Source organism: Aphelocoma coerulescens (assembly GCF_041296385.1).
Source record: "Aphelocoma coerulescens isolate FSJ_1873_10779 chromosome W unlocalized genomic scaffold, UR_Acoe_1.0 ChrW_unloc_scaf_1, whole genome shotgun sequence".
In the NCBI taxonomy this organism is placed as follows: domain Eukaryota; kingdom Metazoa; phylum Chordata; class Aves; order Passeriformes; family Corvidae; genus Aphelocoma; species Aphelocoma coerulescens.
This window is the reverse complement of record NW_027184080.1, coordinates 2,658,600-3,589,198: the sequence shown is the minus strand read 5'-3', so window position 1 is coordinate 3,589,198 and position 930,599 is coordinate 2,658,600. Positions and strand designations below refer to the sequence as shown.

Genomic DNA, 930,599 nt, shown 5'->3' with positions numbered 1-930,599 from the left:
GAAAATGATACTTGAATAGTTGTCATACGTAGAAGAAATAAAAGATGTTTACAACAGATAAAAACAGTAGTATACTTCCCTTGCTTGTAAAACCCTAATATTCTATAATTTCAAGGCATTGATATACCGCATTTTATATTCTGTTGTTGTAACATTTATTCAACCAATGCTTTTAGCTACCATCCTTTTTCACAAACCCAGACCAGCTTGCCTTCAATTCCAGTACTAGAAAGCCTGTCTTTAACACATAGCCTTTAGTAGCTCCCAGAGTGATAGCACACAATTTGATGGACATATTAAGTTCTAGGTTTTGTGGATTTATAAAATATTTCAAAATTCCTACAGCTGCCCTACATTTTCCCACCTCCATATTAAATTAAATATCCGGGAATGTTGAAAAATCTCCCAGGAAAGTCATAGTAGTCTATTAGGTAGTTAGAGGGGTGCATCACTCTCCATCTTTTAGTTTCATATGCAATGCCCTCTCTAGCACCTGTTGTCATCTGTTTTGAACATCACATACTCTTTCTTACAACTGTGCAAATATGTTGTAAATATGAATTAAGTAGAGTCCACCATAAGGCATAAGACTAAGAGGAAATTAAAAAATGAAAATGTAATCGTCAATAGAATAATATAGTTTTTAGAACATGAAAATGTTTTTCATTACTTACAAAATGTGTGATTTTTGTTTAGATCTATATCAGTTTTCTATGAATAATGTATAAAAAATTTAAGAAAATTTTGAATATTTTTATAGGTATGTTTATTCCAGTAAATGAATATGTGAATTTTATTCTAAACTCTGTAATCCTATTTATTAATCAGTAATGATATTTCAGTAAAAGCATCTTCTTTATTTACCTGATGTGGATTTTAAAATTCATATGTATGTAGGCATATTTATCTATTTATCTACCTTGTGGCCCCAGATTAATGTGTTAATATTAAATTTGGTTATAAGAATTTCTATACATTGAATTATAAATATTATAAATATGATAAATATAAAAATGAAAATAACCAAAGTGGAAAAGATTTTTCTTCATTAAATAATTTTTCAACATAACAGAATTTCCTCCCCAAAAAGATGAAAATTGGTATGTGGTTCAGGTTGTGGTGCAATGGATGTTCAACTGCTCTATGCCTGAAACATTGCTGCAAACAGCATCTGACATCAAGTCTAAAGAAAGTATATGAATGGGTCAATGAATTTGCGCCATATCCATCATCTGATTAAAATCCCTACCCAAATTTAGGGCTCTTGGAGGTTAGGAGTTTTTTCCTTATATTTTCTTTTTCTCAGGGAATTTTTCTCCCATTTGTTGCCCAAGAGATGGGAACGACTGGAGGTTAGGATTTTTCTTTTTTTTTTTTTTTTTTTATTTCTCTCAGGGAATTTTGTCCCATTTGTTGCTAAGAGACGATAACGACCAGTACTTAGGAGACAAAAGAAGTGGCCAAGTTGGGGGGAGTGCAGTTGGCTGCACTCTCGTAGCTGAGGGGCATTCTCTTGGGAAGGGAAGAGATACCACGAGATTTTGGCTGGGGGGTGAGAGGCTGGGCTCAGCTCCTCTCTCTCGGGATTGGAGGGTAACGGTCGAGTTGCTGCTACTGCGGGAAGAATTCGCTCCCACCGTGGAGTCCAGCCCGACACTGCTTCTTCTTAACCGTAGGTGAGCCTCTGCTCGCAAAAGTAGCTGGTGAACTGGGACCTTATTAACAACCGATCTGACTGGAAAGGACCCTCACCATCTGCTCGGGTGCCTCAGGGAAAAGACCCGGGACCTCGACCCCCTCCCCCTTCCTGGAGGGGTACGGCTGCTACGGAGAAGCCCGGCCGCTGCTGCCCAACCCTGCTGTTTTCTGTCGTTGCCTCGGGCTTTTTTTCACTACACTCTAACCCAACACCCTGTGTACGCCCGACCCCTGCAGCTCTTGCTAAGTCTGCGGAGTTTTCTGTTACATTTTGTTTGCTGCCCTGGGTTGTGCCCACTTCTGCCGTTCCAGGCACTGCTCCGAGGTTCCTGCTACAGCTCATTTCACTATCCGGAGGGGCACCAGGACTGACTGCCCCTGTGGGTTTGTAAAGGAAGCCCCTTTTCTATCTCTCCCGCCAGTGCACCCGCCATTACTCACGTGCAGACAGGCAGCTGAGCTCGTGCCACAGCACCCCTGCAGCCGTGGGGGAATCATCACACCTGCCCTGACCAGCCGGGAGCCAACAGCGCCCCTGCTGGCTGTGACCATAACTACACCATAGGGGAAAGTGCTTGACAGCTGAGAGAAGGCTGTTATTGAGTTTCTGTCTTTGTTGTTGCTGCTGTTGTGGTTGTTTATTTGCCTTGTTATACATACATACATACATACATACATATAGATATAAGTAGTAAAGAACTGTTATTCCTTTTCCCATATCTTTGCCTGAAAGCCCTGTAATTTTGGAGTTATAATAATTTGGAGGGAAGGGGGTCACATTTTCCATTCCAAGGGAGGTTCCTGCCTTCCTTGGCAGACACCTGTCTTTCAAACCAAGACAGAGAGACAAAAGATGTGTCCAAGGGGGGGGGGGGGGGGGGGGAAGGGGTGCAGTTTGTTACCATCTCTGAGCTGGGGAGTTTTCTCTTGGGAAATGCAGAGATACTGCGAGACTGGACTGGAGGTCAGGGGCTGGGCTCAACTGTTGCTTGTTCTCTTGCTCTTGGGATCAGAGTGGACACAGCTGTTTTGGTGCTGGACTCCTGCTGCCCAGAAGATTCGCTGCCAGTGCAGGGTTTTTGTCTTTAACTACTTCTCCTTACCATGGGTGAGCTTCTGCTCACAAGAGCAGCTGTTGAACTAGGACCTTTCCAACACCCAACCTCACTGGGAAGCGGACCATGACCCCCTATTCTCCAGAGGGAGCATCTCCTGGCTGCTTGCAGTAGCTGCCTGCAGCAGCCCTTCAGCCGCTGCCCAGCCCCACTGCTTTCTGCCACTGCTTCGGGTTTTTTCCTACACTTTAACTCGACATCCCGTATCTGCCTGGATTGCCGTGGCTCCTGCCATGGCTTCGGAGTTTTTCTACACTTTGTTTGCCACCCCGGGTGTACTCACCTCTGCTGTTCCAGCCTGCTGCTCTGAGGTTCCTGCTACAGTCCATTTCGCCACCCAGAGTGGCAGACAACCACTGAGACCAACTGCTCCCCGTGAGTTTGCAAAGAAAGACCCTTTTCTCTCTCTCTCACTGGCCCAGTCGCCATTGCCAGTGGAGAGGTGGCTGAGTTCGTGCCACAGCACCCCCTGCAGCCATGGGGGAATCATGGCACCTGCCCTGCCCAGCTGGGAGCCAACAGCGCCCCTGCTGGCTGTGACCATAACTACACAAAAGGGGAAAAGGCTTGATGGCTGAGAGAAGGCTGTTATTGGGTTTCTGGGTTTTTTTTGTTTGTTGTTGCTGCCATTGTTTGTTTGTCTTGTTATGCATACACATACTAGTAAAGAACTGTTATTCCTTTTCCCATATCTTTGCCTGAAAGCCCTGTAATTTTGGAGTTATAATAATTTGGAGGGAAGGGGGTCATATTTTCCATTCCAAGGGAGGTTCCCACCTTCCTTGGCAGACACCTGTCTTTTAAACCAAGACAAGGGCACAGTAGTCCTACAAAAAAAACCTACATACCTGAAACAACATTATAACCTTCCCTAGTAGACGAACTCTGACTCAGCTTTCTTGACCAACTCTTTTATATGTTCAGTGGAGAAGGCATGACCACTGCATGTACCTCAAAAGTGAAACTGCAATTTAATTTTGCATTTTAGTGAGAAAAGACACCCCATAAATTGTATCTGTATGTACCATTCCCATTGACATCATTGTATTCAAAATCATAGAGGAAGCTGTAAGCACCTCTTTGCAAAAGAATCACTTCCGTAGCTATGCTAACCCATGACACCACTTAATAAATATCTTTGGATTTTTAATAGATGAGCCATTTAGTACTGATTCAGGCAACACCTGATAGCCATTATACTGTTTTACTCATTTGCTTTGCAACTTAGTAGAACCTAGAAGAACCCCCATAATGGACAATTATGTGATAATAAACCTATGAGGAAAATTTTTCAGCCCTCATCTCCATAATGGTTTGCTTTTGTTTTGAAATGTGAAACATTCTTTATAAATATTTTATTCTAATAAGAACTGTCAGTAAATCACAGATACAATTATTACCCATGCAGATTATTATTCATAGATATTATGCATACTGTTACCTAATCCTGTACAGATATGGTACACCCCACCCTGGTAGGGGGGTTGGAACTAGATGATCTTTAAAGTCCCTTCCAACCCAAACCATTCTATGATTCTATATCTCCTGATAAACCTTCCCTGGACCATTAATAATTTCATTATCCTCTATCCAAGTAGTCATGTCTTATAGCAAACCCACTGCCAGTGAGATGTTTTAATGTTTCTCACTGTCACAGGAGATTAAAAGTGAGACTGTCAGGGGAGCAAAGTATGATATTAAATGTGCTGCATCTTCAGTATTCTTGCCCATGGGCCAAAAAAGATTGGGGAACCATCACTCTATCATCTTTGTATCTTTCTTTGTACCAATCAAGCTCAGTCTTTCATTTCTTCCAAATACCTCAAAGATATTTATTATTTGAGATATGTTTTCTGTGATGTTTTGAAAAATTGCAACTAGCATCTGAACTTGGTACTCACATGACAGTAAACCAGGAGAGCATATATAAAAACATTGATGATTATTATTTTTAGTCAGCATCCCATCTTAAGCAATGGAATATCTTACAAGTTCTTTTTGATTGACATTGTACATTAGGAAGATGTTTTCACAGTGCTATGCACAATTATATCTGAGTCTTGAGTACTTATAGTTAATTTAGAGGCTATCAGTATGTATGAGTAGAGCAAATTACCCTTCCAGTATGCCCTCTTAATCAGTTTTATTTAAAAGAACAAATTGTATCTGCTGGTTGTCTACTGATGGATATTATTGATGTGCCTCCCTCGGGGTTACACCTGTGCCCCTGGATGACCCTCCCTGAGGGAGGAGAACTGAAGCCAGCCTCCACAGAGGGACGGCCCTGAGGAGGCAACACGTCCCTGTGGTGCAGCTGGGGTGCCACCTGCCTGCTGGAAGGCATGCCACTGCCTTGGGCAACATGGCTTCCCTGCCCACCTTCCTTCCCCTGGCTGGGGGAGGAGGGAGGAAGAACAGTGACCAAGGTGCACATGGCAACCCTGCCTTTTTACTGTTCCTGTTCCTTCTTTGAAATGGGAATAGTAACTTCAACCACTAACTTCAACCACCCTGACATCTACTGGAAAAGTAGCACGGCAAGCTGTAAGCAATCCAGGAGGCCCCTGGAATGCATGGAGGATAACTTTTTGAGCCAGATAATAGACAGCCCTACCAGAGGGGATGAGATACTGCATCTCATGGTCACCAACATAAACGACCTAATGAGGGACATCAAGATTGGAGGCAGCCTGGGCTGCAGTGATCATCCACTGGTAGAGTTTGCAGTCCTGAGGGACATGGGTCAGGTAAGAAGTAAAGTTAGGCCCTGAGGTAAAGAAATTCAGCCAAATTAAATTTAATAAAAAAATAGATTTTATTGTGTGGCCGAAAGATCGGTCACACAGAAAGCCACGATCGAGAAAAGCAGCTCCAAGCCCGGGGTCGGAGCTGGGTGAACACGCACAGATCTGATCTCTATCGCACCAGAACTCCCAAGTTCATGAATGCTGCTTCGGCTGGTCCCTTCTTATACAGTTTTTGGGCAGAGTCTGAATTAATTCTATTCTTCTCATAATTTTAGCATATTCATGAAGTTTTCTTGTCCCGGAGTTGGGCTGCACAAAGCCTTTCCTGGGTCTGATGAATTGTCGATCCTGGGTGATGAGTGGGCAATTTCTGGTGATGGAAAGGGCCATCTCTGATGATGAATAGGCCATCTCTGGTTCCTGGAACAGTTATTTTTAGTTAGGAATGTCCGATTCCTTATCAGATGAGATGTAGATATCAGAATGTGGTGATCAAGTTGTCATCATGCAAATGTCCCGGTGATAAGATCTAACCCCACCGAGGTGGAATCCTCACTTATTGTGAGAGAACTTCTTTTAGTGTTGTGAAATTTTTCTCTCAGCCAGGCTGGTGGAGGGATTTTGAAACTCTGTCTCTACATGGTCTGATTACATTCCAGTTTTATACATAATAGCACAAATTACATACTTTATTTATAACAGGCCCCAAACTTTAGGAAGGCAAACTTCCAGCTCTTCAAGGAGCTAGCAGAACAGAGCTGGCATATTTTTAAGGATGTCTTCCATAGACCACAAGAGTTAGCAATCGCAAGGAGCCAGAAATTGGGAAAGGAAGGCAAGAGAAGGCAATGAATCAGGACCTGCTGGTCAAACTAAAAGGCAGGAGGCAAATGCATAGACAGTTGAAGCTAGGACAAGTGACCCAATGTTATAAATGGTATTGTGATGTTGGCTTTTCGCATGTTACATAATTGTTATGAATGTATTGTGATATTGGGTTTTTTTTATGTTCCTTAATGTTAGAAAAACTTTACCTAGGTTCTGTAATGTAATACATGATATAGAATGTCTATTGTTTCTGTAGTCAATTTAGAAAAGATAGGCAGAGAAGGTCTTCACATTCCTGGAAAATCTTATCAGAAGAAAAACCCGAAACCAGATGGAATGGAGCCAAGGAGGAAGATAAGGCTGATGGGATGATACTCAGTAACTCCAAAGAATTAATGAATTATGCATGATGGTGATGAATATGAAATAAGCGATGTACTTTTAAATACGATCTTTTGGATGTAGAGGTGTGCCTTTGGATCGCTGCCAAAGCACCCAGCCAGCCGTAATACCCTTTTTGCTGTTGTCTTCTAATCGTCCCTTTTATTAAATTTTTCTTAAAATTTTACGAAGAGTGAACCTGGTTTTTCACAATTTGGTGGCCTGTACAGGGAAAAGGCCTCACCTCTGAGATCTCCAGGGGAACCCAGAGCAGGGGGGGTGCCCCCGCCCCCTTTTGGCGGCCTTGCCATGTATTTCCCGGCGTGGTCAGGGGGGTTTGCAGTTCAAACACCCGGAGCACAAGAGAGGAGACAAAGCAAAAAGAAAGGAAAGAAAAGGCTCCCTAAGATACCGCGGTAACTATACATGTAAAATCTTGTGCACGAAGACTCCGAGAAAGGTGAGTATTTTTTTCTTTCCTCTTTTTGGGGGGATACGGGGGATGAAAGTGTGTGCATGAGACGCGGGCTGGTTACCCCAGACCTGCGAAGCGAGTGTGGAGTCTCTGAGGCTGCAGTTCTGCTCTCCCGTGAGGGAAGCAGCCAGTAAAGAGGCGAAGCGAAAGATAAAAGGAGTGAGAGAACCCCCGGTTTAACTGGGACGAGGTTTCACGGGAGGGACTGGACTCCTTGAAGGAGGGGAGTCAAGAGTTTCCTAGTATTGGATCCGAGAAATTTAGGGTTTAAGACTGCCGGATTGAGGGTTCAAAAATTTGAGACATCCGGGCTTAATTCTGCTAAATTGAGGGTTAGTTCCAAGAAATTTAGGTTTTAAGACTGCCGGATTGAGGGTTCAAAAATTCGAGACATCCGGGCTTAATTCTGCTAAATTGAGGGATAGTTCCAAAATATTTGGGTTTTGAGACTGCTGGATTGAGAATTAAAAAATTCAAGAAAGCCAGGATTAATTCTGCCAAATTGAGGACAAATCCGAGACATTTGGGTTTTGAGGCTGCTGGATTGAGGGTTAAAAAATTCAAGAAATACAGGCTTAGTTCTGCCAAATTGAGGATTACTCCAAGAAACCTGGAATTTTGGGCCCAGGGGTGAATATTGGCCAACAATTTGAAATTAAAAGGTACCTAAGTCTCGTGTGGTTGTGACTGATAGTGCATGAGAAAGAGAAATTGGAACAATAAAAAGAAGTGAGTGAGAATGAATGAAAACGTATGTGATAGAAATGTTAAACCTTGAAATATAACTTTATTTTCTCGAGGGAGGCATATTTTATTAAGAGAAGGGAACTTTTGTATTCTAGGAGAAGAAAGGGGAAAGAGGTGATGAAGTTTGAATAGTTGTGTGTTTCGTTGGTTTTTATTAAAAAAGGTGGGAAACGAAGGCCTGGAAAGGATTGATAAGGTTCTGAGAAAATGGAACGTAAAACTAGTAAGCAAGAGTCAGGGAATAAAAAAGGGAATAGAGGTGTGCCAACGGAAATACCCCCGGAAAGCCCTCTGGGAGTTATGTTAGCTAACTGGAATACTAACCCAAGTACAAAGGAAAAGAGCAAAGTCAAAATGATACAGTTTTGTATGTTTGATTGGGCCGAGAAGGAAATAAGATCCGACCATGTATTCTGGCCCAGACATGGCTCTTGAAGTCTGGATGTGTCAGGCTTTACAAGTATTTATAAATTCAAAAGAACTCTTTAACACAGAAGAAAGCAAGTATGCTTCATGCTGGGTGGGAAACATAGAGTCTAAGGGGATAAGAATTTTTAAGTTGTCGGAGACCCAAGGAAAGGAGAAAAGGGAGAAAAAGAAAGAGAAGGGCTGGGACCCCCTGGAAGCATTGCCCCCTCCATTCCTGCCTGCCCCCCCCTCCCCAAGCCCAGGCTCCTGTTGCGCCACTCGCAGCTGCACCGCCAGTCTTGGAGCCCGAGGTCCCCCCTGTCCTGGCTCTCATGGCACCACCGGCGGCTCCACCGCTTGTCCCAGAGGCGGCGGCTCCGCCGGTGGTCCCGGTGTTCCTGCCGCCCCCTTCAGCACCCGCGGATCCAGCGACAGGCCAGTCCCCCCCCCGACGGCGTCCCGCCCGTCCCTAGCCCGGGTATCCGCTCCGCAGCAGCCCAGGCAGCCGCTTTTGGGCCCCCCCTTGCCCTGGCCCCGGCCCCGGTTCCGATGTCCGCGGCCGTTCCGCCTGCCCCTGCTGCGTTGTCGGCCACAGCTCCATTGAACCTGTCTTTAGCCCCGCGGGCTGCGCTGGGCCCGCCGGCAGCTCAGAGTCCTGCTGCCGTAGCTGCTGTGGACCGTGTGCAGAGGGTCCTCGCCAGACTCTGGTATCCGCCGGAAGAGCTTGTCCCCTTGCCGGTTCTGGCGGCACTTCCCGCCTATGCCTCCCAACTCCTGAAGGAATCAGCCTCCGAGAGGATTCCCACCTCCTACCCCCCCTCCCTTGCCTGCACCGTTCCCCTGGCAACGACCGCTGCTGCTGTTCCTCTTAAAGGAGAATCAAAACACCAACGTTCGAGCAGATCTCGAGGAACAAGCCCTTTCAGAAAGAAATAATATATGTAGACGGTTCTTCCAGATGTGTACAAAGAAAAAGAATGTCAGGGTATGCTTTAGTTGATGGGGGAACTATGCAAACCATTGAAAAAGGAAAATTGGCCTCATACTAGTCAGCTCAGACTTGTGAATTGTATGCCCTTAAAAAGGTCACTGGAATATTTAGCACACAAGAAGGGAACTATATATAATGATTCAAGGTACACTTTTAGAGTGGTGCACGCCTTTGGGAGGATCTGGGAAGAAAGAGGATTACTTGGTTCAGGGGGAAAGTGGTTGATGCATGGGCGACTTGCTTTGAAAATTTTGGAGACTTGCCTGAAGAGATAGCAATAGAAGGACACCAGAGGGGAATGACCTCAGAAACGGGAGGAGATAATTTGACAGATCAGGAGGGTGGGGATGCTGCAGAAAATGTGATAAAATGGGTTAGGTTAATTTTGACCTCGAAGAACAAAAAATTGGAGACTCCAAAATTCAGTGAAACAGAGGAGAAGGAATTAAGTAGGATGGGGGTTAAGGCCAGATGAATGTGGAAAATTGAGGCTTCCGGACGGAAGGCAGTTGCTTAATAAGTCACTCACCAGATGAAAGTTTGGTAAGAAAGTTTCACAGATATGTAGGCTTGGCAGAAAGATCTCTGAATGTAGAAACTGAGGATGAGATAGAAATGAAAGCAAGTTTGGATATAAAGTAAAAGATGTTTTGCTGAAATATTGATCACTAAATAACTGAGAAGGCAAAGGTTGGAGATGAATTGGAAGGAGATTTTTATGATTAGGACAAAGGTATGTGACTACAAACAAAGACATGGGGTTTTTTTACCAAGCAAATAAGTCTCAAGAAGAGCATAAGTAAATAGAAAAGATGTTTTTACCAGGGAGAGAGCTATCGCAGGCAGACAGGAGATGTTGATGTGGCGGGGAGAGGAGAGGTCTGGGAATTTTTCATTGTAAGCTTGAATTGTAGCTTGCTTACTCTTGAGATTGGATGATAATTACTGTGGTATGGTAGTGGTAGTAGCTGTGATAGGCTGTGGGCAGATGTGGAGGTGTTGTGTGTGGTGCTTGTTGGTTGTTATGTGTTGGGATACTCAGCAAAGAAGGGTGTATAATGCTTTGTAACTTGAACAGAAAGTGGCTTCAGTTATGCCCAAAAGCTGTGGCTGACAGCTGAGGGGCTGGCTCTGGATATCCACTCCCTGAAATGCTGTAACTTCGCCTATGCAATAAACAGCTTTCAAGAGAGCCACCTGAAGTCCAGACATCCTTCATGAACCCTTTTCCTATAGTTTGGGTTACCCTTTCTGACCACCCAACATGAAACTGCTACCTATGAAGTAGGGGAAATGAGTGTTAAAGAATATGTCAACACAATTGCAAGGACCCTTGAAGATTTGCAGTTAAAAGGGATAATCCCTCAAACCACACCTTTAGACTTTAAAATCCATAACACCCATCCAGGGGAGTGGATACTAGTAAAAACGTGGAAAGAGCAATCTTTAGCTCCACAAGGGGAAGGTCCTTTTCAGGTGCTACTGACGACTGAGGCAGCGATCCGGACCAAGGAGCGAGGATGGATCCACACCAGCAGAATCAAAGGACCCGTGGAAGAACCTAAGGATTGGAGTATAACATCTACGCCTGGTGATACCAAGTTAACTCTTAAGAGGGAACTGGGGATTAATGCACTAGGAAAACCCAAATGATTCAAGAGATACACCAAGAATCACACCTGATTGGGAAATAAGGCCAAACTTATATCAGTGGTTTCAAGTGTTTCCTGGACAAGTCCTGAGACACCTCCGATACCCTCCTTGGGGAGGAATACTTCCACTCCAAACAGGAGGATCAGGACTATTTCAGGCTGAGGGTTCTCATATTCTGGCCTTAGCCTGTGATTTATTCAAAAAGGAGGAGGAATTGCTACCTCCAACAGTGCCATACCATATACCCTGTCTAATTCATCCTAGTACCGAACATGCTAGCTGGATGAAATGTAAATGTCTAGACTGTAAAAATTATTGGTATTGTAGTTCACTAAAACGACACTCTCATTGCATGAAGTGTTGAAAGCCAAATCTATTCCCCATCCAGGTAGAGCAAAGAACAGCTGAAATAGTAACCCTGCTTTGTGGATGGGTATTACCGCAGGCCTGGTTCCTACGGTATATCACCGTGTCCCGCAGCCATAGGGAGGAGGAGGAGGAGAAGATCCAGCAGGCAGGAGTTGTGCAGCAAGATTCATTTATTTAATTATTTTACAAACTCTTTTATAGACTTTTTTCTTCTTAGTCTAATTGGACAAAGGACCAGCCACCCCTTGGGGGTGATTGGCTAAAATCCTAAAACATCCATTGTCAAAATATTTTTCTACTATACCATAAACAAGACTTTTCAAGGTTGCAGGTGTCTGGGTTGTTTACATTCCCTGCTACCTCTTCTGTGAGAAAGAAAAGTCTCTCATGGACTTAGAAAATAGCAAGAAAATCCTTGCTAGCAACATTTTTGTATCTACAATTCCCCCTTTTTGTTTTATAAGATAACAGCTCTACTATTAATGCCAAATAGAAATCTACATCAGTTATTAATTCTAAATATGTCCTTAAGGCTTTAACTCTCTGACTCCATAACAAGAAATTTAAAGTTCAGTCTCTGCTTGTAGAAGGACCATCCCAGTCTCTGCTTGTAGAAGGACCATCTGCCTGATGGTTGACATCCTGGTCATCATCAGAAGAATCATTAGGCTAATGATCTACATTCTGGTCGCCATTTGGATGATTGGCGTTCTGGTCATCATTTGGAGGTCGCCTGTTCTGCCTCTGGTGCCGTAGGTCAGGGCGAACGCATTTTGAAGGTAGCCACCGTATCCCGGCATCTGTGGAAACGCAAGCATACCCACGACCCCAACCGATGAGCTCATGAGGGCCTTCCCACTGGTTAGTGAGTAAATTCTGTACCCAGACTTTTGCCCAGGGCAGTTGTCTGTCGCCTGCAGACTGCAATGAGAGAAAATGATTCAGAATAACAGGATTATTTGAATTTTGTGGTACTGTAAGGTGATTAATTGTATACAAAGCTTTTGCTAGTCAGCTCTGTGGGGTTTCTCCATGCATTCCCATTTTCTGCTTGCCCAAAACACGCTTCAAGGTACCATGAGCGCGTTCGACAATGGCTTGGCCAGTAGGAGAATGTGGGATACCAAAGGTGTGGTCTACACCCCATAGGTGTAAGAACTGCCGCGTCTTCTCCGAGGCGTAGGCAGGACCATTATCGGTTTTCACAGAAGCTGGCACGCCCAGGACTGAGAAAGCCAATTTCCAATGGGCAATGACATCACAGCCCTTCTCTCCAGTGTGAGCAGTAGCCCACATAGCCGAGGAGAAAGTGTCAATAGACACGTGCACATATTTCAGCCGACCAAATTCTGGGATGTGAGTTACATCCGTTTGCCAAATCTGCAAGGCTTTTAGCCCTCTGGGGTTTACCCCTGCTGGCAAAGGCGCAGCGAGTCCATGACAGTCAGCACAAGTGCTTCGGTTGGTGTTAAATGAAACTGCTTCTGCAGGGTATGTGCACTTTGATGGAAGAAACCGTGTGATGCCTTGGCTTGTGCAATTTTGTCAGGCCGAGGCCCTACCCATGCAGGGTTGGCCAGCAAGTCAGCCCTGGCATTGCCTTCTGTTAGAAACCCTGGTAAACTGGTGTGGCTTCGAATGTGCAGAATGTAATACGGATGCACTCGAGCTTGAATTGCAGACCACAAGGTTTGCAACAGCGAAAACAGAGCCGCATTGTTCACCTCCTTCAGAAGGGAACAATCTAAGCGTTGGGTGATATCTGCTACATAAGCAGAGTCAGTAACCAAATTCAAAGGTTCCTGTGAGAATCGCTGAAAAGCCATGGTAACAGCCCTTAATTCAACTAACTGAGCAGAGTCTGACTCGGATTGGTGTGTTAATCAACCACCTCAAAGGCAGTGTCGGATACTGTGCGCTCTTACACACAGTGACCCCTACTAAAAATTTGTCCCAATCCGTACACCCCAAGCTGCCAAATCATCCCGTCCCCAAAGGTTACAGGAAGTGGTAGCAACATAAGGCCTAATCATAGCTGGGTGCCCCTCTGAGTCCTTCACCACCGCAGGCCGTTCGCTTAAATAACTCTGTGTGGTTCCTCCTAATCCTGCGATGGCCGATCCCACTGGGGCTAAAGGCCATGAGGGAGGCCATGCAGAGAAGGAGATAAGTTACATCAGCACCTGTATCAATCAAACCTCGAAGCTGAATCCGGGGTGGACGGGCATTCGGCAGGACCAGGGTACATGTCATCTGTGGCCTTTGGTCAGAGATGTCTGCAGTCCAGAAGGCCTGCTGAAGTCCCGTAGATCCACTGCCGTTATCTTCGTGAGTTTGTTCTACCCTGGGGACACAAGACTTAAAAGGCACTAATTTAGCAAGGGAGGTCTTTTCAGGAATAGTTACAGGGGGTTTTTGCGTGGAGACCATAGTGCAAATCTGACCTTTAAAGTCAGCATCAATAACTCCTGAGTGCACTAAGATTCCTTGATGGGCAACATCAGGTTTTCCCACCAGCATCGCACTGGATCCCTGGGCTAAGGGTCCATATGCATCCAAGGGGACCTTATAAATACCGCTAGCATCTAAGACGACTGCGGCTGCGGTGTGGACGTCAAACCTGTCTGATCCGTGGGTGCTGTCTCTAGGGTGGCTGGGTAGGCCTGTGCCTGTACCTGTGCCACTCTCTGGGGGAGTGACTGCATCGGAGAGCAATTCCCCCTCCTTGCACCCCGGCGGAAGTTTCCCGACAAAGGCCGACCATCGGCATGACTCCGGGATCTACGGTAGCCTGTACAATGGCCTGGCCTGCCACACCTCTTGCACTGGGGGATCAGTGTGTTCTCTTTCTGGCTCGGCTTACGCCGCTTCTGTTTCTTCACCTGTTTTGGTGGCTTCGGTTCACGACCAGAAGATGCGTGAACAGGCTGCAGGAAAGCAGCCAAAGCAGACCTTTTCTGGTTCCCAGCTCCCACCTTAGCACAGGCCTTGACCATGTCTGTTACCTCAGGGTCCTCTGGTAAGGCATCTATGATTTTTCTGCACTCCTCGTTTGCATTATCTCTCACTAACTGCCTTAACAACAACTGTCTTAAGCTGTCATCCTCAACCTGCTTCTTGAGAGAAGCAGCGACTTTCTCTACAAAAGAGAGGAATGACTCTGATTTCCCTTGAACCATTTCAGTATATCGCTTTCTGGGTGCAGACAACTCTATGGTTTTCAACAGGGCAGCCATGCCGACCTGCTGAGCTTGCTGCAGGATGCTAGAGGGCAAGGTACCCTGTAGACTGGGATCAGAGAAGGGACCAGTCCCCATCAAAGCATCCACTCCTGCTGTCCGTCTAGGATCAGCAGCAGGGAGCTGCAAATTTGCTAATGCAGTCTTGCCGGCCAGCTTTCTCCAGGTTTTCTCAAAAACTGTAAATTGTACAGGTTGAAATAGAATTTGACCTAAGTGTCTGATATCAAATGGAGAAAGCAAATCTGTATTTATCACCCTTATTATCTGCATAACCTCAGCAGAACCTAGTCCATATTGTGCCACCTTGGATTGGAGGTCCTGGGCAACTTTCCAGGCAATTACCTCATGCTTGTCATGCTCCCCTGAATCTGGGAGAGCCTTATACACTGGGAAAGCTTGGATCTCCCCTTTAGGGGAAGCACTACCATCCTGAACTTCTGGCACAGCCTGTGGATGGAGTGTAACAGCTTCCCGATTACCCCCAGAATCCTCAGATCCATTTGGCATTCCAAGTGTTTCCAATAACCTCCAGTCACCCTCCTCCAATGCTCGCATCTTAAGAGACTCTAAGAATCGATTATAATGCGTCGGACGCACTGTTACTGTGCAGTCCTGAAAGGTCCAGGGGTGAGACCGGCGCAGCCTTTTCCTTCGCCCCGCGGCTACAGCCGCCTGACGACCTGGGGCCAGCACCTCATCTGCCTCACTGCCTGACGAGGAATCATCAGGCAAAGGCAACTTTGTGGTACTGGGAGTGAACAGAAATGTACGTGGAGGGGCACTTGGGCTAAGTTCGCTAGAGGCAGAACAGACAGGACAGACTACAGCTGGCTGAGCGGCAGTTTTTATACCAGTGTCTATACGGGAGGCCGTCTCGGCCAGCCCCGACCGAACTGGTACTGGAGCTGCTGCCACCGTCTCTGGGGCTACAGCTGGTCTCGGCGCTGCCGCCTCTGGCACAGGAGCTGCGTTTGGCGTGGTCGCCGCTGCCGCTGCTGTTTTGCACTCCCCAGCCGCACTCGGCGCTGCCGCTGCTGGCCCGTTCTCGGCGGTCGCTCTGGGCGCTACCGCCCCTGCCCGCTGCTCCGCAGCCGCCGCCGCTTCTGGGTTTTCCCACGGCTGTGCCGCTTCCGGGTTCACCGCCGGCCGCGCCGTTTCTCGGCTGGGAGCCTCGTCTCCCGCAGATGTTGGGGGGGGCACGGGTGGTGGGGGCTGTGCTGGCGGTGCGGGCTGTGCTGGCGGGGGGGGGCGCGGGCGGCTCGGGCATCCTCCGCTCTAGCAGGCTGAGCAGTTCCTCCATCCTTCGGGATAGGTTCGGCAGCTCTGTCAGCAAAGGCAGATGCTGCATTAAGAGGTCGATGGCTCGATTCTGCGACAGCGCAGAACAGTCCAGCGCCAGGGAGGGCAGCGGACCACACCCAGGGAGTCTAGGTGCAGGCACACCCGGCCTTATGCCAGCTAAGAAGTTAGATCCAGGTCCATACGGAACCGAGCTAGGAGCCTCTCTGGGTGTCCAAGTGGCTAAGCCGCTGATCTGCAGCCCTGGATAAGCCGTGGCCGCCGCCCAGCCGAATGGCAAGGCAGGCTGTGCGCCCTGCCACTGCCCTGACCCCCCCGCCTCTGGCAGCGCGGGGTTCCTGGGGGCTGTGGAATCCTGCGATTGTGCAGGGTGAGCCGGCGCAGGCTCTGCCTGTGGAGCCGGGGGGGTTTCTCCGAATCCACCATCATTTGCCCCGGAAACCCAGTCAATGGGGCCCCCCTTGGACATTCCTCCATCACTCATCACTGAGATAGGCGATCCAGCTCTGCTGTCACAGTCAAGGTCTGTCAGCAGGATAAATAACGAACGCCAGGTTTTGTATAATTCTAACGCTGCTGGGTCCCCAGCCGGGAGCGCATGTCAGACATCACAGCCGAGTTCCTGCCATAAGGCAAAGTCCAGGGCAGTATCTCTGTCCATGGAAATCCCTTTTAAAGCAGCCCAGTCTAATAATTCCCAAACTGAGTTTTCAGGAATGGAGGTGCGCAATATGCTAAGCACATCTTTCCAGACTTGCACGACAGCGTCGTTCTGTGAGCCACTGTTTGCCATTTCTCAGTTCTGTCGGACCTCCCGGTCCCGGGGGGGAAGGGGAACAGCGTACCTCTAGAGGAATTTGGCTTGGCTCGCAGCAGCAGGACACGTCAGAGAGTGCAGATCACGTCGGGCAGCACCAAATATTACCGCAGGCCTGGTTCCTACGGTATATCACCGTGTCCCGCAGCCATAGGGAGGAGGAGGAGGAGAAGATCCAGCAGGCAGGAATTGTGCAGCAAGATTCATTTATTTAATTATTTTACAAACTCTTTTATAGACTTTTTTCTTCATAGTCTAATTGGACAAAGGACCAGCCACCCCTTGGGGGTGATTGGCTAAATCCTAAAACATCCATTGTCAAAATATTTTTCTACTATACCATAAACAAGACTTTTCAAGGTTGCAGGTGTCTGGGTTGTTTACATTCCCTGCTACCTCTTCTGTGAGAGAGAAAAGTCTCTCACGGATTTAGAAAATAGCAAGAAAATCCTTGCTAGCAGCATTTTTGTATCTACAGATGGGAATTACTAGTGCCTGTTGAATGGGAGATACATGAGGAACAGTGGGAAGTTACAATTCAGAAGTGTCAAAAGCAATTTGCCTGGAAATTAGCAAAAAGGAAGTGATGAGGAAATAGAGGGCAAGACCCAGTTGACCACTGTACCTGCCACCAAGAAGATCATATACCCCTGCTGTGGGTAGCAACCCCATAGGCACGGGAGGTGGAGGTATAAGCCATATCGGACCTCTGTTATTCCTTTATCTGTCACTCCTTTTTTGTGTCTTCCCTCTGGGTATACCGACACAGCCATGCCATAGGTGTTACCAAAAGCTGTATATGGAAAAACACTGAGGTTCCTTTTTCATTGCGCATACCCATGTCAACAGTCACTGTTATAACCCATCCAAATTAGAAAACTGTATGCAAAATGGGAAAAAGTACTGGATTGCAGAAAACCTAGGAACAAGCGGTAGCAAGTAGGGAAGCAAACGTCCAAAAGGAGAAAGATGGGTTTGTTTCACATATATTATTGGGAATAAAGTCTCAGGCTTAGTAAAAGAACAACTGGTAAATAAGGAGGTAAAGCCAGCACAACAATCTAACTCTGTATCGACCCCAATTCAAGACGTATGTGAAACTCAAACAACAAATAGAAAATGAACAGGAAATCTCAAAATTTGGAAAAAATCTGTTTGTGGACTTGGGGGAAAGGATAGGTAAGGAGCTTAATGTAACCACCTGTTGGGTCTGTGGAGGGTCTCTGATGACAGAGGAATGGCCATGGAAAGGCAGTAGCTTAAGCCCAATAGAACTCTTTAAGTGGAATCGGGCAAGGATAAGGGGAGAAAACAGACCAAAAGGGTGGGTACTAAATTCAACGGTGATAGGAGAGGAGTGTCTCTGCTGTACCGGGAACAATTTCCTCAGCAAAGTAGGAAATACTCCCTGTAAGAGATATAAGGTCAGTAATGGAACTTTTACATGGTGGGTCCCTGAGAAACCAGCTCTGTATTGGACTCAAGAAAAAAAAAAAGGAAAAGAATTGTAAGTATAATAAACAGGTCAAACTTTTTCAATGCAATGATACAAACAAATATCCTTATTTTGGGATCCCAGACATTTCAGAATTTTGGGAAAATATAAATCAGTAAAAATTTGATTACAGGAGTGCACCAGATGGCCTATTTTGGCTATGTGGAAAAAGGGCATATGGAAAGCTCCCTTCTTGGTGGAAAGGGAGTTGTACCCTGGGAATCATACACCCAGGATGCTTTCTTTTACCCGAGCCAAATGGAGATCAATTAGGAATACCAGTGTATGAGGATATAAAAAGAAATAAAAGAGAATTGATTGGAGGATCTCAAAAATGGAGAGACGAGGAATGGCCCGCTGAGCACATAATTGAAACGTATGGGCCAGCCACCTGGGGACAAGTTGGGAGTTGGGGGTATCGAACCCCAATTTACATGCTGAATCGGATTATAAGACTCCAAGCAGTTGTAGAAATAATAACGAACCAAACTGGTCAGGCATTGGAATTACTAGCTAGCCAACAAAGCCAAACAAGAGCTGCGGAGTATCAGAATAGGTTGGCTTTAGACTACCTATTGGCTGAAGAAGGAGGTGTTTGTGGAAAATTTAATACATCAGACTGATGTATTGTGATATTGGGTTTTTTTATGTTCCTTAAAGTTAGAAAAACTTTACCTAGGTTCTGTAATGTAATACATGATCTAGAACGTCTATTTTTTCTGTAGTCAATTTAGAAAAGATAGGCAGAGTAAGTCTTCACATTCCTGAAAAATCTTATCAGAAGAAAAACCCGAAACCAGGCAGAATGGAGCCAAGGAGGAAGATAAGGCTGATGGGATGATACTCAGTAACTCCAAAGAATTAATGAATTATGCATGATGGTGATAAATACGAAATAAGCAATGTACTTTTTAAGACTATCTGCACCTAACACCGTTTTTGCTGTTGTCTCTTAATTGTCCCTTTTATTAAACTTTCCTTAAAATTTTACAAAGAGTGAACCTCATTTTTCACAGTCTTTTAAGGATGAGCTGTTCTAGCCTGGAAGCAAATATCTTCAAACATCAGTCTGATGTATTAAATTTTCCACAAACACCTCCTTCTTCAGCCAATAGGTAGTCTAAAGCCAACCTATTCTGATACTCCGCAGCTCTTGTTTGGCTTTGTTGGCTAGCTAGTAATTCCAATGCCTGACCGGTTTGGTTCGTTATTATTTCTACAACTGCTTGGAGTCTTATAATCCGATTCAGCATGTAAATTGGGGTTCGATACCCCCAACTCCCAACTTGTCCCCAGGTGCCTGGCCCATACGTTTCAATTATGTGCTCAGCGGGCCATTCCTCGTCTCTCCATTTTTGAGATCCTCCAATCAATTCTCTTTTATTTCTTTTTATATCCTCATACACTGGTATTCCTAATTGATCTCCATCTGGCTCGGGTAAAAGAAAGCATCCTGGGTGTATGATTCCCAGGGTACAACTCCCTTTTAAAATAAACACAATTGCCCAATGAAAAATTTATAAAGAAATAACATTTATTATGCGACCGAAATATCGGTCTCAAAAGCCGCAATCGAGAAAAGCAGCACCGAGCCTGGGGTCGGAGCTGGGTGAACACGCATAGATCTGATCTCTAGCGCATCAGAACTCCCAAGTTCATGAGTGCTGCTTCGGCTGGTCCCTTCTTATACAGTTTTTGGGTAGAGTCCGAATTAATTCTATTCTTCTTGTATTCGTGAATTTTTCTTGTCCGGAAGTTGGGCTGCACAAAGCCTTTCCTGGGTCTGATGAATTGTCCATCCTAGATGATGAATGGGCCATCTCTGGTTCCTGGAACAGTTATTTTTAGTTCCCAGAATGTCCTTATCTGATTCCTTATCAGATGAGATGTAGATATAAGAAGGTGGGGATTGAGTTGTCATGGTGTGAATGTCCCGGTGATAAGATCCAACCCCACCTAGGTGAAATCTCACTTATTGATTACATCTGTGAGAGAACTTCTTTTAGTGTTGTGAAATTTTTCTCTCAGCCAGGCTGGTGGAGGGATTTTGAAACTCTGTCTCTGCATGGTCTACATTTCAGTTTTATATAAAATAGCACGAATTACATACTTTATTTATAACAATTCCCCCCATTTTTATATGGAAACATTAATTCGTGCTACCTTTTGTCACTATAATAAAAAATAGAAATACTGTCATCAAATATTTACTACAACTATAAAAGTATGAATATTCAAACAAAAGAATCCCTTTTATTCATAGCTATTTTGTTTTTCTTCTAACTCTAGTTTTTCTTCCTTTATCTGCCCCTCAAACATTACCAGGACCTTGGCAGCTTTACTATTTGCCTATTATATTTTCTGGGTTCATTCTGTTTTTGTTTCTTGAGAAACAGAAGATTTTGTCATATTTCAAACATGCCCTGTGGTCACTTTCTTCAAGCAGATCTAATATAACTGACTCATTGCCCAGGGTCAGTTTACCTTGATATTTTAAATTTTGCCCCACCCAGTAGGTTTTTCCATTTATAATACACATGCTTAATGTAGAGGTATCATAGCACAGATTGTTAACCTGAAAGTAGGCCACAAAAATGGGTTTCATTTTTCCTCCTATCCCAACAGTCTGATTACATTGGTTGCAAGTTGGAATAGGTTTTTGTGTGGCTTCTCTTTCATATCTATTAAGGTGGTGTCTACTCTTTAAAGGAGGTGCCCTTGATTGCCCATGCTTAGAGCTTGCAACTTGGGGGTAGCACAAAATTACCCCATTTGTTTTACATATTTGAAATTGAGTGCCATTTATATGACAGGTCCCGCCTTTCTTTCTGATTTCACAGACCTCTGGGACTTGATATGTAACCTGTTCCTTTAAGAGGCTTGGCAGACACAGCTTGCACCTCTCGGTGAGGTTTTCCCTCTCAGTGTAGGACCAGTTATCTGGCTGTAGGTTAGCTGTCTGGCATATGGCTAGGCTCAGAACCATCAGGAATCCCCACAGATGCATTCCTCTGCCTGTGCCGACTCTCACTGGGTTGCTACCAGCGGCAAGGTAGATGATCTTCTCGGCAGCAGGAATATTGTCTTGGGATCCTGTGGCCAGATCGAGCTGCATACTGCCTTTTGTACACGCCCCACTTAAGGAAGTTTAACTGTGTCAGTCCCGCAGGGTACTTTATTTAACCTGTGTTATAAATAAAGTATGTAATTCGTGCTATTATATATAAAACTGGAATGTAATCAGACCATGTAGAGGCAGAGTTTCAAAATCCCACCCCCCCCACCAGCTTGGCTGAGAGAAAAATTTCACAACACCAAAAGAAGTTCCTCACAATAAGTGAGGATTCCACCTAGGTGGGGTTAGATCTTATCACCGGGACATTTGCACCATGACGACTTGATCACCACACTCTGATATCTACATTGCATCTGATAAGGAATCGGACATTCTGGGAACTAAGAATAACTGTTCCAGGAACCAAAGATGGCCCATCCATCAGCAGAAATAGACCACTCATCACCCAGGATGGACAATTCATCAGACCCAGGAAAGGCTTTGTGCAGCCCAACTCCGGGACAAGAAAACTTCATGAATACAAGAAGAATAGAATTAATTCGGACTCTACCCAAAAACTGTATAAGAAGGGACCAGCGAAAGCAGCATTCGTGAACTTGGGAGGTCTGGTGCGCTAGAGATCAGATCTATGTGTGTTCACCCAGCTCCGACCCCGGGCTCGGTGCTGCTTTTCTCAATCGTGGCTTTTGAAACCGATATTTCGGTCGCATAATAAATGTCACTTCTTTATAAATTTTGATTGGGCAATTTTGTTTATCTCACTTTTGGTGACCCCGACGTGATGCGATTTGAGGTATCACGGACCCCTTTTTCGGTCAGGAGGCGCCCTGATAATTTTTCAAGCGGCCTGGCTGGACAGAGGATCCCGCGGACCAATCGTATCAATGAACCTAATTTAAAGTAGCACCTCGATCGAGAAAAGGAAATAAAACGAGCTCTCAGGGAACTCGGGGGGGACCCAGGGTGGGATCCCCGGAGCCGCGGCAGGGTAATTCACTCATAAAAGTCTACGTGCACGAAGAGTCCATGCAGGAAAATGGACCATAAGTATTGCATGGTTGAGTGAGGGCGACCGAGCGTGTGTGTGAGACGTGATATTATCACAAAGCGAGTGTGGGCCCCAAGATCGCAGTTCCTCTCTCCCACGAGGGAAGTTGTCGGTCACGGGGGAAGCGAAAGACACGGTATAAAAACCTAAATTCTTTTCCACGCGTCAAGCCCGAATAAATCGAGAAATTCGGGGGATCAGTCGCAAATGACTAGGGGGAAGGGTACGTCCTTTATCGAGGTCAAAGGACTGGTAAGGCCCCTTGTCTCGGACATATTTAGTCCAGGTAAAAGTCAGAATTTTGAGAGGTGTTACCGGAGGAAAACCCCCAGGGCAGTCCCCTGCGAGGGCTACTATACCGGATAGAAATTAAAATACAAATTCAACACGGTACTGAATTCAGGAACTTAGAGGACTCTGCGCAAAGTCCAGGAAAGAATTAATTTTTTTCTTTAAGATGGAACAGAAAAAAAGTAAAATCCCAAGAAAACCCCAAGAAAAATCAGGGGGTGGGAAGGAACAAGGGATACCTGAAATCCCGAGAGATAGTCCCTAAGCTGTATACTAGAACATTGGGGGGACTGTCCCGAAAGAAGAAATAAACCCAAGGAAAGGAGAAAAAGGCAAACAAGAAAGAGAGGGGTTGAGCCCCCTTGGAAGCATTGCCCCCCCCAAGCCCAGGCTCCTGTTGTGCGGCCGCTCCTGGAGCCCGAGGTCCCGCCTGTCCCGGCTCTCAAGGCACCGCCCGCGGCTCCACCGCTTGTCCCAGCGGCGGCGGCTCCGCCGGTAGCCCCGGTGTTCCCGCCGCCCTCTCCAGCCCCTGCGTGCCCGGTGGCAGACCAGCATCCCCTTACGGTCTCCCGCCCGTGCCCCTGCTCCGGCCCCGGTGGTAGCCCCAGTCTCGGCTCCGGCCCTGGTCCCGATGTCCCTGGCCGTTCCGCCCGCCCCCGCTGCGTTGTCTGACACAGCTCCATTGAACCGGGCTGCGGCCCCACGGGCTGCGCCGGGCCAGCCAGCAGCAGAGTTCTGTCGCCGTGGCTGCTGTGGACCCATGCAGAGGGTCCACCCCAGGCTCTGGTGTCCGTCAGAGGAGCTTGTCCCCTGGCCAATTCCAGCGGCACTTTCCGCTTATCCCCCCCCTCTCCTGGAAGAATCAGCCTCGGAGAAGATCCTCACCTCCTACCCCCCCCTCCCTCGCCTGCACCGTTCCCTTGGCAACGACCGCTTCTGCCGTTTCTCTTAAAGGAGAAGCAAACACCAAAGTTTGAGCAGATCTCAAATATTTAGCACACAAGAAGAAAAAGGGGTTGATTCATGGGAGAAGGATGAAAGATGAGAATATCTTTCAGGACGTCTAGTACTGTCAGAGGCTTCTCAATCTAAGGTCCAGGAAGCCCTTGATAAAACTAAAAGTCGGGCCCTTAAAGCAAGAACTAATTTTTTTGTAGACTCGGGAGCTGAACAAACCACCGTTCAGTCACTGCCGAGTGGATGTACAACAAGCAAAGATACCCCGACTGTGGTCGGAGAAAAAGGGGAATCCTTTAAAGTCCCGGTTATTAAAAACGTAGAGTTCAAATCTGAAACCAGGACATGCCTAGGGAATGTTTTGTTGATTGAAGAGGCAGACTACAATTTGTTAAGAAGAGATTGTGGCTTTGGAGGTAACCTTGATTGTTCAGGATTCACAGCTTGTAGTGAGCTTATACAAACTAACCATAGAAGATAAAGACAAGGTGAATCCGAAAGTCTAGTATACCAAAGGAGAGGCAGGCAGAATAGAAATGACACTCATTCATATCGAGATTAAAAGGCCAGAAGATCTGATTAAGGGTTAAACAATATCCTCTTCCTATAGAAGGTGAATCGTGCCACAACCGGGCCAGGAGACACTTCAGAGACAGAGTCAGAGAAGTGGGTATTTGCTTTATTCGGCGCGCCGGGTGTGGGTGTGTGGGGATCGCTCCTCCAAACACACACACCTGGTGCTCTCTACAACACAGTATTAAGGGTTAAATTATGAATATTCATCACATTCCTTGGGACAGGTGTGGTTAAACAAATTATTTCTTGGAAGTCATTAGCATATGGGCCACGCATGCGCTGTGTGTCCTGGTGGTCGCGCTGAGGAAGGCCTCTCCTCTTCCTCGGGGGTCTTTCTGATGAAGGCCAGTAGTCATCCTCGCAGTGAACCTTTCGCCTTTCTCCCTGGGCATGCGTAGTCCTTTGAGGGATGATTCAGCAATCTCTGAGATGATCCTTGTCCCGTCTATCTTGACAAGATTAGGGTGAATTCGGCTTCTCAGGCTTTGTAATTAACATCTTCTGTCTGAACTAACATTTGCTGTCTCCCAATAGTTAACTTGTGCTTACATGAGTTAGTTATTGACTGCCCCTTCTTCAAAGGGAGAAAGGGACTAAAGCAAGTAATAGATGGGGCGCTGTCCCCCACGGTCCCCTAATCCGTGCACTTTGCTGGGTGGCACCCCCCCTCAGATACCTGGTGTAGCGTGGTGGACTTGAGAGGTGCCTTTTGGACTTGTACTCTGGCAGAGGAAAGCTGGGACTGTTTCACTTTTCGGTGGGGGGGATCCAGGAGCCCGCTGGGGGCGGCGGCTCGGGTGAGCCTCCTTGCCTCAGGGGTTTGTCGACTCACCGAGCTTGTTTGGTCGAGGTCCTGAGCAATTGCTCAGCCAGTTTGTTCAGGAAGCCAGGCTGCCTCAGTGCGTGGATGGCTTGCTGGTAGCTGGACCAGCAAAAAGGGTTGTGAGAAAAGCAACTCAAAGGTTGTTAAATTTCTTAGGATACAAGGGGTTAAAAGTCTCCAAATCAAAACCCCAGTTCACTGAACCCGAGGTAGAATGCCTGGGACATTGACTAACGAAAAAAAAAAAGGGGGGGGGGAACTATTTTTACAGACTCCAAGTATGCATTTGGTGTGGTACACACTTTTGGGGAAATTTGGGAAGAAAGAGGGTTAATTAACACCAGAAGGAGAGGATTAATCCATGGGGAAATAATAAAACAGATCCTGGAAGCTGTCAGGGTGCCCGAGGCGATTTCAATAGTGCATACAGGAATGCAGTTCCCGACCCGAGGAGCTGATAAAGAAGCAAAAAAACCCGCAGCATTACTAAAGGTAAGTACCCTGGAGGTCGAGCAAGGAGAACGCAAAGAATACCCCCCACAACCCCCCCCCAAAAAAGAAGATTGAAAACTATCTAAAATAAGAGCAAAACAAGAAGAAGCTAAGTGGAGGTTACCAGATGGGAGGGAGCTACTGTCAAAGGAATACAGTAGTAAAATTTTAAAAAGACTACATCAGCAAACTCACTGGGGGGGGGGGGGGGGGGGGGGCACGAGCTCTAGCAGAACAATTAAAAAAAAAAATTTCTTAGATGTAAGAATTTATGAGTTAACCAAGCAGGAGGTACAAGGATGCATGACATGCCAAAAAGTAAACCGGGGTAAATCTCAATGAGCAGTGTTGGGAAGTTGCCCTGCAGCCCACCGGCCTTTTAAGAAAATTCAAATAAATTTTACAGAGTTGACTGAAGTGGGGAAGTATAAAAATCTGCTAGTTTAGTAGATAAATTAACACATTGGGTAGAGGCTTTCCCAACCCCTAGAAGTACAGCCCAAACCTTATAAAAAATATTATTAGAAGAAATTATACCCCAATATGGCATGATAGATTATATAGACTCAGATCAGGGGACATATTTTACCTCAAAAATTATTAAGCAATTGGCTGAAGCTCTGAGAATTCAATGGGAGTATAGCACTCCTTAGCACCCCCAGAGTTCGGGTCAAGTTGAAAAATAATGAATCAGACACTAAAAGCTCAATTATCTAAATTAATGCTGGAAACAAAAATGTCATGGGTAAAATGTCTCCCCTTAGCCTTGTTAAATATCCAAACTATGCCGCATTCAGAGACAGGGCTGTCACCTTTCGAAATGTTATACGGGATGCCAGTAGGACACCCCGGGATAGAGGATGGGCAAATACAACCATACCTATTAGAAATTAACAGGAATCTACAGAGATTGAGAAGGCATGGACTGACGCAGCAATTCGGACAGCAGAGAGAGGCTGGACGCACGCTTCTCGAGTGAAGAAAACAGAACTTCAAGAAGAGACACCTGAGTGGAGGATCACTTCTGCCCCAGGGGACTTAAAGATAAAACTGCGCTGGCCCAGCAAATGACTGGGAGGGACCACAGAAGTTGTATCGTAATTGCTTGTACGTGTTACCCGTTTGTATCTTTTGAGTGCGAATATTGTCACGAGGTTCGGGTTACTCATTGCCAAAGGGGCTATAGACTCAGAGACTTGTGTACAAAGTGTCTAGAAGAAGAACAAGACTTGACTAGCCATGTTTTACAGCTTGCTATAAATTTAGGTATAATCTAATTGGATTCTTTAAAGTGGCATCACCTATACAAAAACGAAGTAAGGAGAAAATTCGACTCTTTAGAACCAATTCTGACTGTCAAGTGTCACAGGTTTTAAATAAAGTACCCTGTACACAGTTAAACTCTCTAGGTGGGGCGTGTACAAAAGGCAGTATGCAGCTCGATCTGGCCACAGGATCCCAAGATAATATTCCTGCTGCCGAGAAGATCGTCTACCTCGCCGCTGGTAGCAACCCAGTGGCCGTAGGCACAGGCAGAGGAATGCATCTGTGGGGATTCCTGATGGTTCTGAGCCTAGCCATATGCCAGACAGCTAACCTACAGCCAGATAACTGGTCCTACACTGAGGGGGAAAACCTCACCGAGAGGTGTACGAGAGATGTAAGCTGTGTCTGCCAAGCCTCTTAAAGGAACAGGTTACATATCAAGTCCCAGAGGTCTGTGAAATCAGAAAGAAAGGCGGGACCTGTCATATAAATGGCACTCGATTTCAAATATGTAAAACAAATGGGGTAATTTTGTGCTACCCCCAAGTTGCAAGCTCTAAGCATGGGCAGTCAAGGGCACCTCCTATTAAAAGTAGACACCACCTTAATAAATCTAAAAGGGAAACCACACAAAAACCTATTCCAACTTGCAACCAATGTAATCAGACTGTTGGGATAGGAGGAAAAATGAAACCCATTTTTGTGGCCTACTTTCAGGTTAACAATCTGTGCTATGATACCTCTACATTAAGCATGTGTATTATAAATGGAAAAACCTACTGGGTGGGGCAAAATTTAAAATATCAAGGTAAACTGACCCTGAGCAATGAACCTGTTATACTAGACCACCTTGAAGAAAATGATGACAGGGCATGCTTGCAATATGCTAACATCTTTTGCTTTTCTAAGAACAAAGATGGCATGGACCCAGAAAGCACTATGAAACAGGTAGCATTAGAGCTCAAGAGACAGGAATCAGAAATAAGTAAAAAGAGACTAAAACAAGAGAGACTATTGGCATTAAGCAAACAATACGACCTACTAGAAAAGCAGTATAATGATTGGGAATGGCCAGCCCCTAACACTAACTTGTTCATAGACTTAATGCAAGAAGTCGCTACTGAGTTAGGTTTATCCGACTGTTGGATATGTGGGGGGGCTGAAATCAGCAGAAAAATGGCCTTGGAAGGGTGCAGGCTTAGCTCCAGAACAACTTCTAAAAAGAGATAAAAATCAGTTCTCAAAGACTACACAGAGGCCTGAAGGTTGGATTCTAAACCAACTAGTAATAGGAATAATTTGCATCAGCAGGGAAGGAAGTGGATATACTGAGGTTGTGGGATACACCCCATGTATATCCACCCTAGCAATATATATATAGTCAAATAATAAAAGTGAAATCTAGCAACCAGAACCCCCTGCAGGATATTGGAGTCAAGAAAGAAAAGCAAGTTGTGATTGGAATAGTAGAGTCACCCTTTTGCTGGTACAAGCAATCTGGAGCTAACCCTTACCAATCCTTAGAAGACTTAAAAGAATATTGGAGAGACCATCAGGGACCTCGCAGCTGTAACCAAAAAGGTGGCACATGTTCCAGTCCAAAAATGGAATTCCATCTTACAAGCATCATGGTGGGAACAATTGTTTGATGGTACATGGTGGAAGAAAGCAGCATTTTTTATACTTTGTTCAGTGGCCGGGGTGATATTCATACCCTGCATGATTCCATGTTTTATTAGATTAATACACTCAGTAGTACAAGATATGCAAATAGCTGCGATGCCCATGGACCCGGAACTAGCTGCTGGAGGATTAGGCAAAAACAATAAAATCTCTAAAATAATGGAATTAAAAGAAGAAGCAAATAGTAAAGCTGCCGAGGTTCTGATAAAGTTTGAAAAGCAGATAAAAGAGGAAAAGCTAGAGATACAAGAGAAACTAAATAGCTATGATTAAAAGGAATTCTTTTGTTTGAAAATTCATACCTTTATGCTTGTAGTAAGTATTTGATGATAGTTTCTATTTTTTTTTTTTGTAACAAAAGGTAGCACAAATTAATGTTTTCATATAAAAAGGGGGGGAATTGTTATAAATAAAGTATGTAATTCGTGCTATTATATATAAAACTGGAATGTAATCAGACCATGTAGAAACAAAGTGTCAAACCCCCCCCCCCCTCCCGCCAGCTTGGCTGAGAGAAAAATTTCACAACACCAAAAGAAGTTCCTCACAATAAGTGAGGATTCCACCTAGGTGGGGTTAGATCTTATCACCGGGACATTTGCACCATGACGACTTGATCACCACACTCTGATATCTACATTGCATCTGATAAGGAATCGGACATTCTGGGAACTAAGAATAACTGTTCCAGGAACCAAAGATGGCCCATCCATCAGCAGAAATAGACCACTCATCACCCAGGATGGACAATTCATCAGACCCAGGAAAGGCTTTGTGCAGCCCAACTCCGGGACAAGAAAACTTCATGAATACAAGAAGAATAGAATTAATTCGGACTCTACCCAAAAACTGTATAAGAAGGGACCAGCGAAAGCAGCATTCGTGAACTTGGGAGGTCTGGTGCGCTAGAGATCAGATCTATGTGTGTTCACCCAGCTCCGACCCCGGGCTCGGTGCTGCTTTTCTCAATCGTGGCTTTTGAAACCGATATTTCGGTCACATAATAAATGTCATTTCTTTATAAATTTTGATTGGGGAATTTTGTTTATCTCACCTGCAACACCCAACAGTCAGAATTGGTTCTAAAGAGTCGAATTTTCTCCTTACTTCGTTTTTGTATAGGTGATGCCACTTTAAAGAATCCAATTGGATTATACCTAAATTTATAGCAAGCTGTAAAACATGGCTAGTCAAGTCTTGTTCTTCTTCTAGACACTTTGTACACAAGTCTCTGAGTCTATAGCCCCTTTGGCAATGAGTAACCCGAACCTCGTGACAATATTCGCACTCAAAAGATACAAACGGGTAACACGTACAAGCAATTACGATACAACTTCTGTGGTCCCTCCCAGTCATTTGCTGGGCCAGCGCAGTTTTATCTTTAAGTCCCCTGGGGCAGAAGTGATCCTCCACTCAGGTGTCTCTTCTTGAAGTTCTGTTTTCTTCACTCGAGAAGCGTGCGTCCAGCCTCTCTCTGCTGTCCGAATTGCAGCTGGTGGTGGGGGTCAGTGGCTCTGACCCAGGAAGAGGTGACTGGTCCGGAGAGATGGTCCCGAAAGGGATCGCCTTCCCGAGGCCCAGTGTCTTCCCTCAGCTGCTGGCAGAGGAGCCCCTGCAGAGGCTATCAGCTCTTTAGTGATTGTCAGCTCGTGATTCCAGCTCAGCTCTGCAGGGCAGCCTCCAGGCCAAGCCAGACCAGAGAGAGACGAGAAGGCCCGTGTGGCTCTTTTCACACAGAGGTAGCTTTATTGTTGGTCCCCTCCGGCGAAGGGGAAAGCCAGGGACGAGCTCTCTCCCCCACACAGCCAGGGGGCTTCCTTTTATAGGGATACAGGGGATCAGTAGGGGACCAATGGGTTACAGAGGGTCTGGGACAGACCAATGGATTACAGAAAGATCTGCATAGTGTCTCTCAAAGGATTGTGGGTCCACTTTTCCTCGCCATGACCCAAGAAGTGGCTGCCTTTTCAGGGAGTCCTGCTGGGCGATTGCGAAATCTCTTGTCTCAGCAGAGATCCCTCCAGGGCAAGGGCTGGGCATATCCCACATATTCCTTTGACAGTAGCTCCCTCCCATCAAGTAACTTCCACTTACCTTCTAACTTTTCCCTTATTTTTAAATAGACTTCAATCTCCTTTTTGGAAGGTTGTAGGGGGTATTCTTTGGGTTCTCTTTTGCTCGACCTCCGGGATACTCACCTTTAATAATGCTGCGGTTTTCACCTCTTTATCAGCTCCTCGGGTCGGGAACTGCATTCCTGTATGCACTATTGAAATCGCCTCGGGCACCCTGACAGCTTCCAGGATCTGTTTTATTATTTCCCCATGGATTAATCCTCTCCCTCTGGTGTTAATTAACCCTCTTTCTTCCCAAATTTCCCCAAAAGTGTGTACCACGCCAAATGCATACTTAAGAGTCCGTAAAAAATAGTTCCTTTTTATTTTCTCCTGTTAGCCAATGTCCCAGGTATTTTACCTCGGGTTCAGTGAACTGGGGTTTTGATTTGAAGACTTTTAACCGCTTATCTCCTAGGAAATTCAACAACTTTTTAGTTGCTTTTCTCACATCCCCTTTTGCTGGTCCAGCCACTAGCAAGCCATCCACGCACTGAGGCAGCCCGGCTTCCTGAACAAAATTGGCTGAGCAATTGCTCAACAGCCCAACTAAACAAGCTCGGTGAGTCGACAAACCCCTGAGGCAAGGAGGCTCACCCGAGCCGCCGCCCCCAGCGGGTTCCCGGATCCCCCCACGGAAAAGTGAAACAATCCCAGCTCTCCTCTGCCAGAGTACAAGTCCAAAAGGCACCTCTCACATCCACCACACTACACCAGGTATCTGACGGGGGGTGCCACCCAGCAAAGTGCACGGATTAGGGGACCGTGGGGAACAGCACCCCATCTATTACATGCTTTAGTCCCTTTCTCCCTTCGATAGGAAGAGGATAATGTTTAACCCCTGATCAGATCTTCTGGCCTTTTAATCTCGATACTGTCTTGGGGTGACCTTATTATGTCTATCCCATATCGCTGCCTATGCCCAGAAATTAATTTCTGTGTCTTTCTATGCCTCTAAACTGAGCCTGAGAGAGGGGAGGAAAAAACTGAGCAAAGCTTTTTCAGGGCAGTTTGCAGCTTGTTCAAGGTCACACAGAGATAGCAGGTTTTTTTTCCAGCTGCAGCAGGGGAGCGAGGAAGCACCCGGCTTGCTGCTTTCCAGTCAGCTTTTAGCCAGTTGTTTCAGTTTCTTGTTCTCCGGAGAGAGAGAGAGACTGAGAGTTGGACTTTGCTTTTTCCTTCTCTGGAATTGCGGATTTTCTCACTTTTCTACTGGACTGCTTTCAACCTCAGAGCACATCGGGAGGACTTTCCACCAAGAACAGAGGGCCTGGCCCTGGCCCAAGCCCCAGCTCCGAGGAGACCAAAGGGAGGACTCTTAACACTTTCCCAGGTTTTTCCTCCACAGTGAAACATTTTATTATTTAGCCTTATTTTCCTTTTCCCGCGTGTTTGGTAAATAAATATTTTTATCTTCTTCACTTTCCTTCGAGGAAAATTTATTTTTTCCCGAACCTGGGAGGGAAGGGGTGGTTGTGCATTCTCTCAGAGGATATATTTCTAAATTTGGCCAAACTGGAACAGATACGAGTGGGTTTCATTTCTATTCTGCCTGCCTCTCTTTTGGTATACTAGACGTTTGGATTCACTGTCTTTATCTTCTATGGTATAGCGGGTTCAGTTCGTAACCGGGCAGAAACACCAATTTAGTGTAGTGGTTTGGCCCAAATTACTCATTACTGTTTATCTTCTGTGAGATAAGAATTAGGAGAAATGCAAAGCAGGCACCAAACTTGAAAGATTATAAAGAAGTTTATTACCAGACCTTAAAAAAAGGGAAAAAAAATTATACCATACCTTCAGAACTCTCCTCCTCCCCCCACCTTCCTCCCTTCTCCCAGTGACAATGTAAAAAGACAACCCTTGAGATGTTCAGTCTGTTTACCACTTCCATAATAACCTTGTTCAGTCCTTTTAGAAAGAGAAGTCTCTCTTGCTCGTGCTATGAAAACATTATCACAACGAGACAGACGCCCACTTCCAAATAACTTTTTCAGTCCATTTAGAAAGAGGACTCTTTCTGCTCGCATGCGAGTCCCTTCCCCCGACTTGCAGCTTTTCCCACAACTGCTTTCGAGGGTCCACTCTTGAAGTTTTTGGGGTACAATTTTAAGGTTAAGCCGTTCAGAAACAAAACCAGAGGCCCTTCTCCTTCCCTGGGAGCAAAGGGTCTTCCTCATCTTCATCGTTAGGACTATCTCTGGGAGCATCTCTAGGAACTGAGGTTTCTCCTTTCCCATTTGGAGCCGAAATCCTCATCTGGTTCATCTCTCCCTGTTCAAACTTCTCATGAAATTACATCTGCGTCCACATCTGCCTGCCTCAGCACACGTGCTTTTGCTTGCGAGTTGAACACTCCACCCCCCATATCTTAATGAAATTACAACGGGATACTCTGATATATCATAGCTTCACAACAGAATTTCAGCTTTAAGCATCTCCTCTTTCTCTTCCTTCAGGTTTTCAGCTCTTCACAGCAATAAAAGGGTTAATCTCACCTCAGCCTTGCAGCTGTGTGGCTTATCGATGTTGGTCACCTGACCTCTGCCAGACAGCGCTGCCGAGTTTGTTGAAATCTTGGCCGCAGTGGAGGTGGGGGGGGGGGGGGTTCCAAGCCGCTCCGGCTGCCCACAGCCCTGCTTGGGGGGGGGGGTCATCCTGGAGCCGTGGCCCGGCCCGGCCTGGCCTGGCCCGAGCAGGGGTCCGGCCCACTGGCCCCTGCTCCCACCCCGCAGCCACCTCTCCCAGCACCAGAAACGAGAGAGAGCCTGGAGGGGGAGTTTGTCTATTCTTAAGTGTGTATCACAGAGGCTTAAAGAATTGTCCATATTCAAACTGGCCAGCTGATAGGTTCTATCAGGTCATGGGGGGGGGGGAAACTGTAAGCACCCCTTGGCAAGGACATCACTTCTGAGACTCAGCTTGCTAACCTATGACATATGGTTAGTTTGTATAAGCTCACTACAAGCTGTGAATCCTGAACAATCAAGCTTACCTCCAAAGCCACCATCAAATCTCTTTCTAACAAATTGTAGTCCACCTCTTCAATCAACAAAACATTCCCTAGGTATGTCCTGGTTTCAGATTCGAGCTCTACATTTTTAATAACCAGGACCTTAAAGGATTCCCTGTTAGCTCCAACCACCGTTGGGGTACCTTTGCTTGTTGTACATCCGCTAGGCAGTCGCTGAACGGTGGTTAGTTCAGCTCCTGAGTCTACCAAAAAAATTAGTTCCTGCTTTAGGTGTCCGACTTTAAATTTTATCTAGGGCTTCCTGGACCCTAAATTGAGAAGCGCTTGACACCCCTAGACCTCCTGAAAGATTTTCTCATCTTTCATCCTTCTCCCATGCATCAACCCCTTTTTCTTTTTGTGTGCTAAATATTCCAGTGTGCATAGTCCCCCCATCAACTAAAGCATACCCTGACATTCTTTTTCTTTGTACACATCTGGAAGAACCGTCTACATATATTATTTCTTTCTGAAAGGGCTTGTTCCTCGAGATCTGCTCAAACTTTGGTGTTTAGCTTCTCCTTTAAGAGGAGCAGCAGAAGCGGTCGTCGCCAGGGGAACGGTGCAGGCGAGGGAGGGGGAATAGGAGGTGGGAATCCTCTCTGAGGCTGATTCCTCCAGGAGTGGGGGGGGATAAGTGGGAAGTGCCGCTGGAACCGGCAAGGGGACAAGCTCTTCCGGCGGATACTAGAGCCTGGAGTGGACCCTCTGCACACAGTCCACAGCAGCCACGGCAGCAGGAGTCTGTGCTGCTGGCTGGCCCAGCGCGGCCCACAGGGCCGCAGCCGGGTTCAATGGAGCTGTGTCAGACAACGCAGCGGGGGCAGGGGCCAGCGAAACGGCCGTGGACATCGGAACCGAGGCAGGAGCCGGGACTGGGGCCACCACCGGGGCCGGGGCACGGGTGGGGCCCAAAAGCGGCGGGCTGGGCTGCTGCGGAGCAGATACCCGGGCTAGGGACGGGCGGGACGCTGTAAGGGGATGCTGGTCTGCCGCCAGACCAGCAGGGGCTGGAGGGGGCGGCGGGAACATCGGGGCTACCAGCAGAGCTGCCGCCACTGGGACAAGTGGTGGAGCCGCGGGTGGTGCCATAAAAGCCAGGACAGGCGGGACGTCTGGCTCCAGGACCGGCGGTGCAGCGGCGAGTGGCTCAACAGGAGCCTGGGCTTGGGGGGTCAGGCAGGAATGGAGGGGGCAATGCTTCCAGGGGGTTTTCTCGAGATTTTACACCTTTTCTGTCCCATTTTCAAGAACAATGAAAAGAAGATAAAAAAATTACTTCGCTAGCGTATCTTACCTGGACTTTGCGGACAGTCCTCTAAGTTCCTGAATTTGGTACCGTTTCAAATCTGTATTTAATTTGTTACTGGCCTAGTAGCCCTCGCAGAGGACCGCTCTGGGGGTTTTCCTCTGGTAACTGCTCCCAAAGTTCTGACTTTTACCTGGACTAAATATGTCCAAGACTAGGGGGCTTACCAATCCTTGAACTCGATAAAGGACGTACCCTTCCCCCTAGCCATCCGCGATCAATCCCCCGAATATCTTTATTCGGGCTTGACGTGTGGAAAAGAATTAGGTTTTTATCCCTTGTCTTTTGCTTCCCCCGTGACTGACCTCTTCCCTCGCGGGAGAGAGGAACTGCGATCTTGGGGTCCGCACTCACTTTGTGATAATATCGCTTCTCACACACACGCTCGGTCACCCTTACTCAACCACGCGATACTTACGGTCCGTTTTCCTACGTGGATTCTTCGTGCATGTTGATTTTTATGAGTGAATTACCCTGCCGTGGCTCTGGGGATCCCACCCTGGGTCCCCCCCGAGTTCCCTGAGAGCTCGTTTTATTTCCTTTTCTCGATCGAGGCACCACTTTAAATTAGGTTCATTGATACGATTGGTCCACGGGATCCCCTGTCCGGCCAGGCCGCTTGAAAAATTAGCGGGGTGCCTCCTGACCGAAAAAGGGGTCCGCGATACCCCAAATCGCATCACGTCGGGGTCACCAAACTAAGACAAACAAAATTGCCCAATCAAAATTTATAAAGAAATAACATTTATTATGCAACCAAAATATCGGTCTCAAAAGCCGCGATCGAGAAAAGCAGCACCGAGCCCGGGGTCGGAGCTGGGTGAACACGCATAGATCTGATCTCTAGCGCATCAGAACTCCCAAGTTCATGAGTGCTGCTTCGGCTGGTCCCTTCTTATACAGTTTTTGGGCAGAGTCCAAATTAATTCTATTCTTCTCATAATTTTAGCATATTCATGAAGTTTTCTTGTCCCGAAGTTGGGCTGCACAAAGCCTTTCCTGGGTCTGATGAATTGTCCATCCTAGATGATGAAAGGACCATCTCTGAAGATGAATGGGCCATCTCTGGTTCCTGGAACAGTTATTTTTAGTTCCCGGAATGTCCTTATCTGATTCCTTATCAGATGAGATGTAGATATCAGAGTGTGGTAATCAAGTCATCATGGTGTGAATGTCCCGGTGATAAGATCCAACCCCACCTAGGTGGAATCTCACTTATTGATTACATCTGTGAGAGAATTTCTTTTAGTGTTGTGAAATTTTTCTCTCAGCCAGGCTGGTGGAGGGATTTTGAAAGTCTGTCTCTGCATGATCTACATTTCAGTTTTATACATAATAGCATGAATTGCATACTTTATTTATCACACTTTCCACCGAGGGGAGCTTTGCATATGCTCTTTTTCCACATATCCAAAATAGGCCATCTGGTGCCCTCCAGTAATCAAATTTTTACTGATTTATATTTTCCCAACATTCTGAAATGTCTGGGACCCCAAAATAAGGATTTTTGATTGTATCATTGCATTGAAAGAGTTTGACCTTTTTATTGTACTTACAATTCTTTTCCTTTTTTTTTTCCTGAGTCCAGTACAGAGCTGGTTTCTCAGGGACCCACCATGTAAAAGTTCCATTACTGACCTTATATCTCTTACAGGGAGTATTTCGTACTTTGTTGAGGAAATTGTTTCCGGTACACCAGGGACACTCCTCCCCTATCACTCTTGAACTCAGTACCCACCCTTCTGATCTGTTTTCTCCCCTTATCCTTGTCGAATTCCACTTAAGGAGTTCTATTGGGCTTAAGCCTTTCTATGGCCATTCCTCTGTCATCAGAGGCCCTCCACAGACCCAACAGGTGGTTACATTAAGCTCCTTACCTATCCTTTCCCCCAATTCCACAAACAGATTTTTTTCCAAATTTTGAGATTTCATTTTTTTAATTGTTGTTTGAGTTTCACATACATGTCTTGAATTGGGGTCGATACAGAGTTAGATTGTTGTGCTGGCTTTGCCTCCTTATTTACCAGTTGTTCTTTTACTAAGCCTGAGACTTTATTCCCAATAATATATGTGAAACAAACCCATCTTTCTCCTTTTGGACGTTTGCTTCCCTACTTGCTACCGCTTGTTCCTAGGTTTTCTGCAATCCAGTACTTTTTCCCATTTTGCATACAGTTTTCTAATTTGGATGGGTTATAACAGTGACTGTTGACATGGGTATGCGCAATGAAAAAGGAACCTCAGTGTTTTTCCATATACAGCTTTTGGTAACACCTATGGCATGGCTGTGTCGGTATACCCAGAGGGAAGACACAAAAAAGGAGTGACAGATAAAGGAATAACAGAGGTCCGATATGGCTTATACCTCCACCTCCCGTGCCTATGGGGTTGCTACCCACAGCAGGGGTATATGATCTTCTTGGTGGCAGGTACAGTGGTCAACTGGGTCTTGCCCTCTATTTCCTCGTCACTTCCTTTTTGCTAATTTCCAGGCAAATTGCTTTTGACACTTCTGAATTGTAACTTCCCACTGTTCCTCATGTATCTCCCATTCAACAGGCACTAGTAATTCCCATCCACAAAGCAGAGTTACTATTTCAGCTGTTCTTTGCTCTACCTGGATGGGGAATAGATTTGGCTTTCGACACTTCATGCAATGAGAGTGTCGTTTTAGTGAACTACAATACCAATAATTTTTACAGTCTAGACATTTACATTTCATCCAGCTAGCATGTTCGGTACTAGGATGAATTAGACAGGGTATATGGTATGGCACTGTTGGAGGTAGCAATTCCTCCTCCTTTTTGAATAAATCACAGGCTAAGGCCAGAATATGAGAACCCTCAGCCTGAAATAGTCCTGATCCTCCTGTTTGGAGTGGAAGTATTCCTCCCCAAGGAGGGTATCGGAGGTGTCTCAGGACTTGTCCAGGAAACACTTGAAACCACTGATATAAGTTTGGCCTTATTTCCCAATCAGGTGTGATTCTTGGTGTATCTCTTGAATCATTTGGGTTTTCCTAGTGCATTAATCCCCAGTTCCCTCTTAAGAGTTAACTTGGTATCACCAGGCGTAGATGTTATACTCCAATCCTTAGGTTCTTCCACGGGTCCTTTGATTCTGCTGGTGTGGATCCATCCTCGCTCCTTGGTCCGGATCGCTGCCTCAGTCGTCAGTAGCACCTGAAAAGGACCTTCCCCTTGTGGAGCTAAAGATTGCTCTTTCCACATTTTTACTAGTATCCACTCCCCTGGATGGGTGTTATGGATTTTAAAGTCTAAAGGTGTGGTTTGAGGGATTATCCCTTTTAACTGCAAATCTTCAAGGGTCCTTGCAATTGTGTTGACATATTCTTTAACACTCATTCATAGGCATCAGTTTCATGTTGGGTGTTCAAAAAAAGGGTAACCCAAACTATAGGAAAAGGGTTCATGAAGGATGTCTGGACTTCAGGTGGCTCTCTTAAAAGCTGTTTATTGCATAGGCGAAGTCACAGCATTTCAGGGGGTGGGTATCCAGAGCAAGCCCCACAGCTATCAGCCACAGCTTTTGGGCATCACTGAAGCGGCTTTCTGTTCAAGTTACAAAGCATTATACACCCTTCTTTGCTGAGTATCCCAAGACATAACAACCAACAAGCACCATACACAACACCTTTACATTTGCCTATAGCCTTTCTTAGCTACTACCGCCACCATACTATACATATACTATTGAAGTAAAGAAATTCAGCCAAATTAAATTGAATAAAGAAATAGATTTTATTCCGCGGCTGTTGGGAAATAGAATTATTGGGATCAATAAAAGAACTGTGCAAGCAATAGGCCTGGAAGCTAAAGGCTTGTGTGTGAGAAAACTTTCCATGGGAAAGTCCCTGTGTGAAAGATAACAAGCAGGGCTGGGAACAAAAGAGGGAGTCTTGAGATGGTCCAGCTGTACTATCCGGGAGTGAAAGAGGGAGATAGGCACTGAATCCTTTTAATCATAACAAAACTATGGAAGCTTGCCAATGTAAGTCCAATTATGTAGAAATAGAAACGTGTCTTGATAAGCTTTAAGCCACTTAGGAGTTAACAAGCTGGTATACTATATAAGTGCCTTTGGACTGCTAATAAACTGAGTTTGCTCTATCAACCATATTGGCTGGCTTGCTTCACTCTCTCCCCCCGCCGGGGGCCCGGGCTCCTCGTCTGGCCGAGCTTCTAACACGCGGCCAAAAGATTGGTCACACAGAAAGCCACGATCGGAAAATGGTCTGCACCGAGCCCGGGATCGGTGCTGGGTGAACACAGATCTGACCTCTATCGCATCAGACCTCCCAAGTTCACAAATGTTGCTTCGGCTGGTTCCTTCTCATACAGCTCTTGGGCAGAGTCCGAATTAATTCCATTCATCTTGCAATTTAGCACATTCATGATGTTTTCTTGTCCCGAAGTTGGACTGCACAGAGCATTTCCTGGGTCTGATGAATTGTCCATCTTCAGTGATGAATTTGTCTGTCTCCGATTCCTGGAACCCTCAATGGAGTTCCGGGAATATCCAATTCCTTATCGGCTGAGATGTAGCAAGTCATCATAGTGTTAATGTCCCGGTGATAAGATCCAACCCCATCTGGGGTGGAATCCTCACCTATTGATTACTTCTGTGCTGAAAGAACTTCCTTTTCAACTGCTCGTGTTGTGAAATTTTCCTCTCAGCCAGGCTGGTGGGAGGGTTTGAAACTCTGGCTCTGTATAGTTTCATTACAGTTCATTTTTATACATAACAACACGAATTACAGACTTCATTTATAACACTATATAACCCTAAAGTCACCACCTTCCAATCACAAGAGCAAGCAAGCTACAATTCAAGCTCACAATGGAACACTTTAAGACCTCTCTTCTTCCTGCCACATCAACATTCCTTGTCTGCCTTCGATAGCTCTCTTCCTGGCAAAAACATGTTTTCTATTTACCCACCTGGTGAAAAACATGTCCTTGTTTGCAGTCACATACCTCTGTCCTAACCACAAAAATCTCCTTCCAACTCATCTCTAACCTTTGTCCTCTCACCCATTCAGTGATCAATGTTTCAGCAAAACATCTTCCACTCTACATCAAAACCTGCTTTCATTTCTATCCCATCCTCAGTCTCCACACTCAGAGATCTCTCCGCCCAGCCCACACATCTGCGAAACTTTCTTACCAAACTTTCATCCTTTCCAACACCAACCATCATTTCGTAAGCTGACGCTCTCAGGTCTGACCTGGTTGTGTCCAAACCCTCAATAAAGCCAGAGGTTGGCATTTTACCCATGACATTTGAGTTTCAATTATTAATTCAGTTAAGGTTCTCTTTAAAGTTTGTTTCATCCTCTCTACCTGTCTTGAACTCTGTGGGTGCCATGGGGTATGTAGTTCCCACTTTATTCCCAAGACTTGAGTTAGTTGCTGTAAAACTTTTGATGTAAAGTGTGTCTATCTTATTAATCATTCCATACCTAGGAATAATTTGTTCTAAGACGGTTTTACATACTACATTGGCTGTGGTTCTGACAGTGGGAACAGCTTTCACCCAATGGGTAAGGTCTGTTATTACTAACAAGAATTTCTACCTCTGCACTTGGGGGAGTTCAGTAAAGTCCACTTGGATACTTTGAAATGGTCGGAGAGCTAACTCACGACCTCCTGGAGTTGTTTTTCTCATCACCTTTTTATTTAGCCAATTTATTTTAGATATTTGTTTAGCCAACCCATAAATTCCAATGCACCCATAATTCCTTAGAAAGTGATCACACAAAGCCTTAGTACCCCAATGAGTTTTTGATGTATGTTTTCTAATATTTTTCTGGTGAGTGATTTATTAAGTAACTGCCTTCCATCAGGAAGTTTTCATTTTCCACATTCGTCTTGGCTTTCCCCCCTTCTTACTTATTTATTTCTCCTCTGTTTCACTGAATTTTGGAGTCTCCAATTTTTCATTCTTTGAAGTCAAAATTAACACAACCCTTTTTATCTCATTCTCTGCAACATCCTCAGCCCCCCCCCCCCCCCCCCCCCCCCCCCAATCTGCCAAACTACCTCTTCTCATCTCTGAGGTCATCCCCCCTTGGTGTCCCCCCATATGTACCACAGCTATCTCTTCAGGCAATTCCAATGCCTCTAAAACCTCCAAAACAACTCCCCCGTGCGTCAACCCCTTTCTCTCTGAACCAAGCAATCCCCTTTCTTCCCAGATTTTCCCAAAGGTGTGCACCCCTCCAAAAGCGTACCTTGAATCAGTATATATATATATTTCCCTTCTTGTGTCCTAAATATTCCAGTGTGCATAGTCCCCCCATCAACTAAAGCATACCCTGACATTCTTTTTCTTTGTACACATCTGGAAGAACCGTCTACATATATTATTTCTCTTTCTGAAAGGGCTTGTTCCTCGAGATCTGCTCGAACTTTGGTGTTTTGCTTCTCTTTTAAGAGAAACGGCAGAAGCGGTCGTCGCCAGAGGAACGGTGCAGGCGAGGGAAGGCGGGGTAGGAGGTGGGAATCCTCTCTGAGGCTGATTCCTCCAGGAGTCGGGGGGCATAGGCGGGAAGTGCCGCCAGAACCGGCAAGGGGACAAGCTCTTCCGGCGGATACCAGAGTCTGGCGAGGACCCTCTGCACACGGTCCACAGCAGCCACGGCAGCAGGACTCTGAGCTGCCGGAGGACCCGGCGCGGCCCGCAGGGCCGCAGCCGGGTTCAATGGAGCTGTGTCAGACAACGCAGCGGGGGCAGGGGCAGGCGGAACGGCCGCGGAGATCGGAACCGGGGCAGGAGTGGGGGCTGGGGCCACCACCGGGGCCGGGGCAGGGGCCAGGGGGGGCCCGAAAGCGGAGGGCTGAGCTGCCGCGTAGCGGATACCCGGGCTAGGGACGGGCGGGACACCGAAAGGGGGAGGCTTGGCTGCCGCTGGACCCGCAGGGGCTAGAGGGGGCGGCGGGAACACGGGGGCCACCGGCGGAGCCGCCGCCGCTGGAACAAGTGGTGGAGCCGCGGGTGGTGCCATGAGAGCCAGGACAGGCGGGACCTCGGGCTCCAGGACCAGCGGTGCAGCTGCGAGTGGCGCAGCAGGAGCCTGGGCTTGGGGGGGGGGGGGGGGGGGGCAGGTAGGAATGAAGGGGGCAATGCTTCCAGGGGGTCCCAGCCTTTCTCTTTCTTGTTTCCCCTTTTCTCCTTTCCTTGGGTCTCCGACAACTTAAAAATTCTTATCCCCTTAGACTCTATGTTTCCCACCCAGCATGAAGCATACTTGCTTTCTTCTGTGTTAAAGGGTTCTTTTGAATTTATAAATACTTGTAAAGCCTGACACATCCAGACTTCAAGAGCCATGTCTGGGCCAGAATACATGGTCGGATCTTATTTCCTTCTCGGCCCAATCAAACATACAAAACTGTATCATTTTGACTTTGCTTTTTTCCTTTGTACTTGGGTTAGTATTCCAGTTAGCTAACATAACTCCCAGAGGGCTTTCCAGGGGTATCTCAGCTGGCACGCCTCTATTCCCTTTTTTATTTCCTGACTCTTGCTTACTAGTTTTACGTTCCATTTTCTCAGAATCTTATTTATCCTTCCCAGGCCTTTGTTTCCCACCTTTTTAATAAAAACCAGCAAAACACACAACTATTCAAACTTCATCACCTCTTTCCCCTTTCTTCTCCTAGAATACAAAAGTTCCCTTCTCTTAATAAAATATGCCTCCCTCGAGAAAATAAAGTTATATTTCAAGGTTTAACATTTCTATCACATACGTTTTCATTCATTCTCACTCACTTCTTTTTATTGTTCCAATTTCTCTTTCTCATGCACTATCAGTCACAACCACACGAGACTTAGGTACCTTTTAATTTCAAATTGTTGGCCAATATTCACCCCTGGGCCCAAAATTCCAGGTTTCTTGGAGTAATCCTCAATTTGGCAGAACTAAGCCTGTATTTCTTGAATTTTTTAACCCTCAATCCAGCAGCCTCAAAACCCAAATGTCTCGGATTTGTCCTCAATTTGGCAGAATTAATCCTGGCTTTCTTGAATTTTTTAATTCTCAATCCAGCAGTCTCAAAACCCAAATATCTTGGAACTATCCCTCAATTTAGCAGAGTTAAGCCCGGATTTCTTGAGTTCTGAACTCTCAGTCTGGCAGTCTTGAACCCTAAATTTCTCGGATCGAATACTAAGAAACTCTTGACTCCCCTCCTTCAAGGAGTCTAGTCCCTTCCGTGAAACCCCGTCCCAGTTAAACTGGGGGTTCTCTCGCTCCTTTTATCTTTCCCTTTGCCTCTTTACTGACTGCTTCCCTCGCGGGAGAGAAGAACTGCAGCCTCAGAGACTCCACACTCGCTTCGCAGGTCTGGGGTAACCAGCCCGCGTCTCATGCACACACTTTCATCCCCCGTATCCCCCCAAAAAGAGGAAAGAAAAAAATACTCACCTTTCTCGGAGTCTTCGTGCACAAGATTTTACGTGTTTAGTTACTGCGGTATCTTAGGGAGCCTTTCCTTTCTTTCTGCTTTGTCTCCTCTCTTGTGCTCCGGGTGTTTGAACTGCAAACCCCCCTGACCACGCCGGGAAATACATGGCAAGGCCGCCAAAATTGGGCAGGGGCGTCCCCCCCCTGCTCTGGGTTCCCCTGGAGATCTCAGAGGTGAGGCCTTTTCCCCGTACGGGCCACCAAATTGTGAAAAACCAGGTTCACTCTTCGTAAAATTTTAAGGAAAGTTTAATAAAAGGGACAATTAGGAGACAACAGCAAAAAAAGGGTGTTACGGTGCTTTGGCAGAGATCCAAAGGCACGCCTTTACATCCAAAAGACCGTCTTTATAAGTACATCACATATTTCATATTCATCACCATCATGCATAATTCATTAAATCTTTGGAGTTACTGAGTGTCATCCCATCAGCCTTATCTTCCTCCTTTGCTCCATTCCGTCTGGTTTCAGGTTCTTTTCTTCTGATAAGGTTTTCCAGGAATGTGAAGACCCTCCCCATCCTTCCCAAACTGACTTCACCAACTACAGACATTCTACAGCATTACATTACAGAACCTAGGCAAAGCCCCCCCCCAACAATAAGTAACATGCAAAAACCAACGTCACAATACATTCATAATAATTTTGTAATAATGTGAAAAGCCGATGCCACAGTACATTTATAACAAGACTAAACCCCATGAACTGTTATGACCCACGCTGGCAGTTGTGGGAAGACTGTGAGATTCGTGGGAGGGATTTTCACTGCAGCAGATTCAGGCGGGCTGTTGCTTGTGAAAGTTGAAACCACGCTAGAAAAGTTCGCAGAGAACTCTCTCTCATGGGAAGGATCCCATGGCACAGCAGAAGAAACTCTTTTCCTTAAACATAAAGAAAGATTCTTAAGAAATGAAATACTGACCAAAACCCTATTTGTTTCTTTGTGCGGTTAGTAGAAAGAGGGAGGACTGGGGAAGAAAGGTGTTCTGAGAGTTTGCTTTGGTTTCTCATTACTCTTTTTACTTTTAATTCTGTTAGCAATAAATCTTCTTCATACTGTTTTAAGTTTGAACCTGTTTTGCCTTGAAGTTTTCCTTTTCCTCAATAATCCTTATTTCACCTCATGAAAATGAAGTTTTAAGTTCCCCTCCTCTGCTCAGCTATAGCAGAGGCAAATAAGTGAATAGTCTTTTGTGATGCATGGCACTTAACCAGCATCAAACCACCACAGATGCTGTCCTGGTTTAAAGAGCAGGTGTCTGCCAAGGAAGGTGGGAATCAGAATCTCCCTTGGAATGGAAAGTGTGACCTCCTTCCCTCCAAATTATTATAACTCCAAAATTACAGGGCTTTCAGGCAAAGATATGGGAAAAGGAATATCAGTTCTTTAATAATATATATATGTATAACAAGACAAACAAACTGTAACAACGGCAGCAACAACAAACAAGGACAGAAACCCAATAACAGCCTTCTCTCACCTGTCAAGCACTTTCCCTTTTGTGTAGTTATGGTCACAGCCAGCAGGGGCACTGTTGGCATGGCAAGTGCAATGATTCTCCCACGGTTGCAGGGGGCGCTGTGGCATGAGCTCAGACATCTCTCTGCGTGTGGTTAATGGGTGGCTCAGCTGGTAGGAGAGAGAGAGAAGGGGCTTTCCTTTGCAAACTCATGGGGGAAGCCGGTCTCAGTGCCACTTGGGAAGCCAAACAGACTGCAGCAGGAAACCTTGGAGCAGCAGGCTGGAACAGCAGAGGCGGGCACACCCGGGGTGGCAAACAAAGTGTAGCAAAGACTCTGGAGCTGTGCCAGGAGCCATGGCGACCCAGGCGGACACGGGGTGTCAGGTTAAAGTATAGCAAAACCCCGAAGCAGCGGCAGAAAACAGCAGGGCTAGGCAGCAGCAGATGAGCTACTGCAAGCAGCAGGGAGACGCTCCCTCCAGGAAGGGATCAGGGGTCTGGGCCCCCTTCCCAGTGAGGTTGGGTGTTGGAAAGGTCCCAGTTCACAGTTCAACAGCTGCTCTTGTGAGCAGAAGCTCACCCACAGTAAGGAGAAAGCAGTGCAGGACAAACACTCTGCACTGGCAGCGAATCCTCTAGGCAGCAACAGTCCAGCATCAAAACCACGCCTGTCTCACTCTGATCCCAGGAGAGAGAGAGGAGTTGAGTCCAGTCCCTCACCTCCCCATCCCAATCTCTCGGTATCTCTGCACTTCCCAAGAGAAAGACCCCCAGCTCAGAGATGGTAGTAAACTGCACCCTTCCCCCTCCTCCTTGGCTCCATCTTTTGTCTCTCTTAAGTATCTGTTTTCCCCATCTCTTAAGCAACAAATGGGAAAAAATTCCCTGAGACAAAAGGAAAAAAAAGGAAAAATCCTAACCTCCAACAGATGCATCCCAGTGTCCTGAGGGTATTGGCTGATGTAGTTGCCAAGCCACTCTCCATGATATTTGAAAAGTCATGGCAGTCAAGGTGAAGTCCCAGGTGACTGGAAAAAGGGAAACATTGTACCCATCTTTAAAAAGAGTAGAAAGGAGGGCCCTGGGAACTACTGACCTGTCAGCCTCACCTCTGTGCCTGGGAAGATCCCAGAACAGATCCTCCTAGAAGCTATGCTAAAGGACATTGAGGACAGGGAAGTTACTTGAGACAACCATCACAGCTTCACCAAGGGCAAGTCCTGCCTGACCAACCCCGTGACCATCTACGATGGAGTGACTACATCAGTGGACAAGGGAAGGGCTATAGATGTCATTTATCTGGACCTGTGTAAAGCCTTTAACATGGTCTTTCACAACATCCTACTCTCTAAATTGGAGAGATGGATTTGATGAGTAGACTGTTTGGTGGATGAGGAATTGGTCAGACAGTCACATCCAGAGGGTAGTGGTCAATGGCTCAGAGTCTAGATAGACATCAGTGACAAGTGGTGTCCCTCCGGCCTATATGGGACCAGTGCTATTCAATGGCTTCATCAATGGCATAGAGAAAGGTATCAAGTGCACCCTCAGCAAGTTTGCAGATAACACCAAGCTGAGTGGTGCAGCTGACATGCCTGAAGGCCGGGATGCCATGTAGAGGGACCTGGACAAGCTCCAGGAGTAGGCCCATGGGAACCTCATGAGATTTAACAAGGCCAAGTGCAAGGTGCTGCATCTGGGTCGGGACAACCCCCAGTATCAATACAGGCTAGGGCAGGAATGGATTGAAAGCAGCTCTGATGAGAAGGACTTTGGGGTGCTGGTGGATGAGAGGCTGGACATGAGCTTGCAGCCCAGAAAGCCAATCATATCCTGTAGAGTCAAATAGGAAGTAACAGAAAGGAAACATTTTATGTAACTAGAGATTTTTTTTAAAGGTTGCAAGATTTTCCTTTTATTCAAGGAAATAACTGCGACTGTGCTATTTTTGATTCTGTTATAGTATTTGGTTCATTTTTCAATTAAAATCAGAATAAATTTCCATCAGTTCCTAAAACTAGTTCTCAAAAACTAAGCTAAGTGTTGGTCTGAAATTTTGTGCATTATACAAATCAGTAAATATTGGTGCATATACACAGGTGATAAATTTCATTTATTTAGCAAGATTGCTTTCAAAAAGCCTGATTTATTATTTTTTAAGACAAATGATTGGAGAACTCTCACAAGGTTGAAATTTCTAATAAATGATTACTCTCAAATCTACTTTTTGATATCATCTGCTTTACTGTCAAGTAAAAAAGATTAAGACTTAAATCTGATCCTTATGCTCATTCACATGAATGCATTTCACAGAAACTAAATTTTAAATGTCACTTGCTGGATTTATTTATAGCATAAATTCAGAGTTCAAGATTGCAATCAGTACTCATGATCAGAATGCTTTTGTCTGTTTATTAGCATGTTCTTTGTTAAATAAGACCTTTTTTTTCCAATTAAAAAAGTTAGCCTATCTTTGCACAAACACAGAGCTATATTTTAGAGTCTAGGCTGCAAAATAGTAATGTGCGAGATATCTCAGCCATTAATGGTTATCATATACATCTTCATAAATTTTCTGCTAGACTCTTCATAAGTGACCTTAAGGTGATGGTGCCTTAATCAACAATAATTGGCTAAAATTCTCTAGTATATCTTGTATATTGGTACTTATCTTTACATTTCTCTATTAAGTTCAAAATTATTTTAATGAAATCTCCTATTTCTTTGGCCTCATAGCACCAAATATCAGCTTCCTGCACTCTTTTCAAAATTATTGTTATGAATGTACTGTGATGTTGGCTTTTCGCATGTTATATAATTGTTATGAATGTATTGTGATATTGGTTTTTTCATGTTCCTTAATGTTAGAAAAACTTTACCTAGGTTCTGTAATGTAATGGTGTAGAATGTCTGTTTGTGTGGTCAGTTTGGGAAGGATGGGTGGGGGGGGGGGTCCTTCACATTCCTGGAGAATCTTATCAGAAGAAAAACCCAAAACCAGATGGAATGGAGCCAAGGAGGAAGATAAGGCTGATGAGATGATACTTAGCAACTCCAAAGAATTAATGAATTATGCACGATGGTGATGAATATGAAATAAGCGATGTACTTTTAAAGATGATCTTTTGGATGTAGAGTTGTGCCTTTGGATTTCTGCCAAAGCACCCGGCCGTAATACCCTTTTTGCTGTTGTCTCCTAATTGTCCCTTTTATTAAATTTTTCTTAAAATTTTACAGAGACTGAACCTCGTTTTTCACAATTATCATGTTGCTGGTTTAGTCATTTGTGCTAGTTAATGAAAAATAGACCAGAAAAAAAAGGTGTTTTGCAGCCATGTTGAGATTTCATTAGAGAGATCTCTCTCCAAGGTTCATAAAGAAGTAATTTGCTTGTAACCTCAGATCATTCACAAATTTACAGTTTTATTTCTGATTTTCTGCTGCAAAAGTACCTAGTTATACTTTTTCTTTATACCTGTATGATTTCTGGTTCAAGCATTGAACTGAAGGAGTAGATTTCTTTTTTTTCCCTGTAATTCTGTTTGTTGTCTAGTACATTGGGATTGCAGTCATAATTGGTGGTAGAAGCTCTAGTATAAATGTATATGAAGCCCTTTGTGCTAATACAGGTATTTCAACAAAATTCATTTTCACATTGGATACATTTCCTTCATATATCTGTATGAATCTGTACCACACAGACAGGGGTACAAATCGAGTTCAGAGAAAACTTCAGCCATGCTGCAAATATGCACAGAATAATACATCTAATACATATACTCTAACAGTTACTGTGTTCAGATGATACTGAATTCCTAACACTTTAACATATTAATATTTAAATTAAATGTATGTTGCTATTCATTACTTATTGGTACTTGAGTGGTAGATAGGATTTTTAAATAGAGATATTGTTGGGGTTTTAGGAGTTCTCCTAGGTTTTTTCTGTTAAAGGAATTTTCCCCATACTGTTGCTAGGGGGACAAATTGCTGAGTACTTAAGAAAAACAAAGACCTAACCACTGAGAGAGGGGTGCATCTGGCTACTCTTTTGTTTCACCTGGGTGTGCGGTCAATCGGTCTCTCTGGCGTTTGGACAGAGAGGGAGGCTGATTTCTTCAGCTGCTTTTTTTTCCTTCTGCCAGAGAAGCCCTGGGATCCCAAAGCCCGCTTTCCCTGCCCCTGTCGGAGCCGGGCCGTGGCCGCCCTGCCCCCGCCGTTGCTTTGAGCCTTCGCTGCATTGTAGCCATGCTCGCCCTGCCTGCCCAGGTCTCTGAGGGGTTCCCTGTTTGGATACATCTCGTCTGCCACCTGGGATTTGTGCTCATCCCTGCCTTTCCAGCCTGCCGTTCCAGCCTGCTGTTCCCGAGGGTCCGGCCGGACACCGGGATCAGCTGCCCAGCGGTCTGTGAAGCATTTGTTCCATCCCTTCCCGGGATCCCAGGCCACCGGTGCCATGTGCTCCCCGAGCTCACTCCGGAGCGCCCCCTGCAGCCGCGGGGGAACCATCGCACCTGCCCTGCTCACCGGGAGCCGCCAGCGCCCCTGCCGGCTGCAAGCAGAACTGCACCCAAGGGGAAAGGGCCCAACAGCCAAGCAGGCTGGGACTGGGTTTGTGATTGTTTGCTGTTACTGCCATAGTTATTGTTGTTTGTTTGACTTGCTATACACATATAGATATATAATGGTAAAGAACTGTTATTCCTATTTTCCCACATCTTTGCCTAAAAGCCCCTTGATTTCAAAATTATAATAACTCGGAGGGAAGGGGGTTGCACCTGCCATTCCAAGGGAGGCTTCTGCCTTCCTTAGCAGACACCTGTCTTTCAAACCAAGACAGATATTGACTGGAATTTGCTTTTAGTGGGTGCCCTGGTTTCAGCTGGGGTGGAGTTAATTTCTTCTCAGTAGCTGGTACAGTGCTGTGTTTTGGATTCACAATGAGAATAATGTTGATAACACACTGATCTTTTGAGTTTTGCTCAGTCCTGTTTATCCAAAGTCAATGACTTTTTTTTTTTTTTGCTTGTTTTGTGTCTCATGCTCTGAAGTGAGGAGGTACACAAAAGAAAAGAAACTAGGAGGGAATATAGCTGGGTGTCTTGGTTTAAGACAATTTTAAGGAGCAGACACTAAAATGAGTTACCTCCCCTTTAGTTTAACCAATCCCTTTCCACCAATAAGGCAAAATGAATACAGGTAGATATAAGTGAAAAAACAACAGTTTACTAAAAAACCAAAATAGCAAGAGGCAAAAGATAACAGTAATAGTTACTAGTTACAAAGTTGCCAAAATCTCATGGACTCCCTGGGAACAAAGAAACTCAAAACGGCAGAGTAAGCCCTCCCTCCAAGATTGGACCCTCTGCAGAGAACCGCGCATGCGGAGACAAAGGGGAAATGGCAGACAAACCCCGCTCTGCTCAACCTTCTCCCTGGAACAAAAAACTGGGAAGGTAGGAGCTTACAAAGCAGTTCTAGTGGCAGATGGGAATTGCTCTGGTGTGTGTGAGGTCAGTGCTGCTGCTTGCTGCAGCCTCCTGCCACCTGCTGGACTCCACTGGTATTGCTGCTGCTCTCTTAGGCCCCTGTTCTGATTGGGAAGAGGGCAGGGGGAAACGGACTCTTGAGCACTGACAAGTGGTGGCCCAACCTCAGACTGGTTCTGGCTCCATGCTACCAAAAGGTGTTGCAAATTTCACTCTGAAACAGTTTTTGATTGTGAAATGCAGCTTTTTGGGTTGTTACTGTTGCAAGTAGAGGGAAGAGGCAAGAGAGTGCTCTGCTTGAGCGACCAGACTTTAAAAAGACTGGCACCTGCTGGCCGGCAATCCCCTTTTTGGCTGTAGGGTCTTAAAGAGACAGTAACAGTTTTTGGGCACAAATAGATATGGAATGCAATAACATTTTGGGTTCCCCAGGACATTATCCACCCCTTATTTGATGCCATGAAGATTTTTTGCCTTTTCTTTTATTCCCCTGTTATACCTTTTTACAACGTCTGTATTCTTAGTGCTTTTTGCCTACATTCTTGGACTTGTTTGTCAAGCTAAGAGACTAAACATTTTAGAAGCTTCGTAGCTAGGGATCAGTGTGCCCCAGACCCCAAGGTCCTCTCCAGAACACATTCTGTAAACTAAGATAGAACCATCCAGGGGAAGGCTCCTTGGGGAGGGGGGCTCACTTGAGCCTCTAATTGGAGAATCTTTGATAGATATGCTAATTAGTAAAACCTATAATGTTATACCCAATCTTTTGGGGTGGATATTTGGCAGGGTGCATTTCAGTGCATATGACCTGGACGTGTGCACCTAAGGCTCCTTAAAATAAATACCAAGGTAAAATCTCTTTTCCCCTTCTAACCGTGCTTGATTCTTGATTTTAAGACCAGGAAAAGGCATCATATTCCATATGACCTATATCATGCTCAAGTTAATACCTTTCAACTGTACGCATATATACATATAACTATATACAAACACAATTATTATTTCAGTAGCCACTGACCATCCTCTAGGATATGTATTGAGTTCATTTGGTCCATGACTGGTAAAACGGGAGCAGTCCATTCTCATTGTCCATGGTAGTTACGACATGAAGTGGCAGTGCCATTCAGCAACCCATGGTAGATATGCAATTAAACATTACAGGCTGTTCTCATCCAAAATCAAATCCCCCTGAGGTACAGAACCTGTATCTCCATCCCTCTGCATTGCCCACCAAGTGTAACCAGGTCCTTGAGCAAAAACAATCCTATGGATGGGTCTGCCTTTGCCTGAGGCAGAATTAATCCAAAATGTCTTTCCTAACATACCTTCCAAATGCACAACGGGGACTTGATCTCCCTCTGCTGTACGCAATGGTTCAGAGTGAGCAGGGCCAGCTCGGTTAGTGGAACCTCTGCCATTGACTAACCAGGTAGCCTTTGCTAAATGCAGATCCCACTTCTTGAAGGTCCCACCACCCCCTGCCTTCTGTGTTGTTTTTAACAGTCCGTTGTACCATTCGACTTCCCCAGCAACTGGTGCTTGATAGGAAATATGATACACTCACTCAATACCATGTTCTCTAGACCAGGGGCTGAAAAGGCTATTTTTGAAATGAGTCCCATTGTCTGACTCAATTCTTTCAGGGGTGCCATGTTGCCACAGGACTTGTTTTTCAAGGCCCAGTATGGTGTTGTGGGCAGTGGCGTGCATTTTGCCAGTGGGTAGGGTCAGAGACACGCAGACACAGACAGACACAGACACAGACACAGACAGACAGACACAGACAGACACAGACACCAACTGCAGAGATCCACTTGCAGGCCATGGGGGAGGTGCCCACGCCAGAGCAGGTGGATGCCTGGAGGAGGCTGTGATCCTGTGGGAGACCTGGTGGAGAGAGGGGGCCTCTGCTTCCAAGCTGGAGCATCCTGTCCTTGCAGGACTGCACCCCGTGGAAGAGTGACGCACGTGGCAGCAGTTTTGGGAGGACTGCTGCTCGTGAGATTGGAACCATGCTGGAGAAGTTCACGGAGAACTGTCTCCCATGGGAGGGACCCCACGGTGTAGCAGGGGAAGGACTTCTCTCCCTGAGCAGTGGAAGAAAACCTCAGGTGACGAACTGACCAAACCCCCCACCCCCTGTCTCCCTGTGTTGTCAGTGGGAAGGAGGGAGGAGTTGGGGAAATAAAAGATGTTTTTAAGGGCTTATTTTACTTCTCATTATCCTTCTCTGACTTTGTTAGAAATAAATTCACTTTGTACCTCTAAGCTGAGCCTGTTTTGCCCTTGGAGTGTCCTTATCTCAACTTATGAACCCTTCATTTATTTTTTTCTTTCCTCTGCCCAGCTGTGGCAGGGGAGGGTGAGTGAGTGACTTTCGTGGGTGCCTGGCATTTGGCCAGCATCAAACCACAACACAGCCTAAGGAAATATTACACCCAGTGGCCTGTTGTATCTATATTAAGTTGGTTGGTCCGAATCTGGGATGCTGCAGGCGATGGTACGATTCTGGATGGTACTGAAGTGAGGCATTTGGGATCTCTGTCACATGATGCGAGTATTGACTAAGGGTAGACAAGGGGGCCCGAAGCTCTGAGTCTCTGGACACTGCTCTTAAGAAACATGAAAGAAAGATAAGGAAAGATACCTGTGCCAAAATCTCCAGCTGCAGCAAAGCTCTTGGAAGACTATGGAACAAGGGATTCAATGCTTGAGAGAACTGGCAGTGATAGAGAACCTTTTTTCAGATGACCAAACAATTAGGAGTCCAGACATGGTAAAATGTACTCCAGTGATGTGGGTAAAACTTGCACGACTTGGGCCACAAGAATACGTCCCTGCTTTAGCAATGATGAAGTGGAATGAGGGGAACGAGACAATGAATACTATGGTGAAGAGGCTCAGGGCATATGCAGACACCGTGCACGGCCCAACACAAGCAAGAATCTCAGCTGTGGAAACAAGTCTGTCAGAATGCCTACAGAAAATGGAAAAGAAGATTGAGGAGGCACCATAAACTCAGGAAGGAGATTAAAGAGGACCTTCTCCAAATTTTGTTGGTAAAGACCAGAGACCTTGTTATCAGAAGCAGATGTCACCCAGCTAGGGAGAGGGGGTACAACTCACAAACTGACCCATGGTTCTTTGTTGCTGTGACCCAGCCCACTGCGGGGCTGGGGCAGCGTGATGCCAATCAATCCCAGCCCATCCCCTGGATCGAGTTTCCCGAAGAGGCAGACTCAGAGGGTGGGTCGATGGGCGGCTCAGAAGCCTAAGCCTCACCCCCCCAGGTGGCGCCCGGGTACAAGCCGCCTCCCCCGGTTCGGGAAAATTCCCGGTTACTCGGTTGTTCACTGGTTCTTTGTTATAACTCCCGCCTCTCCGTTTCTCCCAGTGGTTCTTGTTAAATTGTATCCTCCCCCTGGCTTGTAACTCATTGGTTGTTTTCCCCTTTCACCGGTGTTTTCAAATTCCCTATAAAACTGAGGACAAGCTTCGGGGGAGGATCCCATCGCATTCCATGCCTTCAGAGCTTGTTCGGGTTTCGAAACTTCTAACAATAAACCTGTTAGGAGTCAGACCAGAACAGCCTCTCTCTTCCTTTGTCTCCAAGCTAACGTGGGCCTGTACTAACAAACAGCTCCTGCCGTGTTCCCTCTGCAAAGAAGCCAGCTAGATAGCTCAGCCAGCAGCACCTTTCTTGATGCTGAAGTCGCTTCAGCGATGCACAGAAGTAACACAGCTGGACTCTCTATGACCTGGGGCATGCCAGAGCTTGTGCCTCGAGCACAAGAACTGCATTAGTTCTTCCTGTGTGACCATTCGGAAAATATGAAAAGGTGGGATGGAAAAGCCACTTCTGCCCTGGCAGCATGGGTGCATGAATTGAAGGAGGGCAATACTCAGAGAGGGAGTTCCGCCAGAAGGGAGGTAGCTCCAGTTTCCCATAGCCAAGCTGCCAGGCATAATGGAAGGGAGGATGACATCTGATCCCCTTGAAGGAAGTTCTAGAATGTATGCTCAGGGAGGGGATGATAGCCAGGGCTAGAGGGGCCCTGCCTCTAGACAGGTAGGGGCACAGGAGAATTGTGTCTTTTCTGTGTGGATCCAATGGTCTGGCACATCAGAAACACAAAAATACAAGGCCTTGGCTGACACTGGTGTGCAGTGCATGTGTCATAGGTTAGCAGGCATAGTCCCGGAAGTGATGTCCTTGCCAAGGGGTGCTTACAGCTTCCTCTGTGACCTGACAGAACCTATCAGCTGGCCAGTTTGAATATGGACAATTCTTTAAGCCACTTAAAATTGTGACTGCCTCTGTGATACACACTTAAGAATAGAAACCCTGAGGCAGAGTCTCTCTCTCGTTTCTGGTGCTGGGACAGGTGGCTGTGGGCCCCGTGGGGGGGCCAGCGGGCCCAGTCCAGGCCCTGCTCGGGCCAGGCCGGGCCGGGCCATGGCCATCCTGGAGCCATGGGCCTGTTCCACCCACGGACCCCCCCCTCCCCCACAGCGCTGCTGTGGACAGCTGGAGCAGCTCAGCTCCCCCCCCCTCCACTGCCATAAGCAACATTCCAGATGCAAGGCCTAGGTGAGATTAACCCTTTTAGTGCTGTGAAGAGCTGAAAACCTGAAGGAAGAGAAAGAGGAGATGCTTAAAGCTGAAATTCTGTTGTAAAGCTATGATATATCAAAGTATCCTGTTGTAATTTCATGAAGATATGGGGGGTAGAGTGTTCAGTTCAACTTGTAAGCAAAAGCACCTGCACTGAGATAGGCAGATGCTGAAGCATCTGTAATTTCATGAGAAGTTTGGACAGGGAGAGATGGAAGCGATGAGGACTTTTGCTCCAAATGGGAAAGGAGAAAACCTCAGTTCCTAGAGATGCTCCCAAAGATTTCTTAGAGATTAAATGCTCCCAGAGATGGGTGAAGAGAACTTTTGTTTCTGAATGGATCAACCTTAAAATTGTACCCCAAAAACTTCAAGAGTGGACCCTCGAAAGCAGTTGTGGGAAAAGCTGCAAGTTGGGGGAAGGGACTCACATGCGGGCAGAGAGAGTCCTCTTCCTAAATGGACTGAACAAAGTTATTTGGAAGTGGGTGGCTGTCTCGTTGTGATAATGTGTTCATAGCATGAGCAAGAGAGACTCCTCTTTCTAAATGAACTGGACAAGGTTATTATGGAAGTGGTAAACAGACTGAACATCTCAAGGGTTGTCTTTTTACATTGTCACTGGGAGAAGGGAGGAAGGTGGGGGGAGGAGAAGAGTTCTGAAGGTGTGGTATGATTTTTTTTTCTTTCTTCTTTTAGGTCTGTTAATAAACTTCTTTATATTCTTTCAAGTTTGGTGCCTGCTTTGCATTTCTCCTAATTCTTATCTCACAGAAGATAAACAGTAATGAGTATTTTGGACCAAACCACTACAGTCCAATTGGGACATGGGATCAGAGCCCCTTTCTATTGCTGGGGTGACAGAGGGATTGCAGCAGTTGACCCTGCTGGAAGCTGAGGTGAGCCTGACTGGAAAAGAGTGGAAGAAACACCCTGTTGTGACTGGTCCAGAGGCCCCATGTATTCTGGGCATAGATTTCTTCCAGAGCAGGTATTTGAAAGACCCAAAGGGACTCAAGTGGGCTTTTGGAATATCTGCTGTGGAGGCAGAGGGGATTAAGCAATTGAACACCTTGCCTGGGCTGTCAGAAAATCCTTCTACAGTTGGACTTCTGAAGGTGGACAACCAACAAGTACCGATTGCCACCTTGACAATGCACTGCTGGCAGTATAGGACAACTCAAGATGCTGTGATCCCCATCCAAAAGACCATCTGTGAGCTGGAGAGCCAAGGGGTGGTCAGCAAGGCCCACTCACCCTTCAACAGCCCCATCTGGCCTGTGCGCAAGTCTGATGGGGAATGGAGATTGACAGTTGACTATCATGGCTTGAATGAAGTGACTCCACCATTGAGCGCTGCTGTGCCGGACATGTTGGAGCTCCAGTATGTGCTGGAGTCCAAGGCAGCAAAGTGGTATGCCACTACTGACATTGCTAAATCATATTTCTCCATTCCTCTGGCAGCAGAGTGCAGGCCTCAGTTTGCTTTCACCTGGAGGGGCGTGCAGTATACCGGCAACCAACTGCCCCAGGGGTGGAAGCACAGTCCCACTGTAGAGGGATTCCTCTTGGAACAGGGGCATATGATACCCCAGGACAGTCTGGGCAGTCTGGGCACCCCAGGGTTGCTGCAGAAGAACCCCTGAACTGGCCTCAGGCTGCAGGCAGGCCTGGAAGACACCTGGCTGCAGGCAGCCTTGAACAGCCTTGGGAAAAGCTACACACTGGTCGACTCCTCTGCTGCTTAGAGGCTGTCCCATGGGAATAGGGCATGAAGGTTTGTAAAGCAAGCACGATGCTCAAATCGTATTGGTGTTCGTATCATGACTTTGGCCGGCTCCCCTGTGCTCGGAACCCCCCCCCCCCCGCTAAATCCCACCATTTGCCATGGGCTTATCCAGGCTGCACTGGAAAAGGGTGAGGCTCTGGAACATGTGCAGTACATTGATGACATCATTGTGTGGGGAGACTCTGCAGCAGAAGTGTTTGAGAAAGGAGAGAGAATCATCCAGATTCTCCTGGAAGCTGGCTTCACCATCAAAAAGAGTAAAGTCAATGGACCGGCCCGAGAGATCCAGATCCTGGGAGTGAAGTGGAAAGATGGACGACGTCAGATTCCCACCGAGGTCATCAATAAGATCACTGCAATGTCTCCACCGACCAGCAAGAAGGAAACACAAGCTTTCCTAGGCGCCATAGGCTTTTGGAGAATGCACATTCCCTAGTACAGCCAGCCTGTGAGCCCTCTCTACCAGGTGACCCACAAGAAGAACAATTTCCATTGGGGCCCTGAACAGCAGCAAGCCTTCGCCCAGATCAAGCAGGAGACTGCTCATGTGGAAGCCCTTGGCCCAGTCAGGACAGGACCAGAGGTGAGGAACGTGCTCTATTCTGCAGCTGGGAGCCATGGTTTTCCTGGAGCCTTTGGCAGAAGGTGCCTGGTGAGACTCAAGGTCAACCACTGGGATTCTGGAGCCAAAGTACAGAGGATCCAAAGCCAACTACACTCTCACAGAGAAAGAAATCTTGTCAGCTTATGAAGGAGTCCAAGCTGCCTCAGAGGTAATCGGCACTGAAGCGCAGCTCCTCCTGACACCCCAACTGCTGGTGCTGGGGTGGATCTTTAAAGGATGGCTTCCCTCTACCCACCACACTATCAATGCCACACGGAGTAAATGGATCGCCCTCATCACACAGCGGGCCTATATTGGAAACCCAAATCACCCTCGGATCTTAGAAATAATCACAAATTGGACTGAAGGTGAAAACTTTGGTCTTATTGATGAAGAGGAGCAGGAACAGGTGACACGTGCTGAGGAAGCTCCACCATATAACCAACTGCCATCAGAAGAAACATGCTGTACTCTTTTCACTGACTGTTTCTGTCGCATCGTAGGGATGAACCGGAAGTAGAAAGCAGCTGTATGGTGTATGGTGTTACTGCCTGCCCCTGAGGTGCAGCCTGGCCCCAGGACTGACCAGACAAGTCCAGACTTGTTTCAATCATGTGCTCTGAATCCCCTTTGTTCTGAGCGCGGGTGTCTTGGTTTGAAAGACTGGTGTCTGCTAAGGAAAGGCAGGACCCTCCCTTGGAATGGCAGATGCAACCTCCCTTCCCTCCGAGTTATTATAATTTTGAAATCAAGGGGCTTTTAGCAAAGATGTGGGAAAATAGGAATAACAGTTCTTTACTATTATATATCTATATGTGTATAACCAGTCAAACAAATAACGATAACTATGGCAGTAACAGCAAACAATCACAAACCCAGTCCCAGCCTTCTCAGCTGTCGGGCCCTTTCCCCTTGGGTGCAGTTCTGCTTGCAGCCGGCAGGGGCGCTGGCAGTTCCCGGAGAGCAGGGCAGGTGTGATGGTTCCCCCGCGGCTTCAGGGGGCGCTCCGGAGAGAGCTCGGGGAGCACGCGGCACCGGTGGCCTGGGATCCCGGGAAGGGAATGGAACAAAGAAGCTTCACAAACCCCTGGGCAGCTGGCCCCGGTGTCCGGCCAGACCCTCGGGAACGGCAGGCTGGAACAACAGGCTGGAGCGGCAGGGACTAGCACAAATCCCGATGGCAGATGAGGTGTATTGAAATGGAGAACCCCCCAGAGGTCTAGGAAGCCAGGGCGAGCACGGCTACAATGTAGTGAAGGCTTGAAGAAACGGCGGGGCAGGACGGCCACGGCCCATCTCCGAGCGTGGCAGGGAAGGTGGGCTTGGGATCCTGGGGCTTCTCCAGCAGGGAGGAAAAAGCAGCTGACGAAAAACAGGTTCCGTCTCCCACATTCGGGACCAAACTTCCCACACACCCAGGTGAAACAAAAGAGTAGCCAGGCGCACCCCACACCCAGTGGGTAGCTCTTTATTTTCCTTAAATATCCAGCGATTTGTCCTCCTAGAAACAGTATGGGGGGAAAATTGTCTGATTGGCTGGTCACCCCGGGTCCGCCCCCAGTCCTCCCCTTTCCCCTTCTCTCAATAAAAGAGATGATCGAGGGAGGTCCTGCCCTCTCTTGGCTCAGCTACCATCCTGTGAACGTCTCTTGTTGTCTGTTTCTTTTGAAAGCTTCTAACTGCGGGAAATTGAGCAAGCAGGGAGCTATATTTCTCCCTCTTTGCTTCTGCGGATGGTAGTTGCTTTGCAGCTGATACAGGTATCGATTTTAGAGCTACTAAAGTGCTAGATTGCCCGTGCTACCTCTCTAGGCTGCTTGAGGCTTTCTAAGGCATTAAACCACTAGCCTAGCCAGTAAAAAGCTGAAAAGATACCTTCCACAGGTCTCCAGCTATCCAGTGGTGGCTTCTACCATCGTGAGCACATAGCGCTTGCCTTGGCGGGTTTGAGGCAGTGTGATGTAATCAATCTGCCAGGCCTCCCCATACTTGTATTTGGACCATCGCCCACCATACCACAGGTGCTTCACCCGCTTGGCCTGCTTGATCGCAGCGCACACCTCACAATCATGGATCACCTGGGAGATACTGTCCATGGTTAGATCCACCCCTCGATCTCGTGCCCACCTATAGGTGGCATCTCTGCCCTGATGGCCTGAGGCATCATGGGCCCATTGAGCTAGGAACAACTCTCCTTTATGTTGCCAATCCAAGTCTATCTGGGACACCTCTATTTTTGCAGCCTGATCTACCTGTTTGTTGTTACGATGTTCTTTGTTAGCCCGGCTCTTGGGGACATGAGCATCTACATGACGGAGCTTCACGGATAGCTTCTCTGCCTGAGTGGCAATGTCTTTCCACTCCTCAGCAGCCCAGATTGGTTTTCCTTTGCGCTGCCAGTTTGCCTTATTCCACCTTTCCAGCCAACCCCACAGAGCATTGGCTACCATCCATGAATCAGTGTAAAGGTAGAGCTTTGGCCACTTCTCTCTTTCAGCTATGTCCAGAGCTAATTGAACGGCTTTGAGTTCAGCAAATTGGCTCGATCCACCTTCTCCTTCCGTAGCCTGTGCAACTTGTCATGTGGGGCTACATACAGCAGCTTTCCATTTCTGGCTAGCGCCTACAATTTGGAGGGAACCATCAGTGAAGAGAGCGTATTGTCTTTCTGGTAGCTCGTTATATGGTGGGGCTTCTTCGGCACGCGTCACTTGCTCCTCTTCTTCTTCAGAAGATAACCCAAAAGTCTCACATTCTGGCCAGTTCGTAATTATTTCCAAGATCCCAGGGTGACTTGGGTTTCCAATTCGGGTGCGCTGCGTGATGAGGGCAATCCATTTGCTCCAAGTAGCATCAGTGGTGTGATGCTTGGAAGGAACCTTTCCTTTGAACATTCACGCCAGCACTGGTAGTCAGGGTGCCAGGAGGAGTTGTGCCTCTGTGCCGATTACTTCTGAGGCGGCTTGGACTCCTTCATAAGCTGCCAAGATCTCTTTCTCTGTGGGAGTGTAGTTGGCTTTGGACCCTCTGTAGCTTCAGCTCCAGAATCCCAGTGGTCGGCCCTGAGTCTCACCAGGCACCTTCTGCCAGAGGCTCCAGGACAGGCCATTGTTCCCGGCTGCAGAGTGTTACAGCGGGGATTACTGTAACACGCATATATCAAACCAGGAGTCCCGTGGAAAAAGAAATATCTATGGACAGATTCTTGATAGATGTTTCAGAGATGTTTATTTCTCCAGCCGCATGGCCGGGGCTCAGCTCAGGAACTCTGCAGTCACGGGACCCCGGGACCTTTTGCTCATCCCGGGGAACACAAACCAACCAATGGGGAACGAGGCTGACAGGGGCAGGGAAACCCCGTGTCTCTCCCCCCCAGGGCCCCTCCCCCAGGGCCCCATGGCAGGGTGAGGGACCCCAACAGCAGAGTACAACACATTCTTCATCTCTGGTCCTGTCCTGACTGGGCCAAGGGCTATGGCGTGAGCGACTTCCTGCTTGATCTGGGCGAAGGCTTGCTGCTGTTCAGGGCCCCAGTGGAAATCATTCTTCTTTCCAGTAACCAGGTAGATAGGGCTCACGATCTGGCTGTACTAGGGAATGTGCATTCTCCGAAAACCTATGGTGCCTAGGAAAGCTTGTGTTTCCTTCGTGTTGGTCGGTGGAAACATTGCAGTGATCTTATTGATGACCTCAGTGGGTATCTGATGCTGTCTGTCTTGCCGCTTTACTCCCAGGATCTGGATCTCTCGGGCAGATCCCTTGACTTTGCTCTTCTTGATGGCGAAACCAGATTCCAGGAGAATGTGGATGATTGTCTCTCCTTTCTCAAACTTTTCTGTTGCGGTGTTCCACCACAGAATAATGTCATCAATGTACTGCAGATGTTCTGGGGCCTCACCCTTTTCCAGTGCAGTCTGGATCAGTCCATGGCCGATGGTGGGACGGTGCTTCCACCCCTTGGGCAGTCGATTCCAGGTGTACTGCACACCCCTCAGTCGGTGTGAGGAATGAGACAACTCTTAGTAAAAATTAAAATAATTTATTAAAACGGAAAAATTGAAAAATTACAGGAATTAGAAAAATATAAAAATTTGGGATCCTAGTGGCTCAGGAGGTATGCCCCAGGAGGGCAGGGGTTAGAGATCTTCAGGCTTAGAAAGCACTGGACCTCTGGTGGAAGAACTTGCAGTGCTGGACTGACTTTTAGCTAATCCAAAAGTCAAAGGTAAAAATTATTAAAGGCTCCTTAAAAGGAGTAAGGCTTAAGTACCCAGCACTGGTGTCCACTACAGCTGATCTGCACTGGTCTCTGTGTGCATCGCTGTTTTATAGTGCCTTTGCTCCGCCCCAGTCCGCCCACAGCCTGCCCACAACCCGCCCACAGCACACCCCTTTGGTCTAAAGTGATTGGTGCTTTCTTTTTGACAGATCATCTCTGTCTACTAATAGTTCGTCGTTGTCAGGGGGGTAGTAACTGCTGAAGTAAGGGTGGTAACATGCCTTCATTAAGATTTAGGTTGCTATGGAACTTACTTGCAGAATAACGGCTATGGGGCTAAAAATAGCAATTGGCTGTTAGGACTGGGGTTTTGGAGTTAGTCCCGAGACTAAAGTGCAAAGTAAAACCCTCAAAAAAAAAAATTAAAATACATCTAATACCTCCCAAAACATTCACAAAAGCAGACAATGAACATAGGAGAAACAACTCTTACAGTGTACAAGTGGTTTAGTTTGAGAAAAGGGATTTTTAACTAGGAAACTTTTAACTGGGAATTTTAACTGGGACTAGTGCAAATACACTGTTTTGAACAAGTGAAATCACTAATAATGAAACTTGATAGTGAAAACCCTAATAATAAAGCTTGATTTTTGTACCTGGGTTGATGGGTTAACTTTATCATTCAATTAAAAGAACTGTTTAACTCAAAATTAACTAATTAAGGCACTTAACATGCAAAGACCAAGCTAATTAGGGATTTCATGTATGACAGTTGGGGTCTCCTCCCCCCTGCCATGTAGCCCTGGGAGAGGGGCCCTGAGCAGACAGACACATGGGGTTTCCCTGCCCCTGGTCAGCCTTGTTCGCCATTGGTTGGTTTGTGTTTCCCTGCACGGGAAGGACCCTCGGGTCCCGGACTATGAGAGTTCCTCGGCAGATCCCGACCACGTGGCTGGAGAAATAAACATCTCTGAAACATCTATCAAGAATCGGTCCTTATATATTTCTTTTCCACGGCCTCCTGGTTTAATACACGCGTGTTGCAGTATCCGCACTGTAACACCCCTCCAGGTGAAAGCAAACTGAGGCCTGCGCTCCGCTGCCAGAGGAATGGAGAAAAATGCATTGGCAATGTCAATAGTGGCATACCACTCCACTGCCTTGGACTCCAGCACATACTGGAGCTCCAACATGTCCGGCACAGCAGCACTCAGTGGTGGAGTCACTTCATTCAAGGCACGATAGTCCACGGTCAATCTCCATTCCCCATCAGACTTGTGCACAGGCCAGATGGGGCTGTTGAACGGTGAGCGGGTCTTGCTGACTACCCCTTGGCTCTCCAGCTCGCAGATCATCTTGTGGATGGGGATCACAGCATCTCGATTTGTCCGATACTGCTGGTGGTGCACTGTCGAGGTGGCAATTGGCACTTGTTGCTCTTCCCCTTTCAAGAGCCCAACTGCAGAAGGATTCTCAGATAGTCCAGGCAGCGTGTTCAATTGCCTAATGCCCTCTGCCTCCACAGCAGCAATCCCAAATGCCCAGCTGAGTCCTTTCACGTCTTTGTAATAGCCATTCCGGAGGAAGTTTATGCCCAGAATATACGGGGCCTCTGGGCCGGTCACAATCAGATGCTTTTGCCACTCCTTCCCTGTCAGGCTCACCTCAGCTTCCAAAAGGGTCAACTGCTGTGATCCCCCGGTCACCCCAGTGATGGATACAGGTTCTGCCCCCACATGTCCCGATGGCATTAAAGTACACTGTGCCCCAGTATCAACGAATGCATCATATTTTTTTGGTTCTGATGTGCCAGGCCATCGAATCCACACCATCCAGAAAACCCGGTTCTCCCGTGCATCTTCCTGGCTAGAGGCAGGGCCTCTCTAGCCCTGGTTATCATTCTTTCCCTGGGCGTACATGCTCGAGGTACCTTCAAGGGGATCTGACATATCATCTTCCTTTCCGTAATATATGGCAGCTCTGTCACGGGAGGCTGAGGCTACTTTCACTTTAGTGGAACCCCCTCGGTTAGTGCCTCCCTCCTTGTGTTCATGCACCCGCGCTGCCAGGACAGAGGTGGGTTTCCCATCCCACCTTCTCATGTCTTCCTCATGCTCACACAGGAAAAACCACAGCTCAGCTCGTGGGGTATACCCTCTCTCTCTAGCTGGGGGACGACGGGCTCTGACTTGGGGGCCTGTGACTCGCACTGGTGCCACACTGATCTTCCTCATCTCCTCCCTCATCTCCTCCCTGATCTCCTTCATCTCCTCTTTGAGGTCCTGGACCACAGCAGAGACATGAGCTTTCAGTAGACCATTGACCATACTGTCATAATTCCTGAGCTTGTTGGCAACAGAGCCCACTGTTTCTCGGGTATTGTCAGCATCAATCGTTGCAATGAAGGTGGTGTATTGCGATGGCCCTAGCTTTGCCAGGTTCCACATCATCTGTCCTGTGCACCTGACCTTATTGGGGTCATTATCATGCTGTCCATCCCTCCCAAAGAGTACCTCTAATACTGCCACCTCTCTTAGCTGCTGGATCCCTTCCTCGAGTGTCTTCCACTGCATTCTATGATGGTTCTCCTGCATTCTGTCTTTGTGAACGAACCTTTCTCTCACACTCGTTATGATCCACTCCCAGAGAGAAAGGGTTCCTGGCTCCCTCACAAATATCTGGTCCACACCTGGGTCCTCGGTCAACGATCCCAGATATCTTGCCTCACCACTATCCAGTTGCACACTTGTGCCCATGAGGTCCCAAACCCGAAGCAGCCAGGTTGTATAAGGCTCACGCCCCCTTCGCACAATGTCTTTTCACATACTACGGAGACTGTCGTACAACAGGGACTCAGTGATGATTTCTGGCTCTGGCTGTCCTGCCGGTTGTGAGGGCCCTGGTTCTCCATCATCATTAACTGGTCGTACTGATTTGGTCTTACACTTCCTCCTTTGCACAGGGGCGACTGCTGCTGGCTGTGGTTGTCCTTGTGGTTCAGCTGAAACCTGGACGGTTGTAACATCCGTGGGTTCCACTGCTGCACCATCGGACTCATCCTCTTTGGGGCAGGGAGAGGGTTTTTCACTAGCTGAGGAGTTGTATTCCCTTAGCACTTGGCATATCCCCTGGCGCACCTGGCCCATCTCCTGGCATATCCCCTGGCGCACCTGGCCCATCTCCTGGCATATCTCCTGGCGCATCTCCTGCATCCCCTTCACCAGTACCCCCACCCAGTTCGGGTAGTCCATTTCTGAGGTGGGCTGTTGGGCGGTATCAGGCTGTGGGGCAGGGTCAGGCTGTGGGGCAGGATCTCTAGTGTCTGGCACCGTGTCAGGCTCTGGGGCAGGATCAGGCTCTGGGGTAGGATCTCTAGTCTCTGGGGCTGGTGTCTGGGTAGTTATCCAAGCCAATCTCAGCTTATCCTTGAGTGCTAAATAGAGTAGGACTACCAGCACCAGTTGGTTAGTACTCAGAGGGAATCTAAACCCTTTGAAAATTTTTGGGGTGGTATAGATACAAAAATGCTGCTAGCAAGGATTTTCTTGCTGTTTTCTAAGTCTGTGAGAGACTCTTCTCTCATGCAGAAGAGGTAGCAGGGAATGTAAACAACCCAGACACCTGCAACCTTGAAAAGTCTTGTTTATGGTATAGTAGAAAAATATTTTGACAATGGATGTTTTAGGATTTTAGCCAATCACCCCCAAGGGGTGGCTGGTCCTTTGTCCAATTAGACTATGAAGAAAAAAGTCAATAAAAGAGTTTGTAAAATAATTAAATAAATCAATCTTGCTGCACAATTCCTGCCTGCTGGATCTTTTCTCCTCCTCCTCCCTATGGCTGCGGGACACGGTGATATACCCTAGGGCCCAGGCCTGTGGTAATAGGGTGGGCCCAAAAAACTGGTTGAGGGGTTGGGAGAAAACTTCCCCTGGTGTCATTTCCTCACAGAAGGTACCATTTTTAACATAACCCCAAAAACATGCGCTCACTGTGTGATAGCTGTTTATCCACGTGCCCACATTCCGGAGGAAGTTAAAAACCCATGAATTCCTCACCTTCTCGACCCATAGAGCAAGCTGGATAACAGCAATGGTAGCCTTTGTCAGAGGACCCATGTTTAGGTAAGGAGCTACAAAGGGGAAGAATATAGCCATGATCACGTGCCACCCAAACCAGGGTAAAATAGACCACATAGTGCTGCCTAGCAAGGTTCCTATACCTAGCACACAAAATTAAGTTATCCAGGAACTGTTATTCCTTTTTCACCTCTCTCTCTTAATGCCTTCAGGCCCCACGGTTGGGCGCCAAGATCTGTCTTGGTTTGAAAGACAGGTGTCTGCTAAGGAAGGCAGAAGCCTCCCTTGGAATGGCAGGTGCAACCCCCTTCCCTCCGAGTTATTATAATTTTGAAATCAAGGGCTTTTAGGCAAAGATGTGGGAAAATAGGAATAACAGTTCTTTACTATTATATATCTATATGTGTATAACCAGTCAAACAAATAACGATAACTATGGCAGTAACAGCAAACAATCACCAACCCAGTCCCAGCCTTCTCAGCTGTCGGGCCCTTTCCCCTTGGGTGCAGTTCTGCTTGCAGCCAGCAGGGGCGCTGGCGGTTCCCGGAGAGCAGGGCAGGTGTGATGGTTCCCCCGCGGCTTCAGGGGGTGCTCCGGAGAGAGCTCAGGGAGCACGCGGCACCGGTGGCCTGGGATCCCGGGAAGGGAATGGAACAAAGAAGCTTCACAAACCCCTGGGCAGCTGGCCCCGGTGTCCGGCCAGACCCTCGGGAATGGCAGGCTGGAACGGCAGGGAAGAACACAAATCCCGATGGCAGACATGATGTATCCAAACGGGGAACCCCCCAGAGGTCTGGGAAGGCAGGGTGAGCACAGCTACAAACTAGTGAAGGCTTGAAGAAACGGCGGGGCAGGACGGCCACGGCCCATCTCCAAGCGCGGCAGGGAAGGCGGGCTTGGGATCCTGGGGCTGCTCCAGCAGGGAGGAAAAAGCAGCTGACGAAAAAGAGCTTCCCTCCCTCACGTTCGGGACCAAACTTCCCACACACCCAGGTGAAACAAAAGAGTAGCCAGGCGCACCCCACACGCAGTGGGTAGCTCTTTGTTTTCCTTAAATATCCAGCGATTTGTCCTCCTAGCAACAGTATGGGGGGAAAATTTCTTTAACAGAAATAAAACTAGGAGAACTCTTAAAACCCCAACAGTGGGTAAAAACTTGAAAGTATCTCGGACTCCCCCGAAACAGAGTCCGATTGGCTGGTTACCCTGGGTCCACCACTAGCTCTCCCCTTTCCCTTCCTCCAAATAAAAGGTGACCAAAGCGGGCTCTGCCCCCTCTTGCTCTGCCCCCCCTTCTGTGAAGAGCTGCTCCTGTCTCTCTCTCAGGACAGGGGGAATAAACAAACAGGATTGAGGCACAGTGTTTGAGCTTTATTTCTACCTCTTTGCTTCTGCTTTTGACATTAGCTTTACAGCTATGACTTGCTGCATTTCGGAGCCACTGAGTCGCTGGATTGCCCGTGCCATCTCTCTAGGCAGCTCGGGGCTTTCTAAGGCACAGAACGGTGAGCTGAGCTACTGAGAAACCTGAGAACATCTCCACAGTATGGAGCCCCATACGACAGGTTGCATTAGCTACTAAAGGAGAAGGTGGATCTCGCCAATTTGCCAAACTCAAAGCTGTTCAACTGGCCCTGGACATTGCTGAAAGAGGGAAGTGGCCAAAGCTCTACCTCTACACTGGGTCGTGGATGGTAGCCAATGCTCTGTGGGGTTAGCTGGAAAGGTAGAAAATGGCCAACTAGCAGCACAGAGGGAAGACCAATCTGGGCTGCTGATGAATGGCAAGACATTGCCACTCGGATAGAGAAGCTACCTATGAAAGTCCATCCTGTGGATGCCCATGTCCCCAAGAGCCGGGCTAATGAGGAGCACCAAAACAATGAACAGGTAGATCAGGCTGCAAAAAATAGAGGTGTCCCAGATAGGCTTGGATTGGCAACACAAAGGGGAGTTGTTCCTAGCTCGATGGGCCCATGATGCATCAGGTCATCAAGGCAGAGGTGCCACCTATAGGTGGGCACGAGACCGAGGGGTGGATCTAACCATGGACAATATCTCCCAGGTTATCCATGATTGTGAGGTGTGCGCTGTGATCAAGCAGGCCAAGCGGGTAAAGCCCCTGTGGTATGGTGGGCGATGGTCCAAATACAAGTATGGGGTGGCCTGGCAGATTGATTACATCACACTGCCTCAAACCCGCCAAGGCAAGCGCTATGTGCTCACAATGGTAGAAGCCACCACTGACTACAGCCCGGAACACCATCCTGGGCCTTGAAAAGCAAGTCCTTTGGAGGCATGGTACCCCTGACAGAATTGAGTCCAACAACAGGACTAATTTCAAAGATAGCCTTATAAACACCAGGGCTAGAGAACATGGTATTGATTGGCTGTGCCATATTCCTTATCATGCACCAGCTGCAGGCAAAGTTGAGTGGTGCAACAGACTGCTTAAAACCACCTTGAAGGCACTGGGCAGGGGGACTTTCAAAAATTGGGATCTGCATTTAGCAAAGGCCACCTGGTTAGTTAATACCAAAGGCTCTACCAACCAAGCTGGCCCTGCCCTGTCTGAACCCCTGCATACAGCAGATGGAGACAAGGTTCTGGTAGTACATTTCAGAGGGTTGTTAGGGCAGAATGTTTGGATTAATTTTGCCTCGAGTAAAGACAAACCCATCCGTGGGGTTTTCTTTGCTCCGGGACCTTGTTGCACTTGTGGGTAATGGAGATGGATGGGGAAACCCATTGTGTACCTCAGTGTAGAGGAATTCCTTGTGGAACGGGGGCATAGGATACCCCAGGAGAGCTTGGGCATCCCAGGGCTGTTGCAGAAGTACCCCTGATGGGGCCTCAAGCTGAAGATAGGCTTGCAAGGCACCTGCTAGCCCGCAGCCTTGAACAGCCTTGGGAAAAGGTATACACTAGTCAGCTCCACCACTGCTTAGAGGCTTTCTCATGGGAATGGGGCATGAACTTTGCAAAGTATAACTTGGTGTAAGTAAACAATAAAACTGAAGCACAATGCTCAAATCGTATCAGTGTCTGTATCATGTGTCCGGCTGGTTCTCCTGCACCTGGGATCCCTTCCCCCCCCCACTAAACCTGGAGCCCGAAAGGCAGGGACTTGACTCCAAGCTAGTATTCTCTGTAAGAGAGGTGAGATCGTGAAAGACCGAGATCTCAATGCCCTCTTTACGTGGGCCCAGGAACATGGGTGTGTGAAATACACTTCACTTTTGTTTTCAACTGAAGTGTGGTGGGAAGTAGGGAACAAATTGTGGCTGTCCATGATTGAGGGAGGAAAGGAAGCAAAAGAAGCAAAAGCTCTCAGCTTAATCTGGAGAGCAGTAACTGGCACTCTCACAGAGATGAAAGCAGAGAGGACAGTGGCCACGGCCGCCACGGAGGCGTTAGGGAGTGGCGCCTCCGGGTGTGGTGGCTCCGGGAAGGGAACAGACGGGGCTCTTACGAAGCGGCGGCCGGGGACCAGGGCGGAGTCCAGGGTTGCGCTGTTCTTCGGGCTGACCGCGGGCAGACCGATTAAGGGCACAGCAGCACCCGTCCGCTTGCTGCAGGAGTTGCTGGACTTGGCGGGGAAGGAAGTTACCCCTCTGACGTCTGAGGGAGAAATGGCTGGGAAGGCGGAAGCAGAGCCTCCTGACTCAGGGGGCGGGGCACAGGCAGGCGAAGGAGAAACAGGCAGTCCTATCTCCCAGCCGAAAGCGGCGGCGGAAATGAGTGGTCCTAATGCCCGGCCAAAAGCAGCAGAGCGCAACCCCCCTCTGCCGGAAAGCGGAGCAACGTCCGGCAGCAAAGTGGCTTCTGCGGTTTCGTCGCCTGCAGAGCCGGATCCAGCCAGGGCTGCCGGGGGTCAGCCCCAAGAGGAGGAGAACCACCGAGAGATGATGCAAGAAGTAATCAAAAGGCTTGCTGACTTATCTACATGGCAGGACACGCTGGAGTCCAAAGCTTGGGATATTACACCATCAGCACTGTGGCGTCCTGTGGTCCCACCAGTCAAGTTAGCACCCAGAGTTCCTACTTTCCTGTGGGGAGAATCAGGCACAGTGCCTACAGCCCCTCCCTTCCCGCGAGGTGCAGCCATTGTTTCCATCAGCCCCGATGGGGACGACTGACCCATTGCGAAGGAGATGGAATGGAGTTATCGGTGATGCAATTATTGAAGGTGACTGGCACGCCTTAGATGCCCTCGCCTGCCCTGTACAGATACAAGGGGACACTGCAAAGTGGGAACCCCATGACTGGAAGATCTTGCAGCAAGCCAAGCAAACAGTCACCACGCATGGCTTGCGGTCTGAAGCTGCACGAAGCATTCTGCAGTTTATCTTTACAGCAGATGTCCTGTGTCCTAATGATTGCATCAGCATCGCACAGTTGTTATTAACCCCTTCACAGTTCCTGCTCTGGGAGCGAACATGGAAGCAGCTAGCACAAGAAGAAGCTAGCAAACACCAAGGTGACACACAAGACTCACTGTATGCACTCCAGGCTGACATGCTAACTGGGAGCGGGGCTTATGGAGCGACAGTGACACAGCTGACCATGCCCATAGTCATTCATCAGTTGTCACAGACTCTTGCTCACAAAGCCTTGTTGTCAGTACCTGAAAAGAAGAAGTCTCCCCCGTATGCAGCAGTCCGACAGGGGCTGTCAGAGCCATATGGTCAGTTCATCGACCGTTTGTCAGCAGCCTTAAAGGACGCAAGTGAGCTCTCTGAAGAGCTCCAAAAGCAAATGTTCCAAACACTTGCCTTTGAAAATGCTAATAGGCAAACTAAGACAATTCTTTCCACGCTGCCCCAGGGAGCAGGAGTAGACGAGATGCTCGTGTGTGCTACCCGTGCAGAACAGTCATCTCAAACAGCTGCTTTTACTGCAACACTGCAGAATGTCCTGCAAAAACAGGGACAAGTCATCGCCGCAACACTGACCAAAGGGGCGCAAAGAAAAAAGGGGGTGAAGGCTGCTGGCCCACCTCCTGGTCCCCGGACGGGCAAAGTAACCTGTTTCCCATGTGGTGAAGAGGGGCACCTGAGGCGCACTTGCCAGAAACCGGTGTGGTGCCACAACTGCAATTCCGGCAACCATGCCACCATGGCATGCCGTCGTGCGGGAAACGGCCAGTGCAGCACAGTGGGGTCTTGCACCAAGACACAAATGAGTGCCCCAAAGAGTCATGAGTCGAGTGCAACCCTGGTGGTTTCCTTCTCCAGAACCAGCCAGCCACCCAAGGGAGCCTCGGAGTGGACGTGGCAACCTCAATAGAAGCCATGCTGACAGACCGCCAGGTCACCCTGATCCCAACCATAGCCAAGGGCCCCCTGTCATCAGACGGCCCTCGTCTGGGTGGCCTACTCGTGGGGCAGTCATCAACCAGCTGGCAGGGAGTAGTGGTGCTCCCTGGAGTCATCGACGCCGACTACACCGGTGAAATTAAGATCATGGCCTACGCGCTGCAACCGCCCGTGACTATCCCGCAGGGCAGTCGCATTGCCCAAATCGTCCCCATTCCCCTAATGACCAACGGGGGGACCAGCAACAACAATGTCCGTGGAGACCACGGTTTTGGGTCCTCTGGGTTTGATGTGTTTTGGACATTAAACCTGGCCCAGAGACCTCAGTGGCAAGTGATCCTGCAAAAGGGGGGCAGAAGCCATCAAAATACAGCTGCTTTTCGACACAGGTGCTGACATTACCATAATCAACCAGGGGGTATGGCCACCTGGTTGGGGACTGGAAAAACCAGGGGCCACACTGGTCGGGGTGGGAGGAACACAAATCCCCCAAGTAAGTGGAACCCCACTTACCCTACAATTTGAGGACAATCAAACCATTGTGTGTCACCCCTATGTTATGAAGCTGCCTCAGACCCTGCAAGGCCTGATTGGACGTGACATCCTCGTGCAGCTAGGCCTTGTGCTCACCACAGACCAGCATTTATGCTGATGGCCGCTGCAGATCAGCCGCCCATACGGGCTCTCACCTGGTTAACAGATGACCCTGTTTGGGTCGAGCAGTGGCCGGTAACAGACGAAAGGCTGAAGACAGTAGAACAGCTTGTTGCAGAACAGCTAGCGGCAGGATACATCAAGCCGTCGGTCAGCCCATAGAACACCCCCATCTTCGTGATCCCAAAGAAGTCAGGAAAATGGCTCCTCCTTCACGACCTTTGCCAAGTGAATGTGGGCATGCAAGCTATGGGGGCACTGCAACCTGGCCTATCGGCTCCTACAATGATTCCAGAAGGATGGCAAATCACTATAATTGACCTAAAAGACTGCTTTTTTACAATCCCACTGCATCCAAAGGACACAGAACATTTTGCCTTTACAGTGCCGACAAAGAATTGCAGTGAGCCTGCTAAGCGCTACGAGTGGGTTGTCCTACCCCAGGGAATGAAAAATTCCCCCACGCTGTGTCAGCTATATGTTGACTGGGCACTACGTCCAATTCGACGGTGCTACTCAGAAGCACTCATCTACCATTACATGGATGACATCCTGATAGCTACTGCCACAGAGATCTTAGACCAAGAGATGCAATGGGTCAGAGTACACCTGCAGGAGATTGGATTAGAGATCGCCCCCCAGAAGATCCAGTGGACTGCACCATGGAAGTACCTGGGCTGGGTCATATCAGACTCACAAATTAGGCCCCAAAAGATGGAGCTAAACACAGAAATCTCCACCCTCCATGATGCTCAACAGCTGTTAGGAGATCTGCAATGGGTCGCGGGAATCACGAACGCCGACCTCGCCCCCTTCCTGCCATGGCTGCATGGGACAAACACTGCCGAGCCTCAAGAATGCTCCCCAGACCAAGCAGCGGCTCTTGCCAAGGTCGCAGATAAGCTGCAACACGCATGGGTATCATGCAGAGAAGAAGGAGTCCCACTTGCCATCCTTATCACCCTGATCAGTGCAGCAGGTTTACATGCCATCATCCATCAATGGCAAAAGAAAAAGGGGGAGGACATCCGGATTCTCGAATGGATCTTCCCACCGACTCAGCCACTCTTCAGACTGCAGTCCAGGGTGGAGATGGTGGCGTTTTTAATCCGAAAGAGTCGTGATCGAGTGGTGGAGTTGGACGGCAGAGAGGCAGAGGACATCAGTATACCGGTCTGGACAGGGGACTTGGAGTCCATCATGCGGAGGCACTGCAAGAAGCTCTGCTCGGATTCACTGGCGTGGTCCATAACAAGCGCCCACAGGGAAGGCTGGCGCAGTTGCTGGGGCGCTATGAGTGGCTGGACCGCCAACTAAATGTAGAACAGCCGGTACTAGGGTGCACAGTGTTCACGGATACGGGGAGGAAGACGAAGCGGGCCACCTGTGGGTGGAAAGAGAATGACCACTGGAAGAGTCATATCATAGAGGGAGAACCGGCCGACATCTTGCAAACACTCTAACTGCGCGCTGTGATATGGGCCTTACAACAGTGGTCGAAGGAACCAGTGAATGCAGTCAGCAATTCCCTATATGTCGTTGGAGTAGCCAAACAGATCCGTGATGTAGAAATCCGGCATACTAACTACGAACATCTGGGTAGACTGCTCATTACATTGCGGCATACCCTGCAACAGCGGACACACCCCTACTGTATCCTGCACATTCGAAGTCACCAGTGGAACATCGTGCTGGGATAGGGCAATGCCCGTGCAGACGAGGCGGTGACCTGTGCCCCCATAGTGCATCTCCCACCTGTGAACACTTTTGAGCAAGCCAGATGTAGCCATTATTTATTCCATCAAAACGCAAAATCTCTGCAGAGACAGTTTAAGATTCCGCTGATAGAAGCGAAAGGCATAGAGCGGGCTTGTCCCCGCTGTAGCCATCACGACCCTGGGTTGGGTGTGGGACTTAACCCCAAGGGTTTGAAAGCCCTTGAGCTCTGGCAAATGGACGTCACTCACGTCCCTGAGTTCGGCCGACAGCACTATGTCCATGTAACAATTGACACCTTTTCACACTTCCTGTGGGCTACCTCTCAGACAGGAGAGAAGGCATTGCATGTGGAGCGGCATCTGCTCTCTTGCTTTGCAGTAATGGGGATACCAAAAAAGATCGAAACGGACAATGGGCCAGCATGCACCAGGGGTCGGCTAGCCAGATTTATGCACCAGTGGGGGGTAGAACATATCATGGGGATCCCACACTCGCCCACCAGTCAGGCAGTGGTAGAGAGAGCCCATCGTACACTAAAAGAATATCTAGACCGACAGAAAGGGGGAGAGAGGGAGAGACGGAACCAAGTAAGTGGTTAAGCAAGGTGCTGTTTACATTGAACTTCCTCTCTCTGGCTGGGGATAGGGAGGAGCCTCCAGTGGCAATCCATCATCAGACAGTTCATAGGGGAATTGAGCAGACCCTTCCAGGAATAAGTGTTTTGTACTGTAACCCTCAAATGGATTTGTGGGAGGGTCCCAGCCCAGTGCTATTTAATGGCCGAGGATATATGTGTGTTTCCTCCCCTGAAGGACCATTGTGGGTGCCCAGCAGGTGGTGCCGTGCGACACATACAGGACCCCGAAGCGAGAAGGCGCAGTCAGCATCGGCTCCTGAGGAAAGTGACACCACTACTTTGACAGCTGGAATTCCGGGACCCTCATCCCGAGAAGCCTTGGGAGAGGCTGCAGACGCAGCTGAGTGAAGGGGCTGAGAACTTGCCAGATCCACCACTGTCCGTAGCAGGAGAAATAGCAAGACTCTGTGGCGAAGGTAACAGCTGCCTTGGGCAGTTGCTAGTGACTTGTGGTGGGTGTCGGGGAACCCTCTCCAAAGGCAGAACCAAGAAGGGGAATTGTGTAGATTCTCGTGCATAGCACCAGACACAGAGATAGAGTGGAGAATTGTTTTGACTGTCTTGAGACAGGGGCATTGGCGGACATCTTTGATCGGCTGTCCGCCCATTTAGATCTAGTAAAGGCAGTACAGAGTGTTGCAATGTTAGGGTGAGAGAGTAGCACACAGGTTCCTGTCCTGCGGCATGTGGTGGCCCCTGAGCGCGTGGAATGGGGTTCCAGCCAGCCCACATGGGGGACCGTGCTACTTAGGGAAACTCACCCTGTTCCATCCAGGCCTGCATCAACTCAAATATCACCCACCTCACTAAAACCAGGGTGCGGCATTCAATCCATGAGCTCCAATGTAAAAGAAATGAAGAGCCTGTCTTTTGGAGTATAATTTGGCTAGCATCTATGTTTGTACCTGGTGCTTCAGCAGCCAGGGCTCACGCTATTTTGCATAAACTTGCTTTCTGGGCAAGGGATGAGCTAAACATAACTTCGCAGATGCTTGATGAGCTAAGCGCAGATGTTGCTAGTGTTAGACATGCAGTATTACAAAATCGGGCTGCCTGCCATTGATTTTCTACTACTAGCTCACGGCCATGGCTGTGAAGAGTTCCAGGGTATGTGCTGTATGAATCTTTCTGACCACTCTGTCCCCATTCACAAGCACCTCTCTGACCTCCAGAGGGGCCTACACAACCTTTGGGAGACAGACGACCCTATTGGAGATTGGCTTAAGGGTCTGGGTATCACTGGATGGCTGCGTACCTTGGTAGTAGAAGGCTGCCGATTGCTATTTGCAGTTATATTAGGCTTAATAATACTTGGGTGCATTTTTTTTGCCTTAAAGCGGGGCTGTGAAAAATCATCGACCAGACCTGGGTTGCCCAAAAAGAAAACGGGAGATATGTAGAGGAATTCCTTGTGGAACGGGGGCATAGGATACCCCAGGAGAGCTTGGGCATCCCAGGGCTGTTGCAGAAGTACCCCTGACGGGGCCTCAAGCTGAAGATAGGCTTGCAAGGCACCTGCTAGCCCGCAGCCTTGAACAGCCTTGGGAAAAGGTATAGACTAGTCAGCTCCACCACTGCTTAGAGGCTTTCTCATGGGAATGGGGCACGAACTTTGCAAAGTATAACTTGGTGTAAGTAAACAATAAAACTGAAGCACAATGCTCAAATCGCATCGGTGTCCGTGTTGTGTCTCTGGCTGGCTCCCCTGCACCTGGGACCCACCCCCCCCCCCCCCCCCCCCCGCTAAACCTCAGGGGGATTTGATTTTGGATGAGAAACCCTTGTAATGTTAGAATGCCTATGTACCACTGGTTGCTGAATGTCACTGCCACTATTTGTATATAGTTATATGTATATATGTAGAGATGTGTGTGTTTAGAGTTGAAATGTATTAATTTGGGCATTAAGCCGACAATATGGAATAAGGGGTGGAATGTCTTGGGGTGATTTTATGATGATAGTCTATTCCTGATCGTCTGCTTTATGCCCAGAAATGGTTACTGTAACTTTAAGGTGAGTCTGGGGGAGGGGCAAGAGCCTTGGGGGTTCTTGCTCAGGCTTTGTTTAAAGCCTCACTCCCGGACGTGCTTGGTGCGGTGCAGAGGGGCGTTACTTTGTTGCTTAGCTAGCTTGGTTGCTTTGTTAGCTGTCTTGGTTTGAAAGACAGGTGTCTGCTAAGGAAGGCAGGAGCCTCCCTTGGAATGGAAAATGTAACCCCCTTCCCTCCGAATTATTATAATTTTGAAATTAAGCGGCTTTCAGGTAAAGATATGAGGAATAACAGTTCTTTACTAATATATATATAACAAGGCAAACAAACAACAATAACTATGGCAGTAACAACAAAAAGAACCAGGAACCCAGTGACAGCCTCCTCGGCTGTCAGGCCCTTTCCCCTTTGGTGCAGTTCCGGTCACAGCCGGCAGGGGTGCTGGGGGCTCTTGTGAGCAGGGCAAGTGCGATGATTCCCCCGCGGCTGCAGGGGGCGCTCCAGAGCAAGCTCAGGGAGCACACTATAATGCGGCTGAAAAGCTTGCCTTACAAACCCCCTGGGGCAGCTGATCCCGGTGCCCTAGCAGGACCCTCGGGAACAGCAGGCTGGAACACCAGGGAGAAGCACAAAATCCTGGGTGGTAGACAAGATGTATCAAACTCCAGAGCTGCAGCGGAAACCCTGGGACATCTCGGCAGGCAGGGGGTGCGGAGCTACAGTGTAGCAAAGGCTCAGAGAAGTGGCAAAGGAACGGCAGGGGCAAGAGAGCCGTGGCCTGGCTGCCAGCGGGGCAGGGAAAGGTGGGCTTGGGATCCCGGGGACCCCTGAGGCACCCAAGCAGATGGTGAAAAGGTCCCTCTTTTAGTGAGGTAGGGTGTTAAATAGGGTCCCAGTGCAACAGCCACTTCAGCGAGCAAGCTCCACTTATGGTAGAAGGAAGGCAGCAGAAGGCAGAAAGCTGTAGCGGTGACGAATTCTCTCCACGAATTCTCTCCACAACGACAGCAGCCTCTGTCCCCTCTTAACGCCGGGAGAACAAGAGAGCTAGGGGCTCCACCCAACCTCCTTTTCCCAGTCCAGATCTCGCAGCATCTCTGCCCCACATGAGAAAACCCCAGGTAAAAGAGGGTAGCCAGCTAGACCCCTCCCTGTGTGGCCAGGTCTTTTTGTCTCTCTTAAGTATCCAGTAATTATTGTCTCCTAGCAACATGTATAGGGAAAATTCTTTAAGAGAAGAAAAACAAAAGAACTCCTAAAACCCCAACATTAGCTTAAGCAAGAAGTTTCTTTTTCCCCTTTCCCTGGCCTTGAAGAGACTGCAGCAGAAATCCTTCATTGGCTTTTGTTTTTTCTTGATCTGTTCAGCTTGGTTTTGGTCCGAGATCAGACAGGAGACGGTCAGCCGGGACCTGTGGGAGCCAACAAGAGAAAGGACACCTAAATCCACCAGCTTCATCTGCTGTGAGGAAGAGACCAACACCAAAGGTTCAACAGGTTCCCATCTGTTTTGCCCTAGCTGCTGCGTGAATTTTTTTTCCTTCTCTGAGACAAGAAGCTGGTACCATTTTGTTCCCCCTTGCCACATGGCCAGTCTGTTTGTTTGTTCCCCTGGCATTTTGGTTTTGGTGGGGTTTTTTTGCTTGTTTTGTTCTGCTGTAGGTGTGTGTGTGTGTGGGGGGGGGGGGGGGGGGGGGTTGAGATTCTGACAGTTCAATATCTAGCATTTATTCTTTTGGTTTTTTCCCATGCCGTGCGGGCACTTTGTCAATAAATAGTTGGGGGTTTTTCACTTTCACCCACTGGTATTCATTTTGTCATTGGCAGAAAGGGATTGCTAAAGCCCTTTTCTTTAGAGGAAACACTAATTCCAGAGTGTTTTCTCCTAAATTCGTCTCTAAACCAAGACAGAGACTAAGGTCATAGAGGCCAGAACTTTTATGTTTACAGGGTACACAGAAACCAGAGAATTCTGGAGGAATACTGGAAGCCATAGAAAATGCAGTAACACCCTTGGTTTGGACCAGAAAAGCTCCAGGATGTTCCCAATGAGCTCAGCCTGTAAGCATTACCCTAAAACCTGGACCAAAACTGGTAAGTCAGAAACAATATCTGTGGATACAAATATTGCTGCTAGCAAGAATTTTTCTTGCTTCTTTCCAGTTCCGTGAGATACTTCTCTCTCTCACGGAAGATATTTGTAGAGTTCTATAAACAATGAACACCTGCGACCTTGCAAAGCCTTGTTTATAGTACAGTAGAAAAATATTTTGACAATGGATGTTTTAGGATTTTAGCCAATCACCCCAAGGGGTGGCTGATCCTTTGACCAATTAGACTATGGAGAAAAAAGTCTATAAAAGAGTTGTAAAATAATTAAATAAAGGAATCTTGCTGCACAATTCCTGCCTGTTGGATCTCTCTTCCTCCTCCCTGCCACTGTGGGGGCACTGTAATAAATATCCTTTAGAATTAGAACCTAGAAGGGGAATCAAGAGCCTAATAGAAAATTTCAGGGAATTTGGATTATTGATAGAATGTGAATCAGAATATAACACTCCTATTTTGCCAGTTAAAAAGCCTGGAACAGACAGGTACAGGTTCGTACAAGACCTACAAGTGATCAATCAAATAGTTCAGGATACCCACCCTGTTGTAGCCAATCACTATACCCTGTTAACATCCCTTACAGAATATTACCAATGGATTACAGTAATAGATTTGAAAGATGCCTTCTTTTGCATACCTCTCGATAAACAAAGTCAGAGAACTTTTGCCTTTGAATAGGAAAATCCCCAAACTGGTCAGAAGACTCAGCTTGCCTGGACTGTGTTACCACAAGGATTTAAAAACAGTCCAATGATTTTTAGGAATGAATTGGCAAAAGAATTAGAGACCTGGAAGAAAGAGAACCCTGAAGAGTTGGTCCTGCAGTCTGATGACATCTTACTAGCAACTGAAACTAATGAAAAGTGCATGTAATTGACTATCAGTCTTCTAAATTTCCCAGGCCAAAGAGTCTAAAAAGTATCTTGTGCACTAGCTTGAAAGCAAACCAGTGGGAGATCCCAAGTCAGAATTACAGTTTAATAGGAAAATTAAGATAAAGGCAATAATATAGAAACTGGCTTAAACTGATGGTCAGGATACAACCTGACACCCTGCCGGGCAGGGTGGTGGTAGCAGTCCGATTAAATGGTGGCTGCAATCCTGTTGAGGTGATAGATGTGGTTCTGTTGAAGTGGTGATCCTGTAGAAGGGTCTGGTCTTCCTCTGAAGGTCCAGTGGCAGTTATGTAGCTCTTGTCCTCTGTGAATTCAGTAGGCAAGGCTGGCTGTGGTGTTCCAAACCTCTGATTATATCCAGGTAGGAATGCTTGGTTGCTCCCCCTGGGCAGAGCATCTCACACCGGGCTGATGTAATTTTATGAGTCACGCAGTGAGACTTGATGGCCCATTAACAGAAGATATCCCTGGGAGGGAGTTATTAGAGATGTGTCATGGAAGAGATAGAGAACACTGCCCCACCTGGTTTTAACAGCTTATGAAGATGGTGAGGGAATACATACTTTTGGTTACATCTTACATTGTAACCTAAGACACCTTGGGAAAAAGCTCAAATCAGGAGGCAGAAAGTTACCTACCTAGGGTTTGAAATAATTCCAGGACAGTGGAAATTGGGAATGGACAGAAAAGAGGCCATCTGCCAGGTACCCAACCTGCTACTGCCCGAGATTTAAGAGCATTCTTGGGCATGGCTGAGTGGTGTAGATTGTGGGTCTCGAATTATGGATTTTTAGCTAAACCACTGTATGAGCTTTTAAAGGAGGCCCCGGGAGGACCTTTAATTTGGACTCCTGAGAGTGAACATGTGTTCCGTAACTTAAAGATGCCCTGATGTCTGCACCTGCCTTAGGACTTCCGGACCTAACAAAACTCTTTGAGCTTTTTGTGCATGAACGACAGCCCTTGGAATTCTGGCTCAGAAGGTAGGAGATTTCAAGAGGCCTGTGGGGTACTTTCCAAAACAACTTGACAATGTCAGCCAGAGACGGCCCAGATGCCTGCGAGCTGTAGTAGGAACTGTTGTCCTCATCCAAGAGGCCAGGAAATTGAGTTTGGGACAAAAGATAGTAGTGTACACTCCACACGCTGTAACCCCTCTATTAGGCTAAAAAGGGGGGCATTGGCTTTCCCCAAGCCATATGCTGAAATATCAGACTGTTCTAATGGAGCAAGATGTGGAGTTGAAAGTAAGCACAGCAGTAAATCCAGACCAATTCCTGAACACCTCAATGCAAGGGGAAGAGCAGCTAACCCACGATTGCTTACAGGCAATTGAGCAAGTTTATGCAAGCCGACCAGACCTACAAGATGTACCCACTGAAGATCCAAAGAAAGTTTTTTACAGACGGAAGTAGCTTTATGCAAGATGGAAGATGAAAAGCTGGCTACGCTGTAGTCACGTCAACCGAGGTAATAGAAGCTGCACTGCTGCCTGTGGACACCTCAGCACAAAGGGCAGAACTCATAGCGCTCTGAAGAGCTCTGGATTTGGCAGCAGGAAAAAGAGTAAACATATGAACTGACTCAAAATATGCTTTTAGCATTGTTCATGCCCATGGAACTATATGGAAAGAAAGAGATCTATTAACAGCACAGGGATCTTGGATTAAATATAAACAAGAAATACTGTCCCTCCTCGATGCTATCCAACTGCCCAAAGAAGTGGCCTTACTACACTGCAAAGCACACCAACGTGGGGATTCCCAAATTCATAAAGGAAATAGACTTGGAGATAAAGCTGCACGAGAGGTTGCGTAACAAGGCATCCTGGCATTAAAACTATTTCACTTCCAGAAATTAGCCATGGATATAGTCTAGCAGATTTAAAATTAGCTACTTATCTAAAAGCCCAGAATAAAGAGGGTGGATGGCTAGTAACTCCTATTAACCTGGTCATAGTCCCACCACAGCTAATGTTAGAAATTGTAAAGGAGAAACACCAGCAAACCCACTGGGGGATCAATGCTATGGTGACAAGTCTACGGACTCAGATAGTGTCCGTATGACAAAAATTGCCAAGTCTGTGACAGAAAAATACCCAATATGTTTTAAAAATAATCCTTTGAATTTAAAAAGACCTCCTCCAGGGATCATTAAAAAAGGAAACACTCCCTGAGATTACTGGCAAATTGATTTTTCTGAGTTACCATATCCACAAAGATAAAGGTATCTCCTAGTGTTAGTAGATACCTTTTCTGGGCAGCCAGAAGATTTCCCTTGCTGCACCAACAAGGCTAGGGAAGTCACTAAGGTTCTTCTCAAAGTGATCCTACCCAGGTTTGGGGTGCCTTTAGGGGTGTCATCTGATACGGGACCCCATTTTATATCTGAAGTATTATAGCAATGTAGTAAACAGTTGGGTGTAAGTTCGGATTTACATACTCCATGGAGACTGCAATCTAGCGGAAGGGTTGAGCAAACAAATCAAACTTTAAAGAGACAAATTAGCAAAATGTGACAGGAAACTTCCTTGAAATGGCCGCAGGTGTTACCATTAGCTTTATTATGAATTAGGGTGCAACCCCAAGCTAACCTGAAAGTGAGCCCATATGAGTAGATGTTTGGGAGACTGTATTCTGTTACAACTTTCCCTGGATCTGAGGAACAAATCGGGAAACAGGAAATGGAACAGTATTTAATTTCATTGAGAAAATCTTTGAATGAACTAAAAAGGTTTATCATTCTCTCAGAACCTCTTACCCTAGACACTTGTGGTGGTGCATCTCCCCCCTCCTTTTCTTCCAGGCCACACGGTGACCTGAGAAATGCTCGTTAGGCCTCGGCCATGACAAACACCACCTAAGCTCAGCTCTTCTTGAGCTTATCAGAAACACTCTCTTGCTCCCAGGAACCGCTGTTGTCTAAGGAGCTCCTGTTTTCTTTATGAACAGCCTTGGAAACTATTTTTCTTCTCTGAATGGCAGAACATTCCTGGTCTCACACTTTCAAAGAAAGTGTCAACCCAAACTGTAGCCAGGATGAAACATTGTTCTGACTAATTCTTGTGACCCTATAAACAGCGGTCCAAAATGAGACCCTTTGAGCTCTTCTGGACCGCAGCAGGCTGGGACCAGCAACCTGCTTCTGAGTGGGACACCTCTCAGAGCCAGCAAACTCTCAAGTTTGCTATACTTAGAGTCCTGGGCTGATATCCCCACTTGAGGCCTGCCCCTTGGGGAGATGCAAAGGCATCTGAAGTGAGTATTTCACTTACCCTTGAGGGGAATCATTCATTGGTAACCTGCACTGACTTTTTATGTCTGGGTGCATACACGTGCGCATATGCTATAGCAAATCTGGGAGAAATGCTGCTTTGTTAGATGTTTAAGTGCCTTAGATATCAAAGTAAGTCAGGCCTGTAAGTAAGGTGTCTTGGGGTGACTTTATGATATGTATCCCATATCGCTGCCCTACACCCAGAAATTAATTCTTGTGCCTTTCTATGCCTCTAAACTGAGCCTGAGAGGGGGAAGGAAAAACTGAGCAAAACTTTCTCAAAGCAGTTTGCAGCTTGTTCAAGGTCACACAGAGATAGCAACTTTTTTTCCAGCTGCGGCAGGGGAGCAAGAAAGCACCTGGCTTGCTGCTTTCCAGTCAGCTTTTGGCCAGTTGTTCAGTTTCTTTTTCTCCGGAGAGAGACTGAGAGTTGAACTTTTTTTCCTTCCCTGGAATTTTGGATTTTCTCCCTTTTCTACTGGACTGCTTCAACATCAGAGCACATTGGGAGGACTTTCCACCAAGAACAGAGGGCCTGGCCCTGGCCCAAGCCCCAGCTCTGAGGAGACCAAAGGGAGGACTCTAACACTTTTCCCAGGTTTTTTCTCCACAGCGACAGATTTTATTATTTAGCATTATTTTCCTTTTCCCGTGTGTTTGTTAAATAAATAGTTTTTATCTCTTTCACTTTCCTTCGAGGAAAAATTATTTTTCCCGAACCTGGTGGGGGAGGGGTGGTTGTGCCTTCTCTCAGAGGATATATTTCTAAATTTGGCCAAACCAGAACATAAGGTTGTCATAAGTTATAAACTAACTTAAATGCTGCTAAGCGTTGTTCTTTTGATAAGCTGCTAAGTTTAACTTTGAAGTTATAAGTTAGGTTAAATGCTGTTAAGTGTTATTCCTCTGTTAAACTGTTAAGTTATAAGTTAAGTCAGGTATAAGTCAAATGTTGTTCTTTTGTTAAATTGTTAGGTTTAAGGTATAAGTTAAGTTAAAGTACTGTTAAGTGTGAGTGCTGTTGAGCTTTTAGGCCAAATTCCTTTTATCCTTGCCCTCACTATCCTTTTGTCACACACACCTAAACACCCCCACACGTATACCCTAGGTAGTTCTCGGTTCATTTCTGTTTTGATTTCCTGGATTTTGTTTGGTTTTGTTATTGCTTGGTTTTCCTTGGTGTGCCTTAACTGTCCTGTAAGCAGTAGAGTGAATCTTGCCAACGAACTTTGTCATACTGTCATTTAATATTAAATCTGGTTTTTGCTGATACCCTTGCTGGTGATTTTTTAAGTGATCTCAAACACTCATTCATAACAACACTCCATTCATTTCAGCCTGGGGATCACGTATATATCAAGACCTTGAAATCTGAACCACTTCAGGAGCAGTGGAAAGGACCTTATCTAGTTCTGTTGACTACAAGAATGGTAGTAAAGGTAAAAGGACTTAATTCCTGGATTCACTGCACCCAAATTAAGAGTGAACAGTGGAAAACACCAGACCCCTACAGCTGAAAATCTCGAAGACATCTGTAAATGAGTAGTGAAATGTATAGACTAATGTTTATGGAAATATTTTTGTCTTTAGTGGGAGGGGTTGAAGAAAATTTAGTATTAGCTTTAATCCAAGGGTTTGGTAAAATGTGTAATCTGTCCAGCATTACAGCCTGCCTCCCTATTCCCAGTTCAGCAGGAGAACCTATTCCTTGAGGAATTATCCGTACAGCTCTGTCAATCGTAATTCAAGATGATAATTTGACTAATGGGATAGCAAAGGCAAATATCACCTACTATTTGGATGAGAAGGAAATAGTATTCTTGAGAATCCAATAGCTTGGAGGCCAGGAGATAATAGAACTATTTTTGGGGAAAAAGGAGGTAAGGAGTGTCCAACAGGGTCCCATAGTCTTGACCAACGTTTTTCTGGATTTCACCTTAGCAGCCTCAGAAGGCCAGGCAGCCAGGTTATTGGATTTATGTTACTAAAAATCACACCCAAAATGTTTCAGACTTGCCAGAGTGTCAAACTCTCTGAAGCAAGCCTCATACCTGGACAAAGCCCTCAGAAGGATGATGGAAATACTTGGGGAAGGTAAAGCGGTGTCTGGATTTGGGAATAACACATATGTATAATGTAAATAAGAGCCAATGGAGGTGTGGAGAAAAACAAAACAATGAAAGTCGGTCTAGCACCGTAAGGTGGATGGCCAAATTAGTTCTAAATTGCAGTAACCAACCTTTGAATTGTGTTAAATCTCTGTAAGTTCCTTCCCCAGGTTACACTGTCTGGGCTACTTCAGATGGATTTTGGACCACCTGACTCCTGCTTCAACCAACCACCTGGCAAGTAACCTTAGGGTTATTAACCTTATGCCCAACTTGGAGAAGAAGCCCGTCTTGGGGTGACATATGTAAATTGCGAGAAGCGTCATTAGTCTAAAAGACTGTCCATCAACTCAGGTTCAACTCACTACAAAGCCCCATAAAAGTCCAATATTGGAGTAAGGTAAAACGAGACACCGAGGATGAATGGACAGGGCCTTCAGCTTCAACGCAGTTTGAATAGCCTTTACAGAGCTTTCTCTTACCAAGACCCATGGCTCCAGAAAACAGAATTTTGTTAGAAAATCTAACGTGGCAAGTAAGGAAACTATCCAAAGCCACAGAAAGGGGATTTCAAATTATAAATAGTCAAATACAGGCAAATACTAAATTGACATTAAAAAATAGGCTGGTTAAAGAAAAAAGGGTTTGTGGATATTTAAAATTGGATAGAGAACATCATTGTGTACACAGCCCAAATGTAACAGAAGATCTCCAAAACCAACAAAATTTGGTAGGTTGCTGAGGATAGCCATGCTATCCAAAAGGCCTCTGAAACTTAATTGGTTCAATAAAATTCTTCAAGGAATAGGGGGATGATCCCTGAGAGGATGGCTGGCTGAAATACTGGAAACCATCATAATTATAGTTGTAATTATAGTAATTATCAGTCTTGCTATTGGCTGTGTTCACAAAATGATCAATCGTAACCTTGCGGGAATGTATGCGACTATAGATAGACATTGAGTTGAAACTTATCAAATGGCCTTAAGGAATTTGAGAAGTTTCAAAGGGGGGAATTGATACCAAAAAGGTTTGTTGCTGCCTGCTCCGAGCTTCCCTTCCCCCTCTCCAAGACAAGCCAGGACTTGCCTCTGCCATGTGCTCTGAACTCCTTTGTTCCAAGCACGGGCAAAACCAAATGTAACTCAAAATCTTTAGCAGTGTCTGATTGGCCAGTCACCCCAGGTCCGCCCCCAGTTCTCCCCTTTCCCCTTTTCCTAATAAAAGGACACGAGAGGGGGCCTGCCCTCTTTGGCTCTGCACCCCTTCTGTGAACAACGTCTGTGTGTCTCTGTCTCTTATTGAAAGCAGGACTATAGCTTAAGCCAAGAGCTATTTCCCCCTCTTTGCTTCTACTGGTGGTATTAGCTTTGCAGCTACCATTTGCCGCTTTCAGAGCTACTGAAATGCTAGATTGCCTGTGCTACCTCTCTAGGCTGCTCGAGGCTTTCTAAGGCATTGAACTACGAGCGCTAGCCGGTAAAAAGCTGTGAGTATTCCACAAAGGTTAATTCAATTTCTACTCTGACTGTGAACTTTTAGCAGAGAAGACAATGTGTCTGCAGACCTTTAGCAGAGAAGCAAGGCATGCAGAAATTGCTTTCCAAGCAAGTACATTAGAAGATAAAGAGAAGACATCTGGCTCAGGAATGCAGCTACAGCCAAAACAAGGACTGAGTTTGGGAACTTGGAGAACATGGGAAGGGGTTTTATGGCAATGGGCAAATTATAATATGCATGTAGTGAGTGTATATTAGCAACACACTTGTAGAAATCAGGAGGCATATTAGGAGATATCCCCCATGCCCTTCCAGGCGTTTTCTTTAACACAGAAAAATTGATGTTGATGCCATGAAGATTTTTTGCCTTTTCTTTTATACCCCTGTTATACCTTTTTTACAACTTCTGTATTCTCAGTGCTTTTTGCCTACATTCTTGGACTTGTTTGTCAAGCTGAGACACTAAACATTTTAAAAGCTTCGTAGTTAAGGATCAGTGTGCCCCAGACCCCAAGGTCCTCTCCAGAACACATTCTGTAAACTAAGATAGAACCATCCAGGGGAAGGTTCCTTGGGGAGGGGGGCTCACTCCAGCATCTCATTAGAGAATTTTTGATAGATATGCTAATTAGTAAAACCTATAATGTTATACCCGATCTTTTGGGGGGTGCATTGGGGTGTGCATTTCAGTGCATTTGACCTGGACCTGTGCACCTAAGGATCCTTAAAATAAATACCAAGGTAAAATCCCTTTTCCCCTTCTAACCATGTAACTCTTGATTCTAAGACCAGGAAAAGGCATCAGTTGCTGGCGACCATGAAGAGACCCTAAAGACCTTGAAACTCGCAGTCTTGGGTTGGAACACATCTTGCTTTGCTCCTCTCTTTGCCGGCAAATTACAGAGGGGCCGGAGTGACGATCCAGGACTGTGACCAGGACTTTAGGACCCAGCACGGAAAAGCAGAAGCACAGAAAGGGAGGTGATGTAAAAGAGGACCGATATTACCAATATTGTGCTAACACTAGGAAAAGAGATCTCCGAGAGGGTTGGAAAGGTTGGGGGCAGAGAAGCCCGCGAAAGGGGAAAGTTTAAACTTTTCCCTGCAAACTGTGGAAAGGAGGGGACGCCCTCTGTGGAGTCCACAAGAGCCCAGAGGCTGCACTCCTCGCAGCCGCAGGAGTAGCTCAGAGGGTGGGTTACTTGGTTGGTTAGTTGGTTGGGATGTCGGGAGGCTGTGGGATCAAATCCTGTTGAGACCAGGTTTTTGCGTGTGCCTTTACTGTTTGCTAAAACTAGTTGCTTTTTAGTATTTTAAAGTGCTGTTTTGAAGTGTTTGTGTAGTAAGCTAGATAAACTGCCCGGGATGTCGGAATTCCGAGGCCAGATTGCAGGCTGAATTCCGGAGTTAAAAGCTTCCCTCTGGCAGAGTTTTTTTGTCTGTGAGCAAACATGGGTGGTGTTTTTTCAGATTAAAATGAAAAAATCACTCCTAATAGCCCATTAGTGTTGAAAATAAAACACTGGAAATGGCTGCCAGAGCAAAAAACTACTTTGGACACCCGAGAATTGATCAGACTGTTCACACGGGTTTGGTTGACTTTAAAATTAAGTCAAGGAAATTGGCCTCGCTATGAGAGTTTGGAAAGTAACATCATTACTTGTTACAGTGGGGATACTGTAACGCCTATATCAAACCAGGAGTCCCGTGGAAAAGAAATATATATATGGACGGATTCTTGATAGATGTTTCAGAGAGATGTTTATTTCTCCAGCCGCATGGCCGGGCTCTGCCGAGGAACTGTTACAGTCAGGACCCGAGCTCCTTTGCCCGCGCAGGGGAACACAAACCAGCCAATGGGGAACGAGGCTGACCAGGGGCAGGGAAACCCCTTGTGTCTGTGCCCGCAGGGCCCCTCTTCCCAGGGCTGCATGGCGGGGGAGGGACCCCGACATTTCACCCGTTTTATTTTAATAAAAGGAGAATGAAGACAACTGGATAAACATAACAAGAACAGTTTCAAAACAAAACAAGCCACCCTCCTGAGTCTTTAAATGTCCAAACAGATTCTGTGGAACATCTTAGGGCTGACAGAAGGGAGACAGAACTCTCTGGACATGCCTGTGGGGAACTGAGGCAGGAGAGGGTTCAATCTCTTCCCTCCCCCTTTTCATCCCCCCATCGGCATCGGAGAGGAATTGTAGGGAAATGGAATTGTATAAGGAAGCCATGGGGTGAAAAATGGATTAGGAATAAACTGGGGATGGGGTAAACTTAGGAAAGGGTTCATATTGGGTATAGGGTAAAAGGGGAAATTAGGCTGTGGGTAGGGAAATTGCTGGAATGGATATTGTTTATAATTTTGTGCATAACGGCTGCCTTTGACGGGAATACCTCCAGGCTCAGTAACATTCGCTGCTTGTAAACCCTTCTTTCCTTGCACTATATCAAATTGAACAACTTCCCCATCTCCTACACTTTGCAGGTAATTTTTAGGGTTATTCCTTTTAATGGCAGTTCTATGGATGAATAAATCTTCCCCTGTATCATCTCGTGTTATAAATCCATAGTTGTTTTTTACATTGTACCATTTCACAGTTCCTGTGATTTTCGTTGCTAGAACGTCTCCTATCACATGCTTGAATGTTTGTCGTGGGTGCCGGTCCTGCATGGCCGCCGCCTCGCTGACTCCGACGTCTCGGTCAGGCCCCCACGTTGCGGCTGCTCTGCGCTCTCTGAGTGGCGCTGCTCCGGCGCGTGTCTGGGCTCTGCGCGGCCCCGCGCTGCCATCGCTGCTGGCTCCGTGGCATGTGAGTGGTTCCGCTCCGCAAACTCCACGCTGCTTTGAGAGCGGCCCCGTTTCGGCTCGGCGCTGCACTGCGTGGCTTCTCGTGTCGCTGTAGAAATCGCCGCTTCTCCCTGCATAGGGCTCTCTGAGCCGTATGCACAGAGCGGGCTTCCATGCTGACCTCCGGTTCCTGGCTGCTCGTGGCCCACGGCACCCATGGTGCCTGCGGCGTCGCTCCCTCACTCGCGGCCACGTGGCCAGGGACCCCGAGACAGGGATGGGGTCCGCGATAAGGCGTGCGCTCCCGAGGGGGCCGGGCGCATCCAGCACAGGCACCTCCGCCGGCACGGCTGCAGTCATACGCTCCTGGGGTGGCCGCCATGCGGTCTCGGCCACGGGAGAAGTATGATCTTCTGCTTTAGGGGTAATGGGACCATACAAATGCTCCTGAAGAGCGTCACTGATTATAAAGGATCCACGGAGAGCTTCTATCGCTAGTCCATCCCTTAGCTTATTGCCGATCTCTTTCCAGAAACACTCCTGATAATATCCAGGAGGTTTGATATCAAATAGTAAGTCTCGAGAAATATAGGGGAACCCTTTGAAAAGCCAGATAAAAAAGTGTTCAAGATCTCCCAGTTCCAATACTTTTTTGTTTTGTTGTTCAAGGATTCCGTTTACTTCTAGATACATTTTTTTTCTGTGGCTCAGAGAGCCCCATTTCCCACGATTCTTCCATAGTCCAGATATGGAATAGCAAAACAAAACCAAGAAGAGGAATCCAAAGTTTCCAGGGTTTACTCACACAAATCAGTCGCTTAGGGATCGGGGATCGTTCTGCCCTCAATTCACCACCATTATGTTACAGTGGGGATACTGTAACGCCTATATCAAACCAGGAGTCCCGTGGAAAAGAAATATATATATGGACGGATTCTTGATAAATTTTTCAGAGAGATGTTTATTTCTCCAGCTGCATGGCCGGGCTCTGCCGAGGAACTGTTACAGTCAGGACCTGAGCTCCTTTGCCCGCGCAGGGGAACACAAACCAGCCAATGGGGAACGAGGCTGACCAGGGGCAGGGAAACCCCGTGTGTCTGTGCCCGCAGGGCCCCTCTTCCCAGGGCTGCATGGCGGGGGAGGGACCCCGACAATTACTGACCTAATGGTAGAATTGAGATCATTACCTAGGTTTGATGAACTAAGATATGCAGAACTTTTTACTATGTATCTGAACAGGGAAGAAGCATATGTAGTAGACAGAAGAAATATGGAAATGACTTTGAAGAGGAGAAAGGGAAAGAAAAAGCAGCAGCAAGCTAGCTTGCATACTAATACGGACAGAGAAACTGATAGATCTAGATATGGTGGCCCCAGCTTTGCGCGATGTGGGGGGGCCTCCCTCCCCCGTTCAACCACCGAGGCGGCCCGCACAGGTGGGGGACAGAGGAATGGGGCAGCCTGCACAAGGGGGGGTGGGGGCGGGTGGTGGAGGGCCAGTGGCTTTGCCGCCCCCACCGCAGCCTCCGCCGCCTCCGCCGCTGTCCGAGCAGGGGCGGGGGAGAGAGTGAGCGGCCAGCTCCAAGCCAGAGGGGCGGCGCGGGGCCTCCCTCCAGCCAGCCTTGTCAGGGACGGAGGGCAGGCACGGAGGTGGGAGAGATGCGGGTATGCCACCACCCCGTGACTGCCCCAGAGGCGGAGAAGGGGTAGAATGGCCACCGCCCCCTGACTTTTCCAGAGGCGGAGAAGGGGCAGACATGCCACTGCCCCCTGACCGCCCCAGAGGCAGAGATGGGGAAGGGGGAGGGGAAGAGGCTGGCTGGCCACCTTTCCCCGAGTACCCCGAACACGGAAGTGAAGGCAGAAATGGGCACGGGCAATTCCGAGTACCTTTACCAGGGCATGGCATTTCAAGTTTCCGAGCCAGAGACAAGAGGAGTCGCTTGCTCTCTCCACCCTGCGGCGCGGCCAATGTTAAAGCTGAGGGCAGACGGGATGGCCCTGACCCAGGCGCCTCTTGCGGAGCTAGGGACGGGAGAACCTGCTTACAGCCCCTGCCTCCCTACCACTCCACTGCCGAAAAAAGTGAGACAGTTCCTGATCAACATTCAGCTGGAAGAATCTTTAAAAACAGTGAAGCAATTTCAATTAAAAGCGAATGGCATGATTCTGATACAGATGGTTCTCAGGGGAGGATGGTAGAAGAAGGGGCAAGATAGCCTGAGAAGCTATGAAAGCAGTCAGTCCCATCGCTAAACACACAAGGTCCAAAGCAGATAAAGGGGGAGAGGAAGAACTTGCATTAGAAGCACCTCTGAGACAGGCTGTGAGAAATCAAGGAGTCATTTATATAAAGAAACCGTTTTCCCTCGGAGAATTACAGCAGTGGAAAAACTTAATTGGGAAGTACAAGGACAATCCAGAGAGAGTAGCTATGCGTGTAGAATCGGCCATAAAATCCTAAAACCCAGATTGGGGTGATCTAAATGTTATGCTAGATGAATTATTTGATAAAACAGAGAGAGAAATGGTCAACAAAGCTGCTATATCTGCTATAGAAACTCAAATTGCAACTAGGAGTCTCCAAGGGTCAGTTAATGACATCTATCCCCTAGCAAACCCTGGCTGGGATCCCAGTGTCCCAGAAAAAATGGAAAAGCTGAAGCAATACCAGAAATGGGTGGTTGTTGAGTTAATAACATATTCTGTGTTAAATACTTTAAAAGGTAAACTGAGTCAAGACACTGTGGGTGTGATCAGAGCTACAGGGGTAAGTGAAACAAGGCCTTTTTTCCAACCTTTAAAATTTAAATTGGGAAAACACTGGGTCACTCACCAGTTCCTGTATATGCCAAATTTCCCAGTGTCATTATTGGGCAGAGATTTATTGGAAAAATTGGAAGCAAAAATTAAGTTTTCCAAGGAGGGGGGAATGAAAGTTATAATCCCAGAATCTAAAATTATCGAAGCAGCTGCTATACTTGTACAGGAATGCCATAGAAAAATTCCCAAAGAAGTTGAAGAGGCTGTCATTCAAATAGTGTGGGCCAATGATTCTCCTGGGAGATCCAAAAAAGCTGAACCTGTGAGTATCACACTCAAAGCAGGGGCTACGCCAGTAAGGCAAAGACAATATCCTCTGAAATTAGAAGCTCGCAAGGGATTAGTACCTGTGATTGAAAAGTTTCTCAAATTTGGGTTGTTAGTGGAGTGTGAATCCAGGTACAACACACCAATCTTGCCAGCAAAGAAAACTGATGGTAAAAGCTACAGGTTGGTACAGGATTTGAGAGAAATCAACAAGATAACAGAGGACATACACCCAGTGGTAGTGAATCCTTAGATACTTTTGACAACACTAACAAATGAATTAGGATGGTTCACTGTTTTAGATCTCAGGGATGCCTTTTTCTGCATTCCTGTGCATAAGAATAGCCAAGAACTCTTTGCTTTTGAGTGGGAGAATCCAGAAACAGGGAGGAAGACCCTGCTCACCTGGACAGTTTTACCACAAGGATTCAAAAACAGCCCGACCATATTCGGAAACCAGCTGGCAAAGGAGCATGAGGACTGAAGGAAACAAGGACCAGGAGGAGCGGTTCTCCAGTATGTTGATGACATCTTGATAGCAGCCACGACGAGAGATGACTGCATAAAGCTCACTGTAAGTCTGTTGAACTTTTTGGGCCAAAGTGGGTATCGAGTCTCGAAAAAGAAAGCACAGGTTGCCAGGGAAACAGTAGTATACCTGGGCCTGGAAATTTTCCATGGACATCGCCAACTCAGCAGAGAACAGAAGAAAGCCATCTGTCGACTTCCAGAGCCCCATACCGTAAGGGAGATGCAGTGCCTTTGTGTCCTCTATGAACAGTTCCCACTCAGCCCGGTCAGCTCGGGACACAGCAGGCTGCGGGGGCCAGCCTCTGATATTGGAGTGATCGGAGGTCTGGCTCGTGGGTCCTTCCAAGGGACCGCGGCGATAAAGGCAGACGGCGGAGGAAAGGGGGCAGGCTCAGAGTTGGGTTAAATCCAGAAAGTTTATTGGCCCTCCGAACGGGGGGGCCTCAACCACCAGGGGGTGCCCAATTCTGCGCACCTGCAGATCTCGTGCAAGGGATTTTATGGGGGGGGGGGGAGACAAGGGGGGGGGAATACAGATCAACCAACCAGGGAAGGGAAGGGTGTGGCAAACAGAACGAGGGACACATAAGGGAACCAACTGTAACAGGGGAAGGGAGGGACTCCTTTCCCAGGACCAATCACCTGGCCCCCTGGCTAGAACTTTCCAGAAGCCTAGGAGGGGTGCCAGAGTGACAGACAGCGTCCTGGGAGGAGACAAAACTGTCATATAGGGTGATTTTAATAAAACAGGGGGGGCGCCAACTGGGGTACACCAAACTTAAAGAACATAGAGGGGAGACCCGGACTGAACCAAAGCAAACACACTCCCACATCTCCTCCTTTTTTGTTTTTTTAAGATGACATAAATTCGGGTTGGGGACAGTACTCTGAGTCCGGGTACAGGTCCCCGAACCATGTCATCTCCTGGGCCATAGGCTCGAGTTCAAAGTCTTTGGGGAGCTCTGCTTGGTTGATGTCTGCAGGGGAGGATGAGCTCATAATCATGTTGGTTAGCAGTTTTTTCAGCAGTCCGAACATAATTATGACAACCAAGAGAATAAAAAACAAGATCAGTCCGGTTCGGAGAATGGATCTAGTCCACCTGGATAATCCCCATCCGCTGATGATGTTGCCGAGCCAGTCACCAGTCTCTCTTTGAATCTGCTTCACCATGGCCTGCATCTTATCGATGGTCTTGTGGACATTCTCAGCCCTCGATGATTGATTGAGGCAGCATAGTCCTTTGAACTCCTCACACCAGTGATCATGGAGGAGGAGTAGGAAGTCAATGGCCGCCCTATTTTGTAGGGTGGCTTGTCTGGTCAGTTCCTCGTCTTTTAAGAGGTCACTTAAGGCGCTTGAAGTAAGGTTTGCTGGCTTGGCGACCCAACATTCTAAGTGGCCTAATTCCCCTAAAGCTTTGGCTGCAGCCACCCATGGCAAGAGCACGGTGATTGCAACCCCTTTTGGTCTGGACCAATGGATTTCTTCTGAATCACAATTCTGGTCCAGTTCGGCCAATTCACGTTTTTTGATTGCCAATTCGGAGGTTTGGTATGTTTTCTTCTCCCAATTACTGACTACTGTTTGGTTGGGTGTCAGCAGCGTCAAACGGCCTATTGTGCATGGGCCTCCTAATAGGCGAGAGGGGATGCCTGCCCACGCCCTGTCGCCGCAAATGAGGAACAGTCCCCGGGGTAACCTTTTCGGACGTGACCGGTGAGGATTTTCAGTGGTCACTTTACTGACGGCCAGGCACCATTTGGCTGCTTTGTACTCCCGGTGATTTGGGGCAATGATCTTAAAAGCCTCCAGATCTGGGGACAGCCCGAACTGAAACTGGATGCAGTAGCGAGCCGGGTATGACCCCAGAAGGTCTAATTCCTGGGGCTCGCTACTGGCCCTTGGGAGCCAGGGCAGCCATTTTTCAAGGGGGTTGTCGGTGTCACACTTTCCCCTGCGGTGCCAGCTGAATGGGGGCCATCTCCGATAAGGTACCCGGGGACGGTGCAAGTCGACAGGCGGCTTGGCAACAGAGGCCTTACCCGTATTTGATGAAGCTTGCATGGGCTCGAGCTTTTCGGGAAGAGAAGTAAATTCTTCTTGCTCGAGAGGGATCCCCACTAGACACGTAGCCATGGGGTTTTGGGCCGCAGCGGTGGATAGGCATATGTGGTCCTGACCCATGGTACGTGCTAGAACTGACCATACGTTGGCTGCTGGTTGAGGAACTATCCACGAAGACACAAGCCATGGGAGCATCTGCAGGGTGATGACGATCTGCAGAACCTCCGCGACGGCTCGGATTGACGGCACAGGACCCATCTCCGATGTCTCCAAACTAAAACAAAACTTAGAAAAATGAGGTTGAAACTGGGGATAACAACTGGGATAAACTTGGGGCTCAGGGCTCAGAGAGGCACACGACTAACCTACCCCGGTCTTTGGGGGGTATTTGATCTCCCTTCCTGACGGTTTGGGAGATACACGGTTTCACCCACTTTGATGGGATCCACCTAGGGCCCTCGGGGGTGGATACACATGCGTACCCTTTCCCCCAGGTAACTAGTCCATAAGGCCCTTGTATCTCCCTAGTCTCCGGGTCCTTAACCAACACCGGAGACCTTTCTTTCATTTGCAACCGCTGAGACCGCCCAAAGTGCCGCACGATTGGTGGGTTCAGGTTCTCAAAGGCACAGTTGAGGAAATTTAGGGTGAACAATGCCTTTGAGAGCCTGACAGCAGGTGACTCTAGCTTTTTTGAGGAGCACTGGCGCTGGAGCATTCTTTTGATGTTTTGGTGGGCCCTCTCTACAATGGCTTGACCTGTCAGGGAATAGGGGATGCCAGTCTTGTGTTCTATTCCCCATTGCTGCAGGAAGGTCCTGAACTCCTTGGACGTATACGCTGGGCCATTGTCCGTTTTGATGACTTTGGGGATGCCCAGGGTAGCGAATGCCTGCACTAAGTGCTTTTGGACATCGCTAGCCTTTTCCCCTGTGTGGGCAGAGGCAAAAACTGCTCCCGAGAAGGTGTCAACCGACACATGTACGTACTTCATTCTGCCGAATGAAGCAACATGTGTCACGTCCATCTGCCACACTTCGCAGCTGTTAAGTCCATGGGGGTTTGCGCCAGTACCAATGGCAGGAAGAGCTAGCTGGTGGCATTCTGGACATGCAGCCACAATCGCCCTTGCCTGGTCGTGCTTTAGATCGAATTGACGAACCAGGGCAGAAGCGTTCTGATGGAACAGCTGATGGCTGATTTTGGCCTGCTCAAACACGTTTGGAGTCGGGGCCATCGCAGCTGGCGCAGCGAGGGCATCTGCCCTCCTGTTGCCTTCTCCGATGAACCCGGGCAGGTCCGTGTGTGACCTGACGTGCATCACGTAAAACGGTTGCTCTCGGTGGGAGACTAGATTTATTAACTTTGAGGGCAACTCATACAAGGCCATGTTGGAGACTTCACGCAAAATGGCGTGCTCGGCTCTGGAGACTACCCCTGCAACATATGCAGAGTCTGTTACCAAATTTAGGGGTTCGGGGAACCTTTCGAAAGCCCTGATGACTGCGTCCAAACCAGCAACCTGAGGCGATCCTTCCACCTCTTTGATGTCAGCCTCCCACTGCTGAGTTTGGGCGTTTTTCCAAGTCGCCCCGGAGGCGTCAGTAAAAACTGTCAAGGCCTTTAGAGGTTCCTTGCTCCGAACACTTACTGTATTTAACTCGAATTGGATTTCTGAATTGAATATTTTGTGGGCTGGCCTATGCAAAGAAATTTGGCCTGTGTAGCCCTCCAGAGCAAACTGCAATGCTTCACAATCTTGAAGCAGACTCTCCAACATCGCCTTAGTAATTTGGCCCATTTTTGTCCTAATTGGAGCATGGATGCAGTCAAAGTCACATCCTGATAACTCTCTGATCCAGATCCTAGCCTTCTGGATCAGTTCAGCCATCAGCTCTTGTGGCGGTGTCATCCTCTTGGACCGATGATGGCTGAGAAATACCCACTCTATGATTAAGAGGGGATCCCTCTGGTCCTGGTCCTTTTTGCTCTTCTTTTTGTTGTCTTCCCATTGGAAGACAACCCCGTGCAAGTGTGGCAGGTTACCCAGGATGATGAATTTGAATGGCAAGTCAGGCCTACACCTGCTTGCCTGCCTGGTGGACATTAGATGTTGCACCTTCTCCAGAGCTGTTTGCGCCTCTGGGGTGAGTGTCCGGGGAGAACTAAGCTCCTCTCCCCCTTTTAGTAAATCAAAAAGGGGGACTAGGTCTTCGTTGGACAGACCCAGCCATGGCCTCACCCAATTTAAAGACCCACACAGCTGGTGGACATCTGCCAGAGTCTTGATGTTAGTATTAATAGCCAATTTTTGCGGCACAATGGTCCGCTTTGTAATTTGTAGGCCCAGGTACTTCCAAGGTGGCATCCGTTGAATCTTTCCCTCTTGGAGCTCGAACCCTGCAGCAACCAATGCATTGATTGTCAGGTCGAGCACACTGGCAAGCATGTCATTGTCGAGGGCACACACGAGGACATCATCCATATTATGGAAGATGATGGCCTCTTTTGCTGCTGCGCGAACTGGGGCAAGCAAGGAAGAGACATACCATTGGCAGATGGTCGGGCTGTTCTTCATACCCTGTGGCAACACCTTCCAATGGTATCTTTTCCTTGGGGCTTCTCGATTGATAACAGGAATCGAGAAGGCAAAACGCGGGGCATCGTCAGGGTGCAGGGGAATTTGGAAAAAGCAGTCTTTAATATCAATTACTGCCAGATTCCAATTTTGAGGGAGCATCGTTGGGGATGGCATCCCTGGTTGGAGAGAGCCCATGTCCTCAATAACATTGTTAATTTGACGAAGGTCCTGGAGGAGCCGCCATTTGTCTTTGTTAGGCTTTTTGATAACAAAGACAGGGGAATTCCAGGGGCTGTTGGATTCCATGATATTCCCCTTTTCAAGTTGCTCCTCCACGAGCTTCTCGAGCGCCTTCAACTTCTCACCATAGAGCGACCACTGCTCCACCCAAATGGGGTGATCAGTTTTCCAATTTAGCTTTTTAGTAGGGCGCTTTTCAGTGGCCGCAACCCAAAAATTTTTCGGGGGGTCAGGTAGGTCAATTGTGACTCCCCACTGCTGCATGAGGTCTCTCCCCAAGAGGGGTTCCTTGTAGTCTAATACGAACGGACGTATGTTTGCCCATTGTCCGCTCGGTCCCTTGATTTGCACGATGCTCTTTGATTGTTTGGCCAATTGAACGCCCCCAACACCTTGCACGTGTCCAGCCACGTTCTGCAATTCCCAATGTGCCGGCCATTCCCGTGTGGGAATGATCGTCACATCTGCCCCTGTGTCTAGAAGCCCTCTGAGGTGCTGGACTTCCTCCCCTCTGTTGACCTTGCAGCCTACCCGAGGCTTCTCCGTCCCTATAACATGTGTGGCACACACCGTTGGGGGTGGCCTTTCTACAGGGATAGACTGGGTGACTGTCTGCCCTCTGGGCAGGAACAGAGGTGGGTGGACACAGCGCAGCAAGAGAACGGGTCCTTCGGGACTAGATGTCATTAGTCCCGGAGCGACTTCGATCTCTTGTGGTGTGCAGGTAACATTTCCGAATATGACATACCTGACAGGGCCTTGGTCTTCTGCCCACAGCTCACCACCAGTGCTTACCGGTGCGGTATGCCACTCGCTGGTCTTTAGGTGGAGCGGTGTCAACAGCTGCAACCTGAAAGAACCATCAGAAAAGAAAGTCAAATCTGGTTTTAAAGTTGTGTCCGATAGTTTGGTCTCTCTAAGTTTCCCCCCCCCCCTCGCATCCCGTCCCTTTTTTGTCTTCACGCGGGGCGGGCGTGCGCTCCCCATTCAGTTTTTTTGTTGCAGTTGGCCCTCCTGTCCCCCAGGTTCATGTTCCTTTTTAAATTGCTGGAACTGCCACTTGAGCGGGCAGTCCCTTGTCCAATGTCCAGGCTGGTCACATAGGAAGCAGGTGTTCCTGGCCTGCGGGGCTCGCTTTTGGCCGTTTGCAGTTGGAGGTGGTTTGGTGTTCAGGCCCGTGGTCCTCCTCTGGTCCGCTGCAGGGCGATGCGTTGCTGTTCCCACTGAGGCCATTCCTCTGGGCCGCTGTCTCTCTGAGCTGGTAGGTTGCAGGTATGGTGCCTTCGCAGCGCAAACTTCCAACATAGTCTGTATGGTCGGCGGGGGGTCCAGGGGGAGGCTCAGGATGGCTGTCTTGCATTGAGGATTGGCATTCACCATAGCCATCTCTGCAATGTCCTCTTTCCTGGCCGCCGGCTGCTTGACCTGCAACTCTACAGCTCGGGTTAGTCTCTCCACAAACTTTAGGAATGACTCAGTGGGTTGCTGCTGGACCTGCGAGTAGGATTCTACGGGCACATCAGGCCTCAGACCAAGGAATGCCTTGCTGGCCGCTTCCTTGACCTGTTGCAAGACCTCCAAAGGCAGGCCTTGGGCCTGCTTCGGCGCCAAAGCCCAATCTCCTTCGCCGCTTAGATGGTCCAATGTAAGTTCCTGATTGTCAGCATCAACGGCCGTATCAGAACCTTGCAAGAGCGCTGGAAGGAGTCTGCGGAGCTCCCTTTCCCACGCTGCCTTTCAGAGCAGAAACTCTGCTGAGGAAAGCAGGCATGAGAATAGCTGACGCAGATCGAAGGGTGTCATTACTGCTCCAGAGAGATTTGCCTTTAAAAGGCCACGAAAATATTCGCTTTCTCTCCCAAACTCCTTCTGCGCCTTGCAGAGTTCCTTTGTTGTTTGGTGGGAGAGGGGTTCCCAATTGACATGGGTTGTTCCTCCTCTCCGGGCCCTCTGATAAAAAACCAGAGCGGCTGAGGGAATGGAATCCAGTTCCAGGTTCCGGTCCTCGGGCCCCCCCCCTTCCGGCCAGACACCGTGGGAACCGGAAGGGCAGGCGTGGGAACTGGAAGCAGGAAGTGGGTGGCAGCCGGGCATGGAACTGCGATTTCTGGGGGCGGGGCACGGGGGCGTGCACTGGTGACAAGCGGGAGGGGCAAGAGGGGTGGACCCAACTTGGGAGTAGGAGGGGTCGAGGCGAAAGGGGTTGGGCCTCGGGAGAAAGGGATTTCGGGGCGAGGAGCAGGGGGGAGGGCAAGAGGGGGTTTCTGCCACGTGGCGCCCACCATCTTGTCCTCCTTGGGCAGGGAGGGCATTTTCTAAACTCTCTGGATAGCTAAACCGAACTCAGGGTCTAACAACCGGGGAAGCCGGGGAACGGGATAAGCCTCAGGCAGTCTGGCCGGGACTGTCCGAGTGGGGGCTTTGGGAATCCCAAGGAGAGCCAGGGAGACGGTAGCAGCCCTGCGCATCGCGGTTTGCTCTCTTCAGGATGCCCGTTTGAGGGGACACGGGTTTGGGGGACATGGGTTTGGGAGTAACAACTGGGGAATTCGGGGTTGTTTGTCCTTCCCTCTCCCTTTTTTTATTCAACGCCGATATAATTTGCAAGTACAGAAAGGAGAAATCTTTCTCTTTGGCAGAATTAGATCGCACCAGTTTTTCTCCCGCGGCGTTCCAAAAGGAAACGCTCAAAACCGAATCCTGAGAGCACTGAGGGAAGTGCAGAAACAGCCACTGAATAAACCGTTTTAAACATCCCTTTGAAAAACTTATTCCCCCACCCTCAAGGAGTCCCGCAACTTGGAGAAATACCCCCATCTGTGCTGTGGAGAGTTTGGCCCCCATAGCCGACAGCACAGCGTCTGGAGCTAAAAACTTCAAGCCTAGAACGCCGGTTTCCCAGAAACCAACCGGAGACAAGCTAACCGCACTTGTCCCGGGGCTGCGCAGCCTACGTTCGGCTCTTCGAGCCTTTACCGGCTTCAAGGTAAGTTTTCCCCCCCCCCCCCCGGGGAAAAATACTTATCTGACTGGCGTCCAGGTAAGCTCCAGGCGACCGGCTCCTCCACCGAGGACAACTCTGCTGGCGTGGGCGAAGCTACCGTCCTCACCCCCAGGAGCACAGCTCACTAAAACGGAGCGTGCTGCAACTGGGGTAGCTTGACGTCCCAAGGACGCGCTTGCCGAAGCAATCAGTCCCTTCCGTGGGGTCCGATGGAAGCAGGGGGCCCCATGCCTGGGCGCCAAGCTGCCTTTCCCAAGGACGCCCCTTCCGTGGGGTCCGATGGAACAGGGAGCCCCACGCTTGGGCGCCAAGCTGCCTTTGTGTCCTCTAGGAACAGTTCCCACTCAGCCCGGTCAGCTCGGGACACAGCAGGCTGTGAGGGCCAGCCTCTGATATTGGAGTGATCAGAGGTCTGGCTTGTGGGTCCTTCCAAGGGACCGCGGCGATAAAGGCAGACGGCGGAGGAAAGGGGGCAGGCTCAGAGTTGGGTTAAATCCAGAAAGTTTATTGGCCCTCCGAACGGGGGGGCCTCAACCACCAGGGGGTGCCCAATTCTGCGCACCTGCAGATCTCGTGCAAGGGATTTTATGGGGGGGGGGGGAGACAAGGGGGGGGAATACAGATCAACCAACCAGGGAAGGGAAGGGTGTGGCAAACAGAACGAGGGACACATAAGGGAACCAACTGTAACAGGGGAAGGGAGGGACTCCTTTCCCAGGACCAATCACCTGGCCCCCTGGCTAGAACTTTCCAGAAGCCTAGGAGGGGTGCCAGAGTGACAGACAGCGTCCTGGGAGGAGACAAAACTGTCATATAGGGTGATTTTAATAAAACAGGGGGGGGGGCCAACTGGGGTACACCAAACTTAAAGAACATAGAGGGGAGACCCGGACTGAACCAAAGCAAACACACTCCCACAATGCAGGCCTTCCTGGGAATGGTAGGTTGGTGTTGCCTATGGATATCAAACTACGGTATACTGGTGAGACCTTTATATGAGGTCCTTAAAGCAGCTGAAAAAGGGACAATCATGTGGACAGAGAATGCCAGGGCTGCATTTAAACAGCAGAAACATTCCCTGATGTCAGCCCCAGCTCTGGGGCTGCCAGACTTGAGTAAACCTTTTGAACTCTTTACACATGAGCGACTGAATGTTGCTCTGGGGGTACTGGAACAGCACCTTGGAGACCAGCGAAGAGCTGTGGCCTATTTCTCAAAACAACTAGACGATGTAGCCCAGAGTTGGCCAGGATGCTTGAAAGCTGTAGCAGCAACAGTCCTTCTGATACAGGAGGCCCAGAAATTCACCTTTGGGCAGCACATCGTCATGTATGTACCCCATGCAGTGATAAATGTGCTGGAGCAAAAGGGGGGACACTGGCTCTCCCCTAGCAGGATGCTCAAATACCAATCTGTTTTATCAGAGCAGGATGATGTTACTCTAAAGACAACTTCTGTGGTAAACCCTGCAATGTTTTTATCATCCACATTACTTGACAGTGTACCTGAGCATGATTGTTTGCAGACAATAGAGGAAACTTATTCCAGCAGACCAGACCTGAAAGATGTTCCTTTGAAGAATCCAGACTGGGAATTGTACACTGATGGGAGCAGCTTCATGAACAACGGTAGGAAGATGACCGGTTACGCCGTAACCACCTCAGATAAAATCATTGAGGCAAAAGCCTTGCCTCTGGATGTATCATCACAGAAAGTTGAACTCATTGCACTAACGAGAGCTCTAGAACTGAGTGAGGGGAGGAAGGTGAACATATGAACTAATTCCAAATATGCCTTCAGTGTTGTTCATGCCCATGGAGCTATTTAGAAGGAACGTGGCCTGTTGACTGCTCAAGGTAATGAGGTTAAGCATGCTAAACAGATTCTTGCACTTTTACAGAGCATTTGGAAGCCTACAGAAGTGGCTATCATGCATTTCCATGGTCATCAAAAAAGGAAAACAGCCCCTGAATTGGGAAATCATTTTGCTGACAAAACAGCCCAGGGGATTGCAGAAAAAGGCATTTTTGCAGTGGTACCACAGAAAGAGATAGATTTGTCATCATTTACCCCAAAATATGATCAGAGGGATCACAAATCAATTAAGTTCCTTAAGGCTGAAATCAAAGAAGGTGGGTGGGCTGTTACCCCAGTAGGACAAGTCATAGTTCCACCCCTGATCCTTTGGGAAATAGCCCAACAAGAGCATGAAAGTACCCATTGGGGAACAGAAAATCTTTTCAAACATTTGAGGAAAGTAGTAATAGGGAGAAGGATGACTGATATTGTACAATCTGTAACAAGCAAGTGTGAAACCTGCTGTAAAAACAACCCTGACACAAGCAAGAGAGTTGTGTTAGGAGTGACAAAGACAGGAGATCTCCCGGGAGATTATTGGCAAATAGATTTTGCTGAGATGCCACTCAAAGAGGGATGCAGGTATAGTACTGGTTGACACCTTCAGTGGATGGCCTGAGGCTTTCCCCTGTTGCACCAACACAGCAAAAGAAGTAGTGAAAGCTTTGCTCAATCATATAATACCAAGATTTGGGGTTCCTTTGGGAATGTCATCAAATAGGGGACCACATTTTGTTGCAATGGTGGTTGGGGAAGTTAGCAGGATTCTGGGACTTACCTGGGACCTGCACACACCATACAGTCCCCAGGCAAGTGGTAAAGTTGAACGCATGAACGAGACCCTCAAAACCCAGATTTGCAAGATTTGTCAAGAGACATCCATGACATGGCTTCAAGCCCTGCCTATAGCCTTGCTGAGAGTCCGCATACAGCCAAGGTGAAGGGACAACATAAGTCCCTGTCTTGGGGTGACTTTATGATGTGTATCCCATGTCATCTTCCACCCCTTATCCCATATCGTTGGCTCAATGCCCAAATTAATATATTCTAACTCTACACACACACATCAATAAATACATATATATATACACAGCTATGTACAAACAGTGACCCTCAGCAAGCAGTGGTATACAGGCATTCCACATTATAGATGGTTTTCACCCAACAATCAGATCTCCCTGTGGTACACAACGTGTTCTTCCATCTTTCTGCATTACCCACCATGTGCAACCAGGTCCCTGAGCAATGACAACCCCACGGATGGGTTTGTCTGTACTCAAGGCAGAATTCATTCACACAGTCTTTCCTAACAGACCTCTGACATGCACTACTGGGACCTTATCTCCATCTACTGTATGCAGGGATTCAGATTGGGCTGGACCAGCTCTATTGGTGGAACCTTGGGTGTTAACTAACCAGGTGGCCTTTGCTAGATGCTGTTCCCAATTCTTGAGAGTTCCCCCACCAAGTGCCTTTAGGGTGGTTTTCAACAATCCATTGCACCGTTCCACTTTGCCTGCAGCTGGTGCATGGTAAGGTGTGGGGTATGCCTAGCCCCTGCCCTGGAGGGATCTCTGCTGAGATAAGAGATTTCATAATCGCCCAGCAGGACTCCCTGGAAAGGCAACCACTTCTTTGGTCATGGCGAGAAAAGACAGACCCACAATCCTTTAGGAGACCCTATGCAGATCCTTTGTAACCCATTGGTCTTCACCCATCTCCTGTATCCCTATAAAAGCTAAGGCCTCTGCCCCCGTGTGAGATAGTTCTCGTCCCTGGCTTTCCCCTTCACCGGAGGGGACCAACAATAAAGCTACCTTCTGTGCGGAACCAGCCACACGATCCTCTCGTCTCTCTCTCTCTGGTCTGGTCTGGCCTGGAGGCTGCCCTGCAGAGCTGAGCTGGAATCACGAGCTGAGAATCACTAAAGAGCTGACAGCCTCTGCAAGGGCCCTCCTGCCAGCAGCTGAGGGAAGACACTGGGCCTTGGGAAGGTGATTCCTTTTGGGACCATTTCTCCGGACCGGTCACCTCTTCCTGGGTCAGAGCCACAGGCCCCATCACCAGCTGTAATAGTAAGGGATATGATACACCCACTCAATGCCGTGTTCTCTAGCCCAGGTGTTAATAAGGTTATTCTTAAAATGAGTCCCATTGTCAGATTCAATTCTCTCAGGGGTGCCATGCCTCCACAGGACTTGCTTCTCAAGGACCAGAATGGTGTTCTGGGCTGTAGCATGAGGCACAGGATAGGTCTCCAACCATCCTGTGGTGGCTTCTACCATTGTGAGCACATAGCGCTTGCCTTGGCGTGTTTGAGGCAGATTGATTACAGTCCCTATGAAATATTATGTGGCAGGCCATACCAGGTTCCACATATCCCAGGGGAAATTCATATGAGAGGTAAAAATGATTTGCAGAAATATTTAATGGCTCTGAGTTCCACTTTGCAGAAGCTCCAGAGATTCGTCGTGTTATCCAAACCAACAACATTAGACACAACTGCTCATCCATTCCAGCCTGGAGATTAGGCCTACATGAAGTGGTGAGACAGTGACCCCTTGCCAGCCAAGTGGAGGGGACCATTCCAAGTTTTGCTGACCACTTTTACTGCGGTCAAGGTTGCTGGCAAGGGACCGTGGATTCATTACTCCAGGGTGAAAAAAGCTTTTGCTCCCTGTTGGGGTTTTAGTTTAGTCCTATTTTTTTTTCTGTTAGAGGAATTTTCTCCCATATGCATGTTGCTAGGGCACAAATGACTGTACTTAAGAAAGACAAAAGGGGCCTGTCCAAGCTTTTTGTTCTCACCTGGCTGGCAGTTCAGTTCGTTCTCAGCGTCTGGAGGGAGAAGGTGCAGAGAAAGGAGCTGCTGGTTCCCGTTTTCGGCGTCTTTCCTTTCTGCTGGAAACAACACCGGGGATCCCAAAGCTGCTTTCCCTGCCCTGCTGGAGCCTGGGCTGCGGCCGCCCTGCCCCGCTGCTGTTTTGAGCCTTCGTTACGCTGTAGCCGTGCTCACCCTGCCTGCCTGGAGCCCCGGGGGGTTCCCCTTTTGGATACATCTCGTCTGCCACCCGGGATTTGTGTTTGTGCCTGCCGCTTCAGCCTACCAGTCCAGCCTGCTGTTTCCGGGAACCCGGGACCAGCTGCCCACCGGTTTGTGAAGCTCCTTTGTTCCATCCTTCCCCGGGATCCCAGGGCACCAGAGCAGCCGCGTGCTTCCCGAGCTCGCTCCGGAGCGCCCCCTGCAGCCGCGGGGGAACCATCGCACCTGCCCTGCTCACCGGGAGCCGCCAGCGATCCCTGTCGGCTGCGAGCGGAACTGCATCCGAGGGGAAATAGCCTGACAGCCGAGAAGGCTGGGACTGGGTTTGTGTTTGCTGTTACTGTCATAGTTGTTGTTGTTTTGTTTGACTAGTTATATATATATATATATATATATATATATATATATATAGTAAAGAACTGTTATTCCTATTTCCCACATCTTTGCCTAAAGACCCTTGATTTCAAAATTATAATAACTCAGAGGGAAAGGGGTTATATCTGCCACTTCAAGGGGGGCTTCTGCCTTCCTTAGCAGACACCTGTCTTTCAAACCGAGACAGATCTTGGCGCCCAACCGTGGGGCCTGAGGGCATTAAGAGAGAGAGGTGAAAAAGAAATAACAGTTCCTGAATAACTTAAGTTTGTGTGTTGGATATAGGAACCTTGGTAGGCAGCACTATGTGGTCTACTTTGCCCTGGTTCGGGTGGCATGTGGCCGTGGCTATATTCTTCCCCTTTGCAGCTCCCTACTTGAATATGGGTCCTCTCACTAAGGCTACCATTGCTGTTATCCAGCTTGTGCTGTGGGTCGAGAAGGTGAGGAATTCATGGGTTTTTAACTTCCTCCGGAATGTGGGCACGTGGATAAACGGCTATCACACACTGAGCGCATGTTTTTGGGGTAATGTTAACAATGGTACCTTCTGTGAGGAAATGACACCAGGGGAAGTTTTCCCCCAACCCCTCAACCAGTTCTTTGGACCCACCCCATCAATTTTTGAAGGGTTTAGATTCCCTCTGAATACTAACCACCTGCTGCTGGTAGGCCTACTCTATTTAGCATTCAAGGATAAGTTGAGATTGGCTTGGATAACTACCCAGACACCAGCCCCAGAGACTAGAGATCGTACCCCAGAGCCTGACCCTGCCCCAGAACCTGACATGGCCCCAGAGAGTAGAGTTCCTACCCCAGACCCTGATCCTGCCCCGGTACCTGACACAGCCCCAGACACTAGAGATCCTACCCCAGAGCCTGATTCAGCCCCAGAGCCTGACACAGCCCCAGACACTAGAGACCCTGCCCCACAGCCTGATACCGCCCAACAGCCCACCTCAGAAATGGACTACCCGAAATGGGTGGGGGTACTGGCGAAAGGGATGCAGGAGATGTGCCAGGAGATGGGCCAGGTGCGCCAGGAGATATGCCAATTGCTAAGGGAATACACCTCCTCAGCTAGTGAAAAAACCTCTCCCTGCCCCAAAGAGGGTGAGTCCGACGGTGCAGCAGTGGAACCCACGGATGTTACAACCGCCCAGGTTTCAGCTGAACCCCAAGGACAAGTACAGCCAGCAGCAGTCGCCCCTGTGCAAAGGAGGAAGTGTAAGACCAAATCAGTACGACCAGTTAATGATGATGGGGAACCAGGGCCCTCACAACCGGCAGGACAGCCAGAGCCAGAAATCATCACTGAGTCCCTGTCGTACGACAGTCTCCGTGGTATGCGAAACGACATTGTGCGAAGGGGGCGTGAGCCTTATACCACCTGGCTGCTTCGGGTTTGGGACCTCATGGGCACAAGTGTGCAACTGGATAGTGGTGAGGCAAGGTATCTGGGATCATTGACCCAGGACCCAGGTGTGAACCAGATATTTGTGAGGGAGCCAGGGCCCCTTTCTCTCTGGGACCGGCTCTTAATGAGTGTGAGAGAAAGGTTCATTCACAAAGAAAGAATGCAGGAGTACCATCATAGAATGCAGTGGAAGACACTCGAGGAAGGGATCCAGCAGCTAAGAGAGGTGGCAGTATTAGAGGTACTCTTTGGGAGGGATGGACAGCATGGTAATGACCCCGATAAGGTCAGGTGCACAGGACAGATGATGTGGAACCTGGCAAGGCTAGGGCCATTGCAATACACCACTTTCATTGCAACCATTGATGCTGACAATAACCGAGAAACGGTGGGCTCTGTTGCCAACAAGCTCAGGAATTATGACAGTATGGTCAATGGTCCACTGAAAACTCATGTCTCTGCTGTGATCCAGGACCTCAAAGAGTAGATAAAGGAGATAAGGGAGGAGATGAGGGAGGAGATGGAGGAGATGAGGAAGGTCAGTGTGGCACCAATGCGAGTCACAGGCCCCCAGGTCAGAGCCCGTCGTCCCCCTGCTAGAGAGAGAGGGTACACCCCACGAGCTGAGCTCTGGTTTTTCCTGTGTGAGCATGGGGAAGACATGAGAAGGTGGGATGGGAAACCCACTTCTGTCCTGGCAGCGCGGGTGCGTGAACTCAAGGAGGGAGGCACTAACCGAGGGGGTTCCGCTAAGGTGAAAGTAGCCTCAGCCTCCCGTGACCGAGCTGCCAGGTATTACAGACGGGAGGATGATATGTCAGATCCCCTCGAAGGTACCTCTAGTATGTATGCCCAGGGAAAGAATGATAACCAGGGCTAGAGGGGCCCTGCCTCTAGCCAGGAAGAGGCACGGGAGAACCGGGTTTTCTGGACCGTGTGGATCCGATGGCCTGGCACATCAGAGCCATAAAAATATGATGCATTGGTTGATACTGGGGCACAGTGTACTTTAATGCCATCGGGACATGTGGGGGCAGAACCTGTATCCATCGCGGGGGTGACCGGGGGATCACAGCAGTTGACCCTTTTGGAAGCTGAGGTGAGCCTGACTGGGAAGGAGTGGCAAAAGCATCCGATTGTGACCGGCCCAGAGGCCCCGTGTATTCTGGGCATAGACTTCCTCCAGAATGGCTATTACAAAGACCCAAAGGGACTCAGGTGGGCGTTTGGGATTGCTGCTGTGGAGGCAGAGGGCATTAGGCAGTTGAACACCCTGTCCGGACTGTCTGAGAATCCTTCTGCAGTTGGGCTCCTGAAAGTGGAAGAGCAACGAGTGCCAATTGCCACCTCGACAGTGCACCGCTGGCAGTATCGGACAAATCGAGATGCTGTGATTCCCATCCACAAGATGATTCGTGAGCTGGAGAGCCAAGGGGTGGTCAGCAAGACCCACTCACCCTTCAACAGCCCCATCTGGCCTGTGCGCAAGTCTGATGGGGAATGGAGATTGACTGTGGACTATCGTGCCTTGAATGAAGTGACTCCACCGCTGAGCGCTGCTGTGCCCGACATGTTGGAGCTACAGTGCGAGCTGGAGTCCGAAGCAGCGAAGTGGTATGCCACTATTGACATTGCCAATGCATTTTTCTCCATTCCTCTGGCAGCAGAGTGCAGGCCCCAGTTTGCTTTCACCTGGAGGGGTGTGCAGTACACCTGGAACCGACTACCCCAGGGGTGGAAGCACAGTCCCACCATCTGCCATGGACTGATCCAGGCTGCACTGGAAAAGGGTGAGGCCCCAGAACATCTGCAGTACATTGATGACATCATTGTGTGGGGGAACACCGCAACAGAAGTGTTTGAGAAGGGAGAGAGAATAATCCAAATTCTCCTGGAAGCTGGTTTCGCCATCAAGAAGAGCAAAGTCAAGGGACCTGCCCGAGAGATCCAGTTCCTGGGAGTGAAGTGGCAAGATGGACGGCGTCAGATTCCCACTGAGGTCATCAATAAGATCACTGCGATGTCTCCACCAACCAACAAGAAGGAAACACAAGCTTTCCTAGGCGCCATAGGTTTCTGGAGGATGCACATTCCTGAGTACAGCCAGATTGTGAGCCCTCTCTACCTGGTTACCCGCAAGAAGAACGATTTCCACTGGGGCCCAGAACAACAGCAAGCCTTTGCCCAGATCAAGCAGGAAATCGCTCACGCCGTAGCCCTTGGCCCAGTCAGGACAGGACCAGAGGTGAAGAACGTGCTCTACTCTGCAGCCGGGAACAATGGTCTGTCCTGGAGCCTCTGGCAGAAGGTGCCTGGTGAGACTCGGGGCCGACCGCTGGGATTCTGGAGCCGAAGCTACAGAGGGTCCGAAGCCAACTACACTCCCACAGCGAAAGAAATCTTGGCAGCCTATGAAGGAGTCCAAGCTGCCTCAGAAGTAATCAGCACAGAGGCACAACTCCTCCTGGCACCCCGACTACCGGTGCTGGGGTGGATGTTCAAAGGAAAGGTTCCCTCCACGCATCACGCCACTGATGCTACTTGGAGCAAATGGATCGCCCTCATCATGCAGCGCGCCCGAATTGGAAACCCAAGTCGCCCTGGGATCTTGGAAATAATTATGAACTGGCCAGAAGGTGAGACTTTTGGGTTATCTTCTGAAGAAGAAGAGGAGCGGGTGACGCGTGCCGAAGAAGCCCCACTGTATAACAAGCTACCAGAGAGTGAAAAACAATATGCCCTCTTCACTGATGGTTCCTGCCGAATTGTAGGCGCTAGCCGGAAATGGAAAGCCGCTGTATGGAGCCCCACACGACAAGTTGCACAGGCTACGGAAGGAGAAGGTGGATCGAGCCAATTTGCTGAACTCAAAGCCGTTCAATTAGCTCTGGACATAGCTGAAAGAGAGAAGTGGCCAAAGCTCTACCTTTACACTGATTCATGGATGGTAGCCAATGCTCTGTGGGGTTGGCTGGAAAGGTGGAATAAGGCAAACTGGCAGCGCAGAGGAAAACCAATCTGGGCTGCTGAGGAGTGGAAAGACATTGCCACTCGAGTAGAGAAACTATCTGTGAAGGCCCGTCATGTAGATGCTCACATTCCCAAGAGCCGGGCTAATGAAGAACATCGTAATAACAAGCAGGTAGATCAGGTTGCGAAAATAGAGGTGTCCCAGATAGACCTGGATTGGCAACATAAAGGAGAGTTGTTCCTAGCTCGATGGGCCCATGATGCCTCAGGCCATCAGGGCAGAGATGCCACCTATAAGTGGGCACGAGACCGAGGGGTGGATCTGACCATGGACAGTATCTCCCAGGTCATCCATGACTGTGAGACATGCGCTGCGATCAAGCAGGCCAAGCGGGTGAAGCCCCTGTGGTATGGTGGGCGGTGGTCCAAATACGAGTATGGGGAGGCCTGGCAGATTGATTACATCACACTGCCTCAAACCCGCCAAGGCAAGCGCCATGTGCTCACAATGGTAGAAGCCACCACAGGATGGCTGGAGACCTACCCTGTGCCTCACGCTACTGCCCGGAACACCATCCTGGGCCTTGAAAAGCAAGTCCTTTGGAGGCATGGTACCCCTGAGAGGATTGAATCTGACAATGGGACTCACTTCAAGAACAGCCTTATAAACACCTGGGCTAGAGAACATGGCATTGATTGGCTGTACCACATCCCTTACCATGCACCAGCAGCTGGGAAGGTTGAGCGGTGTAATGGACTGCTTAAAACCACCTTGAAGGCACTGGGTGGGGGGAGTTTCAAAAACTGGGAGGTGCATTTAGCAAAAGCCACCTGGTTAGTTAACACCCAAGGCTCCACCAGCCGAGCAGGCCCTGCCCAATCCGAGCCCCTACATATGACGGATGGGGATAAGGTTCCAGTGGTGCACATGAGAGGTATGCTTGGAAAAACTGTTTGGGTAAAGTCTGCCTTGAGCAAAGACAAACCCATCAGTGGGGTTGTTTTTGCTCAGGGACCAGGTTGTACCTGGTGGGTGATGCAAAGGGATGGAGAGACCCGATGCATACCTCAAGGGGACCTTGTTTTAGGGTGAACTACCCATGGCTCTGTACTTGTATCAGTATCAGCATGTACATATGTATATAATTCGGGTGATGCATGTATTTATATGGTTAAAAAGGTTAAGTTTCATGTAACATGTTAGTATGGGAAAAAATTCGGGGTGGATAATGTTGGGGTTTTAGTTTAGTCCTATTTTTTTTTCTGTTAGAGGAATTTTCTCCCATATGCATGTTGCTAGGGCACAAATGACTGTACTTAAGAAAGACAAAAGGGGCCTGTCCAAGCTTTTTGTTCTCACCTGGCTGGCAGTTCAGTTCGTTCTCAGCGTCTGGAGGGAGAAGGTGCAGAGAAAGGAGCTGCTGGTTCCCGTTTTCGGCGTCTTTCCTTTCTGCTGGAAACAACACCGGGGATCCCAAAGCTGCTTTCCCTGCCCTGCTGGAGCCTGGGCTGCGGCCGCCCTGCCCCGCTGCTGTTTTGAGCCTTCGTTACGCTGTAGCCGTGCTCACCCTGCCTGCCTGGAGCCCCGGGGGGTTCCCCTTTTGGATACATCTCGTCTGCCACCCAGGATTTGTGTTTGTGCCTGCCGCTTCAGCCTACCAGTTCAGCCTGCTGTTTCCGGGAACCCGGGACCAGCTGCCCACCGGTTTGTGAAGCTCCTTTGTTCCATCCTTCCCCGGGATCCCAGGGCACCAGAGCAGCCGCGTGCTTCCCGAGCTCGCTCCGGAGCGCCCCCTGCAGCCGCGGGGGAACCATCGCACCTGCCCTGCTCACCGGGAGCCGCCAGCGATCCCTGTCGGCTGCGAGCGGAACTGCATCCGAGGGGAAATAGCCTGACAGCCGAGAAGGCCGGGACTGGGTTTGTGTTTGCTGTTACTGTCATAGTTGTTGTTGTTTTGTTTGACTAGTTATATATATATATATATATATATATATATATATATATATATAGTAAAGAACTGTTATTCCTATTTCCCACATCTTTGCCTAAAGACCCTTGATTTCAAAATTATAATAACTCAGAGGGAAAGGGGTTATATCTGCCACTTCAAGGGGGGCTTCTGCCTTCCTTAGCAGACACCTGTCTTTCAAACCGAGACACTCCCGAAATCACCAAGAAGACAGAGACTGATACAAATCAGAAAGATGCAGTTTAAACTGTTTTTTACATGTTTGCTGTTTGCCCAACTGGTAACCATGGTTCCGGGTTCACCCCATGATTTGCATAAGACTGTGGTCCAAAATGTGTCCAAAATTCTTAATAAGAGCGATTGCTGGATCTGTACTCAGTTACCACCCCTAGATGGGAAGGGTCACTGGCCATTGATTGGCATTTTAATGGAAGAGAATTGCACTGAAATGTGAGAACCAATTAATAGCACCCTTCTGCCCCCATACCCCTGAGTGGCCTGGTAGAGTGTGCAAACTATAAGGTTCCTTGTGCAATCGTAAACGCCACAGGAAAAGCTGTTCTTCCTTCATATTGTCATCAGACCCATTTCAGAGAAATAATAGATCCAAGAATTGCAGCAAAGATGAAATTGACAGGGTAGAGACTGGCTCAGCCATTTGGGACAGGGTTATATTGTATATGTGGTGATAAGGCCTGCAAAGTTATGCCCGTGAACAAAGACCAGGCTTGTGCCATTGGGGATGTGGTCCCAAATATAACAATATTTGACCATCTTGAAAAACCAAATGAGAGGAGTAAAAGATCTCTTAATCCCCTCATTGCATGTCCCACACTTTTCCATAGCATAATCAGAGCCCTTGTACCCACTTACGGAGTAGTTGAACTGGAGAAAGCAATTGTAAACATCTTGGCTATCATTGAACATATTGAGCAGCATACTGCAGATGCAATTTCAGCCTTACAAGATGTCATGGTTTAGTATAGTTTGGGTTTTTTGTTAGAGGTTTCCATCAGCCACAGAAGTGATTCTCTTGCAAAGAGGTGCTTACAGCTTCCTCTATGACCTAACAGAACCTATCAACTGGCTAGTTTGAATATTGGCAACTTTTTAAGCCACTTAAAGAGCTTGACACGCCTCTGTGGTCCGCATTTGAAAATGAACAATCCCAGGGAAAGCCCTCTCTTGCTTCCGGCCTTTGGACAGGCACCTGGGGGGGGGGTCCCATGCAGCCCAGCGGGGCTGGGCCCTGCTTGGCCGGGTCCGGGCCAGTACACAGCCATCCTGGAGCCGTGCGGCCCTGTTCCATCTGAGCCCCCCCCACCCCCCCCCCCAGCCCCGCTCTGTGCAGGCAGCCCCTGGTGCGGCCAGGGCTCGTCTGAGATCGCTGCCCCTCTGTCCGGCAAAGATCATGTGACCAACAGCAACAAGCGAACTCCAGCTTCAAGGCCTGGGTGAGATTAACCCTTTTAGTGCTCTAAGTTTCCTCCAGAACAGATGAAGCCTGCAGACATCAATTCTCTCCCGAGTCAACGCCATAAAGACACCAAAGTCAATGAAGGAGGAAGAGCTGAAACCCCGAGGGAGGAGAAAGAGGAGATGCTTCAAGCTTAGAAGTTGAAATTCTGTTGTAGGCTATGGTGGTTATGGACTATGATATATCAGAGTACCTGTTGCAATTTCATGAAAGCATGGGGGGTTGGAACGTTCAAGCTGTAATTGTGAGCAGAAGTACTTGTGCTGAAATAAGCAAATGACAGTAGCAGTAATTTGATGAGACCACTTTGCTCCCTGGAAAGGAGGAGAGCCTCTATTCCTAGAGATGAAAGTGATGAGGACCCTTTGCTCCCAGGGAAGGGGGAGGGCCTCTATTCCTAGAAATGAAGATGCTCCCAGAGATGGGTGAAGAGAACATTTGTTTCTGAACAGCTCAACCTTAAAATAGTACCCCATTAGCTCAAGATTGGACCCTCAAAAACAGTTGTGGGGAAAGCTGTAAGACGAGGGAAGGGACTTTCACATGCAAGCAAAGAACCAACCTGGGTGGCTGTCTTGCTGTGATACTGAAGCCATGAGAGAACTTCTTGTGGAGATGTCTCCATAGCATGAGCAAGAGAGACTCCTCTCCCTAAGTAAGCTGAAAAAGATTATTATATGTAGAGGGATTCATTGTGAAATGGAGGCATATGATACCCCTAGAAAGATTGGACAACCCAGGGTTGCTGAGGAAAAACCCCTGAACTGGCCCCTGGCTGCAAGCAAGCCTGGAAAGCACCTGGCTGCAGGCAGCCCTGAAAGTCCTTGGCAAAGTTATATACTGGTCGTCTCCCCCGCGGATTAGAGGCTGTCTAGAGGGATTGGGCGTGAATCTTTGCAAAAGTAGATATAAGCCTGTATAGGTAAACAATAAAGGGAGAACAATGCTCAAATTGTATCAATGTACGTGTCGTTACTATGGCCAGCTCTTCAGACTCAGTCCTTAAAAATTATAGAGGTGGTAAACTGATTGAAAACCTCAAGGGTTGTCTTTTTACATTGTCAGTGGGAGAAGGGAGAAAGGTGGGGGGAGGAAAGTGTTCTGAAGGTTTTGTGTGATTTTTTCCCCTATCTTTTAGGTCTGTAATAAACTTCTTTATATTCTTTTAAGTTTTGTGCCTGCTTTGCTTTCTCCTAATTCTTATCTCACAGAAGCAAAATAAGTGAGAAGTAGATATTTTGAACAAACCACTACACAAGAAAAAGTTAACAGCCTGTCCCATGCAGTTATGCAAAACAAAATAGCTCTCAATTTCATACTTGCCACACAAGGAGGTGTATGTGCTATTGTCAATACCACCTGTTGTTCTTATGTGGACCAAAATAGAAGAATTAAGAAAGATTTAGATGAAATTTGAAAGAGAACTCAAATTCTACATGAAGTAGCTTCTAGAAATAACACCTTAAATTTTGATCATATTTTTGATACCCTCACCTCATGGTTACCAGACTGGGCCTGGGTAAAATAAATATTCATAATAGCTGTAATTGTAGTTATTATCTGTGTAATAACCTGTGGAGCAGCCAGTTGTGTAAACTGGTTCTGCGAGTAAAGAATAGAGACTAGACAAGGTAGAGTTTTGTTAGTCTCTAAAAGGGGCAAAATGATGCCATGAAGATTTTTTGCCTTTTCTTTTATACCCTTGTTATACCTTTTTTACAACTTCTGTATTCCCAGTGCTTTTTGCCTACATTCTTAGACTTGTTTGTCAAGCTGAGACACTAAACATTTTAAAAGCTACTTAGTTAGGGATCAGTGTGCCCCAGACCCCAAGGTCCTCTCCAGAACACATTCTGTAAACTAAGATAGCAACATCCAGGGGAAGGTTCCTTGGGGAGGGGGGCTCACTCCAGCATCTCATTAGAGAATTTTTGATATGCTAATTAGTAAAACCTAAAATGTTAAACCAGATCTTTTGGGGGTGTGCATTGGGGTGTGCATTTCAGTGCATTTGACCTGGACGTGTGAACCTAAGGATCCTTAAAATAAATACCAAGGTAAAATCCCTTTTCCCCTTCTAACCATGTATGACTCTTGATTTTAAGACCAGGAAAAGGCATCAGTGTTAAGGAGTTTTATTCAATCATTTTCAGTAATTTGGTGACAATGGCAAAACACCCTTTCAGGATAATCTGGATTATTATCTCCTCTTTCTCAAAAACTTCCTCTGCCATGTTCCCCCATACGATGATGTCATAGATGTACTGCAGATGTTCTGGAGCCTCACCCTTTTCCAGTGCAGTCTGGATTAGTCCATGGCAAATGGTGGGACTGTGCTTCTACCCCTGGGGTCGTTGGTTCCAGGTGTATTGCATGCCCCTCCAGGTGAACGTGAACTGAGGCCTGTACTCTGCTTCTAAAGGGATGGAGAAAAATGCATTAGCAATGTCAATAGTGGCATACCATTTTACTGCCTTGAACTTCAGTTCATACTGAAGTTCCAGCATATCTGGCATAGCAGCACTCAGGGATAGTGTGATTTGATTCAGGCCATGATAGTCCACTGTCAGTCCCACTCTCCATTAGACTTACGCACAGGCTATAAAGGGCTACTGAAGATTGAGCAAGTCTTGCTTACCACTCCCTGGCTCTCCAGCTCACAAATCATCTTATGGATGGGAATCACATTGTCTCGGTTTGTGCAGTATTGCCGATGATGCACTGTTGTGGTCGCGATCAGTACCTGTTATTCTTCCACGCTCAGGAGTCCTACTGCAGAAGGATCATCAGAGAGACCAGGTGAGGTTTTCAAATTACTAATGTCTTGTCTCCACAGCAGCTATCCCAAAAGCCCACCTGAGTCTTTTTGGGTCTTTGAAATAACCACTCCAGAGGAAATCTATGCCAAGGATACACAGGGTCTCTGGATCAGTCACAGTAGGGTGTTTCTGCCACTCCTTGCCAGTCAAGCTCACCTCAGCTACCAGCAGAGTAAACTGTTGAGACCCCTCTGTTACCCCAGTAATAGAAACAAGCTTTGCCCCCACATTTCCTGATGGTATTAGAGTACACTGTGTGCCAGTGTCAACCAAAGCTTTGTATTTCTGTGGCTCTGATGTGCCAGGCCATCAGATCCACACAGTCCAATAGACTTGTTTTTCTGTGGCCTCTACCTGGGTAGAGGCAGGGCCCCTCTAGTTCTGGCTATTGTTCCCTCCCTGGACATACAATCTGGAATTCATTTCAAGGGGATCTGACATGTCATCCTCCCCTCTGTTATGCTGAGGAGCTCAGTCATGAGAAACTGGAGCTACAGTTGTTCTTGCAGAACTCACTCTGTTAGTAGTTTCCTCTTTTAGCTTATGCACCCGTGTTTCTAGGACCGAAGTAGGTTTTCCATTCCATCTTCACATGTCCTCCCCATGCTCACACAGGAAGAACCACAGGTTGGCTCATGGGGTGTACTCCCTCTCCCTAGCTGGGGAACGTCGGCTTTTGATAGGAGTGGCTCTGGTCTGTCCTGACCAAACTTGGAAAAAGTCCTCTTTAAGCTCCTTGCTGAGTTTCTGATGGGTCTCTTCAATCCTTTCTTCCAATTTCTTCATATGCTCCGTCAAGTCTTTTTTGACTGCAAGACTTGGGCTCGTGTCAGAGCATGGATAGTGTTCTTGTATGTCCAGAGCCTTCTTGTCATAGCAACCACTGTATCATTTCCCTCATTCCACTGCAGTGACCACAGGAACTGGGAGTACACTTGTGTCCTGAGTCATGCGAGTTTGAGCTACATCAGTGTTGTACATTTTACTAGGTCTGGACTCTTAGTGGTTTGGTAGTTGTTACATTCTGGTCACTCAAACCTAGGGCTAAACCAAGGTTCTTTTGCTCTGGGTAGGCACAAAGGAGAAAATTCCAACCAAATATTCTCAAGAGGTAAAAACACACAAAAGTTTACTGGCAAACTATAGAAAATTAAGGAACATTCGCAAAAGAGTAAATACAACATAACATCACTTATCCCAGCATAGCCTTAGCCCATTGAACATAGAAAACCTTATAACCCATTCGATGTTACATTCTGTGAGAAGAAAGTTAGAAGAAGAAGAAGTAAGGGAGAAAAACAGAAAGACAGGAAAGATATAGAAAAACAGACATAGCTACCAACTCCTGGGTTCCAGTGATGTAAAGCTCCAAGATGAAGGTAGGGTTAAAGGACAACGTGCTTGCTCATGGTCAGGCTTCTTGTCTTGGTTTGAGAGACAGGTGTCTGTCAAGGAAGGTGGGAACCTGCCTTGGAATGGAAAATATGCCCCCTTTCCCTCCAAATGATAACTTTGAAATTAAGGGGCTTTCAGGCAAACATATGGGAAAAGGAATAACAGTTCTTTACTAGAAGATATATGTATAACAAGGCAAACCAACAACAATGGCAGCAACAACAAACAAAACCAGAAACCCAGTAACAGCGTTCTCTCAGCTGTCAAGCACTTTCCCCTTTGGTGTAGTTGCAGTCACAGCTGGCAGGAGCGCTGTTGGCTCCTGGCCAGGAAGGGCAGGTGCAGTGATTCTCCTGCAGCTGCAAGGGGCGCTGTGGCGCGAGCTCAGCCACCTCTCTCATGCGGTTAATGGCGGGTGAGCCAGCAGAAGGGAGAGAAAAAGCGCGTCCTTTAAGACCTCACAGGGGCAGCCAGTCTCAGTGCCCCTCTAGATGGTGAAATGGGCTGTAGCAGGAAACCTCAGAGCAGTGTCTGGAATGGCAGAGGCGGGCATACAGCAGGAGAAACAAGTAACGGAATGGACTCCATGGTTGTAGTGATAGCAGCAGCTTGACCACTCCCTCCGATCCCGAGAGCAAGAGAGCCAGCTGCTTAGCCCAGCCCCTGACCCCCCAGCCAAAATCTCGTAGTAGCTTTGCCATTCCAAAAGAATGACCCTCAGCTAGGAGAGTGCAGTTGCACCCTTGCTCTCCACCTTAGCCACTTTTTTGTGTCTTAAGTATCTGTTGTAATTGTCTTTTAATAACAAATGGGACAATATTCCCTGAAAGAAAGAAAAAAAAGGAAAAATCCTAACCTCCAATAATTCTTAAGGCCTTGGCCCATCCTGGGCCTTCTTCCCAGGTGGGACTTCGGTCTCTCAGCCACTCAGGGACTGGGTTAGGCAAAACTGGGGCTGCCTCCAGTGTGCCATGATTGACAGACACTGATGCAGCAATGGGGAACAAAGACACATGGACCTCCTTCTTGCTTGCTCTGAAGAAGATAATTTATTGCAACAAACCAATCCTTTTTATGTTCTAAACTTAACCAAAACTAGCAGGCGTTGGCTGCCTTCCACTGCAATGTTGCTTTTCATGCGTCCTTTTACCCAACCAGCACTCTGATCACGTGGTGTCCACGTGTCTTGCCAACCAATCACTGCCTCACACACAAGGCGACCACATGCCAGCCATGCAACCTGTTCTCTGGTCATATGACCTGTTTTTTACCTCACTGTTAGCTGAACCTTTCCCAGAGTACTTTTTGGTGAGCAAGAGTTAACAGAAGTTAACAGGATTTCTTATCTCCCACACTGTGGGGCTGAGGCATATGGGGGGCAGGGCACTACTAACGCAACCGGGGGCTTGTAACCACAAGCCCCGGCGTGCCCTCGGGCAGAGGGCACGCAGCATTAGCCTCCACAGCATCCTCGCTGGACGGCTCAGTGGAATCGGCATGGGATGGGTGCTTGCGCTGGCTCCTCCTCAGAGGAAACACGTCGGGCAGCCGATGATCAGGCTCGCGTTAGCCCGGAGGCAAAGAAGGCGGGAGGGGCTTCTGGTGTGAGTTCCAACAGGTTTATTTGCAGGAGGGTCCAGGGACCAGCAAAAGCCCCCAGGAGATGCAGGCTAGCCCCTTTATGGGGGGGGGTGGAGTAAGGCAGGGAAAGACAAAACAACCAATGGGGTACAAGCAGAGGGGAGGATACAATTTTTCAGAACAAATGGGGAAAATAGGGAGGCAGGAGTCATAACAGGGAACCAATTAATAACTAGAAAAGGGAGAACTTTCTGGAACAGGAGGAGGTAATTTAGGATTGGGAGCCACCCAGGGGGAGGTAACCTAGACCTCAGTGATCTCGTCTGGTCTGCCTTCTGATCCACTGTCCTGGGTGGGGAAATCCACCCAGTGGATAGCCCTGGTTTTACTGACATTTGATGGTTTCAGCCCGAGAGCAGGCTGATCCACCCCAACACACTACCTCACCAGGTCAAGGTCTGACCTATCCCCTACCACACATTCCAAGCTCCGAAGATGTCTTAAACAGATTACCTTTTCCAGTCTCTGACAGTTGTCATTTGAGTAAAGGATCTCTATCACGGCCAGTTCTCGCAAGCTTTGGATTCCTTGCTCCATGGTCTTCCAAGGGCCTTGCTGCAGCTGGAGGTCTACTTCAAAAAGGTATCTCTTCTTCACACTTGCTAAGAGTCACAGAATCACAGAATTGCTGAGTCACAGAATCACAGAATCACTTAGGTTGGAAAAGACCTTTGAGATCATCAAGTCCAATCTATGACCTAACACCACCTTGTCAAATAGACCATGTGCAACATCCAGTCTTTTCTTAAATATCTCCAGGGATGATGAATCCACCACTTTGCTTGGCAGCCCATGCCAATGCCCAATCACCCGTTCTGTGAAGAGCTTCTTCCTAATGTCCAGCTTAAACCTCCTCTGGCACAGCTTAAGACTGTGTCCTCCTGTCTTATTGCTAGTTGCCTGGGAGAAGAGACAGCCCCCCATGTGGCTACAACCTCCTTTCAGGTAGTTGTAGAGAGGGGTAAGGTCACAACTGAGCCTCCTCTTCTCCAGACTAAACAACGCCAGCTCCCTCAACCACTCATCATAGGACTTGTGTTCTAGACCCTTCACCAGCCTTGTTGCCCTTCTCTGGACATGCTCCAGCATCTCAACATCCTCCCTAAATTGAGGGGCCCAGAACTGGACACAGTCTTCAAGGTGCGGTCTAACCAGTGCCAAGTACAGGGGAAGAGTCACTTCCCTAGTCCTGTTGTCCACACTATTCCTGATCCAGGCCAGGGTGCCATTGGCCTTCATGTTCAGCCTGCTGTCAATCAGTACCCCCCAGGTCCCTTTCTGTCTGGCTGCTGTCCAGCCACTTGTCGGGGTCTCCTCCCCCTGCCATGTAGCCCTGGGAGAGGGGCCCTGAGGGGACAGAGACAGGGTTTCCTAGGCCCTGGTCAGCCTCATTTGCGATTGGTTGTTTTGTGTTTTCCGGCGCGGGGAAGGACCCTCGGGTCCGGTGATTGTAGGAGTTCCTCAGCAGAGCTCCTGCCATGAGGCTGGAGAAATAAACATCTCTCTGAAACATCTATCAAGAATCTGTCCTTATATATTTCTTTTCCATGGCCTCCTGGTTTGATACACGCGTGTTACAGAATCCCCACTGTAACAAATGGCGGAGAATTGCTGGCAAGACAACGATCCCTAAGGACAGGAAATTAGTGAGTAAAAACTACTCTAGATCTCTCTCTTCTCACCTTGGTTTGGATATTCTCTCTGGACTATGGAAGAATCGTGGGAAATGTGGCTCTCTGAGCCACAGAAAGAAATGTATCTAGAAGTTAAAGGAATCCTTGAACAACAAAACAAGAAAGTATTTGTTCCGGGAGATCTAGAACATTTTTTAACTGGCTTTTCAAAAATTTCTTCTATATTTCTCTAGACTTAATTTTTGATATTAATCCTCCTGAAAATCCTGAAGCTTATTAAGAGTGGTTTTGGCACAAGATCTTTTTGGAGATGAAGGATCAAACAAAACATGCATTAGTGAGTGAACCCCTGCGTGGATCCATTGTGGTCAGTGAAGCTATTCAGGAGCATTTATATGGTCCCACTACCCTTAAAGCAAAGGATGGCCATAATCCCTTGGCCGAGACCGCGCGGCCGCTATCCCAGGAGTGCGTGACTGCAGCCGTGCCCGCGGAGGTGCCTGCGCTGGATGCGCCCGGCCCCCTTAGGAGCACGCGCCTTACTGCGGACCCCATCCCTGTCTCTGGGTCCCCTGCCATGCCACAGAAGCCGTGGGTGCCGTGGGCCATGAGCAGCCAGGAACCAGGGGTTGGCGTGGAAGCCCACTCTGAGCATATGGCTCGGAGAGCCCTGTGGAGGGAGAAGCGGCGGTTTCCATAACGACACGAGAAGCTGCGCAGCACCCAGCCGAAACGGGGCTGCACTCAAAGCAGCGTGGAGTTGGCGGAGCGGAAGCGCTTGGAGGGCGTGGGGCTGGCGGCGATGGCAATGCGGGGCTGCGCAGAGCGCAGACACGCATCAGAGCAGTGCCACTCGGAGGCCACGGAGCAGCTGCAATGGGGGGGCCCGGCTGAGACATCGGAGTCAGCGAGGCGGCAGCCACATGGGACCAGCAGCCACGACAAACACGCAAGCACGTGATAGGAGAAGTTGTAGCAACGAATGTCACAGGAACTGTGAAATGGTACAATGTAAAAAACAACTATGGATTTATAACACGAGATGATACAGGGGAAGATTTATTCATCCATAGAACTGCCATTAAAAGGAATAACCCTAAAAATTACCTGCAAAGCGTAGGAGATGGAGAAGTTGTTCAATTTGATATAGTACAAGGAAAGAAGGGTTTACAAGCAGCGAATGTTACTGGGCCTGGAGGTATTCCGGTCAAAGGCAGCCGTTATGCACAAAATTATAAACAATATCCATCCCAGCAACTTCCCTACCCACAGCCTACTTTCCCCTTTTACCCTATACCCAATATGAACCCCTTCCTAAGTTTACCCCATCCCCAGTTTATTCCTAATCCATTTTTCATGCCATGGCTTCCCTATACAATTCCCTTTCCCTACAACTCCTCTCCGATGCCGACGGGGGGATGAAAAAGGGGGAGGGAAGAAATTAAACCCTCTCCTGCCTCAGTTTCCCCACAAAGCATGCTCAGAGAGTTCTGTCTCCCTTCTGTCATCCTTAAGATGTTCCACAGAATCTGTTTGGATATTCAAAGACTCAGGAAGGTGGCTTGTATTGTTTTGAAACTGTCCTTGTTGTTTTCAATGTTAAGTTTTACATCTCTTTTGTTAAAAATAAACAGGTGAAATGTTGGGGTCTCCTCCCCCCACCATGTAGCCCTGGGAGAGGGGCCCTGAGGGGACAGAGACAGGGTTTCCTAGCCCTACAGTTAGGAGTTGTTATAGCCAAAGTGCAGGACCCAGTATTTGGTCTTATTGAACATCTGTCGTGGTTTGACACTGGCCAAACGCCAGGCACCCATGAAAAACCATTCACTCATTCTCCACTGCTGTAGCTGAGCAGAGGATGGGAAAAAAAACAAAAGGCTCATGAGTTGGGATAAGGACCAGAAGAAAACATTTTAAGGGCAAACAGGCTCAAACTTAAAGGGATAAAGTAAATTTTATTAACAGTCAGAGGAGGATAATGAAGAATAAAATAAGCCTTTAAAACAACTTTTTCTCCCCAGCCCCTCCCTCCTTCCCACCGATAGCACAGGGAGACAGGGCATGAGGGTTTTGGTCAGTTCTTCACTCAAAAATCTTTCTTCAGTTCGCTTAGGGAGGGGAGTCTCTTTCCTCTGATATGCCATGAGGTCCTTCCCACGGGAGACAGTTCTCTGTGAACTTCTCCAGCGTGGTTCTAATTTCATGAGTAGCAGTCCAACCAGACCTGCTGTAATGTGAGTCCCTCCCACAGGCAAAACAGTCTTCCCAAAACTGCATGGCATGGGTCATTTCAGTCCATGGGGTGTAGTCTTTTAAGGATAAGCTGCTCTAGTTTGGAAGCAAGGGCCCTCTTTCTCTATCTCTGGAAGCAAAGGCCCTCTGTCTCTGTTCGGGTCTCCCACTGGATAACAGCTTTTTTAAGCATCCACCCGCTCCAGCGTGAGCACCTTTTCCCACGAGCTGCAAGTGGATCTTGTGTCCCTGTCTTGGGGTGACGTTATGATGTGCATCCCATATCGCTGCCTATGCCCAGAAATTAGTTTTTGTGCCTTTCTATGCCTCTAAACTGAGCCTGAGAGGGAGAAGAAAAAAATGAGCAAAACTTTCTCAAAACAGTTTGCAGCTTGTTCAAGGTCACATAAAGATAGGAGGGGTTTTTTTTCCCAGCCGCGGCAGGGGAGTGAGGAAGCACCCGGGCTTGCGGTGTTCCAGTCAGCTTTTGGCCAGTTGTTTTCAGTTTCTGGTTCTCCGGAGAGAGACTGAGAGTTGGACTTTGCTTTTCCTTCTCTAGAATTCCGGATTTTCTCCCTTTGCTACTGGACTGCTTTCAACCTCAGAGCACATCGAGAGGACTTTTCATCGGGCACAGAGGGCCTGGCCCTGGGCCAAGCCCCAGCTCCGAGGAGACCAAAGGGAGGACTCTAACGCTTTCCCAGGTTTTTCCTCCACAGCGAAAGATTTTACCATTTCACCTCATTTTCCTTTCCCGTGTGTTTGTTAAATAAATAGTTTTATCTTCTTCACTTTCCTTCGAGGAAAATTTTTTTTTCCTGAACCTGGTGGGGGAGGGGTGGTTGTGCCTTCTCTCAGAGTATATATTTCTAAATTTGGCCAAACCGGTACAGTCCCCCCATGGACTTCATGAATTACAGGGAGACAGTGTTGTATTATAGTCCTCACCACGGCTTGCAGAGAGATCTCGACTCCAGCGCTTGGAGCACCTCCTCCCCCTTTTTCTTTCCGCTGACCTTGGTTTTGCCATGTTTTCTTCTGCCACATGTCCTCACTTCCTCCTCCTTCTCTGACTAAGAAGGAAAAAACTGTTGCTTGTAAGTACCATTGCCAACAAATTCCACCAGTTCAAAGATTTCTGCATGATTTCACAGTGCCAAGAAGCCAATTTTGTCCAAATTCTGCATCGGGGAACCACTCGCCATACCTCCCCTGCCGGCCATGTGGTCCCCCCTGCCACCGCGCTGGCGGTGCTGGCCGCTGTGGTGCCAGTGCCATTCAATGCATCTCTTCATGCAGGGCAACAAAAAGGAGAAGCCGCTGCAGCCGCCCCTGCCCTTCTGCCCACAGCATGGCTGGCTTAAAGTGGCCAAGCAGGCAAAATTTGCCACTGGACATGCCAAGATGGCCCTGGCCACATGGCCACAGCAGCCGCTTGGTTGCTCGAGGTGCCAGGATGGCCCCGGTGCCTCGCCACCCCTCGGAAGAGACGGTTTCAAAGGCTTTGCTGAAGTCCAGGTAGACAACACCTATAGCCTTCCCCTCACCCACCAGAGGGGTCACCTCATCATAAAAATAGATCAGGTTGGTCAGACAGGACCTGCTCCTCCTAAATCCATGCTGGCTGGGTCTGATCCCCCAGCTGTCCTGTAGGTGCCATGTGATCACACTCAAGGCGATCTGTTCCATAACCTTACCAGGCACCAAGGTCAGGCTGACAGGCTTGAAGTTTTCCAGATCCTCCTTCCTACCCTTCTTATGGATGGGCATCACACTGACCATCTTCCAGTCATCTGGGACCTCCCCAGTGAGCCAGGACTGATGATAAATGATGGAGAGTGGCTTGGCGAGCTCTTCTGCCAGCTCTGTCATCACTCTCGAATGGATTCCATCTGGTCCCATAGACTTGTGAGCATCTAAGTAGGTCAGCAGGCTAGTAACTGCTTCCCGGATTACAGGTGGGCTATTCTGCTCCCTGTCCCTGTCTACTAGCTCAGGAGGTCAGCTGTCCTGAGGACAACCTGCCTTATTCTTGAAAACTGAGGCAAAGAAGGTGTTAAGTACCTCAGCCTTTTCCTCATAGTTACCAGAGGATAACTATATTCCCCCCCCAATAAAGAACAGAGGTTTTCCTTGCCCCTCCTTTTGCTAATAATGTATTTATAAAAACATTTTTTATTATTTTTTACAGACATGGCCAGGTTAAGTTCTGTTGGGGGTTAGGTTTTTTCTCTTTTTTATTTCTTTCTCTCAGGGAATTTTCTTTTCATTTGTTGCCCAGAGATGATGGATGGACGGTACTTAAGAGACAAAAGATGTAGCTGGGCATCTTGGAATTCCATTGAAATAGTTCTGGGGAGGAGGGGGGAAGCGGTGCTGCAGTCTCTTAGGTGGGGGGAAAGGGAGTCCTTGCCTGGCTCAGAGGGCAGACGGTTCTGGTTGTGGTGTTGGACTGCTGCTGCCCAGAGGATTCACTGCTACTGCTGAGGTTTTTTTCCTTCACTGCTTCACCTTACCGTGGGTGAGCCTCTGCTCACAAGAGCGGCCATTGAACTGGGACCTTTCAACACCCGAGCTCACTGGGAGGGAGCCTCACCATCTGCTTGGGTGCCTCAGGGGAAACCCGGGCCCTCCACCTTCTCTCTCTCGGGAGGAAGAACCGCCCGGTTACCGCCGCCTGTCACCAGGACATCACACGGGACATGTGAGAGCCAGGGGGAACCCGAAACAACCCCTCCCCTCAACCTTCTCTCTCTTCCCGGGTTCGCCCGGCCCCCGCTGTTTCTGCCGCTGCTCTGGGGTGACTTTATGATGCTGTATTCCCTATCACTGCTCTATGCCCAGAAATTAATTTTGTGCCTTTCTGTGCCTTTAAACTGAGCCTGAGAGGAGGGAGAGGATAAAAACCGAGCGAACTTTTCAAAACAGTTGTTCAAGGACACAGATACACACTCCTCTGTGTTCTTCTGCTGTGGCAGCAAGAGCAGAGGAGGAAGCACCCTTCTTGCTTTTCAGCCAGATTTTGGCTCCTTTTCCCTGGAGGGAGATGGAGAGTTGAACTTTGTTTACCTGGTACTTCAGTTTTTCCCTTCTTCTCTTCTACGCTGTTTCAACATCAGAAAGCATCAGGAGAATTTTCCACCGAGGCCCCGGAGGTGGGCCCACACCGACCCAGCTCAGAGGAGGAGGAGAGAGACCACACCTACGGAAGGACTCTGAAATCTTCACGGGTTTCTCTCCACAGCGAGAGGTTTTATTATTTAGCATTATTATCCTTTTCCTGTGTGTTTGTTAAATAAATAGTTTTTTTTATCTCTTTCACTTTCCTCTGAGGAAAATTTCTTTTTTCCCGAACCTGGTGGGGGAGGGCTGGTTGTAACCTGCCTTCCATCAGAGGATGTTTTCTTCCAAATTTGTCCAAACTGGCACAAATATTTAGTGGCACCCAATGTGGGGCTCGAAGGAAAGTTGATTTACCAAAATATGAATATCGATCTAATATCGATATCCAACTGAGACGGATAAAAACTCTCTAACAGTTTAGAGTTAGAAAGTGTATGTTTTATTTGGCACCAGGCACTGCATGGGATAGCTCCCTAAGGCGCAGGGCCCTGATACAAGTAAACACAAAGCATTTTATTTACAAAAATTATGAATATCCAAAATACAAATGCATATTCATAACATTAACACCTCCCATTCTCCGCTCCGTATGGAAATGAGCTTAAATGTCATTAAGCATGCGTAGTGTGTGCTCTGAATTGAGTCGGTGGTCTTGAATTGGGTCAGTGGTCCCAAAAAGATGAAGTACGCTTATCTTCCTCATTTTGACCTTTTTGCCTTTCTGAACTTTAACAATCCTAATGACTTTAGAGACCTCTAAGTTTCGTCTTGCGTGACTTTTGAACGGGTTCCCACAAAGGGAGGAAATTGGTAATTGTCCTTGTTCCCTAGACCAACTTATCAATGTTTCTGTTCCTTGTTCTAAGCACAGATAAGCAAACATACAAATGACAGATCATCAGTTATTTGGTAATCAGTTACTAACATCTTAAAACCCATTTCAGGTCCAGCTCTCTTAACTATTTTAATTAACTTTAGCTGGGCCCAAATTCCTTCCTATTCTAACTAATTTCAACACAGCTAGCCTATAACTAAAATCTTTATGTTTCTTCTAAATCTATGTTTCAAAGTGAAAAAACCTGTACTAATTACATTTTGGTTTGAATTTAATTACTTTGTGCTGGGGTAAAGTAGTCACCATATTGGTTGAGTTAATAATGTTGCTCTGTGTTGATGTACTAATGTCTTCCTGGTCCCCAGGCCTGTTTGCCTATCCACAGATTGCTCCGATCTTGTCCCTGATACGCAACTTTTACTGAGCAGGGGCGCGAATCCGGATTTCTATTTTGCTGTGCTTGGTGATAATGATTTATAAGAAGTTAACAGAGTGTGTATGATATGTGGTTTCTCCATCCTAATCCCAGTCCTAGCTTCAGTAGCCTGTTTTGGGAATTTATTAGTAATTGCACCCAGTTTGTTAGAAGAGGAGGAGATGAAGTTTCCTAGCCTTTCATCTCCTTCCCCTTTAAATTTGATAGGTTATCTTTTGAGAATGTTCAGTTTCCCCTCGATGTTAAAGAGATCACCTTCCTGGTATTTTATCTAGTAAGCTCCCTCTATGTGGTTTGCATCTTATCTAGAATAAAAGCTCAGATTTCCAGGGTGACTGATGATACACCTGACCCGGAGGTGGAAAATCCTGAGTGGTGTGGGGAATGGGAGGATATGGGCCAAACCCCGAAGAAATTCTCTGACCCAATAGCTTGGAATTTTCCCCCTGAACAAATTCAGAACCCAGCTGAGGTGGGGAAAGATCTGAAAGAGAAATACAATGTCAATTCTAATGAGAAAAAGCTCATTGCAATATGCTGGGCCTAGGCATATGCCTATTGCACACTGCTAGGTACTGTAGAGCAGCAGATAAAGGCAGAGGGGCAGGAAGATAAATCAGCAGACATCCCAGTCACTCAGGCTGCAGCCAAACCAGATGGAGAGCCTAAGCCACTGACAGTGGCTCCTGTCATGAGGAAAAAGCACACAACCAAAACTGATCACCCAGTAAAAGATGATGATGAAGCAGGAGAAAGAACCTCAAAGCCACCAACTGACTCGGGCACAGAAACCATTACTGAGTCCATGTCCATAAAGGACCGTTGTAGCTTAAGAAAGGACTACACCCGACGGTCTGATGAATCCATAATAAGTTGGATGGTCCGTATTTGGGATGCTGCAGGTGATGATATAATGCTGGATGGTGCTGAAGTGAGGCATTTGGGATCCCTGTCACGTGATCCAGTGATCGACCAAGCGATAATAGGAGGGCTGACTCTGTCAGTCTCTGGACATGGGTCTTGAATGGCGCGAGGGATAGATATCTGTGTGGAGATGATTTCTATATGCAGCAAACCCAGTGGAAGAGCATAGAACAAGGGATCCAATGCTTGAGAGAACTAGAGGTGGTAGAGATTGTCTACATGAATGACCCAGGATTGAGGAGTCCAGACAGGGCCAGAGTTGACCCAGTGATGTGGTGTCTTGGGGTGACTTTATGATGTGTATCCCATATCGCTGCCCCATGCCTAGAAATTAATTTTGTGCCTTTCTGTGCCTTTAGACTTAGCCTGAGAGGGGGGAGGAAAACCTGAGTAAAACTTCTTCAAAACAGTTTGCAGCTTGTTCAAGGTTACACAGAGATAGAGACTTTTTTCAACAGAGAGAGAGAGGGGAAAGCACCTGGCGTGCTTTCAGCCAGTTTTTTTCAGATCCTTTTTTCTTTCTCTGGAGAGAGATGGAGAGCTGAACTTCTGTCTTCCTGGGACTTTGTTTTTTCCCTGCCAAACTGTTTCAACATCAGACTCCATCAGGAGGAATTTCCACTGAGACCTTGGCCCTGGAGGTGGGCCCACCACCCCGTCCCAACTTCAAGGAGGGGGAGAGAGAGATCTACGGAAGGACTCGGAAATTTTCCCAGGTTTCTCTCAGCAGAGAGAGAAGTTTTATTATTTAGCATTATTATCTTTCTCCCGTGTGTTTGTTAAATAAATAGTTTTTATCTCTTTCACTTTCCTTCGAGGAAAAAGTTTCTTTTTTCCCAAACCTGGTGGGGGAGGGCTGGTTGAAACCTGCCTTCTCTCGGAGAATATATTCCTAAATTTGGCCAAACCAGTACATGTGGCAAAAATTCATATCACTTCGGCCACAAGAATATTTAGCGGGGGGGGGGGAGTCTCGGATGCAGGGGAACCAGCTGGAGACATGATATGGACACTGATATGATTTGAGCATCGTGCTTCAGTTTTATTGTTTACTTACACCAAGTTATACTTTGCAAAGTTCACTCCCCATTCCCATGAGAAAGCCTCTAAGCAGTGGTGGAGCTGACTAGTGTATACCTTTTCCCAAGGCTGTTCAAGGCTGCCGGCTAGCAGGTGCCTTGTAAGCCTATCTTCAGCTTGAGGCCCCATCAGGGGTACTTCTGCAACAGCCCTGGGATGCCCAAGCTCTCCTGGGGTATCCTATGCCCGCATTCCACAAGGAATTCCTCTACAAGAATATGCTTATGCTTTAGCAATAATGAAACCAGATGATGGTGGGAATGAGACCGTGTGGGATATGGCAGTGAAGCTCCGAGCATATGCAGATGCCGTGCATGGTCCAACACATGCAAGAATCGCAGCTGTGGAAACACGTATACAGAAGTTTGAAGATAAGGTGGAGAAGGATCACCAGGAACTCAAGAAGGAGATTAAAGAGTGCCTTCGCCGAATCTCAGCAGTACAGATCAGAGATTCTGCTACCGAACGCAGACGTCCCCCAGAAAGAGAGAGAAGGTACATCCCACGAAGTGAGCTGTGGTATTTCCTGTGTGATAGTGGGGAAAACATGAAGAGGTGGGGTGGGCAACCCACTTCTGCTCGGGCAGCACGAGTGCGTGAATTGAAGGAGTGCAAGACTCAGAAAGGAAGTTCAACCAAAAAGGAAGTAGCTCCAGTTGCCTGTAGCCAAACTGCTGGAAATGATGGAAAAGAAGATGACATGCCCGATCCCCTTGAAGAAAACCTCTAAGATGCATGCCCAGGGAAAGAAGGATAACCAGGCATAGAGGGGCCCTGCCTCTAGCCAGGTAGAGGGCAGGGAAAACAGTGTTTTTTGGACTGTGTGGATTCGTTGGCCTGGTACATCAGAACCACAAAAATATGATGCCTTGGTTGACACTGGTGTGCAGCGCACAATAATCCCATCGCAACATGTGGGGGTAGAATCTGTTTCTATTGCTGGTGTAACAGGTGGATCACAAGATTTGACCCTGGTGGAAGCTGAGGTGAGCCTGACTGGAAATGAGTGGAAGAAACATCTCATTGTGACTGGCCCAGAGGCCCCGTGCATTTTAGGCATAGACTTCCTCCGAAGCGGGTATTTCAGAGACCCAAAGGGACTCAAGTGGGCTTTTGGAATAGCTGCTGTGGAGACAGAGGGCATTTGGCAATTGAACACCTTGCCTGGACTACCAGAGAACCCATCTGCAGTGGGCCTTCTGAAGGAGGAAGGACAAAGAGTACCAATTGCCACTGAGCGTGCATCGCCGACAATACCAGGACAACTCGAGATGCTGTGATTCCCATCCACAAGATCTCTGCCTTGATAGCCTGAGGCATCATGGTCCCATTGAGCAAGGAATGACTCTCCCTTGTCTTTCCAATCTAAGTCTATCTGCAACACCTGTCTTTGCAGCCTGAACTACCTGTCCATTGTTTCAGTGTTCCTCATTAGCCCTACTCTTGGGGACATGGGCATCTACATGGCAGACTTTCACAACTAGCTTTCTTACTCGGGCAGCGATGTCTTTCCACTCTTCAGCAGCACAGAATGGTTTTCCTCTATGCTGCCAATTAGCCTTTTCCACTTTTCCAGCCATCCCCACAGAGCATTGTCTACCATCCATGAATCAGTGTAGAGCTAGAGCTTTGGCCACTTCTCTCTTTCAGCAATGTCCAGGGCCAGTTGAAAGGCTTTGAGTTCAGCAAGTTGGCTTGATCCACCTTCTCCTTCAGTAGCTTCTGCAACCTGTCGTGTGGGACTCCATATGGCTGCTTTCCACTTTCATTTCATATCTATAATGCTACAAAAACCGTCTGTGAAAAGAGTGTAGCATGTGTCTTCTGATGGCAGTTGGTTGTATGGTGGAGCTTCTTCAGCATGTCACTTGTTCTTGTTCTTCCTCGTCACTGAGGCCAAAGTTTTCACCTTCAGGCCAGTTTGTGATTATTTCCAAAATACCAGGACGATTCAGTTTTCCGATATGGGTGCGCTGTGTGATGAGAGCAATCCATTTGCACCATGTGGCATTGGTAGCGTGGTGGGTAGAGGGAACCTCTGCTTTGAACATCCACCCCTGCAGCGGTAGTCAGGGTTCCAGGAGGAGTTGTGCTTCAGTGCCGATTACCTCTGAGGCAGCTTGGATTCCTTCATAGGCTGCCAAGATTTCCTTCTCTGTTGGGGTGTAGTTGGCTTCAGACCCTCTGTAGCTTCGACTCCAGAATCCCAGTGGTCGGCCCCGAGTCTCACCAGGCACCTTCTGCCAGAGGCTCCAGGACAGACCATTGTTCCCGGCTGCAGAGTAGAGCACGTTCTTCACTTCGGGTCCTGTCCTGACTGGGCCAAGGGCTACTGCATGAGCAATCTCCTCCTTGATCTGAGTAAAGGCTTGTTGCTGTTCAGGGCCCCAGTGGAAATTGTTCTTTTTGCGAGTAACCAAGTAAAGAGGACTCACAATCTGGCTGTACTCAGGAATGTGCATCCTCCAAAAGCCTATGGGACCTAGGAAAGCTTGCGTTTCCTTCTTGTTGTTTGGTGGAGACATTGCTGTGATCTTATTGACGACCTCGGTGGGAATCTGACGCCGCCCATCCTGCCATTTCACTCCCAGGAACTGGATCTCTCAAGCAGGTCCCTTGACTTTGCTCTTTGTGAGAAATGAGACAACTCTTAGTTAAAAATTAAAACAATTTATTAAAATGGAAAAATTGAAAAATTGCAAAAATTAGCAAAATATAAAAATTTGGGATCCTAGTGGCTCAGGAGGTATGCCCCAGGAGTGCAGGGATTAGAGATCTTCAGGCTTAGACAGCACTGGACCTCTGGTGGAAGAACTTGCAGTGCTGGGCTGACTTTTAGCTAATCCAAAAGTCAAAGGTAAAAATTATTAAAGGCTCCTTAAAAGGAGTAAGGCTTACCCAGCACTGACCTCTACCTCAGCAAAGCTGGAGAGAGAAAAAAAAAAGGGGCATGCCTTTCTCGGACGCCTTGTTTTATAGTGCCTTTGCTCCACCCACAGCCCGCCCACAGCCCACCCCTTCGGTTTAAGGTGATTGGTGTTTTCCCTTTGACAGATTATCTCTGTTCACCAATGGCTCATCCTTGTCAGAGGGGTGGTATTAGTTGAGATAAGGGTCATTAAAATTCAGGTTGCCATGGAGCTTACAGGGTAATGGCTATGGGGGCTGGGCTGTTTGTTGGAACTGGGGTTTTGAAATCTGCCTTGGAACCAAAGTACAAGTAAAAACATAAAAAAAAAATACATCCAACACATCTTAAAACATTTGTAAAAGTATACAGTAAACACAGGAAAGATAACTCTTATGGTGTACAAGTGATTAATGGAACTTAATTTTTGGTACCTGGGCTGATGGGTTAATTTTAACATTCAATTTAAAAATATTTAACTCAAACTTAATTAATTAAAGCACTTAATATGCAAAGACCAAGCACAAATAGGGATTTCATGTATGACATTCTTGATGGCGAAACTGGCTTCGAGGAGAATCTGGATTATTTTCTCTCCTTTCTCAAACACTTCTGTTGCGGTGGTCCCCCACACAATGATGTCATCAATGTACTGCAGATGTTCTGGAGCCTCACCCTTTTCTAGTGCAGTCTGGATCAGTCCATGGCAGATGGTGGGACTGTGCTTCCACCCCTGGGGCAGTCGATTCCGAGTGTACTGCACACCCCTCCAGGTGAAGGCAAACTGAGGCCTGCACTCTGCTGCCAGAGGAATGGAGAAAAATTCTTTAGCAATGTCAGTAGTCGTGTACCATTTCACTGCTTTTGACTCCAGCTCGTACTGGAGCTCCAACATGTCTGGCACAGCAGCGCTCAATGTTGGAGTTACCTCATTCAAAGCACGTATAGTGGGTTGAACCTGAGTTTATGGACAGTCTTTTAGACTAATGATGCTTCTCACAATTTACATATTTAAACCGCTCAGAAAGGCAGGAATTCCCTTCTCTTTCAGCTCACCTGCTGGAAGGTGGGGGGGGCCTCTGAGCCTCTGGCTCCCGTCGGCCTGGGCCAGGGCCCCTCCCCCCCCCTCCTCTTTTCCCAACGCCACGGCATGGACCCTAGGTCGCTGGAGGGGAAACTGTCTCAGAGCCGCGGGCAGCTAAAACCAGCCATGGGCTTCCACACAGCTAACCCCATCCAGCGCGGCTTCTTGGGACCGGCGGGTCCTTCTCTCCACCGCTGAGCTGGCAGAGCCAACGGGAGCTGGCATAGCCTTCTGTCTGCAGCCAGCATACTTTGTGCCAAACTGAAGAAGACACCATGCAGCCAGCAGCACAAAGGGAGTGAGGCTTTCTCTACCGTAAAGCCTGAACAAGAACACTTTTCAACATGGTGGCTTCAGAGTCAGAGAGAAAGAGAAAGTGAGTCATGTGAGACGAAGTTGAAAATGGCAACAGGAGAAAAGAGGGCGGTGCCGCATTTCTCATGCGTAGCTTAAAAAACTGCTTGCATGCCATGGTAAGAAACTGTAATATCACAAACTGTTTGTCTCTTTAATCCATTTGAAGTACATGGGGGGATGGAGATATCACGTGTGGCCCATGAAGATTGTGAAGAGTGCCTATGCCAGGCTGTATAGAAGCAGTGAGAGGCTTTTAGAGACTTGTGGTGAAGAAAGCCTTTGTGTTCGGGCCAAAACAACTCATCTTTAAAAAGATTAATAACCCCATGTGATGGCTCATGTTTTGCAGTGTGAAGGAACTGTGAGATTTTTTCATGGGAGAGATGATTTTTACCACAGCAGATTGTTTCTTCCTGGGTGGGTCTGCTATTGGCAGCAGTTTGGGAACCATGTGAAGCAGAAGAAAACACTTTTTTTTCCTTAAGCATAAGAAAGAGACTTTTCAAGAACTGCAACACTGACTAAAATCCCATGTTCTGTTATTCTTTGTGCGAGTTGGGTAAAAGGAGAGAAGTGCTGGAGGGGTGGGGGGTTTGCTTTAATTTCTTGTTATTTCTTTTTACCTTTAATTCTATTAGTAATAAAACGCTTTCTTTGTACTGCAACTGTTTAAGTTTGTACCTGTTTTGCGTTCTCCTAATTCTTATCTCACAGAAGGAAAATAAGTAAGTAATGGATATTACCCCCGCGGGTCGGCTGTGGCGCGGCTTAGCTGAAGATCTCAGCCTCTTCTGCTCACCAGACGCCCAGCGCAGACCCCTCAGTGTGGGGCAGGCCGGCCTGGAGGCGGCCGGCCCTGGGGCCGTGCGGCCCTGTTCCACCTGCAGCCCTGCTTTGTGCAGGTCGGCCCCCCCGCCCTGCTCCATGCAGGCGGCCCTGAAGTGCAGGTCAGCCAGGCTGGCCCCCCTACCCCCCCAGTGTTGCCAAAAATTCATCAGAGGCCACCGCCCAGAGAGTCCACAGTCAATCTCCATTCTCCTTCAGATTTGCGCACAGTCCAGATGGGGCTAGTGAAGGGTGAGTGGGTTTTGCTGATCACCCCTTGGCTCTCCAGCTCATGGATCATCTTGTGGATGGGAATCACAGCATCTCGAGTTGTCCGGTACTGTCGGCGATGCACGCTCAGTGGCAATTGGTACTCTTTGTCCTTCCTCCTTCAGAAGGCCCACTGCAGATGGGTTCTCTGGTAGTCCAGGCAAGGTGTTCAATTGCCAAATGCCCTCTGTCTCCACAGCAGCTATTCCAAAAGCCCACTTGAGTCCCTTTGGGTCTCTGAAATACCCGCTTCGGAGGAAGTCTATGCCTAAAATGCACGGGGCCTCTGGGCCAGTCACAATGAGATGTTTCTTCCACTCATTTCCAGTCAGGCTCACCTCAGCTTCCACCAGGGTCAAATCTTGTGATCCACCTGTTACACCAGCAATAGAAACAGATTCTACCCCCACATGTTGCGATGGGATTATTGTGCGCTGCACACCAGTGTCAACCAAGGCATCATATTTTTGTGGTTCTGATGTACCAGGCCAACGAATCCACACAGTCCAAAAAACACTGTTTTCCCTGCCCTCTACCTGGCTAGAGGCAGGGCCCCTCTATGCCTGGTTATCCTTCTTTCCCTGGGCATGCATCTTAGAGGTTTTCTTCAAGGGGATCGGGCATGTCATCTTCTTTTCCATCATTTCCAGCAGTTTGGCTACAGGCAACTGGGGCTACTTCCTTTTTGGTTGAACTTCCTTTCTGAGTCTTGCACTCCTTCAATTCACGCACTCGTGCTGCCCGAGCAGAAGTGGGTTGCCCACCCCACCTCTTCATGTTTTCCCCACTATCACACAGGAAATACCACAGCTCACTTCGTGGGATGTACCTTCTCTCTCTTTCTGGGGGACGTCTGCGTTCGGTAGCAGAATCTCTGATCTGTACTGCTGAGATTCGGCGAAGGCACTCTTTAATCTCCTTCTTGAGTTCCTGGTGATCCTTCTCCACCTTATCTTCAAACTTCTGTATACGTGTTTCCACAGCTGCGATTCTTGCATGTGTTGGACCATGCACGGCATCTGCATATGCTCGGAGCTTCACTGCCATATCCCACACGGTCTCATTCCCACCATCATCTGGTTTCATTATTGCTAAAGCATAAGCATATTCTTGTGGCTGAAGTCGTATGAGTTTTCGCCACATCACTGGGTCAACTCTGACAGGGTCTGGACTCCTCAAACCTTGGTCATTCGTGTAGACAATGTCTATCACCACTAGTTCTCTCGAGTGTTGGATCCCTTGTTCTATGGTCTTCCACTGGGTTTGCTGCATATAGAAGTCGTCTGAACACAGATATCTTTGATTCATGCCTGTCAAAAGCCCTGTCTAGAGACTGACAGACTCAGCCCTCAAGAGCAGAAGAAGGGAAAAACGGAAGTCTGAGGAAAACAAAGTTCAACTCTCCATCTCCCTCCAGAGAAAAGGAGCCGAAAGCTGGCTGAAAAGCATGATGGGTGCTTCCTCCGCTCTTGCGACTGCAGAAAGCAGAGGAGTGTGCATGTGTGTCCTTGAACAACCACTTTCAGAAGTGTGCTCGGTTTTTTTTTCCCTCTCCCCCCCTCTCAGGCTCAGTTTAAAGGCACAAAAAGGCACAAAGTTAATTTCTGGGCATACAGCAACGATAGGGGATACAACATCATAAAGTCACCTGAAGACAGTGGCCTTTTGGAATAGCTGCTGTGGAGACAGAGGGCATTAAGCAATTGTATACCTTGCCTGGACTGTCAGAGAACCCAGCTGCAGATGGCCTTCTGAATGGGGAAGAACAAAGGGTAACAATTGCCACTTTGAGAGTGCATCGCCGACAGTACCGGACAACTCGAGATGCTGTGATTCCCATCCACAAGATGATCCGTGAGCTGGAGAGCCAAGGGGTGATCAGCAAGACGCACTCACCCTTTAACAGTCCCATTTGGCCTTTGTGCAAATATGAAGGAGAATGGAGATTGACTGTGGACTATCGTGCCTTGAATGAAGTGACTCCAGCATTGAGCGCTGCTGTGCCGAACATGTTGGAGCTCCAGTGCGAGCTGGAGTCCGAAGCAGCGAAGTGGTATGCCACTATTGACAACGCTAATGCATTTTTCTCCATTCCTCTGGAAGCAGAGTGCCGGCCTCAGTTTGCCTTCACCTGGAGGGGTGTGCAGCACACTCGGAATCGACTGTCCCAGGGGTGGAAGCACAGTCCCACCATCTGCCATGGACTGATCCAGACTGCACTAGAAAAGGGTGAGGCTCCAGAACATCTGCAGTACATTGATGAGATCATTGTGTGGGGGAACACCACAGCAGAAGTGTTTGAGAAAGGAGAGAAAATAATCCAGATTCTCCTGGAAGCCAGTTTCGCCATCAAGAAGAGCAAAGTCAAGGGACCTGCTTGAGAGATCCAGTTCCTGGGAGTGAAATGGCAAGATGGACGGCATCAGATTCCCACCGAGGTCGTCAACAAGATCACAGCAATGTCTCCACCAAACAACAAGAAGGAAACGCAAGCTTTCCTAGGTCCCATAGGCTTTTGGAGGTTGCACATTCCTGAGTACAGCCAGATTGTGAGTCCTCTTTACTTGGTTACTCGCAAAAAGAACAATTTCCACTGGGGCCCTGAACAGCAACAAGCCTTTACTCAGATCAAGGAGGAGATTGCTCATGCAGTAGCCCTTGGCCCAGTCAGGACAGGACCCGAAGTGAAGAACGTGCTCTACTCTGCAGCCGGGAACAATGGTCTGTCCTGGAGCCTCTGGCAGAAGGTGCCTGGTGAGACTCGGGGCCGACCACTGGGATTCTGGAGTCAAAGCTACAGAGGGTCTGAAGCCAACTACACCCCAACAGAGAAGGAAATCTTAGCAGCCTATGAAGGAATCCAAGCTGCCTCAGAGGTAATCGGCACTGAAGCACAACTCCTCCTGAAAAGCGGAAAGGACTCCACTACTAGAATAAGTAGTAAAGTAGGTATGCTTTATTCCAGCGCTGGGACGCACGGGGGATCGCTCCTCCAAAATCATGCGTGCCGACAGCTGCATTCACCTCGGTATTTATCGGGTTACAAGTTCCATATTCATTAAGTTTCCTAACAAACTCATACATATTCATCACCTAGCCCCGTCCAGCCTCGCTTCGTATTATAATGAACTCAAAAGTCATTTACATCCGCATAGCGCTTGCGCAGTGTTGTTTGGTGGTTGTGGTAGGGGTCTCCCGGGGGGTCTTGTGATGAAGTCAGGGGAGTCTTCCTCGTCTGAACTTTTCACCTTTCTCTCCTGCGCATGCTCTTTTATACCTTTGGCCTGGGTTTAAGCTTTGGGACTGGTTTGAGCTAGTTTGGGGATGAGGCAGGATGTCTGTCCGAGACTCCCGCTGGTCTTATCAGAGGTCTCTTATCTTTTTCTTCCTGCTCTGGTATGCTGACCAAGCTAGATGCATTGTTCCTGACAAACGAATTCTTCTGCTCCCCATCCCCCTGATTCAGTCCCCCCTTTTCTAAAGAGTTAGTAAATTCTTTTACTAATACTTAAATTCTTTTCCTAATGAATGTTTTTGGTAGGCATCTCTTAATGTTTTTCCGTGTGCGTTTGACAAAATAGTTAGAACTGATAGCCTTTTTAGTACTCTATAGTTCCAAATAAGTAACGCGATAGACAGCACGAGGCAGGTACTAACCAAGGTTAATAAGACAATGATGGGGTGACATAACGTATTTAGGATACCAGTTGCGGTAGGTGACCACCCGAAAAGTGAGTCCCACCAATTATGACTTGCGTCTTGTCTTACTCTTTGCAAGATTCTGCTGATTTCTTGTGTGTCATAATGGACAGTGACTAAGGTCTTTTCCCTGTTTCTTTGGATTTCTCTCAAAATCTCCATGAGGTCCTGATGTTTTACTAATTGCTTTACTAATGTTAGGTCCATCCCAATAGGTGTGGGTAGCAATTTATGGTAAACGGTATAGTTAGACCTTATTAATTGATGAGATACGACTGGTGCTAAATACGAAAAGTCACACCCAACAATCTTGGCAAAATTACAAATACAAAAATTAGAGTGATTCCTGGCAGTTACATTTATAACATTGTCATCTATCATCATCGAAGTGCAGGTAGTTCTTAAGCACACACAGCCTTGACCAACATATACAAGTACAGTTTTTGGTGAAGTGTCTGGGTGGATCTCAAAGTGACATATGCCTTGTTCTGTATCAAGACATATGTCTCTGGCATCAATTGTATTACTTTCACAGATAAATCCTTGTTGTTCCCGTGTAATACAAGATTCTAAATTCACTGTTTGCCATTTTTCTCTTACCATCCAAGCCCATACTCTATGTTCAGAGGGGTAGAAAACTGTCCCTTTATGGTTTAATCCCAATGCGACAATAGGATGAATTACATAAACTGTGGCATTTCGTATCGTAAGGACAAAGGCAGTAGCTATGTTAGTCATTGGGTTATAGGTGAAATTTACCAAGGTCCACCAGGATTGGAGCTTTTTTTCTAATTTAGTAGCATTGTTCCAAACAGCCTCTCGGATCTCAATAGGAAATACACCTTCGTTACCCTCTCTTATGATTAAGGAAGCTGTGGACTGCATCCATAATTGAGCTTGTATGCAGCTAAGGGCTAATGAGACATTGTCCTGAGCTGTGCCAAGTGTGTTTAATATCAGTTCGTGATCCAGGTTGCTAATTTTCGCAAGGTCTGGGAGTATTTTTGAGACTTGCCACTGGCTGTTTCCTAATGCTAATAGGGAAGATTGTAGGGGTTGTTTTAATTTGGTCAGGTCACTGGTTGCCGTGGCCAATTTATTCATCAGTATCTCTGAATCAATCCCATTTATAACTCCCAGTCCTGTTCCTAGCATGCCACTCAGGTCTCTCCGCATTCTGCCCTTGAGGGGGGTTTGCTTTTGCAGCCAGGCTGTCCACCCTTCAAGGGATGTTTGAATTAAAGGGGAGCAGGCTGGTTGGATTTCAGAAATGTTAATTTGCATTAGTAGTTCTACACGCTTAAGAGACCATTCTGGGTTAAACAGCAGTAATTGTTGGCCTGTGTTCCTTACTACATAAGGGCCAATCTCATAAACCTTTGGCTCAGATTTAAGTGGTGTGACCTGGGTTTGGATCTGATTGCCAGAGTAGGTCATAGTAGGCCTAGCCATGGCATTTATCTGGAATTTGAATGAGAGTCCATTACTGCCTTGGCCCCAAAGACAAACCACTTCAACAGTCTGTACTAATGTAAAATTATACCAACAATCTGCTTCACTTGAGTAACTACAGATTTCACGGTGTTTGTCTGTAGGAGTAGTTGAGACACTGATTTGGGTTTCTTTTCTGTGAGTAGTCCTGTTAATAATTCGGCATCCAATCTTGATTTTTTCTCCTACAGTCCCCTGGAGCTGCCAAGTTCTTTGTTTTTCCCATTCTTGCTTTGTATACACTTGGTTTCCGTGTATGACTACAGTCAACAGGTTTAAATTTTTTAAATCAGAATATTTCCCCATGAGTCCAGTAACCCGCATAAAGGCTTGAGACCATATGTCATCTCTCCAAGGAATAATTTCCTGGCTGAAGGTTACAATTATAACTGTGAGAAAAACAATTTTCTGGGTTATACTTGCGTGCCACCCTAACATTTTCATTTTGTTCGAGTAAACTTCAATTTCAGTTCATCATCCCCAGGGGTCACTTTCCAAGGGGTCTCTGGAGCCTTCTTTACTCGGGTATGGTGAATCCAGGCGCTCTGTTCTCTGATCTTAATCGCGGTGTAAGTGGTGAGGAGCACCTGGAATGGCCCTTCCCACTGTGGTTCCAGAGTCTTTTCTGTAAGAGACTTAACATATACATAATCTCCAGGCTGAATGCCATGTACAGGACCGTCCAGGCCTCGACTTCGAGTTCCAGCCACATGTTTTCCAATTTCTCTAAGCTGTTTATCTAAAGCAATCATGTAGGTGGTTAGCGTTTCTTCCCCTATTTGGGTAGATATTCCTTTCTGTACCCCATATGGTCTCCCATAAAGTATTTCAAAGGGACTTAGCTTCTCCTTAATTCTGGGCTTGGTCCGAATTCGTAACAATGCAAGTGGGAGAGATTGGGGCCAGGGTAGGTTAGCTTCTTGCCCTAATCTCACAATTTGCTGTTTAATCAAATGGTTCATTTTCTCTACTTGGCCACTCGACTGGGGATGGTATGGAGTGTGGAGTTCCCAGTCTATGCCTAAATGTCGGCTAGTTTGTTGTACCACCCTTGAAATAAAATGTGGTCCCCTATCTGAGGACATTGTGGCTGGAACTCCAAAGCGCGGTATTATTTCTTGTAGTAACACCTTGGTTACTTCTCGAGCCTTAGCGGTCCTAGTAGGAAAAGCTTCTGGCCATCCTGAAAAAGTATCTGTTAGCACCAGTAAATATCGATACCCCCCTTTTCTTGGAAGTTCTGTGAAATCAATTTGCCACTGCTGTCCCAGCCCATGGCCTCTCCCAATCTGGCCCAATTTTGGTTTAGGGGTATTTTTGGGATTAGTCTGGAGGCAAAGGTTGCACTGTCGAGTTACTTGCATAACAGTTTCGTATAAGTTTCTGGCGATAATTTTCTCAATTAAGTAGTTATATAAGGCATTTGTTCCCCAGTGTGTTTTCTGGTGTTCCTCTCTAACTACGGCCCATAGCAAATGAGAGGGAATAACTACTCTTTCTCCTGCAGTGATAGCCCATCCCTCTTGGTTAAATGTTCCCTTTTCATCTTTAATCAATTTCTTGTCTTTTTTATTATATGTTGGCTTACCCTCTAGGGAAAGTTGTCCATCTGGGATCAAGGCTCCAGTTGTTGTTACCTCACCTTTTGCTGCTTCTTTTGCCTCTCTGTCTGCCAGTTCATTCCCTTCTTCCAATTCTGAGTTCACCTTTTGATGTGCCCTTATGTGCATGATTGCTACCTTCTCAGGTAGCTGGACTGCTTCCAACAGCCGCATTATTTCTTGTGCATGTTTGATGTTCTTTCCATGCGAATTTAACAGTCCTCTTTCTTTCCAAATGGCCCCGTGTGCATGCACAACTCCAAACGCATACCTTGAGTCTGTATAGATGTTTATTTTCTTTCCTTTTGCTATCTCTAAGGCACAGGTTAGGGCGATTATTTCAGCCTTTTGCACAGAGGTGTTTGTTGGCAGGGGTCCGGATTCTGTCACCTCCCGGCAGGTGGTAACTGCATACCCAGCATGTCGTTTTCCACTGATGATGTAGCTGCTCCCATCAGTAAACCAGGTCTCTGCGTTGTCTAAAGGGGTATCCTTTAGATCCGGGCGGCTGGAGTAGGTGGCTTCGATGGTCTCCAGGCAATCATGGCGTACCGGTTCCCCTTGATTTCCACTGAGAAAGGAAGCTGGGTTGACAATGTTAGTTACCACTATTTCTACATCATCTTGTTCCACCATGATGGCTTGATATTTCAGGAACCTTTGTGGGGAGAGCCAGTGCCCACCTTTCACTTCCAGCACCGCAGACACCGTGTGGGATACCAGCACAGTCATTCTCTGACCCAAGGTGAACTTGCGTGCTTCCTGGATGTTTAGCACGACTGCTGCAACAGCTCTGAGGCACCCAGGCCATCCTTTGGCTGCTGCATCTAGCTGCTTAGAGAAATAAGCAACTGCCAGTCGGTATGGGCCCAGGTCCTGTGCTAGTATTCCCAGGGCGATCCCTTGCTTCTCATGGGAAAATAGAAAGAATGGCTTACTCACGTCTGGGAGTCCTAGAGCTGGAGCTGACATGAGGGCATTCTTTAGCTGGCTGAAGGCCCGCATGGCCTCCTTTGTCCACTGGAGATCTCTGCTTTCCTTTGTAATGAGTTCATATAATGGTTTTAGGAGCAGCCCGTAATTGTAAATCCACAGTCTGCACCACCCTGTCATCCCCAGAAAAGTCCGTAACTCTTTCACTGTCTGGGGTTTTGGGGTTTGTCATATCGCTTCTTTGCGATCTTGCCCCAAAGTTCGTTGCCCAGCACTGACTTCATAGCCCAGATAGATCACTTTCTGTTTCACCACCTGAGCCTTTTTCTTGGATACCCTGTACCCTTGGAGTCCCAGGAAGTTTAAAAGGCTTACCGTCCAGGCTGTGCAAGCTTCCTCTGTTCGGGTGGCTATTAGGAGATCATCCACGTACTGCAATAGTTTCCCTTCTCCTGGTGGGGCTTCCCAGGACTCTATGTCTTTTGTGAGCTGTTCTCCAAACAAGGTGGGACTGTTCTTAAATCCCTGAGGCAACACCGTCCATGTGAGCTGGGTTTTGCGCCCACTCTTAGGGCTCTCCCATTCGAATGCAAAAATTTTCTGGCTGGCTTCATGGAGAGGGAGGCAAAAGAAGGCATCCTTTAGATCTAAAGCAGTAAACCAAGTTAGCTCTGGTGTTAAGCATGTTAACAGAGTGTAAGGGTTTGCCACCACAGGATAGAGATCCTCAGTTATCTTGTTAACAGCCCGTAAATCCTGTACCACCCGGTAAGATCCATCAGGTTTACGGACAGGCAGGATAGGAGTATTAAAATCAGATTGGCACTCTTTTAACAATCCCAACTGTAAGAATTTTTCAATTATTGGGCCAATTCCTTCCCTGTCTTCCCTTTTAAGGGGATACTGTTTAATTCTAACTGGTTGTCTCCCTTCTTTGAGTTTGATCTGTATTGGGGTTGCATTTTTGGCTCTCCCAGGTACATCTGTGGCCCAGACTCCTGGGAACACTTGGCTTATTATCTCTTCCCTAATTTCCTCCGCAAGGCCTTTGGTTGTTAGTATTAGGCTCAGTATCTCTCATTACTGTTGGTCATTTACCTCCAGAATAACTTCCCCATTCCTAAAAATAATGGTTGCTTGTAATTGTTCTAATAAGTCTCTTCCCAAGAGTGCTTTTGGAGAATTGGGTAAATATAGAAACTTGTGAATACCCCATTGTTTCCCAATTTTATATTTCAATGGCTTACAAAAATAAGCTTTTTCAGATTGGCCAGTTGCTCCATGTACCACAATATAGTCATCCCCCACAGGCATTAAAGCTTTATTTAAAACTGAATATGCTGCCCCTGTATGGACCAAAAATTCTATTTCTTTTTCCTTGTCCCCTAGCTTCATTATAACCAGTGGATCTGCTAGGGTGGAATCCCCCGGTCCTCTTCAATCTTCTTTCACATGTGCAACCACCCTCCCCCTTCCTCGGTTTCCCCTATTCTGGTGGTCTTCTTGTCTTCTTTCTGGGCACTCATTTTTCCAATGGACGGACCTTCCACAAATCGCACATTGGTCTCTACCTAGCGGGGGTGGGCCCTGTCTGGGAGGTCCTCGTCTGGGGGGTCCTTGTCTAAGTTTTCCTCTATTCCCTTCTTCTACTACTGCTACTAATCTCCTCATCCCTTGCTTGTAACTTTCTTCTCGATTACTGAATACCCTCCAAGCTGCATCTAATAGAGTTTCCAGGTTCCTTCCTTCTGGCCCCTGAAGTTTCTGTAATTTACGTCTGATATCTCCTGTGGATTGCCCTAGAAACAAAGATACCAGCTGTTGTACCCCTACCTCGGTCCCAGGATCCAGCGATGTGTTACGGCGCATTGCATCCCTCAGACGATCCAGGAATTCGGATGGTGACTCGGAAGGACCCTGTCTTATTGCGTACAAAGCTGACCAGTTTAGGGTCTTGGGAATAGCCCTTTCCACCCCTTTTGCTATCTATTCTTGATAACTTTTTAATTTCTTTAATTCAGCTGTTCTATTCGGATTCCAGTGTGGTTCCTGGAGTGGGAAGTAATCTTTTACATCTAATTGTTGCGTTTTGTAATAATCCTCTGCCAAGTCTCGAGCTGTTTCCAAAACTAACTGTCTTTCTGTCTCTGTTAGTCCACCCAATAATAATTGTATATCAGCCCAATCTGGATTATGCTGTTTAATTATAAGTCGCAAGCGCTTAGCAGTACTTGCTGGATCATTTCGGTAATTTTTGGCAATATTATACCATGCATCTAGGTCAGCAGTAGAGAAAGGTACTCTAATCAACACTGTGTCCCCATCAGGTGCCACCGCCTCTCTCAGGGGTGCCATCAGTACCTGTTTCCTGGTTCGGGACGAGACAGGACTGCCCGGGGGAGAGGGGGTTGGCGCTGGTGTTCCTTCCGAGTCCGCATCCTCTTCCTGTCTCCTAAGGGGAGGCTTAAGCAAATCGGTTAATTCATCATCATCTTGTCCCTGAGCTGCTGTTTGATAGACTTTATCTGACCTTGTGCATCTGTGGCCTATGCTGCACGACGAACAGCAGCACTTAATTCTTCTTTGGCCCTTTTTATTTTCTTTTTCCAGAGCTAACACCATAGGATCACTGGGGGGTTTGATTCCACAGTCTCTCTGCCATTCAGGGTGTTTTCGGAGAGAGAAAAATGCATCAGCGTAGGAAACTTCTTCCCATTTACCTTCTCGCCTCAGAAACAGCATTAGCTGAAGCAAGGTATTATAATCTAAAGTTCCGTTAGATGGCCATTTAGCTTCATTTTCTAATTTATACAGTGGCCACCACTGGGTACAATATTTTATAAGGGTTCTTTTATTTTCTGTGCTTCCAGCTCCTACTATCTCCTTCCAATGGGCTAGAATACAGCTGAGCGGGCTTGCTCTGGGGATTTCCTTACTTTGTCTGGTTCCCATCCTATTTGAGCTTACTCAAATACTGTGCCACCCCCTTCGGGTTACCTGTATCCTATGCCTTTTGCCAAGGCTGCTTTGCTGCTTGAAATCTCCCCCTTCTTTTTTTTTTTTTTTTTTTTTTTTTTTTTTCCCGACTTCCACAAAATCTACACTGAGCTTACACCCACACACCAAGCAGGGAGTCCTTTCTATCACTCGAGCAGATAGGACACATGAATGGAGAGAGTTTCGTCCCCTAGCGTTATCTTGTTTCCACCCAAATCTTTCTTCACACTTTCTCACAATTCTTTCCCAATTTTCTTCCCGAACCTCCCAAACCTCAGGCAGCAAATGCGACTTCCCACACACAATCTTTAAAATCTCAGGCTCAAAATACAAACTTTACACTGCATTAATACCCATGCAACCTGCCACCCTCCTGTTGAATAAAAGGTTCTGATACATCCACAAGAGCAAGCTATCCCACATACTCTTTCAAGCTCTAAATTCTCTGCTGCTGGTTGTTCTCAATCAAAAGCCACTAATCTTCCTGCAGAGGCTCTCCCAGTCAAGATTCCAAATTCAACAAGCAAGCACCCTCCCAAACAAATGTCTTAATATCACACTCTCAAACAACACACGGCAGCTTAATATCACACTCTCAAACAACACACGGCAACACGCACGCTTCCTGTTTTACAAACGAATAGGCGACCTAATACACATCCACACCCATAAAAGCAGTCCGACAACAACCAATGTCTGCACAGACATATAAGCAACACAACATTCAAACCAGCTACTAGTAGCAAAATGTTCGTAACACTCGCTTATAATAGTTTCAGGGTCCCACTTATACTTTCCCAACACAGTAACAAGTTCCACCGGGACCCCCCCTGGAATCACCCAATCCGCTCTCAGGATTGCTAGCGGCCGCTCTATCGGTCGGCGATTCCCCCTTGCCGGCTCCGTAGCCGGTTGCTTGCAAGCCCCACCTTTACCCTCACAGGGACTATGCTGTGCGTGGGACGTCTCCTCACGGCTTACCAGCAGCCCTGGCCAGGCGTACGACTTACAGGCACCTTAAATGCAAAACATACCGTTTGTCCGCAGCTTTAGCAGGTCATTGTCTGTCCACTGCAGTGAGCGAGCCGAGGGGAGGAGATCCTCCAGGAAAGCCCTGGGGCGCGCCTAGGATGTCCGCTCCTCAGTCGATCCTGCAGCCGGGCAGAGTTTCTCCTGGCTGGCTCGCCAAATGAAAAGCGGAAAGGACTCCACTACTAGAATAAGTAGTAAAGTAGGTATGCTTTATTCCAGCGCTGGGACGCACGGGGGATCGCTCCTCCAAAATCATGCGTGCCGACAGCTGCATTCAGCTCGGTATTTATCGGGTTACAAGTTCCATATTCATTAAGTTTCCTAACAAACTCATACATATTCATCACCTAGCCCCGTCCAGCCTCGCTTCGTATTATAATGAACTCAAAAGTCATTTACATCCGCATAGCGCTTGCGCAGTGTTGTTTGGTGGTTGTGGTAGGGGTCTCCCGGGGGGTCTTGTGATGAAGTCAGGGGAGTCTTCCTCGTCTGAACTTTTCACCTTTCTCTCCTGCGCATGCTCTTTTATACCTTTGGCCTGGGTTTAAGCTTTGGGACTGGTTTGAGCTAGTTTGGGGATGAGGCAGGATGTCTGTCCGAGACTCCCGCTGGTCTTATCAGAGGTCTCTTATCTTTTTCTTCCTGCTCTGGTATGCTGACCAAGATAGATGCATTGTTCCTGACAAACGAATTCTTCTGCTCCCCATCCCCCTGATTCACTCCTGGAACCCCGACTACCGCTGCAGGGGTGGATGTTCAAAGCAGAGGTTCCCTCTACCCACCACGCCACCAATGCCACATGGAGCAAATGGATTGCTCTCCTCACACAGCGCACCTGTATCGGAAAACTGAATCGCCCTGGGATTTTGGAAATAATCACAAACTGGCCTGAAGGTGAAAACTTTGGTCTCAGTGACGATGAAGAACATGTGACACGTGCTGAAGAAGCTCTACCGTATAACCAATGGCCAGCCGAAGACACATACTATGCTTTTTTCACCGATGGTTTTTGTCGCATTATAGGGATGAAACGAATGTGGAATGCAGCCATATGGAGTCCCACATGATGGGTTGCAGAAGCTACTATAGGAGAAGGTGGATCAAGCCAACTCGCTGAACTCAAAGCCGTTCAACTGGTCCTGGACATTGCTGAAAGAGAGAAGTGGCCAAAGCTCTACCTCTACACTGATTCATGGATGGTAGCCAATGCTCTGTGGGGATGGCTAGAAAAGTGGGAAAAGGCTAATTAGCAGCATAGGGGAAAACCAATCTGGGCTGCTGAAGAGTGGAAAGATATTGCTGCCCAAGTAAGAAAGCTAGTTGTGAAAGTCCGCCATGTCCCCAAGAGTAGGGCTAATGAGGAACACTGAAACAATGGACAGGTAGTTCAGGCTGCAAAGATAGGGGTATCACAGATAGACTTAGATTGGAAAGACAAGGGAGAGTCGTTCCTAGCTCGATGGGCCCATGATGCCTCAGGCCATCAGGGCAGTGATGCCACCTATAGATGGCCACAAGACCGTGGGGTGGATCTAACCATGGACAGTATCTCCCAGGTGATCCATGACTGTGAGACATGCGCTGCGATCAAGCAGGCCAAGCGAGTGAAACTCCTCTGGTATGGTGGGCGGTGGTCCAAATACAAGTATGGGGTGGCCTGGCAGATTGATTACATCACACTGCCTCAAACACGCCAAGGCAAGCGCTATGCGCTCACGGTGGTAGAAGCCACCACTGGATGGCTGGCGACCCACCCTGTGCCTCATGCTACGGCCCGTAACACCATCCTGGGCCTTGAAAAGCAAGTCCTTTGGAGGCATGGTACCCCTAAAAGAATTGAATCTGACAATGGGACTCATTTCAAGAATAGCCTTATCAACACCTGGGCTAGGGAACATGGCATTGAGTGGGTGTACCATATCCCTTACCATGCACCAGCTGCAAGCAAAGTGGAACGGTGCAATGGATTGTTGAAAACTACCTTGAAGGCACTGGGTGGGGGGGTGTCACAATCCGTTAATACAAGCGAGGGTCATGATGGTTCGTTTATAGATCTCAGAGTGCAAAAGGACACAAGGGATTTCAGTCTTAATCAAAACAGTACACCTTTATTAAGTTTCCACAACACGGTAATGCGAGAGAGGAGAGAAAGAGAGAGAGAGATAAAGAAAACAAAGTAAAAGGGTAGAGAGGAAGAAAAGCGGGGGGAATAGCTACCAACGGATGAGACTAAGTCCTCGTGGTCTTCTGACAATAGATTCATCTTCTTTCTGTGGGGAGATCTCATCTCAGTTAATTTAGAAAGTCCCGTTATAGGTCTTTTCAAAAGTGAGGGGCAACTGGCCAAGAGGTGGGGAAATCTACAACCATTGTTATGAGGCCCATTGCTCTGGGAAATGGGTACAGGATAGGTGTACAGGACAGGTCATTCCTTTCCACTTCATCGCAGTCCTTCGCGACTTGGCAGCAAGAACGGCACAGTCCACTGTGACTGGCACTAGTTTCCTCAGGAATGCGTACCAGTTCTCAGCGGGCACACCTGCAGGCGACACTTGGCAGACATCCCACCTCAGCCAGGCTGGGACTCCTGTGTTCAGTCTCTGTCCTTGGCGATGATCGTGAGGCAGATGAGGGATCTTCGGACCATCTCTTACAGTGGGGGAACTTTCAGAAATTGGGAGCAGCATCTAGCAAAGACCACCTGGTTAGTTAACACCCAAGGTTCCACCAATAGAGCTGGTCCAGCACAATCTGAATCCCTGCATACAGTAGATGGAGATAAGGTCCCAGTAGTGCATGTCAGAGGTCTGTTTGGAAAGACTGTGTGGATAAATTCTGCCTCGAGTACAGACAAACCCATCTGTGGGGTTGTCTTTGCTCAGGGACCTGGTTGCACATGGGGGTAATGCAGAAAGATGGAACAACACGTTGTGTACTGCAGGGAGATCTGATTGTTGGGTGAAAACCATCTGTAATGTGGAATGCCTGTATACCACTGCTTGCTGAGTGTCACTGTCACTGTTTGTACATAGCTGTATATATGTATGTATTAATGTGTGTGTGTAGAGTTAGAATATATTAGTTTGGGCATTGAGCTGACAATATGGGATAAGGGGTGGAATGTCTCGGGGTGACTTTATGATTTCGTATCCCCTATTGCTGCTCTATGCCCAGAAATTAATTTTGTGCCTTTCTGTGCCTTTAAACTGAGCCTGAGAGGGAAGAGAGGAAAAAAAAGAGTGAACTTTTCAAAGCAGTTGTTCAAGGACACAGATACACATTCCTCTGTGTACTCCAGCTGCGGTAGCAATAGAGGAGGAAGCACCCTTCTTGCTTTTCAGCTAGATTTTGGCTCCTTTTCTCCGGAGAGAGATGAAGAGTTGAACTTTGTTTTCCCAGGACTTTGGTTTTTTCCCTTCTTCTCTTCTGGACTGTTTCAACGTCAGAACACATCGGGAGAATTTTCCACCGAGGCCCCAGAGGTGGGCCCACACTGACCCAGCTCAGAGGAGGAAGAGAGAGACCACACCTACAGAAGGACTCTGAAATCTTCCCAGGTTTCTCTCCACAGCAAGAGGTTTTATTATTTAGTGTTATTATCCTTTTCCTGTGTATTTGTTAAATAAATAATTTTTTAATCTCTCATTTTCCTCCGAGGAAAATTTCTTTTTTCCCGAACCTGGTGGGGGAGGGATGGTTGCAACCTGCCTTCCATCAGAGGATGTTTTTTTCCAAATTTGTCCAAACTGGCACATTGCTACACTTTGGTTCTCTGCCCCGGGTCTGCTCGCCTCTGCTATTCCAGCCTGCTGCTCCGAGGTTACTGCTACAGTCCAGCTCACCTTCCGGAGTGGCACTGAGACCAGCTGCTCCCTGCAGGTTTTGCAAGGGGAGCCATCTCCCTTCTACACCCTCACCTGAGCCGTCATTGCCAGTGGAGAGGCTGCTGAGCTCGGACCACAGCACCCCCTGAAGCCGCAGGGGAATCATCCCACCTGCCCTGCCTCACCAGCACCCCTGCTGGTTGTGGTCATAAATAGACCAAAAGGGAAAGTGCTTGATGTTGTGGTTTGAAGCTGGCTAGGTGCCAAGCCCCACAAAATCTGTTATTTTTCGTAAGGGGAAATAAAGATTATTGAGGACAACTGGAAAACTCTAAGGCAAAAGAGATTCAGACTTAAACAGTTGCTGTACAGTTTATTACTAACAGAATTAAAAGTAAAAAGAAATAAGAAATTAAAGCTAAAGCAAACTCCCCTCTCTTCCAGCACCCCCTCCTTCCCACTGAAAGGAATGAGGGACTTGTCTTTACAAACAAGCTGTGGGCCTGCTGGAAGATAAAACTTGTACTGAGAGATAAAAGAAACAATGGGAAGGATTCCACTGATTGATGAATGGAAAGAAAGAGATTTGTCTTTACAAATAAACTGTAGGTAGGCTGATAAATGAAATTGGATATTGAGAGATGAAAGAAACAATGGGAAGAACCATAAATTCCATAAGAATTAAAATAAAGGGGGGGTTATACATTAGAAGGAAGTCTTAGGTATTAGGTGATTCGGGAAGTCTGTACCTCTGTACCGGTTTGGCCAAATTTAGAAATATATCCTCTGAGAGAAGGCAGGTCACCACCCCTCCCCCACCAGGTTCGGGGACAATAAATTTTCCTCAAAGGAAAGTGAAGGAGATAAAACTATTTAACAAACACACGGGAAAAGGAAAATAATGCTAAATAATAAATCTCTCGCTGTGGAGAAAAAAACCTGGGAAAGTGTTAGAGTCCTCCCTTTGGTCTCCTCGGAGCTGGGGCTTGGCCCAGGGCCAGGCCCTCTGTGCCCGGTGGAAAGTCCTCCCGATGTGTTCTAATATTGAAGCAGTCCAGTGGAAAAGGGAGAAAATCTGAAATTCCAGGGAAGGGGAAAAAAAAATTCAACTCTCAGTCTCTCTCCGGAGAAAAAGAAGCTGAACAACTGGCCAAAAGCTGACTGGGAAACAGCAAGCCAGGTGCTTCCTCGCTTCCCTGCTGCAGCTGAAAAAAAAAAAAATCCCTATCTCTATGTGACCTTGAACAAGCTGCAAACTGCCTTGAGAAAGTTTTGCTCAGTTTTCCTTCCCCCTCTCAGGCTCAGTTTAAAGGCATAGAAAGGCACAAGAATTAATTTCTGGGCATAGGGCAGCGATATGGGTTACAAATCACAAAGTCACCCCAAGACAACATCTCAAGTACCTCAGCCAATGGGGAAAGAGAGAGGGAAATGCGGTCAGGAAATTAGGATAAAAAGGAGGCTGCGTCCTCCAAAAATTTGAGGGACCCCAGGGGAATGCCCCATGGCCTCTCCCTTTATTCGAATAAAGTAACAGGACTCCTCTGTCTCCTTTTTGTACATAAACCTCTGGTGTTTGTGGATTAATTTTCCTGACACCACCAAAACTGCACAAGGGAAAAACAAAACATGGGATTTGGTCAGTGTTGCATTTCTTAAGAGTCTCTTTCTTATGCTTAAGGAAAAGTATTACCACAGGCCTGGGCCCTAAGGTATATCACCATGTCCTGCAGCCGTAGGGAGGAGGACGAGAGAAGATCCAGCAGGCAGGAATTGTGCAGCAAGATTGATTTATTTAATTATTTTACAAACTCTTTTATTGACTTTTTTCTTCATAGTCTAATTGGACAACGGGTCAGCCACCCCTTGGGGGTGATTGGCTAAAATCCTAAAACATCCATTGTCAAAATATTTTTCTACTATACCATACACAAGACTTTCCAAGGTTGCAGGTGGCTTGGTTGTTTACATTCTCTGCTACCTCTTCTGTGAGAGAGAAAAGTCTCTCACGGATTTAGAAAATAGCAAGAAAATCCTTGCTAGCAGCCTTTTTGTATCTACAGAAAAGGGTTTCTTCTGTTGTGCCGTGGTTTCCTTCCCACAGGAGACAGTTCTTCACAAACTTCTCCAGCCTGGTTCCAAACTGTCACAGGCAGCAGCCCCGCCCAAAATCTGCTGCAGTGAAAAACTTCTCCCACGGTTTAGCAGTCTTTTCATTACTGCCAGCATGGGCCATAGTGGTCCACCATGGGGTTTTAATCTTTTAATCTTTTAAGGATGAGTTATTCTGGCCTGAAAACAAAGGCCTCTTCAAAATCTTTAAAAGCCTTTCACCACTTCTATATAGCCTGGCATAGGCATTCCCATATCTTCACAGGTGACGCATGAATTCTCCATCCCTCCGTGTACTTCAAATGGATTAAAGAGACAAACAGCTTGTGATATTACAGGTTTTTACCACGGCCTGCAGGAAGCATTTTTAAGGTACGTGCTAAAAGCGCCTTTACCTTCTTTTCCTGCTGCCATCTTGGCTCCATCCCATGTGACTTACTTCCCATTTCTCTCTTGAAGAAGGGGCAGTCAATAACTAACTCATGTAAGCACAAGTTAACTATTGGGAGACAGCAAATGTTAGTTCAGACAGCAGATGTTAATTACAAAACCTAAGAAGCCGAATTCACCCTAATCTTGTCAAGATAGAGGGGACAAGGATTATCTCAGAGACTGCTGAATCATTCCTCAAAGGACTACGCATGCCCAGGGAGAAAGGTGAAAAGTGCACTGTGAGGATGACTACTGACCTTCATCAGAAAGACCCCCGAGGAAGAAGAGGAGCCTTCCTCAGTGCGACCACCAGGACACACAGTGCTGCGTGGCCCATATGCTAATGATATTAATGACTTCCGAAAAATAATTTGTATAACCATACCTGTCCCAAGGAATGTGATGAATATTCATAATTTAACCCTTAATACTGTGTTGTAGGGAGCACCGGTGTGTGTTTTGGAGGAGCGATCCCCACACACCTGGCGCGCTGAATAAAGCAAATACCCACTTCTCTGACTCTGTCTCTGAAGTGTCTCCTGGCCCGGTTGTGGCGCGATTCACTCTGACCTTGACGTCACCATGTTAAGGAATTTATCTTGTTCAGGCTTTACATTGGAGAAAGCCTAGCTCCCTTGTATGCTGCTGGCTGCATGGTGTCTTCGGTTCGGTACAAGCTGTGCTGGCTGTAAAGAGGCTCTGCCGGCTCCCGCTGGGTCCGCGCGGGGCCACGCCAGCCATGTGAAGGGCAGGGGGGACTTGCCGGTCCCCAGAAGCTGTGATGGGTGGTTTTAGCAGTGCGGCAGTCCATGGCTGTTTTTAACTGTCTGGGGCTCCGGGATGGTTCCTCCGCAGTGACCTGGGGGCCCGTGCCACGGTGCTAGAGGAGGGGGAGGCCCGGGCCCAGTCCAACAGATGGAGCCCGGGGCCCCTTTTCCCCCCCTCCCCGCGTGAAAAGCAGCTTGTGCTGCTTCAAATATGCAAATAGCAAGAGGCGCTATTGGTTTAACAGCTTGTCCATCAACTGTTTCAACCTACTACCCTTGACGTGCGGGAAAATGGCTGTATTGGGTTTTCTGGGGTTTTTTTTTGTTATTGCTGTTATTGTTGTTTGTTTGTCCTTATATATTTTTTTTTATTTTATATATATGTATATTCTATTAAAGAACTGCTATTCCTTTTCCCACGTCTGTGCCTGAAAGCCCCGTAATTTGAAAGTTATAATAATTTGGAGGGAGGGGGTCCTATTTTCCGTTCCAGGAAGGTTCCTACCTTCCTTGGCAGACACCTGTCTCTTAAACCAGAACAAGTTCTAATTGAGCTTTTGCCACTCTAATTTTCTTTCTGCATGACCTAACAATATCCTTAAACACTTTCTGAGTTGCCTGCCCCTTTTTCCAAAGGTGATAAACCCTCTTTGTCTCCCTGTCTTCAGGTGACCTTATGATGTTTATCCCATATCGCTGCCTATTCCCAGAAATTAATTTTTGTGCCTTTCTATGCCTCTAAACTGACTCTGAGAGGGGGAAGGAAAAAAACTGAGCAAAACTTTTTCAAAGCAGTTTGCAGCTTGTTCAAGGTGACACAGAGATAGCGTTTTTTTCCCAGCTGCAGCAGGGAAGCGAGGAAGCACTCGGTTTGCTGCTCGGGGGACAGTTTTTTGGCCAGTGGTTCAGCTTTTTTCTCTCCAGAGAGAGACTGAGAGTTGAATTTTTCCTTCCCTGGAATTTCGGATTATTCCCCCTTTCTACTGGACTGCTTGATTGCTTTCAACCTCAGAGCACATCGGGAGGACTTTCCACCGGGCACTGAGGGCCTGGCTCTGGCCCAAGCCCCAGCTCCGAGGAGACCAAAGGGAGGACTCTAACACTTTCCCAGGTTTTTCCTCCACAGCAAAAGATTTTATTATTTAGCATTATTTTCCTTTCCCGTGTGTTTGTCTAATAAATAGTTTTATCTCCTTCACTTTCCTTTGAGGAAAATCGATTTTTCCCGAACCTGGTGGGGGAGGGGTGGTTGTGCCTTCTCTCAGAGGATATATTTCTAAATTTGGCCAAACTGGAACAGTCCCTGAGTTCCTGCAAAAGCTTCCTGTCCAGCTGGGCCGGTTGCTTTCCCCCCTGGCTCATCTTTCAGCACATAGGGACAGCCTGCTCCTGCGCCTTCAAGGCTTCTTTCTTGAAGTACATCCATCCTTCCTGGACCCCTTTGTTTTTAGGGGCTGTTTCCCAAGGTACTCTCTGAATCAGTCTCTTGAATAGGCCAAAGTCTGACCTCCTGAAGTCCAGTGTAGAAGTTTTGTTGATGCCCCTCCTTGTTTCACTGAATATTAAAAACTATTGTTTCATGGTCACTGTACCCCAGAGAGCCTCCAAACACCACATCTCCCACCAGCCCTTCTCTGTTGGTAAACAGCAGGTGTAGTGGAGCCCCACCCCCTGGTAGGCTTGCTCACCAGCTGCAACAAGAAGCTCTCCTCTATACATTCAAAGAACCTCCTAGACTGCTGTGTTGGTTTTCCACCACCTGGTTCTTGGTAGTGGGGGGGGTGGGGGCCATGGAGGTGGCTTCTGTGAGAAGCTGCTGGAAGCTTCCACCATGTCTGGCAGAGCCAATCCCTGATGGCTCTGAGGATGGACATGCTGCTGGCCAAGCCTGGGCCAATTAGAGAGGTTGGTAACACTTCTGTGATAACATATTTAAGAAATCAAAACAAAGTTTGTGGTGCAGTTTTAATTCTATCCAGAGAAGAGGAGGAGGTGAGAATATGTGAGGAGAACAACATGCAGACACCAAGATCAGTGAAGAAGAAGGGGGACGAGGTGGTCCAGGCACTAGAGCCAACATTCCTCTGCAGGCCGTTGTGAGGACCATGGTGAAGCAGGCTGTCCCCCTGCAGCCCATGGAGGTCCATGGAGGATGCAGAGATCCACCCTCAGCCCATGTGGGAGGCGCCCATGCCGGAGTGGGTGGAGGCCTGGAGGAGGCTGTGATCCTGTGGGACACCCGTGGAGACAGAGGCCCTGCTCCCAAGCTGGAGCAGCCTGTCCTTGAAGGACTGCACCCGGTGGAAGAGTGACCCATGCTACAGCAGTTTTGGGAGGACTGTTGCTTGTGAGATGGAGCCATGTTGGAGAAGTTCGCTGAGAACTGTCTTTCGTGGGAGAGATTCTACAGTGCAGCAGGGGAATGACTCCTCTCCCTGAGCAGTAAAAGAAACCATGGGCGATGAACTGACCAAAAAAACCCCCTACTCCCTGTCTCCCTGCACTATTGGTGAAGAAGGAGGGAAGGGTTGGGGAGAAAAAGGTGTTTTTAAGGGCTTATTTGACTTCTCATTATCCTGCTCTGATTTTGTTAGCAATAAATTTACTTTGTATCTCCTAAGTCAAACCTGTTTTTGCCCTTGATGGTAATTGATGAGTGTTTTCTCCCAGGCCTTATTTCAACCCATGAACCCATTGGTAAAATTTCCTCTCCTCTGTCCAGCTGCAGAGGGGAGTGAGCGCGAGTCTTTCATGGGTGCCTGGCATCCAGCCAGCATCAAACCACAACTGCCTCTTCTCTGCTGTGTTGAGTTCGTAGCAGACATCTGGCAGGTTAAAGTCTCCTACAAAAACAAGGGCCGGCGATCTTGAAACATCCTCCAGCTGCTTATAGAATAATTCATCCACCTTTTCATCCTGGTTGAGTGGTCTATAACAGACTCCCACCAGGATATCAACCTTGTTGGCCTTCCCCCTGATTCTTACCTATAGACACTCAACCTTATCATCAACCTCAAATTCTATGGTGTCAAAAGACTCACTCATGTACAGAGCCACCCCTCCACCTCTTCTATCTCACCTGTCTCTTCTGAAGAGCATATAGCCATCCATTGTAGCACTCCAGTCTTGTGAGTCATCCCACCATCTTTCTGTGGTGGTGACTACATCATAGCTTTCCTGCTGTACAATGTCTTCCAGCTCCTCTTGTTTGTTACCCATGCTGCATGCATTAGTATACATGCACTTCAGCTGGGCTGCTGATTTCACCCCTGACTCTGGCTTACCACCCTTAGGCTCCTCTCTGAAGAGCCTGGTTTCATCACCTTCCCCCTTCAAACCTAGTTTAAAGCCCTCTCAGTCAGCCCTGCTAACTCATGGGCTAGAATCCTTTTACCCTTGCTAGATAGATGAAGCCCATCTGACTTTAGCAGGCCTGGTGCCATAAAAATTGCCCTATGATTTAAAAACCCAAAATTGCGCTGATGGCACCAGTCCTTAAGCCACTTATTATAACACGGGTTTTCCTGTTCATCATTCATCCCTGCTACTGAAGGAACTGAGCAGAACACCACCTGTGCTCCAGTCCCATCAACCAATTGACCCAGAGCCTTGAAGTCCTTTTTAATTACCCTGGTACCCTTCTTTTCAACCTCATCACTGTCAACCTGGACAACCAGCAGTGGGTAGCAATCAGAGGGCTGAAGTAGTTCAGGGAGTCTTCTGGTGATATCTTGTACCGAGGCCCCAGGGAGGCAGCAGACTTCCCTGTGGGATGGGTCCAGTTGACATACAGGGCCTTCTGTTCCCCTCAGAAAGGAGTCACCTACTAAAACTACCCTTCTTTTCTCCTTAATACCTGAGGTTGTGATCCATCTGACAGACAGAGTGCAGCTGGGAGACACTCTAGACAGATTTTTTCTCAAGTGTCATCTGCCTGACCCTCTAGATCCATGGCCTTGTACCTATTCTTTAAGGGCACCTGGGAAGGCAGTGGGGGTCAGGAGGGGATTCTTTTACTTCCCCAAGCAGGAACTCATTTCTATTCCCCCCATCTACTAGGTCTCCTCCTTGTGCTTGATGGAAAGAGGGGCAGGGGTCCTCTGACTCTTGTTGAGCTTCTCTCGGGGTTGGAAGGGTGTAACTCTACTAGTCTCTTTTGCTCTCCTTAATACTCCTTAGCCTTTCCATTTCTTCCTTAAGCTCTGCCACTAGAAAGAGTAGATCATTTACCTGCTCACAACACATGCAGTTGTCTTTTGCGCTGTCTTCCAGTACTAACACCAGGCTCAGACACTCCCTGCAACCAGTGACCTGGACAGCTGTGTGCTTCTTGGGGGGGTTCTGTCTGGGTTAGCACACTCTTGCTAGCAGCAGCAGCAATGGCTTTTGACCGTGTGTAAACCATTGCTGGATCTAGTCAAGTTAAGGAAAAAACCAAAACAGGCAAAGCACCACACCCACCTAACACACCGCCCACCACCAGGAGCCTGGAGGGTAAGGCCTCGCCCTTCCTGCTCACCCTGCCTGTGCAAACTGCCATGCCACACCCTCACTGATGCATCCCCATCCTGTTTGCCGGCTCCTGTTCCCAGCACTCTGGGGAGTGTGATGGGTTGCTCACACTCCCCAGAGCCATTTAAATCACCTGCAAATAGCCCTGCAACCACCCCTTGTTATCTCGAATTGCTTGCAAAAGGGCAGATGTTTAATCAGCTCTTTTAAATTGCCTGTAAATGGCCCTGTTGTTGTCAGAATGATTTTTTTGCCTTTTTTCTTTTATATATTCTCTGTATTATTTACACATATATTTGTAGCTCTGCAGCTAATTATTGTAGTCTAGCTAGCTCCAGTACTTTTCCTTACCCTACCTCATATACAGAAAGACAACACACATTCCAGAGCTCCAAGCCTCAGGGGATACAAAACTCCTATCCTATCTTGGTTCTTCATGGCAACCAAGGTGGAGACCAGCTCTTCGAGAAATATTTTTATAAACAAAGTTTAGTTCCCATCTGAGGGGGGAGGATTTAGAAGGGGCTTGAAACAGGGAGGAATTACTTCACCATTTATGTCTCTAATTGATGATTTTTGTCAATTATGCTAATTTTCTAAACTTATAAAACCGTATTCACCCCATGGGGGGGGCAGGCATTTTTGGACATTTTCCATATCTGCCCCTGGAGGCCTCCAATAAAGACCAGCCTATACTAATATTATCTCAAAAGTGTGTTTTATTTCTAGGTTCTCTAAGGCATCACTGTGACCATCCTTTGCTCACCTGAATGGCTGACAAGAGCCACTGCCATAGGCTGAGAGGTTCTGGTGATATGCGGAAAAGACTCCACTACTCAGATAAGTAGTAAAGTAGGTATGTTTATTCCAGCACTGGGGTGCATGGGGGATCGCTCCTCCAAAGGCATGCACACCGACAATGGTAATCAGCTTGGTATATATCAAGTTACAAGTTACATATTCATTAGGTTTCTCAATACATCTATACATATTCATTACCTGGCCCCGCCTAGCCCTGCTTCATATTATAATGAGCCCAAAAGTAATTTCCATATGCGTTGTGCTTGCACCGTGCCTCCTGGTGGTCATGGACAGGGGTCTCCGGGATGAAGCAAAAGTCTTCCTCAGATGAAGTAAGAAGGCTTCTTCAGGTTGAACTTTTCACCTTGTCTCCTTGCACATGCTCTCTAAGTCCCTGGCCCAAGTCTAAACCTCAAGGCTGGTTTGAGCTGGTTTCAGGGTCCGAAAGCAGGATCTTTGGTCACAGTTACTTCCCTTTAACAATGGTCTTGTATCCTCCCTTTTTGCTTGGTAGGTGCAATAAGTATTGAGCAAGCTATATGCATTGTTTTAACAAGCAGCCCCTTAGTAAATCATTTAACCCCTACTCCCTTAACTCACTGGCTTCCTCACGATCCCCTGGTCAATACCCACATCACGCAACAGAGATCCAAAGTGCCTCACTTCAGTACCATGAAAAATTGTACCCTCACCTGCAATGTCCTCGACTTGGATCAACCAGATCAATACAGAGTTGTTGGCTCGCTGGGTGAGGTCTTTCCTCAGATCACGGATACTTACTAAGGATACAGATTGAGTGTTTTTTTTCTGGTTCTGATTCCTCTGCTGCCCCATCATCATCCACTGGACAAATGGGTTTGGTCTTGTATTTCCTCCTTTGGACAGGGTCGACTGCTATTGTGTAGCGTATGAATGCGAGTGACACAAGCTGAGAAGAAAGTGAATCTGCTTTATTGCAAAGTTAAGACAGTACTTATACATTTTAGTGTGAGAAACTGTGTTCAGCAGTTTGCTTGAAACCGGTTGCAGGCCTGTAATAAATCTGTCAGCTTGAGGGTTTGTTATTCTCTCAAGGTTTACAGGCTGGACAAACAGGACACCTTTCCTGTTTTCAGATCATGTGTAATCAACATTTTTCCCCATTTCTTAGCATTCTTGCTGCTTCAGCCTTCTGTAGTGGTGGCTTCCTGTGTAACCTCATATCTCCTCCCTTTTGTTTTTATGGGGGTCATAGATAAAGCTAAGGTAACCATGAATTGTTTTTGCATGCTTTTAACAGCTGTGACTATGTTGAAAAGGAAAAGACAGAAGATTAAAAAGGATGTCATTGCCAAACAACCCAGTCCGATGAAAACCCAAACTCATAAATTTATCCCAGAAAACCAATTTTTCAGATTTAGCCAAGAAAGATCATTTTCAGATGTCAGTACCTTTTGTTCCTCCAGAGTTTGTAAAGTTCTGAGTTGATCCTTTAATTGAGCGTGAAGTGATTGAATATCTTGTCACAAGGTTTTGTCAAAGGCCCCTTGGAGGTGGTTTTTAACTGTCTCCCATTTCTGTTCTGTATCATTCCATGGAAGAGGAGTGACACATAAAGAATTATGGATATATTCCCAATCACAGTGCAGGGATAGACGAGTTTTTTGGGCATCAACTCTCTCGCCTACCCATAAAAGAGCGCTTTCCAAGGTGTCTAATCTGGCCATTATTTCTTTATCAATGTTTTCTTGTGTTCGTAATTCTTTTGTGATATTAGTTAAAGCCTGTCCCACATTATGGGCAGTTTGAATGGAATGAGTTAAGGCAGCAACAGCCACAGAAGCTGTGGTTAATACTATCATGGCGGAAACAATAGCAAAAATTAGCCAACCCAGAAATTTGCAAACTCGTTTCTTACTCATTTGGATTTCCTCTTGGACTAGTCGAGCCAATTGTGAAAAACCATCTTGTCCTTCCCAAGTCTGAGTCAAATTTTCAGATCTTCTTTTAAATGGAAGAAGGACAGAAGAGTTACGCATATCTTCATAGGTTACACATGATTTGAAAACAAAAGACACAGCAGATAAAAAAATACAAACCATTTCTATAATCTATTGAAAAATCATTAGCTAAAGCAAAAACATGCAGGTGAGAAGTACAAGTCATTAGTAATTGTTCCTCCAGCAGAGTTAAATTAGCAATTGTAGCATTCTTATCTAATTTTACTTGGTATGTCCTATTGCCAAAAGCAGGTAACAATATTTTCCACGAATGTTTATACACATGGGACTGATTATTACCAAAATAATATTGAATTAATGATCCAGCCATCCTACCATCATGCCAAACAATACTACGGTTTGCCTTTTGGGATGGGAGAATGGTTGTATTGGTCCCACTTTCTCTAAGGATACCATGTGGTCCCCAATTAATTACCCTCCCATACTGTAAGAATTGTTGTTGTGGCCGTTGTCCTATACACAATGTCCATTCCAAACGCCGTATATCGGAGATGGGTGTAAAACGACATTTGGGGAAATGAGGTGGGGTGGCATCCACAGATTTCTTGGAGGTAGACAGAATGGCTGGCAATGTAATAGCAGTCAATTTTCTTGCAGTCTCCAAGTGTACATATAGTAAATGTAATTGCATAGAAAAGTCAGCACAAGATAAAGGTAAAGAGGTACTTGTTTGATTCCATGTTAAGCATATAGGTGGTAAATCAGTAGCAAAAGTAGTATTAATATTATATGTATCTACAGTATCCTGATCTAGGGGAGGAAGCCAAGTTCCTCCTACCCATTGTTCCATAGTTGCTGAGGGGAGGCTCTGGATCCCACTAGGTCAGCGGACAAAAAATTGGTGGCTGAATGATGTGGGCCCAGTAGATTCCTCCTTCTGCCACTCGATGGCAGTATAGCAGTAGAAAGACGACAAGATTCATTGTTGTCGTCCTTGGCTGGGTTTGATGTATCTTGCCAGGAGCCAATATGTTTTCGTGGGGAAAGAAATACATCCGTAACTGTCGGAAGCCGTGGTGGGATGGGGAGCTCGGATCCCCGGCGGGGGGAGAAAAACAGACACCAGCCAATATGGTTGAAAAATACACTCGGATTTATTAGCAGTCTAGAGGCACTTAAATAGTATACCAGCTTGTTAGCTTCTAAGTGGCTTACTTATCAGGACATATTTCTATTTCTACACAATCAGACTACATTGGCAGTCTTCCACAGTCTTGTTATGTTCAAAAGAATGTTGTCCTTGCCTCCCCATTGCACCTGCAAGTACAGCACTCCCTGAAATTTCTCAGGCTGAAACTGTTTTGCTTTTCACAGACGCTTTTCCCACGGAAAGTGTCTCATACACACAGGCCCAAAAAACCTCCAGCTCAATAGCTTGCACAGTTCTTTTATTGATCCCAATAATTCCATTCTCCAACAAATTCCCCGTTTTTCTTTTGTGCAAGCAATGCTGGAGGGATCGCAGATGTAGTGACTTTGTATATTATCTACTGCAAGCATCGGGAGGCAAGGTGAACAAACTGCCAGTTCTACAGTAATCAAATGCTACACAAAAAAAAACTAGTTATAATTTTAAAGCCTAGCAACTTTAATTATCCCTCTAAGTTGAGACCGTCTTCTTCTATAATTATGTAGTTAATTGATGTAACTTACTTATCTATTAGTGAAATGGGAAAAATAATTAGAAAGACTTAAACAGCATAAACCTTTAAACCTTTCACAGCCGTGGCTGTGGCCTAATAGCAGAAGATCAATAGCTACTTAACTTTATATTATTACATGTCTAACATTAATAATACACACTTAACTTATTAAGCACGTGCAAGGCTATATTAAACTTAATGGCTACGTAGCTTTGACATCACTTAAACTCTACACAACTTAACTTAGCAGAACTTAAAATTAACTTACTTAAACTTAACTTTGCTTAAACTTAACACGAATTAACCTTAACACTACCTAAACGTTATGCAACTTAACCTTATCACTTAAATTCTCCAGAACTTTAAACTTAACAGAACTTAAAATTAAAGAACTTAACAGAAATCAACCTTAATATCACGTAAACTTAACAGAACTTAAATGTACTCTTATTTCAAGACATTCAAAAAGAAACAATTTTTTCACTTTACTGCTGAGTTTGGTATTATACTCAAGCTCTCTTATTACAACAATCACAGGGTATCTGAACTTGGCCTCTATGGATCACTAAGCCACAGCTGAAGCAGTCCTTGACATAGGGTAAAACCCTTATTCAGAGTCTATGGGTAGAGGGCACAAAGGCCTTTTCAGGCTGTCCTCCTCAGGCGGATGCAGCTCTGGATCCAGGGTTGGCTCTGTTTAATGCAGGCTCTGCCATAGCACGAGTCCAGCGGCTGGGTACCCACAGAGGTCCTGCTGGGGTAAGCACGCACACGTACCCCTTGCCCGAATATCGAACCTCAGCGGGCCCCTGCCAAATCCCTGTAGCTGGGTGCCTATACATCACATAAAAAGGTTTGATTACTTTCCTTTTTGTTTCTACAATACCACTGTGGAGATAGGCAGGTGCGGCGTCATTATCCCCAAACAAACACAAGTAATTTAATACGTACAAGGCTTTTGTTAATTTTTCCTGCACATCTGAAATGTCTCTGAACTTGGCTAAATATAACTTCAGTGTCTGATTAGCACGCTCCACAATAGCTTGCCCTGTAGGTAAATGAGGGATTCCAGTGACGTGCCGCACACTCCATTGCTGGCAAAACTTTCGCAGCCGCTCGCTAATGTAGGCAGGACGGTTGTCTGTCTTGATCTGCTCCGGCACCCCCATCACGGCAAAACAGCTGGTCAGATGTCGTATCACATGAAGGGCCTTTTCACCTGTTTGTGCTGATGCCCATATAAACTTGCTGCAAGTGTCTATAGTGACATGCACGTACCTCAGTCTGCCAAACTCAGGAACATGGGTCACATCCATTTGCCATAGTTCATTTGGGCCCAAACGCTGGGGATTAACCCCGATACCGAGACCTGGGCCATGATGACTGCATGTAGGACATGCCCGTACTATTCCTTTAGCTTCTTCCATGGTAATGTCAAATTGTCTGTGAAGGCCTCTGGCATTCTGGTGGAATGTGTTATGGGCTTCACGTGCTTTTGCAAATTCACTTAATGGCACTGTCACAGAGACTAACTGATCTGCATAGGCATTCCCTTCGCCCAGGCCCTCTGTCCATAGATGACTCCTGACATGTATTACGGCATAGGCACACGATCTCTGCCCAATAGCTGAATGAAGCTGGCGCAATAGTTCAAACAGACGCTTGTTGTTTATGTCTTTGATCCTAGCATCCTCTATCCGTTCCACAATGCCAGCAACATACAGCGAGTCTGTTACTACATTGAGTTTAACAGACAACCATCGTTTAAAGGCCCAGACCACTGCAGCTAATTCAAGGGTCTGTAAAGAGTCTCCAGGTTCAGCCTCTAGTATCTGATGACACCATTGTCCTTGAACCTGCCAGGTCGCAGCTGCTCGTCGGGACTTCTTTCCAGCATCAGTGAACACGGTTACTGCTTCCTGCAGCGGAAGCTTACTCCTTTTGGGAATCTGAATCCATGTATGCTGTGTCATCCATTTCAGTATCGGAGCCTTGAGTGATTGTACTTCAATCTGCTGGGCATTGCTTAGCAGGCTAATCTGCAAAGTTTGAGAGTTCAGTAGATACCACTCGAGCTCAGCTCTTTTCATTGGCAAGTAGATCCTTCCTGGCTCTTGCCCAGTGACTTGTATTATACGGGTGCGGCCTTTCTGTATCAGTTCCACCACGTTATCAATTTTCTGTTGCAATGTTGTTTTAGGCTGTAAGCTGGTAAGCATCCATTCCAAGACCTTAATCTGCTCCCCCGGTTTCTTTTTGCACTGAGTCAGTGCACCAATAAGTTGAGTCTCTCCATGGAGGACGGTGAAGTCGACTGGGATATCAGCATCCATTCGATCAACTGCCCTGTCTGCAATAACAGTTCTAATTCGCTGAATAGTATCCACCTGTTCTGGTGTGGGCTGAACAGGCAGGGAAGGATCAGTCCCTTTCAGGAGGGGCCGCAGCACCTCCAGATCCTCGTTACTGATGCCGACAACGGGTCTAAGCCACTGCAGGTCACCCAAAAGTTTCTGTGCATCTTTCAAAGTTGTGAGATTAGTTTAATTGCCGCCTTCTGTGGCCTGATTTGTGACTCAGTAATACTCCACCCCAGATATTTCCAAACAGGCGTACGCTGAACCTTTTCGGGTGCAACGGTCAGGCCATACCGGTTCAGCTGTCGGGTGAGCAGGAGCTCCTGCTGGGGGGTAATAGGGTCTGGCTGAGTGATCAGTATATCGTCCATATAGTGATAAATGATGGCCTTCGGCCATTGCACTCGAACAGGCTTCAATGCAGCATCAACATACATCTGGTACAAGGTGGGACTGTTCTTCATCCCCTGTGGAAGTACTGTCCATTCATAGCGAGAAGCAGGTCCCTCCCTGTTTATTGCAGGGAGAGTAAAAGCAAAACGATGCATATCATCAGGATGCAATGGGATGGTAAAGAAACAGTCCTTTAAGTCCACTATTAACAAATGCCAATTCTCAGGCACAACTGCAGGATTGGGAAGGCCAGGCTGCAGGGCCCCCATAGCTTGCATCTGAGCATTAATAGCACGCAAGTCATGCAACAGCCGATACTTCCCAGATTTTTTCATGACCACAAAGATGGGTGTATTCCATGGACTCGTGGACGGTCGCAAATGTCCTTGACTTAACTGTTCCTGCACCAGTGCATGAGCTTGCTTCAGACTTTCCTCTTTGAGCGGCCACTGCTAGATCCACAGGGAAGCATTTGTAATCCAGTGCAAGGCCATCGGGAAAGTCAGTGCAGCGGCCGCTACCGAAAAGGCATATCAGTGGTCAGCACAAATCCCAGCTGGTCAAGCACGTCTCTCCCTATTAAAGCATTAACCTTCTCGGGCAGAGGCATCACTGTAACAATAACAGATGCATAGCGTCCGTCTAGTATGACTTGAAGTCGCTCCAGGCTGCGTTGCACCGAAACAGTGCCCCCAACACCTGCGATCCCCCCTATAGCCTGTTGAAGGGGCCAATGCGGAGGCCAGGATGAATTGGCCACGATTGTCAGGTCAGCACCAGAGTCCAATAGTGCAGACAGCGTTATAGAATCACCATCACGAGTGAACACCACGGTAGCAACCGGCCTCTGAGCTAGTGGGAGGGTGAGAAGAGCGAGGCTCCCCGTTGAACCGAAGTTCCCGGTACCCCGCTCCGGCGTTCCCTCGGCTATGTCTGCAGCCAGGTGAGGCAGAGGGATTAACTGAGCGACCTTGCTATGTGCTGGGATGTGCACAGGTGGAAAACGAGTCTGAGCCATGATGCAAATTTCCCCTTCATAGTCCTTATCAATTAGGCCGGGCAATACAAAAAGTCCTCTCAGGCTACTAGAAGAACGGCCTAACAGCAAAGCTCCATAACACTGTCCATTAATAGCCAGAGGTCCCTTAATCCCAGTCGGAATGCTCTGGGGCCGGCCGTCGATTAAGGTCACATCTACTGCTGTTGCCAGGTCCAGGCCGAGGCTTCCTCGGGTTGCTGGCTGAAGGCAGCCGGCAGGTTGCAGGGAGCTGCGGAGACTGGCATCGCTACCACAGGGGCCGCTGTTGGTGTCCGCACGCCGCGACCCTTCGCGCTCAATCTCCCGTTTCCCGACTTCTTCGGGCAGGCTTCCGTGGAGTGAGTGTTGAGGTTACACACACGGCACCATAGTCGCTGGACTCGACGCTGGCGTTTTACATGCCCTCTCCGGCCACAGCGGTAACACTTAACTTCATTGGAGGTAACATAGCACCCATCTCTTGGTGCTTCTACCCCTTTCAGGGGGGCAAGGGCTGCAAAGGCTTGCGTGTGAGCTTGCAGGAGATCTTTCCCTACCGCCTTAACAGCTTCTACTAACATTGCCTGTGGCCCCACTGGCACACGGCTCATCCTATCCAGCATCAGCTCTACCGGTGCATCAGCAGGCAGGGTAACTAGGATGGACCGGGTGTACGAATTGCAATTCTCCATAACACACGGCCTTAACAATGGTCCTTTCATAAATTCCTATACATCCGAATTATGTATGGCATTAGTAACCCTATCAACAAAACTCAAAAAGGATTCATCCCTGCCCTGTTTAATCGACAGATAGGAAGGCTGGAGGGGTGCTGTTTTTATAAAAGACATTGCCTGCCGGGCAAGTCTCATAGCCTCCAATAGTTTTTCTGGTCCCACTTGCACCTGCATTTCCACTCTGGCAAACTGCCCAATACCCATAAGCTGTTCTACCGTAACCCCATGTAAGGGGTCCTGAGCGTCACGGTGGGTGTTAGCAGAGGCATCACAAAGGCGTTGCCAGTGCGCCTGCCACAGCATAACCTGTGGGGGGGTCATAATCATCCTTACGATAGTTTTAATATCCTCCGGGCAAAGAATGCCACAACCCCATACATAATTCAGCATCTGCTTGGCAGGCTCACTGTGCAGCCCGGACTCATTGACTGTGCCCCGCAGATGAGTTAACAATTTCCAATTTACCGGACTATATTCTCCTACTACATTACCCCCAGCTGCTTGGTACATTACCGGAAAAGCAGCCGCATCCCCGATCGCCTCGGGGAGACAATAATCTCCATTTTCAAGGGCCGTTTCTATGATCTTTTTCCAATCAACCCGAGTACACGTTAACACAGGGGTGTTACATGCACCGTGATCATTAGTTTCAGCAGGCTCTGGGTGACATCTACTGGCCTCCGGGCTTAACTGTTTGTCGCCGGTGTTCGATAGCTCAGCCTGCGTCTGCACCAGAGGTGCAGGAGGTGCGGTAGGTACGGCACCCGATGTCGGATCTGTAGAGGGTTTCACAGGCACGGAACACCCCACCGGCGGCGTGGGAACATAATCGCTCCTGAGCGTCATTATACCAGGCGGGGGATCACTGCCGCCTAAGTGAGCTGTAGCAACTGCCGCTACCTGTTGCTCAACCCGATATTGTGTCAAACAACTAAGGGCCGCTTTCCATGGCTTCATTAACTTCTTGGCTTCCTTATTATCGTCGATAACCCAAAACCACAAGCAATCACCATACTCCTTCCACTGCTGCTCCTGAAACAGCGATCCCGCTTCCCTAAAATACCCTCTTGCCATTCCAAACTCCACTAAACGCACCAATTCCTTATTAAGGTTTATATCCTTAATTCCCTGCTTTTCTAAAAAGCGTAAAAACACATTAAAGGCTGCCTGAGTTTCCATGACCGCGTCAACCACAAACCCGCGACTCAGGGCGAAAACACAAACCGCATAAACTATACCCGCGGATAAAACCGCGAACCCGCCTCCAGCGCCAGCCGTATCCGCGATCAGCGCGAACCCGTGCCTCAGCGCAGAAAACAAAACCGCGGACAAACCGCAAACTAAAAACCTAAAAACCCGCGGACTACTCTGAGACCACCCGCGCCTCTGCACGCCCCAAGCATCAGGGTACTGCAGCGTCCAGGCAAGCCTTTAGCAGCCAAGCGGCGGACTACCGATGTTAAGGTGGCCCAGGCTAGAGGTCGGCCAACCCTCCACACCCGCCGGCGCTGCCCCGGCACCGCATTAGGCTCCCGCCAGGTCAAAGGGAATAAAATACCAGTCCCAGTCCAAATTCCGAGTTCCGTGTTCGAGTCCCGTACTCCGCGTTCCAAGTTCCGAGTTCGGTGTTCCAAGTTCGGTGTGCCAGGTTTGGTGTCCCTGTTCGGGCGCCAGATATCGGAAGCCGCGGCGGGACGGGGAGCTCGGATCCCCGGCGGGGGGAGAAAAACAGACACCAGCCAATATGGTTGAAAAATACACTCGGATTTATTAGCAGTCTAGAGGCACTTAAATAGTATACCAGCTTGTTAGCTTCTAAGTGGCTTACTTATCAGGACATATTTCTATTTCTACACAATCAGACTACATTGGCAGTCTTCCACAGTCTTGTTATGTTCAAAAGAATGTTGTCCTTGCCTCCCCATTGCACCTGCAAGTACAGCACTCCCTGAAATTTCTCAGGCTGAAACTGTTTTGCTTTTCACAGACGCTTTTCCCACGGAAAGTGTCTCATACACACAGGCCCAAAAAACCTCCAGCTCAATAGCTTGCACAGTTCTTTTATTGATCCCAATAATTCCATTCTCCAACACGGAACCTCTTCCCCAAGCTAACAGTGGAACTGGACCTTTCCACTGACCGCCATGTACATCTTTGTATGTAACTTCTGGGTAAACTCTTTCTGCATCAGCGGTCTGACCCAGGAGTCTTTGATGTGCTGTTAAGTCATCTCTAGTGGAGAGATTCAAAAACTTTAAAACATAGGTTGCTTTGTCAAGCTGGTCTTGAGGGAGCATACCTATTGGTTTCCCCCTTTTTTGTTTTAGTAGCATGTTTGTCAATGTATAATGGGCCCTTTCCACTACAGCTTGCCCTGTTGAAGAAAGGTCGATACCTGTAATGTGTTTGATACCCCAAGTGTGGAAAAATTCTTGTGTTTTATGAGATGTTGTATTGATTTTGCATGGCCTGGTTTTTTGTAGTGGGGGGGCCACAGAGCTGGCTTCTGTGAGAAGCTGCTGGAAGCTTCCACCATGTCCAGCAGAGCCAATCCCTGATGGCTCTGAAGATGGACAAGCTGCTGGCAAAGCCTAGGCCAACGAGAGAGGTTGGTAACTCCTCTGTGATATCATATTTAAGAAGAAAATCAAAACAAAGTGCACAAAGTTTTTCTTCTAGTCGGAGAAGAGGAGGAGGTGAGAACATGTGAGGGAAAATAACATGATGAAACCAAGGTCATTGAAGGAGGAGGGGGAGGAGGTGCTCCAGGCACCAGAGCCAAGATTCCTCTGCAGGCCGTGGTGATGACCATGGTGAAGCAGATTGTCCCCCTGCAGCCCATGGGGATCCACGGGGGATGCAGAGATCCACCTGCAGCCTGTGGGGGAGGCGCCCACGCCAGAGCGGCTGAATGCCTGGAGGAGGCTGTGATCCAGTGGAAGACCCAGTGGAGAGAGAGGGTCCCTGCTTCCAGGCTGGAGCAGCCTGTCCTTGGAGGACTGCACCCCGTGGAAGACCGACCCACATTGCAGCAGTTTTGGGAAGACTGTTTGCCCATGGGGGAAATTCACGTTGCAGCAGGTTTGGGAGGACTGCTGCTCGCAAGAGTGGACCCATGCTGGAGAAGTTCATGGAGAACTGTCTCCTGTGGGAGGGACCCCACAGCCTCACAGGAGAAGGACTCCTCTCCCAGAGCCACGGAAGGAAATCTTGGTGATGAACTGACCAAAATCCCCATGCCCTGTCTCCCTGCGCTGTCGGTGGGAAGGAGGGAGGGGCTTGGTGGGAAAGGGTGTTTTAAAGGCCTATTTTACTTCTCATTATCCTCCTCTGATTCTGTTAGTAATAAATTCCCTTTGCAACTTTAAGTTGAGCCTGTCTTGCCCTTGGAGTGTTTCTCCTGGTCCTTTTCTCAACTCATGAACCCTTTGTTAATTTTTTTTCCCCTCCCCTCTGTAGAGGAATTCCTTGTGGAACAGGGGCATATGATATCCCAGGACAGTCTGACCAACCCAGGGTTACTGTGGAAAAACCCCTGAACTGGCCTCAGGCTGCAGGCAGGCCTGGAAGACACCTGGCAGTAGGCAGCCTTGAAAATCCTTGGCAAAGTTACACACTGGTCAGCTCCCCTGCTGCTTAGAGGCTGTCTCGTGGGAATAGGGCATGAATCTTTGCAAAGTAGATATAAATTAGTGAAAGTAAACAATAAAGTGGAGCACGATGCTCAAATCGTATCAGTGTTCGTGTCGTGACTCTGGCCAGCTCCCCTGCAGGCGGAACCCTCCCCCTGCAAAACTCCTCTGCCCAGCTATGGCAGGGAAGGGTGAGCTAGCAACTCTCATGGGTGCCTGGTGTTGGGCCAGTGTCAAAGCACAACAGATGTATATCCAGGTCCGTTATCTGTTTTTTTCTGTTGGGGCATTCCCATCATGCTAAAAGCACGTAGCCAATGTCGGGTGGCATCTCTTGACTTCTCACCTTTGTGTGCTGTTGCTACTATGCCTTTGGGGTGACTTTATGATGTGTATCCCATATCACTGCCCTATGCTCAGAAATTAATTTTTGTGCCTTTAAACTGAGCCTGAGAGGGGGAAGGAAAACTGAGCAAAATTTTTCAAAGCAGTTTGCAGCTTGTTCAAGGTCACACAGAGATAGCGACTTTTTTTTTCTGCTGCAGCAGGAGAGTGAGACGGAAGGGAAGCACCGGGCTTGCTTTTTCTTTCCAGCCAGCTTTTGGCAGTTTCTTTTTCCTCAGCTCCTTTTCCTTCGGAGAGTTGAACTTTTGTTTTCCTGGGACTTCGTTTTTTTCCCCTTTTTCTTTCTGCTGGAGAGTTTCAACATCAGAATACATTGGGAGGACTTTTCCACTGAGGCCTTGGCCCTGGAGGTGGGCCCACTGTGGATACAAAAAGGCTGCTAGCAAGGATTTTCTTACTATTTTCTAAGTCCGTGAGAGACTTTTCTCTCTCACAGAAGAGGTAGCAGAGTTATGTAAACAACCAAACACCTGCAGCTTTGAAAAGTCTTGTTTATAGTACAGTAGAAAAATATTTTGACAATGGATGTTTTGTGGGGGTCTCCTCCCCCCGCCATGTAGCCCTGGGAAGAGGGGCCCTGAGGGCACAGACACACGGGGTTTCCCTGCCCCTGGTCAGCCTCGTTCCCCATTGGTTGGTTTGTGTTCCCCTGCGCGGGCAAAAAGGAGCTCGGGTCCTGACTGTAACAGTTCCTCGGCAGATCCCGGACATGCGGCTGGGGAAATAAACATCTCTGAAACATCTATCAAGAATCGGTCCATATATATTTCTTTTCCACGGGACTCCTGGTTTGATATAGGCGTGTTACAGCATATCCCACTGTAACAATGTTTTAGGATTTTAGCCAATCACCCCCAAGGGGTGACTGATCCTTTGTCCAATTAGACTATGATGAAAAAAGTCTATAAAAGAGTTTGTAAAATAATTAAATAAATCAATCTTGCTGCACAATTCCTGCCTGCTGGATCTTCTCTCTTCCTCCTCCCTATGGCTGCGGGACATGGTGATATACCCTAGGGCCTAGGCCTGCGGTAATAGCCCACCACCCCATCCCAGCTCCAAGGAGGGGGAGGGAGAGAGATCTATGAATGGAGTCTCAAATTTTCCCAGGTTTCTCTCAGCAGATCGAGAGGTTTTATTATTTAGCATCATTATACCTTTTCCTGTGTGTTTGTTAAATAAATAGTTTTTATCTCTTTCACTTTCCTTCGAGGAAAATTTATTTTTCCCAAATCTGGTAGGGGAGGGCTAGTTGTGACCTGCCTTCTCTCAGAGGATATATTTCTAGATTTGGCCAAACTGGCACAATCCTGAAAATGTATCAATGGAAACATGGACATATTTAAAAGTCCCAAAGCTCGATATGTGTGTTACATCTGTTTGCCAAATGTCATTAGGCTTCAACTCTTGTGGGTTTGTACCTAACATTTGCAGCAGAGAAAGAGTCTGTTGACATTGCGAGCAAGTATTCACTACATCCCGTGCTTGTGGCAAAGTTAGACTGAACTGTTTAGCTAGTGCTTGGGCATTTTGATGATAGAGATCATAAGAAAGTTTTGCCTGCCCTAATTTCTGTGGTATCCTGACTGTCATGGCGAGGGCATCCACCCTTGCATTAACTTTCACTATAGGTCTAGGCAGAGTGGTATGTGACCTAAGATGCCGAATGTAATATTCATGAGACCGGTGAAGTAAAAAGTTGTACAGAGTGGTTAATAACACAGAAAGATCTTTGTTAGAGACTTTCTTCAGGAATGAGTGCTCAATTCTCTCAACGACTCCTGTAACATAAAGAGAATCACAAACAATGTTAACAGGTTCCTGTGAAAAAAAGGCAAAACACTTCTACCATGGCCACTAGTTCAACTAGCTGGGTAGATCCAAGTTGAAAGGTTATCGAATATTCCCACTGTCCCTTATCATTTTTCCACAGGGTTACAGCTTTGTGTGTCTTTCCTGATCCATCAGTGAAAACAGTCTTTGCATCAGGGATAGGCATCGTTGACTATAATTGTCGGAGTTGAAAGGGAAGTTCTTTGAAGGACTGTACCAGGGCATGTCAAGGCATCGTGTGAAAAAATTGGCCATTGTAGTCCGCAAGGGCAATTTGAAATGACAGTGAGTCCCTGAACAGATTCTCTAATTCTGCTGCAGTAATAGGGAGATGTATCATTGCCAGTTCATATCCTGTCAGGCTCTGACATCGGAGTCGTCCAATCAACAGTAGTTGAATAAGCATGTCAAGTGGTTATAGTTTTTGAAAAGGTGTGTGTCTTGGGGTGACTTTATGATGTTGTATCCCATATTGCTGTTCTATGCCCAGAAATTAATTTTGTGCCTTTCTATGCCTTTAAACTGAGACTGAGAGGGGGAAGAGAAAAAACCCAACAAAACTCTTCAAAGCAGTTTGTTTTCAAGGACACAGAGATAGAGATAGTTTTCTGTGTTCAGCTGCGGCAGCAGAGCAAGAGTGGAGGGAAGCAGTCTGCTTGCTTTCCAGCCAGTTTTTGGCTACTTTTTCTCCAGAGAGAGAGTTGAACTTTAATTTCCTGGGACTTTGGGGTTTTTTTTCCCTTCATTTTCTTTGGACTTGACACTGACCGTGCTGTAATTACACCTCCCCTGATGAGGGAGAAATTTAAAGTCTTTGACAGGAGTGTGTGAGACCAATAGGGCTATCAGCCTTCTGTGCTTTCAGATAGTTGTTTATTAAGTCTTATCAGAGAAATAGATCCACTTAATGTGACTGTCTTGGGGTGACCTTATGATGTGTATCCCATATCGCTGCCTAGGCCCAGAAATTATTTCCTGTGCCTTTCTATGCCCCTAAACTGAGCCTGAGAGGGGGAAGGAAAAAATTGAGCAAAACTTTTTCAAAGCAGTTTGCAGCTTGTTCAAGGTGACACAGAGATAGCGTTTTTTTCCAGCTGCGGCAGGGGAGGGAGGAGGCACCCGGCTTGCTGTTTTTTTTGGAGTCAGCTTATGGCCAGTGGTTCAGCTTCTTTTTCTCCGGAGAGAGACTGAGTATTGAGGAATGGTTAGAGGATCAGGGGCATGGGTCATTGATAGAATTATGGGATCAATAAAAGAACCGTACAAGCAATAAACCTGCAAGCAAAGATTAGTGTGAGAAACTGTCTGCAGGAAAAAATCCCTGTGTGAGAAACAGGCCTGGGAACAAGAAGGGAGTTTGAGGATGTACAGCTGTGCAGATAAGACCCGGAGAAGGGGGGGGGGGGGGGGGGGGGGTAAACTCTGAATTCTTTTAATCATAACATAACTAGTAGAAGCTTGCCAATGTAGTCTCATTATGTAGAAGCAGAAATGTGCTTTGATAGGTTTTAAGCCACTTAAGAGTTAACAAGCTGGGATACTATATAAGTGCCTCTGGATTGCTAATAAAAGGAGCTTGCTTTTATCAACCATATTGGCTTGGACTGCAATTTCTCCCCCCGCCGGAGTCCATGGACCCTTTTTTCCAACATTTGGCACCCGAACTCGGACTGGCACTTTGTTCCTTTTGACTCGGCGGGAGGCCAACTGGAGCAGTGCCGGCGGGCGTACGGATCAGCAGCTGCGGGCCGGTGCCTGATCCCAGCCTGGACGGCCCGAACAGCGGGGTCCGCCATTTGGCTGACAAGGGCAAATCTGAAAGGCTGCACGAACCTGACATCAGGGACAGCACGGTAAGACGCGGAATTGCAGATAGATACAGAGTGCGCCTTTAGACGCGGAGTGTGGGTTGGACGCAGGTTGCGGTTAGATGTAGTGGGTGCGGTTGGACGCAGATTGCGGTGAGACGCAGGCTTGCGGTAGTGTAAGAGACGGTCCGAAGATCCCTCATCTGCCTCACAATCATCGCCGAGGACAGAGACTGAGCACAGGAGTCCTGGCCTGGCTGAGGTGGGATGTCTGCCAAGTGTTGCCTACGGGTGTGCCCACTGGGAACTGGTACGCATTCCTGCAGAAAATTAGTGCAGGTAACAATGGACTGCGCTGTCCTTGCTGCCCAGGCGGGAAGGACTGCGCAGAAGCGGAAAGGAACGACCTGTCCTGTACACCTGTCCTGCACACCTGTCTTGTGCGTCTGTCCTGTACCTGTTTCCCAAAACAACGGACCCCATAACAACAGCTGTAGATTTCCCCACCTCTTGGCCAGTTGCCCCTCGCTTCTGAAAAGGACTATAAAGGGACTTTCTGAAATAACCAAGTCCGAGATCTCCCCACGGAAGGAAGACGAATCTATTGTCAGAAGACCAGGAGGACTTCGTCTCATCCGTTGGTAGCTATTGCCCCCCTCTTTTTCTTCCTCTCTACTTTGTGTTTCTTTCTCTCTCTCTTTCTCTCTTCTATTGCATTACTGTGTTGTGGGCACTTAATAAAGGTCCACTGTTTTGATTAAAACTGAAATCTCTTGTGTCCTTCCTTTTACACTCTGAGATCTATAAACGAACCATCACGACCCCCGCTTGCATTAGCGGATCGTGACAGGAAAGACGCAGTTGTGGAACCCGAGGTGGCCCTTGGTTTATTTTTACGATTTTTAGAAAAGCGGGGAATTAAGGAGATAAACCTTATTAAGGATTTGGTGGGGTTGGTGGAGTTTGGAAAGGCAAAAGGGTATTTTAAAGAGTCAGGGTCGCTGTTTCAGGAATAGCAATGGAGAGAATATGGTGATTGCTTGTGGAATTTGGTTATAGACGAGAATAAAGAAGCTAGGAAGTTAATGAAGCCATGGAGAGCGGTTACTAATTGCCTAAAGCAGGTAGCAGCAGTTGCTACAGCTCATTTAGGTGGCAAAGACCCTCCACCAGGTATAATGACACTCAGGAGCGATTATGTTCCCACGCCACCAATAGGGTGTCCCATACCAGTGAAACCCCCTACAGATCTGACACCGGGTACCGTATCTACTGCATCCCCGGTGAGAAAGCAGGCTGAGTTATCGGACAGCGACAAAAAAGAGTTAGGCCAAGAAGCCGCTAGATGTCGTCATGAGCCTGCTGGAACTGAAATTGGCAAAGTATGTAACACCCCTACGTTACAATGTAATCGGGTTGATTGGAGAAATATCGTAAAAACAGCCCTTGAAAATGAAGATTACGAACTCCCCGAAGCGATGGGAGATCCGGTTGCCTTCCCGGTAATATATCAAGCAGGTGGGGACGAAATAGTAGGAGATTATAGTCCTGTAAACTGGAAGTTGTTAACTCATCTGCGGGGCACAGTCAATGAGTCCGGGCTGCACAGTGAGCCTGCCAAGCAGATGCTGAATTATGTATGGGGTTGTGGCATTCTTTGCCCGGAGGATATTAAAACTATCGTAAGGATGATTATGACCCCCCCACAGGTTATGCTGTGGCAGGCGCACTGGCAACGCCTTTGTGATGCCTCTGCTAACACCCACCGTGACGCTCAGGACCCCTTACATGGGGTTACGGTAGAACAGCTTATGGGTATTGGGCAGTTTGCCAGAGTGGAAATGCAGGTGCAAGTGGGACCAGAAAAACTATTGGAGGCTATGAGACTTGCCCGGCAGGCAATGTCTTTTATAAAAACAGCACCCCTCCAGCCTTCCTATCTGTCGATTAAACAGGGCAGGGATGAATCCTTTTTGAGTTTTGTTGATAGGGTTACTAATGCCATACATAATTCGGATGTATAGGAATTTATGAAAGGACCATTGTTAAGGCCGTGTGTCATGGAGAATTGCAATTCGTACACCCCGTCTGTATTAGTTACCTTGCCAGATGACACACCGGTAGAGCTGATGCTGGATAGGATGAGCCGAGTGCCAGTAGGGCCACAGGCAATGTTAGTGGAAGCTGTTAAGGAGATAGGGAAAGATCTTGTGCAAGCCTAGACTCAAGCCTTTGCAGCCCTTGCCCCCTTGAAACGGGCGGAAGCACCAAGAGACGGGTGCTATAATTAGCCTAATGAAGTTAAGTGCTACCGCTGTGGCCGCAAAGGACACGTGAAACGGCAGTGTCTGGTACAACGAGTATGGTGCTGTAACTGCAATCTCAATACTCACTCCACGGAAGTCTGCTGGAAGAAGTCGGGAAACGGGAGACTGAGTGCGAAGGGTCGCGGTGCGCCGATACCAATAGTGGCCCCAGCAGTAGCGATTCCAGTCTCCGCAGCTCCCTGCAACCTGCCGGCTGCCTTCGGCCAGCAACCCGAGGAAGCCTCGGCTTGGACCTGGCAACAGCATTAGATGCGACTCTGATCGACGGCCGGCCCCAGAGGATTCCGACAGTCATTAAAGAGCCCCTGGTTATCAATGGACAGTGCCATGGAGCTTTGCTGTTAGGCCGCTCTTCTAGTAGCCTGAGAGGACTTTTTATATTGCCCGGCCTAATTGATAAGGACTATGAAGGAGAAATTTGCATTATGGCTCAAACTCACTTTCCACCTGTGCACATCCCAGCACATAGCAAGATCGCTCAATTAATTCCTCTGCCTCACCTGACTGCAGCTATAGCCGAGGGAGCGCAGGAGCGGGGGACAGGAAATTCTGGTTCAACTGGGAGTCTCGCTCCTCATACCCTCCCGCTAGCTCGGCAGCCAGTTGCTACTGCAGTGTTCACTCGTGGCAGTGATTCTATAACATTGTCTGCTCTTTTGGACTCTGGGGCAGACCTGGCAATTGTGGCCAATTCATGCTGGCCTCCGCATTGGCCCCTTCAACAGGCAGCAGGGGGGGTCAAAGGTGTCGGGGGCACTGCTTCAGCACAACGCAGCCGGGAGCGAATTCAAATTATACTAGACAGACGCACTGCATTTGTTGTAGTCACAGTGATGCCTCTGCCTGAGAAAGTTAACGCTTTAGTAGGAAGAGACGCGCTCACCCAGCCGGGTTTTGTGTTAACCACTGACACGCCTTTTCAATAGTGACCACTGCATTGACTTTCCCGATAGCCTTGCAGTGGATTACAAATGCCTCAGTGTGGATCGAGCAGTGGCCGCTCAAAGAGGAAAGTCTGCAGCAAGCTCATGCGCTAGTGCATGAACAGTTAAATCAAGGACATTTGCAACCATCTATGAGTCCATGGAATCCACCCATCTTTGTAATTGTCCTGGGTTGAAGTGTATTCTATTACCATCATGAACTGTGGAAATTAGGTGAGGCAGTGTTTCTTTGCCTCCTCCCCCCAGAATATCTTGCTGTTAATGGCCCATCATTGTCCTGCTGCATGACTCAGAGATAACTCCCTCCGGGCCATCTTCTGTTAATGAGCCTAATCAACACTTGGCCTCATGACTCATTACCCTATTGTGAGATGCTCCACCCAGAGGGAGGAACCAATCATCCCATCGTGGATATAATCTGGGACTCTGAACACCAGAGACACTCTTTCCACTGGATTTCCAGAGGACAGGAGCTACACAGCCACCACTGGACTTTCTGAGGAAGAGCAGACCCCTTCTACTACAGGATCACCACTTCAGAGGACTGCAGCCTCCATTCTACCAGACTGCTACCACCACCCTGCCTAACAGGGACTCAGGTTGTATCTTGACTCTGTCAGTGTTTTCTTTTACTTTCTTTTCCTTTCCTTTAATTTCCATTAAATTGTTATTCTGACTTGGTGCCTCCCACTGGTTTGTTTTCAAGCTAGCACATATTTTGGCGCCCAATGTGAGGCAGGCTCTGAGAAAAAGTCAGAATTACAATTTTGTATAAACAGAAACCTATTCACCATGGTGCTCAGCTTGTCTACATGGGTACTGTATCTTGCTCTCTATATTTTCCCTCACATGGGGAACTACCTGCCTGCTGTGTTACTCCTGTTCAAACCAGGGAATGGTATGAGAATTGCTTTATTGTTTTATTATGTCTATAGCATAATAACCTGCGAGGCGATGAATACCATTCGGAATATATACTCAGTTTTTTTTGGCTCTCCTAGTCTGGGCTCCTATGTCTGGGATCTCTTCAACAATCGCACCCAGCCCCTGGTGGGAGGAGTAGAGAGTGGTTTCTTCCAGCCTTTCAGGCCAGGCACAGCAGTTTTTGAAAATATTGAGTTCCCTCTGGATGTTAAGGATGGTATAATCTTCTTGTCAGTTCTATTATCTTTTTTCTTTATGGCCTGAATTGTGTACAGCATGCTTAGAAACAAAACACTACTTAGTGTGGTGCAACGTCTGCTTGCGGAGGGGGTAAAAAGGAGCAAAGCAGCAAATACCATGTCTACACAGACTGCCTCACAGAAAGGAACCAAAAGCAAAGCAACCACATCCATCTCTACGCAGACTGTCACAGAGGAGAAAGGAACCAAACGCAAAGCAACAGTGTCCATCTCTACACAGACTGTCACAGAGGAGAAAGGAACCAAAAGCACTGTCAGCGTCCCCATGCAAACCATCACTGAACCAGAACAGCCCAAACCGATTGCAGTTGCCCCCGTGCAGAAGAAGGAATCAAAAAGCAAGTCAGTCCACATAGTGACTGACGAGGATGCAGCAGGACCTTCGCACCCAGCAGAAGAGGCAGAGCCAGAGATCATCACTCGGCCACTATCCCTGGGTGAGCTGCGTGACCTGCGGAGGGAATTCACATGCCAGACGAACGAGTCCATCCTGACCTGGCTGCTCCGCATTTGGGATGCTGCAGCCAATGACACCATTCTGGATGGAAGTGAGGCCAGGCAACTGGGATCTCTGTCCCGGGATGTGGTCATTGACCAGGGGATTGGGAGAACCCAGGAAACTCTCAGCCTCTGGCGGCGACTGCTTACAATTGTAAGGGACAGGTACCTTTGTAAAGAAGACCTCCAGGTGCACCAAGGGAAATGGAGCACAATGGAACAAGGTATCCGGTGCTTGAGGGAATTGGCTGTGCTGGAGATCATTTTCTCAGAAGATGAGAGATTTCCTAAGAGCCCAGATGGTACCCAGTGCACGTCACAGATGTGGTTGAGATTCACATGCCTTGGACCAGAGATGTACTCCCGTTACCTGGCAACGCTGCAATGGAGGGAAGGTGAGGACAGGGTGGGTGTCTTGGTGAACAAACTGAGGCCTTACGAGGACACCATCACAGCCCCGTTTCACACCCATGTCTCATCCGTGGAAACAAATCTTTTGGCTGAGCAAGTCCGGAGTTTGATTGAAGAAGGCCATCAGAAATTGAAAAAGGAACTTAAGGAAGAGATTTATCACATCTCGCCAGAACCAACAAGAGTCTCTGCCATTAGGAGCCGGCGTCCCCCAACCAGGGAGAGACTATACACCCCACGAGGTAATCTCTGGTTTTTCCTTCAGGAACATGGAGAAGACATGAGTAAGTGGCATGGAAAACACACCTCCTCCTTAGCAGCCAGGGTATGTGAACTAAAAAGAGGGACAACTACCACAAGAAGCGCACCTAGAGTCAACATTGCTCTGGTCTCTCGCACACAGAACTCCAGACGGTATAGGAATGATAATATGACTGATCCTCTTGAAGGGACCTCAGGAATGTATTCACCAGAAGGGAGCAACATGCAACATGACCAGGAATAGAAGGGCCCTGCCTCTAGCCAGGTAGAAGAAAGGGATAATCGGGTCTTTTGGACTGTGGGGGTCTGATGGCCTGGCACATCTGACCCACAAAAATACATGGCTTTGGTTGACACTGGCGCTCAATGTACTCTGATGCCATCAAGGTATGTGGGAGCTGTTGCAGTGGGGATACTGCAACACGCCTATATCAAACCAGGAGTCCCGTGGAAAACAAATATATACGGACGGATTCTTGCTAGATGTTTCAGAGATGTTTATTTCCCCAGCCGCATGGCCGGGCTCTGCCGAGAGACTCTGCCACAGTCACAGGACCCGAGCTGCGTTGCCCGCGCAGGGGAACACAAACCAACCAATGGGGAACGAGGCTGACCAGGGGCAGGGAAACCCCGTGCCTCCCCTCCAGGGCCCCTCTCCCAGGGCTACATGGCAGGGGGAGGAGACCCCAACATCTCACCCATTTTATTTTAATAAAAGGAGAATGAAGACAACTGGATAACCATAACAAGAACTGCTTCAAAACAAAACAAGCCACTCTCCTGAGTCTTTAAATGTCCAAACAGATTCTGTGGAACATCTTAGGGCTGACAGAAGGGAGACAGAACTCTCTGGACATGCCTGTGGGGAAACTGAGGCAGGAGAGGGTTCAATCTCTTCCCTCCCCCTTTTCATCCCCCCATCGGCATCGGAGAGGAATTGTAGGGGAAACAATTGGCAAAGGCAGGGTTTTGTGAGGGGAACCATGGATGAAAAAACGGATTGGGAATACACTGGGGGTAATAGGACATAGGGTAAAAGGGAAAGGTGGGATTAGGAAAGGGAGACTGTAGGGGGGGTTTACAATGGAGATATTGTCTAACATGACTACGATTTTTTGCATATATACTGCCTTTTACAGGAACACCATCAGGCCCAGTGACCTGCGATGCTTGTAACCCTTTTCTACCTTGTATGATTTTGAATTCCACCACCTCTCCATCTCCCAAGCTTGGGATGCATTTTTCAGGGTTATTCTTTTTAATAGCAGTTCTATGCACGAATATGTCTTGCTGGTTATCACATCTTGTTATAAAACCATAGTTTTGTTTAACATTATACCATTTCACTGTCCCTAAGATCTTAGCTACAATGGTATTTTCCTTTTTCCGAGTGGCTGCTGTTTTCTGTCTCGCTGTGTCTTTGCTCTCTCTTTCGGTCGCTCCCGTGTTGGAATTATCGGCGCGCTTTTCCCAGGGTCGCGTTTGGGGCCGCGCGGGCCGGGCCGGGCCGCGCCGCTCCGTTCTCCGTGCGTCGCCTCCTCTGGTCGCAGCTGCGTTGCCACTGCCAGGCGCTGCATCTCGGCCAGGCCCCCGAGCGATGACCCTCCCGTGCCCTGCTCCAGTGCGCGTTTTGGCTGGGCACGGCTCCACTCTGCCGCTGCCACCAGCCGCCGCCCGCGCGCCGCCCCTCTCGTTCGGGCGCTCACGGGGCTCGCTCCACCACGCGCTGCACGGGGCCGGGCGGGCACTGCTGGGCCGCGCCGCTCCTGCCACGCCTCGCTCCGCCACCGACACTGTGGCCCGCGTGGCTCCGCCCGCACACGGGAACCGCCTCGCTGCTGCTCGCAGAGTGCTCGATGCACGTGGCCGAGGCCGCACGGTCCCTGAGCCAGGCTTCCCTTCGCCAGGACACAGCTGACATTGCTCAACAGTCTCGGTTATTAAATAATATTCACGAAAATATTCTTCCATCGGCATATATTTTGACTCAAATATTAACTGGGTCCAAACGGTCTTCCAAAAGCTCTTGGTAAGAATTAAATCCCAAGAAACATAGAAAAAGTCCTTAAACAACCATGCCAGGAAGTGTTTCAGTTCTTTCTGAGCTTGAATCAAGCTAAAATTTACAAACCATTGTTCAAGAATCATTTTAAGTTTAAGATAAATGTCCATATGCGGCTCTGAAAGCCAAGAGTCTTCCCACGGTTCCTCCATTGTTTAGATATGGAATAGCAAAACAAAACCAAGAAGAAGAATCCAAAGTTTCCAGGGTTTACTCACACAAAGTCGCTTAGGGACCGGGGATCGTTCTGTTCACAATTTTCCACCATATTGTTGCAGTGGGGATACTGCAACACGCCTATATCAAACCAGGAGTCCCGTGGAAAACAAATATATACGGACGGATTCTTGCTAGATGTTTCAGAGATGTTTATTTCCCCAGCCGCATGGCCGGGCTCTGCCGAGAGACTCTGCCACAGTCACAGGACCCGAGCTGCTTTGCCCGCGCAGGGGAACACAAACCAACCAATGGGGAACGAGGCTGACCAGGGGCAGGGAAACCCCGTGCCTCCCCCCCAGGGCCCCTCTCCCAGGGCTACATGGCAGGGGGAGGAGACCCCAACAGGGAGCAGAACCCATTTCTATTTCTGGGCTGACCGGAGGATCCCAGCAGCTGACTGTACTGGAAGCTGAAGTGAGTTTAACGGGGAATGAGTGGCAGAAACACCCCATTGTGACTGGCCCGGAGGCCCCGTGCATTCTCGGCATAGACTATCTCGGATATTTCAAGGACCCAAAAGGACATCGTAGGGCTTTTGGGATAGCTGCTGTGGAGACAGAAGATATCAGACAACTGAGCACATTGCCCGGCCTCTCAGATGACCCCTCTGCCTTGGGACTGCTAAGAGTTGAGGAACAACAGGTATCAATTGCCACAGCAACAGTGCACCGTCGGCAATACGGCACCGACAGAGACTCTGTGGTTCCCATCCATGAGACGATTCGCAAATTGGAGAGCCAAGGGGTGGTCAGCAAGGCCCATTCACCTTTCAACAGCCCTATATGGCCAGTGTGCAAGTCCAGCGGAGAATGGAGACTGACGGTGGACTACCGTGGCCCGAATGAGGTCATGCCACCATTGAGCGCTGCTGTGCCGGACATGTTGGAACTTCAGTACGAGCTGGAGTCCAAAGCAGCGAAGTGGTATGCCACTATTGACATTGCCAATGCCTTCTTCTCCATTCCTTTGGCAGCAGAATGCAGGCCCCAGTTTGCTTTCACCTGGAAGGTTGTGCAATACACCTGGAACCGACTGCCCGAGGGGTGGAAGCACAGTCCCACCATCTGCCATGGACTGATCCAGGCTGCACTAGAAAAGGGTGAGGCTCCAGAACATCTGAAATACATCGATGACATCATTGTGTGGGGAAACACAGCAAAGGAAGTATTTGAGAAAGGAGAGAAAATAATCCGGATTCTCCTGGAAGCCGGCTTTGCCATCAAAAGGAGCAAAGTCAAGGGACCTGCTTGAGAGATCCAGTTCCTGGGAGTGAAATGGCAAGATGGACGACTTCAGATTCCCACCGAGGTCATCAATAAGATCACTGCAATGTCTCCACCGACCAGCAAGAAGGAAACACAAGCTTTCCTAGGTCCCATAGGTTTTTGGAGGATGCACATTCCTGAGTACAGCCAGATCATGAGCCCTCTCTACCTGGTTACCCGCAAGAAGAACGATTTCCACTGGGGCCCCGAACAGCAGCAAGCCTTTGCCCAAATCAAGCCGGAAATCGCTCATGCGGTAGCCCTTGGCCCAGTCAGGACAGGACCAGAGGTGAAGAACGTGCTCTACTCTGCAGCCGGGAGCCATGGTCGGTCCTGGAGCCTTTGGCAGAAGGTGCCTGGTGAGACTCGGGGCCGACCACTGGGATTCTGGAGTCGAAGCTACCGAGGGTCTGAAGCCAACTACACTCCCACAGAGAAGGAAATCTTGGCCGCCTATGAAGGAGTCCAAGCTGCCTCAGAGGTAATCGGCACAGAGGCACAACTCCTCCTGGCACCCCGACTACCAGTGCTGGGTTGGATGTTCAAGGGAAAGGTTCCTTCCACGCATCACGCCACCGACACCACATGGAGCAAATGGATTGCACTCATCACACAGCGTGCCCATATTGGAAACCCGAATCGCCCTGGGATTCTGGAAATTATAACAAACTGGCCTGAAGGTGGGACTTTTGGATTATCTTCTGAAGAAGAGGAAGAGCAAGTGACTCGTGCTGAGGAAGCCCCACCATATAATGAGCTACCGGAGACTGAAAGACGTTTTTCCCTCTTCACTGATGGTTCCTGCCGAATTGTAGGCACTAACCGGAAGTGGAAAGCTGCAGTATGGAGCCCCACACGACAAGTTGCACAAGCTACCGAGGGACAAGGTGGATCGAGTCAAGTTGCAGAGCTTAAAGCCGTCCAGCTGGCTTTGGATATTGCTGAACGAGAGAAGTGGCCGAGGGTCTATCTCTACACCAACTCGTGGATGGTAGCTAATGCTCTGTGGGGATGGCTGGTTCGCTGGAGAAAAGCCAACTGGCAGGGCAGAGGGAAACCCATCTGGGCCGCTGAGATTTGGCAGGACATCGCCGCCCGAGTAGAGAAGCTGATCGTGAAGCTTTGACAGGTGGGTGCGCACGTACCCAAGAGTCGGGCTAATGAATAACATCGCAACAACGAGCAGGTGCAGGGAGCTGCCAAGGTGAAAGTATCACAGGTGGATTTGGACTGGCAGCACAAGGGAGAGTTATTCCTAGCTCGTTGGGCCCATGATGCCTCTGGTCATCAGGGGAGAGATGCAACATACCAATGGGCCCGTGACCGAGGGGTGGACCTTTCCATGGACAGCATTTCACAGGTCATCCACAGTTGTGAGACCTGTGCTGCAATCAAACAGGCCAAGTGGGTGAAGCCTCTGTGGTACAGTGGACGATGGTCAAAGTACAGGTATGGGGAAGCCTGGCAAGTTGATTACATCACCCTTCCCCAAACCCGCCAAGGCAAGCGCTATGTGTTGACCATGGTTGAAGCAACCACTGGATGGCTGGAGACCTACCCTGTGCCTCATGCTACAGCCCGGAACACCATCTTGGGCCTGGAAAAGCACGTCCTGTGGAGACATGGCACCCCTGACAGGATCGAGTCAGACAACAGGACTCATTTTAAGAACAGCCTCATCAACACCTGGGCCAGAGTGTTGCCCACCGACCACAAACACAAACCAACAGAGAGTCAGTTTATGCGGTGCTTTATTCAGGGCCCGGGGACCTGGGGACTAGTGTCCCAAATCAGGCTTCCCAAAGGCCTATCGTTTCACTCAGCTCTTTATACAGTTTCAAACATTGGCACACATACAAGATTTAATCTTCAAAGTAAAACATACATCACAAGGATTAACAATTGATAATCATACCCTAAGCCATATATCTTCATGGTTGTCTAGTCTTAGATAATGCTCAACGAGCTCCTACCACTGAAATCCCCCTTACATGCAACATATATCAACCCAGAACAATTTACTTTTAGACAGGTTCACCGTGCCCAGCTAATTCACTAACAGGTTCACCATGCCCAGCTAATTCACTATTCCTAACCTCCCCACCCAGTACATTCCATTCCTGTTTCCCCAGAGAACTATTTCTACACCTGAGGCCTTACAGCCTAGCAGAGCCTTAGCCTTACTACTTCTAAAATCCAATATCCTATCCTTTTTGTAACAAGTCCCCCCTTTTGAGCATCCTTCGAGCTTCTTCTGGGTTCGCAAGGATGCTCAACAATTCATGTCGCTGTTTCGCGATAAGCAGGAGGTGGAACGGCTGGTTCTGCCAGGACTTCTCTTCGCATTATCGCCTTCATTATTCGCCGAGTATGTTGACCTTCTTTGACAATCATTCCTAAAAGACACTTATATACTATTAAGGCAACTAAAATGATTATAACAATCATGATTCCATATTGTACAATTGAGGATATCCATCCGGACATCCGAATTCCCAGGGAGCTGAACAGTTCTCCAACCCAATTGTGTTCTGCCTCTTTCTGAATATCATTCACCTTTCCTTCAATCCGTTCTAATTGACTTATATCCTTTTCTACTTCTTGTGTAACATTCGGGATGTGAATGCAGCAATGGTCGTCTCTACCATGCAGATATCCACATACGCCATGCTCCTTCAACAATATCATATCTAGAGCCATCCGATTTTGAATTGTCATTCTAGACGTAGCTTGTAACTGCAGATTTAAGTCCTTGAATCCCTTCTTAGTCACAGCCGCTAACCTTTCTGTTTGTCCCAACAATTTGTACAACATTTCCCTGTTTCGATATGACGATATTTGTGCAAAGAGAGATTCTAATACCCACCCAAATTTAATTCCTGAAGAAGGTTCATGCCAATCTTCCCCTTCTTCTAACCCTATGTCCCCAATTTCCTGACTTATATCTCGCTTATGTCTTATTTGTATTTCTGAGGCCGTCAATTTTGTCGATTTCCAGAAAGGACAAAGAGTTGGAACTCCTAAAGTAATTTGTGTAGTTGGACCATCTACCGGCATATGAGTGGTCCAATGTCCATGACCCATTACCCAAACTAAATTTCCTGGAGCTCGGATTGATGTAGTTTTACAGTTTAACTCTCCTTCTGTATTTTTGTCTTTTATCGTGTGGTTATATCCCCTACATTCACAGCCAAATCTCAAAAGTACCTTTACCGGCAGTAGACTCACAGACTCACTTGGGCTGTCACAAGTGAAGACCTCAGTGCAATTCCAATCGGTCATCCTAGGTGCATCTTTCCTCCAACTATCCTGTCCTTGATAGGTCTTTGAGTAAGTTTGATTTTTCCGTCCCTTCCAATGAATACACCATTGAACTGTTCCTATATAACTATAAGTTTCCAACAAACTAGGTCCCCAGATTGTCTGCCATTGTTCCATGGTAGTTGTGTTTGTAACATTCTGGCATGTTATTTCAAAATATTGTTCAGTTGCCGGGACTTCTCGTGTTTGCCTCTCATCGTATTCACACCATCCTACTCCCTGGAATCTTCCGATTCTGGTAAATACAGCATTCGGAAGCTTGTAACAATCTGCTCGGGTCCTCGGGGTTTTCCTCCTTATCACATTTGTCTGATTAACCAATTTAGTTCGGATCCTAGTCTCCTTGGTACAACTTAAGGTAACTGTTCGATTAGATGCAGGCATGTCTGGAGCTGGTATAATTCCCCATGGTATAGGATCTCCTGCCGCATGGGGCAAAGGCAGACATGCAGTGATTGCTGATACATTTTGTGTTTGCCCAAAATCCCTAATTAAACCCACAATCAGATTCTCTGGTTTGGTTTGGATTTCATCCTCTGGTACCTGCCGAGTCACCCTTGTTCTTTCAACATAAACACTAATCATCCCGGTTGCCCACCAATCATCTCGAGCAACCCAACACCAGTATTGTCCATTATCTTGCTGTTCCAGGACCTCTTTAATTACTAACACTATTTCTTGGGGTTTTCTTCTAATTTGATATTTCCCTTGAGCCACCAAGCTTTGTCCTCCAAACCACCATTCATACTCAGTGTAGCTTTCGGTTGGTATCCTACATCTTAAAACCAAATCCTGCCCTTCCTTTGCGTTATATATTTCCTGTTCAGGCTTGATTCCTCGCTCCTGTTGTAATACCACTTCTACCTTCCTGACCCCATAACTTCCACTATTACCACAAATGATAACACAAAGGTATTTACCCTCCGATCTACCAATCTCTGAGTTCGTTATATTCAACCATCCTCTGCTCTCATTTCCCAGCGTCCACCAACTTGTCCCTTGTACCTGTGGATTCCACATTCCCTGTGTCGTATTCCATTTCCACCATTTCATTCTAATCTGTTTCTGACACCCTGTCTTAAATCTATGAGTACATTTTATTCTGAGGGGAGGTCCGTCCCACATATCTACTTTCCCATTTGGGAGATTCACCTGGACCTTATTTTCCGATTCTGTTTGGGAGATATTTAAAATGTCAAGATTTACGAATCCATAATCATAACTCCCTTTTATCCAAACCACACAAGCGTATTTTCCTGTTCTGGCCTTTGTTATATTGGATATCTGCAGGGTAATCCTACCTTTTTGCTGCTTCTCATCCCAGACCGTTTCTATTCCTTTATCTGGAATTTGATCCTTGGTAATCCATTTCCATTGTGCCTTGACTCTGTCCCATCCAGCTCCCTGATCATCGACAAACAAACATGTAAGATTTACATTTGAATTCTCCGGTACCCACACCCTTGATTCAGGTATTGTGATTTTAACAAAGGTTTCAACAATTATTATTTTACTCAAGAGTAACAACGACAGCATTAATTTTTGGCTTTGAACACCATTCTGGTGGGAGATAGGGGTTCCACCGACCATCGGGAGGGGACCTTTTTGACCCGTGTGTAATGGATCCAGCTGTTGATCCCGTCGACCTTGACGGCGGTGTAAGTTGTCATTATCACTTGATGGGGGCCGTCCCATGTTTCCTTCAGAGGCTCCACCGACCAGTTCTTCACGTAAACTTGATCTCCTGGGTGAATATCGTGAGCAGGAGTGTCCAGAGGTAACGGTCGATTCCACTCCAGCGTGGATCTCAGTGCTGCAAGGGTCTTATTTAAAGACAAAACATAATTTACAATCATCTGATCCCCAATTACATGTGGGTCCCCTTGATAGGTTACAGCATGATATGGTTTGCCGTACAAAATTTCATACGGACTTACCCCTATCCTTTCTCGTGGCTTAATCCTAATCCTCAGAAGGGCTAGAGGCAATGCTTGGGGCCACGGTATTTTAGCTTCTTGACAAATCTTTTTAATTTGATTTTTCAGAGTTTGATTCATTCGTTCCACCTGACCACTAGATTGAGGTCTCCAGGGGGTGTGTAAGTGCCACTGAATTCCCAGAATAGTAGAAACTTCCTGCACGATCCCTGCAGTAAAATGTGGTCCTCTATCTGATGATATTCCTAAAGGAACCCCAAACCTTGGAATAATTTCCTTGAGAAGGGTTTTCACTACCTCCTTGGCCTGGTTCGTCCTGCAAGGGAAAGCTTCGGGCCATCCCGAAAAGGTGCACACATAAACTAGTAAGTACTTGTATGCCTGAGATTTTGGTAACTCGGAAAAATCTATTTGCCAATAATCCCCTGGTTGTGGCCCTACACGTATTTTCCCCATTTGGACCTGTCTTCTAACCAACGGGTTATTTTTAATGCAAATCGGGCAGGTGGCATTTATTCTTTTGGCCATTGTTATCATCGAATTAGAGAGTACTATTTTCTTTAGATATTCTACCAATGCTTCTGCACCACAGTGGAGTTTGTTATGTTCAGTTTCCATGACTACTTTCATCAATCCTACTGGCAGTATAACTTGTCCGACCGGTGTTACATACCATCCTACAACATTCCTTCTTGCTCCAGTGAATTGTGCCAACCGTTCATCCTCCGGAGAGTAGCACGGTTTCTCTTCTAAATAAGGTGCAGCGGGATTTTCTCTTGTCGGTATCAGAGCCATTTGAGTCCAGACCAATCTGGCTGCCCTTTTTGCAGCTTCATCTGCCATCCGATTCCCCTGAAATTCTTTCCCGGAGTCTGCTTGATGACCTCGGACATGCATGATCGCTACTGCTGTAGGTAAGTGTACAGCTTCCAACAACTGGATTATTACTTCCTTATGTTTGATCTGTGAGCCTTGAGAGGTCAAAAGTCCTCTTTCTTTCCACAAAGCCCCATGGATGTGAACCACACCAAAAGCATACTTTGAATCAGTCCAAATGTTCACTTTCCTGTCTCTACTAAGGACCAATGCCCTTACCAACGCCCATACTTCTGCTTTTTGCGCTGAAGTCTCCGGAGGCAGTGCTTTAGCTTCCACTATTTCTTGGAGTGTCACCACAGCATACCCTGCATACCTGGTTCCATGCTCCATAAAACTGGATCCGTCCGTGAACAGCTCCACATCGGGATCTGCCATCAGGACATCTTTCAGATCTTCACGGCTGGCATACACTTGTTCGATTACCTCCACGCAGTCATGCTCCAGTTCTCCTTCCTCTTGGGTGGACCTGAGGAATTCTGCTGGATTGAGATGGTTGGTTATTTTTAATTCAACATCATCTTGTTCCCGCAACTGAGCCTGGTACTGCATCATTCTGCTGGAGGAGAGCCAGTGCCCCCCTTTTTGTTCCAAGACGGCTATGACCATGTGAGGTACATATACCGTGATGTGTTTTCCCAGTGTCAGTTTCCGTGCCTCCTGAATTAGGATTACCGTAGCAGACACTGCTCGCAAGCACCCTGGCCACCCTCCGCTCACCATGTCCAGCTGTTTCGAGAAGTACCCCACGGGCCTCTTCCATGACCCCAATCGCTGTGTGAGTACTCCTAAAGCTAATCTCTGCCTTTCATGCACATACAATTGAAAGTCTTTTGTCAAGTCAGGCAGACCCAGGGCGGGGGCCTCTTTGAGTGCTTGCTTTAATTCCTGGAAGGCCTTGTGCTGTGTCTTACCCCACTTGAATTCGGGTTCCTTGATTGTTTCGTACAGTGGTTTGGCCATGAGTCCGAAATTCGGAATCCACAGGCGACACCAGCCGACCATTCCTAGAAAAGATCTTAATTCCTGATTATTTCGTGGTACAGGGATTGCACAGATGGCTTGTATGCGATTCACCCCTATTCTCCTGACTCCTTGTGATATTTCACATCCCAGATAAATTACCTTCTGTCGCACCAGCTGCGCTTTTTCCTTGGATACTCGGTATCCTGCCTGACCCAACATGTTTAATAGTTCAATTGTCAACTTTGAGCACAGTCCCCGCTCCTCTGTTCCCAGGAGTATGTCATCCACATATTGTAAAACAACATAAGAAAAAGGAGACTCTTTTACCTTGGTAGTTTTCCATTCCTCTAACTCCTTTGCTAGCTGGTTTCCAAAAATGGTGGGTGAACACTTAAATCCTTGTGGCAACCTGGTCCATGTTAACTGTCGCTTGCGGCGAGTGTCTGGGCTTTCCCATTCAAAGGCGAAAATGTATCGACTCTCGGGGGCCAGTGGGATGCAGAAGAAGGCGTCTTTTAGATCAATCACTGTGAACCACTGAAAATTCTCAGAAATCGATGTTAACAATGTATATGGATTGGCCACCACCGGGTGTATATCTTTAGCAATTGCATTTACTGCTCTCAGGTCCTGCACCAACCTGTATTTCCCATTTGGTTTCCTTACCGGAAAGATTGGAGTATTAAATTCCGATTCGCATTCTTGTAAAATCCCTAATGCTATAAATTGCGTGATCATTGGGGCAATTCCTTTCCTGGCTTCCAAACTAATAGGGTACTGTCGGACTCTTACCGGGTGTGCCCCTTCCTTTAATTCAATTTTTACAGGAACGGCTACTCTGGATCTGCCCGGGGTCCCTGTTTCCCATACCCACGGGACTACTGCCTGCTCTATTTCCTGGGGTATCTCCTCTCTCTTTGTCTCTTTAATCACAAAAAGTTTTGCCAGATTCCCCTCCGGGATTTCTAGTTTAGCACGCCCTTTCTCGAATATGATTTTTGCATCCAGTGCCGATAATAAGTCTCGCCCCAACAAGCATTCCGGGCTGCTTGGCATATATAAAAACTGGTGATCCAATTCTTTGTTTCCAAATTTGATTTCCAGTGGCCGCAAGAATGACCTCTCCACCACCTCCCCTGACACCCCTACTACTTTCACAACTGAATCACTTAACGGTCCTATTTGTTCATTGATTGCAGAGAAAGTGGCTCCTGTATCTACCCTAAATTCCCTGGGCCCCCCGTCAACTTCCAGGACCACTTTTAGATCTTTATCTAGTCAGCTCTGATTTTGATAGTTCCCCATCATAAAGGCTTGAGCGACACCTTGTGGTCCTGGCGCGAAAGGGTTTAACCCATCATTCGCATTCATTCCCTGATTCATGGGATTCCTTCCTGGAAAGTTACTCATCGGTGTCCCCATCCCCAAATTGAGGGGGCACTCATTCTTCCAATGACCTTCGGCGAAGCATCGGGCGCACTGATTGGGCCCCAATTTACCTCTACCCCTACCCATCATCTGGTTCCCTACATTCTGATTCACAAATCCTCCGAAACCACCTCTTCCCATGCCCCCGTTTCCTCTGCCTCGTCCCCTCCCCCGGCCTCTCACATTCATCTGACTTGCCTGTTGTAACACTGCCAACATGCTTGCTTGTTGCTTCTTCACTGCCTCTTTTTCTCTATTATTATACACTTTCCACGCTACTTCAAGCATTTTCTCCAAGTCCCGAGTGTCATTCCCTTCTAGCTTTTGTAGCTTCCTCCTAATATCCTCCTGTGACTGTCCCATAAATATCAAGGCCATTTGTAGTTTTCCTGCCTCCGATTCCACGTCTAAGTCTGTATACCTCCGTGCTATTTCTTTCAGCCTCTCCAAGAACGCAGATGGTGACTCTGCCTTATCCTGTCTTACCGCATACAACTTAGACCAATTTAAAGTCTTTGGGATTCCCCTCTGAATTCCTTCCACCAACAGCTCCTGATAAACCTGCAACCTATGATACTCTTCTGCCAAATTAGGGTTCCATTCTGGATCTTCCCTTGGTACTATTTCATTCACATTCCCTATTCCTTGTAGTGCTGGTGCTTGCAACTGAATCATGTCCCTTGCCCGATTAGACATAGCTTTAAATACCATCTCCTTTTCCGTAGAATCCATTATCGAATCTAGCAACACCTGTAGGTCATTCCAGTCCGGATTCTGTGTCTTTATTACCATTTTCACCACCCGAGCCACCTTTTCAGGATTTTCTCTATAAGCTCCCGCAGATTGCTTCCAAATTATTAAATCATTGGGGGAAAACGGAACTTTCACTCTGACCCGATCCCCTGTTGGTCCAACTGCTTCTCGCAATGGGGCCATTAGATGTGCTCGAGAAGCGCTTTTTCCCCTGTCCAGACGCCCTCTGCGAGTACGCTGGGAGAGCGGAGTTCGGGATTGTTCCCTCCCTCTCTCCCTGGGTTCGGGAGTTCGGGATCGTTCCCTCTCTCCTTCCTCGGAGTCAGATTCCTCTTCCGAAGAATCTGAGTCCGGGAGGGGGAGGTTGATTGGGTCGGATGGTGATACCAACAAAGACACATCCTCCTCAGGCTCAGAGAACCGTACTCTTCGCTCTTTACAACCCACGCTTTCTTCTGGTTCCGTTTCTAACACCATCATTCCACATTTCCTCTGCCAATCCTTTTTTCCTATTAGCTGATAGAACAAATCCAAATAGGGTATCTCATCCCACTTCTCATTTTCCCGTAGGTACCGCATCATGGGGGTTATAATTTCAGAATTAATAGTGCCATTCCACGGCCACTGCATCCCCCCAGTTTCATATTCAGGCCATACCTTATTACAATAATCAATCAATTCTCTTTTCCGCAGCTCCCGTCCCAATTTACCCTCCTTCCAATGACTTAGCAAACACCCGAGGGGAGATTCCTCCGGAATATCCTTATCTGAACTTGACAAAGCCCGAAACACCCGCAACGGCATCATTCCAGAGATATGCAACCACACAATAACACACACACACACAGTAACACACAGATTAATACCAATACTAATTACCACAATATCCAATTCCCTCCTTGCTTATCTCGTCGCCGCGAGAAGCAAGGGCTGGCTCTGCAAAGCTTTCGCTCTGTCTGACGGCCAGCGCCTAGGCTTTATAATCCAAACCAATGCCCCAACCCTGCGAGTAGAGACTCGTCTTACCGGGCAGGCTACCACCACCGGTTTAAAAGGAATAAAGCACCTTGTGGGCTTACCTCACGGTTGTCCGTCGGACGCGGGGTCGGGCACGGGCTGATGTCTCCCCAGAAATCACCTGGTGCCGGCACGGAGCAGATCACCCCGCGAACCGCCCCTACGACCCCCGGAGTCCTGCCGCGGTCGCCAGAAAACTGTTGCCCACCGACCACAAACACAAACCAACAGAGAGTCAGTTTATGCGGTGCTTTATTCAGGGCCCGGGGACCTGGGGACTAGTGTCCCAAATCAGGCTTCCCAAAGGCCTATCGTTTCACTCAGCTCTTTATACAGTTTCAAACATTGGCACACATACAAGATTTAATCTTCAAAGTAAAACATACATCACAAGGATTAACAATTGATAATCATACCCTAAGCCATATATCTTTATGGTTGTCTAGTCTTAGATAATGCTCAACGAGCTCCTACCACTGAAATCCCCCTTACATGCAACATATATCAACCCAGAACAATTTACTTTTAGACAGGTTCACCGTGCCCAGCTAATTCACTAACGGGTTCACCATGCCCAGCTAATTCACTATTCCTAACCTCCCCACCCAGTACATTCCATTCCTGTTTCCTCAGAGAACTATTTCTACACCTGAGGCCTTACAGCCTAGCAGAGCCTTAGCCTTACTACTTCTAAAATCCAATATCCTATCCTTTTTGTAACAAGAGAACACGGAATCAAATGGATATATCATATTCCTTATCATGCACCAGCTGCCGGAAAAGTTGAATGCTGCAATGGACTACTTAAAACCACTCTAAAGGCACTTGGTGAGGGGACCTTCAAAAATTGAGAAGTGAACTTAGCAAAGGCCACCTGGATGGTCAATACCCGAGGGTCCATCAATCGAGCTGGTCCTGCCGAGTCTGAACCCTTGCACACAGTGGATGGAGATGGAGTCCCTGTGGTACACCTGAGAGGTATTTTAGGAAAGACTGTTTGGATTAATCCCACCTCAGGCAAAGGCAGACCCATCCGTGGGATCGTCTTTGCTCAAGGACCTGGTTGCACTTGGTGGGTAATGCAGAAAGATCGGGAAACCCGTTGTGTACCACAAGGAGACCTAATCTTAGGTGAGAATGGTGTGTAGGGTTTCATTGTATATATATATATATATATATATATATGTGTGTGTGTGTGTGTGTGTGTGTTTAGAGTTTAAGAAGGTATTGATTTGGGATGATGTAGATGGTAATAGAATAATGGGTGGATAATGTCCTGGGTTGAAGTGTATTCTATTCCCATCCTCATGAGCTGTGGAAATCAGGTGAGGCAGTGTTTCCTTGCCTCCTCCCCCCAGAATATCTTGCTGTTAACGAGCCCATCATTGTCCTGCTACATGACTCAGAGATAACTCCCTCCGGACCATCTTCTGTTAATGAGCCTAATCAACACTTGGCCTCATGACTCATTACCCTATTGTGAGATGCTCCACCCAGAGGGAGGAACCAATCATCCCATCGTGGATATAATCTGGGACTCTGAACACCAGAGACACTCTTTCCACTGGATTTCCAGAGGACAGGAGCTACACAGCCACCACTGGACTTTCTGAGGAAGAGCAGACCCCTTCTACTACAGGATCACCACTTCAGAGGACTGCAGCCTCCATTCTACCAGACTGCTACCACCACCCTGCCTAATAGGGACTCAGGTTGTATCTCGACTCCGTCAGTGTTTTCTTTTACTTTCTTTTCCTTTTCTTTAATTTCCATTAAATTGTTATTCTGACTTGGTGCCTCCCACTGGTTTGTTTCCAAACTAGCACCGTAATCAAGAAGAAATCTGGGAAATATCGGCTGTTTCATGATTTGCGTGCTATTAATGCTCAGATGCAGGCTATGGGGACCCGGCAACCTGGTCGTCCCAATCCTGCAGTTGTACCTGAGAACTGGCATTTACTAATAGTGGACATAAAGGACTGTTTTTTACGATACCATTGCATCCTGATGACATGCATTGTTTTGTCTTTACTCTCCCTGCTAGAAACAGGGCAGGGCCTGCTTCTTGATATGAGTGGACTGTACTTCCACAGGGGATGAAAGACAGTCCCACCTTGTGCCAGATGTATGTTGATGCTGCACTGAAACCGGTTCGAGTGCAGTGGCTGAAAGCCATCATTTATCATTATATGGACGATATACTGATCGCTCAGCCAGATCCAATCACCCCCCAGCAAGAGCTCCTGCTCACCAAGCAGTTGAACCAGTATGGTTTGATTGTTGCGCCCGAAAAGGTTCAACGTACACCTGTTTGGAAGTATCTGGGGTGGAATATCACTGAGGCACAAATCAGGCTACAGAAGGTGGCAATTCAAACCAATCTCAAAACCCTGAAAGATGCACAAGAACTCCTGGGTGACCTGCAGTGGCTGCGACTAGTCGTTGGTCATAATGAGGATCTGGAGGTACTGCGGCCCCTCCTGAAAGGGACCAATCTTTCCTCGCCTGTTCGGCCCACATCAGAGCAGGTTGATACTCTTCAGTGTATCAGTACAGTTATTGCAGACAGAGCAGTTGATCGAGTGGATGCTGATATTCCAGTCGACTTTACTGTCCTCCACGGAGAGAGTCAACTTATTGGTGCACTAACTCAGTGCAAAAAGGAAAAGGGGGAGCAAGTTATGGTCCTGGAATGGATGTTCACAAGCCTACAGCCTAAAACAACATTGGAACAAAGAATCGATAATGTGGCAGAATTGATACAGAAAGGCCGCAGCCGTATAATACAAGTCACTGGGCAAGAGCCAGGAACAATCTACTTGCCAATGAAAAGAACTGAGCTCAAGTGGTATCTACAATATTCTCAAGCCTTGCAAATTAGCTTGCTAAGCAATGCCCAGCAAATTGAAATACAACCACTCAAGGCCCCAGTATTGAAATGGATGACACAGCATACATGGATTCAGATTCCCAAAAGGAGCAAGCACCCACTACAAGAAACAGTAACAGTGTTCACTGATGCTGGAAAGAAGTCCCAACAAGCAGCTACGATGTGGCAAGTTCAAGGACAATGATGCCATCAGATACTAGAGGCTGAACCTGGGGACTCCTTGCAGACTCTTGAATTAGCTGCAGTGGTCTGGGCCTTTAAGCGATGGTTGTCTGTTAAACTCAATGTAGTAACAGACTCGCTGTATGTTGCTGGCATCGTGGAACGAATAGAGGATGCTAGGATCAAAGACATAAATAACAGACGCCTTTTTGCACTCCTGCGCCAGCTCCAAGCAGCCATTGGTCAGAGATCGTGTGCCTATGCTATAATACATGTCAGGAGTCATCTATGGACAGAGGGCCTGGGCGAAGGGGATGCCTATGCAGATCAGTTAGTCTCTGTGACAGTGCCATTGAATGAATTTGCAAAGGCACGGGAAGCCCATAACACATTCCATCAGAATGCGAGAGGTCTTCATTAGACAATTTGACATCACCGTGGAAGAAGCCAAAGGAATAGTACGGGCATGTCCTACATGCAGTCATCATGGCCCAGGTCTCGGTGTTGGGGTTAATCCCCAAGGCTTTGGCCCGAATGAACTATGGCAAATGGATGTGACCCATGTTCCTGAGTTTGGCAGACTGAAATATGTGCATGTCACCATAGACAAATTTATATGGGCATCAGGGCAGACAGGTGAAAAGGCCCTTCATGTGATACGACACCTGACCAGCTGTTTCGCCGTGATGGGTGTACCGGGGCAGATTAAGACAGACAACAGTTCTGCCTACATTAGTGAGCGGCTGCGAAAGTTTTGCCAGCAGTGGAGTGTGTGGCACGTCACTGGAATCCCTCATGTACCCACAGGGCAAGCTATTGTAGAGCGTGCTAATCAGACGCTGAAGTTATATTTAGCCAAGTTCAGAGACATTTCAGATGTGCAGGAAAAACTAGCAAAAGCCTTGTATGTATTAAATTACTTGTGTTTGTTTGGGGATAGTGACGCTGCACCTGCCTATCTTCACAGCGGTGTTGTAGAGGCAAAAAGGAAAGTAACAAAGCCTTTTTATGTGATGTATCGGCACCCAGCTACAGGGATTTGGCAAGGATCTGCTGAGGTTCATTATTCAGGTAGGGGTTACATGTGTGTGCTTACCCCAGCAGGACCTCTGTGGGTACCCAGCGGCTGGACTCGTGCTGCGACAGAGCCTGCAGTGAACAGCACCGACCCTGGATCCAGAAGCGCATCCATGTGTGGAGGAAAGGCTGAAAAGGGCTGTTATGCCAGCTGTATATAAACTGCAAACCTTACTTGGGATAAGGGCTCATCTTATAACAACAGACTGTTTTAATTTTGGTTTTGTGAACTGTAGAGCTTGGGTTAAAATACTTTGTGGTTGTTGTAATAAGAGAATTTGGGTACATCATGCACAGAACCGCAGGTGGAAAGATGTTAGATTGTCTCAGTATAATGCTCATAGTCGCTAATGTTTGCTTAATACCTAGCTCCCAAGCATGGGTCCTAGTGCAGCCCAAAACAAATATTTGGGTTACTCTGGCTAACCTAACCAACCAAAGTACTATCTACCTATCTCTTTCTTCCCCTGGGAACCTGTTCTCTACTTGTTTAGTAGGGTTGCCAATAGATGCTTTGCCATGTCCGACCCGTGCCCCGACCTGTAATGTGACTAATCCATCTATCACAGTCAACAATTGGGATCGGTGGGTACCCTACTTACCTATTGCCCCTGCTGAACCGCAAGAGCTGGAGTTGCTAGGGTCTGTAAAAGCAGATGCCTGTGTTATGTTTAATTGGAAAAGTAAGACATGCAGGCAGGAAAGCTGCAAGATGCCTCCTAATGTAAACTCCAGTCTACCAGTATATCGTAATAGTTCCCTGTGGTGCAATTATACTGCTACAAAGCTGTCCGTATCTACTAACTCTCCTCTAACTTTGCCATATGGTTGCTTTTTAATCTGCGGTGATCGAGCATGGGCAGGGATTGCTTCTCGCTTAAGAGGTGGACCGTGTAGAATTGGCAGGCTATCCGTGTTAACACCAAAGACATCAATGATATTGCAAATGACCCGACATCATCGGGTAAGGCGTATGGCTCATCAGTTTACAGCTGAATGCAGAGATAATGTAAAATTTTGGTCCCCCGCAGCCATAATAAGTGCATCTTTTTTAGTCCCTGGAGTTGCATCTGCTGGAGCCCTTGGCATGTTAAACAAGCTAGGCTGCTGGCTTGCTAAGCAAACTAATGCCACTTCAAAAGCATTATCTGAGCTCTTAGTAGATGTAGATTCAGTGAGACATGCTACCTTGCAAAACCGAGCTGAGATTGACTTTCTGTTGTTAGCTCATGGACATGGTTGCGAAGATTTTGATGGAATGTGTTGTATGAATTTGTCCGATCACTCTCAATCGATTCACAAGCAGATAAGTGAGTTACATCAATTAACCACCCAATTGCAAAAAGAAAATGGTCTTGGCTTAGAAGGATGGTTAGAGTCACTTGGGTTAGGACCATGGCTAGTCTCACTCGTGCAGCATTTGATTACTGTAGGACTAGTAATATTATTAATAATAGTGTGCTTACCCTGCCTATGCCAATGCCTGCAGAAGATGATATACAAAGTCACTACAGCTGTGACCAATCAAGTATTGCTTGTACAAAAAGAAAAAGGGGGAATTATTGAGGAATGGTTAGAGGATCAGGGGCATGGGTCATTGATAGAATTATGGGATCAATAAAAGAACCATACAAGCAATAGGCCTGCAAGCAAAAGGTTAGTGTGAGAAACTGTCTGCAGGAAAAAATCCCTGTGTGAGAAACAGGCCTGGGAACAAGAAGGGAGTTTGAGGATGTACAGCTGTGCAGATAAGACCCGGAGAAGGGGGGGGGGGGGTAAACTCTGAATTCTTTTAATCATAACATAACTAGTAGAAGCTTGCCAATGTAGTCTCATTATGTAGAAGCAGAAATGCGCTTTGATAGGTTTTAAGCCACTTAAGAGTTAACAAGCTGGGATACTATATAAGTGCCTCTGGATTGCTAATAAACGGAGCTTGCTTTTATCAACCATATTGGCTTGGACTGCAATTTCTCCCCCCGCCGGAGTCCACGGACCCTTTTTTCCAACAATGGAGAGTTGAATTTTTTTTTCCCTTCCCTGGAATTTTGGATTTTTTTCCCTTTTCCACTGGACTGCTACAATATTAGAACACATCGGGAGGACTTTCCACTGAGCACAGAGGGCCTGGCCCTGGGCCAAGCCCCAGCTCCGAGGAGACCAAAGGGAGGACTCTAACAGTTTCCCAGGTTTTTCCTCCACAGTGAGAGATTTTATTATTTAGCATTATTTTCCTTTTCTCGTGTGTTTGTTAAATAAATAGTTTTATCTCCTTCACTTTCCTTCAAGGAATTTTTTTTTTTTTTTCCCCCGAACCTGGTGGGGGAGGGATAGTTGTGCCTTCCCTCAGAGGATATATTTCTAAATTTGGCCAAACCGGAACAGTGACCCAGACACAGCACAGAGCAGAGAATGCAGGAGAATGCCAAATTATCAAGATTTACACAGTCTTTTTAAAGGTAAATTAACCAATGGTCACTAAAAGTGTACATTATTTTTACTTTTCCACCAGTGTATAAGAAATCATCTAGTCACATAGACAGGCACTGCGGAATTCTTTATCCAATCATCCCAAACTACTTCTACTGGAGAATATGGAGTAGTAGTAGTAGAAGAAAAAGGTCTGGAGAACAACAACAACAATCTTTTGAAGTTTTTTGCTTTTATCTATTTACTATATTAACAAACCCAAATCTTCTAAATTTTTCACCCTGTGACAATCTTACATAATATTCTATCACCTAGTTCACACCAGTGTAGATTCTAATTCTTCCCAGAGGGTAGGCAATTTTCTCCAAGGACGAAGGTCAAAAACAGTGTTGTCCAGGGGGGTAGAACCCTTAAAAACAGGCAGAGAAATATTCTCTGCAATCTGGGTTCCTACATCTCCCCCTCCTGTTTGAAGCAAAACCAGTTCCTTGACAGCTTTGTCCATGGCTCATCTAGCACAGTGAAGTATACATGGCACAAATACTAAAAGAATAACAACAACAATTAAGACATAGAAACCTATCTTCAAAAATTTTCTCCATAAGGGTGTAAGGTCAAACAATTGAACACATCGTTCAACACAGATCCAGTTTCTTCTCCAAGTTTAGCTATTCCAGCCTCTGATGCCATGAAGATTTTTTGCCTTTTCTTTTATACCCCTGTTATACCTTTTTTACAACTTCTGTATTCTTAGTGCTTTTTGCCTACATTCTTGGACTTGTTTGTCAAGCTGAGAGACTAAACATTTCAGAAGCTTCGTAGCTAGGGATCAGTGTGCCCCAGACCCCAAGGTCCTCTCCAGAACACATTCTGTAAACTAAGATAGAACTTTCCCAGGGAAGGCTCCTTGGGGAGGGGGTCTCACTCGAGTGTCTCATTGGGGAATCTTTGATAGATATGCTAATTAGTAAAACCTATAATGTTATAACAGTTCTTTTGGGGGGTGCATTTTGCAGGGTGCATTTCGGTGCATATGACCTGGATGTGTGCACCTAAGGATCCTTAAAATAAATACCAAGGTAAACTCCCGTTTCCCCTTCTAACCGTGTATGACTCTTGATTTTAAGACCAAGAAAAGGCATCAGTCTAATTGCTGTATACTTTCATGAATGGATTTTGAATGATCCCACAAATTCACACAAGACATACTGTTGCTATGACCTAGCCCACTGCGGGGCTGGGGCAGTGTGATGCCAATCAATCCCAGCCCATCCCCTGGATCGAGTTTCCCGAAGAGGCAGACTCAGAGGCTTGGTCGAGGGGTGGTTTAGAAGCCTACGCCACACCACCCCTGGGCTGCGCCCGGGTACAAGCCGCCTTCCCCAGTTCGGGAAAATTCTCGGTTACTCGGTTGTTCATTGGTTCTTTGTTAAAACTCCCGCCTCCCGCTTTCCCCTGTTGGTTCTTGTTAAATTGTATCCTCCCCCTGGCTTGCAACTCATTGGTTGTTTTCCCCTTTCACCGCAGTTTTCAAACTCTACAAAACTGAGGACAAGCCTCGGGGGAGGATCCCATCACATTCCATCCCTTCCTGTGGATACAAAAATGCTGCTAGCAAGGATTTTCTTGCTATTTTCTAAGCCCATGAGAGACTTTTCTCTCTCACAGAAGAGGTAGCAGAGTTATGTAAACAACCAAACACCTGCAGCTTTGAAAAGTCTTGTTTATAGTACAGTAGAAAAATATTTTGACAATGGATGTTTTAGGATTTTAGCCAATCACCCCAAGGGGTGGCTGATTTTTTGTCCAATTAGACTATGAAGAAAAAAGTCTATAAAAGAGTTTGTAAAATAATTAAATAAATCAATCTTGCTGCACAATTCCTGCCTGCTGGATCTTCTCTCCTCCTCCCTATGGCTGCAGGACACGGTGATATACCCTAGGGTTGCAGTAATATTTGGTGACCCCAACGTGATCTGCATGCTGCAAAGTGTCCTGCTGCTGCGAGCCAAGCCAAATTTCTCTAGAGGTACGCTGTTCCCCCTTCCCCCCCTGGGACCAGGAGGTCCGATGAGACTGAGAAAATGGAAAACAGCGGCTCACAAACTGACGCTGTGGTTACGTTCTGGAAAGGTGTTTTCAGTATGATGTATACCTCCATTCCTGAAAACTCACTTCGGGAATTATTAACTTGGGCTGCCTTGCAAGGGATTCCTATGCACAAAGACACTGCCCTGGACTTTGCCTTATGGCAGGAACTTGGCTATGATGCCCGGCACAAGCTCCCATCTGGGGACCCAGCAGCGTTAGAATTATTCCGAACTTGACGTTAATTATTTATGCTGCTGACAGACATTGACTGCGGCAGCAGAGCTGGCTCACCTATTTCGGTGATGAGTGACGGAGGGATATCCAAACAGGACCCCGCTGACCGGGAAGTGAGGCAGATGAGGTTCTGGCGCCGGGGTGTAAATCTGCCATAGCCGGGCAGCGAAGGAAAAGGTTGCTCCGGTCTCGCCCCTGGACCTTTCAGGACTGCACAGTAACAGTGCGTCCCACTCACTACAATCGCTTCTTAGGGTCAGTTAAGATATGAGTGTTGGAGGAGGGTGACTGGAGGTTATTGGAAACACTTGGAATGCCAAATAGATTTGAGGATTCTGGGGGTAATCGGGAAGTTGTTACACTCCATCCACAGGCTGTGCCAGAAGTTCAGGATGTTATTGACTCCCCAAAAGGGGAGATCCAAGCTTTCCCAGTGTATAAGGCTCTCCCAAATTCAGGGGAGCATGACAAGCATGAGGTGATTGCTTGGAAGGTTGCACAGGATTTGCAATCCAATGTGGCACAACATGGGCTAGGTTCTGCTGAGGTTATGCAGATAATAAGGGTGATAAATACAGATTTGCTTTCTCCATTTGATATCAGACACTTAGATCAAATTCTATTTCAACCTGTACAATTTACAGTTTTTGAGAAAACCTGGAGAAAGCTGGCTGGCAAGGCTGCATTAGGGAATATGCAGCTCCCTGCTACCGATCCTAGACAGACAGCGGGAATGGATGCTTATTACAGCTGGTGGAGGGGTCAGTGGCTCTGACCCAGGAAGAGGTGACTGGTCCGGAGAGATGATCCCGAAAGGGATTGCCTTCCCGAGGCCCAGTGTCTTCCTCTCAGCTGCTGGCAGGAGGGCCCTTGCAGAGGCTGTCAGCTCTTTAGTGATTCTCAGCTCGTGATTCCAGCTCAGCTCTGCAAGGCACCTCCAGGCCAAACCAGACCAGAGAGAGACGAGAAGGCCCGTGTGGCTGGTTCCGCACAGAGGTAGCTTTATTGTTGGTCCCCTCCGGCGAAGGGGAAAGCCAGGGACGAGCTCTCTCCCCCCACAGAGCCAGGGGGCTTCCTTTTATAGGCATACAGGGGATCAGTAGGGGACCAATGGGTTACAGAGGGTCTGGGACAGACCAATGGGTTACAGAAAGATCTGCATAGTGTCTCTCAAAGGATTGTGGGTCCACCTTTCCTCACCATGACCCAAGAAGTGGCTGCCTTTTCAGGGAGTCCTGCTGGGCGGTTGTGAAATCTCTTGTCTCAGCAGAGATCCCTCCAGGGCAAGGGCTGGGCACATCCCACAGATGCTCTTATGGGGACTGGTCCCCTCTATGATCCCAGCCTACAGGGTACTTTGTCCTCTAGCGTCCTGCAGCAAGCTCAACAGGTCTGCATGGCTGCCCTGTTGAAAACCATAGAGTTGTCTGCGCCTAGAAAGCGATATTCTGAAATAGTTCAAGGGAAATCAGAGTCATTCCTCTCATTTGTAGAGAAAGTCGCTGCTTCTCTCGAGAAGCAGGTTGAGGATGAAGGGTTAAGACAGTTGTTGTTAAGGCAGTTAGTGAGAGAGAACGCAAATGAGGAGTGCAGAAAAATCATAGATGCTTTGCCAGGGGATCCTGAGGTAACAGACATGGTCGAAGCCTGCGCTAAGGTGGGATCCGGGAACCAGAAAAAGTCCGCCTTGGCTGCTTTCCTGCAGCCTGTTCACACATCTTCTGATAGTGAACCAAAGCAACCAAAACAGGTGAAAAAATGGAAGCGGCCTAAGCCGAGCCAAAAAGAAAACACACCGATCCCCCAGTGCAAGAGGTGTGGCAGACCAAGGCATTGCTCGGACTATTGTAGATCACTGACTGTTCCAGTTTGGCCAAATTTAGAAATATATCCTCTGAGTGAAGGCACAACCACCCCTTCCCCCCCAGGCTCGGGAAAAAATAAATTTTCCTCGAAGGAAAGTGAAGGAGATTAAACTATTTATTTAACAAACACAAGGGAAAAAGAAAAATAAGGCTAAATAATAAAATGTTTCACAGTGGAGGAAAAACCTGGGATAGTGTTAGAGTCCTCCCTTTGGTCTCCTCGGAGCTGGGGCTTGGCCCAGGGCCAGGCACTCTGTGCCCGATGGAAAGTCCTCCCGATGTGCTCTGAGGTTGAAAGCAGTCGAGTAGAAAAGGGACAAAATCCGCAATTCCAGAGAAGGAAAAGCAAAGTCCAACTCTCAGTCTCTCTCTCCGGAGAGCCAGAAACTGAAAACAACTGGCCAAAAGCTGACTGGAACACAGCAAGCCAGGTGCTTCCTCACTCCCCTGCCGCAGCTGGGAAAAAAAAACCCTGCTATCTCTGTGTGACCTTGAACAAGCTGCAAACTGCCCTAAAAAAGTTTTGCTCAGTTTTTTTCCTTCCCCCTCTCAGGCTCAGTTTAGAGGCATAGAAAGGCACAGGAATTAATTTCTGGGCATAGGCAGCAATATGGGATACACATCATAAGGTCAACCCAAGACATTCCACCCCTTATCCCATACTGGTGGCTCAATGCCCAAACTATGATATTTTAATTCTACACACACATTTGTATATATATACACAACTATATACAAACAGTGACAGTGACAATCAGCAAGCAGGGGTATACAAGCATTTCACACTACAGGTGGTTTTTACACAAGAATCAGATCTCCCTGTGGTACACAACGTGTTCTTCCATCTTTCTGCATTACCCACCATGTGCAACCAGGTCCCTGAGCAAAGACAACCCCACGGATGGGTTTGTCTGTACTCAAGACAGAATTCATCCACACAGTCTTTCCTAACAGACCTCTGACATGCACTACTGGGACCTTATCTCCATCTACTGTATGCAGGGATTCAGATTGGGCTGGACCAGCTCTATTGGTGGAACCTTGGGTGTTAACTAACCAGGTGGCCTTTGCTAGATGCTGTTCCCAATTTTTGAAAGTTCCCCCACCTAGTGCCTTCAAAGTGGTTTTCAACAATCCATTGCACTGTTCCACTTTGCCTGCAGCTGGTGCATGGTAAGGGATATGGTACACCCACTCAATGCCATGTTCTCTAGCCCAGGTATTAATAAGGCTATTCTTAAAATGAGTCCCATTGTCAGATTCAATTCTCTCAGGGGTACCATGCCTCCAAAGGACTTGCTTTTCAAGGCCCAGGATGGTGTTCCGGGCTGTAGCAGGAGGCACAGGGTAGGTCTCCAACCATCCAGTGGTGGCTTCTACCATTGTGAGCACATAGCGCTTGCCTTGGCAGGTTTGAGGCAGTGTGATGTAATCAATCTGCCAGGCCTCCCCATACTTGTATTTGGACCACCGCCCACCATACCACAGGGGCTTCACCCGCTTGGCCTGCTTGATCGCAGCGCATGTCTCACAATCATGGATCACCTGGGAGATACTGTCCATGGTTAGATCCACCCCTCGGTCTCGTGCCCACTTATAGGTGGCATCTCTGCCCTGATGGCCTGAGGCATCATGGGCCCATCGAGCTAGGAACAACTCTCCCTTGTGTTTCCAGTCCAAGTCTACCTGTGACACTTCTATCTTTGCAGCCTGATCTACCTGCTTGTTGTTTTGGTGTTCTTCATTAGCCCTACTCTTGGGGACATGGGCATCTACATGGTGGACTTTCGCAACCAGCTTTCTTACTCGGGCAGCAATGTCTTTCCACTCTTCAGCAGCCCAGATTGGTTTTCCCCTACGCTGCCAATTAGCTTTTTCCCACTTTTCTAGCCATCCCCACAGAGCATTGGCTACCATCCATGAATCACTGTAGAGCTAGAGCTTTGGCCACTTCTCTCTTTCAGCAATGTCCAGGGCTAGTTGAACAGCTTTGAGTTCAGTGAGTTGGCTTGATCCACCTTCTCCTTCAGTAGCTTCTGCAACCTGTCGTGTGGGACTCCATACGGCTGCTTTCCACTTTCGTTTCATCCCTACGATGCGACAAGAACCGTCGGTGAAAAGAGCGTAGCGTGTGTCTTCTGATGGCAGTTGGTTGTATGGTGGAGCTTCTTCAGCACGTGTCACTTGTTCTTCTTCATCAGCGAGACCAAAGTTTTCACCTTCTGGCCAGTTTATGATTATTTCCAAAATCCCAGGACGATTCAGTTTTCCGATATGGGCGCGCTGTGTGATGAGAGCAATCCATTTGCTCCATGTGGCATTGGTGGTGTGGTGGGTAGAGGGAACCTTTGCTTTGAACATCCATCCCAGCACCGGTAGTCGGGGTTCCAGGAGGAGTTGTGCCTCAGTGCCAATTACCTCTGAGGCGGCTTGGATTCCTTCATAGGCTGCCAAGATTTCCTTCTCTGTTCGAGTGTTGTTGGCTTCAGACCCTCTGTAGCTTCGGCTCCAGAATCCCAGTGGTCGACTTCGAGTCTCACCAGACACCTTCTGCCAAAGGCTCCTGGACAGGCCATTGTTCCCGGCTGCAGAGTAGAGCACGTTCTTCACCTCTGGTCCCTTCCTGACTGGGCCAAGGGCTACTGCATGAGCGATTTCCTGCTTGATCTGGGCAAAAGCTTGTTGCTGTTCGGGGCCCCAATGGAAATCGTTCTTCTTGCGGGTAACCAGATAAAGAGGACTCATAACCTGGCTGTACTCAGGAATATGCATCCTCCAAAAGCCTATGGCACCTAGGAAAGCTTGTGTTTCCTTCTTGTTGGTTGGTGGAGACATTGCAGTGATCTTATTGATGACCTCAGCGGGAATCTGACGCCGTCCATCTTGCCACTTCACTCCCAGGAACTGGATCTCTTGAGCAAGTCCCTTGACTTTGCTCTTCTTGATGGCTAAACCAGCTTCCAGGAGAATCCGGCTAACTTTCTCTCCTTTCTCAAACACTTCTGCTGTGGTGTTCCCCCACACAATGATGTCATCAATGTACTGCAGGTGTTCTGGAGCCTCACCCTTTTCTAGTGCAGTCTGGATTAGTCCATGGCAGATGGTGGGACTGTGCTTCCACCCCTGGGGCAGTCGGTTCCAGGTGTACTGCACACCCCTCCAGGTGAAGGCAAACTGAGGCCTGCACTCTGCTGCCAGAGGAGTGGAGAAAAATGCATTAGCAATGTCAATAGTGGCATACCACTTCGCTGCTTTGGACTCCAGCTCGCACTGAAGCTCCAACATGTCCAGCACAGCAGCGCTCAGCGGTGGAGTCACTTCATTCATGACACGATAGTCCTCAGTCAATCTCCATTCCCCATCAGACTTGCGCACAGGCCAGATGGGGCTTTTGAAGGGTGAGTGGGTCTTGCTGACCACCCCTTGGCTCTCCAACTCACGGATCATCTTGTGGATGGGAATCACAGCATCTCGAGTTGTCCGGTACTGTCGGCGATGCACTGTCGAGGTAGCAATTGGTACTCTTTGTTCTTCCACCTTCAGAAGGCCGACTGCAGACGGGTTCTCTGATAGCCCAGGCAAAGTGTTCAATTGCTTAATGCCCTCTGTCTCCACAGCAGCTATTCCAAAAGCCCACTTGAGTCCCTTTGGGTCTCTAAAATACCCGCTTCAGAGGAAGTCTATGCCTAAAATGCACGGGGCCTCTGGGCCGGTCACAATGAGATGTTTCTTCCACTCATTTCCAGTCAGGCTCACCTCAGCTTTCACCAAGGTCAAATTTTGTGATCCACCTGTTACACCAGAAGTAGAAACAGATTCTCCCCCCACATGCTGCGATGGAATTATTGTGAGCTGCACACCAGTGTCAACCAAGGCATCATGTTTTTGTGGTTCTGATGTACCAGGCCAACGAATCCACACAGTCCAAAAAACACGGTTTTCCCTGCCCTCTACCTGGCTAGAGGCAGGGCCCCTCTATGCCTGGTTATCCTTCTTTCCCTGGGCCTGTATCTTAGAGGTTCCTTCATGGGAATTGGACATGCCATCGTCTTTTCCATCATTTCTAGCAGTTTGGCCACAGGCAACTGGAGCTACTTCCTTTTTGGTAGATCCTCCTTTCTGAGTCTTGTGCTCCTTCAATTCACGCACTCGTGCTGCCAGAGCAAAAGCTGGTTGTCCACCCCACTTCCTCATGTTTTCCCCACTGTCACACAGGAAATTCCGCAGCTTACTTCGTGGGATGTACCTTCTCTCTGGGGAACGTCCGCGGAGAAGGCACTCTTTAATCTCCTGGAGACTCTTCTCCATCTTATCTTCCATTTTCTGCACCTGTGTTTCCACAGATGCGATTCTTGCATGTATTGGGCCATGCACAGAGTCTGCATATGCTCGGAGCTTCACTGCCATATCCCGCACAATCTCATTCACACCGCAGTCCGGTTTCGTTATTGCTAAAGCAGAAGCATATTCTGGTGGCCCAAGCTGTATGAGTTTTCGCCACACGTATGGAATAACTCTGGCCCGGTCTGGACTCCTCAATCCTGGGTCATTTGCAAAAACTCATACAGCTATAGCTGTATACCTGCTATCTCTGTGTTACCTTGAACAAGCTGCAAACTGCCCTGAAAAAGTTTTGCTCAGTTTTTTTCCTTCCCCCTCTCAGGCTCAGTTTAGGGGCATAGAAAGACAGAGAAATTAATTTCGGGGCATAGGCAGCGATATGGGATACACATCATAAGGTCACCCCAAGACACTGACTCATGCCGAAGGTCGGCTGCCTTTGTGTCCCCTAGGAACAGTTCCCTCTCAGCCCGGTCAGCTCGGGACACAGCAGGCTGCAGGGGCCAGCCTCTTATATCGGAGGGATCAGAGGTCTGGCTCGTGGGTCCTTCCAAGGGACCGCGGCGATAAAGGCAGACGGCGCAGGAAAGGGGGCAGGCTCTGAGTTGGGTTAAATCCAGAAAGTTTATTGGTCCTCCGAACGGGGGGAACCTCAACAACCAGGGGGTGCCCAACTCTGCGCACCTGCCGATCTCATGCAGGGGATTTTATGGGGGGGGGAGACATGGGGGGGGGAGTACAGAACAACCAACCAGGGAAGGGAAGGGTGCGGCAAACAGAACGAGGGACACATAAGGGAACCAACTGTAACAGGGGAAGGGAGGGACTTCTTTCCCAGGACCAGTCACCTGGCCCCCTGGCTAGAACTTTCCAGAAGCCTGGGAGGGGTGCCAGAGAGACAGACAGGGTCCTGGGAGGAGACAAAAATGACAGATAGGGTGATTTAAATAAAACAGGGGGGGCGCCAACTGGGGTACACCAAACTTAAGGAACATAGAGGGGAGACCTGGACTGAACTAAAGCAAACACACTCCCACATCTCCTCCTTTTTTGTTTTTTTTTAAGATGACATAAATTCGGGTTGGGGACAGTACTCTGAGTCCGGGTACAGGTCCCCGAACAATGTCATCTCCTGGGCCATAGGCTCGAGTTCAAAGTCTTTGGGGAGCTCTACTTGGTTGATGTCTGCAGGGGAGGATGAGCTCATAATCATGTTGGTTAGCTGTCTTTTCAGCAGTCCGAACATAATTATGACAACTAAGAGAATAAAAAACAAGATCAGTCCGGTTCGGAGAATGGATCTAGTCCACCTGGATAATCCCCATCTGCTGAAGATGACGGCACAGGACCCATCTCCAATGTCTCCAAACTAAAACAAAACTTAGAAAAATGAGGTTGAAACTGGGGATAACAACTGGGATAAACTTGGGGCTCAGGGCTCAGAGAGGCACACGACTAACCTACCCCGGTCTTTGGGGGTATTTGATTTCCCTTCCTGACGGTCTGGGAGATACACGGTTTCACCCACTTTCATGGGATCCACCTAGGGCCCTCGGGGGTGGATACACATGCGTACCCTTTCCCCCAGGTAACTAGTCCATAAGGCCCTTGTATCTCCCTAGTCTCCGGGTCCTTAACCAACACCGGAGACCTTTCTTTCATTTGCAACCGCTGAGACCGCCCAAAGTGCCGCACGATTGGTGGGTTCAGGTTCTCAAAGGCACAGTTGAGGAAATTTAGGGTGAACAATGCCTTTGAGAGCCTGACAGCAGGTGACTAGCTTTTTTGAGGAGCACTGGCGCTGGAGCATTCTTTTGATGTTTTGGTGGGCCCTCTCTACAATGGCCTGACCGGTCGGGGAATAGGGGATGCCAGTCTTGTGTTCTATTCCCCATTGCTGCAGGAAGGTCCTGAACTCCTTGGACGTATACGCTGGGCCATTGTCCGTTTTGATGACTTTGGGGATGCCCAGGGTAGCGAATGCCTGCACTAAGTGCTTTTGGACATCGCTAGCCTTTTCCCCTGTGTGGGCAGAGGCAAAAACTGCTCCCGAGAAGGTATCAACTGACACATGTACGTACTTCATTCTGCCGAATGAAGCAACATGTGTCACGTCCATCTGCCACACTTCGCAGCTGTTAAGTCCACGGGGGTTTGCGCCAGTACTAATGGCAGGAAGAGCTAGCTGGTGGCATTCTGGACATGCAGCCACAATCGCCCTGGCCTGGTCGTGCTTTAGATCGAATTGACAAACCAGGGCAGGAGCATTCTGATGGAACAGCTGATGGCTGATTTTGGCCTGCTCAAACACGTTTGGAGTCGGGGCCATCGCAGCTGGCGCAGCGAGGGCATCTGCCCTCCTGTTGCCTTCTGCGATGAACCCGGGCAGGTCCGTGTGTGACCTGACGTGCATCACGTAAAACGGTTGCTCTCGGTGGGAGACTAGATTTATTAACTTTGAGAGCAACTCATACAAGGCCATGTTGGAGACTTCACGCAAAATGGCGTGCTCGGCTCTGGAGACTACCCCTGCAACATATGCAGAGTCTGTTACCAAATTTAGAGGTTCGGGGAACCTTTCGAAAGCCCTGACGACTGCGTCCAAACCAGCAACCTGAGGCGATCCTTCCACCTCTTTGATGTCAGTCTCCCACCGCTGAGTTTGGGCGTTTTTCCAAGTCGCCCCGGAGGCGTCAGTAAAAACTGTCAAGGCCTTTAGAGGTTCCTTGCTCCGAACACTTATTGTATTTAACTCGAATTGGATTTCTGAATTGAATATTTTGTGGGCTGGCCTATGCAAAGAAATTTGGCCTGTGTAGCCCTCCAGAGCAAACTGCAATGCTTCACAATCTTGAAGCAGACTCTCCAACATCGCCTTAGTAATTTGGCCCGTTTTTGTCCTAATTGGAGCATGGATGCAGTCAAAGTCACATCCTGATAACTCTCTGATCCGGATCCTAGCCTTCCGGATCAGTTCAGCCATCAGCTCTTGTGGCTGTGTCATCCTCTTGGACGGATGATGGCTGAGAAATACCCACTCTATGATTAAGAGGGGATCCCTCCGGTCCTGGTCCTTTTTGCTCTTCTTTTTGTTGTCTTCCCATTGGAAGACAACCCCGTGCAAGTGTGGCAGGTTACCCAGGATGATGAATTTGAATGGCAAGTCAGGCCTATACCTGCTTGCCTGCCTGGTGGACATTAGATGTTGCACCTTCTCCAGAGCTGTTTGCGCCTCTGGGGTAAGTGTCCGGGGAGAACTAAGCCCCTCTCCCCCTTTTAGTAAATCAAAAAGGGGGACTAGGTCTTCATTGGACAGACCCAGCCATGGCCTCACCCAATTTAAAGACCCACACAGCTGGTGGACATCTGCCAGAGTCTTGATGTTGGTATTAATAGCCAATTTTTGCGGCACAATGGTCCGCTTTGTAATTTCTAGGCCCAGGTACTTCCAAGGCGACATCCGTTGAATCTTTCCCTCTTGGAGCTCGAACCCTGCAGCAACCAATGCATTGATTGTCAGGTCGAGCACATTGGCAAGCATGCCATTGTCGGGGGCACACACGAGGACATCATCCATATAATGGAAGATGATGGCCTCTTTTGCTGCTGCGCGAACTGGGGCAAGCAAGGAAGAGACATACCATTGGCAGATGGTCGGGCTGTTCTTCATACCCTGTGGCAACACCTTCCAATGGTATCTTTTCCTTGGGGCTTCTCGATTGATAACAGGAATCGAGAAGGCAAAACGCGGGGCATCGTCAGGGTGCAGGGGAATTTGGAAAAAGCAGTCTTTAATATCAATTACTGCCAGATTCCAATTTTGAGGGGGCATCGTTGGGGATGGCATCCCTGGTTGGAGAGAGCCCATGTCCTCAATAACATTGTTAATTTGACGAAGGTCCTGGAGGAGCCGCCATTTGTCTTTGTTAGGCTTTTTGATAACAAAGACAGGGGAATTCCAGGGGCTGTTGGATTCCATGATATTCCCCTTTTCAAGTTGCTCCTCCACGAGCTTCTCGAGCGCCTTCAACTTCTCACCATAGAGCGACCACTGCTCCACCCAAATGGGGTGATCAGTTTTCCAATTTAGCTTTTTAGTAGGGCGCTTTTCAGTGGCCGCAACCCAAAAATTTTTCGGGGGGTCAGGTAGGTCAATTGTGACTCCCCACTGCTGCATGAGGTCTCTCCCCAAGAGGGGTTCCTTGTAGTCTAATACGAACGGACATATGTTTGCCAATTGTCCGCTCAGTCCCTTGATTTGCACGATGCTCTTTGATTGTTTGGCCAATTGAACGCCTCCAACACCTTGCACGTGTCCAGCCACATTCTGCAATTCCCAATGTGCCGGCCATTCCCGTGTGGGAATGATCGTCACATCTGCCCCTGTGTCTAGAAGCCCTCTGAGGTGCTGGACTTCCTCCCCTCTGTTGACCTCGCAGCCTACCCGAGGCTTCTCCGTCCCTATAACATGTGTGGCACACACCGTTGGGGGTGGCCTTTCTACAGGGATAGACTGGGCGACTGTCTGCCCTCTGGGCAGGAACAGAGGTGGGTGGACACAGCGCAGCAAGAGAACGGGTCCTTCGGGACTAGATGTCATTAGTCCCGGAGCGACTTCGATCTCTTGTGGTGTGCAGGTAACATCTCCGACTATGACATACCTGTCAGGGCTTTGGTCTTCTGCCCACAGCTCACAACCAGTGCTTACCGGTGCGGTATGCCACTCTTTGGTTTTTAGGTGGAGCGGTGTCAACAGCGGCAACCTGAAAGAACCATCAGAAAAGGAAGTCAAATCCAGTTTTAAAGTCGTGTCCAATAGTTTTGCCTCTTTGAGTTCCCCCTCCCCCTCGCGTCCCGTCCCTTTTTTGTCTTCACGCGGGGCGGGCGTGCGCTCCCCATTCAGTTTTTTTGTTGCTTAAGGCCCTCCTTTCCCCCAGGTTCATGTTCCTTTTTAAATTGCTGGAACTGCCACTTGAGCGGGCAGTCCCTTGTCCAATGTCCAGGCTGGTCACATAGGAAGCAGGTGTTCCTGGCCTGCGGGGCTCGCTTTTGGCCGTTTGCAGTTGGAGGTGGTTTGGTGTTCAGGCCCGTGGTCCTCCTCTGGTCCGCTGCAGGGCGATGCGTTGCTGTTCCCACTGAGGCCATTCCTCCGGGCCGCTGTGTCTCCGAGCTGGTAGGTTGCAGGTGTGGTACCTTCGCAGCACAAACTTCCAACATAGTCTGTATGGTTGGCGGGGGGTCCAGGGGGAGGCTCAGGATGGCTGCCTTGCACTGAGGGTTGGCATTCACTATAGCCATCTCTGCGATGACCTCTTTCCTGGCCGCTGGCTGCTTGACCTGCAACTCTACAGCTCGGGTTAGTCTTTCCACAAACTTTAGGAATGACTCAGTGGGTTGCTGCCGGACCTGCGAGCAGGATTCTACGGGCGCATCAGGCCTCAGACCAAGGAATGCCTTACCGGCCGCTTCCTTGACCTGTTGCAGAACCTCCAAAGGCAAGCCTTGAGCCTGCTTCGGCGCCAAAGCCCAATCTGCTTCGCCGCTTAGATCGTCCAATGTAAGCCCCTGATTGCCGGCATCAACGGCCGTATCAGAACCTTGCAAGAGCGCTGGAAGGAGCCTGCGGAGCTCCCTTTCCCACTCTGCCTTCCAGAGCAGAAACTCTGCTGAGGAAAGCAGGCATGAGAAAAGCTGACGCAGATCAAAGGGCGTCATTACCGCTCCAGAGAGACTTGCCTTTAAAAGGCCGGGAAAATATTCGCTTTCTCTCCCAAACTCCTTCTGCGCCTTGCAGAGTTCCTTTGTTGTTTGGTGGGAGAGGGGTTCCCAATTAACATGGGTTGTTCCTCCTCTCCGGGACCTCTGATAAAAAACCGGAGCGGCTGAGGGAATGGAATCCAGTTCCGGGTTCCGTTCCTCGGGCCCCCCCCCTTCCGGCCAGACACCGTGGGAACCGGAAGGGCAGGCGTGGAAACCGGAAGCAGGAAGTGGGTGGCAGCTTGGCATGGAGCCGCGATTTCTGGGGGCGGAGCACGGGGGTGCCCACTGGTGACAGGTAGGAGGGGTAAGAGGGGTGGACCCAACTTGGGAGTAGGAGGGGTCGGGGCGAAAGGGGTTGGGAGGAAGGGATTTCGGGTGGAAAAGCGCGGGGAAAAGCAAGAGGGGGTCCCTTCCACGTGGTGCCCGCCATCTTGTCCTCCTCGGGCAGGGAGTGCATTTTCTAAACTCTCTGGATAGCTAAACCTAACTCGGGGTCTGATAACTGGGGAAGTCGGGGAATGGGATAAACCTCGGGCAGTCTGGCCGGGACTGTCCGAGCGGGGGCTCCGAGAACCCCGAGGAGAGCCAGGGAGACGGTGGCAGCCCTGCGCATCACGGGTTGCTCTCCTCAGGATGCCCGTTTGAGGGGACATGGGTTCGGGAGATGGGTTAGGGGTAACAACTGGGGAATTCGGGGTTGTTTGTCCTTCCCTCTCCCTTTTTTTATTCAACGCCGACCTAATCTGCAAGTACAGAAAGGAGAAATCTTTCTCTTTGGCAGAATTAGATCGCGCCAGCTTTTCTCCCGCGGCATTCCAAAAGGAAACGCTCAAAACCGAATCCTGAGCGCACTGAGGGAAGTGCAGAAACAGCCATCGAATAAACCGTTTTAAACATCCCTTTGAAAAACTTATCCCCCCACCCTGAAGGAGTCCCGCAACTTGGAGAAATGCCCCCTTCTGTGCTGTGGAGAGTTTAGCCCCCATAGCCGACAGCACAGCATCTGGAGCTAAAAACTTCAAGCCTGGAATGCCGGTTTTCCCAAAAACCAACCGGAGACAAGCGAACCGCGCTTGTTCCGGGGCTGCGCAGCCTACGTTCGGCTCTTCGAGAGCCGGGGACCATCCTGGTCCCTCTGAAAGCCTTTACCGGCTTTGAGGCAAGTTTCCCCCCCCCCCCCCCCCCCCCCCGGGGAAAAATACTTACCTGACTGGCGTCAGGGTTAGCTCCAGGCGGCCGGTTCCTCCGCCAAGAACGACTTCGCGGCGAAGCTACTGTCCTCACCCCCAGGAGCGGAGCTCACTAAAACGGAGCGTGCTGCAGCTGGGGTAGCTTGACGTCCCGAGGACGCACTTGCCGAAACAATCAGTCCCTTCCGTGGGGTCCGATGGAAGCGGGGCCCCACGCCCGGGCGCCAAGCTGCCTTTGCCGAGGACGCCCCTTCCGTGGGGTCCGATGGAAGGGGGAGCCCCACGCTTGGGCGCCAAGCTGCCTTTGTGTCCCCTAGGAACAGTTCCCTCTCAGCCCGGTCAGCTCGGGAAACAGCAGGCTGCGGGGGCCAGCCTCTGATATCGGAGGGATCAGAGGTCTGGCTCGTGGGTCCTTCCAAGGGACGGCGGCGATAAAGGCAGACGGCGCAGGAAAGGGGGCAGGCTCTGAGTTGGGTTAAATCCAGAAAGTTTATTGGTCCTCCGAACGGGGGGAACCTCAACAACCAGGGGGTGCCCAACTCTGCGCGCCTGCCGATCTCATGCAGAGGATTTTATGGGGGGGGAGACATGGGGGGCGGGGAGTACAGAACAACCAACCAGGGAAGGGAAGGGTGCGGCAAACAGAACGAGGGACACATAAGGGAACCAACTGTAACAGGGGAAGGGAGGGACTTCTTTCCCAGGACCAGTCACCTGGCCCCCTGGCTAGAACTTTCCAGAAGCCTGGGAGGGGTGCCAGAGAGACAGACAGGGTCCTGGGAGGAGACAAAAATGACAGATAGGGTGATTTAAATAAAACAGGGGGGGCGCCAACTGGGGTACACCAAACTTAAGGAACATAGAGGGGAGACCTGGACTGAACTAAAGCAAACACACTCCCACAGTCGGCCTTTGTCAGGAAACTTCCGCCAGGGTGCAAGGAGGGGGAATTGCTCTCCGATGCAGTCGCTCTCCCAGAGAGTGGCACAGGTACAGGCACAGGCCTACTCAGCCACCCTAGAAACGGCACCCAGGGATCAGACAATTTTGACGCCCACCCCACAGCCGCAGTCGTCTTAGACTCTAGCGGTATTTATAAGGTTCCCTTGGATGCATGTGGACCCCTAGTCCAGGGATCCAATGCGATGCTGGTGGGGAAACCTGACGTTGCCCATCAAGGAATCTTAGTGCACTCAGTAGTTATTGACGCTGACTTTAAAGGTCAGATTTGCACTATGGTCTCACCGGGTCGAGAGGAGCAAGTCCGAGGCCAATTTCTGAGCTCCGAGATCGAGTTCCGAGTTCGGGCGCCAGATGTTAGACGTGTAAAAAGACGAGAAGCCCAGGCCCCGGCGGGGGGAGAAGATTGCAGTCCAGCCAATATGGTTGATAAGAGCAAAACTCCATTTATTAGCAATCCAAAGGCACTTATATAGTATACCAGCTTGTTAACTCCTAAGTGGCTTAAAGCTTATCAAAACACATTTCTACTTCTACATAATTGGACTTACATTGGCAAGCTTCCATAGTCATGTTATGATTAAAAGAATTCAGTGTTCATCTCCATTCTCTCCCAGTTAGCACAGCTTATCAGTGTTACAAAAAGGATAGGATATTGGATTTTAGAAGTAGTAAGGCTAAGGCTCTGCTAGGCTGTAAGGCCTCAGGTGTAGAAATAGTTCTCTGGGGAAACAGGAATGGAATGTACTGGGTGGGGAGGTTAGGAATAGTGAATTAGCTGGGCATGGTGAACCTGTCTAAAAGTAAATTGTTCTGGGTTGATATATGTTGCATGCAAGGGGGATTTCAGTGGTAGGAGCTCGTTGAGCATTATCTAAGACTAGACAACCATGAAGATATATGGCTTAGGGTATGATTATCAATTGTTAATCCTTGTGATGTATGTTTTACTTTGAAGATTAAATCTTGTATGTGTGCCAATGTTTGAAACTGTATAAAGAGCTGAGTGAAACGATAGGCCTTTGGGAAGCCTGATTTGGGACACTAGTCCCCAGGTCCCCGGGCCCTGAATAAAGCACCGCATAAACTGACTCTCTGTTGGTTTGTGTTTGTGGTCGGTGGGCAACAGTTTTCTGGCGACCCAGGTGGGACTCCGGGGGTCGTAGGGGCGGTTCGCGGGGTGATCTGCTCCGTGCTGGCACCAGGTGATTTCTGGGGAGACATCAGCCCGTGCCCGACCCCGCGTCCGACGGACAACGGTGAGGTAAGCCCACAAGGTGCTTTATTCCTTTTAAACCGGTGGTGGTAGCCTGCCCGGTAAGACGAGTCTCTACTCGCAGGGTTGGGGCATTGGTTTGGATTATAAAGCCTAGGCGCTGGCCGTCAGACAGAGCGAAAGCTTTGCAGAGCCAGCCCTTGCTTCTCGCGGCGACGAGATAAGCAAGGAGGGAATTGGATATTGTGGTAATTAGTATTGGTATTAATCTGTGTGTTACTGTGTGTGTGTGTGTTATTGTGTGGTTGCATATCTCTGGAATGATGCCGTTGCGGGTGTTTCGGGCTTTGTCAAGTTCAGATAAGGATATTCCGGAGGAATCTCCCCTCGGGTGTTTGCTAAGTCATTGGAAGGAGGGTAAATTGGGACGGGAGCTGCGGAAAAGAGAATTGATTGATTATTGTAATAAGGTATGGCCTGAATATGAAACTGGGGGGATGCAGTGGCCGTGGAATGGCACTATTAATTCTGAAATTATAACCCCCATGATGCGGTACCTACGGGAAAATGAGAAGTGGGATGAGATACCCTATTTGGATTTGTTCTATCAGCTAATAGGAAAAAAGGATTGGCAGAGGAAATGTGGAATGATGGTGTTAGAAACGGAACCAGAAGAATGCGCGGGTTGTAAAGAGCGAAGGGTACGGTTCTCTGAGCCTGAGGAGGATGTGTCTTTGTTGGTATCACCATCCGACCCAATCAACCTCCCCCTCCCGGACTCAGATTCTTCGGAAGAGGAATCTGACTCCGAGGAAGGGGGGAGGGAACGATCCCGAACTCCCGAACCCAGGGAGAGAGGGAGGGAACAATCCCGAACTCCGCTCTCCCAGCGTACTCGCAGAGGGCGTCTGGACAGGGGAAAAAGCGCTTCTCGAGCACATCTAATGGCCCCATTGCGAGAAGCAGTTCGACCAACAGGGGATCGGGTCAGAGTGAAAGTTCCGTTTTCCCCCAATGATTTAATAATTTGGAAGCAATCTGCAGGAGCTTATAGAGAAAATCCTGAAAAGGTGGCTCGGGTGGTGAAAATGGTAATAAAGACACAGAATCCGGACTGGAATGACCTACAGGTGTTGCTAGACTCGATAATGGATTCCACGGAAAAGGAGATGGTATTTAAAGCTATGTCTAATCGGGCAAGGGATATGATTCAGTTGCAAGCACCAGCACTACAAGGAATAGGGAATGTGAATGAAATAGTACCAAGGGAAGATCCAGAATGGAACCCTAATTTGGCAGAAGAGTATCATAGGTTGCAGGTTTATCAGGAGCTGTTGGTGGAAGGAATTCAGAGGGGAATCCCAAAGACTTTAAATTGGTCTAAGTTGTATGCGGTAAGACAGGATAAGGCAGAGTCACCATCTGCGTTCTTGGAGAGGCTGAAAGAAATAGCACGGAGGTATACAGACTTAGACGTGGAATCGGAGGCAGGAAAACTACAAATGGCCTTGATATTTATGGGACAGTCACAGGAGGATATTAGGAGGAAGCTACAAAAGCTAGAAGGGAATGACACTCGGGACTTGGAGAAAATGCTTGAAGTAGCGTGGAAAGTGTATAATAATAGAGAAAAAGAGGCAGTGAAGAAGCAACAAGCAAGCATGTTGGCAGTGTTACAACAGGCAAGTCAGATGAATGTGAGAGGCCGGGGGAGGGGACGAGGCAGAGGAAACGGGGGCATGGGAAGAGGTGGTTTCGGAGGATTTGTGAATCAGAATGTAGGGAACCAGATGATGGGTAGGGGTAGAGGTAAATTGGGGCCCAATCAGTGCGCCCGATGCTTCGCCGAAGGTCATTGGAAGAATGAGTGCCCCCTCAATTTGGGGATGGGGACACCGATGAGTAACTTTCCAGGAAGGAATCCCATGAATCAGGGAATGAATGCGAATGATGGGTTAAACCCTTTCGCGCCAGGACCACAAGGTGTCGCTCAAGCCTTTATGATGGGGAACTATCAAAATCAGAGCTGACTAGATAAAGATCTAAAAGTGGTCCTGGAAGTTGACGGGGGGCCCAGGGAATTTAGGGTAGATACAGGAGCCACTTTCTCTGCAATCAATGAACAAATAGGACCGTTAAGTGATTCAGTTGTGAAAGTAGTAGGGGTGTCGGGGGAGGTGGTGGAGAGGTCATTCTTGCGGCCACTGGAAATCAAATTTGGAAACAAAGAATTGGATCACCAGTTTTTATATATGCCAAGCAGCCCGGAATGCTTGTTGGGGCGAGATTTATTATCGGCACTGGATGCAAAAATCATATTCGAGAAAGGGCGTGCTAAACTAGAAATCCCGGAGGGGAATCTGGCAAAACTTTTTGTGATTAAAGAGACAAAGACAGAGGAGATACCCCAGGAAATAGAGCAGGCAGTAGTCCCGTGGGTATGGGAAACAGGGACCCCGGGCAGATCCAGGGTAGCCGTTCCTGTAAAAATTGAATTAAAGGAAGGGGCACACCCGGTAAGAGTTCGACAGTACCCTATTAGTTTGGAAGCCAGGAAAGGAATTGCCCCAATGATCACGCAATTTATAGCATTAGGGATTTTACAAGAATGCGAATCGGAATTTAATACTCCAATCTTTCCGGTAAGGAAACCAAATGGGAAATACAGGTTGGTGCAGGACCTGAGAGCAGTAAATGCAATTGCCAAAGATATACACCCGGTGGTGGCCAATCCATATACATTGTTAACATCGATTTCTGAGAATTTTCAGTGGTTCACAGTGATTGATCTAAAAGACGCCTTCTTCTGCATCCCACTGGCCCCCGAGAGTCGATACATTTTCGCCTTTGAATGGGAAAGCCCAGACACTCGCCGCAAGCGACAGTTAACATGGACCAGGTTGCCACAAGGATTTAAGTGTTCACCCACCATTTTTGGAAACCAGCTAGCAAAGGAGTTAGAGGAATGGAAAACTACCAAGGTAAAAGAGTCTCCTTTTTCTTATGTTGTTTTACAATATGTGGATGACATACTCCTGGGAACAGAGGAGCGGGGACTGTGCTCAAAGTTAACAATTGAACTATTAAACATGTTGGGTCAGGCAGGATACCGAGTATCCAAGGAAAAAGCGCAGTTGGTGCGACAGAAGGTAATTTATCTGTGATGTGAAATATCACAAGGAGTCAGGAGAATAGGGGTGAATCGCATTCAAGCCATTTGTGCAATCCCTGTACCACGAAATAATCAGGAATTAAGATCTTTTCTAGGAATGGTCGGCTGGTGTCTCCTGTGGATTCCGAATTTCGGACTCATGGCCAAACCACTGTACGAAACAATCAAGGAACCCGAATTCAAGTGGGGTAAGACACAGCACAAGGCCTTCCAGGAATTAAAGCAAGCACTCAAAGAGGCCCCCGCCCTGGGTCTGCCTGACTTGACAAAAGACTTTCAATTGTATGTGCATGAAAGGCAGAGATTAGCTTTAGGAGTACTCACACAGCGATTGGGGTCATGGAAGAGGCCCGTGGGGTACTTCTCGAAACAGCTGGACATGGTGAGCGGAGGGTGGCCAGGGTGCTTGCGAGCAGTGTCTGCTACGGTAATCCTAATTCAGGAGGCACGGAAACTGACACTGGGAAAACACATCACGGTATATGTACCTCACATGGTCATAGCCGTCTTGGAACAAAAAGGGGGGCATTGGCTCTCCTCCAGCAGAATGATGCAGTACCAGGCTCAGTTGCGGGAACAAGATGATGTTGAATTAAAAATAACCAACCATCTCAATCCAGCAGAATTCCTCAGGTCCACCCAAGAGGAAGGAGAACTGGAGCATGACTGCGTGGAGGTGATCGAACAAGTGTATGCCAGCCGTGAAGATCTGAAAGATGTCCCGATGGCAGATCCCGATGTGGAGCTGTTCACGGACGGATCCAGTTTTATGGAGCATGGAACCAGGTATGCAGGGTATGCTGTGGTGACACTCCAAGAAATAGTGGAAGCTAAAGCACTGCCTCCGGAGACTTCAGCGCAAAAAGCAGAAGTATGGGCGTTGGTAAGGGCATTGGTCCTTAGTAGAGACAGGAAAGTGAACATTTGGACTGATTCAAAGTATGCTTTTGGTGTGGTTCACATCCATGGGGCTTTGTGGAAAGAAAGAGGACTTTTGACCTCTCAAGGCTCACAGATCAAACATAAGGAAGTAATAATCCAGTTGTTGGAAGCTGTACACTTACCTACAGCAGTAGCGATCATGCATGTCCGAGGTCATCAAGCAGACTCCGGGAAAGAATTTCAGGGGAATCGGATGGCAGATGAAGCTGCAAAAAGGGCAGCCAGATTGGTCTGGACTCAAATGGCTCTGATACCGACAAGAGAAAATCCCGCTGCACCTTATTTAGAAGAGAAACCGTGCTACTCTCCGGAGGATGAACGGTTGGCACAATTCACTGGAGCAAGAAGGAATGTTGTAGGATGGTATGTAACACCGGTCGGACAAGTTATACTGCCAGTAGGATTGATGAAAGTAGTCATGGAAACTGAACATAACAAACTCCACTGTGGTGCAGAAGCATTGGTAGAATATCTAAAGAAAATAGTACTCTCTAATTCGATGATAACAATGGCCAAAAGAATAAATGCCACCTGCCCGATTTGCATTAAAAATAACCCGTTGGTTAGAAGACAGGTCCAAATGGGGAAAATACGTGTAGGGCCACAACCAGGGGATTATTGGCAAATAGATTTTTCCGAGTTACCAAAATCTCAGGCATACAAGTACTTACTAGTTTATGTGTGCACCTTTTCGGGATGGCCCGAAGCTTTCCCTTGCAGGACGAACCAGGCCAAGGAGGTAGTGAAAACCCTTCTCAAGGAAATTATTCCAAGGTTTGGGGTTCCTTTAGGAATATCATCAGATAGAGGACCACATTTTACTGCAGGGATCGTGCAGGAAGTTTCTACTATTCTGGGAATTCAGTGGCACTTACACACCCCCTGGAGACCTCAATCTAGTGGTCAGGTGGAACGAATGAATCAAACTCTGAAAAATCAAATTAAAAAGATTTGTCAAGAAGCTAAAATACCGTGGCCCCAAGCATTGCCTCTAGCCCTTCTGAGGATTAGGATTAAGCCACGAGAAAGGATAGGGGTAAGTCCGTATGAAATTTTGTACGGCAAACCATATCATGCTGTAACCTATCAAGGGGACCCACATGTAATTGGGGATCAGATGATTGTAAATTATGTTTTGTCTTTAAATAAGACCCTTGCAGCACTGAGATCCACGCTGGAGTGGAATCGACCGTTACCTCTGGACACTCCTGCTCACGATATTCACCCAGGAGATCAAGTTTACGTGAAGAACTGGTCGGTGGAGCCTCTGAAGGAAACATGGGACGGCCCCCATCAAGTGATAATGACAACTTACACCGCCGTCAAGGTCGACGGGATCAACAGCTGGATCCATTACACACGGGTCAAAAAGGTCCCCTCCCGATGGTCGGTGGAACCCCTATCTCCCACCAGAATGGTGTTCAAAGCCAAAAATTAATGCTGTCGTTGTTACTCTTGAGTAAAATAATAATTGTTGAAACCTTTGTTAAAATCACAATACCTGAATCAAGGGTGTGGGTACCGGAGAATTCAAATGTAAATCTTACATGTTTGTTTGTCGATGATCAGGGAGCTGGATGGGACAGAGTCAGGGCACAATGGAAATGGATCACCAAGGATCAAATTCCAGATAAAGAAGTAGAAACGGTCTGGGATGAGAAGCAGCAAAAAGGTAGGATTACCCTGCAGATATCCAATATAACAAAGGCCAGAACAGGAAAATACGCTTGTGTGGTTTGGATAAAAGGGAGTTATGATTATGGATTCGTAAATCTTGACATTTTAAATATCTCCCAAACAGAATCGGAAAATAAGGTCCAGGTGAATCTCCCAAATGGGAAAGTAGATATGTGGGACGGACCTCCTCTCAGAATAAAATGTACTCATAGATTTAAGACAGGGTGTCAGAAACAGATTAGAATGAAATGGTGGAAATGGAACACGACACAGGAAATGTGGAATCCACAGGTACAAGGGACAAGTTGGTGGACGCTGGGAAATGAGAGCAGAGGATGGTTGAATATAACGAACTCAGAGATTGGTAGATCGGAGGGTAAATACCTTTGTGTTATCGTTTGTGGTGATAGTGGAGGTTATGGGGTCAGGAAGGTAGAAGTGGTATTACAACAGGAGCGAGGAATCAAGCCTGAACAGGAAATATATAACGCAAAGGAAGGGCAGGATTTGGTTTTAAGATGTAGGATACCAACCGAAAGCTACACTGAGTATGAATGGTGGTTTGGAGGACAAAGCTTGGTGGCTCAAGGGAAATATCAAATTAGAAGAAAACCCCAAGAAATAGTGTTAGTAATTAAAGAGGTCCTGGAACAGCAAGATAATGGACAATACTGGTGTTGGGTTGCTCGAGATGATTGGTGGGCAACCGGGATGATTAGTGTTTATGTTGAAAGAACAAGGGTGACTCGGCAGGTACCAGAGGATGAAATCCAAACCAAACCAGAGAATCTGATTGTGGGTTTAATTAGGGATTTTGGGCAAACACAAAATGTATCAGCAATCACTGCATGTCTGCCTTTGCCCCATGCGGCAGGAGATCCTATACCATGGGGAATTATACCAGCTCCAGACATGCCTGCATCTAATCGAACAGTTACCTTAAGTTGTACCAAGGAGATTAGGAGCCGAACTAAATTGGTTAATCGGACAAATGTGATAAGGAGGAAAACCCCGAGGACCCGAGCAGATTGTTACAAGCTTCCGAATGCTGTATTTACCAAAATCGGAAGATTCCATGGAGTAGGATGGTGTGAATACGATGAGAGGCAAACACGAGAAGTCCCGGCAACTGAACAATATTTTGAAATAATATGCCAGAATGTTACAAACACAACTACCATGGAACAATGGCAGACAATCTGGGGACCTAGTTTGCTGGAAACTTATAGTTATATAGGAACAGTTCAATGGTGTATTCATTGGAAGGGACGGAAAAATCAAACTTACTCAAAGACCTATCAAGGACAGGATAGTTGGAGGAAAGATGCACCTAGGATGACCGATTGGAATTGCACTGAGGTCTTCACTTGTGACAGCCCAAGTGAGTCTGTGAGTCTACTGCCGGTAAAGGTACTTTTGAGATTTGGCTGTGAATGTAGGGGATATAACCACACGATAAAAGACAAAAATACAGAAGGAGAGTTAAACTGTAAAACTACATCAATCCGAGCTCCAGGAAATTTAGTTTGGGTAATGGGTCATGGACATTGGACCACTCATATGCCGGTAGATGGTCCAACTACACAAATTACTTTAGGAGTTCCAACTCTTTGTCCTTTCTGGAAATCGACAAAATTGACGGCCTCAGAAATACAAATAAGACATAAGCGAGATATAAGTCAGGAAATTGGGGACATAGGGTTAGAAGAAGGGGAAGATTGGCATGAACCTTCTTCAGGAATTAAATTTGGGTGGGTATTAGAATCTCTCTTTGCACAAATATCATCATATCGAAACAGGGAAATGTTGTACAAATTGTTGGGACAAACGGAAAGGTTAGCGGCTGTGACTAAGAAGGGATTCAAGGACTTAAATCTGCAGTTACAAGCTACGTCTAGAATGACAATTCAAAATCGGATGGCTCTAGATATGATATTGTTGAAGGAGCCTGGTGTATGTGGATATCTGCATGGTAGAGACGACCATTGCTGCATTCACATCCCGAATGTTACACAAGAAGTAGAAAAGGATATAAGTCAATTAGAACGGATTGAAGGAAAGGTGAATGATATTCAGAAAGAGGCAGAACACAATTGGGTTGGAGAACTGTTCAGCTCCCTGGGAATTCGGATGTCCGGATGGATATCCTCAATTGTACAATATGGAATCATGATTGTTATAATCATTTTAGTTGCCTTAATAGTATATAAGTGTCTTTTAGGAATGATTGTCAAGGAAGGTCAACATACTCGGCGAATAATGAAGGCGATAATGCGAAGAGAAGTCCTGGCAGAACCAGCCGTTCCACCTCCTGCTTATCGCGAAACAGCGACATGAATTGTTGAGCATCCTTGCTGTCTAGGTTTGAAAGACAGGTGTCTGCTAAGGAAGGCAGAAGCCTCCCTTGGAGTGGCAGATGTAACCCCTTTCCCTCTGAGTTATTATAATTTTGAAATCAAGGGTCTTTAGGCAAAGATGTGGGAAAATAGGAATAACAGTTCTTTACTATATATATATATATATATATATATAACTAGTCAAACAAAACAACAACAACTATGGCAGTAACAGCAAACACAAACCCAGTCCCAGCCTTCTCGGCTGTCAGGCTATTTCCCCTCGGGTGCAGTTCCGCTTGCAGCCGACAGGGATCGCTGGCGGCTCCCGGTGAGCAGGGCAGGTGCGATGGTTCCCCCGCGGCTGCAGGGGGCGCTCCGGAGCGAGCTCGGGGAACACGCGGCTGCTCTGGCGCCCTGGGATCCCGGGGAAGGGTGGAACAAAGGAGCTTCACAAACCGGTGGGCAGCTGGTCCCGGAGTCTCGGAAACAGCAGGCTGGACTGGTAGGCTGGAGCGGCAGGCACAAACACAAATCCCGGGTGGCAGACGAGATGTATCCAAAAGGGGAACCCCCCGGGGCTCCAGGCAGGCAGGGCAAGCACGGCTACAGCGTAGCGAAGGCTCGAAGCAGCAGCGGGGTGGGCGGCCACAGCCCCAGCCTCCAGCAGGGCAGGGAAAGCAGCCCTGGGATCCCCGGTGTTGTTCCCAGCAGAAAGGAAAGACGCCGAAAACGGGAACCAGCAGCTCTTCTCTCCGCGGCTTCTCTCTCCAGACGCTGAGAGCGAACTGAACTGCCCGCCAGGTGAAAACAAAAGCCTGGACGGGCCCTTTTGTCTTTTCTTAAGTATGGCTATCTCCTCTCAAGTATGGCCATTTATCTCCTAGCAACATGCTATGGGAAAAAATTCCTTTAACAGAAAAAAAACTAGGACTAAACTAAAACCCCAACATTATCCACCCCGAATTTTTTTTCATACTAACATGTTACATGAAACTTAACTTTTTAACCATATAAATACAAGCATCACCTAAGTTATATACATATGTACATGCTGATACTGATACAAGTACAGAGCCATGGGTAGTTCACCCTAAAACAAGGTCCCCTTGAGGTATGCATCGGGTCTCTCCATCCCTTTGCATCACCCACCAGGTACAACCTGGTCCCTGAGCAAAAACAACCCCACGGATGGGTTTGTCTTTGCTCAAGGCAGACTTTACCCAAACAGTTTTTCCAAGCATACCTCTCATGTGCACCACTGGAACCTTATCCCCATCTGTTGTTTGTAGGGGTTCGGATTGGGCAGGGCCGGCTCGGCTGGTGGAGCCTCGGGTGTTAACTAACCAGGTGGCTTTTGCTAAATGCACCTCCCAGTTTTTGAAACTCCCCCCACCCAGTGCCTTCAAGGTGGTTTTAAGCAGTCCATTACACCGCTCAACCTTCCCAGCTGCTGGTGCATGGTAAGGGATATGGTACACCCACTCAATGCCATGTTCTCTAGCCCAGGTGTTTATAAGGCTGTTCTTGAAGTGAGTCCCATTGTCAGATTCAATCCTCTCAGGGGTACCATGCCTCCAAAGGACTTGCTTTTCAAGGCCCAGGATGGTGTTCCGGGCAGTAGCGTGAGGCACAGGGTAGGTCTCCAGCCATCCTGTGGTGGCTTCTACCATTGTGAGCACATGGCGCTTGCCTTGGCGGGTTTGAGGCAGTGTGATGTAATCAACCTGCCAGGCCTCCCCATACTTGTATTTGGACCACCGCCCACCATACCACAGGGGCTTCACCCGCTTGGCCTGCTTGATCGCAGCGCATGTCTCACAGTCATGGATGACCTGGGAGATACTGTCCATGGTCAGATCCACCCCTCGGTCTCGTGCCCACTTATAGGTGGCATCTCTGCCCTGATGGCCTGAGGCATCATGGGCCCATCGAGCTAGGAACAGCTCTCCTTTATGTTGCCAATCCAGGTCTATCTGGGACACCTCTATTTTCGCAGCCTGATCTACCTGCTTGTTATTACGATGTTCTTCATTAGCCCGGCTCTTGGGAATGTGAGCATCTACATGACGGACCTTCACAGATAGCTTCTCTACTCGAGCGGCAATGTCTTTCCACTCCTCAGCAGCCCAGATTGGTTTTCCTCTGCGCTGCCAGTTTGCCTTATTCCACCTTTCCAGCCAACCCCACAGAGCATTGGCTACCATCCATGAATCAGTGTAAAGGTAGAGCTTTGGCCACTTCTCTCTTTCAGCAATGTCCAGAGCTAATTGAACGGCTTTGAGTTCAGCAAATTGGCTCGATCCACCTTCTCCTTCCGTAGCCTGTGCAACTTGTCGTGTGGGGCTCCATACAGCGGCTTTCCATTTCCGGCTAGCGCCTACAATTCGGCAGGAACCATCAGTGAAGAGGGCATATTGTTTTTCACTCTCTGGTAGCTCGTTATACGGTGGGGCTTCTTCGGCACGCGTCACCTGCTCCTCTTCTTCTTCAGAAGATAACCCAAAAGTCTCACCTTCTGGCCAGTTCGTAATTATTTCCAAGATCCCAGGGCGACTTGGGTTTCCAATTCGGGCGCGCTGCGTGATGAGGGCGATCCATTTGCTCCAAGTAGCATCGGTGGCGTGATGCGTGGAGGGAACCTTTCCTTTGAACATCCACCCCAGCACCGGTAGTCGGGGTGCCAGGAGGAGTTGTGCCTCAGTTCCAATTACCTCTGAGGCAGCTTGGACTCCTTCATAAGCTGCCAAGATTTCTTTCTCTGTGGGAGTGTAGTTGGCTTCGGACCCTCTGTAGCTTCGGCTCCAGAATCCCAACGGTCGGCCCCGAGTCTCACCAGGCACCTTCTGCCAGAGGCTCCAGGACAGACCATTGTTCCCGGCTGCAGAGTAGAGCACGTTCTTCACCTCTGGTCCTGTCCTGACTGGGCCAAGGGCTACGGCGTGAGCGATTTCCTGCTTGATCTGGGCAAAGGCTTGCTGTTGTTCTGGGCCCCAGTGGAAATCGTTCTTCTTGCGGGTGACCAGGTAGAGAGGGCTCACAATCTGGCTGTACTCAGGAATGTGCATCCTCCAGAAACCTATGGCGCCTAGGAAAGCTTGTGTTTCCTTCTTGTTGGTTGGTGGAGACATCGCAGTGATCTTATTGATGACCTCAGTGGGAATCTGACGCCGTCCATCTTGCCACTTCACTCCCAGGAACTGGATCTCTCGGGCAGGCCCCTTGACTTTGCTCTTCTTGATGGCGAAACCAGCTTTTAGGAGAATTTGGATTATTCTCTCTCCTTTCTCAAACACTTCTGTTGCGGTGTTCCCCCACACAATGATGTCATCAATGTACTGCAGATGTTCTGGGGCCTCACCCTTTTCCAGTGCAGCCTGGATCAGTCCATGGCAGATGGTGGGACTGTGCTTCCACCCCTGGGGCAGTCGGTTCCAGGTGTACTGCACACCCCTCCAGGTGAAAGCAAATTGGGGCCTGCACTCTGCTGCCAGAGGAATGGAGAAAAATGCATTGGCAATGTCAATAGTGGCATACCACTTTGCTGCTTTGGACTCCAGCTCATACTGGAGCTCCAACATGTCCGGCACAGCAGCGCTCAGTGGTGGAGTCACTTCATTCAAGCCACGATAGTCCACAGTCAATCTCCATTCCCCATCAGACTTGCGCACAGGCCAAATGGGGCTGTTGAAGGGTGAGTGGGTCTTGCTGACCACCCCTTGGCTCTCCAGCTCACGAATCATCTTGTGGATGGGAATCACAGCATCTCGATTTGTCCGATACTGCCGGCGGTGCACTGTTGAGGTGGCAATTGGCACTCGTTGCTCTTCCACTTTCAGGAGCCCAACTGCAGAAGGATTCTCAGACAGTCCGGACAGGGTGTTCAACTGCCTAATGCCCTCTGCCTCCACAGCAGCAATCCCAAACGCCCACCTGAGTCCCTTTGGGTCTTTGTAATAACCATTCCGGAGGAAGTCTATGCCCAGAATACATGGGGCCTCTGGACCGGTCACAATTGGATGCTTTTGCCACTCCTTCCCAGTCAGGCTCACCTCAGCTTCCAAAAGGGTCAACTGCTGTGATCCCCCAGTCACCCCAGCAATGGATACAGGTTCTGCCCCCACATGTCCCGATGGCATTAAAGTACACTGTGCCCCAGTATCAACCAATGCATCATATTTTTGTGGCTCTGATGTGCCAGGCCATCGGATCCACACCGTCCAGAAAACCCGGTTCTCCCGTGCCTCTTCCTGGCTAGAGGCAGGGCCCCTCTAGCCCTGGTTATCATTCTTTCCCTGGGCATACATACTAGAGGTACCTTCGAGGGGATCTGACATATCATCCTCCTGTCTGTAATACCTGGCAGCTCGGTCACGGGAGGCTGAGGCTACTTTCACCTTAGCGGAACCCCCTCGATTAGTGCCTCCCTCCTTGAGTTCACGCACCCGCGCTGCCAGGACAGAAGTGGGTTTCCCATCCCATCTTCTCATGTCTTCCCCATGCTCACACAGGAAAAACCAGAGCTCAGCTCGTGGGGTGTACCCTCTCTCTCTAGCAGGGGGACGACGGGCTCTGACCTGGGGGCCTGTGACTCGCACTGGTGCCACACTGACCTTCCTCATCTCCTCCCTTATCTCCTTTATCTCCTCTTTGAGGTCCTGGACCACAGCAGAGACATGAGTTTTCAGTGGACCATTGACCATGCTATCATAATTCCTGAGCTTGTTGGCAACAGAGCCCACTGTTTCTCGGTTATTGTCAGCATCAATGGTTGCAATGAAGGTGGTGTATTGCGATGGCCCTAGCCTTGCCAGGTTCCACATCATCTGTCCTGTGCACCTGACCTTATCGGGGTCATTACCGTGCTGTCCATCCCTCCCAAAGAGTACCTCTAATACTGCCACTTCTCTTAGCTGTTGGATCCCTTCCTCAAGTGTCTTCCACTGCATTCTATGATGGTACTCCTGCATTCTCTCTTTGTGAATGAACCTTTCTCTCACACTCATTAAGAGCCGGTCCCAGAGAGAAAGGGGTCCTGGCTCCCTCACAAATATCTGGTTCACACCTGGGTCCTGGGTCAACGATCCCAGATACCTTGCCTCACCACTATCCAGTTGCACACTTGTGCCCATGAGGTCCCAAACCCGAAGCAGCCAGGTGGTATAAGGCTCACGCCCCCTTCGCACAATGTCGTCTCGCATACCACGGAGACTGTCGTACGAGAGGGACTCAATGATGATTTCTGGCTCTGGCTCCCCTGCTGGTTGTGAGGGCCCTGGTTCCCCATCATCATTAACTGGTCGTACTGATTTGGTCTTACACTTCCTCCTTTGCACAGGGGCGACTGCTGCTGGCTGTACTTGTCCTTGGGGTTCAGCTGAAACCTGGGCGGTTGTAACATCCGTGGGTTCCACTGCTGCACCGTCGGACTCACCCTCTTTGGGGCAGGGAGAGGTTTTTTCACTAGCTGAGGAGGTGTATTCCCTTAGCAATTGGCATATCTCCTGGCGCACCTGGCCCATCTCCTGGCACATCTCCTTGCGCACCTGGCCCATCTCCTGGCACATCTCCTGCATCCCTTTCGCCAGTACCCCCACCCATTTCGGGTAGTCCATTTCTGAGGTGGGCTGTTGGGCGGTATCAGGTTGTGGGGCAGGGTCTCTAGTGTCTGGGGCTGTGTCAGGCTCTGGGGCTGAATCAGGCTCTGGGGTAGGATCTCTAGTGTCTGGGGCCGTGTCAGGTTCCGGGGCAGGATCAGGCTCTGGGGTAGGAACTCTACTCTCTGGGGCCATGTCAGGTTCTGGGGCAGGGTCAGGCTCTGGGGCAGGATCTCTAGTCTCTGGGGCTGGTGTCTGGGTAGTTATCCAAGCCAATCTCAACTTATCCTTGAATGCTAAATAGAGTAGGCCTACCAGCAGCAGGTGGTTAGTGTTCAGAAGGAATCTAAACCCTTCAAAAATTGATGGGGTGGGTCCAAATAACTGGTTGAGGGGTTGGGGGAAAACTTCCCCTGGTGTCATTTCCTCACAGAAGGTACCATTGTTAACATAACCCCAAAAACATGCGCTCAGTGTGTGATAGCCATTTATCCACGTGCCCACATTCCGGAGGAAGTTAAAAACCCATGAATTCCTCACCTTCTCGACCCACAGCACAAGCTGGATAACAGCAATGGTAGCCTTAGTGAGAGGACCCATATTCAAGTAGGGAGCTGCAAAGGGGAAGAATATAGCCACGGCCACATGCCACCCGAACCAGGGCAAAGCAGACCACATAGTGCTGCCTACCAAGGTTCCTATATCCAACACACCGAATTAAGTTATCCAGGAACTGTTATTCCTTTTTCACCTCTCTCTCTTAATGCCCTCAGGCCCCACGTTGGGCGCCAAGATCTGTCTAGGTTTGAAAGACAGGTGTCTGCTAAGGAAGGCAGAAGCCTCCCTTGGAGTGGCAGATGTAACCCCTTTCCCTCTGAGTTATTATAATTTTGAAATCAAGGGTCTTTAGGCAAAGATGTGGGAAAATAGGAATAACAGTTCTTTACTATATATATATATATATATATATATATAACTAGTCAAACAAAACAACAACAACTATGGCAGTAACAGCAAACACAAACCCAGTCCCAGCCTTCTCGGCTGTCAGGCTATTTCCCCTCGGGTGCAGTTCCGCTTGCAGCCGACAGGGATCGCTGGCGGCTCCCGGTGAGCAGGGCAGGTGCGATGGTTCCCCCGCGGCTGCAGGGGGCGCTCCGGAGCGAGCTCGGGGAACACGCGGCTGCTCTGGCGCCCTGGGATCCCGGGGAAGGGTGGAACAAAGGAGCTTCACAAACCGGTGGGCAGCTGGTCCCGGAGTCTCGGAAACAGCAGGCTGGACTGGTAGGCTGGAGCGGCAGGCACAAACACAAATCCCGGGTGGCAGACGAGATGTATCCAAAAGGGGAACCCCCCGGGGCTCCAGGCAGGCAGGGCAAGCACGACTACAGCGTAGCGAAGGCTCGAAGCAGCAGCGGGGTGGGCGGCCACAGCCCCAGCCTCCAGCAGGGCAGGGAAAGCAGCCCTGGGATCCCCGGTGTTGTTCCCAGCAGAAAGGAAAGACGCCGAAAACGGGAACCAGCAGCTCTTCTCTCCGCGGCTTCTCTCTCCAGACGCTGAGAGCGAACTGAACTGCCCGCCAGGTGAAAACAAAAGCCTGGACGGGCCCTTTTGTCTTTTCTTAAGTATGGCTATCTCCTCTCAAGTATGGCCATTTATCTCCTAGCAACATGCTATGGGAAAAAATTCCTTTAACAGAAAAAAAACTAGGACTAAACTAAAACCCCAACACTTGCGAACCCAGAAGAAGCTCGAAGGATGCTCAAAAGGGGGGACTTGTTACAAAAAGGATAGGATATTGGATTTTAGAAGTAGTAAGGCTAAGGCTCTGCTAGGCTGTAAGGCCTCAGGTGTAGAAATAGTTCTCTGGGGAAACAGGAATGGAATGTACTGGGTGGGGAGGTTAGGAATAGTGAATTAGCTGGGCATGGTGAACCTGTTAGTGAATTAGCTGGGCACGGTGAACCTGTCTAAAAGTAAATTGTTCTGGGTTGATATATGTTGCATGCAAGGGGGATTTCAGTGGTAGGAGCTCGTTGAGCATTATCTAAGACTAGACAACCATGAAGATATATGGCTTAGGGTATGATTATCAATTGTTAATCCTTGTGATGTATGTTTTACTTTGAAGATTAAATCTTGTATGTGTGCCAATGTTTGAAACTGTATAAAGAGCTGAGTGAAACGATAGGCCTTTGGGAAGCCTGATTTGGGACACTAGTCCCCAGGTCCCCGGGCCCTGAATAAAGCACCGCATAAACTGACTCTCTGTTGGTTTGTGTTTGTGGTCGGTGGGCAACATCAGGACAGCTGCATCGTTTCAAAACTCCCTCTTTATTCCCAGCCCTGCTTATTTTCTTCACACAGGGACTTTCCCATGGAGAGTTTTTTCTCACACACAGGCCTTTTGCTTCTAGGCCTATTGCTTGTACAGTTCTTCTATTGATCCTATAATTCTATCAATGATCCATGCCCCTGATCCTTTAATAATTGCAACAGTTTCACTGGGAGAACTGCATTGCTTAAGGCAATCAGTGAGATGATAAGGCACAAGTGTAATACCTGATTGAGCTTCATGCTCAACAGCTTTATCTCACATGGGAATCTCTGATCTGCAACACAACTTGTACCACTCTTACATACAAAATTTATACCCTTAACTTTCCCACACTTTTGCATAAGATTCAGTCCACAGTTCTTGCACAGAAAGATAACTGATGTCTGTGTGTCTTGGTTTGAAAGACAGGTGTCTACTAAGGAAGGCAGGAGCCTCCCTTGGAATGGCAGATGCAACCCCCCTTCCCTCCAAATTATTATAATTTTGAAATCAGGGGGGTTTCAGGCAAAGATATGGGAAAGAGGAATAACAGTTCTTTACTTATATTTATATATATAAAAAAACAAGGCAGGAAAAAAAAAGAACAAAACTGATTTAAACTGACAGAGTCCGATATGACCTGACCCTGTTAGTCAGGGTAGCAGTAGCAGTCCGATAAGGTGGTGGCTGCAGTCCTCCTGAAGTGAATGGATGTGGTTCTGTTGAAGCGGTGATCCTGTGTAGAAAGATCTGGTCTTCCTCAGAAGGTCCAGTGGTAGGTATGTAGCTCTTGTCCTCTGGAAAATCCAGTGGGAAAAAGGCTGCTTGTGGTCTTCAAAAATCGCAGTTTATATCCAGGGTGGGATGCTTGGTTTCTCCCTCTGGGTGGAGCATCTCACAGTGGAATGATGAATCATGAGATAAGGCACTGATGGGCCATTAACAGGACATAGTCTTGAGGGAGGAGGCAGGGAGCACTGCCCCACCTGGTTTTAACAGCTCATGAAGATGGTGATAGAATACATGCTTTTGGGTACATCTTACACTGTAACCTAGGACACTGTGGCATCAACAGCAGTATTGACACTGATTCGCCTCTGCATGCTCGCCTCCTTGTTCCCAGAGTCGATTCCTGCTTGTTTCTGGACTTGATAAGGTTTCATGTTTTTTGCTGGAATCCACTTCGGTCCTGCACCTGCCATTTTTAGAAGCCTTGTTCTAGCTCTGATTATAATTTGAGCTGCCATTTCTAAAGTTGTGAAAATTGTTTTAGGGGATCTGTAGGGTAGAAAAATCCACTCTAATATTAACAGAGGATCTCACTGTGATGAGTCCCATTGAAATATGAGACCATACAGGTGCATACTTTCTCCTAACACTGCAAGGAAAAACAGTGTGCTCATTATAAAGCGATGTGCTTGTCTATGTTGAAGAGCATGAGTAATTTTTTCAAGAGCTTGTTGAGCTTCAGATGAGAGAGTTCTGGGTGAATTGATATTACAGTCTCCCCTCAAGAGGTTAAACAGTGGTACAAGTTCATCATTTGTGATTCCCAAAATTGGCCTGATCTAGTTGATCTCTCCTAAAAGCTGCTGTAGGTCTTGCAGATTTTTGAGTTCAGATTTGTATCTTCTGTGGTCTTATTGTTTGCTCTGTGAGTTTCCATCCCAAATATCTCCACGGTGAAGTTTCCTGAATTTTTGAAGTGGAAACTTCCAATCCAGCTTTCTGGATTTCTGTAATCACGCTGTCGCGAGTTTCTTGCCGTTCTTGATGTGTGGACTCTGCAATGAGTAGATCATCCATATAATGAATGATCATCGCCTGTGGGTGTTTCTTTCATGCTGGAGATAAGGCTCGCGCCATGAACCATTGACAAATGGTTGGAGAATTTTTGAGACCTTGTGGAAGGACAACCCAGTGATATCTTCGCAGAGGTTCTTGTCTGTTGATGCTTGGGATGGAAAATGCAAATCAAGGAGCATCCTCTGGATGAAGTGGGATGTTGAAGAAACAATCTTTGAGATCAATGATCACAAGTGGCCAATCTCTCGAAACCATTGAGAGAGATGGAAGTCCAAGTTGAAGTGGTCCGTTTCTCCTATGACCTCATTAATTTTCCTGAGGTCATGGAGCAGTCGCCATGAACCGGAGGTTTTCTTGCGAATCACAAATACTGGAGAATTCCAGGGACTATTAGTTGGTTTTATGTGGCCTTTCTGCAATTGCTCTTTAACCAAACTCTTGAGGGCACTCAGTTTCTTTTCTTCCAGGGGCCACTGGTCCACCCAGACAGGATCATCTGTCTTCCAGGTTACTTTCAAGGTGGTGAGTGCTGCAGTGACCCCTATTAAAAAACCACCTCTATTCTTGTTCCCCATTGTGATGTCTTTTCCCCATACTGTGATGGGCTTCAGCACAATGAAAGGACGAATGATTGCTGTCTTTCCTCCTCGTCCTGAAACAATGACTGCATGCTCACTTTGCAGGCATAGGGTATTTCCTCCATGTCTTGGGGTGACCTTATGATGTGTATCCCATATCGCTGCCTATGCCCAGAAATTAATTTCTGTTCCTTTCTATGCCTCTAAACTGAGCCTGAGAGGGGGAAGGAAAAAACTGAGCAAGACTTTTTCAAAGCTGTTTGAAGCTTGTTCAAGGTCACACACAGATAACAATTTGTTTCCCAGCTGTGGCAGGGGAGGGAGGAAGCACCCGGCTTGCTGCTCCCAGGACAGTTTTTTTTTGGCCAGTGGTTCAGCTGCTTTATTCTCCGGAGAGAGACTGAGAGTTGAATTTTTCCTTCCCTGGAATTCCAGATTTTCTCCCTTTTCTACTGGACTGCTTGATTGCTTTAACCTCAGAGCACATCAGGAAGACCTCCACCGGGAGCAGAGGGCCTGGCCCTGGCCCAAGCCCCAGCGCCGAGGAGACCAAAGGGAGGACTCTAACGCTTTCCCAGGTTTTTCCTCCACAGTGAAAGATTTTATTATTTAGCATTATTTTCCTTTCCCATGAGTTTGTTAAATAAATAGTTTTATCTCCTTCACTTTCCTTCGAGGAAAATCTATTTTTCCTGAACCTGGTGGGGGAGGGGTGGTTATGCCTTCTCTCAGAGGATATATTTCTAAATTTGGCCAAACCGGAACAAATTTAGTGGCGCCCAACTGCGTGGCTCAAAGGAAAGTGAAAAACCTGTGCTAATTACATTTTGGTTTGAATTTACTTATTCTATGTTGGGGTAAAATAGTCATCATGTTGGTTGAGTTCATAACGTTTCTCTGGCTTGATATATTCATGTATTTCTGGTCCACAGGCTTGTTTAAGGTACTAGTGCCTTTCTGGTCCCTCGGCTTATTTGCCTATCCACAACTTGGTCCGATCTTATCCTTGATAAGGAATTTCTGCAGAGCAGGGACACGAATTCGGATTTCTATCTTGCTGTGCTCGGTGATAATGATTTATGAGAAGTTGACAAAGGTACAGGCAGCTGTTTGAAGTGTGTATGATAAATGGCTTCTCCGTCCTAACCCCAGTCCTAGCTTTGGTAGCCTGTTTTGGGAATTTATTAGTAACTGCACCCAGATTCTTAGAGGAGGAGGAGTCGGGGTTTCCCTTCCCTTTAAATTTGATAGGTTATCTTTTGAGAGTATTCAGTTTCCCCTGGATGTTAAAGAGACCACCTTCCTGGTATTTAATCTGGTAAACTACCTCTACGTGGTTCGCAGCTTGTGTAGAATAAGAGCTCAGATTTCCAGGGGGACTGCTGAGACACCTGACCCAGAGGTGTGTAGTGGTTTGGGCTAAAATACTCATTACTGTTTATCTTCTGTGAGATAAGAATTAGGAGAAACGCAAAGCAGGCACCAAACTTGAAAGAATATAAAGAAGTTTATTAACAGACCTAAAAGAAGAAAAGAAAAGAAAAAAAATTATACCACCTTCAGAACTCTCCTCCTCCCCCCACCTTCCTCCCTTCTCCCACTGACAATGTAAAAAGACAACCCTTAAGATGTTCAGTCTGTTTACCACTTCCATAATAACCTTGTTCAGTCCATTTAGAAAGAGAAGTCTCTTTTTGCTCGTGCTATGAAAACAGTATCACACCAAGACAGCCACCCACTTCCAAATATTGTTCAGTCCATTTAGGAAGAGGAGTCTCTCTGCTTACGATGTGAGTCCCTTCCCCCGACTTGCAGTTTTTCCTACAACTGCTTTCGAGGGTCCACTCTTGAAGTTTTTTGGGGTACAATTTTAAGGTTGAGCTGTTCAGAAACAAAAAACAGAGGCCCTTCTCCTTCCCTGGGAGCAAAGGGTCTTCCTCATCTTCATCATTAGAACTATCTCTGGGAGCATCTCTAGGAACTGAGGTTTTTCTCCTTTCCCATTTGGAGCAACAGTCCTCATTTGGTTCCATCTCTCCCTGTCCAAGCTTCTCATGAAATTACAGCTGCGTCAGCATCTGCCTATCTCAGCGCAGGTGCTTCTGCTTATGAGTTGAACACTCCACCCCCCAGATCTTCATGAAATTACAACAGGATACTCTGATATATCATAGCTTCACAACAGAATTTCAGCTTTAAGCATCTCCTCTCTCTCTTCCCTCAGGTTGTTCAGCTCTTCACAGCAATAAAAGGGTTAATCTCACCTCGGCCTTGCAGCTGGAATGTGGCTTATCGCTGTTGGTCACCTGACCTCTGCTGGACAGAGGTGCCACTTTGCTGAAATCTTGGCCGCAGTGGGGGAGGGGGGGGGGGGGGGGGGGGGGAAGCCAAGCTGCTCCGGCTGCCAACTGCAAGGCAGTGGGGGGGGGTTCCATGGCTGGAACAGGCCCATGGCTCCAGGCTGGCTGTGGCTCGGCCCGGCCTGGCCCAAGCAGGGCCCGGCTGGGCCCACTGGCCCCCGCACAGGGCCTGCAGCCACCTGTGCCAGCGCCGGAAACGAGAGACAGCTTGGGGGGGGAGTTGTCTATTCTTAAGTGTGTATCACAGAGGCGGTCACAACTTTAAGTGGCTTAAAGAATTGTCCATATTCAAACTGGCCAGCTGCTAGGTTCTATCAGGTCCCAGAGGAAGCTGTAAGCACCCCTTAGCAGGGATATCCCTTCCGGGACTATGCTTGCTAACCTATGACAAGGTGGAACATCCCGAGTGGTGTGGGGAATGGGAGGATATAGGCCAAATCCTGAAGAAATTCTCTGACCCAATGGTTTGCAATTTTCCCCCTGAACAAGTTCAGAAACCAGCGGATGTGGCAAAATATCTGAAAGAGAAATACAATGACAATTCTAATGAGAACAAGCTCCTTGTAATATGTTGGGCTTTGGCATATGCCTATCGCACACTGCAGCAGGTAGAGGGGCAGGAAGATAAATCAGCAAAGCCTGCAGACACCCCAGTCACTCAGGCTGCAACCAAACCAGACAGCAAGCCCAAACCAGATGGAGAGTCTAAGCCACTGACAGTGGCTCCTGTCACGAGGAAAAAGCACATAACCAAAACTGATCGCCCAGTGACAGATGAGGATAATGCAGGGGAAGGAACCTCAAAAGATGCAGGGGAAGGAACCTCAAAACCACCAACGGACTCAGGCACAGAAACCATTACTGAGTCCATGTCCATAAAGGACCTTCACAGCCTAAGAAAGGATTACACCCGACGGTCCGATGAATCCATAATAAGTTGGATGGTCTGTATTTGGGATGCGGCAGGTGATGATGTGATGCTGGATGGTGCTAAAGCGAGGCATTTGGGATCCCTGTCACGTGATCCAGTGATCAACAAAGCGATGATAAGGGAGGCTGACTCTACCAGTGTCTGGAGACGAGTTTTGACAGGCGTGATTGAAAGATATATGTGTGGAGATGATCTCTACATGCAGCAAACCCCGTGGAAGACCATAGAACAAGGGATCCAACGCCTGAGAGAACTAGGGGTGGTAGAGGTTGTCTTCGCAAATGACCCAGGATTGAGGAGTCCAGACCGGGCCAGAGTTATTCCATATATGTGGCAAAAACTAATACAACTTGGGCCACCAGAATACGCTTCTGCTTTAGCAATAATGAAACCGGACTACGGTGCAAATGAGACTGTGCGGGATATGGCAGTGAAGCTCAGAGCATATGCAGACTCTGTGCATGGCCCAACACATGCAAGAATCACAGACGTGGAAACACCTATACAGAAAATGGAAGATGAACTGAAGAAGAATCACCAGGAGATTAAAGAGTGCCTTCTCCGCGGACGTTCCCAAGAGAGAAGGATCATCCCACGAAGTGAGCTGTGGGATTTCCTGTGAGACAGTGGGGAAGATGATGCCTTTTCTTCATCTTAAAATCAAGAGTCAGACACGGTTAGAAGGGGGAAAGGGATTTTGCCTTGGTATCTATTGTAAGGATCCTTAGGTGCACACGTCCAGGTTATATGCATCAAGATGCACCCCGCTGAGTATCTATATGTCCGCCAACATCGGGTATAACATTATAGATTTTACTAAGTAGCATATCTATCAAAGATTCCTCAATGAGGGGCTCAAGTGAGCCCCCCTCCCCAAGGAACCTTCCCCTGGATGGTTCTATCTTGGTTTACAGAATGTGTTCTGGAGAGGACCTTGGGGCCTGGGGCACACTGATCCATAGCTATGAAGCTTCTAAAATGTTTAGTCTCTTAGCTTGACAAACAAGTCCAAGAATGGAGGCAGAAAGCACTAGGAATACAGAAGTTGTAAAAGATATAAGAGGGGAATAAAAAAACAGGCAAAAAATCTTCATGGCATCAAAGATATGAGGTGGTGGGGTGGACAACCCCCGTCTGCTCTGGCAGCACGAGTGCGTGAATTGAAGGAGCTCAAGACTCAGAAAGGAAGATCTACCAGAAAGGAAGTAGCCCCAGTTGCCTGTAGCCAAACTGCCAGAAATGATGGAAAAGACGATGGCATGTCCAATTCCCATGAAGGAACCTCTAAGATACAGGCCCAGGGAAAGAAGGATAACCAGGCATAGAGGGGCCCTGCCTCTAGCCAGGTAGAGGGCAGGGAAAACCGTGTTTTTTGGACTGTGTGGATTCGTTGGCCTGGTACATCAGAACCACAAAAACATGATGCCTTGGTTGACACTGGTGCGCAGTGTACAATAGTTCCATCGCAGCATGTGGGGGGAGAATCTGTTTCTATTTCTGGTGTAACAGGTAGATCACAAAATTTGACCTTGGTGAAAGCTGAGGTGAGCCTGACTGGAAATGAGTGGAAGAAACATCTCATTGTGACTAGCCCAGAGGCCCCGTGCATTCTGGACATAGACTTCCTCCGGAACGGGTATTTCGGAGACCCAAAGGGACTCAAGTGGGCTTTTGGAATAGCTGCTGTGGAGACAGAGGGCATTAAGCAATTGAACACTTTGCCTGGGCTATCAGAGAACCCGTCTGCAGTCGGCCTTCTGAAGGTGGAAGAACAAAGAGTACCAATTGCTACCTCGACAGTGCATCGCCGACAGTACCGGACAACTTGAGATGCTGTGATTCCCATCCACAAGATGATCCGTGAGCTGGAGAGCCAAGGTGTGGTCAGCAAGACCCACTCACCCTTCAACAGCCCCATGTGGCCTGTGCGCAAGTCTGATGGGGAATGGAGATTGACTGTGGACTATCGTGCCTTGAATGAAGTGACTCCACCGCTGAGCGCTGCTGTGCTGGACATGTTGGAGCTACAGTACGAGCTGGAGTCTGAAGCAGCTAAGTGGGACGCCACTACTGACATTGCTAATGCATTTTTCTCCACTCCTCTGGCAGCAGAGTGCAGGCCTCAGTTTGCCTTCACCTGCAGGGGTGTGCAGCACACCTGGAACCGACTGCCCCAGGGGTGGAAGCACAGTCCCACCATCTGCCATGGACTGATCCAGACTGCACTAGAAAAGGGTGAGGCTCCAGAACATTTGCAGTACATTGATGACATCATTGTGTGGGGGAACACTGCAACAAAAGTGCAGGAACTCGCTCATGCTGTACCCCTTGGCCCAGACAGGACAGGACCAGAGGTGAAGAACGTGCTCTACTCTGCAGTCGGGAACAATGGTTTGTCCTGGAGCCTTTGGCAGAAGGTGGCTGGTGGGACTTGAGGTCGACCACTGGGATTTTGGAGCCGAAGCTACAAAGGGTCTGAAGCCAACTACACTCCAACAGAGAAGGAAATCTTGGCAGCCTATGAAGGAATCCAAGCCGCCTCAGAGGTAATCGGCACTGAAGCACAACTCCTCCTGGAACCCCGACTACCGGTGCTGGGATGGATGTTCAAAGCAGAGGTTCCCTCTACCCACCACGCCACCAATGCCACATGGAGCAAATGGATTGCTCTCATCACACAGCGTATCGGAAAACTGAATCGCCCTGGGATTTTGGAAATAATCACAAACTGGCCAGAAGGTGAAAACTTTGGTCTCGCTGATGAAGAAGAACAAGGGACATGGGCTGAAGAAGCTCCACCGTACAACCAACTGCCATCAGAAGACACACGCTACGCTCTTTTCACCGACGGTTCTTGTCGCATCATAGGGATGAAACGAAAGTGGAAAGCAGCCGTATGGAGTCCCACACGACAGGTTGCAGAAGCTACTGAAGGAGAAGGTGGATCAAGCCAACTCACTGAACTCAAAGCTGTTCAACTAGCCCTGGACATTGCTGAAAGAGAGAAGTGGCCAAAGCTCTAGCTCTACACTGATTCATGGATGGTAGACAATGCTCTGTGGGGATGGCTGGAAAAGTGGGAAAAAGCTAATTGGCAGCGTAGGGGAAAACCAGTCTTGGCTGCTGAAGAGTGGAAAGACATCGCTGCCTGAGTAAGAAAGCTGCTTGTGAAAGTCCACCATGTAGATGCCCATGTCCCCAAGAGTAGGGCTAATGAAGAACACCAAAACAACGAGCAGGTAGATCAGGCTGCAAAGATAGAAGTGTCACAGGTAGACTTGGACTGGAAACACAAGGGAGAGTTGTTCCTAGCTCGATGGGCCCATGATGCCTCAGGCCATCAGGGCAGAGATGCCACCTATAAGTGGGCACGAGATCGAGGGGTGGATCTAACCATGGACAATATCTCCCAGGTGATCCATGATTGTGAGACATGCACTGCGATCAAGCAGGCCCAGCGGGTGAAGCCCCGGTGGTATGGTGGGCGGTGGTCCAAATACAAGTATGGGGAGGCCTGGCAGATTGATTACATCACACTGCCTCAAACCTGCCAAGGCAAGCGCTATGTGCTCACAAATGGCAGAAGCCACCACAGTATGGCTGGAGACGTACCCTGTTCCTCACGCTACTGCCTGTAATACCATCCTGGGCCTTGAAAAGCAAGTCCTTTGGAGGCATGGCACCCCTGAGAGAATTGAATCTGACAATGGGACTCATTTTATTAATACCTGGGCTAGAGAACATGGCATTGAGTGGGTGTACCATATCCCTTACCATGCACCAGCTGCAGGCAAAGTGGAACAGTGCAATGGATTGTTGAAAACCACTTTGAAGGCACTAGGTGGGGGAACTTTCAGAAATTGGGAAGAGAATCTAGCAAAGGCCACCTGGTTAGTTAACACCCGAGGTTCCACCAATAGAGCTGGTCCAGCCCAATCTGAATCCCTGCATACAGTAGATGGAGATAAGGTCCCAGTAGTGCATGTCAGAGGTCTGTTAGGAAAGACTGTGTGGATGAATTCTGTCTTGAGTACAGACAAACCCATCCGTGGGGTTGTCTTTGCTCAGGGACCTGGTTGCACATGGTGGGTAATGCAGAAAGATGGAACAACATGTTGTGTACCAGAGGGAGATCTGATTGTTGCATGAGAACCACCTGTAGTGTGAAATGCTTGTATACCCTTGCTTGCTGATTGTCACTTTCACTGTTCGCATATAGCTGTGTATATATATATATTTGTATTAAGGTTTGTTTAGAATTAGAATATCTTAGTTTGGGCATTAAGCCAACAATATGGGATAAGGGGCGGAATGTCTTTGGGTGACCTTATGATGTGTATTCCATATTGCTGCCTATGCCCAGAAATTAATTCCTGTGTCTTTCTATGCCTCTAAACTGAGCCTGAGAGGGGGAAGGAAAACTGAGCAAAACTTTTTCAAAGCAGTTTGCAGCTTGTTCAAGGTCACACAGAGATAGCAATTGGTTTCCCAGCTGCAGCAGGGGAGGGAGGAAGCACCCGGCTTGCTGCACCCAGAACAGTTATTTTTGGCCAGTGGTTCAGCTGCTTTATTCTCCGGAGAGAGGCTGAGAGTTGAATTTTTCCTTCCCTGGAATTTCGGATTTTTCTCCCTTTTCTACTGGACTGCTTGATTGCTTTAACATCAGAGCACATTGGGAGGACTTTCCACCGGGCACAGAGGGCCTGGCCTTGGGCCAAGCCCCAGCTCCGAGGAGACCAAAGGGAGGACTCTAACGCTTTCCCAGTTTTTTCCTCCACAGCGAAAGGTTTTATCATTTAGCATTATTTTCTTTCCCGTGTGTTTGTTAAATAAATATTTTTATCTTCTTCACTTTCCTTCGAGGAAAATTTATTTTTTTCCTGAACCTCGTGGGGGAGGGGTGGTTGTGCCTTCTCTCAGGGGATATATTTCTAAATTTGGCCAAACTGGTACACCTGCCTTCTCTCAGAGGATATATTTCCAAATTTTCCCAAACCGGCACAGTGTGTGGATGAAAAATCCATTCTAATAGCCAGAGATGATTTTCCTGTATATCACATTGACCAATAAGAGCATAGGGTTGGAAAGATTGCAAAATCAAGAAGAGTCGCAAAGGCAAATCTGGGTTTTGACATGTGGCAAAGGACTTGTTGATTTTATCACTTAGAGTTTCTAAGGCCTTTTGGGCAGTTTTTGTCGACTACCATGGGGAAGAGAGGTCTGGGTCCCCTTTTAGCAATTGAAATAAGGGGGATAATTCTTCTGTGGTGATTCCCTGACCATTCCCAATAAAGGGTGAAACCAATTAATAGTGCATAACAACTTTTTCAAATTGTTCAATGTGTGTATGTCACTTTTTAGAGTCACTGGCTGTGGGGTTGTTGAGCTTTTCACAGGGTACCCTTCCTTGTCGGACCAGGGTAAGTGTTGGGGTCCCTCCCCTGCCATGTAGCCCTGAGGGGAGGCACGGGGTTTCCGTGCCCCTGCTCAGCCTCGTTCCCCATTGGTTGGTTTGTGTTTCCCTGCGCGGGCAAAGCAGCTCAGGTCCTGTGACAGCAGAGTCTCTCGGCAGAGCCCGGCCATGCGGCTGGGGAAATAAACATCTCTGAAACATCTAGCAAGAATCCGTCCGTATATATTTCTTTTCCACGGGACTCCTGGTTTGATATAGGCGTGTTGCAGTATCCCCACTGCAACAGGTAAGAGAGCAGAGAAGACTGCTGTTCTGCTAAGTTCTTTATTTCATAGTCTCATAGCTTTCTTGAAGGCAGAGTTTGAAGGGGGTTACATGATAAAGGCAAGCAGCAACAGCAACAGCAGGCAAAACCAGCTTCTTCTTCTATATGCTCTATATGCTCTATATGCTTTGTTCTCTATATGCTCTATACTCTATACTTTTTCTTACAGAAGTGTGGATTATATTTGCTAATTGACCAGTAAGATTAACACATGATTCTAGTTTTCCTTTTCTTAACCTATCCTGGTCTAACAGTCGTAAGTCTTACACAAGTGTTACATAGGTATTACACAGATTTGTATATACAGTTTCCATCAGTTCTTATTGTTTATGTGAACACTCTATCTAAAAAATGTGAACAGTATAATTCTATCTATATTTTGTCTAAAGTAAAGAATTCTGTGAATAGGTAACACTGCTGCAGCAAGAACTGTGTTTAAGGTCTCTGCTACAGCTTTTTAATGTTTAAGGCACTTAGCATATATTTCTACTAAAAGTTAAAAATCTATATTTCTATTTCACTTTGGTGTGGTTTAATGTATCTCAGCTTGTCCAAAGGTTTTAATTCAACCCCTGTACTTTGGCTTCCCTCTGGGCCTGAGTCCAGAGGAGCTTTCACTCTAACATAGGGTGACTGTTGTCTCTAATAATTTGAAACCCAGGTATTTCCAGGGAGGTTCTGTTTGGATTTTTTTCTGTGGCTATGCACAAGTTTCTGCTGGTAAGCGTTACTTTTAAAGCAGCAAGGCAATCACATAACAATAAAGAGCTGTCAGAAGCAATTAAAATATCGTCCATGTAGTGATACAGCAAAACAGATGGATACTTTTGCTGTACTGGTTGTTTCGCTGAGTGAACGACAAATTGACAGATAGTAGGACTGTTTTTCATACCCTGGGGAAAGACAACCCAGTTGTATCGTTTCATGATTGACAGATGGTAAAGAAAAGGCAAATTTAGGTGCATTCTCAGGATGTAAGGGAATTGTAAAAAAGCAGTCTTTTACATCAATTATTACTAATTCCCAATGTTCTGGAATCATTGTGGGGTTAGGTATTCCTGGTTGCAATGCCCCCATAGGTGACGTGACTGCATTGACCGCCCTGAGATCCTGTAAAAGCCTCCACTTTTCTGATTTCTTAGGAATAGCGAAAATAGGTGTATTCCATGGGCTGCTGGAAGGGACTATGTGACCCAAACATAATTGGTTTTGTACAAGGATTCAGGCTTGATGAAGCCACTGATCTTTCAAGGGCCACTGTTTTATCCAAATCAGGGTACAAGAGAGCCAGGTAAGTTTGAGAAGTGGCATTTCATTGATGCCATGAAGATTTTTGCCTTTTTCTTTATACCCCTGTTATACCTTTTTAGAACTTCTGTATTCCTAGTGCTTTCTGCCTACATTCTTAGACTTGTTTGTTAAGCTAAGAGACTAAACATTTTAGAAGCTTCGTAGCTAGAGATCAGCGTGCCCCAGACCCCAAGGTCCTCTCCAGAACACATTCTGTAAACCAAGATAAAACCATCCAGGGGAAGGTTCCTTGGGGAGGGGGGCTCACTTGAGCCTCTCATTGGGCAATCTTTGATAGATATGCTAATTAGTAAAACCTATAATGTTATACCCAATGTTGGAGAGAGGGTCAGACAAAGAGAGAGACATAGATAGACTCGGCAGGGTGCATCTCGATGCATATGACCTGGACGTGTACACCTAAGGATCCTTAAAATAAATACCAAGGTAAAATCCCTTTTCCCCTTCTAACCATGTGTGACTCTTGATTTTAAGACCAGGAAAAGGCATCATCATAAGTGGCCCTTATCAAAAATGTGTTGAAATGATCAAACCCCATTGTGTCATCAGGTCTCGCCCTCACAGAGGGTCCAGGATCAGGAGTACATATGGTCGCAAAGTGGCAGTCTTGCCTTCTGGTCTGATGATTTTCAGTTCTTTTGTAGATTGCCAGGGAATTAGCTGTCCTCTGACACCTGCTACAATCGCAGTTGAAGGTGCTAGAAGCCACTTGGGAGGCCACTCCTTTTGGGATATGATGGAAACATCTGCACCAGTGTCGACTAAACCTGTAAAAGATTCTATTTGACAAGTGAGTAATGGTTGTTGCATCCCTATGATTTTTGACCAAAATATTTGCAGGGTGCCTGTGCTCCCAAATCCTCCTTCATCTCATTGTTGCTGTAAGATAGGTGCTGAACAGGGAATTGCTGGCAGCGGTATTAATTGTGCCAATCGACTTCCGTGTGCCACTGTACAGGGAGGACTAGGTGTCCAAGCCATGATTTTAATTTCCCCTTTATAGTTGGCATCAATGCTTCCTGGTAATAGAAATAGTCCTGTGTGGGTGGTAGAGGAGTGTCCCAGGAGTAAAGCATGTGTTTGAAATGGCAGTGGCCCATATACAGCGGTGGGCAGCAGGTGAAGAGAGGTGTCATTCAGGGTTGTGGTAAAGCTGATGGCACATCCAGACCAGCACTTCCGGGGGTACCCCTTGCAAGGCTTGTGCTTGTATTGGTGTCTGATTGAGTGTGTTCCTGTTGGATTGGGGGGCACCAGACTGCACACCCGCTTTCAAGTTTCCCTGCTGTGGAAGAAGGTTGTCATCTTTGTCATCTTTAGACCGGCACTGATTGCTCCAAAGAAACCCTTTTTGCCAGTGAGGACAAGGTTTGTTGGGGTGACCCAGCCCACTGCAGGGCTGGGGCTGTGTGATGCCAATCAATCCCAGCCCTTCCCCTGGATCGAGTTCCCCGAAGAGTCAGACTCAAGGGGTGGCTCAGAAGCCTAAGCCGCACCCCCCCAGGCAGTGCCCAGGTACAAGCCACTGCCCCCGGTTCGGGAAAATTCTCGGTTACTCGGTTGTTCATTGGTTCTCTGTTATAACTCCCACCTCTCGGTTTACCCCAGTGGTTCTTGTTACATTGTATCCTCCCCCTGGCTTGTAACTCATTGGTTGTTTTCCCCTTTCACCGGTGTTTTCAAATTCCCTATAAAACTGAGGACAAGGCTCCGAGGACGGACCCCATCAATCCGATCCCATCATCATCCTGTTATAAATAAAGTATGTAATTCGTGCTATTATGGAATGTAATCAGACCATTGTCTTGGGGTGACGTTATGATATGTATCCCATATCGCTGCCTATGCCCAGAAATTAATTTTTTGTGCCTTTCTATGCCTCTAAACTGAGCCTGAGAGGGGGAAGGAAAAAAAACTGAGCAAAACTTTCTCAAAGCAGTTTGCAGCTTGTTCAAGGTCACACAGAGATAGGAGGGTTTTTTTTTTCCCCCAGCTGCGGCCGCAGAGCGAGGAAGCACCCGGCTTGCTGTGTTCCAGTCAGCTTTTGGCCAGTTCTTTTCAGTTTCTGGTTCTCTGGAGAGAGACTGAGAGTTGGACTTTGCTTTTCCTTCTCTAGAATTCCGGATTTTCTCCCTTTGCTACTGGACTGCTTTCAACCTCAGAGCACATCGGGAGGATTTTCCATCGGGCACAGACTGCCTGGCCCTGGGCCAAGCCCCAGCTCCGAGGAGACCAAAGGGAGGACTCTAATGCTTTCCCAGATTTTTCCTCCACAGCGAAAGATTTTACCATTTAACATTATTTTCCTTTCCCGTGTGTTTGTTAAATAAATAGTTTTATCTTCTTCACTTTCCTTCGAGGAAATTTTTTTTCCTGAACCTGGTGGGGGAGGGGTCGTTGTGCCTTCTCTCAGAGGATATATTTCTAAATTTGGCCAAACCGGTACAACCATGTAGAGACAGAGTTTCAAAATCCCTCCACCAGCTTGGCTAAGAGAAAATTTTCACAACACTAAAGGAAGTTCTCTCACAATAAGTGAGGATTCCACCTACGTGGGGTTGGATCTTATCACCGGGACATTTGCACCATGACGACTTGATCACCACACTCTGATATCTACATCACATCTGATAAGGAATCAGACATTCCGGGAACTAAAAATAACTGTTCCAGGAACCAGAGATGGCCCATCCATCATCAGAAATAGACCCCTCATCACCCAGGATGGACAATTCATCAGACCCAGGAAAGGCTTTGTGCAGCCCAACTCCGGGACAAGAAAACTTCATGAATACGAGAAGAATAGAATTAATTCGGACTCTACCCAAAAACTGTATAAGAAGGGACCAGCGAAAGCAGCATTCGTGAACTTGGGAGGTCTGGTGCGATAGAGATCAGATCTATGCGTGTTCACCCAGCTCCGACCCCGGGCTCGGTGCTGCTTTTCTCAATCGTGGCTTTTGAAACCGATATTTCGGTCGCATAATAAATCTCATTTCTTTATAAATTTTGATTGGGCAATTTTGTTTATCTCAATCCCATCGCATTAAACCTGCTAGAAGCCAGACCCAAACAGCCTCTCTCTTCCTTTGTCTCCGAGCTAACGTGAGCTGACATCATCGGCTCCTGCCATGTTTCCTCTGCCGAGAAGCCAGCTAGCTAGCTCAGCCAGCAGCTCTTTTCCTGATCACGAAGTCGCTTCAGCGACGCGTGGAGGTAACGCAGCTGGACTGTCTCTGACCTGGGGCATGCCAGAGCTTGTGCCTCGAGCACCAAACGCTGCGTTAGGTTGGTGCACCAAGCGTGGGGCTCACGCGAGTGGATCCCTGCGACGTCGTGGCTTAGAAGTGACTTTGGACTGCCGACGCATCTCGGAGCAGTCTGTTCTGTTTTAGGAGCAGTGCCCTGAGAGAAGGCTGCTAACTCCCACTGATTCTGCACTGAACTGACTTTGGAGAGCAGCTGTGCCTAGGAGAACCCCACCTGTGCCTTTTACTTTGTGACCGGACGAATTTGTGCTGATTTCTGAAACTTGTGTGAGTATCCCTGGTCCCTTATACATTGTTTCTTTTTTCGTTTTGCGAGTGGTGGGTGGAAGAAGTGCTGAGAGAGAGAGATGGGATCAAAATTTTCTCAGCCCCAAAGAGAGGTTTTTCTCCAAGTTGTGAAATCCCTTCAAGTTAGTGGCTTTAAATTTTCTAAGGGTCTACTAAAACAGTTTGTTCGCTGGCTTTTCTTTTATCTTCCTCAAGTATCTCCCACAAATTTAAAATCTCCTGCCTCTGGCAGGCTGTGGGGGATAAGATTGCTGATTTAAAGCAAAAGGGAGACTCCTCAGGAGAAATTTTTTTTCCCCTCATTCTAGTCCTTAGGGACTTGCATAAAATGGATCAGAAAGTAAAAGAAAAGCACAAATCCCCTGGCAGTTCTTCCCATATCCCTCCTTCCTCCCCTCCTGCTCCTCATCCCACTTCCCTTTCGTTGGAAAAACCAAATGGAGTGATATGCCAAGAGGCTCAGAGTTGCTGCCTTCTCTCTAACTCTTCTCAGTCTTTTCAGCCACCCTGTCGGAGTAGCCCTGGCCAGGCCACCTCGACCTCTTCCCAAACCCCGTATCCCTCGCCCTCTTCCCCAGTTGTAAGCCCAGAAAACTGTTCTAAATGCTGTTTGCCATTGTTCTCCCCCCACTCCACGTGTCTGAACAATGGCACCGACCACATGGCACAGCTCACCCCTCCCCCCTCTTCTTCTTACCACAGTCCCTTTTGCCCTCCTGCCCCCAACCCTTTCCTATCCCTGCCCCCGGATGTGACATCATTGGGCTCATCCCATGCATCGGGTACCGCCCCCTTGCGTCGGGAGTCTCCGCCCACCCCGTGACCATGCCTCCTGGTCCTCCAACCCCGCCCCCTATGGAGGACTTCCTGGTTCCCGCACCTCCTCTTCCTGTTCCCATGGGACAGAAACCGGAAGCGACGCCATCTTGAAATCGGGTCCGAGAGTCCCCTCAGCACCCTCCTAATCCCTTTGCTGCTCCTGTAACATATGATTGAACTGGCAATAATCCCACATGGAAACCCTTTGATTCTGCAGGGCTGAAAGAGCTTTGCAAAGCCCAGAAAGAATTTGGGAGGGAGAGTCAGTATTTTAAGAACCTTCTTAAGATAACTCTCTCTAGTACAGTTCTTGTGCCACATGACCTCAAAAGCATTTTCTCCTGCTTGCTTTCCCCATCCGAGTTTCAAGTGTGGGAAGAAGGTTGGAGAAAGCAACTGGGAGAGGTCCTCCCTATTTTGCTGCAGGATCCAAACAATGCGGGGGTTTCTATGGATCACCTTACCGGTGAGGGGTTATTAGCCAAGCCCCAGAGCCAGGCTCAAAATACATCAGAGCCAGTCCTGAATGCTGTAAAGCAAGCAGCTGAGCAAGCGTTCTTAATGATGCCTCCTAAATTAGCACCTCAATTGAATTATACTGAGATTCGGCAACTGCAAAGTGAGCCATTTATTGATTTTGTGGATAAACTGAGGCTCATGGTGGAAAGACAAGTGGAAGATCTGAAAACAAGGGAGCATATTATAATGCAAATTGCAAAAGCTAATGCCAATGATGCTTGTAAAAGAGTGATTTTGGGTCTTCCATTCGAACCTCCACCGACCTTAAGTCAAATGATTCGTGCTTGCACGACATTGGTGCCAATTCATCAGCCAAATTTCAAAATGGGGAAAAACTTACTAGGAACGGCAGCCGCTGCTGATGCAACAGCATCTCAGGACAAAAGAAATGCTAATTGGGTCTGCCACAGGTGTGGCAAACCAGGGCACTTGGCCCGAAACTGCAGAGCTCCAGCTCCAATTAATCAGAGTTCCCAAGCTGTCTCCCCAGGGCAAATGTCATTGCCTGCCGCCGATGGGATGCAGCCAAAAAACTGACATGACCACGTGGAGTGGCAGGGCCACGCGGGGGAACAAATCAAAAAACTGCCACCAGGAAAATGGTCACCACGACCTCTGCAACTCAAATGGACTCAGTGACACCCCAGAGAATCGTCGTGAGTTGCAAGAATCTGAGAGACTGTCTATTGTTTGTGTTAAAAAATGTTGTACATTCACCAGCTGATATTCGTGTTACACCAGAAATTGTTCAAGTGGGTCCACAAGGGTTCTTTACTGTCAATATCCAGTGTGTTAACCCTCCCTATTTTCTTGATGCTAACCAGGTTGTGGCCCAAGCTATTCTCATGCCCAGTAGTCCGCCACAGGACTACAACCCCTCTGTCTTCTGGGCTGAGGTAGTTGGGAACGACAAACCCATGCTTAACTGCAAACTGTCTTGCCAAGGCTCAGACATCAGCCTGGCAGGAATGATGCACACAGGAGCAGACGTGACAGTCATTTCTTCCCACATTTGGCCATCACACTGGGAGCTGCAGCTGGCAGAAGGTATCATGATGGGTGTGGGGGGATCTATATCTGCCCAGAGAAGCAGGGCAGTTGTCCAAATTGAGGGTCCAGAGGGACAGATAGAATTAGTCCGTCCTTTTGTAATTGACCTGGGTTTACATTGTGGGGCAGGGATCTCATGTCCCAGTGGGGGGCTTGAGTCGAAATTCCATCTCAACCCCAAAATTTTTAGTAAAGGCCACTGCAGAGCACCCCTTCCAGAAATTAAATTGGATCTCTGACAAGCACATCTGGACGGATCAGTGGCCTTTGAAAAATGACAAATTAAAGGCGCTCACTGCACTTGTGGAGGAGCAATTGAGAAAAGGAAATATTGAACCCTCTAATAGCGCTTGGAATTCCCCGGTATTTGTAATCAAAAAGCCGGGGAAAGACCAGTGGCGCCTCCTACAGGATTTATGGAAAATAAATGCAGTCATTGAGGACATGGGATCCCTGCAGCCCAGAATGCCTTCACCCTCCATGCTCCCCAGGGAGTGGAAGATAGCAGTCATTGATATTAAAGACTGTTTCTTCCAGATCCCTCTGCACCCAGACGATGCTCCCAGGTTTGCCTTCTCGGTCCCTTCCATCAAACGAAAGGCTCCCATGCAGCGCTACCAGTGGCGAGTTCTGCCGCAAGGCATGAAAAACTCACCCACCATCTGCCAGTGGTATGTAGCTCGCATTCTGTCCCCCATCAGAGTTATCAGCAAAGGCAATAGTGCTCCACTATATGGACGATGTTTTGGTGTGTGCTCCTAACCAATCCTATTTAGACTGGACATTGGGGAAGGTAATAGAGGCCTTAGAGGCAAATGGATTTGAAATCCAGGCTGAAAAGGTCCAGAAAACCTCTCCATTTAAATACCTTGGACTGAAAATCCATGAACAGACTGTGGTTCCCCAACAAGTGAAAATTAATGATAACCCTAAGACCTTGCAGGAACTCCACCAGCTCTGCAGGTCCATAAATTGGGTGAGGCCGCTCCTAGGGCTGACGACAGATCTCGCTCCTCTGTTCAACCTCCTGTGAGGGAAAGATGACCTCACATCACCTAGGCATCTAACAGAGGAGGCGAGACAGTCCATCTGTAAGGTACAGGAAGCGCTGTTGTCCCGGCAGGCACACTGCTGCGCCCCAGGTCTGCCTTTTCAATTTATTGTATTAGGGAAAATGCCATACGTTCATGGGCTGATATTTCAATGGGATGAGGTGCAGAGTGATCCCCTCTTAATCATCGAGTGGGTTTTCCTCTCGCACCAGCCATCCAAAAGTATCACAACGCCGCAGGAGCTCATGGCTCAGTTGGTGATGAAAGCTAGATCCCGCCTCCGCACCCTTGCAGGGTGTGACTTTACATGCGTCTACTTACCATTGACAACCGATTCACTTGATAACCTCCTTCAAAACAATGAGCACCTCCAATACGCCCTAGACAGCTACACAGGCCAAATTTCTATGCACCATCCACAACACAAACTGTTTGTTTCAGTCTTCAAACTAATTCCAAAACAAATTCAAAGCAGAAAACCAATAAATGCCTTGACAATCTTTTCAGATGCCTCCGGTCGTTCTCGCAAATCTGTCATCATGTGGAAGGATCTCCCCACTCAGAAGTGGGAGTCTGATGTGCAGGTAGTTGAAGGATCCCCACAAGTGGCAGAACTTGCAGCTGTGGTCAGAGCATTTGAGCGGTTCAGTGAACCATTTAATTTGATAACTGATTCAGCCTATGTAGCAGGTGTAATTTCCAGGGTAGAGAGAGCCTTACTAAAGGAGGTTGCAAACCCAAAAATTCATAACTTGCTTTCGAAATTGATTCAACTGATCTCCCACCAAAAGCACCCGTTCTATGTCATGCATGTGAGATCACACACTGACCTGCCAGGATTTATTGCCAAAGGGAACAGGAGAGCAGATGCCCTAGTGATGCCCATTGAGTTAGTGAATCTGCCTAACAGATTCCAGCAAGCCCAGCTAAGCCATGCAATGTTCCATCAGAATGCTCCAGCTCTCATCCAAATGTTCCACCTCACTAGAGACCAGGTGAAAACCATTGTGGCAACATGCCCCGACTGCCAAAAACATCAGCTTCCATCATTAGGTCAGGGGGTTAACCCCTGAGGCCTAGGCAGTTGTGAGGTATGGCAAACAGATGTCACCCACTTCCCCCAATTTGGCCGCCAGAAATATATTCATGTTTCTGTGGATACCTTTTCTGGTGCAACCTTTGCCTCAGCCCACCGTGGGGAGAGGGCCAAAGATGTCATCAACCACCTAGTACAGGCCTTCGCTGTGTTGGGGACACCAAATAAAATAAAAACTGACAGTGGCCCAGCGTACACCTCTGTAGAGTTAAACAGATTCATGAGTGAGTGGGGTGTGGATCACATCACTGGCATCCCTCACTCGCCCACAGGCCAAGCCATCACGGAGAGGAAACATCAAACACTAAATAGACTGCTAGAACAACAAAAAGGCAGCAATGAGATCGCTGCCCCCATCATAAGACTTTCCAAAGCATTGTTCCCTTTGAACTTTTTAAACTGTTCCTATGAGGAACCTGATCCTCCCATGAGACACTTCACAAACTCTGCCAAACATAAACTGACTGAGAGACCTGAGGTCCTAATAAAAGACCCTGATACTTTACAAATGCGTGGCCCGTACCCCCTAGTCACCCGGGGTAGAGGCTACGGGTGTGTTTCTACCCCAGAGGGTCCAAGATAGATCCCTGGGAAGTGGATCAAACCCTTTTTGAAACCACCTGCAGATGCCAGGCAAAGGAAAGAAGCTGCCACAGCCTGGAAAAAGAAGAAAAACCAAGCCACCTGGAAAAAGACGACTCCTCCAGGCCTGAAAAACAAACCTTCCCCCTCTCAGTCTCCTTAAAATGTGTCTCCCTTCCCAAAATGACCCCCCAGTTTTTTTCTGAAAGAGGGGGAGTCCAAGGGAGCCATTGTTATTTAAGTTAATTGTATTTGTATTAATTTTATTTGTGTTACACTGTTCCTAAAGTTAGCTCCCTTGACAGTGTGATGACATCCTACCTGGTGCTGTCCCACCTGCTGCTACAGCTCCTCCTCTGCATCGGGAGCTCCAGCAGCCGGATTCCTTCCATTATCAAGGACACCGTATGGGGTTTCTTTATGGAGTTGTTAATTTTATTAGCCTTGCCATTTTTAAGTGTTTGGTTTCAAACTCCCATAAGCTTTTCCCCTCATTTCAAAGTAATAAAGAAGGGGGACATGTTGGGGTGACCCAGCCCACTGCTGAGTGATGCCAATCAATCCCAGCCCCTCCCCTGGATCGAGTTCCCTGAAGAGTCAGACTCAGGGGGCAGCTCAGAAGCCTAAGCTGCACCCCCCCAGGCAGTGCCCAGGTACAAGCCGCCTCCCCCGGTTCGGGAAAATTCTCGGTTACTTGGTTGTTCATAGGTTCTCTGTTATAACTCCCGCCTCTTGGTTTACCCCAGTGGTTCTTGTTACATTGTATCCTCCCCCTGGCTTGTAACTCATTGGTTGTTTTCCCCTTTCACCAGTGTTTTAAAATTCCCTATAAAACTGAGGACAAGGCTCCGAGGACGGACCCCATCAATCCGATCCCATCATCATCCCATCGCATTAAACCTGATAGTGATGCCATGAAGATTTTTTGCCTTTCTTTTATACCCCTGTTATACCTTTTTATAACTTCTGTATTCCTAGTGCTTTTTGCCTACATTCTTGGACTTGTTTGTCAAGCTGAGAGACTAAACATTTTAGAAGCTTCGTAGCTAGAGATCAGTGTGCCCCAGACCCCAAAGTCCTCTCCAGAACACATTCTGTAAACCAAGATAGAACCATCCAGGGGAAGGCTCCTTGGGGAGGGGGGCTCACTTGAGCCTCTCATTGAGGAATCTTTGATAGATATGCTAATTAGTAAGAGCTATAATGTTATACCCGAGCTTTGGGGGGATAAACTCGGCAGGGTGCATCTCAATGCATATGACCTGGACGTGTGCACTTAAGGATCCTTAAAATAAATACCAAGGTAAAATCCCTTTTCCCCTTCTAACTGTGTATGACTCTTGATTTTAACACCAGGAAAAGGCATTAGTTGCTGGCGACCACGAAGGGACACTAAAGACCTTGAAACTCGCAGTCTTGGGTCGGAACACATCTTGCTTTGCCCCTCTCTTTGCCGGCAAATTACAGACGGGCCGGAGCAACAATCTAAGACTGTGACCAGGACTTTAAGACCCAGCATAGAAAGGCAGAAGCACAGAAAGAGGTGAGTGAAAAGGGGATTGATACTACCGAGACTGTGCTAGCACTAGGGAAGGAGATCTCTGAGGGGGTTGGAAAGGTTGGGGGCAGAGAAGCCCACAAAACGGGAAAGTTTAAACTTTTCCCCTGCAAACTGTGGAAAGGAAGGGACGCCCTCCGTGGAGTCCACAGGAGCCCAGAGGCTGTACCCGATGCAGCCGCAAGAGTGGCTCAGAGGTTGGTTGGTTGGTTGGTTGGTTGGTTGGTTGGTTAGTTGGCTAAGGCGTCAGAAAGTTGTGGGTTTGAATCCTTTTGAGACCAGATTTTCGCATGCGCGCATTTACAGCTTGCTAAAACTAGTTGCTTTTAGTATTTTAAAGTGCTGTTTTGAAGTGTTTGTGTAGTAACCTAGATAAACTGCCTGAGAAATCAGAATCCCGAGGCCAGATTGCAGGCTGAATTCCGGAGTTAAGAGCTTTCCTCTGGCAGAGTTTTCCTGTCTGTGAGCAAACATGAGTAGTGTGAATAAAAAAAATCCCTCCTAACAGCCCATTAGAGCTGATAATAAAACACTGGAAATGGCTGACAGGGCGAAAAACTACTTTGGACACCCGAGAATTGATCAGACTGTCCACACGGGTTTGGCCAACTTTAAAATTAAGTCAAGGAAATTGGCCTCGCTATGAGAGTTTGAAAAGTAACATCATTACTGACCTGATGGTAGAACTGAAATCATTACGTAAGTTTGATGAAATAAGATATGCAGAACTTTTCACTATGTATCTAAACAGAGAAAAAAAATGTTTAGTAAAGAAAAGTAATATAGAAATGACTTTGAAGAAAAAAAAAAGAAAGAAAAAGCTGCAGCAAGCTAGCTCGTATACTAATACAGACAAAAAAATCGGTATGACAAATACAGATATGGTAGCACAACCTTTGCGCAATGGGGGGAGTCTCCCCACTCCGTTCAACCACCGGGGCGGCCCGCAAGGGGGGGGGGGGGGATGGAGGAGCGGTGGCTCTGCCACCGCTGCCTCCACAGCCGGGGCAGCCTGCACAAGTGGTGGTGGGGGCAGCTCCGCCACTGCCACCGCCGCCTCCGCCGCTGTCCGAGCCGGGGCAGGGGAAGGGGCGAGCAGCCGGCTCCAAGCCAGCAGAGTAGCGCAGAGCCTCCCTGCCCCCAGCCTCGTTAAGGGCGGTGGGCGGGCGCGGAGGTGAAAGAGATCGGGGAATGCCACCACCCCCTGACCGCCCCAGAGACAGAGAAGGTGCAGACTGGCCGCCGCCCCCTGACCTTTCAAGAGGCAGAGACGGGGAAGGGGGAGGAGAAAGGGCAGGCTGGCCACCTTTCCCCGAGTACCCCGAACACGGAAGTGAAGGCAGAAATGGACACGGGCAATCGCGGTGGCATTCCCCAATACAGAGAACTGCAAGTTTCCGAGCCAGAGATAGGAGGAGCCGCTCGCTCTCCCCACCCTGTGGCGCGGCCAATGTTAAAGCTGAGGGCAGACAGGATGGCCCCAACCCAGGCGGCTCTTGCAGAGCTAGGGACAGGAGAACCTGCTTACAGCCCCTGCCTCACTACCCCTCCACTGCAGCAATAAGCGAGACAATTCTTCATAAACATTCGGCCGGAACAATCTTTAAAACCAATGAATTAATTACAATTAAAAGCGAATGGGATGATTCTGATACAGATGGTTCTCACGGGGAGGGTAGTAGAAGAAGGGGCAAGATAGCCCAAGAAGCTATGAAAGCAGTCAGTCCCATCGCTAAACACACAAGGTCCAAAGCAGGTAAAGGGGGGAAGGAAAAACTTGCATTAGAAGCACCTCTGAGACAGGCTGTGAGAAATCAAGGAGTCATTTATATAAAGAAACCGTTTTCCCTCGGAGAATTACAACAGTGGAAAAACTTAATTGGGAAGTACAAGGACAATCCAGAGAGAGTAGCTATGCATGTAGAAATGGCCATAAAATCCTAAAACCCAGATTGGGGTGATCTAAATGTTATGCTAGATGAATTATTGGATAAAACAGAGAGAGAAATGGTCAACAAAGCTGCTATATCTGCTATAGAAAGTCAAATTGCAACTGGGAGTCTTCAAGGGTCAGTTAATGACATCTATCCTCTGGCAAACCCAGGCTGGGATCCCAATGTCCCAGAACACATGGAAAAGCTGAAGCAATACCAGAAATGTGTGGTTGTAGAGTTAATAACATATTCTGTGTTAAATACTTTAAAAGGTAAACTGAGTCAAGACACTGTGGATGTGATTGGAGCTACAGGGGTAAGTGAAACAAGGCCTTTTCTCCAACCTTTAAAATTTAAATTGGGAAAACACTGGGTCACTCACCAGTTCCTGTATATGCCAAATTCCCCAATGCCATTATTAGGCCGAGATTTATTGGAAAAACTGGAAGCAGAAATTAAGTTTTCCAAGGAAGGGGGGAATGAAAGTTATAATCCCAGAATCTAAAATTATCGAAGCAGCTGCTATACTTGTACAGGAATGCCATGGCAAAATTCCCAAAGAAGTTGAAGAGGCTGTCATTCAAATAGTGTGGACCAATGATTCTCCTGGGAGATCCAAAAAAGCTGAACCTGTGAGTATCACACTCAAAGCAGGGGCTACACCAGTAAGGCAAAGACAATATCCTCAGAAATTAGAAGCTCGCAAGGGATTAGTACCTGTGATTGAAAAATTTCTCAAATATGGGTTGTTAGTGGAATATGAATCCAGGTACAACACACCAATCTTGCCAGCAAAGAAAGCTGATGGTAAAAGCTACAGGTTGGTACAGGATTTGAGGGAAATCAACAAGATAACAGAGGACATACACCCAGTGGTAGTGAATCCTTACACACTTTTGACAACACTAACAAATGAATTAGGGTGGTTCACTGTTTTAGATCTCAAGGATGCCTTTTTCTGCATTCCTGTGCATAAAAATAGCCAAGAACTCTTTGCTCTTCAGTGGGAGAATCCAGAAACAGGGAGGAAGACCCAGCTCACCTGGGCAGTTTTACCACAAAGATTCAAAAACAGCCCGACCACATTCGGAAACCAGCTGGCAAAGGAGCTTGAGGACTGGAGGAAACAAGAACCAGGAGGAGCAGTTCTCCAGTATGTTGATGACATCTTGATAGCAGCCTGTTACAGAGGGGATACTGTAACACCTATATCAAACCAGGAGTCCCGTGGAAAAGAAATATATATAGACGGATTCTTGCTAGATGTTTCAGAGATGTTTATTTCCCCAGCCGCATGGCCGGGGCTCTGCCGAGGAACTGTTACAGTCAGCACCCGAGCTCCTTTGCCCGCGCAGGAAACACAAACCAAGCAATGGGGAACGAGGCTGACCAGGGGCAGGGAAACCCCGTGCCTCCCTCAGGGGTCACAGGGCTACAGGGCGGGGGAGGGACCCCGACAGCAGCCAAAACACAAGATGACTGCATGAAGCTCACTGTAAGTCTGTTGAACTTTTTAGGCCAAAGTGGGTAACAGGTCTCAAAAGAGAAGGCACAGGTTGCCAGGGAAACAGTAGTATCCCTGGGCTTGGAAATTTTCCATGGACATCAACAACTCAGCAGAGAGCAGAAGGAAGCCATCTGTCGACTTCACGAGCCCCGTACTGTAAGGGAGATGCAGGCCTTCCTGGGAATGGTAGGTTGGTGTCGCCTGTGGATATCAAATTACGGTATACTGGTGAGACCTTTATATGAGGTCCTTAAAGCAGCTGAAAAGAGGACAATTATGTGGACAGAGAATGCCAGGGCTGCATTTAAACAGCTGAAACATTCCTTGATGTCAGCCCCAGCTTTGGGGCTGCCAGACTTGACTAAACCTTTTGAACTGTTTACACATGAGCGACTGAACGTTGCTCTGGGGGTATGGGCACAGCACCTTGGAGACCAGTGAAGAGCTGTGGCCTATTTCTCAAAACAACTAGACAATGTAGCCCAGGGTTGGCCAAGATGCTTGAAAGCTGTGGCAGCAACAGTCCTTCTGATACAGGAGGCCCGTAAATTCTCCCTTGGGCAGCACATTGTCGTGTATGTACCCCATGCAGTGATAAATGTGCTGGAGCAAAAGGGGGGACACTGGCTCTCCCCTAGCAGGATGCTCAAATACCAGTCTGTGTTGTTAGAACAGGATGATGTTATTCTAAAGACAATTTCTGTGATAAGCCCTGCGATGTTTTTATCATCCAAGTTACTTGACAGTGTGCCTGAGCATGATTGTTTGCAGACAATAGAGGAAACTTATTCCAGCAGACCAAACCTGAAAGATGTTCCTTTGAAAGATCCAGACTGGGAATTGTACACCGATGGGAGCAGCTTCATGAGAAACGGTAGGAAGATGACCGGTTATGCCATAACCACCTCAGATAAAATCATTGAGGCAAAAGCCTTGCCTCCAGATTTATCATCACAGAAAGCTGAACTCATTGCACTAACGAGAGCGCTAGAACTGAGCGAGGAGAAGAAGGTGAACATATGGACTGCTTCCTAATATGCCTTCAGTGTTGTTCATGCCCACGGAACTATTTAGAAGGAACGTGGCCTGTTGACTGCTCAAGGTAATGAGGTTAAGCATGATAAACAAATTCTTGCACTTTTACAGAGCATTTGGAAGCCTATGGAAGTGGCTATCATGCATTGCAAGGGTCATCAAAAAGGGAAAACAGCCCCTGAACTGGGAAATCATTTTGCTGATGAAACAGCCAGGGGGATTGCAGAAAAAGGCATTTTTGCAGTGGTACCACAGAAAGAGATAGATTTGTCATCATTTACCCCAAAATATGATCAGAGGGATCACAAATCAATTAAGTTCCTTAAGGCTGAAATCAAAGAAGGTGGGTGGGCTGTTACCCCAGTAGGACAAGTCGTAGTTCCACCCCTGATCCTTCGGGAAATAGCCCAACGAGAACATGAAAGTACCCATTGGGGAACAGAAAATCTTTTAAAACATTTGAGGAAAGTAGTAATAGGGAGAAGGATGACTGATATTTTAACAATCTGTAACAAGCAAGTGTGAAACCTGCTGTAAAAACAACCCTGACAGAAGCAAGAGAGTTGTGTTAGGAGTGACAAAGACAGGAGATCTCCCAGGAGATTATTGGCAAATAGATTTTGCTGAGATGCCACACAAAGAGGGATGCAGGTATAGTACTGGTTGACACCTTCAGTGGATGGCCTGAGGCTTTCCCCTGTTGCACCAACACAGCAAAAGAAGTAGTGAAAGCTTTGCTCAGTCATATAATACCAAGACTTAGGGTTCCTTGGGGAATGTCATCAGATAGGGGACCATATTTTGTTGCAATGGTGGTTGGGGAAGTTAGCAGGATTCTGGGACTTACCTGGGACCTGCACACACCATACAGGCCCCAGGCAAGTGGCAAAGTTGAACGCATGAACGGGACCCTCAAAACCCAGATTTGCAAGATTTGTCAAGAGACATCCATGACATGGCTTCAAGCCTTGCCTATAGCCTTGCTGAGAGTCCGCATACAGCCAAGGAGAAGGGACAACATCAGTCCCTATGAAATATTATATGGCAGGCCATACCAAGTTCCACATATCCCAGGGGAAATTCATATGAGAGGTAAAAATGATTTCCAAAAGTATTTAATGGCTCTGAGTTCCACTTTGCAGAAGCTCCAGAGATTCGTTGTGTTATCCAAACCAATAGGATTGGACACACCTGCTCATCCATTCCAGCCTGGAGACTGGGTCTACATCAAGTGGTGGGACAGCGACCCCTTGCAAGCCAAGTGTAAGGGACCATTCCAAGTTTTGCTGACCACTTTTACTGCGGTCAAGGTTGCAGGCAAGGGACCATGGATTCACTACTCCAGGGTGAAGAAAGCTTCTGCTCCCGAAACTACCAAGAAGACAGACTGATACAAATCAAAAAGATGCAGTCTAAACTGTTTTTTACATGTTTGCTGTTTGCCCAACTGGTAACCAAGGTTCAGGGTTCACCCCATGATTTGCATAAGACTGTGGTCCAAAATGTGTCCAAAATTCTTAATAAGAGCGATTGCTAGATGTGTACTCAGTTACCACCCCTAAATAGGAAGGGTCACTAGCCATTGATTGGCATTTTAATAGAAGAAAACCGCATTGAAACGTGAGAACCAATTAATAGCACCCTTCTGCCTCCCATTACCCTGAGTGGCCTGGTAGTGCGTGCAAACTATAATGTTCCTTGTGCAATTATGAATACCACAGGAAAAGCCATTCTTCCTTCATATTGTCATCAGACCCATTTCAGAGAAATAATAGACACAAGAATTGCGGCAAAGATGAAATTGACAGGGTAGTGACTGGCTCAGCCATTTGGGACGGGGTTATATTGTATATGTGGTGATAAGGCCTAGAAAGTTATGCCCGTGAACAAAGACCAGGCTTGTGCCATTGGGTATGTGGTCCCAAATATAACAATATTTGACCATCTTGAAAAACCAAATGAGAGGAGTAAAAGATCTCTTAATCCCCTCATTGCATGTCCCACACTTTTCCATAGCATAATCAGAGCCCTTATACCTGCTTATGGAGTGGTTGAACTGGAGAGAGCAATTGTAAACATCTCGGCTGTCATTGAACGTATTGAGCAGCATACTGCAGATGCAATTTCACCCTTACAGGAGGACGTTGAGAGTTTGTCCCGTGCAGTTATGCAAAACAGGATAGCTCTCAATTTCATACTTGCTGCACAGGGAGGTGTATGTGCTATTGTCAATACCACCTGTTGTTCTTATGTGGACCGAAAATGGAAGAATTAAGAAATATTTGGATGAAATTTGGTAGGGAACTCAAATTCTGCAGGAACTAGCTTCTAGAAATAACACCTTAAAATTTAATAATATTTTTGATGCCCTCACCTCATGGTCACCAAACTGGGCCTGGGTAAAAGAAATATTCATAATAGCTGTGACTGTAGTTGTTGGGGTTTTTTAGGAGTTCTAGGGTTTTTACTGTTAAAGGAATTTTCCCCCATATTGTTGCTATGACAAGAAATCGATGGGTACTTAAGAAAACAAAGAGCTACCCATTGGGGGTGGGGTGCACCTGGCTACTCTTTTGTTTCACCTGGGTGTGGGGTCAGTTGGGTCTCAGTGTCCAGAGAGAGAGGAAGCTGTTTTTCCTACGGCCGCTTTTCTTTCTGCTGGAGAAAACACTGGGATGCCAAGGCTGCCTTCCCTGCCCCGCTCGGAGCCGGGCCGTGGCCGCCCTGCCCCGCCGCTGCTTCGAGCCTTCACTACGTTGTAGCCATGCTCGCCCTGCCTGCCTAGACCTCCGGGGGGGTACCCCATTTGGATACGTCGCGTCTGCCACCCGGGATTTGTGCTCGTCCCTGCCGCTCCAGCCTGCCCTTCCAGCCTGCCGTTCCCGATGGTCCGGCCGGACACCGGGGCCAGCTGCCCAGGGGTTTGTGAAGCCTTTGTACCATCCCTTTCCCGGGATCCCAGGGCACCAGTGCCGTGTGCTCCCCGAGCTCGCTCCGGAGTGCCCCCTGCAGCCGCGGGGAAACCATCGCACCTGCCCTGCTCACTGGGGGCCGCCAGCACCCCTGCCGGCTGCGACCGGAACTGCACCCAAGGGGAAAAGGCCCAACAGCCGAGAAGGCTGGGGCTGGGTTTATGATTGTTTGCTGTTACTGCCATAGTGGTTGTTGTTAGTTTGACTGGTTATATATATAATAGTAAAGAACTGTTATTCCTATTTTCCCACATCTTTGCCTAAAAGCCCCTTGATTTCAAAATTATAATAACTCGGAGGGAAGGGGGTTGCATCTGCCATTCCAAGGGAGGCTTCTGCCTTCCTTAGCAGACACCTGTCTTTCAAACCAAGACAGATCTTGGCGCCCAACTTTGGGGCCTGAGGGCATTAAGAGAGAGCGGTGAAAAAGGAATAACAGTTCCTGGATAACTTAATTTTGTGTGCTGGATATAGGAACCTTGCTAGGCAGAACTATGTGGTCTATTTTACCCTGGTTCGCGTGGCACGTGGTCGTGGCTATATTCTTCCCCTTTGCAGCTCCTTACCTAAACATGGGTCCTCTGACTAAGGCTACAATTGCTGTTATCCAGTTTGTGCTATGGGTTGAGAAGGTGAGGAATTCATGGGTTTTTAACTTCCTCTGGAATGTGGGTACATGGATAAGTGGCTATCACACACTGAGTGCATGTTTTTGGGGTTATGTTAAAAATGGTACCTTCTGTGAGGAAATGACAACAGGGGAAGTTTTCTCCCAACCCCTCAACCAGTTCTTTGGGCCCACCCCACCAATTTTTGAAGGGTTTAGATTCCCTCTGAGTACTAACCAACTGGTGCTGGTAGGCCTACTCTATTTAGCACTCAGGGATAAGCTGAGATTGGCTTGGATAACTACCCAGACACCAGCCCCAGAGACTAGAGATCCTACCCCAGAGCCTGATCCTGCCCCAGAACCTGACATGGCCCCAGAACCTGACATGGCCTCAGAGAGTAGAGTTCCTACCCCAGAGCCTGATCCTGCCCCAGAACCTGACACAGCCCCAGACACTAAAGATCCTGCCCCACAGACTGACCCTGCCCCACAGCCTGATACTGCCCAACAGCCCACCTCAGAAATGGACTACCCGAACTGGATGGGGGTACTGGTGAAGGGGATGCAGGAGATGCGCCAGGAGATATGCCAGGAGATGGGTCAGGTGCGCCAGGGGATATGCCAAGTGCTAAGGGAATACACCTCCTCAGCTAGTGAAAAACCCTCTCCCTGCCCCAAAGAGGATGAGTCCGATGGTGCAGCAGTGGAACCCACGGATGTTACAACCGTCCAGGTTTCAGTTGAACCACAAGGACAACCACAGCCAGCAGCAGTCACCCCTGTGCAAAGGAGGAAGTGAAAGACCAAATCAGTACGACCAGTTAATGATGATGGGGAACCAGGGCCCTCACAACCAGCAGGAGAGCCAGAGCCAGAAATCATCACTGAGTCCCTGTTGTACGACAGTCTCCGTAGTATGTGAAAAGACATTGTGCCAAGGGGGCATGAGCCTTATACAACCTGGCTGCTTTGGGTTTGGGAGCTTATGGGCACAGGTGTGCAACTGGATAATGGTGAGGCAAGATATCTGGGATCGTTGACCGAGGACCCAGGTGTGGACCAGATATTTGTGAGGGAGCCAGGGCCCCTTTCTCTCTGGGATCGGCTCTTAACGAGTGTGAGAGAAAGGTTCGTTCACAAAGACAGAATGCAGGAGTACCATCATAGAATGCAGTGGAAGACACTCGAGGAAGGGATCCAGCAGCTAAGAGAGGTGGCAGTATTAGAGGTACTCTTTGGGAAGGATGGACAGCATGATAATGACCCCGATAAGGTCAGGTGCACAGGACAGATGATGTGGAACCTGGCAAAGCTAGGGCCATTGCAATACACCACCTTCATTGCAACGATTGATGCTGACAATACCCGAGAAACAGTGGGCTCTGTTGCCAACAAGCTCAGGAATTATGACAGTATGGTCAATGGTCTACTGAAAGCTCATGTCTCTGCTGTGGTCCAGGACCTCAAAGAGGAGATGAAGGAGATGAGGAAGGAAATGAGGGAGGAGATGAGGAAGGTCAGTGTGGCACCAGTGCAAGTCACAGGCCCCCAAGTCAGAGCCTGTTGTCCCCCTGCTAGAGAGAGAGGGTACACCCCACGAGCTGAGCTGTGGTTTTTCCTGTGTGAGCATGGGGAAGACATGAGAAGGTGGGATGGGAAACCCACCTCTGTCCTGGCAGCGAGGGTGTGTGAACACAAGGAGGGAGGCACTAACCGAGGGGGTTCCGCTAAGGTGAAAGTAGCCTCAGCCTCCTGTGACCGAGCTGCCAGGTATTACAGAAGAGAGAATGATATGTCAGATCCCCTTGAAGGTACCTCGAGAATGTATGGCCAGGGGAAAAATGATAACCAGGGCTAGAGGGGCCCTGCCTCTAGCCAGGAAGAGGCACAGGAGAACTGGGTTTTCTGGACGGTGTGGATTCGATGGCCTGGCACATCAGAGCTACAAAAATATGATGCATTGGTTGATACTGGGGCACAGTGTACTTTAATGCCATCAGGACATGTGGGGGGTAGAACCTGTATCCATCGCTGGGGTGACCGGGGGATCACAGCAGTTGACCCTTTTGGAAGCTGAGGTGAGCCTGACTGGGAAGGAGTGGCAAAAGCATCCAATTGTGACTGGCCCAGAGGCCCCGTGTATTCTGGGCATAGACTTCCTCTGGAACGGCTATTACAAAAACATGAAAGGACTCAGGTGGGCATTTGGGATTGCTGCTGTGGAGGCAGAGGGCATTAGGCAATTGAACACTTTGCCTAGACTATCAGAGAGTCCTTCTGCAGTTGGGCTTCTGAAAGTGGAAAAGCAACGAGTGCCAATTGCCACCTCGACAGTGCACCACAGGCAGTATCGGACAACTCGAGGTGCTGTGATCCCCATCCACATGATCCATGAGCTGGAGAGCCAAGGGGTGGTCAGAAAGACCCATTCACCCTTCAACAGCCCCATCTGGCCTGTGCGCAAGTCTGATGGGGAATGGAGATTGACTGTGGATTATCGTGCCTTGAATGAAGTGACTCCACCACTGAGCGCTGCTGTGCCGGACATGTTGGAGCCCCAGTACTAGCTGGAGTCCAAGGCAGTGGAGTGGTATGCCACTATTGACATTGCTAATGCATTTTTCTCCACTCCTCTGGCAGCAGAGTGCAGGCCCCAGTTTGCCTTCACCTGGAGGGGTGTGCAGTACACCTGGAATCGACTGCCCCAGGGGTGGAAGCACAGTCCCACCATCTGCCATGGACTGATCCAGGCTGCACTGGAAAAGGGTGAGGCCCCAGAACACCTGCAGTACATTGATGACATCATTGTGTGGGGGAACACTGCAACAGAAGTGTTTGAGAAAGGAGAGAGAATAATCCAAATTCTCCTGGAAGCTGGTTTCGCCATCAAGAAGAGCAAAGTCAAGGGACCTGCCCGAGAGATCCAGTTGCTGGGAGTAAAGTGGCAAGATGGACAACATCAGATTCCCACTGAGGTCATCAATAAGATCACTGCAATGTCTCCACCAACGAACAAGAAGGAAACACAAGCTTTCCTAGGCGCCATAGGTTTTTGGAGAATGCACATTCCTGAGTACAGCCAGATTGTGTGCCGTCTCTATCTGGTTACCCACAAGAAGAATGATTTCCACTGGGGCCCTGAATAGCAGCAAGCCTTCGCCCAGATCAAGCAGGAAATCTCTCACGCCGTAGCCCTTGGCCCAGTCAGGAAGGGACCAGAGGTGCAGAACGTGCTCTACTCTGCAGCCGGGAGCCATGGTCTGTCCTGGAGCCTCTGGCAGAAGGTGCCTGGTGAGACTCGGGGCTGACCACTAGGATTCTGGAGCCGAAGTTACAGAGGGTCTGAAGCCAACTACACTCCCACAGAGAAAGTAATCTTGGCAGCCTATGAAGGAGTCCAAGCTGCCTCAGAAGTAATCGGCACAGAGGCACACCTCCTCCTGGCACCCCGACTACCGGTGCTGGGGTGGATGTTCGAAGGAAAGGTTCCTTCCACGCATCACGCCACCGATGCTACTTGGAGCAAATGGATTGCTCTCATCACGCAGCATGCCCGAATTGGAAACCCAAGTCGCCCTGGGATCTTGGAAATAATTACGAACTGGCCAGAAGATGAGACTTTTGGGTTATCTTCTGAAGAAGAAGAGGAGCAAGTGACGCATGCTGAAGAAGCCCCACCATATAACGAACTACCAGAGAGTGAAAGATAATATGCCCTCCTCACTGATGGTTCCTGCTGAATTGTAGGCGCTAGCCGGAAATGGAAAGCTGCTGTATGGAGACCCACATGACAAGTTGCACAATCTACCGAAGGAGAAGGTGGATCGAGCCAATTTGCTGAACTATAAGCTGTTCAATTAGCTCTTGACATAGCTGAAAGGGAGAAGTGGCCAAAGCTCTACCGCTACACTGATTCATGGATGGTAGCCAATGCTCTGTGGGGCTGGCTGGAAAGGTGGAAGAAGGCAAACTAGCCACGCAGAGGAAAACCACTCTGGGCTGCTGAGGAGTGGAAAGGCATTGCCACTCAGGTAGAGAAGCTATCCGTGAAGGTCCGTCATGTAGATGCTCACATCCCCAAGAGCCGGGCTAATGAAGAACATCGTCTCAACAAACATGTAGATCAGGCTGCGAAAATAGAGGTGTCCCAGATAGACTTGGATTGGCAATATAAATGAGAATTGTTCCTAGCTCGATGGGCCCATGATGCCTCAGGTCATCAGGGCAGAGATGCCACCTATAGGTGGGCACGAGATCGAGGGGTGGATCTAACCATGGACAGTATCTCCCAGGTGATCCATGACTGGGAGACATGCGCTGCGATCAAGCAGGCCAGGTGGGTGAAGCCCCTGTGGTATGGTGAGCGATGGTCCAAATACAAGTATGGGAAGGCCTGGCAGATTGATTACATCATATTACCGCAGGCCTGGTTCCTAAGGTATATCACGGTGTCCCGCAGACATAGGGATGAGGAGGAGCAGAAGATCCAGCAGGCAGGAGTTGTGCAGCAAGATTGATTTATTTAATTATTTTACAAACTCTTTTATTGACTTTTTCTTCATAGTCTAATTGGACAAAGGACCAGCCACCCCTTGGGGGTGATTGGCTAAAATCCTAAAACATCCATTGTCAAAATATTTTCCTACTATACCATAAACAAGACTTTTCAAGGTTGCAGGTGGCTTGGTTGTTTACATTCCCTGCCACCTCTTCTGTGAGAAAGAAAAGTCTCTCACGGACTTAGAAAATAACAAGAAAATCCTCACTAGCAGCATTTTTGTATCTACAATTCCCCCTTTTTGTTTTATAAGATAACAACTCTACTATTAATCCTAAAAAGAAATCTACATCAGTTATTAATTCTAAATATGTCCTTAAGGCTTTAACTATCTGACTCCATAACAAGAAATTTAAAGTTCAGTCTCTGCTTGTGGAAGGACCAGTCCAGTCTCTGCTTGTAGAAGGACCATCTGCCTGAGGGTTGACATCCTGGTCATCATCAGAAGAATCATTAGGCTGATGCTCTACATTCTGGTCGCCATTTGGATGATTGGTGTTCTGGCCATAATTTGGAGGTTGCCTGTTCTGCCTCTGGTGCCGTAGGTCAGGGCGAACGCATTTTGAAGGTAGCCACCGTATCCCGGTATCTGTGGAAAAGCAAGCATACCCACGACCCCAAACGATAAGCTCATGAGGGCCTTCCCACTGGTTAGTGAGTAAATTCCGTACCCAGACTTTTGCCCGGGGCAGTTGTCTGTCGCCTGTAGACTGCAATGAGAGAAAATGATTCAGAATAACAGGATTATTTGAATTTTGTGGTACTGTAAGGTGATTAATTGTATACAAAGCTTTTGCTAGCTGGCTCTGTGGGGTTCCTCCATGCATTCCCATTTTCTGCTTGCCCAAAACATGCTTCAAGGTACCCTGAGCGCGTTCATCAATGGCTTGGCCAGTAGGAGAATGTGGGATACCAAAGGTATGGTCTACACCCCATAGGTGTAAAAACTGCCGTGTCTTCTCCGAGGCGTAGGCAGAACCATTATCGGTTTTCACAGAAGCTGGCACTCCCTGGACTGAGAAAGCCAACTTCCAATGGGCAATGACATCACGGCCCTTCTCTCCAGTGTGAGCAGTAGCCCACATAGCCGAGGAGAAAGTGTCAATAGACACGTGCACATATTTCAGCCGACCAAATTCTGGGATGTGAGTTACATCCGTTTGCCAAAGCTGCAAGGCTTTTAGCCCTCTGGGGTTTACCCCTGCTGGCAAAGGCGCAGCGAGTCCATGACAGTCAGCACAAGCGCTGACAATGTCGCGCGCCTCGGTTGTCGTTAAATGAAACTGCTTCTGCAGGGTATGTGCACTTTGATGGAAGAAACCGTGCGATGCCTTGGCTTGTGAAATTTTGTCAGGCTGAGGCCCTACCCATGCAGGGTTGGCCAGCATGTCAGCCCTGGCATTGCCTTCTGTTAGAAACCCTGGTAAATTGGTGTGGCTTCGAATGTGCAGAATGTAATACGGCTGCACTCGAGCCTGAATTGCAGACCACAAGGTTTGCAACAGTGAAAACAGAGCCGCATTGTTCACCTCCTTCAGAAGGGAACAATCTAAGCATTGGGTGATATCTGCTACATAAGCAGAATCAGTAACCAAATTCAAAGGTTCCTGTGAGAATCGCTGAAAAGCCATGGTAACAGCCCTTAATTCAACTAACAGAGCAGAGTCTGACTCGGATTGGTGTGTTAATCAACCACCTCAAAGGCAGTGTAGGATACTGTGCGCCCTTACGCACAGTGACCCTTACTAAAAATTTGTCCCAATCCGTACGCCCCAAGCTGCCAACACATCCCGTCCCCAAAGGTTACAGGAAGTGGTAGCAACATAAGGCCTAATTGTAGCTGTGTGCCCCTCTGGGTCCCTCACCATCACAGGCCGTTCGCTTAAATAGCTCTGTGTGGTTCCTCCTAATCCTGCGATGGCCGATCCCACCAGGGCTAAAGGCCATGAGGGAGGCCACGCAGAGAAGGAGATGATAGTTACATCAGCACCCGTATCAATCAAACCTCAAAGCTGAATCCAGGGTGGTTGGGCGCTTGGCAGGACCAGGGTACATGTCATCTGTGGCCTTTGGTCAGAGATGTCTGCAGTCCAGAAGGCCTGCGGAAGTCCCGTAGATCCACTGCAGTTATCTTCCTGAATTTGTTCTACCCTGGGGACACAAGACTTAAAAGGCACTAATTTAGCAAGGCAGGTCTTTTCAGGAATAGTTACAGGGGGTTTTTGCGTGGAGACCATAGCGCAAATCTGACCTTTAAAGTCAGCATCAATAACTCCTGAGTGCACTAAGATTCCTTGATGGGCAACATCAGGTTTTCCCACCAGCATCGCACTGGATCCCTGGGCTAAGGGTCCATATGCATCCAAGGGAACCTTATAAATACCGCTAGAGTCTAGGACGACTGCGGCTGCGGTGTGGATGTCAAACCCGTCTGATCCGTGGGTGCTGTCTGATCCCTGGGCGCTGTCTCTAGAGTGGCTGGGTAGGCCTGTGCCTGTACCTGTGCCACTCTCTGGGGGAGTGACTGCATCAGAGAGCAATTGCCCCTCCTTGCACCCCAGCGGAAGTTTCCCGACAAAGGCCGACCATCGGCATGAGTCCGGGATCTACAATAGTCCGAGCAATGGCCTGGCCTGCCACACCTCTTGCACTGGGGGATCGGTGTGTTCTCTTTTTGGCTCGGCTTAGGCCGCTTCCGTTTCTTCACCTGTTTTGGTGGCTTTGGTTCACGACCAGAAGATGCGTGAACAGGCTGCAGGAAAGCAGCCAAAGCAGACCTTTTCTGGTTCCCAGATCCCACCTTAGCACAGGCCTCGACCATGTCTGTTACCTCAGGGTCCCCTGGTAAGGCATCTATGATTTTTCTGCACTCCTCGTTTGCATTATCTCTCACTAACTGCCTTAACAACATCTGTCTTAACCGGTCATCCTCAACCTGCTTCTCGAGAGAAGCAGCGACTTTCTCTACAAAAGAGAGGAATGACTCTGATTTGCCTTGAACCATTTCAGTATATCGCTTTCTGGGCACAGACAACTCTATGGCTTTCAACAGGGCAGCCATGCCGACCTGTTGAGCTTGCTGCAGGACGCTAGAGGACAAGTTACCCTGTAGACTGGGATCAGAGAAGGGACCAGTCCCCATCAAAGCATCCACTCCTGCTGTCCATCTAGGATCAGCAGCAGGGAGCTGCAAATTTGCTAATGCAGTCTTGCCGGCCAGCTTTCTCCAGGTTTTCTCAAAAACTGTAAATTGTACAGGTTGAAATAGAATTTGACCTAAGTGTCTGATATCAAATGGAGAAAGCAAATCTGTATTTATCACCCTTATTATCTGCATAACCTCAGCAGAACCTAGCCCATGTTGTGCCACATTGGATTGGAGGTCCTGGGCAACTTTCCAAGCAATTACCTCATGCTTGTCATGCTCCCCTGAATCTGGGAGAGCCTTATACACTGGGAAAGCTTGGATCTCCACTTTAGGGGAAGCACTACCATCCTGAACTTCTGGCACAGACTGCGGATGGAGTGTAACAGCTCCCCGGTTACCCCCAGAATCCTCAGATCTATATGGCATTCCAATGATTTCTAATGACCTCCAGTCACCCTCCTCCAATGCTCGCATCTTAAGGGACTCTAAGAAGCTATTATAATGCGTCGGACGCACTGTTACTGTGCAGTCCTGAAAGGTCCAGGGGCGAGACCGGCGCAGCCTTTTTCTTCGCCGCGCGGCTACAGCCGCCTGACTACCTGGGCCCAGCACCTCATCTGCCTCACTGCCTGACGAGGAATCATCAGGCAAAGGCAACTTTGGGGTGCTGGAAGTGAACAGAAATGTACGTGGAGGGGCACTTGGGCTAAGTTCGCTAGAGGCAGAACAGACAGGACAGACTGCAGCTGGCTGCGCGGCAGTTTTTGCACCAGTTTCTATACGGGAGGCCGTCTCGGCCAGCCCCGACCGAACTGGTACTGGAACCGCTGCCTCCGTCTCTGGGGCTACAGCTTCTCTCGGCGCCTCTGCCTCTGGCACAGCAGCTGCGTTCGGTGCGGTTGCCGCTGCCGCTGCTGTTTCGCGCTCCCCAGCCGCGCTCGGCGCTGCCGCCGCTGGCCCGTTCTCGAGGGTTGCTCTGGGCGCTGCCGCCCCTGCCCGCTGCTCCGCAGCCGCCGTCTCTGGCCGCTGCTCCGCAGCCGCCGCCGCTTCCGGGTTCACCGCCGGCCGCGCCATTTCTCGTCTCGGAGCCGCGTCTCCCGCAGGTGGCGGGGGGGCGCGGGCGGCGCGGGCGGCGGGGCTGGCGCGGGCTCGGGCATTTGCCCTTCTAGCAGGGTGAGGAGTTCCTCCATCCTTCGGAATAGGTTTGGCAGCTCCATCAGCAAAGGCAAATGCTGCACTAAAAGGTCGATGGCTCAGTTCTGCGACTGCGCAGAACAGTCCAGCACCAGGGAGGGCAGCGGACCACACCCAGGGAGTCCCGGGGCAGGCACGCCCAGCGCTACGCCGGCTAGGAAGTTAGATCCAGGTCCATACGGAACCAAGCTAGGAGCCTCTCTGGGCATCCAAGTGGCTAAGCCGCTGATCTGCGGCCCTGGATAAGCCGTGGCCGCTGCCCAGCTGAACGGCAAGGCAGGCTGTGCGCCCTCCCGCTGCCCTGAACCCCCCGCCTCTGGCGGCGCAGGGTTCCTGGAGGCTGTGGAATCCTGCGATTGTGCAGGGTGAGCCGTCGCAGGCTCTGCCTGTGGAGCCGGGGGGGATTTTCTGAATCCACCATCATTTGTCCCACAAACCCAGTCAACGGGGCCCCCTTCGGACATTCCTCCGTCGCTCATCACCGAGATAGGCGATCCAGCCCTGCTATCACAGTCAAGGTCTGTCAGCAGGAAAAATAATGAACGCCAGGTTTTGTATAATTCTAACGCTCCTGAGTCCCCAGTCGGGAGCTCCTGTCGGACAGCGCATCCGAGTTCCTGCCATAAGGCAAAGTCCAGGGCACTATCTCTGTCCATGGAAATCCCTTTTAAAGTAGCCCAGTCTAATAATTCCCGAACTGAGTTTTCAGGAATGGAGGTGCGCAATATGCGAAACACACCTTTCCAGACCAGCATCGCACCTTCAGTTTGTGAGCCGCTGTTTGCCATTTCTCAGTTCTGTCGGACCTCCCGGTCCCGGGGGCCAAAGGGGAGCAGCGTACCTCTAGAGGAATTCGGCTTGGCTCGCAACAGCAGGACACGACAGAGAGTGCAGATCACGTTGGGCAGCACCAAATATTACCGCAGGCCTGGGCCCTAGGGTATATCACGGTGTCCCTCAGCCATAGGGAGGAGGAGGAGGAGAAGATCCAGTAGGCAGGAGTTGTGCAGCAAGATTGATTTATTTAATTATTTTACAAACTCTTTTATAGACTTTTTTCTTCATAGTCTAATTGGACAAAGGACCAGCCACCCCTTGGGGGTGATTGGCTAAAATCCTAAAACATCCATTGTCAAAATATTTTCCTACTATACCATAAAAAAGACTTTTCAAGGTTGCAGGTGGCTTGGATGTTTACATTCCCTGCCACCTCTTCTGTGAGAGAGAAAAGTCTCTCACGGACTTAGAAAATAGCAAGAAAATCCTCGCTAACAGCATTTTTGTACCGATAACATCACACTGCCTCAAACCCACCAAGGCAAGCGCTATGTGGTCACGGTGGTAGAAGCCACCACAGGATGGCTGGAGACCTACCCTGTGCCTCACGCTACTGCCCGGAACACCATTCTGGGCCTTGAAAAGCAAGTCCTTTGGAGGCATGGTACCCCGAGTGAATTGAGTCTGACAATGGGACTCATTTCAAGAACAGCCTTATTAACACCTGGGCTAGAGAACATGGCATTGAGTGGGTGTACCACATCCCTTACCATGCACCAGCAGCTGGGAAGGTTGAGCGGTGTAACGGACTGCTTAAAACCACCTTGAAGGCACTGGGCAGGGGGACTTTCAAAAACTGGGAGGTACATTTAGCAAGGGCCACCTGGTTAGTTAACACCCGAGGCTCCCCAGCCGAGCAGACCCTGCCCAATCCGAACCCCTACAAACAACAGACGGGGATAAGGTTCCAGTGGTGCACATGAGAGGTATGCTTGGAAAGACTGTTTGGGTTAAGTCTGCCTTGAGCAAAGACAAACCCATCCGTGTGGTTGTTTTTTCTCAGGGACCAGTTTGCACCTGGTGGGTGATGCAAAGGGATGGAGAGACCCGATGCATACCTCAAGGGGACCGTGTTTTAGGGTGAGCTACCCATGGCTCTGTACTTGTGTTAGTATCAGCATATATATATGTATATAGTTCAGGTGATGCATGTATTTATATGGTCAAAAGGGGTAAGTTTCATGTGACATATTAGTATGGGAAAAAATTCGGGGTGGGTAATGATGGGGTTTTTTAGGAGTTCTAGGTTTTTTACTGTTAAAGGGATTTTCCCCCATACTGTTACTAAGACGAGAAATCGATGGGTACTTAAGAAAACAAAGAGCTACCCATTGGGGGTGGGGTGCACCTGGCTACTCTTTTGTTTCACCTGGGTGTGGGGTCAGTTGGGTCTCAGTGTCCAGAGAGAGAGGAAGCTGTTTTTCCTACGGCCGCTTTTCTTTCTGCTGGAGAAAACACTGGGATGCCAAGGCTGCCTTCCCTGCCCCGCTCGGAGCCGGGCCGTGGCCGCCCTGCCCCGCCGCTGCTTCGAGCCTTCACTACGTTGTAGCCATGCTCGCCCTGCCTGCCTAGACCTCCGGGGGGGGTACCCCATTTGGATACGTCGCGTCTGCCACCCGGGATTTGTGCTCGTCCCTGCCGCTCCAGCCTGCCGTTCCAGCCTGCCGTTCCCGATGGTCCGGCCGGACACCGGGGCCAGCTGCCCAGGGGTTTGTGAAGCCTTTGTTCCATCCCTTTCCCGGGATCCCAGGGCACCAGTGCCGTGTGCTCCCCGAGCTCGCTCCGGAGTGCCCCCTGCAGCCGCGGGGAAACCATCGCACCTGCCCTGCTCACTGGGGGCCGCCAGCGCCCCTGCCGGCTGCGACCGGAACTGCACCCAAGGGGAAAGGGCCCAACAGCCGAGAAGGCTGGGGCTGGGTTTATGATTGTTTGCTGTTACTGCCATAGTTATTGTTGTTAGTTTGACTGGTTATATATATAATAGTAAAGAACTGTTATTCCTATTTTCCCACATCTTTGCCTAAAAGCCCCTTGATTTCAAAATTATAATAACTCGGAGGGAAAGGGGTTGCATCTGCCATTCCAAGGGAGGCTTCTGCCTTCCTTAGCAGACACCTGTCTTTCAAACCAAGACAGTAGTTATTATCTGTTTAATTGCCTGTAGAGCAGCCGGTTGTGTAAACCGGTTCTGCAACTAAAAAATAGAGTAAAGTGGAGACTAGACATGGTAGCGTTTTGTTAGTCTCTAAAAGGGGGGAAATGCCATGAAGATTTTTGCCTTTTCTTTTATACCCCTGTTATTCCTTTTTTACAACTTCTGTATTCTTAGTGCTTTTTCCTACATTCTTGGACTTGTTTGTCAAGCTGAGAGACTAAACATTTTAGAAGCTTCATAGTTAGGGATCAGTGTGCCCCAGACCCCAAGGTCCTTTTCAGAACACATTCTGTAAACTAAGATAGAACCATCCAGGGGAAGGTTCCTTGGGGAGGGGGGCTCACTTGAGCCTCTCATTGGAGAATTTTGACAGATATGCTAATTAGTAAAACCTATAATGTTATACCTGATCTTTTGGGGGTATACTCAGCAGGGTGCATCGAAATGCACATGACCTGGACGTGTGCACCTAAGGATCCTTAAAATCCCTTTTCCCCTTCTAACCGTGTATGACTCTTGATTTTAAGACCAGGAAAAGGCATCACTGGCACCTAGGAATGCTTGGGGAGAATCCCCAGTCTGAAGGAAATTGGAGCAAGACCCCGGTAAGATAAATGTATTGTTTACTTTACTTTAAAGGTGTTAACTGTTAACTTGCCTGTAAGGTGCAGCAAATGCTTTGCAGGATTCAGTTTAGAGGTACCTAAGGTGGGAAAAGGGAAGGGTTAGAGTCCCTTCAAAGGAGGTCCTAAATGGTAATTGCTTATAGTGGGAAGCAAAACCTTGAAAAGTGTATCACAGGTGTCAGCGCTGGGATGTATCTTGAAACACTGTTACGTGAGAAAAACCTATAAAGTATTGTAATCAATGGTGATCACTTTACAAGCTGGAAGATCAAGAGAAGTGGCCTAAGGATGGAACCTTACAGTATATTACCATATTGCAATTAATGTTTTTAGAAGGGAAAAAAGTGAGATGAAGTTCCTTATGTTGACTTGGTTTTCACCCTAAGAAATCATCCAGGGTGGCAAAAAGAATGCAGGAGGACCCCACGAGATACATTAATGTTAGCACCTGAAAAGGAAAAGAAAGGCAAAAGGTTGAAGAGATGTTGTTCGGCATGTAGCATAGGACAGAGATGCTTAAAGTGCAGGCGAGGAGGAGGATTTAGAGCTGATTGTTGCTCTGCAGCAAAGGGGGGGGGGATGAATGATGAATCACTGGGAAATATATTTAGAAATATGAGTAGGTTGTGGGCAAGTGGACTGGAACAGAGAGGACATTTTAGGGGATCGGAGGATTTTAGTCCGATTGCAGGACGCACTAGAAGGTGGCATGGAGATGTTGGGGGAGATATTGGGGAAGTTCTGATGGCTCCCCTCCAGCAGGTGGTCAGGAATCATTATTTCAGCTGGTGGGGGGGTCCGTGGCTCTGACCCAGGAAGAGGTGACTGGTCCGGAGAGATGGTCCCGGAAGGGATCGCCTTCCCGAGGCCCAGTGTCTTCCTCTCAGCTGCTGGCAAAGGAGGGCCCTTGCAGAGGCTATTAGCTCTTTAGTGATTATCAGCTCGTGATTCCAGCTCAGCTCTGCAGGGCATCCTCCAGGCCAAACCAGACCAGAGAGAGACGAGAGGCCCGTGTGGCTGGTTCCGCACAGAGGTAGCTTTATTGTTGGTTCCCTCCGGCGAAGGGGAAAATCCAGGGACGAGCTCTCTCCCCCTCCGGCGAAGGGGCTTTCTTTTATAGGGATACAGGGGATCAGCAGGGGACCAATGGGTTACAGAGGGTCTGGGACAGACCAATGGGTTACAGAGGGTCTGGGACGGACCAATGGGTTACAGAGGGTCTGGGACGGACCAATGGGTTACAGAAAGATCTGCATAGTGTCTCTCAAAGGATTGTGGGTCCACTTTTCTCGCCATGACCCAAGAAGCGGCTGCCCCTTTCAGGGAGTCCTGCTGGGCGATTGCAAAATCTCTTGTCTCAGCAGAGATCCCTCCAGGGCAAGGGCTGGGCATATCCCACAACTCCCCCTTCTGTATTTAAAAAGGCATTCCCAGCAGCCTTTTTGCAGCAACGTAGGAGGCAAGAGAACATAAGTAACACAATAATAATTACAATGAATACCCACAAAACTCCCTTAATCAAAGATGCAATCCATCCTGTTATTCCCCATCGTCCAAAAAGGTCTTTGACCCAGTCTAGGCTCTTATCTACTTTTAGGTCCTTTACTAGTTCTTGTAGTTTCTGGATGTTTGCCTGGATGGATGTTGAGTGTGAAGAAAGATTGAAGCAGCACATCCCTTCAAAGTCTTGGCAGCCATGCCCGTGGGCAAGCAGTAGGTAGTCTATCGCTGCTCGATTCTGTAGGGTTGCGTGTCTGGTAGTCTCCTCATCTCTTAAAAGATCGCTCAAGGCGGCAGATGTCGCATTAGCTTGTTTGCTTAGCCAACACCCTAGGTGATTGATATCCCCGAGGGCCTTGAGTGCAGCTAACCAAGGGGTGAATACGGAAGCTGCAACTTGTCCTGCCTTATTCCAGTTGTAAATGTGGCTGTCACAGCTTTCGTCAAACTCAGAAAAGGATCTCTTTTGACGTGTTGATGTGTCTGTTTGTCTCCAATTATGTAACAATGTAATATTTGGGGTGAGAGTAGAAAGCTTGCCAAGGCTACAGGGGCCTCCTTGGAGGCGTGAGGGGATTCCGGCCCATACTCTGTCACCACAGATAAGAAAGACTCCCCGGGGCAACACTTTTGGGTGGAGAGTGGACACAGAGAGTACGTGGCTGGTGTAATTGCACCAATCTTGACTATTATAGGCTTTGTTAGATGGCGATATGTCTTTTCTGTATGTATTTTTTGCTTGGTCAATCCCTGGCCAGCGTTGGCTTTGTAGTCTAAAGTAAAATTTGACACAATATGTTGCTTTGGAGGACCCCAGCAGGTTTAATTCTTGGGGTTCATCTCGAGCATTTGGCAGAATCTTTGTCCACTCATCCCAAGTATCTACCGGGTTGGGCCTCTTACCTGTGGTGCGGAGGAGTTCTGAGTTAGTGATGGGCCAATCATCTGCTACTAAGGGAATTCCTACCAGGCACGTAGAGAGTGGGTTGTCTACGCTTCCCATGGACAGGCACAGATTGTCTTGATTGAGTGTCTTTGCTAAGGTCACCCAAACATTATGGCTAGGCTGTGGGACAAGCCAGCTGAAGGCATGTGGTACAGCAAAGAACATCGAGGCAGCGGTGAGGACAGCATCAACGTAGATAAATTTCATCTTTGGGCGGGGATGGGGCTTCTGAGAGGGAATATAAGCAAGATTTGTTAGCTCTGTGGAGGGAGGGGAGGTTTTGGGGTTTAGGGAGGTTTGACAAAGGTTGAGGGAAGGGGGTATTTTGGGGTAACAAGGGGTGATAACATATAAACTAAGGATCAGTTTTTTCAGGCTGTGTCTGGCCTACGGCCTGACTTTTTGCTGTAGCTTCTTGTTCAGCTTTCTGTTTCGTCTGCTGCCGTGTGGTGGGACGATCTTTTTCCTGGTTGGTTGGCATCTGGCGACGTTTTCGTCTCCATGCCGAGCTGGTCTGGTTTTGGGGAGGTCCTGTATTTGTCTCAGGAGAGTTCTTTGTGTTTGTGGTAGCAGTGTTTGTAGGGCCTAAGTATGGTTTTATACTTTTTCCTGGGAACCACTTCGGGCCGGATGGTAGTTGGACACAGGCGTAGCCTCTCCCCCAGGTAATCAATTGGAAAGGCCCAGAGACCTGGTGTGATTCAGGGTCCTTTACCAGCACTGGAGGCTTCTCTGTGAGCTTAGCTTGGGTTGAGTTTGAGAAGTGGCGGAGTACTGGGGGGTCAGGCTCTGACGATGTACCATTTAGGAAGTTAATGACATAGAGAGCCTTACAGAGTCTTTCAACAGGAGACAAGATTTCTGTTTCTCTCCGTTGCTGGCTGAGGACTCTTTTTAGGGTTTGGTGGGTCCTTTCTACAATGGATTGTCCTGTGGGATTGCTGGGTATGCCTGTCTTGTGTTTTATTCCCCATTGGTTGAAGAAATCTTTTAGCTTATGAGAGGTGTAGGCAGGCCCATTATCTGTTTTGATTTCTTCAGGGACTCCCAGGGTGGCGAAGGCAAGGAGGAAATGCTTGATGACGTGGACGGCACTTTCTCCTGCATGGGCTGATGCAAACACTGCCCCAGAAAATGTGTCAACTGACACGTGCACATATTTGGATCTCCCAAAGGATGGGAAGTGTGTTACATCAGTTTGCCACAATTGGCAGCTGTTCAGACCACGGGGGTTGACTCCGGTACCCATAGATGGTATTTGGTAGTTCTGGCAGTTCGGGCACGTTGCAATGATCGCTTTTGCTTGATCTTTTGAAAGCTTGAACATTCTGACGAGGGCAGGAATATTTTGGTGAAAAAATGCATGTGACAACTTCGCCTGGGCAAAGATGTCAGGGACGTTTGCAGTCTCTGCTGGCATGGCCAGTGCATCTGCTCTCCTGTTCCCTTCGGCAATGGGACCAGGGAGGTCGGTATGTGACCTCACATGCATAATGTAGTAAGGCTGTTTTCTGTGTGAGATTAAATGGATTAATGTAGAGACCAATTGATATAATTTTTTGTTGGAGACCTCCTTTAGAAAAGCATGTTCAGCCCTCATAGCTATACCAGCGACATAAGCCGAATCAGTGACCAAATTAAAAGGTTCATCTTTAAACTTCTCAAAGGCTCTGACGACAGCTGCTAACTCAGCAATCTGTGGAGATCCCTCTACTATTTGGATATCAGATTCCCATTTTTGGGTATTGGGTTGTCTCCATGTCAGGACAGACCGATGTGACGAACCTGACCCATCGGTAAAGACGGTCAGAGCTTTAAGAGGTTTTCTACTTTGGATTAATTTTGGAATCAAATTAAAAGCTGCATCACGGTAGAAAAGTCTATGTTTTGGCATGTGAATGGAAATTTGGCCTGTGTAGCTATCTAGGGCTAACTGGAGGCTCTCATTGGTCTGGAGCAACAGCTTCAGATCTCCAGTGGTCAATGGCAAGTATATGCATGTGAACTCACACCCTGCAAGAGAGCGGAGACGAGTTCTGGCCTTTTTTATTAAATGTGCCATTACTTCTTGGAAGGTGGTTAATGTCTTTGTAGGTTGATGGCTTGTGAAGACCCATTCAAGTATCAGCAAAGGGTCTCTGAGTTTAGGGTCCCATTGGAAGATCAGTCCATGGAAACGGGGAGCTTTACCCAAAACTGCAAACTGAAGAGGCAGGCTGGGTTCAACGCGATGGGCTTGGCGTGAAGACAGGGCTTCCTGGACTTTGGCGATGGTACCTCGGGCTTCAGGTGTGAGGGCGCATGGAGAGTCCAAATCTTTGCTGCCATGGAGGAGGTTGAAGAGAGGAGCAAGGTCTTCTGTTGTGACTCCCAGTAGGGGGCGTATCCAATTTATGGATCCGCACAGGCTGTGTAAGTCCCTTATGGTTTTAGGGTCCTTTTTAATGGCGAGTTGCTGGGGTACGATGGTTCTCTCCCGGATCTGGAGGCCGAGGTAAGTCCATGGGCTGGAGTGCTGCACTTTGTCCTCACGAATCTCAAATCCTGCTTCTTCTATGGCCGCAATTGTCTTTTTAAGAGTTTTGTCCAAGTAAGTCTTTTGTGATGCACAGATTAGTATGTCATCCATGTAGTGGTAAATGATTGCCTCTGGGAACAGGCTCCTGATGGGGGACAGAATGTGGGCGACGTACCACTGGCAGATGGTCGGGCTGTTCTTCATGCCTTGTGGGAGGACGAGCCAATGGTATCTTCTGAGTGGGGCTTCATCGTTAAGAGAGGGGATGGAGAAGGCGAACCGTGGTGCATCCTTGGGATGGAGCGGGATGTTAAAGAAACAGTCTTTAATGTCTATGATGGCAAGCAGCCAGTCTCGGGGCAGCATCGCTGGTGATGGCAGGCCGGGTTGGAGGGGGCCCATGTCTTCAATGACCTCATTGATCTTTCGTAGGTCATGGAGTAGTCTCCATTTGTTTGTGCCGGGCTTTTTCAGCACAAAGACAGGGGAATTCCAAGGGCTGGTGGTCTCGGTGATATGACCTTTGGCAAGTTGCTCTTCTACCAGGGCTTCCAGCGCGCTGAGTTTTTCTTTTTCAAGGGGCCACTGCCTTGTCCATTTTGGGTTGTCAGTCTTCCAGGTGAGCGGGGGAGTAGATGGCAGCGCGCGTTTCTCAGTGGCCCCAGTCAGAAATCCTGGCTGGGAATGGTAAGAGTGGCACCCCATTGGGATAGAAGGTCTCTGCCCCATAGGGTGATGGGGGCTCTTACCACGAATGGTCGGGTGGTCGCTATCTTGCCCTCAGGTCCTTCAATGACAACATTTCGTTTGCTTCTCATGGACACTGCAACTCCACCAATCCCGGAGATCATACCTGCCACTGGCTCTAGTTCCCAATTCCCTGGCCACTCGGAGCGGGCGATGATGGTCACGTCTGCTCCGGTGTCCAGCATCCCTGGGCGGTAGACCCTCTCTCCTTTACAGAACAAGCTGCACTCGATGGTTGGTTTATTTGAGCCCACAATCTCTATCCACATTGATGTAGGATTGAGAGGGAGCTGTTCTGGGCGGTTCTGTGGAAGTAAAAAGGCTTGGGCAATTGGTGTTCCCTGTGGGAGAAAGAAAGGTATGTCTGTGCAGCAAAGCTGGACAAGAATTTCTTGTCCAGGTTGCACTGTTTGTATCTCAGGTAATACAAAGAGTTGTTCTGGACCATGGATGGTATCGCTTAGGATAAGAATGTCCCATGGGCCGTCATGCGGTCCATACTTTCCTGTGGGAATACGATAAAAACGCTTGTCAACAAAGTTAAATGGCAGTGATGTTACCAGTTGGCGTCTGGTCCCGATCGGTAGCGCTCCGTGTGTTGGATCCTTCTCATGTGTTCTGGGATCGCCTGGGATGATGGTGCCGGGTGAGGTCCAGTTGTCTGCTGTCGGTGGTCCGATGTGGAGTTCACAGCCGGGGCGGGGTAGTATGGCCTTTGATTTGTTGTCTGGGCGCGGGGCCTTGACACCGCGCTCCGATAGAAGTTTTTTGGACGCTGCTGGTGCTGTTGCTGTCTCTGGTGCCTTTGGTAGGCGGCACGACGGTCCTGGGTGGGTGACCTTTGTGGGCAGTCCTTTATAAAGTGTCCAAGTTCACCACAATAGAAACAGCGGGTGTTCTCCTTAGAGACTGCTGCAGCAAATGCACCAGAAACTCCCTCTGTGATGCCCTTTACAACTGCTTGGGTCATTGTGTTCTCTGTGGATGTGTGTCTAGTACAGCTCTCTATCATTTGTTCTATTGTAGGTTCTGTGTCCATGGGTAGGGCCCTCAAGATATTCTTACATTGTTCATTAGCATTTACCATGGCAAGTTTGCCCAAAAGTTCCTTTCGTCCATCTGGGTTTTCTATCTGTTTTTCTAAGCTAGCTTTTAAACGATCAACAAACTGTATGAAGCTTTCATTTGCTGACTGTTTGATGTTAGAGAAATATTGTGTAGGAACAGAATCATCAGGGGTAAGAAACAGTGATGTCTTAGCTGCAGTAGCTATGTCTTGTAATGCTACTTCAGGTAAGGTTGTAGCTTGATCTAGGGGTTTTTGGAGGTCACCTTCTCCAGCCAGTTGTTCTATTGTCCAATCTGTCTGATTTGCATCTTTAGCATAAGTGTCAGACAGTGTTTTTAAATGTCTTTTCCAATGTCTTTCCCATAACATATATTCAGCAGGGGAAAGGATGCAATTAATAAGGTTTTTAATATCATGTGGTACTAATGTATAGGCAGAGAAAGTGGCTTCCAAGAGGTTTCTAAAGAAATGTGACCCTCTCCCATGTTCTTTTGCTGCCTTGCAAAGCTCTTTGATTTCTTTGTATGGGATAGTTTCCCATATTTTTGTAGTTGGACCACCCCTCCTCCCTCTTCCTATAATGACTGGAAAGGCTGAAATTTTTTGAGCCAATTCCCAATCTCCCTCCCGGTTCGCTTCCCTGCGTGTCTGTGCCCATCGGTCCTCTGATTCAGAGTCAGAGCCACTGCTACTGTCATCTGAACAGGAGGAATAAGCTGTTGCAGGGCGGGGCTGGGATACAGGGGGCGTAGCGCGGCGTTTTTGAAATGCCGACTTTCCTTTACTTAGGTCGGGAATAGCGGGGGGTCGGGGGTGGTTTGAGGGGTGGGAGGGGGTTCCGTTATGGCAGCATGGGGGTGGAGAGGTTGTACAGCAGCAGGTCGTTTGGGGAGAGGTCGGGTTACAGGTAGTGCCGGTTTCGCAATTCCATGTGGAGTTGGGATGGGCGAAAGGAGGGTGGGGGGGGGGTGGTGAGCTCTAGCGCAGCAGCGGGGGGAATGGGGATTGCGCAAGATGCAGCTGGGGAGGGGGGGAGCGGATGTGCCGGCGCCTGCCAGGGTCTATGGGCGATAGCCTGGGGCGGTGCCGCGGATAGCTGGGTCCCGCCAGCGGCGAGAGGGGCAGATGCTGGCGGGGGGCGTGACGCCTGTTTCGGGCCCCACAGTGCATGCGCGGGGCTCTGCGGGACGGGCCCCGTGTTGTACCATGGCTGCTCCGTGGGTGCAGGGGGGAGCAGCGGCGGCGGGGCGGCTCGCTGGGACGGGGCCGCCGTGCTGGGGTGGGGGGAGAACAGGGCCGCGTGTGGCAGGGATACGGCAGGAGGCTGGGACGCGGTGGGGTGGGGGGGGTCGGAGGCACCGCGGGCCGGTGCGAGAGGGGGAAGGGTGGTGCCGTGCGGGGAGGGCTGCGAGATACCAGGGGCACAGGGAGGCGGGGCTGGGGGCGGCTCAGGGGCATCCATCCCGGGAAGGGGGGATGGGTCTGGGATGGATCCCGCGCGCGCTGCCTGGGGGGTGGCAGCGGAACCGAGGGGGCGAGCGGGGGGGGGCGGGCCCGGGAGGACCGCCGGGAACAGGGGATCGGGGAAGGGAAGTAGGGGGGCCGACGCCCCGGCCGGGCCAGGGTCGGGACGGCCGGCCGAGTCCGCGCTCTGGCTGGCCGTTTCCAGAGGCGGAGAGGGGGGGTGGGAGGGGGGAAGGGCAGAGAAGGGCTTTGGCTGAGGGGGGGGTTTCGCACGACACGTTTTAACCAGTAAATGAAATAAAGGAATGAATTTGGAAACAGAGAGGTTTCCCGAGACTTGAGAAGAATACAGTTTGTTTCCCACACTGTCCCAGAATGAATCAGAAAGAACAGAATCTGTAGTAGCATCAGGGAAATTTAGAGCTATCCAATTACTGAAAGATTTAAGCTTTTTCTTAGAAAGAATACCTTTAGAGAATTTAAAGTCAGATTTTAAGAGAAGATTCAGAAGAAAGGGGTATAGGTCTCTCTCAGAATGGGAAAGGCTGGGTTTAGCTTGCCTTTGTCCCATCTTAGTTCCTCCCTCAGCAGAAAAAGAGAAAAAAAAAAAAAAAAAAAAAAAAAACCAAACTAAAAGTAAAATGCGCGCAAAAGAAGGAGAGCCCGAAACTTAAACTTACAAATCCTGTTTTCTGGTGGGGCTGGCTCCTGGAAAGGTCTGCTGGGGGGGTGGTCTGGCAGTTCGATCCTCAGGGACTTCAGTCCTTGGTGGGAGGTGAGGGTCTCGAACTGTCCTCGTCCAAAAGTCCTGCTAAAACGTAGGCCTATCTTCAGAGGGTCAGCACACGAACGGCTGGTTCTGTCTTGGTGATCAAGACGCAGCTCAGGCCAGGTCCGGGATCCGGGGGTCCCGGGGTCCAGGGCTGTTCGGGCGCCAGTTATTTCAGCTGGTGGGGGGGTCCGTGGCTCTGACCCAGGAAGAGGTGACTGGTCCGGAGAGATGGTCCCGGAAGGGATCGCCTTCCCGAGGCCCAGTGTCTTCCTCTCAGCTGCTGGCAAAGGAGGGCCCTTGCAGAGGCTATTAGCTCTTTAGTGATTATCAGCTCGTGATTCCAGCTCAGCTCTGCAGGGCATCCTCCAGGCCAAACCAGACCAGAGAGAGACGAGAGGCCCGTGTGGCTGGTTCCGCACAGAGGTAGCTTTATTGTTGGTTCCCTCCGGCGAAGGGGAAAATCCAGGGACGAGCTCTCTCCCCCTCCGGCGAAGGGGCTTTCTTTTATAGGGATACAGGGGATCAGCAGGGGACCAATGGGTTACAGAGGGTCTGGGACAGACCAATGGGTTACAGAGGGTCTGGGACGGACCAATGGGTTACAGAGGGTCTGGGACGGACCAATGGGTTACAGAAAGATCTGCATAGTGTCTCTCAAAGGATTGTGGGTCCACTTTTCTCGCCATGACCCAAGAAGCGGCTGCCCCTTTCAGGGAGTCCTGCTGGGCGATTGCAAAATCTCTTGTCTCAGCAGAGATCCCTCCAGGGCAAGGGCTGGGCATATCCCACAAATCATGGTCCAGTATCAGTAAAAACCCCATTTTTAATAGTGGATTTAATGTCATGGAGAAAGGTGGCAGGAGTTTATAGGGAAGATCTGGATAGAGTTGCTAAAGTATTTGAAACCATACTTAGGACTCAGGACCCCCCTCACTTGGAAACAATTGGTTGAATATTATAATAACTGGTAGCTAAAGTATACTTTGGTAATTTGTATTAATTAGTGTCTGAAGTATATTTGGCAGTTTGTGTTGTGATAGTTGGTGGCTAAAGTGTATTTGGCAATTTGTAAAGAAAGGGGACATTGGAAAAGGGAGTGTCCCCAAGCCAGGGGAAATCTGACAGAAAACATAAATCTGGGTCTTCAAGCCATCAAGCTCAAGACCTTAAGTGATGATGAAGAATTCCCCTGAAGGGGACCAGGGGAATCATCCTCAGCTGAGCCCTGGTTACGTTATAGCTGGGAAATAAAAAGGTAAATTTTTTAAAATTGGTACAGGAACAACTTATTCAGCACTGAATATGTGCAGAGGAAAACAGCTCAGAACCTGTAAGTGTTGTCAGTGAGACAGTGAGGAAAGAGAACCGGACTTTTTTACAACTATTACTACTTAAATTAAGAAAACAGTAGGGGAAACACCAATTTCTATATGCCTAAATGCCCAATCACCTTGTTGAGGAGAGATTTATTGGGAAAATTCGATATTCAAACAACTGTCTGGGATGGGGGAATACAAGTTTAAACACCAGAATTAAAAGCCATCGAGGGAAAGATTTTATGTTACAGGAATCAGAAGAGTTGGAAGAAATCCCAGAGGAGGCACAGAATGCTGTAACCCTACTGGTATGGGCCACTGAGATGCCTGGATGATCAAAGGTGGCCAAACCAGTGAGGATTACTCTCAAACTTGAAGCCAGACCGTTAAAGCAAACACGATATCCTATTAAGTGGGAAGCAAGGACAAAGTTGGAGAAGCTTCTAGAAAAGGTTTTTTTAATATGGGTTATTGAAAATGTATGAATAAAATATATGTGCTAGTTTGAAAAACAAAGCAGTGGGAGGCACCAAGTCAGAATAAGAATTTAATGGAAATTAGAGAAAAGGAAAAGAAAGTAAAAAGAAAACACTGACAGAGTCAAGATACAACCTGAGTCCCTATTAGGCAGGGTGGTGGTAGCAGTCTGGTAGAATGGTGGTAGCAGTCCTCTGAAGTGGTGATCCTGTGGTAGAAGGGGTCTGCTCTTCCTCAGAAAGTCCAGTGGTGGCTGTGTAGCTCCTGTCCTCTGGAAATCCAGTGGAAAGAGTGTCTCTGGTGTTAAGAGTCCCAGATTATATCCACGATGGGATGCTTGGTTCCTCCCTCTGGGTGGAGCATCTCACAATAGGGTAATGAGTCATGAGGCCAAGTGTTGATTAGGCTCATTAACAGAAGATAGTCCGGAGGGAGTTATCTCTGAGTCATGCAGCAGGACAATGATGGGCCATTAACAGCAAGATAGTCTGGGGGGAGGAGGCAAGGAAACACTGCCCCACCTGATTTCAACAGCTCATGAGGATGGTAATAGAATACACCTCAACCCAGGACAGGAATAATACATGCCCATGGAGCCATATGGAAGAAAAGGCAATTGTTATTGGCACAGAGGTCTCCTATTAAGTACAAAGAAGAAATTAGTCAACTGCTACAGAGTGTGCAAAAGCCAAAAGAAGTGGCTGTGATGCTCCTGTAAAGCCGATCAGTTTGGATGCTTCCCATTTAATACAGGGAATCATTTAGCTGACAAAACAGCTAAAGAGGTTGCTGAAAAAGTCATCTTTGCACTAATACCTAACAAAAAGTTGAATGTCCTGGAACAAAAACCAAACTATAGTAATCAGGACATGCACTTAGCCCCATCATTAGAAGGTGATTGGTAACCTCATGCGGGCAGGTAACCGTGCCTCCACAATTAATGTATAAGATAATGGAACTAAAATATCAGGAAACACATTAGGAAATAGAGAATATAGTAGCTAGTCTATAAAGGAATATAGTGAGCCCAAAGATGACAGTGTGCTGGTTTGGACAAATTTGGAGGAAAATATCCTCTGATAGAAGGTAGGTTATAACCATCCCCCCCACCAGGTTCGGGAAAAAAAATTTTCCTCAGAGGAAAGTGAAAGAGATAAAAACTATTTATTTAACAAACACACAGGAAAACGATAATAATGCTAAATAGTAAAACCTCTCGCTGTGGAGAGAAACCTGGGAAGATTTCAGAGTCCTTCTGTAGGTGCGGTCTCTCTCCTCTTCCTCAGAGCTGAGTCAGTGTGGGCCCACCTCTGGGACCTTGGTGGAAAATTCTCCCAATGTGTTCTGATGTTGAAACAGTCCAGAAGAGAAGAAGGGAAAAAACCAAAGTCCCAGGAAAACAGTTCAACTCTCTGTCTTCCTCCGGAGAAAAGGAGCCAAAAGCTGGCTGAAAAGCAAGAAGGGTGCTTCCTCTGCTCTTGCTGCAAAATGCAGAGGAGTGTGTATCTGTGTCCTTGAACAACTGTTTCGAAAAGTTTGCTCGGTTTTTTTCTCTCCCCCCTCTTGGGCTCAGTTTAAAGGCACAGAAAGGCACAGGATTGATTTTCTGGGCATAGAGCAGCGATAGGGGATACACATCATAAAGTCACCTCGAGACAGACAGAAATTAATAGATCAGTTGTTTAAAAATATGTGCTTTTTTTTTTTTGCAAAATAATCCCAAGAAAGGAAGAAGGCCACCTCCAGGGCTCGTAAAACAGGGGAATTCACCAGGTGATTACTGGCAAATTGATTCTGCAGAACTGCCAAGGTAGAATGGGGACTGGTGCATTTTGTTATTGGTAGATCCTTTTTTTGGATGGCTGGACACCTTCCCATGTCGCACCAACAAGGCAAGGGAAGTCTCAAAAGTTTTGCTGAAATTAATATTTAATAGCATTGAAACTAACTCTTTTAAGTCTTAAAAGGTACATCGTTAGCAACAGATCATTAGGACTAACCTTTCTGACCAGGAGACACAGTATGCATCAGAACCTGGAATTTTAGATCAATCCAGAAGTGGGAGGGACCATATCAAGTCCTCCTGGCAACCTACACTGTACTCAAGGTAGAAGGAATTGAACCCTGAGTTCATCACACACAGGTAAAACCAACAACCACACATTAAACACAGCAGAAACAAGACTGACTAACACTGTGGAGTTTATATATAAATCCTATTGTTTTAGATATAAGATATGATTTTTGAGGGGATGTCATGGGTTAGCATAGCTACGGAAGTGATTTTCTTGCAAAGAGGTGCTTACAGCTTCCTCTATGACTTAACAGAACCTATCACCTGGCTAGTTTGAATATTGACAATTTCTTAAGCCACTTGAAAATTTTGACTGCCTTGAGACAGGTAGCTGGGCTGGGCCCGTATGGGGCTCAGCAGGCCTGGCCCGGGCTGGGAAACAGCCATCCTGGAGCTGTGGGGCCCTGTTCCATCCACGTTGTCGTCCCCGTCCCCCCCCAGCCCTGTTATGTGCAGGCAGCACGGCCCGGCTTCCCCCCCCACCTCTCCAGTGCAGCCGAAGATTCAGCTGAAGCTGCCCGCTGTCTGGCAAAGATCATGTGACCAACAGCGATAAGCGAATTCCAACTACAAGGCCCGGGTGAGATTAACCCTGTTAGTGCTGTAAGTTTCCTCCAGAACAGATGAAGCCTGCAGACATTAAGTAAAGAAAGAAGAGATGAAAAAACCTGAGGGAGGAGAAAGAGGAGATGCTTAGGAGCTGAAACTGTTGTAAAGCTATGGTGGTGATAGACTATGATATATCAGAGTACCCGTTGTAATTTCATGAAAGCATGGGGGGGTGGAGTATTCAAACTGTACTTGTGAGCAAAAGTACCTGTGCTGAAATAAGCAAATGCTGAAGCAGCTGTAATTTGATGAGAAGTTTGAACAGGGAGAGATGGAAGCGATGAGGACTCTTGCTCCAATCGGAAGGAGAAGACCTCTGTTCCTAGAGATGCTCCCAGAGATAGTCCTAGAGATGAAGATGATGGGGACCCTTTTTGCTCCCAGGGAAGGGGGAGGGCCTCTATTCCTAGAGATGAAGATGCTCCCAGAGATGGGTGAAGAGAACCTTTGTGTCTGAACAGCTCAACCTTAAAATGGTACCCCAGTGGCTCAAGATCGGACCCTTGAAAGCAGTTGTGGGGAAAGCTGCAAGTCGGGGGAAGGGACTCTCACATGGGAGCAGAGAACCAACACGGGCGGCTGTCTTGTTGTGACATTGAAGCCATGAGAGAATTTCTTGTGGAGATGTCTCCATAGCATGAGGAAGAGAGACTCCTCTCCCGAAGTGAACTGAACAAGGCTATTATAGAAGTGGTAAACTGACTGAACATCTCAAGGGCTGTCTTTTTACAGTGTCAGTGGGAAAAGGGAGAAAGGTGGGGGGAGGAGAAGTGTTCTGAAGGTGTGGTCTGATTTTTTTTTTTCTTTCTTTTAGGTCTGTTAATAAACTTCTTTATATTCTTTCAAGTTTTGTGCCTGCTTTGCTTTCTCCTAATTCTTATCTCACAGAAGGTAAATAAGTAAGTAATGAGTATTTTGGACCAAACCCCTACAGGGGACTATTATTTATTTTGGGCTAGATGAAGATAATAAATAATTGTATATTTATAATAATAATAGAAGCTATGTTCTTAACTTCTGGGAAGGGGAATGTGGTCTAAAAGTTAGAGCAAGATTTTGGCAGATTAATGAATGTAACCTCTGCAACAGCTTGCTTGCCAACACCAACCTCTGCGGAAGATCCAGTTCCGTGGGGAGCTTTAGTCAGCAATTTGACAAAAAATTGGGAACACATGTGGGACCTTACAAAACAGATTACATGAACATGGAGTATAAAGTTACTTGAATTTGAACAACAATACTTTTTGTGTGCACATTCCGAATGTGACTGCTAAATTGGATGATCAGAGAGGATAAAATCAGTTGCTACATCTAGAAGAGAGTTATGGGGAGGATTAGAAAGCAACTGGTTAAATAAAATATTTAGAGGATTTGGATTTTCTCTGACTGGTTGGTTGGTCTCACTTCTGCAAAGTATAATTGTGATCATACTAATAATTGTGATTATGATACTTGTTTTAAGCTGCATAAAAAACATGATTGCTAATACGATGCGAGGAACTTATATGATGTTAATAAAAAAGTAAAGTGAGGCTTATGATGGCTTGAAAAGAAGACAAGCTTCACAAGCCTCAAAGAGGGGGATGTTACCAGATGATAAATGGCCTACACCTGGTGAGCTAACGCTTGTTCTCCAAAAACCACTGGCCTATGGAAACTGCACAATGCCCACTGTATAAGAAGGACAACTGGAAGTTTGCCAGCCCCGGTGCCCTGCCAACTTGACCCAGACAGAACACATGCATAAAGGGGAGGGGAAATATGTTAATGATTTTGGGGAAATGATTATTATTTGTATGTTTATTCTGGGACAATTAATGAATATGTATGTAAAATACAGTATATAAACAGAAATTTTCCTCTACTCAGCATGTATGATTTTAGGAGGAGCTAATCCCTTGTGCATCTGGCTGAATAAAGAATGCCTGCTTCTTAATGTTTCATTAGTGTTAAGGAGTTTTTTTATTTTACCGAATTTTTGGTAGCACTCCCACATCCCATGCCACTCAGGATTTTCCACCACTGGGGCAGATCTCAGGCCTGATTCTAAATGTGTTGTAGGCCAAATGGAGGTAACATAAAAGAATTAACAACAAAAACATGGTGTCTTTAACATCCAGAGGGAAATGAACATTCTCAGAAGGTTGTGTCAGACCTGAAAGGGGAGAAGGAGGTTAAAGGCTGGGAAAAATCATTCCCTACTGTTCCCCCAACAAGCTCAGGGTAATTATTACTAAACCCCCAGAAGTTGCAGCTGAGACCAGGACAGGCAAACAGCAACAAATACACATCCCAAATAATCCTCATTGCCTCTGATGTTATCTCTACATAAACTGATATCGCAGAGTGTATCAACAAAGCAGTTTCGGTTTGTGTCCTTGTCTTGGGGTGACTATATGATGTTGTATCCCCTATCTCTGCTCTATGCCCAGAAATTAATTTTGTGCCTTTCTGTGCCTTTAAATTGAGCCTGAGAGGGGGAGAGAGAAAAAACCCAGCAAAACATTCAAAGCAGTTTATAGTTTGTTTTCAAGGACACAGATACACAGCCTCCACTGTGGTCTGCAGCGGCGAGAGCGGAGGGAAGCAGCTTGTTTGCTTTCCAGCCAGCTTTCGGCTACTTTTTCTCTGGAGAGAGAAAGAGAGTTGAACTATGTTTTTTTCCTAGGGCTTTGGTTTTTTCTCTTCTTCTTTTTCTGGACTGTTTTGATTTACTAAAATATGAATATCGATCTGGTATCAATATCCAACTGGGACGGACAAAGACTCTCCTAACGGTTTAGAGTTAGAAAGTGTATGTTTATTTGGTCCAGGCACTGTGTGGGATAGCTCCCTAAGACACAGGGCCCTGATACAAGCCCACACAAAGCTTTTTATTTACAAAAATTATGAATATCCAAAATACAAATGCATATTCATAACATTAACACCTCCCATTCTCCACTTCGTATGGAAATGAGCTTAAATGTCATTAAGCATGCGTAGTGTGTGTTCTGAATTGAGTTGGTGGTCTCGAATTGGGTCAGTGGTCCCAGATAAATGAAGTAAGCTCATCTCCCTAATTTTGACCTTTTTTGCCTTTCTGAACTTTAACAATCCTAATTACTTTAGTGACCTCTAAGTTTCTTCTTGCGTGACTTTTGAATAGGTTCCCACAGAGGGAGGAAATTGGTAATTGTCCTTGTTCCCTAGACCAACTTATCAATGTTTCTGTTCCTTGTTCTAAGCACAGCTAAGCAAACATAGAAATGACAGATCATCAATTATTTAGTAATCAATTACTAACATCTTGAAAACCGTTTCAGGTCCAGCTCTCTTAACTACTTTAATTAACTTTAGCTGGGCTCAAATTCCTTCCTATTCTAACTAATTTCAACACAGCTAGCCTATAACTAAAATCTTTATGTTTCTTCTAAATCTGTGTTTCAGTTTCCCCACTTCTCTTTTAACAGTGAGTAAATTCTTTTACTTAGTACACAGATTCCTCTTCATTTATCCAAGCCACACGGTCAGCCTTTTTCCCATTCAAGACTAAACCATACGCTTCGGATAGTGATGTCAGGGCTGCTTTTCTCTGCAGCATCTTCCAATAAGAAACAAGCATCACCATGGATAAAATCCAACTTACACTTACTAAAATGAGCAATACAATAATAGGATGAATCAAGGCATTAAGTATACCAGTTGCTGTTGGTGACCATCCGAAAAGCACATCCCACCAATGATGAAACAAATGTCCTTCAAATAGTTTAAAAACTGTTTTGATAATTTCTGTATCATGATGCACCATGATCAAAGTCTTCTTTCCTGTGTCTTTGACTTCCTCTAAAATTTGTCTCAGCTCTTGATGTTTTAGCAGCTGAGCCACTAGGGTCAGATTCATTCCTATAGGCACAGGCAAGACTTCTTGAACAGTAATCAGGCTTGCCTTTATGTACTGGTGTGATATTACAGGTGCCTGATAAGAAAAATCACATCCTTCAATTTTCATAAAATTGCAAATACACAAATTAAACTGGGTGTCATTTATAATTAAATTGTCTATCATTATGGTGGGACACGCAGTCCAGAGGCAGACGCAACCTTTTCCGGTATACACTAGCCGAATTGTTTGGTCAATTGAATGCACCTCAAAGTGGCAAATGCTTTGGTCCATGTCCAAACAAGTATCTTTATCTTCTTCTAAAATCCCTTCACATATGTACCCTAACCGTTTCCTCATAGAACAGGGCTCTAGGTTAATGGTTTGCCACTGCCCTTTAATTTCTCGTGCCCACATTCTACGTTCAGAGTGGTATAATACAGTTCCCTCATGATTGTCCTAAAGTGGCTATTGGATGTATCATGCTGATGGAGGCATTGTGTATAGTCAGAACAAAGGCTGTTACCACACTTGTTACAGGGTCATAAGTGAAATTGACCAAAATCCACCAAGATTGAAGTTCTCTTTCTATTTCAGAGGCATTATCCCAAACAATTTTTCAAATTTCAGCAGGGAATGTTCCTTCCCCACCTTCCCTAATGACTGCGGCAGCCACTGACTGCATCCACAATTGTACTTGAGTACATCCAAGAGCGAAAGAAACATTTTTACTAGCTGTATCTAGGGCGTTAATCATCAATTAGTGGTCTTGTTCTTCTGTATTCTCCCAATCTGGTAATATTTTTGACAGTTTCCAATGGTTATCACCTAGGGCCAGTAGGGAGGATTGCAACAGTTGCTGAAATTTAATTAAGTCACTCCCTACTGCGGTCAATTTGTTCATTATCATTTCTGAATCCATTGTGTTTAAAACCCCCAATCCTGTTCCTAAAAATCCAGTAAGATCTCTCTTTGTTTTAAAATTGAGACATATGGTTTTGGGGCCAAGTCTTCCAATTCATAAAAGGGTTTTTCAGAAATGGGGCGCATTCTGGCCAGATGGAGGATACATTTACCTGCATCCCCATTTCTACTCGTTTCAAAGACCATTGTGGGCTAGTCAATAGTCTTTGAACCCCTGTCCTTTTGATCGCATATGGTCCAATTGTGCTGATTTTGGGGGCCATGGACTGTTTTCCTTTTCCCTGAATTGTTGTTTTCACTTTCTTTGATACTGGTGGGGTCACTTTAATTTGATCTTTATAATGTTCAGTACATACTTGGGTGATATTAAAATCAATGTCATATACTTTTGTTGCACACCCCTCTATTTTGAGTCTAAACTCTGGACACTTGCTCAAGCATTTGTCACAGCATTCAGGGCTAAATCAGATAAGTTTCATGGGTGGAGGGTGAGCCTCATGAAACCCATTTTGCAGAAATGCATATCTACATCCCCAAACATCTCTTCCTTTCCACAGGCTTGTATTTGTGACTCTAAGCATTTTGTTCAAAGCCTTCCGAAAGTGAGGATCATATGCCTTCCCCTAGCATCGGTATATTTCAGTTGCGTTAGACTGGCATGGTACTGCTTTAACTCTTGTTACGATTGTAAGAATAATTAGTAAAGTCCCAACTTTCCACATAATGTCCATCATAACTGAGTTCATCAATCGCTTTTTTGGATCAGCTTCAGCTTCAGTTCACTGTCACCTGGCGTTACCGCTTCAGCTTCAGTTCACTGTCACCTGGCGTTACCTCCCAAACTCCCTCAGGGGCTTTCTTCACCCGGGAGTGATGAATCCAGGCCTTCTGTTCTTTGATCTTGATTGCAGTGAAGGTGGTGAGGAGCACCTGGAACGGTCCTTCCCACTGCGGTTCCAAAGTCTTCTCTGCAAAAGACTTAACAAACACATAATCTCCAGGTTGTGCATCATGTATTGGCTCATCTAATTCTCTGCTTTGGGCCCCAGCCACGTATTTTTCAATTTCTCTAAGTTGTTTATTCAAGGCCACCATATATCTGTGTAGGGTTTCTTCCCCCACCTGAATGGGTGAAGTTCCCTCTTGAACCACATATGGCCTCCCATATAAAATTTCATATGGACTAAACTTTTCCTTCGTTCTGGGTTTTGTTCGAATTCGCACTAATGCCAATGGGAGACACTGGGGCCAAGGCAAATTTGCTTCTTGTCCCAATCTTATAATTTGTTGTTTGATCAAATGGTTCGTCTTTTCCACCTGGCCACTAGACCAAGGGTTATATGGAGTATGTAACTCCCAATCTATTCCCAGGTGGTGACTGATTTGTTGCACAATTTTTGAAATAAAATGTGGTCCTCTAGCTGAAGACATAGTGCCTGGAACTCCAAAATGGGGTATTATTTCTTGCAACAGTGCTTTGGTCATCTCTCGTGCTTTAGCCATCCTAGTGGGAAAGGCTTCAGGCCATCCTGAAAAGGTGTCTGTTAACACCAATAGGTATTGATATCCCCCTTTCCTGGGTAATTCTCTGTTACAGTGGGGATACTGTAACACGCATATATCAAACCAGGAGTCCCGTGGAAAAGAAATATATATGGACGGATTCTTGGTAGATGTTTCAGAGATGTTTATTTCTCCAGCAGCATGGCCGGGGCTCTGCCAAGGAGCTCTCTCAATCCGGAACCCGAGGGTCCTTGCCCGCGCAGGGAAACACAAACCAACCAATGGGGAACGAGGCTGACCAGGGGCTCGGGAAACCCCATGTCTCCCCTCAGGGCCCCTCTCCCAGGGCTACATGGTGGGGGGAGGAGACCCCTACAATTCTCTAAAATCAATTTGCCATTGTTGCCCAGGTCCACAAGCCTTTCCCAATTTGTCCTACTTTAGTCTTTGGAATATTCTTAGGATTAGTTTGGAGGCAGAGACCACACTGATGAGTTACTTGTATCACTGCGCCTTGCAATCTCTTAGCCATAATCCTATCTTTTGAATAATTGTACAAAGCATCCATTCCCCAGTGTGTTTTCTTGTGTTCTTTCTGCACTAGTGACCACAACAAATAAGAAGGTACTATAAGCTTATTATCTTTAGTTACAGCTTATCCCTCTGTAGTGGTTTGGCCCAAAATACTCATTACTGTTTATCTTCTGTGAGATAAGAATTAGGAGAAATGCAAAGCAGGCACTAAACTTGAAAGAATATAAAGAAGTTTATTAACAGACCTAAAAGAAGAAAAAAATTATACCACACCTTCAGAACTCTCCTCTTCCCCCTACCTTTCTCCCTTCTCCCACTGACAATGTAAAAAGACAGCCCTTAAGATGTTCAGTCTGTTTACCACTTCCATAATAACCTTGTTCAGTCCATTTAGAAAGAAGAGTCTCTCTTGCTCGTGCTATGAAAACATTATCACAACGGGACAGCCGCCCACTTCCAAATATTGTTCAGTCCATTTAGGAAGAGGAGTCTCTCTGCTTGCGATGTGAGTCCCTTCCCCCGACTTGCAGCTTTTCCCGCAACTGCTTTCAAGGGTCCACTCTTGAAGTTTTTTGGGGTAAAATTTTAAGGTTGAGCCGTTCAGAAACAAAAAACAGAGGCCCTTCTCCTTCCCTGGGAGCAAAGGGTCTTCCTCATCTTCGTCTTTAGAACTATCTCTGGGAGCATCTCTAGGAACTGAGGTTTTCTCCTTTCCCATTTGGAGCAAAAGTCCTCATCGCTTCCATCTCTCCCTGTTCAAACTTCTCATGAAATTACAGCTGCGTCAGCATCTGCCTATCTCAGCACAGGTGCTTTTGCTTACGAGTTGAACACTCCACCCCCCAGATCTTCATGAAATTACAACAGGATACTCTGATATATCATAGCTTCACAACAGAATTTCAGCTTTAAGCATCTCCTCTCTCTCTTCCCTCATGTTTTCATCTCTTCACAGCAATAGAAGGGTTAATCTCACCTCGGCCTTGCAGCTTTGCAGCTGGAATATTGAATGTTGCTTATCGCAATGGAGAGGAGGGAGAGCCAAGCCTCTCTGGCTGCCCACGGCAAAGCAGTGGGGGGGGGGGGGGGTTTCCACGGCTGGAACAGGTCCACAGACTCCAGGATGGCCGTGGCCCTGCCTGGCCCCCCCACACGGGGCCCGCAGCCTCCTGTCCCAGCACCGGAAACGAGAGAGAGAGAGCTGTGGGGGGTTTGTTTATTCTTAAGTGCGCATCACAGAGGTGGTCACAATTTTAAGTGGCTTAAAGAATTGTCCATATTCAAACTGGCCAGATGATAGGTTCTGTTAGGTCACAGAGGAAGCTGTAAGCACCCCTTAGAGAGGACATCACTTCCGGGACTATGCTTGCTAACCTATGACACCCTCTTGATTATAACTTGCATTTTCTTTCTTAATAAGTTTCTTATCTTTCTTGTTGTATTCTGGCCTACCTTCAAGGTAAATCTTTCCACCTGGTATTAACGTTGCGTCAACCTTTTCATTGGGTATTTCACCTTTGTCTGCGTCTTTTGCCTCTCTGTCCACCAACATATTTCCCTCTTCTAATTCAGAACTCACTTTTTGGTGTGCTTTAATGTGCATGATAGTTACCTTCTCAGGTAACTGAACCACATCCAATAACTTCAGTATTTCTGGTGCATGTTTGATACTTTTCCCTTGTGAGTTTAACAGTCATCTCTCCTTCCAAATGGCTCCATGTGCATGAACTACCCCAAATGCATACCTTGAATCAGTATAAATGTTAATCTTCTTTCTTTTTTCCAATTCTAAGACTCGGGTTAGAGCAATTATTTCAGCCTTTTGTGCAGAGGTGTTCGTTGGCAATGGCCCAGACTCTGTTACCTCTCGGCTGGTGGTAACTGCATACCCAGCATGTCTCTTTCCACTGATAACATAGCTGCTTCCATCAGTGAACCAGGTCTCAGCGCCCTCGAGACGAGTGTCTTTCAGGTGACTGAAGTAAGTGGCCTCGATGGTCTCCAGGCAGTCATGGATAACTGGTTCTCCCAGCTTCCCACTGAGGAATGAAGCTGGGTTCACAGTGTTAGTCACCACAATTTCAACATCATCTTGTTCTACCAGTATGGCTTGGTACTTCAGGAATCTCTGAGTGGAGAGCCAATGGCCCCCTTTCACCTCCAGGACTGCAGATACTGTGTGAGATACTAGCACAGTAATTTTCTGGCCCAGGGTAAACTTGCATGCCCCTTGGATATTTATTGCCACTACTGCAATGGCTCTGAGGCACCCTGGCCATCCCTTGGATGCTGCATCCAGCTGTTTGGAAAGATAGGCTACCGCCCGCCAATACAGGCCAAAGTCTTGTGCCAGTATTCTCAAGGCAATTCCTTGCTTTTCGTGAGAAAACAAAAAGAATGGTTTACTCACTTCTGGAAGTCCCAGAGATGGAGCTGACATGAGGGTCTTCTTCAGTTGGTCGAAGGCTCGTGTTGCTTCCTTTGTCCACTGCAGGCTTTTGCTTCCTTCCGTAATCAATGCATATAAAGGTTTAGCAAGCAACCCATAATCATTAATCCACAGTCTGCACCACCCTGTCATACCTAGAAAGGTTCTCAGCTCTTTTGCTGTCTGGGGTTTCGGGGTCTGGCATATTGCTTCTTTGCACTTTTGTCCCAGGGTTCTTTGACCAGCACTTATTTCATAGCCCAGGTAAATAACTGCTTTACCATCTGGGCCTTCTTTTGGGACACCCGATACCCTTGCAAGCCTAAAAAGTTTAAGAGGCTTACCGTCCAGTCCACACATGCCTCTTGGGTTTGGGTTGCTATCAAAAGGTCATCCACATACTGAAGCAGCTGTCCTTCTCCTGGTGGGGGTTCCCAGGATTCTAGATCCTTTGCAAGCTGTTCTCCAAATATAGTAGGAGAGTTCTTTTACCTTGTCACACCATGTGAGTTGAGTTTTGCGTCCACTCTTGGGGTTCTCCCACTCAAATGCAAAAATTTTCTGGCTGGCTTCATGGAGAGGGAGGCAAAAGAAAGCATTCTTCAAATCTAAAATGGTAAACCAGGTTAGTTCAGGTGTTAAACGAGTTAACAAGGTGTAGGGGTTAGCAACCACTAGGTACAAATCCTCAGTCACTTTATTGACTGCCCTCAGATCTTGTACTAACCTGTATGACCCATCAGGTTTCTTTACGGGTAAAATAGGAGTATTAAAATCAGATTGACACTCCCTTAGCAATCCAATTTGCAAAAAGTTCTCAATAATTGGCCTGATCCCTTCTCTGTCTTCCCTTTTCAAGGGATATTGCTTGACCCTTACGGGCTGTTTCCCTTCCTTAAGCTTGATTTGGATTGGCAGGGCATTCTTTGCCCTCCCTGCGTTACCAGAGGCCCATACTCCAGGGAATACTTAATTCATTATCTTCTTAATAATTTCTTGTTCATTTGCTCTTTCAGTTTCTTTGGTTATTAGCATTAGGCTCAGCAACCCCACATATTGTTGGTCTTTTACTTCCAAACTAATTTCCCCATTTTTAAATATTATTTTTGCCTCCAGCTGCTCTAGCAGATCTCCGCCCAAAAGTGCAGATGGAGCCTTAGGCATATATAAAACTCGATGAATTCCCCACTGTTTTCCCAATTTATATTTCAGTGGTTTACAAAAGTATGTCTTTTCAGATTGGCCAGTTGCCCCTGTTACTACAACATAATCACTTGATATAGGTATCAAAGCTTTATTCAACACTGAATATGTTGCCCCTGTATCTATTAAAAATTCTACTTTCTTTTCTTCGTTTCCTAGTTCAACTATAACTAGAGGGTCCCCTAGGGTAGGGCCCTCTGGTCCTCCTCAGTCTTTTTTTAATGTGAGCAACCACCCCCTCTTCTCGACTACTATAAACTCTTCATGCCACATCAAGCAAAGTCTTTAAATTCCAGCTCGTTGGGCCTTGAATCTTCTGATGTCTCCTGTGGATTGTCCTAAAAATAAGTTTACCAATTGTTGCACTCCTTCTTCAGATCCAGGATCCAAGGTGGTATGCCGACGCATCACATCTTGCAAATGGTCTAGTGATTCAGAAGGTGTTTGAGAGGGACCCTACTTAATAGCATACAGGGCTGACCAGTTTATGGCCTTAGGGATTGCCTTTTCCAGCCCTTTTACTATGAACTCTTGGTATCTTTTTTGTTGTGCCATTTCATCTGGCTCATTAGAGTCCCACTTTGGATCCTGAAGAGGAAGTATATCTTTAACATCTTCTTGTGTTGTCCTGCAATCATCATCAACTATATCTACAGCTGCCTTTAAAACTAGTTGCTTTTCTAATTCTGTTAAAGCATCAAGCAGTAACTGAATATCAGCCCTGTAGATACAAAAATGCTGCTAGCAAGGATTTTTTTGCTATTTTCTAAGTCCGTGAGAGACTTTTCTCTCTCACAGAAGAGGCAGCAGAGTATGTAAACAACCAAGCCACCTGCAACCTTGAAAAGTCTTGTTTATGATATAGTAGGAAAATATTTTGACAATGGATGTTTTAGGATTTTAGCCAATCACCCCAAGGGGTGGCTGGTCCTTTGTCCAATTAGACTATGAAGAAAAAGTCTATAAAAGAGTTTGCAAAATAATTAAATAGATCAATCTTGCTGCACAATTCCTGCCTGCTGGATCTTCTCTCCTCCTCCTCCCTATGGCTGCGGGACACGGCTGCGGTAATACAGCCCAATCAGAATTATGTTGCTTTATCATAAATTTCAATTTCTTAGCAACCCCTATCCGGTCACTCTGGTAATTCCTGGCCAGCTTTTCCAAGGCTTCTAAATCTATTGTAGAAAAGGGGATTTTAACCAATATAGGCATCCTTTCATGATTTACTGCTTCCCTTAAAGGTGCTTGTATAGTTCCTTTAGTTTGCTTACGGGTCCTTGATGCTATAGGGCCCTGTGGGGAGGATGGTTCATCCCACTCGCTGTCACTACTGGGTAACGGTGGGTATAGGTTGGTCGTTGCTGCTTTCCCAGAGGGAGATGGAGTAGGGAGTGGAGCAGGGTTTGAGGCTGAGGATGATGGTAGCTTTGAATTTGTATCTTCTACCACTCCTCTTTCCTCCCCTCTTTTAGGAGGTGACCTGAGTAATCTAGCGTGCCAGCTGATGGCCATTTCACATCCCTCTCAAGTTTATAAAGTGGCCACCATTCTGTACAGAGCTTAATAAGCTCCCTCTTGGTTTCTGTACCACTATAGTCCACTAGCTTTTTCTAGTGTGTTAAAATACATCTCAAGGGGCTACTTTTGGTAATTTCCTTACTTTCATTTACCTCTATGCTTAAATTCCTTTTTTCTCAATGTTTTTTGATTTTATCCCAATTCCAAAGCTTTACTTCGAAATATTCTGGTACAAAAGTATACCGGGCACACTCAGCTTTAAGAATTTCTATTGGTCTCTGTAAAAGCCCAGAAATCCGATTGTCTAGTAACTCAAGTAAACTATCACTCCCGTATCTTTCTTTATCAGTCACTAACAAAATCTCTACAGCTGTCACAGTTGCCTTTTGTTCTTTTGTATAACAAAGATAACAAGTTCCCCTCCCAGGTACCTTCCACCCGAATGCTCTCCAACCCACAGCTCTTGACAAACTGCACAGCGAAACACTACCCACGGACTACAGACGCAACTATCTCTTGGGCAGGGGAGTTCCTTTAAAACGGGCTTTCGCCTTCCATGTCTCCTATTTCTAGGCATATAACTTCACTGCTTAATAAAAAAGGCTTGTTAGTTTCAGAAATCGCTTAAAAGGCAAACTTTATTAGTCAAAAATAGCAAAAAAAAAAGGAAAAAACCCTATATTAGTCACTAGAAAAACATGTTAGTTTTAAAAACCACTAAAAAGAAAAAAACAGCATGTTCATAACACACTCACACACTCCACTACAAAAAAACCAAAACTTCCTCCTTTTTTTTCAAATCTAAAAAAATTCACACAACACATAAAAAAACTCACACAACACATTCAAATGCTTCACTCAAAACACTTGTACAAAATATTAAAACTTCTCTTTTCTTTTTGTACAACTAAAAGTTGTCTCTCGGCTAAAACTTAGTTCTAAACACCAACAATTTCAAGCTTACAAAACTCACTGTGGGTCTCTCACGACCCCAAGCAAATATTTCGCTGGGGTTTCATAAAGCCCTGCCAAAAAGTCGAGCTGAGACACAATACAGATTTTTTTCTGTAAGGGGGGGGGGGAGGGGTTTGTCCCGGTCTGCGCTGGGCTGCCTCTCTCCACTGCTGGAATTAAAAATTATCAGCACCTTGTTTAAATTTAAATATCACCCTACACGTTAACAACTGTACTAGTTTGAAAACAAACCAGTGGGAGGCACCAAGTCAGAATAACAATTTAATGGAAATTAAAGGAAAGGAAAAGAAAGTAAAAGAAAACACTGACAGAGTCAAGATACAACCTGAGTCCCTATTAGGCAGGATAGTGGTAGCAGTCTGGTGGAATGGTGGCTGCAATCCTCTGAAGTGGTGATCCTGTAGTAGAAGGGGTCTGCTCTTCCTCAGAAAGTCCAGCGGTGGCTGTGTAGCTCCTGCCCTCTGGAAATCCAGTGGAGCCAGTATCTTTGGTGCTCAGAGTCCCAGATTATATCCACGATGGGATGCTTGGTTCCTCCCTCTGGGTGGAGCATCTCACAATGGGGTAATGAGTCATGAGGCCAAGTGTTGATTAGGCTCATTAACAGAAGATAGTCCGGAGGGAGTTATCTCTGAGTCATGTGGCAAGACAATGATGGGCCATTAACAGCAAGATAGTCTGGGGGGAGGAGGCAAGGAAACACTGCCCCACCTGATTTCAACAGCTCATGAGGATGGTAATAGAATACACCTCAACCCAGGACAACAACTTTAAAACTTCATACACTACTAATTAAGTTTTTTTAAAGCAAGCACTCACAATAAAAACTTAACAAAAAATACGGCAGCTCGGAGTTACAAACTTAAATCACTCTGCAGGTTGCCAGGGCAAAGTCGAGTGTAGTTTCAAGCCTCGCGCTGCTTGTTTTTTCAAACACAATTTAAAAAATTTTAAACACACAATTCCCACTTTCACTCAACAACACTCCAATTAAATCTTACTACTAACGTTCACACAACTCAAAGCTTATACACGCACAATAAAAAAACCCCCACAAAACTAGCGCTCTAGGCTACTCCGCTTTCCCAAATATCTTTCCGCTAACTAAATACAAACTTTAAAACCTTTCACACAAATACACTACTAATACACTTCAAATACATACAATTTAAAGTGCATACAACACCAGCTTTCACAAACTAAAACACACACACACAACACCACTAATCCACAACTTTAACACACACTTTTTTAACACAAATAGGCACCCGTATATATTCAACGCATGCACAGCCTACGTCCACAAAGCAGGGTCCATGCTTTTTTGGCACAAACAAGTGGGATAAACAGAATTGCCCAATCAAAATTTATAAAGAAATAACATTTATTATGTGACTGAAATATCGGTCTCAAAAGCCATGATCGAGAAAAGCAGCTCCGAGCCCAGGGTCGGAGCTGGGTGAACACGCATAGATCTGATCTTTATTGCACCAGACCTCCCAAGTTCACAAATGCTGCTTCGGCTGGTCCCTTCTTATACAGTTTTTGGGTAGAGTCCTAATTAATTCTATTCTTCTTGTAATTTTAGCATATTCATGAAGTTTTCTTGTCCTGGAGTTGGGCTGCACCAAGCCTTTCCTGGGTCTGATGAATTGTCCATCCTGGGTGATGAGTGGGCCATTTCTGGTGATGGAAGGGCCATCTCTGATGATGGATGGGCCAACTCTGGTTCCTGGAACAGTTATTTTTAGTTCCGGGAATGTCGGATTCCTTATCAGATGAGATGTAGATATCAGAGTGGGGTGATCAAGTCGTCATGGTGCAAATGTCCCGGTGATAAGATCCAACCCCACCTAGGTGGAATCCTCACTTATTGTGAGAGAACTTCTTTTAGTGTTGTGAAATTTTTCTCTCAGCCAGGCTGGTGGAGGGATTTTGAAACTCTGTGTCTACATGGTCTGATTACATTCCAGTTTTATAAATAATAGCACGAATTACATACTTTATTTATAACACGAGTATTCGTAAACCCCAATGCATGCGCAAAACCACAAACCATGATCCAAAATGGAGTCCACGCACAACCAGTACCCCCAAACCGCAAACCGATTTGCTGGTTTTAAGCCACAGATCAAAACCAGAGCAGGCAGCATTCCTGCAGCTGCCGCTCAAACTCCTCTGACGGGCACCCTGCGTGAACCTCGCTCCCCCTCTATGGGAAGCGAACCAAACCAGGCTAGTAGCGCTTTAGCAGCCGCCACCCGACCCGCTGCCGTGTGTTCTGGACGCCCCCTCCCTTCCACGGGATGTTAAAAAGCAGCGCCCCTACGCTTCTCTCCCCCCCACGGGAGACAAAGCCAGCTCTACTCCCCTTATGGGAGACAGACCTTTGGAGTCATTACCAGCTCTGCTAAAATTACAATACTTTCTGCGGACACTTACAACCAAACTAACCCAGGCTTCCGCTTCACACAGGGCGTCCCACTGTGCCTTACAAACTGCCTTTTTAAGGTACCCTTTAATTTTTATAAATGTACCTCTTGTCTATAGTTCCGGTAGGTCCTGGTCTTTCCCCGGGCTGTCAGAGGATCAAGGAGCCCCCTCTCCCCAAAAATGCGGGGCGGGGGCCTGAGGGGGGTCCCTGGACCCCTGGCCCCACAGCCAGATAGAGCAGGGTCCCACCAGAGTCGCCAAAATGATTTACCAAAATATGAATATTGATCTGGTATCCATATCCGTGATGGACAAAGACTCTCTAACGGTTTAGATTTAGAAAGTGCATGTTTATTTTGTGCCAGGCACTGCGTGGGATAGCTCCCTAAGACACAGGGCCCCGATACAAGCACACACAAAGCTTTTTATTTACAAAAATTATGAATATCCAAAATACAAATGCATATTCATAGCATCAACACCTCCCATTCTCTGCTTCGTATGGAAATGAGCTTAAATGTCATTAAGCATGCATAGTGTGTGTTCTGAATTGAGTCGGTGGTCTTGAATTGGGTGAGTGGTCCCAAAAAGATGAAGTATGCTCACCTTCCTCATTTTGACCTTTTTTGCCTTTCTGAACTTTAACAATCCTAATTACTTTAGTGACCTCTAAGTTTTTTCTTGCGTGACTTTTGGATGGGTTCCCACGAAGGGAGGAAATTGGTAATTGTCCTTGTTCCCTAGACCAACTTATCAATGTTTCTGTTCCTCGTTCTAAGCACAACGAAGCAAACATAGAAATGACAGATCATCAATTATTTAGTAATCAATTACTAACATCTTGAAAACCGTTTCAGGTCCAGCTCTCTTAACTATTTTAATTAACTTTAGCTGGGCCCAAATTCCTTCCTATTCTAACTAATTTCAACACAGCTAGCCTATAACTAAAATCTTTATGTTTCTTCTAAATCTATGTTTCAGTTTCAACATCAGAACACATTGGGAGGATTTTTTTCCATCAAGGCCCTGGAGGAGGGCCCACCCCGTCCCAGCTCCGAGGAGGAGGGGAGAGGCTACCTACGGAAGGAGACTGAAATTTTCCCAGGTTTTCTCTCCACAGCTAGAGGTTCTATTATTTAGCATTATTATCCTTTTCCTGTGTGTTTGTTAAATAAATAGTACTTATCTCTTTCACTTTCCTCTGAGGAAAAATTTCTTTTCCCCAAACCTGGTGGGGGAGGGCTGGTGGTAACCTACCTTCTCTCAGAGGATATATTTCCAAATTTGTCCAAACCAGCACAGTCCTTGATCCAAAAAAGAGTCAAGTTTAGGTGTCACGCCCCCACAATTAGACTGAGTAGCCTGGTGATCAGTGAGTTTTGCACCCAATACACAAATGTTTCGGACAAAATTGTTATTTTTCACTTTATCTCTTGTGCCCCATATTGGGTGCCAAATTTATCTTTGTTTAAGACAATTTTAAGGGGTGGACACTAAAATAAATTACCGCCCCTTTAGTTTAACCAATTGTATTGGTTTTGCATGGCCTGGCTTTTGATAGTGGGGGGGCAACAGAGGTGGCTTCTATGAGAAGCTGCTAGAAGCCTCCACCATGTCCAGCAGAGCCAATCCCTGATGGCTCTGAAGATGGACATGCTGCTGGCCAAATCTGGGCCAATTAGAGATGCTGGTAACACCTCTGTGATAACATATTTAAGAAGAAAACTAAAACAAAGTAGAGCACATGCAGTTTTTTTCTCTAGTCAAAGAAGAGGAGGAGGTGAGAATATGTGAGGGAAAATAACATGGAGACACCAAGTTCAGTAGAGAAGGAGGGGGAGGAGGTGCTCCAGGCACCAGAGCCAAGATTCCTCTGCAGGCCATGGTGATGACCATGGTGAAGTAGGTTGTCTCCCTGCAGCCCATGGGGATCCACGGGGGATGCAGAGATCCACCTGCAGCCCGTGGGGGAGGTGCCCATGCCAGAGTGGGTGGATGCCTGGAGGAGACTGTGATCCAGTGGAAGACCCAGAGGAGAGAGAGGGCCCCTGCTTCCAGGCTGGAGCAGCCTGTCCTTGGAGGACTGCACCCTGTGGAAGAGTGACCCACATTGCAGCAGGTTTGGGAGGACTGCTGCTCGCGAGAGTGGACCCACGCTGGAGAAGTTCATGGAGAACTGTCTCCTGTGAGAGGGACCCCATGGTCCCACAGGGGAAGGACTCCCCTCCTGGAGCCACGGAAGAAAATCTCAAGTGACAAACTGACCAAAACCCCCATGTCCTGTCTCCCTGTGCTGTCAGTGGGAAGGAGGGAGGGGCTGAAGGAGGAAAAGGTGTTTTAAAGGCCTATTTTATTTCTCATTATCCTACTCGGATTCTGTTAGTAATAAATTCACTTTGTACCTCTAAGCTGAGCCTGTTTTGCCCTTGGAGTGTTTTTATGCTTTGCAACTTTAAGTTGAGCCTGTCTTGCCCTTTGTCTTGGGGTGACCTTATGATGTGTATCCCTGTCTTGGGTTTGAAAGACAGGTGTCTCCTAAGGAAGGCAGAAGCCTCCCTTGAAGCGGCAGATATATATATATATATATATATATAACCAGTCAAACAAAACAACAACAACTATGGCAGTAACAGCAAACACAAACCCAGTCCCAGCCTTCTCGGCTGTCAGGCTATTTCCCCTTGGGTGCAGTTCCGGTCGCAGCCGGCAGGGGCGCTGGCGGCTCCCGGTGAGCAGGGCAGGTGCGATGGTTCCCCCGCGGCTGCAGGGGGCGCTCTGGAGTGAGCTCGGGGAGCACGCGGCACTGGTGCCCTGGGATCCCAGGGAAGGATGGAACAAAAGCTTCACAAACCTCTGGGCAGCCGATCCTGGACTCTCGGGAACAGCAGGCTGGAACGGCAGGCTGGAGTGGCAGGCACAAACACAAATCCCGGGGGGCAGACGAGATGTATCCAAAAGGGGAGCCCCCCAGAGGCCTGGGCAGGCAGGGCGAGCACGGCTACAATGCAGCGAAGGCTCGAAGCAGCAGCAGGGCAGGGCGGCCACAGCCCAGCCTCCAGCAGGGCAGGGAAAGCAGCTTTGGGATCCTGGCATTGTTTCCAGCAGAAAGAAAGATGGCCAAAAACAGGAACCAGCAGCTCCTCTCTCTGCAGCTTCTCTCTCCAGGCGCTGAGAGCGAACTGAACTCACACCCAAGTGAAAACAAAAGCCTGGCCAGGCCCTTTTGTCTTCTCTTAAGTACGGCTATTTGTCCCCTAGCAACATGCATATGGGAAAAAAATTCCTTTAACAGGAAAAAAACTAGGACTAAACTAAAAACCCCAACAATCCCATATCACTGCCTATGCCCAGGAATTAACTTTGTGCCTTTCTATGCCTCTAAACTGAGCCTGAGAGGGGGAAGGAAAAAACTGAGCAAAACTTTTTCAAAGCAGTTTGCAGCTTGTTCAAGGTCACACACAGATAGTTTGTTTCCCAGCTGCAGCAGGGGAGGGAGGAAGCACCCGGCTGGTTGCTAGGGGGACGGGTTTTTTTTTGGCCAGTGGTTCAGCTGCTTTTTCTCTGGAGAGAGACTGAGTGTTGAATTTTTCCTTCCCTGGAATTTCCAATTTTTCTCCCTTTTCTACTGGACTGATTGATTGCTTTAACATCAGAGCACATTGGGAGGACTTTCCACCGGGCACAGAGGGCCTGACGCTGGCCCAAGCCCCAGCGCCGAGGAGACCAAAGGGAGGACTCTAACACTCACCCAGGTTTTTTCCTCCACAGCGGAAGATTTTATTATTTAGCATTATTTTCCTTTTCCCGTGTGTTTGTTAAAAAAATAGTTTTATCTCCTTCACTTTCCTTCTGGGAAAATCTATTTTTTCCCGAACCTGGTGGGGGAGTGTTGTGCCTTCTCTCAGAGGATATATTTCTAAATTTGGCCAAACCGGAACAAATTTAGTGGCTCCCAACTGTGAAAAACTGTGCTAATTCCATTTTGGTTTGAATTTACTTATTCTGCGTGGGGGTAAAATAGTCATCATGTTGGTTGAGTTCCTAACATATCTCTGGCTTGATATATTCATGTATTTCTGGTCCTTAGGCTTGTTTAAGGTACTAGTGCCTTTCTGGTCCCTTGGCTTATTTGCCTATCCACAACTTAGTCGGATCTTATCCTTGATAAGGAATTTTTGCAGAGCAGGGATTCGAATTCGGATTTCTATTTTGCTGTGCTTGGTGATAATGATTTATAAGAAGTTGACAAAGGTACAGACAGTTGTTCAAAGTGTGTATGATAAATGGCTTCTCCGTCCTAACCCCAGTCCTAGCGTCGGTAGCCTGTTTTGGGAATTTATTAGTAAATGCACCCAGATTGTAAGAGGAGGAGGAGTCGGGGTTTCCCTTCCCTTTAAATTCGATAGGTCATCTTTTGAGAGTGTTCAGTTTCCCCTGGATGTTAAAGAGACCACCTTCCTTTTATTTTATCTCGTAAGCTTCCTCTATGTGGTTCGCAGCTTGTGTAGAATAAGAGCTCAGATTTCCAGGGGGACTGCTGAGACACCTGACCCAGAGGTGGAACATCCTGAGTGGTGTGGGGAATGGGAGGATATGGGCAAAATCCTGAAGAAATTCTCTGACCCAATGGTTTGCAATTTTTCCCCTGAACAAGTTCAGAAACCAGCTGAGGTGGCGAAACATCTGAAAGAAAAATACAATGAAAATCCTAATGAGAGCAAGCTCCTTGCAATATGTTGGGCTTTGGCATATGCCTATCGCACACTGCAGCAGGTAAAGATAGAGGGGCAGGAAGATAAATCAGCAAAGCCTGCAGACACCCCAGTCACTCAGGCTGCAGATAAACCAGACAGCGAGCCCAAACCAGATGGAGAGTCTAAGCCACTGACAGTGGCTCCTGTCACGAGAAAAAAGCACACAACCAAAACTGATTGTCCAGTGAAAGATGAGGATAATGCAAGGGAAGGAAAAGATGCAGGGGAAGGAACCTCAAAACCACCTACTGACTCAGGCACAGAAACCATTACGGAGTCCATGTCCATAAAAGACCTTCACAGCCTAAGAAAGGATTACACCCGACGGTCCGATGAATCCATAATCAGTTGGATGGTCCGTATATGGGACGCTGCAGGTGATGATGTGATGCTGGACGGTGCTGAAGCGAGGCATTTGGGATCCCTGTCACGTGATCCAGTGATCAACAAAGTGATGATAAGGGAGGCTGACTCGGCCAGTGTCTGGATATAGGTCTTGACAGGCGTGATTGAAAGATATATGTGCGGAGATGATCTCTATATGCAGCAAACCCGGTGAAAGACCATAGAACAAGGGATCCAATGCCTGAGAGAACTAGAGGTGGTAGAGATTCTCTTCACAAATGACCCAGGATTGAGGAGTCCAGACCGGGCCAGAGTTATTCCATATATGTGACAAAAACTCATACAGCTTGGGCCACCAGAATACGCTTCTGCTTTAGCAATAATGAAACCGGACTACGGTGCAAATGAGACTGTGCGGGATATGGCAGTGAAGCTCAGAGCATATGCAGACTCTGTGCATGGCCCAACACATGCAAGAATCGCAGATGTGAAAACACCTATGCAGAAAATGGAAGATAAGGTGGAGAAAATGGAAGATAAGGTGGAGAAGAGTCTCCAGGAGATTAAAGAGTGCCTTCTCTGTGGACATTCCCCAGAGAGAAGGTACATCCCATGAAGTGAGCGGTGGAAATTCCTGTGTGACTGTGGGGAAGACACGAAGAGGTGGGGTGGACAACCCACTTCTGCCCTGGCAGCACGAGTGCGTGAATTGAAGGAGCGCAAGTCTCAGAAAGGAAGTTCTACCAAAAAGGAAGTAGCTCCAGTTGCCTGTAGCCAAACTGCCGGAAATGATGGAAAAGACGATGGCATGTCTGTTTCCCATGAAGGAACCTCTAAGATGCAGGCCCAGGGAAAGAAGGATAACCAGGCATAGAGGGGCCCTGCCTCTAGCCAGGTAGAGGTTAGGGAAAACCGTGTTTTTTGGACTGTGTGGATTCCTTTCTTACAGTGGGGATACTGTAACACGCCTGTATCAAACCAGGAGACCCATGGAAAAGAAATATATATGGACAGATTCTTGATAGATGTTTCAGAGATGTTTATTTCCCCAGCCACATGGCCGGCGCTCAGCTGAGGAACTCTCACAGTCCGGACTCAGGGTCCTTGCCCCGCGCAGGGAAACACAAACCAACCAATGGGAATGAGGCTGACCAGGGGCTCGGGAAACCCCGTGTGTCTGTCTGTGCCCTCAGGGCCCCTCTCCCAGGGCTACATGGTGGGAAGGGGGGGGGGGGGGGGGGAGAGAGAGAGACGAGACCCCAACATCTCACCCATTTATTTTTAACAAAAGAGATGTAAAACTTAACATTGAAAACAACTGGATAAACATTACAAGAACAGTTTCAAAACAAAACAAGCCACCCTCCTTATTACTGCAGGCCTGGTTCCTACGGTATATCACCATGTCCCGCAGCCATAGGGACGAGGAGGAGGAGAAGATCCAGCAGGCAGGAATTGTGCAGCAAGATTGATCTATTTAATTATTTTACAAACTCTTTTATAGACATTTTTCTTCTTAGTCTAATTGGACAAAGGACCAGCCACCCCTTGGGGGTGATTGGCTAAAATCCTAAAACATACATTGTCAAAATGTTTTTCTACTATACCATAAACAAGACCTTTCAAGGTTGCAGGTGTCTGGGTTGTTTACATTCCCTGCTACCTCTTCTGTGAGAGAGAAAAGTCTCTCACGGACTTAGAAAATAGCAAGAAAGTCCTCGCTAACAGCATTTTTGTACCTACACCTCCTGAGTCTTTAAATGTCCAAGCAGATTCTGTGGAACATCTTAGGGCTGACAGAAGGGAGACAGAACTCTCTGAGCATGCTTTTGGGGGAAACTGAGGCAGGAGAGGGTTTAATTTCTTCCCTGCCCCTTTTCATCCCCCCCTTGGCATCGGAGAGGAATTGTAGGGAAAGGCAATTGCATCGGGAAGCCATGGGGTGAAAAACGGATTAGGAATAAACTGGGGATGGGGTAAACTTAGGAAAGGGCACATATTGGGGATGGGGTAAAAGGGGAAAGTAGGCTGTGGGTAGGGAAGTTGCTGGGATGGATATTGTTTATAATTTTGTGTGTAACGACTGCCTTTGACTGGAATAACTCCAGGCCCAGTAACATTCGCTGCTTGTAAACCCTTCTTTCCTTGTACTATATCAAATTGAACAACTTCCCCATCGCCTACACTTTGCAGGTAATTTTTAGGGTTATTCCTTTTAATGGCAGTTCTATGGATGAATAAATCTTCCCCTGTATCATCTCATGTTATAAATCCATAGATGTTTTTTACATTGTACCATTTCACAGTTCCTGTGATTTTCGTTGCTATAAATTCTCCTATCATGTGCTTGCATGTTTGTCGTGGCTGCTGGTCCCGCGTGGTTGCTGCCTCACCGACTCCGACGTCTCGGTCAGTCCCCTGCTTTGCGTCTGCTCCGCGCTCTCCGAGCGGCGCTGCTCTGGCGCGTGTCTGGGCTCTGTGCTGCCCCGCGCTGCCATCGCCGCCGGCCCCGCGCCCTGTGAGTGGTTTCGCTCTGCCAGCTCCACGCTGCTTTGAGAGTGGCCTCGTTTTGGCTCTGCGCTGCGCTTCTCGTGTCGCTATGGCAACCACCGCTTCTCCCTCCACAGGGCCCTCCGAGCCGTATGCTCAGAGCGGGCTTCCACACCGATCCCCGGTTCCTGGCTGCTCATGGCCAATGGCACCCGCGGTGCCTGTGGCATCTCTCCCTCACTTGCAGTCGCCTGGCCGGGGACCCCGAGAAAGAGATGGGGTCCGATGAGCGCGTGCTCCCGAGGGGGCCGGGTGCATCCAGCGCAGGCACCTCCACTGGCACAGCTGCAGTCACGTGCCCCTGGGATGGCGGCCGTGTGGCCTCGGCCACTGGACTATGGTCATCCTTTGCTTTAGGGGTAATGGGACTGTATAAATGCTCCTGAATAGCTTCACTGACCACCAGGGATCCACACAAGTGTTCAATCACTAATGCATGTTTTGTTTGATCCTTCATCTCCAACAACATCTCGTGCCAAAAACTCTCATGATAAGCTCCAGGATTTTCAGGAGGATTAATATCAAAAAGTAAGTCTCGAGAAATATAGAAGAAATTTTTGAAAAGCCAGTTAAAAAAATGTTCTAGATCTCCCGGTTCCAATACTTTCTTGTTTTGTTGTTCAAGGATTCCTTTAACTTCTAGATATATTTTTTTCTGTGGCTCTGAGAGCCACATTTCCCATGATTCTTCCATAGTCCAGATATGGAATAGCAAAACAAAACCAAGAAGAGGAATCCAAAGTTTCTAGGGTTTATTCACACAAATCAGACGCTTAGGGATCAGGGATCATTCTGCTCTCAATTCTCCACCATTTTGTTACAGCAGGGATACTGTAACACGCCTGTATCAAACCAGGAGTCCCGTGGAAAAGAAATATATATGGACAGATTCTTGATAGATGTTTCAGAGATGTTTATTTCCCCAGCCACATGGCCGGAGCTCTGCCGAGGAACTCTCACAGTCCGGACTCAGGGTCCTTGCCCCGCACAGGGAAACACAAACCAACCAATGGGAATGAGGCTGACCAGGGGCTCGGGAAACCCCGTGTGTCTGTCTGTGCCCTCAGGGCCCCTCTCCCAGGGCTACATGGCGGGGGGGGGGGGAGACCCCAACATTCGTTGGCCTGGTACATCAGAACCACAAAAATACGATGCCTTGGTTGACACTGGTGCACAGTGTACAATAATTCCATCGCAGCATGTGGGGGTAGAATCTGTTTCTATTTCTGGTGTAACAGGTGGATCACAAAATTTGACCTTGGTGGAAGCTGAGGTGAGCCTGACTGGAAATGAGTGGAAGAAGCATCTCATTGTGACTGGCCCAGAGTCCCCGTGCATTTTGGGCATAGACTTCCTCCGGAACGGGTATTTTAGAGACCCAAAGGGACTCAAGTGGGCTTTTGGAATAGCTGCTGTGGAGACAGAGGGCAGTAAGCAATTGAACACTTTGCCTGGGCTATCAGAGAACCCGTCTGCAGTCGGCCTTCTGAAGGTGGAAGAACAAAGAGTACCAATTGCTACCTCGACAGTGCATCGCCGACAGTACCGGACAATGCGAGATGCTGTGGTTCCCATCCACAAGATGATCCGTGAGCTGGAGAGCCAAGGGGTGGCCAGCAAGACCCACTCACCCTTCAATAGTCCCATTTGGCCTGTGCCCAAATCGGAAGGAGTGTTACAGCGGGGATTACTATAACATGCATATATCAAACCAGGAGTCCCGTGGAAAAGAAATATATATGGACGGATTCTTGGTAGATTGTTCAGAGATGTTTATTTCTCCAGCCGCATGGCCGGGGCTCTGCCGAGGCCCCCCCACAATCTGGGACTCGAGGGTCCTTCCTCGCGCACGGAAACACAAGCCAACCAATGGGGAACGAGGCTGACAAGGGGCTCGGGAAACCCCGTGTCTGTCCCCTCAGGGCCCCTCTCCCAGGGCTACATGGCAGGGGGGAGGAGACCCCAACATTTCACCCCTTTATTTTTAACAAAAGAGATGTAAAACTTAACATTGAAAACAACAAGGACAGTTTCAAAACAAAACAAGCCACCCTCCTGAGTCTTTGAATGTCCAAACAGATTCGCTGGAACATCTTAAGGCTGACAGAAGGGGGACAGGACTCTCTGAGCATGCTTTGAGGGGAAACTGAGGCAGGAGAGGGTTAAATTTCTTCCCTCCCACTTTTCATCCCCCACTCAGCATTGGAAAGGGATTTTTGGGGAAACAATTGGCAAAGGTATGGTTTTGTGAGGAAAACCATGGATGAAAAAATGGATTGGGAATACACTGGGGGTAATAGGATATAGGATAAAGGGGAAAGGTGGGATTAGGAATGGGAGACTGTAGGGGGGGCTTATAATGGAGATACTGTCTAACATGACTACGATTTTTAGCATATATATACTGCCTTTTACAGAAACACCATCAGGCCCAGTGACCTGTGATGCTTGTAACCCTTTTCTACCTTGTATAATTTTGAATTCCACCACCTCCCCATCTCCAAAGCTTGGGATGCATTTTTCAGGGTTATTCTTTTTAATAGCAGTTCTATGCACGAATATGTCTTGCTGGTTGTCACATCTTGTTATAAAACCATAATTTTGTTTAACATTATACGACTTTACTATTCCTAAAATCTTAGCTACAATATTTTCCTTTTTCCGAGTGGCTGCTGTTTTCTGTCTCGCTGAGCTCTTGCTTTCTCTTTTGCTCGCTCCCGTGCTGGAATTTCCAGTGCTGCTCGTGCCCGCGCGCTCTTCTCAGGTCCGCTCGGGCCAGGCAGGGCTGCACCGCTCAGTTCTCCGTGTGTCACCTCCTCTGGCCGCAGCTTCGCTGCCGATGCCAGGCGCTGCATCTTGCCCGGGACCCGAGCGATGACCCCCTGCACCCTGCTCCAGCACGCGTCTCGGCTGGCACGGCTCCGCTCCGCCACCACCGCCGGCAGCCGCCACCCCCGCGCCACCCCTCTCGGTCGGGCGTTCACGGGGCTCGCTCCACCAGGCCCTGCATGGGGCCGGGTGGGCACCGCAGGGTCCCGCTGCTCCCGCCTCGCTTTGCCACCACCGACACTGCGGCTCGCATGTCTCCGCCTGTGCTCGGGAACTGCCTCTCTGCTGCGCACAGAGCACTCAGTCCACGTGGCTGAGGCTGCACGGTCCCTGAGCCAGGCTTCCCTTAGGCAGGACACAGCTGACATTGCTCAACAGTCTTGGTAATTAAATAATATTCACGAAAATATTCTTCCATCGGCATGTATTTTGACTCAAAAATTAAATGAGTCCAAACAGTGATCCAAAAGTATTTGGTAAGAATTAAATCCCAAGAAACATAGAAAAAGTTCTTAAACAACCATACCAGGAAGTGTTTCAGTTCTTTTTGAGCTTGAATCAAGCTAAAATTTACAAATCGTTGTTCAAGAATAATTTTAAGTTTAAGATAAATGTCCATATGGGGCTCTGAGAGCCAAGAGTCTTCTCACAGTTCCTCCATAGTTTAGATATGGAATAGCAAAACAGAAACAAGAAGAGGAATCCAAAGTTTCTAGGGTTTACTCACACAAATCAGTCGCTTAGGGATCGGGGATCGTTCTGCTGGCATTCTCTACCACCATTTGTTACGGCGGGGATTACTGTAACACGCATATATCAAACCAGGAGGCCCGTGGAAAAGAAATATATATGGACGGATTTTTGGTAGATGTTTCAAAGATGTTTATTTCCCCAGCCGCATGGCCGGGGCTCTGCCGAGGAGGCCTCACAGTCTGGACGGAGGGTCCTTGCCCGCGCAGGGAAACACAAACCAACCAATGGGGAACGAGGCAGAAAAGGGGCTCGGGAAACCCCGTGTGTCTGTCCCCTCAGGGCCCCTCTCCCAGGGCTACATGGCAGGGGGGAGGAGACCCCGACAAAGGAGAATGGAGATTGACTGTGGACTATCATGCCTTGAATGAAGTGACTCCACCACTGAGCGCTGCTGTGCCGGACATGTTGGAGCTACAGTACGAGCTGGAGTCCAAAGGAGCGAAGTGGTATGCCACTATTGACATTGCTAATGCATTTTTCTCCATTCCTCTGGCAGAAGAGTGCACGCCTCAGTTTGCCTTCACCTGCAGGGGTGCGCAGTACACCTGGAACCGACTGCCCCAGGGGTGGAAGCACAGTCCCACCATCTGCCATGGATTGATTCAAACTGCACTGGAAAAGGGTGAGGTTTCAGAACATCTGCAGTACATTGATAACATCATTGTGTGGGGAACACCGCAACAGAAGTGTTTGAGAAAGGAGAGAAACTTATCTGGATTCTCCTGGAAGCCGGTTTCGCCATCAAGAAGAGCAAAGTCAAGGGACTTGCTCAAGAGATCCAGTTCCTGGGAGTGGAGTGGCAAGATGGACGGCGTCAGATTCCCGCTGAGGTCATCAATAAGACCACTGCAATGTCTCCACCAACCAACAAGAAGGAAACACAAGCTTTCCTAGGTGCCATAGGCCTTTGGAGGATGCATATTCCTGAGTACAGCCAGATTGTGAGTCCTCTTTTCCTGGTTACCAGCAAGAAGAATGATTTCCTTTGGGGCCCCGAACAGCAACAAGCTTTTGCCCAAATCAAGCAGGAAATCGCTCATGCGGTAGCCCTTGGCCCAGTTAGGACAGGACCCGAAGTGAAGAACGTGCTCTACTCTGCAGCCGGGAGCCATGGCCTGTCCTGGAGCCTTTGGCAGAAGGTGTCTGGTGAGACTCGAGGTCGACCACGGGGATTTTGGAGCCGAAGCTACCGAGGGTCTGAAGCCAACTACACTCCCACAGAGAAGGAAATCTTGGCAGCCTATGAAGGAATCCAAGCCGCCTCAGAGGTAATTGGAACTGAGGCACAACTCCTCCTGGCACCCCGACTACCGGTGCTGGGGTGGATGTTTAAAGCAGAGGTTCCCTCTACCCACCACGCCACCAATGCCACATGGAGCAAATGGATTGCTCTCATCACACAGAGCATCCGTATTGGAAAACTGAATCGCCCTGGGATTTTGGAAATAATCACAAACTGGCCTGAAGGTGAAAACTTTGGTCTCGCTGATGAAGAAGAACAAATGACACACGCTGAAGTAGCTCCACCATACAACCAACTGCCATCAGAAGACACACACTACGCTCTTTTCACCAACGGTTCTTGTCGTATCGTAGGGATGAAACGAAAGTGGAAAGCAGCCGTATGGAGTCCCACACGACGGGTTGCCGAAGCTACTGAAGGAGAAGGGTGATCAAGCCACCTCGCTGAACTCAAAGCTGTTCAACTAGCCCTGGACATTGCTGAAAGAGAGAAGTGGCCAAAGCTCTACCTCTACACTGATTCATGGATGGTAGCCAATGCTCTGTGGGGATGGTTAGAAAAGTGGGAAAAAGCTAATTGGCAGCGTAGGGGAAAACCAATCTGGGCTGCTGAAGAGTGGAAAAACATTGCTGCCCGAGTAAGAAAGCTGGTTGTGAAAGTCCGCCATGTAGATGCCCATGTCCCCAAGAGTAGGGCTAATGAAGAACACCAAAACAACAAGCAGGTAGATCAGGCTGCAAAGATAGAAGTGTCACAGGTAGACTTGGACTGGAAACACAAGGGAGAGTTGTTCCTAGCTCGATGGGCCCATGATGCCTCAGGCCATCAGGGCAGAGATGCCACCTAGAAGTGGGCACGAGATCGAGGGGTGGATTTGACCATGGACAGTATCTCCCAGGTCATCCCTGATTGTGAGACATGCGCTGCGATCAAGCAGGCCAAGCGGGTGAAGCCCCTGTGGTATGGTGGGCGGTGGTCCAAATACAAGTATGGGGAGGCCTGGCAGATTGATTACATCACACTGCCTCAAACCCGCCAAGGCAAGCGCCATGTGCTCACGATGGTAGAAGCCACCACAGGATGGCTGGAGACTTACCCTGTGCCTCACGCTACTGTCCGTAATACCATCCTGGGCCTTGAAAAGCAAGTCCTTTGGAGGCATGGCACCCCTGAGGGAATTGAATCTGATAATGGGACTCATTTTAAGAATAGCCTTATTAATACCTGGGCTAGAGAACATGGCATTGAGTGGGTGTACCATATCCCTTACCATGCACCAGCTGCAGGCAAAGTGGAACGGTGCAATGGATTGTTGACAACCACCCTGAAGGCACTGGGTGGGGGAACTTTCAAAAATTGGGAACAGCATCTAGCAAAGGCCACCTGGTTAGTTAACACCTGAGGTTCCACCAATAGAGCTGGTCCAGCCCAGTCTGAATCCCTGCATACAACAGATGGAGATAAGGTCCTAGTAGTGCGTGTCAGAGGTCTGTTAGGAAAGACTGTGTGGATAAATTCTGCCTCGAGTACAGACAAACCCATCCGGGGGGTTGTCTTTGCTCAGGGACCTGGTTGCACATGGTGGGTAATGCAGAAAGATGGAACAACACTTTGTGTACCGCAAGGAGATCTGATTGTTGTATGATGACCACCTGTAGTGTGTAATGCCTGTATACCCCGGCTTGCTGATTGTCACTGTCACTGTTCATATATAACTGTGTGTATATATATATGTATTGATGTGGGTGTAGAATTAGAATATCTTAGTTTGGGCATTGAGCCAACAATATGGAATAAGGGGTGGAATGTCTTTGGGTGACCTTATGATGTGTATGCCATATCGCTGCCTATGCCCAGGAATTAATTCCTGTGCCTTTCTATGCCTCTAAACTGAGCCTGAGAGGGGGAAGGAAAAAACTGAGCAAAACTTTTTCAAAGCAGTTTGCAGCTTGTTCAAGGTCACACACAGATAGCAATTTGTTTACGAGCTGTCATACATGAAATCCCTATTTGTGCTTGGTCTTTGCATATTAAGTGCTTTAATTAATTTTGAGCTTAACATTTTTAAATTGAATGTTAAAATTAACCCATCAGCCCAGGTACACTAATCAAGTTTTTATGGTCTTCCTGTGTTTACTGTATACTTTTACAAGTGTTTTAAGATGTGTTGGATGTATTTTTTTTATGTTTTACTTGTATCTTGGTTTCAAGGCAGATTTTAAAAAAACCCCAGTTGCAACGGACAGCCCAGCCCCCATGGCCGTACCCTGTAGGCACCTGACCCTTGTCTCAACTAATATCACCCCTCTGACCAGGAGGAGCCATTGGTGGACGGAGATGGTCTGTCAAAGGGAGAGCACCAATCACCTTGAACCAAAGGGGTGGGCTGTGGGCGGACTGTGGGCGGAGCAAAAGTTATAAAAGGGAGCAAAAGACAGACACGCTCTCATTCTCCCTTCCTCTCCAGCTTGCTAAGGCAGTGCTGGAGAAACCTACCCCTTTTTAGGGGCTTTTAGAAATAGATTTCTTTTTGACCAGCCTAGACTGCAAGTTTTTTTTTCTCTACCTGAGGTTCAGAGCTGCCTTAAGCCTAAAGTTCCTGAATCCCTGCGCTCCTGGGGCATACTTCCTGAGCCACTAGGATCCCAAATTTTTATATTTTGGTAGTTTTTGCAATTTTTCAATTTTTCTGTTTTAATAAATTGTTTTAATTTCTACAAAGAGTTGTCTCATTCCTCACACGAGCTACAGCAGGGGAGGGAGGAAGCACCCGGCTGGCTGCTCGTGGGACAGGTTTTTTTTTGGCCAGTGGTTCAGCTGCTTTTTTTTTCCGGAGAGAGACTGAGAGTTGAATTTTTCCTTCCCTGGAATTTCGTATTTTTCTCCCTTTTCTACTGGACTGCTTGATTGCTTTAACATCAGAGCACATCAGGAAGACTTTCCACCGGGCACTGAGGGCCTGGCTCTGGCCCAAGCCCCAGCTCCGAGGAGACCAAAGGGAGGACTCTAACATGTTGGAGAATAGAATTATTGGGATCAATAAAAGAACTGTGCAAGCTATTGAGCTTGAGGTTTTTGGGCCTGTGTTTGAGACACTTTCCGTGGGAAAGTCTCTGTTGTAAAGCTAAACAGTTTCAGCCTGAGAAATTTCAGGGAGTAATGTACTTGCAGGTGTGATATTTAGGAGTATAAGGGAGGCAAGGGCAAAATTCTTTTGATCATAACATGACTGTGGAAAACTGCCAATGTAGTCCAATTGTGTAGAAATAGAAATATGTCAAGCGTTAAGCCACTTAGGAGCTAACAAGCTGGTATACTATATAAGTGCCTCTAGACTGCTAATAAATCGGAGTGTATTTTTCAACCATATTGGTTTGGCTTCTGTTCTTCTCCCCCCGCCGGGGATCCGAGCTCCCCGTCCTGCCGCGGCCTCCGACATCTGGGGCCCAAACACCGCACACCGAACTTGGAACACCGAACTCGGAACTTGGAACACGGAGTACGGGACCCGAACACGGAACTCAGAATTTGGACTGGGACTGGTATTTTACTCCCTTTGACCTGGCGGGAGCCTAATGCGGAGCCGGGGCAGCACCGGCGGGCATGGAGGGTCTGCGGGTGGGCTGACCTCCAGCCTGGACCGCCCTAACATCGGGGTTTCGCCGTTTGGCTGCTAAAGGCTTGCCTGGACGCTGCAGGACCCTGATAATTGAGGCACGCAGAGAGGCGGGTTGTATCAGGGTAGTCCGCGGGTTTTACGGTTTTGGAATGCAGTTCGCGCTGGTTTGCGGTTTGCGGTCCGCGGTTTGTCCGCGGTTTTGTTTTCGCGCCAAGGAGTGGGTTCGCGCTGGTAGCAGGTACGGTTCACGCTGGATGCGGGTTCGCGGTTTATCCGCGGGTATAGTTCCGGGCAGAGACGCGGGTTTACGCTTTGGATGTGGTTTTGGTAGTTTGCGGTTTTCACGCTGAGTCGCGGGTTTGTGGTTAAGACGCGGTCATGGAAACTCAGGCAGCCTTTAATGAATTTTTACGCTTTTTAGAAAAGCAGGGAATTAAGGAGATAAACCTTTATAAGGAACTAGTTAATCCAAGATCGTTTAAAATGAAAGCTACAGAAACAAGAGCTCCCAAATTCACCTGGAGAGCAGTAATTAGTACTCTTGCAGAAGTAAAAACAGAAAAGACAGTTGCCGCGACTGCCATAGAGACTGTAGAGAGCGGCAGCGTGGGCTGTAGCAGCTCCGCGAAAGTAACAGACGCGGGACTTACAGAGTAGCGGCCAGAGACTGCGGCGGAGTTCGGGGTAGCGCGGTCCTTCAGGCTGGCCGTGAGAAAAACCATTAAAAATACAGCAGCGTGCGTTAGCTCATTACGGGAGCTACTAAACTCAGCAGAGCCGGATGTTAACTCTCCGATGACCGGAAGAGTAATGGCCGCAAAAGCGGAAGCACAGACACCAGATCCATGGGTCGAGGAGACACAGGCAGCCTTGCCGTCCTGCCAAAAGCGGCAGAGCCAAAGCCCGCAGGGGCAACCCGAAAACAGCCCCAAATGAAAGAGAAGTACCAACAAGTAATGCAAAAAGTCATCAAAAAGCTTACTAACTTATCTATAGTAAGCATTTTACAGGTTGTCTTTACAGCAGATGTCCTGTGTTCAAAAGCATTACATCAGCATCGCACAGTTGTTGCTAACCCCTTCACAGTTCCTGCTCTGGGAACGAACGTGGACTGCAACACTGCAGAATGTCCTGCAACAACAGGGACAAGTCATCGCTGCATCACTGACCAGAGAGGTGCCCAGCAAAGTGGTGCCATGCTACAGGACCCCGAAACGAGACGGCACAGTCAGCATCAGCTCCTGAGGAAGGTGATGCCACTACCATGACAGCTGGGACTGTGAGACCTGTCCTGAGGACCCTTGAGAGAGGCTGAGACGTGGCTAAGAGAAGGAGCTGAGGACTTGCCAGATCCACCACTCTCCATAGCAGGAGAAATAATGAGACTCTGGGGCGAATCTAACAGCCGCCCTAGGTGGTTGCTAGTGACTGGTGGTGGGTGTCGGGGAACTCTTTCCAAAGACAAAACTAAGAAAAATAATTGCATGAAATTTTGGGTATATTGCAAAAGGTGTTTGAGTGTAACATCAAACTCAGAAGTAAAGTGAAAAATTGTTTTCTTGAATGTCTTGAAATAAGAGTACATTTAAGTTCTGTTAAGTTTACGTGATGTTAAGGGTAATGTCTGTTAAGGTTAAGTTCTTTTAAGTTTAATTTCTGTTAAGTTTAAGGGTTGTTAAGTTTAAGTAAAGTTAAGTGAAGTTAATTTTAAGTTCTGTTAAGTTTAAAGTTCTGTAGAATTTAAGTGATAAGTTAAGTTCCATAACGTTTAGGTAGTGTTAAGGTTAATCCATGTTAAGTTTAAGCAAAGTTAAGTTTAAGTAAGTTAATTTTAAGTTCTGCTAAGTTAAGTTGTGTAGAGTTTAAGTGATGTCAAAGCTGCGCAGCCATTAAGTTTAATATAGCCTTGCACGTGCTTAATAAGTTGTGTATTATTAATGTTAGACATGTAATAATATAAAGTTAAGTAGGTATTGATCTTCTGCTATTAGCCTGCAGCCACGGCTGTGAAAGGTTTGAAGGTTTATGCTGTTTAAGTCTTTCTAATCATTTTTCCCATTTCACTAATAGATGAGTTACACCCATTAACTACATAATTATAGAAGAAGACGGTCTCAACTTAGAGGGATAGTTAAAGTTGTTAAGTTTAAAATTATAACTAGTTTTATTTGTGTAGCATTTGATTACTGTAGAACTGGCAATACTGTTAATAACAGTGTGTTCACCTTGCCTCCCAATGCTTGCAGTAGATAATATACAAACTCACTACATCTGTGACCCCTCCAGTATTGCTTGCACAAAAGAAAAACGGGGAATTTGTTGGCGAATAGAATTATTGGGATCAATAAAAGAACTGTGCAAGCTATTGAGCTTGAGGTTTTTGGGCCTGTGTTTGAGACACTTTCCGTGGGAAAGTCTCTGTTGTAAAGCTAAACAGTTTCAGCCTGAGAAATTTCAGGGAGTAATGTACTTGCAGGTGTGATATTTAGGAGTATAAGGGAGGCAAGGGCAAAATTCTTTTGATCATAACATGACTGTGGAAAACTGCCAATGTAGTCCAATTGTGTAGAAATAGAAATATGTCCTGATAAGCGTTAAGCCACTTAGGAGCTAACAAGCTGGTATACTATATAAGTGCCTCTAGACTGCTAATAAATCGGAGTGTATTTTTCAACCATATTGGTTTGGCTTCTGTTCTTCTCCCCCCGCCGGGGATCCGGGCTCCCCGTCCTGCCGCGCCCTCCGACACTAACACTTACCCAGGCTTTTTCCTCCACAGAGGAAGATTTTATTATTTAGCATTATTTTCCTTTCCCGTGTATCTGTTAAATAAATAGTTTTATCTCCTTCACTTTCCTTCGAGGAAAATTTATTTTTCCAGAACCTGGTGGGGGAGGGGTGGTTGTGTCTTCTCTCAGAGGATATATATTCTAAATTTGGCCAAACCGGAACACCCTTGAAGTGTTTCTCCTGGTCCTTATCTCAGCTCATGCACCCTTTGTTATTTTTTTTTCTCTCTTCTGCCCAGCTGTGGCAGGGGAGGGTGATCAAGCGACTTTCATCGGTTCCTGTCACTGGGCCAGTGTCAAACCCCAACACCAGTCCCTTTCCTCCAATAAGGAGAATTGAATACAGGTAGATATAAATGAAAAAATAACAATTTACTAAAAAACCAAAACAGCAACAGGCTAAAAATAACAGTAATGGTCACTAGTTACAAAGTTGCCGAAATCTCGCAGGCTCCCCAGCAGCAAACTCACAATGGCAGAGTAACCCCTCCCCCTAAGATGGCGCCCTCTGCTGACAACCATGTGTGGGGAGACAAAGGGGAAATGTCAGACAAACCCCACTCGGTTCAACCTTCTCCCTGGAACAAAAATACCGGAAGGTAGGAGCTTACAAAGCAGTTCTAGTGGCAGATGGGAATTGCTCCGGTGTGTGTGGTCTGTCCTGCTGTTTGCTGCCACTTCCTGCCACCTGCTGGCCTCCACTGGTGTTGGGGCTGCTGTCTCGGGTCCACGTTCTGATGAGGGGAGAGGAAATGGACTCTTGAGCACTGAGAAACAGTGGCCCAACCTTGGACTGACTAGCTCTGCGCTGCCAATAGGAGTTGCAAATTTTACTCTGAAACAATTTTTGATTGTGAAATGCAGCTTCTTGGGTTGTTACTGTTGTGAGTAGAGCCAAGAGGCAAGAGAAAGCTCTGCTTGGGCGACCTGACTTTAAAAAGACCACCATCTCCTGGCCCTGCAATTCTCTTTCTGACTGCAGGGTCTTAAAGAGACAGTAACAAACTTTAGGCACAGATAGATGTAGAATGCAATAACATTTTGGGTTACCCAGGACAAATGGCCACAAATGAAATAACTGGTAATAGAAAGCTGCAAGCAAATTGCTTTGACAATGGTATTACTGTTGTAAGAGTTCAAAGGTTTTGGACATCAGGTCAGCAGCTGCCAATCCAGAGGACAGAAAAAGCTGCTTGTTGAGCCTCTGATTTCTACTTAGGTTGAAATTATTCCTGACTATTCCTGTACCTCAGCATCTCCTCTGATTAAATCAGCCTCCCCTTTATCTCTCAGAGTGCAATTCACACACTAATAAGTTCCCTACTCCCCACTGAAATGTGAGACCCTGTCCTGGGTTGCAGTGTATTCTATTACCATCCTCATGAGCTGTTGAAATCAGGTGGGGCAGTGTTTCCTTACATCCTCCCCCCAGACTATCTTTCTGTTAATGGCCCATCAATGCCATGCCGCATGACTCAGAGATAACTCCCTCTGGACTGTCTTCTGTTAATGAGTGTTCTGGTTTGGCCAAATTTAGAATATATATCCTCTGAGAGAAGGCACAACCACCCCTCCCCCACCAGGTTCGGGAAAAAATAGATTTTCCCAGAAGGAAAGTAAAGGAGATAAAACTATTTAATTACCAAACACACAGGAAAAGGAAAATAATGTTAAATAATAAAATCTTCCGCTGTGGAGGAAAAAACCTGGGTAAGTGTTAGAGTTCTCCCTTTGGTCTCCTCAGGGCTGGGGTTTGGGCCGGGGCCAGGCCCTCTGTGCCCGGTGGAAAGTCCTCCCGATTTGCTCTGATGTTAAAGCAATCAAGCAGTCCAGTAGAAAAGGGAGAAAATCCGAAATTCCAGGGAAGGAAAAAAAGTTCAACTCTCAGTCTCTCTCCGGAGAACAAAAAACTGAGCCACTGGCCAGAAAAAAAACTGTCCTGGGTGCACCAAGCCGGGTGCTTCCTCCCTCCCCTGCTGCAGCTGGGAAACAAACTATCTGTGTGTGACCTTGAACAAGCTGCAAACTGCTTTGAAAAAGTTTTGCTCAGTTTTTTCCTTCCCCCTCTCAGGCTCAGTTTAGAGGCATAGAAAGGCACAGGAATTAATTTCTGGGCATAGGCAGCGATATGGGATACACATCATAAGGTCACCCCACGACAATGAGCCTAATCAACACTTGCCTCATGATTCATTATCCCATTGTGAGATGCTCCACCCAGAGAGAGGAACCAAGCATTCCATCCTGGATATAATCTGAGATTCTGAACACCAGAGACAACATTTCCACTGGATTTCCAGAGGACAGGAGCTACATAGCCACCACTGGACTTTCTGAAGAAGAGCAGACCCTTTTTTCTACAGGATCATCGCTTCAGAAGGACTGCAGCCACCATTCTACTGGACTGCTACCACCACCCTGATTAACAGGGTGTCAGGTTGTATCCTGACTCTGTCAGTTTAACCCAGTATTATCTGCCTTTATATATTTTTTTTCCTCGTTTTATTTCCCTATTGAATTGTTATTCTGACTTGGTGTCTCCCACTGGTTTGTTTTCAAACTAGTACAGACCCTCACTCAAATTACCTCTATTTCAGCCTTCTCAGAGTGACTCCCATAGTTATCAAAACTTAATCATGTCTTCAAAAATGTCGAAAAGTGGTCATTAGGCAAAAGGTCACAGGATGCAATATTTATTTTTCTCTTTCAGTCATTCAGATGATATCTATAATGGCAATTGACATGCTGGAGGTTGTGAGAACACATTAATTTGTGCAGCCTTGTTTTTGCTCTCACTGTGGTGCACCAGCTTGCGTTAAAGAAAAGGTATTATCAAGGTCTGAGGTGAAAGGTCAATCACTGTAGTATTGTATGTGAGAAAGTGTGTTGTGCAGTCAGAAGGCCCCTGTACAGCAGAGTGTAGAGGGATTCCTTGTGGAACAGGGGCATATGATACCCCAGGAAAGTCTGGCCAACCCAGAGTTGCTGAGGAAGAACCCCTGAACTGGCCTCAGGCTGCAGGCAGGCCTGGAAGACACCTGGCTGCAGGCAGCCTTGAAAATCCTTGGCAAAGTTATACACTGGTCGGCTCCCCCACTGCTTAGAGGCTGTCTAGTGGGAATAGGGCATGAATCTTTGCAAAGTAGATATAAGTTAGTGAAAGTAAACAATAAAACTGGAGCACAATGCTGAAATCGTATTGGTGTTCGTGTCGTTACTCTGGCCAGCTCCCCTGCACTCGGAACCCCCCCCTGCAAAACCTGGTGCCCGAACAGGGACCCGAGTGAGTTTTTTCACTTAAATGCGGTGTGTTTTTTGCTTAAATGCGGTTTCGCTTGAATGTGGCAAGACTCTGAATCATCGCATTGGTGTTGGAACCTGGGGAGCTGGAGCGGGAAGGGTCTCAAAGCCGAGTGAAGCCAGAGACCGGAGCTTGCGCAGCCAAGTGAGCCCCTGCAGGTAAGAAGCTATGGAGTACAAGGCAGGAACTCGCCTCCTAGCCAGTATCCTCTCTAAGAGAGGCAAGACTGTGAAAGATCGAGATCTCTATGCCCTAATTACGTGGGCCCAGGAACAAGGATGTTTGAAATGCACTTCGCTTTTGTTTTCGACCAAAGCGTGGTAGGAAGTTGGGAACAAACTGTGGCTGTCCACAATTGAGGGTGGAAAGGAAGGTAAAGAAGCTAAAGCTCTCGGATTAACTTGGAGAGCCGTGACTAACACCCTCACAGAAATGAAAGCAGAGAGGAAGGTGGCTGCAGTGGCCATGGAAGCCCTGGGGGGTGGCGGTCCTGGACAGGAAAGAGATGGGGGTCTTACGGAGAGGCGGCCGGAGACCAGGGCGGAGTCCAGGGTTGCACAATTTTTCGGGCTGACCGCGGGTAGACAGATGAGGGGAACGGCAGCACCTGTACGTCCACTGCGGGAGCTGCTGGACCCGGCGGGGAAGGAAGTTACCCCACCGAAGTCTGAGGGAGAAATGGCTGCAAAGGCGGAAGCACAGGCTCCTGACCCTGGGGGCGGGGCGTAGGTGAGCAGAGGAGAAAAGAGCGGTCCTAGCTCCCTGACTGAAAACGGCAGCGCTTCACCCCCCCCCCCCCCCCCCCCCCCGCCGGACAGGGGATCATTGTCTGATGGCGAAGCAGCCTCTACAGCTTTGTCGCCTGCAGAGACAGAGCCAGCCAGGGCTGCTGGGGGTCAGCCCCAAGAGGAGGAGAACCACCGAGAGATGATACATGAAGTAATCAAGAAGCTTGCTGAATTGTCTACACATCAGGAAGCGCTGGAATCTAAGGCTTGCGAAACCACACCATCAGCACCATGGCATCCCGTGGACCCACCAGTCAAGACAGCCACCAGAACTCCTACATTGCCGTCGGGAGAACCAGGCACAGTGCCTACGGCCCCTCCCTTCCTACGAGAGGACGTGCACCCATTGCCTCCGTCAGCCCCGACAGTGAGGACTGACCCATTGCCAGATGTCCTGTGTCCTAATGATTGCATCAGCATGGCACAATTGTTGTTAACCCCTTTACAGTTCCTGCTCTGGGAGCTAACGTTAGAAAGTGGGTGGTATACGTGCCCACCTTGTGCGGACCATGATCGAAGGCAGAACCAAGAAAGGGAGTTGCATAAATTCTTGGGTATAGCACCAGACACAGAGGTAGAATGGGGAATTGTTTTTGACTGTCTTGAGACAAGGGCATTGGGGGACATGTTCGATCGGCTGTCTGCCCATTTAGACCAAGTGAAGGCAGTATGGAATGTGGCAGTGTTAGGGCAAGAGTGTAGCACACAGGTTCGTGTCCCGCGGCAGCATGTGGTGGCCCCCGAGATCTGGGAAGCGACAAAGCAGCGCTGGGCCTGCAAACATTCTGAGAGGTTTGCTTCTTGTAAGCATCTTAGCAGGGTCCCACACAATGTTGGCAGCAATCCAAAAGAGACAAAACATGTGGGTCACCCTAGCTAATTTAACGGGGCAAGACTCCATGTGTCTGAGCCTGGCTACGCCAGGGGACCCATTTCGCACCTGTTTAATTGGTTTCCCATATTTTAACCTGCAAGACTCCAGAGGAATGAACTAAACATAACTTCGCAGATGCTTGATGAGCTAAGCACAGATATTACTAGTGTTAGGCATGTGGTATTACAAAATAGGGCAGCCATTGATTTTCTACTATTAGCCCACGGCCACGGCTGTGAAGATTTCCAGGGTATGTGCTGTATGAATCTTTCTGACCACTCTGTCTCAATTCACAAGCACCTCTCTGACCTCCAGAGGGGCCTGCACAACCTTCGGGAGACAGACAACCCTATTGGAGATTGGCTTAAGGGTCTGGGTATCACCAGATGGCTGTGTACCTTGGTAGTAGAAGGCTGCTGATTGCTATTTGTAGTTATATTAGGCTTAATAGTACTTGGGTGTATTTTTTCTTGCATTAAAGCGGGGCTGCGAAAGATCATCGACCAGTCCTGGGTTGCCCAAAAAGAAAACGGGGGATGTGTAGAGGGATTCCTTGTGGAACAGGGGCATATGATACCCCAGGAAAGTCTGGCCAACACAGGGTTGCTGAGGAAGAACCCCTGAACTGGCCTCAGGCTGCAGGCAGGCCTGGAAGACACTTGGCTGCAGGCAGCCTTGAAAATCCTTGGCAAAGTTATACACTGGTCGGCTCCCCCGCTGCTTAGAGGCTGTCTGGTGGGAATAGGGCATGAATCTTTGCAAAGTAGATATAAGTTAGTGAAAGTAAACAATAAAACTGGAGCACGATGCTCAAATTGTATCTGTGTTCATGTTGTTACTCTGGCTGGCTCCCCTGCACTCGGAACCACCTCCCCCCCCCCCCCCCCCCCGCAAAAGCAGAGTAGTTAGATTTTTTTACCACCTTCTCAGAGACAAAAGAGAGTTTGAAAATTGATTAGACACTTCTGTAGCCTTGCAGTCCTGGGAAATTATGTGAGGGGAAAAATGGTGAGAGGGGCAGGGAGAGAAAATTATTCTAATACTGAAAATTTTAAATGTAAAATAATTTTATGATTCTTTACTGAAACTGATCATCAAAATCAGTCCCAACTCAATACAGTCAAAAAGAAAAGATCATTCTGGGACTTAGAGTTCTTTCAGCTGTACATTTCAGAGGCAGTTATAGGTACCAGCAGCCCTCAGTGACTCTCCTGTAAACTTTGTATTGAGTCGGGGAAACAAGGGTTAAGTTAATTACTAAAGGGGCTGCTTGCTAAAACAATGCATGTAGCTTGCCTAACATTTATTACATTTGTCAAGTAGGAAAAGGGAGGATACAAGACTATTGATAAGGAGAAGCAGCCATGACCAAAAGATCCTGCTTTGGACCTAGGAGCCAGTTCAAACCAGCCTTGGGGTTTGAACTTGAGCCAGGGACTCAGGGAGCATGTGCAAGGAAACAAGGTGAAAAGTTCAAATCGAGGAAAACTTCTTACTTCATCTGAAGAAGACTTCTTACTTCATCCCAGAGACCCCTGCACGAGGCACTGCACAAGCGCAAGCCATATGGAAATTACTTTAGGCTCATTATAATATGAAGCAGGGCTAGGCGAGGCTAGGAAATGAATTTCTATAGGCACATTGGGAAGCTTAATGAATATGCAGCTTGTAACTCGATATATACCAAGCCAAATGGTATTGCTGACATGCAAGCATTTGGTGGAGCAATCCACATGTGCCCTAGCACTGGAATAAACATACCTACTTTACTACTTATTTCAGTAGTGGAGTCTTTTCCGTGTATCAGTATTGCACAGTAAAACCCTGCCACTGGATAACATAATTCCCAGCTGTAACATTCCAAAGTAGGTTTCAGTAAAATTAGCAGTAATGTATTGAAATTTGTTCACAATAGGCTTGGGGGATGATTATTAGCCCATATTTTTTTGTTCCTGGAAACCAGAGGAATTATTTCCAAACCTAATTGGTTTGGTAGCCCTTGTCCTTATGGGAGATTTCAATTTCCCAGACATCAACATGGAATACAGTGATGCCATGAAGATTTTTTTCCTTTTCTTTTATAACCCTGTTATACCTTTTTACAACTTCTGTATTCCTAGTACTTTTTGCCTACATTCTTGGACTTGTTTGTCAAGCTAAGAGACTAAACATTTTAGAAGCTTCGTAGCTAGGGATCAGTGTGCCCCAGACCCCAAGGTCCTCTTCAGAACACATTCTATAAACTAAGATAGACCCATCCAGGGGAAAGTTCCTTGGGGAGAGGGGCTCACTTGAGCCTCTCATTGGAGAATCTTTGATAAATATGCTAATTAGTAAAACCTATAATGTTATACCCGATCTTTTAGGGCATACTCAGCAGGGTGCATCTCGAGGCATATGACCTGAACGTGTGCACCTAAGAATCCTTAAAATAAATACCAAGGTAAAATTCCTTTTCCCCTTCTAACCGTGCTTGACTCTTGATTTTAAGACCAAGAAAAGGCATCAACAGTGCTGTGACCAGCAGGTCTTAGAAATTCCTGAAGTTTGTAGGAGATAGCAGGTACTCAGTGAGCCAACTATGAAAGATACCCTCCTAGACTTGCTATTTGAGAATAGAGGACTCATGATGATGCCTAAAGATTTTTGCTTTTTATATATTTTTCATATATTTGTAGCTTTGTAGACTATTTATACAGTTATATAGCTTCAAGTACTTTTCCTGCCCTTTCTCTCACATTTTATAACAATAAGCAAACCCTTGCTAACACATTCCTCAAATTCTGTTTAGTCTTATTCTCCAGAAGGGAATTTCTAACAAGGTGTTGGGGTTTAGGATTCTTTCCTTTTGTTTCGTTCTCTCAAAGAATTTTCTCCCATATATATTGCTAGGAGACAATAATGACCGGGTATCTAAAAGAGACAAAAGAAGTGGCCACAGCTCAGGGGAGGGGTCCCGCTGGCTATTCTCTCTTTTTACCTGGCGGTTTCTCTGGGAAGGGCAGAGATACGGCAAGAATTGGGATGGGGAAAAGGGGTTGGGTGCAGCTCCTACCTCTCTTGCTCTCTCGGCATTCCGAGGGGAAGGCAGCTGCAGTCGCTGTGGGAAGAATTCACCACTACTGTGGGGTTCTGTCTTCTGTTGGGGTTCCTCCCCCCTGCCATGTGGTCCTGGGAGAGGGGCCCTGGGGGGGAGGCACGGGGTTTCCCTAGCCCCGGGTCAACCTCGTTCCCTATTGGTTGTTTTGTGTTCCCCTGCACGGGCAAGGACCCTTGGGTCCTGTGATTGCTGCAGTTTCCTCGGCATCCTCAGCCATGCGGCTAGGAAAATAAACATCTCTGAAAATATCTACCAAGAATCGGTCTATATATTCTTTTCCACGGGCCTTGTTGTCTGATACACGTTGCAACCATCCCCATTGCAACATTTGGTAGGAGAATGTGAGCAGAACGATCCCTTGGAGGACAGCGACTGTGATTTGTGAGTAAACTCCGGATTTCTCTTCTTGTTTTTGTTTTGCTGTTCCATCTCTAAACTATGGAGGGACCGTGGAAAAATGCGTGGCTCTCTGAGCCACATATGGACATTTATCTTAAACTTGAAAAGATTCTTGAACAACAATTTGTAAATTTTAGCTTAATTCAAGCTCAAAAGGAACTGAAACACTTCCTGGCATGGTTGTTTAAGAACTTTTTCTACTTTTCTTGAGACTTGATTCTTACCAAAGACTTTTGGAAGACTGTTTGGACACAGTTAATTTCTGAGTCAAAATACATGCCGATGGAAGAATATTTTCGTGAATATTATTTAATTACCAAGACTGTTGAACAATGTCAGCTGTGTCCTTGCGAAGGGAAGCCTGCCTCAGGGACCGTGCAACTGTGGCCACGTGTGCCGAGTGCTCTGTGCGCAGCAGCGAGGCAGTTCCCAGGTGCGGGTGGAGTGATGCGAGCTGCAGTGCCGGTGGCAGAGCGAGGCACAGTGGGAGCGGCACGACCCGGCGGTGCCTGCCTGGCCCCGCGCAGTGCGTGGTGGAATGAGCCCTGTGAACACCCGGCCGGCGGCGATGGTGGTGGAGCAGAGCCGTGCCTAGCCAAAACATGCATTGGAGCAGGGTGCGGGAGGGCCACTGCTCGGGGACCCGGCCGAGATGTGGGCGCAGCACCAGGCAGCGGCAGCGCAGCTGTGACCAGAGGAGGTGGCAGCGTGCGGGGAGCTGAGCGGCGCAGCCTGGCCTGCACGGCCCTGAATGCGACCCCAGGAGACCCCGCAGGAAGCGCACACAGGTACGAGCAGCCCCGATGGCCCCGGCAGCCCTGGCAGCCCCAGCAGTTCCAATACGGGAGCGAGCGAAAGCAAAAGAGAAAGCAAAAACACAGAGAGACAGAAAACAGCAACCACTCGGAAAAAGAAAAAAATCATGATAGCTAAGGTTTTAGGAATAGTAAAATGGTATAATGTTAAACAAAATTATGGTTTTATAACGAGATGTGACAACCAGGAAGACATATTCGTTCACAGAACTGCTATTAAAAAGAATAACCCTGAAAAAGATATCCCAAGCTTAGGAAATGGAGAAATAGTAGAGTTTAAAATAATCCAAGGAAGGAAAGGTTTGCAAGCAGCAGATGTCACTGGGCCTGGTAGTGCTTCTGTGAAAGGCAGTATATATGCTGCAAATCGTTGTCATGTCAACCAATATCCCCATTATAAGCCCCCCTACAGTCTCCCTTTCCTAATCCCACCTTTCTCTTTTATCCTATATCCTATTACCCCCAGTGTATTCCCAATCCGTTTATTCACCCATGGTTTCTCTCACAAAACCATGCCTTTACCAATTGTTTTCCCAAAAATCCCTTTCCAATGCCGAGTGGGGGATGACAAGGGAGAGAGAAAGAAATTAACTATTTTTGTTTAGCATTCCAACAGGTACATATGGAAGAAACCTTCTCCTACCTCAGTTTCCCCACAAAGCATGCTCGGAGTGTCCTGTCTCCCTTCTGTCAGCCTTAAGATGTTCCAGAGAAAAAATCCATTTGGACATTTAAAGACTCAGGAGGGTGGCTTGTTTTGTTTTGAAATTGTCCTTGTTATCTCATGTTTATCCAGTTGTTTTTCAATGTTAAGTTTTAAATCTCCTTTTGTTAAAAATAAACGGGTGAAGTGTTGGGTTTCCTCCCCCCTGCCATGTGGTCCTGGGAGAGGGGCCCTGGGGGAGGCATGGGGTTTCCCTAGCCCCTGGTCAGCCTCATTCCCCATTGGTTGTTCTGTGTTCCCCTGCGTGGGCAAGGACCCTCAGGTCCTGTGATTACTGCAGTTTTCTCGGCATCCTCAGCCATGTGGCTAGGAAAATAAACATCTCTGAAAATATCTATCAAGAATCGGTCTATATATTCTTTTCCATGGGCCTCGTTGTCTGATACACATGTTGCAACCATCCCCATTGCAACAGTCTTCTGCTGCCTTCTACCATGAGTGGAGCTCTGCTCGTAAGCAGCCGTTGCACTGGGACCATATTAATACCCTACCTCACTAAAAACAGGACTTGTACCGTCTGCTTGGGTGCCTCAGGGGAAAACTCTGGGATCCCGAGCCGACTCCCAGGGAGCTTTTCCCTGCCCTGCTCAGACCCCAGCTGCCCTGCCTCGGCTAGTTTCTTTTACCACTACTCTGGATTTTCACTACACTGTAGCTCTGCACCCCCTGCCCTGTCGGGATGCCCCACCGTTCCAGCTACAGCTGCGGAGTTTCAGCTACCTCTTGCTTGCTACCTCGGGCCAGCCCGCCCTGCTGTTCCAGCAGCTGCTTCGACATTCCTGCTGCAGCCCATTTTTGCCATTCAGCCTGTCCACCATTACCACATGGTCCCTGAACCCGCACCGAAGCGCCCCCTGCAGCCTCAGCAAAATCATCGCACCTGCCCTGCCCAACCAGGAGCCTGCCAGTGCCCCTGCTGGTTGTGACCATAACTACACCAAAGGGGAAAGTGCCTGCAGCCAAGAAGGCTGTTACTGGGTTTCTGGTATTGTTTGTTGTTGCTGCCATAGTTGCTGTTGTTTGTTTGCCTTGTTATATACACTAATAAAGAACTGTTATTCCTTTTCCCATATCTTTGCCTGAAAGCCCCTTAATTTTAAAGTTATAATAATAATAATTCAGAGAGAGGGGGGTTGCATTCTCCATTCCAAGGGAGGTACTGTCTTGGGGTGACTTTATGATGTGTATCCCCTATCGCTGCTCTATGCCCAGAAAATCAATCCTGTGCCTTTCTGTGCCTTTAAACTGAGCCCGAGAGGGGGGAGAAAAGAAAAACCGAGCGAACTTTTCGAAACAGTTGTTCAAGGACACAGATACACACTCCTCTGCATTCTGCTGCTGCAGCAGCAAGAGTGGAGGAACCACCCTTCTTGCTTTTCAGCCAGCTTTTGAAAGAGGTGGAAATGGACTTAATAGCTCCTGCCTTGAGGCCAGGGCCCTCCACAGCCCCGGTGCAGCCTCCGCCACCTCCCCCTCCTGCTCCTCCTCTGCACCCCCCGCCGCCTTCTCAGCTGTCCGGGGTCCCAGTGAGGGTCCCGGCGGTCACCGAGACGAGGGCAGATGGGAGAGGGGAAGCAGCTTTAGATGGGTCTCTGCCAGTGAAAAAGGAAGAAGTAGCTTTAGATGGCTCCTTGCCAGTGAAAAGGAGGAGGTGGAGGCAGCCCCGGCCCTGACCCTGGCCCCGGCGCCTCCGCCGCCCGCGACCCCGGCCGCGGTTTTGCCGCAGCCACCAATAGGGGGGGAAGGGGAAGGGGGGAGGGTGACCCTGGCCACTGGGAGGCTGGCCGTAGAAGCCCAGGTTAGCGCATGCGTCCTCCTCGACTCCCAGTTGGACGGCGCCCCTGTCTCTCCCCATTTCCTCCAGTCATTCCTGGGTGGGAGGGACAAAGGGGAGGAGACAGCCAGCGTGTACAGCCCACAGCACCACCCTTAGAGGTGGAGCCATGAGGCAAGGCTTTACACCAGGAGGGCGGGGAGGGAACCTCCCTGTGCCGGTTTGGACAAATTTGGAGGGAAATATCTGCCTTTGTGTCCTCTAGGAACAGTTCCCACTCAGCCCGGTCAGCTCGGGACACAGCAGGCTGCGGGGGCCAGCCTCTGATATCGGAGGGATCAGAGGTCTGGCTCGTGGGTCCTTCCAAGGGACCGCGGCGATAAAGGCAGAGGGCGGAGGAAAGGAGGCAGGCTCAGAGTTGGGTTAAATCCAGAAAGTTTATTGGCCCTCCGAACGGGGGGGCCTCAACCACCAGGGGGTGCCCAATTCTGCGCACCTGCAGATCTCGTGCAAGGGATTTTATGGGGGGGGGAGACAAGGGGGGGAGTACAGATCAACCAACCAGGGAAGGGAAGGGTGTGGCAAACAGAACGAGGGACACATAAGGGAACCAACTGTAACAGGGGAAGGGAGGGACTCCTTTCCCCGGACCAATCACTTGGCCCCCTGGCTAGAACTTTCCAGAAGCCTGGGAGGGGTGCCAGAGTGACAGACAGGGCCCTGGGAGGAGACAAAACTGACAGATAGGGTGATTTAAATAAAACAGGGGGGGCGCCAACTGGGGTACACCAAACTTAAAGAACTTAGAGGGGAGACCCGGACTGAACCAAAGCAAACACACTCCCACAAATATCCTCCTTTTTTGTTTTTTCAAGATGACATGAATTCGGGTTGGGGACAGTACTCTGAGTCTGGGTACAGGTCCCCGAACCACGTCATCTCCGGGGCCATAGGCTCGAGTTCAAAGTCTTTGGGGAGCTCTGCTTGGTTGATTTCTGCAGGGGAGGATAAGCTCATAATCATGTTGGTTAGCAGTCTTTTCAGCAGCCCGAATATAATTATGACAACTAAGAGAATAAAAAACAAGATCAGTCCGGTTCGGAGAATGGATCTAGTTCACCTGGATAATCCCCATCCGCTGAAGATGTTGCCAAGCCAGTCACCAGTCTCTCTTTGAATCTGCTTCACCATGGCCTGCATTTTATCGATGGTCTTGTGGATGTTCTCAGCCCTCGATGATGGATTGAGGCAGCATAGTCCTTTGAACTCCTCACACCGGTGATCATGGAGGAGGAGTAGGAAGTCAATGGCCGCCCTATTTTGTAGGGTGGCTTGTCTGGTCAGTTCCTCGTCTTTTAAGAGGTCACTTAGGGCGCTTGAAGTAAGGTTTGCTTGCTTGGCGACCCAACATTCTAAGTGGCCTAATTCCCCTAAAGCTTTGGCTGCAGCCACCCATGGCAAGAGCACGGTGATTGCAACCCCTTTTGGTCTGGACCAATGGATTTCTTCTGAATCACAATTCTGGTCCAGTTCGGCCAATTCACGTTTTTTGATTGCCAATTCGGAGGTTTGGTATGTTTACTTCTCCCAATTACTGACTACTGTTTGGTTGGGTGTCAGCAGCGTCAAACGGCCTATTGTGCATGGGCCTCCTAATAGGCGAGAGGGGATGCCTGCCCACGCCCTGTCGCCGCAAATGAGGAACAGTCCCCGGGGTAACCTTTTCAGGCGTGACCGGTGAGGATTTTCAGTGGTCACTTTACTGACGGCCAGGCACCATTTGGCTGCTTTGTACTCCCGGTGATTTGGGGCAATGATCTTAAAAGCCTCCAGATCTGGGGACAGCCCGAACTGAAACTGGATGCAGTAGCGAGCCGGGTATGACCCCAGGAGGTCTAATTCCTGGGACTCGCTACTGGCCCTTGGGAGCCGGGGCAGCCATTTTTCAAGGGGGTTGTCGGTGTCACGCTTTCCCCTGCGGTGCCAGCTGAATGGGGGCCGTCTCCGATAAGGTACCCGGGGACAGTGCAAGTTGACAGGCGGCTTGGCAACAGAGGCCCTACCCGTATTTGATGATTTGGTGGTCTGGGAAGGTGTCATCGAAGCTTGCATGGGCTCGAGCTTTTCGGGAAGAGAAGTAAATTCTTCTTGCTCGAGAGGGATCCCCACTAGACACGTAGCCATGGGGTTTTGGGCCGCAGCGGTGGATAGGCATATGTGGTCCTGACCCATGGTACGCGCTAGAACTGACCATACGTTGGCTGCTGGTTGAGGAACTATCCACGAAGACACAAGCCATGGGAGCATCTGCAGGGTGATGACGATCTGCAGAACCTCGGCGACGGCTTGGATTGACGGCACAGGACCCATCTCCGATGTCTCCAAACTAAAACAAAACTTAGAAAAATGAGGTTGAAACTGGGGATAACAACTGGGATAAACTTGGGGCTCAGGGCTCAGAGAGGCACACGACTAACCTACCCCGGTCTTGGGGGGTATTTGATCTCCCTTCCTGACGGTCTGGGAGATACACGGTTTCACCCACTTTGATGGGATCCACCTAGGGCCCTCGGGGGTGGATACACATGCGTACCGTTTCCCCCAGGTTCATAAGGCCCTTGTATCTCCCTAGTTTCTGGGCCCTTAACCAACACCGGAAGCCTTTCTTTCATTTGCAACCGCTGAGACCGCCCAAAGTGCCGCACGATTGGTGGGTTCAGGTTCTCAAAGGCACAGTTGAGGAAATTTAGGGTGAACAATGCCTTTGAGAGCCTGACAGCAGGTGACTCTAGCTTTTTTGAGGAGCACTGGCACTGGATCATTCTTTTGATGTTTTGGTGGGCCCTCTCTACAATGGCTTGACCTGTCGGGGAATAGGGGATGCCAGTCTTGTGTTCTATTCCCCATTGCTGCAGGAAGCTCCTGAACTCCTTGGACGTATACGCTGGGCCATTGTCCATTTTGATGACTTTGGGGATGCCCAGGGTAGCGAATGCCTGCACTAAGTGCTTTTGGACATCGCTAGCCTTTTCCCCTGTGTGGGCAGAGGCAAAAACTGCTCCCGAGAAGGTATCAACCAACACATGCACGTACTTCATTCTGCCGAATGAAGCAACATGTGTCACGTCCATCTGCCACACTTCGCAGCTGTTAAGTCCACGGGGGTTTGCGCCAGTACCAATGGCAGGAAGAGCTAGCTGGTGGCATTCTGGACATGCAGCCACAATCGCCCTGGCCTGGTCGTGCTTTAGATCGAATTGACGAACCAGGGCAGGAGCGTTTTGATGGAACAGCTGATGGCTGATTTTGGCCTGCTCAAACACGTTTGGAGTCGGGGCCATCACAGCTGGCGCAGCGAGGGCATCTGCCCTCCTGTTGCCTTCTGCGATGAACCCGGGCAGGTCCGTGTGTGACCCGACGTGCATCGCGTAAAATGGTTGCTCTCGGCGGGAGACCAGATTTATTAACTTTGAGAGCAACTCATACAAGGCCATGTTGGAGACTTCACGCAAAATGGCGTGCTCGGCTCTGGAGACTACCCCTGCAACATATGCAGAGTCTGTTACCAAATTTAGGGGTTCGGGGAACCTTTCGAAAGCCCTGACGACTGCGTCCAACTCAGCAACCTGAGGCGATCCTTCCACTTCTTTGATGTCAGTCTCCCACCGCTGAGTTCGGGGGTTTTTCCAAGTCGCCCCGGACGCGTCAGTAAAAACTGTCAAGGCCTTTAGAGGTTCCTTGCTCCGAACACTTCTTATATTTAATTCGAATTGAACTTCCGAATTGAAAATTTTGTGGGCTGGCCTATGCAAAGAAATTTGGCCTGTGTAGCCCTCCAGAGCAAACTGCAATGCTTCACAATCTTGAAGCAGACTCTCCAACATCGCCTTAGTAGTTTGGCCCATTTTTGTCCTAATTGGCACATGGATGCAGTCGAAGTCACATCCTGATAACTCTCTGATCCAGATCCTAGCCTTCCGGATCAGTTCAGCCATCAGCTCTTGTGGCTGTGTCATCCTCTTGGACCGATGATGGCTGAGAAATACCCACTCTATGATTAAGAGGGGATCCCTCCGGTCCTGGTCCTTTTTGCTCTTCTTTTTGTTGTCTTCCCATTGGAAGACAACCCCGTGCAAGTGTGGCAGGTTACCCAGGATGATGAATTTGAATGGCAAGTCAGGCCTATACCTGCTTGCCTGCCTGGTGGACATTAGATGTTGCACCTTCTCCAGAGCTGTTTGCGCCTCTGGGGTGAGTGTCCGGGGAGAACTAAGCTCCTCTCCCCCTTTTAGTAAATCAAAAAGGGGGACTAGGTCTTCGTTGGACAGACCCAGCCATGGCCTCACCCAATTTAAAGACCCACACAGCTGGTGGACATCTGCCAGAGTCTTGATGTTGGTATTGATAGCCAATTTTTGCGGCACAATGGTCCGCTTTGTAATCTCTAGGCCCAGGTACTTCCAAGGTGGCATCCGTTGAATCTTTCCCTCTTGGAGCTCAAACCCTGCAGCAACCAATGCATTGATTGTCAGGTCGAGCACACTGGCAAGCATGTCATTGTCGGGGGCACACACGAGGACATCATCCATATAATGGAAGATGATGGCCTCTTTTGCTGCTGCGCGAACTGGGGCAAGCAAGGAAGAGACATACCATTGGCAGATGGTCGGGCTGTTCTTCATACCCTGTGGCAACACCTTCCAATGGTATCTTTTCCTTGGGGCTTCTCGATTGATAACAGGAATCGAGAAGGCAAAACGCAGGGCATCGTCAGGGTGCAGGGGAATTTGGAAAAAGCAGTCTTTAATATCAATTACTGCCAGATTCCAATTTTGAGGGGGCATCGTTGGGGATGGCATCCCTGGTTGGAAAGAGCCCATGTCCTCAATAACATTGTTAATTTGACGAAGGTCCTGGAGGAGCCGCCATTTGTCTTTGTTAGGCTTTTTGATAACAAAGACAGGGGAATTCCAAGGGCTGTTGGATTCCACGATATTCCCCTTTTTAAGTTGCTCCTCCACGAGCTTCTCGAGCACCTTCAACTTCTCACCATAGAGCGACCACTGCTCTACCCAAATGGGCTGATCAGTTTTCCAATTTAGCTTTTGAGTAGGGCGCTTTTCAGTGGCCGCAACCCAAAAATTTTTCGGGGGGTCAGGTAGGTCAATTGTGACTCCCCACTGCTGCATGAGGTCTCTCCCCAAGAGGGGTTCCTTGTAGTCTAATACGAACGGACGTATGTTTGCCAATTGTCCGCTCAGTCCCTTGATTTGCACGATGCTCTTTGATTGTTTGGCCAATTGAATGCCCCCAACACCTTGCACGTGGCTAGCCACATTCTGCAATTCCCAATGTGCCGGCCATTCCTGTGTGGGAATGATCGTCACATCTGCCCCTGTGTCCAGAAGCCCTCTGAGGTGCAGGACTTCCTCCCCTCTGTTGACCTTGCAGCCTACCCGAGGCTTCTCTGTCCCTATAACATGTGTGGCACACACCGTTGGGGGTGGCCTTTCCACAGGGACAGCCTGGGCGACTGTCTGCCCTCTGGGCAGGAATAGAGGTGGGTGGACAGAGCGCAGCCAGAGAACGGGTCCTTCAGGACTAGATGTCATTAGTCCTGGAGCGACTTCGATCTCTTGTGGTGTGCAGGTAACATTTCCGACTATGACATACCTGTCAGGGCCTTGGTCTCCTGCCCACAGCTCACAACCAGTGCTTACCGGTGCGGTATGCCACTCTTTGGTTTTTAGGTGGAGGGGTGTCAACAGCTGCAACCTGAAAGAACCATCAGAAAAGGAAGTCAAATCCAGTTTTAAGGTCATGTCCGGTAGTTTTGTCTCTCTAAGTTTCCCCTCCCCCTCGCATCCCGTCCCTTTTTTGTCTTCACGCGGGGCGGGCGCGCGCTCCCCATTCAGTTTTTTTGTTGCTTAAGGCCCTCCTGTCCCCCAGGTTCATGTCCCTTTTTAAATTGCTGGAACTGCCGCTTGAGCGGGCAGTCCCTTGTCCAATGTCCAGGCCGGTCACATAGGAAGCAGGTGTTCCTGGCCTGTGGGGCTCGCTTTTGGCCGTTTGCAGTTGGAGGTGGCTTGGTGTTCGGGCCCGTGGTCCTCCTCTGGTCCACTGCAGGGCGATGCGTTGCTGTTCCCACTGAAGCCATTCCTCTGGGCTGCTGTCTCTCCGAGCTGGCAGGTTGCAGGTGTGGTGCCTTCACAGCACAAACTTCTAACATGTCCTGTACGGTTGGCGGGGGGTCCAGGGGGAGGCTCAGGATGGCTGCCTTGCACTGAGGGTTAGCATTCACCATGGCCATCTCTGCAATGACCTCTTCCCTGGCCGCTGGCTGCTTAACCTGCAACTCTACAGCTCGGGTTAGTCTCTCCACAAACTTCAGGAATGACTCAGTGGGTTCCTGCTGGACTTGCGAGTAAGATTCTACGGGCATATTAGGCCTCAGACCAAGGAATGCCTTACTGGCTGCTTCCTTGATCTGTTGCAGAACCTCCAAAGGCAAGCCTTGAGCCTGCTTTGGTGCCAGAGCCCAATCCCCTTCGCCACTCAGATGGTCCAATGTAAATTCCTGATTGCCGGCATCAACGGCCGTATCAGAACCTTGCAAGAGCGCTGGAAGGAGTCTGCGGAGCTCCCTTTCCCACGGTGCCTTCCAGAGCAGAAACTCTGCTGAGGAAAGCAGGCATGAGAATAGCTGACGCAGATCGAAAGGTGTCATTACTGCTCCAGAGAGACTTGCCTTTAAAAGGCCACGAAAATATTCGCTTTCTCTCCCAAACTCCTTCTGTGCCTTGCAGAGTTCCTTTGTTGTTTGGTGGGAGAGGGGTTCACAGCTGACATGGGTTGTTCCTCCTCTCCGGGACCTCTGATAAAAAACCGGAGCGGCGGAGGGAATGGAATCCAGTTCCGGGTTCCGGTCCTCGGGCCCCCCCCCCCTTTTCCGGCCAGACACTGTGGGAACCGGAAGGACAGGCGTGGAAACCGGAAGCAGGAAGTGGGTGGCAGCCGGGCATGGAGCCTCGATTTCTGGGGGCGGAGCACGGGGGCGCGCACTGGTGACAGGTAGGAGGGGTAAGAGGGGTGGAACCAGCTTGGGAGTAGGAGGGGTCGGGGCGAAAGGGGTTGGGACTCGGGAGAGAGGGATTTCGGGTGGAAAAGCGCGGGGAAAAGCAAGAGGGGGTCCCTTCCACGTGGCGCCCGCCATCTTGTCCTCCTTGGGCAGGGAGGGCATTTTCTAAACTCTCTGGATCACTAAACCGAACTCGGGGTCTGATAACTGGGGAAGTCGGGGAACGGGATAAACCTCGGGCAGTCTGGCCGGGACTGTCCGAGCGGGGACTCTGAGAACCCTGAGGAAAGCCAGGGAGACGGTGGCAGCCCTGCGCATCGCGGGTTGCTCTCCTCAGGATGCCCGTTTGAGGGGACATGGGTTCGGGAGACGGGTTAGGGGTAACAACTGGGGAATTCGGGGTTGTTTGTCCTTCCCTCTCCCGTTTTTTATTCAACGCTGACCTAATCTGCAAGTACAGAAAGGAGAAATCTTTCTCTTTGGCAGAACTAGATCGCGCCAGCTTTTCTCCCGCGGCATTCCAAAAAGGAACGGTCAAAACCGTATCCTGAGAGCACTGAGGGAAGTGCAGAAACAGCCACCGAATAAACCGTTTTAAACATCCCTTTGAAAAACTTATCCCCCCACCCTCAAGGAGTCCCGCAACTTGCAGAAATGCCCCTTTCTGTGCTGTGGAGAGTTTAGCGCCCATAGCACCGACAGCACAGCATCTGGAGCTAAACTTCAAGCCTGAAATGCCGGTTTTCCCAAAAACCAACCGGAGACAAGCGAACCGCGCTTGTTCCGGGGCTGCGCAGCCTACGTTCGGCTCTTCGAGAGCCGGGGACCGTCCTGGTCCCTCCAAAAGCCTTTACCGGCTTTGAGGCAAGTTTTTCCCCCACTGGGGAAAAATACTTACCTGACTGGCGTCCAGGTTAGCTCCAGGCAGACGATTCCTCCGCCGAGAACGACTTCGCGGCGCGGCGAAGCTACTGTCCTCACCCCCAGGAGCGGAGCTCACTAAAACGGAGCGTGCTGCAGCTGGGGTAGCTTGACGTCCCGAGGACGCACTTGACGAAACAATCAGTCCCTTCCGTGGGGTCCGATGGAAGCGGGGCCCCACGCCTGGGTGCCAAGCTGCCTTTGCCGAGGACGCCCCTTCCGCGGGGTCCGATGGAACGGGAAGCCCCACGCTTGGGCGCCAGGTCCAATGGAACGGGGAGCCCCACGCTTGGGCGCCACGCTGCCTTTGTGTCCTCTGGGAACAGTTCCCTCTCAGCCCGGTCAGCTCGGGACACAGCAGGCTGCGGGGGCCAGACCTCTGATCCCGGATCAGCCTGCTGTGTCCCGAGCTGACCGGGCTGAGAGGGAACTGTTCCCAGAGGACACAAAGGCACAGGGGTATAAAAGAAAAGGCAAAAAATCTTCATGGCATCAGGGAAGCACTGGGTAACTCATCAATTCCTTTATATGCCTAACTCCCCTAAATCATTGCTAGGGAAGGATTTGTTAGAAAAATTGGAAGCCAAAATTAAATTTAGAAGAGGGGAGGGGGTTCGAGTTATCATTCCAGAAACTAAATTTGTCGAAGTTGCTGCCCTTTTTATAGAGGACAGATGTGGTGAAATCCCCATTGAAGTTGAAAATGCTGTCAATCCAATTGTGTGGGCCAGTGATGTTCCAGGAAGATCCAAACAGGCAGAAACAGTGAGCATTGCACTCAAACCAGGAGCTACACTGGTAAGGCAAAAACAATATCCTTTAAAATTAGAGAGTCGCAAAGGACTGGCACCTATAATTGAAAAATTTCTCCAGCATGGGTTATTAGTGCAATGTGAGTCCAGGTATAACATGCCAATCCTTTCAGTGAAGAATGCTGATGGTAAGAGTTATTCGTTAGTCCAAGATTTGAGGGCAATTAACAAAATTACAGAGGACATACCCTCAGTGGTAGCAAACCCTTATACACTGTAGGAGCTTGGGTGGGTTGGATGGTCAGGACGGACGGAGATGAGAGATCTCTGAAGTCAGATCTTGGAACATGCGGTTTATTGCAAAGGGCATGGGTACAGGGGCACTGCTTAGAGCTGCCAGCCGCAGCTCGGAGCAGGCCCAAGAGAGCAAGAATGTAAAAGTAAGAGCAAGTAGGTAAAAGCGGAGTAAGACTGAGCGAAGAGGAAGTAAGTAAGGGGGAGAGAGAGAGAGAGTAAGTAAAAAGGGGGTGAGAGAGAGAGAGACCGAAGTCCTCATTACAATACAATAAATCCTCTTCTGTACTGAATATTCTAATTCTCACTAGCCAATCTAGTACAAGATACAAATCCTATAGCATTTACATACAGCCTATAAGAGTTATTACATTACCATAGAGTGTTACATTTTAACTCCTAAAAACTACTCTTTGGACCCCTTCTGCTGAGCTAGTAGGGTCTGCTCTGACCCTTGGACCTGTCTGCAAGCAGAGGGTATTGTTCGATCAAGAGGGGATTACCTTCAGTCGGCCATACCATCGTTTTCCAGTTGTTCAGTAACTAAGACTTGGTATCTCAAAGGTGGCCTTCATTTCGATGTCGCTTATAGTTTTCATATTCCCAAAATCTTTTGTTAGGCAATCATATTTATAAGGCTTTCCTGTTTCATCTTCCCCAACAATACACTTTTGACCACACTGACAGATGAATTAAGGTGGTTTACTGTTGTAGACCTAAAAGATGCTTTTTTCTGCATTCCTGTACATAAAAACAGCCAAGAGCTTTTTGATTTTGAGTGGGAAAATTCCGAAACGGGGAGGAAAAGTCAGCTTACCTGGACAGTCCTACCCCAGGGTTTCAAGAATAGCTCAACAATATTTGGAAACCAGCTAGCAAAGGAATTGGAAGATTGGAGGAGACAAGAGACAGGAGGGATTATCCTTCAGTATGTTGATGACATCTTGATTGCAGCCAAGACCAGAGATGACTGCATCCAATTCACTGTAAGCTTGTTAAACTTTTTGGGACAGAGTGGATACAGAGTTTCCAAAGACAAAGCACAGATTGCCAAGGAAGCAGTAGTTTACTTGTGACTTGAGATCTTCTGTGGACACCGACAGCTCAGCAAGGAGCGGAAAGAAGCCATTTGCCGACTTCCAGAGCCACACAACATGAGAGTGATGCAGGCTTTTCTGGGAATGGTAGGTTGGTGTCGTTTGTGGATAGCAAATTATGGACTGTTGCTAAAACCCCTGTATGGAGCAATAAAGGCAGCTGAAAATGGCCTTATAATATGGACTGAAAGCACAAGGGCTGCATTTAAACAGCTGAAACACTCTCTAATGTCAGCTCCAGCACTGGGCTTATCAGACTTGACTAAGCCTTTTGAACTTTTTACACAAGAGACTCAATGTGGCACTGGGCGTATTAGCACAGTGCCTCAGAAGCCAACGGAGGGCTGTGGCCTACTTTTCCAACCAGTTAGACAGTGTTAGCCAAGGGTGGCCTGGGTGTTTGAAGGCTGTGGCGGCTACTGTCATCCTGATTCAAGAGGCCCGGAAACTCACCCTTGGACAACACATTGCAGTGTATGTGCAACATGCAGTAGCAGCAGTACTGGAACAGAAAGGAGGACATTGGCTGTCCGGCAACTGAATGCTTAGATATCAGTCACTGCTGTTAGAACAGGATGATGTTACCCTGAAAACAACTTCTGTTGTTAACCCTGCCATGTTTCTGTCCTCTGCCTTAACTGACGATGTGCCTGAGCATGACTATTTGCAGACAATCGAGGAGGTCTGTTCCAGCAGACCAGACCTGAAGGACGTGCCCCTGGAAAATCCAGACTGGGAGCTGTTTACAGATGGGAGAAGCTTCATAAGAAACGGTAAAAGAATGACAAGTTATGCAGTAACAACCCAGGACAAGGTGATCGAGGTGAAGGCCCTGCCAGCAGATGTGTCATTGCAGAAAGCTGAACTGATTGCACTGACAAGGGCCCTAGACCTGAGCAAAGGAAAGAAGGTAAATATATGGACCGACTCCAAATATGCATTTAGTGTTGTCCACGCCCATGGAGCCATCTGGAAGGAGAGAGGACTGTTGAGCGCTCAAGGTAATCAAATCAAACATGCTGAACAAATCCTTGCCCTCTTGGAGAGCATCAGAAAACCCACAGAAGTAGCCATTATGCATTATAGAGGTCACCATAAAGGGAAAACCACTCCAGAATTGGGAAATTGCTTTGCTGATGACACAGCAAAAGGAGCTGCAGAAAAAGGTATTCTTGCAGTAATTCCACAAAAAGAGATTGATTTGTCAGGGTTCACCCCAAAATATGATCAGGAAGACCACAAGTTAATTAAGTTTCTGAAGGCTGAGATCACAGAAAATAGATGGGCTGTCACACCTGCAAATCAGGTTCTAGTCCCACCTCTAATCCATTGAGAGCTAGCTCAACGAGAACATGAAAGCACACATTTCGGGTTGAAAATCTTCTGAAACATCTGAAAAAGGTAGTAAGAGGAAAGGGAATGGCAAATATTGTACAATCAGTAGTGAGCAAGTGTGAAATCTGCTGCAAAAACAATCCTGATATGAGGAAAAGAGTTGTGTTAGGAGTAACAAAGGCAGGGGATCTTCCTGGAGATTACTGGCAAATAGATTTTTCTGAGTTACCACGCAAAGAGGGATACAGGTACATACTGGTATTGGTTGACACCTTCAGTGGATGGCCCGAAGCTTACCCCTGTCTCACTAACACAGCCAAGGAGGTGGTGAAAGTTTTGCTTAATCATATAATACCAAGGTTTGGGGTTCCTTTGGATATGTAATCAGATAAGGGACCACATTTTGTTGCAAATGTGATTCAAGAAGTTAGTTGGGTTTTGGGAATTGCTTGGGATCTGCACACACCTTACAGACCCCAAGCAAGCGGTAAAGTTGAATGTATGAATGGAACTCTTAAAGCACAAATTAGCAAACTTTGTCAAGAGACATCCATGACGTGGGTTCAGGCCTTGCCTATAGCTTTACTGAGGATCCGCATGCAACCGAGGAGGAGGGATAACATCAGTCCCTATGAAATATTGTATGGCAGGCCATATCAAATTCCACATGTTCCAGGTGAAATTCACATGAGGGGAAAACTTGATTTGCAGAGATATCTAATGGCTTTAGGTTCTACTTTGCAGAAGCTCCAGAATTACATCGTGTTATCCAGACCCATAGGACTGGACACCCCTGCACATCCCTTCCAGCCTGGAGACTGGGGCTATGTTAAGTGGTGGGACAGTGATCCTCTACAGGCCAAGTGGAGAGGATCATTCCAGATTTTGCTGACCACTCTCACCACAGTCAAAGTTGCTGGCAAAGGACCGTGGATTCACTACTCCAGAGTTGAGAAGGCTTCTGTTCCTGAAACAACTGAGAAAACAGAGACTGATTCAAATGAAGATGATGTAGTTTAAATTATTTTTTTCCTGTGCTTATTATCTACACAGTTGGTAACCCTGACTTGGGTTTGGAACCAAAATTTGCATATGATTCTAGTCCAAAGACATTCATTTGGATACAAAACTAATAATTGACATGTAAACTGAAGTGGAAAGATCAGCAAAATTTGTTTACAATTTGAGAACTAACTCAGATCTTACATTAGATAACATTCAAAGATAACACATTGAGTTCAGATTGTATCTTCCACAACCTGGTTTCATGGTGTCTTGGGGTGATTTTATGATGTGTATCCCATATCGCTGTTCTATGCCCAGAAATTAATTTTGTGCCTTTCTATGCCTTTAAACTGAGACTGAGAGGGTGGAGAGAAAAGTGTGCTTTTTCAAAGCAGTTTGCAGTTTGTTTTCATGTTTTCAAGGACACAGGTAAACCTGTCTTGCCTCTAACAGCAGCAGAGGGAGCAGGAGGAAGCAGCTTGCTTTCCAGCCAGTTTTTCAGCTCCTTTTTCTCCGGAGAGAGACAGAGTTGGACCTTTGTGTTCCTGGGACTTTGGGGTTTTTTTCCCCTTCTTCTTTTTTGGACTGTTTCAACATCAGAACACATCTGGACTTTTTCCATCGAGCTGGAGGCCCTGGAGGAGGGGGCCCACCCTGTCCCAGCTCCAAGGAGAAAGAGAGGAGAGAGATCTACAGAAGGACTCAAATTTTCCCAGGTTTCTCTCAGCAGAGCAAGAGGTTTTATTATTTAGCATTATTATTCTTTTCCTGTGTGTTTGTTAAATAAATAGTTTTTATCTCTTTCACTTTCCTTTGAGGAAAATTTATTTTTTCCCGAACCTGGTGGGAGAGGGCTGGTTGTAACCTGCTTTCTATCAGAGGATATTTTCCTCCAAATTTGTCCAAACTGGCACAAATAATTAGTGGCGCCGAACTGCGTGGCTCGAAGGAAAGTAAAAAACCAGTACTAATTACATTTTGGTGTCAAATTCCCTGTGTGTTCACTCGTCGGAGGAAATAACTTCCAGGGATGGGACTACGTGATTACACGGATTTCTTGTTTAAAATAACAAAACGCATCAGTAGAGGCGTGAGATTTTGCAATACCTCCAAATAATGGTGACTAGTCACAAGATTTAGAGTTACATCGTAATTTATAACTTTCTAATCCAATAGACACTTAAAACAACACTTTGTTTTGGATTTATGACCTATCACCTGTGGCATTTCTCACTGCAATGCAGCTATGTCTTGACCGATAACTTCTCATGTCACGTACACACAGATGTCTCTCTTATACCATCTACATTCTTAAACTATATAAAATCACACTATTATATTTAAAACCCTCCATCAGAACACCCAGTGTACATTTTTACTTATAACTATAGGAACACAGGCGTGTGATCCTCTTGCTTAAGATCTATAAATCTCTGTCAATTAAGCCAGACCTAGTCTCTTCCAGGGTTGTAAATCAAAACCTCCTTTAATTGCAGGAGTTTCTACTCCTCTGTCTCCCACATCTCCCCCTCCTTTCTGCACCAAAAAAACTCCTTTGATGGATTTACCAATCATTCGCTGTACACATTGAAACAGACACGGTACCATTATGAGAACTATTATTATAACTGCCAAAATGTATAGGCCTGTTGTAAGACATTTCTTTACCCACGATGCTAAGCCACATCCACTAAACAAATTATCTAGCCAAGTTCCATCATCAATTCTTATTTTTGACACACCCTCTTTAAGTTATTGTATGCTCTTGTAGGTACAAAAAAGCTGCTAGCAAGGACTTTCTTGCTATTTTCTAAGTCCGTGAGAGACTTTTCTCTCTCACAGAAGAGGTAGCAGAGTTATGTAAACAACAAAGCCACCTGCAACCTTGAAAAGTCTTGTTTATGGTATAGTAGAAAAATATTTTGACAATGGATGTTTTAGGATTTTGGCCAATCACCCCAAGGGGTGGCTGGTCCTTTGTCCAATTAGACTATGAAGAAAAAAGTCTATAAAAGAGTTTGTAAAATAATTAAATAAATCAATCTTGCTGCACAATTCCTGCCTGCTGGATCTTCTCCTCCTCCTCCTCCCTATGGCTGTGGGACACGGTGATATACCGTAGGAACCAGGCCGGCGGTAATATGCTCTTATGAATAGATTCTGAGTGGTCAGACAGATTCATACAGCACATCCCTTCAAAGTCTTTGCATACATGTCCATGGGCCAGCAAAAGAAAATCAATGGCTGCTCTGTTTTGTAAAGTTGCATGCCTCACATCTTTGACATCTGCTAAAAGGCCACTTAATGCAAGACACGTGGCATTAGATTGTTTACTCAGTCAGCATCCCAACTGATCCAATTGCTTTAACACAGCTACTGAGGCAACTGGTGGCATAAAAAGAGATGTTGCAAGCCTTTTTCCATAACCCCATGGGGTAAAATCATCTTTACATTCTGGTCCATATTGATGAGGAGCAGATCTTTTTTGCCTGTGTCTCATGTTGGGTAAGCTCTCCCAAAGTTCACGGACCACCTTTGATGTTTGAAGGGATAGCTGGCCATGCTCTGTCTCCACATACAAAAAACATTCCTCTTGGTAGTTGCAGAGGAATAGAGCTAGGTGCAGATGAGACTATATAAGTACTGTTACACCAGAAGGATGGTTCTTATACCCAGGGTGATGTGGAGAAACATCTCTCATCAGTGACTGATTAGTGTTTGTAGAATGGGACTCAACACAGAATTTTACTTTTACAGAACCAAGGATTTCTAATTCTTGGGGTTCATCAGAGGCTTTAGGAAGATAGGGAGTCCACCATTCCCATGTATTTACTGGGGTATAGTGTTCCCAAACTTTTGATCCTACAAAGGTACCTCGTAGGGCTCTATCAATTTTCTCTGGGATTGGCCAATTCTCTATTGGAACATTGACTACACAAGTTGAAAATGGATTTTCTGGAGTTGTGGTAGACAGACATAGCTACACAAAGCTACACTACTAAAAGCAACTAAAAGCAAACAAAGCAAAAAACAAACCCCTTAACATTTGATTAAATTTCATGTTTCTTGAAAGTTCTCTTGGCAAAAGACTCCTTCTCAAATTTCAATGTCTAAATGGATTTTTAAGAATATTTTTTGTATTTTCCCAATTTTGTTTACACTTCATTTAATGGTGAGACACAAAAATATTTTGTACCTTCTTTAAATAGAAAGATGAGGATTATTTGCCAAAAGAGCTTTACAGTATTTTCATTTATGCACTCTTATATTGACCTAAAACCTAAAATTTACAGCTTTAGCAATAAAACGAGATTGCAGGTATGGGCTGTAGTCTCTGCAAAGTTCACGTCTGCGTACTCTCTTCTCTACTCATGGAGTTGTCAACTTCTTTCTGCACGTGGTATGGTTTCACATTCTTGGCAGGAAGCCACCTAGGTCCTGTACCTGTAGAGACACAAGCAAACCCTTTGCCCCAGGTTATTAGTGGGAATGTACCTTCTATTTGTCCTGTTTCTGGATTTCTAACCAGAACTAAAGGATTTTCTTTCAATCTTGCATGTGTGCTATTAAAGAAATGCCTAAATATTGGAGTATCAGGCTCTGCAGAAGAACTATTCAAAAAGTTATAAGCATACAAGGCTTTACTTAATCGCATCTTCTGGTTGAAGTGGAATGTTGAAAAACAGTCCTTTAAATCAATGATAACTAACGACCAATCTCTTGGGATCATAGAGAGAGAAGGAAGTCTAGGTTGGTGAGGTCCCTTATCTCTTAGCTGTATCAGCTTGTGGCATTGCTCGGGGATTGCTTACAGCAAGAGCATTAAGTGCTGTTATAAGTCTCTTATCCAACACCTCAGCTTGAGCAGAGAGCCTTTTGTCCATCATTTCAGCTTGATTGTTAATAGCCCTTTTCAGCCTTTCTCCTAATGAATCAGCTTGGACGACAGCCGTATGCTATGCAGTACCAAATTTACTACATGCTTCAAGCATATCTGAAATACTTGGTTGTATCCCTGGTAAAGCTCTAATAGTTCACTGACACTCCTCATTAGCATTAACATAAGCAAGATTCTGTAACAAAATTGGATGAGCAACATCATCATCACACTGTCTCTCCAAAGCCTGGGTCAGCCGATCAATGAAGGAAGAAAAGGTCTCGGTAGGACCCTGCTTAATTTGTGTGTAGGCACCTTGTGGAGAACCCACAGGCTCAATTTGCAAAAGTGCCTTTTTAGCTGCTTCTTTGAGGTCAGCAAGGACTGTCCTTGCCAGGTCTGCTTGATCTTCTGGCCTGTCATGAGGTGGATCCCCTGCCAGTTGTGCAAGTAAGTGTCAGAGCTGCATTAGGACCTCCTGCATAATCCTCTATCAGTTTTCCAAGAAGTCTACGCCACTTTAAATCCCACAGTAAACACTGTGAACCAGTTAAAAGCATTGAAGCAATGTTTTTACAGTCAAAAGGTGTCAAGCCCATGTGATCTAAAGTTGCTTTTAACAGCTGCTTAAAGTAGGGAGATCCCAAGCCACTCTCTTTTACAGCTCTCCTTAAATCCTTAATGTCATCATGTGCTCGGGCTTCCCGTGTTGGGTTTGCTCCTCTTCTCTCATATCTCACTGGCAATGCTAACAACGATTTACGAGCTGGGATAAGATCATCCTCTTTAGATACCTCCCCATGTATAACATTCCAATTTGTTAAAACAGGCTTTTCTGTCAGATTTACTTCTCTCTGCTTATCAGCAGAGGAAAGCCTATTCATATCTTGAAGGCTTAAATTAGATTCATCCACTGATGCTAAACACTCATCCTGAGTTTGCACATCTGCTTTGCTACTAGCAACCCTCTGAGTTGTCATGGGGGCATCCATCTTTGTTTTCATCACTTCCGGAGTTGTCATTTCTGGGGATGTCACTTCCGGTGATGTAATTTCCCGGGTCTCCCGCCCTCCAGCATCATGCACCACTTCCGAGGGCTCCCCCCTCCCTTCTTTACCATTCCCCCTGTCGGGTGCAATATCACAAGCAGCTGGAGGGGGGCGACTGTAAGGAAGCCCATGGCACAGTTAAAATTTCAGAGCTGCCATTAATCACCGAGCTGTTTAACAATTCTATCACCACTCGGCAAGCAGGGATCAACACAGCCGCCGCCTTATTGCGTTTAGAAGCAAGATTGTAAAGTCTAGTTGCAATATCATCCCAGACTGATTTAGTAAGAAGAAGTTCAAAGCTAACGTCAGGGCAATTACGAAAAACCCAAAGCAATAAATCCTTCACTTCTCTTCTGGGAAGAGGCTCAGAATGTAACTTGGGCAAGGCATCTAATTTATTATAAACATGTCTTTGTTCTTTTGAGATATTTTCACCCATCTGGCCCCTTCCTGGTCCCTACCTTCACTCAACTCAGAAGGCAGTTCTTCTACCAGCATGCTATGGGATAAATCGGCCAGCGATCCTCCTTCAAGCTTCCTTTCAGCTTTAGCTGCTGCAGAATCACCCTTCCTTTCAGGGTTAGACTAAATCAGGCTCACTTCAACCAGGGGCATCCTCTTCCTGACTCCGACTTCACCGCCATAAATCTGCCGCACACCAGGCACCAATTGTCGAATTTCCCACATGTTCACTTGTCAGAGGAAATAACATCCAGGGATGGGACTATGCAGTTACACGGATTTCTTGTTTAAAATAACAAAACGCATCAGTCAAGGCGTGAGATTTTACAATACCTCCAAATAATGGTGACTAGTCACAAGATTTAGAGTTACATCGTAATTTATAACTTTCTAATCCAATAGACACTTAAAACAACACTTTGTTTTGGATTTATGACCTATCACCTGTGGCATTTCTCACTGCAATGCAGCTATGTCTTGACCGATAACTTCTCATGTCACGTACACACAGATGTCTCTCTTATACCATCTACATTCTTAAACTATATAAAATCACACTATTATATTTAAAACAGTCCACCAGAACACCCAGTGTACATTTTTACTTATAACTATAGGAACACAGGTGTGTGATCCTTTTCTGGTTTGGCCAAATTTAGAAATATATCCTCTGAGAGAAGGCAGGTTACTACCCCTCCCCCACCAGGTTCGGGAAAAAAATAGATTTCCCTCAAAGGAAAGTGAAAGAGATAAAAACTATTTATTTAACAAACACATGGGAAAAGAATAATAATGCTAAATAATATAATCTCTCACAGTGGAGAAAAAAACCTGGGAAAGCGTTAGAGTCCTCCCTTTGTGTCATAGGTTAGCAAGCATAGTCCCAGAAGGGATATCCTTGCTAAGGGGTGCTTACAGCTTCCTCTGGGACCTGACAGAACCTATCAGCTGGCCAGTTTGAATATGGACAATTCTTTAAGCCACTTAAAGTTGTGACCGCCTCTGTGATACACACTTAAGAATAGACAAACTCCCACCCCAGCTCTCTCTCGTTTCCGGCGCTGGCACAGGTGGCTGCAGGCCCCGTGCGGGGGCCAGCAGGCCCGGCCAGGCCCTGCTTGGGCCAGGCCGGGCCGGGCCACAGCCAGCCTGGAGCCATGGGCCTGTTCCAGCCATGGAACCCCCCCCCCCCCACTGCCTTGCCGTGGGCAGCCGGAGCGGCTCGGAACCCCCCCCTCCACTGCGGCCGAGATTCAGCAAAGCGGCACCTCTGTTCGGCAGAGGTCAGGTGACCAACTGCGATAAGCCACATTCCAGCTGCAAGGCCGAGGTGAGATTAACCCTTTTATTGCTGTGAAGAGCTGAAAACCTGAGGGAAGAGAGAGAGGAGATGCTTAAAGCTGAAAGTCTGTTGTGAAGCTATGATATATCAGAGTATCCCGTTGTAATTTCATGAAGATATGGGGGGTGGAGTGTTCAACTCATAAGCAGAAGCACCTGCGCTGAGATAGGCAGATGCTGCCGCAGCTGTAATTTCATGAGAAGTTTGGACAGAGAGAGATGAACCAGATGAACCAGATGAGGACTTTTGCTCCAAAGAGGAAAGGAGAAAAACCTCAATTCCTAGAGATGCTTCCAGAGATAGTCTTAAAGATGAAGATGACCCTTTGCTCCCAGGGAAGGAGAAGGGCCTCTGTTTTTTTTTTGTTTCTGAACAGCTCAACCTTAAAATTGTACCCCAGAAAACTTTCAAGAGTGGACCCTCGAAAGCAGTTGCGGGAAAAGCTGCAAGTCGGGGGAAGGGACTCACATCGTAAGCAGAGAGACTCCTCTTCCTAAATGGACTGAACAATATTTGGAAGTGGGTGGCTGTCTCGGTGTGACACTGTTTTCATAGCACGAGCAAGAAGAGACTTCTCTTTCTAAATGGACTGAACAAGGTTATTATGGAAGTGGTAAACAGACTGAACATCTTAAGGGTTGTCTTTTTACATTGTCACTGGGAGAAGGGAGGAAGGTGGGGGGAGGAGGAGAGTTCTAAAGGTGGTATAATTTTTTTTTTTTTTCCTTTTCTTCTTTTAGGTCTGTTAATAAACTTCTTTATATTCATTCAAGTTGGTGCCTGCTTTGCATTTCTCCTAATTCTTATCTCACAGAAGATAAACAGTAATGAGTATTTTAGACCAAACCACTACACTTTGGTCTCCTCGGAGCTGGGGCTTGGCCCAGGGCCAGGCCCTCAGTGCCCAGTGGAAAGTCCTCCCGATGTGTTCTAATATTGAGCAGTCCAGTAGAAAAGGGAGAAAATCTGAAATTCCAGGGAAGGGAAAAAAATTCAGCTCTCAGTCTCTCTCCAGAGAAAAAGCTGCTGAACAATGAGCCAAACAACTGACTTGGGAAACAGCAAGCTGGGTGCTTCCTCCCTCCCCTGCCACAGCTGGGGAAAAAAGTTGCTATCTCTGTGTGACCTTGAACAAGCTGCAGACTGTTTTGAAAAAGTTTTGCTCAAGTTTTTCCTTCCCCCTCTCAGGCTCAGTTTAGAGGCATAGAAAGGCACAAAGTTAATTTCTGGGCATAGGGCAGCAATATGGGATACACATCATAAAGTCACCCCAAGACAGATCCTTTTGCTTAAGATCTATAAATCTCTGTCAATTAAGCCAGACCTAGTCACTTCCAGGGTTGTAAATCAAAGCCTCCTTTAATTGCAGGAGTTTCTACTCCTCTGTCTCCCACATTTTGGTTTGAATTTAACTGCTTTGTGCTAGGGTAAAGTAGACACCATGTTGGTTGAGTTCATAATGTCTCTGGCTTGAAGTACGCATGTCTTTCTGGTCCTTAGGCGTGTTTGAGGCACTGATGCCTTTCTTGTCCCTAGTCCTGTTTGCCTATCCACGACATGCTCCGATGCTGTACCTGATACGAAACTTTTACAGAGCAGGGGCACGAATCAGGATTTCTATTTTGCTGTGCTCTGTGACAACGATTTATAAGGCGTTAACAGAGGTACAGGCAGCTGTTCAAAGTGTGTATGATATGTGGTTTCTCCGTCCTAATCCCAGTCCTAGTTTCAGTAGCCTGTTTTGGGGGTTTATTAGTAATTGCACCCAGTTTGTTGGAGGCAGAGGAGACAGGGTTTCCCAGCCTTTCATCTCCTTTCCCTTTAAATGTGATACATTATCTTTTGAGAATGTTCAGTTTCCCCTGGATGTTAAAGGGACCACCCTCCTGGTATTTAATCTGGTATGCTTCTCTATGTGGTTTGCAGCTTGTCTAGAATAAGAGCTCAGATTTCCAGGGTGACTGATGAGACACCTGATCCAGAAGTGAAAAATCCTGAGTGGTGTGGGGAATGGGAGGATATGGGCCAAACCCAGAAGAAATTCTCTGACCCAATAGTTTGGAATTCTTGCCCTGAACAAATTTAGAAACCAGCTGAGGTGGGGAAATATCTGAAAGAGAAATACAATGACAAATCTAATGAGAAAAAGCTGACTGCAATATGTTGGGCCTTGGCATATGCCGATAACACTGCTAGGTACTGTAGAGCAGCAGATAAAGGCAGAGGGGCAGGAAGATAAATCAGCAGACACCCCAGTCACTCAGACTGCACCCAAACCAGACAGCAAGCCCAAACCAGATGGAGAGTCTAAGCCATTGACAGTGGCTCCTGTCACAAGGAAAAAGCACACAACCAAAACTGATCGTCCAGTGAAAGATGATGATGATGCAGGGGAAGGAACCTCAAAGCCACCGACTCAGGCACAGAAACCATTACTGAGTCCATGTCAATAAAGGACCTTCACAGCCTAAGAAAGGATTACACCCGAAGGTCTGATGAATCCATAATAAGTTGGATGGTCCGTATTTGGGATGCTGTAGGTGATGATGTGATGCTGAACCGTGCAGAAGCGAGGCATTTGGCATCCCTGTCACGTGATCTAGCTATCGACCAAGCGATAATAAGGGGGGCTGAGTCTGCCAGTCTCTGGAGATGGGTCTTGAATGGCACAAGGGATAGATATCTGTGTGGAGATGATCTCTATATGCAGGAAACCCAGTGGAAGAGCCTATGAAGGAATCCAAGCCACCTCAGATGTAATCGGCACTGAAGCACAACTCCTCCTGGCACCCCGACTACCGCTGCTGGGGTGGATGTTCAAAGCAAAGGTTCCCTCTACCCACCATGCCACCAATGCCACATGGAGCAAATGGATTGCTCTCATCCCACAGCACATCCGTATCGGAAAACTGAATTGCCCTGGGATTTTGGAAATAATCACAAATTGGCCTGAAGGTGAAAACTTTGGTTTCAGAGATTAAGAGGAACAAGAACAAGAGACACGTGCTGAAGAAGCTCCACCATACAACCGACTCCCAGCCCAAGACATGCTACGCTCTTTTCACCGACGGTTCTTGTCGCATTGTAGGGATGAAACGAAAGTGGAAAGCAGCCGTATGGAGTCCCACACGATGGGTTGCAGAAGCTACTGAAGGAGAAGGGTGATCAAGCCAACTCACTGAACTCAAAGCTATTCAACTGGCCCTGGACATTGCTGAAAGAGAAAAGTGGCCAAAGCTCTACCTCTACACTGATTCATGGATGGTAGCCAATGCTCTCTGGGGATGGCTGGAAAAGTGGGAAAAAGCTAATTGGTAGCATAGGGGAAAACAAATCTGGGCTGCTGAACAGTGGAAAGACATCACTGCCCGAGTAAGAAAGCTAGTTGTGAAAGTCTGCCATGTAGATGCCCATGTCCCCAAGAGTAGGGCTAATGAAGAACACCAAAACAACAAGCAAGTAGATCAAGCTGCAAAGATAGAAGTGTCACAGATAGATTTGGACTGGAAACACAAGGGAGAGTTGTTCTTAGCTCGATGGACCCATGATGCTTCAGGTCATCAAGCCAGAGATGCCACCTATAGGTGGGCATGAGATTGAGGGGTGGATCTAACCATGGACAGTATCTCCCAGGTCATCCATGACTGTGAGACATGCTTTGCAATCAAGCAGGCCAAGTGGGTGAAGCCCCTGTGGTATGGTGGGCAGTGGTCCAAATACAAGTATGGGGAGGCCTGGCAGATTGATTACATCACACTGCCTCAAACCCGCCAAGGCAAGCGCTATGTGCTCACGATGGTAGAAGCCACCACAGGATGGCTGAAGACCTACCCTGTGCCTCATGCAACAGCCCGGAACACCATCCTGGGCCTTGAAAAGCAAGTCCTTTGGAGGCATGGTACCCCTGAGAGAATTGAATCTGACAGTGGGACTCATTTTAAGAACAGCCTTATTAACACCTGGGCTAGAGAACATGGCATTGAGTGGGTGTACCATATCCCTTACCATGCACCAGCTGCAGGCAAAGTGGAAAGGTTCAATGGATTGTTGACAACCACCCTGAAGGCACTGGGTGGGGGAACTTTCAAAAATTGGGACCAGCATCTAGCAAAGGCCACCTGGTTAGTTAACACCTGAGGTTCCACCAATAGAGCTGGTCCAGCCCAATCTGAACTCCTTCATACAGTAGACGGAGATAAGGTCCCAGTAGTGCATGTCAGAGGTCTTTCAGGAAAGACTGTGTGGATGAATTCTGCCTTGAGTACAGACAAACCCATCCATGGCGTTGTCTTTGCTCAGGGTCTTGGTTGCACATGGTGGGTAATGCAGAAAGATGGAACAACACATTGTGTACTGCAGGGAGATCTGATTGTTGTGTGAAAACCACCTGTAATGTGGGATGCCTGTATACCACCGCTTGCTGATTGTCACTCTCACTGTTTGTACATAGTTGTGTATTTATATATGTATTAATGTGTGTGTGTGCAGTTAGAAAATATTAGTTTGGGCATTGAGCCAACGATATGAGATAAGGGGTGGAATGTCTTGGGGTGACTTTTTGATTTGTATCCCCTACCGCCGCTCTATGCCCAGAAATTAATTTTTTACCTTTTCTGTGCCTTTAAACTGAGCCTGAGAGGGGGGAGGAAAAAAAAAAAAAAAACGGAGCAAAACTCTTCAAAGCAGTTTTTTCCAGGACCCACTGATGTCTCTGTTCCTGCAGTAGTGAGAGAGCGGGAAAGCGCCCTGCTTGCTTTTTTCTGCCAGTTTCTTGGGTTTTTTCCTCCGGAGAGTTGAACTTTGTTTTCCTGGGACTTTGGTTTTTCCCTTCTTCTCTTCTGGACTGTTTCAACATCAGAACACATCAGGAGAATTTTCCACCGAGGCCCTGGAGGTGGGTCCACACTGACCCAGCTCCGAGGTGGAGAGAGACCACAACTACAGAAGAACTCTGAAATCTTCCCAGGTTTTCTCTCCACAGTGAGAGGTTTTACTATTTAGCATTATTATCCTTCTCCTGTGTGTTTGTTAAATAAATAGTTTTTATCTCTTTCACTTTTTTTCCTCTGAGGAAATTTTATTTTTCCTGAACCTGGTTGGGGGGAGGGCTGGTTGTAACCTGCATTCTATCAGAAGGTATTTTCTTCCAAATTTGTCCAAACCAGCAGATGTTCCCACCTTCCTTGACAGACACCTGTCTTTCAAACCAGGACACAAGGACATTTTGTTTTCCACCAGCACCTGAGAGACATAATAAGAAATAGGGCAAATAAGCCCCTGGAATAACTCCAAAGGGGCAGACCCTGGGGTGGTTACTGGGGAAACTGATGTCTGATTGGATGTACCTGCTAGATATACTAATTAATTAGCCTTATAAAAATTGTAAAAATCCTTTATCATGTGTGCATATAGCCATATTTGTGCACCTGAAAGCTTTCATTAAAGATCTGCTTTTTATCTAACTCCTTTAACACTGTTGCAAGGTCTTTCCTTTCGTCTTAGGCAACAATGGGAGATGTGATGTTACGTGGCTGTCTTGAGCACACTGATCATGAAATGGTTGAGTTTAAAATTCTCAGTGTAATGAGAAAAAAAGACTGCAGAGTTGCTACCCTGGACTACAAGAGAGCAGACTTTAAGCTGTTGAGGGAATCATTTAGCAGAGTACCCTAAGAATGTGCATTTGAAGGCTTAAGGGTCCATGAGTGCTGGTCAGTCTTTAAGAACCACCTTTTAAAAGCACAGGAACAGGCAACTCCAGTGTGTCATAAGTCAAGAAAACAGGGCAGAAGACCAGCTTGGCTGAGCAAGATCAGGAGGAAAAAGAAATTGCATGATCTCTGGAATCAAGGTCAGGCTGCACAGGAAGATTACAGAGCTGTGGTTCATATATGCAAGGACAAGATACAAAATGTCAAATCTCAATTAGAGTTGAAACTGGCCAGTGTTCTTTCAGACAACAAGAAAGGCTTTCTTAAAATATGTTAATAGCAAGGGGACGTCTGTTCCAGTTTGGCCAAATTTAGAAATACATCCTCTGAGAGAAGGCACAACCACCCCTCCCGCACTAGGTTCGGGAAAAATAAATTTTCCTCGAAGGAAAGTGAAGGAGATAAAACTATCTATTTACCATACACACAGGAAAAGGAAAATAATGCTAAATAATAAAATCTCTCGCTGTGGAGAAAAAACCTGGGAAAGTGTTAGAGTCCTCCCCTTGGTCTCCTCGGAGCTGGGGCTTGGCCCAGGGCCAGGCCCTCTGTGCCCAGTGGAAAGTCCTCCTGATGTGCTCGGAGGTTGAAGCAGTCCAGTGGAAAAGGGAGAAAATCCAAAATTCCAGGGAAGGAAAAGCAAAGTCCAACTCTCAGTCTCTCTCCGGAGAAAAAGCTGCTGAACAACTGGCCAAAAGCTGACTGGAAAGCAGCAAGCCGGGTGCCTCCTCCCTCCCCTGCTGCAGCTGGGGAAAAAAAAGTTGCTATCTCTGTGTGACCTTGAACAAGCTGCAAACTGCTTTGAAAAAGTTTTGCTCAGTTTTTCCTTCCCCCTCTCAGGCTCAGTTTAGAGGCATAGAAAGGCACAAAGTTAATTTCTGGGCATAGGGCAGTGACATGGGATACACATCATAAAGTCACCCCAAGACAGAGATAAAAACTATTTATTTAATAAACACACAGGAAAACGATAATAATGCTAAATGATAAAACCTCCCGCTCTGCTGAGAGAAACCTGGCGGAAAATTCAGAGTCCTTCCGTAGATCTCTCTCTCTCCCTCCTTGGAGCTGGGACGGGGTGGTGGGCCCACCTCCAGGGCCAAGGCCTTGGTGGAAAGTCCTCCCAATGTATTCGGATGTTGAAACAGTCCAGCAGAGAGAAAAGGAAAAAACGAAGTCCCAGGAAAACAAAAGTTCAACTCTGGAGGAAAAGGAGCTGAGCAAAAAACTGCCGAAAGCTGGCTGGAAAGAAAAGCAAGCTGGGTGCTTCCCTTCCCTCTTGCTCTCTTCTCCCACTGGCAATGTAAAAAGACAACCCTTGAGATGTTCAGTCTGTTTACCACTTCCATAATAACCTTGTTCTGTTCACTTAGGGAGAGAAGTCTCTCTTGCTCATGTTAGGGAGACATCTCCACAAGAAGTTCTCTCATGGCTTCAGTATCACGAGACAGTCGCCTGTGTTGGTTCTTGTCATAGGTTAGCAAGCATAGTCCCGGAAGGGATGTCCTTGCTAAGGGGTGCTTACAGCTTCCTCTGGGACCAGATAGAACCTATCAGCTGGCCAGTTTGAATATGGACAATTCTCTAAGCCACTTAAAGTTGTGACCTCCTCTGTGATACACACTTAAGAATAGACAAACCCCCATAGCTCTCTCTCTCTCTCATTTCCGGTGATGGGACAGGTGGCTACGGGCCCCGTGCGAGGGCCAGCAGGCCCGGTCAGGCCCTGCTCGGGCCAGGCCGGGCCGGGCCACGGCCATCCTGGAGTCTGTGGACCTGTTCCAGCCATGGAACCTCCCCCCCCCGCCACTGCCTTGCCGTGGGCAGCCGGAGTGGCTTGGCTCTCCCCCCCCCTCCACTGTGATAAGAAACATTCAACATTCCAGCTGCAAAGCTGCAAGGCCGAGGTGACATTAACCCTTTTATTGTTGTGAAGAGCTGAAAACCTGAGGGAAGAGAGAGAGGAGACGCTTAAAGCTGAAATTCTGTTGTGAAGCTATGATATATCAGAGTATCCTATTGTAATTTCATGAAGATATGGGGGATGGAGTGTTCAACTCATAAGCAGAAGCACCTGCGCTGAGATAGGCAGATGCTGATGCAGCTGTAATTTCATGAGAAGTTTGGACAGGGAGAGATGGACCGGATGAGGACTTTTGCTCCAAACGGGAAAGGAGAAAACCTCAGTTCCTAGAGATGCTCCCAGAGATAGTCCTAACGATGAAGATGAGGAAGACCCTTTGCTCCCAGGGAAGGAGAAGGGCCTCTGTTTTTTGTTTCTGAATGGCTCAACCTTAAAATTGTACCCCAGAAACTTCAAGAGTGGACCCTCGAAAGCAGTTGCGGGAAAAGCTGCAAGTTGGGGGAAGGGACTCACATTGCGAGCAGAGAGACTCCTCTTCCTAAATTGACTGAACAATATTTGGAAGTGGGTGGCTGTCTCGTTGTGATATTGTTTTCATAGCACGAGCAAGAAGAGACTTCTCTTTCTAAATGGACTGAACAAGGTTATTATGGAAGTGGTAAACAGACTGAACATCTTAAGGGTTGTCTTTTTACATTGTCACTGGGAGAAGGGAGGAAGGTAGGGGGAGGAGGAGAGTTCTGAAGGTATGGTGTAATTTTTTTTCCCCTCTTTTAGGTCTGTTAATAAACTTCTTTATATTCATTCAAGTTGGTGCCTGCTTTGCGTTTCTCCTAATTCTTATCTCACAGAAGATAAACAGTAATGAGTATTTTGGACCAAACCACTACACTAAATTGGTGTTTCTGCCCGGTTACAAACCCAACCCCCTACAGTTCTCTGCTCCCATGTGAGAGTCCCTTCCCCTGACTTGCAGCTTTCCCCACAACTGCTTTCAAGGGTCCAATCTTGAGCCACTGGGGTACCATTTTAAGGTTGAGCTGTTCAGAAACAAAGGTTCTCTTCACCCATCTCTGGGAGCATCTTCATCTCTAGGAATAGAGGCCCTCCCCCTTCCCTGGGAGCAAATGGGTCCTCATCATCTTCATCTCTAGGACTATCTCTGGGAGCATCTCTAGGAACAGAGGTCTTCTCCTTCCAATTTGGAGCAAGAGTCCTCATCCCTTCCATCTCTCCCTGTTCAAACTTCTCATCAAATTACAGCTGCTTCAGCATCTGCTTATTTCAGCACAGGTACTTTTGCTCACAAGTACAGTTTGAACGCTCCACCCCCCCATGCTTTCATGAAATCACAACGGGTACTCTGATATATCATAGTCTATCACCACCATAGCTTTACAACAGAATTTCAGCTTCTAAGCATCTCCTCTTTCTCCTCCCTCAGGGTTTCAGCTCTTCCTTCTTTACTTAATGTCTGCAGGCTTCATCTGTTCTGGAGGAAACTTACAGCACTAACAGGGTTAATCTCACCAGGGCCTTGCAGCTGGAGTTCGCTTATCGCTGTTGTCACATGATCTTTGCCAGGCAGCCGGCAGCTTCAGCTGAATCTTCAGCCGAACTGGAGCAGGGGGAGGGGCGGGGTGTAGAGCCAGGCCGCACCATCTGCACATAACAGGGCTGGGGGAGGGGGGGGCCATGGATGGAACAGGGCCACTTCCCAGCCGGGCCCGGGCCGAGCAGGGCCCAGCCCAGCCCTGCTGGGCCACACGGGCCCAACCCAGTTACCTGTCCCAAGGCCGGAAGCAAGAGAGAGCTTTCCCGGGGTTTGTCCATTCTTAAATGTGGACCACAGAGGTGTGTCAAGCTTTTTAGGTGGCTTAAGAAATTGTCAATATTCAAACTAGCCAGTTGATAGGTTCTGTCAAGTCATAGAGGAAGCTGTAAGCACCTCTTTGCAGGAAAATCACTTCCGTAGCTATGCTAACCCATGACAATGTCTAAATATTGGACTGATGCTTGTTGAAGATGGTCACCAGATTAATATGGATGAAGAAAAAGCAGAGGAGTTCAATGCATTTTTTGCTTCAATCTTTAATAATATTGATAGCCCTTGGGCTGCCCAGTCCCCTGGGTCAGAGGACCACGAATGTGGGAACAGTGACTTTCCATTTGTGGACATTGAAATTGTAAGGGAACAGCTGTCTCAGCTGAATGTTCACAGGTCCATGGGGCCAGATGGGATTCATCCCAGAATTCTGAACGAGCTAATGGATGTTATGGCAGGATCCCTCTCAATCATCTTGGGTCTTGGGAGTCTGGATGCAGGAGTTGAACGCACAATTAGCAAGTTTGCTGATGATACTAAACTGGGAGGTGCTGCTGACTCTCTAGAGGCACAAGAGGACTTGCAGAGGGATCTAGATAGATTGGAGCAATGGGCTATGATCAATGGGATGAAATTTAACGAGAACAAATTCTGTATTCTGTGCCTAGGATGGCATAACACCAGGCACAAGTATAAATTGGGAGAGGAGTGGCTGGCGAGCAGCCCTGCAGAAAGGGATCTGGAGGTGCTGGTTGACAGCAGGCTCAGTATGAGTCAGCAGTGAGCCCTGGCAGCCAAGAGGGCAAACCATGTTCCTGGGTGCATGAAACACAGCATAACCAGCCAGTTAAAAGAGGTGCTTATCCCTCTGTATTTAGCATTGGTGTAGCCTGTCTTGGGATGACTTTATGATGTGTATCCCCTATCGCTGCTCTATGCCCAGAAAATCAATCCTGTGCCTTTCTGTGCCTTTAAACTGAGCCTCAGAGGGGGGAGAGGAAGAAAACCAAGCGAACTTTTCAAAGCAATTGTTCAAGGACACAGATACACACTCCTCTGCATTCTCCTGCTGCAGCAGTAAGAGCAGAGGAAGCACCCTTCTTGCTTTTCAGCCAGCTTTTGGCTCCTTTCCTCCAGAGGGAGACGGAGAGTTGAACTTTGTTTTCCTGGGACTTCGGGTTTTTCCCTTCTTCTCTTCTGGACTGTTTCAACATCAGAACACATCAGGAGAATTTTCCACCGAGGTGGAGGCCCTGGAGGTGGACCCACATCGACCCAGCTCCAAGGAGGAGGAGAGAGACCACACCTACGGAAGGACCCTGAAATCTTCCCAGGTTTCTCTCCACAGTGAGAGGTTTTATTATTTAGCATTATTATCCTTTTCCTGTGTGTTTGTTAAATAAATAGTTTTTATCTCTTTCACTTTCCTCTGAGGAAACTTTCTTTTTTTCCTGAACCTGGTGGGGGAAGGATGTTTGTAACCTGCCTTCTATGAGAGGATATTTTCTTCCAAATTTGTCCAAACTGGCATACAGCCTCACCTTGAATATTGTGTGTGCTTCTTGGCCCCACAATCAAAAAAGGATGTTGTCTCAGTTTGAGACAAATTATGAGGAAATGTCTGAAATGAATGTATCCTCTAATAGAAGGCAGGTTTCAGCAGCCCCTTTCCCACCCAGGTTCAGAAAAAAATTTCTTGTAGGATAGTGAAAAAAAAGCTGTTTATTTAACAAGCAGGGTGCACGCAGGCACAAGAGAATGAATAATGTTAGATAATAAAACCTCTCGCTGTGGAGAAGACCTGGTAGATTCAGAGTCCTTTCTGTAGGCGTGGCTCTGCTCTTTCCAGAGCTGGGGTGCAACGTGGGCCCCTCCGGACCGCAGTGTGGGGGCCTCCCAGTAATGATGTTCCAGACCGGAGCAAAGCTGAACAGTTCCAGGAAAAGAAGAAGAAACCACAGTCCCAGGAAGAACTTCTTGCCTCAGCTAACGAACAAAAGCTACCTAAAAGCAAGGAATTTTAAACTCTCTCTCTCTCCTGAGAAAAAGAGCCAACAGCCAGGGAAAGGCAGGAAGGTGCTTCCTCGGCTCTGCAGTGGTGAGAACGCGGGGGAGTCTGTGAGTCCTTGAACACAAACCACGCTGAAGAATTTGCTTGGCTTCCCCCCCCTTTCTCTCGGACCCAGCCTAAAGGCACAGAAAGGCACAGGATTCATGTCTGGGCAATAAGCAGTCGATAGGGTATACAGCATCATAAAGTCACCCCAAGACAGATGTGAAGGTCCTTGAAGTGCCCCCAGAGGAGGGCAACAAAGCTGGTGAAAGGGCTGGAAGGAATGTCCTATGAGGAGTGGCTGAGGACTACAGGCTTGTATAGTTTGGAGAAAAAGAGGCTGAGATGTGACCTCACTGCTCTCTACAGGTTCCTAAGGAGGGGAAGTGGAGAGGGAGGTGCTAATCTCTTCTCTCTGATATCCAGTGACAGGATGTGTGGGAATGGTTCAAAGCTGCAGCAGGGGACATTTAGACTTGACATTAGGAAGCGTTTCTTTATAGAGATGGTAGTCAAACACTGGAAGAGGCTTCCTAGAGGTGGCTGATGCCCCAAGCCTGTCACTATTTGAGGCATTTGGACAATGCCCTTAACAGCATGTTTTAACTTTTGGCCAGCTCTGAATTGGTCAGGCAGTTGGACTAGATGATCCTTGCCTCTCCTCCTATTGTTTGGAACCACGGAGAAGAGCCTGGCTCCATCCTCTTGACACCATCAGATACTTATATACATTGATAAGGTCCTCTCTCAGTCTTCTCTTTTCCAGTCTGAACAGGCCCAGCTCCCTCAGTGTTTCCTCATAAGTGAGGTGCTCCAGTCCCCTAATCATTTTCATAGCCTTCCACTGGACACCCTCCAGGAGCTTCATGTCTTTCTTGTCCTGAGTAGCCCAGAAGTGGACACAGTACTCCAGGTGAGGCTTCACCAGGGCTGAGTAGAGGGACAGGATCGCCTCCCTCAGCCTGCGGGCAATGCTCTTCCTAATGCACCCCAGGACAGCATTGGCCTTGGCCACATGGACAGCTTGTTGTCCACCAGTATTACCGCAGGCCTGGGCCCTAGGGTATATCACCGTGTCCCGCAGCCATAGGGAGGAGGAGGAGAGAAAATCCAGCAGGCAGGAATTGTGCAGCAAGATTGATCTATTTAATTATTTCAAAAACTGTTTTATAGACTTCTTTCTTCATAGTCTAATTGGACAAAGGACCAGCCACCCCTTGGGGTGATTGGCTAAAATCCTAAAACATCCATTGTCAAAATATTTCTCTACTATACCATAAACAAGACTTTTCAAGGTTGCAGGTGTCTGGGTTGTTTACATTCCCTGCTACCTCTTCTGTGAGAGAGAAAAGTCTCTCATGGACTTAGAAAATAGCAAGAAAATCCTTGCTAGCAGCATTTTTGTATCTACAATTCCCCCTTTTTGTTTGATAACAACTCTACTATTGATCCTAAATAGAAATCTACATCAGTTATTAATTCTAAATATGTCCTTAAGGCTTTAACTATCTGACTCCATAACAAGAAATTTAAAGTTCAGTCTCTGCTTGTGGAAGGACCATCCCAGTCTCTGCTTGCAGAAGGACCATCTGCCTGATGGTTGACATCCTGGTCATCATCGGAAGAGTCATTAGGCTGATGATCTACATTCTGGTCGCCATTTGGATGGTTGGTGCTCTGGTCATCATTTGGAGGTTGCCTGTTCTGCCTCTGGTGCCGTAGGTCAGGGCGAACGCATTTTGAAGGTAGCCACCGTATCCCAGTATCTGTGGAAACACAAGCATACCCACGACCCCAAACGATAAGCTCATGAGGGCCTTCCCACTGGTTAGTGAGTAAATTCTGCACCCAGACTGTTGCCCGGAGCAGTTGTGTCTCACCTGCAGACTGCAATGAGAGAAAATGATTCAGAATAACAGGATTATTTGAATTTTGTGGTACTGCAAGGTGATTAATTGTATACAAAGCTTTTGCTAGTCGGCATCAGTAACCAAATTCAAAGGCTCCTGAGAGAATCATTGAAAAGCCATGATAACAGCCCTTAATTCAACTAACTCGGCAGAGTCTGACTCGGATTGGTGTGTCAATGAACCACCTGAAAGGCAGTGTAGGATACTGTGGACCCTTGCACACAGTGACCCCTGCTAAAAATTTGTCCCAATTCGTACGCCCCAAGCTGCCAACACGTCCCATCCCCAAAGGTTACAGGAAGTGGTAGTAACATAAGGCCTGATTGTAGCTGGGTGCCCCTCTGAGTCCTTCACCACCCCAGGTCGTTTGCTTAAATAGCCCTGTGTGGTTCCTCCTACACCTGCAATGGCCAATCCCACCGGGGTTAAAGGCCATGAGGGAGGCCACGCAGAGAAGGAGATGATAGTTACATCAGCACTCGTATCAATCAAACCTCAAAGCTGAATCCGGGGTGGACGGGCGTTCGGCAGGACCAGGGTACATGTCAGCTGTGGCCTTTGGTCAGAGATGTCTGCAGTCCAGAAGGCCTGCGGAATTCCCGTAGATCCACTGCAGTTATCTTCGTGAGATTATTGTTCTACCCTGGGGACACAAGACTCAAAAGGCACTAATTTAGCAAGGCAGGTCTTTCCAGGAATAGTTACAGGGGGTTTTTGCATGGAGACCATAGCGCAAATCTGACCTTTAAAGTCAGCGTCAATAACTCCTGAGTGCACTAAGATTCCTTGATGGGCAACGTCAGGTTTTCCCACCAGCATTGCACTGGATCCCTGGGCTAAGGGTCCATATGAGTCCAAGGGTACCTTATAAATACCACTAGAGTCTAAGATGACTGCGGCTGCGGTGTGGATGTCAACACCGTCTGATCCCTGGGTGCTGTCTCTAGGGTGGCTGGGTAGGCCTGTGCCTGTACCTGTGCCACTCTCTGGGGGAGTGACTGCATCGGAGAGCAATTCCCCCTCCTTGCACCCCGGCGGAAGTTTCCCGACAAAGGCCGACCATCGGCATGAGTCTGGGATCTACAATAGTCCGAGCAATGCCCTGGCCTGCCAGACCTCTTGCACTGGGGGATCGGTGTGGTCTCTTTTTGGCTTGGCTTAGGCCGCTTCCGTTTCTTCACCTGTTTTGGTTGCTTTGGTTCACGACCAGAAGATGTGTGAACAGGCTGCAGGAACGCAGCCAAAGCAGACCTTTTCTGGTTCCCGGATCCCAACTTAGCGCAGACTTCGACCATGTCTGTTACCTCAGGGTCCCCTGGTAAGGCATCTATGATTTTTCTGCACTCCTTGTTTGCGTTATCTCTTACTAACTGCCTTAACAACATCTGTCTTAAGCTGTCATCCTCAACCTGCTTCTTGAGAGAAGCAGCGACTTTCTCTACAAAGGAGACGAATGACTCTGATTTCCCTTGAACTATTTCAGTATATCGCTTTCTGGGCACAGACAACTCTATGGTTTTCAACAGGGCAGCCATGCCGACCTGCTGAGCTTGCTGCAGGATGCTAGAGGACAAGTTACCCTGTAGACTGGGATCAGAGAAGGGACCAGTCCCCATCAAAGCATCCACTCCTGCTGTCCGTCTAGGATCAGCAGCAGGGAGCTGCATATTCCCTAATGCAGCCTTGTCGGCCAGCTTTCTCCAGGTTTTCTCAAAAACTGTAAATTGTACAGGTTGAAACAGAATTTGACCTAAGTGTCTGATATCAAATGGAGAAAGCAAATCTGTATTTATCACCCTTATTATCTACATAACCTCAGCAGAACCTAGCCCATATTGTGCCACCTTGGATTGCAGTTCCTGGGCAACTTTCCAAGCAATTACCTCAGGCTTATCATGCTCCCCTGAATTTGGGAGAGCCTTATACACTGGGAAAGCTTGGATCTCCCCTTTTGGGGAGTCACTACCATCCTGATCTTCTGGCACAGCCTGTGGATGAAGTTTAACAGCTTCCCAGTTACGCCCAGAATCCTCGGATCTATTTGGCATTCCAAGTGTTTCCAATAACCTCCAGTCAGCCTCCTCCAACGCTCGCATCTTAACTGACTCTAAGCGATTGTAGTGGGTTGGATGCACTGTTACCATGCAGTCCTGAAAGGTCCAGGGGCGAGACTGGCGCAGCCTTTTCCTTCACCGCGCAGCTACAGCTGCCTGACGGCCGGGGACCCGAACCTCATCTGCCTCACTGCCTGACGATGAGTCATCAGGCAAAGGCAACTCAGAGACGCTGGGAGTGAACAGAGATGGACGGAGAAGGGCACTTTGGCTAAGTTCGCTAGAGCCAGAACAGACAGCACAGACTGCAGTTGGCTGCGCTGCAGTTTGAGCAGCAGCTTCTTTACAGGATGCTGTCTCGGCCGGTCCCAACCAAACCGGTACTAGAGCTGCTGCCACCGTCTCTGGGGCAACGGCCATGCCTGGCGCAGGCGCTGGCCCTTGCTCCGCGGCCACGTTCTGAGCCGCTGGCGCCGCTGCTATTTCTCGCTCCCCGGCCGCGTTCGGCGCCGCCCCCCCCGGCCACCGCTCCGCAGCCGCTGCTGCTCCCGGGTTTTCCCGCGGCAGCGCTACTTCCAGGTTCACCGCTGGCCGCGCCGCTTCCTGGTTTGGAGCCGCGGCTCCAGGGGACGGCGCGGGCAGTGCTGGCGGTGCAGGCCCGGCGCTCCCCGCATGGCAGGGTGGCTCTGGCATCCGCAGCAGTAGCAAGCTCAACAGGTCCTCCATCCTTCGGGATATGTTTCGTAACTCTGTCAGCAAAGGCAGATGCTGTATTAAAAGGTCGATGGCTCTGTTCTGCGACTGCGCAGAACAGTCCAGAGCCAAGAATTACAGCGGACCACACCCAGGCAGTCTTGGTGCAGGTATGCCTGGCGCTACGCCAGCTAAGAAGTTAGATCCAGGCGATTTTGGCTCTGTTGGTGCATACACAACCGGGTTAGGAGCCGCTCTGGGGGTACAATTCGCTAAGCCGCTAATTTGAGGCCCTGGATAAGCCATGGCCACAGCTGAGCTGAGCGGTAAGGCAGGCTGTGGGCCCTCCCGCTGCTCCGACCCCCCCGCCTCTGCCGGCATGGGAGTCCTGTGATTGTGCAGGGTGAGGCGGTGCAGGCTCTGCCTGTGGAGCGGGGGGGGTTTTCTGAATCCACAATCATTTGCCCCGGAAGCCCGGTCAGCGGAGTCCCCCTAGGACATTCCTCCGTCACTCATCACCGAAACAGACAAGCCAGCTCTGCTGCCACAGTCAAGGTCGGTCAGCAGAATAAATAACGAACGCCAGGTTTGATATAATTCTTACACTGCTGGCTCCCCAGACGGGAGCTCGTGTCGGACAGCACAGCCAAGTTCCTGCCATAAGGCAAAGTCCAGGGCAGTATCTCTGTCCATGGAAATCCCTTTTAAGGCAGCCCAGTCTAATAATTCCCGAACTGAGTTTTCAGGAATGGAGGTATGCATTATACTAAAAACACCTTTCCAGACCAGTACCACAGCGTCGATTTGTGAGCCGCTGTTTCCCATTTCTCAGTCACGTTGGACCTCCCGGTCCCGGGGGGGGGGGGGAAGGGGAACAGCGTACTTCTAGAGGAATTTGGCTTGGATCACAGCAGCAGGACACGTCAGAGAGTGCAGATCACGTTGGGCAGCACCAAATATTACCGCAGGCCTGGGCCCTAGGGTATAGCACCGTGTCCCACAGCCATAGGGACGAGGAGGAGGAGAAAATCCAGCAGGCAGGAATTGTGCAGCAAGATTGATTTATTTAATTATTTTTAAACTCTTTTATAGACTTTTTTCTTCATAGTCTAATTGGACAAAGGATCAGCCACCCCTCGGGGGTGATTGGCTAAAATCCTAAAACATCCATTGTCAAAATATTTTTCTACTATACCATAAGCAAGACTTTTCAAGGTTGCAGGTGTCTGGGTTGTTTACATAACTCTGCTACCTCTTCTGTGAGAGAGAAAAGTCTCTCACGGACTTAGAAAATAGCAAGAAAATCCTTGCTAGCAGCATTTTTGTATCTACACAGCAAAAGATTTTATTATTTAGCATTATTATCTTTTTCCCATGTGTTTGTTAAATAAATAGCTTTTATCTCTTTCACTTTCCTTCGAGGAAAATTTCTTTTTTCCTGAACCTGGTGGGGGTAGGAGTGGTTGTGCCTTCTCTCAGAGGATATATCTCTAAATTTGACCAAACCGGAACACCCAGGCAGCTTTTGCTTTACATATTAAATTGTCTTTAACTCGATCCATTAATCTTTTTGCCCTCCTTCAACTTCTTTCATCCACCAGGAGAGGGGAGTGAGTGAGAAGTAGGGTGGGTGTTTGGCTGCTGGCCGGAGTCAACCCACCACAACAGTGAAGGGATTAAGAGAAGATTGTTACCTTCTTTGAATTATAAAGGGAAAAAGAGGGAAAAAAATAGAAAGTAGAAAAGTAAACACAGTGTCTTGGGGTGATTTTATGATGTGTATCCCCTATCGCCACTCTATGCCCAGAAACTAATTTGTGCCTTTCTGTGCCTTTAAACTGAGCCTGAGAGGGGGGAGAAAAAAACTGAGTAAAACTTTTAAAAGCATTTTTTTTTTCAAGGACACACACACTCGTCTGCGTTCTGCGACAGTGAGAGAGTGGAGAAGCACTCTGCTTTCTTTTTTCAGCCAGTTTTTTGGGGTTTTTTCCCTCCGGAGAGTTGAACTTTGATTTCCTGGGAGTTCGATTTTTTCCCTTCTTCTTTTCTGGACTGTTTCAGCATCAGAACACATCAGGAGGATTTTTTTTCATCAAGGCCCCAGAGGAGGGCCCACCCTGTCCCCGCTCTGAGGATGAGGGGAGAGGCTACCTACAGAAGGACTCTGAAATTTTCCCAGGTTTTCTCGCCACAGTGAGAGGTTTTATTATTTAGCATTATTATGGTTTTCCTGTGTGGTTGTTAAATAAATAGGTTTATCTCTTTCACTTTCCTCTGAGGAAAATTTCTTTTTTCCCCGAATCTGGTGGGGGGAGGGATGGTTGTGACCTGCCTTCTCTCAGAGGATATATCTCCAAATTTGTCCAAACCGCCACAAATAATGCGTGGCGCCTGAATGCGTGCCTCAAAGAAAGTGAAAAACCTGTACTAATTATATTTTGGATTGAATTTACTTATTCTATGTTGGGGTAAAATAGTCACCATGTTGGTTGAGTACATAATGTCTTTCTCGGTTGAAGTACTCATGTCTTTCTGGTCCTTAAGCGTGTTTGAGGTATTCAGGCCTTTCTGGTGCCTAGGCCTATTTGCCTATCCACAACTTGCTCTGATCTTGTCCCTGACACGTAATTTTACCGAGCAGGGGCACGAATCAGGATTTCTATTTTGCTGTGCTCTGTGATAATGATTTATAAGGCGTTAACAGAGGTACAGGCAGATGTTCAAAGTGTACATGATATGTGGTTTCTCCATCCTAATCCCAGTCCTAGTTTCAGTAGCCTGTTTTGGGGGTTTATTAGTAATTGCACCCAGTTTGTTGGAGGCAGAGGAGACAGGGTTTCCCAGCCTTTCATCTCCTTTCCCTTTAAATGTGATACAGTATCTTTTGAGAATGTTCAGTTTCCCCTGGATGTTAAAGGGACCACCCTCCTGGTATTTAATCTGGTATGCTTCTCTATGTGGTTTGCAGCTTGTCTAGAATAAGAGCTCAGATTTCCAGGGTGACTGATGAGACACCTGATCCAGAAGTGAAAAATCCTGAGTGGTGTGGGGAATGGGAGGATATGGGCCAAACCCAGAAGAAATTCTCTGACCCAATAGTTTGGAATTCTTGCCCTGAACAAATTTAGAAACCAGCTGAGGTGGGGAAATATCTGAAAGAGAAATGCAATGACAAATCTAATGAGAAAGGGCTCACTGCAATATGTTGGGCTTTGGCATATGCCTATCGCACACTGCAGCAGGTAAAGGTAGAGGGGCAGGAAGATAAATCAGCAAAGCCTGCAGATACCCCAGTCATTCAGACTGCACCCAAACCAGACAGCAAGCCCAAACCAAATGGAGAGTCTAAGCCACTGACAGTGGCTCCTGTCACAAGAAAAAAGCACACAACCAAAACTGATCGCCCAGTGAAAGATGAGGATAATGCAGGGGAAGGAACTTCAAAGTCACCAACGGACTCAGGCACAGAAACCATTACTGAGTCCATGTCAATAAAGGACCTTCACAGCCTAAGAAAGGATTACACCCGAAGGTCTGATGAATCCATAATAAGTTGGATGGTCCGTATTTGGGATGCTGCAGGTGATGATGTAATGCTGGATGGTGCTGAAGCGAGGCATTTGGGATCCTTGTCACGTGATCCAGCTATTGACCAAGCGATAATAAGGAGGGCTGTCTTCCAGTCTCTGGAGACGGGTCTTGAATGGCACGAGGGATAGATATCTGTGTGGAGATGATCTCTATATGCAGCAAACCCAGTGAAAGACCATAGAACAAGGGATCCAACACCTGAGAGAACTAGCGGTGGTAGAGATTGTCTTCACAGATGACCCAGGATTGAAGAGTCCAGACCGACCCCGAGTTAATCCATTCATGTGGCGAAAACTCATACAGCTTGGGCCACCAGAATACGCTTCTGCTTTAGCAATAATGAAACCGGACTACGGTGCGAATGAGGCTGTGCAGGATATGGCGACGAAGCTCCGAGCATATGCAGATTCTGTGCATGGCCCAAGACATGCAAGAATTGCAGCTGTGGAAACACATATGCAGAAATTGGAAGATAAGATGGAGAAGAATCACCAGGAACTCAAGAACTAGATGAAAGAGTGCCTTCTCCAAATCTCGGCAGTACAGATCAGAGATTCTGCTACCAAACGTTCCCCAGAGAAAGAGAAAAGGTACAACCCACAAAGTAAGCTGTGATATTTCCTGTATGATAGTGGGGAAAACATGAGGAGGTGGGAAGGACAACCCACTTCTGCTCTGGCAGCACAAGTGTGTGAATTGAAGGAGAGCAAGTCTCAGAAAGGAAGTTCTACCAAAAAGGAAGTAGCTCCAGTTGCCCATAGACGAACTGCTGGAAATGATGGAAAAGAAGATGACATGTTCGATCCCCTTGAAGGAACCTCTAAGATGCAGGCCCAGGGAAAGAAGGATGACTGGTCATAGAGGGGCTCTGCCTCAAGCCAGGTAGAGGTCAGGGAAAACCGTGTTTTTTGGACTGTGTGGATTCGTTGGCCTGTATTACCGCAGGCCTGGTTCCTACGGTATAGCACCATGTCCCGCAGCCATAGGGAGGAGGAGGAGGAGAAGATCCAGCAGGCAGGAGTTGTGCAGCAAGATTGATTTATTTCATTATTTTACAAAGTCTTTTATAGACTTTTTCATCATAGTCTAATTGGACAAAGGACCAGCCACCCCTTGGGGGTGATTGGCTAAAATCCTAAAACATCCATTGTCAAAATATTTTTCTACTATACCATAAGCAAGACTTTTCAAGGTTGCAGGTGTCTGGGTTGTTTACATTCCCTGCTACCTCTTCTGTGAGAGAGAAAAGTCTCTCATGGACTTAGAAAATAGCAAGAAAATCCTTGCTAGCAGCATTTTTGTATCTACAATTCCCCCTTTTTGTTTGATAAGATAACAACTCTACTATTAATCCTAAATAGAAATCTACATCAGTTATTAATTCTAAATATGTCCTTAAGGCTTTAACTATCTGACTCCATAACAAGAAATTTAAAGTTCAGTCTCTGCTTGTGGAAGGGCCATCCCAGTCTCTGCTTGCAGAAGGACCATCTGCCTGATGGTTGACATCCTGGTCATCATCGGAAGAGTCATTAGGCTGATGATCTACATTCTGGTCGCCATTTGGATGGTTGGTGCTCTGATCATCATTTGGAGGTTGCCTGTTCTGCCTCTGGTGCCGTAGGTCAGGGCGAACGCATTTTGAAGGTAGCCACCGTATCCCAGTATCTGTGGAAACGCAAGCATACCCACGACCCCAAACGATAAGCTCATGTGGGCCTTCCCACTGGTTAGTGAGTAAATTCCACACCCAGACTTTTGCCCGGAGCAGTTGTGTCTCACCTGCAGACTGAAATGAGAGAAAATGATTCAGAATAACAGGATTATTTGAATTTTGTGGTACTGCAAGGTGATTAATTGTATACAAAGCTTTTGCTAGTCGGCTCTGTGGGGTTTCTCCATGCATTCCCCTTTTCTGCTTGCCCAAAACACGCTTCAAGGTACCATGAGCGCGTTCAACAATGGCTTGGCCAGTAGGAGAATGTGGGATACCAAAGGTATGGTCTACACCCCATAGGTGTAAAAACTGCCGCGTCTTCTCCGAGGCGTAGGCAGGACCATTATCGGTTTTCACAGAAGCTGGCATGCCCAGGACTGAGAAAGCCAATTTCCAATGGGCAATGACATCACGGCCCTTCTCTCCAGTGTGAGCAGTAGCCCACATAGCCGAGGAGAAAGTGTCAATAGACACGTGCACATATTTTAGCCGACCAAATTCTGGGATGTGAGTTACATCCGTTTGCCAAATCTGCAAGGTTTTTAGCCCTCTGGGGTTTACCCCTGCTGGCAAAGGCGCAGTGAGTCCATGACAGTCAGCACAAGCGCTGACAATGTCGCGCCTTGGTTGGCGTTAAATGAAACTGCTTCTGCAGGGTATGTGCACTTTGATGGAAGAAACCGTGCGATGCCTTGGCTTGTGAAATTTTGTCAGGCTGAGGCCCTACCCATGCAGGGTTGGCCAGCATGTCAGCCCTGGCATTGCCTTCCGTTAGAAACCCTGGTAAATTGGTGTGGCTTCGAATGTGCAGAATGTAATACGGATGCACTCGAGCTTGAATTGCAGACCACAAGGTTTGCAACAGAGAAAACAGAGCCGCATTGTTCACCTCCTTCAGAAGGGAACAATCTAAGCGTTGGGTGATATCTGCTACATAAGCAGAGTCAGTAACCAAATTCAAAGGTTCCTGTGAGAATCGCTGAAAAGCCATGGTAACAGCCCTTAATTCAACTAACTGAGCAGAGCCTGACTCGTGTTCCTCCAGCACCTGCCATTCCGACCCCTTCTTCGAGGTAACAATGGCTTTCCCAGTTTTCCCTCAACCATCCGTAAAGACGGTGGGTCCTTGCACCGGCACTCGGCTATTTCTCGGCCGCAAGGAAAGTACAGTCAATTTTGCCAACCGCAGTAATTTATGGCTGGGCAGATGGTAAGTGATCTGCCCTGAGAAGTTTTGCAGCGCGCTTTGCAAAGGAGCACTATGGATGAGGTTCCACTCAAAGTATTCCTTTGAGATCGGAATGACAATTACTGCAGGATCTGCAGCCATCAGTTGCAAACACCGTTGACGGCATTTGATTATCAGAGAAGCGACCAATTCAAACACTGTGGTCACAGTCCTTTTTGGCTGATGAGGCAAAAAGACCCATTCTAGGATATGCAAAGGATCAGGCCATTGAGCATTCCACTGGCCAATGATACCTGTAGGATGGAGGTCTGGAATAGTAATGAAAACAGTGATAGCAATGGAGGGATCCACTCGATAAACCTGACGAGTAGAAACATCCCTTTGGACCTCTTGCAGCACTTGTCGCGCCTCCAGAGTCAACTCCCGAGGTGAATTCAGACCAGGATCCCCTTTTAATGTATTAAAAAGCGGGGAAAGTTGCTTAGCGGTTAGACCTAAATAAGGTCATAACCAATTGATGACACCCAACAGCTTCTGGGCATCATTCAAGGTTTTAATTGAATCTGGGAATTGCACCTCTTGGCGTTGGATAGTTTGGTCCAATATTCTCACTCCTAAATATTTCCAAGGAGGATGCTGTTGAACTTTCTCCGGAGCTACCTCTAATCCATAGGCATGCAGAGCAGCGAGCAGCTGTGGCTGTATTCTCAGCAGCTCGTCCCGAGTGGACGCTGCCACCAGGATATCATCCATGCAATGGTAGCAGCGTGCATCAGGAAACTGCTTGCAAACTCTGGCTAAAGCTTGGGCGACATACCACTGACAGATAATTGGGCTGTTCCTCATCCCTTGAGGGAGGACCTTCCATTGGTATCTCTTAGCAGGTTCAGCATTGTTAATGGCAGGCACAGTAAAGGCAAATTTCGGTTTGTCATCAGGATGCAAAGGAATTGTGAAAAAACAATCCTTTAAATCAATGATCAGGATGTCCCACCCCGTAGGAATCATGGTGGGAGAGGGCATGCCAGGCTGCAATGCCCCCATACCTTCCATAACTGCATTAACTTTCCGGAGGTCCTGCAATAATCTCCATTTCCCTGATTTCTTCTTAATTACGAAAACAGGAGTGTTCCAGGGGCTAGTAGAAGGTTCAAGGTGCCCCTGTTGTAATTGTTTCTGAACTAGCTGATGAAGGGCGTCTAACTTCTCTTTTGGTAGGGGCCACTGCGGCTCAAAGACTGGTGTTTTAGTCAGCCACCGCAAAGGCATTGTAGGATACTGTGCGCCCTTACACACAGTGACCCCTGCTAAAAATTTGTCCCAATCCGTACACCCCAAGCTGCCAACACATCCCGTCCCCAAAGATTATGGGAAGTGGTAGCAACATAAGGCCTAATCATAGCTGGGTGTCCCTCTGAATCCTTTACCACCACAGGCCGTTCGCTTAAATAGCTCTGTGTGGATCCTCCTAATCCTGCGATGGCCGATCCCAGCGGTGTTGCTGCCTGTTCTGAGCTTCCCCTCCCCCTCCCAGAGACACGTGCTCCTGCCACATGCTCGAGATCCTTTGTTCGAAGCGCAGGCAAAACCAAATGTAACTCAAACTCTTCAGCAGTGTCTGATTGGCCGGTCACCCCGGGTCCGCCCCCAGTCCTCCCCTTCCCCCTTCTCCGAATAAAGGATAGTGGAGGGGAGGCTCCGCCCTCTCTCAGCTCAGCTTTTCCTGTGAACATCTGTAGTTGTCTCTCTCCTTTTTTAAGGCTTCTAACTGCAGGGAATTGAGCGGGCAGGGAGCTATATTTCTCCCTCTTTGCTTCTGCTGATGGTATTTGCTCTGCAGCTGATACAGGTACCGATTTTAGAGCTATTAAAGTGCTAGATCGCCTGTGCTGCCTCTCTGGGTTGCTCGAGGCTTTCTAAGGCATTGAAATACAAGCGCTAGCCGGTATAAAGCTGAAAAGATACCATCCACATTTGGCGCTCAACGTGCTATCTCTGAACTCCGGTTCTGAGAGACTTTCAGGGTGTCCCGGAAGCTGTGTATCTGCTGGAGTTAGCTCTGCACGTCGTGCTGTGCCAGCTCTGTGTAGCGAGCTGTTACTTTTTGCGTAACAGTGAGCCCAGAGGCTCAGCCTGTACCTCCCCCACACCACGTGGCGAGGGAACGGCTGGAAAGCAGAAGACCCTTCTCGCATGTTTTTTTTCTCCGGACCTGCTTTCCTGTGGTAAAATCCAGATTTCTGGTGAGTATCCCTGCTGGTTTAGGGGCTCCTGTCTTAAGCTGGTGCTGGTGCAAACTTTCTCTTTTTTTCCTCCTTTTGGGCGAGTTGGGTTGAGGTTTGTGGTGTTGCATTCATAATGGGATCTGAAGTTTCTGCACACCATAGAGAAATATACCACAAAGTTCAAAGCTACCTTTCCTTAACTGGGCATAAATACCCTAAAAATCTAATTCAATCTTTTGTACAATGGCTTTTTCAGTACTTTCCTAATCTTACCTCCGAAGACATAAGATCTGCTGAATTTTGGGATAAGGTGGGGAGAAAACTTTCCTCTCTTAGGCGTGCAGGAGATGAAACAGTTTCAAAATTCTTTCCTCTCCTGTTACTAAGTTATACTTTGCCTGAGAAAAAGGCAGTACATGAAAAGCCTCTGCAAGAAACCCCTGTTAATTCCCTTATACCCTCTTCCAACCCCTTTGTCCCGGACCCCTCTTCCCCTACGCTGGTAAACACAGCTAGAGCAGACTGCTTTTTAGCACAGGAGAGCTATCGTCCTCCTGGCTCACCCGTGTTTCCTCAGCACCCTGCCTCGGACGGGAATCCGGAGCCCGTCCCAGGACCTTCCCAACCCCTTTTCTCCACTCCCTTGTCCCCAGTTTCTAGCCCTCATGTTTCAAGCGCGCGTAAAAACCCCTTCTCCCCTGATCTCTTTGTTCCCAGGGACAGCCATTGTCATATGCTCGCAGCCCGGGGAAAAACCCCTCCCCCCAACCCCTTTTCTCCGAATTTGTTTGTCTCCAATAATGGCGGCCGCGATGTTCCTTCCTCTCCAAACTACACCTCCCACACTCCCTTTCTCCCCCACCCCACAAATCCCTTCTTGTCCCCATCCACTCCCGCGTCACAACCTGACCCCGCCTCCCCATAGCGTCGTGTTTCACCCCTCCCTCTGTGCCCGCCCATGGCTCAAGTACCGCCCCTGCCTCCCACAACCCCGCCCCCAACCCCTCCCCTCCTCCGGCGGTGTCCCCGCCTCCACTCCCCGCCCCTGCTTCCCATTGTCCTGCCCCCGGTTCCCACAATCCTGTGAATACCTTTCTAAATCCAGGAACCTATAGCTACCAGAAAGTAACTCCAACTGCTTCTACTACACTCTCTCCTACTAGCAATGTAGCAAACCCTGACTGGAAACCCTTACCTTATTCTAATATTAAAGATTTGTGCAAGGCCATTAAGGAGTTTGGAATGCATAGTAATTATTTTAAGAGCCTTTTAAGTGCTACTTCTGCAACTCACTTACTGGTACCTCATGATTTAATTACATTGATGCAAACTCTTCTCACACCTGGTGATTTTATGATGTGGAAAAAGCAATGGAAAATAATTTTATCTGATTTATTGAAAATTTTGTGGCAAACTCCAGATAATTACCTGGACCTTGAGAATAATTATATCACATTAGACCTTTTATCTGGTGACAATAATATGGCAAATCCTCAAAAACAAGCAATGCTTATCCCTCGTCCAGTTCTTACTGAAATCACACGTGCTGCTGAAAAGGCCTTAACATTATTACCATCTCAAACTCCTAACTCTCATTATACCACCATCAAGCAATTGCCAAATGAAAATATTATTCACTTTTATAACCGTTTGTGCGAAGCTGTCTCTTCCCAGGTCCCTAATCCTGACCTCCAACAAGCGCTCCTACTCAAACTTCTCCAAGTAAATACGAATGATGCTTGCAAACAGGTCATCCTCACTCTCCCTCTTCATCCTCCTCCTACTGTTGAATCCATCCTCGAAGTCTGTACAAAGAAGGTGCAGCTGAACACAGCTGCTCCCTTTTTGAAAAAAGTGGGGATGGTTGGGGAAGTTGTAGAGAATGTTACGGGTACAAGAGAAACTCAATCGCGTGGTAACCTTATATGCTATCGTTGTCAGAAAAAGGGACATGTAGCTCGCAATTGCAGAGCGATTATAACTGCTGATAAAAACTCTCCAAAGACTGTTTCCCCAGGTCAACAGCAGCGAAACTAGCGACCCAACGCGTCCTAACAGCTCCGCGTTCAGACAAAAATAGGGCTGCAGACAAAGCAACTTGGACTTCTGGACTCAGGTTTAAGGTAACCTGTGCTGAAACACACCATTTCAACAACAACAAACAGACTGTAATACCCATTTCATTCCAGAATGTGGACCACATGCAAGACTTTACATACCTTTTTGTTATTGGGGACACTCAGGAAACACCTGCTGGGATAGAGGTTACACCCACACTCATGAAAGTGGATCAGAATGGGTGTTCTAACCTAATTGTACAATGTATATATCCGCCGTACTTTATGCAAAAGGGTCAAGTCATTGCACAGGCCATTCCACTGCCCAAATACCTGCCCACAGATGGTCATATCCCAGCCATCTGTTGGACTGAGGTTTTGGGAAATGACAAACCTATAATAGAATGTAAGCTCCGTCACAAATCACATAAAATCAGTATCATGGGAATGATAGACACAGGTGCCGATGTGTCTGTCATTCCATTTGATAAGTGGCCTGAGCAAAGGGAGCTACAATCTCAGGGTATCATACGAGGGATTGGAGGTACCCAAATTGCAAAGCAATCCAAACACACCACCCAAATTGAAGGTCCTGAAGGACAAATAGCAACTCTTCGTCCGTATGTCCTGGACACCAAATTCACACTGTGGGGAAGGGATGCCATGTCTCAGTGGGGAACAAAAATTGATATCACCCCTAGATATAAAAATTTTCCCTTGCGGCCACTGGAGCAGAGTGCCATCCACAAAAATTAACTTGGAAAACAGATGAACCCGTGCAAGTTAAACAGTGGTCTCTAAAAAAAGAAAACTTAGAGGCACTCAAAACATTAGTAGCTGAACAATTGGCTAAAGGAAATATAGTTCCAACTAACAGCCCATGGAACACACCCGTGTTTGTAATAAAAAAACCAGGAAAGAACAAATACAGGCTACTCCAAGATCTTAGAGAAGTTAATAAAGTTATTGAAGACATGGGACCCCTTCAACCAGGTATGCCATCACCTTCAATGCTCCCACAACATTGGCATTTAGCTGTTCTTGACATTAAAGATTGCTTCTTTCATATTCCACTCCATCCTGCAGACGCCCCTCGATTTGCATTTTCTGTACCCTCTCTTAATCATAAAACCCCCATGGAACATTACCATTGGCTTGTGCTTCCCTAAGGTATGAAAAATTCCCCAACTCTCTGCCAAGAATATATTGCTAAAATTCTATCTCCCATCCGTGCCAAAGCAGAGAAAGCCATCATCCTACATTACATGGATGATGTGCTGGTGTGTGTTCCCAATAATCAGTATCTTGAGCAGACACTTAACATGGTGATTGAGGCCCTAGAGGCCAAGGGCTTTGAATTACAACCAGAAAAAATGCAGAGAACAAGCCCTTGGAAATACCTCAGACTCAAAATCACAGAAACCTCTATCACCCCGTCACCATTAATAATAACCCGAAAACATTAGAGGAAGTGCAACAGATCTGTGGGACACTGACCTATTTAAAACCCTGGTTAGGACTCACCACAGAGGATGTAGCTCCTATTGCAAACCTGTTGCGAGGGGAAGGCGGTCCAGCATCCCCCAGATCCCTGACAGAAGAGGCAAGGCAGTCTCTCAGAAAGATACAAGAGCTCATTTCCACCAGACAAGCACACAGATATCAGCCCTCCCTACCCTTTAAGCTTGTCATTCTAGGGAAGGCACCACACTTTCACGGCCTCATATTTCAGTGGGACAAAGAGCAGAAGGACCACCTCATCATAATTGAATGGGTTTTCCTTCCACTCCAACCTCCTAAAACCATCACACAGCCACAAGAACTAATAGCAGAAATTATCATGAAGGGTAGAGCAAGGCTCTGCACCCTGGCAGGATGTGACTTTGCATACATCTACTTACCGGTAACAACAGACGCATTAGATCACCTACTCCAAAATAATATAAATTTACAATTTGCATTAGATAGTTACTCAGGCCAAATCTCCAATCATTACCCAAAACATGACATGTTTAATCTGCCATTCTCTTTCATCCCTCGAGAGATTCAAAGCAGAAAACCCCTCGATGCAATTACCGTTTTTACTGATGCCTCAGGGAAAAGTAAGAAGTCTGTGGTCACATGGAAAAATTCAAAGACGCAAAAGTGGGAATCTGACATCAAGGTAATCCAAGGATCACCACAAGTAGCTGAATTAGCAGCTGTCGTTAGAGCATTTGAGAGGTTCAAAGAACCCTTTAATTTGGTCACAGACTCAGCATATGTAGCTGGAGTAACTGTTAGAGCTGAGCATGCTCTCCTAAAAGAAATCTCAAACAAAAAAAATTATGATTTGCTCTCAAAGCTAATTTATCTGGTTTCCCACAGAGAGCATCCCTATTTTGTCATGCATGTGAGGTCACATACAAACCTGCCAGGATTTATTGCAGAAGGTAATCATAGAGCTGATGCTCTGGCTATGCCAGCAGACATAGTTCTATTAGCCGACTTACCAAAGCTCCCCCAAGTTTTTGAACAGGCAAAACTGAGCCATGCCCTGTACCATCAGAATATTCCTGCTCTTATCCGCATGTTCCATCTGTCGCAGATGCAGGAAAAAGCAATAGTGGCAACATGTCCCAACTGCCAGAAGCTACAGCTTCCGTCACTGGGCATGGGAGTCAACCCCAGAGGCATTAATAGCGGTGAAGTGTGGCAGATGGACGTCACACATTTCCCTGAATTTGGGAGATTAAAATACGTTCATGTTTCTATTGATACCTTCTCTGGTGCTATGTATGCCTCTGCACATGCAGGTGAAAAAGCTAAGAACGTTGAAAAACATCTTGTCCAAGCTTTTGCTGTGCTTGGTATACCTGAGGAGATAAAAACTGATAATGGACCTGCCTACACCTCCCAGGAGTTTAAAAACTTCCGTCAGCAGTGGGGATTTCGACATGTTACAGGTATTCCTCACTCCCCAACTGGACAAGGCATTGTTGAACGTGCCCATCAAACCCTCAAGCGAATGCTGCTACAACAATCAGGGACCACCAAACTCAACTCACCTGTCCTCAGACTCAGCAAAGCACTGTTTACCATAAACTTCCTGAATGGCACCTTTGAGGATCCAAACCCTCCCATCTATTGTCATTTCCAGAACACCGGGAGACAGAAACTGAAGGAAAATCCAGAAGTCCTGATCCGGGACCCAGAGACTCAAAAAATCCAAGGACCATACAAACTTGTAACTTGGGGACGTGGGTATGCCAGTGTATCTACCCCTCAAGGACTGAGATGGATCCCAGGGAAATGGGTAAAACCTTATGTCACTTCCTCAAAAGTTAAAGAGGTTAAAACTGCCTCCTGGAAGAGACGCCGTAAAAAGGATCCAAATTTTGCACCCTCATGTAAACCCCCTACTGCAGATTTTGATGTTAATCCCTTAAGTTGCACTGCTTTGCACTCAGGGTTTGCACTGTACTCTGTAAGTCTTCGTCCTGATACTCCATACCATAGATGTCCTGACTAACCCCTGAGTTTTGACTGGGGAACTAGTTTAAAGGCATCCTAGGTACTATCGAGTTGTAGGGACGATAGATTCCAATTATGTTTTGCACTGTTGTTTTGTTACTGTTCTATGCACTTTAAGTTACTAAGAGTTACAACCCAGCTTTAAAGAAAAACAATAGGGAATTGTTGCTGCCTGTTTTGAGCTTCCCCTCCCCCTCCCAGAGACACGTGCTCCTGCCACATGCTCGAGATCCTTTGTTCGAAGCGCAGGCAAAACCAAATGTAACTCAAACTCTTCAGCAGTGTCTGATTGGCCGGTCACCCCGGGTCTGCCCCCAGTCCTCCCCTTCCCCCTTCTCCGAATAAAGGATAGTCGAGGGGAGGCTCCGCCCTCTCTCAGCTCAGCTTTTCCTGTGAACATCTGTAGTTGTCTCTCTCCTTTTTTTAAGGCTTCTAACTGCAGGGAATTGAGCGGGCAGGGAGCTATATTTCTCCCTCTTTGCTTCTGCTGATGGTATTTGCTCTGCAGCTGATACAGGTATCACTTTTAGAGCTATTAAAGTGCTAGATCGCCTGTGCTGCCTCTCTGGGTTGCTCGAGGCTTTCTAAGGCATTGAAATACAAGTGCTAGCCGGTATAAAGCTGAAAAGATACCATCCACACACCGGGGCTAAAGGCCATGAGGGAGGCCATGCAGAGAAGATGATAGTCACATCAGCACTCGTATCAATCAAACCTCGAAGCTGAATCCGGGGTGGATGGGCGTTCGGCAGGACCAGGGTACATGTCATCTGTGGCCTTTGGTCAGAGATGTCTGCAGTCCAGAAGGCCTGTGGAAGTCCCGTAGATCCATTGCCGTTATCTTCCTGAGTTTGTTCTACCCTGGGGACACAAGACTTAAAAGGCACTAATTTAGCAAGGCAGGTCTTTTCAGGAATAGTTACAGGGGGTTTTTGCATGGAGACCATAGCGCAAATCTGACCTTTAAAGTCAGCGTCAATAACTCCTGAGTGCACTAAGATTCCTTGATGGGCAACATCAGGTTTTCCCACCAGCCTCGCACTGGATCCCTGGGCTAAGGGTCCATATGCATCCAAGGGAACCTTATAAATACCGCTAGAGTCTAAGACGACTGCAGCTGCGGTGTGGACGTCAAACCCGTCTGATGTGTGGGTGCCGTCTGATCCCTGGGTGCTGTCTCTAGGGTTGCTGGGTAGGCCTGTGCCTGTACCTGTGCCACTCTCTGGGGGAGCGACTGCATCAGAGAGCAATTCCCCCTCCTTGCACCCCGGCGGAAGTTTCCCGACAAAGGCCGACCATCGGCATGAGTCCGGGATCTACAGTAGCCCGTACAATGGCCTGGCCTGCCACACCTCTTGCACTGGGGGATCGGTGTGGTCTCTTTTTGGTTTGGCTTAGGCCGCTTCCGTTTCTTCACCTGTTTTGGTGGCTTTGGTTAACGACCAAGAGATGCGTGAACAGGCTGCAGGAAAGCAGCCAAAGCAGACCTTTTCTGGTTCCCAGATCCCACCTTAGCACAGGCCTTGACCATGTCTGTTACCTCAGGGTCCCCTGGTAAGGCATCTATGATTTTTCTGCACTCCTCATTTGCGTTATCTCTCACTAACTGCCTTAACAACATCTGTCTTAACCCGTCATCCTCAACCTGCTTCTCAAGAGAAGCAGCGACTTTCTCTACAAAGGAGAGGAATGACTCTGATTTGCCTTGAACTATTTCAGTATATCGCTTTCTGGGCGCAGACAACTCTATGGTTTTCAACAGGGCAGCCATGCCGACCTGTTGAGCTTGCTGCAGGATGCTAGAGGGCAAGTTACCCTGTAGACTGGGATCAGAGAAGGGACCAGTCCCCATCAAAGCATCCACTCCTGCTGTCTGTCTAGGATCAGCAGCAGGGAGCTGCATATTTGCTAATGCAGTCTTGCCGGCCAGCTTTCTCCAGGTTTTCTCAAAAACTGTAAATTGTACAGGTTGAAATAGAATTTGACCTAAGTGTCTGATATCAAATGGAGAAAGCAAATCTGTATTTATCACCCTTATTATCTGCATAACCTCAGCAGAACCTAGTCCATATTGTGCCACCTTGGATTGGAGGTCCTGGGCAACCTTCCAAGCAATTACCTCATGCTTGTCATGCTCCCCTGAATCTGGGAGAGCCTTATACACTGGGAAAGCTTGGATCTCCCCTTTAGGGGAAGCACTACCATCCTGAACTTCTGGCACAGCCTGTGGATGGAGTGTAACAGCTCCCCGGTTACCTCCAGAATCCTCAGATCCATTTGGCAGTCCAAGGACTTCTAACAACCTCCAGTCACCCTCCTCCAATGCTCCCATCTTAAGAGACTCTAAGAATCTATTATAATGCGTCAGACGCACTGTTACTGTGCAGTCCTGAAAGGTCCAGGGGCGAGACCGGCGCAGCCTTTTTCTTCGCCGCGCGGCTACAGCCGCCTGACGACCCAGGGCCAGCACCTCATCTGCCTCACTGCCTGATGAGGAATCATCAGGCGAAGGCAACTTTGGGGTGCTGGGAGTGAACAGAAATGTACGTGAAGGGGCACTTTGGCTAAGTTCGCTAGAGGCAGAACAGACAGGACAGATTGCAGCTGCTCTCGGCGCCGCCGCCTCTGGCACAGCAGCTGCGTTCGGCGCGGTCGCCGCTTCCGCTGCTGTTTTGCGCTCCCCAGCCACGCCCGGCGCTGCCGCTGCTGGCCCGTTCTCGGGGGTCGTGCCGGGCGCTGCCGCCCCTGCCCGCTGCTCCGCAGTCGCCGTCTCTGGCTGTGTCTCCGCAGCCGCCGCCGCTTCCAGGTTTTCCCGTGGCTGCGCCGCTTCCAGGTTCACCGCCGGCCGCGCCGCTTCCTGGTTTGGAGCCGCATCTCCTGCAGATGGCAGGGGGGGCGCGGGCAGTGCGGGCTGTGCTGGCAGTGCGGGCGGTGCTGGCTGTGCTGGCGGCGCGGGCGCGGCCGGCGCGGGCTCAGGCATCTGCCGTTCTAGAAGGCTGAGGAGTTCCTCCATCCTTCGGGATAAGTTCGGTAACTCTGTCAGCAAGGGCAGATGCCGCATTAAAAGGTCGATGGCTCGGTTCTGCGACTGCACAGAACAGTCCAGCGCCAGGGAGGGCAGCGGACCACACCCAGGGAGTCCCGGGGCAGGCACACCCGGCGGTACGCCGGCTAAGAAGTTAGATCCAGGTCCATACGGAAGCGAGCTAGGAACCGCTCTGGGCATCCAAGTCGGCAAACCACTGATTTGCGACCCTGGATAAACCGTGGCCGTCGTCCAGCCGAACGGCAAGGCAGGCTGTGCACCCTCTCGCTGCCCCGACCCCCCCGCCTCTGGCTGCGCGGGGTTCCTGGGGGCTGTGGAATCCTGCGATTGTGCAGGGTGAGCCGGCGCAGGCTCTGCTTGTGGAGCCGGGGGGGATTTTCTGAATCCATTATCATTTGTCCCGCAAACCCAGTCAACGGGGCCCCCTTCGGACATTCCTCCGTCACTCATCACCGAGATAGGCGATCCAGCCCTGCTATCACAGTCAAGGTCTGTCAGCAGAATAAATAACGAACGCCAGGTTTTGTATAATTCTAACGCTGTTGGGTTCCCAGTCGGGAGCTCCTGTCGGACAGCGCATCCGAGTTCCTGCCATAAGGCAAAGTCCAGGGCACTATCTCTGTCCATGGAAATCCCTTTTAAAGCAGCCCAGTCTAATAATTCCCGAACTGAGTTTTCAGGAATGGAGGTATGCATTATACTAAACACACCTTTCCAGACCTGCACCGCAGCTTCGATTTGTGAGCCGCTGTTCGCCATTTCTCAGTTCTGTCGGACCTCCCGGTCCCAGGGAGCAAAGGGGAGCAGTGTACCTCTAGAGGAATTCCGCTTGGCTCGCAGCAGCAGGACACGTCAGAGAGTGCAGATCACGTTGGGCAGCACCAAATATTACCGCAGGCCTGGGCCCTAGGGTATATCACCATGTCCCGCAGCCATAGGGACGAGGAGGAGGAGAAGATCCAGCAGGCAGGAGTTGTGCAGCAAGATTGATTTATTTCATTATTTTACAAACTCTTTTACAGACTTTTTCTTCATAGTCTAATTGGACAAAGGACCAGCCACCCCTTGGGGGTGATTGGCTAAAATCCTAAAACATCCATTGTCAAAATATTTTTCTACTATACCATAAACAAGACTTTTCAAGGTTGCAGGTGTCTGGGTTGTTTACATTCCCTGCTACCTCTTCTGTGAGAGAGAAAAGTCTCTCACAGACTTAGAAAATAGCAAGAAAATCCTTGCTAACAGCATTTTTGTATCTACAGGCCTGGTACATCAGAACCACAAAAATACGATGCCTTGGTTGACACTGGTGCGCAGTTGTAGCGGGTTGAGTTCAAAACTAGGCAGAAACACCAATTAAGTGTAGTGGTTTTGGTTCAAAATATTCATTACTTACTTATTGTCCTTCTGTGAGATAAGAATTAGGAGAAAAGCAGAGCAGTCACAAACCTTAAACAGTTGCAGTACAATGAAAGGGTTTTATTACTAATAGAATTAAAAATAAAGAGTAAATAACAAAAAAAAAATTGAAGCAAATTCCTCCCCCCCCCCCCCCCCCCCCCCCTTTTCCAGCACTTCTCTCCTTTTACCCAACTCGCACAAAGGGTAACAGAACATGGGATGTTAGTCAGTGTTCCAGTTCTTGAAAAGTCTCTCTCTTATGCTTAAGGAAAAAAAGGGTTTTCTTCAGTTACACGTGGTTCCCAAACTGCCACCAACAGCAGACCCGCCCAGAAACAATCAATCTGCTGTGCTGTAAAACATCTCTCCCATAAAAAATCTCACAGTTCCTTCACACTGCAAACCATGGGCCATCACATGGGGTTATTAATCTTTTTAAGGATAAGTTATTTTGGCCTGCACACAAAGGCTTTCTTCGCCACAAGTCTCTAAAAGCGTCTCACTGCTTCTGTATAGCCTGGCATAGGCACTCTTCACAATCTTCACAGGCCACACGAGGATTCTCCATCCCCCTCATAGTTGCTAATGCTTGCTTAATACCTAGCTCCCAAGCATGGGTCCCAGTGCATCCCAAAACAAATATCTGGGTTACTCTGGCTAACCTAACCAACCAAAGTACTATCTGCCTATCTCTTTCTTCCCCTGGGAACCCGTTCTCCACTTGTTTAGTAGGGTTGCCAATAGATGTTTGGCCGTGTCTGACCCGTGCCCCGACCTGTAATGTGACTAATCCATCTATCACAGTCAACAATTGGGATCGATGGGTACCCTACTTACCTATTGCCCCTGCTGAACCGCAAGAGCTGGAGTTGCTAGGGTCTGTAAAAGCAGATGCCTGTGTTATGTTTAATTGGACAAGTAAGACATGCAGGCAGGAAAGCTGCAAGATGCCTCCCACTAATGTAAACTCCAGTCTACCTATGTATCGCAATAGTTCCCTGTGGTGCAATTACACTGCTACAAAGCTGTCCGTATCTACTAACTCTCCTCTAACTTTGCCATATGGTTGCTTTTTAATCTGCAGTGATCGAGCATGGGCAGGGATTCCTTCTCGCTTAAGAGGTGGACCATGTACAATTGGCAGGTTGTCTTTGCTAATGCCAAATACATCAATGATATTGCAAATGACCCGACATCATCGGGTAAGGCGTATGGCTCATCAGTTTACAGCTGAATGCAGAGATAATGTAAAATTTTGGTCCCCCGCAGCCATAATAAGTGCATCCTTTTTAGCCCCTGGAGTCGCATCTGCCAGAGCTCTTGGCATATTAAACAAGCTAGGCTGCTGGCTTGCTAAGCAAACTAATGCCCCTTCAAAAGCATTATCTGAGCTCTTGGTAGATGTGGATTCAGTGAGACATACTACCTTGCAAAACCGAGCTGCAATTGACTTTCTGTTGTTAGCTCATGGACATGGTTGCGAAGATTTTGATGGAATGTGCTGTATGAATTTGTCCGATCATTCCCAATTGATTCACAAGCAGATAAGTGAGTTACATCGATTAAACACACAATTGCAAAAAGAAAACGGTCTCAGCTTAGAAGGATGGTTAGAGTCACTTGGATTAAGACCATGGCTAGTCTCACTCATGCAGCATTTGATTACTGTAGGATTAGTAATATTATTAATAATAGTGTGCCTGCCTTGCCTATTCCAATGCTTGCAGAGGATGATATACAAAGTCACTACAGCTGTGACCAATCAAGTGTTGCTTGAAGAAAAAAAAGGGGTACAATGTTGAAGAATGGTTAGAGGATCAGGGGCATGGATCATTGATAGAATTATGGGATCAATAAAAGCAATAGGCCTGTAAGCAAAAGGCCTGTGTGTGAGAAAAACTTTCCATGAGAAAATCTCCGTGTGAAAGAAAAAAAAACCAGGGCTGGGAACAAAGAGGGAGTTTGAAGACTTGCAGCTGTTCAGATAAGACCTGGAGAGGGGGAGGTAAACTTTGAATTCTTTTAATCATAACATAACTACTAGAATCTTGCCAATGTAAGTCCAATTAGGTAGAAGTAGAAATGCACTTTGATAAGTTTTAAGCCACTTAAGGGTTAACAAGCTGGTATACTATATAAGTGCCTCTGGATTGCTAATAAATGGAGTTTTGCTCTTATCAACCATATTGGCTGGTCTGCAACTTCCTCCCCCCGCCGGAGCCGGGCCCTTTCTCCTTTTTACAATGCCAACAGTACAACAGCTTTATAGGACAATCCACAGGAGATATCAGACGTAAATTGCAAAAACTTCAGGGGCCAGAGGGGAGGAACCTGGAAACTCTATTAGATGCAGCTTGGAGGGTATTCAGTAATCGAGAAAAAAGTTACAAGCAAGGGATGAAGAAATTAGTAGCAGTAGTAAGGGAAGGAAATAGGGAAAAACCTAGACAGGGACCCCCCAGACAAGGACGTCCCAGACAGGGCCCACCCCGGCTAGGTAAAGACCCATGCGTGATTTGCAGAAAGTTCGGTCATTGGAAAAATGAGTGCCCAGAAAGAAGACAAGAAGACCGCCAGAACAGAGGAAACCGAGGAAGAGGGAGGGTGGTTGCACGTGTGAAAGAAGATTGAAGAGGACCGGGGGATTCTACCCTAGCAGATCCACTGGTTATAATGAAGCTAGGGGAAAAGGAAAAAGAAATAGAATTTTTGGTCCATACAGGGGCAGCATATTCAGTTTTAAATAAAGCTTTAATGCCTGTGGGGGATGACTACATTGTGGTAAAGGGAGCAACTAGTCAACCTGAAAAAGCTTATTTTTGCAAGCCATTGAAATATAAAATTGAGAAACAATGGGGTATTCACAAGTTTTTATATTTACCCAATTCTTCAAAAGCACTTTTAGGAAGAGATCTATTGGAACAATTACAAGCAACCATTACTTTTAGGAATGGGGAAATTATTCTGGAGGTAAATGACCAACAATATGTGGAAATACTGAGCCTAATATTAACAACTAAAGGCTCTGCAGAGGAAATTAAAGAAGAGATAATGAGTCAAGTGTTCCCAGGAGTCTGGGCCACAGCTGTACCTGGGAGAGCCAAAAATGCAACCCCAATACAGATCAAACTCAAAGAAGGAAAGCAACCAGTTAGAATTAAACAATACCCCCTCAAAAGAGAAGACAGAGAAGGAATTAGCCCAGTAATTGAAAAATTCTTACAGTTAGGACTGTTAAAAGAGTGCCAGTCTGATTTTAACACTCCTATCTTGCCTGTCCGTGAACCAGATGGATCGTACTGGGTGGTACAGGATTTACGGGCTGTTAACAAGATAACTGAAGATCTCTATCCTGTGGTAGTGAATCCTTACACTCTATTAACATGCTTAACGCCAGAGCTAACTTGGTTTACCGTTTTAGATTTAAAGGATGCCTTCTTTTGCCTCCCTCTCCATGAAGTCAGCCAGAAAATTTTTGTATTCGAATGGGAAAGCCCTAAGAGTGGGGGCAAAACCCAGCTCACATGGACGGTGTTGCCTCAGGGATTTAAGAACAGTCCCACCTTGTTTGGAGAACAACTTGCAAAAGATGTAGAGTCCTGGGAAGCCCCACCAGGAGAAGGGAAGCTATTGCAGTACATGGATGACCTTTTAATAGCTACCCGAACAGAGGAAGCTTGCGTAGCTTGGATGGTAAGCCTCTTAAACTTTCTGGGACTCCAAGGGTACAGGGTATCTAAGGAAAAGGCTCAGGTGGTGAAACAGAAAGTGATCTACCTGGGTGTACCGGTTTGGCCAAATTTAGAAATATATCCTCTGAGAGAAGGCACAACCACCCCTTCCCCACCAGGTTCGGGGAAAATAAACTTTCCTCAGAGGAAAGTGAAAGAGATAAAAACTATTTATTTAACAAACACACCGGAAAAGGAAAATAATGCTAAATAATAAAATGTCTCGCTGTGGAGAAAAAACTTGGGAAAGTGTCAGAGTCCTCCCTTTGGTCTCCTCGGAGCTGGGGCTTGGCCCAGGGCCAGGCCCTCTGAGCTCGGTGGAAAGTCCTCCCGATGTGTTCTAATATTGAAGCAGTCCAGCAGAAAAGGGAGAAAATCCGAAATTCCAGGGAAGGAAAAAAATATTCAACTCTCAGTCTCTCTCTGGAGAAAAAGAAGCTGAACAAACTGGCCAAAAAAACTGACTTGGGAAACAGCAAGCCGGGTGCTTCCTCCCTCCCCTGCCACAGCTGGGGAAAAGTTGCTATCTCTGTGTGACCTTGAACAAGCTGCAAACTGCTTTGAAAAAGTTTTGCTCAAGTTTTTCCTTCCCCCTCTCAGGCTCAGTTTAGAGGCATAGAAAGGCACAAAGTTAATTTCTGGGCATAGGGTAGTGACATGGGATACACATCATAAAGTCACCCCAAGACATTGGGCTATGAAGTGACAGGCAATGAACTTTGGGGTGAGATTGCAAAGAAGCGATATGCCAAATCCTGAAACCCCAGACAGTAAAAGAGTTAAGGACTTTTCTGGGGATGACAGGATGGTGCAGATTGTGGATTTACAATTATGGGCTGCTCGTGAAACCGCTATACAAGCTCATTACAAAAGAAAGCAGACATCTCCAGTGGACGAAGGAGGCCATGCGGGCCTTCAATCAGCTAAAGAATGCCCTCATGTCAGCTCCAGCTCTACGAATTCCAGACATGAGTAAACCATTCTTTCTATTTTCCCATGAGAAACAAGGGATTGCCTTGGGAATAGTAGCACAGGACCTGGGCCCATACTGATGGGCAGTTGCTTATTTCTCTAAGCAGCTAGATGCAGCAGCCAAAGGATGGCCTGGGTGCCTCAGAGCTGTTGCAGCAGTTGTGCTAAACATCCAGGAAGCACGCAAATTCACCTTGGGTCAGAAAATGGCTGTGCTGGTATCCCACATGGTGTCCACGGTGCTGGAAGTGAAAGGCGGGCACTGGCTCTCCCCACAAAGGTTCCTGAAATATCAAGCCATCATGGTGGAACAAGATGATGTAGAAATAGTGGTAACTAACATTGTCAACCCAGCTTCTTTTCTCAGTGGGAATCAAGGGGAACCAGTACGCCATGACTGCCTGGAGACTATCGAAGCCACCTACTCCAGCCGCCAGGACCCCTTTAGATGATGCAGAGACCTGGTTTACCAATGGGAGCAGTTATGTCATCAGTGGAGAACGACATGCTGGGTATGCCATTACCACCTGCCGGGAGGTGACAGAATCCGGACCCCTGCCAACAAACACCTCTGTGCAAAAGGCTGAAATAATCGCCCTAACCTGTGCCTTAGAGATAGCAAAAGGAAAGAAAATAAACATCTATACAGACTCAAGGTATGCATTTGGGGTTGTACACGCACACAGGGCCATTTGGAAAGAAAGAGGACTGTTAAATTCGCATGGAAAGAACATCAAACATGCACAAGAAATAATGCAGCTGTTGGAAGCAGTCCAGCTGAGAAGGTAGCAATCATGCACATAAGGGCACATCAAAAGGTGAGCTCAGAATTGGAAGAAGGAAATGAACTGGCGGACAGAGAGGCAAAAGAAGCAGCAAAAGGTGAAGTAACGACAACTGGAGCCTTGATCGCAGATGGACAACTTTCCCTAGAGGGTAAGCCAACATATAACATAAAGGACAAGAAATTGATTAAAGATGAAGGGGGAACATTTAACCAAGAGGGATGGGCTATCACTGCAGAAGGAAAATTGGTTATTCCCTCCCATTTGCTATGGTCACTAGTAAGGGAGGACCACCAGAAAACGCATTGGGGAACAAATGCCTTATATAACTACTTAATTGGGAAAATTATCACTAGAAATTTATACGAAACTGTTGTGCAGGTAACTAGACAGTGTAACCTTTGCCTCCAGACTAATCCCAAAAATACCACCAAACTAAAAATGGGTCAAATTGGGAGGGGCCATGGGCCTGGACAGCAGTGGCAAATTGATTTTACGGAACTTCCGAGAAAAGGGGGGTATCGATATTTGCTAGTGATGACAGATACTTTTTCAGGATGGCCAGAAACTTTTCCTACTCGAACCACTAAGGCTCGAGAAGTAACCAAAGCATTACTACAAGAAGTAATACTGCGCTTCAGAGTTCCAGCTACAGTGTCCTCAGATAGGGAACCACATTTTATTTCAAGGGTGGTACAACAAATTAGCCAACATTTAGGCATAGATTGGGAACTCCACACTCCATATCACCCCTAGTCGAGTGGTCAAGTAGAGAAAATGAACCATTTAATTAAGCAGCAAATTGTGACACTAGGGCAAGAAGCTAACTTACCCAGGCCACAATCTCTTCCACTTGCATTGTTACAAATTCGGACCAAACCCAGAATTAAAGAAAAGCTAAGTCCCTTCAAAATACTTTATGGGAGACCATGTGGGGTACAGAAAGGAATATCTACCCAAATGGGGGAAGAGACGCTAACTACCTATATGACTGCTTTAGACAAACAGCTTAGAGAAATTGGAAAACGTGGCTGGAATCCAAAGTCGAGGCTTGGACGGTCCTGTACATGACATTTAGCCTGAAGATTATGTATATGTTAAGTCTCTTACAGAAAAGACACTGGAACCACAGTAGGAAGGACCATTCCAGGTACTTCTCACCACTAACACCACAATTAAGATCAGAGAACAGAGTGCCTGGATTCACCATACTCGGGTAAAGAAGGCTCCAGAGGCCCCTTAGAAAGTGACCCCTGGTGATGATGAACTGAAATTGAAGTTTACCCAAACAAAATGAAAACGTTATGGGTGGCACGCAAGTATAACCCAGAAAATTGTTTTTTTTCATAGTCATAATTGCAACCTCCAGTTGGAAAGTTATTCATAGGAGGGAAGACATATGGTCCAAAGCCTTTATGCAGTTCACTGGACTCATGGGGAAATATTCTGATTTAAAGGATTTAAACCTGCTGACTGTGGTCATGCACGGAAATCAAGTGTATACAAAGCAAGAATGGGAAAAACAGAAAACTTGGCAGCTTCAGGGAACTGTAGGAGAAGAAAATAGGATGCCGAATGATTAACAGAACTACTCATAAAAAAGAAACCCAAATTAGTGTTTCAACTACTCCTACAGACAAACATAATGAAATCTATAGTAATTCAAGTGAAGCAGATTGTTGGTATAATTTTACATTAGTACAGACCGTTGAAGTAGTTTGTCTTTGGGCCCAGGACAGTAATGGGCTCTCATTCAAATTCCAGATAAATGCCATGGCTAGGCCTGTTACAACCTACACTGGCAATCAAATCCAAACCCAGGTCACACCACTTAAGCCTGAGCCAAAGATTTATGAGATTGGCCCCTATGTAGTGAGGAACACAGGCCAGCAATTACTGCTGTTTAATCCAGAGTGGTCTCTTAAGCATGTAGAACTACTAGTGCAAATTAATATTTCTGAGATCCAACAAGCCTGCTCCCCTTTAATACAAACATCCTTTAAAGAATGGACAGCCTGGCTGCAAAAGCAAACACCCCTCAAAGGCAGAATGCAGAGAGACCTGACTGGCATGCTGGGAACAGGACTGGGAGTTATAAATGGAATTGATTCAGAGATCCTGATGAATAAATTGGCCACAGCAACCAGCGACCTGACCAAATTAAAACAGCCCCTACAATCCTCCCTATTAGCATTAGGAAACAGTCAGTGGCAAGTTTCAAAAATACTCCCAGACTTTGCCAAGACCAGAGACCTTGACCACAGACTGATGTTAAACACACTTGGTGTAGCTCAAGACAATGTATCATTAGCCCTTAGCTGCCTACAAGCCCAATTATGGATGCAGTCAACAGCTTCCTTAATTATAAGAGAAGGAAATGAAGGCATTTTCCCTATTGAAATCCAAGAAGCTGTTTGGAATAATGCTACTAAGTTAGAAAGAAAGCTCCAATCCTGGTGGACCTTGGTAAATTTCACCTATGACCCAATGACTAACATAGCTACTGCCTTTGTGCTTACGATACGTAATGCCACAGTTTATGTAATTCATCCTATTGTTGCATTGGGACTAAACTATGAAGGAACAGTTTTTTACTCCTCTGAACACAAAGTATGGGCTAGTATGGTCTTAGAGCTTCCTCTGTGACCTAACAGAACCTATCAGATGGCCAGGTTGAATATGGACAACTCTTTGAGCCACTTAAAAGTGTGACCGCCTCTGTGATCCACACTTAAAAATAGACTAACCCCCCCCACAGCTCTGTCTCGTTTCCGGTGTTGGGACAGGTGGCTGTGGGCCCCATGTGGGGGCCAGGGGCCCGGCCCAGGCCCTGCTCAGGCCAGGCTGGGCCGGGCCACAGCCATCCTGGAGCCGATGGGCCCTGTTCTACCCACGGAACCCCCCCCCCCCCCCAAAGCCCTGCTGTAGGCAGCCGGAGCGGCTCAGCTTCCCCCCCCCTCCATTGTGGCCAAGATTCAGCTAAAGCTGCACCGATGTCTGGCAGACATCATGTGACCAACAGCGATAAGCTTCATTCCAGCTGCAAGGCCTAGGTGAGATTAACCCTTTTAGAACTGTGAAGAGCTGAAAACCTGAGGGAAGAGAAAGAGGAGATGCTTAAAGCTGAAATTCTGTTGTAAAGCTATGATATATCAGAGTACCCGTTGTAATTCCATGAAGGCATGGGGGGTGGAGCGTTCAACTCGTACTTGTGAGCAAAAGCACCTGCACTGAGATAGGCAGATGCTGATGCAGCTGTAATTTCATGAGAAGTTTGGACAGGGAGAGATGGAAGCGATGAGGACTTTTGCTCCAAATGGGAAAGGAGAAAACCTCAGTTCCTAGAGATGCTCCCAGAGATAGTCCTAGAGACAAAGATGAGGAAGACCCTTTGCTCCCAGGGAAGGCGAAGGGCCTCTGTTCTTAGAGATGAAATGCTCCCAGAGATGGGTGAAGAGAACTTTTGTTTCTGAACGGCTCAACCTTAAAATTGTACCCCAAAAAACTTCAAGAGTGGACCCTCAAAAGCAGTTGTGGGGAAAGCTGCAAGTCGGGGAAGGGACTCGCATGCGAGCAGAGAACCAACCTGGGCAACTGTCTCCTTGTGATAATGTTTTCATAGCATGGGCAAGAGAGACTCGTCTTCCTAAATGGACTGAACAAGGTTATTATGGAAGTGGTAAACAGACTGAACATCTCAAGGGTTGTCTTTTTACATCATCACTGGGAGAAGGGAGAAAGGTGGGGGGAGGAGAAGAGTTCTGAAGGTGTGGTATGATTTTTTTTTTTTTCTTCTTTTAATTCTGGTAATAAACTTCTTTATATTCTTTCAAGTTTAGTGCCTGCTTTGCATTTCTCCTAATTCTTATCTCACAGAAGGTAAACAGTAATGAGTATTTTGGACCAAACCACTACACTGAATTGGTGTTTCTGCCCGGTTACAAACCCAACCCACTACAGGATGGTAGGAGAAAAATGGGAAATGGTAAATTTAGAATCTTGCATCACACGGGAACAACAAGGGTTTATCTGTGAAAGTAATACACTTGATGCCAAAGACATATATCTTGACATGGAACAAGGCATTTGTCACTTTGAGATCCACCCAGACACTACACCGAAAACTTTACTTGTATATATTAGTCAAGGTTGTGTGTGCTTAAGAACTATCTGCACTTTTATGATGATAGATGACAGTAGTATAAATGTAGCTGCCAGGAATCACTCTAATTTTCGTATTTGTAATTTTACCAAGATTGTTGGGTGTGACTTTTTGTATTTAGCATGGGTTGTCTCATCAGTTGATGAGGTCTAACTGCACCATCTACCATAAATTGCTACCCACACTTATTGGGGTAGACCTCACATTAGTAAAGCAATTAGTGAAACATCAGGACCTAATTGATTTTTAGAAGAAATCGGAAAGAATGGGAAAAAGACCTTAGTCACCATCCATCATGACACACAAGAAATAAGCAGAATCTTGCAAAGAGTAAAACAAGATGCAAGTCATAAGTGGTGGGACGTGCTTTTCGGGTGGTCACCTACTGCAACTGGCATTCTGAATACGTTATGTCACCACATAATTGTCTTATTAATTTTGGTGAGTGCTTGCTTTGTGTTGTCTTTTATGTTGCTTGTTTGGAACTATAGAGTACTAAAAAGGTTATCAGTTTTAACTACTCTGTCAAATGCACATGAAAAAGCATTAAGGGATGCTTATCATAAAAGATTATTAGAAAAAGAATTTACGTATTAGTAAAAGAATTTACTAACCCTTTAGAAAAGTGGGGACTAAATCAGGGGGATGGGGAAGCAGAGGTTAAATGATTTGCTAAGAAGTTGTTTGTCAGAAGCAATGCATACAACTTGCTCAACACTTATTGTGCCTACCAAAGCTGGATGAGAAGATATAAGACTATTGATAAAGGGAAGGAATCTTGACCAAAGATCCTGATTTTAACCTAAAGCTAACTCAAACCAGTTTTGAAGTTTGGACTTAGCCCAGGGACATAAAGAGCATGCGCAGGGAAGAAAGGGGAAAAGTTCAGGATGAGGAAGACCCTTTACTTCATCTGAGGAAGACTCTTATTTCACCCCGGAGACCCCTGCCCACGACCACCAGACAACACTGCGCACGGCGCAACGCGGATGTAAACGACTTTTGGGCTCATTGTAATACAAGGCAAGGCTAGGCGGGGCTAGGCAATGAATATGTATAGGTGTATTGGGAAACAATGAATATGGAACTTGTAACCCGATATATATAAAGTTGAATGCAGCTGTCGGCATGCATGACTTTGGAGGAATTATCCCCCATGCGTCCCAGCGCTGGAATAAACATACCTGCTGTCTTGGGGTGACTTTATGATGTGTATCCCATATTGCTGCCCTATGCCCAGAAATTAACTTTGTGCCTTTCTATGCCTCTAAACTGAGCCTGAGAAGGAGAAGGAAAAACTGAGCAAAACTTTTTCAAAGCAGTTTGCAGCTTGTTCAAGGTCACACAGAGATAGCAACTTTTGCCCAGCAGCGGCAGGGAGGGAGGAAGCACCCGGCTTGCTGTTTCCCGAGTCAGTTTTTGGCCAGTTGTTCAGTAGCTTTTTCTCCAGAGAGAGACTGAGAGCTGAATTTTTTTTCCCTTTCCTGGAATTTCGGATTTTCTCCCTTTTCCACTGGACTGCTCAATATTAGAACACATCGGGAGGACTTTCCACCAAGCGCAGAGGGCCTGGCCTTGGGCCAAGCCCCAGCTCCGAGGAGACCAAAGGGAGGACTCTAACACTTACCCAGGTTTTTTCTCCACAGCGAGAGATTTTATTATTTAGTATTATTATCATTTTCCCGTGTGTTTGTTAAATAAATAGTTTTTATCTCTTTCACTTTCCTCTGAGGAAAGTTTATTTTCCCCGAACCTGGTGGGGGAGGGGTGGTGTCAGAGACTGAAATATTATATTTTATGACTTAAACATTTTCTTAAAGGACTTTTAAAACTGTATTACAAAAGCTGAAGAGAAGACCCCCACACCCTGAATGGGGCCCTGAGGCCTGACACTGCTCGCTGATGAAGATAAGATAAAGTAACAACTCAGGGCTGGGAACATTCACTGAACACCGGCTTAACACCTCCAAGATGAGGACCACAGCCCCAGGGCTATCAGCTGCCAGGCTCGAACAGACCCTCGAACCAAGGGGTGGAGGGAGGAGAGGCTTTGGGTATCTTGGAAAAGCCTCTGGTCAGAGGCGCAGTGACTGCCCATCCTCCACTGTGCAGAGGAGCCCAGCTGAGGGGTCCTCACTGGGGGGGGGGAAGCTTATCCACAGCAGGAGGGGGTGACATGGCCCATCACAGGGCCCCCCCCCAAGGGGCCCCCAGACCCTGCATCAGAGCACTAGAGATGATGCAACAGACCCTCAGTGTTGCAAGGGACAGTGTCAAGCTAGCCCCTGCAAGAGAGGCACGTGGGCGCTCCCACCTGGCCCAAAGTGTATATTAATCCACGGAGTTCTGCACTCTTTGGTGTGTGGCGGCGTGTGGCGGCGTGTGGCTGCGTGTGGTGCCATATGGAAGCATGTAGCGGCACGGCCACGGCAGCGACGGGGGACCCTCACCACCAGCAGACCAGATGGAGGGGAGCAACGAGACGTCTTTGGGACCCTCGGGAGGGTGATGTGCTTCCACCTAACCCCTGTCACCTCTCCCTGTTCCCCCATCCCCACTTCTTTTTCTTTCTCTCTTTCTTTTCTCTTCCCTTCTCTTTGCCTCTTTTACTATTAAATAAAATACATCCATTTTTTGACAACATCTAACCTCGTTTGGTTTTAATCTCATTTCTGGGAATATTTTGAACCTTCTAAGTTCTTTCCGGTTTATGCTCAGAGACTTAGCTTGCTTTGCTTTCCTGGGTCTAAACCGGATTGTAACAGGTGGTGACCTGCCTTCTCTCAGAGGATATATTTCTAAATTTGGCCAAACCGGTACACTTCTTTACTACTTATTCCAGTAGTGGAGTCTTTTCCACGTATCACAGCCACCTTCACTGATGGAGCTGCTGCCGCTGGAGAGATAAGGAGGGAGAGGGCTGCTGCCATTTTCCCTTTGTTTCCCTACAGGTGGGTGCCATCTTGGGGGGAGGGGTCACTCCATCATTTTGTGTTTCTCTTTGTTCCTGGGGAGTCTGCAAGATTTCAGCAACTTTGTAACTAGTGACTATTACTGCTATTTTTTTTTGCCTGTTTTTCTTTTTTTTTTTTTAGTAAACTGTTATTTTTTCGCTTATATCTACTTGTATTTGTTTCTCCTTATTAGTGGAAAGGGATTGGTTAAAGCTTTAAGGGGAGGCAACTCATTTTAGTGTCCACGTCTTAAAATTGTCTTAAACCAAGATGAAAGGAATGAGATAGATTTGTCTTTACAAACTGTGGGTCTGCTGATAGGTAAAGATAGATGCTGAGAGATGAAAGAAACAATGGGAGGAATTCCAGTGATTGATGAAAGGAGTGAGATGGATTTGTCTTTACAAACAAACTGTGGGTTTGCTGATGTGATAGATAAATGTTATAATATTTGCTTTCTGCAAATGTTAAAATGAATGATGTTAAAGTAGATTTGTTATTGTAATAGATACATATTATAATAGTGCCTTTCTACAAATAGATGCTATATGTAAAAGTAGCTTTGTTATAAAGATATAGTTTTGTAACAATAACTAATGCCTTTATTTCTGTCATTAACTAAAAACTTAGACATAATAGTGAAATAGCTAATATAGTTATGCTTGTTGGATAACAACCAACCAACGTGTGTTGAAGACCCCTGCTACTGACATGCAACTATCAGCAACTACCAGCAACTACCGTCTGCAGAAACCATGGTCCAAAGCCCACTCTGAGGATGATAATAAAAACTGACTAAAACCACAGCCAAGAAATGCGCATGCTCTAAAAAGACGGACCCAAGGAGGAGCCATGCTAAACAGCTCCTGGAACATCTAAACTAGTTTAAGGAAAAGTTTGAATATGCATAATTGATTATGACTATGCACTAGGCTGATGCAATAGGACAGGTATGTAAAGGGTGTCTCCGCAATAACAGGTGTGCTCTTGGCTGAGTGCCAAAGCACCCGTCACCGTAGATTTTGCTTTATTATCTTTGTCCCTTATTGTCCTTTATTGAACTTTTAAATCCTAACAGGAGAGTGAACCTTGTTTTTCACACTGATAGGTAAAGATAGATACTGAAAGAAGCAATGGGAAGAACCATAATTTCCATAGGAAAAGAAAAAGGGACGGGTATACATTTGAAGGAAGTCTGTATTAGGCAATTCGGGGAGTCTGTATCTTTCAAGTGCTTCAGCCAATGAGGAAAGAGAGAGGGAAACGTGGTCAGAAAATTAGGATAAAAAAGAGGCTGCGTCCTCTAAAATTTTGAGACCCCAGGGGAATGCCCCATGGCCTCTCCCTTTATTCGAATCAAGTAACAGGACTCCTCTGTCTCCTTCTTGGACATAAACCTCCAGTGTTTGTGGATTAATTTTCCTGACAAAGACAACGTGTTAGAGTGGGTCCAGAGTGATAGGGAAGATGTCTTTACAAACAATTCAATGGGTGAAGGTATGGGTGTTAATGTCTTTGAAATGGGTCTTAATGTCTCTACTAACTTCAAGCAGCAGGTTTGTTACAGAGCCCAGACAGCTTGGCTCCTGAAACAGACAAATGGGTCTACACAAGCCTGAACTTCTGAACTTTGGGGTAAAATGACAGGTTCAAGGGGGGATATGTGGTAGGCGGTTTGGGAAGGCTGTACCTTCCTAGTATCTCAGCCAATGGAGAAAGGAAGAGGGCAACATGCGGCCGGGAGTTTAGGATAAAAGGAGGCTGAACCCTCCGAAACCTCGAGAGAGAAAATCCTGTGGGCATGTGCCCCAGTGGACTCTCTCCCTTTATTTGAACAAAGTTGCAGGACTTCTCTGTCTCCTTTATGGACACTGGCTTTTCATAGCGCAATTTTCAATACAAGAGGAGGGCCACAAAGATGATGCATGGGGTTGTTATGACCCAATTGCAGGACCCAACACTTGGTCTTGTTGAATTTCATACAATTGGCCTTGGCCCATCCATCCAGTCTGTCCAGATCCCTTTTGCAGAGCCTTCCTACCTTCAAGGAGATAAACACTCCCACCCAGCTAGGTGTCATCTGAAAACTTACTGAGAGTGCATTCAATCTCCTCATCTAGATCATTGATAAAAACATTAAACAGAATTGGCCCCAATACTGAGCCCTGGGGAACACCATGTGTGACTGGCTGCCAACTGGATGCAACTCCATTCACCACAGTTCTTTGGGCCCAGCCATCCAGCCAGCAGAGTATGCCCATCCAAGCCACAAGCAGCCAGTTTCTCCAGGAGGATGCTGTGGGAGACATTGTCAAAGGCTTTACTAAAGTCCAGATAGACAGTACCCTCAGCCTTTCCCTCATCTACTAGGTGGGTCACCTGGTCATAGAAGGAGACCAGGTTAGCCAAGCAGGACTTGCCTTTCCTAAACCTATGCTGGCTGGGCCTCATTCCCTGGTTGTCCTGTATGTGCCATGCAATTGCACTCAAGATGATCTGCTCCATAACCTTCCTCGGCACACTTTGGTATGTTATGGTGATCTGTTTTCTGAACTTAGCAATGTTAACCAATAAAAATGGACTGGTTAACCATACAGACTGCAACTGATTTAGAATTGGCCCTAAAACTAGGATGCAAGTAATAAAAGCGTATTAAAAAAAATCATTACCCAGTAAATAGTTTATATCTTCTACAGAGCTGAATGAAACATGGAAAAATCTTTTATATTCTGTTTGCTGACTGATGGACATGCATGACAAATTTGCCTTGAACATTAATATGACCAGCTCTAGTGGGAAGTTTAATTTGGATTCTAGGCAATATGATGACACTAAGGGATTGTTTATATTTAGATAATTGCATGATGTTTCAGATAAGAATAAAAAACTATTAGAATTTGTAGTGATTTTTCCTTCCTCTTGTTTTCCCATTTTATTCAGTTGAAAACAAGTGCCATATCTCTTTTGAGAAAGATTGAATGACATCCCCCTCATAAAATCATTTTAGACAGAACATTTATTAAATCAATGAACAGCTAACAGGTTCTGACTTCTCCCATTCCCAACATTTGTTGAAGAGCAGGCACATCAAAGGCATACTTAAGAATAGCCTGATGCACAGGAACAAGAGGGGAATCATCTTTCACTTAATAATTCCCTCTGTTGTCCTTAGTGGGAACCTGTAGAGGGATTTAATGGCAGACCTCAGTGCTGTCACGCGTGGTGATCCACCATCTTAGATTTTTGTTTTTCTTGTATAAGGGATCAGACTCTACTGCTGAAGAGGCAAACTTAATGCTTAATACCTGGTTTTGCACTTCAGTGTTAGTTCCTAGATATCAGTTTGGGGTTGGTTTGGTTTTTTGTGATTGTATATTTCTACCCCCTTAAAAATTGCATGCTCTCACCTTCACTGTTGTAAGTTATTGTCTTTCATCCAAATATGACAAACATTTATAGCAAGGTGCTTGAAACAAACTAAAAATACAATGTCCTTCTAAATTCCAAATATTTCATGTTATGAACTGGATTAAAGGTACACTGTTCAACTTGAATGTCACAGCATCATCTAGCTTCTATTCAGAAGCTACCACTAGAGGTCAGGATATATGGAGGTGTAGCTCTAAAAAGAGCAAGCTGCAGCTGACAGGGAGTGAACAATTACTTAGAGAACAAATAGATTACTTTTTTCCTATTTCAAGAATACCGTTCAGAGGGCAGTTGAAACACACCTGATGACATGTCTTTGTACATTGCTTTCACTAGGAAAAAAAAATCCTTTTTAACTGTCATGCAATTATAAATCCTTGGCATCTCCTAAAGTTCTGAGAATCTCTGAAGAAGATTCTGCTCAAAATCCATGGAATGTGGAAAGTCTGTGATTAGACTCTTTGAGTCAGGCTGGACTCTCCAGTCAAATCAATATTCCTAGGAGCAGCTGTCATCTTTTAACAGAAGCCTACTGAAAAATCACATTGGATGCTTGACACTCTGCAGTTGCACACAGCCATATAATTTGATTCACAGGATTCGGTTCAAATCAGCAGCATTCACATTAGCAAAGAAGTGTCCCTGTAGAAAGTTCATTACTGGACAAAAGCCAAGTTTACTCTATCTGTTCTGAAGAATGTTCTTTGATTCTGTAGCTGAACTTTTGTGAGTGCTGCTGTCCTGCAAAAAACTAAGGTAGCTGTAGTTTATGGTAAATTACTGGCTGATTTTCCTAAAACATGAAAGGCTTAAATTTAAAAAGGGATTAATAAGTGCTATTTTAACTAGATAACTGGAAAAAAATTGATCAGTTTTGCAATGTTGCCTAATATCTCTTAGATATTGGAGTTTTATGATTCATCACTCTTTTATATTTTTTATGGATAGCTGATATAAAAGAGTCATTAGTTTTATATCCTGGTATAGCACAGATTTGTATGCATGCACAGGTATTTTAATATTCAGAAATATGAAACATTTGGTTTTTTTAAATGGACCCCCCATTTATCAAAGAATAAAACTGGTAATTTCCAATTTTTTATTAATGCTAGTGTTGCCAGAATGATTTTTGCTTTTATATTTCCTTCATATATATATATATATATATTCATAGCTCTGTAGACTATTGTTGTATAGTTATATAGTTCCTAGATAGCTCCATTACTTTTCCCTACCCTGATAGGCAGAAAGACAAAACACATTGCTCTTGGGGGTCTCTCCCCCTGCCATGTAGCCCTGGGAGAGGGGCCCCGAGGGGAGGCACGGGGTTTCCCTCGCCCCTGGTCAGCCTCATTCCCCATTGGTTGGTTTGTGTTTCCCTGGGCGGGCAAGGACCCTCGGCCCAGACTGTGAGGGTTCCTCAGCAGAGCTCCAGCCATCTACCAAGAATCCGTCTATATATATTTCTTTTCCACGGGACTCCTGGTTTGATATATGCGTGTTACAGTAATCCCCGCTGTAACACATTCCAGAGGCTCCAAACCCCAGGGGTCCAAGGCCCCTATCCTATCTTGGTTCTTCCTGGGAGCCAAGGTTGAAAACAGCTCTTCGAGACACATTTTCATGAACAAAGTTTAGTTCCTATCTAAAGGGGGGCTACAGAAGAGGTGGAACCAAAAGGGGGGAATTACTACTACAATTGTGCTTCTAATTGGCGATTCTTGTCAATTATGCTAATTTGCTAAGCTTATAAAACTGTATTCACCCCCTGTGGGTTGGGCATTTTTCTGTATCTGCCCCTGGAGGCCTCCAATAAAGACCAGCCTTTATATTACCTCCTATACTAATATTGTCTCAAAAGCATGTTGTTTTATTTCTAGGTCTTTAAGGCATCACTAGCAATAAACCTAAAGGTAGAAAAAAAAATCATGAGCAGTGGTTGTGGTCTAAAAATGTAACTTCAAGAAAATGTTGCACAAAGATGCTCAAAGTGTCTGTCCCTTAAATGACACTGACGATAATTTAAATTCTGACATTGCCACATAGCATTAGAAACTTTAGTTATTAAAAAGGGTTGTGCTGTTATTAGAAAAAAAATATTCTAATCATTGTCACTCAGCTGTAAAGGAGTTCTGAGTATAGAATCATAATAAGAAACAACCTTATTTTTTATATTTCCTATTGGTTTCAATCAAAACTCAGTCACAAATGAGTCACAGTGTTATTAATGGGAAAAAAACCCTAAAAGATCTTTCTGGATTCTCCATAGTTGGAAGTTACAAATTCAAAATTAAATAAAAATGCTTTATTTGACACAATAATGCACTCATTTAGGAAGTCTACTGTTTGCATTATACAAGGAGTTAGATCCAATATTTGGGTTGTCTATGTTAGTAGCATACACCATAAAACCTACTGTAACAATACCATGATAATTTAGCGGTCTTCGGTACCTTTAACACCAACAGTCAGGAACAGCATTTATTGGACTCCTGAGTCCCGGCTGATAGCCTAGTGAACCTTGCCTTAGGTCAAAAGACACTTTGATACCAAGCAATGATGATAGTCCATTCTTTCAGAGGTTCAGCTGTGTGCGGTATACAGAAACAAGATGCTATGGCAGTGCTTCATTTCTGGAATGTTGAGGAGCTGTATTAATATCTTGCAAAGCTCTACTGACCAAAACACAAATCACAGATAGTGATTTTCAACATCTGGTAACATTAGACTTCTAAATAAACAGCAAGACACACCTTATTGACCCCAGTTCAACAAACCAACCTTCAGATCCCAACTGCAAATCACTGAGTTATCTGGCTTTTAAAGTAATTCCCCTTCCCCAGTTTCCTCCCACCCCTACGAAAATGTGCAATCCCTGCCCCCACCATATGTACTGGAAAACACTAAATAACTTGAACAGAGGTCACCAGTTACAGTAATTTTTAAGCAGTGTCCTGGAAAAAACATTCATATCCTGTAAGTTATTGGTATTTTCTAAGTTTAGGAGATTGTATTATAGCTTCCCAGCTGAAACCTAGCCCTAAGAAACTATTGATATAAACAAGAAAAAGGAACTGAAGGTGCTGAAACTCAACTCTTGTACTAATCAGTGGTGTAGCTCCAGAAATAGTTTTTCCCTATGTAGTTGATACATAGCATATACATTTCTGATAGTAATTTGATCCTTATGGCTGTTATTTTACACAAAGACACACATTAAATGTTTGTCACAAACAATCTTACAGATTACAATTAAAGCATTTTAAAGCATTCAAATAAAAATTTTTAAAGTTTCTTTTTCACAAGGAAGAACAACAGAAAAAATTAAATTGTCTTCCACATAGTTCTCTTAAAACAAAGTCCATAAGGACATATGCAGCACCAAAAGTTAATTAAAAAAAGAAACAACAAAAAAACCAAAAACAAACCAAACCACCCCAGCCAAAACCCAGCCATAGAACAGAATCTATAAAGTAAATATTTAATATTGCACTTTGTTTCTCTAATGCTTGGATTTTACTTTTTCCTAATTCAGATCAAGATTCTATATCAAGTATTGGACTACAACTATGAACCTATAATGCCTCTGGACAACTAATAAAAAAGTTTAAGTGGGAAATCTTTGATAAGGTTTTAGAATTTTTCACTCTGATCACAGCCTGTGATGCAACATCAATGATGACAACATTGGTCAATTTTGCTTCATATATAGTTTTTCCATTATACTAGGATAAGTGCTTCAATGCTATGTATATCAACAATTCTTCCCTAGTTTGTTAATAAAAAAGAAAAAAAAGTAAAACCATCAAATGCCCTTTTATGCCAACAATCTTAACTTGTAAAATTTTGTCTGGTTGGAAAGGATTGAAGGAAAGGACAGCCACAAAAATGGCAGCATAAGACATCACCCAATTTCCAATTCTTGCTTATCAAAGCCCAAACATTTGAACTGAATCACTTAAGACATGACTTTCATTTAATCACCCTGTCATCATTTCTGGAACATAAAATATTTTTCATGTTCTCATTAAGGCCACTTATGGAAAAGCCTATTATATTTACGAAGCCTTAAAAATAAGGCATAACTTTGTAAGGATGAGCACAATACAGAAACACCAGCTTTCCCTCCCCTCCCTTCTGTTTCATTGCACAAGGATTCACACGATGAATTAGTTTTTAAATAGTCAACATCAGACATGTCTCAGACAATAGTTTTTGTTGTTGGTTTTGGGGTTTGGTGGGTTTTTTTTGTTGTTGGTTGGTTTCATTTATTTTTTTACACTATTTCTGAAAAGAAAATTTACATTTACAAATCTCTAGCATAAAAACACTGATCAGATCTAATAGCTCCATCATTCATTTCTTCTTTAGAATATGTTCAAGGAGTCAGTGCTTTTTCTATATAATTTCTCACATTCTAGATGAATGTATGATTAAAGTTGTTGGATTTTTTGTTTGTTTCATAGAATCAGAGAATATCTTGAGTTGGAAGGGACCCACAAGGATCATCGAAGTCCAACTCCTGGCCCTGCACAGGACAGTCCCAAGAATCCCACCTTGTGCCTGAGAGCATCGTCCAAACACTTCTTGAGATCTGTCAGGCTTGGTGCTGTGACCACTTCCCTGGGTAGCCTGTTCTAGTGCCCAACCACCCTCTGGGTGAAGAATCTTTTCCTAATATCTAACCTAAACCTCCCCTGATACAACTTCAGGCCATTCCTTCAGGTCCTGTCACTGGTCACCAGAGAGAAGAGATCAGTCTCAGTGCCTGCCCCTCCACTTGCCCTCATGAGTAAGCTGTAGACTGTGATGAGGTCTCCCTTCAGTTTCCTCTTCTCCAGGCTGAACAAACCAAGTGATCTCAGCCACTCCTCAAAAGGCTTCCCCTCTAGACCCTTCACTATCTTTGCAGCCCTCCTTTGGATGCTCCCTAATAGATTTATATCCTTCTTATATTGTGGCACCCAAAACTGCCCCCAGGACTCAAGGTGAGGCCGCACCAGTGCGTAGTAGAGCGGGACAATCACCTCCCTTGACTGGCTGGCGATGCTGTGCCTGATGAACCCCAGGACATGGTTGGCCCTCCTGGCTGCCAGCCAGGGCACTGCTGACTTATATTTAACTTGGCATCGACCAGAACCCCCAGTTCCCTTTCTGCAGAGCTGCTCTCCAGCCTCTTGTTCCCCAGTCTGTCCGTACATCCAGGGTTGCCCCATCCCAGGTGCAGAATCTGGCACTTGCCTTTGTTGAACTTCATATAGTTGGTGATTGCCCAGCCCTTTCATTTGTCAAGGTCTCTCTGCAGGGCCTCTCTGCCTCTGAGGGAGTCAACAGCTCTTCCCATTTTAGTATCGTCGGCAAACTTAGTATACCTTCGAGTCCTGTATCCAAGTCGTTTATGAAGATGTTGAAGAGAACTGGCCCTAAAATGGAAATTTTTTGTTATAAATTGTTTGTTTTAAAGCTCTCAGGACTAGCCCAGGAGCGATCAGAGCAATTCTCGGCAAACTAATTTGAGTATGGCTAGTAACACTGATAGTATGGCTCAGTTTTATAATAGTTTTAGTCTACCAACCTCCAAACCAAGATGATAAGGCCAATGGAGCAATATTTTGGTCACTTAAACAAGCTTCAGGTCAACAACCTGGTTCTCATGGATGACTTCAACTACCCAGACATTTGTTAGAAGAACAATGCAGCAGCTCACATATCAGCCATCAAGTTCCTGGAATACGTAGAGGACTGCTTCCTCATACAAACATTAGATGTGCCAAGTAGAAATGAGGCACTGCTGGACTTGCTTCTCACAAACCAAGAAAACCTGCTTTGTAATATCTGTTAGTGATAACCTTGGCTGCAGTGATCACAATATTGTAGAATTAGAGAGCCAGCTGAGTACGCTAAAGGTTAGTATTAAGACAAAGGTTTTAGATTTTAGAAGAGCAAACTTCAGCTTGCTCAGAGCTTAATTGGGAGGGATTCCATGGGAAGCTTCCATGAAGGATTAAGGTGCTAGTGAGGGCTGGGAGTTTTTCCAAGAACGCTTTTCTGGAAGCACAAAAGCAATTAATTGCCTTTAAAGATAAAAAAATAGGCAGATCAAGAGACCCCCCTGGCTTAACTGCAAGCCTCCGAGTCTGCTCAAAACCAAGAGAAGCATACCAGAGATGGAAAAGCAGACAAATATCTATTGAATACTACAAAGGCACTGCCAGGGCATGCAGAGAAGCAGTTAGAAAAGCAAAAGTTCAGCCCAAGTTGAAATTGTCCAGAGATGTCAAAAACCCCAAGAAAGGGCTCTTTGTGTATGTAAACAGTAAGAAACAGAAGTAAAATATGGACCTGATGTTAAATAGGAGAGATGAATTAGTCACCAGCAATGCTGAAAAGGCTAGAGGTTCTCAACACTTTCACCTCCTCTGTCTTCTTTACCCAGCACTGTTGGGCCCCAGGCCTTGGGAACAAAAATTCAGGTTGATGCCAACACAGACCTACTGTCAATGAAGAAAGAGTTAGCATGTGAACTGTTACAGGAGCTTGACCCCAACAAATCAATGGACCCTAACACTATCCACCCAAGGATGTTAAGAGAGTTGGCTGACATCATTACGAGGCTGCTCTCCATAACCTTTAAGAAGTCACAGAGATTGGGAGACTGCCCAGGAGATTGGAAGGCTAATATCACCCCCATCTACAAGAAAGGATTAAAAGAGGATCCTGGAGATTATAGGTCCATCAGTCTTATTCAGTCCCTGAGAAAGTTATTGAACAAATATTCCTTGGGGCTATCAGAAGTTAAATGAAGCATGGGATTGGGAAAAGCCAGCATGGATTCACCAAGGGCAAATAATGTTTGACAAACCTGATCACCTTCGATGACTAAGTAACTGGCTCAGTTATGTGGGGTAAGCAGTGGACACTGTCTACATGGATTTCTCCAAGGCTTTCGATGCTGTTTCCCACAGCCTCCTCCTACAGAGACTGTTATGGTCTAGACAAGTGGTCTGTGCAGTGGGTGGGGAACTGGCTGACAGACCACACCTAGAAGGTGGTGGTAAATAGCTCCTTTTCAAACTGGAAATCGGTCACAAGTGGAGTCCCCCAGGGATTGATATTGGGCCCAATGTTCTTTAATATCTTCATAAGTAATCTGGATGATGGAATCAAGTGTACCCTGATGAAGTGTGCTGATGATACCAAGCTGAGTGGGGAAGCAGACACTTTGGAAGAAAGATCCACCCTGCAGGAAGACCTGGATAGGCTGGAAGAGTGGGCTAACAAGAACCTTATGAAGTTCAACAAAGACAAACATCTTGCACCTTGGAAAACATGATCCAGGAATGCAGCATAGGCTGGAATCTACCCCTCTAGGGAGATGTTCTGTGGAAAGGGCCCTAGGGATCCTGGTGGAAAACAAGCTGAATATGAGTGAACAGTGAGATGCTGTGGCAGAGAGCCAACAGGATGCTGGGTTGCATCAACAAGGGCACCACCAGCAGAGATAAAGAAGTCATTCTCCCATTCTACTCAGTGCCTTGTCAGGCCACACTTGGAATACTGTGTTCACTTTTGGTCCCTGATATACAAAAAAAAATGTGGGCAGGCTGGAGAGGGTCCAGAGAAGGGCCACAAAGATGATTCAAGGACTGGGAAGCTGCCATGTGAAGAAAGGCTGAGAGAACTGGGTTTGTTCAGCCTTGAGAAAAAAAGGCTGAGGGGAGACCTTATCACCATGTTCCAGTATTTAGAGGGTGGCTACAAAGAAGATGGAGACTTCCTTTTTACAAGGAGTCACATGGAAAAGACAAGGGGTCATAGGTACAAGTTACTCCTCAGGAGATTCCAATTGGACACGAGAGAACAATTTTTCACAATGAGAACAATCAGCCATTGGAATAATCTCCCCAGGGAAGTGGCAGATTCCCCAACATTGGACACTTTTTAGGTGTACTAGGTCATCTCATCAAGACCATGCTTTTGCCAAGAAAGGTTGGACCAGATAATCCTTGAGGTCCCTTCCAATCTGGTATTCTATGATTCTATGACAGAGTATCATAAACCCTGAAGATAATACCAAATGGGCAAACTGAGCTGCTGCTTAGTTGCCATAGTTCAATTTTTTCTTGCAATCTGAAATACACTTTCTACTGGAGACTCATTTTATATATAATTTTTGATGATTAGGTAACTATTAAATAAAACCAAACACAAATCAACCAACAAACCTTCTCCTTCCCATCCCTAATAGTTAAGCTATCTCTGCCCATGAACCCTGGACAGCATATGATTATCCCTTTTTCACACTTTCTTTTCACACTTTGCTAGTGTCTGCTGGTGCTGCTTTCACTTTGTAAGTTTTGCGCATGTCCGGGTTCAAAATCCCCCTCAAAGAACAGAACCAAACCACAAATATAAATAACAGTGCAACATAACAAAACAAATAGCATTCTAACAGTTTGGCAAGTGATGAATTCACCTGAGATTACATGATCTTTAGGCAGTCTGTAACAAAACATTGCTTTGCAATAAAAGCAGAAAGGCAACAAATTCTTTTAAAAAATCAAGAAGTTATGCAATCTTGATCACGTCTCTTATTAGTTTCCTTCAGTTATCTCTTCCCCCACCTATCTGTTTCTTGTCTACTACAGTTGGCTGCAAAACATACAGCAAGGATTGACTCTGAAGGCATGTAATGTTTGTAAATAAATCCACAATAGGATCCAAGCTGAAGAGGTGATACAGGATCAGCCTACTAGGACAATTCTGAGCATGTGCATATATGCAGGTTAAGTCCAGGCTACATCAAATTAAAAGAAAAGTCAGGGCATTTGTCAGCCTTCATCTCTTCTTTTTTTTTTTTTTGTCAAAGATGTCTTATTTTCCTTGTTGTGCAGATCACAAACAATTGGGGGGGGGGGGTGTTAACAACAGTCCATCACAAATGAAATAAGTTGTAGTGACACTTAACTGTATAACATAAGTAATAAGCATGTGCAAATTTTCATATAATCATAGAAAGCAGCCATTCCTCTCTTACAACATGGTTTGAGTCTTTTCTAACACCTGACTGCATGCTAATAAGGCTGCTCCTAGTATGTGCCACTATTTAATGGAGGGGGACACAGGTTTTCAAGCATGTGGAGCAGTCCTATGATGTGCTGTAGGTGTCAAAGCATGATCACAGGTTCTTTTCATTTGTTCACCATACAGGCAAGAGCAATGCTATTTCCTTTAAAAGCAAGTCTCCACTATGACACCTTGATCTTCAACACAGGTGTGATTCAAAACCCAAGTCAAGTCAGCTTTTTAAGGATTCCTTCAACGAGAGGGGCAAGACGGTATCTCATCTGTGGGCTGATCTGGGTTTGGATCAATCTAACCAAAAGAAAAAGGAAAAAAGCCCAAAACAACAAAAAAAACCCCCAAACAATTGACCAAATAAACCCAGAACAAAAAAAAAAAAACCAAAAATAAAAGCCACAACAACCCAGTGCATTTTAGCATGAATTGCTAGGAATAAAAATCAAAATTCACAAGTTTAAGACAATTATAATGATATGTGGCATTTCCAGTGTAAGGGTTATTGAAATAATTGAAAAACTTCTAGTTAGACAAAACTTTGGATAAGCAGTAATAGAAATATTAGATCCAGTGGAAGACTTTAAACTACAAGTTGATGGTAATTTAAGGATAAGCATGAATAACTGCTATAAAAAAAAATTTCTCCATTACTCACACAGAAGTCTTTTGAATTATCTGATATATACAAAAAAGATTACTTGACACATATCACTGGAAACATAATTTAAGAAATATGTAATTGAGAGAAGCAAAGAAGTTTTTCTTGAAATGGCAGAAATTTATCAATTAAAAAATCATTCTACTTTTAAATTAAAGTAGTTAATCCTCAAATATCCTATGGGATGTTTCAAAAAGTTCATGTGTTCTAAACCTTACCTCTTCTTCCTCTCTATAGGAGAAATAAAGGGTATAAGCCTGCTAACTTAATCTATTCTTACCATCTAGTTTTTGAGACCTAAGCGTACATTGCATCTTTTAGACAACATTGAATCAGTTAACTTCATATAGCTTTTTTTTTTGCATTTCAAGCCTGGAGGGGGAAGTTGTGCTACATAATGCTATTTTCCTAAAGTGGATCAATTCAGTAAAAATTTGGCCCGAGGACACTTTTTTAATTTGTCCTATATCACTTCTTTTTCTTGAAAAAAAAAAAAACAAACCAACATGAAAAGCTTTAAAATTTGCATCTCTTTCATAGTTATTCGGTGGCTGCATTTTTATTTCTGTAAAGGCCAAAAGTGTTGAAGAACTGTGTACTTCAGAAAACTTAAGTCATAAATTAATACCAATACATCACTTTTCTACCTGAAACTTCTGAAAGGCCTACATTCACAGAATTTAAACACACATGCAGGCAAAACAGTTTAGTGGTTGCTATAAAATGTTAGGAAGCAGCAGAGGTAAAAGAGTTGAAACCTTATTTTTAATACGCAAATTTAAAAACATTATGTTTCTAAAATGGCGAACAACACTTGGAAAATTTCCAGAAAGTATTAGACTAGGGAAGAGTGCTGCCAACAAAAACTACCTCCCAGGTTGGCAGCTCCAGGAAACAGCATGATGGAGAAGCCAAGGCACCTCATGGAGCACCTTTTAAATGTAAGGTTGCAGAGTTCATGTAAAAAAATTAAAAAAAAAAAATTATAAAAAGGGTAACCCATGCTGTAAAACAGGCATGGAAAACTCTTGATGCAATTCATCTGCATCTTGCAAACAAACGAAAATCCTCCTCAAAACCAACTTATTCCATGTTTATAATTTTAATGGTTTCTCCCAATTTTAGGAACGAGAAAAAGCTTTCTAAACTTATTCCATCAGACAAAAACAAAAAAAAATCAGTCACAAACAATATATAAATCATCATAGTCTGACAGATATACCTACTTCTGAATATAGGGGAGGAGGCAGAAAACGAAACTCCTGGATATATGCAAATAATGGTCCTTGCAGTGCTCTCTGAAAATCATCAAAAGCAGCTACAGGTGCAAGGCCAGACTGTCTGTTTTCATCGGTGACCACTTCTGCATAGCTAGGAGGTGCTGGAGGGAGAAGGTACATACAGTTCAAACAACAAATTCTTATGCATGACAAAATACATAACATGATAAATTTTAAACTTCAACCACTGAAAGATTCACCAGCAGATAAACAATGACTTAAAAATTGTTAAACAAAAAAGGGAGACTATTTTGTTTTATTCTAATATTAAGCTTATGTTCAAAGACAGACTGATCACTGTTTATTGTGGCTTAATTATCCCTCTTAAAATTTAAATCATACCAAAGATAATTTAATCTCTATACAGGTAGAAATGACAGAACACTGCAGTCCTCTGTACTCCAGAAGTCTCCAGGTCTGGGGTTTGTACTTAAAAAAAGCAATATATTAGATATGCAAAAAGAGAAGGAAGGAAATACATAATTATTTCTTTGGCCATGAGAGATCTCCCATAGAAAAGAATATTTTTTCACAAAGCCTTGGCTACTAAGGCTGGTGAGAAAGCCCAGAAACTGCTATTATGGGTTGCAATGCCTTATAACCAAGGTTGCAATTGGGATACTGGAAGTGGAAGCAATGAAGTTATGCACAGATACAATGGTATCCTGTGCTTTTATTTCTGCCACTTTCCAAAGAAGCTAGATTTCACAACCTGTCCTAGAGACAGAAAGGCAGGGAATGAAAAAAATCTCTTGCTCTACATAGAACAAGCAGGTGGCAAGAAAACATCCACAACGGATTTCCTGTGGGCTTTATTATAAAAGGATGTCATTTGACTCTGTTAACAAGGCTGCAATGAATAAAGCAGACAAAAATCAAGAGAGTAGCGAATTGATTGGGATTTGTATTATCAAGTTACCTTCTAGTCTTTCAGGCAGTGTCAGACCAAGCCAATTCATGTTCATGCTACCCTGGCTGCTTACGCTTGATGTTCTGCTACCAAATGGATGTAGAGGAATGGTACCAATGACCAGTGGTAAGTTAAGGAATAAATCCACAGCTCCTGGAATATCAACATAGACCTGAAGAAAAATGAAACAATTATATGATTAAAATGTGGGGTCTTATCAGCATTTCATAAGTATTAGTCTAAGTTATCTTTCTATGAAAGTTTTCATGAGGAGCTTGTTTCTAATAGCCCCTTTTAGGGCCCATGCCCCTATGGAGACATGAGCTCTTCAAGTTAAGAAGAGTCTTAACATGAGCCCTCACATGGAAATGCAGTCTACTCATTAAATGCTTGCTTAGTTGACAGACAGCTGCTTTAAGAACTTGCATGATCTAAACTAAATTTACTTACCAGACCTCCTGTCATGACACTAATACCAGAACATGTATTTCTTTCATAACTAATGATCACAAAATGCTGTGCTAGAAATTTGCATGGCATGTTGGAAGCTACTCACTCTCGCGAGTGAAACAGACTGCCCAACATACCATCAGCGAATACTCCACACGGATTATACTACAGTCAAGGATTGAAGGGGAAACAGGTGGAATTTTCAACTGTTTGCCATTCCAGGTTTCTGTTTTGCCAGATGACAAGGATTCCCCACGGAGGTTGGCAACAAGCTGTCTGACTTCCTTCATTTTCCCTTTGGCATAGAATGCCTGTGTTTGGTAAATGGTTGCCTTTGGCACCACCATACGGGAAGAGCAATTCTCAATCTCAGCAAAGATCTGAATTGATTCACCTGAAACAAAAAGGAAAAGAAAAAAACACCAAAGAAACCAACAAAACACACCAGAATTTCAAATTCTCTTTACATTTACAAGGCAGCTTAAGCAAACTTTCACATTCTTTATCCTGTTATAACGATGCTGCTATCACTGCTCTACCTGAAAAAGCCATACACTGATGCTAATAGAAACAAGATCCACATGAGCTGTTCTAAAAGGAAAAAGAAAACAACACATCCAAAAAAATACCAGTCTAACACCCAAAACATGCAAGTCTAACAGATGAAGTCATTGAACCATCTAGAGATACAAGTAGTGCTGTCTTAGTTAACAGAGTATACGGAGAAGATTGCTAAATGCAGACTGATGTGGTACAAACATCCTTAATGTTTCATTTATGTAAAAACAGTAGCACAGACTCTAGCTTTAAAAATGAAGGAAAACCACACAGAATTAATTATAGGGTCACATACCTGGGGTGTAGCCCTTTCTTTCAATTTTGGCACTTAAAGATATTGGGCCTGAGGTACAAAGCCAACAACATAGAGTCTTTTCTTTTGTGCCTGCTTGGGGTGACTGCAAGAAGAAGAAAAGTATTGTCCATCAAATTAGGAGCTCCATGAATCTCATCAGGTATTTAAACCAACACAGGAAAATAATAATTTTCATAACGTGCTTATTATTGCATATTTTGATAAACAAAGCTGCTTTCATAGGAAAAGTCTCAAGCAGTTTAAACAGCATTATACAGATACAATGTTTGTCCTAATTCCACTGGTGTATTCGTATTGCTTTTTCTGTGATCCTCCATACTACAGCCACAATTAAAACAATACTAAAAGAAAGTACCGTATAGCTTAAAAGAAAAGGCTTCATAGCCTACACATCCCAAAATAATGCTGCAGAGCTTTTCATTTACCTAACAGCAAATTAGAACATCTTCACATTTTCCATTAAGCTGCATTTCCAAAGCAAAATAACTAAGATAAACTACTGTAATCTTTACTCCCGCTATTTCCTCAGTTTCTGCATAATCCTGTTTCATCTATGTTAAAAAGACTTATTTTACACAACACCAGGATTTAGGGTTTGATCCAAAGCCCACTAAAGTCAAATGAGACACCTTCAATTTTCATGGAGTTAGTGTAAGGTCCCTTTGCAAGCCGATTTTTCACCCATACACACAAGAAACCTGTTTCAATGGACTTCTAATTTTTTTCCCCCTCTAGATTAAAATTTGAGAAGGGGATAAAATAAAGGATTTTTAGGCCACACTGAAATCAAATCCTCACTGAAAGCAGTTGTGATATTAGTTATTTTAATAAAATGATATTTCAGGAAAGGATTATACAGAATTGCGATAATTTCCTCCCCACCAGTAGAAAGCTATCCATATGGAAATTATCAATTATGCACTGCAGTAAATTTTTTACTTTGCATTTTTAAGTTAGCAGTCCCTCACTAAAATATTAAGCATTGCATTGCTCCTTCATAGATTATTCTTTATTTATAATTGAAGAGGATCGGTTCACCAAATTTTCTTCCTTAATGAGTCTACAATTTAGTAGTATCAGTTTAGACCAACAAATGCATTTTACATCTTGTAAAAATCAAGCAACTCCAAGTACAGAATAACTTAGCCTTCAAAATACCAGCAGTTAAAGAGTTGTTAAACGGATATAATACTTAAAAGAGCTGTACTTAAACTAGCAAATAAATATTAGGTAAAGTTACATGCTGACGTTGTTTCAGTTATTATACTTCATTATTTTTATGCCAGAAAATGAATGAATAGTTCTGTCAGTTCTTACCAGTAACGAAGGAGTGTTGATATCTATATGTTCAAAGACTGTAAATTCCTTCTTTAATTTTACTGGTAGAAGCCAAGGCCTATGCAATTCAGCTTTCACCCAATACCGAACACTGCCGTGTCTGCCTTCGAATGAGGTAGCAAGTGGTCTGTGCAGGACAAAGGTCAAAGTTGAGTAAAGTTTTCCTCTCATTCCAGTAACGATGCAATTGATCAGATTTGGAATTAGTATGTTGTTGCGGTTTAAGATTTTTCCTTTTGTTTCTTTCTCTTAGGGAATTTTCTCCCATTTTGTTGCTAAGAAACAATAACGACCAGTACTTAAGAGAGACAAAAGAAGTGACCACAGAGAAGGGGGAGGAGTGCAGCTGGCTTTACTATCCTAGCTGAGGGGCATTCTCCAGGGAAAGGCAGAGATATCGTGAGATTTGGGATGGGGGAGGGGTTGGGTGCAGCTCCTATCTCTCTCTTGCTCTCTCGGCTTCGGGAGGAGGACGATCGAGTTGCTGCTTACTGGGGGGAGGGGGGGAAAATTCGCTGCGGCCACCAGAGCCCAGTCCTGTCCTGCTTCTTCTGCCGTGGGTGAGCCTTTGCTCGTGAGAGCAGCCATTGAACTGGGACCTTACTAACACCCTACCTCACTAAAAAAAAAAGGACTCCCACCATCTGCTTGGGTGCCTCAGGGGAAACCCCGGGATCCCGAGCCCTTTCCCCCTCACAGGGAGCCTCTCCCTACCGTGTTCGGGAGCCGGGCTGCCACTGCCTAGCCCCCACCGTTTCTTTGGCACTGCTCCAGGTTTTTTGCTACACTGTAGCCCTGCAGCCGCTGCCTGCCGGGATGTCCCGCAGTTCCAGCTACAGCTGCGGAGTTTCTGATACATCTCGTCTACTACTCTGGGATTTTGCTCGCCCCTGACGTTCCAGCTTTCTGCTTCCGAGGTCCCTGCTACAGCTCCTTTTGCTATCCAGAGGGACACCAGGATCGGCTGCCCCTGGGGGTTTGTAAAGGAAGCCCCTTTTCCATCCCTTCCGCCAGGTGTGCCCGCCATTGTCCACGTGGAGATGACCGACCTCGCGCCACAGCAGCCCCTGCGAATCATCGCGCCTGCCCTGCCCAGCCGGGAGCCAACAGCACCCCTGCCGGCTGTGACCATAACTACAACAAAGGGGAAGGTGCCTGACAGCCGAGAGAAGGCTGTTACTGGGTTTCTGGTTTTGTTTGTTGTTGCTGCCGTTGTTGTTGTTTGTTTGCCTTGTTATACATACTAGTAAAGAACTGTTATTCCTTTTCCCATATCTTTGTCTGAAAGCCCCTTAATTTCAAAGTTATAATAATTCAGAGGGAAGGGGGTCATATTCTCCATTCCAAAGGAGGTCCCCGCCTTCCTTGGCGGACACCGGTCTTTCAAACCAAGACGTATGCAGAACTGTATTTTTACTGTATCATAATAAGCATAACTTATTTGCAACATTTCCATATCTTAGAAAAACAATGTTAAAGTTGGGGAAATATATCATCTCCGATTCATTCAACAGTAGTTTTGTAGAAGTTTTAAGAATCAGTTAAAGAATTGTGCAAGAAAGTGCCAGAAGAATACACATCTCCTTTAGAGGCCATTTTCAAGTGTAGAGTAAAGCATGCCCTTTTAAGGTCAAATTAAGACCACCAAGAAAAATTAGCATTAGTACCATCCAATTATTATTTTGGACATTGTATTCTGTAAATAATTGTGTATTATTTACTTAGCTGGTATCTCAGTGGTTTAACTATAACTAAATGCTTTTGTAGTTTGTTTTGCCTTAAGTACAGTAGTTAAATATTTCAATGTAAAGTTTTGAAGAGAGAGTTTTTGAGCATCGTTTAATTTTCCTTTACCCTGATGAGATCATCTTTATATATATATACACACACACACACATAAAAAAGATAAAGACTATTCTGCTCTGAACGCTGAAAGACAAAGTCCTTGTGGGGAGTTGGAGAGGGAAAAAAAAAATGTGGATAGGGACTTCAAACCTTTCAGCGTTACCCTTTTATCCTCTTCTCCCTCCTCCTCCTTCCCCCCCCCCCCCCCCATCATAAGATGAAGGACATAAGATTTTTATATTCCAATCATGTCCAGTTAACTGTAACTTGTCTTTTCGTAACATTTTCATCCTTTAATCTCCAGGAAGAATTTTTATATTGCACTATGTTTGAAGTGCATCATAATAAAAGATAAGTTATGGGCAAAGCTTCCCTCCCTAAATTCTATATCAAATAATGCTAGCTGTGCTATTACTTTACTAGAAAGAATCATTCTGCTACAAGTTTGACATCTCTATTTGCACATCTGAAATGTTTACTTTTTTTCTTAATAACACAAATGGAAGGATTTTCTAATCAGCCTTCAATGTTTCATTCTGCTGCAGTATCCTTTAAGAAAAAAGAAATCAGTAAGGCCAATCAGCATATTGGTTCTTTTCACTATTGCTTTGTATTTGGTTGCACTGGGTCTGGCTGGGATGGAGTTAACTTTCCTCGTAACAGCCCATATAGTGGGGCACAGACACACACACAGGATGACCAGACAGGCAGGGCTGACACAGACATTCATGGCTATGGTGTTTGTCTTCTCAAGCAACCACTACACATACTGAGGCCATGCTTTTCAGGAAGTGGCTGGACATTTGCCTGCTGATGGGAAGTAGTGAATTAATTCTTATTTTTGCTTTGCTTCTGCATATAGCTTTTGGTTTTTCTTATTAAAACTGCCTTTATCTTGACCCACAAGCTTGTCCATCTTATTTTCTCTCCCTGGCCTGTTGATGAGGAAGAAGGAGAGAGCAACTGCACAAAGGGCTGGCAGGCAGCCAAGGTCAACCCACCACATTGGTTTTGTTTTAAATAAATTTTAGAAATATTCTATGGATACAAAATAGCGAGAAATGGTAAGGAGGCAGTGTCAAACTAGTGTTCTTCAGGCCTTTTACTACCAGCCTTCATTTTTTCCAGTATTATCAAAGATGGCTTCATAGTTATTCTTTCAAGTCACTTAACAAGACCTTTCGTGTTTTAATCAATTCTTGTGCTATTTTAGTGGTCATATTTGAACATTCCTTCCAACTCAAGGGAATATCAGTATCACCCTTATCACTTCTTATAGAAGAATTTTTCATCTGAACCTTAAATTGACTTCTAAAAGTTTCCATATATATGTGTCTTCTTCAGCATTCTAATAATATCTACTGTAAAACCCTGCACTATTCATGGAAACTGATCTGTAAAAGCATTTATCATCTGCAGGTTCTGTTAAAGCCAGTCCCTCTAATAAGCACATGTTTTATTAGCTTTAATATTAGGTATCAGTCTAATATCCTGCCAACGTTTTTTAACCTTAATGACTTTGGCACTTGGCTTTTACAGTAAAAGACTCCCCCTACCTCCTTTCTTTAATCTATTTCCAGACTCTCTCTGTTCCTTCATATTTAATTTTCCTGTAACTTGTGTTTGAGCTAATTTCCATGTTGGTAACTCATCTATGTATAAATCTTCCCTTCACAATATGTACATTAGACACCTCAAACGTGTGTGTGTGTGTGTGTGTGTGTGTGTGTGTATATGGCAATTTATCTTAAGACTTCTGCTATCACTCTTGCTTCACCTTTGCTTTCTGAGACAAGCGGGATTAGGTATGGGAATGTTTCTTGCTTCATCTACCCATTCATTTGCTTTTTTCCATCCTGGCTTTTTTGTCTAAAGGTCAGCCTGAGTATATACATCCTATTTGAAGTAGAAAAAAACCCCAAACAAACTCTTATTTAGTTCAAATGCGGTTAAGCCCGCCACATCTCTTTCAGACTGAGCCTGAACAGTTAAGCTGTAATCACTAGGTTCTGATGGCCTGCATGGCTCCAGTAAAATCTTGTTTCATTTAGAAGATACCTCAGCCCCTCTGCAGGACTCAAATGACACAAGTTCCCCTCCCTGCTTCTGTGAAGGGGTCCAATCCTACAAGACATAAGGAGCCAACATACCTCAGTGAAAAGAAAGAGTAACCAACTGGGCAACAACGAGCTCCTGTTTTGTGAACAACTCTTAGCCAGTTTAAAAGCAATCTCTTCAGTTTAATGAGATTAGGTCCTCTATTGCATGTCTGAGCACAACTCCTACTACCATTGAAAAGGTTTCCCTCCCCCCACAAGAATTTTTCTTAAGCAGGTATGTATCTTAGCCTTCTCTCACACAAGCTGTGTACTGCATGTAAGTACTTACATCTGTGGAAGCTCAAAGCTGAATGCATATTCATGCCTTCCTGAATGAATGGTGTGAAGGCCTTCTTCAGAATTGTCATCATCTAGGAGGGAAAAACCCAATATGCTATTGCACCTGTGAACATTTTACACAGCATAATATATTATATAGGTTTCTTTTCCAGAACAAGAGAGATTTATACATTCTTTACAATACTAAGAATACAGTGTCCCAGAAACAAGCCTCTCCAGCCCATTTCTATTAACTGCTAAATGTATAGCTGCAGAATTTTTAAGGTTAGGTGAGATTCCAAGACTTGCCTGACATAAAAGCAGAAGCTTAATTGTTTTAATTTATGATCTTGATTCCAAGTACTGACATAGTTGTAACTGCTGCCATTTCAAGGTCTGCCTGAAAGATCTGTAATGGAAACTGTTTTCCGATATGACTTCTAGTTAAAATGAAATAGAGCTCTCTAATAGTATTAAGTGATCTTAGTATTGTCTGCTACATTAATTGACTACATTTAGTAATTCAGCTTCCTCCTATCGCCTGCCTAGCAAGTGTCCAAAAATTGATTTTTAAAAAGTACCAAAGTACCAAACAAATTCAGGGGCACGAGAAGTGGCAAGCTGTCCAATTAATGTTGCTAAGAGCTAATGTATCAAAAATTCAAAGTTTAGCTCGATTTTGCTTGGATAGCAAATTTCCTAATTTCAACGAGAAAGCTGACCTTGTTTTATAGTCATGATTCCTTGTATTGCTTTAAATGCTCCAATAAATTTGTGGTTTGTTCCGATATAATTACCATGAAACCAGAAAAAACCCCCGCTGATTCCAACAGAACAGAGAGTTATTTAGATAAAAACAATTGAGCACCTCATATACAAAAGGGTTGGCATAATAAAGGCACATATAGTGGGATTACGCAAAAGACCCTTCCTGTTTTTAATAGTCTGAAGCATCATGAAGGAATACTGCTACATTTTAGGATTTTTTATAGTTCCCACTGTTCTACAAAAGTGCTGATGCTCCAATTTCTTTAGTGCACCAGAAATGCTGAAAAAAAACCTATGCAAAAATATAAAAACACTAGAACACTATTTACACAAATACATTTGCAGCATGTAATGTCACGAAATAACAATCTTCAATACACAGAAAAAGCAAAGCAATGTGTATAATGCTTTTTTGTTGTTGTTAAAAAACACTTGGAGGACTTTGTTTGCTTGTTTTTAATTTAAAATAATAATGTTTTCCTTGCACATACTTTTTTCATCCCTTCTTCACTTCCTGTGAGATCAACAGTCCCATTGAGCCTGAGCAGCAGCAGCAGAATTACGGTAAGCAAGTACCGAGCTGTCAATCACAGACTAGGCTGGAGCAGGAGAGGACTGGCCTAAACAGGCACGAGCACATCCCCTGCCAACCACTCATATACATACAGTATACATTACACCCCACTACATTTGCTCAGCAACTCTGCTCACAGTCTGGCCTGACTACCGCAGAAGTAAGGAGAGAGGGAGGGGCATCACCCATGCCTCACCATCTGCTCTCCTCATACCACAGGGCCATGCTGCTGGCTTGTCCCGTGCAGACACCTCAATCCCGCACTTCTCTCGGGAGCATGTGCTGACCATTACTGAAAGGCGATTTACAGATAGTGCTGGCCAGGGGCGTGAGACAGGAGAGATAACCGAGTGAGCGATGCAAGAGGCTGCAGGGTCGTGTGTCCCAACGGCCGCCCCTGCTCACAACTCCTTGCTGGCCCAGTGGATGTGCATGGCAGGAGCTTGAATACTTCTGTCTGTCCCCAGAGGTGGGCATTCCCAAGAAAGGCAGTGTGCCCTCTAGAGCCACTTCGCTCCGCCCCCCAGCACACACTAGAGAGCGGGCAAAGGAACTTCCCCCACGTCCCAGCCCCCTACAATCAGCGGGTGGCATCACCTTAGCAACAGGCTAACAAACCCCAGCAGGCCAATGACAAGGCGGGGACAGGGAGCGATCTTCCAGACTATGGTAGGGTACAAGGTGTAAAGTTAAACTCCACTCTGTGCAGCGAGTGTTCACAGTCCTGCCGCTGCAGCCAAGGGAAGGACAATGGTGTCCCGGGATAACTGCTTAAGATTGTACGTGCTGCACATGCAGCACCAGTCTTGCTTCTGGTGTTGGAACGTGTCAGATCTGTCCCTTCCCTGCCACCTTTTGTTCCCTTTCCAGACAAAACCAAGCACCTACTATCGAGGTCAGCATTTGGATCTACAGGCCACATACAAAGTCATTGCTGCTGCTTAAGCTGACAGAAGCATAGGATCGCCTTCTTACTCGTAAGGATACATCCTGCTATGAATGACTCATCCATACTTGCATGTTTCTGTCATCTGCAAGCCAGAGGTGAATGAATTTTTCGCATGAGAGGATTATTTCTAAGGCAGCAGTATAAAGAACATTTGAGCTAGAAAGACACCTCAGGAGTGACCCGAGCTTGCTTGCATCACGGTAACATAATTAAAATCAATAGCAACTACTATTTGCAGAGGATCTCTGCAGTAAATATGCTTCAAATTAAAAAACAAAACAAAAACACACAGAGAAAAAAAACCAACGCCCCCCCCCCCCACCAAACAAAACCAAAACAACACACCAAAACACCCAACCAAATTATGTACTCAGTTTTAACATTTTCTTGTTCTAGGAATTGAGTCATCACCACCACCTGACGTGTGCAACCAATCTGAGGAGAGAAGGAATACTCCCTCCCTTCTTCCCAGGACCGGTCCCAAACAGGATTGAACCGCTTCTAACAAAGGGTGGAAACTTCAGAAATAACAAAGCTTAGAGTCCCTTGTACTTTCACAACGTAACTATGCAAACAATAGATTAGCAAATTTAAGATCCACAATCCCACTCACAATGTAATACCCCATTTCTATACCCGAAATAAGGGAATTTGCAGGGCACTTTCCATTTCTATAGGGCCTTAGCAGACCAGGTTTTCATTGAATGCAGGTTCCAGAACTCCTCAACTCAGAAGCAATGCTTCAATCATAGAACCATGACCTCTTATTTGGCCTTTCAGACAGATTTTTACATCTGGGTCGCCCATAGAGGAGTCAAATAAAAGAAATTAAAGTAATTTACAAGTATACTAGTTTAGAAGAAAGGAAGGAATGGAAAATTACGGGTGCGGTGGTGATAGCCCATCAAAGTAATCCACAGGAAATCTTTTATCTGCCAACAATGAATCAACCTTAAAAATAATTCTGCAAGTCAGACCTGTATCTGTTATGTGTCAAAAAGTCTAATGTTACATTTTAATTACACTTATGATTCGATAGGATACTACCAAGAAAGTAATTTACTGCATATCTGGCTTTGATTTAACAGCTATTTTCCCCATAGAGAAACAAATCACGCTAATATTGCTAAGGAAAAAGGAAAAAAAAAAGGCATTATATATTAAAAGATACATATTATAAACAATGCAAATCCTTATGAAAAGACTGTTAAAAGGCAGGTATTTTTAAAACGTCCTGTTTTCAGGTACTTTGAAAATGCACCTCAACATGCTTTTAAGTAAACGTTCAAATAATCAAAAATACAACCTAAGAATGTAACCAGCATTTCCTCATCTTTAGAAATAGTGAACGCTCTGAGACTGCATATTAAAAAGGGCTAAACCAAGCAATGATACATCTCTTTCTGGAAATATGTCTGCATGTAGTGAATGAATAAGCGAAAAGCTTACCTCTTGCATGCCCGACTAGAACGTCCTTATGGTTAAAATACTCTACTTCTTCGGTGTAATTTTGTGTATAGGCAGTGTTGGATCCAGCATTTCTAGATTCGCTCCAACGTACTTTTGCATGTCCTCTTGCATGAATTTTAAGAGCTTTCACTCTAATTTCCCCAGTAACTTCTAAACTGATCCTTCCTGAGACTGTGTCCCCGCTAGAATAGACGGGGATATTGCTGTTACTGAGACAGTCAAAGCTTATTGTCAAACTCTTCACCTTCCCCAGCACCATGTTTTTTTAATGAAGTGTATAAAAATATACTGTAAGGAAAACAAAAAAACGTCAAGGTCTCTTACAAAACGCGACCTTCAGTTTACAGCAGCAGCCGCCCAACACTGTGATATCCTAACAAAGGCAGCTGCCCGCACGCTGCCAGCTCACTTTAAGAACAGCTTTGTGAAAAACAACCACCCCGGCGCATGCGCGAAGTGAGTCGTGGCGGCGGTTTCCTTTATCTCTTGCGTGTCTTGCCTGTCGTGTTCGGTTTTCTTGTGTTATTGCTTCCGTCTCATGCAGAGAGTCAGAGCACTCCCTGGTGGAGTCAGGCCAGTACTGCGAGTTCGCAGTACGGTATTGAGATACGTACTGAAGAACTGAGAGAAAAATGTCTGAGGTGGTGGGGGGGGGGGGGGGGGTGCGAGGGCTCATTGTCCGGAGGGCTTCCACATCTCGTATCTCATATCTCATCTTACTGCCTGGCACGGCCTGGGGATCCTGGCTGGTTGGTAGGGAGGCGTCTCGGAAGAAGCTGGCAGCTGAAATCGGGCAGCAGTCGGTGGGCGCCAGGCCCCGGAGTCTGGCCGCGGACGACACGGGTTCTCCCCCTCAACCAGGGATTGCCTGCCTAACAGTAAAGATCGCAACGATTCTGTCAGGGAAATGCTCGGCACGTTGCTCAGTTACAGACCTTGCCCAAAGCTTTTGTTCGTGAAGCGGCTAATCCTGAGCAAATGATAGGCAGGGCTTCGGCAGGTGAGCAGGGCACGGCTGCCTTTGCTGGCCTCCCCCCCCCCCTTGCAGCACCCACCACATTAACTGAGGAGTGAGGGTATAAAAGCATGGCATTTTGCAAAAGTAAACATTTAAACCCCTATCAAAGTGAAGTTTACTATTTTAATACTTTTAAATATAATTAATATAAATCTTAGTTTGGGGTCTGGTTTGTTTGCTGCTGATGTTCCCCCCCCCGGCCTTTTTTTCCATTTCTTTTATTCATGGAGTTCAGACAGGAGGGTCACAATTCCTGTCCTTCTAGTTCTGGGTTCACTGTCACCATGTACCTCTGTCAGTGTGGATCTGCACAGAATTTAAAGTGCACAGCAGTTACCTTCGGCAGGTCCTTGAAGATCTGCAAAGTTTAATGACTCAAATCTTGCCAGCCAAGTGGATATTCATATGGATTTCTTTTTTTGTATATGTGTTGATAAGGAAGGGAACATTCTTACATAATTTGGATATGGCTTTATAGTGTTTTCTCATTAATTTTTTTAATACAGATGATGTATTTTGTATACTTGCTAGGTTTGCCCATTCCAGGCTTGTTGGAGTTGGATAAAATATTTTGGTTTGCTGGTGTAACACACACCCCCACTCCCCACATTATATATGAACTACAGACAGCTTAGCCCTTACTTGCCTTCCTCTTTCAATAGAATTGCTGTCTCTTGCCAAGCCATTTTTGGGGACACAACTTCAGAATAACATGGCTGCTGTCATGATGTGGGATGTGTTCTAAACATTTCATGCAAGTAGGTGTGGTGGCTCGACCTTGTCTGGATGCCCGGTGTCCACCAAAGCTGCTCTATCACTCCCTTCCTCAAATGGACAGGGGAGAGAAAATATAATGAAAGGCTCATGAGTTGAGATAAGGACAGGGAGGGGATCACTCACCGATTACCATCACAGGCATATATTGATGCGCTGTTGTTCTGAGTTAAGTAAAAGATATAATCTAGCAACGAGGGGGAGGTATATAAGGGTGACTTCTCTGACCGTCTCCCATGGGAGGGACCCCACAGTGGAGCAGGGGAAGGAGTCCTCTCCCTGAGGAGGACGCAGCAGCAGCAACTACATGTGATGAACTGACTGTAACTTCCATTCCCCATCTCCCTGCAGCACTGGGGGGGAGGAGGTCGAGAAATGGGAATAAAGTTAAGCCCAGAAGGGAGGGAGGGATGGGGGGAAGGGAAGGGGTTTTTAAGATTTGTTTTACTTCTCATTACCCTACTTTGATTTGATTGGTAATAAATTCAATCAATATCCCCAAGTCAAGTCAGTTTTGCCCGTGATGGTAATCGGTGAGTGTCATGGGTTAGCAAAGCATAGTCCCGGAAGTGATGTTCTTGCAAAGGGGTGCTTACAGCTCCTCTATGACTTGACAGAACCTATCAGCAGGCCAGTTTGAATATGGACAATTTTTTAAGCCACTTAAATTCTGACCACCTCTGTGATCCACACTTAAGAATAGACAAACCCCGGGCAGAGCTCTGTCTCGTTTCTGGTGCTGGGACAGGTAGCTGTGGGCCCTGTATGGGGGGCCGGGCCGGGACACAGCCATCCTGGAGCCGATGGGCCCTGTTCCACCTGCGCCGCGCCCCCCCCCCCCCCCCCCAGCTCTGCTATGTGCAGACAGAGCGGCTCGGCTCCTCCTCTGCAGTGCGGCCACGATTCAGCTAAAGCTGCACCGATGTCTGGCAGACATCATGTGACTAACAGCGATGAGCAAAATTCCAGCTGCAAGGCCTAGGTGAGATTAACCCTTTTAGTGCTGTGAAGAGCTGAAAACCTGAGGGAAGAGAAAGAGGAGATGCTTAAAGCTGAAATTCTGTTGTAAAGCTATGATGTATCAGAGTACCCATTTTAATTTCATGAAGGCATGGGGGGGTGGAGCGTTCAACTTGTACTTGTGAGCAAAAGAACCTGTGCTGAGATAAGCAGATGCTGACGCAGCTGTAATTCGATGAGAAGTTTGAACAGGGAGAGATGGAAGTGATGAGGACTTTTGCTCCAAATGGGAAGGGAGATGACCTCAGTTCCTAGAGATGCTCCCAGAGATAGTCCTAGAGATGAAGATGAGGAGGACCCTTTGCTTCCAGGGAAGGAGGAGGGCCTCTATTCTTAGAGATGAAGATGCTCCCAGAGATGAGTGAAGAGAACTTTTGTTTCTGAATAGCTCAACGTTAAAATTGTACCCCAGTAACTCAAGATTGGACCCTGGAAAGCAGTTGTGAGAAAAGCTGCAAGTCGTGGGAAGGGGCTCTCACATGATGCAAGCAGAGAACCAGCACGGGCGGCTGTCTCGTTGTGATAATTTCTCCATAGCATGTGCAACAGAGACTCCTCTTCCTAAATGGACTGAACAAGGCTATTATGGAAGTGGTAAATAGACTGAACAACTCAAAGGTTGTCTTTTTACGTTGTCAGTGGGAGAAGGGAGAAAGGTGGGGGGAGGAGAAGAGTTCTGAAGGTGTGGTATGATTTTATTTTTTCTTTTTCCCTCTTCTAATTCTGTTAATAAACTTCTTTATATTCTTTCAAGTTTTGTGCCTGCTTTGCATTTCTCCTAATTCTTATCTCACAGAAGATAAATAGTAATGAGTATTTTCGACCAAACCACTGATCCCTCCCTGTCCTTAACTCATGAGCCTTTCATTATATTTTCTCTCCCCTGTCCATTTGAGGAAGGGAGTGATAGAGAAGTTTTGGTGGGCACCTGGCATCCAGACAAGGTAAAGCCACCACACCTATGTCTTGGGGTGACCTTGTGATGTGTATCCCATATCGCTGCCTATGCCCAGAAATTAATTTTTGTGCCTTACTATGCCTCTAAACTGAGCCTGAGAGGGGGAAGGGGAAAAAAAAAAAAAAAAAACCTGAGCAAAACTTTCTCAAAGCAGTTTGCAGCTTGTTCAAGGTCACATAAAGATAGCAGGTTTTTTTTCCCCAGCTGCGGCAGGGGCGCGAGGAAGCACCCAGCTTGCGGCTTTCCAGTCAGCTTTTGGCCAGTTTTTGCAGTTTCTTGTTCTCCGGAGAGAGACTGAGAGTTGAACTTTTCCTTCTCTGGAATTTCAGATTTTCTCCCTTTTCTACTGGACTGCTTGATTGCTGTAACATCAGAGCACATCTGGAGGACTTTCCACCGGGCACAGAGGGCCTGGCCCCGGCCCAAACCCCAGCCCCGAGGAGCCCAAAGGGAGGACTCCAAGGCTTTCCCAGATTTTTCCTCCACAGCGAAAGATTTTTCATTTAACATTATTTTCCTTTCCCGTGTGTTTGTTAAATAAATAGTTTTATCTTCTTCACTTTCCTTCGAGGAAAATGTATTTTTTTTCCTGAACCTGGTGGGGGAGGGGTGGTTGTGCCTTCTCTCAGAGGATATATTTCTAAATTTGGCCAAACCGGAACAAATTTACTGGCGCCCAACTGCATGGCTCGGAGGAAAGTGAAAAAAACCTGTGCTAATTACATTTTGGTTTGAATTTACTTATTCTGTGTTGGGGTAAAGTAGTCACCATGCTGGTTGAGTTCATAATGTCTCTGGCTCGATGTACTCATGTCTTTCTGGTCCTTAGGCTTCATTGAGGTACTAGTGCCTTTCTGGTCCCTAGGGTTGTTTGCCTATCCACAACTTGCTCCAATCTTGTCCTTGATATGTAAATTTTACAGAGAAGGCAGACGAATCAGGATTTCTATTTTGCTGTGCTCAGTGATAATGACTTATAAGAAGTTGATAGAGATACAGGCAGCTGTTCGAGGTATGTATGATATGTGGCTTCTCTGTCCTAACCCCAGTCCTAGCTTCAGTAGCCTGTTTTGGGAATTTATTAGTAACTGCACCCAGATTGTTAGAGGAGGAGGAGTCGGGGTTTCCCTTCCCTTTAAATTTGATAGGTTATCTTTTGAGAATGTTCAGTATCCCCTGGATGTTAAAGAGACCACCCTCCTGGTATTTAATCTGGTAATCTTCCTCCATGTAATTCACAGCTAGTCTAGAATAAGAGCTCAGATTTCCAGGGTGACTGCTGAGACACCTGACCCAGAGGTGGAGCATCCTGAGTGGTGTGGGGAAGGGGAGGATATAGGCCAAATCCTGAAGAAATTCTCTGACCCAATGGTTTGCAATTTTTCCCCTGAACAAGTTCAGAAACCAGCTGAGGTGGCGAAACATCTGAAAGAGACATACAATGACAATTCTAATGAGAACAAGCTCCTTGCAATATGTTGGGTCTTGGCATATGCCTATCGCACACTGCAGCCGGTAAGGGTAGAGAGGCAGGAAGATCAATCAGCAAAGCCTGCAGATACCCCAGTCACTCAGGCTGCAGATAAACCAGACAGCGAGCCCAAACCAGATGGAGAGTCTAAGCCACTGACAGTGGCTCCTGTTACAAGGAAAAAGCACATAACCAAAACTGATCGCCCAGTGAAAGATGAGGATAATGCAGGGGAAGGAACCTCAAAAGATGCAGGGGAAGGAACCTCAAAACCACCTACTGACTCAGGCACAGAAACCATTACTGAGTCCATGTCCATAAAGGACCTTCACAGCCTAAGAAAGGATTACACCCGACGGTCCGATGAATCCATAATCAGTTGGATGGTCCGTATTTGGGATGCGGCAGGTGATGATGTGATGCTGGACGGTGCTGAAGCGAGGCATTTGGGATCCCTGTCACATGATCCAGTGATTGACCAAGCGATGAAAAGGGGGACTGACTCTACCAGTGTCTGGAGACGAGTTTTGACAGGCGTGATTGAAAGATATATGTGTGGAGATGATCTCTACATGCAGCAAACCCCGTGGAAGACCATAGAACAAGGGATCCAACGCCTGAGAGAACTAGGGGTGGTAGAGGTTGTCTTCGCAAATGACCCAGGATTGAGGAGTCTAGACCGGGCCAGAGTTATTCCATACATGTGGCGAAAACTCATACAACTTGGGCCACCAGAATACGCTTCTGCTTTAGCAATAATGAAACCGGACTACGGTGCGAATGAGACCGTGAAGGATATGGCAGTGAAGCTCCGAGCATATGCAGACACTCTGCATGGCCCAACACATGCAAGAATCGCAGCTGTGGAAACACATATGCAGAAAATGGAAGATAAGATGGAGAAGAGTCTCCAGGAGATTAAAGAGTGCCTTCTCCGCGGACGTTCCCCAGAGGGAAGGCACATCCCACGAAGTGAGCTGTGGGATTTCCTGTGTGACAGTGGGGAAAACATGAGGAAGTGGGGTGGACAACCCACTTCTGCTCGGGCAGCACGAGTGTGTGAATTGAAGGAGTGCAAGTCTCAGAAAGGAGGATCTACCAAAAAGGAAGTAGCCCCAGTTGCCTGTAGCCAAACTGCCGGAAATGATGGAAAAGAGGATGACATGTCCAATTCCCATGAAGGAACCTCTAAGATACAGGCCCAGGGAAAGAAGGATAACCAGGCATAGAGGGGCCCTGCCTCTAGCCAGGTAGAGGTTAGGGAAAACCGTGTTTTTTGGACTGTGTGGATTCGTTGGCCTGGTACATCAGAACCACAAAAACATGATGCCTTGGTTGACACTGGTGCACAGTGTACAATAATTCCATCGCAGCATGTGGGGGTAGAATCTGTTTCTATTTCTGGTGTAACAGGTGGATCACAAAATTTGACCTTGGTGGAAGCTGAGGTGAGCCTGACTGGAACTGAGTGGAAGAAGCATCTCATTGTGACTGGCCCAGAGGCCCCGTGCATTTTGGGCATAGACTTCCTCCGGAACGGGTATTTTAGAGACCCAAAGGGACTCAAGTGGGCTTTTGGAATAGCTGCTGTGGAGACAGAGGGCATTAAGCAATTGAACACTTTGCCTGGGCTATCAGAGAACCCGTCTGCAGTCGGCCTTCTGAAGGTGGAAGAACAAAGAGTACCAATTGCTACCTCGACAGTGCATCGCCGACAGTACCGGACTGTCGGAAGCCGCGGCGGGACGGGGAGCTCGGATCCCCGGCGGGGGGAGAACAGACATCAGCCAATATGGTTGAAAAATACAGTCCGATTTATTAGCAGTCTAAAGGCACTTATATAGTATACCAGCTTGTTAGCTCCTAAGTGGTTTAACGCTTATCAGGACATATTTCTATTTCTGCACGATCAGACTTCATTGGCAGTTTTCCACAGTCTTGTTATGTTCAAAAGAATGTTGTCCTTGCCTCCCCATTGCACCTGCAAGTACAGCACTCCCTGAAATTTCTCAGGCTGAAACTGTTCTGCTTACAGAGACTTTCCCACGGAAAGTGTCTCACACACACAGGCCCAAAAACCTCCAGCTCAATAGCTTGCACAGTTCTTTTATTGATCCCAATAACTCCATTCTCCAACAAATTCCCCGTTTTTCTTTTGAGCAAGCAATGCTGGAGGGGTCACAGATGTAGTGACTTTGTATATTATCTGCTGTAAGCATCGGGAGGCAAAGTGAACAAACTGCCAATTCTACAGTAATCAAATGCTACACAAATAAAACTAGTTATAATTTTAAAGCCTAGCAACTTTAATTATCCCTCTAAGTTGAGACCGTCTTCTTCTATAATTATGTAGTTAATTGATGTAACTTACTTATCCATTAGTGAAATGGGAAAAATAATTAGAAAGACTTAAACAGCATAAACCTTTAAAACCTTTCACAGCCGTGGCTGTGGCCTAATAGCAGAAGATCAATAGCTACTTAACTTTATATTATTACATGTCTAACATTAATAATACACACTTAACTTATTAAGCACGTGCAAGGCTATATTAAACTTAATGGCTGCGCAGCTTTGACATCACTTAAACTCTACACAACTTAACTTAGCAGAACTTAAAATTAACTTTACTTAAACTTAACTTTGCTTAAACTTAACAACACTTAAACTTAACATGAATTAAACTTAACACTACTTCAACGTTATACAACTTAACCTTATCACTTAAATTCTACAGAACTTAAACTTAACAGAACTTAAAATTAGCTTTTATTTCAAGACATTAAAAAAAACCTAATTTTTCACTTTACTTCTGAGTTTGGTGTTATACTCAAAAACTTTTTGCAATATACCCAAAATTTTATGCAATTATTTTTCTTAGTTTTGTCTTTGAGAAGAGTTCCCCGACACCCACCACCAGTCACTAGCAACCACCTAGGGCAGCTGTTATTTTCGCCCCAGAGTCTCATTATTTCTCCTGCTATGGAGAGTGGTGGATCTGGCAAGTCCTCAGCTCCTTCTCTTAGCCACGTCTCAGCCTCTCTCAAGGGTCCTCAGGACAGGTCTCACAGTCCCAGCTGTCATGGTAGTGGCATCACGTCCCTCAGGAACTGATGCTGACTGTGCTTTCTTGTTTCGGGGTCCTGTAGCATGGCACCACTTTGCTGGGCACCTCTCTGGTCAGTGATGTAGCAATGACTTGTCCCTGTTGTTGCAGGACATTCTGCAGTGTTGCAGTCCACGTTCGTTCCCAGAGCAGGAACTGTGAAGGGGTTAGCAACAACTGTAGGATACTGATGTAATGCTTTTGAACACAGGACATCTGCTGTAAAGACAAACTGAAAAATGCTTAGTATAGATAAGTTAGTAAGCTTTTTGATGACTTTTTGCATTACTTGTTGGTACTTCTCTTTCATTTGGGGCTGTTTTCGGGTCGCCCCGGCCGGCTTTGGCATTGCAGGCGACGAAACTGTAAAAGCCGCGCTGCTGCCGTCTGTCCCGCAGTCCGGCGCGGGGGGGTCACCCTCCGCCGCTTTTGGCTGGGCTGCTGCTTTCGGCCGGGCACCAGGGCTGCCGATGTCTCTCTGGCCCGCCCGCGCCCCGCCCCCTGGATCTGGTGTCTGTGCTTCCGCGGCCATTACTCTTCCGGCCGTCGGAGAGTTAACATCCGGCTCTGCCGGGTTTAGTAACTCTCGCAATGAGCTAACGCGCGCTGCTGTATTTTTAATGATTTTTCTCGCGGCCAGCCCGAAGGACCACGCTACCCCGAACCCCGCCTCGGTCTCTGGCCGCTGCTCTGTAAGTCCCACGTCTGATACTTTCGCGGAGCTGCTACAGCCCGCGCTGCCGCTCTCTACAGTCTCTATGGCAACCGCGGCAACTGTCTTTTCTGTTTTTACTCCTGAGAAAGTACTAATTACTGCTCTCCAGGTGGATTTGGGAGCTCTTGTTTCTGTAGCTTTCATTTTAAACGATCTTGGATTAACTAGTTCCTTATAAAGGTTTATCTCCTTAATTCCCTGCTTTTCTAAAAAGCGTAAAAATTCATTAAAGGCTGCCTGAGTTTCCATGACCGCGTCCACAAACCCGCGACTCAGCGCGAAACACAAACCGCATCCAAAGCGAAAACCCCGCGTCTGTGCGCGACACTATACCCGCGGATAAACCGCGAACCCGCGTCCAGCGCGAGCCGTACCCGCGATCAGCGCGAACCCGCGCCTCAGCGCGAAAACAAAACCGCGGACAAACCGCGAACTAAAAACCGAAAAACCCGCGGACTACCCTGATACCACCCGCGCCTCTGCGCGCCCCAAGTATCAGGGTACTGCAGCGTCCAGGCAAGCCTTTAGCAGCCAAGCCGCGAACCACCGATGTTAAGGTGGCCCAGGCTAGAGGTCGGCCAACCCTCCGCCCCCGACGGCGCTGCCCCGGCACCGCATTAGGCTCCCGCCAGGTCCAAGGGAATAAAATACCAGTCCCAGTCCAAATTCCGAGTTCCGTGTTCAAGTCCCGTACTCCGCGTTCCAAGTTCCGAGTTCAGTGTTCCAAGTTTGGTGTGCCGTGTTCGGTGTCCGTGTTCGGGCGCCAGATATCGGAAGCCGCGGCGGGACGGGGAGCTCGGATCCCCGGCGGGGGAAGAAAAACAGAGGCCAACCAATATGGTTGAAAAATACACTCCGATTTATTAGCAGTCTAAAGACACTTATATAGTATACCAGCTTGTTAGCTCCTAAGTGGTTTGACGCTTATCAGGACATATTTCTATTTCTACACAATCAGACTACATTGGCAGTTTTCCACAGTCTTGTTATGTTCAAAAGAATTTTGTGCTCAACTCCCTGTATACTCCCGGATAACACACCTGCAGATTCTCTACTCCCTGAAATTTCTCAGGCTGAAACTGTTTACTTTCACACAGGGACTTTCCCATGGAAAATGTCTCACACACACAGGCCTAAAAACCTCCAGCTCAATAGCTTGCACAGTTCTTTTATTGATCCCAATAATTCTATTCTCCAACAAGAAAGTCTAAAAAATTTAGCCATATTATAATAATTTTGAAGCTTTCTGAGGCAGAACTGGGAAGGTTAGTCCATATTTGTAGGATTTCAAATATGTATAAATTCTTATACCAACTCTCAGGATAGTATTGGTTGAGACAAATTATACATCTATAAGACCTTAGCTACAACATTTTTCAGAAAAAAAGACAAAACAGGTTCGACAAAAATTAAACTCAAGAATATGTAGAATGCTTTAACTTCTATTTGATCTTTCACCAAGTCACTTGCAATGAAAACACAAACAAATTACAAACATTAACCAACTGACAGTGCAAGCAATTATGGTGACACTTTATATTTCATTGGTTTTCATACAGCTCCATCTCATGTGTTGGTAGATTCCTATAAAAGAAAAGTGAAAAATTTGGCCCACTAGACCCATTATTTGAAAAGAAGTAAAACTTTTTGGGGCTAACACAAAGTGATAGTGAAGCAATGGTTACCACATTTAGGTGTGATTTTGCTGCTTGCAGTTTCCTTGCTCTCAAATTGCTTTATCTTCAATGCCGGGATGTTTGACATTCTTAGAAAAGAGAAAAGAAACAAACTTCCTCAAAAAAAAAAAGAAAAATATGTCTGAGTGAAACAAGAGTTTAATTGCATTAACTTATTCAAGTGGTATTAACGCTGTAAAATATTACCGTGTCTGGCAGCCGTAGGGAGGAGGAGAGAAGATCCAGCAGGCAGGAATTGTGCAGCAAGATTGATTTATTTAATTATTTTACAAACTCTTTTATAGACTTTTTTCTTCATAGTTTAATTGGACAAGGATCAGCCACCCCTTGGGGGTGACTGGCTAGAATCCTAAAACATCCATTGTCAAAATATTTTTCTACTGTACCATAAACAAGACTTTTCAAGGTTGCAGGTGTTTCATTGTTTATAGAACTCTGCTACTATCTTCTGTGAGAGAGAAAAGTCTCTCATGGACTTAGAAAATAGCAAGAAAATCCTTGCTAGCAGCATTTTTGAATCCACAAAGTGGAGTTTTAGTTTTTATTCTATGAAGTGCTTGTTGCATCACTTTTGCTGTTTCCCACAGGTTTTCAGTGGGGTTTCCTCCACTTGATTCTTCAGCGGAGGGAGTGAGACTGCTTTTAAAAGTTTTGCAAGAGTTGCAGTCTGTGAATCAGGCATTTGAATTGCTTTTTCTTTTTTTTTTTTTCTTTACTGGCCACTCACGACAGACATTTTCTCCTAAAGTTTCTCTATAGCTGTCACAATCTGCTAATACAAGCGGAGGTCTTTTAGGGACCGAGGCTGAAGAGCTGGCCAGAGTAACGACACATACACCGATACGATTTGAGCATTGTTCTCCCTTTATTGTTTAACTATGCAAGCTTATATCTACTTTTTGCAAAGATTCATGCCCAGTCCCTCTAGACAGCCTCTAATCAGCGGGGGAGACGACCAGTTTTTAACTTTGCCAAGGACTCTCAGGGCTGCCTGCAACCAGGTGCTTTCCAGGCTTGCTTGCAGCCAGGGGCCAGTTCAGGGGTTTTTCCTCAGCAACCCTGGGTTGTCCAATCTTTCCAGGGGTATCATATGCCCCTGTTGCACAAGGAATCCCTCTACACATCCCCCGTTTTCTTTTTGGGCAACCCAGGCCTGGTCGATAATCTTTTGCAGTCCCGCTTTAATGCAAGAAAAAATGCACCCAAATACTATTAAGCCTAATATAACTACAAATAGCAATCGGCAGCCTTCTACTACCAAGGTACACAGCCATCCGGTGATACCCAGACCCCTAAGCCAATCTCCAATAGGGTCGTCTGTCTCCCGAAGGTTGTGCAGGCCCCTCTGGAGGTCGGAGAGATGCTTGTGAATTGAGACAGAGTGGTCAGAAAGATTCATACAGCACATATCTTGGAAATCTTCACAGCCATGGCTGTGGGCTAATAGTAGAAAATCAATGGCTGCCCTATTTTGTAATACTGCATGCCTAACACTAGTAACATCTGCACTTAGCTCGTCAAGCATCTGAGAAGTTATGTTTAGCTCATCCCTCGCCCAGCAAGCAAGTTTATGTAATGTTGTGTGCGCCTTAGCTGCTGAAGCACCAGGTAAAAACATGGATGCTAGCCAAATTGTACTATGACTCCAAAAAACGGGCTCTTCAGTCCTTTCACATTTTGAGCTCATGGACTGAACGCCACACCCTGGTTTTAGTGCGGTGGGTTGTATTTAAGAGTTGATGCAGGTTTGGGTGGAACAGGGTGAGTTTCCCTAAATAGCATGGTCCCCCATGTGGGCTGGCGGGAACCCCATTCCATGTGCGGTCTCCGCATATTAAGAACGTACCACTGGGGAGGCGTTTCGGGGCTTGACCCGTGAGGTTGATTCGGTAGTAAATTGCTTCGGACTCGTAATTTCTCAGAAACCAGTCTGCAAGAGGATCAACAGTATCCAAAGGCGCCTATTAACATTTAATTGACTGGTAGTGGGCAGCTCGAATGCCATGTAACCATCCCCAGTTTGATTTGTGGAACCCAGTAGATCTAACGCTTCTGGTGTCCCCATGGTGACATTGATGCTTTTCAAGAATGCAGCTTGCCAGCAGGCACGCTGCTGTGCAGGCTTGAGTCCGATCAGCCCTGAACAATTGCCATTGCTTGTGGCGTTCCCTATCAGGGAGCTGTTGTCTAGCATCCCTCGGAAGTCTTGCAGGTTAAAATATGGGACCCCAATTAAGCAGGTGCAAAATGGGTCCCCTGGCGTGGCCAGGCTCAAACACATGGAGTCTTGCCCCGTTAAATTAGCTAGGGTGACCCACATGTTTTGTCTCTTTTGGATTGCTGTCAACATTGCGTGGGACCCTGCTAGGATGCTTATGAGAAGCAAACATCTCAGAATGTTTGCAGGCCCAGCGCTGCTTTGTCGCTTCCCAGCTCTCGGGGGCCACCACATGCTGCTGCGGGACACAAACCTGTGTGCTACACTCTTGCCCTAACACTGCCACATTCCATACTGCCTTCACTTGGTCTAAATGGGCAGACAGCCGATCGAACATGTCCACCAATGCCCTTGTCTCAAGACAGTCAAAAACAATTCCCCATTCTACCTCTGTGTCTGGTGCTAAACCCAAGAATTTATGCAACTCCCTTTCTTGATTCTGCCTTCGATCACGGTCCGCACAAGGTGGGCACGTATACCACCCGCTTTCTAACGTTAGCTTCTGTGTCCAGAGGGTCCACCGACAACCACCGCAAGTCACTAGCAACCACCCAGGGCAGCCGCTATATTCGCCACAGGGTCTCGCTATTTCCCCCACTACAGAGGGTGGTGGATCTGGCACGTTCTCAGCCCCCTCACTCAGCCACGTCTGCAGCCTCTCCCAAGGCTTCTCGGGACAGGGGTCCCAGAGTTCCAGCTGCTATAGTAGTGGCGTTACTTTCCTCAGGAGCCAATGCTGACTGCGTGTCATAGGTTAGCAAGCCTAGCCCTGGAAGGGATGTCCTTGCTAAGGGGTGCTTACAGTTTCCTCTGGGACTCTGGGACCTGATAGAACCTATCAGATGGCCAGTTTGAATATGGACAATTCTTTAAGCCACTTAAAGTTGTGACCGCCTCTGTGATACACACTTAAGAATAGATAAACTCCCCCCCAAGCTCTCTCTCGTTTCCGGTGCTGGGACAGGTGGCTGCAGGCCCCGTGCGGGGGCCGGGCCACGGCCATCCTGGAGTCGATGGACCTGTTCCAGCCGTGGAACCCCCCCCACTGCCTTGCCGTGGGCAGCTGGAGCGGCTTGGCTCTTACCCCTCTCCACTGCGATAAGAAAAATTCAACATTCCAGCTGCAAAGCTGCAAGGCCAAGGTGAGATTAACCCTTTTATTGCTGTGAAGAGCTGAAAACCTGAGGGAAGAGAGAGGAGATGCTTAAAGCTGAAATTCTGTTGTGAAGCTATGATATATCAGAGTATCCCGTTGTAATTTCATGAAGATATGGGGGGTGGAGTGTTCAACTCGTAAGCAATAGGCAGATGCTGACGCAGCTGTAATTTCATAAGAACTTTGGACAGGAAGAGATGAACCAGATGAGGACTTTTGCTCCAAATGGGAAAGGAGAAAACCTCAGTTCCTAGAGATGCTCCCAGAGATAGTCTTAACGATGAAGATGAGGAAGACCCTTTGCTCCCAGGGAAGGAGAAGGGCCTCTGTTTTTTTGTTTCTGAACAGCTCAACCTTAAAATTGTACCCCAAAAAACTTCAAGAGTGGATCCTCGAAAGCAGTTGCGGGAAAAGCTGCAAGTCGGGGGAAGGGACTCACATCGAGAGCAGAGAGACCTCTTCCTAAATGGACTGAACAATATTTGGAAGTGGGTGGCTGTCTTGTTGTGATACTGTTTTCATAGCACGAGCAAGAAGAGACTTCTCTTTCTAAATGGACTGAACAAGGTTATTATGGAAGTGGTAAACAGACTGAACATCTTAAGGGTTGTCTTTTTACATTGTCAGTGGGAGAAGGGAGGAAGGTGGGGGGAGGAGGAGAGTTCTGAAGGTGGTATAATTTTTTTTTTTCCTTCTTTTAGGTCTGTTAATAAACTTCTTTATATTCTTTCAAGTTTGGTGCCTGCTTTACATTTCTCCTAATTCTTATCTCACAGAAGATAAACAGTAATGAGTATTTTAGACCAAACCACTACACTGCGCCTTCTTGCTTCGGGGTCTTGCATGTGTAGCACGGCACCACTTGCTGGGCACCCACAGGAGTCTCTGGGGAGGAAACACACATATATCCTCGGCCATTAAATAGCACTGGGCTGGGACCTTCCCACAACCCCGTTCGAGGGTTACGGTACAAAACACTTATTCCTGGAAGAGCTTGCTCAATTCCCCTACCAACTGTCTGATGATGGATTGCCACTGGAGGATCCTCCCTATCCCCGGCCAGAGAGAGGAAGTTCAATGTAAACAGCACTGCTTAGCCGTTTACTTGGTTCCATCTCTTCTCCATTCTGTCGGCGCAGATATTCTTTTAGTGTACGATGGGCTCTCTCTACCACTGCCTGACTGGTGGGCAAGTGTGGGATCCCCGTGATATGTTCTACCCCCCACTGCTGCATAAAATTTGCTAGGCAACCGCTGGTGTATGCTAGCCCATTGTCCGTTTTGATCTTTTTGGGTGCCCCCATTACTGCGAAGCAAGGGAGCAGATGCCGCTCCACATGCAATGCCTTCTCTCCTGTCTGAGCGGAAGCCCACAGGAAGTGTGAAAAACTGTCAATTTTTACATGGACATAGCGCGGTCAGCTGAACTCAGGGACGTGAGTGATGTCCATTTGCCAGAGCTCGAGGGCTTTCAAACCCTTGGGGTTAACTCCCACACCCAACCCCAGGCCGTGATGGCTACAGCGGGGACAAGCCCACACTATGCCTTTCACTTCTATCAGCAGGATCCTAAACTGTCTCTGCAGGGATTTTGCATTTTGGTGGAACAAATCATGGCTACATCTGGCTTGCTCAAAAGTGCTCGCAGGCAGGAGATGCACTATGGGGGCACAGGTCACTGCCTCGTCTGCACGGGCATTGCCCTCTCCCAGCCCGATGTTCCACTGGCGGCTCCGAACGTGCAGGATACAGTAGGGGTGTTTCCGTTGTTGCAGGGTATGCCGTAATGTGATAAGCAGTCTGCCCAAATGTTCATAGTTATTACGCCGGATATCTGCATCATGAATCCGTTTGGCTACTCCAACAACATATAGGGAATCGCTGACTACATTCACCGGTTGCTTCGACCACTGTTGTAAGGCTCATATCATGGCACGCAGTTCGAGTGTTGGCAAGCTGTCAGCCAGTTCTCCTGCTATGACATGAGTCTTCCTGCGGTCGTTCTCTTTCCATGCAGAGGCGGCCCACTTCGTCTTCCTCCCCACATCCGTGAACACCGTGCGCCCTAGTACCAGCTGTTCTACATTGAGTGGGCGGTCCAGCCTCTCATAGTGCCCCAGCAACTGCGCCAGCCTTCCCTGTGGGCGCTTGTTATGGACCACGCTGGTGAATCCAAGCAGAGCTTCTTGCAGTGCCTCTGCATGGCATACCATCCACTCCAAGTCCCCTGTCCGGACCAGTATACTGATGTCCTCTGCCTCCCTGTCATCCAACTCCACCACTCGGTCGTGACTCTTTTGGATTAAAAGCGCCACCATCTCTACCCTGGACCTCAGTCTGAAGTGTGGCTGAGTCGGCGGGAAGATCCATTTGAGAAGCCGGATGTCCTGCCCCTTTTTCTTTTGCCATTGGTGGATGATGGCATGTGAACCTGCTGCGCCGATCAGGGTGATGAGGATGGCGAGTGGGACTCCTTCTTCTCTGTGTGACACCCATGCATGCTGTAGCTTATCTGTGACCTTGGTGAGAGCTGCTGCTTGGTCCGGGGAGCATTCTCGAGGTTCAGCAGCGTTTGTCCCGTGCAGCCATGTCAGGAAGGGGGCGAGGTCGGCATTTATGATTCCCGCTACTCCGCAGACCCATTGCAGATCTCCTAGCAGCCATTGCGCATCATGGAGCCTGGAGATTTCTGTGTTTAGCTCGATCTTTTGGGGCCTTATTTGCGATTCTGATATGACCCAGCCCAGGTACTTCCATGATGCAGTTCGCTGGATCTTCTGGGGGGCGATCTCTAATCCAGTCTCATGCAGTTGCTCTCTGACCCATTGCACGTCTTTATCTGGGAACTCTTTAGCAGTAGCTATCAGGATGTCATCCATGTAATGGTAGATGAGTGCTTCTACGTAGCGTTGTCGAATCAGACGTAGCACCCAGTCAACATATAGCTGACACAGCATGGGGGAATTTTTCATCGCCTGGAGTAGGACAACCCACTTGTAGTGCTTAGTAGGCTCACTGCGATTCTTTGTGGGCACTGTAAAGGCAAAACATTCTGTGTCCTTTGGATGCAGTGGGATTGTGAAAAAGCAGTCTTTTAAGTCAATTACAGTGATTTGCCATCCCACTGGGATCATTGTAGGAGCTGGTAGCCCAGGTTGCAGCACCCCCATAGTTTGCATGCACGCATTCACTTGTCGAAGGTCGTGTTCGAAGGGCTGACCGAAGGCTTTATGTGTCCTGCCACTAGCTGCTCTGCAACAAGCTGTTCTACTATCTTCAGCCTTTCGTCTGTTACCAGCCACTGCTTGACCCAGACAGGATCATCTGTTAACCAGGTGAGAGCCCGTATGGGCGGCTGATTGGCAGCGGCCGTCAGCATAAATGCTGGTCTGTGGTGAGCACGAGGCCCAGCTGTGCAAGGATGTCATGTCTGATCAGGCCTTGCAGGGTCTGAGGCAGCTTCATAACATAGGGGCAACACACAATGGTTTGATTGTCCTCAAACTCTAGGGCAATTGGGGTTGCACTTATGTTGGAGAATGGAGTTATTGGGATCAATAAAAGATCTGTGCAAGCTATTGAGCTGGAGGTTTTTGGGCCTGTGTGTGTGAGACACTTTCCGTGGGAAAGTCTCTGTAAGCAGAACAGTTTCAGCCTGAGAAATTTCAGGGAGTGCTGTACTTGCAGGTGCAATGGGGAGGCAAGGACAACATTCTTTTGAACATAACAAGACTGTGGAAAACTGCCAATGTAGTCTGATTGTGTAGAAATAGAAATATGTCCTGATAAGTAAGCCACTTAGGAGCTAACAAGCTGGTATACTATATAAGTGTCTTTAGACTGCTAATAAATCGGAGTGTATTTTTCAACCATATTGGCTGGTGTCTGTTCTTCTCCCCCCGCCGGGGATCCGAGCTCCCCGTCCCGCCACGGCTTCCGATATCTGGTGCCCGAACAGGGACACCAAACCTGGCACACTGAACTTGGAACATCGAACTCGGAACTTGGAACGCGGAGTACGGGACTTGAACACGGAACTCGGAATTTGGACTGGGACTGGTATTTTATTCCCTTGGACCTGGCGGGAGCCTAATGCGGTGCCGGGGCAGCGCCGGCGGGGGCGGAGGGTTGGCCGACCTCTAGCCTGGGCCACCTTAACATCGGTGGTCCGCCGCTCGGCTGCTAAAGGCTTGCCTGGACGCTGCAGTACCCTGATACTTGGGGCGCGCAGAGGCGCGGGTGGTATCAGGGTAGTCCGCGGGTTTTTCGGTTTTTAGTTCGCGGTTTGTCCGCGGTTTTGTTTTCGCGCTGAGGCGCGGGTTCGCGCTGATCGCGGGTACGGCTCGCGCTGGACGCGGGTTCGCGGTTTATCTGCGGGTATGGTGTCGCGCACAGACGCGGGGTTTTCGCTTTGGATGCGGTTTGTGTTTCGCGCTGAGTCGCGGGTTTGTGGACGCGGTCATGGAAACTCAGGCAGCCTTTAATGAATTTTTACGCTTTTTAGAAAAGCAGGGAATTAAGGAGATAAACCTTTATAAGGAACTAGTTAATCCAAGATCGTTTAAAATGAAAGCTACAGAAACAAGAGCTCCCAAATCCACCTGGAGAGCAGTAATTAGTACTTTCTCAGGAGTAAAAACAGAAAAGACAGTTGCCGCGGTTGCCATAGAGACTGTAGAGAGCGGCAGCGCGGGCTGTAGCAGCTCCGCGAAAGTATCAGACGTGGGACTTACAGAGCAGCGGCCAGAGACCGAGGCGGGGTTCGGGGTAGCGTGGTCCTTCGGGCTGGCCGCGAGAAAAATCATTAAAAATACAGCAGCGCGCGTTAGCTCATTGCGAGAGTTACTAAACCCAGCAGAGCCGGATGTTAACTCTCCGACGGCCGGAAGAGTAATGGCCGCGGAAGCACAGACACCAGATCCAGGGGGCGGGGCGCGGGCGGGCCAGAGAGACACCGGCAGCCCTGGTGCCCAGCCGAAAGCAGCGGCTCCGCCAAAAGCGGCGGAGGGTAACCCCCCGCGCCGGACTGCAGGACAGCCGGCAGCAGCGCGGTTTTTACAGTTTCGTCGCCTGCAATGCCAAAGCCGGCCGGGGCGACCCGAAAACAGCCCCAAATGAAAGAGAAGTACCAACAAGTAATGCAAAAAGTCATCAAAAAGCTTACTAACTTATCTATACTAAGCATTTTTCAGTTTGTCTTTACAGCAGATGTCCTGTGTTCAAAAGCATTACATCAGTATCCTACAGTTGTTGCTAACCCCTTCACAGTTCCTGCTCTGGGAACGAACGTGGACTGCAACACTGCAGAATGTCCTGCAACAACAGGGACAAGTCATCACTACATCACTGACCAGAGAGGTGCCCAGCAAAGTGGTGCCATGCTACAGGACCCCAAAACGAGAAAGCACAGTCAGCATCAGCTCCTGAGGGACGTGATGCCACTACCATAACAGCTGGGACTGTGAGACCTGTCCTGAGGAGCCTTGAGAGAGGCTGAGACGTGGCTGAGTGAAGGAGCTGAGGACTTGCCAGATCCACCACTCTCCATAGCAGGAGAAATAATGAGACTCTGGGGCAAAAATAACAGCTGCCCTAGGTGGTTGCTAGTGACTGGTGGTGGGTGTCAGGGAACTCTTCTCAAAGACAAAACTAAGAAAAATAATTGCATAAAATTTTGGGTATATTGCAAAAAGTTTTTGAGTATAACACCAAACTCAGAAGTAAAGTGAAAAATTGTTTCTTTTTGAATGTCTTGAAATAAGAGTACATTTAAGTTCTGTTAAGTTTACTTGATGTTAAGGTTAATTTCTGTTAAGTTTAAGTTCTTTAATTTTAAGTTCTGTTAAGTTTAAAGTTCTGAAGAATTTAAGTGATAAGGTTAAGTTGTATAACGTTTAGGTAGTGTTAAGGTTAATTCGTGTTAAGTTTAAGCAAAGTTAAGTTTAAGTAAAGTTAATTTTAAGTTCTGCTAAGTTAAGTTGTGTAGAGTTTAAGTGATGTCAAAGCTGCGCAGCCATTAAGTTTAATATAGCCTTGCACGTGCTTAATAAGTTAAGTGTGTATTATTAATGTTAGACATGTAATAATATAAAGTTAAGTAGCTATTGATCTTCTGCTATTAGGCCACAGCCACGGCTGTGGAAGGTTTTAAAGGTTTATGCTGTTTAAGTCTTTCTAATTATTTTTCCCATTTCACTAATGGATAAGTAAGTTACATCAATTAACTACATAATTATAGAAGAAGACGGTCTCAACTTAGAGGGATAATTAAAGTTGCTAGGCTTTAAAATTATAACTAGTTTTATTTGTGTAGCATTTGATTACTGTAGAATTGGCAGTTTGTTCACTTTGCCTCCCGATGCTTACAGCAGATAATATACAAAGTCACTACATCTGTGACCCCTCCAGCATTGCTTGCTCAAAAGAAAAACGGGGAATTTGTTGGAGAATGGAGTTATTGGGATCAATAAAAGAACTGTGCAAGCTATTGAGCTGGAGGTTTTTGGGCCTGTGTGTGTGAGACACTTTCCGTGGGAAAGTCTCTGTAAGCAGAACAGTTTCAGCCTGAGAAATTTCAGGGAGTGCTGTACTTGCAGGTGCAATGGGGAGGCAAGGACAACATTCTTTTGAACATAACAAGACTGTGGAAAACTGCCAATGTAGTCTGATTGTATAGAAATAGAAATATGTCCTGATAAGTAAGCCACTTAGGAGCTAACAAGCTGGTATACTATTTAAGTGCCTCTAGACTGCTAATAAATGGGGGTGTATTTTTCAACCATATTGGCTGGTGTCTGTTCTTCTCCCCCCGCCGGGGATCCGAGCTCCCCGTCCCGCCGCGGCTTCCGATACACTTGCTTGGGGAATTTGTGTTCCCCCCACCCCTACCAGCGTGGCTGCTGGTTTTTCCAGTCCCCAACCAGGTGGCCATACCGCCTGGTTAATTATGGTAACGCCGGCCCCTGTGTCGAAAAGCGGCTGTATATTGATGGCTTCTGCCCCCTTTCGCAGGATCACTTGCCGCTGAGGTCTTTGGGCCAGGTTCAATGTCCAAAACACGTCGAACCCAGAGGACCCAAAAGCGTGGTCTCTGCGGACACTGTTGTTGCTGGTCCCCCTGTTGGCCATTAGGGGAATAGGGATGATTTGGGCAATGCGAATGCCCTAGGGGATAGTCACGGGTGGTTGCAGCGCGTAGGCCATGATCTTAATTTCGCCAGTGTAGTCGGCATCGATGACTCCAGGGAGCACCACTACTCCCTGCCAGCTGGTGTATGACTGCCCCATGAGTAGGCCACCCAGACGAGGGCCATCTGATGACAGGGGGCCCTTGGCTGTGGTCGGGATCAGGGTGATCTGGTGGTTCGTCAGCATGACTTCTATTGAGGTTGCCACATCCACTCCGAGACTCCCTCGGGTGGCTGGCTGGTTCTGGTGAAGGAAACCACTGGGGTTGCACTCAACTCATGGCTCTTTGGGGCGCTCACTTGTGTCCTGGCACGTGGCCTCACCACGCTGCGCTGGCCATTTCCCGCATGGCGGCATGCTATGGTGGCATGGGTGCCGGAATTGCAGTTGTGGCACCACACCATTTTCCGGCAAGTGCGCCTCATGTGCCCCTCTTCACCACACTGGAAACAGGCCACTCCGCCTGTCCGGGGACCAGGAGGTGGGCCAGCGGCCTTTGCCCCCTTTTTACTTTGCGCCCCTCTGGTCAGCGCTGCGGCGATGACTTGTCCCTGTTTTTGCAGGACATTCTGCATCGTTACGGCAAATGCAGCTGTTTGAGACGACTGCTCCACATGGCTAGCACGCACGAGCATCTCGTCAACTCCTGCTCCCTGGGGCAGCGTGGCAAGAATTGTCTTAGTTTGCCTATTAGCATTTTCAAAGGCAAGGGTCCAGAACATCTGCTCTTGGAGCTCTTCAGAGAGCTCAGTTGTGTCCTTCAAGGCTGCTGACAGACGGTCAATGAACTGACCATATGGCTCTGACAGCCCCTGTCGGACTGCTGCATATGGAGGAGACTTCTTCTTTTTGGGTACTGACAACAAGGCTTTGTGGGCAAGAGTCTGTGACAACTGATGAATGATTGAGGGCATGGTCAGCTGCGTCACCGTCTCCGTCGCTCCAAAAGCCCCGCTTCCAGTTAGCATGTCGCATACAGTGGGTCTTGCGTATCACCTTGGTGTTTGCTAGCTTCTTCTTGTGCTAGCCGCTTCCACGTTCGCTCCCAGAGCGGGAACTGTGAAGGGGTCAACAACAACTGTGTGATGCTGATGCAATCATTAGGACACAGGATATCTTCTGTAAAGATAAACTGCAGGATGCTCCGTGTAGCTTCGGACCGGAGGCCGTGCGTGGTGACCGTTTGCTTCGCTTGCTGCAAGATTTTCGAGTCATGGGGCTCCCACATTGCAGTGTCCCCCTGTATCAGTACAGGGCAGGCTAGGGCATCTACAGCTTGCCAATCTTCTTCAATGATTGTGTTACAGACAACTCCATTCCATCTCCTTCACAATGGATCAGTCCTTGCCTTCGGGGCTGACGGAGGCAATGGCTGCACCTCCTCTTGCTGGGAGGGAGGGGCCGTAGGCCCTGTGCCCGGTTCTCCCAACGGGAATGGAGGAGTTCTGGTGGCTGTCTTGACTGGTGGGTCCACGGGACACCACGGTGCTGATGGTGTGGTTTTGCAAGCCTTGGACTCCAGCGCATCCTGACGCGTAGACAATTCAGCAAACTTCTTCACTACTTCATGCATCATCTCTCGATGGTTCTCCTCCTCTTGGGGCTGACCCCAGGCAGCCCCGGCTGGCTCTGTCTCTGCGGGCGACAAAGGTGTAGAGGCTGCTTCGCAGTCAGATGATGATCCGCTGTCCGGCAAAGGGGGGTGGCACGCTGCTGTTTTCGGCTGGGAGCTAGGATCGTATTACGGCAGGCCTGGACCCTAGGGTATATCACCGTGTCCCGCAGGCATAGGGAGGAGGAGGAGAAGATCCAGCAGGCAGGAATTGTGCAGCAAGATTGATTTATTTAATTATTTTACAAACTCTTTTATTGACTTTTTTCTTCTTAGTCTAATTGGACAAAGGATCAGCCACCCCTTGGGGTGATTGGCTAAAATCCTAAAACATCCATTGTCAAAATATTTTTTTACTATACCATAAACAAGACTTTTCAAGGTTGCAGGTGGCTTGGTTGTTTACATTCCCTGCTACCTCTTCTGTGAGAGAGAAAAGTCTCTCACGGACTTAGAAAATAGCAAGAAAATCCTTGCTAGCAGCATTTTTGTATCTACAATTTCCCCTTTTTGTTTTATAAGATAACAACTCTACTATTAATCCTAAATAGAAATCTACATCAGTTATTAATTCTAAATATGTCCTTAAGGCTTTAACTATCTGACTCCATAACAAGAAATTTAAAGTTCAGTCTCTGCTTGTGGAAGGACCATCCCAGTCTCTGCTTGTAGAAGGACCATCTGCCTGATGGTTGACATCCTGGTCATCATCAGAAGAGTCATTAGGCTGATGATCTACATTCTGGTCGCCATTTGGATGATTGGCGTTCTGGTCATCATTTGGAGGTTGCCTGTTCTGCCTCTGGTGCTGTAGGTCAGGGCGAACGCATTTTGAAGGTAGCCACTGTATCCCAGTATCTGTGGAAACGCAAGCATACCCACGACCCCAAACGATAAGCTCATGAGGGCCTTCCCACTGGTTAGTGAGTAAATTCCGCACCCAGACTTTTGCTCGGAGAAGCTGTCTCTTGTCTGCAGACTGCAATGAGAGAAAATGATTCAGAATAACAGGATTATTTGAATTTTGTGGTACTGTAAGGTGATTAATTGTATACAAAGCTTTTGCTAGTCAGCTTCAGTAACCAAATTCAAAGTTTCCTGTGAGTGATGCCATGAAGATTTTTGCCTTTTCTTTTATACCCCTGTATTACTGCAGGCCTGGTTCCTATGGTATAGCACCGTGTCCCGCAGCCATAGGGAGGAGGAGGAGGAGAAGATCCAGCAGGCAGGAGTTGTGCAGCAAGATTGATTTATTTAATTATTTTTCAAACTCTTTTATAGACTTTTTTCTTCATAGCCTAATTGGACAAAGGGCCAGCCACCCCTTGGGGGTGATTGGCTAAAATCCTAAAACATCCATTGTCAAAATATTTTTCTACTATACCATAAACAAGACTTTTCAAGGTTGCAGGTGGCTTGGTTGTTTACATTCCCTGCTACCTCTTCTGTGAGAGAGAAAAGTCTCTCACGGACTTAGAAAATAACAAGAAAATCCTTGCTAGCAGCATTTTTGTAACTACAATTCCCCCTTTTTGTTTTATAAGATAACAACTCTACTATTAATGCCAAATAGAAATCTACATCAGTTATTAATTCTAAATATGTCCTTAAGGCTTTAACTATCTGACTCCATAACAAGAAATTTAAAGTTCAGTCTCTGCTTGTGGAAGGACCATCCCAGTCTCTGCTTGTAGAAGGACCATCTGCCTGATGGTTGACATCCTGGTCATCATCGGAAGAGTCATTAGGCTGATGATCTACATTCTGGTCGCCATTTGGATGATTGGCGTTCTGGTCATCATTTGGAGGTTGCCTGTTCTGCCTCTGGTGCCGTAGGTCAGGGCGAACGCATTTTGAAGGTAGCCACTGTATCCCAGTATCTGTGGAAACGCAAGCATACCCACGACCCCAAACGATAAGCTCATGTGGGCCTTCCCACTGGTTAGTGAGTAAATTCCGCACCCAGACTCTTGCCCGGGGCAGTTGTCTGTCGCCTGCAGACTGCAATGAGAGAAAATGATTCAGAATAACAGGATTATTTGAATTTTGTGGTACTGTAAGGTGATTAATTGTATACAAAGCTTTTGCTAGTCGGCTCTGTGGGGTTTCTCCATGCATTCCCCTTTTCTGTTTGTCCAAAACACGCTTCAAGGTACCATGAGCGCGTTCAACAATGGCTTGGCCAGTAGGAGAATGTGGGATACCAAAGGTATGGTCTACACCCCACAGGTGTAAAAACTGCCGCGTCTTCTCCGAGGCGTAGGCAGGACCATTATCGGTTTTCACAGAAGCTGGCACGCCCAGGACTGAGAAAGCCAATTTCCAATGGGCAATGACATCACGGCCCTTCTCTCCAGTGTGAGCAGTAGCCCACATAGCCGAGGAGAAAGTGTCAATAGACACGTGCACATATTTCAGCCGACCAAATTCTGGGATGTGAGTTACATCCGTTTGCCAAATCTGCAAGGCTTTTATCCCTCTGGGGTTTACCCCCGCTGGCAAAGGCGCAGCGAGTCCATGACAGTCAGCACAAGTGCTGACAATGTCGTGCGCCTTGGTTGGCGTTAAATGAAACTGCTTCTGCAGGGTATGTGCACTTTGATGGAAGAAACTGTGCGATGCCTTGGCTTGTGCAATTTTGTCAGGCTGAGGCCCTACCCATGCAGGGTTTGCCAGCATGTCAGCCCTGGCATTGCCTTCTGTTAGAAACCCTGGTAAATTGGTGTGGCTCCGAATGTGCAGAATGTAATACGGATGCACTCGAGCCTGAATTGCAGACCACAAGGTTTGCAACAGCGAAAACAGAGCCGCATTGTTCACCTCCTTCAGAAGGGAACAATCTAAGCGTTGGGTGATATCTGCTACATAAGCAGAGTCAGTAACCAAATTCAAAGGTTCCTGTGAGAATCGCTGAAAAGCCATGGTAACAGCCCTTAGTTCAACTAACTGAGCAGAGTCTGACTCGGATTGGTGTGTTAATGAACCACCTCAAAGGCAGTGTAGGATACTGTGCGCTCTTACACACAGTGACCCCTGCTAAAAATTTGTCCCAATCCGTACGCCCCAAGCTGCCAACGCATCCCGTCCCCAAAGGGTATGGGAAGTGGTAGCAACATAAGGCCTAATTGTAGCTGTGTGTCCCTTTGAATCCTTCACCACCACAGGCCGTTCACTTAAATAGCTCTGTGTGGTTCCTCCTAATCCTGCGATGGCCGATCCCACCAGGGCTAAAGGCCATGAGGGAGGCCATGCAGAGAAGGAGATGATAGTTACATCAGCACCCGTATCAATCAAACCTCGAAGCTGAATCCGGGGTGGTTGGGCGCTTGGCGGGACCAGGGTACATGTCATCTGTGGCCTTTGGTCAGAGATGTCTGCAGTCCAGAAGGCCTGTGGAAGTCCCGTAGATCCACTGCCGTTATCTTCCTGAATTTGTTCTACCCTGGGGACACAAGACTTAAAAGGCACTAATTTAGCAAGGCAGGTCTTTTCAGGAATAGTTACAGGGGGTTTTTGTGTGGAGACCATAGCGCAAATCTGGCCTTTAAAGTCAGAATCAATAACTCCTGAGTGCACTAAGATTCCTTGATGGGCAACATCAGGTTTTCCCACCAGCATCGCACTGGATCCCTGGGCTAAGGGTCCATATACATCCAAGGGAACCTTATAAATACTGCTAGAGTCTAAGACGACTGCGGCTGCGGTGTGGACGTCAAACCCGTCTGATCCGTGGGGACCGTCTGATCCCTGGGTGCTGTCTCTAGGGTGGCTGGGTAGGCCTGTGCCTGTACCTGTGCCACTCTCTGGGGGAGTGACTGCATCGGAGAGCAATTCCCCCTCCTTGCACCCCGGCGGAAGTTTCCCGACAAAGGCCGACCATCAGCATGAGTCCGGGATCTACAGTAGCCCGTACAATGGCCTGGCCTGCCACACCTCTTGCACTGGGGGATCGGTGTGTTCTCTTTTTGGCTCGGCTTAGGCCGCTTCCGTTTCTTCACCTGTTTTGGTGGCTTTGGTTCACGACCAGAAGATGCGTGAACAGGCTGCAGGAACGCAGCCAAGGCAGACCTTTTCTGGTTCCCAGATCCCACCTTAGCACAGGCCTCGACCATGTCTGTTACCTCAGGGTCCCCTGGTAAGGCATCTATGATTTTTCTGCACTCCTCGTTTGCATTATCTCTCACTAACTGCCTTAACAACATCTGTCTTAACCCGTCATCCTCAACCTGCTTCTCGAGAGAAGCAGCGACTTTCTCTACAAAAGAGAGGAATGACTCTGATTTGCCTTGAACTATTTCAGTATATCGCTTTCTGGGCGCAGACAACTCTATGGTTTTCAACAGGGCAGCCATGCCGACCTGTTGAGCTTGCTGCAGGATGCTAGAGGGCAAGTTACCCTGTAGACTGGGATCAGAGAAGGGACCAGTCCCCATCAAAGCATCCACTCCTGCTGTCTGTCTAGGATCAGCAGCAGGGAGCTGCAAATTTGCTAATGCAGTCTTGCCGGCCAGCTTTCTCCAGGTTTTCTCAAAAACTGTAAATTGTACAGGTTGAAATAGAATTTGACCTAAGTGTCTGATATCAAATGGAGAAAGCAAATCTGTATTTATCACCCTTATTATCTGCATAACCTCAGCAGAACCTAGCCCATATTGTGCCACCTTGGATTGGAGGTCCTGGGCAACTTTCCAGGCAATTACCTCATGCTTGTCATGCTCCCCTGAATCTGGGAGAGCCTTATACACTGGGAAAGCTTGGATCTCCCCTTTAGGGGAAGCACTACCATCCTGAACTTCTGGCACAGACTGCGGATGGAGTGTAACAGCTCTCCGGTTACCCCCAGAATCCTCAGATCTATATGGCATTCCAAGGATTTCTAATGACCTCCAGTCACCCTCCTCCAATGCTCGCATCTTAAGGGACTCTAAGAAGCGATTGTAATGGGTCGGACGCACTGTTACTGTGCAGTCCTGAAAGGTCCAGGGGAGAGACTGGCTCAGCCTTTTTCTTCACTGCGCGGCTACAGCCGCCTGACGACCTGGGGCCAGCACCTCATCTGCCTCACTGCCTGACGAGGAATCATCAGGCAAAGGCAACTTTGGGGTGCTGGGAGTGAACAGAAATGTACGTGGAGGGGCACTTTGGCTAAGTTCGCTAGAGGCAGAACAGACAGGACAGACTGCAGCTGGCTGCGCAGCAGTTTTTGCACCAGTTTCTATACGGGAGGCCGTCTCGGCCAGCCCCGACCGAACTGGTACTGGAACCGCTGTCGCCGTCCCTGGGGCTACAGCCGCTCTCGGCGCCTCCGCCTCTGGCACAGCAGCTGCGTTCGGCGCGGTCGCAGCTGCCGCTGCTGTTTCGCGCACCCCAGCCGCGCCCGGCGCTGCCGCCGCCGGCCCGTTCTCGGGGGTCGCTCTGGGTGCCGCTGCCCCTGCCCGCTGCTCCGCAGCCGCCGTCTCTGGCCGCGGCTCCGCAGCCGCCGCCGCTGCCGGGTTCGCCGCCGGCCGCGCCGTTTCTCGACTCGGAGCCGCATCTCCCGCGGATGGCGGGCAGGGCGCGGGCGGCGCGGGCGGCGCTGGTTCGGGCATTCGCCGATCTAGCAGGGTGAGGAGTTCCTCCATCCTTCGGGATAAGTTTGGCAGCTCTATCAGCAAAGGCAAATGCTGCACTAAAAGGTCGATGGCTCGGTTCTGCGACTGCGCAGAACAGTCCAGCGCCAGGGAGGGCAGCGGACCACACCCAGGGAGTCCCGGGGCAGGCACGCCCGGCGCTACGCCGGCTAAGAAGTTAGATCCAGGTCCATACGGAACCGAGCCAGGAGCCTCTCTGGGCATCCAAGTGGCCAAACCGCTGATTTGCGACACTGGATAAGCCGTGGCCGCTGCCCAGCCGAACGGCAAGGCAGGCTGTGCGCCCTCCTGCTGCCCCGACCCCCCCGCCTCTGGCGGCGCAGGGTCCCTGGGGGCTGTGGAGTCCTGCGATTGTGCAGGGTGAGCCGGCGCAGGCTCTGCCTGTGGAGCCGGGGGGGATTTTCTGAATCCATTATCATTTTCCCCGGAAACCCAGTCAACGGGGCCCCCCTCGGACATTCCTCCGTCACTCATCACCGAGATAGGCGAGCCAGCCCTGCTATCACAGTCAAGGTCTGTCAGCAGGAAAAATAATGAACGCCAGGTTTTGTATAATTCTTACACTGCTGGCTCCCCAGACGGGAGCTCCTGTCGGACAGCGCATCCGAGTTCCTGCCATAAGGCAAAGTGCAGGGCAGTATCTCTGTCCATGGAAATCCCTTTTAAAGTAGCCCAGTCTAATAATTCCCGAACTGAGTTTTCAGGAATGGAGGTGCGCAATATGCTAAACACACCTCTCCAGACCAGCATCGCAGCTTCGGTTTGTGAGCCGCTGTTTGCCATTTCTCAGTTCTGTCGGACCTCCCGGTCCCGGGGGCAAAGGGGAACAGCGTACCTCTAGAGGGATTCGGCTTGGCTCGCAGCAGCAGGACACGTCAGAGAGTGCAGATCACGTCGGGCAGCACCAAATATTACCGCAGGCCTGGTTCCTACGGTATAGCACCGTGTCCCGCAGCCATAGGGAGGAGGAGGAGGAGAAGATCCAGCAGGCAGGAGTTGTGCAGCAAGATTGATTTATTTAATTATTTTTCAAACTCTTTTATAGACTTTTTTCTTCATAGCCTAATTGGACAAAGGGCCAGCCACCCCTTGGGGGTGATTGGCTAAAATCCTAAAACATCCATTGTCAAAATATTTTTCTACTATACCATAAACAAGACTTTTCAAGGTTGCAGGTGGCTTGGTTGTTTACATTCCCTGCTACCTCTTTTGTGAGAGAGAAAAGTCTCTCACGGACTTAGAAAATAACAAGAAAATCCTCGCTAGCAGCATTTTTGTAACTACACCCCTGTTATACCTTTTTACAACTTCTGTATTCCTAGTGCTTTTTCCCTACATTCTTGGCCTTGCTTGTTAAGCTAAGAGACTAAACATTTTAGAAGCTTCGTAGCAAACTTCGTAGCTAGGGATCAGTGTGCCCCAGACCCCAAGGTCCTCTCCAGAACACATTCTGTAAACCAAGATAGAACCATCCAGGGGAAGGTTCCTTGGGGAGGGGGGCTCACTTGAGCCTCTCATTGGGCAATCTTTGATAGATATGCTAATTAGTAAAACCTATAATGTTATACCCAATGTTGGGGAGGGGGGCAGACAAAGAGAGAGACATAGATAGACTCGGCAGGGTGCATCTTGATGCATATGACCTGGACGTGTACACCTAAGGATCCTTAAAAAAAATACCGAGGTAAAATCCCTTTTCCCCTTCTAACCGTGTGTGACTCTTGATTTTAAGACCAGGATAAGGCATCATGAGAATCATCGAAAAGCCATGATAACAGCCCTTAATTCAACTGAGCAGAGCCTGACTCGGATTGGTGTGTTAGTCAACCACCGCAAAGGCAGTGTAGGATACTGTGCACCCTTGTGCACAGTGACCCCTGCTAAAAATTTGTCCCAATCCGTACGCCCCAAGCTGCCAACACGTCCTGTCCCCAAAGGTTAAGGGAAGTGGTAGCAACATAAGGCCTAATTGTAGCTGGGTGCCCCTCTGAGTCCTTCACCACCACAGGCCATTCGCTTAGATAGCTCTGTGTGGTTCCTCCTAATCCTGCGATGGCCGATCCCACCGGGGCTAAAGGCCATGAGGGAGGCCACGCAGAGAAGGAGATGATAGTTACATCAGCACCTGTATCAATCAAACCTCAAAGCTGAGTCTGGGGCAGATGGGCATTCGGCACGATCAGGGTACATGTCATCTGTGGCCTTTGGTCAGAGATGTCTGCAGTCCAGAAGGCCTGCGGAAGTCCCGTAGATCCACTGCCGTTATCTTCGTGAGTTTGTTGTTCTATCCTGGGGACACAAGACTTAAAAGGCACTAATTTAGCAAGGCAGGTCTTTTCAGGAATAGTTACAAGGGATTTTTGCATGGAGACCATAGCGCAAATCTGACCTTTAAAGTCAGCGTCATTAACTCCTGAGTGCACTAAGGTTCCTTTTTGGGCAATGCCAGGTTTTCCCACCAGCATCGCACTGGATCCCTGGGCTAAGGGTCCCTATGCATCCAAATGAACCTTATAAGTACCACCAGAGTCTAAGACGACTGTGGCTGCGGTGTGGACGTCAAACCCGTCTGATCCCTGGGTGCTGTCTCTAGGGTGGCTGGGTTGGCCTGTGCCTGTACCTGTGCCTCTGTCTGGGGAAGTGACTGCATCAGAGAGCAATTCCCCCTCCTTGCACCCCGGCGGAAGTTTCCCGACAAAGGCCGACCATCGGCATGAGTCTGGGATCTACAATAGTCCGAGCAATGCCCTGGCCTGCCAGACCTCTTGCACTGGGGGATCGGTGTGGTCTCTTTTTGGCTTGGCTTAGGCCGCTTCCGTTTCTTCACCTATTTGGGTTGCTTTGGTTCACGAACAGAAGATGCGTGAACAGGCTGCAGGAACGCAGCCAAAGCAGACCTTTTCTGGTTCCCAGATCCCACCTTAGCGCGGGCTTCGACCATGTCTGTTACCTCAGGATCCTCTGGTAAGGCATCTATGATTTTTCTGCACTCCTCATTTGCGTTATCTCTCACTAACTGCCTTAACAACAACTGTCTTAACCCGTCATCTTCAACCATCTTCTCGAGAGAAGCAGCGACTTTCTCTACAAAAGAGAGGAATGACTCTGATTTCCCTTTAACTATTTCAGTATATCGCTTTCTGGGCGCAGACAACTCTATGGTTTTCAACAGGGCAGCCATGCCGACCTGCTGAGCTTGCTGCTAGACGCTAAAGTACCCTGTAGACCTGGATCAGAGAAGGGACCAGCCCTCATCAAAGCATCCATTCCCGCTGTCTGTCTAGGATTGGCAGCAGGGAGCTGCATATTCCCTAATGCAGCCTTGTCGGCCAGCTTTCTCCAGGTTTTCTCAAAAACTGTAAATTGTACAGGTTGAAATAGAATTTGACCTAAGTGTCTGATATCAAATGGAGAAAGCAAATCTGTATTTATCACCCTTATTATCTGCATACCCTCAGCAGAACCTAGCCCATATTGTGCCACATTGGATTTCAGGTCCTGTGCAACCTTCCAAGCAATTACCTCATGCTTATCACGCTCGCCTGAATTTCGGAGAGCCTTATACACTGGGAAAGCTTGGATCTCCCCTTTTGGGGAGTCACTACCATCCTGAACTTCTGGCACAGCCTGTGGATGGAGTGTAACAGCTCCCTGGTTACCTCCAGAATCCTCAGATCTATTTGGCATTCCAAGTGTTTCCAATAACCTCCACTCACCCTCCTCCAATGCTCGCATCTTAACTGACTCTAAGAAGCGATTGTAGTGGATCGGGAGCACTGTTACCATGCAGTCCTGAAAGGTCCAGGGGCGAGACCAGCGCAGCCTTTTCCTTCGCCGCCCAGCTACAGCTGCCTGACGACCTGGGGCCAGAACCTCATCTGCCTCGCTGCCTGACGATGAGTCATCAGGCAAAGGCAACTCTGAGACGCTGGGAGTGAAGAGATGGACAGAGAGGGGCACTTTGGCTAAGTTCACTAGAGCCAGAACAGACAGCACAGACTACAGCTGGCTGCGCTGCAGTTTGAACAGCAGCTTCTTTACGGGATGCCGTCTCAGCCAGTCCCGACCGAACCGGTACTGGTGCTGTTGCCGCCATCTCTGGGACTACAGCCCTGCCTGGCGCTGCGCTTGTCTCTTGTTCCGCGGCAGCGTTCGGCGCCGTCGCTGGCCCTTGTGCTGCAGCCGCGCCTGACGCCGGGCTCCTCACTTGCTCCCCGGCCACGTTTGGTGCCCCTGCCCCCGGCCGCCGCTCTGCAGCTGCTGCCCCTTCCGGGTTTTCCCGCGGCAGCGCTACTTCCGGGTTTGCCTCTGGCCACGCCGCTCTTTGGTTTGGAGTCGCGGCTCCCGCGGGCGGCGCGGGCGGTGCTGGTGGCGCAGGCCTGGTGGACCCCGCACGGCAGGGTGCCTCTGTTATCTCCATCAGGGGTTTTTGCAAGCTGAGCAGTTCCTCCAGCTGCCGGGATATGTTCGGTAACTATCAGCAAAGGCAGATGCTGTGTTAAAAGGTCGATGGCTCGGTTCTGCAGCGGTGCAGAACAGTCCAGCGCCAAAGGAGGGCAGCGGACCACACCCAAGCAGTCTCGGTGCAGTCACGCCCGGCGGTACGCTGGCTAAGAAGTTAGATCCAGGCAATTTTGGCTCTGTTGGTGCATATGCAAACGGGCTAGGAGCCGCTCTGGGGGTCCAATTCACTAAGCCGCTAATTCCCGGCCCTGCATAAGCCGTGGCTGCCGCCGAGCTGAGCGGCAAGGCATACTGCGCCCCCTCCCGCTGCCCCGACACCCGCGCCTCTGCCGGCGCGGGGTCCCTGGCGGCCGCGGAGTCCTGCTGATGCCATGAAGATTTTTGCCTTTTCTTTTATACCCCTGTTATACCTTTTTACAACTTCTGTATTCCCAGTGCTTTTTGCCTACATTCTTGGCCTTGCTTGTTAAGTTAAGAGACTAAACATTTTAGAAGCTTCGTAGCTAGGGATCAGTGTGCCCCAGACCCGAAGGTCCTCTCCAGAACACATTCTGTAAACCAAGATAGAACCATCCAGGGGAAGGTTCCTTGGGGAGGGGGGCTCACTTGAGCCTCTCATTGGGCAATCTTTGATAGATATGCTAATTAGTAAAACCTATAATGTTATACCCAATGTTGGGGAGGGGGGCAGACAAAGAGAGAGACATAGATAGACTCAGCAGGGTGCATCTTGATGCATATGACCTGGACGTGTACACCTAAGGATCCTTAAAAAAAATACCAAGGTAAAATCCCTTTTCCCCTTCTAACTGTGTATGACTCTTGATTTTAACACCAGGAAAAGGCATTAGTTGCTGGCGACCATGAAGGGACCCTAAAGATCTTGAAAATCACAGTCCTGGGTTGGAACACATCTTGCTTTGCCCCTCTCTTTGCCGGCAAATTACAGAGGGGCCGGAGCAACAATCTAAGTCTGTGACCAGGACTTTAGGACCCAGCACGGAAAGGCAGAAGCACGGAAAGAGGTGAGTGAAAAGGAGATCAGTACTACTGAGACGGTGCTACCACTAGGGAAGGAGATCTCCGAGGGGGTTGGAAAGGTTGGGGGCATAAAAGCCCACAAATGGGGAAAGCTTAAACTTTTCACCTGCGAACTGTGGAAAGGAGGGGACGCCCTCCGTGGAGTCCACAGGAGCCCAGAGGCTGCACCCTAGGCAGCCGCAGGAGTGGCTCAGAGGTTGGTTGGTTGGGACATCGGGAAGTTGTGGGTTCGAATTCTTTTGAGACTAGATTTTCGCGCGTGCGCATTTACTGCTTGCTAAAACTAGTTGCTTTTTAGTGTTTTAAAGTGCTGTTTTGAAGTGTTTGTGTAGTAACCTAGATAAACTGCCTGGGAAATCGGAATTCCAAGGCCAGATTGCAGGCTGAATTCCGGAGTTAAGAGCTTTCCTCTGGCAGAGTTTTCCTGTCTGTGAGCAAACATGGGCGGTGTGAATGAAAAAATCCCTCCTAACAGCCCATTAGAGCTGATAATAAAACACTGGAAATGGCTGACAGGGCGAAAAACTACTTTGGACACCCGAGAATTGATCAGACTGTCCACACGGGTTTGGCCGACTTTAAGTCAAGGAAATTGGCCTCGCTATGGGAGTTTGGAAAATAACATCATTAATGACCTGATGGTAGAATTGAGATCATTACGTAGGTTTGATGAACTAAGATATGCAGAACTTTTTACTATGTATTTGAACAGGGAAGAAGCATATGTGGTAGACAAAAGTAATATAGAAATGACTTTAAAGAGGAGAAAGGGAAAGAAAAAGTCGCAGCAAGCTGACTCGTATACTAATACGGACAGAGAAATCGATATGACAGATACAGATATGGTAGCACCAGCTTTGCGCACCGGGGAGGGTCTCCCCCCCCCCGGTTCAACTGCCGGGGCAGCCCGCACGGGGGGGGGTGGGGGAGCGGTGTCTCCCCCACTGCCGCCGCCGCCGCTGTCCAAGCGGGGGCAGGGGAGGGGGCAGGCGGCCGGCTCCAAGTCCCCAGACTCATCAGGGGCGGAGGGCGAGTGCAGAGGTAGGAGAGATGCGGATTGGCAGCCGCCCCCTGACCGCCCCAGAGGCAGAGAAGAAGAAAGTATGCCACCCCCCCCGACTTTTCCAGAGGCGGAGAAAGTGCAGACTGGCCACTGCCCCCTGACCGCCCCAGAGGCAGAGAAGAGGCAGGTATGCCACCGCCCCCTGACTTTTTCAGAGGCAGGGAAGGGGTGGATTGGCCGCCGCCCGCTGACCTTTCCAGAGGCAGAGACGGGGAAGGGGGAGGGGAAGGGGCAGGCTGGCCGCCTTTCCCCGAGTACCCTGAACACAGAAGTGAAGGTAGAAATGGACACGGGCAATTGTGGCGGCATTCCCCAATACAGAGAACCGCAAGTTTCCGAGCCAGAGACAGGAGGAGCCGCTCGCTCTCCCCACCCTGCGGCACAGGCAGTGTTAAAGCTGAGGGCAGATGGGATGGCCCCGACCCAGGCGGCTCTTGCAGAGCTAGGGACGGGAGAACCTGCTTACAGCCCCTGCCTCCCTACCCCTCCACTGCCACAAAGAGCGAGACAGTTCCTGATTGTGAGGAATGAGACAACTCTTAGTAAAAATTAAAATAATTTATTAAAAACGGAAAAATTGAAAAATTACAAAAATTAGCAAAATATAAAAATTTGGGATCCTAGTGGCTCAGGAGGTATGCCCCAGGAGCGCAGGGATTGGAGATCTTCAGGCTTAGACAGCACTGGACCTCTGGTGGAAGAACTTGCAGTGCTGGGCTGACTTTTAGCTAATCCAAAAGTCAAAGGTAAAAATTATTAAAGGCTCCTTAAAAGGAGTAAGGCTTAAGTACCCAGCACTGGTATCCACTACAGCTGATCTGCACTGGTCTCTGCGTGGCTCTGACGCCTGCCTCGTTGTTTTATAGTGCCTTTGCTCCGCCCCAGTCCGCCCACAGCCCGCCCACAGCCCGCCTACAGCACACCCCTTTGGTCTAAAGTGATTGGTGCTTTCCTTTTGACAGATCATCTCTGTCTACCAATAGCTCGTCGTTGTCAGGGGGGTAGTAACTGCTGAAGTAAGGGTGGTAACATGCCTTCATTAAGATTCAGGTTGCCATGGAGCTTACTTGCAGAATAACGGCTATGGGGCTAAAAATAGCAATTGGCTGTTAGGACTGGGGTTTTGGAGTTAGTCCCGAGACTAAAGTGCAAAGCAAAACCGTCAAAAAAACCCATTAAAATACATCCAATACCTCCCAAAACATCCACAAAAACAGACAATGAACATAGGAGAAACAAGTCTTACAGTGTACAAGTGGTTTGAAGTTTGAAAAAGGGATTTTTAACTAGGAAACTTTTAACTGGGAATTTTAACTGGGACTAGTGCAAATACACTGTTTTGAACAAGTGAAAACACTAATAATGAAGCTTGATAGTGAAAACCCTAATAATAAAGCTTGAATTTTGTACCTGGGTTGATGGGTTAACTTTATCATTCAATTAAAAGAGCTGTTTAACTCAAAATTAACTAATTAAGGCACTTAACATGCAAAGACCAAGCTAATTAGGGATTTCATGTATGACACTGATCAACATTTGCCTGGAACAAGTTTTAAAACCAATGAACCAATTTCAATTAAAAGCGAATGGGATGATTTTTGTAATAAATAAGGGTATTTTGTTCATTGAAAAGAGCTGACACAGGCCACAACATACATAACAGGAAGTATCTTAACAAATCCATATGTAAAGGTTGTAAGTGCTGTAAGTGTACCATTGTTTAACTGCCCCTAAGCTCCAGGAAGAAAAGCAGGGGATACTAAATGACCAAATATGGAAAGGGTCACCCAGAGGGCACTTGAAGAAGACTACTTGCCTTCATCCATCGACCACCAGAAGGCAGAAAACGACCCCCTAGCAACAAGCTCACACATGCGCAGAGTACTTCTTTAAGGACACGTTAACAGGAAATGGTCCTGCATAAAAGAAGGGCTGAAACTTGCAACCGCGCGGCAGTGGCGGAGCGGAGACTCCCCTGTCGCCCAGCGCTGATTTTGCTTATGCCTTGCTTGCTGTAATTAATAAATTCTCTAATTTGATTAAACCTCTTTGTGTGCCTCCGTCAATCACAATTTGGTGCTGTGACTCGGATGGGAATGGCACAGTGAGACAGAGGTATCGGGGAGGCGCCCCACCTCTGGTGGCCTTGGTATCCTCAGTCTTTACCTCGCTCCCACCGACGAACCTAAATTTAAGGCATTAAGCAAAGGGAACCGGTCGACCCCATAAACTTTGTGCACAGAGGTCCGGACGAAGACGCTGGAAGCGTGAGTATTTGCGGAAAAGGGATCCATTGGGTCGGGGTCGGGTATCCTGGAGTGTGGTGAGTGTGGTGTGTGAGAGGGGGGCCGGCAGCAGGACTCCCCAAGCGAATGTGGACCCTCAGTAGTGCGGCTCCCATTGCCCGCGAGGGCATGGGCCACGAACCAGGGGAAGCGAGTGATTCCACACACAGAACGCCTGAAGGCACTCCAGAGGATGGGACAGGGGAAAAGCAAGCCCTCTAGTTCCATGAGGTTTTCCCCAGTACCTGAGAATAGTCCGTTAGGGCTTTTATTGAATAATTGGAGGCATTATTCGAGTACACAGAATAAAGATAAGGCCAAGATGATTTATTATTGCATAGAGGTCTGGGGAGGAAAGCAGATATCACAAAACATATTTTGGCCTATATTTGGGTCCTACGAGAACTGGGTGAGACAGGATTTGAATTTATGGGTAAATTCCAAAACCCCTTTTTAGTCGAGAAGAGAGTGATTATGCAAAAATATGGATAGAGACCCCCGGGGTACTCCTGTTTACTCTAAAGGAAAAATCTGAAGACTCGGGGGTAAGAAGAAAAGATAAAAAGAAAGAGGAAGTTCCGTTGATTCCACCCCCCTATATACCTCCGCAGGCCCAGCAGGCAGCCCCACTCCCACTCCCTGAGCAGGCCCTAGAGGAAGAAGAAGGGAATCCTGAACCCGAACGGGAGGGACCAATGACAAGGGGCAGAGCTAGACGTCATAACCTCTATCCATTAAGAGAAATGCCTATGGGGGGACCCCAACCCGGAATTGGCTTTATTTCAGTCCCCCTTAGCTCTGGAGATGTACGGGACTTTAAGAAGGAAATGGGGAACCTATTAGAAGACCCCCTGGGAGTTGCAGAGAAGCTCGATCAATTTTTAGGCCCTAATATATACACCTGGGATGAGTTGCAGTCAATTCTAAATATTCTTTTTACTGCAGAAGAAAAGAACATGATTAGGCGAGCGGGAATGCGAATTTGGGATGCCCAACATGCCCAGGGCCCACAGGCAGATATCAAATGGCCTTTACAAAACCCTAATTGGGATCATCAGGATCCAGCACACAGAACTCATATGCAGAACTTAAGGACAATAGTTATACAAGGGGTCCGAGAGGCAGTACCAAGAGGACAAAACATTAACAAGGCCTTTAATGAGAGGCAGAGAAAGGAGGAAACTCCAACAGATTGGCTAGAAAGGGTAAGAAAGAATCTACAGCTGTATTCAGGCCTGGACCCAGATACACAGTTGGGTCAGGCACTTCTGAAAACTCAATTTGTAGCCAAATCATGGGATGACATCAGGAAGAAGCTAGAAAAACTAGAAAATTGGCAGGAGAGAGGATTAGATGAATTGTTGAGGGAAGCGCAGAAAGTATATGTCAGGAGGGATGAAAAGAATCACAAGAGACAAGTCAGAATGATGGTGGCAGCAGTAAGGGAAAGCAGAGAACAAGACTCTCCCCGCCGAATGGGGAAAATGCCCAGAAAGGCCCCTAGGAACACAGAGGGAAATCAGAGAGTGGAAAGGAGGGAAGCAGTCGTATGTTTTTATTGTGGGGAGAAGGGACATATCAGAAGGGACTGTAGAAAGAGGATAAGAGATTAAAAGATGTTTAAAGAAGATTAGAGGGGTCAGGGGCTCTACTTACTGGGGACCAAGAAACATCCAGAGCCCTTGATAAAAATAAAAGTCGGTCCCCAGCGCCAGGAATTCAAATTCCTGGTAGATACGGGAGCAGAAAGATCAACTATCCAAGTTTTACCATCTGGATGTAAAGTCTCCCAAGACACCGCCCTTGTAGTGGGTGCCAAGGGTGAACCTTTTGAGGTTCCTGTTATTAAAGATGTCCTAATAGAAACCGAATCAAAAATAGGAATAGGAAGCCTTTTGTTGGCACCAGAAACAGAGTATAATCTCATGGGTAGAGATCTCATAGTAGAATTGGGAATAAACCTAGAGGTAATTAATAAAGAATTGAGAATCAAACTATGCCCCCTTAGAGTAGAAGATGAAAAGAAGATTAACCCTGAGGTATGGTACACGCCTGACAGTGTGGGCCAACTGAACATTCTGCCCTTCTCCGTAACCATAAAAGATCCAGAAATTATCCAGTAAGAAAGGGATGGCCTACATGCCTACAGGCAGTGGTGGCCTGTGCTCTCTTGGTAGAAGAAGCACGTAAAATAACTTTAAATGGAGAACTCAAGGTATTATCTCCACATAATATTAGGGGAATATTGCAACAAAAACCTGAAAAATGGATAACAGATTCGAGACTTTTAAAGTATGAAGGGATCTTATTGGATTCCCCGAAACTACCACTAGAGGTCACTACACTACAAAATCCAGCCCAGTTCTTATACGGAGAACCAAACGAGAATAAATTAGCCCATGATTGCATGTTAACCATAGAAGAACAAACCAAAATCCGACTGGACTTAGAAGAAGAAGAATTAGAAGAAGGGGAGAGGCTGTTTGTAGACGGATCATCTCGGGTAATAGAGGGAAAGAGAGTATCTGGCTATGCAATCATTAAAGAGGAAGGGTCAGAAGTCTTAGAGTCAGGACCTCTAAGTAGATCTTGGTCAGCTCAAGCTTGTGAATTGTATGCAGTCTTACGGGCTCTGAAATTGCTAAAAAATAAAACAGGGACAATATATACAGACTCCAAATATGCGTATGGAGTGGTACATACATTTGGAAAAATATGGGAAGAACGAGGGTTAATAAACTCTCAAGGGAAAGACTTAGTCCATCAGGAACTAATAAGACAGCTACTCCAAGCCTTACGGGAGCCTAGAAGAATTGCTGTAGTACATCTTAGAGGACACCAGAAAGGATTAGATTTTAGGAGTAGAGGTAATAACGCAGCAGACCAAGAAGCAAAAAGGGCAGCACTTTTGGTTATACGACAAGTTCAGGATAAGGACCAACCAGAGGAGAAATTCCCCAATAAAACTAGGCACATTTATAGCTTTACAGAACAAGAAAAAGAGAAACTATCACAAATGGGGCTAAAAGAAAATTCAGAAGGAGAATGGAAACTCCCAGATGGAAGAGTAGTACTACCTAAATCAATAGCAGTAGAAATTTTACAAAGAATACATAGCCAAACTCTTTGGGGAACACAAGCACTAGCAGACCAATTTGCCGCCAAGTATATGTGTATTGGAATATATAATTTGGCAAAACAAATTGTTAAAGGCTGCATAACTTGCCTTAAAGTGAATAAGGCTTATTTAAGAGAACGCCCATTGGGAGGGAGACCACTAGCACACAGGCCCTTTGCTAACATACAACTAGATTTCACCGAATTGCCCAAAGTAGGAAGAAGTAAATACTTATTAGTTATAGTAGACCATTTAACGCATTTTGTCGAAGCATTTCCCACAGCAAGGACAACGGCACAGACAGTGGTCAAAGTCCTATTAGAAAATATTATCCCTAGATATGGAGTAACTGAGACTATTGACTCTGACCAAGGACCCCACTTTGTATCTAAAATCATCAAAGAAGTAATGGGAATTATGGGAATAAAATGGGAATATCATACCCCCTGGCATCCCCAAAGTTCAGGACAAGTAGAAAGAATGAATGGGGAAATAAAGAAGCAATTGACAAAGCTTATGCTTGAAACCAGGCTGTCGTGGGTAAAATGTTTACCATTAGCTCTATTAAACATACGAACTCAACCAAGATCCGACATGGGAATCTCCCCTTTTGAGATGCTGTATGGAATGCCTTATAATATGGGGGAACCTCAAGACCACCCAAATTTTAGAGACCAAAACATGAATCATTACATCATTACCTTAATGAGATATAGAGAAGAATTATGGAAAAAGGGCATGATAACTCAAAGGCCCCCGCTAGAACTTAAACTACATCGAATTCAACCAGGAGACTGGGTATTAATCAAATCATGGAAAGAAACCTCATTAACCCCACAATGGGAGGGACCTTATCTTGTTCTACTCACTACAGAAACAGCAATAAGAACAGCTGAAAGAGGATGGACACATGCCAGCAGAATTAAAGGACCTGTGGAAAAGCCATCCCCCCAGTGGCAAGTAACCAGTCCTCCTGGAGACTTAAAACTGAAAATTCAAAGAAAAGACTGTAAATGAGCAAATACAAAATAGAGTATTTACCCAATCCACTGGATACAGATGAAGGACTAATTTATAAAAATGATGTTAGAATAAGGTGTGGGAATTCTAATTGTAGATGTTATCCTTTTGTTTGTTATATATGTATAGTATGCAGGGAAAAGTGGTGGAGTCATTGTGAAAGGGGAACTCCCCCCAGAGGAGTTTGCATCCCCTGCCGCAAACTTCAAGGTCAATTTACTAATTGGGCTCTAGCACGTGCAGTATCATGAGGAATTCTAAAAAAGGGGTCAAGTGAATGGTGGGAAATAGTAGTTAAGGGAATTAACCCCCATTATTATTGTTACGACTTTAACTTACCGGCCCCCTTTGTAGCTGACATCAGTGACAGCATTTGTCGCAAACACCTGAGGGGAGTCCAGTGTAACACTCCAGAAGTTAAGAACCGTAATTGGAACTCCTACATTAAGAGGCAAGAAACCTGACAGGCTAGATCCCAAGGACCTCCTGAAGAATACTCCTGCTGCCAAGAAGATGGTACCCCTCGTGGCTCGAAGCAACCGGGTCGACGAGCGAGGCAGAGGAGTAAAAAGCTGTGGAGGAAAGAACCCCTGTATTGGGATACTAGAGCAATGTTAGCAGAACTGCCTCAGGAGTGGGACTAGAAAGCCTCAGTGTGACCCGCGACATGTGAAAGGGGGAAAGACACCACCAAACTATAGTAACCAAATAACGATTACCACAAATCGACTCCACCATTTAGCCCAGTGTAATATTTTTCTACTAATCATGCTTTGCTTAATTAAATTGAACAGGGTTGAGACTTGTTGGGGTTTTAGTTTAGTCCTAGTTTTTTTCTGTTAAAGGAATTTTTTCCCATAGCATGTTGCTAGGAGATAAATGGCCATACTTGAGAGGAGATAGCCATACTTAAGAAAGACAAAAGGGCCCGGCCAGGCTTTTGTTCTCACCTGGCGGGCAGTTCAGTTCGCTCTCAGCGTCTGGAGGGAGAAGGTGCAGAGAAAGGAGCTGCTGGTTCCCGTTTTCGGCGTCTTTCCTTTCTGCTGGAAACAACACCGGGGATCCCAAAGCTGCTTTCCCTGCCCTGCTGGAGGCTGGGCTGTGGCCGCCCTGCCCCGCTGCTGCTTCGAGCCTTCGCTGCATTGTAGCCGTGCTTACCCTGCCTGCCTGGAGCCCCGGGGGGTTCCCCTTTTGGATACATCTCGTCTGCCACCCGGGATTTGTGTTTGTGCCTGCCGCTCCAGCCTACCAGTCCAGCCTGCTGTTTCCGGGAACCCGGGACCAGCTGCCCACCGGTTTGTGAAGCTCCTTTGTTCCACCCTTCCCCGGGATCCCAGGGCACCAGAGCAGCCGCGTGCTCCCCGAGCTCGCTCCGGAGCGCCCCCTGCAGCCGCTGGGGAACCAGCGCACCTGCCCTGCTCACCGGGAGCCGCCAGCGATCCCTGTCGGCTGCGAGCGGAACTGCACCCGAGGGGAAATAGCCTGACAGCCAAGAAGGCTGGGACTGGGTTTGTGTTTGCTGTTACTGCCATAGTTGTTGTTTTGTTTGACTAGTTATATATATATATATATATATATATAGTAAAGAACTGTTATTCCTATTTCCCACATCTTTGCCTAAAGACCCTTGATTTCAAAATTATAATAACTCAGAGGGAAAGGGGTTACATCTGCCACTCCAAGGGAGGCTTCTGCCTTCCTTAGCAGACACCTGTCTTTCAAACCGAGACAAGACTTTAGAAGAGACACACTTTCCGCACGAACCCTTTAAATGGTCATTAGTTAGGTTGAGTGATAACATGATACTACAAACAAATACCACTGTGGGGGCACCAAGTTTTCGAGTAGGATTATGTGATCTAACGGCTATTGAACATTGTGGAAAAGAACTAAACCTAACAGGATTTTATATGTGTCCAACCAATAATCGAGGGAAATCATACTGTAACTATCCAGGAGAATATTTCTGTGGATATTGGGGGTGCGAGACAATAGCCTCCAACTGGATCCCGGGAGGGGGACCAGACAAATCCCTGAAAGCTGGGTTCGGGCCCGTAGGGTGCACTAAGCCACGAAGAGGACTTTCTGGAGAGACGACATATATGGGGACCTGTTCCTTTATACATATAAATATAACACAACCCACTAATCCAGATTGGTTACTGGGGAAAATCTGGGGAATCAGACACTGGGAACCCGGGAAAGATAGAGGAAACCTAATAATGATTAAGAAAGAACACGCACCCCTTGATCCAGAACTAGTTGGACCAAACCAGGGTCTAGGGGAATTAGAGGAAATAGACAATATAAACAAAACTCAGCAGGTTGGTAGTATAACAATCACTCCCCAGAGTGAGAATCCAACTGATGTTCCTAGTAAAGTCAGTAAGATCTCTATCAAAAGTAGTCCTACAAAATAGGAGGGGATTAGACTTATTATTCCTTCAGCAGGGAGGACTGTGTGTAGCACTCAAAGAAGAATGTTGTGCCTACGCAGACCACACTGGGGTAGTGATAGACACCATGACTGAACTAAGAAAACGGCTAGAACAACGGAAAAGAGAAAGAGAGGCACAACAAAGCTGGTATGAATCCTGGTTTAATCATTCACCCTGGTTAACTACTTTGTTATCTACCATCGCAGGGCCTCTAATTCTGTTAGTCCTAGGACTCACATTTGGGCCGTGTATATTCAATAAGTTGATCTCCATAGTAAAAGGGCGCTTAGAAGTAGCACATTTAATGCTCCTTAGGGCTAAATACCAGCAGATACCAGAAAATCATGAAGAAGAAATGTTAGAATTAGCTAAACAAGAGCTAAAAAGATTCAATGAACAAAAATGAACAAGAGAAAAAGGGGGGATTGTAAAAAATAAGGGTATTTTGTTCATTGAAAAGAGCTGACACAGGCCACAACATACATAACAGGAAGTATCTTAACAAATCCATATGTAAAGGTTGTAAGTGCTGTAAGTGTACCATTGTTTAACTGCCCCTAAGCTCCAGGAAGAAAAGCAGGGGATACTAAATGACCAAATATGGAAAGGGTCACCCAGAGGGCACTTGAAGAAGACTACTTGCCTTCATCCATCGACCACCAGAAGGCAGAAAACGACCCCCTAGCAACAAGCTCACACATGCGCAGAGTACTTCTTTAAGGACACGTTAACAGGAAATGGTCCTGCATAAAAGAAGGGCTGAAACTTGCAACCGCGCGGCAGTGGCGGAGCGGAGACTCCCCTGTCGCCCAGCGCTGATTTTGCTTATGCCTTGCTTGCTGTAATTAATAAATTCTCTAATTTGATTAAACCTCTTTGTGTGCCTCCGTCAATCACAATTTTGATACAGATGGTTCTCACGGGGAGGGTGGTAGAAGAAGGGGCAGGATAGCCCGAGAAGCTATGAGAGCAGTCAGTCCCGTCGCTAAACACACAAGGTCCAAAACAGATAAAGGGGGGGGAGAAGAACTTGTATTAAAAGCACCTCTGAGACAGGCTGTGGGAAATCAAGGAGTTATTTCTATAAAAGCACCATTTTCTCTCGGAGAATTACAGCAGTGGAAAAACTCAATTGGGAAGTGCAGGGACAACCCGGAGAGAGTAGCTATGCATGTAGAAATGGCCATAAAAACTCAAAACCCAGATTGGGGTGATCTAAATGTTATGCTAGATGAATTATTGGATAAAACAGAGAGAGAAATGGTCAACAAAGCTGCTATATCTGCTATAGAAACTCAAATTGAAACTGGGAGTCTTCAAGGGTCAGTTAATGATATCTATCCCCTAGTGAACCCTAACTGGGATCCTAATGTCCCAGAACAGATGGAAAAGCTGAAGCGATACCAAAAATGGGTGGTTGTTGCGTTAAAATGTGCCATTCCTAAAGCAGTGAATTGGGCTAAGTTGTATGACATCAAACAAAATCCAAATGAGACCCCCACAGAGTTTCTAAATAGGCTTAAAGAGGCTGCGCAAAAATACACTACCTTAGACCCTGACTCACCTGAGCAGCAGATCTACCTCGCTTACCTGTTTATAGGTCAATCTGCTAATGACATAAAGAAAAAGCTGCAAAAGATAGATGGGCCACCAGATATAAGTAAATTGTTGACTGTAGCCTGGAAGGTATACCAGAACAGGGACTTAGCAGACAAAGATAAACATCATAAACCCCACTACAAGAAGAAGTATGATAAGGAAAAGTCATCTGACACATCAAAAAGGGGTCCCCCTTTTCCCCTATCTGAGGACCAATGCACAATTTGCAAAAAACGGGGGCACTGGAAAAATGAGTGTCCATCACGAGCAGAAAAGAAGCCACCAGTTCCGGAACTTACTGTAAATACGGACTGATGGGGACCGAAGGTAACTACCCCAGCAGAGCCTTCAGTTGTAGCTAAGCTGGGGCATGATGATGTTGAATTTCTGGTTGATACAGGGGCAACATATTCTGTGTTAAATACTCTAAAAGGTAAACTGAGTCAAGACACTGTGAATGTGATTGGAGCTACAGGGGTAAGTGAAACAAGGCCTTTTTTCCAACCTTTAAAATTTAAATTGGGAAAACACTGGGTCACTCACCAGTTCCTGTATATGCCAAATTCCCCAATGCCATTGTTAGGCAGAGATTTATTGGAAAAATTGGAAGCAGAAATTAAGTTTTCAAAGGAAGGGGGAGTGAAAGTTAGAATCCCAGAATCTAAAATTATCGAAGCAGCTGCTATACTTGTACAGGAATGCCATGGCAAAATTCCCAAAGAAGTTGAAGAGGCTGTCATTCAAATAGTGTGGGCCAATGATTCTCCTGGGAGATTCAAAAAAGCTGAACCTGTGAGTATCACACTCAAAGCAGGGCCTACACCAGTAAGGCAAAGACAATATCCTCTGAAATTAGAAGCTCATAAGGGATTGGTACCTGTGATTGAAAAGTTTCTCAAATTTGGGTTGTTAGTGGAGTGTGAATCCAGGTACAACACACCAATCTTGCCAGTAAAGAAAGCTGATGGTAAAAGCTACAGGTTGGTACAGGATTTGAGAGAAATCAACAAGATAACAGAGGACATACACCCAGTGGTAGCAAATCCTTACACACTTTTGACAACACTAACAAATGAATTAGGGTGGTTCACTGTTTTAGATCTCAAGGATGCCTTTTTCTGCATTCCTGTGCATAAGAATAGCCAAGAACTCTTTGCTTTTGAGTGGGAGAATCCAGAAACAGGGAGGAAGACCCAGCTCACCTGGGCATTTTTACCACAAAGATTCAAAAACAGCCCGACCATATTCGGAAACCAGCTGGCAAAGGAGCTTGAGGACTGGAGGAAACAAGAACCAGGAGGAGCAGTTCTCCAGTATGTTGATGACATCTTGAGAGCGGCCAAGACACGAGATGACTGCATAAAGCTCACTGTAAGTCTGTTGAACTTTTTGGGCCAAAGTGGGTATCGGGTCTTGAAAGAGAAGGCACAGGTTGCCAGGGAAACAGTAGTATCCCTGGGCCTAGAAATTTTCCGTGGACATCGACAACTCAGCAGAGAACGGAAGGAAGCCATCTGTCGACTTCCAGAGCCCCATACCGTAAGGGAGATGCAGGCCTTCCTGGGAATGGTAGGTTGGTGTCGCCTGTGGATATCAAACTACGGTATACTGGTGAGACCTTTATATGAGGTCCTTAAAGCAGCTGAAAAGGGGACAATTATGTGGACAGAGAATGCCAGGGCTGCATTTAAACAGCTGAAACATTCCTTGATGTCAGCCCCAGCTTTGGGGCTGCCGGACTTGAGTAAACCTTTTGAACTCTTTACACATGAGCGACTGAATGTTGCTCTGGGGGTACTGGCACAGCACCTTGGAGACCAGCGAAGAGCTGTGGCCTATTTCTCAAAACAACTAGACAATGTAGCCCAGGGTTGGCCAGGATGCTTGAAAGCTGTGGCAGCAACAGTCCTTCTGATACAGGAGGCCCGTAAATTCACCTTTGGGCAGCACATTGTCGTGTATGTACCCCATGCAGTGATAAATGTGCTGGAGCAAAAGGGGGGACACTGGCTCTCCCCTAGCAGAATGCTCAAATACCAGTCTGTGTTGTTAGAACAGGATGATGTTATTCTAAAGACAACTTCTGTGGTAAACCCTGCAATGTTTTTATCATCCATGTTACTTGACAGTGTGCCTGAGCATGATTGTTTGCAGACAATAGAGGAAACTTATTCCAGCAGACCAGACCTGAAAGATGTTCCTTTGAAAGATCCAGACTGGGAATTGTACACTGATGGGAGCAGCTTCATGAGAAACGGTAGGAAGATGACCGGTTATGCCATAACCACCTCAGATAAAATCATTGAGGCAAAAGCCTTGCCTCCAGATTTATCATCACAGAAAGCTGAACTCATTGCACTAATGAGAGCTCTAGAACTGAGCGAGGAGAAGGTGAACATATGGACTGATTCCAAATATGCCTTCAGTGTTGTTCATGCCCACGGAGCTATTTGGAAGGAACGTGGCCTGTTGACTGCTCAAGGTAATGAGGTTAAGCATGCTAAACAAATTCTTGCACTTTTACAGAGCATTTGGAAGCCTATGGAAGTGGCTATCATGCATTGCAAGGGTCATCAAAAAGGGAAAACAGCCCCCAAACTGGGAAATCATTTTGCTGACGAAACAGCCCGGGGGATTGCAGAAAAAGGCATTTTTGCAGTGGTACCACAGAAAGAGATAGATTTGTCATCATTTACCCCAAAATATGATCAGAGGGATCACAAATCAATTAAGTTCCTTAAGGCTGAAATCAAAGAAGGTGGGTGGGCTGTTACCCCAGTAGGACAAGTCATAGTTCCACCCCTGATCCTTTGGGAAATAGCCCAACAAGAGCATGAAAGTACCCATTGGGGAACAGAAAATCTTTTAAAACATTTGAGGAAAGTAGTGATAGGGAGAGGAATGACTGATATTGTACAATCTGTAACAAGCAAGTGTGAAACCTGCTGTAAAAACAACCCTGACACAAGCAAGAGAGTTGTGTTAGGAGTGACAAAGACGGGAGATCTCCAGGGAGATTATTGACAAATAGATTTTGCTGAGATGCCACTCAAAGAGGGATGCAGGTATATACTGGTGCTGGTTGACACCTTCAGTGGATGGCCTGAGGCTTTCCCCTGTCTCACCAACACAGCAAAAGAAGTAGTGAAAGCTTTGCTCAATCATATAATACCAAGATTTGGGGTTCCTTTGGGAATGTCATCAGATAGGGGACCACATTTTGTTGCAACGGTGGTTGGGGAAGTTAGCAGGATTTTGGGACTTACCTGGGACCTGCACACACCATACAGGCTCCAGGCAAGTGGCAAAGTTGAACGCATGAACGGGACCCTCAAAACCCAGATTTGCAAGATTTGTCAAGCCACATCCATGACATGGCTTCAAGCCTTGCCTATAGCCTTGCTGAGAGTCCGCATACAGCCAAGGAGAAGGGACAACATCAGTCCCTATGAAATATTATATGGCAGGCCATACCAGGTTCCACATATCCCAGGGGAAATTCATGAGAGGTAAAAATGATTTGCAGAAATATTTAATGGCTCTGAGTTCCACTTTGCAGAAGCTCCAGAGATTCGTTGTGTTATCCAAACCAATAGGATTGGACACACCTGCTCATCCATTCCAGCCTGGAGATTGGGTCTACATCAAGTGGTGGGACAGCGACCCCTTGCAAGCCAAGTGGAAGGGACCATTCCAAGTTTTGCTGACCACTTTTACTGCGGTCAAGGTTGCTGGCAAGGGACCGTGGATTCACTACTCCAGGGTGAAGAAAGCTTCTGCTCCCGAAATCACCAAGAAGACAGAGACTGATACAAATCAGAAAGATGCAGTCTAAACTGTTTTTTACATGTTTGCTGTTTGCCCAACTGGTAACCATGGTTCAGGGTTCACCCCATGATTTGCATAAGACTGTGGTCCAAAATGTGTCCAAAATTCTTAATAAGAGCGATTGCTGGATCTGTACTTAGTTACCACCCCTAGATGGGAAGGATCACTGGCCATTGATTGGCTTTTTAATGGAAGAGAACAGCACTGAAACAGTGGAACCAATTAATAGCACCCTTCTGCCTCCCATCACCCTGAGTGGCCTGGTAGAGTGTGCAAACTATAAAGTTCCTTGTGCAATCGTAAACGCCACAGGAAAAGCTGTTCTTCCTTCATATTGTCATCAGACCCATTTCAGGGAAATAATAGACCCAAGAATTGCAGCAAAGATGAAATTGACAGGGTAGTGACTGGCTCAGCCATTTGGGACGGGGTTGTATTGGATATGTGGTAATAAGGCCTGGAAAGTTATGCCCGTGAACAAAGACCAGGCTTGTGCTATTGGGGCTGTGGTGCCAAATATAACAATATTTGTCCATTTTGAAAAACCACATAAGAGGAGAAAAAGATCTCTTAATCCCCTCATTGAATGTCCCACACTTTTCCATAGCATAATCAGAGCCCTTATACCCGCTTATGGAGTAGTTGAACTGGAGAGAGCAATTGTAAACATCTCGGCTGTCATTGAACGTATGGAGCAGCATATTGCAGATGCAATTTCAGCCTTACTGGAGGAAGTTGACAGTCTATCCCGTGCAGTTATGCAAAACAGGATAGCTCTCAATTTCATACTTGCTGCACAAGGAGGTGTATGTGCTATTGTCAATACCTCTTGTTGTTCTTATGTGGTCCAAAGTGGAAAAATAAAGAAAGATTTGGATGAAATTTGGAAGGGAACTAAAATTCTACACGAAGTGGCTTCTAAAAATAACACTTTAAAATTTGATCATATTTTTGATACCCTCACCTCATGGTTACCAAACTGGGCCTGGGTAAAAGAAATATTCATAATAGTTGTAATTGTAGTTATTATCTATGTAATTTCCTGTGGAGCAGCCGGTTGTGTAAACCAGTTCTGCGGGTAAAAATAGAGTAGAGTAAAGTAGAGTAGAGTAGAGACTAGACAAGATAGAGTTTTGTTAGTCTCTAAAAGGCGGAAATGATGCCATGAAGATTTTTGCCTTTTCTTTTATACCCCTGTTATACCTTTTTACAACTTCTGTATTCCCAGTGCTTTTTGCCTACATTCTTGGACTTGTTTGTTAAGCTAAGAGACTAAACATTTTAGAAGCTTCGTAGCTAGGGATCAGTGTGCCCCAGACCCCAAGGTCCTCTCCAGAACACATTCTGTAAACCAAGATAGAACCATCCAGGGGAAGGTTCCTTGGGGAGGGGGGCTCACTTGAGCCTCTCATTGGGCAATCTTTGATAGATATGCTAATTAGTAAAACCTATAATGTTATACCCAATGTTGGGGAGGGGGGCAGACAAAGAGAGAGACATAGATAGACTCGGCAGGGTGCATCTTGATGCATATGACCTGGACGTGTACACCTAAGGATCCTTAAAAAAAATACCAAGGTAAAATCCCTTTTCCCCTTCTAACCGTGTATGACACTTGATTTTAACACCAGGATAAGGCATCATTGCGATTGTGCAGGGTGAGGTGGCGCAGGCTCTGCCTGTGGAGCCGAGGGAGTTTTTTCGGATCCACCATCATTTGCCCCGGAAGCCCGGTCAGCAGGGTCCTCCTCGGACATTCCTCCATCACTCATCACCGAAATAGACGAGCCAGCTTGGCAGCTACAGTCAAGGTCAGTCAGCAGCATAAATAACGAACGCCAGGTCTGGTATAATTCTAACACTGATGGGTCCCCAGACAGGAGTTCATGCTGGACAGCACAGCCAAGCTCCTGCCATAAGGCAAAGTCCAGGGCACTATCTCTGTCCATGGAAATCCCTTTTAAGGCAGCCCAGTCTAATAATTCCCGAACTGAGTTCTCAGGAATGGAGGTTTGCAGTATGCTAAACACACCTTTCCAGACCATTAGCACAGCGTCGGTTTGTGAGCCGCTGTTCGCCATTTCTCAGTCCTGTCAGACCTCCTGGTCCCGGGGGAGGAAGGGGAACAGCGTATCTCTAGGGGAATTCGGCTTGGCTCGCAGCAGCAGGAAACGTCAGAGAGTGCAGATCACGTCAGGCAGCGCCAAATATTACCGCAGGCCTGGGCCCTAGGGTATATCACCGTGTCCCGCAGCCATAGGGAGAAGGAGGAGAGAAGATCCAGCAGGCAGGAATTGTGCAGCAAGATTGATTTATTTAATTATTTTACAAACTCTTTTATAGACTTTTTTCTTCATAGTCTAATTGGACAAAGGACCAGCCACCCCTTGGGGTGATTGGCTAAAATCCTAAAACATCCATTGTCAAAATATTTTTCTACCATAAGCAAGACTTTTCAAGGTTGCAGGTGGCTTGGTTGTTTACATTCTCTGCTACCTCTTCTGTGAGAGAGAAAAGTCTCTCACGGACATAGAAAATAGCAAGAAAATCCTCGCTAGCAGCATTTTTGTATCTACAGGACCACTTGTTTCTCCTCTGCTCGCCTGTGCCCCGCCCTCAGAGTTGGGAGGCTCTGCTTCCGCCTTTGCTACCAGTTCTCCCTCAGACTTCTGCGGGGTAAGTTCCTTCCCTGCCAGGTCCAGCAGCTCCCACAGCGAGCGTACGGGTGCTGATATCCCCTTCATCGGTTGACCCGCGGTCAGCCCGAAGAATCGTGCAACCCTGGACTCCGCCCTGTCCTCTCTCCACTGCTCCGTGAGACCCCCCTCCATGGCTGCCGCAGCCACCTTCCTCTCTTCTTTCATTTCTGCGAGGGTATTAGTCACAGCTCTCCATGTTAATCCGAGAGCTTTTGCTTCTTTACCTTCCTTTCCACCCTCAATTGTCGACTGCCACAGTCTGGTTCCAATTTCCCACCACTCTTTGGTCGAAAACAAAAGCGAAGTGCATTTCAAAAACCCTTGTTCCCGGGCCCACGTAATTAGGGCATAGAGATCTTGATCTTTTACAGTCTCGCCTCTCTTAGAGAGGATACTGGCTTGGAGATGAGTTGCAGCTTCATATTCCATAGCTGTCTTACCTGCGGGGGTCTCTCGGCTGCGCGAGCTGCGGTCTCCTGCACCACTCAGCTTTTTTGCTGGGACACTCCCGCTCCAGCTCTCCAGGCTCCTCACCGTTGGTGTGATGATTCGGAGTCTTGCCGCGTTTAGGCGAACTGCATTTAAGTGAAAACAAACCGCATCCAAGTGAAACGCATTTAAGGGAAACAATGACTCGAGTCCCTGCTCGGCGCCAGGTGAAAGGGACCGGATAAACAACATGTACACCAATATGATTTAAGCATCGTTCTGCCTTTATTCTTCAACTATGCAAGCTTATATCTACTTTTGCAAAGATTCACACCCAGTCCCTCTAGACAGCCTCTAATCAGCGGGGGAGACGACCAGTTTTTAACTTTGCCAAGGACTCTCAGGGCTGCCTGCAGCCAGGTGCTTTCCAGGCTTGCTTGCAGCCAGGGGCCAGTTCAGGGGTTTTTCCTCAGCAACCCTGGGTTGTCCAATCTTTCTAGGGGTATCATATGCCCCTGTTCCATAAGGGATCCCTCTACATAAAAGAGTTTGTAAAATAATTAAATAAATCAATCTTGCTGCACAATTCCTGCCTGTTGGATCTCTCTTCTCCCTGCCGCTGCGGGATACCGTAATAGGGCTCTACATCAATTACTGCTTCTGGATAGCCTTAAGGGCTCTAACATTCTGCATAACATTCTGACTCCATAGCATAAAATTCAGTCTCTGAAATTCAGTCTCTTCTTGTGGAAGGACCAGGCTGATGGTCAACATCTTGGTCATCATCAGAGGGATCATCTGATGGATGATCTGCATTCTGGTCATCATCTGGAGGTTTCTTTGTGTTGAGGTTTTAGGAGTTTCCCTGGTTTTTTTTTTCTGTTAAAGGAATTTTTCTCATACGTGTTGCTAGGGGGACAAATTTCTGGATATTTAAGAAAAGCAAAAGACCTAGCCATTGGGGGAGGGGTGCATCTGGCTACTCTTTTGTTTCACCTGGGTGTGTGGACAGTTGGTCCCCGGTGTTTGGACGGAGAGGGAGGCTGCTTTCTTCGGAGGCTTTTTTTCCTTCTTCCAGAGAAACCCCGGGATCCCAATCCCGCCTTCCCTGCCCCCCTGGGAGCCGGGCCGTGGCCGTCCTGCCCCCACTGTTGCTTCGAGCTTTTGCTACGTTGTAGCTGTCCTCGCCCTGCCTGCCCAGACCTCCGGGGGGTTCCCACTGCAGCTCCGCAGTTTGGATACATCGCGTCTGCCACCCGGGATTTGTGTTCATCCCTGCCGTTCCAGCCTGCCATTCCAGCCTGCTGTTCTTGAGGGTCCGGCCGGACACCGGGATCATCTGCCCAGGGGGTTTGTGAAACTTTTGTCCCATCCCTTTCCCGGGATCCCAGGCCACCAGTGCTGCGTGCTCCCCAAGCTCGCTCCCGAGCGCCCCCTCTAGCCGCTGGGAAACCATCGTACCTGCCCTTCTCACCGGGAGCCGCCAGCGCCCCTGCCAGGTGCGAGCGGGACTGCACCCAAGGGGAAAGGGCCTGACAGCTGAGAAGGCTGGAACTGGGTTTGTGATTGTTTGCTGTTACTGCCATAGTTATTGTTGTTTGTTTGACTGGTTATATACATATAGATATATAATAGTAAAGAATTGTCATTCCTATTTCCCGTATCTTTGCCTAAAAGCCCCTTAATTTCAAAATTATAATAACTCAGAGGGAAGGGGGGTCGCATCTGCCATTCCAAGGGAGGCTCCTGCCTTCCTTAGCAGACACCTGTCTTTCAAACCAAGACACTTTGGAGATTTCCTGTTCTGCTGCTGGTGCCGCAGGTCAGGCTGAACGCATCTTGCAGGTAGCCACCGTACCCCAGTATCTGTGGAAACGCAAGCATACCCACCACCCCAAGCCATAAGCTCATGCGGGCCTTCCCACTTCTTAGTGAGGAGGTCCCGTACCCGGACTTTCGCTCGAGGCAGGTGCGTCTTTCCTACAGACTGTACTGAGAGAAAATGGTTCAAAATAACAGGATTATTTCAATTTGGTGGTACTATAAGATGATTAATTGTATATAACGCTTTTTCTAGTCAGGTCTGTGGGGTTTCTCCATGCATTCCCCTTTTTTGCTTCTCCAGAACACACTTCAAAGTACCATTAGCGCATTTAACAATGGCTTGGCCAGTAGGAGAATGTGGAATACCCAAAGTATGATCTACACCCCTGTACTACTTTGAAAACAAACCAGTGGGAGGCACCAAGTCAGAATAACAATTTAATGGAAATCAAAGAAAAGAAAAAAAACATAAAAGAAAACACTGGTTCAAACTGACAGAGTCAAGATGCAACCTGATTCCCTGTTAGGCAGGGTGGTGGTAGCAGTCTGGTAGAATGGTGGCTGCAGTCCTCTGAAGCGGTGATCCTGTAGTAAAGGGGTCTGCTCTTCCTCAGAAAGTCCAGTGGTGGCTGTGTAGCTCCTGTCCTCTGGAAATCCAGTGGAAAGGGTTGTCTCTGGTGTTTAGAGTCCCAGATTATATTCACGATGGGATGCTTGGTTCCCCCCTCTGGGTGAAGCATCTCACAATGGGGTAATGAGTCATGAGGCCAAGTGTTGATTAGGCTCATTAACAGAAGATAGTCTGGAGGGAGTTATCTCTGAGTCATGCAGCAGGACAATGATGGGCCATTAACAGCAAGATAGTCTGGGGGGAGGAGGCAAGGAAACACTGCCCCACCTGATTTCAACAACTCATGAGGATGGTAATAGAATACACCTCAACCCAGGACATTATCCACCCCTTATTCTATTACCATCTATATCATCCCAAATCAATACCTTCTTAAACTCTAAACACACATACATATATATATATATATATATATGTATATACAATGAAACCCTACACACAGTTCTCAGCTAAGATTAGGTCTCCTTGTGGTACACAACAGGTTTCCCCATCTTTCTGCATTACCCACCAAGTACAACCAGGTCCTTGAGCAAAGACAATCCCACGGATCGGTTTGCCTTTGCCTGAGGTGGGATTAATCCAAACAGTCTTTCCTAAAATACCTCTCAGGTGTACGACAGGGACTCTATCTCCATCCACTGTGTGCAAGGGTTCAGACTCTGCGGGACCAGCTCAATTGATGGACCCTCGGGTATTGACCATCCAGGTGACCTTTGCTAAGTTCACTTCCCAATTTTTGAAGGTCCCCCCACCAAGTACCTTTAGGGTGGTTTTAAGTAGTCCATTGCAGCATTCAACTTTTCCGGCAGCTGGTGCATGATAAGGAATATGATATATCCATTTGATACCATATTCTCTGGCCCAGGTGTTGATGAGGCTGTTCTTGAAATGAGTCCCGTTGTCTGACTTGATCCTGTCAGGGGTGTCATGTCTCCACAGGTGTGGGTAATTCAAGATAGAGGGGGAGGAAATGTAGGTGATTAGGGACAGGCGTTCGGAAGATATCGCGTTGTATGGGACAGGTAGAACCCCTCCCCTCTACAGGTAATACGTGAGCAGAAGGAAGTGACGCTGCAAACCCAGGTTATTTAACCCTATGTAATCCATGAATAAACACCATTTTCCGTCCACCACATTGGTGTCTGTGAGCTGATGGTCCAAACGACCTGAGGTGGTCGTCGTGCCGTTCCTGAACCAGGTGGCTACGCCTCCGAGAGGCAATAAGTGGTGCCGAAACCCGGGATCCGGAATCAGAATCGGGAATTCGCCTGGACGGGTGAACGGCGGCCGGCGCAGCAGGACCAGCCCGGCGGGGAGGACGCTCCCTGACCAGAGAGGAGGATGGAAGCTCTCGCGAAGGTCGTATCTCAGATTCATAAGCAATGGGGCATTGATTGCAAGCCAAAAGATTTTACACTCTCTGCTGTGAGGCTATTGGAAATTGGGGTCATAGACCGACCGGTGGATATCCTCCACCCAGAAGTATGGGACAAATGTACCAAGGCTCTAGCCGATGAAACAATATCCTCGGGTTTGGGGAAATACCTTAAATTATGGGGAAAATCATGCAGGCTTTGCGTAAGGCCCTGCAAGAGCAGGAGACCTGGAAAGCCACACAGAACTGTTTGCTGGCCACACCTCGGTTGGGAGTTGGGGCGGCCACGCAAACTACAGATGAAAGCAGCCCTGCCGAGCGCACAGACTCGCAGGAGCAAGCACCCTCTCCACGGCTCCCCAGCCCAACCCTACCTACAGAGGGAAAGGAGCTGGCGCAGTCATTCTGGGGCGGGGTGGTGGAGGAGGCCAGGGGGGCTGCCATTAAAGCGGAGTCCGAAACCGCGTGGGTGAGACCCCCACCCTATGCCCTGCAGAATGCCGCCGACCCTGGAGGGGATGGGGGGGGCGTACACGCGGCCGGCGGGAGCGGGGGAGGTGTGCCAGATAACACAGACGCCGCCAGCGGGAGCGGGGGAAGTGCGCCAGATAACACAGACGCGGCTGGCGGGATCAAGGAAGGTCCACTAGATACCGCAGATGCGCTTGAACAGAAAAGGGGGGGGAATCCCAGAGGGGGAACCAAGGCCAACCAGAGCGCTCACCGAGAAACATGCCCTTATATAGCAAGAGCCTCCCTCAGCAGTAGGTGGGGTGAGCCCAGGGGGAAGGAACGGCCCAATCCTAAGAAAAAGCGGTGGGGTAGGAGCCCGGGGAAAAAGCTCCGGAGCCCGGAAGTATCCAGTCAGTCGACTTCCGGCTCCAAGTCGGACTATAGCTGGAGCGAGTGGCTTGACGAATGGTCTGTAACCGACTCCGACAAAGATGATTTAAGAATAGATAAAAGCTATAACCACTGTGCTCCTACTCGGGCCAAGGGGAAATTTGAAAAAGAACGTACTCCGCTTACAGACTGGAGAAAGATAAAAACAGCCTGCCCTGAATGGGCCCCTTCAGCCACGCTAGCTTTCCTGGTCCGAGTAGGAGGGCAAGCCAGAAACCAGAGGACTTACTCACCGATAAATCCTAAAGATATACAAGCAATTGTTAAAGCAATTGCAGACAGAGGGATTAATTTGGCTATGGTTTCCACCCTCATCAACAGCCTTTTTGGAGGAGATGACATGCTCCCATTTGATATTAAACAAACCTGCAAATTAATTTTTGATGGGGCAGGGATGATTGTTTTCAAACAAGAGTGGGAAGACAATTGTGCAAAGCAACTAGCCCTAGTAACTGGGGCCGACCACCCCCTCCACGGCTCCAGCCTACAGCAGCTAATGGGCACGGACCCGACCATGATCACCCCCCAGGCGCAGGCCTAGGGCCTATGGGCCCACGAAGTCATGGTAACTACCCGCGCCGCTAGAGAAGCTATCCGCTCTGCTTCCAGAGTTATTGTTAGACCATCCCCATGGTCCACAATAAAGCAGAGCGAGAGCGAAAGTTTCACACAGTTTGTGGACCGCCTCCAGGCAGCAGTCGATTCCTCTAACTTGCCCTCAGAAGCAAAGGGCCCTGTGGTGGCAGAATGCTTGTGTCAACAATGCAATTCTGCCACTAAGGACATTTTACGGTCATTACCAGCCGGGTCCAGTATCGCAGATATGATTAAGCATGTCGCAAAAGAAGAACATCTGGCCCCAATCCAGGCAGCCGTCCGCACTGCAATAACCAGTGTAATGGCATGCTTTAAGTGTGGCCAGGCAGGCCACGTTGTAATGAATTTCCCCCAATTAGAGCCTCCATCAACAGCAGTTCCCCCACGCCAGACGCAACCTAGAGGGCCATGCTGGGCATGTGGGAAAAAGGGACATTTTGCCAGAGAATGCAGATCCAAGCTCCAGGGAAACGGGAGGGGGAGGGGGCATCCGCGCCGCACACAGCTCCCCCCCACTCGGGACATGAAGCGGCCCAGCTACGCCAATCCTCAATGGGCCATGGAGCTCCCGCACCCACTGCCCCCCTGGGAAATGACCAATTCGACAGCTCAACCAATGGCTCAGTTAAACCTGTCTGCGCTCCAGGCACAGCAGGAACAACCCCCTGGGAGCGAGATCCCTGGGTGGCTTTGGCCATGAAAGTGGGCAGCCACCCGCCGATAGTGTGGGGAGTTTGCTGTCTCCATAACAACCCAGGTGACTCTGCTATACGTCTCCCCTTTTTGATTGATACAGGATCAGATGTTACAGTTGTCCCAGAAACGTATTGGCCTATACATTGGGAGCTGGAGGAGGCCCCCATGGTGGATGGAGTTGGGGGACTATCTCGGGCCCAAAAAAGCACCCAACTGATAGCGATAACGCTCCGCACCGAAAGAGGACCGGAGAAAACTATCACCCTTTTCCCATATGTTATGCCAAAATGTCCACCCTTGTGGGGGAGGGATGCCCTTGCCCTACTGAAAGTCAGGGTGACAAATTTATTCTAAGGGCCACTGCCGCATACCCACCGCTGCCCATCAAACTGGTATGGAAATCGGTCGACCCGGTGTGGGTCGAGCAGTGGCCTTTGTCAAAGCCTCGAATGACCGCCCTCCTCGAGTTAGTTAGCCGCGAGCTACAGCGGAACCACATAGAGCCCTCCACAAGCCCATGGAACACCCTGGTTTTCATAATACCCAAACGATCTGGTGAGGGCTTTTGCCTCCTGCACAACCTGCGGGAGGCGAACAAGAAAATCCAACCAATAGGTCCAGTCCAAACTTTGCTGCTCATGAACTCGATGATACCAAAAGGGCAGCCCTGCGCAGTGCTTGACATTAAAGACTGTTTCTTTTCCATACCCCTGCATGATGAAGACAAAGAGCGGTTTGCCTTTTCCATCGTCTTCCCGAACAGTCAACGGCCTAACCTGCGCTTCCAGTGGAAGGTGTTGCCCCAAGGGATGGTCAACTCCCCCACCATCTGCCAGATCACGGTAGACCGAGCACTAGCGCCAGTCGGGCGCAGACACCCAGCCATTATTTAGTACATGGATGACATCCTGATCGCCTCGCCATCAACGAGCCAGGTAGACCGACTAGTGTCGACAGTCTCAGAGACCCTGAAAACAAATGGCTTTGAAATCGCGAGCGCGAAAATAAAAAAGGGACCACGTGTAACCTTTCTAGGAGTAGGAATTACAAGCTCCTACATAACCCCGCTCCAGATAAAAATCCGCAGGGATATCAAGATGCTCCATGATATGCAGCAGCTGGTGGGATCTCTACAATGGCTCTGTAACATCATCCTGATTCCTCCCGAGGTCATGGACCCCTTAAATGACCTCCTGAGAGGAAAAGACTCATGGGAACAGAAAGTTCTGACACCAGAAGGGACAAGCTTGCTCGACTTTATCGAGCAGCAAATGTCTGTGAGTACGCTTACTAGGTGGGACCCGGGAGCACCACTTGATTTATATGTTCACTTTACAAAGAAAGGAGGGGTAGGAGCTCTAGCCCAGGGGCCCCCTGACAAAGCCCAACCGATACAGTGGGTAGTCTTGGGAAAGCCGTCGCGCGCATTTTCCCAGGGAGTTGAGTGTCTTGGCAACCTTATCATGAAAGGGAGAAGACTTGCCCTAAGGCACTTGGGCACGGAACCCGCCAAGATATACCTACCCTTCCGCAAACAGCTCTCCACGCAATCACCGACAATATCAGAGCTTTTAGCCATAGCCCTCACTGGTTTTGGAGGAGAGATTCGCTATGCAGCAAAACCCCCATGGACCCAGCTACTTGCGATCATTGACATCGATCTCCCGCCAAAAGTCATCGATCGACCGCAACCGGGACCGATGGTCTTCACAGACGCATCGTCGCTAGCCTCAACTGCAGCAGCGGTATGGCAGTCGGGAGAGCAGTGGCAGTGCATCAAAGCAACCGACCCTACGCTTTCAGTCCAACAACTGGAAGCAGCCGCCGTAGTGCTGGCGTGTGGACTGTTCCCGGAAGAGCACCTCAACATTGTAACTGACTCTATGTTTGTGGCTAAGCTTTGCCTAGCCATGTCAGGGCCCGGCGTGTCAGTGTCCACGGTGGCTGTGATGCTTGAAGAAGCACTCTCTTCGTGGAAGGGCACCATATCTGTCATCCACGTTAACAGCCACAATCCGGTTAAAGAATTCTTTCAAATCAGAAACGACAAGGCAGACGCCGCCGCAAAAGGACTGTGGACACTGCGAGATGCCCGTCAGCTACATGAGTCTCTCCACATCGGAGCTAGAGCACTAGCAAAAAGGTGTGGGATTTCAACCACTGATGCGAAACACATCGTAGCCATGTTCCCCCACTGTCAAAAATCACCGCTGTGGTCCAGTGGAGTCAACCCCAGAGGCCTTAAAGCCTCAGAAATATGGCAAACAGACTTCACAATATGTCATCTACTAAAACCCCGAGCGTGGCTTGCAGTGACTGTGGACACATATAGCGGAATGATGGTGGCCACACAACACCTAAGAACTGATTCTAAAGCAACCATCCAACATTGGCTAACAGCTATGGCGTGGCTCGGCGTTCCGAATCAGATCAAGACAGACAACGGCCCAAACTTTATTTCAAAATCGAGCCAAACATTTGTTTCAAAGTGGGGTATCACTCTGGTACATGGCATCCCGTACAATAGCACCAGGCAGGCCATTGTTGAGCGGGCAAATCAAACCCTGAAAACCAAATTGGAAGTGTTAGCAAAAACAGAGGGCTTTACCAATTCTATTCCCCCAGGGGACCAGGTGCTCATACTGGCAACTGCCCTGCTAGCACTGAACCAATTCCCTAGGGGGGATGAGACAAATAGTCCCACCCAAAAACACTGAGCCACTCGAGCACTAGACGAAGGCCCGCAAGTTGTAATCAAAAATGAGTTGGGGGAATGGGAACAAGGCTGGAGACTAGTGCTCACGGGGCGAGGGTACGCGGCTGTTAAAAAAGATGGTAGAGTCAAATTGTGTCCACTTAAGTCAATCAAACCTGACCTTCAGAATAAGACTAATGAAAACTGCGAAGTTTTGTTTGCAGGACTGGATCTTTAGATGCCCCCATGACTCATACATCCCAGTGCCTGAAGAAAGCAACAAGTCATCGAGCAGCCCAACAGCACCCAAGAATCCTACACCAGTGAAATCCAAGCAACAACGGTATCTTTGCGTAATTTTGCTTTTACAGCTTCTTGGCAGAGGGCAAGCCAATGCAGAACATCACCCTCACCAGCCATTTAGGTGAGTCCTACGCCACCTTTCGGGCGACAAAGCAATCAAAGAAACCATCACACCAGGCAGCCCATCATTCGAGTTTAAGCTAAAAGACATTTTTCCCTCGTATCTACAATTCCCCAATTTTGGTGATTTCTCACTGTACCAAACCTATTGGTGTCCTGCTTCAAACCCAGGTAAAAGCTACTGTAACTATCCAGGGTACGGTTACTGTGGGTATTGGGGGTGTGAGACTATTGTGACAAGCAATAGATGGCAACCACAGCAACCTGACGAGTTCCTCCAAGTCAAGTATGCACCCCAAGGCTGTTAAGAACCAAAATTCGCACTTGACAAGCGAATATACCTGCCCCAAGACGGGAGGAGACACAGTTGCAAACACTACAGAATGACAATTCTACAGCCGGCCCATAAGAGTTGGGCCTCGGGTAGAGCGTGGACAGTGTATGTTTGCGCCCCTCACAACTATTGGGTGAACGTACAAATTGTCAAGCTCCTACCGTCAGAATCCCGACCAGTTGGGCCTAATCAGATTCTTACGGTAAATAGAAATCCCATCTTCACCCCACCTGGCCCATTAGTTACCTATCAAATACCTAAGTCAGCTCCTTACGATCCGTTTCTCAGCGTACTAAAAGCTACCTTTTTGTCATTGAATCAATCAAACCCGAACTTTACAGAATCATTCTGGCTGTGTTATGACGCACAACCCCCTTTTTATGAGGGCATTGCACTTAATGCTCCTTTTGGCTACTCAGCAGCACAAAATCCACACCAGTGCAGGTGGGACGCCCCCCAAAGAGGAGTTACTCTGAGTCAGATCACAGGCCAAGGCAAGTGCTTTGGCAATGCAGTCTTAGCAAAACGAATAGGCAATGTCTGTACTGAATTTGTCAAACCTGACAAAACGATCAATAAGTGGGTGGTCCCATCCACGTCAGGAATGTTTGTTTGCCAGCAATCCGGAATAAGCCCCTGTGTGCTTCTTGATAGATTCGATAACTCTGCTGATTTTTGTGTCCAAGTTTTAATTGTTCCTAGAGTCCTGTATCACCAAGAAGAAGAAATGTACCACCTTTTTGAAGAACCTAGCCGGCTTCACAAGAGAGAAGTAATAACAGGCATAACCATCGCAATGCTGCTCGGCCTTGGAGCCACCGGCGCGGCCACAGGTGTTTCAGCCCTCGTGACCCAACACCAGGAACTTTCTCAGCTGCAGATGACTATTGATGAAGACTTACAAAGAATTGAAAAATCCATCTCCTTTCTAGAGAAATCTGTCTCCTCTCTCTCAGAAGTCGTCCTGCAGAACAGGCGAGGACTGGACCTCTTGCTCATGCAACAAGGAGGCCTGTGTGCCGCCTTGAAAGAGGAATGCTGCTTTTATGCAGACCACACCGGAGTCATACGGGACTCAATGACCGAACTAAGGGAAAGGCTAGCCCAGAGAAAAAGAGAAAGAGAAGCCCAACAAGGATGGTTCGAGTCATGGTTTAACCAGTCTCCATGGCTGACCACCCTTGTTTCCACTCTAATAGGCTCCCTCACTATATTACTCCTAACGTTGATTTTCGGGCCTTGCATACTAAACAAATTGGTGTCATTTGTTAAAAGCCGGTTAGAAAAGGTTAACATTCTATTTGTTGACCGCCAACAATTGCTCTAGAGCGCATCTATTTTGTAAATGTTATATCACTTTTTATAACTTGTTATGTAGGTTTTACTAGTTCTTGAAATTTTATACCATTTATACTTTGCATGTTTTTTAATCAATCATGGGGGGGGGGAAATTTGGGTAATTCAAGATAGATGGGGGGAAATGTAGGTGATTAGGGACAGGCGTTCGGAAGATATCGCGTTGTACGGGACAGGTAGAACCCCTCCCCTCTACAGGTAATACGTGAGCAGAAGGAAGTGACACAGCAAACCCAGGTTATTTAACCCTATGTAATCCATGAATAAATGCCATTTGCTGTCCACCACATTGGTGTCTGTGAGCTGATGGTCCAAACGACCTGAGGTGGTCGTCGTGCCGTTCCTGAGCCAGGTGGCTACGCCTCCGAGAGGCAACACAAAGGACTTGCTTTTCCAGGCCCAAGATGGTGTTCCGGGCTGTAGCATGAGGCACAGGGTAGTTCTCCAGCCATCCAGTGGTTGCTTCAACCATGGTCAACACGTAGCGCTTGCCTTGGCGGGTTTGAGGATGGGTGATGTAATCAACTTGCCAGGCTTCCCCATACCTGTACTTTGACCATCGTCCACCGTACCACAGAGGCTTCACCCGCTTGGCCTGTTTGATTGCAGCACAGGTCTCACAACTGTGGATGACCTGTGAGATGCTGTCCATGGTAAGGTCCACCCCTCGGTCACGGGCCCATCGGTATGTTGCATCTCTCCCCTGATGACCAGAGGCATCATGGGCCCAACGAGCTAGGAATAATTCTCCCTTGTGCTGCCAGTCCAGATCCACCTGTGATACTTTCACCTTGGCAGCTCGGTCCACCTGCTCGTTGTTGCGATGTTCTTCATTAGCCCGACTCTTGGGTACGTGCGCATCCACGTGTCGAACCTTCACGGTCAGCTTCTCTACTGGGGCAGCCATGTCCTGCCAAATCTCAATGGCCCAGATGGGTTTCCCTCTGCGCTGCCAGTTGGCTTTTCTCCAGCGAACCAGCCATCCCCACAGAGCATTAGCTACCATCCACGAGTCGGTGTAGAGATAGAGCCTCGGCCACTTCTCTCGTTCAGCAATATCCAAAGCCAGCTGAACGGCTTTAAGCTCTGCAACCTGACTCGATCCACCTTGTCCCTCGGTAGCTTGTGCAACTTGCCGTGTGGGGCTCCATACTGCAGCTTTCCACTTCTGGTTAGCGCCTACAATTCGGCAGGACCATCAGTGAAGAGGGCATAACGTCTTTCAGTCTCCGGTAGCTCATTATATGGTGGGGCTTCCTCAGCACGAGTCACTTGCTCTTCCTCTTCTGCAGAAGATAATCCAAAAGTCTCACCTTCAGGCCAGTTTGTTATAATTTCCAGAATCCCAGGGGGATTCGGGTTTCCAATACGGGCACACTGTGTGATGAGAGCAATCCATTTGCTCCATGTGGCATTGGTGGCGTGATGCGTGGAAGGAACCTTTCCCTTGAACATCCACCCCAGCACCGGTAGTCGGGGTGCCAGAAGCAACTGTGCTTCAGTGCCGATTACCTCTGAGGCAGCTTGGACTCCTTCATAGGCTGCCAAGATTTCCTTCTCTGTGGGAGTGTAGTTGGCTTCAGACCCTCGGTAGCTTTGGCTCCAGAATCCCAGTGGTCGGCCCCGAGTCTCACCAGGCACCTTCTGCTAAAGGCTCCAGGACAGGCCATTGTTCCCGGCTGCAGAGTAGAGCACGTTCTTCACCTCTGGTCCCATCCTGACTGGGCCAAGGGCTACCGCATGAGCGATTTCCTGCTTGATCTGGGCGAAGGCTTGTTGCTGTTCAGGGCCCCAGTGGAAATCGCTCTTCTTGCGGGTAACCAGGTAGAGAGGGCTCACAATCTGGCTGTACTCAGGAATGTGCATTCTCCAAAAACCTATGGCACCTAGGAAAGCTTGTGTTTCCTTCTTGCTGGTCGGTGGAGACATTGCAGTGATCTTATTGATGACCTCTGTGGGAATCTGACGTCGTCCATCTTGCCACTTTACTCCCAGGAACTGGATCTCTCGGGCACGTCCCTTGACTTTGCTCCTTTTGATGGCAAAGCCGTCTTCCAGGAGAATCTGGATGATTTTCTCTCGTTTCTCAAACACTTCCTTTGCTGTGTTTCCCCACACAATGATGTCATCGATGTATTGCAGATGTTCCGGGGCCTCACCCTTTTCCAATGCAGTCTGGATCAGTCCATGGCAAATGGTGGGACTGTGCTTCCACCCCTGGGGCAGTCGGTTCCAGGTGTATTGCACACCCTTCCAGGTGAAAGCAAACTGGGGCCTGCATTCTGCTGCCAAAGGAATGGAGAAGAAGGCATTAGCAATGTCAATAGTGGAGTACCACTTCGCTGCTTTGGACTCCAGCTCGTACTGAAGTTCCAACATGTCCGGCACAGCGGCACTCAATGGTGGCATGACCTCATTCAAGCCACGGTAGTCCACCGTCAGCCTCCATTCTCCGCTGGACTTGCGCACTGGCCATATAGGGCTGTTGAAAGGTGAATGGGCCTTGCTGACCACCCCTTGGCTCTCCAGTTTGTGACTCATCTCATGGACGGGAACCACAGAGTCTCTGTCAGTGCGGTACTGCCGACGGTGCACTGTTGCTGTGGCGATTGGCACCTATTGTTCTGCAGCTCTTAGCAGTCCCACGGCAGAGGGGTCATCTGAGAGGCCAGGCTGCCGTTGTGTCCTCTATGAACAGTTCCCACTCAGCCCAGTCAGCTCGGGACACAGCAGGCAACGGGGGCCAGCCTCTGATATCGTAGTGATCAGAGGTCTGGCTCGTGGGTCCTTCCAAGGGACCGCGGCGATAAAGGCAGACGGCGGAGGAAAGGGGGCAGGCTCAGAGTTGGGTTAAATCCAGAAAGTTTATTGGTCCTCCGAACGGGGGGACCACAACCACCAGGGGTGCCCAACCCAGAGCACCTGCAGATCGCGCGCCGGGGCATTTTATGGCGGGGGGGGGCATGGGGGGGGTGTACAGAACAACCAACCAGGGAAGGGAAGCGTGCGGCAAGCAGAACGAGGGACACATAAGGGAACCAACTATAACAGGGGAAGGGAGGGACCCCTTTCCCAGGACTAATCACCTGGCCCCCTGGCTAGAACTTTCCAGAAGCCTGGGAGGGGTGGCAGAGTGACAGGCAGGGTCCTGGGAGGAGATAAAAATGACAGACAGGGTGATTTAAATAAAACAGGGGGGGTGCCAACTGGGGTACACCAAACTTACAGAACATGGGGGGGCCCGGACTGAACTAAGCTAACACACTCCCACATCTCCTCCTTTTTTGTTTTTTGTTTTTTGTTTTTTTTGTTAAGATGACATGAATCCGGGTTGGGGGTAGTACTCTGAGTCTGGGTACAGGTCCCCGAACCACGTCATCTCCTGAGCCATAGGCTCGAGTTCAAAGTCTTTGGGGAGCTCTGCATGGTTGATGTCTGCAGGGGAGGATGAGCTCATAATCATGTTGGCTAATAGTCTTTTCAGCAGTCCAAACATGATTATGGCAATTAAAAGAAAAAAAACCAAGATCAGTCCGGTTCGGAGAATGGATCCAGCCCATCCGGACAGTCCCCATCCGCTGAAGATGTTGCCGAGCCAGTCGCCAGTCTCTCTTTGAATCTGCTTCACCATGGCCTGCATCTTATCGATGGTCTTGTGGATGTTCTCAGCCCTCGATGATAGGTTGAGGCAGCATAGTCCTTCGAACTCCTCACACCGGTGATCATGGAGGAGGAGTAGGAAGTCAATGGCCGCCCTATTTTGTAGGGTGGCTTGTCTGGTCAGTTCCTCATCTTTTAGGAGGTCACTTAGGGCGCTTGAAGTAAGGTTTGCTTGCTTGGCAACCCAACATTCTAAGTGGCCTAATTCCCCTAAAGCTTTGGCTGCAGCCACCCATGGCAAGAGCACGGTGATTGCAACCCCTTTTGGTCTGGACCAATGGATTACTTCTGAATCACAATTCTGGTCCAGTTCGGCCAATTCACGTTTTTTGATTGCCAATTCGGAGGTTTGGTGTGTTTTCTTTTCCCAATTACTGACTACAGTCTGGTTGGGTGTCAGCAGTGTCAAGCGGCCTATTGTGCATGGACCTCCTAATAGGCAAGAGGGGATGCCTGCCCACGCCCTGTCGCCGCAAATGAGGAACAGTCCCCGGGGTAACCTTTTCGGGCGTGACCGGTGAGGATTTTCAGTGGTCACTTTACTGGCGGCCAGGCACCATTTGTCTGCTTTGTACTCCCGGTGACTCGGGGCAATGATCTTAAAAGCCTCCAGATCTGGGGACAGCCCGAACTGAAACTGGATGCAGTAGCGAGCCGGGTATGACCCCAGGAGGTCTAATTCCTGGGGCTCGCTACTGGCCCTTGGGAGCCGGGGCAGCCATTTTTCAAGGGGGTTGTCGGTGTCACGCTTTCCCCTGCGGTGCCAGCTGAATGGGGGCCGTCTCCGATAAGGTACCCGGGGACAGTGCAAGTTGACAGGCGGCTTGGCAACAGAGGCCTTACCCGTATTTGATGAAGCTTGCATGGGCTCGGGCTTTTCGGGGAGAGAAGTAAATTCTTCTTGCTCCAGAGGGATCCCCACTAGACACGTAGCCATGGGGTTTTGGGCCGCAGCGGTGGATAGGCATATGTGGTCCTGACCCATGGTACACGCTAGAACTGACCATACGTTGGCTGCCGGTTGAGGAACTATCCACGAAGACACAAGCCATTGGAGCATCTGCAGGGTGATGATGATCAGCAGAACCTCGGCGACGGCTTGGATCGACGGCACAGGACCCATCTCCGATGTCTCTAAACTAAAACAAAACTTAGAAAAATAAGGTTGAAACTGGGGATAGCAACTGGGATAAACTTGGGGCTTAGGGGTCAGAGGGGCACACGACTAACCTACCCCGGTCTTGGGGGGTATTTGATCTCCCTTCCTGATAGTCTGGGAGATACACGGTTTCACCCACTTTCATGGGATCCACCTAGGGCCCTCGGGGGTGGATACACATGCGTACCCTTTCCCCCAGGTAACTAGTTCATAAGGCCCTTGTATCTCCCTAGTCTCCGGGTCTTTAACCCACACCGGAGGCCTTTCTTTCACTTGCAACTGCTGAGACCGCCCAAAGTGCCGCACGATTGGTGGGTTTAGGTTCTCAAAGGCACAGTTGAGGAAATTCAGGGTGAACAATGCCTTTGAGAGCCTGACAGCAGGTGACTAGCTTTTTTAAGGAGCACTGGCGCTGGAGCATTCTTTTGATGTTTTGGTGGGCCCTCTCTACAATGGCTTGACCTGTCGGGGAATAGGGGATGCCAGTCTTGTGTTCTATTCCCCATTGCTGCAGGAAGGTCCTGAACTCCTTGGACGTATACGCTGGGCCATTGTCCGTTTTGATGACTTTGGGGATGCCCAGGGTAGTGAATGCCTGCACTAAGTGCTTTTGGACATCGCTAGCCTTTTCCCCTGTGTGGGCAGAGGCAAAAACTGCTCCCGAGAAGGTGTCAATTGACACATGCACGTATGTCATAGGTTAGCAAGCATAGTCCCGGAAGGGATATCCTTGCTAAGGGGTGCTTACAGCTTCCTCTGGGACCTGATAGAACCTATCAGTGGCCAGTTTGAATATGGACAATTCTTTAAGCCACTTAAAGTTGTGACCGCCTCTGTGATACACACTTAAGAATAGACAAACTCCCACCCCAGCTCTCTCTCGTTTCTGGCGCTGGGACAGGTGGCTGCAGGCCCCGTGCAGGGGCCGGGCCACAGCCAGCCTGGAGCCATGGGCCTGTTCCAGCCATGGAACCCCCCCCCACTGCCTTGCCGTGGGCAGCCGGAGCGGCTCGGAACTCCCCCCCCTCCACTGCGGCCGAGATTCAGCAAAGCGGCACCTCTGTCCGGTAGAGGTCAGGTGACCAACAGCAATAAGCCACATTCCAGCTGCAAGGCCGAGGTGAGATTAACCCTTTTAGTGCTGGGAAGAGCTGAAAACCTGAGGGAAGTGAGAGAGGAGATGCTTAAAGCTGAAAGTCTGTTGTGAAGCTATGATATATCAGAGTATCCTGTTGTAATTTCATGAAGATATGGGGGGTGGAGTGTTCAAGTCATAAGCAATAGGCAGATGCTGCCGCAGCTGTAATTTCATGAGAAGTTTGGACAGAGAGAGATGAACCAGATGAACCAGATGAGGACTTTTGCTCCAAAGAGGAAAGGAGAAAAACCTCAATTCCTAGAGATGCTTCCAGAGATAGTCTTAAAGATGAAGATGACCCTTTGCTCCCAGGGAAGGAGAAGGGCCTCTGTTTTTTTTTGTTTCTGAACAGCTCAACCTTAAAATTGTACCCCAGAAAACTTTCAAGAGTGGACCCTCGAAAGCAGTTGCGGGAAAAGCTGCAAGTCGGGGGAAGGGACTCACATCGCAAGCAGAGAGACTCCTCTTCCTAAATGGACTGAACAATATTTGGAAGTGGGTGGCTGTCTCGGTGTGATACTGTTTTCATAGCATGAGCAAAAAGAGACTTCTCTTTCTAAATGGACTGAACAAGGTTATTATGGAAGTGGTAAACAGACTGAACATCTTAAGGGTTGTCTTTACATTGTCAGTGGGAGAAGGGAGGAAGGTGGGGGGAGGAAGAGAGTTCTAAAGGTGGTATAATTTTTTTTTCTTTTCTTCTTTTAGGTCTGTTAATAAACTTCTTTATATTCATTCAAGTTGGTGCCTGCTTTGCATCCCCTAATTCTTATCTCACAGAAAATAAACAGTAATGAGTATTTTAGACCAAACCACTACACTAAATTGGTGTTTCCGCCCGGGAACAAACTCAACCCGCGACAACGTACTTCATTCTGCCGAATGAAGCAACATGTGTCACGTCCATCTGCCAGACTTTGCAGCTGTTAAGTCCACGGGGGTTTGCGCCAGTACTAATGGCAGGAAGAGCTAGCTGGTGGCATTCTGGACATGCAGCCACAATCGCCCTGGCCTGGTCGTGCTTTAGATTGAATTGACGAACCAGGGCAGGAGCGTTTTGATGGAACAGCTGATGGCTGATTTTGGCCTGCTCAAACACGTTTGGAGTCGGGGCCATCGCAGCTGGCGCAGCGAGGGCATCTGCCCTCCTGTTGCCTTCTCCGATGAACCCGGGCAGGTCCGTGTGTGACCTGACGTGCATCACATAAAACGGTTGCTCTCGGTGGGAGACTAGATTTATTAACTTTGAGAGCAACTCATATAAGGCCATGTTGGAGACCTCACGCAAAATGGCGTGCTCGGCTCTGGAGACTACCCCTGCAACATATGCAGAGTCTATTACCAAATTTAGGGGTTCGGGGAACCTTTCGAAAGCCCTGACGACTGCGTCCAACTCAGCAACCTGAGGCGATCCTTCCACCTCTTTGATGTCAGCCTCCCATCGCTGGGTTTGGGCCTTTTTCCAAGTCACCACGGACTTGTGGGACCCGGACGCATCAGTAAAAACTGTCAAGGCCTTTAAAGGTTCTTTGCTCCGAACACTTATTGTATTTAATTCGAATTGAATTTCCGAATTGAAAATTTTGTGGGCTGGCCTATGCAAGGAAATTTGGCCTGTGTAGCCCTCCAGAGCAAACTGCAATGCTTCACAATCTCGAAGCAGGCTCTCCAACATTGCCTTAGTAATTTGGCCCGTTTTTGTCCTAATTGGCACGTGGATGCAGTCGAAGTCACATCCTGATAACTCTCTGATCCGGATCCTAGCCTTCCGGATCAGTTCAGCCATCAGCTCTTGTGGCTGTGTCATCCTCTTGGACCGATGATGGCTGAGAAATACCCACTCTATGATTAAGAGGGGATCCCTCCGGTCCTGGTCCTTTTTGCTCTTCTTTTTGTTGTCTTCCCATTGGAAGACAACCCCGTGCAAGTGTGGCAGATTACCCAGGATGATGGACTTGAATGGCAAGTCAGGCCTATACCTGCTTGCCTGCCTGGTGGACATTAGATGTTGCACCCTCTCCAGAGCTGTTTGGGCCTCTGGGGTGAGTGTCCGGGGAGAATTAAGCTCCTCTCCCCCTTTTAGTAAATTAAAAAGGGGGGATAGGTCTTCATTGGACAGACCCAGCCATGGCCTCACCCAATTTAAAGACCCACACAGCTGGTGGACATCTGCCAGAGTCTTGATGTTAGTATTAATAGCCAATTTTTGCAGCACAATGGTCCGCTTTGTTATTTCCAGGCCCAAGTACTTCCAAGGTGGCATCCATTGAATCTTTCCCTCTTGGAGCTCGAACCCTGCAGCAACCAATGCATTGATTGTCAGGTCGAGCACACTGGCAAGCATGTCATTGTCGGGGGCACACACGAGGACATCATCCATATAATGGAAGATGATGGCCTCTTTTGTTGCTGCGCGAACTGGGGCAAGCAAGGAAGAGACATACCATTGGCAGATGGTCGGGCTGTTCTTCATACCCTGTGGCAACACCTTCCAATGGTATCTTTTCCTTGGGGCTTCTCGATTGATAACAGGAATCGAGAAGGCAAAACGCGGGGCATCGTCAGGGTGCAGGGGAATTTGGAAAAAGCAATCTTTAATATCAATTACTGCCAGATTCCAATTTTGAGGGAGCATTGTTGGGGATGGCATCCCTGGTTGGAGAGAGCCCATGTCTTCTATAACATTGTTAATTTGACGAAGGTCCTGGAGGAGCCGCCATTTGTCTTTGTTAGGCTTTTTGATAACAAAGACAGGGGAATTCCAGGGGCTGTTGGATTCCACGATATTCCCCTTTTTAAGTTGCTCCTCCATGAGCTTCTCGAGCGCCTTCAACTTCTCACCGTAGAGCGACCACTGTTCCACCCAAATGGGGTGATCAGTTTTCCAGTTTAGCTTTTGAGTAGGGCGCTCTTCAGTGGCCGCAACCCAAAAATTTTTCGGGGGGGTCAGGTAGGTCAATTGTGACTCCCCACTGCTGCATGAGGTCTCTCCCCAAGAGGGGTTCCTTGTAGTCTAATACGAATGGACGTATGTTTGCCAATTGTCCGCTTGGTCCCTTGATTTGCACGATGCTCTTTGACTGTTTAGCCAATTGAATGCCCCCAACACCTTGCACGTGTCCAGCCACGCTCTGCAGTTCCCAATGTGCTGGCCATTCCCGTGTGGGAATGATCGTCACATCTGCCCCTGTGTCTAGAAGCCCTCTGAGGTGCAGGACTTCCTCCCCTCTGTTGACCTTGCAGCCTACCCGAGGCTTCTCTGTCCCTATGACATGTGTGGCACACACCGTTGGGTGTGGCCTTTCTACAGGGATAGCCTGGGCGACTGTCTGCCCTCTGGGCAGGAACAGAGGTGGGTGGACAGAGCGCAGCCAGAGAACGGGTCCTTCAGGACTAGATGTCATTAGTCCTGGAGCGACTTCGATCTCTTGTGGTGTGCAGGTAACATCTCAGACTATGACATACCTGTCAGGGTCTTGGTCTTCTGCCCACAGCTCACCACTAGTGCTTACTGGTGCGGTATGCCACTCTTTGGTCCTTAGGTGGAGTGGTGTCAACAGCTGCAACCTGAAAGAACCATCAGAAAAAGAAGTCAAATCCGGTTTTAAAGTCACGTCCGATAGTTTTGCCTCTTTGAGTTCCCCCTCCCCCTCGAGTCCCGTCCCTTTTTTGTCTTCACGCGGGGCGGGCGTGCGCTCCCCATTCAGTTTTTTCGTTGCAGTTGGCCCTCCTGTCCCCCAGGTTCATGTTCCTTTTTAAATTGCTGGAACTGCCGCTTGAGCGGGCAGTCCCTTGTCCAATGTCCAGGCTGGTCACATAGGAAGCAGGTGTTCCTGGCCTGCAGGGTTCGCCTGTGGCTGTTCATGGTTGGAGGTGGTTCAGTGTTCAGGCCCGTAGTCCTCCTCTGGTCCGCTGCAGAGCGATGCATTGCTGTTCCCACTGAGGCCATTCCTCTGGGCCCCTGTCTCTCCGAGCTGGCAGGTTGCAGGTGTGGTGCCTTCGCAGCACAAACTTCCAACATGTCCTGTATGGTTGGTGGGGGGTCCAGGGGGAGGCTCAGGATGGCTGCCTTGCACTGAGGATTGGCATTCACCATGGCCATCTCTGCAATGACCTCTTCCCTGGCCGCCAGCTGCTTGACCTGCAACTCTACAGCTCTGGTTAGTCTTTCCACAAACTTCAGGAATGACTCAGTGGGTTCCTGATGGACTTGCAAGTAAGATTCTACGGGCATATCAGGCCTCAGACCAAGGAATGCCTTACTGGCCGCTTCCTTGATCTGTTGCAGAACCTCCAAAGGCAAGCCTTGAGCCTGCTTTGGTGCCAGAGCCCAATCCCCTTCGCCGCTCAGATGGTCCAATGTAAGTGCCTCATTGTGGGCATCAACGGCTGTATCAGAACCTTGCAAGAGTGCTGGAAGGAGCCTGCGGAGCTCCCTTTCCCACGCTGCCTTCCAGAGCAGAAACTCTGCTGAGGAAAGCAGGCATGAGCAAAGCTGACCCAGATCGAAAGGTGTCATTACTGCTCCGGAGAGATTTGCCTTTAAAAGGCCACGAAAATATTCGCTTTCTCTCCCAAACTCCTTCTGCGCTTTGCAGAGTTCCTTTATTGTTTGGTGTGAGAGGGGTTCCCAATTGACATGGGTTGTTTCTGCTCTCCGGGACCTCTGATAATATACCGGCGCGGCGGAGGGAATGGGATCCAGTTCCGGGCTCCGGTCCTTGGGCCCCCCCCCTTCCGGCCAGACACCCTGGGAACCGGAAGGACAGGTGTGAGAACCAGAAGCAGGAAGTGTGTGGCAGTCGGGCATGGAGCCGCGATTTCTGGGGACGGAGCACGGGGGCGGGCACTGGTGGCAGGTAGGAGGGGTAAGAGGGGTGGATCCAACTTGGGAGTAGGAGGGGTCGGGGCGAAAGGGGTTGGGACTCGGGAGAAAGGGATTTCGGGTGGAAAAACGTGGGGAAAAGCAAGAGGGGGTCCCTTCCACGTGGCGTCTGCCATCTTGTCCTCCTCGGGCAGGGAGGGCATTTTCTAAACTCTCTGGATCACTAAACCGAACTCGGGGTCTGATAACTGGGGAAGTCGGGGAACGGGATAAGCCTCGGGCAGTCTGGCCGGGACTGTCCGAGCGGGGACCCCGAGGAAAGCCAGGGAGACGGTGGCAGCCCTGCGCATCACGGGTTGCTCTCCTCAGGATGCCCGTTTGAGGGGACACGGGTTCAGGAGACGGGTTAGGGGTAACAACTGGGGAATTCGGGGCTGTTTGTCCTTCCCTCTCCCTTTTTTTAGCTAACGCCGATCGAATCTGCAAATACAGAAAAGAGAAATCTTTCCCTTTGGCAGAATTCGATTGCGCTAGCTTTTCTCCCGCGGCGTTCCAGAAGGGAACGCTCAAAACCAAACTCTGAGAGCACTGAGGGAAGTGCAGAAACAACCACCGAACAAACCGTTTTAAACATCCCTTTGAAAAACTTATTCCCCCACCCTCAAGGAGTCCCGCAACTTGGAGAAATACCCCTTTCTGTGCTGTGGAAAGTTTAGCGCCCATAGCCGACAGCACAGCGTCTGGAGCTGAATCTTTAAAGCCTAGAACGCTGGTCTCCCAAAACCCAACCCGAGACAAGCGAACCGCGCTTGTTCCGGGGCTGCGCAGCCTACGTTCGGCTCTTCGAGAGCCGGGGACCGAACTGGTATGAAAAAAAAAGCCTTTACCGGCTTTGAGGCAAGTTCCCCCCCCCCCCCCCCCCCAGGGAAAAATACTTACCTGACTGGCGTTCAGGCACGCTCCAGGCGTTCGATTCCTCAGCCAAGAATGACTTTGCGGAGCGGGCGAAGCTGCCGTTCTCACCCCCAGTAACCCCGCTCACTAAAACGGAGCGTGCTGCAGCTGGGGTAGCTTGACGTCCCGAGGACGCACTTGCCGAAACAATCAGTCCCTTCCGTGGGGTCCGAGGGAAGCGGGGCCCCACGCCCGGGCGCCAAGCTGCCTATGCCGAGGACGCCCCTTCTGTGGGGTCGATAGAACGAGGAACCCCACGCTCGGGCGCCACGCTGTCTTTGCGGTCCGATGGAACGGGAAGCCCCACACTTGGGCGCCAAATTGCCGTTGTGTCCTCTGTGAACAGTTCCCACTCAGCCCGGTCAGCTCGGGACACAGCAGGCAACGGAGGCCAGCCTCTGATATCGTAGTGATCAGAGGTCTGGCTCGTGGGTCCTTCCAAGGGACCGCGGCGATAAAGGCAGACGGCGGAGGAAAGGGGGCAGGCTCAGAGTTGGGTTAAATCCAGAAAGTTTATTGGTCCTCCGAACGGGGGGACCACAACCACCAGGGGTGCCCAACCCAGAGCACCTGCAGATCGCGCGCCGGGGCATTTTATGGCGGGGGGGGGCATGGGGGGGGTGTACAGAGCAACCAACCAGGGAAGGGAAGCGTGCGGCAAGCAGAACGAGGGACACATAAGGGAACCAACTATAACAGGGGAAGGGAGGGACCCCTTTCCCAGGACTAATCACCTGGCCCCCTGGCTAGAACTTTCCAGAAGCCTGGGAGGTGTGGCAGAGTGACAGGCAGGGTCCTGGGAGGAGATAAAAATGACAGACAGGGTGATTTAAATAAAACAGGGGGGGTGCCAACTGGGGTACACCAAACTTACAGAACATGGGGGGGGGGCCCGGACTGAACTAAGCTAACACACTCCCACACCAGGCAATGTACTCAGTTGTCTGATATCTTCTGTCTCCACAGCAGCTATCCCAAAAGCCCAACAATGTCCTTTTGGGTCCTTGAAATATCCATTTCTGAGATAGTCTATGCCGAGAATGCACGGGGCCTCCGGGCCAGTCACGATGGGGTGTTTCTGCCACTCGTTCCCAGTTAAACTCACTTCAGCTTCCAGTACAGTCAGCTGCTGGGATCCTCCTGTCACCCCAGAAATAGAAATGGGTTCTGCTCCCACATATCTTGATGGCATCAGAGTACATTGAGCGCCGGTGTCAACCAAAGCCGTGTATTTTTGTGGGAAATGATGCCATGAAGATTTTTGCCCTTTCCTTTATACCCCTGTTATACCTTTTTACAACTTCTGTATTCCTAGTGCTTTTTGCCTACATTCTTGGACTTGTTTGTTAAGCTAAGAGACAAAACATTTTAGAAGCTTCGTAGCCAGAGATCAGTGTGCCCCAGACCCCAAGGTCCTCTCCAGAACACATTCTGTAAACCAAGATAGAACCATCCAGGGGAGAGTTCCTTGGGGAAGGGGGCTCACTTGAGCCTCTTATTGGGGAATCTTTGATAGATATGCTAATTAGTAAAACCTATAATGTTATACCCAATGTTGGGGGGAGGAGAGGTGTGGAGACAGAAGACGGAGATAGACTCGGTGGGGTACATCTCGATGTATATGACCTGGACGTGTACACCTAAGGATCCTTAAAATAAATACCAAGGTAAAATCCCTTTTCCCCTTCTAACCGTGTGTGACTCCTGATTTTAAGACCAGGAAAAGGCATCAGTCAGATGTGCCAGGCCATCGGACCCACTCAGTCCAAAAGACCCGATTATCCCTTTCCTCTACCTGGCTAGAGGCAGGGCCCCTCTATTCCTGGTCATGTTTCATGTTGCTCCCTTCCGGTGAATATGTTCCTGAGGTCCCTTCAAGAGGATCGGTCATATTATCATTCCTATACTGTCTGGAGTTCTGTGTGCGAGAGACCGGAGCAATGTTGACTCTAGATGCGCTTCTTGTGGTAGTTGTCCCTCTTTTTAGTTCATGTACCCTGGCTGCTAAGGAGGAGGTGGGTTTTCCATGCCACTTACTCATGTCTTCTCCATGTTCCTGAAGGGAAAACCAGAGATTACCTCGTGGGGTGTATAGTCTCTCCCTGGTTGGGGGACGCCGGCTCCTAATGGCAGAGACTCTTGTTGGTTCTGGTGAGATCTGGTAAATCTCTTCCTTAAGTTCCTTTTTCAATTTCTGATGGCCTTCTTCAATCAAGCTCCGGACTTGCTCAGCCAAAAGATTTGTTTCCACAGATGAGACATGGGTGTGAAACGGGGCTGTGACGGTGTCCTCGTAAATCCTCAGTTTGTTCACCAAGACGCCCACCCTGTCCTCGCCTTCCCTCCATTGCAGTGTTGCCAGGTAACGGGAGTACATTTCTGGTCCAAGGCATGCGAACCTCAACCACATCTGTGACGTGCACTGGACACCATCTGGGCTCTTAGGAAATCTCTCGTCTTCTGAGAAGATGATCTCCAGCACAGCCAATTCCCTCAGGCACTGGATACCTTGTTCCATTGTGCTCCATTTCCCTTGGTGCACCTGGAGGTCTTCTTTACAAAGGTACCTGTCCCTTACACTTGTAAGCAGTCGCTGCCAGAGGCTGAGAGTTTCTTGGGTTCTCCCGATCCCCTGGTCAATGACCACATCCCGGGACAGGGATCCCAGTTGCCTGGCCTCACTTCCGTCCAGAATGGTGTCATTGGCTGCAGCGTCCCAGAAGTGGAGCAGCCAGGTCAGGATGGACTCATTCGTCTGGTGCGTGAATTCCCTCCGCAGGTCACGCAGCTCACCCAGGGATAGTGGCCGAGTGATGATCTCTGGCTCTGCCTCTTCTGCTGGGTGCGAAGGTCCTGCTGCATCCTCCTTGTCAGTCACTATGCGGACTGATTTGCTTTTTGATTTCTTCTTCTGGACGGGGGCAACTGCAATCGGTTTGGGCTGTTCTGGTTCAGTGATGGTTTGCATGGGGACGCTGACAGTGCTTTTGGTTCCTTTCTCCTCTGAGTCAGTCTGCATAGACATGGATGCTGTTGTTTTGTATTTGGTTCCTTTCTCCTCTGTGTCAGTCTGCGTAGAGATGGACGCTGTTGCTTTGCGTTTGGTTTCTTTCTGTGTGGCAGTCTGTGTAGACATGGTATTTGCTGCTTTGCTCCTTTTTACCTCCTCCTCAAGCAGACGTTGCACCACACTAAGTAGTGTTCTGTTTCTAAGCATGGTGTACACAATGCAGGCCATAGAGAAAAAAGAGAATAGAGCTGACAAGAAGATTATACCATCCTTAACATCCAGAGGGAACTCAATATTTTCAAAAACTGCTGTGCCTGGCCTGAAAGGCTGGAAGAAACCACTCTCTACTCCTCCCACCAGGGGCTGGGTGCGATTGTTGAAGAGATCCCAGACAGAGGAGCCCAGACTAGGACAGCCAAACAAAACTGAGTATATATTCCGAATGGCATCCATCGCCCCGCAGGTTATTATGCTGTAGACATAATAAACCAATAAAGCAATTCTCATACCATTCCCTGGTTTTAACAGGAGTAACACAACAGGCAGGTAGTTCCCCATGTGAGGGAAAATATAGAGAGCAAGATACAGTACCCATGTAGACAAGCTGAGCACCATGGTGAATAGGTTTCTGTTTATACAAAATTGTAATTCTGACTTTTTCTCAGAGCCTGCCTCACATTGGGCGCCAAATTATGTACTAGTTTGAAAACAAACCAGTGAGAGGCACCGTCAGAATAACAATTTAATGGAAATTAAAGAAAAGAAAAAAAGTAAAAGAAAACACTGGTTCAAACTGACAGAGTCAAGATACAACCTGAGTCCCTGTTAGGCAGGGTGGTGGTAGCAGTCTGGTAGAATGGTGGCTGCAGTCCTCTGAAGCGGTGATCCTGTAGTAAAGGGATCTGCTCTTCCTCAGAAAGTCCAGTGGTGGCTGTGTAGCTCCTGTCCTCTGGGAATCCAGTGGAAAGGGTTGTCTCTGGTGTTCAGAGTCCTAGATTATATCCACAATGGGATGCTTGGTTCCTCCCTCTGGGTGAAGCATCTCACAATGGGGTAATGAGTCATGAGGCCAAGTGTTGATTAGGCTCATTAACAGAAGATAGTCCGGAGGGAGTTATCTCTGAGTCATGTAGCAGGACAAAGATGGGCCATTAACAGAAAGAGAGTCTGGGGGCAGGAGGCAAGGAAACACTGCCCCACCTGATTTCAACAGCTCCTGAGGATGGTAATAGAATACACTGCAACCCAGGACAACCCCATAGGTGCAGAAACTGCCGCGTCTTCTGAGAGACATAGGCAGGGCCATTATTGGTTTTCACAGAAGAAGGTACACCCAAAATTGCAAAAGCGAGTTTCCAATGGGCGATGACATTGCGGCCTTTCTCCCCAGTATGAGCAGATGCCCACATAGCTGAGGAGAACATGTCAATAGACACATGCACATACTTAAATCTGCCAAATTCAGGAATGTGTGTTACATCCATAAAGCAAAGCTACAAAGCTTATAGGCCTCTGGGGTTTACCCCCGATAGCAAAGGTGCAGTGAGTCCGTGACAGCACTAGCACTGACAGTGTCTCGAACCTCAGTTGGCATTAAATAAAACTGCTTCTGCAGTGTGTGTGCACTTTGATGAAAGAAATTGTGCGATGCTTTAGCTTGTGCAATTTTATCAGGCTGAGGCGCTACCCAGGCAGGGTTCACTAGCCTATCAGCCCTAGCATTGCCTTCTGTTAGAAAACCTGGAAAATTAGTGTGGCTTCAAATATGCAAAATGTAATATGGATGCACTCGAGCTTGAAATGTACTCCACAAAGCCCTCCATAGTGAAAACAGACCCGCATTATTCACTTCCTTCAAAAGCAAACAGTCTAAGCACTGAGTTATGTCTGCTACATAGGCAGAATCAGTGACCAAATTCAAAGGAACCTGAGAAAACTGCTGAAAACCATGGCAACAGCCCTTAGTTCAACCAGCTTGGCTGAGCCTGACTCATGGCCTTTCAGCACCTGCCACTCAGATTCTTCCCCCAAGCCAGCTCGGCTCCGCAAACTGATGTGCAGCTCTTTGGCCCCGCGGAGAAGCTCACTCCCAGTGGCTCGACTGGTCCTGGTTCCAGCGGCCCGTCCAGTGGGCCCGAAGTCAACCACGATGCCAGAACGGCTGGTGCTGCCCGTAGCTCTGTGGACCCCACCGCCAGCTCTAGCAGGGACCTAGACACTGCAAGCTGTTGCGACACTGTCTGCTGTACATCGAGCCGCTGCAATATCTTATGAAAAACTGCTAAGATCTGTTCCCCGAGAGAGTCCGATAACAGCGAGCGTGGCCCCTGCTGCGTCCCCCCTTGAGCCGAAAAATCCTCATCACTTATATTAGCTCCTGTGGTCTGTATCACAGACTGGAATCTGGAAAGTATCATGCTTTCCTCTGAGGATTTATGCTCCATGTCTCAGTCTATAGTTCCATGCAGCCCCAGGGCAGGGGGCCAGTCGTGGTCTGGCACATACCTTCTGAGAGGCTGTGGTTGCAGTACATGTCGCGGGGTCACCAGATGTTGCTGTTGCGCACAGTGACGGCAAAAAACGACATAACTTCAGGTCAGAGAAGATATGGTTGAAGCTGACCGTTTATTGCCAAAACCCCATCCTTTTATAGCATGGATTGCAAAAGAGAAATTACATGATTGGCCCCTTGGCCAGCCACCCACCACAGTGAGTGGCTGAGCAGTATAACCACCCATTTCAAAATATTTTCTTCAGTGAACCAAAGCAAGACCTTGTAGGTGCAAGATAGAGAGTTAGTTTACAGAATAGTGTTCCACTGTTTCTCAGATAAAGCATGAAAAAGGAAAAACTTCACAAATGCCTCAGCAGCTGGAAAATTCCTCTGCTCCTGCTCTTTAGCATCCACAGTAAGAAACTCTGGAACTCGAGGGTCAGGCAAATGACAGTGAAGGTGAAGGTCTGTGGCGATCTGTTAACCCACTGCTTTTGTGATGCCATATTCCCCCTCCTGCTCTCCCCTGCCCCTAGTCCTGGCCACTCCCTTGGGTCCTCCCTATTGGTTCCTGTACCCCAACCCCGCCCATGGACCATCCCTGAGCCCCTGACAAAACCTCCCTGTGACCGGATCTCTCTGCCTCTGAGGGTTGCCGGGACAAGATGTGATTAAAGTCTTCTCACACCCTCATGGGAGACCCTTCTCGCCTCCTTCGCCATCACTGGTTGTAACGCTGATAGCTGGCCGGATGTCATGGGTTAGCAAGCATAGTCCCGGAAGTGATGTTCTTGCAAAGGGGTGCTTACAGCTTCCTCTATGATCTGACAGAACCTATCAGCTGGCCAGTTTTAATATGGACAATTCTTTAAGCCACTTAAAGTTGTGACCGCCTCTGTGATCCACACTTAAGAATAGAAAACTCCCCCCCACAGCTCTGTCTTATTTCCGGTGCTGGGACAGGTGGCTGTGGGCCCCGTGTGGGGGCCAGCGGGCCCGGCCCAGGCCCTGCTCAGGCTAGGCTGGGCCGGGCCACGGCCATCCTGGAGCTGATGGGCCCTGTTCCACCCGCAGAACCCCCCCTCTACAGCCCTGCTGTGGGCAGAGGGCCGGCTTCCCCTCTCCAGTGCGGCCGAGATTCAGCTAAAGCTGCACCGCTGTCTGGCAGAGATCATGTGACCAACAGCGATGAGCAAAATTCCAGCTGCAAGGCCTAGGTGAGATTAACCCTTTTAGTGCTGTGAAGAGCTGAAAACCTGAGGGAAGAGAAAGAGGAGATGCTTAAAGCTGAAATTCTGTTGTAAAGCTATGATATATCAGAGTATCCTGTTGTAATTCCATGAAGGCATGGGGGGATGGAGCGTTCAACTTGTACTTGTGAGCAGAAGCATCTGTGCTGAGATAGGCAGATGCTGATGCAGCTGTAATTTCATGAGAAGTTCAAACAGGGAGAGATGGAAGCGATGAGGACTTTTGCTCCAAATGGGAAAGGAGAAAACCTCAGTTCCTAGAGATGCTCCCAGAGATAGTCCTAAAGATGAAGATGAGGAAGACCATTTGCTCCCAGGGAAGGAGAACGGCCTCTGTTCTTAGAGACGAAATGCTCCCAGAGATGGGTGAAGAGAACTTTTGTTTCTGAATGGCTCAACCTTAAAATTGTACCCCAAAAAACTTCAAGAGTGGACCCGCAAAAGCAGTTGTGGGAAAAGCTGCAAGTCGGGGGAAGGGACTCACATGCAAGCAGAGAGACTCCTCCTCTTCCTAAATGGACTGGACAAAGTTATTTGGAAGTGGGCGGCTGTCTCGTTGTGATAATGTGTTCATAGCAGGGGCAAGAGAGACTCTTCTTTCTAAATGGACTGAACAAGGTTATTATAGAAGTGGTAAACAGACTGAACATCTTAAGGGTTGTCTTTTTACATTGTCAGTGGGAGAAGGGAGGAAGGTGGGGGGAGGAGGAGAGTTCTGAAGGTGCGGTATGATTTTTTTTTCTTCTCTTCTTTTAGGTCTGTTAATAAACTTCTTTATATTCTTTCAAGTTTAGTGCCTGCTTTGCGTTTCCCCTAATTCTTATCTCACAGAAGGTAAACAGTAATGAGTATCTTGGACCAAACCACTACAGTCACCCAGACCGTTCTAGGCCCAAAAAGTATAATCCAAAGAGCTTCTAAAGGGGGCAAGTGGAGAGGAAATTACGTCATTGAACTGCAGCTTTAATTGGAGAATAAACTCTGATATGCAAATGAACCAAAACTATGAAAGAGTGAAGAACTCGTGACCTGTTGTCCATCTTGGGGTCCATTTTGGCAATAGCCTGTGGCTTCCAGGATGTACCTTTGAAGGCCTTTCAAATAAATACCTATTTTATTCTTTTACTCCTGTCCAGTCTCTGTGTCTAGGAGGCCTGATAAGGCATCAGTCCGAAATGGACTGGGGGATGCAACCAGGTCTCATTGCCCTAAGCAGCCCCGCTGAGCTCTCAAGGAAGCTACAGCCTGCTAAACTAAATTTAGCAATTACAACAAAGGTCTATCCTGGGGGTTGGCAAGAGGAAGTCATTCAACCAGATGTGTCACAACTACAGTTGATAAGAAAGAAGGGTAATTGTAGTAGGTGACTCCCTGCTGAGGGGAACTGAGGGCTCTGTATGCTGACTGGACCTATCCCACAGGGAAGTCTGCTGCCTCCCTGGAGCCTGGGTAAGAGATATTACTAGAAGACTCCCTGGACTGATTCTGCCCTCTGATTATTACCTGCTGCTGGTTGTCCAAGCCAGCAGCAACTAGGTTGAGGACAGAAGTCCTAGAGCAATCAAAAAAGACTTCAAGGCACTGAGATGACTGGTTGAAGGTACAGGAGGGAGCATAGATGGTATTTTCCTCAATTCCTTTGGTATCAGAAAAGAATGCCAAAAGGAACAGGAGAGCCCACCTGATCAATATGTGGCTTAAAGACTGGTGTCATTGTGTGGGGATAAGAAGCGATGCAGAGTCCTCAGGCAAGTGCAAAAGGGTGCTCTTTATTGCCAAAAATCAGGCCTTTTTAAGCAATTAGGCCTTTATCAATTGCATATTTTCAAAGGACAACAAATATAATTCAACCAATGACCATAAACCACGATGTGAGCACGTGACAGTTATATAACTTGTTTTTTACAGTTATGTAACTTGTTTTCTATCTCTATTTCAGCTGAGTCATTCCCAGAATCCTTTTCTACTTAGCCGAAATATAAGGAGTCAGACATGATTTTACAAAGGCCACAGGGCCCTTATTCTGTAAGGCTTTGCCTATTTGTAACATCTCCCCCTTCTTTGTTTACCAGTTCTCTTGCTAAAACAACCTGTACTGGTAAAGCCATTATCTTGTTAAGGCTACTATCAATCATTTGTTGCACACAAGATAAAATACATGGGATGCATATCACAATCAATAAAAACACACCAAAGATAACTATGCCATGCATTACTAAACATTTAATCCATACCCCTAAACCGAGGTTGTCTATCCATGAAAACATCCCCTACCAATCACCCTCATCATGCTGCTGTGTGGTAGCTGGTGAACATACATTACAAGGACCAGAGAGTTCTCAGTAAGACGGGTCCCTAGTACCACAGGAGCCACTTTGTGTTGGGGTGGCCAAAGTGGCTTCTCCCGGGATGCTTGTTCTGTTATGTTAATCTATCCCAGTTTGGATTCCCTGGTTGGCTGTTAACCTTTGCCCCTCGTCACTCCCCCAGAGCTTCCCCATTGGTCGCTGTTCCCTAGTCCTGCCTTTTCCCCACCCCTGGACAAAACTGTGAGCTTTGGGATCATGTTTGTATTTGCCTCTGCAACCTTCAACAGTGTAAAAGTAATAAATACTCCTGCTGGAACGCATGCAAATGCCCTTCTCGACTCTTTGCTACTGACTGTAATACTGAACCCACCTGTGCTTCTGTGAGTGCACGCGGGACCCCACAGAGCCGGGCAGGGACAGTATTTAATGGTGCCCAATTTGGGGCCTTGGACCATCCCTGACAGCATCTCCAGTACTTCCTAGATTTAAGTCGCATTTTGAGCAGCCATAGCCCCAAAGAAACCTCTGAATTCTATCAGGAGCTCAGCGGGGGAGACCAACAACCTTCTATGGAAAGAGAAGACTGGTCTAAAGTTGGTAGACCACCCTCAAGGCTTTTATTTGACCCTCTAAGGTAATATGGGTTACTTTTGTATCCTTTTCTGTTAATTTCCTTATATCTCGAGGGTTGGGAAGAGAGGAAGATGGGGGCAGTGTTCTCTCATCTCCTGCGAGAAGCCTTTCTCCCAGTTCTAAGAGTCCTTGTTTGTGAGAATTTTTGTTATACAAGGGAAGGTTTAAAACATTTTGTTCAGTGGTTATTTAAGCAGTGGTTAGTTGAGTATTTAAAGTGCTTTGTGCGATGGTTGTTCATGTCGGGAAAAGGTTATTTGCTTTCCAAGCTAGCAAAAGCTGTTCATAGTCTTGTGAAACAGTTGGGAAAAGTTAATCTCAGTTTAAAAACCCTTTACTTCTCCCCTATCCCTGCATCCCTGATCCCTCTGCCCTGTTTTAAGGGAAACCGGGAGATGGATTCTGTCAGAGTGCACAGGTCTGCTATCGTCTGCCTGCTCTCTCCCTATCTCCTTCGTTCCCTGCCCAGGGTGGTGCTGGCCAGGCCACCCTGGGTTCTACCCCAAACCTCTTCCCAGTACCCACTTCCCTGGTTTTCTCTACTTTAAATTTTCTCCAAGATTGCGGTGGCAGCAGAATCGGTCCTGCAAACCCAGCTGCTACCTTTATTTTTAATTCTCTCTCTTCCACTCCCCTCAAACAAAATGGTGAAAGCCACGTGGAAGCCCCAGCGGAAGTGGCGGGCTTTTCGACCACGCACAGTCCCTCTCCCCCACCTGCTCCCGCTTGTGTTACTGCGCGTGGTTCCTCTTCCATCCCTGGCCCCTCCCGTGTGTCGATACGTGTTGCATCGGGCCCTTCTCCCTCCGCCGAGAATCCCTTCCCAGCTGCAGACCCTGCCTCTCCCTCCTGTGTCCCTGTGCCCTCCATCGGTGGTCCCACTCGTGAGACCTAACCCACCTCACATTCCCACACGGCCGAGACCGAGAGTGGGGGTGGTGGCAGCCGGAGAGACTCCAAGACATTCGGGTACAGCGGCACCTCCGCGTGCACTGCCCTGGTATCCTTCCCTTCGCTGCCCAGCCATAGTGAGGCTGCAGGTATGCATGCTAGAGCACAAAGCGCTGTGAAAGCTGCTGCACGAACTCAGCACACGTACCTGCTTCATGAGGGGAAGTTGCGAAGCGTTTGCACCTGCCTGCTCCAGGCTCTGTGCCGGACCAGCCACTCCTGCCAGGCACAGCCTGCCCCTAAGCATCGGCTCTGTGCCCCAGCCAAGCCAGCTTTGGGCCCCAGTAGCCCCAGCAGAAGTCGCGAACGAAGCAGCAATGACCCCTTCGCAAAGCCCGCGGGGCCACCCCGGCGCTACAATCCCAGTGGGTTTCTACTGTGGCTTGAGAAGCCCCGAGCCAAAGCCATAGAGTGGCGCTGGCACCGAGCTCAGAAAAAGAGCTGCAAGAGTTGCTGGTGAGAACGCCCTAGAACTAAACTCCGACGGTGGCTGCAGCCCCAGGCCAAACCTTTCCCGGCAGCCCCGCAGGAGCTTTGAAATAAATCCCGAGGGGCCGCAGCTGCAAAAAAAGGCAGCATTCAGAGACTGCCTGAGAGGCTTGAGACAGCCTGACGATACTAGAGACAGAGTGGATCTAGTGCCTTTCGAACACAGACTGAAGAAGCTGCGGCGGCTGTGGCAGTTTAGACAGGGTGGGGGCCCAGCCGCTTTTCTCTCCCTGCCGGCTCATGCCTGGCTGCTTCCCTCCACCAAGGCGGGGGCTCGTCCAAGCCAGCCACACTGCTAGCCAAAGACCGAGCCCTGCGCCGCCACTTGCAGCGGCTCACCCTGGTCGCCCACATGGTGCGAGAGTTGAAGAGATAGTTTGTTGTCGTTTCCCCGGCTGTGGCAGCGAGCTGGAGGCAGCTCCTGCGAGAATGCTCTGCCCCAGCTCGTCCCAGCCGCTCCTTCACTGCTGCGGCACTGCGGGGCCATGCCTTCTCCCCCCCCCCCCCCCCCCCCCCGCTGCTGCTCTGTGAATGCCCCAAGGCTAACAAGCTGCTGCTGTTCTGCGACTCTGGCTGCGAAAACCCTGCCCGCATGGTGCCTTTCACCTCAGCCCCAGCCCTGCCAGAAAATTCCACCCCTGTGCTGCATGAAAAGCAGAACAAGAGAGGGGTAGCAGGAGCCAGGCTGTAGGACTCAGACTGTTCCCAGAGAGCTCCAAAAACATCGTAAGAGAAGCAGTCGACCTGACCAGCTCACAAATGCAGAACAGCAGCCAAAGAAATAGAACAGTGACTTCTCGCATTCTGATGGAGAGTGTAAAGATCAAAAGACTGGAGTGAAGAAGCCAAATGCCACAGATGATACCTAGAAACTGCCAGAGAAAAAAAAGCCCTGCATCAGCCCAGGAAACATCGTTGCTGCAGACACAATGCCAAAGATGAACAGGGTGCAGTCAAAAGACCAGACCACCGCTGCTTAGAAACAGAGATGATGCAAAACAGCACCGATGTCCACCATAGAAACAGACTCACCATCCCATAACCAGAACTTCAAACCAGACTTCAAACAGATAAGTCAAGACACCTGTGGTGTCTCCCCAGATCTTACCCCTTCTGTTGCTTTCCCAACAGTTAATATTCCATACTACCACCCCTCTGCCTTGCCTTTCCCACAACCACACTCCCCAATACTCCTATTGAGATGTTTTCTGTTAACTTGCACCCCTCTCTTTATTTACTATTTGTTATCTGTCGGGGTCCCTCCCCCTGCCATGTAGCCTTGGGAGAGGGGCCCTGAGAGGAGGCATGGGGTTTCCTAGCCCCTGGTCAGCCTCGTTCGCCATTGGTTGGTTTGTATTTCACTGCGTGGGCAAGGACCCTCGGGTCCCGTGATTGTAAGAGTTCCTCGGCAGAGATCCTGGCTATGCGGCTGGGGAAATAAACATCTCTCTGAAACATCTACCAAGAATTCGTCCATATATATTTCTTATTTCTTTTCCACAGAACTCCTGGTTTGGTGCATCGTGTTACAGAATCCCCACTGTAACATAAATGGTGGGAGAATTGTGAGCAGAATGATCCCTGATCCCTAAGCAACTGACTTGTGTGAGTAAACCCTAGAAACTTTGGATTCCTCTTCTTGTTTTTGTTTTGCTATTCCATATCTAAACTATGGAGGAACCGTGGGAAGACTCTTGGCTCTAAGAGCCGCATATGGACATTTATCTTAAACTTGAAAAGATTCTTGAACAACGATTTGTAAATTTTAGCTTAATTCAAGCTCAAAAGGAACTGAAACACTTCCTTTCATGGTTGTTTAAGAACTTTTTCTATGTTTCTTGGTATTTAATTCTTACCAAAGACTTTTTGAGTCAAAATACATGCCGATGGAAGAATATTTTCGTGAATATTATTTAATTACCGAGACTGTTGAGCAATGTCAGCTGTGTACTGGCTCAGGGAAGCCTGGCTCAGGGACCGTGCGGCCTTGGCCACGTGGACTGAGCCCTCTGCAAGCAGCAGTGAGGCAGTTCCCGCGTGCGGGCAGAGCCACGTGAGCCGCAGTGTCGGCAGCGAAGCGAGGCACGGCGGAAGTGGCGCGATCCGGCGGTGCCCACCCAGCCCCACGCAGCGTGTGGTGGAGCGAGCCCCGTGAAAGCCTGGCTGAGAGGGGCAGCGCCTGGGCGGCAGCTGGCGGCAGTGGCGGTGGAGCGGAGCCACGCCCAGCCGAAACATGAGCTGGAGCAGGGTGCAGGGGAGTCATCCCTCGGGGGCCCAGCGGAGACGTGGCTGCAGCGCCTGGCATCGGCAGCGAAGCTGCGACCAGAGGAGGCTATGCATGGAGAACTGAGCGGCATGGCCCGGCCCACCCCGCGCAGCCTAGAGTGCGACCCCGAGAAGAGCGCGCAGACACGAGTAGCTCCAGCGGCCCTGGCAGACCCAGCAGCTCCAGCAATTCCAACACGGGAGCGAGCAAAAGAGAAAGCAAAAATGCAGCGAGACAGAAAACAGCAGCCACTCGGAAAAAGGAAAAGATCATAGTAGCTAAGATTTTAGGAATAGTAAAGTGGTATAATGATAAACAAAATTATGGTTTTATAACAAGATGTGACAACCAGCAAGACATATTCATGCATAGAACTGCTATTAAAAAGAATAACCCTGAAAAATGCATCCCGAGCTTGGGAGATGGAGAGGTGGTGGAATTCAAAATTATACAAGGTAGAAAAGGATTACAAGCATCGCAGGTCACTGGGCCTGATGGTGTTCCTGTAAAAGGCAGTATATATGCAAAAAATCGTGTTAGACAGTATCTCCTTTATAAGCCCCCCCTACAGTCTTCCTTCTCTAATCCCACCTTTCCCTTTTACCCTATGTCCTATTAGCCCCAGTGTATTGCCAATCCATTTTTCCACCCATGGTTTCCCTCACAAAAGCATACCTTTGCCAATTGTTTCCCCAAAAATCCCTTTCCAGTACCGAGGGGGGGATGAAAAGGGGGAGGGAAGAAATTAAACCCTCTCCTGCCTCAGTTTACCCAAAAACCATGCTCAGAGAGTCCTGTCTCCCTTCTGTCAGCCTTAAGATGTTCCAGAGAATCTGTTTGGACATTCAAAGACTCAGGAGGGTGGCTTGTTTTGTTTTGAAACTGTTCTTGTTATGTTTATCCAGTTGTTTTCAATGTTAAGTTTAAAATCTCTTTTTGTTAAAAATAAACGGGTGAAATGTCGGGGTCTCCTCCCCCTGCCATGTAGCCCTGGGAGAGGGGCGCTGAGGGGAGACACAGGGTTTCCTAGCCCCTGGTCAGCCTTGTTTGCCATTGGTTGTTTTGTATTTCACTGCGTGGACAAGGACCCCCGGGTCCCGTGATTGTAAGAGTTCCTCGGCAGAGATCCCGGCCATACGGCTGGAGAAATAAACATCTCTCTGAAACATCTACCAAGAATCTGTCCATATATATTTCTTTTCCACGGGACTCCTGGTTTGGTGCATCGTGTTACAGAATCCCCACTGTAACAGTTATCCATTCCCCTTTCTCCAGACCTTTAAGTAAAGAGGGGGGAAGGGAAAGGCCCCCCCCCATTTGAAACTGCAAAATTTTAACTTTGTTTGAAACCCCAACAGAAGCAACTGCCAGAGCCTTTGCCCACATTCTTCACCATGGTGCCCAGCACCCAACACCTATCACCCTGCTGTCCTCTGGATTCTCCTAGTACCACCAGCAGTGAATTCTTGGACTGTGCTGCAGCCCAAAGAGAACTGTGTTGCTTCAACCTCACCTCCACCCATGAGAGCATCCATTCCAGCATCCAGAGAGAAAATCCTCTGAAAGATTTTAGGACTTACTGAGATATTGTGTTACAGTGGGGATACTGTAACATCTATACCAAACCAGGAGTCCCGTGGAAAGGAAATATATATAGACGGATTCTTGCTAGATGTTTCAGAGATGTTTATTTCCCCAGCCGCATGGCCGGGCTCTGCCCAGGAACTACTACAGTCAGCACCCGAGCTGCTTTGCCCTCGCAGGGGAACACAAACCAACCAATGGGGAACGAGGCTGAGCAGGGGCAGGGAAACCCCGTGCCTCCCTCAGGGCTCCCGGGGCTACATGGCGGGGGGAGGAGACCCCGACAATATTGGGTTGTGGGTGCTTCTGATAATTTAATGGTTTTGGGTATGTTTGGTTGTTTGGGATATTTGAGTTTTGAGATCCCTGGGGGAAGCCCTTTTGTCTAATACAGAAAGGAGGAATTGTGGTAGCCAGTGAACATACATTACAAGGGCCAGAGAGCTCTCAGTAAGACGGGTCCCTAGTACCACAGGAGCCACTTTGTGTTGGGGTGGCCAAAGTGGCTTCTCCCGGGATGCTTGTTCTGTTATGTTAATCTATCCCAGTTTGGATTCCCTGGTTGGCTGTTAACCTTTGCCCCTCGTCACTCCCCCAGAGCTTCCCCATTGGTCGCTGTTCCCTAGTCCTGCCTTTTCCCCACCCCTGGACAAAACTGTGAGCTTTGGGATCATGTTTGTATTTGCCTCTGCAACCTTCAACAGTGTAAAAGTAATAAATACTCCTGCTGGAACGCACGCAAATGCCCTTCTCGACTCTTTGCTACCGACTATAATACTGAACCCACCTGTGCTTCTGTGAGTGCACGCTGGACCCCACGAAGCCAGGCCGGGACAGTATTACTGCTGTAGCTGCTTAGTAAGCTGCTTAAGATTACTGATTCTTTTATGAATGCATTCTGAATGATCACTTAAGTTCATGCAACACACGACATCAAATTCTTTGCATCCATGGCCCTGAGCCAACAGCAAGAAGTCAGTGGCTGCCCTGTTGTGCAGTGTTTCATGTTGCACCGAGTTAGCATCGATTAGTATTGCTGAAAGAGCGGCACTAGTAGCATTAGCTTCCTTTGCAAGCCAGCAGCCAAGTTTGTTTAAGGAAGCCAGAGTGAGCAGTACCAATTGATGGTATCAAGCTTCCAGAGATGCGCTCTGTAGTGTTCCAAAACGTTACCTTTGGATCGCATTTCTCATTAAGAACATGTGTGCTGAGCCTAACCCGACACTGGGCTGCAACAATTAGAGCAGTCCAATTTGGATGAAACAAGGTTAGTTTATTACCACAGGCCTGGTTCCTATGGTATATCACCATGTCCCGCAGCCATAGGGAGGAGGAGGAGAGAAGATCCAGCAGGCAGGAATTGTGCAGCAAGATTGATTTATTTAATTATTTTACAAACTCTTTTATTGACTTTTTTCTTCATAGTCTAATTGGACAAAAAATCAGCCACCCCTTGGGTATATTGGCTAAAATCCTAAAACATCCATTGTCAAAATATTTTTCTACTATACCATAAACAAGACTTTTCAAGGTTCCAGGTGGCTTGGTTGTTTGCATTCCCTGCTACCTCGTCTGTGAGAGAGAAAAGTCTCTCACGGACTTAGAAAATAACAAGAAAATCCTTGCTAGCAGCATTTTTGTATCTACAATTCCCCATTTTTGTTTGATAAGATAACAACTCTACTATTAATCCTAAATAGAAATCTACATCAGTTATTAATTCTAAATATGTCCTTAAGGCTTTAACTATCTGACTCCATAACAAGAAATTTAAAGTTCAGTCTCTGCTTGTGGAAGGACCATCCCAGTCTCTGCTTGTAGAAGGACCATCTGCCTGATGGTTGACATCCTGGTCATCATCAGAAGAATCATTAGGCTGATGATCTACATTCTGGTCGCCATTTGGATGGTTGGCGTTCTGGTCATCATTTGGAGGTTGCCTGTTCTGCCTCTGGTGCCATAGGTCAGGGCGAACGCATTTTGAAGGTAGCCACCGTATCCCGGCATCTGTGGAAATGCAAGCATACCCACGACCCCAAACGATGAGCTCATGAGGGCCTTCCCACTGGTTAGTGAGTAAATTCCGTACCCAGACTTTTGCCCGGGCAGTTGTCTCACCTGCAGACTGCAATGAGAGAAAATGATTCAGAATAACAGGATTATTTGAATTTTGTGGTACTGTAAGGTGATTAATTGTATACGAGCTTTTGCTAGTTGGCTCTGTGGGGTTTCTCCATGCATTCCCCTTTTCTGCTTGCCCAAAACACGCTTCAAGGTACCATGAGCGCGTTCAACAATGGCTTGGCCAGTAGGAGAATGTGGGATACCAAAGGTATGGTCTACACCCCATAGGTGTAAAAACTGCCGCATCTTCTCCGAGGCGTAGGCAAGACCATTATCGGTTTTCACAGAAGCTGGCACGCCCAGGACTGAGAAAGCCAATTTCCAATGGGCAATGACATCACGGCCCTTCTCTCCAGTGTGAGCAGTAGCCCACATAGCTGAGGAGAAAGTGTCAATAGACACGTGCACATATTTCAGCCGACCAAATTCTGGGATGTGAGTTAGATCCTTTTGCCAAATCCGCAAGGCTTTTAGCCCTCTGGGGTTTACCCCCGCTGGCAAAGGCGCAGCGAGTCCATGACAGTCAGCACAAGCGCTGACAATGTCGCGCACTTCGGTTGGCGTTAAATGAAACTGCTTCTGCAGGGTATGTGCACTTTGATGGAAGAAACCGTGCGATGCCTTGGCTTGTGCAATTTTGTCAGGCTGAGGCCCTACCCATGCAGGGTTTGCCAGCATGTCAGCCCTGGCATTGCCTTCCGTTAGAAACCCTGGTAAATTGGTGTGGCTTCAAATGTGTAGAATGTAATACGGATGCACTCGAGCCTGAATTGCAGACCACAAGGTTTGCAACAGCGAAAACAGAGCCGCATTGTTCACCTCCTTCAGAAGGGAACAATCTAAGCCTTGGGAGATATCTGCTACATAAGCAGAGTCAGTAACCAAGTTCAAAGGTTCCTGTGAGAATCGCTGAAAAGCCATGGTAACAGCCCTTAATTCAACTAACAGAGCAGAGTCTGACTCGGATTGGTGTGTTAATCAACCACCTCAAAGGCAGTGTAGGATACTGTGCATTCTTACACACAGTGACCCCTGCTAAAAATTTGTCCCAATCCGTACACCCCAAGCTGCCAACACATCCCGTCCCCAAAGGTTACAGGAAGCGGTAGCAACATAAGGCCTAATCATAGCTGGGTGCCCCTCTGAGTCCTTCACCACCACAGGCCGTTCGCTTAAATAGCTCTGTGTGGTTCCTTCTAATCCTGCGATGGCCGATCCCACTGGGGCTAAAGGCCATGAGGGAGGCCACGCACAGAAAGAGATAATAGTTACATCAGCACCCGTATCAATCAAACCTCAAAGCTGAATCCGGGGTGGAATGGGCGTTCGGCAGGATCAGGGTACATGTCATCTGTGGCCTTTGGTCAGAGATGTCTGCAGTCCAGAAGGCCTGCAGAAGTCCCGTAGATCCACTGCAGTTATCTTCCTGAGTTTGTTCTACCCTGGGGACACAAGACTTAAAAGGCACTAATTTAGCAAGGCAGGTCTTTTCAGGAATAGTTACAGGGGGTTTTTGCATGGAGACCATAGCGCAAAGCTGACCTTTAAAGTCAGCATCAATAACTTCTGAGTGCACTGAGATTCCTTGATGGGCAATGTCAGGTTTTCCCACCAGCATCGCACTGGATCCCTGGGCTAAGGGTCCATATGCATCCAAGGGAACCTTATAAATACCGCTAGAGTCTAAGACGAGTGCTGCTGTGGTGTGGACGTCAAACCCGTCTGATCCGTGGGTGCTGTCTGATCCCTGGGTGCTGTCTCTAGGGTGACTGGGTAGGCCTGTGCCTGTACCTGTGCCACTCTCTGGGGGAGCGACTGCATCAGAGAGCAATTCCCCCTCCTTGCACCCCGGCGGAAGTTTCCCGACAAAGGCCGACCATCGGCATGAGTCTGGGATCTACAATAGTCCGAGCAATGCCCTGGCCTGCCACACCTCTTGCACTGGGGGATCGGTGTGTTTTCTTTTTGTCTCGGCTTAGGCCGCTTCTGTTTGTTCACCTGTTTTGGTGGCTTTGGTTCACGACCAGAAGATGCGTGAACAGGCTGCAGGAAAGCAGCCAAAGCAGACCTTTTCTGGTTCCCAGCTCCCACCTTAGCACAGGCCTCGACCATGTCTGTTACCTCAGGATCCCCAGTTAAGGCATCTATGATTTTTCTGCACTCCTCATTTGCTTTATCTCTCACTAACTGCCTTAACAACAACTGTCTTAACCCATCATCCTCAACCTGCTTCTCGAGAGAAGCAGCGACTTTCTCTACAAAGGAGACGAATGACTCTGATTTCCCTTGAACTATTTCAGTATATCGCTTTCTGGGCGCAGACAACTCTATGGTTTTCAACAGGGCAGCCATGCCGACCTGCTGAGCTTGCTGCAGGATGCTAGAGGACAAGGTACCCTGTAGACTGGGATCAGAGAAGGGACCAGTCCCCATCAAAGCATCCATTCCCGCTGTCCGTCTAGGATAGGCAGCAGGGAGCTGCATAATCCCTAATGCAGCCTTGACGGCCAGCTTTCTCCAGGTTTTCTCAAAAACTGTAAATTGTACAGGTTGAAATAGAATTTGACCTAAGTGTCTGATATCAAATGGAGAAAGCAAATCTGTATTTATCACCCTTATTATCTGCATAACCTCAGCAGAACCTAGCCCATATTGTGCCACCTTGGATTGGAGGTCCTGGGCAACTTTCCAGGCAATTACCTCATGCTTGTCATGCTCCCCTGAATCTGGGAGAGCCTTATACACTGGGAAAGCTTGGATCTCCCCTTTAGGGGAAGCACTACCATCCTGAACTTCTGGAACAGCCTGTGGATGGAGTGTAACATCTCCCCGGTTACCCCCAGAATCCTCAGATCCATTTGGCATTCCAAGGGTTTCTAATAACCTCCAGTCACCCTCCTCCAATGCTCGCATCTTAAGGGACTCTAAGAATCGATTATAATGCGTCGGACGCACTGTTACTGTGCAGTCCTGAAAGGTCCAGGGGTGAGACCGGCGCAGCCTTTTCCTTCGCCACGTGGCTACAGCTGCCTGATGACCTGGGCCCAGAACCTCATCTGCCTCACTGCCTGACCAGGAATCATCAGGCAAAGGCAATTTTGGGGTGCTGGGAGTGAACAGAAATTTACGTGGAGGGGCACTTTGGCTAAGCTCGCTAGAGGCAGAACAGACAGGACAGACTACAGCTGCTCTTGGCACAGCCTCTGCGTTCGGCACGGTCGCCGTTTCCGCTGCTGTTTCGCGCTGACTCCTCTCTGTCTGACCATCGACCCAACTGCCCACACATCCAGCAGAGACAAAAGGAGCAGCCAGGTCTTTTGTTTTTTCTTAAGCACCTGGCTATTCGTTTCCCTAGCAACATGCATAGGAAAAAATTCCTCAAACAGAAAAAAACCCAGGACTAAACTAAAACCCCAACAATCATCAGGGCAGAGATGCCACCTATAGGTGGGCACAAGATCAAGGGGTGGATCTAACAATGGACAGTATCTCCCAGGTTACCCATGACTGTGAGACATGCGCTGCGATCACGCAGGCCAAGACGGTGAAGCCCCTGTGGTATGGTGGGCGGTGGTCCAAATACAAGTATGGGGAGGCCTGGCAGATTGATTACATCACACTGCCTCAAACCCGCCAAGGCAAGCGCCGTGTGCTCACAATGGTAGAAGCCACCACAGGATGGTTGGAGACCTACCCTGTGCCTCACGCTACTGCCCGGAACACCATCCTGGGCCTTGAAAAGCAAGTCCTTTGGAGGCATGGTACCCCTGAGAGAATTGAATCTGACAATGGGACTCATTTTAAGAACAGCCTTATTAACACCTGGGCTCAGGAACATGGCATTGAGTGGGTGTACCATATCCCTTACCATGCACCAGCTGCAGGCAAAGTGGAACGGTGCAATGGATTGTTGAAAACCACTTTGAAGGCACTAGGTGGGGGAACTTTCAAAAATTGGGAACAGCATCTAGCAAAGGCCACCTGGTTAGTTAACACCCGAGGTTCCACCAATAGAGCTGGTCCAGCCCAATCTGAATCCCTGCATACAACAGATGGAGATAAGGTCCCAGTAGTGCATGTCAGAGGTCTGTTAGGAAAGACTGTGTGGATAAATTCTGCCTCGATGTCTTGGGGTGACATTATGATGTGTATCCCATATTGCTGCCTATGCTCAGAAATTAATTTTTGTGCCTTTCTATGCCTCTAAACTGAGCCTGAGAGGGAGAAGAAAAAAACTGAGCAAAACTTTCTCAAAGCAGTTTGCTGCTTGTTCAAGGTCACATAAAGATAGGAGGTTTTTTTTGGTTTTTTTCCCCAGCTGTGGCAGGGGAGCGAGGAAGCACCCGGCTTGTTGTGTTGCAGTCAGCTTTTGGCCAGTTGTTTTCAGTTTCTGGTTCTCTGGAGAGAGACTGAGAGTTGGACCTTGCTTTTTCCTTCTCTAGAATTCCGGATTTTCTCCCTTTGCTACTGGACTGCTTTCAACCTCTGTCATAGGTTAGCAAGCATAGTCCCGGAAGGGATATCCTTGCTAAGGGGTGCTTACAGCTTCCTCTGGGACCTGATAGAACCTATCAGCTGGCCAGTTTGAATATGGACAATTCTTTAAGCCACATAAAGTTGTGACCGCCTCTGTGATGCACACTTAAGAATAGACAAACTCCCCCTCCAAGCTCTCTCTCGTTTCCGGCACTGGGACAGGTGGCTGCAGGCCCCGTGCAGGGGCCAGCGAGCCCGGCCAGGCCCTGCTTGGGCCGGGCCGGGCCTGGACACGGCCAGCCTGGAGCCATGGGCCTGTTCCAGCCATGGAACCCCCCCCACTGCCTTGCCGTGGGCGGCCAGAGAGGCTCGGAATCCCCCCCCCTCCACTGCGGCCGAGATTCAGCAAAGCGGCACCTCTGTCTGGCAGAGGTCAGGTGACCAACAGCGATAAGCCACATTCCAGCTGCAAGGCCGAGGTGAGATTAACCCTTTTATTGCTGTGAAGAGCTGAAAACCTGAGGGAAGAGAGAGAGGAGATGCTTAAAGATGAAAGTCTGTTGTGAAGCTATGATATATCAGAGTATCCTGTTGTAATTTCATGAAGATCTGGGGGGTGGAGTGTTCAACTCGTAAGCAATAGGCAGATGCTGCCGCAGCTGTAATTTCATGAGAAGTTTGGAAAGAGAGAGATGAACCAGATGACTTTTGCTCCAAAGAGGAAAGGAGAAAAACCTCGATTCCTAGAGATGCTCCCAGAGATAGTTCTAATGATGAAGATGAGGAAGACCCTTTGTTCCCAGCAAAGGAGAAGGGCCTCTGTTTCTTTGTTTCTGAACAGCTCAACCTTAAAATTGTACCCCAGAAAACTTTCAAGAGTGGACCCTCGAAAGCAGTTGCGGGAAAAGCCGCAAGTCGGGGGAAGGGACTCACATCGCAAGCAGAGAGACTCCTCTTCCTAAATGGACTGAACAATATTTGGAAGTGGGTGGCTGTCTCGGTGTGATACTGTTTTCATAGCACGAGCAAAAAGAGACTTCTCTTTCTAAATGGACTGAACAAGGTTATTATGGAAGTGTGGTAAACAGACTGAACATCTTAAGGGTTGTCTTTACATTGTCAGTGGGAGAAGGGAGGAAGGTGGGGGGAGGAAGAGAGTTCTAAAGGTGGTATAACTTTTTTTTCTTTTCTTCTTTTAGGTCTGTTAATAAACTTCTTTATATTCATTCAAGTTGGTGCCTGCTTTGCATTTCCCCTAATTCTTATCTCACAGAAAATAAACAGTAATGAGTATTTTAGCCCAAACCACGACAACCTCAGAGCACATCGGGAGGACTTTTCATCGGGCACAGAGGGCCTGGCCCTGGGCCAAGCCCCAGCTCCGAGGAGACCAAAGGGAGGACTCTAACGCTTTCCCAGGTTTTTCCTCCACAGCGAAAGATTTTACCATTTCACCTCATTTTCCTTTTCCCGTGTGTTTGTTAAATAAATAGTTTTATCTTCTTCACTTTCCTTCGAGGAAAATTTATTAATTTTTTTCCTGAACCTGGTGGGGGAGGGGTGGTTGTGCCTTCTCTCAGAGGATATATTTCTAAATTTGGCCAAACCGGTACAAATTTAGTGGCGCCCAACTGCATGGCTCGAAGGAAAGTGAAAAACCTGTGCTAATTACATTTTGGTTTGAATTTACATATTCTGTGCTGGAGTAAAATAGTCATCATGTTGGTTGAGTTCATAACATTTCTCTGGCTTGATATATTCAATCTATTTCTGGTCCGTAGGCTTGTTTAAGGTACTAGTGCCTTTCTGGTCCCTAGGCTTATTTGCCTATCCACAACTTGGTCCGATCTTGTCCTTGATAAGGAATTTTTGCAGAGCAGGGACACGAATTTGGATTTCTATTTTGCTGTGCTCGGTGATAATGGTTTATAAGAAGTTGACAGAGGTACAGGCAGCTGTTCAAAGTGTGTATGATCAATGGTTTCTCCCTCCTAATCCCAGTCCTAGCTTCAGTAGCCTGTTTTGGGAATTTATTAGTAACTGCACCCAGATTGTTAGAGGAGGAGGAGTCGGGGTTTCCCTTCCCTTTAAATTTGATAGGTTTTCTTTTGAGAGTGTTCAGTTTCCCCTGGATGTTAAAGAGACCACCCTCCTGGTATTTAATCTGGTAAGCTTCCTCTATGTGGTTTGCAGCTTGTCTAGAATAAGAGCTCAGATTTCCCGGGCGACTGCCGAGACACCTGACCCAGAGGTGGAGCATCCTGAGTGGTGTGGGGAAGGGGAGGATATAGGCCAAATCCTGAAGAAATTCTCTGACCCAATGGTTTGCAATTTTTCCCCTGAACAAGTTCAGAAACCAGCTGAGGTGGCGAAACATCTGAAAGAGACATACAATGACAATTCTAATGAGAACAAGCTCCTTGCAATATGTTGGGTCTTGGCATATGCCTATCGCACACTGCAGCCGGTAAGGGTAGAGAGGCAGGAAGATCAATCAGCAAAGCCTGCAGATACCCCAGTCACTCAGGCTGCAGATAAACCAGACAGCGAGCCCAAACCAGATGGAGAGTCTAAGCCACTGACAGTGGCTCCTGTTACAAGGAAAAAGCACATAACCAAAACTGATCGCCCAGTGACAGATGAGGATAATGCAGGGGAAGGAACCTCAAAAGATGCAGGGGAAGGAACCTCAAAACCACCTACTGACTCAGGCACAGAAACCATTACTGAGTCCATGTCCATAAAAGACCTTCACAGCCTAAGAAAGGATTACACCCGACGGTCCGATGAATCCATAATCAGTTGGATGGTCCGTATTGGGGATGCGGCAGGTGATGATGTGATGCTGGACGGTGCTGAAGCGAGGCATTTGGGATCCCTGTCACATGATCCAGTGATTGACCAAGCGATGAAAAGGGGGACTGACTCTACCAGTGTCTGGAGACGAGTTTTGACAGGCGTGATTGAAAGATATATGTGTGGAGATGATCTCTACATGCAGCAAGCCCCGTGGAAGACCATAGAACAAGGGATCCAACGCCTGAGAGAACTAGGGGTGGTAGAGGTTGTCTTCGCAAATGACCCAGGATTGAGGAGTCCAGACCGGGCCAGAGTTATTCCATACATGTGGCGAAAACTCATACAGCTTGGGCCACCAGAATACGCTTCTGCTTTAGCAATAATGAAACCGGACTACGGTGCGAATGAGACCGTGAAGGATATGGCAGTGAAGCTCCGAGCATATGCAGACACTCTGCATGGCCCAACACATGCAAGAATCGCAGCTGTGGAAACACATATGCAGAAAATGGAAGATAAGATGGAGAAGAGTCTCCAGGAGATTAAAGAGTGCCTTCTCCGCGGACGTTCCCCAGAGAGAAGGCACATCCCACGAAGTGAGCTGTGGGATTTCCTGTGTGACAGTGGGGAAAACATGAAGAACTGGGGTAGACAACCCACTTCTGCTTTGGCAGCACGAGTGCGTGAATTGAAGGAGCGCAAGTCTCAGAAAGGAGGATCTACCAAAAAGGAAGTAGCCCCAGTTGCCTGTAGCCAAACTGCCGGAAATGATGGAAAAGAGGATGACATGTCCAATTCCCATGAAGGAACCTCTAAGATACAGGCCCAGGGAAAGAAGGATAACCAGGCATAGAGGGGCCCTGCCTCTAGCCAGGTAGAGGTTAGGGAAAACCGTGTTTTTTGGACTGTGTGGATTCGTTGGCCTGGTACATCAGAACCACAAAAACATGATGCCTTGGTTGACACTGGTGCACAGTGTACAATAATTCCATCGCAGCATGTGGGGGTAGAATCTGTTTCTATTTCTGGTGTAACAGGTGGATCACAAAATTTGACCTTGGTGGAAGCTGAGGTGAGCCTGACTGGAACTGAGTGGAAGAAGCATCTCATTGTGACTGGCCCAAAGGCCCCGTGCATTTTGGGCATAGACTTCCTCCGGAACGGGTATTTTAGAGACCCAAAGGGACTCAAGTGGGCTTTTGGAATAGCTGCTGTGGAGACAGAGGGCATTAAGCAATTGAACACTTTGCCTGGGCTATCAGAGAACCCGTCTGCAGTCGGCCTTCTGAAGGTGGAAGAACAAAGAGTACCAATTGCTACCTCGACAGTGCATCGCCGACAGTACCGGACAACGCGAGATGCTGTGGTTCCCATCCACAAGATGATCCGTGAGTGGGAGAGCCAAGGGGTGGTCAGCAAGACCCACTCACCCTTCAATAGTCCCATTTGGCCTGTGCGCAAATCTGAAGGAGAATGGAGATTGACTGTGGACTATCGTGCCTTGAATGAAGTGACTCCACCACTGAGCGCTGCTGTGCCGGACATGTTGGAGCTACAGTACAAGCTAGAGTCCAAAGCAGCGAAGTGGTATGCCACTATTGACATTGCCAATGCATTTTTCTCCATTCCTTTGGCAGCAGAGTGCAGGCCTCAGTTTGCTTTCACCTGGAGGGGTGTGCAGTAAACCTGGAACCGACTGCCCCAGGGGTGGAAGCACAGTCCCACCATCTGCCATGGACTAATCCAGACTGCACTAGAAAAGGGTGAGGCTCCAGAACATTTGAAGTACATTGATGACATCATTGTGTGGGGGAACACCGCAGCAGAAGTGTTTGAGAAAGGAGAGAAAGTTATCCGGATTCTCCTGGAAGCTGGTTTCGCCATCAAGAAGAGCAAAGTCAAGGGACCTGCCCGAGAGATCCAGTTCCTGGGAGTGAAGTGGCAAGATGGACGGCGTCAGATTCCCGCTGAGGTCATCAATAAGACCACTGCAATGTCTCCACCAACCAACAAGAAGGAAACACAAGCTTTCCTCGGTGCCATAGGCTTTTGGAGGATGCATATTCCTGTGTACAGCCAGATTGTGAGTCCTCTTTACCTGGTTACCCGCAAGAAGAACGATTTCCATTGGGGCCCCGAACAGCAACAAGCTTTTGCCCAGATCAAGCAGGAAATCGCTCATGCGGCAGCCCTTGGCCCAGTTAGGACAGGACCCGAAGTGAAGAACGTGCTCTACTCTGCAGCCGGGAGCCATGGCCTGTCCTGGAGCCTTTGGCAGAAGGTGTCTGGTGAGACTCGAGGTCGACCACGGGGATTTTGGAGCCGAAGCTACCGAGGGTCTGAAGCCAACTACACTCCCACAGAGAAGGAAATCTTGGCAGCCTATGAAGGAATCCAAGCCGCCTCAGAGGTAATTGGAACTGAGGCACAACTCCTCCTGGCACCCCGACTACCGGTGCTGGGGTGGATGTTCAAAGCAGAGGTTCCCTCTACCCACCACGCCACCAATGCCACATGGAGCAAATGGATTGCTCTCATCACACAGCGCGCCTGTATCGGAAAACTGAATCGCCCTGGGATTTTGGAAATAATCACAAACTGGCCAGAAGGTGAAAACTTTGGTCTCGCTGATGAAGAAGAACAAGTGACACGTGCTGAAGAAGCTCCACCGTACAACCAACTGCCATCAGAAGACACACGCTACGCTCTTTTCACCGACGGTTCTTGTCGCATGGTAGGGATGAAACGAAAGTGGAAAGCAGCTGTATGGAGTCCCACACGACGGGTCGCCGAAGCTACTGAAGGAGAAGGTGGATCAAGCCAACTCGCTGAACTCAAAGCTGTTCAACTAGCCCTGGACATTGCTGAAAGAGAGAAGTGGCCAAAGCTCTACCTCTTCACTGATTCATGGATGGTAGCCAATGCTCTGTGGGGATGGTTAGAAAAGTGGGAAAAAGCTAATTGGCAGCGTAGGGGAAAACCAATCTGGGCTGCTGAAGAGTGGAAAAACATTGCTGCCCGAGTAAGAAAGCTGGTTGTGAAAGTCCGCCATGTAGATGCCCATGTCCCCAAGAGTAGGGCTAATGAAGAACACCAAAACAACGAGCAGGTAGATCAGGCTGCAAAGATAGAAGTGTCACAGGTAGACTTGGACTGGAAACACAAGGGAGAGTTGTTCCTAGCTCGATGGGCCCATGATGCCTCAGGCCATCAGGGCAGAGATGCCACCTAGAAGTGGGCACGAGATCGAGGGGTGGATTTGACCATGGACAGTATCTCCCAGGTCATCCCTGATTGTGAGACATGCGCTGCGATCAAGCAGGCCAAGCGGGTGAAGCCCCTGTGGTATGGTGGGCGGTGGTCCAAATACAAGTATGGGGAGGCCTGGCAGATTGATTACATCACACTGCCTCAAACCCGCCAAGGCAAGCGCTATGTGCTCACGATGGTAGAAGCCACCACAGGATGGCTGGAGACCTACCCTGTGCCTCATGCAACAGCCCGGAACACCATCCTGGGCCTTGAAAAGCAAGTCCTTTGGAGGCATGGTACCCCTGAGAGAATTGAATCTGACAATGGGACTCATTTTAAGAACAGCCTTATTAACACCTGGGCTAGAGAACATGGCATTGAGTGGGTGTACCATATCCCTTACCATGCACCAGCTGCAGGCAAAGTGGAACGGTGCAATGGATTGTTGAAAACCACTTTGAAGGCACTAGGTGGGGGAACTTTCAAAAATTGGGAACAGCATCTAGCAAAGGCCACCTGGTTAGTTAACACCCGAGGTTCCACCAATAGAGCTGGTCCAGCCCAATCTGAATCCCTGCATACAACAGATGGAGATAAGGTCCCAGTAGTGCATGTCAGAGGTCTGTTAGGAAAGACTGTGTGGATAAATTCTGCCTCGAGTACAGACAAACCCACCCGTGGGGTTCTTTGCTCAGGGACCTGGTTGCTCATGGTGGGTAATGCAGAAAGACGGAACAACACGATGTGTACCACAGGGAGATCTGATTGTTGTGTGAAAACCACCTGTAGTGTGAAATGCTTGTATACCCCTGCTTGCTGATTGTCACTGTCACTGTTCGTATATAGCTGTGTGTGTATATATATATATATGTATGTATGTATGTATGTATTAATGTGTGTGTGTAGAATTAGAATATCTTAGTTTGGGCATTGAGCCAACAATATGGGATAAGGGGTGGAATGTCTTGGGGTGACGTTATGATGTGTATCCCATATTGCTGCCTATGCCCAGAAATTAATTTTTGTGCCTTTCTATGCCTCTAAACTGAGCCTGAGAGGGAGAAGAAAAAAACTGAGCAAAACTTTCTCAAAGCAGTTTGCAGCTTGTTCAAGGTCACTTAAAGATAGGAGGTTTTTTTTGTTTGTTTTTTTTTTCCCCAGCCACGGCAGGGGAGGGAGGAAGCACCCGGCTTGTTGTGTTCCAGTCAGCTTTTGGCCAGTTGTTTTCAGTTTCTGGTTCTCCGGAGAGAGACTGAGAGTTGGAGCTTGCTTTTTCCTTCTCTAGAATTCCGGATTTTCTCCCTTTGCTACTGGACTGCTTTCCACCTCAGAGCACATCGGGAGGACTTTTCATCGGGCACAGAGGGCCTGGCCCTGGGCCAAGCCCCAGCTCCGAGGAGACCAAAGGGAGGACTCTAACGCTTTCCCAGGTTTTTCCTCCACAGCGAAAGATTTTACCATTTCACCTCATTTTCCTTTTCCCGTGTGTTTGTTAAATAAATAGTTTTATCTTCTTCACTTTCCTTCGAGGAAAATTTATTAATTTTTTTCCTGAACCTGGTGGGGGAGGGGTGGTTGTGCCTTCTCTCAGAGGATATATTTCTAAATTTGGCCAAACCGGTACAAATTTAGTGGCGCCCAACTGCATGGCTCGAAGGAAAGTGAAAAACCTGTGCTAATTACATTTTGGTTTGAATTTACATATTCTGTGCTGGAGTAAAATAGTCATCATGTTGGTTGAGTTCATAACATTTCTCTGGCTTGATATATTCAATCTATTTCTGGTCCGTAGGCTTGTTTAAGGTACTAGTGCCTTTCTGGTCCCTAGGCTTATTTGCCTATCCACAACTTGGTCCGATCTTGTCCTTGATAAGGAATTTTTGCAGAGCAGGGACACGAATTTGGATTTCTATTTTGCTGTGCTCGGTGATAATGGTTTATAAGAAGTTGACAGAGGTACAGGCAGCTGTTCAAAGTGTGTATGATCAATGGTTTCTCCCTCCTAATCCCAGTCCTAGCTTCAGTAGCCTGTTTTGGGAATTTATTAGTAACTGCACCCAGATTGTTAGAGGAGGAGGAGTCGGGGTTTCCCTTCCCTTTAAATTTGATAGGTTTTCTTTTGAGAGTGTTCAGTTTCCCCTGGATGTTAAAGAGACCACCCTCCTGGTATTTAATCTGGTAAGCTTCCTCTATGTGGTTTGCAGCTTGTCTAGAATAAGAGCTCAGATTTCCCGGGCGACTGCCGAGACACCTGACCCAGAGGTGGAGCATCCTGAGTGGTGTGGGGAAGGGGAGGATATAGGCCAAATCCTGAAGAAATTCTCTGACCCAATGGTTTGCAATTTTTCCCCTGAACAAGTTCAGAAACCAGCTGAGGTGGCGAAACATCTGAAAGAGACATACAATGACAATTCTAATGAGAACAAGCTCCTTGCAATATGTTGGGTCTTGGCATATGCCTATCGCACACTGCAGCCGGTAAGGGTAGAGAGGCAGGAAGATCAATCAGCAAAGCCTGCAGATACCCCAGTCACTCAGGCTGCAGATAAACCAGACAGCGAGCCCAAACCAGATGGAGAGTCTAAGCCACTGACAGTGGCTCCTGTTACAAGGAAAAAGCACATAACCAAAACTGATCGCCCAGTGACAGATGAGGATAATGCAGGGGAAGGAACCTCAAAAGATGCAGGGGAAGGAACCTCAAAACCACCTACTGACTCAGGCACAGAAACCATTACTGAGTCCATGTCCATAAAAGACCTTCACAGCCTAAGAAAGGATTACACCCGACGGTCCGATGAATCCATAATCAGTTGGATGGTCCGTATTGGGGATGCGGCAGGTGATGATGTGATGCTGGACGGTGCTGAAGCGAGGCATTTGGGATCCCTGTCACATGATCCAGTGATTGACCAAGCGATGAAAAGGGGGACTGACTCTACCAGTGTCTGGAGACGAGTTTTGACAGGCGTGATTGAAAGATATATGTGTGGAGATGATCTCTACATGCAGCAAGCCCCGTGGAAGACCATAGAACAAGGGATCCAACGCCTGAGAGAACTAGGGGTGGTAGAGGTTGTCTTCGCAAATGACCCAGGATTGAGGAGTCCAGACCGGGCCAGAGTTATTCCATACATGTGGCGAAAACTCATACAGCTTGGGCCACCAGAATACGCTTCTGCTTTAGCAATAATGAAACCGGACTACGGTGCGAATGAGACCGTGAAGGATATGGCAGTGAAGCTCCGAGCATATGCAGACACTCTGCATGGCCCAACACATGCAAGAATCGCAGCTGTGGAAACACATATGCAGAAAATGGAAGATAAGATGGAGAAGAGTCTCCAGGAGATTAAAGAGTGCCTTCTCCGCGGACGTTCCCCAGAGAGAAGGCACATCCCACGAAGTGAGCTGTGGGATTTCCTGTGTGACAGTGGGGAAAACATGAAGAACTGGGGTAGACAACCCACTTCTGCTTTGGCAGCACGAGTGCGTGAATTGAAGGAGCGCAAGTCTCAGAAAGGAGGATCTACCAAAAAGGAAGTAGCCCCAGTTGCCTGTAGCCAAACTGCCGGAAATGATGGAAAAGAGGATGACATGTCCAATTCCCATGAAGGAACCTCTAAGATACAGGCCCAGGGAAAGAAGGATAACCAGGCATAGAGGGGCCCTGCCTCTAGCCAGGTAGAGGTTAGGGAAAACCGTGTTTTTTGGACTGTGTGGATTCGTTGGCCTGGTACATCAGAACCACAAAAACATGATGCCTTGGTTGACACTGGTGCACAGTGTACAATAATTCCATCGCAGCATGTGGGGGTAGAATCTGTTTCTATTTCTGGTGTAACAGGTGGATCACAAAATTTGACCTTGGTGGAAGCTGAGGTGAGCCTGACTGGAACTGAGTGGAAGAAGCATCTCATTGTGACTGGCCCAAAGGCCCCGTGCATTTTGGGCATAGACTTCCTCCGGAACGGGTATTTTAGAGACCCAAAGGGACTCAAGTGGGCTTTTGGAATAGCTGCTGTGGAGACAGAGGGCATTAAGCAATTGAACACTTTGCCTGGGCTATCAGAGAACCCGTCTGCAGTCGGCCTTCTGAAGGTGGAAGAACAAAGAGTACCAATTGCTACCTCGACAGTGCATCGCCGACAGTACCGGACAACGCGAGATGCTGTGGTTCCCATCCACAAGATGATCCGTGAGTGGGAGAGCCAAGGGGTGGTCAGCAAGACCCACTCACCCTTCAATAGTCCCATTTGGCCTGTGCGCAAATCTGAAGGAGAATGGAGATTGACTGTGGACTATCGTGCCTTGAATGAAGTGACTCCACCACTGAGCGCTGCTGTGCCGGACATGTTGGAGCTACAGTACAAGCTAGAGTCCAAAGCAGCGAAGTGGTATGCCACTATTGACATTGCCAATGCATTTTTCTCCATTCCTTTGGCAGCAGAGTGCAGGCCTCAGTTTGCTTTCACCTGGAGGGGTGTGCAGTAAACCTGGAACCGACTGCCCCAGGGGTGGAAGCACAGTCCCACCATCTGCCATGGACTAATCCAGACTGCACTAGAAAAGGGTGAGGCTCCAGAACATTTGAAGTACATTGATGACATCACTGTGTGGGGGAACACCGCAGCAGAAGTGTTTGAGAAAGGAGAGAAAGTTATCCGGATTCTCCTGGAAGCTGGTTTCGCCATCAAGAAGAGCAAAGTCAAGGGACCTGCCCGAGAGATCCAGTTCCTGGGAGTGAAGTGGCAAGATGGACGGCGTCAGATTCCCGCTGAGGTCATCAATAAGACCACTGCAATGTCTCCACCAACCAACAAGAAGGAAACACAAGCTTTCCTCGGTGCCATAGGCTTTTGGAGGATGCATATTCCTGTGTACAGCCAGATTGTGAGTCCTCTTTACCTGGTTACCCGCAAGAAGAACGATTTCCATTGGGGCCCCGAACAGCAACAAGCTTTTGCCCAGATCAAGCAGGAAATCGCTCATGCGGCAGCCCTTGGCCCAGTTAGGACAGGACCCGAAGTGAAGAACGTGCTCTACTCTGCAGCCGGGAGCCATGGCCTGTCCTGGAGCCTTTGGCAGAAGGTGTCTGGTGAGACTCGAGGTCGACCACGGGGATTTTGGAGCCGAAGCTACCGAGGGTCTGAAGCCAACTACACTCCCACAGAGAAGGAAATCTTGGCAGCCTATGAAGGAATCCAAGCCGCCTCAGAGGTAATTGGAACTGAGGCACAACTCCTCCTGGCACCCCGACTACCGGTGCTGGGGTGGATGTTCAAAGCAGAGGTTCCCTCTACCCACCACGCCACCAATGCCACATGGAGCAAATGGATTGCTCTCATCACACAGCGCGCCTGTATCAGAAAACTGAATCGCCCTGGGATTTTGGAAATAATCACAAACTGGCCAGAAGGTGAAAACTTTGGTCTCGCTGATGAAGAAGAACAAGTGACACGTGCTGAAGAAGCTCCACCGTACAACCAACTGCCATCAGAAGACACACGCTACGCTCTTTTCACCGAAGGTTCTTGTCGCATCGTAGGGATGAAACGAAAGTGGAAAGCAGCTGTATGGAGTCCCACACGACGGGTCGCCGAAGCTACTGAAGGAGAAGGTGGATCAAGCCAACTCGCTGAACTCAAAGCTGTTCAACTAGCCCTGGACATTGCTGAAAGAGAGAAGTGGCCAAAGCTCTACCTCTTCACTGATTCATGGATGGTAGCCAATGCTCTGTGGGGATGGTTAGAAAAGTGGGAAAAAGCTAATTGGCAGCGTAGGGGAAAACCAATCTGGGCTGCTGAAGAGTGGAAAAACATTGCTGCCCGAGTAAGAAAGCTGGTTGTGAAAGTCCGCCATGTAGATGCCCATGTCCCCAAGAGTAGGGCTAATGAAGAACACCAAAACAACGAGCAGGTAGATCAGGCTGCAAAGATAGAAGTGTCACAGGTAGACTTGGACTGGAAACACAAGGGAGAGTTGTTCCTAGCTCGATGGGCCAGTGATGCCTCAGGCCATCAGGGCAGAGATGCCACCTAGAAGTGGGCACGAGATCGAGGGGTGGATTTGACCATGGACAGTATCTCCCAGGTCATCCCTGATTGTGAGACATGCGCTGCGATCAAGCAGGCCAAGCGGGTGAAGCCCCTGTGGTATGGTGGGCGGTGGTCCAAATACAAGTATGGGGAGGCCTGGCAGATTGATTACATCACACTGCCTCAAACCCGCCAAGGCAAGCGCTATGTGCTCACGATGGTAGAAGCCACCACAGGATGGCTGGAGACCTACCCTGTGCCTCATGCAACAGCCCGGAACACCATCCTGGGCCTTGAAAAGCAAGTCCTTTGGAGGCATGGTACCCCTGAGAGAATTGAATCTGACAATGGGACTCATTTTAAGAACAGCCTTATTAACACCTGGGCTAGAGAACATGGCATTGAGTGGGTGTACCATATCCCTTACCATGCACCAGCTGCAGGCAAAGTGGAACGGTGCAATGGATTGTTGAAAACCACTTTGAAGGCACTAGGTGGGGGAACTTTCAAAAATTGGGAACAGCATCTAGCAAAGGCCACCTGGTTAGTTAACACCCGAGGTTCCACCAATAGAGCTGGTCCAGCCCAATCTGAATCCCTGCATACAACAGATGGAGATAAGGTCCCAGTAGTGCATGTCAGAGGTCTGTTAGGAAAGACTGTGTGGATAAATTCTGCCTCGAGTACAGACAAACCCACCCGTGGGGTTCTTTGCTCAGGGACCTGGTTGCTCATGGTGGGTAATGCAGAAAGACGGAACAACACGATGTGTACCACAGGGAGATCTGATTGTTGTGTGAAAACCACCTGTAGTGTGAAATGCTTGTATACCCCTGCTTGCTGATTGTCACTGTCACTGTTCGTATATAGCTGTGTTGATATATATATATATATGTATGTATGTATGTATGTATGTATTAATATGTGTATGTAGAATTAGAATATCTTAGTTTGGGCATTGAGCCAACAATATGGAATAAGGGGTGGAATGTCTTGGGGTGACGTTATGATGTGTATCCCATATTGCTGCCTATGCCCAGAAATTAATTTTTGTGCCTTTCTATGCCTCTAAACTGAGCCTGAGAGGGAGAAGAAAAAAACTGAGCAAAACTTTCTCAAAGCAGTTTGCAGCTTGTTCAAGGTCACATAAAGCTAGGAGGGGGTTTTTTCCCCAGCCGCGGCAGGGGAGGGAGGAAGCACCCGGCTTGCTGTGTTCCAGTCAGCTTTTGGCCAGTTGTTTTCAGTTTCTGGTTCTCCAGAGAGAGACTGAGAGTTGGAGCTTGCTTTTTCCTTCTCTAGAATTCCGGATTTTCTCCCTTTGCTACTGGACTGCTTTCAACCTCAGAGCACATCGGGAGGACTTTTCATCGGGCACAGAGGGCCTGGCCCTGGGCCAAGCCCCAGCTCCGAGGAGACCAAAGGGAGGACTCTAACGCTTTCCCAGGTTTTTCCTCCACAGCGAAAGATTTTACCATTTCACCTCATTTTCCTTTTCCCGTGTGTTTGTTAAATAAATAGTTTTATCTTCTTCACTTTCCTTCGAGGAAAATTTATTAATTTTTTTCCTGAACCTGGTGGGGGAGGGGTGGTTGTGCCTTCTCTCAGAGGATATATTTCTAAATTTGGCCAAACCGGTACAAATTTAGTGGCGCCCAACTGCATGGCTCGAAGGAAAGTGAAAAACCTGTGCTAATTACATTTTGGTTTGAATTTACATATTCTGTGCTGGAGTAAAATAGTCATCATGTTGGTTGAGTTCATAACATTTCTCTGGCTTGATATATTCAATCTATTTCTGGTCCGTAGGCTTGTTTAAGGTACTAGTGCCTTTCTGGTCCCTAGGCTTATTTGCCTATCCACAACTTGGTCCGATCTTGTCCTTGATAAGGAATTTTTGCAGAGCAGGGACACGAATTTGGATTTCTATTTTGCTGTGCTCGGTGATAATGGTTTATAAGAAGTTGACAGAGGTACAGGCAGCTGTTCAAAGTGTGTATGATCAATGGTTTCTCCCTCCTAACCCCAGTCCTAGCTTCAGTAGCCTGTTTTGGGAATTTATTAGTAACTGCACCCAGATTGTTAGAGGAGGAGGAGTCGGGGTTTCCCTTCCCTTTAAATTTGATAGGTTTTCTTTTGAGAGTGTTCAGTTTCCCCTGGATGTTAAAGAGACCACCCTCCTGGTATTTAATCTGGTAAGCTTCCTCTATGTGGTTTGCAGCTTGTCTAGAATAAGAGCTCAGATTTCCCGGGCGACTGCCGAGACACCTGACCCAGAGGTGGAGCATCCTGAGTGGTGTGGGGAAGGGGAGGATATAGGCCAAATCCTGAAGAAATTCTCTGACCCAATGGTTTGCAATTTTTCCCCTGAACAAGTTCAGAAACCAGCTGAGGTGGCGAAACATCTGAAAGAGACATACAATGACAATTCTAATGAGAACAAGCTCCTTGCAATATGTTGGGTCTTGGCATATGCCTATCGCACACTGCAGCCGGTAAGGGTAGAGAGGCAGGAAGATCAATCAGCAAAGCCTGCAGATACCCCAGTCACTCAGGCTGCAGATAAACCAGACAGCGAGCCCAAACCAGATGGAGAGTCTAAGCCACTGACAGTGGCTCCTGTTACAAGGAAAAAGCACATAACCAAAACTGATCGCCCAGTGACAGATGAGGATAATGCAGGGGAAGGAACCTCAAAAGATGCAGGGGAAGGAACCTCAAAACCACCTACTGACTCAGGCACAGAAACCATTACTGAGTCCATGTCCATAAAAGACCTTCACAGCCTAAGAAAGGATTACACCCGACGGTCCGATGAATCCATAATCAGTTGGATGGTCCGTATTGGGGATGCGGCAGGTGATGATGTGATGCTGGACGGTGCTGAAGCGAGGCATTTGGGATCCCTGTCACATGATCCAGTGATTGACCAAGCGATGAAAAGGGGGACTGACTCTACCAGTGTCTGGAGACGAGTTTTGACAGGCGTGATTGAAAGATATATGTGTGGAGATGATCTCTACATGCAGCAAGCCCCGTGGAAGACCATAGAACAAGGGATCCAACGCCTGAGAGAACTAGGGGTGGTAGAGGTTGTCTTCGCAAATGACCCAGGATTGAGGAGTCCAGACCGGGCCAGAGTTATTCCATACATGTGGCGAAAACTCATACAGCTTGGGCCACCAGAATACGCTTCTGCTTTAGCAATAATGAAACCGGACTACGGTGCGAATGAGACCGTGAAGGATATGGCAGTGAAGCTCCGAGCATATGCAGACACTCTGCATGGCCCAACACATGCAAGAATCGCAGCTGTGGAAACACATATGCAGAAAATGGAAGATAAGATGGAGAAGAGTCTCCAGGAGATTAAAGAGTGCCTTCTCCGCGGACGTTCCCCAGAGAGAAGGCACATCCCACGAAGTGAGCTGTGGGATTTCCTGTGTGACAGTGGGGAAAACATGAAGAACTGGGGTAGACAACCCACTTCTGCTTTGGCAGCACGAGTGCGTGAATTGAAGGAGCGCAAGTCTCAGAAAGGAGGATCTACCAAAAAGGAAGTAGCCCCAGTTGCCTGTAGCCAAACTGCCGGAAATGATGGAAAAGAGGATGACATGTCCAATTCCCATGAAGGAACCTCTAAGATACAGGCCCAGGGAAAGAAGGATAACCAGGCATAGAGGGGCCCTGCCTCTAGCCAGGTAGAGGTTAGGGAAAACCGTGTTTTTTGGACTGTGTGGATTCGTTGGCCTGGTACATCAGAACCACAAAAACATGATGCCTTGGTTGACACTGGTGCACAGTGTACAATAATTCCATCGCAGCATGTGGGGGTAGAATCTGTTTCTATTTCTGGTGTAACAGGTGGATCACAAAATTTGACCTTGGTGGAAGCTGAGGTGAGCCTGACTGGAACTGAGTGGAAGAAGCATCTCATTGTGACTGGCCCAAAGGCCCCGTGCATTTTGGGCATAGACTTCCTCCGGAACGGGTATTTTAGAGACCCAAAGGGACTCAAGTGGGCTTTTGGAATAGCTGCTGTGGAGACAGAGGGCATTAAGCAATTGAACACTTTGCCTGGGCTATCAGAGAACCCGTCTGCAGTCGGCCTTCTGAAGGTGGAAGAACAAAGAGTACCAATTGCTACCTCGACAGTGCATCGCCGACAGTACCGGACAACGCGAGATGCTGTGGTTCCCATCCACAAGATGATCCGTGAGTGGGAGAGCCAAGGGGTGGTCAGCAAGACCCACTCACCCTTCAATAGTCCCATTTGGCCTGTGCGCAAATCTGAAGGAGAATGGAGATTGACTGTGGACTATCGTGCCTTGAATGAAGTGACTCCACCACTGAGCGCTGCTGTGCCGGACATGTTGGAGCTACAGTACAAGCTAGAGTCCAAAGCAGCGAAGTGGTATGCCACTATTGACATTGCCAATGCATTTTTCTCCATTCCTTTGGCAGCAGAGTGCAGGCCTCAGTTTGCTTTCACCTGGAGGGGTGTGCAGTAAACCTGGAACCGACTGCCCCAGGGGTGGAAGCACAGTCCCACCATCTGCCATGGACTAATCCAGACTGCACTAGAAAAGGGTGAGGCTCCAGAACATTTGAAGTACATTGATGACATCATTGTGTGGGGGAACACCGCAGCAGAAGTGTTTGAGAAAGGAGAGAAAGTTATCCGGATTCTCCTGGAAGCTGGTTTCGCCATCAAGAAGAGCAAAGTCAAGGGACCTGCCCGAGAGATCCAGTTCCTGGGAGTGAAGTGGCAAGATGGACGGCGTCAGATTCCCGCTGAGGTCATCAATAAGACCACTGCAATGTCTCCACCAACCAACAAGAAGGAAACACAAGCTTTCCTCGGTGCCATAGGCTTTTGGAGGATGCATATTCCTGTGTACAGCCAGATTGTGAGTCCTCTTTACCTGGTTACCCGCAAGAAGAACGATTTCCATTGGGGCCCCGAACAGCAACAAGCTTTTGCCCAGATCAAGCAGGAAATCGCTCATGCGGCAGCCCTTGGCCCAGTTAGGACAGGACCCGAAGTGAAGAACGTGCTCTACTCTGCAGCCGGGAGCCATGGCCTGTCCTGGAGCCTTTGGCAGAAGGTGTCTGGTGAGACTCGAGGTCGACCACGGGGATTTTGGAGCCGAAGCTACCGAGGGTCTGAAGCCAACTACACTCCCACAGAGAAGGAAATCTTGGCAGCCTATGAAGGAATCCAAGCCGCCTCAGAGGTAATTGGAACTGAGGCACAACTCCTCCTGGCACCCCGACTACCGGTGCTGGGGTGGATGTTCAAAGCAGAGGTTCCCTCTACCCACCACGCCACCAATGCCACATGGAGCAAATGGATTGCTCTCATCACACAGCGCGCCTGTATCGGAAAACTGAATCGCCCTGGGATTTTGGAAATAATCACAAACTGGCCAGAAGGTGAAAACTTTGGTCTCGCTGATGAAGAAGAACAAGTGACACGTGCTGAAGAAGCTCCACCGTACAACCAACTGCCATCAGAAGACACACGCTACGCTCTTTTCACCGACGGTTCTTGTCGCATGGTAGGGATGAAACGAAAGTGGAAAGCAGCTGTATGGAGTCCCACACGACGGGTCGCCGAAGCTACTGAAGGAGAAGGTGGATCAAGCCAACTCGCTGAACTCAAAGCTGTTCAACTAGCCCTGGACATTGCTGAAAGAGAGAAGTGGCCAAAGCTCTACCTCTTCACTGATTCATGGATGGTAGCCAATGCTCTGTGGGGATGGTTAGAAAAGTGGGAAAAAGCTAATTGGCAGCGTAGGGGAAAACCAATCTGGGCTGCTGAAGAGTGGAAAAACATTGCTGCCCGAGTAAGAAAGCTGGTTGTGAAAGTCCGCCATGTAGATGCCCATGTCCCCAAGAGTAGGGCTAATGAAGAACACCAAAACAACGAGCAGGTAGATCAGGCTGCAAAGATAGAAGTGTCACAGGTAGACTTGGACTGGAAACACAAGGGAGAGTTGTTCCTAGCTCGATGGGCCCATGATGCCTCAGGCCATCAGGGCAGAGATGCCACCTAGAAGTGGGCACGAGATCGAGGGGTGGATTTGACCATGGACAGTATCTCCCAGGTCATCCCTGATTGTGAGACATGCGCTGCGATCAAGCAGGCCAAGCGGGTGAAGCCCCTGTGGTATGGTGGGCGGTGGTCCAAATACAAGTATGGGGAGGCCTGGCAGATTGATTACATCACACTGCCTCAAACCCGCCAAGGCAAGCGCTATGTGCTCACGATGGTAGAAGCCACCACAGGATGGCTGGAGACCTACCCTGTGCCTCACGCAACAGCCCGGAACACCATCCTGGGCCTTGAAAAGCAAGTCCTTTGGAGGCATGGTACCCCTGAGAGAATTGAATCTGACAATGGGACTCATTTTAAGAACAGCCTTATTAACACCTGGGCTAGAGAACATGGCATTGAGTGGGTGTACCATATCCCTTACCATGCACCAGCTGCAGGCAAAGTGGAACGGTGCAATGGATTGTTGAAAACCACTTTGAAGGCACTAGGTGGGGGAACTTTCAAAAATTGGGAACAGCATCTAGCAAAGGCCACCTGGTTAGTTAACACCCGAGGTTCCACCAATAGAGCTGGTCCAGCCCAATCTGAATCCCTGCATACAACAGATGGAGATAAGGTCCCAGTAGTGCATGTCAGAGGTCTGTTAGGAAAGACTGTGTGGATAAATTCTGCCTCGATGTCTTGGGGTGACATTATGATGTGTATCCCATATTGCTGCCTATGCTCAGAAATTAATTTTTGTGCCTTTCTATGCCTCTAAACTGAGCCTGAGAGGGAGAAGAAAAAAACTGAGCAAAACTTTCTCAAAGCAGTTTGCTGCTTGTTCAAGGTCACATAAAGATAGGAGGTTTTTTTTGGTTTTTTTCCCCAGCTGTGGCAGGGGAGCGAGGAAGCACCCGGCTTGTTGTGTTGCAGTCAGCTTTTGGCCAGTTGTTTTCAGTTTCTGGTTCTCTGGAGAGAGACTGAGAGTTGGACCTTGCTTTTTCCTTCTCTAGAATTCCGGATTTTCTCCCTTTGCTACTGGACTGCTTTCAACCTCTGTCATAGGTTAGCAAGCATAGTCCCGGAAGGGATATCCTTGCTAAGGGGTGCTTACAGCTTCCTCTGGGACCTGATAGAACCTATCAGCTGGCCAGTTTGAATATGGACAATTCTTTAAGCCACATAAAGTTGTGACCGCCTCTGTGATGCACACTTAAGAATAGACAAACTCCCCCTCCAAGCTCTCTCTCGTTTCCGGCACTGGGACAGGTGGCTGCAGGCCCCGTGCAGGGGCCAGCGAGCCCGGCCAGGCCCTGCTTGGGCCGGGCCGGGCCTGGACACGGCCAGCCTGGAGCCATGGGCCTGTTCCAGCCATGGAACCCCCCCCAATTCCTTGCCGTGGGCGGCCAGAGAGGCTCGGAATCCCCCCCCCTCCACTGCGGCCGAGATTCAGCAAAGCGGCACCTCTGTCTGGCAGAGGTCAGGTGACCAACAGCGATAAGCCACATTCCAGCTGCAAGGCCGAGGTGAGATTAACCCTTTTATTGCTGTGAAGAGCTGAAAACCTGAGGGAAGAGAGAGAGGAGATGCTTAAAGATGAAAGTCTGTTGTGAAGCTATGATATATCAGAGTATCCTGTTGTAATTTCATGAAGATCTGGGGGGTGGAGTGTTCAACTCGTAAGCAATAGGCAGATGCTGCCGCAGCTGTAATTTCATGAGAAGTTTGGAAAGAGAGAGATGAACCAGATGACTTTTGCTCCAAAGAGGAAAGGAGAAAAACCTCGATTCCTAGAGATGCTCCCAGAGATAGTTCTAATGATGAAGATGAGGAAGACCCTTTGTTCCCAGCAAAGGAGAAGGGCCTCTGTTTCTTTGTTTCTGAACAGCTCAACCTTAAAATTGTACCCCAGAAAACTTTCAAGAGTGGACCCTCGAAAGCAGTTGCGGGAAAAGCCGCAAGTCGGGGGAAGGGACTCACATCGCAAGCAGAGAGACTCCTCTTCCTAAATGGACTGAACAATATTTGGAAGTGGGTGGCTGTCTCGGTGTGATACTGTTTTCATAGCACGAGCAAAAAGAGACTTCTCTTTCTAAATGGACTGAACAAGGTTATTATGGAAGTGTGGTAAACAGACTGAACATCTTAAGGGTTGTCTTTACATTGTCAGTGGGAGAAGGGAGGAAGGTGGGGGGAGGAAGAGAGTTCTAAAGGTGGTATAACTTTTTTTTCTTTTCTTCTTTTAGGTCTGTTAATAAACTTCTTTATATTCATTCAAGTTGGTGCCTGCTTTGCATTTCCCCTAATTCTTATCTCACAGAAAATAAACAGTAATGAGTATTTTAGCCCAAACCACGACAACCTCAGAGCACATCGGGAGGACTTTTCATCGGGCACAGAGGGCCTGGCCCTGGGCCAAGCCCCAGCTCCGAGGAGACCAAAGGGAGGACTCTAACGCTTTCCCAGGTTTTTCCTCCACAGCGAAAGATTTTACCATTTCACCTCATTTTCCTTTTCCCGTGTGTTTGTTAAATAAATAGTTTTATCTTCTTCACTTTCCTTCGAGGAAAATTTATTATTTTTTTTTCCTGAACCTGGTGGGGGAGGGGTGGTTGTGCCTTCTCTCAGAGGATATATTTCTAAATTTGGCCAAACCGGTACAAATTTAGTGGCGCCCAACTGCATGGCTCGAAGGAAAGTGAAAAACCTGTGCTAATTACATTTTGGTTTGAATTTACATATTCTGTGCTGGAGTAAAATAGTCATCATGTTGGTTGAGTTCATAACATTTCTCTGGCTTGATATATTCAATCTATTTCTGGTCCGTAGGCTTGTTTAAGGTACTAGTGCCTTTCTGGTCCCTAGGCTTATTTGCCTATCCACAACTTGGTCCGATCTTGTCCTTGATAAGGAATTTTTGCAGAGCAGGGACACGAATTCGGATTTCTATTTTGCTGTGCTCGGTGATAATGGTTTATAAGAAGTTGACAGAGGTACAGGCAGCTGTTCAAAGTGTGTATGATCAATGGTTTCTCCCTCCTAACCCCAGTCCTAGCTTCAGTAGCCTGTTTTGGGAATTTATTAGTAACTGCACCCAGATTGTTAGAGGAGGAGGAGTCGGGGTTTCCCTTCCCTTTAAATTTGATAGGTTTTCTTTTGAGAGTGTTCAGTTTCCCCTGGATGTTAAAGAGACCACCCTCCTGGTATTTAATCTGGTAAGCTTCCTCTATGTGGTTTGCAGCTTGTCTAGAATAAGAGCTCAGATTTCCCGGGCGACTGCCGAGACACCTGACCCAGAGGTGGAGCATCCTGAGTGGTGTGGGGAAGGGGAGGATATAGGCCAAATCCTGAAGAAATTCTCTGACCCAATGGTTTGCAATTTTTCCCCTGAACAAGTTCAGAAACCAGCTGAGGTGGCGAAACATCTGAAAGAGACATACAATGACAATTCTAATGAGAACAAGCTCCTTGCAATATGTTGGGTCTTGGCATATGCCTATCGCACACTGCAGCCGGTAAGGGTAGAGAGGCAGGAAGATCAATCAGCAAAGCCTGCAGATACCCCAGTCACTCAGGCTGCAGATAAACCAGACAGCGAGCCCAAACCAGATGGAGAGTCTAAGCCACTGACAGTGGCTCCTGTTACAAGGAAAAAGCACATAACCAAAACTGATCGCCCAGTGACAGATGAGGATAATGCAGGGGAAGGAACCTCAAAAGATGCAGGGGAAGGAACCTCAAAACCACCTACTGACTCAGGCACAGAAACCATTACTGAGTCCATGTCCATAAAAGACCTTCACAGCCTAAGAAAGGATTACACCCGACGGTCCGATGAATCCATAATCAGTTGGATGGTCCGTATTGGGGATGCGGCAGGTGATGATGTGATGCTGGACGGTGCTGAAGCGAGGCATTTGGGATCCCTGTCACATGATCCAGTGATTGACCAAGCGATGAAAAGGGGGACTGACTCTACCAGTGTCTGGAGACGAGTTTTGACAGGCGTGATTGAAAGATATATGTGTGGAGATGATCTCTACATGCAGCAAGCCCCGTGGAAGACCATAGAACAAGGGATCCAACGCCTGAGAGAACTAGGGGTGGTAGAGGTTGTCTTCGCAAATGACCCAGGATTGAGGAGTCCAGACCGGGCCAGAGTTATTCCATACATGTGGCGAAAACTCATACAACTTGGGCCACCAGAATACGCTTCTGCTTTAGCAATAATGAAACCGGACTACGGTGCGAATGAGACCGTGAAGGATATGGCAGTGAAGCTCCGAGCATATGCAGACACTCTGCATGGCCCAACACATGCAAGAATCGCAGCTGTGGAAACACATATGCAGAAAATGGAAGATAAGATGGAGAAGAGTCTCCAGGAGATTAAAGAGTGCCTTCTCCGCGGACGTTCCCCAGAGAGAAGGCACATCCCACGAAGTGAGCTGTGGGATTTCCTGTGTGACAGTGGGGAAAACATGAAGAACTGGGGTAGACAACCCACTTCTGCTTTGGCAGCACGAGTGCGTGAATTGAAGGAGCGCAAGTCTCAGAAAGGAGGATCTACCAAAAAGGAAGTAGCCCCAGTTGCCTGTAGCCAAACTGCCGGAAATGATGGAAAAGAGGATGACATGTCCAATTCCCATGAAGGAACCTCTAAGATACAGGCCCAGGGAAAGAAGGATAACCAGGCATAGAGGGGCCCTGCCTCTAGCCAGGTAGAGGTTAGGGAAAACCGTGTTTTTTGGACTGTGTGGATTCGTTGGCCTGGTACATCAGAACCACAAAAACATGATGCCTTGGTTGACACTGGTGCACAGTGTACAATAATTCCATCGCAGCATGTGGGGGTAGAATCTGTTTCTATTTCTGGTGTAACAGGTGGATCACAAAATTTGACCTTGGTGGAAGCTGAGGTGAGCCTGACTGGAACTGAGTGGAAGAAGCATCTCATTGTGACTGGCCCAAAGGCCCCGTGCATTTTGGGCATAGACTTCCTCCGGAACGGGTATTTTAGAGACCCAAAGGGACTCAAGTGGGCTTTTGGAATAGCTGCTGTGGAGACAGAGGGCATTAAGCAATTGAACACTTTGCCTGGGCTATCAGAGAACCCGTCTGCAGTCGGCCTTCTGAAGGTGGAAGAACAAAGAGTACCAATTGCTACCTCGACAGTGCATCGCCGACAGTACCGGACAACGCGAGATGCTGTGGTTCCCATCCACAAGATGATCCGTGAGTGGGAGAGCCAAGGGGTGGTCAGCAAGACCCACTCACCCTTCAATAGTCCCATTTGGCCTGTGCGCAAATCTGAAGGAGAATGGAGATTGACTGTGGACTATCGTGCCTTGAATGAAGTGACTCCACCACTGAGCGCTGCTGTGCCGGACATGTTGGAGCTACAGTACAAGCTAGAGTCCAAAGCAGTGAAGTGGTATGCCACTATTGACATTGCCAATGCATTTTTCTCCATTCCTTTGGCAGCAGAGTGCAGGCCTCAGTTTGCTTTCACCTGGAGGGGTGTGCAGTAAACCTGGAACCGACTGCCCCAGGGGTGGAAGCACAGTCCCACCATCTGCCATGGACTAATCCAGACTGCACTAGAAAAGGGTGAGGCTCCAGAACATTTGAAGTACATTGATGACATCATTGTGTGGGGGAACACCGCAGCAGAAGTGTTTGAGAAAGGAGAGAAAGTTATCCGGATTCTCCTGGAAGCTGGTTTCGCCATCAAGAAGAGCAAAGTCAAGGGACCTGCCCGAGAGATCCAGTTCCTGGGAGTGAAGTGGCAAGATGGACGGCGTCAGATTCCCGCTGAGGTCATCAATAAGACCACTGCAATGTCTCCACCAACCAACAAGAAGGAAACACAAGCTTTCCTCGGTGCCATAGGCTTTTGGAGGATGCATATTCCTGTGTACAGCCAGATTGTGAGTCCTCTTTACCTGGTTACCCGCAAGAAGAACGATTTCCATTGGGGCCCCGAACAGCAACAAGCTTTTGCCCAGATCAAGCAGGAAATCGCTCATGCGGCAGCCCTTGGCCCAGTTAGGACAGGACCCGAAGTGAAGAACGTGCTCTACTCTGCAGCCGGGAGCCATGGCCTGTCCTGGAGCCTTTGGCAGAAGGTGTCTGGTGAGACTCGAGGTCGACCACGGGGATTTTGGAGCCGAAGCTACCGAGGGTCTGAAGCCAACTACACTCCCACAGAGAAGGAAATCTTGGCAGCCTATGAAGGAATCCAAGCCGCCTCAGAGGTAATTGGAACTGAGGCACAACTCCTCCTGGCACCCCGACTACCGGTGCTGGGGTGGATGTTCAAAGCAGAGGTTCCCTCTACCCACCACGCCACCAATGCCACATGGAGCAAATGGATTGCTCTCATCACACAGCGCGCCTGTATCGGAAAACTGAATCGCCCTGGGATTTTGGAAATAATCACAAACTGGCCAGAAGGTGAAAACTTTGGTCTCGCTGATGAAGAAGAACAAGTGACACGTGCTGAAGAAGCTCCACCGTACAACCAACTGCCATCAGAAGACACACGCTACGCTCTTTTCACCGACGGTTCTTGTCGCATGGTAGGGATGAAACGAAAGTGGAAAGCAGCTGTATGGAGTCCCACACGACGGGTCGCCGAAGCTACTGAAGGAGAAGGTGGATCAAGCCAACTCGCTGAACTCAAAGCTGTTCAACTAGCCCTGGACATTGCTGAAAGAGAGAAGTGGCCAAAGCTCTACCTCTTCACTGATTCATGGATGGTAGCCAATGCTCTGTGGGGATGGTTAGAAAAGTGGGAAAAAGCTAATTGGCAGCGTAGGGGAAAACCAATCTGGGCTGCTGAAGAGTGGAAAAACATTGCTGCCCGAGTAAGAAAGCTGGTTGTGAAAGTCCGCCATGTAGATGCCCATGTCCCCAAGAGTAGGGCTAATGAAGAACACCAAAACAACGAGCAGGTAGATCAGGCTGCAAAGATAGAAGTGTCACAGGTAGACTTGGACTGGAAACACAAGGGAGAGTTGTTCCTAGCTCGATGGGCCCATGATGCCTCAGGCCATCAGGGCAGAGATGCCACCTAGAAGTGGGCACGAGATCGAGGGGTGGATTTGACCATGGACAGTATCTCCCAGGTCATCCCTGATTGTGAGACATGCGCTGCGATCAAGCAGGCCAAGCGGGTGAAGCCCCTGTGGTATGGTGGGCGGTGGTCCAAATACAAGTATGGGGAGGCCTGGCAGATTGATTACATCACACTGCCTCAAACCCGCCAAGGCAAGCGCTATGTGCTCACGATGGTAGAAGCCACCACAGGATGGCTGGAGACCTACCCTGTGCCTCACGCAACAGCCCGGAACACCATCCTGGGCCTTGAAAAGCAAGTCCTTTGGAGGCATGGTACCCCTGAGAGAATTGAATCTGACAATGGGACTCATTTTAAGAACAGCCTTATTAACACCTGGGCTAGAGAACATGGCATTGAGTGGGTGTACCATATCCCTTACCATGCACCAGCTGCAGGCAAAGTGGAACGGTGCAATGGATTGTTGAAAACCACTTTGAAGGCACTAGGTGGGGGAACTTTCAAAAATTGGGAACAGCATCTAGCAAAGGCCACCTGGTTAGTTAACACCCGAGGTTCCACCAATAGAGCTGGTCCAGCCCAATCTGAATCCCTGCATACAACAGATGGAGATAAGGTCCCAGTAGTGCATGTCAGAGGTCTGTTAGGAAAGACTGTGTGGATAAATTCTGCCTCGATGTCTTGGGGTGACATTATGATGTGTATCCCATATTGCTGCCTATGCTCAGAAATTAATTTTTGTGCCTTTCTATGCCTCTAAACTGAGCCTGAGAGGGAGAAGAAAAAAACTGAGCAAAACTTTCTCAAAGCAGTTTGCTGCTTGTTCAAGGTCACATAAAGATAGGAGGTTTTTTTTGGTTTTTTTCCCCAGCTGTGGCAGGGGAGCGAGGAAGCACCCGGCTTGTTGTGTTGCAGTCAGCTTTTGGCCAGTTGTTTTCAGTTTCTGGTTCTCTGGAGAGAGACTGAGAGTTGGACCTTGCTTTTTCCTTCTCTAGAATTCCGGATTTTCTCCCTTTGCTACTGGACTGCTTTCAACCTCTGTCATAGGTTAGCAAGCATAGTCCCGGAAGGGATATCCTTGCTAAGGGGTGCTTACAGCTTCCTCTGGGACCTGATAGAACCTATCAGCTGGCCAGTTTGAATATGGACAATTCTTTAAGCCACATAAAGTTGTGACCGCCTCTGTGATGCACACTTAAGAATAGACAAACTCCCCCTCCAAGCTCTCTCTCGTTTCCGGCACTGGGACAGGTGGCTGCAGGCCCCGTGCAGGGGCCAGCGAGCCCGGCCAGGCCCTGCTTGGGCCGGGCCGGGCCTGGACACGGCCAGCCTGGAGCCATGGGCCTGTTCCAGCCATGGAACCCCCCCCACTGCCTTGCCGTGGGCGGCCAGAGAGGCTCGGAATCCCCCCCCCTCCACTGCGGCCGAGATTCAGCAAAGCGGCACCTCTGTCTGGCAGAGGTCAGGTGACCAACAGCGATAAGCCACATTCCAGCTGCAAGGCCGAGGTGAGATTAACCCTTTTATTGCTGTGAAGAGCTGAAAACCTGAGGGAAGAGAGAGAGGAGATGCTTAAAGATGAAAGTCTGTTGTGAAGCTATGATATATCAGAGTATCCTGTTGTAATTTCATGAAGATCTGGGGGGTGGAGTGTTCAACTCGTAAGCAATAGGCAGATGCTGCCGCAGCTGTAATTTCATGAGAAGTTTGGAAAGAGAGAGATGAACCAGATGACTTTTGCTCCAAAGAGGAAAGGAGAAAAACCTCGATTCCTAGAGATGCTCCCAGAGATAGTTCTAATGATGAAGATGAGGAAGACCCTTTGTTCCCAGCAAAGGAGAAGGGCCTCTGTTTCTTTGTTTCTGAACAGCTCAACCTTAAAATTGTACCCCAGAAAACTTTCAAGAGTGGACCCTCGAAAGCAGTTGCGGGAAAAGCCGCAAGTCGGGGGAAGGGACTCACATCGCAAGCAGAGAGACTCCTCTTCCTAAATGGACTGAACAATATTTGGAAGTGGGTGGCTGTCTCGGTGTGATACTGTTTTCATAGCACGAGCAAAAAGAGACTTCTCTTTCTAAATGGACTGAACAAGGTTATTATGGAAGTGTGGTAAACAGACTGAACATCTTAAGGGTTGTCTTTACATTGTCAGTGGGAGAAGGGAGGAAGGTGGGGGGAGGAAGAGAGTTCTAAAGGTGGTATAACTTTTTTTTCTTTTCTTCTTTTAGGTCTGTTAATAAACTTCTTTATATTCATTCAAGTTGGTGCCTGCTTTGCATTTCCCCTAATTCTTATCTCACAGAAAATAAACAGTAATGAGTATTTTAGCCCAAACCACGACAACCTCAGAGCACATCGGGAGGACTTTTCATCGGGCACAGAGGGCCTGGCCCTGGGCCAAGCCCCAGCTCCGAGGAGACCAAAGGGAGGACTCTAACGCTTTCCCAGGTTTTTCCTCCACAGCGAAAGATTTTACCATTTCACCTCATTTTCCTTTTCCCGTGTGTTTGTTAAATAAATAGTTTTATCTTCTTCACTTTCCTTTGAGGAAAATTTATTATTTTTTTTTCCTGAACCTGGTGGGGGAGGGGTGGTTGTGCCTTCTCTCAGAGGATATATTTCTAAATTTGGCCAAACCGGTACAAATTTAGTGGCGCCCAACTGCATGGCTCGAAGGAAAGTGAAAAACCTGTGCTAATTACATTTTGGTTTGAATTTACATATTCTGTGCTGGAGTAAAATAGTCATCATGTTGGTTGAGTTCATAACATTTCTCTGGCTTGATATATTCAATCTATTTCTGGTCCGTAGGCTTGTTTAAGGTACTAGTGCCTTTCTGGTCCCTAGGCTTATTTGCCTATCCACAACTTGGTCCGATCTTGTCCTTGATAAGGAATTTTTGCAGAGCAGGGACACGAATTCGGATTTCTATTTTGCTGTGCTCGGTGATAATGGTTTATAAGAAGTTGACAGAGGTACAGGCAGCTGTTCAAAGTGTGTATGATCAATGGTTTCTCCCTCCTAACCCCAGTCCTAGCTTCAGTAGCCTGTTTTGGGAATTTATTAGTAACTGCACCCAGATTGTTAGAGGAGGAGGAGTCGGGGTTTCCCTTCCCTTTAAATTTGATAGGTTTTCTTTTGAGAGTGTTCAGTTTCCCCTGGATGTTAAAGAGACCACCCTCCTGGTATTTAATCTGGTAAGCTTCCTCTATGTGGTTTGCAGCTTGTCTAGAATAAGAGCTCAGATTTCCCGGGCGACTGCCGAGACACCTGACCCAGAGGTGGAGCATCCTGAGTGGTGTGGGGAAGGGGAGGATATAGGCCAAATCCTGAAGAAATTCTCTGACCCAATGGTTTGCAATTTTTCCCCTGAACAAGTTCAGAAACCAGCTGAGGTGGCGAAACATCTGAAAGAGACATACAATGACAATTCTAATGAGAACAAGCTCCTTGCAATATGTTGGGTCTTGGCATATGCCTATCGCACACTGCAGCCGGTAAGGGTAGAGAGGCAGGAAGATCAATCAGCAAAGCCTGCAGATACCCCAGTCACTCAGGCTGCAGATAAACCAGACAGCGAGCCCAAACCAGATGGAGAGTCTAAGCCACTGACAGTGGCTCCTGTTACAAGGAAAAAGCACATAACCAAAACTGATCGCCCAGTGACAGATGAGGATAATGCAGGGGAAGGAACCTCAAAAGATGCAGGGGAAGGAACCTCAAAACCACCTACTGACTCAGGCACAGAAACCATTACTGAGTCCATGTCCATAAAAGACCTTCACAGCCTAAGAAAGGATTACACCCGACGGTCCGATGAATCCATAATCAGTTGGATGGTCCGTATTGGGGATGCGGCAGGTGATGATGTGATGCTGGACGGTGCTGAAGCGAGGCATTTGGGATCCCTGTCACATGATCCAGTGATTGACCAAGCGATGAAAAGGGGGACTGACTCTACCAGTGTCTGGAGACGAGTTTTGACAGGCGTGATTGAAAGATATATGTGTGGAGATGATCTCTACATGCAGCAAGCCCCGTGGAAGACCATAGAACAAGGGATCCAACGCCTGAGAGAACTAGGGGTGGTAGAGGTTGTCTTCGCAAATGACCCAGGATTGAGGAGTCCAGACCGGGCCAGAGTTATTCCATACATGTGGCGAAAACTCATACAGCTTGGGCCACCAGAATACGCTTCTGCTTTAGCAATAATGAAACCGGACTACGGTGCGAATGAGACCGTGAAGGATATGGCAGTGAAGCTCCGAGCATATGCAGACACTCTGCATGGCCCAACACATGCAAGAATCGCAGCTGTGGAAACACATATGCAGAAAATGGAAGATAAGATGGAGAAGAGTCTCCAGGAGATTAAAGAGTGCCTTCTCCGCGGACGTTCCCCAGAGAGAAGGCACATCCCACGAAGTGAGCTGTGGGATTTCCTGTGTGACAGTGGGGAAAACATGAAGAACTGGGGTAGACAACCCACTTCTGCTTTGGCAGCACGAGTGCGTGAATTGAAGGAGCGCAAGTCTCAGAAAGGAGGATCTACCAAAAAGGAAGTAGCCCCAGTTGCCTGTAGCCAAACTGCCGGAAATGATGGAAAAGAGGATGACATGTCCAATTCCCATGAAGGAACCTCTAAGATACAGGCCCAGGGAAAGAAGGATAACCAGGCATAGAGGGGCCCTGCCTCTAGCCAGGTAGAGGTTAGGGAAAACCGTGTTTTTTGGACTGTGTGGATTCGTTGGCCTGGTACATCAGAACCACAAAAACATGATGCCTTGGTTGACACTGGTGCACAGTGTACAATAATTCCATCGCAGCATGTGGGGGTAGAATCTGTTTCTATTTCTGGTGTAACAGGTGGATCACAAAATTTGACCTTGGTGGAAGCTGAGGTGAGCCTGACTGGAACTGAGTGGAAGAAGCATCTCATTGTGACTGGCCCAAAGGCCCCGTGCATTTTGGGCATAGACTTCCTCCGGAACGGGTATTTTAGAGACCCAAAGGGACTCAAGTGGGCTTTTGGAATAGCTGCTGTGGAGACAGAGGGCATTAAGCAATTGAACACTTTGCCTGGGCTATCAGAGAACCCGTCTGCAGTCGGCCTTCTGAAGGTGGAAGAACAAAGAGTACCAATTGCTACCTCGACAGTGCATCGCCGACAGTACCGGACAACGCGAGATGCTGTGGTTCCCATCCACAAGATGATCCGTGAGTGGGAGAGCCAAGGGGTGGTCAGCAAGACCCACTCACCCTTCAATAGTCCCATTTGGCCTGTGCGCAAATCTGAAGGAGAATGGAGATTGACTGTGGACTATCGTGCCTTGAATGAAGTGACTCCACCACTGAGCGCTGCTGTGCCGGACATGTTGGAGCTACAGTACAAGCTAGAGTCCAAAGCAGCGAAGTGGTATGCCACTATTGACATTGCCAATGCATTTTTCTCCATTCCTTTGGCAGCAGAGTGCAGGCCTCAGTTTGCTTTCACCTGGAGGGGTGTGCAGTAAACCTGGAACCGACTGCCCCAGGGGTGGAAGCACAGTCCCACCATCTGCCATGGACTAATCCAGACTGCACTAGAAAAGGGTGAGGCTCCAGAACATTTGAAGTACATTGATGACATCATTGTGTGGGGGAACACCGCAGCAGAAGTGTTTGAGAAAGGAGAGAAAGTTATCCGGATTCTCCTGGAAGCTGGTTTCGCCATCAAGAAGAGCAAAGTCAAGGGACCTGCCCGAGAGATCCAGTTCCTGGGAGTGAAGTGGCAAGATGGACGGCGTCAGATTCCCGCTGAGGTCATCAATAAGACCACTGCAATGTCTCCACCAACCAACAAGAAGGAAACACAAGCTTTCCTCGGTGCCATAGGCTTTTGGAGGATGCATATTCCTGTGTACAGCCAGATTGTGAGTCCTCTTTACCTGGTTACCCGCAAGAAGAACGATTTCCATTGGGGCCCCGAACAGCAACAAGCTTTTGCCCAGATCAAGCAGGAAATCGCTCATGCGGCAGCCCTTGGCCCAGTTAGGACAGGACCCGAAGTGAAGAACGTGCTCTACTCTGCAGCCGGGAGCCATGGCCTGTCCTGGAGCCTTTGGCAGAAGGTGTCTGGTGAGACTCGAGGTCGACCACGGGGATTTTGGAGCCGAAGCTACCGAGGGTCTGAAGCCAACTACACTCCCACAGAGAAGGAAATCTTGGCAGCCTATGAAGGAATCCAAGCCGCCTCAGAGGTAATTGGAACTGAGGCACAACTCCTCCTGGCACCCCGACTACCGGTGCTGGGGTGGATGTTCAAAGCAGAGGTTCCCTCTACCCACCACGCCACCAATGCCACATGGAGCAAATGGATTGCTCTCATCACACAGCGCGCCTGTATCGGAAAACTGAATCGCCCTGGGATTTTGGAAATAATCACAAACTGGCCAGAAGGTGAAAACTTTGGTCTCGCTGATGAAGAAGAACAAGTGACACGTGCTGAAGAAGCTCCACCGTACAACCAACTGCCATCAGAAGACACACGCTACGCTCTTTTCACCGACGGTTCTTGTCGCATGGTAGGGATGAAACGAAAGTGGAAAGCAGCTGTATGGAGTCCCACACGACGGGTCGCCGAAGCTACTGAAGGAGAAGGTGGATCAAGCCAACTCGCTGAACTCAAAGCTGTTCAACTAGCCCTGGACATTGCTGAAAGAGAGAAGTGGCCAAAGCTCTACCTCTTCACTGATTCATGGATGGTAGCCAATGCTCTGTGGGGATGGTTAGAAAAGTGGGAAAAAGCTAATTGGCAGCGTAGGGGAAAACCAATCTGGGCTGCTGAAGAGTGGAAAAACATTGCTGCCCGAGTAAGAAAGCTGGTTGTGAAAGTCCGCCATGTAGATGCCCATGTCCCCAAGAGTAGGGCTAATGAAGAACACCAAAACAACGAGCAGGTAGATCAGGCTGCAAAGATAGAAGTGTCACAGGTAGACTTGGACTGGAAACACAAGGGAGAGTTGTTCCTAGCTCGATGGGCCCATGATGCCTCAGGCCATCAGGGCAGAGATGCCACCTAGAAGTGGGCACGAGATCGAGGGGTGGATTTGACCATGGACAGTATCTCCCAGGTCATCCCTGATTGTGAGACATGCGCTGCGATCAAGCAGGCCAAGCGGGTGAAGCCCCTGTGGTATGGTGGGCGGTGGTCCAAATACAAGTATGGGGAGGCCTGGCAGATTGATTACATCACACTGCCTCAAACCCGCCAAGGCAAGCGCTATGTGCTCACGATGGTAGAAGCCACCACAGGATGGCTGGAGACCTACCCTGTGCCTCATGCAACAGCCCGGAACACCATCCTGGGCCTTGAAAAGCAAGTCCTTTGGAGGCATGGTACCCCTGAGAGAATTGAATCTGACAATGGGACTCATTTTAAGAACAGCCTTATTAACACCTGGGCTAGAGAACATGGCATTGAGTGGGTGTACCATATCCCTTACCATGCACCAGCTGCAGGCAAAGTGGAACGGTGCAATGGATTGTTGAAAACCACTTTGAAGGCACTAGGTGGGGGAACTTTCAAAAATTGGGAACAGCATCTAGCAAAGGCCACCTGGTTAGTTAACACCCGAGGTTCCACCAATAGAGCTGGTCCAGCCCAATCTGAATCCCTGCATACAACAGATGGAGATAAGGTCCCAGTAGTGCATGTCAGAGGTCTGTTAGGAAAGACTGTGTGGATAAATTCTGCCTCGATGTCTTGGGGTGACATTATGATGTGTATCCCATATTGCTGCCTATGCTCAGAAATTAATTTTTGTGCCTTTCTATGCCTCTAAACTGAGCCTGAGAGGGAGAAGAAAAAAACTGAGCAAAACTTTCTCAAAGCAGTTTGCTGCTTGTTCAAGGTCACATAAAGATAGGAGGTTTTTTTTGGTTTTTTTCCCCAGCTGTGGCAGGGGAGCGAGGAAGCACCCGGCTTGTTGTGTTGCAGTCAGCTTTTGGCCAGTTGTTTTCAGTTTCTGGTTCTCTGGAGAGAGACTGAGAGTTGGACCTTGCTTTTTCCTTCTCTAGAATTCCGGATTTTCTCCCTTTGCTACTGGACTGCTTTCAACCTCTGTCATAGGTTAGCAAGCATAGTCCCGGAAGGGATATCCTTGCTAAGGGGTGCTTACAGCTTCCTCTGGGACCTGATAGAACCTATCAGCTGGCCAGTTTGAATATGGACAATTCTTTAAGCCACATAAAGTTGTGACCGCCTCTGTGATGCACACTTAAGAATAGACAAACTCCCCCTCCAAGCTCTCTCTCGTTTCCGGCACTGGGACAGGTGGCTGCAGGCCCCGTGCAGGGGCCAGCGAGCCCGGCCAGGCCCTGCTTGGGCCGGGCCGGGCCTGGACACGGCCAGCCTGGAGCCATGGGCCTGTTCCAGCCATGGAACCCCCCCCACTGCCTTGCCGTGGGCGGCCAGAGAGGCTCGGAATCCCCCCCCCTCCACTGCGGCCGAGATTCAGCAAAGCGGCACCTCTGTCTGGCAGAGGTCAGGTGACCAACAGCGATAAGCCACATTCCAGCTGCAAGGCCGAGGTGAGATTAACCCTTTTATTGCTGTGAAGAGCTGAAAACCTGAGGGAAGAGAGAGAGGAGATGCTTAAAGATGAAAGTCTGTTGTGAAGCTATGATATATCAGAGTATCCTGTTGTAATTTCATGAAGATCTGGGGGGTGGAGTGTTCAACTCGTAAGCAATAGGCAGATGCTGCCGCAGCTGTAATTTCATGAGAAGTTTGGAAAGAGAGAGATGAACCAGATGACTTTTGCTCCAAAGAGGAAAGGAGAAAAACCTCGATTCCTAGAGATGCTCCCAGAGATAGTTCTAATGATGAAGATGAGGAAGACCCTTTGTTCCCAGCAAAGGAGAAGGGCCTCTGTTTCTTTGTTTCTGAACAGCTCAACCTTAAAATTGTACCCCAGAAAACTTTCAAGAGTGGACCCTCGAAAGCAGTTGCGGGAAAAGCCGCAAGTCGGGGGAAGGGACTCACATCGCAAGCAGAGAGACTCCTCTTCCTAAATGGACTGAACAATATTTGGAAGTGGGTGGCTGTCTCGGTGTGATACTGTTTTCATAGCACGAGCAAAAAGAGACTTCTCTTTCTAAATGGACTGAACAAGGTTATTATGGAAGTGTGGTAAACAGACTGAACATCTTAAGGGTTGTCTTTACATTGTCAGTGGGAGAAGGGAGGAAGGTGGGGGGAGGAAGAGAGTTCTAAAGGTGGTATAACTTTTTTTTCTTTTCTTCTTTTAGGTCTGTTAATAAACTTCTTTATATTCATTCAAGTTGGTGCCTGCTTTGCATTTCCCCTAATTCTTATCTCACAGAAAATAAACAGTAATGAGTATTTTAGCCCAAACCACGACAACCTCAGAGCACATCGGGAGGACTTTTCATCGGGCACAGAGGGCCTGGCCCTGGGCCAAGCCCCAGCTCCGAGGAGACCAAAGGGAGGACTCTAACGCTTTCCCAGGTTTTTCCTCCACAGCGAAAGATTTTACCATTTCACCTCATTTTCCTTTTCCCGTGTGTTTGTTAAATAAATAGTTTTATCTTCTTCACTTTCCTTTGAGGAAAATTTATTATTTTTTTTTCCTGAACCTGGTGGGGGAGGGGTGGTTGTGCCTTCTCTCAGAGGATATATTTCTAAATTTGGCCAAACCGGTACAAATTTAGTGGCGCCCAACTGCATGGCTCGAAGGAAAGTGAAAAACCTGTGCTAATTACATTTTGGTTTGAATTTACATATTCTGTGCTGGAGTAAAATAGTCATCATGTTGGTTGAGTTCATAACATTTCTCTGGCTTGATATATTCAATCTATTTCTGGTCCGTAGGCTTGTTTAAGGTACTAGTGCCTTTCTGGTCCCTAGGCTTATTTGCCTATCCACAACTTGGTCCGATCTTGTCCTTGATAAGGAATTTTTGCAGAGCAGGGACACGAATTTGGATTTCTATTTTGCTGTGCTCGGTGATAATGGTTTATAAGAAGTTGACAGAGGTACAGGCAGCTGTTCAAAGTGTGTATGATCAATGGTTTCTCCCTCCTAACCCCAGTCCTAGCTTCAGTAGCCTGTTTTGGGAATTTATTAGTAACTGCACCCAGATTGTTAGAGGAGGAGGAGTCGGGGTTTCCCTTCCCTTTAAATTTGATAGGTTTTCTTTTGAGAGTGTTCAGTTTCCCCTGGATGTTAAAGAGACCACCCTCCTGGTATTTAATCTGGTAAGCTTCCTCTATGTGGTTTGCAGCTTGTCTAGAATAAGAGCTCAGATTTCCCGGGCGACTGCCGAGACACCTGACCCAGAGGTGGAGCATCCTGAGTGGTGTGGGGAAGGGGAGGATATAGGCCAAATCCTGAAGAAATTCTCTGACCCAATGGTTTGCAATTTTTCCCCTGAACAAGTTCAGAAACCAGCTGAGGTGGCGAAACATCTGAAAGAGACATACAATGACAATTCTAATGAGAACAAGCTCCTTGCAATATGTTGGGTCTTGGCATATGCCTATCGCACACTGCAGCCGGTAAGGGTAGAGAGGCAGGAAGATCAATCAGCAAAGCCTGCAGATACCCCAGTCACTCAGGCTGCAGATAAACCAGACAGCGAGCCCAAACCAGATGGAGAGTCTAAGCCACTGACAGTGGCTCCTGTTACAAGGAAAAAGCACATAACCAAAACTGATCGCCCAGTGACAGATGAGGATAATGCAGGGGAAGGAACCTCAAAAGATGCAGGGGAAGGAACCTCAAAACCACCTACTGACTCAGGCACAGAAACCATTACTGAGTCCATGTCCATAAAAGACCTTCACAGCCTAAGAAAGGATTACACCCGACGGTCCGATGAATCCATAATCAGTTGGATGGTCCGTATTGGGGATGCGGCAGGTGATGATGTGATGCTGGACGGTGCTGAAGCGAGGCATTTGGGATCCCTGTCACATGATCCAGTGATTGACCAAGCGATGAAAAGGGGGACTGACTCTACCAGTGTCTGGAGACGAGTTTTGACAGGCGTGATTGAAAGATATATGTGTGGAGATGATCTCTACATGCAGCAAGCCCCGTGGAAGACCATAGAACAAGGGATCCAACGCCTGAGAGAACTAGGGGTGGTAGAGGTTGTCTTCGCAAATGACCCAGGATTGAGGAGTCCAGACCGGGCCAGAGTTATTCCATACATGTGGCGAAAACTCATACAGCTTGGGCCACCAGAATACGCTTCTGCTTTAGCAATAATGAAACCGGACTACGGTGCGAATGAGACCGTGAAGGATATGGCAGTGAAGCTCCGAGCATATGCAGACACTCTGCATGGCCCAACACATGCAAGAATCGCAGCTGTGGAAACACATATGCAGAAAATGGAAGATAAGATGGAGAAGAGTCTCCAGGAGATTAAAGAGTGCCTTCTCCGCGGACGTTCCCCAGAGAGAAGGCACATCCCACGAAGTGAGCTGTGGGATTTCCTGTGTGACAGTGGGGAAAACATGAAGAACTGGGGTAGACAACCCACTTCTGCTTTGGCAGCACGAGTGCGTGAATTGAAGGAGCGCAAGTCTCAGAAAGGAGGATCTACCAAAAAGGAAGTAGCCCCAGTTGCCTGTAGCCAAACTGCCGGAAATGATGGAAAAGAGGATGACATGTCCAATTCCCATGAAGGAACCTCTAAGATACAGGCCCAGGGAAAGAAGGATAACCAGGCATAGAGGGGCCCTGCCTCTAGCCAGGTAGAGGTTAGGGAAAACCGTGTTTTTTGGACTGTGTGGATTCGTTGGCCTGGTACATCAGAACCACAAAAACATGATGCCTTGGTTGACACTGGTGCACAGTGTACAATAATTCCATCGCAGCATGTGGGGGTAGAATCTGTTTCTATTTCTGGTGTAACAGGTGGATCACAAAATTTGACCTTGGTGGAAGCTGAGGTGAGCCTGACTGGAACTGAGTGGAAGAAGCATCTCATTGTGACTGGCCCAAAGGCCCCGTGCATTTTGGGCATAGACTTCCTCCGGAACGGGTATTTTAGAGACCCAAAGGGACTCAAGTGGGCTTTTGGAATAGCTGCTGTGGAGACAGAGGGCATTAAGCAATTGAACACTTTGCCTGGGCTATCAGAGAACCCGTCTGCAGTCGGCCTTCTGAAGGTGGAAGAACAAAGAGTACCAATTGCTACCTCGACAGTGCATCGCCGACAGTACCGGACAACGCGAGATGCTGTGGTTCCCATCCACAAGATGATCCGTGAGTGGGAGAGCCAAGGGGTGGTCAGCAAGACCCACTCACCCTTCAATAGTCCCATTTGGCCTGTGCGCAAATCTGAAGGAGAATGGAGATTGACTGTGGACTATCGTGCCTTGAATGAAGTGACTCCACCACTGAGCGCTGCTGTGCCGGACATGTTGGAGCTACAGTACAAGCTAGAGTCCAAAGCACCGAAGTGGTATGCCACTATTGACATTGCCAATGCATTTTTCTCCATTCCTTTGGCAGCAGAGTGCAGGCCTCAGTTTGCTTTCACCTGGAGGGGTGTGCAGTAAACCTGGAACCGACTGCCCCAGGGGTGGAAGCACAGTCCCACCATCTGCCATGGACTAATCCAGACTGCACTAGAAAAGGGTGAGGCTCCAGAACATTTGAAGTACATTGATGACATCATTGTGTGGGGGAACACCGCAGCAGAAGTGTTTGAGAAAGGAGAGAAAGTTATCCGGATTCTCCTGGAAGCTGGTTTCGCCATCAAGAAGAGCAAAGTCAAGGGACCTGCCCGAGAGATCCAGTTCCTGGGAGTGAAGTGGCAAGATGGACGGCGTCAGATTCCCGCTGAGGTCATCAATAAGACCACTGCAATGTCTCCACCAACCAACAAGAAGGAAACACAAGCTTTCCTCGGTGCCATAGGCTTTTGGAGGATGCATATTCCTGTGTACAGCCAGATTGTGAGTCCTCTTTACCTGGTTACCCGCAAGAAGAACGATTTCCATTGGGGCCCCGAACAGCAACAAGCTTTTGCCCAGATCAAGCAGGAAATCGCTCATGCGGCAGCCCTTGGCCCAGTTAGGACAGGACCCGAAGTGAAGAACGTGCTCTACTCTGCAGCCGGGAGCCATGGCCTGTCCTGGAGCCTTTGGCAGAAGGTGTCTGGTGAGACTCGAGGTCGACCACGGGGATTTTGGAGCCGAAGCTACCGAGGGTCTGAAGCCAACTACACTCCCACAGAGAAGGAAATCTTGGCAGCCTATGAAGGAATCCAAGCCGCCTCAGAGGTAATTGGAACTGAGGCACAACTCCTCCTGGCACCCCGACTACCGGTGCTGGGGTGGATGTTCAAAGCAGAGGTTCCCTCTACCCACCACGCCACCAATGCCACATGGAGCAAATGGATTGCTCTCATCACACAGCGCGCCTGTATCGGAAAACTGAATCGCCCTGGGATTTTGGAAATAATCACAAACTGGCCAGAAGGTGAAAACTTTGGTCTCGCTGATGAAGAAGAACAAGTGACACGTGCTGAAGAAGCTCCACCGTACAACCAACTGCCATCAGAAGACACACGCTACGCTCTTTTCACCGACGGTTCTTGTCGCATGGTAGGGATGAAACGAAAGTGGAAAGCAGCTGTATGGAGTCCCACACGACGGGTCGCCGAAGCTACTGAAGGAGAAGGTGGATCAAGCCAACTCGCTGAACTCAAAGCTGTTCAACTAGCCCTGGACATTGCTGAAAGAGAGAAGTGGCCAAAGCTCTACCTCTTCACTGATTCATGGATGGTAGCCAATGCTCTGTGGGGATGGTTAGAAAAGTGGGAAAAAGCTAATTGGCAGCGTAGGGGAAAACCAATCTGGGCTGCTGAAGAGTGGAAAAACATTGCTGCCCGAGTAAGAAAGCTGGTTGTGAAAGTCCGCCATGTAGATGCCCATGTCCCCAAGAGTAGGGCTAATGAAGAACACCAAAACAACGAGCAGGTAGATCAGGCTGCAAAGATAGAAGTGTCACAGGTAGACTTGGACTGGAAACACAAGGGAGAGTTGTTCCTAGCTCGATGGGCCCATGATGCCTCAGGCCATCAGGGCAGAGATGCCACCTAGAAGTGGGCACGAGATCGAGGGGTGGATTTGACCATGGACAGTATCTCCCAGGTCATCCCTGATTGTGAGACATGCGCTGCGATCAAGCAGGCCAAGCGGGTGAAGCCCCTGTGGTATGGTGGGCGGTGGTCCAAATACAAGTATGGGGAGGCCTGGCAGATTGATTACATCACACTGCCTCAAACCCGCCAAGGCAAGCGCTATGTGCTCACGATGGTAGAAGCCACCACAGGATGGCTGGAGACCTACCCTGTGCCTCATGCAACAGCCCGGAACACCATCCTGGGCCTTGAAAAGCAAGTCCTTTGGAGGCATGGTACCCCTGAGAGAATTGAATCTGACAATGGGACTCATTTTAAGAACAGCCTTATTAACACCTGGGCTAGAGAACATGGCATTGAGTGGGTGTACCATATCCCTTACCATGCACCAGCTGCAGGCAAAGTGGAACGGTGCAATGGATTGTTGAAAACCACTTTGAAGGCACTAGGTGGGGGAACTTTCAAAAATTGGGAACAGCATCTAGCAAAGGCCACCTGGTTAGTTAACACCCGAGGTTCCACCAATAGAGCTGGTCCAGCCCAATCTGAATCCCTGCATACAACAGATGGAGATAAGGTCCCAGTAGTGCATGTCAGAGGTCTGTTAGGAAAGACTGTGTGGATAAATTCTGCCTCGAGTACAGACAAACCCACCCGTGGGGTTCTTTGCTCAGGGACCTGGTTGCTCATGGTGGGTAATGCAGAAAGACGGAACAACACGATGTGTACCACAGGGAGATCTGATTGTTGTGTGAAAACCACCTGTAGTGTGAAATGCTTGTATACCCCTGCTTGCTGATTGTCACTGTCACTGTTCGTATATAGCTGTGTGTGTATATATATATATATGTATGTATGTATGTATGTATTAATGTGTGTGTGTAGAATTAGAATATCTTAGTTTGGGCATTGAGCCAACAATATGGGATAAGGGGTGGAATGTCTTGGGGTGACGTTATGATGTGTATCCCATATTGCTGCCTATGCCCAGAAATTAATTTTTGTGCCTTTCTATGCCTCTAAACTGAGCCTGAGAGGGAGAAGAAAAAAACTGAGCAAAACTTTCTCAAAGCAGTTTGCAGCTTGTTCAAGGTCACTTAAAGATAGGAGGTTTTTTTTGTTTGTTTTTTTTTTCCCCAGCCACGGCAGGGGAGGGAGGAAGCACCCGGCTTGTTGTGTTCCAGTCAGCTTTTGGCCAGTTGTTTTCAGTTTCTGGTTCTCCGGAGAGAGACTGAGAGTTGGAGCTTGCTTTTTCCTTCTCTAGAATTCCGGATTTTCTCCCTTTGCTACTGGACTGCTTTCCACCTCAGAGCACATCGGGAGGACTTTTCATCGGGCACAGAGGGCCTGGCCCTGGGCCAAGCCCCAGCTCCGAGGAGACCAAAGGGAGGACTCTAACGCTTTCCCAGGTTTTTCCTCCACAGCGAAAGATTTTACCATTTCACCTCATTTTCCTTTTCCCGTGTGTTTGTTAAATAAATAGTTTTATCTTCTTCACTTTCCTTCGAGGAAAATTTATTAATTTTTTTCCTGAACCTGGTGGGGGAGGGGTGGTTGTGCCTTCTCTCAGAGGATATATTTCTAAATTTGGCCAAACCGGTACAAATTTAGTGGCGCCCAACTGCATGGCTCGAAGGAAAGTGAAAAACCTGTGCTAATTACATTTTGGTTTGAATTTACATATTCTGTGCTGGAGTAAAATAGTCATCATGTTGGTTGAGTTCATAACATTTCTCTGGCTTGATATATTCAATCTATTTCTGGTCCGTAGGCTTGTTTAAGGTACTAGTGCCTTTCTGGTCCCTAGGCTTATTTGCCTATCCACAACTTGGTCCGATCTTGTCCTTGATAAGGAATTTTTGCAGAGCAGGGACACGAATTTGGATTTCTATTTTGCTGTGCTCGGTGATAATGGTTTATAAGAAGTTGACAGAGGTACAGGCAGCTGTTCAAAGTGTGTATGATCAATGGTTTCTCCCTCCTAACCCCAGTCCTAGCTTCAGTAGCCTGTTTTGGGAATTTATTAGTAACTGCACCCAGATTGTTAGAGGAGGAGGAGTCGGGGTTTCCCTTCCCTTTAAATTTGATAGGTTTTCTTTTGAGAGTGTTCAGTTTCCCCTGGATGTTAAAGAGACCACCCTCCTGGTATTTAATCTGGTAAGCTTCCTCTATGTGGTTTGCAGCTTGTCTAGAATAAGAGCTCAGATTTCCCGGGCGACTGCCGAGACACCTGACCCAGAGGTGGAGCATCCTGAGTGGTGTGGGGAAGGGGAGGATATAGGCCAAATCCTGAAGAAATTCTCTGACCCAATGGTTTGCAATTTTTCCCCTGAACAAGTTCAGAAACCAGCTGAGGTGGCGAAACATCTGAAAGAGACATACAATGACAATTCTAATGAGAACAAGCTCCTTGCAATATGTTGGGTCTTGGCATATGCCTATCGCACACTGCAGCCGGTAAGGGTAGAGAGGCAGGAAGATCAATCAGCAAAGCCTGCAGATACCCCAGTCACTCAGGCTGCAGATAAACCAGACAGCGAGCCCAAACCAGATGGAGAGTCTAAGCCACTGACAGTGGCTCCTGTTACAAGGAAAAAGCACATAACCAAAACTGATCGCCCAGTGACAGATGAGGATAATGCAGGGGAAGGAACCTCAAAAGATGCAGGGGAAGGAACCTCAAAACCACCTACTGACTCAGGCACAGAAACCATTACTGAGTCCATGTCCATAAAAGACCTTCACAGCCTAAGAAAGGATTACACCCGACGGTCCGATGAATCCATAATCAGTTGGATGGTCCGTATTGGGGATGCGGCAGGTGATGATGTGATGCTGGACGGTGCTGAAGCGAGGCATTTGGGATCCCTGTCACATGATCCAGTGATTGACCAAGCGATGAAAAGGGGGACTGACTCTACCAGTGTCTGGAGACGAGTTTTGACAGGCGTGATTGAAAGATATATGTGTGGAGATGATCTCTACATGCAGCAAGCCCCGTGGAAGACCATAGAACAAGGGATCCAACGCCTGAGAGAACTAGGGGTGGTAGAGGTTGTCTTCGCAAATGACCCAGGATTGAGGAGTCCAGACCGGGCCAGAGTTATTCCATACATGTGGCGAAAACTCATACAGCTTGGGCCACCAGAATACGCTTCTGCTTTAGCAATAATGAAACCGGACTACGGTGCGAATGAGACCGTGAAGGATATGGCAGTGAAGCTCCGAGCATATGCAGACACTCTGCATGGCCCAACACATGCAAGAATCGCAGCTGTGGAAACACATATGCAGAAAATGGAAGATAAGATGGAGAAGAGTCTCCAGGAGATTAAAGAGTGCCTTCTCCGCGGACGTTCCCCAGAGAGAAGGCACATCCCACGAAGTGAGCTGTGGGATTTCCTGTGTGACAGTGGGGAAAACATGAAGAACTGGGGTAGACAACCCACTTCTGCTTTGGCAGCACGAGTGCGTGAATTGAAGGAGCGCAAGTCTCAGAAAGGAGGATCTACCAAAAAGGAAGTAGCCCCAGTTGCCTGTAGCCAAACTGCCGGAAATGATGGAAAAGAGGATGACATGTCCAATTCCCATGAAGGAACCTCTAAGATACAGGCCCAGGGAAAGAAGGATAACCAGGCATAGAGGGGCCCTGCCTCTAGCCAGGTAGAGGTTAGGGAAAACCGTGTTTTTTGGACTGTGTGGATTCGTTGGCCTGGTACATCAGAACCACAAAAACATGATGCCTTGGTTGACACTGGTGCACAGTGTACAATAATTCCATCGCAGCATGTGGGGGTAGAATCTGTTTCTATTTCTGGTGTAACAGGTGGATCACAAAATTTGACCTTGGTGGAAGCTGAGGTGAGCCTGACTGGAACTGAGTGGAAGAAGCATCTCATTGTGACTGGCCCAAAGGCCCCGTGCATTTTGGGCATAGACTTCCTCCGGAACGGGTATTTTAGAGACCCAAAGGGACTCAAGTGGGCTTTTGGAATAGCTGCTGTGGAGACAGAGGGCATTAAGCAATTGAACACTTTGCCTGGGCTATCAGAGAACCCGTCTGCAGTCGGCCTTCTGAAGGTGGAAGAACAAAGAGTACCAATTGCTACCTCGACAGTGCATCGCCGACAGTACCGGACAACGCGAGATGCTGTGGTTCCCATCCACAAGATGATCCGTGAGTGGGAGAGCCAAGGGGTGGTCAGCAAGACCCACTCACCCTTCAATAGTCCCATTTGGCCTGTGCGCAAATCTGAAGGAGAATGGAGATTGACTGTGGACTATCGTGCCTTGAATGAAGTGACTCCACCACTGAGCGCTGCTGTGCCGGACATGTTGGAGCTACAGTACAAGCTAGAGTCCAAAGCAGCGAAGTGGTATGCCACTATTGACATTGCCAATGCATTTTTCTCCATTCCTTTGGCAGCAGAGTGCAGGCCTCAGTTTGCTTTCACCTGGAGGGGTGTGCAGTAAACCTGGAACCGACTGCCCCAGGGGTGGAAGCACAGTCCCACCATCTGCCATGGACTAATCCAGACTGCACTAGAAAAGGGTGAGGCTCCAGAACATTTGAAGTACATTGATGACATCATTGTGTGGGGGAACACCGCAGCAGAAGTGTTTGAGAAAGGAGAGAAAGTTATCCGGATTCTCCTGGAAGCTGGTTTCGCCATCAAGAAGAGCAAAGTCAAGGGACCTGCCCGAGAGATCCAGTTCCTGGGAGTGAAGTGGCAAGATGGACGGCGTCAGATTCCCGCTGAGGTCATCAATAAGACCACTGCAATGTCTCCACCAACCAACAAGAAGGAAACACAAGCTTTCCTCGGTGCCATAGGCTTTTGGAGGATGCATATTCCTGTGTACAGCCAGATTGTGAGTCCTCTTTACCTGGTTACCCGCAAGAAGAACGATTTCCATTGGGGCCCCGAACAGCAACAAGCTTTTGCCCAGATCAAGCAGGAAATCGCTCACGCGGCAGCCCTTGGCCCAGTTAGGACAGGACCCGAAGTGAAGAACGTGCTCTACTCTGCAGCCGGGAGCCATGGCCTGTCCTGGAGCCTTTGGCAGAAGGTGTCTGGTGAGACTCGAGGTCGACCACGGGGATTTTGGAGCCGAAGCTACCGAGGGTCTGAAGCCAACTACACTCCCACAGAGAAGGAAATCTTGGCAGCCTATGAAGGAATCCAAGCCGCCTCAGAGGTAATTGGAACTGAGGCACAACTCCTCCTGGCACCCCGACTACCGGTGCTGGGGTGGATGTTCAAAGCAGAGGTTCCCTCTACCCACCACGCCACCAATGCCACATGGAGCAAATGGATTGCTCTCATCACACAGCGCGCCTGTATCAGAAAACTGAATCGCCCTGGGATTTTGGAAATAATCACAAACTGGCCAGAAGGTGAAAACTTTGGTCTCGCTGATGAAGAAGAACAAGTGACACGTGCTGAAGAAGCTCCACCGTACAACCAACTGCCATCAGAAGACACACGCTACGCTCTTTTCACCGAAGGTTCTTGTCGCATGGTAGGGATGAAACGAAAGTGGAAAGCAGCTGTATGGAGTCCCACACGACGGGTCGCCGAAGCTACTGAAGGAGAAGGTGGATCAAGCCAACTCGCTGAACTCAAAGCTGTTCAACTAGCCCTGGACATTGCTGAAAGAGAGAAGTGGCCAAAGCTCTACCTCTTCACTGATTCATGGATGGTAGCCAATGCTCTGTGGGGATGGTTAGAAAAGTGGGAAAAAGCTAATTGGCAGCGTAGGGGAAAACCAATCTGGGCTGCTGAAGAGTGGAAAAACATTGCTGCCCGAGTAAGAAAGCTGGTTGTGAAAGTCCGCCATGTAGATGCCCATGTCCCCAAGAGTAGGGCTAATGAAGAACACCAAAACAACGAGCAGGTAGATCAGGCTGCAAAGATAGAAGTGTCACAGGTAGACTTGGACTGGAAACACAAGGGAGAGTTGTTCCTAGCTCGATGGGCCAGTGATGCCTCAGGCCATCAGGGCAGAGATGCCACCTAGAAGTGGGCACGAGATCGAGGGGTGGATTTGACCATGGACAGTATCTCCCAGGTCATCCCTGATTGTGAGACATGCGCTGCGATCAAGCAGGCCAAGCGGGTGAAGCCCCTGTGGTATGGTGGGCGGTGGTCCAAATACAAGTATGGGGAGGCCTGGCAGATTGATTACATCACACTGCCTCAAACCCGCCAAGGCAAGCGCTATGTGCTCACGATGGTAGAAGCCACCACAGGATGGCTGGAGACCTACCCTGTGCCTCATGCAACAGCCCGGAACACCATCCTGGGCCTTGAAAAGCAAGTCCTTTGGAGGCATGGTACCCCTGAGAGAATTGAATCTGACAATGGGACTCATTTTAAGAACAGCCTTATTAACACCTGGGCTAGAGAACATGGCATTGAGTGGGTGTACCATATCCCTTATCATGCACCAGCTGCAGGCAAAGTGGAACGGTGCAATGGATTGTTGAAAACCACTTTGAAGGCACTAGGTGGGGGAACTTTCAAAAATTGGGAACAGCATCTAGCAAAGGCCACCTGGTTAGTTAACACCCGAGGTTCCACCAATAGAGCTGGTCCAGCCCAATCTGAATCCCTGCATACAACAGATGGAGATAAGGTCCCAGTAGTGCATGTCAGAGGTCTGTTAGGAAAGACTGTGTGGATAAATTCTGCCTCGAGTACAGACAAACCCACCCGTGGGGTTCTTTGCTCAGGGACCTGGTTGCTCATGGTGGGTAATGCAGAAAGACGGAACAACACGATGTGTACCACAGGGAGATCTGATTGTTGTGTGAAAACCACCTGTAGTGTGAAATGCTTGTATACCCCTGCTTGCTGATTGTCACTGTCACTGTTCGTATATAGCTGTGTTGATATATATATATATGTATGTATGTATGTATGTATGTATTAATATGTGTATGTAGAATTAGAATATCTTAGTTTGGGCATTGAGCCAACAATATGGAATAAGGGGTGGAATGTCTTGGGGTGACGTTATGATGTGTATCCCATATTGCTGCCTATGCCCAGAAATTAATTTTTGTGCCTTTCTATGCCTCTAAACTGAGCCTGAGAGGGAGAAGAAAAAAACTGAGCAAAACTTTCTCAAAGCAGTTTGCAGCTTGTTCAAGGTCACATAAAGCTAGGAGGGGGTTTTTTCCCCAGCCGCGGCAGGGGAGGGAGGAAGCACCCGGCTTGCTGTGTTCCAGTCAGCTTTTGGCCAGTTGTTTTCAGTTTCTGGTTCTCCAGAGAGAGACTGAGAGTTGGAGCTTGCTTTTTCCTTCTCTAGAATTCCGGATTTTCTCCCTTTGCTACTGGACTGCTTTCAACCTCAGAGCACATCGGGAGGACTTTTCATCGGGCACAGAGGGCCTGGCCCTGGGCCAAGCCCCAGCTCCGAGGAGACCAAAGGGAGGACTCTAACGCTTTCCCAGGTTTTTCCTCCACAGCGAAAGATTTTACCATTTCACCTCATTTTCCTTTTCCCGTGTGTTTGTTAAATAAATAGTTTTATCTTCTTCACTTTCCTTCGAGGAAAATTTATTAATTTTTTTCCTGAACCTGGTGGAGGAGGGGTGGTTGTGCCTTCTCTCAGAGGATATATTTCTAAATTTGGCCAAACCGGTACAAATTTAGTGGCGCCCAACTGCATGGCTCGAAGGAAAGTGAAAAACCTGTGCTAATTACATTTTGGTTTGAATTTACATATTCTGTGCTGGAGTAAAATAGTCATCATGTTGGTTGAGTTCATAACATTTCTCTGGCTTGATATATTCAATCTATTTCTGGTCCGTAGGCTTGTTTAAGGTACTAGTGCCTTTCTGGTCCCTAGGCTTATTTGCCTATCCACAACTTGGTCCGATCTTGTCCTTGATAAGGAATTTTTGCAGAGCAGGGACACGAATTTGGATTTCTATTTTGCTGTGCTCGGTGATAATGGTTTATAAGAAGTTGACAGAGGTACAGGCAGCTGTTCAAAGTGTGTATGATCAATGGTTTCTCCCTCCTAACCCCAGTCCTAGCTTCAGTAGCCTGTTTTGGGAATTTATTAGTAACTGCACCCAGATTGTTAGAGGAGGAGGAGTCGGGGTTTCCCTTCCCTTTAAATTTGATAGGTTTTCTTTTGAGAGTGTTCAGTTTCCCCTGGATGTTAAAGAGACCACCCTCCTGGTATTTAATCTGGTAAGCTTCCTCTATGTGGTTTGCAGCTTGTCTAGAATAAGAGCTCAGATTTCCCGGGCGACTGCCGAGACACCTGACCCAGAGGTGGAGCATCCTGAGTGGTGTGGGGAAGGGGAGGATATAGGCCAAATCCTGAAGAAATTCTCTGACCCAATGGTTTGCAATTTTTCCCCTGAACAAGTTCAGAAACCAGCTGAGGTGGCGAAACATCTGAAAGAGACATACAATGACAATTCTAATGAGAACAAGCTCCTTGCAATATGTTGGGTCTTGGCATATGCCTATCGCACACTGCAGCCGGTAAGGGTAGAGAGGCAGGAAGATCAATCAGCAAAGCCTGCAGATACCCCAGTCACTCAGGCTGCAGATAAACCAGACAGCGAGCCCAAACCAGATGGAGAGTCTAAGCCACTGACAGTGGCTCCTGTTACAAGGAAAAAGCACATAACCAAAACTGATCGCCCAGTGACAGATGAGGATAATGCAGGGGAAGGAACCTCAAAAGATGCAGGGGAAGGAACCTCAAAACCACCTACTGACTCAGGCACAGAAACCATTACTGAGTCCATGTCCATAAAAGACCTTCACAGCCTAAGAAAGGATTACACCCGACGGTCCGATGAATCCATAATCAGTTGGATGGTCCGTATTGGGGATGCGGCAGGTGATGATGTGATGCTGGACGGTGCTGAAGCGAGGCATTTGGGATCCCTGTCACATGATCCAGTGATTGACCAAGCGATGAAAAGGGGGACTGACTCTACCAGTGTCTGGAGACGAGTTTTGACAGGCGTGATTGAAAGATATATGTGTGGAGATGATCTCTACATGCAGCAAGCCCCGTGGAAGACCATAGAACAAGGGATCCAACGCCTGAGAGAACTAGGGGTGGTAGAGGTTGTCTTCGCAAATGACCCAGGATTGAGGAGTCCAGACCGGGCCAGAGTTATTCCATACATGTGGCGAAAACTCATACAGCTTGGGCCACCAGAATACGCTTCTGCTTTAGCAATAATGAAACCGGACTACGGTGCGAATGAGACCGTGAAGGATATGGCAGTGAAGCTCCGAGCATATGCAGACACTCTGCATGGCCCAACACATGCAAGAATCGCAGCTGTGGAAACACATATGCAGAAAATGGAAGATAAGATGGAGAAGAGTCTCCAGGAGATTAAAGAGTGCCTTCTCCGCGGACGTTCCCCAGAGAGAAGGCACATCCCACGAAGTGAGCTGTGGGATTTCCTGTGTGACAGTGGGGAAAACATGAAGAACTGGGGTAGACAACCCACTTCTGCTTTGGCAGCACGAGTGCGTGAATTGAAGGAGCGCAAGTCTCAGAAAGGAGGATCTACCAAAAAGGAAGTAGCCCCAGTTGCCTGTAGCCAAACTGCCGGAAATGATGGAAAAGAGGATGACATGTCCAATTCCCATGAAGGAACCTCTAAGATACAGGCCCAGGGAAAGAAGGATAACCAGGCATAGAGGGGCCCTGCCTCTAGCCAGGTAGAGGTTAGGGAAAACCGTGTTTTTTGGACTGTGTGGATTCGTTGGCCTGGTACATCAGAACCACAAAAACATGATGCCTTGGTTGACACTGGTGCACAGTGTACAATAATTCCATCGCAGCATGTGGGGGTAGAATCTGTTTCTATTTCTGGTGTAACAGGTGGATCACAAAATTTGACCTTGGTGGAAGCTGAGGTGAGCCTGACTGGAACTGAGTGGAAGAAGCATCTCATTGTGACTGGCCCAAAGGCCCCGTGCATTTTGGGCATAGACTTCCTCCGGAACGGGTATTTTAGAGACCCAAAGGGACTCAAGTGGGCTTTTGGAATAGCTGCTGTGGAGACAGAGGGCATTAAGCAATTGAACACTTTGCCTGGGCTATCAGAGAACCCGTCTGCAGTCGGCCTTCTGAAGGTGGAAGAACAAAGAGTACCAATTGCTACCTCGACAGTGCATCGCCGACAGTACCGGACAACGCGAGATGCTGTGGTTCCCATCCACAAGATGATCCGTGAGTGGGAGAGCCAAGGGGTGGTCAGCAAGACCCACTCACCCTTCAATAGTCCCATTTGGCCTGTGCGCAAATCTGAAGGAGAATGGAGATTGACTGTGGACTATCGTGCCTTGAATGAAGTGACTCCACCACTGAGCGCTGCTGTGCCGGACATGTTGGAGCTACAGTACAAGCTAGAGTCCAAAGCAGCGAAGTGGTATGCCACTATTGACATTGCCAATGCATTTTTCTCCATTCCTTTGGCAGCAGAGTGCAGGCCTCAGTTTGCTTTCACCTGGAGGGGTGTGCAGTAAACCTGGAACCGACTGCCCCAGGGGTGGAAGCACAGTCCCACCATCTGCCATGGACTAATCCAGACTGCACTAGAAAAGGGTGAGGCTCCAGAACATTTGAAGTACATTGATGACATCATTGTGTGGGGGAACACCGCAGCAGAAGTGTTTGAGAAAGGAGAGAAAGTTATCCGGATTCTCCTGGAAGCTGGTTTCGCCATCAAGAAGAGCAAAGTCAAGGGACCTGCCCGAGAGATCCAGTTCCTGGGAGTGAAGTGGCAAGATGGACGGCGTCAGATTCCCGCTGAGGTCATCAATAAGACCACTGCAATGTCTCCACCAACCAACAAGAAGGAAACACAAGCTTTCCTCGGTGCCATAGGCTTTTGGAGGATGCATATTCCTGTGTACAGCCAGATTGTGAGTCCTCTTTACCTGGTTACCCGCAAGAAGAACGATTTCCATTGGGGCCCCGAACAGCAACAAGCTTTTGCCCAGATCAAGCAGGAAATCGCTCATGCGGCAGCCCTTGGCCCAGTTAGGACAGGACCCGAAGTGAAGAACGTGCTCTACTCTGCAGCCGGGAGCCATGGCCTGTCCTGGAGCCTTTGGCAGAAGGTGTCTGGTGAGACTCGAGGTCGACCACGGGGATTTTGGAGCCGAAGCTACCGAGGGTCTGAAGCCAACTACACTCCCACAGAGAAGGAAATCTTGGCAGCCTATGAAGGAATCCAAGCCGCCTCAGAGGTAATTGGAACTGAGGCACAACTCCTCCTGGCACCCCGACTACCGGTGCTGGGGTGGATGTTCAAAGCAGAGGTTCCCTCTACCCACCACGCCACCAATGCCACATGGAGCAAATGGATTGCTCTCATCACACAGCGCGCCTGTATCGGAAAACTGAATCGCCCTGGGATTTTGGAAATAATCACAAACTGGCCAGAAGGTGAAAACTTTGGTCTCGCTGATGAAGAAGAACAAGTGACACGTGCTGAAGAAGCTCCACCGTACAACCAACTGCCATCAGAAGACACACGCTACGCTCTTTTCACCGACGGTTCTTGTCGCATGGTAGGGATGAAACGAAAGTGGAAAGCAGCTGTATGGAGTCCCACACGACGGGTCGCCGAAGCTACTGAAGGAGAAGGTGGATCAAGCCAACTCGCTGAACTCAAAGCTGTTCAACTAGCCCTGGACATTGCTGAAAGAGAGAAGTGGCCAAAGCTCTACCTCTTCACTGATTCATGGATGGTAGCCAATGCTCTGTGGGGATGGTTAGAAAAGTGGGAAAAAGCTAATTGGCAGCGTAGGGGAAAACCAATCTGGGCTGCTGAAGAGTGGAAAAACATTGCTGCCCGAGTAAGAAAGCTGGTTGTGAAAGTCCGCCATGTAGATGCCCATGTCCCCAAGAGTAGGGCTAATGAAGAACACCAAAACAACGAGCAGGTAGATCAGGCTGCAAAGATAGAAGTGTCACAGGTAGACTTGGACTGGAAACACAAGGGAGAGTTGTTCCTAGCTCGATGGGCCCATGATGCCTCAGGCCATCAGGGCAGAGATGCCACCTAGAAGTGGGCACGAGATCGAGGGGTGGATTTGACCATGGACAGTGTCTCCCAGGTCATCCCTGATTGTGAGACATGCGCTGCGATCAAGCAGGCCAAGCGGGTGAAGCCCCTGTGGTATGGTGGGCGGTGGTCCAAATACAAGTATGGGGAGGCCTGGCAGATTGATTACATCACACTGCCTCAAACCCGCCAAGGCAAGCGCTATGTGCTCACGATGGTAGAAGCCACCACAGGATGGCTGGAGACCTACCCTGTGCCTCATGCAACAGCCCGGAACACCATCCTGGGCCTTGAAAAGCAAGTCCTTTGGAGGCATGGTACCCCTGAGAGAATTGAATCTGACAATGGGACTCATTTTAAGAACAGCCTTATTAACACCTGGGCTAGAGAACATGGCATTGAGTGGGTGTACCATATCCCTTACCATGCACCAGCTGCAGGCAAAGTGGAACGGTGCAATGGATTGTTGAAAACCACTTTGAAGGCACTAGGTGGGGGAACTTTCAAAAATTGGGAACAGCATCTAGCAAAGGCCACCTGGTTAGTTAACACCCGAGGTTCCACCAATAGAGCTGGTCCAGCCCAATCTGAATCCCTGCATACAACAGATGGAGATAAGGTCCCAGTAGTGCATGTCAGAGGTCTGTTAGGAAAGACTGTGTGGATAAATTCTGCCTCGAGTACAGACAAACCCACCCGTGGGGTTCTTTGCTCAGGGACCTGGTTGCTCATGGTGGGTAATGCAGAAAGACGGAACAACACGATGTGTACCACAGGGAGATCTGATTGTTGTGTGAAAACCACCTGTAGTGTGAAATGCTTGTATACCCCTGCTTGCTGATTGTCACTGTCACTGTTCGTATATAGCTGTGTGTGTATATACATATATATGTATGTATGTATGTATGTATTAATGTGTGTGTGTAGAATTAGAATATCTTAGTTTGGGCATTGAGCCAACAATATGGGATAAGGGGTGGAATGTCTTGGGGTGACGTTATGATGTGTATCCCATATTGCTGCCTATGCCCAGAAATTAATTTTTGTGCCTTTCTATGCCTCTAAACTGAGCCTGAGAGGGAGAAGAAAAAAACTGAGCAAAACTTTCTCAAAGCAGTTTGCAGCTTGTTCAAGGTCACTTAAAGATAGGAGGTTTTTTTTGTTTGTTTTTTTTTTCCCCAGCCACGGCAGGGGAGGGAGGAAGCACCCGGCTTGTTGTGTTCCAGTCAGCTTTTGGCCAGTTGTTTTCAGTTTCTGGTTCTCCGGAGAGAGACTGAGAGTTGGAGCTTGCTTTTTCCTTCTCTAGAATTCCGGATTTTCTCCCTTTGCTACTGGACTGCTTTTCACCTCAGAGCACATCGGGAGGACTTTTCATCGGGCACAGAGGGCCTGGCCCTGGGCCAAGCCCCAGCTCCGAGGAGACCAAAGGGAGGACTCTAACGCTTTCCCAGGTTTTTCCTCCACAGCGAAAGATTTTACCATTTCACCTCATTTTCCTTTTCCCGTGTGTTTGTTAAATAAATAGTTTTATCTTCTTCACTTTCCTTCGAGGAAAATTTATTAATTTTTTTCCTGAACCTGGTGGGGGAGGGGTGGTTGTGCCTTCTCTCAGAGGATATATTTCTAAATTTGGCCAAACCGGTACAAATTTAGTGGCGCCCAACTGCATGGCTCGAAGGAAAGTGAAAAACCTGTGCTAATTACATTTTGGTTTGAATTTACATATTCTGTGCTGGAGTAAAATAGTCATCATGTTGGTTGAGTTCATAACATTTCTCTGGCTTGATATATTCAATCTATTTCTGGTCCGTAGGCTTGTTTAAGGTACTAGTGCCTTTCTGGTCCCTAGGCTTATTTGCCTATCCACAACTTGGTCCGATCTTGTCCTTGATAAGGAATTTTTGCAGAGCAGGGACACGAATTCGGATTTCTATTTTGCTGTGCTCGGTGATAATGGTTTATAAGAAGTTGACAGAGGTACAGGCAGCTGTTCAAAGTGTGTATGATCAATGGTTTCTCCCTCCTAACCCCAGTCCTAGCTTCAGTAGCCTGTTTTGGGAATTTATTAGTAACTGCACCCAGATTGTTAGAGGAGGAGGAGTCGGGGTTTCCCTTCCCTTTAAATTTGATAGGTTTTCTTTTGAGAGTGTTCAGTTTCCCCTGGATGTTAAAGAGACCACCCTCCTGGTATTTAATCTGGTAAGCTTCCTCTATGTGGTTTGCAGCTTGTCTAGAATAAGAGCTCAGATTTCCCGGGCGACTGCCGAGACACCTGACCCAGAGGTGGAGCATCCTGAGTGGTGTGGGGAAGGGGAGGATATAGGCCAAATCCTGAAGAAATTCTCTGACCCAATGGTTTGCAATTTTTCCCCTGAACAAGTTCAGAAACCAGCTGAGGTGGCGAAACATCTGAAAGAGACATACAATGACAATTCTAATGAGAACAAGCTCCTTGCAATATGTTGGGTCTTGGCATATGCCTATCGCACACTGCAGCCGGTAAGGGTAGAGAGGCAGGAAGATCAATCAGCAAAGCCTGCAGATACCCCAGTCACTCAGGCTGCAGATAAACCAGACAGCGAGCCCAAACCAGATGGAGAGTCTAAGCCACTGACAGTGGCTCCTGTTACAAGGAAAAAGCACATAACCAAAACTGATCGCCCAGTGACAGATGAGGATAATGCAGGGGAAGGAACCTCAAAAGATGCAGGGGAAGGAACCTCAAAACCACCTACTGACTCAGGCACAGAAACCATTACTGAGTCCATGTCCATAAAAGACCTTCACAGCCTAAGAAAGGATTACACCCGACGGTCCGATGAATCCATAATCAGTTGGATGGTCCGTATTGGGGATGCGGCAGGTGATGATGTGATGCTGGACGGTGCTGAAGCGAGGCATTTGGGATCCCTGTCACATGATCCAGTGATTGACCAAGCGATGAAAAGGGGGACTGACTCTACCAGTGTCTGGAGACGAGTTTTGACAGGCGTGATTGAAAGATATATGTGTGGAGATGATCTCTACATGCAGCAAGCCCCGTGGAAGACCATAGAACAAGGGATCCAACGCCTGAGAGAACTAGGGGTGGTAGAGGTTGTCTTCGCAAATGACCCAGGATTGAGGAGTCCAGACCGGGCCAGAGTTATTCCATACATGTGGCGAAAACTCATACAGCTTGGGCCACCAGAATACGCTTCTGCTTTAGCAATAATGAAACCGGACTACGGTGCGAATGAGACCGTGAAGGATATGGCAGTGAAGCTCCGAGCATATGCAGACACTCTGCATGGCCCAACACATGCAAGAATCGCAGCTGTGGAAACACATATGCAGAAAATGGAAGATAAGATGGAGAAGAGTCTCCAGGAGATTAAAGAGTGCCTTCTCCGCGGACGTTCCCCAGAGAGAAGGCACATCCCACGAAGTGAGCTGTGGGATTTCCTGTGTGACAGTGGGGAAAACATGAAGAACTGGGGTAGACAACCCACTTCTGCTTTGGCAGCACGAGTGCGTGAATTGAAGGAGCGCAAGTCTCAGAAAGGAGGATCTACCAAAAAGGAAGTAGCCCCAGTTGCCTGTAGCCAAACTGCCGGAAATGATGGAAAAGAGGATGACATGTCCAATTCCCATGAAGGAACCTCTAAGATACAGGCCCAGGGAAAGAAGGATAACCAGGCATAGAGGGGCCCTGCCTCTAGCCAGGTAGAGGTTAGGGAAAACCGTGTTTTTTGGACTGTGTGGATTCGTTGGCCTGGTACATCAGAACCACAAAAACATGATGCCTTGGTTGACACTGGTGCACAGTGTACAATAATTCCATCGCAGCATGTGGGGGTAGAATCTGTTTCTATTTCTGGTGTAACAGGTGGATCACAAAATTTGACCTTGGTGGAAGCTGAGGTGAGCCTGACTGGAACTGAGTGGAAGAAGCATCTCATTGTGACTGGCCCAAAGGCCCCGTGCATTTTGGGCATAGACTTCCTCCGGAACGGGTATTTTAGAGACCCAAAGGGACTCAAGTGGGCTTTTGGAATAGCTGCTGTGGAGACAGAGGGCATTAAGCAATTGAACACTTTGCCTGGGCTATCAGAGAACCCGTCTGCAGTCGGCCTTCTGAAGGTGGAAGAACAAAGAGTACCAATTGCTACCTCGACAGTGCATCGCCGACAGTACCGGACAACGCGAGATGCTGTGGTTCCCATCCACAAGATGATCCGTGAGTGGGAGAGCCAAGGGGTGGTCAGCAAGACCCACTCACCCTTCAATAGTCCCATTTGGCCTGTGCGCAAATCTGAAGGAGAATGGAGATTGACTGTGGACTATCGTGCCTTGAATGAAGTGACTCCACCACTGAGCGCTGCTGTGCCGGACATGTTGGAGCTACAGTACAAGCTAGAGTCCAAAGCAGCGAAGTGGTATGCCACTATTGACATTGCCAATGCATTTTTCTCCATTCCTTTGGCAGCAGAGTGCAGGCCTCAGTTTGCTTTCACCTGGAGGGGTGTGCAGTAAACCTGGAACCGACTGCCCCAGGGGTGGAAGCACAGTCCCACCATCTGCCATGGACTAATCCAGACTGCACTAGAAAAGGGTGAGGCTCCAGAACATTTGAAGTACATTGATGACATCATTGTGTGGGGGAACACCGCAGCAGAAGTGTTTGAGAAAGGAGAGAAAGTTATCCGGATTCTCCTGGAAGCTGGTTTCGCCATCAAGAAGAGCAAAGTCAAGGGACCTGCCCGAGAGATCCAGTTCCTGGGAGTGAAGTGGCAAGATGGACGGCGTCAGATTCCCGCTGAGGTCATCAATAAGACCACTGCAATGTCTCCACCAACCAACAAGAAGGAAACACAAGCTTTCCTCGGTGCCATAGGCTTTTGGAGGATGCATATTCCTGTGTACAGCCAGATTGTGAGTCCTCTTTACCTGGTTACCCGCAAGAAGAACGATTTCCATTGGGGCCCCGAACAGCAACAAGCTTTTGCCCAGATCAAGCAGGAAATCGCTCATGCGGCAGCCCTTGGCCCAGTTAGGACAGGACCCGAAGTGAAGAACGTGCTCTACTCTGCAGCCGGGAGCCATGGCCTGTCCTGGAGCCTTTGGCAGAAGGTGTCTGGTGAGACTCGAGGTCGACCACGGGGATTTTGGAGCCGAAGCTACCGAGGGTCTGAAGCCAACTACACTCCCACAGAGAAGGAAATCTTGGCAGCCTATGAAGGAATCCAAGCCGCCTCAGAGGTAATTGGAACTGAGGCACAACTCCTCCTGGCACCCCGACTACCGGTGCTGGGGTGGATGTTCAAAGCAGAGGTTCCCTCTACCCACCACGCCACCAATGCCACATGGAGCAAATGGATTGCTCTCATCACACAGCGCGCCTGTATCAGAAAACTGAATCGCCCTGGGATTTTGGAAATAATCACAAACTGGCCAGAAGGTGAAAACTTTGGTCTCGCTGATGAAGAAGAACAAGTGACACGTGCTGAAGAAGCTCCACCGTACAACCAACTGCCATCAGAAGACACACGCTACGCTCTTTTCACCGAAGGTTCTTGTCGCATCGTAGGGATGAAACGAAAGTGGAAAGCAGCTGTATGGAGTCCCACACGACGGGTCGCCGAAGCTACTGAAGGAGAAGGTGGATCAAGCCAACTCGCTGAACTCAAAGCTGTTCAACTAGCCCTGGACATTGCTGAAAGAGAGAAGTGGCCAAAGCTCTACCTCTTCACTGATTCATGGATGGTAGCCAATGCTCTGTGGGGATGGTTAGAAAAGTGGGAAAAAGCTAATTGGCAGCGTAGGGGAAAACCAATCTGGGCTGCTGAAGAGTGGAAAAACATTGCTGCCCGAGTAAGAAAGCTGGTTGTGAAAGTCCGCCATGTAGATGCCCATGTCCCCAAGAGTAGGGCTAATGAAGAACACCAAAACAACGAGCAGGTAGATCAGGCTGCAAAGATAGAAGTGTCACAGGTAGACTTGGACTGGAAACACAAGGGAGAGTTGTTCCTAGCTCGATGGGCCAGTGATGCCTCAGGCCATCAGGGCAGAGATGCCACCTAGAAGTGGGCACGAGATCGAGGGGTGGATTTGACCATGGACAGTATCTCCCAGGTCATCCCTGATTGTGAGACATGCGCTGCGATCAAGCAGGCCAAGCGGGTGAAGCCCCTGTGGTATGGTGGGCGGTGGTCCAAATACAAGTATGGGGAGGCCTGGCAGATTGATTACATCACACTGCCTCAAACCCGCCAAGGCAAGCGCTATGTGCTCACGATGGTAGAAGCCACCACAGGATGGCTGGAGACCTACCCTGTGCCTCATGCAACAGCCCGGAACACCATCCTGGGCCTTGAAAAGCAAGTCCTTTGGAGGCATGGTACCCCTGAGAGAATTGAATCTGACAATGGGACTCATTTTAAGAACAGCCTTATTAACACCTGGGCTAGAGAACATGGCATTGAGTGGGTGTACCATATCCCTTACCATGCACCAGCTGCAGGCAAAGTGGAACGGTGCAATGGATTGTTGAAAACCACTTTGAAGGCACTAGGTGGGGGAACTTTCAAAAATTGGGAACAGCATCTAGCAAAGGCCACCTGGTTAGTTAACACCCGAGGTTCCACCAATAGAGCTGGTCCAGCCCAATCTGAATCCCTGCATACAACAGATGGAGATAAGGTCCCAGTAGTGCATGTCAGAGGTCTGTTAGGAAAGACTGTGTGGATAAATTCTGCCTCGAGTACAGACAAACCCACCCGTGGGGTTCTTTGCTCAGGGACCTGGTTGCACATGGTGGGTAATGCAGAAAGACGGAACAACACGATGTGTACCACAGGGAGATCTGATTGTTGTGTGAAAACCACCTGTAGTGTGAAATGCTTGTATACCCCTGCTTGCTGATTGTCACTGTCACTGTTCGTATATAGCTGTGTTGATATATATATATATGTATGTATGTATGTATGTATGTATGTATTAATATGTGTATGTAGAATTAGAATATCTTAGTTTGGGCATTGAGCCAACAATATGGAATAAGGGGTGGAATGTCTTGGGGTGACGTTATGATGTGTATCCCATATTGCTGCCTATGCCCAGAAATTAATTTTTTTGCCTTTCTATGCCTCTAAACTGAGCCTGAGAGGGAGAAGAAAAAAACTGAGCAAAACTTTCTCAAAGCAGTTTGCAGCTTGTTCAAGGTCACATAAAGCTAGGAGGGGGTTTTTTCCCCAGCCGCGGCAGGGGAGGGAGGAAGCACCCGGCTTGCTGTGTTCCAGTCAGCTTTTGGCCAGTTGTTTTCAGTTTCTGGTTCTCCAGAGAGAGACTGAGAGTTGGAGCTTGCTTTTTCCTTCTCTAGAATTCCGGATTTTCTCCCTTTGCTACTGGACTGCTTTCAACCTCAGAGCACATCGGGAGGACTTTTCATCGGGCACAGAGGGCCTGGCCCTGGGCCAAGCCCCAGCTCCGAGGAGACCAAAGGGAGGACTCTAACGCTTTCCCAGGTTTTTCCTCCACAGCGAAAGATTTTACCATTTCACCTCATTTTCCTTTTCCCGTGTGTTTGTTAAATAAATAGTTTTATCTTCTTCACTTTCCTTCGAGGAAAATTTATTATTTTTTTTTCCTGAACCTGGTGGGGGAGGGGTGGTTGTGCCTTCTCTCAGAGGATATATTTCTAAATTTGGCCAAACCGGTACAAATTTAGTGGCGCCCAACTGCATGGCTCGAAGGAAAGTGAAAAACCTGTGCTAATTACATTTTGGTTTGAATTTACATATTCTGTGCTGGAGTAAAATAGTCATCATGTTGGTTGAGTTCATAACATTTCTCTGGCTTGATATATTCAATCTATTTCTGGTCCGTAGGCTTGTTTAAGGTACTAGTGCCTTTCTGGTCCCTAGGCTTATTTGCCTATCCACAACTTGGTCCGATCTTGTCCTTGATAAGGAATTTTTGCAGAGCAGGGACACGAATTCGGATTTCTATTTTGCTGTGCTCGGTGATAATGGTTTATAAGAAGTTGACAGAGGTACAGGCAGCTGTTCAAAGTGTGTATGATCAATGGTTTCTCCCTCCTAACCCCAGTCCTAGCTTCAGTAGCCTGTTTTGGGAATTTATTAGTAACTACCCCCAGATTGTTAGAGGAGGAGGAGTCGGGGTTTCCCTTCCCTTTAAATTTGATAGGTTTTCTTTTGAGAGTGTTCAGTTTCCCCTGGATGTTAAAGAGACCACCCTCCTGGTATTTAATCTGGTAAGCTTCCTCTATGTGGTTTGCAGCTTGTCTAGAATAAGAGCTCAGATTTCCCGGGCGACTGCCGAGACACCTGACCCAGAGGTGGAGCATCCTGAGTGGTGTGGGGAAGGGGAGGATATAGGCCAAATCCTGAAGAAATTCTCTGACCCAATGGTTTGCAATTTTTCCCCTGAACAAGTTCAGAAACCAGCTGAGGTGGCGAAACATCTGAAAGAGACATACAATGACAATTCTAATGAGAACAAGCTCCTTGCAATATGTTGGGTCTTGGCATATGCCTATCGCACACTGCAGCCGGTAAGGGTAGAGAGGCAGGAAGATCAATCAGCAAAGCCTGCAGATACCCCAGTCACTCAGGCTGCAGATAAACCAGACAGCGAGCCCAAACCAGATGGAGAGTCTAAGCCACTGACAGTGGCTCCTGTTACAAGGAAAAAGCACATAACCAAAACTGATCGCCCAGTGACAGATGAGGATAATGCAGGGGAAGGAACCTCAAAAGATGCAGGGGAAGGAACCTCAAAACCACCTACTGACTCAGGCACAGAAACCATTACTGAGTCCATGTCCATAAAAGACCTTCACAGCCTAAGAAAGGATTACACCCGACGGTCCGATGAATCCATAATCAGTTGGATGGTCCGTATTGGGGATGCGGCAGGTGATGATGTGATGCTGGACGGTGCTGAAGCGAGGCATTTGGGATCCCTGTCACATGATCCAGTGATTGACCAAGCGATGAAAAGGGGGACTGACTCTACCAGTGTCTGGAGACGAGTTTTGACAGGCGTGATTGAAAGATATATGTGTGGAGATGATCTCTACATGCAGCAAACCCCGTGGAAGACCATAGAACAAGGGATCCAACGCCTGAGAGAACTAGGGGTGGTAGAGGTTGTCTTCGCAAATGACCCAGGATTGAGGAGTCCAGACCGGGCCAGAGTTATTCCATACATGTGGCGAAAACTCATACAGCTTGGGCCACCAGAATACGCTTCTGCTTTAGCAATAATGAAACCGGACTACGGTGCGAATGAGACCGTGAAGGATATGGCAGTGAAGCTCCGAGCATATGCAGACACTCTGCATGGCCCAACACATGCAAGAATCGCAGCTGTGGAAACACATATGCAGAAAATGGAAGATAAGATGGAGAAGAGTCTCCAGGAGATTAAAGAGTGCCTTCTCCGCGGACGTTCCCCAGAGAGAAGGCACATCCCACGAAGTGAGCTGTGGGATTTCCTGTGTGACAGTGGGGAAAACATGAAGAACTGGGGTAGACAACCCACTTCTGCTTTGGCAGCACGAGTGCGTGAATTGAAGGAGCGCAAGTCTCAGAAAGGAGGATCTACCAAAAAGGAAGTAGCCCCAGTTGCCTGTAGCCAAACTGCCGGAAATGATGGAAAAGAGGATGACATGTCCAATTCCCATGAAGGAACCTCTAAGATACAGGCCCAGGGAAAGAAGGATAACCAGGCATAGAGGGGCCCTGCCTCTAGCCAGGTAGAGGTTAGGGAAAACCGTGTTTTTTGGACTGTGTGGATTCGTTGGCCTGGTACATCAGAACCACAAAAACATGATGCCTTGGTTGACACTGGTGCACAGTGTACAATAATTCCATCGCAGCATGTGGGGGTAGAATCTGTTTCTATTTCTGGTGTAACAGGTGGATCACAAAATTTGACCTTGGTGGAAGCTGAGGTGAGCCTGACTGGAACTGAGTGGAAGAAGCATCTCATTGTGACTGGCCCAAAGGCCTCGTGCATTTTGGGCATAGACTTCCTCCGGAACGGGTATTTTAGAGACCCAAAGGGACTCAAGTGGGCTTTTGGAATAGCTGCTGTGGAGACAGAGGGCATTAAGCAATTGAACACTTTGCCTGGGCTATCAGAGAACCCGTCTGCAGTCGGCCTTCTGAAGGTGGAAGAACAAAGAGTACCAATTGCTACCTCGACAGTGCATCGCCGACAGTACCGGACAACGCGAGATGCTGTGGTTCCCATCCACAAGATGATCCGTGAGTGGGAGAGCCAAGGGGTGGTCAGCAAGACCCACTCACCCTTCAATAGTCCCATTTGGCCTGTGCGCAAATCTGAAGGAGAATGGAGATTGACTGTGGACTATCGTGCCTTGAATGAAGTGACTCCACCACTGAGCGCTGCTGTGCCGGACATGTTGGAGCTACAGTACAAGCTAGAGTCCAAAGCAGCGAAGTGGTATGCCACTATTGACATTGCCAATGCATTTTTCTCCATTCCTTTGGCAGCAGAGTGCAGGCCTCAGTTTGCTTTCACCTGGAGGGGTGTGCAGTAAACCTGGAACCGACTGCCCCAGGGGTGGAAGCACAGTCCCACCATCTGCCATGGACTAATCCAGACTGCACTAGAAAAGGGTGAGGCTCCAGAACATTTGAAGTACATTGATGACATCATTGTGTGGGGGAACACCGCAGCAGAAGTGTTTGAGAAAGGAGAGAAAGTTATCCGGATTCTCCTGGAAGCTGGTTTCGCCATCAAGAAGAGCAAAGTCAAGGGACCTGCCCGAGAGATCCAGTTCCTGGGAGTGAAGTGGCAAGATGGACGGCGTCAGATTCCCACTGAGGTCATCAATAAGACCACTGCAATGTCTCCACCAACCAACAAGAAGGAAACACAAGCTTTCCTCGGTGCCATAGGCTTTTGGAGGATGCATATTCCTGTGTACAGCCAGATTGTGAGTCCTCTTTACCTGGTTACCCGCAAGAAGAACGATTTCCATTGGGGCCCCGAACAGCAACAAGCTTTTGCCCAGATCAAGCAGGAAATCGCTCATGCGGCAGCCCTTGGCCCAGTTAGGACAGGACCCGAAGTGAAGAACGTGCTCTACTCTGCAGCCGGGAGCCATGGCCTGTCCTGGAGCCTTTGGCAGAAGGTGTCTGGTGAGACTCGAGGTCGACCACGGGGATTTTGGAGCCGAAGCTACCGAGGGTCTGAAGCCAACTACACTCCCACAGAGAAGGAAATCTTGGCAGCCTATGAAGGAATCCAAGCCGCCTCAGAGGTAATTGGAACTGAGGCACAACTCCTCCTGGCACCCCGACTACCGGTGCTGGGGTGGATGTTCAAAGCAGAGGTTCCCTCTACCCACCACGCCACCAATGCCACATGGAGCAAATGGATTGCTCTCATCACACAGCGCGCCTGTATCAGAAAACTGAATCGCCCTGGGATTTTGGAAATAATCACAAACTGGCCAGAAGGTGAAAACTTTGGTCTCGCTGATGAAGAAGAACAAGTGACACGTGCTGAAGAAGCTCCACCGTACAACCAACTGCCATCAGAAGACACACGCTACGCTCTTTTCACCGAAGGTTCTTGTCGCATCGTAGGGATGAAACGAAAGTGGAAAGCAGCTGTATGGAGTCCCACACGACGGGTCGCCGAAGCTACTGAAGGAGAAGGTGGATCAAGCCAACTCGCTGAACTCAAAGCTGTTCAACTAGCCCTGGACATTGCTGAAAGAGAGAAGTGGCCAAAGCTCTACCTCTTCACTGATTCATGGATGGTAGCCAATGCTCTGTGGGGATGGTTAGAAAAGTGGGAAAAAGCTAATTGGCAGCGTAGGGGAAAACCAATCTGGGCTGCTGAAGAGTGGAAAAACATTGCTGCCCGAGTAAGAAAGCTGGTTGTGAAAGTCCGCCATGTAGATGCCCATGTCCCCAAGAGTAGGGCTAATGAAGAACACCAAAACAACGAGCAGGTAGATCAGGCTGCAAAGATAGAAGTGTCACAGGTAGACTTGGACTGGAAACACAAGGGAGAGTTGTTCCTAGCTCGATGGGCCAGTGATGCCTCAGGCCATCAGGGCAGAGATGCCACCTAGAAGTGGGCACGAGATCGAGGGGTGGATTTGACCATGGACAGTATCTCCCAGGTCATCCCTGATTGTGAGACATGCGCTGCGATCAAGCAGGCCAAGCGGGTGAAGCCCCTGTGGTATGGTGGGCGGTGGTCCAAATACAAGTATGGGGAGGCCTGGCAGATTGATTACATCACACTGCCTCAAACCCGCCAAGGCAAGCGCTATGTGCTCACGATGGTAGAAGCCACCACAGGATGGCTGGAGACCTACCCTGTGCCTCATGCAACAGCCCGGAACACCATCCTGGGCCTTGAAAAGCAAGTCCTTTGGAGGCATGGTACCCCTGAGAGAATTGAATCTGACAATGGGACTCATTTTAAGAACAGCCTTATTAACACCTGGGCTAGAGAACATGGCATTGAGTGGGTGTACCATATCCCTTACCATGCACCAGCTGCAGGCAAAGTGGAACGGTGCAATGGATTGTTGAAAACCACTTTGAAGGCACTAGGTGGGGGAACTTTCAAAAATTGGGAACAGCATCTAGCAAAGGCCACCTGGTTAGTTAACACCCGAGGTTCCACCAATAGAGCTGGTCCAGCCCAATCTGAATCCCTGCATACAACAGATGGAGATAAGGTCCCAGTAGTGCATGTCAGAGGTCTGTTAGGAAAGACTGTGTGGATAAATTCTGCCTCGAGTACAGACAAACCCACCCGTGGGGTTCTTTGCTCAGGGACCTGGTTGCACATGGTGGGTAATGCAGAAAGACGGAACAACACGATGTGTACCGCAGGGAGATCTGATTGTTGTGTGAAAACCACCTGTAGTGTGAAATGCTTGTATACCCCTGCTTGCTGATTGTCACTGTCACTGTTCGTATATAGCTGTGTTGATATATATATATATGTATGTATGTATGTATGTATGTATTAATATGTGTATGTAGAATTAGAATATCTTAGTTTGGGCATTGAGCCAACAATATGGAATAAGGGGTGGAATGTCTTGGGGTGACGTTATGATGTGTATCCCATATTGCTGCCTATGCCCAGAAATTAATTTTTTTGCCTTTCTATGCCTCTAAACTGAGCCTGAGAGGGAGAAGAAAAAAACTGAGCAAAACTTTCTCAAAGCAGTTTGCAGCTTGTTCAAGGTCACATAAAGCTAGGAGGGGGTTTTTTCCCCAGCCGCGGCAGGGGAGGGAGGAAGCACCCGGCTTGCTGTGTTCCAGTCAGCTTTTGGCCAGTTGTTTTCAGTTTCTGGTTCTCCGGAGAGAGACTGAGAGTTGGAGCTTGCTTTTTCCTTCTCTAGAATTCCGGATTTTCTCCCTTTGCTACTGGACTGCTTTCAACCTCAGAGCACATCGGGAGGACTTTTCATCGGGCACAGAGGGCCTGGCCCTGGGCCAAGCCCCAGCTCCGAGGAGACCAAAGGGAGGACTCTAACGCTTTCCCAGGTTTTTCCTCCACAGCGAAAGATTTTACCATTTCACCTCATTTTCCTTTTCCCGTGTGTTTGTTAAATAAATAGTTTTATCTTCTTCACTTTCCTTCGAGGAAAATTTATTATTTTTTTTTCCTGAACCTGGTGGGGGAGGGTTGGTTGTGCCTTCTCTCAGAGGATATATTTCTAAATTTGGCCAAACCGGTACAAATTTAGTGGCGCCCAACTGCATGGCTCGAAGGAAAGTGAAAAACCTGTGCTAATTACATTTTGGTTTGAATTTACATATTCTGTGCTGGAGTAAAATAGTCATCATGTTGGTTGAGTTCATAACATTTCTCTGGCTTGATATATTCATGTATTTCGGGTCCGTAGGCTTGTTTAAGGTACGAGTGCCTTTCTGGTCCCTAGGCTTATTTGCCTATCCACAACTTGGTCCGATCTTATCCTTGATAAGGAATTTTTGCAGAGCAGGGACACGAATTCGGATTTCTATTTTGCTGTGCTCGGTGATAATGGTTTATAAGAAGTTGACAGAGGTACAGGCAGCTGTTCAAAGTGTGTATGATCAATGGTTTCTCCCTCCTAACCCCAGTCCTAGCTTCAGTAGCCTGTTTTGGGAATTTATTAGTAACTGCACCCAGATTGTTAGAGGAGGAGGAGTCGGGGTTTCCCTTCCCTTTAAATTTGATAGGTTTTCTTTTGAGAGTGTTCAGTTTCCCCTGGATGTTAAAGAGACCACCCTCCTGGTATTTAATCTGGTAAGCTTCCTCTATGTGGTTTGCAGCTTGTCTAGAATAAGAGCTCAGATTTCCCGGGCGACTGCCGAGACACCTGACCCAGAGGTGGAGCATCCTGAGTGGTGTGGGGAAGGGGAGGATATAGGCCAAATCCTGAAGAAATTCTCTGACCCAATGGTTTGCAATTTTTCCCCTGAACAAGTTCAGAAACCAGCTGAGGTGGCGAAACATCTGAAAGAGACATACAATGACAATTCTAATGAGAACAAGCTCCTTGCAATATGTTGGGTCTTGGCATATGCCTATCGCACACTGCAGCCGGTAAGGGTAGAGAGGCAGGAAGATCAATCAGCAAAGCCTGCAGATACCCCAGTCACTCAGGCTGCAGATAAACCAGACAGCGAGCCCAAACCAGATGGAGAGTCTAAGCCACTGACAGTGGCTCCTGTTACAAGGAAAAAGCACATAACCAAAACTGATCGCCCAGTGACAGATGAGGATAATGCAGGGGAAGGAACCTCAAAAGATGCAGGGGAAGGAACCTCAAAACCACCTACTGACTCAGGCACAGAAACCATTACTGAGTCCATGTCCATAAAAGACCTTCACAGCCTAAGAAAGGATTACACCCGACGGTCCGATGAATCCATAATCAGTTGGATGGTCCGTATTTGGGATGCGGCAGGTGATGATGTGATGCTGGACGGTGCTGAAGCGAGGCATTTGGGATCCCTGTCACATGACCCAGTGATTGACCAAGCGATGAAAAGGGGGACTGACTCTACCAGTGTCTGGAGACGAGTTTTGACAGGCGTGATTGAAAGATATATGTGTGGAGATGATCTCTACATGCAGCAAACCCCGTGGAAGACCATAGAACAAGGGATCCAACGCCTGAGAGAACTAGGGGTGGTAGAGGTTGTCTTCGCAAATGACCCAGGATTGAGGAGTCCAGACCGGGCCAGAGTTATTCCATACATGTGGCGAAAACTCATACAACTTGGGCCACCAGAATACGCTTCTGCTTTAGCAATAATGAAACCGGACTACGGTGCGAATGAGACCGTGAAGGATATGGCAGTGAAGCTCCGAGCATATGCAGACACTCTGCATGGCCCAACACATGCAAGAATCGCAGCTGTGGAAACACATATGCAGAAAATGGAAGATAAGATGGAGAAGAGTCTCCAGGAGATTAAAGAGTGCCTTCTCCGCGGACGTTCCCCAGAGGGAAGGCACATCCCACGAAGTGAGCTGTGGGATTTCCTGTGTGACAGTGGGGAAAACATGAAGAACTGGGGTAGACAACCCACTTCTGCTTTGGCAGCACGAGTGCGTGAATTGAAGGAGCGCAAGTCTCAGAAAGGAGGATCTACCAAAAAGGAAGTAGCCCCAGTTGCCTGTAGCCAAACTGCCGGAAATGATGGAAAAGAGGATGACATGTCCAATTCCCATGAAGGAACCTCTAAGATACAGGCCCAGGGAAAGAAGGATAACCAGGCATAGAGGGGCCCTGCCTCTAGCCAGGTAGAGGTTAGGGAAAACCGTGTTTTTTGGACTGTGTGGATTCGTTGGCCTGGTACATCAGAACCACAAAAACATGATGCCTTGGTTGACACTGGTGCACAGTGTACAATAATTCCATCGCAGCATGTGGGGGTAGAATCTGTTTCTATTTCTGGTGTAACAGGTGGATCACAAAATTTGACCTTGGTGGAAGCTGAGGTGAGCCTGACTGGAACTGAGTGGAAGAAGCATCTCATTGTGACTGGCCCAAAGGCCCCGTGCATTTTGGGCATAGACTTCCTCCGGAACGGGTATTTTAGAGACCCAAAGGGACTCAAGTGGGCTTTTGGAATAGCTGCTGTGGAGACAGAGGGCATTAAGCAATTGAACACTTTGCCTGGGCTATCAGAGAACCCGTCTGCAGTCGGCCTTCTGAAGGTGGAAGAACAAAGAGTACCAATTGCTACCTCGACAGTGCATCGCCGACAGTACCGGACAACGCGAGATGCTGTGGTTCCCATCCACAAGATGATCCGTGAGTGGGAGAGCCAAGGGGTGGTCAGCAAGACCCACTCACCCTTCAATAGTCCCATTTGGCCTGTGCGCAAATCTGAAGGAGAATGGAGATTGACTGTGGACTATCGTGCCTTGAATGAAGTGACTCCACCACTGAGCGCTGCTGTGCCGGACATGTTGGAGCTACAGTACAAGCTAGAGTCCAAAGCAGCGAAGTGGTATGCCACTATTGACATTGCCAATGCATTTTTCTCCATTCCTTTGGCAGCAGAGTGCAGGCCTCAGTTTGCTTTCACCTGGAGGGGTGTGCAGTACACCTGGAACCGACTGCCCCAGGGGTGGAAGCACAGTCCCACCATCTGCCATGGACTAATCCAGACTGCACTAGAAAAGGGTGAGGCTCCAGAACATTTGAAGTACATTGATGACATCATTGTGTGGGGGAACACCGCAGCAGAAGTGTTTGAGAAAGGAGAGAAAGTTAGCCGGATTCTCCTGGAAGCTGGTTTCGCCATCAAGAAGAGCAAAGTCAAGGGACCTGCCCGAGAGATCCAGTTCCTGGGAGTGAAGTGGCAAGATGGACGGCGTCAGATTCCCGCTGAGGTCATCAATAAGACCACTGCAATGTCTCCACCAACCAACAAGAAGGAAACACAAGCTTTCCTCGGTGCCATAGGCTTTTGGAGGATGCATATTCCTGTGTGCAGCCAGATTGTGAGTCCTCTTTACCTGGTTACCCGCAAGAAGAACGATTTCCATTGGGGCCCCGAACAGCAACAAGCTTTTGCCCAGATCAAGCAGGAAATCGCTCATGCGGCAGCCCTTGGCCCAGTTAGGACAGGACCCGAAGTGAAGAACGTGCTCTACTCTGCAGCCGGGAGCCATGGCCTGTCCTGGAGCCTTTGGCAGAAGGTGTCTGGTGAGACTCGAGGTCGACCACGGGGATTTTGGAGCCGAAGCTACCGAGGGTCTGAAGCCAACTACACTCCCACAGAGAAGGAAATCTTGGCAGCCTATGAAGGAATCCAAGCCGCCTCAGAGGTAATTGGAACTGAGGCACAACTCCTCCTGGCACCCCGACTACCGGTGCTGGGGTGGATGTTCAAAGCAGAGGTTCCCTCTACCCACCACGCCACCAATGCCACATGGAGCAAATGGATTGCTCTCATCACACAGCGCGCCTGTATCGGAAAACTGAATCGCCCTGGGATTTTGGAAATAATCACAAACTGGCCAGAAGGTGAAAACTTTGGTCTCGCTGATGAAGAAGAACAAGTGACACGTGCTGAAGAAGCTCCACCGTACAACCAACTGCCATCAGAAGACACACGCTACGCTCTTTTCACCGACGGTTCTTGTCGCATCGTAGGGATGAAACGAAAGTGGAAAGCAGCTGTATGGAGTCCCACACGACGGGTCGCCGAAGCTACTGAAAGAGAAGGTGGATCAAGCCAACTCGCTGAACTCAAAGCTGTTCAACTAGCCCTGGACATTGCTGAAAGAGAGAAGTGGCCAAAGCTCTACCTCTTCACTGATTCATGGATGGTAGCCAATGCTCTGTGGGGATGGTTAGAAAAGTGGGAAAAAGCTAATTGGCAGCGTAGGGGAAAACCAATCTGGGCTGCTGAAGAGTGGAAAAACATTGCTGCCCGAGTAAGAAAGCTGGTTGTGAAAGTCCGCCGTGTAGATGCCCATGTCCCCAAGAGTAGGGCTAATGAAGAACACCAAAACAACGAGCAGGTAGATCAGGCTGCAAAGATAGAAGTGTCACAGGTAGACTTGGACTGGAAACACAAGGGAGAGTTGTTCCTAGCTCGATGGGCCCATGATGCCTCAGGCCATCAGGGCAGAGATGCCACCTAGAAGTGGGCACGAGATCGAGGGGTGGATTTGACCATGGACAGTATCTCCCAGGTCATCCCTGATTGTGAGACATGCGCTGCGATCAAGCAGGCCAAGCGGGTGAAGCCCCTGTGGTATGGTGGGTGGTGGTCCAAATACAAGTATGGGGAGGCCTGGCAGATTGATTACATCACACTGCCTCAAACCCGCCAAGGCAAGCGCTATGTGCTCACGATGGTAGAAGCCACCACAGGATGGCTGGAGACCTACCCTGTGCCTCATGCAACAGCCCGGAACACCATCCTGGGCCTTGAAAAGCAAGTCCTTTGGAGGCATGGTACCCCTGAGAGAATTGAATCTGACAATGGGACTCATTTTAAGAACAGCCTTATTAACACCTGGGCTAGAGAACATGGCATTGAGTGGGTGTACCATATCCCTTACCATGCACCAGCTGCAGGCAAAGTGGAACGGTGCAATGGATTGTTGAAAACCACTTTGAAGGCACTAGGTGGGGGAACTTTCAAAAATTGGGAACAGCATCTAGCAAAGGCCACCTGGTTAGTTAACACCCGAGGTTCCACCAATAGAGCTGGTCCAGCCCAATCTGAATCCCTGCATACAACAGATGGAGATAAGGTCCCAGTAGTGCATGTCAGAGGTCTGTTAGGAAAGACTGTGTGGATAAATTCTGCCTCGAGTACAGACAAACCCACCCGTGGGGTTCTTTGCTCAGGGACCTGGTTGCACATGGTGGGTAATGCAGAAAGACGGAACAACACGATGTGTACCGCAGGGAGATCTGATTGTTGTGTGAAAACCACCTGTAGTGTGAAATGCTTGTATACCCCTGCTTGCTGAATGTCACTGTCACTGTTCGTATATAGCTGTGTTGATATATATATATATATATGTATGTATGTATGTATGTATGTATGTATTAATATGTGTGTGTAGAATTAGAATATCTTAGTTTGGGCATTGAGCCAACAATATGGGATAAGGGGCGGAATGTCTTGGGGTGACGTTATGATGTGTATCCCATATTGCTGCCTATGCCCAGAAATTAATTTTTGTGCCTTTCTATGCCTCTAAACTGAGCCTGAGAGGGAGAAGAAAAAAACTGAGCAAAACTTTCTCAAAGCAGTTTGCAGCTTGTTCAAGGTCACATAAAGCTAGGAGGGGGTTTTTTCCCCAGCCGCGGCAGGGGAGGGAGGAAGCACCCGGCTTGCTGTGTTCCAGTCAGCTTTTGGCCAGTTGTTTTCAGTTTCTGGTTCTCCGGAGAGAGACTGAGAGTTGGAGCTTGCTTTTTCCTTCTCTAGAATTCCGGATTTTCTCCCTTTGCTACTGGACTGCTTTCAACCTCAGAGCACATCGGGAGAACTTTTCATCGGGCACAGAGGGCCTGGCCCTGGGCCAAGCCCCAGCTCCGAGGAGACCAAAGGGAGGACTCTAACGCTTTCCCAGGTTTTTCCTCCACAGCGAAAGATTTTACCATTTCACCTCATTTTCCTTTTCCCGTGTGTTTGTTAAATAAATAGTTTTATCTTCTTCACTTTCCTTCGAGGAAAATTTATTATTTTTTTTTCCTGAACCTGGTGGGGGAGGGGTGGTTGTGCCTTCTCTCAGAGGATATATTTCTAAATTTGGCCAAACCGGTACAAATTTAGTGGCGCCCAACTGCATGGCTCGAAGGAAAGTGAAAAACCTGTGCTAATTACATTTTGGTTTGAATTTACATATTCTGTGCTGGAGTAAAATAGTCATCATGTTGGTTGAGTTCATAACATTTCTCTGGCTTGATATATTCATGTATTTCTGGTCCGTAGGCTTGTTTAAGGTACTAGTGCCTTTCTGGTCCCTAGGCTTATTTGCCTATCCACAACTTGGTCCGATCTTATCCTTGATAAGGAATTTTTGCAGAGCAGGGACACGAATTCGGATTTCTATTTTGCTGTGCTCGGTGATAATGGTTTATAAGAAGTTGACAGAGGTACAGGCAGCTGTTCAAAGTGTGTATGATCAATGGTTTCTCCCTCCTAACCCCAGTCCTAGCGTCAGTAGCCTGTTTTGGGAATTTATTAGTAACTGCACCCAGATTGTTAGAGGAGGGGGAGTCGGGGTTTCCCTTCCCTTTAAATTTGATAGGTTTTCTTTTGAGAGTGTTCAGTTTCCCCTGGATGTTAAAGAGACCACCCTCCTGGTATTTAATCTGGTAAGCTTCCTCTATGTGGTTTGCAGCTTGTCTAGAATAAGAGCTCAGATTTCCCGGGCGACTGCCGAGACACCTGACCCAGAGGTGGAGCATCCTGAGTGGTGTGGGGAAGGGGAGGATATAGGCCAAATCCTGAAGAAATTCTCTGACCCAATGGTTTGCAATTTTTCCCCTGAACAAGTTCAGAAACCAGCTGAGGTGGCGAAACATCTGAAAGAGACATACAATGACAATTCTAATGAGAACAAGCTCCTTGCAATATGTTGGGTCTTGGCATATGCCTATCGCACACTGCAGCCGGTAAGGGTAGAGAGGCAGGAAGATCAATCAGCAAAGCCTGCAGATACCCCAGTCACTCAGGCTGCAGATAAACCAGACAGCGAGCCCAAACCAGATGGAGAGTCTAAGCCACTGACAGTGGCTCCTGTTACAAGGAAAAAGCACATAACCAAAACTGATCGCCCAGTGACAGATGAGGATAATGCAGGGGAAGGAACCTCAAAAGATGCAGGGGAAGGAACCTCAAAACCACCTACTGACTCAGGCACAGAAACCATTACTGAGTCCATGTCCATAAAAGACCTTCACAGCCTAAGAAAGGATTACACCCGACGGTCCGATGAATCCATAATCAGTTGGATGGTCCGTATTTGGGATGCGGCAGGTGATGATGTGATGCTGGACGGTGCTGAAGCGAGGCATTTGGGATCCCTGTCACATGACCCAGTGATTGACCAAGCGATGAAAAGGGGGACTGACTCTACCAGTGTCTGGAGACGAGTTTTGACAGGCGTGATTGAAAGATATATGTGTGGAGATGATCTCTACATGCAGCAAACCCCGTGGAAGACCATAGAACAAGGGATCCAACGCCTGAGAGAACTAGGGGTGGTAGAGGTTGTCTTCGCAAATGACCCAGGATTGAGGAGTCCAGACCGGGCCAGAGTTATTCCATACATGTGGCGAAAACTCATACAACTTGGGCCACCAGAATACGCTTCTGCTTTAGCAATAATGAAACCGGACTACGGTGCGAATGAGACCGTGAAGGATATGGCAGTGAAGCTCCGAGCATATGCAGACACTCTGCATGGCCCAACACATGCAAGAATCGCAGCTGTGGAAACACATATGCAGAAAATGGAAGATAAGATGGAGAAGAGTCTCCAGGAGATTAAAGAGTGCCTTCTCCGCGGACGTTCCCCAGAGGGAAGGCACATCCCACGAAGTGAGCTGTGGGATTTCCTGTGTGACAGTGGGGAAAACATGAAGAACTGGGGTAGACAACCCACTTCTGCTTTGGCAGCACGAGTGCGTGAATTGAAGGAGCGCAAGTCTCAGAAAGGAGGATCTACCAAAAAGGAAGTAGCCCCAGTTGCCTGTAGCCAAACTGCCGGAAATGATGGAAAAGAGGATGACATGTCCAATTCCCATGAAGGAACCTCTAAGATACAGGCCCAGGGAAAGAAGGATAACCAGGCATAGAGGGGCCCTGCCTCTAGCCAGGTAGAGGTTAGGGAAAACCGTGTTTTTTGGACTGTGTGGATTCGTTGGCCTGGTACATCAGAACCACAAAAACATGATGCCTTGGTTGACACTGGTGCACAGTGTACAATAATTCCATCGCAGCATGTGGGGGTAGAATCTGTTTCTATTTCTGGTGTAACAGGTGGATCACAAAATTTGACCTTGGTGGAAGCTGAGGTGAGCCTGACTGGAACTGAGTGGAAGAAGCATCTCATTGTGACTGGCCCAAAGGCCCCGTGCATTTTGGGCATAGACTTCCTCCGGAACGGGTATTTTAGAGACCCAAAGGGACTCGAGTGGGCTTTTGGAATAGCTGCTGTGGAGACAGAGGGCATTAAGCAATTGAACACTTTGCCTGGGCTATCAGAGAACCCGTCTGCAGTCGGCCTTCTGAAGGTGGAAGAACAAAGAGTACCAATTGCTACCTCGACAGTGCATCGCCGACAGTACCGGACAACGCGAGATGCTGTGGTTCCCATCCACAAGATGATCCGTGAGTGGGAGAGCCAAGGGGTGGTCAGCAAGACCCACTCACCCTTCAATAGTCCCATTTGGCCTGTGCGCAAATCTGAAGGAGAATGGAGATTGACTGTGGACTATCGTGCCTTGAATGAAGTGACTCCACCACTGAGCGCTGCTGTGCCGGACATGTTGGAGCTACAGTACAAGCTAGAGTCCAAAGCAGCGAAGTGGTATGCCACTATTGACATTGCCAATGCATTTTTCTCCATTCCTTTGGCAGCAGAGTGCAGGCCTCAGTTTGCTTTCACCTGGCGGGGTGTGCAGTAAACCTGGAACCGACTGCCCCAGGGGTGGAAGCACAGTCCCACCATCTGCCATGGACTAATCCAGACTGCACTAGAAAAGGGTGAGGCTCCAGAACATTTGAAGTACATTGATGACATCATTGTGTGGGGGAACACCGCAGCAGAAGTGTTTGAGAAAGGAGAGAAAGTTAGCCGGATTCTCCTGGAAGCTGGTTTCGCCATCAAGAAGAGCAAAGTCAAGGGACCTGCCCGAGAGATCCAGTTCCTGGGAGTGAAGTGGCAAGATGGACGGCGTCAGATTCCCGCTGAGGTCATCAATAAGACCACTGCAATGTCTCCACCAACCAACAAGAAGGAAACACAAGCTTTCCTCGGTGCCATAGGCTTTTGGAGGATGCATATTCCTGTGTACAGCCAGATTGTGAGTCCTCTTTACCTGGTTACCCGCAAGAAGAACGATTTCCATTGGGGCCCCGAACAGCAACAAGCTTTTACCCAGATCAAGCAGGAAATCGCTCATGCGGCAGCCCTTGGCCCAGTTAGGACAGGACCCGAAGTGAAGAACGTGCTCTACTCTGCAGCCGGGAGCCATGGCCTGTCCTGGAGCCTTTGGCAGAAGGTGTCTGGTGAGACTCGAGGTCGACCACGGGGATTTTGGAGCCGAAGCTACCGAGGGTCTGAAGCCAACTACACTCCCACAGAGAAGGAAATCTTGGCAGCCTATGAAGGAATCCAAGCCGCCTCAGAGGTAATTGGAACTGAGGCACAACTCCTCCTGACACCCCGACTACCGGTGCTGGGGTGGATGTTCAAAGCAGAGGTTCCCTCTACCCACCACGCCACCAATGCCACATGGAGCAAATGGATTGCTCTCATCACACAGCGCGCCTGTATCGGAAAACTGAATCGCCCTGGGATTTTGGAAATAATCACAAACTGGCCAGAAGGTGAAAACTTTGGTCTCGCTGATGAAGAAGAACAAGTGACACGTGCTGAAGAAGCTCCACCGTACAACCAACTGCCATCAGAAGACACACGCTACGCTCTTTTCACCGACGGTTCTTGTCGCATCGTAGGGATGAAACGAAAGTGGAAAGCAGCTGTATGGAGTCCCACACGACGGGTCGCCGAAGCTACTGAAAGAGAAGGTGGATCAAGCCAACTCGCTGAACTCAAAGCTGTTCAACTAGCCCTGGACATTGCTGAAAGAGAGAAGTGGCCAAAGCTCTACCTCTTCACTGATTCATGGATGGTAGCCAATGCTCTGTGGGGATGGTTAGAAAAGTGGGAAAAAGCTAATTGGCAGCGTAGGGGAAAACCAATCTGGGCTGCTGAAGAGTGGAGAAACATTGCTGCCCGAGTAAGAAAGCTGGTTGTGAAAGTCCGCCGTGTAGATGCCCATGTCCCCAAGAGTAGGGCTAATGAAGAACACCAAAACAACGAGCAGGTAGATCAGGCTGCAAAGATAGAAGTGTCACAGGTAGACTTGGACTGGAAACACAAGGGAGAGTTGTTCCTAGCTCGATGGGCCCATGATGCCTCAGGCCATCAGGGCAGAGATGCCACCTAGAAGTGGGCACGAGATCGAGGGGTGGATTTGACCATGGACAGTATCTCCCAGGTCATCCCTGATTGTGAGACATGCGCTGCGATCAAGCAGGCCAAGCGGGTGAAGCCCCTGTGGTATGGTGGGTGGTGGTCCAAATACAAGTATGGGGAGGCCTGGCAGATTGATTACATCACACTGCCTCAAACCCGCCAAGGCAAGCGCTATGTGCTCACGATGGTAGAAGCCACCACAGGATGGCTGGAGACCTACCCTGTGCCTCATGCAACAGCCCGGAACACCATCCTGGGCCTTGAAAAGCAAGTCCTTTGGAGGCATGGTACCCCTGAGAGAATTGAATCTGACAATGGGACTCATTTTAAGAACAGCCTTATTAACACCTGGGCTAGAGAACATGGCATTGAGTGGGTGTACCATATCCCTTACCATGCACCAGCTGCAGGCAAAGTGGAACGGTGCAATGGATTGTTGAAAACCACTTTGAAGGCACTAGGTGGGGGAACTTTCAAAAATTGGGAACAGCATCTAGCAAAGGCCACCTGGTTAGTTAACACCCGAGGTTCCACCAATAGAGCTGGTCCAGCCCAATCTGAATCCCTGCATACAACAGATGGAGATAAGGTCCCAGTAGTGCATGTCAGAGGTCTGTTAGGAAAGACTGTGTGGATAAATTCTGCCTCGAGTACAGACAAACCCACCCGTGGGGTTCTTTGCTCAGGGACCTGGTTGCACATGGTGGGTAATGCAGAAAGACGGAACAACACGATGTGTACCGCAGGGAGATCTGATTGTTGTGTGAAAACCACCTGTAGTGTGAAATGCTTGTATACCCCTGCTTGCTGAATGTCACTGTCACTGTTCGTATATAGCTGTGTTGATATATATATATATATATATATGTATGTATTAATATGTATGTATGTATGTATTAATATGTGTGTGTAGAATTAGAATATCTTAGTTTGGGCATTGAGCCAACAATATGGGATAAGGGGTGGAATGTCTTGGGGTGACGTTATGATGTGTATCCCATATTGCTGCCTATGCCCAGAAATTAATTTTTGTGCCTTTCTATGCCTCTAAACTGAGCCTGAGAGGGAGAAGAAAAAAACTGAGCAAAACTTTCTCAAAGCAGTTTGCAGCTTGTTCAAGGTCACATAAAGCTAGGAGGGGGTTTTTTCCCCAGCCGCGGCAGGGGAGGGAGGAAGCACCCGGCTTGCTGTGTTCCAGTCAGCTTTTGGCCAGTTGTTTTCAGTTTCTGGTTCTCCGGAGAGAGACTGAGAGTTGGAGCTTGCTTTTTCCTTCTCTAGAATTCCGGATTTTCTCCCTTTGCTACTGGACTGCTTTCAACCTCAGAGCACATCGGGAGAACTTTTCATCGGGCACAGAGGGCCTGGCCCTGGGCCAAGCCCCAGCTCCGAGGAGACCAAAGGGAGGACTCTAACGCTTTCCCAGGTTTTTCCTCCACAGCGAAAGATTTTACCATTTCACCTCATTTTCCTTTTCCCGTGTGTTTGTTAAATAAATAGTTTTATCTTCTTCACTTTCCTTCGAGGAAAATTTATTATTTTTTTTTCCTGAACCTGGTGGGGGAGGGGTGGTTGTGCCTTCTCTCAGAGGATATATTTCTAAATTTGGCCAAACCGGTACAAATTTAGTGGCGCCCAACTGCATGGCTCGAAGGAAAGTGAAAAACCTGTGCTAATTACATTTTGGTTTGAATTTACATATTCTGTGCTGGAGTAAAATAGTCATCATGTTGGTTGAGTTCATAACATTTCTCTGGCTTGATATATTCATGTATTTCTGGTCCGTAGGCTTGTTTAAGGTACGAGTGCCTTTCTGGTCCCTAGGCTTATTTGCCTATCCACAACTTGGTCCGATCTTATCCTTGATAAGGAATTTTTGCAGAGCAGGGACACGAATTCGGATTTCTATTTTGCTGTGCTCGGTGATAATGGTTTATAAGAAGTTGACAGAGGTACAGGCAGCTGTTCAAAGTGTGTATGATCAATGGTTTCTCCCTCCTAACCCCAGTCCTAGCTTCAGTAGCCTGTTTTGGGAATTTATTAGTAACTGCACCCAGATTGTTAGAGGAGGAGGAGTCGGGGTTTCCCTTCCCTTTAAATTTGATAGGTTTTCTTTTGAGAGTGTTCAGTTTCCCCTGGATGTTAAAGAGACCACCCTCCTGGTATTTAATCTGGTAAGCTTCCTCTATGTGGTTTGCAGCTTGTCTAGAATAAGAGCTCAGATTTCCCGGGCGACTGCCGAGACACCTGACCCAGAGGTGGAGCATCCTGAGTGGTGTGGGGAAGGGGAGGATATAGGCCAAATCCTGAAGAAATTCTCTGACCCAATGGTTTGCAATTTTTCCCCTGAACAAGTTCAGAAACCAGCTGAGGTGGCGAAACATCTGAAAGAGACATACAATGACAATTCTAATGAGAACAAGCTCCTTGCAATATGTTGGGTCTTGGCATATGCCTATCGCACACTGCAGCCGGTAAGGGTAGAGAGGCAGGAAGATCAATCAGCAAAGCCTGCAGATACCCCAGTCACTCAGGCTGCAGATAAACCAGACAGCGAGCCCAAACCAGATGGAGAGTCTAAGCCACTGACAGTGGCTCCTGTTACAAGGAAAAAGCACATAACCAAAACTGATCGCCCAGTGACAGATGAGGATAATGCAGGGGAAGGAACCTCAAAAGATGCAGGGGAAGGAACCTCAAAACCACCTACTGACTCAGGCACAGAAACCATTACTGAGTCCATGTCCATAAAAGACCTTCACAGCCTAAGAAAGGATTACACCCGACGGTCCGATGAATCCATAATCAGTTGGATGGTCCGTATTTGGGATGCGGCAGGTGATGATGTGATGCTGGACGGTGCTGAAGCGAGGCATTTGGGATCCCTGTCACATGACCCAGTGATTGACCAAGCGATGAAAAGGGGGACTGACTCTACCAGTGTCTGGAGACGAGTTTTGACAGGCGTGATTGAAAGATATATGTGTGGAGATGATCTCTACATGCAGCAAACCCCGTGGAAGACCATAGAACAAGGGATCCAACGCCTGAGAGAACTAGGGGTGGTAGAGGTTGTCTTCGCAAATGACCCAGGATTGAGGAGTCCAGACCGGGCCAGAGTTATTCCATACATGTGGCGAAAACTCATACAACTTGGGCCACCAGAATACGCTTCTGCTTTAGCAATAATGAAACCGGACTACGGTGCGAATGAGACCGTGAAGGATATGGCAGTGAAGCTCCGAGCATATGCAGACACTCTGCATGGCCCAACACATGCAAGAATCGCAGCTGTGGAAACACATATGCAGAAAATGGAAGATAAGATGGAGAAGAGTCTCCAGGAGATTAAAGAGTGCCTTCTCCGCGGACGTTCCCCAGAGGGAAGGCACATCCCACGAAGTGAGCTGTGGGATTTCCTGTGTGACAGTGGGGAAAACATGAAGAACTGGGGTAGACAACCCACTTCTGCTTTGGCAGCACGAGTGCGTGAATTGAAGGAGCGCAAGTCTCAGAAAGGAGGATCTACCAAAAAGGAAGTAGCCCCAGTTGCCTGTAGCCAAACTGCCGGAAATGATGGAAAAGAGGATGACATGTCCAATTCCCATGAAGGAACCTCTAAGATACAGGCCCAGGGAAAGAAGGATAACCAGGCATAGAGGGGCCCTGCCTCTAGCCAGGTAGAGGTTAGGGAAAACCGTGTTTTTTGGACTGTGTGGATTCGTTGGCCTGGTACATCAGAACCACAAAAACATGATGCCTTGGTTGACACTGGTGCACAGTGTACAATAATTCCATCGCAGCATGTGGGGGTAGAATCTGTTTCTATTTCTGGTGTAACAGGTGGATCACAAAATTTGACCTTGGTGGAAGCTGAGGTGAGCCTGACTGGAACTGAGTGGAAGAAGCATCTCATTGTGACTGGCCCAAAGGCCCCGTGCATTTTGGGCATAGACTTCCTCCGGAACGGGTATTTTAGAGACCCAAAGGGACTCAAGTGGGCTTTTGGAATAGCTGCTGTGGAGACAGAGGGCATTAAGCAATTGAACACTTTGCCTGGGCTATCAGAGAACCCGTCTGCAGTCGGCCTTCTGAAGGTGGAAGAACAAAGAGTACCAATTGCTACCTCGACAGTGCATCGCCGACAGTACCGGACAACGCGAGATGCTGTGATTCCCATCCACAAGATGATCCGTGAGTGGGAGAGCCAAGGGGTGGTCAGCAAGACCCACTCACCCTTCAATAGTCCCATTTGGCCTGTGCGCAAATCTGAAGGAGAATGGAGATTGACTGTGGACTATCGTGCCTTGAATGAAGTGACTCCACCACTGAGCGCTGCTGTGCCGGACATGTTGGAGCTACAGTACAAGCTAGAGTCCAAAGCAGCGAAGTGGTATGCCACTATTGACATTGCCAATGCATTTTTCTCCATTCCTTTGGCAGCAGAGTGCAGGCCTCAGTTTGCTTTCACCTGGAGGGGTGTGCAGTACACCTGGAACCGACTGCCCCAGGGGTGGAAGCACAGTCCCACCATCTGCCATGGACTAATCCAGACTGCACTAGAAAAGGGTGAGGCTCCAGAACATTTGAAGTACATTGATGACATCATTGTGTGGGGGAACACCGCAGCAGAAGTGTTTGAGAAAGGAGAGAAAGTTAGCCGGATTCTCCTGGAAGCTGGTTTCGCCATCAAGAAGAGCAAAGTCAAGGGACCTGCCCGAGAGATCCAGTTCCTGGGAGTGAAGTGGCAAGATGGACGGCGTCAGATTCCCGCTGAGGTCATCAATAAGACCACTGCAATGTCTCCACCAACCAACAAGAAGGAAACACAAGCTTTCCTCGGTGCCATAGGCTTTTGGAGGATGCATATTCCTGTGTGCAGCCAGATTGTGAGTCCTCTTTACCTGGTTACCCGCAAGAAGAACGATTTCCATTGGGGCCCCGAACAGCAACAAGCTTTTGCCCAGATCAAGCAGGAAATCGCTCATGCGGCAGCCCTTGGCCCAGTTAGGACAGGACCCGAAGTGAAGAACGTGCTCTACTCTGCAGCCGGGAGCCATGGCCTGTCCTGGAGCCTTTGGCAGAAGGTGTCTGGTGAGACTCGAGGTCGACCACGGGGATTTTGGAGCCGAAGCTACCGAGGGTCTGAAGCCAACTACACTCCCACAGAGAAGGAAATCTTGGCAGCCTATGAAGGAATCCAAGCCGCCTCAGAATTAATTGGAACTGAGGCACAACTCCTCCTGGCACCCCGACTACCGGTGCTGGGGTGGATGTTCAAAGCAGAGGTTCCCTCTACCCACCACGCCACCAATGCCACATGGAGCAAATGGATTGCTCTCATCACACAGCGCGCCTGTATCGGAAAACTGAATCGCCCTGGGATTTTGGAAATAATCACAAACTGGCCAGAAGGTGAAAACTTTGGTCTCGCTGATGAAGAAGAACAAGTGACACGTGCTGAAGAAGCTCCACCGTACAACCAACTGCCATCAGAAGACACACGCTACGCTCTTTTCACCGACGGTTCTTGTCGCATCGTAGGGATGAAACGAAAGTGGAAAGCAGCTGTATGGAGTCCCACACGACGGGTCGCCGAAGCTACTGAAAGAGAAGGTGGATCAAGCCAACTCGCTGAACTCAAAGCTGTTCAACTAGCCCTGGACATTGCTGAAAGAGAGAAGTGGCCAAAGCTCTACCTCTTCACTGATTCATGGATGGTAGCCAATGCTCTGTGGGGATGGTTAGAAAAGTGGGAAAAAGCTAATTGGCAGCGTAGGGGAAAACCAATCTGGGCTGCTGAAGAGTGGAAAAACATTGCTGCCCGAGTAAGAAAGCTGGTTGTGAAAGTCCGCCGTGTAGATGCCCATGTCCCCAAGAGTAGGGCTAATGAAGAACACCAAAACAACGAGCAGGTAGATCAGGCTGCAAAGATAGAAGTGTCACAGGTAGACTTGGACTGGAAACACAAGGGAGAGTTGTTCCTAGCTCGATGGGCCCATGATGCCTCAGGCCATCAGGGCAGAGATGCCACCTAGAAGTGGGCACGAGATCGAGGGGTGGATTTGACCATGGACAGTATCTCCCAGGTCATCCCTGATTGTGAGACATGCGCTGCGATCAAGCAGGCCAAGCGGGTGAAGCCCCTGTGGTATGGTGGGTGGTGGTCCAAATACAAGTATGGGGAGGCCTGGCAGATTGATTACATCACACTGCCTCAAACCCGCCAAGGCAAGCGCTATGTGCTCACGATGGTAGAAGCCACCACAGGATGGCTGGAGACCTACCCTGTGCCTCATGCAACAGCCCGGAACACCATCCTGGGCCTTGAAAAGCAAGTCCTTTGGAGGCATGGTACCCCTGAGAGAATTGAATCTGACAATGGGACTCATTTTAAGAACAGCCTTATTAACACCTGGGCTAGAGAACATGGCATTGAGTGGGTGTACCATATCCCTTACCATGCACCAGCTGCAGGCAAAGTGGAACGGTGCAATGGATTGTTGAAAACCACTTTGAAGGCACTAGGTGGGGGAACTTTCAAAAATTGGGAACAGCATCTAGCAAAGGCCACCTGGTTAGTTAACACCCGAGGTTCCACCAATAGAGCTGGTCCAGCCCAATCTGAATCCCTGCATACAACAGATGGAGATAAGGTCCCAGTAGTGCATGTCAGAGGTCTGTTAGGAAAGACTGTGTGGATAAATTCTGCCTCGAGTACAGACAAACCCACCCGTGGGGTTCTTTGCTCAGGGACCTGGTTGCACATGGTGGGTAATGCAGAAAGACGGAACAACACGATGTGTACCGCAGGGAGATCTGATTGTTGTGTGAAAACCACCTGTAGTGTGAAATGCTTGTATACCCCTGCTTGCTGAATGTCACTGTCACTGTTCGTATATAGCTGTGTTGATATATATATATATATATATATGTATGTATGTATGTATGTATGTATGTATTAATATGTGTGTGTAGAATTAGAATATCTTAGTTTGGGCATTGAGCCAACAATATGGGATAAGGGGTGGAATGTCTTGGGGTGACGTTATGATGTGTATCCCATATTGCTGCCTATGCCCAGAAATTAATTTTTGTGCCTTTCTATGCCTCTAAACTGAGCCTGAGAGGGAGAAGAAAAAAACTGAGCAAAACTTTCTCAAAGCAGTTTGCAGCTTGTTCAAGGTCACATAAAGCTAGGAGGGGGTTTTTTCCCCAGCCGCGGCAGGGGAGGGAGGAAGCACCCGGCTTGCTGTGTTCCAGTCAGCTTTTGGCCAGTTGTTTTCAGTTTCTGGTTCTCCGGAGAGAGACTGAGAGTTGGAGCTTGCTTTTTCCTTCTCTAGAATTCCGGATTTTCTCCCTTTGCTACTGGACTGCTTTCAACCTCAGAGCACATCGGGAGAACTTTTCATCGGGCACAGAGGGCCTGGCCCTGGGCCAAGCCCCAGCTCCGAGGAGACCAAAGGGAGGACTCTAACGCTTTCCCAGGTTTTTCCTCCACAGCGAAAGATTTTACCATTTCACCTCATTTTCCTTTTCCCGTGTGTTTGTTAAATAAATAGTTTTATCTTCTTCACTTTCCTTCGAGGAAAATTTATTATTTTTTTTTCCTGAACCTGGTGGGGGAGGGGTGGTTGTGCCTTCTCTCAGAGGATATATTTCTAAATTTGGCCAAACCGGTACAAATTTAGTGGCGCCCAACTGCATGGCTCGAAGGAAAGTGAAAAACCTGTGCTAATTACATTTTGGTTTGAATTTACATATTCTGTGCTGGAGTAAAATAGTCATCATGTTGGTTGAGTTCATAACATTTCTCTGGCTTGATATATTCATGTATTTCTGGTCCGTAGGCTTGTTTAAGGTACTAGTGCCTTTCTGGTCCCTAGGCTTATTTGCCTATCCACAACTTGGTCCGATCTTATCCTTGATAAGGAATTTTTGCAGAGCAGGGACACGAATTCGGATTTCTATTTTGCTGTGCTCGGTGATAATGGTTTATAAGAAGTTGACAGAGGTACAGGCAGCTGTTCAAAGTGTGTATGATCAATGGTTTCTCCCTCCTAACCCCAGTCCTAGCTTCAGTAGCCTGTTTTGGGAATTTATTAGTAACTGCACCCAGATTGTTAGAGGAGGAGGAGTCGGGGTTTCCCTTCCCTTTAAATTTGATAGGTTTTCTTTTGAGAGTGTTCAGTTTCCCCTGGATGTTAAAGAGACCACCCTCCTGGTATTTAATCTGGTAAGCTTCCTCTATGTGGTTTGCAGCTTGTCTAGAATAAGAGCTCAGATTTCCCGGGCGACTGCCGAGACACCTGACCCAGAGGTGGAGCATCCTGAGTGGTGTGGGGAAGGGGAGGATATAGGCCAAATCCTGAAGAAATTCTCTGACCCAATGGTTTGCAATTTTTCCCCTGAACAAGTTCAGAAACCAGCTGAGGTGGCGAAACATCTGAAAGAGACATACAATGACAATTCTAATGAGAACAAGCTCCTTGCAATATGTTGGGTCTTGGCATATGCCTATCGCACACTGCAGCCGGTAAGGGTAGAGAGGCAGGAAGATCAATCAGCAAAGCCTGCAGATACCCCAGTCACTCAGGCTGCAGATAAACCAGACAGCGAGCCCAAACCAGATGGAGAGTCTAAGCCACTGACAGTGGCTCCTGTTACAAGGAAAAAGCACATAACCAAAACTGATCGCCCAGTGACAGATGAGGATAATGCAGGGGAAGGAACCTCAAAAGATGCAGGGGAAGGAACCTCAAAACCACCTACTGACTCAGGCACAGAAACCATTACTGAGTCCATGTCCATAAAAGACCTTCACAGCCTAAGAAAGGATTACACCCGACGGTCCGATGAATCCATAATCAGTTGGATGGTCCGTATTTGGGATGCGGCAGGTGATGATGTGATGCTGGACGGTGCTGAAGCGAGGCATTTGGGATCCCTGTCACATGACCCAGTGATTGACCAAGCGATGAAAAGGGGGACTGACTCTACCAGTGTCTGGAGACGAGTTTTGACAGGCGTGATTGAAAGATATATGTGTGGAGATGATCTCTACATGCAGCAAACCCCGTGGAAGACCATAGAACAAGGGATCCAACGCCTGAGAGAACTAGGGGTGGTAGAGGTTGTCTTCGCAAATGACCCAGGATTGAGGAGTCCAGACCGGGCCAGAGTTATTCCATACATGTGGCGAAAACTCATACAACTTGGGCCACCAGAATACGCTTCTGCTTTAGCAATAATGAAACCGGACTACGGTGCGAATGAGACCGTGAAGGATATGGCAGTGAAGCTCCGAGCATATGCAGACACTCTGCATGGCCCAACACATGCAAGAATCGCAGCTGTGGAAACACATATGCAGAAAATGGAAGATAAGATGGAGAAGAGTCTCCAGGAGATTAAAGAGTGCCTTCTCCGCGGACGTTCCCCAGAGGGAAGGCACATCCCACGAAGTGAGCTGTGGGATTTCCTGTGTGACAGTGGGGAAAACATGAAGAACTGGGGTAGACAACCCACTTCTGCTTTGGCAGCACGAGTGCGTGAATTGAAGGAGCGCAAGTCTCAGAAAGGAGGATCTACCAAAAAGGAAGTAGCCCCAGTTGCCTGTAGCCAAACTGCCGGAAATGATGGAAAAGAGGATGACATGTCCAATTCCCATGAAGGAACCTCTAAGATACAGGCCCAGGGAAAGAAGGATAACCAGGCATAGAGGGGCCCTGCCTCTAGCCAGGTAGAGGTTAGGGAAAACCGTGTTTTTTGGACTGTGTGGATTCGTTGGCCTGGTACATCAGAACCACAAAAACATGATGCCTTGGTTGACACTGGTGCACAGTGTACAATAATTCCATCGCAGCATGTGGGGGTAGAATCTGTTTCTATTTCTGGTGTAACAGGTGGATCACAAAATTTGACCTTGGTGGAAGCTGAGGTGAGCCTGACTGGAACTGAGTGGAAGAAGCATCTCATTGTGACTGGCCCAAAGGCCCCGTGCATTTTGGGCATAGACTTCCTCCGGAACGGGTATTTTAGAGACCCAAAGGGACTCAAGTGGGCTTTTGGAATAGCTGCTGTGGAGACAGAGGGCATTAAGCAATTGAACACTTTGCCTGGGCTATCAGAGAACCCGTCTGCAGTCGGCCTTCTGAAGGTGGAAGAACAAAGAGTACCAATTGCTACCTCGACAGTGCATCGCCGACAGTACCGGACAACGCGAGATGCTGTGGTTCCCATCCACAAGATGATCCGTGAGTGGGAGAGCCAAGGGGTGGTCAGCAAGACCCACTCACCCTTCAATAGTCCCATTTGGCCTGTGCGCAAATCTGAAGGAGAATGGAGATTGACTGTGGACTATCGTGCCTTGAATGAAGTGACTCCACCACTGAGCGCTGCTGTGCCGGACATGTTGGAGCTACAGTACAAGCTAGAGTCCAAAGCAGCGAAGTGGTATGCCACTATTGACATTGCCAATGCATTTTTCTCCATTCCTTTGGCAGCAGAGTGCAGGCCTCAGTTTGCTTTCACCTGGCGGGGTGTGCAGTAAACCTGGAACCGACTGCCCCAGGGGTGGAAGCACAGTCCCACCATCTGCCATGGACTAATCCAGACTGCACTAGAAAAGGGTGAGGCTCCAGAACATTTGAAGTACATTGATGACATCATTGTGTGGGGGAACACCGCAGCAGAAGTGTTTGAGAAAGGAGAGAAAGTTAGCCGGATTCTCCTGGAAGCTGGTTTCGCCATCAAGAAGAGCAAAGTCAAGGGACCTGCCCGAGAGATCCAGTTCCTGGGAGTGAAGTGGCAAGATGGACGGCGTCAGATTCCCGCTGAGGTCATCAATAAGACCACTGCAATGTCTCCACCAACCAACAAGAAGGAAACACAAGCTTTCCTCGGTGCCATAGGCTTTTGGAGGATGCATATTCCTGTGTGCAGCCAGATTGTGAGTCCTCTTTACCTGGTTACCCGCAAGAAGAACGATTTCCATTGGGGCCCCGAACAGCAACAAGCTTTTGCCCAGATCAAGCAGGAAATCGCTCATGCGGCAGCCCTTGGCCCAGTTAGGACAGGACCCGAAGTGAAGAACGTGCTCTACTCTGCAGCCGGGAGCCATGGCCTGTCCTGGAGCCTTTGGCAGAAGGTGTCTGGTGAGACTCGAGGTCGACCACGGGGATTTTGGAGCCGAAGCTACCGAGGGTCTGAAGCCAACTACACTCCCACAGAGAAGGAAATCTTGGCAGCCTATGAAGGAATCCAAGCCGCCTCAGAGGTAATTGGAACTGAGGCACAACTCCTCCTGGCACCCCGACTACCGGTGCTGGGGTGGATGTTCAAAGCAGAGGTTCCCTCTACCCACCACGCCACCAATGCCACATGGAGCAAATGGATTGCTCTCATCACACAGCGCGCCTGTATCGGAAAACTGAATCGCCCTGGGATTTTGGAAATAATCACAAACTGGCCAGAAGGTGAAAACTTTGGTCTCGCTGATGAAGAAGAACAAGTGACACGTGCTGAAGAAGCTCCACCGTACAACCAACTGCCATCAGAAGACACACGCTACGCTCTTTTCACCGACGGTTCTTGTCGCATCGTAGGGATGAAACGAAAGTGGAAAGCAGCTGTATGGAGTCCCACACGACGGGTCGCCGAAGCTACTGAAAGAGAAGGTGGATCAAGCCAACTCGCTGAACTCAAAGCTGTTCAACTAGCCCTGGACATTGCTGAAAGAGAGAAGTGGCCAAAGCTCTACCTCTTCACTGATTCATGGATGGTAGCCAATGCTCTGTGGGGATGGTTAGAAAAGTGGGAAAAAGCTAATTGGCAGCGTAGGGGAAAACCAATCTGGGCTGCTGAAGAGTGGAGAAACATTGCTGCCCGAGTAAGAAAGCTGGTTGTGAAAGTCCGCCGTGTAGATGCCCATGTCCCCAAGAGTAGGGCTAATGAAGAACACCAAAACAACGAGCAGGTAGATCAGGCTGCAAAGATAGAAGTGTCACAGGTAGACTTGGACTGGAAACACAAGGGAGAGTTGTTCCTAGCTCGATGGGCCCATGATGCCTCAGGCCATCAGGGCAGAGATGCCACCTAGAAGTGGGCACGAGATCGAGGGGTGGATTTGACCATGGACAGTATCTCCCAGGTCATCCCTGATTGTGAGACATGCGCTGCGATCAAGCAGGCCAAGCGGGTGAAGCCCCTGTGGTATGGTGGGTGGTGGTCCAAATACAAGTATGGGGAGGCCTGGCAGATTGATTACATCACACTGCCTCAAACCCGCCAAGGCAAGCGCTATGTGCTCACGATGGTAGAAGCCACCACAGGATGGCTGGAGACCTACCCTGTGCCTCATGCAACAGCCCGGAACACCATCCTGGGCCTTGAAAAGCAAGTCCTTTGGAGGCATGGTACCCCTGAGAGAATTGAATCTGACAATGGGACTCATTTTAAGAACAGCCTTATTAACACCTGGGCTAGAGAACATGGCATTGAGTGGGTGTACCATATCCCTTACCATGCACCAGCTGCAGGCAAAGTGGAACGGTGCAATGGATTGTTGAAAACCACTTTGAAGGCACTAGGTGGGGGAACTTTCAAAAATTGGGAACAGCATCTAGCAAAGGCCACCTGGTTAGTTAACACCCGAGGTTCCACCAATAGAGCTGGTCCAGCCCAATCTGAATCCCTGCATACAACAGATGGAGATAAGGTCCCAGTAGTGCATGTCAGAGGTCTGTTAGGAAAGACTGTGTGGATAAATTCTGCCTCGAGTACAGACAAACCCACCCGTGGGGTTCTTTGCTCAGGGACCTGGTTGCACATGGTGGGTAATGCAGAAAGACGGAACAACACGATGTGTACCGCAGGGAGATCTGATTGTTGTGTGAAAACCACCTGTAGTGTGAAATGCTTGTATACCCCTGCTTGCTGATTGTCACTGTCACTGTTCGTATATAGCTGTGTTGATATATATATATATATATATATGTATGTATTAATATGTATGTATGTATGTATTAATATGTGTGTGTAGAATTAGAATATCTTAGTTTGGGCATTGAGCCAACAATATGGGATAAGGGGTGGAATGTCTTGGGGTGACGTTATGATGTGTATCCCATATTGCTGCCTATGCCCAGAAATTAATTTTTGTGCCTTTCTATGCCTCTAAACTGAGCCTGAGAGGGAGAAGAAAAAAACTGAGCAAAACTTTCTCAAAGCAGTTTGCAGCTTGTTCAAGGTCACATAAAGCTAGGAGGGGGTTTTTTCCCCAGCCGCGGCAGGGGAGGGAGGAAGCACCCGGCTTGCTGTGTTCCAGTCAGCTTTTGGCCAGTTGTTTTCAGTTTCTGGTTCTCCGGAGAGAGACTGAGAGTTGGAGCTTGCTTTTTCCTTCTCTAGAATTCCGGATTTTCTCCCTTTGCTACTGGACTGCTTTCAACCTCAGAGCACATCGGGAGAACTTTTCATCGGGCACAGAGGGCCTGGCCCTGGGCCAAGCCCCAGCTCCGAGGAGACCAAAGGGAGGACTCTAACGCTTTCCCAGGTTTTTCCTCCACAGCGAAAGATTTTACCATTTCACCTCATTTTCCTTTTCCCGTGTGTTTGTTAAATAAATAGTTTTATCTTCTTCACTTTCCTTCGAGGAAAATTTATTATTTTTTTTTCCTGAACCTGGTGGGGGAGGGGTGGTTGTGCCTTCTCTCAGAGGATATATTTCTAAATTTGGCCAAACCGGTACAAATTTAGTGGCGCCCAACTGCATGGCTCGAAGGAAAGTGAAAAACCTGTGCTAATTACATTTTGGTTTGAATTTACATATTCTGTGCTGGAGTAAAATAGTCATCATGTTGGTTGAGTTCATAACATTTCTCTGGCTTGATATATTCATGTATTTCTGGTCCGTAGGCTTGTTTAAGGTACTAGTGCCTTTCTGGTCCCTAGGCTTATTTGCCTATCCACAACTTGGTCCGATCTTATCCTTGATAAGGAATTTTTGCAGAGCAGGGACACGAATTCGGATTTCTATTTTGCTGTGCTCGGTGATAATGGTTTATAAGAAGTTGACAGAGGTACAGGCAGCTGTTCAAAGTGTGTATGATCAATGGTTTCTCCCTCCTAACCCCAGTCCTAGCTTCAGTAGCCTGTTTTGGGAATTTATTAGTAACTGCACCCAGATTGTTAGAGGAGGAGGAGTCGGGGTTTCCCTTCCCTTTAAATTTGATAGGTTTTCTTTTGAGAGTGTTCAGTTTCCCCTGGATGTTAAAGAGACCACCCTCCTGGTATTTAATCTGGTAAGCTTCCTCTATGTGGTTTGCAGCTTGTCTAGAATAAGAGCTCAGATTTCCCGGGCGACTGCCGAGACACCTGACCCAGAGGTGGAGCATCCTGAGTGGTGTGGGGAAGGGGAGGATATAGGCCAAATCCTGAAGAAATTCTCTGACCCAATGGTTTGCAATTTTTCCCCTGAACAAGTTCAGAAACCAGCTGAGGTGGCGAAACATCTGAAAGAGACATACAATGACAATTCTAATGAGAACAAGCTCCTTGCAATATGTTGGGTCTTGGCATATGCCTATCGCACACTGCAGCCGGTAAGGGTAGAGAGGCAGGAAGATCAATCAGCAAAGCCTGCAGATACCCCAGTCACTCAGGCTGCAGATAAACCAGACAGCGAGCCCAAACCAGATGGAGAGTCTAAGCCACTGACAGTGGCTCCTGTTACAAGGAAAAAGCACATAACCAAAACTGATCGCCCAGTGACAGATGAGGATAATGCAGGGGAAGGAACCTCAAAAGATGCAGGGGAAGGAACCTCAAAACCACCTACTGACTCAGGCACAGAAACCATTACTGAGTCCATGTCCATAAAAGACCTTCACAGCCTAAGAAAGGATTACACCCGACGGTCCGATGAATCCATAATCAGTTGGATGGTCCGTATTTGGGATGCGGCAGGTGATGATGTGATGCTGGACGGTGCTGAAGCGAGGCATTTGGGATCCCTGTCACATGACCCAGTGATTGACCAAGCGATGAAAAGGGGGACTGACTCTACCAGTGTCTGGAGACGAGTTTTGACAGGCGTGATTGAAAGATATATGTGTGGAGATGATCTCTACATGCAGCAAACCCCGTGGAAGACCATAGAACAAGGGATCCAACGCCTGAGAGAACTAGGGGTGGTAGAGGTTGTCTTCGCAAATGACCCAGGATTGAGGAGTCCAGACCGGGCCAGAGTTATTCCATACATGTGGCGAAAACTCATACAACTTGGGCCACCAGAATACGCTTCTGCTTTAGCAATAATGAAACCGGACTACGGTGCGAATGAGACCGTGAAGGATATGGCAGTGAAGCTCCGAGCATATGCAGACACTCTGCATGGCCCAACACATGCAAGAATCGCAGCTGTGGAAACACATATGCAGAAAATGGAAGATAAGATGGAGAAGAGTCTCCAGGAGATTAAAGAGTGCCTTCTCCGCGGACGTTCCCCAGAGGGAAGGCACATCCCACGAAGTGAGCTGTGGGATTTCCTGTGTGACAGTGGGGAAAACATGAAGAACTGGGGTAGACAACCCACTTCTGCTTTGGCAGCACGAGTGCGTGAATTGAAGGAGCGCAAGTCTCAGAAAGGAGGATCTACCAAAAAGGAAGTAGCCCCAGTTGCCTGTAGCCAAACTGCCGGAAATGATGGAAAAGAGGATGACATGTCCAATTCCCATGAAGGAACCTCTAAGATACAGGCCCAGGGAAAGAAGGATAACCAGGCATAGAGGGGCCCTGCCTCTAGCCAGGTAGAGGTTAGGGAAAACCGTGTTTTTTGGACTGTGTGGATTCGTTGGCCTGGTACATCAGAACCACAAAAACATGATGCCTTGGTTGACACTGGTGCACAGTGTACAATAATTCCATCGCAGCATGTGGGGGTAGAATCTGTTTCTATTTCTGGTGTAACAGGTGGATCACAAAATTTGACCTTGGTGGAAGCTGAGGTGAGCCTGACTGGAACTGAGTGGAAGAAGCATCTCATTGTGACTGGCCCAAAGGCCCCGTGCATTTTGGGCATAGACTTCCTCCGGAACGGGTATTTTAGAGACCCAAAGGGACTCAAGTGGGCTTTTGGAATAGCTGCTGTGGAGACAGAGGGCATTAAGCAATTGAACACTTTGCCTGGGCTATCAGAGAACCCGTCTGCAGTCGGCCTTCTGAAGGTGGAAGAACAAAGAGTACCAATTGCTACCTCGACAGTGCATCGCCGACAGTACCGGACAACGCGAGATGCTGTGATTCCCATCCACAAGATGATCCGTGAGTGGGAGAGCCAAGGGGTGGTCAGCAAGACCCACTCACCCTTCAATAGTCCCATTTGGCCTGTGCGCAAATCTGAAGGAGAATGGAGATTGACTGTGGACTATCGTGCCTTGAATGAAGTGACTCCACCACTGAGCGCTGCTGTGCCGGACATGTTGGAGCTACAGTACAAGCTAGAGTCCAAAGCAGCGAAGTGGTATGCCACTATTGACATTGCCAATGCATTTTTCTCCATTCCTTTGGCAGCAGAGTGCAGGCCTCAGTTTGCTTTCACCTGGAGGGGTGTGCAGTACACCTGGAACCGACTGCCCCAGGGGTGGAAGCACAGTCCCACCATCTGCCATGGACTAATCCAGACTGCACTAGAAAAGGGTGAGGCTCCAGAACATTTGAAGTACATTGATGACATCATTGTGTGGGGGAACACCGCAGCAGAAGTGTTTGAGAAAGGAGAGAAAGTTAGCCGGATTCTCCTGGAAGCTGGTTTCGCCATCAAGAAGAGCAAAGTCAAGGGACCTGCCCGAGAGATCCAGTTCCTGGGAGTGAAGTGGCAAGATGGACGGCGTCAGATTCCCGCTGAGGTCATCAATAAGACCACTGCAATGTCTCCACCAACCAACAAGAAGGAAACACAAGCTTTCCTCGGTGCCATAGGCTTTTGGAGGATGCATATTCCTGTGTGCAGCCAGATTGTGAGTCCTCTTTACCTGGTTACCCGCAAGAAGAACGATTTCCATTGGGGCCCCGAACAGCAACAAGCTTTTGCCCAGATCAAGCAGGAAATCGCTCATGCGGCAGCCCTTGGCCCAGTTAGGACAGGACCCGAAGTGAAGAACGTGCTCTACTCTGCAGCCGGGAGCCATGGCCTGTCCTGGAGCCTTTGGCAGAAGGTGTCTGGTGAGACTCGAGGTCGACCACGGGGATTTTGGAGCCGAAGCTACCGAGGGTCTGAAGCCAACTACACTCCCACAGAGAAGGAAATCTTGGCAGCCTATGAAGGAATCCAAGCCGCCTCAGAGGTAATTGGAACTGAGGCACAACTCCTCCTGGCACCCCGACTACCGGTGCTGGGGTGGATGTTCAAAGCAGAGGTTCCCTCTACCCACCACGCCACCAATGCCACATGGAGCAAATGGATTGCTCTCATCACACAGCGCGCCTGTATCGGAAAACTGAATCGCCCTGGGATTTTGGAAATAATCACAAACTGGCCAGAAGGTGAAAACTTTGGTCTCGCTGATGAAGAAGAACAAGTGACACGTGCTGAAGAAGCTCCACCGTACAACCAACTGCCATCAGAAGACACACGCTACGCTCTTTTCACCGACGGTTCTTGTCGCATCGTAGGGATGAAACGAAAGTGGAAAGCAGCTGTATGGAGTCCCACACGACGGGTCGCCGAAGCTACTGAAAGAGAAGGTGGATCAAGCCAACTCGCTGAACTCAAAGCTGTTCAACTAGCCCTGGACATTGCTGAAAGAGAGAAGTGGCCAAAGCTCTACCTCTTCACTGATTCATGGATGGTAGCCAATGCTCTGTGGGGATGGTTAGAAAAGTGGGAAAAAGCTAATTGGCAGCGTAGGGGAAAACCAATCTGGGCTGCTGAAGAGTGGAGAAACATTGCTGCCCGAGTAAGAAAGCTGGTTGTGAAAGTCCGCCGTGTAGATGCCCATGTCCCCAAGAGTAGGGCTAATGAAGAACACCAAAACAACGAGCAGGTAGATCAGGCTGCAAAGATAGAAGTGTCACAGGTAGACTTGGACTGGAAACACAAGGGAGAGTTGTTCCTAGCTCGATGGGCCCATGATGCCTCAGGCCATCAGGGCAGAGATGCCACCTAGAAGTGGGCACGAGATCGAGGGGTGGATTTGACCATGGACAGTATCTCCCAGGTCATCCCTGATTGTGAGACATGCGCTGCGATCAAGCAGGCCAAGCGGGTGAAGCCCCTGTGGTATGGTGGGTGGTGGTCCAAATACAAGTATGGGGAGGCCTGGCAGATTGATTACATCACACTGCCTCAAACCCGCCAAGGCAAGCGCTATGTGCTCACGATGGTAGAAGCCACCACAGGATGGCTGGAGACCTACCCTGTGCCTCATGCAACAGCCCGGAACACCATCCTGGGCCTTGAAAAGCAAGTCCTTTGGAGGCATGGTACCCCTGAGAGAATTGAATCTGACAATGGGACTCATTTTAAGAACAGCCTTATTAACACCTGGGCTAGAGAACATGGCATTGAGTGGGTGTACCATATCCCTTACCATGCACCAGCTGCAGGCAAAGTGGAACGGTGCAATGGATTGTTGAAAACCACTTTGAAGGCACTAGGTGGGGGAACTTTCAAAAATTGGGAACAGCATCTAGCAAAGGCCACCTGGTTAGTTAACACCCGAGGTTCCACCAATAGAGCTGGTCCAGCCCAATCTGAATCCCTGCATACAACAGATGGAGATAAGGTCCCAGTAGTGCATGTCAGAGGTCTGTTAGGAAAGACTGTGTGGATAAATTCTGCCTCGAGTACAGACAAACCCACCCGTGGGGTTCTTTGCTCAGGGACCTGGTTGCACATGGTGGGTAATGCAGAAAGACGGAACAACACGATGTGTACCACAGGGAGATCTGATTGTTGTGTGAAAACCACCTGTAGTGTGAAATGCTTGTATACCCCTGCTTGCTGAATGTCACTGTCACTGTTCGTATATAGCTGTGTTGATATATATATATATATATGTATGTATGTATGTATGTATGTATTAATATGTGTGTGTAGAATTAGAATATCTTAGTTTGGGCATTGAGCCAACAATATGGGATAAGGGGTGGAATGTCTTGGGGTGACGTTATGATGTGTATCCCATATTGCTGCCTATGCCCAGAAATTAATTTTTGTGCCTTTCTATGCCTCTAAACTGAGCCTGAGAGGGAGAAGAAAAAAACTGAGCAAAACTTTCTCAAAGCAGTTTGCAGCTTGTTCAAGGTCACATAAAGATAGGAGGGGGTTTTTTCCCCAGCCGCGGCAGGGGAGGGAGGAAGCACCCGGCTTGCTGTGTTCCAGTCAGCTTTTGGCCAGTTGTTTTCAGTTTCTGGTTCTCCGGAGAGAGACTGAGAGTTGGAGCTTGCTTTTTCCTTCTCTAGAATTCCGGATTTTCTCCCTTTGCTACTGGACTGCTTTCAACCTCAGAGCACATCGGGAGAACTTTTCATCGGGCACAGAGGGCCTGGCCCTGGGCCAAGCCCCAGCTCCGAGGAGACCAAAGGGAGGACTCTAACGCTTTCCCAGGTTTTTCCTCCACAGCGAAAGATTTTACCATTTCACCTCATTTTCCTTTTCCCGTGTGTTTGTTAAATAAATAGTTTTATCTTCTTCACTTTCCTTCGAGGAAAATTTATTATTTTTTTTTCCTGAACCTGGTGGGGGAGGGGTGGTTGTGCCTTCTCTCAGAGGATATATTTCTAAATTTGGCCAAACCGGTACAAATTTAGTGGCGCCCAACTGCATGGCTCGAAGGAAAGTGAAAAACCTGTGCTAATTACATTTTGGTTTGAATTTACATATTCTGTGCTGGAGTAAAATAGTCATCATGTTGGTTGAGTTCATAACATTTCTCTGGCTTGATATATTCATGTATTTCTGGTCCGTAGGCTTGTTTAAGGTACTAGTGCCTTTCTGGTCCCTAGGCTTATTTGCCTATCCACAACTTGGTCCGATCTTATCCTTGATAAGGAATTTTTGCAGAGCAGGGACACGAATTCGGATTTCTATTTTGCTGTGCTCGGTGATAATGGTTTATAAGAAGTTGACAGAGGTACAGGCAGCTGTTCAAAGTGTGTATGATCAATGGTTTCTCCCTCCTAACCCCAGTCCTAGCTTCAGTAGCCTGTTTTGGGAATTTATTAGTAACTGCACCCAGATTGTTAGAGGAGGAGGAGTCGGGGTTTCCCTTCCCTTTAAATTTGATAGGTTTTCTTTTGAGAGTGTTCAGTTTCCCCTGGATGTTAAAGAGACCACCCTCCTGGTATTTAATCTGGTAAGCTTCCTCTATGTGGTTTGCAGCTTGTCTAGAATAAGAGCTCAGATTTCCCGGGCGACTGCCGAGACACCTGACCCAGAGGTGGAGCATCCTGAGTGGTGTGGGGAAGGGGAGGATATAGGCCAAATCCTGAAGAAATTCTCTGACCCAATGGTTTGCAATTTTTCCCCTGAACAAGTTCAGAAACCAGCTGAGGTGGCGAAACATCTGAAAGAGACATACAATGACAATTCTAATGAGAACAAGCTCCTTGCAATATGTTGGGTCTTGGCATATGCCTATCGCACACTGCAGCCGGTAAGGGTAGAGAGGCAGGAAGATCAATCAGCAAAGCCTGCAGATACCCCAGTCACTCAGGCTGCAGATAAACCAGACAGCGAGCCCAAACCAGATGGAGAGTCTAAGCCACTGACAGTGGCTCCTGTTACAAGGAAAAAGCACATAACCAAAACTGATCGCCCAGTGACAGATGAGGATAATGCAGGGGAAGGAACCTCAAAAGATGCAGGGGAAGGAACCTCAAAACCACCTACTGACTCAGGCACAGAAACCATTACTGAGTCCATGTCCATAAAAGACCTTCACAGCCTAAGAAAGGATTACACCCGACGGTCCGATGAATCCATAATCAGTTGGATGGTCCGTATTTGGGATGCGGCAGGTGATGATGTGATGCTGGACGGTGCTGAAGCGAGGCATTTGGGATCCCTGTCACATGACCCAGTGATTGACCAAGCGATGAAAAGGGGGACTGACTCTACCAGTGTCTGGAGACGAGTTTTGACAGGCGTGATTGAAAGATATATGTGTGGAGATGATCTCTACATGCAGCAAACCCCGTGGAAGACCATAGAACAAGGGATCCAACGCCTGAGAGAACTAGGGGTGGTAGAGGTTGTCTTCGCAAATGACCCAGGATTGAGGAGTCCAGACCGGGCCAGAGTTATTCCATACATGTGGCGAAAACTCATACAACTTGGGCCACCAGAATACGCTTCTGCTTTAGCAATAATGAAACCGGACTACGGTGCGAATGAGACCGTGAAGGATATGGCAGTGAAGCTCCGAGCATATGCAGACACTCTGCATGGCCCAACACATGCAAGAATCCCAGCTGTGGAAACACATATGCAGAAAATGGAAGATAAGATGGAGAAGAGTCTCCAGGAGATTAAAGAGTGCCTTCTCCGCGGACGTTCCCCAGAGGGAAGGCACATCCCACGAAGTGAGCTGTGGGATTTCCTGTGTGACAGTGGGGAAAACATGAAGAACTGGGGTAGACAACCCACTTCTGCTTTGGCAGCACGAGTGCGTGAATTGAAGGAGCGCAAGTCTCAGAAAGGAGGATCTACCAAAAAGGAAGTAGCCCCAGTTGCCTGTAGCCAAACTGCCGGAAATGATGGAAAAGAGGATGACATGTCCAATTCCCATGAAGGAACCTCTAAGATACAGGCCCAGGGAAAGAAGGATAACCAGGCATAGAGGGGCCCTGCCTCTAGCCAGGTAGAGGTTAGGGAAAACCGTGTTTTTTGGACTGTGTGGATTCGTTGGCCTGGTACATCAGAACCACAAAAACATGATGCCTTGGTTGACACTGGTGCACAGTGTACAATAATTCCATCGCAGCATGTGGGGGTAGAATCTGTTTCTATTTCTGGTGTAACAGGTGGATCACAAAATTTGACCTTGGTGGAAGCTGAGGTGAGCCTGACTGGAACTGAGTGGAAGAAGCATCTCATTGTGACTGGCCCAAAGGCCCCGTGCATTTTGGGCATAGACTTCCTCCGGAACGGGTATTTTAGAGACCCAAAGGGACTCAAGTGGGCTTTTGGAATAGCTGCTGTGGAGACAGAGGGCATTAAGCAATTGAACACTTTGCCTGGGCTATCAGAGAACCCGTCTGCAGTCGGCCTTCTGAAGGTGGAAGAACAAAGAGTACCAATTGCTACCTCGACAGTGCATCGCCGACAGTACCGGACAACGCGAGATGCTGTGGTTCCCATCCACAAGATGATCCGTGAGTGGGAGAGCCAAGGGGTGGTCAGCAAGACCCACTCACCCTTCAATAGTCCCATTTGGCCTGTGCGCAAATCTGAAGGAGAATGGAGATTGACTGTGGACTATCGTGCCTTGAATGAAGTGACTCCACCACTGAGCGCTGCTGTGCCGGACATGTTGGAGCTACAGTACAAGCTAGAGTCCAAAGCAGCGAAGTGGTATGCCACTATTGACATTGCCAATGCATTTTTCTCCATTCCTTTGGCAGCAGAGTGCAGGCCTCAGTTTGCTTTCACCTGGAGGGGTGTGCAGTACACCTGGAACCGACTGCCCCAGGGGTGGAAGCACAGTCCCACCATCTGCCATGGACTAATCCAGACTGCACTAGAAAAGGGTGAGGCTCCAGAACATTTGAAGTACATTGATGACATCATTGTGTGGGGGAACACCGCAGCAGAAGTGTTTGAGAAAGGAGAGAAAGTTAGCCGGATTCTCCTGGAAGCTGGTTTCGCCATCAAGAAGAGCAAAGTCAAGGGACCTGCCCGAGAGATCCAGTTCCTGGGAGTGAAGTGGCAAGATGGACGGCGTCAGATTCCCGCTGAGGTCATCAATAAGACCACTGCAATGTCTCCACCAACCAACAAGAAGGAAACACAAGCTTTCCTCGGTGCCATAGGCTTTTGGAGGATGCATATTCCTGTGTGCAGCCAGATTGTGAGTCCTCTTTACCTGGTTACCCGCAAGAAGAACGATTTCCATTGGGGCCCCGAACAGCAACAAGCTTTTGCCCAGATCAAGCAGGAAATCGCTCATGCGGCAGCCCTTGGCCCAGTTAGGACAGGACCCGAAGTGAAGAACGTGCTCTACTCTGCAGCCGGGAGCCATGGCCTGTCCTGGAGCCTTTGGCAGAAGGTGTCTGGTGAGACTCGAGGTCGACCACGGGGATTTTGGAGCCGAAGCTACCGAGGGTCTGAAGCCAACTACACTCCCACAGAGAAGGAAATCTTGGCAGCCTATGAAGGAATCCAAGCCGCCTCAGAATTAATTGGAACTGAGGCACAACTCCTCCTGGCACCCCGACTACCGGTGCTGGGGTGGATGTTCAAAGCAGAGGTTCCCTCTACCCACCACGCCACCAATGCCACATGGAGCAAATGGATTGCTCTCATCACACAGCGCGCCTGTATCGGAAAACTGAATCGCCCTGGGATTTTGGAAATAATCACAAACTGGCCAGAAGGTGAAAACTTTGGTCTCGCTGATGAAGAAGAACAAGTGACACGTGCTGAAGAAGCTCCACCGTACAACCAACTGCCATCAGAAGACACACGCTACGCTCTTTTCACCGACGGTTCTTGTCGCATCGTAGGGATGAAACGAAAGTGGAAAGCAGCTGTATGGAGTCCCACACGACGGGTCGCCGAAGCTACTGAAAGAGAAGGTGGATCAAGCCAACTCGCTGAACTCAAAGCTGTTCAACTAGCCCTGGACATTGCTGAAAGAGAGAAGTGGCCAAAGCTCTACCTCTTCACTGATTCATGGATGGTAGCCAATGCTCTGTGGGGATGGTTAGAAAAGTGGGAAAAAGCTAATTGGCAGCGTAGGGGAAAACCAATCTGGGCTGCTGAAGAGTGGAGAAACATTGCTGCCCGAGTAAGAAAGCTGGTTGTGAAAGTCCGCCGTGTAGATGCCCATGTCCCCAAGAGTAGGGCTAATGAAGAACACCAAAACAACGAGCAGGTAGATCAGGCTGCAAAGATAGAAGTGTCACAGGTAGACTTGGACTGGAAACACAAGGGAGAGTTGTTCCTAGCTCGATGGGCCCATGATGCCTCAGGCCATCAGGGCAGAGATGCCACCTAGAAGTGGGCACGAGATCGAGGGGTGGATTTGACCATGGACAGTATCTCCCAGGTCATCCCTGATTGTGAGACATGCGCTGCGATCAAGCAGGCCAAGCGGGTGAAGCCCCTGTGGTATGGTGGGTGGTGGTCCAAATACAAGTATGGGGAGGCCTGGCAGATTGATTACATCACACTGCCTCAAACCCGCCAAGGCAAGCGCTATGTGCTCACGATGGTAGAAGCCACCACAGGATGGCTGGAGACCTACCCTGTGCCTCATGCAACAGCCCGGAACACCATCCTGGGCCTTGAAAAGCAAGTCCTTTGGAGGCATGGTACCCCTGAGAGAATTGAATCTGACAATGGGACTCATTTTAAGAACAGCCTTATTAACACCTGGGCTAGAGAACATGGCATTGAGTGGGTGTATCATATCCCTTACCATGCACCAGCTGCAGGCAAAGTGGAACGGTGCAATGGATTGTTGAAAACCACTTTGAAGGCACTAGGTGGGGGAACTTTCAAAAATTGGGAACAGCATCTAGCAAAGGCCACCTGGTTAGTTAACACCCGAGGTTCCACCAATAGAGCTGGTCCAGCCCAATCTGAATCCCTGCATACAACAGATGGAGATAAGGTCCCAGTAGTGCATGTCAGAGGTCTGTTAGGAAAGACTGTGTGGATAAATTCTGCCTCGAGTACAGACAAACCCACCCGTGGGGTTCTTTGCTCAGGGACCTGGTTGCACATGGTGGGTAATGCAGAAAGACGGAACAACACGATGTGTACCGCAGGGAGATCTGATTGTTGTGTGAAAACCACCTGTAGTGTGAAATGCTTGTATACCCCTGCTTGCTGATTGTCACTGTCACTGTTCGTATATAGCTGTGTTGATATATATATATATATATATATGTATGTATGTATGTATGTATGTATGTATTAATATGTGTGTGTAGAATTAGAATATCTTAGTTTGGGCATTGAGCCAACAATATGGGATAAGGGGTGGAATGTCTTGGGGTGACGTTATGATGTGTATCCCATATTGCTGCCTATGCCCAGAAATTAATTTTTGTGCCTTTCTATGCCTCTAAACTGAGCCTGAGAGGGAGAAGAAAAAAACTGAGCAAAACTTTCTCAAAGCAGTTTGCAGCTTGTTCAAGGTCACATAAAGCTAGGAGGGGGTTTTTTCCCCAGCCGCGGCAGGGGAGGGAGGAAGCACCCGGCTTGCTGTGTTCCAGTCAGCTTTTGGCCAGTTGTTTTCAGTTTCTGGTTCTCCGGAGAGAGACTGAGAGTTGGAGCTTGCTTTTTCCTTCTCTAGAATTCCGGATTTTCTCCCTTTGCTACTGGACTGCTTTCAACCTCAGAGCACATCGGGAGAACTTTTCATCGGGCACAGAGGGCCTGGCCCTGGGCCAAGCCCCAGCTCCGAGGAGACCAAAGGGAGGACTCTAACGCTTTCCCAGGTTTTTCCTCCACAGCGAAAGATTTTACCATTTCACCTCATTTTCCTTTTCCCGTGTGTTTGTTAAATAAATAGTTTTATCTTCTTCACTTTCCTTCGAGGAAAATTTATTATTTTTTTTTCCTGAACCTGGTGGGGGAGGGGTGGTTGTGCCTTCTCTCAGAGGATATATTTCTAAATTTGGCCAAACCGGTACAAATTTAGTGGCGCCCAACTGCATGGCTCGAAGGAAAGTGAAAAACCTGTGCTAATTACATTTTGGTTTGAATTTACATATTCTGTGCTGGAGTAAAATAGTCATCATGTTGGTTGAGTTCATAACATTTCTCTGGCTTGATATATTCATGTATTTCTGGTCCGTAGGCTTGTTTAAGGTACTAGTGCCTTTCTGGTCCCTAGGCTTATTTGCCTATCCACAACTTGGTCCGATCTTATCCTTGATAAGGAATTTTTGCAGAGCAGGGACACGAATTCGGATTTCTATTTTGCTGTGCTCGGTGATAATGGTTTATAAGAAGTTGACAGAGGTACAGGCAGCTGTTCAAAGTGTGTATGATCAATGGTTTCTCCCTCCTAACCCCAGTCCTAGCTTCAGTAGCCTGTTTTGGGAATTTATTAGTAACTGCACCCAGATTGTTAGAGGAGGAGGAGTCGGGGTTTCCCTTCCCTTTAAATTTGATAGGTTTTCTTTTGAGAGTGTTCAGTTTCCCCTGGATGTTAAAGAGACCACCCTCCTGGTATTTAATCTGGTAAGCTTCCTCTATGTGGTTTGCAGCTTGTCTAGAATAAGAGCTCAGATTTCCCGGGCGACTGCCGAGACACCTGACCCAGAGGTGGAGCATCCTGAGTGGTGTGGGGAAGGGGAGGATATAGGCCAAATCCTGAAGAAATTCTCTGACCCAATGGTTTGCAATTTTTCCCCTGAACAAGTTCAGAAACCAGCTGAGGTGGCGAAACATCTGAAAGAGACATACAATGACAATTCTAATGAGAACAAGCTCCTTGCAATATGTTGGGTCTTGGCATATGCCTATCGCACACTGCAGCCGGTAAGGGTAGAGAGGCAGGAAGATCAATCAGCAAAGCCTGCAGATACCCCAGTCACTCAGGCTGCAGATAAACCAGACAGCGAGCCCAAACCAGATGGAGAGTCTAAGCCACTGACAGTGGCTCCTGTTACAAGGAAAAAGCACATAACCAAAACTGATCGCCCAGTGACAGATGAGGATAATGCAGGGGAAGGAACCTCAAAAGATGCAGGGGAAGGAACCTCAAAACCACCTACTGACTCAGGCACAGAAACCATTACTGAGTCCATGTCCATAAAAGACCTTCACAGCCTAAGAAAGGATTACACCCGACGGTCCGATGAATCCATAATCAGTTGGATGGTCCGTATTTGGGATGCGGCAGGTGATGATGTGATGCTGGACGGTGCTGAAGCGAGGCATTTGGGATCCCTGTCACATGACCCAGTGATTGACCAAGCGATGAAAAGGGGGACTGACTCTACCAGTGTCTGGAGACGAGTTTTGACAGGCGTGATTGAAAGATATATGTGTGGAGATGATCTCTACATGCAGCAAACCCCGTGGAAGACCATAGAACAAGGGATCCAACGCCTGAGAGAACTAGGGGTGGTAGAGGTTGTCTTCGCAAATGACCCAGGATTGAGGAGTCCAGACCGGGCCAGAGTTATTCCATACATGTGGCGAAAACTCATACAACTTGGGCCACCAGAATACGCTTCTGCTTTAGCAATAATGAAACCGGACTACGGTGCGAATGAGACCGTGAAGGATATGGCAGTGAAGCTCCGAGCATATGCAGACACTCTGCATGGCCCAACACATGCAAGAATCGCAGCTGTGGAAACACATATGCAGAAAATGGAAGATAAGATGGAGAAGAGTCTCCAGGAGATTAAAGAGTGCCTTCTCCGCGGACGTTCCCCAGAGGGAAGGCACATCCCACGAAGTGAGCTGTGGGATTTCCTGTGTGACAGTGGGGAAAACATGAAGAACTGGGGTAGACAACCCACTTCTGCTTTGGCAGCACGAGTGCGTGAATTGAAGGAGCGCAAGTCTCAGAAAGGAGGATCTACCAAAAAGGAAGTAGCCCCAGTTGCCTGTAGCCAAACTGCCGGAAATGATGGAAAAGAGGATGACATGTCCAATTCCCATGAAGGAACCTCTAAGATACAGGCCCAGGGAAAGAAGGATAACCAGGCATAGAGGGGCCCTGCCTCTAGCCAGGTAGAGGTTAGGGAAAACCGTGTTTTTTGGACTGTGTGGATTCGTTGGCCTGGTACATCAGAACCACAAAAACATGATGCCTTGGTTGACACTGGTGCACAGTGTACAATAATTCCATCGCAGCATGTGGGGGTAGAATCTGTTTCTATTTCTGGTGTAACAGGTGGATCACAAAATTTGACCTTGGTGGAAGCTGAGGTGAGCCTGACTGGAACTGAGTGGAAGAAGCATCTCATTGTGACTGGCCCAAAGGCCCCGTGCATTTTGGGCATAGACTTCCTCCGGAACGGGTATTTTAGAGACCCAAAGGGACTCAAGTGGGCTTTTGGAATAGCTGCTGTGGAGACAGAGGGCATTAAGCAATTGAACACTTTGCCTGGGCTATCAGAGAACCCGTCTGCAGTCGGCCTTCTGAAGGTGGAAGAACAAAGAGTACCAATTGCTACCTCGACAGTGCATCGCCGACAGTACCGGACAACGCGAGATGCTGTGATTCCCATCCACAAGATGATCCGTGAGTGGGAGAGCCAAGGGGTGGTCAGCAAGACCCACTCACCCTTCAATAGTCCCATTTGGCCTGTGCGCAAATCTGAAGGAGAATGGAGATTGACTGTGGACTATCGTGCCTTGAATGAAGTGACTCCACCACTGAGCGCTGCTGTGCCGGACATGTTGGAGCTACAGTACAAGCTAGAGTCCAAAGCAGCGAAGTGGTATGCCACTATTGACATTGCCAATGCATTTTTCTCCATTCCTTTGGCAGCAGAGTGCAGGCCTCAGTTTGCTTTCACCTGGAGGGGTGTGCAGTACACCTGGAACCGACTGCCCCAGGGGTGGAAGCACAGTCCCACCATCTGCCATGGACTAATCCAGACTGCACTAGAAAAGGGTGAGGCTCCAGAACATTTGAAGTACATTGATGACATCATTGTGTGGGGGAACACCGCAGCAGAAGTGTTTGAGAAAGGAGAGAAAGTTAGCCGGATTCTCCTGGAAGCTGGTTTCGCCATCAAGAAGAGCAAAGTCAAGGGACCTGCCCGAGAGATCCAGTTCCTGGGAGTGAAGTGGCAAGATGGACGGCGTCAGATTCCCGCTGAGGTCATCAATAAGACCACTGCAATGTCTCCACCAACCAACAAGAAGGAAACACAAGCTTTCCTCGGTGCCATAGGCTTTTGGAGGATGCATATTCCTGTGTGCAGCCAGATTGTGAGTCCTCTTTACCTGGTTACCCGCAAGAAGAACGATTTCCATTGGGGCCCCGAACAGCAACAAGCTTTTGCCCAGATCAAGCAGGAAATCGCTCATGCGGCAGCCCTTGGCCCAGTTAGGACAGGACCCGAAGTGAAGAACGTGCTCTACTCTGCAGCCGGGAGCCATGGCCTGTCCTGGAGCCTTTGGCAGAAGGTGTCTGGTGAGACTCGAGGTCGACCACGGGGATTTTGGAGCCGAAGCTACCGAGGGTCTGAAGCCAACTACACTCCCACAGAGAAGGAAATCTTGGCAGCCTATGAAGGAATCCAAGCCGCCTCAGAGGTAATTGGAACTGAGGCACAACTCCTCCTGGCACCCCGACTACCGGTGCTGGGGTGGATGTTCAAAGCAGAGGTTCCCTCTACCCACCACGCCACCAATGCCACATGGAGCAAATGGATTGCTCTCATCACACAGCGCGCCTGTATCGGAAAACTGAATCGCCCTGGGATTTTGGAAATAATCACAAACTGGCCAGAAGGTGAAAACTTTGGTCTCGCTGATGAAGAAGAACAAGTGACACGTGCTGAAGAAGCTCCACCGTACAACCAACTGCCATCAGAAGACACACGCTACGCTCTTTTCACCGACGGTTCTTGTCGCATCGTAGGGATGAAACGAAAGTGGAAAGCAGCTGTATGGAGTCCCACACGACGGGTCGCCGAAGCTACTGAAAGAGAAGGTGGATCAAGCCAACTCGCTGAACTCAAAGCTGTTCAACTAGCCCTGGACATTGCTGAAAGAGAGAAGTGGCCAAAGCTCTACCTCTTCACTGATTCATGGATGGTAGCCAATGCTCTGTGGGGATGGTTAGAAAAGTGGGAAAAAGCTAATTGGCAGCGTAGGGGAAAACCAATCTGGGCTGCTGAAGAGTGGAGAAACATTGCTGCCCGAGTAAGAAAGCTGGTTGTGAAAGTCCGCCGTGTAGATGCCCATGTCCCCAAGAGTAGGGCTAATGAAGAACACCAAAACAACGAGCAGGTAGATCAGGCTGCAAAGATAGAAGTGTCACAGGTAGACTTGGACTGGAAACACAAGGGAGAGTTGTTCCTAGCTCGATGGGCCCATGATGCCTCAGGCCATCAGGGCAGAGATGCCACCTAGAAGTGGGCACGAGATCGAGGGGTGGATTTGACCATGGACAGTATCTCCCAGGTCATCCCTGATTGTGAGACATGCGCTGCGATCAAGCAGGCCAAGCGGGTGAAGCCCCTGTGGTATGGTGGGTGGTGGTCCAAATACAAGTATGGGGAGGCCTGGCAGATTGATTACATCACACTGCCTCAAACCCGCCAAGGCAAGCGCTATGTGCTCACGATGGTAGAAGCCACCACAGGATGGCTGGAGACCTACCCTGTGCCTCATGCAACAGCCCGGAACACCATCCTGGGCCTTGAAAAGCAAGTCCTTTGGAGGCATGGTACCCCTGAGAGAATTGAATCTGACAATGGGACTCATTTTAAGAACAGCCTTATTAACACCTGGGCTAGAGAACATGGCATTGAGTGGGTGTACCATATCCCTTACCATGCACCAGCTGCAGGCAAAGTGGAACGGTGCAATGGATTGTTGAAAACCACTTTGAAGGCACTAGGTGGGGGAACTTTCAAAAATTGGGAACAGCATCTAGCAAAGGCCACCTGGTTAGTTAACACCCGAGGTTCCACCAATAGAGCTGGTCCAGCCCAATCTGAATCCCTGCATACAACAGATGGAGATAAGGTCCCAGTAGTGCATGTCAGAGGTCTGTTAGGAAAGACTGTGTGGATAAATTCTGCCTCGAGTACAGACAAACCCACCCGTGGGGTTCTTTGCTCAGGGACCTGGTTGCACATGGTGGGTAATGCAGAAAGACGGAACAACACGATGTGTACCACAGGGAGATCTGATTGTTGTGTGAAAACCACCTGTAGTGTGAAATGCTTGTATACCCCTGCTTGCTGAATGTCACTGTCACTGTTCGTATATAGCTGTGTTGATATATATATATATATATGTATGTATGTATGTATGTATGTATTAATATGTGTGTGTAGAATTAGAATATCTTAGTTTGGGCATTGAGCCAACAATATGGGATAAGGGGTGGAATGTCTTGGGGTGACGTTATGATGTGTATCCCATATTGCTGCCTATGCCCAGAAATTAATTTTTGTGCCTTTCTATGCCTCTAAACTGAGCCTGAGAGGGAGAAGAAAAAAACTGAGCAAAACTTTCTCAAAGCAGTTTGCAGCTTGTTCAAGGTCACATAAAGCTAGGAGGGGGTTTTTTCCCCAGCCGCGGCAGGGGAGGGAGGAAGCACCCGGCTTGCTGTGTTCCAGTCAGCTTTTGGCCAGTTGTTTTCAGTTTCTGGTTCTCCGGAGAGAGACTGAGAGTTGGAGCTTGCTTTTTCCTTCTCTAGAATTCCGGATTTTCTCCCTTTGCTACTGGACTGCTTTCAACCTCAGAGCACATCGGGAGAACTTTTCATCGGGCACAGAGGGCCTGGCCCTGGGCCAAGCCCCAGCTCCGAGGAGACCAAAGGGAGGACTCTAACGCTTTCCCAGGTTTTTCCTCCACAGCGAAAGATTTTACCATTTCACCTCATTTTCCTTTTCCCGTGTGTTTGTTAAATAAATAGTTTTATCTTCTTCACTTTCCTTCGAGGAAAATTTATTATTTTTTTTTCCTGAACCTGGTGGGGGAGGGGTGGTTGTGCCTTCTCTCAGAGGATATATTTCTAAATTTGGCCAAACCGGTACAAATTTAGTGGCGCCCAACTGCATGGCTCGAAGGAAAGTGAAAAACCTGTGCTAATTACATTTTGGTTTGAATTTACATATTCTGTGCTGGAGTAAAATAGTCATCATGTTGGTTGAGTTCATAACATTTCTCTGGCTTGATATATTCATGTATTTCTGGTCCGTAGGCTTGTTTAAGGTACTAGTGCCTTTCTGGTCCCTAGGCTTATTTGCCTATCCACAACTTGGTCCGATCTTATCCTTGATAAGGAATTTTTGCAGAGCAGGGACACGAATTCGGATTTCTATTTTGCTGTGCTCGGTGATAATGGTTTATAAGAAGTTGACAGAGGTACAGGCAGCTGTTCAAAGTGTGTATGATCAATGGTTTCTCCCTCCTAACCCCAGTCCTAGCTTCAGTAGCCTGTTTTGGGAATTTATTAGTAACTGCACCCAGATTGTTAGAGGAGGAGGAGTCGGGGTTTCCCTTCCCTTTAAATTTGATAGGTTTTCTTTTGAGAGTGTTCAGTTTCCCCTGGATGTTAAAGAGACCACCCTCCTGGTATTTAATCTGGTAAGCTTCCTCTATGTGGTTTGCAGCTTGTCTAGAATAAGAGCTCAGATTTCCCGGGCGACTGCCGAGACACCTGACCCAGAGGTGGAGCATCCTGAGTGGTGTGGGGAAGGGGAGGATATAGGCCAAATCCTGAAGAAATTCTCTGACCCAATGGTTTGCAATTTTTCCCCTGAACAAGTTCAGAAACCAGCTGAGGTGGCGAAACATCTGAAAGAGACATACAATGACAATTCTAATGAGAACAAGCTCCTTGCAATATGTTGGGTCTTGGCATATGCCTATCGCACACTGCAGCCGGTAAGGGTAGAGAGGCAGGAAGATCAATCAGCAAAGCCTGCAGATACCCCAGTCACTCAGGCTGCAGATAAACCAGACAGCGAGCCCAAACCAGATGGAGAGTCTAAGCCACTGACAGTGGCTCCTGTTACAAGGAAAAAGCACATAACCAAAACTGATCGCCCAGTGACAGATGAGGATAATGCAGGGGAAGGAACCTCAAAAGATGCAGGGGAAGGAACCTCAAAACCACCTACTGACTCAGGCACAGAAACCATTACTGAGTCCATGTCCATAAAAGACCTTCACAGCCTAAGAAAGGATTACACCCGACGGTCCGATGAATCCATAATCAGTTGGATGGTCCGTATTTGGGATGCGGCAGGTGATGATGTGATGCTGGACGGTGCTGAAGCGAGGCATTTGGGATCCCTGTCACATGACCCAGTGATTGACCAAGCGATGAAAAGGGGGACTGACTCTACCAGTGTCTGGAGACGAGTTTTGACAGGCGTGATTGAAAGATATATGTGTGGAGATGATCTCTACATGCAGCAAACCCCGTGGAAGACCATAGAACAAGGGATCCAACGCCTGAGAGAACTAGGGGTGGTAGAGGTTGTCTTCGCAAATGACCCAGGATTGAGGAGTCCAGACCGGGCCAGAGTTATTCCATACATGTGGCGAAAACTCATACAACTTGGGCCACCAGAATACGCTTCTGCTTTAGCAATAATGAAACCGGACTACGGTGCGAATGAGACCGTGAAGGATATGGCAGTGAAGCTCCGAGCATATGCAGACACTCTGCATGGCCCAACACATGCAAGAATCGCAGCTGTGGAAACACATATGCAGAAAATGGAAGATAAGATGGAGAAGAGTCTCCAGGAGATTAAAGAGTGCCTTCTCCGCGGACGTTCCCCAGAGGGAAGGCACATCCCACGAAGTGAGCTGTGGGATTTCCTGTGTGACAGTGGGGAAAACATGAAGAACTGGGGTAGACAACCCACTTCTGCTTTGGCAGCACGAGTGCGTGAATTGAAGGAGCGCAAGTCTCAGAAAGGAGGATCTACCAAAAAGGAAGTAGCCCCAGTTGCCTGTAGCCAAACTGCCGGAAATGATGGAAAAGAGGATGACATGTCCAATTCCCATGAAGGAACCTCTAAGATACAGGCCCAGGGAAAGAAGGATAACCAGGCATAGAGGGGCCCTGCCTCTAGCCAGGTAGAGGTTAGGGAAAACCGTGTTTTTTGGACTGTGTGGATTCGTTGGCCTGGTACATCAGAACCACAAAAACATGATGCCTTGGTTGACACTGGTGCACAGTGTACAATAATTCCATCGCAGCATGTGGGGGTAGAATCTGTTTCTATTTCTGGTGTAACAGGTGGATCACAAAATTTGACCTTGGTGGAAGCTGAGGTGAGCCTGACTGGAACTGAGTGGAAGAAGCATCTCATTGTGACTGGCCCAAAGGCCCCGTGCATTTTGGGCATAGACTTCCTCCGGAACGGGTATTTTAGAGACCCAAAGGGACTCAAGTGGGCTTTTGGAATAGCTGCTGTGGAGACAGAGGGCATTAAGCAATTGAACACTTTGCCTGGGCTATCAGAGAACCCGTCTGCAGTCGGCCTTCTGAAGGTGGAAGAACAAAGAGTACCAATTGCTACCTCGACAGTGCATCGCCGACAGTACCGGACAACGCGAGATGCTGTGGTTCCCATCCACAAGATGATCCGTGAGTGGGAGAGCCAAGGGGTGGTCAGCAAGACCCACTCACCCTTCAATAGTCCCATTTGGCCTGTGCGCAAATCTGAAGGAGAATGGAGATTGACTGTGGACTATCGTGCCTTGAATGAAGTGACTCCACCACTGAGCGCTGCTGTGCCGGACATGTTGGAGCTACAGTACAAGCTAGAGTCCAAAGCAGCGAAGTGGTATGCCACTATTGACATTGCCAATGCATTTTTCTCCATTCCTTTGGCAGCAGAGTGCAGGCCTCAGTTTGCTTTCACCTGGAGGGGTGTGCAGTACACCTGGAACCGACTGCCCCAGGGGTGGAAGCACAGTCCCACCATCTGCCATGGACTAATCCAGACTGCACTAGAAAAGGGTGAGGCTCCAGAACATTTGAAGTACATTGATGACATCATTGTGTGGGGGAACACCGCAGCAGAAGTGTTTGAGAAAGGAGAGAAAGTTAGCCGGATTCTCCTGGAAGCTGGTTTCGCCATCAAGAAGAGCAAAGTCAAGGGACCTGCCCGAGAGATCCAGTTCCTGGGAGTGAAGTGGCAAGATGGACGGCGTCAGATTCCCGCTGAGGTCATCAATAAGACCACTGCAATGTCTCCACCAACCAACAAGAAGGAAACACAAGCTTTCCTCGGTGCCATAGGCTTTTGGAGGATGCATATTCCTGTGTGCAGCCAGATTGTGAGTCCTCTTTACCTGGTTACCCGCAAGAAGAACGATTTCCATTGGGGCCCCGAACAGCAACAAGCTTTTGCCCAGATCAAGCAGGAAATCGCTCATGCGGCAGCCCTTGGCCCAGTTAGGACAGGACCCGAAGTGAAGAACGTGCTCTACTCTGCAGCCGGGAGCCATGGCCTGTCCTGGAGCCTTTGGCAGAAGGTGTCTGGTGAGACTCGAGTTCGACCACGGGGATTTTGGAGCCGAAGCTACCGAGGGTCTGAAGCCAACTACACTCCCACAGAGAAGGAAATCTTGGCAGCCTATGAAGGAATCCAAGCCGCCTCAGAGGTAATTGGAACTGAGGCACAACTCCTCCTGGCACCCCGACTGCCGGTGCTGGGGTGGATGTTCAAAGCAGAGGTTCCCTCTACCCACCACGCCACCAATGCCACATGGAGCAAATGGATTGCTCTCATCACACAGCGCGCCTGTATCGGAAAACTGAATCGCCCTGGGATTTTGGAAATAATCACAAACTGGCCAGAAGGTGAAAACTTTGGTCTCGCTGATGAAGAAGAACACGTGACACGTGCTGAAGAAGCTCCACCGTACAACCAACTGCCATCAGAAGACACACGCTACGCTCTTTTCACCGACGGTTCTTGTCGCATCGTAGGGATGAAACGAAAGTGGAAAGCAGCTGTATGGAGTCCCACACGACGGGTCGCCGAAGCTACTGAAAGAGAAGGTGGATCAAGCCAACTCGCTGAACTCAAAGCTGTTCAACTAGCCCTGGACATTGCTGAAAGAGAGAAGTGGCCAAAGCTCTACCTCTTCACTGATTCATGGATGGTAGCCAATGCTCTGTGGGGATGGTTAGAAAAGTGGGAAAAAGCTAATTGGCAGCGTAGGGGAAAACCAATCTGGGCTGCTGAAGAGTGGAGAAACATTGCTGCCCGAGTAAGAAAGCTGGTTGTGAAAGTCCGCCGTGTAGATGCCCATGTCCCCAAGAGTAGGGCTAATGAAGAACACCAAAACAACGAGCAGGTAGATCAGGCTGCAAAGATAGAAGTGTCACAGGTAGACTTGGACTGGAAACACAAGGGAGAGTTGTTCCTAGCTCGATGGGCCCATGATGCCTCAGGCCATCAGGGCAGAGATGCCACCTAGAAGTGGGCACGAGATCGAGGGGTGGATTTGACCATGGACAGTATCTCCCAGGTCATCCCTGATTGTGAGACATGCGCTGCGATCAAGCAGGCCAAGCGGGTGAAGCCCCTGTGGTATGGTGGGTGGTGGTCCAAATACAAGTATGGGGAGGCCTGGCAGATTGATTACATCACACTGCCTCAAACCCGCCAAGGCAAGCGCTATGTGCTCACGATGGTAGAAGCCACCACAGGATGGCTGGAGACCTACCCTGTGCCTCATGCAACAGCCCGGAACACCATCCTGGGCCTTGAAAAGCAAGTCCTTTGGAGGCATGGTACCCCTGAGAGAATTGAATCTGACAATGGGACTCATTTTAAGAACAGCCTTATTAACACCTGGGCTAGAGAACATGGCATTGAGTGGGTGTACCATATCCCTTACCATGCACCAGCTGCAGGCAAAGTGGAACGGTGCAATGGATTGTTGAAAACCACTTTGAAGGCACTAGGTGGGGGAACTTTCAAAAATTGGGAACAGCATCTAGCAAAGGCCACCTGGTTAGTTAACACCCGAGGTTCCACCAATAGAGCTGGTCCAGCCCAATCTGAATCCCTGCATACAAAAGATGGAGTTAAGGTCCCAGTAGTGCATGTCAGAGGTCTGTTAGGAAAGACTGTGTGGATAAATTCTGCCTCGAGTACAGACAAACCCACCCGTAGGGTTCTTTGCTCAGGGACCTGGTTGCACATGGTGGGTAATGCAGAAAGACGGAACAACACGATGTGTACCACAGGGAGATCTGATTGTTGTGTGAAAACCACCTGTAGTGTGAAATGCTTGTATACCCCTGCTTGCTGATTGTCACTGTCACTGTTCGTATATAGCTGTGTGTGTATATATATATATATGTATGTATGTATGTATGTATTAATGTGTGTGTGTAGAATTAGAATATCTTAGTTTGGGCATTGAGCCAACAATATGGGATAAGGGGCGGAATGTCTTGGGGTGACGTTATGATGTGTATCCCATATTGCTGCCTATGCCCAGAAATTAATTTTTGTGCCTTTCTATGCCTCTAAACTGAGCCTGAGAGGGAGAAGAAAAAAACTGAGCAAAACTTTCTCAAAGCAGTTTGCAGCTTGTTCAAGGTCACATAAAGCTAGGAGGGGGTTTTTTCCCCAGCCGCGGCAGGGGAGGGAGGAAGCACCCGGCTTGCTGTGTTCCAGTCAGCTTTTGGCCAGTTGTTTTCAGTTTCTGGTTCTCCGGAGAGAGACTGAGAGTTGGAGCTTGCTTTTTCCTTCTCTAGAGTTCCGGATTTTCTCCCTTTGCTACTGGACTGCTTTCAACCTCAGAGCACATCGGGAGAACTTTTCATCGGGCACAGAGGGCCTGGCCCTGGGCCAAGCCCCAGCTCCGAGGAGACCAAAGGGAGGACTCTAACGCTTTCCCAGGTTTTTCCTCCACAGCGAAAGATTTTACCATTTCACCTCATTTTCCTTTTCCCGTGTGTTTGTTAAATAAATAGTTTTATCTTCTTCACTTTCCTTCGAGGAAAATTTATTATTTTTTTTTCCTGAACCTGGTGGGGGAGGGGTGGTTGTGCCTTCTCTCAGAGGATATATTTCTAAATTTGGCCAAACCGGTACAAATTTAGTGGCGCCCAACTGCATGGCTCGAAGGAAAGTGAAAAACCTGTGCTAATTACATTTTGGTTTGAATTTACATATTCTGTGCTGGAGTAAAATAGTCATCATGTTGGTTGAGTTCATAACATTTCTCTGGCTTGATATATTCATGTATTTCTGGTCCGTAGGCTTGTTTAAGGTACTAGTGCCTTTCTGGTCCCTAGGCTTATTTGCCTATCCACAACTTGGTCCGATCTTATCCTTGATAAGGAATTTTTGCAGAGCAGGGACACGAATTCAGATTTCTATTTTGCTGTGCTCGGTGATAATGGTTTATAAGAAGTTGACAGAGGTACAGGCAGCTGTTCAAAGTGTGTATGATCAATGGTTTCTCCCTCCTAACCCCAGTCCTAGCTTCAGTAGCCTGTTTTGGGAATTTATTAGTAACTGCACCCAGATTGTTAGAGGAGGAGGAGTCGGGGTTTCCCTTCCCTTTAAATTTGATAGGTTTTCTTTTGAGAGTGTTCAGTTTCCCCTGGATGTTAAAGAGACCACCCTCCTGGTATTTAATCTGGTAAGCTTCCTCTATGTGGTTTGCAGCTTGTCTAGAATAAGAGCTCAGATTTCCCGGGCGACTGCCGAGACACCTGACCCAGAGGTGGAGCATCCTGAGTGGTGTGGGGAAGGGGAGGATATAGGCCAAATCCTGAAGAAATTCTCTGACCCAATGGTTTGCAATTTTTCCCCTGAACAAGTTCAGAAACCAGCTGAGGTGGCGAAACATCTGAAAGAGACATACAATGACAATTCTAATGAGAACAAGCTCCTTGCAATATGTTGGGTCTTGGCATATGCCTATCGCACACTGCAGCCGGTAAGGGTAGAGAGGCAGGAAGATCAATCAGCAAAGCCTGCAGATACCCCAGTCACTCAGGCTGCAGATAAACCAGACAGCGAGCCCAAACCAGATGGAGAGTCTAAGCCACTGACAGTGGCTCCTGTTACAAGGAAAAAGCACATAACCAAAACTGATCGCCCAGTGACAGATGAGGATAATGCAGGGGAAGGAACCTCAAAAGATGCAGGGGAAGGAACCTCAAAACCACCTACTGACTCAGGCACAGAAACCATTACTGAGTCCATGTCCATAAAAGACCTTCACAGCCTAAGAAAGGATTACACCCGACGGTCCGATGAATCCATAATCAGTTGGATGGTCCGTATTTGGGATGCGGCAGGTGATGATGTGATGCTGGACGGTGCTGAAGCGAGGCATTTGGGATCCCTGTCACATGACCCAGTGATTGACCAAGCGATGAAAAGGGGGACTGACTCTACCAGTGTCTGGAGACGAGTTTTGACAGGCGTGATTGAAAGATATATGTGTGGAGATGATCTCTACATGCGGCAAACCCGTGGAAGACCATAGAGCAAGGGATCCAACGCCTGAGAGAACTAGGGGTGGTAGAGGTTGTCTTCGCAAATGACCCAGGATTGAGGAGTCCAGACCGGGCCAGAGTTATTCCATACATGTGGCGAAAACTCATACAACTTGGGCCACCAGAATACGCTTCTGCTTTAGCAATAATGAAACCGGACTACGGTGCGAATGAGACCGTGAAGGATATGGCAGTGAAGCTCCGAGCATATGCAGACACTCTGCATGGCCCAACACATGCAAGAATCGCAGCTGTGGAAACACATATGCAGAAAATGGAAGATAAGATGGAGAAGAGTCTCCAGGAGATTAAAGAGTGCCTTCTCCGCGGACGTTCCCCAGAGGGAAGGCACATCCCACGAAGTGAGCTGTGGGATTTCCTGTGTGACAGTGGGGAAAACATGAAGAACTGGGGTAGACAACCCACTTCTGCTTTGGCAGCACGAGTGCGTGAATTGAAGGAGCGCAAGTCTCAGAAAGGAGGATCTACCAAAAAGGAAGTAGCCCCAGTTGCCTGTAGCCAAACTGCCGGAAATGATGGAAAAGAGGATGACATGTCCAATTCCCATGAAGGAACCTCTAAGATACAGGCCCAGGGAAAGAAGGATAACCAGGCATAGAGGGGCCCTGCCTCTAGCCAGGTAGAGGTTAGGGAAAACCGTGTTTTTTGGACTGTGTGGATTCGTTGGCCTGGTACATCAGAACCACAAAAACATGATGCCTTGGTTGACACTGGTGCACAGTGTACAATAATTCCATCGCAGCATGTGGGGGTAGAATCTGTTTCTATTTCTGGTGTAACAGGTGGATCACAAAATTTGACCTTGGTGGAAGCTGAGGTGAGCCTGACTGGAACTGAGTGGAAGAAGCATCTCATTGTGACTGGCCCAAAGGCCCCGTGCATTTTGGGCATAGACTTCCTCCGGAACGGGTATTTTAGAGACCCAAAGGGACTCAAGTGGGCTTTTGGAATAGCTGCTGTGGAGACAGAGGGCATTAAGCAATTGAACACTTTGCCTGGGCTATCAGAGAACCCGTCTGCAGTCGGCCTTCTGAAGGTGGAAGAACAAAGAGTACCAATTGCTACCTCGACAGTGCATCGCCGACAGTACCGGACAACGCGAGATGCTGTGGTTCCCATCCACAAGATGATCCGTGAGTGGGAGAGCCAAGGGGTGGTCAGCAAGACCCACTCACCCTTCAATAGTCCCATTTGGCCTGTGCGCAAATCTGAAGGAGAATGGAGATTGACTGTGGACTATCGTGCCTTGAATGAAGTGACTCCACCACTGAGCGCTGCTGTGCCGGACATGTTGGAGCTACAGTACAAGCTAGAGTCCAAAGCAGCGAAGTGGTATGCCACTATTGACATTGCCAATGCATTTTTCTCCATTCCTTTGGCAGCAGAGTGCAGGCCTCAGTTTGCTTTCACCTGGCGGGGTGTGCAGTAAACCTGGAACCGACTGCCCCAGGGGTGGAAGCACAGTCCCACCATCTGCCATGGACTAATCCAGACTGCACTAGAAAAGGGTGAGGCTCCAGAACATTTGAAGTACATTGATGACATCATTGTGTGGGGGAACACCGCAGCAGAAGTGTTTGAGAAAGGAGAGAAAGTTAGCCGGATTCTCCTGGAAGCTGGTTTCGCCATCAAGAAGAGCAAAGTCAAGGGACCTGCCCGAGAGATCCAGTTCCTGGGAGTGAAGTGGCAAGATGGACGGCGTCAGATTCCCGCTGAGGTCATCAATAAGACCACTGCAATGTCTCCACCAACCAACAAGAAGGAAACACAAGCTTTCCTCGGTGCCATAGGCTTTTGGAGGATGCATATTCCTGTGTACAGCGAGATTGTGAGTCCTCTTTACCTGGTTACCCGCAAGAAGAACGATTTCCATTGGGGCCCCGAACAGCAACAAGCTTTTACCCAGATCAAGCAGGAAATCGCTCATGCGGCAGCCCTTGGCCCAGTTAGGACAGGACCCGAAGTGAAGAACGTGCTCTACTCTGCAGCCGGGAGCCATGGCCTGTCCTGGAGCCTTTGGCAGAAGGTGTCTGGTGAGACTCGAGGTCGACCACGGGGATTTTGGAGCCGAAGCTACCGAGGGTCTGAAGCCAACTACACTCCCACAGAGAAGGAAATCTTGGCAGCCTATGAAGGAATCCAAGCCGCCTCAGAGGTAATTGGAACTGAGGCACAACTCCTCCTGACACCCCGACTGCCGGTGCTGGGGTGGATGTTCAAAGCAGAGGTTCCCTCTACCCACCACGCCACCAATGCCACATGGAGCAAATGGATTGCTCTCATCACACAGCGCGCCTGTATCGGAAAACTGAATCGCCCTGGGATTTTGGAAATAATCACAAACTGGCCAGAAGGTGAAAACTTTGGTCTCGCTGATGAAGAAGAACAAGTGACACGTGCTGAAGAAGCTCCACCGTACAACCAACTGCCATCAGAAGACACACGCTACGCTCTTTTCACCGACGGTTCTTGTCGCATCGTAGGGATGAAACGAAAGTGGAAAGCAGCTGTATGGAGTCCCACACGACGGGTCGCCGAAGCTACTGAAAGAGAAGGTGGATCAAGCCAACTCGCTGAACTCAAAGCTGTTCAACTAGCCCTGGACATTGCTGAAAGAGAGAAGTGGCCAAAGCTCTACCTCTTCACTGATTCATGGATGGTAGCCAATGCTCTGTGGGGATGGTTAGAAAAGTGGGAAAAAGCTAATTGGCAGCGTAGGGGAAAACCAATCTGGGCTGCTGAAGAGTGGAGAAACATTGCTGCCCGAGTAAGAAAGCTGGTTGTGAAAGTCCGCCGTGTAGATGCCCATGTCCCCAAGAGTAGGGCTAATGAAGAACACCAAAACAACGAGCAGGTAGATCAGGCTGCAAAGATAGAAGTGTCACAGGTAGACTTGGACTGGAAACACAAGGGAGAGTTGTTCCTAGCTCGATGGGCCCATGATGCCTCAGGCCATCAGGGCAGAGATGCCACCTAGAAGTGGGCACGAGATCGAGGGGTGGATTTGACCATGGACAGTATCTCCCAGGTCATCCCTGATTGTGAGACATGCGCTGCGATCAAGCAGGCCAAGCGGGTGAAGCCCCTGTGGTATGGTGGGCGGTGGTCCAAATACAAGTATGGGGAGGCCTGGCAGATTGATTACATCACACTGCCTCAAACCCGCCAAGGCAAGCGCTATGTGCTCACGATGGTAGAAGCCACCACAGGATGGCTGGAGACCTACCCTGTGCCTCATGCAACAGCCCGGAACACCATCCTGGGCCTTGAAAAGCAAGTCCTTTGGAGGCATGGTACCCCTGAGAGAATTGAATCTGACAATGGGACTCATTTTAAGAACAGCCTTATTAACACCTGGGCTAGAGAACATGGCATTGAGTGGGTGTACCATATCCCTTACCATGCACCAGCTGCAGGCAAAGTGGAACGGTGCAATGGATTGTTGAAAACCACTTTGAAGGCACTAGGTGGGGGAACTTTCAAAAATTGGGAACAGCATCTAGCAAAGGCCACCTGGTTAGTTAACACCCGAGGTTCCACCAATAGAGCTGGTCCAGCCCAATCTGAATCCCTGCATACAACAGATGGAGATAAGGTCCCAGTAGTGCATGTCAGAGGTCTGTTAGGAAAGACTGTGTGGATAAATTCTGCCTCGAGTACAGACAAACCCACCCGTGGGGTTCTTTGCTCAGGGACCTGGTTGCACATGGTGGGTAATGCAGAAAGACAGAACAACACGATGTGTACCACAGGGAGATCTGATTGTTGTGTGAAAACCACCTGTAGTGTGAAATGCTTGTATACCCCTGCTTGCTGATTGTCACTGTCACTGTTCGTATATAGCTGTGTGTGTATATATATATATATGTATGTATGTATGTATGTATTAATGTGTGTGTGTAGAATTAGAATATCTTAGTTTGGGCATTGAGCCAACAATATGGGATAAGGGGTGGAATGTCTTGGGGTGACGTTATGATGTGTATCCCATATTGCTGCCTATGCCCAGAAATTAATTTTTGTGCCTTTCTATGCCTCTAAACTGAGCCTGAGAGGGAGAAGAAAAAAACTGAGCAAAACTTTCTCAAAGCAGTTTGCAGCTTGTTCAAGGACACTTAAAGATAGGAGGTTTTGTTTTTTTTTTTTTTTTTCCCCAGCCGCGGCAGGGGAGGGAGGAAGCACCCGGCTTGTTGTGTTCCAGTCAGCTTTTGGCCAGTTGTTTTCAGTTTCTGGTTCTCCGGAGAGAGACTGAGAGTTGGAGCTTGCTTTTTCCTTCTCTAGAATTCCGGATTTTCTCCCTTTGCTACTGGACTGCTTTCAACCTCAGAGCACATCGGGAGGACTTTTCATTGGGCACAGAGGGCCTGGCCCTGGGCCAAGCCCCAGCTCCAAGGAGACCAAAGGGAGGACTCTAACGCTTTCCCAGGTTTTTCCTCCACAGCGAAAGATTTTACCATTTCACCTCATTTTCCTTTCCCGTGTGTTTGTTAAATAAATAGTTTTATCTTCTTCACTTTCCTTCGAGGAAAATTTTTTTTTTTTTTCCCCGAACCTGGTGGGGGAGGGGTGGTTGTGCCTTCTCTCAGAGGATATATTTCTAAATTTTGCTAAACCGGTACAATCGAGTACAGACAAATATATCCGTGGGGTTGTCTTGCTCATGGGCCAAGTAGCTTATGGTGGGTAATGCAGAAAGATGGAACATCACGTTGTGTACCACAGGGACATCTGGTTGTTGTATGAAAACCACCTGTAGTGTGAAATGCTTGTATACCCCTGCTTGCTGATTGTCACTGTCCCTGTTCATATATAACTTTGTGTATATATATATATATGTATGTATTAATGTGTGTGTGTAGAATTAGAATATCTTAGTTTGGGCATTGAGCCAACAATATGGGATAAGGGGTGGAATGTCTTGGGGGGACCTTATCATGTGTATCCCATATCACGGCCTATGCCCAGAAATTAATTTCTGTGTCTTTCTATGCCTCTAAACTGAGCCTGAGGTGGCGAAGGAAAAAACTGAGCAAAACTTTTTCAAAGCAGTTTGCAGCATGTTCAATGTCACACACAGATAGCAATTGGTTTCCAGCTCCGGCATGGGAGGGAGGAAGCACCCGGCTTGCTGCGCCCAGAATAGTTTATTTGGCTAGTGGCTCAGCGTCTTTGTTCTCCGGAGAGAGACTGAGAGTTGAATTTTTCCTTCCCTGGAATTTCAGATTTTCTCCCTTTTCTACTGGACTGCTTGATTGCTTTAACATCAGAGCACATCAGGAGGACTTTCCACCGGGAGCAGAGGGCCTGGCCCTGGCCCAAGCCCCAGCTCCAAGGAGACCAAAGGGAGGACTCTAACACTTTCCCATGTTTTTCCTCCACAGCGAGAAATCTTATTATTTAGCATTATTTTCCTTTCCTGTGTGTTTGTTAAATAAATAGTTTTATCTCCTTCACTTTCCTTCGAGGAAAATCTATTTTTTCCGGAACCTGGTGGGGGAGGTGTGGTTGTACCTTCTCTCAGAGGATATATTTCTAAATTTGGCCAAACCGGAAGACAAATTTTGCTAATTTGTGCCTTAAGGGTCCCATTCATGCCTTCCACTTTACCGCTTGCTTGGGGTCTGTAAGGTGTTTGCAGATCCCAAGCAATTCCCAAAATCCGGCTAACCTCTTGAATCACATTTGCAACAAAATGTGGTCCCCTGTCCGAGGACATACCCAAAGGAACCCCAAACCTTGGTATTATATGATTAAGCAAAACTTTCACCACCTCCTTGGCTGTGTTAGTGAGACAGGGGTAAGCTTCAGGCCATCCACTGAAGGTGTCAACCAACACCAGTATGTACCTGTATCCTTCTTTGCGTGGTAACTCAGCAAAGTCTATTTGCCAGTAATCTCCAGGAAGATCCCCTGCCTTTGTTACTCCTAGCACAACTCTTTTCCTCGTATCAGGATTGTTTTTGCAGCAGATTTCACACTTGCTCACTACTGATTGTTCAATATCTGCCATTCCCTTTCATATTACTACCTTTTTCAGATGTTTCAGAAGATTTTCAACCCTGAAATGTGTGCTTTCATGTTCTCTTCGAGCTAGCTCTCGAAGGGTTACAGGTGGGACTAGAACCTGATTTGCAGGTGTGACAGCCCATCCATTTTCTGTGATCTCAGCCTTAAGAAACTTAATTAACTTGTGGTCTGGCCTGATCATATTTTGGGGTGAACCCTGACAAATCAATCTTTTTTTTGTGGAATTACTGCAAGAACACCTTTTTCTGCAGCCCTTCTTGCTGTTTCATCAGCAAAGTGATTTCTCAATTCTGGAGTGGTTTTCCCTTTCTGGGGACCCCTACAATGCATGAGAGCCACTTCTGTGGGTCTTTTAATGCTGTCTAAGAGGGCAAGGATTTGTTCAGCGTGTTTGATCTGGTTACCTTGAGCTTTCAACAGTCCTCTCTCCTTCCAGATGGCTCCATGGGCGTGGACAACACTAAATGCATATTTGGAGTCGGTCCATATATTTACCTTCTTTCCTTTGCTCAGGTCTAGGGCCCTTGTCAGTGCAATCAGTTCAGCTTTCTGCGATGACACATCTGCGGGCAGGGCCTTCGCCTCAATCTCCTTGTCCTGGGTTGTTACTGCATAACCTGTCATTCGCTTACCGTTTCTTATGAAGCTTCTCCCATCTGTAAACAGCTCCCAGTCTGGATTTTCTAGGGGCACGTCCTTCAGGTCTGGTCTGCTGGAAAAGACCTCCTCGATTGTCTGCAAATAGTCATGCTCAGGCACATCGTCGGTTAAAGTAGAGGACAGAAACATGGCAGGGTTAACAACAGAAGTTGTTTTCAGGGTAACATCATCCTGTTCTAACAGCAGTGACTGATATCTAAGCATTCAGTTTCCGGACAGCCAATGTCCTCTTTTCTGTTCCAGTATTGCTGCTACTGCATGTGGCACATACACTACAATGTGTTGTCCAAGGGTGAGTTTCCGGGCCTCTTGAATCAGGATGACAGTAGCCGCCACGGCCTTCAAACACCCAGGCCACCCTTGACTAACACTGTCTAGCTGTTTGGAAAAGTAGGCCACAGCCCTCTGTTGGCTTCCGAGGCGCTGTGCTAATACGCCCAGTGCCACATTGAGTCTCTTGTGTAAAAAGTTCAAAAGGCTTAGTCAAGTCTGATAAGCCCAGTGCTGGAGCTGACATTAGAGAGTGTTTCAGCTGTTTAAATGCAGCCCTTGTGCTTTCAATCAAAATTATAATGCCATTTTCAGCTGCTTTTATTGCTCCATACAAGGGTTTTACCAACAATCCATAATTTGCTATCCACAAACGACACCAACCTACCATTCCCAGAAAAGCCTGCATCTCTCTCATGTTGTGTGGCTCTGGAAGTCGGCAAATGGCTTCTTTCCGCTCCTTGCTGAGCTGTTGGTGTCCACAGAAGATCTCAAGTCCCAAGTAAACTACTGCTTCCTTGGCAATCTGTGCTTTGTCTTTGGAAACTCTGTATCCACTCTGTCCCAAAAAGTTTAACAAGCTTACAGTGAATTGGATGTAGTCATCTGTGGTCTTGGCTGCAATCAAGATGTCATCAACATACTGAAGGATAATCCCTCCTGTCTCTTGTCTCCTCCAATCTTCCAATTCCTTTGCTAGCTGGTTTCCAAATATTGTTGGGCTATTCTTGAAACCCTGGGGTAGGACTGTCCAGGTAAGCCGACTTTTCCTCCCTCTTTCAGGGTTTTCCCACTCGAAAGCAAAAAGCTCCTGGCTGTTTTTATGCACAGGAATGCAGAAAAAGGCATCTTTTAGGTCTACAACAGTAAACCACCCTAATTCATCTGTCAGTGTGGTCAAAAGTGTGCGTGGATTGGCAACCACTGGGTGTATGTCCTCTGTAATTTTGTTAATTGCCCTCAAATCTTGGACTAACCGGTAACTTTTACCATCAGCTTTCTTCACTGAAAGGATTGGCGTGTTATACCTGGACTCACATTGCACTAATAACCCATGGTGGAGGAATTTTTCAATTATAGGTGCCAGTCCTTTGCGACTCTCTTGTTGCAGTGGGGATACTGTAACACGCATGTCAAACAAGGAGGCCCAGGGAAAGAAATATATATGGACAGATTCTTGCTAGATGTTTCAGAGATGTTTATTTCTCCAGCCGCATGGTGGGGCTCTGCCAAGGAACTGTCACAATCCCCGGACTCGAGGGTCCTTGCCAACGCAGGGAAACACAAAACAACCAATGGGGAATGAGGCTGACCAGGGGCGAGGGAAACCCCGTCTCTCTCCCCTCAGCGCCCCTCTCCCAGGGCTACATGGCGGGGGGAGGGAGCCCGACATTTCACCCATTTATTTTTAACAAAAAGAGATTTAAAACTTAACATTGAAAACAACTGGATAAACATAACAAGAACAGTTTCAAAACAATACAAGCCACCCTCCTGAGTCTTTAAATGTCCAAACAGATTCTCTGGAACATCTCAAGGCTGACAGAAGGGAGACAGGACTCTCTGAGCATGGTTTTTGGGTAAACTGAGGCAGGAGAGGGTTTAATTTCTTCCCTCCCCCTTTTCATTCCCCACTCGGCATTGGAAAGGGATTTTTGGGGAAACAATTGGCAAAGGCATGGTTTTGTGAGGGAAACCATGGGTGGAAAAACGGATTTGGAATACACTGGAGGTAATAGGATATAGGGTAAAAGGGGAAGGTGGGATTAGGAAAGGGAGACTGTAGGGGGGGGCTTATAATGGAGATATTGTCTAACATGAAACGATTTTTTGCATATATACTGCCTTTTACAGAAACACAATCAGGCCCAGTGACCTGCGCTGCCTGCAACCCTTTTCTACCATGTACAATTTTGAATTCTACCACCTCTCCATCTCCCAAGCTTGGGATGCATTTTTCAGGGTTATTCTTTTTAATGGCAGTTCTATGCACGAATATGTCTTGCTGGTTGACACATCTTGTTGTTAAACCATAATTTTGTTTAACATTATGCCACTTTACTATTCCTAAAATCTTAGCTACTATGATCTTTTCCTTTTTCCGAGTGGCTGCTGTTTTCTGTCTCGCTGCATTTTTGCTTTCTTTTTCTCTCACACCCGGGTTGGAATTGCCAGGGCTGCTAGTGCTGCCAGGGCCGCCAAAGCTGCTCATGCCTGCGTGCTCTTCCCGGGTTTGCGTTCGAGGCCGCGCAGGCAGGGCCGGGCCGTGCCACTCAGTTCTCCGTGTGTCGCCTCCTCTGGTCGCAGCTTTGCTGCCGCTGCCAGGCGCTGCATCCACGTCTCGGCCGGGCCCCCGAGGGATGACTCCCCCCTGCCCTGCTCCAGCGCGCGGTTCGGCTAGGCGCGGCTCTGTCCCGCCGCCACCGCCGCCAGCCGCCGTCCGCGCACCCCTCCTCTCGGCCGGGCTTTCACGGGGCTCGCTCCACCACGCGCTGTGTTGGGCCGGGCAGGCACCGCCGGATCGCGCCGCTCGCATGGCACCTTGCTCCGCCTCCGACACTGCAGCTCGCATCGCTCCGCCCACGTGCGGGAATTGTCTCGCTGCTGCTCAGAGAGCGCTCGGTCCACGTGGCCTGGGTCGCACGGTCCCTGAGCCAGGCTTCCCTTCGCCAAGACACAGCTGACATTGTTCAACAGTCTCGGTAATTAAATAATATTCACGAAAATATTCTTCCATCGGCATATATTTTGACTCAAAAATTAACTGTGTCCAAATGGTCTTTCAAAAGTCTTTGGTAAGAATTAAATCCCAAGAAACATAGAAAAAGTTCTTAAACAACCATGAAAGGAAATGTTTCAGTTCTTTTTGAGCTTGAATTAAGCTAAAATTTACAAATCGTTGTTCAAGAATCTTTTTAATATAAATGTCCATATGCGGCTCTGAGAGCCAAGAGTCTTTCCACGGTTCCTCCATAGTTTAGATATGGAATAGCAAAACAAAAACAAGAAGAGAAATCCAAAGTTTTGAGGGTTTACTCACGCAAATCAGTCGCTTAGGGATCGGGGATCATTCTGCCCGCATTCACTACCATTATGTTGCAGTGGGGATACTGTAACACGCATATCAAACAAAGAGGCCCAGGGAAAGAAATATATATGGACAGATTCTTGCTAGATGTTTCAGAGATGTTTTTTTTCTCCAGCCGCATGGCCGGGGCTCTGCCAAGGAACTGTCACAATCCCCGGACTCGAGGGTCCTTGCCAACGCAGGGAAACACAAAACAACCAATGGGGAATGAGGCTGACCAGGGGCGAGGGAAACCCCGTCTCTCTCCCCTCAGCGCCCCTCTCCCAGGCCTACATGGCGGGGGGGAGGGACCCCGACATTTCTCTCTAATTTTAAAGGATATTGTTTTTGCCTTCCTGGTGTGGCTCCTGGTTTGAGTGCAATGCTCACCGTTTCTGCCTGTTTGGATCTTCCTGGAACATCACTGGACCACACAACTGGATTGACAGCATGTTCAACTTCAGTGGGGATTTCACCACATCTGTCCTGTATAAAAAGTGCAGCAACTTCGACAAATTTAGTGTCTGGAATGATAACTCGTACGCCCTCCCCTCTTTTAAATTTAATTTCAGATTCCAATTTTTCTAACAAATCCCTCCCCAGCAATGGTTTAGGGGAGTTAGGCATATAAAGAAATTGATGAGTTATCCAGTGCTTCCCCAGTTTAAATTTCAAAGGTTGGAAGAAAGGCCATGTTTCAGCTACCCCTGTTGCCCCAACTACATGAACAGTTTCGTGACTCAGTTTCCCTTCTAAAGTATTTAACACAGAATATGCTGCGCCAGTGTCTACCAGAAATTCTATATCATCTTTCCCCAGCTTGGCTATAACCGAAGGCTCTGCTGGGGGAGAAGCCTCCGGTCCCCATCATTCTGAGTTTGAGTTTTGTTCCAATGGGAGCTGTAGAAGCAGGGGTGTCTCCTTCAACATTGGACAGTCAGCCTTCCAATGCCCTTTCTTCTTGCAATAAGCTCATGTGTCTTTGTCCCTAGGGAGAGTGAGGAAAGTCACTGCTCGCTCAGTCAGCAGATTTACCAGTCTCTGCTCTGGAAAGCCTCGGGCTGCCTAGAGAGACGGCACGGGCGATCCAGCAGCTCGGCAGCTCCGATACGCGACAAGTGTTAGCTGTAAAGCTATTGTCAAAGCAGAAGCAAAGAGTAGAAATGTAGCCCAGACACCGTGCCTGTATGCCTGTTTTCTTTATTCCTCCTGTCCCAAGAGAGATGAGAGAGACTTCACAGAAGGAGAGGCAGGAGCAAGAGGGGCAGGGCCAGCTGGGATCGCTGCTTTATTCGGGGGAAGGGAAAGGGGAGAGCTAAGGGTGAACCCGTGGTAACCAGCCAATTGGACTCTTTTTTGGGGGAGTCCGTGCTACTTTCAAGTTTTACCCATGCTTGGAACAAAGGGGATTCAGAGCACATGGCAGAGACAAGTCCAGACATGCCTGGGCAGTCCCGGGGCCGGGCTGCACCTCGGGGCAGGCAGCAACAGAAGAGAGGCTTTCTTAGATGACTTTTCCTGACTATCTTTCTTCCTGGGACAGGGTTTACCTTTGTCACTGGAGTCTCTATCTCAAAACACTCTCCAGGCTACTTCTAACAATTTATTCATGTCTTGAACCCCTTCTAACTTTTGCAACTTTCTTCTTATATCATTTGAAGCCTGACCCATAAACAAATAAGCCAGATGATTTCCCCCTTCCACTGTATCAGGATTTATGTTTGTGTATTTGGCAGTAGCTTCTCTTAACCTATTCAAAAAATCAGTAGGAGTTTCATTAGGACCTTGCTTCATTTCATAAAGCTTTGCCCAGTTAAGAGCTTCAGGGACACCATGCTTTAACCCATATACTATGAGATCTTGATACCATTTTAATCTTTGCATTTCTGCTGGCACATTTGGGTCCCACCTTGGATCATCTGTTGGAAAAATTTCTGCAACCGTACCTTGTAGCGTCCCGTTAGCTATGCCTGATTCCACAGAGTCTATAATAGCTTTGTTTACCATCTGTCTTTCAGTGGGATCAAGCAATGTCTCTATCATAGCTGCCAAATCACTCCAGTCAGGGTTCTGTGTTTGAATTGCTCTTTGTACCAAAGTAGCCACTTTGTCTGGATTTTCTTTATATTTTCCCACTGTACTCTTCCATTGTTCTAACTCTATAAGGGAGTATGGAACCTTCACATAGATTGGCCCTTGATTACCTGCAGCCTGTCTCAGAGGGGCTTGCAAAACTGGCTCCCTTTTTGCTCTGGTCCATTTAGCAATTGGGCTTCGCTCCCTTATTGCTTTTCTTGTTATCTTTCCCCTCTTTTCGCCTGCTTAAAGCAGCTATCTCATCTTCCTCCTCAGAGGAACTGCCTGAGTGAGAGCTGTCTGATTCCATGGAGTCGGCTGTGTCAGGTCTGCCCCGGCCCGTTCTGGTACCTGGTATCACTGTCAGGGACCTGCTCCACCGCAGGGACGGGGCAGTGTCCCTGGGCCTGCGCGCTTCGATGACCTCATCCTCTAAGCCAGCCGCCTGGGAGAGGGAGGAACGCCACCCCCCCCCCCCCCCCGAGGGAGGTTCCCTCCCCACCCTCTTTTAGATGCGGCCCTGTCAGAACCTGAGTCGCAGCTGGGAAGTGTCCCAGGTCCGCGGGAGGCGGCGGGGACGGCCAGTCTGCCTCTGCCTTCTCCCTTTTCACTGGCCGGAACCCATCTAAAGCTGCCTCTCCTCCCCCCCCCCCCCCCCCCCCCCGCGCCCCTGCGACCCATGTCGGCTGAGAAGGAAGAGGAGGAGGGAGAGGTGGAGGAGGAGGAGGAGAAGGAGGGGGAGGAGGGGGGCCCAATCTCAAGACAGGAGCTATTAAATCCATCTCCACGTCTTCCCCTTTTGTCAGGTCCAACATAGACTTCTTAACCGTTTTCTCTTTTTTCCTTAAAAACAGTATATGATCTTTTTTAGATATTTGTAACTTAGATGAAGCCAAGAAGAGCTTCGCATACTCTAATTCTAAGAAACAGTGATCTCTTCGATGATACAATATTAAACTCAATATTAATTCTTCATCTAAGGTTCCAAATTGCAGCCACTTTTGCCAGTTATCTAACCTATAAGTTGGCCAAATCAATGTAGAAAGCCTAATTAATTCTGCTTCTGTAAGGGTTTTATCTTTGCCAATCAATTTTGCCCAGTTATCTAATACAAAGCTTAAAGGGGTGTTCGGTGGTATTTCACTCCCCATACAAGAAATATTACTGCCCATGGTTTTATGCTTATAAACAGAAAATTCACGAAAATAAAGCAACAAGATCTAAAACACTCTATAAAGCAGAGAGAGAAAACTAAAGAAGGTAGGATTCGAACCCACAACCCCCGGGGATTCAAACTGAAGCTTGAAATACGATCCAAGCCGCTGTGCTACCTGGCTGAATGCCAAAGGGTGGTGGCTGGACAGAAGCTAGCAACAAACCAACAGAGGGAAAATTAAATTTCCTGGGACTCTCGCACAAGTTCCCTGACAAGCTCTCACGAGCTGACAAGCTAACAAAACGGGAAACACCAAACGAAACCCCCTTGGACCCTCCCAGGTCCCTAAACAAACTGTAAGAGATCTCTTAATACCCAATCCAGGTGTTAACAACAGAATACCACCTTTATTCAGTTACTCACATGCCTCTGTGCTGGATCTGGAGAGTTTTCTGGGCTCTTGGGGCTTCTCTGCCTCCTGGACTGTTGCAACTGCCTCCCCCCCTGGTGCCGGCAAGGGGGGGGAGCTGAGCTGGATCTTTCTGAGTGGCAGAGGATTTTCGGAAGCCTCGTTGTCCCATCTGGGGTGCCAAAGAACTGATGCCTTAAGAGGCCTCACAGAAACAGAGACTAGACAGGAGTAAGGGAATAAAAGTAGGTATTTCTTTGAAAGGCCTTCAAAGGTACCCCTTGGGGACTCTGAAGCAGTCTTCAACATGGACCCCAAGATGGACCCCAGGTCACGAGTTCTTCACCCTTTTATAGGTTTGGTTCATTTGCATAGCAGGGTTAATTCTCCAATTAAAGCTTCAGTTTTCCCCATCAGCTTGCCCCCCCCCCCCCCCTTAGCAGCTCTTTGGTTTATACTTTTGGCCTAGGACAGTCTTGGTGTCCTTGGAAAGCAGGGCCAGAGAGGCTTTGTTACGTCTACCTAGCATGAGAGAGCAGAAATTAACAGGCTACAAGAAACTTCAGAGTCACACACCAAGCAGTACAGAATTTGAAAAATATAAAAGTTAAAACCTAAGGCATCACTGGAGTGTGTCCAGAGAAGGGGAATGAAGCTGGTGAAGGGTCTAAAGAGTAAGTCATATGAAGAGCAGCTGAGGATACTGGGGTCGTTTAGTCTGGAGCAAAGAAGACTCAGGCGTGACCTTACCCCTCTCTACAACTACCTGAAAGGAGGTTGTGGCCAGGTGGGGATCAGCCTCTTCTACGAGGTAACTAGTGATAGGACAAAAGGACATAGCCTCAAGCTGCACCAGGGGAAGTTCAGGTTGGACATCAGGAAAAGTTCTTAATGGAAAGGTTTGTCAAGCATTGGAATGGGCTGCCCAGGGAGGTGATGGAGTCACCATCCCTGGAAGTGTTCAAGAAATGACTGGACGTGGCACTTAGTGCTATGGTCTAATTGACAAGTTGGTGGTGGGTGAAAGGTTGGACTCGATTATCTTGGAATTCTTTTCCAACCTTAATGATTTTATGATTCTGTGATATTCCTAGACCGCCCCCATGGGACATGGGATGGGGATGACTGGCTTCCATGCCATGTCTCAGCTGGTAGGAGAGGGAGTAAGAAGCAAGGCTGCTTCTTCTGCAGAGGAGAAGCACAAAGGTAGAGTATTCTCATCTTTGCAGCAGGACCCAAGAGGAGGTTTTCCCCCTCTTCCCACAGGCATGACCTTGATACTTACAGCTGAAATGAGTCCCTGGGACCACTGTCTGTCATTTGCTGCATTGGCAGGGATGGTGTCCACAGGTGAGGCAGGAGAGGAGGAGTGAGGCTCACTGCCCTGCACACCCCTTTGTTGCCCACCGACCACAAGCACAAACCAACAGAGAGTCAGTTTATGCGGTGCTTTATTCAGGGCCCGGGGACCTGGGGACTAGTGTCCCAAATCAGGCTTCCCAAAGGCCTATCGTTTCACTCAGCTCTTTATACAGTTTCAAACATTGGCACACATACAAGATTTAATCTTCAAAGTAAAACATACATCACAAGGATTAACAATTGATAATCATACCCTAAGCCATATATCTTCATGGTTGTCTAGTCTTAGATAATGCTCAACGAGCTCCTACCACTGAAATCCCCCTTGCATGCAACATATATCAACCCAGAACAATTTACTTTTAGACAGGTTCACCATGCCCAGCTAATTCACTAACGGGTTCACCATGCCCAGCTAATTCACTATTCCTAACCTCCCCACCCAGTACATTCCATTCCTGTTTCCTCAGAGAACTATTTCTACACCTGAGGCCTTACAGCCTAGCAGAGCCTTAGCCTTACTACTTCTAAAATCCAATATCCTATCCTTTTTGTAACAAGTCCCCCCTTTTGAGCATCCTTCGAGCTTCTTCTGGGTTCGCAAGGATGCTCAACAATTTATGTCGCTGTTTCGCGATAAGCAGGAGGTGGAACGGCTGGTTCTGCCAGGACTTCTCTTCGCATTATCGCCTTCATTATTCGCCGAGTATGTTGACCTTCTTTGACAATCATTCCTAAAAGACACTTATATACTATTAAGGCAACTAAAATGATTATAACAATCATGATTCCATATTGTACAATTGAGGATATCCATCCGGACATCCGAATTCCCAGGGAGCTGAACAGTTCTCCAACCCAATTGTGTTCTGCCTCTTTCTGAATATCATTCACCTTTCCTTCAATCCGTTCTAATTGACTTATATCCTTTTCTACTTCTTGTGTAACATTCGGGATGTGAATGCAGCAATGGTCGTCTCTACCATGCAGATATCCACATACGCCATGCTCCTTCAGCAATATCATATCTAGAGCCATCCGATTTTGAATTGTCATTCTAGACGTAGCTTGTAACTGCAGATTTAAGTCCTTGAATCCCTTCTTAGTCACAGCCGCTAACCTTTCTGTTTGTCCCAACAATTTGTACAACATTTCCCTGTTTCGATATGACGATATTTGTGCAAAGAGAGATTCTAATACCCACCCAAATTTAATTCCTGAAGAAGGTTCATGCCAATCTTCCCCTTCTTCTAACCCTATGTCCCCAATTTCCTGACTTATATCTCGCTTATGTCTTATTTGTATTTCTGAGGCCGTCAATTTTGTCGATTTCCAGAAAGGACAAAGAGTTGGAACTCCTAAAGTAATTTGTGTAGTTGGACCATCTACCGGCATATGAGTGGTCCAATGTCCATGACCCATTACCCAAACTAAATTTCCTGGAGCTCGGATTGATGTAGTTTTACAGTTTAACTCTCCTTCTGTATTTTTGTCTTTTATCGTGTGGTTATATCCCCTACATTCACAGCCAAATCTCAAAAGTACCTTTACCGGCAGTAGACTCACAGACTCACTTGGGCTGTCACAAGTGAAGACCTCAGTGCAATTCCAATCGGTCATCCTAGGTGCATCTTTCCTCCAACTATCCTGTCCTTGATAGGTCTTTGAGTAAGTTTGATTTTTCCGTCCCTTCCAATGAATACACCATTGAACTGTTCCTATATAACTATAAGTTTCCAACAAACTAGGTCCCCAGATTGTCTGCCATTGTTCCATGGTAGTTGTGTTTGTAACATTCTGGCATATTATTTCAAAATATTGTTCAGTTGCCGGGACTTCTCGTGTTTGCCTCTCATCGTATTCACACCATCCTACTCCCTGGAATCTTCCGATTCTGGTAAATACAGCATTCGGAAGCTTGTAACAATCTGCTCGGGTCCTCGGGGTTTTCCTCCTTATCACATTTGTCTGATTAACCAATTTAGTTCGGATCCTAGTCTCCTTGGTACAACTTAAGGTAACTGTTCGATTAGATGCAGGCATGTCTGGAGCTGGTATAATTCCCCATGGTATAGGATCTCCTGCCGCATGGGGCAAAGGCAGACATGCAGTGATTGCTGATACATTTTGTGTTTGCCCAAAATCCCTAATTAAACCCACAATCAGATTCTCTGGTTTGGTTTGGATTTCATCCTCTGGTACCTGCCGAGTCACCCTTGTTCTTTCAACATAAACACTAATCATCCCGGCTGCCCACCAATCATCTCGAGCAACCCAACACCAGTATTGTCCATTATCTTGCTGTTCTAGGACCTCTTTAATTACTAACACTATTTCTTGGGGTTTTCTTCTAATTTGATATTTCCCTTGAGCCACCAAGCTTTGTCCCCCAAACCACCATTCATACTCAGTGTAGCTTTCGGTTGGTATCCTACATCTTAAAACCAAATCCTGCCCTTCCTTTGCGTTATATATTTCCTGTTCAGGCTTGATTCCTCGCTCCTGTTGTAATACCACTTCTACCTTCCTGACCCCATAACCTCCACTATTACCACAAATGATAACACAAAGGTATTTACCCTCCGATCTACCAACCTCTGAGTTCGTTATATTCAACCATCCTCTGCTCTCATTTCCCAGCGTCCACCAACTTGTCCCTTGTACCTGTGGATTCCACATTCCCTGTGTCGTGTTCCATTTCCACCATTTCATTCTAATCTGTTTCTGACACCCTGTCTTAAATCTATGAGTACATTTTATTCTGAGGGGAGGTCCGTCCCACATATCTACTTTCCCATTTGGGAGATTCACCTGGACCTTATTTTCCGATTCTGTTTGGGAGATATTTAAAATGTCAAGATTTACGAATCCATAATCATAACTCCCTTTTATCCAAACCACACAAGCGTATTTTCCTGTTCTGGCCTTTGTTATATTGGATATCTGCAGGGTAATCCTACCTTTTTGCTGCTTCTCATCCCAGACCGTTTCTACTCCTTTATCGGGAATTTGATCCTTGGTGATCCATTTCCATTGTGCCCTGACTCTGTCCCATCCAGCTCCCTGATCATCGACAAACAAACATGTAAGATTTACATTTGAATTCTCCGGTACCCACACCCTTGATTCAGGTATTGTGATTTTAACAAAGGTTTCAACAATTATTATTTTACTCAAGAGTAACAACGACAGCATTAATTTTTGGCTTTGAACACCATTCTGGTGGGAAATAGGGGTTCCACCGACCATCGGGAGGGGACCTTTTTGACCCGTGTGTAATGGATCCAGCTGTTGATCCCGTCGACCTTGACGGCGGTGTAAGTTGTCATTATCACTTGATGGGGGCCGTCCCATGTTTCCTTCAGAGGCTCCACCGACCAGTTCTTCACGTAAACTTGATCTCCTGGGTGAATATCGTGAGCAGGAGTGTCCAGAGGTAACGGTCGATTCCACTCCAGCGTGGATCTCAGTGCTGCAAGGGTCTTATTTAAAGACAAAACATAATTTACAATCATCTGATCCCCGATTACATGTGGGTCCCCTTGATAGGTTACAGCATGATATGGTTTGCCGTACAAAATTTCATACGGACTTACCCCTATCCTTTCTCGTGGCTTAATCCTAATCCTCAGAAGGGCTAGAGGCAATGCTTGGGGCCACGGTATTTTAGCTTCTTGACAAATCTTTTTAATTTGATTTTTCAGAGTTTGATTCATTCGTTCCACCTGACCACTAGATTGAGGTCTCCAGGGGGTGTGTAAGTGCCACTGAATTCCCAGAATAGTAGAAACTTCCTGCACGATCCCTGCAGTAAAATGTGGTCCTCTATCTGATGATATTCCTAAAGGAACCCCAAACCTTGGAATAATTTCCTTGAGAAGGGTTTTCACTACCTCCTTGGCCTGGTTCGTCCTGCAAGGGAAAGCTTCGGGCCATCCCGAAAAGGTGCACACATAAACTAGTAAGTACTTGTATGCCTGAGATTTTGGTAACTCGGAAAAATCTATTTGCCAATAATCCCCTGGTTGTGGCCCTACACGTATTTTCCCCATTTGGACCTGTCTTCTAACCAACGGGTTATTTTTAATGCAAATCGGGCAGGTGGCATTTATTCTTTTGGCCATTGTTATCATCGAATTAGAGAGTACTATTTTCTTTAGATATTCTACCAATGCTTCTGCACCACAGTGGAGTTTGTTATGTTCAGTTTCCATGACTACTTTCATCAATCCTACTGGCAGTATAACTTGTCCGACCGGTGTTACATACCATCCTACAACATTCCTTCTTGCTCCAGTGAATTGTGCCAACCGTTCATCCTCCGGAGAGTAGCACGGTTTCTCTTCTAAATAAGGTGCAGCGGGATTTTCTCTTGTCGGTATCAGAGCCATTTGAGTCCAGACCAATCTGGCTGCCCTTTTTGCGGCTTCATCTGCCATCCGATTCCCCTGAAATTCTTTCCCGGAGTCTGCTTGATGACCTCGGACATGCATGATCGCTACTGCTGTAGGTAAGTGTACAGCTTCCAACAACTGAATTATTACTTCCTTATGTTTGATCTGTGAGCCTTGAGAGGTCAAAAGTCCTCTTTCTTTCCACAAAGCCCCATGGATGTGAACCACACCAAATGCATACTTTGAATCAGTCCAAATGTTCACTTTCCTGTCTCTACTAAGGACCAATGCCCTTACCAACGCCCATACTTCTGCTTTTTGCGCTGAAGTTTCCGGGGGCAGTGCTTTAGCTTCCACTATTTCTTGGAGTGTCACCACAGCATACCCTGCATACCTGGTTCCATGCTCCATAAAACTGGATCCGTCCGTGAACAGCTCCACATCGGGATCTGCCATCGGGACATCTTTCAGATCTTCACGGCTGGCATACACTTGTTCGATCACCTCCACGCAGTCATGCTCCAGTTCTCCTTCCTCTTGGGTGGACCTGAGGAATTCTGCTGGATTGAGATGGTTGGTTATTTTTAATTCAACATCATCTTGTTCCCGCAACTGAGCCTGGTACTGCATCATTCTTCTGGAGGAGAGCCAATGCCCCCCTTTTTGTTCCAAGACGGCTATGACCATGTGAGGTACATATACCGTGATGTGTTTTCCCAGTGTCAGTTTCCGTGCCTCCTGAATTAGGATTACCGTAGCAGCCACTGCTCGCAAGCACCCTGGCCACCCTCCGCTCACCATGTCCAGCTGTTTCGAGAAGTACCCCACGGGCCTCTTCCATGACCCCAATCGCTGTGTGAGTACTCCTAAAGCTAATCTCTGCCTTTCATGCACATACAATTGAAAGTCTTTTGTCAAGTCAGGCAGACCCAGGGCGGGGGCCTCTTTGAGTGCTTGCTTTAATTCCTGGAAGGCCTTGTGCTGTGTCTTACCCCACTTGAATTCGGGTTCCTTGATTGTTTCGTACAGTGGTTTGGCCATGAGTCCGAAATTCGGAATCCACAGGCGACACCAGCCGACCATTCCTAGGAAAGATCTTAATTCCTGATTATTTCGTGGTACAGGGATTGCACAGATGGCTTGAATGCGATTCACCCCTATTCTCCTGACTCCTTGTGATATTTCACATCCCAGATAAATTACCTTCTGTCGCACCAGCTGCGCTTTTTCCTTGGATACTCGGTATCCTGCCTGACCCAACATGTTTAATAGTTCAATTGTTAACTTTGAGCACAGTCCCCGCTCCTCTGTTCCCAGGAGTATGTCATCCACATATTGTAAAACAACATAAGAAAAAGGAGACTCTTTTACCTTGTTAGTTTTCCATTCCTCTAACTCCTTTGCTAGCTGGTTTCCAAAAATGGTGGGTGAACACTTAAATCCTTGTGGCAACCTGGTCCATGTTAACTGTCGCTTGCGGCGAGTGTCTGGGCTTTCCCATTCAAAGGCGAAAATGTATCGACTCTCAGGGGCCAGTGGGATGCAGAAGAAGGCGTCTTTTAGATCAATTACTGTGAACCACTGAAAATTCTCAGAAATCGATGTTAACAATGTATATGGATTGGCCACCACCGGGTGTATATCTTTGGCAATTGCATTTACTGCTCTCAGGTCCTGCACCAACCTGTATTTCCCATTTGGTTTCCTTACCGGAAAGATTGGAGTATTAAATTCCGATTCGCATTCTTGTAAAATCCCTAATGCTATAAATTGCGTGATCATTGGGGCAATTCCTTTCCTGGCTTCCAAACTAATAGGGTACTGTCGGACTCTTACTGGGTGTGCCCCTTCCTTTAATTCAATTTTTACAGGAACGGCTACTCTGGATCTGCCCGGGGTCCCTGTTTCCCATACCCACGGGACTACTGCCTGCTCTATTTCCTGGGGTATCTCCTCTGTCTTTGTCTCTTTAATCACAAAAAGTTTTGCCAGATTCCCCTCCGGGATTTCTAGTTTAGCACGCCCTTTCTCGAATATGATTTTTGCATCCAGTGCCGATAATAAATCTCGCCCCAACAAGCATTCCGGGCTGCTTGGCATATATAAAAACTGGTGATCCAATTCTTTGTTTCCAAATTTGATTTCCAGTGGCCGCAAGAATGACCTCTCCACCACCTCCCCCGACACCCCTACTACTTTCACAACTGAATCACTTAACAGTCCTATTTGTTCATTGATTGCAGAGAAAGTGGCTCCTGTATCTACCCTAAATTCCCTGGGCCCCCCGTCAACTTCCAGGACCACTTTTAGATCTTTATCTAGTCAGCTCTGATTTTGATAGTTCCCCATCATAAAGGCTTGAGCGACACCTTGTGGTCCTGGCGCGAAAGGGTTTAACCCATCATTCGCATTCATTCCCTGATTCATGGGATTCCTTCCTGGAAAGTTACTCATCGGTGTCCCCATCCCCAAATTGAGGGGGCACTCATTCTTCCAATGACCTTCGGCGAAGCATCGGGCGCACTGATTGGGCCCCAATTTACCTCTACCCCTACCCATCATCTGGTTCCCTACATTCTGATTCACAAAACCTCCGAAACCACCTCTTCCCATGCCCCCGTTTCCTCTGCCTCGTCCCCTCCCCCGGCCTCTCACATTCATCTGACTTGCCTGTTGTAACACTGCCAACATGCTTGCTTGTTGCTTCTTCACTGCCTCTTTCTCTCTATTATTATACACTTTCCACGCTACTTCAAGCATTTTCTCCAAGTCCCGAGTGTCATTCCCTTCTAGCTTTTGTAGCTTCCTCCTAATATCCTCCTGTGACTGTCCCATAAATATCAAGGCCATTTGTAGTTTTCCTGCCTCCGATTCCACGTCTAAGTCTGTATACCTCCGTGCTATTTCTTTCAGCCTCTCCAAGAACGCAGATGGTGACTCTGCCTTATCCTGTCTTACCGCATACAACTTAGACCAATTTAAAGTCTTTGGGATTCCCCTCTGAATTCCTTCCACCAACAGCTCCTGATAAACCTGCAACCTATGATACTCTTCTGCCAAATTAGGGTTCCATTCTGGATCTTCCCTTGGTACTATTTCATTCACATTCCCTATTCCTTGTAGTGCTGGTGCTTGCAACTGAATCATGTCCCTTGCCCGATTAGACATAGCTTTAAATACCATCTCCTTTTCCGTAGAATCCATTATCGAATCTAGCAACACCTGTAGGTCATTCCAGTCCGGATTCTGTTTCTTTATTACCATTTTCACCACCCGAGCCACCTTTTCAGGATTTTCTCTATAAGCTCCCGCAGATTGCTTCCAAATTATTAAATCATTGGGGGAAAACGGAACTTTCACTCTGACCCGATCCCCTGTTGGTCCAACTGCTTCTCGTAATGGGGCCATTAGATGTGCTCGAGAAGCGCTTTTTCCCCTGTCCAGACGCCCTCTGCGAGTACGCTGGGAGAGCGGAGTTCGGGATTGTTCCCTCCCTCTCTCCCTGGGTTCGGGAGTTCGGGATCGTTCCCTCTCTCCTTCCTCGGAGTCAGATTCCTCTTCCGAAGAATCTGAGTCCGGGAGGGGGAGGTTGATTGGGTCGGATGGTGATACCAACAAAGACACATCCTCCTCAGGCTCAGAGAACCGTACCCTTCGCTCTTTACAACCCACGCATTCTTCTGGTTCCGTTTCTAACACCATCATTCCACATTTCCTCTGCCAATCCTTTTTTCCTATTAGCTGATAGAACAAATCCAAATAGGGTATCTCATCCCACTTCTCATTTTCCCGTAGGTACCGCATCATGGGGGTTATAATTTCAGAATTAATAGTGCCATTCCACGGCCACTGCATCCCCCCAGTTTCATATTCAGGCCATACCTTATTACAATAATCAATCAATTCTCTTTTCCGCAGCTCCTGTCCCAATTTACCCTCCTTCCAATGACTTAGCAAACACCCGAGGGGAGATTCCTCCGGAATATCCTTATCTGAACTTGACAAAGCCCGAAACACCCGCAACGGCATCATTCCAGAGATATGCAACCACACAATAACACACACACACAGTAACACACAGATTAATACCAATACTAATTACCACAATGTCCAACTCCCTCCTTGCTTATCTCGTCGCCGCGAGAAGCAAGGGCTGGCTCTGCAAAGCTTTCGCTCTGTCTGACGGCCAGTGCCTAGGCTTTATAATCCAAACCAATGCCCCAACCCTGCGAGTAGAGACTCGTCTTACCGGGCAGGCTACCACCACCGATTTAAAAGGAATAAAGCACCTTGTGGGCTTACCTCACGGTTGTCCGTCGGACGCGGGGTCGGGCACGGGCTGATGTCTCCCCAGAAATCACCTGGTGCCGGCACGGAGCAGATCACCCCGCGAACCGCCCCTACGACCCCCGGAGTCCCACCTGGGTCGCCAGAAAACTGTTGCCCACCGACCACAAGCACAAACCAACAGAGAGTCAGTTTATGCGGTGCTTTATTCAGGGCCCGGGGACCTGGGGACTAGTGTCCCAAATCAGGCTTCCCAAAGGCCTATCGTTTCACTCAGCTCTTTATACAGTTTCAAACATTGGCACACATACAAGATTTAATCTTCAAAGTAAAACATACATCACAAGGATTAACAATTGATAATCATACCCTAAGCCATATATCTTCATGGTTGTCTAGTCTTAGATAATGCTCAACGAGCTCCTACCACTGAAATCCCCCTTGCATGCAACATATATCAACCCAGAACAATTTACTTTTAGACAGGTTCACCATGCCCAGCTAATTCACTAACGGGTTCACCATGCCCAGCTAATTCACTATTCCTAACCTCCCCACCCAGTACATTCCATTCCTGTTTCCTCAGAGAACTATTTCTACACCTGAGGCCTTACAGCCTAGCAGAGCCTTAGCCTTACTACTTCTAAAATCCAATATCCTATCCTTTTTGTAACACCTTGCCATAGGGCCCAAGGGAGAGCCTAACACAGCCCTAGATTTTCTTTCCCCCTCCCAGTCTTACCTTTCTTTGTGTCACTAATTCTCGTCGGTCTGCTGAGGCTGCCTTTGCCAGGGGGCTCATGGCTGCAGCAATGGATTTGGCAGCTTCCAGGATCTGGTCCTTTAAGTTCAGGCTCTCATCTGCTTGCTGAGGACAAAAGCAGGGCATCAGTCCCAGGCAGGGGTTCTGGGACACACAGGGCAGGAAGAAGGCTGTGGTGGGCACATATTATAGAATCATAGAATCATAGAATCATAGAATCATAGAATCATAGAATCATAGAATCAGAATCGTTTACGTTCAAAGAGACCTTAAAGATCATCTAGTTCTAACCAATACAAAATACAGTAAGGATTGAAATTCTTTCAGATGGTTTCTCCCAAAATATTAGCCACAACGGAATTGGAATTGTTTACACCAACAGATTGCATGGTGGGACCGCAACCTATTAATCTAGATCTGAACATTCATATATAATAACCCCTGACAATGCAGTATGGTTCTGTACTCTGACTTCTCTCCTTATTCTACATCCTCAATAATATCCTATTCTCGAGTTATTGTATTTCAAGTATCTTTGATGATTTCCCATGCCTTATGTAGGGGGGATAACATTGGAACTATGTTATTGGTGTCACAAACACAACACGGAATTGAAGTTCAATCTGAAAAAGCTTACTTTTGAGTCTTGCAGCAGCAGGGGGCTATTAGAGCTGAGAAAGCTTAGCAAGGCAATAGAGCACCAGCACAGAGTCTGGCAAAGAGCTGCTGGGGGAGACAGACCTGATAGAGAACTTTCCCCAAGAAATGAAAATTTAACTTATATGGTTTACTAATGCTTGTTACAACCCCGGCAACTATTTAAATCCACCTAGTCCTGGCTAGTGGTGATGGATACAAGTAGAAGGGAGGAGCAGAGACAGAAAGGACAGCAGGCTCAAAGAGCTAGATGAATATTTCACTTCCAAATGTGTTTTTCTAACTCCAAAGCCCCTAAATTTCTTCTGGAATGTCAAGGGAGGAGCCTGAGTAGCTTATCCCTTTGCCTCAGTTGGGCAGGAAGACTTGAACCTTGATCCCACATCCCTCCACTCCTCTGTGCTGGCTAGGAAAACACAGACAGACATGGAGACAAAAGAGGAAAGGGAAGCCAGTGAAATGCCAGGAGTAAAGCTGGAGTGGCCCAGCAAACAGCCCCATGGCAGACTTACACTGTCCCATCTGGGCCTCGAGCACCCACTCATGGATCATCCAGCAGGCATCGTACACCATGGTGCAGGGCTCAAACTGCATTGTCTTCACCACATTGCTGATGCTGATCTTCAGTGAGAGGGTGACCATGGTGTCAGCTTGGCTGTCCTCACTTCTGTGTCACCTGCTGCAGGAGACACACCAGTTACCTCTGACTGCCATCCCTGTGCAGTCCCCTCTGTTGCACAGAGTCCTTCCTCTTCCTCTGGCAGCATCTCTGCTCCATAGAAGATGGGCCCTGGCTTCTAGCAGCAAGCAAGGGTTGCACCACATGCTGGTGAGCCTACGAGGGGGTTGCATTTTCCAGATTTGGGCTGACCTCTAGCCAGTGTTGGGACACTCGTCTCACTGTTCCAAGGTCCCAAAGCCAATTTCCTTTCAGGAATGACGTCAGCTGGTACTAGGCAGAGATACTGTCCGTAAGGAGGAACCAAGTGTGGGAAAACATGCAAGATAAGCTGTGATAGTGATGCCTTAACTTTTATATTTTTCAACTCCTGTACTGCCTAGTGTGCAACTCTGAAGTTTCTTGTGGCCTGTTAGCTACTGTTCTCTTATGCTAGTTAGACATAACAAGCCACTCTAGGTTTGCTCTCCAAGGACACCTAGATTGTCCCAGGCCCCAAAATATGTAAACTAAGGCCTCTGTAGAGGAGGGACAAACTTGGGGTAATTACATCATTAACTGGGGTTGTAATTGGAGAATTAATCCTGATATGCAAATGAACCAAACTTAGAAAAGTGTGAAGAACTCATGACCCAGGGTCCATCCTTGGTGTAGCCTTTTAACTCCCCAGGGTGGCCATCTCAGGCATCAGTTTTTTTGGCACCCCAGATGGGACAACAAGGCTTCTGGAAATCCTCTGGGACTAAGAAAGATCCAGCTCAGCTCCCCCCCCTCTGCCGGCACCTCCGGGGGGGGGGGCAGTTGCCACAGTCCAGGAAGCGGTGGAGCCCAAGAGCCCAAAAATTCTCCAGATTCAGCACAGAGGCATGTGAGTAAGTGAATAAAGGTGTTATTTTGTTATTAGCACCTGGGTTGGGTGTTAAGAAATCTCTTATAGTTTTGTTTGGGGACTCAGGAGAGTCCAAGGGGGTTCTAGTTTGTTTGTTTCCCCCTCCATTAGCCTGCTAGCTTGTGAGAGCTTAGCACTGCAGTGATGGCCATTTGGCTCAGAGCCAGTGGTGACACAGCAGTTTGAGCCCCTGCCAGCTGCCCTTAGAAAGCCCAGACTTGTGAGTTCAAATCCTGCTCCTTCTTGTTGCCTCTCTTAGCTTATTAGTGTGTATATATTAGATTGCTTTGCTTTATTTCTGTTAACTTTTCTGTTTATAAGCATAAACAATGGGCTGTAATCTCTCTCGTGCGGGGACTCAAGTACCACGGGACACGCCTTTGAGCTTAGTATTAGAAAACTGGCAAAAATTGACTGGCAAAGATAGATTCCTTACAAAACCAGAATTGATTCGGTTCTCCAGAATAATCTGGCCAGTTTATAAATTGGACAACAATCAGAGGTGGCCTGAGTTTGGTAGCCTATATGAGAAATTAATATTGAATTTGATACCTCGCCTTTGTAAAGATCGCTGTTTCTTAGAACTTGATTACGTGAGGCTTTTTTTGGTTGTATCCCAGTTACAAAGATCTAAAAGAGAGCACATACTGCTTTTAAAGAAAAAAGGGAAAAAGGATGGGAAGGGAGAACCTACGTTCGACCCATTTTGTGGGGCCAGGGAAGAGGTGGAAGTAGATTTAGTGGCCCCTGCTCTGAGGCCTGGGCCGTCCGTGGCCTCGGCCCCGCTGCCGCCTCCTCTGCCGCCCCCTCAGCCACCTGGGGTCCCGGCGGTTGCCCCAGTGGCGGCTCTGTCCACACCGCTGCTGCCGCTGCAGCCGCCATGGGCAGGGGCAGCGGAGGAGGTGGCGTCAGGGAAGCAGCTTCGGCGGGGCCCCTGCCAATAAAGAAGGAGGAGGGGGAGTGGCTTTGGCAGCCGTGGGCAACGCATGCATCCTCCTTGGCTTCCGGTTGGATGCTGCACTTGTCTCTTCCTCCCTTTCTTCCGGTTGCTCCTGGGTGGGAGGGACCAAGGGGAGGAGACAGCCAGAGTGTGCAGGCCCCTGCACCGCCCCTAGGGGTGGAGCCGGAGGGCGGGGCTCTCCACCAGGTGGGTGGGGAGGGAACCTCCCACAGAGGGAGTGGCTCCCCTTCCGCTCTCAGGCCCTTGAGTCTCCATTACAATGCCGCGCGCCGGGGGGGGGGGGGCTGGCTCAGGAGATGACATCATCGAAGTGAGCTGGGCCAGGGACACCATCTGGCTTCTGCGACCGAGCAAGTCCTTGTCAGTGATTCCTGCTACCAGGACTGGCCGAGGCAGATCTAACACAGCAGATTCAATGGAATTGGACAGCTGTCGCTCAGGTAGCTCTTCCGAAGGGGAAGAAGAGGTACTACCTGCTTTAAGCAGGCAAAAGGGGGGAAAGATAGCGAGAAGAGCCATAAGAGAGCGCAGCCCAATAGCCAAACGTACTAGATCAAAAAAGGAAGAACCAGTTTTGCAAGCCCCTTTGAGGCAAGCAGTCGGCGATCAGGGACTCGTCTATATAAAAGTTCCGTACTCTCTCATAGAGTTAGAACAATGGAAGGCCACTGTTGGAAAATATAAAGAAAATCCAGATAAAGTAGCTAATTTGGTAGAAAGGGGAATTAACACACAAAACCCTGACTGGAGTGATTTGAAATCTATGATGGAGACATTACTTGATCCCACTGAGAGACAGATGGTTAAGAAAGCTATCATACACTCTGTGAAATTAAGTATAGCAAACAGGGCAATACAAGGTACAGTTGCAGAAATTTTTCCAATGGATAATCCAAGGTGGGACCAGAATGTGCCAGCACAAATGGAAAGATTAAAACTATATAAAAATCTCATAGTATATGGGTTAAAACATGGTGTCCCTAAAGCTCTTAATTGGTCAAAACTCTACAAAGTAAAGCAAAATTATGATGACTCTCCCACTGATTTTTTTGAATAGGTTAAGAGAAGCTGCTATCAAATATACAAATCTAGATCCTGATTCAGCTGAGGGGAAAACACACCTAGTTCTCTTGTTTATGGGTCAAGCAACAAACGATATAAGAAGAAAGCTGCAAAAGTTAGATGGGGTTCAGGACATAAGTAAATTGTTGGAAGTAGCCTGGAAGGTGTACTGGGATAGAGACCCAAGTGAGAGTGAGACACCGTCCTAGCAAGAGATTTAGTCAGGAGAAGCCGTCTAAGAAAACTTCTTCCCCTATGGACAAAGAAATGTGTGCATATTGCAAAAAAGGGGGACATTGGAAAGCAGACTGTCTGATGTTGAAGAAGAAACCCCCAGTTCCCCAACTCACAGTGGGACAAGACTGAGAGTGATGGGGACTGAAGGATTCTCCCCCAGCAGAGCCTTCAGTTATAGCTAAGCTGGGGAAAGATGCCATTGAATTTCTGGTAGATACCGGAGCGGCATATTCTGTGTTAAGTAGTTTAGAAGGGAAACTTCTGCCCCCCTTCTCCCGTTTCTCTGTTGGGGGGTGAGGTGGTTACCGTCCCTGTCAAATTTTGCCCTGCACGCTTCTCTCCAGTGGCACCCCTTTTTACACTGCGGACACAGGGAGGGAGGGGCAGTAAGGTGGGAGCCGTTCTTTCCCTTCCTCAGAGCAGGACAATTCCTCTGTAAATGCCCTTCTTGTTGGCAATGAAAACACCGGGGGGCAGTTCTCTTATCTGCATTAGAGCCTCGCTGTAAGGCAGCAGCTACAACGGACACTCACGGATGCTCGATGTTCCTCTGTCCCCACATTCTGGCAGACTTTGATGTAAGCCAGCAAATTAGCATGCTCATTCCTTACAGAGAGCAGTGCTTTCTGACAATCCGCATTTGCATGTTCAAAGTCTAGTTGTAATAACAATGCAGAAGGTGCTTCTTCATTTTCTATTTACCTACTAATAGCCATCTGCAACCTGCCAACAAATGTTATGTACATTTCTTGAGGCCCTTGCCGAATGGATGCAAAGGAAGAGTCCCTTCATCCGACCTCCGGGACTCTTAAGAGCCCTTAAAGCTAGGTCAGAGCTTTGCCGCAGCACTGCGCAATTTAAAGCAGCTTGGGCCACAGAGGCAGCATACATGCCTTGTCCCAGAAGTTCATCAAGACCTCCTGCTTCTAAATTTGCAATGTTATCCATTGTCTGTAAAGTAGCAAGCTCTGTCCATTCTGCCAGCCACACTGAATATTGTGCTGGTATTAGTATAAGTTTAAAAAGCATTTGTCAATTGGTTGGAGCCATAGTGTACCCTTGGTCAACAGCCTCAATCAGCCCCATAGTATATTGTGATCACACCCCATAATCTTGGACAGCATTACTTTGCAGCCTGCCGAGCAAGTCCGTGAATGTCCTGTCACAGATGCTTTAAATTTGGAGGCAGCTGCGAATGTTAGCAATGTTTCTGCAGAATTGCCTGCTGAATCAGGGGACGGGATAATTGATAGGCACGGCCAGAAAGGTAGAAACACGCATGCATTGCCCACGGCTGCCAAAGCCACTCCCCCTCCTCCTTCTTTATTGGCAGGGGCCCCGCCGAAGCTGCTTCCCTGACGCCACCTCCTCCGCTGCCCCTGCCCATGGCGGCTGCAGCGGCAGCAGCGGTGTGGACAGAGCCGCCACTGGGGCAACCGCCGGGACCCCAGGTGGCTGAGGGGGCGGCAGAGGAGGCGGCAGCGGGGCCGAGGCCACGGACGGCCCAGGCCTCAGAGCAGGGGCCACTAAATCTACTTCCACCTCTTCCCTGGCCCCACAAAATGGGTCGAACGTAGGTTCTCCCTTCCCATCCTTTTTCCCTTTTTTCTTTAAAAGCAGTATGTGCTCTCTTTTAGATCTTTGTAACTGGGATACAACCAAAAAAAGCCTCACGTAATCAAGTTCTAAGAAACAGCGATCTTTACAAAGGCGAGGTATCAAATTCAATATTAATTTCTCATATAGGCTACCAAACTCAGGCCACCTCTGATTGTTGTCCAATTTATAAACTGGCCAGATTATTCTGGAGAACCGAATCAATTCTGGTTTTGTAAGGAATCTATCTTTGCCAGTCAATTTTTGCCAGTTTTCTAATACTAAGCTCAAAGGCGTGTCCCGTGGTACTTGAGTCCCCGCACGAGAGAGATTACAGCCCATTGTTTATGCTTATAAACAGAAAAGTTAACAGAAATAAAGCAAAGCAATCTAATATATACACACTAATAAGCTAAGAGAGGCAACAAGAAGGAGCAGGATTTGAACTCACAAGTCTGGGCTTTCTAAGGGCAGCTGGCAGGGGCTCAAACTGCTGTGTCACCACTGGCTCTGAGCCAAATGGCCATCACTGCAGTGCTAAGCTCTCACAAGCTAGCAGGCTAATGGAGGGGGAAACAAACAAACTAGAACCCCCTTGGACTCTCCTGAGTCCCCAAACAAAACTATAAGAGATTTCTTAACACCCAACCCAGGTGCTAATAACAAAATAACACCTTTATTCACTTACTCACATGCCTCTGTGCTGAATCTGGAGAATTTTTGGGCTCTTGGGCTCCACCGCTTCCTGGACTGTGGCAACTGCCCCCCCCCCGGAGGTGCCGGCAGAGGGGGGGGAGCTGAGCTGGATCTTTCTTAGTCCCAGAGGATTTCCAGAAGCCTTGTTGTCCCATCTGGGGTGCCAAAAAAACTGATGCCTGAGATGGCCACCCTGGGGAGTTAAAAGGCTACACCAAGGATGGACCCTGGGTCATGAGTTCTTCACACTTTTCTAAGTTTGGTTCATTTGCATATCAGGATTAATTCTCCAATTACAACCCCAGTTAATGATGTAATTACCCCAAGTTTGTCCCTCCTCTACAGAGGCCTTAGTTTACATATTTTGGGGCCTGGGACAATCTAGGTGTCCTTGGAGAGCAAACCTAGAGTGGCTTGTTATGTCTAACTAGCATAAGAGAACAGTAGCTAACAGGCCACAAGAAACTTCAGAGTTGCACACTAGGCAGTACAGGAGTTGAAAAATATAAAAGTTAAGGCATCACTATCACAGCTTATCTTGCATGTTTTCCCACACTTGGTTCCTCCTTACGGACAGTATCTCTGCCTAGTACCAGCTGACGTCATTCCTGAAAGGAAATTGGCTTTGGGACCTTGGAACAGTGAGACGAGTGTCCCAACACTGGCTAGAGGTCAGCCCAAATCTGGAAAATGCAACCCCCTCGTAGGCTCACCAGCATGTGGTGCAACCCTTGCTTGCTGCTAGAAGCCAGGGCCCATCTTCTATGGAGCAGAGATGCTGCCAGAGGAAGAGGAAGGACTCTGTGCAACAGAGGGGACTGCACAGGGATGGCAGTCAGAGGTAACTGGTGTGTCTCCTGCAGCAGGTGACACAGAAGTGAGGACAGCCAAGCTGACACCATGGTCACCCTCTCACTGAAGATCAGCATCAGCAATGTGGTGAAGACAATGCAGTTTGAGCCCTGCACCATGGTGTACGATGCCTGCTGGATGATCCATGAGTGGGTGCTCGAGGCCCAGATGGGACAGTGTAAGTCTGCCATGGGGCTGTTTGCTGGGCCACTCCAGCTTTACTCCTGGCATTTCACTGGCTTCCCTTTCCTCTTTTGTCTCCATGTCTGTCTGTGTTTTCCTAGCCAGCACAGAGGAGTGGAGGGATGTGGGATCAAGGTTCAAGTCTTCCTGCCCAACTGAGGCAAAGGGATAAGCTACTCAGGCTCCTCCCTTGACATTCCAGAAGAAATTTAGGGGCTTTGGAGTTAGAAAAACACATTTGGAAGTGAAATATTCATCTAGCTCTTTGAGCCTGCTGTCCTTTCTGTCTCTGCTCCTCCCTTCTACTTGTATCCATCACCACTAGCCAGGACTAGGTGGATTTAAATAGTTGCCGGGGTTGTAACAAGCATTAGTAAACCATATAAGTTAAATTTTCATTTCTTGGGGAAAGTTCTCTATCAGGTCTGTCTCCCCCAGCAGCTCTTTGCCAGACTCTGTGCTGGTGCTCTATTGCCTTGCTAAGCTTTCTCAGCTCTAATAGCCCCCTGCTGCTGCAAGACTCAAAAGTAAGCTTTTTCAGATTGAACTTCAATTCCGTGTTGTGTTTGTGACACCAATAACATAGTTCCAATGTTATCCCCCCTACATAAGGCATGGGAAATCATCAAAGATACTTGAAATACAATAACTCGAGAATAGGATATTATTGAGGATGTAGAATAAGGAGAGAAGTCAGAGTACAGAACCATACTGCATTGTCAGGGGTTATTATATATGAATGTTCAGATCTAGATTAATAGGTTGCGGTCCCACCATGCAATCTGTTGGTGTAAACAATTCCAATTCCGTTGTGGCTAATATTTTGGGAGAAACCATCTGAAAGAATTTCAATCCTTACTGTATTTTGTATTGGTTAGAACTAGATGATCTTTAAGGTCTCTTTGAACGTAAACGATTCTGATTCTATGATTCTATGATTCTATGATTCTATGATTCTATGATTCTATGATTCTATGATTCTATAATATGTGCCCACCACAGCCTTCTTCCTGCCCTGTGTGTCCCAGAACCCCTGCCTGGGACTGATGCCCTGCTTTTGTCCTCAGCAAGCAGATGAGAGCCTGAACTTAAAGGACCAGATCCTGGAAGCTGCCAAATCCATTGCTGCAGCCATGAGCCCCCTGGCAAAGGCAGCCTCAGCAGACCGACGAGAATTAGTGACACAAAGAAAGGTAAGACTGGGAGGGGGAAAGAAAATCTAGGGCTGTGTTAGGCTCTCCCTTGGGCCCTATGGCAAGGTGTTACAAAAAGGATAGGATATTGGATTTTAGAAGTAGTAAGGCTAAGGCTCTGCTAGGCTGTAAGGCCTCAGGTGTAGAAATAGTTCTCTGAGGAAACAGGAATGGAATGTACTGGGTGGGGAGGTTAGGAATAGTGAATTAGCTGGGCATGGTGAACCCGTTAGTGAATTAGCTGGGCATGGTGAACCTGTCTAAAAGTAAATTGTTCTGGGTTGATATATGTTGCATGCAAGGGGGATTTCAGTGGTAGGAGCTCGTTGAGCATTATCTAAGACTAGACAACCATAAAGATATATGGCTTAGGGTATGATTATCAATTGTTAATCCTTGTGATGTATGTTTTACTTTGAAGATTAAATCTTGTATGTGTGCCAATGTTTGAAACTGTATAAAGAGCTGAGTGAAACGATAGGCCTTTGGGAAGCCTGATTTGGGACACTAGTCCCCAGGTCCCCGGGCCCTGAATAAAGCACCGCATAAACTGACTCTCTGTTGGTTTGTGCTTGTGGTCGGTGGGCAACAGTTTTCTGGCGACCCAGGTGGGACTCCGGGGGTCGTAGGGGCGGTTCGCGGGGTGATCTGCTCCGTGCCGGCACCAGGTGATTTCTGGGGAGACATCAGCCCGTGCCCGACCCCGCGTCCGACGGACAACCGTGAGGTAAGCCCACAAGGTGCTTTATTCCTTTTAAATCGGTGGTGGTAGCCTGCCCGGTAAGACGAGTCTCTACTCGCAGGGTTGGGGCATTGGTTTGGATTATAAAGCCTAGGCACTGGCCGTCAGACAGAGCGAAAGCTTTGCAGAGCCAGCCCTTGCTTCTCGCGGCGACGAGATAAGCAAGGAGGGAGTTGGACATTGTGGTAATTAGTATTGGTATTAATCTGTGTGTTACTGTGTGTGTGTGTTATTGTGTGGTTGCATATCTCTGGAATGATGCCGTTGCGGGTGTTTCGGGCTTTGTCAAGTTCAGATAAGGATATTCCGGAGGAATCTCCCCTCGGGTGTTTGCTAAGTCATTGGAAGGAGGGTAAATTGGGACAGGAGCTGCGGAAAAGAGAATTGATTGATTATTGTAATAAGGTATGGCCTGAATATGAAACTGGGGGGATGCAGTGGCCGTGGAATGGCACTATTAATTCTGAAATTATAACCCCCATGATGCGGTACCTACGGGAAAATGAGAAGTGGGATGAGATACCCTATTTGGATTTGTTCTATCAGCTAATAGGAAAAAAGGATTGGCAGAGGAAATGTGGAATGATGGTGTTAGAAACGGAACCAGAAGAATGCGTGGGTTGTAAAGAGCGAAGGGTACGGTTCTCTGAGCCTGAGGAGGATGTGTCTTTGTTGGTATCACCATCCGACCCAATCAACCTCCCCCTCCCGGACTCAGATTCTTCGGAAGAGGAATCTGACTCCGAGGAAGGAGAGAGGGAACGATCCCGAACTCCCGAACCCAGGGAGAGAGGGAGGGAACAATCCCGAACTCCGCTCTCCCAGCGTACTCGCAGAGGGCGTCTGGACAGGGGAAAAAGCGCTTCTCGAGCACATCTAATGGCCCCATTACGAGAAGCAGTTGGACCAACAGGGGATCGGGTCAGAGTGAAAGTTCCGTTTTCCCCCAATGATTTAATAATTTGGAAGCAATCTGCGGGAGCTTATAGAGAAAATCCTGAAAAGGTGGCTCGGGTGGTGAAAATGGTAATAAAGAAACAGAATCCGGACTGGAATGACCTACAGGTGTTGCTAGATTCGATAATGGATTCTACGGAAAAGGAGATGGTATTTAAAGCTATGTCTAATCGGGCAAGGGACATGATTCAGTTGCAAGCACCAGCACTACAAGGAATAGGGAATGTGAATGAAATAGTACCAAGGGAAGATCCAGAATGGAACCCTAATTTGGCAGAAGAGTATCATAGGTTGCAGGTTTATCAGGAGCTGTTGGTGGAAGGAATTCAGAGGGGAATCCCAAAGACTTTAAATTGGTCTAAGTTGTATGCGGTAAGACAGGATAAGGCAGAGTCACCATCTGCGTTCTTGGAGAGGCTGAAAGAAATAGCACGGAGGTATACAGACTTAGACGTGGAATCGGAGGCAGGAAAACTACAAATGGCCTTGATATTTATGGGACAGTCACAGGAGGATATTAGGAGGAAGCTACAAAAGCTAGAAGGGAATGACACTCGGGACTTGGAGAAAATGCTTGAAGTAGCGTGGAAAGTGTATAATAATAGAGAGAAAGAGGCAGTGAAGAAGCAACAAGCAAGCATGTTGGCAGTGTTACAACAGGCAAGTCAGATGAATGTGAGAGGCCGGGGGAGGGGACGAGGCAGAGGAAACGGGGGCATGGGAAGAGGTGGTTTCGGAGGTTTTGTGAATCAGAATGTAGGGAACCAGATGATGGGTAGGGGTAGAGGTAAATTGGGGCCCAATCAGTGCGCCCGATGCTTCGCCGAAGGTCATTGGAAGAATGAGTGCCCCCTCAATTTGGGGATGGGGACACCGATGAGTAACTTTCCAGGAAGGAATCCCATGAATCAGGGAATGAATGCGAATGATGGGTTAAACCCTTTCGCGCCAGGACCACAAGGTGTCGCTCAAGCCTTTATGATGGGGAACTATCAAAATCAGAGCTGACTAGATAAAGATCTAAAAGTGGTCCTGGAAGTTGACGGGGGGCCCAGGGAATTTAGGGTAGATACAGGAGCCACTTTCTCTGCAATCAATGAACAAATAGGACCGTTAAGTGATTCAGTTGTGAAAGTAGTAGGGGTGTCGGGGGAGGTGGTGGAGAGGTCATTCTTGCGGCCACTGGAAATCAAATTTGGAAACAAAGAATTGGATCACCAGTTTTTATATATGCCAAGCAGCCCGGAATGCTTGTTGGGGCGAGATTTATTATCGGCACTGGATGCAAAAATCATATTCGAGAAAGGGCGTGCTAAACTAGAAATCCCGGAGGGGAATCTGGCAAAACTTTTTGTGATTAAAGAGACAAAGACAGAGGAGATACCCCAGGAAATAGAGCAGGCAGTAGTCCCGTGGGTATGGGAAACAGGGACCCCGGGCAGATCCAGAGTAGCCGTTCCTGTAAAAATTGAATTAAAGGAAGGGGCACACCCAGTAAGAGTCCGACAGTACCCTATTAGTTTGGAAGCCAGGAAAGGAATTGCCCCAATGATCACGCAATTTATAGCATTAGGGATTTTACAAGAATGCGAATCGGAATTTAATACTCCAATCTTTCCGGTAAGGAAACCAAATGGGAAATACAGGTTGGTGCAGGACCTGAGAGCAGTAAATGCAATTGCCAAAGATATACACCCGGTGGTGGCCAATCCATATACATTGTTAACATCGATTTCTGAGAATTTTCAGTGGTTCACAGTAATTGATCTAAAAGACGCCTTCTTCTGCATCCCACTGGCCCCTGAGAGTCGATACATTTTCGCCTTTGAATGGGAAAGCCCAGACACTCGCCGCAAGCGACAGTTAACATGGACCAGGTTGCCACAAGGATTTAAGTGTTCACCCACCATTTTTGGAAACCAGCTAGCAAAGGAGTTAGAGGAATGGAAAACTAACAAGGTAAAAGAGTCTCCTTTTTCTTATGTTGTTTTACAATATGTGGATGACATACTCCTGGGAACAGAGGAGCGGGGACTGTGCTCAAAGTTAACAATTGAACTATTAAACATGTTGGGTCAGGCAGGATACCGAGTATCCAAGGAAAAAGCGCAGCTGGTGCGACAGAAGGTAATTTATCTGGGATGTGAAATATCACAAGGAGTCAGGAGAATAGGGGTGAATCGCATTCAAGCCATCTGTGCAATCCCTGTACCACGAAATAATCAGGAATTAAGATCTTTCCTAGGAATGGTCGGCTGGTGTCGCCTGTGGATTCCGAATTTCGGACTCATGGCCAAACCACTGTACGAAACAATCAAGGAACCCGAATTCAAGTGGGGTAAGACACAGCACAAGGCCTTCCAGGAATTAAAGCAAGCACTCAAAGAGGCCCCCGCCCTGGGTCTGCCTGACTTGACAAAAGACTTTCAATTGTATGTGCATGAAAGGCAGAGATTAGCTTTAGGAGTACTCACACAGCGATTGGGGTCATGGAAGAGGCCCGTGGGGTACTTCTCGAAACAGCTGGACATGGTGAGCGGAGGGTGGCCAGGGTGCTTGCGAGCAGTGGCTGCTACGGTAATCCTAATTCAGGAGGCACGGAAACTGACACTGGGAAAACACATCACGGTATATGTACCTCACATGGTCATAGCCGTCTTGGAACAAAAAGGGGGGCATTGGCTCTCCTCCAGAAGAATGATGCAGTACCAGGCTCAGTTGCGGGAACAAGATGATGTTGAATTAAAAATAACCAACCATCTCAATCCAGCAGAATTCCTCAGGTCCACCCAAGAGGAAGGAGAACTGGAGCATGACTGCGTGGAGGTGATCGAACAAGTGTATGCCAGCCGTGAAGATCTGAAAGATGTCCCGATGGCAGATCCCGATGTGGAGCTGTTCACGGACGGATCCAGTTTTATGGAGCATGGAACCAGGTATGCAGGGTATGCTGTGGTGACACTCCAAGAAATAGTGGAAGCTAAAGCACTGCCCCCGGAAACTTCAGCGCAAAAAGCAGAAGTATGGGCGTTGGTAAGGGCATTGGTCCTTAGTAGAGACAGGAAAGTGAACATTTGGACTGATTCAAAGTATGCATTTGGTGTGGTTCACATCCATGGGGCTTTGTGGAAAGAAAGAGGACTTTTGACCTCTCAAGGCTCACAGATCAAACATAAGGAAGTAATAATTCAGTTGTTGGAAGCTGTACACTTACCTACAGCAGTAGCGATCATGCATGTCCGAGGTCATCAAGCAGACTCCGGGAAAGAATTTCAGGGGAATCGGATGGCAGATGAAGCCGCAAAAAGGGCAGCCAGATTGGTCTGGACTCAAATGGCTCTGATACCGACAAGAGAAAATCCCGCTGCACCTTATTTAGAAGAGAAACCGTGCTACTCTCCGGAGGATGAACGGTTGGCACAATTCACTGGAGCAAGAAGGAATGTTGTAGGATGGTATGTAACACCGGTCGGACAAGTTATACTGCCAGTAGGATTGATGAAAGTAGTCATGGAAACTGAACATAACAAACTCCACTGTGGTGCAGAAGCATTGGTAGAATATCTAAAGAAAATAGTACTCTCTAATTCGATGATAACAATGGCCAAAAGAATAAATGCCACCTGCCCTATTTGCATTAAAAATAACCCGTTGGTTAGAAGACAGGTCCAAATGGGGAAAATACGTGTAGGACCACAACCAGGGGATTATTGGCAAAAAGATTTTTCCGAGTTACCAAAATCTCAGGCATACAAGTACTTACTAGTTTATGTGTGCACCTTTTCGGGATGGCCCGAAGCTTTCCCTTGCAGGACGAACCAGGCCAAGGAGGTAGTGAAAACCCTTCTCAAGGAAATTATTCCGAGGTTTGGGGTTCCTTTAGGAATATCATCAGATAGAGGACCACATTTTACTGCAGGGATCGTGCAGGAAGTTTCTACTATTCTGGGAATTCAGTGGCACTTACACACCCCCTGGAGACCTCAATCTAGTGGTCAGGTGGAACGAATGAATCAAACTCTGAAAAATCAAATTAAAAAGATTTGTCAAGAAGCTAAAATACCGTGGCCCCAAGCATTGCCTCTAGCCCTTCTGAGGATTAGGATTAAGCCACGAGAAAGGATAGGGGTAAGTCCGTATGAAATTTTGTACGGCAAACCATATCATGCTGTAACCTATCAAGGGGACCCACATGTAATCGGGGATCAGATGATTGTAAATTATGTTTTGTCTTTAAATAAGACCCTTGCAGCACTGAGATCCACGCTGGAGTGGAATCGACCGTTACCTCTGGACACTCCTGCTCACGATATTCACCCAGGAGATCAAGTTTACGTGAAGAACTGGTCGGTGGAGCCTCTGAAGGAAACATGGGACGGCCCCCATCAAGTGATAATGACAACTTACACCGCCGTCAAGGTCGACGGGATCAACAGCTGGATCCATTACACACGGGTCAAAAAGGTCCCCTCCCGATGGTCGGTGGAACCCCTATCTCCCACCAGAATGGTGTTCAAAGCCAAAAATTAATGCTGTCGTTGTTACTCTTGAGTAAAATAATAATTGTTGAAACCTTTGTTAAAATCACAATACCTGAATCAAGGGTGTGGGTACCGGAGAATTCAAATGTAAATCTTACATGTTTGTTTGTCGATGATCAGGGAGCTGGATGGGACAGAGTCAGGGCACAATGGAAATGGATCACCAAGGATCAAATTCCCGATAAAGGAGTAGAAACGGTCTGGGATGAGAAGCAGCAAAAAGGTAGGATTACCCTGCAGATATCCAATATAACAAAGGCCAGAACAGGAAAATACGCTTGTGTGGTTTGGATAAAAGGGAGTTATGATTATGGATTCGTAAATCTTGACATTTTAAATATCTCCCAAACAGAATCGGAAAATAAGGTCCAGGTGAATCTCCCAAATGGGAAAGTAGATATGTGGGACGGACCTCCCCTCAGAATAAAATGTACTCATAGATTTAAGACAGGGTGTCAGAAACAGATTAGAATGAAATGGTGGAAATGGAACACGACACAGGGAATGTGGAATCCACAGGTACAAGGGACAAGTTGGTGGACGCTGGGAAATGAGAGCAGAGGATGGTTGAATATAACGAACTCAGAGGTTGGTAGATCGGAGGGTAAATACCTTTGTGTTATCATTTGTGGTAATAGTGGAGGTTATGGGGTCAGGAAGGTAGAAGTGGTATTACAACAGGAGCGAGGAATCAAGCCTGAACAGGAAATATATAACGCAAAGGAAGGGCAGGATTTGGTTTTAAGATGTAGGATACCAACCGAAAGCTACACTGAGTATGAATGGTGGTTTGGGGGACAAAGCTTGGTGGCTCAAGGGAAATATCAAATTAGAAGAAAACCCCAAGAAATAGTGTTAGTAATTAAAGAGGTCCTAGAACAGCAAGATAATGGACAATACTGGTGTTGGGTTGCTCGAGATGATTGGTGGGCAGCCGGGATGATTAGTGTTTATGTTGAAAGAACAAGGGTGACTCGGCAGGTACCAGAGGATGAAATCCAAACCAAACCAGAGAATCTGATTGTGGGTTTAATTAGGGATTTTGGGCAAACACAAAATGTATCAGCAATCACTGCATGTCTGCCTTTGCCCCATGCGGCAGGAGATCCTATACCATGGGGAATTATACCAGCTCCAGACATGCCTGCATCTAATCGAACAGTTACCTTAAGTTGTACCAAGGAGACTAGGATCCGAACTAAATTGGTTAATCAGACAAATGTGATAAGGAGGAAAACCCCGAGGACCCGAGCAGATTGTTACAAGCTTCCGAATGCTGTATTTACCAGAATCGGAAGATTCCAGGGAGTAGGATGGTGTGAATACGATGAGAGGCAAACACGAGAAGTCCCGGCAACTGAACAATATTTTGAAATAATATGCCAGAATGTTACAAACACAACTACCATGGAACAATGGCAGACAATCTGGGGACCTAGTTTGTTGGAAACTTATAGTTATATAGGAACAGTTCAATGGTGTATTCATTGGAAGGGACGGAAAAATCAAACTTACTCAAAGACCTATCAAGGACAGGATAGTTGGAGGAAAGATGCACCTAGGATGACCGATTGGAATTGCACTGAGGTCTTCACTTGTGACAGCCCAAGTGAGTCTGTGAGTCTACTGCCGGTAAAGGTACTTTTGAGATTTGGCTGTGAATGTAGGGGATATAACCACACGATAAAAGACAAAAATACAGAAGGAGAGTTAAACTGTAAAACTACATCAATCCGAGCTCCAGGAAATTTAGTTTGGGTAATGGGTCATGGACATTGGACCACTCATATGCCGGTAGATGGTCCAACTACACAAATTACTTTAGGAGTTCCAACTCTTTGTCCTTTCTGGAAATCGACAAAATTGACGGCCTCAGAAATACAAATAAGACATAAGCGAGATATAAGTCAGGAAATTGGGGACATAGGGTTAGAAGAAGGGGAAGATTGGCATGAACCTTCTTCAGGAATTAAATTTGGGTGGGTATTAGAATCTCTCTTTGCACAAATATCGTCATATCGAAACAGGGAAATGTTGTACAAATTGTTGGGACAAACAGAAAGGTTAGCGGCTGTGACTAAGAAGGGATTCAAGGACTTAAATCTGCAGTTACAAGCTACGTCTAGAATGACAATTCAAAATCGGATGGCTCTAGATATGATATTGCTGAAGGAGCATGGCGTATGTGGATATCTGCATGGTAGAGACGACCATTGCTGCATTCACATCCCGAATGTTACACAAGAAGTAGAAAAGGATATAAGTCAATTAGAACGGATTGAAGGAAAGGTGAATGATATTCAGAAAGAGGCAGAACACAATTGGGTTGGAGAACTGTTCAGCTCCCTGGGAATTCGGATGTCCGGATGGATATCCTCAATTGTACAATATGGAATCATGATTGTTATAATCATTTTAGTTGCCTTAATAGTATATAAGTGTCTTTTAGGAATGATTGTCAAAGAAGGTCAACATACTCGGCGAATAATGAAGGCGATAATGCGAAGAGAAGTCCTGGCAGAACCAGCCGTTCCACCTCCTGCTTATCGCGAAACAGCGACATAAATTGTTGAGCATCCTTGCGAACCCAGAAGAAGCTCGAAGGATGCTCAAAAGGGGGGACTTGTTACAAAAAGGATAGGATATTGGATTTTAGAAGTAGTAAGGCTAAGGCTCTGCTAGGCTGTAAGGCCTCAGGTGTAGAAATAGTTCTCTGAGGAAACAGGAATGGAATGTACTGGGTGGGGAGGTTAGGAATAGTGAATTAGCTGGGCATGGTGAACCCGTTAGTGAATTAGCTGGGCATGGTGAACCTGTCTAAAAGTAAATTGTTCTGGGTTGATATATGTTGCATGCAAGGGGGATTTCAGTGGTAGGAGCTCGTTGAGCATTATCTAAGACTAGACAACCATGAAGATATATGGCTTAGGGTATGATTATCAATTGTTAATCCTTGTGATGTATGTTTTACTTTGAAGATTAAATCTTGTATGTGTGCCAATGTTTGAAACTGTATAAAGAGCTGAGTGAAACGATAGGCCTTTGGGAAGCCTGATTTGGGACACTAGTCCCCAGGTCCCCGGGCCCTGAATAAAGCACCGCATAAACTGACTCTCTGTTGGTTTGTGCTTGTGGTCGGTGGGCAACAAAGGGGTGTGCAGGGCAGTGAGCCTCACTCCTCCTCTCCTGCCTCACCTGTGGACACCATCCCTGCCAATGCAGCAAATGACAGACAGTGGTCCCAGGGACTCATTTCAGCTGTAAGTATCAAGGTCATGCCTGTGGGAAGAGGGGGAAAACCTCCTCTTGGGTCCTGCTGCAAAGATGAGAATACTCTACCTTTGTGCTTCTCCTCTGCAGAAGAAGCAGCCTTGCTTCTTACTCCCTCTCCTACCAGCTGAGACATGGCATGGAAGCCAGTCATCCCCATCCCATGTCCCATGGGGGCGGTCTAGGAATATCACAGAATCATAAAATCATTAAGGTTGGAAAAGAATTCCAAGATAATCGAGTCCAACCTTTCACCCACCACCAACTTGTCAATTAGACCATAGCACTAAGTGCCACGTCCAGTCATTTCTTGAACACTTCCAGGGATGGTGACTCCATCACCTCCCTGGGCAGCCCATTCCAATGCTTGACAAACCTTTCCATTAAGAACTTTTCCTGATGTCCAACCTGAACTTCCCCTGGTGCAGCTTGAGGCTATGTCCTTTTGTCCTATCACTAGTTACCTCGTAGAAGAGGCTGATCCCCACCTGGCCACAACCTCCTTTCAGGTAGTTGTAGAGAGGGGTAAGGTCACGCCTGAGTCTTCTTTGCTCCAGACTAAACGACCCCAGTATCCTCAGCTGCTCTTCATATGACTTACTCTTTAGACCCTTCACCAGCTTCATTCCCCTTCTCTGGACACACTCCAGTGATGCCTTAGGTTTTAACTTTTATATTTTTCAAATTCTGTACTGCTTGGTGTGTGACTCTGAAGTTTCTTGTAGCCTGTTAATTTCTGCTCTCTCATGCTAGGTAGACGTAACAAAGCCTCTCTGGCCCTGCTTTCCAAGGACACCAAGACTGTCCTAGGCCAAAAGTATAAACCAAAGAGCTGCTAAGGGGGGGGGGGGGGGGGGCAAGCTGATGGGGAAAACTGAAGCTTTAATTGGAGAATTAACCCTGCTATGCAAATGAACCAAACCTATAAAAGGGTGAAGAACTCGTGACCTGGGGTCCATCTTGGGGTCCATGTTGAAGACTGCTTCAGAGTCCCCAAGGGGTACCTTTGAAGGCCTTTCAAAGAAATACCTACTTTTATTCCCTTACTCCTGTCTAGTCTCTGTTTCTGTGAGGCCTCTTAAGGCATCAGTTCTTTGGCACCCCAGATGGGACAACGAGGCTTCCGAAAATCCTCTGCCACTCAGAAAGATCCAGCTCAGCTCCCCCCCCTTGCCGGCACCAGGGGGGGAGGCAGTTGCAACAGTCCAGGAGGCAGAGAAGCCCCAAGAGCCCAGAAAACTCTCCAGATCCAGCACAGAGGCATGTGAGTAACTGAATAAAGGTGGTATTCTGTTGTTAACACCTGGATTGGGTATTAAGAGATCTCTTACAGTTTGTTTAGGGACCTGGGAGGGTCCAAGGGGGTTTCGTTTGGTGTTTCCCGTTTTGTTAGCTTGTCAGCTCGTGAGAGCTTGTCAGGGAACTTGTGCGAGAGTCCCAGGAAATTTAATTTTCCCTCTGTTGGTTTGTTGCTAGCTTCTGTCCAGCCACCACCCTTTGGCATTCAGCCAGGTAGCACAGCGGCTTGGATCGTATTTCAAGCTTCAGTTTGAATCCCCGGGGGTTGTGGGTTCGAATCCTACCTTCTTTAGTTTTCTCTCTCTGCTTTATAGAGTGTTTTAGATCTTGTTGCTTTATTTTCGTGAATTTTCTGTTTATAAGCATAAAACCATGGGCAGTAATATTTCTTGTATGGGGAGTGAAATACCACCGAACACCCCTTTAAGCTTTGTATTAGATAACTGGGCAAAATTGATTGGCAAAGATAAAACCCTTACAGAAGCAGAATTAATTAGGCTTTCTACATTGATTTGGCCAACTTATAGGTTAGATAACTGGCAAAAGTGGCTGCAATTTGGAACCTTAGATGAAGAATTAATATTGAGTTTAATATCGTATCATCGAAGAGATCACTGTTTCTTAGAATTAGAGTATGCGAAGCTCTTCTTGGCTTCATCTAAGTTACAAATATCTAAAAAAGATCATATACTGTTTTTAAGGAAAAAAGAGAAAACGGTTAAGAAGTCTATGTTGGACCTGACAAAAGGGGAAGACGTGGAGATGGATTTAATAGCTCCTGTCTTGAGATTGGGCCCCCCTCCTCCCCCTCCTTCTCCTCCTCCTCCTCCACCTCTCCCTCCTCCTCTTCCTTCTCAGCCGACATGGGTCGCAGGGGCGCGGGGGGGGGGGGGGGGGAGGAGAGGCAGCTTTAGATGGGTTCCGGCCAGTGAAAAGGGAGAAGGCAGAGGCAGACTGGCCGTCCCCGCCGCCTCCCGCGGACCTGGGACACTTCCCAGCTGCGACTCAGGTTCTGACAGGGCCGCATCTAAAAGAGGGTGGGGAGGGAACCTCCCTCGGGGGGGGGGGGGGGGTGGCGTTCCTCCCTCTCCCAGGCGGCTGGCTTAGAGGATGAGGTCATCGAAGCGCGCAGGCCCAGGGACACTGCCCCGTCCCTGCGGTGGAGCAGGTCCCTGACAGTGATACCAGGTACCAGAACGGGCCGGGGCAGACCTGACACAGCCGACTCCATGGAATCAGACAGCTCTCACTCAGGCAGTTCCTCTGAGGAGGAAGATGAGATAGCTGCTTTAAGCAGGCGAAAAGAGGGGAAAGATAACAAGAAAAGCAATAAGGGAGCGAAGCCCAATTGCTAAATGGACCAGAGCAAAAAGGGAGCCAGTTTTGCAAGCCCCTCTGAGACAGGCTGCAGGTAATCAAGGGCCAATCTATGTGAAGGTTCCATACTCCCTTATAGAGTTAGAACAATGGAAGAGTACAGTGGGAAAATATAAAGAAAATCCAGACAAAGTGGCTACTTTGGTACAAAGAGCAATTCAAACACAGAACCCTGACTGGAGTGATTTGGCAGCTATGATAGAGACATTGCTTGATCCCACTGAAAGACAGATGGTAAACAAAGCTATTATAGACTCTGTGGAATCAGGCATAGCTAACGGGACGCTACAAGGTACGGTTGCAGAAATTTTTCCAACAGATGATCCAAGGTGGGACCCAAATGTGCCAGCAGAAATGCAAAGATTAAAATGGTATCAAGATCTCATAGTATATGGGTTAAAGCATGGTGTCCCTGAAGCTCTTAACTGGGCAAAGCTTTATGAAATGAAGCAAGGTCCTAATGAAACTCCTACTGATTTTTTGAATAGGTTAAGAGAAGTTACTGCCAAATACACAAACATAAATCCTGATACAGTGGAAGGGGGAAATCATCTGGCTTATTTGTTTATGGGTCAGGCTTCAAATGATATAAGAAGAAAGTTGCAAAAGTTAGAAGGGGTTCAAGACATGAATAAATTGTTAGAAGTAGCCTGGAGAGTGTTTTGAGATAGAGACTCCAGTGACAAAGGTAAACCCTGTCCCAGGAAGAAAGATAGTCAGGAAAAGTCATCTAAGAAAGCCTCTCTTCTGTTGCTGCCTGCCCCGAGGTGCAGCCCGGCCCCGGGACTGCCCAGGCATGTCTGGACTTGTCTCTGCCATGTGCTCTGAATCCCCTTTGTTCCAAGCATGGGTAAAACTTGAAAGTAGCACGGACTCCCCCAAAAAAGAGTCCAATTGGCTGGTTACCACGGGTTCACCCTTAGCTCTCCCCTTTCCCTTCCCCCGAATAAAGCAGCGATCCCAGCTGGCCCTGCCCCTCTTGCTCCTGCCTCTCCTTCTGTGAAGTCTCTCTCATCTCTCTTGGGACAGGAGGAATAAAGGAAACAGGCATACAGGCACGGTGTCTGGGCTACATTTCTACTCTTTGCTTCTGCTTTGACAATAGCTTTACAGCTAACACTTGTCGCGTATCGGAGCTGCCGAGCTGCTGGATCGCCCGTGCCGTCTCTCTAGGCAGCCCGAGGCTTTCCAGAGCAGAGACTGGTAAATCTGCTGACTGAGCGAGCAGTGACTTTCCTCACTCTCCCTAGGGACAAAGACACATGAGCTTATTGCAAGAAGAAAGGGCATTGGAAGGCTGACTGTCCAATGTTGAAGGAGACACCCCTGCTTCTACAGCTCCCATTGGAACAAAACTCAAACTCAGAATGATGGGGACCGGAGGCTTCTCCCCCAGCAGAGCCTTCGGTTATAGCCAAGCTGGGGAAAGATGATATAGAATTTCTGGTAGACACTGGCGCAGCATATTCTGTGTTAAATACTTTAGAAGGGAAACTGAGTCACGAAACTGTTCATGTAGTTGGGGCAACAGGGGTAGCTGAAACATGGCCTTTCTTCCAACCTTTGAAATTTAAACTGGGGAAGCACTGGATAACTCATCAATTTCTTTATATGCCTAACTCCCCTAAACCATTGCTGGGGAGGGATTTGTTAGAAAAATTGGAATCTGAAATTAAATTTAAAAGAGGGGAGGGCGTACGAGTTATCATTCCAGACACTAAATTTGTCGAAGTTGCTGCACTTTTTATACAGGACAGATGTGGTGAAATCCCCACTGAAGTTGAACATGCTGTCAATCCAGTTGTGTGGTCCAGTGATGTTCCAGGAAGATCCAAACAGGCAGAAACGGTGAGCATTGCACTCAAACCAGGAGCCACACCAGGAAGGCAAAAACAATATCCTTTAAAATTAGAGAGAAATGTCGGGGTCCCTCCCCCCCGCCATGTAGGCCTGGGAGAGGGGCGCTGAGGGGAGAGAGACGGGGTTTCCCTCGCCCCTGGTCAGCCTCATTCCCCATTGGTTGTTTTGTGTTTCCCTGCGTTGGCAAGGACCCTCGAGTCCGGGGATTGTGACAGTTCCTTGGCAGAGCCCCGGCCATGCGGCTGGAGAAAAAAAACATCTCTGAAACATCTAGCAAGAATCTGTCCATATATATTTCTTTCCCTGGGCCTCTTTGTTTGATATGCGTGTTACAGTATCCCCACTGCAACATAATGGTAGTGAATGCGGGCAGAATGATCCCCGATCCCTAAGCGACTGATTTGCGTGAGTAAACCCTCAAAACTTTGGATTTCTCTTCTTGTTTTTGTTTTGCTATTCCATATCTAAACTATGGAGGAACCGTGGAAAGACTCTTGGCTCTCAGAGCCGCATATGGACATTTATATTAAAAAGATTCTTGAACAACGATTTGTAAATTTTAGCTTAATTCAAGCTCAAAAAGAACTGAAACATTTCCTTTCATGGTTGTTTAAGAACTTTTTCTATGTTTCTTGGGATTTAATTCTTACCAAAGACTTTTGAAAGACCATTTGGACACAGTTAATTTTTGAGTCAAAATATATGCCGATGGAAGAATATTTTCGTGAATATTATTTAATTACCGAGACTGTTGAACAATGTCAGCTGTGTCTTGGCGAAGGGAAGCCTGGCTCAGGGACCGTGCGACCCAGGCCACGTGGACCGAGCGCTCTCTGAGCAGCAGCGAGACAATTCCCGCACGTGGGCGGAGCGATGCGAGCTGCAGTGTCGGAGGCGGAGCAAGGTGCCATGCGAGCGGCGCGATCCGGCGGTGCCTGCCCGGCCCAACACAGCGCGTGGTGGAGCGAGCCCCGTGAAAGCCCGGCCGAGAGGAGGGGTGCGCGGACGGCGGCTGGCGGCGGTGGCGGCGGGACAGAGCCGCGCCTAGCCGAACCGCGCGCTGGAGCAGGGCAGGGGGGAGTCATCCCTCGGGGGCCCGGCCGAGACGTGGATGCAGCGCCTGGCAGCGGCAGCAAAGCTGCGACCAGAGGAGGCGACACACGGAGAACTGAGTGGCACGGCCCGGCCCTGCCTGCGCGGCCTCGAATGCAAACCCGGGAAGAGCACGCAGGCATGAGCAGCTTTGGCGGCCCTGGCAGCACTAGCAGCCCTGGCAATTCCAACCCGGGTGTGAGAGAAAAAGAAAGCAAAAATGCAGCGAGACAGAAAACAGCAGCCACTCGGAAAAAGGAAAAGATCATAGTAGCTAAGATTTTAGGAATAGTAAAGTGGCATAATGTTAAACAAAATTATGGTTTAACAACAAGATGTGTCAACCAGCAAGACATATTCGTGCATAGAACTGCCATTAAAAAGAATAACCCTGAAAAATGCATCCCAAGCTTGGGAGATGGAGAGGTGGTAGAATTCAAAATTGTACATGGTAGAAAAGGGTTGCAGGCAGCGCAGGTCACTGGGCCTGATTGTGTTTCTGTAAAAGGCAGTATATATGCAAAAAATCGTTTCATGTTAGACAATATCTCCATTATAAGCCCCCCCCTACAGTCTCCCTTTCCTAATCCCACCTTCCCCTTTTACCCTATATCCTATTACCTCCAGTGTATTCCAAATCCGTTTTTCCACCCATGGTTTCCCTCACAAAACCATGCCTTTGCCAATTGTTTCCCCAAAAATCCCTTTCCAATGCCGAGTGGGGAATGAAAAGGGGGAGGGAAGAAATTAAACCCTCTCCTGCCTCAGTTTACCCAAAAACCATGCTCAGAGAGTCCTGTCTCCCTTCTGTCAGCCTTGAGATGTTCCAGAGAATCTGTTTGGACATTTAAAGACTCAGGAGGGTGGCTTGTATTGTTTTGAAACTGTTCTTGTTATGTTTATCCAGTTGTTTTCAATGTTAAGTTTTAAATCTCTTTTTGTTAAAAATAAATGGGTGAAATGTCGGGGTCCCTCCCCCCGCCATGTAGCCCTGGGAGAGGGGCGCTGAGGGGAGAGAGACGGGGTTTCCCTCGCCCCTGGTCAGCCTCATTCCCCATTGGTTGTTTTGTGTTTCCCTGCGTTGGCAAGGACCCTCGAGTCCGGGGATTGTGACAGTTCCTTGGCAGAGCCCCGCCATGCGGCTGGAGAAATAAACATCTCTGAAACATCTAGCAAGAATCTGTCCATATATATTTCTTTCCCTGGGCCTCCTTGTTTGACATGCGTGTTACAGTATCCCCACTGCAACAAGAGAGTCGCAAAGGACTGGCACCTATAATTGAAAAATTCCTCCACCATGGGTTATTAGTGCAATGTGAGTCCAGGTATAACACGCCAATCCTTTCAGTGAAGAAAGCTGATGGTAAAAGTTACCGGTTAGTCCAAGATTTGAGGGCAATTAACAAAATTACAGAGGACATACACCCAGTGGTTGCCAATCCACGCACACTTTTGACCACACTGACAGATGAATTAGGGTGGTTTACTGTTGTAGACCTAAAAGATGCCTTTTTCTGCATTCCTGTGCATAAAAACAGCCAGGAGCTTTTTGCTTTCGAGTGGGAAAACCCTGAAAGAGGGAGGAAAAGTCGGCTTACCTGGACAGTCCTACCCCAGGGTTTCAAGAATAGCCCAACAATATTTGGAAACCAGCTAGCAAAGGAATTGGAAGATTGGAGGAGACAAGAGACAGGAGGGATTATCCTTCAGTATGTTGATGACATCTTGATTGCAGCCAAGACCACAGATGACTACATCCAATTCACTGTAAGCTTGTTAAACTTTTTGGGACAGAGTGGATACAGAGTTTCCAAAGACAAAGCACAGATTGCCAAGGAAGCAGTAGTTTACTTGGGACTTGAGATCTTCTGTGGACACCAACAGCTCAGCAAGGAGCGGAAAGAAGCCATTTGCCGACTTCCAGAGCCACACAACATGAGAGAGATGCAGGCTTTTCTGGGAATGGTAGGTTGGTGTCGTTTGTGGATAGCAAATTATGGATTGTTGGTAAAACCCTTGTATGGAGCAATAAAAGCAGCTGAAAATGGCATTATAATTTTGATTGAAAGCACAAGGGCTGCATTTAAACAGCTGAAACACTCTCTAATGTCAGCTCCAGCACTGGGCTTATCAGACTTGACTAAGCCTTTTGAACTTTTTACACAAGAGACTCAATGTGGCACTGGGCGTATTAGCACAGCGCCTCGGAAGCCAACAGAGGGCTGTGGCCTACTTTTCCAAACAGCTAGACAGTGTTAGTCAAGGGTGGCCTGGGTGTTTGAAGGCCGTGGCGGCTACTGTCATCCTGATTCAAGAGGCCCGGAAACTCACCCTTGGACAACACATTGTAGTGTATGTGCCACATGCAGTAGCAGCAATACTGGAACAGAAAAGAGGACATTGGCTGTCCGGAAACTGAATGCTTAGATATCAGTCACTGCTGTTAGAACAGGATGATGTTACCCTGAAAACAACTTCTGTTGTTAACCCTGCCATGTTTCTGTCCTCTACTTTAACTGACGATGTGCCTGAGCATGACTATTTGCAGACAATCGAGGAGGTCTTTTCCAGCAGACCAGACCTGAAGGACGTGCCCCTAGAAAATCCAGACTGGGAGCTGTTTACAGATGGGAGAAGCTTCATAAGAAATGGTAAGCGAATGACAGGTTATGCAGTAACAACCCAGGACAAGGAGATCGAGGCGAAGGCCCTGCCCGCAGATGTGTCATCGCAGAAAGCTGAACTGATTGCACTGACAAGGGCCCTAGACCTGAGCAAAGGAAAGAAGGTAAATATATGGACCGACTCCAAATATGCATTTAGTGTTGTCCACGCCCATGGAGCCATCTGGAAGGAGAGAGGACTGTTGAAAGCTCAAGGTAACCAGATCAAACACGCTGAACAAATCCTTGCCCTCTTAGACAGCATTAAAAGACCCACAGAAGTGGCTCTCATGCATTGTAGGGGTCACCAGAAAGGGAAAACCACTCCAGAATTGAGAAATCACTTTGCTGATGAAACAGCAAGAAGGGCTGCAGAAAAAGGTGTTCTTGCAGTAATTCCACAAAAAAAAGATTGATTTGTCAGGGTTCACCCCAAAATATGATCAGGCCAGACCACAAGTTAATTAAGTTTCTTAAGGCTGAGATCACAGAAAATGGATGGGCTGTCACACCTGCAAATCAGGTTCTAGTCCCACCTGTAACCCTTCGAGAGCTAGCTCGAAGAGAACATGAAAGCACACATTTCAGGGTTGAAAATCTTCTGAAACATCTGAAAAAGGTAGTAATAGGAAAGGGAATGGCAGATATTGAACAATCAGTAGTGAGCAAGTGTGAAATCTGCTGCAAAAACAATCCTGATACGAGGAAAAGAGTTGTGCTAGGAGTAACAAAGGCAGGGGATCTTCCTGGAGATTACTGGCAAATAGACTTTGCTGAGTTACCACGCAAAGAAGGATACAGGTACATACTGGTGTTGGTTGACACCTTCAGTGGATGGCCTGAAGCTTACCCCTGTCTCACTAACACAGCCAAGGAGGTGGTGAAAGTTTTGCTTAATCATATAATACCAAGGTTTGGGGTTCCTTTGGGTATGTCCTCGGACAGGGGACCACATTTTGTTGCAAATGTGATTCAAGAGGTTAGCCGGATTTTGGGAATTGCTTGGGATCTGCAAACACCTTACAGACCCCAAGCAAGCGGTAAAGTGGAAGGCATGAATGGGACCCTTAAGGCACAAATTAGCAAAATTTGTCTTCCGGTTTGGCCAAATTTAGAAATATATCCTCTGAGAGAAGGTACAACCACACCTCCCCCACCAGGTTCCGGAAAAAATAGATTTTCCTCGAAGGAAAGTGAAGGAGATAAAACTATTTATTTAACAAACACACAGGAAAGGAAAATAATGCTAAATAATAAGATTTCTCGCTGTGGAGGAAAAACATGGGAAAGTGTTAGAGTCCTCCCTTTGGTCTCCTTGGAGCTGGGGCTTGGGCCAGGGCCAGGCCCTCTGCTCCCGGTGGAAAGTCCTCCTGATGTGCTCTGATGTTAAAGCAATCAAGCAGTCCAGTAGAAAAGGGAGAAAATCTGAAATTCCAGGGAAGGAAAAATTCAACTCTCAGTCTCTCTCCGGAGAACAAAGACGCTGAGCCACTAGCCAAATAAACTATTCTGGGCGCAGCAAGCCGGGTGCTTCCTCCCTCCCCTGCCGGAGCTGGAAACCAATTGCTATCTGTGTGTGACATTGAACATGCTGCAAACTGCTTTGAAAAAGTTTTGCTCAGTTTTTTCCTTCGCCCTCTCAGGCTCAGTTTAGAGGCATAGAAAGACACAGAAATTAATTTCTGGGCATAGGCCGTGATATGGGATACACATCATAAGGTCACCCCAAGACAATTTGTCCAGAGACATCCATTACGTGGGTTCAGGCCTTGCCTATAGCTTTTCTGGGGATCCGCATACAACCAAGGCGGAGGGATAACATCAGTCCCTATGAAATATTGTATGGCAGGCCATATCAAATTGCACATGTTCCAGGTGAAATTCACATGAGGGGAAAACTTGATTTGCAGAGATATCTAATGGCTTTATCTTCTACTTTGCAGAAGCTCCAGAATTACATCGTGTTATCCAGACCCATAGGACTGAACACCCCTGCACATCCCTTTCAGCCTGGAGACTGGGTCTGTGTTAAGTGGTGGGACAGTGATCCTCTACAGGCCAAGTGGAGAGGACCATTCCAGATTTTGCTGACCACCCTCACCGCAGTCTGAGTTGCTGGCAAAGAACCCTGGATTCACTACTCCAGAGTTAAGAAGGCTTCTGCTCCTGAAACAACTGAGAAAACAGAGACTGATACAAAGATGATGTAGTTTAAATGATTTTTCCTGTGCTTATTATCTACACAGTTGGTAACCCTGGCTCAGGTTTGGAACTAAATTTTGCATATGATTCTAGTCCAAAGTATATCCAAAGGCATTCATTTGGATACAAAACTAGCAATTGACATGTAAACTGAAGTGAAAAGATCAACAAAATTTGTTTACAATTTAAGAATTAACTTAGATCTTACATTGGATAGCATTCAAAGCTGATTGTATCTTCCACACCCTGGTTTCATGGTTACCAAACTGACCCTGGACTAAAGATTGTTTATAATGATTGTAATTATAATTCTTGTTTATAGATATATACTGCTGGTAGACTCATATTATTAGTAGATATTCAGAATTTTTGGAATAGAGTCTCGACAAGAGAGAGGCCTTGTCAAGCCTCTAAAGGGGGGGGGGGGAATGATGCCTTAGGTTTTAACTTTTATATTTTTCAAATTCTGTACTGCTTGGTGTGGGACTCTGAAGTTTCTTGTAGCCTAATTTCTGCTCTCTCATGCTAGGTAGACATAACAAAGCCTCTCCGGCCCTGCTTTCCAAGGACACCAAGACTGTCCTAGGCCAAAAGTATAAACCAAAGAGCTGCTAAGGGGGGGGGGGGGGGGCAAGCTGATGGGGAAAACTGAAGCTTTAATTGGAGAATTAAACCTGTGTAGCGGATTTGGTTTGTAACCGGGTGGAAACACCAATTTAGTGTAGTGGTTTGGTCCAAAATACTCATTACTGTTTATCTTCTGTGCGATAAGAATTAGGAGAAAGCAAAGCAGGCACAAAACCTGAAAGAATATAAAGAAGTTTATTAATAGACCTAAAAGAAGAAAAAAATCATACCACACCTTCAGAACTCTCCTCCTCCCCCCACCTTTCCCCCTTCTCTAAGTGACAATGTAAAAAGACAACCCTTAAGATGTTCAGTCTGTTTGCCACTTCCATAATAACCTTGTTCTGTCCATTTAGGAAGAGGAGTCTCTCTTGCCCATACTATGAAAACATTATCACAACGAGACAGCGGCCCACTTCCAAATAACTTTTTTCAGTCCATTTAGGAGGAGGAGTCTCTCTGCTCACATGCGAGTCGCTTCCCCCAACTTGCAGCTTTTCCCACAACTGCTTTCGAGGGTCCACTCTTGAAGTTTTTTGGGGTACAATTTTAAGGTTGAGCCATTCAGAAATAAAAGTTCTCTTCACCCATCTCTGGGAGCATTTTCATCTCTAAGAACAGAGGCCCTTCTCCTTCCCTGGGAACAAAGGGTCTTCCTCATCTTGCTCTTTAGGACTATCTCTGGGAGCATCTCTAGGAACTCAGGTTTTCTCCTTTCCCATTTGGAGCAAAAGTCCTCATCGCTTCCATCTCTCCCTGTTCAAACTTCTCATGAAATTATGGCTGCATCAGCATCTGCTTATCTTAGCGCAGGTGCTTTTGCTTACAAGTACGAGTTGAACACTCCACCCCCCCCATATCTTCATGAAATTACAACAGAAACTCTGATATATCATAGCGTTACAACAGAATTTCAGCTTTAAGCATCTCCTCTTTCTCTTCCCTCAGGTTTTCAGCTCTTTACAGCACTAAAAGGGGTGGAACAGGGCCCATCGGCTCCAGGATGGCCATGGCCTGGCCCGGCCTGGCCTGAGCAGGGCCTGGGCCAGGCTTGCTTGCCCCTGCACGGGGCCCGCAACCGCCTGTCCCAGCACCAGAAACGAGACAGAGACTCTGCCTCGGAGTTTCCTATTCTTAAGTGTGAATCACAGAGGCGGTCACAACTTTAAGTGGCTTAAAGAATTGTCCATATTCAAACTGGCCAGCTGATAGGTTCTTTCAGGACATAGAGGAAGCTGCAAGCACCCCTTTGCAAGAACATCACTTCCGGGACTATGCTTGCTAACCCATGACACCCTGCTATGCAAATGAACCAAACCTATAAAAGGGTGAAGAACTCGTGACCTGGGGTCCATCTTGGGGTCCATTTTGAGAATAGCTTCAGAGTCACCGGGGGTACCTTGAAGTCCTTTCAAATAAATACCTACTTTTATTCCCTTATTCCTGTCTAGTCTGTTCTAGGAGGCCTCTTAAATAATCACCAGTACCTCAATGTCTTTCTTGCAGTGAGGGGCCCAGAAGTGGACACAGGACTCGAGGTGCAGCCTCACTAGTTGTTTTGGGGTGACTTTGTGATGTGTATCCCCTATCGCTGCCCCATTCCCAGAAATTAATTTTGTGCCTTTCTGGGCCTTTAAACTGCGCCTGAGTGGGGGAGGAAAACCTGAGCAAAACTTCTTGAAAGCAGTTTGCAGCTTGTTCAAGGTCACACACAGAGATAGAGACTTTTTTTTCAGCTGCAACAGCAGAGGGAGAGTGGAGAAAGCACCTGGCTTGGTTTTGGCCAGTTTTTCAGCTCCTTTTTCTTTCTCCGGAGAGAGACGGAGAGTCGAACTTTTGTTTTCCTGGGACTTTGTTTTTTCCTTTTCTCTCTGCTGGATGGTTTCAACATCAGACTACATCGGGAGGAATTTCCACTGAGGCCTTGGCCCTGGAGGTGGGCCCACCACCCTGTCCCAGCTCCAAGGAGGGGGAGAGAGAGAGATCTATGGAAGGAGTCTGAAATTTCACCAGGTTTCTCTCAGCAGGGCGAGGGGTTTTATTATTTAGCATTATTATCCTTTTCCTGTGTGTTTGTTAAATAAATAGTTTTTATCTTTTTCCTTCGAGGAAATTTTTTTTTTTCCCGAACCTGGTGGGGGAGGGGTAGTTGTGACCTGCCTTCTCTCAGAGGATATATTTCTAGATTTGTCCAAACTGGCACAAAATTAGTGGCATCCAACTGCGTGGCTCGAAGGAAAGTGAAAAAACCTGTGCTAATTACATTTTGGTTTGAATTTACTTATTCTGTGCTTGGGTAAAATAGTCATCATGTTGGTTGAGTTCATAACATTTCTCTGGCTTGATATATTCATGTATTTCTGGTCCGTAGGCTTGTTTAAGGTACTAGTGCCTTTCTGGTCCCTAGGCTTATTTGCCTATCCACAACTTGGTCCGATCTTATCCTTGATAAGGAATTTTTGCAGAGCAGGGACAAGAATTCGGATTTCTATTTTGCTGTGCTTGGTGATAATGGTTTATAAGAAGTTGACAGAGGTACAGGCAGCTGTTCAAAGTGTGTATGATCAATGGTTTCTCCCTCCTAACCCCAGTCCTAGCTTCAGTAGCCTGTTTTGGGAATTTATTAGTAACTGCACCCAGATTGTTAGAGGAGGAGGAGTCGGGGTTTCCCTTCCCTTTAAATTTGATAGGTTATCTTTTGAGAGTGTTCAATTTCCCCTGGATGTTAAAGAGACCACCCTCCTGGTATTTAATCTGGTAAGCTTCCTCTATGTGGTTTGCAGCTTGTCTAGAATAAGAGCTCAGATTTCCAGGGTGACTGCTGAGACACCTGACCTAGAGGTGGAAAATCCTGAGTGGTGTGGAGAATGGGAGGTTATGGGCCAAATCCTGAAGAAATTCTCTGACCCAATAGTTTAGGATTTCCAGTCTGAACAAATTCAGAAACCAGCTGAGGTGGGGAAATATCTGAAAGAGAAATACAATGAAAATTCTGAGAAAAAGGTCTTTGCAATATGTTGGGCCTTTGCATATGCTTATTGCACACTGCTAGCTACTGTAGAGCAGCAGGTAGAGGGGCAGGAAGATAAACCAGCAAAGGCTGCAGACACCCCAGTCACTCAGACTGCAGATAAACAAGACAGCAAGCCCAAACCAAATGGAGAGTCTAAGCCATTGACAGTGGCTCCTGTCACGAGGAAAAAACACACAACCAAAACTGATCGCCCAGTGAAAGATGATGATGATGCAGGGGAAGGAACCTCAAAACCACCTACTGACTCAGGCACAGAAACCATTACTGAGTCCATGTCCATAAAGGACCTTCACAGCTTAAGAAGGTTCTGCACCCGACGGTCCGATGAATCCATAATAAGTTGGATGGTCCGTATTTGGGATGCGGCAGGTGATGATGTGATGCTGGACGGTGCTGAAGCGAGGCATTTGGGATCCCTGTTACGTGATCCAGTGATTGACCACGCGATGATAAGGGGGGCTGACTCTGTCAGTCTCTGGAGACGGGTTTTGACAGGCGTGATTGAACGATATCTGTGTGCAGAAGACTTCTATATGCAGCAAACCCCATGGAAGACCATAGAACAAGGGATCCAATGCTTGAGAGAACTAGGCGTGGTAGAGATCGTCTACACGAATGATCCAGGATTGAGGAGTCCAGACAGTGTCATAGTTGACCCAGTGATGTGGCGAAAACTCATAAGACTTGGACCACCAGAATACGCTTCTGCTTTAGCAATAATGAAACCAAACTATGGTGCGAATGAGATTGTGCAGGATGTGGCGACGAAGCTACCCGCATATGCCGATTTCGTGCATGGCCCAACACATGCAAGAATCACAGCTGTGGAAACACAGGTGCAGAAAATGGAAGATAAAATGGATAAGAATTCCCAGGAAGTTAAGCAGGAGATTACGAAGGAGATCAAAGAGGGCCTTCTCCAAATCTCAGCAGTACAGATCTGAGATTCTGATACCAAACGCTGACATTCCCTTTTGCTGCCTGTTCTGAGCTTCCCCTCCCCCACCCCAAGACACTTGCCTTTGCCATATGCTCCAAGCTCCTTTGTTCTATGCGTGGGCAAAACCAAATGTAACTCAAACTCTTTAGCAGTGTCTGATTGGTCGGTCACCCCAGGTCCGCCCCCCAGTCCTCCCCTTTCCACTTCTCCGAATAAAAGAGAGGATTGAGGGAGGCCCCGCCCTCTCTTGGCTCAGCTACCTTCCTGTGAACATCTGTTGTTGTCTGTTTCTTTTGAAAGCTTCTAAATGCGGGAAACTGAGCAAGCAGGGAGCTATATTTCTCCCTCTTTGCTTCTGCTGATGGTATTTGCTTTGCAGCTGATACAGGTACCGATTTTAGAGCTACTAAAGTACTAGATTGCCTGTGCTACCTCTCTAGGCTGCTCGAGGCTTTCTAAGGCATTAAACCACTAGCCTAGCCGGTATAAAGCTGAAAAGATACCTTCCACTTCTGGCGCCCAACGTGCTATCTCTGAACCCCAGTTCTGAGAGACTTTTAGGGTGTCCAGGCAGCTGTTTGTCTGCTGGAGTTAGCTCTGCACGTCCTGCCGTGCCACCTCTGTGTAGCGAGCTGTTACTTTTTGTGTAACATCGAGCCCAGAGCCTCAGCCTGTACCCTCCCGCACACCACATGGCGAAGGAACAGCTGGTAAGCAGAAGATCCTTCTCGCATGTTTTTTTTCTCCGGACCTGCTTTCCTGTGATAAATCCAGAATTCTGGTGAGTATTTCCCTGCTGGTTTAGGGGCTCCTGTCTTAAGCTGGTGCTGGTGCAAACTTTCTCTTTTTTTCCTCCTTTTTGCGATTACGGGTTGAGGGTTTGTGGTGTTGCTTTCCTAATGGGATCTGATGTTTCTGCACACCATAGAGAAATATACCACCAAGTTTAAAGCTACCTTTCTTGTACTGGGCATAATACCCTAAAAATCTAGTTCAATCTTTTGTACAATGGCTTTTTCAGTACTTTCCTAATCTGACCTCTGAGGACATAAGTTCTGCTGAATTTTGGGATAAGGTGGGGAGAAAACTCTCCTCTCTTAGGGGTGCAGGAGACGAAACAGTTTCAAAATTCTTTCCTCTCCTGTTACTAAGTTATACTTTGCCGGAGAAAAAAGTAGTACATAAAAAGCCTCTGCAAAAACCCCCTGTTAATTCCCTTATACCCTCTTCCAACCCTTGTGTCCCTGACCCCTCTTCCCCTACACTGGAAAACACAGCTAGAGCAGGCTGCATTTTAGCACAGGAGAGCTATCGTCCTCCTGGCTTACCTGTGTTTCCTCAGCACCCTGCCTTGGACGGGAATCCGGAGCCCGTCCCAGGACCTTTCCAAAACCTCTTCTCCATTCCCTTGTCCCCAGTTTCTACTCCTCATGTTTCAAGCGCCCGTAAAAACCCCTTCTCCCCTGATCTCTTTGTTCCCAGAGACAGCCATTGCCATGTGCTCACAGCCCGGGAAAAAACCCCTCCCCCCAACCCCTTTTCTCCGAGTTTGTTTGTCTCCAATAATGGGGGGCGCAATATTTCTTCATCCCCAAACTACACCTCCCACAATCCCTTCTTGTCCCCATCCCCTCCCACTCCCGCATCAGAACCTGACCCCGCCCCTAACCCCGCCCCCACAGCATCATGTTTCACCCCTCCCTCTGTTCCCGCCCATGACTCAAGTACTGGCCCTGCCTCCTACAACCCCGCCCACAACCCCTCCCCTCCTCTGGCCGTGTCCCCGCCTCCACTCCCCCCCCTGCCCCTCCACTCCCCGCCCCTGCTTCCCATTGTCCCGCCCCAAGTTCCCACAATCCTGTGACTACCTCTCTAAATCCTGGAACCCATGGCTACCAGGAAGTAACTCCAACTGCTTCTACTACACTCTCTCCTACTAGCAATGGAGCAAACCCTGACTGGAAACCCTTTTCTTACTCTAATATTAAGGATTTGTGCAAGGCAATTAGGGAGTTTGGAATGCAGAGTAATTATTTTAAGAGCCTTTTAAGTGCCACTTTTGCAACTCACTTACTTGTACTTCATGATTTATTTCCATTGATGCAAACTCTTCGCACACCTGGTGATTTTATGATGTGGAAAAATCAATGGAAAATAATTTTATCTGATTTATTGAAAATTTTGTGGCAAACTCCAGATAATTACCTGGACTTTGACAACAATTATATCACATTAGACCTTTTATCTGGTGACAATAATATGGCAAATCCTCAAAAACAAGCAATGCTTATCCCTCGTCCAGTTCTTACTGAAATTACACGTGCTGCTGTAAAGGCCTTGACATTACTACCATCTCAAACTCCTAATTCTCATTATACCACCATCAAGCAATTGCCAAATGAAAATATTATTCACTTTTATAACCATTTGTGCGAAGCTGTCTTTTCCCAGGTCCCTAATCCTGACCTCCAACAAGCGCTCCTACTCGAACTTCTCCAAGTGAATACAAATTATGCTTGCAAACAAGTCATCCTCACTCTCCCTTTGAATCCCCCGCCTACTGTTGAATCCATCCTTGAAGTCTGTACAAAGAAGGTGCAGCTGAACACAGCTGCTCCCTTTCTGAAAAAAGTGGGGATGGTTGGGGAAGTTGTGGAGAATGCTACAGGTGCAGGGGAAACTCAATCGCGTGGTAACCTTATATGCTATCGTTGTCAGAAAAAGGGACATGTAGCTCACAATTGCATAGCGATTATAACTGCTGATAAAAACTCTCCAAAGACTGTTTCCCCAGGTCAACAGCAGGGAAACTAGCGACCCAACGCGTCCTAACAGCTCTGCGTTTTGACATAAATAGGGCTGCAGACAAACCAACTTGGACTTCTGGACTCAGGTTTAAGGTAACCTGTGATGAAACACACCATTTCAACAACAACAAACAGACTGTGATACCCAACTCATTCCACAATGTGGACCACATGCCAGACTCTAAATACCTTTTAGTTATTGGGGACACTCGGGAAACACCTGCTGAGATAGAGGTTCCACCCACACTCATGAAAGTGGATCAGAACGGGTGTTCTAACCAAATGGTACAATGTATATATCCACCGCACTTTATGCAAAAGGGTCAAGTCATTGCACAGGCCATTCCACTGCCCGAGTACCTGCCCACAGATGGTCATATCCCAGCCATCTGTCGGACTGAGGTTTTGGGAAACGACAAACCTATAATAGAATGTAAGCTCCGTCACAAATCACATAAAATCAGTATCATGGGAATGATAGACACAGGTGCTGATGTGTCTGTCATTCCATTTGATAAGTGGCCTGGGCAATGGGAGTTACAATCTCAGGGCATCATACATGGGATTGGACGTTCCCAAACTGCAAAGCAATCCAAACACACCATCCAAATTGAAGGTCCTGAAGGACAAATAGCGACACTTTGTCCGTATGTCCTGGACACCAAATTCACACTGTGGGGAAGGGATGCCATGTCTCAGTGGGGAACAAAAATTGATATCACCCCTAGACATCAAAATTTTCCCTTGCGGCCGCTGGAGCAGAGTGCCAACTACAAAAATTAACTTGGAAAACAGATGAACCAGTGTGGGTTAACCAGTGGTCGCTAAAAAAAGAAAACTTAGAGGCACTCAAAACATTAGTAGCTGAACAATTGGCTAAAGGAAATATAGTTCCAACTAACAGCCCATGGAACACACCCGTGTTTGTAATACAAAAACCGGGAAAGAACATATATAGGCTACTCCAAGATCTTCGTGAAGTTAATAAGGTTATTGAAGACATGGGACCCCTTCAACCAGGGATGCCATCACCTTCAATGCTCCCACAACATTGGCATTTGGCTGTCCTTGATATTAAAGTCTGCTTCTTTCATATTCCGCTCCACCCTGCAGATGCCCCTCGATTTGCGTTTTCTGTGCCGTCTATTAATCGTGAGGCCCCCATGAAAAGTTACCATTGGCTTGTGCTTCCCCAAGGTATGAAAAATTCCCCAACTCTCTGCCAAGAGTATATTGCTAAAATTCTATCTCCCATCCGTGCCAAAGCAGTGAAAGCCATCATCCTACATTACATGGATGATGTGCTGGTGTGCGCTCCCAATAATCAGTATCTCGAGCAGACACTTAACATGGTGATTGAGGCCCTAGAGCCCAAGGGCTTTGAATTACAACCTGAAAAAATGCAGAGAACAAGCCCTTGGAAATACCTCGGACTCAAATTCACAGAAACCTCTATCACCCCAACACCTGTCACCATTAATAATAACCCGAATACACTAGAGGAAGTACAACAGATCTGTGGGACACTGAACTATTTAAGGTCCTGGTTAGGACTCACCACAGAGGATGTAGCTCCTATTGCAAACCTGGTAAAAGGGGAAGGTGGTCCAGCATCCCCCAGATCCCTGACAGAAGAGGCAAGGCAGTCTCTCAAAAAGATACAAGAGATCATTTCCACCAGACAAGCACACAGGTATCAGCCCTCCCTACCCTTTAAGCTTGTCATTCTAGGGAAGGTACCACGCTTTCACAGCCTCATATTTCAGTGGGACAAAGAGCAGAAGGAACCCCTCATCATAATTGAACGGGTATTCCTTCAATTCCAACCTCCTAAAACCATCACACAGCCACAAGAACTAATGGCAAAAATTATCGTGAAGGGTAGAGCAAGGCTCGGCACCCTGGCAGGATGTGACTTTGCATGCATCTACTTACCTGTAACAACTGACGCATTAGATCACCTACTTCAAAATAATATAAATTTACAATTTGCATTAGATAGTTACTCAGGCCAAATCTCCAATCATTACCCAAAACATAACATGTTTAATCTGCCATTCTCTTTCATCCCTCAAGAGATTCAAAGCAGAAAACCCCTCGATGCGATTACCGTTTTTACTGATGCTTCAGGAAAAAGTAAAAAGTCCGTGGTCACGTGGAAAAATCCAAAGACGCAAAAGTGGGAATCTGACATCAAGGTAATCCAGGGATCACCACAAGTAGCTGAACTAGCAGCTGTCGTTAGAGCATTTGAGAGGTTCAAAGAACCCTTTAATTTGGTCACAGACTCAGCATATGTAGCTGGAGTAACTGTTAGAGCTGAGCATGCTCTCCTAAAAGAAATCTCAAACAAAAAATTTACGATTTGCTCTCAAAATTAATTTATCTGGTTTCCCACAGAGAGCATCCCTATTTTGTCATGCATGTGAGGTCACACAGAAACCTGCCAGGATTTATTGTGGAAGGTAATTGTAGAGCTGATGCTCTGGCTATGCCAGCAGACATAGTTCTATCAGCCGACTTACCATAGCTTCCCCAAGTTTTCTGAACAAGCAAAATTGAGCCATGTTATGTACCATCAAAATATTCCTGCTCTTATCCGCATGTTCCATCTGTCGCGGACACAGGCAAAAGCAAGAATGGCAACATGTCCCAACTGCCAGAAGCTACAGCTTCCATCACTGGGCATGGGGGTCAATCTCAAAGGCATTAATAGCGGTGAAGTGTGGCAGATGGACGTCACACATTTCCCTGAATTTGGGAGATTAAAATACGTTCATGTTTCTATTGCTACCTTCTCTGGTGCTATGTATGCCTCTGCACATGCAGGTGAATAGGCTAAGGACACTGAAAAACATCTTGTCCAAGCTTTTGCTGTGCTGGGTATACCTGAAGAGATAAAAACTGATAATGGACCTGCCTACACCTCTCAGGAGTTTAAAAACTTTCCTCAGCAGTGGGGATTTCGACATGTTACAGGTATTCCTCACTCCCCAACTGGACAAGGCATTGTTGAATGTGCCCACCAAACCCTCAAGCGAATGTTGCGACAACAATCAGGGATCGCTAAACTCAACTCACCTGTCCTCAGACTCAGCAAAGCACTGTTTACCATAAACTTCCTGAATGGCACCTTTGAGGATCCAAACCCTCCCATCTATCATCATTTCCAGAACACCGGGAGACAGAAACTGAAGGAAAATCCAGAAGTCCTGATCCAAGACCCAGAGACTCAAAAAATCCAAGGACCATACAAACTTGTAACTTGGGGACGTGGGTATGCCACTGTATCTACCCCTCAAGGACTGAGGTGGATACCAGGGAAATGGGTAAAACCTTATGTCACTTCCTCAAAAGTTAAAGAGGTTAAAACTGCCTTCTGGAAGAGACGCCGTAAAAAGGATCCTGATTTTGCACCCTCATGTAAACCACCTACTGCAGATTTTGATGTTACTCCCTTAAGTTACGTTGCACTGTTTTGCACTCAGGTTTTGCACTGTATTTTGTAAATCTTTGTCCTAATACCACATACCATAGATGTCCTGACTAACCCCTTGAGTTTTGACTGGGGAACTAGTTTAAAGACATCCTAGGTACTGTCGAGTGGTAGGGACGATAGACTCCTGTTATGTTTTGCACTGTTATTTTGTTACTGTTCTATGCACTTTTAAGTTACTAATAGTTACAACCCAGCATTAAAGAAAAAAAAATAGGGAATTGTTGCTGCCTGTTCTGAGCTTCCCCTCCCCCTCCCCAAGACACTTGCCTCTGCCATGTACTCCGAGCTCCTTTGTTTTAAGCGAGGGCCCAACCAAATGTAACTCAGACTCTTTAGCAGTGTCTGATTGGCCAGTCACCCCAGGTCCGCCCCCAGTCCTCCCCTTTCCACTTATCCGAATAAAAGAGAGGATTGAGGGAGGCGCCGCCCTCTCTTGGCTCAGCTACCTTCCTGTGATCATCTCTTGTTTGTTTCTTTTGAAAGCGTATAACTGCAGGAAATTGAGAGAGCAGGGAGCTACATTTCTCCCTCTTTGCTTTTGCTGATGGTATTTGCATTGCAGCTGATACAGGTACCGATTTTAGAGCTACTAAAGTGCTAGATTGCCCTTGCTACCTCTCTAGGCTGCTCGAGGCTTTCTAAGGCATTAAACCACTAGCCTAGCCGGTAAAAAGCTGAAAAGATACCTTCCACAGTTCCCAAAAGAGAAAGTACCTCCCACGACGAGAGCGGCCGGATTTCCTGTCTGACAGTGAGGAAAACATGTGGAAGTGGGAAGGACAACCCACTTCCACTCGGGCAGCAAGAGTGCGTGACTTGAAGGAGCACAAGTCTCAGAAAGGAAGATCCACCAGTAAGGAAGTAGCTCCAGTTGCCTGTAGCCAAACAGCCGGAAATGATGGAAAAGAAGATGGCATGTCCAATTCCCATGAAGGAACCTCTAAGATGCAGGTCCAGGGAAAGAAGGATAACCAGGCATAGAGGGGCCATGCCTCTAGCCAGGTAGAGGTTAGGGAAAACCGTGTTTTTTGGACTGTGTGGATTCGTTGGCCTGGTACATCAGAACCACAAAAACATGATGCCTTGGTTGACACTGGTGCACAGTGTACAATAATCCCATCGCAACGTGTGGGGGTAGAATCTGTTTCTATTTCTGGTGTAACAGGTGGATCACAAAATTTGACCTTGGTGGAAGCTGAGGTGAGCCTGACTGGAACTGAGTGGAAGAAGCATCTCATTGTGACTGGTCCAGAGGCCCCGTGCATTTTGGGCATAGATTTCCTCCGGAATGGGTATTTTAGAGACCCAAAGGGACTCAAGTGGGCTTTTGGAATAGCTGCTGTGGAGACAGAGGGCATTAAGCAATTGAACACTTTGCCTGGGCTATCAGAGAACCCATCTGCAGTCGGCCTTCTGAAGGTGAAAGAACAAAGAGTACCAATTGCTACTTTGACAGCTCACAGCCGAGAGTACTGGACAACGCGAGATGCTGTGTTTCCCATCCACAAGATGATCCGTGAGCTGGAGAGCCAAGGGGTGGTCAGCAAGACCCACTCACCCTTCAATAGTCCCATTTGGCCTGTGCGCAAATCTGAAGGAGAATGGAGATTGACTGTGGACTATCGTGCCTTGAATGAAGTGACTCCACCACTGAGCGCTGCTGTGCCGGACATGTTGGAGCTACAGTACAAGCTAGAGTCCAAAGCAGTGAAGTGGTATGCCACTATTGACATTGCCAATGCATTTTTCTCCATTCCTCTGGCAGCAGAGTGCAGGCCTCAGTTTGCCTTCCCCTGGAGGGGTGTTCAGTACACCTGGAATCAACTGCCCCAGGAGTGGAAGCACAGTCCCACCATCTGCCATGGACTGATCCAGACTGCACTGGAAAAGGGTGAGGCTCCAGAACATCTGCAATACATCAATGTCATCATTGTGTGGGGGAACATCGCAGCAGAAGCGTTTGAAAAAGGTGGGAAAATCATCCAATCTTTCCTGGAAGCCAGTTTTGCCATCAAGAAGAGAAAAGTCAAGGGACCCGCTCAAGAGATCCAGTTAACGGGAGTGAAATGGCAAGACGGACGACGTCAGATTCCCACTGAGGTCATCAATAAGACCACTGCAATGTCTCCACCAACCAACAAGAAGGAAACGCAAACTTTCCTAGGCGCCATAGGTTTTTGGAGGATTCATATTCTTGAGTACAGCCAGATTGTGAGTCCTCTTTACCTGGTTACCCACAAGAAGAATGATTTCCATTGGGGCCCTGAACAGCAACAAGGCTTTTGCCCAGATCAAGCAGGAAATCACTCGCGCCATAGCCCTTGGCCCAGTCAGGACACGACCAGAAGTGAAGAACGTACTCTACTCTGCAGCTGGGAACAATGGCCTGTCCTGGAGCCTTTGGCAGAAGGTGCCTGGTGAGACTCGGGGCCGACCACTGGGATTCTGGAGCCGAAGCTATAGAGGGTCTGAAGCCAACTACACTCCCACAGAGAAGGAAATCTTGGCAGCCTAAGAAAGAATCCAACCTGCCTCAGAGGTAATCAGCACTGAAGCACAACTCCTCCTGGCATCCTGACTACCAGTGCTGGGGTGGATGTTCAAAGCAAAGGCTCCCTCTACCCACAACGCCACCAATGCCACATGGAGCAAATGGATTGCTCGCATCACACAGTGCGCCCATATTGGAAACTGAATCACCCTGGGTTTTGGAAATAATCACAAATTGGCCTGAAGGTGAAAACTTTGGTTTCAGTGACGAGGAAGAACAAGAACAAGAGACACGTGCTGAAGAAGCTCCACCACACAACCAACTGCCATCAGAAGACACACGCTACGCTCTTTTCACCGACAGTTCTTGTCGCATCGTAGGGATGAAACGAAAGTGGAAAGCAGCTGTATGGAGTCCCACATGACGAGTCGCCGAAGCTACTGAAGGAGATGGTGGATCAAGCCAACTCGCTGAACTCAAAGCTGTTCAACTAGCCCTGGACATTGCTGAAAGAGAGAAGTGGCCAAAGCTCTACCTCTACACTGATTCATGGATGGTAGCCAATGCTCTGTGGGGATGGCTAGAAAAGTGGGAAAAAACTAATTGGCAGCATAGGGGAAAACCAATCTGGGCTGCTGAACAGTGGAAAGACATCGCTGCCTGAGTAAGAAAGCTGGTTGTGAAAGTCCGCCATGTAGATGCCCATGTCCCCAAGAATAGGGCTAATGAGGAATGCTGAAACAACAAATAGGTAGATCAGGCTGCAAAGATAGCAGTGCCTCATGTAGATTGGAAACATAAAGGAGAGTTGTTCCTAGCTCGATCGGCCCATGATGCCTCAAGTCATCAAGGCAGAGATGCCACCTATAAGTGGGCACGAGATCGAGGGCTAGATCTAACCATGGATAGTGTCTCTCATGTTATGGCCGCTGGTGTGGGGTCAGTAGCTCTGACCGAGGAGGTTGTGACCGGTCCAGAGAGATGGTCCCGGATGAGATAGTCTTCTCCGAGGCCCGGTGTCTTCCCTCAGCTGCTAGCTGGAGGGCCCGTGCAGAGGCTGTCAGCTCTTTAGTGATTGTCAGCTCGTGATTTCAGCTCAGCTCTGCGGGGCAGCCTCCAGGCCAGACCAGGGAGAGAGACAAGAGGCCCGTATTGCTGTTCTGCACGAGGTAGCTTTATTAGTCCAGCGAAGGCGAGGCCAGGGACTGGCATCACTCTGCCCTCGCAGGGGCAAGGGGCTAGCTTTATAGGGATACAAGGGGTGGATATCAGAGGGTAAGGGCCAATGGGTTACAAAGGATCTGCATAGGGTCTCCCAGAGGATTCTGGGTTTCTCTTCTTCTCTCCGTAGCTGAAGAGTAGCTCCCTTTCCAAGGGAGTTCTGCTGGGAGGTTTAGGCACTCTCCTTATCTCAGCAGACGTCCCTCCAGGGCAGGGGCTGGGCATGCCGCACACCAGGTTATTCATGGTTGTGAGACATGCGCTGAGATTAAGCAGGCCAAGCGGGTGAAACCCCTGTGGTATGGTGGGTGGTGGTCCAAATACAAGTATGGGGAGGCCTGGCAGATTGATTACATCACACTGCCTCAAACCCACCAAGGCAAGCGCTATGTGCTCACAATGGTAGAAGCCACCACAGGATGGCTGGAGACCTACCCTGTGCCTCATGCAACAGCCCGGAACACCATCCTGGGTCTTGAAAAGCAAGTCCTTTGGAGGCATGGTACCCCTGAGAGAATTGAATCTGACAATGGGACTCATTTCAAGAATAGCCTAATTAATACCTGGGCTAGAGAACATGGCATTGAGTGTGTGTACCGTATCCCTTACCATGCACCAGCTGCAGGCAAAGTGGAACGGTGCAATGGATTGTTGAAAACCACTTTGAAGGCACTAGGTGGGGGAACTTTCAAAAATTGGGAACAGCATCTAGCAAAGGCCACCTGGTTAGTTAACACCCGAGGTTCCACCAATAGAGCTGGTCCAGCCTAGTCTGAATCCCTGCATACAATAGATGGAGATAAGGTCCCAGTAGTGCATGTCAGAGGTCTGTTAGGAAAGCCTGTGTGGATAAATTCTGCCTCGAGTACAGACAAACCCATCAGTGGGGATGCTTTTTCTCAGGGATCTGGTTGCACATGGTGGGTAATGCAGAAAGATGGAACAGCACGTTGTGTACCGCAGGGAGATCTGATTGTTGGGTGATAGCCATCTGTAATGTGAAATGCTTGTATACCCCTGCTTGCTGATTGTCACTGTCACTGTTTGTACATAGCTGTATGTATGTATATATATATATATATATATATATATATATATGTATTAATGTGTGTGTAGAATTAGAATACATTAGTTTGGGCATTGAGCCAACAATATGGGATAAGGGGTGGAATGTCTTGGGGTGACGTTATGATGTGTATCCCATATCGCTGCCCTATGCCCAGAAATTAATTTTTTTACCTTTCTATGCCTTTAAACTGAGCCTGAGAGGGGGAAGGAAAACCCGAGCAAAACTTTTTCAAAGCAGTTTGCAGCTTGTTCAAGGTCACACAGAGATAGACACTTTTTATTTCAGTGGCAGCAGGAGAGCAGGAGGGAAGGGAAGCACCCGGCTTGCTTTTCTTTCCAGCCAACTTTCGGCTGGTTTTTTTCCTCAGCTCTTTTTTTTCCCTTCGGAGATTTGAACTTTTGTTTTCCTGGGACTTTGTTTTTTTCCTTTTCTCTCTGCTGGACAGTTTCAACATCAGAATACATTTGGAGGACTTTCCACCCAGGCCTTGGCCCTGGAGGTGGGCCTACCACCCTGTCCCAGCTCCAAGGAGGGTGAGAGAGAGATCTATGGAAGGACTCTGAAATTTTCCCAGGTTTCTTTCAGCAGGGTGTGGGGTTTTATTATTTAGCATTATTATCATTTTCCTGTGTGTTTGTTAAATAAATAGCTTTTATCTCTTTCACTTTCCTTCGAGGAATTTTTTTTTTCCCGAACCTGGTGGGGGAGGGGTAGTTGTGCCTTCTCTCTGAAGATATATTTCTAAATTTGACCAAACCGGCACACCACACAAACACTATACCTGGAGCTGCAATGCAAGATATATTCATTGCAGCAAAAATATCACTGCTTCTTACCCCTGATGACTCGATACCCACACAACATTTTTCTAACATCAAAGAAGGAGAGGACGAGAGTTTTATTAAATTCTTGGACAGCTTAAAGGTAGCCCTGGAAAAACAAATAGAAAGTCAAGAGGGACGAAAAGAACTTTTAAGTAAACTTCCTATGTCAAATGCTAATGAACAATGTAAGGCTATCCTAAGGGCTTTACCCCTGGGCACAGAACCCACCATAGAGCAAATCGTGGAAGGCTGCACACGCCATATGTCCACCGAAAATGTAGTTGCCCAAGCAGTTGCCAAGGGCATTGCAGAAGGGGTATCTGGTGCATTCGCAGCAGTGGCTTTGAAAGATAATGCCTGCTGTTTCAATTGCGGAGAATTTGGACGCTTTATAAAGGACTGCCCAGAAAAGTCATCCACCCAGGACCGTAGCACCAGCTACCGAAGGCCCCAGAGACAACAGCGGTGCCAACAGCTCCGGGAAACTTCCAGTGGAGCGCAGGATGGCCTCGCGCTTTGACAACAAATCAAAAGCCGTATCACCTCGACCAGTATGCGAAATCCACTGCCAAGTGCCGGGAGCAGACAGGTGGACCTCACAAGGCACCATCATCCCCGGAGATCGCAGCACACATGCAAGAGACCTGTCACATGGAGCATTACAGATGGGGACATGGCATCAGCTGGTAACCGCGCTGTCCATTGACTTTACAGATGAGTGTTTTTACCATACCCCCACAAGTATGGACTGCAAAACGGTCCATGGGACATTCTCATCCTAGGTGACACTTTTCATGGTCCAGAACAAATTTTCCTATTACTAGAAATACAAACAGTACACCCTGGACAAGAGATCGTTGACCAGCTTTGCTGCACAGACCCACCCTTTTTCCTTTCACAGGGAACACTGATTGCACAAGCCTTTTTGCTTCCACAGGACTGCCCAGAATGGGCTCCACTCAATCCAGCCATAATGTGGGCAACAGGTTTTGTGCTCAAATAAGCCTACCATTGAGTGCAGCCTGCTCTGTAATGGGGAGCAGATCTACCAACCAGGGATGCTGGACACTGGGGCAGACATGACCATCATTGCTCACTTCAAGTGGCCAGCAAACTGGGAACTGCAACCAATGGCAGGCGTGGTTTCTGGGATCGGTGGAGCCACAGTGTCTATGCAGAGCAAGCAGAATGTCATTGTCGAAGGCCCCGAAGGCAAGCTAGTGACCATCTGGCCATTTGTGGTAAGGGTCCCCATCACCTTATGGGGCAGGGACCTCTTGACCCAATGGGGGGCTTCCTTACACATCCCCAGTAAGGATTTCTAACTGGGGCCACTGAGAGGTGCACACCACCTTCCATCCCTCAGCTCACCTGGAATCGAAAGGATCCAGTGTGGATCAAGCAGTGTCCCCTTTCCAAGGCAAAGTTGTGCACTCTGGAAACCCTTGTGGAGGAACAGCTTGCCAAGGGTCACATCATTGAGACCACCAGCCCTTGGAACTCCCCTGTCTTTGTGCTGAAAAAGCCCAGCAAAGACAGGTGGAGGCTCCTCCGCGACCTCGGTAAGATCAATGAAGTCATTGATGACATGGGTCCCCTCCAGCCCGGCCTGCCATCACCATCAATGCTGCCCAGAGACTGGATGCTTGCCATCATAGATATAAAAGACTGCTTTTCAGCATCCCACTCCACCCTCAGGACACCCCCCGGTTTACTTTCTCCGTCCTCTCCCTCAACAGAGAGGCCCCACTCAAAAGGTACCATTGGCCCGTCTTTCCCCAAGGCATGAAGAACAGCCCGATCATATGCCAATGGTATGTTGCCCATGTTCTGTCCCCCATCCGGAGCCTGTTCCGGGATGCAATCATTCACCATTATATGGATGACATCCTGGTCTGTGCACCAGAAAAAACTTACTTGGACATGACTGTTAAAAGGACTATTGAAGCCATAGAGGAAGCAAGGTTTGAGATTCATGAAGACAAAGTGCAGTACAACACCAGCCCATGGACTTACCTCGGATTCCAGATCTGTGAGAGGACCATCGTACCCCAGCAACTTGCTATCTGAGGTGACCCAAAGACCCTAAGAGACTTACACAATTTATGCAGATCCATCAATTGGATATGTCCCCTGCTAGGGATTACGACAGAAGACCTCGCCCCCCTCTTCAGTCTTCTCTGTGGTGGCGAGGACCTGGACTCTCCACGCACCCTCACGCCAGAAGCCCAAGATTCCATCACCAAAGTCCAGGAGGCCCTGTCTTCACGCCAAGCACATCGCGTTGAGCCCAGCCTGCCCCTCCAGTTTACCATTTTGGGTAAGGCCCCCCCTTTCTATGGGTTGATTTTTCAGTGGGACTCTCAACTCTGAGACCCTTTATTAATACTTGAATGGATTTTTACAAGCAATCAGCCTACAAAAACAATAACCACTCCTCAGGAAATGATGGCACATCTAATAAAAAAGGCCAGAACTCACCTCCGCTGTCTTGCAGGGTGTGAATTCACATGCATATACTTGCCATTGACCACTGGGGATCTCAATCATTTGCTCCAGACCAATGAGAACCTCCAGTTTGCCTTGGATAGCTACACAGGCCAAATTTCCATCCACATGCCAAAACATAGACTTTTTAAATTGCGATTTGGCCTTTAATTTGATCCCAAAAATTAATCCAAAGTATAACACCTCTAAAAGCTCTAACCATTTCTACCAATGGCTCCAGGTTATCCCACAAGTCAGTAATGACTTGGAGGGATCCCAGGACTCAGAAGTGGGAGTCTAATGTCCAAGTAGTGGAAGGATCACCACAGATTGCCAAGCTAGCAGCCATCGTCAGAGCCTTTGAGAGATTCAAAGATGAACCCTTTAATCTGGTCACAGATTCAGTTTACGTTATTGGCATAGCTATGAGGGCTGAACAGGCCTTTCTCAAGGAGGTCTCCAATCCAAACTTACACCAATCGATTTCTACATTGATTAATTTAATCTCCCACAGAAAGCAACCTTACTATATTATGCATGTAAGGTCACACACTGACATCCCAGGTGCCATCGCAGAAGGGAACAGGAGGGCAGGCGTGCTAGTCATGTCTGCAGAGACTGCTAACATCCCTGACATCTTTGCCCAGGCAAAGTTATTGCATGCATTCTATCATCAAAATATACCTGCCCTCATCAGGATGTTCAAGCTCTCTAAAGACCAAGAGAGCAATTGTAGCAACATGTCCAAACTGCCAAAATTACCAGACACCATCTATGGGTACCGGGGTTAACCCCCTGTTCCAGTTTGGCCAAATTTAGAAATATATCCTCTGAGAGAAGGCAGGTCACCACCCGTCCCCCACCAGGTTCAGGAAAAAATAAATTTTCCTCGAAGGAAAGTGAAGGAGATAAAAACGATTTATTTAACAAACACACCAGAAAAGCAAAATAATGCTAAATAATAAAATCTTTCACTGTGGAGGAAAAACCTGGGAAAGTGTTAGAGTCCTCCCTTTGGTCTCCTCAGAGCTGGGGCTTGGGCCAGGGCCAGGCCCTCTGTGCCCGGTGGAAAGTCCTCCTGATGTGCTTTGATGTTGAAGCAGTCCAGTAGCAAAGGGAGAAAATCCAAAATTCCAGGGAAGGAAAAAAAAGTTCAACTCTCAGTCTCTCTCCGGAGAAAAAGAAACTGAACAACTGGCCAAAAGCTGACTGGAAAAACAGCAAGCCGGGTGCCTCCTTGCTTCCCTGATGCAGATGAAAAAAGTCGCTATCTCTGTGTGAGCTTGAACAAGCTGCAAACTGCTTTGAAAAAGTTTTTCTCAGTTTTTCCTTCCCCCTCTCAGGCTCAGCTTAAAGGCATAGAAAGGCACAAGAATTAATTTCTGGGCTTTGGGCAGCAATATGGGATGTATATCATAAGGTCACCCCAAGACACCCCCAGGGCCTGAACAGCTGCTAACTATGGCAGTCTGACGTGACCCACTTCCCATCCTTTGGAAAGTAAGTATGTGCATGTGTCAGTCGACACGTTTTCTGGGGCAGTGTTTGCGTCAGTCCACACAGGGGAAAATGCCGTCCACACCATCAAGCATTTTCTCCTTGTATTTGCTACCCTGGGAGTCCCTGAGCAAATAAAAACAGATAATGGGCCCACCTATACCTCCCTCAAATTGAAAGATTTCTTCAACCAGTGGGGAGTAAAACACATGAGGGGCATACCAGCTAATCCCACAGGACAATCCATAGTAGAAAGGACTCATCAGGCCATCAAAAGAGTCCTCAATCAGCAACAGAGTGAAACAGATTATGTCTTCCCTTGAGAGACTCTGTAAGGCTCTCTACATTATTAATTTCCTAAATTGTACATCATCAGAACCTGACCCCCCCATACTCTGGCACTTCTCAAATTCGACCTGAGCTAAGCTCACTGAGAAACTGCCAGTGCTGATCAAGGATCCAAAACCACATCAGATTTCTGGGCCTTTCCACTTGATTACCTGAGGGAGGGGGTATGCCTGTGTTTCACTACCATCTGGCCCCAAATGGTTCCCAGGAAAAAACATCAAACCACACTTAGGCCCTGCAAACACTGCCTCCACAAATAATAACCGAAACATCCCGGAGTCTGACACATCAGGTCCAGATAACCAGAGAAGCTCAGCCTGGAGACGGAGGAAGTGTCCACTGCCAAGAAGAATCCACCGTCCTGTCACCAGGTCACAGACAAAATGCAGCTCCAAGAAGGACTCTACTTAACAAAATGCAAACTACAGGCAAGACATACGTCTGGCCAACAGTGTTATAAATAATAAGTTATTCCCCAGTTACCTCTAAAACCCCACTTACCTATATACCTACCTTCCTGTTCCATCCCTTCCCTCTCCTCCCCAGCCCTCATTTACCTCCAACCAGAATATCCCAAACCCTCTATCCCCCCCATCAGTATTAATTTAAAAAAAAAAAAAAAAAAACAACAAAAACAAAGAAAGGGGAAATGGAAAGGGAGGAGGGAGGAAAAGTGAAAACAACTCTTCCCCTTCATCTCAAAGCTAACAAATTTTCATTTATATTCCCGAAAAGAAGCCCCATCCCTGTCTAAAGATGAGACCCATCTACCTTGGTGCTGCCCTCACTGCTGCCTGGACACTCCTCACAGCACCACAGGCCCTCAGCTGGGATGTCCCACAGCCCAGCCATAACATCTGGGTAACCCTAGCAAGGACATTAAAAGAAAATGACTTGTGCCTGTCCATGGGCAACCTAGACAACCTATTGCAGACATGCCTGGTAGGGATTCCTCTAGCAGCACATGAATACCCATATACAGGTAAGAAACCCAATCCGGTAGACATTGGGGATGAGTGGACCAAGATTCTTCCACAAGCGCCAGAGGAACCCCAGGGATTGGACTTATTGGGGTCCTCCAAAGCTTATTACTGTGTGCGATTTCATTATAAACTATCCGGCCAACATTTGAACCACCTTGACCTTATTAGGTCTACCCATGTGTACCGGATTGGCCAAATTTAGAAATATATCCTCTGAAAGAAGGCACAACCACCCCTCCCCCACCAGGTTTGGGAAAAAAAAAAAAATTTCCTCGAAGGAAAGTGAAGAAGATAAAACTATTTATTTAACGAACACACGGGAAAGGAAACTAAATGGTAAAATCTTTCGCTGTGGAGGAAAAACCTGGGAAAGCGTTAGAGTCCTCCCTTTGGTCTCCTGGGCGCTGGGGCTTGGCCCAGGGCCAGGACCTCTGCTCCCGGTGGAAAGTCCTCCCGATGTGCTCTGATGTTACAGCAGTCAAGCAGTCTAGTAGAAAAGGGAGAAAATCTGAAATTCCAGGGAAGGAAAAATTCAACTCTCAGTCTCTCTCCGGAGAACAAAGCAGCTGAGCCACTAGCCAAATAAACCTGTTCTGGAAAAACAGCAAGCCGGGTGCTTCCTCCCTCCCCTGCAGCAGTCTGGAAAACAAATTGCTATCTCTGTGTGACCTTGAACAAGCTGCAAACTGCTTTGAGAAAGTTTTGCTCAGTTTTTTCCTTCCCCCTCTCAGGCCCAGTTTACAGGCATAGAAAGGCGCAGGAATTAATTTCTGGGCATAGGCAGCGATAGGGGATACACATCATAAGGTCAGCCCAAGACATTCCACCCCTTATCCCATATTGTTGGCTCAATGTCTAAACTAAGATATTCTAATTCTACACCCACATTAATACATATATGTATATACACTATATATGAACAGTGAGCTATATATGAACAGTGACAGTGACAATCAGCAAGCAGGGGTATACAAGCATTTCACACTACAGGTGGTTTTCATACAACAATCAGATCTCCCTGTAGTACACGTGTTGTTCCATCTTTCTGCATTACCCACCATGTGCAACCAGGTCCCTGAGCAAAGACAACCCCACGGATGGGTTTGTCTGTACTCGAGGCAGAATTTATCCACACAGTCTTTCCTAAAAGCCCTCTGACATGCACTACTGGGACCTTATCTCCATCTACTGTATGCAGGGATTCAGATTGGGCTGTATGGGTGGAACCACGGGTGTTAACTAACCAGGTGGCCTTTGCTAGATGCTGTTCCCAATTTTTGAAAGTTCCCCCACCTAGTGCCTTCAAAGTGATTTTCAACAATCCATTGCACCGTTCCACTTTGCCTGCAGCTGGTGCATGGTAAGGGATATGGTACACCCACTCAATGCCATGTTCTCTAGCCCAGGTGTTAATAAGGCTATTCTTGAAATGAGTCCCATTGTCAGATTCAATTCTCTCAGGGGTGCCACGCCTCCAAAAGACTTGCTTTTCAAGACCCAGGATGGTGTTCCGGGCTGTTGCATGTGGCACAGGGTAGGTCTCCAGCCATCCTGTGGTGGCTTCTAACATCGTGAGCACACAGCGCTTGGCTTGGCGGGTTTGAGGCAGTGTGATGTAATCAATCTCCCAGGCCTCCCCATACTTGGCCTGCTTGATCACAGCGCATTTCTCATAATCATGGATCACCTGGGAGATACTGTCCATGGTTAGATCCACCCCTCTATCTTGTGCCCACATATAGGTGGCATCTCTGCCCTGATGGCCTGAGGCATCATGGGCCCATCGAGCTAGGAACAACTCTCCCTTGTGTTTCCAGTCCAAGTCTACCTGTGACACTTCTATCTTTGCAGCCTGATCTACCTGCTCGTTGTTTTGGTGTTCTTCATTAGCCCTACTCTTGGGGACATGGGCATCTACATGGCGGACTTTCACAACCAGCTTTCTTACTCGGGCAGCAATGTCTTTCCACTCTTCAGCAGCCCAGATTGGTTTTCCTCTATGCTGCCAATTAGCTTTTTCCCACTTTTCTAGCCATCCCCACAGAGCATTGGCTACCATCCATGAATCAGTGAAGAGGTAGAGCTTTGGCCACTTCTCTCTTTCAGCAATGTCCAGGGCTAGTTGAACAGCTTTGAGTTCAGCGAGTTGGCTTGATCCACCTTCTCCTTCAGTAGCTTCAGTCGTGTGGGACTCCATACAGCTGCTTTCCACTTTCGTTTCATCCCTACGATGCGACAAGAACCGTCGGTGAAAAGAGCATAGCGTGTGTCTTCTGAAGGCGGTTGTGTGGTGGAGCTTCTTCAGCACGTCTCTCGTTCTTGTTCTTCCTCACTGAGACCAAAGTTTTCACCTTCAGGCCAATTTGTGATTATTTCCAAAATCCCAGGGCGATTCAGTTTTCCGATACAGGAACACTGTGTGATGCGGGCAATCCATTTGCTCCATGTGGCAGAGGTGGCGTGGTGGGGAGAGGGAGCCTTTGCTTTGAACATCCACCCCAGCACCGGTAGTCGGGGTGCCAGGAGGAGTTGTGCCTCAGTTCCAATTACCTCTGAGGCGGCTTGGATTCCTTCATAGGCTGCCAAGATTTCCTTCTCTGTTGTGGTGTAGTTGGTTGCAGACCCTCTATAGCTTCGGCTCCAGAATCCCAGTGGTTGACCTCGAGTCTCACCAGACACCTTCTGCCAAAGGCTCCAGGACAGGCCATGGCTCCCGGCTGCAGAGTAGAGCACGTTCTTCACTTCGGGTCCTGTCCTAACTGGGCCAAGGGCTGCCGCATGAGCGATTTCCTGCTTGATCTGGGCAAAAGCTTGTTGCTGTTCAGGGCCCCAATGGAATTTGTTCTTCTTGCAGGTAACCAGGTAAAGACAACTCACAATCTGGCTGTACTCAGGAATATGAATCCTCCAAAAGCCTATGGCACCTAGGAAAGCTTGTGTTTCCTTCTTGTTGGTTGGTGGAGACATTGCAGTGATCTTATTTGTGACCTCAGTGGGAATCTGACACCGTCCATCTTGCCATTTCACTCCCAGGACCTGGATCTCTCGAGCAGGTCCCTTGACTGTTCTCTTCTTGATGGCGAATCCAGCTTCCAGGAGAATCCGGGTAACTTTCTCTCCTTTCTCAAACACTTCTGCTGCAGTGTTCCCCCACACAATGATGTCATCAATGTACTTGAAATGTTCTGGAGCCTCACCCTTTTCTAGTGCAGACTGGATTAGTTCATGGCAGATGGTGGGACTGTGCTTCCACCCCTGGGGCAGTTGATTCCAGGTGTACTGAACACCCCTCCAGGTGAAAGCAAACTGAGGCCTGCACTCTGCTGCCAAAGGAACGGAGAAAAATGCATTGGCAATGTCAATAGTGGCGTGCCACTTTGCTGCTTTGGACTCCAGCTCATACTGTAGCTCCAACATGTCCGGCACAGCAGCGCTCAATGGTGGAGTCACTTCATTCAAGGCACGATAGTCCACAGTCAATCTCCATTCTCCTTCAGATTTGCGCACAGGCCAAATGGGACTATTGAAGGGTGAGTGGGCCTTGCTGACCACCCCTTGGCTCTCCCACTCACGGATCATCTTGTGGATGGGAATCACAGCATCTCGCGTTGTCCGGTACTGTCGGCGATGCACTGTCGAGGTCGCAATTGGCACTCTTTGTTCTTCCCTCTCCAGAAGGTCAACTGCAGACGGGTTCTCTGATAGCCCAGGCAAAGTGTTCAATTGCTTAATGCCCTCTGTCTCCACAGCAGCTATTCCAAAAGCCCACTTGAGTCCCTTTGGGTCTCTAAAATACCCGTTCCGGAGGAAGTCTATGCCCAAAATGCACGGGGCCTTTGGGCCAGTCACAATGAGATGCTTCTTCCACTCAGTTCCAGTCAGGCTCACCTCAGCTTCCACCAAGGTCAAATCTTGTGATCCACCTGTTACACCAGAAATAGAAACAGATTCTACCCCCACACGTTGCGATGGGATTATTGTACACTGTGCACCAGTGTCAACCAAGGCATCATATTTTTGTGGTTCTGATGTACCAGGCCAACGAATCCACACAGTCCAAAAAACACGGTTTTCCCTAACCTCTACCTGGCTAGAGGCATGGCCCCTCTAGTCCTGGTTATCCTTCTTTCCCTGGGCCTGTATCTTAGAGGTTCCTTCATGGGAATTGGACATGTCATCCTCTTTTCCATCATTTCCGGCAGTTTGGCTACAGGCAACTGGGGCTACTTCCTTTTTGGTAGATCCTCCTTTCTGAGACTTGCGCTCCTTCAATTCACTTACTCGTGCTGCCAGAGCAGACGTGGGTTATCCACCCCATCTCCTCATGTCTTCCCCACTGTCACACAGGAAATCCCACAGCTCACTTCGTGGGATGTGCCTTCTCTCTGGGGAACGTCCGCGGAGAAGGCACTCTTTAATCTCCTGGAGACTCTTCTCCATCTTATCTTCCATTTTCTGCATATGTGTTTCCACAGCTGCGATTCTTGCATGTGTTGGGCCATGCAGAGTGTCTGCATATGCTCGGAGCTTCACTGCCATATCCTTCACGGTGTCATTCGCACCGTAGTCCGGTTTCATTATTGCTAAAGCAGAAGCGTATTCTGGTGGCCCAAGTTGTATGAGTTTTCGCCACATGTATGGAATAACTCTGGCCCGGTCTGGACTCCTCAATCCTGGGTCATTTGCGAAGACAACCTCTACCACCCCTAGTTCTCTCAGGCGTTGGATCCCTTGTTCTATGGTCTTCCACGGGTTTGCCGCATGTAGAGATCATCTCCACACATATATCTTTCAATCACGCCTGTCAAAACTCGTCTCCAGACACTGGTAGAGTCAGTCCCCCTTTTCATCGCTTGGTCAATCACTGGATCATGTGACAGGGATCCCAAATGCCTCGCTTCAGCACCGTCCAGCATCACATCATCACCTGCCGCATCCCAAATACGGACCATCCAACTTATTATGGATTCATCGGACTGTCGGGTGTAATCCTTTCTTAGGCTGTGAAGGTCCTTTATGGACATGGACTCAGTAATGGTTTCTGTGCCTGAGTCAGCGTGTGGTTTTGAGGTCCCTTCCCCTGCATTATCCTCATCTGTCACTGGGCGATCAGTTTTGGTTATGTGCATTTTCCTCGTGACAGGAGCCACTGTCAATGGCTAAGACTCTCCATTTGGTTTGGGCTTGCTGTCTTGTTTATCTGCAGCCTGAGTGACTGGGGTATCGGCAGGCTTTGCTGATTGACCTTCCTGTTTCTCTACCATTACCTGCTGCAGTGTGCGATAGGCATATGCCGAAGCCCAACATATTGCAAGGAGCTTGTTCTCATTACAGTTGTCATTGTATGTCTCTTTCAGATGTTTCGCCACCTCAGCTGGTTTCTGAACTTGTTCAGGGGAAAAATTGCAAACCATTGGGTCAGAGAATTTCTTCAGGATTTGGCCCATATCCTCCCATTCCCTACACCACTCAGGACGTTCCACATCTAGGTCAGGTGTCTCGGTAGTCGCCCGGGAAATCTGAGCTCTTATTCTAGACAAGCTGCAAACCACATAGAGGAAGCTTACCAGATTAAATACCAGGAGGGTGGTCTCTTTAACATCCAGGGGAAACTGAACACTCTCAAAAGAAAACCTATCAAATTTAAAGGGAAGGGAAACCCCGACTCCTCCTCCTCTAACAATCTGTGTGCAGTTACTAATAAATTCCCAAAACAGGCTACTGAAGCTAGGACTGGGGTTAGGAGGGAGAAACCATTGATCATACACACTTTGAACAGCTGCCTGTACCTCTGTCATCTTCTTCTAAATCATTATCACCAAGCACAGCAAAATAGAAATCCGAATTCTTGTCCCTGCTCTGCAAAAATTCCTTATCAAGGATAAGATCGGACCAAGTTGTGGATAGGCAAATAAGCCTAGGGACCAGAAAGGCACTAGTACCTTAAACAAGCCTACGGACCAGAAATACATGAATATATCAAGCCAGAGAAATGTTATGAACTCAACCAACATGATGACTATTTTACCCAAGCACAGAATAAGTAAATTGAAACCAAAATGTAATTAGCACAGGTTTTTCACTTTCCTTCGAGCCACGCAGTTGGGCGCCACTAAATTTGTACCGTTTTTGCCAAATTTAGGAATATATCCTCTGAGAGAAGGCACAACCACCCCTCCCCCACCAGGTTCAGGAAAAAAAAAAAAAATTTTCCTCGAAGGTAAGTGAAGAAGATAAAACTATTTATTTAATGAACACACGGGAAAGGAAAATGAGGTGAAATGGTAAAATCTTTCGCTGTGGAGGAAAAACCTGGGAAAGCGTTAGAGTCCTCCCTTTGGTCTCCTGGGCGCTGGGGCTTGGCCCAGGGCCAGGACCTCTGCTCCCGGTGGAAAGTCCTCCCGATGTGCTCTGATGTTACAGCAGTCAAGCAGTCTAGTAGAAAAGGGAGAAAATCTGAAATTCCAGGGAAGGAAAAATTCAACTCTCAGTCTCTCTCCGGAGAACAAAGCAGCTGAGCCACTAGCCAAATAAACCTGTTCTGGAAAAACAGCAAGCCGGGTGCTTCCTCCCTCCCCTGCAGCAGTCTGGAAAACAAATTGCTATCTCTGTGTGACCTTGAACAAGCTGCAAACTGCTTTGAGAAAGTTTTGCTCAGTTTTTTCCTTCCCCCTCTCAGGCTCAGTTTAGAGGCATAGAAAGGCACAGGAATTAATTTCTGGGCATAGGCAGCGATAGGGGATACACATCATAAGGTCACCCCAAGACACCATGAAAAAAATGTGTCACCAAATAACAAAGTTTATAATCCTCCAAATTGGTGCAATTACACCAGTCATATGCTTTCTTCATCCTCATTCCATCCCAAAGTATTGCCCCAGGGAGTGTTTCTTATTTTTGGAGACAGGGCATGGGCCAGGATCCCCTGACACCTTCAAGGGGGTCCTTGTATCCTTGGCCAGCTTACTACCCTCACCCCAATCATTACGATACTCTTAGGTTTAAAGAATAATTTGGCATACAAATTGGCACGCCAAAAATGATCGTACGTGGAATATGACGAAAATTGTGATTCCCAAGTTATTAATTGGAGTAAGGGAAAAAGGGTAGCAGTGTCCCTACTTCTACCTTGGGTAGCCACTGCTAAAGCCCTTGGTGAGCTAAATCACTTGGTGTGCTGGCTTAGCAGGCAGGCCAATGCAACATATTAGGATAAAATTAGGATAAAAAGGAGGCTGTGTCCCTGTCGTGGGTTAGTAAGCATAGCCCCGTAAGTGAGTCTTTTGCAAAGAGATGCTTACAGCTTCCTCTATGACCTAACAGAACCTATCAACTGGCTAGTTTGAATATTGAGAAATTTTTAAGCCACTTACAATTTTGATCACCTCTGTAGTCCACATTTAAGAATGGATAAACCCTGGGAAGCTGTCTCTCTCTTGCTTCTGGCCGGGGGACAGGTAACTGGGCTGGGCCCTAGAGGGCCCAGCGGGCCTGGGCTGGGACCTGCTCAGGCCAGGCCCAGGCAGGGACACAGCCATCCTGGAGCCGTGTGGCCCTGCTCGACCTGCGGCTCTCCCCCCATCCCTGCTACCTGCAGACGGCCCAGCCCAGACCCCCCCCCTCCAGTGCAGCTGAAGATTCAGCTGAAGCTGCCCGCTGCCCACTGCCCAGTGAAGATCATGCGACCAACAGCGACAAGCAAAATTCCAGCTGCAAGGCCCAGGTGAGATTAACCCTTTTAGTGCTGTGAAGAGCTGAAAACCTGAGGGAGGAGGAGATGCTGAAAGCTGAAACTCTGTTGTAAAGCTATGGTGGTGATAGACTATGATATATCAGAGTACCCATTGTAATTTCATGAAAGCATGGGGGGTGGAGGGTTCAAACTTCACTTGTGAGCAAAAGCACCTGTGCTGGAATAAGCAAATGCTGAAGCAGCTGTAATTTGATGAGAAGTTTGAACAGGGAGAGATGGAAGCAATGAGGACTTTTGCTCCAATCGGAAGGAGAAAACCTCAGTTCCTAGAGATACTCCCAGAGATAGTCTTAGAGATGAAGATGATGAGGACCCTTTTCTCCCAGGAAAAGGGGAGGGCCTCTATTTTTAGAGATGAAAATGCTCCCAGAGATGGGTGAAGAGAACTTTTGTTTTTGAACAGCTCAACCTTAAAATGGTAGCCCAGTAGCTCAAGAGTGGACCCTCGAAAGCAGTTGTGGGAGAAGCTGCAAGTCGGGAGAAGGGACTCACATGCGAGCAGAAAACTAACATGGGTGGCTGTCTTGTGATACTGAAGCCATAAGAGAACCTCTTGTGGAGATGTCTCCATAGCATGAGCAAGAGAGACTCCTCTCCCTAAATGAACTGAACAAGGTTATTATGGAAGTGGTAAACAGACTGAACATCTCAAGGGTTGTCTTTTTTTACAGTGGGAGAAGGGGAAAAGGTGGGGGGAGGAGAAGTGTTCTGAAGGTGTGGTATGATTTTTTTTTTCTTCTTTTAGGTCTGTTAATAAACTTCTTTATATTCTTTTAAGTTTTGTGCCTGCTTTGCTTTCTCCTAATTATTATCTCACAGAAGGTAAATAGTAATGAGTATTTTGGACCAAACCACTACACGCCCTTAGTGATCTCCTCCAAGATGAAGAAACCACCAGACACGCAACACTGCAAAACCGAGCAGCCATTGACTTCCTGCTCCTAGCCCATGGACATGGCTGTCAAGATTTTGAAGGCATGTGCTGTTTTGATTTAACATCACGTAGTGACTCCATCTCAAAGAACATCCAGCTGCTAAAAGATCAAGTCCACCAAATCAAGACAGAAGAAAAAATCACAGAAGGTCTCAACAACTTTCTCGGACAATGGGGACTCCAAAGGTGGGCGCTTTCTTTAGTTAAGGGTGTTTTGTGGATTTTCATTGTAATTCTTATCGTATTGCTTATGTTATGTTTTTTACTCTGCTTTAAAAAGGCCGTTGGGGAGGCATTCTTAGTAAAAAAAGAAGGGGGAGTTGTGGTGGGCTGGGAGCCCTTGGCACAGGAGACCTCTGCTCTCCCTTGGAGAAGAGAGGCCTGAGGGCAAGATGATCTTCCCCAGAGATAAGCAACCTTCCTCTGGGTCATGGCGAGAAAGTGAACCACCCCCAGCATGACTTGTTTCTATATGGTAATACCCAGTACCCAGTTGGCTAGTTGGTTTCTACCCCACCCCCTGCCTACCCCATATAACCTCTGCCCCCTAGCCCTGATGCAGGGAGCCTTGTCCCTAGCCACCCCTTCACAGGGACTGCTGGACAGTAAAGGCTACCTCTGTGGAACTTCTATACAAGGCTCCTGTCTCTATCCCTGAGTTCGACTTGGGTGATTTCAAAAAAGGGCTGAATCACAAGAGATGGAATCACTTGTAGCTGAGAAATCGCTACACTTGCTGAAATCACTTGTTGCCCAGGGAAGCTGGCCATGGCCCCTGGAAGAGTTGCTCCTTGCAGGACACTCTTTCTAGGAAGGTCGTGGCACACTGAGTTGTCCACCCCCAGCCTCTTTGGAAGCCAACAGATACCAGCATGGGCATGACAGGAATGTGATTGGTACTGGCAGAGGCACAATGGGGGAACTAGTGCTGGTGCTGTTTCTTGCATGACAGGGACACCAGTACTCGTACTGGTGTGGTTTTGAGTATGTCAGGACCACCAGTACTGGTGCTCCTACCCTTGTGAATAAGACAAGGGCACCACTATCCATACTTGCATTGGTACCATTGCAGGCAGAACAGAGGCACCAATATTCATACTGGTACTGTTGTGGGCATGACAGGGGCACCAATAACAGTCCTCATGCTGGTACTATTCTTTTCACAATAGAGGGTCCAGTACTGGTATTATACTGGTACAATTGTGGTCACGACATGGTGTGGGCATCATAGAGAGGGACACTGGTATTGGTAATGGCATGGGGTTCGTAGACCACTGGTACCAGTTCAGAGTCCTCTATAATTTCAGTTGCAGGGAATGCTGAGTGAAGAAACAGCAGATGAATAGCTGGCTCCAACCCTGAGGTTGTCTGACACTGAACTGTGCCATAAATCAAAACCCTCCTGATGGGAGAGAATTTGCTGAAAGTCCTTGCAAGGAGTTTCAAAGATAAGCCGAGACTTTTCCTTGAGTTTCAATGCTTCCACATAGTTGTTTATTAAGACTTATCAGAGGAACAGAGCCATTAGTGTGACTCAGGTACAGCATAGAAGACAGAAAAGCAGGAGTGAGCTCAATTATCAAGATTTGCACAGCCTTTTAAAGATATTTTAACCAATAGTTACTAAAAATGTACATTATTTTCACTTTCCTACCAATTATTCAGTATCACGACTAGGAACTGCGGAATTTTCTATCCAATCATTCCAAGCTACTTTTACTGCAGAATATGGAGTAGTAGAAGAAGGAGAAGAAGGTGTAGAGAACAACAACAATCCTCCATTTTGATATTTTTTACTCTTATCTATGTATGTAGTGGTTTGGTCCAAGATACTCATTACTGTTTATCTTCTGTGAGGTAAGAATTAGGAGAAACGCAAAGCCGGCACCAACTTTGAAAGAATATAAAGAAGTTTATTAACAGACCTAAAAGAAGGGAAAAAAAATAATTATACCACACCTTCAGAACTCTCCTCCTCCCCCTACCTTCCTCCCTTCTCCCACTGACAATGTAAAAAGACAACCCTTAAGATGTTCAGTCTGTTTACCACTTCCATAATAACCTTGTTCAATCCAATTAGGAAGAGGTCTCTCTGCTCCCTTCCCCCGACTTGCTGCTTTTCCCACAACTGCTTTCGAGGGTCCACTCTTGAAGGTTTTTGGGGTACAATTTTAAGGTTGAGCCTTTCAGAAACAAAAGTTCTCTTCACCCATCTCTGGGAGCATTTTCATCTCTAAGAACAGAGGCCCTTCTCCTTCCCTGGGAGCAAAGGGTCTTCCTCATCTTCATCTTTAGGACTATCTCTGGGACCATCTCTAGGAACTGAAGTTTTCTTCTTTCCCATTTGGAGCAAAAGTCCTCATCGCTTCCATGTCTCCCTGTCCAAACTTCTCATGAAATTACAGCTGCGTCAGCATCTGCCTATCTCAGCGCAGGTGCCTTTGCTTACGAGTTGAACACTCCATCCCCCATATCTTCATGAAATTACAACAGGATACTCTGATATATCATAGCTTCACAACAGAATTTCAGCTTTAAGCATCTCCTCTTTCTCTTCCCTCAGGTTTTCAGCTCTTCACAGCACTAAAAGGGGTTAATCTCACCTCGGCCTTGCAGCTGGAATGTGGCTTATTGAAGTGAAGAGGGGGGAGAGCCAAGCTGCTCTGGCTGCCCACAGCAAGGCAGTGGGGGGGGTTCCACAGATGGAACAGGGCCCATCGGCTCCAGGATGGGCATGGCCCGGGCCCAGCCACCTCTCCCAGCACCGGAAACGAGAGAGCTTGGGGGGGTGTTTGTCTATTCTTAAGTGTGTATCACAGAGGCGGTCACAATTTTAAGTGGCTTAAAGAATTGTCCATATTCAAACTGGCCATCTGATAGGTTCTGTCAGGTCATGGGGAAAACTGTAAGCACTCCTTTGCGAGAACATCACTTCTGAGACTAGGCTAGCTAACCCATGACAATGTACTACAAAGAGAAGCCCAAAACCTCTAAATTTTTCACCCTGTGACAATCTTACATAGTAGTCTATCACCTAATTCACACCACTGTATTTTCTAGCTGTTGTCTGACTGTTGGTAATTTTTTCCAAGGTTTGAAGCTAAAACAGTGTTTTTCAGGGGGGTAAGAACCCTTAAAAACAGGCAGAGAAATATTCTCGGCACTCTGGGTTCCTACAGTTGTCAGCAGAATTTTTGGGTTTTTGATCATGGGAAGGGGATAAAACCAGGCTCACTAGTGATAAGCCTGTAGGTAGCATACCAATGTTTGAGGGACAGTGTGCTAGCGAGGTCCTTTGGTCTGCCATCTCAGTGGAGGTAGGGGATGGAGATCCATGCGGCAGCAAAGATGCAAGGGTTATTGATGTGTTAGTGTGTTGGTTTAACACAGCCTGGTTTTGGTGGGGGAGGGAGAAAAGATGCTCGAAACTTTTATGTCTGGTACAGAGCCAATCACTGAAGGCTCTGATGATGGGCAAGTTACTAGCCCAATTAGACAAGTTGCTAACGCCTCTGTGATGACATATTTAAAAAGGAAAAACCACGGGAAGCTCTATTTCTTCTCCTGAGGGGTGGTGGGGCTGCTGCTGGGGCCCATCCCAGCTGGGGTGGCAGGGGGCCAGGCGGCCAGGGCCTTCCTGAGGCCGGGACAGTGCAGCTGGGGCCCTTCTGAGGCCGGAGCCGCCCATGCTGTGCCAGTGAGGGCCACACGGCCGGGGCCGACCATGCGGTGCAGGCAGGTACCACGTGGCCAGCAGCGAGAGACATGGCAAGCAATTCCCCGATGCAGAGCCCAGACGAGATCAACCTCTCAACTGCAACTTACAGACACCAACTTTCTTCCAAGTCAGAGAAAAAGGAAAAGTGAGGACACGTGAGGAAAATCAACATGGTGGCACCAAGGTCAGTGAAAAAAAGAAGAGGGAGGAGGTCCTCCAAGCACTGGAGCTGAGATTCTCCTGCAAGCCATGGTGAGGACTATAATACAACTGACTGTTTCCCTATAATTCATGAGGTGCATGGGGAGGTGCAGAGATCCACACGCAGCCTGTGAAGAAGAGTACTCACGCTGGAGTGCATGGATACTGAAAAGCTGTAATCTAGTGAGGAATTCAGAGAGGGATGACCCTTGCTTTTAGAGATAGAGGAAGAGAGCCTTGGCTTCCAAACTAGAACAGTTCATCCTTAAAAGACTAAACCTCATGAACTAAAATGACCCACACTAGGCAGTTGTGGGAAGACTGCTTGGCCCGTGGGAAGGACTCACACTGCAGTAGGCTCAGGCGGGAGTGCTGCTTGTGGAAGTTAAAACCACACTAGAAAAGTTCTCAGAGAGCTGTCTCCCGTGGGAAGGATCCTACGGGACAGCAGGAGAAACTTTTTTCCTTAAGCATACTGAAGAAAGATTTTTTAGAAGTGAAATACTGACCAAAACCCCATGTTTTGTTTCCTTGTGCCATCATTGGAAAGAGGGAGGGACTAGGAAAGGAAGGTGTTCTGAAGATTTGCTTTGGTTCTCATTACCTTTTCTACTTTTAATTCTGTTAATAATAAATGTTCTTTATACTGGTAGTTTTGAACCTGTTTTGCCTTAAAGTGTTTTTTTTTTTCAATAATCCTTAACTCATGAAAATGAAGTTTTCAATTCCCCCTTCTCTGCTCAGCTATAGCTGAGGAAAATATAAATTGTTTTTTCATGGGTGCCTGGCTCTTAGCCAGCATCAAACCGCGACAGTTAGAAACCACAGAAGTGCCTGACAATGGTGACATAGAAAATAGGGCTTGTCCCTCAATAAAGATGGTGGGATCAGTAGCCCAACTGAAGTGCATCTGCATCAATGAACGCAGCATGGGTAACAAACAGGAGGAATATTACCGCAACCCTAGGATATAGCACCATGTCCCGCAGCCATAGGGAGGAGGAGGAGAGAAGACCCAGCAGGCAGGAATTGTGCAGCAAGATTGAGTTATTTAATTATTTTACAAACTCTTTTATTGACTTTTTTCTTCATAGTCTAATTCGACAAAGGATCAGCCACCCCTTGGGGTGATTGGCTAAAATCCTAAAACATCCATTGTCAAAATATTCTCTACTGTACTATAAACAAGACTTTCCAAGGTTGCAGGTGTTTGGTTGTTTACATAACTCTGCTACCTCTTCTGTGAGAGAGAAAAGTCTCTCACGGGCTTAGAAAACAGCAAGAAAATCCTTGCTAGCAGCATTTTTGTATCTACAATTCCCTATTACCGCAGGCCTGGTTCCTACGGTATAGCACCGTGTCCCGCAGCCATAGGGAGGAGGAGAAGATCCAGCAGGCAGGAATTGTACAGCAAGATTGATTTATTTAATTATTTTACAAACTCTTTTATAGACTTTTTTCTTCATAGTCTAATTGGACAAAGGACCAGCCACCCCTTGGGGGTGATTGGCTAAAATCCTAAAACATCCATTGTCAAAATATTTTTCTACTATACCATAAGCAAGACTTTTCAAGGTTGAAGGTGTCTTGGTTGTTTACATTCCCTGCCACCTCTTCTGTGAGAGAGAAAAGTCTCTCATGGACTTAGAAAGTAACAAGAAAATCCTTGCTAGCAGCATTTTTGTATCTACAATTCCCCCTTTTTGTTTTATAAGAGAACAACTCTACTATTAATCCTAAATAGAAATTTACATCAGTTATGAATTCTAAATATGTCCTTAAGGCTTTAACTATCTGACTCCATAACAAGAAATTTAAAGTTCAGTCTCTGCATGTGGAAGGACCATCCCAGTCTCTGCTTGTAGAAGGACCATCTGCCTGATGGTCGACATCTTGGTCATCATCAGAAGAGTCATTAGGCTGATGATCTACATTCTGGTCGCCATTTGGATGATTGGTGTTCTGGTCATAATTTGGAGGTTGCCTGTCCTGCCTCTGGTGCGGTAGGTCAGGGCAAATACATTTTGCAGGTAGCCACCATACCCCAGTATCTGTGGAAATGCAAGCATGTGGAAATGCAAGCATACCCACGACCCCAAACGATAAGCTCATGGGGGCCTTCCCACTGGTTAGTTGTGGAAGATATCTTTTAAGCTTTATACCGGCTAGCGCTTGTATTTCAATGCCTTAGAAAGCCTCGAGCAGCCTAGAGAGGCAGCACGGGCGATCTAGCACTTTAGTAGCTCTAAATCGGTACCTGTATCAGCTGCAAAGCAAATACCATCAGCAGAAGCAAAGAGGGAGAAATATAGCTCCCTGCCCGCTCAATTTCCTGCAGTTAGAAGCTTTCAAAATGAGACAGACAACCAGAGATGTTCACAGGAAGATAGCTGAGCTGAGAGAGAGCGGAGCCTCCCCTCGACCATCTTTTATTCAGAGAAGTGGAAAGGAGAGGACTGGGGGCTGACCCGGGGTGACCGGCCAATCAGAGACTGCTAAAGAGTCTGAGTTACATTTGGTTTTTCCCGCGCATAGAACAAAGGAGCTCGGAGTACATGGGCAGGAGCACGTGTCTTTGGGAGGGGGAGGGGAAGCTCAGAACAGGCAGCAACAATTCCCTATTTTTTTTTTCTTTAAAGCTGGGTTGTAACTATTAGTAACTTAAAAGTGCATAGAACAGTAACAAAACAACAGTGCAAAACATAACAGGAGTCTATCGTCCCTACAACTTGACAGTACCTAGGATGCCTTTAAACTAGTTCCCCAGTCAAAACTCAGGGGGTTAGTCAGGACACCTATAATATGGAGTATCAGGACGAAGATTTCCAGAGTACAGTGCAAAACCTGAGTGCAAAACAGTGCAACGTAACTTAAGGGAGTAACATCAAAATCTGCAGTAGGGGGTTTACATGAGGGTGCAAAATCAGGATCCTTTTTACGGCGTCTCTTCCAGGAGGCAGTTTTAACCTCTTTAGCTTTTGAGGAAGTGACATAAGGTTTTACCCATTTCCCTGGGATCCATCTCAGTCCTTGAGGGGTAGATACACTGGCATACCCATCTCCCCAAGTTACAAGTTTGTATGGTCCTTGGATTTTTTGAGTGTCTGGGTCCCAGATCAGGACTTCTGGATTTTCCTTCAGTTTCTGTCTCCCGGTGTTCTGGAAATGATGATAGATGGGAGGGTTCGGATCCTCAAAGGTGCCATTCAGGAAGTTTATGGTAAACAGTGCTTTGCTGAGTCTGAGGACAGGTGAGTTGAGTTTGGTGGTCCCTGATTGTTGTAGCAGCATTCGCTTGAGGGTTTGGTGGGCACATTCAACAATGCCTTGTCCAGTTGGGGAGTGAGGAATACGTGTTACATGTCGAAATCCCCACTGCTGATGGAAGTTTTTAAACTCCTGAGAGGTGTAGGCAGGTCCATTGTCGGGGTCTCCTCCCCCCGCCATGTAGCCCCGGGAGCCCTGAGGGCACAGACACACGTGGTTTCCCTGCCCCTGGTCAGCCTCACTCCCCATTGGTTGGTTTGTGTTCCCCTGCGCGGGCAAAAAGGAGCTCGGGTCCAGACTGTAACAGTTCCTTGGCAGAGCCCGGCCATGCGGCTGGGGAAATAAAGATCTCTGAAACATCTAGCAAGAATCCGTCCGTATATATTTGTTTTCCACGGGACTCCTGGTTTGATATAGGCGTGTTGCAGTATCCCCACTGCAACATATGGTGGTGAATTGAGGGCAGAACGATCCCCGATCCCTAAGCGACTGATTTGTGTGAGTAAACCCTGGAAACTTTGGATTCCTCTTCTTGGTTTTGTTTTGCTATTCCATATCTAAACTATGGAGGAACCGTGGGAAGACTCTTGGCTTTCAGAGCTGCATATGGACATTTATCTTAAACTTAAAATGATTCTTGAACAACGATTTGTAAATTTAGCTTGATTCAAGCTCAGAAAGAACAGAAACACTTCCTGGTATGGTTGTTTAAGAACTTTTTCTATGTTTCTTGGGATTTAATTCTTACCAAGAGCTTTTGGAAGACCGTTTGGACCCAGTTAATATTTGAGTCAAAATATATGCCGATGGAAGAATATTTTCATGAATATTATTTAATAACCGAGACTGTTGAGCAATGTCAGCTGTGTCCTGGTGAAGGGAAGCCTGGCTCAGGGACCGTGCGACCCAGGCCACGTGCACCGAGCGCTCTGCGAGCAGCAGCGAGACGGTTCCCGTGTGCGGGCGGAGCCACGCGAGCCGCAGTGTCGGTGGCCGAGCGAGGAGCGGTTGGAGCGGCGCGGCTCGGCAGTGCCCGCCCGGCCCCGCGCAGCGCGTGGTGGAGGGAGCCCCGTGAGTGCCCGAACGAGAGGGGCGGCGCGCGGGCGGCGGCTGGCAGCGGCGGAGTGGAGCCGTGCCCAGCCGAAATGCGCGCTGAAGCAGGGCGCAGGGGGGCTCGGGGGCCCAGCCGAGACGTGGGCGCAGCCCCTGGCAGTGGCAACGCAGCTGAGAGCAGAGGAGGCGATGCACGGAGAACGGAGCAGCGCGTCCCGGCCCGGCCCGCACGGCCCCGAACGCGACCCTGGGAAAAGCACACAGGCACCAGCAGCCCCCACAGTTCCAACACGGGAGCAACCGAAAGAGAGAGCAAAGACACAGCGAGACAGAAAGCAGCAGCCACTCGGAAAAAGGAAAAGACCATAGTAGCTAAGATCTTAGGGACAGTGAAATGGTATAATGTTAAACAAAACTATGGTTTTATAACAAGATGTGATAACCAGCAAGACATATTTGTGCATAGAACTGCTATTAAAAAGAATAACCCTGAAAAATGCATCCCAAGCTTGGGAGATGGAGAGGTGGTAGAATTCAAAATCATACAAGGTAGAAAAGGGTTACAAGCATCGCAGGTCACTGGGCCTGATGGTGTTCCTGTAAAAGGCAGTATAAATGCAAAAAATCGTAGTCATGTTAGACAATATCTCCATTGTAAGCCCCCCCTACAGTCTCCCTTTCCTAATCCCACCTTTCCCTTTTACCCTGTGTCCTATTACCCCCAGTGTATTCCCAATCCGTTTTTCCATCCATGGTTTTTCTCACAAAACCATGCCTTTGCCAATTGTTTCCCCAAAAATCCTTTTCCAATGCCGATGGGGGGATGAAAAGGGGGAGGGAAGAGATTGAATCCTCTCCTGCCTCAGTTTCCCCACAGGCATGTCCAGAGAGTTCTGTCTCCCTTCTGTCAGCCCTAAGATGTTCCACAGAATCTGTTTGGACATTTAAAGACTCAGGAGGGTGGCTTGTTTTGTTTTGAAACTGTTCTTGTTATGTTTATCCAGTTGTCTTCATTCTCCTTTTATTAAAATAAAACGGGTGAAATGTCGGGGTCTCCTCCCCCCGCCATGTAGCCCCGGGAGCCCTGAGGGCACAGACACACGGGGTTTCCCTGCCCCTGGTCAGCCTCGCTCCCCATTGGTTGGTTTGTGTTCCCCTGCGCGGGCAAAAAGGAGCTCGGGTCCGGACTGTAACAGTTCCTTGGCAGAGCCCGGCCATACGGCTGGAGAAATAAACATCTCTGAAACATCTAGCAAGAATCCGTCCGTATATATTTGTTTTCCACGGGACTCCTGGTTTGGTATAGGCGTGTTGCAGTATCCTCACTGTAACAGTCCATTATCAGTTTTTATCTCCTCAGGTATACCCAGCACAGCAAAAGCTTGGACAAGATGTTTTTCAACATCCTTAACTTTCTCACCTTCATGTGCAGAGGCATACATAGCACCAGAGAAGGTATCAATAGAAACATGAACGTATTTTAATCTCCCAAATTCAGGGAAATGTGTGACATCCATCTGCCACACTTCACCGCTATTAATGCCTCTGGGATTGACTCCCATGCCCAGTGATGGAAGCTGTAGCTTCTGGCAGTTGGGACTTGTTGCCACTCTTGCTTTTGCCTGTGTCCGCGACAGATGGAACATGCGGATAAGAGCAGGAATATTTTGATGGTACATAACATGGCTCAATTTTGCCTGTTCAAAAATTTGGGGGAGCTTTGGTAAGTTGGCTGATAGAACTATGTCTGCTGGCATAGCCAGAGCATCAGCTCTACAATTACCTTCCACAATAAATCCTGGCAGGTTTCTGTGTGACCTCACATGCATGACAAAATAGGGATGCTCTCTGTGGGAAACCAGATAAATTAATTTTGAGAGCAAATCATAAATTTTTTGTTTGAGATTTCTTTTAGGAGAGCATGCTCAGCTCTAACAGTTACTCCAGCTACATATGCTGAGTCTGTGACCAAATTAAAGGGTTCTTTGAACCTCTCAAATGCTCTAACGACAGCTGCTAGTTCAGCTACTTGTGGTGATCCCTGGATTACCTTGATGTCAGATTCCCACTTTTGCGTCTTTGGATTTTTCCACGTGACCACGGACTTTTTACTTTTTCCTGAAGCATCAGTAAAAACGGTAATCGCATCGAGGGGTTTTCTGCTTTGAATCTCTTGAGGGATGAAAGAGAATGGCAGATTAAACATGTTATGTTTTGGGTAATGATTGGAGATTTGGCCTGAGTAACTATCTAATGCAAATTGTAAATTTATATTATTTTGAAGTAGGTGATCTAATGCGTCAGTTGTTACAGGTAAGTAGATGCATGCAAAGTCACATCCTGCCAGGGTGCCGAGCCTTGCTCTACCCTTCACGATAATTTTTGCCATTAGTTCTTGTGGCTGTGTGATGGTTTTAGGAGGTTGGAATTGAAGGAATACCCGTTCAATTATGATGAGGGGTTCCTTCTGCTCTTTGTCCCACTGAAATATGAGGCTGTGAAAGCGTGGTACCTTCCCTAGAATGACAAGCTTAAAGGGTAGGGAGGGCTGATACCTGTGTGCTTGTCTGGTGGAAATGATCTCTTGTATCTTTTTGAGAGACTGCCTTGCCTCTTCTGTCAGGGATCTGGGGGATGCTGGACCACCTTCCCCTTTTACCAGGTTTGCAATAGGAGCTACATCCTCTGTGGTGAGTCCTAACCAGGACCTTAAATAGTTCAGTGTCCCACAGATCTGTTGTACTTCCTCTAGTGTATTCGGGTTATTATTAATGGTGACAGGTGTTGGGGTGATAGAGGTTTCTGTGAATTTGAGTCCGAGGTATTTCCAAGGGCTTGTTCTCTGCATTTTTTCAGGTTGTAATTCAAAGCCCTTGGGCTCTAGGGCCTCAATCACCATGTTAAGTGTCTGCTCGAGATACTGATTATTGGGAGCACACACCAGCACATCATCCATGTAATGTAGGATGATGGCTTTCACTGCTTTGGCACGGATGGGAGATAGAATTTTAGCAATATACTCTTGGCAGAGAGTTGGGGCATTTTTCATACCTTGGAGAAGCACAAGCCAATGGTAACGTTCCATGGGAGTTTCACGATTAAGAGATGGTACAGAAAATGCAAATCGAGGGGCATCTGCAGGATGGAGTGGAATATGAAAGAAGCAATCTTTAATGTCAAGAACAGCTAAATGCCAATGTTGTGGGAGCATTGAAGGTGATGGCATCCCTGGTTGAAGGGGTCCCATGTCTTCAATAACCTTATTAACTTCACGAAGATCTTGGAGTAGCCTATATATGTTCTTTCCCGGTTTTTGTATTACAAACACGGGTGTGTTCCATGGGCTGTTAGTTGGAACTATATTTCCTTTAGCCAATTGTTCAGCTACTAATGTTTTGAGTGCCTCTAAGTTTTCTTTTTTTAGCGACCACTGGTTAACCCACACTGGTTCATCTGTTTTCCAAGTTAATTTTTGTAGTTGGCACTCTGCTCCAGCGGCCGCAAGGGAAAATTTTGATGTCTAGGGGTGATATCAATTTTTGTTCCCCACTGAGACATGGCATCCCTTCCCCACAGTGTGAATTTGGTGTCCAGGACATACGGACAAAGTGTCGCTATTTGTCCTTCAGGACCTTCAATTTGGATGGTGTGTTTGGATTGCTTTGCAGTTTGGGAACGTCCAATCCCATGTATGATGCCCTGAGATTGTAACTCCCATTGCCCAGGCCACTTATCAAATGGAATGACAGACACATCAGCACCTGTGTCTATCATTCCCATGATACTGATTTTATGTGATTTGTGACGGAGCTTACATTCTATTATAGGTTTGTCGTTTCCCAAAACCTCAGTCCGACAGATGGCTGGGATATGACCATCTGTGGGCAGGTACTCGGGCAGTGGAATGGCCTGTGCAATGACTTGACCCTTTTGCATAAAGTGCGGTGGATATATACATTGTACCATTTGGTTAGAACACCCGTTCTGATCCACTTTCATGAGTGTGGGTGTAACCTCTATCCCAGCAGGTGTTTCCCGAGTGTCCCCAATAACAAAAAGGTATGTAAAGTCTTGCATGTGGTCCACATTGTGGAATGAGATGGGTATCACAGTCTGTTTGTTGTTGTTGAAATGGTGTGTTTCATCACAGGTTACCTTAAACCTGAGTCCAGAAGTCCAAGTTGGTTTGTCTGCAGCCCTATTTATGTCTGAACGCGGAGCTGTTAGGACACGTTGAGGCTCTAGTTTCCCTGCTGTTGAGCTGGGGAAACAGTCTTTGGAGAGTTTTTATCAGCAGTTATAATCGCTCTGCAATTGCAAGCTACGTGTCCCCTTTTCTGACAACGATAGCATATAAGGTTACCACGCGATTGAGTTTCTCCTGTACCCGTAGCATTCTCCACAACTTCCCCAACCATCCCCACTTTTTTCAGAAAGGGAGCAGCTATGTTCAGCTGCACCTTCTTTGTACAGACTTCGAGGATGGATTCAACAGTAGGAGGGGGATGAAGAGGGAATGTGAGGATGACTTGTTTGCAAGCATCATTCGTATTCACTTGGAGAAGTTCGAGTAGGAGCGCTTGTTGGAGGTCAGGATTAGGGACCTGGGAAAAGACAGCTTCGCATAAACGGTTATAAAAGTGAATAATATGTGGGGTGCAGGGGCAGTGCTTGAGCCATGGGCGGGCACAGAGGGAGGGGTGAAACATGGCGCTGTGGGGGCGGGGTTGTGGGAGGCAGGAGTGGGAGGGGATGGGGACAAGAAGGGATTTGTGGGGTGGGGGAGAAAGGGATTGTGGGAGGTGTAGTTTGGAGAGGAAGGAACATCGCGGCCGCCATTATTGGAGACAAACAAAGTCGGAGACAAGGGGTTGGGGGGAGGGGTTTTTTCCCGGGCTGCAAGCACATGGCAATGGCTGTCCCTGGGAACAAAGAGATCAGGGGAGAAGGGGTTTTTACGCGTGCTTGAAACATGAGGGCTAGAAACTGGGGATAAGGGAGTGGAGAAGAGGGGTTGGGAAGGTCCTGGGACAGGCTCCGTATTCCCGTCTGAGGCAAGGTGCTGAGGAAACACAGGTGAGCCAGGAGGACGATAGCTCTCCTGTACTAAAAAGCAGTCTGCTCCAGCTGTGTTTTCCAGCATAGGGGAAGAGGGGTCAGGGACACAGGGGTTGGAAGAGGGTATAAGGGAATTAACAGGGGGTTTTTGCAGAGGCTTTTCATGTACTGCCTTTTTCTCTGGCAAAGTATAACTTAGTAACAGGAGAGGAAAGAATTTTGAAACTGTTTCGTCTCCTGCACCCCTAAGTGAGGAGAGTTTTCTCCCCACCTTATCCCAAAATTCAGCAGATCTTATGTCTTCGGAGGTCAGATTAGGAAAGTACTGAAAAAGCCATTGTACAAAAGATTGAACTAGATTTTTATTACAGCTGGTGGTGGGGTCAGTAGCTCTGACCCAGGAAGAGGTGACCAGTCCAGAGAGATGGTCCCAAAAGGGATCGCCTTCCCGAGGCCCAGTGTCTTCCTCTCAGCTGCTGGCAGAGGGGCCCATGCAGAGGCTATCAGCTCTTTAGTGATTCAGCTTGTGATTTCAGCTCAGCTCTGCAGGGCACCTCCAGGCCAAACCAGACCAGAGAGAGACGAGAAGGCCCGTGTGGCTGGTTCCGCATGAAGGTAGCTTTATTGTTGGTCCCCTCCGGCGAAGGGGAAAGCCAGGGACGAGCTGTCTCCCCCCACAGAGCCAGGGGGCTTCCTTTTATAGGGATACAGGGGATCAGTGGGGGACCAATGGGTTACAGAGGGTCTGGGACAGACCAATGGGTTACAGAAAGATCTGCATAGTGTCTTACAAAGGATTGTGGGTCCACCTTTGCTCACCATGACCCAAGAAGTGGTTGCCTTTCCAGGGAGTCCTGCTGGGCGATTGCAAAATCTCTTGTCTCAGCAGAGATCCCTCCAGGGCAAGGGCTGGGCATATCCCACAACTGCCCCTTCTGTATTTATTAAAAGGCATTCCCAGCAGCCTTTCTGCAGCAACGTAGGAGGCAAGAGAACATAAGTAACACGGTAATTATTACAATGAATACCCACAAAGCCCCCTTAATCCAAGATGCAATCCATCCCGTTATTCCCCATTGTCCAAAAAGGTCATTGACCCAGTCTAGGCTCTTATCTACTTTTAGGTCCTTTACTAGTTCTTGTAGTTTCTGGATGTTTGCCTGGATGAATGCTGAGTGCGAAGAAAGATTGAAGCAGCACATCCCTTCAAAGTCTTGGCAGCCATGTCCGTGGGCAAGCAGTAGGTAGTCTATCGCTGCTCGATTCTGTAGGGTTGCGTGTCTGGTAGTCTCCTCATCTCTTAAAAGATCGCTCAAGGCGGCAGATGTCGCATTGGCCTGTTTGCTTAGCCAACACCCTAGGTGATTGATATCCCCAAGGGCCTTGAGGGCAGCTAACCAAGGGGTGAACACGGAAGCTGCAACTTGTCCTGCCTTATTCCAGTTGTAAATGTGGCTGTCACAACTTTCGTCAAACTCAGCAAAGGATCTCTTTTGACGTGTTGATGTGTCTGTTTGTCTCCAATTATGTAACAATGTAATATTTGGGGTGAGAGTAGAAAGCTTGCCAAGGCTACAGGGGCCTCCTTGGAGGCGTGAGGGGATCCCAGCCCATACTCTGTCACCACAGACAAGAAAGACTCCCCAAGGCAACACTTTTGGGTGGAGAGTGGACACAGAGAGTACGTGGCTGGTGTAATTGCACCAATCTTGACTATTATAGGCTTTGTTAAATGGCAATATGTCTTTTCTGTATGTGTTTTTTGCTTGGTCAATCCCTGGCCAGGGTTGGCTTTGCAGTCTATAGTAAAATTTGACACTATATGTTGCTTTGGAGGACCCCAGCAGGTTTAATTCTTGGGGTTCATCTCGAGCATTTGGCAGAATCTTTGTCCACTCATCCCAAGTGTCTACCAGGTTGGGCCTCTTACCTGTTGTGCGGAGGAGCTCTGAGTTAGTGACAGGCCAATCATCTGCTACTAAAGGAATTCCTACCAGGCACGTGGAGAGTGGGTTGTCTACGCTGCCCATGGACCGGCACAGATTGTCTTGATCGAGTGTCTTTGCTAGGGTCACCCAAACATTATGGCTAGGCTGTGGGACAAGCCAGCTGAAGGCATGTGGTACAGCAAAGAACATCGAGGCAGCGGTGAGGACAGCATCAACGTAGATAAATTTCATCTTTGGGCAGGGATGGGGCTTCTGAGAGGGAATATAAGTGAGATTTGTTAGCTTTGTGGTGAGAGGGGAGGTTTTGGGTTTGAGGGAGGTTTGACAAGGGTTGAGGGAAGGGGATATTTTGGGGTAACAAGGGGTGATAACATATAGACTAAGGATCAGTTTTTTCAGGCTGTGTCTGGCCTATGGCTTGACTTTTTGCTGTTGCTTCTTGTTCAGCTTTCTGTTTTGTCTGCTGCCGTGTGGTGGGACGGTCTTTTTCCTGGTTGGTGGGCATCCAGCGACGTTTTCATCTCCATGCCGAGCTGGTCTGGTTTTGGGGAGGTCCTGTATTTGTCTCAGGAGAGTTCTTTGTGTTTGTGGTAGCAGTGTTTGTAGGGCCTAAGTATGGTTTAATACTTTTTCCTGGGAACCACTTTGGGCCGGATGGTTGCTGGACACAGGCGTAGCCTCTCCCCCAGGTAATCAATTGGAAAGGCCCAGAGACCTGGTGTGATTCTGGGTCCTTTACCAGCACTGGTGGCTTCTCCGTGAGCTTAGCTTGGGTTGAGTTTGAGAAGTCGCGGAGTACTGGGGGGTCAGGCTCTGACAATGTACCATTTAGGAAGTTAATGACATAGAGAGCCTTACAGAGTCTTTCAATAGGAGACAAGATTTCTGTTTCTCTCTGTTGCTGGTTGAGGACTCTTTTGAGGGTTTGGTGGGTCCTTTCTATGATGGATTGTCCTGTGGGATTGCTAGGTATGCCTGTCTTGTGTTTTATTCCCCATTGGTTGAAGAAATCTTTTAGCTTATGAGAGGTGTAGGCAGGTCCATTATCTGTTTTGATTTCTTCAGGGACTCCCAAGGTGGCAAAGGCAAGGAGGAAATGCTTGATGATGTGGACGGAGTTTTCTCCTGCATGGGCTGACGCAGACACTGCCCCAGAAAATGTGTCAACTGACACGTGCACATATTTGGATCTCCCAAAGGATGGGAAGTGTGTTACATCAGTTTGCCACAATTGGCAGCTGTTCAGACCACGGGGGTTGACTCCGGTACCCATAGATGGTATTTGGTAGTTCTGGCAGTTCGGGCACGTTGCAATGATAGCTTTTGCTTGATCTTTTGAAAGCTTGAACATTCTGACGAGGGCAGGAATATTTTGGTGAAAAAATGCATGTGACAACTTCGCCTGGGCAAAGATGTCAGGGACGTTCGCAGTCTCTGCTGGCATGGCCAGTGCATCTGCTCTTCTGTTCCCTTCGGCAATGGGACCAGGGAGGTCGGTGTGTGACCTCACATGCATAATGTAGTAAGGCTGTTTTCTGTGGGAGATTAAATGGATTAATGTAGAAACCAATTGGTATAATTTTTGGTTGGAGACCTCCTTTAGAAAAGCATGTTCAGCCCTCATAGCTATGCCAGCGACATAAGCCGAATCTGTGACCAAATTAAAAGGTTCATCTTTAAACTTCTCAAAGGCTCTGACAACAGCTGCTAATTCAGCAATCTGTGGAGATCCCTCTACTATTTGGATATCAGATTCCCATTTTTGGGGATTGGGTTGTCTCCATGTCAGGACAGACCAATGTGACGAACCTGACCCATCAGTAAAGACGGTCAGAGCTTTAAGAGGTTTTCTACTTTGGATTAATTTTTGGGATCAAATTAAAAGCTGCATCACAGTAGAAAAGTCTATGTTTTGGCATGTGAATGGAAATTTGGCCTGTGTAGCTATCTAGGGCTAACTGGAGGCTCTCATTGGTCTGGAGCAACTGCTTCAGATCTTCAGTGGTCAATGGCAAGTATATGCATGTGAACTCACACCCTGCAAGAGAGCGGAGACAAGTTCTGGCCTTTTTTATTAAATGTGCCATTACTTCTTGGAAGGTAGTTAATGTCTTTGTAGGTTGATGGCTTGTGAAGACCCATTCAAGTATCAGCAAAGGGTCTCTGAGTTTAGGGTCCCATTGGAAGATCAGTCCATGGAAACGGGGAGCTTTACCCAAAACTGCAAACTGAAGAGGCAGGCTGGGTTCAACACGATGGGCTTGGCGTGAAGACAGGGCTTCCTGGACTTTGGTGATGGTATCTCAGGCTTCAGGTGTGAGGGCGCATGGAGAGTCCAAGTCTCTGCTGCCGCGGAGGAGGTTGAAGAGGGGAGCGAGGTCTTCTGTTGTGACTCCCAGTAGAGGGCGTATCAAATTTATGGATCTGCACAGGCTGTGTAAGTCCCTTAGGGTTTTAGGGTCCTTTTTGATGGCAAGTTGCTGGGGTACGATGGTTCTCTTACGGATCTGGAGGCCGAGGTAAGTCCATGGGCTGGAGTGCTGCACTTTGTCCTCACGAATCTTGAACCCTGCTTCTTCTATGGCTTCAATTGTCTTTTTAAGAGTTCTGTCCAAGTTAGTTTTTTCTGATGCACAGATTAGTATGTCATCCATATAGTGGTAAATGATTGCTTCTGGGAACAGGCTCCTGATGGGGGACAGAATGTGGGCGACGTACCACTGGCAGATGGTCGGGCTGTTCTTCATGCCTTGTGGGAGGACGAGCCAATGGTATCTTCTGAGTGGGGCTTGTTCATTTAGAGAGGGGATGGAGAAGGCGAACCGTGGTGCGTCCTGGGGATGGAGCGGGATGTTAAAGAAACAGTCTTTAATGTATATGATGGCCAGCAGCCAGTCTCGGGGCAGCATTGATGGTGATGGCAGGCCGGGTTGGAGGGGGCCCATGTCTTCAATGACCTCATTGATCTTTCGTAGGTCATGGAGTAGTCTCCATTTGTTTGTGCCGGGCTTTTTCAGTACAAAGACAGGGGAATTCCAAGGGCTGGTGGTCTTGGTGATATGACCTTTGGCAAGTTGCTCTTCCACCAGGGCTTCCAGTGCGCTGAGTTTTTCTTTTTCAAGGGGCCACTGCCTTGTCCATTTTGGGTTGTCAGTCTTCCAGGTGAGCGGGGGAGTAGATGGCAGCGCGCGTTTCTCAGTGGCCCCAGTCAGAAATCCTGGCTGGGAATGGTAAGAGTGGCACCCCACTGGGATAGAAGGTCTCTGCCCCATAGGATGATGGGGGCTCTTACCACGAATGGTCGGGTGGTCACTGTCTTGCCCTCAGGTCCTTCAATGACAACATTTTGTTTGCTTCTCATGGATACTACAACTCCACCAATCCCGGAGATCATACCTGCCACTGGCTCCAGTTCCCAATTCCCTGGCCACTTGGAGCGGGCGATGATGGTCACGTCTGCTCCAGTGTCCAGCATCCCTGGGCGGTAGACCCTCTCTCCTTTACAGAACAAGCTGCACTCGATGGTCGGTTTGTTTGAGCCCACAATCTCTATCCACATTGCTATAGGATTGAGAGGAAGCTGTTCTGGGCAGTTCTGTGGAAGTAAAAAGGCTTGGGCAATCGGTGCTCCCTGTGGGAGAAAGAAAGGTGTGTCCATGCAGCAAAGCTGGACAAGAATCTCTTGTCCAGGTTGCACTGTTTGTATCTCAGGTAATACAAAGAGTTGTTCTGGACCATGGATGGTATTGCTTAGGATAAGAATGTCCCATGGGCTGTCATGCAGTCCATACTTTTCTGTGGGAATACGATAAAAAGGCTTGTCAACAAAGTTAAATGGCAGTGATGTTACCAGTTGGCGTCTTGTTCCAGTCAGTAGCGCTCCATGTGTTGGATCCTTCTCATGTGTTCTGGGATCGCCTGGGATGATGGTGCCGGGTGAGGTCCAGTTGTCTGCTCTCGGTGGTTCGATGTGGAGTTCGCAGCTGGGGCGGGGTAGTATGGCCTTTGATTTGTTGTCTGGGCGCGGGGCCTTGACACCACGCTCCGATAGAAGTTTTTTGGACGCTGCTGGTGCTGTTGCTGTCTCTGGTGCCTTTGGTAGGCGGCATGATGGTTCTGGGTGGGTGACCTTTGTGGGCAGTCCTTTATAAAGTGTCCAAGTTCGCCACAATGGAAACAGCGAGCATTCTCCTTAGAGACTGCTGCAGCAAATGCACCAGAAACTCCCTCTGTGATGCCCTTTACAACTGCTTGGGTCATTGTGTTCTCTGTGGATGTGTGTCTAGTACAGCTTTCTATCATTTGTTCTATTGTGGGTTCTGTGTCCATGGGTAGGGCCCTCAAGATATTCTTACATTGTTTGTTAGCATTTACCATGGCAAGTTTGCCCAAAAGTTCCTTTCGTCCATCTGGGTTTTCTATCTGTTTTTCTAAGCTAGCTTTTAAACGATCAACAAACTGAATGAAGCTTTCATTTGCTGACTGATGTTAGAGAAATATTGTGTAGGAACAGAATCATCAGGGGTAAGAAACAGCGATGTCTTAGCTGCAATAGCTATGTCTTGTAATGCTACTTCAGGTAAGGTTGTAGCTTGATCTAGGGGTTTTTGGAGGTCACCTTCTCCAACCAGTTGTTCTATTGTCCAATCTGTCTGATTTGCATCTTTAGCATAAGTGTCAGACAGTGTTTTTAAATGTCTTTTCCAATGCCTTTCCCATAACATATATTCAGCAGGGGAAAGGATGCAATTAATAATGTTTTTAATATCATGTGGTACTAATGTATAGGCAGAGAAAGTGGCTTCCAATAAGTTTCTAAAGAAATGTGACCCTCTCCCATGTTCTTTTGCTGCCTTGCAAAGCTCTTTGATTTCTTTGTATGGGATAGGTTCCCATGTTTTTGTAGTTGGACCACCCCTCCTCCCTCCCCCTATGATGACTGGAAAGGCTGAAATTTTCTGAGCCAATTCCCAGTCTCCCTCCCGGTTCGCTCCACTGCGTGTCTGTGCCCACTGGTCCTCCGATTCAGAGTCAGAGCTGCTGCTACTGTCATCTGAACAGGAGGGATAAGCTGTGGCAGGGCGGGGCTGGGATACAGGGGGCGTAGCGCGGCGTTTTTGAAATGCCGACTTTCCTTTACCTAGGTCGGGAATAGCGGGGGGTCGGAGGTGGTTTGAGGGGTGGGAAGGGGTCCTGTTATGGCAGCATGGGGGTGGAGAGGTTGTACAGCAGCAGGTCGTTTCGGGGGAGGTCGGGTTGCAGGTAGTCCCGGTTTCGCAATTCCATGTGGAGTCGGGAGGGGCGAAAGGAGGGTGTGGGGGGGCGGTGGGCTCTAGCGCAGCAGCGGGGGGAATGGGGATTGCGCAAGAACCCGTGGTAGGGGAAGGGGGGGGGGGTGCAGGGAGAGGGGGAGCATCAGCAGGGATTGTGCAAGATGCAGCTGGAGGGGGGGGGAGCGGGTGTGCCGGCGCCTGCCAGGGTGTCAGAGCCATTTGCGGTGGGGGAAGGGGGGAGGGAGATTCCATTCTATGGGCGATAGCCTGAGGCGGTGCTGCGGATAGCTGCGTTCCTCCAGCGGCGAGAGGGGCAGATGCTGGCGGGGGGTGTGACGCCTGTTCCGGGCCCCACAGTGCGTGCGCGGGGCTCTGCGGGACCGACCCCGTGTTGTACCATGGCTGCTCCGTGGGTGCGGGGGGGGCAGCGGCCGAGGGGCGGCTTTCTGGGACGGGGCCGCCGCGCTGGGGTGGGGGGGGGGGGAACAGGGCCGCGTGTGGCAGGGATGCGGCAGGAGGCTGGGACGCGGTGGGGTGGGGGGGGTCAGAGGCACCGCGGGCCGGTGCGAGAGGGGGAAGGGTGGTGTCGTGCAGGGAGGGTTGTGAGATACCAGGGGCACAGGGAGACGGGGCTGGGGGTGGCTCAGAGGCATCCATCCCGGAGAGGGGGGATGGGTCTGCGATGGATCCCCAGTGCGCTGCCTGGGGGGTGGCAGCGGAACCGAGGGGGCGAACGGGGGGCGGGCACGGGAGGACCACCGGGAACAGGGGGTTGGGGAAGGGAAGTAGGGGGTCCAGCGCCCCGGCCGGGCCAGGGTCAGGGCGGCCGGAGCAGTCCGCCCTCTGGCTGGCCGTTGCCGGAGAGGGGAGGTGGAAGGGGGGAAGGGCAGAGAAGGGGTTTGTCTGGGGGGAGGGGGGGTTTCGCAAGACACATTTTAACCAGTAAATGAAATAAAGGAATGAATTTGGAAACGGAGAGGTTTCCCGAGGCTTGAGAGGAATACAGTCTGTTCCCCACACTGTCCCAGAATGAATCAGAAAGGACAGAATCTGTAGTAGCATCAGGGAAATTTAGAGATATCCAATTACTGAAAGATTTAAGATTTTTCTTAGAAAGAATACCTTTAGAGAATTTAAAGTCAGATTTTAAGAGAAGGGTCAGAAGAAAGAGGTATAGGTCTCTCTCAGTTTGGGAAAGGCTGGGTTTAGCTTGCCTTTCTCCCATCTTAGTTCCTCCCTCAGCAGAAAAAGAGAAAAAAAAAAACAAACCAAAATTAAAATGTGCGCAAAAGAAGGACAACCCCAAATTTAAACTTACAAACCCCTTTTTCTGGTGGGGCTGGCACCTGGAAAGGTCTGCTGGGGGGGTGGTCTGGCAGTTCGATCCTCAGGAACTTCAGTCCTAGGTGGGAGGTGAGGGTCTCGAACTGTCCCCATCCAAAAGGCCTGCTAAAACGTAGGTCTATTTTCAGAGGATCAGCACACGAACGGCTGGTTCTGTCTTGGCGATCAAGACGCAGCTCAGGCCAGGTCCGGGGTCCAAGGCTGTTCGGGAGCCAGTTATTACAGCTGGTGGTGGGGTCAGTAGCTCTGACCCAGGAACAGGTGACCGGTCCGGAGAGATGGTCCCGAAAGGGATCACCTTCCCGAGGCCCAGTGTCTTCCTCTCAGCTGCTGGCAGAGGGGCCCATGCAGAGGCTATCAGCTCTTTAGTGATTCAGCTTGTGATTTCAGCTCAGCTCTGCAGGGCACCTCCAGGCCAAACCAGACCAGAGAGAGACGAGAAGGCCCGTGTGGCTGGTTCCGCATGAAGGTAGCTTTATTGTTGGTCCCCTTCGGTGAAGGGGAAAGCCAGGGACGAGCTGTCTCCCCCCACAGAGCCAGGGGGCTTCCTTTTATAGGGATACAGGGGATCAGTGGGGGACCAATGGGTTACAGAGGGTCTGGGACAGACCAATGGGTTACAGAAAGATCTGCATAGTGTCTTACAAAGGATTGTGGGTCCACCTTTGCTCACCATGACCCAAGAAGTGGTTGCCTTTCCAGGGAGTCCTGCTGGGCGATTGCAAAATCTCTTGTCTCAGCAGAGATCCCTCCAGGGCAAGGGCTGGGCATATCCCACAGATTTTTAGGGTATTTATGCCCAGTTAAGGAAAGGTAGCTTTGAACTTGGTGGTATATTTCTCTATGGTGTGCAGAAACTTCAGATCCCATTATTAATGCACCACCACTTTAAACCTCAACCCAACTCGCCAAAAGGAGAAAAAAAAAAGAGAAAGTTTGAACCAGCACCAGCTTAAGACAGGAGCCCCTAAACCAGCAGGGAAATACTCACCAGAATTCTGGATTTATCACAGGACAGCAGGTCCGGAGAAAAAAAACATGCGAGAAGGGTCTTCTGCTTTCCAGCCGTTCCCTCGCCATGTGGGCTCACTGTTACTCAAAAAGTAACAGCTCGCCACACAGAGCTGGCACAGCAGGACATGCAGAGCTAACTCCCGCAGACACACAGCTGCCGGGACACCCTGAAAGTCTCTCAGAACCAGGGTTCAGAGATAGCACGTTAGGCGCCAGATGTGGAAGGTATCTTTTCAGCTTTATACCGGCTAGCGCTTGTATTTCAATGCCTTAGAAAGCCTCGAGCAGCCTAGAGAGGCAGCACGGGCGATCTAGCACTTTAGTAGCTCTAAATCGGTACCTGTATCAGCTGCAAAGCAAATACCATCAGCAGAAGCAAAGAGGGAGAAATATAGCTCCCTGCCCGCTCAATTTCCTGCAGTTAGAAGCTTTCAAAATGAGACAGACAACCAGAGATGTTCACAGGAAGATAGCTGAGCTGAGAGAGAGCGGAGCCTCCCCCCGACCATCTTTTATTCGGAGAAGGGGAAAGGAGAGGACTGGGGGCGGACCCGGGGTGACCGGACAATCAGACACTGCTAAAGAGTCTGAGTTACATTTGTTTTTTCCCGGCGCATAGAACAAAGGAGCTCGGAGCACATGGGCAGGAGCACGTGTCTTTGGGAGGGGGAGGGGAAGCTCAGAACAGGCAGCAACAGTTAGTAAGTAAATTCCATACCCAGACTTTTGCCCGGGGCAGTTGTGTCTCGCCTGAAGACTGCAATGAGAGAAAATTATTCAGAAAAACAGGATTATTTGAATTTTGTGGTACTGTAAGGTGATTAATTGTATACAAAGCTTTTGCTAGCTGGCTCTGTGGGGTTTCTCCATGCATTCCCCTTTTCTGTTTGCCCAAAACACGCTTCAAGGTACCATGAGCCCGTTCGACAATGGCTTGGCCAGTAGGAGAATGTGGGATACCAAAGGTATGGTCTACACCCCATAGGTGTAAGAACTGCCTTGTCTTCTCCGAGGCTTAGGCAGGACCATTATTGGTTTTCACAGAAGCTGGCACGCCCAGGACTGAGAAAGCCAATTTCCAATGGGCAATGACATCACAGCCCTTCTCTCCAGTATGAGCAGTAGCCCACATAGCTGAGGAGAAAGTGTCAATAGACACGTGCACATATTTAAGCCGACCAAATTCAGGGATGTGTGTTACATCCGTTTGCCAAACCTGCAAGGCTTTTAGCCCTCTGGGGTTTACCCCCGCTGGCAAAGGCGCAGCGAGTCCATGACAGTCAACACAGGCACTGACAATGTCGCGCGCTTCGGTTGGCGTTAAATGAAACTGCTTCTGCAGGGTATGTGCATTTTGATGGAAGAAACAGTGTGATGCCTTGGCTTGTGCAATTTTGTCAGGCTGAGGCCCTACCCACACAGGGTTGGCCAGCATGTCAGCAAATGGCACCTGAGCGACCTGTTACCTTGTCTCAGAGTAGAGGGCAGGCAGATCAAAGCGATGTAACAATGAAGCAAAGTAGTGATGATACAGACAGAATTGTCCAGGCTTTCCCTGTGCAGAAAGCTCCTCCTAACTCTGGTCAGACTGACAAACATGAATGTTTCACTTGGAAAGTGATTCAGGATTTGCAAACTAAGGTTGCTGAGCATGGATTAAGTTCTCCTGAGGTCATGCAGATTATTAGAGTGTTGAATACTGACCTGCTTTCTCCATTTGATATTAAGCATTTCGGTCAGACATTATTTCAACCTGCCCAGTATTCAGTTTTTGAAGCCAATTTGAGAAGGATGGCTGGAAGGCTGTAGCTGGGAATATGGTATTGCCTCAAACTGATCCCAGGCATCTAGTTCCCATGGATGCTTTTATGAGACTCAATAATTATTGGGACCTTGATGTTCAGGCTACCTGGCATCCTCACATTCTGGAACAGATTCAAAAGGTTGGCATGGCAGCTCTCATAAAGAGCTTAGATACAGCTGCTCCTAAGACGAGATATAAGAAAATATCTCAGGGGCAGAAAGAGAACTTTTTATCTTTTGTGGAAAAGATTGCTGCAGCCTTGGAAAAGCAGGTTGAAGATGAGACCATGAGGCAGCTGTTGTGCAGACAGCTAGCAAGAGATAATGCTAATGATGAGTGCAGAAGGATCATAGATGCCCTGCCTGGAGAATCCACAGTAACATGAATGGTTGACGCCTGTGCTAAGGTGGGATCTGGAGAGCATAAGTCTCCTTTAGCAGCAGTTCTAAGACCTCTTCAATTAAATTCTGGTGGATCAAAAAAGAGACCTAAGGTTGAGAGCATGGAGAAACAGCTTAAATGAAGGAGGAGAAACAAGGAGAACAGGCGAGTTGTTCAATGCAAAAGATGCGGTAGGCCAGGTCATTCTTCAGACTACTGCCAGTCTATCTATCATGCCAATGGTCGACCTCTGATACGTTTAGGGAAATTGACCAGGAAAGCAAAGGGGAGTCAAATATTTCCTCAGGGCATAGCTCCTCTGAGACAGGCCTACTCAGCCAGCTTAGAGCTGGCACCCAGGGATCGACCGGCGTGAATGTGCATGCCGTAGCAACGGTCAACTTAGAACATTGAAAAAAAAAAAGGGGGGAAGAATCTGAGTGGCAGGTGCTGGAAGGCCGTGAGTCAGGCTCAGCCCAGCTGGTTGAACTAAGGGTTGCTGCCATGGCTCTTCAGCAGTTTTCTCAGGTTCCTTTGAATTTGGTCACTGATTCTGCCTACATAGCAGACATAACTCAGCGCTTAGATTGTTCGCTCTGGAAGGAAGTGAATAATGTGGCTCTGTTTTCACTATTGAAGGCCTTGTGGAGGGCAATTCAAGCTCGAGTGCATCCATATTACATTTTGCATATTCAAAGCCACACTAATTTGCCAGGTTTCATAACAGAAGGCAATGCTAGGGCTGACAGGCTAGCTAACCCTGCCTGGGTAGCACCTCAGCCTGACAAAATTACACAAGCTAAAGCATCGCACAGTTTCTTTCATCAAAGTGCACACACTCTGCAGAAGCAGTTTCATTTAACGCCAACTGAGGCTCGGGACATTGTCAGTGCTTGTGTTGACTGTCACAGACTCGCTGCACCTTTGCCATTGGGGGTAAACCCCAGAGGCCTACAGGCCTTGCAGCTTTGGCAGATGGATGTAACACACATCCCTGAATTTGGCAGATTTAAGTATGTGCATGTGTCTATTGACATGCTTTCCTCAGCTATGTGGGCGTCTGCTCATACTGGGGAGAAAGGCCGCGATGTCATCGCCCATTGGAAACTCTCTTTCACAATCTTGGGTGTACCTTCTTCCGTGAAAACTGATAATTGCCCTGCCTATGTCTCTCAGACGACGCGGCAGTTTCTGCACCTATGGGGTGTAGATCATACTTTGGGTATTCCACATTCTCCTACTGGCCAAGCCATTGTTGAACGCACTCACGGTACTTTGAAGCGTGTTCTGGAGAAACAAAAAGGGAGAATGCATGGAGAAACCCCACAGAGCCTACTGGAAAAAACTTTATATACAATTAATCACCTTACAGTGCCACAAAATTCAAATAATCCTGTTATTTTGAATCATTTTCTCTCATTGCAGTCTGCAGGCGAGACGCACCTGCCTCGAGTGAAAGTCTGGGTACAGGACCTCCTCACTAAGAAGTGGGAAGGCCCGCATAAGCTCATTGCTTGGGGTTGTGGGTATGCTTGCGTTTCCACAGATACTGGGGTACGATGGCTACCTGCAAGATGCGTTTGCCCTGATCTTCAGCACCAGAATCAGAACAGGCAACCTCCAAGGCAACATTCAAATGATGACCAGAATGCAGATCATCCATTGAATGATCCCTCTGATGATGACCAAGATATCGACCATCAGCCTGGTCCTTCTACAAGCAAAGACTGAATTTCAGAGACTGCATTTCAAGTTTCTTATGTTATGGAGTCAGAATGTTATGCAGAATGTTAGAGCCCTTAAGGCTATTCAGAATTAGTAACTGATGTAGAGCCCTTAAGGCTATTCAGAATTAATGACTGGACGTATAGCTGGATTTGCTAGATGTATCTCCCATGGTATTGCTGGAGAATCTCTCTGCCTGCTTTAAATTGGTGTCTGATTTAGATTCCATTTGGTAACTGGCAACTACCAAACGAACCCCTTATGCTGTGTTTGTTCTCCTTGCTGCAAGGGATCCAGCAGAGGATTACAAATGTGATCTTTTTGGTCTCAAACAAAAAGGGGGAATTGTGGATGATAAAAAGCAGGAGCAGAGGAATTTTCCAGCTGCTGAAGCATTTTATGAAGTTTTCCTTTCTCATGCTTTAGCTGAGAAACAGTGAAAGACGGTTTTGTAAACTAACTCTATCTTTCACCTGCACAGTCTTGTTTTGGTTTACTGAAGAAAATATTTTGAAATAGGTGTCGTAGCATTCAGCCAATCACTCTGGGAGGTGTATGGTCAAGCAGCCAATAATATCATTTCTCTATTGTGAACCAAGTCATATAAACAAGGTGATAATTAATTAAATAATCCCATTTTCCTGGAATTCCATGTGGTGATTATTGCCGTCCCTTGGGACAACAGCGACAATGAAGAGTTAAACTTTAGCTAGGAGTTAGAAGCTGATTGAACCAAAAGATATGTTAACAAAGACTTAGAAATTTAGCCAAGAAGTATAGTGCTATTCAGTATTATGTACCTGTCTGAAACTTTGCTTATAGTAAATGAACTGTCATAAGGACAAAAGAAGATGATAGAATTTTAGCTAGCACCTAGATTGCATGATCAAATACAGGCAGGAGGTATGGACCGTCTCCAGAAGGCTTGCCGAGGCTTGCCCACAATAGAAGGTAGAAAGTTCATGGTGACTAAGAGATCCCTGACTTCATCTTTCAAGACCACTGACCCAAATCAAGAAAAGAATTGCACACACACAAAGGACTAGTAACCTCATTTTAATAGGAAGCGGGAATGGGAGGTGCTGGAGATATGTATATGATTAATATGTAACACCTTGTGAAATAAATAGAGGGCAAATGACCGTGTAAGAGGCTGGCACATCTCTAGGAGGCAACTCCTGTACCGCCCACCAGCATAATAAACATACCACTTCCTAACTTTAATTAGTTAGAGAGTTTTTGTCCATGAATACTGGGTTTTTTAATGATTCAGCCAGCCTCATGCTCAGTGCCCTGGCCAGCCCAGACAAAGTCTGAGTGCAGCCTCTGCAGCTACCTGGCACTGCCAGCCCAGAGTGTGGGGGTTTGTGCTGCCTGCTGGGTGAGCATATGCTTCACCCTGTACTAATGCCCTAGGTTTTAACTTGTATAGTTTTCAAATCCTGTACTGCCTACTGTGTAACTCTGAAGTTTCATGTGGCCTGTTAACTACTGTTCTCTCATGCTGGTTAGACATAACAAAGCCTCTCTAGGTTTGCTCTTCAAGGACACTTTGTTGTCCTAGGCCCCAAAATGTGTAAACTAGAAGCCTCTGAAGAGGAGGGGCAAACTTGGGGTAATTACATTATTAACTGAAGTTATAATTGGAGAATTAACCCTGATATGCAAATGGACCAAACTTATAAAAGTGTGAAGAACCCGTGACCTAGAGTCCATCTTGGGTGTAGCCTTTTTGACTGCCCAGGGTGTACCTTTGAAGGCCCTTCAAATAAATACCTACTTTATTCTCTTATTCTTGTCTGGCCTCTGTTTTCAGGTAGCCACTCCAAGGCATGAGTACTGCTTTTGTATAGAAGGATAAATGCTGCACTGGGCCAGGCAGGAAGACAAGAAGAGATGATGCTGGAATCTGCATCCCTTGTTACCCCCCAATGGTCCCCACCTTCCCAGCTGACTGGGCCCTGATGTGGGGCAAGGAGCTGGGGGAAGGCTGAAGGGGCTGATTATGCAGGCTCACATCACTCCCTGCGGCAGAGTGCTGTCAGAGGTGGGTAGGCAGAGGGTAGCAAAGCTCCATGAAGTGACCTCTTAACACAAGCCACTGTATTTCGTTGCCCTGCAGCTCTCTGTTTGCAAAAGCTGCTGTCCTTCCTGGGCTGCAAACCCATCTAGCATTGTCCTCACCTGCCATACCTCTAGCTGATAAAACTTATGAAGTCCAGCTCTGTACTAGTTTGAAAACATACCAGTGGGACACTCCAAGTCAAAACTACAATTTAATAGTGTAGTGATTTGGAAAATTAAAATAAAAGCAGAAAACACTGACTTAAACTGACAGAGTCAGGATACAACCTGACACCCCATTGGTCACGGTGGTGGTAGCAGTCTGATTAAATGGTGGTTGCAGCCCTGTTGAAATGATAGATGTAGTTCTGTTGAAGCGGTGATCCTATAGAAGGGTCTGGTCTTCCTCTGAAAGTCCAGTGGTGGTTATATAGCTCTTGTCCTCTGGGAATCCAGTAGGTAAGATGCCTGTGATGTTCCAAACCTCAGATTATATCCAGGTAGGAATGTTTGGTTCCTCCCCCTGGGCAGAGCATCTCACAATGGGTTGATGTAATTTTATGAGTCATTCAGTGAGGCCTTGATGGCCCATTAGCAGAAGATAGTCTCCAGAGGGAGTTATCAGAGATGAGTCATGGAAGAGATAAAGAACAGTACCCCACCTGTTTTTAACAGCTCACAAAGATGGTGATAGAATACATACTTTTGGTTACATCTAACATTGTAACCTAAGAAAAGCTCTCTCAGTTTTCTCCCCCAAATAATTCTTCTACCTCTTTGAGCCCTTCTCTGAACCGTGTCTGTTTTTTTCCCCAATCTCTTCTAAGAGTATAACTGCCAAGATCAGGTACACCACTGGGGCTATTTTCTTCTCAGGGGTGCTGTTTGCTTTGCACCTGATGTCCCTGCATTGGGCAGGGGACAGCACATCTGGCCAAGATGGCTGTGTCACCCCACTGGCAGAATGCAACCTTTAGGACGGGTGCACTGCACTGCCCTTTCTGCAAGTCTTGGCACTTGGCAGTGGGGGGCTCTCTGCAAGCCTGTACCTCTGCAGCTCCTACCAAATTTAGCTATCGCTAAGCTAATGATGAGCTAATGATACTAAGAATCTGGCTGAGATGCTAGGAATTGCTGTTGTGGTTTGACACTGGCCAAAGGCCAGGCACCCACGAAAGTCTTGCTCACCTTCCCTTGCTCTCAGCTGGGAAGGGGAGAGGGAAAAAAAATTAACTGTCTTGGGGTTACTTTATGATATGTATCCCCTATTGCTGCTCTATGCCCAGACATGAGTCCTGTGCCTTTCTGAGTCTTTAAAACTGGATGAGAGAGAAAGAAAAAAAAAGACAGGCAAACTTTTCAAAGCCGTTTGTGCTCCAAGGTTACTCTATCTTCTCTGTGTACTTCTGTGGCGGCAAGAGTGGAGGCAAGCACCTTCCTGCTTTTCCCGGCTTTTGGCTCCTTTTCTTGGAAGAGAGAGATGGAGAGTTAAACTCCTTTGTTTTCCTGGGACTTTGGTTTCTTCTTCTTCTCTTCTGGACTGTTCAACAATACCAGAACACACCAGGAGACCCTACACTGTTGGCCCAGAGGGGGGCCCATGCCGAACTCCAGCTCCAAAGAGGGGAGAGAGAGAGACCACAGAAAGTACTTTAAAATCTTCCCAGGTTTCTCTCCACAGCAAGAGGTTTTATTATTTAGCATTATTGTTCTTTTCCCATGTGTTTATTAAATAAATAGATTTTTCCTTCGCTTTCCTCTGAGGAAATTTTTTTTTCCTGAACCTGGTGGGGGAGGGTGGCTGTAACCTGCCTTCTATCAGAGGATGTTCAAATTTGGACATTCCTCTGAATTTGTCTCAAACCGGCACATTAACGAAAGGCTCATGAGTTGAGATGAGGACTGGGAGAAAAAACTCTAAGGGCAAAACAGGTTTAAATTTAAAGGTATAAAGCAAATTTATTATTAACAGAATCAGGGGAGGATAATGAAAAGTAAAATAAGCCTTTAAAACACCTTTCCCCCCCCCCCCCCCCAGCCCCTCCCTCCTTCCCACAGCCAGCACAGGGAGACAGGGCATGGGGGTTTTGGTCAGTTTGTCACTCGAGATCTTCTGTTCACTCAGGGAGAGGAGTCTTTCCTCTGCTATGCCGTGGGGTCCCTCCCACGGGCAAACAGTCTTCCCAAAACTGCTGTGGCGTGGGTCACTAGTCCCTGGGGTGCAGTCTTTGAAGGATAGGCTGTTTTAGCTTGGAAGCAAGGGCCCTCTTTCTCTATTTCTGGAAGCAGGGTCCCTCTCTCTCTATTCAGGTCTCTCACTGGATCACAGCTTTTCTCTGGCATCCACCCGCTCCGGCATGAGCACTTTTCCCACAGGCTGTGGGTGAATCTCTGCATCCCCCGTGGACTTCATGGATTACAGGGGGACAGACTTCTTGACCATGGTCCTCACCACAGCTTGCAGAGTAAACTCAGCTCTGGCACTTGGAGCACCTCCTCCCCCTCTTTTTCCACTGACCTTGGTATCTCCATGTTATTTTCCCTCACATGTCCTCACTTTCTCCTCTTCTCTGACTAGAAAAAACTACTGCCGGTAGGTACCATTGCCAACAAGTTCCACCAATTCAAAGATTCCTGCAGGATCCCGCAGTGCCAAGAGGTTGATCTCGTCTAGGTTCCATGTCGGGGAGTTGTTCACCATGTTTTTGCAGTTGGCCAGGCGGCCCCGCCGCCACTGAGTGGACAGTGGCGGCCACTGCGGCATTGGCACTATTTAACGCCTCTCCTCATGTGGGGCACCAGGAAGGAGAAGTTGCTGCCACTGCCCCTGCCCTTCTGCCCACAGTGCGGCAAGGCTCACCACGGGTCATGCCGAGATGATGGCAGCTGTGGCCCATCGCCGCACGCTGCCCTGGGATGGTGGTGGCCACAGCACCTTGCCACCCCTGGGAAAAAACTGCATATGCACTGTTTTGATTTTCTTAAATATGTCATCACAGAGGTGTTACCAACTTTTCTAATTGGCTCAGTAGCATGTCCATCTTCAGAGCCATCAAAGATTGGCTCTGTCAGACATGGTGGAAGTTTCTAGCAGCTTCTTACAGAAGCCACTTCTGTGGCCCTCCCCCGGCACCAAAAAACCAGGCCGTGCCGTATCAACACAGCTGGCCATTCACCCTTGACCATACATCCACCCGCTGTACTACTGTTGCTTTTGCAAGACCAACGACAAAATAGTTCCTGGGAGCTGATCTTCCCCAAGTGGGGTGAGACAAGAACAGAAATGGGGAAAATGGGATGCTGAGACCAGTACTACCACAAGTCACCTGCTGGCCAGGGCTAACCCATGCAAATGCTGCATTTCCAAAAGAGATGCGAAGCCTGAACACCTGCTTCTCACTCTATCCCTGCATCTCTGCACTGGGTGCAGCCTGAGAACATTCACATGCTCCTTACTGGAACACAGCTGCTTCACCAAAAGGAGAGTTGTCTGAAAATTTGCCAGCACCTGTCACCTGTGCAGGTCCTGCAGCATCTGGAAATTGTTCTGCAGAGGTTTGCTGTCATCTTTCCTCAGGCTCGTCACCAGCATTGACATGTAGAAGGAGACCAGTGTGATGTGTGCTGAAGAGGCCCCACTGTATAATAAATTACCAGAAAGTGAGAAGCAATATGCCTTGTTTAATTATGGATCCTGTCTTACTGTAGGAAAGCATTGGAGATGGAAGGTGGCTGTATGGAGTCCCTTCCAACAAGTTGTAGAAACTGCTGAAGAAGGTGAATCAAGTCAGCTTCCAGAGGTGAAAGCCATCCAGTTGGCCTTAGACATTGCTGAACGAGAAAAATGGCGAGTACTTTACCGCTATACTGACACATAGATGGTGGCAAATGCCCTATGAGGGTGGTTACGACAATGGAAGCAGAATAACTGGCAGTGCAGAGAGAAACCCATCTAGGCTGCATTTGGTGGGTAATGCAGGAGGATGTGGAAGTCTGGTGCGTGCCTCAAGGGGATTTGATTTTGGGTGAGAAGAGACAATGAATGAAATTCTATTATTCTAACTGCTATAGAACACTGCATACTATCACTTCTATGGAGGTTATATGTCCATCACAGCACTGGGTGCCTCACAGCACCAGTCTCTGCCACTTTGGATTTGGGGATGTGAACCCAACTCACTTTTGATTGCCATATTAATGAAGAATGAACTTTGATGAAACTGGACAAGCACAGCAGTGATGGAAACAGGACTGGTTTCAGCAGGCAGCAGTCCACCACCACACACCATCTTTCCTGCTCTGAAAGACTTTTATGATACTGATGCCTTTTCCTGGTCTTAAAATCAAGAGTCAGACACGGTTAGAAGGGGAAAAGGGATTTTACCTTGGCATTTATTTTAAGGATCCTTAGGTGCACACTCCAGGTCAAATGCACTGAAATGCACACTGAAATGCCCCCCCAAAAGAGCTGGTATAACATTATAGGTTTTACTAATTAGCATATTGTTGGGGTTTTAGTTTAGTCCTAGTTTTTTTTTTTCTGTTAAAGGAATTTTCTCCCTATACATGTTGCTAGGGGAACAAATGGCTGGGTGTTTAAGGAAAACAAAGGACCTGGCTTCTCTTTTTGTTTCACCTGGGTGTGTGTGGGCAGTTCGGTCTCGGCATCCAGGGAGAGAGGAAGCTGTTCCTGAGGGCCCATCCGGACACCAGGACCAGTTGCCCAGGGGTTTGTGAAGCTTCTTTGTTCCATCCCTCCCGGGATCCCAAGCCACTGGTGCCGCGTGCTCCCCGAGCTCTCTTTGGAGCGCCCCCTGCAGCTGCGGGGAAACCATCGCACCTGCCCTGCTCACCGGGAGCCGCCAGCGCCCCTGCTGGCTGTGAGCAGAACCGCACCCAAGGGGAAAGGGCCTGACAGCAGAGAAGGCTGGGACTGGGTTTGTGATTATTTGCTGTTACTGCCATAGTTATTGTTGTTTGTTTGACTGGTTATATATATAATAGTAAAGAACTGTTATTCCTATTTCCCACATCTTTGCCTAAAAGCCCTTGATTTCAAAATTATAATAACTCGGAGGGAAAGGGGTTGCATCTGCCATTCCAAGGGAGGCTTCTGCCTCCCTTAGCAGACACCTGTCTTTCAAACCAAGACACATATCTATCAAAAATTCCCCAATGAGAGGCTTGAATGAGCCCCCCTCCCCAGGGAGCCTTCCCCTGGATGGTTCTATCTTAGTTTACAGAATGTGTTCTGGAGAGGACCTTGGGGTCTGGGGCACACTGATCTCTAACTAGGAAGCTTCTAAAATGTCTAGTCTCTTAGCTTGACAAACAAGTCCAAGAATGTAGGCAAAAAGCACTAAGAATACAGAAGTTGTAAAAAAGGTGTAACAGGGGTATAACAGAAAAGGCAAAAAATCTTCATGGCATCAATAGATGGACCCCAAGGTCATGGATTTAAATGAATTCAATGGACTTTTATAGGGATGTTCCATTAGACTAAAGGAATGATATCTGTGTGTATATCTATCAAAAGACAGGAAAGGTGATAGGGTATTTGAAAGCATAGGACCTGCCATGACATAAATGGTATGGAATAAGGGATGGATAATGTCCTTGTTTTAGCTGGGATGGAGTAATTTTTTCTTAGTAGCTGGTACAGTGATGTGTTTTGGATTTAGTATGAGACTAATGTTGATAACACACTGAGGTTTTGGTTGTTGCTAAGTAGTGCTTACCCTAAATTAATGACTTGTCAGTCTCTCTGGTTCTGCCAGCGAGCAGGTGCACAAGAGGCTGGGAGGGAGCATAACCAGGACAGCTGACCTGAACTGACCTAAAGGATATTCCATATCATAGAACTTCATGTTCAGTATATAAACTGGGGGGAGTTGGCCAGGAGCTGCCGATTGCTGCTGCGGGATGGGCTGGGCATCGGTCAGTGGGTGGTGAATAATTATGTTGTGCATCACTTGTCTTTCTTGGGTTTTATTCCTCCCTCCTTCCCTCTCCTTTTCATTACCATTATTAGTAGTAGTATTATTATATTTTACTTTGTTTCAGTTATTAAGCTGTTCTTATCTCAAGCCACCACTTTTTCTGATTCTCCTCCCCATCCCACTGCTGGTGGGGAGGGACTGAGCATGTACTTAGAATGGTACTTAGAATCATAGAATATGCAGAGTTGGAAGGGACCCATCAGGATCAAGTCCAACTCCTGACCCTGCACAGGACACCTCAAGAATTCATAGTGGAGCAGGGGGAGAGTGTGAGGAGGAAGGAGTGGCAGAGACAAAGCAGGGGGAGAAGGTAGAGAAGTCAGGAGTGAAGTTGAGACAGGGAAGAAGGGAGGGGTGGGGTGAAGGTGTTTTTAGGCTTGTTCTTATTTCTCATTATCCTATTCTGATTTTGATTTGCAATAAATTAGTTTCCCTGAGTCGAGTCTGTTTTGCCCATGATGATAACTGGTAAATGATGTCCCTGTCCTTATCCCAACCCATGAGCTTTTCGTCATATTTTCTCCCTTGTCCTGGTAATGGAGAGGGTGTTATAGAGTGGGTTGGTAGGCACCTTCTGACCAGTCAAGGTCAACCCACCAGAGACCTGTCCTGAGAGATGGTGTTTTTATTATTTGTAAATTTACTTTTTATCCCTTACAGTTCCTGAAAAACTATATGATAATCATACATTTCTTCATTATCAACATCTGTGGATTTATCTCATCTTGCTTTTTTTCATTTCAAAATATCTTTCTTGCAACCTTGAATATTTGAGTCCATTTGTTCTCAAGGTTTCTGTCTGTTTACAGTCAAAACTGTAATACTATGTTTAACTCTTCCTCTGTTGAAATATCTTTAGTTGTATGTAAGAAGACTGCATATATATATACATGTATATACAAGGCGATTATTTACTGGCTAACACATGCAAAAGAGAGCTAGGATTTAATGAGCTACAAGGCTAAGCATTAATGTCCTCATCATTCTGTTAACAGTCAAACATCTAGAGGCATGTGGTAGTAAACTCCACCTGGCCCTGGTTTTAAATCCAGAAAATGAATTATAAATAGTGATCTATAAAAAATTGCTATAAACTTCAGTGGAACTTCAAATCCTGATTTCCTATGGAGCAAGTATCTCATTAGACATGTGCCAGAAAGACTAGCAGAGCCCTAAGGGAACTAATAAATCTTAGTGGTCTCGAACAGCCTCAGGCAAGGTCTCCACCCACACCCTCTGCCTGGGACCCAAAGGTTCCTTTTAGCTCAGCCTTTAGTCTTTGCTTGAGCTTTGTTGTGATTTTGTTTGTCTGTAGTTCTACCATAGCCATGGTGGTGTCTGATTATGGATACTATTAATTGGGACCTCAAGCCACAAACTCACTTATAGGAGAAAGTTTCACGAAGGATGTCTGGACTTCAGGCAGCTCTCTTGAGAGCTGTTTATTGCATAGGTGAAAGTTACAGCATTTCAGGGAGTGGGTATCCAGAGCCAGCCCTACAGCTGCCAGCTCCAGCTGTAGGCATACCTGAAGCCACTTTCTGTTCAAGTTACAAAGCATTATATACTTTTCTTTGCTGAGTATCTTAATACATAACAACCAATAAGCACCATACACAATACCTTTACATTTGCCTATAGCCTATCATAGCTACTACCATGACCATATTATAGTCATTATTATCCAATCACAAGAGTAAGTATGTTACAATTTAAGCTTACAGTGGAAAATTCTCAGACCTCTTCTTCCTACATCAACATTTCTTGTTTGCCTGCCATATCTCTCTTTTTGGTAAAGACATGTTTTCTATTTACTTACGCTCTTCTTGAGACTCATTTACTTGGTGAAAAACATGTCTTTGTTTGTAGTCACATACCTTTGCCCTATTCATAAAAATCTCTTTCCAGCTCATCTCCAACCTTTGCCTTCTCAGTTATTCAGTGCTCAGTGTTTCAGCAAAACATCTTTTACTCTATATAAAAACTGGCTTTCATTTCTATCTCATCCTCAGTTTCTACATTCAGAGATCTTTCTGCCAAGCCTACATATCTGTGAAACTTTCTTACCAAACTTTCATCCTTCCCAACACTCACTCCCAGGCTTGATCTCAGACCTGTTTTTTACGAGGGGCCTTCCTGATAAGTGGACTGTGTCTGGCTCTGGTTACCCTATGACACCTCATCCTGACTTGTGGATTGACTTCCTGGTTTGTCCTTGTACCTGTCTCCTCACCATAGTGATGATCTGGGCTGCCTCGTCCCTCAGGCCTGCCTTGCTTGCTGTTTTTAGAGGTAGTGGGACAGGGCTGTAGCTGGTGAAGCCTCTGTCCTGGTGGATATGTTGACTGTTTTGGTTCTGGGATTCCCAGCCCTTATGGAGCTGCCAGCTCTTTCTGTGCCCTGACAGAGCCAGAAAAAGCTCTTTTATGTTTTTTGATTAAGCCCTCTTTCTTCCCCAACGTTACCAGCTGTGGACCCATGCTGTAGACTTGTCTCTGGTCTTGTCTCCTTTTACTCCTGACTGGGCTCACTGGATGGACCCTGCACCTGGTTTATCACCTTGCCTTGTCTGTGAATGTTTATGGGCCCTGTTACCAGCACCTGTCTCTGTCTGCTGTGTTCAGATGCTTAGGGACTGTACCCCATCAGTGAGTATACTGCCTGCACTGGGGTCACCACTGGGTCCCAGCTCACCTGCCCCTTGGAAGCAGTTGACCCTTGCTGCTCTCTGACAGACCCCTAAACTAAAAGCCCAATGTTTCTTCCTCCAGATAAAGTCACTGATTTTCCTGAGCCACTCCCTCAAGGACTGCTTTATCCTTTTCCAGCTATTTCAGGTGAGTGAGGGACTTTCTAATGACTGCTATGCTTTTTCCTGGCAGTTGTGCTCTCTGCACTGGTGTGCAGGATTTAATTTTCTGTGGCTAAATCTTTACCAGTAAACAGACCCAGGTACAGGGTCACACATTGACATGGATAATATATTCCATGACAGGATTCCGGACCATGCCAACTAGCATTCTACAAGACAATGCCTGGGATTGGTACAGACCTGGGACTGTTCCTGGTATCAACATGGCCATCTTTTGGAGGGAGAGGAGAGCTTAACCATATGGGTATGACCTGTGCTATGCTACATGCCTTCAGGACCAGGAAATACCTTTGTGCACAACTGTATACATGTGTAATGCAGCACTTGAGAAACAAAAGGAAAAAATGCTTTCAAAATAAGTTGGTGTTTGCTGAGAGGAAAAATGTCACATAAATTACTCTGAAGGAAGAAAAAAGAGATAAACAACTGACTGTTTCAAAAGGATTTTACTAAGAAATTATTTTAAGCAAATCCCTTTATCCCACCATCTAGTAAATAGTCAACTCTATAAATTTGGCAGATGCTGACTTTATAGTTACTGTGAAATTACTCAGTAAGAGTAGGAAACTACAGGAAATTTATTTCTATTTGTAGTTTTCCATTATTTTCTATAAATAGATCAATAGGAACAAGCTGAGGTTTAGTGAATTGCTACAGTTTTCTAGCATATAATGCCCAAGACTATGATGGCTACTAATCATTACATAGTGGGTTCACATTTGGGGAGAATCAGCATAGTTTATACCAAAGTCTGCACAGTGTCTATTTTGAAGACTTACAGACCATAAAATTTGCAGTCTTAAAAGGTCTAAAGTACTGGTGTAACTCTTGTTCAGTTCAGTGGAAGTTTGAGGGCACGCAGAAAGATAAATAATTCACTAATTATAGGCTGCCAGCCATTCCTGTCAGTAAATAAGGTCTCCCATTTGAAACATAGATTTAAAAGAAATATAAAGATTTTAGTTATAGGTTAGCTGTGTTGAAATTAGTTAGAATAAGAAGGAACTCAGGCCCAGCTAGAGCTAATTAAAATAGTTAAGAGAGATGGACCTGAAACAGTTTTCAAGATGTTAGTAATTGATTACTGAATAATTGATGATCTGTCATTTGTATGTTTGCTTAGCTGTGCTTAGAACGAGGAACAGAAACATTGATAAGTTGGTCTAAGGAACAAGGACAATTACCAATTTCCTCCCTTTGTGGGAACCCGTTCAAAAGTCACGCAAGAGGAAACTTAGAGGTCACTAAAGTAATTAGGATTGTTAAAGTTCAGAAAGGCAAAAAGGTCAAAATGAGGAAGATGAGCTTACTTCATCTTTTTGGGACCACTGACCCAATTCAAGACCACCGACTCAATTCAGAACACACACTATGCATGCTTAATGACATTTAAGCTCATTTCCATACGAAGCGGAGAATGGGAGGTGTTAAAGTTATGAATATGCATTTGTATTTTGGATATTCATAATTTTTGTAAATAAAAAGCTTTGTGTTTGCTTGTATCGGGGCCCTGCGCCTTAGGGAACTATCCCACGCAGTGCCTGGCGCCAAATAAAACATGCACTTTCTAACTCTAAACTGCTAGCGAGTTTTTGTCTATCTTAGTTGGATATTGATACTAGATCGATATTCATATTTTGGTAAATCACATTTAAATTTAAAGATTTGTTCCAGTGGGGATACTGCAACACGCCTATATCAAACCAGGAGTCTCGTGGAAAAGAAATATATACGGACGGATTCTTGCTAGATGTTTCAGAGATGTTTATTTCCCCAGCCGCATGGCCGGGCTCTGCCGAGAGACTGTTACAGTCAGCACCCGAGCTCCTTTTGCCCGCGCAGGGGAACACAAACCAACCAATGGGGAACGAGGCTGAGCAGGGGCAGGGAAACCCCGTGCCTCCCTCAGGGCTCCCGGGGCGGGGGGAGGAGACCCCAACATCTCACTCGTTTTATTTTAATAAAAGGAGAATGAAGACAATTGGATAAACATAACAAGGACAGTTTAAAAACAAAACAAGCCACCCTCCTGAGTCTTTAAATGTCCAAACAGATTCTGTGGAACATCTTAGGGCTGACAGAAGGGAGACAGAACTCTCTGGACATGCCTGTGGGGAAACTGAGGCAGGAGAGGATTCAATCTCTTCCCTCCCCCTTTTTCATCCCCTCATCGGCATAGGAGAGGAATTGTAGGGGAAACAATTGGCAAAGGCAGGGTTTTGTGAGGGGAACCATGGATGAAAAAACGGATTGGGAATACACTGGGGGTAATAGGACATAGGGTAAAAGGGAAAGGTGGGATTAGGAAAGGGAGACTGTAGGGGGGGTTTACAATGAGGATATTGTCTAACATGACTACGATTTTTTGCATATATACTGCCTTTTACAGGAACACCATCAGGCCCAGTGACCTGCGATGCTTGTAACCCTTTTCTACCTTGTATGATTTTGAATTCCACCACCTCTCCATCTCCCAAGCTTGGGATGCATTTTTCAGGGTTATTCTTTTTAATAGCAGTTCTATGCACGAATATGTCTTGCTGGTTATCACATCTTGTTATAAAACCATAGTTTTGTTTAACATTATACCATTTCACTGTCCCTAAGATCTTAGCTACCATGGTCTTTTCCTTTCTCCGAGTGGCTGCTGTTTTCTGTCTCGCTGTGTCTTTGCTCTCTCTTTCGGTCGCTCCCGTGTTGGAATTATCGGCGCGCGTTTCCCAGGGTCGCGTTCGGGGCCGCGTGGGCCAGGCCGGGCCGCGCCGCTCCGTTCTCCGTGCGTCGCCTCCTCTGGTCGCAGGTTCGCTGCCGCTGCCAGGTGCTGCATCTCGGCCAGGCCCCCAAGCGATGACCCCCCTGTGCCCTGCTCCAGCCCGCGTTTCGGCTGGGCATGGCTCCAGTCTGCCGCAAGCCGTGGCCCGCGCGCCGCCCCTCTCGTTCGGGCGCTCACGGGGCTCGCTCCACCACGCGCTGCGCGGGGCCGGGCGGGCACGGCTGGGTCCCGCCGCTCCTGCTGCGCCTCGCTCCGCCACTGACACGGCGGCTCGCGTGGCTCCGCCCGCGCACGGGAACCGTCTCACTGCTGCTCGCAGAGCGCTCGGTGCACGTGGCCGAGGCCGCACGGTCCCTGAGCCAGGCTTCCCTTCGCCAGGACACAGCTGACATTGCTCAACAGTCTCGGTTATTAAATAATATTCACGAAAATATTCTTCCATCGGCATATATTTTGACTCAAATATTAACTGGGTCCAAACGGTCTTCCAAAAGCTCTTGGTAAGAATTAAATCCCAAGAAACATGGAAAAAGTTCTTAAACAACCATGCCAGGAAGTGTTTCAGTTCTTTCTGAGCTTGAATCAAGCTAAAATTTACAAACCGTTGTTCAAGAATCATTTTAAGTTTAAGATAAATGTCCATATGCGGCTCTGAAAGCCAAGAGTCTTCCCACGGTTCCTCCATTGTTTAGATATGGAATAGCAAAACAAAACCAAGAAGAAGAATCCAAAGTTTCCAGGGTTTACTCACACAAAGTCGCTTAGGGATCGGGGATCGTTCTGCCCTCAATTCACCACCATTATGTTGCAGTGGGGATACTGCAACACGCCTATATCAAACCAGGAGTCTCGTGGAAAAGAAATATATACGGACGGATTCTTGCTAGATGTTTCAGAGATGTTTATTTCCCCAGCCGCATGGCCGGGCTCTGCCGAGAGACTGTTACAGTCAGCACCCGAGCTCCTTTTGCCCGCGCAGGGGAACACAAACCAACCAATGGGGAACGAGGCTGAGCAGGGGCAGGGAAACCCCGTGCCTCCCTCAGGGCTCCTGGGGCGGGGGGAGGAGACCCCAACAAAGATTAGTATAAGTCTGAGTTTGTTCCTGTTTGTTTATTACATGACATGGTTTTGATGATTTCCAGTTGTCCTTGGCAAAGAGAAAAAGTTCTTTAAGGGCCTATCCTGACCTGGAAGAAATGACTGTGGCTCAGTGGACAGGATAACTTGCTTTCAACTTGCTCATCTGTAAAAAGCATCAAACACCACTAACATTTTAAAAGGAAAACTAGCCATAAAAGCTTATAGAGCAAAATAAAAAAACCCTCAACGACACCGACAAAAATTGCCCCTGCCTTTTTGTTCTTGTGGTGAAACCAATGGTCTTCCTTTACAAAATTTTAAGTGTGGATAAAGCTTACATTTAACAGACTTAAGGAAGTGTTTACACTTTGGAACTTTCAGTCATCTCGAACTAACAGCAACAATCAGTAAGCACAGTTTTATTGCTTTCTCTTTCTCCATATGCACTTTTCCACAAATCCATATTTTCACCAACTTCACTTGCCTTACTTATTCCTAAAAACATATCAACATTTTAGCATGCAGTGTAATCCTTGGAAAATATCAGATTTTGTGAAAACTAAAAACTCTGCACAGCCTGAGTCTCAAAAACCATCCAATTAATTAGAAAACATCAACTATTTAAAATCATAGATCAAACCCTCTTCAAAAACTTAGCACAAACCCAGAAACACTCCAAGCATGAGAACACATTCAGGAATGACAGGACTGCAGTAGCACTTAGCAGGAATAATGGTTCAATTATAAGCTTCATAAGGAAATTGGTTCTTAGGACAAACAGCTGAGAAATGTTTACAAGAATATAGTCCCTCAAACAATCAGCTAGCCATCAGCAAAGGACAAGAAGCACAAGTTAAGAGTTAAACAAAAAATTCTATTTCAGTGTGCTGTGTTTTGTATTTGTCACATAACACACCAGTGTTTTGGCTATTGTTGAACAGTGATGTAGCAGGGCATCTCCCCCCCCTCCCCCCCCCCCCCCCCCCCCCCCGAGCTTATCTGTTGTTTGTTAACGGGTCAGATAACTCAAACAGTGTTGTAGTGAGTAATTTTGGTGTCATGGGGTTAACACTGGTCTGGCAGCTCCCAACTGCCAATAAACATCTTACTGTTGAAGTGGGATCTGACAAGGTAAGCTGGATTTCTGACTGACAGACACTCACTTTACAAACTATAAAAACCACAGCAAACTTTCACAAAGCAGAAATCTTCTATACATTTTCCTGGTAATGTGTGGGGTGCTCCCATGAGCAGGGACTCCTGCTTTGCGGTTACTCCCACGGAGTTTGAGTGAAGGAATCTGTGTACATTATTGTCATTTCGGTAGCAAGTTACACTTGACTCCTAATCAATACTGTGTCTTTTGCTAGCTTTAATAAAGGCACCTTGATATGGCAAACCGTTTTATGTTATGCTGTAATCTACTAGTAGTTCTTTAGTTTTATACTGTGTAGTAAATAATTCTAAGACCTTTCATCTGTTATCTTTTTGTCTGTTTAATAAATAATTCATTTTTATATAAATATTTCTGATTTGCCATCATTAGAACTCACAGGCCAAAGTGATTCCTTAAATTTAAACTGTTGCCAAAATCTGAGGCTAAAAAAGGATTTACCTTCATTTAAACCCCTTTCTGTGAAAGAGTTTAAATACATGAAGGAGTCCTTTCTGACCCTCAAACACAGCAGCATGGCTACTTTAATAAACTTTGTCAAGCTTCCACTCTCCCCATGACAGTGCCCACATTAAAGGCTGCCAGATCTCGCCACTCTGAATCAGCATGCACAAAAACTCCTGTGCCAGCAGTTCCTGATATCCTAATATAACTTGTCCTGGGAGGGGAAATAAAAACAAGTTACACTGCAATTATGCGCACACAGGAAGGCAGATAGGCACACCCAGCTACCCTCCATACACACCACCCAGCTCTGTGGCCTTCCACGCTCTGCCCCACATGGGAAGACCTCCTTTGCTGCCTGTAGTTCAGTGCAAGTTTGGTTTCTCTGCTGCAGAGTTAAATGCAGTAGATATTGCTTAGCTCCTGTAGGTATGGGAGCCTGTGAGCCTTGTGCCATAGCACACAAAGAGCACAGCAGCTGCAGGTGCAGTGGCTGGTGGTCCCCTTGACTCCCTGTGTACCACAGAAAGTCCACGCCCTCACCCAGGACCTCAGCAAGAATCCTGGGAGGAGTATGAGTGCACAATATATCTCTGCCCTGACTGATGGAAACTCTACTTGCATTGCACAGAAGATAAAAGTCCAACAAATAAAAACCAATAAGGAATAAGAAAGTTACCCTTTCCTCCACTCTGGGAGATTTTTCACATTTCTGTTTCATGTCTTTTGCTGTGATTCTTTCCATCATATCTGTCGGTTGCTTCATTGTTTCCACAACTATGTTTGGTTCCAGACAGTGATACCTTTCTCCTTGATTTAATCTCCCTGTATTGAATCTCTCTAAATGCTTTTGTCCCCATTCCTTACTCCTTGAATCCCCCTTTTTACCCGATGGAATTAAGCTTTGTTGCCAAGGGCTCCTCACCATGCTTCCAGTGCAGCCACTCCAGGATGTGGCAGGTGTCCTCTTCAAGCCACACCTCTTCACACACTGTCTGCCCTGCTCCAGGGAAGTCCTTATGTCAGCAGTCAGCTGGGGGATGTTGATAGCATGATTTCCAAGTTTTTTTCCTTTTTTATACTTCTTATTTTTAAATCCTTGCTGTGCCAGCAAGACTGTAGGATTTGTGTGAACCTCATCAGGGGAAGTACCTGTACATACTTTGTGCCTCTGTCTCGTTCTTATTTTTACATTTTTTGATGTTTTTCTGAAGTTTCTGGCAACTCTTGAGAACCAAAATGCCTCCTTTACTTAACGTTTTACACTTATTTCGATTTTTTTTTTCCAATAGAATATGAATAACGGCAAGAGCTTTTTGTTGCTTTCCCCTGCGTTATCTATATTGCTTTAGTGTTCTTTTTTTCCCCCCTCTGCCCTTTCTTTTATCTATTCCACTTCTCTCTCTCTCTCTCTCTTTCTTTCTTTCTTTCTTCACTTAAAACAGTGAGTAAAAAAGATGTAAATCTGGGCTATTTGTACAAAGTTTGACATTTACAAAGCTGGTAACTAGGCTTAGCTTTAAACGAAGTAGTAATTTTTTACTTTGTCCAGCAACTTATTTTTATGAAACAATATTAATAAAAACAAGGGAACAAGGGGCGGAGGGGGGGGAATGCCTCTATGTTTACGTATCCAAAGAACCATTAATACCATTCTCCTATGGTTTCTTCTTTGGAGCCATTTAGCTGGTCCCATCTAGGTTCCGGAACGCCCCGGCAGCCACTGGGCGCCTCTCGGCACCGCGAAGAAGTGTCGCGGCCTCGGCTCCCCTCTTGCTGAGTGGCCGTGTCCCCTTACGTGCCCTGCCGCGCTGCTGCACTGACCCGGGCCAGCCTGTAGGTGAAGGCTTAGGAAGAAAGGCCAAAGGCTGCTCCTGCCCTCAGCACCGCCCCGCGCACCGCAGAGATCAGGCCAGCATTTTAGGGCAGAAATTACTTTGCCTGGTTTTGCGGGCTGAGGGCTGGCCCGCGCTTCTCTGCGGGTGTTGCGCTGCTTGAGCTGCTCTGCGCGGGGCTCCGCACGTTGCTTAATCCTTTGCCCGGAGCGCCGATAGGACGCAGCCAGCACTGAGGCTCCACAGGTGCTGAGTAGATCCCGTCCAGCACGGCACTGCGCGGCTCCGCCAGGGGGCAGCAGCGCCGCACTGCATCTCGCCTTTCCCCCGCATTCCACCTCACCCCGCCTTCCCTTTCCCGCCCGCGCGCTCACCGCTTCTCGCTCAAACTAGAATGTCTGTAATTAACGCCGCAACAGTTCTTGGATTCGTGTAGCTTAATCGAGCTAGGTCCCCGTGCCTGCGCGTTTCAGCATACACCACTTGCTATAGCCCGCCACACCCTGCAAAGTGGGAGGCGTGGACCTGAGTGATCGGGGCAAGATACAGTGTCGTGGCTATCCTACGACTCCTCAGGGCCGAGGCGGGGGAGACCGGCCCGGACCCCAACCCTGGCAAGGGGGAATCGCCCCTCCCAGCCTTAGAACTATTCACGCCTGGCAGAGTCCCCGCTGCCCGGCGTGATGTCCAGGGCCCGCCCAGGGACTCCGGGGGGCAGGCCGGGCCAGCGGAGAGGCAGAGAGTTTCTCCGAGTGCGTGCGTATGTTGTGATGCGGTGGGTGCCTGTGTGTGCAGTATTCCTGAGCTCTTGGGGGCCTCGGTGAGAGGTTTAATCCTTTTGTTCTCGGAGACTCAGACAGCTGTCCAAAAAGTCGTCTTAACGTTGGTCCGGGAGGAAGTTCTCCTGCTCGTAGGGGCCGTGTGAGTAGAAGAAGCGGTAATGACAGTATCGGGGTGGTGCCGCCTCCCAAGCCCGAGCAGGTCATTTCGTGACGGTGAGGAGTTTAACCTTTTCGGGAACGGTTCGTGCTTCAGGGTCAGAGAAGAAGCTCAGTACGGGGCAGGCTCACAACTGAGCTTAGAGAGGGGGAGGGGGAGGGGAAGGCCCCCACCCTGTCCCACCGGGTGGCCCCGCAGAGCGTGCGGCGTGCTCAGATCCCTGCATCTCTTCGCCCTCCCTCCCCCTCTTCCCCCAGTGCTGCGACTGCAAGCCCGCTCCCCATAAAGTCAGTCGTGTTGCTTGTCTCCTGCCCTTCTCGGCAGCCAGGTACAGGGCTGGTTTTGACTGTTATCTAAGAGATAGGTCTGATTGGTTTGACCGGTTTGTTTATTTTTTCCTCTTCTTTCTTTAATAAGTGCATCGATCTCTTCACTTCTTCAGGAGCTGGCTGACATTTAACGGAGTTGAAATGTGAGGTTTTCATAAAGTGAAATTCCCTGTCTGAACAGACAATTATTTAACTGCCCCAAAGAAAGAGACATGTTTAGACGGGTCAAACACTGATTTTGTCTTGGGAGCTCAAAATCAGACAGAAACACTCTTACGTAAGAATTTAAAAAGTAGCATTAACCCAACTTTTAAAAGTGCTTGCTTGCTTGCTTGCTTGCTTGCTTCCTTCCTTCCTTCCTTCCTTCCTTCTTGTTATTAATTTCACTCTGCTAAAGATTCCAAAGCTAAGTGTAACTCTTTGATACCTCTGCCTCTCAGTCTTGGAGGCAGTGAGACAGAGGTATAAATATGTAGGTATAAATGGTTTGACAATAACACCTAATAAGCTCTTTGCAGTGTGCATGTATGGAGATGGATGCACTGCACATGCACGGGCAGCTTAGTTAAATGATCTTACCAAATGAATCAAACGGTACCACCCCCCAGAACTTATGCATCTCATTTTCAGCAGTGTATTTTGCAGTCCTTCCCATCTGAGATGCTTGGGAATCTGTGTGCGAGAAAAAGAGCCTTTTATTGGACTAGGAAGAAATAAGCAATTCTGACTTCTGATACAGTGTATCTCAAGAGAAGCTCACAATGCAGAATGTATGAGTTTCCTTACTTAGCAGGAACTTCCACAAGGAAGTGTCTGGACTCCTTTCTCAACATAGCTTTGCATTTTATAATCCAGCTGCTCCGTTTTTATTATATATTTTCATGCTTGTATGATAGCATCTATGTTTAATAATATGGAATAATAGAGATTATATGCATACTATATTGCATATTACACATTATATGGGTATCTGTAGATCTATAGACACACATGAAATTCCTGAAGTTTCATATAACATACAAATGTGGATTTGCAGACTCGATCCTCCAAATTGTTAATTACATTCTCCAGGTGGATCACTGCCCTCACGTCCAAGTTCGATACACCAGAAGGCTTTAAATCTGTTTAAGATAAAAATTGATTCCTTCGATGTTCAGTAAGTCTAGTTGTTCATTTGGGGAAGAAAAAAAAAACATGCAGGAAAATAGTGAACTATCTTTTGAAAATTGCTCCTGTCATTTCTTCACTACTTGGGAGAAATAATCCCTTTTAAATGCATCCAGAAAGTGTCATCACCCCAAAAAACAAACAAACAAACAAACCCCCCCCAAAATAAACCCACCTTCATTATGTCAATTCATACAATTATTCATTTTCCTTCTGTAAGAATAATAATCTTGGCTAAAATAGGACAGTGATGAAGTTCATGAAAGAATTATTTGATACTTATCACATTTTTGCTTAGAAGTAATTGGTTGATACTTCATTTATACAGAAAATATAAAGATAACATAATGTCTTTTCTGATGCAGAGATCCCACATGAATCAATACACATATCAGAGCCCTGGTTTTCAGGAGTGCCTTGAAGAGATACACAAATGAGATCCAAATTGTGTGTGTAAACAAAAGTAATTTAAGGGCTCTTCTTGCTATAATGGAAAACAATAGGATTTTGTATTTTACTGCAGTGGAAACAGAACCTTGCGTAATTTTGCAGAGTTTTAGAAAGCCAAACATGTAGAGTCAAGGCATGTTCAGAAGTTCTCATTTTATTACTTAAATACATTTTTATAATGGCATCACGTTCAAACTTTTTAAAACTTAACTTCCAAAGAACACATCAAACTTTCTATCTTGGATTTTGAGACTATTCAGTTCATCCCTTGGAAAAGTACCCTCTGACCTAATGAAAGTTTTGTGCAAGTTTGAATTAAGCAGTAGAAGTCTTTCTTAAATTATTCAAACAACTAACACAAAAATAATATATCTCACAGTTATTGTGTATTTCAAGCAATTTAATCTTGTGAAGAGGACAAAGTATGGTGCGGTTTTTTTCAAGATGAATTCTACAATATGGAGTTTTATAGACATCTCTCCTATGGCAAGGCATGTACCAACTGAGGACTGTGATTCTGGCTTTGGTACTTTCATTGCTTGGCCAGAAAATTTTCAAAGTGGCCTACTTTCTGCTCAGAAATGCAGGTATACTATTTGCACATAGAGTTCTGAGGAGAGAAATTCATTAGAGAACAGATGGAAAAATAGAATTAAAGCATTACACCTTGCCAGAATAATTAAAAAGTATTTTAAGTGTTTTATCTCAATTTTTTTTATCCAGTAGTTGCAGTTGTATGAAAGATACTTTTTAGAAGAAGTTGTCTTGCCAAGTGGCTGATACTGTAAAATCTAATGTATTTTGGGAGTAAATAATTTTAAATTCAGTAGTGTGTGTGTGTCCCCTTAAATTCCTGTGAAAACACTACTGAATAGCTTGCTTTCACGCGTAAGCCTGTAAGGTTAACAAGAGATGGGCCTAAGAACTGCATTTTTATATCAATAGCTACACATCCTTATAACCTGGTCAACTGGACCATACTCTGCCCCTTTGAAATAAATTTAATAAATAAATAAGTGTGCTGATTATTCCCTATTTCATAATCCACTATTTTTCTCCACTTGAATTATTAGAGCTCAACAGCAACTCATGTCTAGCATCACTGGAACTGACTTGCCCAGAGGGCTTAGCTGATTTCTGAAGGTCAAAAGAAATTTTCATGTACATCTATATGCATGTTGATATTATTGTATATCTAGTAACTGCTTTAAGAAGATTAAACCTGACTGTGAATACATTCTGAAAGATGTAGACACCAGATAATGGATAGTCCATACAAGAAAGTGAGTACATGTAATCACATAGCAATGTTTATAGACAGTGTGAAAAAAAAAAAAAAAAAATTCAATATCTAGAGCTAAGTCTGTATTTATGTGTTTCAAGTGATGGCATGTTACAGAAAAAAATATGCAGACAATTGTTCTAATATTAACTTTTCCGATTTGAAAGAAAATCGGTTCTAACCTATTCTAATGTCTGTTTTGAAAATAAGTAAATTAGAAGAGAAACATTTCCATGCTCATTAGAATGGAAAACATTATTTAATGGATTTTATTTTGAGAATTTAAATAATAGTAGCTTTCTACTGTCTGACTTAGCTGCTTCCATTTATTATGTTAATCATTTTATACAACACCAAAATCGATACAAATCAAAGATTATGTTATGCTTCTGAACAAAATATAGGATTTTTACAATATATATTGTTTATCCTAAACCATCAGAGACATTTTTACTGTAATGCAACCTATTTTTAAAATATAGTTTAATTCTTATTTATTAATTTTATTTCAACACCATTAATATGATCTCTCATTAAATTATTTTTATTATTAGGATATAGTATGTATCAGGTAAAGGCATCCTAAAACACTTTGTCAAATTCACCATAATTAATTAATGTTTGCTATTTTTCATTCTATTTAAACATGAAATTTGCATAATCCAGAGTCTTTCTGCTGTACTGTTCTCTGTTCCAATTAGTTAAATGGCGAATCATATTTTGCCATCATTTGCCTTACAAAGGAAAGAAGGCTTAGAATTATGCCATCTCTGGTGAGCAAATTGTTAATTATTTGTTGTATATTGTAACTATTATAAATGTGGAGATTTGATTTCAGACGAGGTCAACTCAGGCATTTTTATTCTGCACCATCCCTGGCAGATATAGATGCAAGCATATTTTTGTGAATCAATGAATCTTTTGGGAAAATTTGCAATTCGCCAAATAAAATTTTAACTAAGAAAATCAGAAAGACAATTACTATGTCTGCAATATTGAAACTTTTGACTCGGTCCACTGCCAGCACCCCGCCAACTCCAGTCTCTCACAGATATAGGTGTGCTGCGAGTGTCTGTGAAAGAGCAAGGGAAGGACCACAGTTCATAAAGCTTCTTGTATTAATCACGAGAACCTGCGTTATTGTATTTAGTCGGGAACCGAAGATGTCACTGTACTAATAAGCAGGCAGCAGACCTCACCTTTGACGAAGCAAAAAAATCTCCATTCCCTGTGGAGACACTTCCTAGTGTTTCTAAACTATTGTTTAAAACAGCTACTCTTGCTCCTCAGCTCCAGCTGTCATTTTACATTTGCAAAGATCTTTAAAATTAATTATTGGTATAATTAGGAATAATATTAAAAATAGCAACAGGAAGGAGGGGAGGCGATGCCCGCCGCAGCCGGCAGCCCATTTGTATCCCGTGCGGTAGCCTCGCACCTCGGAGCTCTGCACGCCTCATGTGTGGCATGTGACCCCCATATGGGTAGGCGGGTGGGCATGCCTCGGACCGTCCTTCAGCCCCTTCCTCCTCCTTTTCTCCTCAAACGCTGTGCCCCACAAGCAAAGTCCTGGGGCTCCGTGGAAGGACCGAGGCTCAGAAGCCAGTGTGCGGGTGTTGAGGGAGCGCCTCTGCAGAGCCCCAGCAGCCAGCACGGGTCCGTGTGTCGTCCCTCCCTCCCGTGGCTTTCTGATTCGGGGCGGGTGGGTGGGAAATGTCAGGGAGAAGGGGAGGGGGGAGCCTCGTTGTAGTTCAGTGTGAGGCAGCATCCGTGGCTACCCCTCTCCTTTCATCACCCCTTATATTTTCCTCTCCTGCCTACCATTGAATGATCAGGGTTAGACTCGAAAAGTCACAACTGATCTCTGCGAGGATGTATGTGACGTATGTGTCTTGCTGAGGGGGCTGCGGAGGGGAGCGAATAGGTGGCAGGCGTGGCGGCGGTAAGTACTGGGGCACAGAGAAGCCCTGCCACCCTACGCTGCGTGTCATACATGAAATCCCTATTTGTGCTTGGTCTTTGCATATTAAGTGCTTTAATTAATTTGAGCTTAATATTTTTAAATTGAATGTTAAATCAATCCATCAGTCCAGGTACACTAATCAAGTTTTTATGGTCTTCCTGTGTTTACTGTATACTTTTACAAGTGTTTTAAGATGTGTTGGATGTATTTTTTTGTTTTACTTGTATCTTGGTTTCAAGGCAGATTTTAAAAACCCCAGTTGCAACAAACAGCCCAGCCCCCATAAGCACATGACCCTTATCTCAACTAATATCACCCCTCTGACCAGGAGGAGCCATTGGTGGACGGAGATGGTCTGTCAAAGGGAGAGCACCAATCACCTTGAACCAAAGGGGTGGGCTGTGGGCGGACTGTGGGCGAAGCAAAAGCTATAAAAGGGAGCCAAAAGACACGCCCAGTCTCAGTCTCCCTTCCTCTCCAGCTTGCTAAGGCAGTGCTGGAGAAACCTACCCCTTTCTAGGGGCTTTTAGAAATAGATTTCTTTTTGACCAGCCTAGACTGCAAGTTTGTTTTTTTTTTTTTCTCTACCTGAGGTTCAGAGCTGTCTTAAGCCAAAGCTCCTGAATCCCTGCGCTCCTGGGGCATACCTATCGAGCCATCAGGATCCCAAATTTTTATATTTTGTTAGGTTTTTTTTGCAATTTTTCAATTTTTCTGTTTTAATAAATTGTTTTAATTTCTACAAAGAGTTGTCTCATTCCTCACACTGCGGCAGCCTCGCAGCTCCCACACACGCACTCTTGCGGGGGCTCGGGCTTTACCAAGGGCTTGGTAAGACCAGACAATGCCCCGCTGGGCTCCGGAGGAAGCCACGCTGTGTCACCCACGGGGCAGGAAGACAGTGTCTGGGGAGGGCGACCCTGCCCCCAGTCTCCCGAGGGCTCGGGAGGAAAAAGCAGGGCATCACCTCCCACTCCCCCGCCGGCCTCCTTACCGCCCTTCGATTCCTCGGATCCCTTTGCTTTCTATGGCACTTCAGTCTTCTGAAAGTTTATGCTGCGACGGACGCAGTAGCCCCAGACAGAAGCAGAGCCTGGGAGAGCAGGGAGAGATTTCTCTGTGCCTCCCTCCCCCCCTTCCCCCACACTTTGTCCTTACTCCCATTTCCTTATTTTTTTGCTTTTAATGATAAATCTTATTTAACCGAACAAAGACGATTGGATTCCAAGCCTGATCACCTGATAGCGACTTACCTATTGGTTTGTTAAACACACACAAGCACACGCGCGTGCACACATCTATCGGAGGCTGCATTGAGCTGGAAGCGGTAACACTTGAAGGGAAACTGGTATTCACACAGTTTTGGGTAGAGCTGGTACACCTAAGGCAATACGTACACACACCTGCTGGTATCAGAGAGAGAGAGCAAATTGTTATGTTCCCATCTGGCTACTTTTTAACAAATAATCAAAATAAATAAGACCTTGCTACTGGTTAGGGTGAGGTGGAAGGGTTTGGTTTCTTGATTGCCCTGGGTGTATAAGGCTGACAATTGCTTTTCCCAGGACCGTCTGTCCATTAGATGGAAAAAAAAGAAATGCTGTTGGAAAACTGTCCATGTGAGGGAGACAAATGGAAGAAAATAAATAAAACTTCTGCTTAGTTAGGTTGGCAAAGTAGGTTAGCTTCAGAAAGCCTTTTATAATGACTATGCAGGTTTCAAAGTCCCTATATACACTTCTTTCTACTCTCACTGAGTTTGGGTGTGAGGGGAGGTGCCCTGGAAAGGTAGGTGACCGTTTTATCCCACTCTATAAGTCTGTTAATCAGCTGCAAACTGCACTCCTTTGCCAACTATTCCCAGGTTTTCTGCAATATGCCTACTACTATAGGCTGCCGTCTGTCTTGACGTTTCTTCAACTTGACGATTGAAGACGATGGGTTTATATGTTCTGATTCATTTATATTTGAATATGCTACTCTAGTTCTTCATTCATTCATTACTACTGAAAAGCTGGGAAAGAAAAGGGAAGGGGGGGTCGGATGCACACACTTGTAGGGCAAAGGACTATAATGATTTTGTGGGTTTGGACTGTCAATACCCTGTGGTGTTTTATTAAATAAGTAGTCCTAATGTTATCAGGCACAAGAAAGAAATATATTAGGAGATGTCTGACACTTTTTGTCAAATAGGCATGCACACAGCTCTCAGAAAAATGGCAAGGTTTTAATGAAGGTGCTGCAATTCTCTTCCAGGGGGTTATAAGTGTGGGAATGTGTCCGAGCAGTGGCGTCAGTCAGCCGCAGGGTCGGCGCGCCGTTGATCTGCTCGTGCGTCCTGCCAGCACAGTATGGAGATGTGCGACCGCCAGCCCTGGCCGCTGCTCTCTCTGGGTTTGGGGTATGAGTCAGGATGGGATGGGAGGATGTCGGCGTGTCTAGGGCAAAATGAGAGACACCCGTTACTATTATTTTAGTGTAAAAATTATTATCAGCAGTTCTTGGAGTTAGTAAAAGAAGAGAACAATGTTCTTCGGAGAAAAAGAGCCAGGAAAATGTTAGCACTTGTTCTTGATTTTGGACTAGGTATGATCAACAGATATTTAGAGACCTCTTCAGTACTTGAGGATACAAGCTGATTTTTCGTTGATTTTAATCTTATATTGGTTCCTTTAGGTAGACATACATTTTCTAAGACTGATGCTCCTTGGTCTTGTAATGCTACTAGTGACAAACTCATTCTCAAGACTAGGATTGTTTAGCAAAATTTTTCACTTGCAGGTGCACAAAAAATGTAATTCAAAACAGACAAGTTACTATTTTCTCCAACTATAGCCCGTTGAGGAAAGCCTATTGATATGCAAAACAACCAATATTCCTAGAATGAGATCTCGGAAGTTAATTATCATAGTACACCTGGCTAATGAACTACTAGAATAAAAACAACAGAAAGGGGCAGTTAATCCAATCAAATTTAGCCTCCAGCTTCTCGGATACGTCTCACCCTCCTAGAAACAACACGATTAGTGCTCCTTCATTGCCTTTTGTACTTATAAAAACTGCCTTTTAGTAACATAAATCTGTCCCTTTAATTTTAATTTTTTTAATTATTAAAAAGAGGAAAAGATAATATGGATAAGGTAAAGAGTAATACGATCAGATAGAAAGTGTTTCCAATAAAAAGTTCTTTCCACACAGCATCAGCACAAAAATTAAATAAAGAATAGGGCCATTCCACTGGGGCAAATAGTAAAATTTTACTCTTGCTTTGGATAATATTGTCGTTCCCCTTCTCACGGTTTATAAGCCATGCTTTTCTTCAAAACAGGAATACACAAAGTGATCCTTTTTTTTTTTTTTTTTTTTTTTTTTTTTTTTTTTTTTTTTTTATCCTGGCAAATAAAATGCAAAGCACTGAGAAGGCGGCTATTATTCCTGCTGAAATGTGTTTGTGGAATATTGCCTGTCCGCGTGTATATAAGACAATACAAATAAGGGGAGACATGCTGGGGTGAGATAGTAACGGCAGGGAGAACACACAGATGCTGCCCTTCCCTCTGCTCTCAGTGCGTCCTTCTCTGGGAAGACTTTGCTCGCAGTGAGGCAATCATCATCCCGATGAGGTCTCTAGTTTTTGTGGGATACAGCCCAAATCTGGAGTCAGGAGTGTGTATATGCGGAGGTGTGCCCAATGAAATGGTCGTTCTAGTAGGGCTGAATTCTTGCTTTACAGCCGGTCACGCAGAGACGATCGTTGCCTTGATGTCTTCTCCCCAGGCTGCGCTAGGTTGGGCAAAGTAGCGCGGTGCGGTGTGGCCCCTCCTCTCGCCCTAACCCCGCCAATCGACCGCGCTCGCCAGGGCTGTGCCGAATACCGGTAGATGTCGCTGTCTCTCTGCCGGACGCAGCCTCCTCGGGGGCTGGAAAGCTGCGCCTACTGGGACACCCCAACCTGGCTCGGGTCTTCTGGACTGCAGGCAGCCGGCCTCGAGCAGCGGCATCCCCCTCCTGATCTCACCGGCGTGCAAGGAGCCCGCCACAAAGCCGAGCAAAGGAGAGGACTTTGGGTAGGAAACAGTCGAGGAGTCATGGAGCTGCGGGATACCCACGCCCTGACAACCTTTTCCACTTGGTTCGAAGCTGATGTAAAGGAAAAATTATCCAAACCGAAACAAAATCAGGTTTAGTCCTCTCTATGAGTCAGTTATGGAAAACAGAAAAATAACTGTTCATTTCGAACCTTAATTTATTGATTGCTTATTTTATGCCAAGTTATAAACTGATTACAAAAATAGAACAACATAAAAGATATCAAGACAATTTAGCCATTAGTACTAAAAACCATAAATATATCATGTATGGGAACTCAACTGCATTGGCTACTTTTCCTAGATTGATGTTGAAGTTAATGTTTTGAATGCTCACTAAAAAATGTATCTAACAGAGTTTACATCTCCCCTTTACTCTCCTGCCAGGAAATCTAACAATTTAGCGATTATTTAAAATATGCATGAAAATAATGAATATTAAAATTCTCACTTCCTCTTCCCCTGCCGCTCCTCTTGTCTTTCTACCTCTAATTAGGGGAGACATTATTAAATAAAGAGACATTAACATGGCTTTGGGGTTTTTTTCTAAAGGATGTGTATTACTAGGTGCATTCACACTGGACATATAAAGAGGTCCAAATTACAAACTTTTGTAAGGGCAAAAGACACTAAATCCAGCCTTTTCCTTGCTAAAAAAAAAAAAAAAAATCGCATTTTAAGGTTCGGTTATTCTACCTAAAATTACATGGTTGTCATTTTTCAATTTTTCCTTCAAAGGTTTAAATTTAGAGAAAAATAAGAAGGCTTTTTCTTTACCTATGTCTCCCTTCTTCTAACCCAATCTGTAAATAATGCCAAAACATGAATGTTCACACATAGAGCTCAGATTATGATTAAAAGATAGATAGACATGGCTGAAGAGAAGGAAATATAAGTTTAAAATATTGAATATTTAGGTTATTTTAGCCATTAAAAGTATTGCAAAAAAGACGAGGAAGGGGATCTATTTCATCGATGTCCATTGCGTCAACCTGACTCCCTCTCTCATCTGTAACGATCAGCTGTAACAATTACCCCAAATTTGAATATTATTAATGCTACCCTTTTTTTCGATCTGAAATCCATCAAATCGTCACTTCGGCGGCATTTTGAAATAATATGTGAGTTTTACGAGCCTTTATTTTTAGCTTTAAAAGGCTAAGTATCAGGTAACAAGTTGGGGGAGTATTTATTGTTCATATTCTACCCGTGAAATTAGCGCTAAAGTGGCAAGTGACTGAGGTAAAACAGCTGTCCCCACCATGCCTGTGGCACATGTAGGGGCGAGGGAGGAGAGGACGGGCTGAGGAAACGGCCCGCGCTGAGTGCTGTCGCTGCAGGAGTCGGTGCTGCTGCCGGCTGCGGGGCTTATTCAAATGTCGCCGGGTGCCTCTGTGATTCGCGGGGATTCAGCCTCCGTATGGTAATGGAGGGAGGGGGGGCAGGTGTGTGGCTGTAGCGATGAGGGTAGAGACGAAGGGGAGCTGGAGGGGAGGGGGCTCAGGCACTGCTCCTGAGGCAGCCCAACTGGGGCAGAGCCCTGGCATCGGCGTCTTACATCCCGTCCCGCCGGGTGCGGTGCCGTCAGGGGCAACGGCGGTGCGCAGAGAGGCGGCGGCGGGGGTAAGCAGCAGCAGCAGCACGGGGAGTGACGGGGAGTGGGGTCATTGCCCTGCGCCACGGAGGCAGCCGAGGGCAGGGAGGTGGCCAGGGCCGCGCTTCCGCGGGAGACAGACACCGCCGCACATTCGTGCTGTGGGCAGAGGGGATATAACATACCAATATAGCCCTGCTCACCAAAACCTACATACACTCCTCGCTCTCCCTCTGTGCCATCTGCTACCTGTGCACACACCCGAACTTGGGTTAGACACTTCTGTGGGTCTGTCTCCATATGTTACTACAAATTTATAGGGGAGCATGATTCATGTGAGCTAATTAAAAGCAGTGAAAATAAAACTGAGTCCCCAACATCACTTGTAAATGGGTACCTGCAGATACATGTGTTGCCCTACGGTTATTCATAAAAATGTACAAAAAAAGTACCTACTTATATAAATTATTGCTCTATATGGTAAGGTAATAACTAACCTAATGGATTATAGTATCTGTTTCCGTGATTTTTTAATGTTTTACGAGTAGGCATCTGACCACTTTTTCTTGGGTGACATATATGAGCACTTCAGTTTAGGTCTTGTGCAACTGGAGCTAGAGGTAGTGCTGGAAATACCATAAGAAATCCGAAGAAAGTATACATGTTGTGAAATAGGTACTGAGCAATACAAACCAAGTATGATATTCTGATCTTTAGTTAAAAAAAAAAAATATGAGTGGCAGTCTTGATGGGGAGGTAATTTTCACCTTATACGTTTATGTAGGTAAGTAATCCATGGTGTAAGTAATTATCTATGCATGTATTTAGATTTATTTTTTAAAGAAAAAATGCATATATGGTTGGGCATTGTTCTTATGGAAAACATTACTCGTTTAAAATATATTATTTCTGGAATATAAAAATAGAGTAATCTTCTGGTTTTAATCAAGTTTAAACTACTCTCTTTTTAAAAATAAGAATTTCCTCATAAAGAGAAATGAGCTAATATTGTTTTTAAATGTAATTCAAGGCCTGTGGATTTTCAGATAATGTAATGATAACGGCAACATTTTAAAATAAACTTTAAAAATGTATTTCCGGTAAAGACTTAGGTAGTTGCTTTAAAACTACCCATGTTAACATGAATTGTAATACATTTAATAAAGAAAGCAGTTAAGACAGAATGGACAAAATGTCTTCCTTAGAAAAAGCACTCCATACCTGGGTCTACACATTTTAAGATGATATACTGAAATAAAACATTCCTGAAATCCAGAGAGATATAAGTACTTTTATAGGTCGCAATTCTGCAATTAAATATTATAAATCATTTGAATCAGTCCCCATTACATGCATCATCTATATTGCCTCATACTTTAAAACAGTATTTTTTTTTCCTAATATGAAGTTAATTAGGTGGTCAAATTTCCAGGTTCGACCTCTTGGTATTATTGCTGAACATAGCAGTGATATGTGTCTCTCCTCTTAAGACCCGATAAGCATGTTGTGCACCTTTATTTGCTTTATTAGCTTTGTGCATATTTTGTAACCTTATACAAACAGAAGCAGGGAGGAAACTACATATAGAAACACATACACATCAGAGTCATGCCAAAAGGGAAAGGGGAGGGGAGAAAAGAGGGGACAAAAAAAAAGGAAGGAAAGATCAGAGAAAAAGCGATAACTTCTAACTTTCGATTAATTTAAAAATGCAAATATAACTTTACATATGCTTCAATATTAAAAATAATACACCCTGGAACCAACAGGATGAGGAGGAGAGGAGAGGAGGGGAGGGGAGTGGAATGGTGGAGAATGGTGCAGCAGTGAAGCCCTGATTACGCATAGGGAGCTGTCTAGAGCAGCTTGCTCTGAGACGGGCTCTTTTCCGTGCCACGTGGTCTCCGGTCCCAGCTGGTGCACCCCAGGCTTCCGTGCCTAACTGATATTTGTTACTTCAGGGTTTTTATTGTTGTTTATGATGTTTGGCAGAGGGGAGGACGGGAGAACGGATTGTTTGTTTCATTAATTGCGATCTTCATTAATAGGGACGATCTCTCCAGGAATCTTCAGTCTCTTCTCCAAGCAGTAGGATTTGCATATTTATTTAATGCCCTAATTTCTCTGATGTATGCAAATGTAGCCGGACGTACAGTAAACCTCAAGCTGACGTCAATGAATATGACCTCGCTGTTAAACCTTGAACGTGAAGCGAGGATGGGGGACGCGACAGGGGTGCATAGCCAGAGCCGCTCCCAGCCGAGCCTCATCGGACCATGCCGGGGCAGTCCAGAGCGGCGACCGTAGTGGGGAAGTGGCCAGACTGCCGGTAGGCACCCTTCACAGCAGCGTTGGCTGCTTGGCTCTGCTCGTCGCTTTGACAAACTGATCAGAGCCCCTGCCCAATAAAATAAATATTAAAAGAAACACTAAAAACGTTAACCTGGCTGGCCCACCCTCTCTCCCTACACCGAGGCAAAATAAAGCCCACCCTCTCGGTGCTCTATCACCCTCCCTGGGAACTCCGCTGCTCCTCTTCATCAGATGATGAGCAGGAGATAGAAAATACCGATCAAGACACAAAAACTCCCCCCCCCCCCCCCCCCAGTATTGCATGACACAGGCAGTGCAGGTAAATAATAATTTCGAATTACTGTATCAAAACAGTGTTAGCAGTTTTGTGTAAGGGGTTCACTGATATCAGTGCCGGTTTAAGGAAGAAGAGACAGAAAATAAAAAAAGTTGCTAGGCTCTGGGCAAGCTGTTCACTCCTCCAGCTGATCTGATCTGCAAGTCAAAACTACTCTCCTGTATTTGTACTGATTTTTCCCATTTGGCAAGAGAAGCTGTATTAAAGGGTTCTCAGATATCTGACTGTAGAAAGTTGGCTTTGTTACCAAGGTAGAAAAGGGTAGATGTGAGCAATTTTCTAAAGATGTCTACTCTATATCTTCCCCTGCACTCTTTTCCCCTTTAGAAACACCTTGGTTTATAATGATTTGAGAACTTTTAGCTCTAGGAGAATTTTTACTGGTGACGCTGTAGAATTAAATGAAATCGATGTTTTGAAAATGAATGGTAGTCTTTAATAGGATCTAAGCTTTTTTGTGTTTGTCTGTTTTGTTATGTTCCAGAGAATCTCTTTAGAACTTGACACAGTCACTCTTAGAGCAAAACAGCTGCAAGCCAGCGGCTACATACATGGGCACACCTGCTTATACCCACACACACTCATGTGCTGTTTCTCTATTCAAACATCTTGACTACACTTAAATGGCCAAGCCAGGGAATGGAAACATGAGTGTATTTCTGATTGAGAGACTGATCCAGGCTTTTATAAATCCTCTCAGCAGTTTTGTGTAGCCAGGGTTTCCCCTGAATTTTGTTATTTTAGTCTGAGATTGCATTTTTATTCTTATAGAGTTCTGTTGGTCTGTCTTGTGCCCAGGGGCTGTGTTGGCAGGAGAATCCATGGGTGCTGTGTGTGGGTGGGCTGCAACAGGGGCTGTGAAGGGCCATGGCCAGGACAGGATGGCTGAACTGCTGTCCTTGGCAGTAGCTGGCAGGAAATCTGTGCCTCTGCAGACTACTCTCTCCCTGGAGCCACACTCTGTATGGGATTCCCATATAACATATATATATATATATATACACACCATATATATATATATGCACCATACACACGACATAATATATATATATATATGCACATTTTTTAGTATTGCCCCCCCCCCAATACCTCCCCCAACATATTCTTCACACATGTTCACACTCCTTGACACCTGCCCCCATGACTACAGCACAGCACATGGAAAAAAACCATGTGCGGGTGTCATGCAGTCACCCCAGGCAGGGACAGGCTGTCTGGCAGACTCCCAAACCCCTGGCCTTCCCCAAATCCCCTCTGAAGCTTGTCCGTTGGCACCTCTGCCCTGTAACCACCCCTGCCAACCCATTTCCTGCTCACCACAAACTTTGAGCACAACCCCATTGCTGCATCCTCCCGGGCACATACCAAAGAGCCATCCTGCCTCCGTCTCTTGTGGTGCACCCCCTCCCTCTCCCCACACCTTCTGTGATCAGACACACCGACAAACCTCTCCAAAGGCACCATGCAGCTCTTTGTCTAGTTCCTGGACTCTAAAAAGATCTGGTGTTTTCATGGGCAAGGTGTTGGTTCTGTGCCACTGGTTTTGAACCTGAAGCATTGAATGAGAAGGAAAAGAAGGAAACCACAAAAAAATTTAAGAAAGCCTCCTTCCAGCAATCACTGTGTTGACGAGAGATCACACTACAAGTTTCATGATAACAAATTGAAAGGGATTCTTTTTGTTGTTATTATTATTATTGTTGTTGTTGACTGGTTGATCAATTTTGACAAGCTACACAAAATGGTAATATCTCCCAAAACCAGGACCCAGAAGAATCACTTCTTCAGAAGTTAGCCAGAGGAAAGCACCTTAGAAAAACTCAACCATTTGGTGTTTCGAAAGAAATGTGTGCTTTCCTTCTCTAGGAATATGTAGCCATTGCTCTTCTTTAGACGAGGCATTTCTAATTTGTTCTCTCTGTCAAAATGGGACTATGAGAGGTTTTGGTGTAAATTCATTATCTCTGGCAATGCATAAACATATAGTAGGAATGGGGAAAGACTGTGGCAATGGATGAACAAAAGGACTTCAGTTCATCAGCAACAAAAGCGTTCGGAAAACTGGTTGAATTTCAGAGCACGTCCTCCTCAGCTGAGAGGGCTGGACTAGACCTTGACCAATCTGTCTCTCCTCTGCCAAAAAAAACCCCCTTGTAGAGCCTCACATGCGACACTTCACTTTCTACTCTGGGGCTTAGGAAGCAATATGGAAAAAAAAAGAAAAAAACCCCAAAACTACACCCTTTTGCCTCTCCTCCATTTTTCTTTATGGAAGCTTTCTAATTATTTATAACCAATCATGCAAGAATTACACCATGGAAATAAGTGGCACTTTTAAATAGAGATCACAAGGAGAAAGATCTGAATTTCTGGAGATATGAAAGAACCTGCTTTCTGTGCTTTAAAGGGGTCTTCACCATGGTGGGAATCTTTGTTTTCTACTAGAGATTCATTTAGATCTGGGGTCAAATCTTTATTTTATAAAGAACAAATGTAAGTATTGTGAGGGGATTTACAGAACCTGAATTCATTGTAGAAGGGAGAGAGATCAACTTTATTGCACTTCCATGTTTTCCAATTGAGGGAGTGGGTATATGGGAACCTGAGCTCAGTTAGCAGCTCTGTGACAGGTTCAGGGGTAGGGGCTGCCTCACCTAGCGTCAAACAAAACAGGTGATCTTAAATAGGGCTCCAGGAACTTCCACTGGAGACTGTGAGGGAAATTTGATTAACAAGGCACAGTTTTATGAGTTATAGTGGCTTATATTGGTTAGCTGATTTTGTATGTCTTATGCTAAACTTGTTGGTTGTGTGTGTGGTTAGGTGTGGAAATTCTTAATTATCAAGCATATTGCTCGTAAAAGCAGAGTTATAATGTTTAAGTATGCAGAGAAGAAGCTTTTTAGCAGTACCTGGGTACCTTTTTAAGGTGTATAGACATAGGAACAATCATTCACTGGGTTTTAAATTAGAATAATGGAACTAATTTCTGTTGATTCTACATTTTCAAACTGTTTTCTAAAAAATGAAATTGAAAAAAAATTTAAAAGGTGAACTCATATTTTTGAGATTGTCAGAGTGGTGGACATTATTCACTATAGTTAATAAATCCATGTGCCTCTGTGCTTTGCGGGCCACTTAATTGCAAGCAGGCATTACTTACTGGGTTGTCCAAAATGTAGCTTGATTATAATATCTATCCCTCTGAGCAGGGGTGATTTAATAAATGTTTCATGAGGTTATAATTATTCTCATCTTGTCCAGGGTGACAGGGGCAGGTGCGATGTATCCGGCATAGCTCAGCCTGACTAAAACGTACACCTTTTTGAGAGGGGGAGGCGGCTGCAGTGGCGGCCGGAGCCATGCTGCGGCTCTAGGCGCTGCTGTCCTGAAAGTCCGGGAATGGCTGCTGGGGCACGGCACAGTCCTGGCTGCCGCTGCCTCCAGCCTTGGCGTGGGCCCTCCGGGACACCGGTAGGCAGAGAGCGTAATTGAAGAAAGGGATTTATACAATGGTGCTTTTAGTCCTCCATCTCACCCACCCACCAAAACACCCACCCACGAATTAGCATACCTCTCCAAGAACAAATCTAGCCCAGGATTCATGAAATGGGGGGAAAAACTTACCATAAAATAGAAGAACTCAGTTATTTTGTAATAAATAATATACTTTAAAACTAGAGCTGATGTAATCAATATGATGCAAAAACAGTGTTATAATTATTTACACATACAACTCGATATACTAACAGTTTTGCAAATATAGATCATGCCTTTCTAATGATCCTGATTTCAGGACATTGGTGATGTGAAAGACATGGAAATTCTATTTAGAACATACTGGCTTAAATGTGTTTCACATGTTTTGAACCGAAGGGTAGATGGGGCCTCCATCTCCTCCTTTTCATGAGACTGAAGTATTAAAGTAACTGTCAGCTTACAGTATGCAAATATTATATATGCCTCTGTACCTTTCAGTATCTGTATTCAGCAGTCCCAAATATTATTAAATTGTTTTCTTTTTCATGATAGGTGTCCACAAATAATTATGGAATTGGATTTTTTTTTGTTATTAATTAGGTTCTGCAAATATTAATTACCACATTTAATCCTGCAAATACTGGAGTACATTACTCGTATCTTTTTCATGTCATATTAGATCATCTGCGGGAAATGTGGCTAGCTATTTCCCTGTTTAATCTAGAGTCAAGCGTTTTAGCAAATTATTCAATAATCTCCAAATGTTGATATACACACCACCTCCTGAACACACATGCATTTATATATTTACATACATTTAATGAACAAGAACAGTGAAATAATTTATATTGTGATCTTTTGCCTTTTTCATAGCTATTTTTCAGATTTAATCAATGCAGAAAGACCACAGGAAATGACAATCAGGGCAAGGAATGGTATTTTTGGTTTTTTGTTTAATAATAAAAGTCAGGTGATAGAACATGTTCTTTAACAGTGTGTAGTGTAGTCATGTGAAATTACTGAGCGTGGTTTTTTCTTTTCCAAAATGATGCATTCTTGATAGTCTGCCTAATCTTATTTTGTACTATGGATATCCCTTTGCATACCATATGTTCAACATAACAGAAATGTAATCCACAGCTGCCTGTAAAATTCAATTGTGGTCACAAAAGAAATTATAAGACACTTTTATTAGAAAGCAAGCCAGTCAAGTGACTTACCTGGCTGAAAGGAAAGGGATATTATGCAGGAAATTATTGCCTGTACTGTATTGGTGTGATGTATTAAATTTATGTGAGTCCTATTCTAATTTAGTGGGAAAAGAGCATTCATATAATGTTATATAGTTATGTACTTCATAGCAGTTTAAATAGAGTTCCTATGAATATTCCATACAGAAGATGGGGATACTGTCATTGGAACAAGTCTCTGTAATAATTACAGAATCATAACTATTCCTCTTTAAAATAAATAGAGACTGTTCTTAAGAAATACATGGGCGATGTTTCTTCTTTACATCACAGTCATCTGGAGACCTATAAAAAATTGGAAAACAAGCATGGCAATCACATATCAATTTAAAGGCCAATAATGGGCATTTATTAGGAAGGCAGGAGGAAAAAATAAATGTTTGGATTCCATATCTCCCAATCTGCAGATCACTCTAAAGTGATTTTGGAAAAAATTAGCAATTTCTGTATAGTTGATTTTATATTCACAATAAGTAAATATTTTTTGTGCAATCTTACTGGGCACCCTTTGATTTCAAGGCCCTTCTAGATGACTGAAAGTTAGAAAATTTAATTGACAATACGGCTAATGAACAGTTAGGTTATAATTTTCATGTTGGCTCTTTTGACTTTCTGAGGCTCTAATGATTATTCAACAAAATGTGTATTGTAGTTCCTAAGTCAGCGTGTGAGTAAGGTGGTCTTGAGAACAGAGCTTGATGTTTTAAAGGTGTATTTTGTATCTTTGAAACATAGCAATGCCTTGCATTTAACTGCAAATCCTGTGACATGGTAACATGCTTTAATGTACGCATTAATGTGTACGTGTCTGTGTTAATATGTATTATATATAGAAATATCTGTATAAGCATAGACATACACATACACAAGGAATACCTGAATTTTCATGCCTCTGAGAATGCAATGCATAAATTCACAATCCTATTGGATGTAACACACGCCTGTTACAGCGGGGATTACTGTAACACGCATATATCAAACTAGGAGTCCCGTGGAAAAGAAATATACATGGACAGATTCTTGATAGATGTTTCAGAGAGATGTTTATTTCTCCAGCTGCATGCCCGGGGCTCTGCCGAGGAAGCCTCACAGTCTGCACTGAGGGTCCTTGCCCGCACAGGGAAACACAAAACAACCAATGGGGAACGAGGCTGACCAGGGGCGAGGGAAACCCCGTGTCTGTCCCCTCAGGGTCCCTCTCCCAGGGCTACATGGCAGGGGGAGGGACCCCCACATTTCACCCGTTTATTTTTAACAAAAGAGATTTAAAACTTAACATTGAAAACAACTGGATAAACATAACAAGAACAGTTTCAAAACAAAACAAGCCACCCTCCTGAGTCTTTAAATGTCCAAACAGATTCTGTGGAACATCTTAGGGCTGACAGAAGGGAGACAGAACTCTCTGAGCATGCCTGTGGGGAAACTGAGGCAGGAGAGGGTTTAATTTCTTCCCTCCCCCTTTTCATCCCCCACTCGGCATTGGAAAGGGATTTCTGGGGAAACAATTGGCAAAGGTATGGTTTTGTGAGGGAAACCATGGATGAAAAAACAGATTGGGAATACACTGGGGGTAATAGGACATAGGGTAAAAGGGAAAGGTGGGATTAGGAAAGGGAGACTGTAGGGGGGGCTTATAATGGAGATATTGTCTAACATGACTACGATTTTTTGCATATATACTGCCTTTCACAGGAACACCATCAGGCCCAGCGACCTGTGATGCTTGTAACCCTTTTCCACCTTGTGTAATTTTGAATTCCACCACCTCTCCATCTCCCAAGCTTGGGATGCATTTTTCAGGGTTATTCTTTTTAATAGCAGTTCTATGCACGAATATGTCTTGCTGGTTGTCACATCTCGTTATAAAACCATAATTTTGTTTAACATTATACCATTTTACTACTCCTAAAATCTTAGCTACTATGATCTTTTCCTTTTTCCGAGTGGCTGCTGTTTTCTGTCTCGCTGTGTCTTTGCTCTCTCTTTCGGTTGCTCCCGTGTTGGAATTGTCGGGGCTGCTCGTGCCTGAGCGCTCTTCCCGGGGTGGCATTCGGGGCCGGGCGGGCGGGGCCAGGCCGGGCCACGCCGCTCAATTCTCTGTACGTCGCCTCCTCTGGTCGCAGCTTCGCTGCTGCTGCCAGGCGCTGCATCCACGTCTCGGCCGGGCCCCCGAGCGATGACTCTCCCACGCCCTGCTTCAGTGCGTGTTTTGGCTGGGTGAGGCTCCGCTCCGCCGCCACCGCTGCCAGCCGCCGCCCGTGCGCCGCCCCTCTCATTCGGGCTTTCACGGGGCTCGCTCCACCACGCGCTGCGCGGGGCCGGGCAGGCACCACCGGATCGTCCCCCTCCCGCCACGCCTCTCCTCGCCTCGCCTCGCCCCGCCACTGACACTGCGGCTCGCGTGGCTCCGCCCGCTAGCGGGAATTGCCTCACTGCTGCTCACAGAGCACTCGGTGCACGTGGCCAAGGCTGCACGGTCCCTGAGGCATGCTTCCCTTCACCAGGACACAGCTGACATTGCTCAACAGTCTTGGTAATTAAATAATATTCACGAAAATATTCTTCCATCGGCATGTATTTTGACTCAAAAATTAACTGTGTCCAAATGGTGTTCCAAAAGTCTTTGGTAAGAATTAAATCCCAAGAAACATAGAAAAAGTTCTTAAACAACCATGAAAGGAAATGTTTCAGTTCTTTTTGAGCTTGAATCAAGCTAAAATTTACAAATCGTTGTTCAAGAATCATTTTAAGATAAATGTCCACATGCGGCTCTGAGAGCCAAGAGTCTTCCCATGGTTCCTCCATAGTTTAGATATGGAATAGCAGAGCAAAACCAAGGGGAGGAATCCAAAGTTTCTAGGGTTTACTCACACAAATCAGTCGCTTAGGGATCAGGGATCGTTCTGCTCACAATTCACCACCATTTGTTACAGCAGGGATTACTGTAACATGCATATATCAAACCAGGAGTCCCATGGAAAAGAAATATATATGGACAGATTCTTGGTAGATGTTTCAGAGATGTTTATTTCTCCAGCCGCATGGCTGGGGCTCTGCCGAGGAAGCCTCACAGTCTGTGCTGAGGGTCCTTGCCCACGCAGGGAAACACAAAACAACCAATGGGGAACGAGGCTGACCAGGGGCAGGGGAAACCCTGTGTCTGCCCCCTCAGGGCCCCTCTCCCAGGGCTACATGGCAGGGGGAGGGACCCTGACCCACGCCTAACCATTAATACTGCTGCCTTTAGCTATTGCAAGAAAAAACATCTTTCAACTTCCAATTTAGAGAAGCTCATTAGAATTTTACATATCAAAATGATCATGTGCCTTTAGATATATTGCCAAGCACAGTAATGAATAGTATAGTGTTATAAGAATTCTAACCATTTATGCCAAACTGTATAATCTGAAAAGAGCACTGGCATAATTAGCTCATACATCTCACATATACCAAGCACTGGTGGCAAATTGTAGTGTTTCCTTATACTGGAGTATCTAACACACATTTTTTTTAAAAATGGTCAATTTTAGAGGCTGATAATCTGAAAGTACAAATGAATGGCCTCATTAGTAATATCACTACTGAATTCAGGATTTGGCACATTAGTAATATGTATGTGTTACTTCTTCTTGGTAGCAGTATTAATTTTGGGCCTTGTCTGATAAATTATAATGTTTTCCCTTTTTCATGCTTTTGTAATATTAATCTATGATAAAAAATGGACTGGTTTATATAGATGTAATTTTACAGTGTAACCACATATTATATATATATATGTATTTAAATGCAACTACCTGTACACATGTACTTAGTCCTACACATGTATACACAGTTCTTCTGTGTACATACAAGCACACATATGCTTTATTATGTGAGCAGGCTATACAGTCATTACAGAACAAGAATTTCAGTTCAACTTCATGCATTTAAATATTTCCCCTTAAAAATAGTAATAATGCAAACAGGTTAATTTACAAAGAAATCTATTTAAATGCAGTGAGGTGTATTCCATATAACTCTACAGGAACATAAAACATGATGCATTATGTTTTATTTTACACCTTAGAAGAATAGTAGCACCATGAATTTCAATCAATAATTCCTTTAGAAGTGTAGAGCAGTTCATATTCTCTGTGCTGAATTCTTCAATATGCATCTTATAGTGACCACAGTATGTATGAGCTTTTGAAATACATTTATTAATTTCAACAGTAAATATGGTAGCTCTCAGACCAGAATATCATTGCATCATGTATAGTTGAGACACCTTTATTTTTTGCACTTTGGACTTAGAAAAATTCTATACAAATTATAATGTTAAGTAATTCAAAGTATAATGTGGAGGAAAGATGAATGGAAAGACTTAAATCTTAGGTGCATAATTCATTCTAACAGTTTAGAAATACTTGCCTTCATCAATTTATTGACTAATATAAGCAGCATTCCAAATAAACACATAGAGGAAAATGCATTGCACAGTCATCCTGGTGTAAATACCTGCAAATTGCTATAGACACAAAACATAACCAAGCTGTGAAGCCATTAAAAACACATCACAGCAGGGAAAATTGTCAAAGTAGTTATACATCAACTACTGTGTAATGCAGATCTGATCCCCAGTCTCAGAAAGCAAGGCCCTACTTTAAGATATAGCGAAGTGCCTCACATCTCTTTGCACAAGCAGAGGCTGCCAAAAGAGAAATGCAGGCAAAGACGTTCCACAGATCTGAAGTGCTTTTATCTATCCTTAGAGAGAGAATTCTTCCAGTCTTTGGATATTAGAGTGATCTATGCTAGCAAGAAGGAAGGTAAAGGCAGCAGGTGGATTTTCCTGCAGTCGGGAGCAACAGAGGGCTTAGTCCCAGGCGGCTGCTGCTGCTGGTGTGGCTGGCAGGGGTAGATCGCTGATCACTCATGCATATCAATAACCATGCATACTTGAAATTTCTCATGACATCATTATTACCTTTGCCTCTTGCGGTCCAGGACCTCTGATCATGCTGGACTGGTCCACATTTTGACGCTAAAGGTCCTCCAGTGATGCCACTTTTCTCCTTCTTTCAGACCGGGGACAGCAGCAAGCCAGCGACTGCTTCTTCCCAGTTCTAGGAGTCCTGAGAAAGCAAGGATTTCCCCCCTGCAAAACACACATACATGCAAGATATTTACAGTCAAGTTGCTACCATTTGGTAAAAATCTCTATACCATGCATAATCTAAAGTGATCAGGAGCTGGATCCTCAAATCATCTTGTCACTTTTTACTGAAATGTGATTTTTTTTTCTTCCTTACACTGCGCTGGAAATTGCGGATGGTTTTACATCTTTATAGAGTCAAAAGAGTCTTTTGTGAGGCTGAAGCAATTTATAATGCAAATAGAAGCTTGTGAAGGGATGAATGCTTTTTCAGTCTTATCACATCTTGATACACCTTAATAGCTGGGTTTTTTCTGATATTAACAGATGAATTGTTGGCTATCCCTGATGGAAATTACTGACTGAAAGAAAAAGTTCGGAATAAACTTTGAAGACAACAGATCTCTTTTGGATGTTATTAGCTGAGCATGCGCACATGCACAGACACACATCAGGTCATGATTGCATAAAAGGATGACTATTTTAAAGCAACACTGGTACTCTTGGAGGAAACTGCACATCTATCAAAAAAAAAATTTGGATTCTAGCAAGGAAAGCTAGAGGGGAGTGAGTTGTTATCTTTGGTTATCTAGCTGTATGAGTGTTTTGGTCTTCATAAAGCTAGATAACTGAAAGTAAAAACTCCTTCAAGATCATCGTACATCATGTGAAAATGAAAGACTACTGCAAGAGAGTAAAAAAAAACCCCAAATAAACAACAAAAAAAAAACAACCGAGAAAGGTCAGCAATTCTCATTGAATCAACATTTTTATAGCTAAAGGTGGGAGTGGAGGGAATTAAATAGCATACTTAGCCCAAAATATGAAATTGTCAGATGCTGAATGATGCAACAAGGAAATTGTACCAATGGTAAACATTGCATGTGCAGCCATTGCTGTTAAATAAATAAATAAAGAGAAACCTAGACTAGTTAATGCTTAACTGAGCTGAGATTTTTTTTTTCAGAAAGTTATTTGAAAATGCTGTTTCATTTTGCAAAATTATTCATTGCAATGAAATGGCTTTAAAAATAAAGCTGATAGTTGGTTAGGATGATGATGATGGTTGCTGTTGGTGGTGATGATACAGTGTGGACTGAACTGGAAAAAAATCAGTCTGCATTCATCTTAGACAAACCACTGAGGGATTTATTTCAAATAACACGAAACCATGCTTTCAAAAAAAGTTTACATTGAAGTGTAGGCAAGCTTAACAATTTATAGCTACTGAGAACTTGGTGCAACTGCACAAGGATGAAAAAAGTGATGGCTGTTTTTTATTCTTCTGTTCAAAATGCAAGCACAGATGCTTCTCTGTTCCAAGAAGGTTTCCTTGAGGAGGCTATTGAAGCAGAAGGACACGATGGAGATGAGATTGCCTCCTCCCTTGTCAGTGTTAAAAATGTTCTGTCTTACTCTGTGCCTAGCATTGGAAATGAAAGTGACATTTACTAAAAAAATCCACGTGTGTGCCTCCTCTCTTCTTGTTTAAGGATGATCAGATCTATCTAGGAAACAGTTCTGGCATCCCAAACTGAAATAATTAGGACGTATATAGACCTGACAGAAATGGAAAGGGGGTGGGGAAGCTGACGGTCTGTCTTGCTTAATTGATTCCGTTAAACGACCTGCAGGAGATGTGAACGGCTGGGCACTCCCATTCCCACGCTCAGGGTAAGTGGCAATTCCATGCCTCGGCAGCCCGTGACAGACAGCTCTGCTGGGGGCTGCAGAATGAAAAAACCCTCAAGTGCACTATACCATACTCATCTCCATTGCCTCCATAAGTGGAGGTATTTCCCACCCACAGCCATCTGCAGGCTCCCAAGTGAGAACACCAACTGCTCTGTGGCTGCACACTCTCTGTTAATTCTGGAACCTCAGTACAAGTTCCTTGGGAGCAAGTTTCACTTTTCTGCCCTGGCCCAAGTATTGCAGATGATTTAAGAGAGGCAAGGTAGACGCAAGGCAACCTGGGAGGTGCAGCTATGGAGACTGCGCCTCTCTTCCCTGATGGAAAAAAATAGCAGACATAATGTGTTGACCTTGCAAACATCTGATGGGTTTTAGTAAACACTTGTTTGGGTGCTATTCATATTTATCATTATTACAGTTTAGGCACCTTTTACAGTGAAATTGAGCAGGTTTAATTTTTAAGGGCAACATTTTCCTTTGAATTCAATCTAAACATCTTTCCAGAGGCAGACTAGTGTCTAACACTATCTTAGAAATTGAACATTTCTAAGGTAGATTAAAATAAGATCAGAGATAAGGAAACAATTCTCAACGTTCTTCATAAATTAAAGGGTTGACTTTGTACAGGCTGTTAGTTTGTGGGTTTGGTGTTTCGAGGGGTTTTGGTTTTGTTTTGGTTTTTTTCAATTTTTACTTAAGAATTGGATGACATAAAATACTGTTTGGGTGTTTATAATGGAAATACTTACCTTTACATCACATACTCTGAGAGAAAGGAAGCAGAGAACCATCAAACAGGTCCTAGAAACAAGACACGCACTGTTGATTTAAAATAAATAATTAGCCTCCAAAGTAATCTCATCTTCCCTGTAGTTCCAAATATATTCTATAGGATTTTTAAGGCTTACTTGGTGGCTTTTTTACTGAGATTCAGCTAGTATCCCAGCCAATCTGTATTTACATGAATTCCCACTTTAGCTGCTGTACACATGCCAAAGTTTTACTACTGTAGTGACCACTGAGAAGCCCCTTGTTTATTTACATTTGAAGCACTGTTTGTGCAACCAGTCTTTCATTTTGAGTGCCTGTATGCCTTTCATTTACTTCTATCCAGGGGTGCTATTTACCTAGATCGATTGTCTACGACAATTAATATTTACATTACAAAGTATGTGGTTTTCTTTCTGAAAGACCTTCAGTTAAGGCAATAAACTGTTTTCTGGGGAAACCTATTGTTTACTCAGGCATCCAGTGGAGTCAATTAACTTAAGCTTTTGCTTGCATCTTGGTATTTTACGCAAATTTGTTAAGAAAAACACCTAGGAAAACCACAAATTTTATAATCATGTTGTCCATTGTAATATTAAATTGATTTGTACCATATTGAAGTTACATGACTATAAATTAATAAAACACTACTACTACTACTACTACTACTACTACTACTACTACTACTACTACTATTACTACTACTAATTATATTATTTATTGTTGCTATTATTTTTCCTTCATTGCTTAGAAGCAAAATGCCCCATCTCCTGCAAATCTGACTTGAGAAAAGAGAGCATCTTAAAATGTAGCATGCTCTCCAAGTTTATGCCTGCCTCATGTAGCAAATAATGTTGTGCAAAATTATCTATCTGTAAATTGTTGTTTCCTTAAAACTTGTAAAAAACCCCAAACAATATACATTTTTAAACAAAAAGAAGTGTAAATATCAGTTGAGCAGTCCTTTGAAGGCTAGTTTTAGCACTAGGAAAAACCAGATCAAATTTATTTAGCATGCCACTGTCATAAAACAGTTGGAGTGAAATTGCAGGTTGTGTGAGTATGCATGTTAACTAGCAGGAATCCAGGCTTAGTCTCTGTGAAAAGGGAGCAGCAGTTGCTGTGCAAGGCCAATGTTAAAAAGGCAGCTGAATTTAACACCATCTGGAAGAAAAGATCCTTTCACAACTTTCTCACACCATCAGACAAAACTAGTATCTCTTGTTCTGGGCCCTTGTCTATGCAACCATACAATACTGAGTCATTATACTTTTGCTGAGAGAAAATTTGAGAACACAATATGGTTAACCAGTGAATGACCAAGTTTCATTGTGCCTGCTTAAGTCAATTGAAATCTAGGTCTAGAGCTATGAATGGCAGTATTGTTTTCCTCACCGGGGCTGTACTAAATGTCAGCACAGTGTAAAGAAAAATTTAAAATCTGCAAATAACTTACCAGATTTCAATTATAATATTTTCCCACACTAGAACTAATATCATTGCTAAGGTCTACAATGCCCAAAATACAAAAAGAATCAGAAAAAAATGAGTTCATTTACAATTTATTTTTTTCAGATAAACTTATTAATTTTCTTATGGGAACTTGAATTCAGCATATAGAGATGGCTTATTGTTTCCTGAGAAGTTCAAGTTATAAACCAGCTTTTTATGTAATTAAGAAAATAAACTGTGTCAGCAAGCTTGTATCTTGCAACTATTCCAACTCTAGCTTGGGACTGATAAAACATAAATAAGTATAATCCATATTACACAGGTTGCTTCTGAGTTGAGTCTAGGGAAAGATTTATGCTTGAATAATTAGAAGAAATAAGGCTGAAGTTGATAAACAAAGTAATAGGTAATGTATTTCTGTAGGTGCTAATGAAATATATTAATAGATCTCAGTGTAGATCCAGGTACCAGAAGAAATGTTTTCAGTTCTCTTAGTTTTTATTACCTTTTCTTTTCCTGCTTGATATGATAATAGTTTCTATTATAAATACTATTCAGTTCAGTCTTCTGTTTAGGATTCATATATCAATTGGCATAATGCAGACTAAGAAAAAGAAACAGTTCAAATACATTACAAGGAGTTAGTTACATATTTTATTAGAACATCTGTGTTTTTAATCTAATTGACTGTGACTTTGTTAGTTTCATTAAATGTCATACAGTTCTTAGCATAAAACTGCAAAGCAATGAGTAACTACACTTTTGATGAATAATACATCTGTGCCAACCACATTAACTAGTAAATTTCTAAGCAGAAACAATATCTGCAGCATTTGTCATTTGTAGTTCTATTGTGTAATACTGACAGAGACCACTCAGAGTGGCTTGTGAAAAATTAATGTTAGAAAAGTTGTATTTTCTTAAAATCTTTTGTTAAGTTAAGAACAATAATACGAATTAGGATAATCCAGACTTGAAGTATAAAGAGCAGAATGACACTAGCATGTTTATATTCCATTCATAGCAGGTAGAAAAAAAAGGCAAAACTCTGTAAGCCATAGTGCTAGTGGGGCTGTTGCATTGACAGTAACAAAAGCTGACAGTGAGGGAAACTATATTTACCAGTCCAGAAATTGGTTGTATGAATGGACATATTCATGAGTGCATCTATGCCTTCCTAAAGTTGCCATTAATATGCATTAACATAGAAGAAATTCATTATTTGTTTCAATTGAAATGGAAATACTTCAAATTCAATATGGGAAATATTTCATTTTACAAAGAACTTGAGTGTGCTGTCTTTTAGGGCAGATTTGGCCTTTCCCATGTGAATTAGAAGTTGTTTTCTCATTTCTGTTGACTAGCTCCAGAAGTGAGGGTAAAGTAGCAGTCCCACGGAGACACAATGAAAAAGTCCATTTAGATTTTTTAAATGCACAACACTTTCATCGATTGCATACTCTGGGATGAGCACAATAATTAGCTCTTACCTCCTTCATTATTTTAATTTACAGGAAAGAAAATGCCAGGCTTCTGACAATTAAATTTCCCCACTAAATGGTAAATGCATGAGATAAAAATGAATACATTTTTATGGACTTCTCTTGAGGGAATGGGAAAGGAGGAGAAAGGAGCCCTTTGGATTTGTAGTTGTCTACTAACAATAACCTATTTTGTTGTTCTTGAACCTGTTGCACATATTTAGCTATATACATATGTACATGTATATATAGACCTATAGATTTATAGTGTGTGGTGTAAAGCAGGTGTGAAGATTACCTGCAAGGTCCAGAGTCTAATCTGGATGAAATTGTTATTAGCTTTGCTGGGAGCAGGACTGAGTCTCATACCAGAGTGTTGTTGATTTATATACATACATATATTAGGAAAAAGGAAGGGGAGTGGGGTGTTCAGTCTGTCATTAAAGGTAACACAATTCCCCCCCTAATTCAATATAATTAAGACTAAGCAATCAGTGAGCCAAATTTTGCAGTCCTTGTTCTTAGAAGTGCCACTGAAAGATTGGATTCATGGTTGCCCATACTCATACATGTTGAAGACAGTGTGATTTGCTTTTGGATAAGTTGGAAAATAGGTCAATGAAATAGCTATCATTAATCTTCATAGATTTTGATATTGATCTTGTGTCATATCTGACGGTATTAATTGGGGAAATCTATTATTAAAGTGTAGCTTGCCAAGGAAGGAGCTCTGGCTGTCTACAGGGAACAAACATATCGGTCAGGGGAGAAGAAAGATTCTTTGGGACCCCAATGAAGGAAAGGCCCTGTGCTTTGGTCCTGTAGGGTCCATGGATGAGGATTCCCTTCTAGAAAATGAGGAAGCTGCAGGCAGAGCTGACAGGGGCCTGTGCCTGCTACCCTCCCACCCGAGCTCACCCAGTGTGGGTCTTGGCCATCCTTGGCAAGCTTGAGGCTTGCTGGCTTCCCAGAGAAGGGACACATCACCCTTTAACAGCTTTTTCAACTGAATTCAACTGAATTAAACCAAAGATGAGCAGAAACCTTGGTGTTGGAAACCTCTTGCTGCCCTGGTCTCAGCCGGAAGCAAGGGACATGCAGAAGGCACCCCTGCAAGACCTAACCCCCATGACCTCCCACTATTGAGGGCCACTGCTATGCCAAGATGGCAGTGGAGCTATTCCCTACCAGTGGAGCTTTGAGTGCCTCCTGCAACTGGGGTGCTGATTAGCATTTCCTAGAAAACCAGCAGCTGCAGCAGGGCTCTCCCAGGTGCTGATGGGCCAGGTTAGTCATGCTGGGGATCACCCTTCCTCCCACCCCCTTGGCTGCCTGCCTTTTTCTCCCCTATAGTCCTATATAATTACATACATATGTATTTAGCTTGTATACTTATATATAGTTATAGACACAATTAATAATTTAGGTTCTTCTATCTGTTGGGCTACAAAGTGTGCATTATTAATTACAGCTATTAATTGTTGCTAGTGATTAATATTAACTAGCACTTCCTTTACTAAGAAGCAGTCATTTGTGTCCACAGGCTCACACAAACAAGCTATAAAAGCAGAGTCCCCTCCTAGCAGGTATTGCAAAGTAACTGAGTTATTATTATACTGGTTTGTCATTATCTCAAGGGCTTTTATTTGCATGTGGAAAGCTCCTCCTGTGAATAAAGTGAAAACTCTCCAGGTGAGCAACTGTCTCTGGCTTGAGGGTTGCCTGGTGGCCCCTTGCCTGGCTGTTCCGGTTTGGTCAAATTTAGAGATATATCCTCTGAGAGAAGACACAACCAACCCTCCCCCACCAGGTTTGGGGGAAAAAAAATTTCCTCGAAGGAAAGTGAAAGAGATAAAACCTATTTATTTAACAAACACACGGGAAAAGGATAATAATGTTAAATAATAAAATCTTTTGCTGTGAAGAAAAAACCTGGGAAAGCATTAGACTCCTCCCTTTGGTCTCCTCGGAGCTGGGGCTTGGCCCAGGGCCAGGCCCTCTGTGCTCAGTGGAAAGTCCTCCCAATGTATTCTGATATTGAAGCAATCCACGGAAAAAGGGAAAAATCTGAAATTCCAGGGAAGGAAAAAAAGTTCAACTCTCAGTCTCTCTCCAGAGAAGAAGAAACCAAAAAAAAACTGGCTGAAAGCTGGCTGGGAAAAAGAAGTCTGTGTGACCTTGAACAAGCTGCAAACTGCTTTGAAAAAGTTTTGCTCAGGTTTTCCTTCCCCCTCTCTGGGTCAGTTTAAAGGCATAGAAAGGCACAAGAATTAATTTCTGGGCATAGGCACCGATATGGGATACACATCATAAAGTCACCCCAAGACACTGGCACACCCTGCTGCCTGGCCATGAGGACTGCATGTCGAGGGAGACACTGGCAGCCAATAATGGTTCTGGCATGCCTTTGTGCAAGTTTACATCATCATAACATGGCAATAAGGGGGGTGGTGACAGTGGTACTGGGAGCTGCTCCCTGCCCCCCTTCCCTCCTCGCGCCTCAGGAAAGCCTCCTGTGCAGTGGAGAGTTATCTCTTGACCAACGTGTTCTCAGAAGGCTCTGCTCTCCCCTCTAGATAGAAAGAAGTTGACGAGAGGTTGTTTACAAAAAAATTATGAGTCTTAAGTACTTACTAAAGCCAGTTAATAACATCATGCATGGACATTTAAACTTGTTGGAAGGATTACAGAGAAATCATGCTGTCCACAGCTAATGATACCATCTTAACATTTCAATTTTTTAAGATGTAGCTAAATCCACCTCAGTATAGTGCACAACCACTTTCCTTTCTGCCTGCATGGAGGCCAAGGAACACAAGGAGTAAGGGTAAGTATGATACAAGGACACCTGGTCAGACGGGGACATTCCTCAGTTCCAGCTGCCTGCTATTGCCTTTTCTAGTTCAGTGTTCTATCAACAGTCAGGGTAAAGCTTCATTTCTAAAATGCACCCTAACGACTAATGTTGCCTCCCCAGTATCAAGGCCTTGCTAAGTTTTTTCTTTCATAGGTAAACAACAATGGTTCCAACAGAGTTGCTCTTTCCTAGGGCTCTGCCATAGGCTGATAATGAGGGCTAATTTTTCCATGCTAGAATTTTTTTGCTTTAATTACCTCTGAAGCAATATTTGATACAATGCAAATGTTTCTGGTTAGTTGCTACATCAATAGTAGATTTACAGCATCTTCTAAGAAGCAGCATTTGGAAAATGATGTTTTGTTTGTAATGTTATTCAGTTTTATTTTATTTTAATCTGGGCTACACCTAAATAGAGGTATTTGTAAAATAACTTATAGAAGAATGGCAAACACACACGTAATGTAGACATAATTGATGCCTTTTCCTGGTTTTAAAATCAAGAGTCAAACACGGTTAGAAGGGAAAAAGGGATTTTACAATGTAAAATCATAGGTTAGCAAGCATAGTCCTGGAAGGGATATCCCTGCTAAGGGGTGCTTACAGCTTCCTCTGGGACCTGATAGAACCTATCAGCTGGCCAGTTTGAATATGGACAATTCTTTAAGCCACTTAAAGTTGTGACCGCCTCTGTGATACACACTTAAGAATAGACAAACTTCCCCCCCCAAGCTCTCTCTCGTTTCCGGTGCTGGGACAGGTGGCTGCGGGGCCTGAGCTGGGGCCAGTGGGCCCGGCCCAGGCCCTGCTCGGGCCAGGCCAGGCCAGGCCACAGCTCCAGGATGACCCCCCCAAGCAGGGCTGTGGGCAGCCACAGCGGCTCGGAACCACCCCCCCCTCTACAGCGGCCAAGATTTCAGCAAAAGCGGCACCTCTGTCCGGCAGAGGTGGTCAGGTGACCGACCAACAGCGATAAGGCACACAGCTGCAAGGCTGAGGTGAGATTAACCCTTTTATTGCTGTGAAGAGCTGAAAACCTGAGGGAAGAGAGAGAGAGGAGATGCTTAAAGCTGAAAGTCTGTTGTGAAGCTATGATATATCAGAGTATCCTGTTGTAATTTCATGAAGATATGGGGGGTGGAGTGTTCAACTCATAAGCAAAAGCACCTGCGCTGAGATAGGCAGATGCTGATGCAGCTGTAATTTCATGAGAAGTTTGGACAGGGAGAGATGGAAGCGATGAGGACTTTTGCTCCACACGGGAAAGGAGAAAACCTCAGTTCCTAGAGATGCTCCCAGAGATAGTCCTAAAGATGAAGATGAGGAGGACCCTTTGCTCCCAGGGAAGGAGGAGGGCCTCTGTTCTTAGAGATGAAATGCTCCCAGAGATGGGTGAAAAGAACTTTTGTTTCTGAACGACTTGTCATACATGAAATCCCTATTTGTGCTTGGTCTTTGCATATTAAGTGCTTTAATTAATTTTGAGCTTAACATTTTTAAATTGAATGTTAAAATTAACCCATCAGCCCAGGTACACTAATCAAGTTTTTATGGTCTTCCTGTGTTTACTGTATACTTTTACAAGTGTTTTAAGATGTGTTGGATGTATTTTTTTTTATGTTTTACTTGTATCTTGGTTTCAAGGCAGATTTAAAAAAAAACCCAGTTGCCACGGACAGCCCAGCCCCCATGGCCGTACCCTGTAGGCACCTGACCCTTGTCTCAACTAATATCACCCCTCTGACCAGGAGGAGCCATTGGTGGACGGAGATGGTCTGTCAAAGGGAGAGCACCAATCACCTTGAACCAAAGGGGTGGGCTGTGGGCAGACTGTGGGCGGAGCAAAAGCTATAAAAGGGAGCAAAACAGACACGCCTTTCTCATTCTCCCTTCCTCTCCAGCTTGCTAAGGCAGTGCTGGAGAAACCTACCCCTTTTTAGGGGCTTTTAGAAATAGATTTCTTTTTGACCAGCCTAGACTGCAAGTTTGTTTTTTTTTTTTTTTCTACCTGAGGTTCAGAGCTGCCTTAAGCCAAAAGCTCCTGAATCCCTGCGCTCCTGGGGCATACCTCTTGAGCCACTAGGATCCCAAATTTTTATATTTTGTTAGTTTTTGCAATTTTTCAATTTTTCTGTTTTAATAAATTGTTTTAATTTCTACAAAGAGTTGTCTCATTCCTCACAGGCTCAACCTTAAAATTGTACCCCAAAAACTTCAAGAGTGGACCCTTGAAAGCAGTTGCGGGAAAAGCTGCAAGTCGGGGGAAGACACTCACATGCAAGCAGAGGGACCTCTTCCTAAATGGACTGAACAATATTTGGAAGTGGGGGGGTGTCTCATTATGATAATGTTTTCATAACATGAGCAAGAAGAGACTTCTCTTTCTAAAAGGACTGAACAAGGTTATTATGGAAGTGGTAAACAGACTGAACATCTTAAGGGTTGTCTTTTTCCATTGTCAGTGGGAGAAGGGAGGAAGGTGGGGGGAGGAGGAGAGTTCTGAAGGTATGGTATAATTTTTTTCCCTCTTTTTACGTCTGGTAATAAACTTTATATTCTTTTAAGTTTGGTGCCTGCTTTGCGTTTCTCCCAATTCTTATCTCACAGAAGATAAACAGTAATGAGTATTTTGGACCAAACCACTACACCTTGGTATTTATTTTAAGGATCCTTAGGTGCACACGTCCAGGCTAAATGCATTGAAATGCACACCGCAGTGCCCTCCCCAAAAAGATCTGGTATAACATTATAGGTTTTACTAATTAGCATATCTATCAAAAATTCCCCAATGAGAGGCTTGAATGAGCCCCCCTCCCCAAGGAGCCTTCCCCTGGATGGTTCTATCTTAGTTTACAGAATGTGTTCTGGAGAGGACCTTGGGGTCTGGGGCACACTATCTTCTACCTATGAAGCTTCTAAAATGTTTAGTCTCTCAGCTTAACAAACATGTCCAAGAATGTAGGCAAAAAGCACTAAGAATACAGAAGTTGTAAAAAAGGTATAACAGGGGTATAAAAGAAAAGGCAAAAATCTTCATGGCATCATTTCCCCCCTTTTAGAGACTAACAAAACTCTACCTTGTCTAGTCTCTTCTCTACTCTATTCTTTACCGGCAGAACCGGTTTACACAACCGGCTGCTCTACAGGCAATTACACAGAGAATAATTACAATTACAGCTATTATGAATATTTCTTTTACCCAGGCCCAGTTTGGTAACCATGAGGTGAGGGTATCAAAAATATGATCAAAATTTAAGGTGTTATTTCTAGAAGCTACTTCATGTAGAATTTGGGTTCCCTTCCCCATTTTGGTCCACATAAGAACAACAGGTGGTATTGACAATAGCACATACACCTCCTTGTGCAGCAAGTATGAAATTGAGAGCTATCCTGTTTTGCATAACTGCAAGGGACAGACTGTCAACTTCTTCCTGTAAGGCTGAAATTGCATCTGCAGTATGCTGCTCAATACGTTCAATGACAGCCGAGATGTTTACAATTGCTCTCTCTAGTTCAACCACTCCGTAAGCAGGTACGAGGGCTCTGATTATGCTATGGAAAAGTGTGGGACGTTCAATGAGGGGATTAAGAGATCTTTTTCTCCTCTCATTTGGTTTTTCAAGATGGTCAAATATTGTTATATTTGGTACCACAGCCCCAATGGCACAAGCCTGGTCTTTGTTCACGGGCATAACTTTGCAGGCCTTATCACCACATATACAATATAACCCCGTCCCAAATGGCTGAGCCAGCCTCCACCCTGTCAGTTTCATCTTTGCTGCAATTCTTGGGTCTATTATTTCCCTGAAATCTATCTTATGATAATATGAAGGAAGAATGGCTTTTCCTGTGGCGTTTACAATTGCACAAGGAACTTTATAGTTTGCATGCTCTACCAGGCTATTCAGGGGTATGGGGGGCAGAAGGGTGCTATTCATTGATTCCCACGTTTCAGTGTGGTTCTCTTCCATTAAAATGCCAATCAATGTCCAGTGACCCCTCCCATCCAGGGGTGGTAACTGAGTATAGATCCAGCAATTGCTCTTATTAAGAATTTTGGACACATTTTGGACCACAGTCTTATGCAAATCATGGGGTGAACCTTGAACCATGGTTACCAGTTGGGCAAACAGCAAACGTGAAAAACAGTTTAAACAGCATCTTTCTGATTTGTATCAGTCTCTGTCTTCTTGGTAGTTTCAGGAGCAGAAGCTATCTTCACCCTAGAGTAGTGAATCCACGGTCCCTTGCCAGCAACCTTGACCGCAGTAAAAGTGGTCAGCAAAACTTGGAATGGTCCCTTCCACTTGGCTTGCAAGGGGTAGCTGTCCCACCACTTGATGTAGACCCAGTCTCCAGGCTGGAATGGATGAGCAGGTGTGTCCAATCCTATTGGTTTGGATAACATGACGAATCTCTGGAGCTTCTGCAAAGTGGAACTCAGAACCATTAAATACTTCTGCAAATCATTTTTACCTCTAATATGAATTTCTCCTGGGATATGTGGAACCTGGTATGGCCTGCCATATAATATTTCATAGGGACTGTGTCGGGAGAGGCGCGGGAGACAAGCACCATGATATCATGATCAGCAAGTCTCAACTTTATTGTCTTCTCATCTCATACTTATACAGCACTTAAACAGCTCATACATATTGCAAAAGCTGAGCTCATGATTGGTCATCTTCTCTCGTGGGAACAACACGCCCTGCGGCAACAGTTTCCACATTCCAGTTTGCTCCTTCTGTGGGGCTGGCTGGTTTCTCCTGTTACATATCCTGCTGATAAGAAACCGCTTTTCCCAAGATAAACTGACCTTACATTCCGCAAGGCTCTATCTTATCATGTCCTCTACTGCGCAACCATTCCTCAGATAAGCTCTCCACAGGACTGATGTTGTCCCTTCTCCTTGGCTGTATGTGGACTCTCAGCAAGGCTATAGGCAGGGCTTGAAGCCATGTCATGGATGTCTCTTGACAAATCTTGCAAATCTGGGTTTTGAGGGTCCCATTCATGTGTTCAACTTTACCACTTGCCTGGGGCCTGTATGGTGTGTGCAGGTCCCAGGTAAGTCTCAAAATCCTGCTAACTTCCCCAACCACTGTTGCAACAAAATGTGGTCCCCTATTTGATGACATTGCCAAAGGAACCCCAAACCTTGGAATTATATGATTGAGCAAAGCTTTCACTACTTCTTTTGCTGTGTTGGTGCGACAGGGGAAAGCCTCAGGCCATCCACTGAAGGTGTCAACCAGTACCAGCATATACTTGCATCTTTCTTTGCGTGGCATCTCAGCAAAATCTATTTGCCAATAATCTCCCGTGAGATCTCTTGTTTTTGTCACTCAACACAACTCGCTTGTGTCAGGGCTGTTTTTACAGCAGGTTTCACACTTGCTTGTTACAGATTGTACAATATCAGTCATCTCTCTCCCTATCACTACTTTCTTCAGATGTTTTAAAAGATTTTCTGTTCCCCAATGGGTACTTTCATGCTCTCGTTGGGCTATTTCTCGAAGGATCAGGGGTGGAACTATGACTTGTCCTACTGGGGTAACAGCCCACCCACCTTCTTTGATTTCAGCCTTAAGTAACTTAATTAATTTGTGATCCCTCTGATCGTATTTTGGGGTAAATGATGACAAATCTATCTCTTTCTGTGGTACCACTGCAAAAATGCCTTTTTCTGCAATCCCCTGGGCTGTTTCGTCAGCAAAATGATTTCCCAGTTCAGGGGCTGTTTTCCCTTTTTGATGACCCTTGCAATGCATGATAGCCACTTTTGTAGGCTTCCAAATACTCTGTAAAAGTGCAAGAATTTGCTTAGCATGCTTAACCTCATTACCTTGAGCAGTCAGCAAGCCACGTTCCTTCCAAATAGCTCCATGGGCTTGAACAACGCTGAAGGCATATTTGGAATCAGTCCATATGTTCACTTTCCTCCCCTTGCTCAGTTCTAGAGCTCTCATTAGTGCAATGAGTTATGCTTTCTGTGATGATAAATCTGGAGGCAAGGCTTTTGCCTCAATGATTTTATCTGAGGTGGTTATGGCATAACCGGTCATCTTCTTACCGTTTTTCATGAAGCTGCTCCCATCAGTGTACAATTCCCAGTCTGGATCCTTCAAAGGAACATCTTTCAGGTCTGGTCTGCTGGAATAAGTCTCCTCTATTGTCTGCAAACAATCATGCTCAGGCACACTGTCAAGTAACATGGATGATAAAAACATTGCAGGGTTTACCACAGAAGTTGTCTTTAGAGTAACATCGTCCTGTTCTAACAACACAGATTGGTATTTGAGCATTCTGCTAGGGGAGAGCCAGTGTCCCCCCTTTTGCTCCAGCACATTTATCACTGCATGGGGTACATACACAACAATGTGCTGCCCAAAGGTGAATTTACGGGCCTCCTGTATCAGAAGGACTGTTGCTGCCACAGCTTTCAAGCATCTTGACCAACCCTGGGCTACATTGTCAAGTTGTTTTGAAAAATAGGCCACAGCTCTTCGCTGGTCTCCAAGGTGCTGTGCCAGTACCCCCAGAGCAACATTCAGTCGCTCATGTGTAAAGAGTTCAAAAGGTTTAGTCAAGTCTGGCAGCCCCAGAGCTGGGGCTGACATCAGGGAATGTTTCAGCTGTTTAAATGCAGCCCTGGCATTCTCTGTCCACATAATTGTCCCTTTTTCAGCTGCTTTAAGGACCTCATACAAAGGTCTCACCAGGAGACCATAGTTTGATATCCACAGGCGACACCAACCTACCATTCCCAGGAAGGCCTGCATCTCCCTTGCAGTATGGGGCTCTGGAAGTCGACAGATGGCTTCCTTCCGTTCTCTGCTGAGTTGTCGATGTCCACGGAAAATTTCTAGGCCCAGGTATACTACTGTTTCCCCGGCAACCTGTGCCTTCTCTTTCGAGACCTGATACCCACTTTGGCCTAAAAAGTTCAACAGACTTACAGTGAGCTCGATGCAGTCATCTCGTGTCTTGGCCGCTATCAAGATGTCATCAACATACTGGAGAACCGCTCCTCCTGGTTCTTGTTTACTCCAGTCCTCAAGCTCCTTTGCCAGCTGGTTTCCGAATATGGTCGGGCTGTTTTTGAATCTTTGTGGTAAAACTGCCCAGGTGAGCTTGGTCTTTCTCCCTGTTTCTGGATTCTCCCACTCAAAAGCAAAGAGTTCTTGGCTATTCTTGTGCACAGGAATGCAGAAAAAGGCATCCTTGAGATCTAAAACAGTGAACCACCCTAATTCATTTGTTAGTGTTGTCAAAAGTGTGTAAGGATTTGCTACCACTGGGTGTATGTCCTCTGTTATCTTGTTGATTTTCCTCAAATCCTGTACCAACCTGTAGCTTTTACCATCAGCTTTCTTTACTGGCAAGATTGGTGTGTTGTACCTGGATTCACATTCCACTAACAACCCAAATTTGAGAAACTTTTCAATCACAGGTACTAATCTGTAGAATTTTGTGTTTTGACTCGTCGGAGGAAATAATTTGAAGAGATAGGACTACACGATTAATTGGGTTGATTGCTTAAAATAACAAACGCATCAGTCGAGGCATGATAATTTGCAATACCTCTGAATAATGGCGAATAATCACAAGATTTAGAGTTACATCATAGTTTATAACTTTCTAATCCAATAGGCACTTAAAACGACACTTTGTTTTAGATTTATGACTTATCACCTGTGGCACTTCTCACTGCAATGCAGCTGTGTCTTGACCAATAACTTCTCATGTCACATACACACAGATGTCTCTATTATACCATCTACATTCTTAAGTTAAACTATATAAAATCACACTATTATATTTAAAACCCTCCACCAGAACGCCCAGTGTTCATTTTTACTTATAACTATAGGAACACAGGCTTGTGATCCTGTTGCTTAAGATCTATAAATCTCTGTCAATTAAGCCAGACCTAGTCTCTTCCAGGGTTGTAAATCAAGGCCTCCTCTAATTGCAGGAGTTTCTACTCCTCTGTCTCCCACATCTCCCCCTCCTTTCTGCACCAAAAAAACTCCCATTGATGGATTTATCAATCATTTGCTGCACACATTGAAACAGACAAAGTACCATTATGACAACTATGGCTGCCAAAATGTATAGGCCTGTTGTAAGACATTTCTTTACCCACGATGCTAAGCCCCATCCACTAAACAAATCATCCACCCAAGTTCCATCATCGATTCTTATTTTTGACACACCCTCTTTAAGTTGGTGTATGCTCTTATGAATAGATTCTGAGTGGTCAGACAGATTCATACAGCACATCCCCTCAAAGTCTTTGCATCCATGTCCATGGGATAGCAAAAGAAAATCAATGGCTGCTCTATTTTCCAAAGTTGCATGCCTCACATCTTTGACATCTGCTAAAAGGCCACTTAATGCAAGGGACATGGCATTAGATTGTTTACTCAGCCAACATCCCAACCGATCCAACTGCTTCAACGCAGCTACTGAGGCAACTGGTGGCATAAGAAGAGATGTTGCAAGCCTTTTTCCATAACCCATGGGGTAAAATCATCTTTATATTCTGGTCCGTATTGATGGGCAAAAGATCTTTTTTGTCTGTGTCTTATGTTGGCAATTGTCTTCTGTGGATGGTATCTTTTCAGCTTTATACCGACTAGCGCTTGTATTTCAATGCCTTAGAAAGCCTCGAGCAGCCCAGAGAGGCAGCACAGGCGATCTAGCACCTTAATAGCTCTAAAATCGGTACCTGTATCAGCTGCAGAGCAAATACCATCAGCAGAAGCAAAGAGGGAGAAATATAGCTCCCTGCCCGCTCAATTTCCTGCAGTTAGAAGCCTTAAGAAAGAGAGAGACAACCACAGATGTTCACAGGAAGATAGCTGAGCTGAGAGAGGGTGGAGCCTCCCCTCGACTATCCTTTATTCGGAGAAGAGGGAAGGGGAGGACCTGGGGTGAGTGGCCAATCAGACACTGCTGAAGAGTTTGAGTTACATTTGGTTTTGCCCGTGCTTCGAACAAAGGAGCTCGGAGCACGTGGCCGGAGCACGTGTCTTTGGGAGGGGGAGGGGAAGTTCAGAACAGGCAGCAACAGTCTTCATATTAGGAGTAAATAATGTAAGCTCTCCCAAAGTACACGGACCACCTTTAATATTTGAAGGGATAGCTGGCCATGCTCTGTCTCCACATACAAAAAACATTCCTCTTGGTAATTGCAGAGGAATAGAGCTAGGTGCAGATGAGACTATATAAGTACTATTACACCAAAAGGAGTGGTTCTTATACACAGGGTGATGTGGAGAAACATCTCTCATCAGTGATTGGTGTTTGTAGAATGGAACTCAACACAGAATTTTACTTTCACAGAACCAAGGATTTCTAATTCTTGGGGTTCATGAGAGGCTTTAGGAAGATAGGGAGTCTACCATTCCCATGTATTTACTGGGGTATAGTGTTCCCAAACTTTTGATCCTGCAAAGGTACCTCATAGTGTTCTATGACTTTTCTCTGGGATTGGCCAATTCTCTATTGAATCATTGACTAAACAAGTTGAAAATGGATTCTCTGGAGTTGTGGTAGACAGACATAGAGTATCCAACCCTGAAGCATTAGCTAAAGTCACCCAAACATTGGTCTTAGGTTGATCGACTGGCAAAGCTACACTACTAAAAGCAAACAAAACAAACAAAGCAAAAAAACCCCTTAACATTTGATTAAACTTCATTTTTCTTGAAAGTTCTCTTGGCAAAAGACTCCTTCTCAAATTTCAATGTCTAAATGAATTTTTAGGAATATTTTTTGTATTTTCCCAATTTTGTTTACACTTCATTTAATGATGAGGCACAAAGATATTTGGTACCTTCTTTAAATAGAAAGATGAGGATTATTTGCCAAAAGAGCTTTACAATATTTTCATTTATGCACTCTTATATTGACCTAAAACCTAAAATTTACATCTTTAGCAATAAAACGAGATTGCAGGTATGGGTTGTAGTCTCTGTGTAGTTCACGTCTGCGTACTCTCTTCTCTTCTCGTGGAGTTGTCAACTTCTTTCTGCGCATGGTATGGTTTCACATTCTTCACAGGAAGCCACCTAGGTCCTGTACCTGTAGAGACACAAGCAAACCCTTTGCCCCAGGTTATTAGTGGGAATGTACCTTCTATTTGTCCTGTTTCTGGATTTCTAACCAGAACTAAAGGATTTTCTTTTAATCTTGCATGTGTGCTATTAGAGAAATGTCTAAATATTGGAGGATCAGGCTCTGCAGAAGAACTATTCAAAAAGTTATAAACATACAAAGCTTTACTTAATTGCATCTTCTGGTTGAAGTGGAATGTTAAAAAACAGTCCTTTAAATCAATGATAACTAACGACCAATCTCTTGGGATCATAGAGAGAGAAGGAAGTCTAGGTTGGTGAGGTCCCTTATCTCTTAGCTGTATCAGCTTGTGGCATTGCTTGAGAATTGCTTACATCAAGAGCATTAAGTGCTGTTATAAGTCTCTTATCCAACACCTCAGCTTGAGCAGAGAGCCTTTTGTCCATCATTTCAGCTTGATTGTTAATAGCCCTTTCCATCCTTTCTCCTAATGTATCAGCTTGAACTACAGCCATATGCTCTGCAGTACCAACTTTACTACATGCTTCAAGCATATCCGAAATACTTGGTTGTATCCCTGGTAAAGCTCTAATAGTTCACTGACACTCCTCATTAGCATTAACATAAGCAAGATTCTGTAACAAAATTGGATGAGCAACATCATCATCACACTGTCTCTCCAAAGCCTGGGTCAGCCAATCAACGAAGGAAGAAAAGATCTCGGTAGGACCCTGCTATATTTGTGTGTAGGCACCTTGTGGAGAACCCACAGGCTCAATTTGCAAAAGTGCCTTTTTAGCTGCTTCTTTGAGGTCAGCAAGGACTGTCCTTGCCAGGTCTGCTTGATCTTCTGGCCTGTCATGAGGTGGATCCCCTGCCAGTTGTGCAAGTGTCAGAGCTGCATTAGGACCTCCTGCATAATTCTTTATCAGTTTTCCAAGAAGTCTACGCCACTTTAAATCCCACAGTAAACACTGTGAATCAGTTAAAAGCATTGAAGCAATATTTTTACAGTCAAAAGATGTCAAGTCCACGTGATCTAAAGTTGCTTTTAACAGCTGCTTAAAGTAGGGAGATCCCAAGCCACTCTCTTTAATAGCTCTCCTTAAATCCTTAATGTCATCATGTTTGAGAGCTTCCCATCTTGGATTTGCTTCTGCTCTGCCATACTTCACTGGCAATGCTAACAACGATTTACGAGCTGGGATAAGATCATCCTCTTTAGATACCTCCCGATGTATAGCATTCCAATTTGTTAAACCAGGCTTTTCTCTCAGATTTACTTCTCTCTGCTTATCGGCAGAGGAAAGCCTATTTATCTCTTGAAGGCTTAAATCAAATTCATCCACTGATGGTAAACACTCATCCTGAGTTTGCACATCTGCTTTGCTACTAGCAACCCTCCGAGTTGTCATGGGGGCATCCATCTTTGTTTTCATCATTTCCGGAGTTGTCATTTCTGGTGATGTCACTTCCGGTGATGTAATTTCTCTGGGCTCCGGCCCTCCAGCATCATGCATCACTTCTGAGGCCTCCCCCCTCCCTTCTTCACCATTCCCCCTGTCGGGTGCAATATCACAAGCAGCTGGAGGGGGGCGACTGTAAGGGAGCCCATGGCGCAGTTAAAATTTCAGAGCCACCATTAATCACTGAGCTGTTCAACAATTCTATCACCACTCGGCAAGCAGGGATTAACACAGCCGCCGCTTTATCGCGTTTAGAAGTGAGATCATAAAGTCTAGTTGTAGTATCATCCCAGACTGATTTAGTAAGAAGAAGTTCAAAGTTAGCATCAGGGCAATTACGAAAAACCCAAAGCAATAAATCCTTCACTTCCCTGCTGGGAAGAGGCTCAGAATGTAACTTGGGCAAGGCATCTAATTTATTATAAACATGTCTTTGTTCTTCTGAGATATTTTCACCCATCTTGTCCTTCCCCAGTCCCTACCTTCACTCGACTTAGAAGGCAGTTCTTCTACCAGCATGCTATGGGATAAATCGTCCAGCGATCATCCATCAAGCTTCCTTTCAGCTTTAGCTGCGGCTGGATCACCCTTCCTTTTAGGGTTAGACTAAATCAGGCTCATGTTGACCGGAGGCATCATCTTCTCTACTCAGACGTCACCGCCGTAAATCCGCCGCACACCGGGCACCACTTGAAGAATATTCGCGTGTTCCACTCGTCGGAGGAAATAACTTCCGGGGATGGGACTACGCCATTACATGGATTTCTTGTTTAAAATAGCAAAACGCATCAGTCGAGGCGTGAGATTATACAGTACCTCCGAATAATGGCAAATAGTCCCAAGATTTAGAGTTACATCATAGTTTATAACTTTCTAATCCAATAGGCACTTAAAACGACACTTTGTTTTGGATTTATGACTTATCACCTGTGGCACTTCTCACTGCAATGCAGCTGTGTCTTGACCAATAACTTCTCATGTCACATACACACAGATGTCTCTATTATACCATCTACATTCTTAAACTATATAAAATCACACTATTATATTTAAAACCCTCCACCAGAACGCCCAGTGTTCATTTTTACTTATAACTATAGGAACACAGGCTTGTGATCCTGTTGCTTAAGATCTATAAATCTCTGTCAATTAAGCCAGACCTAGTCTCTTCCAGGGTTGTAAATCAAAACCTCCTTTAATTGCAGGAGTTTCTACTCCTCTGTCTCCCACACTAATCCTTTGCGAGTTTCTAATTTCAGAGGATATTGTCTTTGCCTTACTGGTGTAGCCCCTGCTTTGAGTGTGATACTCACAGGTTCAGCTTTTTTGGATCTCCCAGGAGAATCATTGGCCCACACTATTTGAATGACAGCTTCTTCAACTTCTTTGGGAATTTTTCCATGGCATTTTTGTACAAGTATAGCAGCTGCTTTGATAATTTAAGATTCTGGGATTATAACTTTCACTCCCCCTGCCTTGGAAACCTTAATTTCTGCTTCCAATTTTTCCAATAAATCTCTGCCCAATAATGGCATTGGGGAATTTGGCATATACAGGAACTGGTGAGTGACCCAGTGTTTTCCTAATTTAAATTTTAAAGGTTGGAAAAAAGCCCCTGTTTCACTTACCCCTGTAGCTCTGATCACATCCACAGTGTCTTGCCTCAGTTTACCTTTTAAAGTATTTCACACAGAATAAGTTGCCCCTGTATCAACCAGAAATTCAACATCATCATGCCCCAGCTTAGCTACAACCGAAGGCTCTGCTGGGGTAGTTACCTTCGGTCCCTGTCAGTCTGTATTTACAGTAAGTTCCAGAACTGGGGGCTTCTTTTCTGCTCATGATGGACACTCATTTTTCCAGTGCCCCTGCTTTTTGCAAATTGTGCACTGGTCGTCAGCTAGGGGAAAAGGGGGACCCCTTTTAGATGTGTCAGATGACTTTCCCTTATACTTCTTGTGGTGGGGTTTATGATGTTTATCTTTGTCTGCTAAGTCTCTGTTCTGGTATACCTTCCAGGCTACAGTCAACAATTTACTTATATCCCATGGCCCATCTATCTTTTGCAGCTTTTTCTTTATGTCATTAGCAGATTGACCTATAAACAGGTAAGCCAGGTGGATCTGCTGCTCAGGTGAGTCAGGGTCTAAGGTAGTGTATTTTTGTGCAGCCTCTTTAAGCCTATTTAGAAACTCTGTGGGGGTCTCATTTGGATTTTGTTTGATCTTATACAACTTAGCCCAATTCACTGCTTTAGGAACGGCACATTTTAATGCAACAACCACCCATTTCTGGTATCGCTTTAGTTTTTCCATCTGTTCTGGGACATTGGGATCCCAGCCAGGGTTTGCTAGGGGATAGATGTCATTAACTGACCCTTGGAGACTCCCAGTTGCAATTTGAGTTTCTATAGCAGATATAGCAGCTTTGTTGACCATTTCTCTCTCTGTTTTATCCAATAATTCATCTATCATAACATTTAGATCACCCCAATCTGGGGTTTGGGATTTTATGGCCATTTCTACATGCATAGCTACTCTCTCTGGGTTGTCCCTGTACTTCTCAATTGAGTTTTTCCACTGCCGTAATTCTTCAAGGGAAAATGGTGTCTTTATATAAATCACTCCCTGACTTCCTACAGCCTGTCTCAGAGGTGCTTCTAATGCAAGTTCTCTCTCCTCTCCTTTATCTGCTTTGGACCCTGTGTGTTTAGCGACAGGACTGACTGCTCTCATAGCTTCTCAGGCTATCTTGCCCCTTCTTCTACCACTCTCTCCGTGGGAACTATCTGTATCGGAATCATCTCATTCTCTTTTAATTGAAATTGCTTCATTGGTTTTAAAGATTGTTCCAGCTGAATGTTGATCAGGAACTGTCTTACTTTTTGCGGCAGTGGAGGGGTAGGGAGGCAAGGGCTGCAAGCAGCTTCTCCTGTCCTTAGCTCTGCAAGAGGCACCTGGGTCGGGGCTATTTCGTCTGCCCTCAGATTTAACATTGCCTGCACCGCAAGGTGGGGAAAGCGACTAGCTCCTCTTGTCTCTGGCTAGGAAACTTGCAATTCGCTGCACTGGCGAAGGTATTCGAAACCCCCTGTGCTCATTTCTGCCTTCACTTCTGTGTTCGGGGAACTCGGGGAAAGGCGGCCAGCCTGCCCCTTCCCCTTCCCCGTCTCTGCCTCTGGAAAAGTCAGGGGGCGGTGGCCAGTCCGCATCTTTTCCGGCTCTGGGGCAATCAGGAGGTGGTGGCATGCCCGCATCTCTCCTGCCTCTGTGCCCACCCTCCGCCCTTGACGAGCCTGGGGGGAGGGAGGCCTCGCGCTGCTCCTCTGGCTTGGAGCTGGCCGCTTGCTCCCTCCCCCGCCCCTGCTTGGACAGAGGCGGAGGTGGCGGAAGCAGCAGTGGAGGCGGAAGCGCCACTGCCAGTGCCGCCGCTCCTCCATCCTGCACTTGTGCAAGCTGCCTCGGCGGCCGAGGCGGCAGCGGCAGAGCCCCCGCCCCTCTACCTCCCACCCTCACTCCCTCCTGTGCGTGCTTCGTCGGTGGCAGAGGTGGCGGCGGCCGAGCCGTCGCTCTTCTACCCCCTGTCCCCACCCCCCGCAGCTGCCCCGTTTTTCTGTCCCCCACCCCCACCTGTGCAGGCTGCCCCAGTGGTTGAACGGGGGGGGACCTCCCCGTCATGCAGAGCTGGGGCCACCATATCTAGACCTGTCATATCGATTTCTCTGTCCATATTTGTATGCGAGCTAGCTTGCTGCAGCTTTTTCTTTCCCTTTCTCCTCCTCAAAGTCATTTCCATATTCTCTCTACTACATATGCTTCTTCCCTGTTCAGATACATAGTAAAAAGTTCTGCATATCTTAGTTCATCAAACCTACGTAATGATCTCAATTCTACCATCAGGTCAGTAATGATGTTACTTTCCAAACTCCCATAGCGAGGACAATTTCCTTGATTTAATTTTAAAGTTGGCCAAACCCATGTGGACAGTCTGATCAATTCTCGGGTGTCCAAAGTAGTTTTTTGCCTTGTCAGCCATTTCCAGTGTTTTATTATCAACTCTAACAGGCTGTTAGGAGTGATTTTTTTCATTTTCATCTGAAAAAACACCACCTATGTTTTCTCACAGACAGAAAAACTCTGCCAGAGGGAAGCTTTTAACTCCAGAATTCAGCCTGCAATCTGGCCTCGGAATTCCGACTTCCCGGGCTGTTTATCTAGCTTACTACGCAAACACTTTGTTCCAGTTTGGCCAAATTTAGAAATATATCCTCTGAGACAAGGTACAACCACGCCTTCCCCCCCAGGTTCGGGAAAAAATAAATTTTCCTCAAAGGAAAGTGAAGGAGATAAAACTATTTATTTACCAAACACACGGGAAAAGGAAAATAAGGCTAAATAATAAAATGTTTCGCTGTGGAGGAAAAACCTGGGAAAGTGTTAAGAGTCCTCCCTTTGGTCTCCTTGGAGCTGGGGCTTGGGCCGGGGCCAGGCCCTCTGTGCCCAATGGAAAGTCCTCCCGATGTGCTCTGAGGTTGAAAGCAGTCCAGTAGAAAAGGGAGAAAATCCGGAATTCCAGAGAAGGAAAAGCAAAGTCCAACTTTCAGTCTCTCTCTCCGGAGAACAAGAAACTGAAACAACTGGCCAAAAGCTGACTGGAAAGCAGCAAGCCGGGTGCTTCCTCGCTCCCCTGCCGCAGCTGGGAAAAAAAAAAAACCTGCTATCTTTATGTGACCTTGAACAAGCTGCAAACTGCCCTGAAAAAGTTTTGCTCAGTTTTTTTTCCTTCCCCCTCTCAGGCTCAGTTTAGAGGCACAGAAAGACACAGAAATTAATTTCTGGGCATAGACAGCGATATGGGATACACATCATAAGGTCACCCCAAGACACACTTCAAAACAGCACTTTAAAATACTAAAAAGCAACTAGTTTTAGCAAACAGTAAATGCGCACATGAAAATCTGGTCTTAACAGGATTCGAACTCACAGCCTCCCAACATCCCAACTAACCAACCTCTGAAGCCTCTGAGCTACTCCTGCAGCTGTGTGGAGTGCAGCCTCTAAGTTCTTGTGGACTCCATGGAGGGCGTTCCCTCCTTTCCACAGTTTGCAGGGGAAAGGTTTAAGCTTTCCCCTTTCGTGGGCTTCTCTGCCCCCAACCTTTCCAACCCTCTCGGAGATCTCCTTCCCTAGTGCTAGCACAATATCGGTAATATCAGTCCCCTTTTAAATCACCTTCCTTTCCGTGCTTCTGCTTTTCCATGCTGGGTCCTAAAGTCCTGGTCACCGTCCTGGATTGTCACTCCAGCCCCTCTGTAATTTGCCGGCAGAGAGAGGGGCAAAGCAAGATGTGTTCCAACCCAAGACTGCGATTTTCAAGGTCTTTAGGGTCCCTTCGTAGCCGCCAGCAACTGATGCCTTTTCCTGGTCTTAAAATTAAGACTCAAACATGGTTAGAAGGGAAAAAGGGATTTTACCTTGGTATTTATTTTAAGGATCCTTAGGTGCACACGTCCAGGCCAAATGCATTGAAATGCACACCGTAATGCCCTCCCCAAAAAGATCTGGTATAACATTATAGCTTTTACTAATTAGCATATCTATCAAAGATTCCCCAATGAGAGGCTTGAATGAACCCTCCTCCCCAGGGAGCCTTCCCCTGGATGGTTCTATCTTAGTTTACAGAATGTGTTCTGGAGAGGACCTTGGGGTCTGGGGCACACTGATCCCTAGCTATGAAGCTTCTAAAATGTTTAGTCTCTTAGCTTGACAAACAAGTCCAAGAATGTAGGCAAAAAGCACTAAGAATAGAGAAGTTGTAAAAAAGGTATAACGGGGTATAAAAGAAAAGGCAAAAAATCTTCATGGCATCATAATCACAGGATACATAGAGTTCAGGGCAGGATTGAGCTTTTTCCTCCAGGTGTAGGTGGCCTGATGTGAGATCATAATTTTCAGTTCCTTGATCTCTTACAAAAAAGCTGAGGTAACATTCCGAACACTGGACATTAATTGTGATACATGAAGGGACGAGACCCACCAGCAGAGATGCAAGAGAATCTAAAGTTTTATTCAGAAGCATCAGTATATATATTTCTACTCCAAAGAGCTCTGTTTTGGTTACAATGCACAGGCTTAATCACAGTTCCACAATAAATCAGTCTTCTTGACATCTTCTATTGTTCTCTTCAAAGCCACAGCTAGTAGAGCGCGAAGTGCGTACTTTTCCAAATTTCTTCATGGAATAGTGGAGATGGTGTGCTGTTCTATGTTGATGTAGAAACTTCTTCATCCAGTTCTGTCTCAGGTACACACTGACCAGGGAGATGCTGCTGCTGCTGTCGTTGCTGCTGCTGTTGCTTTCTGTTTAACTCTTTCCTTACGCCAACACCTGTTACCCCAACAGGTAAGGATGAACTTTTATTTATTCACTTATCCTAAATAATGATTATTTAAATATCTATGCTAAAGTGCAATGTGATAATAACACAGGTTATCTTCATTTGCTTAATGTTTTGTAGACTATTATGGCTTTGATGATGCTGAAAACCATGTGAGTAAGTGTTGGAAAAAAGGGTCTGTGGACTCCGGCGGGGGGAGAAATTGCAGTCCAAGCCAATATGGTTGATAAAAGCTAGCTCCGTTTATTAGCAATCTAGAGGCACTTATATAGTATTCCAGCTTGTTAAGTCTTAAGTGGCTTAAAACCTATCAAAGCACATTTCTGCTTCTACCTAAGTAGATTACATTGGCAAACTCTTACTAGTTATGTTATGATTAAAAGAATTCAGAGTTCACCTCCCTCCTCCTGGTCAGCACATCTTATCTGCACAGCTGCACCTCTTCAAAACTCCCTTCTTGTTCCCAGGCCTGTTTCTCACACAGGGATTTTTTCCTGCAGACAGTTTCTCACACTAACCTTTGCTTGCAGGCCTATTGCTTGTACGGTTCTTTTATTGATCCCATAATTCTATCAATGACTCATGCCCCTGATCCTTTAATCATTTTGCAACAAGTAAGGGCACAGCACTGAGCAGAATCACCAGCCTCCTCTGATACAGAAACTAAGGAAACTGCCAATATAAAAGATTTTGGTAAGGAACTGCCTTCTGTTTAGCCTTTCCACTTCCAGTTTGTGTATCAGTATGGAGAAAATATAAACTAGATCAAAATGAACTTTATAAATTAATGACTATGAGAAATTATCAATATTGTGTCTTGTTTAAAGTCCAAGAAGAGGTGTTTGGGGAAAAAAATATTTCATGCTTTGGGTCAAAGCCTGGTCAGTGTATCTTTGGACTTGAATAGTATCAGCATTTGGCCCTTGGTAAAGAACCTGTATCTTCTGATCAGGATCATTTTAATTCCAAAATAAACTCTATGCAAAGACAAAGTGGCTTATAGTTGTTTTTTAAAATCAGAATTTTTAAGAGACATTTTTTCAAATAAGTTACATTTATTCTGTTATTAATGTCAGTTCTCTGAAGGGGATGTTAACATATAAATACTCTGCTGTCATTGACCTATAATATTGTGAGAAATGAGACAACTCTTAGTTAAAAAAATTAAAATAATTTATTGAAAACAGAAAAGTGAAAAAATTACAGAAATTAGAAAAATATAAAAATTTGGGATCCTATGGCTCGATAGATGGTATGCCCCAGAAGCGCAGGGATTTTAGATCTTCTGGCTGAAACAGCACTTGACCTCAGGTAGAGAAAAAGGACTTACAGTGCTAGGCTGGCTTTTGGCTGATCCAAAAGCAAAAAAATTTCTAAAGGCTCCTTAATAGGAGTAGGCTTTCCCAGCACTGACGTCCACCTCAGCTAGGCTGGAGGGAGAAAAAGGGGCGTGTCTCTATCTGGCTTGTTGTTTTATAGTGCCTTTGCTCCGCCCCAGTCCGCCCACAGCCCACCCACAGCCCGCCCCTTCGGTTTAAAGTGATTGGTGTTTTCCCTTTGACAGATTATCTCTGTCCTGTCTACCAATGGCTCATCCTTGTCAGAGGGGTGGTACTAGTTGAGATAAGGGTGCTACAATGCCTTCATTAAAATTCAGGTTGCCATGGAGCTTGCCTACAGGATAATGGCTATGGGGCTGGGCTGGCTGTTAGAACTGGGGTTTTTGAAATTTGCCTTGGAACCAAAGTACAAGTAAAAACACCTAAAAAAAGTATTAAAATACATCCAACACATCTTAAAACACTTGTAAAAGTATACAGTAAACACAGGAAAGATAAGTCTTATGGTGTACAAGTGGTTAATGGAACTTGATTTTTGGTACCTGGGCTGATGGGTTAATTTTAACATTCAATTTAAAAATATTTAACTCAAAATTAATTAATTAAAGCACTTAATATGCAAAGACCAAGCACAAATAGGGATTTCATGTATGACAATATTATCTTTAGGAAACAGTTGGGGGTGTTATAAAATATCATCATGATAATATCAGTAATAGTTTAATGTTATTGGAATCTAATACTATAACCTTGTATGAGAAAGCCAAAGTCAGTAACAGAAAACCTGCACAATAAGGATAGAATGTACATGTGATTTTTTTGTCACCTAAATCAGCAGCAGTTTTTTACATCAAAAAATGTAAAATTAAAACTCTTTTGTATAAATATAAATTGTTTTAGATGCTTTCTGTCACAGAAAGCAATTTCTATTGAAGCACTGTAGAATTCTCAGTAGGTGCATATAAAAGTATAACCTTGTGGTGCTGCCAACTGAAATGGAAGTGAAGCTAATTCTTCACTTATTTTTCTGTATTAAATATTTGCTTAAAAAAAGACCATTAAAACCTAATTTTCTATTACTGTAATTGATATAAGCATACATTAAATAGGTTATTGTATATATAATTACTAAGGATTTCATGAGGTACCAATATTTTACCAGTAGCCATAAACATATTGTTGGAAATATATGAATAGTAATTTATATCTTCCCCTAAATCCACATAATTCTTACATGGCATAAATCAGTTTCATATGACAGCTATGTAGACTATCTTTTTACTTTAGGAAACATACATGAACAGAATTGACATAGTGTTAAGATCCAGTTGTTAAGGTTCTTAGAAATGCCTCTGCCCTAACTAAGGTGCAAACGAGACCATATGCAGTCAATAGTAAGGGTTTTATTTGATGGTAAATATGAGAGACAGAGAGCGAGAGAAAGAAAGAAAGAAAGAAAGAAAGAAAGAAAGAAAGAAAGAAAGAAAGAAAGAAAGAAAGAAAGAAAGAAAGAAAGAGTGAGGAATGAGACAACTCTTTGTAGAAATTAAAACAATTTATTAAAACAGAAAAATTGAAAAATTGCAAAAACTAACAAAATATAAAAATTTGGGATCCTAGTGGCTCAAGAGGTATGCCCCAGGAGCGCAGGGATTCAGGAGCTTTTGGCTTAAGGCAGCTCTGAACCTCAGGTAGAAAAAAAAAAAAAAAAACAAACTTGCAGTCTAGGCTGGTCAAAAAGAAATCTATTTCTAAAAGCCCCTAAAAAGGGGTAGGTTTCTCCAGCACTGCCTTAGCAAGCTGGAGAGGAAGGGAGAATGAGAAAGGCGTGTCTGTTTTGCTCCCTTTTATAGCTTTTGCTCCGCCCACAGTCTGCCCACAGCCCACCCCTTTGGTTCAAGGTGATTGGTGCTCTCCCTTTGACAGACCATCTCCGTCCACCAATGGCTCCTCCTGGTCAGAGGGGTGATATTAGTTGAGACAAGGGTCAGGTGCCTACAGGGTACGGCCATGGGGGCTGGGCTGTCCGTTGCAACTGGGGTTTTTTTAAAATCTGCCTTGAAACCAAGATACAAGTAAAACATTAAAAAAAATACATCCAACACATCTTAAAACACTTGTAAAAGTATACAGTAAACACAGGAAGACCATAAAAACTTGATTAGTGTACCTGGGCTGATGGGTTAATTTTAACATTCAATTTAAAAATGTTAAGCTCAAAATTAATTAAAGCACTTAATATGCAAAGACCAAGCACAAATAGGGATTTCATGTATGACAAGTCCCCCCTTTTTCTCTTATGCTCACATCTTTGGTCTTTGCATTTAAGTGGAGGTGGATAACTCTTCAGGGATAGATTCAAGCTCTTTAAAACTGTCCCACACTTGCTGGGCAATTTTTCTCTCCTTTCTAGTTTTCTTATTGTTACTATTATTGATATGCATAATCTTTTGAGCGAATGGTGGACGCTGCTGTTGTCCTTGAAGGTCCTGGATCAGTGGCATGCTTTGGACGACAGTGGTGATTAGACGGATGAAACAAGGGATTAAACAAGGGAGAAAAATAAGTCCTGTAAGGGAAAGTCCAACAATAATTAAAGCTTTCTTCCACCATTGTCCTTGGAAAATATTTTCCCACCATTCAGAAGTGATCAAGGCTGCCATTTCTGCACTGGAACATGGGCTAGTTTCCTGATGTTTTGGGTAATCTTGGTGGTGGCTTCGCCGTGATCATCAATATGGATGCAGCAGTCTGAGGTGTTAAACTTGCCACATACTCCACCTTCTTCTGCTAGTAAATAGTCTAATGCCAGCCGATTTTGGTACACGGCTGCTCGAGTTTGCCCTTGCTGTGTGTTAAGTAGTTCAAGAGCAAGAGAGGTCTCATTAGTGATTACCTCAATTAGTGCTTGCAGTCTGATGATCCGGTTTAGCATGTAGATGGGAGTTCGGTAACCCCAGCTCCCATCCTGTGCCCATGTTGCAGGTCCATAAGTCTCTAGGATCCTCTCGGCTGGCCACTCTTCTTCTCCCCATCTCTGGGTCCCTCCTATTACATGTCTCTTAGTGCGGAAAAGTTCATCATAAAGGGAGATTCCAAGGTGGGCTCCAGCGTTTTCAGCAAGTAGGAAGAAGTTTGGTTGAATGGTTCCAAGAGTGCAGCTCCCTTTCCAGCGAGGTGGTAAGTTGGAATAAGCTCGGTTACCACAGATCCACTAGAGGTCTTGTGGTGCTTCCCAGAAGTGGGGTTGTATACTTGCTGCTGTAATCCAGTACTTGGAAATTTGTGGCAGGACAGAGTATGGATTTCCTTGATCCCAGCACTGCCAGAGTTTTTTAACAGGATTCAAAATGCAATTTTTGTTTTTAACCTTTTCTGCAGACCAGAATACATCTGGTTCTTGAGGTATCCACCAGTGTTTTTGCCCATCAGTTACCAGGTACCTTTTGCATATTGTCTCACCAACTTCTTCTAAAAATTTTCTTCCTTTCCTCCAGATGCATTCTTCTTCAATAACAGTATTGCTTAGCAGCCAGGTTTCATTGTCATGTCGGGTTGTGGGGGAGAGATTACTCAGTCGGAGTAAATCGGGGGGTCCAAGACTGACTCCCCGCCAAGGCCAACTCTCCGATTCTAAAGTTCCTCCGCACACCCAGCAATTTGTTAAATTTAGCTGTTGTCCAATCCTTTCTGCCAGGTCAATAAACAAGTTTTTCCTTGACATCAAAGGATTGTTTTCTTTTTGTTTTTCCTTTTCTTCTATGACCACCTCTTGGATCAGGTCAGTGTCATAGGTCTTTCTTTTTAACAAATCTTCTGTCTTGGTTATGTATCTAAAATTGAAACAGAGCCAATCGTCTTGGGAGGGACACTCTCCCTTCTGCTTATGTATTTGGGTGCCAATGTTTTTGCCAATCCAGTACTTGTGACCTTTTTCTGAGCAGATACTCAACCTTGTTATGTTGTAACAAGATGGATTAACATAAGTATGTGCTCGGAAAAAGTGTCGAATTTGGAATGAGCCTCCTTCTGCCTGGTACACAGTCTTGTAACATCTGTTACAGCGGCTGTCGGCTGCTTGTGTAAAGGGAGGCCAGAGGACCCAGAGACAGATGACACTCAGTAGCAGGATGTTGCTCACTTTCCCCTTTAGGCATACCCGAGAGGAGCTGTCAGCATTTGGGTTGCCTCTGCTGGTGGGGGTTGTCATCTTTGCTTCTTTCGTCCTTTCTTTAGGCATCTCACCTTCAGATGGTTCTTCAGTGACCTCAGGCTTCTGGAAACTCATGGTTATTTTAGGGTTGGCCTTGTCAAAGATTAGAGTTATCGTGCCCATAATTTTGGAGTCTGATTGGACTGTTATTGGAAGAGAATGCTGGCTTCAAATGGAGCCTTACTATACAGTTGATGTGACAATATGGTTGTGTGAAGGCAGAATCTGTAAAAGGGAATAACAAAGAACAGAATTAACAGCAAAATATTTTCAACTTAGTTTAACAACTTGTAGCTAGCACTTATTACTGAGGTATAACTGGGGAAGAACTGGGAGTACAGGATTTTATTAACTTGGAGTGAGGGATGCTGAGTGGAGCTTTCAAACAGGGTGTTTAGTTTGATGGTTTGTCTGGAGGTTTCTTCTCTTCAATTGGTGGTGTTACTGGACCCTTCACCCTTTTGACATGCGTCCAGCCCTTTTCAAATGTCCGGACAGCTGTTTCAGTGGTTAGCTGGACCTGAAATGGACCTTCCCAGGATGGGGTTAATGACTTTTCTTTCCAGGATTTTATTAACACCCAGTCACCTGGATTGATGTGATGTAAATTAAAATCAAGTGGGGGAGTTTGTGGTAGAAAACCTCTTTCCCTTAGCAACTCTAGATTTTTGGCAATTATCTGTACATATTGTTGTACATTGGTGTTTCCACACTCTTTCACATTCAACCCTTGTGGTGTAGCAAGGTAGGGTAATCCATACAACATCTCATATGGTGAACAACCCAAATCAGATCTTGGCTGTGTCCTAATTCTAAGAAGAGCAAGTGGAAGGCATTTTACCCAGGTCCATTTTGTTTCCAGCATTAATTTTGTGAGGGTGTTCTTGATTGTCTGGTTCATCTGTTCCACTCTCCCAGAGCTCTGTGGATGCCACGGGGTGTGTAATCTCCAATTTGTTCCTAATTGCTGAGCCAATTGTTGTACAATTTGGGAGGTAAAATGAGTACCTCGATCTGAATCTATGCGGTGGACTATCCCATAACGGGGGATAATTTGCTCGAGGATCACCTTACTCACTGTCTGGGCTGTTGCATTGACAGTTGGAATAGCTTCCACCCAGTGGGTAAGGTGATCAACGATTATCAATAGGTATTTCCACCTCTGGACAGGAGGCATTTCTGTAAAGTCAATTTGAATGTTTTGGAAAGGCCTGATTGCTAATTCAATTCCTCCGCCCGTGTTCTTTTTCATTACCTTTTTGTTAACTTTTTGACAGATTACACAGTCCCGGGTTATTTGGTTGGCTATTTCATAAACACCAGTGCATCCAAAGGTTCTGAGATAGTGATCCGCTAGAGCCTTTGAACCCCAATGATTGCTTTGGTGGATATTTTGTAGAATTTCTCGGGTTAAATTTTTGTTTAAAATTTGGCGTTTATCTGGTAAATACCAGCGGCCTTGAGAATCCTCATTAGCACCAATTAAAACTAATTTTTGTTTTTCCTGGTCAGTAAAAATGGGCATGGGTAAAATGTTAGCTTGTGGAATAGTGTCAGATGTGGTGGTGTTAGTTGGAAGTTGGTTCACTTCCATCACTTTTACCTCTTCTTCCACTGCTGCTTCTTTTGCTGCCAAGTCTGCTAGGTTGTTCCCTCGAGCTTCTTTTGTGGTTCCCGATTGATGACCTGGAATATGCACCACTGAGATCACCTGAGGCAGTTGCAGTGCTTTTAGAATTTTTAGGATCAATTCCTTATGTAGGATATCTTTCCCTTTGGTGTTTAGGAACCCCCTTTCGGACCAGATTTTTCCAAAGGTGTGGACTACGCCATAAGCATATCTGGAGTCAGTGTAAATGGTCCCGATGCTTCCTGCTAGTCGGTGGAGTGCTTTTTCTAGGGCATAGAGCTCACAGACTTGAGCTGACCAGGTCGGTGGCAATCTGCCCTTTTCTAGCACACACATTTGGTGTCCATCGACCACTGAATAGCCAGAGCATCGTTTTCCATCCACCACTCGAGATGACCCGTCAATGAAGAGGATTTCCCCTTCATTGAGGGGACAGTCCACCAGGTCCTCTCTGACTTTTGTTTGGATGTCAATTATCTCAATGCAATTGTGTTCAATTTCTTTTTCTGATGGGGTCCCATAAAGAAATTGAGCTGGATTTTGGTGTGTACACGCAACTAGCCGCAGGTGGTCTGAGTGCATGAGAATGGCTTCATATTTGACTATTCTTGGGTCAGTTAACCACTCTGCAGCCCTGTGAGCTAAAATGGTTTTGATTGAGCGTGGTGTATGCACTGTCAAGTCTCCACCAAAAATGAGTTTTTGACTCTCCGAGACCAGAACGGCTGCTGCGGCGATGGACTGGATGCAGACGGGCCATCCTCTGGACACTGGATCTAGTAATTTGGAAAGAAAAGCAACTGGCTTCCTGATTCCTCCCCACTCCTGGGTCAAGACGCCATAGGCAACTCCCTTCTCCACATTAACAAATAGATCGAAGGGTTTTTCTAGTGAAGGAAGGCTTAAAACAGGTGCTTTTGTTAATTTCTCTTTCAGATTTTGTAATTTTTGTGTGTCTGAATTAGTCCAATTAAAAGGTTCTTCTTCCATTAGTTTTTCATATAAAAATTTGGCAGATTGTGAATACTGATCAATCCACAGTCTGCAGTATCCAAATAGGCCTAATAATTGCTGGATTTCTCGTTTTGAAGTTGGAGGTGGTAGATTTAGGATTCCTTCTACTCTTTCAGCACTGAGTTTTTTTGTGCCATGGCCAATTAGATGTCCCAAATACTTCACCTCCTGTAGCACAAATTGTAATTTAGGTTTTGACACCCTCAGCCCGTTCCTCCCTAGAAAATTCAGTAACTGAATTGTAGCAGTTCTTACCGTAGACTCCTGTTCCCCAGAGAGGAGCAGGTCATCTACGTACTGAGTTACCTGAATCCCTTCGGGTGGAGAAAAGGAACTTAGCAAATCTTCTAGCGCTTGGCCAAAGAGTGTGGGTGCCTCGGTGTAACCTTGAGGCAGGCGAGTCCAGCGCAGCTGCTGCTTCCGTCCAGTGTCTGGATCCTCCCAGGTAAATGCAAAGATGTCTCTGCAATGAGAATCTAGAGGACATGACCAGAAAGCATCTTTAAGGTCAATAACAGAGAACCAGGCATGTGCTGGGGGTACCCGACTCAGGAGTGTATAGGGGTCCTGCACCAGTGGGTACCTGGTTTGGACTCTCTTATTGACCTCACGCAGGTCTTGTACAAGCCGGAATGACTTATCTGGTTTCTGGACAGCCAAAATTGGAGTGTTGTAACTGGATTTGCAGGTCTCAAGAATTCCATCTTGTAATAAGTCCATGATAACAGGCTTCAGGCCCTTTCTTTTGTCCTTGGAGAGGGGATATTGTGGTACACGTACTGGCTGGCTATTTGGGAGCAACTCAATTGTTAGAGGTGTGATGTCCATTTTTCCCCGGTTGCCAGGTTTGGCCCACACTACCGGGTCAATGTGTTGCTCATCTACTAAAGATAAAACAAACAATTTAGTGGTCATTTTTCCACCTTGCGGTACCACCCCAACCCTCAGAGGTATTTGGAAGTCACGTCCTAAAAGATTGATCCCAGCTTGAGGTAGGTATAGCACATCCCCTGTATGGGTACGTCCTTGTATGGAAAGGGTTACATTTTTAATTACAGGAACAGCAAAGCTTTCACCATTAGCACCATATATATCTAATGTATCTTGAGAAATAAAACATCCTGGAGGTGTTTCAGTGACACAGGTTCTTTCAGCACCTGTGTCCACTAAAAACTCCACTTGTTGTCTCTGGGGTCCAGCTTCTAATTTTATCAAGGGCTCTTTAAGATGTTTTTGCCCCAGAGAATAAAGCCCCTGACCCCTTCAGTTGTTCAAAATTTGTCCCTCCATTTGAAGGACTCCTTGATCTCTCTGCTTTTTAAAACAGTACCACTGCCCGTGGCCTGGTTTATTACAGTATGTGCAAATTAACCTCTCAGGTCTTTGAGCAGTTGTGGTAGATTTTATATTGCAAGCACAAACTTGTGGCTGCTGCTGAGGGCAGATTTGGGTTTGCTGTTGTGGGATGCCCCTTTGGGAAGTTCTTTGTGTAGGAGGATTGTGGATTGGAGCATTAGTACTGTTATTCATTATTCGGCTTTTAGCCTTCATCCTCTCTTCATCCCTCCTAACAAAGACTTTTTGGGCTTCCTCCAGTAATTCATCTAGTTCCCTCTCTGGCCATTTTTCCAATTTTTCCAATTTTTTTCTGATGTCAGGCCAGGAGTGAAGCACAAAATGTACCTTTAGCATAGTTTTGCCTCCCTCACTGTCTAAGTCAATGACAGAATAAAGTTGAATGTTATTCCTTAACCGAGCCATCCAAGCTGTTGGGGACTCATCCTTTTCCTGTTCCCCACAAAATGCTTTTTTCATATTATTAACTCGAGGAACAGCCTCTCTAATCCCTTTTATAATTAAATTTCTGTAGTCTTTCATGTTCCTCCTGCCCTCTTCTGAATTTGGGTTCCATTCAGGGTCTGTCAGTGGTAATTTTTGTTCTCCAATTGGGCCCTGATTAGAATTATTTTCTCTGTCCCAGACTGTCACTCCTGCAGCTCTAATCAATTTTCTTTCCTCAATGGTGAATAAGGAGTGAAGGATGGATTGTATCTCTCCCCAATTATAAATATTAGGGCCGAGGAATTGATCAAATTGGTCAGCTAGACCAATGGGGTCAGCCATCAGGCTTTTCATTTCCTTTTTAAATTCCCGTACCTCAGATGAAGCTAGAGGTACAACTACATAACCAATTCCTCCTTGAGCATTTCCCATGGGTACCTCCCTAAGAGGTAAAATTTTAGACTCATGGGGAGTGCTAAGGCAGGTGGGACAGTCAGGTGTTTTAAATGATTTCTTTCTAGTGCAAGATGCTGGGCCATCCTGGCTAGAAGAAATCCTTTGTCCGGTTGTCTTTTTGTGAGAGCAGGAAGGAACAGAATTTTCTTTTTCACTTTCATTCTCATTTTCTGAGTCCCTTTCGATTGGGTGGCTTGATGAAGGAAGGACCCTTTCTTGTTCAATTTGGACCCTCCTTTCTGGAGGAGTTACTGGAGGAAGGTAGTCTAGGGGGTCCCACTTTGGTTTATTTAATTTAGGTTTTTGTTTTTCTTTCTGTTTGTGTTCTTCTGCAATGGAAAAAATTTGGTTTGAATTTTTATTAAGTCCAATTGAATTAGATTTAGTTTCCTCTTCCAATTCTATTTTCTTGCCTTGGTCTTCATTTTGTTTTTGCCAATAATTTAACCAAATTTTAGCATAGTCTAATTCATCAGAATGTTTTGGAGCTTTGTAATGTACATAAGAATGCAAAGCCTCACAAAGCCATTTTTCAGAAGACCCATACTTGGGCCATTTGAGACCATCTTTGTTAATTCTATGTTTTGGCCACTTAAAAACACAGTACCTAATCATTTGGCACTGGTCTTTTTCTTTAGTTAAAAGATTTTCTTCCCACTTTAGGAGCATTTGTCCTAATGGACTCTCTGGGAAGATTTTGTATTTCTTCATTAGGTCTTTCTTTTTGCTATTCGCTTGTCCCATTTTGTTACTGGGAAGCAAACAAGTAGCTAGTGCAGAAGAAATTTTTTTTTTATTATTTTTTTTTATTTTTTTTTTAATTAAATAAACCAAAGTATTGTATTATATAAAACAATTAAAATATTGCATAAGGAAATAATATTACAAAATAACCTAAATTTAATACACTATCACAATAAAAAAAATGATAATAAAGTTATAAGCATAAAATACAATACAACTAATGTAGAGAAAAGCAAGCAGGGTTAGTAGATATATAAGGGAATGAATGATGGCGAATCTGTGGGAAAATTAAATATGGTAGGCTGGTGAGAAACAAATATGTTGCAAGAAAAATTAATTTTAATTATAAAAAGAATAATTAGTGAATATTTAAATTGGTTAAAGTATAACTGAAATTTAGATGGCTATATATATATAATACTTAAGAAACAGGAGTTGTCTTTATTAGCAAAGGAGAGATAAATTTAAAATATTTATAACCGAATTAAAGGAAAAAGATTATAATGAATAACACAAACAGTAATTCAAAATATCAAAGTAGTGTCTTATGATTAAAGCAGATAAAGCAAATTACAACTATAATCCAATAACCCAAACACTCCAAACTAACAGGAAGTATAAAGGTGCTAGATAGCACTGACCACAAGAGTGCAGCTAAAACAAGTTCACACATGCACTTAGAACAGCAAAGGGGTGCAGTTCAAATTAAAGGGACACAAAATGGCGGCTGCCCCTGCCGAAACCCGAAATTTCAAAATGGCGGCCGACCACGTGTCGGCGCGAAATTTCAAAATGGCGGCCGACCACGTGGCGGCGCGAAATTTCAAAATGGCCGCCGACCAAGCGGCGAAAAGAAAAAGAGAGGGGTTTAAAATGAGGTTTCTCCTCAGTTCTAGACCCGAGGAGACTGAGACACTAATAAAAATGAATTTGGGGCTGCGCACACCCCTAAAACGTGGAAACCTCCCCCCAGAAAGGCTGATCACCACACTCGATCTTCCCCTCTGTGTCTCTAAAAGGGTGATCCCTCGTGGTGCCCTTAAAAATGAACCCTTTCAAGCACACTCACACACACACTGGGGGCGGCCAACCCCCCACACACACTCTCACAAAAGAATTCCACTCGGAGGTTCCCCAAAAACTAGTAGCCCTTAAAAAGGGTAAGCCCCTAACTAAATTCCCTTTAAGAAGGGTTCAAGCCTTACCACAAGTCTTTCTCCACCGGAGGTGTCCTTTCTCTACTGCAGTAATCCTTGTGGGAGCCCAGAAAATCCAAGGAGAAAAACACCAAAAAAAATTGCAAAAATTCAAAAATAGTAAAATTAACCAAAATACCTGGATTTTAGGGCAAAAATAGGATCCCGGTGGAGCCCCCAAAAGAGTTGTGAGGAATGAGACAACTCTTTGTAGAAATTAAAACAATTTATTAAAACAGAAAAATTGAAAAATTGCAAAAACTAACAAAATATAAAAATTTGGGATCCTAGTGGCTCAAGAGGTATGCCCCAGGAGCGCAGGGATTCAGGAGCTTTTGGCTTAAGGCAGCTCTGAACCTCAGGTAGAAAAAAAAAAAAAAAAACAAACTTGCAGTCTAGGCTGGTCAAAAAGAAATCTATTTCTAAAAGCCCCTAAAAAGGGGTAGGTTTCTCCAGCACTGCCTTAGCAAGCTGGAGAGGAAGGGAGAATGAGAAAGGCGTGTCTGTTTTGCTCCCTTTTATAGCTTTTGCTCCGCCCACAGTCTGCCCACAGCCCACCCCTTTGGTTCAAGGTGATTGGTGCTCTCCCTTTGACAGACCATCTCCGTCCACCAATGGCTCCTCCTGGTCAGAGGGGTGATATTAGTTGAGACAAGGGTCAGGTGCCTACAGGGTACGGCCATGGGGGCTGGGCTGTCCGTGGCAACTGGGTTTTTTTTTAAATCTGCCTTGAAACCAAGATACAAGTAAAACATTAAAAAAAATACATCCAACACATCTTAAAACACTTGTAAAAGTATACAGTAAACACAGGAAGACCATAAAAACTTGATTAGTGTACCTGGGCTGATGGGTTAATTTTAACATTCAATTTAAAAATGTTAAGCTCAAAATTAATTAAAGCACTTAATATGCAAAGACCAAGCACAAATAGGGATTTCATGTATGACAGAAAGAAAGAAAGAAAGAAAGAAAGAAAACAAATGGAAGAAAGGAAGAAAGAAAGGAAGGTAGAAAATAGGTGGCGGGGACAGAAAGAGTGACAGGAAGACAATAAGGAAAATATCACCACTCCATGGATCCCAACGATCTTCTGTTGATCCTCTCCAGCTGGTCTTCTTTGTGCTGAAGGTCCCCCCAAAAAGCATAGAATCCGATGGGTTTATATACCCTCGATCCAGGTAGGAATGTCCAGGCATGTTCCCCTGGAGGAGGGGGGGAAGTCTCTCTCAGCAGACTCTGGATCTGTTGCATCATGTGCAGTCCTGTGGTGCAAAGCCTCTCACGTGAAAGTCCCGTGGATGTGGCCTGTGGGGTTGGGGGTTCCAAAGCTGGGCCAATTTGTGCAACGGAGGATGGGTGTTCAGTGCCTCTGACCAGAGGTTATGTCACACACAACCTCCTCCTCCCCCCTCAGTTGGGAGGGGGGGTGGTCTGCGTAAACCTGGCTTCTGTGAGCTGTGCTTGATATGCGGAAAAGACTCCATTACTGAAATAAGTAGTAAAGTAGGTATGTTTATTCCAGCGCTGGGACGCATGGGGGATAGTTCCTCCAAAGTCATGCGTGCCGACAGCTGCATTCAGCTTGGTATATATCGGGTTACAAACTCCATATTCATTAGGTTTCCCAATATGCCTATACATATTCATTACCTAGCCCCACCTAGCCTCGCCTCGTATTACAATGAGCCCAAAAGTCATTTACATCTGCGTTGCGCTTGCACAGTGTTGTCTGGTGGTTGTGGGCAGGGGTCGCTGAAATGAAGTAAGGGTCTTCCTCAGATGAAGTAAAGGGTCTTCCTCATCCTGAACTTTTCACCTTGCTTCCCTGTGCATGCTCTTTATGTCCCTGGCCCAAGCCCAAACTTCAAGACTGGTTTGAGTTAGCTTTAAGTTAAAAACAGGATCTTTGGTCAAGATTCCTTCCCTTTATCAATAGTCTTATATCTTGTCATCCTGCTTTGGTAGGCACAATAAGTGTTGAGCAAGCTGTATGCATTGCTTCTGACAAACAACTTCTTAGCAAATCATTTAACTGCTGCTTCCCCATCCCCCCTGATTCAGTCCCCCCTTTTCTATAGAGTTAGTAAATTCTTTTCCTAATAATTTTCTACGGTAAGCATCCCTTAATGCTTTCCCATGTGCATTTGACAGAGTAGTTAAAACTGATAACCTTTTTAGTACTCTATAGTTCCAAACAAGCAACATAATAGACAACATAAGGCAAGCACTAACCAAAGTTAATAAGACAATTATGGGGTGACATAACTTATTCAGAATGCCAGTTGCAGTAGGTGACTACCCAAAAAGCGCGTCCCACCAGTTATGACTTGCATCTTGTTTTAGTCTTTGCAAGATTCTGCTTATTTCTTGTGTGTAATGATGGATGGTGACTAAGGTCTTTTTCCTGTTCTTTTGGATTTCTTCTAAAATCTCAATTCGGTCCTGATGTTTCACTAATTGCTTTACTTATGTGAGGTCCATCCCAATAAGTGTGGGTAGCAATTTATGGTATATGGTGTAGTTAGACGTTATCAATTGATGAGACACAACTAGTGCTAAATACAAAAAGTCACACCCATCAATCTTGGTTACATTACAAATACAAAAATTAGAGTGATTCCTGGCAACTACATTTATATTAGTGTCATCTATCATCATAAAAGTGCAGATAGTTCTTAAGCACAGACAGCCTTGACCAATATATACAAGTACAGTTTTCGGTGGAGTGTCTGGGTGGATCTCGAAGTGACAAATGCCTTGTTCCATGTCAAGACATACGTCTTTAGCATCAAGTGTATTACTTTCACAGATAAACCCTTGTTGTTCCTGTGTGATGCAAGATTCTAAATTTACCGTTTGCCATTTTTCTCCTACCATTCGAGCCCATACTTTGTGTTCAGAGGGGTAAAAAACTGTTCCTTTATAGTTTAGTCCCAATGCAACAATAGGATGAATTACATAAACTGTGGCATTAGGTATAGTAAGCACAAAGGCAGTAGATATGTTAGTCATTGGGTCATAGGAGAAATTTACGAAGGTCCACCAGGATTGGAGCTTTCTTTCTAATTTAGTAGCATTATTCCAAACAGCTTCTCAGATTTCAATAGGGAAAACATCTTCATTTCCTTCTCTTATAATTAAGAAAGCTGTTGACTGCATCCATAATTGGGCTTGTATGCAGCTAAGGGCTAATGATACATTGTCTTGAGCTGTGCCAAGTGTGTTTAATATCAGTCTGTGGTCCAGGTCGCTGGTCTTTGTGAAATCTGGGAGTATTTCTGAGACTTGCCACTGACTGTTTCCCAATGCTAATAGGGAGGATTGTAGGGGCTGTTTTAATTTGGTCAGGTCACTGGTTGCTGTGGCCAATTTATTCATCAGTATCTCTGAATCAATTCCATTTATAACTCCCAGTCCTGTTCCCAGCATGCCAGTCAGGTCTCTCTGCATTCTGCCTTTGAGGGGGGTTTACTTCTGCAACCATGCTGTCCACCCTTCAAAGGATGTTTGAATTAAAGGGGAGCAGGCTGGTTGGATCTCAGAAATATTACTGTGCATTAGTAGTTCTACACGCTTAAGAGACCACTCTGGATTAAACAGCAATAATTGCTGGCCTGTGTTCCTCACTACATAGGGGCCAATCTCATAAATCTTTGGTTCAGGTTTAAGTGATGTGACCTGGGTTTGGATTTGATTGCCAGTGTAGGTTGTAGGCCTAGGCATGGCATTTATCTGGAATTTGAATGAGAGCCCATTACTGTCTTGGCCCAAAGACAAACTACTTCAACGGTCTGTACTAATGTAAAATTATACCAACAATCTACTTCACTTGAATGACTACAGATCTCACGGTGTTTGTCTGTAGGAGTAGTTGAAACACTAATTTGGGTTTCTTTTTTATGAGTAGTTCTGTTAATCAGTCGGCATCCTATTTTGATTTCTTGTCCTACAGTTCTCTGAAGTTGCCAAGTTTTTTGTTTTTCCCATTCTTGCTTTGTATACACTTGATTTCCGTGCATGACCACAGTCAGCAGGTTTAAATCCTTTAAATCAGAATATTTCCCCATGAGTCCAGCAAACTGCATAAAGGCTTGGGACCATATGTCTTCTCTCCTATGAATAACTTTCCAACTGGAGGCTACCATTATGACTGTGAAAAAACAATTTTCTGGGTTATACTTGCGTGCCACCCTAACATTTTCATTTTGTTCGGGTAAACTTCAATTTCAGTGCATCATCACCAGGGGTCACTTTCCAAGGGGCCTCTGGAGCCTTCTTTACCCGAGTATGGTGAATCCAGGCACTCTGTTCTCTGATCTTAATTGTGGTGTAAGTGGTGAGAAGTACCTGGAATAGTCCTTCCTACTGTGGTTCCAGAGTTTTTTCTGTATGAGACTTAACATATGCATAATCTCCAGGCTGAATGTCATGTACAGGACCATCCAAGTCTCGACTTTGGGTTCCAGCCACATTTTCCAATTTCTCTACGCTGTTTGTTTAAAGCAATCATATAGGTGGTTAACGTCTGTAAGAGACGGTCCTAAGATCCCTCATCTGCGTCATGATCATCGCCAAGGACAGAGACTGAACACAGGAGTCCTGGCCTGGCTGAGGTGGGATGTCTGCCAAGTGTTGCCTGCAGGTGTGCCCGCTGGGAACTGGTACGCATTCCTGAGGAAAATTAGTGCAGGTCACAATGGACTGTGTCATTCTTGTTGCCAAAGCAAGAAGGACTTCATTGAAACGAAAAGGAACAACCTGTCCTGTACGACCTGTCCTGTACACCTGTCCTGTACCTGTTTCCCAAAGCAACGGGCCCCATAACAATGGCTGTAGATTTCCCCCACCTCTTGGCCAGTTGCCCCTCGCATCTGAAAAGGACTATAAAGGGACTTTCTGAAATAACTGAGATCGAGATCTCCCCATGGAAAGAAGACGAATCTATTGGCAGAAGGCCACGAGGACTTCATCTCATCCGTTGGTAGCTATTGCCCCCCTTTTCTTCCTCTCTACTCTTTTACTTTGTTTTTCTTTATCTCTCTCTCTCTCTCTCTCCTCTATTGCATTACCGTGTTGTGGGTACTTAATAAAGGTGCACTGTTTTGATTAATACTGAAATCCCTTGTGTCCTTTTGCACTCTGAGATCTATAAACGAACCATCATGATCCCTGCTTGTATTAGCAGATCGTGAAAGCGTCTCCTCCCCAATTTGGGTAGATATTCCTTTCTGTACCCCATATGGTCTCCCATAAAGTATTTCGAAGGGACTTAGCTTTTCTTTAATTCTGGGTTTGGTCCAAATTTGTAACAATGCAAGTGGAAGAGATTGGGGCAGGGTAGGTTAGCTTCTTGCCCTAGTCTCACAATTTGCTGTTTAATCAAATGGCTCATTTTCTCTACTTGACCACTCGACTGGGGGTAGTATGGAGTGTGGAGTTTCCCAATCTATGCCTAAATGTTGGCTAATTTGTTGTACCACCCTTGAAATAAAATGTGGTTCCCTATCTGAGGACATTGTGGCTGGAACTCCGAAGCCTGGTATTATTTCTTGTAGTAATGCTTTGGTTACTTCTCGAGCCTTAGCGGTTCTAGTAGGAAAAGCTTCTGGCCATCCTGAAAAAGTATCTGTCAACACTAGCAGATATCGACACCCCCCTTTTCTTGGAAGTTCTGTAAAATCATTTTGCCACTGCTGTCCCGGCCCATGGCCCCTTCCAATTTGACCCATTTTTGGTTTGGGGGTATTTTTGGGATTAGTCTGAAGGCAAAGGTTACACTGTTGGGTTACCTGCACAATGGCTTTGTATAAATTTCTAGCGATAATTTTCCCAATTAAGTAGTTATATAGGGCATTTGCTCCCCAATGCATTTTCTGGTGCTCCTCTCTTACTAGTGACCATAGCAAATGGGAGGAAATAACCAATTTTCTTTCTGTGGTAATAGCCTGTAGGAAGCCAGAGGTCGGAAGCCGCGGCGGTACGGGGAGCTCGGATCCCCGGCGGGGGGAGAAGAACGGACAGCAGCCAATATGGTTGAAAACTAAACTCTGATTTATTAGCAGTCTCGAGGCACTTAAATAGTATACCAGCTTGTTAGCTTCTAAGGGGCTTACTTATCAGGATATTTTTCTATTTCTACACAATCAGGCTACATTGGCAGTCTTCCACAATCTTGTTATGTTCAAAGGAATCTTGTCCTTGCCTCCCTTATACTCCTAGATATCACACCTGCAAGTACGTTACTCCCTGAAATTTCTCAGGCTGGAACTGTTTTGCTTTTCACAGAGACTTTCCCACAGAAAGTGTCTCACGCACTCAGGCCCAAAAATCCTTCAGCTTAATAGCTTGCACAGCTCCTTTATTGATCCCAATAAATCCATTCTCCAACAAATTCCCCGTTTTTCTTTTGTGCAAGCAAAGCTGGAGGGATCACAGATGTAGACTTTATATATTGTCTATTGCAAGCATCGGGAGGCAAGGTGAATACACTGCCAGTTCTACAGTAATCGAATACTATACAAATAAAACTAGTTATGATTTTAAACTTAACAACTTTAACTATCCCTCTGAGTTGAGACCGTCTTTTTCTATAATTATGTAGTTAATTGATGTAACTTACTTATCTATTAGTGAAAATGGGAAAAAATGATTTAAAAGACTTAAACAGCATAAACCTCTAAACCTTTCACAGCCGTGGCTGCGGTTAATAGCAGAAGATCAATAGCTACTTAACTTTATATTATTACATGTCTAACATTAATAACACACACTTAACTTACTAAGCACTTGCAAGGCTATATTAAACTTAATGGCTACGTAGCTTTGACATCACTTAAACTCTACACAACTTAACTTAGCAGAACTTAAAATTAACTTTACTTAAACTTAACTTTGCTTAAACTTAACACGAATTAACCTTAACACTACCTAAACGTTATGCAACTTAACCTTATCACTTAAATTCTACAGAACTTTAAACTTAACTTAAAATTAAAGAACTTAACTTTAACAGAAATTAACCTTAACATCACGTAAACTTAACAGAACTTAAATGTACTCTTATTTCAAGACATTACTTCTGAGTTTGGTGTTATACTCAAAAACTTTTTGCAATATACCCAAAAATTCATGCAATTATTTCTCTTAGTTTTGTCTTTGGAAAGAGTTCCCAGACACCCACCACCAGTCACTAGCAACCACCCAGGGCAGCTGTTATTATTGCCCCAGAGTCTCATTATTTCTCCTGCTATGGAGAGTGGTGGATCTGGCAAGTCCTCAGCTCCTTCACTCAGCCACGTCTCAGCCTCTCTCAAGGGTCCTCAGGACAGGTCTCACAGTCCCAGCTGTTATGGTAGTGGCATCACGTCCCTCAGGAACTGATGCTGACTGTGCTTTCTTGTTTCGGGGTCCTGTAGCATGGCACCACTTTGCTGGGCACCTCTCTGGTCAGTGATGTAGCGATGACTTGTCCCTGTTGTTGCAGGACATTCTGCAGTGTTGCAGTCCACGTTCGTTCCCAGAGCAGGAACTGTGAAGGGGTTAACAACTGTAGGATACTGATGTAATGCTTTTGAACACAGGACATCTGCTGTAAAGACAAACTGAAAAATGCTTAGTATAGATAAGTTAGCAAGCGTTTTGATGAGTTTTTGCATTACTTGTTGGTACTTCTCTTTCATTTGGGGCTGTTTTCGGGTTGCCCCGGCCGGCTTTGGCATTGCAGGCGACGAAACTGTAAAAGCCGCGCTGCTGCCGGCTGTCCCGCAGTCCGGCGCGGGGGGGTTACCCTCTGCCGCTTTTGGCCGGGCTGCTGCTTTCGGCCGGGCACCGGGGCTGCCGGTGTCTCTTTGGCCCGCCCGCGCCCCGCCCCCTGGGTCTGGTGTCTGTGCTCCCGCTCTCGCGGCCATTACTCTTCTGGCCGTCGGAGAGTTAACATCTGGCTCTGTCGGGTTTAGTAATTCTCGCAATGAGCTAACGTGCGCTGCCGTGGTTTTAATGATTTTTCTCGCGGCCAGCCCGAAGGACCGCGCTACCCCGGACTCCGCCGCGGTCTCTGGCCGCTGCTCTGTAAGTCCCGCGTCTGTTACTTTCCCGGAGCTACTAAAGCTCGCGCTGCCGCTCTCTACAGTCTCTATGGCAACCGCGGCAACTGTCTTTCCTGTTTTTACTTCTGAGAAAGTACTAATTACTGCTCCCCAGGTGGATTTGGGAGCTCTTGTTTCTGTAGCTTTCATTTTAAACGATCTTGGATTAACTAGTTCCTTATAAAGGTTTATCTCCTTAATTCCCTGCTTTTCTAAAAAGCGTAAAAACACATTAAAGGCTGCCTGAGTTTCCATGACCGCGTCCACAAACCCGCGACTCAGCGCGAAAACACAAAGCGCATAAACTATACCCGCGGATAAAACCGCGAACCCGCGTCCAGCGCGAGCCGTACCCGCGATCAGCGCGAACTCGCGCCTCAGCGCAGAAAACAAAACCGCGGACAAACCGCGAACCGCAAACCGCGAACTAAAAACCGAAAAACCCGCGGACTACTCTGATACCACCCCCGCCTCCGCGCGCCCCAAGTATCAGGGTACTGCAGCGTCCAGGCAAGCCTTTAGCAGCCAAGCGGCGAACCACCGATGTTAAGGTGGTCCAGGCTAGAGGTTGGCCACCCCTCCACGCCCGCCGGCGCTGCCCCGGCACCGCATTAGGCTCCCGCCAGGGCAACGGGAATAAAATACCAGTCCCAGTCCAAAGTTCCGTACTCCGCGAAGTTCGGTGTTCCGAGTTCGGTGTGCCGTGTTCGGTGTCCGTGTTCGGGCGCCAGATGTAGGAAGCCAGAGGTCGGAAGCCGCGGCAGGACGGGGAGCTCGGATCCCTGGCGGGGGGGGAAGAACGGACAGCAGCCAATATGGTTGAAAACTAAACTCCGATTTATTAGCAGTCTCGAGGCACTTAAATAGTATACCAGCTTGTTAGCTTCTAAGGGGCTTACTTATCAGGATATTTTTCTATTTCTACACAATCAGGCTACATTGGCAGTCTTCCACAATCTTGTTATGTTCAAAGGAATCTTGCCCTTGCCTCCCTTATACTCCTAGATATCACACCTGCAAGTACGTTACTCCCTGAAATTTCTCAGGCTGGAACTGTTTTGCTTTTCACAGAGACTTTCCCACAGAAAGTGTCTCACGCACTCAGGCCCAAAAATCCTTCAGCTTAATAGCTTGCACAGCTCCTTTATTGATCCCAATAAATCCATTCTCCAACAATAGCCCATCCCTCTTGGTTAAATGGTTCCCCTTCATCTTTAATCAATTTCTTGTCCTTTATGTTATATGCGGGCTTACCCTCTAGGGAAAGTTGTCCATCTGGGATCAAGGCTCCAGTTGTTGTTACCTCACCTTTTGCTGCTTCTTTTGCCTCTCTGTCTGCCAGTTCATTTCCTTCTTCCAATTCTGAGCTCACCTTTTGATGTGCCCTTATGTGCATGATTGCTACCTTCTCAGGTAGCTGGACTGCTTCCAACAGCTGCATTATTTCTTGTGCATGTTTGATGTTTTTTCCCTGCGAATTTAACAGTCCTCTTTCTTTCCAAATGGCCCCATGTGCGTGTACAACTCCAAATGCATACCTTGAGTCTGTATAGATGTTTATTTTCTTTCCTTTTGCTATCTCTAAGGCACGGGTTAGGGCGATTATTTCAGCCTTTTGTGCAGAGGTGTTTGTTGGCAGGGGTCCGGATTCTATCACCTCCCGGCAGGTGGTAACTGCATACCCAGCATGCCGCTTTCCACTGATGACATAACTGCTTCCATCAGTAAACCAGGTCTCTGCGTTGTCTAAAGGGGTATCCTTTAGATCCCGGAAGCTGGAGTAGGTGGCTTCGATAGTCTCCAGGCAATCATGGCATACCGGTTCCCCTTGATTTCCACTGAGAAAGGAAGCTGGGTTGACAATGTTAGTTACCACTATTTCTACATCATCTTGTTCCACCATGATGGCTTGATATTTCAGGAACCTTTGTGGGGAGAGCCAATGCCTGCCTTTCACTTCCAGCACTGCGGACACCATGTGGGACACCAGCGCAGTCATTTTCTGACCCAAGGTGAATTTGCATGCTTCCTGGATGTTTAGCACAACTGCTGCAATGGCTCTGAGGCACCCAGGCCATCCTTTGGCTGCTGTATCTAGCAGCTTAGAGAAATAAGCAAATGCCTGTAGGTATGGGCCCAGGTCCTATGCTAGTATTCCCAAGGGAATCCCTTGTTTCTCATGGGAAAATAGAAAGAATGGCTTACTCACGTCTGGAAGTCCTAGAGCTGGAGCTGACAGGAGGGCATTCTTTAGCTGATTGAAGGCCCGTGTGGCCTCCTTCGTCCACTGGAGATCTCTGCTTTCTTTTGTAATGAGCTCGTATAGTGGTTTCATGAGCAGCCCGTAATTGTAAATCCACAATCTGCACCATCCTGTCATCCCCAGAAAAGTCCGTAACTCTTTCACTGTCTGGGGTTTTGGGGTTTGGCATATCGCTTCTTTGCGATCTTGCCCCAAAGTTCGTTGCCCAGCACTGACTTCATAGCCCAGATAGATCACTTTCTGTTTCACCACCTGAGCCTTTTTCTTGGATACCCTGTACCCTTGAAGTCCCAGGAAGTTTAAGAGGCTTACCGTCCAGGCTGTGCAAGCTTCCTCTGTTCGGGTAGCTATTAGGAGATCATCCACGTACTGCAATAGCTTCCCTTCTCCTGGTGGGGCTTCCCAGGACTCTACATCTTTTGCGAGCTGTTCTCCAAACAGGGTGGGACTGTTCTTAAATCCCTGAGGCAACACCGTCCATGTGAGCTGGGTTTTGCCCCCACTCTTAGGGCTTTCCCATTTGAATGCAAAAATTTTCTGGCTGACTTCATGGAGAGGGAGGCAAAAGAAGGCATCCTTTAAATCTAAAACGGTAAACCAAGTTAGCTCTGGTGTTAACCATGTTAATAGAGTGTAAGGATCCGCTACCACCCGGTATGACCCATCAGGTTTATGGACAGGCAAGATGGGAGTGTTAAAATCAGACTGGCACTCTTTTAACAGTCCTAACTGTAAGAATTTTTCAATTACTGGGCTAATTCCTTCTCTGTCTTCCCTTTTGAGAGGATATTGTTTAATTCTAATTGGTTGCTTTCCCTCTTTGAGTTTGATCTGTATTGGGGTTGCATTTTTGGCTCTCCCAGGTACAGCTGTGGCCCAGACTCCTGGGAACAGTTGACTCATTATCTCTTCTCTATTTTCCTCTGCAGAGCCTTTCGTTGTTAATATTAGGCTCAGTATTTCCACATATTGTTGGTCATTTATCTCCAGAATAATTTCCCCATTCCTAAAAGTAATGGTTGCTTGTAATTGTTCCAATAGATCTCTTCCTAAAAGTGCTTTTGGAGAATTGGGTTAATATAAAAACTTGTGAATGCCCCGTTGTTTCCCAATTTTATATTTCAATGGCTTTCAAAAATAAGCTTTTTCAGATTGACCAGTTGCTCCCTGTACCACAATGTAGCCATCCCTCACAGGCATTAAAGCTTTATTTAAAACTGAATATGCTGCCCCTGTATCGACCAAAAATTCTGTTTCTTTTTCCCCTAGCTTCATTATAACCAGTGGATCTGCTAGGGTAGAATCCCCTGGTCCTCTTCAATCTTCTTTCACACGTGCAACCACCCTCCTTCTTTCTCGGTTTCCTCTGTTCTGGCGGTCTTCTTGTCTTCTTTCTGGGCACTCATTTTTCCAATGACCGAACTTTCTGCAAATCGCGCATTGGTCTCTACCTAGCCAGGGTGGGCCCTGTCTGGGAGGTCCTTGTCTGGGGGGTCCCTGTCTAGGTTTTTCCCTATTTCCTTCCCTTACTACTGCTACTAATTTCTTCATCCCTTGCTTGTGACTTTCTTCTTGATTACTGAATACCCTCCAAGCTGCATCTAATAGAGTTTCCAGGTTCCTCCCCTCTGGTCCCTGAAGTTTTTTGCAATTTACGTCTGATATCTCCTGTGGATTGTCCGAGAAAAAAAGATACTAGCTGGCGTACCCCTACCTCTGTCTCAGGATCCAGCGATATATTACGGCGCATTGTGTCCCTCTGACGATCCAGGATATTGGATGGTGACTCGGAAGGACCCTGTTTCACTGCATACAAAGCTGACCAATTTAGGGTCTTGGGAATAGCCTTTTCCACCCCTTTTGCTATCCATTCTTGATAACTTTTTAATTTCTCTAATTCGGCTGTTCTATTTGGACTCCAGTGTGGTTCCTGGAGTGGGAAGTAATCTTTTACATCTAATTGTTGCTTTTTGTAATGGTCCTCTGCCAAGTCTCTTGCTTCTTTTCAAAACTAACCGTTTCTCCATGTGTCTTGGTTTGAAAGACAGGTGTCTGCTAAGGAAGGCAGAAGCCCCCCTTGAAGTGGCAGATATAACCCCTTTCCCCCTGAGTTATTATGATTTTGAAATCAAGGGTCTTTAGGCAAAGATGTGGGAAATAGGAATAACAGTTCTTTACGATAGATAGATAGATAGATAGATAGATAGATAGATAACCAGTCGAACAAAACAACAACAACTATGACAATAACAGCAAACACAAACCCAGTCCCAGCCTTCTCGGCTGTCAGGCTACTCCCCCTCAGGTGCAGTTCCGCTCGCAGCCAGCAGGGATTGCTGGCGGCTCCCGGTGAGCAGGGTGGGTGCGATGGTTCCCCCGCGGCTGCAGGGGGCGCTCCGGAGCGAGCTCGGGGAACACGCGGCACTGGCAGCCTGGGATCCCGGGGAAGGGTGGAACAAAGGCTTCACAAACCCTGGGCAGCCGGTCCTGGACTCCTGGAACAGCAGGCTGGAAATGGCAAGGCCGGAGCGGCAGGCACAAACACAAATCCTGGGTGGCAGACGAGATGTATCCAAAAGGGGAACCCCCCGGGGCTCCAGGCAGGCAGGACAAGCACGGCTACAGGGTAGCGAAGGCTCGAAACAGCAGCGGTGCAGGGCGGCCCCAGCCCCAGCCTCCAGCAGGGCAGGGAAAGCAGCCTTGGGATCCCGGTGTTGTTTCCAGCAGAGAGGAAAGACGCCGAAAACGGGAACCAGCAGCTCCTCTCTCCGCGGCTTCTCTCTCCAGACGCTGAGAGCGAACTGAACTGACAACCAGGTGAAAAACAAAAGTCTGGACAGGCCCTTTTGTCTTTCTTAAGTACAGTCATCTTCTCTTAAGTACTGCCATTTATCTCCTAGCAACATGCATATGGGAAAAATTCCTTTAACAGAAAAAAACTAGGACTAAACTAAAACCCCAACACCGTGTCTGTTAGTCCACCCAATAGTAATTGTATATCAGCCCAATCTGGATTATGCTGTTTTATTATGAGTCGCAAGCGTTCATCGGTACCTGCTGGATCACTTCGGTAATTTTTGGCAATGTTATACAATGCATCTAGGTCAGCAGTAGAGTAAGATACTCTAATCAACATTGTATTCCCATCAGGTTCCACTGCCTCCTGCAGGGGCTCCATCAGTACCTGCTTCCTGGTTCAGGATGAGACAGGACTACCCGGGGGAGAGGGGGTTGGCGTTGGTGTTCCAAGTCTGCATCCTCATCCCGTCTCCTAAGGGGAGGCTTAGGCAAATCGGTTAGTTCACCATCATCTTGTCCCTGAGCTGCTGCCTGATAGACTTTGTCTGACTGTATGCATGTCTGGCCTATACTGCACGACAAACAACACTGCTTAATTCTTCCTCTGCCTTTTTTATTTTCTATTTCCAGAGCTAACACCATAGGATCACTGGGGGGTTTGATTCCACAATCTCTCTGCCATTCAGGGTGATTTTGGAGAGAGAAAAATGCATCAGCATGGGAAACTTCTTCCCATTTACCATCCCATCTCAGAAAGAGCATTAACTGTAGCAAAGTATTATAATCTAAGGTTCCATTAGGTGGCCACTTTGCTCCATCTTCTAATTTATACAGTGGCCAGCATTGGGTGCAATATTTTACAAGAGTTCTTTTATTTTCTGTGCCTCCAGCTCCTACTATCTCTTTCCAATGTGCCAAAACACAGCCAAGCAGGCTCGCTCTAGAGATTTCCTTACTCTGTCTGGTTCCCATCCTATTCAGAGTTTGAGTTCACTCAAATAGTGTGCCACCCACTCCGGGTCACCCATATAGCATATAAGCCACTCTTTATAAATTCTCTTATGCTTTCTGCCAAGCCTGCTTCGCTGCCACTTAAAATCTTCTTCAAAAGCCTTTATTACCTCCTCCCAATCCTTTTCTAGCAGACTACTATTTTCAGGAACGTGATGCTCTTTGCCAGACAAAAGTTTTAAAACAAAATGTTCCTTGCTTTCCCAGCACTCTGGGCATGGATCTCTGTCTGCTAAATAAATAGAATCATAATATCTCCGACTCCCACAAAATCCACACTGAGCTAAAACCCACAGCTGGTGTGGGCCTGGAGTCTTCTTATACCCACACACAAAGCAAGGAATCCCTTCTATCACTTGTGCAGGTAGGACAAGTGAATGGAAAGAGTCGGGAGCTATACTCCTACCATATAACTGCTGAGGGATGGAGGGGGGCAATGACCTCCCTCCTTGCTTAGCCACTGTTGTTTCTATCTCCTTCTCCTAGTTTTATATTGCTTCCACCCGAACCTTTCTTCACACTCTCTCACAGTTCTTTCACAGTTTTCTTCCCAACCCTCCCAAAGCTCAGGTACCAAATGCGACTTTCCGCACACAATCTTTAAAATCTCAGGCTCAAAATCAACTTCACTAGAGTGCCTCTGATAACACTGAGAACATAGGCTCTGCCACCTGACAGAAGATCAGTACCACCTCTTCTTACAAACTGTACACTGTATTAATACCCACGCAACATGCCACCCTCTCGCTGAATGAAAAGTTCTGATGCATCCACAAAAACAAGCTATTCCACGTACTCTTTAAAAACCTAAATCCTCTGCTGCTGGTTGTTCCCAATCTAAAGCCACAAATCTTCCTGCAGAGTTTCTGTATATTCCCTCTAAAGGAACTCGTTCTCCTCTTCTCTCTATCCAATGTCCTATCGGATTTACAAACTCCCAAGAATCAAAACCAAACCACTGAGGGGGAGGGGTTCTTCTCTCACCTAGCCACGATTCTAATTCTATTGGCACAAAAATCAATAATCAAGCACCACCCCAAACAAATGCTTCAATACTACTGTCATAGGTTAGCAAGCATAGTCCCGGAAGGGATGTCCTTGCTAAGGGGTGCTTACAGTTCCCTCTGGGACCTGATAGAACCTATCAGCTGGCCAGTCTGAATATGGACAATTCTTTAAGCCACTTAAAGTTGTGACCGCCTCTCTGATACACACTTAAGAATAGACAAACTCCCCCCCCAAGCTCTCTCTCGTTTCCAGCGCTGGGACAGGTGGCTGCAGGCCCCCTGCTTGGGCCAGGCTGGGCCGGGCCATGGCCAGCCTGGAGCCATGGGCCTGTTCCAGCCATGGAACCCCCCCCACTGCCTTGCCATGGGCAGCCAGAGCGTCTTGGCTCTCCTCGTCTCTCCACTGCGGCCAAGATTTCAGCAAAGCGGCACCTCTGTCTGGCAGAGGTCAGGTGACCAACAGTGATAAGCCATACAGCTGCAAGGCCGAGGTGAGATTAACCCTTTTATTGCTGTGAAGAGCTGAAAACCTGAGGGAAGAGAGAGAGGAGATGCTTAAAGCTGAAAGTCTGTTGTGAAGCTATGATATATCAGAGTACCCCGTTGTAATTTCATGAAGATATGGGGGGTGGAGTGTTCAACTCATAAGCAATAGGCAGATGCTGACACAGCTGTAATTTCATGAGAAGCTTGGACAGGGAGAGATGAACCAGATGAACCAGATGAGGACTTTTGCTCCAAATGGGAAAGGAGAAAAACCTCAATTCCTAGAGATGCTCCCAGACATAGTCCTAACAATGAAGATGAGGAAGACCCTTTGCTCCCTGGGAAGGAGAAGGGCCTCTGTTTCTTTGTTTCTGAATGGCTCAACCTTAAATTGTACCCCAAAAAACTTCAAGAGTGGACCCTCGAAAGCAGTTGCGGAAAAAGCTGCAAGTCGGGGGAAGGGACTCACATCGCGAGCAGAGAGACCTCTTCCTAAATGGACTGAACAATATTTGGAAGTGGGTGGCTGTCTCGTTGTGATACTGTTTTCATAGCACGAGCAAGAAGAGACTTCTCTTTCTAAATGGACTGAACAAGGTTATTATGGAAGTGGTAAACAGACTGAACATCTTAAGGGTTGTCTTTTTACATTGTCAGTGGGGGGAAGGGAGGAAGGTGGGGGGAGGAGGAGAGTTCTGAAGGTGGTATAATTTTTTTTTTCCTTTCCTTCTTTTAGGTTGTTAATAAACTTCTTTATGTTCTTTCAAGTTGATACCTGCTTTGCGTTTCTCCTAATTCTTATCTCACAGAAGATAAACAGTAATGATTATTTTAGACCAAACCACTACACTAAATTGGTGTTTCCGCCCGGTTACAAACCCAACCCACGACAACTACACACTCAAACAACACACCGCAACATGCACATCTCCAATTTACAAACAAATAGGCGAGCTAATATACAGCTGCACACGCATAAAAGCAGTCCAAAACCAACCAATATCCACACAGACATATAAGCAACACAACAACCCTCAAACCAGCTACTAGTAGCCAAAATATTCATAACACTCACTTGTAATAACTTCAGGGTCCCGCTTATATTTTCCCCAATACAGTCATCAACAAGTTCTGGAGGAACCGCCCCTCGGAATCACCCGATCCACTCTCAGGTTCGCTAGCAGCCGCTCTATCCGTCGATGACTCCCCCTTGCCAGCTCCCATAGCCGGTTGCTTGCAAGCCTCACCTTTACCCACACAGGTACCACGCTGTGTGCGGGATGTCTCCTCGCGTTTTACCAGCAGCCCTGGCCACGAGTATGACTTACAGGCACCCTAAATCCAGAACATACCGTTTTATCTGCAGTTCCAGAAGGTTGTGTTCTGCCCCTGCAGTGAGCGAGTCGAGGGGCGGAGTTCCTCCAAAAAATCCCTGGGGCACGCCTAGGACTTCCGCTCCTCAGCCGATCCTGCAGTCAGACAGAGTTTCTCCTGGCTGCTCGCCAAAATGATATGTGGAAAAGACTCCACTACTGGAATAAGTAGTAAAGTAGGTATGTTTATTCCAGCGCTGGGACCCATGGGGGATAGTTCCTCCAAAGTCATGTGTGCCGACAGCTGCATTCAGCTTGGTATATATCGGGTTGCAAGTTCCATATTCATTAGGTTTCCCAATATGCCTATACATATTCATTACCTAGCCCCACCTAGCCTCGCCTCGTATTACAATGAGCCCAAAAGTCATTTACATCTGCGTTGCGCTTGCACAGTGTTGTCTGGTGGTTGTGGGCAGGGGTCGCTGAAATGAAGTAAGGGTCTTCCTCAGATGAAGTAAAGGGTCTTCCTCATCCTGAACTTTTCACCTTGCTTCCCTGTGCATGCTCTTTATGTCCCTGGCCCAAGCCCAAACTTCAAGACTGGTTTGAGTTAGCTTTAAGTTAAAAACAGGATCTTTGGTCAAGATTCCTTCCCTTTATCAATAGTCTTATATCTTGTCATCCTGCTTTGGTAGGCACAATAAGTGTTGAGCAAGCTGTATGCATTGCTTCTGACAAACAACTTCTTAGCAAATCATTTAACCTCTGCTTCCCCATTCCCCCTGATTCATGCTCTCCCTCCACCTCAAACTCAGCGGGGGATGATTGAACAATGGGTTTCCCTTTATCTAATCAGCAGTTTGACTTTCAGTTCCAAGTCCCAGTCTTCAGAGAGACCTCTTTGGTTGTAGCTTCTTTATAATGAGCAAAACTTTTTATCACTGTTTGAGGCATGAACTCTTTTCAGTCTCTGACACATATGACCTCAAACTTGTTTGTGCATGTGTATGCATATGTAAGTTTAAATCCTTAAAAAACTATGAACTATATGTGCATGTGCACTTTCATTAAATAAGTTCGCTACACTCCCAGCAACCATAAGCTTTACCACATTTGCCTCAAAAAGACTTCATGTGCTAAAGGAAGATTCATAGTATGACTTAGTTAACAAGAGTGAGTTACCTCTCTGTCACTGGTGTGTCTACACTGAGAAGTCAGAAATCTTCCATTTCTTTCCTGCATTGTTGTTTACCATTGATTGCCAATGCAATAATATAAAAGAGAGTCTCATGGATTTTTATCGTAAATTATACTTAAATCCACTTACATTCTACTAGGAATAATATTTTATTTGCTATAGAATATCCTAATCCTATACTGTAGTTAAAAGTCACATTTTTCATAAAAAGAAACTAAAAAGAAAAATCAGTATTTATGTTTCATAATTTAAAAATTATTAATCACATATAGTCACACTAGATATTGGAACATATAAATTACTATAATTTTAGTTGAAATACAGCTCAAATTCTTATGAGCATTGCATCTAAATAATATTGTCTTGGTTTGAGACAATTTTAAGAGGTGGACACTCTAAAATGAGTTTCCTCCCCTTATAGTTTTAACCAATCCCTTTCCATCAATAAGGAGAAATGATTACAAGTAGATATAAGTGAAAAAAACCCCCAGTTTAATAAAAAACCCAAAATAGCATCAGGCAAAATATAACGGTAATAGTCACTAGTTACAAAGTTGCTGCAATCTCATGGATTCCCAGGGAACAAAGAGAAACTCAAAATGGCAGAGTGACCCCTTCCTCAAGATGGCACCCACCATAGGTTACTGTGTAGTCTGGGAGACAAAAGGGAGATGGCAGAATAACCCCACTTGGCTCAACCTTTCCCCTGGAACAAAAAAAATGATAAGCTAGGAGCTTACGAAGCAGCTCTAGTGGCAAATGGGAATTGCTGGTGTGTATGAGGTCAGTGCTGCTGCTTGCTGCAGCCTCCTGCCACCCACTGGACTCCACCAGTGTTGGTGCTGCTGTCTCTGATCCCTGTTCTGATGGGGGGGAAGAAAAGAGACTCTCAAGCACCGATGAGCAGTGGCCTGACCCCGGACCAGCTCTGTCTCTGCACTGCCAATAGGTGTTGCAAATTTCACTCTGAAACAGTTTTTGATTGTGAAATGCAGCTTCTCAGGTTGCTACTGATGCAAGTAGGGCCAGGAGGCAAGAGAGACAAGAGAGGGAGCTCTCCCTGCGTGCTTCAACTTTTAAAAGCCTGGGACACCCCCCAGGCCCTGCCTCACCATTCCATTTTCTAGCTGCAGGGTCTTAAGGAGACAGTAACAATTTGAGGCACAGATAGATATGGCATACAATAACATTTTGGGTTAACCATGACAAATATGTTATGCATTACTTAATTATTTATCAAAACTAATTAAAATTATTGTAGCATAAATTTATTTTCAAATAGTCCTTTTTGTTTGGACCATGTTACAAAAATGTTCCAGATGTGTAAAAAAAAACCCCAAAATAATCCCCCCCCCCCCAAAAAAAAAATCCAAACATCCAATTTTCCTTCATTAAATGCAATATTTTTGTTTGGAATATTTTTACAGTGATGCTGTTCTTATTGTGACTATGCTATAAATTCAAATATGTCAATTGATATGTATATATAATTTCTATTAGCAGGAATAAAAAAATGGAACAATAATGTGGGTGGGAGGTGAGTGTATATAACAATTAGCATGCCTAAACTTGCTCTGAGAAATAGTGAGGAGCTGGCAAGATTTTGGTGGCTGTAGATTAGCAGTGAGAGTCAGAGATACATAAAACATGGAAACATTAAAGTCATGGGCTATGTGTATTTTAAACCTAGCATTCAATATTACATGTGAAAAGTCTCAGTGAACTGCCTGGTTGTTATTAGCAGTACTAGACTGCTTTCAGGGATGCCATTTAACTGTACTTCATTGAAGCATAGAAAGATTTGAGCTGAAAGGGACCTTTAAAAGTTATCTAGTCCAACCCCCTTGCAATGATCAGGGATATCTTTAACTAGATCAGGTTGCTCAGAGCCATGTCCAACCTGATATAGAATGTTTCCAGGGATGGAGCATCTACTACCTCTCCGGGCAACCTGTGCCAGTGTTTCACCACCCTCATTGTAAAAAATTTCTTCCTTACATCTAGTTTAGATCTACCCTATTTTAGTTTAAAACCATTACCCCTTGTTGTATTGCTACAAGCCCTATTAAAAAGTCTGTCCCCATCTTTCTGCCTCCTTTAAGTATTAAAAAGCTACAGTCAGATCTCCCAGGACACTTCTATTCTACAGGCTAAACAACCCCAGCTCTCTCAGCCTTGTCAAGGAACTTTAGTTTTAATCTTTTGCAACTTCTAATTCTTGACTTGGTTCTAATCATCATGTAGACATCATAAGTATCATAAGTTTGTAGTGTATACACAATAGTTCTTCCTTTTCACAACAGACCTTTATCTAGTTGTTAATGAAATATTGATTGCAGAAAACCTGCAAGGGCATATTTACTGTACCATATATAGTAAACCCCATTTGATGCATTAGCATTTAGACATTTTACGCAAATTTAGTGAGAAAATGACTCATATGATTTAATATGCATCAGCAGTAATTAATAACATCCTTATAAGATGAAAGAAATTAAAAATTCATTAGAAAGCTAGAATAGAGTTGCTACATGGTTAAAACATTATTAAAGTATTTTCCAGTGTTTTGCTCAGACTAGTTTTCTCATCATGGTGCCACCATTTCATGACAAAGATCACAGAGGAGAAAACATTCAACTTATTATGTCTGCTGGCATACATTGCTGAATTTTTATGTCGCTAAACAGTGGTTGATCATAGACTTGAATACTGACTATTTAATTAACACTTTAACCTTTCATACATAGAAAATAGGTCATTTACATGCACCATGCTTAGCTATTATTCCCATAAAAAGCTACCAATATTTTGTCTAATGTATGTAGCATTCTAGTCTGCCATTATAAAAAAATCAAAACATATGTGGTTATTTTTAAAACCTCGACACTGCAAAATTTAATTACAACATGTAAAGTCTTTATATTTCTCTTAGAAGTTTAATTATGTAGTTTAACCTTAAACTTGCCATAAAAGGATAGATAAAACTAATAATTAAGAATTTCAAAGAGCAACAGAAATCCTTGTGCCGGTTTGGACAAATTTGGAGGAAAAATATCCTCTGATAGAAGGCAGGTTACAACCACTCCCACCAGGTTCGGGAAAAAAAAGAAATTTTCCTCAGAGGAAAGTGAAATAGTTAAAAACTATTTATTTAACAAACACACAGGAAAATTATTATAATGCTAAATAATAAAACCTCTCGCTCTGGAGAGAAACGTGGGAAAAGTTCAGAGTCCTTCTGTAGATGGTCTCTCTCCTCCTCCTCAGAGCTGGGTCATGGTGGGCCCACCTCCGGGCCTCGGTGGAGAACTCTCCCAATGTGTTCTGATGTTGAAACAGTCCAAAAAAGAAGAAGGGAAAAAACCTGAAGTCCCAGGAAAACAAAGTTCAACTCTCCGTCTCCCTCCGGAGAAAAAGTAGTCAAAAGCTGGCTGAAGAGCAAGCAGGGTGCTTCCTCCCGCTCCTCTCGCCGCCGCAGGACACAGAGGAGTGTGTGTGACCTTGAACAACCACTTTGAAAATTTGCTCGGTTTTTTTCCCTCTCCCCCCTCTCAGGCTCAGTTTAAAGGCACAGAAAAGGCACAAAATTAATTTCTGGGCATGGAGCAGCGATAGGGGATACACATCATAAAGTCACCCCAAGACAATCCTCTGAGTCCCCAGTTTAACTAAAGGCTATTTTTACAAACCTCTTGAACATACATTTAATGACAAATGGTGATTTGCAAATGCTGCATTTGAAAGAGACTGCTCTTATTCTAAACACTGTTGATAGATGATGCTGAAACAAAAATTCCCCTTGTCTCGGTTTGAGACAAGTTTAGGGGGAAACGCCCTGGAAGGGACATCTCCTCCACAGAAAACAGGTTTCAGCACTCCCTCCCCCACCAATATGAAAAGAATTTCTTGGATGAAAGTGAAAAAACTATTTATTTAACAAGCAGAGTCCCAGCATAGGGCACAGGAAAAATATGAGTAATGTCAGATAATAAACCTCCTCTCTGCAGAGAAAGCTGGTGGATTTAGAGTTCCCTCTGTAAATGGCTTGGCCCCTCCCGAGGTCCAAGGCTGGGATGCAGCGTCCCTGCAGCCTCCCTGCTGGTCCACGGGGTCCAATGATCTGGTTCTTGGATCACAGCTAGGCCGAACCGTTCCAGAAGAGGAAGAAGTTGTTACCGGAGGATTTCGGTATGCTGGTATGGGAAAATTTCTTGCCTCAGCTAACAGGCTAGCTAAAAGCAGGAAGGTGCTGCCTCAGCTCTGCAGCGGTGAGAAGGCAGGGGAGTGTGTGTGAGTCCTTGAACACAAACCGTGCTGAAGAATTCGCCTGGCTTCTCTCCCCCCTCTCCTCGACCCAGCTTAAAGCTATGGGACCCATTTCTGGGCATAAAGCAGATGATAGGGAAATACAGTATTATCATAAAATCACCCCAAGTCACCCCTGGTGAAACAGTCTATTTTGAACATTAATGGGATAGATTTGTGAAGCATTTTGCTTAGAAATATTCATTAGTTTTGTCTGTGCCTCTCAGTAGCTGTACAACAAATAGAATATCATCGAAGGAAAAAAGGCATGCCAGTTAATGTGAATGAAAATCAGTCCCTTCAGCACATTTTGCTAATAATGTACATACTGTACATTGTACAATTTGTTCTCGTTTGGTCAAATTTAGAGATATATCCTCTGAGAGAAGGCACAACCACCCCTCCCCGCACCAGGTTCGGGAAAAATAAATTTTCTTCGAAGGAAAGTGAAAGAGATAAAAACAATTTATTTAACAAACATACAGGAAAAGGAAAATAATGCTAAATAATAAAATCTCTCGCTGTGGAGAAAAAACCTGGGAAAGTGTTAGAGTCCTCCCTTTGGTCTCCTTGGAGCTGGGACTTGGCCCAGGGCCAGGCCCTCTGTGCTCGGTGGAAAGTCCTCCCGATGTGTTCTGATAGTGAAGCAATCCACAGAAAAAGGGAAAAAATCCAAAATTCCAGGGAAGGAAAAAAGTTCAGCTCTCAGTCTCTCTCCGGAGAAGAAGAAACTGAAAAACTGGCTGAAAGCTGGCTGGAAAAAAAAGTCTCTATCTCTGTGTGACCTTGAACAAGCTGCAAACTGCTTTGAAAAAGTTTTGCTCAGCTTTCCTTCCTCCACTCAGGCTCAGTTTAAAGGCATAGAAAGGCACAAAAATTAATTTCTGGGCACAGGGCAGCTGTGGGGTATGCCCAGTCCCTGCCCTGGATGGATCTCTGCTGAGATAAGAGATTTCGCAATCGCCCAGCAGGACTCCCTGGGAAGGCAACCACTTCTTTGGTCACTGCGAGAAAAGACAGACCCACAATCCTTTAGGAGACCCTATGCAGATCCTCTGTAACCCATTGGCCTTCACCCATTCCCTGTATCCCTATAAAAGCTAGGCCTCTGCCCCTGTGAGGGACAGAGCTCTCGTCCCTGGCTTTCCCCTTCACCGGAGTACGGACCAACAATAAAGCTACCTTCCGTGTGGAACCAGCAACACGAGCCTCGCGTCTGTCTCTCTGGTCTGGCTTGTCCTGGAGGATGCCCTGCAGAGCTGTGCTGAAATCATGAGCTGATAATCACTAAAGAGCTGACAGCCTCTGCACAGGCCCTCCTAGCTAGCAGCTGAGGGAAGACACCGGGCCTCGGGAAGGCGATTCCTTTCGGGGCCATCTCCCCGGACCGGTCACCTCTTCCTGGGTCAAAGCCACTGACCCCATCACCAGCTGTAATAGGCAACCATATGGGATACACATCATAACGTCACGCCAAGACATTCCACCCCTTATCCCATATCATTGGCTCAATGCCCAAACTAAGATATTCTAATTCTACACACACACATTAATACATATATATATGTATTACCGCAGGCCTGGGCCCTTGGGTATATCACCGTGTCCTGCAGCCATAGGGAGGAGGAGGAGAGAAGATCCAGCAGGAAGAATTGTGCAGCAAGATTGATTTATTTAATTATTTTACAAACTCTTTTATAGACTTTTTTCTTCATAGTCTAATTGGACAAAGGACCAGCCACCCCTTGGGGGGGATTGGCTAAAATCCTAAAACATCCATTGTCAAAATATTTTTCTACTATACCATAAACAAGACTTTTCAAGGTTGCAGGTGGCTTGGTTGTTTACATACTCTGCTACCTCTTCTGTGAGAGAGAAAAGTCTCTCATGGACTTAGAAAATAGCAAGAAAATCCTCTCTAACAGCATTTTTGTATCTACAATTCCCCCTTTTTTTTTGATAAGATAACAACTCTACTATTAATCCTAAATAGAAATTTACATCAGTTATGAATTCTAAATATGTCCTTACGGCTTTAACTATCTGACTCCAGAACAAGAAATTTAAAGTTCAGTCTCTGCTTGTGGAAGGACCATCCCAGTCTCTGCTTGTAGAAGGACCATCTGCCTGATGGTTGACATCCTGGTCATCATCCAAAGAGTCATTAGGCTGATGATCTACATTCTGGTCGCCATTTGGATGGTTGGCATTCTGGTAATCATTTGGAGGTTGCCTGTCCTGCCTCTGGTGCCGTAGGTCAGGGCGAACACATTTTGAAGGCAGCCACCGTACCACAGTATCTGTGGAAATGCAAGCATACCCACGACCCCAAACGATGAGCTCATGAGGGCCTTCCCACTGGTTAGTAAGTAAATTCCGCACCCAGACTTTTGCCCGGGGCAGTTGTGTCTCGCCTGCAGACTGCAATGAGAGAAAATGATTCAGAATAACAGGATTATTTGAATTTTGTGGTACTGTAAGGTGATTAATTGTATACAACGCTTTTTCTACTTGGCTTCAGTAACCAAATTCAAAGGTTCCTGTGAGAATCATTGAAAAGCCATAATAACAGCCCTTAATTCAACTAACTGAGCAGAGTCTGACTCGGATTGGTGTGTTAATGAACCACCACAAAGGCAGTGTAGGATACTGTGCGCCCTTACGCACAGTGACCCCTGCTAAAAATTTGTCCCAATCTGTATGCCCCAAGCTGCCAATGATGCCTTTTCCTGGTCTTAAAATCAAGAGTCATACACGGTTAGAAGGGGAAAAGGGATTTTACCTTGGTATTTATTTTAAGGATCCTTAGGTGTACACGTCCAGGTCATATGCATCGAGATGCACCCCGCTGAGACTCTCTCTCCCCCTCCCCAACATTGGGTATGTCATTATAGGTTTTACTAATTAGCATATCTATCAAAGATTCCCCAATGAGAGGCTCAAGTGAGCCCCCCTCCCCAAGGAACCTTCCCCTGGATGGTTCTATCTTGGTTTACAGAATGTGTTCCGGAGAGGACCTTGGGGTCTGGGGCACACTGATCTCTAGCTACGAAGCTTCTAAAATGTTTAGTCTCTTAGCTTAACACACAAGTCCAAGAATGTAGGCAAAAAGCACTAGGAATACAAAACTTGTAAAAAGGTATAACAGGGGTATAAAAGAAAAAGCAAAAATCTTCATGGCATCACCAACACATCCCATCCCCAAAGGTTAAGGGAAGTGGCAGTAACATAAGGCCTAATCATAGCTGGGTGCCCCTCTGAGTCCTTCACCACCACAGGCCGTTTGCTTAAATACCTCTGTGTGGTTCCTCCTACTCCTGCAATGGCCCATCCCACAGGGGCTAAAGGCCATGAGGGAGGCCAAGCAGAAAAGGAGATGATAGTTACATCAGCACCTGTATCAATCAAGCCTCGAAGCTGAGTCCGGGGCGGACGGGCGTTCGGCAGGATCAGGGTACATGTCATCTGTGGCCTTTGGTCAGAGATGTCTGCAGTCCAGAAGGCCTGCGGAATTCCCGTAGATCCACTGCCGTTATCTTTGTGAGTTTGTTGTTCTATCCTGGGGACACAAGACTTAAAAGGCACTAATCTAGCAAGGCAGGTCTTTTCAGGAATAGTTACAGGGGGTTCTTGCGTGGAGACCATAGCGCAAATCTGACCTTTAAAGTCAGCATCATTAACTCCTGAGTGCACTAAAATTCCTTGATGGGCAACGTCAGGTTTCACCACCAGCATCACATTGGATCCCTGGGCTAAGGGTCCATATGCATCCAAGGGAACCTTATAAATACCGCTAGAGTCTGAGACGACTGCGGCTGCGGTGTGGACGTCAAAACCGTCTGATCCCTGGGTGCCGTCTCTAGGGTGGCTGGGTAGGCCTGTGCCTGTACCTGTGCCACTCTCTGGGGGAGCGACTGCATCGGAGAGCAATTCCCCCTCCTTGCACCCCGGCAGAAGTTTCCCAACAAAGGCCGACCATCGGCATGAGTCTGGGATCTACAGTAGCCCGTGCAATGGCCTGGCCTGCCACACCTCTTGCACTGGGGGATCGGTGTGTTTTCTTTTTGGCTCGGCTTAGGCCGCTTCCGTTTCTTCCCCTGTTTTGGTGGCTTTGGTTCACGACCAGAAGATGCGTGAAAAGGCTGCAGGAACGCAGCCAAAGCAGACCTTTTCTGGTTCCCAGATCCCACCTTCGCACAGGCCTCGACCATGTCTGTTACCTCAGGATCCTCTGGTAAGGCATCTATGATTTTTCTGCACTCCTCGTTTGCGTTATCTCTCACTAACTGCCTTAACAACAACTGTCTTAAGCCGTCATCCTCAACCTTCTTCTCAAGAGAAGCAGCGACTTTCTCTACAAAAGAGAGGAATGACTCTGATTTCCCTTGAACTATTCCAGTATATCGCTTTCTGGGTGCTGACAACTCTATGGTTTTCAACAGGGCAGCCATGCCGACCTGTTGAGCTTGCTGCAGGATGCTAGAGGACAAGTTACCCTGTAGACTGGGATCAGAGAAGGGACCAGTCCCCATCAAAGCATCCATTCCTTCTGTCCGTCTAGGATCGGCAGCAGGGAGCTGCAAATTTGCTAATGCAGTCTTGCCGGCCAGCTTTCTCCAGGTTTTCTCAAAAACTGTAAATTGTACAGGTTGAAATAGAATTTGACCTAAGTGTCTGATATCAAATGGAGAAAGAAAATCTGTATTTATCACCATTATTATCTGCATAACCTCAGCAGAACCTAGCCCATATTGTGCCACCTTGGATTGCAGGTCCTAAGCAACTTTCCAAGCAATTACCTCATGCTTGTCATGCTCACCAGAATTTGGGAGAGCCTTATACACTGGGAAAGCTTGGATCTCCCCTTTTGGGGAATCCCTACCATCCTGAACTTCTGGCACAGCCTGTGGATTAAGTGTAACCGCTTCCAGCTTATGCCCAGAATCCTCAACTCTATTTGGCATTCCAAGTGTTTCCAATAACCTCCAGTCACCCTCCTCCAATGCTCGCATCTTAACTGACTCTAAGAAGCGGCTGTAGTGGGTCGGGCGCACTGTTACCGTGCAGTCCTGAAAGGTCCAGGGGCGAGACCGGTGCAGCCTTTTTCTTTGCCACGCGGCTACAGCCGCCTGACGACCTGGGGCCAGCACCTCATCTGCCTCACTGTCTGACGATGAGTCATCAGGCAAAGACAGCTCAGAGACACTGGGAGCGAACAGAAATGGACGGGGAGGGGCACTTTGGCTAAGTTTGCTAGAGGCAGAACAGACAGCACAGACTGCAGCTGGCTGCACTGCAGTTTGAACAGCAGTTTCTTTACGGGAGGCCGTCTCGGCCAGTCCCGACCGAGCTGGTACTGGAACTGCTGCCGCCGTCCCTGGGGCTACAGCTGCTCTCGGCGCCGCGCATGTCACTGCTCCTGTTTCGTGCTCCCCTGCCGCCGCTTCTGAGTTTTCCCGCAGCAGCCCTGCTTCCAGGTTCGCCACTGGCCGCGCTGTTTCCTGGTTTGGAGCCGTGGATCCCACGGACGGCGTGTGTGGCGCTGGCGGCGTGGGCTTGGCATGCCCCGCACGGCAGGGTGGCACTGGCATCCGCTGCAGTGGCAAGCTGAACCGGTCTTCCAGCCTTCGGGGTATGTTCGGTAACTCTGTCAGCAAAGGCAGATGCTGTATTAAAAGGTCGATGGCTCGGTTCTGCGACTGCGCAGAACAGTCCAGCACCAAGGAGGGCAGCGGACTAGACCCAGGCAGTCTCGGAGATGGAACGCCCAGCGCTACGCTGGCTAAAAAGTTAGATCCGGGCGATTTGGTCTCTGCTGGCACATACACAACCGAGCTAGGAGCCGCTCTGGGGGTCCAGTTGCTAAGCCGCTAATTTGCGGCTCTGGATAAGCCGTGGCCGCCGCTGAGCTGAGCGGTAAGGCAGGCTGCGCGCCCTCCCGCTGCCCCGACTCCCCCGCCTCTGCCGGGACGGGGTCCCTGGGGGCCGCGGAGTCCTGCAATTGTGCGGGGTGAGGCAGCGCAGGCTCTGCCTGTGGAGCCGGGGGGGTTTTTCCCAATCCACCATCATTTGCCCCGGAAGCCCAGTCAGCGGGGTTCCCCCCAGACATTCCTCCGTCATTCATCATGGAAATAGGCGAGTGCTGGTGTTTTAGTTTAGTCCTAGCTTTTTTTCTGTTAAAGGAATTTTTTCCCATATGCATGTTGCTAGGGGACAAATGGCTGTACTGAAGAAAGACAAAAGAGCTGCCCAGTGCGGATGGGGTGGGCCTGGCTATTCCTTTGATTCACCTGGGTGTGGAGTCAGTTTGCTCTCACGTTCTCGGAGGGAGAAGCTGCTGGTGCTTTTTGGCCGTTTTTCTTTCTGCGGAGAAAAGATCCCAGGACCCTCGGCCCACCTTCCCTGCCACGCTGGAGGCCGGGCGGTGGCCGCCCTGCCCCGCCGCTGATTCGAGCCTTCGCTGCGTTGTGGCTGTGCTCGCCCTGCCTGCCTAGACCTCCGGGGGGGGGTTCCCCGCTTGGATACATCCCGTCTGCCACCTGGGATTTGTGCTCGTCCCTGCCGCTGCAGCCTGCCGCCCCAGCCTGCTGCTCCAGCCTGCTGTTCCAGCCTGCTGTTCCCGAGGCTCCAGCCGGACACCAGGGCCAGCCATCTGGCGTTTGTGAAGCCTTTGTTCCATCCTTCTCCTTGGTCCCGGGCCACCGGTGCCGCGTGCTCCCCGAGCTCTCTCCGAAGCGCCCCCTGCAGCTGCGGGGAAACCATCGCACCTGCCCTGCTCACTGGGAGCCGCCAGCCCCCCTGCTGGCTGCGAGCAGAACTGCACCCAAGGGGAAAGGGCCTGACAGCCAAGAAGGCTGGGACTGGGTTTGTGATTGTTTGCTGTTACTGCCATAGTTATTGTTGTTTTGTTTGACTGGTTATATATATATAAATAATAGTAAAGAACTGTTATTCCTATTTCCCACATCTTTGCCTAAAGGCTCTTGATTTCAAAATTATAATAACCCGGACGGAAAGGGGTTACATCTGCCACTTCAGCGGACGCTTCTGCCTTCCTTAGCAGACAGCTGTCTTTCAAAACCAAGACAGGGAGCCAGTCCTGCTGTCACAGTAAAGGTCTGTCAGCAGGAAAAATAACGAACGCCAGGTTTTGTATAATTCTAACGCTGCTGGCTCCCCAGTTGGGAGCTCATGTCGGACAGCACAGCCAAGATCCTGCCATAAGGCAAAGTCCAGGGCAGTATCTCTGTCCATGGAAATCCCTTTTAAAGTAGCCCAGTCTAATAATTCCCGAACTGAGTTTTCAGGAATGAAGGTGTGCATTATACTAATGTACTAGTTTGAAAACAAACCAGTGGGAGGCACCAAGTCAGAATAACAATTTAATGGAAATTAAAGAAAAGGAAAAAAAAAAAAAGTAAAAGAAAACACTGGTTCAAACCGACAGAGTCAAGATACAACCTGAGTCCCTGTTAGGCAGGGTGGTGGTAGCAGTCTGGTAGAATGGTGGCTGCAGTCCTCTGAAGCAGTGATCCTGTAGTAGAAGGGGTCTGCTCTTCCTCCGAAGATCCAGTGGTGGCTGTGTAGCTCCTGTCCTCTGGAAATCCAGTGGAGAAGCGATGTCTCTGGTGTTCAGTCTCAGATTATATCCACGATGGGATGCTTGGTTCCTCCCTCTGGGTGGAGCATCTCACAATGGTGTAAGGAGTCATGAGGCCAAGTGTTGATTAGGCTCATTAAAAGAAGATAGTCAGGAGGGAGTTATCTCTGAGTCATGCAGTAGGACAATGATGGGCCATTGACAGCAAGATAGTCTGGGGGGAGGAGGCAAGGAAACACTGCCCCACCTGACTTCAACGGTTCATGAGGATGGTAATAGAATACACTTCAACCCAGGACATTATCCACCCCTTATTCTATTACCATCTACATCATCCCAAATCAATACCTCCTTTAAACTCTACACACACATACATATATATACATATACAATGAAACCCTACAAACAGTTCTCACCTAAGTATAGGTCTCCTTGTGGTACATAACGGGTTTCCCCATCTTTTTGCATTACCCACCAAGTGCAACCAGGTCCTTGAGCAAAGACAATCCCACGGATGGGTTTGCCTTTGCCTGAGGTGGGATTAATCCAAACAGTCTTTCCTAAAATACCTCTCAGGTGTACCACAGGGACTCTATCTCCATCCACTGTGTGCAAGGGTTCGGACTCGGCGGGACCAGCTCGATTGATGGACCCTCGGGTATTGACCATCCAGGTGGCCTTCACTAAGTTCACTTCCCAATTTTTGAAGGTCCCCCCACCAGGTGCCTTTAGGGTGGTTTTAAGTAGTCCATTGCAGTGTTCAACTTTTCCGGCAGCTGGTGCATGATAAGGAATATGATATATCCATTCGATACCGTGTTCTCTGGCCCAGGTGTTGATGAGGCTGTTCTTAAAATGAGTCCCGTTGTCTGACTCGATCCTGTCGGGGGTGCCATGTCTCCACAGCACTTGCTTTTCCAGGCCCAGAATGGTGTTCCTGGCTGTAGCATGGGGCACAGGGTAGGTCTCCAGCCATCCAGTGGTTGCTTCAACCATGGTCAACACGTAGCGCTTGCCTTGGCGGGTTTGGGGAAGGGTGATGTAATCAACTTGCCAGGCTTCCCCATACCTGTACTTTGACCATCGTCCACTGTACCACAGAGGCTTCACGTGTTGGCCTGTTTGATTGCAGCACAGGTCTCACAACTGTGGATGACCTGTGAGATGCTGTCCATGGTAAGGTCCACATCTCGGTCAGGGGCCCATTGGTATGTTGCATCTCTCCCCTGATGACCAGAGGCATCATGGGCCCAACGTGCTAGGAATAATTCTCCCTTGTGCTACCAGTCCAGATCCACCTGTGATACTTTCACCTTGGCAGCTCGGTCCACCTGCTCGTTGTTGCGATGTTCTTCATTAGCCCGACTCTTGGGTACGTGCGCATCCACGTGTCGAACCTTCACGGTCAGCTTCTCTACTCGGGCGGCGATGTCCTGCCACATCTCAGCGGCCCAGATGGGTTTCCCTCTGCGCTGCCAGTTGGCTTTTCTCCAGCGAACCAGCCATCCCCATAGAGCATTAGCTACCATCCACAAGTCGGTGTAGAGATAGAGCCGCGGCCACTTCTCTCGTTCAGCAATATCCAAAGCCAGCTGGACGGCTTTAAGCTCTGCAACCTGACTCGATCCACCTTGTCCCTCGGTAGCTTGTGCAACTCGTCGTGTGGGGCTCCATACTGCAGCTTTCCACTTCCGGTTAGCGCCTACAATTCGGCAGGAACCATCAGTGAAGAGGGCATAACGTCTTTCAGTCTCCGGTAGCTCATTATATGGTGGGGCTTCCTCAGCACGAGTCACTTGCTCTTCCTCTTCTTCAGAAGATAACACAAAAGTCTCACCTTCAGGCCAGTTTGTTATAATTTCCAGAATCCCAGGGCGACTTGGGTTTCCAATACGGGCACGATGTGTGATGAGAGCAATCCATTTGCTCCATGTGGTGTCGGTGGCGTGATGCGTGGAAGGAACCTTTCCCTTGAACATCCAACCCAGCACTGGTAGTCGGGGTGCCAGAAGCAACTGTGCTTCAGTGCCGATTACCTCTGAGTCAGATTGGACTCCTTCATAGGCGGCCAAGATTTCCTTCTCTGTGGGAGTGTAGTTGGCTTCAGATCCTCTGTAGCTTCGGCTCCAGAATCCCAGTGGTCGGCCTCGAGTCTCACCAGGCACCTTCTGCCAGAGGCTCCAGGACAGACCATGGCTCCCGGCTGCAGAGTAGAGCACGTTCTTCACCTCTGGTCCTGTCCTGACTGGGCCAAGGGCTACCGCATGAGCAATTTCCTGCTTGATCTGGGCGAAGGCTTGCTGCTGTTCGGGGCCCCAGTGGAAATCGTTCTTCTTGCGGCTAACTAGGAAGAGAGTGCTCACGATCTGGCTGTACTCGGGAATGTGCATTCTCCAAAAACCTATGGCGCCTAGGAAAGCTTGTGTTTCCTTCTTGCTGGTCGGTGGAGACATCGCAGTGATCTTGTTTATGACCTCGGTGGGAATCTGACGCCGTCCATCTTGCCATTTCACTCCCAGGAACTGGATCTCTCGGGCAGGTCCCTTGACTTTGCTCTTCTTGATGGCAAAGCCGGCTTCCAGGAGAATCTGGATGATTTTCTCTCCTTTCTCAAATACTTCCTTTGCTGTGTTTCCCCACACGATGATGTTGTCTATGTATTGCAGATGTTCTGGGGCCTCACCCTTTTCTAGTGCAGTCTGGATCAGTCCATGGCAAATGGTGGGACTGTGCTTCCACCCCTGGGGCAGTCGGTTCCAGGCGTATTGCACACCCTTCCAGGTGAAAGCAAACTGGGGCCTGCATTCTGCTGCCAAAGGAATGGAGAAGAAGGCATTAGCAATGTCAATAGTGGAATACCACTTCGCTGCTTTGGACTCCAGCTCATACTGAAGTTCCAACATATCCGGCACACCAGTGCTCAATGGTGGTGTGACCTCATTCAGGCCACGGTAGTCCACTGTCAGTCTCCATTCTCCGCTGGACTTACGCACTGGCCATATAGGGCTGTTGAAAGGTGAATGGGCCTTGCTGACCACCCCTTGGCTCTCCAGTTTACGAATTATCTCATGGACGGGAACCACAGAGTCTCTGTCAGTGCGGTATTACTGACGGTGCACTGTTGCTGTGGCGATTGGCACCTGTTGTTCTTCAACTCTTAGCAGTCCCACGGCAGAGGGGTCATCTGAGAGGCCAGGCAATGTACTCAGTTGTCTGATATCTTCTGTCTCCACAGCAGCTATCCCAAAAGCCCAACGATGTCCTTTTGGGTCCTTGAAATATCCATTTCTGAGATAGTCTATGCCGAGAATGCACGGGGCCTCCGGGCCAGTCACGATGGGGTGTTTCTGCCACTTGTTCCCAGTTAAACTCACATCAGCTTCCAGTACAGTCAGCTGCTGGGATCCTCCTGTCACCCCACAAATAGAAATGGGTTCTGCTCCCACATACCTTGATGGCATCAGAGTACATTGAGCACCAGTGTCAACCAAAGCCAGGCCATCGGACCCACACAGTCCAAAAGACCCAATTATCCCTCTCCTCTACCTGGCTAGAGGCAGGGCCCCTCTATTCCTGGTTCTGGTGCATGTTGCTCCCTTCCGGTGAATACGTTCCTGAGGTCCCTTCAAGAGGATCAGTCATACTATCATTCCCGTACCGTCTGGAGTTCTGTGCACAAGAGACCGGAGCAGCGTTGACTCTAGATGTGCTTCTTGTGGTAGTTGTCCCTCTTTTTAGTTCACGTACCCTGGCTGCTAAGGAGGAGGTGGGTTTTCCATGCCACTTACTCATGTCTTCTCCATGTTCCTGAAGGAAAAACCAGAGATTACCTCGTGGGGTGTATCCTCTCTCCCTGGTTGGGGGACGCCGGCTCCTAATGGCAGAGACTCTTGTTGGTTCTGGTGAGATCTGGTAAATCTCTTCCTTAAGTTCCTTTTTCAATTTCTGATGGCCTTCTTCAATCAAACTCCGGACTTGCTCAACCGAAAGACTTGTTTCCACGGATGAGACATGGGTGCGAAACGGGGCTGTGACGGTGTCCTCGTAAATCCTCAGTTTGTTCACCAAAACGCCCACCCTGTCCTCGCCTTCCCTCCATTGCAGCATTGTCAGGTAACAGGAGTACATCTCTGGTCCAAGGCGTGCGAACCTCAACCACATCTGTGACGTGCACTGGACACCATCTGGGCTCTTAGGAAATCTCTCATCTTCTGAGAAAATGATCTCCAGCACAGCCAATTCCCTCAGGCATCGGATACCTTGCTCCATTGTGCTCCATTTCCCTTGGTGCACCTGGAGGTCTTCTTTACAAAGGTACCTGTCCCTGACACTTGTAAGCAGTCGCCGCCAGAGGCTGAGAGTTTCTTGGGTTCTCCCGATCCCCTGGTCAATGATCACATCCCGGGACAGAGATCCCAGTTGCCTGGCCTCACTTCCGTCCAGAATGGTGTCATTGGCTGCAGCGTCCCAGAAGCGGAGCAGCCAGGTCAGGATAGACTCGTTCGTCTGGTGCATGAATTCCCTTCGCAGGTCACGCAGCTCACCCAGGGATAGTGACCGAGTGATGATCTCTGGCTCTGCCTCTTCTGCTGGGTGCAAAGGTCCTGCTGCATCCTCGTCAGTCACTATGCGGACTGATTTGCTTTTTGATTTCTTCTTCTGCATGGGGGCAACTGCAATCGGTTTGGGCTGTTCTGGTTCAGTGATGGTTTGCATGGGGACGCTGACAGTGCTTTTGGTTCCTTTCTCCTCTGAGTCAGTCTGCGTAGACATGGGCACTGTTGTCTTGCATCTGGCTTCTTTCTCCTCTGTGTCAGTCTGCGTAGACATGGATGCTGTTGTTTTGCATTTGGTTTCTTTCTCTGTGACAGTCTGTGTAGAAATGGATACTGTTGCTTTGCATTTTTTCCTTCCCTCATCCTGAGGATGCTGTGCCATAGCTCTGATTCTGAGCATGGTGTACATGGTGCAGGCTGTACAGAGAAGACAAAGCAGAACTGACAGCAAGTTTATGCTGTCTTTGACCTCCAGAGGGAGTTCAATATTTTCAAAAACTTCTGTGCCTGGCCTGAAAGGCTGGAAGAAACCACTCTCTACTCCTCCCACCAGGGGCTGGGTGCGATTGTTGAGGAGATCCCAGACATAGGAGCCCAGACTAGGACAGCCAAACAAAATTGAGTATATATTCCGAATGGCATTCATCACCTCACAGGTTATTATGCTCTAGACATAATAAACCATTAAAGCAATTCTCATACCATTCCCTGGTTTTAACAAGAGTAATACTACAGGCAGGTAGTTCCCCATGTGAGGAAAAATATATAAAGATACAGTACCCATGCAGACAAGCTGAGCACCATGGTGAATAGGTTTCTGCTAATACAAAATTCTAATTCTGACTTTCTCTCAGAGCAGGCCAAACATTGGGTGCCAAAATATGTACTAGTTTGAAAACAAACCAGTGGGAGGCACCAAGTCAGAATAACAATTTAATGGAAATTAAAGAAAAGGAAAAAAAAAAGTAAAAGGAAACACTGGTTCAAACCGACAGAGTCAAGATACAACCTGAGTCCCTGTTAGGCAGGGTGATGGTAGCAGTCTGGTAGAATGGTGGCTGCAGTCCTCTGAAGCAGTGATCCTGTAGTAGTAGGGGTCTGCTCTTCCTCCGAAGATCCAGTGGTGGCTGTGTAGCTCCTGTCCTCTGGAAATCCAGTGGAGAAGCGATGTCTCTGGTGTTCAGTCTCAGATTATATCCACGATGGGATGCTTGGTTCCTCCCTCTGGGTGGAGCATCTCACAATGGTGTAATGAGTTATGAGGCCAAGTGTTGATTAGGCTCATTAACAGAAGATAGTCCAGAGGGAGTTATCTCTGAGTCATGCAGCAGGACAATGATGGGCCATTAACAGAAAGATAATCTGGGGGGGCGGAGGCAAGGAAACACTGCCCCACCTGATTTCAACGGTTCATGAGGATGGTAATAGAATACACTTCAACCCAGGACACTAGTAGGAGTTTGCCGATGTAATCTAATTAGGTAGAAGCAGAAAAGTGCTTTGATAGGTTTTAAACCACTTAAGAGTTGACAAGCTGGGATACTATATAAGTTCCTCTGGATTGCTAAGAAACGGAGCTTGCTTTTATCAACCATATTGGTTTGGACTGCAATTCCGCCCTCCGCCGGAGTCCACGGACCCTTTTTTCTGACAGGGGTCTTTGGATTGCTTTGCAATTTGGGTACCTCCAATCCCTTGTGTGATGCCCTGAGATTGCAATTCCTATTGAGCAGGCCACTTATCAAATGGAATGACAGACACATCAGCACCTGTGTCGATCATTCCCATGATGCTGATTTTATGTGATTTGTGTCAGAGCTTACATTCTATTACAGGTTTATCATTTCCCAAAACCTCAGTCCAACAGATGGCTGGGATATGACCATCTGTGGGCAGGTATTTGGGCAGTGGAATGGCCTGTGCAATAACTTGACCCTTTGGCATAAAGTACGGTGGATATATACATTGTACCATTTGGTTAGAATACCCACTCTGATCCACTTTTATGAGTGTGGGTGTAACCTCTATCTCAGCAGGTGTTTCCCGAGTGTCCCCAATAACAAACAAAGGTATGTAGAGTCTGGCACGTGGTCCACATTCTGGAATGAGATGAGTATTACAGTCTGTTTGTTGTTGTTGAAATGGTGTGCTTTATCACAGGTTACCTTAAACCTGAGTCCAGAAGTCCAAGTTGGTTTGTCTGCAGCCCTATTTATGTCGAAATGCGGAGCTGTTCGGTCGCATTGGGTCGCTAGTTTCCCTGCTGTTGACCTGGGGAAACAGTCCTTAAAGAGTTTTTATCAGCAGTTATAATCGTTCTGCAATTGGGAGCTACATGTCCCTTTTTCTGATGATAGCATATAAAGTTACCTCGCGAGTGAGTTTCCCCTGTACCCATTGCAATCTGCACAACCTCCTCAACCATCCCCACTTTTTTCAAAGAGGGAACAGCAGTGTTCCACTGCACTTTCTTTGTACAGACTTCGAGGATGGATTCAACAGTTGGAGGAGGATGCAAAGGGAGAGTGAGGATGACTTGTTTGCAAGCAGCATTCGAATTAACTTGGAGAAGTTCGAGTAGGAGCGCTTGTTGGAGGTCAGGATTAGGGACCTGGGAAAAGACAGCTTCGCACAAACCGTTATAAAAGTGAATAATATTTTCATTTGGCAATTGCTTGATGGTGGTATAATGAGAGGTAGGAGTTTGAGATGGTAGTAATGTCAAGGCCTTTTCAGCAGCATGTGTGATTTCAGTAAGGACTGGACGAGGGATAAGCATTGCTTGTTTTTGAGGATTTGCCATATTATTGTCACCAGATAAAAGGTCTAATGTGATATAATTATTGTCAAAGTCCAGGTAATTATCTGGAGTTTGCCACAAAATTTTTAATAAATGGGATAAAATTATTTTCTATTGCTTTTTCCACATCATAAAATCACCAGGTGTGAGAAGGGTTTGCATAATTGTAATTAAATCATGAGGTACAAGCAAGTGAGTTGCAAAAGTAGCACTTAAAAGGCTCTTGAAATAATTACTATGCATTCCAAACTCCTTAACTGCCTTGCACAAATCCTTAATATTAGAATAAGGAAAGGGTGTCCCGCTAGGGTTTGATCCATTGCTAATACGAGAGAGTGTAGTAGTAGCATTTGGAGTTACTTCCTGGTAGCCATGGGTTCCTGGATTTAGAGAGGTAGTCACATGATTGTGGGAACCTGGGGCGGGACAATGGGAAGCAGGGGCGGGGTGTGGAGGGACAGGGGCGGGGAGTCGAGGCGGGGACGCAGCTAGAGGAGGGGATGGGTTGGGAGCAGGGTTGTGGAAGGCAGGGGCGGTACTTGAGTCATGAGTGGGAACAGAGGGAGGGGTGAAACACAACGCTGTGGGGGCGGGGTTAGGGGCGGGGTCAGGTTCTGATGTGGGAGTGGGTGGGGATAGGGACAAGAAGGGATTTGTGGGGTGGGGACAAGAAGGGATTGTGGGAGGTGTAGTTTGGAGATGAAGAAACATTGCATCCGCCATTATCGGAGACAAGCAAACTTGGAGAAAAGGGGTTGGGGGGAGGGTGCTTTTCCTGGGCTGCGAGCATATGGCAATGGCTGTCCCTGGGAACAAAGAGATCAGGGGAGAAGGGGTTTTTACGCGCGCTTGAAACATGAGGGCTAGAAACTGGGGACAAGGGAGTGGAGAAGAGGTTTTGGAAAGGTCCTGGGACGGGCTCCAGATTCCCATCCAAGGCAGGGTGCTGAGGAAACACGGGTGAGCCAGGAGGACAATAGCTCTCCTGTGCTACAAAGCAGTCTGCTCTATCTGTGTTTTCCAGCATAGGGGAAGAGGGGTCCGGGACACAGGGGTTGGAAGAGGGTATAAGGGAGTTAACAGGGGTTTTTTGCAGAGGCTTTTCATGTACTGCTTTTTTCTCCTGCAAAGTATAACTTAGTAACAGGAGAGGAAAGAATTTTGAAACTTTCGTCTCCTGCATACCTAAGAGAGGAGAGTGTTCTCCCCACCTTATCCCAAAACTCAGGCTATCTTATGTCCTCGGAGGTCAGATTAGGACAGTACTGAAAAAGCCATCGTACCGATGCCATGAAGATTTTTGCCTTTTCTTTTATACCCCTGTTATACCTTTTTACAACTTCTGTATTCTTAGTGCTTTTTGCCTACATTCTTGGACTTGTTTGTCAGGCTAAGAGACTAAACATTTTAGAAGCTTCGTAGCTAGGGATCAGTGTGCCCCAGACCACAAGGTCCTCTCCAGAACACATTCTGTAAACCAAGATAGAACCATCCAGGGGAAAGTTCCTTGGGGAGGGGGGCTCACTTGAGCCTCTCATTGGGGAATCTTTGATAGATATGCTAATTAGTAAAACCTATAATGACATACCCGATGTTGCGGGGACACACCCACTCGGTGGGGTGCATCTCGATGTGTATGACCTGGACGTGTGCACCTAAGGATCCTTAAAATAAATACCAAGGTAAAATCCCTTTTCCCCTTCTAACGTGTATGACTCTTGATTTTAACACCAGGAAAAGGCATCCATGCAAAAGATTGAACTAGATTTTTAGGGTATTTATGCCCAGTACAAGAAAGGTAGCTTTAAACTTGGTGGTATATTTCTCTATGGTGTGCAGAAACATCAGATCCCATTATGAAAGCAACACCACAAACCTCAACCCCTAATCGCAAAAAGGAGGAAAAAAAAGAGAAAGTTTGCACTAGCACCAGCTTAAGACAGGAGCCCCTAAACCAGCAGGGAAATACTCACCAGAATTCTGGATTTATCACAGGAAAGCAGGTCCGGAGGAAAAAAAACATGCGAGAAGGGTCTTCTACTTACCAGCCGTTCCCTCGCCACGTGGTGTGGTGAGGGTACAGGCTGAGACTCTGGGCTTGCTGTTACGCAAAAAGTAACAGCTCGCTACACAGAGCTGGCACAGCAGGAGGTGCAGAGCTAACTCCAGCAGACATGCAGCTGCTGGGACACCCTAAAAGTCTCTCAGAACTGGGGTTCAGAGATAGCACGTTGTGCGCCAAATGAGGAAGGTATCTTTTCAGCTTTTTACGGGCTAGGCTAGTGGTTCAATGCCTTAGAAAACCTTGAGCAGCCTAGAGAGGTAGCACGGGCAATCTAGCACTTCAGTAGCTCTAAACTCGGTACCTGTATTAGCTGCAAAGTAAACAGCAGCAGCAGAAGCAGAGGGAGAAATACAGCTCTCTGCTCACTCAATTTCCTGCAGTTAGAAGCTTTCAAAAGAAACAGATGACAAGAGATGTTCGCAGATGTGCTAGTTTGAAAACAAACCAGTGGGAGGCACCAAGTCAGAATAACAATTTAATGGAAATTAAAGAAAAGGAAAAGAAAGTAAAAGAAAACACTGACAGAGTCAAGATAGAACCTGAGTCCCTGTTAGGCAGGGTGGTGGTAGCAGTCTGGTAGAACGGTAGCTGCAGTCCTCTGAAGTGGTGATCCTGTGGTAGAAGGGGTCTGCTCTTCCTCAGAAAGTCCAGTGGTGGCTGTGTAGCTCCTGTCCTCTGGAAATCCAGTGGAAAGAGTGTCTCTGGTGTTCAGAGTCCCAGATTATATCCACGATGAGATGCCTGGTTCCTCCCTCTGGGCGGAGCATCTCACAATAGGGTAATGAGTCATGAGGCCAAGTGTTGATTAGGCTCATTAACAGAAGATAGTCAGGAGGGAGTTATCTCTGAGTCATGCAGCAGGACAATGATGGGCCATTAACAGAAAGATAGTCTGGGGGGAGGAGGCAAGGAAACACTGCCCCACCTGATTTCAACAGTTCATGAGGATGGTAATAGAATACACCTCAACCCAGGACAGCAGAAAGATAGCAGAGCCAAGAGAGCACGAGGCCTCCCTTGATCATCTCTTTTATTCGGAGAAGGGGAAAGGGGAGGACTGGGGGCGGACCCAGGGTGACCGGGCAATCAGACACTGCTAAAGAGTTTGAGTTACATTTGGTTTTGCCCGCACTTAGAACAAAGGATCTCAAAGCACATGGCAGAGGCAAGTGTCTTTGGGAGGGGGAAGGGAAGCTCAGAACAGGCAGCAACAGTAGTCACCAAAGTCTAAATCTGAAGTCCTGAATTTAGACACCCATTCTTAAAGTCTTCATCAAGAAGCCAGTGACAGCATTTTTCCATTGTTGGGGTTTTTGTAGTTGTCCTTCTGTTTTCTTTTTCTCTTGAGGAATTTTTCACATATATGTTGTCGAGGCAACAAATTGCTGGGTGCTTGGGAGAAACAAAAGACCTGGTCACAGAGGGAGGGGTCCAACTGGCAACTCTCTTTCACCTGGGCTTGTGGGCAGGTGTTCTCAGCGTTCAGAGGGAGAGAGAGACTGCCATCGTTGTGGAGGGAGGTCATCAGCGCTGCAGGCTTCTGCGATCGGCTGCCTTACTTCTACCGGAGAAAACCCGGGATCCCAAGCCCACCTTTCCCTGTCCTGCTGGGAGCCAGGCCGCGGCCGCCCTCTCCCCGCTGTTGCTTTGAGCCTTTGCTACACTGTATCCCCGCATGCCCTGCCTGCCGAGGCCTCCCGGGGTTCCCACCGCAGCTCCGGAGTTTGATACATCTCGCCTGCCACCTGGGGATTTGTGCTCATCCCTGCTGTTCCAGCCTGCTATTCCTGAGAGTCTGGCTGGGCACCAGGATCATCTGCCCAGGGGGTTTGTGAAGCTTTTGCTCCATCCCTTCCTGGATACCAAGCCGCCATTACCACATGCTCCCCAAGCTTGCTCCGGAGCACTCCCTGCAGCTGCGGGGGAACCATCGCACATGCCCTGCTCACTGGGAGCCGCCAGCGCCCCTGCCAGCTGCGACTGTAACTGCACCAGAGGGGAAAGGGCCTGACAGCTGAGAAGGCTGTCACTGGGTCTGTGGTTCTGTTCATTGTTACTGCCATAGTTATTGCTGCTTGTTTGCCTTGTTATATATATATATATTAGTAAAGAACTGTTATTCATATTCCTCATATCTTTGCCTGAAAGCCCCTTAATTTCAAAATTATAATAATTCGGAGGGAAGGGGGTTGCATTTTTCATTTCAAGGGAGGCTCCTGCCTTCCTTGACAGACACCTGTCTTTCAAACCAAGACACCCATATATATATATAAATAAATATATATATATATATATATGGGAAAACTTCTATGCATCTGCAAGGCCACACATAGAATCATAGAATCATCAAGGTTGGAAGAGACCATGAAGATCATGAAGTCCAACTGTCCACCCAGCACTGCCACTGTAACCCCTAAACCACTAAACCCCATCACCCAGTGCCAAATCCAGATGCCTCTTAAGCACCTCCAGGGATGGTGACTTCACCACCTCCAAGGGTAACTTATTCCAATGCCTGACCACCATAATAGTGAAAATTTTTTCTTATATCTAATCTGAATCTCCCCTGTCTCAGTTTAAGGCCATTTCCTCTTGTGTTCTCACTGCAGTCATGGTAGAAAAAACTGACCCCACCTCACTACAACCACCTTTCAGGTAGTTATAGAGAGCGATGAGGTACCCCCTGAGCCTTCTCTTCTCAGTACTAAATAAACCTAGCTTCCTCAGCCATTCCTCATGACATGTTTTCTAGACCCTACACAAGCCTTGTTGCTCTTCTCTGGACATGCTCCAGCACCGCAATGTCCTTTTTGAAGTGCAGGGTCCAAAACTGACCACAGTACTCAAGGTACAGCCTCACCAATACAAGTACAGGGGGAGAATCACTTCCTTGGTCCTGCTGGCTACACTATTCTTGATACAGGCCAAGATGCCATTGGCCTTCTTGGCCACCTGGGCACACGCTGGCTCATACTGAGCTCGCTGTCAACCAATACCCCCAGGTCCTTTTCTGCTAGGCAGCTTTCCAGCCACTCCTCCCCCAGCCTGCATGGGTTTGTTGTGACCCAAGGGCAGGACCTGGCACTCAGCCTTTTTGAACCTCATGCAGTTGGCCTCAGCCCATCAACACAGCATGTCCAGATCCCTCTGCAAAGCCTTTCTACCCTCTAGCAGATCAACACTCCTACCCAACTTGGTGTTATTTGTGAACTTGGTGAGGGTGCACTCGATCCCCTTATCCAAATCATAGATGAAGAAATTAAACACATCTGGCTCCAATACTGAGTCTTGAGGAACCCCACTATTGACTGGCCTCCAGCTGGATTTAACTCCATTTACCACCACTCTCTGGGTGGGCCCAGCCATCCAGCCAGCTTTTTAGCCATCAAATAGTGCACCTGTCCAAGCCATGGGCTTCATCTTCTCCAGGAGAATGCCATGGGAGACAGTATCAAAGGCTTTGCTGAAGTCCAGGTAGACAATATCCACAGCCTTTCCCTCATCCACTAGGCAGGTCACATGGTCAGAAAAGGGGATCATGTTGGTCAGGCAGGACCTGCTTTTCATGAACCCACACTAGCTGGGCCTGATCCCCTGGTTGTCCTGTAGGTGCCATGTGATCACACCAAAGATAATGTGTTTCTGGGCACAGAGGTCAGGCTAACATGTGTGTAGTTCCCCAGATCCTCCTTCTGACCCTTCTTGTAGATGAGCATCACATTGGCCAACCTCAAGTCACCTGGGACCTCCTTGGTTAACAGGGACTGATGATAAATGATGGAGGACAGCTTAGCAAGGTCTTCTGCCAGCTCCCTCAGTACCTTCAGGTGAATCCCATTGGGCTCCATAGATTTGTGAGTGTCTAAGTGGCTCAGCAGGTGTCTTGGTTTGAAAGACAGGTGTCTGCCAAGGAAGGTGGGAACCTCCCTTGGAATGGAAAATGTGACCCCCTTCCCTACAAATTACTTTGAAATTACAGCGCTTTCAGGCAAAGATATGGGAAACTGAATAATAGTTCTTTACTAGTAGATATATATATATAACAAGTCAGACAAAGAACCACAATGGCAGCAACAACAAACAAAACCAGGAACCCAATAGCAAGCTTCTCTCAGTTGTCAAGCTCTTTCCCCGTTGGTGTAGTTATGGCCACAGCTGGCAGGGGTGCTGTTGGCAGGGCAGGTGTGATGACTCCCCAGCGGCTGCAGGGGGCGCTGTGGCGCAAGCTCAGCTGCCTCTCTCCAAGCGGTAATGGTGGGCAAGCTGGCAGAAGAGATAGAAAAGGGGCTTCCTTTACAAACCCCCAGGGGTAGCTGGTCCCAGTGCCCCTCTGGATGGCGAAATGGGCTGTAGCAGGAACCTCGGAGTGGTGGCTGGAATGGCAGGGGTGGGCACACCCGGCATAGCAAACAAAATGTAGCAGAAACTCTGCAGCCATAGTAGCAGCCGCAGGGTGTCCTGGTGGGCACGGGGTGCTGGGTTAAAGTGTAGCAAAAAAAACCCAAAGCCGATCAGAAAACAGCGGGGCTGGGCAGCAGCAGCAGCCAGGTTTCTGCAAGCAGCTGCCGCACGCAGCTGGGAAATGCACTGTCTTGGGGTGACTTCATGATGTGTATCCCCTATTGCCTGCTCTATGTCCAGACATGAATACTGTGCCTTTCTGTGTCTTTAAGGGAGGGGGGGAGAGCCGGTCGAATTCCTTCGGCACTGTGTTCAAAACACAGATAAGCTCGCTGGCTTCTTCTGCAGAAGGAAGGAGAGTTACATTCCTTTTGCTTTCTAGCTAGTTTTTTGTTTGTTAGCTAAAGCAAGGAGTTTTTCCTAGGACTTTGGCTACTTCTTCTTCTCTTCTGGAACTGTTCAGAACACCAGAACAGCAGAACCTCACTGGGAGGCCTTTCCACCAAGGCCCAGAGGGGCCCATGCCGAAACCCCAGCTCTGGAGAGGAGAAAACCACACCCACAAAGGACTCGGAAATCTACCCAGGTTCTCTCCACAGTGAGAGGTTTCATTATTTAGCATTATTCAGCATTATTCTTTTCTCATGCCTGCATGCATTGTGTTTGTTAAATAAATAGGTTTTTTTCCTTCATTTTCATCCGAGGAATTTTCTTTCTGAACCTGGTGGGGGAGGGACAGCTGAAACCTGCCTTCTTTCGAGGGGACGTTCCTCCCAGAGCGTTCCCCTTAATTTGTCCCAAACCGGGACACATACCCTCCAAGAAGGGGGAAGGGTTTGGGGTCCTGGGTTTTTCCCCTGTGGCACCCCAGTAGATGGTGAGGGGTCCTTTCCAGTGTGATTGTGTGTTAATAAGGTCCCAGTTCAACGGCCACTCTTACGAGCAAAGACTCACCCACGGTAAGGAAGAAGCAGTACAGGGGCTAGACTCTGTGGTGGCAGTGCATTGACGCAGTGCGGGGGGGCAGTGGAAAGAGTGCTGTGTCCTTCCTGAAAGCGTCCCTTGTTGGAGCAGCTCAGGGGGTGCCACGCAAACACACTAGGACACACTCTGACACACAGGAGTTGGTGGATACACGCAGCCATTCACACACCTAAAGCCGGATAGCTTCTGCAGCATGGCCGGAGGCAAAGAGGCAGGAGGGGTCCTTTGTATAGAGTTCCAAAGGGTTTATTGAGGTCCATGCTTGGAGGGATCCAAGGACAAAGAACCCAGAACACTGAGGGGTCCAGGGTTGTTGCAGTGGGGTCTCCTGCAACATGCGTTAGACAGCGAGGCGCGTAGAAAGAAATAGGGACCGATTCTTGATAGAAGTTTCAGACATCTTTATTTTCCAGCTGCATGGCCAGGGGACTGCCGAAGAACTGAGCAATCACGGGACAACAAGGGTCCTTCCCGGGCAGGGGAACACAAAACAACCAATGGGGAACAGGATTGACCAGGGAGTAGGGAAACCCCGTGCCTCTACTCCAGGGTCCCCTCTCCCAGGACCCCACGCCAGGGGGGAGGAACCCTAACACAGGGTTTTATACGGGGCGGTACCAGGGGGTGGGCAGAACATCAGAGACCAATCATCTGGGGGTCAAGGGGTGGAGAGCATGTGGGGTGACAGAACAGTGACCATGGGGGAAGGTGAGGGGTGGAACAAGGGAACCAGGAACCAGTGGGGTATCAAGGAAAGAACTATCTAGAACATGGGCCTTAAAGGGGTAAAGGGGGTGGTAAGCCAACAGGCCAACCAACTGAGGGTAATTAACATAGGGAAGTAAGGTCTTGTGGGATCTTGCCATGATCTGAAGGGTGGTCTTAGACCTCTGAGCCTGCCCACCAGCAGATCTCCACTGTTTTGGGGCCCTGGGGCTCCTTGGTTGATCCCGTGGTGGACTCAACCACTGCAACAGTGAATTCTTCCTGCAGTAGCAGCAACTCAACTGTTCCCTTCCGATCTGAGAGCAAGACAGTGATCAAGGACCTGAGCCTAGCCCCTCACCCCCCAGCCAAAATCTCACGGTATCTCTGCCCTTCCCAAGAGAAACCCCCCTGTCAGCAATTGAGGCATGGACCCAGACCAGCAGAGAATCTGAATCGTTTATTCAAAGGAATGAGCTGGTTTTATACACTTTTCTAAGGCACAGTATTTCCTCATAAGGCAATTCTCACTACGTTGACCTATCCCATGTTGCCACATCAGCAACACACTTTCTTCTATGGGATGATCACTCGCTGTTCACCCATCCATCCGTCATCTCCTGGCAGGCTCCTCTCTGTAGGGGTCTGCCATGTGACACCTCCTCCCCCCAGGGTCCGGTGGAGACAAAGCTTCTCTGTGCCACCATGTGCTCCTTTGTGCTGCCATGTGCCTCTGCAGGCAGGTGTTGGGGAAGATGAAACAGGAAAGCCTTATAAATATGATTGCCTAACAAAAGATTTTGGGAATATGAAAACTATAAGCGACATCGAAATGAAGGCCACCTTTGAGATATAAAGTCTTAGTTACTGAACAACTAGAAAACAATGGTATAGCCGGCTGAAGGTAATCCCCTCTTGATTAGACAATACCCTCTGCTTGCAGACAGGTCCAAGGGTCAGAGCAGACCCTACTAGCTCAGCAGAAGGGGTCCAAGGAGTAGTTTTTAGAAGTTAAAATGTAACACTCTATGGTAATGTAATAACTCTTATAGGCTGTATGTAAATGCTATAGGATTTGTACCTTGTATTAGATTGGCTAGTGAGAATTAGAATATTCAGTACAGAAGATGATTTATTGTATTGTAACAAGGACCTTACGTTAGTAACTCTCTTGCTCTTGCCCTTAGCTCTTAGCTCTTCTCTTTTACTTACGCTTGTAACTCTCTAGCTCTCTCGCTCACTCTCTCTCTCTCCTACACCTTGGGCCTGCTTGGAGCTGCAGCTGGCAACTCTAAGCAGTGCCCCTGTACCCACGCCCTTTGCAATAAACAGCGTGCACCAAGATCTGCTTATAGAGATCTCTCGTCTCCAGCCGGGCCTGACCGAACCCCCCCCTCATCACGATCAGTTTCTACAGCAGGTTTTACAGCTTGTAACTTGTTGGGGTCCCTCCCCTGCCATGTAGCCCTGAGGGGAGGCACGGGGTTTCCCTGCCCCTGGTCAGCCTCGTTCCCCATTGGTTGGTTTGTGTTCCCCTGCGCGGGAGGGACCGTCGGGTCCCGTGATTGAGGAGTTCCTGAGCAGAGCCCCAGCCATGCGGCTGGAGAAATAAACATCTCTGAAACATCTATCAAGAATCTGTCCATATATATTTCTTTTCCACGGGACTCCTGGTTTGATATATGCGTGTTACAGTAATCCCCGCTGTAACAACTGGTGGAGGAATGCGGGAAAGACACCAATCCCTGAGGAAACTCGTGAGTAAAAAACCACTCTAGGCCTCTCTCTTCTCATCTTGGTTTGGATATTCTCTCTGGACTATGGAAGAATCGTGGGAAATGGGGCTCTCTGAGCCACAGAAAAAAATGTATCTAGAAGTAAAAGGAATCCTTGAACAACAAAACAAAAAAGTAATGCAACCGGGAGATGTAGAACACTTCTTTAAGTGGCTTTTCAAAAGGTTCCCCTATATTTCTCGAGACTTACTTTTTGATATCGAACCTCCTGAATCTTGTGAGGGGTGTTTCTGGAACGAGATCTGGGATAAGGTATGGGATCAAAGCAAAGCTTTCCGTGCATACCTTATAATCAGGGACGCTCTTGAAGAGCATTTGTATGGTCCCATTACTCCTAAAGCAGAAGATCATACTTCTCCCGTGGCCGAGACCGCGCGGCCGCCATCCCGGGAGCACATGACTGCAGCCGTGCCGGTGGAGGTGCCTGTGCTGGATGCGCCCGGCCCCCTCGGGAGCGCGCGCCTTATCGCGGACCCCACCCCTGTCTCGGGGTCCCTGGCCACGCGGCCGCGAGTGAGGGAGCGATGCCGCAGGCGCCGCAGGTGCCGTGGGCCACGAGCAGCCAGGAACCGGGGCTCGGCGTGGCAGGCCGCTCTGAGTGACTGGCTCGGAGAGCCCTGTGGAGGGAGAAGCGGCGGTTTCCACAGCGACACAAGAAGCCGCGCAGCACAGCGCTGAGCCGAAACGGGGCCGCTCTCAAAGCAGCGTGGAGTTGGCGGAGCGGAACCACTCACAGGGCACGGAGCCAGAGGCGATGGCAACGCGGGGCCGCGCAGAGCCCAGACACGCGCCAGAGCAGCGCCGCTCAGAGAGCACAGAGCAGCCGCAACGCGGGGGCCTGGCCAAGACATTGGAGCTGGCGAGGCAGCAGCCACACGGGACCGGCACACACGACAGACACGCAAGCACGTGATAGGAGAAGTTCTAGCAACGAAAATCACAGGAACTGTGAAATGGTACAATGTCAAAAACAACTATGGATTTATAACACGAGATGATACAGGGGAAGACTTATTCATCCATAGAACTTCCATTAAAAGGAATAACCCTAAAAATTACCTGCAAAGTGTAGGAGATGGGGAAGTTGTACAGTTTGATATAGTACAAGGAAAGAAGGGTTTACAAGCAGCGAATGTTACTGGACCTGGAGGTATTCCAGTCAAAGGCAGCCGTTATGCACGAAATTATAAACAACATCCATCGCAGCAATCTCCCTACCCACAGCCTAATTTCCCCTTTTACTCTATACCCAATATAAACCCTTTCCTAAGTTTACCCTATCCCCAGTTTATTCCTAATCCGTTTTTCACCCCATGGCTTCCCTATACAATTCCATTTCCTTACAATTCCTCTCCGATGCCAATGGGGGGATGAAAAGGGGGAGGGAAGAAATTAAACCCTCTCCTGCCTCAGTTTCCCCACAAAGCATGCTCAGAGAGTTCTGTCTCCCTTCTATCAGCCCTAAGATGTTCCAGAGAATCTGTTTGGACATCTAAAGACTCAGGAGGGTGGCTTGTTTTGTTTTGAAACTGTCCTTGTTATGTTTATCTGTCTCAGTTTGAAAGACAGGTGTCTGCTAAGGAAGGCAGGAGCCTCCCTTGGAGTGGCAGAGATAACCCCTTCCCTCTGAGTTATTATAATTTTGAAATCAAGGGTCTTTAGGCAAAGATGTGGGAAATAGGAATAACAGTTCTTTACTATATATATATAGATATATATATATAACTAGTCAAACAAAACAGCAACAACTATGACAGTAACAGCAAACACAAACCCAGTCCCAGCCCTCTCGGCTGTCAGGCTGCTCCCCCTCGGGTGCAGTTCCGCTCGCAGCCGACAGGGATCGCTGGCGGCTCCCGGTGAGCAGGGCAGGTGCGATGGCTCCCCCGCGGCTGCAGGGGGCGCTCCGGAGCGAGCTCGGGGAACACGCGGCCGCTCTGATGCCCTGGGATCCCGGGAAAGGATGGAACAAAGGAGCTTCACAAACCGGTGGGCAGCTGGTCCCGGTTCCCGGAAACAGCAGGCTGGACTGGTAGGCTGGAGCGGCAGGCACAAACACAAATCCCGGGTGGCAGACGAGATGTATCCAAAAGGGGAACCCCCCGGGGCTCCAGGCAGGCAGGGTAAGCACGGCTACAGCGTAGCGAAGGCTCGAAGCAGCAGCGGGGCGGGCGGCCACAGCCCAGCCTCCAGCAGGGCAGGGAAAAGCAGCTTTGGGATCCCCGGTGTTGTTCCCAGCAGAAAGGAAAGACGCCGAAAACGGGAACCAGCAGCTCTTCTCTCCGCGGCTTCTCTCTCCAGACGCTGAGAGCGAACTGAACTGCCCGCCAGGTGAGAACAAAAGCCTGGCCGGGCCCTTTTGTCTTTCTTAAGTATGGCTATCTCCTCTCAAGTATGGCCATTTATCTCCTAGCAACATGCTATGGGAAAAAATTCCTTTAACAGAAAAAAACTAGGACTAAACTGAAACCCCAACATTATCCAGTTGTCTTCATTCTCCTTTTATTAAAATAAAACGGGTAAAATGTTGGGGTCCCTCCCCTGCCATGTAGCCCTGAGGGGAGGCACGGGGTTTCCCTGCCCCTGGTCAGCCTCATTCCCCATTGGTTGGTTTGTGTTCCCCTGCGCGGGAGGGACCGTCGGGTCCCGTGATTGAGGAGTTCCTGAGCAGAGCCCCGGCCATGTGGCTGGAGAAATAAACATCTCTGAAACATCTATCAAGAATCTGTCCATATATATTTCTTTTCCACGGGACTCCTGGTTTGATATATGCGTGTTACAGTAATCCCCGCTGTAACAGTAACTCAACTTTATTCCATCTCTTCCCACACCCCGCCAACTAAGAGAGTAGCCAGCTGCACTCTTCCCCCCACCTTGGCCACTTCTTTTGTCTCTTAAGTACTGGTCATTATCATCTCTTATGCAGCAAATGGGACAAAATTCCCTGAGAAAAAGAAAAAAGGAAAAAACCCAACCTCCAACATCAGGTCACTAACTGCTTCCTTCTGGATTGCAGGGGATCTATTCTGCTCCCCATCCTGTCTACCAGCTAAGGAGGCTGGGTACCCTAAGGATAACTGGTCTTTGTTAAGGACTGATGTCGCTGTTGCGTGCAGGGACAGCGAAAAACGACATAACTTCAGGTCAGAGAAGATGGTCGAAGCCGACCATTTAATGCCAAAAAGCCATCTTTTTATAGCATGGATCGCAAAAGAGAAATTACATGATTGGCTCCTTGGCCACTCACGCACCACAGTGAGTGGCTGAGCAGTGTAACCACCCATTTCAAAATATTCTTCAGTGAACCAAAACAAGACCTTGCAGGTGAAAGATAGAGAGTTAGTTTACAGAACCATCTTTCACTGTTTTTCAGCTAAAGCATGAGAAAGGAAAATTTCACAAAATGCTTCAGCAGCTGGAAAATTCCTCTGCTCCTGCTCTTTAGCATACACGGTTCCCCCTTTTTGTCTGAGACCAAAAAAGGTCACATTTGTAATCCTCTGTGGGATCCCTTGCAGCAAGGAGAACAAACACAGCATAAGGGGTCCATTTGGTAGTGGCCAGTTACCAAACGGAATCTAAATCAGATACCAATTTACAGCAGGCAGAGAGATCCTCCAGCAGTGCTAAAGGAAATGCATCAAGTGAACCCAACTTCATATCAACTATTACAGTTCTACATCAGCTTAATTCTACATAGCCTTAAGGGCTTACATTAATTACTGACTCTAGATAAATAGCCTTAAGGGCTCTAACATTCTGTATAACAATCTGACTCCATAACATAAGGAACCTGAAATGCAGTCTCTGAAATTCAGTCTCTGCTTGTAGAAGGACCAGGCTGATAGTCGACATTTTGGTCAGCATCAGAAGAATCATTCAATGAATGATCTGCATTCTGGTCACACTTGAAGCTGCTTTGAAGGTTGCCTGTTCTGCTTCTGGTGCTGCAGGCCAGAGCGAATGCATCTTGCAGGTAGCCACCGTACCCCCGGTATCTGTGGGAATACAGGCATACCCACACCCCCAAGCAATAGCTCATACAGGCCTTCCCACTTCTCAGTGAGTAGGTCCTGTACCCAGACCTTCGCTCGAGGCAGGTGCATCTTGCCTGCAGACTGCAATGAGAGAAAATAATTCAAAATAACAGAATTATTTGAATTTGATAGCACTGTAAAATGATTATTTGCCTGCATCTTCTGAGAGACATAGGCAAAGCCAGTATCAGTTTTCACAGAAGCATGCATGCCCAAGATCACAAAAGCGAGTTTCCAATGGGCAATGACATCACAACCTTTCTCTCCAGTATGAGCAGATGCCCACATAACTGAGGAGAAAGTGTGAATAAACTTTTTGCAATGCCTTAGCTTATGCAATTTTATCAGGCTGAGGAGCTACCCATGCAGGGTTAGCCAGCATGTCAGCCCTAGCATTACCTTCTGTTATGAAACCTGGCAATTTGGTGTAGCTTCGGGTATGCCAAATGAATGCACTCGAGCTTGAGTATTAATCAGTGATCAAATTCAAAGCTACCTGAGATCCACTCAATAAACCTGTCAAGCAGAAACAGCCTATTGAGCCTCCTGCAGCACTCATCGTGCTTCAGGAGTCAATTTCTGAGGTGAATTCAACTCGGGGTCCCCCTCTTAAAATTAAAAGCAGGAAAAGCTGTGCTGTGGTTAGCCCTAGACAAGGATGAAACCAATTAATGATACCCAGCAACCCCTGAGCATCACTCAAAGTCTTAATAGAATTCGAGAATTGCACCTCCTTATGTTGCATTCTAATCCAGAATTTTGACTCCTAAATATTTCCAAGGAGATGTATCTGCATCTTTCCTTGGAACTTTGGAAGCACTGAAAAACCACAAAGCTGCACTGAATAAAGCCATAGCAAACCTGGTGAAACAGGAGAAGGGACTAAAGACTGAAGAGAGCCTGCGGAGGGGACAGCTGGAGAGCCTGTCCAAGGAGATGTATCTGCAGCTAAAGAAGAAAAATTGAGAGAGGTCACGAGTGTCCCGAATGTGGGAAAATATCAGACCAACTCCACTCTCCTCATACACCAGTGGAGTCACACAGAGGAGAGATCCTGAAAGATCTCAGTGACTACAAGGAAACAACTTACTCGGATTAGATAGGGATGAATACTCACAAAAGGGAACCTTTTAAACACGACTGGAGTCTGAGACGACTGTTGCTACGGCGTGCACATCCACACCTATTACAGCTGGTGTGGGGGTCAGGGGCTCTGACCCAGGAAGAGGTGACCGGTCCGGGGAGATGGTCCCGAAAGGAATCGCCTTCCCGAGGCCCGGTGTCTTCCCTCAGCTGCTGGCAGGAGGGCCCTTGCAGAGACTGTCAGCTCTTTAGTGATTATCAGCTCGTGATTCCAGCTCAGCTCTGCAGGGCAGCCTCCAGGCCAAGCCAGACCAGAGAGAGAGACGAGAGGCTCGTGTGGCTGGTTCCGCACGAAGGTAGCTTTACTGTTGGTCCCCTCCGGCGAAGGGGAAAGCCAGGGATGAGAACCCTCTCTGAGAGCCACAGAGGCCAGAGGGCTTGCTTTTATAGGGATACAGGGGATGGGTGAAGACCAATGGGTTACAGAGGATCTGGGATGGGTAAAGACCAATGGGTTACGAAGGATCTGCATAGGGTCTCCTAAAGGATTGTGGGTCTGTCTTTTCTCGCAGTGACCAAAGAAGTGGTTGCCTTTCCAGGGAGTCCTGCTGGGCGATTGCGAAATCTCTTATCTCAGCAGAGATCCCTCCAGGGCAGGGGCTGGGCATACCCCACACATGCTGGCAGATCCCTGGGTGCTGGCTCTAAGTTGGCTGAGTAGGCCTGTCCCAGAGGAGCTATGTCCTGAGGAAATATTTGACTCCCCTTTGCGTTCCTGTTCAAGTTCCCCAAACGTATCAGAGGTTGACCATTGGCATGATAGATAGACTGGTAGTAGTCTGAAAAATGACCTGGCCTACCACATCTTTTGCATTGAACAACTTGCCTGTTCTCCTTGTTTGTCTTCCTTTGTTTAAGCTGTTTCTGTGTGCTCTCAACCTTAGGTTTCTTTTGTCCACCAGAATTTAATTGAAGAGGTCTTAGAACTGCAGCCAGAGCAGACCTATGCTCCCCAGATCCCATCTTAGCACAGGCTTCAACCATCTGTGTAAGTGTGGGTTCCCCTGGCAAGGCATCAATAATCCTTCTGCACTCATCATTAGCATTATCTCTTGCTAGCTGTCTGCACAACAGCTGTCTAATGGCCTCATCTTCCACTTGCTTCTCAAGGACCACAGCAATCTTTTCCACGAAAGACAAAAAGTGCTCTTTCGGCCCCTGAGATATTTTTACATATCATGTTTTAGGAGCAGCCATGTCTATGCCCTATAATAAAGCCCCCATACCAATCCTCTGAGCCTGTTCAAGGATCTGAGGATGCCAGGTAGCCTGGGCATCGGGATCCCCATAATTATTGAGTCCCATGAGAGCATCTGCAGGAAATCTACATCTGGGATCAGTTTGAGGCAACTGCATATTCTCAGCTGCAGCCCTCTCAGCCATCCTTCTCCAGTTGGCTTCAAAAACTTGATATCGTACAGGTTGAAATAACACCTGACCTAAATGCTTAATATCAAATGCAGATCAGTATTCAGTACTCTAATAATCTGCAAGACCTCGGGAGAACCCAATCCATACTGAGCGACCTTAGTTTGCAGATCCTGTACCACCTTCCAGGCAAAGATTCCATGCTTGTCAGGCTGGCCTGAATTAGGCAGTGCCTTCTGTACTGGAAAAGCTTGGAGTTTACCCTCTGTGTCACTACCAGCTTGGTCCCTCTTTAGATCATTTTGACCTGCCTGATTCTGAGGTAAGGTAGCAACTCGTTCAGGTCCCCTTTCCTCTTCAGGCATCCCAAGTCTTTCTAGTAAATCCCAATCCCCAGCCTCCAATGCCCGCCTTTTAACCTCCTCCCAAGACCGTTTTGAATATTTTGGGCGAACAATCACCGTGCATTCCGGAAGGGTCCGAAGGCGGTTGCGGACTAGCCGAGTTCCTGACTGCTGGCGCCTGAGTGCCTTCACAGCCTCCCGTAGCGAAGTAAGCGCTTCCGTAGCAACGCTGCTCGCATCGTCAGACGGAGGTGTGTCCGATCTCCCGGGAGGCTGACAGGACGCAGGCGCCGGGACAGCGGGCGGTGCGGCGGCCGGGGCTGGAGTGGGGGGAGCCGTAGGCGGCGGCACGGAGGGCCGCGATGTACTCGCTGGCGGCCGTGCAGCTTAGGGCCTTGCTGCTCGGGGCAGTACAGCTGTCCGTGCAGGCTCTGTCATCTGCGCAGGCGCCGGCGCTACTCTCGGTGCCCCGGCCGGGGCCGGCTGCGCCGATCCCGGCGCGGATCCAGCAACGACAGCCTGTCGCACCAGCTCTGGCAGCGCTGCGAACTGCTGCATCGCTTCACGCAAAACAACCAGAAGTTGTTGCATTAAAGCGTCCGTCCCCGACAGCTGTGGGGTCTGTGGCTGCGCCGGAAGCTGCCCGGCTGTCGGAGCATGCGCATAAGAGCCAAGCGCTACGGGTCCCGGTAGCGTGGCTGCGGGAGAACATGGTGCCCCATCCGCACCCTGGAACGGCGCGGCCGGACCCCGCGGCGCCAGCGCAGCTGGTTGCTGCACGGCAGGCACCGGTACCGGGCTCGGCTGCCGAGCTCCCGGGGCCGCCCGCGGAGCAGCGGCCGGCACCGGGCTCGGCCACGGAATAACAGCCGGCGCCGTGGGTGTTTGCAAAGCGGCAGGCTGTGGTGCGGAGGGCTGTGGTGCGGCGGGCGGTGCCCACGGAGCAGCAGCCGCCGACGCCGCGGTCCACGGAGCGGCGAGCTGTGGCTCGGCGGGCGGTGCCACACTCGCCCACGGAGCAGCAGCCGGCACCGCGGCTGTCTGCAAAGCGGCAGGCGCCGGGGCAGCGGCCGCCACGACACTCCCCGCCACGACACCCCCCGCCTCCCAGTCGTGGCAAAGGCGGGGCCGTGGGAACGGGAGATCCCGGTACAGCATTCGAAATAGGTAGCTGTGGCACGGAGGCAGAAAATACTGTTTCCTTTTGAGGCTTTATGTCCCATCCTTTTCAGCTGAGGGTCCCGTCCCAGCAGCCCGGGGCAGGGGGGAGGTGCGTTCCCTCCAAGCCCGGCCACGGTTGCAGTACCCGTCGGGTCACCGGACCTTTTAAGTCTGGTAGCGGTTGTAGTACACGATGCGGGGTCACCAGATGTCGCTGTTGCGCGCAGGAACGGCGAAAAACTACATCGATTCAGGTCAGAGAAGATGGTCGAAGCCGACCGTTTAATGCCAAAAACCCATCTTTTATAGCACGGATCGCAAAAGAGAAATTACATGATTGGCCCCTTGGCCACCCACGCACCACAGTGAGTGGCTGAGCGGTATAACCACCCATTTCAAAATATTTTTTTCAGTGAACCAAAACAAGACCTTGCAGGTGAAAGATAGAGAGTTAATTTACAGAACCATCTTTCACTGTTTCTCAGCTAAAGCATGAGAAAAGAAAACTTCACAAAATGCTTCAGCAGCTGGAAAATTCCTCTGCTCCTGCTCTTTAACATCCACAGACTGAGGCAAAGAAGGTATTAAATACCTCAGCCTTTTCCTCAGCCTTGGGGACAATGTTCCCCCCACATCCTGCAACCAATAAAGGATGGAGATTTTCCTTGGCCCTCCTTTTGCTGTTAATGCATATATAAAAACCCTTTTTATTGTCTTTTATGATGGTAGCCAGATTGAATTCCAGCTGGGCTTTTGCCTTTCTAATTCCCTCGCTGCATGAGCTAACAATATCCTTGTACTCTTCCTGAGTTGCCTGCCCCTTCTTCTAAAGGTCATAAACTCTCTTTTTTCTCTGAGTCCCAGAGAAAGCTCCCCGTTCAGCCAGGCCGGTCTGCTTCCTCAATGGCTTGTCTTTCGGCACATAGGGACAGCCTGCTCCTGAACCTTTAACATTTCTTTCTTGAAGCACGTCCAGCCTTCCTTGACCACTTTGCCCTTCAGGACTGTTTTCCAAAAGACTCTCTCAATCAGTGTCCTGAGCAGGCCAAAGTTGGCCCTCTGGAAGTCCAAGGCAGCAGTTTTGCTGACCCCCTTCCTTACTTTGCTGAGAATCAAAAAGTATAATTTCCTGGTCACTGTGCCCAAGACGGCCTCTGACTAGCACATCTGCCACCAGCCCTTCTCTGTTCATAAACAGCAGGTCTAGCAGGACACTGCCCCAGGATTTACCAAAAATTCAGTAAAATATAAAAACTCCTTAACACCAGTGTAGCATTAAGAAGCAGGCATTCTTTATTCGGCCGAATGCACGGGGGGGATAGCTCCTCCCAAAGCCGTGCGTGTTGAGTACAGGAAAGTTTCTGTTTATATACTGTATTTTGCATACATATTCATTGATTGTCCTGGACTAAACATACATATGATAATCATTTTCCCAAATTCATGAACATATTTTCCCTCCCGTTTATGCATGTGTTCTTCTGTCCTGGGGGTCTCTCTGGGGGTCCCTGGTGGTCATAGACCCCAGTGTTCCAGGTGACCTGGCTGAGTTGGCAGGACACCGAGGCTGGTGAACTTCCAGTTCTTACACAATGGGTATCGTGCAGTTTCCATAGGCCAGTAGTTTTGGAGAACAAGCATTGTGTTAGCTCACCAGGTATAGGCCATTTATTATCTGGTAACACTAGTAGGCTCAATTACCAGCTGTGTCAGGAAGTTCTCTTCCACACACTCCAGGAATCTTCTAGACTGCCTCCTCTGTTGAGTGGAGTTTCCAGCAGATATCAGGCAAGTTTAATTTCCCCACAAAAAGAAGGGCTACTGATTGTGAAACATCTGTCAGACACTTGTAGAATGCTTCATCTGCCTCTTCATCCTGGTTAGGTGGTCTATAACAGACTCTGACCAGGATGTCAGCCTTGTTGGCCTTTCCCCTGATTCTTACCCATAGGCACTCAACCTTATCATCACTATCACTGAGCTCCATACAATTGGAACACTCCTTAATATACAGAGCCATTCCACTGCATTTCCTTCCTTGGCTGTCCCTTATGAAGAGCTTATAGTCATCCATTTCAGTACTACAGTCATGTGAATCATCTGCGAGAGACTGAAATGCTTAATGGCTTAAACATTGTAAAAATCACAGAAGGACTTTGGTCCACTGTAGCAAACTGTGCAAAGAAGCAACTGCTCATCTGCGACCACCAATGTCCACCTCCTTGAATATTCCTCCTGATGGGAACTGGACTATGAGTTAAGAACAGCTGTGTTGAAAATCAGTTTGGCTTGGCAGGGGGGTGGGAGGGATGGGGGGAAGGGGAAGGGAGGGGCAAATCATGCAAGGCCAGATGGTGTTTAGCATCATGCTAGTTGCCCACCCTTACACAACTTGCTCAGTTGTAAAACTCCCCGCCCTTCCCCCATGGAAGGTCTGATGGGGTGCCGTTGTGTCCTCTAGGAACAGTTCCCACTCAGCCCGGTCAGCTCGGGACACAGCAGGCAACGGGGGCCAGCCTCTGATATCGGAGGGATCAAAGGTCTGGCTCGTGGGTCCTTCCAAGGGACCGTGGCGATAAAGGCAGATGGCGGAGGAAAGGGGGCAGGCTCAGAGTTGGGTTAAATCCAGAAAGTTTATTGGTCCTCCGAACGAGGGGACCTCAACCACCAGGGGTGCCCAACCCAGAGCACCTGCAGATCGCGCGCCAGGGCATTTTATGGCGGGGGGGGGCATGGGGGGGGTGTACAGAACAACCAACCAGGGAAGGGAAGGGTGCGGCAAGCAGAACGAGGGACACATAAGGGAACCAACTATAACAGGGGAAGGGAGGGACTCCTTTCCCAGGACTAATCACCTGGCCCCCTGGCTAGAACTTTCCAGAAGCCTGGGAGGGGTGGCAGAGTGACAGACAGGGTCCTGGGAGGAGATAAAAATGACAGACAGGGTGATTTAAATAAAACGGGGGGGGTGCCAACTGGGGTACACCAAACTTACAGAACATAGAGGGGAGACCCGGACTGAACTAAACAAACACACTCCCACATCGGGGCATTACTAGCTCAACTGTGCTGACATGAGAGGCAGCTGAGAAGGGATCATAAACCATTTAAGACCTCCAAAGTGCCCCCCAGATCCATTCTTGAGGCCTTCCACCATACGACTACATGTGATCCAAAAGTGTTGCAACAGATCCAGAGTCTGTTGCAAGAGACACTGTAAAACTTCCACCACAGACAGAGGAGGTACCTGGGTGTTCCCACCTATCCTGGGTGTATTTTAATCCATCAGACTTTGTGTTTCGTGAGCTTTTCCCCTCACTCCCAATGGATCAAGATGGATCAAGACCATTATTTTGACCAATGGATATCTAAGCTGCAATAATCAAGCCTTGTCACAGATCCATGGGTGGTGATTGAATCAGAGGGATGGGGAGCAGAAGAATTAGTTTGTTAGGAGCAATGCATCTAGCTTGGTCAGCATACCAGAGCAGGAAGAAAAGATAAGAGACCACTGATAAGGGCAGGGGGAGTCTAAGACAGACATCCTGTTCTCAACCCAAAACTATCTCAAACCAGTCTCAAAGCTTAAACTCAGGCCAGGGTGTAGTGGTTTGGTCTAAAATACTCATTACTGCTAACCTATGACACAGGGGTATAAAGAGCATGCGCAGGGAGGAAAGGTGAAAAGTTCAGGATGAGGAAGGCGACCCTCGGAGACCCCTGCCAAAGCCAACAGACAACACTGCGCACGCGCAACGTGGATGTAAATGACTTTTTGGTTCATTTTAATACGAAGCGAGGCTGGGTGGGGCTAGGTGATGAATATGTATAGGCATATTGGGAAACTTAATGAATATCGAACTTGTAACCCGATAAATACCAAGCTGAATGCAGCTGTCGGCATGTATGGTTTTGGAGGAGCTATCCCCCATGCATCCCAGCGCTGGAATAAACATACCTACTTTACTACTTATTTAGTAGTGGAGTCTTTTCCGATCATCATTTTGGTGAGCAGCCAGGAGAAACTCTGTCCGGCTGCAGGATCGGCTGAGGAGCGGACGTCCTAGGCGCACCCCAGGGCTTTCCTGGAGGAACTTCGCCCTCGGCTCGCTCACTGCAGCGGACAGACAACAACCTGCTGAAACTGCAGATAAACGGTATGTTTTGCATTTAGGGTGCCTGTAAGTCGTATGCGTGGCCAGGGCTGCTGGTAAGCCGTGAGGAGACGTCCCGCGCACAGCGTAGTCCCTGTGAGGGTAAAGGTGGGGCTTGCAAGCAACCAGCTACCGGAGCCGGCAAGGGGGAATCGCTGACCAACAGAGCGGCTGCTAGCAATCCTGAGAGCGGATCAGGTGATTGCAAAAAGGGGGGGGGTCCCGCCAGAACTTGTTACTGTGTTGGGAAAAACATAAGCGGGACCCTGAAGCTATTACAAGTGGGTGTTGTGAACATTTTTGCTACTAGTAGCTGGTTTGAATGTTGTTGTGTTGCTTATATGCCTGTGTGGATATTGGTTGTTGTTGGATTGCTTTTATGTCTATGTGGCTGTATATTAGCTCGCCTATTCGTTTGTAAATCGGGGGCGTGCATGTTGCCGTGTGTTGTTTGAGAGTGTAGTATTGAAGCATTTGTTGGGGGGGGTGCTCGGAATCGTGGCTGGGAGAACCCCTTCCCCTCAGTGGTTCGGTTTGGATTTGTGGGAATTTATAAATCCAATAAGACATTGGATAGAGAGAAGGGGCGAACGAGTCCCTTTAGAGGGAATATACAGAACCTCTGCAGGAAGATTAGTGGCTCTTGATTGGGAACAACCAGCAGCAGAGAATTTAGGGTTTGAAAGAGTATGTGACAACCCGCGACAGTGGAATAGCTTGTTTGTGTGGATGTGTCAGAACTTTTTATTCAACGGGAGGGTGGCATGTTGCATGGGTATTAATACAGTGTAAAGTTTGTAAAAGGAGGTGGTACTGCTCTTCTGCCAGGCGGCAGAGCCTGTGTTCTCAGTGCTATCAGGGGTACGCTAATGAAGTTGATTTTGAGCCTGAGATTTTAAAGATTGTGTGTGTAAAGTCGCATTTGGTACCTGAGATTTGGGAAGTTCGGGAAGAAAACTGTGAAAGAACTGTGAGAGAGTGCAAAGAAAGATTTGGGTGGAAGCAAGATAAAACTAGGAGACGGAGATAGAAGCAACAGCAACAGTGGCTAAGCAGGGAGGGAGGTTGTTACCCCCATCCCTCAATAGATATATGGTAAAAGCATAGCCCCAACTTTTTCCGTTCATGCATCCTATCTGCATGAGTGATAGAAGGGACTCCCTGCTTTGTGTGTGGGTATAAGAAGACTCCAGCCCCACACTGGCTGTGGGTCTTGGCTCAGTGCGGATTTTGTGGAAGTCGGAGACGTTATAATTCTATTTATTTAGCAAGCAGAAATCTGTGCCTGCAGTGTTGGGAAAGCAAGGAACATTCTGTGTTGAAACTTTTGTGTGGCAAGGAGCATTACATTCCTAAAATAGTGTGCTAGGAGCAGATTGGGAGGAGATAGTAAAGACTTTTGAAGACATTTCAAGTGGCAGCGAAGCAGGCTTGGCAGAAGGCATAGGAGAATTTATAAAGAGTGGCTTATACACCATACAAGTGACCCAAAAGGGGTGGCACAGTATTTGAGTAAATTCAAACTCTGAATAGGATGGGAACCAGACAGAGTGAGGAAATTCCCAGAGCAAGCCCGCTGGGCTGTATCTTGGCACATTGGAAAGAGATAGTAGGAGCTGGATGCTGACTTTCCAGTGGGGGAAGACATGCAGACAATCAATGTGATCGATAATGCAAGCTTCGTTTATTAGCAATACAGAGGCACTTATATAAAGTACAAGCTTATCAGTTCTTTAATTAGTTTAAACTTACAAAAGCGCATTCTTACTTCTACATAATTTGGTTAGATAAAAGACTACATTTGGCAAGATTTATGTTTTGTCTTGAGAGATCAAAGATTTTCCTCCCTTCTCATGGTCAGCACATCTTTATCAGAACAGCACTGTACCTCCTAGAAACTCCATTTTGGTTCTCAGGCCTGTTTCTCACGCAGGCATTTTCTCATGGAGGCTTTTTCTCATGCAGGCCTTTGCTTGCAGGCTTTTGCTTTGTGCAGTTCTTTTATTGATTTGTCTTTATCAATAATCTATGTCCCTGATCCTCTAACCATTCTCCAAGGCACAGAAAATGTGAGGAATGAGACAACTCTTTGTAGAAATTAAAACAATTTATTAAAACAGAAAAATTGAAAAATTGCAAAAACTAACAAAATATAAAAATTTGGGATCCTAGTGGCTCAAGAGGTATGCCCCAGGAGCGCAGGGATTCAGGAGCTTTTGGCTTAAGGCAGCTCTGAACCTCAGGTAGAGAAAAAAAAAAAAAACTTGCAGTCTAGGCTGGTCAAAAAGAAATCTATTTCTAAAAGCCCCTAAAAAGGGGTAGGTTTCTCCAGCACTGCCTTAGCAAGCTGGAGAGGAAGGGAGACTGAGAGAGCGTGTCTGTCTTTTGCTCCCTTTTATAGCTTTTGCTCCGCCCACAGTCTGCCCACAGCCCACCCCTTTGGTTCAAGGTGATTGGTGCTCTCCCTTTGACAGACCATCTCCGTCCACCAATGGCTCCTCCTGGTCAGAGGGGTGATATTAGTTGAGATAAGGGTCAGGTGCTTATGGGGGCTGGGCTGTTTGTTGCAACTGGGGTTTTTTAAAATCTGCCTTGAAACCAAGATACAAGTAAAACATAAAAAAAATACATCCAACACATCTTAAAACACTTGTAAAAGTATACAGTAAACACAGGAAGACCATAAAAACTTGATTAGTGTACCTGGGCTGATGGGTTAATTTTAACATTCAATTTAAAAATGTTAAGCTCAAAATTAATTAAAGCACTTAATATGCAAAGACCAAGCACAAATAGGGATTTCATGTATGACAGAAAATAAAAGAACCCTTATAAAATATTGTACCCAGTGGTGGCCACTGTATGAATTAGAAAATGAAGCAAGATGGCCATCTAATGGAACCTTAGATTATAATACCTTGCTTCAGTTAATGCTGTTTCTGAGACGGGAAGGTAAATGGGAAGAAGTTTCTTACGCTGATGCATTTTTCTCCCTCCGAAAACACCCTGAATGGCAGAGAGATTGTGGAATCAAACCCCCCAGTGATCCTATGGTGCTAGCTCTGGAAAAAGAAAATAAAAAAGGCCAAAGAAGAATTAAGCGGTGTTGTTCGTTGTGCAGTATAGGTCAGAGATGTACAAGGTCAGACAAAGTCAATCAAGCAGCAGCTCAGGGACAAGATGATGATGAATTAACCGATTTGCTTAAGCTTCCCCTTAGGAGATGGGAAGAGGATGCAGACTTGGAAGGAACACCAACGCCAACCCCCTCTCCCCCGGGCAGTCCTGTCTCGTCCCGAACCAGGAAACAGATACTGATGACACCTCTGCGAGAGGCAGTGGCACCTGATGGGAATATAATGTTGATTAGAGTACCTTTCTCTACTGCTGACCTAGATGCATGGTATAACGTTGCCAAAAATTACCAAAGTGATCCAGCGGGTACCGCTGAGCGCTTGCGACTTATAATCAAACAACATAATCCAGATTCGTCTGATATACAATTATTATTGGGTGGACTAACAGAGACAGAACGACAATTAGTTTTGAAAACAGCTCGAGACTTGGCAGAGGATTATTACAAAATGCAACAGTTAGATGTAAAAGATTACTTCCCACTCCAGGAACCACACTGGAGTCCAAATAGAACAGGTGAATTAAAGAAATTAAAAGGTTATCGAGAATGGATAGCAAAAGGGATGGAAAAGGCTATTCCCAAGACCCTAAACTGTTCATCTTTGTATGCAATAAGACAGGGTCCTTCCAAGTCACCATCCGAATTCCTGGATCGTCTGAGGGACGCAATGTGCCGTAACACATCGCTGGATCCTGAGACCGAGGTAGGGGTACAACAGCTGGTATCTTTGTTTCTCGGACAATCCACAGGAGATATCAGACGTAAATTGCAAAAACTTCAGGGGCCAGAAGGGAGGAATCTGGGAACTCTATTAGATGTAGCTTGGAGGGTATTCAGTAATCGAGAAGAAAGTTACAAGCAAGGGATGAGGAAATTAGTAGCAGTAGTAAAGGAAGGAAATAGAGAAAAACCCAGACAAGGACCCCCCAGACAAGGACCTCCCAGACAAGGACTACCCCAGCTAGGTAGAGACCAATGCGCGATTTGCAGAAAGTTCGGTCATTGGAAAAATGAGTGCCCAGAAAGAAGACAAGAAGACCGCCAGAACAGGAGAAAGTGAGGAAGAGGGAGGGTGGTTGCACACGTGAAAGAAGATTGAAGAGGACCGGGGGATTTTACCCTAGCAGATCCACTGGTTATAATGAAGCTGGGGGAAAAGGAAAAAGAAATAGAATTTTTGGTGGATACGGGGGCAGCATACTCAGTTTTAAATAAAGCTTTAATGCCTGTGGGGGATGACTACATTGTGGTACGAGGAGCAACTGGTCAATCTGAAAAAGCTTATTTTTGAAAGCCATTGAAATATAAAATTGAGAAACAATGGGGCATTCACAAGTTTTTATATTAACCCAATTCTCCAAAAGCACTTTTAGGAAGAGATCTATTGGAACAATTACAAGCAACCATTACTTTTAGGAATGGGGAAATTATTCTGGAGGTAAATGACCAACAGTATGTGGAAATACTGAGCCTAATATTAACAACCAAAGACCCTGCAGAGGAAATTAGGGGAGAGATAATGACCCAAGTGTTCCCAGGAGTCTGGGCCACAGATGTACCTGGGAGAGCCAAAAATGCAACCCCAATACAGATCAAACTCAAAGAAGGGGGACAACCAGTTAGAATTAAACAGTACCCCCTTAAAAGGGAAGACAGGGAAGGAATTGGCCCAATAATTGAAAAATTCTTACAGTTAGGACTGTTAAAAGAGTGCCAGTCTGATTTCAGTACTCCTATCTTGCCTGTCCGTAAACCTGATGGATTTTACTGGGTGGTACAGGATTTATGGGCTGTTAACAAGATAACTGAGGATCTCTATCCTGTGGTAGCAAATCCTTACACTCTGTTAACATGCTTAACACCAGAGCTAACTTGGTTTACCGTTTTAGATCTAAAGGATGCCTTCTTTTGCCTCCCTCTCCATGAAGCCAGCCAGAAAATTTTTGCATTCGAATGGGAAAGCCCTAAGAGTGGGGGCAAAACCCAGCTCACATGGACGGTGTTGTCTCAGGGATTTAAGAACAGTCCCACCCTGTTTGGAGAACAGCTCGCAAAAGATGTAGAGTCCTGTGAAGCCCCACCAGGAGAAGGGAAACTATTGCAGTACGTGGATGATCTCCTAATAGCTACCCGAACAGAGGAAGCTTGCACAGCCTGGATGGTTAGCATCTTAAACTTCCTGGGACTCCAAGGGTACAGGGTATCCAAGAAAAAGGCTCAGGTGGTGAAACAGAAAGTGATCTATCTGGGCTATGAAGTCAGTGCTGGGCAACGAACTTTGGGGCAAGATCGCAAAGAAGCGATATGCCAAACCCCGAAACCCCAGACAGTGAAAGAGTTATGGACTTTTCTGGGGATGACAGGATGGTGTAGACTGTGGATTTACAATTATGGGCTGCTCGTGAAACCACTATATGAGCTTATTACCAAGGAAAGCAGAGATCTCCAGTGGACAAAGGAAGCCACACGGGCCTTCAATCAGCTAAAGAATGCCCTCCTGTCAGCTCCAGCTCTAGGACTTCCAGACGTGAGTAAGCCATTCTTTTTATTTTTCCATGAGAAATGAGGGCTCACCCTGGGAATACTAGCACAAGACCTGGGCCCATACCGACGGGCAGTTGCCTATTTCTCTAAGCAGCTAGATACAGCAGCCAAAGGATGGCCTTGGTGCCTTAGAGCTGTTACAGCAGTTGTGCTAAACATCCAGGAAGCATGCAAGTTCACCTTGGATCAGAAAATGACTGTGCTGGTATCCCACATGGTGTCCGCGGTGCTGGAAGTGAAAGGTGGGCACTGGCTCTCCCCACAGAGGTTTCTGAAATATCAAGCCATCATGGTGGAACAAGATGATGTAGAAATAGTGGTAACTAACATTGTCAACCCAGCTTCCTTTCTCAGTGGAAATCAAGGGGAACAGGTACGCCATGACTGCCTGGAAACTATCGAAGCCACCTACTCCAGCCGCCCGGATCTAAAGGATACCCCTTTAGACATCACAGAGACCTGGTTTACTGATGGGAGCAGCTACATCATCAGTGGAAAGCGGCATGCTGGGTATGCAGTTACCACCTGCCAGGAAGTGATAGAATCCGGACCCCTGCCAACAAACACCTCTGCACAAAAGGCTGAAATAATCGCCCTAACCCGTGCCTTAGAGATGGCAAAAGGAAAGAAAATAAACATCTATACAGACTCAAGGTATGCGTTTGGAGTTGTACATGCACATGGGGCCATTTGGAAAGAAAGAGGACTGTTAAATTTGCAGGGAAAGAACATCAAACATGCACAAGAAATAATGCAGCTGTTGGAAGCAGTCCAGCTACCTGAGAAGGTAGCAATCATGCACATAAGGGCACATCAAAAAGTGAGCTCAGAATTGGAAGAAGGAAATGAACTAGCGGACAGAGAGGCAAAAGAAGCAGCAAAAGGTGAGGTAACAACAACTGGAGCCTTGATCCCAGATGGACAACTTTCCCTAGAGGGTAAGCCAACATATAATAAAGAAGACAAGAAATTGATTAAAGATGAAATGGAACCATTTAACCAAGAGGAATGGGCTATTACTGCAGAAGGAAAATTGGTTATTCCCTCTCATTTGCTATGGGCCGTAGTTAGAGAGGAACACCAGAAAACACATTGGGGAACAAATGCCTTATATAGCTACTTTATTGAGAAAATTATCGCCAGAAACTTATACAAAACTGTTGTGCAAGTAACTTGACAGTGCAACCTTTGCCTCCAGACTAATCCCAAAAATACCCCCAAACCAAAAATGGGCCAGATTGGGAGAGGCCATGGGCCTGGACAGCAGTGGCAAATTGATTTTACAGAACTTCCAAGAAAAGGGGGGTATCGATATTTACTAGTGCTGACAGACACTTTTTCAGGATGGCCAGAAGCTTTTCCTACTAGGACCGCTAAAGCTCGGGAAGTAACCAAAGCGTTACTGCAAGAAATAATACCGCACTTCGGAGTTCCAGCCACAATATCCTCAGATAGGGGACCACATTTTATTTCAAGGGTTGTACAACAAACTAACCGACATTTAGGCATAGACTGGGAACTCCACACTCCATACCATCCCCAGTCGAGTGGTCAAGTAGAGAAAGTGAACCATTTGATTAAACAGCAAATTGTGACACTAGGGCAAGAAGCTAACCTACCCTGGCCCCAATCTCTCCCACTTGCATTGTTGCGAATTCGGACCAAGCCCAGAATTAAGGAAAAGCTAAGTCCCTTCGAAATACTTTATGGGAGACCATATGGGTACCCCATAATAAAGGAATAAATAAAAGGAATATCTACCCAAATAGGAGAAGAGATGCTAACCACCTATATGATTGTTTTAGACAAACAGCTTAGAGAAATTGAAAAACATGTGGCTGGAACTCGAAGTTGAGGCTTGGACAGTCCTGTACATAACATTCAGCCTGGAGATTATGTATATGTTAAGTCTCTTACAGAAAAGACTCTGGAACCACAGTGGGAAGGTGTCGGAATTGTAAAAAAGAAGAGAGGCGCGGCGGAGGGAGAAAGTTGCAGTCCAAAACCAATTTGGTTGATAAGCGCAAAACTCCGTTTATTAGCAATCCAAAGACACTTATATAGTATACCAGCTTGTTAACTCCTAAGCGGCTTAAAGCTTCTCAAAGAGCATTTCTACTTCTACCTAATTGGACTTACATTGGCAAGTTTCTATTAGTTATGTTATGATTAAAAGAATTCAATGTTTACCTCCCTTCTCTGGGTCTTATCTGAACAATTTAAGTCTTCAACCTCCCTCTTTGTTCCCCAGGCCTTTTCTCACACAAGAATTTTCTCATGGAGAGTTTTTCTCACACAGGCCTTTTGCTTGCAGGCTCTTGCTACAGTTCTTTTATTGATCCCAATAATTCTATTTCCCAACAGGAAGGACCATTCCAGGTGCTTCTCACCACTTACACCGCGATTAAGATCAGAGAACAGAGTGCCTGGATTCACCATACCCAAGTAAAGAAGGCTCCAGGGGCTCCTTGGAAAGTGACCCCTGGGGATGATGAACTGAAACTGAAGTTTACCCGAACAAAATGAAAATGTTAGGGTGGCACGCAAGTATAACTCAGAAAATTGGTTTTTTCACAGTCATAATTGTAACTTTCAGTTGGGAAATTATTCATAGGAGAGAAGACATATGGTCCCAAGCCTTTATGCGGTTTACTGGACTCATGGGGAAATATTCTGATTTAAAAATTTAAACCTGTTGACTGTGGTCATGAACAGAAACCAAGTGTATACAAAGCAAGAATGGGAAAAACAAAAAACTTGGCAGCTCCAGGGAACTGTAGGACAAGAAATCAAGATAGGATGCCGACTGATTAACAGAACTACTCATAAAAAAGAAACCCAAATTAGTGTTTCAACTACTCCTACAGACAAACACCGTGAAATCTGTAGTTATTCAAGTGAAGCCGATTGTTGGTATAATTTTACATTAGTACAGACCGTTGAAATGGTTTGTCTTTGGGGCCAAGACAGTAATGGGCTCTCATTCAAATTCCAGATAAATGCCATGGCCAGGCCTACTACGACCTACTCTGGCAATCAGATCCAAACCCAGGTCACACCACTTAAATCTGAGCCAAAGGTTTATGAGATTGGCCCTTATGTAGTGAGAAACACAGACCAGCAATTACTGCTGTTTAATCCAGAGTGGTCTCTTAAGCGTGTAGAACTACTAATGCAAATTAACATTTCTGAAATCCAACCAGCCTGCTCCCCTTTAATACAAACATCCTTTGAAGGGTGGACAGCCTGGCTGCAGAAGCAAACCCCCCTCAAAGGCAGAGTGCGGAGAGACCTGACTGGAATGCTAGGAACAGGACTGGGAGTCATAAATGGGATTGATTCAGAGATACTGATGAATAAATTGGCCACAGCGACCAGTGACCTGACCAAATTAAAACAGCCCCTACAATCTTCCCTATTAGCATTGGGAAACAGCCAGTGGCAAGTCTCAAAAATAATGCCAGACCTCGCAAAATTCAGCGACCTGGACCACAGACTGATATTAAACACACTTGGCACGGCTCAGGACAATGTCTCATTAGCCCTTAGCTGCATACAAGCTCAATTATGGATGCAGTCCACAGCTTCCTTAATCATAAGAGAAGGTAATGAAGGTGTTTTTCCTATTGAAATCCAAGGAGCTGTTTGGAATAATGCTACTAAATTAGAAAGAAAGCTCCAATCCTGGTGGACCTTGGTAAATTTCACCTATGACCCAATGACTAACATAGCTACTGCCTTTGTGCTTACTATACATAATGCCACAGTTTATGTAATTCATCCTATTGTTGCATTGGGACTAAACCATAAAGGGACAGTTTTCTACCCCTCTGAACATAGAGTATGGGCTCAGATGGTAGGAGAAAAATGGCAAACAGTAAATTTAGAATCTTGCATCACACAGGAACAACAAAGATTTATCTGTGAAAGTAATACACTTGATGCCAGAGACATATGTCTTGATGCAGAACAAGGCATGTGTCACTTTGAGATCCACCCAGACACTTCACCAAAAACTGTACTTGTACATATTGGCCAAGGTTGTGTATGCTTAAGAACTATCTGCACTTCGATGATGATAGATGACAATGTTATAAATGTAACTGCCAGGAATCACTCTAATTTTTGTATTTGTAATTTTGCCAAGATTGTTGGGTGTGACTTTTCGTATTTAGCACCAGTTGTATCTCATCAATTAATAAGGTCTAACTATACCATTTACCATAAATTGCTACCCACACCTATTGGGATGGACCTAACATTAGTAAAGCAATTAGTGAAACATCAGGACCTAATGGAGATTTTAAGAGAAATCCAAAGAAACGGGGAAAGGACCTTAATCACCATCCATTATGACACACAAGAAATCAGCAGAATTTTGCAAAGAGTAAAACAAGACTCAAGCCATAAATGGTGGGACTCGCTTTTCAGGTGGTCACCTACTGCAACTGGTATCCTAAATACGTATGTCACCCCATAATTGTTTTATTGACCTTGGTTAGTACCTGCCTCGTGCTGTCTATGACGTTACTTATTTGGAACTATAGAGTACTGAAAAGGTTATCAGTTTTAACTACTTTGTCAAACGCACATGGGAAAACATTAAGGGATGCCTACCAAAAAATTCATTAGGCAAAGAATTTATGTATTAGTAAAAGAATTTACTAACTCTTTAGAAAAGGGAGGACTGAATCAGGGGGATGGGGAGCAGAAGAATTCATTTGTCAGGAACAATGCATCTAGCTTGGTCAGCATACCAGAGCAGGAAGAAAAGATAAGAGACCACTGATAAGAGCAGGGGAGTCTGAGACAGACATCCTGTGCTCAACCCAAAACTAGCTCAAACCAGTCTCGAAGCTTAAACTCAGGCCAGGGGTATAAAGAGCATGCGCAGGGAGGAAAGGTGAAAAGTTCAGGATGAGGAAGACTCCTGACTTCATCAGAAGACGACCCTCGGAGACCCCTGCCAAAGCCAACAGACAACACTGCGCACGAGCAACGTGGATGTAAATGACTTTTTGGTTCATTTTAATACGAAGCAAGGCTGGGCGGGGCTAGGTGATGAATATGTATAGGCATATTGGGAAACTTAATGAATATCGAACTTGTAACCCGATAAATACCAAGCTGAATGCAGCTGTCGGCATGCATGGTTTTGGAGGAGCGATCCCCCATGCGTCCCAGCGCTGGAATAAACATACCTACTTTACTACTTATTTAGTAGTGGAGTCTTTTCCACTCATCAGTGATTATGTATCTTTCTACTCTTATCCTTTCTTTATCTTTCTTTCTTTTCCTTATTATCTTTCTTAAGTAATATTTTTATGCTTTCATATTGCTATATTACTACAGATATTAATAATCAAATCAGCTCCATACCTGCTTTTCATTGCAACCAAAATGTTCTAAAATAAACCCTACATATATATATATATTGACAAACATAGACCATTCAGTGTTGTTTCATTCTAATCTGCCCAAGGGATCTATTAACAAGAACCTGAGTTACTCTTGCCTTCGTGAGGGTAAGTCATAACAGTCATCCCACCACGTTTCCATGATAGCAGCTACATCATAGCTTTCCTGCTGATCAGTGACTTCCACCTCCTCCTGTTTTTTACCCATACTTCTGCATTGATGTAGATGCATGTCTTGGGGTGGTTTTATGATGATACTCTATTCCCTTATCATCTGCTCTATGCCCAGAAATAGTTGCTGTAGCTTTAAGGTGGGTCCTGGGGAGCAGGGAGCCTGGGGGCTCTTGTGTGGGTGTAGCAGGTTGACCCTGGTTGGGTGCCAGGTGCCCACTAAGTCATTCTATCACTCCCTTTCCCACTGGGACAGGGGAGACAATAAGATGGAGCACAACCAGCAGGGTGAGATACAGCAAAAGAAAGAAATAAGCAGAGATCTGTGTGCACAAGAGCTAAAGAGGAAAAAAGTCAGTCTCTACTTCCCATCAGAAGTGATGTTTGGACACTTCCTGGGAAGCAGGGCTTCAGCACATGTAATGGTTCCTCCAGAAGGCAAACGCTGAAAACTCACGAATGCCCCCCCTGCTCATGCAGAAAGAACCAGAGTTTGGTCTGTAGCTTGTTCTTGGGGCTTTCCTTCCATCTGACTGGGGTTGGAGAGGAGCGCTCTCTTGGGCTGCCTCTAAAAGTTGGGGTACTGGTTCGTAGGGATGAGGGGGTACCCAGAGTTTCTTCTACATTTTGGAGCCAGGATGCTCCAGGGGCAGGGAAACCCTGTGTGTCTGTGCCCTCAGGGCCCCTCTTCCCAGGGCTACATGGCGGGGGAGGGACCCCGACATTTCACCCGTTTTATTTTAATAAAAGGAGAATGAAGACAACTGGATTAACATAACAAGAACAGTTTCAAAACAAAACAAGCCACCCTCCTGAGTCTTTAAATGTCCAAACAGATTCTGTGGAACATCTTAGGGCTGACAGAAGGGAGACAGAACTCTCTGGACATGCCTGTGGGGAAACTGAGGCAGAAGAGGGTTCAATCTCTTCCCTCCCCCTTTTCATCCCCCCATCGGCATTGGAAAGGGATTTTTGGGGAAACAATTGGCAAAGGCATGGTTTTGTGAGGGAAACCATGGATGGAAAAATGGATTGGGAATACACTGGGGGTAACAGGACATAGGGTAAAAGGGAAAGGTGGGATTAGGAAAGGGAGACTGTAGGGGGGGTTTACAATGGAGATATTGTCTAACATGACTACGATTTTTTGCATATATAATGCCTTTCACAGGAACACCATCAGGCCCAGTGACCTGCGATGCTTGTAACCCTTTTCTACCTTGTATGATTTTGAATTCCACCACCTCTCCATCTCCCAAGCTTGGGATGCATTTTTCAGGGTTATTCTTTTTAATAGCAGTTCTATGCACAAATACGTCTTGCTCGTTGTCACATCTTGTTATAAAACCATAGTTTTGTTTAACATTATACCATTTCACTGTCCCTAAGATCTTAGCTACTATGGTCTTTTCCTTTTTCCGAGTGGCTGCTGTTTTCTGTCTCGCTGTGTCTTTGCTCTCTCTTTCGGTTGCTCCCGTGTTGGAATTGTCGGGGCTGCTGGTTCCGGCTCGCTTTTCCCAGGGTCGCGTTCGGGGCCGCGCGGGCCGGGCCAGGCCACGCCGCTCCGTTCCCCGTGCGTCGCCTCCTCTGCTCTCAGCTGCGTTGCCGCTGCCAGGCACTGCATCTCGGCCGGGCCCCCGAGCGATGGCCCCCCCGCGCCCTGCTCCAGCGCGCGTTTTGGCTGGGCGCGGCTCCGCTTCGCCGCTGCCAGCCGCCGCCCGCGCGCCGCCCCTCTCGTTCGGGCACTCACGGGGCTCGCTCCACCACGCGCTGCGCGGGGCCGGGCGGGCAATGCCGGGCCGCGCCGCTCCTGCCGCTCCCCGCTCCGTCACCGGCACTGCGGCTCGTGTGGCTCCGCCCGCACGCGGGAATTGTCTCGCTGCTGCTCGCAGAGCACGTGGCCGGGGTCACACGGTCCCTGAGCCAGGCTTCCCTTCACCAGGACACAGCTGACATTGCTCAACAGTCTCGGTTATTAAATAATATTCACGAAAATATTCTTCCATTGGCATATATTTTGACTCAAATATTAACTGGGTCCAAACGGTCTTCCAAAAGCCCTTGGTAAGAATTAAATCCCAAGAAACAGAAAAAGTTCTTAAACAACCATGCCAGGAAGTGTTTCAGTTTTTTCTGAGCTTGAATCAAGCTAAAATTTACAAATCGTTGTTCAAGAATCATTTTAAGTTTAAGATAAATGTCCATATGCGGCTCTGAAAGCCAAGAGTCTTCCCACGGTTCCTCCATAGTTTAGATATGGAATAGCAAAACAAAACTAAGAAGAGGAATCCAAAGTTTCCAGGGTTTACTCACACAAATCAGTCGCTTAGGGATCGGGGGTCGTTCTGCTCACAATTCTCCTCCATTTTGTTGCAGTGGGGATATTGTAACACCTATATCAAACCAGGAGTCCCGTGGAAAGGAAATATATATAGGGACAGATTCTTGATAGATGTTTCAGAGAGATGTTTATTTCCCCAGCCGCATGGCCCGGGATATGCCGAGGAACTGCTACAGTCAGGACCCAAGGGTCCTTCTTGCCCGCGCAGGGGAACACAAACCAACCAATGGGGAATGAGGCTGACCAGGGGCAGGGAAACCCCGTGTGTCTGTGCCCTCAGGGCCCCTCTTCCCAGGGCTACATGGCGGGGGAGGGAGACCCTGACAGTCAGGGACTGAGTAACTTCGGTTTCCTGTTTGACTTGCATCACTCCCTTTGATTTCTTTGTTGAAGGGCCTGCCTCTTGATCTAACCCCTCTTCCTACTATTACTTCTTCCTCTTCTTCCTCCCTTACTAATTGGTGGTATGGGCCTGCAACTTACCTTGTCCATTTTTTTTGTTTTCACTACTGGGACAATTACTGTTGTTGTTGTGGTTTGTGTCCCTGCCTCAGCCATAGTGTCCTCAAACACAGTTTGGGTTCCTGCCTCAACTACAGTCCTCTGAGAGTATTGAACAGAGGCTCGGTAGGCCCAGGCCAGGCCCCAGTACAGGGTGAGAAGCTGCTCGCATTCATGAGAGTAAACAAGAAACCCTTCCATCAGTCGGTGGACCAGTTTCTTAGGGTTGTTTACCTCTTTAGGAGTAAATTCCCAGGCAATGGGAGGTGATAACTGCCCTAGGAACCTGCCCAAATCCCTCCACACACCTTTCCACCCAGGAACTGGGTGCCTCAGGGCAGATTTTAACAGCTCCTCACCCAAAGGTTGTTTCCTCTTGTACCAGGATGATGACAAATTCCATGAATTCCATAGTGTAACAACGGTATTGGCTAATACTATTAATAATATCAGGTAGCTTATATAAGGATTGGCAGTGACCATGGGAGCCTGCAGTAAAAAATCATCCATATTCAAATTCCCCCTGGGCAGAGAGGAGTTATTCATTCGTACTCATTGTTTGTTTCAACATGTTCCCAAACTTAGCAAAATAAAGATAAGCAGTGTGGCTGCCGAAGGCCGTGTGCCACACAGAAGTTTACTGCATATGTTTCCATCCAGCCAGTTGTGGCCTCAACCATGGTGAGGATGTAACTTTTACCTTGGCGTGTTCTTGGCAATGGCCCAATGTAATCAATTTGCCAGGCTTCACCATACTGGAAACCCAGCCACTGCCCTCCACTCCAAGGAGGCTTCACTCGTGTGGCTCGCTTGATGGCAGTACGTGTTTCACACTGATGGATAGATAACCTGTGTGATGGCCTCCACGTCAGGTCCACCCCTCGATTGTGAGCCCATCTGTATGTTGCATCCCTTCCAAGATGCCCTGATGTTTTGTGGGCCCATTGGACTACAAATAACTCACCCTTTCTTTCCCAATCTAGCTCCACCTGAGCTATTCCAATTTTGGCAGCCTTATCTACCCATTCATTGTTTTGATGCTCCTCAGTGGCATGACTTCTGGGCACATGGGCATCTACAAAACGTACTTTCAGAGTCACGTTTTCCATCTGTGCAGCAATGTCCTGCCATAATGCAGCAGCCCAGATGGGTTTACCCCTGCGCTGCCAATTGCTTTTCTTACACTGCTGCAGCCATCCCCATAGGGCATTAGCCACCATCCAGTAGTCAGTATAAAGTATGGGCCACTTTTCTCTCTCAGCAATCTCTAGGGCTAGTTGAATGGCTTTCACCTCTGCAAATTGTCTTGATTCACCTTTTTCTTGCTCCTCGCCAAAATTCTTTTTTCGTCAGCTCATGTCCCTCCTGCTACTTTACCTTCTGTAACATACAACTTACACTATAGGTGATTCTTACTCCAAGGTTAGATCTCCTTGAGGTCTCCCACTGGATCACAGCCTCCTCCAGGCATCTACCCGCTCTGGCATGGGCACCTCCTCCATAGGCTGTGGGTGGATCTCTGCATACCCCATGGACTTCCATGGGCTGCTAGGGAACAGTCTGCTTCACCATGGTTTTCACCGCGGCCTGCAGAGGCATCTCAGCTCCGGTGCCTGGAGCACCTCCTTCCCCTCCTTCTCCACTGACCTTGGTGTCGCCATGTTGTTTTCCCTCACATGTTCTCAACCCCTCGTCTTCTCTGACTAGAAGCAAAACCTTGTGACTTTGTTTTGATTTTCTTCTTAAATATGTCATCACAAAGGCATTACCAACCTCTCTCATTTGCCCAGTTTTGGCCAGCAGCATGTCCATCTTTCAGAGCCATCAGAGATTGGCTCTGCTGGACATGGTGGGAAACTTCCAGGAGGTTCTCACAGGAGCCACCTCTTTGGGCCCCCTGCTACCAAAAACCAGGCCGTGCAAAACCAATACAGTGGAGTTTTTCAAAGCCTCACTCCCAGGTATCCCTGGTGTGTTGGTGTGACCCAGCCCCCTGCAGGGCTGGGGCTTCGTAATGCCAATCAATCCCAGCCCCTCCCCTGGATCGAGTTCCCCGAAGAGTCAGACTCAGGGGGCAGCTCAGAAGCCTAAGCTGCACCCCCCTGGGCAGTGTCCGGTTACAAGCCGCCTCCCCCGGTTTGGGAAAATTCTCGGTTACTCGGTTGTTCATTTGTTCTGTTATAATCCCCGCCTCTTGGTTTACCCCAGTGGTTCTTGTTACATTGTATCCTCCCCCTGGCTTTTAACTCATTGGTTGTTTTCCCCTTTCACCGGGGTTTTCAAATTCCCTATAAAACTGAGGACAAGGCTCCGAGGAGCCACCACATCGGATTCCAGCCTGTTTGGGTTGCGAAACTTCTAACAATAAACCTGTTAGAAGCCAGACCTGAACAGCCTCTCTCTTCCTTTGTCTCCTCGATAATGTGAGCCGACATCATCGGCTCCTGCCGTGTTTCCTCTGCCGAGAAGCCAGCTAGCTAGCCCAGCAAGCAGCTCTTTTCCTGATCCCAAAGTTGCTTCTGCGATGGGCAGAAGTAACGCAGCTGGACTCCCTCTGACCTGGGGCACGCCAGAGTTGGTGCTTCGAGCACCAAACCCTGCATTACTGGTGCAGTGTGGACGACAGCTATTTTGTTGCTTAGCTAGATTGGGGTTTTTTTAGCTTAAGCAAAAAATTCGTTTTACCCTTTCCCTGGCCTTGGAGACTGCGGCAACAATCCTTTGGCAGCCTTTGCTTTTTTTTTCCTGAACTGTTCGGTTTGGTTTTGGTCCGAGATCAGGGAGCTGACGGGAGATGAATCAGCCGAGACTGGTGGGTAGCCATGGGAGGGCTGGTCCATCTCGGCCCAACCTCGGAAAAGCCGACCTAGTGAAATAAACAGCCCTAAATCCACCAGCTTCATCTGCTGTGAAGGGGAAACCAACATCAGAGATTCACCAGGTTCCCATCTGTTTTTTTTTCTTCCTGAGCTGCTGCATGAACCTTTTGGTTTTTTCTTCTCTGAGACAGAAGCTGGGCGCCATTTTGTTCCTCCCCACCATGTGGTCAACCGTTGTTTTTTCTCTTTCCCTTGAAACCTAAGTGGTATGTAACAAAAGGTTAACCACAAGTAATATTGTAACAAGATGTGCAGGTAAAGCAAGCAAGATAGCAGAGGAAGTGAGATAGCATGCGCAAGCAAAAGCAAGATAGCAAGTGTTAATGGAACTTGCAAACTGCAAAATTAGCTAAAAACAAGTTAGACTGAAAAACAAGAGCACAAAGCATGCTCTGAAGATAGAGGTAAAAAGTTCAAACGTGAGGAAGACTACAGAAGTCTTCATCAAAAGACCACCAGAAGACTGACAACCACCACAGAATGAACTGACACATGCGTGAAAACAACAAACTGTTATAAAACCATGAGACAGCTTTATGCAAATATGAATATGCTAATGAGATGTTGTAATCGTGACGTTACGTGGAAAGACTTTTAAAATGTAACCAAAGGCTAAAGAAGAGTGAGTGAGTTTTTGGTGGAGAGATCCCCCTCATTCCCAGAGCTGAATAAACAAATACCTGCTCTATAGCCATCTGACTATAGTTTTATTTTCTTGTCTAGTTTTGGGCATCACCCTGGCATTTTGGAGTTCTTTTTTTGTTAAGGGGGGGGGGGGGAGGGGGGGGGGTAAGGTTTTGGCAATTCAATATCTATCATTTATTAATTTTTTTTTCCATGCCGTGTGGGCACTTTGTTAATAAACAGTTCCGGTTTTTTCACTTTCAGCCACAAGTATTCATTTCTTATCGGTGGAAAGAGATTGCTGAAACCCTTTTCTTTAGAGGAAACACTCATTCCAGCATGTTTTCTCCTAAACTTGTCTCTAAACCGAGACAATGCACTCCAGCTGGGCTATTGATGTCACCCCCAGCACTGGCCTGCTGCCCATAGGCCTGTCTCTGGTGAGCCTGGTCTTATCCCCTTCCACCTTCAAACCTAGTTTAGAGCCCTCTCAATCTGCCCTGCCATCTCATGGGCTAGAATCCTTTTCCCCCTTTTAGACAGGCAAATCCTGTCTCCAGCAGGCCTGGTGCTGTATAAACTGCCCCATGATCAAAAAACCCACAATTCCACTGATGGCACCAGTCTTTAAGCCAGGTGGGTTCTCTTGTTCCTTTCAGTATTCTTCCCTGCTACCAAAGGGATTGAGGAAAACGCCACCTGCACTCCTGTCCCTTTACCCAATTGCTCCAGTGCCCTGAAGTTCCTTTTAATCATCCTTGGACTTCTCTCATCAAGCTCATTGCTGCCAACCTGAACAGCCAACAGTGGGTAATAATCAGAAGGCTGTACCAGACATGGGAGTCTCCTATCAATGTCTCTTACTCAGGCCCCAGAGAGGCAGTAGAGGAATGGGTCTGACTGGAATATCAGGCCCTCTGTTCCCCTCAGAAGGAAATTGCCTATGACAATAACCCTTCTTTCTTCACTGACTTCTAACCCTTGATAAACCAGTGTCAATAGCAGGCTGGCGATCCTTTAGCATGGACCGAGTTTAACGGTGCCTGTGTCTCTGCTTGTGCACATCTGCCTGGGCGTTGCTTTGGGAATCCCCTGGTTAGCAAGGTGACAGAAATAAATTTACTCTTTGTGTTTTAGCCATGGGTTTGTGGTTATCCCAGCTGTTATGGATTGAATGGGAACTTTAGACAAGGCCTGTCTTAGACTCAGATTTTTGGCAGCAGCTTTATTTAGATGACCCCCACCTAAATCACTCTGGCTCGCAAGTTCTTAAGAATGGCCAATTAGGTCTACTATAAAATGAATCATTTCTTGAATAAACAGGAGGTAACATACAAAAGGCCTTAAACAGAGTTACTTACTACACAGTATAAAACAAAAGAATTACTAGTAGATTACATAAAACAGTGCACAACATTAGGGTACCTATATTAAAGCTACCAAAGAAATAATATAGGTTAGGAGTCAATGTAACTTACCACCAAAATGACAATAGTGTACACAGAGTCCTTTCACTCAGCCCTCAAAGGAGTAACCACAAAGGAGGCATCCCAGACTTTGGGGACAGACCCCCACACATTTCCAGGGAATGTGCAGATTTCTGCTTTGTGAAAGCTTGGTGTAACTTTTATAGTTTGTAAAGTGGAATGTCTGTCAGTCAGAAATTCCAGCTTATCTTTCCACATCTCGATTCCTCAGCAAGGTGTTTACTGTCAGCTGAAAGCATCAGTTCCATGGCACTGAAATAACTCACTACAAGGCAAACTGTCCTGACTTATTTCATCAAGGCTCATGTGAGGCTCATGTGAGAGTGAGATGAGCTGAGTTATTTAATCAGCTAACAAGCAATAGATAAGCTCTCCTGTGGGGGGGAGATGCCCTGCTATACCTGCTGCCTGCCTTTGATGACTCACAGAGACATGTATCCTGTGAAGAATATATGTAAACTGCCCTGATGAGTAGGGATGGGATCAGGAAACCTAAGGCACAGATAGAGCTGAATTTAGCAAGGGATGAGAAGAATAATAAGAAGAGATTTTACAGGTACATTGGCCATAAAAGGGAGATCAAAGAAAATGCACCCCTCTGTAGATACAAAAATGCTGTTAGCAAGGATTTTCTTGCTATTTTCTAAGTCTGTGAGAGACTTTTCTCTCTCACAGAAGAGGTAGCAGGGAATGTAAACAACCAAGACACCTGCAACCTTGAAAAGTCTTGTTTATGGTATAGTAAAAAAATATTTTGACAATGGATGTTTTAGGATTTTAGCCAATCACCCCCAAGGGGTGGCTGGCCCTTTGTCCAATTAGGCTATGAAGAAAAAAGTCTATAAAAGAGTTTGTAAAATAATTAAATAAATCAATCTTGCTGCACAACTCCTGCCTGCTGGATCTTCTCCTCCTCCTCCCTATGGCTGCGGGACACGGTGCTATACCGTAGGAACCAGGCCAGCGGCAATATTTGGTGGCCCCGACGTGATCTGCACTCTCTGACGTGTCCTGCTGCTGCGAGCCAAGCCGAATTCCCCTAGAGGTACGCTGCTCCCCTTTGCCCCCCGGGACCGGGAGGTCCGACAGAACTGAGAAATGGCAAACAGCGGCTCACAAACCGAAGCTGCGATGCTGGTCTGGAAAGGTGTGTTTAGCATATTGCGCACCTCCATTCCTAAAAACTCAGTTCGGGAATTATTAGACTGGGCTACTTTAAAAGGGATTTCCATGGACAGAGATAGTGCCCTGGACTTTGCCTTATGGCAGGAACTCAGATGCGCTGTCCGACAGGAGCTCCCGACTGGGGACTCAGCAGCGTTAGAATTATACAAAACCTGGCGTTCATTATTTATCCTGCTGACAGACCTTGACTGTGATAGCAGGGCTGGCTTGCCTATCTCGGTGATGAGTGACGGAGGAATGTCCGAGGGGGGCCCCGTTGACTGGGTTTCCGGGGCAAATGAACCCGGAAGCGGCGCAGCCACGGGAAAACCCGGAAGCGGCGGCGGCTGCGGAGACGCGGGCAGGGGTGGAGGCACCCAGAAAGACCCCCGAGAACGGGCCAGTGGTGGCAGCGCCGGGCGTGGCTGGGGAGCGCGAAACAGCAGCGGAAGAGGAGACCGTGCCGAACGCAGCTGCTGTGCCAGAGGCGGCGGCGCCGAGAGCAGCTGTAGCCCCAGGGACGGCGGCAGCAGTTCCAGTACCAGCTCAGTCGGGGCTGGCCGAGACAGCCTACCGTATAGAAACTGGTGTAAAAAACTGCCGCGCAGCCAGCTGCAGTCTGTCCTGTCTGTTCTGCCTCTAGCGAACTTAGCCAAAATGCCCCTCCACATACATTTCTGTTCACTTCCAGCACCCCAAAGTTGCCTTTGCCTGATGATTCCTCGTCAGGCAGTGAGGCAGATGAGGTGCTGGCCCCAGGTCGTCAGGCGGCTGTAGCCGAGCGGCGAAGAAAAAGGCTGCGCCGGTCTCGCCCCTGGACCTTTCAGGACTGCACAGTAACAGTGCGTCCGACGCATTATAATAGCTTCTTAGAGTCTATTAAGATGTGAGCATTGGAGGAGGGTGACTGGAGGTCATTGGAAATCCTTGGAATGCCAAATGGATCTGAGGATTCTGGGGCTAACCAGGGAGCTGTTACACTCCATCCGCAGGCTGTGCCAGAAGTTCAGGATGGTAGCGCTTCCCCTAAAGGGGAGATCCAAGCTTTCCCAGTGTATAAGGCTCTCCCAGATTCAGGGGAGCATGACAAGCATGAGGTAATTGCTTGGAAAGTTGCCCAGGACCTCCAATCCAAGGTGGCACAATATGGACTAGGTTCTGCTGAGGTTATGCAGATAATAATGGTGATAAATACAGATTTGCTTTCTCCATTTGATATCAGACACTTAGGTCAAATTCTATTTCAACCTGTACAATTTACAGTTTTTGAGAAAACCTGGAGAAAGCTGGCCGTCAAGACTGCATTAGCAAATTTCCAGCTCCTTGCTGCTGATCCTAGACACACAGCAGGAGTGGATGCTTTGATGGGGACTGGTCCCTTCTCTGGGCCCAGTCTACAGGGTACCTTGTCCTCTAGCATCCTGCAGCAAGCTCTACAGGTCGACATGGCTGCCCTGTTGAAAACCATAGAGTTGTCAGCGCCCAGAAAGCGATATACTGAAATAGTTCAAGGCAAATCAGAGTCATTCTTCTCCTTTGTAGAGAAAGTCGCTGCTTCTCTCGAGAAGCAGGTTGAGGATGATGGGTTAAGACAGTTGTTGTTAAGGCAGTTAGTGAGAGATAACGCAAACGAGGAGTGCAGAAAAATCATAGATGCCTTACCAGAGGATCCTGAGGTAACAGACATCGTCGAGGCCTGTGCGAAGGTGGGATCAGGGAACCAGAAAAGGTCTGCTTTGGCCGCTTTCCTGCAGCCTTTTCACGCATCTTCTGGTCGTGAACCAAACCCACCAAAACAGGGGAAGAAACGGAAGCGGCCTAAGCCGAGCCAAAAAGAAAACACACCCATCCTCCAGTGCAAGAGGTGTGGCAGGCCAGGCCATTGTATGGGCTACTGTAGATCCCAGACTCATGCCGATGGTCAGCCGTAGTCGGGAAACTTCTGCCGGGGTGCAAGGAGGGGGAATTGCCCTCCGATGCAGTCGGTCCCCCAGAGAGTGGCACAGGTACAGGCACAGGCCTACCCAGCCACCCTAGAGACGGCACCCAGGGATCAGACAGCACCCAGGGATCAGACGGGTTTGACGTCCACACCGCAGCCGCAGTCGTCCTAGACTCTAGTGGTATTTATAAGGTTCCCTTGGACGCATATGGACTCTTAGCCCAGGGATCCAGTGCGATGCTGGTGGGAAATCCTGATGTTGCCCATCAAGGAATCTTAGTGCACTCAGGAGTTATTGATGCTGACTTTAAAGGTCAGATTTGCTCTATGGTCTCCACGCAAAAACCCCCTGTAACTATTCCTGAAAAGACCTGCCTTGCTAAATTAGTGCCTTTTAAGTCTTGTGTCCCCAGGGTAGAACAAACTCAGGAAGATAACGGCAGTGGATCTACGGGACTTCTGCAGGCCTTCTGGTCTGCAGACATCTCTGACCAAAGGCCACAGATGACATGTACCCTGATCCTGCCGAACGTCCAACCACCCCGGATTCAGCTTCGAGATTTGATTGATACGGGTGCTGATATAACTATTATCTCCTTCTCTGCATGGCCTCCCTCATGGCCTTTAACCCTGGTGGGATCGGCCATCGCAGGATTAGGAGGAACCACACAGAGCTATTTAAGCGAACGGCCTGTGGTGGTGAAGGACTCAGAGGGGCACCCAGCTATGATTAGGCCTTATGTTGCTACCACTTCCTGTAACCTTTGGGGACGGGACGTGTTGGCAGCTTGGGGCATACGGATTGGGACAAATTTTTAGTAGGGGTCACTGTGTGTAAGAGCGCACAGTATCCGACACTGCCTTTGTGGTGGGTGACTAACACACCAATCCGAGTCAGACTCTGCTCAGTTAGTTGAATTAAGGGCTGTTACCATGGCTTTTCAGCAATTCTCACAGGAAACTTTGAATTTGGTTACTGACTCTGCTTATGTAGCAGATATCACCCAACGCTTAGATTGTTCCCTTCTGAAGGAGGTGAACAATGCGGCTCTGTTTTCGCTGTTGCAAACCTTGTGGTCTGCAATTCAGGCTCGAGTGCATCCGTATTACATTCTGCACATTCGAAGCCACACCAGTTTACCAGGGTTTCTAACAGAAGGCAATGCCAGGGCTGCCATGCTAGCCAACCCTGCATGGGTAGGGCCTCAGCCTGACAAAATTGCACAAGCCAAGGCATCGCACGGTTTCTTCCATCAAAGTGTACATACCCTGCAGAAGCAGTTTCATTTAACGCCAACCGAAGCGCGCGACATTGTCAGCGCTTGTGCTGACTGCCGTGGACTCGCTGCGCCTTTGCCAGCGGGGGTAAACCCCAGAGGGCTAAAAGCCTTGCAGAATTGGCAAACGGATGTAACTCACATCCCAGAATTTGTTTGGCTGAAATATGTGCACGTGTCTATTGACACTTTCTCCTCGGCTATGTGGGCTACTGCTCACACTGGAGAGAAGGGCCGTGATGTCATTGCCCATTGGACATTGGCTTTCTCAGTCCAGGGCGTGCCAGCCTCTGTGAAAACCGATAATGGTCCTGCCTACGCCTCGGAGAAGACAAGGCAGTTTTTACACCTATGGGGTGTGGACCATACCTTTGGTATCCCACATTCTCCTACTGGCAAAGCCATTGTTGAACGCACTCATGGTACCTTGAAGCGTGTTTTGGGCAAGCAGAAAAGGGGAATGCATGGAGAAAACCCCACAGAGCCGACTAGCAAAAGCTTTGTATACAATTAATCACCTTACAGTACCACAAAATTCAAATAATCCTGTTATTCTGAATCATTTTCTCTCATTGCAGTCTGCAGGCGACGGACAACTGCCCCAGGCAAAAGTCTGGGTGCGGAATTTACTCACTAACCAGTGGGAAGGCCCTCATGAGCTCATCGTTTGGGGTCGTGGGTATGCTTGCATTTCCACAGATGCCGGGATACGGTGGCTACCTTCAAAATGCGTTCGCCCTGCCCTACGGCACCAGAGGCAGAACAGGCAACCTCCAAATGATGACCAGAACGCCAACCATCCAAATGGCCACCAGAATGTAGATCATCAGCCTAATGACTCTTCTGATGATGACCAGGATGTCAACCATCAGGCAGATGGTCCTTCTACAAGCAGAGACTGGGATGGCCCTTCCACAAGCAGAGACTGAACTTTAAATTTCTTGTTCTGGAGTCAGATAGTTAAAGCCTTAAGGACATATTTAGAATTAATAACTGATGTAGAATTCTATTTGGCATTAATAGTAGAGTTGTTCTCTTATAAAACAAAAAGGGGGAATTGTAGGTACAAAAAATGCTGCTAGCGAGGATTTTCTTCCTATTTTCTAAGTCCGTGAGAGACTTTTCTCTCTCACAGAAGAGGTAGCAGGGAATGTAAACAACCCAGACACCTGCAACCTTGAAAAGTCTTGTTTATGGTATAGTAGAAAAATATTTTGACAATGGATGTTTTAGGATTTTAGCCAATCACCCCCAAGGGGTGGCTGGTCCTTTGTCCAATTAGACTATGAAGAAAAAAGTCTATAAAAGAGTTTGTAGAATAATTAAATCAATCAATCTTGCTGCACAACTCCTACCTGCTGGATCTTCTCCTCCTCCTCCTCCCTATGGCTGCGGGACACGGTGCTATACCGTAGGAATCAGGCCTGCGGTAATACCCCTCCAGTAAATAAGACAGGAGAACTGATAAGAACAATCAACATGGAGAACGCTGAGGTACTCAGCAATATTTTGACACAGTTTTCAATGGTAATTTCTCTTCCCCCATCTCTCAAGTCCCTGAACCTCAATGCTGGTACTTAGACAACAAAATCCCTCCCAGTGTAGCAGAAAATCAGGTTCAAGACAACTTTAGGAAACTGAACATACACAAGTCCATGGGACCCCACAAGTTGCATTCCAAGGTCCAGAGGAAATTGGCTGATGTAGTTGCCTGCACCTGAGTTGTGGCAGTTCCCAGTATCAATACAGACTGGGAGATTAATGGATTAAGAACAGCACTGCAGAGAAGGACTTGGGGATATTGGTGGATGAAAAATTGGATGTGAACTTACAATGTGCACTTACAGCCAAGAAAGCCAACCATATCCTGGGATATATCAAAAGAAGTGTGGCCAACAGGTCGAGGGAGGTGATTCTTACCCCATACTTTGCTTTTGTGAGACCTCACCTGGAGTACTGCATCCAGATCTTGGGTCCCTGCCCATGGCAGCATGTTGGACTAGATGATCTTTAAAGGTCCCTTCCAACCAAAGCCATTCTATGATTATATGATTCCATGATTCTATGATTCTATTAATACATTCAGGTTGTTAAATTGTCTCCCAAAACTCAAGGGTCCTGTTATTAAAAACTGTGTATTTCCTGTTGTCAGAGACTGGAATCTTATGGTTCATGGCTTAAACATTATTATGAACCTTTTTCCTGTTTTGGCAAAACTGTATAAAAAAGCCCACCCCTCTGTTACCGTGCGGATTACTGCAACACGATGTATCAAACAAGGAGGCCCGTGGAAAAGAAATATATATGGACCGATTCTTGATAGATGTTTCAGAGGTGTTTATTTCTCCAGCCGCATGGCTGGAGGTTTGCCGAGGAACTGCTACAATCACAGGACCTGAGGGTCCTTGCCAACGCAGGGGAACACAAAACAACCAATGGGGAACGAGGCTGACCAGGGGCTAGGGAAACCCCATGTCTCCCCCCCAGGGCCCCTCTCCCAGGACCACATGGCAGGGGGGAAGGGACCCTGACATTTCACCCGTATTATTTTAACAAAAAGAGATTTAAAACTTAACATTGAAAACAACAAGGAACAGTTTCAAAACAAAGCAAGCCACCCTCCTGAGTCTTTAAATGTCCAAACAGGTTCTCTGGAACATCTTAAGGCTGACAGAAGGGAGACAGGACTCTCTGGGCATGCTTTGTGGGGAAACTGAGGCAGAAGAGGGTTTAATTTCTTCCCTCCCCCTTTTCATCCCCCCCTCGGCATCGGAGAGGAATTGTAGGGAAAGGGAATTGTATAGGGAAGCCTTGGGGTGAAAAATGGATTAGGAATAAACTGGGGATGGGGTAAACTTAGGAAAGGGTTCATATTGGGTATAGGGTAAAAGGGGAAAGTAGGTTGTGGGTAGGGAAGTTGCTGGGATGGATATTGTTTATAATTTTGCCCATAACGGCTGCCTTTGACTGGAATACCTCCAGGCCCAGTAACATTTGCTGCTTGTAAACCCTTCTTTCCTTGCACTATATCAAATTATACAACTTCCCCATCTCCTACACTTTGCAGGTAATTTTTAGGGTTATTCCTTTTAATGACAGTTCTATGGATGAATAAATCTTCCCCTGTATCATCTCGTGTTATAAATCCATAGTTGTTTTTTACATTGTACCATTTCACAGTTCCTGTGATTGTCATTGCTACAACTTCTCCTATCATGTGCTTGTGTGTTTGTCATGGCTGCTTTTCCCATGTGGTTACTGCCTATCTGACTCCAATGTCTCAGCCGGGCTCCCGCGTTGCGGCTGCTCCACACCCTCCAAGCAGCGCTGCTCCAGCCCATGTCTGGGCTCTGCGCGGCCCCGCATTGCCATCGCCGCCAGCCCCGCGCCCTGCGAGTGGTTCCGCTCCGCCAACTCCACGCTGCTTTGAGAGCGGCCTCGTTTCGGCTTGGTGCTGCGCTGCACAGCTTCTCGTGTCGCTATGGAAACCACCGCTTCTTGCTCTACAAGAGTCTCCGAGCCGTGTGCTCAGAGCGGGCTTCCATGCTGACCCCCAGTTCCTGGCTGCTTGTGGGGGCCACCTCTCTGCTGCACGTGGCCCACGGCACCCACAGCGCCTGCGGCGTCTCTCCCTCACTCGCAGTCGAGCGGTTGGGGACCCCGAGACAGGGATGGGGTCCACGATAAGGCGCGGGCTCCTGAGGGGGCTGGGCACATCCAGCACAGGCACCTCCGCCGGCACGGCTGCAGTCACCCGCTCCTGGGATGGCTGCCCCGTGGTCTCAGCCACGGGATTATGGCCATCCTCTGCTCTAGGGGTAATGGGACCATACAAATGCTCCTCAAGAGCTTCACTGATTACAAGGGATGCATGGAGAGGTTCTATTACCAGTGCATGTTTGGTTGATCCCTTATCCCAGATCTCGTGCCAAAAACACCCATGATTAATTCCAGTAATCCCAGGAGGATTAATATCAAAAAGTAAGTCTTGAGAAATATAAAAGAAATTTTTGAAAAGCCAGTTAAAAAAATGTTCTAGATCTCCCGGAACAAATACTTTCTTGTTTTGTTGTTCAAGGATTCCTTTAACTTCTAGATACATTTCTTTCTGTGGCTCAGAGAGCCACATTTCCCACAATTCTTCCATAGTCCAGAGAGAATATCCAAACCAAGATGAGAAGAGAGAGATCTAGAGTGGCTTTTACTCACAAATTTTCTGTCCTTAGGGATCGGTGTCTTGCCAGCAATTCCCCACCATTTGTTACAGTGCGGATTACTGCAACACAATGTATCAAACAAGGAGGCCGTGGAAAAGAAATATATATGGACTGATTCTTGATAGATATTTCAGAGATGTTTATTTCTCCAGCCGCATGGCCGGAGGTTTGCCGAGGAACTGCTACAATTACAGGACCCGAGGGTCCTTGCCCACGCGGGGGAACACAAAACAACCAATGGGGAACGAGGCTGACCAGGGGCTAGGGAAACCCCATGTCTCCCCCCCAGGGCCCCTCTCCCAGGACCACATGGCAGAGGGGAAGGGATCCCGACACCCCTCCTTGAAGATACCTGACTGGAATTTTGGACTGTGAGTTAAGCCACGTAGATAAGATAAAGGGAACACTATTGTTCAGTCATCTCAGGTCTAGGGAGCAGTAAACAAGGCTGAGGGAAAAGAATGCATCCACAAGAAAGCCACTTGCAACAGAAAATCATCCCTGGCTGGGTTGGGGTGTGGGAGACCACAGAAGCCAGGTTTACACAGATTCCCCCCCAACCGAGGGGGGAGGAGGAGGTTTCAGGTGTGTGGCACAACCTCTGGTCAGAGGCACCGAACACCCATCCTCCCTTACACAAACTGGTCCATCTATGAAACCCCCAACCCTGGAAAGGCCACATCCATGGGACATTCACATGAGAGGCAGCTGAGGGGATGTCATAATCCATCAAAGACCCCCCAAAGTGCCCCCCAGAGTCATTCCTGAAGCCTTGCACCACAGCATTTCATATGACGCAAAGTGATGCAACAGACCCAGAGTCTGCTGCAAGAGACAGTGTCAGACTTGCCCCCCCTCTGGGAGAGGTACCTGGACATTCCCGCCTGGCCTGAAGGTATATTAATCCATTGGATTCTATGCTTTCTGGGGGACCCTCACCACCAAGAAGACCAGCTGGAGAGGATCATGGGGATGCCAGTGGGATCCATGGAGTGGTAATATTTTATGTAATGTCTCTGTCACTCTCTTTCTGTCCCTCCAGCTCTTTTATATTTCTTTCTCTTCCTTCTTCTTCTTCTTCTTCTTCTTCTTCTTCTTCTCTCTCTCTCTCTCTCTCATATTTACTATTAAATAAAATCCATACTATTGACTTTGGCATATGGTCTTATTTGCACCTTAATTTGGGCAGAGGCATTTCTAATAACTTTAAAAACTGGACCGTAACACCTGTTAACACCATCACTTTTTTGCATACCAGAAAATTAATGCTAAAAGTAATGCCTCTGTGACACTTCATATTACAGAAGGATGGCAGAATTCTTCATGTTTTTATCTTAGGGCTTCTTTGGAATCACAATAAGGTGCAGACTATTTGAAAGCACACGAGATTCATTGTTCTGTTCAAATTTTTAATTTGAGACTTATATCTTTATTGCATTTTTTAGTCACTTTTGACCCAGATTGATCCTTAGTCTAGCTTTGCTGAACTAAATGGATTTACACTGGGAATTAATTTGGCTCATTATGGTAGCATCTATTCAGATGTTTTCAATGTTTTCTTCATTTTAAAAGAGTGAAAACTTACTCCCACAAATAATACTCCCTCAGGGAAAGGGAGATGAAAAAATACAGAGAGAGAAACAAGAGAGTGTATTGGTTTTGCTTGGCCTGGTTTTTGGTAGCAGGGGGGCCAAAGAGGTGGCTCCTGTGAGAACCTCCTGGAAGTTTCCCACCATGTCCAGCAGAGCCAATCTCTGATGGCTCTGAAAGATGGACATGCTGCTGGCCAAAACTGGGCAAATGAGAGAGGTTGGTAATGCCTTTGTGATGACATATTTAAGAAGAAAATCAAAACAAAGTCACAAGATTTTGCTTTGTAGTGGTTTGGTCCAAAATACTCATTGCTGTTTACCTTCTGTGAGATAAGAATTAGGAGAAATGCAAAGCAGGCACCAAACTTGAAAGAATATATAGAAGTTTATTAATAGACCTAAAAGAGGAAAAAAAAAAAAAAAATCATACCACACCTTCAGAACACTTCTCCTCCCCCCACCTTTCTCCCTTCTCCCACTTACAATGTAAAAAGACAACCCTTGAGATGTTCAGTCTGTTTACCACTTCCATAATAACCTTGTTCAGTTCATTTAGGAAGAGGAGTCTCTCTTGCTCATACTATGGAGACATTATCACAATGAGACAGCCGCCCGGCTTTGTTCTCTGCTTGTATTATGTGAGAGTCCCCTCCCACAACTTGCAGCTTTTCCCACAACTGCTCTCGAGGGTCCAATCTTGAGCTACTGGGGTACAATTTTAAGGTTGAGTCGTTCAGAAACAAAAGTTCTCTTCACCCATCTCTGGGAGCATTTTCATCTCTAAGAATAGAGGCCCTCCTCCTCCTTTCCTGGGAGAAAAAAAAAGCATCTTCATCTCTAGGACTATCTCTAGGAGTATCTTTAGGAACAGAGGTCTTCTCCTTTTGCATTTGGAGCAAGAGTCCTCATCGTTTCCATACGGGCCCTGCAGCTACTTGTCCCAGCGCCGGAAACAAGACAGCCCTCTTCCAGGCTTTGTCCATTCTTAAATGTGGACCACAGAGGTGGCTTAAAAAATTGTCCATATTCAAACTAGCCAGCTGATAGGTTCTGTCAGGTCACAGAGGAGCTGTAAGCACCTCTTTGCAAGAACATCACTTCCGGGACTATGTTTGCTAACCCATGACAACTTCTAGTCAGAGAAGAGGATGGATTGAGAACATGTAAGGGCAAACAACATGGCGACACCAAGGTCGAAGGAGAAGGAGGGGGAAGAGGTGCTCCAGGCACTGGAGCCAAGTTTCCTCTGCAGGCCATGGTGAAGACCATAGTGAAGCAGGCTGTCCTCCTGCAGCCCATGGGTCCACAGGGGATGCAGAGATCCACCCGCAGCCCGTGGGGGAGGTGCCCATGCCAGAGTGGATGGATGCCAGGAGGAGGCTGTTGTTGTAACCACTGGGCTCTGTCTAGCAGGCTGCTGTGGCCTGAAAGCTCAGCGAGGGTTTCCTAGGGCCATTAATCGCATCCCGGAGTCCATTTCAGACAGCCCTGCAATCTGGCTCCAGCAGCTAGCAGCGTTACAATGCAGTGGATGGTAAAGAAGGTAGAGAAGGGTCTCTCATGAGGGTTTGAGATGGCTTTAATCACATCTTGTCCCTGCAGTGTTTCGAGGTAGAGAGACAGCATGGTCTGGGTGCGGGATGGTTTTGTCAGGGGTCCAGGGGCAGTCTCTGGGTGGGGTTGGGGTACAGAACAAATAGGGAGAAACCGAGGGAGTGGCCAAGGCTAGGGAGGGAACAGGGGGAACATACAGAATTAGGGGGTTAACAGGCCACCACAGGCTGTGATCCAGTGGAAGACCCAGTGGAGAGAGAGGGCCCTTGCTTCCAGGCTGGAGCAGCCTGTCCTTGGAAGACTGCACCCCATGGAAGGAGAGACCCATGACACAGCAGTTTTGGGAGGACTGTTTGCCCGTGGGAGAGACTCATGTTACAGCAGGTCTGGTAGGACTGGTGTTTGTGAGAGTGGACCCACGTCGGAGAGGTTCATGGAGAAGTGTCTCCTGTGGGAGGGACCCCACGGTCTCACAGGGGAAGGACTCCTCTCCCAGAGCAGCGGAAGAGAATCTCGGTGATGGACTGACCAAGTCCCATGCCCTGTCCCCTGCACTGTCGATGGGAAAAGGACGGAAGGGCTGGGGAAAAGGGTGTTTTTAAGGGCTTATTTTACTTCTCATTATCCTCCTCTGATTCTGTTAGCAATAAATTCACTTTGTGTCTTTGAGACTGTTTTGCCCTTGAAATGTTTTTCTCCCGGTCCTTATCTCAACTCATGAAGCCTTTGTTAACTTTTTTTTCTTTCTCTCCTCTGCCCAGCTGTGGCAGGGGAGGGTGAGCGAGCGACTCTCATGGGTGCCTGGCGCTGGGTCAGTGTCAAACCACAATAGAGAGAGATAAAAATACAGAGAGATAAAGAAGTACAAACAACAAAACTCTCCAATAATTATGATGGAGCCCATGCAGGAACAAGTTTTCTGGCAGGACCTGTGGCCCTGCAGGGGACTTACACTGGAGCAGTCCATTCCTAAAGGACTGCACTCCATGGAAAAGACTCACAAAGGGAAGTTAGTGGAGGACCGTCTCCTGTAGAAGGGACTCCATGATGGAGGAGGGGAAAAGTGTGAGTAGGAAGGAGCCGTAAAAACATGTGATGAACTGACTGTGATCCTTGTTCCCTGTCCCCCTCTGCCACTTAGTAGAAGGTAGAGAAATCGGGAGTGAATGTGAGCCTGTGAAGAAAAGAGGGGTGGGGGCGGAAGTGTTTTAAGACTTGTTCTTATTTCTCATTACCCTACTCTGACTTCTGATTGGCAATAAACTAATTTCCTTGAGTTCAGTCTATTTTGCCCATGATGGTAATTTCTGAGTCATCTCCCGGTCCTTAACTGATGAGCCTTTAGTTATGTTTTCTCTCCCTCATCCTGTTGAGGAGGGAGAGTGATGGACAGGCTTAATGGGCACCTGCCATCCAGCCAATGCTAGCCCACCACAGGTTGCCATGTAACATGTTGCACAAATACTTGATGGTTTTTCCTGTACAGGTCAAAGAATCATTGGGATGAAAATGGTAATTTAAAGGAAGAGACATTTTATTGAAAGGGGAAAAAAGAGAACTGAAAGGCATGAAAGCAGCTGAAAAATGATACTGCATTTGACTGTCTAGGAAATGGCTGGGTGTTTTTGGGATGTCTTGCCTGTTTCCTAAAGAATGAGATATATGTGTGTTGCTTAATCTAGCCTCATATCCGGGTGGCTGTGATAACAAGGTTATGTCTATTCTAATGGGTTTCTTAAAATTTGCCAATTGTGCAACATCAGAGGTTCTAGGGAGAGCACCAGTACAGGTGATATATTTTTTTTTAACAGTGGTATTTAATAATGCATGATACATTCTTCTATAGCTTGCTTGCATGAAAGGTCCTACTGAGCCCATATAAGTTCTTTAAAAAAGAATCGATTTTGCTTAGTGATTGCAACTTTGGTCTCCTATTGCAGTGACCCAGCCCACTGTTGGGCTGGGGCAGTTGAATGCCAATCAAATCAGGGCTATCCTGTGAGAAATGAAACAACTCTTAGTTAAAAAAAAATTAAAATAATTTATTGAAAACAGAAAAGTGAAAAAAATTACAGAAATTAGAAAAATATAAAAATTTGGGATCCTATGGCTCGATAGATGGTATGCTCCAGGAGTGCAGGGATTTTAGATCTTCTGGCTGAAACAGCACTGGACCTCAGGTAGAGAAAAAGGACTTACAGTGCTAGGCTGGCTTTTGGCTGATCCAAAAGCAAAAAAATTACTAAAGGCTCCTTAATAGGAGTAGGGCTTTCCCAGCACTGATGTCTACCCCAGCCTGCAGGGAAAGAGAGAGCGTGTCTCTGTCTCTCGTTGTTTTATAGTGCCTTTGCTCCGCCCCAGTCCGCCCACAGCCCGCCCCATCGGTTTAAAGTGATTGGTGCTTTCCCTTTGACAGATCATCTCCGTCCACCAATGGCTCATCGTTGTCAGAGGGGTGGTATTAGTTGAGATAAGGGTGCTACAATGCCTTCATTAAAATTCAGGTTGCCATGGAGCTTGCCTACAGGGTGATGGCTATGGGGCTAAAAATAGCTGCTGGCTGTTAGAACTGAGGTTTTTGGAATTAGCCTTGGAACCAAAGTACAAGTAAAAACACCTAAAAAAAGTATTAAAATACATCCAACACATCTTAAAACACTTCTAAAAGTATACAGTAAACACAGGAAAGATAACTCTTATGGTGTACAAGTGGTTTGAAGTTTGAAAAGGGAGCATTAAGTTGGGAATCTTAACTGGGAAGGGTGCAAATCTCTCTTAATAAACTACTTTGAACAACTGAAAACACTGATAATGGAACTTGATTTTTGTACCTGGGCTGATGGGTTAATTTTAACATTCAATTTTAAAATATTTAACTCAAAATTAATTAATAAAGCACTTAATATGCAAAGACCAAGCACAAATAGGGATTTCATGTATGACATATCCCTTGGGTGGATTTCCCCACCCAGGACAGTGAGTTGGAGGGTGGGTCGATGGGCAGCACAGAAGCCTAAGCCGCATCCCCCTGGGCGGCACCTGGGTTTAAACCACCTCCCCCTGTTCAAGAAAGTTCTCTGTTATTCGGTTGTTCATTGGCTCCCTGTTGTAACTCCCGCCTCCCGGTTTCCCCCATTGGTTCTTGTTAACTTGTATCCTCCCCCTGGCTTGCATCTCATTGGTTGCCTTCCTTTTCCCTGCCGTTTTCCACCCCCTACAAAACTGAAAGCAAAAGTCCCTCGGTGCCTTTTTTTCTGGTTCCTGGACCCTCTAACAATAAAACCTGTTGGAACCCATACCAGAGGCCCCTGTCTTTTCCTTTGCCTCCAGATTAACACGAGCCAGACCATCGGTCCCTACCATGCCTCCTTTGTGGAGGAACCAGCCCAGTCAGCGCCTTTCCTGCTACCGAAGTTGGTCCTGAAGGACGTCGCAGAAGTAAAACTGCATCCCCTCTGACTGAGGGCATGCCAGAGCTCATGCTAGCGAGCCAGGGACACTGTTAGGTTGGCGTCCAAGGAGGGACCCATGCGCATGGGTCCCTGTGACATCCTTGCTGTCAGTGGACAGCAAGAGTAAACGACTTTGGAGCCGCCAACGCCTCTCGCTGCGGCACACTGTTTTAAGAGGAGTGCGCTGAGAGGAGCCTGCCAACTCCCGATCCCAGAGAACAGCCTGTCCTGGAGGTCCCCACCCATTCTTTTTAGTTCCAGGACCGTAAGTCTGTGATTGTGAATTTGTACTGAACTGAAATTTGTGTGAGTATCCTCGATCCCTGGGAATTTTAGTTTCATTTTCCTTTTTGCGGGTGGTGGGTAGAAAGAGTGTTGAGAGAGCAATGGGCTCAAAACTCTCTCAGCCTCAAAGAGAGGTATGTATCCAAGTTGCAGAGTCCCTTAAAGTTAGTGGGTTTAAATTTTCAAAGGCATTGTTAAAACAGTTTGCCCGCTGGCTTTTCTTTTACTTTCCTCAGGCTTCCCCTGCGAATTTAAAATCGCTTCCTTTCTGGCAGGCTGTAGGCGATAATATCGCTAATTTGAAGCGGAGAGGGAACACCTCTGGAGAAAAGTTTTTCCCCCCAGTTTTAGTCATTCAGGACTTGAATAAAATGAACCAGAAAGTAAAATAAAAGCCCAGAGTTCTCCCCAGTTCTCCCCATATTCCTCTTTCCTCTCCTCATGTCCCTCTTTCCACTTCCCCTTCATTAGAAAAACCAAGAGAGGTAAAATGCCCAGAGGCACAGGGCTGCTACCTTTTCCCTGACCCCTCTCAGTCTTCTCAAATACCCCGTCAAAATAGCCTTGGCCAGGCTGCTTCGACTTCTTCCCAAACCCAGTATCCTATGTCCTTTTTCCTGGTTGTAAGTCTAGAAAATTGTTCTAAGTCGTACTAGTTTGAAAACAAACCAGTGGGAGGCACCAAGTCAGAATAACAATTTAATGGAAATTAAAGAAAAGGAAAAGAAAGTAAAAGAAAACACTGGTTCAAACTGACAGTCAAGATACAACCTGAGTCCCTGTTAGGCAGGGTGATGGTAGCAGTCTGGTAGAATGGTGGCTGCAGTCCTCTGAAGCAGTGATCCTGTAGTAAGAGGTCTGCTCTTCCTCAGAAAGTCCAGTGGTGGCTGTGTAGCTCCTGTCCTCTGGAAATCCAGTGGAAAGAGTGTCTTTGGTGCTCAGAGTCCCAGATTATATCCACGATGAGATGCTTGGTTCCTCCCTCTGGGTGGAGCATCTCACAATGGTGTAATGAGTCATGAGGCCAAGTGTTGATTAGGCTCATTAACAGAAGATAGTCCGGAGGGAGTTATCTCTGAGTCATGCTGGCAGGACAATGATGGGCCATTAACAGAAAGATAGTCTGGGGGGAGGAGGCAAGGAAACACTGCCCCACCTGATTTCAACAGCTCATGAGGATGGTAATAGAATACACTGCAACCAAGGACATAAGTGCCATCCGCCATTTTGCCCCCCCATCCCACATGCCTACAAAATGGTGGAGACTGCATGGCACAGTCTGCCTTTTTGCCTTCTCCTTCCTACAATCCCTTTCCCCCTCCACCTTTCAACCCTTTCCTGTTTCTACCCCTGGACATGACTGTTTTGAGCTCCTCCCACATGCCAGGTACCCCTCCCTGTGTCGGCAATCCCTGCCCTTCCTGTGACTACTCCTCCTTGTCCTCAGTTCCCGCCCACTGTGTCGGGAATCCCTGTCCTTCCTGTGACCACTCCTCCTTGTCCTCGGTTCCCACCCACTGGGACAGACCTTCCAGTTCCCACGCCCCCCCTTCAGGTTCCCACGCCTCCTCTTCCAGTTCCCACAGGGTAGAAACCGGAACCAACACCATCTTGAAATTGGATCGGGGAGCCCCCTCCTATCCCTTCGCCTCTCCGGTTACCTATAACTGGGCTGGCAATAACCCCACATGGAAACCTTTTGACCCCTCTGGGCTCAAAGAGCTTTGCAAAGCCCAGAAGGAGTTTGGGAGGGAGAGTCAGTATTTTAAGAACCTCCTGGGGGTAACTCTCACCACTACAGTGATAGTCCCGCATGACCTCAAAAGCATTTTTTCCTGCTTGCTTTCCCTATCCAAATTCCAAATGTGGGAAGAAGGTTGGAGAAAGCAACTAAGAGAGGTCCTCCCGATCCTACTGCAGGACCCAAACAATGCAAGAGTTTCCATGGATCACCTTACCGGTGAGGGGTTGTTGGCCAAGCCACAGAACCAGGCTCTAAACACACCAGAGCCGGTCCTGAATGCTGTAAAGCATGCAGCAGATCAAGCATTTTTAATGATGCCCCCTAAATTGGCACCTCAGTTGAATTATACAGAGATTCGGCAACTACAAAATGAGCCATTTATTGATTTTGTTGATAAACTGAGGCTCGTAGTGGAGAAACAAGTGGAAGACCCAAAAACAAAAGAACATATTATAACTCAAATTGCAAAAGCTAATGCAAATGAAGCCTGTAAAAAAGTGATTTTAAATCTTCCATTTGATCCTCCACTGACCCTAAACCAGATGATTCGTGCTTGCATGACATTAGTCCCAATTAACCAACCAAATTTAAAAACGAGGGGGAATGTAGTAAGAACCGCTAGTGTT

The 930,599-nt window shown here is 47.2% G+C and overlaps 2 protein-coding genes and 1 long non-coding RNA gene across 12 annotated transcripts; all 3 read right to left on the bottom strand.

Annotated features, from left to right (window-relative positions):
• Positions 1 to 162,844: 162,844 nt before the first annotated feature.
• LOC138102742 (uncharacterized) lies at positions 162,845 to 842,044 on the bottom strand. 2 transcript variants are annotated; one of them, XR_011147509.1, is made up of 2 exons: positions 840,954 to 842,044; positions 162,845 to 163,017 (listed from the first exon to the last, which is right to left on the bottom strand). XR_011147509.1 is itself a non-coding variant. In XM_069000494.1 (2 exons), the coding sequence occupies exon 1, from the start codon at positions 439,635 to 439,637 to the stop codon at positions 438,648 to 438,650; it is 990 nt and encodes a 329-aa protein (XP_068856595.1). In that variant the 5' UTR covers positions 439,638 to 440,320; the 3' UTR covers positions 162,845 to 163,017; positions 438,173 to 438,647. The 2 variants fall into 2 exon arrangements, 1 of the variants encoding a protein (XP_068856595.1); XM_069000494.1 differs by lacking the exon at positions 840,954 to 842,044 and adding an exon at positions 438,173 to 440,320.
• Positions 377,968 to 430,709, bottom strand: LOC138102714 (arrestin domain-containing protein 3-like). Of its 9 annotated transcripts, none has more exons than XR_011147490.1 (9): positions 430,306 to 430,709; positions 426,576 to 426,657; positions 422,322 to 422,469; positions 420,984 to 421,086; positions 420,268 to 420,524; positions 419,690 to 419,852; positions 418,717 to 418,871; positions 412,993 to 413,174; positions 378,306 to 378,359 (listed from the first exon to the last, which is right to left on the bottom strand). XR_011147490.1 is itself a non-coding variant. In XM_069000466.1 (8 exons), exons 1-8 carry the CDS (start codon positions 430,583 to 430,585, stop codon positions 378,009 to 378,011), a joined length of 1,539 nt encoding a protein of 512 aa, XP_068856567.1. In that variant the 5' UTR covers positions 430,586 to 430,709; the 3' UTR covers positions 377,968 to 378,008. The 9 variants fall into 9 exon arrangements, 5 of the variants coding, with proteins under 5 accessions (XP_068856567.1, XP_068856569.1, XP_068856570.1 ...); XR_011147491.1 differs by lacking the exon at positions 378,306 to 378,359 and adding an exon at positions 414,094 to 414,245 and having other exon boundaries at positions 410,042 to 413,174; XR_011147489.1 differs by lacking the exon at positions 378,306 to 378,359 and adding an exon at positions 410,042 to 410,423.
• A 41,066-nt stretch (positions 842,045 to 883,110) lies between the features above and the next one.
• Positions 883,111 to 888,973, bottom strand: LOC138102753 (uncharacterized). Its single transcript, XR_011147518.1, has 2 exons — positions 886,338 to 888,973; positions 883,111 to 885,557 (listed from the first exon to the last, which is right to left on the bottom strand). It is a non-coding gene; the product is annotated as an uncharacterized lncRNA (long non-coding RNA).
• Positions 888,974 to 930,599: the final 41,626 nt, after the last annotated feature.

Excerpts from the sequence above, each read along its gene's own strand:
- LOC138102714 (XM_069000466.1), bottom strand. The coding sequence starts at position 430,585 with ATGGTGCTGGGGAAGGTGAAGAGTTTGACAATAAGCTTTGACTGTCTC. Across the intron at positions 418,872-419,689 it reads ACTGCCTGAAAGACTAGAAG|CACCTCCTAGCTATGCAGAA; the intron begins GTAACTTGATAA and ends TTCTCCCTCCAG. Across the intron at positions 378,360-418,716 it reads CTCCTCCCCTATATTCAGAA|TCTGCAGGTGAGACACAACT; the intron begins GTAGGTATATCT and ends CTCTCATTTCAG.
- LOC138102742 (XM_069000494.1), bottom strand. The coding sequence starts at position 439,637 with ATGGAAACTCAGGCAGCCTTTAATGAATTTTTACGCTTTTTAGAAAAG.